Source organism: Typopeltis vanoorti, chromosome 21, assembly GCF_054136105.1.
Source record: "Typopeltis vanoorti isolate ZY-2024b chromosome 21, IOZ_Tvanoo_1.0, whole genome shotgun sequence".
In the NCBI taxonomy this organism is placed as follows: domain Eukaryota; kingdom Metazoa; phylum Arthropoda; class Arachnida; order Uropygi; family Thelyphonidae; genus Typopeltis; species Typopeltis vanoorti.
Genome location: NC_143569.1, coordinates 93,194,631 through 94,348,063, shown reverse-complemented (window position 1 = coordinate 94,348,063; position 1,153,433 = coordinate 93,194,631). Strand labels below are relative to the sequence as shown.

The 1,153,433-nt window shown below is 36.7% G+C and overlaps 6 protein-coding genes, 1 long non-coding RNA gene and 1 other non-coding gene across 15 annotated transcripts; 5 read left to right on the top strand and 3 right to left on the bottom strand.

The window, feature by feature from the left end:
* Positions 1 to 9,430: 9,430 nt before the first annotated feature.
* LOC150095122 (transmembrane protein 203) lies at positions 9,431 to 10,444 on the top strand. The gene has a single exon (XM_090411449.1). It carries the CDS (start codon positions 9,663 to 9,665, stop codon positions 10,065 to 10,067), a length of 405 nt encoding a protein of 134 aa, XP_090267575.1. The 5' UTR covers positions 9,431 to 9,662; the 3' UTR covers positions 10,068 to 10,444.
* Positions 10,445 to 160,921: 150,477 nt separating this feature from the next.
* Positions 160,922 to 188,138, top strand: LOC150095121 (NPC intracellular cholesterol transporter 2-like). Its single transcript, XM_090411196.1, has 4 exons — positions 160,922 to 161,023; positions 177,716 to 177,841; positions 186,381 to 186,586; positions 188,052 to 188,138. Exons 1-4 carry the CDS (start codon positions 160,954 to 160,956, stop codon positions 188,136 to 188,138), a joined length of 489 nt encoding a protein of 162 aa, XP_090267322.1. The 5' UTR covers positions 160,922 to 160,953.
* A 362-nt stretch (positions 188,139 to 188,500) lies between these two features.
* On the top strand, positions 188,501 to 192,534 carry LOC150095120 (uncharacterized). Its single transcript, XR_016550167.1, has 2 exons — positions 188,501 to 188,590; positions 192,104 to 192,534. It is a non-coding gene; the product is annotated as an uncharacterized LOC150095120 (long non-coding RNA).
* An 18,166-nt stretch (positions 192,535 to 210,700) lies between these two features.
* Positions 210,701 to 245,293, top strand: LOC150095119 (ecdysteroid-regulated 16 kDa protein-like). The gene is made up of 5 exons (XM_090410938.1): positions 210,701 to 210,926; positions 226,336 to 226,449; positions 230,805 to 231,013; positions 243,129 to 243,215; positions 244,051 to 245,293. The coding sequence occupies exons 1-4, from the start codon at positions 210,857 to 210,859 to the stop codon at positions 243,213 to 243,215; spliced, it is 480 nt and encodes a 159-aa protein (XP_090267064.1). The 5' UTR covers positions 210,701 to 210,856; the 3' UTR covers positions 244,051 to 245,293.
* A 23-nt stretch (positions 245,294 to 245,316) lies between these two features.
* LOC150095118 (pseudouridylate synthase RPUSD1-like) lies at positions 245,317 to 298,700 on the bottom strand. 5 transcript variants are annotated; one of them, XM_090410934.1, is made up of 4 exons: positions 298,417 to 298,700; positions 276,376 to 277,255; positions 262,284 to 262,420; positions 245,317 to 245,745 (listed from the first exon to the last, which is right to left on the bottom strand). In XM_090410934.1, exons 1-2 carry the CDS (start codon positions 298,449 to 298,451, stop codon positions 276,394 to 276,396), a joined length of 897 nt encoding a protein of 298 aa, XP_090267060.1. In that variant the 5' UTR covers positions 298,452 to 298,700; the 3' UTR covers positions 245,317 to 245,745; positions 262,284 to 262,420; positions 276,376 to 276,393. The 5 variants fall into 5 exon arrangements, with proteins under 5 accessions (XP_090267060.1, XP_090267063.1, XP_090267058.1 ...); XM_090410937.1 differs by lacking the exon at positions 298,417 to 298,700 and adding an exon at positions 297,779 to 298,191; XM_090410932.1 differs by lacking the exon at positions 298,417 to 298,700 and adding an exon at positions 297,677 to 297,736.
* A 62,713-nt stretch (positions 298,701 to 361,413) lies between these two features.
* Positions 361,414 to 937,885, bottom strand: Girdin (protein girdin). Of its 3 annotated transcripts, none has more exons than XM_090411135.1 (31): positions 937,640 to 937,885; positions 915,634 to 915,722; positions 886,538 to 886,643; positions 881,794 to 881,863; positions 869,127 to 869,269; positions 856,663 to 856,803; positions 831,359 to 831,507; positions 812,588 to 812,669; positions 783,812 to 783,883; positions 753,023 to 753,109; positions 728,808 to 728,954; positions 707,229 to 707,367; positions 692,463 to 692,602; positions 682,616 to 682,717; positions 673,226 to 673,387; positions 635,030 to 635,332; positions 634,061 to 634,249; positions 617,915 to 618,048; positions 596,310 to 596,396; positions 562,505 to 562,618; positions 554,888 to 554,966; positions 521,815 to 522,075; positions 492,580 to 492,756; positions 475,953 to 476,081; positions 462,958 to 463,158; positions 459,231 to 459,367; positions 459,022 to 459,114; positions 434,516 to 434,576; positions 412,085 to 412,202; positions 401,645 to 401,790; positions 361,414 to 362,747 (listed from the first exon to the last, which is right to left on the bottom strand). In XM_090411135.1, exons 1-31 carry the CDS (start codon positions 937,700 to 937,702, stop codon positions 362,271 to 362,273), a joined length of 4,398 nt encoding a protein of 1,465 aa, XP_090267261.1. In that variant the 5' UTR covers positions 937,703 to 937,885; the 3' UTR covers positions 361,414 to 362,270. The 3 variants fall into 3 exon arrangements, with proteins under 3 accessions (XP_090267261.1, XP_090267263.1, XP_090267262.1); XM_090411137.1 differs by having other exon boundaries at positions 462,958 to 463,152; XM_090411136.1 differs by having other exon boundaries at positions 361,415 to 362,747; positions 492,583 to 492,756.
* Positions 828,515 to 828,596, top strand: TRNAS-UGA (transfer RNA serine (anticodon UGA)). The gene has a single exon. It is a non-coding gene; the product is annotated as a tRNA-Ser (tRNA).
* An 88,775-nt stretch (positions 937,886 to 1,026,660) lies between the features above and the next one.
* Hph (HIF prolyl hydroxylase) lies at positions 1,026,661 to 1,151,668 on the bottom strand. Of its 2 annotated transcripts, none has more exons than XM_090411078.1 (5): positions 1,150,505 to 1,151,668; positions 1,122,614 to 1,122,733; positions 1,089,527 to 1,089,666; positions 1,076,408 to 1,076,482; positions 1,026,661 to 1,028,696 (listed from the first exon to the last, which is right to left on the bottom strand). In XM_090411078.1, the coding sequence occupies exons 1-5, from the start codon at positions 1,151,630 to 1,151,632 to the stop codon at positions 1,028,651 to 1,028,653; spliced, it is 1,509 nt and encodes a 502-aa protein (XP_090267204.1). In that variant the 5' UTR covers positions 1,151,633 to 1,151,668; the 3' UTR covers positions 1,026,661 to 1,028,650. The 2 variants fall into 2 exon arrangements, with proteins under 2 accessions (XP_090267204.1, XP_090267203.1); XM_090411077.1 differs by having other exon boundaries at positions 1,076,412 to 1,076,482.
* Between the last annotated feature and the right edge of the window lie 1,765 nt (positions 1,151,669 to 1,153,433).

Here is a 1,153,433-nt window from a genome sequence, read left to right as displayed (position 1 = left end):
ATCCGCTTTTGCTTTTCTTACCATCGTTGTTACCTTCCTGGCCTGAGCTTTATACTGTTCCTGCTGGTCACCTTTCTCCTTAAATTCCCTCCACAATTGTTTCTTTTTTTGCAACTCAAGCTTAATGGTGTTATTCATCCAATTAACCCCTACTTGATTTATTATTCGAACTCTTGGTATACAGTGAACCATTGCCTCCTGCAAACATTTCTTAACCACCTCCCATGCACTATCAACATCCAGCCCTTGCAGTTTTACATGCCATGGCACTGAGCCAAACACACTCCTAAGCTTGTCATATTTACCAGCCCGGGAATTTCACATGTACCCTGCCTTAATTGTAAATTCCACTCCTTTATCCACCTCCCAAGTCATGACCTTATGATCACTCTCACCAATTGGTGACAACATGGTCATGTTCGTTACAGCCACATTCTCAGATGTGATTACTAGGTCAAGACTCACTGCCCCCTAGTATTTGCCATTACATGGTGTTGCAGATAGTTGTCCCTTAATAATCGCATAAAATCCAATTCCTTCCTCCCATGTGCCCTCTCGTCCTTCTAGTCAATGATACCATAATTGAAATCACCAATAATAATTAACCTTTTTCCGCTCATTTCTTCTATTTGCCTATGCATACCATCCCCACTATCTTTTCCATCACCTGGTGTATAGCAGCACCCAATTGTATATTTTGTTCTGCTAGCCTCTATCTCACACCAAATAGCCTCAAATGTGCTCTTTTCTCTGTCCTGCAGTTCAACTTCTATACTCCTTGGCTGCATCGAATCAGCTATCATCAGTAACACTCCTCCCCCCTTTTTATTCTCCCTGTAACTCCTGAACACGCTGTACCCGCCACATTCAATCGCACCAGCTTTTTAATCTTCTGTCAGCCATGTTTCACTAATACCAACAACCTGTGGCCTGGAAGTGCCAACCAAGGCCAAAAAACTCCTCTTTCTTGTTCCTAATACTCCTGGCATTAGTGTACATGAATTGCAGAAGCCCGTTAGTCCCATCCCTACTTCGATGCCTTATACTAACTGACCCATTCTGAATTGTTGTCCTTTGTACTCGCTCGGGCATATTATACTCATTCTTACACTCAACTGTCTCCCTAAAGTCTGCATATCTACTCCCCCCCCCTTAATAAATCTAGTTTCTCTGAGTCTGTACATCCACATCCACTTCATTCATTAACACTTTTTCAAGCCTCCTTACACCAAATCCATTCAAATGTAAACCGTCCATCTCATATAAATCCTTTCATCCATCGAACTCACTCCACACATCCACAAATTCCACACCACTCTCCATGCATAACCCACGCATAAAGTCATTGGCGATTATGGTCCTCCTTCTAAACACTTCACTGTCATACCGCGGTAAATACTCGCCATTCTAACTCTCTCATTCTTCTCTTTTGTTACCTCAAGTAATTCCTTCACATCCTTTATCATTTCCATTTTGTCTTCTTTCAAATCATTTGTTCCTGTCACGACTATCATTTCTTTCACCCTTTGTTTTTGCACTCTAATAGACTAGCTGACGTCCTTTATGCTCGCACCCGGTTGGTACGATTTCGTCAAACTCTCAACTATCACACCTCTTAATAACGAATCTCCGCACAGCACTCGCTCCTTCTTTTTATTTACGTTTGCGAACATTCTATTATTTTTCGTATCAGACTTTCGCCGTTTATTAGTTAGTACGTTAGGTACACATTTTTGCATACTCTCCAGTTGCCACTTTGCTCTATGTATCGCTCGCTCAACCTTGCGATTTCACTACTTGCATCTATCTCACCATTTTCATTATTATTTAAATCATCCATTCGTTCTGTATTTCTACCTTCATTTACACTTTCAACGTCGCTCTCACACCTATCTCCATATTCTCGCCACCCGAAACACGCTTTAGATCCTCATTCTCCTTACACTTTCTGCACATATTTACTCCACTATCACCATCTAACCAGACTCCAACCGCTCTTCGCAAAGCATACATCTCACAGACAGCACATTGCATAAATTCTTTCATATCAAAATTCTTCGACAAACATGGCGTCCTGGCCGTCATTTTTTTTAATCGTTGCCATGTGGACGCTATCTTATCTTAAAAATAATAATTAAAATAACACAGAAAACACACAAAAATCGCACAGACACACTAAGATACGAAAAGCAAACAATACTACGTAAAATTCTAGTAAAATTGCCAATGATAACATAAAATACTACTGATCTTTTCAGGAGCTCTCGAAAAGCCGACGATCATATCAGTGCGACACTTACCCACCGTGATTAATGATCCCACTCTCACATACCCACTTCAATCTCTCTCTCTCTCTCTCACACAGGAGTTCAGTTTCTGCCTTGTGTCTCTTCTACAGATATTTTTATGGACAGTGCTCTACTGAATTGGCCACTATTATTTCTCCACTCTCCTTTAAAATCAATAAAACAAGGGCTACACTGACCAATACCCTTTCACATCTTTAAACTGATTGAACCAATTTCACTGTCTTCTCCAAAATTTACAACCCTCAGCTGTTCAAGCAAAATGTGAACAGATTCCTCCTTTCTTCTATTTCATACAAAGTACTAATGTGCTACGGGTGATATATAAAAAAATAATACTGAACTAATTCATTGTATTTATTCTTTTATAAGTTTGCAAGATAGACTAGGTTATTTAGACACAAATAAAACGTTATATATTTCCTTAAATTCCGGCTAGTTGGACGAGTAGTTAGCATATCCGCTCTCCAGCAAAAGGCTGCACGTTCGAATCCCGCCGTGGGCATGGATGTTGTTTGTGAAAATACTAGTGGTGGTGGTCAGCTGTAGATGGCGTTGGTGTAGATGATGAAGTTAGTTGCGTGTGGTGGATTAGTGCAGTGCTGGAGACGGAGAGTTGTAGAGTAGGTACCTTCCCTCGATGAGTCTTTGGACTCCCTGGAGGTGTTATGTAATAATAATAATATTTTTATGTATTGTTAGTATGGCGCCTATGCGTAGCAAAAGAATGGCGACCAACTCGTCTTTGTTGGGAGAACTAAATTTGCGTGATTTTGTGCAATGTAAAATTTGTGAGATCTATTCGTATCGAAAGTTGAAAGATGTGTGGATGGAGAGTGAAACTGGTGTTTGTGTGTGTGTGTATGTGTGTGTGTGAGAGAGAGAGAGAGAGATTCTGTAATACGTAGTTTGAAAGTCAATGCAGAGATAATAAATTACGTGATAGCAGAGCGGACGTCACCGATACGAGACCGGTACATGTAAACATGAGTGAGAATACTGAAAGTGCGGTGGCGGAGATTCAAGAGAACGTGGAAGACCTGAACAAAGAAATTTTGCGCTTACATGTAGTACTTCACGGGACAAAGCGAGGGATTTAAAGACTGCAGAAACAAGAAATCATTGAACTATCAAAATTAAAAAAAAAAACAAGAGGTCAGAAGCCAAAAATAAAATTGTAAGATAATCGAAAGAAAGATCGTAAGCAATTCGTGTTTATGGAGATTCTATGGCAAGGGCAGTTCTTAGTATTAGCTATGAATGCAGCAAGGGAACGTGAAAGAATTCATTGTTTTGACTGGAACCAAGGACCTGAGAAGCTAAGTATTGAATGAGGGATGATGTAAACTTTGTGAGTCTACTGCCACACTATAATAGCGTCAAAATGAGAACGAAATCTATAATAACTAATAAATCAATAACCAGGTTGTGCAGAAGGAATGATGGAAACTTTGTAGAGCTATGGCCCGAGTTTGATGGGCAGATAGATTTGTACAATGCTGATGAACTGCACCTAAATGGATTCAGAGTTAGGTGTCTGAAAAGAGCTTTGTTCACTGTGGAAGTGCAAAATCAGGAAAATTAAACGAACTTCGGTGGATGCAGACATATATATGAAGGCACCCATGAAGTGAATGAAAGTGTGAATGAACAAAAATGCAAAGCTAATCTGTCAGGCAACAATATCGAATTGGGTAGCTAATTCAGTATATAAAGGTGGTTGAGAGCTTAAGGGGTCCTATAGTTTCTACATTCTAATGGTAGAAGCCACAGTGATAAGAGCCAAGAGTTTTCGGCAAGAATTAGTGCACCCTTTTCAAAAGTAATAGACATTAGTCATACCTAGGTAACAGCAGATTACATAGTTACAGGGATAGAATGTGATGGATTTAGTCTTTTCAGGGAGGATAGAGTAGGCATAATACAGTGTGGCATGCTGCTAAAGATAGCAGATGAACAGAAACCAACAAGAATATGGGGTCAGTTGGGTAGATGGCAATTCTTTGGAAATCAGTCTGGTGTGTGATCGAGGCTAATATGATAAAACATAAAATCGATTGCTATTATTCTCTAGGGGTGCAGGAATGATGTGGAAGACATACATCACCAAACTATTACAATGCGTGTAAGTCGATTAAATTATTCTGAGGACTTCAACTTCGGGAACATAGATCGACAAGAGGAAATATGACACGAAAGGAATGAAGCTGAATTTTTACAGTTAATGAGAGATAATTACTTGAAGCATGATGTAATGGAGGGAACTCAAAATACGAAAATGTTGGATTTTGTTATAGGATCAGAAGACCTGTTCTTAACTAAGTTGGCTACATTCTCTCCAATTGAGGAAAGAAATCATATGGTTTTTAAGTGGTGATGTAGCAAAACTTGTGAATATTCTAATTAAGAAATGTCATGTGTGGAATTATAAGGCAGATGATTGTTCACAGTGCATGGAGGATAATCAATTGGTATCTGAAGGAAGCAATATCACATTCTACGAAGGAGTTCTGAAAGGTTCTCAGCCTAACAATGAAAAAACGAATTTATTTCAAATTATTTTTATTTTTCACATCACTTAAGACTAATACATTTATTCCAGCGATGCTCCAGCGCCATTAGCCAGTCCCTGTTGTGGTTCTCAGTAAGAACTGCAAAATACCCCTCTACAGCTGCAATCACCTCTTGATTTGAAGAAAAACGCTGACCAGTGAGGAAGAGTTTTAGTTTAAGAGGTAGAAGTCAGAGGGAGCCAAATCTGGGGAATAGGGTGGATGTTCAACAATTAATAGTACAGATCCCTTAATTTTCCCATTGCCAAAACACTTTTGTGGGCAGGTGCATTGTCCTGATGAAAGATGATTTTTTTCTTCTGCAAACCGGGTCTTTTCTCACGAATTTTTTCGTTTAGTCTGCTTAAAAAATCAGAAGAATAAATCCCCGGTATTGTTTTACCCTTTTCAAGATAATTAATAAACAAAATGCCTTTAGAATGCCAAAACACCGATGCCATGACCTTTCCTACTGATGGAACCAACTTTGTCTTCTTTGATGCTGAACAACCGGCTTCTGTCCACTGTTTTGGCTGCTGTTCGGATTCTGGCGTATAATGATGAATCCAAATCTCATCTATAGTCAAACATTGACGCACAAAATCAGTTTTATTCTTGTTAAAACGCTCCATGCACTGTTCAAAGATTTTCATGCAAGTGCGTGTTTCATCTGCTGTGAGCAAGCGCTGCACCCATCTCGCGCAAAGCTTTTTCATATGCAATTCTTCATGCAAAACTATCCTACACGATCCTTTGAAATGCCCATAGTCTCAGCAATTTCACGAACTTTGACTCGCTGGTCATCCAATACCATATTGTGCACTTGATCAATGATTTCTGGTGTTGTTACACTTTTTGGACTTCCTTCACGTGGATCATCTTCAATGCTGATAGGCCATGTTTAAACTTGGTGGGCCATTTCTTAATTGTCGAAAACGAAGAAAAGTGCCCGTAAACTTTTATGAACTTCGAATGAATTTCTTTTGGCGTTAAACCTTCTTTTACAAGACTTTTATGACCGCAATACTCAATTTTATAAATTTCAAGGGATACAGACTGCACTTTTGCTTCAGACAGCAGTATAAAACAAACTTCTTGATAGAATGACTTGCAATTTCACATGGATGCTTATGACAGATGTACCAACTTAGAAAAAAAAACTTGCCGAAGTTTTGCTAACTGGTTTATGTAAGGTTAAGATGGTAATTTGGGTATAAGTTAGATGGATGTGTAAGACATAAAAATGTGCTGCAAAAATAATAAATTGTATTGGAGGATATATAAGGAGAAGGGTGACCAGCTAACTTACGATCAGTACAACGATCAGGAAAGAAAAGCGACCAACACGGTAAGGAAAGCAAAATCAGATTATGAAAAGAAATTAGACTAACACACGTGAAAGAAAATCCCATGGTTTTTTTCGTTATATTGCAAGTTGGAGGAAGGATATTGTATTGAAGGATAATTTTAATGACTGCAGATGGTTGAGAGATAATGGATGCAGACAAAATTGTTGAGCTACGTGAGATCAATTTTGCAAGGGTATATTATCCAAGAGTAAACATATTTTGACAGTGGTGACAGAAACTAATGTCAGAAAAGAGGTTAATGAATTGGAGGTACTAAGCATCAGTGGCAGATAAAGGGGGTGTCATATCAGGCAGCCGTCAGGGACACCAAACTAGATGGAACGGTATACTGTAGATATTACGCGTTATGATGATGAAATTGAATAGTTTCTACTATTTATAAAAGAAGGTAAAGACAAATTTAATACTGCCATACATGTATACCAGGATGCAAGAGAAATGTTAACTTTTCCAAATGTAGAAATTTTTAAGGCACTAACTCTAATCGCCGACTACAGTAACTTTTTTAAGTCTTGACCAGTTCTGGATTTAGTTGATTTGCGACACAGGCAAGTAGGATATTTTCTCACGGGATTTTTATCCTGCATCAATCACAAAAATCGACCGTAGAGCTCTCGCTATTGCAGACAATAATAAAAATCTAAGAGTTATGGCTACCAGAAGTGGGAGTTGTCTGTACTCTCTCCTGAAAAGTTTTGATTCATTGATGATAGTCTTCCAGTCATTATCAGTGAATGCCTGAAGGATGGAGACTAGTAGCCCATCGTCATTAAAATCTTAACGATGACTAAAAGATCTTCTCCTACTCTCCTTGAGGGATAAATGGTGTTAGGAGATTTATTCTTATTAAATTAATTATAAATTGCCTCCGTAGGGCAATTCGAAGAACAGCAGAACATTCTGTCCATTGATTGGAAAATACCTTGGTTCGATTCTCGTCATGACCAGTGGAATCCTTATATGGACATTTTCAATGGAAAGCGAGTTAGCCAATCTCATAAGGGGGGGGGTGATAGGGTTTTTCCTTCCGTGTACAGACAAATTGGCCTTCAGAACAGATGCAATTTATATACGAAAAATACTGTTGTTATTGATGATGGGCGATAGATGACGTTGATGGTTATAGTGTAGTAGCAGGATGTTTTATGGTGAAGAAGAGCAGAGTGCTCGCCTGCTTTGAGTCCTTGAATTCCTTGGAGGTGTCACGTAATAATAAAAATGAAATAAATCAGCTAACGCCTTTATTCCCTTATAGGGAGTAGGCGAGGTCTTTATATGCTATCTAGCTTTTGAGGACTGAGTGGGTAGTTCAATCTCCACCGGCAAGCCAATAAGAGATAACTCACCCATGGCTATCATTAATTATAGGCAGCCACCGATGAAGTGGCTGGAAAACAATTGCTGCCATTTCTTGGTACCTAACCCTAACAGGATATACTACTGTCTGAAATAATGTGGGTACTAGGGTCGATTTTCTTGAGTTTAAGGGGGAAAAAACTCGCTTTTCAGTGCCAGAGATCGACTAACTCGGGAACCGGACGTAATAATAATAATAATAATAATAATAATAATAATAATAATAATAATAATAATTTTATCAGTGGTATAAATGTAACCTGTATTTTCTTTGTTCAAGTTTGAACGTGGTAACAAGAGCCGTGGCATATGCACGCACTCACATATGCGCCGAAGCACCTCCCCCCCCCCACACACCACACACACATTTTTTAAAAAATAGTAAATTCACACAGATTCACACTTACCCCACCCACCACACACATTTAAAAAAAATAGTAAATTCACATGGATTTCATAATCTACATTAAAAACTGTATTCTTAAGTCTAAAGCATATGCAAGATAGTTTTTATGTAAAGAATTAAACAGTTAGAAACAAATACAGTATTAGGATAGTGAAATCCTGAAAAAGGTATTTACAGAGAAAACATAATGCGGCTTCATTCCTAATGGAGCCGTATAGGGAAATAAATTAAAACACCATGTTTATTTTAGTGCCCTAAAATAGTTGTTAAAAACTAATTATTAATTAAAAAAAAATCAGCTAACGCCTTTTTATTCCCGTATACGGGGAGTAGGCGAGACCATATAGCCCTATCTAACTTTTGGAGACCGAGTGGGCTGTTCAATCTCCACTGGTACCAATCAGAGATAGATGGCCCAGGGCTATCACTAATTAAGCGGTACGCAGTGAAGAGAGACGGCTCAAATGTGCCGCCATCTCGTGGTCCCTAACCCTAACACAATATATTTAATGTCTGAAATAATGTGGATTTTACAGTCGATTTTCTTGAGTTTACAGGACGAAAAACCCGAGTTTCCGGGAGGAAAAACCCGCTTGCCCGTGCCAGAGATCGACTAACTCGGGAACCGGTAGAAATGAATTTCGTGTGATGATACTGCGTTCCCCCTTTTTACGGGAGTTCGCGGTACCATCTAGTTCCCCCAAATTGTATCCGGGCTCCGGAACCGGCATAGCCTGACGAATCAGACCTATGGCTGGGTCAGTATTCCTGAACTGTAAAGCGGAAAAAGTCCACGCCCAAGACCGACTAACTTGGCTATGGCTGTGGATCTTCCTCAGCCATAGGGATATCCTCAGGCATATGGTTGCGAAGCGCAAAGCCACTAGGCTAACCGGGCGGACGTAAAAATTACTAAGTTAACATAAATAAAAGAATCGTCGAAAAATAAAATTGTGTCTTACGTGAAAAGTGCCGCCCGGGGATGACCGACCACCTCAGTTTTTTCCCCCTAGTTACGCCACTGGCCTCATATATTACTACAATCTTGCCAATCTCCGAAACTTCGGTTTTTTTAATTTATTTATTTATTATTTTATTTATTTATTTATTATTGTAAACCGCCTATTTGTTTGGAAATATGAATCTCTATGAAATCTCAAGCTGGATCTTTTAATTTAAGGTTCATTCTTCAAAGTAAAATATCAGGTCATCCCATAAGTAATATCTTTACTTGTAATTTTTTTAATAAAAACTATAATTAATTCGAATGGAATTTTAATAATTTCATGTAAAATTATGGGTAACTTCCATCCTTTTCATCCCTGTTCGTACTACTAATTTATTTCATGACATGGAATATGAGGTCGATAGAGGGTGCTCTATGTATTCTACAAGAGTTAAATTATCAGTCAACGTGATTTGTAAAATGTGTTTGTCAAAACGTGTAGTGTTTATAATTTTTCTTGATTTTTTTGTATTAGATGTTGTTCTCGGGGTGTGGCCATGTTTTCTATAAAAATGCTGGAGATGTGGTACTACGTATATTTTTGGAAATCGACTGTTTTTTTTTTAATTTAATTATTTGCATGTGTCTCTACCGAAGCAATCATGTGCAATATAAATTTCCACGTTATTGAGATGGAGCGCTGTTTATAAGAAAATAAATATAACCATGATTTTTACACTGAAAGAATTAGTAAAGTGGTTAGGACTTACTATGTTTGAAATGCTTGTAAATCTTATTGCAGTCATAATTTTTACAGTCATGGTTACCTTGAAACTAGAAAAGGAGATAGAGATGTCATGGTGGGCGACATTTGTTTCTTTATTTGTGTGTGATGGTTTAAATGCTTACTTTTGTGTAATTGCGTGTATTCGACAGTATCTTGAAGGCTTATATAAAGCAGCTGCATTGCGAGCATCATGGAGTTTTGTACAGCTATTGCTGATATTTTTATTCAAGCTGTTACTTTGTTTGAAACTCGAAGGGCAGAAAAATTTGGTATACTCAGAAATACTTTCTCCTTTATTTATTTTACTTATGCTGATTATGGTAAGGGCATGTCAGCTACACTGATAGTATTGAAATTTTGGTCTTTTTGTTGTGTAAATTCAAGCATGAAAAATCCTTATTTGTAATAATTTCATATATAAAATGGAATAAGAACAATAGCAAGTTCAGTACCCCAGTTTATAAGGATATTCAAACCACTGCATCAGGCATTAATACATTTTAATGTATTCCTTAATATGAAGATTACAAATTAAAATCACTTTCTGTACAAAAATGAAAATAATGAAACTGTTACTTTAATTCTGGTAACACTCGTTCTGTTTTAAGAATGGAGAGGTTGTATTTATGTAGATATGAGAAATCGAATGAAAATGTAAAATATGTAAAGCACATAACTATGTACAAATTTCAAAGAGTAAATTCAGGCCTTTTATTGAAAACTTTTTTTGTTAATGCAACTAGAAAAGGATAAAGAGCATTATACATTTACATCACTCAGTTTAGAAGTAAAAGCTTGGTGCTTAAGTATACTTTGGATAGTTTCATATTCTGACAACAAAATTTTTATACAATGAAACTTTTTTTTTTCATATGATTATACTGCTTGAGTTAAATTGTTTTTGTATTATTTATTTTATTCATTATTATTCCCCACCCAAAAAATATATATATATATATATATCAGGTGTACTTGGTGTACTTTGAACCTGTGTAAAGACAAATGATTCATATTCAGTCACCGTTTTTATTGGAATAATTTATTCCATCCTCTATAGCTGAATGAGTTACACAATCCTACATGATGAGTGGAATTTTCTCAAGCTTTTCTTTGGGCAACAAATTATGTTGTCTTTAAAGAAGATGAAATGCTTAACACTTAATTTCATAGATAACTAGCCTAACAGTAGCAAGGATAATATTTTAAAAGGCAACTGAATAAGTAGATGGCTAAACAAAAAAGAAGTTAACAAACTGAATTCATAATGATTTAATGAGTGAAGGAAATCTTTTTGTTTGGTAAAGAGGAAACTAAATGCTAGCACTTTTTAATCTGCTTTTCAGGAATGCTATTCTTTGATCTTTCAGTGTTAAAACATATTATGTATATATTATGATATGAATTATTATAGATTATGCATAGTTTTGAGCCTAATCTGCATGCTTATTTACCTTAACACTGGCAAAGGTTGGTTGATTGGTAGAGCCTCTGCTACTGGCTCAGTTAAGTAAGTTTGAGTGCGGTTAGTAGTTGGAAGGGGACCAATCGTTCGATGCTATTGGCACACTCTCCCTCGATGAGTCTTTGGACTCCCTGGAGGTGTCAAATAATAATAATAATTAACATGTGTTAGTATATGTTATTTAACTTAGACAGCAATTTCCATGGAATCAGACTCATTGAGGGAGGCTCTTATCAGGTATCATACTTATTCTTGAATTCATTCACACTACTTGTGCTCATAACCTCCAAAGGCAATTCATTTCATCATGCACTTCTCTAAGAAGAAGAATCCAGCTATCATCCATTTCTTGACTCCATTTATTGTTGGCTTCTATGGATGTCCTCCCATCCCTTTCCCTCAATAAAAATTAAATTCCATCTACTGGTACACTCTGTCCATTTCAGAAGTTTGTAGGTCTGTATCCTGTCACCCCTCTTTCTCATGTTTTTCTGGTATGTACAGTCTGCAAATTCTCAACATATCCTAATAATCTACATTACACAGTTCTGATATGATCTTTAACACTCCTTTGCACTCTCTTCACTGTATCACTATGGAAAAGCAGGAGACCAGATATGCACACATCAGTCTAAATAAGGTTGTGTCAAAGCCTTGTAAAGAAGCAAAATGACTATTATCTTAAGATGTCAATGTTCTTTTTCAGCATTGCAGTCCTCTGAGGTTTTATTTGCCATCTTTGCTATATGCATAATCTTACCATAAAAATACATGCCATAAGCTAAACTGACAGTCATTTTCACATTACTCACAATTGCAGCCTATGCAAATCATTCTTCAAGTACTGGATGTCAGTTGCATTCCTGATTACCTTGCCTGTCATTATATTGTAAGCAAATGATCATAATAGCATTGTCCCTATAGTACACCACCTAAATCTTGCAAATGTTTCCACGTCATACACCACTTTTTGATATCAGTCAGCCATTCTCTAATACAAGCTAACAGTATATAATCCAATCCCATCTCAAACTTGCACAATAAACCTTTCGTGATTGCTATATCCTGTCAAAAGCCAGCAAATTCCAAAAATATCTGTGCATCCAACTTGTCCTAATAATCTATTAGAATGAGCTAATAAATTATTAGCTCATCAGCAAGTTGCTCAAACATGACCTTCCCTTAGTAAGCGTATGCTGTTCACTGCAGGATATAGATTCTCTGTTAACCTATTTCTGTATGTAAGCTCTTACTAACTTTTCCAAATTCTTTTCTATTCCAGAGATACTGATAGGTTGATAATTGTATACATAGCCTTTGCACCATCCTTGTATAGTGACATTCTCATACATTCTTTCCATTCTTGCAGAATCTTTCCTATTTTGAGACTGAAATTATACACACACACATTGGTCAGAGGCATTTTCTGCTGGATGCTATTTTAGTATCTGTGCTGATATCCCATCCATCCCTATTGCTGAATTCTTATTCAGTTTATACACTTTTCTTCTTTGAAGAGGCAGCATTGAGCTCAAGGTTGCATACTCCAAGCTGACAGCTCTTAGCAGAATGGGCACTCATTCATTGAACAATCTTATCTGCATTTAGTAATTCTTTCACCTTCTTTCTTTTACTTTCAACATGATGATAAAATTCTTTTTAGTTGCATATTCTTTGTTTTTGAATTTTAGGGAATTCAAAAACAGAAATTTAAAATTCTGTGATATCAAAATGATATCACAGAATTTTAAAGTATTTTTTTTAAATCCCATGCATTGCTGATATCCTTCCCAACTATCAACCAATACCATAGGATGGAACCTAGCATACTCCTCTTATGGTTATAATGTTTGACTAAGTATATGGAAACATCCATATTTAGTCACTTTCTTAGTACATCATGATCACTATCAACAACCTTAGGCAGAACATCATGTCTTTGACTGAAATTCCTGCTGACACTATAATCAGATCTTGCTCTTTGGCCTTGAGTTCTTCTGTTGCATGCTGCTTGAGGAAGTTGTCTTTGAACAGCTCAGTAAAGTCGGTTTCATTATTGTGAGATTTTGCTATCCAATCAATGACATGATTAAAATAATTTGACATTGATTGGGTGCTAAATGATTACTCATTTAATACCCAGTAGGGTGATTTAGTAGTGCGTTTTTTCATTACCAGTAATTGATGTACTGCATCTTTAAGAACACTGCTGTTTTGATTGTGTTAGAACCACTTTACACCAGGTAGCTTCCAATACAATTTGGAAACACATATTGCATTTATTGACTTTGAAAAAGCATTTGACAAAGTTCAAAGAAACATATTATTTAACATATTAAAAGAAAGACAAATACCAAATAATATCCTAAAAGCTATCGCAAGTATATATGAAAATAATCAAATACAAATAAGATTAAATCACGAGCTATCATATATGAGAGAGATAAACCAAGGGGTCAGACAGGGATGTCCCCTCTCAGCAACTCTTTTTAATATCTACTTAAATGAAATAATAATAAAATGGAATAAAAATTTACATCAAGGAATTAAACTTTCTCCTACAGTAAACTTAAACACTCTCCTCTTTGCCGACGACCAAATAATAATTACAAATTCTGAAGATAACTTACAGAAAGCTATTTTAGATCTAAATGAGATATCCAAAGATTATGGTATAATATCAACAGAAAAATCAAAAACTATGGCCTTTAAAGGACAAGATCCAGCAAGAACTAAAATAGTAATAGATAACAAGATCTTACAACTCTGAATTCATTTAACTACCTAGGATGTATGATCACATATGAAAAAGATATAAACGTAAAAATTGCAAAATATTTAAAAATAACAGGTGCAATTAACTATATTTAAACCAAACCTAGTTCAAAAACAAACCAGACTAAAAGTATACAATACGTTAGCCTTACCAGTCCTGTTGTATGGAAGCGAAATCTGGACAATAAAACAAAAAGACAAAGATTAACAACAGCAGAAATGAAGTTTATGAGAAAAACTGCAAAGTATATACCCTATTTGATCACAAATGAAACAAAGAAATTATGAAAGAATTAAACCAAGAACTAGTAATAGAAAAAATTAAAAAATATAAATGGATGGAACACGTTCAAAGAATGAAAACAAAGATTATCAAAACAAGCCTTAAAGTACAAGCCACTAGGAAAAAGAAAACCAGGACGTCCTCTTAAACGATTCAACAATGACTTCTAAGGCCGGAACAGGATATGCTAGGCTAAATCCTTGATACGCATGTTGATGAGCTTCCAACTCATTGCTACAGTGCATATTGTTACTGCTGTTGCAGTCAATTTTCTGCTGTGACTGTAAGCAATTCATCTGATTGTCATTATGAGCATCCCTTCTGTCTTATCTATCCTTCCTAAAAAATATTGTACCTTTTACACTTGATATTGATATATCCCTCTGCAGTAGTGCACTCAGGATTTAATCTTGGAGGGGGGCCGAGCACTCAAGATTTAATCTTCACGGGGGGGGGGGTACACTATATGAGAATGCATACGACCTATGACTGAGCATCTGCAGTGATTGCCAATACATGATATCCGTGATATCCCTGGGCTGGCTCGGGCAAACGATGTAGCACTCGGTCCGCAGGAGCACTACTTCGTTCGCCTTGCTTTTACAGTAACTGGGATTCCCGAGAGCTATAGGGTATTTCCACCTTATGTGACCGCTAATTCATAAGTAGTATAGAAATAGAAGACACGACACAGCATAAATAAAAAAAAAAATGAATTTTAATTAGGAAAAGATTTTTGGAAATTTTTCTAGTGTTTTTCCCTTTTTCTTTTGGGGGGGCCGGGCCCCTTGGCCTCCTCCCTGGGTGCATCACTGTCTCTCTGAAAGCCATGTCTCATTGATGCCTATAATATAATATAATATATAATCTGAGGCTGTAATGTGTTAACCATGGCTACAAGTTCTACCGCTTTGTTTCTGATACTTCTGGTATTATGCACAGACATAAATTACCTCCAGGCTTTTTTTTTTAAACACTGTTCTCTGTAGTAGTCTGCATGACCAGTTGGACAACTTTTAGATCCCTCTTCTGAACCATATCTAATGGTTCACTTATACAGATATCATTGTACACCATAAATTGAACGATATATAAACACAATCACCTCTATAATTAAGTGTTATTTATATCATTAACATAGCTGCATAACTTAGTGACTCCTATGTGTAGGTTCTTGCATCATAAATCTAGCTTTCCCGACTGTGTTAAGTTTGAATAATTTCTCCCGACTCCTGATAACACATTCAATTGCAGGCTATCCCTCTTATGTAAATCAGTTGAATGTATATCAATGGTAGTCCTTTTTCTCCCACACTAGCTAACTATTTCATGGAATGATTTGAATGGTACTGAATGACATCCTTATGTCACATATATGTATATGTTGGTGTTTTCATGGTTTGCCATGGGTCCCGTACAGATCTGCAAGAGTTTATCAATCAGATTGACACTTTTTACTATTGTATCTAGTTTACTATTAAGTTAGAAGAGAACAATCAGATTGCCTTTTTTTAGATCTCGCATTACTTTTTCAACCAAATGGCAGCCCTTATTTCTCAGTTTTTAGAAAGAAAACACATATTGGACTTTACATTCATCCTCTTTCACACCATAATTGTCAAAAAATCTGGTACATTGAGCACACTCTCTCTCTCTCTTTGCTTCAATAAAATGCTGCTCTCCCAAGAAATAAATCATATCAAGTCCACCTTCCTTATTAATGGTTTTACTGAATTGTTCAACAGGATAGTTTTCCTGTCATCTGCTTCTCATCACAATAGTGATACAGAGGTGGTCCATTGTGTAACCATTCCTTACGTTAAAGGTGTCTTGGAAGGTATAGCCCAACCACTTAGATCTGTTGTCCTACAAGTGTCCTTCCATCATATCAACAAATTATCTACTTTTCTAGACTCAGCTATAGATAAACTTCTTCCTTTAACCCTTGTTGGAGTATCAAATTCCTTCATTGTGGATTGTTGTATTTTGGCCAAACATATCTGTAGCTTTGTCATGATGAACATTAGTCTAAATTAAGTTCCAGGAATGAATCAGGACTTGAACATGCTGTGGATATCATACTGAGTTCTTTGGAAGAAAATTAAGATTCTCCATAAAACCTGTGTGTTAAAGCTTAAGTCCTGAGAAAAACTCAAAAGTTTAATGGAGTGAAATACCACTAAGAAACAAAAATAGTATTTAATACTTCCAGTATTTCATCTCAGTTATAGAGACATCGTCAAGGAGTACAAAATGAGACTTGTAACACACACAATAGCAGCACAAAAATAACTGAAACACAGACAAGAGACTAGAGTCCTAACTAGGTGGGCTGCTCTGTATGGACACCTATTGGCAGCCTAGGATGTAAACTGGGATCTGAAAGTATTAGTGTTTCCCATATTTTGGGAAGTTTTATGAATAAACCATATTTATGGCTATTTTAATTAGGCTAATTTTTAAGAGCAGCAGCATATTCTAAAAACATTCTCTTCTAAATTTACTGTGATGGAGCATGATGGCCTTTTTAATTGATTCTGTGAACTGTATCAAAAGCATGGTTTGCAAGGCCAGATTGACCATAGTCATGACTGAAGATGCATTTTTTTTATGTTCTTTCATTCAGATAATAGCTGATCTTCCTGTCTATCCATAGTAGGCCAACTTGCAGGAATAAGGAACTCTGTATACACCTGCAACTGAGAGGAAGGGATTGTCTGTAGCAGAGCAGATAAAGGTAGCTAGTTTTAAGTGGGACTTGAAAGGGGTGCAAAGATTGTATTTCTTTAAGATTCTCGATATTTTTTCTTCTGTGCCTCGGATATAGGGGATGGTGATAGCATTACTAAAATCTTTCTGAAGAGAAGGTAGTGGATTTGGAGGATGGATTGATTATTTTTTTGATATTGTAGAAACTATAGCCATTACATAGAAAAGTGTGGTGTATATGATTGAGTTCTGTTGCAAGACAGGTCTCATTGGAACAAAGGTTATAAGCTCTATGGGTTAGGGTTTTTATGATGCTATATTATTGAGGGGTGGGTGAATGTATATGCCTGTCTGAGTAAGTTTCCTATGTACTGAAAAAGATAGGTTATCATTAGGTAGGCAGGTGACCAAGGTTTTTAGAAAGACCAGTCTATTATTACTTTCCTTTTCCATTGTAAATTGGATTCTAGGGTGAAGACTATCGAGGTGACATAGAAAAGTATCTAATGTGTCTGGGCCATGAGACCAAATAGAAAAGACATCTTTTATCATGAGTTCTCCAGAAAAGCAATAATCTCTTGAAACATCTCTACAAAGAATTGTGAGATCTTGTTATATCAACTGAATCTACATAGAAATGGACTCAATTATGGGAAATAGTTCTTCACAAATTTCAGAATTAATTTAAATTTTTCTTTTTTAAATCTCTTGTTAAAGTTATTTTTACTGGAACCTTAATGTAATCAGGCCATGACACTCTACATGCACTTCATGCATTTCATTTCTTGTTGTTTAATTTGAAAGTCATGCTGAAGATACCTTTAATACTATGCAAAAAATTTATTCCAATAAAAAAAAAAAAATATATATATATATATATATATACTTAAGTTAAATTTGTCTTATGTTTATTACCTATCATGTCTTGCATTCCTTTATGTCAAGTTATATACAGTAAATCAGCTCTTTTTCCACACAGCCTACACATATTGTTTGCCATTGAAGTCTTTTTTTTATATTATTATTATTATTATTATGTGACACCTCCAGGAAGTCCAAAGACTCATCAAGGGAGAGTGTACCAACATCATCGAACGATTGAACTCCTTCTAACTACTAACCGCGCTCAAACTTGCTTAACTTTTTTCGTGAGCCATTAGTAGTAGAGGCTTTGCTGGCATGCACTCATTTCTTCCAGCAATCTTTTCATATCCTCTCTCATACTATATTTATCCTTACAAGAACTAAGATTTCTTTTCTGTTTGTCAATTTTGTTTTATATATATATATGTGTGTGTGTATATCTCATCATCAGTTTCCTGGTAGGTATCCCCATGTGATTACTATGATAGCACTACATGATTAAGTTTACATTATTATTAATCTCCTATCAACAATTTTCCTCCAAATTAATCTATTACTTGTAAGCACTCTGATATTGTCATATCTACCATTTTGTTCTTCTAAGGCACTTCTGATGGATCAACCACCTTCCTCTGGGTCTCTTTCCTGCCATCTTGGCATTAAACACCTGTTTTGCTAACCTTCCCCATGCCCATTCTATTTAAGTTGCCATACCACCTTAAATTAGCTCTGCTGATGCATTCTTGAATGCTGATAATGTCAAGTTCCTTTCTAATATCTTCATTTTTAATATGATTCTGCCATTAATGCCATCGGTTCACTCCCTTGATTTTTCTCAGAACCCTCATATCTGTGGTCTTTGATCAAGTGCTTTATTTCTAACCCAACTCTCAGATCCATAACTTAAACTGGTTTGAACATTGAACATAGTTTGATATTTTCTTGAAGTGCATTTGATTTTGGCAGTGCCATATGGCTCAGAATTGGGAGCTAATAAATAGGAGTTGATTTAATCGTGCCTGAGATCAGGTGTATCGTGCATCTACAAGTTTCACATGGACACTATTAAACTGTAGTACAGTGTTCTGTGGCAGAAGGGCTGAGCACCTCAATGTGTTAGATGTAGCACCCCAAGAAGTGCTGCAGAGTTTTTGTATTATATTATATGTGTATATATATATATATATATATATTATTTCTCGTTTTCAGTTTTTCAGCTCTTTTAGAGAGGTGAATTTTGTTCAATAATACAATAAAATCCTGTTATGGAAGACACCAAGGTATTTAGGGTACTGCTTATATTGAAAAGGTTATCATCAAGATAGTCTTCTAAAGCTCTATTCGCCAATTTATTGTTAAGATGAAAGCACGAGGTTTCTGCTTTGGTTACCCTAAGCTGGAGACTTGGAAAAATGGAGACTAGACTTAAGTCTCCAAATTCCTCAGAAAAATATTTTCTGAGGGATTTCACATTGGTAGTTAGGATTTCTTCCATCATTTTGACAGATTTATGTCTAGCTGCTTTAGCCCACTCGTCAGCATACTCAAACTTCTATTGGGCATATCGGCCACATATAAGGAGAACAATCGTGTGAAGCTAGCACCAAGCCTTGTGGCAGGCCATTGTTTAGCTCCCTTTGCTTGCTGGTAGAATTTCCCATCACTTGTTCCGTTGATGAGCATGTTTTCTATAAGGCGAGTAGTGATCTGACAGGGAATTTCACGAATTTTACAGATTAGTCCTTGCCTTCAGACTCATATGCAGCAGTGAGCTTGATGAACACCACAGATGTTTTTTACTGCTGCTGGAAGCCCTCCTCTGTATAAAGTAAGAGAGAGAACTTGATCCGAACAGCTCCATTTAGGTTGGAAGAACTTGTTCATGGGGGATCCTTTCGAGTAGTGTTGGGCTAATCCTATTATGTAGGAGGTGCCCTAGTAATTTGTAGCTTGTACTTAGCAAGGCAATATGGGTCAATAATTTTGTGGAAGGACGTTTGATTTCCCAGAATGACGATTGTTTTAGTTCGTTTGAACGATCGAGGGATGTCAGTGAAAAATCCTGCCAGCCATCATTTAGCACACTTTCCACAGTGCACTAAGCATTCTGGATGGGTGTAGTTAGTGCTTCACCTGGATAGTATGATCTTTGTCTTTTGGTGCTCGCGATCTATAGATTTACTATATGTGAAGCCAGTGCATCTGGGATTACAGATGTATTAAAACGTGTGTGGGGGATTTCCTCCTATCTTCCTTAAGAGGGACCATGCTTCCTGACTTGATTGCTTGAAATCCAGGTTTTCTACTATGTATTAATCTGGAACACGGTATTAAATAAAAGTTTCTACTTCACCGGTTGGTATGTGTAGCTATATTCCACAAATATCTGCATTCGTGCTGCCACTACAAAATGTGTGTGTGTGTGGCTTATAAAGTTTTTGGATCCGTTTGTTCGGACCCTTTTCTTAATTCTGAGGTGTACAATACATCTTATATTTGTATGACAGCGGTGTGGAATCACCTTGTATAAGCATTACTAATTTTGTTTTTATAAAGTGAGTAACGAAGTTATCACAATGATCATCAATTGATTGATTGTTTGAATGAAATGATCAAACAGTGATCATTTCATGCAAGCCTCTAAAAATTTCGCAATGCTCTTTCCAACCAAAGCGTGCGTGCATACCACTACGCCACAAAGGAATTCAATACAGCTGTGGAAAGAATTTAAATAACCTACTTTACATCTTAGTGCAGTGAGATACATGTCACTCACTCGATTCTAGTCAATTAGATGATGGTGGATGTATATATGTCTGCTAGCCTAGTGGCTATGTACAGACCAAAAAATTTTAACTAAAATTATTTCCGAAAGAGTGCAGAGACACATAAACCAGATCATATCCAAATCCCAAACCTGCGGAATAAAAGGCCGAAAAATAGAGGACAATATCCTTCAAATTCGATATATACGAGCACTACCAGGCAACACAACAACCATGTCTACTGGTAGGTCTCGACATTGAAAAGGCCTTTGACTCAGTGAGTCATCATTACCTACATGAAGTCATCAAAGCTGCAGGTTTTGGGAAAAAATTTCAGAATCTGATTTCAAATATTTACACCACAGCAGAGTCTCGCCTAATCATAAACAAGAAACTGTCTGCACCGGTCAAAATTAAATGCTCGGTCAGACAAGGAGACAGTCTTTCTATGATCCTCTTTGGTCTCGCCTTAGAGCCGGTGATACGAGAAATATCTAAGCATCCCGGCATAGCGGGCACTCACATAGGAGGTGAAGGAAAAACAAAAGTGCTCGCCTATGCCGACGATGTAATACTAACCGTAACAACAGCCGAGTCCTTCACACTCGCATACAACATACTCAAAAAATTTGAAAAAGCGTCAGCACTCAAAGTAAACCTTCACAAGTGCCAAGCGATGTTCGTCGGCAGGTGGGTAAAAAGGCCTACCATGCCGAACGACATAAAAATAGACAAACACCTACCACTACTGGGGATCGTCATAGGAGAACAAATCCAACACAACATACAATGGGAGCTTGCACATACAAAAATAACCAAGAAAATTACACAGATGAGACACAGACAACTATCACTAACAAGTAAAGCTAAAATATGCAATCAATACCTACTGTCTAAGATATGGTACCTCATGAACAATACCAACTACAACGGTCAAGCAGTAGACAGAATACACAGAGAATGCGCAAAGTTCATCTGGGGTTCCAAATACGAACCCATCAGAAGATCCACAATATTCCATGACATCGAGGCGGGAGGACTCGGCTTAATAAACGTACACCTAAAAACTCTAAGTGCGAGAGCAAAAATCATAGAGAGAGCTTACACAGAGGAAAAAGCGTGGAGCGCATATATAATATATTATATGCAGAAGATAATGCCCGACAAAGTAATATGTTCCCTTCCGCGCTCGAGTGGCAAAACACCCAGAATGTTCCACGAGATTGCGGAAGGTTACAACTTCATTAACAAATACGTAGGAATAAACGAATTCTTGAAGATGAGACCTAAAGCAGCACATATCAAACTCACGCGCACAGTCATACCACCACCACAACACCGGGAGATTGAAAGAGGGACACTAAGACTATCAAAGGCACTTAAAAAAGCCTTCAATCTGCCCATAAACCCCAAATTAAAAACCTTCTACTACAAAGTACACCACGCTTGTTTGCCCACCAAAATGTGGTGCACAGCGAAAGGAATCCCTCTTCAAGGCCCCGCCAGATGTCATTTTTGCCCCCAACCAGAAACACTTTACCACTTAATGATGTACTGCCCTCACACCTCCCGAATATGGAACACGGTTCAAACATTCATAAAACACAAACAACCCTTTACAGAACACACATTATACTGGTTACACGAAGGGAAAATTAGCACAACTAAAGCAATCATTATTATAACAACCATGTACTCGATTTGGACATACAGATGCGACAAAATTTACGGAAGGGAAACAGGACCAGACATACTCAGAAAAATAAACAACATACTAAAAGAAACAATCACAGATACCATAAACAGAAACAAAATAACAAAACACCAATGGCGACAAATAGGTCTCATCTCAGAATTCGAAGAACAACTGCAAATCATAGAAATAAAGGACCCACCATAAATTTAAAAAAAAAAAAAAAAAAAAAAAAAAAAAAACATATACACGATAAAATATACATAACCGAAAGAAAAGCATATTGTAAACTTCTTTATTAAGCTGTATAACCACTTGTACATTAATTGCTTTATGCTATAATTAGTTGTAATTCTGTGCATAATATTTGAACAATTATAGAGGTAGTAGTTTAGTTTTATGTATCAAAAAATGTCAATGACGGTTTATATAGTGGAAGAAGTCGATGACATTTTGCTGATCCGGTGGGTAACTCAAATATCTGCCAAAATGTAACCCTCTCCTTCTATGTTAAAACAAATACTACATATGTATATAGACATTTGCAATCTGAAAGTGATAAGGTATATGTAAACAGCGCTTAACACTTCATGATAAATTAATAATGTATAATCCCAACTATATCTGTATAATCCAAACTATATCTGTATAATCCAAACTATAATCTGTATAATCCAAACTATAATCTGTATAATCCAAACTATAATCCAAATGTATAATGTACAATCCAAAATGTTCACAGCCAAATGTAAAAGTGTCAAGTCAAACATAACAAAGGGCTAAGTTATGTTACATTAAAAGAAAAATACTGCTCAACTCATGTAAAAAGGACTGTAGGAAGAAGCAGACACTGAGCAGATTACTGATGTTAAAAATAAGGAAAAATAAATTGTACATAATATATTATTAAGACCAAGAATGTAAATCAAAATAAGCATTCTATGTACAAATGTATATATATTTATTTGGAATGTATGTAGATGCTTTATGGTTAATAAAATATTACTAGCCTAGTGGCTATGCGCTTCGCAACCATATTCCTGGGAAAAGAGCGTCCTGGGTTCGATTCCTGTCACCGACGTCAGGAGCTTAAGGGTCTTTCTCGAACCTAGCCAAGCTAGCCGGGCGTGGACATCAGGGTTTTCCTCCCCAGTTTATCTGAGGTTTTTCCTTCCACAAGCCTTTTTTATAGGAAGGCTTTTTTTTTAATTTTTTTTTATATATTTTTTTTTTTTATGGAGCTACCGTACTTTCGAACCAAAGGTTAATTTAGATCTGAGTAATATAAAAACTTTTAATTTATATTAAAAGATATTTAAAAGGACATACCTGGTTGAGTATTTTTAGAAGGTAGGGATGACAAGGTATTCGGAACTCATACTGATTGAACTGAAACTTACGAAAGGAGCTCCCTCACTTCCATTTGAAAAGTATAAATATTTCTCACGTTTATGAGATTTGCTACCTAATAATACCATTTCACTCATGTGGTTTTAAACTTCTTAATGGAATAATTTTCGAAAGAAGCCTAGAATTCTTTCGATTTTCATCACGTAATATTGTAATATATAAATTTCTTAACTCTTCTTGAAGTTGGTTACTCTGAGTAGTGATTACTTCAGCCAGTCCCATGCCTGGATAAAGGAGGGGAGGGGGGTTGTGCATTAGGCTAGCAACCCAACCACATAAAAAATTTTATGCTACGAAACCTCGGAATAGTACTCAATGGCAAGCGACCTGGAATGGAAAAAAGGATGTTATTGGATTACGAAACTAACAGGAAAATAAGAATAAAATATGAAGAAGAGATATCAAAATGGGAACATGTAATGTATGGACAATGAAACAAATAGGAAAAAGAAGTTGGTAATGAAATGCTGAAATATAAAATAGATCTCATTGCACTACAAGAAATGCGATGGGAAGGACAGGGGAGAATTGATAAACAACATTATAACATTACTTATAGTGATCCCAAGAACCAATTGGTCAGTTGTGTATTGGCTTCATATTAAGCAAGAAAATACGAAACGTGTTAGGAAACGTGACAGGAAAATTTAGAAACATTACTGTCATTTCAGCTCATGCACCAACTGAGGAGAAAGAAGAACTTGATAAAGATAGATTTTATGAGCAACTCGACGAAGTTTGCTGTAAAACACAAAGATATGATATTCAATTAGTCATGGGAGACTTTTACGCTAAGATCGGGAAAAATGAAAATCAAAACAAATCGCAGGAATATTTACGTTACATGATAAAAACAATGAAAATGGTGATTTACTGATGCAATTTGCAAACAGAAACAAATTGTTCATAAGAAGCACATCGTTCGCACATAAAGCAATCCTGGGAACTTGGAGGGATACCAGGCATGAACGATGTAAATCAGATTGATCATGTTTTAGTCTCGAGACGTTACTTCTCCTCTGTCGCTGATGTCAAGAGCTGTAGAGGCCCTAATTGTGACAGTGATCGTTATTTGGTGAAAATGATTATAAGAGAAAGATTATCAAATATGATAAAAATTATAAAAAAGAAGGCCGAATTATGGGACATAGATAAACTTAATTATGATGATAAGGAAGTTAAGAAATACCAAGATAACTTGAAAACCAAATTAACTAAAATTGAAAACAACATACCTGATAGATTTAATAGTATTGATGGAAAATGGAATAGAGTAGAAAATATGATTAAAGAATATAAAAAAAAGAATAGAGCCAGAGCACAAGTGATGCAGCTAAATACTAGAAGTAATCGGGAGAGATAATGAACTTAGAAGACAAACAAATAATATACTAAAAATAAAGAAAATGGAAATTGTTATGTTTAATACTCAAAATGAAAGTAAAAAATTTTATGCTGCGGTCCAAAAAATGGAAAAAAAAAAAGGATTTCAACCAAGAACTAGTGGTGTGAAGATCAAAAAAAAAAAAATCAGCTAACGCCTTTTTATTCCCGTATATACGGGAGTAGGCGAGGCCATTTAGCCCTATCTAACTTTTGGAGACTGAGTGGGCAGTTCAATCTCCACTGGTACCCAATCAGAGACAGATGGCCCAAGGCTATCACTAATTAAGCGGTACGCAGTGAAGAGAGACGGCTCAAATGTGCCGCCATCTCGTGGTCTCTAACCCTAACACAATATATTTATGTCTGAAATAATGTGGGTTCTACGGTCGATTTTCTTGAGTTTATAGGACGAAAAACCCGAGTTTCCGGGAGGAAAAACCTGCTTGCCCGTGCCAGAGATCGACTAACTCGGGAACCGGTCGAAAAAAGGCTTAGAAAAATTTCCTCTAGTCGCCGACTAGACTCGAAACCAAGACTTCCTTTGTGCGGCCTAGCGCGGTGGTGTGCAAACGCCACATCCACTGAGCTACACAGGCTTCCTGGTGTGAAGATAAGATGTGAAGATAAGAAAGGAAATTTTTTAGGAGACGAAATGAAAATAGTAGAGAGATGGGCAGAATATTTTAAGGATTTATTAAATAGAGAAGAAATTAGGAAAAATATTCAATTAGAAACAAGAAACGACACTGATGTTGAAGAGAATATAAAACTCCTATAAAACCACCGGCAACTACTGAAATTGCAGCTAAGCTCGTAAAAAACAAAAAATGAGAAAGCACCTGGAGAAGATAATATATAGTTGCAGAATTATTCAAACACGGAGGAGATTCAACATGTTTGGTGCTATAGGATATATTTTCGACAGTTTGGTTCAAGGAAGAAATGCCAGACTGCTGGAATTTGCCATAATATGTCCTATTCATTAAAAAAGTAACTGTGGTAACTTTTGACTGTAGTAACTACAGGGGTATTACGTTACTTAATACAGTTTACAAAATTCTCACATCCATAATAAATTACAGACTTAAAAAAATTACCGAAAAGAAAAGAAAATAGGAGAATATTAATGTGGATTTAGATCAAACAGAAATGCCATTGATCAACTTTTCATTATCAGACAGATGATGAAAAAATGTTCTGAACATGCAATAGATCTACATGTGGTATTTATAGACTTTAAACAAGCATTTGATAGTTTAAACAGAGATGGTCTACAAAAGGCTCTGAAAGAATTAGAGATACCACCAAAATTAATCCGGTTAGTAATGATGACGATGAAAAAAAAAAAAAAGAACGTTAAAATAGATAATAAATTTAGTGACCCCCTTCGAATTTAATAAATGTGAAAAACAAGGAGATGTACTATCAACAACATTATCCGTCATAGCTTTACATCATGCGATTAAAGATTTAGATCAAAGAGGGACAATTTTTAATAAGTCAAGTCAATTATGTGCTTATGCTGATGATATGGTTATTGTGTCAAGGACTAAGAAACGGTTAATTGAGGTGTACAATGAACTTGAACGAAAAACTAATGATATGGGATTAGAGATCAATGTAAATGAAATTAAATATATGGTGATGTCGACTTCAGAAATAAGAAGAAAACCACAGAATCTACAAGCTGGACAAAAAATGTTTGAAGGGGTGACCAGATTTAAGTCGATATCACCATATATTTAATTTTATTTACATTGAGGAAGATTATAAGAAGAATTTATGGACCTGTTGAAGGAAAACAGTGAATGGGGGAATACGGTACAACAAATAAATTAGTCAGATACTAAATGAAGAAGATATTGTTAGGTTCATAAAAGCACAAAGATTGCAATGATTAGGTCACGTAGAGAGAATGGAAATCTGTATTCCAAGAAGAATGCTGAGAGAGAAGATATATGCAACAAGCAAAAAAGGAAGACCGAGATTAAGATGGACTGGTAACGTAATCCAAGACTTGACTACCATGAAAGGCTGGGAAAGATTAGTCAAGGATAGTGGAGAAAAGTTATTCAGAAGGCTAAAACTCACAAGAAACTGTAACCGGATTGTAGGTGGGTAGGTAATATATAAATTCTTTATGCTGATTTTATAAAGGAGTTGCAGTATGTCTTAAAATTAATTTAGAAATATTAAAAATATTATTACTTGAAACAATAAGCTGCAAATTATATTCAGGTTTCCTGTAATTGTTTATTATTTTTTTTTAATTTACTTAAAAAAATAACTGCTATTTTAAGATGTTACCGAACTTATTCAAGTTGTTTAAGACCACTTCAATTAAGCTATCTGAAAAGGATTTTCTCAACACTGGAATGTCAATTTTCACAGAATTATGCCTTTTCCACAGATTTCATTACAACCTTTTTTTATTATTTATTTATGTATAATAATAATAATAATAATAATAATAATAATAATAATAATAATAATAATAATAATAATAATAATTGAATTATTGAATAATTCAATTATTGAATAATAATTGAATAATAATAATTGAATAATAATAATTGAATTATAATAATAATAATAATAATAATAATAATAATAATAATAATAATAATAATAATAATTGAATTATTGAATAATTCAATTATTGAATAATAATTGAATAATAATAATAATTGAATTATTATTATTATTATTATTATTATTATTATTATTATTATTATTATTATTATTATTATTATTTAAAAAAATATTACTACACTGGCTTGCGACCAGTATAGTAACATAACCAATAAACCACTGCCATCTATTATCTTCCTCAGATAAGTTCTGCAACTCTTTGAGGAAGAATTCAGAAATGCCTCCCAAAAAAAGAAATTAATACATTATACAGAAAAAGAAAAGAAAGAAAAATCTATATGAATTTCATTGTTACAAATATATATATATATTATTTATATAATAAATAATAAAAAATAAAATATGTATGAAATTCGTTGTAAAAAAAAACAGAACAACAACACGTTTTGGAAAATTCATAATATATAATCATAATTTTATAATAAAAACCATTGAATTAAAAAAAATTACTTTTAAGTATTTGTAGTTTGTGTGGTTTTCATTATATATCTACCTACAAGCAATTATGGAAATTGTATTGGCTCTGATTAATGTCTGTGTTGACAGTTCAATGCCCACTTATTTCCATACAGAATTTCAAATATTCTGAAATACTTCCTAGTTTCTTTAACATTGAAACTTTCAATGTTAATGTTCTGTTTGTGACAAATGGGTAATAAACTATTGGCAAGAACAAGTACACAAGAACCTCCTGAAAGCATAAATTTAAATATAACATCAGAACCTATATCTAAAAATGAAATAATGAAATAATAGAGAAAATGAAAAGCAGAAAATCTTCAACTAATGGTACAAAGCAATAGAAACTACTGCTGATAAACTGCAAATGATCTTTAACAATGTCAGAGACGGAAATTTGCATTCAACATATAACAAACGATGAGCTGTATAACTCACCATTACAAAATTCACCGATGGAAAAAAAAAAAAACTCGCATGGAAATGGATTGGAGACATATTGAAATGGATTGGAGACATATTAGAATGAACAGCAGAGATAGAGATTCCTAAAGTGTCTTTGACATGGATCCCAGCAGGAAAACGGAAAAGGGGAAGGCATAAATTAACTTGGCAGAGAATAACAGAAAATGTAAGAAGATTTGCTGGCTCTTCCAGCCAGTCTTGTGGCTGAGGATAGAGATAGCTGGAAGAAACGGATCTCGGCCTTATGTGCCATGGGGCAAGAAGATGATAAATAAGAAAGCAAGGTTTTTCTGAGCCAGGGTGCCGATCCATTCGAATCCATATTTTTCCAGTCGATGGGCATTGTAATTACCAACTTGAGTGAAAAGTTATCAACAATGTTAAATTTATTTTGGGCTTTTGTAACTGACTGTCAAATTGGAAGATACAAAAAAAAACTATAATTGTTGATTTATTTCATTATTGTTATTAACAGCAAAAAGGAAGCTTTTATATATATAAATAAATTTCGTGTGATGATACTGCGTTCCCCTTTTTACGGTACCATCTAGTCCCTCCCAAATTTTATCCAGGCTCCGGAACCGGCATAGGCGGAAGAATCAGACCTATGGCTGGGTCAGTATTCCTGACTGTAATCCGTGTGTCCTCAGACCGGTTTGCCTGCTTGCAGGATGAAAAATACCAGATAAACTGGCAGAAAAAACCCTGCTGTCCATGCCCAAGACCGGCTAACTTGGCTATAGCTGAGGAAGACCCTTAAGCTCTTCACCTAGGACACTCCTTCCCCAGGCATATGGTTGCAAAGTGCAAAGCCACTAGGCCGACCGCGTGGACTATATATATATATATATATATATACAGTATATATATGTTATATTTTGTCTGATGCTATTTCATAATTTTCGAATGGTTTAGAGTGTAATTTCTTCAATTTATTTTAAATTATCAATAAAAATTATCTTGTTAAACATTTCCCACTTTTTTTAAAAAAAAAATCAGCTAATGCCTTTTATTCCCTTATAGGGAGTAGGAGAGGCTGTTTTAGCAGTAACTTTTTGGAGACTGAGTAGGCAGTTCAATCTCCAATGGTAGCCAATCAGAGATAGCTGGGCCAAGGCGATCACTAATTTAAGTGGCATGCAGTGAAGAGACAGCTAACAAGTGACGCCATCTCGTGGTCCCTAACACAATACTTTTAATGTCTAAAATAGTGTGAGTTCAAGTCGATTTTCTTGAGTTTCTGGGAGAAAAATCCGCTTTTCAGTGTCAGAGATCGATTAACTCAGGAACTTCGAAAAATAACTTAGAAAAAGTTCCTCTAATCGGCGACTAGATTCGAACTCACGTCGCTCTTTCTAGCGCCAAGGAGTGAAAACACCGCTGAGTTACACAGGCTCTCGACACCTAACCAAATAATGGTTATTCAAGTGTGCAGTTTTTTCGCTGATGCATCACTTTAATATTAATGATTTTGTTTTATTATTTCTCAATTATTCTGAGAATAAATTCACGCTTCCATTATTATTATTGTTGCAGCCGTGAGACGTCTGTTTATTGCTGACCAGTAGTTATCAAATATGACTCAACACAATGCAAAGAATTCAACTGATGTACAATAGAGGCTTCCATGTCTCATAACGCATCTTTTGGCAAATTATTCTGACAGGTCATGTTGAGTGCGAGGTCAGTGGATAGTTAGGGACACGTAGTTCCCTTATACGTAGCGGCAAAATACTTTATCTTCTTTACTTTTCATATATCAGATAATCTCTAATGCCATCGTATTTCTCAACAGTCGTTTCCAAGTCCTATTTCAAACAATTATCGCCACGAATACCTTCTACTTATACGTCTCAACATTCTACAAGCTAGGCTTTGAGCAAGTTAACTTAATTCGGTTAGAATGCAACAAGGATTGCAACTGAATAATGATAGAATTGATGAGGTTGCTATTTCATTTTTATTCGCGAAGTAGTAATTTGATAACTACATTTAGTTTATTTATACGGTAATATAGCAGTATGGTTAGCATACTGCTATATATATATATATATATATATATATATATATATATATATATATATATATATATATATATATATATATATATATATATATATATATATATATATATATAATACGGTTTTAGTAGGTAATCCAGAAAAGAGATTCTAATATAATCCATTTAGGAAGTATCTTTCAGCGAAATATTGTTACCTAACTGATATAACTGAAAAATATATATAATTGAAAAATAATTCAAAACAAATTTTGTAAAAACAACACGATGACACTACAATCATCTCGTAATTTAGATAGATGCAACGCATTAGGTTCTTAAAAGAACTGGGCGATGGACTGAGTCCTTGACTTTTTATCCCGTCATATGAATGAAGAAAATCTGTGTGGATGGGGTGTTATTGAGTTAAAAGCTCTAGCCATGGCTGGGTAACGGCAATAGCCGAGCCTCAGTTAAAACTTCATTGGCTACAGCATTGCCATTTGTTACCCTGGAAGTCCTAAAAAGGACTTTAGGTTGTGAAGAGTCTTCACCTCCACTACCTAATTTTCTTCGATGTAACGCATTCTTGGTAACTAGTAACATTACTGGCTTAACGGGTGAAGCAAAAGCTTTTCATATTCCCGGCTATCTTAACAGAGACTGTGAGTGGAAAGAGTTTATGAGCTATATTGCTCGCCCTGATTGGGCTAGGAGATTAATCCTCAGTGAGGGGATTTAGGATGGCTTTAGGTCTTTTGTGCTTAGAATAGTCCGTTGCATCATAGTCAGCGGCCAGTTGGATCAGTGTGTTAGGATGCACACTTGCCTTTGAAAAGAATTTGGTTGCTATAGTCCGCATGAAGGTGTAAATATAGGGGACCTCCGTGTCGCGGTGCAGTTGGACAGTTCGGATGAACCATGGAGCGCCCAGGATCATTCTAAGACACTTGTTCTGAATGCGTTGTAATTTAATGATATTTGAGTTTGAAGTATGGCTCCAGGCCGGTGAGGCATAAGTGAGTATTGGACGAACCATCAGTTTGTATATGAGAAGTTTGATTCTGGTGCTCAGTTTGCTGTTTCTGTTTATTAGCGGATAGAGCTGGGCTATGGTTTTCGATGTGTTTGCACAGAGAGTCTTGATATGGGAGTTGAAAGTCAGTTTACTGTCCATCACTACACCAAGGTACTTGATCTCTGTTTTCCACTGAATTTTTGTGTTAAAGAGGAGAATATCTTCTTTGGGAAGCACTGATCTTCTAGAGAATAAGACGGCTACGCTCTTCTGAGGATTCACCTGGAGACGCCATTTGGCAAAATATTGCTCTATTTGCAGTAGGTTTTCTTGCAGTTTCTTGATGGCTAAGTGAGGCTTTAATGATCTGGCCAATATCGCTGTGTCATCAGCGTAAAGAGCTTTAATTGAAGATAATGGGTTGTGTGGTATATCATGCAGGTATAAGGAGAATAAGATTGGTGCTAGTAAGGACCCTTGTGGAACTCCAGCCAAGATGTGTTTCTGTGAGGACACCACTCCACTTAGTCTCACTTGCATGCGTCTATCGCAGAGGTACGTCTTTAAGAGTTGAATGATTCCGATTGGGATACCGGATGATATAAGCTTGTATAGTAAACCATAATGCCAAACCTTGTCAAATGCACTGGCTAAGTCTAGGAAAACAGCCCCAGTGCATTGGCGCCAGTTAAAACCTGTGATGATATGTTCCACCAATCTGTGTATTTGTTGCGTGGTACTATGCAACTGTCTGAAACCAAACTGCTCCTCAGGCAGGATGTTTAACAGGAGTACAGAATCTTGAAGCCTAGTAAGAATTACCTTTTCAGCTATTTTTCCGAGATTAGAAATGAGACTGATTGGTCTGTAATTCTGTGGCAGAGTGGGATCCTTTCCAGGTTTATGAATTGGAACAATGTACGCCAATTTCCAGTAGGAAGGGAAATACTTGTAGTGAAGTATGGAGTTGATTATGTTTGCCAAATGAAAAATAGCTTTGCGAGGTAGAAGTTTTATAACTTTGCTGGAGATGCCGTCGGGTCCAGGAGCCTTTTTATTTTTGAATTTCTGAATAATAGCATATATTTCAGTAGGTGAGGTGGGTGTGATTTGAATAGAGTGTGTGGGAGCAGACTTGAGTGAATATCTGACATTACGGTGTATCTTGTAGATATGACTAATGTCAAGGTGACCGTATGCGGGTTTGCATTGATTTTCAAGATGATTCGCTATTGCCTCAGCTTTATCAGCATCGGTGTGGATGAGACCTGAATCTGTTTGCAGAGGGGGAAGAGGTTTATTTTTGTTCTTGATCTTTCGGATAAGATTCCATACAGAGTGGCTGTCAGCGGAGATGGAGGTCAGTTTTTCTTCCCAGAGTTGAGTTCTATGAGCTGCGAGTGCATCTCTCACTGCAGAATTTAACCTATTTAAGATCCGTATATCTTGTGGCGCCCTAGTGTTAGGGTATCTTTTTCTAGCCTTATTTTTTTCCCTAATCAGATTCATAGTATCTTCAGGCAGGTGGTTGGACTTGTGGGTGGTTGCAGGGGTAGTAACTGCTGTACAGGCTGCTGTAATCTGTTCTGTTAGATTTTTGACAGCTATGTCAATTTCCTCTTTTGATTTAATGATGGGAACAGGTCCAATATATTTCGGGAGCATCTTGGAGAGCCTTTCCCAAGGAATAAATGAGTGAGGGGGTGGGGATGATTTTTCAAGATTTCCTAATTTTAACCTTATTGGATTATGATCTGATGATAAATCATTGATTGTTATTAGATTGTATTGGAGTCTGATGTGCTGCAGTATGGCTATGTCCAATACATCGGCCCTACCATAGGTGTTGTGATGGGTGGGATCAGCAGGGCCTATTACGTGAAGGTTGTTGAAATCAGCATAGTTCTGTAGTATCTGTCCATTTTTGTTAGTGGAGTGGCTATTCCAGGTAGAATGCTTGGCATTTAAATCACCTGCCACAATGGTAGGCTCTCCAGTGTCAAATATGGCGTTCAAATCAGAAGGTAGTAGTGCTTTTTGTGGTGGATGGTATGCTGCAAAAAGTTTTAATTTGCCTACTGAGCTCGTGAGAATCTCGATGCCAGTGATCTCAAGATTGGAGGTAGTAGGAATGTTTATGAAGTGATGAGAGATAAAATTTTTGATGAAAATTGCCGTGCCTCCACCTTTGTGGGTTGATCTGTCAGTTCTATACGACTGATATCCATAGATTTTGGGATTGTCTGCTGGTCTTAGATGCGTTTCATTTATTAGTAGAAGATCTGGCCGATGTCTGTGGGCAAAATTTTGGAGTTCTAGGATCTTATTTCTTAAGCCGTTTGCATTCCAGGCTATTATCTCTAGGGCTTCTGGTTTTAATTTTTTACCGTTCATTAGTGAGCACTGAAATGATGACTTGAGTATCTTTTAGAAATCTGTTAGTAGAACTTTGTGAAGGATTAGATCTGCTGAAATCTAATAGCATATTTGCCGGTAATGATAGCCGTCATATTTGGGCATGATGTTGACTGTTCTAGGGATGTCTGTTTAGGGCGGGTTACATCTGCATATGTCCTGGGCTGCCAGCTTGGAGTCGTTTTTTGAGGGACCTCAGTTTTCAACAGATGGGATTCTGAGTTTTTATTCTGTACTTTAGGAGGCTGTGAAGTAGCTGCAGATGTAGGCGAGCTGATGGAAGGAGAGAATGGTCCCTCTTCAGATTTCCTGTTACGTGGATTGTACAAACATCCTCTGTAGTTGGATGTGTGAGGACCTCCACAATTGGCACATTTAGCCGGGGTAGATTTTGATTTAGAACAGGTGTTGGTTGGGTGACCAACCCCACACTTCAAACATTTAAATTCGGCCCTACACATTTTCTGGGCATGCCCAAACTTTTGACATCTATGGCATTGCCCAGTAGAAGCTCTCTTCCTTAACGGTTCTACCGAGATTTTTAATCCACAGATGGTTGTCAAGTCATATATGTGTTTATAGGTTTGACTGATCTCGATCAGCACTAATGGCATTGGAGTCTTGTCTCTCCTGGTCATCCTGCTGACCTTGATAGGTGGTAAATCACTTGAGTGCAGGTCTGTGATGATTTCATCGGTGGAGACATCCTCAGGCACGCCTCTAATCACAACCTTGAGATTTTTTTCCGAACCGAGTGAGAAAGTATGGTACTGAATTCCTCTGGAATTTAGTTCTGCTGTTAACCTACGATAGTCTGTGACAGTTTTAGGGTGAATTTTTACACCATCTGTGATATTCTTTGCATTGTTATATGAGATCTTTAGGTTGTTCATTATGCTCTTTAGAGTCATCCATTTGATCTTCTCACGCAGGATAATCGGGGGGATCTTTTCCCTTGCGGAGGTAGGTGAGTCTGGGGCAGAGCCATCTTCTTCCATGACATCTATAATTGGTGTTTCGGAGGTCACAGTTTTGCGCTTTTTGCTTGCGCGAACCTCCTGGAAATCAGTGTGGTCAGTACGGGAATGATCTTCAGCCGTTGTGGTTTTTTCAGTAGCGTTGTCTTGGAGTAGTTCAAGAAGTTGAACGTCGTCCGTATCAACTTCTTGGATTTCATGAACTACTACCTTACCTGGCCATTTTGTGTGTAGCAGATTTCCAATATGCTTGAAAATAGCCAGGAGCTGTTTGAAGGTGAATTCCTCGTACGGCAGGTCTGTGGTTGGACCCACGTTTTGTTCTGGAGAACAGGACATGCTTTCCATTTCTATCTACCGTATTGTGATAATAGGTAGTTTCTAAAATAATAACTGATGCAGTGAAACAATGGCGATGCTGATGGCAGTAGGCCTAGCGTATCGCCGTTGCTTCGGAAAAAAGGTTAACTTACCTACTGAATTAGTTTTTACGAGCCTATACAGGAACCAAACCGGTTGACTATACCAGTAGGACTATTCACTGTCAGTAAAAATATTTGTTGAGTTCATTAAATCACATTTTATATCAAATATCAGAATCACAAATCAAATGTATGAGCACTAGGCAAAACGCCATTTTTTCCTCTCCTCATTCTTGGTCAGTCCTTATCCTTATAAGGACTGGCTTAAAGGGGCGAAGCAAGAATGCTTTTCATCTTCCCCGTTATCTGTAGAGGACAGTGTATGGATAAGGTGTTATTGAGCTATTAAAGCTCTGATCATGGCAGTAGGGTAACAGCAATAGCGGAGCCTCAGTTAGAACTTCATTGGCTACAGCATTACCATCCGTTACCCTCCAAGGGTATTGGATTGAATGAATCAATCACCGCATCTCACGGTCGATTGATTCACCCACCTTCCCCTCATTCTTGGTCAGAGCATTATATATATATATATATATATATATATATAAAACTATACTATACAATTTGAGGTGTATTAATAATCTACATATTTGAATTAAAGGAATAAAATCATTTTTAGATATTTTGCTTTTTCATTTATTAATTATACACGTCGGGTAGTACAGTACTAAATAAGTTATAAATATAAAATTGATGCCACAGCAAAAGAAATGCACACTTGAATATTAATTATTACTTGGTTAAATCTTGTCAGCATTTCCAACTACGATTTAAGAAAAAAAAAAAAAAAAGATTGAAACAATAGTTTCGTTTATGGTTCCAATTATGCAGTTTCAAAATTTTGGAATACGTAACTGCATTTTCTAAAACCTACAAAATTTTGGGAGTAAAATAAAAAAAAATTAAAAAAAAAATTTAAAAAAAAACTGAACTCCAAAAACAAAGTTCTTATTTTCAATTGAGCTTAAAAATATTTTTTTTTTAAAAAAAATTGTATTTTTCTACAGAAGGTGCTGCTTGAAATTCAACTGTGGTAGCATGATTCGTGTGAATATTATTGGAGTAGATTTTCATCACTTGGTGGGAGATTATCACTCTTCTCTTGAATTCCTAGATGATCTAATCCTTATTCCACTCATAATCATAATATACTATAGATTTATCGCCATTTATTCGGGAGTATATTAATTTATCAGAATTTTAAAAAACCTTCATTATTAACAATAAATGAAATTGTGTTTTAAAAAAGCAATTCATTGCAAAAGTCCAAGCTTACAAACATGAGGAACAAAGAAAAAAAAAATGCCTTCCGCAAGATGGGTGCCGCGCACTCGCATGAAAATCTCTGAACACTGCATGGAGCGTTTTAACAAGAATAAAACTGATATTGTTTTTCGATTTATTACTATGGATGAGATTTGGATTCCCCATTACACACCAGAATCCAAACACCAGTCAAAACAGTGAACAGAAGCCGGTTGTTCAGCACCAAAGAAGACAAAGTCAGTTCCATCAACAGGAAAGATCATGGCATCGGTGTTGTGGTGTGCCAAAGGCATTTTGTTTATTAATTATCTTGAAATGGGTAAAACAATAACCGGGGAATATTATTCCGATCTTTTAACCAGACTAGACGAAAAAATTCGTGAGAAAAGACCCGATTTGCAGAAGAAAAAAAATCATCTTTCATCAGGTCAATGCACCTGCCCACAAAAGTGTTTTGGCAATGGGAAAATTAAGGGATCTGTACTATTAATTGTTGAACATCCACCCTATTCTCCAGATTTAGCTCCCTCTGACTTCTATATATTCCCAAAACTAAAACTCTTCCTCGCTGTCAGCGTTTTTCTTCGAATCAAGAGGTGATTGCAGCTGTAGAGGGTATTTTGCATATCTTACTAAGGACCACTACAGAGACGGAATAATGGCGCAGGAGCATCGCTGGAATAAATGTATTAGTCTTAAGGGAGATTAGGTTGAAAAATAAAAATAGTTTTGAAATAATAAATTCGGTTTTTCATTGTTAGGCCGAGAACTCTTGAGACCACCCTCGTACTTCAAACTACAAACCTAAACAGTCGAGTAACCTAAACTGTGTCAGCGGACACAGTCGGAGACCTCTAATAATAGAGACACCCAAAAGCAAACAAGAAGTTATGCCGATTTGACCCGTACAAATAGACCAATACCAGAACAAAATCAACCAATTGCACCTAAAAATATAACAGCTGTTATTACGGCCTCACTAGCAAACATGCTACAAGATTTCAGCCTTTCAAACCCTACTGCACCCTCCACTAAAAGATTTCTTCGTGAAACTCAGGTCATCCTCACAGCTCTCATAAATGAATGGTAACAAACTCATTCCAGCATCTCTTCAGATCGTTGCTTGGAATGTAAATGGCCTCAAAAACAAAATTCTGGAACTCCGAGATTTCACATATAGGTATCAACCAGATGTTATATTAATCAGTGAAACTCATTTAAGACTCTCAGACAATCCTAAAATAAGGGGTTATCGCCTATACAGAAATGATGCATTACTTACAGAGGCGGTGGCACTGCAATCTTCATTAAAAATTACATTAAGCACCACTCTGTGAGCAACCCTTCAACCACTAACCTTGAGATCACAGGCGTGGAAGTAGTCACCAGCTCCGCTTCCTCCCCAAAAATCTCTACTACACTCTGACCTAAATGCCATCTTAAGCGTCAGAGAGCCCACCATTATAGCTGGGGATCTGAACTCCAAGCACCCTGCGTGGAATTGCACAACCACCAACAAGAATGGTTGCACCCTTTCTAATTATTTAGGATCAAGCAATGCTGTTGTGGCAGGCCCTACCGAACCAACTCATCTCAGTACGTTTGGCACTAATGACATCCTGGCTATAGCTGTCAAACTGCAGGATATCAAACTTCAATACAGCATCATATCTATGGATGAACTATCATCCGATCACAACCCAATTCTACTACAGCTGGGAAAACAAGAATACCTGTCTCCTCCTTCTCACTCCTACATAGCATGGGAAAGACTTTCAACAGCACTCAAGGATTATATTAAACCTGTTCCTCACATATGCACAAAAGAAGAAGTAGAAACTGCAGTTACAAATCTCAAAGAACAAATTAATTCTGCTATAACGGTAGCAACCTCCTACAAATCTTCCCACAAGCCAGGTCGTTTTTCCTGAAGACATCATCAACTTGATCAAAGACAAAAAACAGAGCTAGTAAAAGATTCCGTAGCACGTGTGCACCACAAGATAAAACAGCTCTAAACAGATTAAATGGGGTAGTAAGAGATGCACTCAAATCTTATAGAGACCAAGTATGGGATGAAAAGTTAGCCTCCATTTCACCTACTGATCACTCCATCTGGGGACTACTGAAAAATATCAAAAAGAAAGACAGATCCCTTCCCCTAATATTCTCTGACCAGGGCCTTGCTCACACAGATGTAGACAAAGCAGGAATTATAGCAAACAATTTGGAGGAGCAATGCAGGCCTTCGTATGAAAACCTTTACTTTGACCACATATATAATATTCACAGCAAGGTCAGACACTCACTCAAACTTCCTGACACCAGCACTGACCATATTGCACCAACATCACCTGCTGAGATATATCACATTATTAAAAAATTAAAGAACAAAAAACTTCCTGGGCCAGACGGCATTACTAATCGGGTGATCAAACTTCTGCCCCGAAAAGCAGTAGTGCACCTGACCAGTATAAGAAATGCAATTTTAAGATTTCACTATTTTCCTTCCACCTGGAAACTGGCCGATGTAATTCCTATACATAAGCCAGGCAAGGATCCTCACCTGCCTCAAAATTATCACCCAATCAGTCTCATCTCCAACCTAGGCAAGATTGCGGAGAAGGTCATACTCGCACGTCTTCAAGCCTCAATAAATGAACTAGACATTCTTCCTAAAAAGCAGTTCGGCTTTCGGCAATACCACAGTACTACTCACCAAATCCACATAATTGTGGAATACATTACTACCAGCTACAACTGACGTCAATACACGGGAGCTGTTTTACTTGACCTATCCAAAGCATTTGACAAAATATGGCACTTTGGATTGCTAGATAAATTTATCTCAGCTGATATCTCAATGAAATTGACACATTTAGTTAGTTCATATCTGCAAAACAGGACCATGCAAGTCAAGATTAACGGCACTACCTCATCTCAGCCACCCATCTTGGCCGGAGTGCCACACGGATCACTACTGGCTCCATTGCTGTTCTCTGTATACATATCTGATACCCCGCACAATCCAATGACATCCATCATGGCCCTGCATGCAGATGACACAGCATTATTAGTCAGATCTCTCCGACCACATTTCGTTACTAGAAAACTTCAAGAAAACCTTCTAAAATTAGAACGTGGTTCTCCAAATGGAGACTGCAAGTAAATCCCCTAAAACGTTCAGCTATTCTCTTCACAAAAAGGTCGATATCTCCTGTAGGAGACATCTTATTATTCAACACCAAAATTCCCTGGCAGACAGAAACAAATTACTTAGGTGTCGTCCTCGACAAAAAATTAACTTTTAACCAACACATCAAGGCTACATGTACAAAGACATCTAAAGCCATCGCTCAGATCGACCCCCTAATAAACAGAAGCAGCAAGCTAAACATCAGAATCAAACTGCTTTTATACCAGCTGGCGATTTGTCCTATAGTTACTTCTCCAGCCTGGAGCCACACCTCCACTACAAATATTATCAAATTGTAACGGGTTCAGAACAAATGCTTGAGAATGATCCTAAACGCCCCATGGTTCGTCAGAAATCATCAACTTCACCGAGATACAAATATTCCTTATATCTTCTCCTTCCTACAAACTTTTGCTGCAAAGTTCTTCCTAAAGACGTCCACTCATCCCAATGATCTATTTAAACAAGCTGTATCCTATGAGCCTACGGATACATTCAAAGACAAAAGACCAAAAGCCATTTTAACTTCCTTTAGTGATGTATAATCTCCATGCCCATTCTGGGCGAGCAAACTGCTCATAATATTTTCCCTCACTGTGACCATAACAGACAACGGGGAATATGAAAAGCTTTTCGCTTTACCCCTTAAGTCATAAATGTCAATTGTCAATATGAACTAGGAAGATGATTACGAGAAGCAGTACTGATAAGAGTGATTAGAGGCAGTAGTGCAAATTTTAGAAAACGTATTGAGTGAGTTTAGGGATGAAAATCGTGTATATTCGTGTTTCAGGATTACGGATTATTCTCAAAGCATTGGAACCTTATTACAAAAAGTACTACAGGAGCGTTTCTGAGTGCCAGAACTCAGAAAAACCTGATAAGGTAAGTAGCAGCCAATTCTCTATATAACCTAGCAATACCAAGACCATGGAAAAGCCCCTAACGTTTGAAGAAGTTTACAGAGAGTTCCTAAGATTAGGAAAAACTCTTAAACGATAACTGGCCAGGGAATGTAAAACTGTACGACACGCCCCCCCCCCCCGCAGCAATCACAGACGACATCATGGACGACCAAAACAACGAAGACGACACACACCCTCAACAAGACTTCGCACTCTTGCCACAACCAGATGAACAAGTAACATGTGTTACTTGTTCATCTGGTTGTGATTATCAATGCCTTCTGTTTGATAGGCGTTGCTAACACATAGCAACGCCTATCAAACAGCAGAATCGCACACAGACTTCCAGAAAGTAAAAAAGAAAAGAAAAATATCTAACACGACAAAAATACCCAAAACAAGAGAAACAGAAACAGACAAAGGAAGGAATACTCCCAGTCATCCTAAGGGCCAAGGAACACTGGACATCGATCGCCACCGCTCTGAAAATAACAGGAATCACCTTCACAAAAGCAACAAACACGGAAGAAGGAATACGCGTTCAACCTAAGACATCGACAGACTACAGAATCATAACAAAATTCTTGGATAACAACAACCTACCGATCACACATTCCAACTCAACAGCGACAAACATCTGAAAGTAGTGCTAAGAGGAATCACAGAAACAATATCAACAGAAGAAGTCACCACAGACCTACATAACAAAGGATTTAACCCCATTAAAGTAAGCCGAATGCACAGAGCAGACAAGACTCCTTACCCCTTGATCCTAGTCGAAATCTCAAAAGAGCAGAAAGATATATATGACCACCAAACCATCTGTGACCTAATTATAAAAGTAGAATCTCTGAGATGCAAATCCACAACAACACGGTGTCATAGATGTCAGAAGTTCGGTCATGCACAGCGATGCCGAAAAGCAGAATTCCGATTCGTGAAATGCGGAGGAAAACACGCCACACTAGAATGCAAGAAACCACGCACCCAGCCAGCGAAATGCGCTAACTGCAGGGGCCCACACCCCGCTAACTACAGAGGGTGTACAGCACATCCCCAAAAGAAGATACAAACCCAAAGCAGCAAGCCCATACAAGAAAGCAGATCCACCCAACAAATCACAGCCTTCACAACAAACGGAAGAACATATGTAGAAGTTGCAAGACCAATCCAACAACAAGATTCCAAACCCAAAACAAACCACCTACAGCAAACCAGCAAGACCAATCTTCTCAACCTAACAAGCTGCATAGGGGAGATGCTTGCAGAACTCCAACAAACTGACCCAACACAAGAGGCCAAGGACATCATTCTAAAACACACACAGATTTTATTCTCTGCAATCCTTAATGGATAAAAGCAAAATAAAACCCAACTCTCTATAGATCATCAGCTGGAATGCTAACGGACTACCCAAGAAAGCAATAGAACTACAGGAATTCGCGGCAGAAACCCAGAAACCCAAGCAGACATCATCTTAGTAAATGAAACACACCTACGTCCATCTGACAAGATAAGAATCAACAACTACACCATGCACCGCACAGACAGAACCTATGCAAGAGGAGGAGGAACTGCCATCTTCATTAAAAGAAGTATAAAATACAACGCAATCGCCACACCTCAAACAGAACACATGGAAACAACAGGAATTGAAATACACATGGAGAACACAAGCAGTATCATGGTATTTGCAACATACATCCCCCCAAATAAAAAACTCCTAGAATCAGATCTGGACGAAATACTAAATGCAGGTAAAGCAGTAATTGTTGGTTCTGTGATCCTATTATTGCTATGTTTCTTGAAGTAGTATAAGAGTTGAGTATTCTTTCGTTGATATTTGAGTTTCTGCTATTCCAGGCTGAATGTTTCGCATTAAAATCTCCAGCTATGATTACTGCTTTACCTGCATTTAGTATTTCGTCCAGATCTGATTCTAGGAGTTTTTTATTTGGGGGGATGTATGTTGCAAATACCATGTGATCCAAACACTGGATCACACTACGGAGCAACCGGACGTCCTGATGTACGTGATATAGCTATATTAAAAATATAGCGCACAGCTATGAAATACATGCAGTCAACGAATTAAGTTCTGATCACAACCCCATCATATTGCAACTAGGCACCACACAAGATTTAACGGAAAATACCTCCACCTTCATAAACTGGAAACAACTTCTCTCAGCCTTCCAGGAAATTCTTGGCCCAGTACTACATATAGTATCCACTGAAGATATAGCAAAAGGAGTAAAAACCTTTGAAAAGCAAGTAATAACAGCAGTATCACAGGTAACACATACAACCAAATGCGCACACCACCAAATAAACTCCCAGAGGATATAAAATGTCTTATCCGAGAGAAAAAGAGGTTAAGAAGAAAATATCACAGAACATTGGATCACACAGATAAGCAGGCAGTTAACAGAGCTACAAAGCAGGTTCGGTATGCCCTAAAGGATCACCGTAACGAACTCTGGAATAACAAAATACACCAATTAAACACAGAGGATCAATCATTATGTAGAATGATGAGATCACTTCGTTCAAAATGTAACACGCTTCCCCCAATCCAAGGAGAATACAGAGATGCCTATAGTGATGAGGAAAAGGTAGAAGCATTTGCAGACAGCTTAGAAAGACAATGCAGTCCCAATTATGCCAATGTAGATTTAAGCTTCATATGAAACATCCACACCCAAGTGTGCAAAATAACTCAAAACGCCTCACTCCAATCCAACAACAAATTTCGTGTCACCAACTGAAGTATATGACATATATGACATCACAAGAAAACTAAACAACTAAAAGGCTCCGGGTCCAGTTGGTATAAGGAACAAGGTGCTGAAGCTACTCCCACGTAAAGAGGTTATACATCTGGTAGCTATCACCAATGCCATCCTTTGGCTAAATTATTTCCCAGAGCGATGAAAGCTTGCAGATGTCTTCCTAATTCCAAAACCTGGAAAAAAACGCAATTTTTCAGGATTATAGACCGATCAGCCTTCTTTCATGTGTAGGCAAGATAGCCGAACGCGCTATACTAACACGGATTCAAGAAGCAACAGATAACAACTAAGTCAAAGAAGATGAGCAATTCGGAATCAGAAAACAGCATTCTACTACCCTCCAAATTTACAGAATCATTGAATACATTACCCAATGGTATGGATGGTTCCAACATTCTGGCACAGTCTTCTTGGACATAACACAAGCATTTGATAGAATTTGGCATCGTGGTCTAATTTTTAAGCTACATCAAGTAGGAATCCCAATACCACTAGTTCTACTTATCAAATCATATCTCAGTAACAGAAAATGTAAAATAAAACTGAATGGAATCAGATCCACAGAAAGGAGAGTCATGGCAGGAGTCCCACAAGGCCCTCTGCTATCTCCCATACTCTTCTCCAATACTTTGTCCCCATCCATCACCGCTCTCTATGCCGACGACAAAATTATCACGGCCAGATCCCTCCATCCACATCTGGTCACAAACAAACTACAGAGAGCAGTCAGCGAATTAGAAGACTGGTACACCAAATGGCCATTGCCATCAATCCAGGAAAAAGCTCTGCAGTACTTTTCACCAGACGTAAAGCAGAACCGAACACAAGCATACAAATGTTTGGAAAAATCATCCCATAGCACAACTCTACCAAATATCTAGAAGTTCATCTTGATAAACACCTAAATTTCAAGACACACATAAATAGTATCTCCACCAAAGAAAGTCAGACAATAGCACAGTTATATCCATTTTTGAATAGAAAGAGCTTCCTAAACATAAATAACAAAATCCTCCTCTATAAATCAGTAATAAGACTACAACTCACTTATGCATCGCCAACCTGGGGACACACAGCTAAAAGCAACATCAATAAATTACAGACGATCCAGAACAAATGCATAAGAACGGCATTTAATGCCCTTTGGTTCATGAGAAACCTCCAGTTACACGAGGAAGCCAACCTTCCAGATATCAATACCTACATGACAGGCATTACAGAAAAATTCTTCGCAGACACAGATAATCACCTAAATCAGCTAATTCAACAGGCAGAAGACTACAAACCTTCAGATTATTTCAAACATAAAAAACACAAACTCCTCCACAGCAAGGTAAAGCTAATACAGCTTACAATGCTCACAATGAGCAGGTAATTTACCCACAATAATCCTCTCATACACAAGCTAAAATGAGATGAAGGGATAAAGAGTCAAGAACTCGGTCCATCTCCCAAAGAAGTTCCAAGTTCCAAGCATGAACTAGGACTCCAGTGTGGTGGCCGGGATAAGAATAGCTTCACCTCAAATCAATGCGTGTCGTAAGAGGCGACTAAATGGACGCAGAGTTTCGCTCTCTAAGGATTCTTCAGGAATTTTTCTCCCGGTCAGGGGGGGGGGGCTTAGATTTCGGGAGGGGTTTCTCTGAGAAAGCATTTTGAGTCTCTGGGGAGGGTGTTCTCCGGTGTGGCCCGTGAGGGGCTTTGTCAGTGGACGCTTCTCCCTGGAATATGAGCGGTTCTACTCGGTCGTGGGGGAGCCCGTCACTGAGTGGAACCAACGCTGAATTGGACGATCTTTCGGCCACTATTGAGTGGTCTAGGGATCGTTCTAATTTTTACACAGGGCTTTACTTACGTATCAGCCCCAATGTATCTCATACATGTCGACTAAAATGAGTATCCGGGGAGGGCAATGCTGTAGCCAATAAAGTTCGAACTGAAGCTCAGCTATTGCTGTTACACTCCTACCATGATCGGAGCTTTATTTATTTATTTTTTATGAACTAGGAGTTTGTTTGTTTGGCACGGACGAGAACAGACGCATTTTAGATTGATCCTGATTAGATTGCACATAAGGGTTTTCAGGAATCTCACATTGCACTGGCGATGATACAGTTTGATTCCTACCGTATCCCCCTCTTCATGAAACATGTAAGAGGTCTAATGGCCGGCAAACCGCACCCGTAATGAGGACCAGTGGTGGATCTATGGTGTTATAGGGAGGTAGGATCCCAATCTGTAGCCATGTAGATTCTTGACACTCCTTTTCCCAATTTTAGGCCAGTTATCTATAATAGTTTTGTTAGATCCTAAATGAAGGAATCTTGGATAGAAATCATTCATTTAGGGTCTAACATATAAAAATGGCAAACATAGAGAAATCCCTGCACATCAGTTTTAATTAAAAGTGAAACTTCCTCACTCTATGTAAAAATTTGTATTCTTTATTTAAGCACCTTATATTTAAGCTATTGTGATTAATTTAATATTTCATTTTGTATGTCTTTAAAAAGAGGGATAATGTGAATTAAATTTAAGCCTATGTAAAATCTAAAACCTAAAGCTACACGCGTACAGCGAAACACTGGCGGGTATAGCTTACTCGGAGAATCACGTAGCCATGTATTCCATGAATCCGAGTATATCAACGTCGTAGAAACGAAGGATAAGCAAAAGGATGAAATTAGTAAGGTTCGTATGCAAAAATGGGCTAAAAAAAAGAGGGAGCTCTATAGGAGTATAAAAGGGAATTGAGCCTGGAACAAATGGGCTTTTTTTTTTTATCACTTATCGTATCGTTTTCCTGTTGGGTGGTTCGGAAGTTGGCGGGCAGTTTTCGCGTAAAGGGGGGGGGGGGATGAAGTCTGTGATGTCGGGCAGCAAGCGTTCGTAAAGAAATGAAGCTGGATTCTATGCAAAGCTGAAGGTAAAAATTCCAGTCCTAGCAGAATCAAGCCGTTGCTGAAAAGCCCCATCGAGTTGTTCCTGAAACGCAAGAATTTTGAGTCCGTTTCCGGCAGAAAGAATGAAGATAGCGTAGCCCCTATGGCGTATAGACAGCCAAAATTGATGAGAAATATCCAGACAAACACGTGGTGCAGAACGACGCGGAGAAAAAAGGTCGGTAAGGTGCTATTCTTCTAATTTTGTGTGAATGTTCATTAGAAGAAAGAAGATTGTTTACAATTATGAAATTAAGAACTTTATAATAAGGAACTCTGTGGACAGTCACTATTTAGAAAGTTAACCTCGTTTGTAAGTAAGAAGAATTGTTTAGGAGAGATTTTTGTAACTTGTATGTGATAGAATTAACTTGATGCGATATGAAAGGTAGAATTTAGAGTCTCAGTAACATTAGAATGGTTGATAGTTTGGTCTTACGAGTAATACTGCTAGAAGGAATTTAGCTTAACTTATTATCATTGTATCCCAATGCGTAATTACAGTGTTTAGCATGCCTTATAAGTTTTAATTAGTTCGAATATGTTAATCTCTTAGTTCGAGTTTATTTAGTATTGAACAAAATTAAGTGTATGAATTTTGTATTGTGTTTTAGATATTCCAATAAACATGTCATATTTTCCTGAACCTGAATCATGCCTGATTACGATTCCAAATTACCACCTATAAAAATAGAACCTGATTTTGGCGGGAAGGATTTACTGAGTGAATATAAATATAGATTTAGGTCACGACTGCAGTAATCTAGATCTATAGGGCAGTTAAGTAAGATATTGGGTAAGAAAGTTAAGAATCTAGTATTGTCTCCCTGAGTAAGGATCTTTTCTACAATAGGATACTGGCTGGCACAGCAAAATATAAATTCGCCAGTATCCGAAGAGGAAACAATCCTAGATATAAAATTGAGATTAAAATTAAGTATAAAGAGATAAATAAATATAGAACATAGATATAATAATAAGAAACCACTTTTTAACAATGGCGCAGCCGGTAGGATTTTGATTGAAGAAGCTTTAAGTAAGAAAGGATAGAATTAAGTATAAGTGAAGTATAAAAGATAACAGATATAAATTACGAGTAAACAACTTTTTAACAGTTTGGTGCTGGTAGACACCTGTCTACGGGATTTACTAGTAGACCCTCAATAGTCCACAAGATTATCTGTAACCTGCTCGGGACACCTGAGCAATCTCAATTCTTTCTCTATCTGTGCCTTTATACATTTCTCACCAACTTGTAGTCATGGTAAAACCTCTGAATGAGGCCTTATTTGAGGAGGTGTACAAGAAATTCCTCAGATTGGGAAAACTGCTGAGTGACAACTGGCAGGGGAAAGTTAAGCTTTTTGATACCCCCCCCCAGAAGTCACAGAAGACAAATGGATGTTTTAAGTGATGAACACACTACTCAGACGCAATCAAACTTTGTACACTCACCAAATTTAGAAGATACATCCCAAGACAGCATCGATTAGATCTTGGAAGCAAATACAGAATTCCAAACAGTCAAGAAGAAGAGGAAAATCTTCAACAACACCGAAGAACCCGAAACATCAGGGATGGAAGCACTCAATGTACCTAAAGAAAAGGTTCCAGTCTCTTCAGCCTTCAGCGAAAAAACATCACATTCTCATGGGCCAAAAATTCTGATGAAGGATTTAAAATTCAACCTGCTACAGTCATAGATTATAGAAAAATGACCAGATTTATGGACAATACCAATCTTCCATACCACGCCTTCACTTTACCCAGCAAATAGAACCTGAAGGTGGTTCTTCGTGGGGTAGCCGAAGGTATCACTCCTGAAGAAGTGATCACTGACCTCACAAGACAGGGTCTGTCCCTGGTTAAAGTCAGCAGGATGCTCAGGTCGGATAAAAGACCAATGCCTTTGATGCTGAAGGAAATCAGCAATACACAAAAGCATATCTATGAACTGACAGTAGTATGCGAACTCAAAATATCAACTGAGCGGCTTAGAAAAAGAGCATCTGCAGGACAGTGTCATTGATGCCAAAGGTTTGGGCATGCCCACAAATTATGTAAGGCAGCCTTCAGGTGCTTGAAGTGCGGCAAGGGACATCAGGCCATCACATCTACAAAGCCACACTCAACTCCAGCCTGCTATGTAAACTGCAGAGGCCCTCACCCTGCCAACTACAAGGGATGCCTTTCCAATCCAAAAAATCGAGGATCAGCAAAAGTCAATCTTGCTCCTTGAAGTAACAACGTTTTAAGCAACCAAGTAGGTCGTCCCCCAGTCAAACACCTCACCTTCAACCACACAGGAAGGAACAACCATGACCAAAATATATCCTGAGGCTGCAAGAACTATGCCTCTTACATCTCTCGAGCTAGAAAGCTCCAGCATAACATCAATTTTAACAGCCTCGCTTGCCACCATGCTGCAGGAATTCAGCAAGACATGCCACTCACCATCTTCTAGAAAGAGATTCCTGCAAGGCACTCAAACCATTATAACAGCCATCTGTCATGAGTAAAAAATTCAAACCAAAAGCTCTTAAGATAATGGCATGGAATGCAAATGGATTGATGAATAAGGTCTTGGAAGTTCAAGAATTTGCGACTCGTCTCAAGGCCGTCTCTACAAACTGATAAAATTTAACTTGTCAATCAAGTTAATTAAAATAATCCACTCTTACCTGAAAGAAAGATATATGCAGGTCAGGGTGGCAAAATGGTTTTGAACAGACGCGGGGTCTCGGCAGGCGTACCTCAGGGATCTCTTCTGTCCCCTCTCCTGTTCTCAATCTACGTAGTAGACATCCCTCTGAACCCACGAACAACATTCACTGCATCATATGCAGATGATACTGTACTGATGGCAAGATCTCTGAGCCCAAAACTGGCAACTAGAAGACTTCGAACCATCATACACAATTTAGAAAAGTAAATGGCAGACTGGAGGATCCAAGTTAACCCCCAGAAAAGCTGAACCATACTGTTTACTAGAAAGAAAATCTATAGCATGGAGGACATTTATTTATTGGGAGTAAAGATTCCATGGCAGACTGAAGTTAAATATCTTGGAGTAATTCTTGATAGTAAACTCCTTTTCAGCAAACATATAAGTTAGTTACATTACCTCGAAAACATCCAAAGTCTTAGCATAGCTCTACCCTATGATCAACAGACAAAGTAAACTGGACACACAAACAAAATTAACATGTCGAATTACCAATTTACAAGTTGGTAATTCGACCAGTCATCACTTATGCATCCTCTGCATTGAGCCACACCGCGAATACAAATATTCTGAAACTTCAGAGATTAGAGAATAAGCGCCTGAGGATGATTCTGGATGCCCCTTGGTTTACTAGAAACTCCCAGATCCATAGAAAAGTTAATATCCCTTATATCGCTTCCATTCTCCTAGATCTAGCTGAGAAATTCTTTACCAACACAAGCAACCATCCAAACTCGTTAATCAAGGAAGCCTCGGAATATAATGAAGTGGAAAGCTACAAATATAAAAGACCAAAGTCTATCTTAAGTTCAGCTGAGCACAATTAACTTCACTGCCCTCAATGGGCGAGCATATAGCTCACAAACACTCCATTCAAAGTTCTTTCATTACAATACAAAGGGAAATATGAAAAGCAATTTTGCTTCACCCATCTAGTCAGAAATGTTACTCGTTATTCGTATGAACTATTCTGGAAAGTAGTTTTCGTCTGAGATGTGTGTTATCAACTGAGGTTAAGATTCTTTCAACATGTTTCAAGCTTTCTTGAAAAAAATTGTATATCTACAAGCTATACTAGATATGGCATCAGCTTAGGTGATAGAAACATAGTAATGTGACAAATTAAATAACACCCATTTCAGTTGCTTCTACATTATTTACTGTCACAATAGTTGACATTCCTTGCGATAATAGAATTTGGAACACTTCCTTTGTTCAAGCCTGAATTTTTCCCAAAATGTAACATTCGTTCGCTAATGAGCATTTTCGTAGCAGCCTTTGATACGTTTTAATGATCGGTGTAAATTTCGCACTATCGCAAACATATCAAGCAATCGGTTACGTGTGAAATGATGTGTGTGTGTGTGTGTGTGTGTGTGTGTGTGTGTGTGTGTGTGTGTGTGTGTGTGTGTGTGTGTGTGTGTGTGTGTGTGTGTGTGTGTGTGTGACGATTAGAAACAATATATTCAACGTTTATACGCAGAACTTATTAAAAGTTACTGATACAATTAATTGAGTATAACTAATCAATTTAGTTATACTACCCATGAAATTTTGTAAACCTATCATTAGTATCTTACATGGGCAAAGAATTAATTTTTCCGCAAATTCAACTTTAGAGACTATAGAACGATCACCTTTAGGTCTGCAATAATCAAGTGTTGATCTCCCAATTTACAAACATCCATGTTTGTAGTCGAGATTCGAACCTACGACGGTATTCACTGGGTCATTTAACACAGATACAGCATCGCTACTGAGAATTTATTGTAATATCTCAGTTAGTGTGAAAATTAAAATAACGTTCTAAATTATCCATATTGATTTGTTAGGAATGACAAAAAGACCTGGGTTCGATCCTCGTCGTGCAGAGGGGAATCCTTATATAGGTTTTTTTCAGTTGAAGGTGAGTTAGCCGATCTCATATGGAGGTTGCAGGGTTTTTCCTCCCGGAAACGCCGGTTTTTCATCCCACGTACAGACAAATCGGCCTTCAGAACACACGCAATTTATAGACAAAAAATACGGTTGTTGGTGATGATGGGCGATAGATGGCGTTGATGGTAGTAGTGTTGTACTTGGAGAATTAAGTAATAGTGGAGTGGATGAGATGTATTTAGCATAGGTACCTTCCCACGATGAGTCCTTGGAATCCCTGGAGGTGTCACGTAATAATAATAATAATAATAATAATAATAATAATAATAATAATAATAATAATAAAAGTATATTATCGATCTTTCATAAACAAAAAGAGGAGGTGGGGGAGGGGGTGTAGGTTCATTTGCCGATAATACACGACTCTATCATACAAGAGATAAAACTTTTGTGAGTTTCCCGTATAACTCCACCATCTATGAAAAATGGATATCATTTATCCGGGAATGTATATATTATTAATTGAAACTCAGACTTTCAATGAATGTTAATATCATTTAATAATTGCGTAACGAAGCAAAAGAAATTAAATCCTTTACGAACCACATAAAATCTTCTTCATATCAAACATTTTAATTAAAATCTAAATATTTTCCGGGACTCCAATAACATAAAACATGAACAATATTTTTATTATTATATTATATATTATTATATAACCAATCAACGATTAACATTTCTGACATAAAGGGTGCAGCAAAATGCTTTTCATACTCCTCGCTATCTGATAGGGAAAGAGTGAGTGGAAAAAAATGTATAAGCCAATTGCTCGTCCTGAGCGTGCTTGAAGATTAGACAGCAGAATTGAAGTTTAAGATGGCTTTTGGTCTTTTATGTTTGAAGTAATCTGTTGCTTCGTAATTTGCAGCTAGTTTAACCAATTTGTTGGGGTGTACAGATGCTTTTGAAAAGAACTTTGTTGCTATATTCTGCAGGAAAGTGTAAATATAGGAGACATCTGTGTCCCGATGGAGTTGCACATTTCTTACGAACCATGGGGAGTTTAGAATCATTCGCGGACATTTATTTTGCACACGTTGTAACTTGAGAATATTAGTATCAGCGGTATGGCTCCAAGCCGGAAAACCGTAAGTGAGTACAGGACGAACCATCGTAGATAAGTAATTTGATTGTGGTGTTCAGCTTACTGTTCCTGTTGATAGAGCTGAGCTTATGAAGTCTTTACACAGAGAGCCTTAATATAGCAGCTGAAAGCTAGCCTTCTGTTCAGCAGTGCACCAAGGTATTTGACCTCTGTTTGCCATGGGATTTTTGTGTTAAACAAGAAGATATCCCCTTTAGGAAGTATCGGTCTTCTGGTGAATAGCATGGCTATGCTCGTTTGGAGATTCACTTGCAGCCTCCATTTGGCAAACTATTGTTCAATCAGTAGTAGGTTATCTTGCAATTTCTTGATGACGAGATGCTGCTGTAGAGATCTGGCTAATATGGCTGCATCATCCGCGTAAAGGGCCATGATAGATGACAATGGATTGTGCGGGATATCACACATGCATATGGAAAACAGAATCGGTGCCAGTAAGGATCCTCGTGGGACTCCAGCCAAGAGACGTTTCTGTGCTGAAATCGCACCGTTGATCTTAATTTGCATACGTCGGTCAAAAAGGTATGATTTAATTAAGTGAACCATTCCCAATGGTATTTCAGGTGAGATCAGTTTATGCAGTAATCTGAAATGCCAGATTTTATCAAATGAACTGGTTATGTCAAGGAAAACAGCCCTAGTGCATTGATGTCAATTGTATCCCATGGAGATTTATTTGACTAGTTTATGTATCTGTTGTGTGGTACTATGGAATTGGCGGAACCTAAACTGCTCTTTAGGAAGAATGTTTAACTTGTGTACGGAGGCTTGGAGTCGTAAGAATAACTTTCTCTGCAATTTTACCCAGATTTGAAATGAGGCTGATTGGCCCATAACTTGAAGCAGGTGCGGGTCTTTTCCGGTCTTATGGATTGGGATTATATCCTCCACCTTCCAGCAGGAAGGGAAATGTTTGAAGCGGAGGATGGAATTGATTATGATGGTCAGATGTACAATAGCTATATGAGTCAACAGCTTTATCACCTTGTTGGTGATGCCGTTAGGTCCAGGAGCCTTTTTATCTTTTAATTGCTTTATTATATCATATATTTCTGCTGGTGATGTGAGTGCAATTTGATTGGAGGAGATTTCACAAGTTTTTAAGGAGCATTTGACTTATCGATGGATCTTGTAGATGTGATTGAAGTCTAGATGTTCATATGAATCTCAATTTTCTGCTATTGCTTTGACTTTATCTGCATCAGTATGGATGAGGCCTAGATCTGTTTTGAGAGGGGGAAGAGATTTGATATAGTGTTTGATCTTTCTGATTTAGATTCCAAATGGAATGGTTGTCAGGAGATAGAAGTCAATCTTTCTTCCCAAAGTTGACTTCTATGTGCTTTAAGGGTATCTCTCACTGCAGAATTGAGTCTATTTAGGATTCATTTGTCTTCTGGTGCACAGGTATTGTGAAACCTTTTTCTAGCCTTCTTTTTTCTCCTTGATCAGGTTCATGATATCTTCTGCCAAGTAGTTGGGCCCTAAGGGGAAAGTTGCGGTAGTAGTGACTGCTGTAAAGGATGTGTTAATTTGTTGGGTAAGGTCTTTAACAGCTGTTTCAATTTCTTCTTTGGATTTTATAAGCAGAACAAAAAACCAATATATTTCGGCAGTACTTTCGTAAACCTTTCCCATAATATGAATGAGTTTTTTTTTTTTTGGGGGGGGGGGGACAGTTTTCCTTCGTTTCCCAACTGTAACAATATTGGATTGTGATCAGATGAAAGATCATTGTGTCATTAAACTGTACTGGAATCTCACATTCTGCAGTATGACTATGTCCAAGATATCAGCCCTGCCATACGTATTATGATGGGTAGGTTCAGTGGGACCAGCCACAACCGCGTTATTGGATCCTGTATAGTTAGCAAGTGTGTGTCCATTTTTATTTGTAGTTCGACTGTTCCAGGCGGGATGCTTGGCGTTTAAATCACCGGCAATGATGACAGGCTCTCTGATGCCCATGATGGCGTCCAAATCCGAGGACAGTAATGATTGTAGTGGAGGATTGTATGCTGCATATATTTTTAGCCTACCAGCCGAGCTCGTGAGAACCTCTACACCTGTAACCGCTAACCTCGAGATTAGTAGTAGGCGAGATATTTACATTAGTCATTACAGAGTTATGACTAATGTAATTCTTGATTAAAATGGCAGTGCCGCCGGCTCTGTGGGTCAGCCTATCGGTTCTGTACAGATTATATCCTCTGATTTTGGGATTGTTAGATGATCTCATATGCATTTCCTTTATCAAAACTACATCAAACGGATGTCTTTGGGCGAACTCTTGGAGCTCCAAGACTTATCTCTGAGGCTATTCGCGTTCCACGCGATAATCTGCAGTGAATTTGGATTTAGTTAATTCCTGTTCATGACCGAGCGCTGTGAGGAAGGCTTGTGTATCCTTTAGGAATCTATTAGTAGAGGATGGTGTAGGGTTGGATCTGCAAAAGTCTAGTAGCATATTTGCCAGAGAAGAGGTGATAATAGCTGTCATCTGTCAGATTTGTCTGTGGTACTAGCTGATCCTGTTCATGGGTTATCTGTTTCAAACGGACTACATCTGCATATGTCCTTGTCTGTCGTTGCTGAGTTGTTCTTTTAAAGGCCTCTGGCCGCGGCAGATGGGCTTCTGACAATTTTTGTTGGTCTTTGAGAGGCTGTAAAGCTGAGGCCTCTGACGTGGATCTACCGGGGGAGGAAGAGCGTCTGTCTGTCTGTCTCTGATCTTCTGTTTTTTTGAGTTTTGAAGGCATCCCCTGTAGTTGGATGTGTGTGTGTGTGCGTGTAGTCACTGCATTTGGAACATTTGGCACACACACACACATCCCCTGTAGTTGGCTGTGTGTGTGTGTGTGTGTGTGTGTGTGTGTGTGTGTGTGTGTGTGTGTGTGTGTGTGTGTGTGTGTGTGTGTGTGTGTGTGTGTGTGTGTGTGTGTGTGTAGCCACAGCAGTTGGAACATTTGGCTGGTGTGGTTTTTCGGCTTTATGTAGGTATTGGTTGGGTGGCTGTCCCCAAATTTTAGACATTTAAACTCAGCCTTACACATTTTCCGTGTGTGACCAAAGTTTTGACATCTGTGGCACCGACCTGTTGAAGTCCTTTTCCTTAATGGTTCTTGGCTGATTTTCAGTCCGCAGATGGACATCAGGTCATATATATGTTTGTAAGCTTGACTGATCTCGACTAATACTAATGGTGTCGGAGTCTTGTCTTTTTTGGTCATTCTGCTGACCTTAATGAATGGGGTTCTGCTGGTGTAGATCAACAGCCACTTCTTCTGTGGAAACGTCTTCAGACACTCCTCTGAGCACTACCTTCGGATTTTTCTCTGAACCAAGTGAGAAGGTGTAATACTGGATACTTCAGGCATTCATTTCTCCTGTGAGTTTTCGGTAGTCCATCAGTGTGGTGGGCTGAATCTTGATGCCATCAGTGACATTTTTAGCGTAGTTTTGAGATCTGTAGCTTGTACATGGTAGCCCTTAGAGACATCCATCTATGCTTTTCGCGCAGTATAATCGGAGGTATATATTCTCTAGTGGAGGCGGAGAAGACCGAAACAGGACCGACCTGTTCCATTCCATCCTCTTTTGGTTTTTAGGTTGATTTAAGGAAGGAAATTTTGTTTCATGACAGCTGTTTCTACTATTATCCAGGTAAAAGTGCCATTCTTCATATCTATCCATTTTGGTGTTTAAGTAAAGGGCTTCTCTAAAAATTAGACGATCCCCATGGACCATCCCAACTCAGTGTTGCTTCCACTCAGTGACATGCTCACCCCACCACTGACCAGAACAGCTCATATTCCAGGGAAAGTGTCCGTCCACAGACAAAGCTCCTCAAGAAAACACTTTCCCCCGGAGACTAAAAATGCTCTCTGAAGGTAAACCCCCCGAAATCTAATCTCCCTCACCAGAAACCATATTCAGAAGTAACCTAAGAAAACCCAGGCCATTTTTGTTTCGAATTTTTGACACCGTGAAGTATGAATTTTCATCCGCTCACCCTGTGCTGATTAACAATTGACTTTTATATCTTTAGGGGTGAAGCAAGATGCTTTTCATATTCCCCGCTATCTCTTGTGGTTACAGTGAGGGTAAAATTTATGAGCAGTTTCCCCGCCCTGAATGGGCATGGAGATTATGCATCGCTATAGGTGGCTATTATAGCTTTTGGTCTTCTATATTTGAATATGTCCGTTGCCTCGTATGCTGCAGCTTGCTGAACCAAATCGTTGGGGTTGTGTGGACGTCTTTAGGGAAAACTTGGATGCTATGGATTGTAGAAAAGAGAAAATATAGGGAATATTTGTATCTCTATGAAGTTGATTGTTTCTAACATACCACGGGGCGTTCAGAATTATTCTCAAGCACTTGTTCTGCAATCTTTGTATCGTGATAATGTTAGTATTAGAGGTGTGGGTACATGCTGGAGAGGCATAGGTGATTATAGGATGAATCGTCATCTGGTATAGTTGCAATTTCATTCTGTTTCTGAGCTTGCTATTTCTATTATTTAGCGGATAGATCTGAGCTATGGCTTTAGATGCCTTTGAGCATGCAGACTTGATGTGTTGGTTGAAAGATAGCGTTTTCTCGAGAATTACACCCAGGATATTTGTTTATGTCTGCCAGGGTATTTTAGTATTGAATAGTAATACATCTCCTGGAGGAGATATTGGCCTTTTTGAGAAAAGAACGACTGAGCTTTTCAGGGGATTGACTTCCAATCTCCACTTGGAGAACCAACCCTCCAGCTTTAGAAGGTTTTCTTGAAGCTTTCTGGTCATGACATGGGGTCTGAGACATCTGGTTAGTATTGCCGTATACAGGGCCAAAATGCTAGTCATCGGATTGTGTGGGATGTCTGACATGTATACAGAAAATAGTAATGGAGCCGGTATAGATCCTTGCGGCACTCCAGCAAAGATATGGCGCTGGGACGATGTAGAACCGTTGATTTTAACTTGCACTGATCTATTCTGAAGATATGAATGGATTAAATGAACCATTTTTATTGAGGTATCGGCTGAGATAAGTTTGTGCAGGAGTCCAAAATGCCAGATTTTGTCAAATGCTTTGGATAAGTCTAGGAAAACAGCTCTTTTGCACTGGCGCCAGTTGTAACCGGTGGTGATGTATTCGATAATTCTGTGGATTTGCTGAGTAGTACTATGGTGTTGCCGAAAACCAAACTGTTCTTTATGGAGGATATTTAGGTCATTTACTGACGTTTGGAGTCGTGAGAGGATGACCTTCTCCGAAACCTTACCCAGATTGGAGATGAGACTGACTGGACGATAACTTTGCGGTAGGTGCGGTAGTCTTTGCCTGGCTTATGTATAGGAACCACATCAGCCATTTTCCAGGTGGAAGGAAAATAGTGAAGTCTTAAGATTGCATTTATTATACTGGTCAGATGCACTATAGCTTTTCGAGGCAGCAGCTTGATCACCCTGTTTGAGATGCTGTCTGGTCCAGGAGCTTTATTGTTCTTAAGTTTTTTAATAATATCGTATAATTCAACAGGTGATGTGGGTGCAATATGGTCAGCTGGTATCTGGGAGATTTAATGAATGCCTGACTTGTCTGTGGATTTTGTACAAGTGATTGAAATCTAAGTTGTTATAAGAAGGTTTGCACTGCTCCTCAAGATTCTTTGGTATGGCTTCTGCCTTATCTGCATTTGTGTGGACTAGGTCCTAGTTTGAGATTATGGGGGTAGGGATCGGTTTTTATTTTTGATGTTTCTCAGTAACCTCAGATAGAGTGATCAATATGTGAGATAGAGGCTAACGTTTTATCCCAAACTTGGTTTCGATGAGTTTTAAGTGCATCTCTTACTGCCCCATTCAATCTATTAAGCACTGTCTTGTCCAACGAAATCTCTTCCTAGCTCTGTTCTTCTCTCTGATCAGGTCCATAATATCCTCAGGCAAACGACCAGGCTTGGGGCCAGGTTTGTGGAAGGTTGCAACCGTTATAGCGGACTTAATCTGTTGGGTGAGGCTAGTCACTGCAGATTCCACATCTTCTGGTGTACATATGTGAGGGACTGGTCCAATTTGATCCCTAAGTGCTTTAGACAATCTCTCCCACGATATGCCTGAATGAGAGGGAGGAGACAGGCATTCTTGTTCTCCCAATTGCAGTATAATTGGGTTGTGATCCGAAGACAGCTCGTTTAGTGATTTAAGGCTGTACTGTACTTTAATGTCTTGCAGGATAGCTATATCCAGGATGTCAGCAGTGCCAGACGCACTGAGATGAGTTGGTTCGGTAGGTCCAACCACAACAGCATAGTTTGATCCTGTGTAGCTGGAAAGGATGCGACCATTTTTATTGGTAGATTTACTGTTCTAAGCAGGATGTTTTGCATTGAAGTCTCCAGCGATGACGACCGGTCCTTTTACTCCAAGCATGGCATCCAGATCTGAGGTCAATAATGTCTTTAATGGAGGGTTGTAAACAGAAAAAATTTTAAGGTTTCCAATCGAGTTTATGAGGACATTAATTCCTGTGATTTCAAGGTTGGTGGTTGTAGGGTTGGTTATTGAATGATGACTGATATAATTTTTGATAAGGGTGGCTGTACCTCCACCTTTATACCCAGGTCTGTGGTTTCTGTAAATCTGATACCCTCTGATTTTTAGAGTGTCAGCAGGACCCAGGCGAGTTTCATTGATTAGTAATACATCTGGGTTGTATCTGATTGAATTCCTGGATTTCTAACAGTTTATTTTTGATATCGTTTGCATTCCAACCGATAATCCTAAGAGAGTTTGGGGCGATTTTTTTTCTATGCATCAGAGAGTGCTGATAATATGGATTGGGTTTGCTGTAAGAATCTTTTTGTGACACTTAAGGATGGATTTGAGTTGCTGAAATCCTGCAGCATGTATGCAAGAGAAGAGGTGATAATAGCTGATAGATTTGAATGTGGATTAGTCAGGTTCTGGGTTTGTGCTATCTGTTTGGAGCAGGCCACATCAGCATATGTTCTCGCTTGATGTTGAAGATTCATTTTCTTAAGGGGCTCAGTTAATGATGGGTGAGCACCTGTTGTCATGTTCTCACTCTTGGAGGACTGAGCAGCCTGAGCTTCAGGAACTCTCCCACTAGATGATGAGGTAGATTGATTACTTGGATCGTTCCATCTGTTTTTGGGGTGATATATACACCCTCTATAATTAGCAGGATGAGGACCCCCACAATTAGCGCACTTAGCTGGGGTGGATTTTGGCTTGGCGCAGCTATTTTTGGTGTGATTCTCGCCACATTTTAGGCACCTGAACTGAGCTTTGCATAGCTTCTGGGCATGGCCAAATTTTTGGCATCTGTGTCACTGCCCAAAATATGCTTTCTTTCTCATGGTTCTGGGGTGATTTTGAGTCCACAGATTGATTTTAGATTATAGATGTCTTTGTAAATATTATGAATTTCTACTAAGACTAAAGGCATAGGTGTCTCATTTGATCTAAACATTCTAGTGACCTTTATGGAGGTAGATCCTGTAAGTTAAGGTCAGTAACTATTTCATCCGTGGCAATATCCTCGGAGACTCCTCGTAGGACCACTTTCAGATTTTTTTTTGGAGTCAAGTGAAAATGTGTGATATTGTGTTCCTCTTGCGTCCAGTTCCTTTGTAAGATTCAAATATAGACGAAGGGATAAAAATTCAGCCCGCCACGGTGGCGGGCTGAATTTTTATGCCTTCGTCTACATTTTCTGCAGATCTATAACTTATTTGTAAGTTAGCCATGATGGTTCTTAGTGTTGTCCATCTCTGCTTTTCGCTTAGGATAATCGGTCGCACCTTTTCATTGCCGGAGGCAGAGGGATATGAAATGGGAACATCCTCGTCCATACCAACATCATTTGTTGGCTCAGCAGAGAGAGTTTTTATCTTCTTACGAGCGTGGATTTCTCCTTGATCAGAAGAATTAGAGGTAGAGACAACTAGATTGAGTTTTTCCTCCATTTGAGGAGAGTCTTCATTTTCCTCAACGTCGACTTCAGGTGAAGAATATAAGTTTAAGTACCCGGGCCAATCCTGTTCAAACGTTTTGAGAAGCTTTTTAATAAACGTGAGTGCTAGCCTTTTATCGAGTGACTCGATAATGATGTCGGGGTCGATAATGCTAGTAGGCCATATCAGCTTGAACTTCTTTTGGAGTTTATCAATAAGTACAAGAGCCAGCTCTTTATCGAGAAAAGCAGTAAATACGTCTAGGTCAGATACGTTAATATCATTTTAACTGTGTATGAGCGGTAATAAAAATCCCGCAGGTCTAAAGACCTGCCAGCAAAAATTTTGTAGAATATCCCGCAGCCGCAACGGACTGCCAGCTAAAGGAAGCAATAGCAATTAAATTGACTCTAATCAAAGTCTTACGTTGATATTTCACGAAATGAAGAACGCTTCGAATTCATTCATTCACAATCTCACCTTCATATGAACTTAAGCTCAACTCTCAAAATGGCGAGTTCTCGACTACCATTTGTGCCGACTTTCCTAGTGAATACCTTTTATACTAATATTATACAAGAAACTTTAAGGTGTGTTAAATTACATAAAATTATTTAAATATTTCTTTTATAATTTAAAAAGTTTTAAAAGGAAAGTAAACATAATATTTATTAATAGAAAATATTATAGTTTTAGATATTATTCTAAATGAACAAAGAAACAAATTGATTAGTCTTAAACAACGTGATCGAAGAATATTTCGTCATTTTATTTATTTTGAACATGTTTATTGAAAATTGTACATATTTACGTTATGCAACATTTGCCCTTGGTTTAGGAGACGTGAATTCGAATCCCGTGTAAGAGATAAGGATATTTCAAATCGAAGGTAGTTAGGATTGTCTCATAAGAAATCATAATCAAAACAAAATTACCTTTCTGTAACTTAAGGTCCAAGAGGCTATACATATGAATGCAGATAACTATAACGTATTATAAGTTAATTAAAATGTTAAGTATACTTAGTTTGAACTGTAAATTTATTTACCTTAACAGTTATGTTTTATGTTTTGCTGAATTTAATTATGCACAGTTTTATGCAAAAACAGATACTGAAAATACCTCAGCCATTAAAAAAAAATCTGAATGATTTCTTCCAACGTTTGTTTTAAAGAAGAATCAGGGTACTTGTTGATTGCAGCTGTTTACACGTCAAAGTAGCGAAGACTACTTTGAACTTTGAACTTTGAACTTAATTGGTTGATGGACTGAGTCCTTGACTCTTTATCCATTCATCTGGATTTTAGATTGTGGGTGATGAGATGTGGGTAATTTACCCGCTCATTGTGAGCATTGAGGCTGTATCAGCTTTCTCTTGCGATGGAGGAGTTCGGTTTTTTATGTTTAAAACGATCTGAGGGCTTGTAGTCCGCTGCTTGTCGAACTAAATGATTTGGATTATCCGTGATTGTGAAGAATTTCTCCGCAATGCCTGTCATGTAGGTCTTAATATCTAGAAAATTGGCTTCTTGATGTAACTGGATGTTTCTGACGAACCATGGGCAATAAATACCATTCTTAGGCATTTATTCTGTATTATCTGAAGTCTGTTGATGTTGCTTTTAGTCGTGTGACCCCAGGTTGGAGTGGCGTAAGTTAGTTACGGTCTGATTAGCGATTTGAAAAGGAGGATTTTGTTGCTTATGCTTAGGAAGCTGTTCCTATTCAAAAATGGATATAGATGTGCTATGGTCTGACTTGTCTTAGTGGCGACACTATCCATATATGACTTGAAGTTTAGATGCCTATCAAGATGAACTCCCAGATATTTAGAACTGCGCCATGGGATAGGTAGAACTGCGCCATGGGATAATTTTACCAAACATTTGTATGCTTGCATTCGGTTCTGCTTTACGTCTGGTGAAAAGTATTGCAGAGCTTTTGTTTGGATTAATTGCGATACGCCACTTGGTGTACCAATCCTCCAATTCATTGACTGCTCTCTGCAGTTTGATTGTGGCCAGGTGTGGACGGAGGGATCTGGCTATAATGATTGTATCATCGGCATACATTAGAGCGGTGATTGCTGGGGAGAGTTTGGGGAGATCTGCCACGTATATGGAGAAGAGTAGGGGAGATAGCAGAGAGCCTTGAGGGACTCCGGCCGTGATTCTCCTCTCTGTGGATCTGATACCGTTGAGTTTTATTTTAAATTTTCTGTTATTTAGATATGATTTGGTAAGTAGAACTAGTGGTAATGGAATACCAACTTCGTGTAGTTTAAAAATTAGTCCATGATGCCACACTCTATCAAATGCCTGAGTGATGTCCATGAAAACTGCGCAAGAGTGCTGGTGCCATTCATACCCTTGGTATGAATGGCTTTATATGTTCGATAACTCTATAAATTTGTAGCGTTGTGGAGTGATATTTCCTAAAGCCGAATTGTTCATCTTGAATGACATGGTTGATATCTGTTGCCTCTTGAACCCGTGTGAGAATAGCACGTTCGGCTATTTTACCTATGCATGAAAGAAGGCTGATTGGTCTGTAATATTCAGGAAACTGTGTATTTTTTCCAGGTTTGGGAATTAGGAAGACGTCGGCAATTTTCCATCGCTTTGGGAAATAATTTAGCCGGAGGATGGCATTAATGATGGCTAACTGATGCATAACCCCTTATCAGGGAAGTAGCTTGAGCACCTTGTTTGTAATTCCATCTGGACCCGGAACCTTTTTGTTATTTAGTTTTCTTAAAATCTCATATATTTCTGTTGGTGACACGGATTTGTTATTGGATTGGAGTGAGGCATTTTAAGTTATTTTACGCACTTGGGTGTGAATTTTACTTATGAAATTTATATCTGTATTGATATAATTGAGGCTGCATTGTTTTTCTAAACTGTCAACAAATGCTTCAGCTTTTTCCTCGTCGTTGTAGACAACGTTAGATTCACCTTGGATTGGAGAAAATGTAAAACGCTTTGAACGGAGTGATTTCATAATTTTCCATATTGATTGATCCTCTGTGTTTAATTGGTAAATTCTGTTATTCCAGAGTTGGTTACGGTGGTCCTTTAGGGCATATCGAACCTGCTTTGTTGCTCTATTGACTGCTTGTTTATCCACTGGGTCCACTGTTCTCTGATTGTCTTCTTAATCTGTTTTTCTCTTGGATAAGACGTTTTATATCCTCTGGCAATTTATTTGATGGTGCACATTTGGTTATATTTGTTACCTGTGTTACAGCTGTCAGTAGTTGTTTTTCAAGAGCTTTCACTGCTTTTTCCATAGCTGTTATATGCGGTATTGGAGCAAGGTTTTCCTGGAGGGCTGAGGAAAGTTGTTTCCAATTTATAAATGTGGTGGTGTTTTCCGTTAAATCTTGTATGGTGCCTAGTTGTAATATGATGGGGGTTATGATCAGAACTTAAGTCGTTGATTGCTTGTATCTGATAGCTGTGCGCTATGTTTTTTTTAATATAGCTATATCTAGTACATCAAGACGTCCGGTTGCTCGTAATGTGTGGGTTCAGTGGGTCCTATTACTGTTATATTTCTTGAAGTGGTGTAAGAGTTGAGTATTCTTCCGTTAATATTTGAGTTTCTGCTGTTCCAGACTGAATGTTTGGCATTAAAATCTCCGGCTATAATCACTGCTCTGCCTGTATTTCGTATCACATCTAAGTCAGATTCAAGGAGTTTTTTATTTGGGGGGTTGTAGGCTGCATATATTGTAATGCTGCTTGTGTTTTCCATATGTATTTCTATTCCTGTAGTTTCCATGTGTTCTGTTTGGAGTTCGGCTATTGAATTATGTTTTATGTTTCTTTTCACAAAGATGGCAGTGCCTCCACCTCTAGCAAAGCATCTCTCTGTACGGTAAGTGCTATAACCGTTGATTCTGATTTTGTCACTTGGACGAAGATGTGTTTCATTTATGAGGATGATGTCCGCTTGGGTTTCTGCTGTAAACTCCTGCAGCTCCTGTAATTTGATAGATAAACCATTTGCGTTCCATGAAACAATTTGTAACGATTTCGGTTTTCTTTTAGACTTATCCATTAAGAATTTCCATAAAGAGTGATTGTGTGTGCCTTAAGATGATATCCTTGGCTTCCTGAGTTGGGTCGGTTTGTCGGAGTTCAGCAAGCATTTCACCTAAGTGGCTTGTTATGTTCAGTAGGACAGGTTTGTTGTGACTGATTTGGTTTCGGGTTTTCTTGGAAGGTTGATCTTGTAACTTCAGCATACGATCTTCCATCCGTTGTGGAGACTATGGTTTGATGGGAGGACGTGCGTTCTTGAATAGGTTTACTGGTTTTGAGTTGTATCTTTTGGTTTTGGGGAAATGCTACACAGCCCCTATAGTTTGTAGGTTGTGGTCCTCCGCAGTTTGCTCACTTTGCTGGACGTGTGCGGGGTTTACGGCATTTATTTGATGCGTGTTTGCCACCACATTTCACGCAACGAAATTCAGCCTTGCAGCATCGTTGTGCGTGCTCAATCTTCTGGCATCTATGACACTGAGTTGTAGTTGATTTATGTTTCAATGCCTCAACTTTTATGACTAGATCACAGATGGTTTGGAGATTGTATATATGTTTTTGGTCTTTTCTTATTTCCACCTGAATTAGGGTATAGTGTGTTTTATCAGCTCTCCCCATTCGACTGACTTTAATTGGGCTAAATCCCTTAAATTGGAGGACCGCAGTGAGGTCTTCTATTTGTAATGTTTCAGTAACTCCCCTTGATACTAATTTAAAATTTTTCTCACTGTTGAGTGCAAAAGTGTGGTATGGCAGGTTGTTGTTGTCTAGAAGTTTGGTTATTTTTCTGTAGTCTGATGACGTTTTAGGCTGTATGCGTATCCCTTCTTTTGTGTTTGTGGCTTTCAGGAAAGTGATATTTGAAGATTTCAGTGCGGATGCAACGGACGTCCAGTGCTCCTTGGCCCTTAGGATGACTGGGGGTACCCTTTCTTTAAGTTCATTATCTGATTCTATCTCCGCTGTTTTGGGTGTATCTGCAGTAGAGGAGATTTTCCTTTTCTTTTTGATGATTTCAAAAAGAAATCATGAAATAATTTCCCGTAGATCAAATCGATCTATCAGCATTGGTAGCGAAATTTTGCAGTTAAAAAAAGTTTTCTGAACAAAATTACTTACCGAATCTAAACCAAAACTCAAGACATTATTCGTCAAACTAAACGATATATTACATTCACTAGGCTTTATACGACTCAGCTAATCCTAATCTTAACTCTTAATCCGCGATAGCTACCTGGAATCAAAACTGAAATCGTCTTATCGTAATCACAACACTAACAAGCGAGCAGCCATCTTTCTACCTCCAGCGAAGACCTACAAAACGAGTGTTTATATATATCTTTCGGTTATTTTCATCCGGTTTAAGAATATGTCTGCCTGTAGGAGCGGAAGTTGTATTCCTAGAAGGCAAAATCTTTCAATTGAAAGCCGATAGAAATGCTACTCACAAATTTAAATTCCACTATTTCCCAAAGGGACATTTCGACTGCGTTATGGAGGAATTATGTACTAAATAATGTGCAACGACTGAACAACTCACTGAAAAATATATCATAGTATATAATAAGAACGAACACATGAAACAATTCTTTTTATGACTCAAAAGTTTTATTCCGTGATCCGAAATGAGTACTTTTTTCATGTTAATTACCATTAACATTCACTCAGTATTTATTTTTTCATAGATGCATTTTCGTAAACCCAATCTCCCAATTTATTATTTTATAATAAATAAGAATGTAAGTATTATTCTATCTTATAAATAAAAGTAATTGTTAAATATATTTAAAAAAATTTTTAATACATTGTATAAATTAAGACACCTTGAAATATATAGTATATATTTGTATATAAGACTGTTTTTTTTTTTTTTTTTGCTTTGGTTTGATGTCGTAATTGGCTATTTATCTCATTCCAATGTGCGTAAAAATTTGTGTACGTGTACATATTTGAATTTTTGCGAAAATATACATGATATTTCAGAATAACAGAAAGAAGAGGTTTTTATTTTATTTGAAAAGGAGAGGATCATTAAGATATGCTCATTCTGTTCAACTCAAATCAGTACGTTAAGAACAGGAATAAAAAAATTCACACCATATAATCCAGTAAACGCCAAGTAGCCTCTGGAACTGTGGATTGAAAACGGATTATAGCTCTTAATTAAAGTCGGTATTAAAATCATTTTCTTTCGAATTTTTTACTTAATGCAACCATTCTTGTTGAAGTCTACTACTAAAACTTCAACATTTTTATTGCATTTATATAGTCAAGATCCTAAATTATATATCACAATAGACAAAAAGTAATACTAATAACATGTCCTTTCTGGATATACTGCTTAAATATATTTCAAACACTTTATTATCTATCTGGTTATTAGCTTTTTGAAAGGACAAATACAGGACCGGTGGAAGCGGGAATGCAAACGCTGCCACTGGGGCACAGTTCATAAGTTCATTTTTAAGAAACAAAATTTTTATCATGAAAACAAAAAATTCTTAGGATGATCAATATTAAAATAAATAAGGCCGGATACACCGAATAAAAATTTTAAAAAATTGTATATTGCCACCTCTTTAATCAGCCGGCTGTTTACAATTTTGCAGCGAGAGCAGGCTAAATGCTTCCCTGCGGATTGTTGTGTCTACTGCAGTCTATCTAAAGTGCGCAGAAACGAATTTTCGTACAAAACATTTGTTGCCAGTTAACCAGTCATATGGTAGGCATCTCAGTAGGCTACTGACAGTAGCGCAGTGCGGACTATTATTTCGTCTCTGTGTCGTGTTGTGTAATAATTTCGTGTGGGTATAAAATAGTAAGGGAATCAAAAATTAAAAAAAAGTTATCCGGTGCACAAAATCGTAAGAGTCATGCTGCGAAAGAAGCAGACATTAAGAAACAAACTGGGGCTCTTAATAACTTTGTTAAAATATTAAAATATTCTGATGCAGAATGTAACCAACTCGATACATCAGAAATCAGAGTTGATGAACTGTGCACATCATCCAGGTTTCATGAAAGTACTATTGCAACTATTGAACAAGATAACAAGACCCATGATTTAAGTGAAAAACAGTTAGGAGAAGATTTAGTTGTAGTTGACCACGAAACTAACACATTGTTAGTCTCTGTAAATTTAGAGTGGGAAAATATTGATGAAAAATTACGAGTTGTTTTAATTGAAATGGGGTCTGTTCAAAAAATATATATAGTATATCCCAGAGATACATGTGGTCGTAAATTTGGCGACACGTATTATAATAGAAAAATGGAAAACGGGGAGCTCTTGCCAAGAACATGGCTCATTTATTCCGAAACTTTAAATTCTGTTTTTTGCTTTTGTCGCAAACTTTTCGCACCAACTGAATCAAGTAGTCTTGTAGAAGGTTATAACGATTTGAGAAATTTAAGTACAACTTTGCATACACATGAGACTGGTTTAACTCACATGAAAAATTTCTTAAAACGGAACTTGATAAAAATTTAAAAAACAAAACTACTATTGATTGCCAGACTCAAAGCATGTATGAAATGGAAAAGAAACATTGGACGAATGTTTTAGAACGCTTGATTGAAATTATAAAATTCCTTGGTAGCCAAAATTTAGCTTTTCGCGGAACATCTGATAAATTATATGAAAGGAATAACGGTAATTTTTTAAAATTAGTCGAACTGTTTGCGAAATTTGATCCCGTTATGGAAAATTATGTTGAAAGAGCCCTACAACGAAACAATAGAGTACACTATTTGAGTAAAGACAGTCAAAATGAAATATTGGAAACTTTAAGTAACGCAATCGGGGATACAATTTTATTATCAATTCGAAAATCTAAATATTATTCCATAATTTCAGACTGCACACCTGATGCAAGTAAAAGAGAACAAATGATCATTATTATTCGCTTTGTTTCCTGTGACAATGGAATTGTCAAGATCAGGGAAAATGTTTAAGGTTTTTGCAGCTAAATCAGATTCCACAGGACCTGATTTATGTGCTACAATAATGGAACAACTGGAAAAATGGAACATTGTGGCGCACCCAGAGGGGGAGGCCTGGCCCCTCCTCCAAAGAAAAAGGAAAAAAAAAACGCTACAAAATTTTCCAAAAATCTTTCCCATATTATAATTTATTTATTATTATTTTTTAATTTATGTTGTGTCGTTTCTTCTATTTCTATACTACTTATGAATTAGCGATCATTGCAGATGCTAAGTCGTAGGTCATATGCGATGCGTAGTTTGTATTCTCAAATCGTCTACTCAATTCGGGCTCCCCTCCAAGATTAAATCCTGAGTGCGCTACTGATTCCCATTGAAGACATGCGAGGTCAAGGGTATGACAATGGGACAAATATGAAAGGGGAAAAAATATGGGCTCCAAAATTTGCTTTTGAACAAAAATCCTAGCTTTTTACGTACCATGTGCTGCTCTCTAAATTTAATCATTAACGATGCAGCCAAAATGAATGCAGATACAATTAGTTTCTTTGCAATTATTCAAGAAATATATAATTTCTTTTCATTCTCTTACAGACGTTGGGCAATCCTTTTAAAATTTGTAAAAAATTTAACATTGAAACAGCCTCAAAATCGCGATGGGAAAGTAAAATTAATGCAATCCGCCGTCTACGATATCAGTTAGGAGAAATTTACGATGCACATTTTTAAATTTTAAATAATGGAAATTTTAATAAAGAAACTCGGCATGAAACACAAAGATTATGCGCTAAAATAAAGGACTACAAATTTATTTGCTCTCTTAAAACTTGGCGTGATTTACTTAACAGAATAAACCCTGTGAGTAAAATGATTCAAGACACAAATATGAACATTACACTTGCTTTAGAATCTATCGAAATCTTAAAAATATTCTTACAAGAGTATCGATCAGATACAAATTTTAAAGAAAGATGGAGTGAAGAGGTGGATGGAGAACAAGAATTTAAAACTGATACGGAAGTTCGATGACGAAAGACGACACGACAGTTTGACTACGAGCATCATGACGAAACGGCATAATTTTTGTTGAAGAGGATTTTAACTCTCCAAGGTCTCATGGCTCCAAGGGCTGTGAATTCAATCCTAGGGCTTTCCAAATCCGTTGTAAAGTGTAGTAACGAATACTTATTATCAGTATCTTAATAATAATATCAATATCTTACGTAACGTTTTATAAAAAAAAAAAAGATAAAGAAATAACACAATTAAATTCATTAAATTACTTTCCTTCAATTAGATATTCAGAAACAGAATAATGTCAAATATAGAATGCAAATTAAAACTAATGCGTTATCTGTTTAAATAAAATAAATGTAAATTATTTAAAGAAGATATTTATAAAATTTAATCGTAACTTTTATGTAATATTTAAACTTTTTAAATTATTAAGTTAATATTAAAAGATTTTAAAAACTAAGTTATAATTAATAAAATATTAATATATATTTATTGGCTGTATTCATTGTTGCTATATATATTTGGAGGTGGTTACCTTGGAGGGTAATGGATGGCAATGCAGTAGCTAATGAAGTTCTAACTAAGGCTCGGCTATTGCAGTTACCCTCCTGCCATGATCAGAGCTTTAATAGCTCAATAACACCTTATCCCTACACTGTCCTCTACAGATAACGGGGAAGATGAAAAGCATTTTTGCTTCGCCCCTTTAAGCCAGTCCTTATTAGGACTATAAGGATCGTTGCTATTTTCCCGTGCAGCGTGACCACACCTAGTACTTTCGTACTGGATCTAGTGCGGTTTATAATTTTTAGTGTTCTAGTAAGTTCACCAACAGATGTAGTACTTTTTCCCTTCCCAATAATAATAACAACAACATGAGAGTTATATGAGTTGAATATTTTTCTCTTTTCCCACCTCCCCATATGTCACATTCAGTGACACAAGAATATAATTTCTCTTTTTTTCCTACCCCTCTCACTGTTCGCTAATCTTCTCCGCCCCCCCCCCCGTCACGCAATCCGACGGGCATTAGCCAATGAAAATATATTCTTTGCTGTTCAAGAACTTCTCGAGCGTTATAAGAATTTCAGTGTTTTTATTAACAAAAACTTGTTTAATTCTTCATCGGAAATATTATTATTTAGATTTTATTTTTAAACATGGATAAGTGACAAGAAAAACTTTCTAAATTTAAATTTGATTCTAAATCTCAGGGGAAAATGTGTAGTGCATGAGTCAGTCAAGTACATAAACGAGCTATTGAAAGTGAAGATCTCAATGCCAGCCCTTCCCACTCACAAGAAACCACTTCTCACGCAGGTAATTCAGATAAAAGAGAAAGTGATGCCAGTTATGATTCAAATTCAGGTTTGCAAGGTTCATCTAAAAAGATGGAAAAATCATATAAGCAAAAATTCAAAGAAGAATGGTTGGAGGATCCCATTCTTAAATCCTGTATTTATTCAGGTAAAAGTGACGGACACACTGCTTATTGTAAATTTTGTGATATAAGCATTAATTGTAGCAAATGTCTATTGATTCATTATGCAAACACTCCAAAAGACTAGCAGAATGTAGAATCTAAAACAAGCTCACCATGTATAATGTCATTGTTTAAATCCAGTTTCAAATACCAGTCGGAAAAATAAATTAAAGAGGCAGAATTAAGATTATGGTAATATGATGCAGACAGGGCGCACCCCCTTTCGTACAGGGGTGCAAAGAACCCGGGCGGCACAATTTAGGGACGATATAATCGAACACGTCCATAAAAAATAGGGAATAAATAATACACTGAACTGTTTGTGCATATTTGTCACCTTCGAATGTGAGAGATTTCAGTGAGGGGCTGAGTCGCTGGGTAGTTAAATAAATGGTACGAGCTTCAACACAACTTACTTTAATCACTGCTCTTAGCACACTGAACAAACATTCTAGGAATTTCTTGAGTTTTCTTCTTGATGGACCTATGTTTCACTCAGGATTTTTCCATGAGCGCAGGTCACAAAGATGCCTCCAACGATCTCGATCTTGAGCCTCTCTCTTCCATGTTATACCCATAGATTTCATTAGTGGATCTTCCCATCTTGTAGGTGGTCTTCCTAGTTTTCTCTTTATTCTTGTTGCCAGTTGAATATTCTATATGTCCATTTGTTATTCCTGAGTCTGACTATCTAACCTGCCTATCTCATCCTGCTTTCATATACTGCAATTACCATATCTTTTATGCCTGATCTCTTTCTTAGTTCCGTGATTCTAACATGTTCCATTTTGTTGATGTTACAAATCCTACGTTCCATTGCACGCTGAGTTATTCTGAGAGTAATTTCTTCTTTTCTTGTCGTGTTCCATGTTACATTATAGGAATGTGTTTGATTATTATATAAAAATATATAATAAAATGATTCGTAACGTGTTATTGTACTTCGGGATCCTTTAATTTTTAATGGAAAAGGGGCACAAAACTTTTGCACTCAGGAGGCGCAAACCAAAGGAACGGCCCTGGATGCCGAACACAATTTGCTTTTGTGGCTTATGGATACTTTTCCAACTCTATTGAAAACAATTGCAACTGTTAGTGAAATTGCTAAGAAAATACAGTGTGGACGCACTAAATGTAACTTTCTTATAAAAAAATGCGTTGGCTGTAGATTCACGCAATGAAATCGCAAAGGAAAAAAACCTCCTTTGGTGAATGGACTCCTTTTGACAAAAGAAAAATTGAAACATTCATCGGCTACAGATTTTACTATTTCTGAAGAGTTAATTCATTTAGAAAAATCTGATAAAAATAATGAATAAAAACTTCCAGTGTTTTTCCTACCATAAAAACACTGGAAGTGGGAACCCCTGTATATATATATATGTAAACAGCAAATTAAATAACTGAAAATTTAATGTTACATTATTTTAAACACTAAAATTAAACTAAAATTTATATGGTAAATTGATACACATGTTAAGTGCTAGAGTTACAATTGGGACTTCTGTTATGATGATTGATAACTGCAGCTCTTGGACTCATAGATGACTACAGTGAGATGAGTTTGACTTTTTTTTCTTTTCATATTTGTCGTACATCTGTTAATTTAGCGGTATTACATTGAGTTCATCTATGATAATAAGGTAGTAATATCATAAAATGTTTAAATAGAGTGAAACGAAAGCAAATGAAAATTTGGTACTTTTTTTTTCAGATCTAGTACCTTTTTCCTGCATAAGTTAGTACGAAATATTTTTGCTGGGTGGTCACCCTGTTCCCGTGTGGTGGCCGGGATAAAAATAGCTCCACAGCGCCAGCTAAACGATTCTATTTTTGCGGAAGTGCTTGCAGGATATCTTTTGTTACTTTGCTGTATTATATTATATTACTAATTCTTGTTGTACTAACTTTGTTTGAATTTGTTACTTGTTATACTAACCGTCTAACTGCTGGTAGCGCTTCATAGCGAAGTGCTACGGGATTCCTTTAGAGTCTTCGGGCTCTTAATTTTTTTCTATGTTTTTTTCTTTCAGACGCAGACTAAGATGAGCTGAGTGATCCCCCCCCTCAGGATCAGGACCTTAGGAGTGGAGATCCCAGGGTTGGAGGACCCCAGAGTACTAACTAAAGTCCTCAAGGAGCTCGTAGGAGTGCAGAATATCATCTCCTTCACCACCTACGGAGGAGGACAATTTCTGTTTGTTGTATAGAACGTGGCGACGAGAGACAAACTTCTGGAAGGTTTCCAAGTCCAAGGGAAGCAGGTGACCTCTACCATAGTGGGGTCGCGAGTTCGCCAGCTTAGAATCGACCGCTTCCCGATGGAATATTTAGAAGATGTGCTCATCCAGACATTCAGCAAGAGGGGGAAAGTGAGCAATATCAAGAAGAGCGTTTCCAAGGAGGACCCCGCTTGGTACTCCGGTAAAGTCACTTTCACAATGGACATGCGACAGCCTGTGCCCAACCTCGTCACCATCGGCACGTCGCGTGTTATGGTGAATTATCCCGGGGTACAAAGGCAGTGCTTGCGATGTGGCTCGATTGAACATCTGGGGAGTGACTGACCCCCAATTCCCCCAACTTCCGGAGAAGCTGGGGGCTTCGGCCTCCCCTCCCTTAACATCAGATACCTAAGTGATACCGCTTTCCATCTTAGCAGGATAGCAGACAAAACATCCCTGCAGTTATCCTGTGCAGTATTTCTTAGGTTTCAAGATTCCCTTTTTGGGATCCCAGTACACCAGGGGCCTAAGGCGGACATTGTTCCAGAGGAATACAACAGACTCTGCCAGCTCATTCAACAACTCCGCTCGTCGGGTGTGAGCACCGCCGAGATCCGGAACAGTCACACCTAGTACGGTTCTTAGATCCGTAACATCCGTACGGATGTTACGGATCTAAGAACCGATAACAACATCCTCTTCGGCCACCTCACCAAACATCAAGGATACCCGTCGAGAAAGGACCTGGCGTGGAGGATAACCTACGGACACCTTCCAGTCGATGTGAATAGGTGGTGGTTCAACAACAACACCTGGAACATCCTATGTGACTTCTGCCGCAGCCTGGACACCGTGGAGCACGCCTTCTACCGACGTTCTCCGCAACCCCCTCCTGCTGCAGGAGCAAATCATCTTCCTGCAGTTCGCTCCACCAGCCAACAACAGGCAGAAGTTACTCATATTCGTCATCAATGAACTAAAGTTTCACATCTGGAAGGTAAGCAAAAAATTTTCCAACTTTGCTAATCCTACCAGTCTGTTGGAGCTCTCTCGTATCGTCCTCTACATGTTCTACGGTTCCTTGAGGAGGTTTCTACATCTCGAGAGAGATGCTTTGGGTGACACCAAATTTAAGAATAAGCGGTGTTCCCTCCAATCCCGTGTAATGTCAGAAACAACACCATCAAGTTCTGTCTGCTGCTGCTGCTTTAAGATCTCCATCTGCAGCAGCAGCAGCTCCACTTCTAGCCATTTCCTTGGTCTCTGCGTCCCCTATGAGGTTTGTCTTGTTCCCTGGTCTCCCAAGGTAGTCCGGATGAAGAACCCAGGCAGCACAGGCCTACTCGAGGCGGGCTGCCCTGAAGGGGCAGGTAACCTGGGCACCGGCTATCTCCGTGGTCCTTTCGATCTTGTGAACCAGGCAGGCGAGCGGGGTGAACAGTTATCATCTGATAGCATTGAGCTAGCAGGATGTGTAATATGAGCTGAGGCCTATATTTCTTCTACTCCCCTATTCCCCACCTCCTCACCCACCCTTCCCATCCTATTCCCTTTCCTCTCCGTTTCCCCACTCCCATCCTCCCAGCACCCCTCCTTAACCTGTCACTTCATCTCCCCCTCTTTCTCTTCACTTCGGGGCACTCTGACACCCCCTCTCTTCAATAGGTCGATGATGGGTTTCCTTTACTTTCACCCCAGCTCCACTGCAAATCCATGCATGTCGTAAGAGGCGACTACATGGATGCCGAGTTTCGAGAGTTCGCTCTCTCAGGTTTCTTCCGAAATTTTGTTCCTGGTGAGGGGGGGGTCTTATTTCGGGGAGTTGCCTTGGGAGAGCATTTTGAGTCTCTGAAGAGGGTGCTCTCCAGCGTGGCCCGTGAGGGGCCTCGTCGGTGGACCCTTTTCCCTGGCATATGAGCGGTTCTGCTCGGTGGTGGTTGGGCCCCTATGGGTACCCTTGGAGGGTAATGGATGGCAATGCTGTAGTCAATGAAATTCTAACTGAGGCTCCGCTATTGCTGTTGGACAGTGAAGGATAGGGTGTTATTGAGCTATATAAAGCTCTGATCATGGCAGGAGGGTAACAGCAATAGCCGAGCCTCAGTTAGAACTTCATTGGCTTCACCATTGCCATCCAATTACCCTCGTAGGGTACCCATTTTAGTCGCCTCGTACGACATGCATGAGCTACATTGGGGCTTATACGTAAGTAAAGCCGTCTCTAAAAATTAGGACGATCCCTAGACCACTCTATAGTGGCCGAAAGACTGTCCAACTAGCGTTGGCTCCACTCAGTGACTATTTTCCCTATTTTCCACTCTTTTCCCTCTTCCATGTCTACCTTATGTGGATTTATCTAATTCAGCTGCTATCATCAGCGGCACTCCCCCTCCCTTCTTGCCATTTCTATCCTCGCGAAAAATACTGTATCCTTCCATTTCTATTCCCGATACGATATCATCTTCGTTCAACCATGTTTCACTTATTCCAATGATTTTGGGGGCGATTAAATTCAATCACTGAAACTATTTCATCCCCCTTATTTCTGGTACTTCTGGCATTTCTAAACAAACAGAACAGTTCATCTTTAGGTCTGTAGCCAGTCCTATCCAAGCCACTTGTTGGTTGTGATTTCCCTACCATACCTGCTCAATCACCTTTATCACGACCTATCACATATATCTGCTCCGTCTCAACTTCCCCACCCACAGCGCAATATACTCCATCTTCATACACACATCCACTGCCACCTTCAACATCTACTCTCCCTGTTCACCCTAGCTCTGCCCTGTTTCTCTCTTCCTCTTACATTTCTGTTCTCTCTTCATCTTTCACACGACTACTCTTTCTACTGTCAAGCACTCTTCTGTCTCTTCAATACCACTCTTCTAATCTTTCACTTTATCTCTTACTTCTGATCTCTTGCAAACATCACACACTGTAATTCCATCTAGCAACACATTCTCCAGTACATTCACTCCAAAGCCATTTAAACGCAACCCATCATGCCTGCATAAGTTCATTCTTTCTTCAAATAGATGTCATACATCCACAAAATGCACTCCCTTCTTCCTCACACAGCTCCACTAGCATACCAATCATGATTTTGGCTCTCCGTGTCAGCTCATTATCGTCATACCTCGGCAACACATTGACAACCTTTCCTACTACACTGTTATCTTTCACTGTTCTCAATTTTTTTTTATGTGTGTAACCAAGGGCCATAGCCATACTGGTTACTAGAAAATTAAATTTGCGCGATACAGTCCCTGCAAAATCCAGTGACTGTATCTATGAGGATTTATGAATCTTTCTATGCCTTGGGTACTACCAGCAAGTTCTGGCCACAGCGTAAATCATAGTCTACATTATATACAGAGAAACGTACAGCGTTCTGTCTTACATATAACAACCATAGAGATAGAGTTTCTGTAATTGCAAAACATTATGAATGACAAACAGATCGTTAGTTCCATATGCGAAGTCATAATGGCTATAGCTTAATTATTCTGTTTTGTATTCGTATCAATGAAAGCAGATTGTTGTAGTAATTTCCACCCCAACAGGTGATACCATATTGCAGTGAGGAATTTACCCAAGAATAGTATAATAATCTTAAGAATGCTGCATTTACAATTTTCTTAACATAATATATTCTGTTAACCTACTTATTTGTTAAAAATGTGATGTAAGAGTTTCATTTCAGATTGCTATCGATATGCAGGCCGAAATACTTTACTGAATTTTTTTTTTTTTTGACTAAAATGTTTTAAAATATAAATTTGTGCGTGAGTATTTTGCAAAGAAATAATGCACAGTTTCCGCAATAATTCCAAGAAGCAAGAAAAACAATTTTTTTCCCCTTTGGTTTCCTATTACGTCTTATAAACTGTTTCTGTTTGTATTAAGGAACCCCAGTATTTGTCATTTTTAATAATTGATATAATGTTAAACTCTATTCACATTACAGGAGCAATTTAGATTTATTACTGATATGGGATTAATAGTTCTAATTAATTAGATGATAAGGCAAAATCTTGTAAACAGGGGGGGGACTTTATTTCCTGTTTACAAAGTAATCAATAGTTCATCATTTTTTTGAAAAGATGTCATACATCGCTGTGTAGAAGTATTTAAACTTCCTTTACTCTCTAAATCTTTTTTTTCTTTTTTTTTTCTGGTCTCTCAATCTTTATCTAATCCTCTGTAATTTATACCATATCTGATAGTGCCCAATGAGCTCCAATGTGATGGTGATATTGAAGTGTTTTTCATCAGGTGCATATTTCTTACCAAAAGTATGTACAATAATGTTTGAAACACTAAATGATAAAATGAACTCGTAAATGCTTTTTTCTTGGTCATGTGTAAAATGAACAAAGCGCGTTCTTCATATCAGCGATATCTGTAATATGAAAAATATTTTAATACGACTAGAAAAGGGCTAAGAGGAATTTATTTCACGTTAAATTTTTAAAGATTCAGAAATTTCGAAAGTTTGTTATATAAAAAGAAGGCAAATTTATTTCTTTATTTTAGTATCTGTGAATTCAAACAATATTTTTAATTAATTCTTGTTTTTTCTAATTATATTTAAAACACCTATAAAATATTATCTTAAGAAAAATACAACTATTAAACATGGTAGTATCAGGTGTCGGGATGAGACTGAGTGGAAAAATGGCGGCTCGCGTGTTAGTGTTTTGTGTCGTGTGTTATTGATGGTGAATTGTGTATTTGACTGATAAGTTTTCAGAGATTTATGCTTATATTCATTAGTAATATCAGTTATTTGCTTGCCGCAATAAACAGGCATTTTACATTTTATTTCCCATACAAGGTAAGTCAACTGACTTCGCAAAGGCGATACGCTAGGCCTACTGCCATTAGTGTCGTTGTTGTATTTTAACATCTTGTTGCTAGTTGACGCGCCTATGCTTGATATTGCTGGTAGTCCTTTGCGGCTGCGGGATATTTTACAAAAACTTCTGCTGGCAGGTCTTTAGACCTGCGGGATATTTTATTAACGCACATACGCAACTAAATCGATATGAGCGTGCCTGACCTGGACGTATTTGCTGATCTGCTCGAAAGAGAGCCAGCTCTTGAACTCATTGATAAACTACAAAAGAAGTTCAAGTTGACATGGCCTACTAGCATGATTGACCCCGACACTATTATTGAGTCACTCGATAAAAAGCTAGCACTCAGTTTTATTAAAAAGCTCCTCAAAAAGTTTGAACGGGATTGGCCCGGCTACTTAAATTTGTATTCCTCACCTGAAGTTGAAGTTGAGGAAAATGAAGACTCCCCACAAGTGGAGGAAAAACTCAATCTAGTTGTCTCTACCTCTAATCCTTCTGATCAAGAAGAAACTCACGCACGTAAGAAGAGAAAAATTCTTGCTGCTGAATCAACAAATGTTGTTGGTATGGAAGAGGATGTTCCCATTTCAGATCCCTCTGTTTCCCACAATGAAAAGGTGCCACCGATTATCCTAAGGGAAAAGCAGAGATGGACAACACTCAGAACCATCATGGCAAATTCACAAATTCATTACACGTCTGCTAAAAATGCAGACGAGGGAATACGAATTCAGCCCACCACGGTGGCTGACTATAGAAACCTTACAAAGGAACTGGATACTAGAGGAACCCAATATCACACATTTTCACTTGCCTCTGAAAAAAATCTGAAAGTAGTCTTACGAGGAGTCTCTGAGGATATTGACACAGATGAAATAGTTACTGACCTTAACCTACAGGAACTACCCCCCATAAAGGTCACTAGAATGTTTAGATCAAATAAGACACCTATGCCTTTAGTCTTAGTAGAAATTCATAACATCTACAAAGACATTTATAATTTAAAATCAATCTGTGGACTCAAAATCACCACAGAACCATTGAGAAAGAAATCATCTTCTGGGCAGTGCCACCGGTGCCAAAAATTTGGCCATGCCCAGAAGCTATGCAAAGCTCAGTTCAGATGCGTAAAATGTGGCGAGAATCACCCCACAAACACCTGCGCCAAGCCAAAAACCACCCCGGCTAAGTGCGCTAATTGTGGGGGTCCCCACCCTGCTAATTATAGAGGGTGTATGCATCATCCCAAAAACAGATGGAATGATCCCAGTCATCAATCTACCTCGTCATCTAATGCGAGAGTTCCTGAAGCTCAGGCTACTCAGTTCTCCAAGAGTGAGAACATGACAACTGGTGCTCGCCCATCATTAACTGAGCCCCTTAAGAAAACGAATCTTCAACATCAAGTAAGAACATATGCTGATGTGGCCCGCTCCAAACAGATAGTACAAACCCAGAACCGGAATACTCCACACTCAAATCTATCAGCTGTTATCACCTCTTCTCTTGCAAACATGCTCCAGGATTTCAGCAACTCAAATCCATCCTTAAGTGTCACAAAAAGATTCCTACAGCAAACCCAATCCATATTATCTGCACTCTCTGATGCATAGGAAAAAAATCGTCCCAAACTCTCTTAGGATTATCGGTTGGAATGCCAACGGTATAAAAAACAAACTATTAGAAATCCAGGAATTTAATAATAGATACAACCCAGATATACTGCTAATTAATGAAACTCACCTGAGGCCTGCTGACACCCTGAAAATCAGAGGGTATCAGATTTACAGAAACGACAGGCTTGGGTATAGAGGTGGAGGTACAGCCACTCTTATCAAAAGCTATATCAATCATCACTCAATAACCAACCCTACTACCACCAACCTCGAAATCACAGGAATCAATGTTCTCACAAACTCAATTGGGAACCTCAAAATTTTTTCTGCTTACAACCCTCCATTAAAGACATTATTGACCTCAGATCTGGATGCCATCCTTGGAGTAAAAGGACCGATCATCATCGCTGGAGACCTCAATGCAAAGCATCCTGCTTGGAACAGTAAATCCACTAACAAAAATGGTCGTATCCTTTCTAGCTACACAGGATTAAACCATGCTGTTGTGGCTGGACCTACCGAACCAACTCATCTCAGTACATCTGGCACTGCTGACATCTTGGATATAGCCATCCTGCAAGACATTAAACTACAGTACAGCCTTACATCACTAAACGAGCTGTCGTCGGATCACAACCCAATTCTACTGCAATTGGGAGAACAAGAATGCCTGTCTCCTCCTCATTCAGGCATATCGTGGGAGAGATTGTCTAAAGCACTTCGGGATCAAATAGGACCCGTCCCACACATATGCACACCAGAAGATGTGGATTCTGCAGTGACTAGCCTCACCCAACAGATTAAGTCCGCTATAATGGTTGCAACCTTCCAGAAACCTGTTCCCAAGCCTGATCGTTTGCCTGAGGACATTATGGACCTGATCAGAGAGAAGAACAGAGCTAGGAAGAGATTTCGTAACACTCGCGCTCCTCAGGATAAGACAGTGCTTAATAGATTGAATGGAGCAGTAAGAGATGCACTTAAAACGCATAGAAACGAAGTTTGGGATAAAAAGTTAGCCTCTATCTCACCTATTGATCACTCTATCTGGGGCCTACTGAGAAACATCAAAAACAAAAACAGATCCCTCCCCCCTATAATCTCAAACCAGGGCCTAATCCACACAGATGCAGATAAGGCAGAAGCCATACTTAAAAATCTTGAGGATCAGTGCAAACCATCTTATAACAACATTGATTTCAATCATCTGTATAAAATCCACAGACAGGTTAGACATGCACTAAACCTCCCGGATACCAGTGCTGATCATATTGCACCCGCATCACCTGTTGAATTATATGATATTATTAAAAAACTTAAGAACAATAAAGCTCCTGGACCAGACAGCATCTCAAACAGGGTGATCAAGCTGCTGCCTCGAAAAGCTATAGTGCATCTGACCAGTATAATAAATGCAATCTTAAGACTTCACTATTTTCCTTCCACCTGGAAACTGGCTGATGTGATTCCTATACATAAGCCAGGCAAAGACCCACACTTACCGCAGAATTATCGTCCAATCAGTCTCATCTCCAACCTGGGTAAGATTGCAGAGAAGGTCATCCTCTCACGACTCCAAACCTCAATAAATGACCTAAACATCCTCCCTAAAGAACAGTTTGGTTTTCGGCAACACCATAGTACTACCCAGCAAATCCATAGAATTGTGGAATATATCATCACCAGCTACAACTGGCGCCAGTACACAGGAGCTGTTTTCCTAGACCTATCTAAAGCATTTGATAAAATCTGGCATTTTGGACTCCTGCACAAACTTATCTCAGCCGGCATCTCACTAAAAATGGTTCATCTAATCCGTTCATATCTTCAGAATAGAACAATGCAAGTTAAAATTAACGGTTCTATATCGTCCCAGCGCCATATCTTTGCTGGAGTGCCACAGGGATCTCTACTGGCTCCATTGCTGTTTTCTGTATACATGTCAGACATCCCTCACAATCCGATGACTTCCATTTTAGCGCTGTATGCGGACGATACGGCAATACTAACCAGATCCCTCAGACCCCACTTCGTTACTAGAAAGCTTCAAGAAAACATTCTAAAGCTGGAGGGTTGGTTCTCTAGGTGGAGATTGGAAGTCAACCCCCTGAAAAGCTCAGCGGTTCTTTTCTCAAAAAGGCCAATGTCTCCTGCAGGAGATGTGTTACTATTCAATACTAAAATTCCCTGGCAGACAGAAACAAATTACCTGGGTGTAATTCTCGACAAAAAGCTATCTTTCAACCAACATATCAAGTCTGCATGTGCAAAAGCATCTAAAGCCATAGCTCAGATTTACCCGCTAATTAATAGAAATAGCAAGCTCAGCAACAGAATCAAATTGCAACTTTACCAGATGACGATTCGTCCCATAATCACCTATGCCTCTCCAGCCTGGAGCCACACCTCTAACGCTAACATTATCAAGATTCAGCGTGTGCAGAACAAGTGCTTGAGAATGATTCTGAACGCCCCGTGGTATGTTAGAAACAGCCAGCTCCATAGAGACACAAATATTCCATATATTCTCTCTTATCTACAATCCTTAGCTTCCAAGTTTTTTCTAAAGACGTCCACACACCCCAATGATTTGATTCAACAAGCTGCAGCATATGAGCCAACGGACATATTCAAATATAGAAGACCAAAAACTATATTAGCCTCCTATAACGATGCATAATCTCCATGCCCATTCAGGGCGAGCAAACTGCTCGTAAATTTTACCCTCACTGTAACCACGACAGATAGCGGGGAATATGAAAAGCATCTTGCTTCACCCTTAAAGACATAAATGTCAATTGTCAATTATCAGGTGTCGGTGATTGATATATGGAATCAATCGACCGTAAGATGCGGTCGATTGGTTCATTAATGCCCTTGGGGGTGATGGATAGCAACGCAAAGCTGTACCAATGAAGTTTAACTGAGGTTCGGCTGTTGCTCTTACCCCCTTGGGCGATGAGTTTTTGAGTTCGCTCTCTTAAGGTTTTTGCCTTAAGGGAGCACTTTGAGTCTCCGGGGAAGGTGTTCTTCGGCACGGCCCGCTGAGGGGCTTTGTCGGTGAATTATTTTCCTCGGAATTTGAGCGGTTCTGCTCGGTAATCGAGTTTCACTGAGTAGAACCAACGCTGAGATTTGGACGGTCTTTCGCCCACGAATGAGTGGCCTAGAGATCGTCCGATATTTTTGAGATTGAACCTTTACTTACATAGTCGATTGGTTCATTAATGCCCTTGGGGGTAACGGATGGCAACAATGCAATGCTGTACCAATGAAGTTTAACTGAGGTTCGGCTGTTGCTGTTACCCCCTTGGGCGATGAGTTTTTGAGTTTGCTCTCTTAAGGTTTTTGCCTTAAGGGAGCACTTTGAGTCTCCGGGGAAGGTGTTCTCCGGCACGGCCCGCTGAGGGGCTTTGTCGGTGAATTATTTTCCTCGGAATTTGAGCGGTTCTGCTCAGTGGTCGGGGAGCCCGTCACTGAGTGGAACCAACGCTGAGATTAGGACGGTCTTTCGCCCACTATGGAGTGGCCTAGAGATCGTCCGTATTTTTGAGATTTCACCTTTACTTACATAGTCGGTCGATTGGTTCATTAATGCCCTTGGGGGTGATGGATAGCAACGCAAAGCTGTACCAATGAAGTTTAACTGAGGTTCGGCTGTTGCTCTTACCCCCTTGGGCGACGAGTTTTTGAGTTCGCTCTCTTAAGGTTTTTGCCTTAAGAAAGCACTTTGAGTCTCCGGGGAAGGTGTTCTCCGGCACGGCCCGCTGAGGGGCTTTGTCGGTGAATTATTTTCCTCGGAATTTGAGCGGTTCTGCTCAGTGGCCGGGGAGCCCGTCACTGAGTGGAACCAACGCTGAGATTAGGACGGTCTTTCGCCCACTATGGAGTGGCCTAGAGATCGTCCGTATTTTTGAGATTTCACCTTTACTTACATAGTCGGTCGATTGGTCCATTAATGCCCTTGGGGGTGATGGATAGCAACGCAAAGCTGTACCAATGAAGTTTAACTGAGGTTCGGCTGTTGCTCTTATCCCCTTGGGCGATGAGTTTTTGAGTTCGCTCTCTTAAGGTTTTTGCCTTAAGGGAGCACTTTGAGTCTCCGGGGAAGGTGTTCTCCGGCACGGCCCGCTGAGGGGCTTTGTCGGTGAATTATTTTCCTCGGAATATGAGCGGTTCTGCTCGGTACTCGAGTTTCACTGAGTGGAACCAACGCTGAGATTTGGACGGTCTTTCGCCCACGAATGAGTGGCCTAGAGATCGTCCGATATTTTTGAGATATCACCTTTACTTACACATACGGTGATTGATTCATTAATGCCCTTGGGGGTGATGGATAGCAACGCAAAGCTGTACCAATGAAGTTTAACTGAGGTTCGGCTGTTGCTCTTACCCCCTTGGGCGACGAGTTTTTGAGTTCGCTCTCTTAAGGTTTTTGCCTTAAGGGAGCACTTTGAGTCTCCGGGGAAGGTGTTCTCCGGCACGGCCCGCTGAGGGGCTTTGTCGGTGAATTATTTTCCTCGGAATTTGAGCGGTTCTGCTCAGTGGTCGGGGAGCCCGTCACTGAGTGGAACCAACGCTGAGATTAGGACGGTCTTTCGCCCACTATGGAGTGGCCTAGAGATCGTCCGTATTTTTGAGATTTCACCTTTACTTACATAGTCGGTGATTGATTCATTAATGCCCTTGGGGGTAACGGATGGCAACAATGCAATGCTGTACCAATGAAGTTTAACTGAGGTTCGGCTGTTGCTGTTACCCCCTTGGGCGATGAGTTTTTGAGTTTGCTCTCTTAAGGTTTTTGCCTTAAGGGAGCACTTTAAGTCTCCGGGGAAGGTGTTCTCCGGCACGGCCCGCTGAGGGGCTTTGTCGGTGAATTATTTTCCTCGGAATTTGAGCGGTTCTGCTCGGTAATCGAGTTTCACTGAGTAGAACCAACGCTGAGATTTGGACGGTCTTTCGCCCACGAATGAGTGGCCTAGAGATCGTCCGATATTTTTGAGATTGAACCTTTACTTACATAGTCGATTGGTTCATTAATGCCCTTGGGGGTGATGGATAGCAACGCAAAGCTGTACCAATGAAGTTTAACTGAGGTTCGGCTGTTGCTCTTACCCACTTGGGCGATGAGTTTTTGAGTTCGCTCTCTTAGGGTTTTTGCCTTAAGGGAGCACTTTGAGTCTCCGGGGAAGGTGTTCTCCGGCACGGCCCGCTGAGGGGCTTTGTCGGTGAATTATTTTCCTCGGAATTTGAGCGGTTCTGCTCAGTGGTCGGGGAGCCCGTCACTGAGTGGAACCAACGCTGAGATTAGGACGGTCTTTCGCCCACTATGGAGTGGCCTAGAGATCGTCCGTATTTTTGAGATTTCACCTTTACTTACATAGTCGGTGATTGATTCATTCAATCCAATACCCTTGGAGGGTAATGGATGGCAATGCTTCGCTAATGAAGTTCTAACTGAGGCTCGGCTATTGCTGTTACCCTCCGGCCATGATCAGAGCTTTAATAGCTCAATAACACCTTATACCTACACTGTCCTCTACAGATAACGGGGAAGATGAAAAGCATTCTTGCTTCGCCCCTTTAAGCCAGTCCTTATAAGGACTATAAGGATCAGGTGTCGGTTTTCTATAAGGAGGAGGATCTGAAGGTGTATTTGCGATTTTTATCGTGTTTAGATGTATGTTAAATTGCGTATATATATATATATATATATATATATATATATATATATATATATATATATATATTATATTATGTTATAAGTACTGCTACTAGGGAAAACGTTTCTGGTTTATACAAATAGCAACACTAATAGACATGGAAAAACTAATAAATAAAACTAAATTCGAAGATGTATAATGGAAATTCATCAGATTAGGGGAAGTACTTAATAATTGGCCAGATAAAATAAAACTCTATGAGACAATCCCCCCACCCAAAAAAAAAAAAAAAAAAAAACACAATCGCCACGGGAGACAGTCTGGAAAACCCAAACCACGAGAACGTGATAGCATTAAACAACAAATAATAGAGCTCAGATCAGTCACCAAACCCTGAAGGTTCGACAAAATTCCAAACCAATGCCAACCTTATATCGGATACACACAGGGAGAATTCCAAATAGTTAAAAGAAAGAAAGAAAATCTCCGTTACTTGAGACACCCAAAACCAGTGGAAATGGAGACCGATAATAGTAAAAATTCAAGACAAAGAATATCCCCAGTCATCCTAAGAGATTAAAAATCACGGGACATCCGTTGTCTCTTCACTCCGAATATTGGAAATCACATTTACGAAAGCCACTAACATACAAGAAGGAATTCGCATCCAACAAAAACTTCAACCGATTACGGGAAAATGACCAAATTACTTGATAACAGCAACCTACCCTACCACACATTTGACTCAACAGCGAGTAGAATCTTAAAGTAGTGATCAGAACAGTAACCGAAACAATTTCAATAGAAGATGTCACATTAGACCTCCAAACCAAAATATTCAGACCAGTTAAGGTATGTCGTATGCACAGAGCCAACACAATACCAAACCCCTAATTCTGGTAAAAATCAGCAAACACCAAAAACACATCTACGATCTCCAAACAATCTGCGATTTAGTCAGAAAGACTGAATCATTTAAACGTCAATAACGACGCAATGTCATCGCTGCCAAAAGTTTGGCCATGGACAACGCTGTTGCAAAGCAGATTACCGATGCGTTAAATGTGGTGGCAAACATGCAACGACTGAATGCCAAAAACTACGCACACAACCAGCAAAGTGGGAAAACTGCGGGGCCCACATCCCGCAAACTACAGGGGCTGTACAGCATTCCCACGGAGCCAAAAGACTCAACCATAGATCAGTAAACTTCCACAAGAACATAGATCCACCATACATGCCACGACCTCCAAAACAAACAGAAAATCTTACGCAGAGGCAGCCATGCCAAGATCCGCTAACTTCCTAAGATCCCAAACAACGACAATCTAAGCGGAAAATTCCAGTATAAAACCTGACCTGTCAAATTTCACAAGCTGCTTCAGAAAAACGCTATCAGAACTTCGACAAACCAACCACCCAAAAGAAGCCAAGGACATCATCCTTAGGCTATTCTCAGCTATTCTCAATGGATAAACACAATAGAAAACCCATTTCACTACAGATTTTCAACTGGAACGCAAATGGAATAACAAACGGGATCCCAGAACTATAGGAATTCGTAGCAGAGATCCAAGCCGATATTATCCTCATCAACGAAACACATCTGCGACAAACCAAAAAATTAACAACTATATATCACCTTCTGCACGGGGAGATCTTATACAAGATGAGGAGGCACAGCCATCTTCATCAAAAGAGGACTAAAACACAATTAATTTGTTTTTTAGTCTAACCCTAACCCCAAACAGAACACATTGAAACAAAAGGAATGGAAACTCCACATGGAAAACACAAACAGTCTTAAGATATTTGCAGCCTACAACCCCCCCCCCCCAATAAAAAACTCTTAGAATCAGACCTGGAAGAACTGCTGAAGACAGCTAGAGCAGTGATCATGGCCGGAGATCTTAATACCTAACACCCAATTAGGAACAGTAGAAATTCAAACATCAATGGCAGAACACTCAACTCATATGCTACTACAAGAAACATGACAGCAATAGGACCTACAGAGCCCACTTACTACGGAGCCTCTAGCAGTCCAAACGTACTTCATAAAGTAATACTAAAGAACGTAGCACACGGCTATCAAATATAGGCGATCAAAGATATGAGTTCGGTACACAATCCCATCATACTGCAACTAGACAATACATGGTCTAACTGAAGACTACACCACCTTTATCAACTGGAACTTCCCCCCCCCCCTCAGCTTTCCATGAAAACCTGGTTGCAGTACCACACATAACATTTACTGAAGAAATAGAAAAGGCAGTGGCAACATTTGAAAAACAAACATTGACAGCAATATCCTATGTAACAAACACAACCGCACGTTCACCGCCAAATAGACTTCCACCGGTAATTAAACAACTTATCCGAGAACAGAACAGAACAGGCTACGAAGACAATATCACAAAACAATGGATCCCGATAAACAAGCAGCTAATAGAACAACGAACTAGGTTCGGTACGTACTAAAAGCCCACCGAAACCAAGTTTGGAACAACAAATTTCATCGCCTAAGAACAGAACCAGTCAATATGGAAAATTATGAGGTGGCTTCGCTCAAAGCACAGTACATACCCTCCAATCTAAGGTGAATATTGAATAGACTTATAAAGACGAAGAAAGAGAGGAAACATTTGCAGATAGCTTGGAAAAACAATGCAGCCCTAATTATGCTCAAGTAGACCTAAACTTCATAAGAATAATTCACAACCAAGTGCGTAAAATAACTCAGAACGCCAAACCCCAATCCAACAAGAAACCCATATCGCCAGCAGAAATATACCAAATTATAAGAAAACTCAATACCAAGAAGGTCCCGAGCCTGGGGCCTTCTTGGTATTGACGGAATCACGAACAAGGCGATCAAGCTGCTATCACGCAAAGGCATTATGAATCTATTGGCCACCACCAATGCCATCCTACGGCTAAATCACTATTCAGAACGGTGGAAACTGACAGACGTCTTCCTAATTACAAAACCAGGAAAACATACTCCATGTCCACAGAACTGTCGACTCATCCGCCTACTATCATGCGTACGCAAGATAGACGAACGCGAAATACTTACATGGATCCAAGAAGCAGCAGAGAACAAACACGTCATACCAGACGAACAATTCGGCTTTAGAAAACAGCACTCCACATCTGAACAAATCTACAGAGTCATAGAATACAATACCCAAGGATACGAATGGTACCAGCATTCTGGAACAATCGTCCTGGATATAACTCAGAAATTCCACAGAATTGGGCATTATGGATTAATTTAGGAGCTACTCCAGTTAGCTCCTAAATTAATCCATAATTCATATCGTTCAAATATGAATTCATGAGTACAACCACTAGTTGTACTCATGAAGTCATATCTGAACGACAGAAAACTTAGGATAAAAAATGGAATTAGATACACTGAATGAAAAAACATGACTGGAATCCCCCAAGGCTCTCTACTTGCTCTTCTACTAGCAGATCTCCTCTGCTCTTCTCCATTTGCGAATACATGGCAGATCTCCCCAAGTTGTCTCCATCCATCACCGCCCTCCATGTCGATGACAAGATAATCATAGCCAGATCCCTCCGACCACAACTGGCCATAAACAAACTGCTGACAGCAATCGACGACATGAAGGGCAGTGATGGATTGAGACAACTTGGGGAGATCTGCTATGTATTCGCAAATGGAGAATTGATACGGCAAATGGCGCATCTCAATCAATCCAGAAAAATAAAGCGCCTTAGTAGTATTCACCAAATAGAAGGCAGAACCAAATATAACCATTAAAATGTTCGGAAAAACCATCCCTTGGAAGAAATCATCAAATATCTAGGAATTCAACTTGATAAAAGCCTAAACTTCAAGACGCACATGTCTCTACTAGATCCAACCAGATCCAAAGCACAGCTATATCCACTCCAGAATAGGAACAGCCTCCTAAACATAAACAACAAAATTCTCTCTACAAATCAGCGATAAGACCTCAACTAACCTACACCTCACCAGCCTGGGGACACACGACTAAATGAAACATTCAAAGACTACAAAAACGATGTAGAACAAATGCCTAAGGATGGCGCTAATTTTTCCCTGGTTCATCAGAAACTTCTAATTACACCGAAATGCTAACCTGCTAGATGTCAAGACCCCACGTGATGGGCATTGCAGAAAAATTCTTCGCAGTCACAATCACTCAAATCAGCTAATTCGACAAGCAGCTCACTACAAATCCTCTGACTGTTTTAAAGATAGAAGACCGAAAGCCTTAATCCTAAAGAAAGCTGAAAACAACATGCTCACAAAGCCAAACACAAAATGCTCACAAAGAGCAGGTAAAGCACCCACACTAAACCCACCACCCACAAACAAGAACTCAGATAAAGCGATGAAGAGTCAAGGGCTCAATCCATCACTCAAAGACGTTAGCATCTCGTGTTCTGATATATATCTGAAATATCTGATATATTCGTTTTGATTAACGAATTTCGATGAATTTTCACCAAAGTGGATACAAATATGGCATTGATAAGTCAATGTGTGCAGTTCAGAGCCGTTATACAGTTTCAACGGTATAACGTCAAACAGTTCTTACATTCTCTTGTTAGTATGATTTTAGCACAGAAGTGTCATTCACCTGGCTCATTCAACCCCCCCCCTTTTTTTTTTTTAGCCTTAGATCCAGACTGTTTCTTGTTTTATCACTAGCGATTTCTTTGAGATGATTTCTAGTTCTTTTGAATGAGCTGATTTTTGAGTGAGCCTCTTTTTGCATACTAATAGGAGAATGCAGGTTTGAAACTTTGTATACTTTTCTGAGCCGCATACCAGACACTCGTCAAGGCCGCAACTGATAAGTGGCTGACGAGACGAGTCCGCTCATGAAATCATTCATCAAAAAAATTTCCTCTATGGTTATGGTTAAGGTTACATAGGCGGAAGAAATACTTTAATAAGTAAGATTCTAGAATCTTACTTATTAAAAGATTCTAGAATTAAAAAAACTTTAAAAGTAAGATTCTAGAATCTTACTTTTAAAGTATTTCTTCCGCCCATGTAACCTTAACCATAACCTTAACATAACATGAACACTTGATATTTATATCCTATATTTTAATTTTGCTAAAATATTGTAATTAACTTTTTATTAGAGGATACAAATCTGGTATATTTGTTGATTCACTTCTCTACATTGCAGACTACAATATGTATTAAAAAAAAAAATGAAAGTTCTTTGACAGTCTGATACCCACATAATGTTATACACAACTTTATGTAATTTACAAGTTTATTATTTCGATTAATTTAATTTTTATATAAAAAATAATTATGGAAATTATATTTTGTTTCTCTACTTAGATTGAACGTTTTAAATTATAATAAAATAATTTCTAAAATTCTAAAAATTTAGTATATACCTTTAATAATTTCAAATTATAAATTTATTAAATGGCTTATGAAAAAAGACTTGAGAAAGACATTGGATATAAGGACTAAGACCGGACAAGAAGGTTTGGAATCAATCGACCGTGAGATGCGGTGATTGATTCATTCAATCTCCAATACCCTAGGAGGGTAATGGATGGCAATGTTGTAGCCAATGAAGTTCTAACTGAGGCTCGGCTATTGCTGTTACCCTCCTGCCATGATCAGAGCTTTAATAGCTCAATAACACCTTATCCCTACACTGTCCTCTACAGATAACGGGGAAGATGAAAAGCATTCTTGCTTCGCCCCTTTAAGCCAGTCCTTATAAGGACTATCACTAGCGATTTCTTTGAGATGATTTCTAGTTCTTTTGAGTGAGCTGATTTTTGAGTGAGCCTCTTTTTGCATACTAATAGGAGAATGCAGGTTTGAAACTTTGTATACTTTTCTGAGCCGCATACCAGACACTCGTCAAGGCCGCAACTGATAAGTGGCTGACGAGACGAGTCCGCTCATGAAATCATTCATCAAAAAAATTTCCTCTGTGGTTATGGTTAAGGTTACATAGGCGGAAGAAATACTTTAATAAGTAAGATTCTAGAATCTTACTTATTAAAAGATTCTAGAATTAAAAAAACTTTAAAAGTAAGATTCTAGAATCTTACTTTTAAAGTATTTCTTCCGCCCATGTAACCTTAACCATAACCTTAACATAACATGAACACTTGATATTTATATCCTATATTTTAATTTTGCTAAAATATTGTAATTAACTTTTTATTAGAGGATACAAATCTGGTATATTTGTTGATTCACTTCTCTACATTGCAGACTACAATATGTATTAAAAAAAAAAATGAAAGTGCTTTGACAGTCTGATACCCACATAATGTTATACACAACTTTATGTAATTTACAAGTTTATTATTTCGATTAATTTAATTTTTATATAAAAAATAATTATGGAAATTATATTTTGTTTCTCTACTTAGATTGAACGTTTTAAATTATAATAAAATAATTTCTAAAATTCTAAAAATTTAGTATATACCTTTAATAATTTCAAATTATAAATTTATTAAATGGCTTATGAAAAAAGACTAAGACGGGAGGCTCGGCTATTGCTGTTACCCTCCTGCCATGGCATGATTAGAGCTTTAATTGCTCAATAATACCTTATCCCTACACTGCCCTCTACAGATAACGGGGAAGATGAAAAGCATTCTTGCTTCGCCCCTTTAAGCCAGTCCTTATAAGGACTAAGACCGGATGGAAGATCATCTTGAAGTCCTTTTTAGGATTTCCAGGGTAACAAATGGCAATGCTGTAGCCAATGAAGTTTTAACTGAGGCTCGGCTATTGCCGTTACCCAGCCATGACTAGAGCTTTTTAGCTCAATAACACTCCATCCACACAGATTTTCTTCATTCAGATGACGGGATAAAGAGTCAAGGACTCAGTCCATCGCCCAGTTCTTATCTTATATAAGAACTAAGACCGGATGAAGATGGATCGACCGTGAGATGTGGTGATCAATACCCTTGGAGGGTAATGGATGGCAATGCTGTAGCCAATGAAATTCTAACTGAGGCTCGGCTATTGCTGTTACCCTTCTGCCATGATCAGGGTTTTAATAGCTCAATAATACCTTATCCCTACAGTGTAGGGATAAGGTATTATTGATACCTTATCCCTCTACAGATAACAGGGTAGATGAAAAGCATTCTTGCTTCGCTCCATTAAGCTCCTAATCCTTATAGTCCTTATTAGGATTAGGAGGACACTAATCAGACAAGCTTCCAGTTATAGTGAACATGACTATCACAAATATAAAAGACCCAAGGCAATCCTGCTCTCAGCAGAACATAGCTAACTGCATAGTTCACCAAGTGCGAGCATAAGGCTCACAACCCCCTTCCCATCAACCCTCTCGACACAGACAAAGGAGAAAACAAAAAGCATTTTATGCTTCACCCAGAAAGCCAGTAACGTTGTTGTTGTTGTTATTAGGAGGATCTTGGAGAATGATCACATCACTTGTTCGAAGAGTTACACACCTCCTCCAATTCAAGGTAAATATCTACAAAGATTAAAAAAAGCAGAAGCATTTGCAGACAGTTTAGAAAGACAATTCAGCCCCAATTATAAAAATATAGATATAAACTTCATAAAACAAATCCACACACAAGTACGTAAAATTACTCAAAACTCCTCATTCCAATCCAACAAAAAACCCGTGTCACCAAGAGAAATATATGAGATCATAAGAAAGCTAAGCAACAAAAAGGCTCCGGGTCCGGATGGAATAGCGAACAAAACACTCAAACCATTCCCCCGAGAAGGGGTTATGCATCTGGTAGCTATCACTAATGCCATCCTTCGGCTAAATTATTTTCCAGAGCGATGGAAGCTAGCGGATGTCTTCCTAATTCCAAAAGCTGGGAAAAATACACAATTTTTTCAGGATTATAGACCGATCAGCCTTTTTTCATGTGTAGGCAAGATAGCCGAACTCACTATACTCACGAATTCAAGAGACAACAGATAACTACCACGTTATACAAGATGAGCAATTCGGCTTTAAGAAATATTACTCCACAACGCTCCAAATTTATAGAGTTGCTGAATACATCACACAAGGATTCGAATGGCACCAACATGCTGGCGCAGTCTTTCTGGACATAACACAGGCATTTGACAGAGTGTGGCACAATGGTCTAATTTTTAAACTACACGAAGTTGAATCCCATTACCACTAGTTATACTTATCAGCTCATATCTGAATAACAGAAAATTTAAAATAAAACTCAAAGGAATCAGATCCACAGAGAGGAGAGTCATGGCTGGAGTCCCTCAAGGCTCTTTGCTGCCTCCCCTACTCTTCTCCATATACATAGCAGATCTTCCCAAGTTGTCCCCATCCATCGCTGCTCTTTATGCCGATGACACAATTATCATAGCCAGATCCCTCCGTCCACATCTAGCCTCAAATAAAGCTACAGAGAGCAGTTCACGAATTAGAGAATTGGTACAAAACATGGCGTATCGCAATCAACCGAGGAAATAGCTCTGCCGTGCTTTTCACCAGACGTAAAGTAGAACCGAACACAAGCATACAAATGTTTGGAAAAATCATTCCTTGGCACAACTCTACCAAGTATCTAGGAGTTCATCTGGATAAGCGCCAAAATTTCAAGACACATATAAATAGTCTCTCCACCAAAGCAAGTCAGACTATTGCACAGATATATTCACTTTTGAATAAGAACAGCTTCTTAAGTAACATAAACAACAAAATTCTCCTTTCCAAATCAGTGATGAGATCTCAGATAACTTACGCCTCACCAACTTGGGGACACACACCTAAACACAGAACATCCTCAGATTGCAAACGATCCAGAACAAATGCCCCTTGGTTCATCTGAAACCTGCAAGAGTACACCAAGAAGCCAACCTTCCAGATATCAAGACCTACATGACAGGCATTGCAGAAAAGCTCACAATCACAGATAATCACCCAAATCAACTAATTCGGCAGGCAGCTGACTACAAACCCTCAGATCGTTTCAAATATAAAAATCCGAAATCCGCCATCGCTAGAGAAAGCTAATACAACTTACAATGCTCACAATGAGCGGGTAAATTACCCACAATAATCCCTTCACACGCAAGCTAAAGTCAGATGAAAGGATGAAGATTCAAGGACCGGTCCATCTCCCAAAGAAGTTCCAAGTTCCAGTTAGGAGGATCTCCACGCTGATAGATGTCTTTTATTTACTGTGTTTGAAATCTCTTTTAGGCTGTACTATTTACGGAGGTATTCCGTGATTCTTGCATTGCACTGGAAGCTAACCCTGCCCGAATTCCCTATCTCCCCCTATACACGAAATGTGTATGAGGTCAATGGCACGTAGGCCCCACCCGCAATTGATGACTAGTTGTGGATATATAGTTTTAGGGAGGTAGGAAATCCTAGCTGAGCCACGCAGTTTCGCGGTCTCTTCCCACAACACTACAACACAACATCGCTTCTCGATCTTTGTTAATGAAGAATAACAGGATTTGTGTTGGCAGGTCCTTAGGCTTGTGGGAATATAATTCTAGGCTCACCGTCCTACTTTATAACAAAGTCTTTCACAGCCCTCAAATAACTCCAGGAGACGCCCCATTGGCATGGAGTGCATCAAGGAACAGATCCGGACTCTGAACAAGGAAGAGTGTGCTAAAGTTCATCATGACAAAATTTGAGACTGACTGGTCGGGTTATTTAAACCTGTACGCCTAAATAAACGATCCAGAAGAAGAATATGAGGAATCTCAAGGGGAATTCATTACTGTTCAGTCACTTAAAACCCCCGCCATAACAATTCACAAGGGGAGCATTCAAACAAACGACGAAGAACAACAGATCTTATGGAGGAGGACTCACCTACACAGGACGTTCCGAAAATTTCGGAGAATGTCCTTCAGTCATATTACGAGATAAGGAGAAATGGACTTCTGTCACATCAGCCCTAAGGGAGAACAACATCACATGCTCCTGGGCAAAAAACTCAGATGAGGGAGTCAAAATCCAGCCAGCTACTGTCACTGACTACAGGCAGATGACAAGACTAATGGACAACAAAAATCTTCCCTACCGTACCTTTGCTTAAAGGTATGGTAGGAAAGTGGTGATACGTGGTGTCACAGAAGGAATCACTCCAGAAGAAATCTTCTCTGATCTAAGCAACCAGAGCCTGACCCAGATCAAAGTGAGCAAGATGCTCAGGTCTGACAAAAGGCCAATGCCTTTAGTACTTGTAAAGATTGATAACACTCAGTAGAAGATATATGAACTCTGACTACTATTTGTTGCCTCAGAATTACTACGAGACCTCTAAGAAAGAGAGCGTCAGCAGGACAGTGCCACAGATGTCAGCGGTTTGGGCACGCACGAAAACTATGCCCGGCCAACTTCAGCTGCTTAAATTGCGGCAAAGTCCAGTAGACCACCACATGCACGAAACCAAGATCTACGCCGGCTACGTGCGCAAACTGCGGAGGTCCCCATCTCGCAGTCGGCCGGGCATAGCTTTGGGGCGTACCCAAACCGCTGACATCTGTGGCACTGTCCTGCTGATGCTCTCTTTCTTAGAGGTTCCGTAATAATTCTGAGGCTACAAATAGTAGTCAATTCACATATTTTCTTCTGAGTGTTATCAATCTCTACAAGTACTAAAGACATTGGCCTTTTGTCAGACCTGAGCATCCTGCTCACTTTGATTGGGGTCAGACACTGGTTTCTTAGATCAGCGAAGAATTCTTTGGGGGTGATTTCTTCCGTGATCCAAACTATGAGTACGTAGCACACCCGCGGGTCAGCAAAAGCCGCCCAGAAATGACATTCCGGGAAACCGTTCAGATCGCCATCCAGTCCAAACAACCGCCACTTTGACAACTCTGGAAGGAAAACAATCTGAAAAAACAAGGACCAAAACATATGCCGAGGCTGCACGAGCCAAGCATATTTCCTCCAACGAACTCACAAGTTCCCACCTAACATCATTACTAACTGCCTCGCTAGTTACCATGCTTCAAGAGTTCAGCAAAACAAATCCTACCCCATCCTCCACGAAGAAATTCCTGCAAGGTACCCATTCAATTCTGACAGCCCTCAATCATGAACAAAAGGAAATATAAGCCTAACTTCCTTATCATAACTGCGTGGAACGCAAATGGACTCAGCAACAAAATCCTGGAACTGCAAGAGTTCACTCACAGATACAATTCTGATATAATCTTAGTAAATGAAACACATCTCAATTCAGCTAATAATCCTAAATTACGGAGCTACATATTGTACAAAACAGACAGACTCACCACCAGCGGAGGAGGTACAGCCGTATACATTAAAAACTATCTAAGTCACGACTTCCTGACCAATCCGCAAACCAAGAACCTAGAGATAACAGGTATTGAAGTTCATACAAACAATGCTGACAGTATCAAAATCTATGCTGTATACAATTCACCAAGCATTCCATTACTGGTATCTGACTTGGGCTCCACTCTCGGCTCCACAGACTCCATCATCATGGCTGGAGACTTTAATGCCAAGCATACAGCTTGGTTCAGCTCCACAATCAATGACAAAAGTCGTATTCTATACCATTAGTCAACGCGAAACTATATTGTTATAGCCGGACCCACAGAGCCCACCCATCATAGCCAGCTGGAAGCTCAGATGTATTTGATATCACCATTCTCAGAAACATCAGATACCAATATCAACTGGAAACGTTAAACGAGCTATCTTCTGATCACAACCCCATTCTGTTTAAGCTCGGTACACAAGAGCAATTCTCTCCTCCACACTCCTTCATATTTTGGAACAAGCTCTCCAGAACTCTCTCAGATCACATCGGGCCAGTACCTATTATCCACTAAAAAGAGGAAATAGACATAGCCGTAAACAACCTTACCAGGCAAATCAAAATTGTAATAGGATCAGTTATGCAAATCACAGTCTTTCACCCTAGTGGTCGGATCCCTGAGGAAATCATGGACCTATCATATTAAAAAACAAAGCCAGAAAGAGGTAGCATAATACAAGATCGCCACAAGATAAAAACAACTCTGAATAATTTAAATAGACAAGTCCGTGAAGCTCTGCACACCAAAAAAATCGAAACCAAGATTGGGAAACCAAACTGATTAATCTAAACCCAGAGAGGACAACTCCATCTGGAAATTCTTGAGATCCCTTCGCACTAAAAGCCAACCTGTTCACAACCTGTACCTCCAATACAGACCAAGAAAGGAATTGCTCAAAGAGATAAAGAAAAAGCTGAAGCTCTAATTGACAGCTTGGAAACTCAATGTAACCCTTCTTATCAAAATCTGAACATCAATTTTATCTACAAATTCACCGCCTAGTCAAGCAGGTCTTAAGACAACAAAAGGATAACTCAGAACCTATCACACCCACTTCTACAGCAGAAGTCACAAATATCGTAACCCATCTGAACAACAACAAGGCTGCGGGTCCAGATGGTATCACAAACAGAATAATCAAACTACTCCCCAGAAAAGCCATTGCGCATCTAATCAACATAATCAATGCCATCCTCAGATTCAAGCATTTTCCCATAAGTTGGAAGACGTCGGATATCACGCCAATCAAAAAGATTGGAAAGAACTCGCAACTCTCCAAAAGCTACAGACCTATCAGTCTTCTATCCAGCCTTGGAAAGCTTGCGGAAAAAGTCGTACTTACCAGGCTTCAATCAGAACGGATAAATTAGGTATTATTCCAAATGAGCAGTTCGGATTCTGAAAAAAAACCATAGCACCGACAACAAATAGACCGACTGGTTGAATATATCACAAAAGGTTTCAACTGGAATCTCCACACAGCTGTGGTCTTTATAGATGCTGCGTTGATAAGGTGTGACATCAGGGTCTTCTCTACAAACTCATCAAATTCAATATACCAATTAATTTAATAAAAAATAATTGACACATACCTCAAAGACAGATACATGCAGGTCAAAATAAATGAAACTGTATCAATGAGACGCAAGATCCTAGCAGGTGTGCCGAAGGGCTCACTTCCTCCCTCCCCCTGCTATTTTCTATCTACATAGTTGATAGAAAAGAGTCAATATTCCATGGCAGAGCGAAGTCAATTATCTTGGCGTGATGCTTGACAAAAAACTCCACTTTACCAGTCATATAAAACACATAAGCTCGAAGACATCCAAAGTAATCGCGCAACTCTACCTCATGAACAAGAGAAGAAAAACGGGATACTCGGAACAAACTACTCATATACTGGGTGGTAATACGCCCAGTCATCACTTATGCATCTCCTGCATGGAGCCGTACCTCGGATATAAACATTCAAAAACTGCAGAGGATACAGAATAAATGCCTGAAAATGATTCTGGATGCCCCATGGTTCATTAGAAATTCCCAGATTCACTGAGAAGTCAACATTCCGTACATCATATTACCTCCTTCATGATCTAGCAAAAACGTTCTTCACCAAGACAAGCAATTATCCAAACCCGCTGAACAATCAAGCTTCAGACTACAATGAAGCATAATTCTACAAATACAAAAGACCCAAGTCAATTCTATGCTCAGCTGAACACAGCTAATCTCACTGCCCTTCCTGGGCGAGCTTAATGCTCAATAACTCTCCACTCAAAGAACTTCCCTCTCAGTCAAAGGGAATATTAAAAGCATATATGCTTCACCCATCAGCCAATAACGTTCTGCGTCCTACAATGCTCAGACTCAATTACTTACCCACTCGCTAGAAACAGGCAAATATAATCTTCGTTCACAAACCGGGGAAAACGCCTCGGCTCTCTCAGAATTATAGATCTATCAGCTCGTGTCATACCTGGTAAAAATTGCTGATAAAATAATCCTTAACCGTCTCTAAGACGAGGCGAACAAAAACAGCCTTATCCATAAAGAGCAATTTGGATTTCGCTCAGGTCACAGCACAACTCAGCAGGTCCACAGATTAATAGAGTACATAACAACAGGATTTAATTGGAGGCAACATACAGGAGCAATCTTTCTTCATGTAGCAAAACCCGTTGATAAAGTTTGGCACAAAAGCCTCATTAAAAATTAATAACAGCCAACTTTCCACTATACCTCACTAAACTGATTGATTCTTATCTGAAAAACGGAGAATTCCAAGTTAAATTGCTAGGATTCAGATCCTCTACGAAAAGAATCACAGCAGGGTCCCGCAAGGCTCCTTGTTATCCCCGCTGCTTTTCTGCATCTACATCGCAGACGTCTCAAGCATGGCATCAACCACCATGGCCTGCTACGCGGACGATATGGCAGTTATGACCAGATCTCTCAAGCCGCATTTAGCACGCAGCGATTACAAAAAGCTGTAATAAACCTGGGGAAATGGTTTAAGAAATGTAGGATAGATGTCAATGCTGATAAAAGCTCTGCAGTACTCTTTACAAGAAGAAAAACATCTCATGCGAAGTAATCAAAATGTTCAATGTAGCTATCCCATGACAAACCAAAATCAAACATCTAGGAATACAGCCAAGCAATAGACTCAGTTTTAATCCCCACATTCTATATGCCTGCAATGAATCTAATTCAGCAATTTCCCAGCTCTACCCTCTTCTCAACCGGAGAAGCCAAGTTAACACTGAAAACAAGCTGCGAATTTATAAAACAATCATCAGACCCACTTTAACATACGAATCGCCGGAGTGGGGTCACGTTTCCCCCAGCAACATCAAAAAAACTACAAGTGATTCAAAACAAATGTCTCCGAAAGAATTTTGATGCCCCGTGGTTTGTCAGAAATGTTCTCCTTCATCGAGATGCAAATATTCTTCCAGATATACCCAAGTTACTTTGCGGGATTGCATCTAAATACTTCGCTCAGGAGGTTCTCCACCCCCAAGCAACTCGTTCAAGAGTTATCCAATTACGATGAAAATGACAGATGGAAACACATGCGTACGAAGGCAGCTTTGCTCCTCGGTACAAGCGCTGTCACACAGCCCTAATTTGGGTGAGCGAGGTGCTCGATAATCTTGTCTATGTATTACCAACTCCAAAATGATGAAGGGATGAAAATCCAAGGATTGTCATCTATCATTCCATAAAAGTTAACAGACATGTTTTCCATGTACGGACTAGTATTTGTAGCTCACAAATCATTTTTATTTCATTTTAATATTTCCATTAATATGTTTTTATTTACATTTGTTTCAATTTTTTTTGTTGTTTTATAATTTATATGTGTTCATTGAAATTTAGTTTATTATTTAGTTATATTTTATTATTTTTGTCTATGCATTTATTTTGTATTTCAAGTTCTCATTTATGGCATTAGCTGATTTTTTTTATATATTTATATAAAGGAATTTTTATCGCTAAAAAAAAGAGAAATAATTATAAGCTAGTTAAAAAAGTGAATACTTATGATTGATATTTACATTGTTGATTTAAAAAAAATAACATTTATAAATGATCTGGTAAGTATGTAAAAACTGTTTATATCTGGCTTATTTAAAAAGAGAAATATTGTTATATTTTTATTTATATAGCAATTGAAAATAAAATACATTATGCCAATCAGTTATAGGAAAGAACTTTTAGGATTTCAGTATGTCGTGAGTTTTTCGATAAAATCGGACTGGAGATCAAGATAGCTGCGTACATTCAAGGGGACCGAAAGTCTTTGAATTCCATCAGGAAGTTGCCAGTTGGCTTTTAGACAACTTCTGATTTGACATCGACAGAGGTGGATAAGCTCAGATGGATTCAAGTAACGTTGTTTCAATATGGGCAACCATGGAACTGTTATATCAAGGAAACTGTGTATAGAAAAAGCATAGATGGTGCTTTGATTTCGGCAATTGATGACACTCTGAAGGGATCCCAAAGATAGCTGAGGAATAACACGTAGCATGTATTGAACATAAGTGACTCTTTTTGGGAGCCATCTAACTGCTTCAATCAGAGAATAGTAATCCAGGAAAAGTACATCAAAAGAAAGAAAAATTAAATAAGATGCATGTACTTCGGCATCGTCTGGCCAGTCGAAGATATCGGACCTGTAACCTGGGATTTCAAATTTTGCTCCGCATCTTAACATGAGTGGTATTTGTTTCAAGGACAGGCTATCAAATGGAGAGAACACGTGATTGTTTTCACAGATAACATCAACAAATCGTTTATCGTCATCAAACACCAACCTACTGAGGTTAGCTTTTCGGAGAAAATAGAAAAGTGGAGATCCCTGAATGCATCTCTCATGAAGAACGTCATTTCCTGAGCAAGCAACTTCAAGGGAATACACTCCCTCTTTCGGTATGAGGGTCCAACAGTAATCCACTTCCATCATGCACATGATTACTTTATCGACGAGGTTAACATCCTCAATATTCTTCCAGAAACACACTTTGGCAATAGAATAAACAACATTTCGTCTTAGTATGTGAAGTTGGTGAAATTCATCCACAGGATCGTTCTGCCACCTAGAATATAATTCCAGCAAATTTCTTATGTTGTGCTCTTTATTCCGATCTTCAAAATCGGCAGTACTTTGCTCAAAATTCAGAAGAGCTTTGACAGTTGATTCAATTTGTTGCAATAAATTCTCTCTGCCCGTTGACAACTGAGCCATCGGTGAACTGTTCTTCACAATTGAAAATCGATAAAATTATCCACAATAATTGAACAATATTTCTTTCCATTGTTTAAAAATACAGTATATATTTTAAGTAGTGACGATGTGCAGTATTTGTTGTCATGACGTAAACAGAAATTTCAAGCAATGGCAGTTTATTTGCATAAAAGTAGTTGTTTAGAAACATTTTGTGATGTTCCTTTTAACCTCATTACGTCTGATTTCATATTTTTAAATTTTAATAACCTAATAATAATAATAATAATAATAATAATAATAATAATAATAATAATAATAATAATAATAATAATAACACTTTCGATTTTCTATATGTAATGTAAACAATTCCATATTATAAAAGGTAGATTATGAGTATGCGTTGTATCAACAACCAAAACAGGATGTAACTTTCTTCGCGCAGGCGCACTAGCAAGTTATGAAACTCAAAATTGAATATTTTTTCGTTTTGCTGTTATAAATCGAATTTAATTTTAATTGAATTCTCAATTTAAACGTTTTAAAATTAAATTTACTTGCACAATAACACTTCCGCTGTTTCTGTATACAAACTATATATTAAATATAAGTTATATATTAAATATATATGGAATGATTCACTTTAATCGAACATTTAAAATAATGTGAAATTAATCAATTTTGATTTTGTGATCTGAATTGTTATTAAGTTCAAAATTTACATTACTAGAAAGCCTCCATAGCTCAAAGACCTGGATTCGAATTCCGTGTAGGATGCAAAGAATCTTTATACGTGCTTTCAAAGGTGAGTAGAACTCCTATGGAAGCGGCAGGGTTTTTCCTCCGACACCTAGATTTCTGGGAGGAAAACAATTAGTTATTATTACAGACATATAAACCTTATTGCCTTGGTTGGTTTTGCTGTAATTCTAAATAAAAACTCAACTCTACGATCATTTGTTTATTAAATAAAAAGTAATAAAATTTTTAATTTTAAAATAAATTTTAGAATATTCAAATATTTTATTCTAAAAATTAGAATTTACTTATAAACCTTATTATTTTATAGATAGGAATCTATAAGTCAATTGTTCACGTTGCGTCGTATTCAGTAATTCATCAATCAACCGTGAGATGCGGTAATTAATATTAATACCCTTGGAGAGTAATGGATGGCAATGCTGAAGCCAATGAAGTTCTAACTGAGGCTCGGCTATTGCCATGATCAGAGCTTTAATATCTCAATAACACCTTATCCCTACACTGTCCTCTACAGATAACGGGGAAGATGAAAAGCTTATATATATATATATATATATATATATATATATAAGGTTTTTCGGGAATCTCACATTGCACTGGCGCCAATACTGTTGGAAACCTACTGTCTGCCCCTCTGCATGAAATATGCACGAGGTCTGCTAGCCGTGTAGGTCGCACCAGTGGTGGATTAATGGTACTATAGGGAGGTAGGTTTACGCTCTGTGGCCAAGTGAGTTCTCGACACTCCTTTTCCCTGTTATTAGGTATCATAAACTCTAACTTATATTGTTTTGCTGGCAGACACACGTGTGTGTCTATGGGATTTGTCAGTGGACCATCCATTGTCTACAGGATTATCTAAAGTCACCGGAATATTCTTTAACAGTATACGGTGTGCAATGATGGAGAACGTAAAAGACATTATGGACGCCATTCAAAATTTAAACAAAGATCTGACACTCGATGTTCTCAAATTCACCATAAAGAAATTTGAGATAGAATATCCTGGCTGTTTGAATCTCTTCACTCAGGTTAATGACACGGAAGTTGATGTGGAGACTGAAGGGGACTTCACACCTGTTCCACCTCCAAAAACTCCCTGACAGTGCGATTGTTCGCAGGATGAACTACCAAATAAAAGACGTAGAACATCTGAAGATGATATGGAAGAGATGTAGCAATACACGTTACCCAAGATAGAAAAGAAAAGGTCCCTCCTGTTATCCTCCAAGATAAAGAGAAGTGGACCTCAATCTCAAGGTCTCTAGGAGAACGAAACATCAACTTCTCCAGGGCAAGAAATACTGATGAGGGTGTAAAGATTCATCCTACCTCTGTTTCAGATTATCGTAAGATGACGAAAATGTTGGACAATTCCAATTTGTCCTTCCATACCCTCGAGCTAGCAAGCGAGAAAAATCTTAAAGTGGTGCTTCAATGGTTTGGGGCATCACAACTGATGACATCACCGCTGACTTCATCAGCCAAGGACTGACCCCAATCAAAGTCAGCAGGATGTTGAGATCTGATAAAACGCCAATGCCACTGGTGTTTGTCGAAATCAGCAACACACACCGAAAAGGATATATGAAATGACAGATATTTGCAGGCTCAAAATTACAACCGAGCCTCTAAGGAAGAAGGCATCGGCAGGGCAATGTCACAGATACCAAAAATTCGGGCATGCCGAAAAGCTGTGCAGAGCTGCCTACAAATGTCTGAAATGTGGAGAGGGACACCAGACCAACATCTGCACCAAACCAAGATCCTCACCTACTTGTTTTGCTAACTGTAGAGGACCACACATCCCGCTAATTACAAAAAGTGCCTTTTCCACTCAAAAAATCGTGGGTCAGCAAGAATGAACCATGCCTCCCCCATGCAATGACACCATACGCAACCAAGCAGGTCGCCCTCCTGATCGAAATACCTCACATTCAGCCGCACAGGAAGGCACTCGACCTTCATCCATGTCCAAATCATATGCACAGGCGGCACGAACTCAGATTCTTTCATCTCAAGAGCAAACTATCTCCAAACTAATATCTGCTCTAACCGCTTCGCTTGCCACAATGCTGCATGAATTCAGCAAAGCAAGAGCACCTCACCATCTTCCAGAAAGAGATTTCATCTAGAAACCCAATCCATTTTGACAGCTCTCTATAATGTTCAAAAAAAATTCAAACTCCCTCATGATTACAGCATGGAATGCTAATGGCTTGACAAATAAAATTCTTGAGCTGCAAGAATTCGCAAACAGATACAATCCGAACATCATCTTGATCAGCGAGTCCTACACCTCAGACCATCAAACAACCCAAGACTAAGAGGTTATATTCTATATAGGACAGACAGCCTTAACTCTAGTGGTGGCAGCACAGCCATTTTTATTAAAGATGATTTAAGCCACAATGTATTAACCAACCCTCAAACTTTAAATCTCGAAGTGACAGGTGTGGAGGTGCACACTAACAACGCAGGTAAACTTAAAATCTATGCAGCATACAATCCTCCCAACATTCCACTATTGACATCAGATGTAGATTCGGTTCCACGGATTCCATAATTATAGCAGGAGACCTCAACTCCAAACATACAGCTTGGTTCAGTTCGTCAATTAACTTCAAAGGCCGTACTTTATTTAACTACACGTCACTCAACTTAACAACAGTAGTTGGACCTACTGAGCCCATCCACTACAGCCCATCAGGAAGTTCTGATGTACTAGACATAGTTATCCTCAGGAACATCACATATAAATATCAGCGGAGACATTTGAAGAGGTTAATTCAGATCATAATCCCATCCAGCTCAAGTTAGGTACCCAGGATTAGTTCTCCTCAACATTCTTTCATAGCATGGAATAAGCTCTCTAAGGTTCTCCCACACCACATCTGCCCACCTCCTGTCATACGCAAAAAAGACGACATAGATTTAGCTGTAAGCAACCTAACTAGACAAATCATCACAGCAATAACTTCAGTCACACAAACCACTGTCTTTTACACGTCCAGTCGGATTCCAGAAGAGATAATGGATCTGATTAAGGCTAAAAACAAGGCCAGAAAGCGATATCACAACACTAGAGCCCCCACCCCCTCAGGACAAAACAACCTTAATCAACCTGAACAGACAGGTTAGAGAAACTCTCCAGAAACACAGGAATTCCGAATGGAAATCTAAACTTACGGAAATCAACCCAGAAGATAACTCCATATGGAAATTTCTAAAATCTCTTCTTACCAAAAGACAACCCCTTCCCCTATGAAGACCAAACTTGGAATTGCACGCTCAGATGAAGAAAAAGTAGAAGCCCTAATTGACAATCTGGAAAATCAATGCACCCCATCTTACGAAAACTTAAATATCAATCTTATTTACAAAGTTCATCGTAAAGTTAGAAATGCACTAAGTCAGCCTAAGGATGATTCAGAAACTATCACCCTCACATCTCCAACAGAAATAATAAATATCATTTCCCATCTGAAGAATAAAAAGGCCCCCGGCCCTGACGGCATTACCAATAGAATAATAAAGTTACTCCCAAGGAAGGACATTATTCATCTAGTTAATATAACCAATTCCATATTAAGATTTCAATACTTTCCCTCAGATTGGAAAATCGCGGGCATTATACCACTGAAAAAGCCTGGTAATAACCCACAACTTCCCCAAAGCTACAGGCCCATCAGTCTTCTTTCCTGTCTTGGCAAAGTAACAGAAAAAATCATCCTAACAAGACTACAATCAGCAGTGGACAAACATAAAATAAGTCCAAATGAGCAATTTGGTTTCCTCAAAGCTCACAACACAGTGCAACAAATTCACCGATTAACAGAACACATCACGCATGGTTTTAACTGGCATCTCCACACTGCTGCTGTGTTCTTGGATGTTGCCAAGACCTTAGATAAGGTCTGGCATCAAGGCCTATTCTTTAAACTTATTAAAAACAACATCTCAATTAAGCTGGTGAAACTTATTTACTAATACCTTAGAGAAAGATACATGCAAGTAAAGCTTGTTTCATCAAGGCGTAAAATTCTCTGGTCCCCACTACTGTTCAAAACTTGCGTATCAGACATCCCTCTTAATTCAAGAACAACCATTACAGCCCTTTATGCCGACGACACCGCTATTCTAGCAAGGTCTCTCAGCCCTTAACTGGCAATCATTAGACTCCAAGGAAGTATCAACGCGCTGGTAAACTGGTTCACCAACTGGAGGATTCAAGTAAACCCCCTCAAAAGTTCAGCCATGCTGTTCTCTAAGAAAAAAGGTCTACATTAAGGAAGACATCTTGCTCTCTGGTCAAAAGATCCCATGGAAATCAGAAACCAAATATCATGGGGTACTACTGAATAAGAAACTCCTTTTTAACAAGCACATCAATCTCATTGGCTCCAAGACTTCCAAAGTAATCGCTGAGCTCTCCCAATGATCAACCGCAAGAGCAAACTGAACTTACAAAATAAATTACTATTTTACCGGATGGTTATACGTCCAGTTATTACCTACGCCTCACAAGTATGGAGTCATACTTCACGATCAAACATTTCAAAACTACAAAGAATTCAAAATAAATGCCTAAGGATGATCCTAGACGCCCCATGGTTTATCAGAAATTCACAGATTCATTGAGAAACCGGCATTCCATACATCTCCCTTCTTCGTGATCTCGCAGAAAAATTCTTCGTCAAGTCAAACTCACATTCAAACCGTTGATCGCACAAGCTGTCAATTACAATGAAACAGATTACTACAAATACAAAAGACCGAAGGCTATTCTGCTCCCTGATCATAGTTAACATAACTGTCCCCAGAGGGCGAGCTTAATTACTCACAAAATTCGCTTTCCCAAATAACTTCCTTTACAGGCAAAGGGGAATATGAAAAACACTTGTGCTTCACTCATCCTGACAGTAGCGTCATACGTAATGTGTTAAATTCAGTAATTGACTAGCAGGGGTCGAATTGCGAGCTGTAGCCAATGAAGTTTTAACTGAGGTTCGGCTATTGCCGTTACCCAGCCATGACTAGAGCTTTTAGCTCAACAACACCCCATCCACACAGAGTTTCTTCAATCTGATGAAGGGATAAAGAGTCAATGACTCGGTCCATCTCCCAAAATAAAATAAAATAAAATAAAATAAAATAAAATAAATAAATAAATAAATAAAATTGGTAATTAGTGTAAAAGGACACAAAATCCTCCATCGCTCTGATGTATACAGGCATGTGAATAGAAAATCCTTTGTGTTATTATAAAATATTGGATTACAAATATATTAATCAGCTCAGGTGATAGTTTCTAGTCAAACTCTGTATTAAACTGCAAGTAGAGACATACAAACAGGCTCATTCATAAAGTATATTACATCAGTAACATTTTGTGATTATAATAATTATATTCTTGATTAATAATTTCATATTTTATTTTATATTCTTTGAATAGTATATCCGATGTTAAGCTGTTAAATATTTCACATCGGCAATGTTGTGCACCGAATATCCCAAATCCCACATTAATTATTGTCTGCGTTTTATTCTATTATGGCAGCTTACATAATGTTCAATTTTTTTTTTTTTTTTTTTGTCAAAAAATCATCCAAAACCAGCAGAACTTTATCTGCAGATTTGTGCGATATATATTCTTGACAGATTTGTTGGCTCTACATAAGCAATTCTTCTCATTAATTCTGGTATTAACTTCATATTAAAGAGATAATAATCACGTTTCAACAGTGTAGTCGCAACTGTAACATGGTGCCATCTGTCGGCAAATTGTCAATACCTAACAATACTGTTAAGCTGTGGTAATTAATTCACCTTTTTTTTATAACAATGCATTAATATTAAGTCTTAACAAAACAAATTACCTTTAATAATGACAATAAAACGGAATGACTTTTATTTTATTTGCAATCAAATGCGAGGAAGGACACTTTAAATTCTATGGATTTTTTAGTTAATTTTAGTTCACAATGAAGTCTGACTGGAGATCAAGGTAGTCACGCAAATTCATTGGGATTGGAAGTCATTGAATTCCTTGAGGGATCTGCCAGTTTTCATAGAGACAATTTCTGATTGTACATCGACAAAGGTGGATAAGTTCAGATGGATTCAAATAGCAGGTTTTTGAATCCATCTGAAACCAAGGAACAGGGGAAACCAAAGAACTGTAGTCTTCTCCAGGAACTGTCTTGTTGTGAAATTCCAAACAGGCGTTTGTCAATTTCGGTGATTAATGAAGCTCTGCAGTGATCCAAGGGAGAGCTGAGGAGCTACACGAAGTAGCTCCTCAGCTCTCCGTTTTCTAATTTTTCTAATTTTTCTCCGTATTTTAACAAGGTAAAAAGCACTTTTGGTAACACGCCATTTGCTGGATAGAAGATGTGATTTTTTTCACAAGTAACATTAACAAATATTTCACTATCTTCAAATACCAACATGACGAGTTTTGCCAGGTGAAGGAAATAGGAAACAGGAGATTCGTGCACTGGTCTATTCTCGGGAGTGTCATGTCCAGGCCACCTCCATGGATCAGTAACTTCAAGGAGGGATAGAATTCCTCTTGCAATATGGCCTCCCAACACCCATCAAGGTACGTCATGCACGTAATCACTTGGGCCACTAGTTTCCAGTCATTAACTTCAGCTACAGAATGAACAGCATCGTACCTCTGGTCACCAATGGACTGGAATTGTTCTCCAGTTTCGTCTTTCCACCTCAGATATAAATCCAGCACAATTCGCACGTAATGTTCTTTATGGTTACAAGAGCGGGTTCTGCTTTCGAAACATTCCAGAAGAATATGGACAGCAGAACGAATTTCTTCCGATAAATTTTCTGTGTTTGATTGCTGTGTCATCTGTGGACAGCGTAATCTTCCACTGTGGCATTTGACATAAACTCCAGTTCAAGAAACATTGTTAGTGGTAATCCATTCTTGACATGGTCATAGAAGGTATGGTTTTTTAACGACTGTAAAATTTAGTTTAATAAAAAAAACGTTAAATAGTTAATAAGCAACATTTAGTCGATTAAGTGGCTTTAGCAAGGGATCTGGTAGCTACTACTTGGACATGAGATAAGGTTTTCACTTTTCTTCATGTCAAAGTCAGATTTAGATTGATTGAAAACAGATGTATACTTTCAGACAAACAATACTTGTATTTCTTTGAAAGCGCATGCAATTGCAAAATTGAAAACAACAGTCATCAAAGAAAGAAGTAGAATGCTGGAATTTATCCTATTTGATTCTTATATAAGCAAGAAATCGAAAAATGAAGATAACTGTACAGTTTTGGAATCTGAATAGCATATGAAAAGGCGATATGAACAATGGGTCGTAGAATTTTCAATCCTGCTTGGCCTAGTTTCCGTTCTCCAACCAACGGACTTCAGTTTCGAATCCCGCCGTGAGCATGGATACCTGTCGGTGACCCACGCTTCACCATGTAGGCATTCGAGACCGAAATGCTTCGGAACAGGTTGGTTAATCCTTATTCCAGGAGTGTCTTATATTCACGAGGCCGTTTTGCCTGTTCTGAGGGCCGAAAAACCCGTTTCCATGTGAAAAAAACTTGTATCTCTATATGAGACCGGCTAACTCACCTTTAGTCGAAAGAGACCGGATAAAGGTTCCTCACATAATGGACGGGAATAGAACCCAGGTCTTTCCGACCAAAGGGCTTCTTCTATACGAGGTCACCACCATTCTTCTATCCCTCTATACGAGGTCACCACCATTGCTTCTTGGAAGTTAGTTCCATCTTTGGATCTCTAAAGCAGTGATGGATAATCTTCTAGGCTAGGCGCGTAAAAATTTCTGAAAATCCCTGCTGGCGTATCTCTTCCCTCCCTCCCCCCAGAACAAAAGAGAAACAATTCTTTACATACTCATTTAGCCGGCCTGGTTGGCCGAGTGGTTAGCGTATCCGCGCTCCAGCCAAATGGCTGCGGGTTCGAATCCCACCATGGGTATGGATGTTTGTGATTGTCTGTGGAATATACTAGTGGTGATGGTGGTGGACAGCAGATGGCGTTGGTGTACTTGATGTATTGAGTGTGAAGACAGACAGTTGTAGAGTAGGTACCCTCAATCGATGAGTCTTTGGACTCATCGAGGGAGGATTTTACAATTCGTTGTAAAGGCGGATAAAGCTCTTAACACTATTCTTAGTATTTCCCATAATGTAAAACACATCTCACTAAGAGATGTATACTGTTATACATTATGGGCGGGGGCTATTTCAGGGTCTAGCTACTCACTGAGGAGACCTCAAAAAAGGTTGAAACCGGTCTGAGTAGTGACCCCCCCACACACCCATAATGTATAACAGTATACATCTCTTAGTGAGATGTGTTTTACATTATGGGAAATACTAAGAATAGTGATCAGAGCTTTATATACATTTACAACGAGTTGCCCTGGTGTTGCACTACCTTTAGACTTGAACTACGTTCAGGTGCAAACTTAACTGTTTGCTTACTTGGGAGTAGGAGTAAAAAAAACCCAAGTTTATAAAATTACTTGGTATCCTTAATATACATTATCCCCAAGGTAAAAAACGTTTTACATCTATATCTCATCCAGAGTTTCTTATTCAAAGTAAAAGCACCTTGTAGCAACTTTTATAGGTAATGTTGATAAGGCTCTGTATTACTAAAAACCTTGGTATTACAAATCTGCCCGCAAGCCAGATCGTTTGCCTGAAGACATTATCAACTTGATCAGAGACAAACACAGAGCTAGGAAAAGATTCCGTAACACGTGTGCACCACAAGATAAAACAAATCTAAACAGATTAAATGGGGCAGTAAGAGATGCGCTCAAAGCTCATAGAGATCAAGTATAGGAAGAAAAGTTAGTCCCATTTCACCTACTGATCACTCCATCTGGGGACTACTGAAAATATCAAAAACAAAGACAGACCCCTTCTCCCATATTCTCTGACCAGGGCCTTGCTCACACAGATGTAGACAAAGCAGAAGTTATAGCATACAATTTGGAAGAGCAATGCAGGCCTTCATATGAAAACCTTGACTTTGACCACATGTATAAGATTCACAGCAAGGTCAGACACTCACTCAAACTTCCTGACACCAGCACTGACCATATTGCACCAACATCACCTGCTGAGATATATCACATTATTAAAAAAAATTAAAGAACAAAAAAGCTCCTGGGCCAGACAGCATTTCGAATAGGGTGATCAAACTTCTGCCCCGAAAAGCAGTAGTGCACCTCACCAGTATAATAAATGCAATCTTAAGATTTCACTATTTTCCTTCCACCTGGAAACTGGCTGATGTAATTCCTATACATAAGCCAGGCAAAGACCCACACCGCAAAATTATCGTCCAATCAGTCTCATCTCCAATCTGGGTAAGGTTTCGGAGAAGTTCATCCTCTCACGACTCCAAACCTCAGTAAATGACTTAAACATCTTCCCTAAAGAACAGTTTAGTTTTCGGCAACACCATAGTACTACTCAGCAAATTCACAGAATTGTCGAATACATCACTACCAGCTACAACTGGCGTCAGTGTACAGGAGCTGTTTTCCTAGACCTATCCAAAGCATTTGACAAAATCTGGTTTGGACTCCTGCACAAACTTATCTCAGCCGGTACCTCACTAAAAATATTTCATCTAATCAACTCATATCTTCAGAATAGATCAATGCAAGTTAAAATCAATGGTTCTACATCGTCATAGCGCCATATCCTTGCTGGAGTGCCGCAGGGATCTATACCGGCTCCATTACTGTTTCCGTATACATGTCAGACATCCCGCACAATCCGATGACTTCCATTTTGGCCCTGTCCGATGACTTCCATTTTGGCCCTGTATGCGGACGATACGGCAGTACAAACCAGATCTCTCGGACCCCATTTCATTACCAGAAAGCTTCAAGAAAACCTCCTAAAGCTGGAGGGTTGGTTCTCCAAGTGGAGATTGGAAGTCAACCTCCCAAAAAAGCTCAGCCGTTCTTTTCTCAAAACGGCCAATGTCTCCTGCAGGAGATGTGTTACTATTCAATACTAAAATTCCCTGGAAGACAGAAACAAATTACCTGGGTGTAATTCTCAACAAAAAGCTATCTTTCAACCAACACATCAATGTTGTGTTGTAATGGGAAATATTATGAATAGTGATCAGAGCTTTATCCACCTTTACAACGAGTTGCCCTGGTGTTGCAGTACCTTTAGACTTGAACTATGTTCAGGCGCAAACTTACCTGTTTTGCTTGCTTGGGAGAAGGAGTAAAAAAACCAAGTTTATAAAATTACGTGGTATCCTTAACATATCCTTAATATATATATATATATATATATATATATATATATATATATATATATATATATATATATATATATATATATATATATATATATATATATATATACAGGGTGTTCGGGATAAATTTGACAGTTTCGTAAGGAAAAAGAAATCTTCTTTGTATCTATTAAATTTAATGAATTGACAAAAAAACATTACAGGCAGAGTTAATTACAATACTATCAACAAGATTTACTCAAAATAACCACCATTAGCATCGATCACAGCTTCAATTCTGCTTCGGAACCTCGAACAAGCTGATGCTACAGTCTCCCTGGGAAGGGCCGCAAAAACTGTTTTAATTTTATCCATTAACTGGGCTTTTTTATTACTGGAAGTGCGATTGGTGTCTTTTTCAACTGCGCCCCATACAAAATAATCCATGGGGTTAAGGTCTGGGGAGTTTGGAGGCCAAACATTTGGACTGGTGAAGTCGTAGAAATTTTCAGACAACCGTTTTTGACTTTTCCCAGAGGTGTGGCAAGGGGCCGAATCCTGCTGCCATACATACGGCCTACCATTGGCTACCCTTGTTATCCAGGGCTTGACTACAGTTAGCAACTCCACGAACAAAGCCCGAATTCCAATGCCAGGGTTCTTCAACACCTGTTCCTGCAGATTTGCGAGGAATTCTGCTGTACGAACGCAATCAGATCGTCTGCTAGGAATCTTTCTTCTTGCTACATCCTCGTACTCACCATTGCAAGTCTCTAGTTCATGCCTGATTGTTTTTACTGTATTCAGGGAGCATTGGGCAGCAGTCGTAATATCCTTATTTTGATGGCGGGCACGAATCATCATGATACAAGTTATTCTCTTCCATGATTCAGGTGGGTTCCAGCTATCCATCCTTTCTGACATCTTGTATATGAACGAAGAAGGGTCCAAACTTTTAAATGAAGAGAAGTGTGTGTTAATACATGTAACTTACGGAAAAATATAATTAATTATAAATATGTCAAATTTATCCCGAACACCCTGTATAATCCCACCCCCACGGTACTAATATATTATGTCAAATATATAATAATTTAATAATATATGTAATAATAATTTATTCTTTAACAATTTCTGTTCGCCCTATGTTTCTCGATAAGTTTTCCAAGCTATAAAGATGATGTAACCACATTAATTAAATTCACGTCACGTGCATTATTAACTTTCATACATTCCACTGGCGCTGAGGAGATGAGCTCTATTTCCATAATGCGTCTGCTTTATTATACATAACATACAATTTGTCTTTCTTTGTTTATCATTACTATTTGTACATATTATCTATAAAATATACTCTTTAGATGATTATATGCACATATAATCATCTAAAGATGATTATATGTGCATATAATCATGCACATTATTTTATACAGATATAATATTTTAATAATATACATACATAATAATCTATAGAATATATTGTCTGGGAAAAGATTCTTTTCATCTGCGTATATTTTAGCATTATTTTATTTCATTTATTTTTCAGAAAGATTATTTTCTAACACAATTTTAAATATGCTTTAAGTGTTATTAAAACACAAAAGGAAAGAATCCGAGTGATAGCAAATATAATATCATCACTGTATAGTTAATGTTTTAATAATTAAAACACGCGATCGTTAATGTTTTAATAATTGAAACACGCAATAGTTAATTCCTATTAATTTAATCATTAGAATAATTGCTATGTAATTTTTTTGCTATTCTTCAGATTTTCCGTGCACATGTATATCAGCCTACGTAACACAACCAAAAGATTAACTGGACATGTGCATACGCCTTCTAAATGGAAACAACTTTAGAATATAATTAATTATATTATATATTAGTAGTCGTTATAATAACAGTTTATAATTTTTGATAATATTTTTTATATTAAGTAATAATGTAAAATTTATTATAATGAAATTATTCAACCGATTAATTTTTAGTTATTTTTGAAATATTTTGACATATGCTAAACTACTTTAATTAATTTAACATTAATAAATTTTAAAAATAACCGTATCTATATCCTTCCTTCTCCTCCTGAGACTGAGACTGATTTTGATGTCAACGGACGTATTATTTTAGACTGAGCATGACTAGTTTGTTTACAAGGTTTTTCACGAAATGCGCATTGCACTGGTGCAGACACAATCTGTTTCCTACTGTTTCCCCCCCACTGCATGAAACATGCAAGAGGTCTAATGGCCGGCAGGCCCCACCAATGAGGTGGATTTATGGTTTTATTTAGGGAGGTAGGATTTCAATCTGTGGCCAAGTGATTTTGTGACATAGGACAGCTAGTTGTATTTTATTGCTGGTAGACACCTAAGAGTGTCTACGGGATTTGCTAGTGGACCCTCAAAAGTCCACAGGATTATCTTTACCTGCTCGGAACACCTGAGGAATCTCTACTCTTTCTCCATCTGTGTCTTAACACATTTCTAAATTATTGTCATGGCAAAACTTCTGAATGAGGCCAAATTCGAGTAAGCATACATGGAATTCCTCAGACTAGGAAAGCTGCTGAGTGATAATTGGCCAGAAAAAGTCAAGCTTTTTGACACATCCCCCCCCCCACACACACAGCAGTCACAGAGGACAATATGGATGACATGAGCGAAGAGCCCATAACTCTGACTCAATCATATTTGGCACACTCCCCAAGTATGGAAGATGCTACATCCCAAGACAGCAGACATCATACCTTGGAAACAGATACAGAGTTCCAAATGGTTAAAAAAGAAGAGGAAAATCTCCACCAACGTGGAAGAACCCGAAACAACAGGGATAGAAGCACTCAAATGGTCCTAAAGAAAAGATACCACCAGTCATATTAAGAGATAAGGAAAAATGAATCCCTGTCTCGTCAGCCCTCAGAGAACAAAACATCTCATTCTCATGGTCCAAAAACTCAGATGAAGGAGTTAAAATGCAACCCACTACTGTTATCAATTACAGACAGATGACCAGATTTATGGACAATGTTAACGTTCCATATCACACCTTCACTTTACCCAGCGAAAAGAACCTGAAGGTAGTTCTACGTGGGATAGCTGAAGGTAACACTCCTGAAGATGTGAGCACTGATCTCTCCAGACAGGGTCTGTCCCCAGTAAAAGTGAGCAGGATGCTCAGATCTGATAAAAGACCAATGGCTTTGGTGCTGGTGGAAATAAGCAACACACAAAAGCAGATCCGTGAACTGACAGTAGTATGCGGACTCAAGATTTCAACTGAGCCTCTTAGGAAAAGATCATCTGCAGGTCAGTGTCATAGATGCCAAAGGTTTGGACATGCCCAAAAATTATATAAGGCAGCCTTCAGGTGCTTGAAGTGCAGCAAGGGACACCAGACCATCACGTGCACCAAGCCACGCACAACTCCAGCATGCTGAGCAAACTGCAGAGGACCTCACCACGCCAACTACAAAGGATGCCTTTCCAATCCAAAAAATCGAGGATCAACAAAAGTCAATCTTGCTCCTCCACGTAACAACGTTTTAAGCAACCAAACAGGTCGTCCTCCAGTCCGAAATACCATGCCTTCAACCTCACAGGGAGGAGCAACCATGACTAAAACATGTGTTGAGGCTGCAAGAACTAAGCCTCCTACATCTCTCGAGCTAGAAAGCTCTAACATAACATCCGTTTTAACAGCCTCACTTGCCACCATGCTGTAGGAATTCAGCAAGACATGCCACCCTCAACATCTTCCAGAAAGAGATTCCTTCAAGGCACTCAAAATATTATAACTGCCGTCTGTCATGAGTAATAAATTCAAACCAAAAGCTCTTAAGATAATCACATGGAATGCAAATGGATTGATGAACAAGGTTTTGGAACTTCAAGAATTTTCAACTCTTCTCAGTGCTGAAATCATCTTGATTGGCGAAACACACCTAAGACCAGCTAATAAACCAAAAATCTGTGGATACACTATGTACAGAAACGACAGAATTGGCAAAAGAGGTGGAGGCACAGCCATATATATTAAGAGTTATTTGAATCATAATACAATAGACAAGCCCCAAACAGTAAACCTGGAGGTGAACGGTGTGGAGGTACATACCTGCAATGCTGGGAATCTCAAGATCTATGCTGCTTATAACCCTCTGAGCATTCCTCTACTGACAACAGACCTGGACTCCATACTTGGTCCAAATGACTCCATAATAATAGCAGGAGACTTCAACTCAAAACATACAGCTTGGTACAGCTCATCAACTAACACCAAAGGTCACACACTTTTCAACTTTGCAATGCTCAACTCTGTTGTTGTTGTTGTGGCCGGCCCTACCGAGCTCACCCACTTCAGCCCATAAAGCGGCTCGGATGTGCTAGACATCGTTATTTTTAAAAATATAACATGCCAATACAAATTGGAAACAGTTAACGAATTATCTTCTGACCACAGTCCCATAGTGCTTAATCTAGGTTCATCAGATCAATTCTCTCCTCCGCACACATTCATACCATGGGACAAGTTAGGCAAGGTTCTTCCGATCATATTGGTCCGGCGCCCAATATCAGTAAAAAGGAAGAGATTGACACAGCAGTAAATAACTTAACCATACAAATTCAGAAAGCAATGGAATCAGTAAGACAATCCACGGTCTTCCACCCAACCAACCGTATCCCTGAAGAAATCATGGAACTAATCAGAGCAAAAAATAGAGCCAGAAAGAGATACCACAATACCAGAGTCCCACAAGATAAAACAGTATTGAACAATCTAAACAGGCAGGTCCGGGAAGCTCTTCAAAAACACAGAAACCATCAATGGGAAACCAAATTGGCTAATATGAATACTGAAGATCATTCTGTACGGAAATTAATAAGAGTAATCCGCACCAAAAAGCAACTCATACCCCTATAAAAACCAAGAAAGGGACAGTTCACAAAGATGAAGAGAAAGCCGAAGCACTTGTAGATAACTAGAATCTCAGTGCAATCCATCTTATACAAATCTGAATATCAACCTTATGTACAAGATTCATTGTCATGTTAGGACAACCTTAAGACAGAACACTGTTAACCCCGAACATATCACTCCTACAAATCCGGCAGAAATGATAAATATCATCTCCCATCTAAACAGTAAAAAAGCTCCAGAACCGCCAAGAAAGGCCATAGTCCATCTCGCCAACATTACAAATGCCATCTTTAGATTCCAGTATTTCCCTACTACATGGAAAACAGCCACCATCATGCCATTGAAGAAGCCAGAAAAAAATCCTCACCTTCCCGAAAGCTACATACCCATAAGCCTATTGTCCAGCCTCGGACAGGTGATAGAGAAAGTGATCCTCTCAAGAGTCCAAGCAGAAACAGATAGGTTAGGAATTTTTCCTGAGCAGTTCGGCTTTCGTAAGGCCCATAGTATAGTTCAGCAAGTGCACCGTCTGGTAGAAATCATTACTAAAGGTTTTAACTGGAAACTCAATACAGCTGCCATCTTCATCGACGCAGAGAAGGCAAGTCTTTTATTAACTTTACTGGCAAGTTATTAACTTAACTTGCCAGTGAAGTTAATAAAAATAATACATTCTTACCTGATAGACAGATATATGCAGGTAAGGGTCGGCGAAACGGTTTCGACCAGACACAGGATCTCGGCAGGCGTACCTCAGGGATCTTTTCTGGCACATCTCCTGTTCTCAATCTATGTAGCGGGCATCCCTTTGAACCTAAGAACAACATTCACTGCATTATATGCAGATGATACTGCACTGATGGCAAGATCACTCAACTAAAAGACTCCAAACCAGTATACACATTTTAGAAAAGTGGATGGCAGGCTGGAGGATCCCAGTTAACCCCCAGAAAAGCTGAGCTATAATGTTTACTAGAAAGAAAATCCATACCATGGAGGATATTCATTTATTGGGAGTAAAGATTCCATGGCAGACTGAAGTTAAATATCTTGGAGTGATTCTTGATAGTAAACTCCTATTCAACAAACATATTAGTTACATTACCTCAAAGACATTCAAAGTCTTAGCACAGCTCTACCCTATGTTCAACAGACAAAGTAAATTGGACGCGCAAATAAAATTAACAATTTACAAGATGGTAATTCGACCTGTCATCACTTACGCATCCCCAGCGTGGAGCCACAGCGCGAATTCAAATATTCTAAAACATCAGAGATTAGAGAATAAGTCCCTGAGGATGATTCTGGATGCCCTTTGGTTTATAAGAAACACCCAAATCCATAGAGAAGTTAATATTCCTTATATCTCTTCCCTTCTCCTAAATCTAGCTGAGAAGTTCTTTACCAAGACAAGTAACCATCCAAACCCGTTAATCAAGGAAGCCTCGGAATATAATGAAGCAGAAAATTACAAACATAAAAGACCAAAGTCTATCTTAAGTTCAGTTGAACACAGCTAAATTCACTGCCCTCAATGGGCGAGCATATAGCTCACAAACACTCCATTCAGAGTTCTTTCATTACAAGACAAAGAGGAATATGAAAAGCAATTTTGCTTCATCCATCTAGCCAGAAATGTTAATGCTAAAACCCTTCCCTCTACGTTTGAAATTAAAATTTGGAATATCAATTTTGGGTGTACGTTAAGCCGCCTTAATATTAATAATGTAAGATTAATTACAAAATATTAATGTAATATTTTCTCGATATAGGATGAAAAAATGAAAACAAAAAAAATTATAACGCTAATATTCAAGAATTCATAATCTATCTTTTGTCATGTTTCTATCAGAAGGACCCTAGAGAATGGATAAAGGAGAATTTGCATAAAATATACTCTAAGACTGCAGTAGAAAATTACAGACCGATCATCATCTCGGAAGTGGTGTAAAAGTATTGGAAAAGTTGGTTAAAGACAGAATCCAGGAATGGTTGGATAAACATATGATACTCTGGAGGGGACAACATTATTTTGTTAAAGGTCGATCTTGCCTTAGTAATTTATGAACGTTTTATAGAGTGACAGTTGAGTTGGACAAGTGGAATGGCTACACCATGATTCTGCTGTATTTTGCTAAAGTTTTGACGGGTAACCCCAAGGAATATTGTTATGCAAATTAGAACAAATGGGGATGGATATTAAACTGGAGAAGTGGATAAGAGAATGGCTCCTGGACAGATACCAAAAAGTGGTGTATGGAGGAGCAGAGTCCAGGATGAGGCAGATGACCAGTGGTGTGCTGCAAAGCCCTGTGCTTGGAACATTATTGTTTAATTTGTACATAAATGATACAGGAAATAACCTGAAACGAAATATTCAGTTGTTTGCTGATTATGAAAATTAGGTAGAGTAATAGTTAGTAGCCTCGATTCCTTGGAAATGAGGAAGAAAAGATTCAGAGGCGAGTAACCAAGTTGGCAAGTGGTGTAGTGGTGTAATTCATAGTGGTGTAAGGAATGTAGGAAGCATTCCTTACACCACTAAGATAGATTGAGAGTTTGTAGGTTACAGAAGTTGGTCGATAGGCGGAGAAGAGGGGACGTGATAGAAACATTTAAGTTACTAAATGATTTTATAGGATTGATGCAGGGGAAATATTTCAGCAGTAGGATAGTAGTAGAAGAAGAAGAGGTCATCTCTGGAAATTAAGTAAGAGTAGGTTAACGAGGGTGGAGGACTAGATTTTTCTCTTGAAGAGTGGTGAATGAATGGAATGCGTTGCCTGACTCGTGGGTGCTTCGTCTGTTAATGGGTTCAAGGAGAGGTGTGTAGATTGTGTGAATAGTTTGGATCTCCCGCGATGAGTCGGACTCCATGGAGTCAGACTCATCAAATATAATAATAATAAAATTCTGTATAAAAAATGGAAAAATAAGCATGTACCTGATTTCTCTCGAGACAAAAAAAAAAAAAAAAGAATTTAAATTGTCAGTGCAACTCCCGTCCTTACCATGCTGCCATCTTTTGACAAAATTGTGAGGCTTTGGATACATGAGCCATTATGCTACAATAATGCAAAACAAGGATGAACGAAAAAAAAAAAAAACTTTTATCATACCTTGATGTAATTTTATTTCGACGAATAAAATGAAATTATATGAAAAAATATTTTGCTGATCTTATTTTAGTCGCAAATTAATTTATAAATGTTTTAATAAATATAACGGCTTTCGTATTTCCATAGCCTTGTAGCAACTTTTGTGATGTTGGATGTGTAGAAAGAGATTTGTAAGTGTGAAGTCACCGAGTAAACTTTAGTTATGCCTTTATTTTTATTTTATTTTATTTTTTAGCTGATTCCATAACTGGCCGATCTTTAGGGCAAGCAATTGAAAGAATTAACTTCACTGTTTAATTTATAAATTCAGTGAAATCAACTCTAGAACACAGCCAAGTACATAAAAATAAATACTAAATAAGATTTCACAATATCATCACTGGGTAACTGGTCCCCACCTCTGATTACAGAACTGCATCAAATAAAACAGAGGGAGCCCAACTACCAGTAGAGTGTAGTTTGTTTGTTTTTTCCCGAGATGATGCCAGTGGGTTACTTTTTACATTTAATAATTTTGGATTAAATATAAAGTTACTTCTAAAATTCGCTTTATTTATTTATTGACTATTTAATCGTTTATTCATTCAGATTTTTTTACTATTTTCAGATATTTCTTTACTATTTCAACCTTCCTGGGCGCAATTTTCCAATCGTGCTGGTGGAACAACAGGAGATGGTACCCTTCTATTGGAAAAGATCTGAATTTGAATCTCTCGTTATGAGAAGAATCTGAATATGCAGTTCGCCAAATTAAGACGAATCAGGACTTCCTGTAATGGTAGCAGAGTTTTTTCTCTAAAGAACTCGGTGTTTCATTCTGCAGCTGGAGCGCGCGCGCGCGCACGCACGCACGCACGCACACACGCACGCACGCACGCACGCACACACACACACACACACACACACACACACACACACACACACACACACACACACACACACACACACACACACACACACTAGGAGATAATATAGCATTTAAAACCCTCTTTCGGATTTTAAAACCGTAAAACAGGTGATGATTTCTTATCTTCACCTGTTTTATTGATATAAATAAGAACATGGTTTTATTGATATGAATTAAAAACATGTCATTTTGCCTTTGATAGTAATAACTGCTTTAATGCATAGTTGAAGACTTCGTCAAGACTGCTCTTTTCATTCTATTAACTCTGATTCAAGAAAGGACTGCTGCGTGCTATCATGCAGACTTATTCTCCTGAAACCACGTTTACAATAATTGCTTTGTGACATGGAAAATTATCACGTCGGAAAATTTAGGAGCTGGTATAAAATTGTCATAATCTAGAACAAGAACAGTCATCCGCAACTCATTCCCTCTCTACCTAATCTAAACATATTTTTATGATACTTAATTTGTATATTGTGATTTCTTGCTTGTATGTTCCGAAGTATAAAAATAGTTTTTCATCTTCTGTGAAGTCTATTTTTCATCTTTTCCGAAAGGTGGCGCACTATATCTACCAAACGTAGAAACACTAAGTAATATAAGAAATTTTGACATCATCCTCGCTATGTATAATCATTCAAGTTTTCTCATTTCATTAGGAGAAATGTCGCAATTTTTTTCTCGTTTTTCACGGATTTCATAACATTACTCTCCATGCGACAGTTTACAGCGACAAGTAGAAACGTACTATATTTGACTTGTCCTTATTTTTGTTGCATAAATATCGTAATTATTCTTTTGCTAATATTTTGAAACGAATGATGTGACATAGGTACATTGTTTCTGATTTTACCATAAAAGTAATAAAATTTTCTATTAAAAATAGTGCAGTCTATATTTTACTTACTTGCATAACTGTTAATTTAGAATTCTAAATAGAATAAATTTAAAAAACAAGAAAACAAATGATTAAATTTTGTTTTACACCTTTAATTGTTGTACATCATATTATTACAATTTATTATTATTATTTAAATGTGGTTATTTAAGATTTCTGCTAAATGTGAGCGTTCATGAGTAGGGAATCGATCCGATGTGTCCGGTCAGTTTTGGAATTGTGGTGCGTTTATTATATTATATTATATCATATTATGTGTATTGAAGATCATGCAATTTTTGAATCGGTGCTCTTACCAAATCCGTTCAGAGTCCTGCAGCAGTGCCGGTAAGACTACAGCTACACGGTAAGCGTTTTTTTTTTTTTTTATATCAACTTTAGATACTTCACATTGATAGTCATGGAAAAACGGCTAAATGAGACAATATTCCAGGAGATATATAGAGAATTTATAAGACTAGGTGAACTACTTAACAACAATTGGCCGGGAAAAGTGAAACTGTACGACACGTTAACCCCGGAAAGTGTCGCAGAAGATCAGTTAGAATCGGTGCCTTCTACTCCTTCAGACTTTGTAGAAGTGCGCGCAAGCAAAAAGCAAAGAACAACAGAAGAACCGCACAAAGACAACGAAATGGAACAGGACGCTCAGGGCTCGGACGCCGCTATTTCTCCCAAAGAAAATGTGCCTCCGATCATCCTTAGAGAAAAGCAGAGATGGGCAACTATAAGATCCATAATGTCCAATCTGCGCATTGGCTTCATTAAGGCCAAACACATGGATGAAGGCATAAAGATACAGCCAGCAACAGAGACAGACTATAGAAGGCTGACCAAAGACCTGGACGATAGAGGCATCCAGTATCATACTTTTGCTCTAAGCTCGAAAAAAAAATTAAAAGTGGTCCTTCGCGGTATCTGTGAAGACATTGACAGAGCAGAAATAGCTGCTGACCTTAATTCTTAGGATCTGCCTCCAGTCAAGGTCAACAAAATGTACAAAGCAGACAAGACTCCCATGCCATTAGTCCTAGTAGAATTCGCAAAATTTAAAAAAAATATCTAAAACCTAAAAACAGTCTGTGGACTCATCGTCATACCAGAACCACTCTGGAAAATATCATCCTCTGGGCAGTGTCACAGGTGCCAGAAGTTTGGCCATGCCCAGAATCTATGTAGAGCGGAATATAGATGTTTGAAATGTGGGACAGCCACCCAACCAATACCTGCACAAAGCGGAGGACCACCTCGGCCAAATGTGCCAACTGCGGTGGCACTCATCCTGCGAACTACAAAGGATGATGTACTCAGCACCCAAAGAACAGAAGGAAGGAGGCAGTCAATCAGCACTCTTCCTACAGTTTAAGAACTCCAGAAGCCCAGGCATCAAAACCGGAGACTCAGCGGCCACAGTCGGAAACCTCCAAAAATAGAGACACCCAAAAGTAAACAAGACGTTATGCTAATGTGACCTGTACAAATAGATCAATATCAGAACAAAATCAACCAAGAGCACCTAAAAATCTAACAGTTGTTATTACAGCCTCACTAGCAAACATGCTACAAGATTTCAGCCTGTCGAACCCTACTGCAACCTCCACTAAAAGATTTCTTCGTGAAACTCAGGTCATCCTCACAGCTCTCATAAATGAATATTAACAAACTCATTCCAGCATCTCTTCAGATAGTTGCTTGGAATGCAAATGGCCTCAAAAACAAAATTCTGGAACTCCGAGATTTCACATATAGATACCAACTAGATGTTATATTAATCAGTGAAACTCATTTAAGACTCTCAGACAATCCTAAAATAAGGGGTTATCGCCTATACAGAAATGATACATTACTCTATAGAGGCGGTGGCACTGCAATCTTCATTAAAAACTACATTAAGCACCACTCTGTGAGCACAACCCTTCAACCACTAACCTTGAGATCACAGGCGTGGAAGTAGTCACCAGCTCTACTGGCAAACTGAAAATCAACTCAGCTTACCACCCTACCGAAAAATCTCTACTAAACTCTGACCTAAATGCCATCTTATGCGTCAGAGAGCCTGCCATTATAGCCGGGGATCTGAACTACAAGCACCTGCACTATTTTCCCAGGCATTCTGTTTTTAAACAGCACCTACATTCCTTATGTAGGTGCTGTTTATTAATGTAGTTTAATAAGAAACTCAAAGAGTTTCATGCCGAATATAGTAAATATATAAAGTTCGGCGAGTCCAAGCGTAAGCAAATACCTGGATAGTGTTACAACTGACCCTTTAGGGAGTGCAACACTGAGGCAACTCATGGTAAGGGTGGAGCAAGATCCGATCACTATTCTTGATATTTCCCCATAATGTGAAACCCAGCTCCTAGGAGCTGTATTACTGTTCTGCATTATGAGGTTATGCCTTCGCTACACTACACTATGAAGGCTATGCCTTCATAGTGTAGTGTAGTGGGGGCATAACCTCATAATGTAGTGTAGTTCTACACTATGAGGGCTATGCCTTCAAGCCGACAAACCGGCCCCGTGAACATACGCTTCTACATCAAAAATATATATTCCCCCCCCCAGCGGAAGGCTAGGCGACAGGTCGGTTGGGAGTGGTACTAACAAGAAGTCGCATCTAAGTAACACGCAGACCCTGCATGGGAAGCGGAAATAACGCGTAGTGAAAGAAAATCTGAACCACAAGCACCCTGCATAGAATTGCACAACCACCAACAAGAATGGTTGCATCCTTTCCAATTACTTAGGATCAAGGAACGCTGTTGTGGCAGGCCCCACTGAACCAACTCATCTCAGTACGTTTGGCACTGCTGACATCCTGGATATAGCTATCCTGCAGGATATCAAACTTCAATACAGTATTATATCTATGGATGAACTATCATCCGATCACAACCCAATTCTACTACAGCTGGGAAAACAAGAATACCTGTCTCCTCCTTCTCACTCCTACATAGCATGGGAAAGACTGTCAACAGCACTCAAGGATTATTTTGGACCTGTTCGTCACATACGCACAAAAGAAGAAGTAGAAACGGTAGTTACAAATCTCACACAACAAATTAATTCTGCTATAACGGTAGCTACCTCCTACAAGTCTGCTCGCAAGCCAGATCGTTTGCCTGAAGACATCATGAACTTCATCAGAGACAAAAACAGAGCTAGGAAAAGATTCCGTAACACGTGTGCATCACAAGATAAAACGGCTCTAAACAGGATAAATGGGGAAGTAAGAGATACTCTCAAAGCTTATAGAGACCAAGTATGTGAAGAAAAGTTAGCCTCCATTTCACCTACTGATCACTCCATCTGGGGACTACTGAAATATATCAAAAAGAAAGACAGATCCCTTCCCCCAATATTCTCTCACCAGGGCCTTGCTCACACAAATGTAGACAAAGCAGAAGTTATAGCAAACAATTTGGAGGAGTAATGCAGGCCTTCGTATGAAAACCTTGACTTTGACCATATATATAAGATTCACATATATGTGGATTCACATATATGAATATTCACATATATATTCAATACAATTTATATTCAATACAATATAAATTGTATTGAATATAAATACAATAAATATTATAATAATATATGTCTGTATTACGATATTTTTTTCGATGGGGGCCGTGAAATATTTTAATTTTTACAAAGAGTGTTTTTACATCCATAAGTTTGGGAAGCACTGGTTTATACCATCCAAATTCCCTCTGTCCTTTATCAAAAAAAGAGACACATCAACTTTGTTAACTTCCTCCTGTCCTTGCAGTTTCTAAGTTCTTTTTCTTAATTTCTTCTATGATCTCAATTTTCTTGATAAACTTTGCCCATTACATGTCCCAAAACATAAAGGCAGTTTTCATAGCTGTAATAATTTTCCATTGAACAATGGAAGCGTTATCCTTGTTATAAGTTAACATAGCTTCAGGATTTTTCTAAGATAAAGTTGCTAGCCTCAGGGGGAGATCTTGATTTTGGGCTTACCAAGCCAGTTACTATCATTATAGCTGAGAGATATTTCTTCCCAAAAGCTGGAAGGTATGTATATATATATATAAAGGAAGCTTAAAGATCTTTTAGTCATCGAATAGGAAGCTAACAAGAGTTGCCAATAGAAGCAACGTAAGAAAGGAAAAAAATAAATAAAGTAAGGGATCTAACTCAGCCAAAGAAAGTGGAATAAAATAGACCCATTTAAGGTACCATGGCGAGATACTTCCCTTGCCATCAAGATGATAGACCCTGTAGCCCCTGTTGGTCCGCAGATCCTTATTCAGAATATTCGGTAATCTCTAAAAGCGTGTCTCATGTAACCTCTTAACTACTTGGGATTTTTATTTAAATATAATCGTTAAGAATAATTCTTTTTTTTTTTTTTGTCTCCATAATTTCTGCTTACTGCGTAATATTTTCATTCTAAATGACATAACACAAAAGGCCTTGAGGAAACTGAACTTACGCTATAATGATTTTACATAATCTTCCTTGTACTACATACTATTATTTCGCCATTACATCATGTGCTTTTTTCAATGACTGACAATTAATAACAGTGATGATAGCTTCACCCTCTTTTATAATCATTTTTTAACTGGAAGTAATTTTCTAATTCAGTAAAGTAACGCTCATTGAAATATATTTATCATAATATCCTTACTCATTATACTATTTCCTCTAGGGTGCGCTATTGTCATTAATGTAGCGTGAGAAATCCACAATTATTCTTTACCAGCAGAAAACAAAGTTCGCAATGTTAGAATCGTCTGTTATTAAGCAATAATTAAAACACAAAATTATACACCATTAATGGTTATTTTAAAAATGACGTTTGATTAACAACCAGCTCTTGCAAAATATGCCGTTCAACGGTAAAGAATATCAACCTAAACTGACAAGGTCATGTTTCTTGGATGAAGTCAGCTTAAAAGCTCATTATCCAATTTTGTCTCAACCGTAACATTCATTCAAGGTCTGTTTCTCTCAATATTGATTTCACAATTACGGTAGTTAAACTATGATCACAGAATGTGAAAGCTGAAGAGGACATATTTTGTTTAATCCCCAAGGTATAAAATAAAATAAAAAAATAAAATAAAAATAAAAAACTAGAAGCTATTTTTTTTCATAAGTCCCTTCGTAGGAGGAATTAAAAAATTAATATACTTTCAATAATTATGAAGACTAGGATGAAATATATATATATATATAAATTTAACTGACTAGAACCCGAGAAAGTATAACAAAAACCTTTAATACATCACGACTAGTTTCATCGGTGCTCCGACTTCTTCAGGTGAGAAATAAAAAACATAAGACATAAAAATAACAGCTTAATAAAAAGTATAATGGTAACAGTCATATTTGAATAGGTGACCGCGTGCTACCGTTGGCATGAGTTGAATGTGTGCGACAGCTAATTTTAGAGCGCCAGTACTGGATTACTGCGCTATGGGAATCAGGCAAATTGTAGCTTAGATTGTTGTTCAAATGTGAAGGGTCCAGAACTATTTCTTTTGATTCGATAATTCTTCTTTCGAATTCATCCTTGCATATATATAAATTAGTAGTGCGTTCCCAGTCAACTTGATGTGGCTGTTCTTCAAGGTCAGAGTTTGCCGAGAAGAGGACATGACTGGAAAGGGCGCTCGCTCGTGTTCTACTGTAAGAGATGTCACGTCTATGTTCCTCAAGACGAAGTGAAACAGATTTATCTGTCTGGCCAAAATAAGGTCGACCACAGTCGCACAAAACTTTATAAACACGGAAAATGAAGTTGTTTGTGTTTTGGTTTTGGTGGACTCAGAAAAGAACGATATTTTGGCAGAGTAGTATAGTTGGTCTTTATGTTGAATTTCTTCAAAATCTTAGCTAGTTTTGGGGTAAGAGAGCTGATAAATGGTAACTGTATATGAGTGATAGGGTTGGAATCATCTTCTTGTCGAGGATGTTGGCGTGGTCTCAAACGTTTATTGATGTTACGAGACGAATATCCATTATTTAAGAAGGTGTTTTTCAGGAGGTTAAGCTCTGTTTGAAGGTCTTCTTCTGTGGAAGTGAGACATCTTGCTCAATGGGCAAGGGTGGAGATGATGCCCAGTTTCTGAGGAGGGACGCGATGAGAAGAACCATGTAAATATCTATCAGTGTGGGTGGTTTTTCAGAAATATGACATAATATGAAATATATTTCATATTATGAAATATATATATATATATATATATATATATATATATATATTTCACGGGTCCATCAAGGTAATCAAGGTAATATATATATATATATATATAATGACTGATTCAATCTGATAAATTTCGTACATCTTTCGGTATTGATCAAATACCATAACAGCTTACCCAATAGGGTAGAGCAATCACTAAATAACCTACTTTAGTGAATCAACATTGAGTCCTCTGTTACCGTTAAAGATGAACTTTAATTCTAACTTTCAATGACACCTATCTAGTTCATCCAATTTAGATTCATTTAAGATAACGTCACCAATTCAGCGATGTATCGAGGTCACAACTCCAGAGGTCATTTTGACAATATGAAACTAACTTCATTAAGAAAAATACTTATTTCTTATGAACGGCTACAAAATTGAAAACTTTGTTAAACTATTTGCTTTACAAAGTAAAAAATTAAAAAAAAAAAGTAGAGTGGAAAATAAAATGACCAGGAGAAATGTCATGTTTCATTTCTATCAAGGAAAATTTTCAGCTATTTTTACATGCTGAACAGTTCTGAATGAAAGAACAGCTAGGTCATATAATGGGAAAGCGGTGACTTTGTCTTTTATTAGAAACGTAGATATTTAGTGGAAAATAAGGGGAATGGAAAGATAAAAAAAAAAAGCAATTTTCAGTTTCTATGGGAAAGTTTATTTTCATAAGAACCAAGTACTATCTACACACAGTAGATATCTCTGTAAGTGTCAGATATCTATGATTTCCTGTATAATGATTGTGAAATATGACAGAACAGCAAAGCTTACAACACCCCTCCCTCAAAAAAAAAAAAAAAATCATGACATTACAATTAATTAACTAACAAACGGAAAATATATTCTGGAATAAGTCAATGATTTCTAACCAGGATTATTTTGTGCAAATAATAATAATAATAATAATAATAATAATAATAATAATAATAATAATAATAATAATAATAATAATAATGTTATTATTCAATTGGGAGATAGAGATATCTATCAGGAAGTATATAAATAAAATAAAGGATTAGATTAAATAAATAAAATCAAATAATGTAATTATACATTTAAAAAGTTTACGCCATATTGTTAATCCTGCAAATTTTTCGGTTCAATATGGTTCCCTCAAAATTGGAAACACACACACACACACACATAACAACACATTGGTTAAATAGCACATTACTAAATAGAGTTGTAGTACTGTATCTACTCCATTTAATATCATTGATTTGTTCTTCCATACTTTGTCCTACGGATTTTTCGACTTGTCTGTAAAATGAGATAATCGCGGTGCTTCAGGCTGCTGTGTTTTGGTTACACATGTCTAAGCAATGACTGTGGTTTAGTTGTTGTTATGTGTGTTATGTGTGTTAAACTGTGGTTTTGATTTTGTAACCCCTGCAAACTTGGTTATAATGAAGCTGTTGTACAAATGAGAGAAAGAGAGACTAAATAATTGCATCATTTGATACTCGTAGTCCTCTACCTGTAGCATTCCCTCTATCAACAGAGGGAGGTGTGTCTATAATCATTTTGAAACTCTTAAGAGCTCTTCATGCTGCTTCGTGTTATCTTTCGATGGTTTCGCACTGTTTACTATAAGGGAAGATTCAAATCTTAATAATTTAGCCTCTTGAGGCAGGAGAATTAGTAAAAATACCAAATGTTTTCCGGTTTTTGATAATAAATATTATTTTAGTATTTTACGTGAATAAATGGAAATTATAACTTTTGCTGCTCTTCTGTTTTTAGATGATATTTTGAATTGTTTTTTACAAGCTCCTCTAAGAATTTTAAGTTTATATACTCTATTATGTTCCTTTTCACTGCTTCACATTTTCTAATTAATTTGTTCTTGTATGTGAAGCGAATCTTGCTAAAAGGGATGTTTACAATTTTTTTCATTTTTATAATACGCTCTTGGGTGTTTATTTATGGAGTTTCCTCTAAGGTAATGGATAAGAATAGCTATATAATTAGCCTAAAGTCAGATTTGTTTCGTTATAAACATTCTTTGAGCACTCTTTTAGACCTGTTTGAGATATTTTTAGCTCTTTTGGGAATTTTCTGTAAATTTAATGAATTTGGGAATGAGGTCATTGGATTTGCAACGTTCATGAAATACCAACCTGTATATTGGCCAAATAATCCTCTGTAATGTTTTCTCTAAATCTTTGATCCGTTTGAAAGTTACATTGCCAAGAAAGGTAGTAATTTGTTCATGCAAGCCTTCGCCCTAATGCACCTGATGAAGTCATTTTGACAGAAGGACGAAACGAAACCAGTAGTACCATTAAATACCAATGTTAGTTAATTCTATTTTTTTTTTGCGTTTGCTTCCTTTAATGTTAGCCATGCATATAAACTTAAAATTCTTGTCATCATGGATTTTTGGTTACACTGCTTCTACAAATACGAACCCCACCCACCTACCCTCCCAAACACATACACGTTCTGGAAGATAAAATAAACTCGAAAACAAATGACTTTGCTATAATTATACAAAGTCCTACATTTCATAATAAACTATAAATGCAAATATGAATACAAAATAAATTAAAAATACAAGATAAGTTCAGGCTTCTCTTTTACAACCTTCCTAATCAAGTGCTTTAAAACATAACTACCACTTCAGAAATGTAAGCGACTGTCAGCAGCGCCATCTTTAGTTCATTTTACTCCTTTGTAAATTATTTATATTTTGCAAAGGAGTAAAAATAATTCTGTGTTTGATTTGCTGCGTCGATTAATCAAGGGATAGAGTTGAGCGATAGTTTTGGGTACTTTCACACATATGTGCCTGATATCATTACTGAAACACAATCTTTTGTCGTAGTAACCTGAGATGTTTAGTTTCTGTTTGCCATGGGATTTTGGTACCAAATAAAACAATGTCCACTTTGGGAGATGCCAGTCTTATGGTGAAGGGTATGGCTACGCTTTTTTGAGGATTTAAGTACAGTTTCCAGTCTGAGAATCATTTTTCTAGCTTTAAAATGCTATTTTGGAGTTTTTTAGTTACAAGGTGAGGATGGAGTGATCTAGCTAATATTGCCGTGTCACTGCATATAAGGCTATGATGAACGCCATGGGGTTCTCTGGGATATCTGTCATGTAAATTGCAAACAATAGGCGCGGCCAGTAAGGATATTTGCGGAATTTTGGAACTCCAGCCAAAATTCTACGTTCGGTAGAGCTTGTTCCATATTTTGACCTTTTTCTAATGATATGGTACGACTTGATTAAACTTATCATTTCATTGATATGTTAGCAGTGATAAGTTTATAAAGCAAACCATACTGCCAGATTTTGTCAAATGCCTAAACAATGTCAAGGTATAAGGCGCCGGTGTGTTGCTTCCAGTTACATCCCATAGTAATGTAATGTACTCAATTACACGACAAATTTGTTGGGTGATACTATGATTTCTTACTAATCAAATGATTTCTCACTAATCAAATCAAGTGACTTGAGTGAGGTTTTTGATTAGTGGGGTTTTCTTTTGCTTCGTCAATCTCTTCCTTTGATTTTATGTTGGGTACAGGACCAATGAATTCGGGGAATACTTTGGATAATTTTTCCCAAGTTATGAAGGAGTGAGAGGGAGGTAGTTGTTCTTGATTGCCTAATTTAAGTAAGATAGGGTTGTGATCGGAGGACAGCTCATTCAGTGATTGTACTACATGGTATTGGTATTTGATGTTCTATAGGATAGCAATATCTAAGACATCTGATTTGCCAAGAGGACTGTGATGAATAGGTTCAGTAGGACCAGCTACTGCAATGTAGTTCGACCCTATGTGTAATTATGAACCACTACAATGTACTTCGGCCGTTTTTATTGGTTGTGTTATTGTTCCAAGCCGGATGCTTGGAATTCAGGTCCCCAATGATGATGATGGACTCCTTGGTGCCTAGAATGGGTCTAAATCAGTCAACAGTAAAGTTTAGGTTGGTGAGTTGTACACAGCATAGTCGTTGTTAGTTATTGAATTATGTTTAATGTTTAATGTTTAATGTAGTTTTTAATAAAACTGGCAGTACCACCGCCTCTCTAATCCAGTCTGTCATTTCTGTAGTGCAGGTATCCTCCCAGTTTCGGATTGTCCGAAGGCCGTAAATGAGTTTCATTTATTCGAATAATATCTGGATTGTATCTTAATGAATATTCTTCAAGTTCAGTAGATTTGTTGGTTAGGCTGTTGGCATTGCAAGCGACAGTTACAAAGGAGTTTGGAATAAATTTATTTCTAATCATTATTAAGTGATATTAGAATAGAGTGTGTTTCTTGAAGGAATCTTTTTGTAGAGGTTAGTGATGGGCTTGATTTACTGAAATCTTGAAGCATGATAGCGAAAGAGGTAATAACCGCTGTCAGGTTAGAATGTGTTTGATCCTGGCATGTTGCTTTGATCAGGCGAGCGACTTTGGCATACGTTTTACTCGTTTGAATATCTGCTTACTTTTAAATTTTGTTTGAATATGAGGAAATTCTGCTTCCTTTAGTTGAGAGAAAGTGTAATTATTTTTACTACCAGTCTATTTTTTTTTGATAGTAGGTGCATCCTTTGTAATTTGCTGGCCGAGGGCCATTGCAATTGACACATCTGGCCGGTGTGGTTTTAGGCTTGGTACAATTGTTAGTGACGTGGTTCTCTCCACATTTCAAACACTTGTAATCAGCTCTACATAATTTTTGAGCATGGCCATATTTTTGACATCTGTGGCACTGACCTGATGAAGCTCTTTTTCTCAAAGGCTCAAGAATTATCCTGAACCTGCTGATTGAAATTAAATCAGAAATGTTGGTGTGTGAGTTTTGAATCTCCACCAAAACCAGTGGCATTGGTCTCTAGTCAGCTGTAAACATTCTGCTTACTTTAACCTGAGGCAGACTGTGATAGCAGAGATCAGTCGCTGTTTCCTCCGTAGTGATATCTTCAGTAACTCTTATCAGAACTACGTTTAGGTTTTTCCCGAGCTGAGGGAGAATATGTGATATTGCCAGTAGCGCACTCAGGATTTAATCTTGGGGGGGGGGGGTGAGTAGACGATTTGAGAATACACACTAAGCATCGCATATGACCTATGACTGAGCATCTGCAATGATCGGTAATTCATAAGTAGTATAGAAATAGAAGACACGACACAACATAAACAAAACAATGAATTTAAATTAGGAAAAGATTTTTGGAAAATTTTCTAGTGTTTTTTTCTTTTTCTTTGGGGGACCCTGCTGCATATTGCGTGCAATATCTATACTGGATATTGCATGTTTAGGCCGTCCATTACCCTTGTTATGTGAGGATGTCTCCCACTGTGGTAGGTGGAGCTTTATGCTCTCATCCGTATTTTTAGCCCATGAGTAGGCAATTTCTTGATAACCGATGACTGAAATGAGTGTTGCCCATTTGTTTTTCCTCGTAAGATGACTTGAGGCACCTTCTCTTTAACAGAGCTAGAAGGGTCATTATTAGGGATGTCATCATCCATCCTGTCATCTCTGTGTTTTTTATGCGCATGTACTTCTTGAAATTCTTTGGGTGGGGAAACCACCAAGTCAATTTTTTCCTCCTCTGCTCTTGTGTCATCAGCTACTGTGTCATTATTTGTCAGTAAATAAAGGTTTAAGTATCCTGGCCACTCAATTTCAAATTTCTTTAATAGTTTTTTAAGCAGCCGAAGTGCAAGATTTTATCCAATTTTTGGATAAAAATTGGATAAAAAGTCAAGATTATCCATAATTTAAAGAAGTAACTTACCTGTGAAACAGCTACTCAAATATTAGTAAAAATTCGACGATACTGATACATAACTCTAATAAAAACACTCTCATAAATATCACCTCATTATAATCTCGCCCCAAATTACAATTCATAATTTATCTATACCCCTTCCTTATAAGGACTGGTTTGAAGGGGCGAAGCAACGCTGCTTTTTATCTTCCCCGTTATCTGTAGAGGACAGTGTAGGGATAAGGTGTTATTGAGCAATTAAAGCTCTGATCATGGCAGGAGGGTAACAGCAATAGCCGAGCCTCAGTTAGAACTTCATTGACTACAGCATTGCCATCCATTACCCTCCCATCTATACCCCTTTGTTAGTACTGTATTTAATTTAATTTAATTATATTAAATATTTAAGGGTGTACTTAATTTTTTTGAAGTTTTTAAAAAATTTGTGGATATTTTATTCTTCATATATTTATATTTAAGTAATTTATAGCTTATTATTTATTAGAAAAATAAAATTATATTGCAACAATAAATTTTTAAAGGTTGTATAGGTTGTGAGAACATGGTTGCTCAGATATAGTTGCCTGTGGCAAATACTCAAGACTTGATGGCAAAAAGATGTGGAATGAAATAAGATACCCTAAGTGCCATTCTCCTAATGACAAAGAAAATGTCAAAGTATAGCTCATAGTAAGTAGTAAAGCTCTCGTGCTACGTTCTCGAAGCGGTTGGAGTGGTCCTCACAAAATAAAAAAAGAAAATGGTCCATCTACTTTCTGATACCTGTTTTATGAAGTGGTCTCTTGATTGTTTATATAAACTACACAAACAAACCCACAGGATATTTTCTAATAATAGCCTTCTATTTCCTCTTTCCTCTATTGAGCATAAATATAGCTCTTTGTGAACAGAAAAAAAATGTCTGTCAAGAAGTGAACTATTGGATGTGATTTTTGTGACTTTTTCCGCAGCTAATAAGGTGTACTTCCTTTATGATGAGTAACGTAGAAAGGGAATGGTGACATTCTGCAATTTGAATCCTTTTCATAGATTTAACAGCATTCATCTCTATTTCCCCTGTTCCATTAGTGTTTGAAATGAGCGGAAACTCACAAATTAAGTCAGCACAGTGAAGAGACTAGCCCTTTGTATGAAAAAGGATGTTGTTCTCTTGTCTGACACTGACGGAGTGGACAGCAATCCCTCTATTTAGAGAGGTTTATCACTATTTGTAAGTACTTTAAAATGCCAGGAAATGATCTCAGTTAACGTATTACTAGTAAGTTTTTTTTTTTTTAACTTCCGGTCTTGAATGTTTTGTTTGTCGGTTTCCACATGAAATAGAATGAGCATAATTAGACAACAACGATCTCTTTCTTGACGCAGAGTTTCACGTTTTTGTTGTTTTTTCTTTCTTTTTTGTTAATTCCAGTCAAAATAGTGTGAATAACTTCCTTTCTATCGTTCTCGGTTATTGTTAAAATCACTGTTGGTGTATCAATAGTAGATTCCGTACTTCTGTTAACATACAACATTCTACCACCGACGTGGCAAACTGCTTTTTTTCCTTTTTTTTTTTTTTATCCTCCTTTTTGTGTGTTGCATGTGCGCACAAGAAAAGAAAAAAAATCAAATAATACAAACAAACTTATTAATTTATTACTCTTTGTCTAAAAAAATTCATTTTTTTCCCTTTTAAGAGATAATTATTTGAATTGTAGGTTAATTTTTTTTTATCGGAAATAGAGATAATTACTTGAATTATAGTTAATTTTATAACAAATGCACTTTTAAACCAAATAAACAGATATTTACTGATATTTACATGATATGATGCTTCTCAGGATATGACGTCACTGCTTGCACACAACAATATGACAGTTCATTAACATCACTTGTGTGCACAAAGAGAATGCAACAACTTTTTGCTGATAAAACTGCATCATAGAACTTTAAAACGCAGCTGCGATTAGAATCAAATTCTTAATATTTTTTTTTTAATTTACTCTAAGTTTTAATTTAAAAACTAACATTTACATTCGATTATATTCAAAACAAATTATTTCATAATTTGTTTTGAATATAATTAAACCAACTGTTTAATTTTAATATTCGACTTAATGTATACTATGATATATAATAAACAGTAATATTAATATTTAAATATAATATTTAATATAAAATATTTAATATTTGAATATTTAATATCTAATTTTTAATTCATATTAATGATTGTTTTTTGTTTTCTTTATTTTTTAATCTAAAATCGTTTAAATACTTCAGCCACCTTTAAATTTTTAATATATAATTATTATATATAATATATTTCAGGTTAAATTATTGGTTTGATGTACTTTCATTCTTACTTTCAATATACTTTCAATATTTACTTTCGCTATTTATACTTTCAATATTTATTTTTGATATTTATACTTTCAATATTTATTTTCGATATTTATACTTTCAATATTTATTTTCGATATTTATACTTTCAATATATATATATATATATATATCCAATTATGTACTTTCATCTTACTTTCAATAAGCATATGTGTCGTTTTAATTTTATCGTTCGTTACAATTTATGCAGTATATGTCTATTTTAAGTTGGCACAGCATATACAAACATTTTCAGAAACTCTAGAAAAAAATCGAAAAACAATAAAAAAAAAAAAGCGAGTAGCAGTCTCCTGTAACTGTTATATTTTGTGAGTTCCATTCCGTGCCAATATGAGAGGGCGTTGATCCTGGCAATCGAACCAAAAAAAACTTGTTCAGTCAAGCAAATCGAAAACTCTCCCTCCTCTTCCCACAGATTGTCCTACATTTAACGTTACACGAAGTTGGCAAAAGTAATCAGACCAATGTCACTGCCCTCTTGCATCCTTAGCTGATACCATGCAAAAAAAAAAAAAAAAAAAAAAAAAAAGAATTGGCTTTTAATGCTTAACAGAGCCTAACCAGTAAAGCAAAATGACTCCATAAAAAAAAAAAAAAAAAATATATATATATATATATATATATATATATATATATATATATATATATATATATATATATATATATATATATATATATATATATATATATATATATATATATATAAATTAAGCGAAATGACCTTGGAAACGGCACAGTGAAGGGGACCCAAGTGTGACAATGATTTCATAGGCTAAAGGTCAAAATCAGTCATTCGTCAAGTGTAACTAACGTAAACAGATGTTTTGTTTAGTTCCAGTCTTTACGTGTCGTTAAGACGATTTATTAGACTTAAGAGGGTTTACGAAATAGCAAAAACTGTTGAAGGTTAACAACGACACAGTACATTGAACTGGAACTGCAGCATAGTCTCATGATTCACGCTACTCAATAGTAAATTAGATTCATGCATTTAAATCCATCCACATGATCATTTGTAAACAGGATTATTGCGATACTAACGACAATCCGCAACTACACAGTATTTGCTAGACATGTTTTGGGACACTAAATTTGGTTTGAATTACTCAGTCAAGTTTACCAGTTTCTTTCCTCATAGAGAGTATTGCAATTCACTGTGTAATAATGAAAGTGGGACAAAAAAAAAAAAAAAGTCATGTGGAACATATTTCTGTATTGCCAGAATTGTTTTGTCATTATCATTAAAAATAGCGCTTTCACAAATTTGGTAATGATTTTGAATAAGACTAACAAATTCCAAGATGATTTCGCCAAAGTATATTACTTGAAGGCATAACAGTTCGTGGAAGAGATCAAATAGCAAGAGCCTTCCTGGTAAATTGCGATAACTGTTTGGATGTGAAGGTCAGTAAGACGGGTAAGAATTGTCCGGGGTAAATCAGTTACATTAGGACATAGGCCTAGTGACACACTTGGAAAGTTTGTAGTGCTGGCGATCCAGTTTAACAGCCAATTTGTTCCACGAGAATAATGAATATATGCTGCCGATATCATATGTATAGAATTCCCACGTTTAGTAGGGCCTGAGTAAGATAGAAATCACGATCCTCTAACCAACAACAAATAATTAAACATACACTCATTTTCCATGATTGATTATTTTGTAATTTTGATTAGGACAATTTAGTTAACAAACGTTTTTCAAAATTAGAAATACAACATTCAAATTGAAGAAAACATTAAACCAATGCAAACAAAATAATTTAAAATGCGTTCATTTATACAGTTCTTTGATAATTCTTGCAATAAGTGTGGAGTTTTTTAATATATTGAAATCCCGAGGCAATTTTGCAGACGACAAGTAACGAAAACATTTGTTGTCTGACGATAGCTGCAGAATGTTAAGCGTTGGCGTTTGATTTTTTTTTTTTTTTTTTTTATGTGAATAATGCTACTTACACGACTGATAAGTGGCCTTTGAAATCATTACTTAGCATAGGACATGCAGTCCTATGCTAAGTAATGATCCATTTACTGTAACCGAAAAAAATTGAAAAAAAAAATTCTTTCAAAAAATTCAGGAAGTTGTTGTATCTGTGCTGATGTGTAGATTCAATCAGTCATCCCAACTTGAAAAGCGAGACAGGTAACGCACTATCGTACATACATATATCCGGGTGCTGTTGTTTGACCTCATTCGCAAATGCTTATGAGAAAATCAACCCGTATTTAACGTCGTTCTCAGATCATATATTTCTAATAAAATGTTTTACTGCATGGGTAGGAAACTATTTTCATTACATTTTTTTCGCTTTTTTGTTTGCTAATTGCGAGAAATATGAGGTTAAATACTATTAGACAATTGAAATAAAATTTGTTGATTTTTATTAGAAATAATAATTTAACTTATATACTAAACGAAATTTTTATTAACTATTTGAAATTATTTAAAATGTTTTCTGAAATCTTAAGAAAAATGTCACACACCTTTAAAATTTTAATATCATAATATTATAATTAAATTGAAATATCATAGTGTAATTCACGATTGGATGAATCAATCGACCGTGAGATGCGGTGACTGATTCATTCAATCCAATACCCTTGGAGGGTAATGGATGGCAATGCTGTAGCTAATGAAGTTCTAACTGAGGCTCGGCTATTGCTGTTACCCTCTGCCATGATCAGAGCTTTAATAGCTCAATAACACCTTATCCCTACACTGTCCTCTACAGATAACGGGGAAGATGAAAAGCATTCTTGCTTCGCCCCTTTAAGCCAGTCCTTATAAGGATATATAAGTGTAATTCACTGGCAATAAATTTAACGTGTGCAGAGGTGGAATTGAATCAATCGACTGTGAGATGCGGTGATTGATTCATTCAATCCAATACCCTTGGAGGGTAATGGATAGCAATGCTGTAGCCAATGAAGCTCTAACTGAGGCTCGGCTATTGCTGTTACCCTTCTGCCATGATCAGAGCTTTAATAATAGCCCAATAACCTTATCCCTACACCGTCCGCTACAGATAACGGGGAATATGAAAAGCATTCTTGCTTCGCCCCTTTAAGCCAGTCCTTATATAAGGACTATAAAGTGTAATTCACTCTGAATGTCAGGTGGTTATACCTTGGAGAGTAATGGGTAGCAATGCTGTAGTCAATGAAGTTCTAACTGAGGCTTGGCTATTGCTGTTACCCTCCTGCCATGATCAGAGCTTTAATAGCTCAATAACACCTTATCCCTACACTGTTCTCTACAGATAACGGGGAAGATGAAAAGCATTCTTGCTTCACCCCTTTAAGCCAGTCCTTATAAGGATAAGGTGTAATTCACTCATTGTGAAAATTGGTCATTAAAGTGGTTTTGTTTTTGCTGTCACTGTGATCGGACGTATTCCTTTCGACTCTACCTAGTTGAATTTTATATAAGGTTTTTCGGGAAGCTCGTATTGTACTGGAACTAACACAGTTCGTGACCTACTATCTCCCCCTCTGTATGAAATATACAGAGGTCTGATGGCCGGCAGGCCCCACCCGCAATGAGGCCCAGTGGTGGTTGAATTGTTTTTTTGGGAGGTAGGTCGTTGCACTGTGTCCAAGTAAGTTCCCGAAACTTATTTTCTCCCGTTTTTAGGACGGTCTCCTATAACAGACTAACTTTGTGCTGGTAGATGCTTCTCTAAGCTGTCTACGGGATTTGCTAGTAGACGCTCAGTCTACAGGATTACCTGGGAAACTGCTAGTTTCGCTCAGGCCAAACTATGGACTCTCCATACGACGAGCTTGATTTCAAACAGCTGATAGCTATCTTCAAGCATATAGGAGGCCTACTAATCCACCAAATTGAAGAGGTTGAAACAGAGGACTGTCAATCCCCTGACCCTCTCCCCAGCACTTCTCAAGATAACACCAGAGAGATTATGTCACCGATTAACGACCAGCCCCTAGTGGACTCAGATAACTCTACAGACTATCAGGTTGTCAGCAGAAAAAAGCGTAAGAAGGGTTCGCCAACAGCAGAGCCTGAAATAGTACGTCAACCCTTGGAAAAAACAACTCCAATGGACTTAACAGCACAACCTGATGAAAGAATGGAGACTGACTCTAGGACACAACCCAAAGAGAGGATTCCACCTGTAATCTTAAGAACAAAAGAAAAATGGTCTTCAATCACAGCAACGATGAAGAATGCAAACATCAAATTTACATCAGCCAAGAGTACAGGGGAAGGAATCCAGATCCAACCAGAAGGAATTTCGGACTACCGCCAGCTCACCAGACTTATGGATGAGCTAAAAGTCCCATACCACACATTTCAGATCAAAAGCGAAAAAAACTTAAAAGTTATAATTAGAGGGCTGGCTGAGACCATACCAGCAGAAGAAATAGCTACTGACCTCAGATCACAAGGCCTAGAGCCGATTAAAAGATCACGCATGTACCGAGCGGACAGGCGCCCTATGCCTCTGGTCTTGGTCGAGATCAGTAAAGATCATAGAGAAATTTACGACCTTAAAACAGTTTGTAGTTTGGTCATCACGACTGAGCCTCTTAGAAGAAAGGCTTCAGCTGGTCAATGCCATCGCTATCAAAAGTATGGACATGCGCAAAAACTATGCAAAGCAGATTACAAGTGTGTCAAGTGCGGTAACAACCATCCCTCACACACTTGCGTCAAACCAAGAACCACACCAGCAAAGTGTGCGAACTGTGGCTGCCCACACTCGGCAAATTACAAGGGGTGCTCGCTCCACCCATTCAACCTGCAGAAGGCTAGAGAGGCACTACCCCTGCCAAATTAGAAGAGAATTACACCAGAAATCAAAACACGTGTCGTTACTCCTGAAAAGTCATATGCATCTGCGGTCTCAACAAATAGCAAACCGGCATCTTGCAACCAAACCACCACAGCAACCCTAGCTGCTACTTTAGGAGAGATGTTAACAACCTTTAGAAAAACAAATCCCAATCAGGCTGACACCAACAAATTTCTCAAAAACACACAAGTCATCTTCTCTATGATTAATGGATAACACAGTCAACTTAACTAATTCATTACAGAGTGCTTATTGGAATGCGAACGGCCTGAACAACAATCTCCTAAAAGTAAAAGAATTTGCTGAAAGATATAAGATAGACATCCTTTTAGTCAACGGGACGCATCTTCGGCCTTGCACAACCCCAAAATAAGGCACTACACACTACTAAGATCAGATAGACTCAACGTCAGAGCTGGTAGAACTGCTATATTTGTTAAAAAAAGCATTAGATACAATAAGATCAAGAAATCAGCAACCACAATCCTGGAAAAAACTGGAATTGAAATGCGTACAAAACACAGAGGCAGTCTACAACTATATTCAGTCTACAACCCTCCAGGCAAATCACTTCTAGCCTCAGACCACTCCCAGCTCCTTGACACAAACGAAGCAACAATAGTGGCGGGAGATCTAAACGCAAAACACCCTGCATGGACCAGTAGAAACACCAATAATAATGGGAAGAGCCTACACAAATTTGCTATGACAAGAAACATCACCATGGAAGGTCCTGTTGAACCAACACACTATGGACCACTGGGCAGACCTGATGTGCTGGATATCGCCATTTTCAGGAACACCCTACATCAATTCCAGTTGCAGGTTATTAATGAGCTTAGCTCCGACCACAATCCAGTTCTGTTTAGCATAGGCGGTGAAGCAGAAACCATCCCTGAACAATCCTGCACAAATCTCAAGAAGCTCAACTCAACTCTCAGCAACATCACAGGCCCTATCCCAACTATCTCCTCACCCAAAGAAGTAGACATAGCGATCAATAAACTGGAGAGCACAATCCAAACTGGCCTTGCAATAACCTCCACCGTTACGGTTCCATCCCAAACTAACCTGCTCCCAGAAGAGATTCTAAAGCTTATCCGCAGCGAAAACAGAATTAGACGTCGTTACCATACAACACTATCACCCAGGATAAATGAGAGCTTAAAACAGCAACAAACCTAGTCCGATATGCAATCAAAGACCACAAGAATCAGCAATGGGAGAGAAAACTAAGCTCCTGAAAAACACAAGATAACTCACTATGGAAAATGACTAAAGCCCTTCGCAGCGATCACCCCAACATAAAACCAATACACGGAGAAAAAGGTATAGTCTACCGAGATGATGAAAAAGCAGAAGTTTTTGCAGACTCTCTGGAGCTGCAATTTCAACCAAACTACACTCATGCAGACTTGCGCTTCATTGAAAAAATCCACAAGCAAGTACGCTATGCACTTCATCGTTTCACCACCCGTGACAACTCAAACTATACCACGCTAAATGAAATATACCAAATCATCAAGAACCTCAATAACAGAAAAGCACCATGTGCTGATCAGATTTCAAACAAAATTATAAAAGCACTCCCTCAGAAAACAGTAATGCATCTAGTGGCTATCATCAATGCGATGCTAAGACTCAACTACTTCCCCACTCGCTGGAAGCAGACAGATGTAATCCTTATCCAAAAGCCGGGGAAGGCGCCTCAGTTCCCCCCAGAATTACAGACCTATCAGCCTCTTGTCAGGCCCAGGGAAAGTAGCAGAAAAAGTAATTCTAAAACGCCTACAAAGTGAAACGGACAATCTAGGTTTAATCCCAAAAGAACAATTTGGTTTTCGAACTGGAAACGGCACAACTCAACAAATCTACAGACTTGTAGAATACATAACTATTGGATTTAACTGGAGACAGCATACAGGTGCAATCTTGCTAGATGTGGAAAAGGCCTTCGATAAAGTGTGGCACAAAGGCCTCATGCACAAACTAATTACTGCAAAATACTCACTAATCCTCATTGAAATCATAGATGCTTACCTAAATGACCGTAAATTTCAAGTGAAACTCCGTGGGCTCAGATCCACTACAAGAAGTATCACAGCAGGTGTCTCAAAAGGCTCCCTTTTATCGCCGTTGCTCTTTAACATTTTTATCTCAGATGTCCCAAGCTCAACATCTACCACCATGGCATTTTATGCGGATGACATGGCGATACTGACCAGATCGCTCAGACCATGCCTGGACACACAAAGATTACAAAATGCAGCAAAGAATCTTGAAAGATGGTTTCGGTTATGGAGAATTGATGTTAATGCAGATAAAAACACTGCCATACTATTTACAAGGAAGAAAGCAGACCATCATGGAGCAATCACGATGTTCAATACTGTTATCCCATGGCAAAAAGAAGTAAAATACCTGGGAATCAAACTGGATAACCATCTCAGCTTCAACTCCCACATCTCTCATGCTTGCAACAAAGCAAACTCTGCAATTGCTCAGCTCTACCCTCTACTCAACCGTAGAAGCAAAGTCAGTCCTGAAAACAAATTAAGAATATACAAAGCAATCATCAGACCTATTCTGACTTATGATTCGCCGGCGTGGAGCCACACCTCTCCTAGCAACATCAAACGATTACAATTAATCCAAACCAAATGCCTCCGAATGATCTTTGATGCTCCGTGGTTTGTAAGGAACACTGTTCTCCATCAAGATGGAAGGAACACTGTTCTCCATCAAACCTGCAAGACATACCTACATTTCTCCTTCAGATAGCAACCAAGTACTTTGCTCAGGTATCACTCCATCCCAACCTACTCATTTGTGAGTCATCAGATTACGATGAGAAAGACAGGTTGAAGCATAAACGCCCTAAGGCGGCCCTGATCACAGACTGAAATCTTTCATCACAGCCCTAATTAGGGCGATGCAAGTGCGGAAAAATGTCTTCCATTAAACCGGGAATTATTCATAGCGATGAAGGGATCAGAGTCCACGGGACTGATATCCATCTAGCCACAGAAGTTATCAGTTATCAATGCAATTCACTGAATTCTGATCTTTAATTCTGATTATGGTTTTTTGTTTTGGTTTCATTCAGTACAGACGTGTTTCTCAGCGCTTTTCATAGTTATTACAGCAGTGATTAAAGTTTTTGAGATTTAATACTGATGACTAGTTCACAGTTCCTTTCAGCATTAAAATAGTGATTGTTTGATGTTTCTCCTGTAGCGTCAACAACGTGCTCGATCAACAGAGCAGGTAAGACTTTTATTTTCATCTTCAAAAAAAATATTTTTTTTCAGGCCCTCTCCTGTTCCCCACCCTGTGTAGCACTTGGTGGTTGAAGGAACATGGCAGGTCCTGCCCCCACTTCAAGTCTAGATTTAATTATGGATTCACCATATGAGGATCTCCCTTTCAAAGAACTTGTAGCTATTTTTCGGCACATTTGTAACATTTTACACACGAAATGGCCAGGAAAGGTTGAAGTCCATCAGATTATGGAGGGGGAGAGAGAAGACCCTCAAACCTCCGAACTTTCTCCTAACCTTACAAATGACAGTGTTATTTCCTCCGCTACAACAACTGACGTAGATTCTAATGATTACCAGGAGGTCAGCAGAAAGAAGAGAAAGAAAGAGTCTCTTGCTGCAGAACCTGAATTTGCACCTCAAATGGATACATCAGCACTATCTGGTGCAAGAACAGAGACAGATATACTGACACAGCCCAAAGAGAGAGGATTCCACCAGTAATCTTGAGATCTAAGGAAAAATGGTCATTGCTTGCAGAGATGATGAAGAACAATAACATCAAGTTCTCATCAGCCAAAAACACAGATGATGGAGTCCGCATACAGCCTGAAGGAACAACGGACTACCGCCAGCTCACCAGACTTATGGATGATCATAAATTCCCATATCATACATACCAACTGAAAAGTGAAAAAACCTTAAGGTAGTCATCAGAGGTTTGGTAGAAAACATAACATCAGAAGAGATAGCTACTGACCTCAGATCACAAGGCTTGGAGCCGATCAAGATTTCTCGCATGCATCGAGCAGACAAGCGCCCCATGCCTCTGGTCTTAGTGGAGATCAGTAAAGATCAGAGAAAAATTTACGATCTTAGAATAGTCTGAAACTTGGTCATCAATACCGAGCCACTGACAAAAAAGGCATCGGCTGGTCAATGCCATCGCTGCCAAAAATGTGGGCATGCGCAAATGTTATGCAGAGCAGATTGTGTAAAGTGTGTAAAGTGCGGTGGCAACCATCCCTAGCACACTTGCGTCAAGCCAAAGACCACACCTGCTAAATGTGCGAACTGCAGTGGCCCACATCCTGCCAATTACAAGGGTTGTTCTCTCCACCCATCGAACCTTCAAAAGCCTAGACAGGAGTTAGTTCAGCCCACTCAGAAAAATATCGTGAGATCTGTGCCTGAAATCAAAGCGCGAAAAGTTACACCAGATAAATCTTATGCTTCTGTGGTTTCCTCGCGTAACACTGAGGTACTCCCTGCAACTAGCAGTCAAAACTCCTCAGCAATTCTCGCTGCCTCATTAGGGGAGATACTAATGGCCTTCAGCAAAACAAATCCAAGCCAGTCCGACACCAACAAATTCCTTAGGAATACTCAAGTCATCTTCTCCATGATTAATGACTAATCCGGCTAATCGTGAGATCTGTGCCTGAAATCAAAGCGCAAAAAGTTACACCAGATAAATCTTATGCAGATAGTATTCTGGAATGCAAATGGTCTAAACAACAAAATTTTGGAATTACAGGAACTTACAGATCATTTACAAATTGATATTCTCCTCATTAACGAGACTCACCTACGTCCCTGCGATAATCCCAAACTCAGAAACTACTCGTTACTTAGAAATGACAGACTCAATGCCAGAGGTGGAGGCACTGCCATCTTTGTCATAGTGAGATCAAGAAGACTAATACATCTAACCTCGAGGAGACAGGCATAGAAATTCATACCAACAATGCAGGCAGCTTAAAGATTTATTCTGTATACAACCCTGCCGCTGGCAAACCTCTTCTCCCCTCTGATCTCTCTCAGCTACTAGATACAAATGAAGCAATAATTGTAGCAGGAGATCTCAATTCCAAGCATCCTTTATGGAACAGCAAGAGTTTTAACAACACCGGAATGATCCTCTACAATTTTGCCTTGAAGAGAAATATTGTTATTGCAGGCCCGATCGACCCAACACATTACGGAGCGATCGGCAGACCTGATGTTTTGGATATTGCTATATTTAACATTTCTCATCAATTCCAACTTCAAGTGGTTGACGAACTCAGCTCAGATCACAATCCAGTACTTTTAAGTTTAGGAGAGGAGCCTGAGCTCATTCCCAGCCAATCCCACACTAACTTTACAAAATTCAAGGCTAAAATGAACACTATCATAGACTCAGTACCTACCATCTCATCCTGTGAAGAAATTGACGTGGCAGTCAGCAATCTTGAATGTAAAATACACTCTGGCTCATTGGCGCACCCAGGGAGGGGGCCAAGGAGCCCTGGCTCCCCCCAAAAGAAAAAGGAAAAAAATACTAGAAAATTTTCCAAAAATCTTTTCCTAATTAAAATTCTTTATTTTTTAATTTATGTTGTGTCATGTCTTCTATTTCTATACTACTTATGAATTAGCGGTGACATAAGAGGAATACCCTCTGGCTCTCGGGAATCACGGCCTTTTTTGAACGCAAAGCGAACGAAGTAGTGCTCGGGCGATACTTTGCCCGAGTCGGGCCAGAGATCACGGGTATCATGTATTGGCTATCACTGCAGATGCTCAGTCATAGATCGCATGCAATGCGTTGTGTGTGTATTCTCAAATCCTCTACTCAACTCCCCCCCCCCAAGATTAAATCATGAGTGCTTTTCCCCCTCCCCCGCCCCCGAAGATTAAATCTTGAGTACTCGGCCCCCCTCCAAGATTAAATCCTGAGTGGGCCACTGCTCTGGCTTATCTGAAACTTGTTCTATTTCCACCCCAGCTCAAGTAAACTTACTTCCTGAAGAAATCCGTGCTCTGATCAGGAACAAAAATAGAATCAGACGCCGCTATCACAACACGCTATCTCCGCAAGACCGTCGAGAACTAAATAGAGCGTCCAACCTAGTTAGTTACGCATTAAAAGATCACCAGAACCAGCAATGGTTCTGGTGATCTTTTAATCTCAATGCCAGAGGGGGGCGGAACTGCTATATTTGTTAAAAAAAGGATAAGATACAATGAGATCAAGACAACAACAACAACTACAAACCTGGAAGAAACTGGAATTTAAATACATACCAACAACACAGGTAGTCTAAAACTATATTTAGTCTGCAACCCTCCAGGCAAACAACTCATAGCCTCAGACCTCTCCCAGCTCCTTGACACAAACGAAGCAACAATGGTGGTGGGAGACCTAAACGCAAAATATCCTGCATGGAACAGTAGAAACACCAATAATAATGGGAAGAGCCTACACAAATTCGCTATGACAAGAAACACCACCATAGCAGGTCCTGTTGAACCAACACACTACGGACCACTGGGCAAACCTGATGTGCTGGATATAGCCATTTTCAGGAACACCCCACACCAATTCCAGTTACAGGTTCCTAATGATCTTAGCTCCGACCACAATCCAGTTCTGCTTGGCATAGGCGGAGAAGCAGAAACCATCTCCAGACAATCCTGCACAAATCTCAAGAAGCTCAATGCAACTCTCTGTAACATCACAGGCCTTGTCCCAATCATCTCCTAACCCAAAGAAGTAGATACAGCGATCAATAAACTGGAAAACACAATCCAAACTGGCCTTGCAACAGCCTCCACCGTTACCACTCCAGCTCAAACTAACCTGCTCCCAGAAGAGATTCTAAAGCTTATCCACAACAAAAACAGGATTAGACGTCGATACCATGCAACATTATCACCCCAGGATAAACAAGAGCTTAACAGGGCAACAAACCTAGTTGGATATGCAATCAAAGACCATAAGAATCAACTATGGGAGAAGAAACTAAGCTCCTTAAACACTGTAGATAACTCATTATGGAAAATTACTAAAGCCCTTCGCAGCGATCACCCCAACATACAACCAATCCATGGAGAAAGAAGTATAGTCTACCGTGATGATGAAAAAGCAGAAGCTTTTGCAGACAAACTGGAGCTGCAATTTCAACCAAACTACACTCATGCGGACTTGCGCTTCGTTTAAAAAATCCACAGGCAAGCACGCTATGCACTTCATCATACCACCAGCCGTGACAACACAAGCTATACTACACCAAAGGAAATATACCAAATCATCAAGAACCTCAATAACAGAAAAGCACCATGTGCTAATCAGATTTCAAACAAAATTATAGAAGCACTCCCTCACAAAACAATAATTCATCTAGTGGCTATTATCAATGCGATGCTAAGACTCAACTACTTCCCCACTCGCTGGAAGCCGGCAAATATAATCCCCATCCACAAACCGGGGAAAGCACCTCAGTTCCCCCAGAATTACAGACCTATCAGCCTCTTGTCAGGTCTTGGGAAAATAGCTGAATAAGTAATCCTAAAACGCCTACAAAACGAAACGGACAATCTAGACCTAATCCCAAAAGAACAATTTGGTTTTCGAACTGGTCACTGCACAACTCAACAAATCCACAGACTTATAGAATACATAACTATCGGATTTAATTGGAAACAATATACAGGTGCAATCTTCCTGGATGTAGTGAAAGCCTTCGATAAAGTGTGGCACAAAGGCCTCATCCACAAACTAATAACTGCAAAATACTCACTAAACCTCATCCAAATTATAGACACTTATTTGAAAGACCGAAAATTTCAAGTGAAACTCCATGGGCTCAGATCCACTATAAGAAATATCACAGCAGGTGTCCCGAAAGGCTCCCTATTATCGCCGCTACTCTTCAACATTTTTATCTCAGACGTCCCAAACACAGCATCAACCACCATGGCTTTCTATGCAGATGACATGGCGATACTGACCAGATCGCTCAGACCATACCTAGCCAACAACGACTACAAAATGCAGCAACGAATCTTGAAAAATGGTTTTAGAAATGGAGAATTGATGTCAATGCAGAAAAAAGCACGGCCATGCTATTTACAAGGAAGAAAGCAGACCATCATGGAGCAGTCACGATGTTCAATACTGATATCCCATGGCAAAAAGAAGTAAAATACCTGGGAATCAAACTAGATAACCATCTCAGCTTCAACTCCCACATCTCTCATTCCTGCAACAAAGCAAACTCAGCAATAGCTGAACTCTACCCTCTACTCAACCGTAGAAGCAAAGTCAGCCCAGAAAACAAATTAATAATATACAAAGCAATCATCAGACCCATACTGACTTTCGGTTCACCAGCGTGGAGTCACACCTCCCCTATCGACATCAAAAGATTACAAATAATCCAAACGAAATGGCTCCGAATGATCATCGATGCCCCGTGGTTTGTAAGGAACACTATCCTCCACCAAGACCGAAATGCCAGACATACCTACGTTTCTCCTCCAGGTATCAACCAAGTACTTTGCTCAGGTATCACTCCATCCCAACCTACTCATTCGTGAGTCATCAGATTACGATGAAAAAGACAGACGGAAACATAAACATCCATAGGCGACCCTGATCACAGATTGAAATATTTCTACACAGCCCTAATTAGGGCGAACCAAATGCTCAAAACTTTCTTTCTTTAAACAATTAAAAAATAACGATTACGGGATAAAAATCCACGGGGTTGATGTCCATCCAGCCATAGAAGTTAGAAGTTAGAAGTGTAACCCACTAGCGCACTCAGGATTTAATCTTGGGGGAGGGGGATGCTCGAGTTGAGTAGACGATTTGAGAATGCACACTTGCGCATCGCATACGACCTCGATTGAGCATCTGCAGTGATCCATAATTCATAAGTAGTATAGAAATAAGAAGACACGATGCAACATTAAAAAAAAAAAGAATATTAATTACGAAAAGATCTTTGGAAAATTTTCTACTGTTTTTTTTCCTTTTTCTTTGGGGGGGGGGGGGGGCAGGGCCCCTCTGGGTGCGCCACTGTTGTAACCTATATTTAACGCGGGCAAATGGTATCGATGCTTGAAATAGTGTATTTTATTTTTGCCAGTTCCTCTTATTTTTAAAGGATTTGTATTTATCCTTGGATTAAATAATTCAGATGAAACTTGGATAATTGGAATGTTTAGGGCTAAAATAGCCTCAAGATATTTTATTTTTCTCTTAATTTCTAACTATACTGTGGCTTCATATTGGTTGGTTGAATTATGAAATAGACAACTTTGATGTCGAAAGAGCTTATTAAAAAAAAGTAACCTTGAAGATTAAGTAGTCAAGAAAAAATAAATAAAATACTTGGAAAGAAGCACGTGGCAAAAGTTTATAAAGATAACTTAACGATAGGTTCAAAAATTCAAAGAAAAGCGATTTGAAATCTTTTTGGTAACGGAATCAGCATATTAGCCTTAGATAATTCAAATAAAAAAAATATTGTGCAAATTCATTAAACAATGTTACGGGAAGCCTTTGGAAAGAATTTACGGATATGATTTAAAAATGCTTAGTAGTTGAAAGCAAAATAGTTAGAAATGAAGGCAAAAATGTGACAAATATAAAAGAATTACATTTATCGCATTTACAGATTTAAACATTATTATTATTATTATTATTATTATTATTATTATTATTATTATTATTATTATTATTATTATGTTTTAGAAGAAGAACTAGAAATAAAACAGAAAAAGAAAAAAACATGCATATAGATTAGTGGACAATGGTTACAGGACATGAACGGTATAGTTCGTGATCAATTTGTCACTACTACTACCATCATTATATCACGCTGTCATGAGAGCGACATTTTAATACACTACTTTTATTTCTTTATATTTTTAATATAATCTCATCCAAGAAAAGGTGAGAATAAGAATAAATATATATAAATATAAATAAATATAAATATAAATAAAATAAAATATATAAATAAAATATAAATATAAATAAATATAAATATAAATAAAATAAAATATTATTATAATTACGGCTATTCTGGGTGTTGCGGCTTTTCTTCTTTATGCGATGTCCGAAAACTATTGAGTGTGTGGAGGGGGGGGGTAGGCAATTTGGGAGAATTAAATTAGAAAAACCCGGGTTTTTTTCCCCGTAATATATATATAAACATATATATTATATTACTATATTATATAGGGTGGGGGAAAGGTGAAAGGGTTGATTATTTATATTTAGAAAAAGGAAAAAGGTATGTGTAAATTTCTCTTCCTTATGCTACATATATTTATTGGTAAATATACATCTACAATGCCCTAAGAATCCGTGAGTAAATAGCCAATGACATTTAAACAGGGGCACTCCTAAACTGAAGCAGGCAAAATAGCCGTAATTATAATAGTTTATTAAGAGGAGTAACATGGGAGTTTTCCCAGAAATAATATACATAAAATAAAATACATAAATAAAATAAAATATTTAAATATATAAAATAAAATATAAAAAAGGTTTACGAGGTGATTTTAGGAATTGGTTTTCGTGATGGCGGCTCGCGTGTTAGTGTTTCGTGTATTATTATTATTCCTGATACCTCCAAGGAGTCCGAAGACTCATCGCGGGAGGACATCTTCAACTGTCTCTACACCTTACCTCTACTACGAATCAACGCCATCTACCGCCCACCTCCAACACCACCACAACTAGTAATTTTTGTCTGTAAATTGCGTGTGTTCTGAAGGGCCGATTTGTATGTATGCGGGATGAAAAACCCGAGTTTCCGGGAGAAAAAACCCTGCTACCTCCGTATGAGATCGGCTAACTCACCATCGATTGAAATCGACCAGATAAAGATTCCTCCCGTCGCGACGAGAATCGAACTTAGGCCTATTCCAATCGAAGGGTGCAATGTACCGTCGTTCTTCCAATTGCGCTACGGAGGCGCTAATGGAGGCGCATTATCGATGGTGAATTGTGAATTTGATTGATTGATATGTTTTTTAGCGATTTATGCTTATCCATTAGTAATAGTAGTTAATTGCTTGCTACCATAAACAAACACTTTATTTTTCCATAGTGGTTTATCCAGGTAAGTCAATTGAAATTACAAGGGCGATACGATAGGCCTACTGCCGCTAGTATCGCCATTGTTTCATATTGTGTAATCATAAGCAACTGTCTATTTGCTATCGTGACAAAGGCAAGGCATGTCCTGCCCCACAGAACAGACTTTGGGGCCAATCATGGAGGCACCATATGAAGAACTAAATTTCAAAGAACTTCTGGCTATCTTCAAGCACGTAGGCAATCTACTGCACAATAAATGGCCAGGTATAGTCGTAATTCATCAAATAGAAGAGGTTGATTCAGATGACCCTCAACTCTCTGAATTTCTTCCCAGAATCCATCAAGATAGCAGCCAGCATAATAGAAACAACTGCTGATGACAATTCCATTGCAGATCACAGCGATTATCAGGAGGTTCGCGCTAGCAAAAAACGCAAAACTGCAGCATCCGAATCACCTAAAGCGGATCGAATGGAAGAAGACGGTCCTGACCCGGCCTCTCCTACCTCCTCAAGGAAAAGATACCTCCGATTATTCTGCGAGAAAAGAAAAAATGGATGTCCCTAAGGACTATGATGTATAATTTAAAGATTTCATACAGTCAAGCTGAATGTCACAGAAGGTATTAAAATACAGCCCTGCTCAGTGATGGATTATCAAAGGTTGACTGGTAAATTGGATGCCAAAGGTATACAGTATCACACATTTTCACTAGGATCAGAAAGAAACCTCAAGGTAGTAATCAGAGGTGTCTCGGAAGACGTATCTATAGAAGAAGTGGTTGCGGATCTACACCACCAAGACCTATCACCCGTTAAGGTCAGTAGAATGACCAAAAAAGACAAGACTCCAATGCCACCGGTTCTAATTGAGATCAGTCAAGCTTATGAGCACATATATGATCTGACATCCATCTGTGGACTAAAAATTACTATAGAACCACTAAGACAATGAGCTTCAACAGGGCAGTGCCACAGATTTGCCCATGCCCAGAAGATGTGCAGGGCTGAATTCAGATGTCTAAAGTGTGGGTCGCCCACCCAGCAAATACATGCACTAAACCAAAATCTACCCCTGCTAAATGTGCCAATTGCGGCGGTCCTCACACTGCCAATTACAAAGGATGCGCTCACAATCCAAGAAATAGAAAATCAGAAGCAGAAACATTTTCTTCCTCACTCAGCACACCTATATCAGAGACTACTTCACAGTTTCCTGAAGTTCAATATAAAAGGTCAGACGCCCTTCAGATGAAGGCAGAGGTTCCCAAAAAAGTAACTCCGAAACAACAATCTAGGTCATATGCGGATGTAACTCGTCCTAAACAGTCATCCCGTGAACAGACAACACCACACACAAATCTGACAGCTATCATTAACTCTTCTCTCGCAAATATGCTGTTGGATTTTAGCAGATCCAACCCTTCACAAAGTTCTACTAACAGATCTCTAAAGGACACATAAGCCATTATTTCAGCGCTCACTAATGAACAGTAACAAATTAAAACCAGAATCTCTAGAGATGATTGCGTGGAACGCGAACAGCTTGAGGAGTAAGATTTTAGAACTTCAAAATTTTGTCCAAAGACATCAGCTAGGTGTCCTTTTACTAAATGTGACGCACCTAAGACCTTCAGACAACCCCAACATTTGTGGATACCAACTGTACAGAGCTGATAGACTATCCCACAGAGGTGGAGGCACGGCAATTTTCATTAAAAAGTTCATCTCTCATCACTCCATAAACATCCCTCCTACCACCAACCTCGAGGTCACCGGCATTGAGATTCTCACGAGTTCTGTCGGCAAATTAAAAATCTTCGCAGCATATCATCCTCCACAAAAATCATTACTCTGCTCGGATTTGAACGCCTTATTCGATACCGGAGAGCCTATCATTGTGGCAGGTGATTTAAATGCCAAGCATTCAACTTGGAAGAACCGTTCCACCAACAAAAATAGACAGATACTACAAAACTATGCTGGTTTCAACAACCTTCATGTAATAGGTCTCCCGCTGACCCCACCCATCACAACACTTATGGTCGGGCTGATGTGTTGGACATAGCAGCACATCAGACTTCAGTACAATTTAATGACGATTAACGGTCTGTCATCAGACCATAATCCAATACGGTTAAAATTAGGAAACCTTGAAAAATTACACCCCTCCCCTCACTCATTCATTCCTTGGGAAAGGCTCTCCAAGGTACTTCCAAAATATATTGGTCCTCTTCCCATCATTAAATCAAAAGAGGAAATTGAAACAGCTGTTAAAAATCTAACAAAGCTGCTTTAATCTGCTCTGTTAGATTTTTAACAGCTGTTTCAATTTCCTCTTTTGATTTAATGATGGGAACAGGACCAATATATTTTGGAAGTACTTTGGAGAGCGGGTAGTTGCAGCAGTTGCAACTACCCGCGAATCGGGTAGTTGCCAGAAGATATTATGAATCTGATTAGAGAAAAAAATAAGGCAAGAAAAAGATACCACAACACCAGGGTGCCGCAAGACAAGCGGATCTTTAACAGGTTCAACTCTGCAGTGAGAGATGCCCTCGCAGCCCATAGAACTCAACTCTGGGGTGAAAAACTGCCCTCCATCTCTACTGTTAACCACTCCATATGGAATCTCATCTGAAAGATTAAAAACAGAAATAAACCTCTTCCCCCCCTGTCCAAACAGATTCAGGTCTCATCCACACTGATGCTGATAAAGCTGAAGCAATAGCAAATCATCTTGAAAAACAATGTAAACCTGCATGCGATCACCTCGATTTTAACCATATATACAATATACACTGTAACATCAGATATTCACTTAATTCTGTTCTCACATATTCCACTCAAATTTCACTCACCTCACCTGCTGAAATATATGCTATAATTAAGAAGTTCAAGAAAAAAAAGGCTCCTGTACCCAATGGTATCTCTAAAAAAGTAATAAAGCTTCTACCACGTATAGCTATTGTCCATCTGACAAATATAATTAACACCATCCTTCACTACAAACATTTCCCTTCCTACTGGAAACTGTCGGACATAATACCGATCCATAAACCTGGAAAAGATCCCAGATTGCCTCAAAATTACATACCAATCAGCCTCATCTCAAATCTCGGCAAAATTGCCGAGAAGGTAATTCTTACCAAACTCCAAGATTCAGTACTCCGACTAAATATCCTGCCTGAGGAGCAGTTTGGCTTCCGACAATCGCATAGCACCTCGCAACAAATACACATATTATTGGAACACATCATCACGGATTTTAACTGGCGTCAATGCACTGGGGCTGTTTTCCTTGACATAGCGAGTGCATTTGACAAGGTTTGACATTATGGTTTGCTATACAAACTGATATCATCTAGTGTACCAGTCGGAATCATTCATCTTATAAAGGCATACCTCTACGATAGGCGCATGCAAGTCAGGATGTGTGAGGTAGTCTCGACACAAAAACGCATCTTGGCTGGAGTTCCACAAGGATCCTTACTAACACCAATCCTATTCTCCTTATACTTGTATGATATATCGCACAATCCATTATTTTCAATTAAAGCACTATATACGCTGATACAGCGATATTGGCCAGATCTTTAAAGCCTCACCTAGCCATCAAGAAACTGCAAGAAAACCTACTGCTAATCGCACAATATTTCTCCAAATGGGGAATCTAAGTGAATCCCCTGAAGAGCGTAACCGTCCTATTCTTTAGAAGATCAGTGCTTCCTAAAGAAGATATTCTCCTTTTCAACACTAAAATTCCGTGGAAAACTAAGATCAAATATCTTGGTGTAATACTGGACAGAAAACTGACTCCCATATCAAGACTTTCTGTGCAACACATCAAAAACCATAGCCCAGCTCTACCTGCTAATTAACAGAAACAGTAAATTGAGCATCAGAATCAAACTCTCATATACAAACTGATGGTTCATCCAATACTCACCAACGCTTCACCGACCTGGAGTCATACTTCAAATACTAATATTCTCAAATTACGACGTATCCATAATAAATGTCTCAGAATGATCCTGGGTGCCCCATGGTTCATCCGAACTGTCCAGCTACATCGGGACACAAATGTCCCCTATATTTACACTTTCATGCAGACTATAGCAATCAAATTCTTCTCAAAAGCATCTGTGCACCCTAACAAACTGATCAAACTGGCTGCAGATTATGACGCAATGGATTACTTCAAACATAAAAGACCTAAAGCCATCCTAAACTTCAACACTGAGGACTAATCTTCTAGCCCACTCAGGGCGAGCAATTAGCTCATGAACCTTCTCCACTCAGAGTTTCTCTCAAGATAGCCTGGAATATGAAAAGCTTTTGCTTCACCCCTTATGTCAATAAAGTTGATGGTTGATAGTCAGAATGAAAAACTGGTTTACCAACTGGAGGATTCAAGTGAACCCCCTCAAAAGCTCAGCAATGCTGTTTTCAAGAAGAAAGATCTGCATTAAAGAAGACATCCTGCTCTCTGGTCATAAGATCCCATAGCAATCAGAGACTAAATATCTTTGGGTATTAATGGATAAGAAACTCCTTTTTAACAAGCACATCAATCTCATTGTCTCCGAATCTTCCAAAGTCATAGCACAGCTCTACCCATTGATCAACCGCAAGAGCAAATTGAACCTACATAATAAATTGCTTCTTTACCGGATGGTAATACGTCCAGTCACTACCTCACCTCACGAGCATGGAGTCATACTTCAAGATCAAACATTTCGAAATTGCAGAGCATCCAAAACAAATGCCTTAGGGTGATTCTGGATGCACCGTGGTTCATCAGAAATTCACCGAGAAACCGGCATTCCATACATTTCCTCCTTTCTTCGTAATCTTGCAGAAAAATTCTTCGTGAAGTCAAGTTCACATTCAAACCCACTAATCGTACAAGCTGTCAATTACAATGAGACTGATTACTACAAACACGAAAGACCGAAGGCTATTCTTCTCTCAACTGATCATGGCTAACACAACTGCCCTTAGAGGGCGAGCTTAATTGCTCACAAATCTCCCATTCCCAAACAACTCTCATTACAGATAAAGGGGAATATGAAAAGCACTAGTGCTTCACCCATCCTGTTAGTAACGTTAATGGTTAATATTAAATGGTTAATGAGAATGAAAATACGATTATAGTTCCTAATATTATACACTTTATTATAATTAATAAATTAATATAATATAAATATTAATATAATTAACTATCTCATCTCTTGAGATTACATTTCAGGAAACGTAAAAATATATTTTTACAGTCAGGTTATTCGACTGTCAGGTTTGATGAGGCTAACCTGATTAAGACTATTTTTGCTGTTTTTTTTTAATTTATTTAATCCCAGCCAGTTTACTGCAAATGTATTGTAAGCCACGTTTTCCTCTTGGAATACAGACATGTATGTAAGTTTTGTCGTGCCAACAACACAAAAAAAAATTAAATGAAACTGAACAGTTGTCAAAAGTAAATAAATGATTTTCAATGCATGGTTTGAGAGCGCCACTCTCCTCATAAAATGATTTGAAAGAGTGCCTTGTTTGTTCTCCGGGAACGGTGTTTAGCATTATTTATTTATCTCTTATTATGTTATAGGTTTAATGTCCTTTTATGAAAGTTTTTTTTTTTTTTTTTTTGTGTAGGAACTGCGGTTCAGAATTTATACTTATTTTCTGACAAAAATAAAAGAATATAAAAAGGCCTTATACCGTAAGAAACTTCTACGTTATCGAGATTGATTGATTGACTATTCGGGAAAATAAGATGGCTTACAGATAAACACCCAGAAGTGAATTCTTAGAACAAGTCCAATTTCCTTTTGAATCCGTTGCTTCACCTTACAGTTATTAAATATAACCTCAATTTTTAAACTCATGAAACAAGAAATCCAGTTAGACTATGTGCCGATCCGATTCTGTTCACACATCAATTTCCACATGTAGCCGAGAAATATGACAAATGATAACAAGAAAGATGACAACCAACAAGGAATGACTTTCTAGAATTTTTCAAATCCGTTTTCATTGTATCAACCATTGTGAAGAAAGCTTTTAAAAATTGGATACTTAGTGTTGTTGTGGGAAGTTGTATATGTTGCTTCTGCACAAATATGGTATTAGTCATCAGTTACGAGATAGAGAGATAGATTGAATAAAATTATTGAAATTCATTTAAAATGACAACATATTGGGATTTCCGAAAAATATTGAAATGGGGGGAAATTTTTTCCGTAGAACAGAGATGACAGAAATGAATGAAGAGAAAAGTATAGTTAGTATGGTAAGTCCAGGGTGGAAATGGACATCGATGTGACTTATGGCTTTCCCTCCCGAATATGTGTTTTTAATTCTGCAACTCAAAAAAAAAAAAAAGCTACCATATAATTCACACCATTTCTTATATGATCTATACCCATTAGGGTTTAGGACCTCAAGATGGCACTTGTCTGCCGTAATCCCTGCCCTGAAAATCTTGATTCATTAGCCACAAGTTTACTATCTGATGGACGGCTGAAGGGTTGAGACCGACTGTCCATCCATCTTCAAAATATTAGTAAGGGGATTTATTTATTTATTTATTTAATGCCATGTAGAGGAAAAGCTTTTAGGATGTCAAAGTAGGATCTTCGTTTCACTGTTTGCTATTTTACTATTATAGGAAAATGTTATTTTACACAGAATGGTTTTATTTCTTCCTCCATTTTTTCTTTATTTTCTAATATTTTTATTTTTCTATCCATAATCCTATGAAAGTCTCAGAGGCAGCAGACATCCAGGTCAAGAGTGCGTTCTGTTCAGTTCCTGTCTGTGTGCACCCTCATCCGTAACATTTCAGAAGTTTCTGTACCAAGTTTTACCGTCTTCACCTTTTGTCCGTTCTAGTTCATGACTACATATATTTGAAAAATAGTATCTAACAGTCAAGTGCATCTAGTTAAATGCCTCACTGTGCAAGCTTACAAATGCCCTTTTCCCTAATATTATTAATTTTTTAACTAATAACTTATTAATTAATAGAAATATGTTTAATAACTGATAGCAATTGCTTAATTAAAAAAAAAAAAACAATAGTCATTTTTAGAGCCTTCACCTTTAAAGCCATTCCTCTCTGATACCTTAATAAATATTCCAGAGACGTCCAGACGGGCTGCATTAGTTCTACTATCCTATACCTAAAAATATTTTAAATTCTAAAAGCGAAAAGAACGACGATTACATTGCTTTAGATTTTACAAGTTAGGTTTAAAAGCAGTTTTAAAATAATCGATTTTTCCAGATCAATAGCACCCCCCCCCTTGAAGAAGAGAAGAAAATTAATGTATTAATAATAACATCATATAATAATATAATGAGATTTTATGAGATTTTTACTCATAAAATCTCATAAAATTAAGCAGACGACTTAAAAAAAGCAGACGACTTAACTCCAGTATCACACGATACTGAAACGAGTTTATCATTGGTTTATGTTTCCACGATAACTTTCGTATACTCTTAATAATAATAATAATAATAATAATAATAATAATAATAATAATAATAATAATAATAATAATAATAATAATAATAATAATAATTAAAGTCTCCTAATTATATTCATCACCTGAATGATATCGGTAACCGATACGGAAATTACTTCCAATCAGATTCTAAAAACAGACGTATTAAACAATAGTGGATTATTTCTTTGGTGTATTTATTTTTACTTTTATCATGATATAGAGTCTACTGCCGGCTTTATTTTAATTTTTTTTCTGTTCTTTCCCCCCTATTATTGTTTTCCATGTGTGTATGTGTGTGTAGTTATAGCTAAGGGGTTTCTAACTATTGGCTGGTTGGCCTACTTCATTATTTTTCCATACAATAATAAGCACACATCGGAGACCGGTTCTCAGTCGGTTGTTCGAACTCTAAGTGTACGTAGGTCGTTTGTGGGCAGGCAGGTGATCAGCCGCCGATCTAACATGCTACGCGTTTTAGTTGTCACCTTGTGTTTAGCTTATGCAGGAGGAGAACCGGCTATCGTACACAGATGTAAGTGCATGTTTTCAATATTACAATAAGCTCTAATTTTGATGTTGATTAAATTGTTTACATATATAAGGAATAAGAATTACAGTGGCAGTATTTCTTTTAGTAAATCAAACGTTATTCATAAACTGAATTGTCACTTTCCACATCTCTGATACGTTAAAAAAAATAAATAAATAAAAAGCAGACGACTTAACTCCAGTATCACGCGATACTGAAACGAGTTTATCATTGATTTATGTTTCCACGATAACTTTCGCTTACTGATTTCATTCTATGTCGGCCATTAATAACAGACGTATTTAGTTTATTTATTTAAAAAATAATAATAATAAAATAGTTTTCTTATCAAAATCAATTTTATATCTAGGCCAGGTCAAAGACAGTACAATGAACGTTATCGGTACTAGTTACAATTGCACAGCTTCCTTTTTAAAATATGAATTGCAGTAGCATTTAACCATCCTCCTGCAGCCAGTTACTGACCTCTCTTAAGGTGAATGTGGCGTAACAGACAAAAAAATGTCCTCGTTTTGAAATAGTGATCAGGACATTAAAGTTACTGCTTAGAAGGGTGCATTGATAACGTGCTATTTTCCACTATTCTTAATGTTATTTCTCTTTCAAAGAAAACTGGTATCATTGCTTCTAAATGAATCTAAAATGGACCCATTGAATCTGAAATATTCTTAATCTATCTATCTATTGCTGAGGCAGGAGCGCAAACAGGCACCAAGCTATTCCTTATCGCTTCGCATTAATATTGCATTAAAAATATATATATATATATATATAGTATGACTTCAGACAATAATTATTTGAGAAATATCTAAAATTTCTTTTGCATAAACATATTATAGTCAATATTATGGGAACACTTTGCTAAATTTGCAAAGACAGTACAGCGGATTATGACAATATGCGAAAGAAACTGACGTGTAGTAAGGCTGTCGTGGTTCCATTGTATAAGGCTTTGATCAGGCCACATATGGACTACTGTGCACAGATATGGTTGCCCTGTTTTCCAAAGGATGAAGAGATATTTGGAAGAGTCCAGAGACGATTGTCTAAGGTGATATCTGGTCTCTGAAATATTTAGTATGAAGACAGATTGAGGAAGTGCAAATTGCAGAAACTGGCGGATAAGAGGAGGGCGAGAGATACAATTAAGACATGAACAAAGAGGTCATCTGGAGAGTGAGAAGTACGATTTTCCATGGAGATTGGTGGATGATTGGAATACGTTGCCTGAGACTACAAAGATGGTGAATGCATTTAAGGCGCGGCATGATGAGCTGTGTGTGACAGTGGGACCATCAGCGATGAGTGTTTTTGACTCCATCGACGTCGGATAATAATAATATTAAAATCTTTTACTTTATTTAGTTATTACAAAGCGAAAATATATATCTTGGTCGTTTTGTTGGGATTGTACTACCAAAATTCTAAAAGGATCTTAGAACACAAGGTACTATTCAGAACCTGATTGGAATTGATTAAACCATCAGGAGTTATTTGCCAAGGAGAACGGAAAAATACACTTTTGGGCTCTATTTGTGGATAATTTGCAAATACACTAGTTATTTTTATTAATTATATTTGACATTTTAGAAGCGTCTTGGTGATGTGAAAAGTGCTACTCTAGTTGATACTACCGTTATCTGTAAAGATGACAATCTTATTGTCAAATTGAAATACTTTTAATGGGGTAGATTCATGACCAAACTGATTGTCGAGTTCCCTCATGCCATGCTATTCAGAATAACTATTCGTTTATGATGATTATTCTAAATTTTTCGTTCGCGTATATGACATAACTAAATGCTTTATTTGCGTCAGTTACACATATATGACTGATTAAAAATATTTTTAAACTATTACATGCATCAACACGGGAGAAAAAAAAGACTGATTCGCTATACGGCCGTGGTCTGGAACTTGTGTCCTATGTTCAGGTGAGAACCAATACTCTGGGATAGTTTATTAAGATGCCGTGAGGCTTTATGAGAAGGTATAATTTGTATTAAACTTGGCACACAGGAACAGGCTGTGTTATTCAGGCCAACCACAGGATTTGCACGCTAAGGAAAATCCCAGGTAATTCTCAGGAAAGAGGCTTTTCCGTATTGATTCTCTTTCTCAGGAAGGTATTATTTCTTTATTATTGGTTAATGGTTATAAAGTTCTCATTTATGAAGGATTGTTACATTGTCTACTTATTTTTCTTTTTTTTAACTGCTGTGCCTTCACCTAAAACAGGACTCTCCTAAAGTATACTCCACTGGGTAACGATGAACCACAAAGGCCATTCACCCACAAATATTTATAAAAATTATTCCTCCCATCCCCATACGCTGTTCCAAATTATTCATAAATCGGTCTTGAAACTGGTTTACTTAATTTCTTGTCGTCTGCCCTATACCAGTGGTTTTTGTTTAGCGTTATATGCAAGCAGACGATCATAAAAACAGAATTTCTAGCACTTCAAAAGTTTATTTAATTGAGAAATGCATGAATTTATTTTTCAATCATTCAGCAGGAAATATTATTTTAAAATAAGTCAAATGAATTAAGGAAAATCGTTTTCAAAGCTACAAAATAACAATTAAAAAATAATTTATTAAACAACATCCAAACAGTATAATTTAGACGTATAAGGCCTAACTCTAATCATATTTAATCATATCTATATACTTTGTAATAATCATAAGTTCTTCTGCCGAGCTGAACAAGAAATCTATCATGCCAAGCGAATGATACCATCGATTTTTTTTTTTTTTTAAGTAGAAGTCTCTATGAGATAAATGTGTTTTTGTTACTTACTTTGAGATGGATATTATGTATGCGCATTTAGTGTAGTTAATTGATTTTAATTTTATAAAACAATAAAAAAAAAAAAATCAGCTAACGCCTTTTTATTCCCGTATACGGGGAGTAGGCGAGGGTATTTAGCCCTATCTAACTTTTAGAGACTGAGTGGGCAGTTCAATCTCCACTGGTACCCACTCAGAGATAGATGGCCCAAGGCTATCACTAATTAAACGGTACACTGTGAAGAGAGACGGCTCAAATGTGCCACCATCTCGTGGTCCCTAATCCCAAAACAATATATTTTATGTCTGAACTAATGTGGGATTCTACGGTCGATTTTCTTGAGTTTACGGGACCAAAAACCCGCTTGCCCGTGCCAGAGATCGACTAACTCGGAAACCGGTCGAAAAAAACCTTAGAAAAATTTCCTCTAGTCGCCGACTAGAGTCGAAACCAAGTCGACATTCGTGCGGCCAAGCGCCGTGGTGTGCAAATGCCACATCCGCTGAGCTACACAGGCTCATATTCACAGTATATAATAAAACAATATTGTAACTTAAATATACTTTTAACTTAATCAGTTCATCTTTAAAATATTTTAAGAATTTTAATTTTTAAAAAATAAAGTTTATACACCATTAATTATTTTACATCATAATAAAATATAAACATTGTACTAAGATTTGTAAAGTATGATAGTAATAGAAAGCCCTTTTTAGGACTTCCAGGGTAACAAATGGCAATGCTGTAGCCAATGAAGTTTTAACTGAGGCTCGGCTATTGCTGTTACCCTCTTGCCATGACTAGAGCTTTTTAGCTCAATAACACTCCATCCACACAGATTATCTTCATTAAGATAACGGGATAAAGAGTCAAGGACTCAGTCCATCGCCCAGTTCTTTTAAGAACTTGTAAAGTATGAAGTATGATATATATATATATATATATATATATATATATATATATATATATATATATATATATATATATATATGATATATATATATATATATATATATATATATATATATATATATTTATATATATATAATATATATATATATATATATATATATATATATATATATATATATGATATATATATATATATATATATATCCCCGTGTGGTTGCCGGGATAAGAATAGCACCAATGTAGCTAATGCATGTCGTACGAGGCGACTAAAATTAGTACCCTTGGAGGGTAATGGATGGCAATGCTGTAGCCAATGAAGTTCTAACTGTGGCTCTGCTATTGCTGTTACCCTCTTGCCATGATCAGAGCTTTATATTTATAGTTCAATAACACCTTATCCTTACACTGTCCTCTACAGACAACGGGGAATATGAAAAGCAATAATGCTTCGCCCCTTTAAGCCAGTCCTTATAAGGACTTTGTAAAGTATGAGCCCTTTGAAGACCAATCTCGTAATTGCACACTCAGATGAAGAAAAAGTAGCATCCCTAATTGACACTCTGGAAAATCAATACAGCCCATCTTATGCAAACTTAAATATCAATCTTATTTACAAAGTTCATCGTAAAGTTAGAAATGCACTAAGACAGCCTAAGGATGATTCAGAAACCATCAACCCCACATCTCCAACAGAAATAATAAATATCATTTCCCAGCTGAAGAATAAAAAGACTCCTGGACCTGGCGGCATTACCAATAGAATAATAAAGCTACTCGCACGGAAAGCTATAATTCATCTAGTTAATATTACCAATTTTATTTTAAGATTCCAGTACGTTCCCACAAATTGGAAAATCGCGGACATTATACCTCTGAAAAATCCTGGTAATAACCCACGACTTCCCCATAGCTACAGGCCTATCAGTCTTCTTTTCCTGTCATGGCAAAGTAATAGAAAAGGTCATCCTATCAAGATTACAATCAGCAGTGGACAAACAGAAAATAATCCCAAATGAGCAATTCGGGTTTCGCAAAAGCTCACAGCACAGTGCAGCAAATTCACCGACTAACAGAACATATCACTCATGGTTTTAACTGGCACCTTCACACTGCTGCTGTATTTTTGGATGTTGCCAAGGCCTTTGATAAGGTCTGGCATCAAGGCCTTATCTTTAAACTAATTGAAAACAATATCCCAATTAAATTAGTGAAACTCATATATTCATATCTTAATGAAAGATACATGCAAGTAAAACTCAATGGAATTGTGTCATCAAGGCGCAAAATTCTGGCGGGAGTACATTAGGGTTCTCTTCTGGCCCCAATACTTTTCATAACTTACATGGCAGATATTCCTCTCAATTCAAGAATAACTACTACGGCCCTTTATGCCGACGACACCGCTATTCTAGCTAGATCGCTCAGCCCTCGCCTAGCAATCACTAGACTCCAAGGAAGTATCAATGAGCTAGCAAACCGGTTCACCAACTGGAGGATTGAAGTGAACCCCCTCAAAAGCTATGTTGTTTTCAAGAAGGGTCTGCATTAAAGAAGACATCCTGCTCTCTGGTCATAAGATGCCTTGGCAATCAGAGACTAAATATCTTGGGGTATTAATGGATAAAAAAACTCCTTTTTAACAAGCACATCAATCTCATTAGCTCCAAATCTCCCAAAGTAATAGCACAGCTCTACCCATTGATCAACCGCAAGAGCAAATTGAACCTACACAATAAATTGTTTCTTTACCGGATGGTAATACGTCCAGTCATTACCTACGCCTCACCAGCATGGAGTCACACTTCAAGATCATTTCAAAACTACAGAGAATTCAAAATAAATGCCTTAGGATGATCCTGGATGCACCGTTGTTCATCAGAAATTCAAAGATTCACCGAGAAACCAGCATTCCATACATCTCCTCCTTTCTTCGTAATCTTGCAGAATAAATCTTGGTGAACTCATGTTCGCATTCAAGATCACTAATCGTACAAGCTGTCAATTACAATGAGACTGATTACTACAAACACAAAAGACCAAAGGCTACTCTTCTCTCAACTAATCATAACTAACACAACTGCCCTCAGAGGGCGAGCTTAATTGCTCACCAATCTCCCATTCCCAAACAACTCTCATTACAGATAAAGGATAATTCTTCACCGATCCTGTCAGTAATGCTAATGTTAATGGTTGTAAAGTATGAGAAGGAAGAAGATCCGAGATAGCGAGATAAAAAGTCTTTTTTACAACTTCCAGGGTAACAAATGGCAATGCTGTAGCCAATGAAGTTTTAACTGAGGCTCGGCTATGGCCGTTACCCAGCCATGACTAGAGCTTTTAGCTCAATAACACCCCATCCATACAGATTATCTTCATTCAGATGACGGGATAAAGAGTCAAGGAATCAGTCCATCGCCCAATTCTTTTAAGAACTGTAAAGTATTGAGAACTTCAAGACGATCTTTTTAATCGACCGTGAGATGCGGTGATTAATAACCTTGGAGGGTAATGGATGGCAATGCTGTAGCCAATGAAGTTCTAACTGAGGCTCGGCTATTGCTGTTACCCTCCTGCCATGATCAGAGCTTTAATAGCTCAATAACTCCTTATCCATACACTGTCCTCTACAAATAACGAGGAAGATAAAAAGCATTCTTGCTTCTCCCCTTTAAGCCAGTCCTTATAAGGACTATAAGGATGTAAAGTATTATGACCCTCCTGCCATGATCAGAGCTTTATATAGCTCAATAACACCTTATCCCTACACTGTTCTCTACAGATAACGGGGAAGATGAAAAGCATTCTTGCGTCGCCCCTTTAAGCCAGTATATTAGGGAACTTCCTAAAATGAAGTATCGCTGACGTGTTTAATTCTAATAATATAATGTTACGATAAAATATGACGATCAATAAGCGTAAAGGAGACAACCGCCACAATTATTAATTAAAATTATCGTAATATTGTGTCATACTTTAATAATATTGTGCCACATTTTAATATAATTCTTACATTCTTTCAAGTAGCAGTTTTGTCCGTTTAGTTTTCTGTAAATAGGACTTATCAAGTCCTATATTGCAAGCAGGTTTGAAAAGTTGTAAGTATATCATTCAAGTCATGTAACACTTCAACTAGTTTGCGATGTCATACTTTGCTTTTACTTATTTCATGTAGCACTTGACCGACTCTATAGAGGATGTAACACAATTTCTTATGTATTTCGTCACGACCATGTTTACCCATTTTCCCAATGCAGCTGGTCAATAAATAATGCTTGTCCTCTGTCCCAGAAATCCAGGGGTTAATAGTGCATATATGTAATAGTTTATGAATATATTAATAAATATCACTGCATTTATAATAAATATTTAAATTTCATTAAAATATATTAATAAGAGAATTATTTTATTAAATATTAACATATTTATCTTATTAACCTTATTCAAATAAGTTAAACCTTGTTATATATAGCATATTCATTAGTATTTGCAACCAATAAGCAACGCCAAACATTGATTACTTGTAGTACGAACTACACTACACGTTGATTACTAGTAGTATGTTCGAAAAACTGCATACGCATACATATAGGGAAGTTTTAAATAACTTGTAAATTGTACGTAGTATCTCCCTATTGCTTACCTAAGCATACATACTGTACTAATCGTTGTGCAACAACGTACTGTACTAATATTGCTTACCTAAGCATACATACTGTACTAATCGTTGTGCAACAACGTACTGTACTAATATTTGACGCAAGAAAAAATGCCGTTATCAGTAACATAACTTTCCTTCAGGTTTCCTGGTTATATTTTCCTCAAAATGTCCTTGGGAGGAGGTCCTTCTAATAGATCTATCTGGTTTATCCATGAAAAGCAACTTGAGACAATCGCAAGGACATGAAAAACAACTTGAGACAATCGCAAGGACATGAAAAACAACTTGAGACAATCACAAGATTAATAAACAGTCCTGCTGAGTATTGACCTTCTTATGATATACGAAAGTATGGATAGGGAATGGCTGCTGTCTTGTACTAATTCTTTCATGGCTACAACAGTTACAATACTCACACACCGAAATAAACACAACTGACTCCAATATGAACTGGTAGATTTTCGTCTGCGCTTTAGTACAGGTATTATTCGGCTAAAATAAACAGATTAAATAGTACTGTTTCTAATTCTTGAAAATTTCGAATTGGTAAATATTTTATTTATTTATTTTTGTGATGTCAGGATTTGAATGCGTATCCACGCATTCAAATTTAATTGATTTTTTTGTCATACATGCTTGAATTTCGTAAAATCACTCGAACTAAGAACCCCATGTCAAGTTTTTGATGAAACTTGAAGAAAAAAAAAAGGCTTTACTGAAATATAAAATAAATCCTTCGTTTGTTTTCCTTATCCAAAAGCAGCAGAGTTTATTAACCCTTTAACGTACCAATTAAAAATAAGAAAGCGGTCGTTTTTCTGCCAATTTTTTGGGCGAGGGTGATTTGCTGGATCAAATTCATCATTATTTGAAAAATAATGATGAATTTGTGCAAACGCAAACGAAATAGCCGATATACGCCGTTGGCAACTTTTCTCGGCTGAAAGGAAATAGGCACAAGATTGTCTAGCGTCTATATTCGGTTGTATTTATATGTGAAATCAAAATTCAAAATCAATTTTGGTGCAATAAACAAAAGACGTGTCACAGACGTCTTTGTATGTTAACGGGTTAATACGATCACCAGGCAGAATACATAAGACGAGACCAATACAAGAATACGAAAGACAACTGCCGCCCTCTTCTGTTAATAATCCCAACTAAATTTTTTTTGTGTGTTTAGTATGTGTTCTATAGTCGATTTTGCTCATTTTTTTCAGGAAAAAATGAACAACAGATGTTACTTAACAACAGACATCGCTTGTAAATAAGGTCCTCTTTGCGTTGCCCATGCACTGATATCCGCGTGGCTTCCAGTAATTTAGAAATACAGAAAAAATGACTAGCAACATACAGAGCAAGCAAAAAAGCTACGTAAAATATAGATATTTAGAATCTGTTCTCATAACAAAGGAGAAAATCGGATATCTTTATGTAACCGAAAGAAAAGAAGAAAAATTGTCAACAGTGTAAAGACTTTATAAGCATTCTTAATATTGTTAATTTACATAACATACGAAAGATTTTCGGTATAGAAATTTTTGATATACCGAATTTATTAACCATCTATCAGAAAAGATGCTAGCTTGACTAAATTACAAGTGAACAGAAGCATTTGCTTTATTCCAAACAAAACCACATATGTGCATCGAGTTTTGGTGCAAACTTAATAGAACATACAATGTTCCCAAGTATTCAGAGCAGAACATTGAGTCAGTACAAGATTTGATGTAGATGGGCTCGTGCATCATGGCTTATTCCCAAGGCCAAACCATGTCAGACTATCTACAGAAGAATTTTGCAACATTCAAGATGCAGTCCTCAAAAATGATCGTGTATACTGTAGGTTAAAAAAAAAACAACCCAACATAAAGGATTCATTGCATCCCAATGCGAATAAAAAAACAATATCTCTTTGGATATTTTACATTTTTTGCTCTATTTAACGCGTGTAAAGCGTAGACAGTAGCGATGACGTCCTTCGGTTGGTTGGCAAGATCTGATCCAATCTAGCCTTATAAGGACTTTTTACCTGAAAATGAGTTATCTGGTGTCATAACGAGGCATTTATGTTTTTTCCTTACTGGCGATTTGGATTTTTTTTTCTTCTTCTGCAAAACAAAGTAGGAGAATGTTAATAGATATAAATACATTGACCTCTTAGCTGTTTCAGCAATAATTCTGACCGAACTCAATCCATTTTGCTTTGTTTATGAAGGCACCGGTAATTGAAAAGTGAAGCAAGTACTTCTCAATACAACGAAATGGGGTGAGTTCATTGAGAGGAATCATTACGTGACAAAGGAGTAAAAATCGAGAAAAATACGATTATAAAAAAAGTTCATAGACATTTTTTCTTCTCCTCGAGGATAAGGTGGTTGGCCCTATGTCTCCCGATGTATCCTATGTCAGTAGATGCATATGTTCACGCGGCTGGTTTGCCTGTTCTGAGGAACGAAAAACCCCAGCTTCCGGGGAAGCCCCCCCTCCGTATGAGACCAGTTAATTCACCTTTCGTCCAAAGACACCAGATAAAGTTGTTCATGTCACTGACAAGAATCGAAACCACGTCTTTCCGACCAAAGCGCTTCGTGTATAACAACTGCGCTACGGAGGCTTGGAATAAACTTATATAATTAGCTGCATTATTATGATTAATCATAATTGATTTTTTGAAGATACTTGCATTAGTTTATCTTACTTCATAGAAATTAGAGCTTAGCTTTAAAAAAAATAATAAAAAATAAAAAAAAAATAATAATAATAATAATCCAGTTCTGGAAATATCCAGAACTGGATTATTTTTCAGTAATAATACATGCAATAATACAATCTATCCCCCTCCACCATTTTCTTTTTATCCATTCAGTGCAGTAATAAGGAAAGTTTGCTTTGATCTGTAGAGGGCAACAGCTCGAGGCGCGTCTCCTGGCTCTAATTTTGCTGTTCTTGGAAGACGCCAAGTGTTATTTACTTGTTTTTATGTCCCAGAAACCTACATCGACCAACAGGGTGGTATAGCAGGCAATGTGGCTCGCGCTATAAAACGGGCATTCACCCTATTTCACCAATAAAGTAAAGTTTAGTGTCCTTTTTTTTCGTTCTCTTGGCAAAGCAAAATGGTCTTTATTTTGCTTTGCCAAGCGAGCGTTGTCCTACTACCTGAAGGACAATGCGTTCATTCAAATAAATGGAAATTTCCGATTCCTTTAACATCCAGAGATTTAAATTAATACGACTTCGATATCTGAGACTCAGTCGAAAAGGGGAAATTGTGTTCAATATGAAGGCTCTATGAAACTCGTATTCTGTAATGCTATTGAAATGCAAATATTGATGACGTCATTACTATGAAAATTGCTGCCAATGGTAGCATTTGGGATACAACTTACGTGAAAATAAATATGATGGTATTTTTATGCTTTGAAGCAAGTTTAGTATTATTCAGGTAATACAAGTGTGATAATAATCAAGAGAAAATTATTATTATTATTAAAAAAGAGCCCGCTTCTAATCCTTTTTTTAATCCTATCCATCCTTGTATGGCTTTTGTATTCAATCTCGGCTTTGAATTAGTAAGAATAATATTCATTGCTATTATTATGTCACGATATCTTGTATGTAGAATGACGTCACATCACTTTGTTAGATGTTTGCTGTAGTGCAGAGGAAAGTTTGGGGAGAAGTACACACGTTTCTCCTAAATCAGTGCATCAAATGATAATTTATCAGTTATTCTGGTGTATTTTGTCACAACGTTGAATTTTTGTCTAGTTGATAGCATGCTAGTCAATTATATAATAATGAAATTAATTAAATCCTCTGGGGAGAATCGCATCTCGCAAGCCGTAGGAAAATTAGACGGATGGGCAATTAGAGATAGCTAGCTCAATGCTATTAATGATTTTAATTAATATAAAAAAAGTTCCCTAAAAAATACCCAAAAACAAATTTACAAATTCTTCACATGCACTATTCCATTCGTTGTATAAATGCTAACCTAAATTATGTTCACCATTACCTGCAGACAGCTGATCCCCTGTTTTTGATTGAAACCCTCCAATTACTGTCACAATCATCTTACTTGTCCAAACTACACTGTATATGATTTTCTCCACCAGATGGGTGGTACCTGATGCCTAATTTTGAGCTTTTGTGACTTAACATTCCCTTGCTTCGTAAGTATTTTCGCTGACCGCTGTAGTTCTGAAAATAATTATTACCTCTTTGATTTATCATCCTTGAAGCTTGAATCCAAATGCTCTAAACACTGAAGTAATCCTCTTTGGTGAATTTAATGTCAAAACAAAACAAAAAAACTGGCTCCTTTTTAAAATTCCATTGACCATACTGTAAAGAGAATTTGATGTAGTTGCTGTAAATTACTCATCTCTAGAGCAAAATCTTGCAATCTTCTCCACTCACCCGCCTATCAGATAAACCTCTGAAATGACTGCTCTTTTTTATAATTCAGATCACAATCTCATCCCAGTTTAATTTCTAGTTGAATTCCTCCACTTAGCTATTAAAAATCTCATGTCCTTTGGCACTATAGCAGTGCCGATGTTGGATGATCTCTAAGCTCCATTGGATTGAGATATTGTTGATTTTTCCAAAACATGTGCTAGGTGGTAGAACTGAGAAAAAAAAAAAAGCCCATGGTTAGTGGCCTGAGACAAACTGCAGCTAAATTCATAGTCTACACAAAAGCCTTCAGCAGCTGCAGAACATATTGAAGACTTCTAAGCAAACTAGCGTGTTATGATCCGCCTTTTTTTCCCCTTTGCCATGGCTTGACAGTTTCTCTCGGGAGGTGCAGTGCGTCTAATAGTAGATGGTGGTCTCTCTCTTTCCCTTTAGATTTTCCGACTAACGTAGATGTTCCTCAGAGCTCTGTTATTTCGCCAATTCCTCATATACATTTATAGGCCAAAACATTATTATCACCAAGCCTGTTTCTAGCCAACCAGATGGTGGCAACATCCTGGAGATCGTTATCGTAGATATCACTGGGTCCTCTCATCCCTACCTTGACAGCTAATTCTTACCTGAGGATTGTTTTGGACCAGGTATTGCCCCATATAGTGACAATATGGCCCGATGGATTCCAGATTCTCAAGACTCGCATTGTACAAGCATAGTTCGAGGAACATATCCAAGACTTCCATGTGTTCTTCTGTCCACCTAATTCTTCTGATTCCCATTAAAAATGTGTGCTATCATGTGGAACCCAGCATTCTCTGCACCACTTCTTAGCTCATTTGCTGACCTACATACGGTTATTCTGTCTAGTTGTGCTAGAATACCTCAGAACACCTTCTATGGTCTAGTGGAATCAATGCCAAGATGGGCTGAAGAGGTTATCTCAGGGGAAAAGAGGCCCAAGCTCAACCCGTTACGATGTAAAATGTTCTGGCTCATATGTGTATAAACTGACCTTCTCTCACTGATCTAAAAACCCTATTCTCAGTTTTGCTGATGGCAGCGCTTTCCATTCTTCCTACTCACACAACAAATACTTTCAGTATTCACAGATCGCAAGTTTCAAAATCTACAATCAGCCTGAATTCTGTTCATCATGCCGTTCTTCAATGGGGATGATGAAAACCTATTCACTTACAATTTAATTCATTTACAAACACAATTTTGTCTCTTCGTTTCCCTCGAACAAAAATTATAAGATCAACTTAACAGTAACATGAAGCTTAACACATTATATGTTAAGCTTCATTTGACTAACAATTACTAAGTATTGATTCACAATGAAAAAACAAAGGATCTTTTGGAGCGCTTATTGAGGGACTCCGCTGGCTGGAGCCACGATTTTGTAATCACCAGAGCTGATTGGTATCTCAAAAGGTCAGGTATCCCTGGTGTTTAATCAGTGGAAAAATAACTCGCATTACTTGTCTAAGAGGCGTATCAGTGGTCCTAAGACAGTCTGTCAGGAAAGAGATCGCCGTCTTCTGAGAAGGCTTGTACGGACAAATAGAACTCCGAGTGCAGCAATTGACCAAAGTACTTAATGAAGACTGTTTCTGACCTACATCTCACCGCTATGCGCAGGGAATTGAAGATCGGTATTGTCAGTCGCATGCCTACAAGTCCAACACAGTATTAAATAAAAGTTTCTAGTTCAGTGGCCACTATATGTAGTTATGCATATCGACTCCAGCACGATCTATTAATCTGTAATTCAAAATAAAAAAATTTCAGAAAGTTTTCAGTTCAAAGAACTAACATTAGTCGGCGCATTGCACTGTTGAAGAATAACTTAATAATATAAAATTAATATGGTATTTTCTTGAACTTTCTCTTAATCGCGCTCAATAAATTAAAATCTGTTATTTTGAGCCTTTCCCCCTCAGTTTCAGTCTTTGTGTTTATTCATCATGAGCACCACGAATTAATAACAACCTACTGATATTTCCATATTTCTTACCACCAAGGAATAGAAAACTGCATAACGAAATATCTTCTGGCCGACCGTTATGTGAATCAATTATTTCCCGTTGTGGAAAATCTTTAATTTTTAAAAAAAAATTTTAAACTGAAAAATGCAAATTTAAACATATAAATAAAAATGTATGTTCAGTGTATAACTTTTCTGTGTATAACTTCAGCGCAGAAGTTATACACAGAAGTTATACACAGAAATGATTGACAGCAGAATTTTTTTTTCACGACATATTTAGCATAATATATGCCAAAAGAAACAAACGTTGCTTACCGTGGTTTCACGTTTTGTGAAACGTTACGCAATGACATCAACAAATGGTCATGTGACTTAACAATTGTGCGAAATAGAATAAGTTGCATGCGATCAAAAGTTAACTTTTGAAAGTATACTCAAAGGTTATATTCATCAAAAAGAAAAAAACATAAATATGGTACAAATGTTTTTTATTCAATTCAATACGTTTTGTTACTGAATAATTTGTATTTTTATTCTTGCAGAGAAAAAAGCAATTTTGTAATCGACCCTCAGTCTATGAAAACATCACTTAATTTTGCCAATAGGTCTCAAAATAACAACAGAACACTTTATTTATTTTTAAACTATTAATAATTTTTAAATTTTAATTAAAATTTATTAATAATTTATTAAATTATTAATAATAATTAAGCAAGTTGAAAAACCCGAGTTTTCTGGAGAAAAAAGCCTCTTACCTCCGTATGAGATCGGCTAACTCACCTTCAATTGAAAATAAACCATATAAAGATTTCTCTCGTCACGACGATAATCAAACTTAGGCCTTTTCCAACCGAATGGTACAACGTACCTTGGTTCTTCCAATTGCGTTACTGAAACTTGCAATTTTAGGTGTAATAGTATTTAGTTCTTCCTGTGATCATATACATTACAAGTTTATTTGACTGGGAAGTCATAATCATATAACATATTATATTATACGATATATACCGAAACATACAGACCGTCAGAGGAATTTTTTTGTTTGTTTATTTTTACTTTCTTTTAAGAAAGTAAAATGTTTAATCGACCATAAAACTTCATACATATTATTTTAGAAAATTATACGAGTTAGGGTTTATGACATGCGAATTCGAAGAACAGTGGAACATTGCGCCCTTCGATTGAAAAAGTCCTAATTTCGAATCTCGTCGTGACGAGAGGAATTTTTATATGGGCTTTTTCAATTGCAGGTGAGTCAGCCGATCTATACGGAGATAAGAAGGAATTTTTCTTCCGGAAACTCGGGTTTTTCATCCGCGTACAGGGAAATCGGCCATGAGAACACACGCAGTTTACAAACAAAAAATACTGGTGTTCGTGTTGGTGGTGATGGGCGGTAGATGGCAGTGTCGTTGGATAATTAAGTAGTAGGAGAGACGGTGAGACGTGTGTAGAGGAGTAGAGTAGAGTGTCTTCCCGCGATGAGTCCCTGGAGGTGGCATATAATAATAATCTTAATCTTAAAATTCTTAGTTATAAAACTTCTCATATGTTTTTTAACAAACTTTTTTTTATATAAATAAGTACATGGTCATCTCAGAACAGGATAGGCGTTTGTTTTCCAGTTACGTCGGCAGAAACGGCAGCGCCAGTTGATATTCTTGACACCAAAATAATTCCTTTTATCTACAGTGTTAACAATTTTAGGTTAAGAGAAGAGACATCTTCAGACGAACAATCCAAAGCAGTTTTTAAAGGAAATTATTATTAGTATATTATCTGAGGCCTCCAAGGAGTCAAGGACTCATCGAGAGAGAGAGGCCATACCTCACCCAAATCGGCTATCATACCTTCCCTTAAATTCATTCACACCAGATACACTCACTATCCCTAAAGGTAAACTATTCCACTCACTTGCTGCTTTGTGAGAAAAAAAAAAAAAAAAGCTCTTAACCCTTTCTTGACTGCGAACAAACGTAACTTCCTTGGATGCCCCCCCCCGTGTTCTTTCCCAATTTCCATATAATGAAAAATTTCATCAGACGATATCCTATAACACCCATTCAAAAGTCTCAGAATCTGTAATCCACATACTAGCAATCTATCCTTATAATCTCAATCCCATAATCTCGAAATAATCTCTTTAACTTTTCTTTGCGGCCTTTCCACATGGAATCCGGGAGAGCAAATCTTCACACAATAATCCAGTGCGGTTTTATCAAGGCCTTATAAAGATTCAAAATGACATCTTTATCCTTACATGTCAAAGTTCGCTTCAACATCGCAATTATCCTCTGAGCTGTATTTGCAACTTTTGCTATATGATGTTTGAACTTCAAATTCCTATCCACCATTACGCCGAGATCCCTAGCCTCCTCAGTTTCTTGTAGCATAATCCCCGCTATGCCGCTGGAAATCAAATCACGCCCAAGTGCATAACTTTACACTTACTAACATTAAAATAATAACCATTTTCGTTTGCACATCCCTTATTTTCTGGGATAATAATAAATGACACTAAAAAATTGATCACCTAAAATTAGGACAATAATGTAATTGAATAACTTTGTATTTATTTGTTTTCTTTAAATCCACATTTAAAAAAAAAAAAAATGGAGCTCCAAAATTAAATCAGAATTCTTAGTAGTCTTCATAACATATTCTTTGTCCTTCCCTGCTTCTACCTAACTTCTTAAACTTTTAATTCGCTTTACTGACGAAATATATTTCCCAATTTATCCGTGACGCGTCTCACTGTCGCTTCTAGTTACAGCAGGCCAATAATCCCTTTTGATGTTTTTTTTTTTTCTCTCCGGAGTTTATCTTTATTAATAAAAATAAAAACTCAGTTGTTATTGCAGAAGAATGAATAATAAGGATCTTACTTCTGTTTTAGGTGATGAAGAATCTGGTTTCAGTGACATGATGTCAGAAAATGAAACGGTCGATGTCACAGGGTGTTCAAACAGGCAGTTATGCCCGCTAATCAAGGGAAGGACGCACAATGTCAATATCACATTCAGTAAGTAATTTATATTTCTCATTCCTCGACCACTACGGGGGGAAGGGGGTCTGGAAAGCTCTGATAAACACCTAGAACAAAAATGATATTAAAGTAACTGTTATAACCACAAGAAAGAACATGCTAGTAGCAGATTTATGAAGGTAACGTATGCTCTTTCTTGTGGCTATATCAGTTACTTTAACAGGTTTTTCATCCCGCATACAGGCAAATCTGCCTTGAGTATACACAAATGGCGGTGGTCGGTAGTAGATGGCGTTGATGTAGATGATGGTTGTGGCACTTCGCTGTATCTGGTGGATTAAGTTGTGGAGACGGAGAGTTGCATAGTAAGTGCCCTCCTTTGATGAGTCTTTGGTTCCTTGGAGACGTCACGTAATAATAATAATAATTAGAAATACGGTAGGTGAATGCTAACTTCCAAACTACAGAGTGCATGTAAGTTGGTGGTTGTTTGGTTGGAATAATGGACGATGCGACCGAGACTAGAAAGCCAATGTTGTTTTTCAAGCTCGCTATGCTGGGTTGATATGCTTTTGATGTCAATGCATGACGCGAAGAAAGGAATGAAGTGAGAAGTCTTCATCTTTATCTTTCCCTTAATGTGTTAAGCTCAATTTAACGTCATAGCTAAGAGACTTGGCTTCATATAAACTTAATACTATGAAACGACGGTTAATCCTATCTCCATAAAATGCTGTTTGTCAAAGTTTATTTTCTGGATGATTTGTCTCTTTTACTAAGAATGAAATCCTTCCATCTTTGTATGATACTGGTTATCACACCTTTAGTTGAAAAGCCCTTATAAAGTTCTCTCAAATACGACTGTGCTATGCAAGGAGGATTTATCTTAAGTAGGTAACATAATATGATCTGAATTCAAAACTGGAACCAGATGGATAGACCTTACGAAAATTCTTTAAGGTTCAAAGAAAACAACAAACGGGAGTTTAACATGGAATGGCAAATGATCTTGATCTTTTTTATGCATTATATTGATATACAGTATATAAGGGAAAGTATTTGTATCAAGAAATTGAAAACATACTAATTATAGAAAATATTAGTGTATATTGCAACTGATTAGCACGGTTAGCTCGTGTCAAATGACACGAGGCTGAGAGTATCAATAAATACTTGTACAGAAAAGAAATCTAAATTACATTATGGTCTGAGTTATCCAGAGAAGAACTCACATCGGCGATACACCAAGACAATATACTGGTGAAGAATATATCAACTATAGTCTAAGATTTAAGTTGATAGATCAACAATAACCTGGAACGAATCATTACTGATTACTGTAATTTTGGTTGTTTCTTCCATCTGTGTAAATACATTTCAAAAACATTTACCCTTTGGATGGAAAACATCCGAAATCGATTCGTGTTTTTTTTTTTTTTTTTTTTGGAATTAGCTGTAGGTTAGATAATCTAAACTCGTTCCAGAGACCAAACATGAATTTAATTAATGCCACTTTAATTCAACAAGTTGAGTGATGGCCTTATCAAGCGATGAAGACTACATGAATCCTAAAGACCATAATAAAGCGGGATTCGACCTACAGATTAGACAGAGAGAACAGAGATGTCACCTACCTAGCAGTGAAAGTGAGTTAGCAGGTCTCATATAGAGGTCGCAAGGGTTTTTCTCCCAAAATCTTGGGATTTTTATCCCACAGAACAGACAAACAGGCCCAGAAAAACAAAAACATGCACAATTAACAGAGAGCAATCCACTATCCTCATAGCCTTAGTTGCTTCAGCCATACCTCGAAATTAGCAGTACCCATGAGAAGAAGGGACATCAAGGATATGATCATTTATAACGATTTTGGATTTGAAGCGGGTGAACTGATCTCATACAAACATGGTGGAATCCTCCGTCCTGTGAAACAAACCAACTGGTCAGAAAACTAGGCAAGATAATACGCTCGAACCATGTCCTTAGATTTCTTTGCATGACATTAAACAACCACAGCACAATGTTAAATGCAGTTTTAAAATTTGAAATTACAAAGTCAGAGTGGGTTCTGGTTGAATTTTAGAATGAAAATCAAGTTCTGAGACAGGTGAGTTTGATAGAATTATTATTATTATTATTATTGTTCCGGGAAACTCCAAGGAGTCGACAGACTCATCGAGGGAGGCCCTAACATCATGTCAAGAACAACTATTCGACATTGACACAGTATCTATCATACCTTGCCTTGAACTCATTCACGGTCGTAGCACCCACAACAGCTCTGGAAGCTTATTCCACTCATTTACCACTCTCCAAGTAAAGAACCTAGCTCTAACACCCTTGTCAACCACGCTCTTGCCCAGCTTCCATGCATGGCCCCTAGTCCTCCCACCACCAGTCATATTTTCAAAAATATCTTCTGGATCAATCTTATAAAAACCCTTCAGTAATTTGAATGTCTCAATCATATCACCCCTCCTTCGCCTATCATCCAATTTCTGCAACCCACAAATCTTCAACCTATTCTCATAAGGTTCATTCCACAGACCTGCTATCATCTTGGTCACTCGTCTCTGGACCCTCTCCACTTCCTCCCCATCACGAAGAAACCCTGGTGCCCATAGCTGGGCACAGAAGTCCAGATGGGGTCTTATCAAGGCTCGATACAGAGGAACAACAACTTGTTCGTCTCTGCATGTTAAAGTATTTTTCAGAAGCCAAGTGATTTGGTGAGCTGTTTTAGTTACTTTTGCAATGTGCCCCCCTAAACTTCAATTCCCTATCCACCAACACTCCCAAATCCCTGGCCTCATTAATCTCCTGGAGTATGGTTCCACCAATGCGATATACTGCTGCTATTCTTTTCACCCCAAAGTGCATAACCTTACACTTTGCCACATTAAATTGACATCCATTTTTCCTAGCCCAGTTCTCCAAACTATCCAAATCATCCTGTAAAATTTTGACATCCTGTGTACTCACAATTGCTCTCCCCAACTTTGCATCATCAGCAAACAAGTGAACACTTCCTCTCAGATCCTTTCCAATATCATTGATGAACAAATTGAAAAGCAGTGGTCCAAGAACAGAGCCCTGTGGCACTCCACTAGTCACAAGACGTCTTTTAGACTCCAGTCCTGAATAAACCACTCTTTGATATCTCTCCTTCAACCACCCTCTTATCCATCTCACCAACCCTATATCTATACCCATCTGCTCCAGTTTACTGATTAGGGTTCCATGTGGTATCCTATCAAAGGCCTTGGCAAGGTCCAGTAGTATCACTGTAAACCCATTACCCCCTATCCAGTTCAGCCGTCACTGTGTTATAAAACGTGAGCAAGTTACTGAGGCATGATCTACCCTTCACAAAACCATGTTGTCCCCCATACAATATCCCATTTTCATCTATCCAATCCTGTATTCTTTTCTTGACTAATTTCTCTAAGACCTTGACAATGATTCCTGATATGCTAATCGGTCGGTAATTTACAACAGCAGTCTTGGAACCATCTTTATGCAGTGGAACTATTTTCCCCTCTTTCCACCCGCTCGGGACTAACCCAGACCCGAGACTCAAATTAAACAAAATGGTCAAAGTTAGTGACAATTCTTTAGCTGCTTCTCGTACAACACGAGCTGGTATACTATCCAATCCCACAGATGTATTGACATTGAGGTTATGCAATAGACTACTCACCTCCACTTCATTAACCACAATTCCCGTATAATCTACTGGTTTATTCGTTTCTGCAATGTCACCACCTGGATGATATATTTTTGCAAAGTGCTCACTCAGTAACTCAACTATCTCAACTGATTCAGTTACCTCCCTACCATCGGCATTCTTTAAAATCAATCTGCCATGTACATTTTTCCTTTTACTTGCTACATATCTAAAAAACTGTTTAGGATTCTCTTTAGCCTGCATGGCCAATGTTCTTTCGTAATCCTTTTTTGCTTTTCTTACCACACTCGTCACCCTTCTGGCCTGCGCTTTATACCGTTCATGTGCCTGCCGGTCACCCTTCTCCTTAAATTCCCTCCATAGTTGTTTCTTTTTTTGCAACTCAAGCTTAATGGTGTTATTCATCCATTTAACCCCTACTTGATTTATTATTCGGACTCTAGGTATACAGTCAGCCATTGCTTCATGCAAGCACTTCTTAACTACCTCCCATGCACTATCAACTTCTAGTCCTTGCAGTTGTACATGCCATGGCACTGAACCAATCAAACTCCTAAGCTTGTCATACTTTCCAGCCCGATAATTCCACATGTACCCTGTCTTAATTGAAAATTCTACACCTTTAGCCACCTCTCAAGTTAAGACCCTATGATCACTCTCACCGATTGGTGGCAATGTGGTCATATTTGTTACAGCCAAATCCTCAGATGTAATTACTAGGTCAATTCTTCTATTTGCTTGTGCATACTGTCACCATCATCTTTTCCATCACCTGGTCTATAGCAGCACCCAATTGTATATTTAGTTCTGCTAGCCACAATCTCACACCAAATGGCCTCAAATGTGCTCTTTTCTCTATCCTGCAATTCAACTTCTATTCTCCTTGGCTGGAGCTCATCAGCTATCATCAACAATACTCCTCCCCCCATTTTATTCTCTCTGTCATTCCTGAACACACTATACCCATCACATTCAATCCCACTAGTTATATCATCTACAGTCAGCCATGTTTCACTAATACCTATAACCTGTGGTCTGGAAGTGCCAACCATGGCCAAAAACTCTTCCTTCTTGTTCCTAATACTCCTAGTATTAGTGTACATGAATTTAAGACCCCCATTAGCCCCAACCCTACCTTGATGCCTTATATTAACTATCCCACTCAGATTTGTTGTCCTTATTTGCTCTGGCATATTATATTCATTCTTACATTCAACTGCCTCCATAAGGACTGTATCTCTACTCCCCCCCCTTAATAAATCTAGTTTCCCTGAATTTGCACATCCACTACATGCAGCAACACTTTTTCAAGTCTTCTTACACCGTAACCATTCAAGTGCAAGCCATCCATCTTATATAGATCCTTTCGCCCATCAAACTCACTCCACACATCCACAAATTCCACACCACGCGTCATACATAGCCCACGCATAAAGTCATTCGCAATTATGGCCCTCCTTTTAAACATTTCACTGTCACACCGTGGAAAAAGACTAATCATTCTAACTCTCTCACTCTTTTCTTTTGCTACCTCAAACAATTCATTCAGGTCTTCTATCATTTCCATTTTATCTCCTTTCAAATCATTCGTACCTGCCACAACAATCATTTCTTTCACCCTTTCCTTTTGCTCTCTAATAGACTCAGTTACGTCCTTTATGGTCGCACCAGGTTGGTACGATTTTGTCAAATCCTCTACTAACACACCTCGTACTAACGAGTCTCCATACAGCACTCTATCCTTCATTTTGTTCATGTTCACATTCATACGTCTATTTTTCCTGTCATACCTTTTATTATTGGTTGGTTCATTCAGTCTACTTTTGTTCATGCACTCTAGCTGCTGTTTTGCTCTTTCTATCGCACTATTCAACAACGCGATCTCACTCAATGCATCTATCTCATCTTTTTTGTTCTCTGAGAAACCATTTATACTATCATTCACACTTTCTACATTCACACTCTCACAATTTTCATGTACAACCTTGCCGTTTCTTGTCATATCCCTATTTCCTTCATTCTGTTCTGGCAGTGAACAGTGAAGTGCACACGTGTCACCTTTACAAGAAAAATCTGCAGTATGTAATTTCAGGAAATTCAGATAATAACATTTGCGTTATCTGATCATAGCTGATCAAATTATGTCCCCTTACATAGTAAAATGGTCATCGTTTATGGTGGAACAAAGCATGTTTTGTGAAATGGATCTGAAAAAGTTTCAGAGATTTGATGCACAAGTAACCGAAGAAGCTTGCGTGTGTGTCAACCGATATTCTTTGCGTGGTGTATCTATGAAGATTATATTGGGTGATGTCAGAATAAAACCAAGTCAACTAATCTGCTATTACTAGAAAACTCCTGATTGTTTGATGAGAGAATAGTTGCATCAGCTCCGATAATTTTTAAATATTAAACCAATTTTCTATTAACATAATGAGAAAATATCAGTCATAGTGTTCAACTGAGGCATTTTGACAGTCCACAATGTCCAGTTGCATGTTTCGTTATCATGATTGGCACATGTTCCTTAAGCCTGAAATTTCAATAGATAAATTTCCAAACCACAAAATATTTTTGTTAAAATTTAAAAATTTACATATCCTCTTTCGTTCTAACACCAAGGTTTGTCTTCTGATTTTATCCCAGAATGATTTCCATTAGTATACAAAATATTCACAATTTTAGAATTATTTTATTTTGGTTCTAAAAATTAAGGAGACCAGGGGAATATTGGAAATAATTCTTTCCACATCTTGTTTAAGCCGAATAACGAAGGAGTCATTTCATCTATGGGGAAACTTAAATTTTCTCTCCTCCCGTTCAAGGACTTTGCGGGCTTGGTTGCAACATCCAACAACATCCTTTTGCGTGCAAAAACCTGCTTTAGAATCCCGTCAAACAATATTATTCTCGAAGCTTTTTTCAACTGAGCGAAATTTATTCACAGTCTAAAAATGAAGGTCGAAGGGTTTTCCTCTTGACAAACCAGTTACAGAACACACGAAGACATCTGCAATACAAGAATGACGTATCATCTTAGTTACCATTTCATTAACTCAATCGAGTTTGAACAATGTATGAGAACTGATAGGGTACTATAAAGTAGAAACTACAAGTAGAATTTAAGTTGGTTGGATAGCCTTGAGAAAACACTGTGAAGCGCTCAAAAGAAACATCCCAATCTGCCTTAAAATAAAAATATTCTGCAGTTGTATACTGCCGGTCATGACATATGGAAGTGAAACGTGGACTTCGACTAAAAAATTGACCAACAAATTTAGGATTACCTTGAGGAAAATGGAAAGATCATTACTCGGTATTACTGTTCTAGATGGAAAGCACAACACTTGGGTCAGAGCTCAGGGTAGGGTGGGAGACATTATAACTGCCATTAAAAGATCCAAATGGCAGTGGGCAGGTCATATTGCAAGAAGTAACTCAAATATGGACAAAGTTGATATCAGAATGGTATCCTAGAGATGGAAATAAAGCTATAGAAGACCAAAGAGAAGATGGGAGGATGAGATTAAAGAGATAGAATTCAGGTGACATAGAAAGGCTCAAGATAGGAATGAATAGAGGACTCTGGGAGAGTCCTTCGTCCAGCAGGGGACAGAAAATGGCTGATGAACAAGAAGAATTGTACAGAAGTCTGATCTATTGCTCTTCTTAAAGAAAAATCAAGGGAGATTTTGAATATTGCAAGTTTGGAATAATATTGAGATATTTACTGAGATTGGTTTGGTAAGAATCATTTGAGTGCAAAAACGGAGGAAGCAAAGTTGAACAAAGTTCCAATCAGTAGTTTTGGCAAAGGGACTGGAAATTATGAATGCCAGTTGGACACAATACAGGTTTCCAATTTTTTTAAGATATCATCACGGGGGGAGGGGGGGTGCTTGATAATTTTCTTGCAATATTTTGAGCATAAGCATAAGCAGAAAAGACATATGAAGAGTTCCATGAAAGCCAGTTCAGATATAATTGATATTGATTAAAAGGCTTAGATTATGAGATGAGAATGTAGAGTGGAATGGAGAATGAATATTGCCATGCCAACAAATCTTTGGATCAGAAGACTGAAAACAGTAATCCAACCAAGGAAATGAGACATAAAACTCACGAAAATCTTCCCATCTAGCTTTTTTTAATTTTTTTTTTTTTATAATGCCAGACAACACTTGGAAGAGTGACGATGTATATATTATTCCATGGAAGCAATAGGTTGTGGTGCGTGTTGCCCAGAAGACAAACAACATCCATATCTGGAAATGGTGATTCCCTAATGATGATGATGATGAGATTACGAACGATTAAAGAGTGGTGAGGATTATGCGATATTCTGGTAAGTATGTGAATAATTGGTGTAAGATGGCTGGTGATAACAAATGCCTTAGCACCATCTCTACCACTTAGATCGGTGCAGTTAAAAGGAAAAGTCGGCTGGAATACTGAACACTAAAATCTCACTGGGCCTTTAGGAAGGGCCTTGCCTATTAGGAAAAGTAGAAATTGGATAGATGGAGATTAAAGGAGTGCCAACGGTCGAGGATTTTATTTTATTTTCTACTGTTTAAAATAATCAGCAAGGTCGTCTGAGAAATAAGTTTTTATTTTGAAAGATGTTACTATCATAAAAGAAGTATTAGGTATATTAGCTTCGATATCCTTTTTAAAAAATAAATTTAAAAAAATATGTTCCCGATTTCTCTTTAAAATCAATTTTCCAATTTTAGTGCAATAAATATTGAAGTATCATCTAATCGTCCATCTTTTGGTGTACGTATACATTAAGTAGTTAAAGTGTGCAATATTTTATAATAAATTAATGCCATTAACTGAATAGTAGTAGAATATTTGAGCTAAAATTTATTATTATTATTTCAGAGGCAACAGAAAATATGAGCAAAAATATCGAATTCAGGGTGTATGGGAAATTTGACGATTTTGCTTTACCCTACGGTGGTAAAAAACCAGGATGTCCAAGCATCACTTCTCATAAAGGTGAAACTTGTATATCTACAGGGGGTTTAAAAAAAGGAGAAGTATATTCGCACATCTCGAAATTCAACGTTTTACGTGCATTTCCAACAGTAAGTATATAATTTTTTTTTCCTTTTTTCTTTTTTTTTAATGACAAATTATTACTGACTGCGTCATCGTATTCTTCTACTTAATTTTTCCGTAGTTGAAATGGGTATTTCTTGCTGACGAAGAACCTTTACCCGAAAGGGAGCTTATTTGGAATAAACTAAACTCTGAATTCTTATGCAGTCACGTATTCAATTTGAATGCTTATTGAAGAGACTTCGTATTTCATCAATTTTGGAATACTAGAATATGCAATTAATAAACAAAATTCCATAACTTTTGAAGTATTAAGCATGTACTATAAACTCAAACCTTATCCAGCTAATTCATACTTGGCATAATGCCAGCAGAATGGTTGCATGCAAACAATGACAAAACTAACTGCACTTTATAAATATTGATAGATCAAGTTGTCCAATAAGTGTAATAACAAGATAGACAACGTCAATCCATGTCATCTTCTGTCTTTTTCAAAAAAAAAAAAAAAATCTACTGATAATGACGGATTGAAATTAGCAACTGGGATTCCATAATTTGAATCCATTCACCCAAAGATTAACTGAAATGATGTCATTTTGCACAGATAAGTCTAGTCGCCGACTAGAACTTTTACTAAGCCTTTTTTCAATCGGTTCCCGAGTTAGCCGATCTCTGGTACGGGCAAGTGGGCTTTTTCTCCCTGAAACTCGGGTTTTTCATCCCGTAAACTCAAGAAAATCGACAGTAGAATCCACACTATTTCGGACATTAAAAATATTGTGTTAGAGTTAAGGACCACGAGAAGGCAGCACTTGTTGAAACTATCTTCACTGCGAGCTGCTTAATTAGTGATAGCCTTGGGCCAGCTATCTCTCATTGGCTTATCACTCAGTTTCCAAAAGTTAGATAGGGCTAAAACGGCCTCGCCTACTCCCTATACGGGAATAAAAGGGCGTTAGCTGATTTTTTTAATATAAAATATAACGAGGTGCTTGCCTCCATAATGCTAAACTCCCAGAGAAAAGACTGCTATAATTTCCATTCTAGTCGCCACATAGACAAACGTTGTTCAGTTTTTTTTATTTCCAAGCTGGTTATCTAGCTAGTCGATCTTTGGCACAGGCAAGTAGATTTTTTTTTCTACAAGAAGCTCGAATTTTCTCCATAACTCAAAAACGATCGACTGCCCAATTCATACTATTTCTGACAATAATATAGTGTTGAGAATGGCAGAAGTTGCCTATGAAATCATTGATAACCTTATGTCAGCTATCACTGATGGCTAAAGACGTGATTGGCTGGCCAACAATCTTCAGAAAGTTAGGGCTAAAACGGAGTCGTCTACACTCTTTGGGGATAAAAGGTGTTAGGACTTTTTTCTACATGTGTAATTATTGTACATGTTATCATTACAGGACGAAAGTTATTCAATTCATTCTGTATAATATTTTCAGAGAAATCTCATTAAATCTTTCCCATCTTCCCTAGGTAACACTCATTGTAAGATTTGTGCTACTAGATACACAGCTAGAAAGATCTGTCACGTGTCTTGAGGTCCCGGTGCAAATTATGTAAGTATATTTGAAAACTCAATTGTGACAAATAATTCCAAAAATTAGTTGTACTCTATTAATTTAAAATAATCTGGTGATCAACACTAAAATCAAAGAAATACAAAAATCCTAGTTTGGCATTAGGTACAGTTTAAAATTTGCGAAATTGTAATAATTATGCCTTAATATTCTTAGAAAACAAACAAACATAAGGCTATATTTATAAATACTTATAAAGTAAATAAGTATTTATTTACTTATGAAGAGGATGTGATGGTATCACATGAAGTGGGGGTGGGTGTTACGTAAGCCTGGATCAATATCTGCGTTTGTTGTTGTTTGTTAAGTATTTAAGTTGTTTACCTGGTGCTTAATTCTTAGAATGAATTTCTGAAAAATATTTGATATTTTTACAGGAACCCTTGAAGAATACGGTGCATAACAAAACACCTACCACTGCTATTAAACATCTGGGTAAGCTTTGTTGTAAGCATTTTGTTTTTTTTTTATCCATAAGAATATTTCATATAATAGTTGTACTGTATGAAACATTTCATATGGTAGTTGCAGATAAATATAGTAGTTTTCTTCTTCTTATTATTATTAATTAATTAATTTTCTATGATAATTCTCATGAAATATTCCAAATCTGTAATATATCAGAGCATGAGTAGGCAAAGACTTCGACATTCGGAAAGCCTTTCACTGGACCCCCAAATCGAAATACAGTGGTTTCAAGTCATTGTGGTGGAATTACTACAGGAGCAACTGAATGTGAGACCAAAAAGAAAAATCCTAATTTTCAAGACGTGTGTGTGTGTGTGTGTGTGCGCGTGTGTCGCAATAACTCAAAAACTGTATGATGAACTTTTAAAGAATACAGTGAAAAGCAACATGATATGAGATGTGAAAGAAATACCTACAAAAATTGTAAAAAATGGTTTAATTTAATAACAAATGGGTACATAAGACCATCGTCAAAAACATGAGGTTAAAATGCCTGAATATGAAATATGGTCAACTCTCGCAGCAATACAGCGCTCACAACGATGTCTCATACTTTTTATAATGGCATTATCCAGGAACTGAGTCGATAATAACAATCATTGTTCCTGCAAATTCCTAAGTCCCTGCACAGCAACACGTCTACTTAGAGCATCCCAGACATGCTCAATATGATTAAGGATGACCTGGCTGGCTATCCATACGTACCAAGAGAGAAAGAGAAAAAATTGAAGTTCTTGGATACTGAGGAGACATTACTTGTAACATTTTTATGCCAAGAAAGATTAAAGGTTAAAACAGTTCATGAAAAGCAGTGCGATAGGATAGTGATATTCGTACATAACCAGAGAGAGAAGAACAAGGGACTGCCGCTGGAAATTGACTATGCTTTTATCAGGGATGTCTCTGCTTGAAAATTTTGGTTCATATGCTTCGCTCATAAGAACGAGAATTATCATCTTTTAGGATATGTGTATCCCCTATTGCACCCGCATTTGGACGAACACAGAGGATTCAGGACCTCGTCTGTATAAGATGCAACACTCATGATTCGACTAGGAAGCACATGCAGGTCGATAAGTCCACCATATAAGATGCCTCCTCAAACCATCACACTACCTTCACCATGTGTCCTTTTCACGGATATTAGAGGACTGATAACGTGGCTCTCTCGAAATCAGGGCACACCTTTTATCGTTTGTAGAGCACATCAGGACTCGTTTATAAACAATATCGGCCTTCATTGATCTTGAGTCCAGTTGACGTAGTTGACAAGCCTATTTCAAACGTTCTCTCCTCTCTCGTGGGCACGGGGACTACGGTTCCACTACCAGTGGAAGCAAATACCACTGCTCCTGTAGCCGACACGATGTCGAATCGTACCTGATTCGGGATAGCACTCCTGTTTCTAGTGTTACGATCGCTCGCCACTTGAATTCATGTGTTAGATGATATCTTGCAGCGATATCCAAGCATTCTGTTATTACAAAGTGTCTTGTTCTCACTCCAGATACGAAATAGAAAAATACTCCATAACACTGCTTTTAAGCCGTTGGTCATTCGCATATTATCGCAAAAAGTGCCACTCATTTGTGTTGGTTAACCAGACTCAGCGTCACATTTTTACATAATGTACCACTTTCGTATATTTTTTCCTTTTCTCATTTATAGCGATTTTTCTATTTATTCCTTAATTTATGGAAACCACTGTTAAGGAGTCGAGAAATTAACAGAGCCATCGTTCATAACAACGAAATATGTATAGAAAAATGTAAGGAACATAAACCCAACAATCTTTGTGAAAGAGAGAGGAAAGTGGTGATGAACGGGTCCTTGAGCAGTATTCAGTGGGTGAACGGATTTCTAATTTGCACAGAATTAATGCCTGTTCAGAGGCAAGTAACACCAAGAGAGAAAGAGAAAAAACTCAAGTTCATGGATACTGAGGAGACATTACTTGTAACAGTTTTATGCCAAGAAAGATTGGAGGTTAAAATAGTTAATGAAAAGAAGTGCGATAGGATAGTGATATTCATACAGACGAAAGAGAGAGAAAGAGAGAGAGAGAGAGAGAGAGAGGACAAGGGATTGCCGCTGGAAATTGACTATGTTTTTAGCAAGGACGTCGGCGGCAGATTGTTTGTTTGGAAAGAGATGAATAAGTGGAATAGGGTCTGACAGTCTCTCGTGAGCGCTTTATGAATGAATAAGTTCAAGGGACGGTATGATAGCCATTGTGAATGAATAGATTTAGCAGAGGCATATCCCGCAATGTGTTTCCAGACTACATAGAGACGTCCATGATATAATAATAATAATGTGTTGCCCGTTATTCCACTATAATGCATCGTACTATAATGGATGCAATTGTCGTGCATCCGAAATATGGTATGATACATATGATACTAGTTAATACTGTAATATAAACGAGCAATTCGCCACCAGAGGTCTCCATAACTACTGTAGCACATCATAGACAGGGGACATCCAGTGGCAATATGGATCCTTTGACTAACATTTTCTGAGGCCTCATCTTATTCAAATGAACTATTAGTACAGTAGTACTATGTAATACTAAATTCCATTAGGTATGTGCCCGTATATCAAAAGTTCGTATATTGATTTCTCACCACCACCACCCTTTTGAAGGAAGGCAGTGCTTAAACATTCTCATAAAAAATAAAATTTAAAAAATCTTCAAATAAGTTGTTGGCGATCTTCATATACGGAAGGCAAGTCTCGTTGATGTCATTCAAAAAAATACATTTCTCTTTAGATTCGACTCGATGATTTTTTTAATATTAATGCCGAAGGGAGTTATCGAAATATTTCCGTGATTACCACCAGATGATACTGTTGCAGTTAGTGCGAAGCTCTTATACCAAGTGTAGAGTAGACTCTCGGTTATTTCAGAGTTGTAGCTTGCTCAAAAAATAGATCAAGTGCATCAAATTCTGCTCAAATGGGGGGGGGGGGGGGGAAGAGGGAGAGAGAGAAAAAAAACTGCTGCAGAAACCTTCCGATATTGAAACATGCTTTCGAAAGAGCAATGTGCGTTGATGGTGTTATCAAGAACTTCCATATGAGCGAAACGAATTAAATACATCACTAAAATCTATGCTCAAAAAAAAGCGAGAAACGAAGCACTGAGGTTAGCTTCTATACCATGACAATGCTTTCACTTACTCCCTTCTCTACTTACAAATACAAATATATTTAACAATAATGCCGTAGCTTGTTTAGCTATTCTGAGTATTTTTAAAACCACTCCCTTAGCACTTCTTTGGAATTTGGCTTGCTCTGAAAATACACCAATCTGTATTCCAATTCCCTTCCTCACCAAAAAAAAAAAAAAAAAAAAAAAAAAAAAAAAAACACCTTCTTGATAGATCTTACTAAAATTTGTACTAAACTGTAACTAATGTAAATGGATAATACATTTAGGCTTAAATATGCTCATAAATAAACGTTGTTTAATTTCAGGATCCAGTGAAGAAGTTGATGGTTTTACGTCATTGATAGCACCCATACCAAATTATTTAATATTTCCACCATTTGCTTTATAATCTACTTTTATAAAATAGGTGAAAAAAAAAATCCAACTTGAAACTAGTCCTGGAGAATGGCACAGTAGAACTGGAAAACTTCACCCAAAGCCTGTTTTTTATATGTTAAACATATTCATCAAAATTTTTTTATGTATCAGTTTAAAGGAGTGTGTAAGAAATCTGAAGGATAGATTTGTTTCTCAGTTTCTTTGTTTAGACTCTTTCATGAACAAGATTTTGTATCATATTTGTTGGTAATAATCATTGTATATACGTGTACTGTTTGTGCAAAATGTTACCTGTGTTAGTTAAATAGCATTTGAAAGCTTGTAATTTTCTTTTGAAATAAAACTGGAAAAAAAGCCATTCTATTCATTCTTAACGTACTGAAATTTAACTTTTTTTTTTTATTATAGTTTTCTATTGCATCGAAATATAACGATATAAGATATCAAAGGTTAAATAAGACCACAAAAAACGCCAAGTGCTTAGCCAGCAAAGGTTGGTCGATTGGCAGAGCGTCTGCTACTAATGGCTCACGCAAAAAGTTAAGCAACTTGGAGCGGGGTTAGTAGTTGGAAGAGGATATCATTCGATGCTGTTGGCACACTCTCCCTCGATGAGTCTTTGGACTCCCTGGAGATGTCAAATAATAATAATAATAATATCGGAAGCGATGCCCTAAAGAAAAAATCTATTCTGAAATAATAATGCTGCACATCTCTACTAGTATCAGTGTGCTACTACGTAGTGTGCTGGTGTCATCAATAACATGGACTTAGAAAACGCTAAAACTTTCTATATTACTGAATAGCTACTTTATTCTTACCTAATCACCAGTCACCAATGGCTCAGTGGAATATGGCTGAACTTCAATCATATCACATCTGCCATCTGAATGTCACGTGCAATACAAATTTATGGTGCTGTTGTTATAGGCTTTTACCAATTTATTTTCATGCATTTCTTCTTCACTTCACTCATCGATGCCTTCATAGCCTCTTGGTAACGTCGATAGTGCTACATTAGCAGGGTGAAAAAGTTACGCAGACACGAATGAACAGTTTATAATAATAACTAAACTTTTTGAATCGTTTGCGAAAAGAGAAAAAATCTTGTTATAGCGAATTATTTTTATTTTATTTTATTTCTGCGATATAAGTGGGAATTTTATGGGAAAACAAAGATTATTAGCGACCAGTCTTGAACATGGTCTATTATAATAATAGAAGTAGTCATCAAACACTATAGATGGCGCCAAAACCATTTTTTAGATGTTTACGAACAACAGAGGTTGAAATTCTACACACCAAACTTTTTCCATTGTCAATTTTTGTCGGTGTTTTTGCGAAAATTATCACGATGTATCTCAGACAACTTACGATATTCAAAGGCATATCTCGAACAACAGTGTTTCAGTAAAAATTCAAATGACTATTTGAATTAAACTTCAAATAGTTTAATTCAAAGGATTTTTTGACTTTAGACATAAGTTTGCAATTACAAATGCCTTGATTTTTTATTATAAATCGATAAGGAGTTGACAAAATTTTATTAGCGATCTGCAAACGAAATGTAATTTTACTATGCAATTAAAAATGTCAGTTGTAAGCATTTTTCCAATAAAATGCAGAGTGTAATCAAAATTAAAATAAATACACAATTTTTTGTGCTCGTCCTAAATCCACCCTTCGGGTTTTTTTTTTTTTTTTTTTTCCGGAAGGATTTTGAAAGCAAATTTGAAGGAAAAAAAAAAAAACAGAATCCTCCAATATCTTATATGCAGGCAAATAAACAAACTAAATCGAAATAAATGCTTAATGTGCAATTGAAAGGTTCCACTTTTCAATTTTAAGTGTTAGTGAGTGAAATGAAACTGGTTCAAAGGTGACTAGCTTATCAGTTATTATGATCAAGCAATTAAGCCGACTTGACAGAAGAAGATGTGTAATAATCCCAGAAGTATATTTTCTTATTTGTTAGCGGGAATTGATTTTAAAACTTGTTATTAGGTACATTTACAAAATAGTGTGTGCCCATTGTATTCGTTACGTTTCATTGTGCGTATGTGTGGTACCCTAGCTGGACGAATTTGGTATTTGCCACTCGTTTCGTCTGGTAAAGCACTCTCATCACCAGACGCTATATATATATATATATATATATATATATATATATAATATAATTTACTTCTACTATTTTTCTTTTTCCTGCCAACATATATTTATATGTTAAGTAAAAAAATTATACATTTCTATATTTATTTGATTTTTTTACGTAGCATTTCTTTATTATTAGAGGAAAGAAATGCTACGTAAAAATATAAAATAAATATAAGTTAAGAAACTAACAAAAATAGAGTAGCAGACGAACAGTAGTAACCGTTCTACAAATACAAAGGGTTTCACGAAGCCGCTGTTGGGATCTTTACCCAACTTTGTCGAGTCATCAAAATTCGTTCATCGAACCATTCATGACAAACATATATGGTAAAGGGGAATAAGATTCTAAATGAAACCAAGTTAATACTGGCACTAATGTTTTGTTAATGTAGTTAGCCAAAGTATTCTTTAAATTATATAGCGTAAATTCTGAGACATTATTAATTTTAGTTTCCGTTCCTATAAATACTAGTGACACATTTTCCCTGTCAAAGTCAAACTTGGACGTAGTTTGCCTAGGGCTTAGGCAGTCACTACATTCGTATTATCCAAACCTGTGTCGACAAAGCAATATGCCATTTGGTATGCAGTTCGTGACTAATTTGTGATTAGCATGTCGCAGTCTGCTTATAATTCAGTTTATGCTTCTAATTTATATAACTGCATGTTCCAAGAAGGTGAAATCAGTAAATTATCGGCGCACATAGATTTATAGACTGGATTTGCAGATTTGATCGTTATCTGTAACGCTAATCTTTGGCAGGTTTTTTTCTGACAATGGTTTGCTGGTTACTGCCGAAAACAAACAAACATACAAAAAAAAGTATGTTCAGGCACAAATTTTGTTTGCTTACACTTGGATAAAGGATTAAAACAAGTATATAATTTCTTGGCATTTTTAATTTATAGTATAGCTAAGTAGGAAAACTTCCAACAACTATCTCTAATCCAGAGTATTTTAATAATAAGGTGTGACACCTTTTGACTACTCAAATAAAAATATGACTTCGGCATTATTTTAACCTAAGTATCATCGATAGAAGTTGGAACTCGACCGTGAGATGCGGTGATTATTACCCTTGGACGGTAATGGATGGCAATGCTGTAGCCAATGAAGTTGTAGCTGAGGCTCGGCTATTGCTGTTACCCTCCTGCCATGACATGATCAGAGCTTTAATAGCTCAATAACACCTTATCCCTACACTGTCCTCTACAGATAACGGGGAAGATGAAAAGCATTAATGATTTGCCCCTTCAAGTCAGTCCTTATAAGGACTAAGTATCATCTCTGGGTCTGGCTCCCACTGGTGAGACCTCAATACAGATCGAAACTGGTCTGGGAATCTATCCCATAATGCAATGCTTTGCATTACATTATGGGATACTAAGGTAAGTGATGTGAAGTCATTAGCCTCTGTATACGAGGTTGCCCCGATCCTGAAAATACTTCAGGCTCAAACTTTGTTTGCTTACACTTGAATAAAGGATTAAACTAAGTATATAATTTCTCAGTATCTTTAATTTATACATAAAAAGATAAGATCAAAATCACCTGCAAAATGTTTACATTAGTGAGTAAATGTTCTATCTAAAAATAGAGATAAATTTCATCCATTTCAGTTTTTTTTTTTTTTTTAAACGAGATTATTATTATTATTTTCGAAAACAAGCAAGCAAAATCGTTGTGACTTCATTCTCATTTCATACGTCTCTTCACTTGGTCAGGCGCGTACACGAATTTAAGTTACTAAGATTACATACACCTATTCAACTAGAATGCCAGTAAGTGTCTTCCCAAGTAGTCTCTGGACCCACTCATAGCACACCATACAATGAGTTCTAAAAACTTTCGAATGTGGAATAATAATAATAAAGGCAAGTGGCCTTCACAACTGCAGACCGTTTTGGAAGAAAATCTGCTAAAACATATTAATTTTTTTTTTTTTTTCACAAAAAGTGTTACTTATTTTGTTTCATCAAAGAACCACTGTCCAAATAAATATACTGGATTTCATTCTTGCTCCAAGTTGCATTAAAAATAAAAAATATTCGCAACCAAATAGCAGTCCTACACATGAGAGAAGTATTAATACCGTGACCGTTATTCATATTCTAAAAGAATATTAAAATCGATAAGTTTTCGACTGTAGGTTGTAATTAATCCTTGTGGGGTACTTCTTCAATAAGCTATTCAGGAAACAGAGGCTGATGGAATGAAACAGGTTTAGTGAGTTTGTGGATGAATTGTAAAAGGACGTTGAGCAGTAGAAAGCTAATGATGAATGTGAGGTCGATGGAATAGCATGTATACTGTAGAATTGCAAAAATCTATCATCTGTGGGAACAGCGGTTGAAGCAATCTATGAAAAGGAGAGACTGTCTTCCTCTAGGGATAACATCAAGAATTTTTAGGAAAGTTCTTCGTTAGATATCTCCCAAATATGAAGAGGGTGTTCTGGGATTTGACGGATTTGGAATTTGCACAGATTTGATAGTTGAAAATGTGAAAAAGTAGTGGAAAATTATACCAAGAAGAGAGAGATCGGATCTGGTTTAAAGATCCGTAAGTTATTGAACTGATCTCTCTTTTTTTTTTTTTTTTCCCTTGCAGGAACAAAGTGAGGACTACATTTTGGTAAAAATTAACGGTAACTAATTCGAGTAATGTATCAAAGAATGGACATGGAGATTAGTGTTTATGGCATTGGTCATGGTAGACCAAAAGAGTTAAAGTTTCTAATTGGCTAGTAAACCAGGGATGTTTTCCTTTGTGTTTAGCATACATTGCTGCAACTAAAGCCGTCACTCCCTAACAGCTAAATCAAGACCTCAACAATTTATTCAAAAATGCAGTTGTTTTTTTTTTCGTCTCCATTGTGACCCCGAAGTGCAAGCATAGAATTCATCGTTGCTAGTTCCTGACAAACATGAGTTAAAAGAGTAATGAGTGATTAGTTAATTTTGCACTAAGGGTGTAAGACTAGTTTTTTATATTTGTTAATTGCATGAGTTATTTTGGCTAATTTGACTTTTTTTGCTTAAAAAAAAACAAAAAAAAAAACGTGTCCTAAACGGGATTTGAACCCAGGTCTTTCTGATCGAGGGAGTAAGAAAGTTTTTTTTTTCCCTCATTTTGTCAATAAGTAGTCTAAATTATTTATTAAATTTAGTGATATACTGGTGTTGAAGTAAATAATATTCACTAATATACTGTTTTGGAAAAAACAATCTTAAAATAAAAATAAAGAGGTATTTACAAATGAACCAGTAGCAAAATAAATAGTGCATAATTCAATGCTATGCCACAAGTAGTATGAACTCTACCAGTTGTAAGTTTCTCATACGACATGTCACTTCACTACCGCCACACACACACACACACAAACACGTGCATTCCTTAGATTACATTCAGGTCAATACAATGACGTTGAATATCCGGATTTCACTGACTGAACTAATTGGACTTCGAGCTATTATCCATCATATCATCGTCTCACGGTAGTAGCTGACCTTCTGGGCTATCAGACTGGCAAAATCTGACCACACTAAACGTGATATTTGGGTGGACTTTGACATTTATACCATCCTGACACACACACACACTCTTCGTAAAGCGCTAGCGAAGCCACATTCACATAGGATAAACACGACCTCCATTCTGCTTAAACAGATAACATCGGGGAAACTGTTGACTCACAAAATGACATTGCAGGGAATTAAATCGTTTCACGCTGACCGTACAGTAGCAAAAATAAATATTTATTACAGTAACTCATAAAAAAAAAAAATCATATACCGCATTTCACATTTAGGAATATACCATAGTTTAAAATAATTATTAACAATTATTATCCTGATCACAGAGACTATGATTCAAACCAACAACCAACACACGAACCGTTATATGATACAAATTTCATTACCAAATGTGTATATTAAAAAAAAAAAAAAAATCGAAACAGTTTATAAACAATGCTGTTTCAGTCATTATTGTTAACTGACATTTACGACGATAGTCTGAAAAGTTCTCGGCTTCGACCATAGATGGCTACACTATCGCCAAGATTTTTTTTTTTTTTTCTAAGTTGGTACATCTGTTACAAGCGTCCATGTGAAATTGTAGTCCATTCTATCAAGCAGTTTGTTTTATAAGCTGTCTGAAGCAAAAGTCTGTATCCCTTGAAATGGATAAAATTGAGTATCGTGCGGTTATAAAATTCTTTGTAAAAGAAGGTTTAACGCCGAAAGAAATTCATTCGAAGTTCATAAAAGTTTATGGGCATTCTTCTCCTTCGTTTTCGACAATTAAGAAATGGGCTGCCGAGTTTAAACGTGGCCGTACCAGCCTTGAAGATGATCCACGTGAAGGACGTTCCAAAAAGTGTAACAACACCAGAAATCATTGATCAAGTGCACGATATGGTATTGGTTGACCGGCGAGTCAAAGTGCGTAAAAGAAATTGCTGAGACTATATGCATTTCAAAAGAATGTGTAGGATATATTTTGCATGAAGAATTGCAAATGAAAAAGCTTTGCGCAAGATAGGTGAAGCGCTTGCTCACAGCAAATCAAAAACGCACTTGCATGAAAATCTCTGAACAGTGCTTGGACCATTTTAACAAGAATAAAACTGATTTTGTGCGTCGATTTTTTTACTATGGACGAGACTTGGATTCACCATTACACACCAGAATTCAAACAGCAGTCAAAACAGTGGACAGAAGCCGGTTGTTCAGTGCCAAAGTCGGTTCCATCAGCAGGAAAGGTCATGGCATCGGTGTTTTGGGATGCTAAAGGCATTCTATGTATTCATTATTTTAAAAAGTGTAAAATAATAACCGAGGAATATTATTCCGATCTTTTAACCAGACTAGACGAAAAAATTCGTGAGAAAAGATCACCCAGTTTGGAGAAGAAAAAAAATCATCTTTCATCAGGACAATGCACCTGCCGACAAAGGTGTTTTGTCAATGGGAAAATTAAGGGATCTGCACTATGAATTGTTCGAACATCGACCCTATTCCACAGATTTGGTTCCCTTTGACTTCTATCTCTTCCCAAAACTAAAACTCTTCCTCGCTGGTCAGCGTTTTTCTTCGAATCAAGAGGTGATTGCAGCTGTAGAGGGGTATGTTGCAGATTTTACTGAGAACCACTATAGGGAAGGGATAATGGCGCTGGAGCGTCGCTGGAATAAATGTATTAGTATAAAGAGAGAGTATGTTGAAAAATAAAAATAATTTTGAAATTATAAACGAATTATAATTATAAATGTCCAAAAACTTGGACATTTTTGTCCAATTTTTATTTCCCATGACGCGTCCCGTTACTAAATACGCATCTGGATATTGAAACAGACAATTTGGAACTTTTATCCGATGAAACTGTACTCTGTATCAGCATAAACCATTCATAAATCTGATGGTACAACACGATTAAATACGATGACATCATGAATGATTCCTGGTTAAGCAAGGCCTCCGCTGTTTGGCTCAGAGAACCAGACCGAACGTTAAAAAGTCAACTACTGGAACAAAGTTTGCCACAGTTGCAGATAAGCACCATTGGTGCAAAAAGTATCATTGAAAAGAAGTGGAACTGGCAGAAGAATTAGTAAAGTACATTTCAGCATAATTGGCGTTACCGATTTGGCGTTTCTTTGTTATATTTAGGCAACAGTGATCAAGGAAAGGAAGGAGTAGCCATAGCATTCAACCCTAAATGTCGACGTTATAAAATAGGGAAATTGATAATGAAAGTTATTTGCATCTATGGTCCCACTGAAAGTTCTACGTTCTACTCAGAAGTGGAGGAACGTTTTAGTCACTAGAGATGATAGCTGATATAAGAAAAATAATAGGTTGGTCCGTGTTGGAGATCTAAACAGCAGAGTAGGAAATTAATCCCACGAAGTATATAGAAACATTTTTGGAAAATATGGAGGAAAGGATAAGGCTAATATTAATGAAAAGTATCTTCTGGGTTTCTGTTAACGATATGGACTATCCATTACTAGCACCATGTTCCAAAAAAGATATGCACAAGTTCGTGTGGAGAGAAGCTACAAGAAATAAGAAACGTCTCATAGACTATGTTATTGTTGATAGCGATATCTCCATTTCTGGTATAGAGGATTTGAAATAAAAAGTGATCACAATTTAGTTATGAGCAGGATAAAAATAAATCCCATTATAACAGAATGATATAAAAAATCAAGTCCAGTAGTATCCAAGGTAAACTGTAGACTCAAATATACAAATATTATTGGGATAAAAAAAAAATGAAAACAAAAAACAAATCCTAGAGACCCAATGGTGTGACATTGGGTCTCTTGGATGAATGTCGGGATTTTTATATCACGCGAGACTATTTTTAGGTTTTCTTTTCTTTTCTTTTTTATTTTTTTTTTCAGTTGACAAATATAATAAATTTATTTTGTATATTTATATAATAATAATAATAATAATAATAAAATGCATTTATTTGTAAACTAAGTCGACTGTTAATTCATACTTCCATGTTTCCATGACGACAACAGGTTTTACTTATGCTTGCTGTAGTTCGAAAAATAACTTTTGCTTTTTAAATTTAGTTTGCTATTTAGAAATCAGCTAATTACGAATAAATTAAATAAATAACGTTGTGCGTTTAGATTATGTAGTTCGCAAATCTTCAGCATCGTGTTTTATAGTGCAATAGCAATTTAAATTGTGTTATAATAAGCTTTGGCATGCTGATAATCTAAATTTATTATCTTAAATGAAGCTTAAAAATCTTGAGTTATGCTTGTGCAAAAATACGTGTCTGGAAATAACTCGTTTTCGTGGTTTCCTGAAAAGGTCAAAAGTCGCTAGTTAAAATAACTGTCATTGATAAATGGATAAATTGTCATCAATTGTAAAACTGTTGAAATTTTTGTTTTGTAGTAGCAGGGTTATTTACTCTCTCCCTATCAGGCACCACACAATCTATATATCGGAACATTGACCGGTCAATTATAAACTAATAATAAATAAATAAACATTTTAGTTCTAACAAGCGTCTTGAATAGATGCATATAGTAGCGTTCTCAGGAATTGCATGTGGGTCGTTCGTTGTTATCGAGATCTTCATTTCAGATTATCCGGAACTCATAAAATCGCTTCATGAAAAATAAAAAATAAAAAAAAAAAAGATAAAATTTATGATGTTATTTACAATACAAGTTTTGATTAGAATTTTAGTTGGAATCACGATCGAAGCTTCTATGATGACAGTCTATTATTGCTGTTAAAACAAAACACGTCCACATCCACAGGAAACAGATTCATTCGTCTTCAGTTGAAAACACGTTGTAATAAACGTTCTTTATTCTGGACAGGATTCGAACCTCAGATCTTTCCAAGTGAAAGGCTTCTGCTATAGCCATGTACAAGTGGACAGTGGCGACCTGTGGAAATTTTAAGTGAGGTACTGCATATACAAAATAAAAATTAAAAGAAAATTAAAAACAAAAAATTCTTTTTTTTTCTAATCAGTAACCAATTTATTAATAAATAAATTTACATATTAAAAATAGGTCACCCTCACCACGAACAAACACCAATAATAAAAGTTTCGTATCTCACAGAAATAACGCACGCAAGCATACGATACACTGCCCAAACAAGCAGTGTCGGAATGACTTGTAACGTGCAATGAGAAGCGCAAACGAATATCGGCGAGACTGGCTGCGATTGGTCGAACTTGATAATTCCGACACTGCGTTAGATCGCAGTGTATTTGTTTCGTAATCTAAAGCGTTAATCGAACAATTCCAATTATTAACTATTCATCACTGTCGAAACATAAGCTGTAACCTTTAACATGTTGTATTGCATTTATCTAATGTTGCAAGCATTGTTATTATTTATAAACACAAACAAAATTTAAATTTTTCATTTTTTCTTTGGGGGTGCTGCAGTGTCGCAGTGCTTATGCACGGGCCGCCACTGCAAGTGGATGAATATTTGCTTAGAATAAATGGGTAAGGAACGAGAATATTAGAGGGGTGAGTGTCACTTTGATTAGAATAAGACTTCGTTTTCTTTATTGTGGGTGAGTCTTGAGAAATGTATCGGATCTATTCGATTCGATATTGAAATTAACAAAGAGTCAATAACACCAGACGGCTGACGATTTCATCATTGAATAATAAAGTAGTTTAGCTTCATGTTAGTAATTAAATAAAACAAATATTTTTTGATCTTTCATTAAAATACAACATTTATATTTATGCGTATACATATATAAGCATATAAGCCATCAAAAAAACTGAGCCCATGGCTACCAATGATTTTGAGGCATTAGGGTGTTAGCACTGCAACCGTATGCCACCATTTTGCATCTTAAACTGTAATTAGTACCTTATTGTCAGAAATAGTATAAATTCTAAATCGAATGTTCTGTTATATTGCATCAAAACCTCGAGAAAACTCCACTTGCATGTGCTAAAGACCAACTAGCTTTAGAACCAGCTGAATATAGGCATAGAAAAGTTCCTTGATTCTAGTCAGAGAATAAAATCAAATCCATGATGGCCTTTTTTCTGGATCGTTGCCAGAAGCTACACAGGCCTCTTCCGTGAAATTCATTTATTTTATTTTTTTTTTATTTACTCTTCGTTTGTGAAATTCACACTCAAAAGATTGTGATCCCAATTGTACATTAATATCATCGACGGTAAGAATACAAATAATCTAAAGCGCTAATTGCTATCGCTTGGCCTTTTGGGTTAATCGGCAATTTGGAGTTTTCAACCAAAAGTTGTCTCACATTTAATTTCAATAAAATCACTGAAAGCAATATTAAGAAAAACACAAGCCACATCGGTTCGATTACTGCGATAACACTGTCACTGTATAATAATATCATTACGATATGCACCTTTTTAAGACTGTCATTTTTTAAACGTGCCTCTCACCCAAGAAAGATTGTAAATCTATATTACATTAGCTGTAGGAAATTTATTTATGATTTTTATTTTTTAAATTTACGGATATAGCCTGAGACTATATCCATATTTAACGAAGTTTTATTTGAACTTTGACTGGATATCATGGTTTAAAAAAGGAAAAGGGATTAATCCTTTCTTTTAGGCTTGCACGGTGATCCGAGTATATTTTTGAAAATTATGGAGACTACTATCGTGTTTGATTAAAACTTTAGTTTAATATAACTAAACTCTACATTCGACGGTTCGACTTTTATATTAAGGTCATCTTCTGGAGCATATGTATGCACTATATACAGAGAACAAGCTACACTACAATCTATCTGGTTTGTTAAAGTTACTGACCAACCATTACAACAATTGTTGGCCTGACCTCTAGTGAAAAAATAATAATAAAATAAATAAATCCATTTCATTTTTTTTTCACTAGAGGTCAGGCCAACAATTGTTGTAATGGTTGGTCAGTAACTTTAACAAACCAGATAGATTGTAGTGTAACTTGTTCTCTGTATATAGTGCATATGCTCCAGAAGATGACCTTGATATAAAGGTCAAAATGTCGAATGTAGATTTTAGTTATATTAAACTAAAGTTTTACTCAAACACGGTAGCTGTTCCATAATTTTCAGTAAAGGGATTAAAATGACAGTAATAATGCAAAATGTGCTCATAGAAATCATAGTTATGAATTGAATCTAGGTATTCAATTCATAAGGTGTTTGGTATGACTTGAAGATATTAAATGACTGTATCGTAGAAATATTTATAATCATTTCATTTTTAATATTTAATCCGTGCTAGTATTAACCAACAATATATTATTATCATACAGCCCTGTGTGGCTCAGTACAAGTGGCGTTTGCACTCAATGGCACTTGACCGAACAAAGAAAGACTTATAAGTTCGAGTCTAGTCGCCGACTTGGAGGAACATTTTCTAAGCCTTTTATCGACCGGTTCCCGAGTTAGTCGATCTCTGGCAAGGACAATCGGGTTTTCCTCAGGTAAACTCAAGAAAATCGACTGTCAAACCCACACTATTTTCAGCCATTAAAAATATTGTATTAGGGACCACGAGATGGCGGCACTTACTAGCCGCCTTCTTCACTGTGTACGGATTAATTAGTGATAGCCTTGGGCCAGTGGAGATTGAACTGCCCACTCGGTCTCCAAAAGTTAGATAGGGCTAAAACGGCCTCACCTACTCCCTATACGAGAAGAAAAAGGCGTTAGCTGATTTGTTTATATTATTATTATAGTGGAGATTGAAATGCCAACTCAGTCTCGCTTACTCCCTATAAGAGAATAAAAGGCCTTAACTAATTATTTATTTTTTATTTATTATGAAGAGAGACCACCAGGGAGTCAGAGACTCATTGAGAGAGGCCATATCTGCACCAATTGTCATACCTGTTCTTGAATTCATTCATGCTACTTGCACACGCCACATCCAATGGGTCCATTCCAATCACACACCACTCTATGAGAGAAAAATGTAGCCCTTACTCCTTTCTTGACAGCATTCATTCTCCACTTTCAAAATCTTCACCACGAGTTCAGGAATACTGATAGGTCGATAGCTGGATACGTCAGTCTTTGTACTACCCTTGTGCAATGGAATTACCATACATTCTTTCCACTCCTTCTTTGGAATCTTCCCTGTTCTGAGACTCAAATTATATAGCTTGGTCAAAGGAATAACCAGTTCAGCTGAACACTCTTTTAGCATCTGTGCTATCCCACCAGTCACTATAGCCAAATTCTTATTCTATTTGTGCAACAGCTCTCTAGTCCCTCCTCCTCATATACCTGAGTTTCTCATTCTGTGAAGAGGTAGCAGTAAGCATGATGTTGTATACTCCAAGATAATTGCTTTTACTAAAATTGACACTCATTAGTTGACCAACCTCTTCTGCATTCGTCACCCACATATGAACTACATTCAGCAGAATTTATTCTTTCATATTCATTCTTTCTTTTACTTGTGACATAAATAGAATCCTTTGAGTTCTCTTTAGCTTGTAGAGCCAGTTTCTTTTCATACTCAGACTTAGCTTACCGTACAACAGTTGTGTTGCATGGAATATTAACGTTGTGATAAACTTATCTCTTGAATAAAACACAGGATGGAAGTTTATAACAGTGGTATTGGAACCGTAAACATTTATTCTTTTACATTCTAAGACCATAAAAGTTACTAAAATTTGAAATGAAGTTCTTGGTTAAATTGGAGTGCATTATTATTATCATTCGTGTAATAATAATTATTATAATTATGTTTTTTGTTGTTGTTATGTTCCTTAAGAATCTTGAAGGAGTGACTGCTAAAGTTTCCTTATTTGACCATCTGAGTGGATCCAATGTACAACAACTCATGGGTTAAAATTCCATGAAATGAATGTTTGTGAATGTAGAGAGTACTCACTACGTCATTGGAATATCTGTCAATAGCGTCTATGCCTGAAGGGCTGCAGTGACAGCTTAATTGGGCAATTTGAAGAAATTCAATATTCAGTCTTTAAACGTAAATTTTCGGATTATTATCCGTTAGCCAATCACTGTACTAAAGCAGGGGTTCCCAAATGGTGGGTCACGACCTGGCATCGGGTCACGAAAGCTAAATGTCGGGTCGTCTAAAACAAAAAACTCTCGAAAATCTAGTTGTTTCGTTTTTGGGTTTTCTTTTTTTCACGAAACTCTAAAATACAAGTAAATAGGTTTTAATCGGTATTAATGAATATATAATGTAATTAATAGAAACGAAAAACGTGCTCCGTCCGCGTCGCCATTTGACAGTCTCTTTGTTCGCAGTAAAATAGCTCAACTAATGGCGAGGCTGCGCGGTGGCAAGCGCGCCACCAGCCGAATCGTTTGACTGTCTGGCGTTTGTTTTACTCGCCCGCCACGTACTCACTCTACTTGATCAGTTTGAGTTAAGCATCGAGAAAGAGCGTATTTTTTTTTTCCATTTACTGATTACGTGTACCTTGCCCAGTGGGCTCCGGACCAACTAAAATAAAAATTTTAATGGGTCATGAAGATGAAGTATTAAAATAACCAGGCCACGGAAAAAAAAGTTTGGGAAACCTTGTACTATACGATTGCAACCTTTTGTGGGTGGGAATGTCGCTTCGAAGGAACTACATCTTAAGGAGTGGATTTGGTTTACTATCAGATGAGGAAATTAAATCTACAGGCAGTCTTCTATGTTTTAGCCCTCTGTGTTCTAGATTCCCACAAGATGCAACACATTTTCAAACATTTCATAAATTACAATGGATATGGAGGTTTAGTGTTACACAAAGAGAAAGGAGTGGAAAGAAACCTTTGGTGAAGGTCAACTTATTATTATTACGTGACACCTCCAGGAGTCCAAAGACTCATCTAGGGAGGGCACCTACTCTACAACTCTCTGTCCATCTAAATCCTATACAAATACCTTCTGGAGTCAAAACTCAAGGGAGGCAATAGTAAGATACATTCTAACAGAGATAATGTTTATCATGCCTCGTCTTAGATTGGTTCAATGTGTGTGCACACTCACCATTTCATTTGGCAATAAATTCCACTCGCCAATCACTCTCCATGCAAAAATGTCATACCGCACTCTCTCATGCACCGCACCCATATATAATTTCTAAGAATGACCTCTTATCTCTATCCCCTTCTCTCCTTTGAAAAATATCCTGGGTTTCTGTAAGCACCCCTTAACAATTTATATGTCTCAGTTATAACGCCCTTCCTCCGCCTACTTACTAGAGTCTGCAATTTACATTCTCTCAACCTCTCTTCATAGTCAGTACTCCAGAATCTCGATATTGCTCTTGTCATTCGCCTCTGAAGTTTTTCTAGAGCTTGCTTCTTATTTGGAACTTAGATGACCAAATCGACGCGCAGTAGTCCAGATGTGGTCTAATCAAAGCCTTGTACAGCAGAATGACCACATCCTTATTTCTACTTGTCAGTGTTCTTCTCAGTATACTGGCATTTCTTTGTGCTGTTTTTATCACTTTTGTAATATGTTCCTTGAACTTCAATTCTATATCCACCAATATCCCAAGAATCCTCCACTTCCTGTAATACAACGTCTCCAATATGATTACACAGCTTTATTTTTTGAGATTCAAAGTGCAAAACCTTACATTTACTGATGGTAAATTGACATCCCCATTTGTCAGACCACATAGCCACTTGATTCAAATTGCACTGAAGCACCAGTATATCTGCATCATTCCTAATGTGTGTGTGTATATATATATATATATATATATATATATATATATATATATATAGTTGGGAAAATTTATTAGGATTGATGCAGATGTACTGGTGCTTCAGTGTATATATATAGTCAGTACTCCGTATATATATATATGAAGTACTGACATATACTGATTGATATATATATATATATATATATATATATATATATATATATATATATATATATAATTCAATTGCAGATTAAATATTAAAAAACATCATTTTAGGAACAAATTAACTTTTCTTTAACTAAATTTAACACCTACCTTTAGATATTTATAACTTGGTCATGATCAAAACAATGGAGCTCAAGTGCACTTGACAGAGCCACTAAACGAATTTATTTCAACACAATGCAATCTAGTGTGAATCAGGTAGAGAGACGAAATTACTAAATATAGCAATAAAACCTGTAGGTTGAGCTACAGCAGTCTTGTTCTTGTTGAGGTAGTCAATAATGATTGACAAATTTAGCTGTTCTTGACTGATCATTCACTCCGTACTACGTCATATCAATTTCCTTCTGTAAGTGTTCCATTTACTGTTGCAAGAAGTATTAGTAGAATGAGAAGTCCCGCAATAAGTAACGAGACTTATGGCGGGAAATCTGTTTTAGATACCACAGTCTATAGTACCACTTCTTAAACTCATTTACTGTCTGCATTGTTACCACTCTACCATGTCCTTGCTTGACTTTTAGTGATAGATCTTATTCTTTACCTTCCCTTTTGTTCTACCATTTGAAAAATCTCTTCAATGTCCACAGAGTAAATATTTCTCAACAGCTTAAATGTCAATCATAATCTCTACTTTATTTTTTTTTTATCTACCAAACTCTTTTACATGCCCATAATCTATCCTCAGGCAACATTTCATAGTCTCGAAATCAATTTTGACACCTGTATTTGTACCCTGTCTTAAGATTCTTCATTCCCAGCAAAGACTTTTGATGAAATCCAAGCACAGCATTTCAGATGTGATTCGATTAAGGCATTTCACAAAGGAACTACTATCATCTCTTTTCCACTGGTCAATGTACTTCTCAGTACATTGACCGTCCAGAAGATTGTAGCAATCTTCTGGACGGTCTTTACAGCCTTTCCATTTCACAGTAATACTTTGCACACCCAGTATATAACAATGACACACCCACATCACGATTTGAGACACTGAACTGTTCTCGAAGAAGAAAATCAGATAATTGGAACCATCTAGACCAGTGCTTCGCAAACTTCTGGATGTCAAGGCCCCCTTTGGAAAAATTAAAATATTTCACGGACCCCCTCGAAAAAAATCGTAATACAGATATATATATATATATATATTATTATAATATATATTATATTTATATTCAATACAAAACATATACAGCGAATATTGCAAAAATCAAATGCAAATATTACATTTTTAGCATCTTACATATACATTTGACATGACATATTATCTCTTTTTTTATATAGATAGATATATTGTTATTGTACATTTGCAGTACAAGCACATGAAACGTAAAACGATTAGTAATAAAGAAAGAATTAAAAACTTAAAAGAAGTTTAATAACAATTTAATGTGATGGATGTGTTTCAATACTGCTATAAGTACGCCCACAGATTCGAGACCCTTCGACACTTCTGCGCATGTCAACAGGAGGAGAATCCATTCCGATACTAGGGTAATCAGTCCGTATTGAGGGATGAGCTTATTATTACACGTCGGAAAATTAACTTCTCTTTCATGATTATTGTAGTTAACTATATTGCTTGTATAACAGTTGGAAAAATTTACCTATGAAGCACGTGATTTCGCGTATTGGCGACTAATTCGTATTTCCTTCATTTCCCCTTCAGCATGAATCGACTATTCTTGGCAAGACGCCAAGCAGAGATCTACAAAATGTGGGCGAACTATACACAAAAAGTCAATATCAGGTGAAATATTTGAAACTGCAATTCTTAGATTTCTGCTTTGAAATGAAACTTATATGAATAAGCATATACTGTGTTTAGTAATATTCATTAAGCGCCGAAATACGCAGGAAGCAAAATTTGTGAACCAGCACCAATGTGTGTGTTTTTTTTTCAATTAAAATATAAAAAATAATAAAAATCAAATACGTTTCTTTTAAGATAAAAAAAAATCTACTTAGTCTTAAAACATTTTAAATTTGCTTTCATTATTTCACGGCCCTTTCAACAAAGCCTGCGTCCCCCAAGGGGGCCGCGGCCTACAGTTTGGGAAAGCGCTGATCTAGACGATATGATGAATGCATTAATAAACAGACAACATCGATTTTAACCATATCTCATCAGTCCACCCAGCACCTTCAGATAATATTATATCTTTAAAATATTTACTATATCTCTATGCATATCAATCAGTTCAAAAGGTAAGTTAATTTTGATAATTATAATTTTAAATCATTATTTTTTTTTATTTAATCGTATTGCTTAATCATGCATTTTTGGTGATTCAGAACAATATACTTCCTATAGAGATGGTTCTATCTACAGAATTGTAATAGATCATATGAATCATCCAGCAAAATACAATATTGCCATTCAAAAAACTTACCGTTGAGTAATTTGTTTTTGGTATACAGTATTTATGTAAAATTAATTAACAAATACGGTTGCTGTACCTCTAATTATATATACAGTATATTACTACATACTGTATATATAATTGTCTACAATATATATGTGTATTATGTGTAAACATGTCTCGTCAGAATACCGGAGGAGATACTGCATAAAAAAAATCAAATACCAAAAGCAATTTATTTTTTTTTTAAAGTCTCAATAAAACCCGGTTTCTTATAACAAACGACTCCTAGTAAAAAAAAAAAAAAACAACACAACAGCAACACGCATCGAACAGCCGACAATATTACTTTTCATTCTTTGTTTTGGCTGGCGCTGATGTTCGACTTTTAGTGCCAGCCACCATTGCTTAAAGTTTTCTACAAAATTCTCCTACTGCTTAATGCTAGAGAACTGTTAATTCTCGCAGTATGAGATATGTTCAAGGCTATCCATCTCATATTGTAAATCAACACCATTTCTTATTTGCTGACAGAAGCAAAACGTAATGTTCGTTCACGGGGAAATATGGTTCGAGGCTTTACTATATAGTCTCGAATGATTTCTTCTGACTGGTCGACAGGCCATAAACTGGGGGACCAGAGGTCGAGTAATTGGTTGATTGGATGCGTCCAACCGCCTATAAATAAATATAACAGCGGCATTTCAGTGCACGGTTCATAGTGATATATCCTTTCGCTGTAATATCGCGAATATGTTTCGTTTAATGGTATTTGTGTTGCTTGTAATATGGGTACAAGGAGAAGCTGTCAACTTCAGACGATGTAAGTCTATCAATTATAAATATAATTGCAAATATATTTGTAATCTTTAATTCTGCGCATCTAAAAAATATGCTAATTAAGCCTTTCTTGTAAACATTTCACGAATAAAGAAGCGATACATGCTGCTTTATACAGTAATACAACACCGTGAGCTAAAAAAAAAGTATTTTGGTTCTAATAAGCGCATTTCCGTAATTCAGCTATGCTGGTTTTGAAAACATGCTCTATTTGTTTTCTATCAAGCATACAAATGGTTTATTTTCATACAATATCAGTTTTACATTAATGAAGTACTTTCGTAAGCCTTTACAGCAACTTCATTCATGTTTCACATTCCTAATATCTCCCTCTATTTCGTTGGTTTTGAATGAAAGAAATGATTTTGTTCTTGGCTAACATCTTTTTAAGATTTTCAGAAAAATTGTCTGAATGTAAGTTTTAAGAAATGAATTTTGAAGCTTATATTACCTAGTCAACTGAGTGGAAAGACTTCCAATAACAATATTGTTATTGGAAGTCTTGATAATTTTGGATCATTATTTCGTCAAATCCAGTCCATTCTTTTACAGCGTCCTTTGTTCTATCGAATTCATCTGAAGTGTTTCCTTTTCTTGGAATGATGGTAAAGGATTCCAACAGTCCTTGTTATTTTTACTTCTGAAAGAGCGGGAAATTTTGCCACTCTTTCAGAAGAGCGGCAAAATTTCCCCCCCCCCCCCTTTTTTTTAAATGTGAATCCCACGCACGAAAGGTTGGGAATTTATATTTAGCATTATTTTTTATATTAACATCTATATTTAGCAATGAGTCTCAAAAAAAGAGAATAACTAGTGGCATACCCCAAGATTCTCTTCTTGGACCCCTGCTGTTTAACTTGTTCCTAAATTATATATCATATGGACCGACTGGGGATCTTCATTTGTTTGCTGATGATGCAAAGTTTTGGAGAATTATAAGTAGCACTGCTGATGTTGATTCCCTTCAGGAAGATTTTAATAGAATTTTCACTTGAACAAAGGAGTGGGGTTATAGTTTTATTATTAGTAAGTGCAAGGCTTTACATTTGGAGTACACAAATATAAGGCTGTGTACTATATTGATGGTGCTGCAGGAAGTGGATAAGATTCGAGATTGTAGAGTGATGTGATGGTTGACAGAGGTTAAAGTTTAGAGGGCATATTGCAAGTGTTGCAAAGACTGCACATCGTAGTGCCGCTATGATAAGAAGTACTCTAACATGCAGGGATAAGGAGGTGCTTGTTCCATTTTATAAAGCACCGGTCAGACCACACTTGGACTGTTGTCCTAAGATTTGGTCATCAGGTTTTCATTGTGATGTGGAAACATTGGAAAGGATCCAGAAAAGAGTGACTAAGACAACATCAAGACTATGGAATGTTGGCTAAGGAGAGGGATAACGAAATTGGATTGCAAAGTTTGGTGGATAGGAGGAAACAGGGCCGACGGTGTAACACGTGCATTTGCACGGGGCGCCAAAATTGCCCTAAACTATACGAAAATAAATCATAAAAATGTCATTTATTCTTTGTCTGTTCAAGCCAGACTTCAGGATGTCGTTAGTTAAATTTTTACATAATAAAACTTCATTGTACTGTATATTTTAAAAATCATTATTTAAAATAGTATTATATTGCGTTTAATATCGCACTGTCATTGTTAATATCAGACGACATGACAATAGTAAAACGTCTTCTATCTTGCATTTATTTTCTATTCCATTGTTGGCCGTGAGTTGACCTTGACCTGAGGTTAAATCTCATTTAATCAATGAGGCCAAACGATCATTATGAGATAATTGGTCAAGAGTAAACCAATTAAAGAAATGGAATCAAAATACATAAATACAGTTGTGTAGTGATTGTTAATAATACTTTTTTTGATACAGTTATTAGGATTTGACTTTTAAAATAATTTTAACATTTCAATATAGCTGATAAAAGAAAAAAAAAAAAACTATCAGACGCAGAATATCGCTAACGAAAATCTGAAAAAGAACGCGATATTCAGAAACAAAGCGGGAATCCAAAAATATCTGAAAACTGAAACAGCTAATTTAGTACAAGAGAAAATAAGTGAAAGGACCGAAACCAAAACTTCTGAGCTCATGGAAAGTATTTCTAATTGCGATCCCAGTAATGTCGATATTAGTAACAATGAGGGTTGCAAAATAGGGAGAAGGGGCGACAAAATTCCTAGGGCCGGCGCTGGGTAACATGATAAAGACGAAGTTAGTGAGGAGATTGTTTTGGTTCTTCCCCTCTGGAGAATGAACCAGAGGCCATCCCTGGAAGTTATGTAAAAGTATGGTGAAGAGCGGTGTGTGAGTAGTATATTTTTTACATGAAGAATTGTCCGTGAATGGAATGCATTATCGGAATATGGTTAAGTATGTAAGGATTTTAAGATTCAGTATGATATGTTGTCAGTTGAATGAATCTCCTACGATGGATCTGGCGAGTCCATGGAGGGTGTAATAATAATATAATTATGGGTGGGCTGATCAGTCTCTTAGTCTAAAGACTCTCCAGAACCATACATAAAAAAAAAAAAAAAATTCCGGGAATCGCTATGAAAATTATCGTAAAGGAAATTGACAGTAAACAGGTTACATGCAGAATACTTTAATCAAATGAAACCCGATGCATATTATTACTAATTTATAAAGTAACATAACACTTATAGAAATAAGTCAACTAAATAAAATATATATTTACTCACTAAATGCACAAATCTTATATGAATCTGCATCGAACAATATAGATTATCAATGTTTGTTACAGAGGTTGAAAATTACGTCCGCGATGTTTCGTTAGGTTGCAATGGCGGTTTGCAAATGAACTGTCGCATTAGTACGTTGAAGGGATGACTGAGTAGGATGATCCATTTCAGTTAAAGGCTAGTAGTGTTCGCCTATAAATTTTTGTCTGAAATTTGGGAAAAAATTATCAAGTGATATTTTTTTTAATGTTAGATCTGCTAACATATTCATTGAGAAAACATTTCTTGTAGGGTTGAATTGAACGGATCCAAAGTTTTTTTTATTTTTTATTTATTTATTCCTTAATTATAACTAATTCGTTCAAAATTTTAAATATCTCCAGTATAACAATTTCATCTTCCAATCTGTTTTTAAAGAACGGTCCAAGATTAATTTTGGTTGATAGAAATATATAATTTCGTCTCCCGCCTCAGTCATTAATATTCAACCTCACGAATAAACCAGAACTCCCTCGCTAATAATATCTTACGAGAAGTGCCCATTTCATCGGATAACATTGCAAACAGTGAAGTAAAAGAACAGCCCACAAAATTTACTGTTTTAATATTTGTTACTATCTGATTAAACTCTGCATTTAAACCTGACGCTTCTGTGTGTCATGCAATTTAGCAAGAAGAGATCACATGCTGTGTACTACTCGTATATTGATGGAATTGAAGTGTAGGAAACTGACCCCAGGGATGATGGTGGGCAGGGAGTTGAAGTTAGAAGAAATATTGCAAAGGTAGTCAAAACAGCACATCAGAACACGTGGTTGTTGAACACGCTGACAAGCAGGGATAATAATGTTATTTGTTCCCTTTTATAAGGCTGTTGAGAGAATTCAGAGGCAAGTGAGAAAGTTGTGACAGGTCTATGGATTGTTTCCTATGGGATTCAAAAACTAGTTGCTGGACAAAGAGGAGATATGCTAGAAAGCATAAGTTATTAAGGTTTTTTTTATAGGATTGATACTGAAGTGCATGGCAGGAAGGGAGAGAAGGGGGGTTCCTCAGAAACTGTAAGAATATGGTTAGCAAGGGTACTAGAACTAAGGTTTTTTTTTTTTTTTTTTTGCTTGGAAGATGGAGTGGGTTGGCAGAAGTGGTCGTGAGTGCTCTGTCAGTGAATGATGGGTCTTGACTCCAAAGCGATACCCGCATAATCATATTTGGCTCCTTGTTTATTTATTTTTTGTGGGGGCTAATCCTGTATGTTTGATACGTATATTAGCCGTGCCATCGGTACAAACTGAAACGCAGTCTTATTCTTAAATCAGCACTTAAGAATATCCCAATAGCGCCAAGACAACAACAAAACTGTTAGTTGTAAGATTTCAATTCCAAGCAGATCATAATTTTTTTTATTTTATTCGTTCCCCCTCCCTAAGCTGCGTATTTAACTTAGTAATGTTTTATCAACAATGTTTATGCGATTAACTGACGAGCATAAAATGTTTGATTTTTTTTATTTTTTATAATTCGCTCATAAGTGCAAGATTCGAAACAGCATCGATAGAAAAGAGCATTGTTTTATTTTCCTAACAAACTTATCTCCTAACACTGCATGGAATGAACCCAACATGCAAACCATAATCGATTCTTCCCTATGGTTTTTTGATTTTGCAGCGTGAAGGGATGTAAAAGTTTCACGATGTCTTAATTATATAATTTTTTTCGAGATTTTTGTCTTTTCTTTTAAAAAATGAGTTAACATTCTCATATTGTGGTGTTTTGTTTCCAGTTTCCTTTTAAGTTTTGATGGAGCCATAATATTATTACACAGCCTCTGTCCACAAATACGTTATTTGTTCATCTTTTTGCAAGAATCGAAGTTATGTAGGAAGGACAGGACAAATGGCTGCACGATGATTTTTGTAAAGGCATTTGACATATACCACATGTTACTCAAGTAACATAAAATTAAAACAAATGCGGATGGGTATGACACTAGATAAGAGAGTGGCTGCTGGACAGATATCAAAAGGTGCTATACGGAGGGGCAGAAACAGGTGACTAGTGGTGTGTCGCAAGGTTCAGTGTAGAGATCATTTCTGTTTAATTTGTACATAAATAATATAGGAAATAATCTGAACCGAGATATTTAGCAGGGTAATAGATAATTAAGGCGATATAGAGCTTGCAGGACGATTTAAATACGCTGTCAATATGGGCAAAGTATAACGGATGTCAGTTTAATTGGAGAATTGTAAAGTTATGCATTTTGGATAAATAGATTACAAGCCGTGTATCACATTGATGGCATTGTACTCCAGGAAATAGGTGAAGCTTAGATGAGATTGGGGGGGGGGTAGACAGTTGAAGTTTAGAGGACATATTCTTTATAAGGCCTTGGTACACCACATCTGGATTACTGTGCTCAAGGCTGGTTCTCTGGATTTCTTGGGGATGAAGTGAAGAGGATTCAGAGGCGAGTGGCCTGTGAAATGTTCCCTATGAGGATAGATTGAAGGTGTGTGGATTGCAGAGTTGGTTGATAGAAGAAAAAGAAGGGATATGATAGAGGGACCAGAATAAGGGGTTATCCCTGGAAGTTGAACAAAGGTGTGGTTAGCAGGGGTAATGACTAGATTCTTTTTTTTGCTCAGAGAGTTGTGAATGGGTGTTGCCAAGAGTCAGTTGAGTGCTTTGTCTGTTGATGGGTTTAAGGAGAGATATGATAGATTGTTTCCCGCGATAAGTCTTCGGACTCCATGGAGGTGTCCGTATAATAATAATAGTATGGGTGTTACTTTTTTTTTTTGAGAAGTGAAAACTTAACGTATAAATCAATATTAGGTTGTGTAGTACTTTTTGCTGCAGTAGTTTGATTACCCGTTGATGGTGTATGCTCTTTCGGCAGTGTACTTGCAATAACTTCTGTCGTTCTAAAACTCTAACATAGGCTTTACTCAAATCGATGCATAAGTTTATAACTACAGTAATATTAACGCCTTCACTACGTCCTAATACCGGTAAGTCATACTCCCAGACGATGGACCGTTTGTACCCCCACATCCACCAGTTTGTCAAAGTATTTATTTTTCTCATTCGGAAGTCCTCTCTCTCTCTCTCTCCTAAAACAAGTTATAAGGGATGTCTTAGAGCAGGGATGGGGAAACTTTTTAGTATCAAGGGCGAAAATTGCTAATTTAAAAACTTCCGCGGGCGACTGGCAAATTTTAACTCTTGTATGTAGTGTGCAATATATATCTCAATAAGTAAATGTGCAACAGTCTCATCTGATATGGTATCTTTTAATTACAATTGTGTAGACATATAATTATAACAATGAAGCAAAGGCTATATTTAATTTATTTAAAAAATGATATTTATTTTAACTGAGAACTTTATTAAAACAATAATAAATATTTCATCAAAGTTAATGAAGCTTACCTTTTAAAACTTTTTAGTGAGAAGGCTGAAACCGCTTTTTTTTTTGTGAAAGCTTAGAAATATTAGCCGCCCTTGATTTCCTTCTTGATGCTGCTGATTTCTTTTTATTTTAATGGCTGATCTCGATTTGATGGTTGCCAGACGTATGACGATCATATTTTATGTAATATAGTTATTATTATTATTATTATTATTATTATTCCTGATACCTCCAAGGAGTCCGAAGACTCATCGCGGGAGGACATCTTCAACTGTCTCTACACCTTACCTCTACTACGAATCAACGCCATCTACCGCCCACCTCCAACACCACCACAACTAGTAATTTTTGTCTGTAAATTGCGTGTGTTCTGAAGGGCCGATTTGTATGTATGCGGGATGAAAAACCCGAGTTTCCGGGAGAAAAAACCCTGCTACCTCCGTATGAGATCGGCTAACTCACCATCGATTGAAATCGACCAGATAAAGATTCCTCCCGTCGCGACGAGAATCGAACTTAGGCCTATTCCAATCGAAGGGCGCAATGTACCGTCGTTCTTCCAATTGCGCTACGGAGGCGCTTGTTATTTTTGATTTTGTATATTTAATTATTTAAATTATTATAAAATTTTATTTACAAGTACATCAGCAAAGGGGCGAATTGAAATAGACTCGCGGGCGAGGGGTTCCCCACCCCTGTCCTAGAACATACAGACAAGTTTTTGTGTAATCCTAGGGTTTCATGGAACACAGTTTAAGAAACGCTGAGTGAACTTTTTTAAGCCGCTTCAAGCTTCCAAAGCAGGGTGGTGGTGGTGGTCTCGCCGCCCATATAAGTTATCTACCACTTTAAACATCCCATCCATTTCATAATGGGATCCAAACCCACGGCGTGTATCAGTTGATACTATTCTACTCGGCCAACCTGGCCTGCAAATACTTAAAACAATCCTTGTCTACGGCTTATTAGACTATTTCAGTCTAGTTCTATGCGAAGTAGATATTCGGGTCAAGCAAACCTTCGTGATCATTGTTTCAGTATTGATACCGACTACGTGCCCTGCTGTCCCCCCCCCCCCCTTTCCATATAAATTCGTATAACCGGATTGTTGACCCAGCAATATAAAAAATATTTTAAGAACTGCAGAGTAGCCAACAACGCCTTATATTGTTAACTTCGGATTCTATCGGTAGTATATGAAAATGATTTATTGATGTAAATTTTTTTTATCTTGAATATTTAACAGCGAAAAATGGAACTCATAAGTAAATTTGTACAGCATGTGACAAAAGCATTTCTTTTGTGTGTTCTCGTTTATTTCATTACTATATTTGTATGTTTAACCTCTTCATATTCTGCAAGAGAATCTGGGTTGCAAATAAAGAGATAACACCAAGTGTGCATAGGTTTCCTTATATGTCCAAGAGTTTAATTTAAAAAAATTTCAAAACTCAACTTATGGCAGTCCCTTATTGAGCTTAATTAGGCAGAATATTAACAAAAACGAATCCGTTTTATAATAAGACTGTCTTCTAGATTAAGCATTTATCATTATGTAGAATTCAAGTATATAATATTTGGTATACTTAATTCTATGATAGCAAGGAATATTATTTGTAGAGTAATCAAATAACAGTACATCAGAGCTGTGAATTATATCATAGTGATAAATTGTCTTTCAAGAGTGCAGTTCAGAATTGAAAATCAATGTATTTGTGGCATTTGCTGTGCAGCCAGACAGGAAGGCTGGGGAAGATCTGCAGGTCTGAACATGAGACATTAAAAAAAATAAAATAAAATAGCATAAATCAGGCTAGGCATCCCACACCACTACTAAATTTTTCTTTTAAAGAAAGAGGAAGTCTCACAAATGTCAAGGATCCTCACACAATGTAGCAAAAATCAGGACTTAATCTGAAACCAAGTTTCATTAAAAATCTAACTGCCATGGACTTAGGATACAACATATGCAATGCCACAGAATGTGACATCAACAGCTAGCAGTGTTCCAAAACGTGTACAGTAATGAATTTAATGTTTTTATTCTGTTGCTTATTTGCACGTACCGATTGCAAAGTTCTGATAACTAACATCTAATATGTACAGTTAATTGTTTCTAGTCTTTTGTTGTAACTCTAACTTGCAAAACTTGTAGGGTTATAACTTTATTTTTTTTTATTAAGGTAACATTTTAAAATATTTTTTAAGTGTCAGCAAACAAGTTTGCACTCAAAACCTCTTTGCCACTAGGCTATTTGTATACACAGGCAGATGATTTTACATAAATTTCCTCATGATCCATAATGCACAGAACATTTTCTTTCATACAGGTATCTTGATTTATAATCAAGAGACAAGAATATAATTTCTTGTCTCTTGATTGTTTTGAATTCTGCATTTTGGCAGGGTCCCAAATAAGTGAAAAAGAAAGATTGCATCTGTATGGAAATACAGGTGTAAGCAAAACAAACATCTCATTGCAGTTTATTAACTTAAACCATATGTCTATACTGGGGGGGGGGGGTGACACATGACTTGTGTTTATTTTGTTATCCTATTGATTATAGTACTTTGTTACCCAAGTGTCATATTAAAAGCTTTCATAAACTTCATTTTATATACTTGTTTGGTATAGAATCCTTCATAGTTACCAAACTAACATAACAGTGTAACTAAAATGTTTAGTCAGTTATCCTTAATTGGTGACAGAAGTAAACCAAACCACTGTGGCAACAAATTCTATTGTCCAGAATTATACTACTTTGAAATAGTTTCAGCATATAATTCATTTGGTAAGTTGGAAAACAGTACTATTCTCATCAACCTTCTCACCTCTATGGTAGTACTGCACTGTCCTACTTGCATGTGTGAAAGTTATTTGAAACTTCAGACAATACTTTTATTTTTGGACGTCAGGGAAGCCTTACTTCTGAGTGGTTGAACACTTTCATTATGTCAGCGATTTCAGTTACTGAAAAACATGTCAATGCATTCCAATTTCTTCCTTTTGCAGAAGCAAAACACCTTGAAATTGCATGTTCAAGAACAACTCTGGTTGGATGGGATTTTTTTGGTGGATATTTTTTATGCAAGTGATTCAAGCTTGAGAATGTTCATACTGCTCTGGTCAAGCAAAATGTAATGAAATTCAGTATATTGGATCTCTTTAAATTGTTTCAATCAGACTCTTTATAGTGACAAAACTAAAGCAGGACAAAATATTTTCTAGTGTATATAACTTAAAAGGGTTCAAAATAATATAAGCCTGTTACAACTTTGATACTCACTAGATTTTATAAAAGGTACTACCTCATCAACAGAGAGCATCATCAGAATCCTTTTTCTGATAAAGGAAGTATTGAGAATTGAAAATTTAACTCTATTATTGAAGTAGTTGAAAGGCTTCAATATGGCATAAGATTGAAATAAGGATATTATGGATTTATCTATGTTTCATAGCCAAATATAGAATGAAACCTAAGTTTCAGAATTTACCAGGGAGCTTATGAAAATATAACATTCATCCTTGGTTTTCATTGTAATATCCTCCATATCACTTATTTCAAATTGCTTTGCTAGTAATTTGAAATAAGTAATAAATTTTTATTTTGTTATAATTCAATTTTTACTAGCAAAGCAATTTGAAATAAGTGATTTCCCACTCCCCTTTTGGTTTCATTTCAGTTTGACATTTTAATGATGACCAGCTACCCACTTAACTTCATTAAGGAGCTCTGCTTTGCCTACCTCCTTTGGCAATGAAAGGCATTGGATAATTTTTTAATTTAAATAAGATGATTATATAGATTGCATTCAATAGTGCTAGGCTGCATGAAGGAAGACCATTATAGGTGCAGTTTTAGTTGTCATTTGGAAAACTTTGTTTTGAAACCAAAACCAAGCATAGTCTTGGTTTCTTCCCAGAAACTTGCATTTTTAACCCAGCAGTTCAATTGACTGTATAACTCTTGCATATTTCAGACATAATATACCTTTTTTTTTAGAGTTTAAGGAGGAGTGGCGGCACTTGTCTGCTATAATCTCTACCTTAAAAGTCTTAATTCATTAATAGCATAGAGCTCAGCTGTCAGTAATGGCTGAAGGGTATAGACCAGGGGTGGGCAAGTTCTTCTGTAATAAGAGCCGCATATAATATATTTTTGAACGTTCAAGAGCAGCAGAAAATATAATTTTAAAATTGTATTTATAAAAAATACAACTATATAGTAGTCCTACTCACCAAAGAAGAATATGTTTATTGTTTAATTGACCATATATGTAGGCAATGCTTGAACATCTTTGTAATATCTGCAGGAAAGATATCTTTTGATAGTGTTCATTACTTCTTCTACTGATATATTCATGAACAAAGACACCACGTCTAGACTGGCTATTGTCTGTTTGTGTTATTTAATATAAGACTTATTTTGTAACATTTTATGACCAAAAACGTGTACAATGTTTAATCTCTACTCGTTGAAGGCTTTGATTCTTCATTTGTGCAGTTAATAGTTTAAAATCAGGATGGTAGGATCTTCTAAGAAGCTTGGTGAGGTGGCTGTTAGTGAGGATAGCATAATGTTTTGACTTAACAAATTTCATTACAGAGAAGAGCGATTCACAGCAGTAAGTTGTTCCAAAACAGAGTAGTCAGAAGCCAGTTTTCTGAAGATTGGGATACTTTGCTTCTGGGATTTGTTTCCAAAAGTCAGTTACAGATGAGCTTTTATGTACTAGCTTCAAACCCACATCTTCCTACAGCTCAATAAGCTCTATCGAAGCAACATTGACAGTAAAAGCTGCAACAACAGGACATCCTTTTGTGATTGATGACATCAATCACAAAACTATTCACAAGAAATTCAAAACATAGCTAACTTTTTTAGTTTCTCAAAATCATTAGAAAGTATTTCTAAGTTTCCTTCGTATTGTTTCAATTAAAATTGTCCTCTCATCGTTGGTTAAATGCTCATTTCTTGTTCGTATTTTCGTTTTATAGTCTTCTGTTGCTCAGTCATTTTAAACAAGGGTTTTATAACTTTCACTGAAATCAATCTTAATGATTTATTAATCAGAAAAGTACTTATCTATGCTAAAATTCACTAGTTATGTTCCACTACCACCACCACAAGCACATAACTTGTGTGTACTGCACGAAGAATGATGACGCAGAGTCCAGGCAACAGAAGTGGTGGGTAATCAGCGATCATAGTAGTCACTTTTGGAACTAATTTTGGCTGGAGCGACAGGCCATAAAACATCGAAATGCTTTTTACCAACCAAATATGATAATAAAATCCACATTAATAACCCTTTTGGCCAGTACCATTTAAAAGCTAAAAATCTAAAGTTTCAAAATAGATAAAAAAACATATCTTTAAAGCATTTATGAAATAAAAATATTCTAATATTGGTTCATACTATACTACTATAGATTATTAATATAAAAGTTTAGAAAAAATGGCAATGAAAACGAGTATTTTCTTGGGAGCTGCACAGAGTAGCTTTGGGAACTGCAGTTTGCCTGCCCCTGTTATAGACCAACTTCCACTTCAGTTTTCAAAAGATAGCTTTATTTTAGTGGCAACATTGGCCAACAGAATTTGCCTAAGTACATATGACATGAGGATTGTAGATCATAAAATGATTCATTTTGTAGTTGCTTTTGTATAGTGATGCCATTTTCTTATAACAATTAAACCTAGGCCATTTTCTGAATCCTGTAGATTGTATGCACAGTATAATTTGAATAATTTTCTTAAATACAAAATTTTATAAAGTTATCAATCCAATGAGGAATTGTTTTATTTTGAATAATCCACTGGCTAATAAATGATTCATTATAGTGAAAAAATAGCATAATTTAAAATTTTTTTGTCAATAAAAAATACCAGGGGGGGGGAAGTCATACAGTGTGCAAAATGTAACTGTTCTGTGCTTTATGCATTTTGCAGATATAATTCATTGTAGTTGCAATTCTCTTATGATTATTTACATGCATACAGGTTGAAATAGTTCATATTAGAATTTTTGGTTGATATTTCTATTTGTATGCAAATTCTTGTATTCAAGAAAACTTAGAGTACTTCTAAAAATGTATAGGAATGTAATAAATAATAGATTGTTTGAATCAGTTGTGAGTTCAGCAAACAGTCCATTACTGTATGAATGCCACTGGTTAATGAATTCAAGGCTAAGTATTATCATAATTACGTAACTCCTCAAAGGAGTCATGTGATAATCAAGTAGTACAAAACTACCAGGATCCCTCTTTCTGGATGTCAGTGGGTTGCACTGCATGGCAAACGCAGTGGTAGGGTGTTTGATCCCAGTAATAGTGGTTGGGAATAAAGGATAGAAAAGACTCGGAAGTAGAACAATAAGGAAGAAAAGGGCCAGTACCATCCTGAGAGGTCCCTCATCATGAAAAATTGCGCTGAGGGGAGTGTAGGTAAAGGTGCACAGTCCTGCAGCACTGAAATGATTGAAGAATGGTGAAACCATCTCACAACCCACAATAACCACAGAGGAAGCTGATGATCCACTCATTTATCAGTAGTTTTAGTGAATCTACTATAATATATTGGCAATTCCTTTATATTAACTATGAGGGTGTGCTGAAAAGTTGATAATCACCATGAAGGAATTGAGGTAGAACCATGTAACTTGCACATTATTCTATGTATTCCCCACAAAGCATTATATATTTGTTACAATGCTGCTGCATCACTTGCAGTCCTCTGAGAAAGTCTTTCCCTTGTTGCGAAACCATCCTCAGCTGCAGATATGACTTCATCAGTGGTAAATTTTATTCCTTTCAAGTATTTCTTTAAATTTGGGAATAGGAGATAATCAGATGGGGCTAGGTCTGGCAAATAGGGTAGGTGAGGCAGACAATGAAAGCCCACGTTGCATATTGCCTGTTGGGTTTCACAAGCAGGTACGTTGTCCTGCAAAACAATCATACATCTGCTCAGTTTCCCGTGGCTTTTTTTCCTTCAGAGCTGTTGTAAAACTGTTACAGCAGCAGTTTATTCCCTTTTGTACTTGGTAAGGATTACATCATCTATATCTCAAAAGATGATGATATGAAGAACCTTCCCTGTTGATTTTGGGTTTAGAACTTCTTTAGCCATGGAGAACCTTTTGTCTCCATTCTGACTGTCGTTTGGTCTCTAGATCATAGTGCTGAAGCCATGTTTCATTCAACAGTCACAATACAAGTCAAAAATTTGCATCTGATTTCTCCAAATGATCCCAAGTGCTTTGAGATGAAAGCACACACTCTCTTTTGGTTGGCATTCAGACATTTGGGGACCCCCAGAGTCTTTGCAGTGTTTTGGCTGGTATTCATCTATCATCAAGGATCATGACATGCACTGCATCAATGTTTTCAGGTGTGATTGCTGTGAAAGGTCTTCCTGACCTGGGAGCATCTGTTGTCTCAGTATACCCAGTTTTAAACTTGTTCACCCATTTAGCAACTGGTTATGCTGGGGCACAGTCCCTTAACTCTCTCATGAAGTTTGAATCTCAGTTGTGGAATTTTCTTGCAGCACCTGTCTTCAAATTTCTTCACAATCTCTAACCTTTTTTCCTCTATATCTTTAAAAGAAAAAGAACAAATTATTACAATTTGAAACATGGAAGTTAAAGCGTTTTAAGATATGTTCTTTCTTGTGGTTCTATCAGTTCTTTGTTCTAGGTGTTTATCAAAACTTTTCAGTTTCCCCCCCCCCCCATGTCCAGACTATATGGACTCCATTTACCAAAATTTTAAAGGCATAAAAGGTTACAAAGGCAATTAACAAATAACATCGAGACAAATGTCAGCTAGGAAGATAGATTAATCTGTGGTTTGGTAAATAAGAGGAAAAAGGTGATATGATAGTCGGTGTGAAGTATTTACTGAATGGACACTACGAAGATTTTCCAGAAGCCTTAAAGCAAGAAGAAGAGAAAAGGAGCTGTTCCTGGAAATTTGTGGTGGTGAAAGTTAGTTGGTAATGACATAAAGAGGTGAGGAAATCTGCAGTGCTTAGATCAGACCCCCCTTGTAATGAGTCTTAACTTTATGTAGGTATCAACATGGTGGTAGTGTGTGTGTATACACACACAGTGGTCACATCTGAAAGAAGAAATACATATTCCAGAACTCATATGTTCAGATGTATACACACACAGTGGTCACATCTGAAAGAAGAAATACATATTCCAGAACTCGTATGTTCAGATACAGTGGATAAGTGGAAAATCTGACAAGAATAAACTTAAGATGTGTTTTTGTAACAATTTATAGTAATAAATTGTTTAGAAAAATGTTTTGACAATAATAGGGTTTGACAGCTTGGTAGATAACTAAGGGTACCACTTTAAGGAGGCTTTGGAATTTGGAGTGGAATGTTGAATATTATATTAGCAATCATGTACTGGAAATAGAGGAAGCAGTGGATTTTAGGTTGATAGTTGGAGTTAAGGTTCATTTGCTTCATTGGGTGAAAGATCCTGAACAAGCAGTTTAGGAAGTAATAGTCCCATTGCATAAGGCCTTAATTATACTACACATGGGATAGGTATATATAATTTTGTTCTCTTTGGAATTTTCCATGAGAAAGTTCAGAGGAGAAGAAACGGTCAACATCAGGGCTGTGGAAAATCAGCTTTGAGGATAAAATTGAGAGCAGACTAATCTTCCTTTCTCCCTCAAGGAGACACTGTTGAGAAGAATTTAGAAATGAGTGCTGCAGAAGGAAATTAATTAGAACAAGGAGCAGGACCATTCAAAAAGTTTTCTTACATGGAGGGGCATGGGAGAACAAGTATGAGTATTGATTTCATAAGGGATCTGGTTACAACTTGTTTTTAATATTACAGTGAAGGAAAGGAGTTATATCATAACAGGTTTTTATATAAATAAAAGTAAAAAAATCATTTCATCCTTAATGAAATCTTAACAAAAATAATTAGTAATCAGCAAAGAAGAGGATAGTGTCAATACCCCATAAGTGTGACAACTTTGTTCTTTTGAAGGTGCTATTTCCAAGTTATGTTTCAAATAGTGACAAATTTTACTTTATGTAAAAATGCTTAAAGCCATAGGTATTCTGGAAGGAATATCTTTTATATTTGATTTACGGTAAACTAAGAGGAGAATATTTCTTTATAATATGGTATCTGAATTTGACAGTAATTATATATGTTGCATTTGTAAAACAGCATTATTTTCCTATCTAAATTTTCTTATATTATTTACAGGTAATAATGTAACTCCTAGCTCTGTAAACCCAGGAGTTACCGTTTCTGATTGTGGGAATCCAGACAGGTGTGACCTAAAAAGACGACAAACACACATTGTGAATATTACATTCAGTAAGTAATAACTGTCAAGTTAAATTTCACATGGATATATATTTACATTTCATATGGCTTCACCAATATGAATCATAAAAAGCTGTAGTGTCTGTTTGAAAAAAAAAAGACTTGCATGCAGGTGAAGCTCCTCAATTCTCTGGTTTTTTCTGTTGAAAAAATATCAAATTACTTGTCCACATAGAAGTCCTAGTTAATACATGAATTTTTTTTTCTTTTTAAACTGCAATTTATGTTATAAATTTAACATTAAAATTTAAGTTGATTTTTAAGTTACAGTAAATGATAGCCTCTGATCTTTTAAATTGGTTCTTTCTTTTAGGGTTACACGGTGATCAGCATTCATCTTAAAAATTTTTATGGAATTTACAACCGTGTTAAAAAAAAACTTTTTTTTATTATCCCGACGTTTCGATCTTCACATCAAGATCATCAACTGGAGCATACATAAATATACAGAACAAGCTGAGTTACATCATTAACTGTAAGCTAGAGAAACAATGATTTGATCACATGTAATTCTACTGGCATGACCTCTGGTGAAAAAAAATGAATAAATAAATTTTTACATCAAGCTAAATTCTATTTTACAATGACAGGAATAAACATTCTTTTAGATGGTTTTCTTTCAGAAACAATTGATGTCCTATTTTTAGTATTACAATTCTTATTTTTGATTTACAATACTGGATTTTCTACAGTCCTGTTTATAGTAGTTCCTGGTGAGGAAGGTCGAATATATACCTTCCATATGTTTGGGATTTTTAAACCATCATTGTTGTTCAGATTGGGGTGGTTGATAATAATCTCACAGGCTTCCTTGAATTTCCATTCATACATATCCACAAGGAGATGTTTTGCATTATGGGAGATACTGGGATAGGAGTGTTGGTAGCTTGCTCCACCTTTGCTAGGAGTTGCCTGATGTTGTACTACTTACCCAGGTAAGATAGTACAACACTATATTCAGTCCTGAAGATATTTTCAGGTGCAAACTTTGTGTGCTCTCACTGGGATAAAGGATTAAACTAAATTTATTATAAATATCAGGAAGGTGGCAAAATATTCTGGAGGCTTATTGAAAAAGCTTAGAAACAGAGGAAAGAATACTGCAAAAAGAATCGCATGATATAGGTGAGGATCAGGATTAAAACAAAGATGAGGATATCCTAAAACTGAGGATAAAGATGCCCTATGTATGCAGTAATTACTTTGAAGGATTGCTAAATGAAACAAGCAGTGACAGCATAGTGGTAGAAAACTCAACATGCAATCAGGAATACATATCAATACTTGAAGTAGAAAAAACCTGAAATGCAGAAAGGCCAATGGAGTAGATATTTGACCAAATAATACTAATATATAAAAAAAGGAAATAAAACTGAATTAGGGTTATTTCCCTATTGAGTGTTCTTAGTAAGATTGAGAAATGGCTAACGATTGTGATAGGAAAGCTTGGTGAAGAACAAGGTGGAACAAATAAGTTGTCAACACTAGATTTTCACATTAAGACGAAAAGTTGAGAAATCATAAGAATATAACGAGGTTCAGTATTTGAATTTCTTAGATTTAGAAAAGGCAAGGTGCCAAAAGGAAAGCTATTCAAAATGTTATATAGTGTAAATGGGACATTATATCAAGCAATACTTAGTCTTTGAGTTGTAAGTTAGTAGTTAGAATTGAAGGAGGTATAGGAACATGGTTTGATAAATCGGGTGTGAGATAAAGATATGCATTATCCTCTTAGTTATCATCTATATGAATCACATTATGAAGGAAAGTGATATTAAAACTGATGTCAAAATTGGATGTTAATCTCAGGTCTTTACATTATGCAGATGTTATACTTCTAAATACATCCAGTACAAATTTGCAATATTCTGTACTAAACTGAATAACTGTTTATAAATTTGGTATGGAAATCAGAAATAAAAGAAAATGGAAACTTCCAGAAACAGTGAAAGCATCAACTGCATCCTGAATGAACCTACAGAACAAGAAAAACATTTTGGCTACTTAGGCACAATATTAGTAAAGATGGTAAATTAAATATGTAAATAGACAGCATAATTAGCAATGACATGGTCCTAAGTCAACTGAATAAATTTACATGGAGTAAGAGTAATTAGTCAAAATGCTAAATTAGCTATATATAGGACTGTGTTCAAACCAATTTAAAACTTCCAAAGACTGGAGACCACAGATATGAAGGTGGGGATTGAACAGATTGCATCAATGGCAATATCATATTAAAAATGAGGATATTAGAAAAGAATCTGAAACTGTTAGCATTCAAGAATGTGTTAGCAGAACTAATCTCAGGTGGTATGCTCACTTAAATAGAATGGGAGAGGAAAGATTAGTAAAACAAGTGTTCTTTACCATGCTGTTGGGAAAAGACTTTGAGAAGACCAAAATCTAGGTGGATTGATGCAGTAAAAAGGCCTTAGAAGACAAAAATGTATGATCCAATAATATTGCAGTCTTGATAGATAAGATTAATATAGAGGAAAATTTGTCAATGGGAAATTAGTAATTATTATTACACCTTCCATGGAACCATCATACTTGTAGTGGAGGTTCATTCAAATGACAACATTTCTTGTACTGAATCTTAAAATCCTTAATCATAACAACAAACTTCAGTTTACTTTTAAATGAAGTCTTGAACCTTGTCTGCTTCCTGCAGTACAGCACCATCAATATATTACACAGCCTTATATTTCTGCACTCCAAAATGCATCACCTTGCACATGCACAAGTCATTGAGGATGAGATTTGAAATCACATCCTCAACACTTTCTCAGCCAATGGCTACCCCTCCCCCCCCCAAAAAAATCCAAAAAATATTTAAAACCTACAAACCACAGCCCCCCCTCACAACAAAGATTACTCTAAATCCATCACCATTCCCTACATCCGATGCACCTCAGAAAAAATTACCAAAATTTTAAAAAAACATGACTTCACCTCCTGTTACAGGCCTTACAGAAAATTGGCATCCCTTATCCGCTCCACCAAAGACCAACCACTTCCCCTAGACCTACCTGGTGTATACTAGGTCCCTTGCAGTTGCAAACTGTCGTACTTTGGCCAAACAGGCAGGACAGCGAATATCAGAATTTCTGAACACAAGGACTACATCCGGTTTCACAAGTACAGCCCTTCTGGTCTTGCAGATCATGCTCTGGATACACACCACAGAATACGGTGGAAGAAAGCTACAGTAATACACCGTAGCAAATACAAATTCGAAAGACTATTTATGGAATCAGCCTCAGCCCTAAGAAACTCCCCAAACCTCAACAAATTTGGTTGTATGCAACTACCCGAAATTTGGGAGGCATACATCAGCAGACCTTCAGCCCAACGGCCAAGAACACCTACTTAGCCCACTAGAGGGCACCATCAGGACTTCTAGGAGAACGATAGCTTCATATCTTCATTCTCAATTACTGTGTTGTAGTGCCTGTGCCTTTTTTTTTTTTGTAAGTTCCTTTTGAAAATGGCAATGTGACGTTGCCGAAATATCAGAAATATTTATTAAAGTATAATTTAATTTATATTCGGATCTACGTTGTTCAATTCCCTAAGTGATTTTGAAATTCAAGGTTGATGTTAACAGATCTTCCTGTCTGTTCATTGCAGGCCAATTCAAGTCACCCAGAACTTCATATGCTCTTGGATATGCCAACAGGTGGAGAGTTAGCTTGGTGTTGTAATGCTGTTAAAATAACTTAACAAAATAAAAGTACTCCTGAGAGTACTTTTATGCAAAGTAACTTTCAAAACACGAGTCTACAAAGGAATAACTTAGTACCCGATAGATACTTAATGTCTCCTGGTTAGAAATAATTCTTTAATAAATTTATAACAACCATTCATAATAAAATATCTTTTTTTTTTTTTTTTTTTTTTTTTTTTTTTTTTTTTTTTTTAAATGAAAAAGTGTACATTATGCACAGAAAATAATATATTTTTAATGAATTTAGACAAGGCTGAAAATTCACTTGTCTGATAATTCAGTGGATGTCTGGAGTGCTGCCTATATTTGAGTGTTGGGAATAAGTTATTTCTTTATGTACCCTCATAGGGTACACAGGTTGTTCTCAAATAATTTCTCAGTAAATCTTATCCTATCTCGCATGTTTTTAATAGCTTTGGCATAGTCTTTTAATTAATAAAGTGAAAATTCTTGATTATTAAAAGCATGTTCATATTAAGTAATGAATTGATACATGGAGGTATCAATATCATGTCAAGTTTCTTTTTGTATTTCCTATAAGTGGTAAATCTATGTAACAAATTACTGTAATTTATAACTAATAAAAATTTCTACTTATTCATCATTATAGCCCCTACTGAAGATACTGGAAAAAATGTAACCTTGACTGTATTTGGTTGCTTTGCTAGAAGCATCTGTGTAACATATGGAAGAAAACAGAACCATTGTAATCAAATTATATCAACAGAAGGTGAAACTTGCGGACTTGCTGGTGGTATGAAAAAAAATAAGAGCTATTCACTTGAGATTGGTTTTGATGTCCTGCCACATTTCCCAAAAGTAAGTTTTATTCATTTTTATTACTTTTTTTTAATTACAAATTCACACAAAAACAAGAATTAGGCTGTGAAGTAGAAACCTGGACGGTATCAAAAATATTATGCAAATAAACTAAAAGCCTTTGAAATATGGATCCTCATATAAATCCTTAGTCCCATGGACTGCAAAAAAAAACACTAATTTAGAGATGATTGGAGAAGAAAGGACCATTGAAAATCCTTATGAAAAGGAGAACCACCTACCTTGGTCACATACTAAAGGCATGAATCCCTACAAAAAACACTTTTGGAAGGAATGATACAAGGAAAAAAAGAGGAAGGCAAAGAACAGATTGGATGGGAAATATCAAGGACTGGACCTTTTTTTGTCTTATGAAGAATGTAAGAAGCACAAAACCATACATGGTGGAAGCTCATGATAGTCCTCCTCCTGGAAGGAGATGATACTTGGCAAGACAATTACAAAATTACTTGTTCTTGCTGTACAAAATTGTTTCCACAACAAAATGCTTATTTTAAATACCAATCTTTATTTGGAGGGGTGGGGAATTGTAACATATATTGTGAATGACAGTTTGCAATATAGTGGATTCTGGTTAATAGGGTCACAATGGGAATGGCATAATTTAGCCCAATTAAGCAGCTGCTTCAATTATATGAAGTTGTGCATGAAAAAAATTTAAAAAGTTATGCACATTTTTATTTTTTTAAACTTATTTTTTAAGTAGCAAGATTACAGACAAACAATTTTTAATTAAATTATTTTTATGGAAAATATTTTAATTTATGTATTAAACATTCCTGCAGTTCTTAATAGTTAATGATATGCAAGGAATTGATTGCAGCCTGTCTTTACTGCAATTGAACAAAATCGGCACATGTAGAAATAATGCAGATATAGTACTGCCTTCCTGCATGAAATGGAGTTGTAAACCAGCAATAAATTTTCTAGAAGCCAGGGTAGTTACTCGAAGCTGGGGAGTGCCATCCTCATTTTCTTGTTCTTCTATATGGGATATGTCTAATAGGACATAGCTTTTGGTATTGTTCATATCTGGCAAATCCATGATTAAATGCTTGAAACCACAGCAAGCAAAAATAGTTTTTAATGGTTTGTTACTTGCCATAAACTACATTGCTTGTAAAAATGACTTTTGTGCTGACCTTGATAGTTGTCAAAAATCAGTAAAATATTTTTTGATTTCAGTTATAATTTTATACAACTTGGCCAATTCAGATGTCATCCACATATATTTGTTAGCATAGTACTGAAATGGTAAATTCTCCATTCTAATCCATTTCAAGCATCAAATCTTGACACTTTATAATAAGTAATGGCTTTCATTTACCAATTCCTGACATATTTCATCATCAAATCCCTGCCATGTATCCTCAAAGGGTGTACAGGATATGATAATACTAATTGAAAAATTTACATCATTACTAACTTCCTATCTACAGTTTTCCTCCAAATCAGTCTGTTACTTGTCAAGACTCTAGCATTATCAGATCTTATATTTCTATAAGAAGATTAGCCTCATATTTAGTGTTGAATATTATGGCTACTCCTTTTCCTTGATTTTCATTGTCCTGAATATAACATTTTTGTATTTATTGCTCTCCTGACATATTTGAACCACATAACTGTTACACAATCCATTGCATTGTTTGTAATACCAGTGTGGAATGATAAAATAGCTGATGACATCTACAATACTAATAAGACAGGGCTAAGTTTTTGAAGCAAGATTACATAATTTTTCTAATATCATGTGGTAGAGGTTACTGGCTGGCCCAATTTAACAAATTTCTCAAATGAAGCAAATTCTTATTATATTCTCATTTTGTTTTTGTTCTTCTAGACTTGTCCCAATAGAATGGCTGCTCTGATTAACCAGTGGACCAATTAACCGGAATCTACTATAGTATTTCATTTCTGCTGAACATGTTCATTGTGCAACTAAGCATAATTCGTCTCAACTCTTTTTGTGATATTTACTTTATAACCTTAGAAGAAGGAAAAGACCGAAGTGGCCAGGAGATGGTCCTTTTCTATCCAGGAAGTCCTGTAGATATACACAATGCCAGTTGTTTAAATCTGATTGTATATGGAACTTATCACAGGACTTATTATCCTGATAGATCTGGTCACGTTATTACATGGAAATTACTCAAATTTTGCATACCATAAAACATGCTGATGCATTTTGACACTATCACTAGAATGGGATGAACACAATAAGTAACTATCAGAATTTTGTCTGAAAATTTTTTCATTTTAAAACACTGGCATCCTTCTGGCAAATCCTCTCCAAAGCCATTTCAGGCCTTTTCAAGCAAAATGAGCTCACATTAGGCAATGGTAAATTTAGGCTGTAGAGCTGGTAATACTGGAATGGATTTAACTGGTGATTTGCAGATGATGCAAAATTGGGGAAAGCAATGTAGAGTCAATCAGATGTTATGGCATTACAGGAAGACGTGAATAGACCATATGAATGGGGCAGATAAGTGGAACTGAAATTCATTGTTGCAAAGTGTAAGATTTTAAAATTTAGTAAGCAATGATGGGATGCAAAAGTATACACTTGTTCGAGAAACTTTAAAGGAGGTACAAGAGATGAGAGACTTGGGAATGGTGGTGGACAAGGACCTGAAATTCAGGGGCCACATTACACATGTTGTGAAGACATCACATCAGATAATGGCAATCATAAAAATAAAAAAATAAATAAAAATAAAAAAAACAACTTTGGAAATGAAGAGGTTGTCATATATTATGTTGTATAAGGCCTTGATCAGGCCTCATGGATTACTGTGCACACATTTGGTTTTCATGGTGGCAAAGATATGTTAGAAAGGGTCTAAAGAAGATTCACAAAAGTGGCCAGTAGTCTTTGGAATGTGAAATAAAAAGACAGATTAAGAGAATGTAAACTGTAAAACCTTATAAGGAGAGGGAGGGATATGATTGGGATGTATTAGCTAGTCAGGGATATTATCAGGATGACATGGAAGAGCTTTTTCATAGAATGAGAAGAGGTAGAACAAGAAGCCATCCCTGAAAACTGTATAAGGAGGGTATGAGCAGTGGAGTGAGAAGATTCTTTACATGGAGAGTGGAATATATTTGTTCTCTATTGTGAATATAGACACATTGAATAAGTTTAAGGCATGTTTAATATTATTAACTTCATTTTTAACAAATGGAATTAAAGCATTAGCAATGAATTTAAATATAGATAACTTGAATGTTTCATGTCTGTTTAGATGTTTAAAAAATAACTTGGGGGGGGGGGTCACTTAGGGTCTGAGCTATATAAGTGGGAGGAGACCTTCACAGCCTTTTAAGGAATGTGTAGAGCTGAGCAGAGCTTCTCACCTAGTGTGCAATCCTTTCCTTCTAATGGTGCATGCTATTAGCAGGTGAATGAATGAGGATGAGATGGCAATTTGAGATTTAGCAGACCAAACTGTATTTGTATAGGCTTAAATCAAAACAAATCATCATACAACATGATGAAATATCATGGCAGAGGTGGGTATTGCCCAGTTAGACAATGGCCTGCAGTTTTCATTGTGGAAGCAGGGAAAACAGCCAGCTGAACAAACTCCAACTCGCCATCAGCAGAACTGTAAATTTCTGTTGGTTCAGAAAATTCTGAACCACCAGAAAAATGGAACAGGCAGAAAAATTAGAAGCACCATATCAACATAAATGGTATTACCAAAACAAAGAAACGGATTCTTATACCTATTATGTTTGGACAACAATATTAAACACTAAATTTACAATGCATTGCTGGTTTAAGTCCCAAATTACCAGCCCAGCTTCATTCATTCAGTAGATAGATACCTTACTGACAGGATGCACCACACGGAGGTGAGGATTGGACATTAGGTCAGAAGCCCTAGTGAGTTCTTTGCATTCCTGAAAGGTGGTGTCTCCTCCCAGTTGTTTGGCTTTGATCCTTAAGCAACCCCCCCCCCCCATGTAATTCTGTCATATAACCTGAACACCCTTTAAGGGTACATATCAGGAAATAGGGGTTGCTTAAGGGTCAAAGCTGTAGGAGACCTCCACATAGCCTTTAAAGGAATGCAGAGAACCGACCAGAGCTTCTGACCTAATGTCCAATCCTTACCTTCTCTTAGTGCACTCTGTTGGGTATCTACTTGGATATGAACCAGGATGGGCTGGCAATTTTAGGATTTAGCCGATCAAATTGTATTCTTATTGGTTAAACCAAAATAAAAAATGATGGTACAACACGACAAAATTTCAAGCCAGTTAAACAAGGCCCCGGTTGTTTTCACCAGGGCGAACAGCGAAAAGTCAGCTACTGGAACAAATCTGAAAACACACCCCAACTCAACATCACCAGAGTTAAAGATCAGTACTATCAACATAAGAAGCCTGAATGGCAAAGAAATGGAGCTAGCTGAGGAATTAGATATGTACCACATTGACATACTAGGGGTGACTGAAACAAAAAAGATAAAAACTGGTGAAATCTTTCTGAGCAATACATAAAAAATGTTATATTCAGGCAATGGCAATCAAGGAAAAGGAGTAGCCATTGTATACACCTGGTTGATACATCTTACAAAGTGAGCACTCGTTACTTGAACAATCCCATCTGCTTCTGATACAAGGAGGGTACGTCTGCACTCATTAGTTATTCTTACACTTTCATTTTTTTCTTTTACTGCATAATGATAAATTCAAGCAATGACAACCAAGGAAAAGGAGTAGCCATTGTATTCAACATTAAATAAGAGGCTAATCTTGAATGGCAGGCAGTCTCAAGTAGAGTGATGTGGGCAAATATCAGAATGGGGAACTGGACAATGAGACTGATTTGTGCCTATGGTCCCACAGAAGGTTCTACTAAGGTAGAAGTGGAGGAATTTTTTGAGGATTTAGAGAAAGCAACTGATACAATGAAGGAAAAGTTGGTCCTTGTTGGGGATCTAAATAGCAGAGTAGGAAATGATTTGCAGCCATACAAAAATATTTTTGGAAAATTTGGATAAAAAAGCAAAGCTAATAATAATGGCAAATACCTATTGGATTTCTGCTCAGGACATGCACTGGTTATTACTAACACCATGTTCCAACATAAAAATGTGCACAAATTCACATGGAGAGAAGAGGCAAGGAATAAGAAAAGTCTCATTGACTATGTTATTGTTGATAGTGAGGTTTTCTCCCTGGTGCAGGACACCAGAGTGTACAGAGGATTTGAAATTAGAAGTGATTATTTATTTATTTATTTGAGCAGGATAAAATTGAATTTCATATTGAAAAGAATAACATGTAAGAAAGTTCTAAAATGAATAAAAGTTGGGCAGCTCTCAGATGTGAACTGTAGACTAAAATACACAAAGATTATTGAAGAAAAAATGAGAGTTTGAGAACAGGAATCAAACCTTGGAGATTCAGTGGCAAGCCTTGAAAAAACCCTGATTGATTCAGCTAGAGAGGCATGTGGTGAAGTTGTCTGCAAGGATAGAAAAATTAGAACTCCATGGTGGACACAGGAAGTTAAAGAAGAAAGCATATCAAAAGTTCCTGGCAAATAAGTCAGCTTGTGCTCTTAGAGAATACAGAGACAAATGCAAGAATGCTAAACACTGTAAAACTAGCTAAACAAAAGTCATGGGAGGACTTTGGAAAGAATATAGAAAATAAATATCAAGAAGGTGGCAAAATATTCTGGAGGTTGTTGAAAAACTTAGTAATGGAGGAAAAAGTTCTGTAAAAGGAGTTAGAGATGATAAAGGTGACATGAAAACAAGAGAAAAAGATATCCTTGAAGTATGGAGTAATTACTTTGAAAAACTGCTAAATGAAACAAGCAGTGATGACAGCACAGTGGTAAAAAAACACTGACCAGGCATGCAGTCAGGAATACATATCCATACTTGAAGTAGAAAAAGCAATCAAAGGCTTGAAATGTGGAAAGGCAGCAGGAGTAGATGATTTTCGACCAGAAATGCTGAATTATGGTGGTATAAGAGTCTTACTTGGCTGCACTGCATAGTTCAGAAAGCCTGGACAGAGGGACGAAATCCTGATGATTGGAGTCGAGCTCTCATAGTACCCATATAAAAAGGGAAACAAAACTGAATGTGAGAATTACAGAGGTATTTCCTTACTGAGTGTTCCTGGCAAGATCTATGCAAGTATACTTGAGAAAGGGTGGAGAAGAATTGTGGAAGAAAAGCTTGGTGAAGAACAATCTGGATTCAGGCCAAATAGAGGCTGTCAGGATCAGATCTTCACTTCACGACAAATTGTTGAGAAAGCATGGGAATATTACAAAGATCTGTATTTAAGTTTTGTCGATTTGGAAAAGGCATATGACAAGATGCCAAGAGAGAAGCTATTCAATACGCTACAGTTATATGGTGCCAATGGGGCATTATATCAAGCAATACTTAGTCTTTATTTGAGTTGTAAGTCAGCAGTTAGAATTGAAGGAAGTACAGGAAGATGGTTTCATGTTAAATCTGGTGTGAGACAAGGATGTACATTATCCCTTCTGTTATTCATGATCTATATGGATCAGATTATGAAGGAATGTGGTATTAAACATAATATCAAAATTGGAGATGTTAATGTCGGCTCTTTGCTTTATACGGATGATGTTATACTTCTAAATAAATCCGCTACAAGTCTGCAAGATTCTCTGACTAAATTGAATAGCTGTTGTAATAGATATGGTATGAAGGTCAGTAATACAAAGACAATGAAAATAGGCAGAATCATTGAAAATGTCAACTGTGTCTTGAATGGAGAACGTGTGGAACATGTAAAACATCTCAGCTACTTAGGTATGATTTTTAGTGATGATGATAAATTAAATATAGAAATAGATAACAGAATCAGCAAAGCTGGTATGGTGGGAAGTCAATGGAATAAGAGAGAATTTAGTCGGAACACTAAATTAGCTGTATACAAGACGGTGTTCAAACCAGTTTTAACTTATGGATCTGAGAGTTGGGTCAGAAGTAAAACACTTGACCAAAGACTAGAGACCGCAGATATGAGAGTCCTGAGAAAGATTAGAGGCGTGAACAGATGGCATCAATGGCAATATCATATTAAAAACGAGGATATTAGGAAAGAACTTGACATTGTCAGCATCGAGGAATGCGTTAGCAGAGTTAATCTCAGGTGGTATGGTCACTTAAACAGAATGGGCGAGGAAAGATTAGCAAAACAAGTGTTCTCTGCCAGGTTGGCAGGAAAACGAACCAGAGGAAGACCAAGATATAGGTGGATTGATACAGTACAAAGTGCCTTAAACGATAGAAATAGAAGATCTGATAATGTTGGAGTCTTGACAAGTAACAGACTGATTTGGAGGAAAATTGTAGATTCCTCCAAATTTGATGTAAATTTTTTTTTTTTCATGTAGTACTATCATATCCTGTACACTCCTTGAGGGTACATGGCAGGAATTTGATGATCAGGAAATTGATCTCAAATGACCAACAACATCAAGGTCATTTGAGATCAATTTACTTTTGAGGCAATGTCACAACTATCAAAACAGGGATTTGGATGATAAGATTTATTTGTACCTATGGTCCCACCAAAAGTCCTAAAGAATTTGATAAAATTTATTCAAGCTGACAAAGGAAAAGTTGGCTCGTGTTTGTCCTAGGAATTAATACTAGACATATAGAACTGTCTTGCAAAAACTTGAAGAAAAGAGCAAGGTTACTAATAGGTACCCACCTGTTCAAGACATGGATTTCTCATTACAAGCACCATCTTTCAACAAAGACAAGATGATATCTATATCTTAATGCTGGTTTAGACATGCTAGTTCACTATACAGGGAATTTGAAATACTAAGTGATTACCATTTTAAGTTTTGTTTTGAGCAAGATAAAAATGAATTTCATACTGAATATAAAAATATATAAAGAAGTTTTTAAAAAAAAATCCCCAGCTTTTGGAGGGGAACTACAATCTCATGAATATTATTCAAGAAAAAAAATGAAAGCTCAAGAAAACAACTGATTCAATCAGAGGCAATTGGTGAAGCTTTTTATAAGATAGAAAAATCAGAACTCTGGATTTAGCTAGAGGAAATCCTGACAAAGAAAAGAAGCATATGAAAAGTTCTTAGCAAGAAAGTCAGCATGTGTTCTGAGAGCTTATAGAGAAAACTAAAAGCATTAAGCAATATTAATAGTAGCTTAACAAAAATCATGGAAAGATTCTGATATTTACCTTCTAGGTTACCAGTAAGGTGGCTAAATGTTCTGGATGCTATTGAAGAAAAAAACTTGGACAAGTATTGTAAAAAAAAAAAAAAAAAATAAAGGTGACAGACTGAAGATAGATTCTGGATGTGTGGAATACTTACTCTCAGAGACTGCTAAATGAAGCAAGAAATGATAATTCTAGAAGAATGCATTCAGGAGTACATATGATTTAGGATGGACTATCAAAAATCTGAAAGATGGAAATCTGGTAGCTATTTGTCCAGAAATGCTCAAATATGGAGATATAGAAGTTTTTCAGTGGTTGCACTGCATAATTTAAAGACCTGGTCAGAGTATCTATTACAGATGATTGACTGGAGTACAGCTCTCATAGTACCTATCTGTAAAAGGGGAAATAAAACAATGTGAGAATTACAGAAGAATTTCCCTAAGTGTTCCAGATAAGATTTATGGAAGCATACTTGAGAAATAAAAAGACTAATAAAAAAAAATTATAGAAGGGAAACTTAGATTTTTACTTCAAGACACAGTTGGGAAACAGATAAGACTAAATTAGAAAATTGTCAACAGGAAGTTAGCAATGTAAACTTTTCATCTAGTACTATCATAAAATCCTATATACACTATCCTGGAAATATAACAAAGATCTGTACTTGCATTTTGTTGATGGACCACATTCTGAAAAATGATGGCATTAAATGTGATATCAAAATTGGATATTTTACTCTATGCAGATGATGCTATCCTTAAATAAATCTCATACAAGTATGCACAATTCTCTTAACTGAATAACCACTGTAATAAATTTGATATGAACATTAGTAATAAAAAGGCAAACTATAGGAATAAGCAAGAATACTAAAAAACCAACTGCATTCTGGAGAACCTATAAAAAAAAGTAATATTTGAGCTATTTTAGGCGCAATGTTTAGTGAAGATTGCAAATTAAATATGGAAATAGGCAACAGAATTAGCACAGATGATATGGTAGAAAGCCAAATGAATAATTTGTATGGAATACAGGAGAAATCAAAACATTAAATTGGCTATATATATATATATATATATACACATCAGTGTTCAAACCTGTTTTCACTTATAGATGTGAGAGCTAGATTAGAAATCAGACTGGAGACACCTATATGAAAAGTAGGACAACAGTAGCAGGGATGTGAATAGATGGCAGAAAAAAATCAGGATGACTGATTTAAGTAGATTGATACAGCAAGAAATGTCTTAGACTGAAATATAAGATATGGCAATGTTGGAGTCTTGACAGATAACAGATTAATTTGGAGAAACACTTGATAGAAAGTTAGTCCATGAAAAGTTTTTGTTACTTTCATAATATCCTTATCCTCTACATATTGGGAATTTCACAATTGTAGTAGAAAAGCAATTAAACTAATTTGAGGTTGCAATGAAGCTTAAAATTTAAAAATTAAGTGGAATTTAGCTGGTATGAGAATAAGGTTTATCTAAGTCTGCAGGTTTTAGTTTCTAAGCATTGTAATATACTTGCTTTCAATTTCTCGGATCTATAATAGTGACTTTTCAATTTGTGATGCTTGAAGTGTATACAGTAATCCAGTAGCAAGATTTCTGATGTTGCTTATGTGTCCTTTTTCTTGTACTTTATTCATTAGGATAAAATGTAAATTGTCAGTTTCTCAAATCTTGTTTACATGAATATTATTGCAATCAATAAATAACATTCATGTAAACAAAATTTGAGAGAATAAGTAGTGGATTCATTCTCTTAGATTTCACTAAGTTGATAGTGAAATTTATAAACCTTATAGTAAGGGGAGGGGCTAAGGTCTGCTTAAATACCTAGAACAAAAAGATTAAATCAACTGATATAACCAAAAGAAAGAACATGTCTTAAAAACTCTTTAACCCTCATGTTTCATCAAATTGTAATTTTGTTCTTTTTCTTTCTGATAAACACCCGGAACAAAAAACTTTTACCCCCCCTTTCCCCCTCATAGTATTGTAGTCAGATGGTGTTACTCTCATTTTAAGTTTTGTAATGAATTGGAAGTGAAGATGGCTTTGAAAATAGAATGTGTAAAGTTACCTTTTGATAGCCTTCATGGATGTCATAAATATCTGGGAATTTCAAGCTCATGAAAGTTTAAATTTAATTTGGGAATGGAAAACAAAATTTTGGACAAACAAATAGCATGGCTTATTGTGGTGTTGCCAGCAAAGAAATGTGTAAAGTGCAGGATTTCTTAGTTTAAGGCACTGGTTGATGATTAGTATTTGTGAGCATTGAAAAATGGGATTAGTATGATCAATTCCTTGATATGGTGAGGGTATAATGAAGAGGTGTAGGTAACTGCTAATATTTGTCAGTTTATTGTGCACTTCGCTATTGATGCAGTGATCTAATCATGTAAGGGCTAAATTTAAGATGGATTTTTCTTTCTTATACTCGTTTTGTGAATTGTAATCTTTGGATGAAGCTATTAGATAAATCTCCTTTTCTTGTGAGAAAGTAGAGATAAGTGGACAGGGAACATTTCTGCAAGTTGTCTGCTAGAAGTCCAAAAATCTATTCAGATACTGCTTTTTTAAAAATTACTCATTAATATAACTTCAATTAGTAATCAGCTGAAATTACATTAATCAGTGAGGATAGCAGCAGTTAAACGTTTTTCATTTCAACTTTCTCCATTGTTTTAGGAACTCAAATATTAACATATCTAGAATAATAAATTTAGTTTAACCCTTTATTCAAGTGTGTGCAAACAAAGTCTGCGCCTGAAAGTATCTTCAGGACTGGGGCAAAGTTATTATAGTCTGACCAAGTGAAAAATAAACTTAACATATCGAAGCTTACATGAAGAAAAGATATCAGGTGATATGGTTCTCTTTAGCATGCCTAACAAGTCTGTTTTAACCAAATTTTTTTTATTGGGGGGAGGGAGGGAGACATTTTGTGTTTATGATATAAACCAGATATTTACTGCCTCAAAATAGTGGCCAGATAATCTAGATATTTTCATGAAAATGTTAATCTTTGGAATTTATGCAAGCTTTTATCAATTTCTTTCCTAATATAATATGTTCTGATTTTATGGTAATCAGATTTATCGATGTGAGTATTTTTGCCTTCATTGGTTTTACTGATATTAGTTATTAAGGGTTCAGTTTTTATAAGATAAAGGGTGGGATTTGGAATTCTATTGACATATTTTAAAGAATACATCATTAAGGTAATTCTAATTTTGTGTCAGCTTTGTGCTTTTTAGCATTTGGAGGAATTGTGAAATTTAGACCTTTTTTACATTTTCTATTATGTGATGAGAAGTTGGGAGAAATGAAAGTTACTTGCAACACACACAGCATAAGAGCTGTTATAAACGTTGGCAAATGCAGGGTTGATTTTTTATATATGTAAATTATGTTTTATTATGACATTCATCTGATATATGATAGAATAGGATTAGAGAATTTTTCCATATAACCAATAGCCATTTTTATAATTGTAGTATTTGTTTTCTGAATTATACATATTACTTAGAGCTTGTTTTACTAATGTTCACTAAGCTAGGTAGTTTTCTTTGTTATCAGCAGCAAACTTGCTTTCATAAACAAGGACAAATTTAAACAATGTGGTTTATGCTTATTGTATTTTAATATACTAGTATATTACTTGCATTGGTTAATGCTGATAATCCAATGTTTCATGTAGACAGATTATAAATTTAAATTATAGACTTAAGATTTGCTGTAGCAAAAGATTCATGCAGCTTTTTTTCATTACATCTTAAACATTTTGTAAATTGAGGTTGATTATTAAGTAACTTGATATAAATAATTATTACTAATTTTAGCCTTTTTATTAATTTAATGTCTAGGTAAGTCTTGATGTGCAGTTTCTGGTTAAAGATGAAGATGCACATAGGAATTTGGAATGTGTATTAGTCCCAGTAAGAATTGTATAGGTAGGAATTTTCTGCTTTGTCTCTTGTATTTAATAAATTACCTATAAGTGAAAAGTATATGCATTCTCTCAATACTTTATAAACAAACTACACATAACTGCATTGTGATTACTTGCATTTCTCTTTAACCCTATGATTTTGTTTTTTGTAGGTGCAATAAACTTAAGTCTAGTCAATTTGAATATTAGATCTGTTGATTTGAACTGATCAAAGTATTTCTTTCATTACTAAATGTCTAGCTCATCCCAATGCTATTGAAATAAACTAAGCTAAAATAATTCCAACCAATCCTCACCTAACTGCTATTTTTAAATACTGCCACAGTTAACAAATATCTCCAGATGAAACATTTTACTATGTTATTGTAGGTGATATTTTCAAAGTAAATTATACTTGACACAAAATTAAACCTTTCAATTGAGCATGACTAAACAATAGTTGCCCAGGAAATATCTTCACAAGTAGCTTAGTTTTATATAATTGTTCTCAATTTTGCATCAAATTGCCTCTGTATTGATGTGTATACTGCCATGCATTGACAGGGGTCACTACCCAGACTAATTTCTACCTTTCCTGAAATTTAATCAGTAGGCTTTATCCATGGTGATAAGAGCTAAATAAATGCAAGTCTTATTTCTCATACACAAATAGCAAAATGTTGCATTTATCACCACTACTATGTAAAAAATAGTACCAGGTAGAGCACAAAAAAAATTAAAACTACTGTACTTAGAATATATTCTCTGAACTTCTACATGCTTAAAAAAAATGTCTTAGTAAAGTGAATAGATAAGAAGAGCCATTACTATTCATTAACTATTGTTATTTTTTATAGGAACTTTTGAAGAGGATTTACTGGGTATAAAGAAAAAAAATTTAAATATTCAGATGTAAAATACTGCGTATCAGCAGTTTGGAAAATAGCATAAAGAAAACTGATGCCGACTTCTTCAAATGCATCCGGGTGTTTCTTTCAAACTTAATTTCATTTGTCTTTTTCAATGAAAGCACAATATTTATGTTCTCATATTTAAAATTTAATTCATCTGTATAAATAAACTTAAAAATAAATAGCAGTAACATGCAGTAGGTGCTTGCTAAAATATTAAATTAATTTTTTTTACACTGAATTCCTTAAATTTGTCCAAACCCAATAAATTGTATTTATTATTGAATTGAGAATAGGTGATTTGAACTTTTGTTTTAACAAAAACCAAGAAAAGAATCAGGAAATGCCAACTAAGTTGATATTGTTGGTTATTAATCCAGATGTTATCACAAATGTGCCAAGTAAATTAATTTGAAAGTAGTATTTATTATTACTGAAACTGTAGAATGAGTATCATTCCATACTTGATGTAAATTACAATGCGACTTTTTCAGTTGCAAAACTTTGTTTTAATGGAATTCATTTAAAAACAAAGTGAAGTTTCAGAATATGATCTGAAAATGTCCATCCAAAATGTTTTTTGAATTTTTTTTATAAATTTCGTGAATTTTGAAAAATTTCACAAAAATCTACTTCTCGTGACTAAAAATCTTAATCACAATTAGAGTGATCTAGAGAAAAACAATCTTATAAAATATTGCTTTATAGTAATTTATGTAACATCTTTCTTTCATCATTTGAGATGGTTCAGCATAGTTAATGAACAAAGCAATCAACAGATCTCCTGTATTCCTTAGTGCTAACTTTACATTATAGAAACAAAGATTTCTTTTTGTATAAGAACTGTTTCTTCCCTTGTGAATTTTTTTTTAATGAAAAGTAAGATCTGAAATTTTAGGGGTTTATTTTATAATCATGCAATTTGATCTGTTGCATAAAATGTAGAAAACATTGAAATTTAACCCATTTGTTCAATCAGTCCTACAGAAACATGTAAAAGTTACATAAAGTATAGCCTATTTTGTATATAATATTGAGTCAACTCATTCTTAATGCAGTTTGAGTATTCTATTTATGGTTTAATGCATATAAACAAATGAATTCATATATTACTTGTTTTATGTATGCAGTTGAATAAAAATACAAGATAATCACTTTGTAATTCAATAAAATGATTTGTTAATGTGAATGAATTTTTGTAATATATGAAAATTAAACATCAAATATTTATGAAATTTTAAGCTGACACAACAATGCAGGATTCAAATATTAGTGCAACATAGTTGGCTTAAGGAACCACTATACAGATACAATTAAGCTTACATACTTTGCTACACATTGCTTCTAGACTTTGCATTATCATTCCTATCTATTTAGTTTATCCTTTTTTAAAGGAGCCAAGCCCTGTAACATGTTGGCTTTTTAACATTGTCAACTGTCGCCAGCCCCGTCGTAGCATATATTCAATATGTATAACATTTGTTGAAGGTAACAAGGAGGCTTCTTGGAACTGCTGTCGGACTTGTTCGTTAGCTCCAGGTATGTTTTGGGTTGTTCTTAGTAACTGTTTGTACAATTTTAGAACTTCCCGTTGTATCTGACTGTGCCGCACTACCATCAAGATCTTTGGATAGGCACCACCTTACCAAAAAAAAAAACTTGTCAATTTTTTTTTTTATGATGCTATAAAAAACAAGTACATTTATTTGAGCTAAAATTAAAATCTCTTAATACAAAGAAACACTTCAAGTGGTTTTTGCTTGACAGTCAATTCAAATTAATTGAAGTTAGATTTCAAATCTAGATTAAAACAAATTAAAAATGCAGTTTTGCTAAAAGTTTTTTAAAAAAAAAAAACTGCTACATTTTGATAAATGTTAAGTTAGATCTTGTATATCTACATGGTGAAACTAGATCACTGCGGGGAAGGGGGGGGGAGAGCTCTTTGAATGCTTGCAGATTTACCAAGGTAACAATGATATAGACAAATTATTTTCACACTTTTAATGACATGATCACTGAAGCTTTCCATCATAATTAGAGAAGCATCTTATTCTTCAAGCCTTCTAATAAGCAGGGTAGTGATAGATGAAATTTATATCTCCAGACAATTGTATATATCCATTAGGTCAATTTTTGTTAATGTAATTGCCCACTCATGAAAGATTGTAAATCTAAAGTGGGTGGACTGAAGATTTTATTTTTAACTAATTTGGAATCCCCCCCCCCAAGAGAGACCAAGCATGGAACTTTTCGATGTCATAAACAGGACAGAAGTATTAGAGTAATGAAATTCATTTACCACCTGGCAATTGCATCCATGCTAACTGTGTAATTCAACAGTCAGCCTGTTGGCTGGAGACATGTGCAAACCAGGCTCATAATGATATTTGCAAATTTTATTATACTTGACTATAAATATTATAGAATAGCATGTCAGTTAAATTATATTTACAAGTTTATCATTATCTGTTACTTTTTTTTTTTAACACTGCACTAAATGTTAAGAATAAACTTGAGAGAAAAATATATAAGATCACTTTTGAGTATAAAGAGTAATGGGAAACTGGAGAAGTTGTTGGGTTTGAGAGAGATGTAAAGCAAAAAAAAAAAAAAGCTTGTTACCTTTTTCAATTTCCTGATAGGTGTCCCCATGGGATGTTCAGGTTACTATGACAGCACTACATGATAAAGATTACATTATTAATCTCCTATCAACAATTTTCCTCAAAATCAGTATTACTCGTGAGCACTCCAATATTGTAATATCTAACATTCTATGATTCTAAGGCACTTCTGACATGAATCGCTTCACCAAGGTGGATTGACTCTGTTCTTTGGGTCTCATCATCAAAGACCTGTTTTGATAACCTTACTGCACCCATTCTAAGGTTATATGGCCACTTAAATTAGCTCTGACACATCTTTGCATGCTAATGTCAAGTTCCTTTCTAATGTCATTTTTAATGATTCTCCCACTGATGCCATTGGTTCACTCCTGATTTTTCTTAGAACCCTCATATCTGTGATCTCCTAGTCTTTGATCAAGTGCTTTATTCTAACAACTCTGATTCATAATTTAACTGGTTTGAATGCAGTCTCATGCTGATAGTTTGGTATTGTGGCTAATTTCTGTCTTATTCCGTACAAATTTATTCAGCTGGCTACCCACCATATCAGCTTTGCTAATTCTGTTGTCTATTTCCAGATTTAATCCACCATCTTGGGATGCTCAAGGGTCAAAGCTATATAATTGAGAGGAAACCTCCACATAGCCTTTAAAGGAATGCGGAGAACCGACCAGAGCTTCTGACGTAATGTCCAATCCTCACCTTCTCGTGGTGCACCCCGTTAGGTAACTACCTGGATACTGAACGAACGAGGATGGGGCTGGCAATTTGGGATTTAGCCAACCAAATTGTATTCTTATTGGCTTAAACCAAAATACAAAATGATGGTACAACATGACAAAATTTCATGCCGGCTGGGGCATCGCACGGTTAAACAAGGACCTTGTTGTTTTCACCAAGGAACTAGGGTGAAAAATCAGCTACAAGAACAGTCTCACTGACCGTGATGTTTTCTCCCTGGTGCATGACGCCAGAGTGTACAGAGGATTTGAAATTGCAAGTGATCACTATTTAGTCTTGAGCAGGATAAAATTGAATTTCATATTGAAAAGAAGAGCATGTAAGAAAGTTTTAAAGCAAATAAAAGTTGAGTTGCTCTCAGATGTGAACTATAGACTAAAATACACAAAGATTATTGAAGAAAAAATGAAAGAGTTTGAGAACAGGAACCAAGCCTTTAAGAAAACTCTGATTGATTCAGCCAGAGAGGCATGTGGTAAGGTCGTCTGCAAGAAAAATTTGAACTCCATGGTGGACACAGGAAGTTAAAGAGGTGATAAATGAAAAGAAGAAAGCATATCAAAAGTTCCTGGCAAATAAATCAGTTTGTGCTCTTATAGAATACAGAGTCAAATGTAAGAAAGCTAAACAAAAGTCATGGGAGGACTTTGTCAAGAACATAGAAAATAAATAGGTAAGATATTCTGGAACGTGTTGAAGAAGCTTAGGAATAGAGGAAAGAGTGCTGTAAAAGGAGTTAGAGATGATAGAGGTGACACGAAAATGGGAGAAAAAGATATCATTGAAGTATTGAGTAATTACTTCAAAAAATTGCTAAATGAAACAAGCAGTGATAATACAGTAGTAAATAATACTCAACAGGCATACAGTTAGGATTACATACCCATTCTTTAAGTAGAAAAAACCATCAACGGTTTGAAATGTGGAAAGGCAGCAGGAGTAGATGATATTCGACCAGAAATGCTGAAGTATGGTGGTATAAAAGTCTTATAGTGGCTGCACTGCACAGTTCAGAGGGGCAAATTCCAGATGATTTGAGTAGAGCTCTCATAGTACCCATATATAAAAAGGAAAATAAAACAATGCGAGAATTACAGAGGTATTTCCCTACTGAGTGTTCCTGGTAATATTTATACCAGTATACTTGAGAAACGGTTGAAAAGAATTGTGGAAGAAAACCTTGGATTTAAGCCAAATAGAGGCTGTCAGGATCAGATCTTCACTTTACAACAAATAGTTGAGAAATCATGGGAATATAACAAAGATCTGTATTTAAGTTTTGTCAATCTGGACTGGAAAAGGCATATGACAAGGTGCCAAGAGAGAAGCTATTCTTTAAAGATACTTGTGACATTAGGATTATAAAATATATACTTTTACACAAGAATATTATTTAATTTGCCAAATATTACAGACCATCTTCAGCAGCTACAGATGGTCTGTAATATTTAGCAAATTAAATAATATTCTTGTGTAAATGTATTTTATAACAGTACAGTTATATGGTGTCAATGGGGCATTATATCAAGCAATACTTAGTCTTTATTTGAGTTGTAAGTCAGCAGTTAGAATTGAAGTACAGGAAGATGGTTTAATGTTAAATCTGGTGTCAGTCAAGGATGTACATTATCTTCCCTGTTATTCATTATCTATATGAATCATATTATGAAGGAAAGTTGTATTAAACATGATATCAAAATTGGAGATGTTAATGTCAGCTCTTTGCTTTATGTGGACAATGTTATACTTTTAAATAAATCCGCTACAAGTCTGCAAGATTCCCTGACTAAATTGAATAAGTGTTGTAATAGATATGGTATGAAGGTCAGCAATAAAAAGATAGACAATGAAAATAGGCAGAATAGTCAAATGTCAACTGCGTTGTGAATGGCGAAACTAGAACAAGTGAAACATTTCAGCTACTTAGGATGATTTTTAGTGACGATGGTAAATTAAATATAGAAATAGATAACAGAATCAGCAAAGAATAAAGAATCAGCTAATTTTAAACCAGTTTTAACTTATGGATCTGAGAGCTGGGTCAGAAGTAAAACACTTGACCAAAGACTAGAGACCGCATATATGAGAGTCCTGAGAAAGATTAGAGGCGTGAACAGATGGCATCAATGGCAATATCATATTAAAAACGAGGATATTAGGAAAGAACTTGACATTGTCAGCTTCCAGGAATGGGTTAGCAGAGATCATCTACTCCAGATGCCTTTCCACATTTCAGGCTTTTGATGGCTTTTTCTACTTCAAGTATGGATATGTATTCCTGATTGCATGCCAGGTCAGTTTTTTGTTTTTTTTTACCAGTGTGGTGTCACTGATTGTTACATTTTGCAATTTTTCGAAGTAATTACTCCATAACTCATTTTTGATATCTTTGAAGATATCAAAAAAAATCTTTCACCATTTTCATGTCACCTTTATCATCTCTAATTCCTTTTATACCACTCTTTCCTCCATTTCTGAGTTTCAACAACCTCCAGAATATCTTGCTACCACCTTGATATTTATTTTCTATGTTCTTTCCATGACTTTTGTTTAGCTAGTTTTACACAATGTAGCTTTTTTACATTTGTTTCTGTATTCTCTAAGAGCATAAGCTGACTTCTTTTCCTTCACTGCCTCTTTAACTTCCTGTATCCACCATGGAGTTCTGATTTTTCTATCCTTGCAGACAACCTCACCACATGTCTCCCTGGCTGAATCTCCATGGTGTGGTTCCTGTTTTCAAATTTTTTCTTAAATAATGTCTGTATTTTAGTCTACAGTTGACATCTACTGAACTTTTATTTGCTTTAAAACTTTCTTACATGCTCTTCTTTTCAATATGAAATTCAATTTTATCCTGCTCAAGACTAAATGGTGATCACTTCCGATTTCAAATCCTCTGTACACTCTGGTGTCCTGCACCAGGGAGAATACATCACTATCAACAATAAAATAGTCAATGAGACTTTTCTTATTCCTTGCCTCTTCTCTCCATGTGAATTTGTGCACATTTTTATGTTGGAACATGGTGTTAGTAATAACCAGTCCAACAGGTATTTTGCCATTATTATTAGCTTTGCTCTTTTCTCCAAATTTTCCACAAAATATTTTTGTATGTCTGCAAATCATTTCCTACTCTACTATTTAGATTCCTAACAAGGACCAACTTTTTCTTTGTGTCAGTAGCTTTCTCTGAAGACTCAAAAAATTCCTCCACTTCTACCTTAGTAAAACCTTCATAAGCACAAATGTCTCATTGTCCAGTTCCCCACTAGATGTGTTTAGGAGCATATCAGTATAAAGCAAAGAGCTAAGTTTGACATCTCCAATTCTAATATTAGGCCTAATGCCACTTTCTTTCATTATGTGATCTATATAGATGATGAATAAGAGTGGGGATATTGTAATGTACCTTGATTTTACATCCAAACGATCTTCCTGTATTTCCTTTAATTCAAACTGCTGACTGACAACAAATATATTGCTCTGTATGATGTTCCATTCATCCCCATATAATTGTAGTGTTTTTGAAAAGCTTTTCTGTGGGCACATTGTCACATGCCTTTTTCCCAGATCTACAAAACTCAAATACAGATCTTTGTCATATTCCCACACTTCTTCAATTATTTGTCTTAAAGTGAAAATCTGATCTTGACAACCTATTTAGCCTAAACCCAGCTTGTTCAAGTTTCTCTTCCATAATCTTTCTCAACCTTTTCAAGTATGCTTGTATAAATCTTATCTAGAACACTTAATAAAGAAATTCTTCTAATTCTCACATTCAGTTTTATTCCTTTTTTCTTATAGATGGTACCATGAGAGCTCCACTTTAATCATTGGGAATTTGATTGTCTGACGAGGCCCTCTGAATTATGCAATGTAGCCACTGTAAAACTTTATACCACCCATACTTCAGCATTTCTGGTTGCATATCTACTCCAACTACCTTTCCACATTAAGTTTTTGATAGCTTTTTCTATCTCAAGTATTGATATGTGCTCTTCTTGAAAATTTTCTTGTATGGTTCTGTCTCATATTGGTTTGTTTAACAGTCTCTCAAAGTAATTACTCCAGACATCTAGGATATCTTTATCTTCAGTTTTCGTGTCACATTTATCTTTGATTCCTTTTACAGTTGTCTTCCTCCATTTCTAAAGAGGAAAAGAGGTTCTGGCCTTTACAAGTAGGATAGGTCCCTCACATGTTCAGCTTACCACATGCTCACAGGCAGATATCTATATGCTGCTTCACATATCCACATGGTGTGTGGATATGTGAAGCTTTTGCCTGACTCGTGGACCTTTTGCAGTCCATGAGTTTGTCGCCCTCTCAATACACATCAAAAATACTACAAAAAGTCAAACGATGTATAGGGAAATAAATTAAAACACTGTTTATTTTTGAAGTATAACTTTAATTCCAACATTCTAAAATGTTATTTTTCTTGCTTTTCTGTTAGCAAAATCGATGACATTGGCGAAGTCTATTTCACAGTAATGTAGGTAATTCTTAATCAATTTTAATTTAGAAAAACTCCTCTCACAACTAGCAACACTTACAGCAATTGTGAGGAAAATTTGCAGTAGTATTACAATATTTGGAGACGAGTTCTCGAGACTGTGGTTTGGAATTAACTACAAAAGTTCAAAAAGGTTCAAAGTGCCTCCTGCATATCCATCTCACCTAGAAATTTGGAATTTCAAACTTGAGCTTCTAAGACAAAGTGAATTTTGCCTCAGGACAAGCATTGCACTTAGAACAATACTCTATTTACATCATTCCAACAAAAATAGAACAAAAAACCAACCAGACTATACACCAAAGATGCAATGGATAAAATGGGCTCCCTCTTAAAACACAATCAGTATACAAATGTCTAAAAGTTTTCATCTTCCTGAGACAAATCAAGGATTGCCTTTCTTTCCTAAGAGTTTATGGCATTCTTTGGTAGTATATCAAACAGACAGAAAAGTCTGTTTGATATACAAACAAGGACATAATAGATCTAATATGACAGTGGCATTTTTAGATGTAAGAAAGCCAGGTTACTTCACAGATCCCAGTTGAAATCAGACCATTCCTGGAAAAAACACAAGTTATACAGAAGAATCTAGTTAACTGCAACAGAATTGATTAGTGCGATCTCTTTGATTTTGGGTACACTGTAGTATCTACTCATCAGCATTAACAGGAATTACTATGAATAGTGGCACTGTTCTCCATGCATGCAGCTATCCTTCTCTAAAAATCTTTTCCTTCTTGGGATGTGCACTGTTAAAGTGCCTCTGATAATACTAGCCTGAACTAGCAAAATATGCTTGTAAATGTAATTAATTTTTGTCAATTATTTGCATTCCAGTTTCTACCTAGTTTTTATTTTGGGAACTTCAACATAAATCATAGCAATAGCTATAGAAATATTCTGAAAATAACCAATTGACATTTCAAGGTGACTGAGGTGGTTTTAGAGTATCTGATTTCAATTATGCTGATGATTTGATCTTATTTACAAATGCAAGAGAAATCAGCTCCTATTGCTGCAACTAATGATAACCAAAGTAATGAAAACCAATGATTAAAAAGAAATCTGTGTTTAAGGATATACTATAGAACAAGGTACAACTCACTTCAGTTATCTTGGCAGCTATGCGACTGATATGGGGGGAAGCTAAAGAATGAAGTGGCTGGAAGTGTAGGAAAAGGCTTCAGGAGTGTTCATAACTTAGTAAGAACAAAAATCAAAATTTACAATACAGAGAGTGTCTGAATTTTTGTAAAGTTTCCATTCCATAAACTTGACATAACTCTGATTTAACATCATATCCAATAGTGCATTAACATGTTTTAAAGGTTATTTCTTTCATTCACACATACAAGTTAGATTTCAATATGTAGCTATTGAGGCAAAGAAATATAATACAGTATAAATAGCATGAGGGGGAAAAAAATTTAATTGGCTGTGTAACTTTTTATGAAATTACTAAAAGATGACAATTTTTCATCTCTAGATAAATTTTGTAGTGTTTAGATTCCCTTTTTTCCAGTCATTGTATTCTACCACTGCACATGGCAAACTAACTATATAATACCAAAATTCTAAAAATATGCAGTGCAAAAACAACATACTGTTTGTAGCACTAAAACATAGCATGTTGGTATTCAAAATATGCATTCCTTTTGTGTGCTGTCTACATTGCTAAAGACTGCCATTATGTCATCAAATTCCTGACATGTATCCTCAAAGGGTGTACAGGATATGATAGTACTACATGAAAAATTTACATCATTACTAACTTCCTATCTACAATTTTCCTCCAAATCAGTCTGTTACTTGTCAAGACTCCAACATTATCAGATCTTATATTTCTATCATCTAAGGCACTTTGTACCGTATCAATCCATCTATATCTTGGTCTTCCTTTGGGTCGTTTTCTTGCCAATCTGGTGGAGAACACTTGTTTTGCTAATCTTTCCTCGCCCATTCTGTTTACGTGATCATACCATTTAAGATTAGCTGTGCTAACACATTACTGGATGCTGACAATGTAAGTTCTTTCCTAATATCTTCATTTTTGATATGATATTGCCATCTGTTCATGCCTCTAATCTTTCTCAGGACTCTCACATCTGCAGTCTCTAGTCTTTGGTTAAGTGCTTTACTTCTGACCCAACTCTCAGATCTATAAGTTAAAACTGGTTTGAACAATCTTATATACAGCTAATTTAATGTTCTAATTTCTCTCTTATTCCATATGAATTTTTCAATTGACTTCCTACCATACCAGCTTTGTTGATCCTGTTATCTACTTCCATATTTAATTTACCATCTTCACTAAAAATCATCCCTAAGTAGCTGAAATGTTTTACTTGTTCCACAGGTTTTCCATTCACAATGCAGTTGACATTTTCAACAATTCGACCTATTTTCATTGTCTTTGTATTGCTGACCTTCATACTGTTGGATTCTGATTATGTAGAGATTAGATTAATTATTATTTGCTTCAGAATCCAACATGATCTTCCATCACAAAGGTTAGACTTGTAAATATTATTTAATGTAAACAACTTATTTTACAATTTAATATTCATAACTACTTTAATTTTATCTAATATTTAATTATTTAATCAAGAACGTATGTATTAATAGTAGAAAAACTCTGTGATAAAATATTAAGTTATTTTAATGATTACTATGTTAATATTGTAAGAACTTGTATTTGATAATTTAACTGCGCATTATTTGAAATGTAAATATTATCTATTTATTCCTGTTTGTGAAAGTTTAACGTTATGTAATAGCTCAATTTTATTTATGTTTTGTTGTCATGGAGATACATGTAAGTAAGCGAGCGTGAGAATTGGAACAGAACGTGAAGAGGAGGTTTATTGAAAATGCTGAAAGTTTACTGGAAAGTTAAAGAGATCTCGAGAAGAATTTAGGCAGGAAAAATGGATATAAAAAGGTGGAACGCTGGAAAAAAAGGAATTAGGAGATTAGAGCATTAGAGATTTATTAGAGAGAGAAGGATTGGCATTAGGTTGGAATCGGGCATTCGGCAATCAGTGCGATAATAGCGAGTCGGCAAGTCACTCAAGCAACTAAATAAAGTCTACAAGTTGAGAAGCAGTTAGCTAATAAGTTTCTGAATAACAAATAATGCAACGGAAGATAGCTGAATGACTAGCGATACTTTAGTTGAGATTTATTTTCAGGGCCGACCTTTCAAGGACACACTGAAATGTGAAGCATAGTAAGAAGTAACTAGAGAATAAATAGAGACAACAGGGTTGTGTTTAATGATAGCGGTGTTAAGAATTATTTGAATGCCGGAGGAATGAACATCTGTACATATAAAACCCTAAGTTAAAGAATTATTGTGTATTGCCCTAATTCAAGAGTAATCAGTAGTGCTTCATACAAGAACATCTGATTATATGTATTGTGCCTGTAAATTAATTCAGTTAATGCTAGAAGATTTATTTTAATGAGTGCTGTTTATTGTTAAAAGTATTTGTGTGTGTGTTGATGAAGGAAGAAGATTAACGGTAAGATTATTCCAACTTTAATATTTCTGTTCAGAGAAGTGTGTGAGTTTCATCTTAGAATTCCCTGATGTTAACAGTAACTATCGCGGAGAATTAAAAGAAGCGTAAAATTAAGTGTCTATTTATGAAGAGGTATTACTGCAATTTTTATTGTATTTGGAACTTAAGGAACTATGAAAAGATTGTGATATAGAGATAAGAGATTTATCTTGTCAGAGTTTGATTGTACTTATCGGAGAAGCTGAAGTGATTGTGATATCTTAATTACTGATTTGAAGTTAAGTGTAAAATTTATGATTTTAAAATTAAATGTTTGTTTTTGTTAATGAAAAGTTGTATTTTGCCTGAATCTCTTTTACTGCACCATTCATAAAATATTCGAACCAAAGCGGGAAAATTAAGTAAGTTAAATATACTCGGCCAGTATATATAATAACATCATATAAAAGAGGATAGTTGTGAGTTGATTTTTGTTCAATTCTTGAACTAATTGAGATATAGAGTGGCGCAGTCTATAAATATAAATTTTCTCTATATTGAATTAGAAATCAACTAGCAACTTATAATTTTGTTTAAGAACATCATAGTGACCAACATGTCGGATCCAAAGTATAAATTAAGAAGTAGGATCCAACAAAATGGCGCAGTCGACAGGATTTGAATTCACTAATAAAGATTGTAATATTAAGTATTAGATTTTGTAATGTAATAGTAAGGAGAATTTAAAGATGAATCAAGTAAATTGGTTGTAAACTAGAATCAGGCAAACATAGAAGTTATTTTAGAATTCTATTTTTTTTTAAGTTATTGTTAATAGATTAATGTGGCAGTTTCATCAAGTTCTAAAATGGAAGATAGTGAATTTTTTCGTACAGTGAACCCACAACAGGTTTTTCCCCAGTTTTCAGGTGAAGAATCAGATAATGTACTGTTTTTTTTTACTTATGTTGAAAAACTTAGAGAAATAGCAAATTGGACGGATTTTCAATTGTTAATTTTACTCAGAAGTAAGTTAATAGGCAAGGCTAAAGCATATTTTAACTCATCTCCAATTCTCAAGGATACATTTGATTATCAAATATTTAAGGACAATCTTATTTCTCAGTTCTCGAAATTAAGGAGTATTGGCCCAAATTTATGGAAGTTACAGAGAGTCTTACAAAAAGATAAAGAAACTGTTACTGATTTTCACAATCGTTTATTGACACTAGCCAACAGTTTAAATGTGACTAATGAGGATAAACCACACTTAGATTGGGCTGTATTCCAACAATTTAGACAAAGTGTTAGGCAAGAATTAAGAGAAACAGCTTATAAGAAGAAAATTTCCACCTTAGAAGAGTGTCTCAAAAGTGTCAAGGAAAAAGAACAAATGTTAGGAGACCTTTATCCCTCATCCATTGTAGGTCTTGTAAATGTTGTAAATAAGACTAGTGGTTCCTTGAACCAATCTGAAGTTGAAAAGAAAAATAAGGATGAAAAAGGAAATGGAAAGAATATTGGAGAAAGTTCAAGTAGTATTAATTGCATAACTGAAAGTAAAGAACAATTTGACAAAAGGCTGATGACAGAAGTGAAAACCCTAATTCACCAGGAAGTAAATAAGTTAAATCAGCCAATAATGGATAGTTTTAATTAGGTTGTGAGACAATTATCAGCTATCACTTTGAAGTCTCAAGAAAACCAAAACCCCACAACTGATAAAATTAATAAATTAATTAAACATGAAGTGGAAAAACAAAATCAACCCATTTTAACTAGTCTAGATATGGTAATTCAAGGGCTAGATAATGTCAAACAACAGATGTCTATTATCCCTCAATCTAAGACAGAGACAAACCAAAGAGATCCTCCAAAATGTTATAATTGCAAGAAAGTTGGACATTATGCCAGGAAATGTTTCTATAACAAAGGAAACTACTCTAATAGCAGATGGGACTCGAAGTTTGGATACAAACCTCACAGAAGAAATAATGGAATTCAGAAACACCAAGCACCTAATGAAAGAATGATGAGAGTTAGAGGAGAAATCCTAGGTTCTAAGTGTGATATTTTATTAGATACAGGATGTAATGCTTCAACTATTAGAAAGGACTATTTCCAAAGTATAAGACATAAATTAAGGAATAACATTGCCAAACTTTCTTGATTAAATAATTAAATATTAGATAAAATTAAAGTAGTTATATGAATATTAAATTGTAAAATAAGTTGTTTACATTAAATAATATTTACAAGTCTAGCCTTTGTGATGGAAGATCCTGTTGGATTCTGAAGCAAATAATAATTACTCTAATCTCTACATAATCAGAATCCAACAATAGTTACATATATTACAACAGTTATCTTGCAGATTTATTTAGAAGTATAACATCATCTACATAAAGCAAAGAGCTGACATTAACATCTCCAATTTTGATATCAGGTTTAATACCACTTTCCTTCATAATATGGTCCATATAGATAATGAATAACAGAGAGGATAATGTACATCCTTGTCCCACACCAGATTTAACATTAAACCATCTTCCTGTACTTCCTTCAATCCTAACTGCTGACTTACAACTCAAATAAAGACTAAGTATTGCTTGATATAATGCATCATTAACACCATATAACTGTAGCATATTGAATAGCTTCTCTCTTGGCACCTTGTCATATGCCTTTTCCAAATCGACAAAACTTAAATACAGACCTTTGTTATATTCCCATGCTTTCTCAACTATTTGTCATAAAATGAAGATCTGATCCTGACAGCCTCTATTTGGCCTGAATCCAGCTTGTTCTTCACCAAGCTTTTCTTCCACAATTCTTCTCAACCGTTTCTCAAGTATACTTGCATAGATCTTGCCAGGAACACTCAGTAGGGAAATACCTCTGTAATTCTCACATTCAGTTTTATTTCCCTTTTTATATATGGGTACTATGAGAGCTCTACTCAAATCATCTGGAATTTGCCCCTCTGAACTATGCAGTGCAGCCACTATAAGACTTTTATACCACCATACTTCAGCATTTCTGGTCAAATATCATCTACTCCTGCTGCCTTTCCACATTTCAAGCCTTTGATTGCTTTTTCTACATCAAGTATGGATATGTATTCCTGACTGTATGCCTGTTGAATGTTTTTTACCACTGTGCTATCAGTGCTTGTTTCATTTAGCAATTTTTCGAAGTAATTACTCCATACTTCAAAGATATCTTTTTCTCCTGTTTTCATGTCACCATTATCATCTCTAATTCCTTTTACAGCACTCTTTTCTCCATTTCTGAGCTTCTTCAACAACCTCCAGAATATTTATTTTGCCACCTTCTTGATATTTATTTTCTATGTTCTTGCGAAAGTCCTCCCATGACTTTTGTTTAGCTAGTTTTACACAGTGTTTAGCTTTCTTACATTTGACTCTGTATTCTTTAAGAGCACAAGCTGACTTATTTGCCAGGAACTTTTGATATGCTTTCTTCTTTTCCTTCCTTAATGCCTCTTTAACTTCCTGTGTCCACCATGGAGTTCTAATTTTTCTATCCTTGCAGAAAACCTTACCACATGCCTCTCTGAGTGAATCAATTTGGGTTTTCTTCAAGAATTTGCCACCGAATCTCCAAGGTTTGGTTCCTGTTCTCAAACTCTTTCATTTTTTCTTCAATAATCTTTGTGTATTTTAGTCTACAGTTCACATCTAAGAGCTGCTCAACTTTTATTCACTTTAAAATTTTCTTACATGTTATTCTTTTCAATATGAAATTCAATTTTATCCTGCTCAAGACTAAATAGTGATCACTTCCAATTTCAAATCCTCTGTACACTCTGGTGTCCTGCACCAGGGAGAAAACATCACTATCAACAATAACATAGTCAATGAGACTTTTCTTATTTCCTTGCCTCTTCTCTCCATGTGAATTTGTGCACATTTTTATGTTGGACCATGCTGTTATTAATAACCAGTCCATGTCCTGAGCAGAAATCCAACAGGTATTTGCCATTATTATTAACTTTGCGCTTTTCTTCAAATTTTCCCAAAATATTTTTGTATGTCTGACAATCACTTCCTACTCAGCTATTTAGCTCCCCAACAAGGATCAACTTTTCCTTTTTTCATTGTGTCAGTTGCTTTCTCTAAAGCATCAAAAAATTCCCCCACTCCTACCTTAGTAGAACTTTCTGTGAGACCATAGGCACAATAAGTCTCATTGTCCAGTTCCCCATTCTCTTATTTGCCCACATTACTCTACTTGAGACTGACTACCATTCAAGAAGATTAGCCTCTTATTTTGTGTTGAATACTATGGCTACTCCTTCTTTTCCTTGATTTTCATTGCCTGAATATAACATTTTTGTATTTATTGCTCAGAAAGATCTCACCAGTTTTTGTCTTTTTTGTTTCAATCACCCCTATTATGTCAATGTGGTACTTATCTAATTCCTCAGCTAGCTCCATTTCTTTGCCATCAGGCTTCTTATGTTGATAGTACCGATCTTTAACTCTGGTGATGTTGAGTTGGGGTGTACTTTCAGATTTGTTCCAGTAGCCGACTTTTCGCTGTTCACCCTGGTTCCCTGGCGAAAACAACGGGGGTCTTGTTTAACTGGGTGACACCCCAGCCGGCATGAAATTTTGTCATGTTGTACCATCCTTTTTTATTTTGGTTTAACCAATAAGAATACAATTTGGTCGGCTAAATCCCAAATTGCCAGCCCATCCTTGTTCGTTCAGTATCCAAGTAGATACCCAACAGGGTGCACCATAAGAAGGTGATGAGTGGACATTAGATCAGAAGCCCTGATCAGTTCTCTGCATTCCTTTAAAGGCTATGTGGAGGTCCCCTCTCAGTTATACAGCTTTGGCCCTTAAGCACCCTGACTGCCATTATGTGGCATGCAAATAATAGTTTGCATAATAATAAATTTGGACTTGCATCAAGTCCAAATTACATAAGTCAGGGACTGGCTATATTCTAGTTCTTTGTTATGGAGCCCAGATGGCCATTTTGTAAGAATGATAAGAGACCTGATGCTTCTGATCAGTTTTTAAGGAGTATTTGGGAGTAAGGTGGTTAAAGTTATGATGGTTCAGAATGCAGGATATCTGCTTGCTTGACCAACAGTCAGAAAAAGAAGGCTTAAACGCGATTTATTGACAATATCAAACAAAACTTTAATAGAATTGGCAGTAGCATGGAGCAGCACTGGATAATCAAGCCAGGCACCCAGCATCGGAAACTTCAATCTGGTCAGACACTGACTGAAAAACTTGTATGTAAACGATCAATAGGAAAGTAGAGGCTAATCATTAACTGAAGCAGCATCATGAAAGATTTTAACAATGCAAACAATGATTTGCAAAGAATATACAAATAGTAAAATGAATTTCCCTAATAGAAAGAAAAAAAACAGATGTTGAACATTGGTGAAAGTGATCATTCCATTTGACATATGGAGTGGACAGGCAAGTGTATGCTCCTGTAAGAAGAGAAATGATAAGATATGCAGGCCTTATTTTTGTCCAGCAGATGAATAAGAAGATTAAAACATTGAACATGCAGATATCGATATATTGAGAATAGCAATAATTATAACGAAAAAAAGGGGGAGGAGGAACTGTCTGAAATATTAAATACATTTAAAGGTGTCTCCACATATATTAAAGAAATGTATGAAGAAAACATGCATGTATACTGTCATTTGGATTTTGGAAAGCTCTTTCCAATGATTATCTCCACTCTTATTCATCATCTATATAGATCACATTATGAAAGAAAGCAGCATCCTGATATCAAACTTAGCTCTTTGCTTTATATACAGAATGTCCTACTTCTAAACAAATCCAGTGCTAGTCTAGGATCCTGTAGTTAAATTAACAGCTATACAGAATTTAGCATGAAAATAAAAAGGATAAAAATTCAACTGAGTTCTCACTGGAGAACTACAGAAGTAAAATATTTCAGCTATTTTAGGTCCACTTTTTAATGAAGATGGCAAATAGACAAAAATATGAAACAAAGTAAAGCTGCTATAAAGTCAGTGAACTGAATAAATTTGTGAAATTAGTTAAACACCAAAGTAGCAGTATACACAACTGCATTCATAACAAATTTAATGGATAGATAAAAATATGAGAGTTGTTTGTTAGAAATTTATTTCTAACAAACAACAGCAGTTAATCAAAGGGTGGAGACTCAAACTGATAGTCCTGAGGAAAATTAGAGGAGTAAACAGATAACATCAATGCAAAATCATATTACAAGAGAACTTGACATTGTTAGTATTAGCAAATGTATGAGTAGAGTTCATCTAAGGTGGTACAGTCACTTAAATAGGTAAAGAAAGATTAGCAAAATAGGTGTTTGATGCCCAGGGCTGCCCCCAGGAATTTTGCCACTCCCTTATTTTTCGTATAGTCATCCCATGCAGTAGCATATTTTGCCATCCCTTCTCCCTTATTTTTCGTATAGTTTATGCCAACTTTGCTGCCCCGTGCAAATGCACGTCTTGCACCGTCGGTAGAGCCGGCCCTGTTGATGCCAAGACAGTAGAAAACAAGACTCAGAGGAGGAAGCCCAAGATCTAGATGGACTGATGCAGTTAGAAGTACTCTAGAAGACATAAGATCTGATAATAGAGAGGTGCTGAAAAATGACAGGATAATCATTAACAGAACATTATTACTATTGCAAGCTTTATCATGTATCACTGTCATAGTAGCCTGTACACATCAAGAAATTGATGACTACAAGGAATAAAAGACAAATCTAGTTTCTTACCTATTTTATATAACTGCTTGTGACTTGTCTTTGAAGAATGTTCTATGGAAGACAAACTGTGCATCACTGATTCATCATTTGTATTTAGATAAGTCTATACTTATTTGATGGCATCAGTCAGACATCACTTTCACATGCTGAAAGAACGTAAGACAAACATTTTTTTTTATTTATACAAAACCAAAATTCATAATTAAAAAAATTAAAAAAACATCATCTTTAGCTTTATTTGGTAAAAAATTATTTGGCATTTTGGCTGAAGCAACAAACTATGAGGCTAGCATCTTGTTATTGATTGTGTGTATATATATCTATATAGTGTCTTCTGACTGGCAATCCAGTTTCGTAGATAAGTCTATTTTTTAGTTACAGGTAAGAAAATCCTACCACTTCTGCATGAGAGACTGGCTTAATTCACCTTCAGCTAAAAAGTCCTTATAAAGGACTGCTGCATCATAGATGAGATTCAAACTAGATTTGGCAAAAAGAAGTAGAGGAAAGCATCTCATCTTTCTTTTACCATGCAGTGTCGAGGGTTTATTAATCATCGGACCTCAAACCATTCACAGGATAAGGTGGTCAGCCCTACACCCCGTGTATCCTATGTCCTGTAGTGTTGAGTTCAAGGCTGGTTTGCCTGCTTTGCGGGATGAAGAATCCCAGGATAAACCGGGGGAAAAAACCCTACTGTCCAAGACGGCTAACTTGGCTTCGGCTGAGGAAGCGCCTAACGTCACCGATGGGAATCGAACCTAGGACGTGCCTTCCTCAGGCATATGGTTGCAAAGCACACAGCCACTAGGCTAACCATGCAGATGTAGAGGAAAGCATAATTTAAAAAAAAAAAAGAAAAAAAAGCTGAGCACAAAAGTTGCTTGAATGATAACATTTGAGTTCTCATACAACTTTGCAAAATAATACTATTTGAGGTCAATACACTTTTGAAAAAGGTAAAAGAAAAAAATTGATTATTCAGAAACAAACATTTTTATTAATACTTTAACTCTAAAAGTGGGACTGTAGATATTTTTGTTGAGATAAAGAACGATGACTTAGTATCTAACAAAGAACAAACCTTGGAAATATAAAAAAAAAAAAACTGAGGTTCATATTACCACACTGTGGTGTATGCACAAACTTTGAGGTGGTTCAGATTTTTATCACACCCACACAAAAGGCAGAAGGACCTATAGCAAATAAATGCCATTTGTAGGAAGGGGAAAGAGCAGAGTAAATTGTTGATATTCTTGAATTGCTGTAGGTTGTAGTCCTATGGAAATGCTTCATGGGGAGACTGTTCCACAGAATTGAGGTGGATGAAATGAAAGGTGATTGGGAGTAGCAGGTATGAAGTTCAACTGTAAAGGAATGTTCAGTAGCTGTTGCTCAAGTTCTTGTAGATGTGGCAATAATGAGAGGCATAATGGATAGCCATGGAAATATCTGTAGAAAAGACAATGCAGTCACCGATTTTCTGGGAAACTGGCTGAAGTTAATCTGTACAAGACATGCTATTAACCAACTGAACAGCATCAATAATTTTTAGGGAGGTCTTAGGTGCATCACACCAAAAATGAGAGCAGTATTCTAAAGGTTGGCTGGATTTGGGATTTATACAGAGTAAGTAATTGTTCAGAAAAGAAGTACTGTCTTGAATGGAAAAGGATGCCATGTTTTTTGGATGCTGATGATGCTATAGAAGTGATATCATTATGACTGTTAAGCTGAGCATTATCAAAAGTAGGTGAAGATCTGAGTTTTTTTTTTTTTTTTTTTTTGGTACGAAAAAATAAAACTGTGTTTAGGAAGCAATGAAGTTCCAATCAAGGATACTCTCCACATCAATGATCAACCACTTATTACAGATGATCTTGAAGCTAGAGATGTTTGAACACTGTAAGGCTTGTTGTATGAGTAGACAAGTGGAGAGTGCTAGCATCAGTAAAACTGTTAATAAGAAGGTCATTTATTTATATAAATCAGGAAGATGGTGAAATGATGGAGCCCTGAGAGATAGCGACATTAACAGGAAAATCTAACAGGCTGTAAGGATGTTTGTGATTGTCTTTAGGTGGGAGATGAATTTCATCACTCAGTGTGAGGCCTGAAGCAGAATGAAAAAAAGTTCCATGTTTGGTTTCTGGACTATGTAAAAACTAAATTAAAAACACAAAAAAAAATATTAAAAAGTAGAAAAAATATCCTTAGCCCACCCACAGTACAAAATGTACTATAAGTTTGTAAATATTCTTTTGCAGGTGAAAACATAAAAAACAAAGGCCAGGAGATCTTCTGTGGATCGATGGTAGCTCTCCAAGTTTTGAAGAAGTTCACTGTGGATAATCTTCATTATTTTGGACAAAACTGAGTTGAGAGCAATAGCTTGATGGTAGATATTTATCACCCTTTCAGGAAGCTGACCGTATATGGACTTTCATGTTGTACAGTGGATGCCAGCTGAGTATAGTTTAGTATATAGATGATAAAGAACAGGTGTTAGTCAGGAGTACAATGGGTGGGATTCTATCATTACTGGATGCCTTTGTGGTATCCAAGTTATTCAAGATTCTTCTGTCTTTCTGGCAGAAGGTTACAGCAGATGCAAAAAAGGAAGTAATTTGTCATGGTCATCTAAGGAGAAGTTGGAAGAAAAGAAGGCTGATGCAGGATGTCAGCTTTATCTTTAGGTGATAATACATTGCTACCATTAGGGTGATATAGAGAAAGTAGCACAGATGGACAAAAGTTGCATCCAATAGTGGCACAAGTAGTGATTTTCTACATCCTTGTTGGATTTAGACTTTGCTCTTTTAATACTGGTTTTACAATTTGGGCAACTGCATAGGTAGTGAAAGAAGTTGATGTTTTGGTCTCAAGCCACTTGTAATGGGAGAATTTTTCAGATATGGGGTGGGAAATTTAAACAGTGTGAGGAATAGTATCCCATTATGCAAAGAAAACACATCTCCTTGCAGACATGTATGAAGTCAAAGCTGTGCATTATGAGAAGGGTCACTACCCAGACCGATTTCCCTGTTTAAGTGCGGGGTTACCTCTCCAAAAACTCGTGCGATCAGCCAGATCACCAAATAATGAGCAACCTGAGTGATCATTAACTCAGCATTGACTCCCCCAGTGGCAGACTCACCCCACCACCAAGCAGAGCCATAATCTCAGTGGTGACCACACTCAGAGATAAGCAAAGCCCTACCCTCAAGCAGAGCCGTCAGGGAACGGACTGCCCCTTCTGTGCAAAGCACATCTATGAGAGCCAGACCCGGAAACAGCAATAGCTGAGCCTCAGTTAAAACTTCATTGGCTACAGCCTTGCCACAACCACTTCCACACAAAAGCACTTCAGTGGGAGCCAGGCCCAGAGGTGATACTAAGATTGAAGTAATGCAGATCATATTTTCCTATACCAGTTGCCAAAAGGTGTCACATCTTATTAAATTACTCTGGATTAGAGAAAGGTTATTGGAAGTTTTTTCATTTGGTTATACCATAAATTAAAGATACGAAGAAATTATATACTTGGTTTAATCTTTTATTCAAGTGTGAGCAAACAAAGTTTGCACCTGAAGTATTTTCAGGACTGGGGAAACTCGTGTTAAGGGTAGTATGACTTCACACCACTTGCCTTAGTATTCCATAATGCAAAGCACATCTCCTTGCAGACATGTATAATGCTATCCAACAACCTTTCTCTAATCTAGAGTAATTTAATAAGGTGTGACACCTTTTGGCAACTGGTATAGGAAAATATGACCTGCATTAATTTAATCTTAGTATCACCTCTGGGTCTGGTTCCCACTGAAGAGACCTCAATAAAGGTCGAAACCAGTCTGGCTAGTGACCCTTCCCATAATGGATAGCATTATACATGTCTGCAAGGAGATGTGCTTTGCATTATGGGATACTAAGGCAAGTAATGTGAAGTCATATCACATTTACCACGAGTTATCTCAGTCCTGAAAATACTTCAGGCACAAACTTTGTTTGCTTATACTTTATCCAAGTATATAATTTCTTGCTATCTTTAATTTATAGTGTGAGGAATAAAAGCTCCCATTCCAAGATGGATTATTTCTGTAATAAGATCACAACAGGTATCTGGATCTAAAGAATGAAAACAGTAGGTCTGGTCATGAAAAGGAGGAGTAAAAAACACATCCTGCCACATGTCAATGTTGTAATGTCAGAGTACACAATATCGTGAGTGGCTGAAGGAAAGACGTTCCACTAATGATGAAACTTGGGCAAGACCGTAATCTTAATTACCAAGAAGAACAATTATCTGAGCAGAATACCTGAAAGGAGAACTAGTTAAGAAGAATCTGGTGTTGGATGAGTAAAGAGGATTGTCAAGAATCCTCTTTACTCATCCAACACCAATCTTGGTAGAAAGATGAGTCATTGCTTACAGCCAAAATCTGTCTCTTCCAGCTTTGTCAGTGAAATTTGAAAAAGGGAGAGTCAATTAGAATTGTGGACATCAATTAACTTAACTTTAAGCTTTGCTACCCATCTCACTTTCTTGGTGATGCATTCTTTAATTCTTTTTATCTTAGAGGAGACAATTTTGTATATTCACAAAATTGTCTCCTCTAAGCTGCATGGTATATTACTGTATTCACAGTAATATACCATGCAGAAGTGTGTCAAACTTGGAATATTTTCCTTTTCGATCATCATCAATTTTCCGATACATACCCTCAACAGGTGTAGAGCTACTACTATGATAGTACTACATGATTAAGTTTACATTATTATTAATCTCCTCTCAACAATTTACTCCAAATTACACTGTTACTTATCAGAACTCCAATATTGTTGTATCTAATATTTCATTCTTCTAAAGCACTTTTAACTGAATCAATCCACCTAGATCTTCATTTGTACAAGTTTGGTCTCTTTTTAATGCTTATTGCTGATTTTTGTGCCAAATTTGTTACAGCTGTTATTCAATTTAACTGGAGACCTGGAATGATGTAGGAGTACAATATCATCTGTATAAAACAAAGAGCTAAGTTTGATATCTCCAGTTCTAATGTCAAGTTTAATGCACATTCTTTCATAATGTGACCCATATGAAAGATGATGAATAAGTGTGGAGATAATGTGCATCCTTGTCTTACCCATGATTTTACATCAAACCATCTTCCTGCATTTTCTTAGATTCTAACTGCTGACTTACAAGTTAAATATACACTACATCTTGCTTTGTGTAATATTCAATTTACCCCAGGTACCATGTCGTATGCTTTTCTAGATTTATGAAACTTATACAGATCCTAGTTATATAGAGGTGAATAGAATCAAATACTTGGCGGGATGTTGTTATAGACCTGGTAATGTGGATGGTGGTGGTGGTGATAGTGAAATGTATAGTCAAATTAGCCAAGCAAATAAGAAAGGGATGATCATTATGGGTGATTTTAATTATGGCAATATAGAGTGGAATGATGAGATAGCAACTGGAAGTAAAGAAATTGAGTTTCTTGAGTTTTTGAGGGATAACTACCTCAGATAGTATGTAACAGAGGGCACACGAGGATTAAGGGTCTTGGATTTGGTCTGATGAGACATCAGAGGATGTAATTATAAATGAGGTGTCAAATCATCCACCAATTAGTGAAAGTGACCATGAGGTCATTACCTGGGTGGTTGCCAGCATTGCAAGGGCCCCTGTGAGAAAAGGGTATATGTGGAACTACAAGGGGGGTGATTATGAAGAGCTCAGGAGACAGCTTGCGGGTGTAGCATGGAATGAGGAGTTAGCTGGAAAAGAGATCAATGCAACTTGGGGGACTTTCAAAAACTATCTAGTAGATGCAATGTCTAAATGTATTCCAAGGGTGAGAAGGTTAAATAAGGTAGGTGTGATATGGATGAATAAAGAGATTAAGCATACAATACAGAGAAAAAGGCATTGTGGAGGCAGCATAAGAGAAGTGGAAGTAACCATTTTCATGAGGTCTACAAAGACCAGGCAAGGAGGGTGACTTGGTTGGTGAGAGTAGCTAAAGAGAGGTATGAACAGCAGTTAGCTAATGAAGCCAAAAAGAATCCTAGGGAGTTCTTTCGATATGTAGCCAGCAAAAGAAAGAATGATTATGGAAGGATAACATTGATTGGAGGAAGTGGTATAAAGACAGCTGATGCAGAATGTGTGGTGGAGATACTTAATGAGCAGTTCATAAAGATCTTTCAATCTTGTGAATGTGACTTCATGGAGAGATTGAGAGCAGTTGATGGGGAGGAGAGACTGACTGTAAGTGAGCAAGAGGTGTTTGGGGAGTTGAGTAAACTAGATGTAAATAAGGCTGTGGGACTTGATAATATATCACCGCGTATTCTGAAGGAATGTGCAAGAGAGTTGACACCCTTCAATGGATGCCCTGCCCTGGGAAATGAGCAGTTGTGTGGATGGCAGTTTGTGAAGGTTGATGCTTGGTCCACTGGTGGTTTTTTTCTGCCAATGGGTGGAGTCGAGGCTTCTTGAGGTTTTTGTCTTTAAGAACCATTGCTGAAATTAATGGAGTGTAATGAGTTTTAAAATCCTTCAGTTTAGTCATCTCAAAGATCCTTTACTTATATGGGTGGCACTAGTGTCCTTGGTAAATGTGGCGGTCGTGTTTAGTTAGTCTAGAAAACGCGTTTTTAAATTTAAATATAGTGTGGCTTTTTGTCTCAAATTGTGCTGCAGTTGTGCATCAGTTAGATACAAGTGTCCTTCAGTGGTGTTATTGTTTGGAACTGTGTTGTATATATTGTGTTTTCACTGCCGTTTGTTTCACTACTTCAATGTGTAAAGATGGCATCCAACAAGAAATGTACGTCAGCGGTGCACAGGACTTCTACTTCTACACGAAAGGCTGGCTCAGTGTTAGATTTTTTGCAATGGATGCGTTGCGAAAACTGCTAAATGTATGCGGCGAAGAATGTGAAGGATCTGTGGTCGGTCTGGCTAAATGAGAAGAACAAAAATGTCGACGTATGTGAGAAGTGTCGGGATAGGCTGGAGCGTTTAGGAATGGAAGCTGACATTGGGACCATAGCGGAAGAACTTCGGCAGGAGTTCACGAAAATGAAAAATGACCATCTTCTACATGAGGAATTGGAAGTGCTCGGTAAGAAGATACTGGAAGTTAAAACTGAGTTTAATGTGTTAAACAGAGAAATTAGGACTATAGAGATTACTTTAGCTGAAGTAACTAGAACAGGATTACGTATGGGTGAGTCTTTGGTGAATGATGCAGTAATAAATAGTATGGGAGTGATTGGGAGTCAACAAAACAAAACCACAAGTGGCCTAGAAGAAACGAGATGTTGTGAGAGTGGGGGTAAATAATAGAGCTTTGAGTAATGAAACTGGGACAGTCATGCTGAATAGCGTAGAAAATGAGTCCATGAGTGATGCTTGTGTGGACTTGAATGAAGTTAAGAGTGGTAAGATATATGGTGATTCTATGATTAAGGGTATGGAGAGTGGTATGCATGAGGAGTGCCTGGCTGGTGGGACAATAGAAAGAGTAGCTTTAGCAATAAAGAGAGTGCATGAAGCAGACAAGATGATAGTTATGGTGGGTACGAATGACCTGAGTGGTTGTATAAATCAGGTAGGAAAAGATTTAAGAACATTGTTAGATATTGTGAAGAGGAAAAGTGTCAATCGGAGGATAGTGCGTGTGTGTGCTGCCTCGTTTTGACAATTACGAGTTAAGTAGATGAGCGATGATAATGAATGATATGATTGCAAGAATGCACAAAAAAAGAGGTCTGGAATTTGTTGATGTTTGGAGTGTTTGAAGGAAAACGACAGTTGTATGCTAGAGATGGACTGCATCTGAACATGGAAGGACATAAGCGATTGAAGAAGTTACTTTTTTCTGAACAAGTTGAAGTAATTGGGCAGGGAAACTAATATTGAAAGGGTTGAGTGTAAGAGAGAGAGAGAGAAACTTTAGCACTGATTGTATATTTATTGATCCTTATACGCAGAATAAATTGCAGAAGAGAGGGGATAAAAATCGGCATGGGACTACTGAAATTAGTGACTTGTATATCAGTTCTAAAGCCGGTACAAGATCTAGAGGGAATCTGCAATTTTTGTATGCCGATGCAAGAAGCATTCGAAATAAGAGAGAAGTATTTTTGGCATTAGTCAGTGCAATCTCACCAAAAGTTGTAGGCATTAGTGAAACTTGGCTGTCAGCAGAAGATGTGGTCACTGGAATTGAATGTGATGGGTACAGTATTTTCAGGGAGGATAGAGAAGATAGAACAGGGGGAGGAGTACTGTTGATGATAGCTGATGTGTTGCAGCCAAAGAAAGTAGTATATCAAGATGATAGACATGTGAATGAGAGTTTCATTTGAGGCGGTCTGGTGCAAAATAGTGACCAATGCAACCAAATATACAGTTGGATGCTGCTATAGGCCAGGGAGTACAGGGGGAGATATTGAATTCATGCATCAGCAAATTAGTGCAATGAGTGCAGGCTTAATGATTATTATGGGGGATTTTAATTAGGGTAATATCAATTGGAAGGAAGAAATATCATGTAGCAAAAAGGAAATGGAGTTCATACATCTTCTACAAGATAATTACTTGAAACAGTACATAACTGAAGGGACACGTGGTGTGAGAGTGTTGGACCTGGTTATTGGTTCAGAGGTTATATGCAAGTAAGGTGTTCTCGTTACCTCCAATTGGTGAAAGCGATCATGTGGTATTGACTTGGGAGGTTGCAAAATCTGTGGATTTTTCTGTTAAGAAGGGGTATATACGGAACTACAGGTTAGGCAATTATAACAAGCTTCGGAGTGAGCTTGCAGCCATTCCATGGCAGAACATATTGCAGGGGAAAGATGTTAGCAGTGCATGGGATAAAATCAGTGGGTATCTGAGGAAAGCAATATCAGATTGTGTCCCCATGGTCAGGAAGTCAAACAAGGCAGGTGTTAGATGGATGAGCAGTAGTATCAAACTTGATCTGCAAAAAAAAGAAAATGTTATGGAGAATTTACAAGGAGAAAGGCGATCAGTACACCCATGAGCAGTACAAGGCTCAAGCTAGGAAGGTTACCAGCATAGTAAGAAAAGCTAAATCAGATTATGAGAAGACCTTAGCCAAAGAGATCAAGGGTAATCCCAAAGAGTTCTTCCACTATGTAGCAAGTAAAAGGAAGAATGACTTCAGAAGGATAACTTTAGTGGGTGCTAATAGTATTGAGGTGACAAAATCTGATGTAATAGTCGAGTTACTGTGTGATCACTTTTCAAAAGTCTATTACCCAAGTGAGGATATCTCTGTACCTGTAGCAGGTGTTACAGGTAATGTGAGAATTGAAGCTAAAAAATCAGAGGTATTTAATATATTGCAAAATTTAAATGCAAACACTGCTGTAGACTTAGATGGAATATCAGCTCGGGTGTTGCGTGAATGTGCAAATGAATTGTCAACCCCTCTTACTTGGATATTTAATTTAAGTTTGAACTCTGGTATGGTCCCTAGGGAGTGGAAGTTAGGCAAAGTGGTTCCTTTGCATAAGGGTGGCTCTAAAACTGCAGTAGTTAATTACAGACCAATCACCATCTCAGGAGTAGTGGTAAAAGTATTGGAAAAGTTGGTTAAAGACAAAATTCAAGAATGGGTGGATCAGGATATGATACACTACAGAGGCCAACATGGTTTTGTTAAAGGTAGATCCTGCCTTAGCAATCTATTAAATTTTCATAATAGAATGATATCTGAGTTGGACAAAGGAACTGGCTACAGAGTGGAACTTCTGGAATTTGCTAAGGCTTTTGACAGGATACCCCATGGAACACTGTTACGCAAATTGTAGAAGATGGGAATGGATACTAAATTGGTGATATGGATAGGAGAATGGCTCAGGGAGAGATACCAGAAGGTGGTGTATGGAGGAGCCGAGTCCAGGATGAGGCAGGTGACCAGTGGTGTGCCTCAGGGCTCTGTGTTTGGGCCATTGTTGTTTAATTTGTATATAAATGATATAAGAAATGGCTTACAGGGAGATATTCAGTTGTTTGTTGATGATGCAAAGTTGGGTAGCGCAATAAAAAATCAAGCTGATGTTGAAAGTTTGCAGGATGATTTAAATAAGCTGGTAGAATGGGCAAAAGATAATGGATGTCAGTGCAATGTGGAAAAGTGTCAAGTCATGCATTTTAGGATTAAAAGATTACCAGCTGTGTACTCCAAGAGATTGATGAGGCTAGGAACTTAGGGGTGTTGGTAGATAGGGAGATGAAGTTCAGAGGACACATTGCTAAGGTGTCCAAGATTGCACATAGGATTACTTGGTTGTTGAGGAACACACTGACATCCAGAGATAAAGAGGTTATTATTCCCCTTTATAAAGCGTTGATACTTCCACATTTGGATTACTGTGCTCAGGTCTGGTCACCTGGATTCCTTGGAGACGAGGAGGCTGTGGAGAGGGTTCAGAGAAGAGTGACCAAGTTGGTGAGTGATGTAAAAAATGCTCCCTACATTGATAGATTGAGAGCTTGTGAATTGCAGAAGTTGGTTGATAGGCGGAGAAGAGGGGATATGATAGAAACATTTAAATTACTGAAAGGTTTTTATAGGATTGATGTAGGGGAAATGTTTCAGCTGTGTGATAGTGATGGAAGAATCCCTGGAAATTAAAGAAGAGTGAGGCTAACAAGGGTGTCAGAACAAGGTTTTTTGCCTGGAGGGTGGTGAATGAGTGGAATTCATTGCCTGACTTAGTTGTGAGCTCTTTGTCTGTAAATGAATTCAAGAAGAGATATAACAGATATTGTTTTGCTAGTTTGGGTCTCCCGCGATGAGTCTACTGACTCCATGGAGATACCCGTAATAATAATAATGTTTACTTACACAAAGTCTCCATCGCTATATTCCATTGGATGCTTGCCTATAGTATAGCTTCTACCAACGTGACCTTTATCAGAGCTCTTCAGTGGATACTTTTCCCTGGGAGATGAGCAGTTCTGCTTGGAGATAGGGTTTGCCAATCACTGAGTGGAACACTCTGATAGGCAAACGTACATGGTTGAAGCCTTTATTCAAAAATTATAATATTTATAATTTTCCTCTCATTCTTGGAAAGTGTATATTAATGTGTAAATATATTTTCTTTAATTTCTTGAGAAATCAACCAATAATATCAAATATAATTATCAGTTGATAAATTTCTCAAGAAAACTGCTCATACAAATTAGTGTTTTTGAATGAAAAATTAAACCTAACTAAAGAAAAATATTCAATTAGACATTTTATTATTAGCAATGTTTTATAGGAATTAGGGAAAATGAATATTAAAAATTTAAAATAAATAAAATTCTTAATGGAAAGTAGGAGGAAATGTATGGCTTAATAAAGGGGGGCATGGTCCTGTTTCTGCTATTTATGAATAAGCTGCACAATTATTTGATTTTGCAGGAATATAAAGTAGGATATTTGCTAAATAGATCTGTAATTAATAATATTAAAAAAGGGGAATTAAACCAAACAATGCATAACACAGTTTATTAATGTACAGTTATAACTTAAAATTTGGGCAAACAACTAAAATACTCTGTATATTTTTAGGCAAATAAGTTGTTTCTCTGTGGACTTAAAATCATTTTAAAACTAGATAAGTCTTCGGTGCATGCACAGTTAAAGCCAATTTATAAAGGTTTTCATATTTTAACTTCATAGTATTCCACTATAAAATTAAATTAGTTTCTGTTGGAATCTTACCAACATGTGGAAAATCTTCGAGTGATGAAAAGATATTATGGTCTTTTTTCTGCTACTTGAATTTTCCTTTCGCTTTTCAATGGTTCTAAATAAACTCTTTAAGTCATTTTCACATGGACTAAGTGAATTTCAGTTGCTTCATGGTCTTCATATTTACTTGATTTTTATTCTTGCAATTATCATTAACTGTATATATTTTCTCGTGCCATTGTGTCAGATTTAACAACGATCTGTATTTAAGTTTTGTCGATCTGGAAAAGGCATATGACAAGGTGCAAGAGAGAAGCTATTCAACACGTTACAGTTATATGGTGCCAATGGGGCAGTATATCAAGCAATACTAAGTCTTTATTTGAGTTGCAAGTCAGCAGTTAGAATTGAAGTATAGGAAGATGGTTTAATGTTAAATCTGGTGGCGACAGGGATGTACATTATCCCCTCTATTATTGTGGATCACAATATGAAGAAAAGTGGTATTAAACATGATATCAGAATTGGAGATGTTAATGTCAGCTCTTTGCTTTATGTGGATGATGTTATACTTCTAAATAAATCTGCTACAAGTTTGCAAGATTCCCTGACTAAACTGAATAACTGTTGTAATAGATATGGTATGAAGGTCAGCAATAAAAAGACAAAGACAATGAAAATAGGTAGAATCATTGAAAATATCAACTGTGTTGTGAATGGAGAACCTGTGGAACAAGTAAAACATTTCAGCTACTTAGGCACGATTTTTAGTGAAGATGATAAATTAAATGTGGAAATAGACAACAGAATCAACAAAGCTGGTATGGTAGGAAGTCAATTGAGTAAATTCATATGGAATAAGAGAGAAATTAGTCGGAACACTAAATTAGCTGTATACAAGACAGTGTTCAAACCAGTTTTAACTTATGGATCTGAGAGCTGGGTCAGAAGTAAAACACTTGACCAAAGACTAGAGACCGCAGATATGAGTCCCGAGAAAGATTAGAGGCATGAACAGATGGCAATATCATCTTAAAAATGAGGATATTAGGAAAGAACTAGACATTGTCAGCATCCAGGAATGCGTTAGCAGAGCTAATCTCAGGTGGTATGGTCACTTAAACAGAATGGGCGAAGAAAGATTAGCAAAGCAAGTGTTCTCTGCCAGGTTGGCAGGAAAACGACCCAGAGGAAGACCAAGATATAGGTGGATTGATATGGTACAAAGTGCCTTAGACAATAGAAATATAAGATCTGATAATGTTGGAGTATTGATAAGTAACAGACTGATTTGGAGGAAAATTGAGATAGGAAGTTAGTAATGATGTAAATTTTTCATGTAGTACTATCATATCCTGTACACCCCTTGAGGGTATATGTCAGGAATTTGATGATGATGATGCTTGTGTCAGATGATCAGTGGCACTTTCTTGTTACTTTCCGATAACAAAACATTTAATCTGGGATCTAAACAGAATGATGCTATGATTGCTTCTCTAAAAGCTCTTTTTCTCTAATCTTGATAGCATATGCTACAAGCCTACACACAGATTTTTCAACATTTCACTTTTGTAATGTGATCACACTTTGTACATACATTTCTGGCATCTCCAAACCAATCTTTCAACAAAGTATCACTATGATTCCCATCTTCTAAAGAAAAATGATCCTCTCCCTTGTCTTTTCCTGGCATCTACCAACTACTGTGTGACTGTCGCCTTTCTTACTTCAAACAAACTGGATGTTTAGTGGAAAAATGAGTACAAAAACACCTATCCATCATCTCCAATAAAAAAAAAAAATCTAAAATCTCTGGCATAGCACAACATGGAATTGATACTAACCACAATGTCTTATAGTCTGAAAAATGATTACTCTGTTGTTCCTGCCATAAATTTACCTCCTCCCTATACAATAAAATTACACAGCTATAAAAATCATGGAAATCGATTATTCTGGATTGTTTGAACATAGAAATAATAGTTCTGTCATGTCATTATCTCATGACTACCAGAAATAACGGAAAATACATTTTTGATGTTGAGTATTAAGGGAAAATCAATTTATATAATTTGCTGTTATTCCCAAATGAAACTACACAGTAAAACTGTATCTATGCAAAATATCACCATTCCTGTTTTAAAATATGTTACTGATAAAAAAAAAAAAATTCAATTTTCATGATTGCTTTACCAATAGCATCACTAGATGATTATGATGCCAAGAGCATCATTATAACTTCCATTATTTAATGCAGAGACATGCAAAAGACATTCAAAAAGCAAATTATTTTTACTACCTTATTTATCATAATACAAAATATGCATTTTTCTGTTTAAAAAAAAAAAAAATGCACTTACACTTATTATTAGCGACTGTTAGTATTCAAATTTCGAGAATGTAGATTCATTTAGCTTATTCAAGTTTTCTAACGGTTGCCAATTATTTCTACAATCCTCTTCCGTAAAAGGATCAGCAGTAGAGACATCTATATTTTCTTGCGGTATCTGTAGTGCAAGTCGATATGCATGGAGAAACATGCGGTAAGGGAAAATATCCTGTCGATTGCTGTAAGTATAGTCGCCTATAATAGTGTGACCAAGTTCATGGCAGTGTACCCTTAACTGATGACGTCTTCCAGTATAAGGTTTTAATAAAACTTTACTAGCAGGTTTGTTTCTATATAATCCCCTCTGAAGAACTAACATCTGTGTTATTGCTCTTCTTGGTTTTATACAATAATCCTTTTCATCTGAACACATACAGTGGGAAAAATGTGGTCTGGAATCCTCACCAATTCCTTTATCAATAACTACAAACTCATCTTGCACATGTCCATGCACAAGAGCAAGGTAATACTTCTGCACCAATCTGCATGAAAAAGCAGAGCTACATTGTTTTGCAGCTTCTTTATTCAATGAAACACATAGTACTCCACTAGTAGAATAGTCCAAACGATGGCTAAAACGAAAATGGTGAACAACTGACTTGTCTGCAAGATGAGGTAGAAGATGTTTCAACTGGGTTGCAACTGTTATTGGATCTTGATCTGGAGAATCGGAATTAACAAGAACATCATATCTCTTATTCACAACTAGATAGTTTGAACTCAAGTATAAAATTCCAATATCTTCAATTGTTGCAGGTGAATTTTCTAATGTTTGAAATAAATGTGTGAAACACCAATGAAATAATACTGCTATCTGGTTTAAGAAAGACATTATAAGAAGTGCAGCCTTCCTAAAAATAAATAAAAAATAATTAAATAAATCATAATTCACAATCCACTAACATCAGAGTAACCAATACATGAATTGTTTTGGATATGTATTTTTAAAATAAATCAAACACTGATTTAATGGTATGTTTTGCAAATGGCATGTGTTTTCAGAATTATAAATCAGATACCTCTAAAGAAGTCATAACACAGAATGGTGTGAGAAACAGGTTTCTCAAATAAATGGTATGCCATATCTTCTAAATGACAATGTTAAAATGATCTATAAAACTAAAATTGCTGCTGTTTTTTTTTTTTTTTTTTGCAGATCTTAACATTCCAAAGGCAGAAGATCCTGGAATTTTTCTTAAAGCAGTGTTTGTTAATAAGTTTTCATAAAAATGTGATATTATAAAAAGCTGAAAACATCAGTGTGGCAGTCTGACACAATACATTTCTAAAAATTCAGTATTAGCAAAAATTAATATTTCACTGAGAAATTATCAGAACCAGCAGACAATCTCTGAAAAGCTGCAGGATTCATAGAAAGTCATGTTAGGTTCAGAAAAAACAAATTTAACATATGAGAAGAACAGATGGGTTGTTATGAATTATTATAAGTACTACTGTGAGGTCAGCATATTACCCCCCCCCCCAACCGGCTAGGACGTATATATATATGTCCAGATACAGAATCTAGATATAATTCTGTAACACCTATTGAATAACATGGATAAGAAGTACAAGTTGGTCTCACTATTTCATCCACCTCGGCCAGTAGAGAGGCTAATTCTAGGTGATGACATTGCAATGTCAGATGTGACATTGACTTCTAGAAGGCACCAGCTGGCTTGTTTTATGGGATGAGAACATTGGAGGTTGTGGGATGAAGGGGTATGCAGTTTATGTATGCTAATGCCAGAAGTATTTGAAATAAGGTTGGAGTTTTTGGCATTGGTTAGCACAACTTGGCCAAAAGTTATAGGCATTAGAGAGAGACTTGGTTGATAGAGGATATGGTTATAGGAATAGAATGCCAGAGATGTGTCTTCAGAGAGGATAGAAGGAACAGAATGGCAGAAGGAGTTTTGTTAAAGTTGGTGTAGATGAGGAAAGTAGTTGAGGTGGATGGATTGGTGGAGACAAAATTGTAGAATAGGAGCCCCTCCCTCGACGAGTCTTTGGACTCCCTGGAGGTGTTATGTAATAATAATAATAATAGCAGAGAAATTAAAGACAAAAAGAGTAGAAGCACAGGGATTCAGAGGGACAGTTCATTTAAGGCTATTTGGTGTGAAATAGAGGTCAACAGGGCTAAAAATGTAATTGGCTGCTGTTATAATCCAGGGATATAAGGAGAATGTAGATAACATGCACTCGTAAATTAGCATGAGTACAGTTTGAGTAATTATGGAGATTTCAACTATGGGGACATAGATTGGGAGGAGGAACGATCGCAGGTAACAAAGAAAATGAAATCTATACAGCTGCTGAGAGATTACTACCCAAGGATACAAGGTTAAGAGTGCTGAATCTGATCACTACATCAGAGAACTTAACACTAACCAATCTAACAATAAATAGATGCTTCTACTTGGAGAAAGTGACCATGTAGTCTTGACCTGGGAAATTGCCAGACATGCAAAATTTTCTATTAGAAGAGATATATGTGGAACTACAAAGCAGGTGATTATGGGAAGCTGAGGAGACAGCTTTCAGCAGAGCAATGGTATAGGAATTTGGAGGGGAGAGATGGTGCTGGTGCATGGGAGGTGATCAAGTGATGTTTGAAGAAAGCAGTATCTGAATATATATGTGGAGCCAGAAGAATAAATCAGGTAGGTAAGAGTTAGATGGATGAATGGTTTCATTAAGCAGGAGTTGTACACAAAGAAAACTTTTTGGGGAGATTATAAAGAAAAAGGTGATTAGCATGCCCATGAGTAGTATAAGGTGCAGGCAAAAAGGGTAACTGGTATGGTAAAGAAGGCCAAAGCTAATTATGAGAGAAAGCTAGCTGATGAGACCAAAAGAAACCCTAAGGAGCTCTTTCGCTATGTGACAAGTAAAAGGAGGAATGACTATGGAAGGATGACTTTTAAAAGTGCTGATGGTGGGGAGATAACAGAACCGAACCAAATAGTTGAATTATTGAGTGAACATTTAGCAGGAGTGTACCATCGAGGTGATGACATTGCAATGTCAGATGTGACATTGACTGATAGGAGAATAGAGGTTGAAGAAATGATGGTGCTTAAAATATTGCAGAACCTCAATATGAACACAGTCATGGGATTAAGATGGCATATCAGTTAGTGTATTATGAGGATGTGCAAGGGAATTATCAGCTCCTAGTTTTTTTGCTATTACACTTAAGAAATGTTATGCAATTAGATTTCTGCCTTATGAATTCCTATTTATCTATCCATGAACTGGCAAAGTCTACATACTTACATACACACACACACCAATATAACATAACATGGTTATGAAATAAGCATACTATGTTATACCGATCTGAAATTAGAAGGTCTAATATATATAATAAGTTTAATGACTATTACCAAGAGAAAAGATGGCAAGATATATTTAACAAGATACTACTAGTTTACTAGTTTCGTTACAAGAACATCATCAGGTATCATACTCAAAGAAGTATATAAAAAATTACAGAGACTTAAAAATTGTACTAACAGAACAAGTGAAAAACAGTAGCATGACAGTAACATGTTCTGTTAGTACAATTTTTAAGTCTCTGTAATTTTTTATATACTTCTTTGAGTATGATACCTGATGATGTTCTTGTAACGAAACTAGTAAACTAGTAGTATCTTGTTAAATATATCTTGCCATCTTTTCTCTCGGTAATAGTCATTAAACTTATTTTATAATATTCCAACCGAGTAAAAATGAATTCTCATAATATATATATATATATATGCTCATAAACACACTGCTTGAAAAGAAGTCAGCAGACACCCTGATGGGCAAAGTGCATCGTGAATTGTAACGAGTCACGTGTTTGTAGCCAGTATAAATTGGAGGAATATGATGCTCCCAAGTGTAACACAAATATGCACAAAAACATTAAGAACATTAAGGCTCACAATATGCAACACGCAACACCACATTACTCAAACCAAGATGCAGCATGGTCTTCAATAGTGCGAAGGGAATGTACAATGGGGCAAAAGCTGTCTCATGGAGCGGCGAGTCACACTACAGCCTCTACTGGGAGCAGACAGGTGTGGGTGGGGCAGATGTCCGGTAAACGTCTATTATCAGATCAGGGTGCATACCCCCCCCCCCAACTATGAAATTCGGAGGTGGTGGTGTGATGGTATGGTCCTGTTTTTCCTGGTTTGGCCTTCAACCTCTGTTTGTGGTGCCATAAACACTGAACTCAGAGAGGCATCTGAACAATGCAATGCTTCTTATTTTGTGGCATTTCTATGGAACTGACCATTGTCTCTTTCAGCAAGACAACGCACCATCATAAGGCTGCTGCAGCTGCTGTAACTGCATGGTCTGTGGATATGAACGTCACCACACTTGACTGGCCTCTGCAGAGACCTGATCTCAACCGTAATGAACATCTGTGGAATGAACTGGATGTTGGGTGAGGTCAAGTGATGTCTGCCCCACAACAGTCCAGGACCTCATTGCATGCATATAGGAAGTATGATCCAAAATTCCCATTGATCACTATTGTATGCTTGTGGAAAGTATGTTCCATAGGATTGCTGCAGTCATCACAATGAAAGGAAGTCCTATATCTTAAGGTGGGCACCATGGCTGTTTGTTCCTCACACTATGGTGTCCAATGATTTCTTTCCAAGTAGTGTACACATTCTTGATTGTATTCATCTTGAATATTTTCTACCATCATTCTGTTACTTCTTGTTTCATAAGTCTTTCAAAATAATTACTCCACACATCACATCATCTGATTCTTTTTACAGAACTCTCTTCTGTATCTTCTATGGATGAGACTTGGATTCACCATTACACACCAGAATCCAAACAACTTGTCACTGAGGGCTATGATGCAACAATAGCATGGCAGATGGAATGGACTGCCAAAGCCCCGGTAATCTGGCAGACTGTCTTTAACCCAAACAGCCCTCCATCAGGGTTCAACCTACCTCGAAAAATATGGGCCTCCCTAAATAGGGTTCGCACCAACCATGGTAGGTACAAAACTTCCTTATTTACTTGGGGAATAAGACCAAACTCATCTTGTGACTGTGATGAGGATAACCAAACTATACAACATATCACATTTGAGTGTCCTCACAGAGCCTTCATGGGACCAGTATCTGACTTTATAACGATTTTTACTGATGCTGTTGACTGGTTGTCGAATTTAGACATTCAATTTTAGTTTTCTGCTTATTTGTATATGTATATATGACTACAGTGTCACTTAACACTATTGTATTCTTTTATGCATTTTGTAGTCTCATATGTATTTTTTTTTGTGTGGGGTAGCATATGCATGTATTCTTCATAGCCAAACACTAAATAAATAAATAAATAATCCAAACAGTAGTTAAAACAGCGGACAGAAACCAGTTATTCAGCGCCAAAGAAGACAAAGTCGATTCCATCAACAGGAAAGGTCATGGCATTGGTGTTTTGGGATGCTAAAGGCATTTTGTTTATTAATTATCTTGAAAAGGGTAAAACAATAACTGGGGAATATTATTCCGATCATTTAACCAGACTAGATGAAAACATTTGTGAAAAAAGATCCAGTTTGCAGAAGAAAAAAATCATCTTTCATCAGGACGATGCACCTGCCCACAAAAGTGTTTTGGCAATTGGAAAATTAAGGGATCGGCACTATGAATTGTTGGAACATCCACCCTATTCCCCAGATTTGGCTTCCTCTGACTTCTATCTCTTCCCAAAACTAAACCTCTTCCTCGCTGGTCAGTGTTTTTCTTCGAATCAAGAGGTGATTGCAGCTGTAGAGAGGTATTTTGCAGATCTTACTGAGAACCACTACAGGGATGGGATAATGGCGCTGGAGCATCGCTGGAATAAATGTATTAGTCTTAAAGGAGATTATGTTGAAAAATAAAAATAATTTTAAAATTATAAATTCGTTTTTTCATTGTTAGGCCGAGAACTTTTCAGACCACCCTCATATATATAGGCTGTTAACATCACAACAATTACTTCAGTCCATGTATCCCATAATGCAAAGCACACTTCTTTTCGATGGTATATACTGCTAAGCATTGTGGAAAGTGTCTCCATCCAGACTAGTTTAGGTATTAACAATTACTAGTTTCAACATTAAAAAAAGTTTGAAATTAATTTGGTTAGTGAGCTTCCCATAATGCTTAGCAATATACACATCTAAAAGGAAGCGTGCTTTGAACATTTCATGAAGTTACGTCATACATAAACTTTGTTTGCTTACACCTGGGTAAAGGAGCATACAAGAATATAATTTCTTGGCAAGCATAATTTAAATCATCAGTAAGCAAGAGATGTTCTACTGAACTAGTCCATATCCATAGACACCTCCAACTCATCAATAAATATAACAGGGCTATCTTTTACCTTAACTACTTATCACACTAATGTAATTAACAAGCTTAGATACCAAACGTTATTCATAACTTATTTTAATGGCATATTAAACACCAAACAAACTAAATTAAAAAAAAAAAGTTTATTAACTGGTTTATATTTTGCTGGATTTCAAATCAGCATCTTGGAACAAACACGTTACAGTTTACATGCAACAATAAGTAAGTGAAACATTTCAAATTGTAACATACAAAAATCTAAAGTCCTAATGTGGCAACTCATCATCATCATAAAATCCTGATATATACCCTCAAGGGGTGTACAGGATATGATAGTACTACATGAGCAATTACATCATTACCAACTTCCTATCTACAATTTTCCTCCAAATCAGTCTGTTATCTGTCAAGACTCCAACATTATCAGATCTTATATTTCTAAGGCACTTTTTACTGTATCAATCAACCAATATCTTGGTCATCCTCTGGGTCTTTTTCCTGCCAACCTGGTAGAGAACACTTGTTTTGCTAATCTTTCCTCTCCCATTCAGTGACCATACCACCAGTGTTTAAGTGACCATACCCAGGGCCGGATTAAGACCCATAGAGGCCCCAAGCACTTAAAAGATTTTGGTGCCCCATATATATGTAATTCAAAATATAAACAATAATAAAACCATAAAATAAATTTTTATTTTTCGAAATGAAACAAAACTTATAGTCAGATGGAAAATAATGTTTATTTTTGTATACTTCAACTTTATTTAGATTTGAAAAGTTTTCTCCTACTTTTTTTAATTGCAAAGTCTTTGATCAGATCCTCAAAATTAATCTTATGTAACACATCTGCTTCTATACTTAGTAGAGATAAGGCATTCAACCTGCCTTGTTGCATAGTTGTTCTGATGGGATTTTTAAAATACTTCAACTGAGAAAATGAACTGGAAATACTTTTAATGGGATTATATTGATCAAGTGCATATAATAAACAACTATGTTATACCAACTAGTTTCACCAACTAAGGCTGTCGGCATCTTCAGGGTACATAAATGATGTAAGGCACTAAAAAGTAAAAAACTGTTACAAACTATAATCAACCGATTCCAATTATATTAAACAAAGAACAGAGCGCGTACAATACATGCATAGAGCGTGGATGATATCACTTGTTGTTATTTAGGAATGTTCTATAGTTGGCACTATGATTCAGTTCTGGCGAGTTGAAGGATCTGATAAGAGTCTTCCAGATCACGGGCAAGATTAGTCCTTGGTTCCTGTTAAGGTTTTGTATACAGCGAGCAACTGTTGTGGCCTCCTTAAAAATTCGGGAGCGGAAATCCTCCTCCATGTAAGGAATTGTGCTTCTATCCCACTCTATGGTATGGTTCGTTCTTGAAAAATGAAAAGCTAACCCCCAATTTTTCTTCTCTGTTATTATTGACATCACCTATGTGTTCTTTTTGCCTAATTTCAAGGCTCCTTGAAGTTTGGAAAATGTAATTCAAGCTGCACGAGCAGGGTATGTTATAAACTCCAGCATATTTGGAGAAAGGATGGCTATCTTTTGGAGATCTTAAGAATTGTCTAATCGTTTCTGTGGGTTTAAAGGCCACTCTTATTTTATGTGGTCTAAGGAGTCTAGCAATCTTATTGGAAACTGTCCCTAAGTATGGAATGACGATGGTAGAAATTGGTGTTCAGAGAAAAGTATCTTGAGGACGAGTCTTCGAGGAAATCCATTCATGGTAAGGTTGGTGGATATCAGGGATAGTTCTCCCTGGAGGTCTTGTTGATCTGTTGTACAGAGAGACACGGTTCTTCAAAATGTGTACAATACTAAGTTTCTGAGAAGTGTGGCAGGAAGTGAAATGTAAATAACGTCCTGTATTGGTAGGTTTGCAGTAAACTGAGAGGTTGATACCACCATTCGGAAGCTTCTTAATTAAAGTGTCCAGAAATGATAATTGGTTATCTTTTTCGAGTTCTAGAGTGAATTTGATTGTGTGGTGTAGAGAGTTGATTTTGTTAAGAAAGTCGAACAGGTCCTTTTTTGTGTGGTTCTAAACGATAAAGATATCGTCCACATATCTCCACCATACTGTGGGTTTAGGGTCTGTTTGAGTTAAGATTTTACTTTCAAAATCCTCCATAAAGAGATCAGCACAAGATGGAGAGAGGGGGGGGGCTACCCATTGTAAGGCCAGTCAATTGCTGATATATGGTTTTATTCCATAAGAAAAAGTTGGATTTTAAACAATGATGGAACAGAGAAGTAATGTCTTGTGGAAGCAAACTTCCTAAAATGTTGATGACTTCCTCCACAGGGATTAGACAATTCTTAAGATCTCCAAAAGATAGCCATCCTTTCTCCAAATATGCAGGAGTTTATAACATACCCAGCTCGTGCGGCTTGAATTACATTGGGCAAACTTCAAGGAGCCTTGAAATTAGGCAAAAAGAACACATAGGTGATGCCAATAATAACAGAGAAGAAAAATCAGGGTTAGCTTTTCATTTCTCAAGAACGAACCATACCATAGAGTGGGATAGAAGCGCAATTCCTTACATGGAGGCAGACTTCCGCTCCCGAATTTTTAAGGAGGCCACAACAGTTGCTCGCTGTATACAAAACTTTAACAGGAACCAAGGACTAATCTTGCCCGTGATCTGGAAAACCCTTATCAGATCCTTCAACTCGCCAGAACCAAATTATAGTGCCAACTATAGAATGTTCCTAAATAACAACAAGTGATATTATCCACATTCCATGCATTCTTGTTGACTAAACTAATCTGGCTAAACTAATCTGTTCAAACGACTTGGCCCTAAACACTGAACTAAATCACATCCTCAACACTTTCTCAGCCAATGGCTACCCCCCCAAAAAAATCCAAAAAATATTAGAACCTACAAACCACAGATCCCCCCCCCAACAACAAGGATTACTCTAAATCCATCACCATTCCCTACATCCGAGGCACCTTGGAAAAGATTACCAAAATCTTAAAAAAAACATGACCTGACCTCCTGTTACAAACCTTACAGAAAATTGACATCCCTTATCCGCTCCACTAAAGACCAACCACTTCCCCTAGACCTACCTGGTGTTTACCAGGTCCCTTGCAGTTGTAAACTGTCTTACTTTGGCCAAACAGGCAGGACAGCGAATATCAGAATTTCGGAACACAAGGACTACATCCGTTTTCACAAATACAGTCATTCTGGGCTTGCGGACCATGCTCTGGATACACGCCACAGAATACAGTGGAAGAAAGCTACAGTGATACACCGTGGTAAATAAAATTTGAAAGACTCTTTATGGAATCAGCCTCAGCCCTAAGAAATTCTCCAAACCTCAACAAATTTGGTTGTATGCGACTGCCCCAAATTTGGGAGACCTACATCTACAGACCTTCAACCCAATGGCCAAGAACACCTACTTAGCCCACTAGAGGGCACCATCAGGACTGTTAGGAGAACAATAGCTTCATCTCTTCATTCCCAGTTTCTGTGTTGTAGTGCCTACGTGCACGTAACTTTTTTGTAAGTTCCTTTAGAAAATGGCAATGTGACGTTGCCGAAATATTGGAAAATATTTATTAAAGTTTAATTTAATTTATATCCTTAACTACGTTGTTCTATTCCTTAAGTGTTTTAATAATACATTCTATGCATGTATTGTACGGCTTGGAATCGGTTGATTATAGTTTGTAACAGTTTTTTACTTTTTAGTGCCTTACATCAGTTATGTACCCTGAAGATGCCAACAGCCTTAGTTGGTGAAACTAGTTGGTATAACATAGTTGCTTATTATATGCACTTGATCAATATAATCCCATTAAAAGTATTTCCAGAGCTTTTTGGTCAAGAAAATTAAACGTTTTTTAACATGAGAAAATGAATGTTCAGCTGAGCAATTTGTGACCATTAACCTTAAAAATATACATAAGGCACACTCAATATTGTCTTCTACAATTATTTTATAAAGTTCAGCATGACTGAATCTTGTTTTTACGTTTTTTGTTGCACTGAACTTATGGTGCACATATGAGTGAAACTGCTGAAGCTCAGCTGAGAAATTAGTGTTCAAGTCCTCTGGGTAAGCATCAATCAGCTTTTGACAACACTGAGAATACCTTTCAATTTCAGAAGATGATGAAGTCACTGAAGTAGCATTATGTGGCACATCACTTAAAAAAGAAAATCTCTCTGATATTTCTTTGTATATCTCTCCTCTTCTTCTCATCTCAGTTTCAAGTTTGTCAACAATTGTGTAAAAGGTAGGTGATATGAAATTTATCTCTGGTATTCAGAGATAAATTTCTTCTGGAGCATCTCCGTCATTAGGTACCTTCTTTCTGATACGTTTGTGAGTTTGAGCTGCCCTGTAATCAACATCTTGTAGCACTTCCTTTGTAGTTGCTTCATATCTTTCAAATTCATTTCATGAAGTGCACAATTGGTCAGCTAATGATCCATACAGATCTACACATATTTTTAAGTTGACATCCTCATTCTGTAGAACTTGGCTTACTCTATGAAAATTTTGCAAAATCTCATCCCAAAAATTCAACATAAAAACGAATTCTGGCTCTTGCATCTTATTTGCAATATTAATCTGCTTCTCTTCTAGTGTCTCCCTTTTGTGACTGGTCTTCAGCTATACAGTCTAACACTTCTAAAATTTGAAGGAAAGATTTCAAAACTGCTGCTGTTGCCATAGCATGTGCCTCCCATCTGGTACCAGAGAGGGATTTTAAGACATTTTCATTTCCAATACAACCTTTAAGAATTGTCCACCGGCTGGATGATGCTGAAAAAAAGGTATAGAGCAACCACACTGTAGAGAAGAAATTAACCGCCTCTTAACAGCAGTCAACAGCACTTCGGCCTACTGAATTTAGTGAATGAGCTGCACAGGGCACATATATAGCAAACTTGTTTGTTTCTGCATCCCAGACATGTTTATAACACCCAGACATGTTAGCAGCGTTGTCATAAGACTGACCCCTACATTTTGAAAAGTTTAGCTAACAAACTTTACGCAAGTACCTGATTTGCTATTTCCTCACCGGTATGGTTTTTCATTTTCAGAAAGGTTAAAAAGCGTTCAATAGGCTGTCCATCTTTTAAGTACCTAAGTACAACACTTAACTGGTCAATATGTGACAGATCTGGTGTTGAATCAATTGGCAAACTAAAATAACCAGAAGATTTTACTTCATATCAACAATAAGCACGTGGACCTTTTGAGCCATCAGTTGAATGAGTTCCTCACAGGTGGCTTTGGACAGATAAGAAGGATTTCCTTTGCCACAATTTCCATATTTCGCAATGTGACCTGCTAAAAATGGATCAAACTGACTTATGAGCTCAAGCAGCCCTAAAAAGTTCCCATTTTGCAATGATCCAAATCTTCCTTCTGTTCCTCGAAAAGCCAAGCCACGTTCAGCTAAAGTACGAATAACAGCTATGATACGCCTCAGGACATGTTCCCAGTAATTACTCTTTCTGAATTTGTTTTTTCCAACTGTTGTTCCCAACCCTACACCTTGTCTGCAAGTTAAGTATGTTAGCATAGAGTCTCGGTGAATAGTGCTTTTTTCATGTTGATCAATTACAATAGTATTTCGCCAGTCATTGAACCCTTCTCTTGTAACAAAATGTGAGAAATTTTTAGGAGCAAACAGTTTACAAACAAAACAATAAACTGATCCCGTTGATGGTGAATACAACAACCACTCTCTCTTGTATTCCTCACCATTGGGCTTTTGTCCCAACAAAAAGTTTCTGCAAACAGTATCTTACTGGTTTGTCACTACTGAAATGTCGGTAAGACTTGTCAAATGGCCCACTGTGGTGTTGATAGTCACTGGGTCCAGAAGCAACCCTGGATCTTTTGCTATATTTACTTCATCTTTTGCAGACTGAATCATTTCACCACCATCACCATGGCCCACTAAACTTTAATTTTCAGCAATTATTTCAACCTCAGAATGTTTTGTAAAGCAACTTGCATCAATTTGCAGTAGAGATATCAAGAGAATTTACAGACAAAGTAAGGTCAGTAGTGATTCATGTGCTAGATGAACCTACTTGTGACACCTTGATGATTCCAACATCATATTTTGATTTTGAAGTGATCAAAATGGTATTTGTGTCCACTTCTGATGATGGAGATTAGCTCTGATCACGAATTGGGATATAATGTTGTGGAACATGTGTGAAGAAATCAGTCAGCTTTGCAGTCGTGGAATCTAATTCCAAAGTCTCCTCTTGTTCCTTTTTTGATAGTTTTCACTTTTGTGCACCACTTAACTGAACGTTTTTCATCTTGGTTCTTGGGATCTGTTAAATACAGAAATAAAAAGATTATTTTGTTGAATATTAGGTGGCAATCAACACAGTTACACATATCACAGGCAAAATCATACGAACAATTTAATTTTCGGCTTACAGCTGAATCTTGTGCTTTAATTAACTCTTATTTTAACGGAGTCGCACTTCTGCGACAGCTAGGCCTTTTACGGGAGCGCGTTTCTGAGACAACCACGTGATTTGTTTTATATTTGCTTCTGGAGCCTTTTATAAGACATACTTTATTAAAACATCCAAACAGGAAAATAAAAAATAAAATGGTTACGTTAATTATAAAAAATTACCTCGTTTGACGCAACGGTAGTGCCAGAAAGCATCGCAAGCAATAATACGGTGTAAACGAACCGTCATGCACGTAGTTAAGAGTTTTATTAGGCCTTCTACATGTCATTATTTATTGAAACAAAGTAGGTAACAGTAAGAAAAGATAAAAACAATAAAAAACTAATTTAAAATTAATTTAAATTAAATTCGTCATTAACTAAAGCAGAAATTCTATGGTGCTCCACTTTCCATGATGCCCTAAGCACGTGCTTATTTTGCTTAATCCAGCCCTGACCATACCACCTGAGATTAGCTCTGCTAACACATTCCTGGATGCTGACAATGCATCCAGGAAAGTTTTTCATAATTTCCTTATTTTTAATCTGATATTGCCATTGATGCCATCTATTAATGCCCCTAATCTTTCTCAGGACTCTCATATCTGCGGTCTCTAGTCCTTGGTCAAGCTTTTTACTTCTGACCCAGCTCTCAGATCAGTAAGTTAAAATTGGCTTGAATACTATCTTGTATACAGCTAATTTAGTGTTTTGGCTAATTTCTCTCTTATTCCATATAAATTTATTCAGTTGACTTCCTACCATACCAGCTTTGTTGATTCTGTTGTCTATTATCATATTTAATTTACCATCTTCACTAAACATTGTGCCTAAGTAGCTGAAATGTTTTACTTGTTCCATAGGTTCTCCATTCACAATGCAGTTGATATTTTCAATGTGTCTGGCTATTTTCATTGTCTTTGCCTTTTTAATGCTGACCTTCATACCATATCTATTACAACAGTTATTCACTTTAGTCAGGGAAAATGGAAAATCTGATCCTGACAGACTCTATTTGGTCTGAATCCAGCTTGTTCTTCACCAAGCTTCTCTTCCACAATCCTTCTCAACTGTTTCTCAAGTATACTTGCATATATCTTACAAGAACACTCATAGAGAAATACCTCTGTAATTCTCGCATTCAGTTTTATTTCTCTTTTTATATATGGGTACTATGAGAGCTCTACTCCAATCATCTGGAATTCGTCCCTCTGTCCAAGCGTTCTGAACTATGCAGTGCAGCCACTGATAGACTTTTATACCTCCATACTTGAGCATTTCTGGTTGAATATCATCTACTCCTGCTGCCTTTCCACATTTCTGGCTTTTGAAAGCTTTTTCTACTTCAAGTATGAATATGTATCCCTGACTGCATGCTTGGTCATTGTTTTTTTACCACTGTGTTGTCATCACTGCTTGTTTCCATTTAGCAATTTTTCGAAGTAATTACTCCATACTTCGAGGATATCTTTTTCTCCTATTTTCATGTCTCCTTTATCATCTCAAATTCCTTTTACAGCACTCTTTCCTCCATTTCTAAGCTTCTTCAACAACCTCCAGAATATCTTGCCACCTTCTTGATATTTATTTTCTATGTTCTTACCAGAGTCCTTTGATGACTTTTGCTTAGCTAGTTTTACACAGTGTTAGCTTTCTTACATTTGTTGGTATTCTCTAAGAGCACAAGCTGACTTATTTTCCAGGAACTTTTGATATGTTTTCTTCTTTTCTTTCACTACCTCTTTAACTTCCTGGGTCCACCATGGAGTTCTGATTTTTCTATCCTTTACAGACCTCACCACATGTATCTCTGGCTGAATCAATCAGTGTTTTCTTCAATCATGTTTGTGTATTTTAGTCTACAGTTCACATCTGAGAGCTGCTCAACTTTTATTTGCTTTAAAACTTTCTTACATGTTTATCTTTTCAATATGAAATTCAATTTTATCCTGCTCCAGACTAAATGGTGATCACTTCCAATTTCAAATCCTTTGTACATTCTGGTGTCCTGCACCCAGGTAGAAAACATCACTATCAACAATAACATAGTCAATGAGATCTTTCTTATTCCTTGCCTTTTCTCTCCATGTGAATTTGTGCACATTTTTATGTTGGAACATTGTGTTAGTAACCTAACCAGTCCATATCCCGAGCAGAAATCCAATAGGTATTAGCTTTGCTCTTTTCTCCAAATTTTCCCAATATATTTTTGTATGTCTGACAATCATTTCCTACTCTGCTATTTAGATTCCTCCACTTCTACCTTAGTAGAACTTTCTGTGAGACCATATCCACAAATAAGTCTCATTGTCCAGTTCCCCATTCTCATCTTTGCCTGCATCACTCTACTTGAGGCTGCCAGCCATTCAAGAAGATTAGTCCTGTATTTAGTGTTGAATAGTATGGCTACTCCTTTTCCTTGATTGTCATTTCCTGAACATAACATTTTGTATTTATTGCTCAGAAAGATCTCACCAGTTGTTGCCTTTTTTTGTTTCAGTCACCCTATTATGTCGATCTGATACTTATCCAATTCCTCAGCTAGCTCCATTTCTTTCCCACTCAGGCTTCTTATGTTGATAATACTGATCTTGAACTTGGTGATGTTGAGTTGGGGGTGGGTTTTAGGATTTGTTCCAATAACTGACTTTTCGCTGTTTGCCCTGGTTCCCTGGCGAAAACAACGGGGGGGGGGGGGGCTTGTTTAACCAGGAGACACCCCAGCTGGCATGAAATTCTGTCATGTTGTACCATCATTTAAAATTTTGGTTTAAGCCAATAAGAGTACAATTTGGTCGGTGAAATCGCAAATTTCCAGCTCATCCTCGTTCGTTCAGTATTCAGGTAGATACCTAACAGGATGCACCACGAGAAAGTGAGGATTGGACATTAGATCAGAAGCCCTGATCTAATGTCCAATTAGATCAGTCCTCCGCATTCCTTTAAAGGCTCTGTAGAGGTGTCCTCTCAGTTATATAGCTTCGACCCTTAAGCAATGTGGCAACTAATGTTGTAAAAAAGAAGTAATATTACAACTGTGTAGGAGGTGATCTTAGTGTTATTTTTTATACTTTATATATTCCCTCTTTTTTTTTATATATATATATAGTATATTAACTATTTAGTCTACCGGCTGTGCCTTTGTTAATAATTATACTATATACTTATGAGGTGATTTATTATATAAATCTCTTTTACTAACAATTATTTTTATTTTGACTCCGAGTGTCCCTATATGTTAATGTATTGCACAAAAGTTCACTCCAATTGGTGCAATGACTTTAACTCTCTCTTTCAGAATCCAACTAATCATTGACTCAAAACCAAGTACAAAATAAACACATTTAATAAAAGTAAAACAATATATATACACTTCTAGCAATAATACATAACTATAACTACAGATTATATGGATCCAAGGCCTTATTTAAAATTATAAACTTACTCTTAAGACTAAACACTTTTTCTTTCACAATCACAAAAAATGTTCATAGTCTTTTTCTCTTTCTGTTAAGGCTCTTTTCCAGAAGTTATACAGCTCTGTACTTCATTTTCAGGATCCTTTTCATCAATCAATGTAACACACATAAAAGTCTTCTTGACTAAATCTTGTTTCCTTTTAGTAGCAATACTCATCAGATCAGGCATCCTTAATACCTATAAATCTTCTTTATCAATATATTTTCTAAACATTCACTTTCAAGCATCCTTAATACTTATAGAACTTCCTTATCAATATTTTCTCTAAGAAAAACATTCACTTTAGAATGTAAGTAACAAGTTCTTCTTTCATTCACAATACTAAATGACAGTCTTAACTTTTTCCACTTTAAAAAAACTTACAGTTTCAAGATTCCCTTTTATTCATTACTTATTCCTCCTTGAAACCTATTATTTCCACTATTTCTTTTTCGGAATACACTATAAAATTTCTTCCGACTGCTACACACAAAAAAATCAAGTTCCTTCCAACTTGAATATTTACCGGCCAGTCTTCTAAAAACTTCCGAACGCTCTCTTGTTTACAACCGTTACTTATACGTAACGCTTTCCTTGTCATCTGTCAAGGAAAGGATACGCAACGCTTTCCTTGTCAGCTGTCAATCACACATCAAATCCTCTCCGGGAGCATGCGCACTCCACAAAAGTCAGAAACTACGCACTGCAATAAAATGGCTGACTCGCTGTATTATCCATTAGCGCTAAGAGAAAGTCTTTCACAAAACACAAAATTCAACATTTTTAAACCACAACAAACTTTCTTATAAGTAACACAAATATTCAGTTTAGTAAGTACATCAATATTTTTACTTCTTTACATGTTACTTCTAATATAACATTTTCATAACGAGCACATCACAAGTGCAGACACTGCGTGTATGAAAACAAAACTAACATGCATAATTAATACGTAAAAATATTCAGAATTTTTAATATGATTATTTTTTACATTAGGATAACAGTCCCCCAACATTTGGCAAATTAATGCAGCCATACTTATTAAGATTAGGAGAAGGCTTCATAGGCATATATAGCACAATTGGTTTTCTTCCATCTAACCCTCTGTAAAGGGGGCTCACTCTATTAATGCAAGTCTGGACTGGCAGACCATGTTGTGGACACCCTTTCACACAGGATCAGATAAAAAAAAAAAATTATGCTATATGGAAGTCATTACAGTTTCCAAATCTGAGTGGATTTTCTTTGTATAAGAGTTACATAAGATAATTACTTTTATGAATTACCTTAACTTTCCTCCAAAGGACTCATGGAGATTGCATGTTCTGCAAGTCCTCACTATTCTGGCTCATAGAATTTAATGCAATCAAAGTGATCAAGACAAACAGCTGCTGTTCTACTAGTTTGGCCAGAATCTGAACAAAAATGATGAATGACATTATGCCTATTATGGAAAATACTTCTCCATGAATTCTGGGGCAGTCTTTTTCTTAAATTAATACTTTGTCTCTTGTTTACTTTTGTACAGTTAGAATCTTAATGCATCTTAAATCATGCCACTCTATATAACACATGTAGCTCATGTTTTCATTGTTAATTCTTCCAGTTTCTCTTCTACTTGTTTAATTTGAAGATCATACAAAACTCTTGATACTAAGCTGAAAATTCTGTGCCAAATTAAAAAATATTACATTAAATCCACAGTGAGTTATTTCCCATTCATGTAAGCTGTGTGTATGTATTAAAAATTACTGATGGATACAGCAGACCAAATTTACATTTTGTAAAATACACCTAGCAAAGAATTATTTGAAGTGCTATTTATTTATTTATTTAGTGTATGGCACAATAAAAAAAAAGACACATGACATCAAAATATATAAATATATATTTGTGCAGTCAATAAAAACTGAGACAGCTAGTATACAAATAACAGGTAATAAAGTCACTAAATTTTAAGTCTAGTTCAGCTAGCCATTCAAGAGCTGAAGGATCTGCCTCAAAAAAGTCTCTCAGGTAATCAGGATAGGCTCTTATGCTGCAGTCCTCCACAATGTGCCTGATGGTTTGGTTTATGGCCCCACAGTCACATTGAGGTGTAGGTGATCTTCCCCACTTGCGCAAGCTGTCTGCGCAGATACCATGTCCTGTGCGTATTCTATTTAAGCTTTTCCACAGATGATGTGGAAGCTCAATCCCTTTGGAATTTTGGTTAAGTCTGATGGCGATTTTTCTTTCGAAGTTTCTAGCCATTTTGAATTAACGTTGAAATCACTATTTAGTAGTTCTTCAGCCACTCTGAAGTGATGAAAGGCATCTACCACTTTGAAGTGGTAGATGCCTTTCGTCACCTGCAAAACACTCCACCACAACCTTCAGGTATACAGTAAATCTTGTTCATTGTATGCCTGAAGTAGCTGCTGCATGAAACAAAAAAAAATGAACAAAAGCATGAAAAACATTGTACAGAACCAAAACTGCTTCCATTTGATGGTATATTGATAAAACATGGGACTGAACCAGAAGGTAATGAATGCATCAGAAGGCTTCCTTATGAACTCAGAATAATCCAGTTGCATCTTTGTCAGATCATACCTTATGGGAGTCTAGGTATAGTAGTATGCAGGGGGACACTGCCACTCATTAGACAGAAGAAAAGAATGGCTGATCTGATCTCTGCATGGGAGATACATCAAATTCCTGGCATGTGCCCTGTGGTACTGGAAATTATGATACCACAAAAAAAAAAAAAAAAAATTACATCAGTACTAATTTTCTGTTGATAATTTTCCCTTAACAATTAATCTGTCAAAGATTCCAATATCATGAGATCTTATATTTCTGTTTTTCTAAGGCACTTTTTACTGTATCAATCCATCCATCTCTTGGTCTTCCTCTGGATCTTTTTCCTGCCATCCTGAAACACAACACTTGTTTTGTTTTTCAGGATGGGTCTAAACACATGTTTAGACCCATTCAGTCTAAGCAATCATATCTCCTAAGATTAGCTTCGGTAAGAATTTTAGAAGATTTTCAATCAAAACAAAAACCTTTCATAATCGTATGTTTTTCTATAGCCATCCTAATATTTTTAGAGGCATTTTCAAGGCTACTGACTATTATTATTCCTCCACTTTCATCTAAACATATAAAAACATTAACATTTCATTCTATTTATCTCTCTCTATTCTTTGGAACATCCTTTCTCACATTATTTGTCCTGATGATTATGACTTCCAGATATTTACAAAACATGAAATGCTTCTTGTATCTCTTGAACTACTTGCCCACACATGGTACTGTTGTATGCGGCAATGTCACTATATGCCAATAACCTTTAGAAGTGACTTTCTCAACTTTTGTAGATGTCTGTTGAACAGCAGTACCCAAATCCACTATTATTCTCAAGTCCCTTGTCTTTTCAACTTTTAAAATGTAGTTCACTGCATATAATGCATCTCATTCCATCTCCTTCAGTTTAAGTACATAACCTTACATTTGTCAAATACAGCTCTGCTCCAACCTTGAACTTTATCACCAATATATAAATGAAACAATCAAGGATGCACATCCAGTCAGTACAGAAATGGCAATCTAACAAAAGGCTAAAATGGAAGAAACATGGGAAGGCATTCCATCAGAGGACCTAAGAAAGCTGTTGATGATAACAAATGAAACAGAAACAACCCCAAAACAGAATCTTCCAGTGTACACTAACTGTCAGCCTTCTAATTTGACACACTATCAAACTGCCTTTGAAAAATTACCATATATATATATATATATATATCTTAGGTAGTCTGGTTAGCTGATCCACAGGGGTGAATATTCCAGGCGAGTTAGGTGTGCAGTGCTCATCCACTAAATAGCAATATCACCGATTTTATATTTTTGCATTTATTTCCGTAAAAAACTCCCCTAATTGTTTCCAGACTTTGTGTGATTCCTAAAAGTAAACACAATAGACTAATGCTTCATGAAGAGGACACTTTTTGATGCGTAAACATTGCCTCACATTCATGCTAATAGCTTGAATGTGCATTCAAAATGCATACATCTTTGAGCCCTTCGAAAAAATGTAGAGATGGTGCAGCAGGTCAAATTCTTAGCATTCCAGAGTTTTAAACTGCTCAGAAGCACCTAGAGGCTGGAATGGTTATTGTGTCAACCAATCCAATTGAACGTTGTTATTTGTCATGAGTTACTGTTTCTGTTTTCTGAGTTTCATTTATTTTGCGAAGTGTGAACTAATGTGGTAGGCAAGTTTTTAACATGGAATTTTCGATAAATTTAAAACTTTTCTGCTCATATTTACAATGGAAAACAGTATTGTAGTCTAAGAAGGTAAGCCTTGCCTCCCCCCTCTTCCAAATTTTACACCTTTGAGTAATTTGAATTTACCAATCAAATATAGCATTCTCCTTCATTATTGTTTTCTAATATACAGTATCTTGAAACAAACACATTGTCCCCCACTCTGTGCAGTGGTTACAATTAATTGATAAATTAAGGTATTAAGTTATCCTACAATTAATTGCATTAGACCAATTTTGATGAGCACTGATGTGCTGTACTCTCTTAAAACTTTCTTACATCGATAAAAATGCAATCACACTGATGTGAATTTTGCGGCGCAAGTTGCATAAGCTGTGGCAGCACATCCAGCTGAAATAGGCACGCGATTCCACTGCTGATCAGATACTGTCTGTGGGCTATTTAGAGGTTCCAATTCCACCACGACGTAGATGTTTAAACAGTAGATACCTGTCAAAACTAACACACTTGTGGGAGGTTTGAAATAGCTTGAAAAAGTACCACATTCAATCTCTAAAACACCATTTTCCCGAATTATCTAACCCCTTAGTTCATCAGCAGTAATAATGTCTATAAGTTTAAAAATTTTTATATTGATAATATTGTCTCACACAAACATATATATATTTTATTCAATAGTGTTGTCACCTTATAATAAAATGAACCAGATTACTGGGAAAGACCATCATAGGGTGGATCCATGATTCAATGTGGAAACACTCAAACTCATCAACCCAGTGTTATCCTTACCTCTAAACCAACTTCTCCAGCACATAAGATCCCAATTATCACATAGTTTGATGGTATCACATATAATACACACTAGACTATACTTTGCCATTGGATCCGCTATTGAGGGCAGAATATTCCCTTATTTTCATTCTTCCATCACCCTCAAACTATTATGTTCTATAACCGTTCCTCTCTAACATGAAATGCATTGGTAAAATATTTACCGACTGTTTCTACTGTATTCTCAGCTGTCTTAGGCATACGCTATTCCTAGCCAATCTTCTCTTTCTTCTACCAGGCACATAAATATAGAATTCCTTTGAAAAGTTCTAAATTTCTCCTTCATCTAACCACTTTCTTGATTATAATACTGAGTACTCTCCCTTTATGTAAATAAATACAGAATTTATAATAGTAAGTGACGTGGGAAGAATGACTACACTAATACTATCATGTGATATGTGCCAACGATTATCTACTTTGCTTAACGAAATCTATAAAAAATCCAAAGTTTTAACCGAAGCCACAGCGTAAAGACAAAAGCTGTTCTGGTATTTGCGTGCACGCGCGTATAAACATATTCTACTCTACAATATGTCTCAATTAAAATTACACAGCTCCAAAAGCCATTCAAGGAGAATATCTACATTACCCACCAAGCATGTGATGTCCATGAAAGTTGCGAAAGCATGTTATAAGTATCCGCACAGCCTGCAATACATACATTTCATTTTCAGTGGATTCTGGAATGAAATAAGCATTACATTAAGACGCTTATATTCACACTGCTACATGATATAATTTGCGCAACAACACGAGGAGAAAATTTCATCACTCTACAGACAACATAATACAAAAACTCTGTAATAAAGCGCAAGCGTGTTCATTTTTTTTTATTTCCATTAAAAAAAAGTAGAGCATTATATGAATGAAAAAATAATTTCTGATGCTACAGTTTCCCAAATCAAATAAATAAAACATATCACCTACGCCTTTTTATTCCGTACAGGGTAGCCCAATATAATAATAATAATAACGACTCTATATTATTTTCGACCATCTAATGAATGCAAGAAATTAAAATAAACCGGGTTGTATATTGGCCGAAAGATTTTAATAATTGATACCAAGTAAAAACACCAACAAGTTTCTCCAACTTGACTGTCTGGCTTCGTCAGGGTGTATAAAAGAGATACAAAACAACTTAAACTGTTCATGAAGGAATGAACCGAATACAATTGTATTTTAATAAATTTAGTTTAATCCTTTATCCAAGTGTAAGCAAACAAAGTTTGCGCCTGAAGTATCTTCTGGACTGAGGCAACTCGTGGTAAAGGTGGGCTAAGCTCTCATCACTTGTCTTAGTATCTCCCATAATGCCAAGCAATCTCCTTGCGGACATGTATAATGCTATGCATTAATTAACGCAGTGTTTCTCAAACTTCAGATATCCGCGTACCCCTTCTTAAGTTTTCATTATTACCAAGTACCCCCTTATCAAAATAATAATAATAAAAAAAAATCAGCTAACGCCTTTTTATTCCCGTATATGGGGAGTAAGCGAGGCCATTTAGCCCTATCTAACTTTTGGAGACTGAGTGGGCAGTTCAATCTCCACTGGTACCAATCAGAGATAGATGGCCCAAGGCTATTACTACTTAAGCGGTACGCAGTGAAGAGAGACGGCTGAAATGTGCCGCCATCTCGTGGTTCCTACCCTAACACAATATATTTAATGTCTGAAATAATGCGGGTTCTACGGTCGATTTTCTTGAGTTTACAGGACGAAAAACTCGAGTTTCCGGGAGGAAAAACCTGCTTGCCAGTGCCAGAGATCGACTAACTCGGGAACCGGTCGAAAAAAGGCTTATAAAATCCTCTAGTCGCCGACTAAACTCGAAACCAAGTCTTCCTTCGTGCAGCCAAGCGCCGTGGTTGGCAAACGCCACATCCACTGAGATACACAGGCTCAAATGTGTATTTTATTTGGATTCAGATGTATATGTAAACAAAATTAGAACAGAATTTATAAAGATATAATTTTTTACTTTAAATAATTTATCATCAATGAGAAAAGTGAACTTGCTTATGGCAGATAAAATTTCAGCAAAATTTGGCTCTGTAGTTGTTAATTTCAATCTGAGATGCGGTTTGACATCTATAATGCGGTTCCTCTTCTTCATCTTAATATCTACAAGGTCCGAAATTCCAACTTTGTATAGACTTGCACTTGGAAATGAAAAATGAACCTTAGAGCTTTATCAGTTAATTCAGGAAATTTCTTTGTATTTGTAACCAAAATATATAATCCCATAATATCTGAAACACATTCACTATATATTTCTTAATTTTAACACATTCACGATGGGGGTGGTTAAGCAAAACCATATTTTGCTTTAGGGAGATGAAGTTTAGGGGGAACATTGCAAAAGTGGCTAAATCAGCTCATCAACTCACTTGGTTGTTGAAAAATACTTTGACGAGCAGAGACAAGCAAGTTATTGTATCTTTATACCGAGATTTTATATGACCTCATCTCGACTACTGTGCCCAGATTTGGTCACCTAGGTTTCTTCTTGATGGGGAGGAGGTGGAGAGGATCCAGAGGAGAGTGACCAAGATGATAACAGGTCTATGGAATGAACTTTATGAGAACATGTTGAAGATTTGTGGGTTGCAGAAATCGTTGATAGGCAGAAAAGGAGAGATATGATTGAGACATTCAAAATGCTGAAGGATTTCTATAGGATTAATTCAGAGGATATTTTTGAGATCAGGACTGGTAGTGGGAGAATTAGGGGACATCTATGGAAGCTGGGCAAGAGTGTGGTTAGCGAGGGTGTTAGAGCTGGGTTCTTTACTTTTAGAGTGGTAAATGAGTGGAATAAGCTGCCAGAGTCTGTTGTGGGTGCTATGACAGTGAGTGAGTTCAAGGCAAGGTATGATAGATATTGTGAGAATGTCGAATAGTTGTGTGGACATGGTGTTTAGGATCTCCCTCAATGAATCTAAGGACTCCCTGGAGTCGCCCGTAATACCACTACTACTACTAATAATAATAATAACAATAATAATAATAATAATATGTTGCAACGGCAACATATTATTATTATTATTATTATTATTATTATTATTATCCCAGTTGTCTCTCAACATATTACAAAGACATTTGTGGTCTGTGTAATATACTGAGAAATATATTACACAGACCGCAAATGTCTCTGTACTTTATTCAGTGACACAATAAAACTACTTGGTTTTCTTGCGTCTTCAGTATAGTGATGCTGTTGGGGAGGGTATTGTTTACTGTAGGGAGCGAGTTACTATCGCCACGACGTGAACGTCGTGGCGATAGTGAATCGCAATCTGAATAGGAGAATTCATACATAATGTATAATTTATTGAGAAATATATACGTTTAAAATAATTATTTTTTTCTTACTAATGATTCCATGCATTAATGGTGCATAGCCGAAAATGGTCACGTACCCCGTGAAGACCTTTCGCGTACCTCCTGGGGGTACGTGTACCACACTTTGAAAAACACTACATTAAGAGAAGGTCCACTACCAGACCAGCTTCGACCTTTATTGAGGTCTCATCAGTGGGAGCCAGACCCAGAGGTGGTGATACTAAGGTGGAAGTAATGGAGAAGTCAGATTTACCTATGCCAGTTGCAAAAAGGTGTCTCATCTTATTATTAAATTTCTCTGGATTAGAGAGAAAGATGTTTGAAGTTTTTTTTTCCCACTTGGTTAGACCATAATAAATTTAGTTTAATCCTTTATCCAAGTGTAAGCAAATAAAGTTTGCACCTGAAGTATCTTCAGGTGCAAAAAGATACTTCAGGTGCAAACTTTGTTTGCTTACACTTGGATAAAGGGTTAAACTAAATTTATTATAGTCTAACCAAGTGGGAAAAAAAAACTTCCAACACAATTGTATTTTTTTACAAATACAGAAGAACGTGTACATCAAACGCATGGAGCATGTATGATATTAACTGTTGTTTTGCAGGAACATTGTGTAATTAGCAGCAAAATTTAACTCTGGCGTTCTTAATGATCTTATAAGGATCTTCCAAATATCAGCTAGAATTAAACCTTGATTTCTATTGAGGTTGAGTTTAGAACGAATGAATGCTATACCTTCTTTTATGTTTTGGGAGCGAAAATCTTCTTCTAAATAGGGCATGGAACTTTTTTCCCCATTCGATGGTATGGTTTGTCCATCTTCGAAGTGTTCTCTTTTTCTTATTTCCAAACTTCTTGATGTCTGACCAATGTAATTTAATTCTCATGAACAGAAAATGTTATAGACACTATCTGAAGAAGTCATAACTGTCTTTTGGAGATGTTAAAAAGTGGCACACAGTCTTTAAAGGTTTAAAATTCACTCGTATTTCTTATGGCTTGAGGAGTTTAGCAAACTTTTTAGAAACTCTCTCAGCATAAGGAATGGCAATGGTGGATTTGTGACGTGTTTCCTCAGATTGTTGTTGTGAGGGGGTCGCAGAAAAGTATCTTATGGATCAGTTTTTTTGGATAACCATTGTCTATCAGGGTTTTTGATATATGGGATAATTCATCTTTGAGATCTTTTTTCTTCTGTTGTGATGCGAGTTGTCCTATTTTTGAGTACGTGTACGATGCTCAATTTTTGAGAAATGTGGTGCGAAGATGTAAGGTGCAAATACCGACCTGTGTTGGTTGGTTTGAGATTGACTGCAAGGCTGACATGTCCATCCATTTCTTTTTTAATTAAGGTATCTAGGAATGGCAATTGTTTATTCTTCTCGAGTTCCAAGGTGAACTTTATTTTGTGATGGAAGGAGTTAATATTTGATGTGGTAAGGTTTTTTCCCACGAGAGGTCAGGACAATAGTTGCAACGGTTGGTCAGTAACTTTAGCATGACATGTAGATTGTAGTGCAGCTTATTTCTTTCTATATATGTGTATACTCCAGATGATGACCTTCATGTGAAAGTCGAAATGTCGAGTGTTTATTTTGGTTTAGATTAAATTAAAGTTTTACTCTAACACAGTAGTTGTTTCCATAATTTGCATGATGTTTTCTTAAAAATATCTTGCTTAATAGATACACATCCATTTTACTTCGACCCCATTTATGCCTCCAACTCTCGAGACATATTCTGACATTGCATCCTTTAAGTATTGTTTAAATGCTTCCCATGCACTGTCGATATTCTCACCATTCAGCAACCGATTCCATTCCACTGAATTCAGTACACTCCAAAGCAGAAAATTACAAAGCAATTTTCTGCTTTGTAATGCTCGTAATTCAGCATGGAACCTTTTCTGAATGGAATATTCATAAACTTAGTCACTTCCCAAGTGAGTACCGCATGATCACTGCCACCAATCAGAGGCAGAAAAGTCCCATCTTTAACTGAAACGCCCTCTGACACTATATTCAAATCTAACACTCTTTGTCCTCGAGTTCTTTCTGTCTCATGCTGCTTGAGGAAGTTGTTCTGCAACAGCTCAATAAATTCATTTTCATTCTTCTCATGAGATTCTACTGCTACCCAATAAATTTTTTGATAATTAAAGATTCCCATTAAAACAGCATTTGGTTGTTTTATATTTCATTTCATAACAATTATAATTAATACCTGATTTAAAATACCCTGTTATTGGTTTCTAATTGAGAAATCCTGGATTGTGTTATCAAAACTTGTTCGGCGAAGTATTTTCACTTCAGTGCCAAGTACAGCAAAAGAATGCAGTCAGTCCTTACACACTGCTGTCCTCTGAGGATTTTTCATTATTTTTTTCTCGAACAAAAAAAACTGTCTACAGTGGAGATTTTCAAAATTACTGAAGAAAATTCAATAGAGTAATCTCTCCTGCATTTTTCACTCTTTAAACTCAGCATCAGGTATGATTAAGTATTATTATTATCATCATTAATATCATCTATCAAATGTTTTTTGATCTGTTTCAAATTGTTGGAATTCATTAATCAACCTACAGTTGATCTGTTAATGATAGTTAGAGATCTGCACATCGCTAACTTCTCTCCAAGGAGAAATAAATTTCTCCTTGGAGAAATTTATTTCGGTGGCAAATAAAATTCTTTATAAACTTTCAACTACATAAAAATCCATATAAATACAAACCTTTTGCATTTTATTTGGAGTGTTTTCTATTTCTTGTTTGGTTTCTCCTTTTGTGCATGTGTGTGTGTGTGGTGGTGGGGGGGGGTCTTAGGTTATGCTGTAATAGACGATTTTGTAATTGAGTTTAATTCCATCGCATGTGTGCTTTTCAGGGAGTGTCACAGAAATACTTCAGTACACAATCATTATCCAGACGACTTTTAGGTTTGTTCATTGGTATGTTGAGGGAAAAAATGTATAAAGTTACTGAAATGCTGAGAAAACATATATTGCTAATAGACAACAGTCAATAGAACTGCATTGGTTTCATCTGTCTGTAACGAATACCGTATTACAATACTCAGTTGATCAGAGTGCAAACGATCAGAAATAGTTATTATATTATATTATATTACCTTTGTTTGTTGTCCAGAATTTGGGGATTTGGCCTGATAAAATTGGATTAAACTGAGTCAACTGACCGAACAAAATTTCCATTTTATAATCACATTTCTTTGAAATGTCACGAAACTCGCCCATGTACCCTTTTGTTGTTACGGGCATTTGCACAGTGACGTCTCCTCACTTATGACTTGAGAGTAAGATTAGTTCATGTTAATGCGTCCAACTCACCCGATTGGAAAGTGTATCGCTGTCAATGTATATGATGTCAAATATATCCCTAACCAAAAAGGAGATCGAAAAGATCATATGTAATGCTTGCCAAGAGGGAACTAGGTCCGATTGGGAATAGAAATAGCTCCACAGAAAGAAATTATAAGAAAATAAGTAAATTATATCAAAAATAGCTCTTTTTTTAGTGAATGAAACAAGACGTACGTTTTTTTTTTTTTTTTTTAGTTGATAATTTTGTGCAGCGCCAATGGGTGTCTTGCTGAACTGATGTTCTTAACATGGGCTCAGGGTGATTAATGGGTAATCCAGCAATTATTATCAATAATTAATTTCATGTTGACTGAACCTAATTCTCAGATCTTACTTCTCCTATTCGTGTCTTATCACACATAAGGCTGACACCCATTTCTTCCAGATGCCTCTGTCCTGAGCCACCAGTTCGGCTTCTTTCCAGCTGTTCCAGTCAGCCTTCTTTCCTTTTCTGTCTTCTCTCCAAATTAATTCAGGCCTTCCCCTTTTCCGTTTTTCTTCTAAGATCTATGTCGAAGCCATTTTAGGAATCTCACTGCCGTCCATTCTGAGTATGTGTCCAATCCATATCCATGTGCGTTTTTTTTTTTTTTTTTTTTATTTCATCGGTGATCCTTTTTTGCAATGAGCTTATTACGAGTACTGTTTGTTATACGCTGAGGCAAAAATATTTTAAATATTTTATGCAGACGTTTGGTTTGAAAACTATTTAATTTAGCTTCCTGTTATTTGATCGGCTTCTACGTCTCTGGTGCATATAATAATACGGCCTTAACATTACTACTGAAGATCTTTATTTTACTTTATGGTATTTTGAAGACCATATATTATTTAATTTTCTGAAAGCAGCATTAGCTTTTGTCAGTTTCCAGTTTCACCTTCATATCTGCAGTTGTTCCCAAGTATGTAAAATATCATTGTATTTTGATTATGTGAAAACTGTCATCAGCATAATCTAGATCCAGTGGCGTAACGAGGGCGTTGCGAAAGAGGCGCCCGCCACGAACGCAACTAAGTTTTGGGGCACAAAATGTAAAAAATGTAAAAAATAAAAATAAATAAATAGATATAAAAGTCCGCTATTTTATATTGTATTTTTAAATTTCGGCAATACGCCGTTTTATGCACACAAATTCTGCAACTCATTTTGATGGACTTACCCCAGCTGGTAAGTATTTAACATATTGCATTTAGTAAAATTTAACTTGTTACATTTAAATTAAAAAAATTTTTTTTTTTCATTTTTGAAATGGGGGCGCAAGTTACACACTTGCCACAGACGCTTCATACCCTCGTTACTGTACTGTCTAGATCTCTTATAGCATTTAACTGTTTTTCTTCAGAACATATTTTCCTTTCCAATGTACCCTGACGTTGCAGCATTTTGTGCTCATCATTAAAATTCTCATTTATTAGTGCATATACTTGTATTATGGTTAATTTAATACATATTGAATATAATCTAGATATCATTATTCGCTCATTTATGGGTGATCTCTTTTACTTGTCTGTGCACTAAAAGTGCCACACGTCTTTCATGACTTTCATCTGATCACGAATACAATATCTGATATCACTCTGTAGTTCTCACTCTTCCAAAGCCGGTCCCATTTCAACTCACTTATTCCTATAATATATATATTCCATATTTTCCCATTTCCTTTATAAGTTCTAACATTCCATGTTGCAATTTTCTGTTTAGGTGAAATTGGTGATCTCATCTGTGTTCAGGGTTCCTGTAGGCTTCGACCTTGAAACTCTTGCCTACTTAAATAGTAGACATCAGGAATCCTGCAGGACAATACACCTAACACCTTCTTGAAAAGAAAACATTTCTTTGGCTCTCGATTTCCATAATCAGGAAATTTTTACGGGGAAGAGTGATTCTAAAGCTCCTCCTGTATCTGGGTTTGGGACCGACACGGGGGATACCCCCCCCCCCCAAGGTGGAGTTATTGTCATATCTTCTGTATATTAAATTAAAACTGGACATAGTTATGTGAGGCTAGTTTGATATTTTAGCTGATTTCTCTCTTCTTCTTCTTTATATATTTATTTCAATGACAACGTCATAATTAGACAATTGCAGTTGAACGTTACAAGTGTTTAATTGGCTGGAAATATCATTGAAGAAATTAAGCCAGTATGATATGGCTGACGAATGAGACCGTTCTCTGGTAAGTTTAACTGTCATGAGTGATCAATAATGTTATGTGATGGTTAATGCTGTTGAGTGATGGAAAACCAGTTTCGAGAAAGAAAGTCCTGTCATTTATGGATGAGATCAATTAATTCATCCCCAGTTGAAGAATCCTCATATAAGTGATCCAATTCATTATTACAAAGGAGCAACCGTAATTGACAATGCCCTTGGAAAGACCTGGGTTTAAATTCTGCCTAGGACGTGCAGCTCAGTTGAAGTACCTTTGCACTCTGTGACGCTTGACCGCAAGGAGAAAGACTTGGGTTCAAATCTAGTCACCGACTAGAGCAGTGTTTCTCAAATTGTGGTACCCGTACCCCCGGGGTACGTAGCAATTTTCGGCTATGCATCATTAACGCATGGAATCATTATATTTCTACAAATAGTGCAATTAGAGACAAGTGGGATAAAACAGCACTAACTAATGAATCACAACACCCCTCCAACAGAAACTGCTGTATAGACTCAAACAAAACCATATGTTGCTGGTGCAACATATGGTTTTGCTTGACACCACCCCGTCGTGAACGTGTTAAAACTCAGAAATATATAGTGAATGTGTTTCAGATATTATGGAATTCGGTTGAAGAGAATTAGTATTTCAACTCAACTGTTGAAATGCTAATTTGTCTTTGGTTCGTGCGATCTTTTGTTAATACCGCACCCACTGTCGGTGCCAGGTTATTTTGTGCCCTAGGCAAAGTTTACAAGTGCGTCCCTTATTTCATAAACTAAAATATTTCTAATTGACATTAAACAAAATAAAATTGTCTTTCAGGTTAAATTAATAGGTAAATTAATAGGGCTTTTTTATTTTCTTTTTTAATTAATTTGAAAATTCTCTGTTATAATTCATTTACAAAGAAAAAAATTATAAAATACCGAAATTTAATATTTTAAAATGTTAACGTTTTAAAATATTTATCTTAACTGAATTTTAAATAGTGGTAGGTTCAAAACATTTAGGTAAGGAACAAAAAAGAACCAAGGGTTAAATAGTAAAATAGTGTGATGTGTGAGGGATAAGGAAAAAGAATCGATACCTAAATCATATAACACTATTTAATTTTGATATTTTAGTCAAGTGTGAATAAAGCATAGCTTGAAGTTTTGTGCCCCTTCATGGCTTACGCCTAAGGCCTAGTTTGCCTAAATGGTAGTGCCGGCCTGACCGTACCATTCATATGGACTTCTTCATAGCTGCTCTACGTATCTTAAGTCTTGTAAATTATTATTGGTAATTTTTGCTTGAAATAATGGGATAGAAGATGAAGCTGTTTGGGTAGATGACTTTGACGATACACACAAGAAAACTGTTCTAGACGCCTAAAGTCGCGATAGCGAGTAGGAGCATCTTGATAAGTCACACCATTTGCAGTTTTTTTTTTCCTGAAAACTTTAGTTTCCGAAAATCCCCTCATATATCTCGCACCACGATTTTTTCCTTTAATTTTGGGAAAAAAGTTCGAGTTATATTCGAGTAGATAAATTTACGGTAATTTTTTTTTAGCTTTCAAATTCTTAAGTGTGGATTATTGGTTAAAGATTGGATTTATAAACCACAAAAGAGAGCAATATACAAATACAAGTAGCTGTAAGCAACAAGAAAACGTTGATCATCCGAATCAAATAAAATTGATAAGGGTGTGTCGTCTGACATCGCTAGACAACCAACTAGGAAGAAGATGAAAAATCTTCGTAAGTATGATATGAATTATTTAAAATATGGATTTTCATGGACGGGAAATGAAGAGGAACCTATTCTAAAATTTGTTGTATTAAAAATAAATCACAATTTTTGTTTACATGAACATATAAATTCAAATAAAATAGACATTTACAATGAAATATACTTTATTTATTTATCATTGGATAAGGGGGTACTTGCTAATAATGAACATTTAAGAAGTGGTACGCGAATATCTGAAGTTTGAGAAACACTGGACTAGAGGAACATTTTCGAAGCCATTTTTTTGACTGGTTCCCGAGTTAGTCGATCTCTGGCAAGGACAAGTGGGTTTTTTCTCATGGAAACTTGGGTTTTTCATCCGTAAACTCAGGAAAATCGGCTGTTGAACCCACACTAGTTTCCGACATTAAAAATATTGGGTTAAGGACCACAAGATGGCGGCACTTGTTAGTCGCCTTCCTCACTGCGTACCGATTAATTAGTGATAGCCTTGTGCCAGCTATTTCTGATTGGCTACCATAGGAGATTGAACTGCCACTCAGTCTCCGAAAGTTAGATTTTTTTTGACGTGACGTTTTTCGACGTCTTTAAATTCAAGACGGTACAAGGGGATGCGGGACGAAAAGTTGAGTGTAACGAAATCATTCAATAAGGTTGGCTTAATAATTTCCAAAGTATTAAAGGTAACCAAACCAAACTTATATCATTCGATAGCTGAAGGAATAATGATTCATCAGTGACCTTCAGATAGCGCACTGCTCCCCGCAGGTGGAAGTGAAGGCTCCGCCATTTTGTGTACGATCTGCCGCGCCACGGAAACTTCCACTCAGTATAACTTCGCACTCTCTCTCGTGGTACGACTCGTTTTCGTGTCAATCAACAGATCTCTCGAGATCTATCGATTCAACGCATAAATTTTAAATTTCAATACAGTGTTGGAGAAGGAAATGTGGATTGAAGTTGAAAATTTTCAGAAATTTCACAATATCCGCCTATACTCGCCAGAAAGCCAGCCAGAAATATGCCGAACGCATACGACGGGAAACAGCGGTTCGTCAGCTTTCCAATAATATCCCAATGTCTGGGTCGGAACGAATAAGGAAGTATCCGGAGCGAAAGAAATTGGAAGCGTGCAGCGCGCGGCTGACGACGCGCGAACCCATTCATGTAAATGATGTAAGTGACTATGCCACCGCTTCGGAAGATGGATTGAACGAAATGGATGTGGATTTCGGAAGATAGGTGATAAATGTTGTGAGAATTGGAAGTCGGCGAGTCCGCTTGTGCCATAACGATTCACAAATCGCGAGGAGGCACTTTCGATCGAGTTGTCTTTCAGAATTGGCGTACGTTGCACTGAGCAGAGTCACATCTATCGATGGAGTGTATTTTGACTAACGAGAGACACGATTATAAATTTTATCACGGTTATAGAAATTCAGCTCTCACTGTGAGGGAGATACGCGACGAATACGAGAGAATGAAGAAACACCACTTGAATACGAGAGAATGAAGAAACACCACTTGCCGACGCTGGTTAAGAGAATTGACAGTTTCTGTGGTCGACGATCGTCGACTACTACGATCACAGAGGAGGTACAGATATGCAACGTAGATGATGATCATGACAATGGCGAAATCACGGTGTGGAGCGGCGATCAACGCATAGAATTTGATGGAGCACGACGAAGATATCGAAACTGGATCCATTATGAACAGATCTGACTACTTGGTCATCAGTGAAACCTGGATGGATGCCACATCTGTGAATGTATCTGGTTTCGAACTTAAAGCATGTAAAAATACAGCCATAGAAAGGCCATGGAATCAACCGTCAACTTCGTCATCCAAACGCACCGCCGGTGGAGTCGCCAAATACAGGAACCTCAACAGCTTCACCGATTGTCAACGTATCGTTACCATTGATGTCAGTCGTAAGCTTAGAGTCGAAGAACCATCAGTGGGAGATATCTGCCTGAACGATGTAACGATAAACAGTTTATTTAAAATTGTCGTCGGAGGTGTGTACATTCATCCGAACGCTTCATCGTCAGCGATAGAATGTTGTATCTATCGATCCCTGCAGCAATACCAGAAAAGCATAAAGAAAATAATCCCCAGTATCGAGCCAGAATACATACGCCCATCATCATCATCATCGGTGACTTCAATGTCGATGTGTCACAAAACCGATCACTGCAGGACATTATGGAACGCGAGTTTAATCTCACTTACGTTCAGACCACGGCGACCACGTTAGGTAACACTTGTATTGATTTGACTTTCGCCAGAAACTTGGATGTATCTTGTCTACCGTTTGTATCTTAATTCTCTTACCATAGACCTATGTTTTCATTTTCAATTGTTTTCATTTATTTACACTTCCCAACACTTTAATGATCCGCTGGCGTGGCGAATTCACATAAAACCACTCCGACCGTGTTCCGACACAGCCACACCCGATTTTTTTTTTGTTCAGCCCATACACAAGAGGTTAGTAGATCAACCTATTTTTTTATGTTGAGCCCATACACAAGAGGAAGTAGTAAATCAACGTATAGTATAGTAGTATCATGCATGGGTTGGGAAAGAAGGCACTTGTTCATATTGGACTTGAATGACTGCATATTTTGTTCCTTATGGAACACAACAAGGGGAAGGCTGTTCCATAGTACAGCAGTTGTAGGGATGAAAGAGGAGAAGAAACTTGTTCTGTGGGTTTCAAGGTGCACTGTGTAGGGGTGTTGAGCAGCAACTGCACGTGTTCAAACGAGCTTAGTGCCAAATGGGGGGTTTATTGATGTTATTTCAGATGAACATTTTCCATGGAAATATTTGTAGAAAACACACAGTACAGAGACAGACCTTCTGTGCAAAAGTGGTGGGAGTGAGTTCGTAAGAGATGGGTCATTAATAAGTCTGATTGTTCTCCTGTGCATTGAGTCGAGCATTTTGAGGGGGGTTTATGTGGGCCTTACCCCATATGTGAGAGCAGTATTCGATGGTTGGACGGATTTGTGATTTGTATAAGGTTAACAGCTGTTCAGGGGTGAAGTAACGTCCTGAGCGAAAGTGAAATCCTAGTTTTTCAGAAGCTGAGGATGCAGTGGTTGTTATGCGTTTAGGCCAGGAGAGGCTTGATGTCAGGGTAATTCCAAGAAGGGAAATCTCAAATTGTCAGAAAATTTGGGTGTCCTCAAAAATAATACTGGGAGATGGTTCTTTTTTGTGAGAAATGAGACAGTACTGGGTTTTATTTGCATCGAAATTGACTAGGTTATCTGAACCCATTGGAGAATGGCTTGGAGATCTGAATTGAGGTCAGTGGTTGTTGCTGTTCTGTAGATTGAGGTGAATTGTGTGGAGTAAGGTTTATCAAAAGAAAGGGAGGAGTTCAATGTGCTGTGGTCTGCAAAACTGTATATTGGACTGGAGGTAAGCTGAAGTGGGTCATTGATATATAGTAGGAAGAGGGTTGGTGAGAGGACAGCACCTTGTGGAACCCCCCTGCATTAGTTGAATGGTGAGAGGATAAGGAACCATCCACCACCATACATAGTGCACATCCAGACAGAAAGCTGGCAATCCAAATACAGAGGTCTTGAGATAGACCAAACGATGTCCGCTTGCTTAGTAAGCCCTTGTGCCAGACCCTGTCAAACGCCTTGGAGATAGCAAGTGCAACCACTTGAGATTCGCCAAACGTCTGCATGGTATTTGTCCAGAGATGAGTGACATATGTGAGCAGATCTCCTGTTGATCGGCAGCAACGGAATCCATGCTGGTGCTCGTTTAGTTGATGGGTACATTCAAGGTAGTGTAGGAGTTGGGAATTGATGATTTTTTCCATTACTTTAGACAGGACTGAGGTGAGCGAGATGGGGGAGGTAGTAGGACGACAGTGACTTGTCGCCCTTCTTGGGAATGGGTTGAATGTAGCCAATTTCCAGGCTATGGGACAGATACCAGTGGAGTAAGAGAGTATATATATATAGGCGACATAGGACAGGAGTCGGTTCTGATACACAAGCCTTCAGGACATTTGGAGGAATGCCATCAGGCAGGGGACTTTTTTTGTCTAATTTGGATGTATTTTGCTGATCTCTTTCTGCAAAAGGATATAGTTGGCATTGTATGTTGGGCATTTGGAATGGTCGGGGGGACATTTGTCATTGTCAATTATGCATGCAGTGGAAGCAAAGTGTGAGACCAGGAGATTGGCCATTTCTGTAGATGATGATGCAATGGAGCCATCTGGGTATGATAGAGGTGGGAATAGTGTTGGGAAGAAGTTACAACCGATTGCTTTGGCGAGAGACCAAAAGACCAGACTCCTAATTTCTTGCTTTTTTTGGAATCTGTTTTGGAAGCATTAAATGCTTTGCATTTATTTTGGGCTTGGGTATGAGCTCTAAAGGAGGAAGCCCTTGATTTGAGCGTTATGGCATGTATGGTTTTTCATTTGTACAGCCTTGGTGCATCTTTTGGAAAAACCAGGGTTTAGTTAGGGAATGGCGGGTCAGAGTACTGTGAGATATGTATGATTCCATGACAATGAGGATTACTTTGGTTATGAGTTCAGTGCATGCGTTTGGATTGGAAGGTCGGAAACAATAGTCTCTAACCATGGAAATGAGGCATAGAATTTGCAGAGGGTATCCCATTTGGCACTGTTATAATGCCAAACTATTCTTGTATGGTAATGGCTGTGTAAGCATTGTTGTACAGAGGAGATGAGCACTAGGTTGTGGTTAGAATTGCCTAGTGGGTCTGCTACATTCACAGCCTATTTGGAAGGGTCATTGGTCAGGAAGAGATCTAAGGTGTTATCAGCTTTTCTGGTTGGCATCTGAACTAGTTGTGTAAGGTCATTAGTGATGCCGAATATTTCAGCATCTCTGCCTGCAAGATCTGTGCAGCTGGAGGAGGAAATCCAGCTGGTGTTGTGTGCATTGAAATCTCCTAGGAGAATGATTTTACTGTTGGAAACGTGTAACCAGAGGAAATTAACACTTTCATTGCCAAGCTGAAAATTGGAATTTCGTGTGGTGGCCAATTTTTTTTAAATTTTTCTATTTAGTTAACGACGTCCACGCGATAACGCGTGATCGGCCGTTTGGTGAGAGCTCGCACCGCGATATCGCGTGATTGGCAATGAACTGTTAAAGAGCTCAAAGTAGTTAGTTGCATTAGCGGAGTGATAGAGGCATGATGAATTTTATTGAGTTGGGTGAGGATATTTTCATCCAAAGAAGGTCAAAGTTGGACGATTCTAGGTTGGGTGCTCTCTGGCAAGGTATGTCGGAGCGGATGTATGCACAGACGCAACTCTTGGGGCGAAAGGAGTTAAAGCGTGTGTGAGATGAATATTGCTGGGGGGGGGGAGGTGAGATTTGTGTTTCTGCCAGAAAGAATGGGTGGAGTTTGGTAGAATGAAGGTGGTAGTGGGCACTATTAAGGTTGAAGTTTAGGCCACTGATGTTGGTGAAGTGGATTTGTAGAGTTTTGTGAGTCATATGTTTGACAGCAGGAGTCTTGCACATTTCCTATGTAGTGCCTGCATATTGGTCACCATAGTGGCATCACTTGGTTTTTGCAACAATTTAACTTATCTGTAGTCGATGGTCCAACTGTAATCACCATTTTGACGTTTTTCTGCAATTTGTCTTCGAAGCTGGGTCCTTGTTCCCTTTGCAAATGATAAATCTTGTCGAGCACGTATGCGCGATTTTGGACAAGTGTCTTTGAACTTGTTGCTGATAGCTGTTCTTAGTTTTGATGTGCTTGTCGACATGTGGCAAGTCACTTTAACTAGGCATGGAAAGTTCGTTCCATCCTTTCTTTTGTTTATGGGTACAAAACGATGGCACTTGACGATATTTTTGTCAGGTGCCATCGTTTTGGTGTCGATGTCGCATTCTTCTGCTAATTTGATGATGTCTTCTTTCAGTGCTTTTCCGTTTTCATTTGGAAAGTTCAAAATAACTGTGTTGAATGTTTTAGTTTTTGGCCTCCATCGAGTCTTGCAGCGTTGATGCGATTATTTCACGGAGTTCATTCGCGGGGAAGGGTGAACTTGCGTTGCGGGGCTGATCGTCATTTGATTCAAGCTTGGTTTCTGGTGCTCGTATTTTTGAGGAGAGAGTTTCATTCATAGTACTGATGTGCTGTTCGAGGTTTTCAATTCGTTTGCCTAAGTTCAGAGCTGTTTTACAGATGGGAGGAACAGCAAACAGAAATAGGGCTGGTTGAGGTCGATATATATCTTGTGTGCCGATTCGTCCATTTTTGCGCCAGAAGCGTGTGTCCAGTAGCAACAGAACTCGCCAATTGTACCCCCCCCCCCTCCATCGCTGATATCAATATTGCGGCTGCGGTGCAATCGACGGCGCACCGCTGGCGAGACACCGGGTGCTTGTTCGTCGTTGGCTTTTGTTGCCGCCATCTTTGCTTCGCACGATAGGTACAGAGGGCGCTTGCACGTGGCTGATTTTTAGATTGAAATATAACTGGCTTAATGCACTAAAAGTACTTACAGGTTGTGCTGAAGTTATCTGCTCCTTGGTACCTGCTGTTAAGATTTCTGATTGATGTTTAACTTAAATGGGAAACTCTTGCAGTAGCGATAAAATGCTGTAGCACTAGTTTATAGTAGCTTACTGACGCCACCAATAGAACTAAAATAGCCTCGCCTACTCCCTATACGGGAACAAAAAAATAAAGGCGTTAGCTGATTATTATTAATTTTTTCTCGCTTCCATTTGAAGATGATTTTGCAAGTCTCATTCTGCAGTTAGTAGGGTTATTCCTCACAGAAGATGTTTAACTCAAAGCAGAAAATTACTAACAACTGTGGAAAATACTAGGTTAGATGACCCTCTAACTAGACTGGAGTATCTAAAAATACATAAGGAATCATCTGGAAGCTGTGTGATTAGTGTATCCATGAAGGGCAGACAGTCATTAGCTTCCTGTTCCATTGCGAAATGGATTTGGTGTTGGCTATTGAAATGCACAAAAATATGTATCCAATATGCCTGGACCATGTGGCCAAATAGCAAATACATCATCAACATAACATAGCCAAACCACTGGTTTGAGAGTGGCTCATTCATAGCTAGCTTTTATAAGTGTTTAGAAATTGGCTAAAAGGGGGGGGGGAGTCCATTGTTGTTCAATCTACTTGTTTGTATATCTTCCCTTTATATGTAAATTAACTTGCATGTACTGTGGCCCAAAACCAGATTTATAATTTAAGTGTAGTGGCCAACTGGAGGATATTTTCATAAGCTTATCTCGGGCCGGTTCCTGAGTTATTCAATCTCTGGCACTGACAAGCGGGTTTTTTATCCCATAAACTTAAGAAAATCGACCGTAGAACCAACATCATTTCAGAGGGTAACATATCCTGTTAGGATAAGGTATCAAGAGATGGAAGCACTTGTTTACCGGTCTAAAATTAGTGACAGACATGAACCAGCTGTCTCTGATTGGCTAATGGTGGAGATTGAACTGCCCACTCAGAGTCCAAAGGCTGGATAGAGTTTAAAGGCCTCGCCTACTCTCTATAAGGGAATAAAAAGCGTTAAATTATTATGTATTAAGTACTGTGAGCACATAAGCCTTTCCATGCGTTTGAAAATTCTTTACGGAGACGATATCGTATAAGTCATGACAACTCGGTAAGTGGAAGTTAAAATTTGCACGGCAGCTAAACGCGTTAGCCTTCTTAAAGAGGTGCCGAGACACCAGTACAATAACAAACGGTGTCACAATTATAAACAAGTTCCACTCAGCCAAAGCCCAGCATATTTACAAATGTGCTTTTCAGCGCTATTACGTGAACAGATTAATGGTACTCGTATGGAGCTCTCAAAAAAAAAATGCAATTATCAACGCTCTACGAGATGAACAGTGTAGCTTTAAACTCTGAAATGTGGGATATCCTTGACAGTATCCCCGACTCAACGGCTAATAAAGAATTCATCAAAGTTAAAAACTGGCAGCAGAAAAAAATTTGAAATCCTGCTGTTTCATAGTACTACAAAACGACCGCAATTACAAAAAGGTCTCGTCGTTGTGAATTTATCATCAGTAGCCCTAACGGATGAAGTTATTAATGCGTTAATCCAGGACATAATTTTGCCGTTACTCCCAAGCATGTTCCAAAAACCAGAATAATGGCTTCCGTTGAATGAGGAATATACGACCCGCCCTCAGCAACAGCCAGCCAACATCCTAATACATTCCAAGCCTCTCAAAAATATCCCAGGAAAGGAAATCAGTGCTTTAAAAGAACTATACAGAAATAACCAAATTATTATTATGGGAAACTCCACTTAGACTCATCGAGGGAGGCCCAAACCATCATGTCAAGAACAATTATTCAACACTCACACAGTATCTATCATACTTTTGCCTTGAACTCATTCACAGTCATGGCACCCACAGCAAACTTTGGCAGCTTATTCCACTCATTCACCATTCTCCAAGTAAAAAAACCTGGCTCTAACACCTTTGCTGACCACTCTTGACCAGTTTCCATGGATCGCCCCGTCCTTCCATCAACAGTCCTGTTATGAAAAATATCTTCTGAATTAATCCTATAGAAATCCTTCAGTAATTTGGATGTCTCAATCATATCATCCCTCTTCCATTATCAACCAATTTCTGCAACCCACAAATATTCAACCTGTTCTCATAAGGTTCATGCCATAGATCTGCTATCATCTTGGTCACTCTTCACTGGATCCTTTCCATAAAGAAACCCTGGCGCCCAAATCTGGACACAATTGTCTAGATGGGGTCTTATCAAGTTATTGTTCCTTGATACAGAGGAATAATAACTTGCTTGTCTCTGCTCGTCAAAATATTCTTCAGTAACCAAGTGATTTGATGAGCTGATTTAGCCACTTTTGCAATGTGTCCCCCTAAACTTCAACTCCCTATCCACCAACACTCCCAAATCCCTGGCCTCATCAATCACCTGGAGTACAGTTCCACCAATGTGGTATACTGCTGCTGATATTTTCACCCCAAAATGCATAACCTTACATTTTGTCACATTAAATTGTCATCTCTTTTCCTTAGCCCAGTCCTCCAAACTGACCAAATCATCCTGCACATTCACTATTGCTCTACCCAACCTTGCATCATCAGCAACCAAATGAACAGTTCCTCTCAGATCCTTTCCTATATCGTTAATGTACAAAATTAAACAGTAGTGGTCCAAGAACAGAACCCTGCCGCACACCACTAGTCACAGGCCGTCTTTTGGACTCTACTCCTGAATAAACTACTTGCTGACCTCTCTCCATCAACCACCCTCCTATCCACCTCACCAACTGTATATCCATCTCCATATGCTGCAGTTTACTGATTAGAATTCCGTGTGGTATCCTGTCAAAGGCCTTAGCAAGGTTCAGTAGAATCACTGTAAACTTATTACCTTAGCCAGTTCAGCTCAATGTGTTATAAAACGTGGGCAAGTTACTGAGGGATGATCTACTCTTCACAAAACCATGCTGTCCCCCATACAGTATCCCATTTTCATCTATCCAATCATGTATTCTTCTCTTGACTAATTTCCAAAAGACATTGACTCCTGATATGCTAATCGGTCAGTAATTTTCAACAGCAGTCTTGGAACCTCCTTTATGCAGTGGAACTATATTCCCCTCTTTCCACTCCCTCGGGACTAACCCAGACCTGAGACTCAGATTAAACAAAATGGTCAAGGGCACTGATAATTCTTTAGCCGCTTCATGTACGACACGAGTTGGTATACCATTCAATCCCACAGATGTATTCACATTGAGGTTTTGTAATAGACTATTCATCTCCCGTATAAGCTTTGGTTCCTTCATTCCTGCAATATCACGATCTGGATGATATACTCTTGCAAAGTGCTCACTCACTAATTCCACTATATGAACTGATTGGGTTATCTACCTACCATCAGCATTCTTTAAAATCATTCTGCCGTATACATTTTTTCTTTTACTTGCAACATATCGAAAAAACTGTTTGGGATTCTCTTTTAGCCTGCATGGCTAATTTTCTTTCATAATCCACTTTTGCTTTTCTTAGCACCCTTGTTACCCTTCTGGCCTCACTTTATATCGTTCATGTGTCTGCAGGTCACCTTTCTCATTAAATTCCATCCATAGTTGTTTCTTTTTTTTGCAGTTCAAGCTTAATGGTGTTATTCATCCATTTAACCCCTACTTGATTTACTATTCGAACTCTAGGTATAGTCAGCCATTTCCTCCTGCAAACACTCCTTAACCACCTCCCATGCACTATCAACATCCAGCCCTTGCAGTTTTACATGCCATGGCACTAAACCAATCAATCTCCTAAACTCGTCATACTTACCAGCCCGGTAATTCTACATGTACCCTGTCTTAATTGAAAATTCCACACATTTAGCCACCTCCCAGATCAAGACCCTATGATCATACTATCTCTCACCATGGTGATATTCATTACAGCTAAATTCTTAGATGCAGTTACTAGGTCAAGCACTTTCTGACCCCTAGCATTTTCCATTACATGCTGTCGCAGATAGTTATCCCTTAATAACGGCATAAAATCCAATTCCTTCTTCCCATGTGTCCTCTCCTCCTTCCAATGTTAGCATAGTTGAAATCCCCCCATAATAATTACCCTCCTTGCTTCTATTTGCTTATGCATACTATCTCCACCATCTATTCCATCACCTGGTCTATAGCAGCAACCAACTGTATATTTTATTCTGCTAATCACAATCTCATACCAAACAGCCTCAAATGTGCTCTTTTCTCTATCCTGCAGCTCTATTTCTATTCTCCTTAGCTGCAGTTCGTCAGCTATCATCAATAATAACACTCCTCACCTCATTTTATTCTCTCTGTCCCTCCTGAACACACTATACCCCTCACATTCTATCCTACTAGCTATATCATCTTCTGTCAGCCATGTTTCACTAATGCCAATAACTAAAGCAGACAAAGGTAATGGAACCGGTGATGAATTTAGCTGAATATGAAAGCAAAATACATATAATTTTACAAGACCAGTGTACATAACAAATTATAGATCATGATCCCACTAATTCTCAAAAGAATAAAGTTTGCAAATTATTGAAAAAAAAAAGTCACTTCCTGGCCAAAATGAAACAGTTAACAAACGCAAGCTTTTTCATGTTAAAACACCCAGAATATATACGGATCACCTAAAATTCGCAAACGAGGTACACCCTATGTCCTATTATGGATAATATAAACAGTCTCACATACAAACTTGCTAAACATTTTGGCTAAATTACTAGCCACCCTCACAAATAATTCTCCCTCCTTTGTTAAAAATTCTATTCGCCTAAGAAGTTTTTAGAAAACCATATCTTAAAAAGTTCAGATGCAATGATTAAGTTTTGACATCACTCCACTTACAAATGTACCGTTAATTGAAACCCTTGATTTACTAGTCACCACCAGCCTCGATATATTTGAACTATTTAAATTTTTAGTTCATGCAGGTTATTTTACATGGAAAAGGGAAGATATACAAAGAACTATGACTATCAATAAAGTGAACAAATGATTATTAATGCTAATTACGAAGGAAACTACACACTCTGTCCAAAAAGAAACCGAACTTTTGATAGAAAATAAAACACAGGCCAATTATAATTATTTTTTTAAAATCATTTATTTCAATCAATATACTCTGCCTCAGCTTCGATATAGAGTTTGGCACGGTCAATTAATTCCTTAACACGTTCATTGCCAATTACGCGATGCGAGTTCTCACCAAACTGCCGATCACGCGTTATCGCGTTGACGTCGCTAACTAACTAAACCAATAAAAAAAATTTGGCCACCACACGAAATTCCAATTTTCAGCTTGGCAATGAACGATATCGCGCGATCACGCGGTGCGAGTTCTCACCAAACGGCCGATCACGCGTTGTCGTAGCTAATTAAATAAAAAAATAAAAAAAATTTGGCCACCACACGAAATTCCAATTTTCAGTTTGGCAATGAAAGTGTTAAATGAGTTTTTTATATGTTTTTGGGATACTTTTGAGGGTCGTGGTTACTGACGCTTGAACATTTTCGATGGTACCGTCTCGCTTTCCTTTCATCGGCAAATGAAGTCGGGGGAAGAGAAAGAAGTCACAGGGTGCTAAATCAGGTGAGTGATCCAACACACAAACTTGGTTTTTGCTCAAAAACTCTCAAAATGTTCGATGAGATGGTGCATTATCGTGCAAAAGTGACCAGCTGCCTGCATCATGATATTCTCGCCGTTCGCATCGAATTCTCGCTATCAATCGCTTAAAAACTTCGAAATAAAACTCACCATTGACCGTTTACCCAGGCGGAACGAATTCTTTGTGGATAATGCCCTTGGAATTGTAGAAACAAATTAGCATCGTCATTACTTTTGACTTCTCCAAGCGACTTTCTTTCGGATGCCGCTCTTCTGGTGTTCTCCACTGATCACTCTATTTCGGGCTCATACTCAAAACACCATGAGGTCCTTGCAGCATTCAATTCGATACATTTTTTGGTCGCCGATCAACTTATGGGGAACAAATCGCGAATTCAATTAACGAAGGCCCAAACTCTCGGTCAAAATGTTGTGCACAGTTGATTTTAGAATCCCCAATTCATCTTCAATCAATCTTACGGACGATTTCGGGTTTTCTTTGATGAATTCACGCACTTTTTGGATGTTAACTTCGCTCAGTCCAGTTTTTGGACGGCCCGTCTTTTCGTCGTCCTCAAGCTTTTCACGACCACTTTGACATCGCTTAAACCACTCGTAAAATTGAGTAAGGGATAAGCATTCATCACCATATGCCATTTGATGCGTTTCGGTAAAACGTTTACCAAGTTTAACACAAAAGTCAATTGCAGCTCTCTATTCGAAACTCATTTTCCTCCTGTTCGTCAAAACACAGTCACTCTTGGCACTATAACTCAGCTTCTAATGAAAGAAATGTCATAAACACTTGACAACAATAATGAAGGTTGCCGCTTTCGACAACAAAATGATACAAGTGGCACTAGTTTCTGCTATTTTAGAAAAGTTCGGTTTCTTTTTGGACTGAGGGTGTATACTGGAGGAAATGGAATAGGTGCAGGATGTTGGGATAATAGTGGATAGAAATTTGAGGAATATATTGCAAAGGTGAGGTTGCAGCAATGTTGAGATGGATGTTTATCACTACCGTTTATTAGCAGAAATAAAACAGGAGTGGTTGTGATGTATAAGGCCCTAATAAGATCAGACTCATGCTCAGATCTGACCAACAGGATTCATCAGAGATGATAAAGTCACTTAGAAGAGGGTACAAAGGCAGTTGAAAAAAATATTCCAGGACTGTGGAACATTAATTATGAGAATAGCTTAAAAGCATGTAATTTGCAGTTTGGAGATGGAAGGACATGACAAGTTTAAGTTGCTGAGGAAATTACTGGTTGGATATGGGAAATATATTTCAAAATTGGTAGAACAAGAACTAGGACCATCCTTGGAAGTTATACAAGGGTATCCACCATTCCTTTTTTTTTATACATGGAGTGACGAGCGAGTTCATTAAATCATGCCATAAGTATGAATGAAATTTAGAATCTGAAAAATATGAATTGCTAAAAAATTTAATACCCTTCATGAGTCTAGATTCCAGGATAATTATTCAGTAATACTAATACTCTATCAAGTTCAAAAAAATAATGTGTCAGTTATGATGCATCTTGTTTAGTAATATAGCATTTCTTTTATGTAAAGAAATATTTCCTAGCACTGCAAATATATTTGGGGAATTTTATTCAAATAATCAAGGCAAACGAGATACATGCAAAGTCGTTTAAGTCTAATATTTCTGTTGCAGGAACTCCTTTTGAGAAAAATTGCACTGCTGTCAGTGGATTGCAGGATAATATTACACATATGGCTAGAATTATATATTATTATTATTTAGGTCTCCATGGAGTCAAAAGACTCATCGTGGGAGGTGCTTTCTAAGAAACACGTCTATCAAGACTCATCGAGGGAGGTCCCTCCTAGGAAACACAGTCTATCATATCACTCCTTAAATGCATTGACCGTTCTCGCTCTCACCACTCCATCAGATAATGCATTCCATGGTTCAACCACCCTCCATGAAAAGAAACCACTCCTCACCACTGGAAGTCGTGACAATGGGATAGCCCATTGTCACGACTCCTTCCCACTGTTTTTTATAGGAGAGATGGCCCACATTTTTTTAAAATTTAAATGTGAATGAATTTAAAAATTTCTTAATACTCCAGAAACTTTATTACATACTTTTGTGATTATTATTATTATTATTCAGGCCTCCATGGAGTCAAAACTCATCGAGGGAAGGTCCCCCTAAGAAACACAAAATCTATCATACCACTCCTTAAACTCATTGGCCGTTCTCACTTTCATCACTCCATCAGCCAATGCATTCCATGGTTCAACCACCCTCCATGCAAAGAAACCACTCCTCACCCTCCTACACACAGATTCCTTTCATAACTTCCAGGGATGGCCTCTTGTCATCACTCCTTCCCGCTGTTCAACCAAGTGAAAGAACACCTCAGTGTCAACCCTGTAACCACCTCTCAACAGTTTAAAAGTCTCAATCATATCACCTCTCCTTCTATCCACCACACTCTGCAGTCCACATTCCCTCAGCCGATCCTCATTATCAAAATTGTACAGTCCTGAAACCATCTTTGTATCCTTTCCACAGTTAATTTATCCCCTTCAAATCCGGGGGACCAAATCTGAGAACAGCAGTATAAGTGTGGTCTGAACAGAGACTTATACAACAGAATGATAACCCTTTTATCACTGCAGGTCAGTGTCCTCATAATTGCAGCAATCATCTGTGTTACCTTCACCACCTTTGCAATATGTCTCCTAAATTTCAGGTTTCTATCAATCATCAACCCCAGATCTTTACACCCCTACTTCCTCCAGTATAACTTCTCCAATAGAGTATGCAGCATCCCATTGATGTTTCCCAAACCTCAAACCTTACATTTTGCTGCATTAAATTGACATCCCCATTCATTTACTCATCTATCTAGCTTATTCAAATCCTCTTGCAGGGCTACCACATCTGCACTATTACTAACAATCCTTCCCATCATCTGCAAACAACTGAATATCCACTTGCAATGTCATTGATATAAAGGCTAAACAATACAGGTCTTAGTACTGAGCCCAGTGGAACCCCACTTGTAACCCTCTGCCTCCTTGAAACTGTTCCACCATACACAACTCTCTGATACCTATCAGACAGCCAATCCTGAATCCAGTTGACCAATCTGATATCCAGACCCATCTGCTGCAACTAAAATATCAGCTTATCATGTGGCACCCTGTCAAATGCCTTTGCTAAGTCTAAGAAAATTGAAGTATATGCCTTTCCCTCATCTAATGCTCTTGTAACTTTATTATAAAAGGCTAGCATATTGCTAAAACAAGAGCGCCCCCCCTCACAAATCCATGTTGACTCTTAGAGATAACATTACCCTCATCTTCCCAATGCTGTATACGGTCCCTCACTACTTTCTCCAAGATCTTAACAACTAATGATGACACACAAACTGGCCTATAATTAGACACTTCCAGTCTGTTACCACCTTTATGCAATGGCACTATCTTACCTTCCTTCCATTCCCTGGGCACCTTTCCCACACCCAGACTTTCACTCAAAAGCCACGTTAAAGGCAGTCAGTTACCTAGTACATTCTCTGAAAACTCGTTGTGAAATACTATCCAGTCCCAAAGCTTTACTGACATCCAGAGTACTCAGTATCTGAAACACACACTCTCCTCCTGTACCTCTAAACCTCGAACCTGCCTTGTCCCTCTAGCATTAAAACTGACTCCTCTAGGATAAAATACTCCAATAAAGTGTTCATTGAACAACTCCACTATGTCCTCTGCATCAGTCACTCTATTCCCATTTTTATCTCACAATATCATTCTTCAACAGTCATTTCTCCTTCTACTGGCCACATAGCATACCTAAAAAATTCCCTAGGATTTTCTTTGGATCTTAGGGCCAATCTCCTCTCATATTCCAGTTTCACTTCCCTTACCACACTAGTCACTCTTCTGGCCTGTGTCTTATATTCTCCATGCATCTTCTCTTCACCTGTCTCCTTATATCTCTTCCATAGCCTCTTTTTCGCATGCAATTCCTGTTTAATATTGTTTGTCATCCACTTTACTCCAAATTGTGTCCTCTTCTTCACTCATGGTATACAACTCACCATTGCTGCTTAGAAATATTCTTTCACAATTTCCCATGCACTAATGATATCCTAGCCTTCCAATTCCTCTCGCCATGAAATTTACCAAAGTTGACATCTATTATAATCACCTGCTTTATAATTCCACATAAGTTCCCGTCTCTTTGATATTCCTGCATGTCTATTCATTTTCTAAGTCAAAACCATATGGTCACTCTCCAACTGGTGGGAGAGATGTCATCTCAGTTATTATCAACTCTTCTGATGCTATAACCAAATCCAAAACTCTTGAACCTCTTGTTCCCTCTGTTGCATGTTGCTTAAGACATTTGTCCCTCAAGAATTCTAGAAATTCCATTCCCCTATTGCTACATGCATCTTCCTCTCTCCAATTTATACTACCGTAGTTAAAATCTCCCATAACAATCATTCTTCTTGCAGTTGACAAACTTAACTGTCTAAACTACTCCTGGTCCCCATCGTCTGTGCTCCTGGGTCTGTAGCAACACCCCACTAAATATCCTGTCTTGCCTATCTCTACGTCACACCATATGCTCTCAAAATTATTTGTCTCACTTCCTTCCAAAGCCTCCACTCTTAGAGGACATAGGTCGTCACTTATCATAAGCAGTACCTCACCACCATGCTTTCCCCTCCTATCCTGACGAAAAATGCTGTACCCAGCGACTTCTATTCGTTATTATATCCCCTTCTGTGAACCACGTCTGTGATCCCAATAACGTTTGGCCAGGCTGATGCTATCTGCATCACCAATTCCTCTCCCTTATTTCAGATACTCTTGGCATTAGTATAAAGCATATAAATGCCATTGTTTTTATACCCAGCATTATCCCCTCTAGACTCCACTGGGCTTAGTGTTACCTGATGTGGTCTCCCTTCTCCCAAGTATCCATTCCCACAAGAGGCCACCCCTGCTATCATCCTCCCTGGGACACACTGACTCGTTCAGAACAGCAATCTCTCTAGATTCCTACACCCTTCCTCATTCAAATGTAAGTGGTCTCTCACATACAATTCCTCTCTTTCCTCAAACGCACTCCAACCATCCACATACACGTCCTCTCTTATCACACATTCTTGATATTATGCCATTCAATATCACCGCTCTTTTGCTCAGCTCGTCATTATCATACCTAGGCAACACGCACACTATTTTTCCTCTCTCTGTCTTCTTCCATACAGCCTCAAGCAAAAATCTCATATCTCTCGACGCCCGACTTACATTAACACTCAAGTCATTTTTTCCTATCATCACAATCATCTCATCTCATCCACCCCTCTTAATTGCCATAGCCACCCAATTGTTCCTCCTGGCAAATGCTCCTATCTTGAACACCATGGATCATTGAGTCGCCATACATTATACCTCTTACCATTCCCTCTCCTATTGTTTCCATTCTCTCCTCTTCTTTCATTCCCATAGGTCTCTCATTCTCTCTCTTCTACTGCTATTCTCTCCTCTAGCATTCCCATACCTCTCCCCCCTACGGTTTCTATTCTCCTCTTCTAGCACTCCCATACATCTCTCATTCCCTCTCTCCTACTGTTTCCATTTTCTCCCATTCTAGCACTTCCATATCCCTCTCTCCTACTGTTTCCATCCTCTCGTCTTCTAGCATTCCCATACCTCTCATTCCCTCTCTCCTACTGTTTCCATTTTCTCCACTTCTAGCACTTCCATATCCTTCTCTCATTCCATCTCTCCTACTATTTCCATCCTCTCGTCTTCTTGCAATCCCATACCTCTCTCTCATTCCATCTCTCCTACTGTTTCCATTTTCTCCCCTTCTAGCACTTCCATGTCCCTCTCTCCTACTGTTTCCATCCTCTCGACTTCTAGCATTCCGATACCTCTCATTCCCTCTCTCCTACTGTTTCCATTTTCTCCACTTCTAGCACTTCCATATCCTTCTCTCATTCTGTCTCTCCTACTGTTTCCATCCTCTCGTCTTCCTGCAATCCCATACCTCTCTCTCATTCCATCTCTCCTACTGTTTCCATTCTCTCCTCTTCTAGCACCCCCATACCTCTCACTCATTCCCTCTCTTCTACTGTTTCCTTTCTCTCCTCTTCTAACACTCCCAAAATTCTCTCTCCCCCTTACTGTGATTCGGCTTGCATTTATCTCTTCTATTCTAATAATCTTATCTTTCATACTTCTGCTCTCATTCACAAGACATTCCACCTCCTCTTTCAGCTCATCTATCTCCCTCTGCAGGTCAGTCACTCTTAATCTAAATTCACTCTCCCAAACAAAACCATCTCCTAAACTTTCAGTCAATCACGCCTTCCACACTATCAACTATTATTTTCTCATTCATATATATATATTTTTCATTCTCTCCTATCACACTACTTGTCTTCCTACATTCATTCCCCGTTCCTGGAGCAACAATGTCGGATATTGATATTTCGAACGAACTTATTTCCTCCCACTGCCTGCATTTTGCGCACATACGCTCTCTTTCACAAGCCACTTATCCAATTCCCGAGACGCATACATGCCGCAAGTACTGCATGCCACAAAGTTCCTTATGATATTGCTTATAATAGAGTTCTTAAATGGCGGAGGACTTGGCGATACGACACTTGCGACTGCAGCTGAATCCGCCATCATTCCTTACTGCCAAGTAGCGTAATCATTAATTATTCAATTAATAAATTCCGTTAAATAAATAAAAAAGTACAAACAATTACAAGCAAAACAAAACATTTAAGTACACTAAATACACTGTAATATAACTAAATGGGGTGCTTAAGGGTCAAAGCTGTATAACTGAGAGAAGACCTCCACAAAGCCTTTAAAGGAATGCAGGGAACCGACCAGGGCTTCTGACCTAATGTCCAATCCTCACCTTCTCGTGGTGCACCCTGTTGGGTATCTACTAGGATACTGAACGGATGAGGATGGGCTGGCAATTTGGGATTTAGCCGAACAAATTGTATTCTTATTGGTTAAACCAAAATATAGAATGATGGTACAACATGACAAAATTTCATGCCGGCTGGGGCGTCGCCCGGTTAAACAAGGCCCCCATTATTTTCGCCAGGGAACCAGGGCGAACAGCGAAAAGTCAGCTACTGGAACAAATCTGAAAATAACCCCCAACTCAACATCACCAGAGTTAAAGATCGGTACTATCAACGTAAGAAGCCTGAATGGCAAAGAAATGGAGCTAGCTGAGGAATTAGATAAGTACCAGATCGACATAATAGGGGTGACTGAAACAAAAAAGACCAAAACTTGTGAGATCTTTCTGAGCAATAAATACAAAATGTTATATTCAGGCAATGATAATCAAGGAAAAGAAGGAGTAGCCATAGTATTCAACACAAAATACGAGGCTAATCTTATTGAATGGCAGTCAGTCTCGAGTAGAGTAATGTGGGCAAATATGACAACGGGGAACTGGACAATGAGACTTATTTGTGCCTATGGTCCCACAGAAGGTTCTACTAAGGTAGAAGTGGAGGAATTTTTTGAGGCTTTAGAAAAAGCAACTGACACAATGAAAAATTGGTCCTTGTTGGGGATCTAAATAGCAGAGTACGAAATGATTGTGAGACATACAAAAATATTTTGGGAAAATTTGGAGAAAAGAGCAAAGCTAATAATAATGGCAAATATCTGTTGGATTTCTGCTCAGGACATGGACTGGTTATTACTAACACCATGTTCCAACATAAAAATGTGCACAAATTCACATGGAGAGAAGAGGCTAGGAATAAGAAAAGTCTCATTGACTATGTTATTGTTGATAGTGATGTTTTCTCCCTGGTGCAGGACACCAGAGTGTACAGAGGATTTAAAATTCGAAGTGATCACTATTTAGTCTCGAGCAGGATAAAATTGAATTTCATATTGAAAAGAATAACATGTAAGAAAGTTTTAAAGCAAATAAAAGTTGAGCTGCTCTCAGATGTGAACTGTAGGCTAAAATACACAAAGATTATTAAAGAAAAAATGAAAGAGTTGAGAACAGGAATCAAACCTTGGAGATTCAGTAGCAAACTCTGAAGAAAACATTGATTGATTCTGCCAGAGAGGCATGTGGTGAGGTTATCTGTAAGGATAAAAAAATCAGAACTCCCTGGTGGACACAGGAAGTTAAAGAGGCAGTGAAGGAAAAGAAGAAAGCATACCAAAAATTCCTGTCAAATAAGTCAGCTTGTGTTCTTAGAGAATATAGAGACAAATGCAAGAATGCTAAACACTGTGTAAAACTAGCAAAGTCATGGGAGGACTTTGGCAAGAATATAGAAAATAAATATCAAGAAGGTGGCAAAATATTCTGGAGGTTGTTGAAGAAGCTTAAGAATGGAGGAAAGAGTGCTGTAAAAGGAATTAGAGATGATAAAGGTGACATGAAAACGGGAGAAAAAGATATCCTTGAAGTACGGAATAATTACTTTGAAAAACTGCTAAATGAAACAAGCAGTGATGACAGCACAGTGGTAAAAAACACTGACCAGGCATGCAGTCAGGAATACATATCCATACTAGAAGTAGAAAAAGCCATCAAAGGCTTAAAATGTGGAAAGGCAGCAGGAGTAGATGATATTTGACCAGAAATGCTGAAGTATGGTGGTATAAGAGTCTTACAGTGGCTGCACTGCATAGTTCAGAAAGCCTGGACAGAGGGACGAATTCCCGATGATTGGAGTAGAGCTCTCATAGTACCCATATATAAAAAAGGGAAATAAAACTGCATGTGAGAATTACAGAGGTATTTCCCTACTGAGTGTTCCTGGCAAGATCTATGCAAGTATACTTGAGAAACGGTTGAGAAGAATTGTGGAAGAAAAGCTTGGTGAAGAACAAGCTGGATTCAGGCCAAATAAAGGCTGTCAGGATCAGATCTTCACTTTACGACAAATAGTCGAGAAAGCATGGGAATATAACAAAGATCTGTATTTAAGTTTTGTCGATCTGGAAAAGGCATATGACAAGGTGCCAAGAGAGAAGCTATTCAATACGCTGCAGTTATAGGGTGTCAATGGGGCATTATATCAAGCAATACGTAGTCTTTATTTGAGTTGTAAGTCAGCAGTTAGAATTGAAGTACAGGAAGATGGTTTCATGTTAAATCTGGTGTGAGACAAGGATGTACATTATCCCCTCTGTTATTCATTATCTATATGGATCACATCATGAGGGAAAGTGGTATTAAACATGATATCAAAATTGGAGATGTTAATGTCAGCTCTTTGCTTTATGCGGATGATGTTATACTTCTAAATAAATCTGCTACAAGTCTGCAAGATTCTCTGACTAAATTGAATAGCTGTTGTAATAGATATGGTATGAAGGTCAGCAATAAAAAGACAAAGACAATGAAAATAGGCAGAATCATTGAAAATGTCAACTGTGTTGTGAATGGAGAACCTGTGGAACAAGTAAAACATTTCAGCTATTTAGGCACGATTTTTACTGAAGATGGTAAATTAAATATAGAAAAAGACAACAGAATCAGCAAAGCTGGTATGGTAGGAAGTCAATTGAATAAATTCATATGGAATAAGAGAGAAATTAGTTGGAACACTAAATTAGCTGTATACAAGACAGTGTTCAAACCAGTTTTAACTTATGGATCTGAGAGCTGGGTCAGAAGTAAAACACTTGACCAAAGACTAGAGACCACAGATATGAGAATCCTGAGAAAGATTATAGGCGTGAACAGATGGCATCAATGGCAATATCATATTAAAAACGAGGATATTAGGAAAGAACTTGACATTGTCAGCATCCAGGAATGCGTTAGCAGAGCTAATCTCAGGTGGTATGGTCACTTAAACAGAATGGGCAAGGAAAGATTAGCAAAACAAGTGTTCTCTGCCAGGTTGGCAGCAAAACGACCCAGAGGAAGACCAAGATATAGGTGGATTGATACAGTACAAAGTGCTTTAGACGATAGAAATATAAGATCTGATAATGTTGGAGTCTTGACAAGTAACAGACTGATTTGGAGGAAAATTGTAGATAGGAAATTAATAATGATGTAATTTTTTTCATGTAGTACTATCATATCCTGTACACCCCTTGAGGGTACATGGTAGGAATTTGATGATGATGAATGATGATGATCATATAACTAAATACAGTAATGAAAACTTAGCTTCGTTTTGTCTTCCACCATTATGCATTCGATTCCGACGGTAACCAAAATATATTATATAGCGACAGCAACTAACTTCCAAAAAACAACCACTGAAGTACACTGGTATTTAGAGAAACAATTTAGCACTCAAAAACGTAGAAAAACAGGGAAAAAAACGGACTATTCACCGATTAAAAATCACTTTCTTCTGCACAGCTCAAATTCACCGCCACGTGCTACGGCGACACTCAACAGCAAGCAATTATTACTGATATTCATGTCAAACTGAGCAAAATTAATTCCACAACAACAAAAGAAACTATTTTATTTACTTCAGTTACATGTACAATGTGGTTGACACACCCGACAAAAGTTGTTTATTCTGAACACTTGACAATCTTCAATATACCTTTAAAAAAAATGCTCTTCAATGTGTATTTTAATTTTGTGTGTAGTGAGGCAAATTTGCTCACAGAATGAAGTCATTTATAAATTTAGGAGATTTACAATATTCTCCTTTCAAAAAGTTTTTGTAGAAATTTAAAGAGATTCTTAAATATGTTCAAGCATCAATATTACAACTTCATTATTTCAAGAACACAGCGTATCCTTTTAGAATTTTTGTAAAGAGAATATACTCGCTGCAAATATTGTCAATTTTTAGATATAAATTTTTTTTAATACAGCTTCACAATTCAGCCACAGGATGTATAATGTTAAATACAGCTGCTTTATATAATTTGACCAGCAAAATACTGTACATATTTTAAGTAATACTTTTATTAAATTAAAGAAATCGTATTAATTACAATTAAAAAATCTTTATCTCATACAAAAATCTTTTTTAAAATGTCAGTTTGCATTTTTAATGCTGCCAGATTTTTTTCAAGCAGTTGCTGTTCGACAAAATAATGCTGTATAGGTGTTAGTTGCTTATGTAGTGGATTTACTGTTGGTCAAAAGTAAGAAATCTTATGCACATTAAAATAGGAATTTTTGGTATGTACAATGAAAACAGAGGAATCATTCAATGCGATTCCAGCAGTCAGAGAGTGAGTAGTTTCAATTTTATATTACTAAAACAGCAGTACTAAAATATTTAAAGACATTAGAATAGAGGATATTATGGATCCGGCCATAAATATCTGAAGACCATTACAAAATTGTTACATAATGAAACTTCGTTTACCAGTATGTAAAACTAATTTGCACTTTTTTTTTTTTTCATTTTCAAAATGTCATAATAAATTATGAACTATTGGAGTGTTAATAATTTATAGAAAACAGATGTTCCAAAAAATTTATAAATTACTATAAACCGTTATTTGCAGTTAGCATCTAATGATCCCCCACCCTTTTCCAGGAATTATTAGCAATTGCCTTATTATAAAATAAAAATATACAAAGTTAATATCACAAGATTAAAAAAAAAGTTTTAACAATCTAAAATTCAAATCTATAAATACATAATATCTAATCTAATAAATTATTAGTTTTGCTATTCACAATTTTACGTTAACTACAAATATATAAAATGTAACCAAATCAGAGTACTTAACATTCATGGATGTCTAAGACTAGAGAATTAGGTAAGATCTACACTCCACAAATAAACATGAAACTTAAAAAAAACATACTTGTAAGTAGTAAATAGCATTTACTACTTCTTTCTTCATGAGGCATCTACCAAAGCAAACTGCAAAAAATAATGCTAATAAAATTTCACATTAAGTATATAAAATAAAAACACTGCATGTGACAAATGATCTGATTCTTAAAGCTTGAAAGAGTTGTTTCAATTGGTTAAAATTAGGTTTCACACAACTCCAATAGTTGCCAAAGTACAGCCTAGGAAATTTAAAGAACCATAAAGTTTCTCATCTTGAATGTATACTGAGATACTTAATATTTAATATATATCAACATCCAAATATTTTCTCAAAGTTGGAGTATTTTTCAGAGTTATATTTCCTAAGCACTCTACTCAGTTTTTTGTGAACAAAATTAATTGGAAAGGTGAAGATTTACAGATGGTTAAGACTAACTGCTTCAGTGACTACTTGTCAATGAAGCTTGAGACCTGAGGATGATTGCAGACAGAGCTAAACGCTTTATAGAAGGCTTTGAGACATCTTGATTGCTGGGTTCAAATACAATCACCTGGATTCAGAAGACCTGAAGAAACAATCAAAAGATCTAAAGTAGATTACCAAGATGATATCGAACCTGTGGAGTTGTGCATCTGAGATAATAGACTGAGGGAATGTAGCATTCAAAGTCTCAGCAATAAGAAGAGAGGAGGCATGATGGAAACATAAGCTGAAAGAGGATCTTATAGTCTAAACACAAGTGAGATCTTAAGTTCATGGCAGGTGTGGGAGAGAACTCAGGGTCATCCCTTGAAACTGAGCAAGGGTGTGGTTAGGAAGCATGTGAGATCCAGCTTCTTCTGATGGAATAGGCTGTATGTGGAATAGGCTACAGTAGATGTTATGAGTGCATCTTCAATTAATGTTTTCAAAGACAGATATGATAGGTATTGTGTAATCTGGATGAGGCCACTGAACTCCCTGGAAGAGCCTGTATAATAAAATTTTTTATGTCCCATCAGCTGGTTTTGTGAACATATTTTCAGACACACTGAAGCTGGATAGTTGAACTATGGACATCTCGCTTATACAATGCATATAAGCATTTTAGTAGCTTTAATGCACACGTGTACACACACACACACACACATATTTTGTTTATATGTAACATTATCATATCTCCAGAAACTGTATTTAATCTATGTAATGAGAAGCTGCAGAAGGTTATGAGAAAAAAAGACTATACTTGTTTCCAAATCCATTAAGGTTGAAGCTGGTTACGGTTAGGCTCTTCCTGGAATGCAAATGCTATAAGATACCAAAACTCTATATGTGCAATTGGCAAAGTGCGTGCATATGGTCAGAATGAAGAGAGAAGCATACTACAGTAGAGAAAATAGAGTGATGGTGCTGGTGGGATGGCCTCAAAGAGTAGAGAATTGTTATGCTTGTATACTAATGTATGGCAAATCAGAAATAAAGGGACTGAGTTTGTAGCATTGATCAGATCAGTATGCCCAAAGATAATTGGTGTAAGTGAAACTTGGTTGACTGAGGATGATATGTCAGGCCTGGTAGGATATAGAATTTTCCTAAAAGACAGAAAGGTGAAGAGAGGCAGGGAGAACTGTTAATGATAGCAGATGAGTTGTCTCCTTCAAGAGTGGAAGAGGAAAACAGTAGTGAATGTGAAGATTTTGAAGCTATCTGGTGTGAAGTTGAGATCAACAGAATAGTATATCTAATAGGATGTTGCTATAGACCAGGGAATATGGAAAGCACTGACAGTGAAATGTTTACACAAATTAGTTGGGAGTAAAAGGAATATGATCCTTTTACTATAATTCCTATAATAATACCTTATTCCTATAATTAAAATCTCCTAATGGGAGATTTTAATTATAGGAATGTGGATTGGAAAGAAGAGATAGTTATTCCACAGAAACTCGACAAATTCACTCTCCTTGTTGCCATACACTATCTGAAGTGCATGAGATGGAAGCAACATGAGTGGGATTTATCAGTGTTAGAATTGGTGATATCCTCATGGGATATAGTTGTGAATGAGGTATTAATACTGCCACCTGGTGAGTGATCATGAGATATTGGTTTGAAAGGTAGTCAAACAGGTAAAAGTTGCTACCAAGAAAGTCTGTATGTGGAACTATAAGGTGGGTAGTTATGAGAAACTCCATACTTAATTAGCATGAACATATTGGGTTGATGACTTGTGTAGAAGAGATGCTGACAGTACATAGGAAATGATAAGGTAGTATCTAACACAAGCAATGCATAACTACACCTAGAGTTATGCGAATAAATGGAGTAGGAGTGAGATGGATAAACAGTGAAATCAAGAGCAATGTTATGAAACAAGTAATGGAGGAGATACAAGACAGTTTCTAGTGAGCAGATGCATGAAGAATATAAACTGCAGGCCAGAAAAGGGAAAAACATGGTTAAAAAAGAAAAAAGTAGAATATGAGAGGAGACTGGCCAACCAGGCCAAAGCTAAATCAAGGGGATTTTTTCCCTATGTAGCAAACGAGGTAGAAAATAGTTATGGCAGATTGATACTGGTGGACAGCTATGGTAGCAAAGTAATCATTGCAAATGATACTGTGCAACATGGATTAAGAGAAATAAAGGTGAAAGAATCATGGCCTTCATAGCTATGAAGAATTCTCCTAACCTGAACAAATATAGTTGCATTAATTTGCCAAAAATTTGGGAGACTGTCATCTTAAGAACATAGATGTAATACTTATTTTTTTTACAACATTAGAGGACACCAAATTAGGACTTTCGATCTTTTGTCCATTACAATTTGAAATGTTTCACTTACTCATTGTTGCATATGCATACTGCTTTGTGCTCTGAAGATGCTGAATAAAGCCATAGAATTCATTCACATGCCATAGACCTGCCATAAAGATGGCAGGTCTATGGCATGTACTCCTTAGCATAAAGATTTGTGAGTTACAGAAATTGGTTGTAAGGCAGAAAGGGGAGATGTGATAAAGACATACAAGTTACTAAAACGTAATTCAAGGATAGAAATTTTTTAGTACATCACTAATGGAGGGAAAATGAGATCATCCTTAGAAAATGAGTAAAAAAATGGTTAGAAAGGGTGCGAGGTTTTTTTTTTTCTTTTTGCTTGGAGAGCACAAATGAGCAGAATGGGTTGCCAGTCAGTCCTGAGTATCCTGTTTGTGAATGTTTAGGCATGTAAAAAGAAGGTGATTCTGATGGGAGACTTTAATTACAGGAATATAGAATGGAAGGAGAAGATAGTGTATGGGAACAAAGAGAGTGAGTTTGTTGAGTTTCTAAGAGATAAATATCTAAAGCAGCATGTGACTGAAGCAAATTGGTGATAACTTCACAAGATGTAGTTGTTAATGAGGTGTTGACACTGCTGCCGGTTAGTGAGAGTGATCAGGAGGTACTTGTTTGGGAAGTGGTGAAACAAGATAAGGTTACTAACAAAAATGGATATATGTGGAAGTATAAAGTTGGCCGAGTGGTTAGTGTATCCGCTCTCAAGCCAAAAGGCTGTGGGTTCAAATCCTGCCGTGGGCATGGATGTTTGTGATCGTCTCTGAAAAAATACTAGTGGTGGTGGTGGTCGGCGGTAGATAGCATTGGTGTAGATGATGAAGGTAGTTGCAGTTGGTGGAGACGGAATGTTGTAGAGCATGTGTCCTCCCTCGATGAGTCTTTGGACTCCCTGGAGGTGTAATATAATAATAAAGCAGGTGATTATGGGAAGCTCTATAGTCAATCAGCATCAGTATGTTGAGTAGATGAGCTGAGCAGAAATGATTTTGACAATGCATGGAAACTCACAAGGCAGTATCTGACACAAGCAATGTATAGCTACATACTAAGGGTTAAGTGAGTGAATAAGGTACGAGTGAAATGGATGAACAGTGAACTCAAGCAAGCTGTGTTGGAAAAAAAAAATGCAATGGAGGAAGTACAAGACAGCTGGTGGTGATTGGATCCATGAAGGGTATAAAGTGCAGGCTAGGAAGGTGACAAGTATAATAAAGAAAGAAAAGGTGCAGTATGAGAGGAGATTGACTGGTCAGGCCAGGTTAACTCAAGTGAATTTTTTTGCTATATGGCAAGTTAACACTGGTGGATAGTCATGGCAGCAGAATAACAGTTGCAAAGGATATAGTGGAATTACTGAATGTGCACTTTATCAGTATATATCATACTGGTGTAAATGATGCTGTGGAAAGTATTAGGAGAATTGGAAGTGAAAGAATCAGAGGAGTAACAGGTGTTGATTGGGTTAGATATTAATAATGCTGTGGGAAGATCTTCAAGTATTCTTAAGGAACGTGCACAGCAATTGGCTATGCCCTTGACCTGGTTATTTAATGAAAGTCTTGCAGTGGGTAGGATTCCTAAGGATGGAAAGAATGCAAAATAGTACCCACTCCACAAGCATGATTCTGTGACAGAAGATCACAGAACAAGACAGTTTCTTGTTCTGTGATCTTCTGATTCCGATTATAGACCAGTCTGTATAACTGCAATTGCAGTCAAGATATTGGAGAGATTTGTTAAGAATAGAATACAGGATCGGATTGATGGACATAGCATTCTTTATGACAGTCAGTATGCATTTGTAAAGGGTAAGTCTTGTTTTAGCAATTTACTTGCATTTTATAATAAGGTAATGAGTATGTTAGATAAAGAAAAATCATATACAGTGATATTCTTGAACTTTGCAAAAGTGTTTGATACATTACTGCATGATAAGTTGGTGTACAAGCTGCAGAGGACGGGAATAGATAGTATATGGTTAGATGAATTGGAGATTGACTCGCTGAACAATACCAGCAAGTTGTGTATGATGGAGAGCAGTGTCTCAAAAGGTGGGTAACCAGTGGACTATTGTGCCTGAGGGTTCTGTTCTTCGGTTCCTGCTGTTTAACGTGTTCGTAAATGATATATCATGTTGGACTGACTGGAGATCTTAAGTTGTTTGCAGATCATGCAAAGTTGAGGAGAATTGTAAGTAGCACTGCTGGTCATTTCCCTTCAGGAAGATTTGAATAGACTTTTGACTTGAACAAATGAGTGGGGGTTATAGTTTTAATATTAATAAGTGCAAAGTGTTGCATTTTGGAGTGCAGAAATATAAGGCTGTGTATATTGATGGTACAGTACTGTGTGGCAGGAGGTGGATGAGATTTGGAAGTGATGGATGAAGTAGATTGAAGTATAGAGGGCATATTGTAAGTGTTGCAAAGACTGCACATCGATAAGAAGTACTCTAACATGTAAGGATAAGGAAGTGGTTGTGTCACTGTATAAAGCACTGGTCAGACCACACTTGGACTATTGTGCTCAAATTCAGCCACCTGGTTTTCAGTGTGATGTGGAAACATTGGAGAGGGTCCAGAGATGAGTGACTAAGACAATATCAGGACTTTGGAATGCTGGCTATGGAGAGAGATTGAAGAAATGTGGATTGCAGAGTTTGGTAGACAGAAGGAAAAGAGATGATATGATAGAGATATTTAAGTTAGAGGATTTTACTGGATTAATCCAGATGGGATTATAAAAAAGAGTAGAAGGCAAGAGGAAAAGAACCAGAGGCCATCTGTGGAGTTGTGTCACACCCCCTCTTCACCACATAAGAATGTAGTGAAGAGGGGGTGTGAGGAATAGATTTTTTACATGAAGACTTGTCATTGAATGGAATGCATTACCAGAATGTGTTGTTAACACAAGGAGTGTTAAGGATTTTAAGATTTGGTATGATAAATATGTTGTCATTTAAATGAACCTCCCATGATGAGAATGCCGACTCCATGGAGAGTGCAATAATAATAATAATAAAGAGAAAAGATTCCTAATTTTAATGGAATGTTTTGTACTAACAGACAAAAGTCAACCGATAATGATAATTCAGTCTGCAATCTGCTCAGTGAGTTGTCATTATCTGCATGAATTATCTGTCATTATCACATGATCCAGAAATAGACAGTGACTCAAGATCAAAAAACGTCTTGAACCATTTAGTCATTATCTATTGCTTATATTTCACAATTCAGATTCTTATTTTGGCATGCTTTCATCATTGCATTATTAGAAAATCATTACAGAGGAACTGTATTTCCTAAATAATCAAACAGCATGTGTGAAAAATTTGTAAATTTTCTAGATGCCCAAATCAAGTGCCTATAAAATGCACTATTTTATAATAAGAAGTCTATATATATATATATTTGCGTGTGCATGTACACACTAATGCTGTTGTGTGGCAGAAGATGAATTATATATGTCAGTTAGAAAACAACTTATTATTTAAAGTTTGTGGTTTCAGTGTTGTGATTAGATAGATTTACTATTGATGTCATCGCAAGTATAACTTAATATACCAAATATAATATACCTTATAACATCAATTTCAGATGTAATCACAAACCTGGGCCAAGAGTCAAATTTTCTAAGGGTACATACCAATTCAGATTATATTTTAAAGGTAAGACAATTCCAGTCAACTTAAAATTTAAATTTCAGTTTCATGTGTTGTAAATAATGAAAGTATATTTTTGTCATTATATGTAATAATTAAAATATGGGAAACTAGGTGCAGCTATGGTCATAATAAACAATATATGTCTCTAATACTAATGTCAAGGTGTTTAATATATTAGAAACAGAAGAGTGATAGAAAATATTGAAGAGGAAAGCAATCTGGAGTATATATCAATATTGAAAGTAGGAAAGAGCCATCAAAAACCAGAAATGAGGAAAGGCAGCTGAAGTAGATAACAGGTGACTAGAACTGCTCAAATATAGAGGTTATACAGTGGCTGTATTGCATAATACAGAAAGCAAGTTCAGAAGGTCAAATTCCAGATGATTTGAGTACCTCTCACAGTGCCCATCTATAAAAAGGAAAATAAACAATGTTTAGTATGTTATTTTTGACAACAAAACTAATGTAATAAAAATAAGTAACACTAGGTTTATTTGTCGTAAGATTTGATATTACTAGTTACCAACTAGTTTCACCACGTGAACTAGTGGCTTCATCTGGGTTCGGATGAACATACAAATATCAATAAACAACAAGCTTTGATTATGAATCAATACATTACTAAAAAAAATACCAAATGATTAGGAACCATTATACAAATACAATAGAAACACGTGGAGCATGGATGCTGTCACATGGTCGGTCATTGTTCAGCAAGTGCATCCAATAGTTAGTAGAAAAATTAAACTCTGATGTGTTTAGAGATCTAACGAGTGATTTCCAAATGTCACACATAATCATCCCTTGGTTTCTGTTTAGGGTACTTTGTGAGTGGATTACTACTGTATCCTCTTTTATGTTGCAGGAGCTGTAGTCTTCTTCTATGTATGGCATGGAGCTCATCCCATTCAATGTTGTGGTGAGTGTTGGAGAAATGGAATGCCAACCCTGAACTGTCTTCTCTGTTGTAGCTGATGTCCCCAATATGTTCCTTTTCTCTTATTTCTAAACTTCTCGAAGTTTGTCCTATGTAATTAAGGCAACAAGAACATGGGATGTTGTAAACTCCAGGATGTTTGTTGAAAGAGTTGTGGTTCTTGGGTTAGCATAACAGATTTCGTACTGTCATAATTGGTTTGAAGGCTACTCTAATGTTGTGAGATTTCAGATTAGCAATTTTTTTGTAAAAGTTCGCCAACAAAAGGGATGGAAATTTAAGTTCTGTAATGAATGTCGGGGATTTGTTGTAGAGAGTAGTATTTTTTTTTTTGCTATTTTTTTAGGATATCCATTGCTGATCAATAGTAAGAGAACAGAATGTAATTCTTCTGTTAATGTTCCTTCATCTCTTATAATAGAGATCGTCCTCTTTTTCAGCGTATGTACAATGCCCAATTTTAGTGAAATATGCTGTAACGAGGAGAAATGTAGGTAACAATCTGTGTGAGTCGGCTTCTGGTACACACAGAGAAATGCCTTCGTCTGCTTGTTTCATAATTAAAATGTCTAGAAAAGGTAATTTTCCTTCATTCTCAAGTTCTAAGGTGAATTTGATTTTATGGTGGAAGGAGTTAATAGATGCCAGAAAATCATATAACTCAGCTACACTGTGTTTCTATATTATGAATATGTTGTCTACAAATCTCCACCAAATTGGCAGTTTAGGATTTGTCAATAACAAGATATAATTTTTGAACTTTTCTGAATAAGTTCACACAAACAGGAGATAGAGGGCTTCCCATTGCAAGGCCTGAAAATTGTTTGTAGATTTTTCCATTCCATTAATTTTGTTTATTTATATTTGTATGTTCCTTTACACCCAGATGAAGCGACTAGTGTGGTGAAACTAGTCGGTAACTAGTAATATCAAATCTTACAACAAATACACCCAATGTTATTCATTTTTATTATATTGGAAATAAACAATATGAGAATTACAGAGGAATTTTCCTACTTAGTGTCCAGGTATGATTTATGCAAGTATACTTGAGAAGAATCTAAGAAAAACTATGAAACATTCAAGTCAAATAAAGGTCATCACGATCAGATTTTCACTTTAATACAAACAGCTGAGAAATCATGGTAATATAACAATGATCTGTATTTAGATCTGGCAAAGGCATTTAATAAGGTGCCAGGAGAAACGCTGTTCAATATTAATTATATACGTAAACAGGACATTATATGAATGGTACATAGCAAAAAAGGTTTAAGACTAGTGTACACATTATATCCACTCTTATTCATCATCTATATGCACATTATGAAGAAAAGAAAAATGGTCTCAAGTCTAATATCAAAACTGGAGATATGCATATGATGTTATACTCTTAAATAAATCCAGTACAGACTGGCTATTCAATTGGGAAAAACATCATTCTCCTCAACGTGACTATGGTGTTCATAAACAAACAATTTGTCACATCATTAGCAAGTATTAAAATTCCGTAGATCAAATAGCATGCAATATTATTATTTTTATATTAAAAATTTAAATGGAATTTACATTTTAATATAAAATGAATATAATTAGTATAATATTATTAATATAATACAGAAGAAATAAAGTAGTAAATGAAATGAGATAGTAAAATTCCATAGGTCAAATAGCATGAAATATTATTTTCATTATAAATGTTTTATATTAAAATTTTTAAATAATTTTTATTATGCCACAGAAGTTCTGATCTTTGATATTTCTTCAAAAATCAAGTTATTACAATTGAAAAAAGTTTCCTATCATTCATATGTAACGACAAAGGAAATATATAGATCTCTATATTTTGGGTAGTCCACACAACACATGACAACAAGATTAGATGTTTAATTTTATTAAGCATAATAACCTTCAATAATCTGATAAAAGTGCAGAAGGAAACTTCTGTTTCATGGAAGACTTAAATGATGACAGAATTAATATAGCACGCACACACACACACACAATGTATATAGGATATATGTTAATATGCAAACTTCTCTAACAGCTCTTAACTTCATGGACCAAAACAGAACACTAACAACTGGAAATAGGTACAAGAATACTAGGTGTGTGTGTATATATATATATCTTTATGCATAATTTAATATGTACTTTTAAGGTATCTTTGAATGAATAAACATATTTAAGGAACAGTTTGTTTCATTTCAAAAATAATAGAGATATGAAACTAATTAATTCTATGAGCTTAACCCTAACAACTTCTTAAGTTCAAGAATATATATTTCTAACTGCTCGATATTATTAACATTACTGATTTTAGTATGCTGGCTTGTTAATGTAAAAAAAAAAACTTATGCATTACAGACATAATAATCACAGATAATTTAAGGTTTAAGTTTTGTTGATCATTTCACGTTTTACTTAAAAATGCTCAACTGAACCATTTGGAATCAGATACCTCATGAAGTGCTTCTGTATTTATTACAGGCTTTACTACAAATTTCACAGATACCTAATTTTCATGATTAATGGTAACTACAAGCACTTAAGTTGACAAGAAAGAGGAATATCATATGTAATACAATATAATACAATACAGATCTAAAGTATTTCAAAGACAACTGTGATGGTGAGAAAAATTAAACAATTGTAGAAATGGGTTCTTTTATATAGTCCATCACATAAATATACAGAGTAAAAATTCTGCCACTATTACTGAAAAATTCTAAGAAATATAGCTCAGTATAAGGCATATCAGTAAGATAAACCAATAAAAGTGGCACTAATATAAATTAACACCAAATGGTGTAGCTATTTCATAATTTCACGTTAAAAGTTCATTAAAATGTACAAAAAAAGACTGCTATGAGATTGCAAAATACTTAAGTAGCACTTGATTTAAAATACTAATAGTAACAAGATCACTCCAGAAAACATAAGCTGTCCTATTAATTTCTTATTGCTACAGCTGTTGTTGCAGATATTAAATATAAGTATATAAATTTAACTGACAAATAGCAACAAAATAAAGTTCAGTAAACCAATAATTAATCAGCATTATTTAAGAGAATTATCACTGTGCCTTTTCTTAAAATGAATAAAGATAAAGAAATGAAAAACTTTTACAACTTCAAATAACATTTTTATTCTATCTATATATATTTAAGGCAAGTTGTTTGTATTATCACAATGAAAGAACCAGTTCTTATTCTTTGTGGTTCATCAAGCTTAGTATTTTCAACTAAAGAGCAAATGCATAAACTTTTAGCAGTTGATATAATTAGAGATTTGTGAACATATTTTCATTTCTCAAAAAGCAGGCTTTAAAAAAAAAAAATGTAAAGACAGTGATATTTGAACTAAAATCAATCAAACAAATCATTCTGGCTTAATTATGAATTATGATTAAGTAATATCATCTTCATAAATGAATACAAGATTATCTTTTTTTTTATTCATAAAAATTGCAAAGTGAAAACTTTGCACTTTATTAATGAGGAAAAAAAAACCTTTTTGCATTTCTACAAAGTTTTTTCCTATTATGAAGATCCAAAATTTTATTTACTATGTTGATGAAGTTCAGATAAAAAGCTCTTCATAAAATCAGTGAAACTAAGAAATTTGGAAAAATCTGATGTTGCAGTGTGAGGAATACAAACATAGATGAAAATATTCTAGAAATGGACTCCAACAATAACAGTAATTTGCCCTTATACAGTAATGATGTATAAGGCTGAGCTGTGCAATCGAGGTGCTTGGTGAGACATCTGGAAAGATTAGAGAGCAGAAGGAGGATTGGTGGTGGAATAATGATGTACAAGTGGCAGTGACAGCTAAGAAGGCAAAGCAGAAGTGGGATGAGTCAAGAGTGGAAGAGGACAGAGAGGTGTACAAAGAGAGAAAGCAAGAAGCCAAGAGAGTTGTGGCACAGGCGAAGGCCATGGCATATCAAGATCTGTATGATCAATTAGAAACAAAGGAAGGACAGAGAAAAATTTACCAACTAGCGAAATGTAGAAATAAAGCAGCTAAGGACATCTTACATGTGAGGCAGATCAAAGATGCTGAAGGAAGAGTATTATGGAGGGATGTGGACATAAGAAACAGATGGAAAATATATTTTGAGGGACTTTTGAATGAGGAAAATGCAAGGACTCACAGAGGAGATGGGCAGCCTTCTGAGGGGATGGTGCAGAACATCAGTAGAATGGAAGTGATGGAGGCCATGAAGAGGATGAGGAATGGAAAAGCGGTGGGCCCCGACAGAATTCCAGTGGAGGCATGGAAGGCATTGGGGGAAGAGGGAATTGACCTGCTGTGGGACCTGTTCATGAAAGTTTGCCAACAGGAAAATATACCTGAGGAATGGAGGGAGAGTACTCTTGTTCCCATCTACAAGGGTAAAGGGGATGCACAAGACTGTAAAAATTACAGAGGAATAAAGTTGATGTCCCACACAATGAAGATCCTAGAAAGGGTTCTTGATGGTAGATTGAGGGAGGAGGTGGAGATTGCAAAGGAACAATTTGGCTTCATGCCTGGTAGATCAACAACAGATGCTATCTTTGGGTTACGACAGATGATGGAAAAATATGGAGAGAAACAAAGGGAGCTACATCTGGTATTTATTGATCTGGAGAAAACATACGACAGAGTGCCAAGGCAAGAAGTCTGGAGGTGTCTGAGGGAGAAGAAGGTGCCGGAGAAATATGTCAGGTTGGTGCGGGAAATGTACAGAATTGTAAAGACAAGTGTTGGGACCTGTTTGGGACAGACAGAAAGTTTTCAAGTAACAGTTGGCTTGCATCAAGGGTCAGCATTAAGTCCGTTTCTGTTTAATATTGTGATGGAGGTGGTAACAGAGGAGGTGAGAGAAGATGCACCTTGGACAATGTTGTATGCAGATGACATCTTGCTGTGTGTAGATTCAAGAGAAGAAGCGGAAACTAAACTGGAAAGATGGAGAAAAGTACTGGAAGAGAGAGGTATGAGACTGAGTAAAAGTAAGACAGAGTATATGTGTTGCGCAGTGGGCGGTGGCCAGGAGACAGATCTGGAGCTGGAAGGAAATGTCATCAGGAAGGTGAGAGACTTTAGATACTTAGGTTCAACAGTGGAAGAAGATGGAGGAGCTGAGAAGGAAGTGGGATGCAGGAAAAAAGTGGGTTGGAGGAACTGGAGGGAGATGGCTGGAGTGTTATGCGATAAGAAGGTGCCGATCAATCTGAAAGGCAAAATTTATAAGACAGTAGTGAGGCCAGCTATGACATATGCTATAGAAACTGTGGCCCTGAGGAAAAATAACATCAGCAGGATGGAAGTAGCAGAGATGAGAATGCTTAGGTGGATGTGAGGTGTGACCAGAAAGGATCATCTGAGAAATGACTATGTCAGGGGAACAGTGAAAGTTATGAACTTAGGAGCGAAAATACAGGAGGCAAGGTTGAGATGGTTTGGTCATGTGATGAGGAGGGAGGACGAATATGTGGGAAGAAGGGTCATGCAGATGGATGTGCAAGGAAGGTGGAAGCGTGGGCGGCCAAAGAAGAGATGGAGTGAGCTGGTAGAAGAGGACTTGAAGATGAAAAACTTGGATGTGGTGACAGCCCAAGACAGGAAGGTGTGGAGGAGACTCATAACAAACAGTGACCCCACTTAAGTGGGAGAAGCTGTAGAAGAAGAAGACAGTAATGATGTGCTATAAGAACCTTGTGACCTTTTGTGTGTGGGTCGAATATATACAGGGTGTTCGGGATAAATTTGACAGTTTCGTAAGGAAAAAGAAAATCTTCTTTGTATCTATTAAATTTAATGAATTGACAAAAAAAACATTACAGGCAGAGTTAATTACAATACTATCAACAAGATTTACTCAAAATAACCACCATTAGCATCGATCACAGCTTCAATTCTGCTTCGGAACCTCGAACAAGCTGATGCTACAGTCTCCCTGGGAAGGGCCGCAAAAACTGTTTTAATTTTATCCATTAACTGGGCTTTTGTATTACTAGAAGTGCGATTGGTGTCTTTTTCAACTGCGCCCCATACAAAATAATCCATGGGGTTAAGGTCTGGGGAGTTTGGACTGGTGAAGTCGTAGAAATTTTCAGACAACCATTTTTGACTTTTCCCAGAGGTGTGGCAAGGGGCCGAATCCTGCTGCCATACATACGGCCTACCATTGGCTACCCTTGTTATCCAGGGCTTGACTACAGTTAGCAACTCCACGAACAAAGCCCGAATTCCAATGCCAGGGTTCTTCAACACCTGTTCCTGCAGATTTGCGAGGAATTCTGCTGTACGAACGCAATCAGATCGTCTGCTAGGGATCTTTCTTCTTGCTACATCCTCGTAGTCACCATTGCAAGTCTCTAGTTCATGCCTGATTGTTTTTACTGTATTCAGGGAGCATTGGGCAGCAGTCGTAATATCCTTATTTTGATGGCGGGCACGAATCATCATGATACAAGTTATTCTCTTCCATGATTCAGGTGGGTTCCAGCTATCCATCCTTTCTGACATCTTGTATATGAATGAAGAAGGGTCCAAACTTTTAAATGAAGAGAAGTGTGTGTTAATACATGTAACTTACGGAAAAATATAATTAATTATAAATATGTCAAATTTATCCCGAACACCCTGTATATATATATATATATATATTAATAAACCACATTAATATTCATATATATATATAAACATGTCTGAGGGTAGCATGAACAAATTTACTATGTCTATTCTATTGTGAATTTAGCAACAATATCCTGTTTATTTTGTTATTGTATAAGAAAATGCATGACAGAGAAACTGTATCTTCAATCTTTCTTTTATGATTTTCTAAAATGTGAAAATCATAGGTGGAGGAGTCAGTACTGTTGGAATGCCATTCCCATTATTACTAATTCAGCAGCATCATGAAAGGTATGTTCTGTCCCAAAGTCTTAGAAACCAATTTATTAATGCTTGTCTTCAATGACTCAAAATGTTTACAGCATTGCTGTGATTAAATAAGACTGATGTACAGCTGACTTTCCAGTCATTTATGAAAAAAAATAGAAATGAAGAGTCCAATTTAAATTTTTAATCTGTATATATAGAGAATATAATGATGTAACACATTTTAAAGTTCTTCAAAAGTTTTTATGATTAAATGAGCAACTATTACATTTGCAGTAATTATTTTTGAATGATGATTTCAACTCAATTAGAGCTTTAAAACAATAGTTATTTCCATTCCGGAAGCCATTATTTTATACATGTTTTCTTTCTGAAAATAACTTTTGGTGCCAGGTGGACTAAAAATTATGAAATCTTGGGATCCTGTTCTAAAGACCAAACACAGATTTCAGGCCTCCAAGTAAGCATGGCAGTGGTCTCACACAATCATCCCATACCACCTTAAGACATTCACAAACAGCCATGGCCACACTGATTTAAACTCACAGCCTATTTGTTGGTGAGTGGAGATACTCTTTATTTAGCCAATTAAGCTGGCATTTTTGGGGGGAGGGGAGAGATAATAAAAATAAATACTTAGTACACACATTTTATAAACTAACACATACTACTAAGCCAGAGAACTCTCAGAGTGACTGCACTGTAGGGAAGCTAAAAAAATTACGCTAATTCAGTACAAAATATCAGCAGAGGAATTTAAGATACAGTCAGCATATATTAAAAAAAAATACAGAGAATCCTGTAATAGCAACAAGAGTTCCTTAACTGCATTAAGTTAAAAAAGTAAAATTCACCAGGCTACTGTATATAACACACGTAGGTTTGAATTTCTCTGGGAGTAGGGAATTTTCAAAGAAAAGACATTCAAATTAAAACTTAAAAACCTTACTGAATTATCAGGCAATCCAATCTTTCAGGAGTGTTGTTCTGCTGAACAGCACATGACAGATTAGATGACTTCCATCAATCCTCCACTTTCCTCTGACTTTGAACATGAACAGTTTTTCATCAACATCCATTTAAATCCATCTTGGAGTATTCTGAACCAACCTCTAGTACTCTTTCATTCCATCGACCTCTTTCCCATGAAACAACCTTCCTCGCATTGCATTCCTCAGGAACTACAATCTCCTGCTATTCAAGAAAAATAATATATTCTACTCGCTTACAGAAGGCAATGATGTGTTATAGGTTTTTCGAATCCTCATGTGTGGAATTAATATTAAAAACTTTACTGCAAAGGTGCAGAAAGTTGGGAGTAGGAACAAAGAAACTTAGTGTGAATGGAAACATACTTGCTTATTGTCTTCCAACATTACTGTACATACAGTACTCTATTAAGTTATTACTACCTTCCAACAGTTATCTCTAGTCCAGAGTACTTTAATAATAAGGTGTGACACCTTTCGGCTACTTGTACTTGGAAATATGACTTCTGCATTACTTTAACCTTTGGGTGTGGCTCCCATTGACGAGACCTCAATAAAGGTCAAAACTGGTCTGGGTAGTGACCCCTTCCCTTAATGCACAGCATTATACATATGCATAAGGATATGTGCTTTGTATTATGGGATACTAAGGCAAGTGATGTGAAGTCATTAGCTTCTTTATACGAGTTTCCCAGTCCTGAAAATAGTTCAAGCACAAACTTTGTTTGCTTACATTTCAATAAAGGATTAAACCAAGAATATAATTTCTTGACATCTTTAATTTATTGGGGTGACAGTTCATTTGAAGCTATATGGTGTGAGAAAGAGGTCACACAGCATAAAATATACCATACCACTGGTTGCTGCCATAGGCCAGGGAGTGTACAGAACTGTATCAATGCCATACATTGAGCGATTAGCACAATGAGTGAGGCTTAGTAATTAGTATGGGGATTTCAGCTATGGGGACATAGAAGAAAAAGGTGTATATCATCACATTGAAGGAATGTTGACAGCACATAGGAAATAGTCATGGATTGTTTGAGAAAAGCTGTATTGAACTGCATATCCAAAGTTAAGAGTATAAACCAAGTAGGAGTTACATGGATGAGCAGCATCATAAAACAGAAATTGCAAAAAAAGTGAGAAACATTGTGGAAGAAATATAAAGAAAAAAGTGATCATCATGCCCATGGACAATACAAAGCACAAACAAGAAGAGTGTCTACCATGGTGAGTAGAGTTACATCAGATTATGAGAAGATATCTGCTAAGTAGGCCAAAGGAAATCCTAAAGAGTTTTTTTGCTATGCAGCAAGTATGAAGACAAATGATTATGGAAGGATAACTTTCATCAGTGTTGATAGTAGGAAAGTAACAGAAGTAGAAGAAATAGTTGAGATACTAAAAGCGATCATTTTGTACAGGTATATTTATATTTACAAGAAGATGAAATAGAGGTGCTGAGCACATTGAAAAATATCAACATGAATTCAGCAAAGGGATTGGATGGCATGTCAGCCCATGGATTATGAGAACATGCAAGGAAACTAGTAGTGCCTCTGACCAAGCTGTTTAATTCAAGTCTCTGCTCTGGTAGGATCCAAGAGAGTAGAAAGAGGGAAAGCTAGTCGCATTATACATAAAACAGGCTCCAAGACAGAAGTAGCAAATTACAGTCATATTAGTATCTTAGGAGTAGTGGTTAAGATATTGGAAAAGTTGGTTAAAGGGTAGAAATCAGGAATGGGTGGATAGGAATATGATATTATGATGGAACATGTGGCTTTGTGAAAGGTAGAACCTTACTCTAGTAATTCACTCACATTTTACAACAGAATGACAGTTCCCATTTGCTCCAACTATTACCTAAGTTGGAGCAAATGGGAATGGACATGAAGCTGGTAGCATGAAAGGGAGAGGTGGTTAACTAACAGACACTAGGAGAATGCAGAGGACTGGCAGATTGCTTCAGGACTGTACTAGAGGCTGTATAATTTGCATATAAATGATATAAGATGATTTAAGAGGGAGTATCCAGTTGTTTGCTGATGATGCAAAAGCAGAAAGGGTAATAGCTATAAAGATGATGTAGAGCTCCTGCAGGATGATTTAAATAAATTATCAGTGTGGACAAAGGATAATGGTTATCAGTTTAATATGACAAGGAGTCAAGTTATGCACTTTGGGATGAAAAAATTATATACAGTGCATTACACTGATAGTACTGGATTGTAGGAAATTGATGAGGCTAGAGAATTGAGGTGATGGTAAGCAGCAAGTTCAGATTCAGAGGGCATATTTCAAAAGTTGGAAAAACAGTTCAACGGATGATTTGGATGTTCAAGATACTGACAAGTAGAGACAGAAAGGTTATTATCCTGATTTATTATGCTATGATACGACTACATCCTAACTAGTACATAGATTTGATCACCCAGATGAGGGGCATGGAGAGGATACAGAGATGAATGACTAATGATGGCAGGTCTGGAATGCTTCCTATGAGGACAGATTGCAAAGTTTAGTTGAACAGGCAGAAAATAGGCGACATGATAGAAACTTATAAGTTCCTAAAGACATTCTATAAGAGTGATACAAAAGAAATTTTTAAATACATGAAAAACAAGGAAAGAATGTGTATCAGCCTTGGAAGACGTGTAAGAATGTGGTTAGTAAGGGTGTAAGGACTAAATTTTTTTGCTTGAAGAGTGGTAAATGAGTAGAATGGATTGCCATTTTGTTGGTGAATGAATTCAAGGAGCACTAAGATATATTGTGGGAATGATGTGTGTGTGTGGTCTCTAGTGATAAGTCTTCAGACTGGTTACTGTGGAGGTTACCGTGCAATATTAATCAAACACCAATTACATATTTAGGTACTTAAAAAGTTTCTTGCAATAACATGTCTGTTTCTTGTGATCTGGAAATCTTATTTCACATTTTTTAATGAAAAGTATATCAACCATTCATTTTGAAAAGCCTTACTCCAATTTGTATACAAAAATTCATGCAAGTTAGAGTAATAATAAGTTTTTTACAATCAAAAAATCAGAACCTACCATGGCAAATATCAAGATTATGTCAAAGATATGACTACAATTAATATAGACAATGGCAATTACAATTAAGGGGATAAAAATTCCTTGTTTTACAGCCAGTAAGCAAAACTCTAAGATCGAGAACTATGATCTATGAGTTTCATGCCGAAGAACTATTGGTGAATCCAAGCATAAGTGACCACTTGGTAGTACAACACCAAGGCAACTCGAAGCAAAGGTGGAGCAAGCTCCCTCACTATCCTTGATATTTTTTCACATTTTTTAATGAAAAGTATATCAACCATTCATTTTGAAAATGCCTGTAAAACAACAAGGGATTTTTATCCCCTTAATTTTAATTAAGGTCGCCAGAAAAATAGCCGTTTGGCTTTTCATCAATGGCAATTACAGTTTCATATCACAAACAAGGAAAATAATTAAACTGATATGTGGATGTTGCTGATTTCGGTCGGAGGAGAAGAGAAAAGCAGAAGAAAAGAAGAAGATAAACAGAACATCTCTGTCATAAATGAACAGATTTGTATAAAATTTAATTTTGTAATGAGTTAGGGAAGCTTTCCATCTTAAATCAGATCATAAAGTGCCAATTATACATACAAAAACATATCATATCATATCATAGACACCATATGCTATCTGGCCGAGTGGAAAGTGCCTGATCTTCCTGTAGCTTCAAATCATGTTGTGGCACAGAGTTTGTGAATTTTTTCAGTGGTGGATGACCTTCACTGTCTAGTGTGAGACCACAACCTTGTTTATTGTAGTTCTTAAATAGTGTGAACACACTATGTTTGGCCTCTGATTTATCTCACTCTTAACTCACTGCAGCATTTGTATATCAGTTTAATAACTTTTTATTGATGTGAATGTTATAAAAAAAAATCTGGAAGAGCTTACAAATGATAATTACAATGCTATGGAAGAATACTCTTCTGTAAGAGCAATGCTGATACATACTCCTTATCCTTTCTGATATAGTAACCAACTTCAGCTCTTAAAAAGGAAATATATATATATATATATATATACCCACAATAATCTCTTAATTATCTGATCTCTTCAAATGGATTAGTTTGTCAATTGATTTCTGGTGCAGCATGTAACTGTGCCTTTAGTTAATTGACCCTTCAATTATCTGACCAGCAAATTAATTTTCCACTGAAGTGAGATAACTGTGTGTGTATACAAAATGTTTAATGAATAAAAATTATAAATAAATGACCATGGGTATCTGATAAATGTGTGCCGGAATTACCATGTATATTTAGTAGTCAATGCTGAAGATCACAAATGTCATGTTTTCTGGGTTTCAATGAAGATGTTTAGTCGTGTATCATGCACACAGAATCAAGGATTTTTTAATGCATTATTAAACCTTTCTATGAATGCCTATTTACATAAGTATTTTGCATAATCTAAGAGTACATATGTACAAGTCAGTTGAGTACAATGTTATATTACTAGTACTACTCACTCACTGCATTTCAACCATGGTATTTTGCAAAATTTTTTTTCATCCATATTTCTTTTCTTTCTTTTTTTTTTTTTACATTTATACATTACTTTACATAGATTTAGTTGTTTATGACTTTATTTCCTAATAATTTATGTATGAATAAATCTTAGTAATTAATACACAATTTTTATAAGATAGTTAATTAAAATGAATTAATAATAATAAAATAAAATTAGTTGTGAAAATTAGTAGTTTTCGAAATCGTTAACTAATGAAATAAAAAGAATACCTGGAACCTTTAAAATCAGTTTTCTGAATATTCGTCAAGATTCCAAATTGAAATGGGTACCCATATTTACAGGGCTTGAGATCAACCTACAGGATTAAGTCTTTCCCTGCTAGAAATGGCAGTCTATTAACAAGGCTTTTGAGATCATTTTGAAGTATCAGACCCAAATAAATGGCAACATACACTAATATGAATAATTTGTTCATAGTTAAGAAATAAAATGTTCTCCAGATAAATGTCAATTTATCTGGAGTAGATTTAAAAATATTGCATTATCTAAAAATTATTCACAATGTTATCAAAAGGTGAGAAAACAAATATCAGTTTGTTTCAAAGTAGGGATAGTGAATTGTGAAAAACAATAAAATGAATACAAGATGAGGGTATTATTAGCTTATTTATGCCTTGTGCTATACAGCAAATGATGAAGACAAGGAAATACATTTTTTAAATCATTATTCCAATATGCATAATCAATTTCAATGCATAAGGACTGCAATCTGGATTGGCACCCAGATCAGAGCAATGCCATTCTTAGTTGCAGTGTTTTTGAAAAAACAGAATACCACTAGACATAAATACCAAAATTTAAAAAAAAATTAATAATAAAAATAACTTTTATTACCACTTAAATAATTCTAAAATTGAAGATCAAAATACATGGCACACCTACAATTATGCAAAGAATCATAGAATCAAAATTTGGCTTTCAGACGTTAAAATACTAGTATGAAAAAATGTTCTCTATGATAAAAGTCAAAGTATTTAACATTTAATTTATCCAGTTATAGTGAAATATTACTTCTTTACAAAATAGCCTTGAATCTCAGTCTTCTTGATTTCTGCTGCTGAAACTGCTTCGCAAAAAACAAACATATGGCAGACATTTAATACCTTTACATAATGATATAAATGTAAAATGATATACGTGTGCTGAAGCCCTATGTCACAGACCCAACTTACATGTATTGACGTTCTTACTATCCATAAAGTCTGGGAAATTGTCATCCTTAATTGTGTAAAATAAATTTATGTTATTATTTTTTAATTTAATCTAATTTATTTTTTATCAGATATATTAATTTAATTCTATAACACACTACAGCACACATAGTGGGATTCCATTGTAAGCATATACCCTAACTGTATGCTATTCCTAGTATTGTTTGAAATAACTGTACTGATGATGTCCTAAGATACTTAGGACGAAATATTTACTTATTAAAAATAATTTAATTACCGTGGTTACGTGTGTATGTTTAGTTATGTACCAAAACTCAGCAGAGGCCAGATCTTTTGTTTCACCCTGCAGTTCTGATTTGTCAAAACTTATTGAAATTATTAACAAATAAGCAACATTCAAATACCAATATGAACAAACATCATAGAATATTTCATTCTAATCTCAAAGTTGAAATATCAGTAATAGATTTTTGTTTTATTTATTTTGATTTATTCATACTCTGATTAAATTTCAAGATAAAGCATGACCATGTTTAAGTTGGAATCTTTGATTAAGTAACAATTACTTAAAAAAAATCAAACAGGCAGTATGAATTGTTTGGTGCCATTTTGACTTGGAATTCATAAAATATTGAACATTTATTTTCATGCAATGCTGAAATGAAAACGATAGCTAATTTACTTGTTAAATAAGGTATAATCCCTATTTTTTTTAGTAACTCCCTAACCATTTTAATAAAGTATATGAAATGATATTTTTAATGTTTCACTAAAGATTAGATTCGTCTTCTACAAAGTACTACTTTTTAGTGTAAACTGCTTGTGTGTTACTACCTTACTAAAACAGATTCCAAGGTATATTTGTGCCTATCTGTTTTATTGGAAGTAATGCACAAGCAGTTTGCACTAAAAAGTAGTACATTGTGAAAGATAAATCTATTTACTTGTATAGAGTGTAAAAAGCACAGTATTTTTAGGAAGGATAGGAGAGGAGGTGGCATGTTGCTAATCATATTGGATGACTTGAATCGATTATGTAGATAAAGTACTACTTTTTAATGTAAACTGCTTGTGCGTTATTACCTTAATAAAACAGATACAGGGTATATTTGTGCCTATCTGTTTTCTTGGTAAACAGATGTTTAATCTATTGCATATTTTTGTCAGGCTCAAATATATGAGGTATTAAGAAACCAGGTATTTTGATTTATTCTTGATACTTCTTAATTTCCATAATGCAAGGCAAGATGATGGTTACAATGACAAATGATTCGATGCATAGGCTATGTAGAAGGAATGGATGAGAGTTTTTTGGATGTGTGGAGTGAAGATTTGTATAAGAGGAACAGCTTACACTTGAATGTGTTCGATATTAGGAGTCCTGAAAAACTAATAACTGGGATGAGACCTAACACAGATACTCAGGCAAACTAAATTATAATGGGAGGAGTGGTGAGAATATGAATGTAAGGGCAACAATGTTATATATAACTGTGCTAATGATGGGAATGGAAATGATTATGAGGAGAGAATGATTTCGACTTTGTGTTCGTCCAGTTCAGACCCATCAAACATGTGCAAAGATGTTCTACACGTATAAGGCAATAGAGAAGAATAGAGATCTGCCAGTTGTCCAACTGTGACATGCAGACTGCAGAAAAAGAGTATACAAAAGAACATGCAGGCAGATAATATCTGTACACGAATGCTAGGAGTATCAGAAACAAAGGAGTAGAGTTTGTTGCCATGGTTAATATGTTGGGACCTCAGTTGTAGGCATTAGTGAGACCTGGCTATCAGAATCAGACATACTAACTGGTATCGAGTGTAAAAGGTACAGTATTTTTAGGAAGGATAGGAAAAGAGGGGGGCACGTTGCTAATCATATTGGATGACTTGAATCAAGTTAGAGTTGAGACCTACGATTGTAGTATTACTAACAGTATTTCATGTGCCAGTGAGTTTGAAGCCATCTGGTGTGAAGTGGAATCTAACAAGATCAAATAGCAGGGTGTTGTTACAGACCTGGTGGATTGGTTGCCAGTGATGAAGAAATGCATCACCAAATAGAGAAGATGGGTGTAAAAAGAGTAATCATAATGAGAGACTAATTATCCAAATATTGATTGGGTAACAGTAAAATCTCATGAGAAGAATGACACTGAATTTATTGAGCTGTTGCAAGACAACTTCCTCAAGCAGCATGTGACAGAAGGAACTCAAGGTCAAAGAGTGTTAGATTTGATTATAATGTCAGAGGGTGTTTCAGTTAAAGACTTAACTATTCTGCTTCTGGTTGGTGACAGTGATCATGCAGTACTTGCTTGAGAAGTGGCTACGTTTATGAATGTTTCATCCAGAAAAGGTTACGTGTTGAACTACAAAGCAGGAAATTATGACTAACAGAGAAGTATGCTGAGTATAGTGTAATGGTATAGGTTGCTGGATGGGAAGAATATTGACAGTGCATTGGAAGCATTTAAAATATACTTAAATGATGCAGTACCAGAATGTGTCCTGAGAGTTCAAAGAATAAACAGGGTAGGAATCAAAAGGATGTGTAAGCTTATTAAGTAAGAGATTTATAAGAAAAGGATGACATGGAAGAATACCAAATGCATGAGGATGATGTCTGTTATGAAAATTGTAAGCAACAAGTCAGAAGAGACACAACTGTTGTACAGAAAGTTTATATTTCACTAGGTTAGACTATGATAAATTTAGTTTAATCCTTTATCCTAGTGAGAGCAAACAAAGTTTGCACCGGAAAATACCTTCAGGACTGAATATCGTGTTGTACTACTTACCTGGGTAAGTAGTACAACACCAGGCAACTCGTAGCAAAGGGTGGAGCAAGCTACCAACACTCCTATCCCAGTATCTCCCATAATGCAAAACACATCTCCTTGTGATATGTATACTGTTATGCATTAAGGGATTCGCCACTACCCAGACTAGTTTCGACCTTTATTGAGGTCTCTTCAGTGGGAGCCAGGCCCAGAGTTGGAGATACCAGGCAGAAGCAGTAGCAAGGTCATCTTTACCTATAGGAGTTGCCACTTTTTTTTTTATTAAATTACTCTGGATTTAGAGAAAGATGTTGAAAGCTATTTTTCACAAGGTTAGACTATGATAAATTTAGTTTAATCCTTTATCCCAGTGAGAACAAACAAAGTTTGCACCTGAAAATATCTTAAGGACTGAATATAGTGTTGTACTATCTTACCTGGGTAAGTAGTACAACACCAGGCAACTCGTAGCAAAGGTGGAGCAAGCTATCACTCCTATCCCAGTATTCTCCCATAATGCAAAACACATCTCCTTGTGGAGATGTATACTGTTATGCATTAAGGGATTAGCCACTATGATAGGTGTGTTGGTAGCTTGCTCCACCTTTGCTACGAGTTGTACTACTTAGCCAGGTAAGATAGTACAACACTATATTCAGTCCTGAAGATATTTTCAGGCGCAAACTTTGTTTGCTCTCACTGGGATAAAGGATTAAACTAAATTTATCATTGTTGTACAGAAAGCTAAGTCTGATTATGAAAAGAAACTCGCCCTGCAAGCTAAAGACAACCCACTAGAATTCTATTGATATGCTGCAAGTAAAAGAAAGAATAAGAATCCAGATAGTCGCAGAGGGTTACAGATGCAGAAGAGATTGTTCAACTAATGAGTGCCCATTTTGCTAAAAGCTATCAACCTGGTGTATGTGACATTGAGTACACTGCTACCTCTTTACTGGATGAAGAAACTCGTGTATGAAGAGGTGGTATTAGAGCTGTTGCACAAACTGAATAAGAATTCAGCAATAAGGAGCTGATGGGATAGCAGCATGGGTGCTAAAAGTGTGTTCAACCAAACTGGTTATTCCTTTGACCAGGCCATATAATTTGAATCTCAGAGCAGGGAAGATTCCACCGGAGTGGAAAGAACGTATGGTAATTCCACTGCACAAGGGTGGTGCAAAGACTAATGTATCCAACTACTGGTCAATCAGTATCTCAGGAGTGGTAGTGAAGATTTTGGAAAATTGTTTAGGGCTTACATTCAGAAATGCGTTGACAGTAAATCACTACTTTGCAATGAACATATGGATTTACTAATGGAAGGTCATGTTTTGCAACTTGTTCACGTTCTATAATAATTACCATTGAACTAGACAAGGGGAATGAATACACCATGATACTTTTGAATTTTGACAGAATACAGCATGGAAAACTGTTGCATAAATCAAAGAATATAGGTTTGGATTATAAAATTAGCATGAATAGGATGGCTGACTGACAGATATCAAAAAGTGGTATATTGGGGATGTGAATCTGCAAGATTTTAGGTAACTAGTGGTATACCACAAGGAGCAGTCCTTGGTCCATTGTTATTCAATCTGTACATTAATGATATCGGGAAGGATTTGACAAGTGACATAGAGCTATTTGCTGATGCAAAGTAGGTAGGGTAATATACAGTACTTGCAAAATGATTTGAATAGGCTGAATTGTGGACATGGGAAAATGGATGTCAATAAATGTGAAGTCATGCACTTTGGCATGATTAGATATCCAATGTCATAATATATTGGTGGGATTATGCTATTAGAAACTGATCAGGCTAGGAATCTTAGAGTGTTAGTAGATAGGAAGTTGAAGTTCAGGGGCTATGTAGCAAAGATTGCAAATACAACTCAAAAGATAATTGCAATGCTGAAAAAACAAACTCGCACGTGTAAAGATATGGATGTCATTTTGCCTGTATACAAGGCCTTGATAAGACCTCACTTGGAGTACTGTACACAGGTCTGGTCTCCTGGTTTCCATTGTGATTCTGATATAGTAGAGAGAGAGAGAGAAAGAGAGTGTTAAAAATGATATCAGGATTGTGGAATACTGATTATGAAGACAGATCGAGAATTTGCAGATGCTAGCAAAGAGGAGAAAGGTGTGTTATGATTGAAACTTATAAACTTCTGAAAGGGCCACACAGGATTTCAGTTGATGGAATTTCATTTTATGGAGGATGGAGAAAGGACAAGAGGGTATCCTTGGAAGCAGAGAATGAATGCTGCTAAGAAGGGGGTGAGTGGCTAGATTTTTCTTTCATGGAGTGGATTGTCACTGGATGATAATTACTATTAAACACCAGTAATTTAATAGGAACAATGGCAATACAAAAAAAACTTCTAGCATCAATGTGCATACAAGCAGTGTGAATGAATTCAAGAAGTATGATAGCTGGTGAATGTAGTATATGACCTGCTCGATGAATCCCAGACTACCTGAAGGTCTCTCTTAAGAATATGAAGATATATGTCTGAAAGGAAGTGTGTGCTGTGCATTATGGGATACTACAGAAATGCGATTTAAAGTCATCTGCCTCTATGTACAAGTAGCCTAGCTGTGAAGATACTTTATGCACCAACTTTTGTTTGCTCATGCTTACATAAAACATTAACACAAGAGTATAATTTCTTGTGTATTATAATTTCGTTAATATGTTTATCATTTTTTGCATTTAAAAACAGGTGTTTCTGCACTGCTATACACCTACTGAATGATTAACTAAGCTATTGATACTGAGCTTCATGAGGAAACCATATGAAAATGTGATGCAAGAGGTTTTACCAATAAACTGTCATGCAAATACAGTCATACCCCGACTTACAGAGTTACGCGGTTTCTTATATGTACGTATTCCCATCCCGCTTCACCACTAGTCGTATCTTTCTGGCGCCGGCCGCATTCGCCAGTAATCCAAGAGCTCTAAAAAATAAATCTAAAGCTGGCTTGCTAGTGATTTGGAAGTCAATTTCTAAAGCTTGGGTGACAGCTTCTATTTTTGAAGACTGGTTTGGTCACCACTTCATACTTGAAGTTGAACGTTATTGCCAGTTTAAAAAAATCCCATTTAAAGTTATGCTCATTATAGATAATGCACCTGGTCACCCTCCTGCAACTTTAATTGATTTTGATCCATGTGTAAAAGTTGTTTTCTTGCATCCAAATACAACCAGCTTACTTCAACCGATGGACCAAGGAGTTATCAAAATATTCAAAGCGTACTACACATGGCGTTCATTTGCAAGTCTGAATGAAGTTATGAGGCAAAATGAGCAACTGTCTGTTAAAGAGTTTTGGAAACAGTGTAATGTTTTAGATGCTGTAAGGATTATCGGAGATTCTTGGGGTGAAATTTCCCAAAAAACCTTGAATAGTGTCTGGAAAAAACTTTATCCATCCTTTTTTAAATGCGAAACGGAAATGTTGCCAGAAACTGAACAAGTTGCTGAGGCAATAGAAGAAGTTGTCAACCTTGCAAGGTAATTAGATTTAGAAGTCGACAGTGACGATGTCAGCGAGCTGTTAGACTCACATAACAAGGAGCTTACAATCGACGAGCTCATAGAGATGCGTGAGCAAAGCTCTACTGAAGAGACTGAAACCTCAGAATCAGTTCTACCAGAAAAGCACATGACAACTGCAAAATTAACAGATCTCAGCTTAATTAAGAAAGGTTTACAGATTTTGGAGGACATAGATTCTAACGAGGAATGAATTGTAGCCACAATAAAAATATTGTGGCTACAATTCGTCAGACGAATCTATTAATTTTATGAAACCATCGACATCGAAATAACTTTTTTTTTATGTACAAAAAACTACAATTATGATTATATTTCTTAAAAAAAAAAAAGGTTTACAAAAGTGTTTTTGTAAACCTTTGGTCCCAATTAACTAATATTTTGTATGTTTGTATATATAAATTACATGCAAAATCATACCCCGAGTTACGCGAATTCGACTTACGCATTTTTTGTTGGTCCACACCTACCGCGTAACTTCAGGGTATGACTGTATACTGTAATGTTGTTCTGTTTCATTAATACATGGGCCATTAAAAAAATAAATAAATAACATTATGGAAATCATGCTAATATTGTGATCTCAACAAGCTGCAATTAATTACTGCAAGTGAAAGTAATTACTATTAAACACTAGTAATTGAATGGGAACAATGGGAATAATAAAAAAACTTCTAGCATCAATTTTCTTATTATATCAGCATGTTTGAAAAATTGATTGAGAAGAAACGAGTGGTGAAAATGAGAAGAAAAAAATCTAACTGAGGGTTTGAATGCCCAGTTAAGTTCAAATTTTTTAACATCAATTTCTATGATATATAGCATTTTCAACAGCAGAATCATCACTTAATGAAACAATATAAAATGTTTTTCTACAGTTGTTTCTTTATATTTAAGTTTTTGTCCTAAATTATAATGTTCAGATTTACTGATAAAAATTTTGATGTTTCAAATGTACTGTATATTATACAAGAAATGAATATGTTATATAGCCCAGTTAACTACCAATTATTCATGCAGAAATTAACAGACATAATTAACCACCCAAATGTCCAAGTGGATGAAATATATCAATATCTTAAATTTTGTATCCATGTTATTTCAGATATTGTAATTTTAATGGGCATTGTTCTAGGAAGAGAAACTAATTATCAACTGCAGTAACTATTTTTGAGTTATACTAAAAAAGATTTTTTTTTTTTCTTGGAAAACTAATTATCAAAATTTCACATTCTTTATATGAATGCATAACTTTTAGATTCAATAAAAGCATCAATTTTCATCAAAATCAGTATAGCTCTGCATATTCATAACATTACTTATTTCTTGAATGCAAATAATAATTGATGAATGTAAATCTTAAATCCATTTTACATAATCCTGGGGACATCAGAGTACTACATTAATGAATAAGTGATAGTTTTTTTAAAAAAAAAATAAAAAAAATGTTTACTTTATATAATAAAATGTCTAATAAGAGACTGAAATTCTGCTTATGCTTTTTTTTTACTATGACTTTCTGTAAATTTCTCAATATAAAACAAGAATCAATATCATGCCAGACTACTTGTAAGTAAATTAGAGTTAATATCTTGGATGCATAAATGATAAAATGAAATGAGACATCATTATTCAAATACATTATACATATATAATACAATATATAAATAAGACTGCAACTTCACAAAGTATATAAAAAATTACAACGCACGTTGCTCATAAATATATAACAACAGGGACAGCAATTAAGAAATATTCTAGAAAATGATTTGCTGCAAAATAAAACTTCTTACACAGATTCAAAAACATTTTTCTCGGGTAAAATCATGCCAAAGACATCTATACAACTTTTTAAAGTTAAGTAATATTTGGCTAGATATCTTAGAAAGAGGAGCAATTCCATGTACATTATGGTGAAAGTGATCAAAACAGAACTTCAACCATATTTCACACATTTCAAGAGCACATAACAAATACAGGATTAAATATAACAATTTAATAATTTACAAACGCTAATAATAAAGACACTGAAGACTCAGTTAAAAAAAAGGGTAAAAGAATAAGTTAACAGCATAAAATACAAAGCTTAAGTAGTTTTACAGCAACATAAAACTGTACATTGGTCCAACAGCACAGCCAAAACGCAAGATTCAAGTTTAAAACATGTCTCTGAAAAACAGCCTACATAAAACTGCAAGATGCTTGTTTCTTTACCCGTTTCTACAAAAAAAAAACATGCATAATTCCCAACTAAGATACATGCAAGTTACAATTGCAGTCAATGATTTTAGTATTACCTGCTTCTGCATGGCACATCATGGCATCTTGAATACGATATTTAAAATCTGAAAATGCAATCTAATGGCAGTGAAACAGATACATATTCCTCTACACACAGCCATATTCATACCATACAGAATTTTCAGGACGTCTATCTCTCAAAGTATTATGAGATGTGTTTTGGCTGTTGACCTTTTCAACATCAGCTCTAGATTTTCCAGACCTCCCTGTTTCTGAACCTTTTGGTGTATCTTGACCATTTTCTGGCAAATTGGAAGATGGAGAGGGAACATTAATTACATAACCAGGAGTTCTGGCAGTTCTATCATCAGAAGTAAGCAGTAGATGTGCTGATTCTAACAGATTAGCAGATGATCGATGTCTATAAGGTGTTAACTGATGAGTAGAAAAGCTCCTTGAAAATGGGCGGTGTGCTGCTGTATCAGAAGCTTCTCTTAATGATGAATCGGGATAAGGGGGCTGCTTTCCAACATTAGTAATGAGGTTTACAGTCATGTGGTTCTCTACTGTAGTCTGAGAATGAGCACCCTGAGGAGATGAATGACCAACACCATCAATAGCTGCCTGCAAAGAAAAAAAACACACCCTATAGCTCAGAAAAATATATCCAGCTGTTACAGATCAACATTCATTAAATCCAGTCTAACCATGCTAATTATATCCACTCTAGTATTTAGTTTCAAAATTAAATTGAGTGGTAAAAAAAAATGTTTCTATTATTATTATTAACATCCGACCTTCATGGAGTCAGAAACTCATTGTGGGCATAAATAAAATGTATATATAATACTTTAATAAGACTTAATATGCAAAAATATGCAAAGATTATTGGCAGTGTATGTGTGTGTGTGTGTGTGTGTGTGCACATGCATATAATTTTAAAGACAAGGCTTAAATTTGAGTGCTATATACAATCTCATTCAAAGCAGGTTTTTAATTCATGCATTAAAAGTCTGCTTTGGGTTTGTATCAAATGAATTCAAACCCAAAGCCTTTGCAATAAAGCACTGGCTTTTACTGCTGAAATAGGTCTCAGTGTAGTCTTAATATGTCAACATGAGTAAGTTCAAATTGCCATAACTAAGTAACTTGGCTATATATAAACTTCTTTAATACTATGATAGAGCAATTAATCCTATCTGCAAACTCTCTATTTCTGTAAATTGAATTTTTCTCTGGCTGGTATGTCTATTTTGCAGAATGAAAAAGTTTAGTTTCAGTGATTAAAACACTGACAGCTGAAACTAGTTAACTCATCTTCACTTGAAAAGTCCTTATACAGATTTATTGTATCCTAGATGTGATTTGAACTAGGGCATTTTCCAACTAAAGAGCATCACTGTTAAAGAGTGAGCTAGAGAGGCTCTATATATGTGCTTAAATAGAATCCAGAATGATATTTAACATAGAAATACAAATGTGTGAAGGCTATATGACAGGCAGATATTCATCTTGAACCATTTATTTAACTGGAGATATTCATTTATCTCCAGTTAAATCAAAGAGATGTATTGAAATATCAACGGTGGATGCAGAAATTGGAGGAAATATAATGTTTTGTTTATCTTGAATTCCTATCACTTCTTTAGAGCCTCAAAACATTTTATGGACTTTTAATCATGGCTCAAAGTCCATAAGAGCAAAGAATGGATCCACCTGCCTGAAAGATAGTGTCTTGATCGATGCCAGTCAGATGGAACATTTTGAAGATATTCTCAATCAGATCAACTATTACTGAATTTCTCAACAACATTTTACGAGTCAATTAAGGATGGTTTCAGTCCTCTATCTCTTTTGGCTGAAGTCAAATATGGTATCAAGTACTAAAATCTAATTGGAGTGCTCAACCTGATGGCATCCCTGTTGAGATTTTCAAGGGAGGAAATGTAGAACTAAAGCAACAGCTTCAAGGTCTTTGTTCAGAGCTGATTGCAATGAAGGTCATGTCAGTTGTTCCACATTGAAAACATGCCTGCAACTGTCTTCATTGTGAGCATTCAGAAAAAAGTCATAAGTCCAAATGTGCTAATTATCAGGGCATCTCTCTCTCTGGTATCTACTGCTGAAAGATCCTTGCTTATACTGTCATTATCCAAATGCTTCCTCTTACTAAAAAAAAGAAACCTTTCAGAATCTCAGTGTGATTTCTATCCATTCTGTAGAAGAACTGACATGACTTCATTGCACATCAACTCCAAGAGAAATATACCATGAACAAAACTGTCCATTTTTCACAGCTTTCATTATTATAATCAAAGTGTTTGACTCTAGACGAGGAAAGCTTTCTGGAGAATGAATTTTGGTTGTCCACTAAAACTGATCTCTATTTTGAAACTGTTAAGCATGTCAGCAAGCATCATTAGCAATGACCATTTCAGAGACCCATTCAGGGAAAACTTCCTCCAAGTGCTGAAATTACCTATAGGACAAATGGAAAACTTTAATGAATTCTGATCCAAAACATCACTTGTTTGACAACAATGACATTTTTTCATATTCTGAAACCAAACTTCAAGTCATTGATGACAATTTCAAAGGAGTCTATGAATGGTCTTGTGTATTTAATATAAATATTAAATACACAACTGCTTCAGCAACCTGCTCTAGGTGGTTCAGCACAAGTACCTATCATTTCATCAAAATGGCAGGAACCCTGAAAAATGTGAATAATTTCCCCTATTTTGGTACTCATCTCTCAGTAAATGCTGATATTGATAAGAATATTCTGTCTTGTGTGAAATGAACTAGTGCAGCTTTCACGTATTTCAGAAACGGTCTTTGATGACCAGGACATTATGCTGCTCTTGGTTTATAGAGCTGTTATTATCCAAACTTTGTTGTATGGTTTGAAACTTGGACCACATATAACAGGCATCTGAAAAAATCTGCCTTCAGATATTCCCAAGATTCAGTGGCAAGAAAGGTTCACTAACATTTTTTTGATGCAAGAGGGCAAAAGAAGTGCTTTAAGGATAATCTCAAGGAAAATATGATGAAATGTATATATTGGAGAAAGGCAGCCTCTACAGAATTGCAGTATTTTGAAACTATATGGTCTGTTACAGAGAGTGAGAAGAACAGAAGAATAAGAAAAAAGCATTAGCTTGCACGGGCAAATACTCCTCAATCATCAGTGTCTCCTGGAAGTACACATCACCACTGTAGAAGGTCATGTAAATAATTCAATCTAACTAGCCGTTTCTGGACTAACCAGTAGCTATTTAGAAGACAATTATATTCATTCATGAATGACTGCCAATGATTCATATTAATATAATGATTTTACTAGCTTGCTTTCTTTATGCTTATAGCAAAGACTAAGCACTACAATGAGCTTACAATGTTTAAGGTTAACATTCAGATGCAGTTAGAAATAACAAAATTATACGAAGTCAAGCTCTCAATGGCTATAAAAACAAATCTTCATTCCATCACTCATATTTGGAATGTTTTCCATTTGAAAGATAATCATACCCATACCTCCTTGTGAGTGACTGCCAATGATCAGGTTAATTATAATAATTTCAGTGGCTTGCCTTCTTTATGTTTACAGCAGCACTAAGCACAGTAAAAATTAGCCTACAGTGTTTAAGCCAACATGACTAAGATGCAATCAGAAATTATGCAAATTAATATGAAGATTTCAAGTTTCAATGGCTGTGATAATGAACCTCCATTTCATAGCTCATATCTGGAATGTTTTTCCAGCCTCCTAAAGCAATCAGACTTCTAAATAATTAACCACCCTAAGATTTTTCAAGGATTAAAACACAAGCGGCTTTCTGCTTTTTATCGTGTATGTAATTACCCTGTTCTGCTGTTAATCCCTTAATGGTGATTGTAAAGCTTTTAATGAGTTAATTGCAACAGAATGACCTGTGAGTCCACTTGAAACTGCCTTTCATATTTTAATGTTTTGCTTTACAATTTATTTATTTTGTTTGTTCACAAGAGATTGATGATTGATTTATGCTGAAGCATAGGCCCGCACTTCACCGTGCAGGTGTTAAAAACCGAAATCCTATAGAATAGGTTGGTTAATCCTTATTCCAGGACTGTCTTATGTCTGTAAATGCGTGTGTTCACGAGGCCAGTTTGCCTGTTCTGAGGAATGAAAAATTCGAGTTTCCAGGTGAAAAAACCCCTCTACCTCCATGAGATTGGCTAACTCACCTTTAGTTGAAAGAAACCAGATAAAGGTTCCTCGGGTATTCATGGAAAAGAACTGAACCCATGTCTTTCCGACCAAAGGGCTTTGTCTATACCAACTGAGCTACAGAGGCTCTTTGCAAGAGATATAAAAACAAATTTCACATGTGTGAAAGTAAAATAATTATTTTGAAATGTGACAGATGTGTCTTGCTAATGAATTTATTTGTATGGTATTGCTATGTTTTATTTTTCATACCAGCGCAATGGAACAAGTTAATTTATGTTGTTTCATTTTACTGATAATATTGCAGAAATTAATGCTTGCATTGAAAAAATCATTAAGTTAAATATTTATAAATAACAATGTTTTGAAATATCATTTATTGAAATAAATATTTTGTTGTCTTTCCATTAGAAATTTTCAAGAATTATCATCATACTTACAGTTTTAGATATAAGTTGTTCTGTTTTTATGAACAACAAATGTCAAACTGCATTAACTGCTTACCAAAAATTTATATCTAATAATGTTTCAGTAGAACCTCAGTCATTCTTGAACCTTTAGCTTAAAATTGCAAGATGATTTTTTTTTAAGATGCATATTTCAATAATAATATCTGATGATTAATAGCTTTCAACAGCCTCCGTAGCTCAGTCAGTATAGCCTAAGTCCTTTGGTCAGAAGGATGGGAATCGAACTCATCAGAAAGATGGGTTCGATTCCCATCCAAGACGCGAGGAACCTTTATCTGATCTCTTTCAACTAATGGTGAGTTAGCTGGTCTCATAAGGAGGTAAGGGGCTTTTTCATCCAGAAACTCGGGTTTTTCGGATGCAAAACTTATTTCCCCCAGAACAAGCAAGCCAGCCAAGTGAACACATGCATCTAGACATATGACACACCGGGAGGCATAGGGCTAACCACCTTATCCTCGAAGCAGTCACGGTTTCGAATTGTAATAGGCCATGCCTAATATGAATGTAACAGGCCACTAGGCCTAATATACGTAAGAGGAGGAGGATAGAACTGTTATAGATAGATGTGAAAATGACCGAAATCCTGTACAGATAATTTATGCTCAGTTTGAAGAATTCCAATTACTCCCCACCTCTCCCACTGATTTGAAATTTTTTTGAAAGGATATATCTGAAATATATTACTTCATTTCAGTCTTTCAAGTAAAAAAATAAGAATGCTGTTGTTATGTTTGCTCAAGCAGATGCTTCTTCTGTTATATTTTCACTATATAAAAAACATTTATATTTATGCTATAAATAAGAAAGTTTGGTTTTGAGCATTATTGTTCTCCTCCCCAAGTCCCTAATATTACTATGTCTATTGATATGTCTTAAAACTACTAGCTAATAATTCCATCTGCCCAACAGGCTAAAAATATGAGATTACTCACTGCTGTTGAGAAAGAAAGGAAAGAATACCTACAAGTCACCCACTAAAGTGCCCTAAAACAATAATGCAGTATATATATCAGACATCCTAAATAGAAATGGTGATATTTCTTTTATAGGCTGATACAATATTTTTTTAAATTATTTATTCCTGATCACTTCTCTTCTAAGATCACATAATCCCTGCTTCACTTTTATTGATGAAAAATTCTAAGTTACCCATTTTAACTATTTTTTGAAGGAGGGGGGGGGTGATTTAATAGCCTATTCAAAGTAGAGTTTTTTTTTTTTTTTTGTCACAGTGCACAAGATTATTTTCTTGCTATTTCTGCTAATTGGACATCGAAACAATTATGCCATTAATACTAATATTGTTTTACCTCCATGGTAGTTTAGTTGATACATAATTTATTTTAAAAATAACATACACACTGTGAAAAAAAAAACATCTGTACAAATTGAAATAAATAACTATTTATTTCAATTTGTAATGCATGATTTTTGGAAATGGAGAAGGGGAAACTTCAGCTGAAAGTACTGCAGATAACACTATATATTATCATAAATGTAAGTATTCTACAAAGTGATTTCAAACTAGAATTATTAATAAACAATGAACAATATTTAATTTCAAAGAAACAGTGAACTTTTTAAAACATACACATATGATTCATTTACAAAACAATTATTATTATTATTGCACCCTCCATGGAGTCGGCAGACTCATCATGGGAGGTTCATTCAACTCACAACATATTTATCATATCGAATGTTAAAATCCTTAACACTCCTTGCATTAACAACACATTCTGGTAATGTGTTACCATTCAACAATTCTCCACGTAAAAAATCTACTTCTCACACCCCCTCTTCACCACACTCTTACCTAACTTCCAGGGATGACCTCTGGTCCCCCCCCACCTCTTTTTATAATCTCATCTGGATTAATCTGATAAAATCCTCTCACTAACTTAAATGTCTCTATTATATCACCTCTTTTTCTCCTATCCACCAAACTCTGCAATCCATATTTCTTCAATCTCTCTCTCTCTCTCTCCCTCCCCACTTACCCAACATTCTATAGTTCTGATATTGTCTTAGTCACTCACTTCTGGACCCTCTCCAATGTCTCCACATCACACTGAAAACCAGATGACCAGATTTGAGCACAATAGTCCAAGTGTGGTCTGACCAGTGCTTTATACAGTGGCACAACCACTTCTTTATCTCCATATGTTAGAATATTTCTTATCATAACAGCACTGCGATGTGCAGTCTTTGCAACACTTGCAATATGCCCTCTAAACTTCTGTTTACTGTCACCCATCACTCCCAAATCTGGAATCTCATCCACTTCCTGCAGTATGGCACCATTCATATAGTACACAGTCTTATATTTCTGCACTCTAAAATGCAACACCTTGCATTTATTGATATTAAAACTACAACTCTACTGGATAAGATAGTACAACACTATATTTAGTCCTGAAGATATTTTCAGGCGCAAACTTTGTTTGCTCTCACTGGGATAAAGGATTAAACTAAATCTATTATAGTCTAACCTAGTGATAAATAAATTTTCAACATCTTTTTCTAAATCCAGAGTAATTTTTAAAAAAGGTGATAAACCTTTTGGCAACTCCCATAGGCACAGATGACTTGCTACTGCTTCTGCCTGGTATCTCCAGCTCTGGGCCTGGCTCCCACTGAAGAGACCTCAATAAAGGTCGAAACTAGTCTGGGTAGATGGCCAATCCCTTTAATGCATAACAGTATACATATCCACATAGGAAATGTGTTTTGCATTATGGGAGATACTGGGTTAGAAGTGCCTGGTAGCTTGCTCCACCTTTGCCACGAGTTGCCTTGGTGTTGCACTACTTACTGGATAAGATAGTACAACACTATATTTAGTCCTGAAGATATTTTCAGGCGCAAACTTTGTTTGCTCTCACTGGGATAAAGGATTAAACTAAATCTATTATAGTCTAACCTAGTGATAAATAAATTTTCAACATCTTTCTCTAAATCCAGAGTAATTTTTAAAAAAGGTGATAAACCTTTTGGCAACTCCCATAGGCACAGATGACTTGCTACTGCTTCTGCCTGGTATCTCCAGCTCTGGGCCTGGCTCCCACTGAAGAGACCTCAATAAAGGTCGAAACTAGTCTGGGTAGATGGCCAATCCCTTTAATGCATAACAGTATACATATCCACATAGGAAATGTGTTTTGCATTATGGGAGATACTGGGTTAGAAGTGCCTGGTAGCTTGCTCCACCTTTGCCACGAGTTGCCTTGGTGTTGCACTACTTACTGGATAAGATAGTACAACACTATATTTAGTCCTGAAGATATTTTCAGGCACAAACTTTGTTTGCTCTCACTGGGATAAAGGATTAAACTAAATCTATTATAGTCTAACCTAGTGATAAATAAATTTTCTACAACTCCACTCCTTTATCCAAGTAAAAAGTCTATTCAAATCTTCCTGAATGGAATATTATAGTCTAACCTAGTGATAAATAAATTTTCTACAACTCCACTCCTTTATCCAAGTAAAAAGTCTATTCAAATCTTCCTGAATGGAATTAACATCAGCAAACAACTGAAGATCCCAGTCAGTCCATGTGATATATCATTTACAAACAAATTGTTTCATGAAAACAATTATTTTCAATAAATGTCTTCTTAAATGCATTATCATTTACGAAGTAATCAGGAAAAAATTAAGAAAAAGTTTTTTTTGATTCTGGCATTTGCATTTCCAGAAAGAGAATATTTATGCATTGATGGGAAGGAGAAACTGTTGTAAACATGTTTGCAAGTTTTTTTCATGTCGAAACCAGTCTGGGTAGTGGCTTTTCCCATAATGCATAGCATTATACATGTCCGTAAGGATACGTGCATTGAATTATGGGATACTAAGACAATTATTATTATTATTATTATTATTATTATTAAACAAGACCTCATGGAGTCAAAGACTCATCTAGGAGGTCCTTTTATCTCACACACATCTCATCATACCGGGTCTTAAACACATTCAAACTCCTTGCAGACACCACACTCTCAGGCAAGGCATTCCAATCATTCACAACTCTGCACGAAAAAAACCTGCCTCTCACTCCCCTACTCACACCCTCTTTATACAGTTTCCAGGGATGACCTCTGGTTCTCCCCTGATCTCCCACTATTCGCTGTAGAACTTCTCCACCATTGATCCTATAGCAACCCCTTACCAACTTGTAGGTCTCTATCATATCTCCCCTCTTCCTTCTCTCCACTAGTCTCTGCAAATTACATCTTTTCAATCTTTCCTCATACTCGACATTCCAGAGGTCAGAAACTACCTTAGTCAGTCGCCTTTGGACCCTTTCCAACATCTCCTCATCCTTCTGAAAACCAGGTGACCAAATCTGGGCACAATAGTCCATGTGTGGCCTAATCAAAGCCTTATACAATGGAACAAGAATCTCCCTACTTCTACACGTCAGTGTCCTCCTCATCATTCCCAGAAGTCTTTGTGTTGTCTTCACAATTTTGGCGATGTGACCCCTAAATTTTAGATCCTTATCCACTATCACTCCCAGATCTCTTATTTCCTCTACTTCCAACAATATATTCTTACCAAGCATAAATTCTGCATCCCATCTTTGTTTTCCAAATTTTAAAACCTTACATTTTGCAACATTGAACTCACACCCCCATTTGCTTGCCCAATTAATGTCATTAGCCTGTATATTCAAATAACCCAGTCGTGAAGCTACTTCATACACACATTTTTATTTGCTTACACTTGGTTAAAACCAAAAACATAATTTTGAGAAAATTTTTTGGCATCTTTAATTTACTGTTGTAAATAATTACAACAATTTATTTTTTTTTATCATAGGCCTCCGCAGTGAATCCTACATTACAGTATGAGAAGATTCTCTTATTTTGTTCTGCCATTAACAATGAACTACATGATAAACACATTAAATATACGATGCTCAATTGTGCTAGTTATGTTATACTGCCATCAAATGTACCAATTATGTAATTTCCTACTTATATCCAACCTATATATTCAATAGAGTCAGCCATGGAGAGCAAGTTAAGAATTTTGGTTGGTTAGAATATTTCAGATTTGTATCCATGATGGGGCATTGACCATCAGCATGGTCATTCCAAATCAGCATGTTGTGAATTCTAAAGAATGTTGCTCAAGTTTATAAAAAAATTAAAATATTTATTATAAACATATAAATATATACAATGGATACAATTATGTATATCTAATTCTCTTTTATCTCTCTAAGGAGATCTGACATTCTTTATACAATTAAAAGTAGTCAATTAATTTTTAATTTTTTTTAATACATAAAAAGAATAATTAAATGGCCATTCTAAGAATCACTCAATATGAGCTCAATGAAAACACTATCTCTTGTTTTCTGACTCTCTCAGTTAAAGTACATTTCTGAGGAATAACATCAAATACTCTATAAAACAAACTGAACAGCATTCAGCTAAAAGTCCTAATATTGTTTGAGTATACGGAATCTTCTTATTCCATCAGTTTCTTCTATATTTTCTTTATTGTTTCTACTTATTCATCGTCTTATTTCTTATATTCCACAGAATGCAATAAAAATTAAATTAGATAAACTTCAATTAATTAACATGCGTGCATGTCTAGTAGACATGCATATCTGTAGATTAAACAATCTACTTTCACTAAGCAAGATTTCTTAAACATCTTTTCTTTATTTTGCTGCTCAGACAACAGGAATACATTTAAATTAAAGATACCAAGAAATTATATACTTGGTTTAATCCTTGATCCAAGTGTAGGCAAAAAGTTTCCCCCTGAAATATAATCAGGACTGGGTGGGGCAACTCATATATTTGTTTGCTTACACTTGGATAAAGGATTAAACCAAGTATATAATTTCTTGGTATCTTTAATTTATAGTATAACCAAGTGGAAAAACTTCCAGAAATACATTTAATTGAGCAGTTCCAAATACACTGCCAGTCTATCCAAATCATCCTGTAAAATTTTAACATCTTTATTAACTATTTGCTTTACCCAATTTTCCATCATCAGCAAAAAATTGAATAGTTCCTCTCAGATCCTTTCCTATATCGTTAATATACAAATTAAATAGTAGTAGTCATAGAACAGAGCCCTGTGGCATGCCACTAGTCACAGGCCTTCTACTCCACTCTTGAATAAACTACTCTGATATCTTCCCCGTCAATCATCCATTTATCCACTTCAACTTTATATTCATCCCAATGTGCTGCAATTTATTGATTAGAATTTCATGTGGTATCCCTTCAAAAGCCTTTCCAAAGTTCTGTGCAATGTCACTTTTATTCAACTTAGCTGTCACTGTATTATAAAATGTGAGCAAGTTACTGAGGCATGACCTACCCTTTACAAACCATGTCACCCCTGCCATCCCCTCCCACAAAGTATCCCATTTCTGTCTATCCATTCCTGTATTTTACTCTTGACCAACTTCTCCAGTACTTGACTACGACTTCTGGTATGCTGATCAGTCGGTAATTTGCTACATCAGTCTCGGAGTCTCCTTTATGCAGTGGAACTATTTTCCCCTCTTTCCATCCCTTGGGGCTAACCCACAGCTGAGACTTAGATTAAACAATGTGATCCAAGGCACTGCCAATTCCCTAGCAACTTCTAGTGAAACTCAAGCCGATATACCATCTAATCCCATAACTGTATTCACATCAAGGTTCTGTAATATGCTGTGCACCTCGTTCATTTACCTCAGTTTCCATATAAGTATTTGCCTCTCTAGTTACTGCAATATCTCCAGTTGGATAATATACTCTTGCAAAGCGTTCACTTAGTAATTCTACTATTATGCCTGATTCAGTTACTTCCCTACCATTGGCACTCATTAAGGTCATTCTGCCAAGAACATTCTTCCTTTTACTTGCAACACACCAAACACACTCTTTGGGATTATCTTTGACCTATACTGCTTTCTTTTCATACTCTGTTTTTGCCTTTCTTACCACACCAGTTACCATTTTGGCCTGTGCTTTATACTGCTCAACTGTCTGCTGGTCACCTTTTTCCTTAAATTCTCTCCACAAATTTTTCTTTTTTTGTAGTACTAGCTAATGATGGTATTCATCCATTTAACTCACACTTGATTTATTCTCCTGACACTAGGTATAGTGCCATAACTTCCCTAAAACAATCCTTTATCACTTCCCATGCATTATCAAAATTCAGCCCTTGCAGTTTCACATGCCATGGTATTGATCCAAGCAATCTCCTAAATTTGTCATACTTACCAGCCCCGTAATTCCACATATACCTCTTCTTAATTGAAGATTCCACACATTTAGCCACCTCCCAGGTCAAGACCATATGATCAATCTCACCAACTGGTGGCAATGTCGTCATATTAGTTATGGGTACATTCTCTGATGCAATTACTAGATCTAGCACTCTCAAATTCCTAATACATTCCATGACATGTTGCCTCAGGTAATTATTCCTTAGTAAATTCCATTTCCTTCCTCTCATGTGTCCTTTCCTCCTTCCAATCTATGTTCCCATTGTTGAAGTTCCTCATAATAATTACCTGCCTTCCACTTATTGAACTTATTTGCCAATGCATACTATCCCCATCATCCTTTACATCCCCTAGTCTACAGAAGCAACCAAATGTATATTTTGTTCTGCTGGGCTACTATCTCACACCAGATGGCCTCAAATGTGCTATTTTCACTGGTTTGCAGTTGGACTCCCACTCTCTTTGGTTGCAATTCATCAGCTATCATCAATACTACTCCCCCCCCCTCATTCTTTTCTCTCTATCCTTCCTGAACAAACTATGTCCTTCACATTCTGTTCCACTAAATACGAGGCGTGGCTATTAAATAATGAGACTGGTTGCAAAAATGTGGTTTATTATTACAATTGTACAACTTAATTGTTATTCCCTTCAACATACTCTCCTCCTCTATCTATACACCGTTACATACGAATTTTCCATTGTTGGAAGCAGTGCTGCAAGTCATCAGGTTATCAGCTTCAGTAGTGCTGCTGTTTTCTTCTTTACCTCATCCACTGACTGAAAATGGGTGCCCTTCAATTTGGATTTCAACTTTGGAAAAAGGTAAAAGTCACATGAAGCTAAGTCCAGAAACAAAGAGACAACCAATGCACTGGAAAACTCCCATGTCACCGAGGATGAAAAAAGCAAGAATGAGCAAGTCAAAACTGAAGGCAATGATGATAATTTTTTTTTTTGGTTTCAATGGCATAGTAATGATTGAATGGGTACCAGAGGGTCAGACAGTTAACCAACATCATTACCTTGAGGTTCTGGCCAAGCTGAGAGAACGAGTGAGGAACCCAATCTGTGGAAGAACAATGCTTGGATTCTCCAACAGGACAATGCTCCAGACCATTGTGCACTGTCTGTAAAGCAGTATCTGGTTGATAAGAAGATCCCAGTGTTGGACCATCCACCTTACTCACCATACTTAGCTCCATGTGACTTTTACCTTTTATCAAAGCTGAAATCCGCATTGAAGGGCACCCATTTTCAGTCAGTGGATGAGGTAAAGGAGAAAACAGCAGTGCTACTGAAGCAGATAACACCTGATGAATTGCAGAACTGCTTCCAACAATGGAAAATTCGTATGCAAAGAGAGGAGGGATGTTGAAGGGTATAACAATTAAGCTGTACAAATGTAATAATAAACTACATTTTTGCAACCAGTCTCGTTATTTAATAGCTACATCTCATATATCATCTTCTGTCAGCCATGTCTCACTAATGCCAATAACTTTTGACCAGGATGAACTAACCAATGCCAAAAACTCCTTCACCTTGTTCCGAATGCTCCTGGCACAAGTGTACATAAAATGCAATAGCCCTTTAGGCCCACTGCTGTGCTTATACTAACTATCCATTCTGGTTTGTTACCACTGGTAACAAACAAGAAGATAATAAATAAAATGATTATGTGCGATTTCTACAATGGCTTAATATTGTATTTCTTTGAATTTTTTTTTTTTCAAAATAAAAAAATAAATTAAATAATTAAACATACTGTATTATGTACAAAAGAATAAAATGAAAGAAAAAAAGAGTAAAAGAGGTGACAAATGATTCAAGAATAGCAGTGTATGGAGATTCCATTGTGAGAGGATTGATTAATGAGAGCATCCACAAGGTTTGCTACCTAGGAGGGAGAATGAGCAAGATAATAAGGGGGGGGCTGAGAAGTTCTGATAAACACCTAGAACAAAAATAATATTTTCTGATGAGACTTTTTTCTTAGAGGATTGTAAATGATGCAGCAGCATCGTAACAAGTGTATAACACTTTGTGGAGAAGATGCAGAATAATGTGCAAGTTACATGGTTCTTTCTGAATTCTTCGATTTTTTCATGGTGATTATCAGAACTTCTTGGCACCCCCACCCTGTACATGCTTTGGACACAAGGAGAAAACAAGCAAGAGAATTAGTGTTGGCTGTGGCGAAATGATTTAAGTGGACATAAGGAGAATGTAAAGATATCAGGAGGTTATTGAGAAGAGTAAAAGATAACAGTATAGTGAGAAAGGTTGTCAGTGTGTTACCGAGGTATGACAATGATGAGTTGAGATGGAGAGCCAGAATCATGAATGGTATGCTAGTGGAGCTGTGTGAGAAGAAGTGAATAAAGTTTGTGGTGGGTGTATGGCATGTATTTGAGGAAAGAATGGAATTATACAGAAGTGATGGACTGCATTTGAATGGCTTTGAAGTGAGTGCAATGGAGGAAAGTGTTGCTAGATGGAAGTGCAGTATGTGATGCAAGCAAGGGATCAGAAATAAGAGATGAAGTGAAAGATCAGGAGGGTGGTATTGAAGAGAAAGAAGTAATTGGAAATGGAAACAGTAGTAGCGCGAGAGATGAAGAGAGAACAGGAATGCAAGAAGAACAGGAAAAGGGAGGGGGGGGGGGGGCTCGAGTGAACAGGGAGACATCATATAGGAAGAGTGGATGTTGGAAGTAGCAGTGAATGCATGTATGGGGATGATCAGCACAGAAATGGAGTAGATCGTGATGTGGGTGGGGAAGTTGAGACTGAGCAGACATATGTTGTAAGTGGTGATGAAGGTAATTGGGCAAGGGCAGGTCGGGTGGAAAAACTACAACCAACAAGTGGCTTGGGACTGTTATAGACCTAAAAGTGAACTGCTGTGTTTATTTACAAATGCCAGAAGTATCAGAAATAAGGTAGATGAAATGGTTTTGCTGATTAGGTTTATTTGCCCCAAAATCATTGGAATAAGTGAAACATGGTTGAATGAAGATGATATCCTAACGGGAATAGAAATGGAAGGGCATAGGGGAATTATGTTCACATAAGATAGACATGAAAGAGGGAATAGTGGCAATGGTTATTGCCACTATTCCCTCTTTCATGTGGTGTGAGGTGGAGGATGAATGTTGTCACAACAATCTGTTTGTTGTGACAGATGAGGTTGTCAACCTCATCTGTCACAAGATGAGGTTGACAGGAAGATATATTTAGTTGGATGTTGTTATAGGCCAGGGAATGTGGAGGGTAGTGATGAAGAAATGTATACACAACTTGGGTTAGTGAACAAAGGAAAAGTAATTATTATGGGCGATTTTAATTATGGCAGTATAGATTGGAATGGAGATAGTATTTGGGAATAAGAAAAATTAATTTCTTGAGAGACAACCATCTCAGGCAGCATGTAAAGGAGGGCACACAAGGATAAAGAGTATTAGATCTGATCAAATCATCAGAGAATGTAACTGTGAGTGGAGTTTTGCACTTTCCTCGAGTTGGCAAGAGTGAGCACGAAGTAATCACCTGGGTAGTGGCTAGCAGACTTCTATAAAGCATGGATATATGCAGAAGTACAAGGCTGGTGATTACGAGAAGCTTAGGAGACAGCTTAGAGCTATAGCATGGAATGAGGAGTTGAGCGATATGGAAATAAATGCTGCATGGGAACTGACAAAGAAATACATAATAGCATCAATGCTTGATGTATTCTGAAGGTCAAAAAACGGATGAGGAAGAAGGTGTAAAATGAATGAGGGAATTAAGCAATTCCCTCATTCATTTTACATGAAATCTGGGAGAAGGCACTTTGGAGGCAGTACAAGATGAATAATGGTAATAATTAGTTACATTACTATTATTATTTTTATTATTATTATTCAGGCCTACATGGAGTCAAAAGACTCATCACAGGAGGTCCTTCCTAGGAAACACAATCTATCAAGACTCATTATGGGAGGTCCCACTTAGGAAACACAAAGTCTATCATACCACTCTTTAAAATCATTGACTGTTCTCGCTCTCACCACTCTGAGGCAATGCATTCCATGGTTCAACCACCCTGGGTGGTTGAACCATGGAATGCATTGGCTGAGCCATTGAATGAAAAGCAAAGAAACCACTCCTCACAGTTTCCTTTCGTAACTTCTAGGAATGGCCCCCTTGTCATCACTCCTTCCAGCTTTTCAACCAAGTGAAAGAACTCCCCAGTATCAACCCTGTAACCACCTCTCAACAGTTTAAAAGTCTCAATCATATCACCTCTCCTTCTATCCACCAAACTCTGCAGTCTTCACTCCTTCAGCCGATCCTCATAACTAACATTGTACAGTCCTGAAACCATCTTTGTTATCTGCCTTTGTACCCTTTCCAGAGTTAATTTATCCCCCTCAAATCCTAGGGACCAAATCTGAGAACAATAGGCTAAGTGTGTGATCAGAGTCTTATACAACGGAATGATAACTCTTTTATCTATGCAGGTCAGAGTCATTCTCATTATTGCAGCAATCCTCTGTGTTACTTTCACCACCTTTGCAATATGTCCCCTGAATTTCAGGTTTCTATCAATCATCAACCGTAGATCTCTTGTCTCCCCTCACTTCCTCCAGTATAGCTCCTCCAATAGAGTATGCAGCGTCCCATCGATGTGTCCTAAACCTCAAGACCTAACATTTTGCTGCATTAAACTGACACCCCCAATCATTTGCCCATCTCTCTAGGTTATTCAAATTCTCTTGCAGGGCTACCACATTTGCACTATTACTAATAACTCTTCCCAGCTTCACATCATCCACAAACAACTGAATATCCCCCTGCAATCCACTGACAATGTTATTAATATAAAGGTTAAACAATATAGGTCCCAGTACTGAGCCCTGTGGGGCCGCGCTTGTAACCCTCTGCTTCCTTGAAACTGCCCCACCATACGCAACTTTCTGATACCTATTGGACAGCCAATCCTGAATCCAGTTGACTAACCTGATATCCAGACCCATGTGCTGCAACTTAAATATCAGCTTATCATGCGGCACCCTGTCAAATGCCTTTGCTAAATCCAAGAAAATGGTAGTATAAAATGACAGGATTTGAAGGGGGATAAATTAACTGTGAAAAGGGTACAAAGGTGGATAACAAAGATGGTTTCAGGACTGTACAATGATAGTTATAAGGATTGGCTGAGGGAATGTGGACTGCAAAGTTTGGTGGATAGAAGGAGAGGTGATATGATTGAGACTTTTAAACTGTTGAGAAGTGGTTACAGGGGTTGACACTGGGGAGTTATTTCGCTTGGTTGAACAGCGGGAAGGAGTGATGACAAGACGCCATCACTGGTAGTTACAAAAGGAAACTGTGAGCAAAAGGGTGAGGAGTGGTTTCTTTGCATGGAGGGTGGTTGAACCATGGAATGTATTGCCTGATAGAGTGGTGAGAGCGAGAACGGTCAATGAGTTCAAGGAGTGGTATGATAAGACTGTGTTTCTTAGGGGGGGGGGGGACCTACCCTCGATGAGTCTTTTGACTCCATGGAGACCTAAATAATAATAATAATATGCCTTTCCCTCATCTACTGCTCTTGTAACTTTATTATAAAAGGGTAGCATATTACTAAAACAAGAGCACCCCTTCACAACTCCATGTTGACTCTCACAGATAATATTACCCTCATCTGCCCAATGCTGTATACTGTCCCTCACTAATTTCTCCAAGATCTTAATAACTACTGATGACACACAAACTGGCCTATAATAAGACACTTCCAGTCCGCTACCAACCCTTATGCAATGGCACTATCTTATCTTCCTTTCATTGAAAAGCCCGGTCAAAGGAGTTGTCATTTCTTTAGCACATTCTCTCAAAACTCATGGTGAAATACCACCCAGTCCCACAGCTTTACTAACATCCAGAGTACTCAGCATCTGGAACACACTCTCCTCCTGCATTTCTAAACCTCAAACCTGCCCTATCCTTCTAGTATTAAAATTTACTTCTCCAGGATGAAATACTGCAATAAAGTGTTCATTGAACAATTCCACTATGTCCTCTGCATCAGTCACTCTATTCCCATTTTTATCCCACAATGTCAATCTTCCATAGTCATTTCTCCTCCAACTGGCAACATTGCTAAAACATCCCCTAGGATTTTTGTTGGATCTTAGGGCAAATCTCTTGTCACATTCCAGTTTCGCCTTCCTTACCATTCCAGTCACTCTCCTGGCCTGTGTCTTATATTCTTTATGCATCTTTTCTTCACCTGTCTCCTTATATCTCTTCCATAACCTCTTTTTTGCATGCAGTTCCTGTTTAATACTGTTTGACATCCACTTTACTCCAAATTTAGTCCTCTTGTTCACTCGTGGAATACAGCTTACCATTGCTGCTAACAAATATTCCTTCACAATTTCCCAAGCACTAATGATATCCTGCCCCTCCAATTCCTCCCTCCATGAAACTTCCCCAAGTTGACATCTAAGACTATTATAATCACCTGCCTTATAATTCCACATACATTCCTGTCTCTTTGATACTCCTGCATGTCTATTCATCTTCCAAGTCAAAACCATGTGGTCGCTCTCTCCAACCGGTGGGAGAGATGTCATCTCAGTTATTATCAACTCTTCTGATGCTATAACCAAATCCAAGACTCTTGAACCTCTTGTTCCCTCTATTACATGTTGCCTAAGACATTTGTCCCTCAAGAATTCTAGAAATTCCATTCCCTTATTGCTACATGCATCTTCCTCTCTCCAATTTATACTGCTGTAGTTAAAATCTCCCATAACAATCATTCTTCTTGCACTTGTCACGCTCAACTGTCTCAACATCTCCTGGTCCCCACCCTATGTGCTCCATGGTCTGTAGCAACACCCCAATAATATCCTGTCTTGCCCACTTCTACCTCACACCATATGCTTTCAAAATCCTTAGTATCACTGCCTTCCAAAGCCTCCACTCTTAGAGGACATAAGTCGTCACTTATCATAAGCAGTACTCCACCACCACGCTTTCCCTTCCTATCCTGCCGAAAAATGCTGTACCCTGCTACTTCTATTCCTGTTATTATATCCTCTTCTGTCAACCACATCTCAGTGATCCCAATAATCTTTGGCCAGGCTGATGCTATCAGTGCCATCAATTCCTCTCCTTTATTCCAGATACTCCTGGCATTGTTGTAAAACATAAAAATGCCATTGTTTCTATACCCAGCATTATCCCCTCTAGACTCTACCGGGCTCAGCGTTACCTGATGTCGTCCCCCTTCTCCCAAGGGGGATGACAGCGTTACATGAAGAGTATAAAGAACAAGCCAGGAGAGTGACTCAGTAAGGACAACAAAAGTATGAGCAGAAATCAGAACATCAGGTAAAGAAAAACCCTAGAGAGTTTTTTTTTTTTAGAGATGTGACCAGTAGAAAGAAGAAAGATTATGGTAAGATAATGTTAATGGATGAAAATAGTAGAATGGTAACTGCTGCAGAAGACATTGTTGAGGTATTCACTATTCAATTTATAAGAGTGTCTCATCTTCATCAGGGTGAAATTATGAGAGACTTAAGTGTAGAGGACATAGGAGAGGATGGCTTAATTGTGAGTGAGCAGGAGGTATTTGAGGAAATAAATAACCTTGATGTCAATAAGACAATAGCATGACATATGACCACGAGTTTTAAGGGAATTGGCAGTTTCATTGGCATGCCTGTTTAACAAGTCTTACAATAGCACAGGTTCCAAGGGAATGGGAAAAAAAGGTAAAATTGTTCCACTGCATAAAGATGGTGATAAGGTTGTGGCTGCAAATTATAGGCCAATCTGTATATCTAGAGTGTGGTGCTAGAGAGAGATTAGTGAGAAGTAGGACACAGAAATGGGTTTGTTAAAGGAAGATAATGTTTTTATTAACTATGTGCATGGAGATACAGGGAGATGCATATACAGTGGTATACTTAGATTTTGCAAAAGCTTTTGATAGGCTGCCATGCGACAAGCTTTTAAAAATTGAAATGGATGGGATTGGATAACAGACTTCTGAGAGGGATCAGTGAATCTCTGTTAGACAGTTATCAAAATGTTGTATATGAAGGTGCAGTATCCTGAAAGAGGAAGGTCACTACTAGTGGTGTGCTGCAGGATCAGTTTTGGGACCATTATTGTTCAATTTGTATCTTAATGATATTGGGATGGGTTTAACTGATGACGTACAGCTGTTTGTGAATGATGCAAAGCTGGGGAGAGCAATGCAGAGTCAAGCAAATGTTATGGCTTACAGAGGACCCGAATAGATTGCATGAATGGGCAGTTAAGTGAACTATCAGTTCAATGTTGCAAAGTGTAAGGTTTTGAAATTTGGTAAGCAACAATGGGGGGATACAAAGTATACACTTGGTGGGGAAACTTTAAAGGAGGTTGAAGAGATGAGAGATCTTGGAGTGATGGTGGACAAGGACCTGAAATTCAGGAGCTACATTGCACAGGTTGTGAAGACGTCACATCAGATAATGACAATAATGCAAGAGACCCTGACGTGCAAAAATAAAGAGGTTATGATTTATTTATTTTGTATGGGGGTCCCCCCCCTTTCCTCCATCCCTTTTGGTGGGGACAGGTTGAGCCCTCCTAATGAGGGATTAGTTATATATATTTTTGGTTTACATTTGAATGGATTTGGTGTACAGAGACTTGAAAAGGTGTTGTCGAATGTAGTGGAAGTGAATGTGCAGAATCATGGAAACTAGAGTTATTAAGGGGGAGGGGGAGTAGATATGCAGACTTTAGGGAGACAGTTGAGTGTGTGAATGTGTGTAATATGCACAAGCGAGTAGGAAAGACCACGAATCAGAATGGGACAGTTAGTATAAGGCATCAAAATAGGGATGGGACAAATCGGCTTCTGCAATTCATGTATACTAATCTCAGAAGTATTAGGAACAAGAAGGAAGAATTTTTGGCCTTGGTTGGCACTTCCAGACCACAGATTACTGGCATTAGTGAAATGACAGAAGATGACACAGCTAGTGGGATTGAAAGTGAGGGGTATGGTGCATTCAGGAGTGACAGGGAGAATAAAATGAGGGGAGGAGTGTTACTGATGATAGCTGATGAGCTACAGCCAAGGAGAATAGAAGTGGAACTGCAGGATAGAGAAAAGAGCACATTTGAGGCTATTTGGTGTGAGATTGAAACTAGCAGAACAAAATATACAGTTGGATGCTGCTAATAGACCAGGTGATGGAATAGATGGGGGACATAGTGTAATATTATGAGTTTTTCTATCTTATCTTCTGTGCCATTGTAATATTATGAGTTTTCTTTATTTAACCTCTCTATTTGTTGAATAATACTGCTTTCTTTATCCTTGGCTTCTATAATTTTTATTCGTTAAACTTTAACCTTATCTTTTTTCTTTTATGTACTCAGTTAATCTTATTTTCCTTTCTCTACTTTCAGTATTCTTTCCCTATGCCAGAGATCTCTAGAAATTTATTTAATTATTACTAGCTGTGCCACTAAAGTTCTCCAAATGGCATAAGAAATTATTTATGCTTCCAGTAAAGTTCCTCCTCTATAATTATATACAGTCGTGGCTAACTCTTAACTCAAAATTCGTACCAAATTCCAATCTACCCCGCTCACAGGATTGTTTTTTTTTTTTTGAGAACAGTGCAGTTGCGAAAAAGATCAGATGGCACTCCTTTTAAATATAACAAACATGCTTATTTATACTAAAACAGTAATACAAGTAGCATCCTTTTAGTGCATATGCACTAAAAGGATGCTACTTTCCTTTCCTCTCTAAGGTAAGCACAAAAAAAAAACATCATATAGGACAAATGCTTAGGCATGCAACAAATACCAATGACGTTAGTTATCTAATTTAATTGTTTAATAATTAACTATCAGCCCATTTACAGTTTAGGAATTTCCATGCTTTGATTAATTATAATTATTGTTTGTCATAATAATTAATGATTAATCATAATTATTATTGGAGATTTCAACTATGGTAACATTGATTGGAAGGAGGAGAGGACACATGGGAGGAAGGAATTGGATTTTATGCGGTTATTAAGGGATAACTATCTGTGACAGCATGTAATGGAAAATACTAGGGGTCAGAGAGTGCTTGACCTAGTAATTGCATTTGAGAATTTGGCTGTAACGAATATGACCACATTGCCACCAATTGGTGAGAGTGATCATAAGGTCTTGACTTGGGAAGTGGCTAAAGGAGTGGAATTTACAATTAAGACAGGGTATATGTGGAATTATCAGGCTGGTAAGTATGACAAGCTTAGGAGTTTGATTGGTTCAGTGCCATCTAAAAGAAGAGCCTGTGTAGCTCAGTGGATGTGGCGTTTGCACACCATCGCGCTAGGCCGCACGAAGGAAGTCTTGGTTTCGAGTCTAGTCGGCGACTAGAGGAAATTTTTCTAAGCCTTTTTTCGACCGGTTCCCGAGTTAGTCGATCTCTGGCACGGGCAAGCAGGTTTTTCCTCCCGGAAACTCGGGTTTTTCGTCCTGTAAACTCAAGAAAATCGACCGTAGAACCCACATTATTTCAGACATTAAATATGTTGTGTTAGGGTTAGTCACCACGAGATGGCGGCACATTTGAGCCGTCTCTCTTCACAGCGTACCGCTTAATTAGTGATAGGCTTGGGCCATCTGTCTCTGATTGGGTACCAGTGGAGATTGAACTGCCCACTCAGTCTCCAAAAGTTAGATAGGGCTAAATGGCCTCGCCTACTCCCATATTTACGGGAATAAAAAGGCGTTAGCTGATTTTTTTTTTTTTTTTTTTCTGATTAATTATAATCTCCAATTCCAACCTTCACATAAAAATATAACATTCTTCAAGCAAACTACTTCTCATAAGATTATATTTCTTAATTCTATAATCTTGTCAGTTCTGAACCATTTCTTTACAATACAACGTAAGTTAAAATTTTCATTAATGTCTTACAATTACTTTAAAACAGATTCTCTCTATGTGAACATGTATTCAATCTAATGTATATAACAGTTCTATGAATTCAGTCTTTCTAAACAGTCCTTCACATCATAAATAAAAAAAAAAGTTTTTGCAACAAAATTCAACTCACATGACTCCTCTATAGGTACAATGCACTTAGTCGTATTTCCTTTACAGACTTTTTCTGGATATGCTAGGGCTTGATCTATCACTTCAGACGTTTCATGAACACCGTGTTCTCCTCTGGAATTTCTTGTGGGGCTTGAGCACGATCTTCCGCCATTGTAGGCACTTGGATCATCTGTCCTGGGCCGCTATTCGCTCTGTAAGGTTTTGCCTCCAGTTACCCTTCACGACTTCATCTGGGATCTGACGTAGTCCATGGATCGACTCCCTCCTTTTCTCCTGGCATCAAATCTGCCGATGCTCGATAGTCCCTCTATTATCCTTTTATTTGGCTTCTCGCGGGACCCTGCGCGAAGGATTTAGACCCCAGATATTCCTGCGCAAACTTTGAATTAAGGTCTGAGACCCCGTACCTTTCACATGCAAACTCTTATCTTTCTAAAAAGTGCAGAATTCTAGATCTGCCTGAAGGGTACGTTTAATCCCTTTTACAGCATAGTGTAACAGCTTCTGATGTATACCGCCCTCTTTTGCTATTGACCTTGACAGTGGTATCGGACTGCTTTGGTTACAATAGGTTTCTTTTTCACCCAATACTAAGTGATAACAACAATTACATTTCCGAATTCTAAAGTATTGCTCCTGAACTTCTATTTTAAGATATCTGTTTACTCTATTCTAGCATGTTTAATTCCTCTGGGTCTCTATAGATGGGCTTTGGTATTTACTTACATAGATAAATTCTAACATATTTCTCATTTCTAGGGCATTTTCCCTTCAACTACATATTCATATATCTTCTATTTACATAGTATCATGCTAATTTTTCTGGGCTAATTTATATGGGCTGTTAGTATTATTTACATATAAAATTTACAAGTTTACTTTTTTGTGCATTTTTGATGTGACTCTTGTAAAAGTCAATGCAATAAAATTTTGGAAAGATTATGACTCTGCATCAAATTTTACAATAGTATGCATAAGCAAATAGAAGAAATGAGTGGAAGGAGGGTAATTATTATTGGAGATTTCAATTATGGTAACATTGATTGGAAGGAGGAGAGGACACATGGGAGGAAGGAATTGGATTTTATGCGGTTATTAAGGGATAACTATCTGCGACAGCATGTAATGGAAAATACTAGGGGTCAGAGAGTGCTTGACCTAGTAATTGCATCTGAGAATTTGGCTGTAACGAATATGACCACATTGCCACCAACTGGTGAGAGTGATCATAAGGTCTTGACTTGGGAAGTGGCTAAAGGAGTGGAATTTACAATTAAGACAGGGTATATGTGGAATTATCAGGCTGGTAAGTATGACAAGCTTAGGAGTTTGATTGGTTCAGTGCCATGGCAGTAAAACTGCAAGGGCTAGAAGTTGATAGTGCATGGGAAGAAGTTAAGAAGTGTTTGCATGAAGCAATGGCTGACTGTATACCTAGAGTTGGAATAAAAATCAAGTAGGGGTTAAATGGATAAATAGCACCATTAAGCTTGAGGTGAAAAAAAGAAACAACTATGGAGGGAATTTAAGGAGAAAGGTGACCGGCAGGCACATGAACGGTATAAAGTGCAGGCCAGAAGGGTAACGAGTGTGGTAAGAAAAGCAAAAAAAGATTAAAAGAACATTGGCAATGCAGGCTATAGAGAATTCCAAACAGTTTTTTGATATGTTGCAAGTAAAAGAAAAAATGTATATGGCAGAATGATTTTGAAGAATGCCGATGTTAGGGAGGTAACTGAATCAGTTGATATAGTTTAATTACTGAGCAAGCAGTTTACAAGAATATTTCATCCAGGTGGTGACATTGCAGAAATGAATGAACCAATAGATTATATGGGAATTGTGGTGAATGAAGTGAAGGTGAGTAGTCTATTGCAAAATACATCTGTGGGATTGGATGGTATACCAGCTCGTGTCGTACGTGAGGCGGCTAAAGAATTGTCAGTACCCTTCACCATTTTGTTTAATTTGAGTCTGGGAGGAGGTGGAAAGAGGGGAAAATAGTTCCACTGCATAAAGGAGGTTCCATGACTGCTGTTGTAAATTACCAATCGATTAGCATATCAGGAATCGTTGTCAAGATCTTGGAGAAATTAGTCAAGAGAAGAATACAGGATTGGATAGATGAAAATGGGATACTGTATGGGGGACTACATGGTTTTGTGAAGGATAGATCATGCCTCAGTAACTTACTCATTTATAACCCAGAGATGACGGCTGAACTGGATAAGGGTAATGGGTTTACAGTGATTCTACTGGACCTTGCCAAGGCCTTTGACAGGATACCACATGGAACTCTAATCAGTAATCTGGAGCAGATGGGGATGGATATAGGGTTGGTGAGACGGATAGGATGGTGGTTAATGGAGAGATACCAGAGAGTGGTTTATTCAGGAGTTGAGTCCAAAAGACGGCTTGTGACTAGTGGTGTGCTACAGGGTTCTGTTCATGGACCACTACTTTTCAATTTGTTCATTAACGATATAGGAAAGGATCTGAGAGGAAGTGTTGACTTGTTTGCTGATGATGCAAAGTTGGGTAAAGCAATTGTGAGTGCATAGGATGTCAAAATTTTGCAAGATGATTTGGATAGTTTGGAGGACTGGGCTAGGGAAAATGGATGTCAATTTAATGTGGCAAAGTGTAAGGTTATACATTTTGGAGTGAAAAGATTAGCAGCAGTATATCACATTGGAGGAACTGTACTCCAGGAGATTGATGAGGCCAAGGATTTGGGTGTGTTGGTGGATAGGGAGTTGAAGTTTAGGTGGAATATCGCAAAAGTGGCTAAATCAGCTCATCAAATCACTTGGCTTCTGAAAAATACTTTAACAAGCAGAGACAAACAAGTTATTGTTCCTCTGTATCGAGCCTTGATAAGACCCCATCTAGAATACTGTGCCCAGATATGGGCACCAGGGTTTTTTCTTGATGGAGAGGAGGTGGAGAGGATCCAGAGACGAGTGACCAAGATGATAGCAGGTCTGTGGAATGAACCTTATGAGAACAGGTTGAAGATTTGTGGGTTGCAAAAATTGGTTGATAGGCGGAAAAGGGGTGATATGATTGAGACATTCAAATTACTGAAGGGTTTCTATAGGATTGATCCAGAAGATATTTTTGAGAATAGGACTGGTGGTGGGAGGACTAGGGGTCATACATGGAAGCTGGGCAAGAATGTGGTTAGCAGGGGGTGTTAGAGCTAGGTTTTTTACTTGGAGAGTGGTGAATGAGTGGAATAAGCTGCCAGAGTCTGTTGTGGGTGCTATGACCGTGAATGAGTTCAAGGCGAGGTATGATAGATACTGTGTGAATGTGAAATAGTTGTTCTTGACATGATGTTAGGACCTCCCTCGATGAGTCTATCGACTCCTTGGAGTTGCCCGAAATAATAATAATAATAGTTTTATGACTGTAAATCCGTGTGTATTCACAGGGTTGGTCTGCCTGTTCTGAGGGATGAAAACAACAAGTTTCTGGTTCAAAAAACTCTCTGCCTCCATATGAGACCAGTTAACTCACCTTTAGTCAAAAGAAACCAGATAAAGGTTCCTCACATGATAGATGGAAATCGAACTCGAGTCTTTCCGACTAAAGGGTTGCATCTATGCCAACTGAACTATGGAGGCTCTAGAGATTCTCATGCCATTGTATAAGGCCTCATCATATAAATGATTGTGTAGAGATTTGGTCACCAGGTTTTCATGGTGACGAGGATTATGTTGAAAGGTCTAGAGAAGATTCACAAAGGTGGTCAAGTTTTTGGAATGTGGAATATGAGGATTGATAGAATATAAATTACAAAGCCTCATGAATACTAGGAGGAGGGGGGGGGGTTTGATTAAGCAATACAAGCTAGTCAGAGATTGTTATCAGGTTGCCATGGAAGAGATTTTTCATAGAATGGGAGAGGGTAGAACAAGAGGCCATCACTGGAAACTGTATAAGGAGGGTGTGAGCAGAGGAGTGAGTTCTTTGCATGACAAGTGCAATGCATTGCCTGAGTGTGTCGTGAATATAGGCACATTAAATCAGTTTAAGGTATTGGATGAGCTTTGTGTAATAGTGTGTACCTACCACAATGAGTCTCTGACTCCATAGAGGTCAGATGTTAATAAATATTATTATCTCCTTTTAATTTTAACAAAATTCACACTTCTTGTGAGTACGATTTCTAGGTCTCAAATTATACAGCCTTTCACTATTTTCACTAGATTTATCAACTGTAATTTGTGAATTATAACTTTCTTTCAGAAACATTTGATAAATCCAAATCTCTATTACAAATATGTGTTATTCATCTCTCTTTTATAACCTTCTAATCTTATTTAACTTTGTGGATTTATAATTTCTTAGTGTTAAATTTTCACTTACAGTTTTAAAAGACTGGCTATCTTGTTTGTAGTATCTAAGTTAGAAGAGGACGCAGGTTCTGTAATACTTTCTGAATCTGGGTATATACACACTTATAATACTTCGACATTAACTCATCTGAATTACAATTGTTTTCATGATTTGAATAGTGGTCATGCTGCTAATTCGTATTTTGTAGTTTCTCTTTAGAGAACTTAGGTTTAAACTTACTTAGGTATATAACTAGATGAACTTTTGAAAATTATCATTACTATTTTTCTGTCTTAAACTTTCTAAGAATTAGCATGATATTTTGGCGTATTCAACTATCATTCCTCAATAGGTATAATCTTAATTTATCAGAATGTAAATTTAGTATTTTAGTTAGATTTTTTTTACATCTTGTATTTTTAAATTTAATGGAAATAACTGTTCTAATATCCTCTTGCTGAAGAACCTGAAGCTGTTTTACCTAATTTAACACCCTTTATTTTTATTATTTTCCTGTCCTCCATGGAGAGCCACAGGACTCAGTGTAGGAGGTCAATACTAGTCAACATAAAGTCCATCATGCCACTCCTTAAAATCATCCACTGTCTGCACATTCATCGCCCTCTTCATCTACCCAACAGCAGGTGAATAAAGATACAATACTCTATTGTGGGAAGCACATCTTTGTAAAGATAGGTCTTGTCTTAATAATTTAATCAAATTTTATAATAAATGTGGCTGCAGAATTAGATAAAGGAAATGGCTACATCATGATACTTTTGGACTTCGCAAAGGCATTTGACAATGCATTCCATATTTCTACCACTCTCCACACAAAAACTTGCTTCTTACCCTTTTACTCACCAATTTCTTTTACAACTTCCAGGGATGCCCTTTGTTCTTGTTCTTTTCCCTTGTTCTAACCATATGAAAAATTTTCTCAGTGTTAATACGATAATTACCCTTCAACAGCTTAAATATCTCAATCATATCCTCCCTTTGCTTTCTGTCCACAAAACTCTGCAGTCCACATGCCCTCAGTCTATCCTCATAATCAACACTTTACAGTCCTGATATCATTTTTCTTATCTCTCTCTGCACTCTTTCCAAGGTTACTTCATCCCCTTCAAATCCCAGTGACCAGATCTGAGCACATAATCCAGATGCAGTCTGATCAAAGTTTTATACAATGGGATCAACACACATATCTCATGGTCAACATTGCCACGATTCTCCAAGATGTCTTCACAACCTTTGCAATATGTCCTTGGAACTTCAAATCTTTATCCACAACTACCCCAAGATACTTTGCTTTCTCTACTTCTTCCAGTATAACTTCAAGTGAATATGAAGCATCCCATCCATGGATCCCAAATTTAAAGTGGTCATTAAATAGCTCAACGATGTTATTATGTCATCTATACTGGTCACCTGAATCCCATCACCATCTAGCAAGGTAATCCATCCACAATAATTTTTTCCTCCTACTTGCCAAATAGCAAAAAGTCTCGGGATTCTCCTTGGATTGTAGTGCCACTCTCCTCTCATATTTTAATTTTTCTCTTCTTGCACTAAGTATCTCCCATGCACTAATGACTCCTCTCTTCCTTCAAATTCTTTTATCCATTGTACTGCTGCAAGTTGGTTTCTAAGTCAATAATAGTTTACTGCCTTATAATTTCACAAAACTTCCTTCTGTTTTGATACCCTCACATGCCTATTCATCCTCCAAGGCAGGACTACATGGTCACTCTCACAAACAGGGTAAAGTGTCATAATCAGATCCTCTGAAGCTTAAGACTAACTTTATTATCTAAAGTTAGTCTTAAGACTAACTTTATTATCTATTATCTTAGTCCTGATCATTTAGCACTTTTAAGTGCTAAATGATCAGGACTAAGATTCTTATATTTTTTTTAAATCTATTTAGGAATGCTCATTTTCTGGGAACTAAAGTCTACTAGTTTCTGCTATGAGTTTATTAACACCTGAGTTTCTTTCTACTACATCTTCAAGACATTCATCAATATTTGAGAAACCCGAGTTAATGCGTGCATATCTTAACTTATTTTTAAGTTAGGATCAAAACCACATAGTCAAAAAACAGGTTTTTCCTTAATAGCAGAATGAACTGCTGTTCTACAAGCAAATAAAGTTTGTGACAAGTACGAATTGCAGTTTAACATTTTAGCATTAGCTAGTTTGGAAAATGTCTGTTTTAAAGCTTTTCACACATTCCATTACATAAATGCAACATAAGGTCTGCTGCCAAGTTTGCTTGTTGATCTACCTGCGACGTTAATACTAGTACTTAAGTGCCGCTTGGCACTGGTAGATGGCTGAAGAAGCATGTCTATTTAATATTTATTTTTATAGGATTTTATGTCAAGTATCAAATGCACAGCATTCCTTGTGAATCTGGAAAGCATCTTACAATTCTAAATACTGCAGTATAGCTTATTGGCCCATAGGCTTCATTAAAATTATTTTTTATTTAATCGTGTTTTAATGTTAAGTAGTTATTTTTTCAAAATGGCCAACAGGCCACGGCAAAGAGCTCAGCAGGCCACAATTGGCCCATGGGCCATGCGTTGAACACCCCTGTTATAGGGTAAGGGTCCAATTATATCAATAGCTACAACTTGAAATGGTCTAACTGGGTATGGGAAAAGGGTGTAGAGATGCCTTGCCTCTAAAGGTGAACCTAATCTGGCATAACTGACAGGATTTCACATATGTATTAATATCATTTCTCATACATTATGTGCCAGGTTTTCTCAAATTCTTGATGGCCAGCTAGATCAAAATTATGAAAGTATAGAGAATTCAAGATTTCATTCTCATTGGAGCTAAAATTCTTATTTTTATTTTACTCCCATCCATTTGCCTTGATAGAAGCAAACCATCCTCATCTAAATAGAGCATTTGAACAACAACAAAAAAATCATCATGAACAGATTCATCCCTTTTAATTTTTTTTTTTTTCCATATACATTTTTCAAAATGTGTATGGAAGGTGACAGAGGCAAAAGAAATAGTTGAGTTGTTGAGCGATCATTTTCAAAGGTTTATCATCCAGGTGGAGATTTTTCAATTGCAGATGTGACAGAGATTCGTGTCAAAATTGAGGCAGATGTGAATGCAGTAGTGGGACTGGATGGAATGTCAGCCCATGTTACTATATGAATGTGCAAGGGAATTGGCACTCCCTCTGTTGAAGTTGTTCAATCTAAGTCTCAGCTTGCAAGGTTCTAAGGGAGTGGAAAGTGAGTAAGATAGTTCAATTACATAAAGGTGGCTCCAAGAGAGAAGTAGCAAACTACAGACCAATTAATATCTCAGGAATGTTGCTAAAGTATTGAAAAATTGGTTAAAGAAAAAAATCCAACAGTAGGTAGATAAAGATGCAATACTCTATGGTGGGCAGCATATCTTTGTAAATATAGGTCTTGTCTTAATAATTTACTCACATTTTATAATTAACGTGACTGCAGAATTGGATAAAGGAAATGGCTACATGATACTTTTGGACTTTGCAAAGGCATTTGACAGAATACCACATTGAAAAATATTACAAAAGTTGGAGCAAATGGGAATATATATGAACCTAGTAGCATGGATAGGGGAGTTGCTGGCAGACAGACACCAAACAGGAGTATATGGTGCATTGGAATCCAGGAGAATGAGGTACTCCACTAGTCACTCTCATTCTGTACTAGGGGCTACTACTCTTTAATTTGTATATCAATAACATAGGGAAAGAGTTAAGGGGATGGGAGATATTCAGTTGTTTGCTGATGATGAAACTGGGGAGGGCAATAGTTGATAGAGGCGATGTAGATTCACATTGCCTCTATGAACTATCCTCCTGCAGGATGGTTTAAATAAATTGGCACTGTGGGCAAAGAATAACTATTGTCAATTTAATGTTGCAAAATGTAAGGTTGAAAAGGTTGCATACTGTGTATCACATTAATGGTACTGAATTGCAGGAAATCGATGAGGCCAAGGACTTATGGATAAGGGTTGAGAGAGCATACTGCAAAAAATTCGTAAAACAGTCCAAAGGATTGCGTGGATGTTGAAAAACATGATAATAAAAGACAGGGAAGTTATTATCCCTCTCTATAAGGCTATGTTTGGCCACATCTTAACTATTGTACACAGATTTGGTTATATAGGTTTCTTGGGAATCACGAGATGGTAGAGAGAATTCAGACAGGTGACCAAGCTGGTGACAGGTCTATGGAATGCTCCCTATGAGGATATGTTGGTGTGTGTATAGGTGGAAAAGAGGGGACATCATAAAAACTTAAAGGGGATTCATAAAATTTAAAAGGAAATTTTTCAATATATGAAAAATGGTGAGATAATTAGGGGTCATCTGTGGAAGTTGAGTAAGTGTGCAAACTAGATTTTTTCAGGAGAGTGGTGAATGAGTGGAATAGATTGCTGTAATTAGTTGAGTATCTTGACAGTGAATGAATTTCAGATGAGGTATGATAGGTTTGGTGTATGTAACAGTTAGTTCGGGTCTCCCCATAAACAAGTCTCCAGAATACACGAAGATACTGTTTAATAACAAAATTAAATTTCACTTATAGATATTACCTACACTCAGTCTTTACATATTCTAGTTCATTTGGGATACATCATCATCAAATTCCGGACATGTACCCTCAAGGGGTGTACAGGATATTATGATAGTACTACATGAAGAATTACATCATTACTAACTTCCTATCAACAATTTTCCTCCAAATTAATCTGTTATCTGTCAAGATTCCAACATTATCAGATCTTATATTTCTGTCTTCTAAGGCAGTGCTTCCCTAACTTCTGGATGTCAGGGCCCCCTTTACAAAAATTAAAATATTTCACGGACCCCCTCGAAAAAAAAATTGTAATAGAGAGATATATTATTATAATATTTATTGTATTTATATTCAATACAAAACATACACAGCGAATATTGCAAAAATCAAATGCATGTATTATTTTTTGCCTCTTACCGTTTGGTTCTGAAGACAATGTGGGCTGTTCTGGTAAAATATGAAATACTGTCCTTTTTTTTTTTTTTGAGTCTATTTCTGCTTCTTCTGATTGTTCGCGGGAATTTTTTTTTTATTTTTTATCAGCCACTTCTCCATCTTAGGGTTAAATTTTTTAATGTAGAATAGGTCAAATAATATCACTACTTACCGATACTGGCACACCACAGACTGATAACAGGAAATTAGTGAATATTACCTGAATAAGGGAATTTCCGGACCAGGAACATTTTTCTCTTTTGTGACTTTTCTCCCTTTACGGTAATTAAGCCTAACGCAAAACAGACAGCAAAGGCAGGTTATTAAAACGTGCATATGATTGGTGCGGTATTAACAAAAGATCGCGCAACCGAAAGATAAAAGCATAGCTGACAATTGAGTTGAAATGCTAACTCTCTCTTCGACCAAATTCCATATGTGAAACTGCCATAACATTCATTATATATATATATATTACTTAGTTTTAACACGTTCGGTTGAATTTTATTGTTGCCTTGGGAAATCAAATTCACACACATCTCATTAATAACAATAGTTTTTAGTTAGATACTGTGTTTGCCCATGCAACATATGATTTTGTTTCAGTCTATACAGCATAGTTTCTGTATGAGGGGAAATGTGATTCATTAATTAGTGTGTTTTTATCCCAGTTGTCTGTAATTGCACTATTTGTTGAGAAATACATTACACAGACTCCTCATACCTTATTCACTGGCATAATAAAAGTACTTGTTTTTATTGCCTCTGCAGTATAGTGGTTGTTAGGGAGGGGTGTTGTTTACCACTGGAAGCAAGTTACTGTCTCCCCACATGAACTTGTTTAAGCTTTTTTTCATGTGTGAAGTATATGCGAAACTTTTATTGGTAACAGAAAACTAGCTCGGATGACAGTGATAATATAAAACGAGTTTTGATATGTATATAAAGTCAATATCAACAGTCCCTGATTATGAGAACGCGTGATGAAAGGGACAGGGAGATTTGAAGCTTCCCTGGAGAGCATTTGAAGTAAATACAATTAACCACTGCTTTGAAATTAAACATATGAATAAACAATATTTACTAATATTCATTAAGCGCCGAAATACGCAGGAAGCAAAGTTTGTGAACCAACACCAATGTGCGAATTTTTCCATTAAAATATAAAAAATAACAAAAAAGAAATAATAAAAGTTAAATACGTTTCTTTTAAAATAAAAAAAAAATCTACTTAGTCTTAAAACATTTTAAATTTGTTTTCATTATTTCACGGCCCCCCTGAACAAAACCTACGGCCCCCAAGGGGGCCGCGGCCCACAGTTTGGGAAGCGCTGTTCTAAGGCACTTTTTACTGTATCAATCCACCTATATTTTGGTCTTCCTCTGGATCTTTTACCTGCAAACCTGGCAGAGAACAGTTGTTTTGCTAATCTTTCCTCGCCCATTCTGTATGACCATACCACCTGAGATTAGCTCTGCTAACACATTCCTGGATGCTGACAATGTCCAGTTCTTTCCTAATATCTTCATTTTTAATATGATATTGCCCCTGATACCATCTGTTGACGCGTCTAATCTTTCTCAGGACTATCATATCTCCAGTCTCTAGTCTTTGGTAAAGTGTTTTAATTCTGACCCAGCTCTCAGATCCATAAGTTAAAATTTATTTGAACACTGTCTTGCATACACCTAATTCAGTGTTTTGACTAATTTCTCTCTCTTATTCTATATAAATTTATTCAGTTGACTTTCTTACCATACTGGCATTGTTGATTCTGTTGTCTATTTCCATATTTAATTTACCATCTTCACCAGCAGCAGCTCATCCATAAAAGCTGCAGCCCCTCCAGTATAAAATGAAAGTTACTGTTTTATTATTGTCGTTCTTAAATTTTTATATATTTATCTAAAAAATGTTATTTTCTTGTTTGTAATATAATACTGGTCAATTGTATTTTATATAATTCATTTTGTAGCAATAGCTGTATTTTGCAATAGTCATTATGTGTGGGCTAGTATCAGTACTGGCTAGTATATGCAACATTGGAGCAGCATTCAATGCAGACTGCAACAACCTGCTGCCTAGTGGGGATAACGTAGTGGGAGTAACGAGTGATTTACGTGCAGTTTGGGATAGTAGTATTGCAACCCAAAATACGTTGCTACTAAATGAGCACAAAAAACACAAATTAAAGTCATCGTCATTATCATACGTAAATATTGTGCAGTTTATCTTTTTCCATTAAATTCTAGCATTTAATTTATATCTTCGTAGAAATGAACGGAGAGAAGAATTCTGTTAAATATTCTTAAATTAAGTTATATTTTAGTTTTTATTAATGACATGATTTTTTCAAAAAAGTTATTATTTTTTTTTACTTTTATTGCTACAGCCCCACCACTACAAATTCTTACAAACTGCCACTGGTCTTCACTAAAAAATTATGCCTAAGTAGTGGAAATGTTTTACTTGTTCTATAGGTTCTCCATTCACAATGCAGTATATTTTCAATGCTTCTGCCTATTGTCTTTGTTTTGCTATTGCTGATTTTCATGTCAAATTTATTACAACAGTTATTCAATTTAGTCAGGGAATCATGCATACTTGTGCTGAATTTATTTAAAAGTATAACGTCATCTGCATAAAGTAAAGAGCTGAGATTAACATCTTCAATTTTGATATCAGGTTTAATACAGCTTTCCTTCATAATATGATCCAAATAGATAACAACAGAGGGGATAATGTACATCCTTGTCCGACACCAGATTTAATATCAAACCATCTTCCCGTACTTCCTTCAATTCTGACTGCTGACTTACAACTCAAACAAAGACTAAGTATTGCTTGATATAATGTCCCATTGACACCATATAACTGTAGCATTTCGAATAGCTTCTCTCTCTTGGTGCCTTGTCATATGCATTTTTCAGATCTACAAAACTTAAATACAGATATTTGTTATATTCCAATGATTTTTCAACTATCTGTCGTAAAGTGAAAATCTGATCCTGACAGCCTCTATTTGGCCTGAATCCAGCTTGTTCTTCACCAAGCTTCTCTTCCACAATCCCTCTCAACTGTTTCTCAAGTATACTTGCATATATCTTACCAAGAACACTCAGTACAGAAATACCTCTGTAATTCTCGCATTCAGTTTTATTTCTCTTTTTATATATGGGTACTATTGAGAGTTTTACTCCAATCATCTGGAATTTTTTCCTCTGTCCAGGCCTTCAGAACTATGCAGTGCAGCTGCTGCAAGACTTTTATAGCCCCATACTTGAGTATTTCTAGTTGAATATCAGAAATTTCACCATTCTACATTTCAAGCTTTTGATGGCTTTTTCTACTTCAAGTATGGATATGTATTCCTGATTGCATGTCTGCTGAGTGTTTTATTAGCACTGTGCTGTCACTGCTTGTTTCATTTAACAATTTTTCTAGGTAATTACTCCATACTTTAAGGATATCTTTTTCTCCTGTTTTTATGTCACCTTTATCATCTCTAATTCCTTTTACAGCACTCTTTCCTCCATTTCTGGGCTTTTCCAACCTTCAGAATATTTTGCCACCTTCATGATATTTATTTTCTATGCTCTTGCCAAAGTCTTCCCAAGACTTTTGTTCAGTGAGTTTACATATTGTTTAGCTTTCTTTCATTTGTCTCTGTATTCTTCAAGAGCACAAGCTGACTTATTTGCCAGGAACTTTTGATATGCTTTCTTCTTTTCCTTCATTGCCTCTTTAACTTCCAGTGTCCACCATGGAGTTCTGATTTTTCTATCCTTGCAGACAATCTCACCACACGCCTCTCTGGTTGAATCAATCAATGTTTACTTCAGGGCTTGCTACTGAATCTCCTAGGTTTGGTTCCTGTTCTCAAACTCTTTCATTTTTTCTTCAATAATGTTTGCATATTTTAGTCTACAGCTTACATCTGAGAGCTGCTAAACTTTTATTCACTTTAAAACTTTCTTACATGCAGGGGTGTAGTCGGGCCAGGACGATGCCTGGTACTTTTTTAAAACTATCAAAATTTTTAAATTCATTACAATAAATTATAAAAATTATAGTAATGAGACTTAAATATCAGCTTATAATGCATTTCCAGCTTTTGGTTAAAAAACAGCAGCTTGCTGCTCTTATCATTTTTGTTTCAGAAAACAAGCCAATCTCTTTGCCATATGGTCATTGCAATAATAATAATAATAATAATAATAATAATAATGAGGCACTTCGTGCTCTGGATTTTTGTTTCCAAGGTATAAGCTTTTTCTTTTAGGACTACACCCCTGCTTACATGTTCTTCTTTTCAATATGAAATTCAATTTTATCCTGCACAGGACTAAATGGTGATCACTTCAAAATTCAAATCCTCTGTACACTCTAGTTTCCTGCACCAGGGAGAAAACAACACTATCAACAATAATATAGTCAATGAGACTTTCTTCTCTCCATGTGAATTTATTATTATTATTATTCAGGCCTCCATGGAGTCAAAAGGCTTATCGCAGGAGGTCCTTCCTAGGAAATACAAAGTCTATCAAGACTCATCATGGGAGGTCGATTGTAGGAAACACAAAGTCTATCATTCCACACCTTAAAATCATTAACTGTTCTTACTCTCACCACTCTATGAGGCAATGCATTCCATGGTTCAACCACCCTCCATGCAAAGAAACCACTCCTCACCCTCTTGCTCACAGTTTCCTTTCGTAACTTCCAGGAATGGCCCCTTGTCATCACTCCTTCCTGCTTTTCAACCAAGTGAAAGAACTCCCCAGTGTCAACCCTGTAACCACCTCTCAACAATTTAAAAGTCTCAATCATATCACCTCTCCTTCTTCTATCCACCAAACTCTGCAGTCCACATTCCCTCAGCCAATCCTCATAACTAACATTGTACAGTCCTGAAACCATCTTTGTTATCTTCCTTTGTACCCTTTCCAGTTAATTTAGCCACCTCAAATCCTGGGAACCAAATCTGAGAACAATAGTCTAAATGTGGTCTGATCAGGGTCTTATTTTGCCATCTGTCTAGGTTATTCAAATTCTCTTGCAGGGCTACCACATTTGCACTATTACTAATAACTCTTCCCAGCTTCACATCATCCACAAACAACTGAATATCCCCCTGCAATCCACTGACAATGTCATTGATATAAAGGTTAAACAATATAGGTCCCAGTACTGAGCCCCATGGGACCGCCCTTGTAACCCTCTGCCCCACCATACAAAACTCTCTGATACCTATGAGACAGCCAATCCTGAATCCAGTTGACCAACCTGACATCCAAACCCATGTGCTGTAACTTAAATATCAACTTATCATGTGGCATCCTGTCAAATGCCTTTGCTAAATCCAAGAAAATGCTACTATATGCCTTTCCCTCATCTACTGCTCTTGTAACTTTATTATAAAAGGCTAGCATATTACTAAAACAAGAGCACCCCTTCACAAATTCATGTTGACTCTCACAGATAACATTACCCTCATCTGCCCATTGCTGTATACAGTCCCTAACTAATTTCTCCAAGATCTTAACAACTACTGATGACACACAAACTGGCCTATAATTAGACACTTCCAGTCTGCTTCCACCCTTATGCAATGGCACTATTTTACCTTCCTTCCATTCCCTGGGCACCTTTCCCGTAGCAAGACTTTTATTGAAAAGCCAGGTCAAAGGAGCTGTCAGTTCTTTAGCACATTCTCTCAAACCTCGTGGTGAAATACCATCCAGTACCACAGCTTTTCTGACATCCAGAGTACTCAGTATTTTTAACACACTCTCCTCCTGCACTTTTTTTATGTTTTAACATTGTGTTAGTGAAACCAGTCCATGTTCTGAGCAGAAATTCAACAGGTATGTGCCATTATTATTAGCTTTGCTCTTTTCTCCAAAATATTTTTGTGTATCTGACAATCATTTCCTACTCTGCTATTTATATTGCCAACAAGGACCGACTCTTCCCTCAAAAATATAAAAAAATTTTTTTTTTTTTTGGAAAAAATGTACAACCATAACATGTGAATCAGTCACTGATATTCAGATAGATGACTATATAAATACAGCATGATTATCCAGTCAAATTTGGGATAATTCTCATTACTAAACTGTTCATTTCATGAACAATATCATATGAAAATGTGTAGTCCAGCCAAGTATAGTACTTATTCTGGTTAATGTTCTTAGCAAAGAAAAAAGATGATAGCAAGAGTTTGCAAAAAACTTGGAAAGTCAGGATTTTTTTTGTGTTAGAGATGATTTATGCTTTCAGTCTCAGGATAGCTTAAATCATCTCCAATATAAATTTACAAGTATCACCTTCATGTATGACAGTTAACCTTCAAAGTGAAATGTCCTTATAAAGGAGATCTTTCCAACTGAAGGACGCATGTTGCAGAACTGTCATGATTGTACGACAGAGTAACTCCAGCATTAAAGATATGATAAAGATTATTTTTTCTAATCATTCAGGTAATTTTGCTTGCAAAAGAGGCAAACTGAATTGACTGATGCTTATTTAAGATGATAGTGTCAAATGACCAGGATTAACATAAACCATATTAAAATTAACAAAGAACCCAGGAGACAGGTAGTGAAAAAAAAGATTCAGAGGTGATTAATCAAAATAGTATCAAGTGTGTGGATGTTGATTTTAAGGCTATATTAACAAATCTTTGACAGTTGAAGAGTTTAGTACATAAGAATGGGGAAAAAGATATAACAGAAACATAATTGCTAAAGGAATTTTTACAGGCCAGATGCAGGGATATTTTTAATACATGAAGATGAAACATATACAGAGAGAGGGAGAGAGAATAACATTATCCCTTTATTAAGGGAGTGATCAGCAAGTATGCAAGGTCTAGGATATTTCACTTGGCAAAAAAATATTACATCTTTCTTTTTTTAAGGAGAGACATGATATGCATTTTTGTGTGTTAGTCTGAGGTTCCCTGATGAGTACTAGCACTCCATGAAAGTGCATGGGTAGTAATATTAGATAACGCCACACAATCAAAATTTGATTTGTATAAGCTCGCATTATTATTATTTTTTTTTATATTACCTGTTTTGGAGTTTGATTAAGAGACTTGTTCTCATTCCCTCCAGGTACTGATGATGATTCTAACACTGTACATTGGCTACTTGGTCCAACATCTCGAACAGGAATGTGATCATCTTGACTAGAGTCTTCACCATTGTTCATATTACCTGAAAGAAATATATATATATATGTTCCAATATATACGTGTCTATTTGTATCTATAAAATCTAAATTCATCACACAGTAATCCCCAGATTACAGTTCAGTCAAAATATTAGGACCATCCTGTCATTTCATAATTGAAGACATTGCTGCAATTTGCTGAAAAAAGAGTTATAAGTTGCATCGTATGTAAAAAAAAAATCACTGAACAGATTGGTATAAGAATGAAGCAGCTCCAATTAGCCAGTGCAGAGTTATAATGATTATAGTACTTGCACCTTACAACTTTGCAACTAATATTCATGATTGCAATTTTAATAAAACTGTGTTGTTTGATATTTTCTGATATAATCTCATGTAGTAAAAAATAGTTTTATAACAATATTTTTTTACTTAGTTTAGTTATTTACCTTAGTGTATTTGTATGCAATTTGGTGCAAAAAGAGATAGCTTCAAATTTTGAAAATCCATCCAACTCTGAGAAAAACAGGATTTAACCTTAATAACAGTGCTCATATATGTATTCATATGTATTTTAGATGTCTTTGTAGAATTTTTTGTGTGTTGTATTCTCTTGTATTTATTTGTTCGATCATTCTCTTTCTCTTGTTCTCTTTCTCCTTCTTTCACTCTATATTTAATTCCTTTATGAGTGAGTGAGTGACTATCAATTTATCTTCAGTTAGCTTTGTCACTCTATGCTACATTTAAATATCTCGGATACCATGAAAATTCTGGAAATTTATTTTTATTTAATGACTGCGTCACCAGGATTCTCTTGGGAGGTATTTGGGATATTCTGTGGCCTCCATAGGATATACTATGCTTAATTAAGAATCTTAATTACTGAGTCGTGGCTATTCCTCGAAACTTCTGCTCACAGGTTCATAATTTTTTTTTTTTAGAGACAGTGCATTGTGTAAAGATCAGAAATATAATATAATTACTATATTAAATTCCCCTTAATTGCATCTTACGCTACAAGTTATGATATTGCAACATACAGGGTGTTCGGGATAAATTTGACAGTTTCGTAAGGAAAAAGAAAATCTTCTTTGTATCTATTAAATTTAATGAATTGACAAAAAACATTACAGGCAGAGTTAATTACAATACTATCAACAAGATTTACTCAAAATAACCACCATTAGCATCGATCACAGCTTCAATTCTGCTTCGGAACCTCGAACAAGCTGATGCTACAGTCTCCCTGGGAAGGGCTGCAAAAACTGTTTTAATTTTATCCATTAACTGGGCTTTTGTATTACTGGAAGTGCGATTGGTGTCTTTTTCAACTGCGCCCCATACAAAATAATCCATGGGGTTAAGGTCTGGGGAGTTTGGAGGCCAAACATTTGGACTGGTGAAGTCGTAGAAATTTTCAGACAACTATTTTCGACTTTTCCCAGAGGTGTGGCAAGGGGCCGAATCCTGCTGCCATACATACGGCCTACCATTGGCTACCCTTGTTATCCAGGGCTTGACTACAGTTAGCAACTCCACGAACAAAGCCCGAATTCCAATGCCAGGGTTCTTCAACACCTGTTCCTGCAGATTTGCGAGGAATTCTGCTGTACGAACGCAATCAGATTGTCTGCTAGGGATCTTTCTTCTTGCTACATCCTCGTAGTCACCATTGCAAGTCTCTAGTTCATGCCTGATTGTTTTTACTGTATTCAGGGAGCATTGGGCAGCAGTCGTAATATCCTTATTTTGATGGCGGGCACGAATCATCATGATACAAGTTATTCTCTTCCATGAGTCAGGTGGGTTCCAGCTATCCATCCTTTCTGACATCTTGTATATGAATGAAGAAGGGTCCAAACTTTTAAATGAAGAGAAGTGTGTGTTAATACATGTAACTTACGGAAAAATATAATTAATTATAAATATGTCAAATTTATCCCGAACACCCTGTATATATATATATATATATATATATATATATATATATATATATATATATATATATATACACACACACATTCTCAATCATGCACATAAAGTAATAATTTTTAAAACTAGAGTTACAGTTACGAGTTCTACAATTCTAATTACAAGCTTCCATTTTATGCTCAATCATACAATATATCTCCAATTCCAGGCTTCTCAATCCGTGACAATGAAATTATCTGACTTAGCAATGTTTTATGGATTCTCAGCCCAGCCAATCCTCTACAAATTCAAATAAAAGTATGATAAAATCTACTCACAGTTCTATATTTGCACACTTAGTTCTATCAGTCCTCTATATCTTTACCAGCTCTGTAGACTGCTCTTCCATCCTAACACACTCTTCCCTGTCGTATACGGTCTCATAGTTGTCGTTGTTCGGTGGCTCACTCCCGGGACTTGAAGCATACTGTCGCCGACGGTTCAGAGTCTATTGCAGGTGTCCGGCATCCATTGCATGATGCAGGCTTATTCACTCGCAGTGCATGATGGTATGTTGCTCTGCTCCTTTGGTGCTTCTCCTGCCCATGGGCCACATTCTTCAACTTCGAATGAACCGACAATCTGCAGTTTTTCTTTCTTAGAACGTTTCCTATATACGACTCTGAGAGTCCCTAGTCTAAGGGTCAGAGACCCCGAATATTCCCGTGCAAACGGTTTTGACCTTCATTGATGGTGGTGGTGGGAATTTGGATGACCTTCATCACTAATTGTTCACTCTCAAATTGCACTGACAACAAATCTTAATCCTGTTAACTGAAAACAGAGCTACTTCAGTACTATGCTGCTTTTTATGACATTGCCCTTGAATTATACATCTGGCTGAGATAGAGAACAAGTTAAAGCACTTTTCTTATGTTTACAATCCCTGAACAATTTAATGTTATTCACTTTAAGTTCACTACCCAGATGGGCTTTTGCAAAAAAAAGAATGCAACTCCACATAGTAGTACACAATATACATTTTATTTACAAGATTTGTGACCTCTGTAAAAGTCGATGCAAAAGGAAAGAATAACTTCAACTGCATCGAATTTTAATTGGCCAATCAATCATAACTGGTGGCACTCTTGTCACAGTGAAAACCAGTATATATGATTACTCGAGGTATGTCTGATATCCTGTTTATTTGAAGTTGCTGACTGACATAGCAAGAGATATCATTTGCTAGAGTGAAAAAGACATGATTGCAGGATACTGGTCAAAGTCAGCAAGAAACTGCTAATAATATAGCTCTTTGTCAAGTGCTGTAGTTAATGTGTACCAAAAGGGTGGAAGGATTCTAAACAGAAGAGCAGTTGCCAGGCTAATATAATGCTGAGCATTTGTACCTCAATCAACACTCATAATAAATGTAGGTTGTCCAACCTTCTTCAAGTCCATAGACAAAAAAATGGTGGAATGGGTGACCATGGAATTTAACCAGTGGAAGTATTTTCCAGACCACAACCCAATGTTCCCTCCTTTGTGTGGGCCTCCAAAAGTGGGTGCCCAGTCTTTCAAGTTGCCTATGCATACATCTAATCACCATAGTTTGCATCTGAGAGATATCACAGGTGCATTATACAAAAAAAGTTGCATTGTGGACAAACAGAAAATGCAAAAAAGTTGCATTTTCTGTTTGTCCACACAGAAATGAGATTTGAGATGGGTTAGGCAAAACCTGGGGAAAGGAACTATCTCAATGTTATATGAGGAAAAAACAGGTAGGGGGTAGCATCATGGTATGGTAGATGTTTTCCATGGGGAATCTTGTTGAGCTCCTGATACCCACAGACCTTACACAGTCACATGAAAGGGGAACACCTGATCTGTTACAATGACAGACACACCCTTTCATGTAACTGTTTTCCAAGATGGCACAGTTCAGTCAAAATATTATGACCAGCCTGTCATTTCACAATTGAAGACACTAATGCAAAAAGAAGGTAGCTCCATTTTTGATCAAAAATTGAGTTATAGGTTGCATTGCATAAGTGGATACCCAAAAACCAGAATCTGAACTTGATATGTGTGTGCATTTTCTGGTTTCGGATGATGCCACTAGGCATTGTAAGTGTGCAGTTTTCCATGCCAATCTGGCAAGTGGCATTATCCTGTGTAAACTGGGTCACTGTTCTGATTGCTTTTTTGTTAGTGCTTACAAGCAAGCTTGGCAATTTTGTGATGGCTAACCACAAGGAATAGAGAGTGTGCACATGAAATTTTGTTTTCTTTAGAGGAAAACTGCAGCTGAAACTACTGCTATGCTTCAGCAAGCCTTTAAGGACAGTACTTTAGGTAAAATGCAGGTATATGATTGGTTTACCCATTTCAAAAATGGGAACATGTCAGTTGAAGACTAACCATGATCTTGCCGACCTTCAACAAGCAGAAATTATGAAAACATCAAAAAGGTTTGCCAGGCAATCAATGAAGATCATCGAAAGACCATTGAGCAAGTTTCTGAAGAGACAAATTTGTCATGGAGTTGTGCCAGTGCATTTTAACAGAAGATTTGCAAATGAAACGTGTCTGCTAAATTTGTGCCCCGTTTGCTCAGAGAGAGGGAGAGGATCAAAAAATGTGACCCCCCCCCTAAGGATAATGAAAACCATGAAAGGGAAGTGATTCGTAGATGTGGACAAAGTGAAAGAAAAGTCGCTGGAGGCCATAAATAGTATTCCAGTTGAACTATTTCCAGCAGTGGAAAAAATGTTGGGTCAAGTGCACTGGCTCACATGGAGGGTATTTTAAAGGAGATTAAAATATGGTATTATAAACGTTAAGAAATTAAAAAAAAAAAAATAAAATAATAATTGCGGTTATTTTTGGGTAATCCCCTCGTATGAAAAAAATACAAATATAGAAGTATTCCAGCAGGATAATGTGCTGCACCATGTTGCCATCATCATTGAAGAGTGGTGTGTCCAAACATGATAGTTACTTCTGGGTGTTACCATGGCTGCTGAATTCTAATTCATGAAATGTGGGAACAGGTGGATTGAGAGATTGGAAGTGTGAATCCTCCACTATGAACACTCAAATCTATGGGAAGTAATTCTAATAACATGGTACAGCATACCTATTCTCCTGCAATGTTCAAAGGTCTTATAAAGTGCATACTACGTAGTGGCAGTTCTAGCAGCAAGGAGAAAGGAATAACAAAGGAATCTGGATAACAATTAGGACAGTGACCATAATATTATGACTGGACTGTGTATATGTATCTGGCAGCTGCTTTAAGAAATCAGATAGTTGGTTAGTTAGGGAGTACAAAAAAGTGAGGGTAATGCAAAAGAATTTAGCACTGTTTGTTATAGAGATAAGTTTACTATGGTGAATATCCTGCATAATAGCCTTATCAGTTAGGACTATGCAGGACCTTTTTCTACTTTATTATAATAGTATTTGTCACAGCAAGAGATGAGTATTTATGGAAAACATTAATCCTTAATGTAACTAATAGACATTTCACATTATTGCTGAATAAATTACGTATAATCAACAAGACTTTCAGTTAGTTTTTTATATTAAAAATGTAAAAAATTCTGTTCTTATGGTAAGTACCAGTAACTGTGACATAATAACTTTGAGAGTATATAGTATAAGAAAGATGTTTATAAGAAGATATTTAGTGGAATGCGGCTATAGATAAGAGAATACAAATGTTGGTGATAAGCAGGAAATGTTCTGGCAAATTTGTTTGGCAAGTGCAAAGCAAGTAATCATTATGGAGAACATCAATTATAGCAATATAAACTGGGCAGAGAAGGCTACATGTAGTACTAAGGAAAGTGAATTTTTTGGATTTTGTAGAGGACAATTGTCTTAAGAAGCATGTGGTGGAGGGAATACGAGGATCAACAGTTTTTGATTTTGTCAGAGCAACAGAGGATCTGATTGTGACAGATGTCACACTTACTCCCAGTTGGTGAAAGTGATCATGTATTCCTGACTTGGAGTATGAATAATCAAGTAGAAGTATCAAGGCAGAAGGAATTTATATGGAATTATAATAAGGCAGGTAACTATCCCAGATTTAGAGACCAGCTCACAGCAGTATAATAGATAAAAGAACTTGAAAGAAGAGGTCAGTAGTGCATGGGAGATATTTAAGAAAAAACTGTTGGCAGCAATGGCAGATTGTATACCATGTGAAGAAGATAAAGCAATTTGGAGTCAAATGAATGACTGGAGAAATTAAATAGGAACTGCAGATGAAAAAGAGATTATGTAAGGCATTTAAACAGAGCGGTAGAGAACAGTTTTATGAGGAATATAGCTCAGCTTAGGAAACTGACTAATATTGTAAGGAGAGAAAAATTAGAATACGAGAGGAGACTAACACTACATTCCAAGGATAATCCCAAGATTTTTTGCTATTTGACAAGTAGGAGGAAATATGATTGTGGATGGATTACCTTGCTAGATGAAGATAGGACTTGGGTGACCAATACAGATGACATAGTTGGGCTATTTAATGATCACTTTATTAGTGTTCTATCCTGGTACAGCAGGCTAGATTCCTAGAGGAATAAGGAATAGTGAGTGGGGAAGTATCAGAAGTGAATGAAGAGGATGTAGTATTCCAAATACAGTATGCTAAATGTCAGTAAGGCAAGGATACGAGATGGAATTTTACCATGTGTTTTAAGGGGATGTGCTGTGATTCTGACAAAAATTTAAAATTTCCCCTTTTTTCTTCTGGAAACTTTTTCCTTATTCTTGAGAACAAAAAAAAAGTTCATCACTTTTGAGTTTACAACAATTAACTAAGATGAGTTCGCTACTTGAAGTATCAAAAGAAACTGTATCGCTTCAGGAGAAAACTATATAATTCTTCTTACACATTTATCTACACTCCAACTTGGTTTCCTTTAAAAGAAATTCATCTGATAATTTTGGGATAACTGTTTGTTTCCCTCATAAAGCTCATTTCCAATTTTTGGCTTAACAAATGTTCTTTCCTTTTAAACTATATTTCTCCTCTCAACTTCCACTTCTCCAAATGTATTCTCTTCTAATCAACAGCTGTTCTGTTTTTCTCTTTCACTATATTAACTTCCTATTAAGAAATACAAACTTTGTACAAGCACACACTACTGCCTGGTGAGGCAGTAGTGTAGTGGCAAAATGAAAGTAAAATCTTTATTCATTGTGTAAACAATGATTACTGTTCTTTACTAGTGTTAAAATCCTTGTTGGAAAGGTCAATATTTTCTTCTCTCAAGATTTTTTTTCCCATCCTTTTTTAAAAGTTATATAATTAAAATTAAATTCCAGGTGAGACCTTTTTTACTAATACATATTGCAATTAAAATTTGAGACAGGCTTTAACTATAGAAAGATATCCTTAATAAATATTACTAAAGAAACTTCTAATTACAAGAAATAATGCATTATCATTACAGATTTAGTAGATGTTTATGTATATAATAAAACTAAAAGTTATCCTTTCCTTTTTATTTTTTTTTATTCAAAATCAGCTGTCACTAAAAACAAACAAACAAACAAAAAAGTTTGTTTGTTTGTTACCTCAGAAGTTACTACCCCCCCCCACGCTTATTTGAAAACAAATAAGCACAAATTTGTACATTCCATGGTGTACACTTAACAATACTTTGGCATACACATAATACTACTTTAGTAGACAGAATTTTAATGACATTTGATATTCAGAATCTTTGGAAAGTCTAATGAGTCATTTCAATTTTGAGCCAATTCTATGAGAATTTTGAGCCAAATTTCAGCAAAATGATTCACAATAGCACAAAATTATATATTTTTAAGTGAATCCAACTAGAAAATGTAAAAGTAAAGGACACTTGTAATGTGTAATGCTTCTCTCAACCAAGCCAATTCCACCTTACAATGCAGCCTGTTTCCACAAAAATAGGAGCTCTGGAAAATCTGATTTCAAATGAACATCTTCCCTCATTAGCCCATACATGGCATTTATTTGCTATGTATTGGCCAACTAGGGAAGACAATTCTATAAGCCTTGCATTCTAATGTGTGTGTGAGCAATATATAATATAACACACAACCACCTTGTTTATAGGAGGTCTGAAAGCATCTTCTGGCAGGTTTCATCACCAGAGCAAGGGCTTTTGTCTCTCCCTCCCATCATATTTCACATGTTATGCAGTCCTTTAGCATTATCCTTTAAGGATATGCTAAATACACCATATGGATCTGGATTCAACTCCTTCAACTGTACAGCAGTTAAATGATAGGAGGCTAGTAATAATGTCCCTTTAATTATGTATTTTTATCACAGTATTTGTTTATAACATCATTTTTGTATTTCCCTACCATGTTTACTGGATATGATTTATTTCTAAAATTTACTACTGCTTTAACATGTTCATGTCAGAGTGGTAATCACTCTTTTGCCATCACTCATCATAACTATCTGGAATGACAAGAGGAAACACTGTGCTCTGCAGAAATTTTGTGCTTACATTTCAGCAAATGTGTCACGTATTGTGATGGTTCTTTGATTGTAACCAAATCTGTGTAGAGGAGGGAGAGAGGACTAATTTGTTTGCTTTAGAATGTATTAAAAATAATAATTAACCCTTTGATGATTACAAATGCACTGAGCGCATTCATTGGTATTGTTTCTTTAGTGTTACTAACGCTCTGAGCATTTTTCCATAAACTTTATTTTATACATAAAAAAAACAAAAAAAACAAAAAAACTCGGCTTGGCTGGCCGAGTGGTTAGCCTATCCGCTTTCCAGCCAAAAGGCTGTGGATTCGAATCCCACTGTGGGCATGGATGTTTGTGAGTGTCTAATGAAATACTATAATAAATTTAGTTTAATCCTTTATCCAAGTGTGAGCAAACAAAGTTTGCACCTGAAAATATCTTCAGGACTGGGGTAAGGTAGTACAACACCAGGCAACTCATAGCAAAGGTGGCCAAGCTACCATCACTCCTATCTCAGTATCTCCCATAATGCAAAACACATCTCCTTGCAGATATTACTGTGGAAATACTAGTGGTAGTGGTTGGCGGTAGATGGCGTTGGTGTAGTTGTAGTCATTGGTGGATTGAGTAGCGTAGACAGAGTTGAAGAGCAGGTGCCCTCCCTCGATGAGTCCTTGGACTCCCTGGAGGTGTCAAATAATAATAATAATAATAAAATCATTATAACTGTCCTAGGCACATTTATGATTTAGTTTTCTTGCTTACACAAACATGTGAGAAAAGAAATTTGTTTACTTTGCTAGAAATGAAGGTATGTTGAATGCACAGGGTGTAAAAAATGACTGACAATCGGTTTACAGACATGCAAGACATCTGCTGCATTATCTGCAAGAGATTCTGATAGTGAATCAATGATGAATATGTTGAATTAAAAAAAATTCTTTTTAGATGTAAGTGATGTTGATGTCTCAATGGAGAGTTCTGATAGTGATGAAGACAGTTGTGGATTTGTCAAGCTAGGAGATGGTGCCGTATACTGGTTGGATCAGTATGTTTACATCGTCTTCACTTTTCTTTTATGGGAACACCCGGTATTTCTCAAGATGTCCCCTAAGCAATTGCTCATTGAAACTGTTTGAATTATTATTATTAATAATATTACACAGAAACATTCACTTTTATTCAGGAATAGATAAATTTTTACTACATTTGTTGTTTCTGAAGACTGGAATATAAATGTCCCTATGAAGTGAAAAACATTCCAACTTCAACAGACACTATACTACAGAAACAAGAAAAACAAGTAATTTTATTGTATCACTAAATATAGTACAGAGACATTTTACAGTCTTTGTACTATATTTGGTAACAATTACTGTAATGATGCTGCTGCATACATGGAAGAAAAACAGATTGACTGTATCACTAAACATAGTAGCAAGCAAAAAGATGCATATGAAAATATAAAGATATATATATCTTGAAATCAATTCAAATTACATTTGAAAACATTTCACAAATGCTAATTTTACATATAAAATTCTACTGAAAAAAGTTTCATCTAATATGACGAAGCATTGTGAAAATGCAACCATCGAACAAGGAAGCAGTATACGTATGCTAATACTAGTTCCTTTTGGTAATTTATGCACATATAGACACTGCCTGGTGCACACATGTTAAAAGTAGACAGCATAAGTCTAATTTTTCATCCTACACCTTTGAATGAGATATTCAGCATTTGGTTTGAATAGAAAGACTAAAACAGAATCTTTCCATTTTGATCTTCTTTAACTCAATTCTTTATGTTGTTCCCACCCATAAAAGGTTATTTGCAAACCTGTTTCCTCCATGTTTAAAAATAAACCGGTTCAAATTGAAGTAAAAATAAACAGTCGGCATATTTTAAATAGAGTTACAATGACTACCTTTAGAAATCTGGTTCCATCCTGCAGACTTATTCTTTGTTTTTCGTTGACTGGCATAGAGACTTGAATCTGTTGACCCATCAGACTGAGAGCAGAGTATGTCACCATGTTTCACACCCTTAAAAAAAAATATATATATATATATATATATATATATTACACATACATATAATTACATGCATGGATGCATGCATGCACACATATACACACAAAACAACAAACATTATCAACTCTTCTTCAGCTTAATTGCCCATTTAAGTCTAAAGCTGCATACAGCATATTTCTCCATGTCTATTATAGACTGCATCTGGAGTAAAAGTGTTTATCTGATGGCCTTGATCTTTCAGAATCACACTGATCCATCTTACTCAGGCTTCTTGTGGATTTTTTCATGTCAATTTTATTTGTAAGTACTCATTTGACCAAGTGGACATTTGCCCTCTACATATGCTAAACCACTCAAATTAAGTAAATGAGAAAATTGTAGGATATTTCTTTATGTTGAGCCTATACACAAGAGGTTGGTAGAGAAGGTACTTGTTCACATTGGATTTGAATGGCTGTATATTGTATTCCTTAGGGAACACATCAAGGGGAAGACTGCTCCATAGTATAGCAATTGCAGGGATGGAGGAGGAGAAGAAACTCGTTCTGTGGATTTCAAGGTGCACTGTGTAGGGATGTTGAGCAGCAGCTGCACGTGTTCTAACAAGCTTAGTACTAAGTGGGGGGATTATTGATGCTATTTTGGATGAACAGTTTTAATGGAAATATTTATAGAAAACACATAGTGCGGAGACCAATCATCTGTGCAAAAGTAGGGGGAAGTGCATCGGTAAGAAATGGGCCATTAATAAGTCTGATAGCTCTCCTCTGGATTGAGTCAAGGCATTTTGAGGGAGCTTTTGGGGGCTCTATATGTGGGAGCAGAATTCAATGGTTGGGCAGATCTGTGATTTGTATAAGGTTAACAACTGTTCAGAGGTGAAGTAACGTCTTGAGCGAAAGAGAAATCCTAGTTTTTTAGAAGCTGAGGATGCAATGGTTGTTATGTGTTTATGCTAAGAGAGGCTTGATGTCAGGGTAATTCCAAGAAGACAAATCTCAGATTGTCTGAAAATTTGGGTGTTGTCAAAAATAATACTGGGAGAGAGAGAGAGAGAGAGAATGGTTCTTTTTTTATGAAAAATGAGACAGTACTAGGTTTTATTTGCATTGAAATTGACTAGGTTATATGAACCCCATTGGAGGATGGGTGGAGGTCTGAATTGAGGGCAGTAGTGGTTGCTGTTCTGTAGGTTGAGGCGAGTTGTGTGGAGTAAGATTTATCAAAAGAAAGGGAGGAGTGCAATGTGCTGTCATCTGCAAAACTGTGTATTGGGTTGGAGGTAAGCTGAAGTAGGTGATTGATATATAGTAGGAAGAGGGTTGGTGAGAGGACAGAACCTTGAACCCTGGCATTAGTTGAATGGTGAGAGGATAAGGAGCCATCCACCACCACGCATAGTGTGCGTCCAGACAGAAAGACAGAAAGTGTGCATCCAGACTCAGTCAAATACCTTGGAGATATAAAGTCCAACCACTTGAGATTTGCCAAACTTCTCCATGGCATTTGTCCAGACATAGGTGACATATATGAGCAGATCTCCTGTTCATCGGCAGCGATGGAATCCATAGCAGTCGTTTATTGATGATTTTTTCCATTATTACTTTTGATAGGACTGAGGTGAATGACTGAACGTAGGCCAATTTCCAGGCTGTGGGATAGATACCAATGGAGTAAGACAGTATATATAAGCAACATAGGACAGGAGACAGTTCTCGTGCACAAACCTTCAGGACAATTGGAGGGATGCCATCAGGACCAGGAGACTTTTTCTGTGTCTAATTTGGACAGTATTTTACTGATCTCTTTCTGGCAAAAAGGATATAATGGGCATTGTATGTTGGGCATCTGGAATGGTTGGGGACATTTGCCATTGTCAATTATGCATGCATTGGAAGCAAAGTGTGAGGCCAGGAGATTGGCCTTTTCTGTAGGTGATGATGCAATGGAGCCATCTGGGTATAGAGGCAGGAATAGTGTTGGGCAGAAGTTAAGACCAATTGCTTTGGCGAGGGACCAAAAGGCTTGTCTGCCATTTGGATAGGCTGCTAATTTCCTGCTTTTTGCTCTTTCAAACTCTGTTTTGGAAGCATTGATTGTTGTTTTGCATTTATTTCAGGCTTGGGTAGAAGCTCTAAAGGAGGATGAGATCTTTTAATATTAACATGATAGCAACAACACTTCTGCATTTTGTGTTCATACTCAGAACACACACTATTAAGACTTCCTTTCACTACTGAAACAAAAGTCATAGCTTTTGCCGATGAAGTGATGCTAATGATTTGGGGAGGACACAATGGCTTACAGTTAGAAGTAATGGCCAATGAAGAACTGTTTAAAATTGTCGGGTGGGCACATGAGAAGAAAGTTACCTTCAATGGCACCAAGTCTAAAAGTCTCCACATCACACGTAAAAAATCAAAACAACCTAAACAGGGAAGTTCTTGAAGTGCCAGTGAGCTAAAATACCTAGGAGTAACAATAGATGAAAAATTCCATCAACAAGCACATCTCATATGTTGCCAGAAAAAAAAAAAAAGAAAAAAAAAGCTTACAAATAGAAAACCTTCTAGTTAAGTTTGGAAGGATAAAGTGGAGATTAGGCCAACAATCGCTGAAAACAATATATACTGGAGATATACTACCATTGATATCTTGTGCTTCACCTGTATGGAAGCATGCACTAAAATCAAAGAAAAACTGAAAAAAGCTAAATAGAGTTCAAAGCTTTATAGCCATCAGGGGTGAATGCTGGTCTTGAATTTCATGCTTGCTCTTGTTATAATTCAGGGAGTGAGAGGTGTGATTGAAGTCTGATTAGCAGAATAATGAATCACTGACCATTTAAAACTATATATTTAGAAATTTATGTACATTTAATCATACAAATACAACATTTATTTTACAAATGATATTCTATCTTTTTCAATTTAGCTACTTGAATACAAATTCTATCCTACGGTTCTTCTTTATGAACTGTTCAATAACATCGTCATAAAAAGTTGGTTGTAACTTAATTTTCCCAAGCAACACGCACACTTGTAAAGACTGGCTGAAGCTCACTGGCTAGAGCTACTTTGACTGCATATGGCCTGTGTTTAAGACAACGTGAAGGGAACGGAAATGGCTATGTGCATGCATGAAATCACAGTGCTGCAGCGAGGACTTGGAAGCTCCGACAACCGAGCAAGCTGAGGTAGCTTTGACTAGACGAGCAAGAATTGGCCTTCGATACACAATGCAAAGCTCAATTATTGCCGTGCAAGCTTAAGACATCTTCTGTCTACAAAAATAAAGGCCTAAATGGAAAATGCTTATAATGCATGCATTTTTTAACAAATAAATATTACTTCTTTCTCAAGTAATGAGCTTGTGCAGCAAGCATGGAGAATTCACCCCTGATAACCATACAAATAATTAAAGGATACAGGACAATATCTTTCGAGACAGCTTGCAGTATTGCTGGTCTAACACTAACATGCAAGAATTCTCTTATATATTAAGTCACTTCCGGAACATACAACAGAAATTTCAACATTGCTACAAATGTCTGCTTCACTACAGTAGGTGGCCTCACCCAGCAAAGAAAACATACATTAAGGAGAAAGAACGCTCTGAAAGTGACAATTTCCATATATACACTGATGGAAGCAAAACTGAAGGGAATGTTGGCTGATCTTTCATTGCATGTTACAGACAATCCATTATACAAGAACTACTGTCCACACCCTAGACCGGCTAACTTAGCTATGGCTAAGGAAGATCCTTCAGCTCCTCACATCACCAGTGGGAATCGAACCTAGGACACTCCTTTCCCCATGCATATGGTTGCGAAGCATACAATAACTAGGCTAACTGCGCAGACACATAATTATATATGATATAATTATTATTATATAATGATAAATTATTCTGATATACAAAAACAGTGTTAGCTACAAGTATTTCTAAAAGTATATTGGAGTGTCAAGGATTGGATTGTTCACTTGAACAAATTCATACAGCATGTAGTTTTTTTTATTTAAATTTGTCTATAAGTTAACCTAACATTCTGATTTATAATGATATAAGTATGGCATTTTCCCCCTCCTATATTCTTCGGTATTATTTACTATTTTTGTCAATAAGTAGTCAAACAGGATTTTACACAAAGCTACAATATATGTTTACTTTTGCATTGCTTAGTTCTGAAATAAGATTAATTCATTATTATTAACTTCAGACCTCCATGGAGTCAAAGATTCATCATGGAAGGATTCCACAATGCATTCCAATTATTCACCACTCTTTATGTAAAAAAAATTGCTTCTCACTCCTTTATTCACACTTTCCTTCAGCAGCTTTCATGGATGACGTCTTGTTCTTCCTCCCATCTGCAACCATTCAATGAAACACCACTTCAGCATGAATCTGATAAATACTTCTCACGAATTTATGTCTCTATCATATCCTTCACCCCCTCCAGAGAGCAAAAACTACCTTAGTCAATCGCCTCTGGACCCTTTCCAATATTTATTCAACCAGGTGACCAAATCTGTGCACAGTAATCCATATGTGGCCTAATCAAAATTTTATACAATGAAACTATAATATCTTTACTTCTACAAGTCAACGTCCTCCACATCATTCCCAGAATTTTTTATACTATCCTAATAATTTCAGCAACGTGTTCTCAAAATTTTAGGCCTCTAGATGACAATGTTTGGGCAAATGAACCCTATCAATGCAATGATTTCCCCTTATTTTAGATGCTTCTGGCATTCATAAACAAATATAACAGTTCATTTCTTGTTCTATAGCATGTCCTGCCAACATCACTCCTGAGATGTGACTTGTCCTTACCTCTCCCTTGCCATTTCTCTGCATCACCACTGATCACACAACCCACATCCTTTTGTTTGCTCATACATTCACTTCTAAAACCGACATCGAAACCTCTTGTGCAGTCTCCTAGCCCCCCCCCCCTCCGGTAGTTCCCTTCCTCCGATATATCCCCAACAACTGCAGCATCCAGTCTTTGTACATCTGCTCTAATCCTCAGAGCTCTTCCAAACTTTCATCGTCTGCAAACAACCAAACATTCCCCAGCATCATTAACATACAAGTTAAACAGCAATGGCCCTAAAGCAGCCCCCCTTGAGGCACACCACTCATGACTGACTTTCTTCCAGAATATTGCACTCCCATTCACAACTTGCTAATACTTATCAGATAGCCAATTTCTCCAACGTGCTAATCTATTATCCAACATCCGTTCCAATATGGCTATCAACTTGTCATGTGGCAATCTATCAAAAGCCTTTGCAAAATCTAAATATACCATTCTGTATGCATCTCCCATGTCCAATGCACCTGTCATCTTATTCTGTAATAAGTAAGCAGATTACTAAAACATAACCTTCCTTTAGCAAAGAGAATGTCACTGTTGTCAACCCAATTCTAGATCTTGGTCCTCTAACTTCTAAAGCACTTTAACCACACCAGACACAGATGAGCCTACAACAGTGATTCTAAACTTTTTTTTTTTTTTTGCCTTGTGCCCCCCTTTCAACTATTTGTATGCCTGGCACCCCCCTGCTCTCAATTTTACACTAGGTTACAGTAGGTTAGGGTTCCCATTCATCCCGTTTTTCCCAGGACAGTCCTGTTTTTTTTATAAAAATGTCCCGAGTTAATTCCAAAAGTCCCACTTTTTCAAGTATCCTTCAGGAAAAAATGGATAAATGGATTTTATCTTGTTTTTAGTACCAATTTCTATTACAATGTTGATAATAAATTTTATTTATTTATTATTTATAATAATAATCATTAGTATTATATTATTTATAATATAATACTAATGATTATAATAACTAATGGTTATGTTCTTTTTTCCCATGTTTCTGTTATAACAGTATCTCACTTGATCAATACTTTGCATGTTATAATTTTTATTGTTTTCTACCCCTATAATGCTGAAATGTAAGTGCAGTATTAATGCTAATATTAGAAGAGAACTTCCTTTCATTAAAAGTGTAGATGAAAATGTGGAATGTACTTTATGTAACTATAATTCTGCATTTCGCATGGTGGTCAGTCAGACATAGTCAACCACGTAGTCAAAACGAAAAAACAAAGCTGCTGTTCGAAGTAAGGCTTCCAACTGCAGTATAAGTAATTTTTTAATTGTGAAAACCAAGAGTGAAAGGGAAAAAAGAGTTATCACTGGCATCGCAGGAAGCAACCTTTGCTTATCACACAGCGGTGCATAACCACAGCTTTAACTCCATGGACTGCCCAACAACCACCATGAAAAAAATTTTCAACAATAAATTCAGGTGTTCGCAAACAAAGTGCAAGGCAATAATAACCAATGTTATTGCACCATTAGTGACAAAGCACATTGAGGAAGAGCTAAAAGAAGTTCGTTTTATATCAGTACTAATCGATTTATCAAGCCACTTTGAAATGAAATTAGTGTCATTAGATACTATCATCCAGAAAAAGGTGTGAAGGTGAATGTGTTGGAGTTAGTTAATTTAGGTGGTGAAACTTCAAAAATTTTATTTTCTTATGTGTTGGAAGTGTTATTACAGAAGTTAGATCTCCTGAAAAAGGTTATTGCTATATTAGCAGATAATACAAATACAAACTTTGATGGAAAGAAGAGAAAAGGAAAGGATAATCTGTACTTCGAAATGCAAGAAAACACTGTGAACAATTAATTGGAATTGGTTGCCCTGCACATGTGATACAGAATGCTGTGCAGACTGCTTCAGATTGCTTACCTATCGATCTTCAGTTAATAATTAACAAGATTTACCAACATTTCCTCAACTTGTACACACATATATTGTGTACGAGTTGAGAAACTTAAATCATTTTGCGAATTCACAAACACAGAGTATAAAACTGTTTTGGTGGCAGCAAGACATGATTAATGGCTACCCTGAGCCTGATGAGATTCTGCTAATTTTTCAATATCAGGTTCAATGTTCGACAAATAGTTAAATTGTTAACTAATTGTTAAATAGTTAATTAAAAATTGATGATTTTGATGCAAATTAATTTTTACTCAAAAAAGGTGTAAACTTACTGTATTTAATAAACCAATCAATGTTTGACAAATGAAGTCTCAAGTGTTGTCTTTTACTTAACTAACAATTGCAACACGACGCTGAATCCTTTCTTGACAAAGTATGAAGAAGGAAAAGCAATGAGCAGTAATTTTATTTCTTGCCAAAGAAATAAAATATTTAATATTTAAATAATAGAAATATTTAAAATAACTCCATATTTTAAATATTTATTTGAATATTGACGACACTTTATTTTTTTTCACTCATTTTAATAGGCTGAAGATACTTATATTGAATGTTTGGCCAGAATCTTCTATACCCATGCTGTTGAAATTGTACTTGAGCTTCAAAATTATTTTTTAAGTCAATAATTCAGACAAATTTGGATGAACAGAAGTGGCATCAGAAAGAAATGGATTTATGACTCAATCGGGCATTTTAAGCTCATCAAGTCTTCTTTCAGTGTCAGAAGATGAGAACAATAACAATCCAAATTGTATCTAATATTAAATCATCATCTATTATTTGTAGACTTGGGAACTGCAGAAAATCTCGTCTTGCAATGCTCTGCTTGTATAATGTTAATTTGCTGATAAAAGCATTTATCAGCATTTATTGCTTCCCTGCAATTTGATGTTAACCTCATTTAATTTGATGAAAATATTGGAAAGACATGCAATATCAACCTTTTGCTTTTTTTTTTTTTTTAGAACATTACACATTCTCATCATGTGAATTAAGAAATTCCATCGTACAGATCATTAAAGTGTCACAGACAGTTTCCATTTGAGAGCCATCTAACTTCAGCGTGAAGCAAAAGAAACTCAAATTCTTCTTCACTTTCATGGCAAAGTTCCCGAAAAATACAGGTATTCAATGACTGGACTTTTATTTTATTCACTGCTTTAATAACATCATCCAAAGTCTTATGTAGTCTATCACTAAGATGTTTTGCAGCTAAGTGCTGTCTATGAAGAATGCAGTGAATTGTAAAGATATTTGGAACTGCTTCTTTTAAATGTGCTATAAATTCATGGTGATGACCAATCATAGCTGGTGCTCCATCAGCACACACAATAATACTTGCGAGAGGAATGTTTTTAGCATTAAAAAAAAAAGTCTTTAATAGCCTTAAAAATTGTAGAACCTTTTGTGTCAATTTTCAGTTGTTCAGCAAACAGAAGCTCTTCAATAATTTCTTCATTAGTATTTATATAACGCACGTAGGCCATTAACAAAGCTTCACTGTTACGTAAAGTTGTCTCATCGAGTTGCAAAGAAAATTCTATGGTTTTTAAATCATAAAGTTTTTTACAATGTCCTTTGCATTTCATCAATTCTTGTTGATATTGCTGAAAGGAACTGATGACATCATATTAATTTTACCTGAGCCAATCATCATATCTAAAACTTCATTTATAGCAGGTAAGATGAGAGTTTTGCCAACAGTATGTAGCTTTCCACATTTGGCAATTAATTTTGAACGTTTATAAGACACAAGTCCCTTCTCTTGTTGGTTACTTTATTTTGCAACCAACCCTTTAAGTCCAGGACGATTTTTTAATTTAGTCTTTTAATTCACGAAAATACTCCACACTTTTTTTTTGCTTTATTTGGATGCTTTGTTCTTAATGCTCAATGATTCTTGAAGGCTTCATTCCTTTGTTTGAGAAAGTTTTTTCACATATTAAGCACATTGGTAACTGCTCATTATTTATAGACAGAATAACTCCATATTTTAAATATTTATTTGAATATTGACAACACTTTATTTTTTTTTCACTCATTTTAATAGGCTAGAGTGCTACACAATATCAATGAAGTGCGCCACATGATACTATGGGCTAGATGTAAACTGCAAACCATGGATGTCAGATAAGCATTAGGAAAAGTAACAGATAAAGCTTAAAAAAGTAGTGGATTCTGCTAAAAAAAGACCAAATGAATTATTTTTAATGTAGAAAATTCATATCAAAAAGTAGCCCAATTACTTAACTTTGAATGTAAAAATTCTAAAAAATAAGTGACGAATAAATTTGAATGGTATTACCAGACATACAATATTCTGAACAGTGTTGCCAAACATGGTGACGATATAAATAGGAATGCTAGATTAAATATGGAATTTTTTGCTTTTATTATATTAACAGTATTATAACACTTACCCCCCCCCCCCCACATCAGCATTCACAGCACCCCCAGTTCATCTTAACCTGGGGATAGTACCCAGAACCACTGGACTACAATAAAGTGCAGGATGATCTGAATAGTCTATGTGAGTGGATGAGTTTAATGGTGCAAAGTGCAAGGTTTTGAAATTTGGTAGCATAGTTGGGATGCAGAGTACAAAGTTAATGGAGAAATTTTTAAGAAGGTGGAAGAGATGAGAGATCCTAATAAACCTATCCAGTTTCTACAATCACCACACTTTCAGGGAATGCATTTCACTCACAAATCACTCTCCATGCTAAGAACCAGCTTCCAGGGATGGCCTCTAGTTTTACCCTTGCCTCTCTCTATTCTATGAAAAATCTCCACATTAATCTGGTAACAACCTCTTACCAATTTATGTCTCAATTATAGCCCCTCTTCTATTCACAAGGCTCCGTAAGTTGCATACCCCCAATCTCTCCTCATATCTGACATTCCATAGATCTGACAATGACCAAGTAAACCCCTGAAAACTAGGTGGCCAAATATGCTCACAGTAGTCCATATGTGGGATGTCAGATAGTAGGCGAGTGAGATCAGACTATATCTGATCAAAGCCTTATAGGGATCACACTACTAAAATTGTAAGAACATCATAATGAATTATGGCAATACTGAGGGAGACATTGACATGCAGTAGCAAAGAAGTTATAGTTTCCTATAAGGTTCTGTATGAACTATTGAGCATAGATTTAGTTGCCTGGTTTTTAGGGAGATGAAGATATGCTGGAATGTTGGAGAAGGTTTACAAAGTTATTCTCAGGTCTGTGGAATGTCAAATATGAAGAGAGAGAGATTGAGGGTATGCAACTTATGGGCCCTTGTGAATAGAAGAAGAGGGGAGATGATTGAGACATATAAGTTGGTGAGGGGTTATTACCAGATTATTGTGGAGGAGGTTTTTCATAGAGTAGAGAGAGGCAAGGGTACAGGAGACAGTTTATAGTTGTCTCTTGAGCTTTTCATAATTCCGAGCATTAAAGTTTTACGTATATCCTTTTCTCACTAGAGGCCACTCCTGGAAGCTGTATAAGGAAGGTGTCAGCAAGGGAGTAAGAAGCAAGTTCTTTGCATGGAGAGTGACTGTGAGTGGAATGCATTGCTTGAAAGTGTGGTGAAGACAAAAACTAAGTAGGATTAAGGCACAGTTCAATAATTTTTTTTGCATGGGAGAGTATAGACCTCCTGTAATGAGTTCTTTGACTCCATGGAGGTTAGATGTTAATAATTATAATATTCTGACACCTGAGTCTTGTCACTTCCCTTATTAAGTGGTGCAATCTTATCTTCCTTCTACTCCATTGAAACTTGGCCCAATGTGAGACATATTAAACAAGTATGTCAAGGCAGATGTCAACTCCCTGGCACATTCACTCAGAACATGGGGTGACATATCAAGTCCCACAGCATTATTAACATCAAATTTACTCAAATTCCCCATATCTCTTGGTAACTAACAGTCAGACTCTCTTCCTCCTCCCTTTCCAGCACACTCAAACTCTGCATGATGTCATATTCATAAAGGCATTCATTCTCATGAATATGATTGTCATATTCATGAGAATGGAATACCTTTATTACCTGCTCAGGAGAAATTTACAGCTTTCTCTTGAGTTTTTCATAATTCCCAGCATTGAAGTTCCATATATATCTTTCCTCACAGAAGTCCACATACCTGACAACCCACCCATGTAATCACTTCATGGTCACTCTCACCTGTCATCTCATAAGAGGATGTCATCATTTATAATGACATCCTCTTATGAGATGATCAAATTCAAGACCCTCAATCCTTGTATGCTCTCTGTTACATATGCTTAAGGTAGTTGTCCTTCAAAAACTCAAAAAATTCATTTTCTTTACTTTCAGATGCTATCTCATCAACTCCAATCTATATTACCATAATTAAAATCGCCCACAATGATCACCCTTTTCTATCTGCTTGACTAACTTGCTTATACTTTTCATTGTCACTATCCTCCTCGTTACCAGTTTTCTATAGCAAATCCAACTATATTTCATTCTATCCACCTCTACTTCATGTTTCTACCTTGCATGGTCACAAGCAATTCCTTTTTATCATCAACAGTACTCAACCTCCCTTTTTGCCTTTTCTATCTTCATTAAAAATATTATACACTTCCATCTCTATTCTTGTTGGAATGTCATCTTCATGTAACCATGTCTCACTTATGCCAACAATTTTTAGGTGAATGAACTTATCAGTGCAACAATTTCCTCTTATTCTGGATGCTTTTGGCATTTATAACCATTTTTGGTTCTATAACAAGTCCTACCAACATTACTTCAGATGCAACTTGTCCTTACCTCTCCCTTGCCATTTCTCTGTATCACCACTTATCACACAACCCTCATCCTTTGTTTGTTCATACATTTACTTCTAAATCCAGCATCCAAACCTCTTACAGTGTCTCTTAGTCCACCCTCACCATCCCTGGGTTTTCCTGTCTTGTCTTTTCTTCTTCTACATCTCTCCTCAGATCTTCTGATCACTGCAATCACTACTGTCCTTTCCTGCAACCTCTCCAGTTGACTAACATTGAAACAATTTAAATGCAGGTACCTCTCTCTCTCTCTTATGCAGTTCTGTCCACCCTTTAAAATTATCCCACATGTTCACAAATTGCACTCCTTTCTCCACACTCAGTTCCATTGGTATACTGTTCATAATCTTTACTCACTGTCCAACCTCATCACTGTCATACCTGATCAAAACACTACCTTTCCTATCATACTTAACTCTCCTTAACAACCTCCAGATATCCATTCTCACATTTTCCTTATTCCCAACCAAATCTTCATTCCTACTATGACTACCAACTCTTTTGTGCTTGCTTCCACTTCTCTGCAACACATCAATCACTCTGCTCATTCTATCTCCAGGAAAACAAACCTTGTGTACCTTCTCATTCACCGTACCTGTAATTATCAAATCTCTATACAGCGACTCTTGAATCATTCATTACCTCTTTCACTCCATTCTTCCTCACTCTCCTATGTATATTGACAACTCTCCTCATTTCACTCTGTATATGCTTCATCTCTTGCCTCATATTCACCAACTCTGCTTTCTTGTCTTGATTCACTTTCTCACTATTCATGCTAGCTATTTTGCCATCAGTCACACTTTTTCTTGCTGTTACTTATGTTTGACATATTTTCATTTTTAAATAATATGGAAATTTTGCTCTAAAGACCAACCATGGAACTTTTTTCAAGCCACTTCAAGACTGCAATAATTATGCGTGATAATGGACTCACATCAGACACAATGTATCTCCCACCTAAAGATTTACACACACATGCATGCACAATTGCAAACAACAGCATCATATCTGTAGTTAAAAATTTTATAACATGATGTATATGATCCTATAGGAACGTAAGACATAATAATTAATAAACAACATAAAACGGATTTATCTTACGTACATATAAATATATATAACTATAGAATAACAAGTATACTACAGTAAATAACTTTTTTTTATTATGTAAATATTTTGTCTTATGTATCATAAGACATCATCATCAGTACAATTATTGAACAACAATAGGAACTAAATTTGAAAAACAGTAGTATGCATACTTAAATTGGAATCCCTCCACATGTACAGTCATGTATTCATGAATTATAACTATTGGGCTGAAATTAATTATTATTATCCAGGCCTCCATGGAGTCAAAAGATTCATCGTGGGAGGTCCTTCCTAAGAAACACAAAGTATATCATACCACTACTTAAACTCATTGACCGTTCTCACTCTCACCACTCCATCAGGCAATGCACTCCATGGTTCAACCACCCTCCATGCAAAGAAACTACTCCTCACCCTCTTGCTCACGGTTTCCTTTCGTAACTTCCAGGGACGGCCTCTTGTCATCACTCCTTCCCACTGTTCAACCAAGTGAAAGAACTCCCCAGTGTCAACCCTGTAACCACCTTTCAACAGTTTAAAAATCTCAATCATATCACCTCTCCTTCTTCTATCCACCAAATTCTGCAGTCCACATTCCCTCAGCCAATCCTCATATCTAACATTGTACAGTCCTGAAACCATCTTTGTTATCTGTCTTTGTACCCTTTATACAGTTAATTTATTCCCTTCAAATCCTGGGGATCAAATCTGAGAAAAATAGTCTAAGTGTGGTCTGATCAGAGTCTTATACAACAGAATGATAACTGTTTTATCTCTGCAGGTCAGCATCCTTCCAGTATTGCAGCAATCCTCTCAGTTACCCTCACCACCTTTGCAATATGTCCCCTAAATTTCAGGTTTCTATCAATCATCAACCCTAAATCTAGTCTCCCCTACTTCCTCCAGTATAACTCCTCCGACAGAGTATGCAGCGTCCCATCAATGTTTCCCAAACCTCAAGACCTTACATTTTGCTGCATTAAACCGACACCCCCATTCATTTGCCCATCTGTCTAGCTTATTCAAATCCTCTTGCAGGGCTACCACATCTGCACTATTACTAATTATCCTTCCCAGCTTCGCATCATCTGCAAACAACTGAATATCCCCTTGCAATCCGCTGACATAAAGGTTAAACAATATAGGTCCCAGTACTGAGCCCTGTGGGACCCCAACCCTCTGCCTCCTTGAAACTGCCCCACCATACACAACTCTCTGATACCTATTGGACAGCCAATACTGAATCCAGTTGACTAACCTGACATCCAGACCCATGTGCTGCAACTTAAATATCAGCTTATCATGTGGCACCCTGTAAAATGCCTTCGCTAAGTCTAAGAAAATGGCAGTATATGCCTTTCCCTCATCTAATGCTCTTGTAACTATATTATAAAAGGCTAGCATATTGCTAAAACAAGAGTGCCCCTTCACAACTCCATGTTGACTCTCAAAGATAACAATACTCTCATCTGGTTTAAAATTGATTAAATTAAAATATAACATTAAATGATGGGAGTACAATTGAGTATAACAATTTCCCAAACTTTTGAAATAGTGAGACAGTCGTTCTTCCGATTAACGTTAAATCTATGAAGTAAGGCTTCAGCACTTTCTTTATATATAAAGGGTCATGTTTATATATGGATCTATGTAGTAGTTAGCGTTTTGTCACTGGATCTTGTGGTTAGGAATGGTGACACATTGAAGGCACAGAAATGGTCCTCTATTGCTGTGCCATCAATTTGATGGTAAAATTTATTTTGTTATGTGAAGTAACCAGAATGAATGACAAAGTCAAATAGGCTGACAATATCTGCAGGTAAATCTTGCTTGGAGAAGTTATATTGTGTCCTTATTCACAAATGTTCCTTTAGATGAAACACTTAACTGACCACTTCATGGAAAGATATGAACAACATACATGGAATAGCATCCTTCCTAAGCCATCCTTACAGTACAGATATGTTGATGATGCTTTTGTTGTTTCAAGGATACTTGTGACATAAGACTGAATGATATAATCACGTAATCACAAGAAAGATATTTATTTAACCAAATATTTCGGTCTGGAAATAGCAGACCATCTTCAGTGTAATACCGCTGAAGATGGTCTGCTATTTCCAGACCGAAATATTTGGTTAAATAAATATCTTTCTTGTGATTACGTGATTATATCATTCGATGATGCTTTTGCACTTTGTCATGGGTCCTGTACAGACCTTCAAGAGTTTGTCATTAAGATCAACAATGTTCACCATCATATCCAGTTCACTCTTAAGTTAGAAGAGAACAACCAGATTGCCTTTTTAGATCTAATATTACTTTCTCAACCAAATAGCAGCCTTCACATTCCTCTTTCACACCATCATAATTGTCAAAAATATGGCACCATTAAGACTTTAGTACATTGAGCACACTCTCTTTGCTCCACTGAATTGCTGCTCTACCAAGAAATAAATAATTTTGTCACCTGCTTATCATCAAAATAGTTGACACAGAGGTTGTCTGTCACGTCACCATTCCCCCATGTTAAAAGCATCTCAGAATGTATAGCCAAACTACTTAGATCTGTCGGACTATAAGTGTCCTTCCATCCTATTAACAAGATATCTACTTTTCTAGCTAAAGATAAATGTCTGCCTTTAGACCACCCTGGAGTATATCAAATTCCTTGCCAGTGTGGACTATCATATTTTAGTCAAACACACATTTGCAGCCATGCATTGTAATGAACATTTAGACTACGTTAAGTTTCACAAGTCAGAACAATCAGGACTTGTAGAGTATGCTATCACTACCACACACTGAGTTCTTTGGAAAAAAATTAAGGTTCTTCACAAAAGTAATAATCCCTTGGAATGTTTCAACAAAGAAAGTTGTAAGGCCCCTTGCTACATCGATTGAATCTAAAGAGAAACAGTTCTTCACAAATTCTGAATTAACTTAAATGTAGTTACAGTCATGTCTCTTTTTATGTGGTAGATACTTTCCACAGAAAACCACGTATAAAAAATTACGTTACGTTGAAAAATTAGGGATATGTTCCATAATTTTCTAAACCTGCATAAAACCAAAGCAATGAATTAAAATAAACGTAAAATCACATAAAAAGTTTATAAAAATTCAGGAAAATAAGAATGCTTAAGTTTGTTTTAAAGCTTTATTCATTTAATTTTAGAACTTGCCTGTGTAGCTCAGTGGAAGTGGCGCTTGCATCCTCTGCACTTGGCTGCTTGAAGTTAGACCTAGGTTCTAGTCAAGTCGCTGACTGGAGGAACTTTTTCTAAGCCTATCATCTTCGACCGGTTCCCGAGTTAGTCGATTTCTGGCACAGGCAAGTGGGTTTTTCCTCCCGGGAACTCGGGTTTTTCGTCCCGTAAACTCAAGAAAATCGACCGTAGTACCTACATTATTTCAGACAGTGACATATCTTGTTAGGGTTAGGTACCAAGAGATGGCAGCACGTGTTTGCCAGCCTCTTCATTGGTGGCTGCTATAATTAGTGATAGACATAGGCCAGCTATCTCTGATTGGCTACCGGTGGAGATTGAACTGCCCACTCAGTCTCCAAAAGCTAGATAGGGTATAAAGGCCTCGCCTTTTATTAGGGAATAAAAGGCGTTAGTTGATTTTTTTTCATTTAATTTTATTGAAAAGTAACAAAATTTTTTTACATTTTTTCATTAGAATTATCGTCGCTATTAGAAAATATTCGGCAACGTTTGTGAACTGGTGCGAAATCACTTTCATCACCAGAAGGGATAGTCAGCGCATCAGATCTGTATGGTAAAGGCAATGGTTCTTCACAAACAGAATTAGCTTCACCCTCGTTCTGTGCTGATTTTTTTCTTCTGACAATGTAATCAGTGTTTAAACTTTGCAATGATGATTTTGCTAATTTTTTAGACAGCTCGCGGTATCCAGACTTACAGTTCTTCAGCTCACATTGGAATTTAAAGGCTCATTCAGAATTTGTGTCATTAACAAGAAAATGATTTTCTAATTTATTATACAGTTCAAGACCTTCTCAAATTATATTCACAATGAGGGGGACAGGTTTTTCTTCCATTTCACTATCGTTTTCTAGATCTTCGACAATATCTAAAGTTAATCGATATCCAATAATACCATCGTCACTTAAGGGCATTATAAGCAATTCATCTACATCATCCTGGCTAAATGTATCAAAACCTTCTCCCCCAATTTCATGTGCCAAAGTAGTGATTTCATTTGATAATGTAGATGTTTGAATGGTTGCACTGTTTGCAACACATCCAGGCCAAGCTGCTTTCCAGCAGGCATTTAAAGTTTGTGGTCTTATTTTAGCGATAGCAGATGCAACATGATTTAAGCAGTCCGAAATAGAAAAAAAATTTTTTTCCAAACATCAGTTACTGTTAATAATTCATTTTCTAGTTTATCCAATATAAATTGGAAAAGTGTTATTAACGTAGTGTTATTTTTTAAAAGTAGCAATTATGTCTTGATCTAATGATTGAATAATGCTTGTTGTATTGGGTGGAAAAAACACTACCTGCACATTTGGATGTTCTAAATGCAGATGACTTGGTGCATTGTCAACAATTAATAAAACTTTAAAATCGAGTGTTTTGCTTCATATATTCATTTTAGAAATTATGGACTTTACAACCGTGTTATAAATAACTCTTTTTAATTTCCCGACGTTTCAATCTTCATATTAAGATCATCATCTGGAGTATATACAAGGACAAGCTGAGTTACATTACACACATGGTAAGCTAAATAAACAATGATTTGATCGCCGGTTATTCTACTGGCATGCCCTCTAGTGAAAAAAAAATTACAAATTAATTAATTATTTAGAAACTATATCAAAGCTACATTTTTGTAAAATTATGGAGACAACTACTGTGTTTGAGTAAAACTTTAGTTTAATATAAACCAAAATCAACACTCAACGTTTCGACCTTTACACCCAGGTCATCTTCTGGAGCATATACACTATATACAGAGAAACAAGCTGCACTGCACTATAATCTACATGGTTTGCTTACTGACCAACCGTTACAACAATTATTGGCCTGACCTCTAGTGAAAAAAAAAAAAAAACCCTTACTACATCAACGCTACAGTCCTGTTATTATTATTTATTGGTTGTAAAATTACATTGGGCCGAGGAGCAACAAGTCTATATATATATATATATATATATATATATATATATATTAACAACATGCTTATACATATAAATTCCAACCAGTTAGTAAGAAATGGTTTCCAATACTGGCTGAAGGTTACCTAGAGTCCTGGAGTATACTTCTTCAAGTGTCATCTCCTAAGAGGAGGTTGGCAACCATATCACAGAACCTTTTTCTTTCTTTTGCTGCTCTGGAACATTTATGGTAATGCAAGCCAATCCAGTCCTTAATGTCTTCGAACCACATTCTCCTGGGTCTACCTCTCCCTCTTTTTCCATCCAATTTCCCTTCTAATATTAATTTCTGAATGCCTTCTTGTCTAGTTAGATGTCCAAAATATTTAAGTTTTCGCTCTTTAATTATTTTCATTAATGTTCTTTTCATTTTTGCTTTCTTTAAAACATCTTCGTTTTTCATTTTCTCTGTCCGTGGTATTTTCAACAGTAGTATGCTAGATACTAAATATTAAGTGGGCTGAATATGTGCCATCCAGATTCTTGGAATTTTCATGCCACCGTTATTGTTAATATTTGGGTGGTTTATCAGAATTTCTTTCATACCAAGTTTTTGTATGGTGTAAACAGTGGGTACTTTTCCAGTCAATTTGGTGTAAGATGTTGACAGCATGATCTGAGAGGCCTGCTTCACCAAAATTGTTATATTTAATGTGTCTTATGTGTTATAATAAATTTAGTTTAATCCTTTATCCAAGTGTAAGCAAACAAAGTTTGCACCTGAAAATATCTTCAGGACTGAGGTAAGGTAGTGCAACACCAGGAAACTTCGAGCAAAGGTGGACCAAGTTCTTATCACTCCTTGTCTCAGTATCTCCCATAATGCAAAGCACATCCCCTTGCGGACATGTATACTGCTATGCATCAAGGGAAGAGCCACAACCCAGACCGGTTTCAACCTTTATTGAGGTCTCGTTTTAGTTCTTGTTTAAGAGCTTGCTCTAACTAGCAAGCTCTTAAACAAGAACTAAAAATCATCAGCGACACATTTATAAATAATGGCTATAACAAAAATACTATTAATAAAGTTATTCATAAAACATCATCAAAAAAGAATCTAGATTACAGTAAAACCATAGCCGTCCCATACATTAAAGGGTTATCAGAAAAAATCAACAGAATCCTACACCATTATAATCTCAGTACCACTTTTAAGCCACCTACAAAACTTAAAAACATATTCAACTCCTCTAAGGATCCTCTCCTCCCATTGGCACATCCTGGAGTTTATTGCATCCACTGCACCTGTAACTTACCATACATTGGTGAAACTGGACGTACAATCCCTATACGTAAGAAAGAACACATATGACACATTAAATATAACAATTTTGATGAAGCAGGCCTCTCAGATCACGCTCTCAACACCCTACACCAAATTGACTGGAAAAGTACCCACTCTTTATACCATACAAAAACCTGGTATGAAAGAAAATTTAAGGAAGCCTGCAAAATTCTGATAAACCATCCAAATATCAACAATAATGGCAGCATGAAAATTTCAAGAATCTGGATGGTATATATTCAGCCCACTTAATATTTAGTATCTAGCATACTCCAGGACTCTAGGCAACCTTCAGCCAGTATTGGAAACCATTTCTTACTAACTGGTTGGAATTTATATGTATTAACATGTTGTTAATATATATATATAGACGTGTTGCTCTTCAGCCCAATGTAATTTTACAACCAATAGATAATAATAATAACAGGACTGTAGTGTTGATGTAGTAAGAGATTTTTTTTTTCCACTAGAGATCAATAAACAAACCATGTAGATTGTAGTGCAGCTTGTTTCTCTGTATATAGTGTATACGCTCCAGAAGATGACCTTGATATAAAGGTCGAAACGTCGAGTGTTGATTTTGGTTTATATTAAACTAAAGTTTTACTCAAACACGGTAGTTGTCTCCATAATTTTCCAAAAATGTATTCTGATCACAGTGTAAGCCTCAAAGAAAGGACATATCAAAGCTAAATTCTATTTAAGAAAACATCAGAAAAAACATTCTTTCTTATAGTCTTCTTTTAGTAACAATGATGTCCTGTTTTTAACATTACAACTGTTATTTTAGATTTAGGATTCTGGATTACCTACAGTCCTGTTTATAGTTAACTCTTAGAGAGAAGGGTTCCATGGGTAGAATATGTGCCTTCCATATGCTTGGGATTTTTAGACCATCATTATTGTTCATATTGCGGTGATTGATAAGAATCTCACAGGCTTTTTTAAATTTGCGTTCATACCATGTTTTGGTGTTATGTAAACAACTGGTGCTTTTCCAGTCAATTCTATGTAAAGTGTTCAGGGCATGATCAGAAAGGCCAGCTTCACCACAGTTATTATATTTAATGTGTCGTTTATGTTCCTTTTGTCTGATAGGAATTGTGCGCCTTGTTTCCCCTATATATGGTATATTACAGGTGCAATAAATACGGTATACTCCAGGGTGGGCCACTGGAGGGAGTGGGTCTTTGAATGAGTTGAGCAAGCTTTTTAATTTTGCAGGAGGTTTAAAGGTGGCTTTGAGGTTGTATTTTTGTAGTATTCTGTTTATTTTATCTGCTGTTCCTTTAATGTAAGGAATAGTTATAGTTTTATTGTAGTCTGGTTTATCTTTGTTTTTTATTGAGGTCTTGTAGAGAATTTTGTTAATAGTGTTTTGGCTGTAACCATTTTTTAAAAAACTATTGCTGATAACTTTAAATTAGTCTTTCAGAGCTTGTTCATTGGAGCAGATCTTCAAAGCCCTGTTTTTTAGTATTAATGACACCTAGTTTTTGTGTTGGGTGGTGGTAGGAGTTTATGTGTATATATTGGCCAGAAGAAAGACGTGTGACAAGTGTATCTAGAAACGGAAGTGTGTTCTGTTTTTCAATCTCAATTGTGAAGAGTATGTGTTTGTGTTGTTTGTTTAGGTGACTAAGGAAAGTGTCTCTAGAGGCCATGGGACCAGATCACAAAAACCATCAACATGTCTAAGCCAGACTTTGGGTTTTAAAGGAGAGGAATCTAGAGCATGTTGCATGAAATGTTCCATATAAAAGTTAGCAATAAGAGGGGATAATGGCGAGCCCATGGCTGTGCCTTCTTTTTGTAGGTAGAAAACGTTTTGCCAAACAAAATAACCAGAACATAATACAATAATAAATGCGGGAAATTAAAAAGAATTATCTATAACACGGTTGTAAAGTCCATAATTTCTAAAATGAATGCGGATCACCATGCAACACTAAAAGAAAGAAAGTTATTTTTATGAAAGGAAACTGTGAGCAACAGGGTGAGGAGTGGTTCCTTTGCATAATGGTTGAACCGTGGAATGTATTGCCTGATGAAGTGGTGAGAGCGAGAATGGTCAATGAGTTTAAGGAGTAGTATGATAGACTTTGTGTTTCTTAGCGGGGACCTCCCCTCGATAAGTCTTGACAGACTTTATGTTCTTAGGAAGGCCCTCCCATGATGAGTCTTTTGACTCCATGGAGGCCTGAATAATAATAATAATATGTTTCCACTTCTGGTACAAAGCAATTATTGAACCATTCAGTAAATACAGCAGTTGTTACCCAGGCCTTTGTATTAGCCATCCAATGTACTAGCAGCTGTTTTATATCTTTGCCTTTTAGAGCACATGGTCTTAGGGATTGATTTACTAGGAGTGGTTTCAACATTCGATTCCCTGATGCATTGCTACACAGTAACAATATTACTCGATCTTTGCTTGCTTTAAACCCACTTGCTTTTTTCTCAGACTTTACAATGTAAGTTTGACTAGGCATTTTCTTCCGAAACAATCCTGATGGTCTACATCACGTATGTGCAGTTTGCATATCATTCTCTTGAATATACTGTTTTCTGTTCTTGTTGTTTAATTTGAAAATCATGCTGAAGATGGCCTTAATACCAGGGCAAAATTTAAATACTAATTAAATATATACGTAATCTGTTTTATATTATTCAGTAAAAATATTATCATTATTATTATTATTACATGACACTTCCAAGGACTCATCGAGGGAGGGCACCCACTCTACAACTCTCTGCCTCTATCACTCAATCCACCAACCACAGCGAACCGCATTATCTACACCCTAACACCATCTACTGCCCACAATGACCAGTATTTTCACAGACAATCACAAACATCCATGCCCACGGCAGGATTTGAACCTGCAGCCTTTTGGCTGGAGAGTGGATATGCTAACCACTCAGCCAACCAGGCCGCCGTTAATGTTATTAATAGCAGTCATGTTATGGACAGTGAGTGGAAGAATAAGGGAAAGGTAAAAATGTACTATAAGTTTGTAATTAAGAAATTAGGATTATATAACAAACAATAAAATTATATTTGATGAATCCAAAACCAAATTACTGCAGTTTAAGAAAGAAAAAAATATCAGAAATGTGAACATGAAAAATTATACCTTAAGAAAAGCAGATCTTGTTCTTCTCAGCTGTAAAGAACCACTTTGTTGAAGATGTTTTCTATAAATTGAGATAAATGATTTAAAATTTTGTCTTTTCCATAATAATTACATGAAATATTTTTAAATATATTAAATGAATTAATATCCAGAATTCACTTAGTTACAAAGCAAATTATACTTTCCAAGGACTTATATTCTTGTTTAATCTTTTACTTAAGTGTAAGTAAACAAACTTTGTCTGTGAAGTATCTTCAAAACTAGGCTACTTATATATAAAGCTTGTTAACTTCACAAAGTGCCTTAGTATCTATCCCATAATGCAAATCACACATCCTTTCAGAGACAAGTATACGCTATGCTTTATGGAAAGGATCACTACCCAGACCAGTTTCAACCTTTATTGAAGTCTCAACAGTGTGAGCCAGACCCAGCAAGATACCATAGTTAAATTAATGCAGAAGACATTATCCATATACAAGTATTGAAAAAGCTGTATTACCTTATTATTAAGATGATACACCTTAACTTAAAGATCTCTGAAGATACTTAACAAATCTTTAAGTTAAGCACAAAACTATGCTTACTTACACTTGGATAAAGGATTAAATATGAAGATAATTTCTTGACAAGTATAATTTACTTTGTAACTAAAATGAAAAAAAATTTCTACACTATCTCTGATCCATAGTATTTTAATAATAAGATGATACACATTTCTTGCTACTTGTATATGGATAGTATATGACTTCTGAATTAACTCAACCTGGTATCTTTCTGGGTAAGGCTCCCAACAATAAGACCTCAATAGAAGTATAAACCGGTCTGGGTAGTGACTCTTCACATAATGCACAGCAACATACATATGTCAAAGGAAATGTGCTTTGGATTATGGAATACTAAGGCAATTGATGTGACGTCAATAACCTCTATGTACAAGTGACCTACTTGTGAAGATACTTCAATGCAAACTTTGTTCGCTTACACCTGGGTAAAGAAACAAACAAGAATATAACATCTTTCCAAGTATAATTTGCTAATTATACATAAATACAGGCATTATTACCAAATCTGTGATTAGCTTATGAACGCAGGAGTTTTTTTTTTTTTTTAAATGTGCAATCCTTTTTTTTTTTTAAAAAAAGTAAAGATAAATGCATACACAATCCATCACCTAAACACTTCACATATGAATAGCAAGTGGTGATCATACTCCATTTATCCAGGTTTTTTGTTGTTGCTGTCATTTTCCACAGAATACAAACCTAGTAATCAGCGATAAGTCAAATTATGACATATATACATCTTCCAGAATTTCATTGTGGAATCTATAAAGTTAATTTCACTAACCAAAACTAAACTATTAATTAATATTTTACTTTATCACTGTTATACTGAATTACTTGATGTTAGACAGTATGGCATATCTACTATACATTTCAATTGCATGCGCACACACACGCACGACACTTGATTTAGTTATATAGTATGATCATATAATACAAAAATTCCTTGGAATGAGTACTCATTTCCAGTGAGTTTTATGCATTCTAACAATCATAAGAATGGTAATGCTCAGAAAAAAAAGTTCCACATTTGGTCTTTAGAATAGGGTTTCTGGACCAGATAAAACTGAATAAGAATATACAAAAATTATAAAAATTAAAATAGAAAAAATGAATCCTTAGCCCACCCACACTACTATGTACTAAAGGTTTATAACCTATTGAGGTGAGAGTCACACACACACTCGCACACGAGGGGGGGGGGGCTTGAGAAATTATGATAATCACCATGAAGGAATTGAGGAAGAACCATGTAATTTACACATTATTCTACATATTCCCCATGAAGTGTTACACACTTGTTACAATGCTGCTGCATCAGTTGCAATCCTCTAAGAAAAAAGTCCCCCTCAAATGTGTGTGTGTGTGTGTGTAATTTAGCAATTAATAATTGACCCACTAGCGCCCTTAGGAGGGCGTTAGTGGGTCAAGCGCTACGGACGTGTTTTGAAGAGCTCCTGATTCAGATAAGTTTTACTAGGAATAATTAAGTATATATACGTAATTGTTTAAGTAAGAGCGGCTGTAAACGTTGTATGCTACCGATATTATTAGTGTGGTTTTTTTTTTCTTGCTTAAACTAAATACGAAATCGTTAATATTAGACCTAGTAACCTGAGAAAAAAAAAAAAAAATGGCGGCGGCATTGTCATTCCATGATTTTAATTTGGATTTCAGTCGTTTCGTTAAGTGTGAGGTCTGTTATATGTATTCCTTCGATTACATAAATGATTTGTGGATGTTTAGTGCAGATGGAAGAAGGGTGTGTGCGAAATGTGACCTGAACGAGGAATTGATGAATGAGAATATGAAGTTGATGAGAGAAAGTGCTAGTACCGATTGTGTCGCGAGTGCACGTTTAAAAGAGAAGGATGGTGAGTGAGACAGGCGAAAAAATGTTAAAAAATCAAGAAAAAAGAAAAAGAGCGATTTGACAACCGTAATGGATGTTAAAAGGCATGAAAGTGAGGCGGAAAGAAACAAAATTGAGAGAACGAATGAAAGTAGAAATGGCATGATGCAGAAATCGCAAGTAAAAAAAATCGAAAGAATGAATGATAGCGAAAAAAGAATGACTGATGGCGAAAGTTGGACACATGTTGAAACGAAAGTACTGAACCAAAGAAAGATGAATGACAGTAAAAGTGAGAAGAATGATAGCGAAAGTTGGACGCATGTTAGTCCGAAAGTACGGAAACAAAGAAAGATACATGAGAGTGAAAGTGAGAAGAATGATAGTGAAAGTTGGACGTATGTTGGACCGAAAGTATGGAAACAAAGAAGGATGAATGAGAGGGAAAGTGAGAAGAGGGGGTCAAGAGTTAGAAAGTTAGAAAGATTTAATGATAGAGAGAATGTGTCGCGAGGTTCGGAAGGTGAATTGGATTGGATGAAGCAAGAAATGAAATGGATGCGGAATGAAATTAAGAGAATTCAGGTCAAAACTATTAAATAAATCATGATGGCATGAAAGAGTTAACAAAAGATAAGCGAGTGACATTGTATGGCGACTCCATTATTAAAAGTGTGCTAGAGGATAAAATGCACAAGGTATGTTTTCCAGGCGGTAAAATGAGTAGAGTGATTGAGGCATTGAACATGAGGCGGGAACGAGCAAAAGAGTTAATTGTATTAATTGGAACAAATGATTTGAGAGAGAACAAAGAGCATGTCAAAATGAATGTCAGGAGACTGCTTGGAAAGATAAAGGAGAATAGTGTGACAGGAAGAGCAGTCAGTGTGTTGCCTAGGTATGATTGTGGTGAAATGAGGCAGAGAGCAAGGATTATGAATGATATTCTGGCTGAAATGTGTGAGGAGATGGGAGTACAGTTTGTTAATGTGTGGAATGAGTTTGAGGGACGAAGTGAGCTGTATGGGAGCGATGGACTGCATTTGAGTGGTTATGGTGTGAGTCGCTTGGAGAGACTGCTGCTGGAAAGTGGAGAAGTGAATAGAGAGAATGAATCAGATCGAGAGGGGAGTGATGTGGAAGAGCAGGAGAGTAAGACAGGAGAGATTGAAGAAGTGGAAATGAATGGCGAAGTGAGTGGTATGAGTATAGAAAATGAGAGAATGGGTGTGCAAGAGGAGCAGGGAAATGGGGAGGCTCAGGGTGAACAGGGATACACAGCGTGAGAAAGGTGGATGCTCCAAGAGGAGGTGAGAGCATGTGTAGGCAGGAAAGTAATGGGATGATCAGGGATCAAAAGGAAACAGATGGAATTGCAAAGGGTTCTAAAATGAAGAAGCAGAAAGGGAAATGGCCCCAGTCTAGCATGGAGAGATCACATTGAGTGAGTGGTATCAGTGGAACTAGCTGTAGATTCAGAAATGAGTTGCTGTGTTTGTATACCAATGCTAGAAGTATAAGAAACAAGGCGGATGAAATGGTTGCACTAATTGCGTCTGTGCACCCAGAGATTGTCGGAATAAGACATGGTTAGATGAGGATGACATCCTGATAGGAATAGAGATGGAAAGGTATGATGTGTTTCTTGAGGATAGAAGGGGTAAAAAGGGAAGGGGAGTGCTATTGATGATAGAGAAAGAGTTATGTCCATACAAGGTAGAGATGCAAGAGGGAAATGGGGCCAGTGGTTTTGAGGCAGTATGGTGTGAGATAGAGGTGAATAGAATTAAATACTTGGTGGGATGTTGTTATAGACCTGGTAATGTGGATGGTGGTGATAGTGAAATGTATAGTCAAATAAGCCAAGCAAATAAGAAAAGGGTGATCACATTATGGGTGATTTTAATTATGGCAATATAGACTGGAATGAAGAGATAGCAACTGGAAGTAAAGAAAATGAGTTTCTCGAGTTTTTGAGGGATAACTACCTCAGACAGTATGTAACAGAGGGCACAAGAGGATTAAGGGTCTTGGATTTGGTCATCTCATTGGAGGATGTAATTATCAATGAGGTATCAAATCATCCACCAATTGGTGAAAGTGACCATGAGGTGATTACCTGGTTGGTTGCCAGCAGTGCAAGGACCCCTGTGAAAAAAGGGTATATGTGGAACTACAAGGGGGGTGATTATGAAGAGCTCAGGAGACAGCTTGCAGGTGTAGCATGGAATGAGGAGTTAGCTGGAAAAGAGATCAATGCAGCTTGGGGAATTTTCAAAAAATATTTAGTAGATGCAATGTCTAAATGTATACCATGGATGAGAAGGTTAAATAAGGTAGGTGTGAGATGGATGAATAAAGAGATTAAGCATGCAATACAGAGAAAAAGGGCATTGTGGAGGCAGCATAAGAGAAGTGGAAGTAACCAATTTCACGAGGTCTACAAAGACCAGGCAAGGAGGGTGACTTGGTTGGTGAGAGTAGCTAAAGAGAGGTAGGAACAGCAGTTAGCTAATGAAGCTAAAAAGAATCCTAGGGAGTTCTTTCGATATGTAGCCAGCAAAAGAAAGAATGATTATGGAAGGATGACATTGATTGGAGGAAATGGTACAAAGACAGCTGTTGCAGAATGTGTGGTGGAGATACTTAATGAGCAGTTCATAAAGATCTTTCAATCTTCTGAATATGACTTCATGGAGAGATTAAGAGCAGTTGATGATGGGGAGGAGAGACTGACTGTAAGTGAGCAAGAGGTGTTTGGGGAGTTGAGTAAACTCGATGTAAATAAGGCTGTGGGACTTGATAATATATCACCGCGTATTCTGAAGGAATATGCCAGAGAGTTGACACCTGCCTTGACATATTTTTTTAATACGTGTCTTGCACTAGGTCAAGTCCCTAAAGAGTGGAAGGAGGGCAAGATTGTGCCACTTCGTAAAGGAGGTGATCGAACTCAAGCATCAAACTATAGGCCTATCTGTGTGTCAGGTGTTGTGGTTAAGTTGTTGGAGAAGCTTGTGAGAACTAGGATCCAGAGTTGGGTTGACAACAATGGTATTATCTTTGATGGACAGCATGGATTTGCTTAAGGGAGTTCATGTTTTAGTAATCTACTTACTTATTACAATAAAGTGACTGCTTCCTTGGACAGAGGAGAAGGATACACAGTAATATACTTGGATTTCGCAAAGGCTTTTGATAGAGTACCTCATGATAAGTTGACAGTCAAACTAGAGCAGATGGGGATGGATATTAGATTAGTGCATTGGATTGGAGACTGGCTATCTGATAGGTATCAACAAGTTGTGTATGGGGGTGCAATATCCAGGAAAAGGAAAGTCACTAGTGGAGTGCCTCAGGGATCTGTTTTAGGGCCATTACTATTTAACTTGTATATTAATGATATTAACGAAGATTTGGATGGAGATATTCAGTTGTTTGCAGATGATGCAAAGTTGGGACGAACCATAAAGAGTAGTGAAGATGTTGTGGCCTTGCAAGAAGACTTGAATAAATTGAGTGATTGGGCAAGCAAATGGGGATGTGAGTTCAATGTTGCAAAATGTAAGGTTTTAAAATTTGGAAAACAAAGATGGGATGCAGAATGTATGCTTGGTGAGAATATATTGTTGGAATTAGAGGAAATAAGAGATCTGGGGGTGATAGTGGATAAGGATCTAAAATTTAGGAGACATCGCCAAAATTGTGAAGACAACACAAAGACTTCTGGGAATGATGCGGAGGACACTGACGTGTAGAAGTACAGAGATTCTTGTTCCATTGTATAAGGCTTTGATTAGGCCACACATGGACTATTGTGCCCAGATTTGGTCACCTGGTTTTCAGAAGGATGAAGAGATGTTGGAACGGGCCCAAAGGCGACTGACTAAGGTAGTTTCTGACCTCTGGAATGTCGAGTATGAGGAAAGATTGAAAAGATATAATTTGCAGAGTCTAGTGGAGAGAAGGAAAAGGGGAGATATGATAGAGACCTACAAGTTGGTAAGGGGTTGTTATAGGATCAATGGTGGAGAAGTTCTACAGAGAATAGTGAGAGATCAGGGGAGAACCAGAGGTCATCCCTGGAAACTGTATAAAGAGGGTGTGAGTAGGGGAGTGATAGGCAGGTTTTTTTCATGCAGAGTTGTGAGTGATTGGAATACCTTGCCTGAGAGTGTGGTGTCTGCAAGGAGTTTGAATGTGTTTAAGATGCAGTATGATGAAATGTGTGTGAGATAAAAGGACCTCCTAGATGAGTCTTTGACTCCATGAGGTCTTGCTTAATAATAATAATAATAATACAATGTGAAATCTTTCATCTGATGGCAGTCAACATTCCATTCCAGACCAATGCATGCAGGCGATATGAGTCACAATCATAATACTGCAGCCACTGGTGACATGATATAAGCGACCTAAAAAAGTTATGTGAAATGTATGGTAACAAAATATATAATTTTCTATCCATGTTAATTGGATCAGTAGAAGAAATTAAGGACTAAAATAAAAATTCAAACCAGAAAATGCTGATTTAGAGTTAAGGAGTGAATTTAAAATGATTCACTAAACAGTTGATGGTTCATCCTGGTTCCCTGGCGAAAACAACGGTTTTCGCAATTGTCCACCAAACTCTGCAAATTACATCTTCTCAATCTTTCCTCACACTCGACATTCCAGAGGTCAGAAACTACCTTAGTCAGTCGCCTTTGGGCCCTTTCCAACATCTCTTCATCCTTCTGAAAACCAGGTGACCAAATCTGGACACAATAGTCCATGTGTGGCCTAATCCAAGCCTTATACAACGGAACAAGACTTCTCCCTACTTCTACACGTCAGTGTTCTCCGCATCATTTCCAGAAGCCTTTGTGTTGTTTTCACAATTTTGGATATGTGTCCTCTAAATTTCAGATTCTTATCCATTATCACCCCCAGATCTCTTATTTCTTCCACCTCCAACAAAATATTCTCACCAAGCATAAATTCTGCATCCCATCTTTTTTGTTTTTGAAATTTTAAACCTTACATTTTGCAACATTGAACTCGCGCCCCCATTTCTGTCGGGATGTGAGTTCAATGTGTCCAATCACTGAATTTATTCAAGTCTTCTTGTAAGGCCACAATATCTTCACTACTCTTCATGGTTCATCGAAACTTTGCATCATCTGCAAACAACTGAATATCTCCATCCAAATCTTCACCAATATCATTAATATACAAGTTAAAAATTATTGTCTCTAAAACAGACCCCTGAAGCACTCCACTAGGGACTTTCCTTTTCCTGGATATGGCTCTCCCATACACAACTTGCTGATACCTATCAGATAGCCAGTCTCCAGTCCAATGCACTAATCTAATATCCATCCCCATCTGCTCTAGTTTGACTATCAATTTATCATGAGGTACTCTATCAAAAGCCTTTGCGAAATCTAAGTATATTACTGTGTATCCTTCTCCTCTGTCCAAGGAAGCAGTCACTTTATTGTAATAAGTAAGTAGATTACTAAAACATGATCTGCCTTTAGCAAATCCATGCTGTCCATCAAAGATAATACCATTATTGTCAACCCACCCCTGGATCCTAGTTCTCACAAGTTTCTCCAACAACTTAACCACACCTGAGACACAGATAGGCCTATAGTTTGATGCTTGAGTTCGATCACCTCTTTTATGAAGTGGCACAATCTTGCTTTCCTTAGGAACTTGACCGAGTGCAAGACTTGTATTAAAAAAATATGTCAAGGCAGGTGTCAACTCTCTTGCACATTCCTTCAGAATACTTGGTGATATATTATCAAGTCCCACAGCCTCATTAGCATCTAGTTTACTCAACTCCCCATACACCTCTTGCTCACTTACAATTAGTCTCTCCTTCCCATCATCTACTACTCTCAATCTCTCCATGAAATCACATTCATAAGATTGAAAGATGTTTATGAACTACTCATTAAGTATCTCCACCACACATTCTGCATCAGCTGTCTTTATACCATTTTCTCCTATCAATGTCATCCTTCCATAATCATTCTTTCTTTTGCTGGCTACATATCGAAACAACTCGTTAAGATTCTTTTTTGGCATCGTTTGCTAACTGCTGTTCATACCTCTATTTAGCTATCCTCACCAACCAAGTCATCCTCCTTGCCTAGTCTTTGTAGACCTCATGGAATTGGTTATTTCTACTTCTCTTATGCTGCCTCCACAATGCACTCTTTCACTGTATCACATGCTTAATCTCTTTATTCATCCATCTCACACCTACCTTATTTAACCTTCTCACCCTTGGAATACATTTAGACATTGCATCTACTAGATAGTTTTTCAAAATCCTCCAAGCTGCACTGATCTCTTTTCCAGTTAACTCCTCATTCCATCCTACACCTGTAAGCTGTCTCCTGAGCTCTTCATAATCACCCTCCCTTGTAGTTCCACATACTCTTTTCTCACAGAGGTCCTCACACTGCTGGCAACCACTCTGATAATCACCTCATGGTCACTCTCACCAATTGGTGGATGATTTGACACCACATTTATAATTACATCCTCTGATGAGATGACCAAATCCAAGACCCTTAATCCTTGTGTGCCCTCTGTTAAATACTGTGAGATAGTTATCCCTCAAAAACTCAAGAAACTCATTTTCTTTATTTTAGTTGCCATCTCATCATTCCAATCTATATTGCCATAATTAAAATCGCCCATTATGATCACCCTTTTCTTATTTGCTTGGCTAATTTGATTATACATTTCATTATCACCACCATCCACATTATCTGGTCTATAACAACCTCCAACCAAGCATTTGATTCCATTCACCTTTATCAACACATCATACCCCTCCATCTCTATTCCTGTCAGGATGTCGTCCTCTTCCAACCATGTCTCACTTATTCCGACAATCTTTGGGTGAACAGACGCAATCAGTGCAACCATTTTATCTGCCTTGTTTCTTATACGTCTAGCATTTGTATACAAACACAACAGCTCATTTTTGGATCTAGAGCCAGTTCCACCGATACCACTCACTTGATGTGATCTCTCCATGCTCGACTGGAGCCATTTCCCTTTCTGCCCATTCATTCTAAAACCCTTCCCAATTCCAACTGTTTCCTCTCGATCCTAGGTCATCCCATTCCTTTCCTGTCTACACATGCTCTCACCTTCTCTTGGGGCATCCACCCTTCCCACACTGTGTACCCCCCCTGTCCACTCTGAGCCTCCCCATTTTCCTGTTCCTCTTGCACACCCATTCTCTCATTTTCCATACTCATGCCACTCACTTCCTCATTCATAACCACCTCTTCAATCTCTCCTGTCTTACTCTCCTGCTCTGCTCCTCCACATCACCTCCCACTTGATCTGATTCATTATCTGTACTCACTTCTCTACCTTTCAAGTAGTAGTCTCTCCAAGTGACTCACACAATAACCACTCAAATGCAGTCCATTGCTCCCATAGTCCAGTTCACTTCATCCTGCAAACTCATTCCACACATTAACAAACTGTACTCCCATCTCCTCACACATTTCAGCCAGTATATCATTCATAATCCTTGCTCTCCACCTCATCTCACCACAGTCATACCTAGACAATACGCTCACTACCCTTCCTGTCACACTATTCTCTTTTATCCTTGTAAGCAGCCTCCTGATATCCATTCTGACGTGCTCTTCGTCCACTGTCAAATCATTCGTTTCTATTAAAACCATCTACTCGTTTGCTCTCTCCCTCCTCATATCCAATGTCTCAATCACTCTACTCATTTTACCACCTGGAAAACATACCTTATGCATCCCATCATCCAGCACACCTTTAATAATGGAGTCGCCATACAACGCCACTCGCTCATTTTTCGTTAACTCTTTCATGCCATCAAGATTTGTTTTAATAGTTTTTAGCCAAATTTTCTTAATTTCATTCTGCATCCATTTCATCTCTTTCCTCATCGAATCCAATTCAACTTCCGAATCTCGCGTCACGTTCTCTCTATCATTCAATCTTTCTAATTTTCTAACTCTCGACCCCCTCTACTCACTTTCACTCTCGTTCATCGTTCTGTGTTTCCGTACTTTCGGTCCAACATGCATCCAACTTTCGCTATCATTCATTCTTTCGATTTTTTCCACTTTCGATTCCTGCGTCATGCCATTTACGGTTTCATTCGTTCTCTCAATTTCGTTCCCTTCTGCCACTCTTGTCTCACTTTTGTCCTTTTTAACATCCATTATGGTTTTCAGATCACTCATTTTCTTCTTTACTGATTTTTGAAAAATTTTTTTGCCTCTCTTTCACGTCATCCTTCTCTTTCGAACATGCACTCATTTTCCCCATTTATATTCCAGTTTACATTGTGAACTCCTTAGGTAATTTAATAATCATGTACAGCCAACATATAAGCCTTTCTACAAAAAGGAAAAAGGTGTAAGGACAGCTAAGGTCATACTGCACCAGGACATAGGGTGTTGATAGGCAAATAAATAATTATAAGAAGAAAAATAAGTAAAATAATGCGTATCTACATATAAACAAATTGATGATCAAATGTCTTTGAATAAATTAATATTTTGTAAAAATTTAAAAACGCCATGCACTTTGTCCAAGACAAATAACATCTGCCTGAGTGTGGGGCTCAGCCAGATAAGCAAAAATGTCATTTCACTCTCCTATGAAGCACTCACACTCCACCAGAATATGACTAATGGTAAATTGGGTGTTACATTTCTCATACATAAGTGGATTATCAGTCCTCAGTAAATATGAATGTGTGAAATGACTGTGACATATGCAGAGCCTAGAAGAACAACTTCCTCTCTCCTGTTCCTATGCTGACTAGACTGCCAGTACTTAATTTCAAGCTTAATCTCATGCCATTTGTTTGTCAGTGCTTCCTGCCAGGAGTACTGCCATTGGGAAATTAATTCCGATTTTATAACCTGTGTGTAGTTGGTATAAGGGACCGTTAAACAGCATGTTGAAAAAGTATGAGCCAATCTAGCAGCTGCATCTGCGATGTGATTTCCCTTAATTCTAATGTGGCTGGAATCCAAAGCAACTAAACTTCAAAATTAAGGGTCTTTATTTTGTACAAGAGTTGAAGAAACTCCCAAAGCACTGGATGTGGATTATATATATAGGAGGAGATAGCCTGTAAAGGCTATCTTTTGGTAGGAGTTTTTTTTTTTTTTTTTTTTTTTTGATATGCACAAGTGCAACCTGAATGGTATGCAACTCTTTTATGTCAATGGATATTGTAATGTTATGAAACACAGCAGTACAATCAATAGAGATCTCTGATCTTGAACCATTGGTATGGATAGGCAAGAAATCAGAGTGGGCTGCTCTGTGTATGTTAAGCAACTGAAGGTAGACAGATGAGGGAATATGAGACTTCTGTAGATGACAAAGAGAGAGGTTGCAGTATAAGGTACAAGCTTGCCATGGAGGAATGCTGTTTTTTTGGTGTTAACAAGCAATGTTGTTAACACTCGCACCAGGAGCTTCCATAGCCTCTTTAATGCGCATGCCAAAAGGATTTATGGCAGTCTGACATGTGTGATTCAGGACCTCCCAATGCAGAGAAAAGAGACTAGTCTGTATACGATGATCTGGAAGTGACTTTATGTTTAGGGCATAATTAAGAGACAAATGTTTTTGCCTAAGTGATAGAGGGGTTCATTTGATTCAACATAAAGGCTTTGAATGGGTGATATGCAAAAAGCACCGGAAGCTAATCGGATACCCTGATGATGGATCAGGTCCAACCACCGGAGTGTGCTCTCCCTTGCAGAACTATAAACCTGGGACTCATAATCAAGCCTTGAATGTACAATGCATGATACATGTGTATTAAGGAACATTGATCATCACCCCCATTCTGTAGAGAATATTCAAAGCTTTTCTGCACTTATCCTGAAGATGACAAACATGTGTAAAGAAAGCTTACAAAACAATGTAAATAGGCTGTCAGTATGGGCAAAAAATAATGGGTATTAGTTTAATGTAGAGAAACGTAAAGTTCTGCATTTTGGGATAAATAAATTACAAGCTGTGTACCACATTGGTGGAAATGTAATCATAGGATGATACAGATGAAACTAGAGATTTAGGAGTGGTGGTAGATAAAGAGTTAAAGTTTAGAGGATATCGCTAACTGTGTGCTGAGGCTTAGGTGCTGGAAGGACCATGTTGGAGGTTTCATGGAGGTTTATTTACAGCACTAGAAAATGATTAAAAACTAATTTTAATGCCTCTAATATTTCAGTCATTGACATATCTTCAGGGATTACGAATAACTCTTATAACACACACTCAAAACAACACAATACTAAGTGAAACATGTGGGTAACTCTAAAGTCCTATCTAGGTGGTGCATCTTCTATGGGCATTTGTAGATGGCCTAGGATGTAAAGTTGAACCTCTGATAAATAATGTTTCCTAAATTTTGGGAAATTTGATGCAACCATATGTATTTAAATTTGGTTGATTTCTGAATGCCACTGCTAAGTCTAAATACAGTCTTTCTTTTTTGAATTTACTATGGTGGAGCATGGTGGTTTTTCTCCAGGAGATCCTTTGACAATTTGTTGCACATTGTGCATCAGTGGCATCTACTATAGGTCTTGGGGGCGGGGGATTAGGTTTGTGGATTTTAGGTAAGCCATATATCTGGGGGGGGGGATGAGAACCGAAAGGTTTGAGCTTTTTTGTAATGTCTGGTGGCCAGGAGGATACATTTTTAAGTAAGTTTTTAATTTTTTAACTTGCGATTTTGTGGGATCACGCTCTAGTGGGATGCAGGTACCGTCCTAGACATCTTAGTAACACCTTGCTAATGGTAACCTATTCTTCACTGTATATAGAATAGCCACTCATACAGGCAGATACATTTACAAACTCTCCTACTACCACACCCCTCTCAACAATATGGCATTATCAAAACTCTAACCAATAGAGCCCACAATCTTTGTTCCAGTGGAACCTCCCTTTCAATTGAACTCAACTACATACACAACCCCTTCCTCCCCCAATGGCTACAGTGATTACAGAATTAAAAAAAAAAAAGAGTTCCTCCTCCATTCCCCAGCCATCTTTTCAGAAATGCCATCACCATCCCCTACATCCGTGGCACATCAGAAAATATAGCCAGGCCCTTAAAAAAGTACAACCTCTACACAGTTTTTAAGTTCCATCCTAAACTTGCACCCTTATCCGTTCTACCAAAGATCAGCTCCCTCCTCTCTCTCAATTCAGTTCCTGGAGTATATGAGTACCCTGTTCCTGCAAGCTGGCTTACTTCGGTAGATCAGCAACCATCTGTTTAAAATACAAATTGTATATCTGCAATCATAATTATGGTCAATCTGGCCTTGCAGACCATGTTTTAGATACAACCCACAGGATCCCCTGGAGAAAAACCACCATGCTCCACCATAGTAAATTCAAAAAAGAAAGACTGTTTCTGGAATCGGTGGGAGCACTCCGAAATCAACCGAATTTAAATAAATATGGTTGCATAAAACTTCCCAAAATTCGGGAAACATTAATTATCAGCGGTCCGACTTTACATCCTATTCTACCTACAAACACCAATACAGAGCACACCACCTAGATAGGACAAGAGTCATTTGTAATCCCTGAGATGTCTCAGTGACTGAGACGAAACATTGGAAGCATTAAAATTAGTTTTTAATCCTTTTCTAGTGCTATAAATCTTCCATTAACACTCCAACATGATATTTCTAAAGTAGCCCATAAGGTCACTTGGTTATTGAAGAACACACTAAAGTAGAGATAAAGAAGTTGTTATTCTTCTTTAAGGCATTGACACGTCCACATCTGGATTACTCTGCTACTCAGTCTGGTCTCCTGGGTTTGTTGGGAATGAAGAAGTGGTGGAGAAGATTCAGAGGCAAGATGACAAGTGGTATGTGGAATGTTTCCTATAAGGATGGATTGAGGTTACGTGAATTGCAGAAGTTGGTTGATAGGAGAAAAAGAGGGAATATGATAGAAAAATTTAAGTTACTTAAAGGATTTTATAGAACTGATGCAAGGGGAATGTTTCAGCACTTAGCTAGAGGAGCCAGAACAAGAGATCATCTCTGGAAGTTTAATAAAGGAGTGGTCAGTAGGCGATGTGAGGACTAGACTTTTTGCTTGGAGAGGTGTGAATGAGTGGAATGGATTGTGAATGCTTTTGTCCGTTAATGGATTCAAGGAGAAGTATGACAGACTGTGTGGATAGTTTGGGTCTCCCACGATGAGTCTTCATTGTTGTCATACAATAATAATAATAATATTAAATTGGATGGCCAGTTAGGCATATTATTATTATTAGACTTTCAGAGATCTAATAATAATATGCATAATAATTCAAGGGAGGCAAAATATCACCCACACCAGCTCTTACTTTTTTTAAACTGATCCACACTACATGCACTCATTAATTCAAGAAGCAAACTGTTCAGCTCACTCACATGTCTGAGAGAAAATTGTAGTTCACCCCTTTCTTAACCATACACAAATTTAACTTCCACAGATGCCCTCGTCTTCTCCCCACCTCCCACATAGTGAACAATTTTATCAACCGAAAACCCAAAGCACCCTCTCCAAAGCTTATAGACTACCATATCATCCATCTTTCTCCTGTGTACCAGTTTCTGCAATCCACATAGTCTCAATCTATCCTTGTAATCTACATTCCATAATCCCAATACCCAGCCTTTCCAATCCCTTTAAAATCCAGGTTACTAAATTTGCAAAGTAGTTCAGGTGCAATCAAATCCAAGGCTTATAAAGAGACAAAATTCTCGTAGAAAGGCTTATACGTTGGTTGCATTCACAAGGTATACTGGAATATAAATTAAAAATAAACTTTAATATATACTTCCTATATTTCGGCAACGTCACGTTGCCATCTTCATGGGAACATAAGATTAAGACACGTGCACGCAGGCACTAAAAACAGCAAATGAGGTCGAAGTGAGGAAACTACTGTTTTTCCTAAAGTCCTGATGGTGCCCCCCATAAAGAGACAAAATGACTTCCATATATGTCATTGTTCATTTCAACATCACAATTATCCCGAGAGTTGCATTTGAAATTTTTTTACTATGTAACTGTTGAACTTTAACATAATTCCACAATCTCTAGCCTCATCAGTTACTCCAAGCATAACCCCAATAATATGCTGTTGGATATCTCATTATGCCAAGTGCATAATTTTATACTGAAATGAGAGCCATTATCATTTGTCAACACTTCTAGTCTATTCAAATCACCCTGTAAATGCTGTATATCAGTAGCATCATCAATTGCCCAGCCTATCTTTGCATTATCAGCAAACAACTAAATTGCTTCTTTCACCAGATCACTCGCTCACTTTTTTCATAGCACCACTTATTTTAGCTTCACTGTAGCTTCACACATTTTAACTTCACATCTATCTTTGCTATTAGACAAGCAGTCATTCTTCTCATTATGTTTTCACTACTATTGTCTACAGTTATAGTCTCTTCAGTCAAGTTACACTTCGCGTGCACACATGCACGAACACACGCTCCTTCCATCCACCTTGGAGAAATCCATAACTTATTGAACATAATCCAGTGAATACATGTGGAACACCTCACATTTAACAAAATGACTAAAATCAAAATTTAACTGAGAAATTCCTAAGTCATAATGCTTCTTAATTGTGTAAAGTTAGAAAAAAAAAAAAAAACTAAGCTATTTTTGGCTATGGAGGAGTCCATTTGTAACAACCAGTCTAAAAAAGTTATAATCAAGTGAAAATTAAATCAGAGCATATTGATTTACATACCTGGGTAAAATTTTTTTGAGGTAAAGATGGTAATACTTGACACAAGACTTGATCAGAGCCAAGGTGGTATACAATTAAAAGTGATGAACATGAGACAGATAACTGAGTGCAGAAAAAACATTCAGATAAACAAAAAATGTAATAATAACAAAAAAATGAATTATGTAAATTTTGGGTTTATAAAGAACTGAGAATAAAGAAAAGGAACAAAAACCTGTTATATGAAAGTAAGCCAGGAAGATACATGACTGGTGATGGCTGTTTCATTAAAACATCATCAGATGTGGATAACCAAAAACTGAATTAGTCGCATGTTTTTTGAGACATGTTTATGGCACATTGGGCGGTTCTTATTGCTAATGATTCAGAGCAACACAATTTGATTTTAATTTCTTGGAAATTGATAATACCGACCTTTTCAATTTCAAGGGTATGTTTTTAGATTGTATTGCATACCCTGTACGAAATAAAATGGTATGTATATGGTAATACAAGGATATGCATATCTCAGTAGTGAGATTTTTGTTGCTGCTGGTATGCTTTTGTTTGTTTTTTTTTTTCTTTGTGGCAGAACCAATATAACAGGTATTGCATCCTGACAAGATGTCAAAATTTAACAATTTTTTAAGTTTATCTGATTGTATCTTGTGCTTGTGTTGCATCACTTCCATTTCTTCATTGACTCTTATGTTATTGACTATCTGATGGCATCCCGGTTGGCTGAGTGGATAGTATATCCACTCTCCAGCCATGATATGCAATGATGTTTGAACATCTTTAGGCTGCAGATGTATGCGATCCTCTGAGGGAAAGATTTAAGGGAGGATATTCAGTTGTTTGTTGCTGATGCAAAACTGGAGAGGATAACAGCTGATAAAGGTGATGCAAATATCCTGTAAGATTATTTAAATAAATCGGCATTGTGGGTAAAGGATAATGATTATCAATTTAATGTTGCAAAATGTAAGGTTATGCACTGCAGGTTGAAAAGGTAACATACTGTGTACCACATTGATGGCACTGAATTGCAGGAAAATTATGAGGCTAAGAACTTTGGGGCAATGGTGGACAGAGAATTAAAGTTCAGAGGACATATTGCAGAAGTTGGTAAATTATTATTATTACATGAAACCTCCAGGGAGTCCAAGGGACTCATCAAGGGAAGGTACCTACTCTACAATTCTGTCACCACCACCACCACCACTCAAATCCACCAGCTACAATGAACCAAAACCACCATCATTATCTACACCAATGGCATCTACTGCTCACCACCACCACTGGTATTTCCACAATCACAAACATCCATGCCCATGGCAGGATTCGAACGCAGCCTTTTTTGCTGGAGAGCAGATATTCTAACCACTTGGCCAACCAGGCCGGCAACATAACAGGTATCCATTGCAATCTCATCTCACCCAGCCTAGCATGGCGTATAATACACCTGTAGAAAATAAAGCAAGCATAATTTTTCAAATTACTTTTTTAAAGCACCTGAAAACAAACTTGATCAATCAAGATCTAATAATTATGACTTAAACTAATTTTATTATTTCTGGTGATCCCTACTTGAAAATCAATGTAACAGGTTTTTCTGTTAGAGCTAAAACTGGTTAGACATTTCATACTATAACAGCTGTGAAATGGATATACGTAATTACAATTCATCTATCAAGCACTGATGGTAACTTATAGAAAGTGGTGGGCCCTTTATATATACAAACATTATGAAGTATCATTTTTCCACAGATGAATAAAGAAATATAGACAAAACAGGACACACAGCAGATTGTTTTAAGATTCAAATGTTGTACTAGTATCAAATTGTATTTTCATGAAGAACACTTTATAAGGCTATGTAACTCAGTCAATAATGATGTTCTCTTTCTTTGGAAAGACAACAGTTTAAATCCTAAGAGAACCTTTTTAAAGGCTTTTCTATTTAAATCTCAAAATATCTCAAAGGATTACTTGGATGTTGAAAAAACATACTAACAAGTAAAGATAAGGAGGTTGTTATCCCTCTTTCTAAAGCTATGATTTGGCTACATATTGACTACTGTGCACAGATTCACCTGAGTTTCTTGGAGATCAGCAGGTAGAGAGAATTCGGAGATAAGTGACAGGTCTGCAGAATTATTTTCAGACAAACTATACTAAAAATAAATCAAGAAGCCATCTTAAGCAATGCGAGTCTCTCTCTCTCAGCATGTTGAAAGATGAAAATTACTGCATACTCTCCTGATGTTGAAAAACTCACTAAAGAAGTTCAGCAAAAGTCACATTAATTTGTATCTACTTGGATATTAGTTGCACTTTTTCAGTATTAATAAATAATATTTTAAAAAAAAATTCTAATAAATAAAATATCTCACTATTCCATTTTGTACTCCCACCCCCAGCTTGAGCTGAGATACAACTATTTGGATTTCTTTTATTTATTATTATTTTTTAAGATCAAAAAAGGTTGCCATGCTATATGCTCTTCCTGTCCCATGGTCATATGGAGAATGTCAGGAAACTTTAAATCTGACTGTATTTCTCTACAACGAAGCTTGACAGTGATGACAGCATAAAGATGTGGAGGGTTAGTTCTTATAGCACAGATTAGATTCACTGCTCTCAGTGTACAGCATCTTGATCGATAGGTCCTACACTATACATATTTTATGGTACTGGCACTTATACCTCCGAATATGATAATACTTCCATATTATAAAGCAATGATTGTAAACATGGTTTGAAAAATATAATAAAATAACATCAAAACATTTGTGGGATGAACTGGAAAAAAACTGTTATGGCCAAGGTGATTTTCATCAATAGTTGAAAAACATTTTGTGTGCAATGATACAGTGGAATTATTTAATGAACATGTCATCAGTGTATATTGTAATAGTGTGAATGATGCTGTGCAACATGTAGAAGGGAGACAAGAATTACGAGAATTAAAAGTGAAAGAATCAGGAGGCGTATCAAGTGTTGCTTGGGTTAGATGTTAATAAGACTGTAGGAATAGATGACATATCACCACATATTTTTAAAAAACGTGCAAAAGACTTAGCAATGTCCTTATCCTGGTAATTTACTGAAAAGTCTTGTAGTAGGGAAGATTCCTAAGGAGTGGAAAGAAGGCAAAATAATACCTCTCCACAAGCATGGTTTGAGAACAGAAGTTTCCAATTATAGACCAGTCTATATATCTGGAGTGTGATCAAAGCATTGGAAAAATTGGTTAGAAATAGAATACAGGATTAGGTTGATCAACATAAGATTCTCTATGATAGTCAGCATGGGTTTGTGAAGAGCAGGTTTTGTTTTAGCAACCTGCTTATGTTTTTATGATAAGGTGACAAATGTGTTCGATAAGGGAGAATCATATATGGTGATATTCTTGAACTTTACAACGTTTGATAGATTACCACATGATAAGTTAATGTACAAGCTGCAGAGAATAGAAATAGATGATATATGGTTAGATGGAGCAGTGTCTCAGAAAAGGAATGTGACTAGTAGCATGCCTTAGGGCTGTGGTCTTGGGCCTCTACTGTTTAATTTATTTGTTAATGTACAAAGTTTTTTTATTGGGTTTATTATATGTTAAAGATACCATACCAAGGATATTATTATATGTTAAGGATACCAAGAAATGATATGCTTGGTTTTAATCCTTTTCTCAAGGAAGAAAAATAATGTTTTGCACATGAAATATATTAATGTCTGAGCTACCTGTATATGGAGGCTAATGACTTCATATATACTTAAGCAAGTGATACAAAGTCATTAGCCTCCATATACAAGTAGCTCAGACATGAATATATTTCATGTGCAAAACATTGTTTTGCTTCCTTGGGAAAAGGGTTAAAACTAAGTATATAATATCTTGGTATCTTTAATGCTATTTGTTAATGATATTTCATGTGGATTGACTGGGGATCTTCAAATGTTTGCAAATGATGCAAAGTTAGGTAGAATTATCAGGAGTAGTGCTGATGTTAATTCTCTACAGGAAGATTTGAATATACTTTGAGCTTGGACAAATGAATGGGGTTGCAGTTTTAATAATATTAATAAATGCAAAGTGTTATACTTTGGGATACAGAGATATAAGGCTATGTACTGTATTGGTGGAGTTGAACTTCAGGAAGTGGACATGATTTGGGATCTTGGGGTGATGGTAGACAGTGGATTGAAGTTCTGGGGACACATCGCATGTGTTGCAAAGACTGCACATCATATTGCTGCTATGATAAAAAGTACATTCACATGCAGGGATAAGGAGATGGTGCCTCTATATAAAGCATTGGTCAGACCACACATGGACTATTGTGACACATTTAGTCACCTAGTTTTCATTGCGATGTGGAAACACTAGAGGATCAAGACAAATAATGGAAGTGATATCAGGACTGGAATGTTGGTCATGAAGAGCATTTGAGAGAATGTGAATTACAGAGGTTGGTGGACAGGAGGAAAAGAGGAGATATGATAGAGACCTTCAAGTTAGTTAAGGGATTCTACCAGATTAATACAAAAGAAATTATAAAAAGAGTGAATGTTAAGATGGGAAGAATGAGAGGTCACCCAACAAGTTGTATAAAAATGTGGTGAAGAAGGGTGTGAGGAGTAGATTTTTTATGCAGAGAGAGTTGTTAGTGAGTGAAATGCATTGCCTGAGTGCATTGTGAGTGTAGGTTGCTGGTTTAGTGAGCCTCCAACAACGAGTCTGCTGACTCCATATAGGTTACCAACTAATAATAATAAAAAGTTTCCAGCCACAGACTTTATGTATGCAGTAGTCTGTGCTTACATTGCTAGCAAAAGTCACAAGCCACAAACTTTTAATTTGATACACCTGAAATTGGTGATATCTTTGTCAAAAGCTCTTGTAAGATGCATGCTAAATATAAGACAAACTAAATGCTTACTCCTTCAGTTACTCAAATACTGCATACACATGTAGTTTGTTGTGTAGAGGCTTAAGTGCTGTGAGGACATTATGTTGGAGGTTTAATGGATTTTTTACAACACTCAAAAGGAATTAAAATAGAATTTAATACTTCCTATATTTTGTCCTAGTCACTAGGACATCTACGGGGATTACAAAAACAATTAATGTAACATGCACACAAAAACTTACAATACTAAGCCCAACCACGTGGGTGACACTAAAGTCCTATCTAGGTGGAGCGCCCTCTAAGGGCGGTAGTAGGTGGGACCTCTGGTGATGAGTGTTTCCCAAATCTTTGGAAGCTTAATGCAACCTTATCTGTTCTACGAAAGATCAGCTCCCTCCTCTCTCTCTGCCTGGAGTTTACAAAGTACCCTGTTCCTGTAAGCTTGCGTACTTTGGACAGACAGGCAGATCAGCATCCATCCGCCTGGAGGAACACAAGTCGTACATCGTTAAACACAACTATGGCCATTCAGGCTTGGCTGACCATGTTTTGGACACCACCCACAGAGTATCGTGGAAGAAAACCACCATGCTCCACCACAGCAAATTCAAGAAAGAGAGATTTTTCTTAGAAGCAGCAGCAGCTCTCAGAAACCAACCAAATCTTAACAAATACGGTTGCATTAAGCTTCCGAAGATTTGGGAAACACTCATCACCAGAGGTCCCACCTTACATTCCAGGCCACCTACTATCGCCCTTAGAGGGCGCTCCACCTAGATAGGACTTTAGAGTCACCCACGTGGTTGGGCTTAGTATTGTAAGTTTTTGTGTGCATGTTACATTAATTGTTTTTGTAATCCCCGTAGATGTCCTAGTGACTAGGAGACGAAATATAGGAAGTATTAAATTCTATTTTAATTCTTTTTGAGTGTTGTAAAAAATCCATTAAACCTCCAACATAACATGTAGTTTGTCCAGGTACATTTGTACAGTTACTTACATTTAAACAGATTTGCAGTTCTTTTCTGCTTTAACTTCGCCAGTAACATTTTGAAGGTTTGATGCCCTAAAATTGCTCATGTAATATTTCTCATATTAACTTGCCCTTTTTTTTGTCTAGCTATAACCTGTAAAATTGTGAGCACTAAATTAATTTGCTTAAATTAGTGAATCTACATAGCTACAAAAATCCATCACTGTTTGCATGAGATCAAGTGACTATAAAGACAGTAGACATTTTAAACAAATGTGCATCTGCAACTTACTGATATCAGCATCAGTTTTTTTCCCCATGATGCTAGCTAAAAGTAACTAATTAGAGTTGGAATGGGTTAAAGCAGTGTTTCTCAACCTGTGGTTCATGACGATGGAACAGGTGGTCCGCAGGCAGGCTTAAATTAATTAAATAAATATATTGTTCATATTTGGTCTAATGTATTAAAACTGAAAACTTTATTAATAAGAGACTGTATGATTTAATGAATAAAATACAAATTGCCTACCAGTTTCATTAGATAATGTCTAGCGTTATCAAGGCTGTACTGGTGTAAATACAAATGCACCAAGTTACATGAATAAAGAAGCGTTAGTACCTATTAGGCCGTTACATCTGATAATTCTCGTTTGGACGTGTGCATGCGTTAGTCAGAATCCGGTACATGACCAAGTGTTGTGTTGTTTTTCGCGAATTGTAGTTCTGTTAAGCTGAGAGAATTGATGGATTTTTCCATCTCTTTAAGAATAGCACCCTGATTTCTATTTAAATTACTGCCTGTGCGTAGCACCACTGCTGATTCTTTAAAAGTTCTGTGTCTGTCGTCATCCTTGATGTAAGGCATAGAACTGTTTTTCCAGTCTATAACGTGATTGGATGTCGAAAAATGTTGAGCTAAACCTGATATAATTATTCTGTTGTGATTTAAGTCTCCCACATGTTCTTTCTGTCTTATTTATTCATGTAACTTGGTGCATTTGTATTTACACCAGTACAGCCTTGATAATGCTAGGCAGTAGCTAGTGAAACTGGTAGGCAATTTGTATTTCATTCATTAAATCGTATGGTCTCTTATTAATACAGTTTTCAGTTTAAATAAACATATATTTTTTAATTATCCAAACAAAACAAATTAAAATTGAATAAGTAAGTAAAAATTATTGAAATCAAATGGAGACTTAAAAAAAACCCAACAAATAACGTCAGAATGTTCAAAGGCAGAAGCAATAAAACTATGTGTGGTATTCTTTCTTGACTATTATGTATATAAACTATTACACTTTTTTTATAATGTTAGTCAAGTGGCTTTTAATTTATCGTCCTACATGTTTCGCCAATTTTTCTGTCAGCATCTTCAGGGAATACAAATTAGTAAGCTATATGAAGGTAACAGACTAGGTTATAACTGACGGTTCTAATTCATACAAAAATTAGTATTGTGCGAGACAATGCGCGTGTCTCGGGAATGTGATTTATTTGTTATAATTCGTGATGTAATTGGCGTGAAAGTTCATTTCTTTGATGTTAAATGATCTGATTAAAGCTTTCCAAATTTCTGGTAGGGTTAGACCTTGAATCTTGTTTAGGTTTCCAGTTATGCAGACGACTGTAGCTGCTTCCTTGAAGGTACGTGAAAGTTCATTTCTTTGATGTTAAATGATCTGATTAAAGCTTTACAAATTTCTGGTAGGGTTAGACCTTGATTCTTGTTTAGGTTTCCAGTTGTGTAGGTGAAAAAAAACTATATTGTTGTTCACTTCACCCCTCTTTTATTATTCGTCTTTCTGATGCTAAATTTGTAGCAGTAGTTTAACTCAGCAATTTAATGAATTAAAGGATAATTAGCTCATTAAATAAACATATAAACCTAATTAGATTTAACATCCTTTCTTAAAAAAGGATGAAATTTCTAAAGTTAGAGACACTGCAATAATCTTCCATAATATGGGTGAAGAAACCAGGTTGTAGATTTGATACTGCAGAGTACCAAAGATGATCATCTATAGTACTCTCTTTCTTTTTAGAGCAATTGCTCAGTTATCTGACCTTTGAATAAACAAATCCTCAGTTAATCAATCTATGAATGGGCTAACATGTCATCTGAATCCTGGACAAATACTAAGTAGCTGTATGGCCAGTTAACCATATTCTCAGTTACTTAACCCAGCAAATCAAGTTTCTAGCATGATCAAACAATTGAGATAAATCATTAATACAGACATTGACAAGATACATTTTTCTTAAACATATTAAAATCCATACATATTGCTAGCATCATACACACATAGCAGCATATATTGATTAACACACTAATATTATATATGGTAAAAATTTTTAAGAATAAATAAAAAAAATAATGATCAAGTATGTAGGTTACCTCTTAGGAGATTTTTCTAATTTATGGCAGTGGTCTAGAATTTTCTGTTCTAGTCTTTCTTTTTGTTGACAAAGCTCTCTCATTTTTTCTTTGCTATAAAAAAAAAATTATAATAACGTGGATTAATTTCAAATTCAGATATTTAAAAAACTTTAACAGTTTATATTGCTCTGTGTGTGTGCATGAGAAAGGGATAGAATGGTACTTACAATTCATTCTCCTCCTTATGAAAATAACCTTGCTCTGTATGGAACAGTAACTCATGATACTGTCTCAAGAGCATAGATACATGAGACATCAAAGACTGCTGTTCTTCTTCTAGGACTGTATTTTTTTGAGATAGCAACTGAAGTAAAAGTTAAGATCATTAATACAGAAATTAACTAAATAGGCCAAGTTTAACCATCATATTCTAATTTTGGATGATGATAACATAGCCTTTCTTTCATAATAGAAAACACAGCAAAGTTACTAATCACAGACATGTGCATTATTCAGACAATTATTATTATTATTCAGAAATAAAAATATGAATAGAATAACTGGTCAAAAGAAGTATTTGCAAATAGCAGCTGAATTTTTTTCTCCTCTTCCTTGGTCAACTGTAATTTGAAGTATGCTGGTATCTTATTCACTACTGTCAGAAGCCAACATGTCTGTAAAATATTTTGGAATTATAGGTATTATTTCTGGAAATATTTCCATGTTACTCCTCTAAATAAATATTAATTTTTATGGCTATTTTGCCTATTTTTGTTTAGAAGTATCCCTTTTTATAATATCATTGTCTTTTTACTCAATTTTTAGGGCATTACTGATGTTTTAAAAACAGATACATGAAGAATACATGGGAAGAATAATTTTGGACATACCTTTGTAGGATATTCCTGGTTGTCTTCTTATTCACTGGCATCCATCATCTTCGGAGCTCATGGGCCAAGACTTTTCTCACGAAGATCGTGCACTGTCGAAACAGCTCACACCCTGTTACTCCCACCCCTAATCTTGTTCCATCATATTCTATACTTCTTCTTTCCTCCAAAATTCTTCTTCCCAAAGAATTCTCAGCACACCCTTAAAACCTGGGTTTTAAAATTTGTATACCTCTTGCCTCACCTATAATTATCTCACATCTCTCTCTCTCCACATTTCCAACCCCCCCCCTCTTTCCTTTCAGTCATACTTCAGCATATACATCTTTATATCGCCATACGCTGGATGCCACTGAATAAGAAGACAACCAGGAACATCTTACAAAGGTGTGTCCAAAATTATTCTTCCCATATATTCTTCATGTATCTGTCTTTAAAACATCAGTAATGCCCTGAAAATTGAGTAAAAAAGCCAATGACATTATAAAAAGGGTACTCCTAAACAAAAATAGGCAAAAATAGCCATAAAAATGAATAACTGTTATTTTTGATTCCTGTAAACCAATGTGGGAACTTGTTCAGATTGATGTGTGTACCACAAGTTAGTTATAATGTGGATCAACACACACTACCTTCCCATTTTCTATATTTCTCTTATACATAAAAAATGGGAAAATATACATAAAATTTTCATCATCATATTGTCTAATGTCAAGAAGCAATGCCTTGCTCCTCCTGAGTTCACAGGAATGGCTTGTGAAATTTGGGGCTATTTCAATCTTGAGACAAACATTTGTAATGACTAGGCAGGGAGTCAGTCCTATTCTATTAGTGTTAGTGAACAGAAGTTACCATTAATCAGTAATAATGCCACTGTTTCCACTGCTATTATTGTAAAAAGAAAAACATAAGCAATGCAATTATATAACCACTACTGATGACAATGTCAGATTAAGAGTATGATGTATGATTCAAATGACCTTCAGAAACATGGTCTTCCAAGCCTGCAACAATTTCTCCATTCCCTTAACTATTATAAACCTACTATCAAATTTACATTAGAGCTTGAAAAAGATGGAAAACTCCCTCTGCTTGATATCCTCATCACTAAAAAGCTTGAAAGTAGCATCATTCTTGAAGTGTATCATAAACCTACACATATAGGACATTATCTTCATACCTCATCCCTTCACTATCCTTCTCAAAAATTAGGCATAATCTACACCTCAAAGAACAGAGTAGTTTCTGTTATATAAAATGATTACCAATTCAAGACAGAACTCCAGACTAATTTTTCCCCCTTCTCAATGGCAATTCCAAGAAAAGAGTTGACAAGATTTTATTTTCGAATCCTACTACTCCAATAACCAGAATATCCAATATGAAGATGCCATCATAATACCATATATTGGAAATGTATCGATTAAAAGAGCATCTCTCTTTTTTTTTTTTTTTTTTTTTTCAGAATACAACATCAGGGTAACTTTTAAACTATTCAAACTGGTCATGGTTTCCTGAGGTCTCCTAAAAGCACACCTTTCTACAAATATTCATAAGCATATAGAATGAATTCCATGCTGTTGCACTTTAGCCTAGACAAGCTGTGGTTTTGAGGTTAGTGAGAACATGTTGCAGATGCTTACCATAAAAGAAAAGACAAGTATGGTTTGGCCAACCATACTTATAATACTATTCATGTAGTTAATTAGAACTTTTCAACTAAGGTTATACAGAAAAGAACTTTTATTCCAGACTTCTGAAGGAATCTTTTACCATCATCCATTTGCATGGTTCGCAATAAAAACAAAAAATTGATATCAAGTGTCATATGGAAATCTCTTATCAAATCTTTTAACATTAGAGATCTCAACTTCACCAACAATTACCTTCTATTGCTCACTGTAGACAGCTAACACATGCCACATGTTTTTAGATTTACTATCCGGCATGAACAACTCTTCAACATTTAACCAACTTTTTCAACCATATATTTATGGTTTTTGATATTTTCATCCTGAAGAAGGCACCAATTCTATTTTATGTTGTGAAACTAGTAGGTGTATTTTATTTAATGTAACAACTAATAAATTCCCATTATTTTACAATAATCTTGATATTTACCATCTAAATATCAGGTTTAATTTATTTAATCAATTTTTTTTAATAACAAGATCCATATAGTTTATACATAATGGTGGAGATGGCATGCAATCTTGATTTAAAGCTGATTTATCACCAAACTATCTTCCTATACACCCTTCATTATTCTAACAGTTGATTTGCAACACACATACATGTATAATGTTCCATTTACACTATAAATTTAGTGTTTTAATAAAGCTAAAATAGAGATCCATATTACCAATAGCATAGCTAGGCTTTCAGTGCTCTTAGCAAATTTGTAGATAAGTGCCTTTTAGAATGTGGCAATTTTGATAATTGATAAAATATCCTGCCAATGATGCCCTTCTGAAAAACTGGCACCCTTGGCTAATGCTCCAATGCCAAAGCATTCCTATGCCACTGCATATTATATTGCCATGATTTCCTAACTATTTGTTGGGAAACAAATAGGAAACTGATCTTTACTATACTACAAAAAAGTAAGTATGATAAAGATAAGTTTTTTAAATCCTTATTTGGATTAAATCCAGCAAATTCATCATCAGTTTTCTTTCAACAATTTTTCTTAGCTTTTTTTTCAAGTACATTCATATAAATATTTCCTACAAAATCAGTAAAGGAAATTCCTTTAAACTTTATTATTATTATTATTTTTGTTTCCTCATCTTTTATAATTCTGCTTCAACAATTTGGAATTCCACATTGTAAACAAACCTGAATTATGGAATGTAGTAATTGCAAAACTTTTATTTATAGTAATAAATATTAGCTTTATTAAGACAAATATTTCTACATTTTGTGTTTCAAAGAGCTTTTTCTACCTCAATTTTTGATATATATGTATATATCAAACACACACGTACACATGTGTGTGTGCGCACGTACACATATATAAATTACAATTATATAGTAAACTCCCACTTGAATTATAAAGATTTACCTCACAACAACTAGTAAGTTTAGATACTTCAATATCTAGGCCTGCCATCTCACTGCGACATTCTGCTAATTCACCTTGGAGCTCAGTATGTTTCAGTTTCATTTCATTGTTCTCTGCTTTAAGTCCTTTATGGGTGGCTTGAAGTGATTTATAGTCTGTTGCCAACTGTTCATGGGTTTCTTTCAAAGATTTCACCTGTTCCTAACATGTGAAAACACAGATATAAAAGAACGGTAACAATATACAAAGTTAAGCTAAAACACAAATAAGAACTGTAATATATATTTGCATGCATATATAATGATTATTTGCAGAGCAGTGGAATTAGTGAGAAGGGAGATTCCAAGAAAGGCCTTAGGATACCTCAGAGAAAACAGTGGAACCTGGTGGTGAAATGATAAAGAATAGAAAAAGAGAAGGTAAAAGCTAAAAGAGTGTAGAGAAAATCCCAATATGAGTAGGATGAAAAAGTGTGCAAAATAGCCTGAAAGGGCAATAAAGGTAGTGGCTTTAGCCACTGCATTTTGGCCAAATATCTAGCATATCTGCTCTCCAAGCAACAGGCTGCAGGTTCAAATCCATAGTGGGCATAGATGTTTGTTGATGTCTTTAGGTGGGAGATGAAATTTAATAACCCAGTATGAGACCACTGCCCCACTTACCAGAGGCTTGAAGTAGCCTGACAAACTTCCACGTTTGATCTCTGTTGCAGGATTTCTGGACTTTGCAAAAAATAAAAAAAAATATATCAAATTAATAACAAAAAGTGGAAAAAATATCCTTAGTCCACCCACAGAGTATGAATGTATTATAGGTTTAAAAAACCTTTTGTGGGCGCCACAAAAAATAAAGTAAAAAAATATGGCAATGAAGGCTATCATTGATAACCTTCATTATCATCCATGTCAGAGAGATGAATGAAAAATGAACATGGCATAGTGTTAACAAGGATATAATGTCAAGATTAAAGGAGCACTTTCAAAGACTTCTTGTAGGAATGAAGAAAACCAAATATTAATAAGAGGGGGAGGAAGACCATCAAAAAGGAGAAATAAAATTGAAAGTGATTAAGAAAATACCTAGATATAAATACCTAGGGAATTTTCTTCCTGTGCTGACATACATGCATACATGAAGAGAATACTAGAGGAATGGAGAAGCAGCATGTTAATATCTATTTATAAGGAAAAAGAGAAATGTGCAGGATTGCAATAATTACTGCAGTATATGTGATACAATATTGGTAAGACACAATATTGAATATAGAATCTTGGTAAGATGCAATGACACAATAACAGAAGAACAGTTTGATTTATGATGGGAAGAAGTACAACAGATGATTTATTTACTTTGAGACAACTCATGGAAAAAGTATAGACAAGGGAAAGCACAATGATATTTATAGATTTAGAGAAAACATACAATAAAACACCCAGTCAAGAAATATGAGAACTGAGAGTGAAAATGAAACCATACAAAATATGACCAGTTAATAAAGGAAAGTTACAAAAATTCCAATACATGCACGTGTATGCCATAAGCAATGGAACTTTAACATGCAAGTTGGAGCATACTAAGAGTCAAATATTAAGCCCCTTTTCATTTGGTATTGTTAGGGATGTAGTAATAGACAGTAAACCAGAAGTTGAATCAGAAGACAGAAATGAAGTAGAACAGAATATATATATATATACATTAATTTAAAAGGGAGAAATGAAATTAATTATGTTTATATTCAATAAAATGATGACAGTCCAGGACCTCATTACATGCCTATAGTAGGAATGGTCCAAAATTCCCATTGCACTATTGTACCCTTGAGGAAAGCCCCGTAGGACTGCTGCAGTCATTGTAACGAAAAAAGGTCCTACATCCTACCAAGGTGGGGTAGGATGTAGGACCAAACAGGAACATGTGAAACAGGACATCATAGTGTGAGGAACAAACAGGCCATGGCTGTTTGTTCCTTACACTATGATGTCCATGACTTCTTTCCCAGCAGTGTAGAGATTTTCTCTTGCATGTCGACATGCAAAGGGAAATATCAATGACATTAATGGGAAGAATCTAAAGTGAGTTAACAGAATTGAGTGAAGGAAGAGGGTTTGCAATGTAGAAGAGCATGACACTGAAAAAAAATATATTACATTTTCACTAGCTTAAGCCTTTTAAACAGTATGAGTATGAATATTTTAGATCAATACTTATCATAGGAAGTCCACTCAACCAGCAATGTGTCTAACATATTGAACTTGAAAATTATTTACACTCCCTGCAATCACAAAGCACTCTGGCAATGCATTCCACTAATCAACAACTTTCCATGTAAAAAATCTACTCCTCACATCCTTATACAACTTCCAAGAATGGCCTCTTGTTCTTCCCATTTTAACATCCACTCTTTTTATAATTCCTTTTAATCTCTTAACCAACTTGAAGGTCTGTATCATATCACCACATTCCTTAAACTGCTCTGCATAACTAACACTCCAGAGTCCCGATATCACTTTGGTCATTCATCTTTGGATCCTCTCTATGTTTCCACATCACAATGAAAACCTGGTGACCAAATATGAGCACAACAGTCCATGTGTGGTCTGACAAATGTCTTATACAGAGGGACCACCTCCTTATTCTTACATGCCAACGTACTTTTTTTATCATAGCAGTAATGCAATGTGCAGTCTTTGCAACACTTGCAATGTGTCCTTGGAACTTTAATTCACCGTCCCATCACCCCAAGATCCCAAATTTCACCCACTTCCCGAGGTACAACTCTACCAACAGTATATAGCCTTATATCTCTGCACCCCAAAGTGTAACAAACCTTGCATTTATTAATAGTAAAGTTATTAATAAATGTCTGTCCACTCATCTGTCCAAGATAAAAGTTTATTCAATCTTCCTGAAAAGAATTAACATCAGCAATACTCATCATAATTCAATGTTGCATCATCAGCAAACATTTGAAGATCCCCAGTCAATTCACATGAAATATTATTCACAAATAAGTTACAGAGTAGGGTCAAGAACAGAACCCTCAGGTCCCCTACTGGTCACCTTCCTTATCTGAGACAATGCTCCATCATACACAACTTGCTGGTATTATTCAGAAAACTAATCTTTATGTTGATTTATTTTAATATAGATGAGAACACAGACTGATAGGAAAACAACTATTTATTAACTTATTGCTGTTATTTCGCTGGTATTCTATCCAGCATCTTCAGAGCACAAAAACAGCCTGTCACAGTATGCGAGACAAAAACAATCTGGTATAATATAACAATGGGACTAGTATGAACAATTGTAATATACAACACAAAGACTGCAGCCCTAATTGGCTTTTATGTTGAGGGTAAAAAAAAGAGAGAGAGAGAGAGAGAAAGTAGGTATTAATTTGGTCTAAGATGACTGTCTCCCAAATCTTGGGTAAATTATACAGCCATACTTGTTGAGGTTGGATTATGTTTCAAGCTTCTGTTGATTCCAGGAACAACCTCCCTGACTTCCAAAAGCTTTTGTATAGCACTTCTGTTTATTTTTCAATCGATCCTGTGTGCAGCAGTCTCTAAAGCATGGTCTGCTAGACTTGACTTGCCATAGCGACAGGGCCGGATGTCTTTTTATGTTCAATGAGGTGGATGTCCGCAGTTCTTCCTGTCTGTCCATAGTAAGCTTGATCACATGAACAGAGCACTTCATAGACTCCTGGATGTGATAAAGGAGAGATTTTGTTCTTAGGTAACCTTGTGGCACACTGCTAGTTGCCTGTTTTCTCCTGAATCTACTCTGAGTTGCCAATTTCACATACGGTTTAAATATGGTGCGTAGTTGATTACAAGATCACGTCATTTTGAAATGGTCATCTTTAACCTTAACCAAAGATGGCACAAGTGCATTAAGTCATGGGGAACAATTTTGCTGTTACTCCCAAGCAAGTTCCAAAAGCCAAAATAATGGCTTCTGTTGAAATTGAAATATACGACCTGCCTCCAGCAACAGCCAATAACAATCGTTTAGATGTGGCCAACATCCTAATCCATTCCAGGCCACTCAAAAATAATATCCCACATAAAGAAATCATTGTTCTGAAAGAGCTACACAATAATAACCACATTATCATAACCAAAGCAGACAAAGGGAACAGAATACGAAAGCAAAATGCACACACTTTCAAGTGTGTGCATTTTGCTTTCGTATTCTGCTAGATCTACAAGATCAGTCAACATACCAAATTATAGAACAGGATCCCACCAACTCACAAAAGAATAAGGTGTGCAGTTATTGAAGAAAGTCACTTCCTGGCCTAAAGAAACAGTTAACAAACTCAAGCCCTTCCATGTTAAAACACCCAGGATACATGGAGCACAAAAAATTCACAAACAAGGTACCCTTATGCCCTACAGCCCTACATATAAACTTGCTAGACATTTAGCGAAGCTACTAACAACTCTCACAAACAATTCTTCTTTTTTTAAAAAAACATTCTACCCACCTAAAAAAGTATTTTAGAAAACATACCTTAGAAAGTTCAGACATAATGGTGAGTTTTGATATCACCTCACTTTTCACAAATGTACCGTTAATCAAAATCCTTGAATTACGTCACGCTTTCCACCTGCTACATTTCAACTATTTAAATTCACAGTACAGGCAGGTTATTTTACATGGAAAGGGAAAATATACAAACAATTAGATGAGACCAATGGTCTCCCCTCTTTAGCCATCTTCTATATAGAACACTTGAAAAAATTAGCTATCAATACAGCCACTCTCAAACTAAGGGCTTTGGCTACGCTATTTGGCTACGCCACATGGCCCAGACACACTGGTACATTCTTAGTGCATTTAAATAGTCAACACCCAAACATCCACTTTACAATAGAACTGGAAGCTAATGACTGTCTGCCCTTCCTGGATACACTAATCACAAGGCTTCCAGATGGTTCCTTATCATTCTCGGTTTATAGTAAACCCACACATACAGGGTGATATTTACACAAACAATCACATCACCACCCATCTCAACAATATGGTATCCTAAAAACACTAACCCACAGAGCTAGAGCAATTTGTTTCGATGACATTGTTCTCACTGCTGAACTTACTCACTTACATCACACCTTCTTGGCCAATGTCTACAATCCCCATAAGATAGAACCACAGAAGCCTAGAACAAAATTGTCAATAACGTCAAAGTTAATAAACATCAACTATGCACCATATTTAAACTGTATGTGAAATTGGCAACTGTTATCCCTTCATCCAAGGACAGAATCTCTCCTTTATCACATCCAGGAGTCTATGAAGTGGTGCCATGTTCACATGATCAAGCCTACTATGGACAGACAGGAAGAACTGTGGACATCCGCCTCACTGAACATAAAATATACATCTGGCACTATTGCTATGGCAAGTCAGGTCTAGCAGACCATGCTCCAGATAGATACCCCTGCACATAGGATTGACTGGAAAAAAAACAAAAGTGCTGCACAGAAGCTTTTATAAGTCAGAGAGGTTATTCCTGGAATCAACAGAAGCTTTGAAACATACTCCAAACTTTAACAAGTATGGCTGTATAAATTTGCCAAAGATTTGAGAGCCAGTCATCTTAAGACAAAATTAATACCTGCTTTTCTCTCTGTCCCCCCCCCCCCCCAACATAGATGGCACTAATTAGAACTTAATCTTTGTTTTGTATGTTACAATTGTTCAACCTAGCCCCACTGTTATACCAGATTGTCGCTGTCTAGTGTACTGCGACAAACTGTTTTTGTGCTCAGAAGATGCTGGATAGAATAGCAGCGAAATATCAGCAATAAGTTGACAAATAGTTATTTTCTTATCAGTCTGTGTTCTCATCTATACCATTAAAATTAATCAACATGTACAACGAACACACAAGCCTTCCCACATTTGAGAAAACCAATCTTTAATCTATCTAACTAATCTGTCACGTGGTAATTATCAAATGCCTTTGCAAAGTTCAAGAGAAGAACTGTTTATGAATTTCCTTTATCCAACAGATATTCATCACCTTATTTTGCAAGGAACAATGGCATAATTTTTATTAAACCAATTAGGTAAATTGTTGTATAAATCTTCAACAATGAATTTCAATTAACTGTATTGAACCAGAGTAGAGTTATGGATAAATTTGAAGTGTTGTATCAAATTCTGCAAGTTCAAATGACTGAATGAAATCAAAATGAAAAATAATTAAAATTTTTATAAGGATACTGAATTATAACAAAAAGAACTAAGTAATATTTTGCAATACAAATGGAAGGAAAGTCAATAGATGGACAAAATAAATCTAACAGACACATGCATTTTGCAAAATTGGCATTTGGGGTAACATTCCTGTACAGAATTTCTGTATTACAACAACTGAACCCAGTATCATTTTTGGCAAATGTCTAGCATATAAACAAACCATTAGGTGATAAGTATCCATGACTGGGTGGAAGATGACTATCACCACATGGTGAAACACAACCATCTTGTTTGCTGGACATCTGAAGCGAGCTTAAACTGTTTGGTAGTATATCACAGAGCAAGGATTTTGGTTTCTTCAACCCATGCTACATGCAGAAAGCATGGGTAACAGCTTCATGGGATAATTAGCATAATTTCTTCACCTACCATAATTGATGACTACTGTTTGTACTCTTTTGATCCAGACACCTGCTCAAACTGAATGAATGAAATAATTCTTAATGGAATGAAGGCCTTCAATCCTCATTCCACACAAACTCTCAAACTACTAATCCAAATACTGGTTTTCCAACACAAGTGCCAAGACTATCCAAGAAAAGAATTTAAAGCATATCACAAGTGACTTGAAACAAACTAACATCCCACCCAACCTACAGGACAGCATGCAACAGCTGCAAAAAGACTATGAACAAATTTTGAAGAAAGAACCAAGTGTAGAAACCTTGCCTCCAGCTTAAATGGCAGCTGAACTTTCTGGTCCATTACCAATGTCATTAACTTCTGCCCATCCATATATTCACCTCTCTCACACACATTCAGATAATACTATTGAAATATCACCCAAAGACAAGGCTAATCTCTTTGCATCATTCTTTTCTTCTAACCCCTGCAATGATAATCAAGGCAAAGTATTTCCCATTTTATTAAGAACTGCATGCCTCATCCAGTTTTCATGAGAAAGACATCAGAGGAATTGTGAATACCTTAAATATCAACAAGTCTTCTGATCATGATAGTATTCACCAATTGTGCTTACACCTTATGCTATCCTATATTCCAATCTTTCATACTCATGTGGCATCTACCCTACAAGAAAGAAATAAGGCTAGATTCAACCCATCTGAAAGAAAGGAGATAAAAGATAGCCAAAAAACTAATCGCCCATTGCATTAACTTCTAATTACGTTCTGTAGGTTTTTGGTATTGAGACCATATTGTAATATAAATAGTTTATTAAAAATAAACAATTAAAAAAAATTAAATGGGGAATGTCATGAAAGTCAGCTCTTTCATCACCTGGAAGTTCACCATTTAATCAATCAATGAGGATTCTGCCACTCTTAATTCACAGTAACCTCCTTGCCAACATCACCCATCTATCAACACAAGCTATGGAAGGGTTTGGTGGAATTTATATTATTATTATTAAGGACAACTCCAGGGAGTCCTTAGACTCATCGACAGAGGCCCCAAATCATATTCATCACAACTATTCGACATTCATACAGTATCTATCATATCTCGCCTTAAACTCATTCACTGTCACAGCATCCACCACAGACTCTGGCAGCCCATTCCACTCATTCACCACTCTAAAAGTAAAGAACCCAGTTCTAACACCCTTACTAACCACACTTTTGCCCAGTTTCCATGTATGTCCCCTAGTCCTCCCACAACCAGCCCTGTTCTCAAAAATATCTTCTGAATTTTATAGAAACCCTTCAGTAATTTGAATGTCTCAAATCATATCCTCCCTCCTCACCTATCAACCAATTATTGCAACCCACAAATCCTCAACCTGTTCTCATAAGGTTCATTCCACAGACCTGCTATCATCTTGGTCACTCGCCTTTGGTTCCTCTCAACCTCCTCCCCATCAAGAAGAAACCTAGGTGACCAAATCTGGGCACAGTAGTCTTATCAAGGCTCGATACAGAGGAACAATAAACTGCTTGTCAAAATATTCTTCAGCAACCAAGTGATTTGATGAGCTGATTTGGCCACTTTTGTAATGTGCCCCCTAAACTTCAACTCCTTATCCACCAACACTCCTAAATCTCATGCCTCATTAATTTCTTGGAGTACAGTTCCACCAATGTAGTAAACTGCTGCTAATCTTTTCACCCCAAAATGCATAACCTTATGTTTTGCCACATTAAATTGACATCCATTCTCCTTAGCCCAGACCTCCAATCTATCCAAATCATCTTGCAAAATTTTGACATCATCTGCATTCACTATTGCCCTACCCAACTTGGTATCATCTGCAAACAAATGAACTGTTCCTCTCAGGCCCTTACCTATATCATTAAGGAACAAATTAAACAGCAGTGGTCCAAGAACAGATCCATGTGGCACATCACTAGTCACAGGCCGTCCTGTGGACTCTACTCTTGAATAAACCACTCTCTGATATCTCTCCGTCAACCACCCTCCTATCCATCTCACCAACCCTATATTCATCCCCATATGCTGCAATTTACTGATTAGAATTCCATGTGGTATCTTGTCAAAGGCCTTAGCAAGGTCTAGTAGAATCACTGTAAACCCATTACCCTTATCCAGTTCAGCTGTCACTGTGTTATAATATGTGAGAAAGTTACTGAGGCATGACCTACCTTTCACAAAACCATGCTGTCCCCGATACAGTATCCCATTTTCATCTATCCAATCTTGTATTTTCCTCTTGACTATTTTCTCCAAGATCTTGATAATGATTCCTGTTATGCTGATTGGCTGGTAATTTTCAACAGCAGCCTTGGAACCACCTTTATGCAGCGGAACTATTTTCCCCCTCTTTCCACCCCCTCGGAATAATCCAGACCCGAAACTCAAATTAAACAAATGGTCAAGGGCACTGACAATTCTTTAGCCATGTCACATACGACACGAGCTGGTATACCATCCAATCCCACAGATGTATTGACATTAATTTCTGCAATGTTACCACCTGGATGATATACTCTTGCAAAGTGCTCGCTCAGTAATTCCACTATATCAACTGATTCGGTTACCTCCCTATCCTCAGCATTTTTTAAAATTATTCTGCCATGAGCATTTTTCCTTTTACTTGCAACATATTGAAAAAACTGTTTGGGATTCTCTTTAGCCTGCATGGCCAATTTTCTTTCGTAATCCACTTTTGCTTTTCTTACCACCCTTGTTACCATCCTGGCCTGAGCTTTATACTGTTCCTGTGCCTGCTGGTCTCTGTTTAAATTCACCTACCTCCACAATTGTTTCTTTTTCTGCAGCTCAAGCTTAATAGTGTTATTCATCCATTTAACCCCTACTTGATTTATTATTCGGACTCTTGGTATACAGTCAACCATTGCCTCCTGCAAACACTTCTTAACCACCTCCCATGCACTATCAACATCCAGCCCTTGCAGTTTTACATGCCATGGCACTGAGCCAAGCACACTTCTAAGCTTGTCATACTTACCAGCCCAGTAATTCCACATGTACCATGTCTTAGTTGTAAATTCCACTCCTTTAGCCACCTCCCAGGTCATGACCTTATGGTCACTCTCACCAATTGGTGGCAACATGGTCATGTTCGTTACAGCCACATTCTCAGTTGCAATTACTAGGTCAAGCACTCTCTGCACCCTGGTATTTTCCACTACATGCTGTCGCAGATAGTCGTCCCTTAATAACCACATAAAATCCAATTCCTTCCTCCCATGTGCCCTCTCCTCTTTCCAGTCAATGTTACCATAATTGATATCACCCATAATAATTACCCTCCTTCCACTCATTTCTCTATTTGCCTATGCATACTATCTCCACCATCTATTCCATCACCTGGTCTATAGCAGCACCCAATTGTATATTTTGTTCTGCTAGATTCTATCTCACACGAAACAGCCTCAAATGTGCTCTTTTTTCTATCCTGCAGTTCAACTTCTATACTCCTTGGCTGCAACTCATCAGCTATCATCAATAACACTCCCCCCCCCTTTTTATTCTCACTCCTGAACTGTCACTCCTGAACACGCTATACCCGTCGCATTCAATCCCACTAGCTTTATCATCTTCTGTCAGCCATGTTTCACTAATACCAACAACCTGTGGCCTGGAAGTGCCTACCAAGGCCAAAAACTCTTCCTTCTTGTTCCTAATACTCCTGGCATTAGTGTACATGAATTGCAGTAGACCATTAGTCTCATCCCTACTTTGATGCCTTATACTAACTATACCATTCTGATTTGTTGTCCTTCATACTCGCTCGGGCATATTATACTCAACTGCCTCCCTAAAGTCTGCATATACTACTCCCCCCCTTAATAAATCTAGTTTCCCTGAGTCTGTACATCCACTTCCACATCATTCATCAACACTTTTTTAAGCCTCCCTACATCAACTCCATTTAAATGTAACCCATCCATCTTATATAAATCCTTTCGCCCATCAAACTCACACTCCACACATCCACAAATTCCACACCACTCTCCATGCATAACCCACGCATAAAGTCATTGGCAATTATGGCCCTCCTTCTAAACACTTCACTGACATACCGCGGTAAAATACTCACCATCCTAACTCTCTCACTCTTCTCTTTTGCTACCTCAAGTAATTCCCTCACATCCTCTATCATTTCCATTTTGTCTTCTTTCAAATCATTTGTTCCTGCCACAATTATCATCTCTTTCACCTTCTGTTTTTGCACTCGAATAAATTCGCTGACGTCCTTTATGTTCGCACCTGGCTGGTACGATTTCATCAAACTCTCAACTATCACACCTCTTAATAGCGAATCCCCATACAGCACTCACTCCTTCATTTTATTGACATTTACGAAACCATTCTATTATTTTTCGTAAGTAAAAATTTGGCACTAGGTCCTACTTACCAAATTACCATCTTATGGTTGAGTGTCCACCTTTTGAAACTGGATTGATTGCCAATTTCCTCTGTGGTTGTTCACTATGTGTCATGTCATGGTGGATACTTCCTTTCTTCAGATTTCCATTGCCAAGAGTCCAGCCTGGACTATGTATTTCATCCATGCTTTCTCCTATCATAAATAGTCTTCTATTACTAACCTCAAAATCCATTTCACAGTTTTGCCATTGACAGTCCCATTCTTCTTTTTCATTTGATAAACCTTGATGTGCTGAGATATCCCAACTTAAACACTGATCTCCTTGCTATATTCAGTGGGACTGTCAACTATAATGCCACAAAAATAATTCTATCTTATTTGACAGAAGAAAGACTACTGATCAATCCCCCATCTCATCTCCATTACCTCTGATAATACACAGATCTCCAAACAAGATCAGATCTCTTCTTGGACTAATTTATACCTCGACTTTCTTGGCATATCACATTTATGGTCTCCTCTGCCTAAAAAAATCACTTATGCAGTGGTGCATGAAAATGCCTCTTTAAAAATGTTTGCAACCATTTCGAAATTGGCACTTTAGTTAATTAGTATCTCCCCCCCCCCCCCCAATGGGCTTGCTCCATTCACTATTTAATAGACGTGCTGTTTTGGCCATATGCTTCTTTCCACAGGTATTTTCACAAGCGATGTTCCAACAAACTGGTTGACGCAGCTGCTAGTCAACATTCAATACCCTGCTACAAACATACCAAAGCAACTTCCTGTCCTCTTCCTCATTCATTCCATCTATCTCTTCCTCTGGAAGTCTTCTCCGGACAGTTTCCCTAAGGACTACAACCTCCAGTTGTTCAAAAACATATCAACAGGTTCTTCTATCTTGATCACTTGCCCATGCACAGTACGGATGTGTTACAGGTTTTGCAACCTCTCGTGTGGGGATTATATAAAATTTTGTTTTGCCACTAAATGATCTGATAAACTAAAATTGAGATGACTTGGTATATTTTAGTTAAGTTTCTAAATATCAAATTTCATTAAATTCCATCAAGCTACAATGGAATTATTACTATCAATTTGCCAATAAAAGTAGTTCAATTGTAACTAATAATTCATTGAATGCATATTAGAATATCGTTCATTTTCATACGTTCAAGTCAGAATTATACAAATTCTGATATCTTTTGACAAATTCTTCACATGTGGCTGGGTCCAAGTGAAGCTAAAAATGGAAATGTTTTAATAACTTTCTGAAAGATTCAAAAAATCTGACCAGCCAGAGGAAAAGGAATAACTAAGCTTACAACTTTGAGAGGCAAAATAAACTGGAATCTGATAACCGTTTATGCATTTTGAGATTTTTATTTATTTATTTATTTTTTATGTGATTCCCATTCACAAAAGGTAAAGCATAAAGTACATTTGTACCATGAGTGGGCTATGGATTTCTATTTTTATTCCATTTTTTATAAAATTAAAAAAAATTATTATTATTATTATTTTACATAATCCAAAAACCTTGCTCTAGAGAACAAACATGGAACTTTTTCAAGCCACTTCAGACCACTGATAAGCAGTGGTCTGAAGTGGCTTGAAAAAGCAGGGTGGTGGTCTCACATCAGTGATTCAATTCATCTCTTGCCTAAAAATAGAAATGCACAAAAACTCTTTTCTGGGATGAATGAGAAATGTTTACACCTAGAGGAGTAATAATAAAAACCTATCACATCTGTGATATTTAGGCATTCATTCCTTAGAGATGCCATAATATTTTCTTGTTGGCATTCATTATGATCTTAATTACACATGCTCTTCTCAAGCATAATGATATAATAGTTCTTACAAAATTCCTTTATATGACATGTTCAATAATAAGAACTTAAATAATGATACAGAAATACTAAGACTTCACAAGAATTACCTTAAGTTGGTTATTTTCGGAACGTAAACTAATCAAATTTCTGCCATCAGATCGTGCACGTTCATCTTCCAGAACTTCTTTTAGTTTCATAACCTCTTCCTGGGAGAATAAAGCAGCTTGAAGTTTCTCCTGTTGATTTAAAATGCTATTAAACTATAGCATAAAACACAGAATAAAGTATAAATATTACAAAGACAACACTTTATTTTCCTAAAAAAATTATAGGTAATAATAAAGCTTTTGTAAAGATTAAGGTCACTTGATCAGACTTCTCTAAAGATAAATGGTAACGATATTCATTGTCATGAAATAATTTCTAAACTTGATTCAAGTCTTTCAACCTTAATTCAGTCTAAGGGGAAAACTTTTCACAGGTATTATCTCTATCTCTCTCTCTGTTATTATTATTATTATTTTTTTTTTTTTTGGTGCAACTCAAGCACCTTTGAAAATTATTTTTAAGAGACAACAAAGAAAGAATATTTTAAGATATCATAACAAAAATGAACCTAACTTTCACTGAAATTAATATATACACAATATGGCAATTTACTTGCCATTTCATTGGTAAAAATATAAAGACAATATACTTTTTTTATTGCATTATGATGATAATATGAACTGTGAAATACTGCAGTATCTCAATGCTTTAAGCATCTGAAAAGTTTTTGAGAAGTTAGGTTAGGTCATTTTAAAACAGAAGGTTTTTCAGTACAGTAGTAAGGTTTTTCATTGTGTAAAAAACAGGCACCAGTCAGAGAACACAGTAACTGGGCATACCAGACAGGATTAACTGCTTGCTGTGATGCAGCATTAATTAGGTTAACATGAAACAAAATTATTTAGCCCCATTGAAATGACCTTTGCAGATATATAAGAGAGGATAAAATTGGTTTGCAAACCACATTAAAGAGCTTATTTTTATGATCCAAATGATATGTGTATCTTATTGTTAAGGCTTAAGAGATTTTTTCAAATTTTAATTTTTTTAGACTGAGTGTAACCAAATTAATGCAATTCTAGAACCTGTAACAAATTTTAAAGTGGAGGACATTACAGCTGAAGCAGTCCAAAACTTCCACAGGTCTAAAAAGGACCGTAGATATTCCTCTTGAGATAACAAGGACAGAATTCACAATTTGCTATATATAACTAAGGTTAAATCTTTGAAATATATAATGACGATGGGAGAATCGATGTTCAGGCCACCATAGAGTGGGTTCAGAAAAGGCTGGTCAATCTGTAGAAAACAAATCCTCTTCCTACACCTTCATTTCAGCAGATCTGTTAGTAGTCACGAATATATCTCCTATCTAAGGGTCATCATCATCATTTTTGTATGATATCTCCATGGAGACCAGAGACTCATCGTGGGAGACCCACACTAATATTTTTATAATTCATTACTAATATTAATATAATATTAATAATGTTTTACACACACAAAAACCTACCATACCTCTCCTTAAGTTCATTTATTGTCAGGGCACCCTCAACTAATTCTGGCAATCCATTCCACTCATTCACCACGCTCCACATAAAAAATCTAGTCCGCATACCCACATTAACCACACTCTTACAGATGACCCTAGTTCTCTGACCATTTGTGATATACAGAAAAATTCAATTTGCTTCAATTTTATAAAACCCTTTTAATATCTTAAAGTTTCTATCATGTCCCCTTTTCCATCTATCAACTAAACTTTGTAATCCCACATATCTTCAACCTATCCTCATAAGGAACATTCCACAGCCCCTGTCACTAGCTGGAACAGATCTCTGAATCCTCTGAAATCCAGATGACAAAATCTGTGCACAATAGTCAAGATGCAGCCCAAACATAGCTTTATAAAGAGGGATATACAATATATACATGAAAACACAAAGTATTGTTTATTAAATATTCTGCCATATAGTGAAATTAAACAAACTGAAATTAACACTATTAATTTCAAATTGAAATATGGCAGTATATTTAATAAGTAATACTTTTACCTTGTGTTTTCGTGTATACATTGTATAGAACTATAGCACAAGTTTCTCTTAAAACTAGAATGAATAGGGATAACATCTTCCCTATCTATACTCGTTATCATGTTTTTCAACATCCAAATAATCTTTTGAGCTATGTGAGCAACTTCTGCAATATGCCAACTAGACTTCGACTCTCTGTACACCATTATCCCCAAGTCTCCAGCCTCATCTATTTCCTGCAATCCAGTACCAACAATGTGAAATACAGTATGCAATCATTTCAACCCAAAGTGCATAACCTAACATTTTGTAACACTAAATTGACAATTGTTATCTTTTGCACCACAATGCCAATATATTTAATTCATCCTGCAGACAACTTTTGCATCATTAGCAAACGATGGAATATCCCCCCCCCGCTAAATCTTTCCCTACGTCATTGATATACAAATTAAAGTGTGGTGGCCCTATACAGAACCTGAGGTATTCCACTAGTATCATTCATTTTCCTAGATTCCACTCCACCATATACTACTCACTGACATGTCTGACAGACAAATCTGAATGGATATCTTCGCATCCATTCCCATTTGCTCCGACTTTTGTAATAGTTTTCTATATGGTATTCTGTCAAATGCCTTTACAAAGACCAGCAGTATCACAGTGTAGATGTTTTCTTTATCTGATTCCACTGTCACTTTATTATAAAATCTGAATGAATTACTAAAACAGGACCTACCATTTATAAAGACGTGTTGCCACTACAGAGTATCATATACCTATCCACCCACTGTTGGATTTTAATCTTTAACCAACTTTTTCAGTAGTTTAGCAACCACTCCTGATATATTAATTTGTCTGTAGTTTGCTACTTCTGTCTTGATTACACCTATATATAATTGAACTATCTTACTTTCTTTTACACTTCCTTAGAACTTGCCAGAGCTGAGACTTAGAATGAAAAATTTTAGTGGCAATGCCAAATTTCTTGCACCTCCACATATCACATGGGCTGTCATGCCATTCGGTCCCAGTGCTGTATTCACATTGATTTCTTTGACATGTTAAACATCTCCAGCATATCTAACTCAATTCTGATATGCATCTGTCATATCATCAACTGCAAAATCTCCATCTGGATGATGCACAGTTGCAAAATGATCACTCAGAAACTCAACCATTTCTTTAGCCTCTGTCCCCTTCCTATCATCAGCATTGATAAAAGTCATCCTATCATGGTCATTTTTCCTCTTATTTGCTACATAATGAAAAAACTCTTCTGGATTTACTTTGGCCTTTCTTACCATACTAGTTTTTCCTCCAGACCATGGGTATGCAGTCTATTACTGCTTCTCTCAAACAATTTCTGACCACTTCCCATGCACTACTGATATTCTTTCCTTGTAGCTTCTCAAGCTATGGGATTGCTCCAAGATGCCTCCTAAGTCTGTCATAATTACCAGCTTTATAGTTCAACATCAACCCTTTCTTGACATAGAATTTCACATGTTTAGCAACTTCCCAGAACAGACAAAGGTTGGTCGATTGGTAGAGCCTCTGGTACTAATGGCTCACTTAAGTAAGTTTGAGTGTGGTTAGTAGTTGGAAGGGGCCCAATCGTTCGATGCTGTTGGCACACTCTCTATTGATGAGTCTTTGGACTCCCTGGAGGTGTCAAATAATAATAATAATAATACTACATAGTCAGTGTTCCAGATTGAAGGCAAAGTATCTACCATGGTTATAGATATAACTTCTGATGCTATTACAAGATCCAGCATGTTCAAATCCCTAGTACCCTCTATAATATGTTTCAGGTATAATTATCCCTTACCAACAGGGGCAGCTCGTGCATAGGCACTGCGGAACTGCAGCACCCCCAATTTTTCTAGATATATAAATATATTTATTAATTTATTCATATTTGCTTGTAATATTTAATTTTATCATCAACATGCCTAGACAATTCTCTTATTTTGTATAAAAAATAATAAAAATCCATCGTGTAGCACTTAGGAGGGCGAAGGACACTAGCAGCACTGTGTTTATCACAGTGTCATATTGTTACGTGTGCAAGCATATGCACGTCATAGTGAGATGCGAGCTATTGGCGTAATACGGCACTGTCCATCGCGCAGTTCCACTATTGCTTATATGCAGTCTGCACAAGTAGTAGAGTGTTCGTAGCGCTTATTGTGTTTACTCCGTCTCTTTAAATATTTGGACATTACAATTATCATCATCAAATTCCTGCCATGCCCTCAAGGGGTGTACAGGATATGATAGTACTATATGACAAAAATTACATCATTACTAACTTCCTATCTACAATTTTCCTCCAAATCAGTCTGTTACTTGTCAAGACTCCAACATTATCAGATCTTATATTTCTATTGTCTAAGGCACTTTGTACCGCATCAATCCACCTATATCTTGGTCTTCCTCTGGGTCATTTTGAAGAAAAGATTAGCAAAATAAGTGTTCTCTTGTTTTGCTAATCTTTCCTCGCCCATTCTGTTTAAGTGACCATACCACTTGAGATTAGCTCTGCTAACGCATTCCTGGATGCTGACAATGTAAAGTTCTTGACATTGTTCCCGCCTATAATCTTTCTCAGGACTCTCATATCTGCGGTCAATAGTCTTTGGTCAAGTGTTTTACTTCTGACCCAGCTCTCAGATCCATAAGTCAAAACTGGTTTGAACACTGTTTTGTATACAGCTAATTTAGTGTTCTGACTAATTTCTCTCTTATTCCATATGAATTTATTCAATTGACTTCCCACCATACCAGCTTTGCTGATTCTGTTGTCTTTTTCTATATTTAATTTACCATCTTCAGTAAAAATCGTGCCTAAATAGCTGACATGTTTTACTTGTTCCACAGGTTCTCCATTCACAACACAGTTGACATTTTCAATGATTCTGCCTATTTTCATTGTCTTTGTCTTTTTATTGCTGACCTTCATACCATATCTATTACAACAGGTATTCAATTTAGTCAGAGACTTTTGCAGACTTGTAGCGGATTTATTTAGAAGTATAACATGATCAGCATAAAGCAAAGAGCTGACATTAACATCTCCAATTTTGATATCATGTTTAATACCACTTTCCTTCATAATGTGATCCATATAGATAATGAATAACAGAGGGGATAATGTACATCCTTGTCTCACACCAGATTTAACATTAAACCATCTTCCTTTACTTCCTTCAATTCTAACTGCTGACTTACAACTCAAATAAAGACTAAGTATTGCTTGATATAATGCCCCATTGACACCATATAACTGCAGCGTATTGAATAGCTTCTCTCTTGGCACTTTGTCATATGCCTTTTCCAAATCGACAAAACCTAAATACTTTTTTTTTTACGATCTTTGTTATATTCCCATGCTTTCTCAACTATTTATCGTAAAGTGAAGATCTGATCCTGACAGCCTCTATTTGGCCTGAATTCAGTTTGTTCTTCACCAAGCTTTTCTTCCACAATTCTTCTCAACCGTTTCTCAAGTATACTTGCATAGATCTTGCCAGGAACACTCAGTAGGGAAATACCTCTGTAATTCTCACATGTTTATTTCCCTTTTTATATATTGGTACTATGAGAGCTCGACTCCAATCATCGGGAATTCGACCCTCTGTCCAGGCTTTCTGAGCTATGCAGTGCAGCCACTGTAAGATTCTTATACCACCATACTTCAGCATTTCTGGTCGAATATCATCTACTCCAGCTGCCTTTCCACATTTCAAGCCTTTGATGGCTTTTTCTACTTCGAGTATGGATATGTATTCTTGACTGCATGCCTGGACAGTGTTTTTTACCACTGTGCTATCATCACTGCTTGTTTCATTTAGCAGTTTTTCAAAGTAATTACTCCATACTTCAAGGATATCTTTTTCTCTTGTTTTCATGTTGTCACCTTTATCATCTCTAACTCCTTTTACAGCACTCTTTCCTCCATTCCTAAGCTTCTTCAACAACCTCAAGAATATTTTGCCACCTTCTTGATATTTATTTTCTATATTCTTGCCAAAGTCCTCCCATGACTTTTGTTTAGCTAGTTTTCACAGTGTTTAGCATTCTTGCATTTGTCTCTATATTCTCTAAAAGCACAACAATTACAATTAAAGGAATGGATTTTATTTTAAAGTAATTTTGAATTATACTAAACTGTATAATTTTATTGATAATAAACAATATTTTTTCATTTACTTAAGTATAAAGAGCTAATAAGCTTCATTTCGGCAATGAAAACATTATTTAAATTAAGGGGATATTAAATCCGACATAGTTTTAAAACCGAATAAGAAACTCAAAGATTGAAATCAGAGAGTTTCTTGCCGAATATAGTAAACTATAAAGTATCGGCGACACTAGCGTTAGCCAATGCAAGTGATCCTAGTACGTAGTACAATACCAGGGCAACTCGTTGCAAAGGTGGGGAAAGTTCGGATCGCTATTCTTAGGTCTTTTCCATAATGTAAAAACACATTTCCTAGGAAATGAATGCTGTTATTACATTATGGAGGGAGGTCACTACCCAGACTGGTTTCAGCCTTTTTTGAGGCTTCATCAGTGAGTAGCTAGACCTAATACGTATTTTTTCTTCTGCAAACCGTGTCTTTTCTCACAAAGTTTTTGTCTAGTCTGGTTAAAAAATCAGAATAAAATTTCCCGGTTATTGTTTTACAAGATAATTAATAAACAAAATGCCTTTAGCATCCCAAAACACTGATGCCATGACCTTTCCTGCTGATGGAACCAACTTTGTCTTCTTTGGCTCTGAACAACCAGCTTCTGTCCACTGTTTTGACTGCTCTTTGGATTCTGGTGTGCAATGGTGATTCCAATTCTCATCCATAATAATAAATCAATGCACAAAATCAGTTTTATTCTTGTTAAAATGCTCCACGCACTGTTCAGAGATTTTCATGTGGGTGTGTTTTTGATCTGCTGTGAGCAAGCACGGCACCCATCTTGCGCAAAGCTTTTTCATATGCAATTCTTCATTTTATGCAAAATATATCCTACATGTTCTTTTAAAATGTCTATAGTCTCAGCAATTTCACACACTTTGACTCACTGGTCATCTAATACCATATCGTGCACTTGATCAATGCTTTCTGGTGTTGCTACACTTTTTGGACATCCTTCATATGGATCATCTTCAAGGCTGGTACGGCCACATTTAAACTCGGCAGCCCATTTCTTAATTGTCGAAAATGAAGGAGAAGAGTGCCCATAAACTTTTATGAGCTTCAAATGAATTTCTTTTGGCGTTAAACCTTCTTTCACAAAGAATTTTATAACCGCATGATACTCAATTTTATCCATTTCAAGGGATACAGACAACACTTTTTGTTTCGGACAGCTGTATAAAACAAGCTACTTGATATAATGACTTGCAATTTCACATGAATGCTTATGACAGATGTACCAACTTGGAAAAAAAAAAAAAAAAAAAATCGGCCGATAGTGTTGCCATCTATGGCCGAGGCCGAGAACTTTTCAGACCACCTCTGTATGTGCAGACCTTTTAGTATACTACCTGGGTTTCATTTTTCCCTGTTTGGAGTAAATGATTAGAAAGGCCAAAAGTCTAGCTTAAGGAGATACGCATGTATGGTGGAAAAGGGCATCTAAAGGCCGTTTTCAGCAGGGTCATCATCATCATTATCAGCAGTGGCTTTAGCAGGCACTTCAACGCCCATAACCTTCCAAGTATCTCTGGATTTCCTAACAGTAATACGAGGATAAGGTGGTTACCCCTATCGTTTGTCTGTTTTGAGGGATGAAAAACCTGAGTTTCCATGTGAAAAAACCCTCTATCTTCGTATGAGAATAGCTAACTCACCTTTAGTCGAAAGAGACCAGATAAAGGTTTCTCACGGCATGGATGGGAATCAACCCAGGTCTTTCCAACCAAAGGGCTTCATCTGCACTGACTGAGCTACAGAGGCTCTTATTACTAGAGTAGCTAGGTAAAATTCTCCATGTTCATGGTTTACCAACAAATCCATTACTGTATATTTCATAAACAACAACTGAAAAGACAGTTATTTCTCTTGGCAGAGACAGTTATCTCTGCTTGGCTTTTCATGGTTGTTTAAAGCAAGATGAAACTGAGAGGAACATGAAATATAAAGTAACCGATTCTTTGCTAAGCCATGCACATGAAAATTTCACTCAACTTATCTGCAAATTGTGGTCTAAGTGATGTTCTCAACACGGCAAATTTCCTAAACTTTCCTGAATCACTTCACAAATATGCATATTCTAGTTCTAATCTCAATAATGTTCATTCTTAGTCTTTCTAATTTCTGCAAGTGTTATATTTATTTCCATTATATTTTCTTGTACAGTGGTCTTTTAATTCAAAATCTATGGAACACTTGTAGCTAAAACTAATTTGTGCCCCCCCCCCCCATCTAGTAAAAGTGTTCAGCAGTTTTTGCAGAACACAATTTGAAAACCAACCACTCATTTCTCTAACTCATTCCCTTTTTATGAGGAGAAACTGAAAATTGTTGATCAATTTTTTAAAAAAACTTTTTTATTTTTAATTTTTACTTGCTGTATTTATAATTTTATGAACTTTGTATTTTATAAAACTGAAGAGTATTTTGCAGTTCCAGCAAGTATCAATACTGCCTTAGCTGTTATCACATTCTGAATATGGTATATCTCTCTTTCTCTCTCCTGCCCATCCATATAAGAGGACATGAAAATAATATAAGTTTCAAGCTAAAAGTGTCATTGTTCACAAACAATTTGAATATCACCGCTCCACTTTTAATGAGGAGTAAATTAAGAGTGCCAAAATTTTTATTTTTCATTTGATATTCTGATGTATTGTAATGATGTGAAATCTCATAGAATACAAACTGTATTGCATTTTACCATTTCAACAGATGACAACACTCCCCTGGCTATTATGGCATTCTGGATATAACCTTTCTCCATATAACATCACACCAAAGGAATGATCTTATAGCAGGCAATCAAGGACGATATTGTAAACAGTAGTAAGAAATGTAAAAATCCACTGGAACAAGGCTGTCTTACATGGCGGAAGTTATTAGTTAAACAAATCCTTCTGGTGGATATATGCTAATCCATGTTTGAGCTCTTCCCATTACCAATGTATCACCTGGAATGACACTTTTCTCCATAAAGTCCACAACTCAAAATAAATATGTCAGTGGGCATGCTGAGACTAAAAAAAAAAAACCACAAACTCTGCTGTTCCAGTGAAATGGAGAGTTTAACATGTTAGAATGGTATTAGAGCCAGTACAGGTTTGTTATCATCTTCACATAACAATCCTGTAAAGAAATTTACAGAGATTGTTATCCAGAAAGAATTAAACACATTAAGTATTCATCTTTCATTACTGTACCTAGCAACACTGCAACATGCCAAATAATAATAATAATAAAAAAAAAATGGTAAAAACTGATTTACCCTAGTAATACCATTTCTTTTTCATTTTCTTCTTTCACACTCTGCTGGGACCTTCTCTATCCTGGCATTTCAAATCTACATATGCACCTTGAGCACCTTTCAAATTTGAATTAAGCCAGTAGTTATAGGAATGATATAATGTTATCATTTTTCAATAACAATATTTGGTTGTATTTTTAAAAAAAGAAATACAATGTCGAAATTTCTTTCTTTAAAAGTGAGTTATTTAATTTAAAAGCCATGTGCTATGTCATTCCAGATAAAGACAAATGTGCTTTTCTAAATATAACTGATTTCAATGAGTCAAGTTACACCATATATTAAATGAAATACAGATAAATATAAAGCTAAAAATATACTGCTAATATAGATTTGATTATCAGAGCAAAGATATATATGCATAGGGAGGTACTATATCAGTTTGCAGCTCCAGCATGAAAAGATACATAGATCATTACACTGTTTATTGTACAATTGTGGCAAACTGAACACAGAATAGTCCAAGTCCTGTATTTTACATTTTTATATAACTAATGTTCATATCAGACTTAAGATCGCACTGTTTTAAAGGTTAAAAATGGGTCAACAAAGTTACCAATTCTTTAAAATTACATCCAAAATGAAAATGCACGGTTAGCCTAGTGGCTGTGCGCTTTGCAACCATGTGCTTGGGGAAGGAGTGTCCTAGGTTCGATTCCTGTCGGTGACGTGAGGAGCTAAAGGATCTTGCTCAGCCATAGCCAAGTTAGCCGGTCTTGGGCATGGACAGTAGGGTTTTGTCCCCCAGCTTATCCTGGGGTTTTTCATCCTGCAAAGCAGGTAAACCGGCCTTGAGAACTCAACACTACAGGACATAGGATATACCAGGCATAGGGCTGACCACCTTATCCTGTGAATGGTTTGAGGCCCGATGATTAATAAAGCCCTCGACACCGCAAGGTAAAAGAGGGTACAAAGAAGATATGAGATAAGATGAAAATGCACAGAAAAATAGCATCATACTGCTCTCCAATAGATGTGATGTCATGTCCAGTTTTTTATTCTGTACTGTATGTCCCTACTCTGTAAACTTCTGACATTACCAACATGAAAAGATAACATAATAAGCAATAGAATCCCTGAAAAAAATCAACAAATCCCAAAAAAGTATCAAAAACACAACAAAAATCTCATTAAAAATAAACCACATACTTTTTAAATCCCCTTCAACAACATAAATGACAGAAAGTATTTTTAACTTGGGTATAGTTATGTTAAAGATACCAAGCAATTTTAAACCTGGTTTTACTCCATTTTTCCCAAGTAAGCAAACAGACAAAATGTCAAGTTTGCGCCTGCAAATGATGCAAGACTAGCTGATCCCACAGGTGGTGCAAGACCAAGACAACTCGTGGTAAAGGTGGAGCAAGCTCTGATCACTAATCTTAATATTTACCCTTAATGCCAAAACACATCTCCAAGAAGGAGATGTATGATGTTTTGTATTAAAGGCAAGGGGCCACTACCCAGACCGGTTTCGACCTTTATTGAGGTCTCATCAGTGGGAGCCAGGTTGCTCCACCTTTACCACGAGTTGCCTTGGTCTTGCACTACCTGTGGGATCAGCTAGTCTTGCATCAATTGCAGGCGCAAACTTGACATTTTGTCTGTTTGCTTACTTGGGAAAAATGGAGTAAAACCAGGTTTAAAATTGCTTGGTATCTTTAACAAAACTATACCCAAGTTAAAAATACTTTCTACATTTACATCTCCTCCTGAGATTTTTATTTAATAAGATTATAACACCTTATGGTAACTTGTTTTAGTAAAATACTTACAAGCTCTGCATTACTAAATCTTGGTATTTCTAGCCTGGCTCCCACTGATGAGACCCTTTTTCAGCAGCCCTGAGAGAAAGCTCCATGTTCCAGTCCTTCAAACCTGTTCCAGCAGATTCCAGCAACAGTTTAGGAGAACCGAAAAGAGAGCTCCGATTGAAGTCCTGCCTTGGTAAGATTCCTTTGTTCTTTTTGTGGTTTTTTTTAGGCCTATACACAGCATTCCGCTATTTTATAGGAATAGACTATCCATGGAAAGTCTTCTTCTTTTCTTTCGTTAAATAATGTCTTCGGTTTTACCGAGGGTAAGAACCCTCGGGTTCGAAATAGATACTGGTATTCACCAGAGGACGTTTGCGAGGGCTATTATTGACTGCGTCGGGGCAGACAATATTTCTGGTTTCGCCCCTTATGGGGGGGGGGGGAAGGTTTCAAGTTGTATGCAAAGACGCTGCAACTAGAGAAAAACTTCTGGAAGGAGTCGAGTGCGAGGCAAAAATTTTTCAACCTTTTGTGGTAGGAAGCTTTGTCAAAAGAGTAAGAATAGATCGTTTTCCGCTTGAATACTTAGAAGAAGACAATGACATCGTAACTAAAGTATTCTCGAAATGGGGAGCTGTTCGGGATATCGAAATTGGCACGGACGCTGAGATCCCACAATGGAAATCTGGTGAAGTCACCTTTTCCATCTTGATGAAGGCAGAAATTCCGAATTTCGTCAAGATAGGATCGGCCAGGGTAATGGTGAGTTACCCAAGAGTAAAGAGGCAATGCTTTAGATGCGGTGCCCTCACTCATCTAGGGGCCCAGTGCCCGAAGTTAATATGCAAGAACTGCCTAACGGCAGGCCATACAGTAGCACAGTGCCAGTCAGCATGTCTAAAATGCGGCACTAACGGCCATAAGGTGGACACCTGTCCGGACAGAAACCTGGCCGAAAAATTGGGAGGCAGTATTATGCCCAACACGGAAGCAACAGCCAAAAATGTCATTGGCGCAGAACCGAATGAGTTCCCTACCCTGAAGGCCGCGCATGAGGGAACAACAAGAAAGAATCATGCCGCCACGTCTGAAACACTGCCGAATACACCAATAGAGAAACCTACAACCAGGAAAGACAAAAAGCAGAAAGAACCAGCCACCGAGCAAACCGCCACTACAAATGTAGCAAGCAACCGAAAATAACCAGCAGCACCAACAAAAAGGAACTATCACTGCAGTCACAATAGATGAAGACACGGAGGCAGTAGATATGGAAATCAACAATGCAGAAAGCACACAAAAGAGGCCAGCCAGCCCTGAAGAAGTAAATATAAAAAAACCAAAACCAGCTGAAGTTGGAAAAATAAAGTCAACTTCAGAACCCACAAAGTTCCCTCACGCAAAGGCCAATGCATCTATATTGCAGCTCTTAAAAGATTTCCCCGAGGAGGAGGCGAGACTACGAAAAGCAATAGAAACATTCGGAGACATTCAACTGATACTCACAGGACAAAACGGGCCAAGAGTCGTCAGTGCAGAATGGAACGACGTGTTTGTCGATAATATAGATGAAATCACTCCTGAAAAGATCATTGGTCTTATCGATGCAGAGGACGACGTGGGACTAGCACTGCACAGAGGCCTCTACATGCTAAACCACGTCCGTGGAGACAAATTAGCAGATCTCATAATTAAAACCCACAACAATAGACAGCAGGAGGATTTAAACCTCGCCTAACAAGTCAGTTGACTCCTAGTATTGATCTGCCAGAGAGGGGGGGGGGAATTCTGGTTTGTTTTTTCTTCTTTTTGTCCTCTTTCAGATTAGAATTTTTGTTGTAAAAAAGGTCTATGTCTATTCCACACAGGAGGGGGTATCCTGAGAACCTGGGCTGCGAAGGCTTACACCGAGGCGGTGCAGCTCCTTGTGGGCTGCATCACCCAGGCCAGGCTCTGCCCCCGCTCTTCTCATTATTAAACTGGTCATTCAGGTTGAAATTTCAGAATTTACCTAGTTTCTTACAAATTGTTATATGTAATTTTTAATGTTATTTACTAGTTCCTCTTTTTCATGTGGTGCTTCTTTCATTTGTTTTTCCCCACTTTCCTCAGCAGACACCTGAACAGGTGACTGACCAGGGAAAGCTGAAAAGAACGGATGGAGGGAGATAATGTCGGAGATCTGCTTGGTGCTGACATTTAAGTCAGGCCAAGTAGATCGACTGAGGCCTCTTTTAACTATCTACTACTATCCACTCTATCTTTTCTCCTCCTCTCTCACTATCAAGCTGACTCTCAGCACAACTTTTTTTAAAATTTAAAGAGGCCAGTGATGAAAGGCATGAACTCCCATTCTACCTCAATAAAGGTCGAAACCGGTGTGGGTAGTGGCCCCTTGCCTTTAATACAAAACATCATACATCTCCTTCTTGGAGATGTGTTTTGGCATTAAGGGTAAATATTAAGATTAGTGATCAGAGCTTGCTCCACCTTTACCACGAGTTGCCTTGGTCTTGCACTACCTGTGGGATCAGCTAGTCTTGCATCAATTGCAGGCACAAACTTGACATTTTGTCTGTTTGCTTACTAGGGAAAAATGGAGTAAAACCTGGTTTAAAATTGCTTGATATCTTTAACATAACTATACCCAAGTTGAAAATACTTTCTACATTTACATCTCCTCCTGAGATTTTTATTTAATAAGGTTATAACACCTTATGGTAACTTGTTTTGGTAAAATACTTACAAGTTCTGCATTACTAAATCTTGGTATTTCTAGCCTGGCTCCCACTGATGAGACCTCAATAAAGGTCGAAACTGGTCTGGGTAGTGGCCCCCTTGCCTTTAATAGAAAACATCATACATCCCCTTCTTGGAGATGTGTTTTGGCATTAAGAGTAAATATTAAGATTAGTGATCAGAGCTTGCTCCACCTTTACCACGAGTTGCCTTGGTCTTGCACTACCTGTGGGATCAGCTAGTCTTGCATCAATTGCAGGTGCAAACTTGACATTTTGTCTGTTTGCTTACTTGGGAAAAATGGAGTAAAACCAGGTTTAAAATTGCTTGGTATCTTTAACATAACATAAATGACACACTATCACTTGCATGCATCTAAACCTGATGTTATTTCATATTGAACCTCAACTAGCATGCCTTAACTAAATTCTACACAATTCCTTCTATAAAAAAGGCAGAACAAGTGCATTTGTCAGACTTGACATTCTTGAATGTGCTCTAGCTAAATTTTCTTGGCTCACTTTGCTGCTCTGGTAATTCAGATGACTATGTTGATCATTTTATTTATTTCCTTCAGCCTAATTATCCAAGCAGAGAGATCATCAGAAATTAAATATGCCAAGAAATTATATTCTTAGTTTCATCCTTTATCCAACATAAGCTAACAAAGTTTGCACATGAAGTCACTTCACTACTGATCTACTTGTGTACAGGGACTAATGACTTCATATCAATTAAAGTGAGAAAATAACTTTTAACCATGCTACTGGCCAAGACGTATATATACGTCCAAGTTATCATGGATGCGAAGTGCATATTAAAATTGTAATACCATTGATATTACATTGAAATATATGATGGATACGAAGCATATGAGGATGCGTATTTGATCCATAATGGCCGGTAAGGTGGTCAATAGGAAGCACATAAGCATTTGAAATCACTGGATCAGTTATTAAATGAGGAAATTCACCACTAAACATGATGCCAAAAAAAGTATTATCGATTAGTTTCAATTCTTAATAAATGAGTAACTATATTAAGGCAAACGCTTACTTTTTTTTTTTAAATCCAGATTCTCTTTCTGAGAATGAGGATTTTAAAAAAAATCAAAAAGACAAAACAGAATATTGATAGATCAATCAGCTAAACAGAAAGAAAACAACAATTATTAAGGCACAACTTAAGAAAAATGATGGAATATTACTATTCTTAATCCCTATTTGTAGTTTCATTAGGAGGTAGTTTCTCAGTCTATGACAGTTTGCCTGCCTTATAATTCCACATAAATTCCTTCAACTCCTAGACATGTTTGCATGTCTATTCTTTCTCTAAGTCCATTTCTCTGATGCTATGACCAAATTCAAAACTTTTGAACCTTGTTTTTTTATACTACATGTTGCCTAAGACGTGTGTCCCTCAAGAATTCCAGAAATTCCATTTGCTTGCTACATGCTGTTTCCTCTTCCTATTTATACTACTGTAGTTAAAATCTCCCATATTGATCACTCATTTTGCAGTTGCCAAATTCAACTGTCTAAACATATCATGCTCGTCACTATGTGTTATAGTTCGCCCACCGTTTCCAGGTCCCTGCTTCGCGTCTTTCCAAGAATAGTCGATTCATGCTGAAGGGGGGAAAAATGAAGGACGTCTGAATTGGTTGCCAACACGCGAAATCACGTGCTTTATAGGTAAAATTTTCCAACTGTTATACAAGCAACATAGTTAACTACAATAATCATAAAAGAGAAGTTAATTTTCCGACCGGTAATAATAAACAACTCATCCCACTATACGGACTGATTACCCTATTATCGGAATGGATTCTTCTTTTTCTGAGATGCGCAGAAGTGTCGAGGAACCTCAAATCGGTGGGCGAACTATACTGCCTTATAGCAACACCCCACTGCATATCCTGTCCATCTCCACTTCACACTGTATACTCTCAAAAACCTTAAGTGCCATTCCCTCCAAATCCTCCACTCTGAGAGGACACAACTCATCACATATCATAAGTAATGTTATACCCTGTGCTTCTACTCCTGTGAGTATATATCATCTGCCAACAATGTTTTACTGATCCCAATCATCTCTGGAGAGGTTGGGGCTATGAATGACTCTAATTCATCTTTTTTTTTGTGTCCCTGATACTCCTAGTGGTCATACAATATTCTCAGAAAAAATAAAGAAAATTGCATTTCACTGCACTCATCATCTTTTATTTGAAGATTAATCAAAACTATTTATAACATTAATAATTATTTCCAATAATTTTGAGATCAGCTAGAGTAGAAAAAAATGAAATTAATTAAAATCTAGGTTCTCCCATTAATCACACTTTGAGACTTGAAAGATTTAATTTATAAGTAGGTAAGCTGGGGGAAATTAAAAATAACTCATGCATTAGATATCAGATATTCTAATTTAGTGACAAAGAAATCATTAGGCCAAACATGAAATGAATCCTAAACTTCAAACTTATTTACAAATATTAAACAAGAACTTGGAATCAAAATCATGACATTCTGAAATCCTATGCAACATTCAAGTGATTCTTTTAAAAAATTTAACATAAAATACAATTTATTTATATATAACTGTACATTATTCAACAAACTGTTAAAAGACAGATATTCTCATACCACCTTCAGACTGTTATGTTCCACTTTCAGACTCTTATGTGCAGACTTCAGTGAACTATATGTTGTTGCTAAACATTCATAATCTGATGTTAGCTGTTCGTGGAGATTTTGAAGCACTTCATGATCACTCATAAGAGAGCAGTGGTTGGAACGCAATTCTTGAAGTTGCTGCTGAACCTACAGAATAAGTCTTTCTTAGATAACTCATTGAATTTATTTCATCTTATATAATTTTTTATATTAACATTACAGAAATAACCAAATTTTCAGATCTACATAGTCTCATATATTACTAAAATGGATAACGTACAGAGGACTTAGACTTTAAAAAATCAAGCAGAAAAGCATGGAGCCTATTAAAGAAGTTAGGTGGAAGTAACCCAATCACTTGTAAAGATCTTTTGGTGACTCCAGATCAAATTGCCTGTCGAATAACCTCGCTGTCTAGCCGGATTCTTAGACACAGGCAATCAAATTAAAAATAGCAAAAGGTTTATTCATCATATTTGTTGTCATATAGTGTAAAGAATAATCAATCATTACTATTAGAATGTTAAACAAAATAACTTACATTTTAAACAAATATGAATATAATAGAAACACTTCTCTAAAAGAATCATAATCTAGCATTCTTAGATCATAAAACAAAAATGAAACTTCAGACTGACTAAATTACTCAAATAAAGACACTTCAATACCTCTTAAGACAATAATCAATCAGCACATGTAAAGAACATTCCTTTTCCTTTTGTCTAACTGTTATTAAAGCACTATAGTCCTGTCTTATTCTAATCAGAGTCCTTAATTCTTAAATTACAGTTAATTTTTCTTCCTCACACACGTTACTTGACAAAAAGGTTACAATACTGTACTTGATGATCCTTTATACTTGTCCCTTCGATTCCTGATTCTTTTTCTTTTAACTATTTCCTTTCCGTCGGTTTTACGGCTGGGATTCCTGCGATTGTTGGTTGGTCCACACATTGCTAGTATATCGAGCCTTATGTCAAGAACATTCTTGGCAAACGGTGATTCTGCATTCGCGTAGCACGTTACCGAGTCGCTGAGCTTTCCCATGAGTCCTACTATCTGTATAAGACATCTATCCTTTCATCATACGGCTTGAGCCCCGCAACCTTTTCAACTACCTTGCAGCATCTCCGACTGCTACTACCCAGGAGTGAGAGCAGAACTCCCTGCGAACTACACTTCCAGACGATCGAGAAGAGAAAACCACAAAAAAAAGCCTTTGGGGGGGGGTCCTAACCCTTTCATACTAACCCCCTATGGTAATCTCTCACTCATCACGTTTTTATTTGTACACGTGGGTCTCGCTTCCATAGCGTCTCCTCCAAACAGCTTAGGTCTCCACGTGCCGTATGCGCGCGAGACCGCTTGGGACAACTTCTTAATCCGATGGTTTGCCCTTGTACCGTGACCTTGTGTTCTCACTTTGTTACATGTAATTTATACAGCAATTTTTTGTGTATTAATCTTAACAAGTAATATAAAATTTACCAAACTTCATGATCAAATATACAATCTAGTAGAAATTCTTTTACATTGAAATATACACAATTTTTCTTCTTAATCACTGTATCCTATATTGTCAAGATATATATATATATATATATATATATATAATATATATACTAGGATGCAAGCATATCCTTTCAGGGTTTAACTTTAACTTATTAAAGAAATTTATTGTATAAATGTGTATAATGTAAAAATGGATAGAATACTTCATTGTTTTAATTAAAGGTATTTAAATAACCTTAATCTTCACAAAGAATTTTCGTATTATTATCACACTTCCATGGAGTCACACAACTCATCATGGAACGTCCTACCCAGCATGTTATACTGTGATATGAATTTCATCACTACCTGGTGTATGTAGTATGTGGCCTCCTTCGATGAGTCTGACTCCCTGGAGGTCTCTCTTAATAATAATAATAATAAAAATATTTGCAGCAGAATTCACATAAGATATTATCAGAAATTTTAAAATATTTGGAATAGGACCTTATTATTAAAGAAATTTATTGTATAAATGTGTATAATGTAAAAATGGAAAGAATACTTCATTGTTTTAATGAAAAGGTATTTAAATAGCCTTAATCTTCACAAAGAATTTTCATATTATTATCACACTTCTGTGGAGTCAAACAACTCATCACGGAAGGTCCTACCCAGCATGTTATACTGTGACATGAATTTCATCACTACCTCTACACTCACCACACTCACAGGCAATGTATTACAACCACTCACAAATTTCCATGCAAAATACCTATTCTGATCCCCTTATTCACATCTTCCTTATACAGATACCATATTATTATAAAAACCTCCATGAAGTCAAAGACTCATCGTGGGAGGTCCATTGTTATACACACAGTTTATCATACTGTGCCTTAAATATATTCACTGTCTCTGCATACACCACACTCTCGGGCAAAGCATTCCAATCACTCACCACTCTCCATGCAAAAAACCTGCTCCTCACTCCCTTGCTCACACCCTCCTTATACAGCTTCCAGGAATGACCTCTTGTTCTCCTGCTATCCTCACCCATTCTGTGCAAAACCTCCCTGACGTTAATCTGGTAATAACTACTTAACAGCTTATATGTCTCAATCACATCCCCCCCTCCTCCTTCTATCTACCAATTTCTGCAAATTGCAGTTTGTCAATCTGTCTTCATACTCTACATTCCAGAGACCAGAAACCACCTTAGTCAATCGTCTCTGAACTTTTTCCAACGCAATTTCATCTTTTTGAAAACCAGGTGACCAGATCTGTGCACAGTAATCTATACGTGGCCTGATCAAAGCCTTATACAAAGGAACCATAACATCCTTACTTCTACAAGTCAATGTCCTCCGCATCATTCCCATTATCCACTGTGTTGTCTTCACTATTTTAGTAACATGTCCCCGAAATTTTAGGTCCTTGTCTACAATCGCTCTCAGATCTCTAATTTCCTCTACCTTCCAAGATATTCGCACCGATTGTGTACTTTACATCCCATCTCTGCTTCCCAAATTTCCAAACCTTACACTTTGAAACATTGAATTGACATCCCCACTTATTTACCCATTCAGACAGTGTATTCAAGTCCTCTTGCAAAGCTACAGCATCCACACTACTCCTGATAGCTTTGCCCAACTTTGCATCATCTGCAAACAACTGCACATCACCATTCAGACCTCTCCAGATATTATTTACATACAAATTAAACAGCAATGGACCCAAAACAGACCCTTGAGGTACACCACTAGTAACTTTCCTCTTCTGGGATATCGCTCCTCCATAGACAACTCGCTGATACCTATCAGACAACCAATCTCCAATTCAGTGAACCAATCTACTGTTCAGCCCCATCCGTTCCAATTTAATTACCAGCTTGTCATGTGGCAATTTATCAAACGCCTTTGCAAAATCTAAATATACCACTGTATATGCAATACCCTTATCCAACGCATTTGTCACTTTATTATAAAAAGTAAGCAGGTTGCTAAAGCACGATTTTCCTTTAGTAAATCCATGCTGGCCACCAAAGAGTATTTTTCTGTTGTCAACCCAATTCTGAAATTTATTCCTAACTAACTTCTCTAATACCTTGACCACAACTCCAGACACACAGACTGGTCTATAATTCAAAGCCTTACTCTTATCACCTCCCTTATGAATTGGAACAATTTTACCCTCTTTCCACTCTTTTGGAACTTGACCAAGTGAGAGACTCATGTTGAAAAGATATACAAAAGCTGTTGTTAACTCTCTGGCACATTCCCTCAAGACATGTGGTGAAATAGCATCAAGTCCACAGCCTTATTTACCTCAAGTCTATTCAATTCCTCATATACCTCCTGTTCACTTACTAACAGTTCCTCCTCCTCCTCCTCTCCCACTGCTTTCAAGTTCTGCATGATGTCACATTCACAAGAATGAAATACCTTTAGAAATTGCTCACTAAATATCTCAACTATATCCTCCGCAGCGGTTATCATTCCTCCGTTTTCATCAATCAATTCCATACCATAATCATTCTTTCTTCTATTGGTGACATATCTAAAAAACTCCTTAGGATTTTTTTGGCCGCTTTAGCTAACTGCTGCTCATACTGCATTTTTGCTACCTTATCAAGCTAGTCACCTTCCTCGCCTGCTCTTTGTACTTCTCATGCAACTGGTTGTTATATATACTCATTTTGTGTTTCTTCCATAATACCTTCTTCTTCCATATTGCATGCCTTATCTCTTGATTCATCCATTTTACACCCACTCTGTTTACCCTCCTGACCCTTGGAATACACTCTGATATTGCCACCACCAAATAGTTCTTGAGTATGGCCCAAGCAGCATTGATATCCTTTCCATCCAGTTCTTCTTTCCAATTTATTATCACAAGCTATTTCCTGAGCTTTTCGTAATTACCAGTCTTATAATTCCACATATATCCCTTTCTAACAGACGGCCTCGAATGACTGGTCACCCTGCACGTGATCACCTCGCGGTCACTCTCACCAACTGGTGGAAGATTTGACACCTCATTTATAACAACATCATCTGATGAGATGATCAAATCCAATACTCTTGATCCTCGTGTACTCTCCGTTGCGTGCTGCCTAAGGTAATTATCTTTCAAAAACTCCAAAAATTCATTTTCTTTACCCCCAGATGCAGTCTCTTGCTTCCAGTCTATATTACCATAATTAAAGTCACCCATAATGATAACTCGTTTCTTGCTAGCTAGGCCAATTTGCCTATACATTTCCTTCTCATTACCCTCCATATTACCAGGTCTATAGCAACACCCAACTAAATATTTCATCCTGTTAACTTCTACCTCACACCATACGGCCTCAAAACCGTGACCACTATTTGCACCTTGCAATTCCACCTTAGATGGGCACAATTCATCTGCTACCATTAACAGAACTCCTCCTCCTCCCTTTCTTCCCTGTCTATCTTCACGAAAAATATCATATCCGTTCATCTCTATTCCTGTCAGGATGTCATCGTCATCTAACCACGTCTCACTTATACCAACAATTTTGAGGCGAACAGACTCGAGCAAAGCAACAATTTAGTTCCCCTTATTTCGAATACTTCTAGCATTAGTGAATAAACATAATAAATCATTACTGCTTCTACAAGTCCTAAGAACATCACTCCTGCGATGTGACTCTTCAATACCCTCCCCTGTCACTTCCTCTATATTACCACCAATTCTACAACTTTCTTCACACCTAAACTCTTTCCACCCATCCCAGTCCATCTCAATTTGTGTTTGTCCGCTTACACATTCACTTCTGAATTCAACACCTGCATGTTTCATAAAGTTTCTAAAGTTTATAAAGAGGCCATAAAGATGGCCTTTTGTTCTTCTCCTGTCTACACCAATTCTATGGAAAGTCCAATCCACATTGATCTGGTAATAACTCCTTATCAACTTACATTTCTTGATTATGTCCCCCCACCCCTCCTATCCACTAGGCTGCAATTTCATCTTCTCAGTCTGCCCTCAGATTCTACCATCCAAGAGACCAGAAACCACCTTAGTCAATCATTTCTGAGCCCTTTCCAACATCTCTAGATACTTTTGGAAACCCAGTGACCAAATCTGTGTATGGTAATTATATTTGGTCTGATCAAAGCTTTATACAATGGGATCATAACATCCTTACTCCTACAGGTCAGTGTTCTCTGCATCATTGCCATAATGATATTCCCACCAATCTTATACTATATATCCCATCTGGGGTTCCTGAATTTTCACACCCCATGCTTTTAAGTCATATCGCCTAATTCCTCTCTTACAGATTCAATTCAACCTCTATTTCATGAACACATGTTTCTGCACTGTCTCTTTACAGTACTTCCATGGTCACTGCTCCAGTGAACTGAAAACCATTATTCATCTGCTTTCTGTTCCTGTTTAATACAAGAGAGCAGCTGCCCAGCATCCCTTTACTGTGCAACTGCAAACACACTGAACCAGCTTCTCCTCCTCCTCTTTTATTCAGTCTACCTCTTCCCTCAGAACTGCCTTCCTCATGAAATATTCCCAAACAACTAAAACCTGCAGGTCTTCAAAAAACATCATTTGGTGATGTACAACTGTACATCACCAAACCTCCATCTCACTCCTCATCTGCACCCAGCACACACACATCACAGCACTGATGTGCTTGTAGTTCTCTCAACCTGTCATGTATGGGGTAAATATAAAAAAAACTTTCTACATTGAACTAGTAGTCCCATTCATTTATCCATTCACAAAGTCTATTCAAGTCACTTGCAAGGCTATAACATCTGATCTATAATAAATTTAGTTTAATCCTTTATCATTATAAAGGATGCATAACATTACACATATCTGCAAGGAGATGTGTTTTGCATTATGGGAAATACTGAGATAGGAGTGATATTAGCTTGCTCCACCTTTGCAACGAGTTACCTGGTGTTGTACCACCTTACCCCAGTCCTGAAGATACTTTCAGGCGAAAACTTTGTTTGCTCACACTTGGATAAAGGATTAAACTAAATTTATTATTATTATTATTATTATTATTATTCAGGCCTCCAAGGAGTCAAAAGACTCATCGAGGGAGGTCCTTTCTAAGACATAAAGTCTGTCAAGACTCATCGAGGAGAAGTCCCCCCCCCCCTGAGAAACACAAAGTTTATCATACCACTCCTTAAACCCACTGACCGTTCTCGCTCCCACCACTCCATCAGGCAATGCATTCCACGGCTCAACCACCCTCCACACAAAGAAACCACTCCTTACCCTCTTGCTCACAGTTTCCTTTCGTAACTTCCAGGGATGGCCTCTTGTCATCACTCCTTCCCGCTGATCAACCAAGCGAAAGAACTCCCCAGTGTCAACCCTGTAACCACCTCTCAACAGTTTAAAAGTCTCAATCATATCACCTCTCCTTCTTCTATCCACCAAACTCTGCAGTCCACATTCTCTCAGCCGATCCTCATAACTATCCTTGTACAGTCCTGAAACCATCTTTGTCATCCACCTTTGTATCCTTTCCACAGTTAATTTATCCCCTTCAAATCCTGGGGACCAAATCTGAGAACAATAGTCCAAGTGTGGTCTGATCAGAGACTTATACAACGGAATGATAACCCTCTTATCTCTGCAGGTCAGTGTCCTTCTCATAATAGCAGCAATCCTCTGTGTTACCTTCACCACCTTTGCAATATGTCCCCTAAACTTCAGGTTTCTATCAATCATCAACCCCAGATCTCTTGTCTCCCCTACTTCCTCCAGTATAACTCCTCCCATAGAGTATGCAGCATCCCATCGATGTTTCCCAAACCTCCAGACCTTACATTCTGCTGCATTAAACTGACACCCCCATTCATTTGCCCATCTATCTAGCTTATTTAAATCCTCTTGCAGGGCTACCACATCTGCACTATTACTAATAATCCTTCCAAGCTTCGCATCATCCGCAAACAACTGAATATCCCCCTGCAATCCACTGGCTATGTCATTGATATAAAGGTTAAACAATATAGGTCCTAGTACTGAGCCCTGTGGGACCCCACTTGTAACCCTCTGCCTCCTGGAAACTGCTCCACCATACACAACTCTCTGATACCTATCAGACAGCCAATCCTGAATCCAGTTGACCAATCTGACATCCAGACCCATGTGCTGCAACTTAAATATCAGCTTATCATGTGGCACCCTGTCAAATGCCTTCGCCAAGTCTAAGAAAATTGCAGTATATGCCTTTCCCTCATCTAATGCTCTTGTAACTTTATTATAAAAGGCTAGCATATTGCTAAAACAAGAGCGTCCTTTCACAAATCCATGTTGATTCTCACAGATAACATTACCCTCATCTGCCCAATGCTGTACACGGTCCCTCACTACTTTCTCCAAGATCTTAACAACTACTGATGACACACAGACTGGCCTATAATTAGACACTTCCAGTCTGTTACCACCCTTATGCAATGGCACTATCTTACCTTCCTTCCATTCCCTGGGCACCTTTGCCAAAGCCAGACTTTCATTGAAAAGCCACGTTAAAGGTATTGTCAATTCCCTAGCACATTCTCTCAAAACTCGTGGCGAAATACCATCCAGTCCAACAGCTTTACTGACATCCAGAGTACTCAGTATCTGAAACACACTCTCTTCCTGTACCTCCAGACCTCGTACCAGTCCTATCCCTCTAGCATTAAAACTGACTCCTCTAGGATGAAATACTCCAATAAAGTGTTCATTGAACAATTCCACTATGTCCTCTGCATCAGTCACTCTATTCCCATTTTTATCCCACAATATCATTCTTCCACAGTCATTTCTCCTCTTACTGGCCACATAGCTAAAAAATTCCCTAGGATTTTCTTTGGATCTTAGGGCCAATCTCCTCTCATATTCCAGTTTCGCTTTCCTTACCACACGAGTCACTCTTCTGGCCTGTGTCTTATATTCCTCATGCATCTCTTCACCTGTCTCCTTATATCTCTTCCATAGCCTCTTTTTCGCATGCAATTCCTGTTTAATATTGTTTGTCATCCACTTTACTCCAAATTGCGCCCTCTTCTTCACTCGTGGTATACAACTTACCATTGCTGATAACAAATATTCTTTCACAATTTCCCACGCACTGGTGATATCCCGGCCTTCCAATTCCTCCCTCCATGAAACTTCCCGAAGTTGACGTCTAAGACTATTATAATCACCTGCCTTATAATTCCACATAAGTTCCCGTCTCTTTGATACTCCTGCATGTCTATTCATTTTCCAAGTCAAAACCATATGGTCACTCTCTCCAACTGGTGGGAGAGACGTCAACTCAGTTATTATCAACTCTTCTGATGCTATAACCAAATCCAAAATTTTTGAACCTCTTGTTCCCTCTGTTACATGTTGCCTAAGACATTTGTCCCTCAAGAATTCTAGAAATTCCATTCCCCTATTGTTACATGCATCTTCCTCTCTCCAATTTATACTACTGAAGTTAAAATCTCCCATAACAATCATTCTTCTTGCACTTGCCAAACTTAGCTGTCTAAACATCTCCTGGTCCCCATCCTCTGTGCTCCTGGGTCTGTAGCAACACCCCACAAAATATCCTGTCTTGCCTACCTCTACCTCACACCATGCGCTCTCAAAATCATTTGTCTCACTACCTTCCAAATTCTCCACTCTTAGAGGACATAGGTCATCACTTATCATAAGCAGCACCCCACCACCACGCTTTCCCCTCCTATCCTGGCGAAAAATGCTATACCCAGCGACTTCTATTCCTGTTTTTATATCCCCTTCTGTCAACCACGTCTCAGTGATCGCAATAATTTTGGGCCAGGCTGATGCTATCTGCGCCACCAATTCCTCTCCCTTATTCCAGATACTCCTGGCATTAGTATAAAGCATATAAATGCCATTGTTTCTATACCCAGCATTATCCCTTCTAGACTCCACTGGGCTCAGTCTTACCTGACATTGTCTCCCTTCTCCCAAGTATCCATTCCCACAAGAGGCCACCCCTGCTATCATCCTCCCTGGGACACACTGACTCGTTCAGAACAGCAATCTCTCCAGATGCCTACGTCCTTCCTCATTCAAATGCAAACGGTCTCTCGCAAACAACTCCTCTCTTTCCTCAAACGCACTCCAAGCATCCACATATACCAGTCCTCTCTTGTCACACATTCTCGCTATTATGCCATTCAATATCACCGCTCTTCTGCTCAGCTGATCATTATCATACCTAGGCAACACGCACACTATTTTTCCTCTCTCTCTGTCTTCTTCCGTACAGTCTCAAGCAAAAATCTCATATCTCTCGCTGCCCGACTTACATTACCACTCAAGTCATTCGTTCCTACCATCACAATCATCTCATCCACCCTTTCACTTCTCTTAATTGCCATAGCCACCCTTTCTATTGTTCCTCCTGGCAAACACTCCTCACGCATCCTATCCTGAACACCACGGATCATTGAGTCACCATACATTATACCTCTTACCATTCCATCGCTCCTATTGTTTCCATTCTCTCCTCTTCTTTCATTCCCATACCTCTCTCTTCTACTGTTTCCATTCTCTCCTCTTCTAGCACTCCCATACATCTCTCTCATTCCCTCTCTCCTACTGTTTCCATTTTCTCCACTTCTAGCACTTCCATATCCCTCTCTCATTCTGTCTCTCCTACTACTGTTTCCATCCGCTCGTCTTCTAGCATTCCCATACCTCTCTCTCATTCCATCTCTCCTACCGTTTCCATTCTCTCCTCTTCTAGCACTTCCATATCTCTCTCTCATTCCGTCTCTCCTACTGTTTTCATCCTCTCGTCTGCTAGCATTCCCATACCTCTCTCTCATTCCTTCTCTATTTATTATAACTTTTTCTTTTAAGGTTACACAGTGATCAGCATTCATATTTATGAATTTAGGGACACAAAACACATGTGTTGAAAAGATTATTTTACTGATTAATAATAAAATATTAACTTGACATTTCGACCCCTGTATTGAGGTCATCATCAGGATGCATGTGTATAAGAACCAAGCTACATGCTGTTGCACTCTATACAGGAAAATTACATCTACATTGTTAACTAATCTTTTTTCTTAGCCTGCCCTCTAGTGATAAAAAAATTACCAGTAAAAACTACAATAAACTCTGCTAAAGTCCTCACGTACTAGGATTCTTCTGGAATTATACAGTTTATATTGTTATACTACGATTATCTTCTATCTTCTAATATAAACTGTATAATTCCAGAAGAATTCCTAGTACGTGAGGACTTTAGCAGAGTTTATTGTAGTTTTTACTGGTAATTTTTTTTTTTTAATCACTAGAGGGCAGGCTAAGAAAAAAGATTAGTTAACAACGTAGATGTAATTTACCTGTATAGAGTGCAACAGCATGTAGCTTGGTTCTTATGCATATGTATCCTTCTGATGATGACCTCAATACAGGGGTCGAAATGTCAAGTTATTATTTTATTATTAACCAGTAAAATAATATTTTCAACATGTGTGTTTTGTGTCTCTAAATTCATAAATATAAATTTATTATAGTCTAACCAAGTGAAAAATAAACTTTCAACATCTGATCTACTCTTCATAGTTCTTCCAAACTTTGCATCAACTGCACACAAATGTACATCACCAATCAAGTCCTTTCCAATATTATTTACATACAAAAGCAGTAACAGCTCCAGACCTTTTGGACATATCACAAGTGACTTTCCTCTTCTGGAATATCGCTCTCCCATACATAACTTGCAAATACCTATCAGGACAGCCAATTTCCAATACTGTGAATAATCTACTACCCAACTTTCATCTGTTCAAATTTAATTACCAGCTTGTCATGTGGCAATCTATCAAGGTTTTAGCAACATTTAAATATACCACTGTGTATGCATCCCCTTTGTTATAGGAAGTAAGTGGATTGTTAAAACATGATGATCTTTCTTCAGCAAATCCATGATACCTATCAGAGAATATTATTGTTGTTACTCAATTCTGAATCCTGGTTCTCACCAGCCTTTCCAACACTTTTACTGCAACTTTTACAGACAAACAGACTAATGTGTAATTCAAAGTCTTAGTCTTATCATCCCTTTTATAAAGTAGAACAATTTTGCCCTCTTTCCACTCCTTTGAAATTTGGACACGTCTACGACTCACGTTAAAGAGGTAAGTTAAAGCCGATGTTAATTATCTGGAACATTCCCTCAAGATGCATAGTGATAAATCATTAAGTCCTACTGCCTAACTGACATCACTTAATTCCTCAACCTTCTGCTTACTCGCCATCAGTGGCTCCTCCTCTTAAATTCTGCATGATGTTACTTTCACAAGGATGAAATAAAATACCTTTATGAATTGCTCATTTAAAATCTCTACTATATCCACCTTAGTGGTTATCATTCTACCATTTCCTCCAACCAGTATCATCCTTTCTTCTATGACCACGTATTGAAAATTTCCCCAGGATTTCTTTTGGCCTCATTAGCTAATTACTGTTCATATTGCACTTTTGCTACCCTTATTGAGTCACCTCTTTTTTTTGTTCTTTGTACTCCTCATGCAACTGACTATTATCATCACTCATCTTGTGCTGCCACCTTATTTGATCTCCTGATCTTTGGAATGCATTGCCTCTGGCAGATTGTTCCTGAACATTTCCCAAGAAGCACTGATCTCCTTTCCATCCAATTCTTCATTTCATGATATAGCTGCAGGTTGTCTCCTAAGATTGTCATAATCACCACGTTTATAGTTCCACAAATATTCCATTTCACAGAAATCCCAGATGGTTAAAGTGCTACAAAGTGATTACTTGAATCATGGTCAGCCATATAAGGATTTCTGTGAAATGGAATATTTGTGGAACTATAAGGTTTGGTGTTACTATAGACCTGGTAATATGGAGGAACAGTGAGAAGGAAAATTATAGGCAAATTGGTCTAGTTAATAACAAAAGGGGGTGATCATCATGGATCATTCTCTTTGCTCTCCCAGATGCTGTCTCTTCCTTCCAATTTACATTACCATAATTAAAATGATCCATAATGATCACCCTTTCGTTATTAGCTAGACCAATTTGCCTATAATTTCCTTCTCACTCTTCCTCCATATTACCAGGTCTATAGTAACACCAAACTAGATATTTCATTGTGTTCACCTCCACCTCACTACTTCCAAACCACTGTCACTCTTTCCATCTCCACCTTAGATGAGGATAACTTCTGCTACAATTAACAGCATTTATCCTGCTTTTCTGCCCTACCTATCTTCAAGGAAAACACCATATCCATCCATCTTTATTTGTGTAAGAATATCATCCTTATCTAACCATGTCTCACTTATTCCAGTAATTTCTGGGTGACTATATTCTATTAATGCTACAATTTCATTTCCATTATTTTTAAAAACTTCCGACATTTGTAAGTATATATAGCAGTTTATTTCTGGTTCTAGCATGGTTGGTGAGACTTCTTATTACAAGTCTCACCAACCCCACAAAATGTTCAAAATCATCTAAAAGTAAATGCCTTTCTAAAACTAAGGTAATAATTCAAACAATTTAGTAAAGATATAAAAAAAAAAAAAAAAAATTACAGTTAGTGAATTTTGCAAAAAAAAAAAAAATTTCAGTTCAACTCTTACTGAAAATGAATTATATGGAACTAATTCTTTCTTTTAAGGTTACAAGGTGGTCAAGCATTCATGGTTAAGAATTTAGGGAGACACAACACATGTGTTAAAATAATTACTTTACTTAATATTAAGAAAGTAACAATTGATGTTTAGACCTCTGTATTGAGGTCATCATCATCAGAAAAACACATACGTATAAGAAACACGTTACATGCTACTGCACTTTACAAAGTAAAATGAAACTAAGATACTTATTAATCTTTTATCTAGTCCTAATATTCATCATCATCAAATTCTTGATATATATACCCTCAAGGAGTGCACAGGATATGATAGTACTACATGAAAAATTTACATCATTACCAACTTCCTATCTATAATTTTCCTCCAAATCAATCTATTACCTGTCAAGACTCCAATATTATCAGATCTTATATTTCTATCGTCTAAGGCACTTTGCACCGTATCAATCCTCCTATATCTTGGTCTTCCTCTGAGTCATTTTCCTGCCAACCTTTCAGAGAACACTTGTTTTGCTAATCTTTCCTCGCCCATTCTGTTTAAGTGACCATACCACCTGAGATTAGCTCTGCTAACACATTCCTAGATGCTGACAATGTCAAGTTCTTTCCTAATGTCCTCGTTTTTAATATGATATTGCCAGCTGTTCATGCCCTAATCTTCCTCAGGACTCTCATATCTGCAGTCTCTAGTCTTTGGTCAAGTGTTTTACTTCTGACCTAGCTCTCAGATCCATAAGTTAAAATTGGTTTGAACACTGTTTTGTATACAGCTAATTTAGTGTTTTTTTGACTAATTTCTCCATTATTCCATATAAATTTATTCAGTTGACTTCTTACCATGCCAGCTTTGTTGATTCTGTTGTCTATTTCCATGTTTAATTTACCATCTTCACTAAAAATCATGCCTAAGTAGCTGAAATGTTTTACTTGTTCTATAGGTTCTCCATTCACCATGCAGTTGATAATTTGAATGCTTCTGCCTATTTTCATTGTCTTTGTCTTTTTAATGCTGACCTTCATACCATATCTATTACAACAGTTATTCAATTTAGTCAGGGAATCTTGCAGACTTGTAGCGGATTTATTTAGAAGTATAACATCATCCGCATAAAGCAAAGAACTTTCCTAATATTAAGTAAAGTAATTATTTTAAAACATGCATTGTCTCTCCCTAAATTCTTTAGGATTCTTTAGATTTCTTTTCATTGGAAGACACGAAGGGAGCTGTTCTTTGCACGGTGGAGGGAACTTTGCCCAGGTCACTGATGCAGGAATTGGAAGAAGAGCAATACAAGTAACTTGGCCTTGTCCTTTGGTGAGGTGACTACAGTACCACCTGGATGAGAGTTGTAGAAATCTGGGCAGGCAGAAGTTGTGCCCAGTGGCCTTGGCAAGGGACCAGGAAGGAGCGACTGTCGTATGGACAGTTTGCAGAATTTGGCCATTTCAAAGTCTGACTTGGACTTGACGATTCTTTTCCAACTGTTGCAGGCGTTGGTAAGGAGGTTTTTCTTTTGCAGCATTTTTACACTTTTTCTGAGAACTAAGGCTTGGATGGTGGCTGAGAATTTGGACTGGAATAGGGGATGAAAGTCTTCATTCCAATGAAAATGATTTCCGTTATTCGCTCTGAGCAGGTGTTTGGATCTGAGCAGTAACTGAACCATGGGAAGGAGGAATAGAAGTTATGGACATGAGACTGTGAACTGATGGGTGTAAATTGTTCTGCAGCAAAAGAGACTCGTATGAAGTTGTGGTCTGAGTTTCGAAGAGGAAAACCGACAACCACAGTATACCTGGAAGGGCAGCTTGTTAGGAAGAGATCAAGTGTGTTGGCACTTGATCTCTTCTATTATTCTGGTAGAAAAATTGATGGTAAATTACTCAGCATCCCTGCCTGCTTGATCAGTGAAATTGGAGAAGGGGAGCCAATATGAGATGTGGACATTGAAGTCCCTAAGAAGGATGACCTCACTATTGGGGTACTTAAGAGTGCAGAAAATCAAGCTTTAGAGACAGAGGTCAGAGAGTGGCTGACAGAGTCTGGAGAGCAATAGAGGGAGCATATGAAAAGGGCAGGTTGATTTGGTAGAGAGATTTTGAGCCATAGTAGATCAAACAGTGGGGATTCAAGTATTCGCAGTCTCTAGCATAGTTTGTTGGGCCTCACGAATGCATGTGCTATCCTTGTGGTGGAAAGAGCTGTGTAATTTAGTTTGGGCAGTTGAGGTTGCCAGTTGGTGTTTTGAAAGGAACAGTAGTTCTGATTTAGATGACTGTAGGTGGTGGTACACACAATTTATATTGCTGTTTAGGCTATGAATGTTGGTGAAGTTGATGTGAAAACTTTTCTTTTGGTAAGAATTTGTGTTTGTGGATTATTTGATTGGATTTCTGTTGTCTTTTATGGTTTGGGCACATTCAGAAGAAGAAGAAATGCAGAAGAAACTCGATAAATAGAACAGTATGACAAAGAATTATAGACTACATATTAATAGCAAGAAGAGCGAGAGCATGGTTTTGAATCAGAGTGAAAACATACAAGTTATCTGTGTTGAACTCAATTAGCAAGTCTTGAAGAATCGTGAAAAATTCAAATATTTGAGAAGTTTACTTTCTAGTGATGAAAATACTTAGTAAAAAAATAAATAAATAAATAAAATAAAAAAAAATCCGACCCAGTGGAATTTTCCTATGTGCATATTTATATAGCAAGAATATTTAAAAAAGAAGACTATGTAAGTAGTCTACTTTGGGACAGTGAAGTTCAACTGAAGTGTAAGCTTTTGATTAACAGAAGTTACTAATTTGCCCATTTTGTCTTATGCAGTACACATGGTAACTAACAAAAAGAGACATAAGTAGAATACAATGGAAATGAGTTTTTAAGATGATGTCAGCAAAACCAGTGTGAGACCATTGCCCTGCTTACTGGAAGCTTGAAGTGGCTTGAAAAAGTTCCATGTTTAGTCTCTAGAGCAGTTTCCAGATTACATAAAAATAAGGAAAATGAAAAAAATATATATATCAAATTAATAAATAGTAAAAATCCTTATTACTGTACTAATGTTCTATAAGTTTACAACCTTTTGTGAGCAGGAGTTACATTAAAAGAAGAGACAAAATAAGAAATGCTTGTGAACTCTTTCTTGAAATGGTTTGGAATGAATGAATTTAGACAGAAAATCAAGAATGTATGAAATGAAATGAAAATTGCAGGGGGGGGGGAGATAAACAAAATATAGAAAAGATGGAGAGACTAGATAAGAGAAGATTTAAAAAAATAAAAGAAACTAGCACAGGAACAGTGATCATGAAGAATGAATATGAGAGGACAGAAAGAAATATCTTGGATGACTCAAAAGTTTCTGTTGGAGCAGCTGTTAATAAAGAATGTTCCATAGCATTCTGCTGTGAACTTTGCTCGGTCTGTTTTCGTAACTATGATGCTGTTGTTGCAATGTAATTTATAGAGAGATGTAAATTCCATTTCGGAAATATTTTCCACTGAATGTTATGTTTCATATTAATATAGCTGCTGTTTTAAATGTGGAATAGGTGTGCTGAGTATTTTGGTAATCTTTCAAGTCATTTCTCTATGTTAGAAATTTGCGTGTGTTGACAAAAATTTGCCAAGAGACATTTCTTATAAAATAGAGGAACAATGACATTATACCCAAGTTTTTAAGTTCCAAATTCCCAGCCCACCACTATTCATTCTATATCTGAGTAGATACCTACTAATGAGGGGTGCACCACAAGAAGGTGAGAACTAATATCAAATCAGAAGCCCTGGCAGGTCAGTTCTTTGCATTCCTTTACCTGGAGGTCACTTTCCAGTTATCTTTGTCCCTTAAAATGACTCCAATAATCACTATTGGGAAAATAGTGATACATATTGAATTGCTAGGTAGATGACATTATGTCTGTGGGAATTCGTGGCATTAGGATAAGTTATAATAGTGAGTTTTCGAATCATCATTTTATCACATTTTTGAAGTCTATAACAGTGCTATAATACATAGTGTTTGAAAAGAGCTTGATTGACTTAAGAAACATGTTATATATATGTTTGACCCATTTTTATTGGCCTAAATGTCTGATAGTACCTAACGAATGATATAGAAAAACATCTGTTATCTAACTATGCTCACAAAAGGTCTACAATCTTCCAATAAGTGGAGATTATAGATTTTAGTTGCAGCTGTTTCTGTGGCAGTTGTAAGCATAATTATCAAGGAATGGCCTGATCTAATATTACTCTATTCTCAGAGTTAAAGTTTTCCTAAACAATACTAAAAAAAATTATAGGGATAAATCTTGGAAAGGCAATGGCAGTTTTTTTTTTTTTTAAAGCTAAATTGCGCAAGGATGTTTATATTGCATTTTAATTTTTTACTATACATCCTAATAAATAATTATATTTGTTTTATGTAATTAGAAGTGGTGGGTTTTTTCTATAAGAAACTCTTATTTTTTTTTAATCCTTCATACAGGCAAATCAGTTATGAGAACAGATGCAATTTACAGACATACAAAAAAAACTGTTAGTGGTGGGCAGTTAGTGGATGGCATTGATGGTAGTAATGTTGCTGTGTGTGTAGTTGGAGAATTAAGTAGTAGAGGAGATGGTGAGATGTGTGTGTAGTGGAGTAGAGTAGAGTGCTTTCCAGCGATGAGTCCTTGGAGGTGTTACATAATAACATACAAAATTTAAAAAAACAACTCATTCTTGTAAACAAAATTATATACAAATTATTGTCTCAAGTTTTTCAGATTATTATTTAAAATGAATGGCTAAAATTATTTAAATTCAATGCAAAATGCAAAAACTCCTCTCCCTTATCTGAACTTCTGGCATTATACATGAACTATAGTATTTCTTTCAGCCCAAACACCTCCTTTACATATGTGCTGATTATTCAGCTCAATTTCAGGATCTGAAGGCTACAACCAGCATCTTTTGGTTTTTCTGCCAATCAGTTGCCTCAAGGATGCTTACAAACATATCTTCCTTTATACCTTTGAAAACTGGTTTCACTAACTGCACTTCCAAACTCTCACTGGACAACTCTTTCTGGGATTAAACTCCAAATCCATTGAACTCACTGCACACATCCACAAATTGCACACCCTTCACATTGACTAATTTGCAATTATAGCCTTTCTTCTCAATTCACCTTTATCATACCATGGCAGCAGACTCACAGTCTTTACTCTCTTACTCTTCTTATTTACCTGTACCAACAACTGTTTCATATTTTATCGTCCACCACACTTGTCCCATGCTAGATTATCTGTACCTCCCAAAATAACCATTTCTTTTTTGCTCTCTTCATCCTAAAAGATTCACTAATTTCCTTAATTTTTATGCCTGAGTAAAGATAAAGGATAAGGATTAAGATCATGCTCTCCTCACGTACTACCCTTTAATGGGGTCCCATGTAAAATTCTTTCTTTCCCCCTTTGCTCTTTTGTAATCTGTATCTTGCATCTCTCCTTTCTTTTGCTTCACTACCATACACTTATCAGGCATTTCTTCAAATGTACTATCTCATGTTTTGTTCTCTGAAGGACTCCACGTAAGTATAACATTTCTCACAATACCACTTCAGCATTCTCCTTGCTTTCGCTGTTTCTTTCATGCTGTCAATCACCTTGTTTTCATCCTTATTAACTTCTCCACTGTTCTTGTACTGGTCTTGAATTTGTGGTTAGTTCATCAAAACCAAAAAAGTTATAAGCATTAGTAGGCTCTTTGCTGACAAAGGATGATGTGGGGATACAATGTAAAGAGTATAACATCTTCAGATGAGAGGGAACATGATGGGGGTGGGGAAAGATGTGCTTTGGCTCAAAAACATTTAAAAGCTATCCCATGCTCTGTATGGATCTCCCCCCCCTCACTTAGTACTTTGGGGGGTTCACCAAGCCTTTGGATAGAGTGGAAATGGAGATGATGTTTTTTGATTGCAGCTATTGCTGCATGGAACAGTACAATAAGTTTTATACTTCACTGCTTCAGCATTAAATTTTGCAAGACTAGAAAAAAAGTATTCCAGTCAGCCTGGTCCATTTTCCACATGGGCATCAGTGTAAGAAAACAGTTCATGTGGAGATACAGTGCATATAATAATGACATGATCACTTTCAAATATGTTCTCTTTAGCATCTCACATGAGCAGTAGAAAAATGGCAGGGGAGTAGGCTGTAAGATTTATGCAGAATATGTGTGAGCTGGCATATGGAAGAATATATCAAGTCTATTATTAAATTCTTTTATCTTAATTATTGTCAATCATTCATTCAATGATACAACCTCATCTATTTATGTTGATGCTATCCCACAGATTGTTGTGTCCATTAAAGTCACTCAAGAAGTATGGGCTGAGGCAGTTGCAACATGAGATTATCAAGTTTCATCTCATTCAACTCATAACTTAGTGGTAAATATATGGAATATATTGTAATCAGAAATCCCATGGATAGGCAAATTGCTACTGCTTCCAGGGCAGTATTAAACTGGACATGATGTAAAGGAGTATGAATGTCCATATGTAGAGGCTTAAGTGCTGTGAGAACATCATGTTGGAGGCTTAATGGATTGTATACAGCACTCAGAAAGGATTAAAAACAGAATTTAATTCTTCCTATATTTCATCTTCCCATAATGACATGATCACTTTCAAATATGTTCTCTTTAGCATCTCACGTGGGATAGCATCAATTAAACAGAATTTAATTCTTCCTATATTTCATCTCAGTCAATGAGACATCTTCAGGGATTACAAAAAAACTAATGTAACATAAAAACAAATAACAAACAATACTAAGCCCAACCACGTGGGAGATACTAAAGTCCTATCTAGGTGGAGTGCCCTCTAAAGGCGGTTGTAGGTGGTCTGGAATGTAAAGTAGGACCTCTGGTGATAAGCCTTTCCCAAATCTTAGGAAGCTTAATGCAACCATATTTGTTAAGATTTGGTTGATTCCTGAGAGCTGCTGCTGATTCTAAGAATAGTCTTTCTCTTTTGAATTTGCTGTGGTGGAGCATGGTGGTTTTTTTCCATGAGATCCTGTGGGTTGTATCCAAGACATGGTCAGCCAGGCCTGACTAACCAAAGTCGTGCTTGCAGATGTATGATTTATGTTCCTCCAGGCGGATAGTAGCAGATCTGCCTGCCTGTCCAAAGTATGCCAGTTTACAGGAACAGGGTACTTTATAGACTCCAGGCACTGAGAGAGGAGGGAGCTAATCTTTTGTAGAGTGGATGAGGGTAGCAAGTTTGTGGTGGGGCTTACATGTTGTGTGTAGGTTGTATTTTTTTAAAATCTTGGCTATTTTTTCAGATGTGCCACGGATGTAGGGTATGGTGACGCCATTTCTAAACTCATTTTGAAAAGAAGAATGGGGAATAGGGGAGGAAATGATTATTTTTCTAATGCTGTGATCACTGTAGCCATTGGAGAGGAAAGTGTTGTGTATGTGGCCAAGCTCAGTTGTAAGGGCAGTTCCACTGGAAGAACAAAGATTGTGGGCTCTCTTGGTAAGAGTTTTAATAATGCCATATTGGTGAGCAGGGTGGTGGTGGTGGTGGTGGTGGGAGCGTTTGTGGATGTATCTGCCTGTGTGCACGGGTTTACTATATACCGTGAAGGAAATTGTACCGTTGGGGAGGCGTGTAACTAAGGTGTCTAGGAAGGGTAAGCAATTGTTCTTTTCCTTTTCCATCATGAAGTTGATGAATGTCCACTAGGATAGTGACTCCACCATGAGCTCCATCAGTTCTGTACTTGTGTACAACAGTGAAATTCCTTAAGGTAGGGTCTTCACTGCCTTTTAAATACGTTTCCTGCAGACAGAATGAGAAAAGCTTGTATTTCTGCAGCAAAATCTTAATATCATTGATATACTGGTGAAACCCATGATAGTTCCATTGTAAAAAAAATTTCCTACTGTTTCAGCTTCATAGAGTTGTCTGATTTTTGAGAGGCTGAGTTGGCATATCTTTATCAGGTTTATATTTACCAACTGATTTTGGGATGGATAGTCAGCATCCATCTCTTCCTCTGGAAAAATATTCAGTACATCATCTGTGGGGGATGTGTGGTGGTTTTATCTTTAAATGATATCCCTTGCCATAATTTTTTTAAGAAGTGGGTCACAACAGAATGAAACTATTTTTGGATTTGTTTCTGTTTTAATAATGGAATACTGTGAGTTGGCATAATCAAAATAAATATAAAAACAGAGGAAAACTCATGTAAAGAACTTATTTAATGTAAAATTTTCACCTAAGTGTCATAGGCAGTTTTAGTACAGGATTATAAAACTGCAAATGGTCAATAATTTCCTAACTTAAAAAAAATAATAAATAAATAAAATAAAAATGTGTGCACGCACACATGCATTTAGGAAAGATTAGCAGATTTAGAAAGTACTATCTCCCACAAAGGGAACAGAGATAGACCATTGGATCTGTTTAAGTTAGGACAATGAATTAAGTCAAGTTTCACATTTCTTTGTAAAGACATTCTATGAAGAAACTTTTATAAAGGACTCTTGTCTTGTTCCAATAAACTATGATTAGTGGCAGCAAGTTAATATTTAACATAAGACTTGTGTTCTTCTAGACAAATAAATGCAGATCTTCCAGTTTGTCCAAAATAAGATATAAACTATAAAAAACACTATGGATTTTAAAAATAAAATTTGTGATTGTCATCTGGATGCTTTTGATATTATAATCAGTTTAGATATTGTATCCTTGTTTACTAATACTTCTTTATCAGACAACACTCAATTACTTCAAGAAGAATTTTCTTCAGACTTTGTTAAACTAATTGATTTTGTTGTACATCCTGGTTATTTCTCCTTCAAAAACAAATTATATCAATAAATTGAAGGAACATGGGCAATCTTATTTCTCCTACCATTGCCAACTTCTTCATGGAAGATTCTGAACAATGTATCTTTGATAATATTTCACCTAGATGTACATGTTGGTACAGATATGTGGATGATAATTTTGCAATCTGGAATGACTCTTCCTCTCAGTTGTAGCAGTTTCTTTTCAAATTACATGCATTTCATCCCAGGATCCAGTTCACTTTACAAAAAGATGGAAAGAACCAAATGGGCTTTTTAGATCTTCTAATTCTTCATCAACCAAATGGAACCTTAAAATTTTCAGTTTTTTTTTTTTTTTTTTTTTTCAGACTCATACAGGCCATATAATGGCCAATGCCCTGTATAATTGCTGAATCATACAGGCTATATATGATTCAGCAATTCATGCTGAATCTCACCATCATCCTAGTCAAAAGACTGGAACTATTAAGAACTTATTACATTGTGCTCATTCTTTGTTTTTCAGATGAATTTTTACAGAAAGAATAACAACATAAATCCTCCATTTTTATGAAATGGTTTTAAGGATTCTTTCATCAAAAAAAACTTAATAGTTATGACATATCTCTGCCTCTTCAATAAATAAGGAATAGGAATGCTAGTCATTTCTCACGTGCAAGGCATTTTTGAATGCATAGCAAAACTTTTAAAACCACTAAATATTTTTGTCGCCTTTTGCCCCATCAGAAAAAGTTCCACCTTTCTCGCTGTCTCCCACCTTTAGGTTTTCCCGGCATCTAACAGATTCCTTGCTCCTGCAGCTTATTTTATTTTGGACAAACCAGAAGATCTGCTTTTATTCATCTAGAAGAACACAAATCTTATATTAAATATCATGAGCCTGAACAGTCTGGACTTGCTAAGCATGCTATCTGCACTACTGAACAAGACAAGTCTTTATAAAAGTAATTTCCTCATAGGACATCTTTATAAAGAAATATGAAACTTTACTTACTTCATTGTTCTAAAACTTAAACAGATCTGATGTTACATATCCATCCCTTTTGTGGGAGATAGTACTTTTTAAATTTGCTAATCTTTCCTAAATTTATGTATTTATGTGTGTGCATTTTAATATATAAGCTAGGAAAGTGACCATTTTGAGTTATCAAATACTAAGGTGGTGCCTTTTAGAATCGTCTGTTATTGTTTAATTGTTGTTCTATAATCCTGTACTGAAGATGCCTGAGACAGGCAAAAATTTTACATTAAATAAGTTCTTCAACTGAGTTTTTCTTCATTTTTATATTTATTTGGATTTGTTTCTGAAGTGAAACTGTAGGTCATGTAACTGATGTACTCATGATCATAAAGTTCAGGTATGGTGGAATAGACAGGAGTTTGAGTTGATGTCAACATTTTAACTGCCACCTTCTCAACATAACATGATCTCAGGACTGGTGTGGTGATGGCTCAATTCCTTTTGCATCCTGATATGACATATTTCATTCTGTTTTAATCTTTTGCATTTCTTTTTCATCTTTCCACTTCTGAGATCATCTAGTTTGCTCCCGTGCAGGACAATTGACATATTTAGCTTTCTTTAGCAGAGCAAGATTTGTTATTATCATGCATTTTACTATCATAGTGGGCACAAGTGGTAGAGCCACAACAGGCAGTTTGGGCAAGTCCATATTTCTAATTTTTAAAGCATCTTAGTGGAATGTACAATCAAACAGGAGGCTTAGATGTATCAAAAGTAAAGATGATGAGGTTTCTGGTTGGAACTAGGTGACCATCTTATGGATTAGGATGCATCTCATACCTGCCATTCCCTGATCTTTAAGCTCTGAACATATCTACTTATCAAGAACATCCCATTCTGCTCTATAAGAATTGAGTGTTTTATGATGTGTTACTGTGATTGGTATTCCATCATTGATGTTGCTCTCAGCAGTTTTTCAAAATATTGCTGACATGATGCTTCCACAAGAATATCACCAGAATGTAATTTCTTAAGTGTTTTGTGAGAACCTGTCAGCCATTATCAACCCTTTTTGAATAAAGAAAGGTGACATTTTCCCTATTAGCTTTTCACTTGTTGCATCGACGATGAGAAATGCTGGTACATTTATACTGGTGACCGATTGATTTATCAGTCTTTTATTTCTTACTTCTGTTATCAAATGATGTATCTACAGTATCAGTATTTGGTTTGAGCCTTGTTAGAGCTTCTGAAATATTCGAAGATGAAGAATTCATGCTCAAAGGGTTTGTTTTGTTCGGAGCTAACTACCCACCACATAACTACACATGGATGCACACTGACTGGCAGACAATGACTGTGCTTGGGAGTGAAACATCAAGGTCTTGGATATTATATCAAGGGATCTCAGGAAAAAAGCAATGCCAGATTGTATATCCAGGGTCAAATACATTGGATAGGGGTTAAAGGGACAATTAGTATTATTAAACAGAGAGCTGCAGTAAAAGAAAGCTTTGTGAAGAGTATATATATAAAGAGAAAAGTCCTCACAGGACTTTTTCCTGCCAACACAGGAAAAAAAGAGTAATCAATGTAATAGGTAAAAGCAGATATGAGAGGAAATAAGCCAACCAGGCCAAAGAAATCCCAGAGTTCTTTTGCTATAGTGAGTAAAAGGAAGAAGGGGCCATGGAAAGATAACTTTAATGAGTGCTCACAAATAGGGCAGTAACAGAAACATATGAGTAATATGTTTGAGTAACTGAGTAATCTAGGTGGAGATACTGCAGTGCCAGATGTGACAGTGACTGATGCAAGAAGAGAGGCAGATGAATTAGAGGTGCTTAGGATATTGCATAACCTCAATGCATATACTGCAATGGGATTTCAACCAATGTCTTAATGTGCACAGTTCTTGTAATCAAGCTGTTTAAGACAGCTTAGGTAAAGTGCAAAGGAAGTGGAAAAAGAGCAAAATTACTCCACTGACTGAAGGAAGATATAAAACAGAGCAAAAAAAATCACAGACCAATTGGTATCTCAGGAGTCATGGTTATGGTATTGGAGAAGTTAGTAAAAGGCAAAATTCAGGGATGTGTGGATAGGAATGATATTCTGGGGAGGAAGCAGCATGGTTTTGTGAACAGATGAATTTACCTTCGTAATTTACTTTTTATAATAAAGTAGCAATTGAGCTGGATAAAGGAAATGGCTACAAGGTGATACTGCTGGACTTTGCAAAGGCATCTGACAGGAGACCACATGGAACTTTATTGCAGTTTCTCAAACTGTGTATTGCAAAGGAGTCAGAAGTGCGCAGCCAAATTTTGATAGTAAAAAATATATTTTTGTCCAAATTAAAGTGTACTTTTACCTAATTATACAATAATATTTGTATAAAAACTTTTGCCAATCCAATATTTATGTAACATTGATTTATCTTGCTGCAAATACTAAACTAAAATGCCACCAATCACCCAACCACCAGTAATACAATAGTGATTATGTCATCAAGCACATTTCAGATTGAAAATAAGGGCACTTGAATAATAAAATTTAAAATCTTTCAATTTTTTTTTATTTTTGTCATGTCTTACTATAAAAATATATATTGTAATAGAGTTTGAATGTAGTCAATGTAGTATAAACTGTAAATAATTATAAATTTACAATTAATTACACAAGAGACCAGTAACAGTACAGGTGTGCCATGATTTGCATTGCCAAGTGTCCCACAGTCTGAAAAAGTTTGAGAACCAATGCCCTATTGCATAAATTGGAGCAAATCAGGGTGGATGTGAAGCTGATGTGAATAAGAAGGGGTTTAAATTTTTTTTTTTTTTTTTAATGTGACTCCCACCCACAAAAGGTTTTTCTAAACCTATATTATATTCATACTCAATAGATGAAGGATTGTTTTGCAGTTTTTTTTATTAATCTATTTTTTTTTTTTTTGTATTTTTATTTTATTACAGTCCAGAAACCCTGCTCTAGAGACCAAACATAAAATTTTTTTCAAGCCACTTCAGGCCTCCGATAAGTGGGGCAGTGGTCTCACACTGGGAGATTAAATTTATCTCCTACCTAAAGACAGTCACAAATATCAATGCCCATGGCAGAATTTTTAAACCAACCCACAACCTGCTGGTTAGAGAAGGGATATGCTAATGACTGGGCAAAAAAGATTGGCTAATGGCTAGTCATCAGAGAGTAGTATATGGGAGAATTGAATTCAGGAGAAGGCAAGTACTCGGGCCACTGTTATTTAATTTGTACATCAATAATATAGGAAATGATGGGAACTACGCTGATGCAAATGAACTACAATGATACAAAATTAATAACGGAAAACTCACATACGAAGATTATTTAATAGTATAATTTTTGCCTGTGTGTCAGAGGCATCTTCAGTACATTTTAAACTCAAATTAAACAACAACTGACAATTCCAAAAAGCACCACCTAAGTAGCTAGTGTAAGATAACTAAAAAGGTCAATAAATTTCCTAACAAAAAAAAAAAAAAAAAAAAATATATATACAATAAAAAGTTAGGAAAGATTAGCTGATTTATAAAGTACTATCTCCCATAAAGGGGATAGACGTAAGCCGTTGGATCTGTTTAAGTTAGGAGAATGAAGTAAAGTTTCACATGTTTCTTTATAAAGGCATTCCATGAGGAATCGACTTTTGTGAAGGACTCGTCTTTCTCCAATGAACTCTATGTCTAGTAAAGATGGCATGTTTTGCAAGTCCAGACTTTTCAGGTTTAAAGTATTCAATATAAGATTGGTGTTCTTCTAGCCGAATAGAGGCAGATCTTCCTGTTTGTCCGAAATAAAATAATCCACAAGAGCACAGAATCTGGTAGACACCTGGATAATTAAGGTGTGGAAGCTTGTCCTTAAGAGAAGTGAGAAAGGTGGAGATTTTTCTAAACGGTCGAAAGGTAACAAAAATATTCAGTGGTTTTAAAACTTTTGCTATACATTCACTAATGCCTTGTACATAAGGGATAGGAATGCACGTTATTTCTTCTGTATTTGAAGAGGAAGACATATTAAAACTACTCAAAGCACTTTTAATGATGCAATTCTTATAACCATTAGATAGAAAGGAAGAAGTTATATATTGCAGTTCTTTCTGTAAAAGATCGTCTGAAGAACAAAAGGAGTGGACTCAATGAACTGGTGTTTTAATAGTTCCTGCCTTTTGACTGGGATGGTGATGAGATTCAGCATGGATATAATGGCCTGTATGAGTCTTCTTTCTATAGACTGAGAAATGTAGGTTACCATCTGTTGATGAAGAATTAGAAGATCTAAAAAGGCTAACTGCTTATTTGATTCTACTTCTAGGGTAAACTGGAACCTAGAATGAAGTGTGTTTAACCTAGTGACAAACTGTTGAAGTTCATCAGAAGAGCCATTCCATTCAGCAAAAATGTCATCGACATATCTGAACCAATGAGTAGGTCTTGGAGATATGTTGTCAAAGATACGTTGTTCAATATGTTCCATAAAGAAATTGGAGATAGCAGGAGAAAGAGGATTGCCCGTTGCTGTTCCTTCAATTTGTTGATACAACTTATTTTTAAAGGAAAAATAATCAGAATGTATTACAAAATCAAATAATTTTACAATGTCTGAAGGAAATTTTGTATCGATATGTCTACTCACGGTATACCTCTTTTAAAACTTAAATGAACTACAAGTAATTGATGAGGGAATTGGGGAATTTTTTTTTTTAAGTAACTCTTGCCTGTGACAAGCTGTAAACCTGTAGTAGCTTAGTATTATTGATTGGCTAAGCATCACTTTTTCTTTTTTTTTAAATTATACATTTTTCATTTATTTTTAACATAATCCAGAAATTTTACTCAAGAGACTAAACATGGAACTGTCTCAAACCACTTTACGACTCCAATATGCAAGGTGATGGTCTCACTTTTGGAAAAATTCATCACCCATCTAAAAACATTCACAAACATCCATACCCATAGTAGGATTCAAACTTGCAGCCTATTGATTGGAGAGTCGACAGGTATGCTAACCACTAGGCCAACCAAGCTAGAAAGGACTGTGGACAGAGTTTCGAGAACATACTGTTAAATGTGGCCAAAATGGCTCACTAGATTACCTAGATGTTGAAGAATGTACGCATTGACATCAGGCTTTAATAAGATCACAGGGTACACAGATCTGGTTGTATGCATTCTTTGGGAATGAGGAAATGGTGGAGTGAATTCAGAACAAGATTGTGAAAGGGTCAGAGAATGCTTCTGATGAGAATGAGTGAAGGTCTATGGGTTACAAATGCCACGATAGATGGAAAAGGGGATATGATAGAAACATAAGTTATTAAAGGGATTTTTACAGAACTTGCACAGATTTTTGCTTGAAGAATGGTGAAAAAGTGGAGCAGTTGACAGATAGTTATGAGTGTTTCTGACAGTGAATAGTTCTAGGAGAGGTATGGTAGGTGTTTTGTGAACAGTGGCTAGTAGACCTCCCACAATTCATGTTTGATTATTGTTTATTATTATTATTTTTTCTGGCATCTTCATAATGTAATTAAAAAATTGTGAACTTAAACAAAAGCACTATAAAGCATCTGAAAAAGCAATACTGTAAAGAAGAGCACCAACTGCACTTGACTAGTTCAAAATAACTGAAGTTACTAGTCTTGAAGATTTTCAAGGTGGGTAACATCAAGATCAGTTGCCCACCTTGATGTTGTAATCTCCCTCTTGAAAACCTACTTTGTTCCATACAGATATTCCCAATCAATTCATTATGACTTGAAGTCATAATGAATTGATATGACAGTTCCTTAGGAAGGAACTGTCATATCAATTCCTAAGACAATACATCAAGTCATTATAGCGAATCTGGCCACAAGTACTGAGACTATTAAACTTGTTATCCCAAGCAAATCTGTGCAATGTTATCTTCATTAATTTGGCAAGGTTAACAGTGCTCACTTCATGTACAGATTGTGCTGTACATGACAATCCTAGAAAAGTTGAGATTGGGTGGTGAGTTTGTTCAAGACAACAGAACAAAATGGTTTATGTTTTGTTGGATAATGTTTTTCAGTTGTAATTTTATGATCTGTTAAAATACAAATGCCAAATTTCCAAACATTTATTGGTCTTCCTTGTATAATATATGAACAAAAACACACACATTTACATCTAGAAAAGCACTAACTTGATTGTGTTGATCTTCCACTGATGTTATCTGAGTCTGCAAGGCAGAATTCTGTGAAATTAATGATGCTTTTTGTGAATTTATAAGTGTGATTTCCACTTCAAGTTTAGCTAATCGAGACTGAAGATCAGAATTCTGGTGATTTACAGACAATAAATGTTGTTCAAGCCCATCTACCTGAGATCTCAGACTACTGTTCTGATCTTTGAGAGATGAAGCCTGGTTACTCAGGTTGTGATTATCTTCTTCTAAAGAATTATTCTGGAACATAAATTAAAAGGATTATAATCAATAAAATATATATAATTAAATACTACTTAGAATTGTTAAAGCAGCCTGCATAATTTAGAAAATCTGTTGAGAAATAATACACATGGCAAATGGAGGTTTGTATGCAACATCACAATGCTTTACAATCTGAATGAAAGTTTTATCATGTAGTAATCTCAAACATGAAAGTTAATTTAATTTACAGTATTTAGTCTATTAAGAAATACTGCATGCAGCAATCAAAGGTTTGTATGCAACATTGCGGTGCTTTACAATCTGAATTACTTTGAAAGTTGGAGCATGTCTCACACATAAAAGATTATTTAACCTACAACACACCAGTGTGTCATGCAGACAAAAAGTTGGAGAAACCTTAGCATTAGATATGAAGACTTACAGAGTGTATTTTAATATGCAAGAAGGAAGGTTATTCCAAGGTACTGCAGTACCATGAATCAGTGATCAGTATAACTGCTCTCTTTTGTAGTGGTCAACATTTTTTTTTAGGAAGCTCTTTGGGATACTACATCAAATCCACTAGAAAATCTATTTCTTGGATACCAATATAATATCTAACATCTCTTCTTAGGATATAACTATAACCTTTACTTATTCTTAGCATAGACATATCACAAATATTATCATTTGGATGCCAAGATGATTATATTTATGATAAGACTATGCTGAGAATGAGTAGAGGTTACAGTTATCTTAAGAAGAGATATTTTGTATTGCCTAGAGCAGTGCTTCCCAAACTTATGGATGTAAAGGCTCCCTTTGGAAAAATTAAAATATTTCACGGCCCCCCCCATTGAAAAAAAATCGTAATACAGACATATATTACTATAATATTTATTGTATTTATATTCAATATTTTGCGTTTGTAAACTTTTTTGTACCTCTATGAATACCTTTGAAATGAAACTTATATGAATCAGCATATATTTACTAATATTCATTAAGCACTGAAATACACAGGAAGCAAAATTTGTGAACCAACACCAATGTGCGATTTTTTCCATTAAAAATAACAAAAATATAAATAATAAAAATTAAATATGTTTCTTTTAAGATTAAAAAAAAGAAAACTACTTAGTCTTAAAACATTTTAAATTTGTTTTCATTATTTCAAGGGCCCCTCTACGAAACTTGCGGCCCCCTTGGGGGCCGCAGCCCACAGTTTGGGAAGTGCTGGCCTAGAGATCTGAATCCAGAGATCAAAAATAAGATGAAGTGGAGAGGAGAAATTTTCTTTCTGCAAATGTTGTTTATTTAACCACAAACTCAAATAATGACTAACAACCAAGAAGAGTTAATTACCAAGAAAAAGAAATTGTTGAGGAATTCAGACAATAGTTCGATAGACTACTAAACAAGTCATCACTGTCACCAGATGAAAACCTTTAAATCAGAAGTACAATGTTTAGCAGAAAATATTGAAGAACCCACAATTGAGGAGCTATCTCTAATTGAAGTTGAGAGTATTATTAAAGTACTAAAAATAATAAAGCAGCCAGTGAAAATGAAATTACAGCAGAATTTCTAAAATTTGGAGGAAAACTCTTAACAACTGACATTTGTGAATGCATCAAGCTGATATGGCAAAAAGAAGAAATTCAAGTTAACTGGAATACAGCCATACTGTGTCCTATTTTTAAAAAGGGACACTATGATAACCAGTAACTATAGAGTTATTTACACTCTTAGACACTTGCTACAAAATATTGTCTATAATGATTTGGAAAAGAATTACCGTATTTTTCCATGTATAAGACGATACTTTTATCTAACATTTTTAGACCAAACATTGGGGATCGTCTTATACACGGGTGGGGGGGGGGTAACCAGTTGAGAGACCCACGGTTGCTGTGGCAAAACTGCCAGTACCTTGTCTTCACGAACCCTGTTCAATCTAGCTTTGGAAAAAGTTATTAGTGACCTAAATGAACAACAAAAAATGGATATCAATGATATCAATGGGAAAAGTATACTAATAGTTTATGCTGGTGACACTGTTATCCTTGGAGACTCTCATGAGGATGTTATACACACTATGTCTGATTTAATCAAGGCAAGCAAGACTGAGTCTTGTCATAAACAAGGAAAAGACTAAATATCTGTGGAATTCTAGGACCCATCAAGACTGATCCATTGAAGTTGCTGATAATTATATCTCTGAGTAAATGGATAACTAACTATCAAGGAGTCAACAATGATACGCATCAAGAGATAAAGGAGAGAAGTGAGAAGGCCAATCGTGGATATTTTGCAGTTTCAAAATTCCTGAAGTCTAGAATATTATCAAGAAAATCCAAAGAAAAACTAAGCTATTTATAATTATTAACTTGGCAGTTGTGAAACATGGTAAACAACAAAGGGAGATAATAGAAAGCTTATCACAGCTGAAGGAAAAGTACTGAAAAAAATTTTTGGACCATCTTACGATCAAAATATGGATTGTGTGAACAGAGACATAACGAAAAACTACAAAAACCATTTCAAAGACCCAACATCCTATCATTTATAAAAAGCAAGAGAATTGAGTTGTTTGGTCATGTTTGAAGAGTAGATGACCAGTTAATCAAACAAGTACTTACAAATAAAACTGACAAGAACAGGCCACCAAGAAGACTCCAAACACAATGAATGGATGTCTTAATGAGAGACTTAGGACAGCTGGATGAACACTTTACACCAGGTGTAGTTTATGAGAGAGACTGATTGCACAACCTAGTGAGGCAGCATTAGACCTAAATGGTCCACTAAGCTGAAGAAGTATTGTTTATTTATTTATTCTTACTAGCTTTCAGGTTATCACAATTAAAAGAATCTCACTGAAGAATGGTGTGGGGATCAGTATTTAGGGGTACAGAAAAAGATATTCTCCAAGTTTTGCACTATTATGCATTTCCAGATTCATGAAAAAGGAGTATAATGTAATAAATAGGATCTCATCTTATCCATAGTAATAGATAGGATCTGCAGATTGATTGAAGGATAGGATCTGGATATGGATAGAATCTGCAGATTAAATGAAGGGCAAGATGTAAAGAAGGAAGAAAAAAAATGAAAGAATGGAGTCCTCTGGCACTTGAGCATTAGTTGCAAAGTTTAGGAAGAGGTCATCCACTATCACATATAAAATGCAATCAGAGAGAAATTATACAACCCAAGTAACAAAATACAGACAATAAGATGGGAGTTTAATTAATAGGTTTTGTGGCAAACATGACATAAATATGGTGACATTAGCAAAAAGATCCCATTCTTGCTGTTTGACAGTAGCATAATCTGTACTGGTAATCATCTATTAGTTGAGATGCATCTGAGTAGTGTTAAAGCTGACCATTAATAATTCTCAGTTACTTTAGAAAGAAACAAAAGTAGGACAATGGTTTCATAAAAATTCTGCTATTCTTTTGAGCATGTCAAATGGGCTAATTTTAAAGATGAAGATAAAATCAGTAAAACACAAGAGCACAAAGGCAAAAGAAAATAGGAGTAAACTCTGATGCACAAACCTTTAGAACAGGGCCAGCAATTTTTTTATTTTTGCTGAAGAGGCATTTTGGTGAAAATGGCATTCAATTAAACATTACAAGAGCTACACCTAAAAAAGAAGGCTGCAATAATAGAAATAAAACATTGCAATATTTCTGATCTAAGTTGATTATGTGCATTAAAGTTATCAAGATTGTAATCTTACACACCAACTGTGGCGGTGTGTAAGAAGAGCTCCGGATTCACATAAGTTATTCTTGAAATAATTAATTGTATATGAGTGATTGTTTGAGTAAGAGCTGCTATAAAAGTTGTGAGCTACTAGTATTATTAGAGTATAGGATATTATTACAAATTCGTTGTTATTAGACCTTAGAGTAGTAACCAGCAGAGGAAAGATGGCGGTGACTTTGTGATTGCATGATTTTAACTTAGACTTCAGTCGTTTCATGAAGTGCGAGGTGTGCAACACGTATTCTTTTGATTACATAGATGATTTGTGGACATTTATGGCAGATGGAAAGAGGATGTGCACGAAGTGTGAGCTAAACAAGGATTTGATAAGTGCTAATATGAATTTGATGACAGAAAGTGTTGGTATCGAGAATGTCGCAGGTAGAATGAGTGCTCGTTCTAAAGCGAAGGATGGTGTGAAAGAAAGGCGAAACATTGTTAAAAAATCATTGAAAAAGAAAACAAGTGATTTGAAAACCATAATGGATGGTAAAAAGGATGAAAGCGAGGCAAATGTGGCAGAAGGCAACGAAATTGAGAGAACGAAAGAAACTGGAAATAGCGTGACAAAAGGTTCGAAAGTGGGAAAATCAAAAGAATAAATGATAGCAAAAGTTGGATGCATTGACCGAAAGTACGGAAACTCAAAAGGATGAACGAGAGTGAAAGTGTGAAGTGGGAGTTGAGAGTTTGAAAATTAGATACAGATAGAGAGAATGTGATAGAGATTCGAAAGATGAATTGGGTTGGATGAGAAAGTTTATTTTTCACTTGGTTAGAATATAATAAATTTAGTTTAATCCTTTATCCAAGTGTGAGCAAACAAAGTTTGCGCCTGAAAGTATCTTCAGGACTGGGTTAAGGTGGTACAAGTGTGACAGGAAGGGTAGTAAGCATGTTGCCTAGGTATGACTGTAGTGAGAAGAAGCAGAGAGCATGGATTATGAATGATATGTTGGATGAAATGTGTGAGGAGAGGGGAGTACAGTTTGTTAATGTGTGGAATGAGTTGGAAGGACAAATTTGTGCCACCTTAACCCAGTCCTGAAGATACTTTCAGGTGCAAACTTTGTTTGCTCACACTTGGATAAAGGATTAAACTAAATTTATTATGGGTTGGATGAGGTAAGAGATGAAATGGATGCAGAGTGAAATTAAGACAATTCGGGTGAAAACGATTAAAACAAATCAAGTAGGTACGAAAAAGTTAAAGAAAGACAAGCGAGTGGCATTGTATAGCTACCGATTATTAAAAGTGTGCTTGATGAGAGGATGCGCAAGGTATGTTTACCAATTAGTAAAACGAATAGAGTGATTGAGGCACTGGATATGAGGAGGGAGCGAGCAAAGGAGTTGATGGCTTTAATAGGTACAAATGACTTGACAGAGGGCAAAGAGCACGTCAGAATGGATATCAGGAGGCTGCTTACAAGGATAAAAGAGAATAGTGTGACAGGAAGGGTAGTAAGCATGTTGCCTAGGTATGACTATAGTGAGAAGAAGCAGAGAGCATGGATTATGAATGATATGTTGGATGAAATGCGTGAGGAGATGGGAGTACAGTTTGTTAATGTGTGGAATGAGTTTGCAGGATGAAGTGAACTGGACTATGGGAGCAATGGACTGCATTTGAGTGGTTATGGTGTGAGTCGCTTGGAGAGACTGCTGCTGGAAGGTAGAGAAGTGAGTACAGAGAATGAATCAGCTCAAGTGGGAGGTGATGTGGAAGAGCACAGCAGGAGAGTAAGACAGGAGAGATTGAAGAGGTGGTTATGAATGAGGAAGTGAGTGGCATGAGTATGGAAAATGAGAGAATGGGTGTGCAAGAGGAACAGGGAAATGGGGAGGCTCAGGGTGGACAGGGATACATAGCGTGAGAAAGGTGGGTGCTCAAAGAGGATGCGAGAGCATGTGTAGACAGGAAAGGAATGGAAATACCTGGGATCAAGAGCAAACAGTTGGAATTGAAGAGGTTTCTAAAATAAATAACCATTTCATCTACCTTGTATACAAGGTAGATGAAATGGTTATTTATTTTAGAACCCTCTCAATTAGTGCAACCATTTCATCTACCTTGTATACAAGGTAGATGAAATGGTTATTTATTTTAGAACCCTCTCAATTAGTGCAACCATTTCATCTACCTTGTATACAAGGTAGATGAAATGGTTGCACTAATTGAGTCTGTTCACCCAAAAACTGTTGGAATAAGGGAGACATGGTTAGATGAGGATGACATCCTGACAGGAATAGAGATGGAAAGGTATGATGTGTTTTGTCAGGATAGAAGGGTAAAAAGGGAGGAGGAGGGGGGAAGGGCTATTGATGATAGAGAAACAGTTATGTCCACAAAGTAGAGATGCAAGAGGGAAATAGTGCCAGTGGTTTTGAGGTAGTATGATGTGAGATAGAGGTGAATGGAATCAAATACTTGGTTGGATGTTGTTATAGACCAGGAAATGTGGGTGCTGGTGATAATGAAATGTATAATCAAATTAGCCAAGCAAATGAGAGAAGGGTGATCATTATGGGTGATTTTAATTATGGCAATATAGACTGGATTGATGAGATAGCAGCTGGAAGTAAAGAAAATCAGTTTCTTGAGTTTTTGAGGGATAACTACCTCAGACAGCATGTAACAGAGGGCACGCGAGGATTGAGGGTCTTGGATTTGGTCATCTCATCAGAGGATGTAATTATAAATGAGGTGTCAAATCACCCACCAGGTGACAGTGACCATGAGGTGATTACCTGAGTGGTTGCCAGCAGTGTGAGGACCTCTGTGAGAAAAGGGTATATGTGGAACTACAAGGGAGGGTGATTATGAAGAGCTAAGGAGACAGCTTGTGGGTGTAACATGGAATGAGCAGTTAGCTGGAAAAGATATTAATGTAGCTTGGGGAATTTTCAAAAATTATCTAGTAGATGCAATGTCTAAATGTATTCCAAGGATGAGAAGGTTAAATAAGGTTGGTGTGAGATGGATGAATAAAGAGATTAAGCATGTGATACAGAGGAAAAGGACATTATGGAGGCAGCATAAGAGAGTGGAAATATCCAATTCCATGAGAACTACAAAGACTAGGCAAGGAGGGTGACTTGGTTGGTGATGGTAGCCAAAGAGAGGTATGAACAACAGTTAGCAAATGATGCCAAAAAGAATCCTTAGGAGTTCTTTCGATATGTAGCCAGCAAAAGAAAGAATGATTATGGAAGGATGACAATGATTGGAGAAAATGGTATAAAGACAGCTGTTGCGGAAGGTGTGGTGGAGATACTTAATGAGCAGTTAATAAAGGTCTTTCAATCTTGTGAATGTGACTTCATGGACAGATTGAGAGCAGTTGATGATTGGGAAGAGAGACTGACTGTAACTGAGCAAGAGGTGTGTGGGGAGTTGAGCAAACTAGATATAAATAAGGCTGTGGGACTTGATAATATATCACCACATATTCTAAAGGAATGTGCCAGGGAGTTGACATATCTTTTTAATACGAGTCTTGCACTGGGTCTAGTTCCTAATGAGTGGAAGGAAGGCAAGTTTGTGCCACATCTGTGTGTTGTAGTTAAGTTGTTGGAGAAACTTATGAGAACTAGGATATAGAATTGGGTTGACAATAATGGTATTATCTTTGATGGATAGCATGGATTTGCTAAAGGGAGGTCATGTTTTAGTAATCTACTTACTTATTACAATAAAGTGACTGCTTCCTTGGACAGAGGAGAAGGATACACAGTAATATACTTAGATTTTGCAAAAGCTTTTGATAGAGTAACTCATGATAAATTGATAGTCAAACTGGAGCAGATGGGGATGGATATTAGATTAGTGCATTGGATTGGAGACTGGCTATCTGATAGGTATAAACAAGTTGTGTATGGGGGAGCAATATCCAGGAAAAGGAAAGTTACTAGTGGTGTGCCTCAGGGGTCTGTTTTAGGACCATTGCTGTTTAACTTGTATATTAATGATATTGGTGAAGATTTGGATGGAGATAGTCAGTGGTTTGCAGATGTTGCAAAGTAGGGATGAACCATGAAGAGTAGAGAAGATGTTGTGGCCTTACAAGAAGACTTGAATAAATTGAGTGATTAGGCACGGGAATGGGGATGCGAGTTCAATGTTGCAAAATGTAAGGTTTTAAAATTTGGAAAACAAAGATGGGATGCGGAATTTATGCTTGGTGAGGATATATTGTTGGAGGTGGAGGAAATAAGAGATCTGGGGTGACAGTGGATAAGGATCTGAAATTTAGGGGACACATAGCCAAAACTGTGAAGACAACACAAAGACTTCTGGGAATGATGCAGAGGACACTGACTTGTAGAAGTATGGAGATTTTTGTTCCATTGTATACGGCTTTGATTAGGCCACACATGGACTACTGTGCCCAGATTTGTTCACCGGGTTTTCAGAAGGATGAAGAGATGTTGGAAAGGGTCCAAAGGAGACTGACTAAGGTAGTTTCTGACCTCTGGAATGTCGAGTATGAGGTCAGAAACTACCTTATCATATCTCCTCTCTTCCTCCTGTCCACCAGGCTCTGAAGATGTAATTTGCAGAGTCTGGTGGACAGGAGGAAGAGGGGAGATATGATAGAGACCTACAAGTTGGTAAGGGGTTGTTATAGGATCAATACTGGAAAGGGTCTACAGAAAAATAGTGGGAAATCAGGGGAGAACCAGAGGTCATCCCTGGAAACTGTATAAAGAGGATGTGAGTAGGGGAGTGAGAGGCAGGTTTTTTTTGTGCAGATTTGTAAATTATTGGAATGCCTTGCCTGAGAGTGTGGTGTCTGCAGAGAATTTAAGTGTGTTTAAAGCACAGTATGATGAGCTGTGTGTATGATAAAAGGACCTCCCAGATGGGTCTTTGACTTCATGGGGTCTTGGGTAATAACAATAACCTTTTACACAAGTGTAAGCAAACAAAGTCTGAACATGAAGCATCTTCATGACTAGGCTACTTGGATATAGACTCAGAATATTTTAATAATAAAGTGGTACACCTTTTTACTACTAGTATATGAGAAATACATGACTTCTGCATTAATTTAATCTAGGTATCTTCCTGGGTCTGGCTCTCACAAACAAGATCTCAACAAAGGTTGAAATCAGTCAGTGTTGCCGTGACATTCTATTTTCATGTTATGTTCTAAATCCGCCATCTTGGTTCAAGTCACTCTTATCAATATAACAACTAATTGCAAATTGATCACCGATCGAAAAGTAGAGAAATTTATAATTATACTGTGCCACCCTATTTTTAGATTAGTCTATAGAAAACAGTAGGATCAATTCTTAATTAAGTTAGCAGTCTCTTCATTTATTTAGGCCGAATTATTTACTATTCCACTTGGGGTGGAATAGTAAATATTACTATTCCACCTGCAAGATTCGAATATTTATGAACGGTGCAATAAAAGGGAATTCAGGCAAACACAATATTTAGATTAACAAAATAAAACATTTAATATATGATATATATAACAAATACAAAAATTCTGCTTTAAAATGAAACAATACAATCAACTTAATACATCTTGCTAAGTCACTCATGCCAATTCAATGTTCTAAACGTTCACATACAATTCACAGCTTCAAAATCACAAGCTTTCTTAACTCAAGTTAATAAAACGAAACTTCTTATTTAATCAGTCTCCACATATCCATCAGCTGTGCTTAATGTTTAAATTCACAGGAAGCACTAATCAAGGTAGACAATATTCCAAGCAATCTTATTTCGGCCTTTGAACTTCGAAAATATGTTAATGTTAGAATAAACAGACAAATATGACTACTCTTACCAGATACAATCTTCAATACATCAATTAATTGTGAGCACACTTATGAATTAACTTATTTACGTTAGCGGAACACATTAATAAAAATTCTCCAACGATTTAACTGAACTACTGTTAATTGCGCTTCACTAAAAAAAAAAACACATCAATAAGGCATTGATATCTTTCCTTGTTTACTTTTCTCAAACTAGTTAATTTCAATATAATTCTTCTCAGGGCAACATAGAATTAAGACGTAATCCTAGACTAACTGGAACTAATCAGAATTTTCCATTGAATGTCCAGTTCTTTATTTATCCGGATACGGCATTAATTTTCCAATACAACACAGCTGACTTCACTTGCAGCTAAGTATATGATTCACTATGTTTTGGCTCACTTCTAAACACTATTCTCATGAATTTCTGCCCTAGAGAACTTATAATTTTCTTCCACTTCCTTTGCTTGTATCCTACCTTCCTTCCCGCTCCGCAAAAACTTCCTCTCTTCCTTCTAATTAAAAATCTTCTATATAATATCTTTCCTCTCCTTTCAGTCCGAAGGTCATGCTCTCTTCGACTCGTGCTTGTTTATTTCATGCGTCTCCATGACAACAAATGAACGCAAACATTTCGCTAATGTAATACAATGCTCTACTACTACATGAGTGATTACATAACGTTAAATTTTCACAAATAAGAATAAACAGAATATTTGAGCTACTTAATCAGCTTTTTCATTACGTATAGAATTAATTATAATAATACTTCTCGTTACATCATATATATACTTTAGTTATTATAAATTCTGCACATATTATTGCTTAATAAATTAATAGTAGGTTAAGTTTAGAATAAATATTTAAATAGTAATCCTAAATTAAGGAATAATAAATAATTTTTACACAAATCATGATTAATACATAATAAGCAATGTTAAATGTGAATGAAAAAAAATAAATTACACAACATAGTTTCATTCACAATTTAACAGTGTAATGATCCTTCTCTTAATACACAGCAATATACAGATCCAAAAGGAAGTTGATTTATATTATGAGATACAGAGGCAATTGATGTGAAGTCAACCGTTTCTATATACTAGATAACCCCAATAACTCTCCAAATATACTAGATCTCATCATTGCTAGCTTTTCCAAGTAAACTGTGAAGGTTGTATGTCTTCAGGTAAATCAGACCACAACTTAGTGCCTATCTCTTTTTCCATCGAGCAATACTCATACAGCTGCTCCCCCACAAGAATTGTCTGGCCTTATAAAAGTGCCAGATAGATGAACTTGGAGACTTCTATGTTTCATTTCCCTGGCTGGATTATTGCTTTATTATCTTCTGACCCAAGCAAATACACTGAAGTAATCCTCACTGGCATGGAAACATATTCCCTATTCCAGACTAAATTCTCATCCCCTTAACTAAGCCTTGGTTTTCCAAAGCGATATGACAAGGCTGTACAAATGAAGAATTGAGCATACCACAACTGGCCACAACTTTTGTCCAACACTGCTCCCATCCCTATTGCATCTTCACTCACAAAAAAGCCAATCTTCTAGTTTCATGCTTTTCCTCATATGCATCCATAGCCAATTTTGGTAAATGTCCTCTAACGATTCCAAACAGAACATTCGATGTTCCCCTCTGCACAACCTTTCACCAGGAAGTGATCAGAAAAAGCTTGTCAAAATAAGATACCAAAAAGTTCCCTGTTCTTAATAGCATTCCTCCAATGATTCTGATGATTTGCACTCCAGAGTCAACTCTGGAGTGCAAATCATCACAATCTCTCTCATCTCAATTCTCTCCAAAATCATGGAGAGAAACAAACACCCAATTTCTATGTTACCTTAAGGCACTTAGCTAATAAACAACTGCCCATATGGACTCTGCAATACCAATCAACAGGGATCCACTCACCCATGTCACCTACCTCTGAAAAAGTTTGGTCAATCTAAGAGGTGGTACTTGATATTTCAAAGCTTTTGACCAGGACTGCAAGAATTAAGTGGCCATCATTTGGTCTATCCAGCTTCTGCAACTGGGTTGCTAGTTTTTTGTCTAGATGAATACTGCACACAATGGTGGACAGTTCTCTATTTTATAATGATGCAAATAACAATATAGTTCAAGGTTTTGTCTTCTCATCCACCATCATCTCTACATACCCTCCAATTGACTATCGGTCAAATACAGAGTTTTGCTGTAGACACTACACTACACGAACTATCACAACTTGCAGAGTAACAACTACTGCTACCTTAAATTCTGATCTCCAAATCATTTTTTGATGTAGCTTGGATAACCTGGTTGAATTTTAATAATAGCAAAACATAATTCTGCCTTATTTCCCCCCCACCCAAAAAAAAACAAACAAAAAAAAAAAAACATTTTCTTACAGTCTTATCTTTGACAATAACCAAATCTCTAGGAAAGATGAAGTTTCTCTCCTTGAGATTACCCTGATATGAAGCCTCGCTTGGGCATAAACTGACAATGAATCTAATAAAGGGGTGGAAATTTATGCTTTGGGTTCAAAGTTTCTGAGTGTGTCTGCAGATGGAAAAGAAGTCATCCAACAGAGCCAAGCAGATTGTAAAGTAGGTATATGAAAACAACAGGAGGTTAACTTGTCATGTCTATATACAAATGCCAGGAAACAAAGGGGTAGAGTTCATTGCCTTGGTGAATATGTTTTGGCCTAAAATTATTGGCATTAGTGAAACCTGGTTATCAGAGTCAGATGTAGTAACTGGAATCAAGTGCAAAAAGTTTGGTGTTTTCAAGAAGAACAGAAGAGAGGGAAAGGGTATTACTACTGACATCAGACGACTTGTGTCCAGTTAGGGTAGAGACTCATGAAAGCAATAAAAATAATAATAATGTCCTATGTAGCAGTGAGTTCAAAGCTATCTGGTGTGAAGTCAAGGCTAACGGGATAAAATAAATGGATGTTGCTACACATCTGGTGGTTTAAGATACTGTGGACAATGAAATGTATTTCCAAATTATCCTGATGGGTACTAAGTGAGTAATCATTACAGGTGACTTAATTATCCAAACATTGATTGGGTAGAAGAGAAATCTCATGATAAGAATGAAGGAAAATTTACTGAGCAGTTATGAGTCAACTTTCTCAAGCAGCATGAGAAAGAAAGAACTAAAGACCTAAGAATGTTAGATTTGATTATAGCATCAGAGGGGATCTCAATTAAGAATATGAATTTTTTGCCACTAGCTGGTGATAGTGATCATACCATACTGTCCTGGGAAGTAGCAAACTACATAGATGTTTCAAGCGGTACTACAAAGGTAGAAATTATGACAAACTCAGGAGAATCCTTGGTCCCATGGTATCAGTTACTGAATGGGAAGGATATCAGCAATGCATGGAAAGCTGTGAAAAGATGCTTAAATGAGGTAGTATTTAAATATGTTCCTAGAGTTCAAAGAACAAGTAGGATGGCAGTGAAATGGATGTGCAATCATATTAATGCATAATTCATCATCATCAAATTCCTGCGATGTACCCTCAAGGGGTGTACAGGATATGATACTACTATATGAAAAATTTACATCATTACTAACTTCCTATCTACAATTTTCCACCAGATCAGTCTGTTACTTGTCAAGACTCCAATATTATCAGATCTTATATTTCTGTCGTCTAAGATACTTTGTACCATATCAATCCACCTATATCTTGGTCTTCGTCTGGGTCGTTTTCCTGCCAACCTGGCAGAGAACACTTGCTTTGCTAATCTTTCTTCGCCCATTCTATTTAAATGACTATACCACCTGAGATTAGCTCTGCTAATGCATTCCTGGATGACGACAATGTCAAGTTCTTTCCTAATATCCTCATTTTTAATATGATATCGGCATTGATGCCATCTGTTCACGCCTTTAATCTTTCTCAGGACTCTCATATCTGCGGTCTCTAGACTTTGGTCAAGTGTTTTACTTCTCACCCAGCTCTCAGATCTGGGTCAGAAGTAAAACTTCTGACTCAGGTTTGAACACTGTCTTGTATACAGCTAATTTAGTGTTCTGACTAATTTCTCTCTTATTCCATATGAATTTATTCAATTGACTTCCTACCATACCAGCTTTATTGATTCTGTTGTCTATTTCCATATTTAATTTACCATCTTCACTAAAAATCATGCAAAGTAGGTGAAATGTTTTACTTGTTCAACAGATTCTCTGTTCACAATGCAGTTGACATTTTCAACAAGTCTGCCTATTTTCATTGTCTTTGTCTTTTTATTGCTGATCTTCATACCATATCTATTACAACAGTTATTCAATTTAGTCAGGGAATCTTGCAGACTTGAAGCGGATTTATTGATAAGTATAACATCGTCTGCATAAAGCAAAGAGCTGACATTAACAACATCTCAAATTTTGATATCATGTTTAATACCACTTTCCTTCATAATGTGATCCATATAGATGACTAACAGAGGGGATAATGTACATCCTTGTCTCAAGCAGTGATAGCACAGTGGTAAAAAACACTCAACAGGCATACAGTTAGGAATACATATCCATACTTGAAGTAGAAAAAAGCCATCAACGGCTTGAAATGTGGAAAGGCAGCAGGAGTAGATGATATTTGACCAGAAATGCTGAAGTATGGTGGTATAAAAGTCTTGCAGCAGCTGCATTGCATAGTTCTGAAGGCCTGAACAGAGGGACGAATTCCCAATGATTGGAGTAGAGCTCTCAGAGTACCCATATATAAAAAGGGAAATAAAACTGAATGTAAGAATTACAAAGGTATTTCCCTACTGATTGTTCTTGGTAAGATATATGCAAGTATACTTGAGAAACAGTTGAGAAGAATTGTGGAAGAAAAGCTTGATGAAGAACAAGCTTCACACCAGATTTAACATTAAACCATCTTCCTGTACTTCCTTCAATTCTAACTGCTGACTTGCAACTCAAATAAAGACTACGTATTGCTTGATATAATGCCCCACTGACACCATATTACTATTACTACGGGCAACTCCAGGGAGTCATTAGACTCATCGAGGGAGGCCCCAAATCATATTCATCACAACTATTCTACATTCATACAGTATCTATCATACCTCGCCTTAAACTCATTCACTGTCACTGCATCCACCACAGACTCAGGGAGCGCATTCCACTCATTCACTACTCTAAAAGTAAAGAACCCAGCTCTAACACCTTTACTAACCACACTTTTGCCCAGTTTCCATGGATGTCCCCTAGTCCTCCCACAACCAGCCCTGTTCTCAAAAATATCTTCTGAATTAATTTTATAGAAACCCTTCAGTAATTTGAATGTCTCAATCATATCCCTCCTCCTCCGCCTATCAACCAATTTTTGCAACCCACAAATCCTCAACCTGTTCTCATAAGGTTCATTCCACAGACCTGCAATCATCTTGGTCACTCGCCTCTGGATCCTCTCTACCTCCTCCCGATCAAGAAGAAACCTAGGTGACCAAATCTGAGCACAGTAGTCGAGATGGGGTCTTATCAAGGCTTGATACAGAGGAACAATAACCTGCTTGTTAACGTATTCTTCAGCAACCAAGTGATTTGATGAGCTGATTTGGCCACTTTTGCAATGTGTCCCCTAAATTTCAATTCCTTATCCACCAACACTCCTAAATCTCGTGCCTCATCAATTTCCTGGAGCACTGTTCCACCAATGCAGTAAACTGCCGCCAATCTTTTCACCCCAAAATGCATAACCTTACATTTTGCCACATTAAATTGACATCCATTCTCCTTAGCCCAGACCTCCAATCTATCCAAATCATCCTGCAAATTTTGATGTCATCTGCATTCACTATTGCCCTACCCAACTTGGCATCATCCGCAAACAAATGAACTGTTCCTCTCAGATCCTTTCCTATATCATTTATGAACAAATTAAACAGCAGTGGTCCAAGAACAGATCCTTGCGGCACACCACTAGTCACAGGCAGTCTTGTGGACTCTACTCTTGAATAAACCACTCTCTGATATCTCTCCGTCAACCACCCTCCTATCCATCTCACCAACCCTATGTCCATCCCCATATGCTGCAATTTACTGATTAGAATTCCATGTGGTATCCTGTCAAAGGCCTTAGCAAGGTCCAGTAGAATCACTGTAAACCCATTACCCTTATCCAGTTCAGCCGTCATTGTGTAATAATACGTGAGCAAGTTACTGAGGCATGACCTACCCTTCACAAAACCAAGCTGTCCCCGATACAGTATCCCATTTTCTTCTATCCAATCTTGTATTTTCCTCTTGACTATTTTCTCTAAGACCTTGATAATGATTCCTGTTATGCTGATTGGCCTGTAATTTTCACCAACAGCCTTGGAACCACCTTTGTGCAGCGGAACTATTTTCCCCTCTTTCCACACCCTTGGGACTGACCCAGTCCTGAGGCTCAAATTAAACAAAATGGTCAAGGGCACTGACAATTCTTTAGCCGCTTCACGTACGACACGAGCTGGTATACCATCCAATCCCACAGATGTATTGACATTGAGGTTCTGTAATATAACTGTAGCATATCGAATAACTTCTCTCTTGGCACTTTGTCATATGCCTTTTCCAGATCTACAAAACTTAAATACAGATGTTTGTTATATTCCCATGCTTTTTCAACTATTTGTCGTAAAGTGAAGATCTGATCCTGACAGCCTCTATTTGGTCTGAATCCATCTTGTTCTTCACCAAGCTTATCTTCCACAATTCTTCTCAACCATTTCTCAAGTATACTTGCATAGATCTTGCCAGGAACACTCAGTAAAGAGATACCTCTGTAATTCTCACATTCATTTTTATTTCCCTTTTTATATATGGGTACTATGAGAGCTCGACTCCAATCATCGGGAATTCATCCCTATGTCCAGGCTTTCTGAACTATGCAGTGCAGCCACTGTAAGACTCTTATACCACCATACTTCAGCATTTCTGGTTGAATATCATCTACTCCAGCTGCCTTTCCACATTTCCAGCGTTTGATGGCTTTTTCTACTTCAAGTATGGATATGTATTCCTGACTGTATGCCTGTTGAGTGTTTTTTACCACTGTGCTATCACTGTTTGTTTCATTTAGCAATTTTTCGAAGTAATTACTCCATACTTCAAGGGTATCTTTTTCTCCCATTTTCATTTCACCTTTATCATCTCTAACTCCTTTTACAGCAATCTTTCGTCCATTTCTAAGCTTCTTCAACAACCTCCAGAATATTTTGCCACGTTCTTGATATTTATTTTTTATGTTCTTGCCAAAGTCCTCCCATGACTTTTGTTTAGCTAGTTTTACACAGTGTTTAGCTTTCTTACATTTGTCTCTGTATTCTCTAAGAGCACAAGCTGACTTATTTGCCAGGAAGAACTTTTGATATGCTTTCTTCTTTTCCTTCATTGCCTGTTTAACTTCCTGTGCCCGCCATGGAGTTCTGATTTTTCTATCCTTGCAGACAACCTCACCACATGCCTCTCTGGCTGAATCAATCAAGATTTTCTTTCAAGGCTTGCCACTGAATCTACACGGTTTGGTTCCTGTTCTCAAACTCTTTCATTTTTTCTTCAATAATCTTTGTGTATTTTGGTCTACAGTTCACATCTGAGAGCTGCTCAACTTCTATTCGCTTTAAAACTTTCTTACATGTTATTCTTTTCAATATGAAATTCAATTTCATCCTGCTCAAGACTAAATAGTGATCACTTCCAATTTCAAATCCTCTGTACACCTGGTGTCCTGCACCAGGGAGAAAACATCACTATCAACAATAACATAGTCAATGAGACTTTTCTTATTTCCTTGCCTCTTCTCTCCATGTGAATTTGTGCACATTTTTATGTTGGAACATGGTGTTATTAATAACCAGTCCATGTCCTGAGCAGAAATCCAACAGGTATTTGCCATTATTATTAACTTTGCTCTTTTCTTCAAATTTTCCCAAAATATTTTTGTATGTTTGACAATCATTTCCTACTCTGCTATTTAGATCCCCCAACAAGGACCAACTTTTCCTTTTTCATTGTTTCAGCTGCTTTCTCTAAATCCTCAAAAAATTCCTCCACTTCTACCTTAGTAGAATCTTCTGTGGGACCATAGGCACAAATCAGTCTCATTGTCCAGTTCCCCATTCTGATATTTGCCCACATCACTCTACTTGAGACTGCCTGCCATTCAAGATTAGCCTCGTATTTAGTGTTGAATACAATGGCTACTCCTTTTCCTTGGTTGTCATTGCTTGAATTTATCATTATGCAGTAAAAGAAAAATATGAAAGTGTAAGAATAACTTTAGTGAGCGCAGACGTACCCTCCTTGTATCAGAAGCAGATGAGATTGTTCAAGTAATGAGTGCTCACTTTGTAAGATGTATCAACTAGGTGTATGCATTAGGGTGCAGTGTTGCCATTACACTAGACAAAGAGATATATCGAAGTGCATGAGCATGGTGTTCAAGAGGTGTTGCATAACCTGGATATTAATTCAGCAATAGGGCCAGACAGGACAGGCACTTCGCAAAAAAACCAGCATGGATTTACTAAAAGGAGGTCATGTTTTGGCAATTCACTCATAGTTTATAATAATGTTACAGATGAGTTGGATAAAAGGAATGGATACAAACACTAGGATACTGGTAGACTTTGCTAAGGCATTTGATAGGATACCACATGAAAGGCTGTTGCATAAACAGAATATTGAATTGGAATATAAACTATTAATTTGGATTAAGTTAATATCTTGGGGAGTCTCAAGCACCCAAATTTGTTGAAGTATCAAAAATTTTTCAGAAGTGAGACAGAAAAACTTTCCAAACTTCAACAAATTTGGTACATGAAACTGCACCAAATCTGGAAGCAGACATTTTAAGATCATCAGCCCAATGTACAAGACAACCCGATTTGACCCACTAGGAGCACCGTTTAGGACTCTAGGCTCAACTTTTGTTGCCTTTATTCAGCTTCATTTGCTCAGTGTTAGTGCCTGGGTGCACATATTATTGTTTTTGTGATACTTGATGATGGCAATGTAACATTGCCGAAATATAAGAAGGTATTAATTAAAGTTTTATAATTAATATTCTAATATATGTTGTCATTTCCTGAAAAATTAAAAGCTATGTGTAACCAACATATAAGCTTATCTACAAGTATTAACTTGGATAAGTGGGTGGGTTGGTGGTTGATGAATAGGTATCAGAAAGTTGTATATGGTTGGTGTGAATTTACCAGATATAAGTTGACCAGTGGTGTTCCTCAGAGATCAGTCCTTGGACCATAGCTGTTTAATCTATATAATAATTATATTGGGAAGAACCTGACAGAAAATGTTGAATTGTTTACTGATGATGCAAAAATAGACAGGGCAATCAGGGATGCTGCTGATATATATATAATTTACAGAATGAATTGAATAACCTATGCATTTTGACATAAGATTTCTAATGGCTTATTATATTGGTGGGATTATGTTACAAGAAATTCATGAGGCTAGGGAGCTTGGAGTTGTGATGGATAAAAAACTGAAGTTCAAGGGTCACATTGCAAAAACTGCATACGTGACTCAGAAGATGATTAAATATCCCCAAACAACTGAATATCCCCTTGCAATCCACTGACAATGTCATTGATATAAAGGTTAAACAATATAGGTCCTAGTACTGAGCCCTGTGGAAACCCAATTGTGACCCTCTGCCTCCTTGAAACTGCTCCACCATACACAACTCTCTGATACCTATCAGATAGCCAATCCTGCATCCAGTTGACCAATCTGACATCTAGACCCATGTGCTGCAACTTAAATATCAGCTTATCATGCGGCATCCTGTCAAATGCCTTCGCTAAGTCTAAGAAAATTGCAGTATATGCCTTTCCCTCATCTAATGTTCTTATAAAAGGCTAGCATATTGCTAAAACAAGAGCGCCCTTTAACAAATCCACGTTGACTCTCATAGATAACATTACTCTCATCTGCCCAATGCTGTATATGGTCCCTCACTACTTTCTCCAAGATCTTATCAACTACCGATGACACACAAACTGGCCTATAATTAGACACTTCCAGTCTGTTACCACCCTTATGCAATGGCACTATCTTACCTTCCTTCCATTCCCTGGGCACCTTTCCCACAGCCAGACTTTCATTGAAAAGCCAGGTTAAAGGCACTGTCAGTTCCCTAGCACATTCTCTCAAAACTCTTGGTGAAATACCATCCAGTCTCAAAGCTTTACTGACATCCAGAGTACTCAATATCTGAAACACACTCTTGTTCTGTACCTCTAAACCTCGAACCTGCCCTATCCCTCTAGCATTAAAACTGACTCCTCTAGGATGACATACTCCAATAAAGTGTTCATTGAACAATTCCACTATGTCCTCTGCATCAGTCACTCTATTCCCATTTTTATCCCACAATATCATTCTTCCACAGTCATTTCTCCTCTTACTGGCCACATAGCTAAAAAATTACCTAGGATTTTCTTTGGATCTTAGGGCCAATCTCCTCTCATATTCCAGTTTCGCTTTCCTTACCACACTAGTCACTCTTCTGGCCTGTGTCTTATATTCTTCATGCATCTTCTCTTCACTTGTCTCCTTATATCTCTTCCATAGCCTCTTTTTTGCATGCAATTCCTGTTTAATATTGTTTGTCATCCACTTTACTCCAAATTGTGTCCTCTTCTTCACTCGTGGTATACAACTTACCATTGCTGCTAACAAATATTCTTTCACAATTTCCCACGCACTAATGATATCCCGGCCTTCAAATTCCTCCCTCCATGAAACTTCCTAAAGTTGACGTCTAAGACTATTATAATTCCACATAAGTTCCTGTCTCTTTGATACTTCTGCATGTCTATTCATTTTCCAAGTCAAAACCATATGGTCACTCTCTCCAACTGGTGGGAGAGATGTCATCTCAGTTATTATCAACTCTTCTGATGCTATAACCAAATCCAAAACTCTTGAACCTCTTGTTCCCTCTGTTACATGTTGCCTAAGATATTTGTCCCTCAAGAATTCTAGAAATTCCATTCCGCTATTGCTGCACGCATCTTCCTCTCTCCAATTTATACTACTGTAGTTAAAATCTCCCATAACAATCATTCTTCTTGCACTTGACAAACTTAACTGTCTAAACATCTCCTGGTCCCCATCCTCTGTGCTCCTGGGTGTGTAGCAACACCCCACTAAATATCCTGTCTTGCCCACCTCTACCTCACACCATATGCTCTCAAAATCATTTGTCTCACTGCCTTCCAAAGCCTCCACTCTTAGAGGACATAGGAGTCACTTATCATAAGCAGTACCTCACCACCACGCTTTCCCCTCGTATCCTGCCGAAAAATGCTGTACCCAGCGACTTCTATCCCTGTTATTATATCCTCTTCTGTCAACCACGTCTCAGTGATCCCAATAATTTTTGGCCAGGCTGATGCTATCTGCACCACCAATTCCTCTTATTCTGGATACTCCTGGCATTGGTATAAAGCATATAAATGCCATTGTTTCTACACCCAGCATTATTCCCTCTAGACTCCACTGGGCTCAGTGTTAACTGATGTCGTCTCCCTTCTCCCAAGTATCCATTCCCAAAAGAGGCCACCCCTGCTATCATCCTCCCTGGGACACACCGACTCGTTCAGAACAGCAATCTCTCCAGATTCCTACATCCTTCCTCATTCAAATGTAAGCGGTCTCTCGCATACAATTCCTCTCTTTCCTCAAATGCACTCCAAGCATCCACATATACCAGTCCTCTCTTGTTACACATTCTAGCTATTATGTCATTCAATATTACTGCTCTTCTGCTCAGCTCGTCATTATCATACCTGGGCAGCACGCACACTATTTTTCCTCTCTCTCTCTGTCTTCTTCTGTACAGCCTCAAGCAAAAATCTCATATCTCTCGCTACCCAACTTACATTACCATGCAAGTCATTTGTTTCTACCATCACAATCATCTCATGCACCCTTTCACCTCTCTTAACTGCCATAGCCACCCTTTCTATTGTTCCTCCTGGCACACATTCCTCATGCATCCTATCTTGAACACCACAGATCATTGAGTCGTCATACATTATACCTCTTACCATTCCCTCTCTCCTATTGTTTCCATGCTCTCCTCTTCTTTCATTCCCATAGGTCTCTCTCATTCCCTCTCCTCTACTGCTATTCTCTCTTCTAGCATTCCCATACCTCTCTCTCCTACTACTGTTTCCATTCTCTCCTCTTCTAGCACTCCCATACAACTCTTTCATTCCGTCTCTCCTACTGTTTCACAAATTGAATTTCATATTGAAAAGAATAACATGTAAGAAAGTTTTAAAACAAATAAAAGTTGAGCAACTCTCAGATGTGAAAGAGTTTTAGAACAGGAACCAAACCTTGGAGATTCAGTGGCAAGCCTTGAAGAAAACCCTGATTGATTCAGCCAGAGAGGCATGTGGTGAGGTTGTCTGCAAGGATAGAAAAACCAGAACTCCATGGTGGAAACAGGAAGTTAAAGAGACAGTGAAGGAAAAGAAGAAAGCATATCAAAAGTTCCTGGCAAATAAGTCAGCTTTTGCTCTTAGAGAATACAGAGACAAATGTAAGAAAGCGAAACACTGTGTAAAATTAGAAAGTCATGGGAGGACGTTGGGAAGAACATAGAAAACAAATATCAAGAAGGTGGTAAGATATTTTGAAGGTTGTTGAAGCTTAGAAATGGAGGAAAGAGTGCTGTAAAAGGAGTTAGAGATGATAAAAGTGACATGAAAACAGGAGAAAAAGATATACTTGAGGTATGGAGTAATTACTTTGAAAAACTGCTAAAAGAAACAAGCAGTGATAATAGCCCAGTGGTAAAAAACACTGACCATGCATGCAGTCAGGAATACATATCCATACTTGAAGTAGAAAAACCATCCAAGGCTTGAAATGTGGAAAGGAAGCAGGAGTAGATGATATTCGACCAGAAATGCTGAAGTATGGTAGTATAAAAGTCATACAGTTGCTGCACTGCATAGTTCAGAAAGCCTGGACAGAGGGACGAATTCCCAATAATTGGAGTAGAGCTCTAATAGTACCCATACATAAAAAGGGAAATAAAAATGAATGTGAGAATTACAGAGGTATTTCCCCTACTGAATGTTCCTGGCAAGATCTATGCAAGTATACTTGAGAAACGGTTGAGAAGAATTGTAGAAGAAAAGCTTGATGAAGAACAAGTTGGATTCAGGCCAAACAGAGGATGTCAGGATCAGATCTTCACTTTACGACAAATAGTTGAGAAAGCATGGGAATATAACAAAGATCTGTATTTAAGTTTTGTAGATCTGGAAAAGGCATATGACAAAGTGCCAAGAGAGAAGCTATTCAATATGCTACAGTTATATGGTGTCAGTGGGGCATTATATCAAGCACTTAGTCTTTATTTGAGTTGCAAGTCAGCAGTTAGAATTGAAGAAAGTACAGGAAGGTGGTTTAATGTTAAATCTGGTGTGAGACAAGGATGCATATTATCCCCTCTGTTATTCATTATCTATATGGATCACATTATGAAGGAAAGTGGTATTAAACATGATATCAGAATTGGAGATGTTTTTGCTTTATGCAGATGATGCTTCTAAATAAATCTGCTACAAGTTTGCAAGATTCTCTGACTAAATTTAATAACTGTTGTAATAGATATGGTATGAAGGTCAGCAATAAAAAGACAAAGACGATGAAAATAGGCAGAATCGTTGAAAATGTCAACTGCACTGTGAACGGAGAACCTGTGGAACAAGTAAAACATTTCAGCTACTTAGGCACGATTTTTAGTGAAGATGGTAAATTAAATATGGAAATAGATAACAGAATCAACAAAGCTGGTATGGTAGGCAGTCAATTGAATAAATTCATATGGAATAAGAGAGAAATTAGTCAGAACACTAAATTAGCTGTATACAAGACAGTGTTCAAACCAGTTTTAACTTATGGATCCGAGAGCTGGGTCAGAAGTAAAACCCTTGACCAAAGACTAGAGACCGCAGATATGAGAGTCCTGAGAAAGATTAAAGGCGTGAACAGATGGCATCAATGACGATATTATATTAAAAACGAGGATATTAGGAAAGAACTTGACATTGTCGTCATCCAGGAATGCATTAGCAGAGCTAATCTCAGGTGGTATGGTCATTTAAATGGAATGGGCAAGGAAAGATTAGCAAAACAAGTGTTCTCTGACAGGTTGGCAGGAAAATGACTCAGAGGAAGACCAAGATATAGGTGGATTGATGCAGTACAAAGTGCCTTAGATGATAGAAACATAAGATGTGATAATATTGGAGTCTTGACAAGTAACAGACTGATTTGGAGAAAAATTGTAGATAGTAAGTTAGTAATGAAGTAAATTTTTCATTAAGTACTATCATATCCTGTATACACCCCTTGAGGGTACATGTCAGGAATTTGATGATGATGATGATATTGGACAATACCCCTGGCTACCTAGAACCCCATGAGTTCAACACCGAAAGTGTTGAAGTGGTCAACTTACTCCTAAACAAAACATCTCTAATTCAGCCTCAAAACCAGGAGTTCATAAGGACTTTTAAGGTTCATTACATGCGGTATCCTATGGAAAGGATTGTCAACACTATGGAAGAGAACACCAATAGAGAGAGAACACCATTCAAGATGCCATCGCTATTATAGAAAAAGCCATGAAAGTCAAGTGCAAAATAATAAATTGAATGACTTCGCAGGATTTATGGCAGAGCCAACCGAGGAAATCATGAAAGAGATGGGGAGCAAAGGGTTTCAAGATATGAATCTTGAAGAAATTCAAGAGCTAATAGACACTACACCAGAGGAATTAACAGAAGACGACTTCATGGAGATGAGTGTTCCAAACCAGCCAGACAATGAGGAAGAAGACATAGAAGTGCCGCCAGAAAACAAATTGACATTAGACAATCTCGCAGAAGGGTTTCAATTATTCAAGACTGCTTTTGACTTCAATTACAACATGGACCCGTCTATGATACGGGCTCTAAAACTAAAGGAAATGATGGAAGAAGGATTATACCATATAGAAACATTTTTAGAGAAACGAAAAAGCAAAAAAAAGTCAGACAGAAATTATGATGCATTTCCATAAAGTTACACCAAGTGTGCCTGCCTGCCTCTCCTGCCACCCCTGAGGCAGCAAGAACAACCCCTCCTCTTCCTACTCAGACCATTCAACATGAAGACGATGAGGATGAAGACATATATGATGATCTACTTCCACTTAATGAATGGTAAATAATTATAATGCTGTACAGTTAATAAACTTATCTGTTTTGTTTGTGTGTGTGAGTATCTTCATGTGAAAATCTAATAACTGTACAGCAAGAACTGTATGAGATGTCTCTGTGTCATCATCACCTAAGTATTCGTCACGTAGAACATTGTGTGTAAGACTTGTATGGAAGTGCCTGACCTTACATAGGCATAAGGTGAGTGATATTAACACAAAATGAATGTGTTTTTTTCTTACTATTTTATAACTTTGCTTTCAAAGAGTACATTAGGATAGTATGCCTCTCTCTCTCTCTCTTGTAATTGGAGAAACTGTATATCAGTATATTATCAAAGGTAAATGATTTTTTTAAAAAAATGTAACGTTTCCAATACTGTATTATGAATATGACTGTGATAACTGCATGCCACAAAAAATTTATAACGACTCATTCATTAGTGTATGGGCTAAGCTACCGTGAAGCAATCGTAATGATTACACTTGGCTAAAACAACCATACTGCTGCTTCTCCACAATCAATGCATGAATTGTTATTTATACCTGTAAATAAATATGAATTTCTTTTTCACATTATCTTTTCATTTTTGATGTGTACTGTTAGTAATACATATAACATCTACAGTGTTTTGTATCAGATAAGACAATATTGATGTAGGTACTGATAGACGATTCATCTTGTAAACATACAACGTAAACTTATGGTACTGATAAACACAGTACGGTACAGTGCTGTAAATGTATTTTCTCTCTCTTATGATTTTCTTAAATTATTATTTTTCTCTAGCTTACTTTATTGTAAGAATGCAGTGTATAAATACATATAACATACAAAATATTTGTGTTAATCGACTGTTTGTATTATTGGTATTCCAGTCAACAGTAGGCTATTAGTAGTTAAGTTTTTGGAGAGTGAAAAGTTATACACAGATTTTTTGAACAATACAGGGGGGGGTCGGTGTCCCTAACCCTCCCTGCATTGTTCAAGAGTTAACTGTACTACAATTAATAGTATAAATGTAATATTATACAGAATAATATAACAACCTATACATAAGTTTAAGTCAGAAGTTAGAAATGAAGAATGTAGAAGATATATAGTGTGATATAAAATCATTAAGTATTGACAGGCAAGTTTTTCTTCCTCCTTGTTCAGTCCTTCTAATGCCATACTCTGGAACAGCCTCCTCCCCCACATTCTTCCCAAGGAATATGATGAACCAGTTTACCAAGCAGGATTTCCAATTGGCAGTTAGAGTTCAAGGAGGTACAGAAAGATGGTTTGAGGTAAACTCACATGTGCGACAAGGGTGCACATTATCTCCACTGTTATTCATTATCTATATGGATCACATTATGAAGGAAAGTGGTATTAAATCTGATATTAAAGTCAGTGATGTTAATCTTAGTTCTTTACTTTTTGCAGATGATGTTATACTTCTGAATAAATCCAATACAGGTGTGAACAATTCCCTGACTAAACTGAGTAACTATTGTAATAAATTTGGTATGAAAATCAGCAATAAAAAGAGACAAACAATGAAAATAGGCAGAAATTGAAAACATCAACTGCACATCCTGAATGGAGAACCTATAGAACAAGTGAAACATTTCAGCTATTTAGGCACAATATTTATCTGAAGATAGTAGATTAACTATGGAAATATACAACAGAATTAGTAAAACTGGTATGGTAGAAAGGCAGCTGAATAAATTTATATGGAATTTCTTTCTTATTCCATATAAATTTATTCAGCTGCCTTTTTTTTAGTCATTATTTATTAATGCGTAAGAAATAAAAACGCCTGATCAAAAACTAGAGACCTCTGATATGAGAGTTCTGAAAAAGATTAGTGGAATGGCATCAATAACAGTATCACATTAAAAATGAGGATATTAGGAAAGAACTCACTATTGTAAGCATTCAGGAATGTGGAAGTAGAGCTAATCTCAGGTGGGGTTACTTAAACAGAATGGTAGAAGAAAGATGAGCAAAACAAGTGTTCTTGGCTAGGTTGGCAAGAAAAAAAAACCAAAGAAAGACCAAGGTCTAGATGGATTGATGCAGTAAAAAAGCACCTTAAAAGACAGAAATATAAGATCTGATAATATTGGAGTCTTGACAGATAAGAGATTAATTTGGAGGAAAATTACTGATTGGAAGTTAGTAGTGGTGTAACTTTTTCATATAGTACTATCATAATTATCCTGTACATCTGCTAAGGGTATGTATCAGGAATTTGATGATAATGATAAATTCACCTCTTTATTTCACGCAGAAGATGCTATAATTCATAAATAAGTCCAATATCATTCTTCAGAACTCCAACCTGATTAACTGCCGTAACTATTATTATTATGGGCAACTCCAGGGAGTCAACAGACTCATCGAGGGAGGCCCTAACATCATGTCAAGAACAACTATTCGACATTCACACAGTATCTATCATACCTCGCCTTGAACTGATTCACAGTCATGGCACCCACAACAGACTCTGGCAGCTTATTCCATTCATTCACCACTCTCCAAGTAAAAAACCTAGCTCTAACACCATTGCTAACCACATTCTTGCCCAGCTTCCATGTATGGCCCCTAATCCTCCCACCACCAGTCCTATTCTCAAAAATATCTTCTGAATTAATCTTATAGAAACTCTTCAGTAATTTGAATGTCTCAATCATATCACCTCTTTTCTGCCTATCAACCAATTTCTGTAACCCACAAATCTTCAACCTGTTCTCATAAGGTTAATTCCACAGACCTGCTATTACTTGGTCACTCGTCTCTGGATCCTCTCCATCTCCTCCCGATCAAGAAGAAACTCAGGCATCCATATCTGGGCATAGTAGTCTAGATGAGGTCTTATCAAGACTCGATACAGAGGAACAACAACCTGTTTGTCTCTGCTTGTTAAAGTATTTTTCAGCAACCAAGTGATTTGATGAGCTGATTTAGCCACTTTTGCAATGTGCCCCCTAAACTTCAACTCCTTATCCACCAACACTCTGAAATCCATGGCCTCATCAATCTCCTGGAGTACGGTTCCACCAATGTGATATATTGTTACTAATCTTTTCAAAATGCATAACTTTACACTTTGCCATATTAAACTGACATCCATTTTTCCTAGCCCAGTCCTCCAAACTATCCAAATCATCTTGCAAAATTTTGACATCCTGTGCACTCACTATTGCTCTACCCAACTTTGCATCATTAGCAAACAAGTCAACACTTCCTCTCAGATCCTTTCCTATATCACTAATGAACAAATTGAAAAGTAGTGGTCCAAGAACAGAACCCTGCTGCACACCACTAGTCACAGGCCATCTTTTGGACTCTACTCCTGAATAAACCACTCTCTGATATCTCTCCATCAACCACGCTCATATCCATCTCACCAACCCTATATCTATCCCCATATGCTGCAGTTTACTGATTAGAATGACATGTGGTATCCTGTCAAAGGCCTTAGCAAGGTTCAGTAGAATCACTGTAAACCCATTATCCATATTCAGTTCAGCCGTCACTGTTATAAAACGTGAGCAAGTTACTGAGACATGATCTACATTTCATAAAACTATGTTGTCCCCCATACAGTATCCCATTTTCATCTATCCAATCCTGTATTTTTCTCTCGACTAATTTCTCCAAGACCGACAACGATTCCTGATATGCTAATCGGTCGGTAATTTACAACAGCAGTCTTGGAACATCCTTTATGCAGTGGAACTATTTTCCCCTCTTTCCACCCCCTCGGAATAATCCAGACCCAAAACTCAAATTAAACAAAATGGTCAAGGGTACTGACAATTCTTTAGCCGCTTCACGTACAACACAAACTGGTATACCATCCAATCCCACAGAAGTATTGACATTGAGGTTTTGTAATAGACTATTCACCTCCACTTCATTCACCACAATTCCCATATAATCTATTAGTTCATTCATTCCTGCAATGTCACCACCTGGGTGATATACTCTTGCGAAGTGCTCACTCAGTAATTCCACTATATCAACTGATTCAGTTACCTCCCTACCATCGGCATTCTTATAAATCATTCTGCCATATACATTTTTTCTTTTACTTGCAACATATCGAAAAAACTGTTTGGGATTCTCTTTAGCCTGTATGGCTGATGTTCTTTCATAATCCGTTTTTGCTTTTCTTACCACACTCGTTAACCTTCTGGCCTACGCTTTATACCATTCATGTGCCTGCTGGTCACCTTTCTCCTTAAATTCCCTCCACAGTTGTTTCTTTTTTTTTTTTTTTTTGCAGCTCAAGCTTAATGGTGTTATTCATCCATTTAACCCCAACTTGATATATTATTCAGACTCTAGGTATACAGTCAGCCATTGCCTCATGCAAACACTTCTTAACTGCCTCCCATGCACTATCAACATCTAGTCCTTGCAGTTTTACATGACATGGCACTGAACCAATCAAACTCCTAAGCTTGTCAATACTTACCAGCCTGATAATTCCACATGTTCCCTGTCTTAATTGTAAATTCCACACCTTTAGCCACCTCCCAAGTCAAGACCCTATGATCACTCTCACCAATTTGTGGCAACGTGGTCATATTCGTTACAGTCAAATTCTCAGATGCAATTACTAGGTCAAGCACTCTCTGACCCCTAGTATTTTCCTTTACATGCTGTTGCAGATAGTTATCCCTTAATAACTGCATAAAATCCAATTCCTTCCTCTCGTGTGTCCTCTCCTCCTTCCAATCAATGTTACCATAGTTGAAATCTCCCATAATAATTACCCTCCTTCCACTCATTTCTTCTATTTGCTTATGCATACTATCTCCACCATCTATTCCATCACCTGGTCTATAGCAGCACCCAATTGCATATTTTGTTCTGCTAGATTCTATCTCACACCAAACAGCCTCAAATGTGCTCTTTTTTCTATCCTGCAGTTCAACTTCTATTCTCCTTGGCTGTAGCTCATCGGCTATCATCAATAACATTCCTCCCCCATTTTATTCTCCCTGTCACTCCTGAACACACCATACCCCTCACATTCAATCCCACTAGCTATATCATCTTCTGTGAGCGATGTTTCACTAATAACCTGTGGCCTGGAAGTGCCAACGAAGGCCAAAAATTCTTCCTTCTTGTTCCTAATACTTCTGGCATTAGTATACATGAATTCCAGAAGCCCATTTGTCCTATCCCTATTTTGATGCCTTATACTAACTATCCCATTCTGATTTGTTGTCCTTCACATATTACACATATTCATACACTCAACTGTCTCCCGAAAGTCTGCATATCTACTCCCCCCCCCCTTAATAACTCTAGTTTCTCTGATTCTGCACATTTACTTCTGCTACATTCGACACCTTTTCAAGTCTCCGTACACCAAATCCATTCAAATGTAAACTATCCATCTTATATAAATCCTTTCGCCCATCAAACTCACTCCACACATCCACAAATTCTACACCAATCCTCCTGCATAATTCACTCATAATGTCATTAGCAATTATGGCCCTCCTTCTATACTCTTCACTGTCATACCATGGCAACAGATTCACCATCCTAACTCTCTCACTCTTCTCTTTTGCTACCTCAAGCAATTCCTTCAAATCATCTCTCATAGCCATTTTGTCTCCTTTCAAATCATTCGTACCTGCTACTACTATCAATTCTTTCACCCGTTGCTTTTGCATTCTAATTGACTCGCTTACATCCTTAACGTTCGCACCAGGTTGGTATGATTTTGTTAAACTCCCAACTATCACACCTCTTACTAAAGAATCTCCGTACAACACTCGCTCTTTCATTTTGTTTACACTCACTATCATACTCTTATTTTTCCTATCATACTTTTGTCGTTTATTAGTCGGTACGCTCGGTAAACATTTTTGCCAACGCTTCAGCTGCAGATTTGCCCTGTGTATCGCTCCGCATAACCATGCGATCTCACTCTTGCATCAGTCTCATCATTTTTATTTTCCGTTAATTCATTCGTTCGTTCTGTATGTTTACCTTCATTCTCACTTTTGACGCCACTCTCACAGCTATCTGGTATTACCTCACGAATATCACTCGCATTCATACCTCGCATATCACTATTTTCCACATTCTCACTTTCAACAATGATATCACCCTCACGACCTGAAACACTCTTTAAATCCTCACATTCTGTACACTATTCTGTTAAGAAGATCAGTGATTTCAAAAAACAAGAACATGAAAAACATCAACTGTTGAATTCTTGATACTACAAAGTCAAGTAAAACCTTTCATTATTTAGGCATAAAAATCACAAATAAAAAATAGAAAAGATAACAGGACAAGGATTTTTATTTTATTTTAATAATAAGTATGACTCCCATATAGCCTTTTAAGGAATGTAAAGAACTGACAGGGCTTCGCATCTTATCCAATCCTTACATCCTCACTGTGCACCCCATAAGCAGATATCTACCTAAACAAATAAGATGAGCCAGCAATGTGTGATTTAGCCAATCAAATTGTATTCATTAATGATGGTATAAAATTATGAAGTGTTGAGCAAACAGGCATTGCTGATTAAATGAAGTCCCTGCTGTTTTCATCAGGGAACCAGAGTGAACAGTAAAAAAAGTCAGCTACTGAAACAAGCTCAAACTCAACATCACCAGAACTACAAATAGTTATAATCAATGCAATTGAATGGAAAATAGCAGATTACCAAAATTACTGTACAGGTATGAAATAAATGAGGGGGAGGAGCGAAGGAAGGAAGAACTGAAAGACCAAGGAAGTGATTGCATGAGACAGGAATAGGCCCACTGGCCTTAAATCCATGATAGGAAGATTAGTGCAAGAAAAAGTTGAACTGACAGAAGAATTACAGATGTATGATGTCACCATAATTGGTGTTACCAAAACAAAGATGACAAAAAATAGAGGTGAGATTTTTCTAAATAATGACTACAAGATGTTATATTCACACAGTAATGATCAGGAAATAGAAGGAGTAGCTATAGAATTCAACACTAAACACAATGATAATAATCTTCATGAATAGAAAGCAATTTCATATAGTTTGATGTGGACAAACATCAAAATGAGGAAAAGTGCAATGAGATTAATTTATGTATATGGTCCCACAGAAAGTTACACTAAAGAAAAAGTAGAGGAATTCAAACTCACAGTCTGCTGTGAGTTTGAATTCCTCTACTTCTTCCATTGCTTAGAACAGTACTAAATGTTCTATTTAGTACTGTTTTTGCTTGGGATCAGATAATCTGTGCAGCTTTGGAGACAAAATGCAGTTTCAGAGAGGGATTCCCAACAATTTTGATGCTCTATTAATCAAGGTGGTGGTCTTACACAGGACAACGAAAATCATCTATCACTTAACATACTGGATATAATCTAAATGTGCTTTTTAAACAAATGGCTGTCGATGCTCATGTTTGTCCACTAGAATGACTATCTATACAAAGAATATGGTCCCAGAAAAGAAGTTTAATTTATCCTTTACAGAAGATAAGAATTCTGGATTGAGTAAAATGCATACTTGGAGGTACATTTCCTTAGTACTTAGCTCTCAGTACCTTATGGAACTGAGAACCAAATTTGATAAACATTTAATAGAAAAATTTTAGGATTGCAAAATACCAGCCTATCTAATGTTTGATGCTTGTTATGAATAATAAAAACAGAACACATTAAATATAAAATTATACACAACTTTAAAGAGTAGGAAATCAAAAAAACAATAAGACAAAATAAAGACAAAGTTTTCTGAGCGTGACTTTCATTCCCCAACTCTTAAAATATCAAAAGAAGGATGGGGATTGGGGGGGGGGAGAAAGTAACTTGCCCTCCTTTTCAAAATTATAATATAATAAAGATAATTATAATAAATAATATACTCAGTAAATAAGATGAAGAAAATATCCATTGTATTTTTTAAAAATAAATATTTATTTCATTAAGCATTAATAATAATAAAATTGATCAGAATTTCAGCTCTAGAATTAACACTTACCTTCTTTTCTAAATCTAAAATATCTCCTTTCAAATCCTGAATTTCCTTTTTTAAAGCAGTTAAGCAAATATTACCATTCCTGAAATAGCAAATTAAAATTACTGAAGAACTTGATCAAAAATTTTAAATGGTCTAAAAGTTCTATGCTACAATACTTGTGAACCAGGGAAGAGTTTAAATTTCCAATATTAACAGGATATTTCTGATATAATGAGAGTTTAGTTTGTTACATTCCTTGTATTAGTAAAGATTCTCTTAATTACCATAACAAAAAAATTGTTATGGTAACTCAATCCCACAATTCAACTTTTATTATTATTATTATTCAATGTGTCTATCTACAAAAGGTTGTACAACCTATAGAACATCAGTGTACAGTGGATAGGCTAAGGAAGAAATGATGAAACATACGGCAAGCAGTCATTACCATTTTTTTACTGAAAATGTTTATCATATCATTTCATCTGTTCTTATATACAACACATAAAATATCCAGCAGTCTATAACATTCTTTCTTGTTCTGTGTTGAAATTCATAATTTGAATTTCATGCTGAAATGTTTCAAGTCTTTAATTATAATGTTTCATCACATATGGCTGAACAAAGTTGATCAACTAACAAGACTCATCTCAAAAACGATTGTTGAGTAGATATACACTCTTGCATTTTGCTGAATGGTTTGAGAATTTACAATCTTTATGAATTCACGGAGAGCTGCAAATTGCTATAAACAAGAAAATCTAAGAAAAACTTTCCCTATGATGAGTTTTTTCTTCTATAGGAACAATCCTAAAACTTCACACATGAACAATTTCGATACTTTCTTGACTGAGTGCTTAAACAGCTTCTTCTTCTTCTGTTAAGGTTACAGATAATGATGCTAATATAGTCGACTCATTATACACTGCTGGAGACCTTAAAAATTTCTTCTGTTACTGATGTTTAATTTTTTTTTTTTTAAATTTCTTATCTGCTTTAGCTTGGAGATCTTAATGATGAGGAATGTCCACAGCTCGGGATTTAAAATTTCACACAGTTCTTCATGCAGAGCAGTGAAAACTATATTACTTGCAAGCTTCTTTTTACCAACAATGGCACCAAATTATTATTATTAATGCATCTCCAGTCAATTCCCTCAACAAGTCTAAGAACTTGTTAAGGGAATACTCATTTAAATTATCATATTTAAATATCTATTTTTTCTCTTTGAATGTTTTTATTAAAGAAGCACCCCATATCTAATGGTAGCCCATTCTGCACACCACAAGAAGAATCCAGACCTCATATGCTCAACACCCACTGGGCAGTCTAGGGATGACTCAGCGTTCTCACTTACCATCCATAAGCTTCAAAATGTCACTTATGTCAATATTATAAGATTCCCTCTTATTAACCTATATGTCTCCTCACCATCTATTCCTCAAACTTTGAAGACCATATTCCCTCAATCAGTACTCACATATACTATTCCACAGACAAATTATCTTGGTTACTCATTGCTGAATCTTTTCAACAGTCTCTTCAACTTGTAGAAACTTATCGTAGCTTTGCAAAATTCTGAGATTATAACAAGCTCAGGAGACAGCTTTGAGCTATAGCATGAAATGAGGAGTTGAGCAGAAAGGATATAAATGCTGTTTAGGAACTGAAAAAGAAATCATTATCAACATATGAATTTTTTCTAAGGACAAATGGCTGAATAGGGTAGGTGTAAAACAGAGGAATTTCATCCAGATTTCTTGTTAATGGTATTAACAAGAAATCTGGAAGAAGAAGGCACTTTGGAGGCAGCACAAGATGAATAATGGTAATAATCAGTTGCACAAAGAGCATGAAAAGGAGAGCAAAAGTGCAGTATGAGCAGAAATTAGCAAATTAGGCCAAGAAAAACCCTTGGGAGTTTTTTGATAAATGGCAAGTAAAGGATTGGTGATGCACAATATATAGCCTCTTGGTCAAAACAGGCTATACTGCTAACCTGGGGAACACTGCTGCAAAAGTATATTTTACTTAGTTGGAAGAAATGCTGACTAGATATCCTTCATCACTTGACGAAAAGCCACCACTTTACTTATTATAGACATGAAGTGGCTGAAGCTACAGTTGGTCACTAAAGCAAGGGTTCCAGTTCCTATCCCTGCACTCTCTTCCTACAAGCAGTGAGACAATACCCTCAATAACATGCCAATCGTACTGAAGAGGGCCTGGGCCTGGACAATGTCCTAACTGAGGGTATAGTAGTAAAATGGTTCTGCAAGCCAGCTTCTGGTTAGTGCACAGGACTGAACTGGTTAGTAACAGCTCCATAGGCATCTTGATCAGCTAGTGTCAAATTCTGCAGCCACTTATTTTGCCAGTTTGTAACTGGAGAGAGAACAAGTACAGCGGCTGTAAGGGAAATTGCTTAAGTCACATATGAACAGGAGACTGGGTTCCCTCTGAATGGGTGGTATGTTTGCAAGTCTGTCACCTCTCACTGCATGCACCATTTCCTTTTTATCTCTTCCTCACCATATACATTGGATCACAACCCAAACAAATATCACTTTACTAAGAATCACAAAAATTCTCCCAAGAAAAATAGTTTAAAAAAAAAAAAATCAACTTTAATTCTTACCCCACCCCCCATAAAAAAAGAAAAGTTTCCACATCCACTTCACAACATCCATGGCCTAAACAGCAATATAAACAATGTGCACCACCACCACCACCACAGTCATCTAAACCAAACTTGAGATTGCTAACTGGGGTTCTTATTAGAACCCGAATTGGCAACCTCAAGAACTACTGTCCACCTCAGCTGCCCAAATTACACATTACATAGTTCTTTCTATCATCACAAGGGCAGCACTTGCATTCATCAGAACTGACACATCATGTCAGAGATTGCAAAATCTTGACCCCCCCCCATTTCATTTGCTTTGGCTCAAAATTTCCCTACCAAACCAACCTGCCTTTTTCGTATGCACTATCACTCTCCAAACTCCATTAACCACTGTAACTTCTTCAGCCATGTCTCTCTAAAGCTCAATTTTTACAGTTGAAATACCATAATAGTTAGGCCTTCAATGCCCACCACAACTCAAACTGGCTTCCCTTCTCCAGTCCCACTGATCAATTAGGCACAGATGCTGATATGTTTGATATTAGCAATGACCTAACACATTTCACCAATCTCACTACCAGAATACCTAACTACCCCCCCCCCTTCCAATTTACCACAACATATGATCTCTTCCAAAACAAGCTCCCATTCCATGGATGCTAGTACTCCACTTGGTAACTCAGATCACAATCCCATACGTCTCTTTTGCCATAGAACAACGTTCACCTACAGTTGTCAGTCTAGTGTCCTTTAGCAGTTATATTCTTCCTTCCCATGCTCCAAATACTGATTCATTTCTCCTAATCCAAACACCTGCTCAGACCAAATAACTGAAATCATCTTCACAGAAATGAAGACCTTCATATCTAATTCCAGAACCAATTCACAGCCACCATTCAGATTGCTGTTCTCAAAAACAGTGTGCTAATACACTAAAAGAAAAAACCTCTGCATACAATAAATGACAAGACCAAAACTCCAGCTGTCACTCCATCTATACAGAAGCTCATAACAACTGTAAAAGAATCATTATCAAACCCAAATCAGATTTTGAATGGGCTAAATGCTGCAAATATGCCTCTTGCCCAAATGGCAGTTGCTTTTTTTTAGTCCCTGCAACTTTTGCCCATTCAGGTTTCCACACTCTCACATCCAGATGATACTGTAGTCACCTTTCCTAAAGACAAGGTCAACTTATTGGCATTACTAATCTCTTCCAATTCCTGCACTGATGACCTGGGCAAAGTTACTTCCAGTCCACCAAGACTACTCTCTATATCACCTATAGTTTTCTGCCAGAATGAAATCCAAAGAATCCTTAATAATTTGAACACACACACACAAGGCATCTGGTCCTGATGGTATCCCACATACTGTGTTAAAATTTGTGCCCCATATCGAACATTATCCTCTATAGTGTTTTCAATCTATGCTGTTGACATCTACCCTAAAACATGGAAACTGGCTCAAATCCAGCCCATCCTAAAGAAAGGTGATAAGAGTTAGCCAAAAAACCACCAGCCAATTTCCCTCATTTCTGTTCTGTCTAATTATGGAGAAAATCATCAACAATTAACTCTGGTACCACCTAGAGACCTATCAACCAATCAGCAACCAGCAGACAGATTCTGCAACTCACGAGCTACAGCTGATTATCTGGCTTTCACCACCCATCTCTGGATTTAAGCCATGGAAAAATTTGGGGAACTGATATGGTTGCCCTTGACAATTCAAAGAAATTTGATTGGATTTGGCATAGGGACTGTCATCTTATGGTTTGTCTTCCACACTCTGCAACTTTCTCACTGGTCGCTTACTATGTGTCATGGTGGACTGTTTCCTCTCCTGAGATTTCCCCATGAATTCAGGAGTACCCCAAGGGTCTGTTCTTTCGCCCACTCTCTTCCTCTTGTATATAATATATGATAACGAAGATTATACTAAAACATCCAAATCTCAACAATAATAACAAATTATTAATTCTGAGAACCTAGGGGTCCCATTTGCAACCTATATAGCATCCAGGGGTGAGGGTATACTGGATTATGTCATGGTATGGGAAGGATATTGACAGTGCATGGGAAGTGGTTAAAAAATACTTAAATGATGCAATATCAGAATGTGTCCTGAGTAGAAGTGAAATGGATGTGTAATCTAATTATACAAGAGATTCATAAGAAAAAAGATGATGTGGAAGGAATATCATGTGCATAATGTTGATGTCATTTATGAAAATTATAAGCAGCAGGCCAGAAGAGTCACAGGTGTTGTGCGAAAAGCCTAAGTCTGAGTATGAAAAGAAAATGGCTCTGCAAGTTAAAAGACAATCAAAAGAATTCTATCATTATGCTGCAAGTAAAAGAAAGAATGAATTTGAAAGAATAATTCTACTAAATGCAGATGGTAATGGCTGACTGATGCAGAAGTGATTGTTCGACTAATGAGCAGACATTTTGCTAAAAGTTATCAACCTGATATATGCAACATTGAACTCACTGCTACCTCTTCACCACACGAGGAAACTCATGTGGATAAGGAGGAAGTACTAGAGCTGTTACACAAACGGAACAAGAATTCTGTAAAAGGAATTGAGGAGATATCAGCATGGATGCTAAAAGAATGTTCAACTGCAATGGCTATTCCTTTGACCAGGATATATATAATTTGAGTCTCAGAATAGGGAAGATTCTGCAGGAGTGGAAAGAATGTATAGTAATCCCATTGCACAAGGGTGGTGCAAAGACCAATGTATCCAACTATCGACCAATTAGTATCTCAGAAGTGATGAAGATTTTGGAAAGGTTGGTTAGAGCTCACTTTTAGAAACAGGTTGGCAAAAAATCTCTACTTTGCAACGAACAGCATGGGTTACTAAGTAAGGGAAGATCATGTTTTAGCAACGTGCTCATATTCTATAATAATGTTACCAGTGAATTAGACAAGGGGGATGGATACACCATGATATGTTTGGATTTTGCTAAGGCTTTCGATAAAATACAGCATGGAATAGTGTTGCATGAATTGGAGAATAAGGGATTGGATTCTAAACTACTAGCTTGGATAAGAGGATGGCTGACTGACAGATATCAAAAAGTAGTATATGGGGGATGTGAATCTGCAAGATTCGAGGTAAACAGTAGTGTGCCTCAAGTCCTTGGTCCATTGTTATTCAATTTGTACATTAATGAGATTGGGAAGGATTTGACATATGACAATTTGCTGATGATGCAAAGATAGGTGGGATAATCAGAAGTGCTGCTGCTATGTTGCCGAATGATTTGAACAGGCTAGAATTGTGGGCATGTGAAAATAGCTGTCATTTGATTGTTAATAAATGTAACATCATTCACTTTGGTGTGATTTAATATCCAATGTTGTATTATATTGGTGGGATTATGCTTGAGGAAACTGATGAGGCTAGGAATTTTGGAGTTTTAGTAGATAGGAAGTTGAAGTTCAAGGGTCACATAGCAAAAATTGTAAATACAACTCAGAGAATAATGGCAATGCTGAAACAAACCTTGACATGTAAAGATAAGGACGTCATTTTGCCTCTTTACAAGGCCTTGATAAGACCAATAGTCCACTTAGACCATTGAGTGAAGGTCTGGTCTCCTGATTTCCGTGGTGATTCTGATACAGTGGGAAGAGTGCAAAGGAAAGTGTCAAAATGATATCAGGATTGTGGAATACAGATTATGATTATGAAGAAAGATGGAGAATTTCTAGGCTGCAGACACTAGCAAACAGGAGAATGAGGGTGATATGATTGAGACTTACAAACTTCTGAAAGGCTTATACAGGATTTCAGCTTATGGAATATTTCTTTTTATGGAGGGTGGGGAAAGGATGTGAGGGTATCCATGGAAGTTGAGAATGGATGCTGTCAAGATGGGGATTAGGGCTAGATTTTTCTATTAGAGTAGTGCATGATTGGAATAAATCGCCATTGGATGTTGTGTGGGCATAGCATTCAAGAACAGGAATGACAGCTGAGGCGAATAGTATGGCCTTCCCTGATGAGTTCCTGACTTCCTAGAGGTTTCTCTCAATAATGATAATTTTTATAAAATTTAATTTATTCTATTTAATTCAAGAATCTACTTTAGCAGTTCTTAAAAATCAAGATTATGTAGGTTGTATACTGAACATTATAGCACACAGCTCTTCAAGTCACATCTAATTACAATGTATTAAAATTAACTTGAGATCATTAACTGATGTCACTTTTTTTTTTTTTAATCACTTCTGGATCCCTCTCCCTTCTGTCAAGAAGCATATTCCCTTCTTCCATGTTATACAACTAACATGAATGATAATCAGCACCTGAAATATCCACACCTAGGCTACATGTTTTTTTTTTTCATTCAAAATTTCCAAATCTATTTCTATTATTTGTAACTTCAAGAATTATAATTATCGAATATAATGTAATTGAATTATTTTCAGGCACAACAGGTCAATATTTTTCAAATCTTTAAGATTTTTGCTTCTAATCTGAAAAATTTTAAATGTAAAAATTGCCTTAATTTCATAATATGACATTATTTAAGATATACCCTCTCACCACTTTCCTGTCATTCTTTCTTCAATTCCTACTCATTCTAAGAGGGCATCACTATTTAAGAATAATCTATTACACAGGTCTGAATATCTTCAACTTTAAACTATATGCAAACTTATAAGGTGCCAAAAGTATTACATCTACGGCAAACAGAAAGAACCTAGAAACAGCAAGTGACTTGAAAATATTAATGTTTTAAATTATTAACAAGAGTTAATTGCTGCACACAATAAACAAAAACTCAGTTAAATTTAGTCAAACAGCAGGAAGGTATTTACAACTAGATATACTCAACATTGGGAATTCAAAACAAACCTGCTTTTGAAAAATGAAGAAAAAAGAATTTTATAAAACAGTACACTTTTATTTATTTTGTTTGAAATGAAAAACTTACTCATTTTTACAAAATATTATGCAATAAAGATTAAAGTATTAAATGAATTTTTACTTGAAAGGGGAATTTTCACCATTCTCCAGTTTCTCATGAATTTCAGAACACTTTTTCTCCTCTGACTTCAGCAGAGCTTTAGATTCTGATTTAAAATCAGATTTAACATCATGCCTATGAAAAAAAAAAATTTTGGTCATGATAAGAAAGGATGCTGTTTTTGCATCCATGAAGTCCAAAAATAAGGTTAACAAATATATTTTATTCAAAACCTCTATTCTTTCTTGATTTTTAATACAAACTTGAACAATTCTACATATCTGACCTTGGCTGGCAAGTCTGCAAAACCTTTTTCAATTTGTTTTATTAATGTTTTATAGGCTTTAAAACCTTTCGCAAGTGAGATAAAAATAATCATTGAATTCTTCAGAGGTAACCACAAAGTGCATACAGGATATCATGATAGTATTAGATGACTAAGACATTACTATAGCTCCAAATCAACTATTTTCTTCCAGATTAATCTGTTATTTGTTAAAACTTCAGTATTGTCGGGATCATAGTCCTTATACTGCCTCCTAGCATCAAACATCAGTTGATGCTAGGAGGCAGTATAGGGACTATGATCCGACTAGGAGGCAGTGTTAAATTGTGAATGAAGAATTTTATGATTTATTAATACTTCATTCATGATTTAACATATATTGTATTTCCTGAGCTAAGTTTGCTCCTATGTAAATTGTGACTTAAACACTTACTGTTAAATTTTTATTGAAATAATAATCGTAATTTTTTTAGTTATTTATTCTGTGTAAATTCTTTATATACCTTGTAAATATATCCTAAATGAACTGTGATATATGTTTTATTATTATTGTAAGTGAAAGTAAATTTAAGCAATTCTGCTAATGAGATTTGATTGGTCACTGTCAAAGAAACGGAGTTATTTTTAGGTAGCGCGTGATTAGAGTGCGAGTACTGTATACAAAGGGGAGAAACGAGTTGTTATGAGCTGAACTGGTCAGAACCGGATTTTGGCGGGAAAGAGGAGAACGCAGTTAATTCGAAAAGGAAAGTAAGATATAGAGGGAAGCCATAGAGAGAGCATAGAGTGCGGTAGCGAGTGGCAATTTATATATACTGTAAATCAACTAGGAAGGATTGGGAATTAATAGGCATTTTGATTTATTTCTATGGGAGTCTGATACTACGATAAATTCCAAATGTTTAGTGGAAGAATAGTGCAGAACTGAAGTTGATACATAGAAGAAAATAAGGAATTAGTAGATAACTTAAACCAAGTGCATCAAGATTTGTGTATTTTTGCGTCTACAATCCAGTTATTATAGTGGAAGATTTCTTTTGAATTGTGTTGCCATTAAGTAAAAGTCAATGAGAATTTCAAATATGCCTATGCGACTTCGATGTGTAGAAGCAGTAACCTGGTAAGAGTTGCCCTTTCTATAACCTGTGAAGTTATAACTGTTAGCTCCGTAGGATATATTTTGACCTTGGCTGTGGTGTTATATCAATTAATGGTGATGTATGATGTACTGAAGTACTTTCCCCTCGAAATAATAAGTGTTATGTTGTTCTAATAAGTTAGCTGACTGAGAAAGAATATAGTGTAGCCTGTCATAAAATTAGTTATTGAAACATTAGGAAGCTTAAACTTTTAAGAACTATTCTCAACTTGATTGACTGAGCATAAAGAACTGAAAAGTGAATGTTTGATGGTTAATGGATTGTAATTATTCTGAACACTTTAAACTGAGCTAATATATTTGTAATATGACTCATCATCTAATTCAATAGAGAGAACTATGTGAAGGAAATACTAATGCTTTAAGAATTAACAAGTTCGCTGCCACGCTACTCAGGCATAGTTTGTTCCCGCACGCCAAGCACTTTCGCATCTTCAAGGTCACTACGAGTAATCTTGTAGCCGGCTTATCAGATAGAATTTTGTTTCATACGCCAACTACGAGTAATCTCGTATCACTCCCATCTTCAAGGTCACTACGAGTAATCTCGTAGCCGGCTTATCAGATAGAATTTTGTTTCATACGCCAAGTACGAGTAATTTCGTATCACTTCCATCTATATATTACATGTGCTAACACCCGTGTTTATTGTGTCTAGTTCGGTTTTAGTTTCTAGTCTCTAAGAACCTTCAATTTCGCCATGGCCAGTAAAAGAAAACTTACTGATATAGAAGTAGAAGCTTATGCTAATATGAGCGATGATGAATTTCATGAAATATTTGGTTCCGATTCCGAAGATGATCCTACAGATGACTCTAGCGGTGACTCCGATGATGAAGAAACTTTTGAAGATGAAGTTAGCAACCAGCCAAATACATCAACATCAACTTATTGGGAAAATTCAGAAGAAGAGCCCCCACAATGTGACTTTATTGAAACTGCAGGTTTTAAAATTGACACTGGAAATTTCAGTATCAAAAGGTTAGTTGAACTTTTCTTTTCTGAAGATTTTCTCACAATTTTAGTAGAACAAACCAATTTATATGCTTTACAAAATATTGAGGAAAGCCGAATTTTACTGAGTGCTTTTTTATTTCATTGACTGGTTTTTATTTTTATTGATTTTACTAGTTTTGAATTGATTTACAAATTACGTGTTATACTACGGATTAACTCTCACTTGGCATAGGAGGTTGGTAATCGACATACGAGTATACTCATAGTTGGCTTGTGAAGCTCATATACGAACTACGAGTATACTCGTAGTTGGCATCTGAGGCACATACACAATATACTATATTTTAGTTGAAATCATTTCCCTTCTACCAAGCCCCCAGACATGCTCTCCGCTTTATTCAGAATCCAAGGGTCCAAATTAAGGTAATTATACAAAGGGATAACTCGTGTTTGGCATAGGAGGTCGGTAAACCGACATACGAGTATACTCGTAGTTGGCAGCGAACGTGTTAAGAAGTGTTAACATTAGTCATGATTCTCAAACCTAATTGAGAAGTTATTAATGTCTGAATGTGAATTTTTGTAATTTTCAGTTGATAACCTTTTGCAGATAGTTATACTTGAATGTATTTGTTGTACTATTCCACATTAAATGTTTTCTTTTGTTGAGTTAAACTTGGTGTTTGCCCGATTTTCTTTCATTGCACTGCTCATAAAATTAATCGGACCTTTGTGGAAGCCTTAATTGCAATTATAACCTCGGCCTAAAGATAAAGTGATAATATAAATATAGTTGATGATTGATTCCTCTATATTATTTATACTGATCTGAATATAGGGTGGCGCAGTATAATATAAATTTCTTTATATTCAGATGAGCATCAATCAACAACTAACTAAGAAAAAAGGAATTTAAAGTGGTAAAGATAAGATTAACAAACCAACAGCAGTATAGGGACTGTACTGCTTTTTTTTTTTTAACCATTTCACCACAGATAAGCTATGTTCACACATTCTTCAATGCTAAGGTAATATTCCTTCCTAACATGCATTTTTGACATGATTTTGCCACTAATAAATGTTGATATGTTGATCCAGTTGATAAAAGATTAAATAATAAATGAAATATTATTTAGTCTTTTATCAACTGTTTTATTTCTAACCCAACTCTCATATCATAAGTAAAAAAAAACTGATTTGAACAATGACTTGTATACTGGTAGTTTAGTGTTGTTTAGTCTAATTTCTTCTTATTCTACATGATGGCTCCCCTGTTATGTAGCTTTGTTTGTTCAATTAATTCCATATTTAAGTTATTATTTTTACTAATAAGTTGTACGTAAACGGCTGAAATGTTTTGCTTTTTCTATAGGTGAGAATCTACACTAAGAATACAGTTGATATTTTTCATGTTCCTGCTTATTTTCATAGGTTTAACTTTTTATTGCTGATTTTCATGCAAAATTTCTTACAACAGTTATTCAATTCATTTAAAGAGGCCTGCAGATTTATTTAGGAATACATCATGATCTGATAAAGTGAAAATCTGAGTTCAGTACTACCAAGTTTTGATATGAGTCTTGATGCCACTTTTTTCATACGGTGATGATCTATATAAATGATGAATAAAGAAACAGCATATACTCATGCTTGATTTGCCACTTAATTATACATTATATATCAACCTGCATAATGTTTCATTTAAACTAAAATTACAATGTTTTGAAGATCTTCTGCCTTGGCACATTATTGTATGCTTTTCTGGATTATATCCCCATAATTTCTATAATCTATCACAGTGTTTCTCAACCTGTGGTCAGCAGACAGACTTAAATTAATTAAATAAATATATATTTTTAATTATCCAAACAAATTAAAATTGAATAAGAAAGTAAAAATTATTGAAATCAAATGGAAACAATAAAACTATATTGTTGTTCACTTCAGCACTCTTTTATTACTTGTCATTCTGGCACTACAATAATTGTAGTGGCAGAATGACGAATAATAAGAGGGTTGAAGTGAACAACAATATAGTTTTATTGCTTCCACCTTCCCTTGCTGTTTTGTCAGATTTGAAGTGAACATCTACATTTAAACCAATTTCTTGTTGTTCATTGATTTTTATTATTGAAGGTTTTCCTCCTTCAACCAAGGCTCAGTATACCTTCAGAGCCTTGGACAAAGTGTGTCGTGAGTTAACTCAAGTATTTATATATTTATATATTTTTCGGAAAAGTTTTTTAATAATGGAAAAGTAGCATAGAACTAGGACTTTGAAAAGAAGAGCAAATGAAATTTATAGGTGATGCTAACTCTAATTGTGAAACAGGTGTTGTAACGGTGGGTAAATCTGATACTATTAAAGTAGAAGAAAAAAGCAGTTCAAAGAAAAAATACAGTAGGAAATATAACAGCATATTTGGAATTTGGGTTTACTTGGTGTGGAGATGAGAGTGAACAGAAACCTCAATGTGTTTTGTGTTATGAAGTATTGTCGAACGAGTGCACGAAATCTGTGAAACTCCAACATTTAGAAACTAAACATTGTAATGTGAAAAATAAGCAAATTGAAAAAAAAAAAAAAGCCGACTTCAGCGACACTAAATCATGGGAAAGATGTAGTTTCGGCCATCGGTTCGATTAATAGCAAGGCACTAGAAGCATCTATCTCTTAAGTTTGCGCATAGCGAAAACAGGGAAACCTCATTCTATCAGGGAAAATTTATTACTTCTAGCTATACAAGATGTGGTAAAAACTATGTTTGGCAACAAGTTACTAAAAGATGTTGATTTGCCTCCTCTTTCAATGACACTGCAGGTCGCAGAATTAATGATATGGCAAGTGATGTAGAATCTCAGTTAATCGAAAGAAGAGCTCTTATTATGCATTACAAATAGACGAGACTTCTGATGTTACAGATGATGCACAGTTAATATGCTACATAAGATATGCGCATGATAACAACATTCATGACGATGTTCTCTTTTGTAGAACTTTGTCATCCCGAACAACTGGAGAAATATTTCACACTCTCAATAATTATGTAATACACAAAAGGATCTGGTGGGAAAAATGCAAGGGCTTCTGTTCGGGTGGAGCTCGAGCCTTTACAGGCAGGCATAGTTGGAGGTTGTTTCTATGATCAAGGAAGTGGCTCTTATGAAGTGGGTATATTGTTTCATATATAGGGAAAGGTTGGCCTCCAAAGGAATGTCACCAGAATTTAAAACTGTGCTATGCAAAGCTAGTTAATTTTATTAATGCTCACTGCTAAATAACAGGTTATTTTCAGTATTCTCCATGAAATGGAGAGTCAATATATACAATTTTTGCTTCATTCTGAAATTCGCTGGATTTCCAGGGGCAAAGTACTAACAAGCTTATTTCGATTAAAGCATGAAGTTTTATTGTTTGTAAATGAACGTAATTCTAATTTTGCATCACTCCTTGTTGACAAAGCATGGTTATCAACACTATCCTATCTTTCAGACATTTTTTTCGCAATTAAATGAACTAAATCTTTCCCTTCAGGGAAATTCTAACTGTTCTTGATGCCTACAACAAAATAAAGGCATTCGAGAAAAAAAAAAAACTGGTGTTGTGCATTAGTTATGTAAAAGCCAGATAATTTGCACCTTTTCCAACATTGGAATCCTTTTTAGTAGAAAATGATATTTTTGTTGATTCCGAGTTTCTGGAAAGGGTTTGTGACCACCTCAAAACTCTGAAACAGAATTTTGAAACATATTTTCCGAATAACTTTTATAAGAAATTTCTGTGGGTTCGAGATCTATTTCAGGATCTATTTCGAGATCTTTTTTCGTTATCGAAAAAAGATAATTGAGCTTTCACGTGACAGTGGGCCTAAAATACAATTCCGTGATCTTGGTTTGGCTCGATTCTGGATCTCGCCTTCAGTGAGAAGTGGATTTCCCGAATTATCTGAAACAGCACTGAAAATCGTCATGCAGTTTTCTACAACTTATCTTTGTGAGAAGGGATTTTCATCACTCCTTCAAATAAAAACAAAATACAGAAATCATCTTAGTGTGTGTGTGTGTGCCAATCTTCGACTGAAGTTGACCAATATTGAGTCAGATATCCAGTAACTCTGCAAAGGCCAAGAAGCTGAACCATCTCATTAAAAGTAAGTAGTAACAATAATTATATCATTATTTATTTGGACTACAGTTTCCGATTATTCTCGTTACTGATTTCGGAATTAATCCATTTCCAAAATCGAACAAAATTTGGGATGAAATGAAAGTTATGCAAAGTGACTTCATGGTGAGGCTCAGCTCTGCAGGTGAGGAGGATAGCTGCCAGCGTCCTGTTTAGTGAAGTTCCGTATCTCATACAGTTGCTTGCGGGAATATGCAGCTGAGCACAGCGAATCCGTTCCATGCAGATAACAACCGTATAGTCATGGATTATACAGAAACACACATCACAACATAACGAATACAAATCAAACCACCACAAATCTGGTAGATTAATGAATCTACCAGATTTACGATGACTACTGCTGTGCCTCTGGATAGAACAGGATATAATTAAAACCACCATCATACCACGATTAGTACAAATCACATGCATACGGTTGAAGGCGGAAAAATGTGCCCGACCACGTGGATGGCACTTTGCAACTGATATCATGGGTTGGTCTGTTTATAGATATTGGGAATGACCTTACAATAGGATGTCTTAAATTTTTTTTTTTGCTGGTCATGGGAAACTCCTCAGGGAAATAAGGTAATTCGTATCGGCCAGAAGTGTGTGTGTGTGTGGGGGGGGGGGGCATTAATTGCATTAATGTTCTGAGTGAAATTTTTGGGTATATGCAGAGGACGGATTGGACAAGAAAAGGGATATCATCCATGGATGTCAAGTTCATATTCAGTATAATGATGAATGGAGTAAGACAAGAACAACATTTTTCCCCTCGTCTCACAAAGCACTTAGTGAATGGAATAGTTTACATGTCGCAGGTCAAATCAGAGAGTGCATGAAAATAAAAGTTGTTGTGAGGCTAGCTGCAAGAGTATGGGCAGATGAATGGGGATAACATATAAAATATAAAAGTTGCTGTGGGCAGATGAATGGGGATTTCAGCGAGACAGCACTGACACCTTTTATTTGTTTAATAAAAATTAAAACTTTGTTTAGTGATGATACACTTTTAATCATTTACTTCCAACTTAATTATGTTTCCATATATATTTGTAAATGTTTATGTATATGTATGATTATTTAGAGAAACTTGTGACATTAAGATTATAATATATAGACACGTTTACACAAGAATATATTTTAATTTGCCAAATATTTCAGTCTGAAAATAACAGACTATCTTCAGTGGCTACATAGAACAGTTTTTTTTTTTTAACAAGGTGGAATACCAACAATTGATCATTCAAAAGTAGAACGAGCCACGTGATGTTATATCGATAAGTATTAAAGAGAGGAAAACATTTTTTATCAGAGTAATGATTAAATTAAAGATATTAATTCACAAATTCATATAATAATCTAGAAGACGTCCTGTTCTCATCTACATTCCCTCGACTTTCCTTTTGAGTGAGATATATAGACATCTTTTCAGTATGGCCTCATAACAGAGATTCCTTACCTTCCTTTTTAGCCAGAATCAATTTCTTACATCCTTGTATTAAGTTTACCATGGAGATTGAAAAAGACAACAAGTTATCCTTTTTAGACATCCTCATCCGTTCACCTTCAGGTATTCTAACAACAACAGTTTACAGAAAACCCACTTTCACTGGACGTTATATTCTCAAACAATCTGCTCATCATCCCTATCAAAAATCAGGAATCGTAAAATGTACAATCCAACAAGCCAGAACTAATTGTTCAACTCCTCATGAATTACAGAAAGAACTTTTTTAACTATCAAACACCACATGAAATTAAATGGCTTCTCCAAAAAGAGTACATGACATCTGTTCGATTTTTACAAGCCAATCCAAAACAACACAGATTCAATACGTCGAGTTCCAATTCCTTATATTTCCGGGATTTCAGAACCAATTTCAAGAATTCTGAAGAAATATGATTTAACAGCCACTTATATACCTATTAACAAAATATCCACCTATTTCCCCTCTTCTAAAGATCAACTATGGCTCTGCCTGGTGTGTGTGTGTGTGTGTGTATCAAATTCCTTGTAACTGCAATCTGTCTTACTTTAGACAAACAGGATGCTCTATAGAAAAAAGAATTCAGGAACATCAATCATACATTCAGCACAACAAATTCGATAAGTCTGGATTGGCTCAGCACAGAATAGAGACAAGCCACAACATCCTCTGGTCTAAGACTCGCCTCCTACACAGATGTCGCTATAAATTTGAACGTTCATTTAAAGAAAGTTCCGAGGCCTTACTTCAATGCCCTAACTTGAATATATAATTTTTTTTTTTTTTAGACTTTAATTCTTACATTAGTCTAATGTTATTTATAAATTAAGTTTATTATATGAATTTGTGAATTAATATCTTTAATTTAATCATTACTCTGATAAAAAATGTTTTCCTCTCTTTAATACTTATCGATATAACATCACGCGGCTCATTCTACTTTTGAATGATCAATTGTTGGTATTCCACATTGTTAAAAAAACTGTTCCTATGTAGCCACTGAAGATAGTCTGTTATTTTCAGACTGAAATATTTGGCAAATTAAAATATAATATTCTTGGGTAAACGTGTTTATATATCATAGTTGTAAATGTATATGTAAATGTTGGTAATCCCCACATACATTTAAAAAAAAAATTACATAACTTAGTGGGCAATAGAATTGTTTTAGGCATTTTACTGGTCCTTGGGCTTAGAAAGATCGAGAAATGCTGATCTATCACAAAGTAAAAATCTCATCCTGACAACTCTATCTGGATTGAAATCAGCTTGTCCTTCTCTAAATTTTTCTTCTGCAATTTTTCTTAGCTTCTTGCTTGTTATGCAATTCTCACATTGTTTTATTTTCCTTTTTTTATAGAAAAAGTATTATGATAGCTCTAATCCAAGCATCTGGAATTCAACCATCAAACCAGGCCCCTTTTGAACCATGTGGTGTGGTGACTAAAACTTTTCTCTTTCATATTTGAGCATTTCTGGTCAAACATCATCTACTCCGGCTGCCTTTTCACAATTCAGCCTTCCAATGGTTTTTTCCTACCTCAAGTATTGATGTGTATTCCTGACTACATTTCTATTATCATCTTCATCCCAAGACACCCATGGAGTCAAGGACTCATCGTGGGAGGTCCTTTTGTCACACACACAGCTCATCAGACAGTGCCTTAAATATATTCAATTCTGGGCAGACACCGCACTCTCAGGCAATACATTCCAATCATTCACAACTCTCCATGCAAAAAACCTGTTGCTTACAATGCACGTTTCTTATACAGCTTCCAGGGATGACCTCATTTTCCCCCCCATCTCTCACCATTCACTGAAAAACTCTTCAGCCCATTAACAACGTGCATGTCTCTATCAAATCATGTCTCTTCCTCCTATCCACCAGACTCTGTAAGTGGTTCTCAACCTTTCTACATATTCAACATTCTAGAGACCATAAACCACCTTAACTAAATGCCTTGGGGCTCTTTCCAGTATCTCTTCAACCTTTTGAAAACCAGATGACCAAATCTGTGTACAGTATCCATACGAGGTCTATCCATATCTGTATCCATATGAGGCCTAATCAAGGCCTTATACAATGGAACCAAAATCTCCTTATTTCTACAAGTCAGTGTCCTCTGCATAATTGACAGAATTTGTTATGTTGTCCACATAATTTTGGCAATGTGTCCTCTAAATTTTAGATCCTTATCTGCCATCCTCACAAGATCTGATTTCCTCCACCTCCAATAATATATTCCCACCAAGTGTAAATTATACATCCCATCTTGGTTTTCCAAATTTTAAAACCTTACATTTTGCAACACTGAATTGGCATTCCCATTCACTAAGTCTATTCAAGTCTTCTTGTAAAGCCACAACATCTGCTTTACTCCTCATAGTTCTTCCCAACTTTGCATCACCTACAAACAACTGAGTATCCCCATTCAAATTTTCCCCAATATCATTAATATGGAGATTAAACAGCAATGGCCCTAAAACAGATCCTGAGGCACACCACTAGTGAATTTCCTCTTACAGGCTATTGTTTCCCCATGCACAACTTGTTGACATTTATCATATAGTCAATCATCAATCCAATGCAACAGTCTAATATTTAACACCATCTGCTCTAGTTTAACCATCAGCTTATCATGTGGTAATCTAGCTACCACTGTGGTAACATCTATCATTGTTTATTTTCTCACAAGACTGTGACCTGGATCTCACTTGCAATACAACATGGCATTAAAATGTTAAAACTGAAGTGCATAATTTCAAAGCAAGTACAACCAAGGGTCCTAGTCTAACCAAGGAAAAGCAATTATAAATATCACAATAATGCCACATTTAACAGACAGGACAATGCTCTGAGTAAGATTTCTGTCAGATACAATGAAATACTCCCATGTAAGAGAATCGAATCATGATTTGTCAGTCCATACCACAGCTTCCCCATCACAAGAACTGTACTGCACATGCAGATTACACCAAAGTACTGTTTAGGGTGATTTTTAACTTTATCATTAATCCTTCCATGAAAACTGAGGTTGTGGAGTACGATATGTAATGTTCTGGCATAATATAATACAGCTGGGGACATCCTATACTCCTGACTGAGTGAATGTACTGATGCAAGGCAGGAGAAACACCAAATCCTTTTCAGTACTATAATATTCTTTCCTTGGAGAAAAACAAGCTGTTTCAGACCAAACAGAGGTTGTCAAGATCGTCATTACATTTATAATTATTATTATTATGTAACACCTCCAGGGAGTCCAAAGACTCATCAAGGGAGGGCACCCACTCTACAACTCTTCACTCCACCAATTGCAACTACCTTCATCATCTACACCAACGCCATCTACCACCACCACTAGTATTTTCACAGACGATCACAAACATCCATGCCCATGGCAGGATTTGAACCAGCAGCCTTTTGGCTGGAGAGCAGATACACTAACCACTCAGCCAACCAGACTGGCTTTATAACAAATAGTTGAGAAATCGTGGGAATAGACATAAGAAAAGGTGCCCAGAAAAAAGTTTTTCAAAATGCTACAGTTATATGGGATAAATGGAACTACAAAGTGCAATGAATAATCCTATATTTAAGTTCAAGTCAGAATAAGAATTGAAGGCAATACAGGAAAATGATTTGATGTACAAAATCAAGTGTAAGACAAGAGTGCACACTATCTTGACTCTTATTCATCATCTATAGAGACCCCATTATAAAAGAAAGTGGCATTAAATCTGTTAGAGATATCAAGCTTAGCTCTTTGCTTGAATGTGTTTAGGAGTATGTCATCTGCATAAAAAATGGACTCCTAAACACATCCAGAGCAAGTCTCCAGGATTCCATAACCAAACTGAATAACAGTTGTAACAAATTTGGCATGAAAGTCAGCAATAAAAAGATCAAAACTATGAAAATAGGCAAAAACATGGAAAACTTCAGCCACATTCTTAATGGAGAGCCTATAGAACAAGAAAAATATTTCAGCTATTTAGGCAGTTTTGGTGAAGATAGCAAATTAAATACAGAAATAGAATAAGAAAAGGTGGTGCATGGTGGGGGGAACCAGTTCAATAAATTTAGAGCAATTAGAGAGAAATTAGCCAAAACACTAAACTAGCAGTATACAAGACTGTTTAACCATGCTACCGCCCAAGACGTCTATAGACGTCAAGGTTATCATGGATGCAAAGTGCAAATTAAAATTGCAATATCATTGATATTACATTGAAATATATGATGGATACGAAGCGCATGAGGATGCATATTTGACCCATAATGGCTGGTAAGGTGGTTAAACCAATTTTAAGTTATGGATCTAAGAGCTGGGTTAGAAATAAAGCAACTGTTCAAAGACCACAGATATGAGAGTTCTGAGAAAATTTAGGAACCTGAACAGATGACATCAATAGCAGAATCATATTAAAAATTAAGAAACTTGACATTGTTGGTCTTCAAGAATGTGTGAGAAAGGTTAATATAATGTGGTATGGTCACTTAAACATAATAGGAGAGGAAAAGTTAGCAAAACGGGTGTGGTGATATAGGTGCCTTGCCGTTTCTTTCTTTTTTTTTTTTCACAGATAAAGTTTTTAATCTCATCCAAAAGTCAGTCACAGTCTGTGTGTGGCACATCAGCAGTGGCAGCTGTTAATACTACCATTATATATGCTTTTTTGAAGTTCAAAATTGAGTCAAATTTTTCCCTTTGAGTTGATAGTTGAAACTGAACCAATTAATTTGCATAGAGCAGTCCTTAAAAAAAAAAAAAAAAAAGTCTGGCTTGGTATTTCACACAGCTTCTACTGGTCATGATGTACTCTGGGACAGAACAAACATATCCTACATTGATAAAAACTGTTTCACAAGAAAATTCAAAGTGGCAGCAAATATGATTATAATGCCTACGCAATGCAACAAACATCAAGGCTTGATTTTAAATCAAGTTTGATCAGCGTTTATTAAAAATTTACCCAGTTCAGACCTTGGACAGAGTGAAAGTGAACCACAGAACGCGACATCAAATAACATTGTTTCCAGCTAACACGTATTAACAGTTGTATAGATTTGATATCCGGTTTTTTAACAAACTTTTTTGATGTTCATAATACCAATAAATGAACTTGTTTTTTCATTTCTTATAGTTTGTACTTTAGACTGTTAGTTATCTTTACCCCTGAAGATGTTAGTCTGACGACTAATGAAACTCATCGGGTTGGTTTTTTAGTACTTGTTTAGTTTTAAAAAAAAGTTTTTTTAAATAAAAATGCGGTCACAAAACCGGAATGATTCGATTAAAGTGCTTAATTATGTCTAGTAAATGGTTGGAAGTCAATCTAAGATATTTGCATGTTGCAAGCTCAGCTGGAGTAAAACTGGTTTGTGGCCACAGCCGATGTCAACCATTACACTTACTTGATATTGGTGCACAAATATTTTGTAGTAATGTAATACAAATATTTGTATTACATTGTAATTTTAATACATATAAATAAATAATAAAGTAACACGTAAAAAACCACAGTGAAATCTTTAATTAGTAAAAAGACAGATATTTTGTACTAAAATTAATAGTACTTCAGTGTCTGTAACAGTAATAGGAATGGAATACAGGCAAAAGTTCGGTGGATCACCTATTAAAATACAATTGTTACCGTGTGCTAGGAAATAAATCTATCTTATGTAAAAGATAAATGGTTTTTTACATAAGATAAAAGTCTCCCAGATCTTTGAGAGAGACAGTCATTTCTATTTAAATTCAGTCAGTGTAAGAAAGTTTCACAACTTTCTTTGAATAAGCGTTCCTATTTGATTCCGCATCTATGGAGGAGAACTGCTTTATCCCACTGGACACTATGAGTAGAGTTAATACTGTGCTGCGCCAGACCAGACCTCAGAGGTTTATTATAATCAATATAATATTGATGTTCTTTTATTCTTTTTTTCTCCCAAAGAATGGCGAGTTTGTCCAAAATAAGAGACATCGCATTCGCAAGGTATTTGGTAAACGCAAGCCAAAGATAGAGAAGACAGTTTATCCTTTGTAGAAAGTAATAAAGAAGAAATTTTGTTGATAGGAATATATGTTGGAATCAGTTGATACTCTTCCAGAATTCTACTTATAGGTTCTGAGATTCCTGGAATGTATGGAATAGGAACTCTGCAGACTGTTGAAGAAACTGTGGATGTTGGAACATAAGAGTCAAGCATCTGTTGGATTTGATTCCATTAACTTTTTAATGATGGAAAGTTCTTGTTGTAAGATTATTGGGAAAGAGCAAACTTTATGTGCTCTATGAATTAGAGATTTAAGAATGCCAAATTTTTGAGACATGTGGTGCGCAGACTTTTTGTGAATGTATCTGCCAGTAAAAGTGGGTTTTCGAAAGACACTTGTAGATAAGGTACCAGAAGATGTTCTAGTAAGGAGGATGTCTAAAAATGGTCAAGTACCAGAGTTTTCTAATCTCGTAGTGAAATGGATGCGTGGGTGAAGGTTATTTATCCATTGTAGAAAAGTGGAAAGTTCATCTTCAGTGTGTGACCAAACTGTTTGGTCACACACTGAAGATGAACACATTTTATCAAAAATTTAATAGATTAAATTTGTTATTTCTATTATTTCCTAGCACGCAGTAACAATTGTATTTTAATAGGTGATCCACCAAACAGTTGCCTGTATTCCATTCCTATTACAGACACTTAAGATGTATTATTAATTTTAGTATGAAATATCTGTCTTTTTACTAATTAAAGATTTCACTGTGGTTTTTATGTGTTACTTTATTATTTAATTACTATGCCACGGGTTCCACTAAAAATCATTGTAATACATATGTTCTGGAAGTCCTAGAATTATTACATTATAAATTAAAGATGCCAATAAATTATATTCTTGGTTTAATCCTTTATCCAAGTGTAAGCAAACAAAGTAACTTCACGACTGGGCTACTTGTATATAGAGGCTAATAACTTCACATCACTCACTTGCCTTAGTGATGTGAAGTCATTAGCCTCTATATACAAGTAGCCCAGTGGTGAACTGACATGTATAATGCTGTACATTATGGAAAGTGTCACTACTCAAATTGGTTTCAACTTTATTGAGGTCTCATCAGTAGGAGCCAGACCCAGAAGTGATAACTAAGTGAAAAAAATTTCAACAATCTCTAATCCAGAGTATTTTAGTAATAAGGTGTGACACCTGTTGAATACTTGTATATGGAAATATGACTTATCAAATTCCTGCTATGCATCCTCAACAGGTGTACAGGATATGATAGTACTACATGAAAAAAATTATATCATTACTAACCTTCCTATCTACAATTTTCCTCCAAATCAGTCTGTTACTTGTCAAGACTTCAACATTATCAGATCTTATATTTCTATCGTCTAAGGCACTTTGTACTGTATTAATCCACCTATATCTCGGTCTTCCTTTGGGTCGTTTTGCTGCCAACCTATCAGAACACTTGTTTTGCTAATCTTTCTTTGCCTATTCTGTTTAAGTGACCATACAACCTGAGATTAGCTCTGCTAATGCATTCGTGGATGCTGGCAATGTCAAGTTCTTTCCTAATATCCTTGTTTTAAATATGATATTTCTATTGATGCCATCTGTTCACGCCTCTAATCTTTCTCAGGACTCTCATATGTGCGGTCTCTAATCTTTGGTCAGGTGTTTTATTTCTGACCCAGCTTTCAGATCCATAAATTAAAACTGGTTTGAACACTGTCTTGTATACAGCTAATTTAGTTTTCCAACTAATTTCTCTCTTATTCCATATGAATTAATTCAATTGACTTCCTACCATACCAGCTTTGTTGATTCTTTAGTCTATTTCCATATTTAATTTACCATTTTCACTAAAAATCATGCTAAAGTAGCTGAAATGCTTTACTTGTTCCACAGGTTTTCCATTCACAACACAGTTGACATTTCCAATGTTTCTGCCTATTTTCATTGTCTTTGTCTTGTTATTGCTGACCTTCATACCATAATCTATTACAACAGTTATTCAATTCAGTCAGGGAATCTTGTAGACTTGTAGCAGATTTATTTAGAAGTATAATATCGTTTGCATAAAGCAAAGAGCTGACATTAACATCTCCAATTTTGATATCATGTTTAATACCACTTTCCTTCATAATGTGATCCATATAGATAATGAATAACAGAGGGGGTAATGTACATCTTTGTCTCACACCAGATTTAACATTAAACCATCTTCCTGTACTTCCTTCAATTCTAACTGCTGACTTACAACTCAAATAAAGAAAAAGTATTGCTTGTTATACAGGGTGTCCCAATATTCACGCAAGAAGTAATTTTGATAGAAAACACAGGTTTTTAATTAAAAATTGTAATTTCTTATTGATTCATAAAGTATACAGTATAGGGTTATCCATGGAATAGCATATCGGGTAAATGGCCTCCAAGGCTTTGCTGGCACATACGCACTCTTTTGTCGAAATTTTCCATGACCGTTTTGCATAAATGTGGCTGAATTTCGTTGATACAGCGCTCAATTTCCTCCTTCAAGGCGTGGGTGGTTGTGGGCTAGTTGGAATAAACCTTAGACTTCAAAAAACCCCAAAGAAAAAAGTCCAACGGCGTTAAGTCACATGATTGGGTGGCCTATTCTGATCACCAAAACGGGAAATTACACGACCAGGAAATGACTCGTGCAGTAATTAATTGTTTCTCGGGCTGTATGGCATGTGGTGCCGTCTTGTTGAAACCACATGTCGTCCACATCCATATCTTGCAATTTAGGCACAAAAACTGGATTATCATGTCGCGATAGCGAGAACGATTAACTGTTATTGCCTTACCAGCTGCATTTTCGAAGAAGGATGGACTGATGATGCCTCCAGACCAAAATCCGCACCAAACAGTGACACGTTGTGGATGAATTTGTTTCTGAACAATCACTCATGGATTTTCTGAACCTCAAATGCGACAATTTTTTCGATTAACGAAGCCATCAAGATGAAAATGAGCCTCATCGCTAAAGACGATATTGTTCGAAAAATAAGCATCCACTTGTTGTTGTTCCATAATCCATTCAACGAACTCTCTTCGATGTGTGTGATCATTTTTAATAACCCTGAACTGTAAGCTGTCAGGCTGTCTTTTTTTTCTCGTTGGCAACACTTTACCGCGCAAATGGCGCTAAGTTTAAATCTTGCGTGAATTTTGGGACACCCTGTAATATCTCTGTATTCTCTAATAGCACAAGCTGACTTATTTGCCAAAACTTTTGATGTGCTTTCTTCTTTTCCTTTACTGCCTGTTTAACTTCCTGTGTCCACCATGGAGTTCTAATTTTTCTATCCTTGCAGACAACTTCACCACATGCCTCTCTAGCTAAATCAATCAGGGCTTTCTTCAAGGCTTGCCACTGAATCTCCAAGGTTTGATTCCTGTTCTCAAACTCTTTCATTTTTTATTCAATAATCTTTGTGTATTTTAGCCTATAGTTCACATCTGAGAGCTGCTCAATTTTTATTCGCTTTAAAACTTTCTTGCATGTTATTCTTTTCAATATGAAATTCAGTTTTATCCTGCTCAAGACTAAATAGTGATCACTTCCAATTTCAAATCCTCTGTACACTCTGGTGTCCTGCACCAGGGAGAAAATATCACTATCAACAATAACATAGTGAATGAGACTTTTCTTATTCCTTGCCTCTTCTCTCCATGTGAATTTGTGCACATTTTTATGTTGGAACATAGTAATGTTGGATTCTGAATGAAGAGAAATTAAAATTATTAATACTCCCTTCAGAATCCAACATAATCCACCATATCATAGGCTACATTTGTAGATATTATTTAATGCAAATCTCTTGATATAAATTATTATTCATATAATTACCTTTGAGTTTTTTATTAAATCTAGGATATGTATTAATAATGGAAAGGACTCTGCATAAAAATAACGTTCAGATTATTTTATTTATTCCTATATTAATAGTAGAAGAATTTGTGTTCATCATATTTAATTGTATATTATTTGAATTGAAAAATATCCTTTTTTACAGAAATTTTATTTCTGTATGTAAAGGTAAAAGTTATGTAATGCTTATGTTTATGTACTGCTCTAATTGTTGTCAAGGAGACGGAGTTAAAAGTAGAAAGCGCGAGCGTGGTAGCGCATGAGTTATGGATGTGAGATGGAATTGATATGAGCTGGACGGTGAGAACAAGTTTTAGCGGGAAAAAGAAGGAAGGTATATAAACGGAAAGCGAGAGTAAACAGCAGGCAGCTGGCAGTCAGCACTAGAACTGGGGAACTAAGGACTGAGTACAGCTGGTGCACTCTGCACAGTAACAGCACTCAGAACAGTACAATAGAGATGAGGAAATAATTTATTAGCAGCACGGCTCTTAAGTAAGAGGATGTAGTAATAGGAACCAAGTGCTGTAATTAGATTATGAAGGATCAGGATGTAAATTGACAACTCAGAATATTGATATGGAATTCTGAAGTTAATGTTGAATTCCAGAGCCTTCAATGAAGATTAGTGGAAGGCTGATTCTATTGCAAAGTAGTATATGAGGAATAAGTGATTTTTCTAGCAAGTGTGTCTGCATTTGTAATGTGCTGAGATTAAAGATTAAGTTAATTTAAAGAAAATTACTTTTGAAATGTGTTGCTCCAGTGTGATAGTTAACTAAAGTTTTAAGTGTGCTTCAGTGAATAATATGTGCAAGGATTTATTCCAGTAAGAACAGTTGTACTTTACAGCATTTTAGAGTGAAGTTATAAGAATTAACTCCTCCTGTTAAATCCTAACATTAACTGTGGTGTTTATGCTGAAATTAGCCGAAGCTAGAAGATTAGTAGTCTTCCCCCCTTAAAGTGATAACTACCTCTTGACTGAACTATGTGATTTCTGACTAAGGGATAATTAGAGAATACAATTGTTAAAACATTAGCTGTGAATTTCAGTGATAATTGAACTTTAGAACTATCTTTGTTTGTTAGGGAGAAATTAGATTTTAAAGACTCAATGTTTGATACTAAGAGTTGAGTGAATGTTATGAGTTGTTGAACAGAATTAATTTTGCAATATCTTGTATCCAAAGCATACTTATGTGTATATTATTTAACCCTGCATTAAATGTTCTGTTTAATTGATTTCAATTTGTTGTTAGCCTGATTCTTTTTCACTGCACTGTTCATAAAATTATCAGACCTAGCGGGAACCTTAAATGTTGATGTCAAATTCGGCCTATATATAAAAATTAGACTGCTAAAATTAATTAATATTTGATTCTACTATTTTGTATGGACTAATCTGAGTATAGGATGGTGCAGTATAATAGAAATTTCCCTATATTTGGATTAGTAGTCAACATACAACATACAATTAATTAACTTTAATAAGAACAACGTTAAAACAAGATGGTGGATCAAAAGACAGGATGGATGTACAACGATCCAACAGTAATAACCAGTCCATGTCCTGAGCAGAAATCCAACAGATATTTGCCATTATTATTAGCTTTGCTCTTTTCTCCAAATTTTCCCAAAATATTTTTATCATCATCAAATTCCTGCCATGTACCCTCAAGGGGTGTACAACAGGATATGATAGTACTACATGAAAAAAATTACACGATTATTAACTTCCTATCTATAATTTTCCTCCAAATCAGTCTGTTACTTGTCAAGACTCCAACATTATCAGATCCTATATTTCTATCATCTAAGGCACTTTGTACCGCATCAATCCACCTATATCTTGGTCTTCCTCTGGGTCGTTTTGCTGCCAACCTGGCAGAGAACACTTGTTTTGCTAATCTTTCTTCGCCCATTCTGTTTAAGTGACCATACCACCTGAGATTAGCTCTGCTAACGCATTCCTGGATGCTGACAATGTCAAGTTCTTTCCTAATATCCTCGTTTTTAATATGATATTGCCATTGATGCCATCTGTTCACGCCTATAATCTTTCTCAGGACTCTCATATCTGCAGTCTCTAGTCTTTGGTCAAGTGTTTTACTTCTGACCCAGCTCTCAGATCCATAAGTTAAAACTGGTTTGAACACTGTCTTGTATATAGCTAATTTAGTGTTCTGGCTAATTTCTCTCTTATTCCATATGAATTTATTCAATTGACTTCCTACCATACCAGCTTTGCTGATTCTGTTGTCTATTTCTAAATTTAATTTACCATCTTCAGTAAAAATCATGCCTAAGTAGCTGAAATGTTTTACTTGTTCAACAGGTTCTCCATTCACAACACAGTTGACATTTTCAATGATTCTGCCTATTTTCATTGTCTTTGTCTTTTTATTGCTGACCTCATACCATATCTATTACAACAGCTATTCAATTCAGTCAGGGAATCTTGTAGACTTGTAGCAGATTTATTTAGAAGTATAACATCATCTGCATAAAGCAAAGAGCTGACATTAACATCTCCAATTTTGATATCATGTTTAATACCACTTTCCTTCATAATGTGATCCATATAGATAATGAATAACAAAGGGGATAATGTACATCTTTTTTTCTCAACAGATTTAACATTAAATCAACTTCCTGTACTTCCTTCAATTCTAACTGCTGATATTTTTGTATGTCTCACAATCATTTCCTACTCTGCTATTTAGATCCCAAACAAGAACCAACTTTTCCTTTTTCATTGTGTCAGTTGTTTTTTCTAAAGGCTCAAAAAATTCCTCCACTTCTACCTTAGTAGAACCTTCTGTGGGACCATAGGCACAAAAAAGTCTCATTGTCCAGTTCCTCATTCTCATATTTGCCCACATTACTCTACTTAAGACTGACTGCCATTCAAGAAGATGAGCCTCGTATTTTGTGTTGAATACTATGGCTACTCCTTCTTTTCCTTGATTGTCATTGCCTGAATATAACATTTTGTATTTATTACTCAGAAAGATATCACCAGTTTTTGTCTTTTTTGTTTCAGTCACCCCATTATGTCGATCTGGTACTTATCTAATTCCTCAGCTAGCTCCATTTCTTTGCCATTCAGGCTTCTTACGTTGATAGTACCGATCTTTAACTCTGGTGATGTTGAGTTGGGGTTTATTTTCAGATTTGTTCCAGTAGCTGACTTTTCGCTGTTCACCCTGGTTCCTTGGCGAAAACAACGGGGGCCTTGTTTAACCGGGCGACGCCCCAGACGCCATGAAATTTCATCATGTTGTACCATCATTTTTTATTTTGGTTTAACCAATAAGAATACAATTTGGTCGGCTAAATCCCAAATTGCCAGCCCATCCTAGTTTGTTCAGTATCCAAGTATACCCAACAGGGTGCACCACGAGAAGGTGAGGAATGGACATTAGGTCAGAAGCCCTCCGCATTCCTTTAAAGGCTATGTGGAGGTCTCCTCTCAGTTATACAGCTTTGACCCTTAATCACCCCAATATGACTTCTGTATTACTTTAATGTTAGTATCACTTCTGGGTCTGGCTCTCACTGAACCAGAAGTGATACCTCAATAAAGGTCGAAAATTGTCTGGGTAGTGCCCCTTTTCATAATGCTTTTCACTATACATGTCTGTAAGGATATGTGCTGTGTATTATGGGATATTAAAGCAAGTGATGTGAAATTAGCCTCTATATACAAGTAGCCCAGTCATGAAGTTATTTCATATGCAAGTTACTTTTAATAAAAGATTAAACCAAGAATGTAATTTCTTGGGATCTTTAATTTATAGTATAACTGAGTGAAAAAAAACTTTTAACAAATTCTGACATTGGTAGTGGCAACAAAGTTGTTGAAGGTTCAACTATTTCAGTTTGGAGTTATGTTGTTGCAGGCCATGTGCTTAGGGTTCAGGTCTCCGGGTACCTGCTTTGCTTGGTCTGTCTGTCTAGAATATAAGCTCACAACTTAAATGCTACCATGGGCCAAATCAAATAGTTATTACACTTACAAGGCCTGCATTTTTTAAAATTTGAAATTTTAGGGAAATATAAAATGTATACAAAGTTCAATAGATATGTTTTTTATTGAAAATAGCATTTTAATGTGATGCATTACATTTTTTGAATGAACAATTTTTCGGATTAATATTTACAAGTAACATCACAAAATATCTACTATAAGTAACTATTTTACAAACTGACAAAATAAATATTACCACAAATTTACATAGACGTGGAATAACAGACATCGTTTTCATGAGGGCATTGCTGGTGCAAAGCTGAGAAACTGACCAATCAAATTTTAGCATTTGTTTAGTGAACACACTATAGTTGATTTCTGTTAAGGTGCAGGGAATGTAAACAAACTTTGCTCCTTAATAAAAAATATTTATTTACACCAACAATAACAATATATCAATCTACTAATTTTTTAAAATCATTTAATCTATACAAATGTTTTTTTCTATTTATTCAATTTATGCCAAGGGCTGCATCCTGCTTGCAGGCTGTGCATTCCTGATCTAGAATATCACTTAAGTCTACTTCCAGTAACTGTTTTTTTTCCTTCTTTATCCCTTGTGAATTTCCATGTTGATAGTACCAGGATCTCAAAGTAGTCTGGGATACAACAGAGGCATATGTTGAAACGTACCTTCTCTAAATAAGAGAAGACATGCTGGATACAAGAGAGAGGCCCTGGATGTTCTTCAGCTGTAGACTTCTTCATCTCATTCGTCTGGTGACGGGTTGAGTCCCCTTTGTACAATCAGTCTTTGTACAAATGGTTCTCTTTCTCAAACATGGTAGCGAAGCTGGGGAATTTGCCTCTTTCTTTTAAGGATTTGAGTCAACTTTTCCTCAGTCTTCTGGGGTGGATGATGTTTTCCTATTCTTCTTCCATTTAACATGATGTTTGGAAGCCTGTGTAATTTATGCATGTGGTTTTGTAAAATTCGAAAATTTTTTGTATAATTTGAAAATATCTTGTAGCTATGATTTAAAAGGGTGATAATTTTCACATTTTTGTTTATCACCCTTTTTTATGGATAGGTATTATGATCCCAGTTTTCCAGTCCTTAGGTATTTCTCTTGAGAATAAAATTTGATTAAAAAGATTCAATAAATATTTTATGGTTCCCTGGCTTCCATGTTTCTGGAGTTCAGTAGGAATTTGGTCAGTTCCAGGAGTTTTGGATGTTTTCATTTGTTTATTGCTTTAAGTAGCTCATTTAGGATAGCACGTGCTCTTTCTTTTTCTTTGCTTTTTTGATGAATCCCATGTTTGGTTTCTTTGGAATAGTGTTTGGTAGTTTGGTAGTAATGTTTGGTAGTAGAACTAATACGTTGTAGAAAGGCTTATATGTTGGTTGCACATGATTACTAAATAACTTAAGAAATTCACAACGTATACTGGAATATAAATTAAAATAAACTTTAATATATACTTCCAGGGAAGTATAATATCTTGGTTTGATTTAATTATTTATTAATTAATTAATTATTGATTTAATTATATCTTGATTTGTGCCGATTTCCATATCATTAGAATCTTTCATTTTTAAAGTAATGTTATTATACTCTTTGGTTAGACCTTTTATTTTGTAAAGAGTTTTAATTAATAGAGAAATAACCATAATCATCACCAGACTAAGGATGGAACATTTTAAAGGCATGAAAATTCATCTAGACGGTAGCTATGAAACATGCAAAAACTGCCCAGGAGTTGAACTAATACCTGTCCACATTTATTCTTGTCCAGCAATTACTGCTGCTCTACAGAAAATAGACAATAACCCTAGACAAAAGCTCTACTCCATCAAAGTTCAGATTGCCAAAGCAGTTCTACAGATCCACGGTCATATCTAGAAACTCTTCAATGGACTCGACAACAATAAGTTTTATTATCATGTTTTTTTATTTGCTTCCTCACGTTGTTTTACTTTTTCTCCTAACCAAGATTCCTCTGCCGCTTTACACATTCTATTGATTTTATTTTTTAGCCTTTTATAGTGTTGTCTGATTTCTTTGGAATTATTCTGATTTAATGTGTTTTTAGCTTCCCTATTTTCTTCTAGGAGTTTTAAGATTTCAGGAGTGATCCAATTGTTATTTAGTTTGATGAGTGTGTCTAGAATCTTGATAGCTGTGTTTTTTTTGACTGTTGTTCTCTTAGTTCCATGCAGTTTATATGTTAGCGAAGGGTATGTTTTGCAGTTCTGTTTCTATGGTATTCTCATATAATTTATTTATATGTTCTTTCTTTATTTTTCTTATGTCAATTAAGTTGCAGTTGCTCTCTGAGATGTTATTTTTGAATTTTAATTTAATCTTTGCTGAGAAGGTATCATGGTCAGAATCGAAATCAAGCTTATTTTTAGGGATTTGACATTCTGGATCGATGTTTTCCATTTATTTCTTATTAAATGTAGTCAATACAATTTTTGGCAACTCCATCCAGTGATGTCCAAGTATATTTATGAGAAGACCTGTGGTAGAATTGGGTATTGGAAATGAATAGATTATTTTGTGGGAAGAATTCAAGTAGTTTTTCTCCTCTTATTTCTCTCATCTATTCCGAATTTGCCCATGACACCATTCATATCTGGTGAGTATTTCCCTATTTTGGAGCAGAAATCTCCCATGACTATTAAGATATCTTTTTTTATTAGTTTTGTTTATGAGGTCTTGTAGTTAGTGATAGAAGGCATCTATTTCTTCTTCATCATGTAAATGGGATGGTGCATAAATCTGCTCTAGACTCTTTATTGAATATAGACAGTGTTTCATGAATCTGTAGATTCAATGTACCTCGAGTAGCATTGCAATCTTATGGAGTTTATGGCAAGCTCTAAAGTATACACAGTTCACTAGTACACTGTTATATTCTAGTAGGATCTGAGCTGATATTTTGCTGTGTCTGGGAAGACAGCAGAGGATCCCACTAAAGCCTCTGATTTTAAACCATCTGTGCAAACAGGCAACAGAGTATTCAATTAGAATAACAGGCTGCAGAAGAAGAGCTATAGCTGTAAGGTGGTATACACCAAAACAGCAACAGTTTATTTGAGGATGTCTGTACAATATTGTCCACCCTAATATCTAGTGCTTCTAAGAGTGAATTTATTTGCAAACCAAAAGAGTAACAGTCTAATGAGTTCTGTGCAGATTTCCCATTGCTGGGAAAAAAAAAAAAAAGTTGGTTACATGGGATGGTCTAGCAGGAATTTTATTTTGGTAGCATATAACAGAAGCAGCTGTTGACATTAAAATGACAAAGGCTGGGTCATTTCCTCAATATAGAACTAGGGATCAATGAAGTTTGAAATGCTCCAGTTGCAATTCCTATGACAAATAATTATGACAAATATTCCTATGGCATAATGACAAATAAGGTCCAATCATTGCAGTGTATTCTCTCTCTCTCTGACAGAAGCATAGACTCATCATCAAATTCCTGCCATGTACGCTCAAGAGGTGTACAGAATATGATAGTACTACATGAAAAATTTACATCATTGCTAACTTCCTATCTACAATTTTCCTCCAAATCAGTCTGTTACTTGTCAAGACTCCAACATTATCAGATCTTATATTTCTATTGTCTAAGGCACTTTTTACCATATCAATCCATCTATATCTTGGTCTTCCTCTGGATCGTTTTCTGCCAACCTGGCAGAGAACACTTGTTTTGCTAATCTTTCCTCTCCAGTTCTGTTTAAGTGACCATACCACCTGAGATTAGGTCTGCTAATGCATTCCTGTCATTAGCAGACCTGAATCTCAGGTCTGCTAATGACAATGTCAAGTTCTTTCCTAATATTCTCGTTTTTAATATGATATTGCCATTGATGCCATCTGTTTGTGCACCTAATCTTTCTCAGGACTCTCATATCTGCAGTCTAGTCTTTGGTCAAGTGACCAGATTGTCTCAGATTTATTTCCCAGATCCATAAGTTAAAACTGGTTTGAACACTGTCTTGTATAGCTAATTTAGTGTTCCGACTAATTTCTCTCTTATTCCATATGAATTAATTCAATTGACTTCCTACCATACCAGCTTTGTTGATTCTTTTGTCTATTTCCATATTTAATTTACCATCTTCACTAAAAAATCATGCTTAAGTAGCTGAAATGTTTTACTTGTTCCACAGGTTTTCCATTCACAACACAGTTGACATTTCCAATGCTTCTGCCTATTTTCATTGTCTTTGTCTTGTTATTGCTGACCTTCATACCATAATCTATTACAACAGTTATTCAATTCAGTCAGGGAATCTTGCAGACTTGTAGCAGATTTATTTAGAAGTATAATATCGTCTGCATAAAGCAAAGAGCTGACATTAACATCTCCAATTTTGATATCAGGTTTAATACCACTTTCCTTCATAATGTGATCCATATAGATTATGAATAAGAGAGGGGATAATGTACATCCTTGTCTAACACCAGATTTAACATTAAACTATCTTCTTGTACTTCTTTCAATTCTAACTGCTGGCTTACAACTCAAATAAAGACAAAGTATTGCTTGATATAATGCCCCATTGACACCAAATAATTGTAGCGTATTGAATAGCTTCTCTCTTGACACTTGTCATACGCCTTTACCAGCTATACAAAACTTAAATACAGATCTTTGTTATATTCCCATGATTTCTAAACTATCTGTCGTAAAGTGAAGATCTGATCCTGACAGCCTCTATTTGTCCTGAATTCAGCTTGTTCTTCACCAAGCTTTTCTTCCACAATTCTTCTCAACTGTTTATTCAAGTATACTTGCATAAATTTTACCAGGAACACTCAGTATGGAAATATCTCTGTAATTCTCACATTTAGTTTTATTTCCCTTTTTATGTATGGGCACTATGAGAGCTCTACTCCAATCATCGGGAATTTGTCCCTCTGTCCAGGCATTCTGAATAATGCAGTGCAGCTATTGTAAGACTTTAATACCCCCATACTTCAGCATTTCTGGTCGAATATCATCTATTCCTGCCTTTCCACATTTCAAGCCTTTGATGGCTTTTTCTACTTCAAGTATGGATATGTATTCCTGACTGCATGTCTGGTCAGTGTTTTTTTACCACTGTTCGTTTCATTTAGCAATTTTTTGAAATAATTACTCCATACTTCAAGGATATCTTTTTCTCCCATTTTCATGTCACCTTTATCATCTCTAACTCATCCTTTTACAGCAATCTTTCGTCCATTCTAAGCTTCTTCAACAACCTCCAGAATATTTTGCCACGTTCTTGATATTTATTTTCTATGTTCTTGCCAAAGTCCTCCCATGACTTTTGTTTAGCTTGTTTTACTCAGTGTTTACTTTTTGACATTTGTCTCTGTATTCTCTAAGATCACAAGCTGACTTATTTGCCAAGAACTTTTGATATGCTTTCTTCTTTTCCTTCACTACATTTTTAACTTCCTGTGTCCACCATGGAGTTCTGATTTTTCTATCCTTACAGACAACCTCAGCAAATGCCTCTCTGGCTGAATCAATCAGTGTTTTCTTCAGGGCTTGCTACCGAATCTACAAGGTTTGGTTCCTGTTCTCGAACTCTCTCATTTTTTCTTCAATAATGCTTGTGTATTTTAATCTACAGTTCACATCTGAGAGCTGCTCAACTTATATTTACTTTAAAACTTTCTTACATGTTATTCTTTTCAATATGAAATTCAATTTTATCCTGCTCAAGACTAAACAGTGATCACTTCCAATTTCAAATCCTCTGTACACTCTGGTGTCCTGCACCAGGGAGAAAACATCACTATCAACAATAATATAGTCAATGAGACTTTTCTTATTCCTAGCCTCTTCTCTCCATGTGAATTTGTGCACATTTTTATGTTGGAACATGGTGTTAGTAATAACCAGTCCATATCCTGAACAGAAATCCAAAGAAATACCTTTGCTCTTTTCTCCAAATTTTTCCAAAATATTTTTGTATGACAATTATTTTCTACTCTGCTATTTAGATCACCAACAAGGACCAACTTTTCCTTTCTCACTGTGTCAGTTACTTTCTCTAAAGCCACCCAAAATTCCTCCACTTCTACCTTAGTAGAACCTTCTGTGGGACATAGGCACAAATAAGTCTTATTGTCCAGTTCTCCATTCTGATATTTGCCCACATCACTCTACTTGAAACCAGGAACAGCTCATGCATAGGCACTACGGAACTGTAGCACCCCCAATTTTTCTCGATATATAAATATATTTTTTAGTTTATTTATATTTGCTTGTAATATTTAATTTTAGCATCAACAATCCTATACAATTCTCTTATTTTGTATAAAAATAAGAGAATTGTATAGGATAATAAAGCAGATAATTTTATATTCTTATAAAAAATAATAAAAATCCATCTTGTAGCACTTAGGAGGGCGAATTATGCTAGCAGCCCTGTGTTTACCACAGTGTCATATTGCCAAAATGTAAGTCATAGTGAGATGCGAGCTATTAGTGTAATGCAGCAGTGTCCATCGCACAGTTCAACTGTTGTTTATATGCAGTTTGAGCCAGTAGTAGAGTGTTTGTAGTGCATATTGTGTTTACTCCGTCTCTTTAAATATTTGGACATTACAATTAAAGACATAACATTTGTTATAGTTTTTATTTTAGAACATTATTGAGGATATGATAATGGATTTTATTTTTAAGTAATTTTGAATTATACCAAACTGTATAATTTTATCAATATTCTTCTTCTTCTTCTTCTGCAAGTTCTTCAAGTCCTCTTCTACCAGCTCCCTCCATCTCTTCTTTGGCCGCCCACGCTTCCGCCTTCCTTGCACATCCATCTGCATGACCCTTCTTCCCACATATTCGTCCTCCCTCCTCATCACATGACCAAACCATCTCAACCTTGCCTCCTGTATTTTCGCTCCTAAGTTCGTAACTTTCAATGTTCCCCTGACATAGTCATTTCTCAGATGATCTTTTCTGGTCACACCGCACATCCACCTAAGCATTCTCATCTCTGCTACTTCCATCCTGCTGATGTTATTTTTCCTCAGGGCCACAGTTTCTATAGCATATGTCATAGCTGGCCTCACTACTGTCCTATAAATTTTGCCTTTCAGATTGATCGGCACCCTCTTATCGCATAACACTCCAGCCATCTCCCTCCAGTTCCTCCAACCCGCTTGTATTCTGCATCCCACTTCCTTCTCAGCTCCTCCATCTTCTTCCACTGTTGAACCTAAGTATCTAAAGTCTCTCACCTTCCTGATGACATTTCCTTCCAGCTCCAGATCTGTCTCCTGGCCACCGCCCACTGCGCAACACATATACTCTGTCTTACTTCTGCTCAGTCTCATACCTCTCTCTTCCAGTACTTTTCTCCATCTTTCCAGTTTAGTTTCTGCTTCTTCTCTTGAATCTACACACAGCAAGATGTCATCTGCATACAACATTGTCCAAGGTGCATCTTCTTTCACCTCCTCTGTTACCACCTCCATCACAATATTAAACAGAAACGGACTTAATGCTGACCCTTGATGCAAGCCAACTGTTACTTGAAAACTTTCTGTCTGTCCCAAACAGGTCGGAACACTTGTCTTCACATTTCTGTACATTTCCCGCACCAACCTGACATATTTCTCCGGCACCTTCTTCTCCCTCAGACACCTCCAGACTTCTTGCCTTGGCACTCTATCGTATGCTTTCTCCAGATCAATAAATACCAGATGTAGCTCCCTTTGTTTCTCTCGATATTTTTCCATCATCTCGTAACCCAAAGATAGCATCTGTTGTTGATCTACCAGGCATGAAGCCAAATTGTTCCTTTGCAATCTCCACCTCCTCCCTCAATCTACCATCAAGAACCCTTTCTAGGATCTTCATTGTGTGGGACATCAACTTTATTCCTCTGTAATTTTTACAGTCTTGTGCATCCCCTTTACCCTTGTAGATGGGAACAAGAGTACTCTCCCTCCATTCCTCGGGTATATTTTCTTGTTGGCAAACTTTCATGAACAGGTCCCACAACAGGTCAATTCCCTCTTCCCCCAATGCCTTCCATGCCTCCACTGGAATTCTGTCGGGGGCCCACCGCTTTTCCATTCCTCATCCTCTTCATGGCCTCCGTCACTTCCATTCTACTGATGTTCTGCACCATCCCCTCAGAAGGCTGCCCATCTCCTCTGTGAGTCCTTGCATTTTCCTCATTCAAAAGTCCCTCAAAGTATATTTTCCATCTGTTTCTTATGTCCACATCCCTCCATAATACTCTTCCTTCAGCATCTTTGATCTGCCTCACATGTAAGATGTCCTTAGCTGCTTTATTTCTACATTTCGCTAGTTGGTAAATTTTTCTCTGTCCTTCCTTTGTTTCTAATTGATCATACAGATCTTGATATGCCATGGCCTTCGCCTGTGCCACAACTCTCTTGGCTTCTTGCTTTCTCTCTTTGTACACCTCTCTGTCCTCTTCCACTCTTGACTCATCCCACTTCTGCTTTGCCTTCTTCTTAGCTGTCACTGCCACTTGTACATCATTATTCCACCACCAACCCTCCTTCTGCTCTCTAATCTTTCCAGATGTCTCACCAAACACCTCGATGGCACAGCTCAGGATTACTTTTGAATTATGTTTCCACCAATCTTGTACACTTTCCAGTCCATCCAAAATCCTCTCTAACACTCTCTCCCTAAAACGATTCCTCACACTCTCCTCTTTTAAGCGAAACCACTTAATTGTCTTCATCCCATGGCAACCAGAAGTTCTTATCTTTGATCTTATTTTAAAATCTGCGCATAGCAGTCGGTGTTGTTGTGCTACTTGATCTGTTGGAATTACTTTACAATTTGTCACAACCTTAAGATATTTTCTTCTAGTCAAAATGTAGTCAATTTGTGAGCTGTTGTTACCACTTCTAAATGTTATCAAATGTTCTTCCCTCTTGAAGAAAAACGAGTTCACATGTATAATTTTATCGATAATAAACAATATTTTTTCATGTTTAATTTTTTAAAATATATTTACTGAAAAGTTGCAGCACGCCCACAATTTCAAGTCACGAGCCGCCACTGCTTGAGATTGCATGCCATTCAATAAGATTAGTCTCGTATTTAGTGTTGAATACTATGGCTAATCCTAGGCTTGGGATCCATAATCAAGCTTTGATCTCATCAGCGGACAGTACACACAGAGCAAAGAATATCTGTTAGCACACCCCAAGAGGTAAAAGACAGTGTGTACAGGATATTCATTGCTTCATGGAATTTATTTTGCAACTGACATATGTGAGAGATGAGAGTTTCTTGTTAAATATGAGTCTCAAGAACTTGGCTTCTGGTACTACTGAGATTAAAGTTTGTCTCAGTCAAAGTTTTGGATTGGGATGAAGACAACATCTGTGGCAAAAATGCACATGAGCTATCTTCTACTGGGAAAATCTGAATCAATTTGCAAATACCCATTTTTCAAAATGGGCATTTGCGAATGGTATTTGTCAATGGCTCGATGCAACTCTTTTTTCCTATGACTTTCAACATGACATAAATGACAGAATATGGTAAAGTTATCCACATAGCATTATTTACAGTTGGGAAGTTGTTCAGTTATCAAGTTAACCTTGATTGCAAGGGCAATTGAACTTTGCAGGACTTTATCTTCTTGGGTATACAGTTGAGAGAGAGTGATTCATACATGGAAGATGCAGCCTGATAAAAATAGAAAAAGAAAAAAAAAAGGTGTATAGGTATTTCAATATTCCAAATCTCCAAGTAGTGTCACATGCTTTTTTCCATATCAAAGAAAACTGATACTAAGTGCTTGTATTTTAGGAAGCTATCTCTAATGGATGCTTCCATTCAGACTATGTTCTGGAAAAAAAGGTTGTTCTTTCTAAAATCAAAAGATGAGAGTTAACCATTTTTTTCCAAAACTTGCATAAGTAACTGGTCAGAGCAATTGGTTGATAGTTTATGGGGGATTTTTGATCCCTCCCTGCCATAGGAAAGGCAATAATAATGCATTATCAGCTTGAATAGTTGTACAGTCGTTAACAGTCACACATTTAAACTAGTAAAAGATACACTATTATATTTACAATTTTTTATAACACATATTCTACGAAGCACATAGCTACACGACTGCGTTTATGCATAGTGTGATTGAGTTCACAAAAAAGAATGGCAACAGAGCAGGAGGGCAGCACTTTGGGCCTTTGTCTACAGAAAAAATGGAAACTTGGAGGAAACAAGAGCAGCAATTAATAGAAGCAAATTCTAAAAAACATAATCTCCATAGAAAACTGGCAAAATGGCCAGAAACTGAATTAAAAACTTGGATAATGGATCAAAGAAGATCGGGTTGCTGCATATCTACAAAAATGATTATTCAATATACAAAATTATTGGCAACAACAGAAAGAAACAATCGATTTTACAGGGTCACCATCATGGTGCTTTAGATTTATGAAGAGAAATGATTTATGCATGCATACCAAAATGAAAATATCACAAAAAATGCCAGACAAATTTGCAAATAAAATTATCGAGTTTCACAGATTCTCATAAATGTTGCAAAACAAGACAATTTTGAACTTTCACAGATAGCTAACATGGATACAGTGCCTTTGCCTTTTGATGTGCCCTCGAACAAGACCATCGACTCCAAAGATTAAAAAATATATATTGGTTAAAACTTCTGGTCATGAATCCAATACACTGTTGTTTTGTTATGCTGTGCAGATGGAACAAAATTGCCACCTTTTTTAATTTTTAAAAGAAAAACAATGCCTGAAGAAAAACTTCCCAAAGGAGTTTACATTCATATTCATCCAAAAGGATGGATGGATGAGGAAGGGATGAAGCTATGGATAAAGGTGTGGCAAGGACATCCTAGTAGATGATACATATATTAAAATTAAAAAAAAAAATAATATGTACATGGAAAAAATTGATGCATAATTTGTGCGTTTTATACTGCAAAGAATATTTTTTTACAAAAATTTGACATGAAAAATGTGACGTGTCCAATGCAACAGTGCAAACTTCCAAGATGCAATTCTATATACCTAGAGGAGGGGTGGGAACTACTCATACTGCAAAGTTTGCCTTAATTTTCTTTTGATGTCTGTGTATATAATGCACCATGGTATAATCATAAAACAAAAATATCACTAGACGCTCATATACATACTTCAACTGGTGCAGAAATATATATATATATATATATATATTTATTTATAAAATATTTATAATTTCAAAATAAGAAAACATTACTCTGAGATATTTTCTATACCATAAGGATAGTTCGTAAATATTAGTTTTACATGAAATCCTACTTAAAAAAAATCTGTAGTTGCCGTTAATATGTTAATAAAGTAAAAATCAACTTGGATTTTTCACTTCCTGTAATTTATGTTTCTCCTAGAGTTGCATTTTGGGGGGGGGGGGGATTAGGCACCAGAAAAAGGAAATGTAGGAGGGTTAACTGTTTATGTGACTCCAATCCATGAAAGGATATACACCTATAAGAACCATGAGTGGGCTAATGATCATTTTAATTTTTTTTTTGTATTTTTATTTTTTACATAATTCAGAAACCACGCTAAATAACTTTTTAACTTTATTATAATAATAATAAAGTTAAAAACTTAATAAATAATAAACGTTAATAAACAGTTGATTACTGTATTAAATTTATGTTAAAGATTTTTAATTACTTAATTCAATGTATAATATATTCTACTAACTGTTTTGTATTAGTAAAAAAATAGTCGAATAAAAAAAAAGATTTAAAATTTTTTAAATTTAATAAAACTTTCATAATGTTTTTTGAATTATAAAATACTAGCTATATGAAATATCATAATGATCTTACTTTTTCTCATCTAATGTGCTACGCTGGACTTCTTCAATAGTTGTACATATGGTATCACCCAAAAAGGAATCCAGCTGTTTCAATTCACTTAATAATTGAAAAAATAAATAACACTATATATTAATTTCATAATAAATGAAATCAGTTTAATTCCTTGTAATGCTAAAAAAATAATGTTTTATATGCATACAACAGGCAAAATTTAGAACTTATAACCGAACTTGTAGTGTGATATGTATGACAAAGGTGGAGAAAGTTTTTTTTTTTTTTTTTTTTTTTTTTTTTGCAAAGCTGGAGGTTACAGTACTTGGAAAATACTAGATAAGAAAACCTGCATTAAAAACTCCTTAAAAAACTGCATTTATGCTCAAATCCCATTCTGCAGAAATTACAGGGACAAAAAAAACACACATTAGAGCAATTACTTTACTTAAAACTAAGAAACATAACCCTTGATATTCAACCTTTATATCAATGTCATCATCAAATGATGACCTTGAAAATAATGAAAATTTTAAATCCACTGAACATTTTTGTGGCTTTTTGCTCCATCAGAAAAAAAAAATCTCCATCTTTCTCACATCTCCTAAAGAAAAGCTTCTGCCTCTTGGTTTTCCAGATGTCCACCAGATTCCTTGCTCTTGTGGCTTATCTTATTTTGGACAAATTGAAAGATCTGCTTTGTCTTGAAGAACATGTCTTATATTAAATATCACAAGCTTGAACAGTCTGTACTTGCTGAGCATGCTACCTCTACTAAACATAGAGTTCACCAGAACAAAACAAGAATCCTTGATAAAAGTCAACTGCTCACAGAATGTCTTTATAAAGAAAAGCAAAACATTACACCACTGTCCTAACTTAAACAGATTCAATGGTCTACATCTATCCCTTTATTATTATTTTTATTAATACGGGCAACTCCAAGGAGTCCTCAGACTCATTGAGGGAGGCCCTTTGAACGAGTTCAAAGCAAAGTACGATAGACACTGTGCATTCGCACAGTATCTATCATACTTTGCTTTGAATTCATTCACAGTCATGGCACCCACAACAGACTCTGGCAGCTTATTCCACTCATTCACCACTCTCCAAGTAAAAAACCTAGTTCTAACATCCTCGCTAACTACACTCTAGTTAGAACTAGTGGATGGCCACTTAGTTCTCCCACCACCACACCTCTTCTGAAAAATTTCCTCTGAAAACTCTCAGTAATTTGAATGTCTCAATCATATCACCCCCTTTTCTGCCTATCAACCAGTTTTTTCTGTAACCCACAAATCTTCAGCCTGTTCTCGTAAGGTTCATTCCATAGACCAGCTACCATCTTGGTCACTTGCTTCTGGATTCTCTCTACCTCCTCTCCATCACCAAGAAACCCTGGCACCCAGATCTGTGCACGGTAGTCTGGGAGATAGAAAAGATAAGCTGATTTAAAAAGTACTAACTTCATGTGTGTGTGTGTGTGTTTTCTTTTTTCCCAAGTAGAAAATATTGACCATTTTAGTTGTCTTATATTAGTTACTTTTTATAATTTCCTGTTATTATGTGATTGCCATTTTCTGTGAATCTGTACTGAAGATGCCCACGAAAGAAGTGACTTATAAAAATAAATCAGTTTCATTATACAAATAAATAAAATATATATATTATAAAATTAAAAGTGAAACTACATCAATTGCTACTTGTTAGCTTCTTTACTTCTTATCTTGTTCTGTTCACTGACCAGGGTTTCTTGTATTGGAGTTCTGCCATGGGTCTTCCAGACTTTGGGAATTAGTAATCCATCATTCTTGTCAAGATCGGGATGATTAATCAGCATCTCACAAGCCTCTTTGAATTTTTTCATACTAAGTTTTAGTGCAGCATAGGGACTTTCCAGTTAATTCTCTGACATGTTTGGAGTACATGATTGGAAAGGCCTGTTTTTTCATATTGAAGGAATTTAGTGTATTGTTTGCACTGATCTTTTCTTATTGGGATTGTGCATCCTGTTTCCCTTATGCACAATCCCAATAAGAAAAGATCAAGAAAAGATACAGGTGTATTGGATTTTGTATACCCATGGATATACAAAATCCAATTGTGAAGACTTCAAGCAAGGAGCTCTAGATTTGACAAGTCTTAGACTTGCTGAATCTAGAGTAAAGCTCAAAGTTTGGCTCAGATATGTTGATAGTATATTTGCTATTTGGCTCCACAGCTTCCAAACTTTAAATACATTCCTAAGCCACCTGACAAGCAACATATACACATCCAATTTACCATCAAGATTGAAAACTAACTCTCTTGCTTTTCTAGATGCACTTATCACACATGGATGAATCATCATCCCAACCTCAACAAGAATGACGGATTATCACAGAGTCTGGAAAACCAATCTGCAGCTTGTATAGCATTCAGGAAAAGAACAACAGAAAAATGGCAGAACTCCAACATAAAAACTGGTCGATGGACAGACCCTAAAGATAATAGGACAGTAGAGAAGTTAACTAGTAGCAAATGATGCAATTCACTTTTAATTTTATTTATTTATGTATTTTATTTTTTTACCATTTGTACTTTATTATATTTTTTTAATTTAAATTTTACACTTCCCCTCTTTCTTTCCCTCACCAGACATCAGGATAGTGTAAAGAGTTAACAAAGGAGTAATGCTATAGCTTACTTATATGTATTTTGATGTTTCTGTTTTAATTCATATACATGTATTTCTGATGACCATGATATACAGAACAAAATTACGAGGCTTATTTTTCTTAGTTTTAAGTTTGCTCTTGCTCCAACAACTGCTCTTACACGTGTGTTATTGTCCACAATTTCTACACAATGAATGTTGACTACCATGTAATCCTGAGATGAAGAATTTATGATCAAGTTTGTTTGTTTGTTTGTATAAATTATGGACAATAACACACGTGTAAGAGCAGTTGTTGGAGCAAGAGCAAACTTAAAACTAAGAAAAATAAGCCTCGTAATCAGACTTGGACAATTTGTCCAAGTCTGATTACTGATTACTGAAACGTGTATTCCTCTGTTCCACCAGAACTTGGCATCTGGAAAGACAAGGATTACTGTTCACACACAGATAGGTCACAATCCCACAAAAGATAAGAGTATACAAGATGATCTATGCAAAACACAGAAAGTATAACTTTTCTTCTTATGTTTCTACATAGACTAGACTACCAATACTTCAATCCAGGATTAATCACATGCAATTTAAACAATACTTAAATGATGCAATATCAGTATGTGTCCCTAGATTTTGAAGAATAAATAAGGTAGGAGTGAAATGGATGTGTAATCTAATTAAGCAAGAGATTCATACGAAATTCATCGTCAAAAAGATGATGTGGAAGGAATACCATGTACATAAGGATGATGTCATAAATTTAGTTTAATCCTTTATCCAAGTGTGAGCAAACAAAGTTTGCACCTGAAAGTATCTTCAGGACTGGGTTAAGGTGGTACACACCAGGGCAACTCGTTGCAAAGGTGGAGCAAGCTACCAACACTCCTATCCTAGTATCTCCTATAATGCAAAACACATCTCCTTGCGGATATGTCTATTGTTATGCATTAAGGGAAGGGCCACTACCCAGACCGGTTTCGACCTTTATTGAGGTCTCTTCAGTGGGAGCCAGGCCCAAGTCGAGATATCAGGCAGAAGCATTTGCAGGTCATCTCCACCTATAGGAATTGCCAATTGGTGTGCCACCCTTGTTAATAAATTACTCTGGATTTAGAGAAAGATGTTGAAAGTTTATTTTCCACTTGGTTAGAGTATAATAAATTTAGTTTAATCCTTTATCCAAGTGTGAGCAAACAAAGTTTGCGCCTGAAAGTATCTTCAGGACTGGGTTAAGGTGGTACACACCAGGGCAACTCGTTGCAAAGGTGGAGCAAGCTACCAACACTCCTATCCTAGTATCTCCTATAATGCAAAACACATCTCCTTGCGGATATGTCTATTGTTATGCATTAAGGGAAGGGCCACTACCCAGACCGGTTTCGACCTTTATTGAGGTCTCTTCAGTGGGAGCCAGGCCCAAGTCGAGATATCAGGCAGAAGCATTTGCAGGTCATCTCCACCTATAGGAATTGCCAATTGGTGTGCCACCCTTGTTAATAAATTACTCTGGATTTAGAGAAAGATGTTGAAAGTTTATTTTCCACTTGGTTAGAGTATAATAAATTTAGTTTAATCCTTTATCCAAGTGTGAGCAAACAAAGTTTGCGCCTGAAAGTATCTTCAGGACTGGGTTAAGGTGGTACACACCAGGGCAACTCGTTGCAAAGGTGGAGCAAGCTACCAACACTCCTATCCTAGTATCTCCTATAATGCAAAACACATCTCCTTGCGGATATGTCTATTGTTATGCATTAAGGGAAGGGCCACTACCCAGACCGGTTTCGACCTTTATTGAGGTCTCTTCAGTGGGAGCCAGGCCCAAGTCGAGATATCAGGCAGAAGCATTTGCAGGTCATCTCCACCTATAGGAATTGCCAATTGGTGTGCCACCCTTGTTAATAAATTACTCTGGATTTAGAGAAAGATGTTAGAAATGATTTAAAGAAAGATATCTCGACTTGGGCCTGGCTCCCACTGAAGAGACCTCAATAAAGGTCGAAACCGGTCTGGGTAGTGGCCCTTCCCTTAATGCATAACAATAGACATATCCGCAAGGAGATGTGTTTTGCATTATAGGAGATACTAGGATAGGAGTGTTGGTAGCTTGCTCCACCTTTGCAACGAGTTGCCCTGGTGTGTACCACCTTAACCCAGTCCTGAAGATACTTTCAGGCGCAAACTTTGTTTGCTCACACTTGGATAAAGGATTAAACTAAATTTATTATACTCTAACCAAGTGGAAAATAAACTTTCAACATCTTTCTCTAAATCCAGAGTAATTTATTAACAAGGGTGGCACACCAATTGGCAATTCCTATAGGTGGAGATGACCTGCAAATGCTTCTGCCTGATATCTCGACTTGGGCCTGGCTCCCACTGAAGAGACCTCAATAAAGGTCGAAACCGGTCTGGGTAGTGGCCCTTCCCTTAATGCATAACAATAGACATATCCGCAAGGAGATGTGTTTTGCATTATAGGAGATACTAGGATAGGAGTGTTGGTAGCTTGCTCCACCTTTGCAACGAGTTGCCCTGGTGTGTACCACCTTAACCCAGTCCTGAAGATACTTTCAGGCGCAAACTTTGTTTGCTCACACTTGGATAAAGGATTAAACTAAATTTATTATACTCTAACCAAGTGGAAAATAAACTTTCAACATCTTTCTCTAAATCCAGAGTAATTTATTAACAAGGGTGGCACACCAATTGGCAATTCCTATAGGTGGAGATGACCTGCAAATGCTTCTGCCTGATATCTCGACTTGGGCCTGGCTCCCACTGAAGAGACCTCAATAAAGGTCGAAACCGGTCTGGGTAGTGGCCCTTCCCTTAATGCATAACAATAGACATATCCGCAAGGAGATGTGTTTTGCATTATAGGAGATACTAGGATAGGAGTGTTGGTAGCTTGCTCCACCTTTGCAACGAGTTGCCCTGGTGTGTACCACCTTAACCCAGTCCTGAAGATACTTTCAGGCGCAAACTTTGTTTGCTCACACTTGGATAAAGGATTAAACTAAATTTATTATACTCTAACCAAGTGGAAAATAAACTTTCATCAAGGATGATGTCAGTTATGAAAATTATAAGCAGCAGACCAGAAGAGTCACAAAGTTTGAGTGTGAAAAGAAACTGTCTCTGTAAGTTAAAGACAACACAAAAGAATTCTATTGTTATGCTGCAAGTAAAAGAAAGAATGAATTTGAAAGAATAAGTCTACTGAATGCAGATGGTAATGGGTGACTGATGCAGAAGTGATTGTTCAACTAATGAGCAGTCATTTTTCTAAAAGCTATCAACCTGGTATATGCAACATTGAACTCAGTGCTACCTCTTCACTGTATGAGGAAACTCATGCATGCAAGGAGGAAGTACTGGAGCTGTTGCACAAATTGAAAACATGAATTCTGCAATAGGAATTTAGTAGATATCAGCATGGATGTTAAAAGAGTGTTTAGCTGAACTGGCTATTCCTTTGACCAGGGTATATATAATTTGAGTCTCAAAATAGGAAAGATTCCACAGGAATGGAAAGAATGTATGATAATCCCATTCAATAAGGTTGGTGCAAAGACTGGTGTATCCAACTATCAACTTATCAGTATCTCTGGAGTGAATGTGAAGATTTTGGAAAAGTTAGAGCTCACATATAGAAACGGGTTGACAGAGAAACTATACAATTGAAATTATACGATACAATTACAATACAAACCATACAATTTTTATCACTAAGAGAAACTACACTTTTCAATGAACAGAATGAGTTTGGGTTTACTAAGGAAATGTCATGTTTCAGCCACTTCCTCACATTCTATAACAATATTTCCATTGAGTTAGACAAGGGGAATGTATACATCATGACACTTTTGGATTTTGCTAAATATTTTTGACAGAATACAGCATGAAACATTGTTGCATAAATTATAGAATATGAGATTGGATTATAAATTATTAGCATGGATAAGAGGATGGCTGAATGACTTATCAAATGGTGTGGCACAAGGATCAGTCACTGGTCCACTGTTATTCAATCTGTACATTAATGACATTGGAAAGGATCTGACATGTAACATATAGCTGTGTGGATAATGCAAAGATAGTGTAATCAACAATGTGGCTTATATAGAGTAATTGCAGAATGATTTGAATACACTGGAAGTGTAGGCATGTGAAAATGACTGTCAGTTCAATGTTAGTAAATGTAAATTCATGCACTTGGGTGTTAATAGACATCCAATGTCATACTGGTGGGATTATGCTAGAAGAAACTGATCAGGCTAGGGTACTTGGAGTTTTAGTAGGCGGTAAGTTGAAGTTTGATAGCAAAGAATATACAAAGATCGTAAATACAACTCAGAGAATAATTGCAATGCTGAAATGAACATTTACATTAAAAAATAATGAAGTCATTTTCCTCTTTGCAAGGTCTTGATAAGACATCACTTGGATTATTGTGCACAGGTCTAGTCTCCTATTTTCTAAGGTGATTCTAATAGTCAGAAAGTGCAAAAGTGATGAAAAATGATGAAATATGAAAAATGATGGTTTGTGGAACATCAAAAACCAGGAGGCATTTGGGCTGCGTTACTTGAAAACTGTGCTCTACTATTATAACATTTTAAAAAGTGATTTCACTTAACTTTCTGTTCTAAAAGAAAGTACAGCAATAGTTCTCAAGGGAATGAAGGTCCCTAAACCAACCATAAGTACTCTAAGCATTTCGAAAAAGTTTTCCCATATGTTAATATTAGCCATAGCAAGCATCAGTAGCCAATATGTAACCATGACTGCTGCATGAAAGATGGCGGCAACAAAACAGAGTGATGAATTTTTTTTTTTTTTTTTTTCCCAATAGATGGAATGATAGAGGAAATAGAGAAGCTGGTTCAGCAAGTTTCAAGCTAAATTGTAAATTGGTGTAGAACAATAAAATGGCAAAAATTTAATGTCTACGGGAGAGAGACTGAAGTGAAAGAAGAATCTGGAATACCCAATTTTTGGATTGTATTGAGCAATTTCAGAGGATTTTGGTGCATCACTCCATATATGTAAGAAATATTACATGGTTGAGTGGATTTGTATAGAGTTGGTAGCTGTAAATGTATGAAGTATTGTCTTGGGCAGAAAATACAAATTATATTGGTGGCAGCTGAAATTATGGTTAAGATGTGTTACACCAGGAAAAGCTAGAGGTGTAGATGTAGATTAGATCAGTACAAGGAGGGAATTCTGATTGTATTTGGATATTAGGTTATTACTGAAGGTTAGGGGAAGGGATGTGAGTTCTTTTTTGTGAGAGAGATCAGACAGGACTGAGTTTTGGTGGAACTGAAGTCCATAAGGTTGCCCTTACCCCACACTGAGATATAGCTAGGAGATAGGGGTTTAGGACACTTGTCATGGTGGAGCTTAAAGGTTCTAACAACTGGGCACAAGTTTGTTAAATGAAAAGGAGGAATTCAATGTACTGTCATTTGCAAAACTATGGTTAGGATTTGACATCTGTGAGAACATGTCATTTATATACAGGAGGAAAAGAGTGGGTGAGTCCAGAACCCCGAGATGCTCCAGCATTGGTGGGGAAATATGAGGAGAGGAAACTATCCACTATGATTTGTAGTGAGCGACCAGTGAGAAAGTGGGCAATCCAGTTACAGAGTGTGGAAGATAGACTGTAGAATGGCAATTTGCTAAGTAAGTCACTCAACATCTCAAATGCTTCTGAGATGTCAAGTGACTTATGTGAGTTTATCTGAATTGTTCCATGGCTTGAATCCAGAGGTGGGTATCAAAGGCTAGAAGATCGCTGTGAATCAATACTGGTGGAATTCATATTACCAGTCACTGACTGGATAGTGGGTTTCTATATGATATAGAAGTTGGCTGTTGATGACTTTCTCCATAATTGTAGATGGAATGAAAGCGAAGGCAGTTGGATGGTAGTTTGTTGCCTGAGTTTTATCCTCCTTTTTTGGAATGGACTGAACGAAGACCCATTTCTATGTAGTAGGGTAGATGCCAGTTGAATGGGATAAATTGAAAAAGTGATACAGGATAGGTGTTAGTTTGAAGTACAAGCTAACAGGCAGGATACCATCAAGACCAGATGCCTTGTTTGTGCTCAAGGTTATTACGGATTCTTCAGATTTCTTTATGGCAGATGACTATGGGCGTCATGAAGCAAGAAGTTCTCAGTAAGGTGGGAACTGCTTTGCCATAATTATCAAAGCAGGATATTCAAAGAGAAGAGTGATGGAAGTTGGCTTTGTCTTAGGGTGAGGTGGCTATGCTACCATCTGCATGTGAGAGTGGAGGAAACATGGACAGACAAAAGCTGAGCCCAATGGACTTGACAAAGAGTGAGAAGGCACAACTGCCATTTGGACAGGAGGCAAGTTTGCAACATCTGGCCCCTTTTGATGGATTTGTTGATGTTCTTATACAGCTGTTAGGAGTTGCAATGTAGATGGAGTGGGCAGTTGGAGATTTGCTCTCAAGACGCTTGTTGTATGCTGAATTTTTTTCCTTGTACTTCAAGAACCAAGGCGTGAATGGTGGTTGGGGATTTTGGGTGGAATGAGGGATGAAAGCCTTAATTCCTGTGAGGATGATTTCTCTTATTTGGTCTGAGCAGGTATTTGGATCAAGAGAACTGAAGCAGTAGTCAGTCCATGGGAAGGAGAAGGAATATGTTATTGTTGGTGGATTTTTACTCTCAAACCTTTAATTAATGATGAGGGATCTCCATAGCTCAGTCGGTACAAATGAAGCCCTTTGGTAGGAAAGACCCAAGTTCAATTCCCATCTATGACGTGAAGAACCCTTATCAGGTATTTTTGACTAAAAATGAATTAGCCAGTCTCATACGGAGGTGGAGGTTTTTTTTTTTTTTATCCTGGAAACTCAGGTTTTTCATCCCTCAAAACAGGCAAACCATCATTAGTTGCTATTGTTCTTAGCATTCCCCCGTGAACACACAGATCCACAGAGAGAATACGTAGGGAAATGATGATAACCTGCAATGACCCCCTGGATAGGAAATAGTAACTACTGACCAATACCTCATCTTGGATCCTAATGCTAATACTGGCATTCTAGATAATCCCATACGGCAACTAATGATGAAGCAGATCACTACAGGGTTTGATTTTTTCATCTACTTTTCTATGTATATATATTAACAATCACTTACTGCCCAAATTCAATCCACAGTTTTGATGAAAATACACAACACTCCTCCTTTCTCATTTAAAGCCTCTTACATTATAAAACTGAATAAAATTTCTAGATATACCACTACAAATTAAAATAGTTACATTTTATTTATTAATATTTATTTTGAAATAATAAGCTTCTATCTAGGTGTATAAAATACTCACTATCAAACAATTCATCAATAACAGTTAGGATACTCTTCTTACCTTCATTAATTTTAGAATAGGATTAGACTGGTTTTTTTTTTGACCAATAAATTTAATGACAAATTATACCAACAAGTTTCACCAACTGGGTTTGGTGAAACTTGTTTGGCTTCTTCAGGGCATACAAACGGTAAAGACAACTCAAAGTCGCTAGTACATAGAACAAATGTATACAATATAACAAAATTAAAAACACGCATAACATATAACTAATGAAACACATGCTCCATGCATATGATGTTATGCGTCTTTTTAATTTTGTCATATTTTATACATTTGTTCTATGTACTAGTGACTTTGAGTTATCTTTATCATTGGTATGCCCTGAAGAAGCCAAACAGCCCAGTTGGTGAAACTTGGCATAATTTTATTATTAAATTTATTGGTAAAAAAAAAAAAAAAACAGTGTAATCTTATTCTAAAATTAATTAAGATAGTGGCCAAAAAAATATACTCACTTCTTACGTTCAGTTGTCTATCTAACACTGAAGAGCTATATTCTGATTTTCATCATAATCAAAATCACATGTTCTAAAAATTTTAGAACATGTGAGATGTTTCATCTACAGAGAACTTTAACCTCAAATCTTTTTTTTATGACTAGTATTAGTTCTTCAGCATCCAAAAAACAGCTAACGCCTTTTTATTCCCGTATATGGGGGTAGGCGAGGCCATTTAGCCCTATCTAACTTTTGCGAGACTGAGTGGGCAATTCAATCTCCACTGGTACTCAATCAGAGATAGATGGCCCAAGGCTATCACTAATTAAGCGGTATGCAGTGAAGAGAGACGGCTCAAATGTGCCGCCATCTCGTGGTCCCTAACCCTAACACAATATATTTAATGTCTGAAATAATGTGAGTTCTATGGTCGATTTTCTTGAGTTTACAGGACGAAAAACCCACTTGCCCATGCCAGAGATCAACTAACTCGGGAACTGGTCAAAAAAAGGCTTAGAAAAATTTCCTCTAGTCGCCGACTAGACTCGAAACCAAGCCTTCCTTCATGCGGCCAAGCGCCGTGGTATGCAAACGCCACATCCACTGAGCTACACAGGCTCCATCCAAAAAAAATTACGTTTTCTAATTCACTCCAGACATTTAACATCATTATCAAATTCCTGACATGTACCCTCAAGGGGCGTACAGGATATGAGTATATCCACATTATTTAACTTATGAATAAATTATATTCATGCAAATCATAGAAGAGTTTTTCTACATTACAGATAGACAAGCAGAACTTCTTGATTTGAGAAGAAGCAGGTTGATCAATGACCTGTTGCTCAGTTATCTCAATCTCTTTCATATAAATGTTAAGATATATATGAAAGAAATATTTTCAACATATATTGCAATGGTTGTTGCTGTTCATGAAAGTAAGTAGTTATAATTCTTCCTCCACTTCTCTATCCCCCTCTTCCTTTCAATCTGTTAATATATTTATCAAGTAGTTCCCCTCATCCACACTTTAAACTCATAGACCAAATGCTTCCCACATCCTCATTCATTTTCTCTACTGTAGATGAAATTCAACAAGACCAAAAATGGCAGAAAGCTTTCAATACCTTGTGAACTGGCAACTGCCATGTTTAGTCTCAGAGCAGAGGCTCTGGTTTCTGTCTTCCTCTTTGTTCATACATGCAACATGGGTAATGGCCTTAATAGGCATGCTCAACATATCATAATTAATTATGAAGCTAGCATCTCTTCAATTCAAGGGTATAGTAAAGCAGTTTCACGCACCAGTCACTAGATTGTAAAAAGGACCAAACCTGATGATAATATGTCAGGAGCTTCCAACTAGCTAGTGAATACTCTACCAGATTGTGTTCAGAGGGAGTCCAAGTATAACTGTATCTTCTACAACTACAGTCTATTTTAAAAATTCTAACTACATTCCGCATGATATGTTCTATAAGAAGAACAGAACACATGCATTTGCCAGAACTGGAGATTATTAACCATAAAATCCACTCTTTATGATCTACCTTGTCTCTCTTCATTGCATTTATTTGCACTTTCCTAATTATTATTATTAACAGCAGATCTCCATAGAGTCAAAAGACTCACCACAGGAGGTACATAGTGTTACACACAAAGCCCATCAAACCATGTTTTCAACTCTTCAATGTATCCACATTAACCACAATATCGGCCAAAGCATTCCACCCACCAACCACTTTCAATGCAAAGAACCTGCTCCTTATGCCCCTCCTTATTCAGCTTCAGGGGATGTCCCCATGTTCTACCCCTTCACACATTCTATAAAAATTTCTTCTACATTAACAAAGTAACAGCCCTTTACCAAGTTAAATGTCTCAATCATATCCCCTCTCTTCCTCCTATTCATAAGGCTTTGCAAACTGCAGTCCAGCAATGTGTCTTCATATTCCACATTCCAAAGACCAGTTACCACCTGAGCCCATCTTCTGTGGACCGTTTCCCATATATCCTCATCATCAGACAAACCAGAAGACCAAATCTATGCAAAATAATAAATACAAGGCCTGACAAGTCTTATACAATGGAACCAGAACCTTTTATTTCTGACCATTTAAGGTCCTCCACATTATTTTCATAATCTGATGTAATAACTTCACAACTTGTGTAATGTGACATGGATTTGTCACATCACACCACTGAACTTAACATCCTTATCCATCACCACTCCAAGGTGTCTTGTCTCAACTTCGTTTAAAAAATTTTCCGCACCAAGTGTAGGCTTTGCATCCCACTGTTGCCTACCAAATTACAGAACCATACACATTGCAATACTGAAATGACAGTTCCATACTGTTGCTCACTCATACAATCTACTCAAGTCTTCATGTAAGGCTGCAACATATACTTGATTTCTCATCACTCTCTCCCCAGATTTGCATCATTGGCAGCTAAACTCATTCCAATATTATTAATATACAAATTAAATAACGATGATCCCAAAACAGACCTCTGTGGCACATCACTAAGTCACTTTCCTCATCTGGGATACCGCACCTCCATAAAGTTGCTTATACCTATCTGAGAGCCAGTTGCCCATTCAACTCAATAATCTATCATCCAATCCAGTTTGCTCCATTAGTTACCAACTTGTAGTGTGGCAATCTATCAAAAGCTTGCAAAATTGAAGTATATCACTGTATACACATCTCTCTTGTTTAATACATTTGGTAATAATAAGCTGGCAAAACATGACCTTCCTTGAACAAATCCTGACAACTCAAAGAATACCACTGTTATCAACCCACTTTTGTATCCCAGCTCTAACCAACCTCTCCAATACCTTAACTTGCATCATATATTGTTTAAGAAAATTAACAATGTATTTGTTAATAAATAAAATCATTTACTTATTTTCTATATTTCAATGAAGTCAAATCAGCATCATCAGGGATTTAATACACTTGTATTAGACATGGTATGCAGGCACACTTCAGTAACAAAGATGAAAAAATAGGTGGTATATAGGAAGACCTAAAGTCTTACAATAACGCACCTATTGGATTTGGTTGGGTGTTCCTGTTGTTGAGCTGACTGTCTGCGGATGAATGTTCCTCATATGAGGGGAAGTCTGATACAACCATACTTGTTTAGGTTGGGATAGTTGATAAGAGCTGCTGCTGAATTGAGGAAATGACTCTCAAACTTGAATTTGCTTTGGTAGAGTAAGGTGGCTTTTTCTTACTATCCTTGCAGACAACTTCACCACAAGCCTCTCTGGCAGAATCAATTAATGCTATCTACAGGGCATGCCACTAAGTCTCCAAGGTTTATCTCTAAACTACTTCATTTTCTCCAATAACATTGGTATATATCTGAGTTTATATGTCACATCGGAAAGCTGATCAGTTTTATTCTTTTAAAATTTTCTTAAATATTTTTCCTTTCAATAATATGTTATAAATTTTTATCTTGCTGAAAACTAAATTGTGATCACTTCAAATTCCCTGGTATACTCATGTCCTGAATTGGAATGAAGATATCACTAATAAAGATAACACAGTCAATGAGACTTTTCTTATTTCTTGCATCTTCTTTCCACATAAATTTGTGCACACCTTTATGATGGAACAAGGTGTTAATAATGATTAATCCATTCTCTGAACAGAAATCTAGCAGGTAATTATATTATTAGGCTTTGTCTTTTTCTTCACATATTCACCAAACAATTCTTTATGTTTGGTATTCACTTCCTATTCTTCTGTTTAGATTTCCAAGGACCAACTTTTCCTTTTTTCCTTTATGGCAGCTGCTTTCTCTAATTACTCAAAAAATTCCTCAACCTCTTTCTTATGCAAACCTTCTGTTGGACCACAGACACAAATAAGTCTCAAATTAAACATATTTGGTCATTTGAAAGTTAAGCATAAAAAACTTATTGTCTAAACATATGCAAATATTTTAACATTCTTTGCCTACCAGTTTCGCTAGCAAACTGTCTAGCTTTTTCAAGGCGTTGATAGAAAAGTATAAAAAATACTAGTAAATGCAAATTGAAAGGAACATAAAAATGTTGTAAACATTCTAGTAGCCGTTCGCGTAACAGAGACCGAGTGGACTTATTGTTCTTAATCATTATCATGCATGCGTGTTTGTTGTAAACGCATAATGTGATTACTAGCTAGCTGTACTTCAGATGGATTTAGAGAGAGGATGAGGTTTTTTCCATGAACTGTTAAGAATAGTACCCTGGTTTCTGTTGAGTTTTCTGCCAGTTTTTAACACTACTGCGGCTTCCTTGAATAAACGATGTCTATAATCGTCGTCTAAATATGGCATGGAGCTATTTTGCCACTCTATCGTGTGGTTAGATGTACAGAAATGATGTGCTAAGCCGGAAGAAATACTTCTGTTGTGGTTTACATCACTAACGTACTCTCTCTGTCTGATCTCCAAACTTTGTGAAGTTTGTCCGATGTAGACGAGACCACAGGAGCAAGGAATGTAATTATTATTAGACACCTCCAGGGAGTCCAAAGACTCATCGAGAGAGAGTGTGCCAACAGCATTGAACGATTGGTCCCCTTCCAACTACTAACAGGCTAAAACTTACTTAACTGAGTCATTAGTAGCAGAGGCTCTACCAATCGACCAAACTTTGCTGGCTCTACCAATCGACCAACCTTAATGTCTTTTGGTGATGCTAAAAAAGTTTGATGCTGGTGGTTGGTTTGAAGATCACTCTGGCTTTTAGTATTCTGGCTATTTGATAAGAAATTGACTTGATGAAGGGAATTGCTACAGTAGAAATGTGCTGGGAGTTTGGTTCTTCTTGTCTGGGGTTGTCACCGTATAGATATTTTTTGATGATGTTCGGAGGGTATCCATTTTGTGATAATGTTTTGGCTATTAGTGAGATTTCAGTCTGTGTATTCTCCTCTTCTGATATAAACTTACGTGCTCTATTTTTCACATATGGATAATGCTTAGTTTGTGTGTCTTGTGATGGTTAGAAGTATCTTCCAGTCTCTGTCGGCTTTCTGTAAATAGATAAATTGACACTATTTGATTGTCTTTTTATCAAGATGTCTAGAAAATGTAGATGGTTGTTGTTTTCAACTTGCAGAGCGAATTTTATCTTGTTATGTATGGAATTGATTTTATTCACAAACGATTTTAGGTTTTCTACGCTATCTTGCCATATAATGAAAATATCGTCAACATATCTCCACCATATAGATGATCTAGGGGAGATTGTTGAGAGAATTTCTTTTTCAAGTTTTTCCATGAATAGGTCTGCACAAGATTGTGATAGCAGACTTCCCATTGCTAGGCCTTCTAATTGTTGGTATATGGTGTTACTGACCTTGAAGAAATTAGACTGAAGGTAGTGTTTAAACATCTGTGTGATGTCTAGAGGAAAGAGGTCTTGAATGATGTTTATTACCTCTTCTACTGGTACATTGGTGAAGAGGGACACAATATCCAGACTGGCTAGTATGTCTGTTGGTTCAATCTTAATGGCTTGGAGTTTATTTACAAAATGCTAACTATTCTTGATATAGGATTCTGTTGATATCCAGGAATATATTACATTCCTTGCTCCTGTGGTCTCGTCTACATCGGACAAACTTCACGAAGTTTGGAGATCAGACAGAGAGAGCACGTTGGTGATGTAAACCACAACAGAATTATTTCTTCCGGCTTAGTACATCATTTCTGTACGTCTAACCACACGATAGAGTGGTAAAATAGCTCCATGCCATATTTAGACGACGATTATAGACATCGTTTATTCAAGGAAGCCGCAGCAGTGTTAAAAACTGGCGGAAAACTCAACAGAAACCAGGGCACTATTCTTAACAGTTCATGGAAATACCTCATCCTCTCTCTAAATCCATCTTAACTACAGCTAGCTAGTAATCACATTATGCGTTTACAACAAACATGCATGCGTGATAATGATTAAGAACAATAAGTCCACTCAGTCTCTGTCATGCAAACGTGCAACCTTAGCTACTGGAGTGTTTACAATGTTTTTATGTTCCTTTCAATTTGCAATTACTAGTATTTTTTATACTTTTCCGTCAACGCCTTGAAAAAGCTAGACAGTTTGCTAGTGAAACTGGTAGGCAAAGAATGTTAAAATATTTGTATATGGTCAGTATTAAACAATAATTTTTTTATTCTTAACAAATAAGTCTCATTGTATAATTCCCCATTTTGATGTTTGTCTATATCACTCTACTTGATACTACCTTATTCAGATTATCTGTGTTTGATGTTGAAGCTACAGTTACTCCTTCCTTTCACTTATCATCAAGTGCCTGAATATAGTATCATGTAGTCATTGTTTAAAAGAATTTCATCAGTTTTTTTCCTTTTGTTTCAGCAACAAAAATTATGTCAACATGATACCTCTCTAAATTTTCTATCAGTTCCACTCAGAATTGTTATTTCAATTCTGAGTGGAACTGAACAGGTAAAGAACTTAAAATTCTTTACCTGTTCTAATATTTTTCTATTTTGTTCCAATTTACATCATATTTATTATTTTGCAATTACCATTGTCTTTGTTTTCTCTATAGATATTTCCATATTAAAATTACTGCATATCTGCAATAGTTCCATTAAATGCCTTTGGTAGTTATCATCTTTATTTCTTGTAAGTAATAGTGTGTCATATGAATTATTATTATTATTACGGGCAACTCCAGGGAGTCATTAGACTCATCGAGGGAGGCCCCAAATCATTTTCATCACAACTATTCGACATTCATACAGTATCTATCATACCTCGCCTTAAACTCATTCACTGTCACAGCATCCACCACAGACTCAGGGAGCGCATTCCACTCATTCACTACTCTAAAAGTAAAGAACCCAGCTCTAACACCTTTACTAACCACACTTTTGCCCAGTTTCCATGGATGTCCCCTAGTCCTCCCACAACCAGCCCTGTTCTCAAAAATATCTTCTGAATTAATTTTATAGAAACCCTTCAGTAATTTGAATGTCTCAATCATATCTCCCCTCCTCTGCCTATCAACCAATTTTTGCAACCCACAAATCCTCAACCTGTTCTCATACGGTTCATTCCACAGACCTGCTATCATCTTGGTCACTCGCCTCTGGATCCTCTCCACCTCCTCCCCATCAAGAAGAAACCTAGGTGACCAAATCTGAGCACAGTAGTCGAGATGAGGTCTTATCAAGGCTCGATACAGAGGAACAATAACCTGCTTGTCTCTGCTTGTCAACGTATTCTTCAGCAACCAAGTGATTTGATGAGCTGATTTGGCCACTTTTGCAATGTGTCCCCTAAATTTCAATTCCTTATCCACCAACACTCCTAAATCTCGTGCCTCATCAATTTCCTGGAGCACTGTTCCACCAATGCAGTAAACTGCCGCCAATCTTTTCACCCCAAAATGCATAACCTTACATTTTGCCACATTAAATTGACATCCATTCTCCTTAGCCCAGACCTCCAATCTATCCAAATCATCCTGCAAAATTCTGACGTCATCTGCATTCACTATTGCCCTACCCAACTTCGCATCATCCGCAAACAAATGAACTGTTCCTCTCAGATCCTTTCCTATATCATTTATGAACAAATTAAACAGCAGTGGTCCAAGAACAGATCCTTGTGGTACACCACTAGTCACAGGCCGTCTTGTGGACTCTACTCCTGAGTAAACCACTCTCTGATATCTCTCCGTCAACCACCCTCCTATCCATCTCACCAACCCTATGTCCATTCCCATATGCTGCAATTTACTGATTAGAATTCCATGTGGTATCCTGTCAAAGGCCTTAGCAAGGTCCAGCAGAATCACTGTAAACCCATTACCCTTATCCAGTTCAGCTGTCACTGTGTTATAATACGTGAGCAAGTTACTGAGGCATGACCTACCCTTCACAAAACCATGCTGTCCCCGATACAGTATCCCATTTTCTTCTATCCAATCTTGTATTTTCCTCTTGACTATTATCTCTAAGACCTTGATAATGATTCCTGTTATGCTGATTGGCCGGTAATTTTCAACAGCAGCCTTGGAACCACCTTTGTGCAGTGGAACTATTTTCCCCTCTTTCCACCCCCTTGGGACTGACCCAGTCCTGAGGCTCAAATTAAACATAATGATCAAGGGCACTGACAATTCTTTGGCCGCTTTACGTACGACACGAGCTGGTATACCATCCAATCCCACAGATGTATTGACATTGAGGTTCTGTAATAGACTAGTTACCTCTACCTCATTCATCACAATTTCAGTATAAGCTGTTGGTTCCTCCATTTCCACAAAGCCACCACCTGGATGATATACTCTTGCAAAGTGCTCGCTCAGTAATTCCACAACATCGACTGATTCAGTTACCTCCCTACCCTCAGCATTTTTCCTTTTACTTGCAACATATTGAAAAAACTGTTTGGGATTCTCTTTAGCCTGCATGGCCAATTTCCTTTCGTAATCTGCTTTTGCTTTTCTTACCACCCTTGTTACCATCCTGGCCTGAGCTTTATACTGTTCATGCACCTGATGGTCACCCTTCTCCTTAAATTCCCTCCACAATTGTTTCTTTTTTTGCAGCTCAAGCTTAATAGTGTTATTCATCCATTTAACCCCTACCTGATTTATTATTCGGACTCTTGGTATACAGTCAACCATTGCCTCCTGCAAACAGTTCTTAACCACCTCCCATGCACCATCAACATCCAGCCCTTGCAGTTTTACATGCCATGGCATGGAGCCAAGCACACACCTAAGCTTGTCATACTTACCAGCCCGGTAATTCCACATATACCCTGTCTTAATTGTAAATTCGACTCCTTTAGCCACCTCCCAAGTCATGACCTTATGGTCACTCTCACCAATTGGTGGCAACATGGTCATGTTCGTTACAGCTACATTCTCAGTTGCAATTACTAGGTCCAGCACTCTCTGCCCCCTGGTATTTTCCAATACATGTTGCCGTAGATAGTTGTCCCTTAATAACTGCATAAAATCCAATTCCTTCCTCCCATGTGCCCTCTCCTCTTTCCAGTCAATGTTACCATAATTGAAATCACCCATAATAATTACCCTCCTTCCATTCATTTCTTCTATTTGCTTATGCATACTATTCCCACCGTCCACTCCATCACCCGGTCTATAGCAGCACCCAATTGTATATTTTGTTCTGCTAGATTGTATCTCACACCAAACAGCCTCAAATGTGCTTTTTTCCCCATCCTGCAGTTCAACTTCTATACTCCTTGGCTGAAGCTCATCAGCTATCATCAATAACACTCCTCCCCCCTTTTTATTCACCCTGTCACTCCTGAACACGCTATACCCATCGCATTCAATCCCACTAGCTTTATCATCTTCTGTCAGCCATGTTTCACTAATACCGACAACCTGTGGCCTGGAAGTGCCAACCATGGCCAAAAACTCTTCCTTCTTGTTCCTAATACTCCTGGCATTAGTGTACATGAATCGCAGAAGCCCATTTGTCCCATCCCTACTTTGATTCCTTATACTAATTATCCCATTCTGATTTGTTGTCCGTCGTACTCGCCCGGGCATAATATACTCATTCATACACTTAACTGCCCCCCCTAAAGTCTGCATATCTACTCCCCCCCCTCTTAATAAATCTAGTTTCCCTGAGTCTGTACATCCACTTCCACATCATTCATCAACACTCTTTCAAGTCTCCGTACACCAACTCCATTCAAATGTAACCCATCCATCTTATATAAGTCCTTTCGCCCATCGAACTCATTCCACACATCCACAAATTCCACACCACTCTCCATGCATAACCCACGCATAAAGTCATTGGCAATTATGGCCCTCCTTCTAAACACTTCGCTGTCATACCGCGGTAAGATACTCACCATCCTAACTCTCTCACTCTTCTCTTTTGCTACCTCAAACAACTCCCTCACATCCTCTATCATTTCCATTTTGTCCTCTTTCAAATCATTCGTTCCTGCCACTATTATTATCTCTTTCACCCTCTGTTTTTGCAGTCAAATAGATTCGCTGACGTCCTTTATGTTCGCACCCGGCTGGTACGACTTCGTTAAACTCTCAATTATTACGCCTCTTAATAGCGAATCCCCATACAGCACTTGCTCCTTCATTTTATTGACGTTTATGTACATTCTATTATTTGCCGTCACAGACTTCCGCCGGTTATTTGTCGGTACGTTCAACACACATTTTTGCATACGCTCCAGTTGTCGTTTGGCTCTGTGTATCGTGCCATTTAAACGGGCAATTTCGCTACTCGCATTTATCTCACCATTTTCATTATCGATCAAATCATCCATGCCTTCGGTGTTTCTACCTTCATTTACACTTTCAGCGACGCTCTCACACATATCTGGCACTACCACGCAATTCTCTAGTACACCGCCATTTTCTACATTCTGACTACCGTTAACGATATCAGTCTCGATACACGAAACACGCTTGAAGTCCTCATTCTCTTTACACTTTCTACACATATTAACTCCACTATCACTTTCTAACCAGACTCCTACCGCTCTTCGCAAGGCATACATCTCACAGACAGCACATTGCATAAATTCTTTTACATCAAAACTCTTAAGCAAGCATGGCGACCTGGCCGCCATTTTTTTCTTTATCGGTGCCATGTGTACGCTATCTTTTCTTAAAAATAATAATTAAAATAACATAAAACACGCAAAAATTGCACAGACACACCAAGAAACAAAAAGCAAACAATACTACTTAAAATTCTGGTAAAATATCTAATGTTAACAAAATAATACTGATCTTTTCAGGAGCTCTCGACAAGACGACGATCTAATCCGTGCGACACCTGAATATCAAATTAAGTTTAAATCTTTTCTTTCATATTTATTCCATTAAATTCTGTTCCTTGAATTGGGTAATTATGTCATCCATAATTATATTCAATAAGGACAGAATTGAAGAATTGCATTATGTGATTCTCTCCCATATAGGGATTTTCTACCTATCTGTACTGTGATATTTGTATTAACCTAAAAGTTTCATTAAAATGGGATTTTGCAATATTATAAATAAAAAAAAGTATAAAAGTAATAAAGAAAACAAATGGTACCTATATTCCAACTGCCAATTAAATTCAGGTAAAATTGCGGTTTCTTTCTTCAAGCCAGCTCTTTCTAATAAAGGAGTAATTCTATTTACTTCACTTGCCAACTGCTGATTTTTTATTTTTTCACTCACTAATTCCTGTAAAACAGAAAAAAATGCATAACTTTAAAATTTAGTGAAGGTACTTTAGTATCATAATGAATTTGGTAAAAATGAAAATTGGTGAAAATGTTAGCTAGCATTAAAAACAGGCTTGAAATGCTAATGACATTTTGAATTTTCAATCCACACTGCTTACAAACTTATCTCTGCACATTTTCTATTCTCATAAATTCAAAAAAACATCTACTGAAGTTGAAAAAAAAAAAGACATTCAGTGAATATTCTATGATCTGACTGATAACACAAAATTGTCACAGTAACAATTCATTCAACTATTATAAACGTGTATTTTTTTATTTTGTTTTTAATAAACAAAAATCCCTTTTAATTGCTTTTTACCTATGCTTGAGAGGTATATTATTATATTGCATTTTTCTGAAATATTAAGTCTGAAAATAGGGATGAAACCTGAATGGTAGAGATTGAGCTAGCAGAATGATATGTGGACTAAACTAGTGTTACTGAGGTGCTGTTAGTGTCTGAAATTATGACTAAAGCAGCTAAAGCTTTGAGGCCAGTGTTCTTATGCCTGTTTACTATATGTTCTTCTAGTCAGTTTGTTTTTGAGAACAAAAAATCTGAAGCTTTTAGGAGATAAAATCGTGTCACATCTGGAGAATGGCTAACCAGCTAAAAGCTGGTTAGCCATTCTCATATTATTATTATTATTCACGCCTCCATGGAGTCAAAAGACTCATCATGGGAGGTCTTTCCTAGGAAACACAAAGTCTATCAAGACTCATTGCAGAAGGTCCCTTCTAGAAAACACAAAGTCTAACATACCACTCCTTAAACTCATTGACCATTCTCACTCTCACCACTCTATCAGGCAATGCATTCCATGGCTCAACCACCCTCCATGCAAAGAAACCACTCCTCACTCTCTTTCTCACAGTTTCCTTCCGTAACTTTCGGGGAGGGCCTCTTGTCATCACTCCTTCCCTCTGTTCAACCAAGTGAAAGAACTCCCCAGTGTCAACCCTGTAACCACCTTTCAACAGTTTAAAAGTCTCAATCATATCACCTTTCCTTCTTCTATCCACCAAACTCTGCACTCCACATTCCATCAGCCGATCCTCATATCTAACATTGTACAGTCCTGAAACCATCTTTGTTATCTGTCTTTGTACCCTTTACACAGTTAATTTATCCCTTTCAAATCCTGGGGATCAAATCTGAGAACAATTGTCTAAGTGTGGTCTGATCAGAGTCTTATACAGCGGAATGATAACCCTTTTTCTCTGCAGGTCAGTGTCCTTCTCATTATTGCAGCAATCCTCTGTGTTACCTTCACCACCTTTGCAATATGTCCCCTGAATTTCAGTTTTCTATCAATCATCGACCCCAGATCTCTTATCTCCCCTACTTTCTCCAGTACAGCTCCACCAATAGAGTATGCAGCGTCCCATCGATGTGTCCCAAACATTAAGATCTTACATTTTGCTGCATTAAACCGAAACCCCCATTCATTTGCCCATCTGTTTAGTCCATATGGATGTGACAGGACTTATTTGTGAGTATAATCCCACTAAAAGAGAAATTCCTTAAGGCATTAAAGAGAGCAACTGATATAAAGCAAAACAACAAACTAGTTCTTGTTGAAGATCTAAAAGCATAGTAGAAATAGAAATGGAATACATGCCTACAGAAATATTATGTTATGGGTAAATTTGAAAAAAGGCAGGATTAATAATTATAGCAAATAAATTATTATTATTATACAGGAAGACCTAAGACGTATCATGGGAGGCCCAAACTATCAACACAATATCTATCATACCTCTCCTTGAAACGACCAACAGGCAAAACACTCACAACTGACTCAGGAAAACTATTCCATTCATTCACCACTCTACAAGCAAAAAATCTAGTCCTTGCATCTTTACTAACAACACTCTTACCCAACTTAAGGGAATAACCTCTTGTTTTGCTTCCTCTAGTCAAGTGCCAAAATATTTCCATACTATTAATTTCATAAAATCTTTTAAGTAACTTAAATGTATCATACTCCACTTCTTCACCTATCAAACAAATTTTGCAATCCACAAACCCTCAATCTTCCTCATAGGTAGCATTCTACAAATCATTCACCATCTTGGTCTAACATCTTGGAATCCTCTCCATTAGTTCCTCATTCCCGAGAAGTCCAGGAAATCAGAGTTGAGCACAGTAATTGAGATGTGCTCATATAAAGGCTTTATAAAAAGAAATGATAACTCCCTTATTTCTGCTTGTTGGTGTATTCTTCAATAACCAATTCTGGGAGTTACCCTGTTACTTTAGCAATATGTCCTCTAAACTTCAACTCTATCTACTGCTACCCCCAAATCTCCGATCCCTGGCTTAATCAATTTCTTGGAATACATTTCCCTTATTGTGATACTCAGCTTGTTATCTTTGTATCCGAAAATAGAGAACTTTACACTTTTCCACATTAAATTGACATCCATTATGTTTTGCACATACTGCCAACCTATTTAAATCATCCTACAAGCTCCCTATATCACCTTGATTAACTATTACCTTACTCAACTTTGCACTATCAGCAAACAACTGAACATCTCCCTACAAATTATTCTATATCATTTATGTACAAATTAAACAGCAGTGGTCCAAGCACAGAGCCCTGTGGCACACTACTAGTCACCTGCCTTCTCCTGGATTCTGCTCTTCATATACTATTTTTTGGTATCTGTCCATCAGCCACCCTTTTATCCATATCACCAGTCCAATATCCATCTCCATTTGTTGCAGTTTGCATAACAGAGTTCCATGTGGTGTCCTGTCAAACATTTTTGCAAAATCCAGCAGTTCATTAATTTTAACAGCATAGATGAGAACACAGACCGATAAGAAAATAAATATTTATTATCTTATTGCTGATATTGCACTGGTATTCTATCCAGCATCTTCTGAGCACAAAAACAGTTTGTCATAGTACGTGAAACAGCAACAATCTGGTATAATAATGGGACTATTTTGAACAATTGTAACACACAACACAAAGACTGAAGTCCTAATTAAGTGCTATCTATGTTGAGGGGAAAAAAAAAAAAAGCGGGTATTAATTTGGTCTTAAGATGACTGCTCCCAAATCTTTGGCAAATTTATACAGCCATACTTGTTGAGGTTTGGAGTATGTTTCAAAGCTTCTGTTGATTCCAGGAAAACCTCTCTGACTTATAAAAGCTTCTGTGCACATTCCCCCACACCCCAATCAATCCTGTGTGCAAGGGTATCTAAAGCATGGTCTGCTAGACCTGACTTGCCATAGTGATAGTGATGGATGTATTTTTTATGTTCACTGAGGCAGATGTCCTCAGTTCTTCCTGTCTGTCCATAGTAAGCTCGATCACACAAACAGGGCACTTCATAACTTCATAGACTCCTCGGATGAGAGTTTGCAATTTCACATATGGTTTAAATATGGTGCATGGATGATGAGTTTAGGTGGGTAGAATTTTAACAAAAGGAGAACTGTTTGTGAGAGTGGCTAGTAGCTTGGCTAAATGTCTAGCAAGTTTATATGTGGGACTGTTTATACTATCCACAATAGGGCATAAGGGTGTACCTTGTTTGTGAATTTTTGGTGCGCAATATATCCTAGGTGTTTCAATGTGGAAGGGCTTGAGTTTAACTGTGTCTTTTGGCAAGGAAGTGACTTTTTTCAATAATTCGCACATCTTATTCTTTTGTGATTATAGCAATTTATACAACAATCAAACAATTAGCCAGTCCCTATATCATCTGCAGATGATTTGTAGCTGCATGTCACACCTGAATGGTGCAGTGTAGGAAGAAGTAGCCGAATAGTCTCATCGCCAGAGTTATTGCACCATAACAGTATGAAAGTAACTCTGGCTAGTGCTGCCTTTCAACATGCAAGGCAGGAATGATATCATTGCAGTGGCTAGATGGGATTCTGACTTAGAGGTGTTCAATCATAATTTCACGGATTGTAGCTTTGCATTACTGGTCACTCGACCAAGCACATGTATCAAGTGCCTGAACCTGCGGTTCCTCTCATACCAAACAGGATTACTTTCACAACAACTAGTCATTAGTAGGGTAAAAGTAACCTGTCTTAAATCACTGGTAGGATGATCTCTCTTGGTACTGGCTAAATGGTTGCTTCACTACCATCTCATTTTAGGAACCTAAAGTCTTTAAGTTCATACATTTACCACAGTCTCATTAGCTATACTCACCACTGTATTACAAAAGCTACAGACCCATATTATTAAGATTATTGCCAGATGGTTCGTACTGTCGCAGTGCCAGCCATGGATTTGGTCAGTCAAACTTGCACCTATCTGTTATTGTTTGCCATGCTAATATTCAATATCCTTTGTCTATCTTACATACTAACTTATAATTAGCCTAACCCTAGAATCTATGACCCCCATCTACTCCTAAAAAAAGGATATTATTTTCCTCCTTTCTAGATTATACAATAATTCATTGGTGGTAGATTCATACTACTGACCCACCAACTCAATCCAACAAGTCATCCATCGCCAGAGAGTCAGACAAGAAGGTTCCAATAATTGCTGTGCTGGGGCAGGGTGTTAGAGTTGAATGGAGTACACCACCATTTCCTCGAATACTAGCATAGACACCTAACAATAGATAGCCAAATTCCCTACGACAAGCTTTTGCACGTAGGTGCGTAGGCAGGGTACAATAATAACCACATTATCATAACCAAAGTAGACAAAGGAAATGCAACTGTGGTGATGGATTCAACAGAATATGAAAGCAAAATGCACATACTTCTACAAGATCAGTCAATATACCAAATTATAGATTGGGATCCCACCAACTCACAGAAGAATAAAGTGTGCAAATTATTGAAGAAAGTCACTTCCTGGCCTAAAAAAACAGTGAGCAAACTGAAGTCTTTAGATGTTAAAACACCCAGGATATATGGAGCACCAAAAATTCACAAACAAGATACACCCTTATGCCCTATTGTGGATAGTATAAACAGTCTCACATATAAACTTGCTAGACATTTAGCCAAGCTACTAGCCACTCTCACAAACAATTCTCCCTCTTTTGTTAAAAATTCTATCCACCTAAGAAGTATTTTAGATAACCATACCTTAGAAAGTTCAGACATAATGGCGAGTTTTGATAACACCTCAATATTCACAAATGTACCGTTAATTGAAACCCTTGAATTACTAAAGTCACTCACTTTCCCCCTGATATATTTCAACTATTTAAATTTACATTAGGCAGGTTATTTTACATGGAAAGGGAAAATATACAAACAATTAGATGGGACAGCAATGGTCTCCCCTCTTAAGCCATCTTCTATATAGACCACTTGGAAAAACTAGCTATCAATACAGCCAACTCTCAAACCAAGGATTTGGCTATATGTGCTTGCTGATGATGTGCTTGCTATTTGGCCACATGCCCCAGACACACTGGTACATTCTTAGCGCATTTAAATAGTCAACACCCAAAAATCCACTTTACAATAGAACTGGAAGCTAATGACTGTCTTCCCTTCCTGGATACACTAATCACATGGCTTCCAGATGGTTCCTTATCATTCTCTGTTTATGGACCCCCCCCCCCACACACACACACGGAGATATTTACACAATCACACCTCAACAATATGATATCCTTAAAACACTAACCCACAGACCTAGAGCGATTTATTCCAATGACATTGCTCTCACTGCCGAACTCACTCACTTACATCACACCTTCTTGGGCAATGGCTATAACCCCCATAAGATAGACAAAATACTAAATGCTCCCCAGAAATTCCCCCCCATCATCTACCACAGAAGACTACAACAAAACTCTCACCATCCTATACATTAAAGGCACATCTGAAAAGATATCTACAGTGCTTAATAATGTATAAAGAAGAAGTATTTCAGTTGTGTACTAGTTGATTAATGCAGCCATACTTGTTAAGTTTAGAATGCTTCACAGCCATTGCAGACTTTTTTTTTCTTTTTCTTTTATAGACTTATCTGATTTCCAAGAGAGGGTGGGATTACTTTATCTGGTTTGTATTTGTCAACTGATTTTGGGATGTATGGATAGCCAGTGTCCATCTCTTCTGCTAGAAAAATGTCAGTTTTTCTGTTTAATTTACATTCATTCATTGGCTACAGAAGTATCCATTTTTTTCTGTGGAGGTGCTGGTGTTTTTCCTTCAGTGATGCTTTTGCCATAATTGTCTTTACAAGTGGGTTATTACTGAGCGAGATCATTTCAGGAATTGTTTCAGAAGTGACACAATAATAGGTTGGGCGATTAATACACTCCAAAGGTAAACATTCACAATCATGAAGTTCAGGTATGCTGAAATTATTGGATGGTGGGATAGACATATAGGTTTGTGTCATTTTTGATATTTTCTTAACCACCACTGTCTCAGTATTAAGGGTTTTCAGGAAAGATGCTATGGTTGGCTAGCTTCCTCTTTATATCCTGATAAGATATTTTGTTCAGTTTTCATCTTTTGCATCACTTTCTCACCCTTCTACATTTGGATGATCAGGAGTAGGCTTGATAGTCTCCCTCACAGTTGACACATTTAGGTTTCTTTGCAGAGAAAGATTATAATGCTGTTTACTATCACATTGGGCAGAGATGGTAAAGCAACAAAATGCAGTTGGGACACGTTAACATTGCATTTAAAGCATTTTGGTTGTTGTAATGTAGAACCTAACAGGAAAGTTGAGATATACTGCTTTTACTGATGTTAGGGGAATTTAATGTATCAAAAGTAAGGATGATATTCCTGGTCTGAATTGAGTGACCATTCCTATGTATCAATATGTCACTTCTTGATCTTCAAGCTATCTCCCCATCTGGAATATCAAGGAGATCTCATTCTGATATCACACTTCTAGAATAATTCTGTGTTCAATGAGGAGTTACCGTAACTGGTATATTCCCAACGATGTTGCTTCGAGCAGTTTTCCTCAGTGTTGCTGACATAATGTTTAAACAATATCACCAGAACATAATTTAACTGTTTTGGGAGGTCCTACCAATCCCTTCTGAATAAAGAAAGATGATAATTTTCCTGTTGGCTTTTCACGATGATGAGAAACAATAGTATATTTATGTGTGTCAGATATATTCTGTTTCTTTTTTCAGTTATCACATGATACATCCTGATACGATATATATATATATGGCATATGAGAGTGGTCTGAAAAAGTTCTTAGCCTAACAATGAAAAAACGAATTTATAATTTCAAAATTATTTTTATTTTTCAACATAATCTCCCTTAAGACTAATACATTTATTCCAGCGATGCTCCAGCACCATTATCCTGTAGTGGTTCTTAGCAAAATACCCCTCTACAGCTGCAATCACCTCTTGATTTGAAGAAAAATGCTGACCAGCAAGGAAGAGTTTTAGTTTTGGGAAGAGATAGAAGTCAGAGGGAGCAAAATCTGGTGGAACAGGGTGAATGTTCCAACAATTCATAGTGCAGATCCCTTAATTTTCCCATTGCCAAAACACCTTTGTGGGCAGGTGCATTATCCTGATGAAAGATGATTTTTTTCTTCTGCAAACCAGGTCTTTTCTCGCGAATTTTTTCATCTAGTCTGGTTAAAAGATCGGAATAATATTCCCTGGTTATTGTTTTACCCTTTTCAAGATAATAAAAAAAATGCCATGACTTTTCCTGCTGATGGAACTGACTTTGTCTTCTTTGGCACTGAAGAACAGGCTTCTGTCCACTGTTTTAATTCTAGTGGGTAATGGCGAATCCAAGTCTCATCCATAGTAATAAATTGATGCACAAAATCAGTTTTATTCTTGTTAAAACGCTCCAAGCACCGTTCAGAGAATTTCATGCGAGTGCATTTTTGATCTGCTGTGAGCAAGTATGGCACCCATCTTGCGCAAAGCTTTTTCATTTGCAATATTTCATGCAAAATATATCCCACACATTCTTTTGAAATGCCTATAGTCTCAGCAATTTCATGCACTTTGACTCACCGGTAATCCAATACCACATTGTGCACTTGATCAATGATTTCTTGTGTTGTTACACTTTTTGGACATCCTTCACGTGGGTCATCTTCAAGGCTGGTACAGCAACATTTAAATTTGGCAGCCCATTTCTTAATTGTCGAAAACAAAGGAGAAGAGTGGCCATAAATTTTTATGAACTTCAAATGAATTTCTTTTGGCGTTAAACCTTCTTTTACAAAGAATTTTATAACTGCACAATACTCAATTTTATCCATTTCAAGGGACAGACAACACTTTTGCTTCAGACAGCTGTATAAAACAAACTACTTGATAGAATGACTTGCAATTTCACATGAATGCTTATGACAGATGTACCAACTTAGAAAAAAAAAAAGTCTTGCCGATAGTGTAGCCATCTATGGTTGAGGCCGAGAGCTTTTCAGACCACCCTCGTACACAGTTCATCATAATGTGACTTAAATGCATTCAGTCTCCACATCCACCACACTTTCAGGCAATGCATGCCAATGGCCTACCACTCTCCATGCTAAAAATCTACTCCTCACTCCCTTGCTTATGCATTTCTTATACAGCATCCAATGATAGCCCTTGTTCTTTCTTCCCTCCACATCCCATCTTTGCTTATTCTATGAAAAATCTCATTCACATTTAATTGGGTAATATCCCTTTACGACATATCTCAATCATATATACTCCCTCTTTCTTCTATCCAATAGACTCTGCAAATGGAAGATTCCTCAATCTGTCTGCATACTCAACATTCCAGAGACCAGAAATCATCTTAGTCAATTGTCACTCAACCCTTTCCAACATCTCTTCATCGTTTTGAAAACCAGGTGACCAAATCTGTGCACAGATTTGGTCACCTGGCATCATAGCTTCTTTACACCTACATGTCAACGTTCTCTGCATCACTGACATAATGTGCTATGCTGGCCTCACAATTTTAGCAAAATGTCCCTAAGCTTTCAAGTCCCTATCCACCAACACTGATCTCCAATCCAGTGCTAATATACTATCCAACCCCATCTGTACCAAGTTAATCACCAGCTTGTCATGAGGCAATCTAACAAAGGCTTTAGGAAAATCTAAATATGAGGAGGTACCCAAAAATAACCCGAATCTGAACTTGGCACGTGTGCATTTTCTCGTTATAGTGGCATCATCTGTAAACAGCATAGCACATTGTGAATGCAGTTTTCCATGCCAGTCTGGCAAGTGGCATCATCCTGTGTAAACTGGTTCATTGTTCTGGCTGCTTTTTTTTTCTTTTAAATCAGTGCTCACAAGCAAGTTTGGTGATTTTGTGCTGGCTGACCAGAAGAAACAGAGAGTGTGCTTGAAATTTTGTTTTCTTTTGGGTAAACCTGCAGCCAAAACTATTGTTATGCTTCAGGAAGCCTTTATGCATAGCACTTTAGGTAAAATGCTGGTCTATAAGTGGTTTTCCTGTTTCAAAAATGGGATATGTCAGTTGAAGACCAACCACAATCTGGCCAACCTTCAACAAGTAGAAATGATGACAGCATCAAAAAGGTTTGCCAGGTAATCAATGAATGTCAAAAGACCACTAAGCAAGTTTCTGAATAGATGAATTTGTCATGCAGTTCATGCCAGCGAATTTTAACAGAAAATTTGAAAAGCTTCTGTCCAGGCTCACTCCAAGGTATTTCAGGTGAGGCTAATGTTCTACCATTTTGCCACAGAAAGAGAGGTTGAGGTGACAATTCGCCTCTGCATTGTTCAGGTGGAATGCTGTGGACACGGTTTTTGTTGGATTTAGCTTCAGGTACCAGTGCTTGAAGTACACCTCCAGAATGTTCAGGTCTGGGTTCAAGGTTGTTTCCAGGTTGGCAAAGGAGATAGACTGGCCTGGTGTAAGATCGCGAGATCATCGGCATATATATTTTTGCTTCAGCTGGTATGTGGTAAGTCACACGTAGATGTTAAATAGTAAAGGGGATAACACAGAGCCCTGTGGAGGAATCTGGGTCTGCTCTTTTTTCCACCAATAATGACCCGGATCTTTCTATTGGAGAGAATGGATTCAAAAAGCTGGAAAGTTGTTTTGCACCTTATGATATTGCTTAGCTTTAGAAGTCCCCTGATCCAGACTGTGTCATAAGCTGATGTTAGGTCAATGAAAGTAACTCTGGATTTAACTTTCTTCTGGAAGCCTGCTTCAATCTGTGTTGTCAGGGCCAGGACCTGGTCACAGCAACATCTGTGACCAGGCAAAGTATATCTTTAGTCCTGGTAAGGAACTCTTTTCTTCTTATTATGTAAATGTTTAGAAGGGACGTGTATTATCTCAATGGGTGTTCATATTGAATGTGCACAAGTATCAATGGTTGTTCCAAGGGAACGTATCATAGCAATTTGTTTGTTCCTTGAGAACACGTGTAAGATCATTTTCAGTTCTTAGAAATGTGTGAAATGAGTTAATGTTTGTTCCCACAGAACGTGTTAGGAGATAGATAAGGACTTGAAGGACTTCAGGAAAATAAGTAATAGAGTAGGGAAAGTGCTGCATGTTAAATTGAATGTCTAAACTGAGTAGCAGCTGCAAGTGTATAGTTTTAATGTCTGATATCAATAGATTGAATTATGTAGTTTATTACTATAAATAGAGTATGGTCTTTAAGTAAATTACCTAATTGAGTCAGATGATGTTTTAGTGAATTTTGAGTTGCATTGCTTTAGGGTAAAATGCTTGAACTTTTGGTCAATTGATATAATTTTGTGCTTTCATAACTTGTGTAAATTTCATGCTTGAACGTAATAAATATTTTGTTTTAAATTTAACAATGTGCTTGCCTTACTTAGTTTCATTGTACCACTCATAAAAATGTTGGAATCTAAGCGGGAACCCAATCTAATGAAATAGGATCATAATTGTGATGTGTTTACGGGCAGAATAATCATTTTTGTAAAACCTTGAAGTAGTAGTGATATTGTTCTCACTGATTAATGATTCCTAGATGTTATGCTTGCAAATATCTAGGTGCGGAGTGGCACAGTTAAAAATAAATTTCTCTGTATCAAAAAGGGAACCACCCATCAGAAAGAATAGAAGAGTTGATTCTTTCTTAAGACTACCTCTTTTTGTTCTAGTTCATGTATACTATCACTAAATTTAAGAGTAGGCCTAAGATCTATTAAAAATTTCATGTAATAGGGTAGACTGAGTTAGTTAACAATTGAGTACATGATAGATGAAAGATCTTTAATTAATAAAGAAAAATAAGACAACATATATAATATAACATAGATAACAATTATAGAACAATATAACAGTATGCTAATCATCTTGGTAATTTTAACAATGCTAGTAAAACTCGATCATCTTTCTTCTTTTAATACTAAAAGAAGAAAGGAATCTTTGATATTCTTTCTTCTTTTCTAGGACTGCTTCTTTAACTTCTAGTGTCCACCATGGTGTTCTTATTTTTCTATCCTTACAGACAACTTCACCACATACCTCCCTAGATAATCAATTAATATTTTCTTCAGTTTACCACTGAGACTGCAAGGTTTGGTTCTTGTTTTCAAACTGTTTTTTTTCTTCTTCAATAATGTTGTATACTTGAGTCTACAGTTTACATGCAAAAGCTGCTGAACTTTAATTCTTTTGAAAACTGTCTTACATACTGTTCATTTCAATGCGATATTCATTTTTATCCTACTTAGACCTAAGTCATGGCCACTTACAATTTCAAATTCTCTGTTCACTTTTGTATCCTGAACCAGCATGAAGATCAGGCTTTCTTATTTCTTGTGTCTTCTCTCCACGTGAATTTGTACACATCTTTATATTGGAACATGATGTTCCATGGTATTGGAACAAAAATTTTCATGTCCTGAACAGAAGTTCAGCATATACTTACAATTATTATTAGCCTTGCCCTTTTCTCCACATTAACTATGTCATTGTTGCTTGGTTCAGGATACAAGTTCCTATATGGATTGTGGGATTCATTTCCTAATCTGCTATTTAAATCTCCAACAAGGGTCATTTTTTTCTATTTTCTTTGTCAACTGCCTGTTCTGATGATTTGAAAAATTCTTGAATTTCTTTCTTAGAAGAATCTTCTGTGGGCATAAATAAGTTTCACTGTCCTCCATTCTGAAGTTTGTCCATATGACTCTACTTGAAACCTGCGAAACAAAAAGTTTATTATCATTTTTGGTATTGAATGCTATTGCTACTCCTTTTTACTTTTACATTTAGTAAAGTCTGGGCTACTTTTTTTAATCTTTTTTTCTGTCTCAGTACTACCAATTATGTCAACATGGTACTTTTCTAGGTTTTCTGCAAATTAAATTTCCTTTCCATTAATACTCCTTATATTGATGATTCTTATTTTCAGTTCTTCTCATGTTTTATTGACAAAGTATGTCTTTGAAAATGTAACATGGGCAAATTTTCAAACTAAAACTACCATACTAAACACAAAATAGAATTACATTTAACATATATAAAAAATAAATAAATAAAAATTAATCCACATCGGTCTTCATGCTTTTACACTTATTGCAATGTAGTTTAATTGAAAGAATTCCAACATAGGGATGGAAATTAAAAACATGTTTTAAAAAAAGTGAATAGTTGCAATTATCAATTTGTCCTTTATTAGGCTACATATGCAAAAACAATCATAACCGATATCAGGACATTGTGCCTCTGATGGCAAAACTAGGCTGATTTGAAATAAGTAATTTGGTTACATGAGGCACTTGGGTAATTAAGGCTTGGAAAATGCAGAGTTTATCATATCATCGACATAATGGAGCCAAATTTTTGGCTTTGTGTGATATATTTCAATAGCCATCTTCTCAAAAGATACCACAAACATATTTGCTAAATAGGAAGAAATTGATGTTCCCATTGCAGGCATAGACTTCTGTGGCTAATTGGTTCAAAAGACATTTTTCGGTGATTACACCACATTTTTTATTATTCAGTTATATAACATACTGAAATAATAGTTCCCGACAAGTTTCGTAAATCGTAGGCTTTACATCTTCAGGGGTAAATAGTATAACTTAAAGTTTAAACAAGAGATATTAATAAATGCAAATCATAACCGTCTGGCTATTCATAAACTCAAATAACAGAATGCAGATATAAAAAGTTATTGATGTTGAACAATACTGGACGATGTCACGTGTTCTTGTTCTCGTTGATACAGTCCAAGCTCAGATTGAGGTAGATTTTTTATTAGAGCTGACCACACTTGGAGAATTAAACCTTGATTTTTATTGCATTGGGTTGGGTTTTTTCAGGATATTAGCAGCTTCTTTAAATTTTCTTATCTAGCAGTTGTTTTCTATGTATCATCGTCATTTTTTGCCAGAGTACATCGTGTCCAATGGAAGTGGTATGGAAAGCAAGACTCGCTTTTTGTTCTCTTTTGTATTGTATATCTTTTTGGTGTTCAGCCATGCGTATTTCTCCAAATCTTCCTGTCTGTCCTACGTAGCAAATCCCACAAGAGCAATGGATTTTGTAGACTCCTGGTTTTTTAAGAGGATGATGAGGTGGGTTTGGTGGATGTAGGAATCTTGAGATTTTTTCCATAGGAAGAAAGGCTACTTTTACGTTGTGTTTGTTCATTAATTTGGCTAGCTTATCTGTAACATTTCTGATATAAGGAAGCGAGATTGCGTTTTTTGTAATCCTGTTTTATTGTGTTGTTAGTTGGAGGCATTTTAAGGATTCTCTTGATGGTTTTTGTTTCATACCCATTCTGTTGGAGGATTTGTGTTAAGTATTTTAGTTCTTCATTATATCTTTCTTGTGTGCTGGAGATATTATATGCTCTGTCTCGAAGAGTTTTAATTAAGCTCATTTTTTGTGAAGGATAGTGGTGTAAGGCTGCATTTAGAAATCGTCCTGTGTTGGTCGGCTTCCTATATACTGAGAAGGAGATATTTTCATCATATGGAATGGAACAACAGATGAACTTATCAATTTTAAAGATTATCTCAACAATTTTCACAACACCATAAAATTCACTTTAGAACAAGAGGAAAATAAAAAACTTCCTTTTCTAGATATTCTATTAGAAGTTAATGAAGAAAATAAACTCTCCTTCTCAGTATATAGGAAGCCGACCAATACAGGAAGATTTCTAAATGCAGCCTCACACCACCATCCTTCGCAAAAAATAAGCTTAATTAAAACTCTTTGAGACAGAGCATACAATATCTCCAGCACACAAGAAAGATGTAATGAAGAACTAAAATACTTAACAATTTGTATTTATTAATTTCTCTTGTTTAATCTTTTAAGTTATACTATTTACCCCTGAAGATGTAAATCCTACGATTTACGAAACTTGTAGGGAACTATTATTTCAGTATGTTATATAACTGAATAATAAAAAATATGGTGTAATCACCAAAATATGTCTTTTGATGTTCCCATTGTTAAACCTTCTTTATGTTTGCAGTGTGTCTTTGCATTTGAAGAAAATTTTATCTAGAAATTTGATTAAAAAGGCTGATGGAAATAACTGTTCTAGTGGCAATACAATATCATGTCTTCCCTAGGAACAATAGTAATGAGACTCATTATGTTTAAACTTACTAATATATATATCTGTCTGATCCAAAACGGTGCCCTTTATCTTGATAATTTTTTCATTTGTTAATATAGAAAGATGTTTTTCTGATATAAGAAAAGTTTCATTAAACACTTAGCTAGGTGACATGTCAGAGAATGACTGGCGTCTACAATCAGTGTTAATGAGATAGCTTCTTAATCTTCTTTATAGATTTTAGGTGCTCCATAGTTGATTAGGTCATTAAAATAATTATGTCAACAACAAATAGGCTGTTCAGGAAAAATTTAAATGAAAGAATTTATGAAAGACGTAAAGGAACAGAGTTCAAAAATCAAGCCTGCTTTTCATGCTACTAATAAAAAACATTAGATTATATGGCAATTCATGACTATGACATATACTGAATTCAGCAACTATATTCACATCTAATGGAGTGTTACAAAAAGCAAAACTTTATCTCAAACCAAATGTGGCTGGCCTGAGATGCACTGAACTAGGCTATGATAGATAGATGCTACATAGCACAAATCAGCAATGAATTATGTGTATAACATCAACGTGATATGCACCATCAATACAACTACAATTCTATGTATGTCAGTTTACGTATTAAAAATCCTTCTGATGCTATATATTTTCAAATTTAAAAAAAAAGATGCTTTTAAGCATCTTTATTCCTGATGATTTATGCTAGTGCATAAGAAACTAGTAGAATAAAACAACTTTGACTTCATATTTTTACACTGTGGTGTAAAAAATGAAGTTGCCAATAATTTGCAAAATTTCGAATCAGAATCTTCAAACTATAAAAATACTTGTTACTTTACTCAAAACATTAAATCAATTCTGGAAACAATTCAAATGGTAGTAAAAATAGAATAAAATTTTTTATTTTGTAGTTTTTATTATAGTTTATACTGGAAATAGTGTTATAAACAATACAAACCACAGAAACTTGACATCATTTTATTCTTTTTATCTTATGTTCTTACTGTTAAATACAAAATATTCATTCCAAAAGAGTGAGCACAGGATCTGTACTGACCATATGATTTAATAGGAGTTTTAATATAGATTAATTAAATATACAGATTAAATTAAACTGTTCCATCTTCAATCTGAATCTTAAGAGGAAGAGTTCTCTTGCCAATACTATGTAAAGTTAATACCATAAATCATAAGCACCTCTGCCCCATTATAAAATGAATATATTTATATAATTGTATAATCTATTATGCTTCATTTGATTCTTAGCAATCTGATCTGTCATGCAGGAGTATGGCCTGGAATTACACAAAGTACTTTGTGTAATTAGGAATAAACAATGGTGGAATTTGTAAGTACCTCAAACTTACAAATTATTACAGCTAACAATTTTTTCACAGTGCAGATTGCATTAACAAGATATAACAGTGAAAAGCAACAATACCTGTCGCAGTGCTCCAAGAGTCTTTTTATCCACAGTTGATTGCTGAGTTAAATCTTTATGTTCTCTTTCAATATCTCTAAGACGGGTTGCAATCTGATTAAAGTTTTCAACATCCCTTTGAAGCTGTCTATTCTCTCTCTCAAGAAAAGAAATGCGAGAAGAATATTCTTCAATAGTTGAATCCTTTACCTATGGATTTTAAAAATATAAAAATCAGAAGTACTTCTCTATTCACAAAAATAAATCAAAACATTACATTTTTAAAGAATATCCTTATTTTTTTAATATCTCCATGATCAGTACGTAAGTTATTATTATTTGACACCTCCAGGGAGTTGAAGACTCATCGAGGGAGGACACCAACTCTACAACTGTCTCCAACACTCAACCTCATCATCTACACCAATGCCATCTACTGTCCATTACTACCACTAGTATTTTCACAGACAATAACAACATCCATGCCCACAGTAGGGTTCGAGCCCACAGTAGGGTTCGAACCCACAGCCTTTTGTCTGGAGAGCAGATATGCTAACCACTCGATCAACTAGGCTGGTATAATATCTAACTTTATTTTCAACTCTTACTGGTTTCCTGCAGATTAACTGCAATGCCAATAAAGCCAGGTCCTTCTGGCCACACAATTTGGCATAATTTCATTATCAAATAATCAGATAAGTAGCTAAATTGCACATATATTCTTATGTTAAAATTTTAAAATTCTTATGTTTAAAATTCTTATGTATGTATGTTAAAACTATACAATTTTATAATGCTACACTAAAGAGTTTTTCATGCAGAACTTTTAAAAAGTTCATCTGAAAAGGAGTGAACAAAAAGAGTGATTAATAATTAAATGTAGATAAACCTTAGCATTTAATTAATATCCTTATTAACTTAAAAGCATATATAACAATTTATGACTCTTAATAAAACTTTTGTATTAAGATAGACTAAAAAACAGCTTACCTCTATGGCATGCTTCAGTCGATTGTTTTCTTTTTCTAATCCTCTCCTCTCTTGTTCTAATTTATGGTTCTCAGCTTCAAAATGGGTTGACTCTCTTTCAAGATCATGATACTTATGAATGGATGCTTTTAATGATTCAACATTATTATTGAGTTTTTGATTTTCAGTTTCCAGTCCTTGCATGTCTTGCTGCATCTCCTCCATCTTTTTCAGGGTTGTTTCCATAACTCTCTGCAATTTCTGATTTTCAGTAGTAAGAGAATTAACTGTCTGTTCCATCTTTTCATATTGTGAACATTTCATCTATAAAAATGTAACTAAATTAACAACAAACTGTCTTATTTCAAAAAAGCATAAAATATTTATTACAAGACATGGTTTTTCACTACTTGCATTATTAATGAGGATTTTCACTTTAAGTTGTAACTTAAATTATATTTGAACATGAGCAGTGCTACTGAGAATTAATAACATTCACCACTGCATTTAGAAACCAAATCATGTAACTATGGTAATTACCAAACAATAAAATTATGAAATAAGTATAGTCAGCACTCACTATATCAGCATAGTGAACTCATCCACTATAACAAATTATTGAGAAGTCCAACAGCATCAATGCTTTTCTAAAAGAAATTTATTACTGCAACTCTTCAATTGTAATTACACTGCAGTTTTGATCCTTCTGAATTTGCTTAGAATTTATAATTTCAAGTGCTGAGCAATAATACTGGACATTCAGAAAATTGGCCTGCGTTTAAATGTTATGATCGGTATCAATAATCAAATACAAAAGCACAAAAGTAGAAATAACATAGGCAGCAGTAGTGAACTACTACTGTCTTTGAACAGAATAAAAGATATTAAAGGATGTTTCGAGATCATCATCCAAGATGTAAAAACAACAGAAGTCTATTACCAGATGAATGCATCTAATATATCAGTAACTAATAGTTGGAAGTTAGAGAGACAAAACATGTCAAAGTATTCTGATAATATTATATGAAAGCCAGCAGTGGTTAAAAAACTAAAATAAAACAACTAATAAAGGGGAAAGAAAACTGAGAAATATGGGAAAGAGAATCACAATCAAATAATTTTTTGGGGGGGGGGGGGGAATTACATCTTTTGCTTTACAGCAGCATTAAACACTGGCCTCACTACAAATGGATAGTGTTTCTGCTTTCCAAATAACAGGTTGTAGATTCAAATCATGTTGCAGCATGGCCATCTGTTATTGGAGGTCGGCAACCACCTTGGCAAATTTTGAGCAGTTCTCAGCCACTCAGAGTCTCTCAAAGTCCATACCGGTCCACTGTCTGATGTCTGCCAGCCAAGATTTTCTTCATCTTCCTTGTCCTCTTCTTCCATGTATCTTCCCTTTTATAATAAATTGAAGTATCTTATATTTTTCATTACAAAGGAGGTGACCAAGATATGCAGTTTTCCTTCTTTTTATGGAATCTAAAAGTTCACAAGATTTCCCCATTTGTTCCAGTACTTCCTGATTAGACTTTTTATTGATGTTGTCTTCATGGTCCACGTTTCTGCACCGTACAGCAGTACAGACCATATATAGCATTTAACCATTGCGTACTCTAAGCTCTAAATTTAAACTGTGGTTACACAGTGTTGATTTCATCAAGAGAAAATTTTTTTCTTGCCATTTCAATTCTAACTTTTATTTCCATTTCTGGATTGCAATCTTCATTTAACCAACATCCGAGATATTTAAACTTTACCACTCTTTCGATTTGTTTTCCATTTAAAGTGCTGAATTAAGAATTGGTTTCTTGCTTATGACCATGAATTTAGTTTTGGTGATATTTATTTTTAATCCCATTTTTTCACTCTCTTCATTCACTAGTTCCAGAAGATTTTGAAGATCCTGAATATTGTTAGTCAGGAGAGCTGTATCATCAGTATATCGGATGTTACAGATGATTACACCATTTACACTAATCCTTCCTTTCAAGACTTTTTAAAATATGGCTTATGAGTATATGTTAAAAAGAAGAGGTGACAATACACATCCTTGCCTTACTCCTCGTTTAATGTTAATGGAGTCTGTAATAATGTCATCAACTTTTATTTATTATTATTATTATTTATTATTATTATTATGGGTATCTCCATGGAGTCAGTAGACTCATCGCGGGAGACCCAAACTAGCAAAACAATATCTGTCATATCTCTTCTTGAATTCATTTACAGACGAAGAGCTCACAACTAAGTCAGGCAATGAATTCCACTCATTCACCAGCCTCCAGGCAAAAAACCTTGTTCTGACACCTTTGTTAACCACACTCTTCTTTAATTTCCAGAGATGACCTCTTGTTCTTCCATCACTATCAACACAGCTGAAACATTTCCCCTGCATCAATCCTATAAAAACCTTCTAGTAATTTGAATGTTTCTATCATATCCCCTCTTCTTCGCCTATCAACCAATCTCTGCAATCCACAAGCTCTCAATCTATCAATGTAGGGAGCATTTTTTATATCACTCACCAACTTGGTCACTCTTCTCTGAACCCTCTCCACAGCCTCCTCATCTCCAAGGAATCCAGGTGACCAGACCTGAGCACAGTAATCCAAATGTGGAAGTATCAATGCTTTATAAAGGGGAATAATAACCTCTTTATCTCTAGATGTCAGTGTGTTCCTCAACAACCAAGTAATCCTATGTGCAATCTTGGACACCTTAGCAATGTGTCCTCTGAACTTCATCTCCCTATCTACCAATACCCCTAAGTCCCTAGCCTCATCAATCTCTTGGAGTACCTTTCCATCTATGTAGTACACAGCTGGTAATCTTTTAATCCCAAAATGCAAGACTTTACACTTTTCCACATTGAACTGACATCCATTTTCTTTTGCCCATTTTACCAGCTTATTTAAATCCTCCTGCAAACTTTCAACATCAGCTTGATTTTTTATTGCACTACACAACTTTGCATCATCAGCAAACAACTGAATATCTCCCTTTAAGCCGTTTCCTATATCATTTATATACAAATTAAACAACATTGGCCCAAGCACAGAGCCCTGAGGCACACCACTGGTCACCTGCCTCATTCTGGACTCGGCTCCTCCATACACCACCTTATGGTATCTCTCCCTGAGCCATTCTCCTATCCATATCACCAATTTAATATCCATTCCCATCTGCTCCAATTTGCGTAACAGTGTTCTATGGGGTATCCTGTCAAAAGCCTTAGCAAAATCCAGAAGTACCACTGTGTAGCCAGTTCCTTTGTCCAACTCAGATGTTATTCTATTAGGAATAGTTTAATAGATTGCTAAGGCAGGATCTACCTTTAACAAAACCATGTTGGCCTCTATAGAGTATCATATCCTGATCCACCCATTCTTGAATTTTGTCTTTAACCAACTTTTCCAATACTTTTACCACTACTCCTGAGATGGTGATTGGTCTGTAATTCAATACCGCTGTTTTAGAGCCACCCTTATGCAAAGGAACCACTTTGCCTAACTTCCACTCCCTAGGGACCATACCAGAGTTCAAACTTAAATTAAATATCCAGGTAAGAGGGGTTGACAATTCATTTGCACATTCACGCAACACCTGAGCTGATATTCCACCTAAGCCTACCGCAGTGTTTGCATTTAAGTTTTGCAATATATTTAATACCTCTGATTTTTTAGCTTCAATTCTCACATTAGGTATTGCTATAGGTATAGAGATATCCTCACTTGGGTGACAGACTTTTGAAAAGTGATCACTCAGTAACTCGACTATTACCTCTGATTTTGTCACCTCAATACCATCAGCACCCACTAAAGTTATCCTTCCGAAGTCATTCTTCCTCTTACTTGCCACATAGCGGAAGAACTCTTTGGGATTACCCTTGATCTCTTTGGCTAAGGTCTTCTCATAATCTGATTTAGCTTTTCTTACTATGCTGGTAACCTTCCTAGCTTGAGCCTTGTACTGCTCATGGTTGTCCTGATCGCCTTTCTCCTTGGAAATTCTCCATAACATTTTCTTTTTTTGCAGTTCAAGCTTGATACTACTGCTCATCCATCTAATGCCTGCCTTGTTTGACCTCCTGACCATGGGGACACAATCTGATATTGCTTTCCTCAGATACCCGCTGATTTTATCCCAAGCACTGCTAACATCTTTCCCTTGCAATATGTTCTGCCATGGGATGGCTGCAAGCTCACTCCGAAGCTTGTTATAATTGCCTAACCTGTAGTTCCGTACATACCCCTTCTTAATAGAAAAATCCACAGATTTTGCAACCTCCCAAGTCAATACCACATGATCGCTTTCACCAACTGGAGGTAACGAGGACACCTTACTTATGCATATAACCTCTGAACCAATAACCAGGTCCAACACTCTCACACCATGTGTCCCTTCAGTTACGTGCTGTTTCAAGTAATTATCTCGTAGAAGATGTATGAACTCCATTTCCTTTTTGCTACGTGATATTTCCTCCTTCCAATTGATATCACCATAATTAAAATCCCCCATAATAATCACTAAGCCTTCACTCATTGCACTAAGTTGCTGATGCATGAATTCAATATCTCCCCCCGTACTCCCTGGCCTATAGCAGCATCCAACTGTATATTTGGTTGCGTTGGTCACTATTTCGCACCAGACTGCCTCAAATGAACTGTCATTCACATGTCTATCATCATGATATACTACTTTCTTTGGCTGCAACACATCAGCTATCATCAACAGTACTCCTCCTCCTGTTTTATCTTCTCTATCCTCCCTGAAAATACTGTACCCATCACATTCAATTCCAGTGACCACATCTTCTGCTGACAGCCAAGTTTCACTAATGCCTACAACTTTTGGTGAGATTTCACTGACTAATGCCAAAAATTCTTCTCTCTTATTTCGAATGCTTCTAGCATTGGTATACAAAAATTGCAGATTCCCTCTAGATCTTGTACCGGCTTTAGAACTGATATATAAGTCACTAACTACCGTAGTCCTATGCCAATTTTTATCCCCTCTCTTCTGCAATTTATTCTGCCTATAAGGATCAATAAGTACACAATTAGTGCTAAAGTTTCTCTCTCTTACACTCAACCTTTTCAATATTAGTTTCCCTGCCCAATAACTTCAACCTGTTCAGAAAACAATAACTTCTTCAATCGCTTATGTCCTTCCATGTTAAGATGCAGTCCATCTCTAGCATACAACTGCCTTTTTCCTTCAAACACACTCCAGACATCAACAAATTCCAGATCTCTTTTTTTTGCACATTCTTGCAATCATATCATTCATTATCATTGCTCGTCTACTTAACTCGTAATTGTCAAAACGAGGCAGCACACACACTATTCTCCCATTGACACTTTTCCTCTTCACAATATCTAATAATGTTCTTAAATCTTTTCCCACCCGATTTATACTACCTCTCAGGTCATTCGTACCCACCATAACTATCATCGTGTCTGCTTCATGCCCTCTCTTTATTGCTAAAGCCACTCTTTCTATTGTCCCATCAGCCAAGCACTCCTCATGCATACCACTCTCCATACCCTTAATCATAGAATCACCAACTTGAACAGATGCCTTTTGGTTCCAATACAAGTTTTCAATGATCCTGATGTCTTTACCATCTAATCGAATTCTTTTTAATAGTGCAATCATTTTAGCATGTTGGACTTTGTCAAATGCTTTCTCGAAGTCGATGAACCAAATGAATATGTCCTTGTTTTGGTCAATACATTTTTGGAATAAGATCTGAGAACAGAAAAGAGCCTCTCTTGTTCCAAACCATTTCTAAAGCTGAATTGGGTATCACTGATGGTGCCTTCACATTTTCTGTATATTCTTTTTTGAATTAATTTCAGAAACATTTTGAGAACGTGACTCATTAGGCTGATCATTCTATAGTCATTATAAGTTTTTGCATTTGCTTTTTTAGGCAGCATGATGAAGGTCGACTGTAACCAGCCTTGAGGGATTATGCCTGTATCGTAGATCTTATTAAATAGTTTTATAATATATTAATGTTGCCACCTTCTAATAACGTCACTATTTCTACTGATATTCTATCTGGGCCTAAGGCTTTACCATTTTTAGCTGAGTTTAGTGCACATTCTATCTCTGATCTTAGAATGCATGGACCTTCCATATGTTCATAAGTATTTTCTGGGTTCTGTCTGTTATCAGTAAAGAGTTCTATATATTTCACCCATTCTTGTATTTTGTCATCCTTTTAGGATATTATTTCTCCCTTTTTGTTTCGAAGGACAGAGAATTGTGTTTTCTTAAATATACCTAAGGTCTCTTTCAGTTTTTGGTGTAGATTAAAATTGTCATGCTTTTCCTGTAGAATTTCAATTTCTTTACTTTTTTCATTCATCCAGATTTCTTTGGCTTCTTTGATCTTGTGTTTAATAATTTTCTGAACCTCTTTATATTTTGTTGGACTATGATTTTTATATGATCTGCATTGATCCATGACAGAAAGAATTTCATCAATTATCCAATCTTTCTTTTTTACTGCTCTATTAAGACACAAGGTATTGGTACATTTCTCTATGAAGACAGATTTTAATTTGTCCCATGATTCATCAACCCTCATGATGTCATCGATCTTGATAAGTGCTAGCTCTTGATTCAGATCTTGACTCAATTTGTTTCTTACATGTGTTTTTTAATTTTCCGAAATCACACCTTTTTTGTTGATGTTTCTTAAGTATAGCTTTCAGCCTAAGTTTCAACTCTGCCACCAGTAGGTTACGATCAGAAGCAATATCTGCACTAGGATAGATTTTTGTACTCTTTATAGAACTTCGAGATCGTTGATTAATTAGCAAGTAATCAATTTAGTTTCTGACTATATTCCCATTATTATCTTGTGGTGATCGTAAAAGTATACAGCCTTCGGGATGGTAGCCTAAACCATGTGTTTATGATTATTAGCTCCTCTTCCTGGCAGAATTAAGACGGTCACCTCTCTCATTTCTTGTTCCCAGTCCATGTTCGCCAACTACATCTCCACTTCTACCTTTCCCAACTTTAGCATTGAAATCACCCATGATGATGTTAATATCATGCTTTTTTAGTTACTGCATTGGAGAGAAGAAAAATGAAAGACAAAGAAAACAACAGCACAGAACAATAATCCCTATCCAATCAAAGGGATTATTATTCTGAAGACAGTACAGTTTGAAAAGTGCCCAATGTTTATTAGATTTCCATTCTTTCCTTATGCTGTTTCAAGTTTTGGTTGCACTGGTTGTTTCTTAATTTTTTTTTTTTAAATAATCAGCTGATAACATTATAGTATGTTTTAGTTTTGGAGGAGGGTCATTTTTGCTTTCTACATTTTCAGTGATGCAGAGGAATGGGTAGGACACTTCACAGGGATGAGCTCTGAAGTGTTTCATGTCTTGGAAAAGGAATTTGAGATGAACTTATGTAAATTACATTACAGTCTTCCTGGCAGGTTATCTGGAAAATTATTATTATTATTATTATCCCAAGACCACATGGAGTCAAAGACACATCTAGGAGGTCCTTTTGTCATACACACAGCTCATCAAACTGCACCTTAAATACACTCAAATTCTCTGCAGACACCAAATGAAGGAGTGGATATTTATTTTCATTAAGGTGGATGGAATGGGACCTGCTTGCTAGGTGTTTAAATGAGTCTTTCTTTGAGAAGATAATGGAGTATTCAAATGTTACACATGTTCATGATGCTGTGTTATAACAAACTAATGGCTTGAATAAATTCCTAAATCTTATTGCTGACATACCCAACCTTTCAGCTTCTGTACTACCATCACCTTTATATAGAAAAACTCATCCAAAACTAATTTCATAATGATCCTCCTCCTCCAGCCCATGATTTAAGACACACAACAACAACATTCACTTAAAGATTTCTATGGAGAAACTACCTGTCCCCTCAAAAACTATATACAATACCCTATACACAACATCCTAATCCCCTCCCCCATCAAATTCCAACATCTCCAAAACAACCAAAAAAAGCTGGTATTTCTATTCAATCAACAAAAACACAGTATCCTCAATACTTCCCATAACAATGAATACTCTTGGTTTTCTCCATAAAACAACCTTAAATACCTCACTGCAGCAGATTCCAACAAATGCATGATAAAAACTCACACTTACTACAACACTATTTACAAAATAAGCTACCAAGAAGGTTGTTATGTCATTTATATAGACTTTAAGAACATTTCTCTCTGAGCAACTAAACATTTTTCTCCATACTATCAAAAACGCAGAAAGTAAAACTATCCAAACCCCACCCACAAAAAAAATAAAATAAAATAAAATAAAATGAACATACTACCAAACTATCCACTAATGCAAACAAAACCAAATACACATTAAAATTAAAATACCACAATAAGCCTATGGACACATCCTGACACCATGAAACCATTCCCATGATCCAACTTCTTCCATTTATCCCCAGGTGTGATGATATGAAGTGAAAAAATATAGTATTCCTCATTATCTCCTTCAATTCTAACTTAATTCCTTAAAATATAATCCCCTCCCTTCTCTCACTCGCTCCTATTTTTGCTCATTTTCTACCTTTCAGTTAAAGTATAATCAACTTCTTATCCAGTCCCTCCTTTTGTCAGCCAGCAAAGTCAATTACTCAAATATATGTAAGACATCTCGTTCTTTCTTTCTTCATTAATGGTGCTGTTTCAGTCTTAGGCACATGGCATTCAGACATTAACCACTACTTCAAAAAATTATATGTAGTCTCTGAACAAATTATAGGCCACAATAAAATATATGGGCTATTAGAAAACAAAGTGAATGGGTATGTAAGTAATTATATACAATATATGTATGTATGTATGTATGTATGCATGCAATGTGCCAGAATACAGCTGACTAGGTGTAAGAAGCACTATTACATAATTGTTCAATCATCTTTTTGTTTAATTAAAACAATGTCTACAGATAATAACTAAATTTTATTTGCCTGAAAAATATTCTGATATTTATAAAAATACCTTGCTCACCAGAGCATTTTCAGGCATAAATATAAGAACATTATACTAACATACAATAGACTCAGTATTAGATGCAATAATCCTACAGTTCTAACTAGCATCCTCTAGCCAGCCATAAATAGCCTCTCATGTTTTCATGAACAAGGTTAAATACTAGATAACATGTTCATGATGGACTGTATACCATGCCTTAAGTTGCATTATACAGCATAAAACATCTCCTAGTGTGAATGTGTTAATAATTAAACGTATTTTAGTTAATTATTATGCCAATAAATTTTTTAATAGGAAAAAAAAGTAATAAACAAATGTTAAACTACCCACACCAGGACACAATATATATAATTGTGATAATAATGCTTTAAAAAACAAGCCATTCACAGATGAAGGAACTGTAATGTACAACAGATATGATTTGTTTCAGTGGTCTGTGGACAAGAGTGAACAGCCAATCAACATTTATACTTAAGATAGCATGTGTACTTCATGTGCTCACTTCAACTAATTTCTGCTGGTCTGCCTTTTTACCTATAACAGATAAAGCTATATGTGCAGGAATTCTGTATAACCAGGAAGGGACTGAGAACAGCATGAAATGTGGATGATTTTCCTATTTAGTGAATTCCACCCAAAAAAGGTAAAAACCTATTATTATTAATATTGTTATTTCCCAAGACCTCATGAAGTCAAATACTCATCTGGGAGGTCCTTTTATCACACACACACACCTCATCATATCATGTCTTAAACACACTCAAACTCCTTGCAGACACCACACTCTCAGGCAAGGCATTCCAATCATTCACAACTCTGCAAAAAAAAACCTGTCTCTCACTCCAATACTCACACCCTCTTTATACAGTTTCCAGGGATGACCTCTGGTTCTCCCCTGATCTCCCACTATTCTCTGTAGAACTTTTCCACCATTGATCTTATAACAACCCCTTACCAACTTGTAGGTCTCTATCATATCTCCCCTCTTCCTTCTCTCCACCAGACTCTGCAAATTACATCTTCTCAATCTTTCCTCATACTCAACATTCCAGACATTTCCAACATCTCTTCGTCCTTCTGAAAACCCAGTGAACAAATCTGGGCACAATAGTCCATGTGTGGCCTAATCAAAGCCTTATACAATGGAACAAGAATCTCCCTACTTCTACACGTCAGTGTCCTCCGCATCATTCCCAGAAGTCTTTGTGTTGTCTTCACAATTTTGGCGATGTGTCCCCTAAATTTTAGATCCTTATCCACTATCACCCCCAGATCTCTTATTTCCTCTACCTCCAACAACATATTCTCACCAAGCATAAATAAATTCTGCATCCCATCTTTGTTTTCCAAATTTTAAAACCTTACATTTTGCAACATTGAACTCATATCCCCATTTGCTTGCCCAATCACTCAATTTATTCCAGTCTTCTTGCAAGGCCACAACATCTTCTCTACTCTTCATGGTTCGTCCCAACTTTGCATCATCTGCAAACAACTGAATATCTCCATCCAAGTCTTCGCCAATATCATTAATATACAAGTTAAATAGTAATGGCCCTAAAATAGACCCCTGAGGCACTCCACTAGTGACTTTCCTTTTCCTGGATATTGCACCCCCATACACAATTTGTTGATACCTATCAGATAGCCAGTCTCCAATCCAATGCACTAATCTAATATCCAACCCCATCTGCTCTAGTTTGACTGTCAACTTATCATGAGGTGCTCTATCAAAAGCCTTTGCGAAATCCAAGTATATTACTGTGTACCTTTCTCCTCTGTCCAAGGAAGCAGTCACTTTATTGTAATAAGTAAGTAGATTACTAAAACATGACCTCCCTTTAGCAAATCCATGCTGTCCATCAAAGATTATACCATTGTTGTCAACCCAACTCTGGATACTAGTTCTCACAAGCTTCTCCAACAACTTAACCGCAACACATGACACAGAGATAGGCCTATAGTTTCATGCTTGAGTTCGATCACCTCCTTTATGAAGTGGCACAATCTTGCCCTCTTTCCACCTCTTTAGGTACTTGACCAAGTGCAAGACTCGTATTAAAAAAATATGTCAAGGCAGGTGTCAACTCTCTGGCACATTCCTTCAGAATACGCGGTGATATATTATCAAGTCCCACAGCCTTATTTACATCTAGTTTACTCAACTCCCCAAACACCTCTTGCTCACTTACAGTCAGTCTCTCCTACCCATCATCAACTGCTCTCAATCTTTCCATGAAGTCACATTCACAAGATTGAAAGATCTTAATGAACTGCTCATTAAGTATCTCCACCACACATTCTGCAACAGCTGTCTTTATACCATTTCCTCCAATCAATGTCATCCTTCCATAATCATTCTTTCTTTTGCTGGCTACATATCGAATGAACTCCCTAGGATTCTTTTTGGATTCATTAGCTAACTGCTGTTCATACCTCTCTTTAGCTACTCTCACCAACCAAGTCACCCTCCTTGCCTGGTCTTTGTAGACCTCATGAAATTAGTTATTTCCACTTCTCTTATGCTGCCTCCACAATGCCCTTTTTCTCTGTATTGCATGCTTAATCTCTTTATTCATCCATCTCACACCCACCTTATTTAACCTTCTCACCCTTGGAATACATTTAGACATTGCATCTACTAAATAGTTTTTGAAAATCCCCCAAGCTGCATTGATCTCTTTTCCAGCTAACTCCTCATTCCATGCTACACCCGCAAGCTGTCTCCTGAGCTCTTCATAATCACTCCCCTTCTAGTTCCACATATACCCTTTTCTCACAGAGGTCCTCGCACTGCTGGCAACCACCCAGGTAAACACCTCATGGTCACTTTCACCAATTGGTGGGTAATTTGACACCTCATTTATAATTACATCCTCTGATGAGATGACCAAATCCAAGACCATTAATCCTTGTGTGCCCTCTGTTATATGCTGTCTGACGTAGTTATCCCTCAAAAACTCAAGAAATTAATTTTCTTTACTTCCAGTTGCTATCTCTTCATTCCAGTCTATATTGCCATAATTAAAATCACCCATAATGATCACCCTTTTCTTATTTGCTTGGCTTATTTGACTATACGTTTCACTATCACCACCATCCACATTACCAGGTCTATAACAACATCCCACCTATTGTACATTTGAGTAATGTGAGTGGGTTAAGGATTAAATAATCTGGGAGCTCTGCTTTAGCTTAAACATGATAATTTATCAAGACACTTAAGGCCTCCATAATAAGCATGGCATCACAGTGGACTACAAAAAAATGTCTAGCACATATAGACTCACAAATATCCATGCTATGGTGAGATTGTGAATGCACAGGCTGTTGGTTGGAGAGCAAGTACACTATCGATTTGACAAATCAGGACAATATTTAAACTTTCTGAGGATGTGTGTGTAGAACCTTTTCTGAAAAGCCCTTCAGATTAAGCAGATATATATGATGAATTTCTGTCAGGAAGTGTACCTTCTGTGATGATTAAATAATGCTGCCTTATGTAATTGGTGTGAAGCCATTTTTTTTAAGTCTCACAAGTATTCCATGAGATAATATTAAGCCTAATTTTTAGCACTCAGAGAAAATTTAGAGAAAGTCATTTTGTACTAATTACTCATGAAATAGAAATGTCTGAACTGTTTCAATTTTCATAGTAAACTTTGCCCATTGTTACTTTCCTCAGAAATTTCTGAAACTGGAGTCTAGAAAACAGCCAAATAGCAAACATATCATTAAAGCAATTCCAACATTTCAGATTGTAAGATGATAAAAAATATTTTTTCTTTAAAATGTATCATATAAAGTTTCAACAGTGTTTCAACAAAGGTTCCTTATCATTTCGACTATGATAAGGAACTATTCGCAAGTGGCAGTTCCTTTTATTTGTTAAATATTATCATTACATGACACCTCCAGAGTCCCAGGATTCACTGCAAGATACCATTCTACGTTATGCAATCCATCTCTGCATTTTGTGTGTGTGTGTGTGTGCGTGCGCATATTAATTATTCAGCTGGTCTGTCTGCTTAATGGGATTAAAAATTTGAGTCTCTTTCAGGGTAAGGAAACATTACTACCTCTATATGAGACCAGCTAACTCACCTTCAATTGAAAGGTGAACTGTGTTTTAGACAGTCCTTGTTTGTTACATGTAAAAACCTAGTCCTAAGCTAAAATTTAGCTTACAGAAACTGAAGCATACTCTTTGATCAAAATGAAACAGTATTTTAAGTATCTTAACATTTTAAGTATTTTAACATCAGCAGGGTGAAGATTACACAATGAATATAAAAAAGGTAACTGGAAAATAAATGAAACTAGAAGGAGAATTGGACAGGCATGAGATCGACATAACAGGTGTTACCAAAACAAAGAAGACAAAAATAGGTGAAATATTTCTAAGCAACAAATACAAGAGGTTATATTTAGGCAGTAATGATCACAGAAAAGAAGGAATAGCTATAGTATTAAACATTAAATACGAGGATAATCTTCTTGAATGGATGGCAACATCAAGCAGAGCAAAGTGGGCAATATCAGAATAGGTAACTGGACAATGAGACTTAATTGTACCTACAGTTTCACAGAAGGTTCTAATAAGAAAGAAATTCAGGAATTTTTTGAGGCATTAGAAAAGGCAGCTGACAAAGAAAAATTAAAAGTAGGTCCTTGTTAGAGATTAAAACAGCAGTAGAAAATGATTACCAAACATATAGAAATATTTTGGGAGAATTTGGAGAAAAGAGAAAAGCAAATAACAATGGATTTCTGTTCAGGACAGAAAATTTCATATTATAAAGAAGAGTATGTAAGAAAGTTTTTAAAATGAATCAAAGTTGAGCAGCTTTCAGAGGTGAACTCAAATGAACAAACATCATTCAAGAAAAAACAAAAGAGATTGAAAAAAAGACCCAAACTTTCAAGATTCAGTGGCAAACCCTCAAGAAAACATGATTAATTCGACAAAAGGCATGCAGATAGAAAAATCAAAACTTGAAGGTGGACTTGGAAAATTAAAGAGACAGTGAAGATAAAGAAGAAAGCTTATAGAAGGTTCCTGGTTTTTAAGTCAGCTTGCACTCTTAGAGAATACAAAGAAAGAAAGCAAAACACTATGTAAAAGTAGCTAAACAAAAGTCATTGGAAGACTTTGGTAAGAGCATAGCAAATAAATATCAGGAATGTAGCAAAATATTCTGGAGGCTAATGAAAAAGCTTAGAAATAAAGGAAGTAGTACTGTAAAATGAATCAGAGATGATAAAGGTGACATGAAAACTAAAGTTAATGATACTCTAGATGCCTGGAGCAATTACTTTAAAATATTATTATATGAAACAAGCAGTGATAGCATGATGGTAGGAAATACTCAACAGGAATGCAATCAGGAATACATATCAATACTTGAAGCAGAAAAGCCATCAAAAACCTGAAATGCGGAAGAGCAGCTGAGATGATATTAGACCAAAAATGTTCGAATATGGAGGCATAAAAGTATTACAGTCACTATGCTGATTTAGAAGACCTGGTCACATGATTGAATAATCAGAATGCCTGGTCAAATTCCAGATGACTGGAGTAGAGCTCTCATAGTTGCTGAAACTTTTTCACTTGGTTATACTATAAATTAAAGATCCTAGGAAGTTATATTCTTGGTTTCATCCTTTATCCACATTTAAACAAATGAAGTTGGTGCGTGAAGTCACTTCATGACTAGGTTACTTGTATATAGAGGTTAATGACTTTGCATCAATTACCTTAGTTCCCATAGTACTCATTTATAAAAAGGGAAATAAAAGAGTTATAGAGGAATTTCCTTACCTACTGAGTGTTCCTGGTAACATTTATGCACGTATTCTTTAGAAATGGCTAAGAAAAAAATTGGAAGGGAAGCACGGAGAAGAACACGATGGATTCAGGTCAAATAAAGGTTGTCAGGATACAATTTTCACCATCTTCCTACACTTAGTCTGGATTTGAATTGTTAGTAGTTAGTAAGAAGTGTAGGAAGATGGTCTAATGCTAAATCAGGTGTGAGACAAGGAAGTATATTGTCTCCCCTGTTATTTATCATTTATATGGATCACATTATGAAGGAAAGTAGCATTAAACATGATATCAAATTTGGGATGTTAATCCTAGCTGTTTAATTAATTGTAGATGGTTTTATACATCTAAATAAATCAAGTACAGATCTGCAGGATTCCTTGTCTAAATTGAATAGCTGTTATAATATGGTATGAAAAGCACCAATACAAACACAGAAAATGAAAATATGCAGAAACGTTGAAAACATCAATTGACTCTGAACGGAGAGAATCTATAAGAACAAGCAAAACATTTCAGCTATTTAGTCACAATTTTGGTGAAGATGGCAAATTAAATATCAAAATAGATAACAGAATAAGATGAGATGGTAGGAAGTCAACTGAATAAATTTATATGGAACAAGAGAGAAATTACTCAAAAACATAAACTAGCTGTCCACAAGGCAGTTTTCAAACGAATTTTAACTTGTGGATCTGAGAGCTACGTTTAAAACACTTGATCAAAGACTGAAGACAATAAATATGAGAGTTCTGAGAAAGATTACAGTAGTGAACAGATGGCATCAATGCTGAATGGGATTTTAGGATATTAGGAAAGAACTTGACGTTGTTAGCATCAAGGAATGTGTTAGCAAAGCTAATCTCAGGTGAGAGGAAAGGTTAACAAACAGATGCTTTTTGCCTGGATGGCAAGGAAAAGACACAGAGGAAGACCAAGATCTAAGTGGATTGATACAGTAAAAAGTGCCTTAGAAAACAGAAACATTAAGATCAAATAATATTGGAGGTGTAACAGATTAATTTGGAGGAAGATTGTCAATAGGAAGCTAGTAATGATGTAACTTGTTCCTGTAGTACTATCATAATATCCTGCAACCCCCTCCCCCACACACAGAGTACACATCAGGAATTATTATTATTATTATTACGGGTATCTCCATGGAGTCAGTAGACTCATCGCGGGAGACCCAAGCTAGCAAAACAATATCTGTCATATCTCTTCTTGAATTCATTTACAGATGAAGAGCTCACAACAAAGTCAGGCAATGAATTCCACTCATTCACCACCCTCCAGGCAAAAAACCTTGTTCTGACACCTTTGTTAACCACACTCTTCTTTAATTTCCAGAGATGACCTCTTGTTCTTCCATCACTATCACACAGCTGAAACATTTCCCCTGCATCAATCCTATAAAAACCTTTTAGTAATTTGAATGTTTCTATCATATCCCGTCTTCTTCGCCTATCAACCAATCTCTGCAATCCACAAGCTCTCAATCTATCAATGTAGGGAGCATTTTTTATATCACTCACCAACTTGGTCACTCTTCTCTGAACCCTCTCCACAGCCTCCTCATCTCCAAGGAATCCAGGTGACCAGACCTGAGCACAGTAATCCAAATGTGGAAGTATCAATGCTTTATAAAGGGGAATAATAACCTCTTTATCTCTGGATGTCAGTGTGTTCCTCAACAACCAAGTAATCCTATGTGCAATCTTGGACACCTTAGCAATGTGTCCTCTGAACTTCATCTCCTTATCTACCAATACCCCTAAGTCCCTAGCCTCATCAATCTCTTGGAGTACCTTTCCATCGATGTAGTACACAGCTGGTAATCTTTTAATCCCAAAATGCAAGACTTTACACTTTTCCACATTGAACTGACATCCATTTTCTTTTGCCCATTTTACCAGCTTATTTAAATCCTCCTGCAAACTTTCAACATCAGCTTGATTTTTTATTGCACTACACAACTTTGCATCATCAGCAAACAACTGAATATCTCCCTTTAAGCCGTTTCCTATATCATTTATATACAAATTAAACAACATTGGCCCAAGCACAGAGCCCTGAGGCACACCACTGGTCACCTGCCTCATTCTGGACTCGGCTCCTCCATACACCACCTTATGGTAACTCTCCCTGAGCCATTCTCCTATCCATATCACCAATTTAATATCCATTCCCATCTGCTCCAATTTGCGTAACAGTGTTCTATGGGGTATCCTGTCAAAAGCCTTAGCAAAATCCAGAAGTACCACTGTGTAGCCAGTTCCTTTGTCCAACTCTGATGTTATTCTATTATGGATAGTTAATAGATTGCTAAGGCAGGATCTACCTTTAACAAAACCATGTTGGCCTCTATAGAGTATCATATCCTGATCCACCCATTCTTGAATTGTGTCTTTAACCAACTTTTCCAATACTTTTACCACTACTCCTGAGATGGTGATTGGTCTGTAATTCAATACTGCAGTTTTAGAGCCACCCTTATGCAAAGGAACCACTTTGCCTAACTTCCACTCCCTAGGGACCATACCAGAGTTCAAACTTAAATTAAATATCCAGGTAAGAGGGGTTGACAATTCATTTGCACATTCACGCAACACCCGAGCTGATATTCCATCTAAGCCTACCGCAGTGTTTGCATTTAAGTTTCGCAATATATTTAATACCTCTGATTCTTTAGCTTCAATTCTCACATTAGGTATTGCTATAGGTATAGAGATATCCTCACTTGGGTGATAGACTTTTGAGAAGTGATCACTCAGTAACTCGACTATTACATCTGATTTTGTCACCTCAATACCATCAGAACCCACTAAGGTTATCCTTCCGAAGTCATTCTTCCTCTTACTTGCCACATAGCGGAAGAACTCTTTGGGATTACCCTTGATCTCTTTGGCTAAGGTCTTCTCATAATCTGATTTAGCTTTTCTTACTATGCTGGTAACCTTCCTAGCTTGAGCCTTGTACTGCTCATGGGTGTCCTGATCGCCCTTCTCCTTGTAAATTCTCCATAACATTTTCTTTTTTTGTAGTTCAAGCTTGATACTACTGCTCATCCATCTAATGCCTGCCTTGTTTGACCTCCTGACCATGGGGACACAATCTGATATTGCTTTCCTCAGATACCCGCTGATTTTATCCCAAGCACTGCTAACATCTTTCCCTTGCAATATGTTCTGCCATGGGATGGCTGCAAGCTCACTCCGAAGCTTGTTATAATTGCCTAACCTGTAGTTTCGTACATACCCCTTCTTAATAGAAAAATCCACAGATTTTGCAACCTCCCAAGTCAATACCACATGATCGCTTTCACCAACTGGAGGTAACGAGGTCACCTTACTTAAGCATATAACCTCTGAACCAATAACCAGGTCCAACACTCTCACACCACGTGTCCCTTCAGTTACGTGCTGTTTCAAGTAATTATCTCGTAGCAGATGTATGAACTCCATTTCCTTTTTGCTACGTGATATTTCCTCCTTCCAATTGATATCACCATAATTAAAATCCCCCATAATAATCACTAAGCCTTCACTCATTGCACTAAGTTGCTGATGCATGAATTCAATATCTCCCCCTGTACTCCCTGGCCTATAGCAGCATCCAACTGTATATTTGGTTGCGTTGGTCACTATTTCGCACCAGACTGCCTCAAATGAACTCTCATTTACATGTCTATCATCATGATATACTACTTTCTTTGGCTGCAACACATCAGCTATCATCAACAGTACTCCTCCTCCTGTTTTATCTTCTCTATCCTCCCTGAAAATACTGTACCCATCACATTCAATTCCAGTGACCACATCTTCTGCTGACAGCCAAGTTTCACTAATGCCTACAACTTTTGGTGAGATTTCACTGACTAATGCCAAAAATTCTTCTCTCTTATTTCTAATGCTTCTAGCATTGGTATACAAAAATTGCAGATTCCCTCTAGATCTTGTACCGGCTTTAGAACTGATATATAAGTCACTAACTACCGTAGTCCTATGCCGATTTTTTTCCCCTCTCTTCTGCAATTTATTCTGCCTATAAGGATCAATAAATACACAATTAGTGCTAAAGTTTCTCTCTCTTACACTCAACCTTTTCAATATTAGTTTCCCTGCCCAATAACTTCAACCTGTTCAGAAAACAATAACTTCTTCAATCTCTTATGTCCTTGCATGTTAAGATGCAGTCCATCTCTAGCATACAACTGCCTTTTTCCTTCAAACACACTCCAAACATCAACAAACTCCAGACCTCTTTTTCTGCACATTCTTGCAATCATATCATTCATTATCATTGCTCGTCTACTTAACTCGTAATTGTCAAAACGAGGCAGCACACACACTATTCTCCCATTGACACTTTTCCTCTTCACAATATCTAATAATGTTCTTAAATCTTTTCCTACCCGATTTATACTACCTCTCAGGTCATTTGTACCCACCATAACTATCATCTTGTCTGTTTCATGCCCTCTCTTTATTTCTAAAGCCACTCTTTCTATTGTACCATCAGCCAAGCACTCCTCATGCATACCACTCTCCATACCCTTAATCATAGAATCACCATATATTTTACCACTATTAACTTCATTCAAGTTCACACTCATGGACTCATTCTCTACACTATTCAGCATGACTCTCCCAGCTTCATTACTCAACTCTCTATTACTTACCCCCCCCACTCTCACTACATCTCATTTCTTCTTGGCTACTTGTGGTTTTATTATGTTGACTCCCAATCACTCCCATACTATTTATTACTGAATCATTCACCAAAGACTCACCCATATGTAATCCTGTTCTAGTTACTTCAGCTAAAGTAATCTCTATAGTCCTAATTTCTCTGTTTAACACATTAAACTCAGCTTTAACTTCCAGTATCTCCTTACCGATCACTTCCACTTCCTCATGAAGAAGATGAAGGTCATTTTTCATTTTCATAAACTCCCGCCGAAGTTCTTCCGCTACGGTCCCGATGTCAGCTTCCATTCCTAAACGCTCCAGCCTATCCCGACACTTCTCACATACGTCGACATTTTCTTTCTTTTCATTTTGCCAGACCGACCACAGATCCTTCACATTTTTCGGTGCATACATGTAGCAGTTTCCGCAACGCATCCATTGCGAAAAATCTAACGCTGAGCCAGCCTTTCGTGTAGTAGTAGAAGTCCTGCGCGCCGCTGACGTACGTTTCTTGTTGGACGCCATCTTTACACGTTGATATAGTGATACAAACGGCAGTGAAAACACAATATATACACCACAGTTCTAAACAATAATACCACTGAAGGACACTTGTTTCTAACCGATGCACAATTTTAGCACAATTTGTGACAAAAAGCCACACTATATTTAACTTTAAAAACACGTTTTCTAGACTAGCTAAACTCGACCGCCACATTTACCAAGGACACTAGCGCCACCCAAAGGAATCCGATGATATATTTAACCTCGTTTACAGAATATTTCATGAGAATCAACTGACCTTTTACTCATAATAAGCTCAACATTTTACTCATAATAAGCTCAACAAGAGGCAGAAGGTGGTATTATCTACTGGCAATAACATCTGCAATTATGAATTACCAGACATGTTAAAAGGTGCAAAAATGAATTTAAAAAAAAAATATTCAAAATTGATTGTGTGATTGTAATCTTCTTCTGAAGCTACTGACAAATTTTAGTTTGATGCTTATATATTATATAAAGGAATGGTTTCACCTTTTAACATGTCTGGTAATGAAGACAAAATAATTGGATGTTCAACTAAAACAAAAATTTAGCCTTAAAAAAGGCCAACAAGGAATGGGCAACAGGCTATGGACCTCACACTACAACTGAAAAATATCATTAACAAGAGAATCACTGACTAATATTTGAAAAATTAACCAGATGAATTAAAATAGATAGGTGGCGGCGTGTTAGTTAATGTCGGATAATTTTCAGTTCTCATGTTTACATTATTAGTTTGTGCAGAAGTTCAATTATATTGATGGTATATGTGTGATCAGACATTCCTAGAATAAATGAGGTCATTAATGTGGTGAGTAAAGTCACTAATCCAGGGTCATTTTTCACTGATTGGAGTTTCGTGTACGCGTCGAGTTAGGCCTAATTTACACGTGTATGAACCATTGTATTGCTGGTAAAGATATAACAATTTAGGTGCTAGTTTCATTTTTACAACTTGTTATTGGTTAACTTAAAAAATAAAAAAAAAATTGTTACTAGATTATGAAGATGGAGGCTCAGCAGATCTGTTTAAGAAGGAATAATCACCATGTCAATGTACTAACTACTTTTAATGACTTACTATTTACTGAAACTTTTGTAGATGTGACTTTAGTATGTCAAGGTAAGAGACTTAAAGCACACAAAATAGTGTTGTCTGCCTGCAGTTCTTTCTTTCATGGCATATTTCTTGAAAATTCTTGTAAACATCCAGTTGTTATTCTCAAAGATATACAATACACGGATTTAAAAATGATAATAGATTTTATGTACAAGGGTGAAGTGATCATTTCGCAGGACCAACTTGCCACACTGCTTAGTGCTGCTAAAAGTTGAATGTTGAGATCTGTACAGAAGTTACACAGAGGGATACTTCCAGTATTGATATTCAAGAGAAGAGTGAACATGACTCAAGTAACCAGGCCTTGTTACTTGCTGAGGTGCAACAGAAAAAACGCAGCACAGAATTGCCACCAGTAATTAAGAAGAAAAGAGGAAGACCTCGAAGTAGATATCTTCGTGGTTCAAACAGTAAAGGCATGAAGGCCAATGTGTCATCAAAAGTAAATGAATTAGACACACCAGAAGATACCAACAGGTCAATAAAGTCGTTCACAAGTGAAGGACGGTTAGAACTGTCAGGAACTGATTATCCATTAAATGAGATTTCTGTTTCTAATTCAAATATATATCCTAGTCCAACTCAGAACTCATTTCCATCTATACAGAGTTCAGTGTTGGTAAAAGGATCACAACAAAGTGAAGATACAATAATAGAAATTGAGGAATCACAGGCATTGGCATCTTTTGACAGTTTGCTCCAAGATTCATTGTCAATCCCAGTAATGAATACGATGCCTATTCTTAATACTGTTGAGTTAATTGAAACTCACTCAAATAACATAGAATCAGGGCTAAGTACAGATAGCCAAATATTAGTTCCATGTTCTGTATCACCTGAATTATCTACTTCTCTTCAAGTTGCACAAAGTATGATAAAAGATATGGAACCTGGTGTCTCACTCTTATTACCTGGAGCTGCAGTTTCACCTTGTGCCAATTCTTCACATCAAGACAGTAGATCCATGATGTCTTGGGATACATCCAGGCCTACTGCTGTTATGCCAAACATTCCTAAAATACATGATCAGCATTACAGGATCAGAATGTTGCTCAAGAGAAGGAAAATGGGTCAATTAATTATCCTTGGATATCCTTGCCAGAACATCATTGTGAGGATTGCTGTAGATGTTGCACGACCAAAAATATCCAAAGACATAATATGAAACTACATGAAAATGACAGACAGGAATATATATTGGATGTGGACATGAAAGCAGAGTTGATGAGAAAAGAATTAGAGATATACATGGAAGAGTGAATAAGAACAGAAGGAAAGATGGGCATGCGAAAGATATATCGAATGATTCGAGAGTGGTTCTCTATGGAGATTCGATTATTAGAGGTGTGCTGAATGAGAAGATGCACAAGGTTTGTTTTCTGGTGGTAGAATGGAGAGTTATTGAAGCGTTGGACATAAGGAATAAGAGAGCACAAGAGTTGGTGGTTGTAGTAGGAACAAATGATTTGGATGGGAACAAGGAAAATGCCAGATTGGATATAAGGAGATTATTAAGGAGAGTAAAAGATAACAGTGTGGTAGGAAAGGTAGTCAGTGTGTTGCCAAGGTATGATAGTGATGAATTGAGGAGGCGGGCAAAGATTATGAATCATATGTTAGTGCAGTTATGTGAGGAGAATGGAGTGCATTTTGTGAATGTGTGGGAGGAATTTGAGGGACAGATGGAATTGTATAAAGAAGATGGCTGCATTTAAATGGTTTTGGTGCGAGTCTGCTGGAGAGAAGAGATTGTTACTGGCAGGAGAAGTAATGACTGTAATGAATATATCTGAGGTGGTGGGAAGTGATATGAAAGAGCAAAAAAAGTAAGGTAGGGAGAGATATTTGTTCAGTTGCAAATGGGGAAGTGAATATTATGAATGAAGTAAATGAGAGAGTGGAGGTACAACACGAACAGGGAAACGGGGGGAGTCAGGGTGGACGGGGAGAAACTTTATGAAACATGCAGGTGTTGAATTCAGAAGTGAATGTGTAAGCAGACAAACACAAATTGAGATGTCCTGGGATGGGTGGAAAGAGTTTAGGTGTGAAGAAAGTTGTAGAATTGGTGGTAATATAGAGGAAGTGACAGGGGAAGGTATTGAAGAGGCACATCGCAGGAGTGATGTTCTTAGGACTTGTAGAAGCAGTAATGATTTATTATGTTTATTCACTAATGCTAGTAGTATTCGAAATAAGGGGAACAAAATTGTTGCTTTGCTCGAGTCTGTTCACCCCAAAATTGTTGGTATAAGTGAGACGTGGTTAGATGACGATGACATCCTGACAGGAATAGAGATGAACGGATATGATAATTTTCATGAAGATAGACAGGGAAGAAAGGAAGGAGGAGGAGGAGTACTGTTAATGGTAGCAGATGAGTTGTGCCCATCTAAGGTGGAATTGCAAGGTGCAAATAGTGGTCACAGTTTTGAGGCCGTATGGTGTGAGGTAGAAGTTAACAGGATGAAATATTTAGTTGGGTGTTGCTATAGACCTGGTAATATGGAGGGTAATGAGAAGGAAATGTATAGGCAAATTGGCCTAGCTAGCAAGAAACGAGTTATCATTATGGGTGACTTTAATTATGGTAATATAGACTGGAAGCAAGAGACTGCATCTGGGGGTAAAGAAAATGACTTTTTGGAGTTTTTGAAAGATAATTACCTTAGGCAGCACGCAACGGAGAGTACACGAGGATCAAGAGTATTGGATTTGATCATCTCATCAGATGATGTTATTACAAACGAGGTGTCAAATTTTCCACCAGTTGGTGAGAGTGACCACGAGGTGATCATGTGCAGGGTGACCAGTCATTCGAGGCCGTCTGTTAGAAAGGGATATATGTGGAATTATAAGACCAGTAATTACGAAAAGCTCAGGAAACAGCTTGCGATAATAAATTGGAAAGAGGAACTGGATTGAAAGGATATCAATGCTGCTTGGGCCATACTCAAGAACTATTTGGTGGCGGCAATATCAGAGTGTATTCCAAGGGTCAGGAGGGTAAACAGAGTGGGTGTAAAATGGATGAATCAAGAGATAAGGCATGCAATATGGAAGAAGAAGGTATTATGGAAGAAACACAAAATGAGTATATATAACAACCAGTTGCATGAGAAGTACAAAGAGCAGGCGAGGAAGGTGACTAGCTTGATAAGGGTAGCAAAAATGCAGTATGAGCAGCAGTTTGCTAAAGCGGCCAAAAAAAATCCTAAGGAGTTTTTTCGATATGTCACCAATAGAAGAAAGAATGATTATGGTAGGATGGGATTGATTGTTGAAAACGGAGGATTCATTACCGCTGCGGAGGATATAGTTGAGATATTTAGTGAGCAATTTCTAAAGGTATTTCATTCTTGCGAATGTGACATCATGCAGAACTTGAAAGCAGTGGGAGAGGAGGAGGAGGAGAAACTGTTAGTAAGTGAACAGGAGGTATATGAGGAATTGAATAGACTTGATTTAAATAAGGCTGTGGGACTTGATGCTATTTCACCACGTGTCTTGAGGGAATGTGCCAGAAAGTTAACAGCTTTTGTATATCTTTTCAACATGCATCTCTCAGTGGGTCAAGTTCCAAAAGAGTGGAAAGAGGGTAAAATTGTTCCAATTCATAAGGGAGGTGATAAGAGTAAGGCTTTGAATTATAGACCAGTCTGTGTGTCTGGAGTTGTGGTCAAGTTATTAGAGAAGTTTAGTTAGGAATAAATTTCAGAATTGGGTTGACAACAGAAAAATACTCTTTGGTGGCCAGCATGGATTTACTAAAGGAAAATCGTGCTTTAGCAACCTGCTTACTTTTTATAATAAAGTGACAAATGCGTTGGATAAGGGTATTGCATATACAGTGGTATATTTAGATTTTGCAAAGGCGTTTGATAAATTGCCACATGACAAGCTGGTAATTAAATTGGAACGGATGGGGCTGAACAGTAGATTGGTTCACTGAATTAGAGATTGGTTGTCTGATAGGTATCAGCGAGTTGTCTATGGAGGAGCGATATCCTAGAAGAGGAAAGTTACTAGTGGTGTACCTCAAGGGTCTGTTTTGGGTCCATTGCTGTTTAATTTGTATGTAAATGATATCTGTAGAGGTCTGAATGGTGATGTGCAGTTGTTTGCAGATGATGCAAAGTTGGGCAGAGCTATCAGGAGTAGTGTGGATGCTGTAGCTTTGCAAGAGGACTTGAATACACTGTCTGAATGGGTAAATAAGTGGGGATGTCAATTCAATGTCTCAAAGTGTAAAGTTTTGAAATTTGGGAAGCAGAGATGGGATGTAAAGTACACAATCGGTGCGAATATCTTGGAAGAGGTAGAGGAAATGAGAGATCTGGGAGTGATTGTAGACAAGGACCTAAAATTTCGGGGACATGTTACTAAAATAGTGAAGACAACACAGCGGATAATGGGAATGATGCGGAGGACATTGACTTGTAGAAGTAAGGATGTTATGGTTCCTTTGTATAAGGCTTTGATCAGGCCACATATGGATTACTGTGCACAGATCTGGTCACCTGGTTTTCAAAAAGATGAAATTGCGTTGGAAAAAGTTCAGAGGCGATTGACTAAGGTGGTTTCTGGTCTCTGGAATGCAAGACAGATTGACAAAATGCAATTTGCAGAAATTGGTGGATAGAAGGAGGAGGGGGGATATGATTGAGACATATAAGCTGTTAAGTGGTTATTACCAGATTAACGTCAGGGAGGTTTTGCACAGAATGGGTGAGGATAGCAGGAGAACAAGAGGTCATTCCTGGAAGCTGTATAAGGAGGGTGTGAGCAAGGGAGTGAGGAGCAGGTTTTTTGCATGGAGAGTGGTGAGTGATTGGAATGCTTTGCCCGAGAGTGTGGTGTGTGCAGAGACAGTGAATATATTTAAGGCACAGTATGATAAACTGTGTGTATAACAGTGGACCTCCCACGATGAGTCTTTGACTCCATGGAGGTTTTTATAATAATAATAATAAATACCACAAAACATTATCACATGAAATCCTGAGCTCTATAGACAAGTTCTGCATGTACTACTACTACTATCTTCCACATAGAAAACACAGTTGTAAAAATATCTACCTATAAAATCAATAATTCACATAATCTTATGATATACAAGAAACCAAAGTAAACTGTCCTTCTTATATTAAAAATAAAATGATATTTATTTTATAAAATTAAACTCCATTTCTAAGATGCATTCGTTGTCAGCCTTGGTGTAGCAGCAGTGTATACCCACATCTAAAAGAGATCACTAACTTATTTAGTTAATTCATGCCAGCAGTATACTTCTTACATACATACTATATATATTGCTACTTAAATTATCCATTCCAGCAAACACTCTCATCTCTTTTACTTTTCTTTTCTGTTTCTCTATTGCCTTCGTCACATTCTTTCCTTTAGCTAACAGGAAGCTCGATAGTGAAAATTTAATTATCAAATCACCAATACCACGACTTTTTTTTCTTATATTTTAATTGACTTGCTTGCTTTTATTATTATTCACTGATAACTTATGAATATCTAAGCTTTCCTTCATGTTATTGCTCTCCTTATTTTTCTTTTCCTTGGTTCTTGGGGTGATTAAGGGTCAAAGCTGTATAACTGAGAGGAGACCTCCACATAGCCTTTAAAGGAATGCGGAGAACCGACCAGGGCTTCTGACCTAATGTCCAATCCTCACCTTCTCGTGGTGCACCCTATTGGGTATCTACTTGGATACTGAACGGACGAGGATGGGCTGGCAATATGGGATTTAGCCGACCAAATTGTATTCTTATTGGTTAAACCAAAATATAGAATGATGGTACAACATGACAAAATTTCATTCCGGCTGGGGCGTCGCCCGGTTAAAAACAAGGCCCCCGTTGTTTTTGCCAGGGAACCAGGGTGAACAGCGAAAAGTCAGCTACTGGAACAAATCTGAAAATAAACACCACCAGAGTTAAAGATCGGTACTATCAACGTAAGAAGCCTGAATGGCAAAGAAATGGAGCTAGCTGAGGAATTAGATAAGTACCAGATTGACATAATAGGGGTGACTGAAACAAAAAAGACCAAAACTGGTGAGATCTTTCTGAGCAATAAATACAAAATGTTATATTCAGGCAATGACAATCAAGGAAAAGAAGGAGTAGCCATAGTATTCAACACAAAATACGAGGCTAATCTTCTTGAATGGCAGTCAGTCTCAAGTAGAGTAATGTGGGCAAATATGAGAATGGGGAACTGGACAATGAGACTTATTTGTGCCTATGGTCCCACAGAAGGTTCTACTAAGGTAGAAGTGGAGGAATTTTTTGAGGCTTTAGAAAAAGCAACTGACACAATGAAAAATGAAAAGTTGGTCCTTGTTGGGGATCTAAATAGCAGAGTAGGAAATGATTGTGAGACATACAAAATATTTTGGGAAAATTTGGAGAAAAGAGCAAAGCTAATAATAATGGCAAATATCTGTTGGATTTCTGCTCAGGACATGGACTGGTTATTACTAACACCATGTTCCAACATAAAAATGTGCACAAATTCACATGGAGAGAAGAGGCTAGAAATAAGAAAAGTGTCATTGACTATGTTATTGTTGATAGTGATGTTTTCTCCCTGGTGCAGGACACCAGAGTGTACAGAGGATTTGAAATTGGAAGTGATCACTATTTAGTCTTGAGCAGGATAAAATTGAATTTCATATTGAAAAGAATAACATGTAAGAAAGTTTTAAAGCGAATAAAAGTTGAGCAGCTCTCAGATGTAAACTGTAGACTAAAATACAGAAAGATTATTGAAAAGAAAATGGAAGAGTTTGAGAACAGGAATCAAACCTTGGAGATTCAGTGGCAAACTCTGAAGAAAACATTCATTGATTCTGTCAGAGAGGCATGTGGTGAGGTTGTCTGTAAGGATAAAAAAATCAGAACTCCATGGTGGACACAGGAAGTTAAAGAGGCAGTGAAGGAAAAGAAGAAAGCATACCAAAAGTTCCTGTCAAATAAGTCAGCTTGTGCTCTTAGAGAATATAGAGACAAATGCAAGAATGCTAAACACTATGTAAAACTAGCTAAACAAAAGTCATGGGAGGACTTTGCCAAGAATATAGAAAATAAATATCAAGAAGGTGGCAAAATATTCTGGAGGTTGTTGAAGAAGCTTAAGAATGGAGGAAAGAGTGCTATAAAAGGAATTAGAGATGGTAAAGGTGACATGAAAATGGGAGAAAAAGATATCCTTGACGTATGGAGTAATTACTTTGAAAAACTGCTAAATGAAACAAGCAGTGATGACAGCACAGTGGTAAAAAACATTGACCAGGCATGCAGTCAGGAATACATATCCACACTTGAAGTAGAAAAAGCCATCAAAGGCTTGAAATGTGGAAAGGCAGCAGAAGTAGATGATATTTGACCAGAAATGCTGAAGTATGGTGGTATAAGAGTCTCACAGTGGCTGCACTGCATAGTTCAGAAAGCCTGGACAGAGGGACGAATTCCTGATGATTGGAGTAGAGCTCTCATAGTACCCATATATAAAAAGGGAAATAAAACTGCATGAGAATTACAGAGGTATTTACCTACTGAGTGTTCCTGGCAAGATCTATGCAAGTATACTTGAGAAACGGTTGAGAAGAATTGTGGAAGAAAAGCTTGGTGAAGAACAAGCTGGTTTCAGGCCAAATAGAGGCTGTCAGGATCAGATCTTCACTTTACGACAAATAGTCGAGAAAGCATGGGAATATAACAAAGATCTGTATTTAAGTTTTGTCGATATGGAAAAGGCATATGACAAAGTGCCAAGAGAGAAGCTATTCAATACGCTGCAGTTATATGGTGTCAATGGGGCATTATATCAAGCAATACTTAGTCTTTATTTGAGTTGTAAGTCAGCAGTTCGAATTGAAGGAAGTACAGGAAGATCGTTTAATGTTAAATCTGGTGTGAGACAAGGATGTACATTATCCCCTCTGTTATTCATTATCTATATGGATCACATTATGAAGGAAAGTGGTATTAAACATGATATCAAAATTGGAGATGTTAATGTCAGCTCTTTGCTTTATGCGGATGATGTTATACTTCTAAATAAATCCACTACAAGTCTGCAAGATTCTCTGACTAAATTGAATAGCTGTTGTAATAGATATGGTATGAAGGTCAGCAATAAAAAGACAAAGACAATGAAAATAGGCAGAATCATTGAAAATATCAACTGTGTTGTGAATTCAGAACCTGTGGAACAAGTAAAACATTTCAGCTATTTAGGCACGATTTTTACTGAAGATGGCAAATTAAATATAGAAATAGACAACAGAATCAGCAAAGCTGGTATGGTGGGAAGTCAATTGAATAAATTCATATGGAATAAGAGAGAAATTAGTCGGAACACTAAATTAGCTGTATACAAGACAGTGTTCAAACCAGTTTTAACTTATGGATCTGAGAGCTGGGTCAGAAGTAAAACACTTGACCAAAGACTAGAGACCACAGATATGAGAGTCCTGAGAAAGATTATAGGCATGGACAGATGGCATCAATGGCAGTATCATATTAAAAACGAGGATATTAGGAAAGAACTTGACGTTGTGAGCATCCAGGAATGCGTTAGCAGAGCTAATCTCAGGTGGTATGGTCACTTAAACAGAATGGGCGAAGAAAGATTAGCAAAACAAGTGTTCTCTGCCAGGTTGGCAGCAAAACGACCCAGGGGAAGACGAAGATATAGGTGGATTGATACGGTACAAAGTGCTTTAGACAATAGAAATATAAGATCTGATAATGTTGGAGTGTTGACAAGTAACAGACTGATTTGGAGGAAAATTGTAGATAGGAAATTAATAATGATGTAATTTTTTTCTGGTAGTACTATCATATCCTGTACACCCCTTGAGGGTACATGGCAGGAATTTGATGATGATGGTTCTTGTAAACGTTTTTCTGCTTTCTCCAACTCTCTGGTCGATTTTTGAATAACACATTTCATATGTTAATTTTTATTAATTTATATCATCAATATAAAGGTTCTCACTTCCAGATTCTATATGTTATCATTATTTATCCTTAACTTTGGAATCTGTTCCAAGATGGATACGAGACTTCTATTGTTCTGCTGGCTTTTTGGCACCATTTTTATATCTTAACTTATTTAGTTTTAAAATATATTAACAAATGTACAGAAAACAATAAAATAAAATCAGTAAAAATTAATTATGATAATAGAGTAAAAATACACTATCTAGAAAAATACTTCATAAATAAAAAAAAATCTTCTATATTCAAGGAGCTGCCAATTATACACCATAGGTGATGATTGCTGAAGAACTTCAAACAACAAAATTAGAAGTTAAAGAGGATTTTAAGTCTGAGGGAGATGGTTCATTTGAGGCTGTCTGGTGCAAGATAACTAATAGATCAAAATATACCATTGGTTGCTGCTATAAATCTGGGGGTCCAGAGGAAGATGTAGATACCAAACAATGAAAGATTATCATAATGACTACAGGCCAAGCAATTATTATGGGAGATTTCAACCATGGTGACACACCGGAAGGAGGAAATGAAACATGGCAAGATGGAATTTATACAGTTATTAACAGATGATTATCTGAAACAGCATGTAATGGACAGGATCAGAGGTTTGAAAGTGCTGAATCTGGTAACAGCATCAGGTGTATACATAACTAAGGTAGACACTTTGCACCCAATTGGGGAGAGTAACCATGCAGTCTTGTTCTGGGAAGTAGAAAGCATGTGAATTCTCTGTTAAGAAAGTTTATATTGAACTATACATGCCATGGCATTGAAAAATGCCATGATTTGAGAAGATACAAGGAAAGAATGTTCAGTAGTGCAAGGGAAATGATCACAGATCATTTGAGAGAAGAATCAGACTGCATACTCACAGAAGGAGAATAAATCAAGTGGGTCAAGTGGATGAGAAAAGATATAAAGCAAGATCTGCAAAAAAAAGAAAACACTGTATCTTCTATATTCAAGGAGCTGCCAATTATACACCATAGGTGATGATTGCTGAAGAACTTCAAACAACAAAATTAGAAGTTAAAGAGGATTTTAAGTCTGAAGGAGATGGTTCATTTGAGGCTGTCTGGTGCAAGATAACTAATAGATCAAAATATACCATTGGTTGCTGCTATAAATCTGGGGGTCCAGAGGAAGATGTAGATACCAAACAATGAAAGATTATCATAATGACTACAGGCCAAGCAATTATTATGGGAGATTTCAACCATGGTGACACACCGGAAGGAGGAAATGAAACATGGCAAGATGGAATTTATACAGTTATTAACAGATGATTATCTGAAACAGCATGTAATGGACAGGATCAGAGGTTTGAAAGTGCTGAATCTGGTAACAGCATCAGGTGTATACAAAGCTAAGGTAGACACTTTAGTATGATAAGGTCAAATCAGATTATGAGAGAAAATTAGCTAAGTAGACCAAAGCAAATCCAAAAGTTTTTTTGTTTTTTTTTTGTTATGTAGCAAGAAAGAGGAAGAAACACTATGGTAGGAAAGTGACAGAAGCAAAAGAATAGTTGTGTTGCAGAGGTGCTCAGCATATTGAAAAAAAAAAAAAAAAAAAAAAAAAAAAAAAAAAAAAAAACTATGTTAAAACAGCAGTGGGACTGAATGGCATGCCAGCCTGTATGCTACATGAATGTGCAAGCAAATTGGCAGTGTCTCTGATGAAATTGTTCAAATATAAGTCTCAGCTCTTGCATGGTTTCAAAGGAGAAGAAAGAGGGTAGGATAGTTCCATTACATACAGGTAGCTTCAAGACAAGTAGAAAATTACAGACAATTAATATCTCAGCAGTGGTCTGAAGATAAAATCTAGCAATGGGTGAATAGGAATACGATACTCTATGGTGGGCAGTATGGTTTTGTAAAAGGTAGGTCCTGTCTTAGTAATTTACTCACATTTCATAATAAATGTGACAGCAGAATTGGATAAAGGAAATGGCTACATCATGATATTGCTGGACGTTGCAAAGCCATTTAACAGAATACCACAAGGAAACTATTACAAAAGTTGGAGCAAATGGCATTGGATATGAAGCTAGTTAGTTAGTATGATTAGGGGTGGCAGACAAACAGATGCCACAGAGTAGTATATGGCAGAGTGAAATCTAGGACAATGAGAGTGATTAGTGAAGTACCTCAGGGTTCTACTAAGTCCACTACTGTTTAATTTGTATATTAATGATTTAGGGAAAGATTCAAGGAGGGATATTCAGTTACATACTGATGATGCAAAAGTGGGAAGGACAATAATTAATAAAGGTGGTGTAGATATCTAACAAGGTGATTTAAATAAATTGGCATTGTGATTGAAGACTAATGATTGTCAATTTAATGTTGTGAACTGTAAGGTTATGCACTTTGGGTTGAAAAGGTTACATATTGTGTACATTGATGGTATTAGAGTGCATGAAGTTGATAAGGCTAGGCAGTTGGAGATAATGGTGGACAGAATTGAAGTTCAGATGGCATATTGCAAAAGTTGGTAAAACAGTTCAAAGGATTACATAGATGTTGAAAAACACACTAAGTGAACATAGGGAGGTTATTATCCCTTTTTATAAGTCTATGATTTAGTAGCACCTTGACTACTGTTGCAGAGATTTGGTCACCTGGATTTCTTAGAGGTCAGGAGATGGACAGGATTTGGAGACAAGTGACCAAGCTGGTGACAGGTGTGTGGGTTGCAAAGTTTAGTTGATTAAGTGGGAAAAAAGGGACATGACAAAAGCTCATAAGTTATTACAGGGGTTCTATAAGATTAAGAAATTTTTCAATATACAATAAACAGACTGAAAAACCAGTAGTCACTCTGGAAGTTCTGTTAGGGTGTGCAGACTAGGGATGTTCAATAAAAACTACTTGCTGCTTTGATAAGAATATCCCCTGAATGCAGTTTCTTTACTGATTTGTGGGATCATTGGTGGGATCTCCAAAAATCCCACCAATGCTTCCAAACTCTTCTGGATGACATTTTTCCAAGTGAACATTCTCCCTGTTGAATGCAAGATTAGGAAAAGTGGTGTATTTGTTACAGCCGCTCATGTTTTTTGTTTCTTATTTTGATTTTTGGTTGATGTTTCTATGGTTTCTGAATATGATTGGAGTTTGTGGGCTCTGATAAACAAGTGGATGAAAGATTATTCACTCTCAAAAGGAGTTTGATTTGGTTGCAAAGCTCCCCATCCACCAAGGAGCTAAACATGGATGTTCACTCTCTGGCAAACAGTTGGGAGTGGAACATCAGGGCTATCCCAGATGCCATACTTACACTAAGCCTCTGGCACTGTCTCCAGACCACGGCAAAGGAGACTTACTGCAACACCACTGACCATTCGCCATTTGACTACTTGTCAAAGCAGTGTAGCGTGGGACTACCAGGATCCCATTTCTGGATATTCACAGGTTACACCACATGGCAAACATGGCAGCAAGGTGTTGGATCCCAGTGATAATGGTCTGGAAGATAAAACTGACAAAAAAAGACTCGAGAAAAGTAGAATGAAAAATACATGAAGAAAAAAGCACAGTACAAGGAAAAAAAAAAAAAGGGCCAGCACCATCATAAAGAGGTCAACTCCACCAACAGGTGCCTCATATGGAGGAGAATAAGTAACAAAAGGTGTGAAAAGTATTGTGTGAATCATGTTTAGTGTAGGTTGTCCACGATGATTCTTCAGACTCTATGGAGATGCAGGACTGCTAATAATAATTCCTATTTACTGCTACAATTTGATTCTTTAGAGGTTTCTCAATGAGTAACACCTAGTAGATGTGCCCTGCTTATTTTTATTTTTTATTCCAGCATTAATTTTAATAAAGAATCCTGAAGACTTGTATTGGAGTTATATAGAAGTATAACAGTCTGCATGGTTAGCCTAGTGGCTTTGCACTTCACAACCATATGCCTGGGGAAGGAGTGTCCTAGGTTCGATTCCTGTCGACGACGTGAGGAGCTCAAGGATCTTTCTCAGCCATAGCCAAGTTAGCCAGTCTTGGGCATGGACAGCAGGGTTTTTTCCACCAGTTTATCTGAGTTTTTCATCCCTCAAGCAGGTAAACCCGCTTTGAGAACCCACAGGGAACAGTCATAGGATATAGTAGTTTGGTTATATATATGTGGTTATAGCAGGAAGGTTATAACCACAACAACAAACAGAAGTATATAAAGTAAAGAGCTGAGATTACCATCCCAAATTTTGATATCAGGTAAAATACCCCTATCCTTCATAAAGCAATTCATATAAATGATGAATAATAGTGGAGATAATGTACACCCTTGTCTAACACCTGATTTAGCATCAAACCATCTTCCTATACCTCCCTTCCAATTCTAACTACTGACTAACAATTTAAATCCAGACTAAGTATTGCTTGATATAACGTCCCAGATTCGTCATCGTCTGCTAGCATCCTCTAAAAAGAGGGTTGCAGCAGATGAGCAGATCTTCTCCATTTCTCTCGGTCTGTTGCCTCCATCATTCTTAAACCAGTCCATTCCATGATATCATTAAACCACTCTTTGGTTGGCCTTCCATGTCTTCTCTTCCCTTCAACTTTCCCTTGTAATATAGTTCTTGTCAGATGTCTTGAGGAACCTCTCAGAAGATGTATTGCAAATCTGGTCTTTCTTTGCATAATGTTTTTAAGCAGTTTTCTTTCCATCCCAACTCTTCTTAAAACTTTTGATTTGATATTCTCTCTGTAAAGCTAATCTTTTCCATTCTTCAATAACACCACATTTCCAATGCATTAATTCTTTCCATATCTCTTTGAGTGTCCATGACTCACTTCCATAACTTGCAATACTCCAGACAGTTGCTTTAATATTCCAATTCTCACTTATTTTAATATTGTTATTTATTAAAATTCTCTTCATTTCCATAAATGCCGATTTAGCTTTACCTATTCTATTTCTAATGTTTAACTCTGAAATTCCTTTCTCCGAGATCGAACTACCTAAATATTGAAATCTTTCCACTTCTAAAATCTTTCCTCCACATCTTATCTTTGCATTATCTAATATTTTTCTGCCCATTATCATTATCTTAGTCTTCTTTGTGTTAATCCTTAGTCCGTACTCTTTACAGGAGTTTTCAATTCTTTGAACAATTTGTTGTAATCCATTTTCACTTTCTGCCATCACCACTACATCATCCCATCCGCATACCTTAAGTTATTGATGATTCTTCCATTTCCAGATTCACAAAACTTAAAGACAGATCACTGTCACATTCCCATGACTTCTCCACTCTTTGTCTCAAAGTGAAAATTTGATCCAGACCACCTCTTTTATCCCCAAATCCAGCTTGTTCTTCTCTAAGTTTCCCTTCCACAATTTTTCTTACCCGTTTTTCAAGTATACTTCCATAAATCTTATCAGAAACACTCAGAGAAATTCCTTTAATTCTTGCATTCAGTTTTGTTAACCTTTTTATAGATGGGTATGCTATGAGAGCTCTACTTCAATCATCTGGAATTTGATCCTTTGACCAGGCCTTCTGAATTATGAAGTGTAGCCACTGTAAAACGTTTTCTTCTCTTCTTCTTTCTTATCCATCAGATGACAGGTTAGAAATCTTTGCCATCTGGCTCTTATCTCTGGCCATTTCTGTCATGTCTCTGAAGCTCGATAATTCTGCCTTTCCTTCAAAGACTGTAGCCAAGTTCTTTTTAGTCAGTGTCTTGATTGTCTTCCTCCAATCATATAAATGTTTGAATACATTCCATTCCACATTTCAGGTTTTTTATAGCTGTTTTTACTTCAAGTATTGATATAGATTTATGACTGATTTCCTATCGAGTGTTTTATGCTATCATGTTGTCACTGAATGATTCATTTAGTAATCAATTACTAAATGATTACTAATTACTCAAGACATCTAGAATATCTTTATCTTCAGTTTTTATGTCACTTTTATCATCTGATTCCTTTTACAGTACACTTTCTTCCATTTCTAAACTTTTTCAACAGCCTCCAGAATATTTTGCCATCCTTGTGATATTTATTTTCTATTCTTGCCAGTCTTCCCATGACTTATTTAGTTAGTTTCAAACAGTGCTCCACTTTTATTACATTTTCCTTCATATTCTAGCACCAACTGACTTACTTGCCAGGAACTTAATATGCTTTCTTCTTTTCCTTCATTGGCTCTAACTTCCTGAGTTCACCATGGAGTTTTGATTTTTCTGGTTGAATACGTCAATATTTTCTTCATGATTTGCCATTGAATCTTGAAGTTTGGTTCTTGTTTTCAATCTCTCTCTCTCTCTCTCTCTCTCTTTTTTTTTTTTTTTTTGTGAATAATGTTTGGGCATTTGAGTCTATAGTCCACCTCTGAAAGAGCTGCTCAACTTTGATTCATTTTAAAAACTTTCTTACACACTCTTCTTTTGAATATGAAATTTAATTTTATCCTGCTTAACACCAAATGGTGATCACTTCCAATTCAAATCCTCTGTATACTTTTATGTCCTGAACCAGTGGATAAACATTGCTGAAAACAATAACATATTCAATTAGACTTTTCTTATTTTATGCATCTTCTCTCCATGTGTATTTGTACACATTTTTATGTTGGAACATGGTGTTAGTAATAACTAGTATCTGTAGTGAACAGAAATCCAGCAGGTACTTACCATTATTATTTGATTTGCTCTCTTCTACAAATTTTCCCAAACTATATTTCTATATGTCTGGTAACCATTTTCTACTCTGTTGTTTTGATCCCAAACAAGGATCAACTTTTCATTTTTCTTTGTCAGCTACCTTCTCTAATGCCTCAAAAAATTCCTGAATTTCTTTCTTATTAGAACCTTTTGTGGGACTGTAGGTGCAGATGTGTCTCATTGTCCGATTCCCTATTCTGATATTGCCCATATCGCTCTACTTGACATTGCCAGCCATTCAAGATTATCCTTGTATTTAATGTTTAATACTACAGCTACTCCTCCTTTTCTGTGATTATTACTGCCTGAATATAACATCTTGTACTTGTTACTTAGAAATTTCTCACCTGTTTTTGCATTCTTTGTTTTGGTAACACCTATTATGTTGATCTGGTACTTTTCCAATTCTTCTGCTAGTTCCATTTCTTTTCCCATTGATGCTACCAATACTGATGGTGCTAATCTTGAACTCTGCTGATGAGTTGGGATTTGTTCCAGTAGCTGACTTTTCACTGTTTGCCCTAGGTTCCCAGAAGAAAACAATTATTGTTTTGTTTAACCAGCCCATGTTCCAGTCAGCATAAAATTTTCTCATGTTGTACCATCATTTTGCATTATGGTTTAAGCCAATAATATAATTTGGTCAGCTCAATCCCAAATTGCCAGCCTATCTGCACATGTTCAGTATCAAGGTACACCATGTGAAGGTGAGAATTGGACATCAGGTCAGAAGCCTTGGTTAGTTCTCCTCATTACTTAAAATGCTATGTGGAGGTTTCCTGCCAGTTATCTAGCACTGATCTTTAAGTAACCCATAAAATTTACATAAATTTAAAAATTCAATAAAACAGGAAATTATAAAAAAATAAAATGAAATAAAAATATGCAACTTCCTTATGCTGCTTAGATTATGCATTATAATCTGGTGAAGGTGAATAGACACACAACAGAAATTTTTTAAAAGTATTCTGGCCACAATTAAAATATAGCTTTAATCTTCTTTCACATTTTATTTTTCAAAAAATAAAATTATGTTTATATAGAACACATAATTTTCATATTAACATGGGATGTACATTATCATGATAACTACTATTCTGATGCATTCAAGGAAAATAATTTTAGAATGAAATTATATAATTCTTATTGTAAAGCAAAATCCAGATAACTTGCTTGCAGTTATCATTACCTATGATCAGATTTTCATACTTAAGAACAGAAGATCTTAAATTAGAACTTGCTAGTGTAATATAATAGTATATAATACAAGGTGGTATAATATCAGCATATTATACTACCTTCTGGTGTTCCAGATTCTGCTTCAGTTGTTCCACAATTCTTTCTTGTTCTTTATTTTGAGCTTCCATATCAATTAATTTCTGCGAAGTAATATTAAAGTCCCTCCGTATAGTCTGGTTCTCTTCAGTCAACTGAACATTCTCTTCCATTATCCTTTCCACCTAAAAGCATAACAAAAAATATTTCTTAACAGGTAATTGCTCTATTCAAAAAAAAAAAAAAACTATCAATGATCAATATTTAGGATCTCTAAATTTATTTTGATGAAATTCTTCTTAATTAAAGAGATGCTCTCCAGAAGTAAAATTTCTACCAATCATATACGAGAGTGGTCTGAAAAGTTCTCGGCCTAACAATGAAAAAACAAATTTATAATTTCAAAATTATTTTTATTTTTCAACATAATCTCCCTAATATATTTATTCCAGTGATGCTCCTGCGTCATTATCCTGTTTCTATAGTGGTTCTCAGTAAGATCTGCAAAATATCTCTCTACAGCTGCAATCCTCTTGATTTGAAGAAAAACGCTGACCAGCAAGGAAGTTTTAGTTTTGGGAAGAGATAGAAGTCAAAAGGAGCCAAATCTGGAGAATAGGGTGGATGTTCCAACAATTCATAGTGCAGATTCCTTAATTTTCCCATTGCCAAAACACCTTTGTGGGCAGGTGCATTGTCCTGATGAAAGATGATTTTTTCTTCTGCAAACTGGGTCTTTTCTCACGAATTTTTTCATCTAGTCTGGTTAAAAGATCGGAATAATATTCCCTGGTTATTATTTTATCCTATTCAAGATAATTAATAAGCAAAATGCCTTTAGCATGCTAGAACACCGATGCCATGACCTTTCCTGCTGATGGAACTGACTTTGTCTTCTTTGGCACTGAACAAAGCTTCTGTCCACTGTTTTGAATGCTGTTTGGATTGTGGTGTGTAATGGTGAATCCAAGTCTTATCCATAGTAATAAATCGATGCATAAAATCAGTTTTATTCTTGTTAAAATGCTCCAAGCACTGTTCAGAGATTTTCATGCAAGTACGTTTTTGACCTGCTGTGAGCAAGCGTAGCACAGGGCCACCCCTTCTCCCTTATTTTTCGTATAGTTGCCCCCCCCCCCCGTGTAGTAGCATATTTTGTCACCCCCTTCCCCCTTATTTTTCATATAGTTTATTCCAACTTTGCCGTCCCGTGCAAATGCATGTCTTGCACTGTCGAAAGAGCCAGCTCAGGCATGGCACCCATCTTGTGCAAAGCTTTTTCATTTGCAATTCTTCATGCAAAATATATCCTACATGTTCTTTTGAAATGCCTATAGTCTCAGCAATTTCACACACACTGACTCGCCAGTCATCCAATACCATGCCGTGCACTTGATCAATGATTTCTTGTGTTGTTACACTTTTTGGATGTCCTTCATATGGATCTTCTTCAAGGCTGGTACAGCCACATTTAAAATCAGCAGCACATTTCTTATTTGTCAAAAACAAAGGAGAAGAGTGCCCATAAACTTTCATGAACTTCGAATGAATTTCTTTTGCCATTAAACTTTCTTCTACAACGAATTTTATAACCACACGATACTCAATTTTATCCATTTCAAGGGATACAGACAGCTGTATAAAATAAACTACTTGATAGAATGACTTGCAATTTCACATGAATGCTTATGACAGATGTATCAACTTATGAAAAAAAAAAATCCTGCTAATAGTGTTGACATCTATGGTCAAGGCCGAGAACTTTTCAGACCACCTCATATGTTATTTCTTAAAACACTTACCTAATTCTGAAAATCTAATTACTAGAGCGACTGGACTCCAAGGATGTGATACATTTACTTATTTTACTTTTTTTTGATCCAGCTACTGACTTAATAGTATGACTTTGCATTTTTTTTGACATTTCTGTGGAATATTGTGTCTTGAGAATAGAAATATACTGATCAAACGTGCAGAGATATCCTGCCAAATATATACATGTGCATGCATGTTGGATAAAAGTTATTAGTTATCTTCTATCTCTTCTAGCTAAAAAATATGACCTGAACTTTTTAATAGGTTCCACTCAAATAAACCTATGGATGTCTTTGTGACATAGTTTATAAAATTCTTACATCCATAATAAATGACAGGCTTAAAGAAATTACCGAAAAGAAAATAGGAGAATATCAGTGTGGATTTAGATCAAACAGAAGTAACATTGATCAACTTTTCATTATCAGAGAGATGATGGAAAAATGTTTTGAGCATGCAATAGACCTACATATGTTATTTATAGACTTTAAGCAAGAGCATTTAACACGCTAAACAGAGATAGTCTACAAAAGAATTAGAGATACCACCGAAATTAAATAGATTAGTAATGATTACCATGAAAAAAACAAAAGCAAAAGTTAAAACAGATAATAAATTTAGTGACCACTTCGAATTTGATAAAGGTGTAAAACAAGGAGATGCACTATCAACAACATTATTTATTACAGCTTTACATTATGCGATTAAAGATTTAGATCAAATATAACAATTTTTAATAGATCAAGTCAATTATGTGCTTATGCTGATGATATAGTCATTATGTCAAGGACTAAGAAATGATTAATTGAAGTGTATAATGAACTGGAAAGAAAAACTAATGACATGGGATTAGAGATCAATGTAAGTAAACCTAAATATATGGTGATGTCAACTTCAGAAATAAGAAGAAAACCACAGAATCTACAAGTTGAACAAAAAATTTTTGAAGGAGTGGCCAGATTTAAGTATCTAAGAGATATTGTAGAGAATGAGGCCCGATCAGCTACAGCAATTAAAGAATGCATTCAAACTGATAATGAAGCATATTATGCAAATATGAACATGATTAAAAACAAGCTAATAAGCATAAGTACTAAAATACTTATAAAACACTCATTAGACCTGTGGTTACATATGGAAGCGATGCGTGGACTTAGTAAAAAAGACAAAGACAATCTGAGGAAATTTGAAAGGAAAATTATAAGAAGAATTTATGGACCTGTTGAAGAAAATAGTGTATGGTGAATACGATACAACAAAGAAATTAGTCAAATACTAAAAGAAGATATTGCTAGGTTCATAAAAGGCAAAGAGATTGCAATGGTTAGGTCATGTAGAGAGAATGGAAGACTTCCACATGCCGAGAAGAATATTGAGAGAGAAGATATATGCAACAAGGAAAAAAGGAAGACCAAGATTAAGATGAATTGATAACGTAATCCAAAGCTTGACTACTATGAAAGTGAAAGGCTGGGAAATATTAGTCAAGGATAGAAGATTGTGGAGACAGACTGTACAGTGCTGACATGTGTTCTACAGTTTCTCCAACTGCTCCAACAACATCATCTGTTTATTCCCAATTTGGTCATCAAAATCCTCCCCCATAAGTACCAATCAATGTAAGTGTTCTTCCAAATATCTGTAATATTACTAAAAACTTTTCATCTGTTCTTTATCAAAGGAGACATTCCAGTTTAGCATGCTCATCTAACTCCTTTATAGATTATCAAGATTAATCACCTCCAGCTTTACCAGGAACATTGTATCAAATGAATGATACTTGTGGCCTTCTACCAGAAAAGTCATCAGCATCCTGAACAACCTAAACACCAAGAAAGCTTCTAGTCCTAATGCTCTGATTCCATGAACTGTGCTCGAGATATGCTTCTGAACTAACACCTGTCTTTTATCATCTCCACATTATATTATACTTAAGCATCCACCTTGTAGCATGGAAGCAAGCAAACATATGGCCAATTCCAAAAAGGAAACAAGTTTGACATCAATCAATTTCTTCAACATCAGGAAAAGGTCATCTAATCAGTGACCACAGATGTGGATTCTGCCAGTCAATATACACAGCAGATCTCCCAGACTATATCACCAACGTCTGAACAATTGCTTAGGAAAGGATGGAAGCAAGTTGTCCCACAGCACTTGATATTTTCAAAGCATTTGACAGATTTGGCAATGAGGGCTTCTCAGCAAATTGCCACCTTAGTCCGCATTTTACCCTTTGTAATTAATCAATGGTGTTCCTCAAAGCTTTTATTTCAACTCACTCTTCTCTCACTAACCTCAAATTCTATTTACAGTTTTGCTGATGACAGCACTTTCCATTCCTCCTATTTACAACAACAAACTTTGCAGTACTCAAACTTCAAGATTATATACTATCTCTCTGATATATCTCTCTCAATATCAGGTTTAATAACACTTTCCTTCATAATGAATAACAGTGAAGACAATGTGCATTCTTGTCTCAAACCTGGTTTAACATAATCATCTTCCTGTATTTCCTTCAATTCTAACTGCTTTACAACTCAAAAATACAAACTAAGTATTGCTTGATATAATGTCCCATTTACACTATATAACTATAGCATTTTGAATAGCTTTTCTTTTTTTTTATTTACAACAACAAACTTTGCAGTACTCAAACTTCAAGATTATATACTATCAGCACCCAAAACTCTGTCCTATCTTTCAATAAGGTGAATGACAGCTTAGTCAGCTTCAGTGCTTCCTAAGCAAAATTTTGTCTTTTTTCTTCACAAAAAAGACTAGTTCTTCCCTCCTTATCTATGATAATACTCAGCTTAACAGTCAGCACCAGATCTCGCTTCTCAGAACGAAACTTACGCTTAGCCTTTTTTGACACAAACACATCATTAGTGCATTCTTGGTTCCAAAAAACTTGGCAAGCTTTTCTTTTTTTTGCTCAAGATGTTACTTTCATGTCCAGCTACTAACATTGTACAAATCCAAAATCTGCCTACCTTCCATGAAATAATGCTCTCGTAATTTTGGTGGTGCTCCTAAGATTACACTCAAAATTCTTGAAACTGTTCATTAATGGGGAGTTCAGCTAACTTAACCTTTCTCTCACAGGCTCTACAGCTACAGTCTCACAAATTATTCGTTTTTACATTGAGTCTCTTCTACAGATATTTCCACAAGTGCTGTTTAGCAGAAGTGGCATCCATCATTTCATTATTTCTGTTAAACACAGAATAACAGAAGTAACAGCTGCTCAACACCATTTTACAGTTGAATTGTAGACCTGCTACTTCCATTCATCTTTCATTTCATCTGCATCTGTTTTGTGGAAAAGATTTTCTCATGATGTATTCCCTAAAGGACCACAACCTTCAAAAAGAAATTCAACTGATTACTTTTCAATTAACTGTTGCCCACACATGCCATTGATTTGCTATAGGCTTTGTGGTCTCTTGTGTATGAGAGTGTAAAAAAAAAAAAAAAAAAAAAAAAAAAAAAAAAAAACTCTTAATGTGATTTTAATCTTAAAAAGGTCTTAGTTGTTTTTATAGTTTCAGTTCATTAAGGAAGTCAATATTTTATAAAACTGAGATAGGGTTATCATTAAAAAAAAAAAACCTATGTTAATTCTAAGATCAGAGAGCCTGAACACCAGTATCTCTGATCTTGGAGTTGTTCAGCTTTTCAATTCAAGCTGAGATAGTATGTCTCATGCACTGATGACAACATTCTCTCTCTCAATATCAGGTTTAATACCACTTTCCTTCATAATGAATAACAGTGAAGACAATGTGCATTCTTGTCTCAAACCTGGTTTAACATAATCATCTTCCTTTATTTCCTTCAATTCTAACTGCTGATTTACAACTCAAAAATACAAACTAAGTATTGCTTGATATAATGTCCCATTTACACTATAGCATTTTGAATAGCTTTTCTTTTGGCACATTGTCATATGTCTTTTCTGGATCTACAAAACCTAAATATAGATTCTTGTTATATTATTATTATTAATAAACAAGACCTCATGGAGTCAAAAGACTCATCTGGGAGGTCCTTTTATCACATACACATCTCATCATACCGTGTCTTAAACACACTCAAACTCCTTGCAGACACCACACTCTCAAGCAAGGCACTCCAATCATTAACAACTCTGCACGAAAAAAACCTGCCTCTCACTCCAATACTCACACCCTCTTTATACAGTTTCCAGGGATGACCTCTGGTTCTCCCCTGATCTCCCACTATTCTCTGTAGAACTTCTCCACCATTGATCTTATAACAACCCCTTACCAACTTGTAGGTCTCTATCATATCTCCCCTCTTCCTTCTCTCCACCAGACTCTGCAAATTACATCTTCTCAATCTTTCCTCATACTCAACATTCCAGAGGTCAGAAACTACCTTAGTCAGTCGCCTTTGGACCCTTTCCAACATCTCTTCATCCTTCTGAAAACCCGGTGACCAAATCTGGGCACCGGGTTTTGCATAAATTGCATAAATATTCCCATGATTTCTCAACTATTTGTCTTAAAGTGAAAATCTTGACAACCGGAATCCAGCTTGTTCTTCTCCACATTTTCCTTCCCAATTTTTCTTAACCGTTTCTCAAGAATACTTGCATAAATCTTACCAGGAATACTCAATATAGAAATTCCTCTATAATTCTCACATTCAATTTGATTTCCCTTTTCACAGATAAGTACTATAAGAGCTGTACTCCAATCCAGAATTCGACCTTCTAACCATGCTTTCTAAATTATGCAGTGTAGCCACTGTAAAACGCTTTACCTCCATACTTGAGCATTTCTGGTCAAATATCATCTTCAATGTTTTTATAATTTCAGTTCATTAAGGAAGACCTATATTTTATACTTTAGCTGCCATTCCAGATTTCAGGTTTTGATGGCTATTTTCTACTTCAAGTATTGATATATATTTCTGATTACATTCCTGTTGAGTACTTTCTACCACTCTGCAATCCATTGCTTGTTTCATTTAGCTATCTTTCAAAGTAATTACTCCCAACATCTAGAATATCTTTATCTTCAGTTTTCATGCCATCTTTATCATCTCTGATTCCTTTTACAGTACTCTTTCCTCCATTTCTAAACTTCAACAGCCTGCAGAATATTTTGTCACCTTTTTGATATTTAATTACTCCATACTTCCATTATAACTGTAGCATTTTGAATAGCTTTTTCAGCTGCAGGACCAGATGGCTTTACTGCTATGTAGTTTTGACTGTTTCTCTATCTATCATTGATCTACTTCTGTTTATCATCACTCTGGGTTCTAAATCAAAATCCATCCCAGCACTTACAGGTGTATGCCAAGGAGACCACCCCCCCTCTCTCCTATTTTCTTCAGTTGTGTCATTGATGAGTTTCTTTGCTCTCTTCCAAGCCATATTGGCTACTCTCTTGACACAACCACTGCTAATGTTATGGCATTTGCTCATGACCTTATATTCATATCCTCTACTAGAGAAGACTTGCAGGAGCTCCTCAAACAAAGCAGTCAACTTCTTTCAAGTTCGTGGTTTAAACATCATGTGACAAAGTCAAGTAAGCTTTCTCTTGTCTCTTCAGGAAGAAACAAGAAATTGAAGGTTGAGAACTTTGAGTTTTCCCTACACCGCATGTTCTTGCATTCTATCTCCATTATGGAGGAATGGAGATACCTTGGTGTTTTCTCCAACAGGCCATTCCCCTTTCCCATCCACTCTAGGATCTTTCTTTTTTCTCTCCACAAAGCTCTACTTAAACTGCAAGAGAGGCTCTTCTCGAGTATTTCCTTCTTACTAGACTATCATAGGTTAGTCCTAGGTAAAGTCTCTCTCTCAGTACTATCCCAAATGGATGTAGGAGTTTGCTCAACAATCCATTTGTGGTTACATCTTCCTCATGATGTGCCACAAACATTTTTTCATGCCACTATAAACCATCAAGATTATGGTATTCCTTCACTGCTGGTTAGTGCCTGGATTATGCCTATTCAGATTACAAAATTTTGTAATGCCTCTAGGACTCATGCATTAAGGATGATTACAGATGTACCTCTGGATGGGTGCTTCTTGGAGGGATACCAATTACAACTGCCTTGGCTGAAGGAGATGGGTTTTAATGTTGCACCATTCAGTAGATGGAACTGCATTACAAGAATCTAACCATGATTCCTCTCAGCATTAATAGATCAAGGATGGAACTCACTTCCTTCCTGGTTTTGAATATATAGATTTAATTAGAACAAGAATCAGTGCTTTGTTGACTCAAGCTCATACAACTTGAGGAAGAATTGATGACAGGAAATGCAAAGCAGGCTGCCTGAGTATAGAAACTTTGGCTTGTGTTGCTCAATGTTGTTATTGCACAAATGAAGTACAAGTCATCCGAAGACACAATGCAATAGTGAGGGTTATAGAGAACAGGTTGAAGAACAAAAGGTTGGATAACAGCAGTAGAAGCCCACTATAGGACTAACATAGGAAATAAGAAAGTCTGACCTTGTAGTAAAGAGAGATTAGTTGGTCATTATTGATGCATAAGTTGTAGGTGCCAGGCAACCACTCACTATCCTCCACCATGAGAAAGCTGCTTACTATGCTGAAAACCAAGACTTGGTACAGCTACTTCAGGAAGATAACCACAATCGTACCAAAATTTATTTACCTCTGCAACTTATATTTTAAAGGTGAATGGTGTCAGCAGTTATATGGACTTACTAAGCTTTGGACTCTCTCTATAGAACTGATTCCAAGATCTGGAATTGGATAATGCAGGATATTGTTGGATCTTGGCCTCTTCTGATACTACAAATCACATTTCCATGATTTTTCAGATGTTTGTCTTGAAGTAAAAATCTGACCATCTCATACATTTTCAGCCAATTCAGGTCTTCAATAAGTAGGACAGTGGTCTTGCACCATTCATAATGCAGTTAGCTTCAAACTAGCAATGTGCTGATTGCAAAGTAGAGATGCTATCCACCTTGAATGACCAGTCAAACTCTACAGATGTGTTTAAATGTTTGTAATATGTTTGTAGCTTCACTTGCTATAAAAAGCAATGCAATGCCAATATATGTATATATATATTTTAATTCATGTCTGTAAGGATATGTGCTTTGCATTATTGGGATACTAAGGCAAGTGATCTGAAGTCATTACTTCTATATATGAGTTGCCCAGTCCTGAAAATACTTCAGGTGCAAACTTTGCTTACACTTGGATAAAAGATTAAACCAAAAATATAATTTCTTGGCATCTTTAATTTATAGTATAACCAAATGGAAAAACTTCAATTGCCACTACCATAATCATGAACTCATACAGAAATAAAATGTTAGGGTGTTTGTTTTAATAAGAATACTAGTACACTTCATTTGCTTTAATTCTCATGCCTCATTTTTCGCATTTTTTGTGCATTTCTTAAGGTATTTCCTCACTTTATGTCAACCAAAGAATAAAATGATCTACAATCATATGATGTCTGCAATAAATACTCACTCACATACAAATTAGAAGTTAATATAAATATTAGTATAAAAATATTCTAAACAGGCAAAGAAAAAAGAAGCTTTTCTGAATGTGTTACCTGCAACTGGGATTCATTTTCAATATTGCCATTATCAGCATCTGGCCAGTCAATTTGATCTATGCTATCAGTATCATTTTGGTTCCATCTTTGGGAGTCATCCTAAAAATGAAAAAAAATCAAACATGAATAAATATTTAATCATATGAATGCAACAGTACCTAATCATCAGCAAGCAAGCACAATATGGACTTTACCACAACAAACTGAAGTACATTAATTTTCAAACAGCATAAATGAGAGAAATATCATATTTCATTAATAACATGCAGCAAGTGCTTGAGAGTTTTAAGGAATTTTCTCTTGAAGTGCTTATATAAGAATTCAAAACATGTATCTTCTCTACCTTGAAAGCTTTGTGGTCTTCTGGAATTCTTTTCCTTAGTAACTTACAGATAATTTTGTATTCTAGAAAATTTCCTTCAGATTTCTTCAGTTCTTTTCTCTTTTTCAGTAGTTCTATAGTTTGAAGTGAGAGTTGTTCTCTTTTCTCTGGTTTCACAGGAATTGATGATTTTTTCTTGCACTTGTTGAATTCATCAATAAAGTCAATAGTGTCATAATTTATGTAACAGTTCTTAATAGTCCATTCAGTCTCTTCTATTCCAGAACTTGTGGTAGTCTATTTGTTTGATTGATGTTGCTCTGATATGTTGTTCTTTTTTGTGGTCTAGTCTTATAATGGCTCTGAGGAGTCCGTGGTCAGAATCTATGTTGAAGTATGTTCCACCTATTGTACCAACATTTTGTACCAGTCTTTTACAGTCTGTTAAAATGTAGTCAATTTCATTTTTTGTCTCCATCTTCTTCCTGGGTGTTTGTTGAAAAAAGTGTTCATGATAAAGAGTTGTTCAGCTGCAGCAAATTAAGCTAATCTCTCTCCTCTTCTATTTCTTTCTCTCAAGCCATTTGGATCTATAAACTTTTCGTTTTCATCCACATACAAAAACTAAGAGAAACAGTGCAGGCAAAAACCAGCCTGATAAAAATAGAGAAAGACTTAAATTTTAAACAGTTAATTCCATCTGTTTTACAGGATCAAAATGGAGAAAAACATACTAATAGAAAAGGGATAGAAGAAATTGTGCAGAATTTTTATAATGATCTTTATGCAACTAAGTGCCAAGTCTCAGAACTTATCATTCCAAAACCAAGCATACCAGATGTACTTCCAGAAGAAATAGAACATGCCCTTAAGAAAATGAGTAAAGGTAAAGCCTCAGGACTTGATCATGTTAAGGCTGAAGAAATCCAACTAGGTGGACCAATTATTTTCAAAGCCTTGGCTGTTAGATTCACGTGGTACTTCAAAGAAAAAAAGAAAGAAAGATTCCAGAGGAATGGAAGACCACAAAAACCATACTTCTATTCAAAAAAGGGAACAAGGAAGATAAAAAACTATCGTCCAATCTGTCTACTCTCTCACATATATAAAATCATGAATAAAGCAATACAGTATCAGTATCAGGTATACAGTATCTGTTCAGTATCAGGCAGGATTCAGAAGAGGCTTCTCCATAATAGATCATATCCAGGTCATTTCACAACTAACAGAAAAATGCAGAGAATACCAAATCCCTCTATGTTTTCTCTTTATTGATTTTAAAAAAGCATTTGATACTATAGAACACAATGCAGTCATCAGTGCCTTACTGGAAATAAATGTGGACCCTACTTACATCCATATGATAAAAGAAATTAACAAAAATCAGACCACACAAATAACCCTATTTGATCAACCTATAAATATAGATATAAAGAGAGGGCGATATAAAGTCTGCCAAGGCGATGTGATCTCCCCCAATCTATTTACCAGCACTTTAGAATGCATTCTGAAAAAAATAGATCTAAACAGAGCAATATGCATAGATAGTGAAAAACAACAAATCCTTATGTTTGCCGATGATCTAGTACTGATATCTCACAACCCAAAAGACCTAGAAAAAAATGGATGAATATACACAAACAGCAGTAAGATAGGCTTAGAAATGAATCTAGAAAAAACAAAATGGAACAAAAACATCTACACATGTGACAGTCACCTATGTATTAATAACATCCCTATAGAACAAGTTGACTCTTACAATTACTTAGGACAAACAATAAAAATGAATAACGATTTATCTGAAGAACTAGCAAAAAGAAAGAAAGCTGCATGACTATCATTCAACAGACTAAAAGAAAAACTTACTGATCCAAATCTTAACATCTCTGTGAAGGCAAAACTATTTAATAGTAACATTCATCCATCACTCACATATGGATCAGAAACATGGAACACAACAAGAAAAGAAGAACAGACTCTCAGAATAACTCAGCATGCAATAGAACGTAGGATTTGTAACATCAGTAAAATGGAACATGCTAGAAACATGGAACTAAGAAAGAGATCAGGCATAAAAGATGTGGTAACTGTAGTATATGAAGGCAAGATGAGATGGGCAGGTCACATAGCCAGACTCAGGGATAACAGATGGACATACAGACTACTCAACTGGCAACCAAGAATAAAGAGAAAACCAGGAAGACCACCTACAAGATGGGAAGATCCACTAGTGAAACTATGGGTATAACATGGAAGAGAGAAGCTCAAGATCGAGATCTTTGTGACCTGCACTCATGGAGAAATCCTGAGTGAAACACTGGACCATCAAGGTAATCTTCTCTACCCAAACTGATTTTGCCTATTTATTTGGGAAACTCTTACTTTTTCTGATGCATACGTGTTAAATAAGTTATTCAACTTTACATACTTTGATGACTGTCCACTGACGTATTAGTCTTTTTCACAAAATAAAGAATTTTATGAAACTTATTTTGTCAGGTAGGTTAAATAGAGGCATTGCACCACCTCACACTGATTAGTGAAAGCTATACACTCAGCTATTCAGTTTTCCTGATAGAAAACTGAATGCACTGTAAACAAACTCATCATCATACAAAGTATTTCAGCAAGCACATGCCTGCCTAAGCAGTTACTGAATTTCTTTTCTTTGTAGTAATAAGAATTAGCAAACAAATGGATAGTATACACAATGGACCCTAACCCACTTTTACAACTTAATTGTTTCTAGAACACAGTCATTAAGCAAGCCATTTTAAATCAAACCCTAATTTCTCATAGACTCAGTACCATTAACTGGATTTAAATCCCCAGAAATACAGTTTGAACAAAATGAATTTGGAATAAATCATGATGTATGAAAATGAATTTTTCTGCATTTTTTGGAGTAGCATATGTCTGGTTGCTTCATAAATATTTTAAACTTCTGTAAAAACAACTCTTTCAAGGAATATGCTGGTGGCTAGAGCAGAAAGAAATTTTCTGAGAAAATGTGCTGCAGAATAAGTTTACTCATTAGCCTTGGAAACTTGCAACTGTTTTATTTGAATAGTTCATACAAGACAAGGGGATGCTTTTCCCAATTGTTACATTTGTTATGATGCATGTAACAGGAATTTTTCTGCATTGGCTGGCCAAATACCAAGCCTTTTGTACTGATTCAGCTAATACTGAATATCTGAAAAACATGCTGAATTGGTTGAAAATGAAGCAAAACCGAATATTTGGTGTATCCCTAGTTTGAATTAGGGATTCGGTTTTTCGGTTCAGTAATGGGGATAAGAACATGATACTCTATGAGGTTTGGCTTTGTGAAGGGTTGGTTATGCCTTAACAATCTACTAACTTTTTATAATACAGTAGCAAACAAACTAATCCAAACAAGTCGAATTATAAAATTTTTAGTTTGGTTTTTGTTTCAGTTCATAATAACTTTGGTTTTAGTTTACTTTTTTGGTTTTAGTTCACGATTTTGATTGAGTGCTGCATGTTTGAACTATCTCTACAATGCTGACATTTGTAGTGTTTTATTCATTTTGTGTAGCTATAAAATGGATACATCTCCAAGAAGGCATTCAAAAATATGTACTTTTTCTCAGCACACATATCCATGACTCCAAGACAAATGCTAATGAGTGTGGTGTTGGTCTGGGTAAAGAGGTTTAAGGAAACAGGTACCTTTTTTGCCTGTCAGAAAAGAAAAATGTAGGTGAAAAAGATAAACTACACTTACTCAAAATTGTTTATTAGTTGGGAAAAGCAAAATCAATCCAAGATTGTCTACTGTAGATTTAAACAGAGACTTGGCAGCTAGTGGGATTAATGTTTCTGACATGACAGTCCATTGAAGATTGTTGAAAGCAGGGGACTGCCCAGAGACCAAAAATGAAACAACTGTTGAAGGCGGCTATGCAAAAAAAAAGAGGCTCCAATGAGCAAAAGTTAACAAAGACTGGGCTGTTGAGAAGTGGAAGAAGGACATATTCTAGGATGGGAGCTATTTCTTTGTCCAAGGAGAGCAAGTATCCTATGTTTGCATAGGGTATGCGCTAAACACCCAGCTAAAAAGATGATGTTCTGGGTTGTTTTACACATGACAATCGAGGGTCACTTGTGCCTGTTGATGAAATAATGAAAAGTGACCAATACAGAAAAATATTGGGGAAAAGAGTGGTTAGACAGATTCAGAAACACAAAGAACTCATCTTCCAACAGGATCTTTCTCCATGCCACACTTCAAAAAAAAAATGAAAGTTCTCAAAAATCACAACATTCAATTGCTTCAATGGTCAGGTATTAACCCAATAGAAAATGAGTGGGCCATAAAGAAAAACAGACTTGAAAATTAAATTGTGATACAATTTATCAAATCTATTATAAAAGTATAGTTTCGAGATGCAGAAATAAGAAAAATGTGCTCTACATTGGTAAAGTCCTTGCCTAAGCAAATTAATGAACTTATTAGGAACACAGGAGCAAAAAAATTATTGGGTAATGGAGTTTAATTTTTGTACTTATTTTCTTTAAAATGTCAGTGTTTGGATTAATTTGTTTGCTACTGTAGAGCAACAATACAACTGAGTTGGAAAAGAGAATAGCTACATGATGATATTGCTGGATTTCCAAAGGCATTGTGCAGGATACCACATGGAACTCTGTTACACAAGCTGCAACAAATGGGGATGAATAGGAAAGTGGTGATATAGATAAAAGGATGGCTGATGGACAGACACCAAAAAGTAGTACATGGAGGAGCAGAAACTGGGAGAAAGCAAGTGACTAGTGGTGTGCCTCAGGGCTATGTGCTTGGACCACTGCTGTTTAATTTGTACATAAATGATATAGGAAATAATTTGAAGGGAGATATTCAGTTGTTTGCTGATGATGCAAAGTTGGGTAGGGTTATAGTTATTAAAAGTGATGTAGAGATATAAATAGATTTAAATAGACTGACAGTATGTGCAAAACATAATGGATGTTAATTTAATGTGGAAAAGTGTAAAGTTATGCATTTTGAGATACAGAAATTATCAACTGCATATAATATTGAGGGAACTGTACTCCAGGAAACTGATCAAACCAGGGATTTGAGAGTAGAAATAGATAGAGCTGAAGTTTAGATGGCATATTGCTATAGTAGCAGGGTAGCTTGCAGGATTACTTGGTTATTGAAGAATACACTAACAAGCAGAAATAAGAGAGTTATCATTCTTTTTTTATAAAGCTTTGATATGAACAAATCTGGATTAATGTGCTCAGGGCTAGTTCCCTGTGTTTCTTGGGGATGAGGAAACGGAAAGGATCCAAAGGAGAGTGACTAAGATGGTGAGTAGTCTGTGAAATGCTACTTAGGAGGAGAGATTGAGGGTTTGTGAATTGGTTTGACAAGCCAAAAAAGGCGATATGACAGAAAGATTTCAGTTACTTAAAGGCTTTCAGAGAAATGATGCAAGGGAAATATAGCACTTGGCTAGAGGCAGTAGAACAAGAGGTCATTGCTGGAAATTGGGTAAGAGTGTGGTTAGCAAGGGCTTAAGGACTAGATTTTTTGTTTGAAGAGGAGCAAATGAATAGAATGGGTTCATTTAGTCAGGTGCTTTGTCTGTTAATGGTTTCAAGGAGAGGCATGATAAATATTATGTTGATAGTTTGGGCCTGCCATGATGAGTCTTAGGACTCTGTGGAGGTGCCTGTATAATAATAATAATAATTTTATACTTACTATAGGTGGTGAAAGCATATAACTGAACATACTCGCAATAGGTGTTGAGTGCTGCAAGCTGGTTGTTGTTGTGCAGGCTGAAAAGATAAGTAAATTTTATATTTAATGTGCAGCAGTATTATCTAATTTGTAGACTGAGTGTTATTGTGAGATATCTGAGTGTGGAATGCAGTCTGGTTAAATTTCTATGGCAGTATTACTTTAAATTCATTGTTTCTTGTTAGTAGTGTGATAAAATATGGTAGTGAAAGGTAGATCGGTGCACAGATCAACACAAAAGATAAAAGGAATGCATGGATTTTTCAAAAATGATATGGTGCCATGAATGTAGTATATATGCATGGGATGATGTTATGGATGTTTATGTGGAGAGGCTGAATAAGAGGAAGGGGCGAGTGCGATATTCTGATGGACCATGATATATGTTTAAAAATGACTTGGGAACATTACATCAATAAATGAAATGGTAGTTAAGAAAGATTGTGCGAATGTTCAGAAAGTGTGCAGAAGTGATAGTAAGAAAAAGAGTTTGATTGATGATAAAGCATGTGATAATGATGTTGAAAAACAGAGTTTTATTGCAATTAATGATAGGATAGCCAGCAGGGTTGACAGAAAACAACAAGGTTGTTTGCTGTCAAAAACTGAGTTCGTGAAGATGAGGCAAGAGATGAAGCAAATGCTGAGTGAAATGAAGAGAATTGTAGATATGTATCAAAAGTGAAGATGACCGGAACAAATGATGTTGGTACGAAAGAAGCAATGAAAGGCTCACAAGTGGCAATGTATGGGAATTTGATTATTAGAGGCGAGGTAAAGGTGAGAAGATGTACAAGGTTTGTTTTCTAGGAGGTAAAATTAATAGTGATTGGAGCATTAGATATGAGGAGTAATCACGCAAATGAGTTGGTAATGGTAGTAGAATGACTTGACTAGGAACAAGGAATGTAAGACTGGATATCAGAAAGCTATTGAGAAAGATAATAGTGTGATAGGTACTCAGTACTAAGGAAAGGTACTAATGAATGATATGTTAGTGGAAACGAGTGGAGAAAAAGCAGTGCAGTTTATTAATGTGAAAAGAGTTTGAAGAATGAATTGAACTGATGGACTTCATTTGAATGGTTTGGTATGAGTCATTTGGAGAGACTGCTGCTGAAAGGGAGAGTAATGAGTGCAGAAAATGAATCTGAGCAAGTAAGTGATGTGAAGGTGAGGGAGAGTAAGGAAGGAGAGACTGAAGTGGTGCTTATAAATGGAGAAGTGAGTAGCATCAGTGTAGAGAATGATAGAACAGGTATGCAAGACAAACAGAGAAACGGGAAGACTCAGGGTAGACAGACGAGCAAGGTTGATGCCCAAAGAAGAAGCAAATGTGTGTATGTTGACAAGAAGGGAATAGGACATCCTGGGATGTAGAAAGAACATTTGGATTTGAAGAAAGTTCTGTGATGAGTAAGGATAAAAAGAAATAATTGGAGAAGTCATATCTAATGAGTGGTATCAGTGAAACTTATTATAGATCCAGGAATGAGCTGTTATATTTGTGTAAAAATGCTAGAAGTATCAAAATCAAAGGAAATGAAATAGTTGCATTGATTGAGTTTGTACACCCAAAAATTATTGGAATAAGTGAAACATGGTTGGACGAGGATGACATCCTGTCAAGAATAGAGATAGAAAGGTATGTTGTTTTCCATGAAGATAGAAAGGGTAAAAGGGAGGTGGAGTGCTACTGATGATAAAAAAAGTTATGTCCATACAAGGTAGAGATGCAAGGGGGGGGGGGGGGGAAATAGTAGCAGCAGTTTTGAGGTGGCATGGTGTGAGATAGAGGTAAATAGAATGAAATATTTACATGTTGCTACAGACCTTGATACAATGGATGGCAAAAACAGAAGAGGATGAACAAGGTGAGAATGGATAGCTGATGTGAAGGAGTGGTGTAGAAAGAGTTTGCAGGATTTGAGTCACCTGGTAATGAACAAAGAGAAATGGCAAAGAATGGTGAGACAAGCATCCGACACTAAACTATGAAAAACCAGAGTTTCGAGGAGATAAAAACCCTGCTATCCCTGTATGAGATCGGCTAACTCACCTTCTATTGAAAAACCCCATATAAAGATTCCTCTTGCAATGATGAGGATCGAATGCAGGTCTTTTCCAATCAATGGATGTCCGATTGTTCTTTCAATTCTCGTAGGAAGGCTTATACGTTGGTTATACATGCTTACTATAAGTATACGTTGTGAATTAAGGAATTCACAATGTACAATAGAATATAAATTAAATTAAACTTTAATAAATATTTCCAATATTTTGGCAACGTCATGTTGCCATCTTCACAGGAACTTAAAATAAAGACAAGACACATGCACTACACACAGTAAATGAGGAAGCTATTGTTTTTCCTAAAAGTCCTGATGGTTCCCCCCTAGCGGGCTATGTAGGTATTCTTGGCCCTTGGGCTGAAGGTCTTCTGATGTATGTCTCCCAAATTTGGGAGACATACATCTTTGGGAGAGCACCTCGGATGTAGAGAATGGTGATGGATTTAGAGTAATCCTTGTTGTGAAGGGGGGGGGGTATAGGTTTCAATATTTTTGGATTTTTTTGGGGGTAGCCATTGGCTGAGAAAGTGTTGAGGATGTGGTTTAGTTCAGTGGTTAGGGCATTGTCATTTGAACAGATTAGTTTAGTCCTGTTGTATAGTGTCTTAATAACTCAATATTGTTGTGAGGGGGGGGGGATTATTGGTGGATGTATGGGTGGGTTTTCTATAAACTGAGAAAACTAAGGTTACATCAGATTGGATGAAACCAATAAACCACAACCCCCCTCCCAACAAGGATTACTCTAAATTCATCCCCACTCCCTACATCCGAGGCACTTCAGAAAAAATTACCAAAATCTTAAACATGACTTGACCTCTTGTTACAGACCATATAGAAAATTGCGTCCCTTATCCGCTCTACAAAAGACCAACCACTTCCCCTAGACCTACCTGGTGTATACCAGGTCCCTTGCAGCTGTAAGCTGTCCTACTCTGGCCAAACAGGCAGGACAGCAAATATCAGAATTTGAGAACACAAAGACTACATCCGGTTTCACCAGTACAGCCACTCTGATCTTGCAGACCATGCTCTGGATACATGCCACAGAATACGATGGAAGAAAGCTACAGTAATACACCGTAGCAAATTCAAATTTGAAAGACTTTTCATGGAATCAGCCTCAGCCCTAAGAAACATGCCAAACCTCAATAAATTTGGTTGCATGAGACTGCCCCAAATTTGGGAGACATACATCAGAAGACCTTCAGCCCAACGGCCAAGAATACCTGCATCATCAGGACTTTTAGGAAAAACAATAGCTTCCTCGCTTCTTCCTCATTTACTGTGTGTAGTGCCTGCATGCACGTGTCTTTATTTTAAGTTCCTGTGAAGATGGCAATGTGACATTTCCGAAATATTGGAAATATTTATTAAAGTTTAATTTAATTTATATTCTATTGTACGTTGTGAATTCCTTAAGTTATTTAGCAAGCATGTTCTTTCAATTACACTATGGAGGTGCTAATATAGTGAACTAGCTTTTCTTCCTTCCAAATCTATTGTCTGAAATAGAAATTTTTATCTCACCAAAAACATTTCATAATTATTCAAGACCGTTACTAACTTTAAAAAGCCACATGTTGTATTAATATAAATTTTTGAATCTTTCGCACATATGAAGTTGCAAGAAAAAACTTCATAAGAAATTATTTCATACGTTATTCATACCAAATGATCTCTCATTTCAAAGGATGGAGATCTATCCAAACTTTCGACTATCATCCGAAGCCTCTGATTTTCCAATTCAAGGTGAAGAGCACGAGTCTGTGCATCTGTGTTTAACTGTTCCAATAAACTATGACCTTGGGCTGAAAGAATTAAAAATATCATCAGAGAGACACAAATATACATGCAAGAAATTAAGTAATTATAAAAGAAAGAAAATTAAGTCCCAAGACATTACTACTGTGCCTATTTATAAATTCTTTATGACAGAACTAAATTTTTCAAAAAACTGGATGTATTGTTAAAAAAATATATATATATATATATATAGAAAGGCTGCCACTGATGAGACCTCAATAAAGGTCGAAAAAAACGGTATGGGTAGTGGCCCCTTGCCTTAAAAGCATAGCATCATACATCTCCTCAAGGAGATGGGCATTGCATTAAGGGTAAATATTAAGAATAGTGATCAGAGTTTATTCCATCTTTACCATGAGTTGCCAAGACTTGCACTACCTTGTGGGTCAGTTAGACTCACACTACGTGCAGATGCAAACTTGACTTATTTGTCTGTTTGCTTACTTGGGAAACGGAGTAGAACCAGGTTTAAAATAGCTTGGTATCTTTAACACACACACACACACACACACACATTAAGGTTACCAAGTAATTTTATAAACTTGGTTATTTTACTCCTAATCCCAAGTAAGCAAACAGTCAAGTTTGCGCCTGAACGTAGTTCAAGTCTAAAAGGTGGTGCAACACCAGGGAAACTCATTGTAAAGGTGGGTAAAGATCTGATCACTATTCTTAGTATTTTCCATAATGTAAAGCACATCTCACTAAGAGATATATACTGCAATACATTATGGGTGGGGTCACTACCCAGACCAGTTTCAACCTTTTTTGAGGTCTCCTCAGTGATTAGCTAGACCCTAAATACCAAGGTTTTAGTAATGCAGAGCCTTATCAACTTTACCTATAAAAGTTGCTACAAGGTATTTTTATTTTTAATAAGAATCTTTTAATATCTAGCTACTCACTGAGGAGACCTCAAAAAAAGGTTGAAACCGGTCTGGGTAGTGACCCCAGACCGGTTTGTATTGCATAATGTATTGCAGTATACATCTCTTAGTAAGATGTGCTTTACATTATGGAAAATACTAAGAATAGTGATCAGAGCTTTACCCACCTTTACAATGAGTTGCCCTGGTGTTGCACCACCTTTGTGCCTGAACGTAGTTCAAGTCTAAACTTAACTGTTTGTTTACTTGGGATTAGGAGTAACCAAGTTTATAAAATTACTTGGTAACCCTAATATCATTTCCAAGGTAAAAAAAAACTTATTTACATAATGGGATTAGGAGTAACCAAGTTTATAAAATTACTTGGTAACCCTAATATCATTTCCAAGGTAAAAAAAAACTTATTTACATATATATATACAGGGTGTTCGGGATAAATTTGACAGTTTCGTAAGGAAAAAGAAAATCTTCTTTGTATCTATTAAATTTAATGAATTGACAAAAAAACATTACAGGCAGAGTTAATTACAATACTATCAACAAGATTTACTCAAAATAACCACCATTAGCATCGATCACAGCTTCAATTCTGCTTCGGAACCTCGAACAAGCTGATGCTACAGTCTCCCTGGGAAGGGCCGCAAAAACTGTTTTAATTTTATCCATTAACTGGGCTTTTGTATTACTGGAAGTGCGATTGGTGTCTTTTTCAACTGCGCCCCATACAAAATAATCCATGGGGTTAAGGTCTGGGGAGTTTGGAGGCCAAACATTTGGACTGGTGAAGTCGTAGAAATTTTCAGACAACCATTTTTGACTTTTCCCAGAGGTGTGGCAAGGGGCCGAATCCTGCTGCCATACATACGGCCTACCATTGGCTACCCTTGTTATCCAGGGCTTGACTACAGTTAGCAACTCCACGAACAAAGCCCGAATTCCAATGCCAGGGTTCTTCAACACCTGTTCCTGCAGATTTGCGAGGAATTCTGCTGTACGAACGCAATCAGATCGTCTGCTAGGGATCTTTCTTCTTGCTACATCCTCGTAGTCACCATTGCAAGTCTCTAGTTCATGCCTGATTGTTTTTACTGTATTCAGGGAGCATTGGGCAGCAGTCGTAATATCCTTATTTTGATGGCGGGCACGAATCATCATGATACAAGTTATTCTCTTCCATGATTCAGGTGGGTTCCAGCTATCCATCCTTTCTGACATCTTGTATATGAATGAAGAAGGGTCCAAACTTTTAAATGAAGAGAAGTGTGTGTTAATACATGTAACTTACGGAAAAATATAATTAATTATAAATATGTCAAATTTATCCCGAACACCCTGTATATAGCAATTCGTAGTATTAACTCAGTATTGGGATATGTTCATATTTATATATACTGACTATAACCGAGACTAGAATAACAATTAAATTTATTCAAAACGCAACATGTTTCATCGGATTGTCCGACTTCTTCAGGCGTGGGAACATAGAAAGCAAATAAACACTATAAGAAACATCGTATCACTATACAAACGACTATTATAAATTCAATTAGTTTTGAACTGTAGCTACAGTCCGTGTTGAAGTTCTATTGTTAAGCATCTGCGTGCGTCCGATTTCACAAGTGTGCCAATATCGGATAGCAGAGCTGAAAGAGTCCGGTAGATTATAGCTAAGGTTATTATTTATGTGATGAGGGTCCATAACAATTTCCTTAAACTCAACTATGTGGCGCTCCACCTCGTCATGGCATATATGAAGGTTTGAGGCTGTTGTCCAGTTTATTTCATGTTAACGGCGTTCATCATTTGTGTTTACTCAAAAGAGTATATGGCTTGAGAGGGCACTTTCTCTAGTTCTTTTGTAGGCAATGTCCCTCTGCTATCCGATATTGGCACACTCGTGAAATCAGACGCATGCAGATGCTTAACAATAGAACTTCAACATGGACTGTAGTTACAGCTCAAAACTAATTGAATTTTATAATAGTCGTTTTTTTAGTGATACGATGTTTCTTATAGTGTTTATTTGCTTTCTATGTTCCCATGCCTGAAGAAGGCGGACAATCCGATGAAACATGTTGCGTTTTGAATAAATTTAATTGTTATTCTAGTCTTGGTTATAGTCCGTGTATATATATATATATATATATATATATATATATATATATCATAGAAATCCAATAAATATTGCTTATAATTCATGACTTATTTTTCACGGTATTAACAACACCACAAACACTTTTAACAACAAAGATGTTTTATTAACGCTAATATTTCGCTGATTTTCAAATCAGCATCATCAGAGCACAACACACATGTAAACGCGACAGTGAGTAAGTGAAACAACATAATTGCAAAAGACAAAAGATCTAAAGTCCTATTTTTGGCGCCCTCTAACGGGAAAAAAAGAAAAGAAAAAAAAAAAGCAGTTATCCAAGAGTTTTTCTTAGGATAACTGTCTCCCAAATTTTTGGCAAATTAATGCAACCATATTTGTTAAGGTTGGAAGAATTCTTCAAAGCCATTGCTGACTCAAAAAATAATCTTTCAGATCTACAACGACTCCTAAATAGCACATTTGTTTTCCTCCATCTAATCCTGTGTGAAGGCGTGTCCAAAGCATGGTCTGCCAGTCCCGACTTGCCATAGTAATAGTAGCGAATGTATCTTTCATGTTCTTCCAGGCAGATGTTCACTGATCTTCCTGTTTGCCCATAATAGTCACAGTCACATGGAACTTCATACACTCCTTGGTGTGCTAAAGGGTGAAGTTTATCCTTTGGCGAGTGGATCAGAGTTGCCAGCTTGACATGAGGTTTGAAGGTGGTGCGAAGGCCATGTTTCAACAATACTTTGACTATCTTTTCCGATGTACCTCTGATATAGGGAATAGAAATGGTCATGTTGTATTCTTGTGTATTAGGGGAGGGCAGAGTAATGGGCCTATGTAGTATTTTATCTATTTTGTAGGGATTGTAGACGTTGGTGAAGAACGTATAGTGCAGGTGCTGGAGTTCAGTGGTCAGAGCTGTATCGTTAGAACAAATGGCTCTGGCTCTGTGTGTAATTGTTTTTAAAATGCCATACTGTTGGACTGGATGATGATGTGATTGTTTATGTAGGTATCTTCCTGTGTGTGTGTAGGCTTTCTGTAAATAGAAAAAGATAGTGATCCACCTGAAAGGTGGGTGACTAATGTGTCAAGAAATGGTAAACAGTTATTTGATTCTTTTTCTACTGTGAAGTGAATTTTGGGGTGTTGGCTGTTTAGGTAGGTGACAAAAGCATCCAAAGTGTCTTGTCCATGGGGCCAAATGGCAAATACATCATCTACATAGTGCAACCACACTTGTGGCTTGTATGTAGCTGTGGTAAGTACTTTGTTTTCAAAGTGTTCCATGTAAAAATTTGCTAAAGGGGGGGGGGGGGGGAACCCATAGCAGTACCATTAATCTGTTTGTAGAATTTCCGCTCCCATGTAAAGTAACCTGCATTCATGGTAAATTGAAATAGTTCAAAAATATCTGGGGGAAATTTAGACTTGATTAAATCAAGAGTGTCTATAAGTGGTACATGGTAAATAGGGAGGTGACATCGAAACTAACCATTATGTCTGAATTTTTTAGGATTAGATTTTTAACCAATGTTTTGAAATGGATTGAATTTTTACAAAAGTAGAGGAGTTGCCAGTAAGAGGGGCAAGCGACTTAGCTAAATGCCGGGCCAGTTTATATGTGGGACTATCTATGCTATCCACTATGGGGCGTAGGGGAATATTAGTTTTGTGGATTTTGGGTAATCCATAAATACAGGGTGTTTTAACATGAATTGGTTTTATTTTCCTGATGATTTCTTTGGGCCATGATGTCACTTTTTTCAGTAATTTTCGGACTTTTTTCTTTTGGGACATCGTAGGGTCTCGATGTATAATTTGATATGTGGAACTGTCACATATGAGATCTTGCATTTTTCTGTTATACTCTTCTTTATTCATGATAACTGTTGCATTTACTTTATCGGCTTTTGTAATAATAATATTTTTATTATTATATAACTTTTTAGGGCAGTTATTTGCTTACGTGGCATATTGCTTTTTGGAGGCTTGGCCTTGTTTATAATACTTGCTATGTCTAGTTGCACGTTATTGGCCATTGCTGGTGGAAAATCGTGGATACCCCGTTCTACTTTCATCCTAATTTCGAGTTTAGGAATTTGTTTGGGCGCGACGGCAAAGTTATTATCCTAAACTGAGAGCGTTCTTGGCTTCTTCAGTGAGTATTTCCGACGATAGGTTTACGACCACGTGGTCTCGTCGAAGTTGCGGTCGGGACTTCGTATGTTGGCGCTGTTGTAGTAGTTCAAATTTCTTTAGGTGTTTGCTTTTTACTTTTGTGAATTCTTTTTTTGCTGCAACTTCAGAGATCTGCTGTAGGACAGTCCATATTTCAGGATTTAACAGGTTTACTAGTCCTTGTTGTAGAGCTGTGATAGAGCTGTTTAGCTTACTAAGCTCTATGCGAGTAGCGGCGATTTGTTCTCGAAGAAGCGCTAAACTCGCCTGTCGATAAATACGATGTGCCTTTGCCGATTGCAACTTTTCCTTGAATTTTAGAAAAGATGGAATAATATCGTTGTCGAGGCATCGTTTAAGGAAGCAAATAACTTGCAAATAACTGCCCTAAAAAAGTTATATAATAATAAAAATATTATTATTACAAAAGCCGATAAAGGAAATGCAACAGTTATCATGAATAAAGAAGAGTATAACAGAAAAATGCAAGATCTCATATGTGACAGTTCCACATATCAAATTATACATCGAGACCCTACGATGTCGCAAAAGAAAAAAGTTCGAAAATTACTGAAAAAAGTGACATCATGGCCCAAAGAAATCATCAGGAAAATAAAACCAATTCATGTTAAAACACCCCGTATTTATGGATTACCCAAAATCCACAAAACTAATATTCCCCTACGCCCCATAGTGGATAGCATAGATAGTCCCACATATAAACTGGCCCAGCATTTAGCTAAGTCGCTTGCCCCTCTTACTGGTAACTCCTCTACTTTTGTAAAAAATTCAATCCATTTCAAAACATTGGTTAAAAATCTAATCCTAAAAAATTCAGACATAATGGTTAGTTTCGATGTCACCTCCCTATTTACCAATGGACCACTTATAGACACTCTTGATTTAATCAAGTCTAAATTTCCCCCAGATATTTTTGAACTATTTCAATTTACCATGAATGCAGGTTACTTTACATAGGAGGGGAAATTCTACAAACAGATTAATGGTACTGCTATGGGTTCCCCCCCCCCCCCCCCCCGTTAGCAAATTTTTACATGGAACACTTTGAAAACAAAGTGTTTGAAACACTTGTGGCTACATACAAGCCACAAGTGTGGTTGCACTATATCTTGTCCCCATGGACAAGACACTTTGTGATGCTTTTGTCACCTACCTAAACAGCCAACACCCCAAAATTCACTTCACAGTAGAAAAAGAATCAAATAACTGTTTACCATTTCTTGACACATTAGTCACCCGCCTTTCAGATGGATCACTATCTCTTTCTATTTACAGAAAGCCTACACACACAGGAAGATACCTACATAAACAATCACATCATCATCCAGTCCAACAGTACGGCATTTTAAAAACACTTAGAGCCAGAGCCATTTGTTCTAACGATACAGCTCTGACCAATGAACTCCAGTACCTGCGCCATACGTTCTTAGCCAACGGCTACAATCCCTACAAAATAGATAAAATACTACATAGGCCCATTACTCTGCCCTCCCCTAATACACAAGAATACATGACCATTTCTATTCCCTATATCAGAGGTACATCGGAAAAGATAGTCAAAGTATTGTTGAAACATGGCCTTCGCACCACCTTCAAACCTCACGTCCAGCTGGCAACTCTGATCCGCTCGCCAAAGGATAAACTTCACCCTTTAGCACACCAAGGAGTGTATGAAGTTCCATGTGACTGTGACTATTATGGGCAAACAGGAAGATCAGTGAACATCTGCCTGGAAGAACATGAAAGATACATTTGCTACTATTACTATGGCAAGTCGGGACTGGCAGACCATGCTTTGGACACTCCTTCACACAGGATTAGATGGAGGAAAACAAATGTGCTATTTAGGAGTCGTTATAGATCTGAAAGATTATTTTTTGAGTCAGCAATGGCTTTGAAGAATTCTTCCAACCTTAACAAATATGGCTGCATTAATTTGCCAAAAATTTGGGAGAAGGTTATCCTAAGAAAAACTCTTGGATAACTACTTTTTTTTTTTTTTTTTTTTTTCGTTAGAGGTCGCCAAAAATAGGACTTTAGATCTTTTGTCTTTTGCAATTATATTGTTTCACTTACTCACTGTCGCGTTTACATGTATATTGTGCTCTAATATTTCGCTGATTTGAAAATCAGCGAAATATTAGCGTTAATAAAACATCTTTGTTGTTAAAAGTGTTTGTGGTGTTGTTAATACTGTGAAAAATAAGTCATGAATAACCATCAACGCCTAAGCTTATCTGTTATATTGCTTATAATGAAATACATTAAAAGAAACATTAACAAAATAAACTATAAGAAACACAAAATTCAAGCCTCAGGTTGCAAATGCTAGTTCTGCCATCAGCTTTTCTGCACTGTTTTATGGCGATTATTAGAATAACTACAGTCCAAAACATTACAAGATTATTCCCTATATAAGTGAATGAATAAATTGACTAGTTCTTAATATGCCATAAGAAGTTTCCTTTCAAATATTGCAACAATATATTGTTGCAATCACTGAGACGTGGTTGACAGAAGGGGATATAACAACAGGAATAGAAATCGCTGGGTATAGCATTTTTCGTCAGGATAGGAGGGGAAAGCGTGGTGGTGGGGTGCTGCTTATGATAAGTGATGACCAATGTCTTCTAAGAGTGGAGAATTTGGAAGGAAGTGAGACAAATGATTTTGAGAGCGTATGGTGTGAGGTAGAGGTAGGCAAGACAGGATATTTAGTGGGGTGTTGCTACAGACCCAGGAGCACAGAGGATGGGGACCAGGAGATGTTTAGACAGCTAAGTTTGGCAAGTGCAAGAAGAATGATTGTTATGGGAGATTTTAACTTCAGTAGTATAAATTGGAGAGAGGAAGATGCATGTAGCAATAGGGGAATGGAATTTCTAGAATTCTTGAGGGACAAATGTCTTAGGCAACATGTAACAGAGGGAACAAGAGGTTCAAAAGTTTTGGATTTGGTTATAGCATCAGAAGAGTTGATAATAAGTGAGTTGACGTCTCTCCCACCAGTTGGAGAGAGTGACCATATGGTGTTGACTTGGAAAATGAATAGACATGCAGGAGTATCAAAGAGACGGGGACTTATGTGGAATTATAAGGCAGGTGATTATAATAGTCTTAGACGTCAACTTCGGAAAGTTTCATGGAGGGAGGAATTGGAAGGCCGGGATATCACCAGTGCGTGGGAAATTGTGAAAGAATATTTGTTATCAGCAATGGTAAGTTGTATACCACGAGTGAAGAAGAGGACGCAATTTGGAGTAAAGTGGATGACAAACAATATTAAACAGGAATTGCATGTGAAAAAGAGGCTATGGAAGAGATATAAGGAGACAGGTGAAGAGATGCATGAGGAATATAAGACACAGGCCAGAAGAGTAACTAGTGTGGTAAGGAAAGCGAAACTGGAATATGAGAGGAGATTGACCCTAAGATCCAAAGAAAATCCTAGGGAATGTTTTAGCTATGTGGCCAGTAGGAGGAGAAATGACTGTGGAAGAATGATATTGTGGGATAAAAATGGGAATAGAGTGACTGATGCAGAGGACATAGTGGAATTGTTCAATGAACACTTTATTGGAGTATTTCATCCTAGAGGAGTCAGTTTTAATGCTAGAGGGATAGGACTGGTTCGAGGTCTGGAGGTACAGGAGGAGAGTGTGTTTCAGATACTGAGTACTCTGGATGTCAGTAAAGCTGTGGGACTGGATGGTATTTCAACACGAGTTTTGAGAGAATGTGCTAGGGAATTGACAGTACCTTTAACGTGGCTTTTCAATGAAAGTCTGGCTTTGGCAAAGGTGCCCAGGGAATGGAAGGAAGGTAAGATAGTGCCATTGCATAAGGGTGGTAACAGACTGGAAGTGTCTAATTATATGCCAGTCTGTGTGTCATCAGTAGTTGTTAAGATCTTGGAGAAAGTAGTGAGGGACCGTATATAGCATTGGGCAGATGAGGGTAATGTTATCTGTGAGAATCAACATGGATTTGTGAAAGGACGCTCTTGTTTTAGCAATATGCTAGCCTTTTATAATAAAGTTACAAGAACATTAGATGAGGGAAAGGCATATACTGCAATTTTCTTAGACTTGGCGAAGGCATTTGACAGGATGCCACATGATAATCTGATATTTAAGTTGCAGTACATGGGTCTGGATGTCAGATTGGTCAACTGGATTCAGGATTGGCTGTCTGAGAGGTATCAGAGAGTTGTGTATGGTGGAGCAGTTTCCAGGAGGCAGAGGGTTACAAGTGGGGTCCCACAGGGCTCAGTAATAGGACCTATATTGTTTAACCTTTATATCAATGAAATAGCCAGTGGATTGCAGGGGGATATTCAGTTGTTTGCGGATGATGCGAAGCTAGGAAGGATTATTAGTAATAGTGCAGATGTGGTAGCCCTGCAAGAGGATTTAAATAAGCTAGATAGATGGGCAAATGAATGGAGGATATTGGTTTAATGCAGCAAAATGTAAGGTCTTGAGGTTTGGGAAACATCGATGGGATGCTGCATACTCTACGGGAGGAGTTATACTGGAGGAAGTAGGGGAGACAAGAGATCTGGGGTTGATGATTGATAGAAACCTGAAGTTTAGGGGACATATTGCAAAGGTGGTGAAGGTAACACAGAGGATTGCTGCTATTATGAGAAGGACACTGACCTGCAGAGATAAGAGGGTTATCATTCCGTTGTATAAGTCATTGATCAGACCACAGTTGGACTATTGTTCTCAGATTTGGTCCCCAGGATTTGAAGGGGATAAATTAACTGTGGAAAGGATACAAAGACGGATGACAAAGATGGTTTCAGGACTGTACAAGGATAGTTATGAGGATCGGCTGAGAGAATGTGGACTGCAGAGTTTGGTGGATAGAAGAAGGAGAGGTGATATGATTGAGACTTTTAAACTGTTGAGAGGTGGTTACAGGGTTGACACTGGGGAGTTCTTTCGCTTGGTTGATCAGCGGGTAGGAGTGATGACAAGAGGCCATCCCTAGAAGTTACGAAAGGAAACTGTGAGCAAGAGGGTAAGGAGTGGTTTCTTTGTGTGGAGGGTGGTTGAGCCGTGGAATGCATTGCCTGATGGAGTGGTGGGAGCGAGAATGGTCAGTGAGTTTAAAGAGTGGTATGATAGACTTTGTGTTTCTCGGGGGGGGGGGACCTCCCCTCGATGAGTCTTGACAGACTTTATGTCTTAGGAAGGACTTCCCTCGATGAGTCTTTTGACTCCTTGGAGGCCTGAATAATAATAATAATAATAATAATAATAATAATAATATATCACTGCAAAATTCACCTTTCCTAATTGAAAAACAGTTTATAATAATCTGATCAATATGATGTCTTCTGTAGAAACAAATTTTACACACACGTGGATATTTATGGAAAGGACCAATTTTTTCAGGAGATGATGTCACGAGGGATGTGTAATTTTTTTTTTTTTTTGGACTTGTATGCAATTATAATATTTAGATTTTTAAATATCACATATTGTCAACACATCAAGATATACCACCAAGGACAAACAGCACACTCTTCAAATAAAAAGAGAACTTACATATTTGAAAAATAACAGACCATCAGACCCTTTATATTTGCAACCTTTCACTCTTGAAGATATTAACACTCTTCTAATGGATATGAATTCTCATGGAAAATGGATATGAAATTTAATGGATATGAAACCAGGCAAGGCTCCAGGTTTCAATGGAATTCATCCTGATTTCCTGTTGAAGTCAGGCCAAAAAGCTCAACAGTGGTTGGCTTGCTTCTTCTCTGACATCCTCCAGACTGGTAGACTTCTAAAGAGTTTAAGAGGACAAAAATTATCCCCATCTTAAAACCAGGAAAAACTACCAACAAACCAGAAAATTATCAACCAATCGCTCTGCTTAGTGCCTGTTATAAACTTCTAGAAAGTCTCATCCTTAATAGACTTGTTCTATTATCTTAGGGGAAATTCTATTGTTCAGGTTCTGTCACTCACCAGACATATAGAGGCAGGCTACCAACAATGCCTGAAAACAGCTGTAGCTTTTGTAGACCTTACCGCAGCTTATGATACAGTCTGGAGGCAAGGTGCAATCTGCAAGTTACTCTGTGCAGTCCCATGCAGGACAATAGCAAAACTAATTGAAAACGTGATAAGTAACCACCTGTTTCACCTGATAATGGTCAGTTCAAAGGTCAGTTCTGGCTCCCCCTCCTTTTTAACCTACACATCACAGATTTACTTAATACAGCCTCCAAGAAGTTTTGTTATGCTGATGACATTGCTCTAGCCACCAGACAAACCAACTTTACTACAATGGAAGATATACTAACAAATGACCTTCTAGTCCTAGATGAATACGTCTGAAAATGGAGATTATGCCCAAATCCTAGCAAAACAGAAGTTTCTTGCTTCCACCTGAACAATAATCATGCTAACAAAGAACTGATCGTGTACTTCAATCACACACTGCTATGCTATAACAGATTCCCGAAATATCTGGTTGTCACTTTGAATCTCATTAACACGGCATCCAAGCTAAAAACACGAAACAATATACTGCAAAAACTATGCAGAACAACTTGGGGTGCCTCAGCAGCAACGCTTCACTGCACTGCACTTGGTCTCATTTACTCTGCAGCTGAATACTGCTCTAATGGCTGAACAGCACCCATGTATACTTGGTTGATGCTCAGCTTAACACCACTATGGTTGAGTTCACAGTTCTAGAAATACCTTATTTCTAGAACTGTGAACTCAACCACAACCTACTGGCTTCGAGTGCTAAGCAATATCCCACCTCCACAGATCCAACTTTCTTCTACAAGAATACAGCAAAATCATGGAAATCCAAGATCTCCCGATCCACAAAGACATACCACCCCTAGAAATAAATAGGCTAAAGTCAAGGAACCCTCCAATCTTAACAGTCTTTGGACAGAACACTAAAACTTGTCTTTGCAAGAAAAATCTTGCAGAGACAAGTTTTAACATGAAGGAGAAGTGGAAAGAGTCCTGGTGTAACACTTCAACAGGGGACTTCCATGAATTAGTGACCAAACACAGATGCCTTTGGGATTTGACCTACCCTGGAAAACTTGGTCTACCCTTAACAGAATCCACACCAATCATAGCACATAACCCTGCCAAACAATTAATCATATTACAGTAGAATGTGCCCAACATGCATACGGTAGAAACCTTTCAGACTATATTCACGCTACACAAAGTGCAGTTGACTGGATAATCAACCTACACACACAGTTGTAGTCTATTCTTGAGTGTCTATTTTATGACTGTATTATTATTGTACATATGTCTATTATTATGTTTATATATATATATATATATTAAGGATTAATGTAATGTAACTTGTCATGTGTGAACCATATGCTAAATAAATAAAATTAGATTTTTAAGTAAAGAAACAATATGAGTAGAAATTCCGACTACAGAAGGGAGATAGATGCTCTGTACTCATTATTTGAGTCTGAATGTTGCAACTTCTCTTTATATAAAACAGTTTATATGTATAAATCTGATGTTGGAAGTTTTTCCATTTGGTTATACTACTAATCATTAATATGGTATAGTTTGAAATAGAATATTGCATCTTAAGAGAGGATTACAACAAAAAGGAAGAGCTAGACATCCATCTTTTAGCTCGGCCTTAATAGCTGAAAGCAGATTTATACAATAAATAAATTAAAGATACCAAGAAATTATATACTTGGTTTAATCCTTTATCAAAATACACATATCCTTACTGGTATGTATAATGCTATGCATTATACATACCTGTATAATGTGCTTTCATTATGGGATACTAAAGCAAGTGATGTGAAATCATTATCTTCTATATACGAGTTGCTTCAGTCCTGAAAATACTACAGGAGCAAACTTTGTTTTCTTACACTTGGATAAAGGATTAAACCAAATATATAATTTCTTGGTATTATCTTTATTTTATTTTATGTATAAATCTGCTTTCAGCTATTAAGGCTGAGCTAATTATATAAGATGGATGTCTAGCTCTTCCTTTTTGTTGTCATCCTCTCTTAAGATGTGATGTTCTATTTCCAATTATACCATATTAATGATGCACGGACCCTTTCCAGGTTAAATTCACATGATCATTCTCCCCCCACCCACACACACTGACTGGAAGCAAAGTGATTACTCCAGCTACTGACAAATCCTCTACATTCACATCAAATATGAAATTAACACTCCAGATGTCATATGCTGTTTTATGTAATTATCCTGCACCTAAGTGTATAAATGAGTTTCTTTTCTCCTTCTAATATGTCCTTAGAATGAAAATCCTCATAATGATTACTTGTCCTGAGTTTACTGAGCTAATTTGCCTATACATTTCAATTTCATCTGCACTTCTAAGCCTATAACAGCAACCAGCTGTCAAAAATTGACTTTCACAATAAGAGTCTGCCATATAAGGTTAGTGCATTATGTCTGTAAATTGTGTGTGGTATTCTAGCTGATTTTCCTAGCTTTTTTTTTTTTTTTTTTTTTGAGTATGTAAAACATGAGTTTCAGGGAAGAAAATCCCTGCCAACTCCATACAAGACTAGCTAATTCACTTTCAAATGAAAAACCCTTACTGTTTGCATCCTAAATGGAATTCAAACCAAGGTCTTTCCAACCAGATACCATCATCAATACTAACTGAGCTATAGAGGCTTGCCTTTGGTCAAGACTTTCCCGTAGGTGTTTATAACAGTGTTTGCTACAATAAGAATTCACTGCTTCTAAATACTACTATTGTCTTCATTTTAAATTTTATATAATTAAGAGTATTTAGATTTAAGCAGAGTTTAATGAATATGCACTAAATTAGCATTTTTATTTGAAGAATTTTTTAATGAAAAAAAATTTTAGTTAAAAAAATTTAATAAGCAATTTATGAAATGCAAGTTTCTTTAGCACTAACCTGTATATCTCTAATCATTCCATTTCTTCATTAGATTAAAATATCAAATATATTAGAACCACCATGGAATTCCCTAACTTATCACAGTCCAGCATTACCTCTTAACAGAATTTAGCCCTTTTATTCTCATTGCTTGTGAAGTCAAGAAGGCTATACAGAAAATACTTTCTGTAAAGAAACTACAGAAAGAGATTCTCCTAAACTTTCACTCATTACAAAAAAGTAACGCTACTTAATTGAAAAGCTCAGCTCATTTGACATGCACTCCACTTTGAACTAGTGCTCTTCTACTTCAGAATTTTTTTTACCTTGATTTCCTAAATTAATTTATATTGAGCAGTGGTCATAAAACTTTTATTGTCACAACCTAATAATCTAAAAAGGTACTCTTTGAGTAGCAGATATGATAAAATTAAGTAAAACAGGATATACTAGTATGGAAACGAGATTCTTGGTGTAACCATAATAGAAAGAAAATAATGGAATACATACATGGAGAAACTCGAGATCTAATGTGTGATACTTCTGTTTGTAGCTGAACTATTTCTTCCATTGCTGCTTTTCTATCAATGTGAAGTTGGGCATTTTCTTCCAGCAACTGCTGGATCCTTTCTCTGTCACCATCTCTTTCCTTAAAAGGTAAAAACTTAAGTTATTCAAGCCAAAGATAATCAGTGGGAGGGGGATGCAAACAGATACACAAAAATAAGTGAATTATTTATTTTTTTTATCTTATTTTTACCTGTTATAAATGTCTTAATAAGGATAACTGGAAAAAAAAAAATCCAACATAGATGAAACAACCTTGAAAAATTCAGAATATATTTATATATACCCTAACATTTTACAACCTAGGTAGTTTGACATTCACTGAGAAATAACTGTGAATTATTCATTTTGCATAAGTTACATGCAGACATGGTTGAAATATATTGAATTAAGATAGCTTAACAACAGATAATTTGATTCAGATATCATGGATCACTCTCAGTGTAATACAGTTATAAATAAAAAAAAATAAACAATGAAGGTATATGAAGAATGGAATCTCTCCTTATATGCAGTTGTGAGACAGTCAGATAAAATTAATTAATGCTATTGGAATCAACTGAAGGGTGCATGTGTGTGATTAAAATTTGAAGCATATGTGTACATGCAATAAAAACTTATATAATTAAACTATAATTTAATTATAAGTTGCAGAATAAGGTTGTTTTATTTATACAGTACACTAGACTCTTCTGAGTAGATTTTTATATCACTCAGCCCCCCCCCCCCCCCAAATGACATTGAACTTTCTATTTATGACATGAAGATGTACTCCATTCAGGCTATCAGTGGCTCTGACATATCTGACAGAACTACAGTCTACTGTGTTAGCTGCTGAACTAATGTCTCTCTACCCAACAGTCTGGAATTTAACAATACTACTGTAACTAAGGAAGCACCTGTTGGTTAGGCAAGTGCTTCGTTAAGGATTTTAATTATAGCAGGTTAAGATTATGGCATCAGCCACAATGCATTTGTCATGCAAGATTGAACAACAATATGTAGATCAATGTTGCCTTCCATCTGGTTAGACAGTTGATAAATATACAAGGAAGCCTGTTCTAGATTATAATGATGTTAACCTCTCAACATGATCTACATAAGCTATGTACCCAGTGTATTTTTTGTTATATAATTCCACTCAAAAAATGTTATAACCCTACTGTACATTTTGGCAATATAGGAGGGCAAAGATAAAAATTCAATTCCCTTGCTCTAAAGACTAAACATAGTTTCAGGCCACTTCAGGCATCCAATAAACACGGTAATCTCAAACTGATCAACTACACCTAAAGGTTTACACAATATCCATGTTGTAACAGGATTTGAATACATAACCTACTTGTTGGTGACAGTAACACTATTCAGTTGGTGAATCAATAAAGTAACTAGTATGCACATGCTAGATGGTTTAAGCACCTTCAATCCTACAGAAACAGTCTGCATTCTCATAAGTACTTTAAAGAGTTTATTCAGTGAAAACACAAGTACAGTAATTTACTAATTATCTGGCTATCTAGTTGGGAAGTATAATTTTGTGGTGGAGCAAAAGCATAATGGTTATGACAGCATTATTTGTCATTGCTAAAAATAAATATTTGTTCATTACACACTCATTTTTTGTTTACAAACCAACTTAAAAATAAAATAATTAAACTGCATTACACTGAGAATACTGTTAAGAAAAATCAATGACCTGTGAATAATTGTTACTAGTTAAAAAATGTTTCATAAAAGTATGTATGATATTTTTAAATTTTAAAGGTACGAGACTTTCTATTACCATATTACTAAACTTTATGGAGTAATGAAAGACTTAGTCATAAATGTTTAAGGAAAACTTTGATAATAATTTTAAGTTCATGACAAGAACTATTCACTACTAATAGTTCTTGTCATGAATTTAAAATTATTATAAAGATGTGCACAGAGGACAAAAAATAATAACAGTTTTATTGACTCTTATTAATAACACTAGTAATGCTAGTTCAGGAAACAAGAGTCTACAAGTGATTTGAAATAGAAAATAATCAAGATTTAGCATTAAGCAGAAAAAAATTAAATGAATTAAGAAGATGGCAAATGATTCGATGAATAGGCTGTGTAGAAGGAATGAATGCGAGTTTTTGGATGGGTGGAGTGAGTTTGAGGGAAGATTAGATTAGTATAAGAGGGATGGCCTACAGCTGAATGTATTTGGTATCAGGAGTCTTGAAAAAAATAACTGGTATGAGACCTAACAGAGAGAGTCATGGAAACTAAATTATAAAGGGAGGAATGATGAAAATGTGAGTGTAAGAGTGACAATGTTATATAACTATGTGGCTTTATCATGGAAATGCTGACGAGGAGAGAATGATTTTGACTTTAGGTTCAGACCCAACAAGTGTGTAGTAAGATGTCTACATGTATAAGACACTCACTACAGAAGAATAGAGATCTGTAAAAGTTGTCCAACTGTGTCATGTAGACTGCAGACAAGAGTATACAAAAGAACATGCAGGTAGATTATATGTCTGTACACGAATGATAGAAGAATCAGAAACAAAGGGGTAGAGTTTGCTGTCTTGGTCAATATGTTGGGACCTCAGATTATAGGCATTAGTGAGACCTGCTTATCAGAATGAGACATACTAACTGGTATCGAGTATAAAGGGTAAATTTTTTTTTAGGAAGGATAGAAGAGGAGGGGGTGGGGACATGATGCTAATGATATCAGATGACTTGAATCCAGTTAGAGTTGAGACCTATGATTATAGTACTACTACTAACAGTATTTCATGTGGCAGTAAGTTTGAAGCCTTCTAGAGGTGTGAGGGAGAAATCTAACAAGATCAATTACATATTGGGGTGTTGTTACAGACCTAGTAGATCAGTTGCCAGTGATGAAGAAATGCATCAACAAATAGAGATTCAGATCAGCACGAAAAGAGTATTCATAATAGGAGACATTAATTATCCAAATATTGATTGGATAGCAGTAGAATCTCATGAGAAGAATGAAAATGAATTTATTGAGCTGTCTGGGACAACTTTCTAAAAAGCATTTGCCAGAAGGAACTCGAGGTTAAAGTGTGTTAGATTTGATTATGATGTCAGAGGGTGTTTCAGTTAAAGACATAACTTTTCCCCTCCAATTGGTGACAGTGATCATGCGATACTCACTTGGAAAGTGACTGAGTTTACGAATGCTCCATTCAGAAAAGGTTACATGCTGAACTAAAAGCAGGAAATTATGACCAACTGAGGAATATACTGAGTTCAGTGGAATGGGATCAGTTGCTGGATGGGAAGAATAACGAAATGCATGGAAAGCAATTTAAACAATTCTGCGATATCAGAATGTGTCCCAATAGTTCAAAGAATAAATGGGATAGGAGTCAAATGGATGTACAATCTCATTAAGCAAGAGATCTGTAAGAAAAGGATAATCTGGAAGGAATAACGTGTGCATGAGGATGATGTCTGTTATGAAAATTATAAGCAGCAGACTAGAATAGTCACAACTGTTGTAAGGAAAGCAAAGTCTGAGTGTGAAAAGAAACTGGCTTGCATGCTGAAGCCAACACACAAGAACTCCATCAATATGCTGCAAGTAAAAAAAAGAACGAATATAAAAGAATAACTCTTCTAAAGGCAGATGTTGTGAGGGTAACAGATGCAGAAGAGGTTGTTCAAATAATGAGTGCCTATTTTGTTGAAAGCTATCAACCTGGTGAATGCAACATTGAGCGCACTGCTACCTCTTCACTGAATGAAGAAACTCGGGTGTATGAATGAGGTATTAGAGCTGTTGCACAAACTGAATAAGAATTCAGCAATAAGGACTGATGAGATATCAGCACGTATGCTAAAAGACTGTTCAGCTGAACTGGCTATTCCTCTGACCAGGTTGTTTAATATGAGTTCCAGAACAGGGAAGATTATGCAGGAATGGAAAGAATGTATGGTAATTCCATTGCACAACAATGGTGCAAAGACCGATGTATTCAACTATCGACCAATTAGTATCTCAGGAGTGATGATAAAGATTTTGGAAAAACTGGTTAGAGCTCACATTCAGAAATAGGTCGACAGGGAATCTCAACTTTGCAATGAGCAACATGCATTTACTAAAGAAAAGTCATGTTTCAGCAATTTGCTCACATTCCATAACAATGTTACCACTGAAGAAGACAAGGGGAATGGATACACCATGATACTTTTGGATTTTGCTAAAGCTTTTGACAGAATATGGCATGGAAGACTGTGGCATAAATTGGAGAATATGGGTATGGATTATAAAATATTAGCATGGATAAGAGGATGGCTGACTGACAGATATCAAAAAGTGGTATATTGGGGATGTGAGTCTGTCAGATTTAAGGTAACTAGTGGTGTAACCACCAGGATTAGTCCTTGTTCCACTGTTATTCAATCTGTACATTAATGATATTCAGAAGGATCTGACAAGTGACATACAGCTATTTGCTGATGATGTAAAGATAAGTAGGGTAATAAGGAATGCTGCTAATATGCAATACTTGCAGAATGATTTGAACAGGCTGGAATTGTGAGCATGGGAAAATAATGTCACTTCAACGTGAGTAAATGTAAAGTCATTCACTTTGGCATAATTAGATATCCAATGTCGTATTATATTGGTGGGATGATGCTAGAAGAAATTCATGAAGCTAGGGATCTCGGAGTGTTAGCAGATAGGAAGTTTAAGTTCAGGGGCCCATGTGGCAAAGATTGCAAATACATCTCAAAAGATAATTGCAATGCTGAAACAAACATTCACATGTAAAGATTCTTTACATGGGCAATGTCAAATTCTTTCCTAATATTCTCATTTTTAACATGATACTGCTACCAATGCCATCTGTTTACTCCCTCAATATTTCTCAGCCCTCTTATATCTGTGATCTCCAAGTCCTTGATCAAGATTTATTTCAAACCCAGCTCTCAAATTCATAAGTTGAAATTGGCTTGGACACTTCTGTATATACACTGCTTGGAAAGAAATCAACAGACACCAGTGTTAGGAACAAACATCTGTGGCACCATCTTAATAAGATGTAGGACCTCCTTTCACTGCAATGATCACAGCAATACTTTCCATAAGCAAATAATAGCGAGCAATAGGAATTTTGGACATTCTTCCTCTAGGCATGTAACGAGTTCCTGGATTGTATGTGGGGTGGACATTCCTTGACCTCACCCGAAGCTCCAGTTCATCCCACTGATGTTCAATAGGGTTTGGATCAGGGATCTGGAGGCCAGTCAAGTGTGGTGACATTCATGTCCACAAACCACACAGTTACAGCAGCAGTCTTATGACATGGTGCATTGTCTTGCTGAAAGAGACAATGGTTAGTTCCATAGAAATACCACAAAGTAGGAGGATTGCATTGCCCAAATTTTCAGATATCTCTGGGAATTCAATGTTCGTGGCACTACAAAGAGCGGTCTGAGGCCAAACCAGGACGATACCATCACACTGCCACCTCTGAATTTCATAGGTGGGGTTACTCAGTCTAGTAAGAGATGTACATCAGGCATCCACCACACCCATCCATCTGTTCTGTAGAGGATGTAGCATGATTCATCACCCCATAACACAGCTTTCCCAGCTTCCACATCCCACTATACATGCTGTTTACACCACTGAAGATGATGTTGCATGTAGGTTTGGGAAATATGGAGCTTGCATATATTGCAGTCCTACCATGGAAACCATTATTGTGAGCTTGAGTGTTTCTGAGTGTTTTTGTGCACATTCATGTTCCAGTCGATGCCTGGAACTGACAAATGATAATTTTTACATATTATCCTTCATATCTATGATCATGTTCGTTGAGTGTGGTGGGTTGTCCAATGTGAGTAGCACTTGCAGGTGACTTCCCGTGCTTTCATCTCTGTATGGTATCACCGATTGTTGATGTGGAATGGCCCAATTTATCAACCATTTGCTGAATAGATAGGCCTGTGACATGGCATTATGTCATAATGCCTCTTTCAAACTCCATCAGTTTCCTTCTCACAGCCATTTCACCTGGACACAGTTACACTGACTTGGGAGCATCACATTCCTCCAATTTATAGCGGCTACATAAACATGGCCCGTTACATGGCATGATATACCTTGCCCATAAGGGGAGAATCTGTTGACTTCTTTCCAAGCAGTGTGGCTAGTTTAGTGTTTTGACAAATGCCTGGAACCGACAAATGGTGGTTTTTACATATTATCCTTTGTAGCACTCTATGGTACACCATACAGTATCACACTATCTCTCTTAGTCTAGATAAATTCAAATGACAAATTCAAAACCTGATATGGCAGGAAGTTTAACTGACTTCCTATCATATCTAGCTTGGCTAATTACACCATCTATTTCCATATTTAATTTGGAATCTACATTAAAAATTGTGCCTAAATAGTTGAAATGTTTTACCTGTTTTAGATGTTTTAAATTCAGGATGCAGTTGATATTTTCAATGTTTCTGCCTATTTTCACTGTCTTTGTCATTTTATTGTTGAATTTCTACCAACTTTATTATAGCAGTTATTCAATTTACTGCAGGAATCCTGCAGACTTTCATTATTATTATTAATATGATTCAGGCCTCCATGGAGTCAAAAGATTCATTGTGGGAGGTCCTTCCTAGGAAACACAAAGTCTATCATACCATTCCTTTAAACTCATTGACCGTTCTAGCTCTCACTACTCTATCAGGCAAATTCCATTCCATGGTTCAAACAACCTTCATGCAATGAAACCACTCCTCACCCTCTTGCTCACACTTCCTTTTGCAACTTCCAGGGATGGTCCCTTGTCATCGCTCCTTCCCACTGTTCCACCAAGCGAAAGAACTCCCTAATGTCAACCCTGTAACTACCTCTCAACAGTTTAAAAGTCTCAATCATATCACCTCTCTTATCTACCAAGTCTGCAGTCCACATTCCCTCAGCCGATCCTCATAACTAACACTGTACAGTCCTGAAACCATCTTTGTTTCAGTATGCCTCTGTACCCTTTCCACAGTTAATTTATCCTCTTCAAATCATGGGGACCAAATCTGAGATCAATAGTCCAAGTATGGTCTGATCAGGGTCTTATACGATGCAACGATAACTCTTCTATCTCTGTAGGTCAGCATCTTTCTCAGCATTGAAGCAATCCCCTGGGTTACCTCCACCACCTTTGCAATATGTTCCCTAAATTTCAGTTTTCTATCAATCATTGCACCCAGATCACTTGTCTCCCCTACTTCCTGCAGTACAGCTCCTACAATCGCGTATGCAGCCTCCCATCGGTGTATCCCAAACTTCACGACTTTACATTTTGCTGCATTAAACCGACACCCCATTCTTTTCATTCCCTCTCTCTGATTGTTTCCATACTCTCCTCTTCTATCATTCCCATAACTCTCTCTCTCTCTCATTCCCTGTCTTCTACTGTTTCTGTTCTCTACTCTATCATTTTCATAACTCTCTCTCTCATTCCCTCTCTTCGACTGTTTCTATTCTCTCCTCATTTATCATTCTCATAACTCTCTCTTACTCCTACTCTGATTTGCCTTATCTCATCTTTCATACTTCTCATCTCATTCCACTTCCTATTTCTGCTCATCTCTCTCTCACACAATCTCTCTGCAAGTTAGCCAATCTTCTTCGCCATTCATCCTCCAAATCAAGACAATCTCCAAAAACTTCACAATCAAAAACTTCAAGCTTTCCACACTTCCCACTCTTATTTTTTCATTCATATTCTGCTCGTTATGTTCACCCTCTATCACACTACTCGTCTTTCTAGGTTGAGATTCTCCTGTCCCTGATGCAATGAGGTCAGTTATTGTAATATCTAACTCACTAAGTTCCTCCCATTGCCTACATTTTGTGCATATATGCATCCCCTTATTCTCTCACCCGCTACATATCCAACTTTCCGGATGCATACATACCACAAGCACCGCATGCCACAAAATCCTGTAGCATGTTATGCAAAATAGAGTCCTTAAACAGTGGAGAACTTGGTGACAAGCCATTTGTAATTGGAGCTGCAGCTGCCGCCAAGCTTAGAATGGAGGAAAGAGTTAGAGATGATAAAGGTGACATGAAAATAGGAGAAAAAGATATCCTTGAAGTATGGAGTAATTACTTCGAAAAATTGCTAAATGAAACAAGCAGTGATAGCACAGTGGTCAAAAAACACTCAACAGACATACAGACAGTAATATATATCCATACTAGAAAAAGCCATCCAAGGCTTGAAATGTGGAAAGGCAGCAGGAGTAGATGATATTCGACCAGAAATACTGAAGTATGGTGGTATAAAAGTCTTACAGTGGCTGCACTGCATAGTTCAGAAGGCCTGGACAGAGGGACGAATTCCCGATGATTGGAGTAGAGCTCTCATAGTACCATATATAAAAAGGAAATAAAACTGAATGTGAGAATTACAGAAGTATTCCCCTACTGAGTGTTCCTGGTAAGATTTATGCAAGTATACTATAGAAACGCTGTAGAGAAGAATTGTGGAAGAAAAGCTTGGTGAAGAACAAGCTGGATTCAGGCCAAATAGAAATGTCAGGATCAGATCTTAACTTCATGACAAATAGTTGAGAAATCATGGGAATATAACAAAGATCTGCATTTAAGCTTTGTCGATCTGGAAAAAGCATATGAGAAGATGCCAAGAGAGAAGCTGTTTAATATGCTACAATTATATGGTGTCAATGGGGCATTATATCAAGCAATACTTAGTCTTTATTTGAGTTGTAAGTCAGCAGTTCGAATTGAAGGAAGTACAGGAAGATCGTTTAATGTTAAATCTGGTGTGAGACAAGGATGTACATTATCCCCTCTGTTATTCATTATCTATATGGATCACATTATGAAGGAAAGTGGTATTAAACATGATATCAAAATTGGAGATGTTAATGTCAGCTCTTTGCTTTATGCGGATGATGTTATACTTCTAAATAAATCCACTACAAGTCTGCAAGATTCTCTGACTAAATTGAATAGCTGTTGTAATAGATATGGTATGAAGGTCAGCAATAAAAAGACAAAGACAATGAAAATAGGCAGAATCATTGAAAATATCAACTGCATTGTGAACGGAGAACCTCTGGAACAAGTAAAACACTTCAGCTACTAAGGCACGATTTTTAGTGAACATGGTAAATTAAATATGGAAATAGACAACAGAATCAACAAAGCCGGTATGGTAGGAAGTCAATTGAATAAATTTATATGGAATAAGAAAGAAATTAGTTAGAACATTAAATTAGCTATATACAAGAAGTGTTCAAACCAGTTTTAACTTATGAATCTGAGAGCTGGGTCAGAAGTAAAACACTTGACCAAAGACTAGAGACTGCAGATATGAGAGTCCTGAGAAAGATTAGAGGAATGAACAGATGGCATCAATGGCAATATCATATTAAAAACGAGGATATTAGGAAAGAACTTGACATTGTCAGCATCCAGGAATGCATTAGCAGAGATAATCTCAGGTGGTATGGTCACTTAAACAGAATGGTCGAGGAAAGATCAGCAAGACAAGTGTTCTCTGCCGGGTTGGCATGAAAATGACCCAGAGGAATACCAAGATATAGGTGGATTGATAAGGTAAAAAGTGCCTTAGACAATAGAAATATAAGATCTGATAATGTTGGCATCTTGACAAGTAACAGACAGATTTGGAGGAAAATTGTAGCTAGGAAGTTAGTAATGATGTAATTTTTTTCATGTAGTACTATCATATCCTGTACACCTGTACATCAGAAATTTGATGATGATGATATTTAACTATACTAAATAACTAAATACGAAAATTTATGTGCTTCTTCTCTGCCACTGTAGATGAGTCTGCCTGTAACCTCCTTCTCGGTAACCCAAAAATAACACAATGTAAACAAAAACTAAACTCCAAAAGCAGCACCACTTAAGTTACTGAAAAAAATTTACCACAATTTGCTACAGAAGTCATGTTATACACCATTTAAAAACTTTTTTTTTTTTTTTAGCACAGCTCAAATCTACTGCCACATTCTTCCACTTGTACTGGATCATCTGCATAAAATAAAGAGCTGAGAATAACATATTATTATTATTATTATTATTATTACCCAAGACCTCGTGGAGTCAAAGACTCATCTGCAAGGACCTTTTATCACACGCACACACAGCTCATCATACTGTGCTTTCAACACATTCAAACTCCCTGCAGCCACCACACTCTCAGGCAAGGCATTCCAATCAGTTACAACTCTGCATGAAAAAACCTGCCTCTCACTCCCCTACTCACACCTTCTTTATACATTTTCCAGGGATGACCTCTGGTTCTCCCCAAAATCTCACCAGTGATCCTATAACAACCCCTTACCATCTTGTAGGTCTCTATCATATCTCCCCTCTTCCACAGGTCCACCAGACTCTGCAAATTGCAACTCTTCAATCTTTCCTCATACTTGGGGTTCCAGAGGTCAGAAACTACCTTAGTCAGTCGCCTTTGGACCCTTTCCAACATCTCTCTTCATCCTTCTGAAAACCAGGTGACCAAATTTGGGCACAATAGTCCATGTGTGGCCTAATCAAAGACTTATACAATGGAACAAGAATCTCCCTACTTCTACATGTCAGTGTCCTCCGCATCATTACCCAGAGGCCTTTGTGTTGTCTTCACAATTTTGGCTATGTATCCCTTAAACTTCAGATCCTTATCCACTATCAACCACCAGATCTCTTATTTCTTCCCTCCAACAATGTATCCTCACCAAGCATAAATTCAGCATCCCATCTTTGTTTTCAAAAATTTTAAAACCTTACATTTTGCAACATTGAACTCACATCCTCATTTCCATGCCCAATCACTCAATTTATTCAAGTCTTCCTGCAAGATCACAACATCTTCACTACTTTTCATCGTTCATCCCAACTTTGCATCATCTGCAAACAACTGAATATCTCCATCCAAATCTTCACCTATATCATTAACATACAAGTTAAACAGTAATGGCCCTAAAGCAGATCCCTGAGGCACTCTGCTAGTGACTTTCCTTTTTCTCGACATCGCTCCCCCATACACAACTTGTTGATAACTATCAGACAGCCAATCTCCAATCCAATGCACCAATCTAATATCCAACCCCATCCGCTCCAGTTTGACCATCAATTTATCATGAGGTACTTTATCAAAAGCCTTTGCGAAATCCAATATATCACTGTGTATTCTTTTCCTCTGTCCAAGGAAGCAGTAACTTTATTGTAATAAGTAAGTAGATTACTAAAACATAACCTCCCTTTAGCAAATCCATGCTGTCCATCAAAGATTATACCATTGTTGTCAACCCAACTCTGGATACTAGTTCTCACAAGCTTCTCCAACAACTTAACCACAACACCTGACACAGAGATAGGCCTATAGTTTAATGCTCGAGTTCGATCACCTCCTCTATGAAGTAGCAGAATCTTGCCCTCCTTAGGGATTTGACCGAGTGCAAGACTCGTATTAAAAATATATGTCAAGATAGGTGTCAACACCTTGGCACATTCCTTCAGAATACGTGGCGATATATTATCAAGTCCCACAGCCTCATTAACATCTAGTTTACTCAACTCCCCATAGACCTCTTGCTCACTTACAGTCAGTCTCTCCTCCCCATTATCTACTGCTCTCAATCTCTCCATGAAGTCACATTCACAAGATTGAAAGACCTGTATGAATTGCTCATTAAGTATCTCCACCACACATTCTGCATCAGCTGTCTTTATACCATTTTCTCCAATCAATGTCATCCTTCAATAATCATTCTTTCTTTTGCTGGCTACATATCGAAAGAACTCCTTAGGATTCTTTTTGGCTTCATTAGCTAACTGCTGTTCATACCTCTCTTTAGCTACCCTCACCAACCAAGTCATCCTCCTTGCCTGTTCATGGAATTGGTTATTTCCACTTCGCTTATGCTGCCTCCAACAATGCCCTCTTTCTCTGTATTGCATGCTTAATCTCTTTATTCATCCATCTCACACCTACCTTATTTAACCTTCTCACCCTTGGAATATATTCAGACAATGCATCTACTAGATAGTTTTTGTAAATCCCCCAAGCTGCATTGATCTCTATTCCAGCTAACTCCTCATTCCATGTTGCACCCGCAAGCTGTCTCCTGAGTTCTTCATAATCACCCCCCTTGAAGTTCCACATATACCCTTTTCTCACAGAGGTCCTCACACTGCTGGCAACCACCCGGGTAATCATCTCATGGTCACTCTCACCAACTGGTGGATGATTTGACATCTCGTTTATAATTACATCATCTGATGAGATGATCAAATCCAAGACCCTTAATTCTTGTGTGCTCTCTGTTACATACTGTCTAAGATAGTTATCCCTCAAAAACTCAAGCAACTCATTTTCTTTACTTCCAGTTGCAATCTCATCAATCCAGTCTATATTGCCATAATTAAATCACCCATAATGATCACCCTTCTCTCATTTGCTTAACTAATTTGATTATACATTTCATTATCACCAGCACCCACATTTCCTGGTCTATAACAACATCCAACCAAGTATTTTATTCCTTTTACTTCTACCTCAACACCACACTGCCTCAAAACCACTGGCACTATTTCCCTCTTACATCTCTACTTCATATGGACATAACTCTTTCTCTATCATCAATAGCACTTCCCCTCCCTTTTTATCCCTTCTATCCTCACGAAACACATCATATCCTTCCATCTCTATTCCTGTCAGGATGTCGTCCTCTTCCAACCATGCCTCACTTATTCCGACAATCTTTGGGTGAACAGACGCAATCAGTGCAACCATTTCATCTGCCTTGTTTCTTATACTTCTAGCATTTGTATACAAACACAACAGCTCATTTCTGGATCTACAGCTAGTTCAACTGATACCACTCACTCGATGTGATCTCTCCATGCTCGACTGGGGCCATTTCCCTTTCTGCTTATTCATTTTAAAACCCTTTTCAATTCCAACTGTTTCCTCTTGATCCCAAGTCATCCCATTCCTTTCCTGTCTACACATGCTCTCACCTCCTCTTGGAGCATCCACCTTTCTCACGCTGTGTACCCCTGTCTAACCTGAGCCTCCCCATTTCCCTGTTCCCCTTTGCACACCCATTCTCTCATTTTCCATACTCATGCCACTCACTGCCTCATTAATAACCACCCCTTTAATCTCTCCTGTCTTACTCTCCTGCTCTTCCACATCACTTCCCGCTTGATCTGATTCATTCTCTCTATTCACTTGTCTACCTTCCAGCAGCAGTCTCTCCAAGTGACTCACACTAATGGTAATGGCATCAGTGTTGTAGCAATATCATATTGAAAATGACGATATTAGGATAGAACTTGACATTATTAGCACTCAACAATATGTTAGCAGAGCTAATCTCAGATTATATGGTCACTTAAATAGAATGGGAGAAGAAAGACTGGCAAAACAAAAACAAGTGCTCTTTGCAAGGTTGGCAGGAAGAAGAAGAAAAAGAAAACAGAAATATAAGATCTGATAATGTAGGAATCTTGACAGATAACAGTTTAATCTGGAGGAAAACTGTTGATTGGAAGTTAGTAATGATGCAACTTTTTCATGTAGTACTAGGAACTTGTACTTTTTCATGTCAGGAACTTGATAATGAATTATGACACATATCAAGTAGACAAAATGAAATTTTAAAAGTTACAGATGTGTCCGGTAGTTTACAGGGTTTTATAATCCTGGCAAGAATTGTCCTGACATTCACACTATTTAAAAGACAAGGTCTATGAAGAATCTAACTAAATCGTTAATTGGTCAAAATAAGCCATTGGGCTTAGAACTTCAAACACATCTGGAAGTATTGTTAATTGTTCATCAAATTCCGTTATTGTCACTCTAGATAGTCAGCTGGTGAAAGGCTGATGATAACAATAAATGGGATTTTTCAAGGCGATATTCATTGTAAAAAAATCAGAATTTCTATTTCACTTACTCATATAGAGAAAGTAGTTTGAATCTATGAAGACATTAATGCTATGAAATGCATTCATAACATTAATGTATTAATGTTATGAATATAGTTTGAGAATAACATTAATTCTCAAACTGGTACGATATCATAATACAATAACGTACATGCTATCTGATACTTTCACTTCTGAAGTGAGAAAATCATCTGTTTAGAATAGTCGGCTGTTAAAATGGGGGAATTTGGTGTTCAGATAATCCATAGGAACTACAAATAATGATCAACATAATGATCATTTTTCAGTTTCTGATGTTAGATAATTTGAGAAAACTGAAAATATGAGATATTTGGAATGACTAATATTCATATATAAAGATCAAATTTAAAAATTCTGATAACAATAAATGGATATCATGTAACTCACAGTAACACAATCAATAATTCATTCTTGAGGATTTAATATCTTTTAATTATTATTATTAATATGCAAGCACTTCCAGACAATCATGGACTCAGAAAGAGTACAAGCACTTCCAGACCAAACAATGCCTAAATACTTATCATGCCTTTCTTTGAAAACATTCAACAAAGATGCACTCGCAACATCCAAAGGTGGCTTATTCCACACACTTGCCACATGCCATAAGAAAAACTTGGTTTTCACATGCTTCTGAACTACACCTTTGCTTAGATTGTTGGGATGATCATTTTAAGCAAAGGTGTGGTTCAAAAGCATGTGAAAACTAGGTTCTTCTTATAGTTGAGATTTTAAACTCGTGTCAATCATATTTTTGAAAGCCATGCCTGACATGAGCTGCAAAATCTCAACCACATCTACATATAAAATACCCATACCAACTCATATGTTTCTAATGTATCTCATTTCTGATCCTCATATGCACTATTCCAAGTTTCTAATCTAATTCTCAGATCCATATGCTAAAAACAGGTTTTTGTCTGCATCATTTAACTTTTATACTAAATACTGAAAATCTGTTTGTGTTCCATTATTTTTGTGATGCCCTATTGAATAAAATACTAATATCATAAAAAACTATTTGCTACTAAGGACAAGGGGGTTCCAGGCCCATGTACAGTGTAATTGGCAAAGCCTCCAGTTAAGGTTATTATTATTACGGGTATCTCCATGGAGTCAGTAGACTCATCGCGGGAAACCCAAACTAGCAAAACAATATCTGTCATATCTCTTCTTGAATTCATTTACAGACAAAGAACTCGCACTAAGTCAGGCAATGAATTCCACTCATTCACCACCCTCCAGGCAATAAATCTTGTTCTCGCACCCTTGTTTACCACACTCTTCTTTAATTTCCAAGGATGACCTCTTGTTCTTCCATCACTATCACACAGCTGAAACATTTCCCCTGCATCAATCCTATAAAAACCTTTCAGGAATTTAAATGTTTCTATCATATCCCCTCTTCTCCTCCTATCAATCAACCTTCGCAATCCACAAACTCTCAATCTATCAATGTAGGGAGCATTTTTTTACATCATTCACCAACTTAGTCACTCTTCTCTGAACCCTCTCCATAGTCTCCTCATCTCCAAAGAATCCAGGTGACCAGACCTGAGCACAGTAATCCAAATGCAGAAGTATCAATGCTTTATGAAGGGGAATAATAACCTCTTTATCTCTGGATGTCAGTATGTTCCTCAACAACCAAGTAATTCTATGTGCAATCTTGGACACCTTAGCAATGTGTCCCCTGAACTTCATCTCCCTATCTACCAACACCCCTAAGTCCCTAGCCTCATCAATCTCTTGGAGTACTGTTCCATCAATGTAGTACACAGCTGGTAATCTTTTAATCCTAGACTGCATAACTTTACATTTTTCCACATTGAACTGGCATCCATTACCTTTTGCCCATTCTACCAGCTTATTTAAATCATCCTACAAACTTTCAACATCAGCTTGATTTTTTATTGTGCTATCCAACTTTGCATCAGCAGCAAACAACTGAATATCCCCCTTCAAGCCATTTCCTATATCATTGTTGTTGTTGTTTTGTCCTTTGAAGAGTCTTAGATGTTTCTGTGTGCTCTTTGTACTGCTTTGGCTATGTCTGTGATTTTGTTTGTATACAGCTGTTGTTCAGGATTAGGATCTATTTCTTGCAAGGCTGCTGTAATTGCTGGACAGGTAAAGATGTGAGTGGGTGTCAGTTCAGTTTCTATATGTTCTCGTATCATCTGTATTGATCTTCATTCCTCTATAATGTCCTGTTCGTAGTCTTGCTATCGTGGTGGAGGTCCTTCTGTCAGCATTGATCTCGGGAATTTGATGTTGTATCACTGATTTCAATGGAATTAGTTCAGCTTTTGCTAGTGCATTGGCATCAGCAAGAGTTATCATATGAGTTTCTTGGTTGAGTTCTCTGGCCTCTTTTTCTAATTTATCAGCTGCTTCGTTGTGATCAATGCCTACATGAGCAGGAATCCATTGTAAAATGCAACTTTTACCTAAACACTTTAGATGATTTAAGAGTTTATGGATGTCTTGTGTGAGCTTGGTATTGCCATTTTTGATTGCCTCCATAGCTGATCTTGAGTCACTGTAAATTATAATTCCTTCAGATTGTTGAGATGATGATAGATTTAAGTAGGCTTCTAGTGCTTTATTTATTGCGTAGAGTTCACTGGTAAAATTGGAAGCAATTCTCCCAGATCCAACTTTTATTGAAAGTTTTTCACCTTTCGGGAGTAGAAGGAGAACACCAGCGCCTCCATTAATCATATTGGTGTCTGATGATCCATCGGTATAACAGATAACCTGTTTGGAGGATGAAAGAAGGTTGATGGTATTTAGGCCTTTTTCTTTAAGCATTTCTTTTGGTTCTTTTTTTGTACAGAGTTTGGTAAGGTTTAGATTTATGGAGGTATTTGAAGGTAAAGGACTGGAAAATAGAGGTTCTTTATTTATGTGGACATTTAGCTGATCAAGACCTATTTCTTTCCTGATAGTGTCATCATATTGTAAAGTCGATGATCTGTGAAGTCTGCAAATTTGGTTCCAATGTTCATAAGTTTTTAGGGAGATATGATCACTTTGGTAGCTTCTGATATTATTTATGAATTTTATGGTGGCAAATTTTCGTCTGTCCTCCAGCAGGTCAAGCCCACATTCCTGTTGGGCTCTGATGTTGTTAGTGGATGAGACTGCACCAATGATAATCTTGGATGCTTTTGCTTGTATTTTGTCTAGTTTTTTCTTTACCGATGAGGCTGAAGGTGACCAGATAGGTGCTGCATATTCCATTATTGGCCTTATTAGTGTAGTGTAAGTAGTTTTGAGGATTTTTGGCTTTGCGCCCCAATTTGTTCCACAAAGCCTTTTCAGTATATTTAATTTTTTTAGAGCTCTGTTGGAAGTGTTAGAGATGTGTTGTGCAAAACGTAATTCCTGATCAAGCGTAATACCAAGGTATTTTGGATTTGTGACTTTTTCAATTAGCTTGTTATTGATCATGACTTTGGGATTGTAGGAATGTCTATTTTTCCTGTCTGTACTAAATGTACTTAGTTTTGTTTTGTCTGGGTTGATTTTGAGTTCGTCTGACCATTTTTCTAATCCTCTCATGGATTTGTTTAGAATTTCCTCTGATTCTTTGATTTTAGCACTAGTGTGCCAGATGGCTATATCATCTGCATAGCAAGTTACTTTTGTGTCTTCTGTAAGGTAGGGATGAATATTATTGACATATAGAGGAATAGTAAGGGACTGAGTACTGAGCCCTGGGGAACACCAGCCCAGGTTCTCCGCTCTTTTGATATTGCTGCATTGAGTCTGACTTTGATCTTTCTTCCTATATCATTTATATACAAATTAAACAACGATGGCCCAAGCACACCACTGGTCACCTGCCTCATCTCCTCCATACACCACCTTCTGGTATCTCTACCTGAGCCAATTTCCTATCCATATCACCAATTTAGTATCCATTCCCATCTGCTCCAATTTGCATAACAGTGTTCCATGGGGTATCCTGTCAAAGGCCTTAGCAAAATCTAGAAGTACCACTGTGTAGCCAGTTCCTTTGCACAACTCAGATGTCATTCTATTATAAAAAGTTAATAGATTGCTAAGGCAGGATCTATCTTTAACAAAACCATGTTGGCCTCTATAGAGTATCATATTCTGATCCACCCATTCTTGAAATTTGTCTTTAACCAACTTCTCCAATACTTTTACCACTACTCCTGAGATGGTGATTGGCCTGTAATTAACTACTGCAGTTTTAGAGCCACCTTTATGCAAAGGAACCACTTTGCCTAACTTCCACTCCCTAGGGACCATACCAGAGTTCAAAATTAAGTTAAATATCCAAGTAATAGGGGTTGACAATTCTTTGCACATTCATGCAACACCCGAGCTGATATTCCATCTAAACCTACAGCAGTGTTCGCATTTAAATTTTGCAATATATTAAATATCTCTAATTTCTTAACTTCAATACTCACATTAGTTATTGCTACAAGTACAGAGATATCCTCACTTGGGTGATAGACTTTTGAAAAGTGATCACTCAGTAACTTGACTATTACATCTGATTTTGTCACCTCAATACCATCAGCACCCACTAAAGTTATCCTTCCAAAGTCATTCTTCCTTTTACTTGCCACATAGCGGAAGAACTATTTGGGATTATCCTTGATCTCATTGGCTAAAGTCTTCTCATAATCTGATTTAGCTTTTCTTATTATGCTTGTAACCTTCCTAGCTTGAGCCTTGTACTGCTCATGGGTGTACTGATTGCATTTCTCCTTGTACATTCTCCATAACATTTTCTTTTTTTGCAGATCAAGCTTGATACTATTGCTCATCCATCTAATGCCTACCTTGTTTGTCTTCCTGACAATGGGGACACAATCTGATATTGCTTTCCTCAATACCTGCTGATTTTATCCCATGCACTGCGAACATCTTTCCCCTGCAATATGTTCTGTCATGGGATGGCTGCAAGTTCACTCTGAAGCTTGTTATAACTGCCTAACCTGTAGTTCCATATATACCTCTTCTTAACAGAAAAATCGTCCACGAGGTTAGCCTAGTGGCTTTGCGCTTCGCAACCATATGCCTGGGGAAGGAGTGTCCTAGGTTCGATTCCCGTCAATGACGTGAGGAGGTCCAGGATCTTCCTCAGTCATAGCCAAGTTAGCCGGTCTTGAGCATGGACAGCAGGGTTTTTTCTGCCAGTTTATCTGGTGTTTTTTCATCCCACAAGCAGGCAAACCGGTCCGAGGACACACATGGATTACAGTCAAAAATACCGATCCAGCCATAGGTCTGATTCTTTAGCCTATGCCGGTTTCAGAACCCAGATAAAATTTGGGGGACTAGATGGTACCGTGAACTCCCATAAAAAGGGGGGAACGCTGTATTATCAGACGGAATTTATTTTAGTTATTTTAACAGAAAAATCCAGAGATTTTGCAACCTCCCAAGTCAATACCACAGGATCGCTTTCACCAATTGGAGGTAATGAGGACACCTTACTTATGCATATGTCCTCTGAACCAATAACCAGGTCCAACACTCTCACACCACGTGTCCCTTCAGTTATGCTATTTCAAGTAATTATCTTGTAGAAGATGTATGAATCCATTTCCTTTTTGCTATGTGATATTTCCTCCTTCCAGTTGATATCATTATAATTAAAATCCCCCATAATAATCACTAAACCTGCACTCATTGCACTAATTTGCTGATGCATGAATTCAGTATCTCTCCCTGGCCTATAGCAGCATCCAACTGTATATTTGGTTGCGTTGGCACTATTTCACACCAGACCACCTCAGATGAATTCTCATTCACATGTCTATCATCTTGATATACTACTTTCTTTGGCTGCAACACATCAGCTATCATCAACAGTACTCCTCCATCCCCTGTTCTATCTTCTCTATCCTCCCTAAAAATACTGTTCCCATCACATTCAATTCCACTGACCATATCTTCTGCTGACAGCCAAGTTTCACTAATGCCTACAACTTTTGGTGATATTGCACTGACTAATGCCAAAAATTCTTCTCTCTTATTTTGAATGCTTCTTGCGTTGGTATACAAAAATTGCAGATTCCCTTTAGTTCTTGTACCGGCTTTAGAACTGATACACAAGTCACTAATTTCAGTAGTCCCATGCCGATTTTTATCCCCTCTCTTCTGCGATTTATTCTGCGAATAAGGATCAATAAATATACAATCACTGCTAAAGTTTCTCTCTCTCTCACGCTCAACCTTTTCACTATTAGTTTCCTTGCTCAATTACTTCAACTTGTTCAAAAAACAGTAACTTCTTCAATCACTTATGTCCTTCTATGTTCAGATGCAGCCCATCTCTAGCATACAACTGTCTTTTTCCTTCAAACACACTCCAGACATCAACAAATTCCAGATCTCTTTTTTTTGCACATTCTTGCAATCATATCATTTATTATCATCACTCGTCTACTCAACTCATAATTGTCAAAACGAGGCAGCACACACACGCTATCCTCCCATTGACACTTTTCCTCTTCACAATATCTAACAATGTTCTTAAATCTTTTGCTACCCAATTTATACCACCACTCGGGTCATTTGTACCCACCATAACCATCATCTTGTCTGCATCATGCCCTCTCTTTATCGCTAAAGTCACTCTTTCTATTGCCCCACCAGCCAAGCACTCCTCAGGCATACTGCTCTCCATACCCTTAATCATAGAATCACCATATATATCTTACCACTCTCAACTTCAAGTCCACAGAAGCGTCACTAATGGACTCATTTCCTACGCTATTCAGCATGACTCTCCCAGTTTCATTACTCAACACTCTTTTACCCCTCCACTCTCACGACATCTCGTTTCTTCTAGACCTCTTGTGGTTTTATTTTGTTGACTCCCATACTATTTATTACTTCATCATTCACCAAAGACTCACCAATAAGTAATCCTGTTCTAGTTACTTCAGCTAAAGTAATCTCTATAGTCCTAATTTCTCTGTTTAACATATTAAACTCAGTTTTAACTTCCAGTATCTCCTTACTGAGCACTTCCAATTCCTCATGTAGAAGATGGTCATTTTTCATTTTCATGAACTCCCGCCGAAGTTCTTCTGCTATGGTCCCGATGTCAGCTTCCATTCCTAAACGTTCCAGCCTATCCCGACACTTCTCACATACGTCGACATTTCTGTTCTCATTTAGCCAGACTGACCACAGATCCTTCACATTGTTCGGCGCATGCATGTATCAGTTTCCGCAATGCATCCATTGCAAAAAATCTAATGCTGAGCCAGCCTTTCGTGTAGAAGTCCTGCGCACCGCTGACATACGTTTCTTGTTGGACACCATCTTTACACGTTGAAGTAGTGAAACAAATGGCAGCAAAAACACAATATATACAACAGTTTCAAACAATAACACCACTGAAGGACACTTGTATCTAACTGATGCACAACTGCAGTACAATTTGAGACAAAAAGACACACTATACTTAAATTTAAAATAATTTAAGGTTAAATAATTAATAACAAGATACATACCAATGTTAATTCATTCAGTTGTGCACAGTATCTCAAAATTTCACCTTCCAGTTCCACAACTTGATCAGCTCGTTTTCGACTACCTTCTAATTGTTCTTCCAACATAGCTTTGGTCTCTACAAGAATCCTATTGTCTTCACGAAGTTCCTATGAATGTGAGAAAATTTAATAAGCATTTATTTTATTTATTTATTATTATTATTGGGTACCCCTGCCCACACCTTCAAGTACTGAGCAACTCCCAATTTATGTTAACTAGTTATTTCTCTTTTTCTGCATTAAATGTAGCCAACTTCATTTAATGAATCAATATAGACTGCAATATTAACTTGCAAGAATAATTGTACACTCTAACTACAAAAACTTATGAATTTCATAACAATTACTCAGCTGCACTGTTAAAATTAAGGTATATATCATCTTGTTCACAGCCTCATCATTGCTTTCTTCAATTACAGATCAAACAAACTCAAAGATTTGATCCGAAATAGCATGAACAAATGTTTAAGTGGATACTTCAGAAACCATAACCGATAAAATTGCTTATCAGCTGTAATTTTGATAATATATTTTCAAAGAATTTTTTTTATTAATAAGACAAAATGTTATTTTAAATATAGATATAAAAAAAAAATTTCTTCTGGAAGATCTTCATTAATAAGTGCCTATGTGTTTCTGTTCTGTCTGTTCCTACATCATCAGTCCTTGCATCAAAACAAAGAAAATATTTTTCTTTAAGAGAACCAAAGTACTACATTAATAAACTGCATCAGTTTAACAAAATTATCACATCATTTTCCTTAATTTTTAATTCATTTGGGTCCCCATATTGAGCTACTTCTAATTTGTGTTATAACTAGTTATTTCATTGCTTGTTGGCCTAGTTGGCCAAGTGTTTAGCATACCAACTGTCCAATCAACATGTTGTAGGGTCAAATCCAGCCATAGTCATGGATGTTTTGCAATTGTCTTTAGGTGGGAGATGAATTTTATCTGATGAGAGACCACCACCCCCATTTACTGGAGGCCTGTAGTAGCTTGAAAAAGTATCATGTTTGGTCTCTAGAGCAGGGTTTCTGGAATGTGTAAAATATACATTAAAAATAGAAAAAATATATAAAATTTATAAAAAATGGAAAAAATCCTCATCCCACAGACAGTAAAATATGTAATATCATCATCATCAATTTCCTGATATTTACCCCCCCCCAAAGGGGGTGTTCAGATTCCTATGACAGCACTACTACTTGTAAGCACTCCAATATTGTCATATTTAACATTTAGTGCTTCTCAGGCACTTTTGCCTGAATCAATCCATGTCTTCCTGTAGGTCTCTTACCTGCCAACTGGCATCAAACACCTGTTTTACTAATCTTTCCTCACCAATTCTATATAAGTACCACCTCTGATTTTGACATATTCTTGAATGCTAATAATGTCAAGTTCCTTTCTAATATATTCTTTTTGATATGATTCTGCAATTGATGCCATCAGTTCACTCTAATTTTTCTTAGAACTCTCAAATCTATGGTGTCTAAGTCTTTGATCAAGTGCTTTATTTCTAACCCAACTATCAGATTCATAACTTAAAACTGGTTTGAACAGTCTTGTATACTGCTTTGTTGGTGTCTTGCTAATTTCTCTCTTATTCAATATAAATTTATTCAGCTGGCTACACATCATACCAGCATTGCATATTCTGTTGTCTATTTTCAGATTTAACCTGCCATCTTCACTAAAAACTATGCCTAAATAGCTGAAATATTTTACTTTGCTATAAGATCTCCATTCAGAATGCAGCTGAAGTTTTCTATTTTCCTACCTATTTTCATAGTTTGGGGTCTTTTTTTTTTGTTGATTTTCATGCCATATTTGTTACAGTTGTTATTCAATTTAGTTAGAGAATCCTGGAGACTTGTACTAGATATGTTTAGGAGTATAAAATCATCTGCACAAAGAGCAAAGTTTGACATCTCCAATTCTAATAGCAGGACTAATGTGATCTATATAGACGAAGTGGAGATAATATGAATCCTCTTACCCCTGATTTTACATTAAACCATCTTCCTGTATTTCTTTCAATTCTAACTGCTGACTGATAATTTAATTAGAGACTATGTATTGCTCTTATAATGTTTCATTCACTCCATATAATTGAAGTATTTTGAAAAGCTTTTCTCTGGCCACCTTGTTATATGCATTTTCCAGATCTACAAAACTTAAGTACAGATCCTTGTCATATTCTCACAATTTCTCAAATGTCTTATTGAAAATCTGATTTTGACAACCTCCATTTGGCCTGAACCAAGCTTGTTCTTCTCCAAGTTTCTCTTCCACAATCTTTCTCAACCTCTTTTCAAGTATGCTTGCATAAATCTTACCTGGAACACTTAGCAGAGAAATTCCTCTGTATTTCTCACATTCAACTTTATTCCTTTTTTTATAAATGGGTACTATAACAGCTCCACTCCAAAATCATTGGGAATTTGACCTACTGACCAGGCCTTCTGAATTATGCAGTGTAGCCACTGCAAAACTTTTATACCTCTATGCTTAAGCATTTCTAGTCGAATATCATCTACTCCAGTGCCTTTCCACATCGAGTTTTTGACAGCTTTTTCTATTTCAAGTATTGATATGCACTCCTCTTTGCATTCCTCTTGAAAATTTTGTACTTGGTCTGTTGTTGCTTGATTTTCATTTAACAGTCTTCCAAAGTAATTACTTCAGACATTTAGGATATCCTATCTTCAGTTTTCATGTCACCTTTATCATCTTTGATTCCTTTTACAGTACTCTTTCCTCCATTTCTAAGTCTTTTCAGTAGCCTCCAAAACATTTTGCCACCACTTCCAGATATTTATTTTCCACGTTCTTACCAAAGTTTTCCATTGACTTTTGTTTAGCTACTTTTGCACATAGCTTAGCTCTTACATTTTTCTCTGTATTCCTTTAGAATATCTGCTTAATTATTTGCTAGGAACTTTTGCTTTGCTTTCTTCTTTTCCAGGACTGCTTCTTTAACCTCTTGTGTCCACCTTGGTGTTCTTATTTTATTATCCTTGTAGACAACTTCACCACATATCTCCCTAGCTGAATCAATCAATGTCGTCTTTAGTTTACCACTGAGAATCCAAGGTTTGGTTCTTGTTTTCAATTTGTTTAATTTTTAATTTTTTTTTTTCAATAATGTTTGTACAGTCAAGTCTATAATTTACCTGTAAATTGTAGACTCAACTATACTAACATTATTGTAATATACATTTGCAAATAACCTTTCATGGGTCAGAGCAACAAGAAGTAAAAACTTCTTTCTAACCAACCCTTTTTGGGGGGCAACTGCAGTTACAATTTTTATAAGCTATTCATAATTTTTCTAAGTTAAGTTAAGTTAACCTTAGTATAATAGATATTCACTATAGCAGTGGCGTTCAACCTTTTTTACTACGCGAGCTACTTGACTATAAAAAGTTATTCGGCAATCTACTCTCTTATATAGATCACGTTCCCCCAACCTGATATCTGATTACGCATAAATAAACAACTAAAAAAAATACACAACTAAAAATTTTATTTGTGTATTTAAAATTTTATTTATCACTTTTAATTATTTTAATACAAAAAAAAACAAACATATTGGAATAAAATATTTATTTCTCTTTGGAACACCAAAGTTAGAAAAAACAACAGATTGATTACAAACTCACAAGTTACAGGAAATGCTGGTTGATTAAAAAAAAAAAAGTTAATGTGAAATTTGGCATTGTTTGGACCTCGCAATATTTTCATAGTCAAGTTGATATGAAGAAGTGGCCAATCGCAGACAATCATCCAAATGATCATTTGTAATTTGGTTTCTTAATTGATTTTTTATGACAGTCATATTTGAAAAAGCAGATTCTGTCAAGTATGTCGATCCGAAACATGACAGAATTTTTCGCCCAATATCAGTTAATATTGGGAATTTTTCATGTGCATACTTCTAAATGACTTCATTGTTTATTGATTTTAAATGTAAACTATTCTGAATGTTTATTATCTCAAGTTCTACTTCAGCTTGCTTTATAGCAAATAGCCCACTAATTTTATTTGAAATTTCTGTGATGTTCAAGTTTTCTTGAAATGGATTACTGATAAAAGATACGATCATTTCAGTTTTATTAAAATCTTTAAATCTTGAATTTATTTCTTCCTCAACTAATTCTATTTCACGAATAAATTCTTTTAAATCATAGTGAAGCATTTCTTGTTGTTCAAAAAATTTTAATAAATATGGGAGATGTCTAAATTCGTGGTCATTTATATTTTTCTTTAATAAAAGTCAGTATTGTTGGAAAGTTTTTATTGGACTTAACATGTCAATTAAATTTTTATCTCTACCTTGTAACTGTTAATTTAAATTGCTTAATTTCGTACAGAGATCTACTAAAAATGATAAGCGTAACAACCATCTTTTATCACTCAATTGTGGATAAACATCTCCTTTTTCATCAAGAAAATTTTTATATCCTTAATTAATACAAGAAATCTTTCTAAAAATTGACTTCTGCTGAGCCAGCGAACATTATTGTACAACAGAAGTTCCCTATCATCATCTGCCTGTAATTTAAATAACCAACGTTGCAGGGCTTTTCCTCGAACAGAATTCACAATTTTAAATGTAATATCCAAAACATCTTTTGTGTTTAATCTTTTACTACACAGTACTTGTTGGTGAATAATACAGTGGTACGTTAAAAAATCTGGATATTTGTCATCGTTTTTACATAATGAAATTAAGCCTGATTTATCACCTATCACTGCAGGAGCACCATCAGTAGTAATAGACACAAATTTTAAAAGTGGAAGTTTGTGTTGTTTCACAAATTCATCAAATGCCGAAAAAATGTCTTCTCCCCTAGTCCTAACCAATAATGGTATAATTTTCAAAAGTTCTTCTTTACTTGAATAATTCTTGAAATGCCATGTGAATAAATAACTGAGTAATATCAGTGAAGTCATTTGATTCATCAAATTGTAATGAAAGCGCAACACACTGGTGAATGTCTGACATTAACCTGGCCTGGAAACTTTTCTCCAGCAAGTGGAACTCTTTCTTTCGGCAATTTGAAACCTTGTCTGCAGCCTACAAGTAGTCTCTCTCTAGCGACGTCTCGAACCGAGACGCTCCTTTCTGAAAGTGGGAAACTCCTCTCTCAAGCAACGTGGATCCGGGCAGTCACTCTGACGGAGACTCAGGACCGGGCGGCCTCCTCTCTGACAGCAATTCTGGAACCAGGACCCCTTCTGCTTGCTTCAGTTCCTTTTTATTAGCTCTCCTCTGAGACTTTGCATGAAGTTTGGCAACCCCCAAAGAATCGGTACGAGTCTTTCATCTTAAGTTTCAAGTTCGGCACGCCTTTTGTTCTCCTCCGCTTTCTTTTGATTGTAAGTTGCTGGCCATCAGAAAGTTGTTTGAACTCTTTCTAACTGACTTCGGAGATGTTTACACTTAGAGCATGCAAGCCTTTCTCATACATACAAGTTTCAATAACAATCTTTCTAATGCTGCCATGTACAGCTTAGGTGACAAAAACATTGCCTTTGTTTTTAACACTCTAACATATTCTTATTAAAGCAGTATATACAGTTAGCTTCAAAAGAGTTATTTACAAAAACATCTAATACAAACTATACCGAGACAAAGTTTATTTTTTTTTTACAATATTCACATGGGACTTAACCTAAGTAAAAAATCGACGTAATGTGCTTTGGAATATTTAATATTTAAGCTACAATCGAGTTTTTACACTTTGCTTATAATCGTATTCACTCGGCTAGCTGTTTGACTTTCACTGATCCAAATTAATTCATTTACCCGGACTTATAAGAAAATTACTGATTTGACACATTTTAACAAAAAATAAATAAACAATAGCAATACACTTAAAGCGAATTAAAAATAATACAAAATAATGATAAATAAAATATTATGTTTTCAGTTTTAATTAAATTTGTAAGTAAGGAGGAATACACAAGAGATCGACCAAAAATCGCTCTGCGATCGATGAGTTGAACACCCCTGCACTATAGCAACTTCTAGGGACAAAAGAAATAGTTTGTTTCATTGTAAAAGTGAATTCTAGGGAAAACACACTGTTTCATGAGAACGAAATTGGTAGGAGGGGGGGGGATCAAAGGAAACTACAGAATATTGTACATGATGACAGGCAGACAGCTTAATGTTTATAGAGGAAACAGTATCTGATCAAAAATATCTGGATGCCCTCTTTCATAGTGGAGGATACAGCTATATACATCAAAACCATAGTTCATATAGATATAAAAGGAAGCACATGGTCTTACAATCTTCACAGACAAATACTAACAGTAAAATGGGATGGTACTGAAGAGCACAAGACTTTTCACATGGCACTATCATAGGATGCAACTTCAAAAACTCAATTTGGAAATTTCTGTCCTGCTGGAGCTGCTCCCAACTGTATGTGATATTATTATGAAGTGAAAACACCTATGGACAACAAAACAATCATGACCTAGTAGGACACACAAAATCATTAAGTGGGACTGCCAACTGCTGAAGCATGTGACCAAAAAAAACTGTCCTCACTTGAAACACTCATTAATAATTCTGCGCAATTGCCTCTGCAAACAATGGTGGCACCAGCACCACCACCACCACCACTGTTCACCGGAGCTGAATATTCATGGCCATACACAAGTCTAATATCAGCAAGAGCAATGTCAAGCATCGTCAGGTGGAGTGGTGTAAAGCTCACTACCACTGGACTCTGGAATTGTGGAAACATATTCTCTGGAGTGACAAATTATGCTTCACCATCTGGAAGTACAGTAAACAAATCTGAGTTTGGTGGATGCCAGGAAAAACATTACCCGCCCAAATTTATTGTAACAACTGTAAAGTTTAGTGGAGGCAGATTCAGGTCTGGGGCTCTTTTTCTTGGCTTGGGGTGGGCCCCTCTAGTTCCAGTAACAGAGAATCTTAACATTGACCTAAAATGACATTCTAGACAATTCTGTGCTTCCAACTTTATGGCAACAGTTTAGTGAAAGCCCTTTCCTCTATCAACTTGACAATGCCCATCCACAAAGCAAGGTCAGTGCAATAATGGTTTGATGAGATGGGTGTCGAACTCGACTGATCTACACAGAGCTCTGATCCCAACCCCATTGAACACTCTTGACTTCGAATGCCAATTGCAAGCCAGGCTGAATTGCCCAGCAACAATGAGTCCTCATTAATGCTCTTCTTGAAGAATGGAAAGGAATTACTGCAGCAACATACCAAAATCTAGTGGAAGCCTTCCCAGAAGATTAAAATAAAAGGTTATTAAAGAAGCAATGGGTGAACCAACTCCATTTTAAGGTCTTGCATATTAGAGTGAAAGTTAGAACGAGCAGGTGTTTGGGTATTTTATTTATGATCAGATAGTGCAACAAGAAATAGAACAAAGGTAAATGTTGGTAAATGTGACAAAGGAAATCACAGGAAATGGAATAATAGAAATTCAGAGAAATAAAGGAATGGCAGGAAATTGTGCATTGATGACAGAAAGGATTGGCATGAACCATATATAGAGTATGTAAAATATGAAAGTACAAATGCAAACCAGTAATGGTATGCACATAGAGGAAGAACTAGAAATAAGAAAGAGTATGAAATTATTAAAATGAAAATCCAGAATACATTTCAACATGCTACATTGACTTAATATCACTTACCTGAAATCTTCATAATAAATTAAATATATGTGTGGTCATACAATTAAAATCAAAACTATCAGTCAACTTCATAACTGATCACCTCCAATCACAGAGTGGAGGGCACACAAGTGAATGAACATTAGTCAACTTAGGGAGAGGAAAAGTGATTGACCCAATGATGGAAAGCTGGCATAAACTGATACTGTTCTCTTAGAATGATAAATTAAAGAAACGTGAGTGTGAAAAGAAATTGTGAAAAAGCACAATAGAGTGTATTTCTTTAATTCAAAGCTTTAATTAAAAATTATGAAGCATGTGTGTGGTAACAGCTCATTTTTTTTTTTAATGGTACAGTCTGCACATTATGAAGATTTCAGATAAGCAACATTAACTTAAACTAATTTAACATTTCAAGATTACATTAATTCTGCATTTTCATTTTTATACACTATCATGCCATAAATACTGTTACTTCTGCACACCTCTACGCTGCCCAAAGAACTGCACAAGTCCAGTTCTGTTAGTGGCTTTGTGTGCAGCCAACATTTGTGTTTATCAGGATCAAGAGAGTTGTCTAGCTGTACAGGTTAACATGCAACATGCAGTGGAGAGATTATGAGAACCATGTAGCTGTAATGGCACTTCACAAAGTTGGAATGCAGCCATCTGTTATTTTCAACCGGCTAAAAACACTTGGGATCAGTAGTACAGAAGATGTATCTGACTGCCAAAGAACAGGTCAACCATGCTGCATTAGGGCACAACAGTGTGTGTGAGGGCTGTGAAGGCATGTCTCTGTTGCTGTAATCCTGTGAGAAAGCAGAAAGTGATGTGAGAGATGAACATTTCACCGAGAATGATGTCACATATACTAACTAATGACCTGGTGAGAGCCTATTGTCATTCTACTGGACACTTCCTAACACCACAACATATGTGGCAGAAGGTGATAAAATCAAAGGCACTTCTCTGTCAGTATGTGAACAAACAGACAGACATAACCTCTACAGATGATATTTTCAATTGAAGAGTCATTTAACCACCAAAACAATCAGGTATATGCCCCAGATGGTCACACAGCACATGCCATAGCACCCAGGATTCAGAGAGGTTGTCACCACATGTCAGTGATAATTTAGGGAGTTACATGCAACAGATGTCCACCATCGACATGTATCAAGGGTATCCAAGTTGCATTTCTGCAAGAAAGGGGTCAAAGCTTCTGCCAAAATGTATCAAGACAATGTGCAGAACGTGTGGTACAGTCCCTGAATAGCATCTTGTTTCACAGTAGGCAGTGAACCTTCAAACAGGACTCAGTCCCTGCACACAAGGCGAGGACCACGCAACAGTGGTTGGAGGCAAATGTGCCTGACCACATATCATCATCTGATTGGCCATCTGAAAGTCCAGATTTGAATTTGTTAGATTTCAAATTGTGGTCAGAGCTTGAGAAAGTAGCCTGTAAGAAATGATACTCTAACATCACTAGCCTGAAGGTGCATTTCGAGTGAGAAGTGGCCGCATTTTCATTGGATGTTGTGCATGCTACCATCGACATGTATGAAGGCAAAAGGGAGCCATTCCAAAACTAAGTGCTGATATATGCTTGTTATACATGTTATTTGTATGTGCTGAAAGCTGTAAATGATTTACTGATAGATTAAAGGTTTATGTACTGTTGAAGTTGTAGGAGTATTTATGGCTAGACTAAGTAATGTCATACTCTTCTAGTGTTTTTTTATGTTTCCTATTATTGTCTGCATTTGTACTTTTTCAAAAATTGCGTGTGTGTTCATGTCTGGTTCCTACAGTATATATATCATTTATTTAAAATGGTGTGGGTTCTATGGTTGATTTTCGTGAGTTTATGGAATAAAACACCTGAGTTTCCATGAGAGAAAAAAAAAAAAAAAATCTGCTTACCCGTACCTGAATTGACTACCTTGGGAACCAGCTGAAGAAAGGGTTAGAAAAGTCCCTGTAGCGTGACTAGATTCAAGCTAAGCATGGCTTTCTTTGGGCAGCTTAGTGTTACAGATGCAAATACCACTTTCACTGGGATACATAAGCCTCTTTATGAAATAAAGTATTTTTCTCACTATAACATATATACTCCAGGGAAAAACTATTATTTCTGGGTAACTTTTTCCAGAAACTCATCTCAAATGAACCTCGAGTTCTTCTGTATTACTACCAACCTAGCTGCCAAGAGAATATTGTATCTACTCTCCAAGTAGTCAGACTAGCATAAACAATCTATACTGCAATGGTACTCAATAGGTGGGCAGTGATTTGCATTGCCTGATGTGAGACCACTACCTTATTTAGAGGACTGAAGTTGCTTGATAAAGTTCCATGTTTGGTCACCAGAGTAGTTTTCAGATTCATATAACCCTCAGCCCACCAATGTGCTATAGGTTTGACCGTGTGTGAATGGAAAACATGCATAATACACACTTATATAAATATATACATAAAAAGAGAAAGTGCATCCTGCAGTGATTTCCACAAATAATCTGAAAAATATTAGCATTTTTTGGAAAATCTGAAAAACAGGATATTGTAAAAATAATCATAATTAAAATTCTGAATATTTTTACGAATTGTTTATGTTAAAATGTTTATTAGTTTTAGTTTCATAACACACATTGTTGGCACTTGCGCTGTGCCCGTTATTGAAATTGTTTTGTCAAAAATGATATGTAAAGAAGTTAAAAAATTGATGTATTTACCAGATTTGATATTTGTATTAGTTAAAACAATTTTATTGTAATTTAAAATTATCAAAAGTTGTGTTTTTATGAAGACATGCTCTCTTGTTGCTAACGGAAACAACGTGTCAGCCATTAATTATACCTAACTTCTTGCTTACCAGTTTCATGGAGTGCGCATGCTCGCCGAGAAGTTTGGTGTGTGATTGACAGCTGACAAGTTCGGTATTGAAGCAACGAAAGAGTAAACAGGATAGCGTTCGGAAGGAATTTAGAACACAGGCCGGAAGATATTTAGGTTCGGAAATTTAAGTTTTATATGTGACAGTCGGAGGAAAATTAATAGTATATTCCGAAAAAGGAATTGTGGAACTATTAAGTTTTAATGTGGAATAAGTATGTGGATAAATAAAAGAAAATATTGCTATATGCGTTTTAAACAGAATATTGGAGGAAACACTAATTGAAAGATTTATAGTAGATTCCGAAAAGGGAATCGTAGAGCTGCAAGTTTTTTTAATTGGAAGAGTAAGACTGTCAATAAGCATTTAGTGAATAAAAGAAGAATTTGCTATTTACATTCTAAAGGAATGTTCGAAAAAACTCTGATTAAGAAGTTTCATAACCTTAAAAGAAAGAAGTTTCATCTGTATTAAGGACGCCGGATCTGACTGTTATTTCTACTGAAGAAAAGAGATAGAATTAAGTTCGGAAAAATTAATGTGTGCTACATAAGTGATGAGAAAGGATCCTGTAAAAATGAAAAATAGAGTCATATATCTTCAGAAAAGGGCCTTGACAGAGAAAGAAACTGGCTATGAACATTTTGTGATTGTGCAAACAAAGTGTTTAGTCTAGTCTTAAGTGTAAGTTTATTTAAAAAGGCCTTGGATCCAATTAATTTTGTAGTTAGTTATGTAATATTTGTTTGAAATGTATATATACTGTTTTTGTTTTATTAAATGTGTTTATTTTGTATTTTGGTCTTGAGTCAGTGATTATTTGGATTCTGAAGGAAAGAGTTAAGATCATTGCACCAATTGGAGTGAACCCTTGTGTATATAATAACATATAGGTGCACTCGGAATTAAAAAAATAATTGTTAGAAACAGAGATCATCTCTATGGTAGGATTAATATTAAGATAATATATATGAATATTCTATCTATATAAAAATCCACCAATTATTAACAATGTCCCAGAAAATATAGGACATTGTCAACCTAAACAAAAATGATTCATAGTCAGCAGGCATCTGCATTATTATCTCATCAACAAAAGCATATAAGTTAACTTCATGATGAATAAAAATTCCACTCTCCAAGGCTAGATTTTTACAAACACCTACTGAATCCCACTGTAGTCTAGAATATTTGGAATAAGGAGTCAACACCTGAGAAATCTACAAAATCATGTTGATCAATAGCAAATCCTCACGAAGTTGATTAACACGTTCGCTGCCACGCTACTTTGGCATGTTCTGTTCCCCTACGCTGAGCAGTTTTACTTCTTCAAGGTCAGTACGATAATCTCGTTACCGGAGGTAAACGTCCTACGAGTATACTCGTAGTTGGCTTGTACAGAGCATATACGGTCTATGGGAATACACAGTTTTGATGCTAGCTCCACAAGCCAAGCATTTTCACTTCTTCAAGGTCACTACAATAATCTCGTTCCCGGCGGTAAGCGTCATACGAGTATACTCGTAGCTGGCTTGTGAAGCAGATTTACCCACTACGAGTATACTCGTAGTTGGCAGCGAACGTGTTAATAATCATCTCTGGTATTGATACAAACCAGGCTGAATTGCATACACTATGCATGCAATGGCTGGGCTAGATCCATCTTATTTGAATGAATGTTAATATGACCTGCCATATAATTATTTCTAGACATTTCCACATAAATCCCTGTTATTTCATGACACTGTACATTTTTCATCAAAATACTGCATTAACTGTTTATTTTGGATACTTACATAAGGTCAGTGTTATTTCTAGCTCTTTTTTAATCCTAACATTCTAATATTTATACTGCAAGTGCCATACAATGAGAAGAGCAGAGCAAGTAATTCTTATCATGTGCTAGAAGGTTTCCATAATCTCAAGCCTAAAAGTTTTGCAAATTATATATGCAAATACAGCTTAATAATTGTGAACTGCAGGCAATTTTATCAACAAAAAATGTAACAAAAAAAAAAAATTACTGAGAAGAATGAAGCAGAAATATTATTATTATGTGATGCCTCCAGGGAGTCCAAAGACTCATCAAGGGAGGGCACCTACTCTACAGCTCTCTCTCTCTCTCCACCACTCAATCCACCATCTACCACCTACCACCACTAGTATTTTCATAGACAATCACAAACATCTATATATCACTGAACATCTATAAAAGATCAGTTTGGTTATAACAAACTGGATATGACTGAGTTATAAGTAAAATAGTTTGGAAACAAGAAAAAATCTTCTATAACTGATATCTATTACACTCTTGAATATATAATTCCTGAGTGGTAGTAAAGATTTTACAGAATTGTGTTAAGAAACTCTCATACAGAAATGACTTGAGAGATAAGTCATACTTTGCAGAGATCAGCATGGGTTTATTAATAAAGGTAGGTAATGTTTTAACAATTTGCTCATTTTATAATGAAATTCTGAGTTTGCTAAGGCATTTGATAGGATACCATATGAAAGGCTGTTGCATAAACTGGGGAATATCAGAATGTAAATTACTGACATAAATAAGAGGATGGTTAGTTGATAGATAGATATAAAAAACAGTATATGGGAGATGCGATTCTGCAAGATAAAGTTACCAGTGGTGTACCACAATGATCAGTCCTTGGTTCACTGCTATTCAATCTATACATTGACAATGGGAAGTATTTGACATGCAACTTACAGCTATTTGCTGATGATGCAAAGATAGGCAGGGAAATCAGGAGTGCAGCTGGTATGCAATACTTGCAGAATGATTTGAATAGGAAGAAATTGTGGGCATGTGAAAATGGCTATCCACTCAATGTTAGTAAATGTACAGTCATGCACGCTGGTGTGATGAGATATCCAATGTCACATTTATATTGGTGGGATTATGCTAGAAGAAACTGATCAGGCTGGGGATCTTGGAGTTTTAGTAGACAGAAAGTTGAAGCTCCAGGATCACATAGCAAAGAATGCAAATACAACTCAGAGGATAATTGTAATCCCTGAAATGAACCCTGACATGTAAAGATAAAGAAGTCAATTTGCTTCTTTACAAGATCTTGATAAGCCTTCACTTGCACACAGGTCTGGTATCCTGGTATCAGTGGTGATTCTGATACAGTGAAGAAAGTGCAAAGGAAAGCGAGTTTGCTAAGTGAAAAAGTTTAAAAAATTAAGTTTAAAAAATGATATCGGATTTGTGGAGTACTGAAGACAGGTTGAGAATCTGTAGACTAAAAAACTAGCAAAAAGGAGAAAGAGGACATGATTGAGACTTACAAACTTCTGAAAAGGTCATACAGGATATCAGTAGATGGAACTTTTCTTTTTATGGATGGTGGAGAAAGGATGAAAGGACATCCTTGGAAGATGAGAATGCCACTAAGAAGGGGGTGAGAGCTCAATTTTTCTCTCATAAAGTTGTACATGATTGAAATGGATTGCTAATAGATGTTGTGAGTGCAAGAAATGTCAATGAATTCAAGAATAGGTATGACAGCTAGTGCAGATAGTATGTGGCCTCCCTCAATGAAGCCCTGACTTCCTGGAGGTCTCTGTTAATAATAATAAATATTAATAATAATTTATTATACTGAGAATGTGGTACAGGTCAGAGAATGCATGTTTGAAATCTTTTAAACCTATATGTTATACCACGTGGTATTGGATCTAGTTGAGAGATCGTGGATTCTTCTATTCTTTCAAATCATTTATAAATAATCGGCCTTTTTTGTTGTTTAATTACAGACAAAAGAGGTCTTTGAAAATTACTAAATTTTTTCTTGGACATGTTTTTTCTATGCATTACTTTCTCAATGTCATATGATATTGAGAAAGTAATGCATAGAAAAAATTCTGATAACTATTAAGGAATGGATGAATAAAAACTGATTTACAACTTCATTATCCCTGAAAGCAAAATATTAAAGGTTCATTAAATTTTTGGTTTATACATTACATCAAGAGTCCTGCAAACACATATCTGATGAAAAATTGGTCATCTCTAAATTTATGAATGATTCACTCATCATTTATTCATGTATGAATAGGGAATTATATATAGAAATATTCATATAGCAAAATAACTCAGAGAATTAGAGTGAAAGTGAGCCAGGGTGCCAATTGGTAAATGTCAGATGGTTCATGAGAATCATCTTTAAAAAGTAGTTTGCTTATGTACTGTCAAAACTATTTTCTTGGTCTTCCACTCCCTCTGTGTTGTCCATTAGTTGCCCTGTAGAGAGCAAGAACACTGAATGTAGGTGAAGGGGAATGTCTAAGTTGGTGTCCTAACCATCTCAGTTGCTTTTTGTGAATTGTTTCTGTTGAGAGTCTTTGTTAGCTTTCTTCAAGAATGATAGTATTGGGAATGTGATCATGCCATGTATACCCTAGTAATGTTTGAAGGTATGTTGTCCCAATGCTATTGATGATATTAACTGCTTGTTGAGTAGTAATGTTCCATGTCTGGGCACCATATATGAATATGGCTGGACTGGTGGTTTTGTACAGACAAATTTTGGTATTTATGTTGATGAGATTGGATTTCCAGATATTAGTTAAACTTTTATGGAACTGAACAGTTTTGTGTTTTCTTTTCACTAGGTTAGAGCATCGATGTAGGAACCAAGGTACTGAAAATCATTTTTTTTTAGTCTAATATTTCCTTCTATTCCATTCTTTAAAAGTTTAGTTTTACTGCTATTGACTGCCAACCCAACCCAGTGCTGCATTTTTCCAAAGATTATCTAGGTGGTTTTGGGCAGCTGAATGTTAGAATCAATCAACATCATCTGCAAAACAGACTGCTCATGGTTTGTCCTGCCAAATCTTCGAGAATTATTCCATACTCATTTCCTGCGAGTCTGAATACATAATCAAGGGTACTAAATGAAAAGATATGGTGCCAAAGAGTCTCCCTGAAGAACTCCAGTGGAAATATGTAAGCACTTGGTCACCTTTCCATTACCTTTGCATGATGGTTCTGCTATTGCTTTGATCATATGCCATAATAACTGACAATTTGGAACATCCTTTGTCTATTGATTGAATCAAAAGCTTTTCAGAAATCTGTGAAATTTAAGATCACAGGAAGGATTTTATCTCTTGATCCATCTAGCAAGCTTCTAAGAAAGCAGATATATTCAACAGTGCTTATGTTTTTCAGGAAATCTGCTTGATTTTTGAGTAGAAGAGGTGTTACATATGGTTCAATTCAGTTTAGAAGCATTCTGTTATAGATTTTCAGTGTAGTTTCAGATTGCCTTTCATGGATATTGGTATTAGGCCTACTCTTCATTGTGATGATGGAATGTATTATAGATATTTAACAGTTATTTACAAAACCCTTTTCCTCCATGTTTAATAGCTTCTACTATGACACCATCTAATCCAGGTGCTTCTCATTCTTCTGGGTTTTTAGTGCAGTTTCAAATTCTTGCATTGTAAGATTGATTCATGTAATTGGAAGTTCTTTATGGATTATTATTTCTGGCAAAGCATATGTAGTGAAGTTAAAAGATGAATTATTCAATAGTTTTTCAAAGTGGTTCTTTGCTTTTATTTTCTTTTTTTGTTTTTGGTCATTAATCTTCTCCTCAAGATTAATGACTAATTAAAAAAAAAATCCATAATCCTGATATCATCCTTGTTATCCTTTTTTGCACTTTCCACAGCTTCTTTATCCCCTCTGAACCAAAGGATCAAATCTGCACATAGTAGTCCTGGTGTGCAGCCATATCAAGGCTTTATAAAGAGGCAAAATGAAATTCATATTCTTATATGTCAATATTTGTTTCAACATTCTCTGAGTTGTATTTGAAAATTACTATTCACTATAACTCCAATATCCCTAGCTTCATCAGTTTCTTGTAGCATAATCCCATTAGTATAATACATCATTGGAAATATGCACTTTAGCATAACTTTACATCTACTAACACTGAATTGATAGCCATTATATTGTTTGTCCACCATTCCAGGTTATTCAAATCATTCTGGGCACTGTGTATCATTAGCATTCCTGATTACCTTGCCTATCTTTGCATCACCAGCAAACAATTAAACATCTCCTATCAGGTCCTTTCCAATATCATTAAAAGAAAGACTGGCAAAAGTGACCAGTAATGTTCCCTGGGGAACACCACTGGTCACCTTAAATTTCCATCCTGTCACCAGATTCAAAACTATGCTTAATGACATATGTATCATTGTCACATTTGGATATCATAACTGAACTCAGGCAAACATTCTCACTGTCTCTCATGATGATTTTTCCTGACTCTTTGCATTAGGTTTCAACCAATTAATAATTTCTCCAGGCTCCTGATGCCAAATCCATTTAAGTGCAGGCATCCCTCTCATATCATAATCTTTTCTATCATCAAACTTCCTCCACACATGAAAAATTCAGAAACTTGTCTGTATTATTAATAAGTAATTCTATTAAGTTCAGCAAAATCTACAGAGAAAGGCTGGTATGGTGAGAAAAGTCAGTTCAATATATTTATTTGAACTAATCAAAAAAAGTAAAATCAAAAGTAAGACAGCAGTATAAAAGAACAATATTAAAACCAATTTTAATTTATGGATCTGAGAGTCAGGATAAAAATAAAAACAGTTGATCAAAGAGTGGAAACTACAGATTTGGCAGTTTTGAGAATTAAGAAAAATGACAGAATTATAATAAAAATGATCAGGAAAGAGTAACAATAATAATAATCAAGAATGTGCAAATAGAACTATTATCAGATGGTGTGATACAGAATCAGAGAACAAAAAAGAGCAGAACAAACATTTGAAGCAGAAATGGCAGGAAAATTCCCAGAGAACACTGAGAGTTGAAGTTTGAAGAAGTGCATTACAAGATTAAACATAAGAGCAGATCAAATCAGAGATCTGACAAATAAGAGACCAGTTTGAAAGAAAGTTGTTAAAAGGAAATTGATCTTTATTGTCAAATTCAATGCATACCCCTCAGTGGATGATTTACTTAGCATATGACAATACAGCAGCCAGGATTTCTACACAGGGGATCAAGCATCATTCACATATGAAACCAATATATTACTTGGTTGTAATGTATTTTGTCTGTAAATTGCAAGCTTTCTACTAGCCAGTTTGTGGGATGAAAAACCCTGCCACCTCCATATGAGACTGGCTAACTCACCTTCCACTGAAAAGCCCTGATAGTTTTTCTGCATCCTAGACAGGATTCAAACCCAGGTCTTTGCACTAAAGGGCTTCACCTTACTGAGTGGACTATGGAGGCCCTCTGCTTAGGAACAGGGGATTATATCATTACTAACTTCCTATCGACATCTGCTGTGTGGTGGGACTTCAATAGTCATGAAATATTGTGTTGGACAATCATAATATCTAGTACACTTTAGAAAATTACAATGATAAATTTATGAAGTAGTTTATTAGCACAAACTTTTTAAAAAAACAAATTTTTGACAATTACACTTGACAATAAATGACACTTGTTTTAATCCCTGAAGTGTAAGCAAACTAAGTTTGCATGTGAAGTACCTTTGTAAAATCTCACATGATTAACGATGCATCATGTTCGTTTTACAAGTCTTGTCTAAAGAAAAATATATATAAAGAATTGTCATTGGGTGTAAAATTACTAAAATTCTTTTGTGTGTAATAATTTTATTACACAACTGGGTTAATCAAATGTGTGTTGCATGAAGTTGACATCATCATGTCCCGATGTTAGCATATTTCCAAATATGGGAATCTTGAGATATGTGCATGTGTATTACATGAAGTCCGGGCCTGTATAAGCTCTGTCAGGAAGGAAAGCATTTTTTTTTTTTTCCAGTCCTGTTCCTTCCCTGGGTCCACTGCCATGTGAAGTTTACTGTTGGTCACTGGAGCATCTGCACAAGTTGCCACAGAGAGCTCAAAGGAGAAAAGCAATTGTTGAACAGCCGAAGTTGCCACATTAATACAGAAGGAATTCGGAGGATAAAGAATACAAAGAAAATGGCAGGAAAGAAAGAACAGGCATACAGCCAGAAGAAAAAGAATGTTATCATGTAGACAAAGGACTCAATTAAGGACTGCACTGAACGAATGAAGTTTATAGAATCTAACTCATTGCAAGTACTTAGAAGGATATGTAAATAACTTAATACAATAAGAGTGACTAGTAGTCACTCTTATTGCAGTGAGTTATGTTTAGGTTATAAGATAAACCTGTGAGAAAACTAAGCCTAAGATAGAATCGCTTATAATTATCTGACTTGCAATTAATTCCTTTGTTTCTATGCTCATATGTGGATTGAACAGTGTAGATAGATTTCTTGGTTTAATTAAATTGATTTGTGAAACAATACATTGAGACTGGCTTGTCAATGCACTAATTTGAAAATAATTACAAACCTGAATGTATCTGACTAATAAGGGATAAGGTATTTATGATATGCTAAATGATAAGTTTAAGCCACGAAGACTTAACTAAAGGTTAGAGTTAATGGGGAATAATATCTGCTTTATCTTAATTTAAGATTCTTACAAACTCGGACCCAATGAGTAGTTTAACTGGCACAGTCATAAATCAAATAAATTCATTAAATTACAGAGTGTGAGTGAAAGTAAGAAAGCCAAAGCATAAAGCAAGAGTAGATATAACATTAAGTTGCAGATAACATGAAACAGACATTATCACATTATAACACTTTATTGTGCCAACACTATATCGAATTTCATAGTATCTCTCAATGTAAAACTCATCTGAGAGCAATATACATATCCTCTAAGATGTGCATATTGCTATGCATTATGGGAAGGGTTACTACCCAAACTGATTGACCTTTATTGAGGTCTCATGAGCAGAAGCTAGACGTAGGAAAATACTAAAGTTGAATAAAGAAAAATATATATAAATAATTGTCATTGTGTGTAAAATTACTAAAATTCCTTTCTATGTAACAATTTTATTAGGCAACTGAGTTAATGAAATGCGTGTCACATGAAGTGTGACATCATCATGTCACGATGTTAGCATATTTCCAAATATGGGAATCTTGAGATATACACATGATGTAAATATATAATATGACAATATATGATGTAAAAATCATATATTGTCCATATACAAGCAATAAAACAGTGCATCACATCACCATGTTAAAATAATATGGTGATGTGACACACTGTCATTAAAATAATGTTATATTAAAATAATAAAATGTGAAGGAAGTGTTTTCTTTTTCTCCCTCACTTGGTTATAAAATATATTATACTTGACAAGATTCATATATTCTAACCCAAGTGTAAATAAACAAAGTCTGCGTATGAAGTATCTTCACATCGAATCTACTTGAATATATATATAAGAAGCTTTGACAATTGTTTTAGTATCCCACAATGCAAAGTAGCCTTTCAGATGTACATATTGCTATGCACATCTGAAATTCTGCATTCTGATTCAATCTTAGTATCTTTAGAGTCTAGCTTCCAATGACCTGAACAAAGGTCAGAACTAATCTATATAATGAACCTTCCCATAATGTATAGCAACATACACATCTGATGCTTCACATAGTGAGATACTTAATGCACAAACTTTCTTTGCTTACACTTGCCTAAATGTAAAACAAGAATGTAATTTCTTGTCAAGTATAATATACTTTACAACCAAGTGAAAAACACTTCTTACAACTTTCTCTGATCCAGAGTATTTAACAATATAGTGATGGATCATTTTACTCTTTGTAAATAGAAAATATATAACTTCTACTGATTCAATCTTTGTTCGATCGTTCATGCTGATCTTGGTATTTGAGTAGATCATGATCAAGGTATCCCAAATCTGATTAGTCAGTGAGTGAGGTAAGTACCCATTAGTTATCTATGCTAGTATCTTCCTTCCACCCCCTTCTTCTTTCAGATTACACTCAGTAAATTCAGAATTTATGATTGCATTACAGACTCCAAATGGACGATCCCCAAAGAGAAAGCTTAGATTTCAAGCATATGAATGCCAAGTTCAGATTTCTCTATGAATTTGTGCAGAAGAAATAGTCTAGCTAACTGTATGTTGAGTTTGAGAGGCCGATGGCCATCCTAGACATTAATAATTGACCAAAATCCCAGACTTATAACCTACAAAACTCAGATTTGACAGAAAATAGTGAGGAACTGGCTGGTTGCACAAAGTCAGAAGAAAAAAGGAAACCGATGAAAGGAATCATGGACTGGAGTTGCCCGGAACAACAACAACAATAATAATAATTGAAACTATAATGCCCCACAGAAGCAGAAATGAACTACTAAAAGGAAAGAGTATCTCCGGTAATCCTGTGAGTTAAGGAGCAATGGACAACATTGGTCACAACTATGAAAAGCTACAAAATCAATTTAACAAAAGCAAGAAACAGGTAATCAACTACCACACACTCACTAAATTCTTAGATGATAAAGTGTCCCTTACTATATGTTCACATTACAAATGAGAAAAACTTCAAGGTGGTACTACAAAGCATAAGAGAATCCATAACTGGAGAAGAGAAAGCCACCATAAACCTCCAAAACCACAGATTCAAGCTAGCTATATGCTCCAAGCAGATAAACAGCAAATGCTTCTTGTTCTAGTTGAAATCAGCAAGCAATACGAGACCTATGACTTAAAAACCACTTATTTTTTTATTTGCTTGGCTATAACACCAGAACCATTATGATGGAAGGCATCTATCTATTGGACAATGCCACCACTGTCAAAAATTCAGCTGCTGGCAATGCAGCTGAAAGACCAAATTTCTATTGCATTAAATGTTGAAAAAAACATACAATAGCTTCTTGCATAAAGTCAAAGACAGAGCAGGCTATATGTGCCAAATATGGCAGATCACATCCCACTAAATACAAAGAGTGCAAGTAATACTTGTTTCCCTCCCCCCCCAAAAAAAACAACAAAAGTAAACCAAAGAGCCCCCAAAAACCACACAGGAATCTGCAGCAAATATTGATACTCCCCCCCCCCCCCCCCAATGGACCACCAAACCACAGCCAAATCAAGTAAAGCTGTAACAGTAACCACTTTCAACAAGATACTATTCAAGTTCAGCAAAACAAACACTAGCCAGGACTCAATTTCTGCTGCAAACAAATATACAAACAACCCTTAATACATTAATTGATGGTTGATGTGTGCAGAAGTCCTAACTCTCTAGAAATTGTGTTCTAAAACACCAACAGTCTTCTAAGAAATAAAATTTATGACTACAGTGATGATGTGATCCTTATAAATGAAATACACCATACAGGAGGCTTAATGGATTGTATACAGCACTCAAAAAGGATTAAAACAGAATTTAATACTCTATATATTTTGTCTCAGTAAATGAGACATCTTCAGGGATGACAAAAAAACTAATGTAACATCAAAAACAAATACCACACACTACTAAGCCCAACATGGGTGACACTAAAGTCCTATCTAGGTGGAGCGCCCTCTAAGAGCGGTTGTAGGTGGCCTGGAATGTAAAGTGGGACATCTGGTGATAAGCGTTTCCCAAATCTTAGGAAGCTTAATGCAACCATATTTGTTGAGATTTGATTGATTCCTGAGAGCTGCTGCTGCTGATTCTAAGAATAGTCTCTCTTTTTTGAATTTGCTGTGGTGGAGCATGGTGGTTTTTCCCATGAGATCCTGTGGGTTGTATCTAAGACATGGTCAGCCAGGCCTGACTGACCAAAGTCATGTTTGCGGATGTATGACTTATGTTCCTCCAGGCGGATAGTAGCTGATCTGCCTGTCTGTCCAAAGTACGCCAGTTTACATGAACAGGGTACTTTATAGACTCCAGGCACTGAGAGAGGAGGGAGCTTGGATACAGTCCAGGATAGAGTCCTGGATACAACCCACAGGATCTCATGGAAAAAACCACCATGATCCACCATAGCAAATTCAAAAAAGAGAGACTATTCTTAGAATCAGCCTTAGAATTCTCAGGAATCAACCAAATCTCAACAAATATGGCTGCAATAAGCTTCCTAAGATTTGGGAAACGTTTATCACCAGAGGTCCCACTTTACATTCCAGGTCTCCTGCAACCGCCCTTAGAGGGCGCTCCTAGATAGGACTCTAGTGTCACCCATGTGGCTGGGCTTAGTATTGTGTGGTATTTGCTTTTGATGTTACATTGGTTTTTTTGTAATCCCTGAAGATGTCTCATTTACTGAGACGAAATATATAGGAAATATTAAATTCTGTTTTAATCCTTTCTGAGAATTAAAACAGAACTGTATACACTCCATTAAGCCTCCAATATGATGTCCTCACAGCACTTAAGCCTCTACACACGAAATGAAATACACCTATGACCAGCTGGCAACCCATGGATCAAGAACCATATTCCATACCACTATGATAGGCCTTATACATGGGGAGGGCTGCAGCCATCTTTGGCAAACACAATATAGAATATAATGAAGTAAAATCTCACCACTACCAACATTAAGATTACAGAGGACAGATGTCAAAATTTCAAATACAGGCTCCCTAGATACATACTCCATATATAACTTTGCAAACAAATAATTACTGGAAACAGACTTGACTGAAATACTACACAAACCAAGTAATACTAGTAGCATGAGAATGAAATGAATGAATGAATAAATGCAAAGCACACAGTCTGGAACATCAGAACTGCAAACCAAAATAACAGAATTTTCAGCAATTTTGCTGCCACCAGGAACATCAAGATCCTAGGACTTTCAGAACCCACATGTGTGGCAGGACTTCCCAAATGTCCTTGGCATAGTAATACTCCAAAATATTATGTACCAGATACTTCAATGTTGTTTTGTGGAACCAGTCTCAGACACACAGTGCAGTATGACACGGAGCATTGTTGTATTGAAACATACAAGGTCAATGCCGAAGTACTTCCACAACACTGGACACATGAAGTTGTCCAGGAAGCCATTAGACATCATGGTTCTGGCAATATCCACCAATGGACCAAACCCCATTCCATTACTGAGTCTCCACCAAACTTGACAGCTGGAATGAAGTAGTCCTGCAGGAAAAGTTCCCCAGGTAATCTCCAGATCCAAATATGACCATCATTTGGATGTGCGATTCTTCACTTCATTACACTTTTCCAAACATCTATCATCCAGGAACAGTGTGAAAGACACCAGTCCAAACGTTGTTTACCATTGGGGGGGGGGGGGGGGGGCATGATGTGTGACTTGTTCACAGCAGCTCTACTGTGGTAAACTAAGGAATGAAACTCTCTGCAGACAGTTCTAGTGCTGACAGATGTCCCAACAGCATATTCAAGATTGACCAAGGTTTACCGATAATGACATGCAGGATGCTAGAACATTCCGAGACAAAGCTCATCGATCTCAGTGAGTGAGTGTCAATGTCCTCCCAGGGCATATTTCTGCTGTGGTAGCACTTAATACATACTTATATATGAAAAACTTTTTTTAAGTACAGTACTGCTATAGCTTACTAAGCAGTAACATTTACATCAGTATTTATAAAGTTTAAGATATCACATCAAGAATTACCAGTGAGAAAAATAAGTCCTACCTCGACACGCGACCTATAAAATTCTAGTTCATTCATTTTATCTTTGTACCTCTGTATTTCGCTTTCCAATCTATCCACCTTTCTAACCTAAGGAATGAATTGAAAGCAGCTATTACATACTGGAATTATATACAAAGCAGATGACATATTTATACACTTATAAGTAATGATTTACTTTCATTTAATTGGTATAACTTCCTTTTTTCTGTTTTGTGTTCCTGGTAAGTTTTTTCAACATTCTGTGGTAGAAGCAATAATCATGTTAAAAAAGAGCAGCTATAATATTTAATATTAAACATTGAAGACAAACTATAAAATGGAAGCAAGCAGTGTTGATGATGAGAGATTTGTCGACATCAAAGTGTGACATGAACAAATCTCTCAATAAGAAATTGACAAACACAAAGTGTTTGTACCAGTGATCCCTATGAAGTGACAGTTAAAACAGAGTAATTCTTGGACTCATTACAACAAAAGGCAAACTGACAAAAAAAAAGGATAAACTAGTTCTTGTGAAAAATGCAAAGCCATAACAACAGCACATATCTGTTGGGTTTCTGCTCAGGACATGAACTTGTCATTACTAGTACATATCCTGAGCAAAAATCAACATAAAGATACATAAATTCACATCAAAGGAATACACGACAAATTTAAAAAATCATTCTTTACTGATTTATCAATAACACCTTTTTATCAATGAAGTTGATAGGTATCAGAGAGTTGTGTATGGTGGAGCAGTTTCAAGGAGGCAGAGGGTTATAAGTGGGGTCCCACAGGGCTCAATACTAGGAGCTATATTGTTTAACCTTTATATCAATGACATTGCCAGGGGATTGCAAGGGGATATTCAGTTGTTTGCGGATGATGCGAAGCTGGGAAGGATTATTAGTAATAGTGCAGATGTGGAAGCCCTGCAAGAGGATTTGAATAAGCTAGATAGATGGGCAAATGAATGAGGGATATTGGTTTAATGCAGCAAAATGTAAGGTCTTGAGGTGTGGGAAACATCGATGGGATGCTGCATTCTCTATGGGAGGAGTTATACTGGAGGAAGTAGGGGAGACAAGAGATCTGGGGTTGATGATTGATAGAAACCTGAAATTTAGGGGACATATTGCAAAGCTGATGAAGGTAACACAGAGGATTGCTGCAATTATGAGAAGGACACTGACTTGAAGAGATAAAAGGGTTATCATTCCGTTGTATAAATCTCTGATCAGACCACACTTAGACTATTGTTCTCAGATTTGGTCCCCAGGATTTGAAGAGAATAAATTAACTGTGGAAACGGTACAAAGACGGATGACAAAGATGGTTTCAGGACTGTACAATTTTGGTCATGAGGATTGGCTGAGGGAATGTGGACTACGGAGTTTGGTGGATAGAAGAAGGAGAGGTGATATGATTGAGACTTTTAAACTGTTGAGAGGTGGTTACAGGGTTGACACTGGGGAGTTCTTTCGCTTGGTTGAACAGCGGGAAGGAGTGATGACAAGAGGCCATCCCTGGAAGTTACGAAAGGAAACTGTGAGCAAGAGGGTGAGGAGTGGTTTCTTTGCATGGAGGGTGGTTGAACTGTGGAATGCATTGCCTGATGGAGTGGTGAGAGCGAGAACGGTCAATGAGTTTAAGGAGTGGTATGATAGATTTTGTGTTTCTTAGGGGGGGGACCTCCCCTCGATGAGTCTTGACAGACTTTATGTTCTTAAGAAGGACCTCCCATGATGAGTCTTTTGACTCCATGGAGGCCTGAATAATAATAATAAAGTTTTCATTGAGAAATCTGCTATTAAGACTAATTAAACAGGAAACTGCTGCTAACAAATTTGGTAATAAGACATCACTAATAAAAAGAACACGATAATAATAGGCAGGAAAACAGAGAAAACATTAAATGCAGTCTCCATGCAAGAGAAGTAAAATATTTTTGCTATTTATACACAATTTTAGTGATGATGAAATAGATAACAAAAAAATAAAGATGGTATAGTGATGAATCAGATGAATAATTCACATGAAAGAGAAATTAGATGATAACGCTAAATATACAAGATATTGTTCAAACCAAATGTAATGTAATTGATGAACCTGAGCATTCAGTTATCAATGATAAAACCAGATTAAAATTGCTATCATTCAAAAACGTGTTTGCAGAGCTAACCTAAAGTGAAATGGTCACCACGAAGAAAGATTACTTATAAAGCAGGTGTTTCAGGTGAAAGAATATGAGGGAAAAAAGATGTAGAGAAAGAACTATATTTATGTAAAAAGAATGAAATGTAAGAGGCAAAAATAGTTGGAAATCTGACAAGACTAATGTGGAAGAAAATTACTGATAAATTAATATTAAGGAAATTAATGTATTGGCCTATCACAGAATCTCATACATCCCTTTAAGAGTATAAATGTGTGGATAAGCTTAGGTATTGGCAGTTATCTATTAGGAGTTTAGCAATATGATTCACAGCACTAAACAGAACAAAAGTATTTATTTAGCTGGTAATATTTTACTAGTTTTCTAACTAACATATTTAGAGCATAACTAGTTTGTCATTGTACACAAGCACTAACAATCAGTTATTAGTGAGAACTAAACTATAATAGACATAAGAACTAATTTTAGAATCCTCTACTTTTGGATAAAACAAGGTTTACAAATGTTAAATTAGAGTTGGTCTTAATTGACTGTCTCCCACATTTTTGGTAAATTAATACAGCCATAGTTATTGATGTTTGGGGAGTTTTTCATTGCTATGTTGACTCCAAAAATAATCCTTGTAATGAATTCTGTATCATTTTTAGGGGAAGGGGGCAACAGCAGTGAAGCATTTCCCAAACTTCCATTAATTAATGTGTATTTAAAAAAAAAAAAAAAATATCAGCTAACGCTTTTTACATTCCTGTATAAAGAGTAGGTGAGGCCGTTTTAGCCCTATCTAACTTTCAGAGACTGAGTGGGCAGTTCAGTCTAAACTGGTAGCCAATCAGAGATAGCTGGCCCAAAGCTATCACTATTTAATTGCCATGCAGTGAAGAGATGGTTAACAAGTGCTGCCATCTCATGGTCCCTAACACAATTTTTTTAATGTTTGAAAATAATGTGGGTTCGACGGTCGATTTTCTCAAGAAAATCGAAACACCTGAATTTCTAGGAGAAAAAATCCACTTGCCCATGCCAGAGATCGACTAACTGTGGAACAGGTCGAAAAAAGGTTTAGAAAATGTTCCTCTAATCGGCGACTAGATTTGAACCGAAGTCTTCCTTTGTGTAGTCAAGTGCCGTGGAGTGTACATGTCACTTCCACCGAGTTACACAGGCTCGTTACTCTTGTGTATTAATTAATGGAAGCTAATTACTCTCTCACATTTCTAACAGTGAATAACTGTAAGACAAGACAATAAGGAAAATTGGGTTTTCCTTATTTACTAGGATGCATTATGTGTATAGCTTTACCAAAAATCTGGGAGACAGTCATTTTATGACCATTTCCAACTTAATGATTGTAAACTTTCTTTTATTCAACAGTAAAGGGCACCAAAATTTGGACTTTTTTTTTCTCCCCTTATGCCTGTTAAAATTTTAAATTGTTCTTGCTAATAACTGATTATTAAATATATACAGTGACAAACTAGTTGGGCTCTGACGATCTTTCACATTTCTTACAGTACATAACAGTAAGACAAGACACTAAAGAAAAAAAAAAGGATTTTTTTTTAAACTAAAGATGCATTAGGTGTATGGCTATTGTAAATATATATATATATATAGGGCTGACCACCTTATCCTGTGAACAGTTTGAGGGCCAAAGATTAATAAACCCTCGACACCACAAGGTAAAAGGAAGATGAGATGAGATATTGCATTAGCACTTTTTTAAATTTTTGGAAATCCTCTATACCAGTGTCCAGAGCCACTGTTCATTCTCCTTTTCACTGACTGCAGTCATCCACCACTATTAGGGGTCAACTGTATATTTTAAATATAAAATATACAGTTGACTCCTGAAACATGGGGGTCAGGGGCACCAACCTCCCACATTGTTGAAAATCCACATATAACTTTTGACTTCCAAAAACTTAACTACTAATATCCTACTGTTGATAGGAAGCCTTATCGATAACATAAACAGTTGATTTACACATATTTTGTATGTTATATATATTATATACTGTATTCTTGCAATGAAATAAGCTAGAGAAAAAGAAACTCTTATTAAGAAAATCATTAGGAAGAGAAATTACATTTACAATACTATACTGTATTTATTGATACCGTAAGTTTAGGTCGTCTGTCGGTACCTACATCAATATTATTGTACGTGATACAAAACACTGCAGATATTTTACATATTACTAACACTAGATATCAAAAAGATAATATGAAAAAGAAATTCACATTTATTTACAGGTATAACGATTCATGCATTGATAACAAAGCAGCAGCAATATGATTGCTTTATGGTAGCCTAGTGTAATCGATACGACTGCTTCAGTAGCCTAGCCTATATATTAATGAATGAATCATTATAGAATTTTTATTTTATTCTAATTAAATACATTTAACTAATTAAGTTAATTTTATGCAGTGATTATTTAATACTGCATCTTTACGTTTGCTTACATTTCTCTAGACTGTGAATAGCGCCATGTGCAGTATGTAAGTCTTTGTGTGTGTACATTTTGATAAATCTTAACGTTTTATAACAGATCTGTGTATATTTTATGGTAGAGTAAATGATAAAATAGATTAGTATCTACATATATTTTATAAATTGATGACATACTTAACCCTTTCATAATTTTTTTTGATATTTCTGGGCTATGCAGTTTGTCTTCAAGTTTTTTCAAATTGTTGCAAATCTCCAAAAAATTTTCTAGTATATTTATTGAAAAAAATCTGCATATAAGTCGACCAACACAGTTCAGACATATGTTGTTCAAGGGTCAACTAATTCATTTTAAAGAACACGTACTCCCTTATACCGAATATTATATATACCTATTTTCTTAATATACAATATAATTAACTTTCTCATTTAATTACTATAATAGATTATGATCTGTTGTAATATAACACAAGTACACCACCCACCTTTAGGTCAAATGTGGCGATATTTATGAATTCGGGTGCACTGAATTTAAATTTAATTATGGAATTTTATATGACATACTGCTTCTAAGGAAAGCAGAATAAAGACATTATATTATTATTATTAAGAGAGACCTACCATGGAGTCAGGAACTCATCGAGGGAGGCCACACACACCAACTATCATTTCTTATTCTTGAATTTATTCACACTTCTTGCCCTCAACAACATCCAATGGCAACCCATTTCAATCACACATCAACCTATGAGAGAAAAATTTAGCCTCTTTCTTAGCAGCATTCATTCTCAGCTTCCATGGATGCCCTCCTGTCCTTTTCCCACCCTCCATAAAATAAAAATTCCATCAACTGAAATCCTGTATGAACCTTTCTGAAGTTTGTAAGTCTCAATCATATCACCCCTCTTTCTCCTGTTTGCAGACTACAAATTCTCAATCTGTCTTCATAATCAGTATTCCAAAATCCTGATATCATTTTTAGCACTCTCTCTCTCTCTACTATATCAGAATCACAATGGAAACCAGAAAACCAGACCTGCACACAATAGTCCAAGTGAGGTCTTATCAAGGTCTTGTAAAGAGGCAAAATGACATCCTTATCTTTACATGTGAGCATTTGTTTTAGCGTTGTAACTATCTTTTGAGTTGTATTTGCAATCTTTGCTACATGACCCCTGAACTTCAACTTCCTATCAACTAACACTCCAAGATCACTAGCCTCATCAGTTTCTTCTAGCTTAATCTCACCAATATAATATGACATTGGATATCTAACACACCAAAGTGAATGACTTTACATTTACTGACATTGAACTCGCATCCAATTTCCCATGTCCACAATTCCAGCCTATTCAAATCATTCTGCAAGTACTGCATGTCAGCAGCATTCCTGATTACCCTAATCTTTACATCATCAGCAAATAGTTGTATGTCACTTGTCAAATCTTTCCCTTCTTCCTAACATGGATTTTAGGCCAGGTGGCCAGTTCCAGTCTCATGCCATCTATTTCTTGGTCTTCTGATTCTTCTTTTTCCACTTATTTTATATCTGTATAATGTATTCAGTAGACTGCTGTTGTCCATTCAATTTTAAACGTTCTATCCATTTTTGTTTATACTGTCTTATGTAGTAATTAATTGGTTTTATATTCAGGGATTGTAAAATTTCTTCATTTGTTTTATGGTCCCACTTGGTATATCCAACTGTTTGAATTTGTTTTTCATCTTTCCTTTTTATGGTCCATGTTTTGCTTCCGTATAGTAGAGTTGGTTTTGATAAGACCTATATAGTCTAATTCTAGAGTATTTTTGTACTAGAGATGGCTTAAATATATCATTTATTATGCCATTTACTTTAACAAAGTTTTATATTTTAGTATCTATGTCTTTTTCTTCTTTGTACGATAAATCACATCCCAAGTATTTGCAAGTATTTACTTCTAATATTTTATTATCACTATTTTACTTCTTATTGGATTTTCTCCTTTGAATGCCATTATTTAGATATTGTCATATTATATTGTATTGTTTTGAGATATCATTTAATGATTTTAATGATCTTTGTAAATCATCTTCTGATGTAGCTAATACTATTTGATCATCTGCAACTAGTAGTGTATCTATCTCTTCATTTGTGGGGTTATTTGTATACCAAATGGGTTATAATTTTGTAATTATAACCCATTTTATATAATACAATATAATTTTATAATTATCTGTATACAGATAGTTATAATTTTATTTTATATATATATATATATATATATATATATATATATATATATATATATATGTAGAAAGCATTTTACCTTTTACTTTCTTTAACACACACACACACACACACACACACACACACACATATTATTAAAAAGTTTTAATGACTGATACTGAGAGATAAAGAGATTACATGGTATATTTGAAAAGATACTACTAGTTTCGTTGAATTGATCAACATCTTCAGGTATCACAATCAAAGAAATATATAAAAAATTACAGATTTAAAATTGCATTAACAGAACAAGTACAAAAGACAGTAGCGTGTTTGAAAACAAAATGCGAGCTTGAGTTCCAAATAAATGTAGACTACAAGCTGTCACGAGTGCGCCAATACTGAACAGAGGCAACGTGTGTGTCAGAGAGATTGAAACTTAGGCTGTTGTTGATATGTGAAGAATCTAGAGAAATTTCTCTAGATTTGACAATCTTTCTCTCGAGCTCTTCATAGCACACACGGATGTTAGAAGTTTGAGTCCAGTTCACAATGTATTGGTGGTCTTCATCTGAGTTAACTGAAAAGAGAATGTGGCTAGAGAGAGAGAGAGCACTGGCTCTTGTCCTGTTGTAGGAGATATCTCTATGGCTTTCCACAATCATATAAAATCTTGTACACTCCTGGAAACTGATGTAAGGCAAAGAAGGCTCTAGGGAAAGAGGAATCTTCAGAAGTAGTTGAGTGACTGGGGGAAAGAAATTTGTCAATTTTATGGAAGCCATTTTCACCATAAATAAAGCTAGACCTCCACCAGACAACATTTCTTACTCTGAAAGAGCAGCTATTAAGTCCTTAAAAAATAATAATAACATTGTTATTCTACCGGATGACAAAGGGAAAGCGACTGTCATCTTAGACAAGTCTGATTACTATAATAAAATTTTGGAACTTTTAAACAGTGATACTTACTCAGAGATTAATAGTGACCCTACGATTGAATTACACAATAGAACCAATAATTTATTAAAAACCACCTTGGAGTTACAAAGAAACATTCATCTTTCTCTTAGGTCACTTCATCCCTCGACTGTATGGTCTCCCCAAGATACACAAAACAAACTGCTCACTCAGACCAATAGTTGAGGGTATACACTCTCCTCCCTACAACCTTTCCAAATATGTCGCGAGTTTTGTAAGAAATCTTTCTGGAATTTCCTCTGCTCATATTAAAAATTCTGCAGATTTTGTTTCAAAAATCAAGGACATCAAACTTAAAAAAACAGATTTAATGGCCAGTTTCGACATCGTTTCTCTCTTTACAAATGTGCCTGCTCAAGAAGTCCTCGATCTTCTCAAGAACAAATTATCCAAAAAACTCTTTTCATTACTCTCCCATTGCATAAAGTCAGGATACTTCAAATATGACAAACAAGATCTACTTAAAAAACTCAGGTCTGGCCATGGGCAGCCCACTCTCTCCGATTCTCGCAGATATATTTCTCAACGATTCTGTAGAAAAAGCTATTAACTCCTTCCCCCTTAAACCAAAATTTTGGTATCGTTATATTGATGATATTTTCCTCATCTGAGAAGATGGTGTCAACAACCTAAATTTATTTTTAGACCACCTAAACAAGTGTCATGAAAAAATCTCTTTTACCTTCGAACTGGAATCTGATGACTGCCTCCCCTTTCTAGACCTGAAACTTACCAGATGTGCTGAGAGTATTAAAATCTCAATTTTTAGAAAACCTACTCATACTGATAGATATCTTCATGCTTCCTCCCATCACTACCCCCAACAAAAATCTGGTATTATTTCCACCTTAGCTCAACGAGCCAAGTCTTTACTTACAGAAGAAGCAGAAATTGAAAATGAACTCCTTTTTCTTAAAAAAACTTTTATTAATAATGGTTTCTCTCCTAATAAAATTGACAAATTTCTTTCCCCCAGTCACTCAACTACTTCTGAAGATCTCTCTTCCCCCAGAGCCTTCATCTCTTTGCCTTACATCAGCTCTCTTTCACCAAAACTGGCAAAAATTCTCAAGAAGTTTAACTTCAGAACTTGCTTTACTACGCTCCCAAAACTTCGTTCGATACTTAGTAAACCTAAAAAGAAACATCTTCCAACTCAGTTTCCAGGAGTGTACAAGATTTTTTATGTGATTGTGTAAAGACTCATATTAAACAGCCTGGTCAAAGGAATAGCCAGTTCAGCTGAACACTCTTTTAGCACACGTGCTGATATCCCATCAGTCTCTATTGCTGAATTCTTATTCAGTTTGTGCAACAGCTCTAATACCTCATTCTCATACACCTCAGGTTCTTCATCCAGTGAAGAGGTAGCAGTGAGCTCAATGTTGCATACACCATGCTGATAACTTTCAACAAAATGGGCACTCATTAGTTGAACAACCTCTTCTGCATCTGTACCCCTCATGCCATCTGCATTTAAAAAAGTTATTCTTCCATATTCATTGCAGTATATTGATAGAATTCTTGTGGGTTGTCTTTAGCATGCAGAGCCAGTTTCTTTTCACTCTCAGACTTTGCTTTCCATACAACAGTTGTGACTATTCTACCCTGTTGCTTATAATTTTCATAAAGGACATCATCCTTATGCACACAGTATTCCTTCCAATTATTCTTTTCTTAGGAATATATAAATATATAAATAATTTTTTAACAAAAACCATCAAAAGTCAGAAAAGAAATTGTTAATTATTCTGGTGTTGGTTTTTAAAGCATCCCTCGAAGTTTTGCTGATAAGAAGCCAGCACTACTGGAATTCATCTTCTTTGGAACTGCTTTTCCGATCTAGATGGAACCTTATGCTGTGTTCATTGACAGCTGCATTCAAGTCAGTTAGGAACACTTCAGACATGAACTGAGATATGAATTACAACCTATACACTGTTAATACAAAGATAAGCGGAATTCTAAGAAGATGATTAACATAATCATCAGACTTGATAATCACAAAGCAAGACTGAGCAAAATTGATTAATAGGCCAACCATGCTGACTTTTCTACTTTATTTAGTCTGCTGTGAAAATTTGCATCCTCTGTGATTATCTGTATTTGTAGATCAACAAGAATGTTTTTTTTTTTTTTTTTTTTTTTAATATTAGCTTCACTTATCCTTGAGAATTTATTCCTCAAATTGTAGGAATGATTACTCTTCCATAGTCTCCAAATAAGATCTGGTCTACATCCAATCACAATCCAGCTTCAAACTTACTAAACTAGCTTTTTCTTCTCTTATTCTCTGAGTCAAGTGCAGTGACATGTATAAGAACAGCTCCTGATTGGGAAACGTTTTCTAGGAATAATTAAATACATATGCGTAATTGTTTGAGTAAGAGAGGCTGTAAACGTTGTGCGCTACAGTTTTATTAGCGTGGTGGATTTTTTTGGCCAAAACTTAATTACGAAATCGTTATTATTAGACTTAGTAACCTGCAAAAAATGGCAGCGGCATTGTTATTCCATGACTTTAATTTAGATTTCAGTCGTTTTGTTAAGTGTGAGGTCTGTTATATGTATTCTTTCGATTACATAAATTATTTGTGGATATTTGGTGAGGATGGAAGGAGGGTGTGTGCAAAGTGTGACCTGAATGAGGAATTGATAAATGCAAATATGAAATTGATGACAGAGAGTGTTACTAGCGAAATTGTCGTGGGGAAAATGAGTGCACGTTTGAAAGAGGATGGTGAGAAAGAGGCAAAAAAATGTTAAAAAATCAGTAAAAAAGAAAAAGAGCGATTTGAAAACCATAACGGATGTTAAAAGGGACGAAATTGAGGTGAGAGTGGTGGAAGGAAATAAAATTGAGAGAACGAATGAAACTAGAAACGGCGTGATGCAGAAATCGCAAGTAAAAAAAATCGAAAGAATGGGTGATAGCAAAAGTTTGACGCATGTTGGACTGAAAGTACAGAAACAAAGAAAGATGAATGAGTGTGAAAATGGGAAGAATGATAGCGAAAGTTGGACGCATGTTGGACCGAAAGTACGGAAACAAAGAAGGATGAATGAGAGTAAAAGTGAGAAGAGGGGGTCGAGAGTTGGAAAGATTGAATGACAGAGAGAATGTGTCGTGAGATTCGGAAGTTGAAATGGATTGGGTGAGGCAAGAAATGAAATGGATGCAGAATGAAATTAAGAAAATGCGGGTAAAAACTATTAAAATAAATAATGATGGCATGAAAGGGTTAACGAAAGATGAGTGAGTGGCGTTGAATGGTGACTCCATTATTAAGTGTGCTGGAGGATAAAATGCACAAGGTATGTTTTCCAGGCGCTAAAATGAGTAGAGTGATTGAGGCATTGGATATGAGGCAGGAGCGAGCAAAAGAGTTAATAGTATTAATAGGTATGAATGATTTGAGAGAGGACAAAGAGTGTGTGTCAGAATGGATATCAGGAGGCAGCTTAGAAGGATAAAAGAGAATAGTTTGACAGGAAAGGTAGTTAGCGTGTTGCCTAGGTATGACTGGTGAAATGAGGCAGAGAGCAAGGATTATGAATGATATGCTGGCTGAAATGTGTGAGGAGACGGGAGTACAGTTTGTTAATGTGTGGAATGAGTTTGAGGGACGAAGTGAGCTGTATGGAGTGATGAACTGCATTTGAGTGGTTATGGTGTGAATTGCCTGGAGAGACTGCTGCTGGAAGGTAGAGAAGTGAATAGAGAGAATGAATCAGATTGAGTGGGAAGTGATGTGGAAGAGTAAGACAGGAGATTGAAGAGGTGGTTATGAATGGGGAAGTGAGTGGATGAGTATAGAAAATGAAAGAATGGGTGTGCAAGAGGAGCAGGGAAACGGGGAGGCTCAGGATGGACAGGGGTACACAGCATGAGAAAGGTGAATGCTCCAAGAGGAGGTGAGCATGTGTAGGCAGGAAAGGAATGGGATGACCAGGGATCAAGAGGAAACAGTTGGAAATGAAAAGGGTTTTAACATGAAGAAGCAGAAGGGGAAATGGCCCCAGTTGAGCATGGAGAGATCACATCGAGTGAGTGGTATCAGTGGAACTAGCTGTAGATCTAGAAATGAGCTGTTGTGTTTGTATACAAATGCTAGCCGTATAAGAAACAACGCAGATGAAATGGTTGAATTAATTGCATCTGTTCACTCAAAAATTGTCGGAATAAGTGAGACATGGTTGGAAGAGGATGACATCCTTACAGGAATAGAGATAGAAGGGTATGATGTGTTTCGTGAGGACTAAGGGGGTAAAAAGAGGGGGGGTGCTATTGATGATAGAGAAAGAGTTATGTCCATATGAAGTAGAGATGCAAGAGGGAAATAGTGCCAGTGGTTTTGAGGCAGTATTGTGTGAGATAGAGGTGAATGGAATCAAATACTTGGTTGGATGTTGGTATAGACCAGGTAATGTGGATGGCTGTGATAATGAAATGTACAATCAAATTAGCCAAGTAAATAAGAAAAGGGTGATCATCATGGGTGATTTTAATTATGGCAATATAGACTGGAATGATGAGATTGCAACTGGAATTAAAGAAAATGAGTTTCTTGAGTTTTTGAGGGTACCACAGACAGTATGTAACAGAGGCCACACAAGAATTAAGGGTGTTGGATATGGTCATCTCATCAAAGGATGTGACACAGAGATAGGCCTATAGTTTGATGTCTGAGTTCGATCACCTCCTCTATGAAGTGTCAAATCATCCACCAATTGGGGAGAGTGACAATGAGGTGATTACCTGGGTGGTTGCCAGCAGTGCAAGGACCTCTGTGAGAAAAGGGTATATGTGGAACTACAATGGGGTGATTATGAAGAGTTCAGGAGACAGCTTGCAGGTGTAGCATGGAATGAGGAGTTAGCTGGAAAAGAGATCAATGCAGTTTGGGGGATTTTCAAAAACTGTTTAGTAGATGCAATGTCTAAATGTATTCCAAGGGTGAGAAGGTTAAATAAGGTGGGTGTGAGATGAATGAATAAAGAGATTAAGCATGCGATACAGAGAAAAAGGGCATTGTAGAGGCAGCATAAGAGAAGGGGAAATAACCAACTCCATGAGGTCTACAAAGACCAAGCAAGGAGGATGACTTGGTTGGTGAGGGTAGCTAAAGAGAGGTATGAACAGCAGTTGGGTAATGAAGCTAAAAAGAATCCTTGGGAGTTCTTTTGATATGTGGCCAGCAAAAGAAAGAATTATTATGGAAGGATGGCATTGATTGGAGAATATGGTATAAAGACAGCTGTTGCAGAAGGTGTGTGGTGAGATACTTAATGAACAGTTCATAAAGATCTTTTAATCTTGTGAATGTGACTTCATGGAGGGATTGAGAGCAGTTGATGATGGGGAGGAGAGACTGACTGTAGGTGAGAATGTATGGGGAGTTGGGTAAACTAGATGTTAATAAGGCTGTGGGACTTGATATTATATAACCACGTATTCTGAACGAATGTGCCAGGGAGTTGACACCTGCCTTGACATATTTTTTTAATATGAGTCTTGCACTCGGTCAAGTTCCTAAGGAGGAGGGCAAGATTGTACCACTTCATAGAGGAGGTGATTGAACTGAGGCATCAAACTATAGGCCTATCTGTGTGTCAGGTTTTGTGCTTAAGTTGTTGGAGAAGCTTGTGAGAACTAGGATCCAGAGTTGGGTTGATAACAATGGTATTATCTTTGATGGACAGTATGGATTTGCTAAGGAGAGGTCATGTTTTAGTAATCTACTTACTTATTACAATAAAGTGACTGCTTCCTTGGACAGAGGAAAAAGATACACAGTAATATACTTGGATTTTGCAAAGGAGTTTGATAGAGTACCTCATGATAGGTTGACAGTCAAACTAGAGTAGATGGGGTTAGATATTAGATTGGTGCATTGGATTGGAGACTGGCTATCTGACAGGTATCAACAAGTTGTGTATGGGGGAGTGATATCCAGGAAAAGGAAAGTCACTAGTGGAGTGCCTCAGGGGTCTGTTTTAGGTCCATTACTGTTTAACTTGTATATTAATGATATAGGTGAAGATTTGGATGGAGATATTCAGTTGTTTGCAGATGATGCAAAGTTGGGACGAACCATGAAGAGTAGTGAAGATGTTGTGGCCTTACAAGAAGACTTGAATAGATCGAGTGATTGGCCACAGAATGGGGATGTGAATTCAATGTTGCAAAATGTAAGGTTTTAAAATTTGGAAAACAAAGATGGGATGCAGAATTTATGCTTGGTGAGAATATATTATTGGAGGTGGAGGAAATAACGAGTCTTGGTTGATAGTGGATAAGGATCTGAAATTTAGGGGACACATTGCCAAAATTGTGAAGGCAACACAAAGGCTTCTGGGAATGATGCGGAGGACACTGACGTGTAGAAGTAGGGAGATTCTTGTTCCGTTGTATAAGGCTTTGATTAGGCCACACATGGACTATTGTGCCCAGATTTGGTCACCGGGTTTTCAGAAGGATGAAGAGATGTTGGAAAGGGTCCAAAGGAGAATTCCAGAGGTCAGAAACTACTAAGGTAGTTTCTGACCTCTGGAATGTCGAGTATGAGGAAAGATTGAGAAGATGTAATTTGCAGAGTCTGATGGACAGGAGGAAGAGGGGAGATATGATAGAGACTTACAAGTTGGTAAAGGGTTGTTATAGGATCAATGCTGGAGAAGTTTTACAGAGAATAGTGGGAAATCAGGGAGAACCAGAGGTCATCTCTGGAAACTGTATAAAGTGGGCGTGACTAGGAGAGTGAGAGGCAGGTTTTTTTCGTGCAGAGTTGTGAATGATTGGAATGCCTTGCCTGAGAATGTGGTGTCTGCAAAGAGTTTGAATGTGTTTATAACACGGTATGATGAGCTGTGTGTGTGTGTGTGTGTGTGTGTGTGAGTGATAAAAGGACCTCCCAGATGAGTCTTTGACTCCATGAGGTCTTGGGGTGGTAATAATAATAATAATGCCTTTGACTAAGTCTTAGCTCTGGCAGAATTCCAATGGAGTGGAAAGTGAGCAAAATAATTCCCTGGCATAAGGGAGGTTACTAAGACTGCACTAGCAAATAACAGACTAATCAGTATCTAAGGTGTGGTGGTAAAAGTACTAGAAAAATTGGTAAAAAAGAGACTTCAAGAATGAGTAGATAAAAATATAATACTGTGTGAAGGTCACCATGGCTTTGTAAAAGGTAAGTCATGCCTTAGTAATTTACTAACTTTTTATAATAGAGTAACAGTTGAGTTGGATAAAGGAATTAGTTACACGATGATTTTGCTGGATTTTGCAATGCATTTGACAGAATACTACATGGAACTCTGTTACACAAATTAGAACAAATGGGGATGGATATGACACTGATTAAGTGGATAAAAGGGTAGGTGCTCGGCAGATATCAAAAAGTGGTATATGAAGGGGCAGAATGAAGGCAAAACAAGTAACTAGTGGTGTGCCACAAGGTTCAGTGCTGGGACCATTGCTATTTAATTTGTACATAAATGATATAAGAAATAACCTGAAAGGAAATATTCAGTTGTTTGCGATGCAAAATTAGGTATGGCTTGGATGATTTAAATAGGCTATCAGTGAAAGGACTTCGTTGCGTAAATCAAACAAATTTGCAGTCACAATTGCAGAAGAGTGAGCGGGTGCATTGTCGTGATGGAAAAGAATCTTCTTTTTCGCCAAGTGTGGTTGTTTTTCCTTTATTTCATTATTTAGACAATCCAGCAAAGACACATAATATACTCCAGTAATTGTTTTGCCCTTTTCCAAGAAGTCTATGAAGATTGTGCCACAAGCATCCCAGAAGACAGTGGCCATAACCTTTCCTGCCGAAGGAACTGTTTTTGTTCGTTCGAACATGTTATTTAATTAAATTACAGAAGCATGATTTATGTAAATCTCAGTCATTAACATTGAATTACATATGCTAGCAAATGGCCTGAGTAAACCACAATTTCTTAAAAATGTGTTGGCTCTGACTGCAACATTATTGATATGTTTATTGAAGCTTAGTGATGGATCCAGAGTAACTCCAAGGTATTGGAGTTACTCTGGATCCATCACTAATTTAAGCACTAATTTAACTGAAGTTCAAAGATTCCAAGAATTTTTTATTATTATTATTATTATTCCAGATCAGTGGTCAAATTGATGTATTTTATACAGCACCTTTTCTGGGTTATTGTAAAGTTCGCATTTGGAAATATTCATACAATTTAGTAAATGCATTGGCGATGCTTCCTCGATTTTTGCAGATGGGGAAGACTTTTATGCTATTGTTAAACTTGATTGGTTTTGTGTGGCCAGTCTTGAGGCGAGAAATCATGGTAGTGGCAGAACGATTAAACTTGGAATTGATGCTAGCCCCCTGGTTTTTCTGCTGAATACCAGTGGTGAGTCATGTTCTGGGGAATCGTTCTTTTTGAGTGGTTTTATAAAGATTGAAATCTTTGGTATCACTGGGTGTCGCAGCTATTTTTGCTACTTCATCTGCAGTTTCATTTCCCTTTAATCCCACATGGGATAGGATCCATTGGAAAATTATTTCAGAATCCTTATGTAGTTTGTTTATGTTTTTTTGCTGTCTCTAAGTATTTCTTGATGGCTAGTGTAGCAGTTCTTAATAGCTTGAAGGGCTGCTAAGGAATCTGTGAAAAATATAAACTCGTTTAGGATTTGTTTATCCAAATGTTGCAGTGCTGTGTTAATGGCTATTAATTCTGCATGGTGTGAGTTGCAACCAATACTGTTAGTTGATTTCAGTTCTATATTTTGAGAGCCACAGATGAGTACACCACTCCCAGAATTGCCATTTGGATTTTTGGAGCCACCTGTGTAGATCTTTATTGAGTCAGGTCCATATTCCATTATTTTGGAAAGAGCTAATGATCTCAAGATTTCAGGGTTTTCTAGGCTTTTTTTCCCTCATGTCTCCCTATTTCAAAGTTGATAACTATACTTTTCCTCGTGATTTGGAAGAAATGCTGGCTAGTTTGCTATTTTATTTGAACAATCCAAGGGAATTTTATTTTCTGTGATTTCATGCTTTGTTGATTTTTTCTTTATTCTGTTTGTTAGTTGCCAATTTTTAAAAAGTTCATTTGTTCTATGATGTGCAAGGCTAGCTCTTTTTTCTACAAATTTAATAAGATTTTCTTGCCACCTAATTTTTAAAGGAATAAGGTTGGATTCGAATTCTGCTATTTTTCCAAGAGTTGTATTCCTTAGTACACATATGATTCTAGCTGCATTTTTCTGAATTTTTATAAGCTTCTCTAAACAGGTTTGTGATGTTTGCATCCAGATAGGCGAAGCATATTCCATTATGGGTCAGATAATAGAGGTGCACGTGACTTTTAAGGTTTTTAGCATCGGTTCCACACTCTTTACCTGAGATACTTTTCATGATATTTAGTCTTCTTTTTGCTCTGACTGCAACACTGTTGATATATTTATTGAAACTTAGTGATGGATCCAGAGTAACTCCAAGGTATTTGGGGTTTTCATTAAAGGTAATTAGTTGACTGTTTAGCTTAATCTTTGGTCTCCACTTTCTGAGGTGGTTATTAATGGTAAATATACAAATTTTGATTTAGTAGGGTTAATTTTGATTTTTTTGGTTTTCACAGTATGTAGATAAACTTTCAATGGTTTTGTTTAAGTGACCTTCTGCTGTTTCTAGATTGTTGTGAGCTGAGAACAGGACCAAATTATCAGCAAACATAGCTATCTTTGTTTCTTTATTTATATTTTTATCTAAGTCATTTAAGTAGATGGAAAAAAGGAGTGGCTCAAAATGCTGGAAAAGGTATTATTTATTCGAACTCTAATTGTTCTATTTCTTAGAAAGTAATAAATAAATCCAGTTTAGAACATTTCCTTCAATTCCAATATGACAAAGTTTGGAAAAGAGTTTCTGTCTCCACATCTTGTCAGAGGCATTGCTAAAATCTATAAAAGCTGCAATGGTGGATTTGGTAGGTTTAGACTGGAAGTTATCTTGAATTGTCTGGGTTAAGTACTACTTAATCCTTAAGTAGAAAAGTTGATCAGTTGTCGAGTGATTTCTTCTAAAGGCAGCCTGAAAATGTGGTAGTATACTATTTTTGTTTTAGATAGTAATTCAAATGTTAGAGTATCATTTTTTCCATCAATTTGCCTGGAATTATTATTATTACCACCCAAAGACCTCATGAAGTCAAAGACTCATCTGGGAGGTAACCTTTTATCACACACACAGCTCATCATACCATGTTTTAAACACATTCAAACTCTTTGCAGACACCACATTCTCAGGCAAGGCATTCCAATCATTCACAACTCTGCACGAAAAAACCTGCCTCTCACTCCCCTACTCACGCCCACTTTATACAGTTTCCAGGGATGACCTCTGGTTCTCCCCTGATTTCCCACTATTCTCTGTAAAACTTCTCCAGCATTGATCCTATAACAACCCTTTACCAACTTGTCTCTATCATATCTCCCCTCTTCCTCCTGTCCATCAGACTCTGCAAATTACATCTTCTCAATCTTTCCTCATACTCGACATTCCAGAGGTCAGAAACTACTAAGGTAGTTTCTGACCTCTGGAATTCTCCTTTGAACCCTTTCCAACATCTCTTCATCCTTCTGAAAACCTGGTGACCAAATCTGGGCACAATAGTCCATGTGTGGCCTAATCAAAGCCGTATACAATGGAACAAGAATCTCCCTACTTCTACACGTCAGTGTCCTCCGCATCATTCCCAGAAGCCTTTGTGTTGACTTCACAATTTTGGCGATGTGTCCCCTAAATTTCAGATCCTTATCCACTATCAACCAAGACTCGTTATTTCCTCCACCTCCAATAATATATTCTCACCAAGCATAAATTCTGCATCCCATCTTTGTTTTCCAAATTTTAAAACCTTACATTTTGCAACATTGAATTCACATCCCCATTTGCTTGCCCAATCACTCAATTTATTCAAGTCTTCTTGCAAGGCCACAACATCTTCACTACTCTTCATGGTTCGTCCCAACTTTGCATCATCTGCAAACAACTGAATATCTCCATCCAAATCTTCACCTATATCATTAATATACAAGTTAAACAGTAATGGACCTAAAACAGACCCCTGAGGCACTCCACTAGTGACTTTCCTTTTCCTGGATATCACTCCCCCATACACAACTTGTTGATACCTGTCAGACAGCCAGTCTCCAATCCAATGCACCAATCTAATATCTAACCCCATCTACTCTAGTTTGACTGTCAACCTATCATGAGGTACTCTATCAAACGCCTTTGCAAAATCCAAGTATATTACTGTGTATCCTTTTCCTCTGTCCAAGGAAGCAGTCACTTTATTGTAATAAGTAAGTAGATTACTAAAACATAACCCCTCCTTAGCAAATCCATGCTGTCCATCAAAGATAATACCATTGTCATCAACCCAACTCTGGATACTAGTTCTCACAAGCCTCTCCAACAACTTAACGACAACACCTGACACACAGATAGGACTATAGTTTGATGCTTGAGTTCGATCACCTCCTTTATGAAGTGGCACAATCTTGCCCTAATTAGGAACTTGAGCGAGTGCAAGACTCATTAAAAAAATATGTCAAGGCAGGCTTCAACTCCCTGGCACATTCTTTCAGAATATGTGGTGATATATTATCAAGTCCCACAGCCTTATTAACATCTAGTTTACTCAACTGCCCATACACCTCTTGCTCACCTACAGTCAGTCTCTCCTCTCCATTATCAACTGCTCTCAATCCCGCCATGAAGTCACATTCACAAGATTAAAAGATCTTTATGAACTGCTCATTAAGTATCTCCACCACACATTCTGCATCAGCTGTCTTTATACCATTTTGTCCAATCAATGTCATCCTTCGATAATTATTCTTTCTTTTGCTGGCTACATATCGAAACAATTCCTTAGGATTCTTTTTGGCTTCATTAGCCAACTGCTGTTCATACCTCTCTTTAGCTACCCTCACCAACCAAGTCACCCTCCTTGCTTAGTCTTTGTAGACCTCATGGAATTGGTTATTTCCCCTTCGCTTATGCTGCCTCCACAATGCCTGCTTTCTCTGTATCGCATGCTTTATCTCTTTATTCATCCATCTCACACCTACTTTATTTAACCTTCTCATACTTGGAATACATTTAGACATTGGATCTATAAAAAGTTTTTGAAAATCCCCCAAGCTGCATTGATCTCTTTTCCAGCTAACACTTCATTCCATGCTACACCCTCAAGCTGTCTCCTGAGCTCTTCATAATCACCCTCCTTGAAGTTCCACATATACCCTTTTCTCACAGAGGTCCTCACACTGCTGGTAACCACCCAGGTAATCACCTCATGGTCACTCTCACCAACTGGTGGATGATTTGACATCTCATTTATAATTACATCCTCTGATGAGATGATCAAATCCAAGACCCTTAATTCTTGTGTGCCCTCTGTTACATACTGTCTAAGATAGTTTTCCCTCAAAAACTCAAGCAACTCATTTTCTTTACTTCCAGTTGCAATCTCATCATTCCAGTCTATATTGCCATAATTAAAATCACCCATAATGATCACCCTTCTCTCATTTGCTTAGCTAATTTGATTATACATTTCATTATCACCAGCACCCACATTTCCTGGTCTATAACAACATCCAACCAAGTATTTTATTCCTTTCACTTCTACCTCACACCACACTGCCTCAAAACCACTGGCACTATTTCCCTCTTGCATCTCTACTTTGTATGGATATAACTCTTTCTCTATCATCAATAGCACTCCTCCCCCTCTCTTTTCACCCCCTCAGTCCTCACGAAACACATCATACCCTTCCATCTCTATTCCTGTCAGGATGTCGTCCTCTTCCAACCATGTCTCACTTATTCTGACAATCTTTGGGTGAACAGATGCAATTAGTGCAACCATTTTATCTGCCTTGTTTCTTATACTGCTAGCATTTGTATACAAACACAATAGCTCATTTCTGGATCTACAGCTAATTCCACTGATACTACCACTCACTTGATGTCATCTCTCTCTCCATGCTCGACTGGGGCCATTTCCCTTTCTGCTTCTTCATTTTAAAACTCTTTTCATTTCCAACTCTTCCCTCTTGATTCCTGGTCATCCCATTCCTTTCCTGCCCACACATGCTCACCTTCTCTTGGAGCATCCACCTTTCTCATGCTGTGTACCCCTGTCCACCCTGAGCCTCCCAGTTTCCCTGCTCCTCTTGCACACCCATTCTCTCATTTTCTATACTCATACCACTCACTTCCCCATTCATAACCACCGCTCTTCCACATCACTTCTCACTCAATCTGATTTATTCTCTTCATTCACTTCTCTACCTTCCAGCAGCAATCTCTCAAAGCGACTCGCACCATAACCACGTAAATGCAGTCCATCGCTCCCATACAGCTCACTTTGTCCCTCAAACTCATTTCACACATTAACAAACTGTACTCCTGTCTCCTCACGCATTTCAGCCAGCATATCATCATAATCCTTGCTCTCCTCCTCATTTCACCACAGTCATACCTAGGCAGCACACTAACTATCCTTCCTATCACACTATTCTCTTTTATCCTTCTAAGCTGCCTCCTGATATCCATTCTGACACACTCTTTGTCCTCTCTCAAATCATTCATACCTATTAATACTATTAACTCTTTTGCTCGCTCCTGCCTCATATCCAATGCCTCAATCACTCTACTCATTTTAGCACCTGGAAAACATACCTTGTGCATTTTATCCTCCAGCACACCTTTAATAATGGAGTTGCCATACAACGCCACTCGCTCATCTTTTGTTAACTCTTTCATTCCATCTTTATTTATTTTAATAGTTTTTACCTGAATTTTCTTAATTTCATTCTGCATCCATTTCATTTCTTGCCTCATCCAATCTAATTCAACTTCCGAATCTCGCGACACATTCAATCTTTCTAATCTCTCGACCCCCTCTTCTCACTTTCATTCATCCTTCTTTGTTTCCGTACTTTCGGTCCAACATGCGTCCAACTTTCGCTATCATTCTTCCCATTTTCACACTCATTCATCATTCTTTGTTTCTGTTCTTTCAGTCCAACATGCATCGAACGTTCGCTATCGTTCATTCTTTTTTCGCTATCATCCATTCTTTCGATTTTTTTCACTTTTGATTTTTGCATCACACCATTTCTAGTTACATTCGTTCTCTCAATTTCGTTTCCTTCCGCCACTCTCACCTCACTTGCGTCCCTTTTAACATCCGTTACGGTTTTCAAATTGCTCTTTTTCTTTTTTACTGATTTTTTAACATTTTTTTGCCTCTCTTTCTCACTATCCTTCTCTTTCAAACATGCACCCAATTTCCCCGCAACAATCTCGCTATTAACTGTCATCAATTTCATATTTGCATTCATCAATTCCTCATTCAGGTCACACTTTGCACACACCCTCCTTCCATCCTCACCAAATATCCACAAATCATTTATGTAATCGAAAGAATACATATAACAGACCTCACACTTAACGAAACGACTGAAATCTAAATAAAAGTCATGGAATGACAATGCCGCCGCCATTTTTTGCAGGTTATTAAGTCTAATAATAACAATTTCGTAATTAAGTTTTGGCAAAAAAAATCCCCGCACTAATAAAACCGGTAACGCACAACGTTTACAGCCTCTCTTACTCAAAAAATTACACATATATATTTAATTATTCCTAGAAAACTTATCCCAATCAGGAGCTCTTATATATGTCACTGTGCTTAATGTTATCCTGGATCTTCCCTGTGAAGTCAGTGAAATTGGTCTATAACTTCCTGGCTGGTCTTGAGGTTTGTTAGGCTTTAAAATTGGTATGATTGTGGCTGTCTTCCAGTCTTTTGGAGCTTTTCCTTGTTTTAGGCTATTGTTGTATAGGTGGAGTACACAGAGGAGATGGGAAGCCTTCTGAGGGGATGGTGCAGAACATCAGTAGAATGGAAGTGACGGAGGCCATGAAGAGGATGAGGAATGGAAAAGCGGTGGGCCCCGACAGAATTCCAGTGGAGGCATGGAAGGCACTGGGGGAAGAGGGAATTGACCTGCTGTGGGACCTGTTCATGAAAGTTTGCCAACAGGAAAATATACCCGAGGAATGGAGGGAAACTACTCTTGTTCCCATCTACAAGGGCAAAGGGGATGCACAAGACTGTAAAAATTACAGAGGAATAAAGTTGATGTCCCACACAATGAAGATCCTAGAAAGGGTTCTTGATGGTAGATTGAGGGAGGAGGTGGAGATTGCAAAGGAACAATTTGGCTTCATGCCTGGTAGATCAACAACAGATGCTATCTTTGGGTTACGACAGATGACGGAAAAATATTGAGAGAAACAAAGGGAGCTACATCTGGTATTTATTGATCTGGAGAAAGCATACGATAGAGTGCCAAGGCAAGAAGTCTGGAGGTGTCTGAGGGAGAAGAAGGTGCCGGAGAAATATGTCAGGTTGGTGCAGGAAATGTACAGAAATGTGAAGACAAGTGTTCGGACCTGTTTGGGACAGACAGAAAGTTTTCAAGTAACAGTTGGCTTGCATCAAGGGTCAGCATTAAGTCCGTTTCTGTTTAATATTGTGATGGAGGTGGTAACAGAGGAGGTGAGAGAAGATGCACCTTGGACAATGTTGTATGCAGATGACATCTTGCTGTGTGTAGATTCAAGAGAAGAAGCAGAGACTAAACTGGAAAGATGGAGAAAAGTACTGGAAGAGAGAGGTATGAGACTGAGCAGAAGTAAGACAGAGTATATGTGTTGCGCAGTGGGCAGTGGCCAAGAGACAGACCTGGAGCTGGAAGGAAATGTCATCAGGAAGGTGAGAGACTTCAGATACTTAGGTTCGACAGTGGAAGAAGATGGAGGAGGTGAGAAGGAAGTGGGATGCAGGATACAAGCAGGTTGGAGGAACTGGAGGGAGATGGCTGGAGTGTTATGTGATAAGAGGGTGCCGATCAATCTGAAAGGCAAAATTTATAGGACAGTAGTGAGGCCAGCTATGACATATGCTATAGAAACTGTGGCCCTGAGGAAAAATAACATTAGCAGGATGGAAGTAGCAGAGATGAGAATGCTTAGGTGGATGTGCGGTGTGACCAGAAAGGATCATCTGAGAAATGAATATGTCAGGGGAACAGTGAAAGTTACGAACTTAGGAGCGAAAATACAGGAGGCAAGGTTGAGATGGTTTGGTCATGTGATGAGGAGGGAGGACGAATATGTGGGAAGAAGGGTCATGCAGATGGATGTGCAAGGAAGGCGGAAGCGTGGGCGGCCAAAGAAGAGATGGAGGGAGCTGGTAGAAGAGGACTTGAAGATGAAGAACTTGGATGTGGTGACAGCCCAAGACAGGAAGGTGTGGAGGAGACTCATAATAAACAGTGACCCCACTTAAGTGGGAGAAGCTGCAGAAGAAGAAGAAGAAGAAGTTGTATAGGTGGAGTAGCCAATCTAGGGCTAGGGAAGGAAAATGTTTGATCACAATTCCTTCTATGTTATCTGCTCCACATGATTTATTTATATCTAGTCTCTTCAAGGCATATCTAAATTCAGAGATTGTAAATGGATCCCAAAATAATTTGTTTTTATATTTTAGGAAATTTGCAGCATTTGATTGTCTTTCCTAGTATTCATCTCTAGTTTGCTTATATTTTGAAAATGAAAGGCCAATGTATTTGCGATCTCCCTGCCTCCTATTTTGATATTTCCATCTGGATCTTTTAGTGTGTTAGTCTCATTTGCCTTTGGTAGGTCTCTTTGTAAATTAGCAGTCAGTTTTCAAAGTTTGATATCTGAGGTGTTTGGATTTAAGCTGTGGCAAAATTCTTGCCATTCTTTGTAATATATTATTTTTTTGTTTAATTTCAGCATTTATCTTATTGTACTCGATACTGGTTTCTGGAGAGCTTCCAATTTTTAAGATGTTAAATAATTCATTTTATTTAGTTATTTTACTGGCAAGTTCCTAGTGAATCTTTGTGTAGTTTGAAATAACTTTTCTCCTGTAGCCCTTTGGGATACATAAATATGAATATATATAATACAATTATTTTAATGTACACTAAAGAAATACACATAGGAAAATATTTCTTTAATATATATATATATATTTAAATATCCAGAGATATTTACTGAGTTTTTACACTGGCAAGGAATAAACCTCTTGCTTCCTAAGTGTGAGATATCAAATTAATCCTAAACTGAAATAAAATGGTTAATCAAACTTACTACTGTATTTGTAATTAAAATTAAAATAAAGGAACTATTGCATACAAACAAAGTTTGTACTTTTTTTTTGTATTTCACAGAATTCATAAGAAGAAACTAAATCACAGAAATCTCAGAGGTACACAAAATTTGCACTTGTATATGCAACCCTAAACTTTTTCAACTTTTTTTTCCAACAACATATTTCAGCATGAATCGAATAACTGCTTCCTTTAAATGTATCAGCCTCTCATAAGGTAAACTGACTTCAACTCCACTTTCTGTAAATTTCTCAATTCTTATACTTGAGTGCATGATTAGTGGTTAATTTTTCAGAAACCAGACAACTATCCTAAGCTTAAATAATTCACTATATAATATTTGTTTGTACATTTCAAGCTAAACTTTAAAGAACAATGTTTATAATGCTATCAATTTTTTTCCACTTTTTATTTCACAGATGATGCAACATCATGGGCTGTTTATGGCTGCATATCCAGCCATAAACAGCCCATGATGTTGCATATGACAGTGATGATATCATATGCGCCTCTCAGGAGCACAACCGATCAATTCTGTGAAATAAAAAGTAGAGAAAAAAGTAGTATCCTATTCCAGTTTTGTAAATATTAATATTCCATCAGCAGAACCTGTAGTATCTAAGAGAGAATATTTACAACTTTTTAAGACGAAACAGAAATTAAGAAACCCGCCCATCAATTTCAAGGTATAAGAATTAAAATATTATTAGGTATAGTTTCTGGAAAAATTCCCATGCTACTCCTCTTAAACACTATTATTATAATTACGGCTATTATAGCCTGTTTTTGTTTAGGAGTGTCCCTCATTTTAAAAATATTGGCTATAATTACTATATTTTAGGGCATTATGGGTGAGTATAGAAGGCAATTATAGCAGAATAAAGGAGGTGGAAAATGTTTGTACATACCTTGTTTTGATATTGGGATGTCTTCCAATTCCATGATCCTCCTGAAGGTTGTTTATAACGGGGGGGGGGGAGGAGAGAAGGAGGAAGGGAGCGTGGGGGGGGGTGTTTTGAGGTGGGAAAAATAAATTTGGAAACCCGGTTTTGTATTAATAATATATATATATTATTGTGTTTAAGGGCGCTTTGGGGGGGGAGGAGAGAAGGGTTTACTTGTGGGGAAACTGGGGCAGGGGAGAGCGTTAACGGGGCGCAGACCGTTTTGATCGACTAACCATCATCGGATCATTTTCGGAATGAGTGTAGAGCTATGTCATGACAGCAAGTTGAATCTGCCAAATAAGGGCATTTGTTGTCGCTAAATGGCCGGAGGCGTGGCTTAATTTGTAAGTTCTGGATCGTCCAACATTCAGAAATTAGGTAGGAGCGGTGGACGTTGATTGAATTTTCACTGCATTTTATGGCAATAGTTTCAGATATTCTAAGCACTGTTTCGTTGTCTTGTTTGTCTATGATTATTGCCTTGCCGATTTGGGGGATATGTTTCAGTTCAAGGGCATTCAAGGGCTTAAATTTTCATAAAATATTATGAAAATTTAATTAAAATCTAAATAAACAAAATATAAATATATAAAATAATAACTATTGAATTTACTTTTCACATATCAGTATCAATGCAAAATCGTTTCAATTTTCTAGCGAATTTTTTTCCGAGATGAATGATGAATATTTCGAGCCATGAATTGTCCGTGAACCGACAGATATAAGTTCTGAGAAAAATCATGAGAGTGAACAAAAAGCATCAGTGGCAAAATCATATTATAAATATAGATATTAGGTAGGAATATGACATTGTTAGTATCTGGAATGTGTGAGCAGAGTTATCTCAGCAGTAGTAGTGGTGGAGAGGCAATTGTAGCAAAGTAGATGTTTGGTTTGCACCAAAAAGGAAAACAAAAATCTAGGTAGAATGATGCAATTAGAAGTGCTTTAGAAGAACAAAATAAGATTTGACAATATTGGAGTCCTGACAGATAAGACTAATTTGGAGGAAAATTGTTGATAAGAAGTTAGTAATAATGTAAACTTTTCTTGTACCACTATCATAATATCCTGTACACCTCTTGAGGGTAGATTGAAGATGATAAATTGTCAATGAGAATGCAGTTTTATGTGAAGTAAAACTGAAATAAACCACCTGAAAAGCATGCAAAACTATATTTTGTTGGCAGAATGAAATCCAGTTTGGATTAAGCTGATTATTAAATTATTCACAGTCAAATTAAACATTTTAGTGTGTGTGCAACTGAAAAGTTTTACTATATATATATACACACACACACATACAGGTAACCCTCGTACAACACGGTACTTATACAATGCGGTTTCGATATAACGCGGTTTACAAATTGTAGTAACCCTTGTTCAACGCGATACTTATACAACAAGGTTTCGTTATAACACGGTCTACAAACTGCAGTAACCCTTTATCTTTTCATATATTTTTCACCGCACAACATAAAAATCAAATTTCATCTTCATTAAATTTGCATCCGCCTGTATCACGCATGTAGTTATAAGTAGCAAATTTATATTAGGGGAAATACCCTTTAGCATGCATGTACGTCAATTGTTTACCACATAAAGTGTTTATTGTTGAAAATTGTCTTTAAAAATCATGTATGTTAATCTCAAGCTGAGCACTTTATTTTTTGATGAGTTAAATACAATATGTAATACTTTTTTAGAGGGCTTTTGCGATGGTTGAAAACGAAATTAGTGAATTTAATTGATGGGGAAATAGATTTAAATGAGGAGGAACTGTTACAATTAATAGATGACGTCAAACCAAATGGCAGGGAAAATTCTGCCGAAGATTCTGATTGTGATGAATCTGTTAAAGAATGGCAAATATTTGTTGGATTTCTGCTCAGGACATGGACTACTTATTACTAACACCATGTTCCAACATATTGCTTCTCTCCATGTGCACAAATTCACATGGAGAGAAGAGACAAGAAATAAGAAAAGTCTCATCAACTATGTCATTGTTCATAGTGATGTTTTCTCACTTGTGCAGAACACCATAGTGTACAGACGATTTGAAATTGGAAGTGATCACTATTTAGTCTTGAGCAGATAAAATTGAATTTCATATTGAAAAGAATAACATGTAAGAAAATTTTAAAGCGAATTAAAGTTGAGCAGCTCTCAGATGTGAACTGTACACTAAAATACGCAAAGATTATTGAGGAAAAAATGAAAGAGTTTGAGAACTGGAACCAAACTTTAGAGATTCAGTGGCAAGCCTTGAAGAAAACCTTGATTGATTCAGCCAGAGAGACATGTGGTGAGGATGTCTGCAAGGATAGAAAAATCAGAACTCCATGATGGACATAGGAAGTTAAAGAGGCAGTGAAGAAAAACAAGAAAGCACATCAAAAGTTCCTGGCAAATACGTCAGCTTGCGCTCTTAGAGAATACAGAGACAAATGTAATAAATCTAAAAACTGTGTAATACTAGCTAAACAAAAGTCATGGGAGGACTTTGGCAAGAACATAGAAAATAAATATCAAGAAGGCAGCAAAATATTTTGGAGGTTGTTGAAGCAGCTTAGAAATGGAGGAAAGAGTACCGTAAAAGGAGTTAGAGATGATAAAGGTGACATGAAAACAGGAGAAAAAGATATCCTTGAAGTATGGAGTAATTACTTTGAGAAATTGCTAAATGAAACAAACAGTGATAGCACAGTGGTAAAAAACACTTAACAGGCATATAGTCAGGAATACATATCCATACTTGAAGTAGAAAAAGCCATCAAAGGTTTAAAATATGGTAAGGCAGCAGGAGTAGATGATATTCGACCAGAAATGCTGAAGTATGGTGGTATAGAAGTCTTGCAGTGGCTGCACAGCATAGTTCAGAAGGCCTGCACAGAGGGATACATTCCCGATGATTGGAGTAGAGCTCTCATAGTACCCATATATAAAAAGGGAAATAAAACTGAATGGGAGAATTACAGAGGTATTTCCCTACTGAGTGTTCCTGGTAAGATATATGCATGTATACTTGAGAAACGGTTGAGAAGAATTGTAGAAGAAAAGCTTGGTGAAGAACAAGCTGGATTCCGGCCAAATAGAGGCTGTCAGGATCAGATCTTCACTTTACGACAAATAGTGGGGAAATCATGGGAATATAACAAAGATCTCTATTTGAGTTTTGTAGATCTGGAAAAGGCATATGATAAAGTGTCAAGAGATAAGCTATTGACGCTACAGTTATATGATTCAATGGGGCATTATAATCAGACAATACTTAGCCTTTATTTGAGTTGTAAGTCAGCAGTTAGAATTGATGGAAGTACAGGAAAATGGTTTAATATTAAATCTGGTGTGAGACAAGGATGTACATTATCCCCTCTGTTATTCATCAACTATATGGATCACATTATGAAGGAAAGCGGTATTAAACATGATATCAAAATTGGAGATGTTAATGTCAGCTCTTTGCTTTATGCGAACAATGTTATACTTATCAATAAATCCACTATGAGTCTGCAAGATTCCTTGACTAAATTGAATAACTGTTGTAATAGATATGGTATGAAAGTCAGCAATAAAAAGACAAAGACAATGAAAATAGGCAAACTTGTTGAAAATGTCAACTGCACTGTGAACGGAGAACCTGTGGAACAAGCAAAACATTTCACCTACTTAGGGACGATTTTTAGTGAAGATGGTAAATTAAATATGGAAATAGGGAACAGAATCAATAAAGCTGGTATAGTAGGAAGTCAATTGAATAAATTCATAGACAGAATGGGTGAGGAAAGATTGGCAAAACAAGTGTTCTCTGCCAGGTTGGCAAGAAAATGACCCAGAGGAAGACCAAGATATAGATGGATTGATACGGTACAAAGTGCCTTAGGCGACAGAAATATAAGATTTGATAACATTGGAGTCTTGACAAGTAACAGACTGATCTGGAGGAAAATTGTAGATAGGAAGTTAGTAATGATGTAAATTTTTCATGTAGTACTATCAAAACCTGTACATCCCTTGAGGGTACATGGCAGGAATTTGATGATGATGAAATTAGCAGAAGGATTGAACTTGGCAAGAAAGTTAAGTTATTTTACAGATAATGATCCCTCAATGGAGTGCTCCGGAAAATTCATGAGACAATTGGATATTTGTTTAGCTCCATATTATGAACTTAATATTTTCAGCATAGTAGTAAGCAAGGTCTTATTACTGACTTCCTGATAACTAAACCAGCCGAAGTATGCAATGAGAATTATACAAATGATGTCCAAGAGATTTCAAGTGATGATGACGTCCAGCCACTCGTAAATAAAGAATATCTACGTTCTTTTAGTTTTGAAGACAATGATGACGATTAAAATATGCACTTTATTTTATTTTGCCTAAAACATTTATGCATTATGTGCAATGAAGTTCATGTACAATTCATAATTTTTATAAGTTTATACTATGTATTTGTTTCATAATTTATGTTTTCTTAACTTACATGAATTACCTGAAGTAAATAAAAATATATTTTTGTTGGATATGTCATTATTGTTTATATAATTTTTAAAAAAATTATATCGAACATAACTGTACTTTTTCTATGCAATCTGAGTCTCGTATAATGATTTATATAACACGGCATTTCTATAGACCTAACTTCCGCGTTATACGAGGGTTACCTGTATATATATATATAAAATACAGTGCATTTCCAGGATATTAATTTTCCCATCACAGTAAAACAATATTTGAAATATTTCTCACCCTTTCTCTAAGAATATCAATTTCATCTCTATATGCTTTTGCTGTCCTTGCATCCTGAATCAGCTCCAAGTTCTTGAGGGGAAAAAAAAAAAAAAAACATTGGAATTTTATGCAACAATCCATATATAAAGTAAATTGAAAGTTTTACTAAAATTTTCTTATGACATATTGTAATATTACAAATACTTAATGAATAATATATAAATTATATATATAACTTAATATATATTACTTAAAATATAAATGAAAGAAATCTTTAAAGCAACCTGATAGGACATGGGCATCAGGTTTCTTATAAGAACTTTTAAGAACTTCCAAAAAAAACTATTGTCCAGATATGGGAATATCAGGTTTACTGTGCATGTCAAGGATTAAATAGGTCAGACTAGGAGTTTGGTTGTATCTTTTGATAGAACTCTTCATTTGTGATTTTCTATACCCATCCTATTCTTAGAATCTTCCTGTAACAAGTTCTTTCAAATGCCAAAATTCTTTTTCTTGATTCCTTATTTATTACCCACATTTCAGATCCATACAGTACATTGCTGAAGATACATGTTACCAGTACTCTTAGTTTTATTTGCAGGCTGATCACTTCACTTTTCTAGATGTTACCCATGGCCTTCAGATTTGTTCTTCCCTTTGCAATCCTGATCTTTATTTCTATAATAAATTTAGTTTAATCCTTTATCCAAGTGTGAGCAAACAAAGTTTGCGCTTGAAAGTATCTTCAGGACTGGGGTAAGGTGGTGCAACACCAGGACAACTCCTTGCAAAGGTGGAGCAAGATACTATCACTCCTATCTCAGTATCTCTCATAATGCAAAACACATCTCCTTGCAGATACGTCTAATGTTATGCATTAAGGGAAGGGCCACTACCCAGACTAGTTTCGACCTTTATTGAGGTCTCTTCAGTGGGAGCCAGGCCCAAGTCGAGATACCAGCCAGAAGCATTAGCAAGGTCATCTCTACCTATAAGAGTTGCCAAATGGTGTGCCACCTTTTTAATAAATTACTCTGGATTTAGAGAAAGATGTTGAAAGTTTATATTTTTCACTTGGTTAGATGTAATAAATTTAGTTTAATCCTTTATCCAAGTGTGAGCAAACAAAGTTTGCGCCTGAAAGTATCTTCAGGACTGGGGTAAGGTGGTGCAACACCAGGGCAACTCCTTGCAAAGGTGGAGCAAGATACTATCACTCCTATCTCAGTATCTCCCATAATGCAAAACACATCTCCTTGCGGATATGTCTAATGTTAGTCCTGAAGATACTTTCAGGCGCAAACTTTGTTTGCTCACACTTGAATAAAGGATTAAAATAAATTTATTATATTCTAACCAAGTGAAAAATATAAACTTTCAAGATCTTTATTTCTTTTTTACAGTCCAAATCATATGTCATTTTATTTCTCAAATATGCGAATTGTTCTACATTTTCTAGATCAATTCTATCCACTTGTATCTTTTGTTTCATGATCTTCTCACTAAATACTATTGTCTTTGTTTTTTCCAAGTTCATAACAAGTCCAAATCTCTGCCTTTCCTCATTTAACAGATTCAATGTTTTTTGTATTTCTCTTTAATATTCAATAATAACAATAATAATCTGAGATTTGCAGATGACAATTCACATCCCATGTACTAATATTCCTTTTGCATCTTCCTTCATTTGATCCATTGTTCTTTCTAAATGTGCAATGAAAATGCTTGGATATTGAGTCCCCCCATGTTTAGTACCTCTGCTTGTTCTAAACCATTTCCACAAATCATCATCTACTCTATCTGCTGCAACTGCATTCTTATACACATCTTTTAATATAGCTATTAGTTTTCTATCAATTCCATAGGATTCTAGCACTGCTAATGTCACCTTCTGAAAATCAACAAAGCAAGTGTAAATGTTTTTGTTTTTCTCCTAGCTTTCTCTATTAACCACAATGTCAAAATATGTTGAATTGTAGTTCTGTCTTTTCTACATCCTGCTTGCTCGTCTGCAAGGTATGCTTCCAATTGTGTTCTCAATCTTACTGTCAATATCATCACCACCTTACCAAAGTGACTTGTCAAAGCAACTGTTCTATAATTTTTAATTCTAGCTTATTTCCTTTCTTGTATAATGTCACTAATATTGATTTCACCCATTCCTCAGGTATTTTTCCTTCTTTCCATACCATATTTTTCTTGTTGAGAGGCTTATACGCTGGTTAGACATAATAACTAATATTTAAGGAATTGACAGCGTATACTGGAAATATAGATTAAATAAACTTTAATATATACTTTCCGATATTTCGGCGAACGTTATGTTGCCATCTTCTTGGGAACTTACTAAAAAGACACGTGCACACAAGTACTAATACAACAAATGAGACTGAGGCTAGGACGCTAGCGTTTTCCTAAAGTCCTGATGATGCCCCCTGGCGGGCTATATTGGTAGTTCTTGGCCTTTGGGCTGAAGTTCTTTTGATAAAAGTTTCCCAAATTTGGGGCAGTTTCATGCATCCAAATTTGTTGAGGTTTGGCATGTTCCTAAGGGCCGAGGCTGATTCCATGAATAGTCTTTCATACTTGAACTTGCTGCGGTGTATTACTGTGGCTTTCTTCCATCTTATTCTGCGGCGAGTATCCAGAGCGTGGTCTGCAAGCCCAGAGTGGCTGTACTGGTGAAATCGGATGTAATCCTTGTGTTCTGAGATTCTGATATTTGCTGTCCTGCCTGTTTGGCCAAAGTAGGACAGTTTACAGCTGCAAGGGACCTGGTATACACCAGGTAGGTCTAGGGGAAGTGGTTGGTCTTTGGTGGAGCGGATAAGGGATGCCAGTTTTCTATGTGGTTTGTAACAAGTGGTCAAGTCATGTTTTTTTAAGATTTTATTGATTTTTTCTGAGGTGCCTCTGATGTAGGGAATAGTGATGGATTTAGAGTAATCTTTTTTGTGAGGGGGAGGGGTGGTGGGTTGTGGATAACTGGGTTAAGTATTTTTTGGATTTTTTGGAGGGGTAGCCGTTGGCTGAGAAAGTGTCACGGATGTGATTTAGTTCAGAGGTTAGGGCTTGATCATTAGAACAGATTATTTTTGCCCTGTTGAATAATGTTTTAATAACTCCATATTGTTGTGAGGGGGGGGGGGATTGTTGGTGAATGTATCTGCCTGTATGGGTGGGTTTTCTATAAACTGAGAAAACCAAGGTTCCATCAGGTTGGCAGGTGACTAGTGTGTCTAGAAAGGGGAGGTTATTGTTTTCCTCTTTTTCCAGGGTGAATTTGATTCTAGGGTGTTGGTTGTTCAAGTGTGTTAGGAAGGAGAGGAGCGAATCCGGGCCATGTGGCCAAATAGCGAAAACATCATCAACATAGCGAAGCCATATGGTAGGTTTTTGTGGGGCTGAGTTTAAGGCTTTCTCTTCAAACATCTCCATGAAAAAGTTGGCCAAGGGTGGGGAAAGTGGTGAACCCATGGCTGTCCCCTCTATCTGTTTGTAGAATTTTTCCTGCCAAACGAAATAGCCTGAGTTCATTGTAAACTGAAATAGGGCTGAGATATCGGGAGGAAATTTAGCTTGGATTAGCTCTAAGGTTTCTTTAAGAGGGACATTCGTGAATAGGGAGGAGACATCAAAACTGACCATTATGTCATTGTGTTGGAGTGTAAGGTTTTCTATACTGGCTTTGAAGTGGGCTGAGTTTTTTATGTGTGATGGTGTATTACCAGTATAGTGTGAGAGTGCTTTGGCTAAATGCTTGGCTAGATTGTAAGTGGGGGAATCAATGCCATCCACTATGGGACGTAATGGCACATTTTCTTTGTGTATTTTTGGGAGCCCATATATGCGGGGGGGTCTAGAGTTACATGGTTTTAGTCTGTTGGTAATCTCCACAGGCCAAGAAGTGACCTTCTTAAGGAGCCTATGGAGTTTTCTAATTTGTGCGCTGGTGGGATTGTAATCAATGGGGAGGTAAGTGGAGCGATCTAATAATAAAGCCTTGAGCTTACCTGTGTAGTCTTTAAGATTGAGTACCACAGTGGCGTTCCCCTTATCCGCTTTGGTGATCACTATTTTTTTGTTTCTCTTCAATTCTTGTAGTGCCTTGTATTCACTAATGGATATGTTGGATTTTGGAGGTTTTGCTTTATTGAGAACACAGGCTACATCCAATCTAATGTCGTTGGCGATGTGGGTTGGAAGTTGGCGAATCCCGCGTTCAATTTGAATCATTAATTCCTCGGCCGGTAATTTCCTAGGAGCAATGGCGAAGTTGTGACCACGTGACAGAGCGTGGATTGCTTCTGGCTTTAAGGTAGCTGACGATAGGTTAACAACAGTGTTGGTTTGTAGTTTCGACGCCGAGTTCTTTGTTAATTTATCAAACTTGTTGATATGTCGGCTTCGTACTCGTTCAAATTCTTTTTTAGCTGCCGTACACGAGACGTCATGTAGGACCGACCAAAGCTCGTGATTCAGCGTATGTGAAAGCTCGTTTTCCAACGTTGCTGAAGCGCTGTTTATATCGGCTAGGGAACCGCGTGTAGTGGTAATTTGTTCCCGAAGTAATGCCTGGCTAGCGCGGTTGTAAATACGGAGAGCTTTCTGTGAGATGAAGGAACATGCCAAACCTCAACAAATTTGGATGCATGAAACTGCCCCAAATTTGGGAAACTTTTATCAAAAGAACTTCAGCCCAAAGGCCAAGAACTACCAATATAGCCCGCCAGGGGGCACCATCAGGACTTTAGGAAAACGCTAGCGTCCTAGCCTCAGTCTCATTTGTTGTATTAGTACTTGTGTGCACGTGTCTTTTTAGTAAGTTCCCAAGAAGATGGCAACGTAACGTTCGCCGAAATATCGGAAAGTGTATATTAAAGTTTATTTAATCTATATTTCCAGTATACGATGTCAATTCCTTAAATATTAGTTATTATGTCTAACCAGCGTATAAGCCTCTCAACAAGAATAATGATCATCCACGGAGATCTCTTCGCACGCAAGGCCCGCCATTACGGCAAACTGAGGCTGAAATTATCCAGACAACTTAACCGTCTGGCATTCCTAAAACGCTGCCGGGATAATCATGTCATCCCGAACTGTGTTAAATTCAAACACCGCTTCATCTCACAGAAAGCTCTCCGTATTTACAACCACGCTAGCCAGGCATTACTTCGGGAACAAATTACTGCTACACGCGGTTCCCTAGCCGATATAAACAGCGCTTTAGCAACGTTGGAAAACGAGCTTTCACATACGCTGAATCACGAGCTTTGGTCGGTCCTACATGACGTCTCGTGTACGGCAGCTAAAAAAGAATTTGAAAGAGTACGAAGCCGACATATCAACAAGTTTGATAAATTAACAAAGAACTCGGCGTTGAAACTACAAACCAACACTGTTGTTAACCTATCGTCAGCTACCTTAAAGCCAGAAGCAATCCACGCTCTGTCACGTGGTCACAACTTCGCCATTGCTCCTAGGAAATTACCGGCCGAGGAATTAATGATTCAAATTGAACGCGGGATTCGCCAACTTCCAACCCACATCGCCAACGACATTAGATTGGATGTAGCCTGTGTTCTCAATAAAGCAAAACCTCCAAAATCCAACATATCCATTAGTGAATACAAGGCACTACAAGAATTGAAGAGAAACAAAAAAATAGTGATCACCAAAGCGGATAAGGGGAACGCCACTGTGGTACTCAATCTTAAAGACTACACAGGTAAGCTCAAGGCTTTATTATTAGATCGCTCCACTTACCTCCCCATTGATTACAATCCCACCAGCTCACAAATTAGAAAACTCCATAGGCTCCTTAAGAAGGTCACTTCTTGGCCTGTGGAGATTACCAACAGACTAAAACCCTATAACTCTAGACCCCCCCGCATATATGGGCTCCCAAAAATACACAAAGAAAATGTGCCATTGCGTCCCATAGTGGATGGCATTGATTCCCCCACTTACAAACTAGCCAAGCATTTAGCCAAAGCGCTCTCACACTATACTGGCAATGCACCATCACACATAAAAAACTCAGCCCACTTCAAAGCCAGTATAGAAAACCTTACACTCCAACACAATGACATAATCAGTTTTGATGTCTCCTCCCTATTCACGAATGTCCCTCTTAAAGAAACCTTAGAGCTAATCCAAGCTAAATTTCCTCCCGATATCTCAGCCCTATTTCAGTTTACAATGAACTCAGGCTATTTCGTTTGGCAGGAAAAATTCTACAAACAGATAGAGGGGACAGCCATGGGTTCACCACTTTCCCCACCCTTGGCCAACTTTTTCATGGAGATGTTTGAAGAGAAAGCCTTAAACTCAGCCCCACAAAAACCTACCATATGGCTTCGCTATGTTGATGATGTTTTCGCTATTTGGCCACATGGCCCGGATTCGCTCCTCTCCTTCCTAACACACTTGAACAACCAACACCCTAGAATCAAATTCACCCTGGAAAAAGAGGAAAACAATAACCTCCCCTTCCTAGACACACTAGTCACCCGCCAACCTGATGGAACCTTGGTTTTCTCAGTTTATAGAAAACCCACCCATACAGGCAGATACATTCACCAACAATCCCCCCCCCCCCTCACAACAATATGGAGTTATTAAAACATTATTCAACAGGGCAAAAATAATCTGTTCTAATGATCAAGCCCTAACCTCTGAACTAAATCACATCCGTGACACTTTCTCAGCCAACGGCTACCCCTCCAAAAAATCCAAAAAATACTTAACCCAGTTATCCACAACCCACCACCCCCTCCCCCCTCACAAAAAAGATTACTCTAAATCCATCACTATTCCCTACATCAGAGGCACCTCAGAAAAAATCAATAAAATCTTAAAAAAACATGACTTGACCACTTGTTACAAACCACATAGAAAACTGGCATCCCTTATCCGCTCCACCAAAGACCAACCACTTCCCCTAGACCTACCTGGTGTATACCAGGTCCCTTGCAGCTGTAAACTGTCCTACTTTGGCCAAACAGGCAGGACAGCAAATATCAGAATCTCAGAACACAAGGATTACATCCGATTTCACCAGTACAGCCACTCTGGGCTTGCAGACCACGCTCTGGATACTCGCCACAGAATAAGATGGAAGAAAGCCACAGTAATACACCGCAGCAAGTTCAAGTATGAAAGACTATTCATGGAATCAGCCTCGGCCCTTAGGAACATGCCAAACCTCAACAAATTTGGATGCATGAAACTGCCCCAAATTTGGGAAACTTTTATCAAAAGAACTTCAGCCCAAAGGCCAAGAACTACCAATATAGTCCGCCGGGGGGGGCACCATCAGGACTTTAGGAAAACGCTAGCATCCTAGCCTCAGTCTCATTTGTTGTATTAGTACTTGTGTGCACGTGTCTTTTTAGTAAGTTCCCAAGAAGATGGCAACGTAACGTTCGCCGAAATATCGGAAAGTGTATATTAAAGTTTATTTAATCTATATTTCCAGTATACGCTGTCAATTCCTTAAATATTAGTTACCATACCATATTGTTAGATCTGAAACAGGCGACCTCACTCTAAATGAGGTCACCTTTCCAGAGTCTAACAGAAGATATCCATAAATGAGCATACTTATCATTTGGCACAATTTAACTATGTCTTAAAAGAAATAACAATTGGCAAATTAGAATAGGAACTGTTTGTATTGTAGTAAGTGTGTTTATACTTTAATGTAACTGTAAGTCGACAAAAAGGGCTCACATGAGAGTAATTATCAGTGAACAATTTCTACACGTGAAAGAATGCCAATAATTCGGTAAGAAGGGGCAAAGGTCGCCCAATACTACAATAGCAACGTAAGCATCCGTGGGTACTACCTCTAAGAAAACATCAAGATGCATGCATTCCCGGAATTGGAAAGCCCCGTATGAGGATCGGTGAAGTCAGCCAGTCAGGGACGAATCGGAAGGGCAAAAGGAGAGATCAAACTCGGAAAGGTGGCGCTCTTGGGGAGGATATAAAACCTGCAACACAGAATTGAACCCCCCCCCCCCCCGTTTTGTTTGTTCCTGTATTCTCACCGTGTGCTTTGAGTGGTCATAATGATTCGGTTCTTATCATTAAGAGCTGATCTCCAAGAAATCCCAGTATGGCACCACCACAGAACACAGCAAATCTTGTCGGTAAGGAATAGCATCAACATAAATCCTTAGTAAAGAAACCGAGCACCCGATCCAGGGAGAGCACGTGATTCCCACGTGGCAACAGAACTTCGTAAGAAGGAAGGACGGAGAAAATCCCGAAAGAACCTAAAATAGTGTAGATAAGTACTTTCACATATTCTAGCCCTTTAGAGAACTTGACTAACAGAAACGGAAGAAAGTGTAACTCGAAATTTTGATAAGGATAAGCATGAAGAATTATTATATGTGTGAATGACTCTATACCATTAGACTGAATTCTAAGAACTATTAACTTACTTGAAATTCTGTCGTGACCTACTTGAGGGAGATTAATAATGTGTCAAATACTTAGCTGGCTCCTATTAAGTAAACTAAATATTTGATAAATTAAAAGAATAGTGTTGTAGAGATTAAGAAACCGATGTTTATCTAAGAATGAGAAAGTGAGAGAAACGTAAAAGTTTTAAACTAGCATTAATATCAATTTTGTCTTTGTATTGCAATTAATTATGAATTCATTAAATTTATTTGTTACCTTCCATGCTTGCTTTTCTGACCATGTTGACTAACCTAGACCCTTCATAAAAATACAAACCTGGTGATCATATACGTGTGCGGGGATATCCTAAGTAAGAAAAGAAAGGGGGCACGACTGCAAACAAACAAAAGGAAAACCTACGGCTTCTGATTTCAAGCGAATTATATTAGTAGCATCTGATGCTCTAATATAATTTTATTTCCTGCCTAAAGCCCAGGCTGGCGCAGGAAATAAATTTGTCTGAGCAAATGTGGATGACTTATAGACATCAGGGAATAGGTATTTTCTGGGGGGCCCAACATTTAGAAATCGTCAGATAAGCAATAAGATCATATACTCAGTGTTAGGCAGATTTAGGGATATATAAGGGTTAAAGATAGCAGACAGAGGCCAACATATATAATAAGGTAAGGGAAGTGGTAGTGATCATTAAATCAAGATAGCATTATACAAATGAGAAATAAAAACCAGACACATAATATTACATAGTTGGTGCATTTCAGTAACCATATTTTCGCCACCACATTTAATCATTTCATCAGTGATGTTATCATTACCAGGCCTCTTGTTGTGTTTTAGCCAGCCTCTCTCTTTTTCTATCTCTCCTCTTAAAATGTCCACATCATACTCATTACCTGGTGGTGATATCTGCTTTAATTCTTCAATCAGTTTCCCAACACTATCTAAATCTAGTTTTTCTTCATATACCTCACTACATTATCTTGTACACTGTTGTACAATTTTATCTTTATTCATCAATAGTTTGCCTTTTTCATCTTTAATTGTGGTCTGTTTTGGTTGCCACCTTCTCTTAATGGTTCTAATCATTTTGTACACCGTGCTAGTTTTATGCTCTCCATAGTACTGTTGTACTGTTCTATATTATTGCAATGGGCTTCTAACCATTTCATCTTATTCATTCTAACTGTTTTTTCACCTCATTACACTTTCTTCTATATTGCTCCTCTATTTGTTTTGATGTATCCCTTCTTATCTTCAACATTCTCTTCTCCTGTACTAACTTCAGTGTTTCTTGTCCAATCAACTTCTTCATCTTCTCTTTTTCTGGTACTGTTTCTTCAAATGCATCTTCTATTGCCTTCATTACTCCTTTCACTCTTAGATTCGATTTTTTTTCTTTGTCCACACTTTTAAGTTTCTCTTCTAACACTATCCTGTACCTTCTTCCTATTTCTGCTTCACTTATTCTTGCTGTATCTCTTTGTTTCTGATGATGGGGTTTATATTTTCTTTTTAATTTCAACTTGATGTTTGTAATCACTAAACTATGATCCGAATCTATATCCGTTCCTTGAAAAGTTCAACACTGCTGTACTGATGTTATCCATCTTCTTTTAATTATAATCATATTGATCATGTTCTTGGTTTTCCCATCATTAGATTGCCACATCATTTTCTGCACTCCTTTTGCTAAAATCTTGTGTTACAGATCATCATTTCAAGGTCCACAGCAAATTCTAACGTTCTTTCACTTCGTTCATTTCTTTCTCTGAAACCATATTTTCCCATGACGCTTTCATAACCATCATTATCTATTCCAAATTTGCCATTCCAATCTCCTTCAATAATGAGTACATCTTGCTTTGGTGTTGTTTCTATTGTCTCTGTCAGATCTTTGTAAAATAAGTCAATATCCTCATCTGTGCTGTCAGATGTGGGCATCAATAGTCAATATATCAATAGTCCAGATATATTAAATGGTTTTGTTTGAAATCTTTCTACTATGATTCGTTCATTGACTGTTTGTAGCCTAACAGTGCCTTTCTAGCTTTTTTGTTAAGAAGGAAACCAATTCCTGCTTCGTGTCATGCTCTGACTATATGACTTCACATCCATTTATCTCTCCTTGCATCCCATTTATCACATCTCTGCCAGTCCTAGTATATCACACCAATATGTCTTCATTTCCTCGTAAAATGTCTGTACATTCCATGTTCCTACTGATAATAGTTCTGTTAGTTTCAGTATCCCACTTTTTCAATCCAACCCTGATTGCTCGATTGGTATCTTGGACCTTGTCCACCTGGACAATGTCCAAGCTGGCATGTTTTAGATGTTTTAGCTGTTGATCATATAGGCATCAGATAAGACAGGCCGATGGAAATATGCTATATCACATTAAAAACGGAACAATATTCAAATATTTGAACAGGCAGAAAAAACAGCAGGAGTACTATATAGCAACACTTTAAAAATGACACTAATAAACTTAATAAAACAAAAAATAATAAATTAAAAAATTGATAACATTATGAAAATGAAATGCTAGCACTGAATGTCGTAATATTTAATAATAGTTTGCTCCGAGTGCAAAAACAATAATATCACTGTAAAATTCCTTTAATTATAATGTGAACTGCAAGTTTTTGTTTCTCATCCCTATATTTTTTACAACCCAAGAATCCACATCTATTCCACTTCAAAAAAACCCAAGGAATGTCACATAACAAATTAAATTTCCATATACAGTATTGTGCACCCTAAACTCTGCTTACCAGAGCTTGCATTCCTAAGATAATACTCATTTTTCAGTCATTAGAAACACCATAAGCTGATCAGTAGAGCAGAGAAAATGTTATGTATAGTAAATCTATACAATGTTGCATCTAACTAGAAAATTAATGTCCTATCCAGTTAAATATTTTACTGCTAGTCTGCTGAAAACAGAATTCATTATATGACTAATGACAGGATAACACACTCATTACTATATTTCAAAATAACATACGAGGGTGTGCTGAAAAGCTGTGATAATCACCATGAAGGAATTGAGATAGAGCCATGTAACTTTCACATTATTTTGCATATTCCCCACAAAGTGTTATACACTTGTAATAAAGCTGCTGCATCATTTGCAATTGTCTGAGGGAAAAAAAGTCTCATGTTGCACAAACCAGTCCTCAGCTGCAGATATGACTTCATCATCTGTGGAAAATTTTGTTTCTTTAAATTTGGGAGTAGGAAATACTCAGATGGGGCCAGGTCTGGTGAATAGGGTGGGTGAGGCAGACATTGAAAGTCTAAGTTGTATATTGTTTGCTGGGTTTCATGAGCAGTGTGAGCATGTGCATTGTCCTGCAAAAGCAACACGCCTCTGCTCAGTTTCCTGTGGTGGTTTTTCTTCAGTACCTCCTTCAATTCCTTCAGAGCTGTTGAATTAACTGCTGCTGTAACAGTTTCATCTTTTTTTTTCTTTTCTTTTTTTTTTTGAGGTAATTAATAAGGATTACACCATCCATATCCCAAAATACAATGCAAAGAACCTTCCCTGCTGACTTTTGGGTTCAGAACTTCTTGGAGAATCATATGTCTCCACTCCACTGACTGTTGTTTGGTCTCTGGGTCATAGTGATGAAGCCATGTTTCATCAACAGTCACAATCTTCTTCTTTGGTGCATCAATCCGAAGATTGGTAAATATAACAGCACATCACAACATCCTGTCTTGTGACTTGCTTTTTATCTCTTCATAACTCTTAGTGCCAGTTAGCATCATTATGTCATTTATATATGAAATTCTTGGTCTGCCTCGTGGCCTCTTTCCTTCTACTGTCCTCCATTATTTCTGTAATCAGTCCCCCATGCCTCAAATGGTGTCTAATTAGGCTTTTTCTTCTCTTATTGATGTGTTTCATTAATGACCGCTCTTCATGAACTATATTCAGAACTTCTTCATTACTTTTCTTTTCTGTCCAACTAAATTTCATCATCTTTCTCCAGCACCAAAGTTCAAATGCCTCCAACTTTTACATGTCTTGTTTTGATAGAGTCCAGGCCTCACAACCATATAATGCAATGCTCCATATGTATATTTTCACTAGCCTTTTTTTGAGCTGGATGCTAAGTCCTTTACTGGTAAAAATGTTTCTTCTGTTTTAGAATGCTTTTTTGGCTAGGATTATTCGTGCTTTAATATCTGATTGGTTTCTTCCATCTTCTGTGATAAGACTTCCAAGATATTTAAAAGAGGATACCTGTTGTAATAGGTTATTATTTATTTCCAGGTTTATTTTCATTGGATTTGCTTGACTTGTAATTAATAATTTTGTTTTCTTATAATTAATTTTTAGGTTGTAATGTGTGCAGATTTCTTTCATCTTTGTTAGGGTGGCTTTCAGTTTGTTTTCGTTATCAGCTAAAACTGCTACATCATCTGCAAACCGTAGCCAGTTAATATCAATTCCATTTATCTTAATTCCAGTTTCTATTAGTTCTTTCAGTTTATTTATTGCATCTTCAATGTACAGGTTAAACAATATGGATTCAGAGCACCCCTGTCTTACACCTCTACGTATTTTTGCTACTGCAGTTTTTGTTGTATTGCTGGCTGCTTCTATTAGGGCTTCTTGATGCTTGTAAAGATTAAATATGAGCCTTCTATCTCTCCAATCTACCTTTATTGTTTTTAGGAGGTGAAACATTTGATTCCCGTTAATACTATCGAAAGCTTTCTCCAAGTCAAGAAAGACTATCAGAGTATTTTGATTCTTCTCCAATCTTCTTTCAATAACTGTTCTTAGAGTTAGGATTGCTTCTCTTGTCCCCTGCTGTTTCCTGAATCCAAACTGGTCATTACCAACATATTCTTCAACCTTCTTTGTTAGTCTTTTTTGTATAATTTTGAGTAGTATTTTCGAAGCATGTAATATTAAGCTTATTGTTCGATGATTTTCACACTTGTTTGCATTATTTATTTTAGGAATGGGTATGATAGAGTATTGTGTAAAATCTTTTGGGATGATCCCCATTTCATAAATAACCTTTATGATCTTGAAAAGGTATGACTTAGTTATGTTTCCTGAGTATTTTATTAATTCTGAAGGGATGTTATCAGTGCCTGGTGCCTTGTTGGCTGACAGTTCATTCAGTGCCCATTCAAATTCATCTTTTAATATAGTTGGACCAATTTCTTCCACATCAAGTCTTGTTTCATCTTCTATAGCCTTGGCATCTAGATCTTTTCCACTATATAGGTCTTCTAAGTACTCCTTCCATCTTTCCGAAATTTCTTCCTTATCTATAAGTATGTTCCCCCCTGTTTATTTTTGATAATTGTACTTCTTGTCTTGTTTTGCTGGCTTATTCCTTTTATAATGTTAAAAGCTTTATCGATGCTTCAAGTCTTTGTTAGATCTTCTATTTCTTTACATTTCTCTTATACCAGTCACAATATGTATACCAGTCACTAGTAACAGTCACAATATGAGCCAAAAAATTTGCACTTGTTTCTCAAAAATGATGAAGAGAGAAGCAGTAAAATTTGAAAAAGAGTAGAAGAGGCAATAGGGCCATACCGTCGGTTGTATGAAAAAAAGAAACAAAATGCTCGCCAAACTACGTTAGCTCAATTCTTTGTTAAGAAGTAGAATAATAAATTTATATTCTGAATATGTTTTATTGTCTTTCAGCTTCATGGTTTTCCTTTATCTAGACCCTGAGACATATCCTAATTCTTTTATAAAAAAAAAATTAAGGGTCAAAGAAGAAATCTGAGGAACGAATTATACATTTTCCCATAGGTTAATGCGCCTGTTTTAAAGAATGCATTAGGCGCACTAATCGAGGGATTGCTGTATTACAATTTGATGAAACATGGGGGTTAAAGGGTTTAAGATATGTTTTTTCCTTGTAGTGATATAAATTGCTTTAATATCATTTTTTGTTCTAGGAGTTTCAGAACTTCTGATCCCCCCCCCCCCCCATTAGGATTGCCATCTTTTGGTAAGTCCAAAGAGGGACACACTTATCAAATATGAGTCTTCCTCTCCTCTAAATGCATAAAATGAAAAAACCAAAGTTGAATATGTAATTCTAACCTTATAAAAAATTAAAAGTTTGAATACATTGGTACCGGTATTAGTGATTTAATAATATTTGTATTTTAAATATATAAGTTGTCTTGCGTAGGTGTAATTCGGGACGCTGAAAATTTTATTAAAATTCGGGATGTCCCGCCTAATTCGGGACAGGTGGCAACCCTACGCCCTATATATGTATACTAAAAGAAAATCTGTTTTGCTTTCAGTTTTTAAGGATTTTAAACCTTGAGCTAGAGAGAACTAGATATAAACTTAAATTTCTACATAATAGAAAAGCAGAAAACATTGCCCCATACTCATTAATAGTCTCTAATATCAGTGGATATGCAAGCAGATGCTGAGTTCTGCAGGATCTTCTTCCAACTGATAAGTGGTCAATGAGTTCTGCCATATCAGAGCTAGTGATGAATGAGAAACAGATATTGTGATGGTTGTTATTTTTTTCTTTCTTCTGTTGCTATACATTTGTATTGTTATTTACTGATGGTATATCACAGTTGCTTTGCTCCACTTATATCAGGTGGAAGGATATTTGTATATTAATTAAAATCAGCTTGTGAGAAGACTAATTTTTGTGGGGGTCATGGAAGGTCAAAAGACATGCAAGAATTGGTCCGAGTGATTAGCGTTTTGTTACATAGATGGTGGCAAAAATTTAAATGGAAATTGATGGCAATGGTTTTTTTAAAACAAATTTTGAGGGATTGCTAGTAGTGGGTGGCAATTAGATTCAGGAAACTAGCTCCTGCTAGTTTCCTGAATCTAATCATCTGGAAAACTTTCTTCACTGACTGATGATATCAATGAATAAAAAGAATTAAAACAATCTTTTGTATGGAGGGAAGAAAGGGGCATGGCAAAATGGAAGTGGAATTTACACATTTGCTAAGAAATAATTACCTTATAGAGGGGACTAGGGGATTAAGTGTACTGGATCTAGAAATAGCATCAGAAGATATATCCATAACCAAGATGGATACCCAGCCTCCAATCAGAGAAAGAGTGACCATGCAGTCTTGTTCTGAGAAGTTTGATAAACATGTGGAATTCTTTGTCGAGAATGTGTTTATGTTGAACAATACAGATAGTAATTATGACCAACTTATGAGGCATCTTGGAGCAGTATCATGGCTTGAAAGGCTACAAGGAAAAATGTCAGTAGTGCATAGGAAGTGGTCAGAGATTGTTTCGAGAGAAGCAGTATCAGATTGCATACCCAAGGTTAGGAGGATAAACCAAGTGGGGATTAAGTAGATGATAAAGCAAGAGCTGAAAAAGAAAGAAAACGCTGTGGAAGGAAAATGAAGAAAAAGATGATCAGAACTCATGAGCAGTACAAAGTGCAAGTAAGAAGGGTGACTAGTATGGTAAGAAAGGTCAAATCAGATTATAAGAGAAAGTTAGGCCAAAGTAAATCCAAAAGATCATGTTGGAGGCTTAATGGATTTTTTACAACACTCAAAAAGAATTAAAATAGAATTTAATACTTCCTATATTTCGTCCTAGTCACTAAGACATCTACAGGGATTACAAAAACAATTAATGTAACATATACACAAATAACAAACAATACTAAGCCCAACCACGTGGGTGACACTAAAGTCCTATCTAGGTAGAGCGCCCTCTAAGGGCAGTAGTAGGTGGCCTGGAATGTAAGGTGGGAACTCTGGTGATGAGTGTTTCCCAAATCTTCGGAAGCTTAATGCAACCGTATTTATTGAGATTTGGTTGGTTTTTGAGAGCTGCCGCTGCTTCTAAGAAAAGTCTCTCTTTCTTGAATTTGCTGTGGTGGAGCATGGTGGTTTCTTCCATGATACCCTGTGGGTGGTGTCCAAAACATGGTCAGCCAAGCCTGAATGGCCATAGTTGTGTTTGAAGATGTAAGACTTGTGTTCCTCTAGGCGGATGGATGCTGATCTGCCTGTCTGTCCAAAGTACGCCAGCTTACAGGAACAGGGTACTTTGTAAACTCCAGGCAGAGAGAGAGGAGGGAGTTGATCTTTCGTAGAACGGATAAGGGTAGCAAGTTTGCAGTGGGGCTTATTTGCTGTGTGTAGGTTGTACTGTTTTAGTATCTTGGCTATTTTTTCGGATGTGTCATGGATGAAGGGTATGGTGATGGCATTTTTAAAATCTTGTTGACGAGAAGGACGAGGAATGGGGGAGGAGTTGATTATTTTTTTGATACTGTGATCGCTGTAGCCATTGGAGAGGAAAGTGCTGTGTATGTGGTTAAGCTCAGTAGTGAGGGCGGTTCCACTGGAACAAAGATTGTGGACTCTCTTGGTAAGAGTTTTAATAATGCCATATTGTTGAGAGGGGTGGTGGTGGGAGAGTTTGTGAATGTATCTGCCTGTGTGTGTGGGTTTTCTGTATACGGTGAAGGTAAGTGTATCATTAGGCAGGCGTGTGACTAAGGTGTCTAGGAAGGGTAAACAATTGTTCTTTTCCTTTTCCATAGTGAACTGGATTCTTGGATGTAGACTATTGAGATGACTGAGGAAGGAGTCTAACGTGTCTGGGCCATGAGGCCAAATAGAGAACACATCATCTACATATCTTAGCCAGATAGAAGGTTTGAGTGGGGCTGAGTCTATGGCTCGTTTTTCAAAATCTTCCATATAGAAATTGGCAGGGGGGGTGAGAGGGGGGAACCCATGGCAGTTACCTCTATTTGCTTGTAGATTTTGTTGTTCCAAGAGAAATACCCAGAATTAATGGCAAAGGAAAAGAGATCTAAGATGTCAGAGGGAAAAACGTTTTCTAAGAGAGATAAGGTGTCAATTAAGGGAATATTGGTAAACAAAGAGGAGATATCAAAGCTTACCAATATGTCTGTCTTATTCAAGGTTATTTCTGTGAGGGCTTTAAAGTGGGTCGAGTTTTTTATATAGGAAGGGGACCTTCCGGTGAGGGGGATCAGAGAGTTGGCCAGCTGTTTAGATAGTCTATAGCAAGGTGCATTGGTGGCATCTACTATAGGCCTGAGTGGGGAATTGGGTTTATGGATTTTTGGTAAACCGTATATTCGGGGGGGACGGGAGCGGAAGGGTTTAAGTTTTTTCGTGACGTCAGGGGGCCAGGAAGATACTTTTTTGAGTAAAATTTTTAGCTTCTTAACTTGTGTTTTTGTGGGGTCGTGTTCTAGCGGGATGTAGGTAGCATGATTGCGAAGGATAATGTTCATTTTATGATTGTATTCACTGGTATTAAGAACGACTGTGGCATTACCCTTATCCGCTCTGGTGATGACGATACTTTTTTCTTTATGTAGTTTCAGGAGAGCTGTGCGACGTGGTTGGGCTTAGTATTGTTTGTTATTTGTGTATATGTTACATTAATTGTTTTGTAATCCCTGTAGATGTCCTAGTGACTAGGACGAAATATAGGAAGTATTAAATTCTATTTTAATTCTTTTTGAGTGTTGTAAAAAATCCATTAAGCCTCCAACATGATGTCCTCACAGCACTTAAGCCTCTACACACGTAAATCCAAAAGAGTTTTTTCATTATGTAGCAAGTAAAAGGAAAAATGACTATGGTAGGATGACTTTAATCAATGCTGGTGGAGGAAGATGACAGAGGTAAAAGAAATTGTTGAGTTATCATTTTGCAAAGGCGTATCATTGAGGTGGAGATTTTCCAGCTAAACATGTGACAGGCGATTGCCAAAATTGAGATAAATGAACAGGAGGTGTTTAGTATATTGAAAAATATCAATCTGAATAAAGCAGTGGGACTGGATGACATCATAGTCCATGTACTACATGAAGGTGCAAAAGAACTGCCATTGCCTCTGATGAAGTTGTTTAATTTAAGTCTCAACTCTGGCAAGTTTTCAAGGAAGAATGGAAAGAGGGCAAGTTCCATTACATAAAGGTGGCTAACAGAAGTAGCAAACTACAGACCAATTAATATATCAGGAGTGCAAGTATTTGAAAAGTTGGTTAAAAATAAAATCCAATAGTGGGTAGACAGGCATACGATACTCTATAATGGGCAGGATGGCTGTGTAAAGGATAGGTCCTGTCTAATTTATTCACATTTTAAAATAAGTGACAGCAGAACTGGATAAAGGAAATGGCTACACCATGATACTGCTGGACTTTGCAAAGACACTGACAGAATACTACATGGAAAACCATTACAAAAGTTGAAGCAAATGGGAATGTATATGAAGACTGTAGCATGGATAGTGGAGTAGCTGAAAGACAGACACCAGAGAGTAGTATACGGTGGGGTGGTATAGAGAATGAGGGCGACTAGTGGAGTACCTGTGTTACGTACTATGGCCACTACTCTGCAATTTGTGTAGCAATGATATAGGGAAAGATATAAGTTGGTGTGTGTGTGGAGACAGAGAGTTGTAGAGTAGGTCCCCTCCCTTGATGAGTCTTTGGACTCCCTGGAGGTGTCACGTAATAATAATAATATCCAAATTCAGGAAGGTAAAATGGGTAGGAGTGAAATGGATGAATAGTATCAGTACGCATGATCCGCAAAAAAAAAAAAAAGTTGAGGGGTGGGTGGGATGGTCAGAAGAATGGTGATCAGCTAACTCACAAGCAGTACAATAATCAGGCTCCAAGGAGACCAACATTTTATTTTATTTATTTTTATTTTTTTAATATTTATCCCACAAACAAATACACACAATATCAGTGCCATGGGCATGAGGTGCAGATAAATAATGGTTGAGAAAGAAAAAACCTATTGACATTCTTCTTAAAGAGCTGTAGGTTGAAATTGTTGCAAAACACATAAGGAAGGCAGTTCCAGAGAACAGAGGTAGATGGAGTAAATAAGGAAGAGGAGAAGCAGGTTTGATTAGTTTGCAGTTGTATTGTAAAGGGATGTTGGACAGCAGCTGCTCTTGTTTTAACAGGCCTGACAGCAATTGGAAAAATGATGTCTGCTGATTCACTGAAACAGTCACCATGGAAGTACCTTCCTACAGGTACTTCCATGGGAAGGGTCATCTATGAGCCGAATTGCTCTCCTCTGGAGAGCATCAAGAATTTTCAAGGAGGTTTTAGGTGCATCACTCCAAATGTGTGTACAGTATTCTAAGAATCAGTAAATTTGGGATTTATATAGGATTAGTAGCTGGAAAGGTAGGGGCAGGTTAGGCGACAGGTTTGTTGGGAGTGGTACTAACAAGAAATCACATCTAAGTAACACGCGGACCTTGCATAGGAAGCGGGAATAACGCGTAGTGAAAGAAAGAAAGTAGCTGGGAAGGTGTAAAATAGCTTCTTGAGTGAAAAAGAATGTATAGTTTTTTAGAAGCTGAGGAAGCTACTGATGTGATGTGATAAGAGAGGTTAGAGGTAAATGTTGGTCCAAAGAGAGAGAGAGTGTTCTTAACTGGGTGGTGATGTGTGTATTACTGAGGATGAGGGAAGCTGAGATCCTTCTGTGAGAGAAAAGGCAGGACTGCATTTTGGTGACACTGAAGGTGACTAGGTTACCTGATCTCCATACCATACTTGCCCTGCTGAAGGATGGTATGGAGATCAGTGTTTAAGAAACTGGTCACAAATTATCTTGATGTAAGGGATGTCTGGGACCTACACGGTGTCAAAAGAGTAAGAAGAGTGCTATCATCAGCATAGTTTATGGATAGGATTTGTAGTGATTGAGACTGGATTTGCTGATAGTTTGATTTATATTTATTGCATGCTTCTGCATAGGCTGAAGCTTGGATTCTTGAAAAAAATTCAGCTGAGTTTTTTCTTCAACTACTTTCGTACATCTTCTGTTGAACTAGGGTTTGGAAAGTGGATGGAAATTTTGGATGGAATGAGGGATTAATGCCTTCATGTCCCCCTGAGGATGATGTCTGAGACTTGCTCAGTGTAGGTATTTGAGTCAGAAGAATGGAAGCAATAGTCATGTCATAGGAAAGAAGAGTGGTAGTTGCAGATTATTTCAACTTTGTACCTTTGTAGTGCCAGAGGACATGCGGTTGGGTGTGGTGAGAGGAGAGGCATTCTGTGATATTGCAAACTTACATTTAAAACAAAGATCAAGGGTATTGGGAGAGTGGAGGGGATTATCCGGAATTCTGGTAGGTAGCTGCATGATTTGCATTAGATCATTGCTTATAGTCAAAACTTCTGCATCACGTCGAGCTTAATCTGTAGCATTGGAGAAGAGAAGCCAGTTGGAGTTGTGGACATTCAGATCACCTATGATAATGATTTTACCATTTAGGTACCTGGATTGTAGATGGTTGAGTTTCATGGGAAGAAGATGAAGAGGTCTTCGTCGTTTTCAGAGTTTGGAGAACAATGAATGCAGCAGATGAATGTTACTAAGTGGAACGAGGAGACCTTCAGCCAGAAAAGGTCAAAAGCAAGTAATTTTAAATTTGGCACTCTCTGGTAGACAATATTAGAAAGTACAAAAGCACATGCGCCATCTTTGTGGTGAAATGAATCAATAAATGAGTATAATTTGAACATTGAAGGCAAACTATAGTTGATGTTGCTATAATTTTGGATTCTGTTAAGACAAGGAGGTCTGGTTTGGATGTCTGTAAGCAGCGATGAACATCTTTATACTGGAATTATTATGCTGCAGAAATTTGTGAAGTGAATGTAGAATTTTTTTTTTGGGGGGGGGGGGGGGATCTTGGTAAGTTTGGAATATTGTGTTTGATTTGAATTGTTGAAATGGTTGTTGAGGAAGATTTATTATGATCACAGTGTTGCTATCAGTGTTTATCTGTTTCATTTTTCATTTGTGGTTTTCGTTATTAGATGAAAGGAATGAGTGGGGATATGCAGTGGGACTTGTGAACATGATGCCCATACAGAGAGGAGATTTTGCCTTTCTTACATGGTAAGAAAGGCAAAATCAGATTATGAAAAGAAATTAGCCAAGCAGCAAAAGGAAATCCCAAATGGTTTTTTTGATATGTGGTAAGTAGGATAAAGAATGACTGTGGAAGGATAACTTTAATGAGTGTAGATGGTAGAGAAGTGACAGGGATAGATGAAATTGCTGAGCTGTAGAAAAGTGTAAAGTTATGCATTTTGGAATACAAAGATTATAACCTGTGCACTATATTCAGGAAACTGTACTCCAGGAAATTGATGAAGCCAGAGATTTCAGGGTGGTAGTAGTAGTAGATAGAGATCACTTGGCAAGAGTATATCATCCAAGTGAAGATATTGTTATGGCACAGGTAACAGGGACTGATGTGAGAATAGAGGTTGGTGAACTGAAGTAATTAGGATATTGCAAAATCTGAATACAAATACAGCTGTGGAAATGGAAGGATATCAGTTAGCATTTTAAGAGAAGATACAGGGAAACTGGTGATGCCTTTGACTAGACTGTTCAATTTAAGTCTCAGCTCTAACAATGTCCCAAGAGTGGAAGGAGGAAAATAATTCCTTTGCATAAAGGAAGATCAAAGTCTGTGGATCTTCTTTTATGTAAGTAGTAAAATCATAGTGGATCTTCTTTTATGTAAGTAGTAAAATCATAGTGGATCTTCCTTTAAGCAGTGGTAAAAGTAATGGAAAAGTTAATCGAAAAGAGAATTCTGGAATGGGTGAATAAGAATATCCACCAATTCCTGAAGAAGAAGTATCACCAAGCTTTAGTAATCTAGTAACTTTTTATACTAGAGGGACAGTTCGCAGTAGATAAAGGGAACTTCACAATGATACTGCTGAATGTGCAAAGGCGTCTGACAGGATACCACATGGAACTCTGTTAAGCAAATTGCAACAAATGGGATGGATATGAAACTGGTGATATACATAAAAGGATAGCTCATGGACAGATACCAAAAAGTAGCACATGGAGGAGCAGAATCCAGGAGAAAGCAGGCAACTAGTGGTGTGCCACAGGGCTCTATGCTTGGACCACTGCTGTTTAATTTGTACATAAATGATATCAGAAATAATTTGAAGATAGATATTCAGTTATTTGCTGATGATGCATGGCTGGGTAAGGTAATAGTTAATCAAGGTGATTTAAATAGGCCGACAGTATAATCAAAACATAATGAATGTCATTTCAATGTAGAAAAGTGTAAAGTTATGCATTTTGGAATACAAAGATTATAACCTGTGCACTATATTCAGGGAACTGTACTGCAGGAAATTGATGAAGCCAGAGATTTCAGGGTAGAAGTAGATAGAGAGTTGAAGTGTAGAGGGCACATTGCTAGAGTAGCCAGTATCATTCCTTTTTTATAAAGTCTTGATATGACCACATCTGGATTTTTGTGCTCAGGTCTGGTCACTTGGGTTTCTTGAGGATAAGCAAGTGGTGGAGAGAATTCAGAGTCAAGTGACTCAGACGGTGGGTCGCAACAGTTGATTGATAAGCAAAAAAAGGAGAAATATGATATACGCTTTTAGTTACTTAAGGAATTTTATAGGATTAATATCAAGGAAATATTTCAGTACTTGGCTAGAGGAGGAATAAACCAATTATCATAATGTATATTATGATTAGATATATATTAGTGAAAGGAAACAGTAAAAGAGAGGGAATGAGTGAGAGGTCTGGGGGTGCTAGAAGAGGAGAGAATGGAAACAGTAGAAGAGAGGGAACGAATGAGATGTATGGGGGTGCTAGAAGAGGAGAGAATGGAAATAGCAGAAGAGAGAAAACAAGAGAGAGATATGGGAATGCTAGCAGACGAGAGGATGGAAACAGTAGGAGAGATGGAATGAGAGAGGGATATGGAAGTGCTAGAAATGGAGAAAATGGAAACAGTAGGAGAGATGGAATGAGAGAGATGTATGGGAGTGCTAGAAGAGGAGAGAGAGAGAGGGAATGGTAAGAGGTATAATGTATGGCAACTCAATGAACTGTGGTGTTCAAGATAGGATGCGTGAGGAGTGTTTGCCAGGAGGAACAATAGAAAGGGTGGCTATGGCAATCAAGAGAGGTGAAAGGGTGGATGAGATGATTGTGATGTAGGAACAAATGACTTGAGTGGTAATGTAAGTCGGCCAGCGAGATATATGAGTTTTTGCTCGAGGCTGTATGGAAGAAGACAGAGAGAGGGAAAATAGTGTGGGTGTTGCCTAGGTATGATAATGATGAGCTGAGCAGAAGAGCGGCGATATTGAATGGCATAATAGCGAGAATGTGTGAAAAGAGACGACTGGTATATGTGGATGCTTGGAGTGCGTTTCAGGAAAGAGAGGAATTGTATGCGAGAGACCGCTTACATTTGAATGAGGAAGGACGTAGGCATCTGGATAGATTGCTGTTCTGAACGAGTCAGTGTGTCCCACGGAGGATGATAGCAGGGGTGGCCTCTTGTGGGAAAGGATACTTGGGAGAAGGGAGATGACATCAGGTAACACTGAGCCCAGTGGAGTCTAGAAGGGATAATGCTGGGTATAGAAACAATAGATTTATATGCTTTATACTAATGCAAGGAGTATCCGGAATAAGAGAGAGAGGAATTGGTGATGACAAAGATGGTTTCAGGACTGTACAAGGATAGTTATGAGGATCGGCTGAGGGAATGTGGACTGCAGAGTTTGGTGGATAGAAGGAGGAGAGGTGATATGATTGAGACTTTTAAACTGTTGAGAGGTGGTTACAGGGTTGACACTGGGGAGTTCCTTCGCTTGGTTGAACAGCGGGAAGGAGTCATGACAAGAGGCCATCTCTGGAAGTTACAAAAAGAAACTGTGAGCAAGAGGATGAGGAGTGGTTTCTTTGCATGGAGGGTGGTTGAACTGTGGAATGCATTGCCTAAGACATTTGTGTTTCTTAAGGGGGGACCTCCCCTTGATGAATCTTGACAGACCTTATGTTCTTAGGAAGGACCTCCCACAATGAGTCTTTTGACTTCATGGAGGCCTGAATAATAATAATAATAATAATAATAATATATATACATACATACATATATATAGAAAGTTTTTTACCTTGGGTATAATATATGTTAAAAGATACCAAATTATTTTAAACCTGGTTTTTACTTCATTTCCCAAGTAAGCAAACAGACAAATAAGTCAAGTTTGCGTCTGCACGTAATGCAAGTCTAAGTGACCCATAAAGTAGTGCAAGTCCAAGGCAACTCGTTGGTAAAGTTGGAATAAGCTCTGATCACTATTCTTAATATTTACCCTTAATGCAAAGCCCTTCTCTTTGAGGAGATGTATGATGGAATGCATTAAAGGCAAGGGGCCACTACCCAGACTGGTTTTGACCTTTATTGAGGTCTCATCAGTGGTAGCCAGGCTAAGAAATACCAAGGTTAAGTAATACAGAGCTAATAAGTATTTTACCAAAACAAGTTACCAAAAGGTGCTTTGACCTTATTAAATAAAAATCTCAGAATGAGAGATAGATGTAGAAAGTTTTTTAAAACCAGGTTTAAAATATCTTGGTATCTTTAACATATATTATACCCAAGGTAAAACACTGGTAACTTGTGTTTTACCTTGGGTATAATATATACCCAAGGAAGGTATATATTACCTTCCTTGGGTATATATTATACCCAATTATATTTTTCTATAATTAAGTGTAATATATAGTCAGAATTAAAGAATGTGCTATTACTCTGTTTTGTCAATGTAACACTTATTTTTTTTAAAACCACCTATAATAATATTTACATAAAGAATATAAGACACAGGCGAGAAGAGTGACTAGTGTGGTAAGGAAAGCGAAACTGGAATATGAGAGGAGATTGGCCCTAAGATCAAAAGAAAAGAAAATCCTAGGGAATTTTTTAGCTATGTGGCCAGTAAGAGGAGAAATGACTGTGGAAGAATGATATTGTGGGATAAAAATGGGAATAGAGTGACTGATGCAGAGGACATAGTGGAATTGTTCAATGAACACTTTATTGGAGTATTTCATTCTAGAGGAGTCGGTTTTAATGCTAGAGGGATAGGGCAGGTTTAGAGGTACAGGAGAAGAGTGTGTTTCAGATACTGAGTACTCTGGATGTCAGTAAAGCTTTGGGACTGGATGGTATTTCACCACAAGTTTTGAGAGAATGTGCTAGGTAACTGACAGTGCCTTTGACCTGGCTGTGGGAAAGGTGACCAGGGAATGGAAGGAAGGTAAGATAGTGCCATTGAATAAGGGTGGTAACAGACTGGAAGTGTCTAATTATAGGCCAGTTTGTATGTCATCAGTAGTTGTTAAGATCTTGGAGAAAGTAGTGAGGGACCATATACAGCATTGGGTAGATGAGGGTAATGTTATCTGTGAGAGTCAACATGGATTTGTGAAAGGGCGCTCTTGTTTTAGCAATATGCTAGCCTTTTATAATAAAGTTACAAGAACATTAGATGAAGGAAAGGCATATACTGCAATTTTCTTAGACTTAGCGAAGGCATTTGACAGGGTGCCACATGATAAGCTGATATTTAAGTTGCAGCACATGGGTCGGGATGTCAGATTGGTCAACTGGATTCAGGATTGGCTGTCTGATAGGTATCAGAGAGTTGTGTATGGTGGAGCAGTTTCAAGGAGGCAGAGGGTTACAAGTGCAGTCCCACAGGGCTCAGTATTAGGACCTATATTGTTTAACCTTTATATCAATGACATTGCCAGTAGATTGCAAGGGGATATTCAGTTGTTTGCAGATGATGCGAAGCCGGGAAGGATTATTAGTAATAGTACAGATGTGGTAGCCCTGCAAGAGGATTTGAAGAAGCTAGATAGATGGGCAAATGAATGGGGGATATTGGTTTAATGCAGCAAAATGTAAGGTCTTGAGGTGTGGGAAACATCGATGGGATGCTGCATTCTCTATGGGAGGAGTTATACTGGAGGAAGTAGGGGAGACACAAGAGATCTGGGATTAATGATTGATAGAAACTTGGAATTTAGGGGTCATATTGCAAAGGTGGTGAAGGTAACACAGAGGATTGCTGCAATTATGAGAAGGACACTGACCTGCAGAGATAAAAGGGTTATCATTCTGTTGTATAAGTCTCTGATCAGACCACACTTAGACTATTGTTCTCAGATTTGGTCCCCAGGATTTGAAGAGAATAAATTAACTGTGGAAACGGTACAAAGACGGATGACAAAGATGGTTTCAGGACTGTACAAGGATAGTTATGAGGATCGGCTGAGGGAATGTGGACTGCAGAGTTTGGTGGATAGAAGGAGGAGAGGTGATATGATTGAGACTTTTAAACTGTTGAGAGGTGGTTACAGAGTTGACACTGGGGAGTTCCTTCGCTTGGTTGAACAGCGGGAAGGAGTCATGACAAGGGGCCATCTCTGGAAGTTACGAAAGGAATATGTGAGCAAGAGGGTGAGGAGTGGTTTCTTTGCATGGAGGGTGGTTGAACTGTGGAATGCATTGCCTGATGTAGTGGTGAGAGCGAGAACGGTCAATGAGTTTAAGGAGTGTATGATAGACTTTGTGTTTCTCAGGGGGGGGACCTCCCTTCGATGAGTCTTGACAGACTTTATGTTCTTAGGAAGGAGCTCCCACGATGAGTGGGAGCTCCTTCCTAAGACTTCCTTTTGACTCCATTTAAGCCTGTATAAAAATAATAATAATAATAATAAAGTAGACTGATACCTTGGACAAGTAAAATTTTTTTGTGGCTAGTAGATTTACGAGTGTGGTTTGAAGAGTTTTCGGCTTAACAATGAAAAAACGAATTTATAATTTCAAAATTATTTTTATTTTTCAACATAATCTCCCTTAAGACTAATATATTTATTCCAGCAATGATCCAGCGCCATTATACCGTCGCTGTAATGGTTCTCAGTAAGATCTGCAAAATACCCCTCTACAGCTGCAATTGCCTCTTGATTCAAGGAAAAACGCCGACCAGTGAGGAAGAGTTTTAGTCTTGGGAAGAGATAGAAGTGAGAGGGAGCCAAATCTGGGGAATAGGGTGGATATTCCAACAATTCATAGTGCAGATCCATTAATTTTCCCATTGCCCAAACACTTTTGTGGGCAGGTGCACTGTCCTGATGAAAGATGATTTTTGTCTTCTGCAAACTAGGTCTTTTCTCAGGAATTTTTTCATCTAGTCTGGTTATAAGATCGGAATAATATTCCCCGGTTATTGTTTTACCCTTTAGATAGTTAATAAACGATAATTATTTTATTGCTTAATAAACAAAATGCCTTTAGAATTCCAAAATACCGATGTTATGACCTTTCCTGCTGATGGAACAGACTGTCTTCTTTGGCACTGAACAACCTGCTTCTGTCCACTATTTTGACTGCTGTTTGGATTCTGGTGATAATGGTGAATCCAAGTCTCATCCATAGCAATAAATCAATGCATAAAATCGGTTTATTCTTGTTAAAACACTCCAAACACAGTTCAGGGATTTTCATGCGTGTGCGTTTTTGATCTGCTGTGAGTAAACACTCACCTATCTTGTGCAAAGCTTTTTCATATGCAATTCTTCATGCAAAATATATCCTACACATTGCTTTGAAATGCCTATAGTCACAGCAATTTCACACACTTTGACTCGTCCATCATCAAATACCATATCGTGCACTTGATCAATGATTTCTGGTGTTGTTACACTTTTTGGACGTCCTTCATGTGAAGCATCTTCAAGGCTGGTACAGCCACGTTTAAGCTCAGAAGTCCATTTCTTAATTGTTGAAAATGAAGGAGAAGAGTGCCCATAAACGTTTATGAACTTTGAATGAATTGCTTTTGGCGTTAAACCTTCTTTTACAAAGAATTTTATAACCACACAATACTCAATTTTATCCATTTCAAGGGATACAGACAACACTTTTGCTTCAGACAGCTGTATAAAACAAACTACCTGATAGAATGACTTGCGATTTCATACGGATGCTTATGACAGATGTACCAACTTACAAAAAAAAAAAACCTTGCCGATAGTGTTGCCATCTATGGTTAAGGTCAAGAACTTTTCAGACCACCCTCGTAAGTTCTGTATGAGACACACAAACTAGACTTTCACAGAATAATTTCAAATACTACACTTCTTCTACCACAGCAATCATACCTTACTATGTTCTATTTATTTTTGACAAGTACAATAACTTTAATCAAAATAAACAATCCAGTATAGCTGACTCTTGCTACAGCAAATTCCATTATAACGAAGTCACTTATGATAACAAACCCCCAAAATTCCCAATCAATATTAAGTCTCTCACGTGTTTAATGCTAGGTTAAACTAGGTCACTATTACAAACTATCCTCTGTAGAAAACTATTCCTATAGTCCTTATGAGTTTGTTATAGTGAGAGTCAACTGTACTATGCAAATATAATTAACTTACTTCCTGTCGTAACTTTGTTAAAGAATCTTTAGAATGTTCAAGCTCCTCTTTTACTTCAGTTACTAATTCATTCTTTTCCTCTCTGTTAATAATTTAAAAAAAATAAAGCCATCAATGAGGACATTCTCTATTCATAGTAGTGTTAATATTTATTGCAAGGGAATCTATAGAGTTCTTAAAAAAAAAAAAGTCTTTATAAGAAACAAATTTTGAAACCACCATGGTCACCATCTGATTGTGGCAGTGAATCATGAGTAATACTACTCCAAACTGTACAATTAAATTAAACTGTGTAACTGAAGTGAATGGAGAAGTAAAGTCCTGGACAGACAAGGTTGGAGGCAACAAATCTAGGAGGTCAAGGCTTGATTTGAGCTGTATAGAAAGAAGACAATACAGATGGATTCAGTACCTAAATATAGCATTCAAATCAATAATGTATTTATGTATAAATAAAATTCACATTTCACATCCACAGATGCTGTATGGTAACTCCTGCACCTCGTGGAGTTTTGGGAGTGAAACCTGCTAGAAGTGATAGGGACTGCAGATGCCCTTTTCCACACACAGCCAACCAGGCTAGCCACTGTATTTATGTATCAGAGTTAATTTGATTTCATACCAACAAAGGATACCGAATTCAGATAATTTGGGGTGCTTAAGGGTCAAAGCTGTATGTGAGAGGAGACCTCTACATAGCTTTTAAAGGAATGCAGAGAACCGATAGGGCTTCTAACCCAAAGTCCAATCCTCACCTTCTTGTGATGCACCCTGTTGAGTATCTACCTGGATACTGAATGAACGAGGATGGGCTGGCAATTTGGGATTTAGCCAACCAAATTGTATTCTTATTGGCTTAAACCAAAATACAAAATGATGGTACAACATGACAAAATTTCATGCAAGCTGGGGCGTCTCCCGGTTAAACAAGGCCCCACTGTTTTCACCAGGGAACCAGGGCAAATAGCGAAAAATCAGCTACAGGAACAAATGGGTGGCGCTAGCGTCGCCGTAGCACGTGGCGGTGAATTTGAACTGTGCAGAAGAAAGTGATTTTTAATCGGTGAATAGTCTGCTTTTTTCCCCATTTTTCTACGTTTTTAAGTGCTAAATTGTTTCTCTGAATACGAGTGTACTTCAGTGGTTGTTTTTTGGAAGTTAGTTGCTGTCGCGACATAATATATTTTGGTACTGTCGGAATCGAATGCGTAACGGTGGAAGACAAAACGAAGCTAAGTTACGGTATTTAGTTATATTTCATTTTATTTAATTAAATTTATAACTTAAATGTTCTGATGTTTGTACTTTTTTTCCCTCTTATTTATTAATTGAATAATTATTAAAGATTACGCTACTCGGCAGTAAGGAATGATGGTGGATTCAGCAGCAGTCTCAAGTGGCATAACGCCAAGTCCTCTGCCATTTAAGAACTCAATTATTAGCAATATCATAAGGGACTTTGTGGCATGCAGTACTTGCGGCATGTATGCGTCTCGGGAATTACATATGTGGCTTGTTAAAGAGAGTGGAGAGCGTATGTGCGCAAAATGCAGGCAGTTGGAGGAAATAAGTACATTAGATATATCGATATCCGACTTTGTTGCTCCAGGAACGGGGAATGAATGTAGGAAGACATGTAGTGTGATAGGAGAGAATGAGAAAATAATAGTTGATAGTGTGGAAGGTGTGAGTGACTGTGAAAGTTTAGGAGATGGTTTTGTTTGGGAGAGTGAATTTAGATTAAGAGTGACTGACCTGCAGAGGGAGATAGATGAGTTGAAAGAGGAGGTGGAATGTCTTGTGAATGAGAGCAGAAGTATGAAAGATAAGATTAGGAGAATGGAAGAGATAAATGCAAGGCGAATCAGAGTAGGAGAGATAGAGAATTTAGGGAGTATGAGTGAGAGGTATGGGGGTGCTAGAAGAGGAGAGAATAGAAACAGTAGAAGAGAGGGAATGAGAGAGAGGTATGGGAATGTTAGCAGACTAGAGGATGGAAACAGTAGGAGAGATGGAATGAGAGAGAGATATGGAAGTGCTAGAAGAGGAGAGAATGGAAACGGTAGGAGAGATGGAATGAGAGAAAGATATGGAAGTGCTAGAAGTGGAAAAAATAGAAACAGTAGGAGAGAGGGAATGACAGAGATGTATGGGAGTGCTAGAAGAGGAGAGAATGGAAACAGTAGAAGAGAGAGGTATGGGAATGAAAGAAGAGGAGAGAATGGAAACAATAGGAGCGAGGGAATGGTAAGAGGTATAATGTATGGTGACTCAATGATCCGCGGTGTTCAAGATAGGATGCATGAGGAGTGTTTGCCAGGAGGAACAATAGAAAGGGTGGATGAGATGATTGTGATGGTAGGAACGAATGACTTGAGTGGTAATGTAAGTCGGGCAGCGAGAGATATGAGATTTTTGCTCAAGACTGTATGGAAGAAGACAGAGGAAAAATAGTGTGCGTGTTGTCTAGGTATGATAATGATGAGCTGAGCAGAAGAGCGGTGATATTGAATGGCATAATAGCGAGAATGTGTGACAAGAGAGGACTGGTATATGTGGATGCTTGGAGTGCGTTTGAGGAAAGAGAGGAATTGTATGCGAGAGAGCATTTACATTTGAATGAGGAAGGACGTAGGCATATGGAGAGATTGCTGTTCTGAACGAGTCAGTGTGTCCCAGGGAGGATGATAGCAGGGGTGGCCTCTTGTGGGAATGGATACTTGGGAGAAGGGAGACAATATCAGGTAACACTGAGCCCAGTGGAGTCTAGAAGGGATAATGCTGGGTATAGAAACAATGGCATTTATATGCTTTATACTAATGCCAGGAGTATCTGGAATAAGGGAGAGGAATTGGTGGCGCAGATAGCATCAGCCTGGCCCAAAATTATTGCGATCACTGAGACGTGGTTGACAGAAGGGGATATAACAACAGGAATAGAAGTCGCTGGGTATAGCATTTTTCGTCAGGATAGGAGGGGATAAGCGTGGTGGTGGGGTACTGCTTATGATAAGTGATGACCTATGTCCTCTAAGAGTGGAGAATTTGGAAGGAAGTGAGACAAATGATTTTGAGAGCGTATGGTGTGAGGTAGAGGTAGGCAAGACAGGATATTTAGTGGGGTGTTGCTACAGACCCAGGATCACAGAGGATGGGGACCAGGAGATGTTTAGACAGCTAAGTTTGGCAAGTGCAAGAAGAATGATTGTTATGGGAGATTTTAACTTCAGTAGTATAAATTGGAGAGAGAGGAAAATCATGTAGCAATAGGGGAATGGAATTTCTAGAATTCTTGAGGGACAAATGTCTTAGGCAACATGTAACAGAGGGAACAAGAGGTTCAAAAGTTTTGGATTTGGTTATAGCATCAGAAGAGTTGATAATAACTGAGTTGATGTCTCTCCCACAAGTTGGAGAGAGTAACCATATGGTGTTGACTTGGAAAATGAATAGACATGCAGGAGTATCAAAGAGACGGGAACTTATGTGGAATTATAAGGCAGGTGATTATAATAGTCTTAGACGTCAACTTTGGGAAGTTTCATGGAGGCAGGAATTGGAAGGCCATGATATCACTAGTGCGTGGGAAATTGTGAAAGAATATTTGTTATCAGCAATAGTAAGTTGTATACCACGAGTGAAGAAGAGGGCGCAATTTGGAGTAAAGTGGATGACAAACAATATTAAACAGGAATTGCATGCGAAAAAGAGGCTATGGAAGAGATATAAGGAGACAGGTGAAGAGATGCATGAGGAATATAAGACACAGGCCAGAAGAGTGACTAGTGTGGTAAGGAAAGCGAAACTGGAATATGAGAGGAGATTGGCCCAGGATCCAAAGAAAATCCTAGGGAATTTTTTAGCTATGTGGCCAGTAGGAGGAGAAAAGACTGTGGAAGAATGATATTGTGGGATAAAAATGGGAATAGAGTGACTGATGCAGAGGACATAGTGGAATTGTTCAATGAACATTTTATTGGAGTATTTCATCCTAGAGGAGTCAGTTTTAATGCTAGAGGGATAGGACTGGTTCGAGGTCTGGAGGTACAGGAGGAGAGTGTGTTTCAGATACTGAGTACTCTGGATGTCAGTAAAGCTGTTGGACTGGATGGTATTTCACCACGAGTTTTGAGAGAATGTGCTAGGGAATTGACAGTGCCTTTAACGTGGCTTTTCAATGAAAGTCTGGCTTTGGCAAAGGTGCCCAGGGAATGGAAGGAAGGTAAGATAGTGCCATTGCATAAGGGTGGTAACAGACTGGAAGTGTCTAATTATAGGCCAGTCTGTGTGTCATCAGTAGTTGTTAAGATCTTGGAGAAAGTAGTGAGGGACCGTATACAGCACTGGGCAGATGAGGGTAATGTTATCTGTGAGAATCAACATGGATTTGTGAAAGGACGCTCTTGTTTTAGCAATATGCTAGCCTTTTATAATAAAGTTTCAAGAACATTAGATGAGGGAAAGTCATATACTGCAATTTTCTTAGACTTGGCGAAGGCATTTGACAGGGTGCCACATGATAAGCTGATATTTAAGTTGCAGCACATGGGTCTGGATGTCAGCTTGGTCAACTGGATTCAGGATTGGCTGTCTGATAGGTATCAGAGAGTTGTGTATGGTGGAGCAGTTTCCAGGAGACAGAAGGTTATAAGTGAGGTCCCACAGGGCTCAGTACTAGGACCTATATTGTTTAACCTTTATATCAATGACATAGCCAGTGGATTGCAGGGTGATATTCAGTTGTTTGCGGATGATGCGAAGCTGGGAAGGATTATTAGTAATAGTGCAGATGTGGTAGCCCTGCAAGAGGACTTGAATAAGCTAGATAGATGGGCAAATGAATGGGGGTGTCAGTTTAATGCAGCAAAATGTAAGGTCTTGAGGTGTGGGAAACATCGATGGGATGCTGCATACTCTATGGGAGTAGTTATACTGGAGGAAGTAGGGGAGACAAGAGATCTGGGGTTGATGATTGATAGAAACCTGAAGTTTAGGGGACATATTGCAAAGGTGGTGAAGGTAACACAGAGGATTGCTGCTATTATGAGAAGGACACTGACCTGCAGAGATAAGAGGGTTATCATTCCGTTGCATAAGTCTCTGATCAGACCACACTTGGACTATTGTTCTCAGATTTGGTCCCCAGGATTTGAAGGGGATAAATTAACTGTGGAAAGGATACAAAGACGGATGACAAAGATGGTTTCAGGACTGTACAAGGATAGTTATGAGGATCGGCTGAGAGAATGTGGACTGCAGAGTTTGGTGGATAGAAGAAGGAGAGGTGATATGATTGAGACTTTTAAACTGTTGAGAGGTGGTTACAGGGTTGACACTGGGGAGTTCTTTCGCTTGGTTGAACAGCGGGAAGGAGTGATGACAAGAGGCCATCCCTGGAAGTTACGAAAGGGAACTGTGAGCAAGAGGGTAAGGAGTTGTTTCTTTGTGTGGAGGGTGGTTGAGCCGTGGAATGCATTGCCTGATGGAGTGGTGGGAGCGAGAACGGTCAGTGAGTTTAAAGAGTGGTATGATAGACTTTGTGTTTCTCGGGGGGGGGGCCTCCCCTCGATGAGTCTTGACAGACTTTATGTCTTAGGAAGGACCTCCCTCGATGAGTCTTTTGACTCCTTGGAGGCCTGAATAATAATAATAATAATAATAATAAATCCTAAAACCCACCCCAACTCAACATCACCAGAGTTAAGGATCTGTACTATCAACATAAGAAGCCTGAATAGCAAAGAAATGGAGCTAGCTGAGGAATTAGTAAAGTACTAGAACGACATAACAGGCTGGACTGAAACAAAAAAAAACAAAAACCGGTGAGATCTTTCTGAGCAATAAATGCAAAATGCACTGTGTAAACACTGTGTAAAATAATTTCCTACTCTGCTATCTAAATAGCAGAGTAGGAAATGATTGTCAGATATACAAAAATCTTTTGGGAAATTTTGGAGAAAAGAGCAAAGCTAATAATAATGGCAAATACCTGTTGTATTTCTGCTCAGGACACGGAATTACTAACACCATGTTCCAACATAAAAATGCGTACAAATTCACATGGAGAGAAGAGGCAAGGATTAAGAAAAGTCTCATTGACTATGTTATTGTTGATAGTGAAGTTTTCTACCTGGTGCAAGACAATCGGGTGTACAGAGGATTAGAAATTGGAAGTGATCACTATTTAGTCAGGATAAAATCAAATTTCATATTGAAAAGAATAACTTGTAAGAAAGTTTTAAAGCGAATAAAAGTTGAGCAGCTCTCAGATATGAACTGTAGACTAAAATACACAAAGATTATTGAAGAAAAAATGAGAGAGTTTGAGAACAGGAACCAAATCTTGGAGATTCAGTGGCAATTCTTGAAGAAAAACCTGATAGATTCAGTCAGAGAGGCATGTGGTGAGATTGTCTGCAAGGATAGAAAAATCAAAACTCCATGGTGCAAACAGGAAGTTAAAGAGACAGTGAAGGAAAAGAAGAAAGCATATCAAAAGTGCCTGGCAAATAAGTCAGCTTGTGGTGCTCTTAGAGAATACAGAGACAAATGTAAGAAAGCTAAACACTGTGTAAAACTAGCTAAACAAAAGTCATGGGAAGAATTTGGTAACATAGAAAATAAATATCAAGAAGTTGGCAAGATATTCTGGAGTTTGTTGAAGAAGCTATGAAATGGAGGAAAGAGTGCTGTAAAAGGAATTAGAGATGATAAAGGTGATATGAAAACTGGAGAAAAAGATATCCTTCAAGTATGGAGTAATTACTTCGAAAAATTGCTAAATGAAACTAGCAGTGATGACAGCACAGTGATAAAAAACACTCAACAGCCATACAGTCAGGAATACATATGCATACTTGAAGTAGAAAAAGCCACCAAAGGCTTGAAATATGGAAAGGCAGCAGGAGTAGATGATATTCAACTAGAAATGCTGAAGTATGGTGGTATAAAAGTCTTATAGTGGCTGCACTACATAGTTCAGAAGGGTTGGACAGAGGAACAAATTCCCAATGATTGGAGTAGAGTTCTCATAGTACCCATATATTAAAAGGAAATAAAACTGAATGTGAGAATTATAGAGGTATTTCCCTACTGAGTGTTCCTGGTAAGATTTATGCAAGTATACTTGAGAAACGGTTGAAAAGAATTGTGGAAGAAAAGCTTGGTGAACAAGCTGGATTCAGGCCAAATGAAGGCTGTCAGGATCAGATCTTCACTTTATGACAAATAGTTGAGAAAGCATGGGAATATAACAAAGATCTGTATTTAAGTTTTGTCGATTTGGAAAAGGCATATGACAAGGTGCCAAGAGAGAAGCTATTCAATATGCCACAATTATATGGTGTCAATGGGTCATTATATCATGCAATACTTTGTCTTTATTTGAGTTGCAAGTCAGCAGTTAGAATTGAAGGAAGTAAAGGAAGATGGTTTAATGTTAAATCTGGTGTGAGTGAAGGATGTACATTATCCCGTCTGTTATTCATTAACTATATGGATCACATTATGAAGGAAAGTGGTATTAAACATGATATCAAAATTGGAGATGTTAATGTCAGCTCCTTGCTTTATGTGGATGGTGTCATACTTCTAAATAAATCTGCAAGATTCCCTGACTAAATTGAATAACTGTTGTAATAGATATGGTGTGAAGGTCAGCATTAAAAAGACAAAGACAATGAAAATAGGCAGAAGCATTGAAAATATCAACTGCATGGTGAATGGAGAATCTATAGAACAAGTAAAACATTTCAGCTACTTAGGCATGATTTTCAGTGAAGATGGTAAATTAAATATGGAAACAGACAACAGAATCAACTTCCTACTATATCAAAGCTGATATGGTAGGAAGTCAGTTGAATAAATTCATATGGAATAAGAGAGAAATTAATCAGAACACTAAATTATCTGTATACAAGACAGTGTTCAAACCAGTTTTAACTTATGGATCTGAGAACTGGGTCAGAAGTAAAACACTTGACCAAAGACTAGAAACCACAGATATGAGAGTCCTGAGAAAGATTAGAGGCATGAACAGATGGCATCAATGGCAATATCATATTAAAAATGAGGATATTAGGAAAGAACTTGACATTGTCAGCATCCAGGAATGCATTAGCAGAACTAATCCCAGGTCACTTAAACAGAATGGGCAAAGATTAGCAAATCAAGTGTTCTCTGCGAGGTTGGCAGGAAAACGACCCAGAAGAAGACCAAGATATAAATTGATACGGTACAAAGTGCCTTAGACGATAGAAATATAAGATCTGATAATTTTGTCGTCTTGACTAGTAACAGACTGTTTTGGAGGAAAATTGTAGATAGGAAGTTAGTAATGATGTAAATTTTTCATGTAATACTATCATATCCTATACACCCCCCTTGAGGGTACATAGCAGGAATCTGATGATAATGATGATGTTATTAATTTTATAATATTAATCATGGCTGTTTACGAGATGTTACTTAACATAAAGTAACAGCTCCTAATACTTAATAAACTTTATTTTAATGGCTATTTAGCCTATTTTTGTTTAGGAGTATCCCTTTTTTGTAATGTCATTGGCTTTTTACTCAATTTTTAGGGCATTACTGATGTTTTAAAGAATATATGAAGAACATATAGGAATAATAATTCGGACATATCTTTGTAGGATGTTGTTGGTTGTCTTCTTCTTCAGCGGCATCCCATCATATCCTTCTCCTTCCAAAAAACTTCTATCTTTTACCTTCCTCCCAAAGAATTCTCCGCCCACCCTTAAAAAACTCTGGTTTAAAATTCACACAACTCTTTCCTCACTGATAATTCTCCCACATTTCCAACTCCCACTTCCTTTCAATTATACTTTAACAGCAGATAAATGTATATCGCCATACGCCAGATGTTGCTGAATAAGAAGACAACCAGCAACATCCTGCAAAGGTATGTCTGAATTATTATTCCTATATATTCTATATATATCTGTCTTTAAAACATCAGTAATGCCCTAAAAATTGAGTAAAAAGCCAATGACATTATAAAAAAAGGGGTACTCCTAAACAAAAATAGGCTAAATAGCCATAAAAAATAATGTTTACTTAGAGAAGTAACATTGAAATTTTTCTAGAAATAATACCTTAATAAATTTTAAATTTCATAAGCTTAAGAATTTTGAACATATAATACTAAATTTTGTGAGTGGGAGAGGGGAATTTGCAGAGGTACTGGCAAAGGACTGCCTGTCATTTGGACATATAGATATTTAACAGTTAACACAATTGGAATATGTTAATTAAAACTTATACTAAACAGATATTTTATTTTGTGACATTAAATTTACTATAATTAAAGCATGAACAAAAACAAAGGTAAAATACCAATACTGAAAAGTTCTTTTTTAATAACCGATTTAAATTTTTTAGTGAGTAGACAGCAACCGTATACTACTATGTGCATCTTGGGCTGTTAAGTGATCTAACAACAATAATATTGCCATTATGGAATACATTTTTTGTTGTAGTTGCTGATTAAGAATCAGCATATTTTAAAAATGGGAGAGATGAGCAGAGCATCATTTTTGTTCAAGTCTGGTTCAAATGCATCTTTAAAGGGTTAGGTGAATATGTATAAACTGCAAAAGAAAAGATCATTTGTTTCTTATTTATTTTGGGTTGGTGGCCAAGGAATGTCTGCTAATCAAGACTACCCTTCTTAAGGGAGCCTGATGTGGTCTAGTAATTAAATGCAAAATTTAAGAGAACAGCCAATCTGGCCAAAATATTTAAGAGACCAGGAGCAAAGAATACTGTACAATCCTGAAAACAAGTGAATGAAAAATAATTTGCTAGGGAAACTTGTTTTTCAGGATGTGTGAAATTCTGGAGAAGGTTCAGGTGGTTCAGGAGAAGAGTAGTGTTTTAAAAGTTTGCTAATTAAAAATTTATCTGTTCAGAACATTAATCATGAGAGATAAAACCGTAGTGGTTCCATTGCATAAAGCTTTGATCAGACCCCATTCAGATTAAGGTGCTCAAATATGGTCAATTGAAAGGGATGAAATATCCTTAGATAGGGTGCAAAGATGGAAAATGATATCAGGACTGAACAATGTTGGTTATGAGGATAGACTGAAGGCATACAAACTACAGAGTTTGGTGGATAGAAGATGGAGGGGAGAGGATATTACTGAGACATTTACACTGTTGAAAGGTTATTAGTGGATTGACATTGGAGAGAGAGAGAGAGATTTCTCATATGGTAAAATAAGGAGAAGGAACAACAAGGAGTCATCCATCCCTTGGAGCTACAAAAGGAAGCATTGAGTAGGAAAATATGTTTTTTGAATAAGAATAACAATATTTGCTATTTGTCTTCCTTCCTGGCCTGGGAAGATGACTGGATCTACACTGATCTCTCTCTTTCTCTCTCAGGGAATTTAGTTATTATTATATTAATACTATGATTAATAATAGTATTAGAAGAGCCAGTGCAGCTCAGTGGAAGTGGTGTTTGCACTCCTCAGCATTAGACCGATATAATAAGAAGAATAAGTTTTTTGCATGGAGAGTGGCAGGAACATGGAATGCATTGCCTGAGCTGTGTTAAAAATGGTCAAATGGTGGAGGAGTTTAAGGAGTGTTACGGCAGACTTATCTAGTGCTGGCCTTCCACATAGGCCTTAAGATTCCATGGTCAGGAAAATAAAATAATAGTATTAAAAAAAAAAAAGAAAAAATCAGCTAAAACCTTTTATTCCCTTATAGGGAGTAGGTGAGGCTATTTTAGCCCTACCTAACTTTTAGAGACTTAGTTGGCAGTTCAATCTCCACTGGTACTAATCAGAGATAGCTGGCCCAAGGCCATCACTAATTTAAGTTGCACACTGTGAAGAGACGGCTAACAAGTGCCACCATCTCATGGTCCCTAACACAATATTTTTAATGTCTGAAATAGTGTGGGTTCTATGGTCGATTTTCTTGCATTTATAGGATGAAAATCCCAAGTTTCCATAAGAAAAAACCCATGCCTGTGCCAGAGATCAACTAACTTGGGAACTGGTCCATAAAAAAAAAAGACTTAAAAAAAGTTGCTCTAGTCGGCAACTAGAATCAAACTCACAACGGACGTTCTAATGCTGAGGAGTGCAAACAGCACTTCCACCAAGCTACACAGGCTTTTCTACTACTATTATTAATCATAGTATTAATAAATACTATATAATACTGATACCAATACTGAATAAAATACAAAAGGTTCTCCTGAGGTAGAAGTGGAGGAATTTTTTGAGGCTTTAGAAAAAGCAACTGACACAATGAAAAATGAAAAGTTGGTCCTCGTTGTGATTTTTAGTGAAGATGGTAAATTAAATATGGAAATAGACAACAGAATCAACAAAGCTGGTATGGTAAGAAGTCAACTGAATAAATTTATATGGAATAATGGAGAAATTAGTCAAAACACTAAATTAGCTGTATACAAAACAGTGTTCAAACCAATTTTAACTTATGGATCTGAGAGCTAGGTCAGAAGTAAAACACTTGACCAAAGACTAGCGACTGCAGATATGAGAGTCCTGAGAAAGATTAGGGCATGAACAGATGGCAATATCATATTAAAATCGAGGACATTAGGAAAGAACTTGACATTGTAAACATCCAGGAATGCATTAGCAGAGCTAATCTCAGGTGATATGGTCACTTAAATAGAATGGGTGAAGAAAGATTAGCCAAACAAGTGTGCTCTGCCAGGATGGCAGGAAAAAGACCCAGAGGAAGACCAAGATATAGGTGGATTGATACGGTAAAAAGTGCCTTAGAAGATAGATATATAAATATAAGATCTGACAATGTTGTAACTTTGACAGGTAACAGATTGATTTGGCAGAAAATTGTAGGTAGGAAGTTAGTAATGATGTAAATTTTTCATGTAATACTATCATATCCTGTACACTCCTTGAGGGTAAATGTCAGGAATTTGATGATGATGTATTAATAAAATAATAACTAAATTCCCTGAGAGAGAAAGAGAGAGAGAGATCAGTGTAGATCTAATCATATTCTAAGGCAAGAAAAGAAGACAAAACAAATATTGTTTGCTTACTGGGATTATTATTATTATTTTTTAATTTATGATGGTGATTGTGTTATTGAAATCATTTACCAACCCAACTCAACAAGGTTGTATAAATTGATGGATCAGTGGGAACCATCTTTGCCACGAGTTGCCCCCCCCCATCCTGAAAATACTTCAGCTGCAAACTTTGTTTGCTTACACTTGGATAAAGGATGAAACCAAATATATAATTGGTAGCACAGCCAAGTGAAAAAACTTCCATCAACTTATCTGTAATCCAGAGAATTTTAATAATAAATTGTGACATCTTTTGGCAACTGGTATATGGAAGTATGACTTCTCCATTACTTCCACTTTAGTATCACCACCTCTGGGTCTGGTTCCCACTGATGAGACCTCAATAAATGTCAAAACCAGTCTGGGTAGTGACCCTTCCCTTAATGCATAGCATTATACATCCAAAATGAAAATGCATGGTTAGTCCATGCGGTTAGCCCAGTGGCCGTGTGCTTTGCAACCATATGCCTGTGGAAGGAGTGTCCTAGGTTTGATTTCCGTCAGTGACGTGAGGAGCTGAAGTATCTTCCTCAGCCATAGCCAAGTTAGCCGATCTTGGGTGTGGACAGTAGGGTTTTTTCCCCAATTTATCCTGGGGGTTTTCATCCCACAAGCAGGCAAACCGGCCTTGAGAACTCAACACTACGGACATAGGATACACCGAGGCATAGGGCTGACCACCTTATCTGTGAACAGTTTGAGGTCTGATGATTAACAAACCCTCGACACCGCAGGTAAAAGAGGGTAAAAGGAAGATGAGATGAGATATATTTTTTTTAGTGGCTTTGTAGCACAGATGGAAGAAATGATGGAATGTGTGCCCTTTTGAATAGAAAAAACTTGGTAGGAAATCTTGTCACAACAAAGTGAGTTGGTTAGATGGTCACATACAGATATTATAGGACTTCTCACCTAGAAACTCCAGTTTTTCATTCTGGGAAAAAAAAAAAAAAAAAAAAAATCACACAGAGAATATACACAATTAACAGACAAAAATATATCATGTAGATGATGTATTGCAGATGGTGGATCATTTAACTTTGTGTAACAATAGAGTATTCTCCCATGTTGAGTCCTCAAACTCTATAGAGGGATTATGTAATAATGAAAAAAAATTATATTTTTAAATTTTATATTTCTTGGTAAGAATTTATGAGGGAGGTTTGTTTAATTAACTGCAGTGAAAATAATTACTTGATTTTGTTATATATGTATTTTATAAATTAAATTAAATTAAAAGTAGAACATGCAGTGAGAGGAGATATTCTTAGACATGTCACCCATACAGAAAGAGTCTTCATAAGATAATGGGACCTAGACAGTAATGTTCCTCACAAATGATACTTTCAGTCTTCCTCTAAGCACAGGCTGGCAGATGAAAACTGTACAAATTCAGCTCTTATAGTGGAAGGAATCACACAGATAATGACAGTTAAGGTGAACTGTGTCATTTAGCTGCAGTTTGAGATTTAGTTAAAAACAGGAGATCAGATATTTCTCAGATGAAGTCTAGATGTTTGTTAGTAGTATTTATGTTTGATTTCATGCTGCAGATGTTCATGAAATGATTGTGAAAGTTTTTTTTTTAATTACATATTAATATTCTTATCATATTGCTATTTTATAAGTTAAATAAACAAAAAAAGGTAAGCCATAAGGTTACATCCTGTCTCTATGAAAAAATGTGGCCCCAATAGTATGCCTTTACACCACATTCTTGGCTTTCCTCCAGCCACAATACAGCCGTGTAGGTGGCAGCAGCACTATGAACCAGTTGGTCAGAAGCCTTCTAATAAGTTACCATCAGATCTGGTACCATGAAGAGCTGATTTACTGCCTTGGCATGTTCTCCACAGTAATAGAGAATAGATGAAAGGGAATAGAACTCAGAACTATAATAAAATTAGTTTAATCCTTTATCCAAGTGTGAGCAAACAAAGTTTGCGCCTAAAAGTATCTTCAGGACTGGGGTAAGGTGGTACAACACAAGGACAACTCATTGCAAAGGTGGAGCAAGCTACCAACACTCCTATCTCAGTATCTCCTATAATGCAAAACACATCTCCTTGCGGATATGTCTAATGTTATGCATTAAGGGAAGGGCCACTACCCAGACTAGTTTCGACCTTTATTGAGGTCTCTTCAGTGGGAGCCAGGCCCAAGTGGAGATATGTCTAATGTTATGCATTAAGGGAAGGGCCACTACCCAGACTAGTCTTTATTGAGGTCTCTTCAGTGGGAGCCAGGCCCAAGTGGAGATACCAGGCAGAAGCATTAGCAGGTCATCTCTACCTATAGGAGTTGCCAAATGATGTGCCACCCTTTTTTATATATTACTCTGGATTTAGAGAAAGATGTGGAAAGTTTATTTTTCACTTGTTCAGAGTATAATAAAATTAGTTTAATCCTTTATCCAAATGTGAGCAAACAAAGTTTGCGCCTGGGGTAAGGTGGTACAACACCAGGACAACTTGTTGCAAAGGTGGAGCAAGATACCAACACTCCTATCTCAGTATCTCCTATAATGCAAAACACATCTCCTTGCAGATATGTCTAATGTTATGCATTAAGGGAAAGGCCACTACCCAGACTAGTTTCGGCCTTTATTGAGGTCTCGTCAGTGGGAGCCAGGCCCAAGTGGAGATACCAGGCAGGCTCCCACCGAAGAGACCTCAATAAAGGTCGAAACTAGTCTGGGTAGTGGCCCTTCCCTTAATGCATAACATTAGACATATCTGCAAGGAGATGTGTTTTGCATTATAGGAGATACTGAGATAGGATCGTTGGTATCTTGCTCCACCTTTGCAACAAGTTGCCCTGGTGTTGTACCACCTTACCCCAGTCCTGAAGATACTTTCAGGCGCAAACTTTGTTTGCTCACACTTGGATAAAGGATTAAACTAATTTTATTATACTCTAACCAAGTGAAAAATAAACTTTCAAGAACTCAGAACTCCTGCAAAGCAGTGTCTCACTGAACAAATTGTAATGTACCAAATGATAATAAACTACTTCATTGTTGTATCACTAAGGTTATTTGAGAATGAGTTTTTACTCAGTCTCTACAGCATTGATTTACAGATAGCCAAACAAAAGAAAATGCTACAATGCAGGAAATGCAATTTGTGGCAGGATTGGCAATCCAAAACCTAATATACAAGGTGGTCTGAAAAAAGGGAAAAAAACTGAAAATATCTGCTACATTGGTATCCACTTATCATAACTTGATTCCTAAAGGAAATGCAAAAAAAAATAAACCAAGTTATAAGAGTAAGGTAGATAGTGATCACTACTGAGTCAGTTGCCAGAAAACACTGACATGGTGAAGAAAGCTATTAATCTGGTGTCTTGAAGAATGCATTGTGAATTCATATATTATTTTTGTTATCATCAGGAAACAAATGGAGCAAAATTCAATAGAATATATCAAATAATAGAAAAAAATTGATCAAGAACCTAGTTGGAGATATTCTTAATCTGAAAAACAGAACACATCAAGAGAAAGCAAAAAGATTAAGCAACAGACTATAATGCATTTTACCATTAAGAGAACAAAAACAGACAAATATTGTATTATGTATATAATAACCAGAAAGTCAAAAAAAACACATACATACCCTTTATTGTAAACTACACAGAGGAGAAGCAAAAGTGTGCTAAGGGATATCGTACAATGCAAAATTTTAAAAATTGCATGCATCTTTTTATATAATAAATGCTTTTTGTTCTGGAGGCTACTGAAAGAGCTTAGAAATAGATGAAAAAGTGTGGCATAAGGAATCAGATATAATAAAGGTTACATGAAAACTAAAGTTAGTGCAGTCGTGGCCGAGTGGTTAAGGTGATGGACTTGAAATCCATTGGGATATTCCTGCGTAGGTTCGAATCCTACCGGCTGCGTACTTTTTAAGCATCTCCATAGCGCAATTGGAAGAATGATGGTACATTGCGCCCTTCGATTGGAAAAGGCCCGAGTTCGATTCCCGTTGTAACGGGAGGAATCTTTATATGGACTTTTTCAATTGAAGGTGAGGTAGCAGGGTTTTTTCTCATGGAAACTCTGGTTTTTCATCCCACATACAGACAAATTGGCCCTTCAGAACACACGCAATTTACAGCCAAAAAATATTTGTTTTGATGTGGTGGGCGGTAGATGGTGCTGATGTAGTTGATTTGTAGTAGAAGTTCGGTAGTGGTGGAGACGGAGAGTTGTACAGTAGGTGTCTTCCCACGATGAGTCTTCGGATTCCTTGGAGGTATCACGAATAATAATAAGTTAAAGATATTCTACATGTCTGGAGTAATTACTTTAAAAAATTGCTAAATGAAACAAGCAGTGTCAGCACAGTGGTAGAAAACACTCAACAGGAATGCAATCAGTTCTACTTTTAATTTAATTTATAAAATACATATAGAACAAAACCAGGAACACATATCAATTTTGAAGTGAAGAAAGCCATCAAAGTAGTTAAAATGGACCACAAATGCTGAAATAAGAGATATAAAAGTTTTACAATGGCTGCATTGCATAATTCAGAAGGTCTGGTTGGATGGTCAAATACCAGATGATTTGAATAGAGCTCTCATAGTACAGATCTATAAAAAGGGAAATAAAACTGAATATGAGAATTACAAAGTGTTCCTGGTAAGATTTATGCAAGTATTCTTGAGAAACAGCTGAGAAGGATTGTAGAAGGGAAGCTTGGTGAAGAACAAGCTCGATTCAGGTTAAACAGAGATTGTCAGGATCAGATTTTCACTTTAAGGCAAATAGCTGAGAAATGTTGGGAATATAACAAGCATTTGCATTTAAGTTTTGTAGATCTAGAAAAGAAATATGACAAGGTGCCAAGAGAAAAGCTCTTTAAAATGCTAGTTATTTGGTGTAAATGGGACATTATACTGAACAATACATAGTCTCTATGTATTGCTCAATATTGCTGTTAAAATTTAAGGAGTTAGAGTAAGATGATTAGATGTTGAATCAGGTGTGAGACAAGGGTGCATATTATCTTCAGTGTTATTCATCATCTACAGAGTGGTTCAAAATTCCATGTACAAATTTGAGGGGAGGTAGAGAACATCAAACTCAATTATATTAACATAGGAAAGCATGACCGGAAACTCCACCGGAAGGTGCTAACAGGGACACAAAGATACAGAAATAGCAGTAAGTAGTGTAAAAAACTTTATTAGGTGTAACTGAACAGTTCAATAGTAGTTAGATACATAATATGGTTTCACATCAGGTGCTCAAAGTTACGACCATTAGCAGTGATGCATGCCTGACACCAATAACGCATTGATTGCCGTACATCTTCGAAAATACCTGGAGTTTCCCAGATATTAGCAGCGGTGATGACTGACATCATTCTTCACCACAAGCAACTAAAATGGAAATGGGATGGACATTTATCCAGAAGAGAAGATGAGCGATGGACCACCATCCTTACGAACTGGATTCCTAAAGAAGGGAAACGAAGCCGAGGATGTCCTAAAAGAAGGTGGAGTGATGAACTGTCAGAGTTTATTGGGGAAAGTTGGTCAACCATTGCCAAAACAGAGAAAGGTGGAAAGAACCGGAGGAGGCCTTCGTCCCACAGTGGACAGAAAATGGCTGAAAAGAAGAAAAAAACTTCTATTTCTAATAACTTTTAAAGCCTGGGTAGATTCTGATTGCTTTCAGAACATACCAAAGCAACTCGGCCTATGATTTACAAGTCTATTCATTTCATGTGTTTTCTGGCTGGTTTCTCTGTTTTGCAGATATAAATCCAGTTGAAGAGTTCCTTATGTCTTAGATAAGACTCAAATCCTGGTCTTGTCAACCAACAATCATGTCCATTTCAACCAATGCTGTAGATGCACATTGTCAGAGGCTTGATTTAGAATAAAGAAATTGACAATATCTTGCTAGCAATCAAAGTTTTGTCACTCTTTATCAGAAAAAAAAGACAACCTTTCAACACAACATTTACATGGCAAAACATTCAAAAATGATATATTAAATAAAAGGTAAGCCACAAATGTCTAAATATGCCAAAGTTAATCTTGGAAAAAAACTATCCTTAAAGTATTTTTTGAAACAAACTTTATGTCCACATAAACTATACAAATTTATTAAATCTTCTAGTTTCACATTATGTGTTTCAGTCAAATCAAAATATATTACCGACTTCATACTGTCTTTATTACCATCCTCTTTACAGTGCATACTACTAGACATGAAAACTACGAACGAAATGCAATGCTCTAAGAAAACTGTTAAAAGCGACTTCACTTAAAACATGTAGGAAATAATTCATTCATTCATTCATTTCATTCAAAAAAAGTTAGTCCAATCAGAATCACAGCAAAATGGAAATGCAATACAAGTTTCAAATATGAGTTCCACAACAACCTGATGGAAATTTAGTCAACCACATTTAGGACTATCTCAGTCAAATAATGAAAACTCAGAAACAAATCTTTAACAATGTAGATGCTAGAAAGATGCATTATGAGAATAGCACTAAATTGCTAAGCATTTTAACTAAAATATTAAAACACTATTAGATTTACTGAACTTTTACAAAATTTATTGTTTCATAATGGTTAGTAATAGCATATTTTTTTTTTTTAGTATAATAAAAAGTAGCATATACAGTCTTATCATATCTTACAATTCTTGTTGAAATTTTCGCAAACGTGATTTAACATCAGCCAATTCTACAATTAGATGAGGCTTCTCAGAAATATTTCCAAAAGTTGGACTTAAAGGAGTAGGATTTCCAGTTTGTCCAATCTGTTCTAGCACCAGATTAACAACTCGCTATTAAAAAAAATAAAAGATTTTAATTAAAACCACAATCAGTAGCATAAACCAATATATGTTGCACACATTTATTTAAAAATGTAATCTATATAAAAAAATAAGTTCATGAGAATTTTTAACACTCTCTTTATGGATTAAAATATGTGTACAATATATCTTAATCTTCTCCTTACACAGGATATCCCTGTCCACATGTTACCACTGTCGTATAGCAGATTGCTACTTCCTGTCCCCTACCTTGTAGATGCATGTAATGGTTTGATAATGTTTTTAAGCAGTCATATATGCATACAAGACCTCTTGTGATAAAAAAATATATATAATAATAGATAATATATATTAAAACTAATAACTTTTATTGTTAAAAGACCATAAGATTTGATGATTACAAATACAAAGAGCCAACAAGTTTCACTAGCCACTGTCTAGCATTTTCAAGGCTGTACTGGTGTGAAAACATGCATCAAGTTACATGAAAACATACACTTTAGTAACTGCTAGGCTGTTACATTTGATAATTCGTGTTTGATGGTGTGCATGCGTTTGAATGCTTCAGTCAGAATCCGGTACATGACCACATGTTGTGTAGTGTATATATATATAGATAACATATATGAGATTTTTGCTTGAGGCTGTACGGAAGAAGACAGAGAGAGGAAAAATAGTGTGCGTGTTGCCTAGGTATGATAATGACGAACTGAGCAGAAGAGCAGTAATATTGAATGACATAATAGCTAGAATGTGTTACAAGAGAAGACTGGTTTATGTGGATGCTTGGAGTGCGTTTGAGGAAAGAGAGGAATTGTATGCGAGAGACCACTTATATTTGGATGAGGAAGGATGTAGGTATCTGGAGAGATTGCTGTTCTGAATGAGTCAGTGTGTCCCAAGGAGAATGATAGCAGGGATGGCCTCTTATGGGAATGGATACTTGGGAGAAGGGAGACGACATCAGGTAACACCGAGTCCAGTGGAGTCTAGAGGGGATAATGTGAGAATAGAAACAATGGCATTTATATGCTTTATACTAATGCCAGGAGTATCCGGAATATGAGAGAGGAATTGGTGGCGCAGATAGCATCAGCCTGGCCAAAAATTATTGGGATCACTGAGACGTGGTTGACAGAAGAGGATATAATAACAGGAATAGAAATCGCTGGGTACAGCATTTTTTGGCAGGATAGGAAGGTGTTGTGTTGACTTTCTACTATCATAACTATTCTTTGGTCTTTGAGTCAAATCCCCTTAAACTCTCAATCGAGTATCACGTGGTACCTCTGAGGGACAATGGAATTTCCTCCAGATCGAGGCAACACCAGAGTATCAGAGTGTCTGAGATCTACCTCTCATAAAACGCCAAGAAAATTTATATTTCGCTGCGCCACTTAGCGCTATTAGATTAACAATATTATCAATCAAGAGGTGATCTCAGGACAGTAAAATGATACCTAGCAACTTTGCAGACGTGGCCAAACTTTGCTTCTTTTTAGTCTCCCGAATACGTTCATATTTTTATAAGAGGTGCATCGGATTCCAGAAATCACAGATAGTCTTAGTTAGGTACAAAAGCAAGGTTTATTATATATCAAAAATATGTACATTCAATACTATTAGCTTAATTCCCATCTTAAGGGAGTTCCTGACAGTCAGGACAGAGTTAAAATATCACAATACTACAAATACACTTATAACTGATTATGCTGTAATTCTCTAAAGTAAGAATCTTATTTATACTGTTAAATACCTTAATCATGCATGATTATCACAATCTTTCTATTTCTCAGTAGTTCTGTCAAACCACACAAGATAGCATTTATATCTTTTACAATCCCTTTATAAATTAGCAATTCCTCACTCTAGACATATTTGTAACTTCTTACAACATATTAATGAACTTTATCATAGTGATAGACAGTAAGATTAAAGGCAACCCTCTCTAAACAATAGCAACACAGTCTTATTCAATCTCATCAATGTTCCCCTTTCTGCTTTATCAACGTGGCACAAATCTCTCATTCACATTCAGTGAAACACAAATAAAGTCTACTTATCTGCCCTTTGGTTCTGTATCGCGTCAATGGTCTACCGGAATCTGCCTCTCTTTAATGTCCACGTGGTTCAATCTGGCTTTCCATGGACTGCCGGACTTATTTCTTCCGTGGAGATACAACCGTCGAGTTCCACTGCTGCCTTTATCAGAATCCTCCGGTATGGAGGCACTGCCACCCTTCACCACTGCGAGAGACGAACACTAGGAGATCCAGGAACAAAAAGCCCTTTTTTCAGGGGGTGCATGACCCTTATATTTCCCTCTTTTTTCTCGGCGTTTTCTCGCATTTCGCGATGTCCAGCCAACACACTCACGTGGTCTTATGTCACAGCATCCAGCCTTCTCCGCTATCGCACGTGCGCTGACATCACGCTGTTTGCTTGGAGCGAGCCGCTCCCTCGCGTCACTGCTCCGTGACCTTTGGGCTTCACTCCCCCTGCATGTTGAATTTGTGCTAACATTCTATATCTATTAATAGATATTACCTTATACAACTCTGCTAAAGATTTACACTTCCATTATTGATTTTAACTCATTTGTGAACGGTACTAAATACACACTTATTTAATCTCTCATAGTGAAACTTGCTTGATATATTTACATAGCATAAATCTTACTCAGAGGCAATCATCTATATTTATATTCCTTTTTTGTTTGGAAATGCATGTTAGATTGTGATAAGATGGGAGTTCCTAAAATTCCACTCTATCACAATCCAACAAGGGGAAAGCTGGGTGGTAGGGCACTGCTTATGATAAGTGACGACCTATGTCCTCTAAGAGTGGAGGCTTTGGAAGGCAGTGAGACAAATGATTTGAGAGCATATGGTGTGAGGTAGAGGTGGGCAAGACAGGATATTTAGTCGGGTGTTGCTAATCATTCTTCTTGCACCTGCCAAACTTAACTGTCTAACAGGTGCAAGAAGAATGATTGTTATGGGAGATTTTAACTACAGTAGTATAAATTGGAGAGAGGAAGATGCATGTAGCAATAGGGAATGGAATTTCTAGAATTCTTGAGGGACAAATGTCTTAGGCAACATGCAACAGAGGGAACAAGAGGTTCAAGAGTTTTGGATTTGGTTATAGCATCAGAAGAGTTGATAATAACTGAGTTGATGTCTCTCCCACCAGTTGGAGAGAGTGACCATATGGTGTTGACTTGGAAAATGAATAGACATGCAGGAGTATCAAAGAGACGGGAACTTATGTGGAATTATAAAGCAGGTGATTATAATAGTCTTAGACGTCAACTTCGGGAAGTTTCATGGAGGGAGGAATTGGAAGGCCAGGATATCATTAGTGCGTAGGAAATTGTGAAAGAATATTTGTTAGCAGCAATGGTAAGTTGTATACTACGAGTGAAGAAGAGGACACAATTTAGAATGAAGTGGATGACAAAAAATATTAAACAGGAATTGCATGCAAAAAAAAAGCTATGGAAGAGATATAAGGAGACAGGTGAAGAGAAGATGCATGAAAAATATAAGACACAGGCCAGAAGAGTGACTAGTGTGGTAAGGTAAGCGAAACTGGAATATGAGAGGAGATTGGCCCTAAGATCCAAAGAAAATCCTAGGGAATTTTTTAGCTATGTGGCCAGTAAGAGGAAAAATGACTGTGGAAGAATGATATTGTGGGATAAAAATGGGAATAGAGTGACTGATGCAGAGGACATAGGGGAATTGTTCAATGAACACTTTATCAGAGTATTTCATCCTAGAGGAGTCAGTTTTAATGCAAGAGGGATAGGGCAGGTTCCAGGTTTAGAGGAGAGTGTGTTTCAGATACTGAGTACTCTGGATGTCAGTAAAACTTTGGGACTGTATGGTATTTCACCACGAGTTTTGAGAGAATGTGCTAGGGAACTGACATTGCCTTTAACCTGGCTTTTCAATGAAAGTTTGGCTGCAGGAAAGGTGCCCAGGGAATGGAAGGCAGAGGTTTACAAGTGGGGTCCAACAGGGCTCAGTACTAGGACCTATATTGTTTAACCTTTATATCAATGACACTGCCAGTGGGTTGCAAGGGGATATTCAGTTGTTTGCAGATGATGCAAAGCTGGGAAGGATTATTAGCAATAATGCAGATGTGGTAGCCCTGCAAGAGGATTTGAATAAGCTAGATAGATGGGTAAATGAATGTGGGATATTGGTTTAATGCAGCAAAATGTAGGGTCTTGAGGTTTGGGGAAACATCGATGTGATGCTGCATACTCTATGGGAGGAGTTATACTGGAGGAAGTAGGGGAGACACAAGAGATCTGGGGTTAATGATTGATAGAAACCTGAAATTTAGGGGACATATTGCAAAGGTGGTGAAGGTAACACAGAGGATTGCTGCAATTATGAGAAGGACACTGACCTGCAGAGATAAAAGGGTTATCATGCCGTTGTATAAGTCTCTGATCAGACCACACTTAGACAATTGTTCTCAGATTTGGTCCCCAGGATTTGAAGAGGATAAATTAACTGTGGAAATGGTACAAAGACGGATGACAAAGATGGTTTCAGGACTGTACAATTTTGGTTATGAGGATTGGCTGAGAGAATGTGGACTGCAGAGTTTGGTGGATAGAAGAAGGAGAGGTGATATGATTGAGACTTTTAAACTGTTGAGAGGTGGTTACAGGGTTGACGCTGGAGAGGTCTTTCGCTTGGTTGAACAGCAGGAAGGAGTCATGACAAGGGGCCATCTCTGGAAGTTACGAAAGGAAACTGTGAGCAAGAGGGTGCGGGTTTCTTTGCATGGTGGGTGGTTGAACCGTGGAATACATTGCCTGATGGAGTGGTGAGAGCGAGAATGGTATGATAGACTTTGTGTTTCTTAGGGGGGACCTCCCTTGATGAGTCTTGACAGACTTTATGTTCTTAGGAAGGACCTCCCACGATGAGTCATTTGACTCCATGGAGGCCTGAATAATAATAATAAATATATATTTTACAAAAGTCCAAGATTTTTAATTACAAGAGCAATAGGAATTTGGTTTTACCTGTGGTATTTAGCCAAGAGTCATTTTTTTATAGATGTTAATAATAATAAAAAATAAAAGGGAACTAATCCTTTCCTTTAGTGTTACACGGCGATCAGCATTCATTTTAGATAAATTATGGACTCTACAACTGTGTCATAAATAACTATTTTAATTTCCTGACATTTCGAACTTCATATCACATCATCTGGAGTATACACATAAATACAGAGACAAGCTGAATTACATTTCACACAGTATGCTAAAGAGACAATGATTTGATCAACAGTTATTCTACTGGCATGACCCCTAGTTAAAATATATATATATATATATAAAAATTAAATAAATTTAAAAAAATTAATTACTTAATTAAAAACTACATCAAAGCTATATTCTATTTAAGATAACATCAGAGAAACAATCTTTCATATAGCCTGTGAGATTTTATCAACCACCCTGATCTTAACAATGATGATGATCTAAAAATCCCAAGCATATGGGAGGCACATATTCTACCCACTTAATCTTTCTCCCTAAGAGTTAACTATAAATACGACCATAAGTAATCCAGAATCTTAAATCTAATATAATAATTGTCTTGTTAAATTAGGACATAATTGTTACCGTAAGAAAATTATCTATATGCAAGAATGTTTCTCTGATGTTATCTTAAACAGAATATAGCTTTGATGTAGTTTTTAATTAAGTAATTAATTTATATATATTTCATATTCTATTTTCAGTAGAATAACTGTTGATCAAATCATTGTCTCTTTAGCATACTGTGTGAAATGTAATTCAGCTTGTCTCTGTATTTATGTGTATACCCCAGATGATAACCTTAATATGAAGGTCGAAACGTAAGAAATTATAATAGATAATTTCTTATCTATTATAATTTCTATTATTAGAAAATGGACTCTACAACCAGTTATTTATAACACGGTTGTAGAGTCCATAATTTATCTAAAACGAATGCTGATCACGGTGTAACACTAAGAGAAAGGATTCTGATAATTCATAGAGATTCGACGCACAAGCGATGCAATCAATACAGTAAGTTGAAGATTCATGTTTCTGGTTTGATTAATCAGCTGGCATTTTTAAAACATTGTAGGGACAACAATATCATTTCGAACTGCATCAAACTGAAGACAATAATAATACTATTAATAACATTATTGAAAATAATACTGAAGAGAAAATTTACCTCAACAAATATACCAACGCATGGAGAAAGTGTTACTCAGAGAACAGATCCAAGCTACTAGAAAAATCTTGGTCTTTACTCAAAACCAGGTACAAAATTTAAAATCTTAACTTTCTAGTTACTTGAACACAAGTTGTCTAATCTTTAAGAGGATTAGACAACTCAGTGAACCATATCCTTCAAACAAAGAAAGAAAATCTCATATCCAAATTTCATATACTAAAAGACTGACAATATTCAGAAAACCAACGGAGATATTTGAATTTCTCTACAGTGAACATAAACAACCAACCAGAAGTAAGGAACAACAGGAGCAACCAATTGCCTTCAGGTAACAGTAATGTAGTCAATCTAACAGATAAGCTTAGGCGTTGATGGTTATTCATGACTTATGTTTCATGGTATTAACAATACCACAAAAACTTTTATCAACAAAGATGTTTTACTAACGCTAATATTTCGCTGATTTTCAAATCAGCATCATCAGAGCACAACACACATGTAAACGCGACAGTGAGTGAGTGAAACAATATAATTGCAAAAGGCAAAAGATCTAAAGTCCTATTTTTGGCACCCTCTAACGGGAAAAAAAAAAAGAAAAAAAAAAAAGCAGTTATCCAGGCGTTTTTCTTAGGATAACCGTCTCCCAAATTTTTGGCAAATTAATGCAACCATATTTGTTAAGGTTGGGAGAATTCTTCAAAGCCATTGCTGACTCAAAAAATAATCTTTCAGATCTATAACGACTCCTAAATAGCACATTTGTTTTCCTCCATCTAATCCTGTGTGAAGGAGTGTCCAAAGCATGGTCTTCCAGTCCCGACTTGCCATAGTAATAGTAGCAAATGTATCTTTCATGTTCTTCCAGGCGGATGTTCACTGATCTTCCTGTTTGCCCATAATAGGCCAAGTCACAGTCACATGGAACTTCAAGTGACTGTGACTTGGGTGTGCTAAAGGGTGAAGTTTATCCTTTGGCGAGCGGATCAGAGTTGCCAGCTTGACATGAGGTTTGAAGGTGGTGCGAAGGCCATGTTTCAACAATACTTTGGCTATCTTTTCCGATGTACCTCTGATATAGGGAATAGAAATGGTCATGTTGTATTCTTGTGTATTAGGGGGAGGACAGAGTAATGGGCCTATGTAGTATTTTATCTATCTTGTAGGGATTGTAGCCGTTGGCTAAGAACGTATGGCGCAGGTACTGGAGTTCAGTGGTCAGAGCTGTATCGTTAGAACAAATGGCTCTGGCTCTGTGTGTAAGTGTTTTTAAAATGCCGTACTGTTGGATTGGATGATGATGTGATTGTTTATGTAGGTATCTTCCTGTGTGTGTAGGCTTTCTGTAAATAGAAAAAGATAGTGATCCATCTGAAAGGCGGGTGACTAATGTGTCAAGAAATGGTAAACAGTTATTTGATTCTTTTTCTACTGTGAAGTGAATTTTGGGGTGTTGGCTGTTTAGGTAGGTGACAAAAGCATCCAAAGTGTCTTGTCCATGGAGCCAGATGGCAAATACATCATCTACATAGTGCAACCACGCTTGTGCTTGTATGTAGCTGTGGTAAGTACTTTGTTTTCAAAGTGTTCCATGTAAAAATTTGCTAACGGGGGAGAGAGAGGGGGAACCCATAGCAGTACCATTAATCTGTTTGTAGAATTTCCCCTCCCAAGTAAAGTAACCTGCATTCATGGTAAATTGAAATAATTCAAAAATATCTGGGGGAAATTTAGACTTGATTAAATCAAGAGTGTCTATAAGTGGTACATTGGTAAATAGGGAGGTGACATCGAAACTAACCATTATGTCTGAATTTTTTAGGATTAGATTTTTAACCAATGTTTTGAAATGGATTGAATTTTTTACAAAAGTAGAGGAGTTGCCAGTAAGAGGGGCAAGCGACTTAGCTAAATGCCGGGCCAGTTTATATGTGGGACTATCTATGCTATCCACTATGGGGAGTAGGGGAATATTAGTTTTGTGGATTTTGGGTAATCCATAAATACGGGGTGTTTTAACATGAATTGGTTTTATTTTCCTGATGATTTCTTTGGGCCATGATGTCACTTTTTTCAGTAATTTTCGAACTTTTTTCTTTTGCGACATCGTAGGGTCTCGATGTATAATTTGATATGTGGAACTGTCACATATAAGATCTTGCATTTTTCTGTTATACTCTTCTTTATTCATGATAAATGTTGCATTTCCTTTATCGGCTTTTGTAATAATAATATTTTTATTATTATATAACTTTTTAGGGCAGTTATTTGCTTACGTGGCATATTGCTTTTTGGAGGCTTAGCCTTGTTTATAATACTTGCTATGTCTAGTCGCACGTTATTGGCCATTGCTGGCGGAAGATCGTGGATACCCTGTTCTACTTTCATCATAATTTCGAGTTTAGGAATTTGTTTGGGCGCGACAGCAAAGTTATGTCCTAAACTGAGAGCGTTCTTGGCTTCTTCAGTGAGTATTTCCGACGATAGGTTTACGATCACGTGGTCTCGTCGAAGTTGTGGTCGGGACTTCGTATGTTGGCGCAGTTGTAGTAGTTCAAATTTCTTTAGGTGTTTGCTTTTTACTTTTGTGAATTCTTTTTTTTTGCTGCAACTTCGGAGATCTGCTGTAGGACAGTCCGTATTTCAGGATTTAACACGTTTATTAGTTCTTGTTGTAGAGCTATGATAGAGCTGTTTAGCTTACTAAGCTCTATGCGAGTAGCGGCGATTTGTTCTCGAAGAAGCACTAAACTCGCCCGTCGATAAATACGATGTGCCTTTGCCGATTGCAACTTTTCCTTGAATTTTAGAAAAGGTGGAATAGCATTGTTGTCGCGGCATCGTTTAAGGAAGGCTAACCGGTTCAATTTTCTGGACAATTTCAGTTTCAACATTCCGAACTGTCGTGCTTTGTAAACAATATCTTCTCCGTGCAGAATCATCAATCTAACAGATAAGCTTAGGCGTTGATGGTTATTCATGACTTATTTTTCACGGTATTAACAACACCACAAACACTTTTATCAACAAAGATGTTTTATTAACGCTAATATTTCGCTGATTTTCAAATCAGCATCATCAGAGCACAACACACATGTAAACATGACAGTGAGTGAGTGAAACAATATAATTGCAAAAGACAAAAGATCTAAAGTCCTATATAAAAAAAAAAAAAAAAAAAAAAAAAAAAAAAAAAAAAAAAACAGGCGTTTTTCTTAGGATAACCGTCTCCCAAATTTTTGGCAAATTAATGCAACCATATTTGTTAAGGTATATTGTTTCACTCACTCACTGTCGCGTTTACATGTGTGTTGTGCTCTGATGATTTGAAAATCAGCGAAATATTAGTGTTAATAAAACATCTTTGTTGATAAAAGTGTTTGTGGTGTTGTTAATACCGTGAAAAATAAGTCATGAATAACCATCAACGCCTAAGCTTATCTGTTAGATTGATGATTCTGCACGGAGAAGATATTGTTTACAAAGCGCGATGGTTCGGTAAGTTGAAACTGAAATTGTCCAGAAAATTGAACCGGTTAGCCTTCCTTAAACGATGCCGCGATAATGATGTTATTCCACCTTTTCTAAAATTCAAGGAAAAGTTGCAATCAGCAAAGGCACATCGTATTTATCGACGGGCGAGTTTAGCGCTTCTTCGAGAATAAATCTCCGCTACTCGCATAGAGCTTAGTAAGCAGCTAAACAGCTCTATCACAGCTCTACAACAAGAACTAATAAACCTGTTAAATCCTGAAATATGGACTGTCCTACAGCAGATCTCCAAAGTTGCAGCAAAAAATTCAGAGCTCTATTCACTGAGAATTAGAGCATATGCAGTCAAGTGTGTGTGAAGGCTCCAATGAAGCAGATGAGTGCGTGAATGAACAAAAATTGCAGAATCTAGTCTCTCAGGTAACAATATTGAATAGGGTAGCCAATTCAGAACATAACGTTTGGTTGGGGGGGGGGGGGGATGCTACACTTTCTATATACTAATGCTAGAATCATCAAGAATAAGAGAGAAAAGTTTTTGGAATTGGTTAGTGCAACCTCACTAAAAGTAATAGGCATTAACGAGACTTTGCTAACAGAAGATGACACAGTTATAGGGATAGAATGCAATGGATTTAGTATTTTCAACTACTACCTGCATGCAATCCATATTCTTAGTTTTCATAGTTTTAGTCTTTTTGCTGATTTTAATACTACTGTATAACAGTAGCTGAATTTAGTTAAGATGATTCTGAAGATGAGTGAATTGATTTAGAGCAGCGTTTCTCATCCTTTCTAAGCCCAAGGACCAGTAAAAAGCCTAATACAATTCTACGGACCACTAAGTTACAGAGGCATAACTTTGGGGGGGGGGGCATCGCCCCAGGCGGCACTTTTTTGGCATTTAAGAAATCTTGCCATACTGTCTATGGCAATAAAACTATATTGTTGTTCACTTCACCCTCTCTTTTATTATTTGTCATTTTGCCGCTACAAATTTAGCGCCTGAATGACGAATAATAAAAGAGGAGTGAAGTGAACAACAATATAGTTTTATTGCTTCTGCCTTTGAACATTCTGATGCTATTTGCAATTTTTTTAAGTCTCCATTTGATTTCAATAATTTTTACTTTTACTTATTCAATTTTAATTTGTTTTGTTTGGATAATTAAAAATATATATATTTATTCAATTAATTTAAGTCTGCCTGCAGACCACCTGTGGTCTGCAGACCACAGGTTGAGAAACACTGATTTAGAGGTATACCCCTAATCATATCTGCAAAAGAAATGAGTTTAATATTGCCTATTGTGATAACAGATTTAGTGTCATCTTTCCTTCACAGGGTGATCCATATAGATGATAATAACACTGGATGCAGCATGTACCATGCTATATCCAGTGTATTACTTACAAGGGGGGGGGGGGTGAATCTTCCAGTATATCTTTCAATTGTAACTGTTGACTTACAATCCAAGTATAACATTTGAATTATGGTTATCATTTGATTTTTTTTTTCTCTCATTCTTTTGATGCCTTTCTAACAGATTATTAAAGATCACCTGAAATGTATCAGAAGCAATTTTGTTAGTTATCTTAAGCATTTCTATTGTAATATATAAGCCTTTCCACTCTTCATCTTTATTATGTTCAATGCTTCATTTTTAGATTTGGTTCTAATGGAATATTTAAATTCAGTTAGAGGAGGTTCCTACAGTATTGCACTCCCATTGAAAAGGCAGTTATACTGTTTTCTACATTTCAAATGTTAGAGGTTCATTCTCCATCTTCAAACAATCTTATCCTCTTATGTTAAGAACACACCATTTTTTGGTCATTGCATTTTCTTGTTCCCTTCTTTCATGATCATATTTTTCTTGTCACTTCATACAATTTTCCAATGTTGGTAACTCTGCAGACTTCTGGGCTTCTTCTATATTGTTCATGTAATTTGTTTTATCTTCTTTCGACCATTTTATCTAACTTATTTATCTTTCTACGAATTTCTCAAATGAAATTCTTTATTTCTCTGAAACTTAGCACTTTCAAACAATATTTTAATTTTTTTTTGTATGTTCTTCTTCTAACCAGTCTTTGTTCTTGTTTCCTTTCTTAATATCCAGTCTCTTACCAGCTCATTATATCTTCTTCTTTCACTACGTGTTATTCCCGCTTCCTATGCAGGGTCCGCATGTTACTTAGCTGCGCCTTCTTGTTAGTACCACTCCCAACCGACCTGTCGCCTAGTCTGCCACTGGGGGGGGGGGAATATTTTTGGCTGTAGTAGCATATGTTCATGGGGCCGGTTTGCCTGTTTGCGGGATGAAAAACCAGATAAACTGGCGGAAAAAACCTACTGCCCGCACCCAAGACCGGCTAACTTGGCTATGGCTGAGGAAGATCCTCAAATTCCTCATGTCTTCGATGGGAATCAAACATGGGACACTCCTTCCTCAGTCATATGGTTGCAAAGTGCAAAGCCACTAGGCTAACCACATGGACTTACCAGCTCATTATATACCAACCCAAAATTTTCCACCTCCTTTCTATCATGTTTTCTGAGCTTTCTCCTTTCCAGTTTCTCATTCTCCAAAATTTGAAAGTGATTATTTTACAAAAGAGAAAAATTCTCCTTTATTTCATTCAACTTACATATCCCAGATTTTTTTTAAAATTTTTCTTATTCCTACACTGATTTAATTAAGTTTAGCTGTCACTAAATAATGATAAGAGCCTATATTAGCTTCTCATCTTGCTTTAACATCTGAGACCAAAGATGAATGTGTATAATAAGCAAGATGAGAGCATATAAAATCAATTTAATAACTAATTAAATCATAATTATACAGAACTCAATACTTCATTTTACAACTAACATTATCAAAAATATATACATGGACATAATTGGTGATACATACATACATACATGGACATAATTGGCATTATTGAGATAAAGAAGATGAAAGCAATTGAGATCTTACTAAATAAGTATAGGATGTTATTTTCAGGCAATAATAATCAAGGAAAGGAAGGAGTAGTGATAACATTCAACACCAAACATGAAGATAAACTTTTTGATTGGAAAGCAGTTTCAAGTAGAATTATGTGGGCAAACTTCAAAATGGGTGAATGGACAATGAAACTTATTTGTGCCTATGATCCCACAGAAGGTTCTTCTAAGGAAGAATTTTTTGAGTCATTAGAACAGGTAGCTGACATAAAGAAAATGGAAAAAGTGGTCCTTGTTGGAGATCTGAACAGCAGAGTAGGAAATGAATCCCACCAGGCATATAAGAACATTTTGGGAAAATTGGGAGAAATAAACAAAGCTAATAATAATAGTGGTAAGTATTTACTGGACTTTTGGTCAGGACACAGACTATTCATTACTAACACCCTGCTTCAGCATAAAAATGTGCACAAGTTCACATGGAGAGAAGACACAAGAAATAAGAAAGGCCTCACTGACTACATCATTGTTGATAGTGATATCATCATGCTGGTTCAGGATTCAAGAATGCACAGAGGATTTGAAATTGGAAGTGACCAGTACTTAGTACTTCTTCTATTGGCACTACAGCCCTATTTTTGTGTTTTTTATAACTCACTATGAGGCGAGGTCATTACCCTCACACTCAACCATGTGTAATTGTCTGTGAAGCATTATGTTCTTAAGACCGGTTTGCCTGCTTTGCGGAGGGAAAACCCCCAGATAAACTGGGGAGAAAAGTTAGCCAGTCTGTGCCCAAGACTGGCTAACTTGGCTATGTCTGAGAAAGATCCTTAGCTCCTCACGTCGGCGACGAGAATCAAACTCAGGACACTCCTTTCCCAGGCATATGGTTGCAGAGCGTGTAACCACTCGGCCAACAGAGCAGACAGTACTTAGTACTAAGCAGAATAAAAAGGGATATCACATTGAAAAGAGCAGTATCTAATAAAGTATTAAAGAAAATTAAAGTTGAGCAGCTTTTACAGATAACTTGTAGACTTGACTATACAAACATTACTGAAGAAAAAATTAAACAAATTGAAAACAAGAAAAAAACCTGAGTCTCAGTGGCAAACTCTAAAGAAGACCAACTTATTCAGCTAGGGAGGCATGTGGTAAAGTTGTCTGCAAGGATAGAAAAATAAGAACATCATGGTGGACATGAGAAGTTAAAGAAGCAGTCCTGGAAAAGAAGAAAGCATACCAAAAGTTCCTAGCAATTAAGTTAGCAGATGCCTTAAAAGAATACAGAGAGCTAAGCTATGTGTAAAAGTAGCTAAACAAGAGTCATGGAAAGAATTTGTTAAGAGTATGGAAAATAAATATCAAGTAATGGTGGCAAACTGTTCTGGAAGCTATTGAAGAAGCTTAAAAATGAATGAAAGAGTACCATAAAAGGAATCAAAGATGATAAAGGTGACATGGAAAGTTGAAGATAAGGATATCTTAGATGTCTGGAGTAATTACTTTGAAAGATTATTAAACTACAAATCAATTAGTGACAGAACTGTACTAGAAAATTTTAAGAGGAAATATAAAAAGGAGTACATATCAATACTTGAGATAGAAAAAGTCATCAAAAACTTGAAATGTGAAAAGCCAGCTGGAGTAGATGACATTCGACCAGAAATGCTTAAGTATGGAGGTATAAAAGTTTTCAGTGGCTACATTGCATAATTCAGAGAACCTGGTCTGAAGGTTGAATTCCCAATGACTGGAGTAGAGCTCTCATAGTACCCATCTATATAAAAAAAAAGGGAATAAAGCTGAATGTGAGAATTACACAGGAATCTTTCTACTAAGTGTTCCAGGTAAGATTTATGTTACTTGAAAACAGGTTGAGAAAGATTGTGGAAGAGAAACTTGGGAAGAACAAGCTGGGTTCAAACAAAACAGAGGTTGTCAAGATCAGATGTCAAGATTTTCACTCTAAGACAAACAGTCAAGAAATCATGGGAATATGACAAAGATCTGTACTTAAGAAATTTTTGTAGATCTGGAAAAGGCATATGACCAGGTGTCCAGAGAAAAGCTTTTCAAAATACTTTAATTGTATGGGGTGCAGGGCTGTTGCCAGATTAGATCGAGCCCTGAGGCAAACAATTAAATATCACCCCTGATGGATTATAAGACAAAAATATAAGAAAATCTCCAATTGCTATTTTGTTTTTATTACAAGAGAAACATTAATGCAAAACAATTACATAATAACATTAATTAAATGTTTGCTCTATGGGATATCACACAATAAAACTGTTTATAAGCTCTTCTAAATTTAAATTATAAGCTATGTCCGCCTTTATCGATATAGCTGCTAGACCAACCAATCTTTCTTAGGTCATAGCTGTTCACAAATAATTTTTAATCAGTTTAAGCTTGGAAAAACTTCTTTCCCCACTTGCTACGCTAACAGGAATTGTTAGTTTAGCGACAACGCCTACCGCAATATGGCTGAATGAACGCCCTTATTAAATCGCGCTGTGAGGCAGTCTGCCTCTATGCTACACCCTGTCGATGGTACTGATGGGGGTGAATGGAAATTATACAGAGCAATACATAGTCTATATTTAAGTTGTTGGTCAGCAGTTAGAAGTGAAGGAAATATAGGGGTGGGGGGGAGGAATGAAAAGTGCTGATAAACACGTAGAATAAAAATGACCATTGACATGTCTTCTTATAAATCCTAAAAGAAAAAGAACAAATTATTAATAATTTGATGAAACATGGGAGTTTAAAGGGTTTTAAGATATGTTCTTTCTTGTGGTTATATCAGTTTGCCTTAATATCATTTTTGTTCAGGTGTTTAACAAAACTTTTCAGCCCCTCCAATTATAAGAAGATGGTTTGAAATCAGGGATAAGATAAGGATGCACATTATCTCCACTCTTATTCATCATCTATATGGATCACATTATGAAAGAAAGTGGCATTAGGCCTGATATTAGAAATGGAGATGTCAAACTTAGCTCTTTGCTTTGCTTTGTGCAGATGATGCTGTACTCCTAAACACATCTGGTGCAAGTCTCCAGGACTCTCTAACTAAATTGAATAACAGCTATAACAAATTATGGCATGAAAATCAGCAATAAAAAGACCAAAACTATGAAAATAGGCAGGAGCATAGAAAACTTCAGCTGCATTCTGAACAGAGATCCTATAGAACAAGTGAAATATTTCAGCTATTTAGGCACAATGTTTAATGAAGATGGCAGGTGAAATTTGGAAATAGATGACAGAATAAACAAAGCTGGTATGGTGGGTAGCCAGATGAATAATTTATATGGAATACGAGAGAAATTAGCCAAAACACCAACCTTGGAATATACAAGTGTTCAAACCAGTTTTAAGTTATGGATCTGAGAGTTGGGTTAGAAATAAAGCACTAGATCAAAGACTAGACACAACAGATATGAGGGTTCTGAGAAAACTTAGGGGTATGAACAGATGGCATCAATGGCAGAATCATATTAAAAAAAGAAGATATTAGAAAGGAACTTGACATTATTAACATTCAAGAATGTATCAACAGAGCTAATCTAAGGTGGTGTTGTAACTACTTAAACAGAATGAGTGATGAACGATTAGCAAACAGGTGTTTGATGGTAAGATGGCAAGAAAGAAACCCAAATGGAGACCAAGGTCTAGGTGGATTGATTGAGAAGCACCTTAGAAACATGAAATGTTAGATATGACAATATTGGTGTGCTTATAAGTAACAGACTGATTTGGAGGAAAACTGTTGATAGGAGATTAGGAGATTAATCGTATTGTAAACTTAATCATGTAGTTGATGGAAGTTTTTTCACTTGGCTATGCTACCAAGATATATATTTGGTTTAATCCTTTATCCAAGTGTAAGCAAACAAAGTTTGCACCTGAAGTATTTTCAAGACTGGGGGCAACTCGTGGTAAAGGTGGTATAAGTTCTCATCACTTGCCTTAATATCTCTCATAATGCAAAGCACATCTCCTAGTGGACATGTATACTGCTATGCATTAAGGGAAGGGCCACTACCCAGACTGGTTGTGACCTTTATTGAGGTTTCATCAGTGGGAGCCAGAACCACAGGTGGTGATACCAAGGTGGAAGTAATGGAGAAGTCATATTTCCATATACATAGCAGTATACATGTCTGCAAGGAGATGTGCTTTGCATTATGGGAGAAACTAAGGCAAGCGATAAGAACTTATACCACCTTTGCCATGAGTTGCCCCAGTCCTGAAAATACTTCAAGCGCAAACTTTGTTTGCTTACACTTGGATAAAGGATTAATCCAAATATATAATTGGTTAATCATGTAGCGTTGATTAATTTTAATTGTATAGATGAGAACACAGACTGATAAGAAGATAACTATTTATTAACTTATTGCTGATATTCTATTCAGCATCTTCAGAGCACAAAAACAGTTTGTCACAGTACGCGAGACAACCACAATCCGGTATAACAATGGGACTAATTTGAAGAATTGTAACGTGCAACACAAAGACTAAAGTTCTAATTAGGTCCCATCTGTGTTATTATTATTATTATTACCCCAAGACCTCATGGAGTCAAAGACTCATCTGGGAGGTACTTTTATCACACACCCACACAGCTCACCATACCTTGCCTTGAACACGTTCAAACTCCTTGCAGACACCACACTCTCAGGCAAGGCATTCCAATCATTTACAACTCTACACGAAAAAAACCTGCCCCTCACTCCCCTACTCACACACTCTTTATACAGTTTCCAAGGATGACCTCTGGTTCTCCCCCGATCTCCCACTATTTTCTGTAGAACTTCTCCAGCACTATAACAACCCATTATCAACTTGTAGGTCTCTATCATATCTCCCCTCTTCCTCCTGTCCACCAGATTCTGCAAATTACATCTTCTCAATCTTTCCTCACACGTGACATTCCAGAGATCAGAAACTACCTTAGTCAATCGCCTTTCGACCCTTTCCAACAGCTCTTCATGCTTCTGAAAACCAGGTGACCAAATCTGGGCACAATAGTCCATGTGTGGCCTAATCAAAACCTTATACAACAGAACAAGAATCTCCCTACTTCTGCACCTCAGTGTCCTCTGAATCATTCTCAGAAGCCTTTGTGTTGTCTTCACAATTTTGGCTATGTGTCCCCTAAATTTCAGATCCTTATCCACTATCACCCCCAGATCTCTTATTTCTTCCACCTCCAACAATATATCCTCACCAAGCATAAATTCTGCATCCCATCTTTGTTTTCTAAATTTTAAAACCTTAGATTTCGCAACATTGAACTCACATCTCCATTTCTGTGCCCAATCACTCAATTTATTCAAGTCTTCTTGTAAGGCCACACCATCTTCACTACTCTTCATGGTTCGCCGGAACTTTGCATCATCTGCAAACAACTGAATATCTCCATCCAAATCTTCATCTAAATCGTTAATTTACGAGTTAAACAGTAATGGCCCCAAAACAGACCCCTGAGGCACTCCACTAGTGACTTTCCTTTTCCTGGATATCGCTCCCCCATACGCAACTTGTTGATACCTATCAGATAGCCAGTCTCCAATCCAATGCATTAATCTAATATCCAACCATATCTGTTCTAGTTTGACTATCAATTTATCATGACGTACTCTATCAAAAAGCCTATGCAAAATGTAAGAATATTGCTGTGTATCCTTCTCCTCTGTCCAAGGAAGCAGTCACTTTATTGTAATAAGTAGATTACTAAAACATGACCTCCCTTTAGCAAATCCACGCTTCCATCAAAGATAATACCATTGTTGTCAACCAAACTCTGGATCCTAGTTCTCACAAGCTTCTCCAACAACTTAACCACAACACCTGACACACAGATAGGCCTATAGTTTGATGCTTGAGTTCGATCACCTCCTTTATGAAGTGGCACAATATTGCCCTCCTTCCACTCTTTAGGGACTTAACCGAGTGCAAGACTCGTATTAAAAAAATATGTCAAGACGTGTCAACTCCCTGGCACATTCCTTCAGAATATTCCCCTTTATAGAGCATTGATACTTCCACATTTGGATTACAGTGCTCAGGTTTGGTCGCCTGGATTCCTTGGAGATGAGGAGGCTGTGGAGAGGGTTCAGAGAAGAGTGACCAAGTTGGTGAGTGATGTAAAAAATGCTCCCTACATTGACAGATTGAGAGCTTGGTTGATAGGCGAAGAAGAGAGGATATGACAGAAACATTTAAATTACTGAAAGGTTTTTATAGGATTGATGCAGGGGAAATGTTTCAGCTGTGTGATAGTGATGGAAGAACAAGAGGTCATCCCTGGAAATTAAAGAAGAGTGTGGTTAACAAAGGTGTTAGAACAAGGTTTTTTGCCTGGCGGGTGGTGAATGAGTGGAATTCATTGCCTGACGTAGTTATGAGCTCTTCGTCTGTAAATGAATTCAAGAAGAGATATGACAGATATTGTTTTGCTAGTCTGGGTCTCCCGTGATGAGTCTACTGACTCCATGGAGATACCCGTAATAATAATAATATGTGGTGATATATTATCAAGTCCCACAGCAGTATTAACATCTAGTTTACTCACCTCCCCATACACCTCTTGCTCACTTACAGTCAGTCACCTCTTGCTCACTTACAGTCAGTCTCTCCTCCCCATCATCTACTGCTCTCAATCTCTCCATGAAGTCACAGTCACAAGATTGAAACACCTTTATGAATTGCTCATTAAGTATCTCCACCACATATTTTGCAACAGCTGTCTTTATACCATTTTCTCCTATCAATGTCATCCTTCCATAATCATCCTTTCTTTTGCTGGCTACATATTGAAAGAACTCCTTATGATTCTCTTTGACTTCATTAGCTAACTGCTGTTCATACCTCTCTTTAGCTACCCTCACCAACCAAGTCACCCTCCTTGCCTGGTCTTTGAAGTCCTCATGGAATTGGTTATTTCCACTTCTCTTATGCTGCCTCCACAATGCCCTCTTTCTCCGTTATCACATGCTTAATCTCTTTATTCATCCATCTCAACACCTACCTTATTTAACCTTCTCACCCTTGGAATACACTTAGACATTGCTTCTACTAGATTAGTTTTTGAAAATTCCCCAAGCTGCATTGATCTCTTTTTCAGCTAACTCCTCATTCCATGCTACACCTGCAAGCAGTCTCCTGAGCTCTTCATAATCACTCCCCTTGTAGTTTCACATATACCCTTTTCTCACAGAGGTCCAAAGATGTTTGGGAAAAAAAAAACAGAAAGAGAAAGCAGGTATTAATTTGGTCTTAAGATGATTGTCTCCCAAATCTTTGGCAAATTTATACAGCCATACTTGTTAAGGTTTGGAGTATGTTTCAAGGCTTCTGTTGATTCCAGAAACAACCTCTTTGACTTGTCAAAGCTTCTGTGCAGCACTTTTGTTTTTTTCCAATCGATCCTGTGCGCAGGGGTATCTAAAGCACAGTCTGCTAGACCTAACTTGCCATAGCAATAGTGCCAGATATATTGCCAGATTGTAGCGTACTGTGACAAACTGTTTATGTGCTCTGAAGATGCAGGATAGAATACCAGTGAAATATCAACAATAAGTAAATAAATAGTTATATTCTTATTAGGCTGTGTTCTCATCTATTCCATTAAAATTAATCAACATGTACAACGAACACATAAGCCTTCCCACATGTTTAATCATGTGGTACTGTCACAGTAACCTAAACACATATCAGGAAATAGATGACAATGACATATACTTCAAAATATGCAGATATATTAACAGCAGTAATGGTGCAAGACTGTTGTGCTTTGATCATTTTTTTAGATTTAGATGTTTCTAGAATCCAGGACAGTCTATAACAATTTTAGAGCTTTTTATGGAAAGAGGTTACCTGCTACTGTTTTGAATGTGAAAAAAAGATATCATTCTAGCTAACCACTTAAAAATTTTGAGTATTCAAATTTTTGCCATTGGTTATACATTTAAAGAGCTATCACAATGCAAAATATCAGCTTCCCAGCTCCCACAGGAAGTGGGTAAAGATTGATCTTCTTCTTCTGCAGCTTCTCCCACTTAAGTGAGGTCACTGTTGATGATGAGTCTCCTCCACATCCACCGGTCTTGGGCTGTCACCACATCCAAGTTCTTCATCCTCAAGTCCTCTTCTACCAGCTCTCTCCATCTCTTCTTTGGCCGCCCATGCTTCCCCCTTCCTTGCACATTCATCTGCATGACCCTTCTTCCCACATATTCGTCCTCCCTCCTCATCACATGACCAAACCATCTTAACCTTGTCTCCTGTATCTTCGCTCCTAAGTTCGTAACTTTCATTGTTCCCCTTACATAGTCATTTCTCAGACGATCCTTTCTGGTCACACTGCACATCCACCTAAGCATTCTCATCTCTGCTACTTCCATCCTGCTGATGTTATTTTTCCTCAGGGCCACAGTTTCTATAGCATATGTCATAGCTGGCCTCACTACTGTCCTATAGATTTTGCTTTTCAGATTGATCGGCACCCTCTTATCGCAACACTCCAGCCATCTCCCTCCAGTTACTCCAACCCACTTGTATCCTGCATCCCACTTCCTTCTCAGCTCCTCCATCTTCTTCCACTGTTGAACCTAAATATCTAAAGTCCCTCACCTTCCTGATGACATTTCCTTCCAGCTCCAGATCTGTCTTACTTCTGCTCAGTCTCATACCTCTCTCTTCCAGTACTTTTCTCCATCTTTCCAGTTTAGTTCCAGCTTCTTCTCTTGAATCTACACACAGCAAGATGTCATCTGCATACAACATTGTCCAAGGCACATCTTCTCTCACCTCCTCCGTCACCACCTCATTCACAATGTTAAACAGAAACGGACTTAATGCTGACCTTTGATACAAGCCAACTGTTACTTGAAAACTTTCTGTCTGTCCCAGACAGGTCCGAACAGTTGTCTTCACATTTCTGTACATCTCCCTACGGAACCTTCTTCTCCCTCAGACACCTCCAGACTTCTTGCCTTGGCACTCTATCGTATGCTTTCTCCAGATCAATAAATGCCAGATGTAGCTCTCGTTGTTTCTCTCGAAACTTTTCCATCATCTGCCGTAACCCAAAGATAGCATCTGTTGTTGATCTACCAGGCATGAAGCCAAATCGTTCCTTTGCAATCTCCACCTCCTTCCTCAATCTTCCATCAAGAACCCTTTCTAGGGATTTTCATTGTATGGGACATCAACTTTATTCCTCTGTAATTTTTTACAGTCTTGTGCATCCCCTTTACCCTTGTAGATGGGGACAAGAGTACTCTCCCTCCATTCCTCGAGTATATTTTCCTGTTGGCAAACTTTCATGAACAGGTCCCACAGCAGGTCAATTCCCTCTTCCCCCAGTGCCTTCCATGCCTCCACTGGAATCCTGTCGGGGCCCACCGACTTTCCATTCCTCATCCTCTTCATGGCCTCCGTCACTTCCACTCTACTGATGTCCTGCACCATCCCCTCAGAAGGCTGCCCATCTTCTCTGTGAGTCCTTGCATTTTCCTCATTCAAAAGTCCCTAAAAGTATATTCTCCATCTGTTTCTTATGTCCACATCCCTCCATAATACTCTTCCTTCGGTGTCTTTGATCTGCCTCACATGTAAGATGTCCTTTTCTGCTTTATTTCTACTAGCTGGTAAATTTTTCTCTGTCCTTCCTTTGTTTCTAATTGATCAAACAGATCTTGATATGCCATGGCCTTCGTCTGTGCCACAACTCTCTTGGCTTCTTGCTTTCTCTCTCTCTCTCTCTGTACACCTCTCTATCCTCTTCCACTCTTGACTCATCCCACTTCTGCTTTGCCTTCCTCTTAGCTGTCACTGCCACTTGTACATTATTATTCCACCACCAACCCTCCTTCTGCTCTCTAATCTTTCCAGATGTCACACCAAGCACCTCGATTGCACAGCTCAGGATTACTTTTGAATTATGTTTTCACCAATCTTGTAAACTTTCCAGTCCATCCGAAATCCTCTCTAACACCCTCTCCCTAAAACGATACCTCACATTCTTTTTTTAAGCGAAACCACTTAATTGTCTTCATCCCAGCTTCCAGAGGTTCTTATCTTCGATCTTTTTTTTAAGACTGCACACAGCAGTCGGTGTTGCTGTGCCACTTGATCTGTTGGAATCACTTTACAATTTGTCACAACCTTAAGATGTTTTCTTCTAGTCAAAATGTAGTCAATTTGTGAACTGTTGTTACCATTCCTAAATGTTATCAAATGTTCTTCCCTCTTGTAGAAAAACGAGTGATACATTGAAAGAGCTATCACAATGCAAAATATCAGCTTCCCAGCTCCCACAGGAAGTGGGTAAAGATTGATCTGACAATCATAAATCCCTTAGCAATTTGTATACGTAGGAGATCCCACTGAATAATATATAATACAGAGGAATCACACTAGAATAATATATAATACAGAGGAATCACACTAGAATAATACACATAAACAACCGATTACTAAATCACTTAAGGAATTGACAACGTAGATAAGAATATAAATTAAATTACACTTTAATAAATATTTCCGATATTTCAGCAATGTTACGTTGCCATCTTCAAAAGGAACTTACAAAAAAAGGCACATGCACGTAGGCACTACAACACAGTAACTGAGAATGAAGTGATGAAGTAATTGTTCTCCTAAAAGTCCTGATGGTGATCCCTAGCAGGCTATGTAGGTGTTGTTGGCCGTTGGGCTGAAGGTCTGCTGATGTAAGCCTCCCAAATTTGGGGAAGTCTCATACAACCAAATTTGTTGAGGTTTGGAGAGTTTCTCAGGGCTGAGGCTGATTCCATGAATAGTAGTTTGTATTTGCTACAGTGTATTACTGTAGCTTTCTTCCACCGTATTCTGTGGCGTGTGCCGGATGTAGTCCTTGTGTTCCGAAATTCTGATATTCGCTGTCCTGCCTGTTTGGCCAAAGTAAGACAGTTTACAGCTGCAAGGGACCTAGTATAGACCAGGTAGGTCTAGGGGAAGTGGTTGGTCTTTAGTGGAGCAGATAAGGGGTGCCAAATTTCTGTATGGTCTGTAACAGGAGGTCGTCATGTTTTTTTTAAGATTTTGGTAATTTTTTCCGAGATGCCTTGGATGTAGGGAATGGTGATGGATTTAGAGTAATCCTTGTTGTGAAGGGAGAGTTGTGGTTTGTCGGTTTCAATATTTCTTGGCTTTTTTTTTTTTTTTTTTTTGGGGGGGGGGGGGTAGCCATTGGCTGAGAAAGTGTTGAGGATGTGATTTAGTTCAGTGTTTAGGGCCTTGTCATTAGAACAAATTAGTTTAGCCCTGTTGTATAGTGTTTTCATAACTCTATATTGTTGTGAGGAGGAGGGGGAATTGTTGGTGAATGTACCTGCCTGTATGGATGGGTTTTCTATAAACTGAGAAAACCAAGGTTCCATCAGGCTGGCGCGGGTGACTAGTGTGTCTAGGAAAAGGAGGCTGTTGTTTTCCTCTTTTTCCAGAGTGAACTTGATTCTGGGGTGTTAGTTGTTTAAGTGTGTTAAGAAGAAGAGGAGTGTATCAGAGCCATGTGGCCAAATAGCAAACACATCATCAACGTAGCAAAGCCATATGATTGGTTTTTGTGGGGCAGAGGCTAAGGCTTTTTCTTCAAAGGTCTCCATAAAGAAATTGGCCAAGGGTGGAGAGAATGGTGAACCCATGGCTGTCGCCTCTATTTGTTTGTAGAATTTTCCCTGTCAAATGAAATAGCCTGAGTTCATTGTGAACTGAAATAGGGCTGAGATATCAGGAGAAAATTTAGCTTGGATTAGCTCTAAAGTTTCCTTGAGTGGGACATTTGTGAATAAGGAGGAGACATCAAAGCTGACCATTATGTCAGTATGTTGGAGTGTAATGTTTTCTATGCTGGCTTTGAAGTGGGCTGAGTTTTTTTGTGTGATGGTGTGTTGCCAGTATAGTGTGCAAGTGCTTTGGCCAAATGTTTAGCTAATTTTTATGTGGAGGAATCAATGCCATCCACTATGGGACGTAATGGCACATTTTCTTTATGTATTTTTGGGAGTCCATAAATATGGGGGGGGGGGGGTATAGAGTTAAACGGTTTTAATCTGTTAGTAACTTCTACAGGCCAAGAAGTGACTTTCTTAGGAGCCTGTGAAGTTATCTGATTTGTGAGTTAGTGGAAATGTATTCGATAGGGAGGAAAGTAGCCCGATCTAATAGAATAGCATTAAGCTTACCTGTGTAGTCCTTTTGGTTAAGTACTACAGTTGCATTTCCCTTATCTGCTTTGGTGATAACCATTTCTTTATTATTCCTCATTTCCTGCAGAGCTTTATAACAGATATTAATAAATTTGATGTCAAAAATATAAAAAAAATTATATGCACTGAGATTTTAGCATAAAGAAATGGTTCTTACACAAATACAACTGATTATAAAGAGATACCTGGTAAACTAAGACACTACCTGAGCTAATTCATCTCTGTCTCTGACTAGTTGACGAACATGTTGAACTAGTAGTAAATACATGTGTTCATGTTCCTCTTGTTGAAGCAAATTTAGCTCATTCCACTCATTTGTCCACACAGCTTCTGGATTATCAGTAATCTAAATAAGGATACATATTATGAAATAGAAAATAATTTAAATATATATTACTTTTGAGATACACTTCCACAAATATTAAACATATCTGCATAACAATGTGTTCTGGATACTGAGTACGCTAGTTGAATGTAAGGAAGGGGAAACTAGATGGAATTTTACCACATGCTTTAAGAGAACGTGCTGTGGAACTGACCATGCCATTAACAGTTGTTTAATGAACATCTTACAATGGGACAAGTTCCTGGGGAGTAGAAAGAGGGCAAGATAGTGCCATTGAATAAGGGTAGCGGTGACAGAACGGAGGTATCAAATTATAGATCAGTCTGTATTTTTTCTGTTGTTAAGATTTTGGTAAAATTAGTAAGAATTCATATACAGAATTGGACAGCGAGGACAATACCGTTATGGATTTTTAAGGGGACATTCTTGTTTTTGTAATCTGGTTACCTTTTGCAATAGAGCAATAAGAGCAATGGATGAAGGTAAGATATACAAAGTCTTTTTTTTTTTTATTTTGCAAAGGCATTGATGGGGTGCCACATGACAAGATGGTATTTAAGTTGCAAACTATGGGTCTGAATATCAGGTTTAGCAGACTGGATGGGTAACTGGCTTTCTCAAAGATATCAGAAAGTTATGTATATGGGGGTGGGGGAGCAGTATCACAAAGTAGGAAGGTTACAAGTGGAGTTAACAGGGTTCAGTACTGAGACTATTAGTGTTCAATCTTTGCATCAATGAAATTGTCACAGAATTACAGTGAGATATTCAGTTGTTTGCAGATGATATGAAACTTAGAAGGGTTGTTAGAAATAGTGTAGATGTTTTGACTCTTCAACAGGATTTGAATAAGTTGGAAAGGTGGGCAAATAAATGGGGGATATCACTTTAATGCAATTAAATGTAAGGTTTTGAAATTTGGGATCCACAGATAGGATGCTTCATACACACAAGGTGGAATTATAATGGAAGAAGTGGAGGAAGGGATCTTGGAATGACTGTAGACAGAAATTTGAAGTTCAGAGAACATATTGCAAAGGATGTGAAGACATCTAAGAATTGCTACAATATTGAGGATGACATTTACCACAAGAGATAAAAAATTGATGCCCCCCCCCCCCTGTATAAAGCCTTGATCAGACCACACAGGATTTCTATGCTCAGATCTGGTTGTAGTTGGGATTTAATGGGAATGAAGTAACATTGAAGAGGATGCAAAAAGAATTAACAAAAAATGATGCCAGGACTGTGCAATGTTGGTTATGAGGACAGAATGAAGGCATACAAACTACAGTTTGGTGGATAGAAGACATAAAAGGGGATGTGAATTTAAGTTGTTGAAAGGTTATTATTGGATTAACACTGGAGAGATTTTTCATATGGTAGATGGAGAAGAAGGAACAAGGACAACAGGCCATCCCTAGAAATTGCAAAAAGAAGTAGTGAGTAAAATGGTAAGAAGTAAGATTTTTGCATGGAGAATGGTAGAAGCATGGAATGAATTGCCTGATAGGGTAGTGAAGTTGCAAATAGTCGATGAGTTTAAGGATTTAGCTGTTGACAGTTTATATTATTATTTTCCTGACTTCATGAAGTTACAAGACGTCATGGGAAGTCAACTCTAGACAACACAATCTATCACACCACTCCTTAAACTCATCGACTGTTTGCACCTTCACCACCCTATCAGGCAATTCATTCCATGCTTCTACCATTCTCCATGCAAAAATCTTACTTCTTACCATTTCACTCACTACTTCTTTTTGCAATTTCTAGGGATGGCCTGTTGTCCTTGTTCCTTCTTCTCCATCTACCATATGAAAAATCTCTCCAGTGTTAATCCAATAATAACCTTTCAACAAATACTAACTACAGTTTGGTGGATAGAAGACAAAAAAGGGGATGTGAATTTAAGTTGTTGAAAGGTTATTATTGGATTAACACTGGAGAGATTTTTCATATGGTAGATGGAGAAGAAGGAACAAGGACAACAGGCCATCCCTAGAAATTGCAAAAAGAAGTAGTGAGTAAAATGGTAAGAAGTAAGATTTTTGCATGGAGAATGGTAGAAAAATGGAATGAATTGCCTGATAGGGTGGTGAAGGTGCAAACAGTCGATGAGTTTAAGGAGTGGTGCGATAGATTGTGTTGTCTAGAGTTGACTTCCCATGACAAGTCTTGTAACTCCATGAAGTCAGGAAAATAATAATATAAACTGTCAACAGCTAAATCCATTAGTTAACAACCACAATCAAAACCATAACAAAACATTGGGAATCAAGAGATCCATTAGACAACATACAATCATTACCAATTTAAACTACAGAGAAATATTTGAATTCAATGTGTTACATTTCCTTCTCATCCCTTAATTAATGCTTTAATAATTTTTTTAATAATGATTCTTTAAATGTTTTAAATAATTCTTTAAATAATGATTCTTTAAATTAAATTTATTTAATAATGATTTTAATATTATTTTGCTTCTAGATGTCCATGAAATGATAGGATCAAAGTGATAAAAAGTTTATCAACATTATTATAGTGAGCTTACTCATAACAAAGAGCTGAAAAGTTCAAGTTTGCTATATTAAAATAAATTTACTAAAACAAACCTTCCACTAAAACTATTCATTAGGTGCCTATAAGTCTGTTATAGAGAACGTTAAATAGTACCATTCTGCTGAATTTCAAATTTAATACCTAGCGATGTCTTAAAATCAAAGACATCGCTAAACATTTTAGATTTCCTAATTCATCCTCATTGATTGATAAATGTCTTGGTAAATCTCTTTAAAGAACACGCTAGATAACCTTTTTACTAAATGGCTTATACTGGAAGTTGTTTGGGTAATCTTCTATTTTCATTCTTTCAATATGATTCTTCCCAAATGCACTTATATTTCTTTATTATTTCTATTAGTTCTTCTTGGTTTTGAATGTTTTAATTTTTTCTTTGTTTTTTAATGAAGATGAAGAAACCATCAAAAAAGTTAAGGGTTCATCATTCATCACTGTGAAGAATTTATGGAGACAAAAACACATATTCGAGTAATTACATAAATAACACTCGACATTTTGATCTCCATATCGAGGTTGTTAGATCCTGAATGAAGGAATCTTGCAAAGAAATCATTCATTCATTCATGATTTAACATGATAAATATTACTAATTAAGGAGATAGCTGCACATCAGCTAATAATTATGAGAAATTTCTTTATGTTATGTGATAATGTGTAGTCCATATGTGCCATGTATTGAAATTTATTCCTGTATAACTGAAATGAGAAGCAGAGAATTTTGTGTAAGAATAGTAAGAATTATGTAAGGGGAATTGTTAAGTTATTTGTAAATCCCATTAAGCTGTCTAGTACATTACGAAATTTCCAGAAAGATAATAAGTAGTAATCCGGAATAATCGTGTATAATCTGTAGTCGAGCGTAGCGATGGAGGCTGTACCTACGTGGAAAGTGACGTCAGAACGACTACCTGGAATAGGGTAACCTAACAGATTAGGGAGAGTGTAGGATCACCCAAGAGGCATGAACGATGGGGTTTGTGGGTAAAAAACACATCAAATAGAGGGCGCCCGAAAGGGTGAATAAAAGACAATGCGTGCCATATTACAGGGCTTTTTATCTTCTTCGGTTCCTGGATTCCAGTTTTTGAGGTTTGTCGGGGGATTCGTGAGAGAGCGATGGGTAGACTACAGTGATGTTGGATGACGAGAGCTATTCTTGAAAACGCTTGAGGATTTCCAAGCGAAGCTGATAGTGTTACGACAGCCTATGCAGAATCGAGCCTTCGAATAAAGTCCCATCAAGGAGAACGGAGAAAATTTCCTGCGGAGCGGTAGACGGCATGCCACAGTCTGGAAATGATTCAAAGAAAAGCGTAGTGCATTGCCAGGTGCAAAAGATGGCCGATAACTATACAGTAAGGTAATCCAGATCTACATGAGATGGCGGCATGAAATCTGAAAGGATCCAGTAATGTAAAGAATTTCATTCTATGTTAAAAATTGCTTAGAATAATAAGAAATTTGTGTATACTGTAAACTAAGGACACTAATAGAGAACTTTTAAGTGAGAATTTGATTGAATTAGTTAAGACTACGTGGAACAAAGAAGAATTGTTGATAGGCAGTATTTTGATTGAGAATGGCTAGGCTTGACTAATGCAATTTGGAATTAAGATGGTTATTGATAGAGTATTAATGAAAGTGTTCTGTGAATAACTTGTGAAAGGAATTATATCCTAGCAGTGTTATGCTTACACTTAATCTTATCCTTTCGTAATTGAAGGATTTAGCTTACTCAAATTCATTGTTGTGATTTAGTATGAACCTCAACTTAGAGTGTGTTTTGTTCTATCGAGTATTTGAATTTTCTTAACTGTAAATGTTTTATGCTTTTCCAATAAATATGTTTTGTACCTTATACCTGAGTTTATGCCCGATTACGAATTCAAACCACCACTTATGAAATAGAATCTTTTGGCAGGAAGGAATTAGATATTATTGCTTAGGTGAGATTCAGTTCACGACTGCTAATTGAATGTGCACAGCGCTAGTGTAAGATTAATAATTGTATGTATCCCTTTTGAATTTGGACTTGTTTCCCTGAACAAGAGTCTCTTCTGTTATAGGATATTGGCTGGCACAGCATAAAAATAAATTTTGCCAATATCCGAAAAGGAAATAGTACTGAATTAATATTTTAAAGGCACAACAGAAGATTAGAAAGCGGGCTATTTAGAGGTAGAACAAGGTATAATAGAGAGAAAGTAACAAGGTAACAAGGTCATCATCAGGAACATGTACATATGCACAGGACACAAGCAACATGAAAACTATACAAAAGATAAATCTAAATGATTTGTTAAATCTTATACCTTAGCCAGACCTCTGGTAGAAAAAAATTTTTTAATAAAATAAATAATTATACACAAATATAAATTAATTAACAAAATGAAATGAATTTTTATATAAGTATAATAATATACAGATGATAAAAAATTAGTTTAAAAAAAAATGTGTTTAATGTAGTTCCACTATAAAACGTCTCTACAGTCCGCTTATGTTAAGGTTTTCTTGTGTCGGGGTTCTGTTGTCATCTTCTGGATGCTATATAGATTGCAAATGGGTCACATCAGGTTCTTGGAATTATTAATCTATCATTCTGGTTGAGATTCAGATTATGTTTAAGCATCTCACAAGTTTTCTTGAACTTTCTTTCGAACCAGGTTTTGGTGCAGTGTAGGGACTTGGTGCCTTTCCAGTTGATTTTGTGACATGTTTGAAGTGCATGATCTAACAGGCCTGATTTACCATAGCAGAGGAATATAATGTGGTGTTTATGTTAATCTTTTCTTATCGGGATGGTGCACCCTGTTTCACCTATGTAGGGTAGGTTTCAGGTGCATTGAATTCTGTAAATCCCTGGGTGGGAAAGGTAGAGAAGAAGATCTTTGGATGAGCTGAGTATACTTTTTAATTTTGCAGGAGGTTTGAAGGTCGCCTTAATGTTGTATTTATGTAATGCTCTTATTTTTTTCTGATAGTCCCCTAATGTATGGTAAGGCTATTGTATTCTTGTAACTTTATTGCTTTTAATGGTATTATTGCGGAGGAACTTGTAAACTGTTATTTTGTTGTATCCATTTTTTTTTATAAATGTTTGGCTAATAATTTCATATTTCTTCTTAAGCGGCTGCTCACTGGAGCAAATTGTTAGGAGTCTATGTCTGAGGATGTTGATGCCTCCTAGTTTTTGTGATGGATGGTGGTATGAACTTTTGTGTATGTATTGGCCTGTGTGTGTGTGTGTGTGTGTGGATTTGTGGTAGACCATGAATGAAAGGCAGTCTAAGAGAAGTGTGACAAGTGTGTCTAGAAAAGGAAGAGAATTATTGTTTTCAATCTTAGTGGTAAACTGGATACATTTGCGTTGTTTGTTCAGGTGGTTTAGGAATGTATTTAATGTTTCACGACCATGGGGCCAAATGGCAAAAACATCACCATCACATTTGAGCAGGACTTTGGACTTTAGGCTTGCTGAATCTGGAGCTTGTTTCTCAGTCTTCCATGTAAAAGTTAGCTATAGGGAGAGAAAGTGGTGAGCCCATAACCATACCCTCTTTTTGCAGGTAGAAATTATTTTGCCACAAGAAACCCGCAGTGAAGTACGTAGGCAAAGAGGGCCATGATATTTGGTGTAAATATGTTTTGTATGAGAAGAATAGTATCCTTGACTGGGAAATTAGTGAAAAGGGCAGTTATGTCAAAGCAGACTAATAAATCTTCGTTGTTGAGTGTGATGTTTATAATTTTATTGATGAAGTGTTGTATATTCTTTTATGTAGGAGAGGTAACAACCTACCAACTCCTTGAGCATTTCTTTATTGGCTGAGTGATAACTGGAGCTGTTGATTCCTTCAACATCAGTCATAGTGGTGTGTTTGTTTGGTGTATTTTAAGCAGGCCAGAAATTCTGTGAGTGCAGACATAATGAAGTAATAGCTTTTTAATTGTTTCCTCTGGCCACGTGATCAATGAATTGATTAATTCTGTTGTTTTCTTTTTGATGCAGTTTGTAGGATGTAGTTAACCAACTGGTACGTGTTGTAATCAGATACTAACTGGTTAATTTTTTCTAGGTATGCTGTCTGATCAAGAACAACAGCAGCATTGCCTATGTCCACCTTGGTTGCAACTTCGTTGTTTATTAGAATTTAGTATGTTGAATATTTCCATTCATATTTCATCAGCTATATTAGAGGGGAGAAATTTTAGCCCTCTTTTGATGTGGTATGTGAAGCCTGGTTTATTTACTGACCTTGGTGCGATAGCGTAGCTTAAACCTTTTGACAGAAGCAAGAGTTCTCCATCATTAAGGTTGTAGATGGATGTGTTGATAACTTGGCTGTGGTTTGTTGGTGGTTGGTTGGTCCTTACTTCACTTGTTTGTGATTGGCTGTTTCTTATATCGCTAGTTTGTAATTCGTTGCTCCTCTGGCATGGCATCCGGATTGTCCGCTGCTTTCTTGTTGTTTCAATTTTTGGAACTTCGCTATTAGTTTTTCTGTTTTTATATAACACGTGCTTTGCAGCATCTTCTGCGATCCTCTCTAGAATATCCCAAATATCAGGATTTATGTAGCTCGATAACTCAATTTTAGTTGTAAAACATTGTTTTAGGTAACTGTTGCTGTATCTATATCATTTTAGAAAGGCTAGCTGATTAATTATCATGGAAACAAATATTTTTATCTTACCATAGTGGCTGCAATGCCTGTGGGATCAACTCTCCATGGATTATGACAATTCTTTCTTTTAAGGTTACATGGTGGTCAAATTTCAATGTGAAGAATTTGTGGAAACAAAAAACATGTTGGAGTAATTACTTTACTTTTAATTATGAAAATAACACTATGTTTTGACCTCTGTATATGTGTGTTCCTGATGATGATGACCTTGATACAGAAGTTGTATTATTTTCATGATTAAAAGTAAAGTAATTAGTCCAACGTGTGTTTTTGCCTACACAAATTCCTCACAATGAATGCTGACCACCATGTAACCTTACAAGAAATTCTTTTAGTCAGTTTTGCCACAGTTTCGCTCTTTACAAAGTTCCTGCTGGCTGATATAATAGAATTACTACACAACTTATTGTAAAATTATTTGAATCTGTAAAATTAAGGTTACTTTTGTTGTTAAAACAATCCTTATAAACAGAAAGAACTGCAATAGGGTTTTATTTCCCCTTCTCTAGCAAATTATTTCATGGAATGATTTGTATGACATATTCTCAAAATTTTTTCCCCTTTTTCTACTGAGCCATCTATGTGGAACAAATATGTTGATGTTTTTGCTGTGTGAAACACGTCCTCGTCCAATCTTTATGAATTTCTTAAGAAAATTAATTTAGTAAATCCATCCCAAGAATAAAATTTACACTTGAAGTAAACAATAACAATTCTCAATTTTCTGGGTGTTCTCATCCTGCATCAACCCAATGGCAGTCAACAATTCTCAGTATATAGAAAACTAACTTATAATGGTAAATATATTAATGCTACTTCACATCATCATCACCATCCCTGTCAGAAATACGGTGTGATTAAAACTTTTGTTTACTGTGCACTGATTCTCATTTAAATAATCAATTGTCATTTATCAGAGCTAATTTCATCTCTAATGGTTATAATACAAAAATAATCAACAAAATAATTATTATGGACTTCATTCTAATCCCCCCTCGAAAAGAAGTTTTAGAATTTTAATTCCACATTTTAAAAGACTATCAAAGAAAATTGCAAGACTTCTTTGCCACATTGCAAGGTTCTTTCAGTCAGGTTTGTAATCTAACACAAAAATAACTGATGAAATAATTATTAGGGCCTTCATCCTAATCCTTCTTGAGAAGAAGTTTTTAGAATTTCAATTCGATATGTTAAAGGACCATGAAAGAAAATTGCAAGATTTCTTTGCCACATTGACCTGCAAGTTTCTTTTGAACCACTTAATGTTAGAATAATGTTACTATTGTTTTAAACTGTACACCAAGAACCTCTCTAAAAATTCTTGATGCAGTGCAGAGAAGGACAGGCCAGTTTGATAAATGATCTCTCTCTCTCTCTCTCACTAGCTTGTTTCAACTACTGTCTTGGAGATGGTCCTTATTTTAACCTTATGTCTCTTATACTACTACACTATCTACCAATAATTGTCTGGACACTTTAGCAATTGGGTATGTTCACTTTTGGCTTTGATCACCTTCTGCATCCTTTGAGGGAGGCTTTCCACCAATGATGTACTCCATCAAAGCAGCACTGAGTTCACCAACAGATCAAGGACGTGCTGCTCTGGACCTCAATCACTGTTCCAATTCGTCCCACAGGTCTTCAATGGGGTTGAGGTCAGGACTCTGCGCAGGCCAAGACAGTCGTTTAACATCCATCTCTTCATACCACTCCATAACAGCAGCAACTTTGTGGCATGGGTCATTGTCATCTTGATAGTAACACGGGTCCATTCCATAAAAACTCCACAATATAGGTAGCACCTGATTATCCAGAATATCAAGGTACTGAGCTGCCTTCATGGAACCATGGACAACAACCAGTGGTCCCACTCCAAACCAGCTGAATGCACCCTGCACCATTACTCCTCCACCACTAAACTTTATTGTGGATACAACACACTGTGATAACAAGTGACACCAGGCTGCCTCCACACCCTGCCATCAGACTGGAAACAGGTGAAGAACCTTGATTCATCACTCCAGAGTACCATTTTCCACTGGTCAATTTTCCAGTTCATATGCTCTTTGCTCCAGGCCAGAACGAGCTGCCTTGTTCATTGTTATGATGTTTGGCTTGTGTGCCGCTGCTCTTCCATGGAAACCCAGTGGTAAATGGAGTTCTTTTCAATTTTTTAACATCTTTTCTCTTGGCATCTTATTCTTTTTCCAGTTGTACAAACTTAAATACAGATCCTTGCTATATTACTATATAGTGAAGAATATTTATAAGGGTTTAACTGAGGTGAGTTAGCCAGCCTCGTGCTGAAATGTTAGTTCCCCCTCTCAGAAATTCAGGTTTTTCACATCCTAAAAAACATTGCAACTAGCAAGAACACACACACACACACACACACACACACACACACACACACATAAATTAAAAGGCATGCATACTGACCTCACAGCGAGAGTTGCTTTGACTGTAATTCAAACACAATCCAATCAAAACTAGGTAGCTTAATGTGAAATAAACGGGACATTATATATGGCAATATCAACATTTAAGTCAGCAGTTATATTTAAAGGTTGTACTGGAAGATGGCTTATGTAAAATTGGATATCAAAGGAGGCAAGCTCTCCACATCATCTATAAAGATCAGATTATGAAGGAAAGTAGTATTAATATCTCAGAGTTTGATTTCAGATTTAAACAGAGTTCTATACCTTATACAAATGATATTATAATCCTAAATAAATCTACTATACGTCATCCCAACATTTCAATCTGAGCATGCAGCAATACAAATCTGGCATGAAAATCAAAAATAAAAAGATGAGAGTATGATAATAAGCAGGAATGTGGAAAATATATATACAGCATTCTCAGTAGTGAACCTGTAAACCAAGTGAAATATTTCAGCTGTTTAGGCATTATTTTTAGAAGAAAATAATACAATAAGCAAGGTTGGTATGTGGGAAAAGAGATGAACAAATTTATAAAGAATAAGAAAACATTAAAATAGTAGTATACAAGACAACTGTTATATTTTTAATCCAAACATCACAGATATAAGTTTTGAGGAAATTATAAGAGTGAACATATAGCACCAATGGCAGAATCATATTAAAACTGGAGACAGAAATGGACATGACATCATTAGCAAAGAGACAAAAAAAAAAAAAAAAAACTAATCTAAGGGTGGCATGCTCAACTTCAACAGAACAGAATAGGAAAGAGACCCAGAGGAAGACCCACACAGAAAAGTGAAATGAAAGATCTGAAAATATTGAAGACATGAAATAAAATTTATTTGGAAGAAAACTTTACAGGAGGATAGTAATAATGCAAATTTAATTATGTGGACCTATCTATATTAATATAGACCTATATATCTATCTATATATTAATTATGTGGAAATTATGATACCATTTGTATAACCTAAAAACTATTCCGCCCCCTTTTTTTTTCTGGCAGCATTATTGAAGATTTTGCTACAAAAAAACAGTCCAAATATGACCAATTAGAACAGAAATTTGATTTTCACTAACCTATTTTTTTTTCTGCATTTAAAATACCTAGAAAAACTTTAATAGGAAGGTAGTAATAATGTAAACTTAATTATTTGTACCTATCACAATTATTGTGGACACGCTTTGAAGGTACCCTATGTGGAAAAAACTGTCCAGACACTAATGGTGTTTAGACAATACTGCATTAATTGCAAAATCAATAAGGAGCTGCTCACCTCTGACCACAATTACATTGCATTCTCCTTGGCACACTTTCAATGAGATGCTGTTAACTAGTCACAGGTATATTTTTCCATTCCTCCTGCAAATGTTCAACTTCTCTGTCAGTTCAGACAGAGAAGTTGAACATGTTCTTCTAATCTAAATTCAACGTTCAAGCTCATCCCAAAGGGCCACTATAGGATTGAGGTCAGAGCTTTGAGTTGGCCACTCCAAATTCTGTACATCCATATCCTTAAACCATGTCAAAATGGAGCATGCTTTATAACATGCCACATTGTCATGCTGAAACAAGAATCAGCCATCTCCAATAAAACTGGTAAAGTGTAGGCAGTCCAGCGCTGTCTAGTATGTCCTAGTACTTTGTGGCATTCATGTTTCCATCCACAATCACCAAAGGTCTGAGTCCATACCACAAGAAACATCGCCAGACCATGACACTGCTGCCACCAAATTTAACAGTTGGGATGACACGTGATGGCAGATACCATTCATCTGGGATGATACGCCACACCCGTAAACGACCATTGGATTTAAAAACAGTGTGGCGTGATTCATCACTCCATACCACTCGTTTCCACTGGTCTAGGGGTCCGTTGACAATGTTCTTACTCGCATTCATATGAGTTATTAACAGCTTGTATGGAAATTTAACTAATGCAGTTCCTTACGAATGGTCTTCATGCACACACTCACCCCGCTGACTCCTGCAATTCCTTGGTGATGATTTGTTCAAAGTTCTCTTGTCCCTTTCCGTCAGTTTACGTGGCCTTCTTGAACGTTTCTTTGTAGTCATAAGTCCCTCACGTTTCCATTTACTAATAATGTCTTGAACAGTTGACCGTGGGTGTTAAAATTTTTCTGCAAATGCACGTGCAGACAAGTTGCTGATATGGCACCCAATAATAACACCTCGTTGGAAGTCGATAGGCTCAACACACATGGCAATGTCTCAAGAGTAGATGATATACAGTACTGTATGACATTTGAGGAACTCACCTGCAGTTTTGAAAGAATTCTGGCACATGTGATCTATTGCAATGTTATATTTTTGCTGTGGAATGGGTTGTCTGCACACTTTTTTCCCACATAGGATACATATCAGGAAATGATGATACCACTCATAACCTAAAAACTCTTTTTTTTTTTTTCTGACAGCATTTCTGAAGATTTTGCCACAAAAAACTTACACAGCCCAACAGAACAGAAATTTGATTTTCACTAAACTATTTTTACTGCATTTAAAATACCTAGAAAAATTTTACTAGGCAAAATAGAAAAACCCAAGGAACCTTAAAATAAAGACTGTGAAACTCTCTTTACCTGTTGTATGCATTCCACAATTTTATGCTGCACTTCAACATCCAAAGATTTTATATTTTCGATAAAATATTCTTTATGCTCACACTGAACAGCACATCCAAGAATAAGCAACAGCAAGGTTTGCATTTCTCCAGCACTTGATTCTAGAAAATATTGAAAATATATAATTAAGTACAAATGTGCCAATCATAAATAAATTGTAAAAAAATAGCACATAAGTGGCTTTTCTTCAAACAGGTAGCTTACTATTCTTGAATTTACTTGATAGTTTCTTTCTCGAGAATATTAAAAACTGGATAACTCAAAATAATTTTCCCAATAGCAATACTACTGTCATAAACAGAGGTTGCACACCTAAATTTTAGAGGTAAGTTAGTTGATAGGTATATTGCAGTTAGCAGAATAGAATGCTGATAGAACAGTAACACAACTATTAACCGTTTTTAAAAAGCCTGTAACCATTGTGTTACAGGCTTTTTAACCTCTGGTATGTGTGGTTACAATATATAAATGGACTAAGCATAATTGTTATCCTATCTATGTAATCTCCAACAAATAAACAGATAAACAATTTATTCAATAGAAATATTTGATCTTTACTTCTCCCTAAAAAAGCAGGAAACACTAAGAGCATCTAACATTAAGATGCTAGGTATGTTTCCAGTATATAATAATGACTTTAGTAGATATAAATCATTTCATAAAATTCCTTATCAACCAATTTATACTATTAAGTTATAATGTATCACCACATCTACTCTGGCTATTGTACCAATTGCAGACTTGCATCAGTTATTCTGATAACTATTATTTCGATTTTTATTCTATTCATTTCTGTATTATGAATTTATTAATACAAAATTTATTAATACGAAAGGAGAGAAATCATGCTAAGTTTAGCACTGTAGTCTGTTACACTGATTGTTTTCTGTGCATTTATTGGTCATTGTATGAATATTTTGAGTTATTATCCATGTCGATGACATTCATCAGAATGTCATCGACATGGATGATGAAACTAAAATAAACACCTTGTAATTATGCCTCCTTATCTAGATTTCGTATACATCCTTGTCCTTAGTGATATGTTTCTGACTTCTTTATGTAATCACTTATTATTCTTTAGTCCGTGTACTTTTTGCTTCTTCAACCTCCCCTCTTGATGAAATCCCATGCTGTCTTTAAGCTCCAGTGGTCCTCTTTGTTGCACCAAGATGTTTTTTGGTTTTATCAAGGATTATGACTTTCTTTCCACAGCATTTTAGGTGTGCTCCCTTCATTAATCTTCAGAAAACTCTCAAACCTTTGTGGTTTGGGCTCTAGCATATATCCTCCTTCCAAGGGTATGTATGTTACATCCAGTCTAAAGAGAGTGCAACCCTTTGGGTGGTGTCAGTCTTAGTCTTACTTGGACTAAAACTAGGTCATAATCTGCACAACAATTTACTCATTACCAAGTGTGCACATCAAAGACACTATCTGTTACAGTAAACAAGTTCAATGAAAGATGTAATCAATCTAGCACTATGATCCACTGACATTTAATGTCCACACAGCATAGCATGGGTGCTTTCTGAAAGCATTTATTACTAATAACATTAACTTGAGCAAATTTCAGCAGACTTTTACCAATGTTTTGTTCCCAGTAATACTAAACTATTGAACACTCAGACTATTATACAGTTTCCTAGAATGAAGAGAACATCTCTCCTTGGCAAGCAATCCTGTAGGTTTTTGTAGATTGACTCATTTTCATCATTAGGCCTACTTGTGTGATGAATAAACCACAATGACTGACAGGTTAGTAAGATGAGCCTTCAGAGTAATTAAAAAATCTTGTTATTTATGGGTTCATATTCAAGAGGTGATCTGTCTGGCCTTTCCTTAGAACTATAACTGCTCTGCTGTGCTTTAAATTTCTATTAGAGCAAACAAACTGACTGTCCTGCCTTCTAAAATGTTCTTCTCCATCTCATATAATCTAATTCCCAGAATGTCAATTCTGTACCTCTCCATCTCTTTGCAAACAATGTCAACAGAACCAGTCTGAGAAAAAAGTGGAATTTGTGAAACTGAAGTGCTTGTAAATGGAGTGAAGCATGAGTTAAGAGATGAAAATGAGAGAACAGAAATGCAAGATGAACAAAGAAATCCAAAAATTAATTGTTGTTTATTTACCAATGTCAAAAATAACAGAGATGAAATTGTTACAAGAAAATTGTTGGAATAAGTGAAATATAGTGTTGGTTAAAGATGGCATTCTCTCTCTCTCTCTCTCTCTCTGTGTATGTGTGTGAGAGAGAGAGAGAGAGAGAATGGTATACCAATTTTCATGAGATAGTAAGAACAAGAAGGGAAGCAGGATGGCTGCTAATGATAACAGGGGACTTATGACTACACAAAGTGGAAGAAATATCTAGTCAAATGCTTAATGAACAAGAGAAGGATGATCATTATGGCAATTTTAATTGAAGTAATATAGACTACATGAAGAAACAGCATCTGGGGATATGGAAAATAAATCAAGAGCTTTTAAGGACACAGTTATAATGGAGTATGTAATGGATAGAACATCAGGATCATCTTAGATGCAATTATATTATCACAAGATACGATTGTAAATGAGGTGTTGAAATCTCTCCAATGGAAAGAGTCACAATGAGATGATTACGCAAGTAGTGACCAGCCATACATATGAAGACTTCTGTGAGGAAAGGATACTTGTGAAACTATAAAGCCATTGATTATGAAATGGTTATGGTACAGTTTGGCGCTATAGCATGGAATGAGGAGTTAGGAAAAAACCTTGAATGGAGGTATCAAGTTACATACGTAATCTCTGTTTTCATCCATTTCAGGATAGGTGTATTCAAGTTTGGTGCTAGTGAACTAACTAGTGGCAATGACATGGGAAAGTAAAATCTAAGGTGTAAAATGGATGAACAGAGCGAGAGATTAAGCATGCTGTCTGGAAGAAACCATCAATCATGGAATCAGTAATAATCAGTTGCATGAGAACTACAAAGAGCTGGTTGGTAAGATAAGTTTGCAAAAAAAGTGGTTGGTAAGTAAAATACACTATGAGCAGCAACTGCAGGCCAAGAAAAATCCTAGAGTTCTTTTACTGTGTAACATATAGAAGAAAGTGATTATGAGAAAACTACAAAGGATAAAATAGTATTTTCAACCTCATTACCATGAGATCATGAGGAGCTTTAGAGGAAAAGGCTGATATGGTGGAGGAAGGATTGATGAAAAAATGAGCAGAAGTATATAAGGAATTAAAAAAACTTGTCATTAATAAAACAGTAAAGCTCAATGATAAATCATCATATATATATATATATATATATGATGATTTATATATGTTTAAAATTATTAACTGACTTAAACTCAGAGAAAAAATACAAGAGATTTAATAAGGTTTCACTATTAGTTTCATCGGAAATGCTGACTTCGTCAGGTGAATACAGCCATGGAGAAAACAACATATATTGTACTTTAGACAAAACAGAGTTTAGAACAAGTAGTAGTTGTGTTTGAAATTGAGTCCAAGCGTCAGTTCTGGCATGAAGCACTGCGTGTGTGAATGATATCATGAGCAGGCCTGGCTGGTGGCGTGTGCGAAGTGTGCAATATACACAGGCACTGCAGAAGAAAAGGCCCCTAAAAGATGTCAAAAAATTAGATAAGAGTTTAAATGAACAACAAATGGTACACATAATTATGAATGTACGTCGTCTTCCATTCAGGTCCCTTCAGATCTGCCCAGAAACGAACAAATAAATTCTGAAATTGTATCCTGGACCCGATTATGTCACTGTAATTTTTGATTAAAATTGACAAAAATATACCTAAAACAGTTCTTTATTTTTTGATGTATCATAAATCAACTTATGATTAATTGTTGAGTTCCGTGTAAGGGCCGTATCCTAATTTTAATTGGATCGGATTCATGTGGTTCGGCCCTAAAAGTCGGTTTACTACTGATAACTCATTCTTCTCGACATTCGAGCCTGTTAGGGCGGCATCAGTGACACAAAATAATCGGCGAACTCTCGAGTCCAATGAGAAACATTCTTGTAAAATTCTCTCATCTATTTTCGTTGAATCTTCAAAATTAATTTATTCATTAATGCAAAATTAATGTAAAGAATATTTGAATAAATCTCTTAACTTTATATTACTATTTTATATTATTTTGAAAATTTATATAACTTGAAAAAATTTGTATAAGCAGAACTAATCCATAGGTAACATTATATTGTAAAGCAGTTTTCATTTGTTTTTCATTTCCTGTTCGTTTTATTCTCACTTTATTCAAAAAAAAACCTTTTTGGAAAGGCGCCGAACATTAATCGCACACACAAGAAAAATATTATGCGCCGGTTCTGATCATGAGTATACCTAAACTGGATTATAGCACTATGAGAATCGGGCAGGCTGTAACTGAGATTGCTGTTTAGATGGGCAGTGTCAAGAGCTATTTCTTTGGATTCCAAGATACGTGTATCGAATCTAATTCATCGAAGCATTTATCGATGTTTCAAGTTGAGTTTCCAGTCTATTTGATGTTGTCGTCTTTCAACATTGGTATTGGCCGAGAATAAAACGTAGCTGGATAGGGCACTAGCAAGGACTCTGTTATAAGAATTGTCATGTTGGTGTTCTTCTAGGCGGAGAGAGAAATGGACTTTTCTGTCTGGCCATAATATGGTTTGCCGCAACTGCAAGCGATTTTGTATACTCCTGGGAACTGAAGAAGGTTGTGTGTTACTTTAGATTGACTGAGGTAAGATCGGAGTTTTGGAAAGGTGGAGAAATATGTTTTAACATTAAATTTCTTCACGATTTTCGCTAGTTTAGGAGAAAGACAACTTATATATGGTAACGAGATGTAGGCTGTTGGGTAAATGTACGTACACTAAGACGATTATAGATATTTTTAGGAGAGTAACCGTTATTTAAGAAAGTCCTTTTGAGGTAACTAAGTTCTTGTTGAAGTTCCTCTTCTTCTGACAACGAGGATCTTACCCGATCAGCTAGTGTGGAAATAATTCCTAATTCCTGAGGGGGTAGGGTTGGGGGGTAGTGTTGGTGAGACAAAGCATGTAGGTATCAATCGGTGTGTGTGTGTGTGTGTGTGTGTGTGTGTGTGTGTGTTGGCTTTCTAAAGATAGAAATCTTGAGACCATCCATTGTTCTAGTAAGTTTTATATCTAAAAAAGCTAAAACACCATTAACTTCTGGTTCGGATGTGAAGTTTATATTTTGATGAAAATGGTTTAAATGATCCAGAAAGGTTTGTAAGTTTTCTGGGCCATGCTCCCAAATTAGGGAAATTTGGTCCATGTAACGTAGCCAGATTTTGGGTTTCAGTCTCGCTGAGGAAATGGCCTTTTTCCTCAAAATCTTCCAGAAAAACGTTGGCTAGCACCAGAGACAACGGGCTACCCATTGTCAAACCGTTGTTCTGTTTGTAGATCTTATTTTCAAATAAGAAGTAGCCTGAATCCACACAATGCACAAGTATGGCGAAAATCTTTTTAGATAACTTGTTTTTTAAAAGACTAAGGACTTCCTGCGTTGGAAGGTTGGTGAATAGTGAGACTATGTCGAAGCTTACCATTCTGTCTGCTTCGTTAAGTTGGATGTTCTTTATCTTCGAGACAAAATCAGCCGAGTTTTTGATATATGAAAAGGATTTTCCTGTGAGATGTTTTAAGGAGGAAGAGAGATATTTTGAGAGATTGTATGTAAGGGAGTCAATGCCTTCAACTATTGGTCTAAGAGGAGTGTTTTCTTTGTGGATCTTTGGAAGGCCATATAAACGGGGAATGAGTGGATGAAAAGAGCGGAGCGATAGGCAGATATTCCTAGGTTAATTCTGAGGTGGATTTGAGGAGATTATTTGTCCGGTTATGTAGTTCTCTCGTGGGGTCTCTTTGAAGTTCAGAATAAGTATTACAATCTAATAATTCACAGATCTTGAGGCGATAATCGGATCTATTCAGTATGACAGTGGCGTTCCCTTTGTCAGCTGGCAAAATGATGATATCTTTATTATTCCGCAGTTGGTGAATAGCTTTTCTCTCCGAATGGGAGATGTTGTCAGTATGAGATCTACTGTTGTTGATTGCAAATATAGCTTCTATCCTAAGTAAGTTTGCATCCTGTGTTGGTAGATTGGAGACAGCTTTTTCTATTTTCATAAGAAAAAGTTCTTTAGGAATAGATCTAGGTGAAGGGATGAAATTAAGCCCCTTGGAGAGTACTCTTTTAGGAGATGTTGGATATCCTCGTCAGAAGGAGTATGGTTATTTACAGAGTAATGGACTCGGTTAAATGACATGGTTAAAATTATTAACTGACTTAAACGCTGAGAAAAAATACAAGAAATTTAATAAGGTTTTACTACTAGTTTCATCGGAAATGCTGACTTTGTCAGGTGAATACAGTACCATGGAGAAAACAACATCTTAAAAATATATTGTACTATAGACAAAATACTGGACTTTTCATAAACAGACTTGTGTTCCTAAAAAGATATAAGTTGCATTCAATCAACCCTAAGTTCTTACAATTTAAAGAGTCCATCCATAAAAAACGATTGCATATTATTTATCGCAAGGCCAAACTAGAACTTTTAGCAGAAAGGATTATAGATACCATAGTTTAGCTTCTTTGTTCTCAAAAAAAGGTATGTTAGAAAACAGCCTAGAGTCTTCATTAGACAATATATCTTGGAATGAGACTGAATCTATTAGTGCACTTCTTGCTGCTAGAATCCAAAACATCAATAAATATAAACCGATAAGGAAATTTTATTCCCTCAAACATGCGCAAGACTGTTTATCCTCTAATATTGCTTCACACACTCTTAACAATGTTGTCATTAATAAATCTTCACATATTCTTACAAATGCAGAAATAAATATACTATAAATATACTAAATATAAATAAAATGAGTATACAAAATCATTTGCAGTTGCGGCAAGCCATAATATGGCCAGACAGAAAAGTCCATCTCTCTCTCTCCGCCTAGAACACCAACATGACAATTCTTATAACAGAGTCCGTGCTAGTGCCCTATCCAGCTACGTTTTATTCTCAGCCAATACCAATGTTGAAGGACAACAACATCAAATAGACTGGAACTCAACTTGAAACATCGATAAATGCTCTGATGAATTAGAAAGACGTATCTTGGAATCCAAAGAAATAGCTCTCAACACTGCCCATTTAAACAGCAATCTCAGTTACAGCCTGCCCGATTCACATAGCGCTATAATCCAGTTTTGGTAAACTCATGATATCATTCACACGCGCAGTGCTTCATGCCAGAACTAATGCTTGGACTCAATTTAACAACTACCACTTGTTCTAAACTCTGTTTTGTCTAAAGTACAATATATTTTTAAGATGTTGTTTTCTCCATGGTACTGTATTCACCTGACAAAGTCAGCATTTCCGATGAAACTAGTAGTGAAACCTTATTAAATCTCTTGTATTTTTTCTCTGCGTTTATGTCAGTTAATAATTTTAAACGTGTCATTGAACCGAGTCAATTACTCTGTAAATAAATAAATATATATAAAGGAAATGTTTCAGTGAGTTAATGGAAGCATTGGGATACCTATGTAAGAGACATGCAAAAGGGCAAGTTGCAAACGAGTGAAAAGAGGATAAAAGTGTTTCACTTTGGATATAAGACAGGCTTCAAATTCTAAGCCAATATCCGTATCTAAAGTTGTGGTGGAAGCTAGGATCCAGAATTGGACTGATAATAGCAGTGATGGTCTGCTGGTTGGCATGAGTTTGTTAAAATGAGATCATTAACTTTTTTAAAGATGTGTCTCAGACATATTTGTAAAGTGAATAGCAGTTAAACATAAAAAAAAAAAATTATTGCCACTAGTTAAAGTGGGAATGGTAAAATAGCATTCAAAAATATTCAAAAAATTTCAAGTAACATACATTTATTATTCACGTCTCAGTCACAGCTGTACGAGAAACGTAACATGCTATGAAAGGTCAAGGAAAACAATAAACAGTTAATATAATACAAGGTCTATATATGTTATTTAAAAAAAAAGATCAGATTGCAAAATAAAGTGTAACGTTTCCAAAAGAAAAATTAATTTAAATTGGCCTGAATAGGTGTATTCTGGTTTGGTGTTGGTGAACTAGCTGGTGACAATGGCGTGGAAAGTAAAGCCAAATTTATCAGATTCCAAGTATTGACATAATATCGGTATTCTTTAACTAATCTTAATAGAACTGCCAGTCTGTCCATAATGATAGCTATCAAGAACAAGTTACTTGATATACACTTGGTAAGGAAAGAGGAGGTAATCTGTTACTTAATGGAAGGGAGAAAAGAAGATAGTTTACAAAATGGTCTGAAGGTGTTGTGTAGATTAAATTTGTGAAAAACCCATGCTCTTTGCTCTGATGTACTTTAAAGGTAGGGTATGAAAACTTAACATCTGATTGGTTGAGGGATGACATTTATAAAGGATAATCCAAATGGGAGTATGGTCATATCCACATAGCAATCATAGTAAGGTCATGATCCTCCTTTGTATTCTATCTTATAATGCAGAGCATGTCTTGTGTCAGGCATGTATAATGCCTAGCATCATGATGTGAGTCACCACTCATGATTATTTTCAATCTTTACTACAGTCTCATCAGTGAGAGATAGTGTGAAGACAGGAACTATTTTGATGGGAAGAATTATTTTCCATACACAAGTAACAAAATGGTGTATGTTACCATATTCTGAATTAAAGATGACTGTAGTTTTTTTAATTGAACTAGAAAATATATTACATTTGACAAGAAATATATTCTTTCATTTCATTCTTAATGACTTCTATTATCATGCAGTGTGTATGCATTTTCATCCTTTCTAATATTAACAGTACACCTAGTTTTTCACACACATATATTCATTTTTTTTGACAATTCAAACTTAACTTTAGTTTACAAGTCTATTATTATAATTGTTGTTGTCGGATTTCAGTTCATAGGTGAAATTGATTTTCTCATGAAACTTGTTGAGATGGTCTAGAAAAATATTGAGGTTGTTTAAACTGTGTTCCCAAAAGGAATACATGATCTATATAATGGTACCAGATTTTGGGTTTCAGTGTTGAGAAATTAATCGTCTTTTCTTCGAAGTCCTTAAGGAACATATCAGCAAGAATCAGAGAGAGAGAACATAACACATATGTAACAACTGTCTTCTCTTTTTGGACTTAAAACTCACAAGATGTGATGAAAATATCAAAATCTCCATTTTTAGAAAACCCACACACACAGACAGATACCTTCATGCTTCTTCCTATCACTACCCTCTGCAAAAATTTGGTATTATTTCAACCTTGGCACATCGAGCTAGATCTTTATTAACAGACGAAACAGAGATTGAAAATTAACTTAATTTACAAAAAAGGACTTTTGTCAACAATGGTTTCTCTCTTAAGAAGATTGATAAATTTATCTCTCACCATCGTTCACCTACTATTGAAGATTCTTCTTCCCCAAGAGCATTTATATCTTTGCCATACATCAGCTCTCTCTCCCCAAAACTGGCAAAAATTCTTAAGAAATTCAACATTAGAACTTGTTTCACTACATTTCCAAAACTTCGCCCCATACTAAGTAGACCTAAAGTAAAACATCTCCCTCGTCAGTATCCAGGAGTCTACAAGATCATGTGTGAATGTGGCAAACCAATTTACGGTCAGACAGCTAAATCTATCCTTTTACTTATTGAGGAACACAGAAGAGACATATTCTACAATAGGACCAGAGCCAGTGCTCTCTCAAGCCACATTCTCTTCTCTATTAACTCGGATGAAGGCCACCAACACCTCGTAGACTGGCCGCAAACTTCTAATTTACATGTAACTGACATGTAACTCCAATTTACTGTTACATTTACTGTTAACATGGACAATGAAGAAATGTTACAAATTAATGAATCCAAATTAACTGATTAAACTTTTATGTGATGCATTGTAATATCTTTTTGATACTTTCCTCGAGTGATTTTTTAGCATTGATTTATTGAAATTAGTATTCATAAATATCTGAGAAATCACTAAGATTACTAATGCTTCTCATTATAATACATAAATGTAAAGTCAGCATCTTAATTATAGATTTCTAAAAAAACGTAGTACATAATAAATGACCTACAAGATGAATACACATGCAGGAGTATCAAAGAGAAGAGAATATATGTGGAATTATAAGGCATGTGATTATAATAGTCTAGATATTAACTTGGGGCAGTTCCATGGAGGGAGGAATTGGGAGGGTGAGATATCATTAGTGTTTGAGAAATTGTGAAGGAATATTTGTTAGCAGCAATAGTAAGCTGTATTCCACGAGTGAAGAAGAGGACATAATTTGGTGTAAAGTGGATGACAAATAATATCAAACAGGAACTGCAGGTGAAAAGAGGTTATGGAAAAGATATAGGGAGAGGAGAGCAGATGCATGAAGAATATAAGACTCAGGCAAGGAGAGTGACCAATATGGTAAGGAAGGCAAAACTGGAATATGAGAATCTTAGATTGGCACTGAGATCTAAAGAAAATCCTAGAGAATTTTTTTAGTCAGTAGGAGGAGAAATGATTGTGGAAGAATGGCATTCTAAAAATGGGAATAGAGTGACTGATGCAGAGGACAGTGGAGTTTTCAATAAACACTTTATTAGGGTATTTCATCCTGGAGAAATGAAGATAAAGCTGTGGGACTGGATGGAATATAGCCACTGGTTTTGAAAAAATGTGCTAAAGAACTGACAGCTCCGTTGACCTGGCTTTTCAATGAAAGTCTTGCTACAGGAAAGGTACCCAAGGGATAGAAGAAAGGTAAAATAGTGGCATTGCATAACAGTGGTAGCAGACTGGAAGTATCAAATTATAGATCAGTTTGTGTTTCATCAGTAGTTGTTAAGATCTTGGAGAAATTAGTGAGGGACCATATACAGCATTGGGCAGATGAAGGTAATGTTATCTGTGAGAGTCAACATGGATTTGTAAAGGGAGCACTCTTGCTTTAGTAATATGATTGCCTTTTATAATAACGTGACAAGAGCAGTTGATGAGAGAAAAGCATATTCTGTCATTTTTTTTTTGGATTTTGCAAAGGCATTTGACAGGGTGCCACATGATAAGCTGATACTTAAATTGCAGCACATGGGTTTAAATGTCAGGATTGGCTATCTGACAGGTATGACGGAGTTGTGTATGGCAGGGGAATATCAAGGAGGCAGAAGGTTACAAGTGGGGTCCCACAAAGACCAGTAGGACCTGTATTGTTTAACCTTCAAATCGATGACATTGTCAGTGGATTTCAGGGGGATATTCAGGTGTTTGCAGATGATGTGAAGCTAGGAAGGGTTATTAGTAATAGTGCAGATGTAGCAACCCTGCAAGAGGATTTGAATATGAACTAGACAGATGGGCAAATGAATGGGGGTATTGGTTTAATGCAGTAAAATGTAAAGTCTTGAAGTTTGAGATACATCGATAGAAGGCAGCATACTCTGTTGAAGGAGCTGTACTGGAGAAAGTATGGGAGACAAGAGATCTGGGGGTGATGACTGATAAAAACCTGAAATTCAGTGAACATATTGCAAAGGTGGTGAAGGAAATCAGAGGATTGCTGCAATACTGAGAAGGATGTTGACCTGCAGAGATAAGAGTTGTCATTCTATTGTATAAAGCCTTGATCAGACCACACTTGGACTATTGTTCTCAAAAAATTAGCTCACCAAGATTTTTAAAAAAAAAAAAAAAAAAAAGAAAAAAGAAAGAATTGAAGGAATTCAGAGGAGCTGTAATATACCACTACAGCATGAAAATCAGAGAATTAGATTAGCTTCACTGCCAGGTGTAATATCACCACTCTACTTAATGAAGTAGAGTAGTGATATTAAGTAATCAGACTTCGCCAGCCTGGTTGGCCGAGTGGTTAGCATGTCCGCTCTCCAGCCATGAGGCTGCAGGTTCAAATCCCACAGTGGGCATGAATGTTTGTGATTGTCCTACAAACTCTCTGTGGAAAGGGCTATCCTACCACTTATTCTAGCAGAAGACTTCACTCCCAAAACCCGGTGGGGTACAGGAGTAACCATATGGCATCTATGGACATGAAATGTGGAAAAAAAAAATTAAAAAAAAAAAATTTAACGAAGGCTTGAAATAGCCAAAAAACAAGTTTCGACTCAGAGCAAAATTCTGGTTATCAAGCATTCAATAAGGTCAATGCACACTTGATGCCATCTCAATTCAGAGTTATAATGAACGATGCGAGAAACTGAATATTTCTTCCTTTCAAGGAGCTTGTTCAAGGTGCAGATAGCACACCAAACCAAACCTAACTAGCAGAATAGTGAACACTGAACCTACATATATATATATATATATATATATCATTTTATCTATACTTTTGGTTAGTGTAGGTCATTTTTTTTATAAAATGGTTTTATAAAATTTATAAATTTTTTTTTATAAAATTAGCTTTGCCATTGCAAAGAAACAAACTAAATTAAAAAAAGGAAAATTAAAAATCTATAAATCTAAACATATATAAATAAAGACAAAGTCCTGCTATAGAAAATAATACTTAGCTGTTGCTACTTACCTTCTTCAGGATTTCTAGCTAAAACAACAATATCTGGAATTTTGATCAAAAGCAACTGGCCAAGAACATCCTGTAACAAAATTTAAAATTTAGTGGGTATCAATCTAATCATTATCAATCATTCAAAAGTCTCATAGCATCCAAGTATTTCAGCTTGGATCAAGTATTTTACATTAAAAGCAACGTAACATTAATTGTTTAAAGAGAAAATGTGGCAAGACTAAAATTACAAATTTCCTTCAAATGTTCTCCTGAATCTTTGCAGAAGTATCACCAAGCATCTGTTTGTTCTGAAACATTTCCCCCCCCCCCTTTTCTAGGCTGTATAGAATATTATAGTTAACAAAAAATTATATGCATTTTCATCCATGTAATACATAATGGTATGAGTTAAGTCATTTTTATTTGAGACATTTTTTTTAATGCAGAAAGATGCTACATTCACCACAGTTGATTTTAAATATCTACTGTACAATGAAAAATATATAGGGAGTGTATATATTGCCTTTCATTATAGCATATTCAAGAATCACCACTAGACCCATCTCAACATTTACTGATGTGTTATTAGTAGGTAGGTTGATTTGATGATTAGCAAAGAATCCACTATAAAGATGTTATTATATCTCCAAAGAGGCCAAATGCTCATTGCAAGAAGGTACTCTACTCCACATAATCTACATTGCTTAATCTTCCATCTACACACACAATGCCATTATCCACTCATCTACTCAATGCCATCAACCAATCCAATTGGTGATGTGCATTGCCAGAGATCACTGCTAGAACTGCTCCATCAAAGATGACTTTTATTCTTTGTAATGATGGAGAAAAACTGCATGCATTTTAGTGAGTTTATTTATATAGCTCACTGAAATGTATACCTCATATAGCTTCCAGACCATCCCAGAAACTATATGAAGAGGATATGAGCAAGGAAGTTGCGTGGAAAGTGGAATGCTTTGCCTGAGAGTGTTAAATGCAGAAACCATGAATAAGTTAAAGACACAATTTGATGATCTTTTTGCATGAGAGGTGTATCTCACACAATCTTTTTGATTCTTTGGAGATCTGATGTTAATAATAATAATAGTAGTAAATTAATTAAAGCTGCCTTGTAAGTAGCCTATAATCCAATCACAATTACCTGTCTTACAGTTCTGCATATTAATCTTTCTAATCTAATTCTAGTAGTTAACTCTTTTTTAACTGGAGGAGAAGTGGTGAATAGTCAGTGAATTCAGCACCTATGTAAAATTAGTGATTTTTATCTGTTCTGTATTTGTCCTTTAGAAAAGTAGTGTTTTATAGTATAATTAGTGTACATTTTCATGTTTTAGTGTTTTATAACATATCTTTGTTAAGATATTGAAATATTAACTATAGTTTAAAATGGCACCAAAAATGCACAAGAAAGTAGATTATTAGAGAGACAATGTGAGAATTACAGAAAGTACAGTGGCACTTGAATAAGAAACAATAAAGCACAGAATCAGGTAAATTAGTAAGTAACAATGATTGTAAAAAAGGATATTATTTACTATGGTGACTAACATAAAACATGCTGTTGATGAGCAGTCTATAACTTCGAGTTTTCTCAGAGCAAAAATTAAAAATATAACACATACAATTCAAAAACAGAAAAGAAAAATAAACAAGATCATAATTATAGTAAGTATGAATGACTTAATTAGCAATAAGTTCAATAGGTTGTTGGAAGAAGAAAGAGTGAAGAGTGAGAAAATGAAAATCGTAAGAATAATACCTCAATATGATAAAAATTGAGAAGAAGGGCTATAAAGGCAAATGATTTGATGTGTAGTCTGTGTAGAAGTAACGGATGTAAGATTTGGATGCATGGAGTAACTCTGAGGGAAGATTAGATTTATATAAGAAGGGCAGTCTACACTTAAAGCATTTGGTATCAAGAGTCTTGAAAAACTAATAATTGGTATGAGACCTAACACAAGAGAGTCAGGGAAACTTAATTATAAATGGCAGGAATGGTGAGAATATGTGTATAAGAGCGACAATGTTATGTAACTATGTTAATGACAGAATGGGGCATTATCATGGAAATGATTACGAGGAGAGAACAATTTCAATTTTGTGTTCGTCTGGTTTGGACTCATCAAACATGAAAGATATCTGCATAACTAAGGCACTAGAGAAGAACAGAGATCTGTAAGTGTGCAGCTGTGTCATGCAGACTACAAACAATAGTATATAATGCAGGAAGCTCATTATATCTATATCAATGCTAGGAGAATCAGAAACAAAGGGGTAGAGTTTGTTACCTTGGTCAATATGTTGGGACCTCAAATTGTAGGCATTAGTGAGGACTAGCTATCAGACATACTAACTGGTATCGAGTGTAAAGGGTAGAATATTTTTAGGAAGTATAGACAGGATAGGAGAGAAGTGGGCATGCTGCTAATGATATTGGATGACTTGAATCCAGTCAGTGGTGAGATCTATGATTGTAATACTAGTAACAGTTTTTCATGTGGTAGTGAGTTTCAAGTCTTCTGGTGTGTGAGGTGGAATCTAACAAGATCAAATAAATAGTGGGGTGTTATTACACACCTTGTGAATCAGTTGTTAGCAATGAAGAAATGCATCACCAAATAAAGACGATGGGCATGAAAAGAGTAATCATAATGGGGGGGCTTTAATTATCCAAACAGTGATGTAGCAGTAAAATCTTATGAGAAGAATGAAACTGAATTTACTGAGCTGTTGTGAGACAACCTTCTCAAGAAGCACGTGACAGACAGAATTCGAAGTCAAAGAATATTACATTGGATCATAGTGTCGGAGAGTGTTTCATTTAAAGAGAACTATTTTGACTCCAGTTGGTGACAGCAATGATGCAGTACTCACCTTGGGAAGTGGCTATGCTTGTGAATGTTCCATTCAGACATACTGCTATCTCTTTGCTGGATGAAAAAACTCAGGTGTAAGAGGAGGAGGTATTGGAGCTGTAGCACAAACCAAATAAGAAATCAGAAATAGGGACTGATGGGATACCAGCACAGATGCTGAAAGAGTGTTCAGCTGAAATGCTATTCCTTTGACCAGACTGTATAACTTGAGTCTCAGAACAGGGAAGATTCCACAGGAGTAAAAAGAATGTATGGTAATCCCATTGCCCAAGGGTTGTGCAAAGACCAATGTATCCACCTAATGACCAATCAGTATCTCAGGAGTGATGAAGATTTTGGAAAAGTTGGTTAGAGCTCACATTTAGAAATGGGTTGACAGAGAATCTCTACTTTGCAATGAACAGCATGGGTTACTAAGGGAAAGTCATGTTTTAGCAACTTGCTCACATTCTGTAATAACATTACTACTGAGCTAGACAAGGGGAATGATACCATGATACTTTTAGGTTTTGCTAAGGCTTTTGACAGAATACAGCATGGAAGACTTGCATAAATTGGAAAATATGGGACCTGGATTATAAAATATTAGCATGGATAAGAGGATGGCCGATGGTCAGATATCAAAAAGTGGTGTTTGGGTGTAAGCCTGCAAGACTTAAGGTAACTAGTTTTGTTCCACAAGGATTAGTCCTTGGTCCACTGTTATTCAATCACTGTTCAGCATAATTAGCATGGATTATTTATTCCATTTCTTTTAAATCTACAGGAACACAAACAGCAGCTGACCAACATCCTTTTACAACTGAACTGCAGACTTGAACCTGTTACTCTCGTCTTTTATTCTATCGACCTGTTCTGTGGAACAGTCTTTCCCATGAAGAATTTCCCAAGGACTAAAATCTCCACCTCTTCAAGAATAATAACAGATCACTTTGCTCTTGACCCCAGCACAGACAGCATTTATTTGCCTGCCATAGTGATTTTTTTTTTTGCTATAGTGATATAAAAATAATAATGATAACTGAAATAAAGAGCCAACAGGCTTCACTTAGGCGATGCAAAATTATTCAAATTAAGTGGATATTGAATCTCACATTATTTCTTAGAAGAATAAGAAACTCTAAGATAGGAAATCTAAGAATTTCATGCCGAATATAGAAACTATATAAAGTTTCGGCAAGTCCAAGCATGAGCCAACACCTGGTAGTACATGCTGGGGCAACTTGTAGTAAAGGTGGATTAAGCTCCGATCACTGTCCTTAGTATTTTCCCATAATGTAAAACACATCTCCTAAGAGATGTATGCTGTTATACATTATGGGAGAAGGTTACTACTCAGACTAGTTTCGACCTTTATTGAGGTCTCATCAGTGAATAGGTAGACCCAGATGTAAAAATGGATTTTTACATCTGGGTCTACATTTTAGGAGATGTGTTTTATATTATGGGAAAATACTAAGAACAGTGATTGGAGCTTTATCTACCTTTACTACGAGTTGCCCCAGCATGTACTACCAGGTGTTGGCTTATGCTTGGACTCACCGAAACTTTATATAGTTTCTATATTCGGCATGAAACTCTTAGATTTCCTATCTTAGAGTTTCTTATTCGGCTAAGAAATGTGGGATTCAATATCCACTAAATTTGAATAATCTTCTTCTGCAGCTTCTCCCACTTAAGTGGGGTCACTGTTGATGATGAATAATAATAATAAAATAAATAAATTTATATGTTACACTAAATGAAACAAATTATGACAGCATTCTTTATTCAATAAGGATAGTGTTTATTACAGAAAAGAAAAATAGCTATAAAGATATATCTATAAAGAAAAACAGCTATAAAGGTCTACCTCTTACCTCATAAAATGCTTTAATGTTATGAATTAACACATCCAGATTTCTTATACGTGTGCAAACATCATCTGCAGACTGATTAATGCCATGGTATGGTGGATGTGGATCTCTAAGTATAGATAATACATAAATTTAAGTTCATTTACAAAATTATGATTACCAAATCATAAATTATCAAATGATTTTCCCATCATCCATTAGTAGATTAAGCATTTGTAAACCTTACTTATATTTTGCCATGGAAGTTAATTCCATTGGCACATTGTGTTTTGCAGGAGGAAGTACTGCTAAGTTTCCAGATGAAAAAAGCTACTGCCATCTGTGAAGAAATTGGATAACTCCTTTTCAGTTGAAAATTTCTTCCATATTGCAAGATTAGGGCAAAAGGATTTATAGTGGAATAAATAAGCATAATACAAATTGGGACAGAATAATAGGGAAGTTGTGTTTTGAGCTAGTAAAAGGCTCTAATGCACAATATATAGCCTCTGGCATCATCCCCAACTTCCCACGGTATAACCTGTTTCTGCAAATGGGACTCTGGTGAACCTGACATTGATGCCACAAATATATACCTTCCCTGGTTGGAGGAAATGCAAATAAGACTTCTAGGTGGTAGATGTCTTTCATTGCCTGATAAAATATCATCGTCTTGCTTATTAGAGGCATGAAGTAGCTACAGCTTGTTTGGTCACTAGAGCAAGTGTTCTAGTTTCTGCCCCCCACTTCTCTCCGAATGTAGTGTGAGAGATACCCTCAATGACATGCTAATCATACTGTAGAGCAGAGCTTCCCAAACTTATTGATGTAAAGGCCCCCTTGGAAAAATTAAAATATTTCACGGCCCACCCATCGAAAAAAAAAAAAAAAAATCATAATACAGACATATATTATGATAATATTTGTTGTATTTATATTCAATACATAACATACACAGTGAATATTGCAAAAATCAAATGAAGTGTTACATTTTTTTCATCTTACATACACATTTGACATAGCACACTTAGTCTTAAAACATTTTAAATTTGTTTTTATTATTTCACGGCCCTCCTCAGCAAAACTAATGGCCTCAAGGGGGCTGCGGCCCACAGTTTGGGAAGTGCTGCTGTAGAGGACCCACACTCTCCTGCATTCAAGAGTACAGCAATAAACAATTCTGCAGGCCAGATGCCGGTTAGCGCACAGGACCAAACCATTTAGTAATGAATCTGGAGTCTTCCTGATCAGCTAGCATAAAAATCCTGCAGCCATTTAGTTTTCAGTTTGTGACTGGAGGGAGGCCAAGTACAGTGACTGGAGGGGGAACTTGATTTATACAAATCAAGTGGATATTAAACCCAGCATTATTTCAAAGCCAGATGTAGAAACTGAAAGTTGTTTTGTAAAAAAAAGTTAACCAGAGCGCTTATGGAATACACTTGCTGGGCATATAAATTTGCATCATCAAACTGAAGCCTTTTGGCTCTTTATTGAAGTAAATACTTTATGCACCGACCGAGAGTTTGCTTACAAAAAATACACCTCTCAGACATTTCAAATTCCTTAGTACGGAACAAGAGTTTTTGCTCTCTTAAGGTTTCTGCCTGGTCTCTGAGGAAAACCAACCAGTTCAAAACAGCTGTCAGGCCAGTGAAACCTTATCAAAATGGACCAATAGAAGGCAAATAAATGAACACTTGGGCAAGCACACATGTCTTCTAAGGATCCTTGCCAGGGTGACTCATGAATGTCGGAGAGTGTATTCCTGTAAGCTCTATGGTCAACTTTTGTTTTTTGTTTTTTTTTATGCAACTTTCATAGTTTCTACATTTGGCTTTGAAATAATGCTGGATTTAATATCCACTTGATTTATATAAATTTGCATTACCAAACCGAAGCCTTTTGGCTCTTTATTTTAATAAAAAACTGCTTTCAAATTTTTCAAAATTTTTTTCACTGAACTTGCTACTTCCATTCAGCTTTCATTCCATCTACCTTAATTCTGTTGAACAGTTTTTTCAATAAAATATTTTCATAAAAGAATATTGATAAATTACTATGCTCATGATCCCAGTCCACATACAGCATTTATTTGCTACAGGTCTTCAGACCTTGTGTGTGGGGAGCAATTTAATATATTCATGCCAGGCAGTGTTTTGTGCATGTTTCACTTCACACATGAATTCACTTTACCATATATTATGTTCCTTTCATGTCAGGCAAGTGTATTTTTACAAAGTTTTCCATATATACAGCATGTTAGTCACAATTTTTCAGTGAAATTTTATTTATAAAATTAGCATTTGTGAATTGTCTTTAATGATATACAAAATCTCAAATGGAATTTGAAGATTTTGTATATCATTAAAGACAAAAGAAACTTGAACTTATTTCAAGTTTTTTACACACATCTTTATTTGTTTTCAAAAATTTGCTTTACATAAATCATTTGGTTTCTGCACTCAATGATTGCATTATGCAATTGGTGATGGCCAACAAAATACTAGTATACACAGGATATTCATGCATGATAAGAAACAAGAGTTAATGACATAGAGAGGGAAAAAAAAAAAAAAAAAACTAATGTGATGAAGGTAGAATTCTTGAACAGGTAGATAATTCCAATGTTGATCACAGTTTTTTTACATTTAGAAATCAGTTCCTCACATGTTGAACATTTCAGAGTGATATATATCATATATGTAAAAAATAAAAACAGAAATAAATCACAAGTAGAAACATAAGTAAAACACATAGCAATACAACAAATTGTAAAATATGATCTGCTGCTCCATCAATCTACATGTACTCCTACCATGATTAGATGAATTGCCTGATCAACATCATTTGTTCACTGCATGAACGCTTCCTCTTGCAATTTACTAAGCTACCAAATCTATTAATTTTATTGGTTAGTTATTTATAGTTCACGAATAAATCTCTAATCTCTTTCTCTCTCTTCATAAGTTTTATGTCCACCATAAATGCAAACATGCTTGTCTGGGGGTTATAGGATCATACACAACATGCTCCACCCCGACAACTTATTGGAGATACATACAATACCACAACTGTGAATTATTAGTAATTCATGTGATTCCAATGAAAGTACGAGGTAAGTTCCAAAAGTTTCTGGCCTGACGTACAAAATTTGCTCCCATTTTAAAACGCCATGTGTGACAGATAGCACCATCTATGAGGAGGTTAGTGTAAAAGTTTCAACTCTCTACCTGCGTCATTCTGTTGGAGGCACTTGTTTGACTAACACGTGGCATGCTAAGTGTCTCTACTGTTAAAAATTGAGTCCTGCACTTTCACCAAAGAAAGGCTTTCTTGAAGTGCTATCAAACAGCGACTGGATGGTGTTTATGGGGAAGTTTCTCCTTCATATTCCACCATGAAGGAATGGGCTAAACAGTGGCACCTAGGAAGAGAGAGCATCAAAGATGATCCTCGTGATGAGCGAGGAAAATGTCTCTCTTGTTGAGGAGGAACTGCTCAATGACAGACGGCAGAGCTCAATGAAATCTCAACAAGGTTGAGGCTTTCTATAGCAACCATCTTTCACATCATTCACAAGAAGCTGTCCCGACTTCTCTCAATTTAGAAGGAGCATTGTGTAATGACCTGTTCTTGCAACTTTTTAGAGCTTTGCCAAGGGAATTAGAGAGAAGTGCTGGAATCCATTATCACCAGGGGTGAAACCCTGGTCCTTTATTATGATCCTCTTTCCAAAAGGGAATCCATGGAGAGGTGCAAACCAGGCAAAGCACTGCTGAGAAAAGTCAAGGTCACTCAGTCTACAAAGAAGATCATAGCAACAATCGTTTAGGATTGCCAGGGAATTCTCTTGATTGACTTCGAGGAAAGAAATACCACCGTAAATGCAGAATATTATGCTTCACCCCTGCACAAACTGTGCAATGCCATAAAGAAGAAGAGACAAGGAATGCTGAGTCATGGTGTTCACCTGCTTCACGACAATGCTCCAATCCATATGGCTATTTTTGTGAAGGCTGCAAAGGACTGTGACTTCCAGGAGACTGAACACCCATCCTACAGCACAAATCAAGCAAATTTGCAGATGACAATGACGTGAAAGATGCAGTTTAGGACATTTTGCAGACAAAAGTACAGACTATTTTTTCAAGGGAAGAGAAATGTTAATTCAAGATGTGTTGAAGTAAAGGAGGATTATGCTGAAAAGTGACATAGTTGATTTCTTTCTATCACCTCTAAAAGTCAGTCAGGCCAGAAACTTATGAAACCACAGTCATATCTGTATTCACAGCTGTACTGTTTGTTCAGCTATTTACACCTTTTAGTTATTTAAATATACCAACCAAATATACAGGATTATCCTTAATTACTGGTTTCTAGCACATCGACTTTTTATTTGGACAAAGAATGGGATTGTAGTTTTAATATTAATAAGTGCAAGGTGTTGCATTTTGAATCTCATCCACTTCCTGTGCCAAACTGCAGGAAGTGGATGAGATTCAAGATTTGGAAGTGATTGTTGACAGTAAACTGAAGTTTAGAGGGCATATTCTTAGTGTTGCAAAAGCTGCACATTGTAGTGCTGCAGTGATAAGAAGTACTCTAACATGTAGGGATAAGGAAGTAGTTGTGCCACTGTATAAAGTGCATTATACCGGTCATTGTGTAATGCACTGGTCAGACTACGCTTGGACTACTGTGCTCAAATCTGGACACCTGATTTTTCTGTGTGATGTAGAAACATTGGAGAATGTTCAGAGACAAGTGACTTAGACAATATCAGGACTTTGGAATGCTGGCTATGGAGAGAGTTTGAAGAAATGTGGATTGCAGAGTTTAGTGGATAGGAGGAAAAGAGGTGATATGATAGAGCCATTTAAGTTAGTGAGAGGATTTTATCAGATTAATCCAGATGAGATTATAAATAGAGTAAGCCAACGTCTTTTATTCCCTTATAGGGAGTAGGCAAGGCCTTTAAACTATCTAGTTTTTGGAGACTGAGTGAGCAGTTCAATCTCCACAAGTAGCCAATCAGAGATACCTGGCCCGTGTCTATAACTAATTATAGGCAGCCATTGATGAAGAGACTGGCAAACAAGTGCTGCCATCTCTTGGTACCTAACCCTAACAGGATATGTTTTTGTCTGAAATAACATGGGTTCTATGGTCAATTTTCTTGAGTTTATGGGACGAAAAACCCGAGTTTCCGGGAGAAAAAATCTGCTTGCCTGTGCCAGAAATCAACTAACTTGGGAACCGGTTGAAGAAAGGCATTAATAGATTAAGTTAAGATTCAGTATGATAAATATGTTGTCAGTTGAATTAACCTCCCACAATGAGTCTGTCAACTCCATGTAGGGTGCAATAATAATAATAATAATAATGATGACAGTAATTCATCTTAGTGACTTCAGTTTTATTTGGATATGACTTGGCAAAGGAACTACTGAAAAAGGAAGATTGCGGGGGAAAAAAATAAAACGGAATTCTCCTGTTGACTTCTACCATTATCATTGACCAACATCATCCTTCCATTATAAAAATTATGGAAACGACTATCGAGTAAAACTTCAGTTTAATATAAACCAAAATAATCACTTGACATTTCAACCTTCACCTTAAGGTAACATGGAGAATACATATATACAAATTTTAGCTACATATATACAAAGAAACAAGCTGCACTACAATCTACAATGGTATGCTAAAGTTAAATTGGTAAACTGTTAAAACTACTGGCCTGACCTCTGGTGTAAAAAAAAAAATTACTACATCAACAGCAGAGTCCTGTTATTATTATCAATTTCAATTTTTCAATTTTTTTTATCTTACAGAACAATGACTAATTACTAAAATCTACAGCACACCATTCAAGTATTAAGAAAAATATTGACTGTTTCAAAAAACAATTCTGTTCGATGCAATATAAACATTATGACTCCTCATATACTTTGTAGGAAAAATGCATAAAAAAACATCTTTTACATCAATTTTTATTGATGTAAAAGATGTCATTATTTTGCAGTGTTTGCTAGAAAACAAGTTTTCTAGCAAACACTGCAAAATAATGGCTGCATACAAATTCTTGGAATTTTTATGCAGCCATTATTGTTAAGATTATGATGGTTAATCAAAATTTCACAGGCTTCTTTAAATATGCATTCATACCAGGTTTTTGTATGATGTAAAGAATAGATACTTTTCTAATCAATTTGGTGTAGGGTGTTAAGAGTGTGATCTGAGAGGCCTGCTTCACCAAAATTGTAAAATTTAATGGTTTTTTTTTTTTTTTTTTTAATTTTTTATGGATAGGAATTGCACATCCAGTTTCCCAATATACAAAGTAAGTTACAGGTACAATGGATACAATAAACTCCAGGGTGAGTTTATTGTATCTATTGTACATTCCAGGGACATACAATCCCTTAGTTCACCAAGGTTTGAAGGCAGGTGATGGTGGAATACCCATTCCCTCAACATGCTCCAAAAGAAGGCACCAAGCAATGTAAGATCAGGAGAACGTGTAGGGCGGGAATTCTGTGAACCTTGAAATGAGCCTCCTGGGGAAGTGTTCTGATAAATACACTTTAGAACCACGTGACGTGTGACAGATTGCTCCATCCTGTTGGAATGCCTGTGCATGAAATGGAACGTTTTTTTGCACAACACATCCTATGCAAATCCTGGGTGAATGGAACCAACACATTCTCAATAGTGTTCGCTATTCAAGGTCGTAGTTACACTACCCTCTTCAATGAAGTAGGGCCCAATCATGCCATAACTGGAAACTGTACACCATGTGGTAACCTTCTTGATGTGAAGAGGTTTCTCACAGACAAATTCAGGTCTCAAGAAACTTGTAGGTTCATCTGTTTACATGACTGCTTAGATGGAAATGCACTTCGTCTGAGAACCAGACATTATGGAGTAAGGACAGATCTTCATAGACATTGGCCAGCACATGTGCACAGCATTCCCATCATGCAGCATAATCTATTGCTGGTAAACACTCACCTACTTGATTTTCGTGTGTCCCAAGCAATAGCATCATCTTTACCTTAATCGAGAGGTTCTGATGTACTGGAATTATTCTGCTGCAACGCAAAGGGCATTCGGGGAGACCACAAACTGTTAACACAAATGAGAATCATGGGGGTCCTTTAAGGATTCTCTGTAGGGCCTGCCTTAGTATCCCAAGTTTTACCACTGTTCACTATTGACCACATTTCAGAGGCTGTAACACTTGCTTAGCAAACACCCATGATTCTCATTTGTGTTAACAGTTTGTGGTCTCCCCGAATGCCCTTTGCGTTGCAGCAGAATAATTCCAGTACATCAGAACCTCTCGATTAAGGTAAAGATGATGCTATTGCTTGGGACACACGAAAATGATATACAAATTGAATATGTTGTAGGCTTGGACCATTTGCTCTACCAACTTCATATGAATGAAAATAAGGCTAAACAATAAACGTCTTTTCTTCCAACATCAACACTATTGCTACAGTTAAATGTAATGGCATAGATTCTATACGTCCTCTTCGATTAATGTGCATGCAGTCAAACAGCATATCTCATCCTATACGTACCGAAGGTCGAAGTTCAGTACTGATTTTTTTTTTTTTTTTTTTTTTTTTGCACCATACCGTATAAAAAGAGCTAATTTTAAAGATACCAAGAAATTTTATGCTTGGTTTTAATCCTTTTTCCCAAGGGAAGCGAAACAAGGTTTTGCACATTTGCACTTTAAAATTAGATTAACCTTGCTAAGATGTATGTTCTTGTTTGACTCTTCTTGTCATCATAAAGATTCTTTATGCACAAACTTTGTTTATGCTGAAGAATCTAATTACAAGAACACATGAAGAATCTAACAAGAATATAATTCTTGGCAAGTCTAATTTAATTTGCAACCAGCTGAAAAAACTTTCCACTTCTTCTAATGAGTGTGACTGTATTCAAAAATTGATCTGCTAGCTGCTTAGATGGATGCATGACTTTCATGACTCTCCACAATAGTGAAATGTTTCCAGGAGGAAGTGACAAGCTGTACAGTTATTAAATACTGAGATTCTGTATACCTGCCTTTCTCCATTTTTTTCACTTTCCGTCATTCATTATTCCAGAGTGAAAAAACTTTTATACTTCTACTCATGAGTGGAAGTGGCAACTCATATAGAGACTGATGATGTCACATCAATTGCTTTAGTAAAGCACACATCTATTTGGACAACTTTAAAGGTATCTGTGGCATAATTATGAAATAACAAAATTACATGATAACCATAGCAATAAACTTCAATGAAAGTATAAATATTTGTACTGAAAATAATATTATTAATATATAATCAGTGTGGGGAAACAAAAAGAAAATTGAACAGGAACACAAGGTAAATACAATAATTGGTTTACCAATTAAAAATGGTTGGTGCATGATAGAAATTAATATTAATAAATAATATTAAAACTATTTTTGATATTTAGATAAAATGCAAAATTGCTGAAACTTTGGAGAAAGAGAATCATTCTGATTCAAGTTAGGCCAATGTAAAAGGGCTTCACTTCACAACTTTCTTTGAAAAGGAGTTCATATTTAAAACTGCTTCTATGGAGAAGACAAGCTTCATTCCACAGGATACTGTGTTTAGTTTAAATACTATGCTGTGCCAGGCAAGACTTTTCAGGTTTCATGTATTCAATGTAGTATTAATGTTAATTATTTTTTCCACAGAATGGCATATCTGCTCAAAAGTGTCAAATTACATTCACAAGGGATCTGATTAGCACCAGCTAAAGATAGAGGAGAAAGTTTATCTTTTGAAGATAGTAACAAATAAAAAATTTTATTTGTTAATAGGAAAATATGTGATATTAAGGAGATACTTCTTCAAATTCTACCAATAGGTTCAGAGATACAAGAAATATAAGGGATTGAAACTCTGCAGTCGGTCTATGAATCCTTAGGTGTTGGAATGCAGGAGTCAATTATCTCAATTAACTCTTCACTAAAAACTCACTTTCACATCCACTTTACTAATATCCATGGCATTAACATAAACAATGTCTGCCATCACTTGCAGTCTTCCAGAGCAGACATCTTACTTCTGACTGAAACCCAGACTGCAGCTACATCTACTACTATCCACCTCCAGTGTCCAAACTACACACTTCACGATTCTGTTCATCACAAGTGTGACCCCTGTGCCTTTGTGAAATCTGACATAATCTGTCAGAGAATGGTTAATTTAGAATTCCCTGCTTTTGACCTTTTCTGGCTCAAGGTTTCCTTGCTCCAACTTTCATTTGTTGCATTTACTGATCTCCAAATACTAATAACCACTCAGATTGCTTCACATTCCTTTTAATGAAACTTGGCCACCTGCAATCCAGCTATCCAAATAGTGAGGTCATCTTCCTGGGTTATCTCAATGTCCACATTTCCAACTGGCTCCCCTACTCCAACACCACTGACCAAGCAGGATGAGAAGTGGAAGTCTTTGCTATAAGTAATGACCTAACACAAATTGTACATCTACCCACTCTGAATCCCTGATAAGCATCTTCACTCTCCAAATATTCTGGATCTCTTTTTGACAAGTATTCCTTCCAGATAAGCTGTAGAGGTCACCTCTCTTCTCAGCAACTCAGACCACAATCTTGTACACGTCTCCTCTGTCCCTCCTCCAACCACTCCCAACCTCGCATCCTCTGGCACTACCAAGGAGTCAACTGGGATGACCTCTGGAATTTCTACTCTATTCCTTGGTCTGCTTATTGCTTCCACTCACCTGACCCTAACACCTGCTGTAAACAAGTCACAGAAATTATTCTCATTGGTATGAATACCTTCAATCCCCCATTCAATCCAACCCATAATCCACACCACTTTCCAAGCACTGATTCAATCAAAAATGTGAGGAGCAGTCAAAGAAAAAAATTCAGCTTACCGCATGTGGCTCACATCAAGAAATCCAGCTTCATGCTCTGCCTATATCAAAGCACATAACATATGCAAATCAGTCATCAGTAGATCCAAATATGATTTCATAAAGGCCAGCATAAAAGTCACCTCCTGTCCAAATGGAAACCATGCCTTCTATATGCTTGCTAAGGCCATTGGAAGCAACTTCTGCTCTCTTGCACTTCCTCCTCTGTCTAGATAAAGCTAACCACCTGCACAGATGACCAAGAGAAATCATCTACTTCCAAACTAGAATTTAAGCATGGTATGCCTTCTATAGTTTTTCAACAAAAATCATCAGAAAACTACTAAACTTGGATACTAAACAAGTCTTCTGGTCCTGATGGCATCTCCCCAATTGTTATCAAATGCTGTGTTCCACAGTTTACACCCGTCCTGCATCACCGCCATAATTTATTATACATATCTGGTACTTATCCCAATGCATGGAAGCAATCTCATATCCATCCTATTTCAAAAAAGGGTGATAGAAGTCCACCATCGAACTACCATCACCTCTGTCCTCTCCAAAATAATGGAGAAAGTAATCAATAGCCAACTCCTCCACTACTTAGAGGCTCACGAATTAATCAGCAATCACCAGTACGGATTCCACCATTTAAGATCCACTTCTAACTTTGTAGCTTACATCACTCACCACTGAATACATACCATGGAAAGATTTGGAGAAACTTATGCTATCATCCTTGACAATTCCAAAGCTTTTGACTGTGTGTGTGTGTGGCATTGAGGCCTATGAAACAAATTGCCATCCTTCGGTCTCCCAACCATCCTCTGTAATTGGGTAGCCAGCTTTCTCTCTAGTCATTCTCTGTGAGTCATGGTAGATGGCTCCCTCACTTCGAGCATCACACTTGAGGTACTCCAATGCTGGAGTACCTCAAGGCTCAGTCCTATTACCTACTCTCTTTCTCCTGTATATATATACCCTACTCACAATAACCACTAATCCCAACCACAGCTTCGCAGACGATAATACTGTCCACTTATCGTACTCATTTGACAAGCCATGCAGTACACCGATCTCAGGATACAAGATCATCTACAACTACTGCCTTAAACATTAATATACATACTAGCCTCCAATGGAGTGAGGACAATCTTGTTATGTTCTATGGCACCAAAACATGGTCCTGCCTTTTCTTGCACAAAAGAGATCCAAGCTCACCTACCCTTACCTTCAGTAATACACGAATCACCAGACAAGATCAGATCTTCTCTTGGCCTAACGTTTACCTCCAGTCTTTTCTGGCATAGATACATCACATCAAGAGCCTCCTCAGAATTCAATAAACTTGGCATTCCTTTCATTCAAGAGCCCATTTTACACCCAACCAACTCTTCGCTATATATAAATCCCAAACCCATCCATGTTTAGAATACTGCTTACATGTTTGGGGTGGTGCACCTAAAACTTCTCTTAAAACCCTTGACACTAGTCAGAGACATGCACAATTAGGACCATAGATAATCCCTATCTTACTGACTCACTTCAACCTCTATCTCACAGGCTCAGTGTTTCAGCGCCATCTATTATCTATTCTACAGGTAATTCCAATGGTCAATGGCTCCAGTGAATTTGCAATCATCATTGCTCCACTTTCTGTTGCACCTGCTAACACAGTAAAAGGGTGCTAGCACCTGATAGCATCCCCTTTGCTGTGCAACTCCAAACACACCGAACCTGCTTATATTCATCCTCTTTTATTCTGTCCATCTCTGAAGCAGCATTCCTCAAGAAGTATTCCCAAACAACTACAACCTGCAACTCTTCAAAAACTATTTGAGTCCTTATCTGCACCCAACACACAGCATTGATGTGACAATAGGTCCTGTGACCTCTCTCATATACAGGATCATATATAAAATCCGTTGGATTTGGAGAACGTTGTAACCATTGAATTTCATTAAAGTTTTGATAGTAAGAAGTTCTTGTTGTAAGCTTGAGGGAGTGGAGCACACATTATATACTCTATTAATTAATGTCTTGATAACACCAATTTTTTTGATAGATGTGATGAGCAGACTTTCAATGAATGTATCTAAACACAGCATCCTGTGGAACGAAGCTTGTCTTCTCCACAGAAGCAGTTTGAAATACAAATGCCTTTTCAAAGAAAGTTGTGAAGCCCTTTTGCATTGGCCTAATCTGAATCAAAATCCCCCCCCCCCAAAAAAAAAAGTTTGGGAGATTCTCATCTTATGCAACCATCAAAAATAATTTGAATATTATTTATTAATATTAATTTCTAGCATGAGGCAACTATTTTTAATCGATAAACTGATTGTTGTATGTACTTTGTATTCCTGTTCTACGATTTGCTTGTTGTTGCCACACACTGATGTATTGTTATTTTCAGTATGAAAGACAGGTGTGGTGGGGGAAATCACAACTAACCAATCGCTTGTATAGGACTGTTATAGAACTAAAAATGACCTGCTGTTTTTGTTTACAAATTCCAGAAGTATCAGAAATAAGGGGGATGGAATAGTTTCAGTGATTGAGTTTATTTTCCCCAAAATCATTGGAATAAGTGAAACATGGTTGAATGAAAATGATATCGTAACAGGAATAGAAATGGAAGGATACAGTATTTTTCGTGAGGATAGAAAGGGCAAGAAGGAAGGGGGAATGCTGCTGCTGATGATAGCAGGAGAATTAAGTCCACAAAAGGTAGAAATGAAAGAGGGAAATAGTGGCAGTAGTTATGAGGCAGTGTGGTGTGAGGTGGAAGTTGACAGGAAGAAATATTTAGTTGGATGTTGCTACTGTATGCCCACAGATACAAGACCCTTTGAACTTCCTGCGCATGTCCAAAGAAGGAGAATCCATTCTGATATTAGGGTAATCAATGCGTTTCGTGGGATGAGTGTTTATTATTGTACATCGAAAAATTAGCTTTTCTTTTATGAAAATTCTAGTTCTTAAAGTGGTATTAACTATTTTGCTTGTACAACAGTTGGAAAATTTTACGTATAAAGAATGTGACTTCGCATGCTGGTGGCCAATTCATACATCCTTTATTTCTTTCTCCCCTTTGGCATGAATTGACTATTCTTGGCACAAAACCAAGGTTGGCTCTACAAAGTGTGGGCATACTATATAGGCCATGGAATGTGAAGGGTAGAGATGAAGAAATGTATAAACAACTTGGATTAGTAAATAAAGGAAGAGTAATTATTATGGGTGATTTTAATTATAGTAGTATAGATTGGAATGAAGAAATAGCATTGGAATAAGAAAAATTAATTTCTTGAGTTTCTGGGAGATAACTATCTCAGGCAGCACATAAAGGAGGGCACACAAGGATCAAGAGTTTCAGATCTGATCATATCATCAGAGAATGTAATTGAAAATGGGGTTTCACACTTTCCTCCAGTTGGTGAGACTGATCATGAAGTGATCACCTGGGTTGTGGCTAGCCATATTGCAGACTTCTGTGAGGAAAGGATATATGTGGAAGTACAAGGCTGGTGATTATGACAAGCCTAGGAGACACCTTGGAGCTATAACATGGAATGAAGAGATGAGCAGTAAGGAAATAAATGCTGCTTGGAAAGTGACAAAGAAATACATAACAGCATCAATGCGTGAATGTATTCGGAAGGCCAAAAGGCTGAAAAAGATAGATGTAAAATGGATGAATGAGGGATTTAAGCATGAAATCTGGAAGAAGGTACTTTGGAAACAGTACAAGATGAATAATCAGTTTCATGAAGAGAATAAAGAACAAGGAGAGTGACACAGTAAGGACAACAAAAGTGCAGTATGAGCAGAAATGGGTAAATCAATCAAAGAAAAACCCTTCTTCTTCTTCTTATTGTGCTATCTTCTATCGAAGGTCAGCGACCATCTTGACAAACAAACTGCGCTCTTGTGCTAATCTGAACAGCTGTGCACTGCTCTTTCCTGTCCACGTCTTGATGTTGTCAAACCATGATATTCTTTTTCTTCCTCTAGTTCCTTTGCCACCAATTCTTCCTATCAAAATAGTTCGTAGAAGTTGGTATTTGCTGTTTCTCATGATGTGGGCAAGATATGATGTTTTTCGTTTCTTGATTATTTGTATAAAATGTTTAGCTTTGCCAATGGATTTTAAGACATCTTCATTGGTAATTTTTTCTGTCCATGATATCTTTAGCATTCTTCTGTATAGCCACATCTCAAAGGCTTTGATTTTCTTGATGGTTGTTGCCTTCAATGTCCATGTTTCAACTCCATAGAGCAGAATAGACCACACGTAGCATTTCAGCATTCGGCATCTGACTTCCATGTTTAGGTCTATATTGCAGAATAGTGTTCTCATTTTCATGAAGGACTGCCGTGCAACTTCAATCCTTGTCTTTATATCTATTTCTGGATCCCACCGTTCATTAAGCCAGCAACCAAGATATTTATATCTTGACACTTGATCAATATTTTTCCCATTGAGTGTCAGTTTCATTGATGAGGCTGGATGTTTGCTCTGATGATCATGTATTTTGTCTTGTTGATGTTTATATTTATTCCCATTCTTTGGCTTTCTATGTATACTCTGTCAATGAGTTTTTGGAGGTCCATAATATTATCTGCAATTAGCCCAGTGTCATCTGCATATCGAAGGTTGTTAACAATCTTTCCATTTATTGTGATTCCTTCTGAACATTCTTCCAATGCTTTTTTGAAGATTACCTCTGCATATATGTTGAACAGGAGTGGTGAGAGCACACATCATTGTCTCACTCCTCTTTTGATGTTAATATCACTGGTGGTAATGTTGTCTAATTGAACGGTAGCTGACTGATTCCAATACAGATTTGTTATTAGTCTTATGTCTTGTTCGTCTAGCCTTATTTGTTGAAGGACTTCTATTAAGTTAGTGTGTCTGACTTTGTCGAATGCTTTTTCAAAATCTATGAAACACATAAAGACAGATTTCTGTTTTTCTATGCATTTTTGTATCAATATTTGGGTACAGAAAAGGGCCTCTCTAGTACCAAAACCATTCCGAAAGCCGAATTGTGTTTCACTTAGAGTTTCTTCACTTTTTCTATAAATACGATTCTGAATTACTTTCAAAAATATTTTTAATGTTTGGCTCATTAGACTAATAAGTCGGAAGTCACACAGGAATTCGCTTTGGGTTTCTTTGGGGCAGTGATAAATGTAGATTTGAGCCAATCTGATGGAAATTCATCACTTTCATATATTTTATTAAATAGTTTTTCAAGAAGTTTGATGTTATCTGGTTCTATTAATTTTAAAAATTCTGTTTGCACACCATCTGGTCCACTGGCTTTTCCTGTTTTACTTGTTCGTATAGCATTCTCTATTTCGCATTTCATGATTGCTGGTCCTTGAATGTTATCTTTTATATTTATAGGCTTCTGTCTAGTATCATTGAAAAGTTCTGTTACATATTTTATCCAAATCTGTGCTTTATTCTCTTCTTCTAGAACTATTTTTCCATTTTCGTCTCTTAGAGACACTATTAGCTTTTTCCTCAGTTTTCCAGAAATTTCGTTGATTTTCTTATACAGATTGAAATTATCATGTTTCTTCTGAAGCAGTTCAATTTCAGTACATAAATTTTTCATCCAATTTTCCTTGGCTTCTTTTATTTTTTTCTTGATGATGTTATGTGTTTCTGTATACCTGGCAAGGTCTTTGTTTTTGTACATTCTTCTTGTATCAATAAGAGAAAGAATCTCATCTGTCATCCATTCCTGTTGTTTTATTTTATTCACATAACCTACTTCTTCAATACTTGTTGTTACGATGGCATTCTTTAAGCTATTCCAAAGAGATTCCACACTTTTATTTTCTTCTATGTTAATCTGTTGTAATCGCAGGTTAAGCTGTGTCTTGGCACTTTTATTTATGTTCGGGTCTTTCAGTTTTTCTACATCAATTTTCTTTTTCTTCTTTTGTGATTTTTTAGCTGATTTTAATCTAAGACGTACTTCTGCAACTATGGGATTGTGGTCTGATGAGATATCTGCTCAAGGATAAGTCTTTGCACTCTTTATACTACTGTGGAATCTTTTATTTATCAGTATATAATCAATTTGATTTCTGACAATGTTATGTTGGTTATCTTGAGGCGATTTCCAAGTGTACAGTCTTCTGGGTGGAAGTTTAAACCAGGTATTTGCTATTGTTAGATCTTCTTCCTGATAGAACTGGACTAGGCGATCTCCTCTGTCGTTTCTGGTGCCTTAGCCATGTTCGCCAACAATTTCTCCATCACCCCCTCTTCCCACTTTTGCATTGAAGTCACCCATCACTATGTTTATATCATGTTTCTTTGTAAGGTTTTTAATCTCTTTTAGGTGTTCATAAAACTCTTCAACATCTTCTTCACTTTTGTCAGATGTGGGTGCATAAGCTTGGATGATATTTATGTTAACGGGGTTTCCCTTAAGTTGTAACAGCATTATCCTTTCAGAAAATGGAATCCAATTTATTACTGATTTATTGATTTCTTCATCTACTATTACAGCTACACCATGTCGATGTTTGTTCTCATCATTCCCAGAGTAATACATTGTCGTATTATCTTGTTGACACTTTCCAGATCCTGGCCATCTTGTCTCGCAAATTCCCAAAATCCGGATGCCCAGCCTCTTCATTCCTCTTGTGGCATTTCTTAATGTGCCAGCTTCATACAGAGTTCTGACATTCCAAGTTGCAATTTTAAAAGTGGATACCATTTTGAGCCCGGAGATTCTTCGCACCCCTGTCCCATTTAAGGGACGCCGGGAACTTGGGGCCAATTGTAAGGGTTTGCTCGCCATGGTGGTTGTTCTGGAGATAAGGTAGAGCAGTAGTTTCTCCGTTTGCTTTCTGCTCTGCAGTATTACAGACTGTACACAATATAATCATATTGCCATCTGCAAATCTCTGATCACAAGCTTTTCCGTCATCATTTGGCTTCAACCTTGTGTCAATACTGACAATGCTGCTTCCCAATGTCAGGGGCAGTGACCCCAGCAGGTGCTTATTTAATGGCAACACTACTCGCCATGTCACCGAGTTGTCATTGGGCTTTGTAAGGTTTTAAGTGAAACAGAGTTGCCACTTCTGCTCCCCCACGCCCTGATAGCTCAGTCGCTGTTGGTCCACGGCTGCTTATTCGCCAGATTGCTCTGCTTATATCGCAGCTAGCCTCCATATCTGAAGGCTGTTCCCCGATCTGCACCTGGGGACGCACCCGATAGTAGTCAGCTCTGCCCCAAAGTTCAAATTCAGTCCATCCAGAGCAGTGCTGTCATATACATATTGATGAAATGGACGAACAGGGAAAGAAACCCTGACAGGTGCTTATGCATCGTGATGAAACACACCACCTTGTTTCAGAATGAGCATATCCAGTGTAAATTACCTCATTTACAACTAAGTTTACATAAGCCTAACACCTGTGCTACAGAGTAAAACACAATGTAATGCCTCTGTTTCACTTAAAACCTCACTAGTTTTTTTTTTTTTTAGACATGTGGCAAGCAGAAGGAAGAATGATCATGGCAACATAATGTTAATGGATGAAAATGGTAGATTGGTAACTGCTGCAAAAGACATTGTTGAGGTATTCAGTGATCAATTTATAAGAGTGTTTCATCCTGATCAGGGTGGAATCATGAACTTAAGTGTAGAGGATATAGGAGAGGATGGCTTAATTGTGAGTGAACAGGAGGTATTTGAGGAAATAAATAACCTTCATGTTAATAAGGCGATATAATTTGATGACATCACCACACGTCTTAAGGGAATGTTCCAGGGAATTAGCATTAGTATGCTTGTTTAATCAGTCTTACAACAGCACAGGTTCCAAGGAAGTAGAAAGAAGGTAAAATTGTTCCACAGCATAGAGGTGGTGATAAGGCTGTGGCTTCAAATTATGGGCCAATCGGTATATCTTGAGTTATGGTGAAAGTACTAGAGAGATTGGTGAGAAGTAGGATAGAGAATTGGGTTGAAAACAGCAGTATTCTTTTGTGGTTATCAGCATGGGTTTGTTAAAGGAAGATCATGTTTTACTAATTTTACTAACTTACTTATGTACTATAACAAGGTGACAAATACCTTGGATAGGGGAGATTGCATATACAGTGGTGTACTTGGATTTTGCAAAAGCTTTTGATATGCTCCCAGATGATAAATGATTAAATAAATTGAAACAGATGGGATTGGATAAGAGAGTTTGATCAGTGACTGGCTGTCAGATAGGTATCAGATAGTTGTATATGGGGATGCAGTATCCCGTAAGAGGAAAGTCACTAGTGGTGTACTGCAGGGGTCAGTTTTGGAACCATTGTCATTCAATTTGTATATTAATGATACTGGGATGGGTTGAACTAGTGATATGCAGCTGTTTGTAGATGATGCAAAATTGGAGAGAGAGCAATGCAGAGTCAAGAGGATGTTATGGCCTTGCTTGAATAGATTGCATGCATGGGCAGGTAAGTGGAACTATCAGTTCAATGTTGCAAAGTGTAAGGTTTTGAAATTTGGTAAGCAATGATGGAATGCAAAGTATATACTTGGTGAGGAAACTTTAAAGAAGGTGGAGGAAATGAGTCATGATGAGAGATATGGGAGTGGTGGTGGTGGACAAGGACCTGACATTCAGGAGCCACATTGCACAAGTTGTGAACACATCACATCAGATGATGGCAATGATGCAAGGGACCCTGACATGCAGAAATAAAGAGGTTATGATGCTATTGTATAAGGCCTTGATCAGGCCTCATATAGATTATTATGCACAGATGTGGTCACTGGGTTTTCATGGTGATGAGGATATGCTGGAAAGGGTCTAGAGAAGATTCACAAAGGTTGTCAGTGATCTTTAGAATGTGAAGTAGGAGGACTGATTGTGAGAATGTAAATTGCAAAGCCTCAAGAACAGGAGGAAGGGGGGAGAGGATATGATTGAGACATATTGGAAGAGATTTTTTCATATAATGAGAGGGGGTGATAGAACAAAAACTGTATAAAAAGCATGTGAACAGCAGAGTGAGGAAAAGGTTCTTTGCATGGAGAATAGTTGGTGAGTGGAATGCACTTCCTGAGTGTGTTGTGAATGTAAACATATCAAATCTGTTTATAGCACGGCTGGATGAGCATTGTGTGCAATAGTATCTACCTCCCACGACGAGTCTCTGACTCTGTGGAGGTTGGATGTTAATAATAATAAATATTTACACTTTCATTAATTGTAGAGTGTAAAGGTTAAGTGGGGCTGACGGCAAGCAAGCATGTGTGATTGGAATAAAATGGCAAGAGGGAATAATAGTGAAAAAATGATGCAAGATTTGAAAGCTGAGTTGGCGAAGATGAGGCAGATGCGGAGTGAGATGAAGAGAACTGTAGATATGTATGGAAGACTAAGAAGACAAAAACGAATGAGGTAACAAAAGGCCCACAAATGGAATTGTATGGTAATTTGATTATTAGAGGTGTGGTAAATGAGATGCACAAGGTTTGTTTTCCAGGAGGAAAAATGAATAGAGTGATTGAGGAGTAAGTGAGCAAAAGAAACGGTAGTGGTAACAGGATCAAATGACTTGACTGGGAACAATAAAAGTGTAAATTGGATATCAGGAGTTGCTGAGAAGGATAAAAGATAATAGTGTGATAGGAAAGGAAGTCAGTGTGTTATTTATTATTTCAGTAGTAAGTAAGTGGTACAACATGATTTACAACAAATTAGGATACATTACAATGAGATTAGCTTAGATTTGGTAGGTGAATTATACAGGGAATAATAATAAATATGAAAAAAAAAAAGGAAACTATACATAACTTATATACAATAAACATGGTCAGATGTTCCTCCAGTATCTTGCACAATCAACTGCTCTTTTTGTGCAGGATATAAGGTCCTTTTTTGCACAAGGCGATGGAAGAAAGGGACAAGAAAAAAGGTGTTCCATGGACTGGGTTGTCCCACACTCACAATTGTCCGAGTCAGTGAAGTAGCCCCATTTGATGAGGTTTTGTTTGCAGCATCCTGTCATCCGGAGTCTGTTCAGGCTTTTCCAAGTATTCCAGTCCAAGTGGGCACCACGTGGAAGATGTTTGGCTGTTGGAATACCAGTATTATTTTCAGGATATAGTGCAAGCCATTGTTGAAGTCTTGTCTCTGGGAGGGTTTTAGGTAGTTCAACAGTTGTCAGGATGCTATGTTGGGATCTTAGTCTTTGGGACACTGAGGTCGTCTGGCCGAACAGTGGGTGGCGTTCATCATTCATTTGTCTGCTTCTTTCATCAGCTGAGAATACAGATCTTCGAATTGAAGGGGGTATAATACCAGCCAAAGTATACAGGTCTTTTAGTGGTGTTGGTTTCAGGCATCCTGTAATTAAGCGACAGCTTTCATTCAATGCTGGGTCAAGTTTTTCAGCATGGCAGGATCTGGACCATACTGGGCAGGCATATTCAGAAGAAGAATAGCAAAGGGCCAAGGCAGAAGATCTCAGTGTGCTAGGGTCTGCACCCCATTTGGAGGAAGTGAGCTTTCTTAGTATGTTATTTCTTGCATTCCCTTTTGCCTTTGTTTTTTCTATGTGGGTTTTATATGAGAGGGTGTGATCGAAAGTCACACCAAGGTAGATTGGTTTCCAGAAATGTTCTATATTAGAGCCTTCCCAAGAAATCTGTAGCTTCCTGTTGGCTTCCTTATTGTTAAGGTGGAAAAGGCCAGTCTAGGTTTTCAAGGGATTTGGTTTAGTTGATTGCTGGTATAGTATGTGGTTAGACTATTTAAAGCAAGTGATAGAGTACTTTCAATGGGCTTGAAATTTTTTGACTGAGTAGCTATGGCAAGGTCATCAGCATAGATAACATTTCTAGTTCCTGAAAAGATGGGGAGATCATTGATGTAGATGTTGAAGAGTAATGGTGATAACACACTTCCCTGGGGAAGGCCATTTTTTTTGGTGGTGCCAGCAGCTCTTACTACCCCCAAAGTTCACGTAAAAGCGTCTGTTTTCCAAGAGTGATTGGATCAGGAGGACAAGGCGATAGTCTCTAGTTATTCTGTATATTTTATTTCTGAGTATGAGATGGTTTACAGTATCATATGCTGAGTTAGGTCTACAAAGACCTCTTGTGGCTAGTTTTTGCTCATAACCATTTTCTATATATTGAGTGAGGTTGAGAATTTGTGATGTGCAGGATTTGCCTGGTCTAAAGCCAGCCTGCTCAGCAATAAGATGGGGTTCGATTAGGGGTTGTAGCCTATTCAAAATTAATCGTTCGTAGAGTTTAAAGAGGTTGCTGAGTAGTGATATAGGTCTGTAATTTTTTTGCTTCGGTTGGGGGTTTCCCTGGTTTCAGAAAGGCCACCACTTTGGCATGCCTCCAGATAGTTAGTATCCTTAGGGTTCTGAGGCAAGTGTTGTATAGGTTTAATAACTACTCTTTAGTCCTGGTTCAAAAATGTTTAATCTGTTCATTACAGACATCATCAAGGCCTGCAGATTTTCTAGGTTTTAATAGGTTTATGGCAGCGTTGAGTTCAGTGATGGTGAAATCTCAGTTAATCATATTTTGTTCCTCACTTGGGGTTCTAAGTATCTTTTCTTTTTTTTTTTTTTTGTGTTTTTTAGTGAATGTTCCATTCAGCAGCAGCTGGTGAGCAATTTGATTAGCTGTTACCTGCAGATGCTCATATGACTTAGTGAAATCCTTCCTAATTCCGTTGATAAAGTTCCATGCCTTTCTGCTACTATGGGTCATATCAAGAGCTTCTATTCCTTTTTTCCATGCCTTTCCTCTGCCATCTTGGAGCATAATTTTTCTCCTGCTTGGATAGTCTCTTCTGAGAAGGGATTGGTGTTGTAAAGGTGTAAGTTATCAGCATACTGGGCTTGTATGTCACTGGAAAGGCCTGGAATGTAGTTTGTGCAGCATCCTTGGGGGATGTGTTTGGTGGAGATTTTCCTCAGTATTTTTATGAATTCTGGATACTCTTGAGTGTTTGGAGGGACTTCTTCTATGGAGCGGTCAAGATCTTCCATGAAACTCGTCCAATTAGCTTTTTAGAAATTAAATCGTCGTCTCTTCTAAGGGATGGTGTTAGGCATAACTGCTGGGTTGAATTGAAGCATTATAGATCTATGTTGAGTATGTGGAATCGGATTTAAAATCTTTTTAACACAGATGTTGGATATTTTTGAGCTAACAAATATGAGGTCAGGGTTATAGCCTCGCTTCCATCTGCCACTGTTGAAAGATGCAGGGAGTTTTGGATTATGTATAAGGTTTAGAGAAAGGTTTTCAGCCCATTTTTCAACAAGTTCTCCATCTTCGTTGGACTTTAACCCCAGTAAACACTATGGCTGTTAAAGTCACCTAATACAACATTAGTCATGTATGCATTATTATTGAGGAGGATGTCAGGGAAGGAGAAAGCTTTTTCTGGTGGTTTATAGACTGAGGTTATTGAGATATTTTTAAATGTGATCGTAATAATCTCAATGTTTCTGTTGTTTGTTGAGTCAATGTACGATGGGATCAAGTTCTCTTTCATAAATATTGCACTGCCATATTTATCATGGGGTATTTCTTTGATGAGTTTCATGCCATGGATGCAAGGTCTTGCATCACCTTCTCCTCTGTGAGTTTCTTGCAGGTAGAGCACATCGCAGTCATTATCTCTGCAAATATTTGCAATGAGATCTTGCTTGACACTGGAGAAACCTTCAATATTAAATGATATTATTTTTAAGTATGACAGAGTAGAGATAAAGCAGAGAAAGAAAGGATTGTGTTTTTTTTTTTTTTAAATCTTGCTTCCACTCACAAAAGATTATGCTAGTATAGATGTGTGAAGAGAAGGGAGAGCAGTTTGTTAATGTGTGGAATGAGTTTGAAGGACAAATTGAACTGTATAAGAGTTCATCATCAATATACTATAGTCACAGTCTACTGCAAACCTACACACACAACCTTCATACCACCATCCAACACAAATACTAGGGGTCATCAGCATCCTCAAACATAGAGCCCTCCAATGAGCAGGCACTGAAGAAGAATTATGAAATTATTAGCCAAACATTTATAAAAAATGGTTACAACAAAAAAACAGTTCACAAGCTCCTCCACAATAAAGCAAAAAAAAGATTACAAGAATGCCATAACCATATTACACATTAGGAGAATATCAGAAAAAAAAAAAAAAAAATAGAACACTACATAAATACAACATTAAGGCAACCTTCAATACTCAGCTCATCCAAAGATCTTCCCAACATCTTAACCATAGGCTAAATGAATAAATAAATCTGCAGTTCCTGTTTGATACCATTAGACATCCACTTTACACCAAATCTTGATCTCATTTTCACTTGAGGTACATAACTTGCCATTGCTGTTAATATTTCTTCACTAGTTCCCATGCACTGGTGATATCTCACCCTTTCAATTCTTCCACCCATGGAACTGCCCCAAGCTGATTTCTAGGATTATTATAATCACTTGCCTTATAATTGCACATGAATTTCTTCAACACCTCCATATGTCTAATCATCCCCCAAGTCAAGACCATGGTCACTCACTCCAACTGGAGGAGACAGAGATAACATTTCAGTTACAATCATGTACTCTGATATGTACTACTATGTACTCTGATTCCAGGACTAAATCCAAAACTCTTAGCCTATTGTTTCTTTTTCTATATGTTGCCTGAAGCATGTCCCTCAAAAATTCCAGAAATTACATGCCCTTACTACTACTGCATGCTGTTTCCTCTTTCCAATTTATGCTGCTGTAGTTAAAATCTCTCATAATGATCACTTGTTTTGTATTTGCCAAACTCAACTGCCTAAACAAGTCTTACTCCTCAAACTCTGTATGATAGTGTGTTGAAAAGTTGCAACAATCACCATGAAGGAATTAATGTAGATCCATGTAACTTATACATTATTATAAATATTCCCCACAATGTGTTTTACACTTGTTACAATGCTGCTGCATCATTTTCAGTCCTCTGAGGGAAAAAAAAAGTCTTTCTCTTGCTGCACAAATCAGTCCTCAGCTGCAGATATGACTTCATCATCCGTGGTAAATTTTGTTCCTTTCAAGTGTTTCTTTAAATTTGAGAACAGAAAATAGTCAGATAGGGCCAGGTCTGGTGAATAGGGTGGATGAGGCAGAAAATGAAAGCCCAATTAGCCGGCCTGGTTGGCCGAGTGGTCTGCATATCTGCTCTCCAGCCAAAGACTGCAGGTTCGATTCCCGCCGTGGGCATGGATGTTTGTGATTGTCTGTGAAAATACTAGTGATGATGATGGGCAGTAGATGGAGCTAGCGTAGATGATGATGGTAGTTGATGAATTGAGTAGTGGAGACAGAGTTGTAGAGTGCCCTCCCTCAATGAGTCATTGGACTCCCTAGAGGTGTTACGTAATAATAATAATAATAATTTGTGTATTGTCTGTTGGATTTCATGAGCAGTGTGAGCAGGTGCATTGTCCTGCAAAAGCAACACACCTCTGCTCAGTTTACTGTGGCGGTTTTCCTTCAGTATCTCCTTCAATTCCTTCAGAGCCGTTGAATAAACTGCTGGTGTAACAGTTTTACCTTTTTTGAGGTAATTGGTAAGGATCACACCATCTATATCCCAAAAGACAATGCCAAGAACCATTCCTGCTGACATTTGGGTTCAGGACTTCTTTTTGAAATGCAGGAAGACAATTTGATGTAAAATCAGGGATAAGACAAAGATGTACATTATCTCCACTTTTATTCATCATCTATATGGATCACATTATGAAAGAAAGTGGCATCCAGCCTGATATTAGAATTGGAGATGTCAAACTTTGCTCTTTTCTTTATACAGATGATGTTGTACTCCTTAACACATCTAATGCAACTCTCCAGAATTCTCTAAATAAATTGAATAACAGCTGTAACAAATATGGCATGAAAATCAGCAATAGAAAGACCAAAAATATGAAAATAGGTACGAACATAGAAAACTTCAGCTACATTCTGAATAGAGAGCCTATAGAACAAATAAAATATTTCAGTTATTTAGGCACAGTTTTTAATGAAGATGTCAGGTTAAATCTGGAAATAGACAACAGAATAAGCAAATGAGTAGCCAGCTGAATAAATTTATATGGAATAAGAGAGGAATTAGCAAAAGACCAAACTAGCAGTAGTATTTATCCCAGTTTTAATTTATGGATTTGAGAGTTGGGTAAGAAATAAAGCACTCGATCAAAGACCAGAGACCACAGATATGAAGGTTCTGAGGAAAATTAGGGAAGTGAATCAATGGCATCAATAGTAGAATCATATTAAAATGAAGATATATTAGAAAGGAACTTGACATTATTAGCATTCAAGAATATGTCAGCAAAGGTGGTATGGCCACTTAAATGGAATGGGTGAAGAAAGGTTAGCAAAACAGGTTTGATGACAAGTTTGCAAGAAAGACCCAGAGGAAGACCAATTTCTAGGTGGATTGATTCATTCAGCATTTCGTGCCTTAGAAGCACATTGGTTGTGAACAATGACTTGAAGTTTAGGGATCATGCTGCTAAAACTGTGAGAACATCACAATGGATTATGCCAATGATGAGGACCTCACAATTTCAAAGCAAAGAGGTTATTGTTCCCTCATATAAAGGCTTGATCATGTCACATGCCATGTGTAGATCTGGTTGCCTGGTTTTCAAGGAATAGAGATATCTTAGAGAGGGTCCCGAGAAGATTCACCAAAGTAATGGCAAGTCTCTGAAATCTGGAATATGAAGAAACACTGAGGAAATGAGATTTGCAGAGCATTGTGATTAGGAAAAAGAGAGAAATAAGGAGTGAGTGAAGTGAGTAAGATAGGTGTGTTGGTATCTTGCTCCACCTTTGCAACGAGTTTCCCTAGTGTTGTACCACCTTACCCTAGTCCTGAAGATACTTTCAGGCGCAAACTTTGTTTGCTCACACTTGGATAAAGGATTAAACTAATGTTATTATACTCTAACCAAGTGAAAATTAAACTTTCAACATCTTTCTCTAAATCCAGAGTAATTTATTAAAAAAGGGTGGCACACCATTTGGCATCTCCTATAGGTAGAGATGACCTGCTAATGCTTCTGCCTGGTATCTCCACTTACGGGCCTGGCTCCCACTGAAGAGACCTCAATAAAGGTCGAAATTAGTCTGGGTAGTAGCCCTTCCCTTAATGCATAACATTAGACATATCCACAAGGAGATGTGTTTTGCATTATAGGAGATACTGAGATAGGAGTGTTGGTAGCTTGCTCCACCTTTGCAACGAGTTGTCCTGGTGTTGTACCACCTTACCCCAGTCCTGAGGATATTTTCAGGTGCAAACTTTGTTTGCCCACACTTGGATAAAGGATTAAACTAATTTTATTATTAAGCACCATGTGTTGTTTTGTTTGCTAACAGCTTGCATTAGAATGTTAAGTGCATCCACTTTGACTGGCTGGCCTGATATTATTATTAAGAGAAACCTTGAGGGAGGCCATATGCTACCTGCACCAGCTCATACCTGGTCCTGAATTCATTCACACTGCTTGCACGCACACACACAATATCCAGTGGCAATCCATTCCATTCGTGCAACACTGAGAACAAAAAATATAGCTCTCATCCCTTTTTTCCACAGTGTTCATTCTCAACTTCCAAAGATTCCCTCTTATCTTATCCCTAACCTCCATAAAATTAAATCCATCTACTAAAATAATGTATGACCCTTTCAGAAATTTGTCTCAATCATACACCCCTCTTTCTCTCATTTACTAGTATCTCAGTCTAGTCCTGAAGATACTTTCAGACGCAAACTTTGTTTGCTCACACTTGGATAAAGGATTAAACTAATTTTATTATACTCTAGCCAAGTGAAAATTAAACTTTCAACAATGTCTGAGAGTGTGTGTAGTGCAAAAACTGTGAACAGGTTTAAATAATGATTCAATGATCTTTGTGTGTGTGATAACAGTGTGAGTCTCTCATGATCAGCCACATTTCACTTGGAGGCTGATGTTAATAATAATTATTTAAATTACAATATAAAAGTACTACAACTGGAATACATTAATATATGAAAGAGAAAACCTTCCCAGAAAAAAATAGTTATGCTAAAATATTAAAAAAACTTGTTTAAATTACATGAAAAAACTAGTACAATATTGAGCTAAGAGTGAAAATCATTTTTATGCAACAATTCAACTGTATTTATTATTCTTTTTTTTTGAAGAGGCAAAAAATTGTGCACCAGGGAGATTTTTGAATACACATTTTCTGTAACACAAATTTGGGTGTGCTTGTGGGTACTCTGAATGTTTTGCATTTATTTCTAATAGCAGCAGTCTTTTTTACCTTCACCCCCATCATTTATAAAGTTAAAAGAAAACATTTTTCTGTAATGCAACTGAAGGTGAGTAAATTTAGACAATTCAATCATTTACCCAATTACCATCATTAACACAATTGAGAGATGGAGTATTGTGATTTAAGAAAATACTATGCCTCCAGAACAAGATTTCCAGATCATCGAAACATGTATAATGTACTACATTCTTACAGCCTTTTCTGGATAGGATACCCATAAAAAATAATTACAATAATATATAAAAAAAATGACAAAGTCCAACATGATAGTCAACTTAATATTGTTACTATGTGTCAGTCTTTAAAAAGCATCTTTAAAAAATCTCTCACTTATTTTAAGAGATTCTACCTAGACAGGTATTGTTACTCACTTCATCTCATGCCAAATCTTAAAATTTAAATCCAATTTTGCTTTTTTAGCTTCTATATCAATGGCCACTGTTGCTGCTTTGTGTCCTTTTGTTTAATTAATACTTGATTTATCATAATCAATGCATGCATGTATTTAAATTCTTGCATGATTTCTATTTAATTTTTATTTGTTTTTTTACAATACCACAGTACTAATTCTTGCATTTATAAACTTACAACAAAAATGTCCTCCAGCTATTACTAACAGATAATCTTCAATATTCCCTTCCCTTTTTGTTTTTGCCTGAAAGCAATCAGAAGAATCCTGTCTTAATCTAGATAGCAAAATATCATGATTCTGATAACAATTTTCCAACTGTTGTTGTATTGCCTTTTTATACTTCCCTGTCCCAGATCCAACTTTTTACACTTCCCTGTTCCACAAGTATAATTGATTTATATTAATACTAAAACTGAATAATTAGCCCAGTCCAACTTATTCTTAAGAAAAGTGACAATCTTTGCCATCATATTACCAATTTGCTCAGTTCTGCTTAGGATAATATAGATATTCATTGGCAGTAAACTACTTCTCTACCTGGAAACCTCAACTAATAAGTTACTGCTGTTATGAATCCAAACACCATCTATTAATAGACAATCCTCTTGCTCGTGCTCCCCCCCCCATTAAATTCAAGTGCCTGTAAGGCATTTCATCAGGTCTGGCATAAATACCAATTTAGTAAGTTTCCATCTTATAGTTTGCTTTATCCAATTGGATTGCCAACTTTTTCTCTAGTGAAACATTATGCATGCATTGGTTGAGAGATCATTAACATCAAACTTTGTAAATAATGCCTGAGATACCATAGGACTCTGTTTTTTCACCTACTTGTCCTTCTGTAAATCAATAACTATCTTACATAAACTGCAAATTCAATCTATATTGCCATTGATGGCAATATACAGCAGCACACTCATTCCTCTTTCTTATTGAACAAAATACACTACACAAATCAACAAAACCTCTAGAATATCTACAACTGTACATTCACCCTTCTTGAGTTCAGATATCCCTGTTCAGACTTCCAAATAGCACAACTCAATCTTCTCTTATTTCTTAGAGCTGGGGGGAAGAGAGGGGTGGCATCTTTTCTTCTTGCAAGATGAGATTTTTCTTGGGATACCTCTAACCTTTCTTGGTTTAACATCCACAATATCACCTCATCTTTGCAATTTTTTTTTGTTTGTTCCAATATATATTATCATAAAAAATATAAAAAATCCAAATCCCAAGAAATGTTACTTTACATTGAATTACAAATTCAAATATTAATAGATTGTCAGTCCTAAAGATTATAGAAACTTGTCACCTCTATAAGGAAAAAAGTACATTAATATCAATATCATTTTCCAAATATTGGACAAAATACTCACATCTGAAGCCACATATTATACAAAAACACACCATCACATAAGCATTTGAACTCCAAAACTTTTCCATCTTCATCCTGAAATGTTTTTACCTAGGAAAATAAATAAATAAATAATAATTAAAATATTGAACCAAACATATCAATTTATGATACAAGTGTGATAAAAATCTAAAATAATTCAATTTATAGATATTATGCTGTTCAACGAAGAATATCACAGATTTTTATGTGATCTGCAAGTATTATTTTAAAGTGATTATTAAAAAAAAAAAAAAAACAATTTTTCTATCACGAATAGTTTGAGTGACACACACTTGACTGATCCCAGTACAGTAGTAAGTCTCCTACCCCATGATCTGGGAACAATGCCCAAAGCTTGCTGTGGTGCTGGTACAGTGTCTAGGATAATCCTAGAATTCCACTTCCAAGCACATTTTCTGATTCCCCTTTTGGTGGTCATCCATGTGTGGCTCTATGGTGGATGAGAAGCTCTGCTGCTGAGCAAAAAAAAATCCCTCATCCTGAAATTTTTCAGGGCCATCACAAGGTCCCAACTATGTACTGATACCATAGATACATCATTTAATAACAGAATTAAGAAACAAAAGACATGTGACACCAGTATAAGTGTTTCAGTGTTTCTCATTATCCATGAAACAGGTGAAAAGACAATAGGGGAAAATGCTGCCCATCTTTATTCAAAAGGATTTAAAATGGCAGGATCGCCCAAACAGGTAAGATACTGTGTTCAGGTGATATCCTTGCCGAAACATCAATGGGTGAAATACTAATTATAGTAACTCCTCATAAAACACTAAACTCTTCTAGAAGAGTTATATTAAAACAAAAACTCCTTGATCTTCCAGATGAGAGGTTATATATTCATACCTTGAGGATCAAGGAGTAATGGGTAAGAGATACTTCCTGATACATAGGGATAGTCATCTAATTCTGACTAGGAACATCATCCTTACACCACCTTCTAATCTTCAAGAAACACAGGTCCAAATATGTGCACAGTAGTCAAAATGTGGCTGAATCATAATCTTATAAAGAGGGATAATAATCTCCCTAATCTTCACTTATCAATGTGCACTTCAGCATCCAAATAATCCTCTGAGTTATTCTGCCAATTCTTGCAATATGTCCTCTGAATTTCAAATCTCTATCCACCATCACCCACAGATCCCTACACTCATCAATTTACTGTAAACTAGTAAACGTAAACATCACTTTATTGTACAATGAAACCTGTGGAGAATTCATGACTAAACATCCACACGTAATAACCACAGTAATAAGTTTTAACCATGTTACCGGCCAAGATGTCTATAGACATCAAGGTTATCATGGATGCGAAGTGCATATTAAAATTGTAATACCATTGATATTACATTGAAATATATGATGGATACGAAGCGTATGCATATTTGATCCATAATGGCCGGTAAGGTGGTTAATAAGTAAATATTTCATCCTAAGTATCTTAGGACATTATCAGTACAGTTAATTCAAACAATACTAGGAATAACATACAGTTAGGGCGCATGATTACAATGTAATCCCAATATACGAGCAGTAGCGTGTTATAGAATTAAATTAAATTAAAATATATCTGGAGGGATATTTTAATTTAATTCTATAACATGCTACTGCACGCATATTAGGATTCCACTGTAATCATGTGCCCTAACTGTATGTTATTCCTAGTATTGTTCAAATTAACTGTACTGATGATGTCCTAAGATACTTAGGATGAAATATTTACTTATTAAAACTTATTACTGTGGTTATTACGTGTGTTTGTTTAATCCGTAAACATCAATATGATATGAAATGTGTAATCTTTTCATCCCGAAGTGAATCACCTTACATTTTACAGCACTGAACTAACAACCATTGTCCTTTGCCCACACTGCCAATTTATTTACATCATCTTATAAGATACCTATATCACCTTTATCAACTACTGTCGTCCCTAGTTTTGCATCATCGGCAAAACAACTGAATATCCCCCTTCAACTCTTTTGCTTTTATTGTGAATGTACAAATTAAAAAGTAGTGGTCTTAGTACAGAGCCCTGGGGCATTCTACTAGTCATTCACCTTGATTTCACTCCATCATACATCATCTCTGATGTCTATCAGCCACCCACCTATCCATGCCACCAGCCTCATATTCATTCCAATTTGCTCCAACTTAGGTAATAGTTTTCCATGTAGTATTTGGTCCAATGCCTTTGCAAAGACTGGCAGTATCATGGTGTAGCCATTTCCTTTATCCAGTTCTGCTGTCACCTTATTATAAAATGTGAATAAATTACTGAGGCAGGACTTACCTTTTACCAAGCCATGCTGTCCCTTATAGAGTATCATATTCCTATTCACACTACACAGCCTCAATGAACCATTTCCATCAGAACTACGATCTTCCTTAACTTCTATTTTTGTTGGTCGAAGTTCTTCAGCTATCATTAATAATACCCCTCCTCCTGTCCTACTTCCTCTATCTTCTCTGAAAATGTAATATCCATTTCATTTTATCCCTGTAACTACATTATTCTCTGACAAGGATTTGCTGATGTCAATAATTTGTGAACATGCATTTTAACATCCCAATTGGTTTTGTACTTCAAAACTCTCACTGAACAACACTTTCTCCAAGTCTAACTCCCAAACCATTTAAGTGCAGTCTATCAGGCATATACAGGTCCTTACGTCCATCAAATTCACTCCACACATCTATGAACTTCACACCATTCCTCCCACACAATCTTCTCACTGACTCATTTGCAATCATGGTCAGTCTCAATTCTGTCCTATCATGCCAAACAGCAGACTCACAATCTGGGAAATTACTTTTTAATTCTTCATTTTTTTGCTTCTTCTGACAACTCTAATATTTTCTCTCATGGCATATTTCTTGCCTTTTGAATCATTTCTGCCTACCAAAACAATTAACTTGTTCGCCTCTTTCTCTGTAAACTTACAGCTTCACTAACATCCTTTATCTTCATACCTATATCTCCATAAACATGCTTTCATCATGTTTTCATTAAGTATACCTCTTATCATCAAATCTCTATACAACACTATATCTCTTTTCTTCCAGTTTCTTGCTTTTATGCTTTTCTCATTCACTCTTTTTTTCATTCTCCATATTTGTGTACTACATGCCAATCATTTCCCCAGTCACTCGAGCTTAGATTTTGTCCTGTGAAGGATTCCAAGTAAGCATGCAATCTTTCCGTGTTGGCATCTCATCATCTACATCATAGGTGGCCAACAGCAGGCCCATGGCAGGATAAAAACTATATTAAATTATATGTATTATCAATTTAGCTATTAGTTTCGACTGCAGATTTTCTCATTGATATACTAGTTATATTCATTATTTCTGATGACAGAAACAATTTATATTCTCAACACAAAATAAAATTGCTTTAAAAAGATTACTCAATTTATAAAATCTACTGCTTCTTTGTGCAAGTTGTTGTTGTAGTAGTAGGAGTCGTAGATTTCTATGCACTCCATAGTAATGCCTTGTGTGTTTGTAAGTATTGTCTGTGCACAAGGAATATAACCTCAAACGCCACGACATACAGCACCATGCCGCTAAATACCAAGAATACGTTGGAAAAGTAGGTACTAAAATTGTATGTAAGTTCTGTATTTAAGTTCTGTCTAAAAGTGTGTGGCCCGTGACGCTACCACTCATCATATATTGGCCCTCGTATAGAATGAAGTTAGCCACGCCTGATCTACATTATAACTTTCAACCACTTCTTTCAAACTCTCATTCTTATTTCATGCACTATCATTCACTATTCCACTATATGCTACACAATCCTGCCTTATATCCATAATATCAGTCACCTCATTCTTTCACTGCCAACATGACTCATCTCTTACACTAATGAACCATTTCTGACAAATATTCTCTCCATTCTCACTCTCATACCACAAACTATTTACTCTTATCAACGAATACATTAAACACATGCCACATTGCATTATATACTGCACGTTGAAATCAGTCAACCTCAATGCCTTGGTCACCATTTTTCTTGTGTGCATAGGTGGTGTAACCAAAATAAACATCTGTCTCCTCGTCACCATTAGCACTCATTAAGGTTAATCTTCCGTAATAATTCTTGTTATTGTCCTTTGAAGAGTCTTGGATGTTTTCATGTGCTCCTTGTACTGCTTTGGCTATGTCAATGATTTTGTTTGTATAGAGCTGTTGTTCAGGATTAGGATCTATTTTTTGCAAGGCTGCTGTAATTGCTGGACAGGTAAAGATGTGAGTGGGTGTCAGTTCTGTATTGGGACAGTTGTTGCAGTTTCTATATGTTCTGGTATCATCTGTATTGATCTTCATTCCTCTATAATGTCCTGTTCATAGTCTTGCTATCGTGGTGGAGGTCCTTCTGTCAGCACTGATTTCGGTAATTTGATGTTGTATCACTGATTTCAGTGGAATTAGTTTAGCTTTTGCTAGTGCATTAGAATCAGCAAGAGTTATCATGTGAGTTTCTTGGTTGAATTTTCTGGCCTCTTTTGCTAATTTATCAGCTGCTTCATTGTAATCAATGCCTACATGAGCAGGAATCCATTGTAAAATGCAACTTTTTCCTAAACACTTTAGTTGATCCAAGAGTTTATGGGTGTCTTGTGTGAGCTTGGTATTGCCATTTTTGATTGCCTCCATAGCTGATCTTGAGTTATTGTAAATTATAATTCCCTCAGATTGTTGAGATGATGATAATTTTAAACAGGCTTCAAGTGCTTTATTTATTGAATAAAGTTCGCTGGTAAAATTGGAAGCTATTCTCCCAGATCTAACTTTTATTTAGTTTTTCACCTTTCGGGAGTAGAAGGAGAACACCAGCACCTACATTAATCATATTGGTGTCTGACGATAAATTGGTATAGCAAATAACCTGTTTGGAGGATGAAAGAAGGTTGATAGTATTTAGGCCATTTTCTTTTGATTCTTTTTTTGCACAAAGTTTGGTAAGGTTTAGATTTATGGAGGTAAAGGACTGGAAACTAGAGATTCTTTGTTTATGTGGGCATTTAGCTGTTCAAGACCTATTTCCTTCCTGATAGTGTCATCATATTGTAAAGTTGATGATCTGCGACGTCTGCATTTTTGATTCCGATGTTCATAAGTTTTTAGGGAGATATGGTCACTATGGTAGCTTCTGATATTATTTATGAATTTTTATGGTAGCAAATTTTCGTCTGTCCTCCAGCAGGTCGAGCCCACATTCCTGTTGAGCTCTGATGTTGTTAGTGGATAAGATTGCACCAATGATAATCTTTGATGCTTTTGCTCGTATTCTGTCTAATTGTTTCTTTACCGATGAGGCCGAAGTTGACCAGATAGGTGCGGCATATTCCATTATCGGCCTTATTAGTGTAGTGCAAGTAGTTTTGTGGATTTGGGGCTTTGGCGTCAATTTGTTCCACAAAGCCTTTTCAGTATATTTAATTTTTTTAGAGCTCTGTTGGAAATGTTAGAGATGTGTTGTGCAAAACGTAATTCCTGATCAAGCGTAATACTGAGGTATTTTGGATTTGTGACTTTTTGAATTAGCTTGTTGTTGATCATGACTTTGGGATTGTAGGAATGTCTATTTTTCCCGTCTATACTAAAGGTGCTTAGTTTAGTTTTGTCTGGGCTGATTTTGAGTTTAAGTTCATCTGACCATTTTTCTAATGATTCTAATGAGGAGATTCTAATCCTCTCATGGATTTGTTTAGAATCTCCTCTGATTCTTTGATTTTAGCACTAGTGTGCCAGATGGTTATATCATCTGCATAGCAAGCTACTTTTGTGTCTTCTGTAAGGTAGGGATGAATGTTATTGACATATAAAAGGAATAGTAAAGGACTGAGTATGAGCCCTGGGGAACACCAGCCCAGATTCTCCGCTCTCTTGATATTCCTGCATTGATTCTAACCTTGATCTTTCTTCCTCTAATGAAATCAGCAATCCAGATTAAAGCATCTCCTCTAATTCCAATATCATGTACTGTTTGTATTAATTTTTTGATCCAAACACCATCAAAAGCAGCAGTCATATCAAGGAATATGGCAATTGTCTTTTTTGTTGGTTTTTCCTGAAATGAGTCTATTATTGTTTGGCAGAAGTGGAATAATGAACTCTATAGGCAATCTGGTAGTAGTTAATTTTCTTATTTTTTGTCAGCCAGTGCATGAGTCTGGAGTGTATGATTCTTTCAGTAATTTTAAAGAGTATGCTCTCCCTTGATGCATCTTTGGACTCCCTGGAAGTGTTATGTAATAATAATAATAAATGCTAGTTAATGCAATAGGGCTATAGCTTTGACATTCTGCAGCATTTTTGTCAGGTTTCAGGATGGTACAATAACTGATTTTTTCCATTCTTTTGGAAGTTTGCCTGTTTGCCAAGTGGTATTGAGAATGTCCAGAAGTTGTTCTTTGGCTTTTTGGCCAAGGTGTTTGACCATATGACCAAAGATAAGATCATTACCAGGAGATTTATTAGATGCAGTTTTCTCAATTGATGAATTTAGTTCACTTAGTGTAAATTCTTCGGAGAATATGTCAATAGTTTGGTATGTTCTTGCTTGTTTTAGTATTTTACTTGCGAGTTTATTGAGGGTCATGTCCTCTCTGTTATACTGAAGTTTTGACTTGTTTGAATAGGTTTTTGCCAGTGTGTTTGCAATTTCTTGATCTGTAATAGCTTGTTTCCCAGCATTTATAATTAAGTTTGTTTTCTATTGGTTCTCTTCTTTGATATTGTTGTCTAGGATTCTAATAAATGTTCCAGTGTTGGCTGTCTTTTCTTGGGTCCAGGTTACTGCAAAACTATGTCCATTTCTCTTGTTTGCACTTCCAAATTTCCTGCTCTATTTTGTGTGTTATGTCCATTAATTTCTTTCTGGATTCATCATTTTTATTAATTCTGATTTGTTCATTGATATTGTCTCTTTCTGTAATCATCGAATCAATATTGTGATCTTTCCAGTATGGTATCCAGGTATTTTTCCGTTTGCCTCTTGGTATTGTTGTTTTGTCAGCTTTATTGATGTGTAATTTTCTGTCAAGGTTTCCAGAGACAGGTTCATCTTGACAGAGGCTCTCCAAGATTTGAGTAAACCTTGTTCAGTCGGCTTTTCTGAAGTTCCATGTCCTTTTGATTTGCTGTTGTTGATCAATCTTGAAGTTTAGTGTTGTTATTATGGGTCTATGGTCACTGATGGCATTTCCCACAATTTTCCATTGTGCACTTGATGCAATGCTATAATTAATAGTTGTGATGTCAATAGCAGATTCAGTTCCCATAGTTTTAAAGAGATAGGTGCTCTGTCCATTGTTAATTGTTGTGAGTTCCAAATCTATAAAGAGGTCTATCAATTGTTGACCTTTATGGTCTAAATCGGGAGAGCCCCATGTTGGGCTTTTTGCATTTAGGTCACCAAGTATGATGGTTGTATTAGTTGGAGCTTAGCTTTTCAATGATGTCTGCATCAATATTTGTATTATCAGGGTGGTAGATGTTTGTGATTGAAATAGAATGTTTTGGAAGATGTATTTCAACAGCTTGAGCTTCCGTCGAACTGTTATTATTTAAATCTTGATTTAGAGTGATTTCTTTGAATTTGATTTCTGGGATCTTCAAAAGGATAGCAAACCCGCCACCTGCTCTTTCCTCTTTATCCTTCCTAAGAACTGTGTATCCTTTGATGCCGAAGTTCAGATTTTTGATCAGTTTTGTTTCTTGTAGACAAGCAATATGGATTATGTTTTTGTAAAGCATGTATTTAAGTTCATCCATCTTTCTCTGAGTACCATTAATATTCAGTTGCAAAATGTTAATATGAGTCCTTGTAGCATATTTATCATCAGGGGCCTGGACTGCAGCCCTGGACGCGGTAGCATTGGTTGATTTCTTTCTATGACTCTTCATTGGAAAATTGGATGCCGTTGCCACATTAGTCACCTTGAAATCGGACTTTAAGAAATTTGGTCAAAAGCTTTAAGGGTGAGAGGGAGGCCACGAGGAGGTGTGGTCGGACTTTTCACCCCATTCTTCCTCTTACTTGCCATATAATGAAAGAACTCTTTGGGATTTCCTTTGGCCTGCTTGGCCAGTTTCTTCTTATAATCTGATTTTGCATTCCTTACCATGCTAGTCACTTTTCTTGCCTAATCTTGCACTGTTTATGAGCTTGCTGGTCACTTTTTTCCTTATATATCCTCCAAGACAATTTATTTATTTATTATTTTTTGCAGCTTATGCTTAATGATAATGCTCCTTGATTTACCTTCCTTACTTTAGGTAACAATTTAATATTGCTTCCTCTAGATGCCCCTTAACTATCTCCCATGCACTACTAATATCCTTCCTTTGCAGGACTTTATGCCATAGCACAGCTCCAAGCTTCCCATAATCACCTGCTTTTTAGTTTCACAATTATCCCTTCTTGACAGAATATTCCTTATGTTTTGCAATATCTCAAGTCAAAACAACATGGTTACTTTCATCAATAGCAGGTAATGTAGCCACCTTAATTATGGATAGCTGTTCTAATCCTATGACCGGGTACAATACTCTCGCACCCTGAGTCTCCTCCATCACATGCTGTCTCAAGTAGTTATCTCTCAGTAGGTGTATAAATTCCATTTACTTCCTGCTATGGGATCTTTCTTCCTTACAGTTCATATCTCTATAGTTGAAGTCCCCCATAATAATCACTCAATACACTCATTGTATTAATTTGCTAATGTATGTCTTGAAGATCATCCCTCTAACCCCTTAGCCTATAGTACCAACCAACAATATATTGTCTTATTGATCTCACACTAGTCTGCTTCAAATGAAAAGTCACCCTTCTACCTATCACTTGTTCTTTTTCAGTTGGAAAGGATCCAAGGATCCAACTATTTTCAAGACTGGGGCAACTCGTATAAAGAAGCTAATGACTTCATATCACTTGCCTTAGTATCCCATAATGCAAAGGATATCTCCTTGCAGACATGTATAATGTTATGCATTATGGGAAAGATTACTACCCAGACTGGTTTTTCGACCTTTACTGAGGTCTCATCAGTGGGAGCCAGACACAGAGGTGATACTAAGGTTGAAGTAATGCAGAAGTCATATTTTCATATACGAGTAGCCAAAAGGTGTCCCACCTTATTATTAAAATACTCTGGATAGAGTATTTTAATAATAAGTAATAATTTATTAATAAAGATATTTATTGGAAGTTTATTTTTCACTTGGTTAGACTATAATAAATTTAGTTTAATCCTTTATCCAAGTGTAAGCAAACATTTGGATAAAGGATTTAACCAAGTCCTTGAGATTTTGAGAATCTTGAGAATTTATCCCCAGTCCTTGAGATATTGAAAATATCTCAAGGACTGGGATAAGAGGTAGAGCAACACCAGACAACTCCGAGCAAAGGTGGACCTAGCTCTCATCACTCCTTGTCTCAGTATCTCACATAATGCAAAGCACATCTCCTTGCAGACATGTATACTGCCATGCATTAAGGGAAGGGGACACTACCCAGACCAGTTTCAACCTTTATTGAGGTCTCGTCAGTGGAAGGCAGACCCAAACATGGAGATACTAAGGCAGAAGCAATAGGAGAGGTCATATTTACCTATAGGAGTTGCCAACAGGTGTACCACCTTTTTATTGAATTACTCTGGATTTAGAGAAAGATGTTGGAAGTTTATTTTTCACTTGGTTAGACTATAATAAATTTAATTTAATCCTTTATCCAAGTTTAAGCAAACAAAATTTGCACCTGAAAATATCTTCAGGACTGAGATAAGGTAGTGCAACACGAGCCAACTCTGAGCAAAGGTGGACCTTAATGCATAGCAGTATACATGTCCGCAAGGAGATGTGCTCTGCATTATGGGAGATACTGAGACAAGGAGTGATGAGAGCTTGGTCCACCTTTGCTCGGAGTTTCCTGGTGTTGCACTACCTTACCTCAGTCCTGAAGATATTTTCAGGTGTAAACTTTGTTTGCTTAAACTGATAAAGGATTAAACTAAATTTATTATAGTCTAACCAAGTGAAAAATAAACTTCCAACATCTTTCTCTAAATCCAGAGTAATTCAATAATAAGGCGGTAACACCTGTTGGCAACTCTGGTAAATATAACCTCTCCTATTGCTTCTGCCTTAGTATCTCCACGTTTGGGTCTGTCTCCCACTGACGAGACCTCAATAAAGGTTGAAACCAGTCTGGCCCTTCCCTTAATGCATAGCAGTATACATGTCTGCAAGGAGATGTGCTTTGCATTATGGGAGAGACTGAGACAAGGAGTGATGAGAGCTAGGTCCACCTTTGCTCGGAGCAGCCTGGTGTTGCACTACCTTACCCCAATCCTGAAGATATTTTCAGGTGCAAACTTTGTTTGCTTACACTTGAATAAAGCATTAAACTAAATTTATTAAGGAAATTTATTAACAAGGGAATTTATTTTTTAACATTTGATTTGTAATAAATTACAAATGTGAATCTTTTTTTAAAATTATTAAACACATTTTTAGTTATACAAATCCAATATATATAGTAGAAACAAAAATTATGAAATTTAGATTTTCAATAATAAAAAAAGTTTAACTAGATGAATAAAATTTAGCGGAGAGTTCCAATCGTTGGTTCGTACAATTTGAATTTAAACCTATAATGCAAGCAGTTCAAACCACATGGATGGAACGTGATCATGCTATCAACCAGATGCAACTCTAATGGAGGTCAGTAAATACATGCCAAGTGACACACTTTCTTTAAAGCTTCCTTAAGATTAGATTTTTTAGTAATTGAAAAATTTTTATGAAATAGCCATGCCTTAGCTACCGCATATTCCTTAAATACCTTTTGCATACTGTGGGTACACCTAACACACTTAGAGAAACACTGTTCTGGAGAATAGGATACTGAAAATTCTGACAAATGACAGAGAGTACTGTGAAAGATAAAGATATTGTGGAGGCCTGGAGTGATTACTTTGCGAGACTCAAAAGAAACAAGCAGTGACATTGGCTGAAAATTCATTGTTACATTTGATGGAATGAATACAGTACAGTACAGTACAGAGGAGCAATAAAATACAAGTTTATTAGAGCCTATATTCCATCTGTCACAGAGACATCGTCAAGGATACAATCTCAAAATTGTAAAAAAAAAAAAAAAAAAAAAACTAGACTTAAAGCCTAAGGTCCTGTGAGGAACATCCTCTATGGGTTCTGTTAGCTAGCATTAGCTGGATTAGAGGCCTAAAAATTAGTTTCCAAATCTTAGGAAGTTTGACACAACAATATTTATTAAGATTAGGCAAGTTTAACAAATCTACTGTTGATTCTAAGAAAAGCCAAGTTTTAAATCTGTGTTATCTAACAGCATTTTATACTGAATAACAATATTAATAGAAATTCAATGCAAGTATCTGAAGAATGATGATGCTAGAGCACTAGGAACGACTATGACTAGGAGTTGAAATTGAAGGACTACATTGCTAAGGTTAAGTCACCACAATCAATAACTACACTGATAAAGAGAATATGAGTTTGCAAGTACAAAACAATAATCTTCCTCTTAATAAGGTCTTGATTAGATCACATCTGGATTATACTCAGCTTTTTCAGGCATAAAGAGATAATAAATTAAATTAAAATGCAAGAAAAAAAAATTATATATATATATATATATATATGTTAAGAATGCCAAGCAATTTTTAAACCTGGTTTTACTCCATTTCCCAAGTAAGCAAACAGACAAATAAGTCAAGTTTGCGCCTGCAAGTGATGCAAGTCTAGCTGATCCTACAGGTAGTGCAAGACCAAGGCAACTCGTGGTAAAGGTGGTATGAGCTCTGATCACTAATCTTTATATTTACCCTTAATGCCAAAACACATCTCCAAGAAGGAGATGCATGATGTTTTGTATTAAAGGCAAGAGGCCACTACCCAGACCGGTTTCGACCTTTATTGAGGTCTCATCAGTGGGAGCTAGGCTAGAAATACCAAGATTTAGTAATACAGAGCTCATAAGTATTTTACCAGAACAAGTTGCCATAAGGTGTTTTAACCTTATTAAATAAAAATCTCTGGAGGAGATATAAATGTAGAAAGTATTTTACCTTGGGTATAATAAATGTTAAGAATACCAAGCAATTTTTAAACCTGGTTTTGCTCTGTATTACTAAATCTTGGTATTTCTAGCCTAGCTCCCACTGATGAGACCTCAATAAAGGTCGAAACCGGTCTGGGTAGTGGCCTCTTGCCTTTAATACAAAACATCATGCATCTCCTTCTTGGAGATGTGTTTTGGCATTAAGGGCAAATATAAAGATTAGTGATCAGAGCTCATGCCACCTTTACCACGAGTTGCCTTGGTCTTGCACTACCTGTAGGATCAGCTAGACTAGCATCACTTGCAGGTGCAAACTTGACTTATTTGTCTGTTTGCTTACTTGGGAAATGGAGTAAAACCAGGTTTAAAAATTGCTTGGTATTCTTAACATTTATTATACCCAAGGTAAAATACTTTCTACAAATGACAACTACTATGTAGTTATAAAAGATATTTCTAATCAAATGTTGCATTGTTATGCATGTTTATGAATACACATACACATGTTTGGCTAGCTATGCTTAGGATGTATTCTGACAAGTTGATACTAGGGTTTATATTTAGCTGTTTGGATCCAAAGACATTGCTAAGAATTCCCAAATTCTTCTCTCAGTTATATCATAGCAACAGCGTAATAGTTCAGACTTATTCTATAACACTCGATGTCTCACTGCCGAGGTATCGTGTGGGCCTGATGAAGAGAGTATATATGATAACAAAGCTGAGGTCTACCTTCTTTTTTATTCAATATCTCTGACATGTTCTTTGATGCACTGCTCAATGGATTTTGTCTGTCTGTACATAGTAAGATGGCCTGCATTTATTATTATTATTCCTGATACCTCCAAGGAGTCCGAAGACTCATCGCATATACTAAATTAGAGTTAAATAATAATAATGCTATATAATAATAACAATAAAGGAAGCACATTTAATAATAACACCTACAACTGTCTCAACCACTACACTGAACCACTACTACGAATCATCTCCGTCAATGACATCTACCGCCCACTTCCACCACCACCACAACAACTAGTATTTTTTGTCTGTAAATTGCGTGTGTTGTGCTACTTTTGCACCATAGTTGGCAAATGCCTGGATATTTTAGTGGGAAATTTGAGGTTTTATGGATAGGAGTAGTGATCTCATCCTGATAAAAAGGTAATACTGTTTTGATATTATGTTCTCAAGTTTTATGAAAACAGAGCTAATATATGGGAAAGTGATAAAGCCTCTATGTGCATTGTCATTGCAAATATCTTGAATTGCATATTAGTTAAGCAGTCTAGAGAAAATGAATTCATTATAGCCATTTTGCAGACAACTATTTTTTTAAAACTGAAGTTCTTTTATATATATATTTTATATGTTAAGATATTTTATTTTATATAAAATAAAATAATAATAATAATTTTCCACAACTTTTACAAAAAATTAATTTGCAAGCTAATATCATGGCCGTCTTCAGCACTCAGTGATCAAAATGGATCAATAATCAAAGAGGCATATACTAAATTAGAGTTAAATAATAATAATGCTATATAATAATAACAATAAAGGAAGCACATTTAACAAGAACTAATAAGGTTTTAAGAAGTCCTTTCTGTGGATTATATGAAGTCGGACTTTGGAGTTCTCATTATTTATTATTATTACATACACCTCCAGGGAGCCCAAAGAGTCATCAAGGAGGGCACCTACTCTACAACTCTGTTTCCACCACTCAAATCCACCAACTACAATGAACCGCAACTACACCAACACCATCTACCATCACCACTAGTATTTTCACAGACAATCACAAACATCCATGCCTACGGTGGGATTCGAACCTGCAGTCTTTTGACTGGAGAGCGTTACGCTAACCATTTGGCCAACCAGGCCAGCATTTATTATTATTACCCAAGACTACATGGAGTCAAAGACCCATCTGGAAGATACTTTTATCATACACACAGCTCATCATACCGTGCTTTAAACACACACAAATTCTCTACAGACACCACACACTCAGGCAAGGCATTCCAATCATTCACAACTCTGCATGAAAAAAACCTGCTTCTCACTCCCCTACTCACACCCTCGTTATAGTTTCCAGGGATGACATCTGGTTCTCCCCTGATCTCCCACTATTTTCTGTAGAACTTCTCCAGCATTGATCCTATATCAACCCCTTACCAACTTGTTGGTCTCTATCATATCTTCCCTCTTTCTTCTGTCCATGAGACTCTGCAAGTTACAGATTCTCAATCTTTCCTCATACTCGACATTCCAGAGGTTAGAAACTACCTTAGTGAGTCCTCTAGACCCTTTCCAACATCTCTTCGTCCTTCTGAAAAGTGGATGACCAAATCTGGGCAGAATAGTCCATGTGTGGCCTAATCAAAGCCTTATACAATGGAACAAGAATCTCCCTAATTCTACAAGTCAGTGTCCTCCACATCATTCCCAGAAGCCTTTGTGTTGTCCTCACAATTTTGGCTACGTGTTCCCTAAATTTCAGATCCTTATCCACTATCACCCCCAGATCTCTTATTTCCTCCACCTCCAACAATATATCCTCACCGAGAATCAATTCTGCATTCCATCTTTGTTTTCCAAATTTTAAAACCTTACATTGTGCAACATTGAACTCGCATCCCCATTCTCATATCCAATTACTCAATTTATTCAAGTCTTCTTGTAAGGCCACAACATCTTATCTACTCTTCATGGTTCGTCACAACTTTGTATCATCTGCAAACAACTGAATATCTCCATCCAAATCTTCACCAATATCATTAATATACAAGTTAAACAGCAATGGCCCTAAAACAGACCCCCGAGGCACACCACTAGTAACTTTCCTTTTCCTGGATATCGCCCCCATACACAATTTGTTGACATTTATCATATAGTCAATCATCAATCCAATGCAACAGTCTAATATCCAACCGCATCCGCTCTAGTATGACTATCAACTTATCATGCGGTAATCTATCAAAAGCCTTTGTGAAATCTAAGTACATTTCTGTGTATCCTTCTCTTCTGTCCAAGGAAGTAGTCACCTTATTGTAATAAGTAGATTACTGAAACATGACCTCCCTTTACCAAATCCATGCTGTCCATCAAAGATAAAACCATTGCTGTCAACCCAATTCTGGATCCTAGTTCTCACAAGCTTTTCCAACAACTTTACTGCAACATCTGACACACAGGCCTATAGTTTGATGCTCGAGTTCTATCACCTCCTTTATGAAGTGGCACAATCTTGCCCTCCTACGACTCCTTAGGAATTGACCCAGTGCAGGACTCTTATTTAAAAAATATGGCAAGGTCGGCATTAACTCCCTGGCACATTCCTTCAGAATACATGGTTATATATTATCAAGTCCTACAGCCTTATTTACATCTAGTTTACTCAACTCCCCATACACCTCTTGCTCACTTACAGTCAGTCTCTCTTCCCCATCATCAACTACTCTGAATCTCTCCATGAAATCACATTCACAAGACTGAAAGACCTTTATGAAGTATCTCCACTTTATTAACTATCTCCACCATACCTTCTGCAACAGCTGTCTTTATACCATATTCTCCAATCAATGTCATCATTCCATAATAATTCTTTCTTTTGCTGGCTACATATCAAAAGAACTCCCAAGGATTCTTTTTAGCTTCATTAGCTAACTGCTGTTCATACCTCTCTCTTTAGCTACCCTCACCAACCAAGTCACCTGTCTTGCCTGGTCTTTGTAGTCCTCATGGAATTGGTAATTTCCACTTCTCATATGCTGCCCCCATTATGCCCTTTTTCTCTGTATCTCATGCTTAATCTCTTAATTCATCCATTTCACACCTACCTTATTTAACCTTCTTACCCTGGGAATACATTTAGACATTGCATCTACTAGATAGTTTTTGAAAATCCTCAAGCTGCATTGTTCTCTTTTCCAGCAAACAGCTCATTCCATGCTACACCCACAAGCTATCTCCTGAGCTCTTCATAATCACCCACCCCCTTGTAGTTGCACATATATCCTTTTCTTGCGGAGGTCCTCACAACGGGTGATTTGACACCTCATTTGGTAGGCGATTTGACACCTCATTTATAATTACATCCTCTGATGAGATGACCAAATCCAAGACCCTCAATCCTCAATCTTGAGAAATAGTGCCTCAAAACCACTGGCACTATTTCCCTCATTCATCTCTACTTTAAAGAGTTACGTATGGACATAACTCTTTCTCTATCATCAATAGCACTCTCCCCCTCCCTTTTTACCCCATCTATCCTCATGAAACACATCATACCCTTCCATCTCTCTGTCAGGATGTCGTCCTCATCTAACCATGTCTCACTTATTCCAACAATTTTCGGTGAACAGACTCAATCAGTGCAACCATTTCATCTACCTTGTTTCTTACACTTCTAGCATTTGTATACAAACACAACAGCGCATTCCTCGATCTACAGCTAGTTCCACTGATAACACTCATTCGATGTGATCTCTCCATGCTCGTCTGGGGCCATTTCCCTTTCTGCTTATTTATTTTAGAACCCTCTTTAATTCCAATTGTTTCCTCTTGATCCCAGGTCTTCCCTTTCCTTTCTTGTCTACACATGCTCTCACATCCTCTTGGTGCATCCACCTTTCTCATGCTGTGTACTCCTGTCCACCCTGAGCCTCCCCGTTTCCCTGTTCCTCTTGCACACCCATTCTCTCATTTTCCATACTGATGTCACTCGCTTCCCTATTCATAACCACCTCTTCAATCTCTCCTGTCTTACTCTCCTGCTCTTCCACATCACTTCACACTTGATCTGATTCATTCTCTGTACTCACTTCTCTACCTTCCAGCAGCACTCTCTCCAAGTGACTCACACCATAACCACTCAAATGCAGTCCATCGCTCCCATACAGTTCACTTCGTCCTTCAAACTCATTCCACACATTAATAAACTGTACTCCCCTCTCCTCACAGATTTCAGCCAACATATCATTCATAATCCTTGCTTTCCGCCTCATCTCACCACAGTCATACCTAGGCAACACGTTTACTACCCTTCCTGTAACAGTATTCTCTTTTATCTGTCTAAGTAGCCTCCTGGTTTCCATTCTAACATGCTTATTGTCCTCTGTCATGTACCTTTGTTCTCTGTCAAGTCATTCGTACCTATTAAAACCATCAACTCCTTTGCTCGCTCCCTCCTCATATCCAATGCCTCAATTACTCTACTCATTTTACTGCCTGAAAAACATACCTTGTGTATCCTCTTATCAAGCATACCTTTAATAACGGAGTCACCATACAATGCCACTCACTCGTCTCTCGTACCTACTTGATTTGTTTTAATCGTTTTTACCCGAATTTTCTTAATTTCACTTCGCATCCATTTCATCTTTTGCCTCATCCAACCCAATTCAACTTTCGAATCTCGCATCACATTCTCTCCATTATTCAATCTTTCTCATTTTCGAACGCTCGATTCCCGCTTCACTCTCATTCATCCTTTTGAGTTTCTGTACTTTCTCGTTTTGTTCCAAAAGACTACAAAAAACCTGTTTAACAAGAGTGCTACAACAGCACAATTCCCAAAAGAGTGATAAGAAGGCAAAATTGTTCCATTTCACAAAGGTGGTGATAAGTATACTTAATATATCTGGAGTTGTAGTTAAGGCATTGGAGAGGTTGGCGAGAGATGGGATACAAAAGTGGATTTGTAACAGTGGTATTCTTTGTACTTATCAGCATGGGTTTGTTAAAAGGAGGCCATGTTTTACCAACTTGATTATGTTACTATAACAAGGTGATGAATGTATTGGACAAGAAAGATGCATACACAGTGATATACTTAGATTCTGCAAAGGCTTTTGACATAACACAAGTTGGTAACTAAACTGAAGAACATAATAAATTTAGTTTAATCCTTTATCCAAGTGTGTGCAAACAAAGTTTGTGCCTGAAGTATCTTCAGGACTGAGGCAACTCATAGTAAAGGTGGACCAAGCTCGCATCACTCCTTGTCTCAGTATCTCCCATAATGCAAAGCACATCTCCTTGCGGACATGTATAATGCTATGCATTAAGGGAAGGGCCACTACCCAGACCAGTTTCGACTGTTATTGAGGTCTCATCAGTGGGAGCGAGACCCAGAAGTGGTGATAATAAGGCAGAAGCAATGGAGAGGTCATATTTATCTATACGAGTTGCCAAAAGGTGTACCATCTTATTATTAAATTACTCTGGATTTAGAGAAAGATGCTGGAAGTTTATTTTCCACTTAGCTAGACTATAATAAATTTAGTTTAATCCTTTAGTGGCCCTTCCCTTAATGCATAGCATTATACATGTCTGCAAGGAGATGTGCTTGGCATTATGGGAGATACTGAGACAGAGTGATGAGAGCTTGGTCCACCTTTACTACGAGTTGCCTCAGTCCTGAAGATACTTCAGGTGCAAACTTTGTTTGCTCATACTTGGATAAAGGATTAAACTAAATTTATTATAGTCTAACCAATGGAAAATAAACTTCCAACACCAATAAACTGAAGAACATGGGAATAGATAGTAGATTCTGGCTCTCATACAGGTATCAGCAAGTTACGTATGGAGTGCAGTATCCTGTTATTTAATTTGTATATTAATGATATTGGGATGGGTTTAAATGATGATATACAACCGTTTGCAGATGATGCAAAACCAGGAAGTATAATGAGAAATCAAGAAAATGTTGTGGCCTTATAGGAGGACTAGAATAGATTGTATGAGTGGGAAACAGTATGTAACAATCAGTTCAATGTTGCAAAATATAAGGCTCTGAAATTTGGTAGTCAACAATGGAATGCAAAGTATATACTTGGTGGAGAAATTTTGGAGGAAGCTGAGAAGACAAGAGACCTTAGAGTAGTGGTAGACAAAAATCTCAATTTCAGAGGTCACAATGCACAAGTTGTGAAGTCATCACATCAGATTATGACAATAATACAGAGGTCCTTAACATGCAGAAGTAAAAAGATTCTGGTTCCATTGTATAAGGTCTGGATCAGGCTTCATATGGATTATTGTGCACAGATTTGGTCCCCTGGTTTTCCATGGTAATGAGGACATATTCGAAGTACAGGACATATTCCAAAGAAGACTGATTAAGGTAGTAACTACTCTTTGGAATGTGGGTTATGAAGAAAGATTTAGAAAATGCTGTTTGTAAAACCTTATAAATAAAAGGAGGTAAGGGGATATGATTGAGACATTTAAATTGGCAAAGGGTTATTACCAGGTTAATGTGGAAGAAATTTTTCATATAATGACAAAAAGAGGAGGATAGAACAAGGGGAAGCTGTATAAGGAGAGTGTGAGCATAGGCATAAGAAGCAGGTTCTTTGCGTGGAGAACAGCTGGAGAGTGGAACGTACTGTCTGACACTGCAGTGAATGCAGATGCACTGAATGAGTTTAATGGACAGTCTGATGGGCTTTGTGTGTAACAGTGCACACCTACTGCAATGAGTCTTAACTCCAGGGAAATATAGTGTTAATAATAACAAACCGCTGTTGAGCAAAACACACATCAGAATTATAATTTTTGTGCAAATCTCTAAAACGTTCACTGTCACACTGTTTAATCGAAATGCAAATGATGATATAAAATGGAAATTGGTAGATACCAAGTTTTCATACAAGATGAAATGTTAGACTGAGAGAACCTAAAGTAATAAACCATTCCATGTTTTGTCTCTAGGATTAAAGGTTCTGTATTATGTAATCCTTAGCCCACCCACAGCTAAGGCTTAGAAATATCACAGATTATGAATTAAATATACTGCCTGATATATATTTTCATATATGCACTCTGAAATTATTATTTTTTTTTTCATACATTATATGATAATATCAATTATGAACATGCCACTTCCACGATATAATAATAACCTGCAAAACTTGTGGGCCCTTAAGGCTTGCCCTTCCAAGATAAGGTGGATAGTCTTATGCCTAAATATATATTTTTTCATGTTATTTTATTGTTTATTTTATACTTATGTTCATCTGGATTTTTTGCCTGATGGCAGGACAAAAACGAGAGTTTCTAGGAGGAAAGATCTTGTCGCCTATGTATGAGACTGTCTAACTCACCTTCAACTGAAAAGCCCTGATAATGATTCTTTGCACTGTAGACATGAATATCAACCAACTGAGCAATGGAGGCATTACATCCTTACATCTGTGATATACAATTTATTAAATTTTGCATGGTGATGAAAAGTGATGTATTAGTTTTAAAGGAAGGAAGTTCAATACAACAGTCTTTATTCTTTTTTCTGACTGTTGCATTGAGGCAATGACATTGTCCATTACAGTCAAGCAAATGAAAAGAGCAGGTCTCATGTATAATGAAAATTACTTAAACAATAATAATTGTTATTATATGACACCTCCGGGGGAGTGAAAGACTCATCGAGGGAGGGCACTACTCTACGACTCATTCTAACCACAACTACATCTACTGCCCCCACCACCACTAGTATTTCCACAGACAATAACAACCATCCATGCCCACAGCGGGATTCGAACCAGCAGCCTTTCGGCTGGAGAAAGGATACGCTAACCACTCAGCCAACAGAAAAAAATAATAATAATCTACAGAAAAAAATCTTATGAGGTTGGGGAAGGAATGAAAAGAATGCTTACAGGTACTATTTTAATAGCGCCAGTAAACGCATTGCATGTTAAAGAACCTATAATCAACCACGAGGCAATACGCGAAGTAACACCACTGACCTTAATAATCAACTAGTATGCTACTTATGTAAAAAAAAAATAATTCATTGCTGCATGTTAACCGCTCTAATTATAGTTGTCTTACAGGTCAATAATTACGATCGAGCAGTACTCAGAAGACTGCAGATGATGCTCTTGCTTTAAGAACGTAAGTATAGTTCGAGGGAATCAATTTATGGCAACGTTATGCTACAACTGATACTTCATATTAAAACAGTAACAAATTAGTTAATAGTCGTGACCTAGTTACGCTTCGCACGTACTGGTTCATACCATCTAATCCTTACACAATTATTTACATTATCAGTGACTGCATACAAATGAACAAATCTTTTTAACTTTATTAACTCCAAGTTTAGATTATTCAGTTGATCGGGACACGCGAACTAATCTTCAAAAGGAAACTGCAACAAAAATAGATATCTCCATACGTCCGCAGCACGCAAGGGTTTCCAAATTACTGGCATAGGGTTCTTTCAGTATTAAAACAATTAGGACCTGTTCTTCCTTCCTAAAACACACTATCTCTGCATTTTATTAGTCATTTCCAGCTAACTAGTAAACCACATAATCTTGAAATCAACTATGTTTATGATTTTCTTTTCCTTTCGCATTTCTACTTTTCTTGAAAATAATAATTTAATTAATGTAATGCTTATATCATATTGATTAACAAAGATCTATTAGCGTAAACAAAACAAAAATGGAAAACTTAGCTGCCTTAATCACTATTGCTGTAAACTCAGCGTAAAAGGATATAAATGTTAGAGTTCGTGAAGCATTGCAATGACGGCTAAGAAGGTTATTTAGAACAAGCTTAATGGCTTGTATTTTAATACAAGACACGCAAGGCGCATATTATGCCAAAACTATAAAATCACGACGATCTTTGAAAGTATACAATTAAGCTGTCAATTTATATCAACAATCGAATAAGCAATTTATGAATGGCCTAATTTGGAAGGAAATATAGAAAAATGTTTTGCGTGACATAATTTTGAGCAGTGTTCACAAACATGAAATTCACGTATATTGGTGTGCATAACTTCAGAATAAATACACACAATAGTATATAGAATACTCACCCACGTTACTAAAGGACTTTTCATAAACGGAGCTACAGCTGCCGTCATGTTTGCGGAAGCCATCGTCTGCAGCTCCAATGCGCTTTATTGTTCTACACTTTTCATATCATTGTAAACAACCCCTATTCCCCCACATTCAGAAAAACTACTAACGATCTTCATATTGTATCATTCAGCTCTTCTCCTTCCTTGTAGGAGTGACGTTAAGCCATTCTATCCGGTCCTAGGTTCAACAACACAACTAGAATTACGTCATGTATCTTTCCCGAACTAAGCTTCCTCACATCAATCGCACCGCAAACAAACACCTCAGCAGCTGCTACTGCCCAACGTTCCCATTAAGCTCTAACAATATCATCATTAGAAATCCCTGTAAAGAGCATTAAAATATCCCTGCGTGTGTTCGTAATTATTCCTACACGCATTGGATATCCGATTGGTTAATGTGACATTCACAAGTGTTAAGTAAAAATGAGATAGTCAAATTTAATTCATTGCTTTCATCTCTCTAAATGTTTTTCTCCAACATAGGAAAGGTAATTTGCTTAACTGATATATATAATTAATATTATTATATTATGTCATTATTAATTAATAATTAATATAATATTATGATATTATATTAGAAATACTTATTTATTTGTTTGTTTGTTTGTTTGTTTGTTTATCTACATTTATTATATATAGGTCTATAAATAATGAATATATTTTATATGTATAAAATATATTCATTATTTATAAATTTTTTATAAATAATGAATTAAATAAAATTCATTAATTATATTAATTATAATCAAGAAATAAAAAATAAAGCTTATAAATATATTAGTGTTGTACATGGGATTTTTCAGGTGGAGATCAGTATGCACGAAAGCACAGTTTTATTCTCCCGGAAACTCGGATTTTTGATCAAGCAACAGACAAATTGGACAGGGAACAAATGCAATTTACACAACAAAAATACTGCTGTGGGTAGAAGATGAAGGATTAAGTAATGGAGACGAATACTGGCCTCTGGAGCCGGTGTAGCTCAGGTGAAGGGCGTATGCTTCTATGGTGCTAGCCCGCCCAAAGAAAGACCGTCCTAAGTTCCTGTCTAGCCACCGACTGGAAGAATATTTTCTAAGCTTTCTTTTTTTCAACCGGTTTCCGAGTTAGTCGATCTCTGGCACGAGCACTCAGCCTAGTGATCACAGAAAGTCGGGTATTGCTTCCCGTATCCACACAATTTCGGACAGTCAAACATAGTATTAGAATTACTAACCAAGAGATGGCGGCACTTGTCAGCCTCCTGTCGTCATCGACTGCCTTGTATAATTAGTGATGGTCTTGGCCATCTGCAATATCTACCAATAATTGTCCAGTCCAGACACCCCCCCCCCTGTTATTTGAAGTTATGGAACATTCCAGGTTTCTTGATAACATAAAAACTGCTACAGATAGTAGGAAGCAGTATTTCATGGTAGCAGTTGAATAGAGGTGGTATGGCAACACGACGAGAACTCAGTGACGTGAGTTCTCGTCGTGACTTCCATGGTCGGCAATGTGATCAACAAGCGGAGACGTTCTGGCATCACGAATAAAGGAAAACATCCAGGAAAGCCGCTGAAAATGAGTGACAATGACAGGAGGATGTTAAAACTGGTAGCACGCAAAAACTGGCTACAATCGGCATAGACCGTCAGTGATGAGTTCCAGAGCGCCAGTAACACCATGGTGAGCACTAATACTGTACAAAAACAGTTCCATTTTCTGGGTTTCCACGGAAGAGCAGCTGCACACACAGGCCTAAAATGACAACAACGAACAAAGCGGATCGTCTGGAGTTGAGCAAAGAGCGTTGAACTGAACAATTGTTGTTGTTGTCTTGTCCTTTGAAGAGTCTTAGATGTTTCCGTGTGCTCCTTATACTGCTTTTGGCTATGTCGATGATTTTGTTTGTATAGCACTGTTGTTCAGGATTAGGATCTATTTCTTGCAAGGCTGCTGTAATTGCTGGACAGGTAAAGATGTGAGTGGGTGTCAGTTCTGTATTGGGACAGTTGTTGCAGTTTCTATATGTTCTGGTATCATCTGTATTGATCTTCATTCCGCTATAATGTCCTGTTCGTAGTCTTGCTATCGTGGTGGAGGTCCTTCTGTCAGTACTGATTTCGGTAATTTGATGTTGTATCACTGATTTCAGTGGAATTAGTTTAGCTTTTGCTAGTGCATTAGAATCAGCAAGAGTTATCATGTGAGTTTCTTGGTTGAATTTTCTGGCCTCTTTTGCTAATTTATCAGCTGCTTCATTGTAATCAATGCCTACATGAGCAAGAATCCATTGTAAAATGCAACTTTTACCTAAACACTTTAGTTGATTTAAGAGTTTATGGATGTCTTGTGTGAGCTTGGTATTGCCATTTTTGATTGCCTCCATAGCTGATCTTGAGTCACTGTAAATTATAATTCCTTCAGATTGTTGAGATGATGACAGTTTTAAGTAGGCTTCTAGTGCTTTATTTATTGGGTAGAGTTCGCTGGTAAAATTGGAAGCTATTCTCCAGATCCAACTTTTATTGAAAGTTTTTCACCTTTAGGGAGTAGAAGGAGAACACCAGCGCCTCCATTAATCATATTGGTGACTGACGATCCATCGGTATAACAAATAACCTGTTTGGAAGATGAAAGAAGGTTGATAGTATTTAGGCCTTTTTCTTTGAGCATTTCTTTTGGTTCTTATTTTGTTCAGAGTTTGGTAAGGTTTAGATTTATGGAGGTATTTGGAAGTAAAGGACTGGAACTAGAGGTTCTTTGTTTATGTGGGCATTTAGCTGAGCAAGACCTATTTCTTTCCTGATAGTGTCATCATATTGTAAAGTTGATGATTTGTGAAGTCTGCATTCTTTGGTTCCAATGGGAACCAAAAATGGTTTTTAGGGAGATATAATCACTTTGATAGCTTCCGATATTATTTATGAATTTTATGGTGGCAAATTTTCTTCTGTCCTCCAGCAGGTCAAACCCACATTCCTGTCGGGCTTTGATGTTGTTAGTGGATGAGACTGCACCAATGATAATCTTGGATGCTTTTGCTCGTATTCTGTCTAATTTTTTCTTTACCGATGAGGCTGAAGGTGACCAGATAGGTGCTGCATATTCCATTATTGGCCTGATTAGTGTAGTGTAAGTAGTTTTGAGGATTTTTGGCTTTGCACTCCAATTTGTTCCACAAAGCCTTTTCAGTATATTTAATTTTTTTTCAGAGCTCTCTTGGAAGTGTTAGAGATGTGTTGTGCAAAAAGTAATTCCTGATCAAGCGAAATATCAAGGTGTTTTGGATTTGCAACTTTTTCAATTAACTTATTGTTGATCATGACTTTGGGACTGTAGAAATGTCTATTTTTCCTGTCTGTACTAAAGGTGCTTAGTTTTGTTTTGTCTGGGTTGATTTTGAGTTTACGTTCATCTGACCATTTTTCTAATCTTCTAATGGATTTGTTTAAAATCTCCTCTGATTCTTTGATTTTAGCACTAGTGTGCCAGATGACTATATCATCTGCATAACAAGTTACTTTTGTGTCTTCTGTAAGGTAGGGATGAATGTTATTGACATATAGAAGGAATAGTAAGGGACTCAGTACTGAGCCCTGGGGAACACCAGCCCAGGTTCTCCGCTCTTTTGATATTGCTGCATTGATTCTGACTTTGATCTTTCTTCCTCTAATGAAATCAGCAATCCAGATTAAAGCATCTCCTCTAATTCCAATATCATGTACTGTTTGTATTAATTTTTTGATCCAAACACCATCAAAAGCAGCAGTCATATCAAGGAATATGGCAGTTGTCTTTTTGTTGGTTTTTCCTGAAATGAGGCTATTATTGTTTGGCAGAAGTGGAACAATTGATCTGTTGTCGAATGACGAGTTCTGTAGGCAGTTTGGTAGTAGTTGATTTTCTTATTTTTTGTCAGCCAGTGCATAAGCCTAGAGTGTATGATTCTTTCAGTAATTTTACAAAGTATGCAAGTTAATGCGATAGGTCTATAACTTTGACATTCTGAAGCATTTGTGTCAGGTTTCAGGATGGGTACAATAGCTGATTTTTTCCATTCTTTTGGAAGTTTGCCTGTTTGCCAAGAGGTATTGAGAATTTCCAGAAGTTGTTCTTTGGCTTTTTGGCCAAAGTTTTTGACAATATGACCAAAGATAAGATCATTACCAGGAGATTTATTAGGTGCAGTTTTCTAGATTGATGAATTTAGTTCACTTAGTGTAAATTCTTCGGAGAATATGTCAATAGTTTGGTATGTTCTTGCTTGTTTTAGTATTTTACTTGTGAGTTTATTGAGGGTCTTGTCCTCTCTGTTATACTGAAGTTTGGAGTTTGAATAGGTTTTTGCCAGTGTGTTTCTTGATCTGTAATAGCTTGCTTCTCAGCATTTATGATGAAGTTTGCTTTCTGTTGGTTCTCTTTTTTGATATTGTTGTCTAGGATTCTAATAATGTTCCAGTGTTGGCTGTCTTTTCTTGGATCCAGGTTACTGCAAAACTCAGCCCATTTCCCTTGTTTGCACATCCAAATTTCCTGCTCTATTTTGTGTGTTATGTCCATTAATTTCTTTCTGTATTCATCAGTTTTATTAATTCTGAATTGTTCATTGATATTGTCTCTTTCTGTAATCATTGAATCAATATTGTGATCTTTTCAATATGGTATCCAGGTATTTTTCCGCTTGCCTCTTAGTATTATTTGGCAGCTTTACTGATATGTGAGGTAAGGATTTGTAGTTTTCTGTCGAGGTTTCCAGAGACAGGTTCATCTTGACAGAGGCTCTCCAAGATTTGAGTAAACCTTGTCCAGTCGGCTTTTCTGAAGTTCCATGCCCTTTTGATTTGCTGTTCTTGTTCAATCTTGAAGTTTAGTGTTGTTCTTATGGGTCTGTGGTCACTGATGGCATTTCCCACAATTTTCCATTGTGCACTTGATGCAATGCTATAATTAATAGCTGTGATATCAATAGCAGATTCAGTTCCCATAGTTTTAAAGAGATAGGTGCTCTGTCCATTGTTAATTGTTGTGAGTTCCAAATCTGTAAAGAGGTCTTTCAATTGTTGACCTTTATGGTCTAAATCGGGGGAGCCCCACGTTAAGCTTTTTGCATTTAGGTCACCAAGTATAATGGTTGCATCAGTTAGAGATTCGCTTATCTTTTCAATGATATCTGTATCAATATTTGTATTATCAGGATGGTAGACGTTTGTGATTGAAACAGAATGGTTTGGTAGATGTATTTCAACAGCTTGAACTTCCGTCGAACTGTTATTATTTAAATATTGATTTAGGGTGATTTCTTTGAATTTGATTTCTGGGGTCTTCAGAAGGATAGCAAGCCTGTTACCTGCTCTTTGCTCTCTATCCTTCCTAAGAACTGTTTATCCTTTGATTTTGAAGTTCAGATTTTTATTTAGTTTTGTTTCTTGTAGACAAGCTCTATGGATATTGTATTTAAGTTCATCCATTTTTTCTCTGAGTACCGTTGATATTGAGTTGCAAAATGTTAATATGAGTCCTCGTAGCATATTTATCATCAGGAGCCCAGACTGCAGCCCCAGACGTGTCAGCTTCCCCGGACGCAGTAGCATTGGTTGATAACTTTTTGTGACTCTTCATTAGAAAATGGGTGTCATTGCCACGTTAAAAAAAATTTGGTCAAGAGCTTCAAGGGTCCGGGGGGGGACGAGAGGAGGTGTGGTCCATCGCCCAACTGAACAATTGACTAGTGGAAAACGGTACTCTGGAGCGATGAATCAAGGTACACCTGCTTCCGGTCTGATGACAAGGCGTGGGTGTGCAGGCATCCTGGTAAACCCTTGTTACCACAGTGTGGCATCCTTAAAGTAAAATTTGGTGGAGCAGGCGCATTCTCTGCGGTGCAATCAGCTCGTTTGAAGTGAGACAACTGGTCGTTTTCCTTAATTTCATGAAAGCAGCTCAGTATCTTGATAATTAGGTGCAGCCTTCACTGTGGAGTTTTTATGGATGTACCTGTGTTACTATCAAGATGACGAAGCCCCATGACACAAAATCTGCAGCTGTTATGGAATTGCATGAAAAGATGGGTGGTAAACGAGTGCCCTGGCCTTTGCAGAGTCATCCATTCCCAGTCCTCCTCAACCCTATTCGTACCTGTGGGACGAATTGAATGGACGATTAGAACTACAACAGCACGACATCGGTCTCTAGCTGAACTCAGTGCTGCTTTGCTGGAGAAATGAAGGCAAATTTCACCTAATGTCTGCTGCACATTGGTGGAAATCTTCCCTCAAAGGGTGCAGGAGCTGATCAAAGCCAAAGGTAGACATACCCAATAGTACGATTCGCCTGCTCGTATCAATTTTAAATTCTAAATTGTCCCATCAAGTACTGGTAGGTAGTGTATATCTGATTCGCTACAGATAAGGACTAAATTTGTCCTCTGTCTCCATAAGTTAGATTGGACTAAAACGGCCTCGCCTACTCCCTATAGGTGAATAAAAGGCATTAGCAGATGTATTATTTATATTTATATACTAGTCTTGAGGCCTGTGTAGTCAGTGGACGTGGCGCTTGCATCATCTGCGCTTGGCCGCATGAATTTAGACTTAAAGTTCGAGTCTAGTCGCCGACTGGAGGAACTTTTCTAAGCCTTTCTTCAACAGGTTCCCTAGTTAATCAATCTCTCTGGCATAGGCAAATGGGTTTTATCTCCCAGAAACTGAGGTTTTTCATCCCATAAATTCAGGAAAATCGACCGTAGAACCCACATTATTTCTGACAATAACATATCCTGTTAGTGTGAGATACCAAACAATGGCAGCACTTGGGTGTAATTAGTGATAGACATGGGCCAGCTATCTCTGATTGGCTACATGTGGAGATTGAACTACCCACTCAATCTCCACAAGCTAGATAGGGTTTAAAGGCCTTGCCTACTCCCTATGCAGGAATAAAAAGGCGTTAGCTTATTATTTATTTATTTATTATATACTAGTTTCTCCGATACTTAATTGTTTTGCGATAATTCAAACAGCTACAAAACAGTAATCATAAATGTAATCATGTTTCATAACACAGTGATGGCTGAATTGGATAAGGGTAATGGGTTTACAGTGATACTGCTGGACCTTTCTAAGGCCTTTGACAGGATACCACATGGAATACTAATCACTGAACTGCAACATATGGGGATGGATATTGGGTTGATGAGATGAATGGGAGGGTGGTTGATGGAGAGATATCATAGAGTAGTATATTCAGGAGTAGAGTTCAAAAAACGGCCTGTGACTAGTGGTGTGCCACAGGGTTCTGTTCTTGGACCATTACTATTTAATTTGTTCATTAACGATATAGGAAAGGATCTGAGAGGAACTGTTCATTTGTTGCTGATGATGCAAAGTTGGGTAGACAATAGTGAATGCACATGATGTCAAAATTTTGCAGGATAATTTGGATAGATTGGATGACTGGGCTAAGGAGAATGGATGTCAATTTAATGTGGCAAAGTGTAAGGTTATGCATTTTGGGTTGAAAGATTAGCAGCAGTATACCACATTGGTGGAAATGTACTCCAGGAGATTGACGAGGCCAGGGATTTGGGAGTGTTGGTGGATAGGGAGTTAAAGTTTAGAGGCACATTGCAAAAGTGGCTAAATCAGCTCATCAAATCACTTGGTTACTGAAGAATACTTTGACGAGCAGAGACAAGCAAGTTATTGTTCCTCTGTATCGAGCCTTCATAAGACCGCCATCTTGACTACTGTGCCCAGATCTGGGAAACTAGGGTTTCTTCTTGATGGGGAGGAAGTAAAGAGGATCCAGAGGCGAGTGACCAAGATGATAGCAGGTTTATGGAATGAACCTTATGAGAACAGGTTGAAGATTTGTGGGTTGCAGAAATTGGTTGATAGGCAGAAAAGGGGTGATATGATTGAGACATTCAAATTACTGAAGGGTTTCTATTAGATTAATTCAGAGGATATTTTTCAGAACATGACTTGTGGTGAGAGGACTAGGGGCCATCCATGGAAACTGGGCAAGAGTGTGGTTAGCAAGGGGGTTAGAACTAGTTTTTTTTACTTGGAGAGTGGTGAAAGAGGGGAATAAGCTGCCAGAGTCTGTTGTGGGTACCATCACTGTGACTGAGGTCAAGGCAGAGTATGATAGATGCTGTGTGGATGTTGAATAATTGTTCTTGATATGATGTATAAGGCCTTCCTTGATGAGTCCATGGACTCCTTGAATTTGACTGTAATAATAATAATAATAATTATAATAATAATAAAATGCATAGTCCGTCGAAAATGTTATAATCTTCCTTTTATTTAAACAATCATTTAGTCCCTCCTCCCATAGGTGGCACTGGCACCATGGTGAAAGCTATTATAGTCCGACCTATTACCTATTAGCCGTTTATGGCACTGAATAATCTGCTGTAAGTTAACTCTGATATGCCAGGAAGCAAAGCAAAAAGCAGCCATGGAATCCTTCGAGGTCTCATGCCAGTCCCAAGCCTGAATAAAGGAGGAGGGTCGGTCAGGCATTGAGCTTGTAACCTTTCATATTATTCGACTGACTGCTTTTTCACCTCATTACACTTTCTTCTATATTGCTCCTCTATTTGTTCTGATGTATCCCTTCTTATTTTCCACATTCTTTTCTCCCGTACTAACTTCAGTGTTTCTTGTCTAATCCATACTTCTTGATCTTCTCTTCTTCTGGGTACTGTTTCTTCAACTGCATTATCTATCGCCTTCTTTACTCTTTTCACTCTTAGATTCGAATTTCTTTCTTTGTCCACACTTTTAAGTTTTTCCGCTAACACTGTTCTGTTCCTTCTTCCTATTTCTGCTTCACTTATTCCTGCTCTCTTAGTTTCTGATGATGGGTTTATATTTTCTTTTTTAATTTCAACTTATGTTTGCAATCACTAAACTATCATCCGAGTCTATATCCACTCCTTGAAAAGTTCGACACTGCTGTACCGATGTTTTCCATCTTCTTTTAATCATAATCATATCAATCATGTTCTTGGTTTTCAACATCATTTGATCGCCACATCTATTTTTTACACTTCTTTTGTTGGAATCTTGTGTACAGATTATCGTATGTGGTCCACAGAAAATTCTAACATTTTTTCACCTCGTTCATTTCTTTCTCCGAAATGATATTTTCCCATGACTCTTTCCCAATCATCGTTATATAATCCAACTTTGGCATTCCAATCTCCTTCAATAATTAGGACATCTTGCTTTGGTATTGTTTCTATTGTCTCTGTCAGATCTTTGTAAATTAAGTCGATATCCTCATCTGTACTGTCAGATGTGGGTGCATATATCTGGACTATTGATATATTAAATGGTTTTGCTTGAAAGCTTGCTACTATATTTCGTTCATTGACTGGTTTTTAGCCTCAGAGTGCCTTTCTAGCTTTTTTGTTAAGAAGGAAACCAACTCCTGCTTCATGCTTCGTGTCATGCCATGACCATATGACTTCGCATCTATTTATCTTTCCTGCTGATGTCCATCGCAACTCCATCAGTCCTGGTATATCACAATCACACCATGTCTCTTCATTTCCTCGTGAAGTAATTCTAGTTTTTCTGCCATCCATAGTGTCTGTACATTTCATGTTCCTACTGATAATAGTTTTGTTAGGTTTCAGTTTCTGTTTCCTTTCCGTATCCCACTTTTTGATCCCCCCCCCAGATCGATTGGTATCGCGGACCTTGTTGATCCGGGTGACGTCTAAGCCGGCATGTTGTAGCTGCTGATGCCTATACGATCAACAGCTACAACATGCCGTGTTGTAGCTGTTGATCGTGTTTTTTCTTTACAATCAGAGCGTCGACACTCATCTGGCCGACCATCCTTCTTTATCCAGGCTTGGGACTGGCTTGAGACCCCTAAGGATTCCATGGCGGTTTTTTGCTTTGCTTCCTGGTAAATCAGAATTAATTTACAGGAGATTATTCAGGGGTTAAAAGGCCTCGCCAACTCCCTATAAGGGAATAAAAGGCGTTAGCTGATTTATTTATTTATTTGAGATTATTCAGTGCCATAAACGGCTTACGTCCATCATTAGATCCCGAAACATTAATGGTTGACTTCGAAACAAAAACTATCAACGTATATCAACAATATTCTAATATATTGTCGATATACGTTAACATATTCTAACAATATTCTAATATTTTATCGCAAAATTGTTGTCATTGGTTTGAAGTTACGCTATCAAACAGATGTTAAATTCAACGAAAATTAAATGCTTCACAGCATTTGCATTTTTTCCAATGAGCGATGTTACTGATGGATTTATTGAATTCACGATCCGCAGCAAAAAGTTAATTATTTACGCGGAATCTCTTTTAATTTGCACAATTTCTAAATGATTTCATTATGTTATGTATCACTGACCTTCACCTCAATAAAGATTTGCCTTTTTAATGATTTTATAATACCTTTTATCATCCGTTGTTTATTTATAAAAACGAATGCAAAATGTCTTACGGCGAAAATATCTTAAGGCGTAAATTTTCCTGGCGAAAATGTTTACGGCGAATTTTCCGGTCACACATCTGACCATAGCACCTGCTATAAGCGAGTCACAGAAATTATTCTAAGTAGCATGAATGCCTTCATTCCACATACAACTCATAATCTTCGTCTGCTTTCCATAGCAAAAGTAGCTAAATCAGCTCATCAGATCACTTGATTACTGAAGAATACTTTGACGAGCAGAGATAAGCAAGTTATTGTTCCTTTTTATCGAGCCTTGATAAGACCCATCTTGACTGCTATGCCCAGATCTGGGTCCCTGGGTTTCTTCTTGATGGGAACGAGGTAGAGAGGATCCATAGGCGATTGACCAAGATTATAGCTGGTCTATGGAATGAACCTTATGAGAACAAGTTGAAGATTTGTGGGTTAAGGGGTGGGAAAAGGAGTGTAGGATTGAAACATTCAAATTACTGAAGGGGTTTTACAAGATTAATTCAGTGGAAATTTTTCAGAACAGGTATTATAATAGGAGAATTAGGAGCCATCCATGGAAATTAAGCAAGAGTTTAGTTAACAAGGGTTTTATAACTAGGTTCTTTACTTGGAGAGTGGTGAATGAGTGGTAATAAGCTGCCAGTGTTTGTAGTGGGTGCCATGACTGTAAATGAATTCAAAGCAAAGTATGATAGATATTGCAATGCCGAATAGTTGTTCTTGATATGATGTTTGGGCCTCCCTCAATGAGTCTAAGGACTCCTTGGAGTTGCCCGTAATAATAATAATAAAATTTCATGACGGCTTGGACTTTGCCCAGTTGAACATAGTCCCCGTTGTTTTCGCCAGGGAACCAGGGCAAACAGCAAAAAAAAGTTAGCTACTGGAACATATCCTGAAACCCACCCCAACTCACATAACCAGAGTTCAAGATCGGTATACTATCAACATTAGAAGCATGCATGGCAAAGAAATGAAACTAGCTGATGAATTGGATAAGTACCAGATCGACATAATAGGGTGAATGAAACAAAAAAGACAAAATCTGGAGAGATTTTTCTGAGCAATAAATACAAAATGTGATATTCAGGCAATGACAATCAGGAAAAAGAAGGTGCAGCTATAGTATTGAACATTAAATACTAGGCTAATCTCCTTGAATGTCAAGCAATATCAAGTAGAGTGATGTAAGCAAATATCACAATGGGCAACGGAACAATGAGACTTATTTGTGCCTGTGGTCCCAGAGAAAGTTCTACTAATGTAGAAGTGGAGGAATTTTTTGACACTTTAGAGAAAGCAACCGCCACAATGAAAAAGGAAAAAAAATCGACCTTGTTGGGATCTAAATAGCAGAGGAGGAAATGATCGTTAGCCATACCATAATATTTTGGGAAAATTTGCAGAAAAGGGCAAATCTAATAATAACTGCAAATACCGGTTGAATTTCTGCTCAGGACATGCACTGGTTATAACTAACACCATGTATTCCAACATAAAAATATGCACAAAGTTACATGGGGAGACGAGGCAAGGAATAAGAAAGTCTCATTGATTATATAATAACATAATCAATGAGATAGTGATAGTGATGATTTCTCCCTGGTGCAGGACACAAGAGTGTACAGACAGAAGCGGCGCTAGGGTCTTTGGCGCCCGCATGCAATTTCTATCTAAGCTCCCCTGTAACGATCCGGTCGTGTGTGGTTCTGCAGGCACGAAGGGGGCGTCTCCCCGGCGGCAGAGCACCCATCACAGCGGCGCCCGCATGCACCGCATGCTCTGAATGCCCGCTTCCGCCGGGCATTCCAATTTTAAATCCTTTGTGTATAGAGGGGATTTGAAATTGGAAATCATCACCATTTAGTCTTGAGCAGGATAAAATTGAATTTCATATTGAAAAGAATAACATGTAAGAAAGTTTTAAAGCGAATAAAAGTGAGCAACTCTCAGATGTGAACTATAGAATAAAATACACAAACATTATTCAAGAACAAATTGAAAGAGAACAGGAACCAAACCTTGGAGATTCAGTGGCAAGCCCTGAAGAAAACATTGAATGATTCAGCCAGAGAGGTATGTGGTGAAGTTGGCTGCAAGGATAGAAAAATCATTACTCCTTAGTGGACACAGCAAGTTAAAGAGGCAGTGAAAGAAAAGAAGAAAGCATATCGAAAGTTCCTGGCAAATAAGTCAGCTTGTGGTCTTCTAAATACTGTGTAAAATTAGTTAAACAAAGCCATGGGAAAACTTTGGTAATAACATAGAAAATAAATATGAGGAAGGTGGCAAAATGTTCTGGAGATTGTTGAAGAAGCTTAGAAATGGAGGAAAGAGTACTATAAAAGGAATTAGAGATCTTAAAATGACATGAAAACTGGGGAAAAGATATGCTTAAAGAATGGAGTAATTACGTCGAAAAATTGCTAAATGAAACAAGCAGTGCTAGCACAGTGGTAAAAAACGCTCAATAGAGAAGCCGTCAGAAATGCATATCCATAATTGAAGTAGAAAATAAAATTAAAGGCCTGTAATGTGGAAAGGCAGCAGGAGTAGATAATATGCAACCAGAAAAACACACGTATCGAGGTATAAAACTCTTACAGTGGCTGCCCTGCATAATTCAGAAGGCCTGGGCAGAGGGACAAATTCCGGATGATTGGAGTAGTGCTCTCAGAGTACCCACATATAAATAGGAAAATAAAACTGAATGTGAGAATTACAGAGGTATTTCTCTACTGAGTGCTCCTTATACGATTTACTCAAGTATATTTGAGAAACGGTTAAGAAGGATTATGGAAGAGATGTTTAGTTAAGGGCAAGCTGGATTCAGGCAAAATACAGGCTGTCAGGATCAGATTTTCACTTTACAACAAATAGTTGAGATATCATGGGAATATAATAAAGATCTGTAATAAAGATTACTTTTTGCAGATCAGGAAAAGGGATATGACAGGGTGCCAAGAGAGAAACTATTCAAAACGCTACAGTTGTATGGTGTCAATGGGCATTATGTCAAGCAACACGTAGTTTTTATTTGAGTTGTAAGTCAGCAGTTAGAATTGAAGGAAGTACAGGAAGATTGTTTAATGTTAAATCTGGTGTCACACAAGGATGTACATTATGCCCTTTGTTATTCATTATCTATATGGGTCACATTATGAATGAAAGTATTATTAAACCTGATATCAAAATTGGAGATGTTAATGTCAGCTCTTTGTTTTATGCGGACGATGTTATATTTCCGCCTGAATAAATAAATAAATAAATCCGCCTGAAGTCTGCAAAATTCTTTGGCTAAATTGAATAACTGTTGTAACAGATATAGTATGAAAGTCAGATAACAAAACAAAGACAATGAAAATAGACAGAAGCGTTGAAAATATAAACTGCATTGTGAATGAAGAACCTATAGAACAAGTAAAACCTTTCAGCTACTTAGGAACGATTTTTGTAAAGATGGTAAATTAAATATGGAAATACACAACAGAATCAACAAAGCTGGCATGGTAGGAAGTCAACTGAATAAATTTATATGGAATAAGAGAGAAATTAGCCAGAATACTAAATTAGCTGTATACAAGATAGTATTCAAGCCAATTTTAACTTACGGATCTGAGAGCTGTGTCAGAAGTAAAACACTTGACTAAAGACTAGAGACCGCAGATACGAGTGCCTTGAGAAAGATTAGGGGCGTAACCAGATTTCATCAATGGCAATATAATATTAAAAATGATGATATTAGGAAAGAAGTTGACATTGTTAGCATCCAGGAATGTGTTAGCAGAGCTAATCTCAGGTGGTATGGTCAATTAAACAGAATGGGAGAGGAAAGATTAGCAAAACAAGAGTTCTCTGCCAGGTTGGCAGGAAAAATACCCAGAGGGAGACCAAGATACAGGTGGATTGGTACAGTAAAAAGTGTCTTAGAATATGGAAATATAAGATCTGATAATGTTGAAATCTTGACAGGTAACAGACTGATTTGGATCAAAATTGTAGATAGGAAGTTAGTAATGATGTATATTTTTCATATGTTACCATCGTATCCTGTACACCCCTTCAAGATACATGACAGTAATTTGATGATGATGATGATGATGATGATGATGATGATGAACAGCATTAACTATCAAGTACCATAATTAAAAAAGATAATTTATTAGGCTACTTCTATTTTACACCAGCAACTTCAGAACACAAACTCGTTTGTCAGAGTTAAATTAAAGAAAACTGCAGTAGTGCAGTTTTCTTTAAATTAAGCTATGTGAATGCATTGGTCTGACATATGGAATGCAAGGCACTAACTATTTTGACTGCAGAAATAGTTGTAAGGGAAAGAAATAACCTATTGTGACACCCTCTAGTGGCAGAGTGCTATATAGTGTTAAATTGAAGATAATCTTAAAATTACTTCTCTCAATTCCTCACTGCTAATGATAAACCAAAAATAGTGTCTTGGATGACTTTTAATGACCTATAAGCAGAAGTGTAGCATTCAATTTTTTTTTTGACATTTGCAGTTTCCTGTGTCCCGTGTCTTTTACTTTAAGTATTGTCTATTTTCTTTTATGCATTAGTTTTTTCTCTACTGTCTTCAGACATGTGGAAAAGCTTAGGCATTAGAAATTACTTGTTTTAATTATTTAGCAGCATTAACTCTCAAGTCCCATTAAGGTAATTTATTAGGCTACTTCTATTTCATACCAGCATATATAACAAAAATCGATTGTACTCTGACAAAAATTGATTGTCAGAATACACGAGGCCCTAACTATTGTATCTGCAGAAACAGTTGTAAGGAAAAGAAATCGCCTATTGTGACACCCTCTAGAGCAGGGGTTCCCAACTTTTTGTTTCCTAGAGCACATTCTAAAATACGAGTAGGGCGACGGGCACCATCTATTTTTTCAAGCAAATTTTTTGAATTCTTTTGTTAAATGAATACATACAAAGTTTACATTATAATCAAATGTTTTATTACTTAAAAGTTTACATTATATAAAAATTTAAATATATATATGTAAGTTAGTGTGATCTTTGGCATTGCATTTCATAATTAGGAGAATATGATGATATTCCAGTTCTTAAACTGGAATGAACAACTTCGAATGCGCGTCTACTTTACATTGCGTATTTACATTGCATATTCTACTTTACGTTTAATACTCGTCATGTGTCATTAACGCATATAGCATGCCATGAATTGCTGCGTGATTATTTCAAACTATACGGCATACGGTTGAACAGCGGTGGGCACACACAAATTGATCGACGGGCGCCATGGTGCCCGCGGGCATAGGGTTGGGAACCCCTGCTCTAGAGTCAGATCAGTATACAGTGTTAAATTGAAGGTTATCTTAAAATTACCTCTCTCAAATCTTGACTGCTAATGATGGTTCCAAAAATAGTGTCTTGAATGACTTATAAGCAGTAGTGCAATGTTCTGTAATTTAACCTATGTGAATGCATTGGTCTGACATATAGTATGCAAGTCCTGACTTACGTTGTTGGCAGTGGACATATTTCTTATGCTATTCAATTCATATGGGGCGGATGAGAAACAATGAATGTTAACATTTGTCCTTAAGACATGCTGTCTTAGGGATAAACTTCATCCTCTAACAACAATGACTTGATAGCAATAGCACTGAGGTGCTCCATGAAGCTCAACGAGTATTATTATTATTATTATTATTATTATTATTATTATTCAGCCCTCCATGGAGTCAAAAGACTCATCGTGGGAGGTCCTTCCTAAGAACATAAAGTCTGTCAAGACTCATCGAGGGGGGGTTCCCCCCCCCCCAAGAAACACAAAGTCTATCATACCACTCCTTAAACTCATTGACCGTTCTCGCTCTCACTACTCCATCAGGCAATGCATTCCACGGTCAACCACCCTCCATGCAAAGAAACCACTCCTCACTCAGCATTATTTGTCAGCATTTGTCAGCATTATTTTATTGTCATTATTATTATTATTATATGAGACCTCCAAGTAGGCAAGGACTCATCGAGGGAGGCTATATATTACCCAGCCTAGCTATCATACCTTCCCTTAAATTCCTTCACACAGATGCACTCACTACCCCCTAAGGGCCAATTATTCCCTCACTCAATCACTGCTCTCTGGGAGGAAAACCTAGCTCTTACCCGTTTTTTGATTGTGAACAAACTTAAATTCCATGGATGACCCTGTATTCTCTCGCCACCTTCCGTATGACGAAAAATTTCATCAGTTGATGTCCTATAACACCCATTCAAAAGTTTATAGACTTCTATCATATCACCCCTCTTTCTCCTGTTAACCAAAGTCTACAATCCACATATTCATAATCTGTCCTCATAATCTAAATCCCATAATCCGGATATACGAATAATCTTTGTAACTCTTCTTTGCGGTCTTTACACTGCTTCTTCATCCTCTTGGAACCCGGGAGACCAAATCTGCACACATTAATCCAGGTGTAGTCTTATCAAAGCTTTATAAAGAGGCAAAATGACTTCCTTATCCTTGCATGACAAGGTTCGCTTCAACATCGCTACCTCTGTGTTGTATTTGCAACTTTTGCTATGTGACCTTTGAACTTTAAATTCCTATCCACCAATATACTAAGATCCCTTGCCTCTTCAGTTTCTTGTAGCATAACCCGGCCAATATAATATGCCGCTGACACTCTAATCACGCCAACGTGCATAACTTTGCCAGTCTGGTTGGCCGAGTTGTTAGAGTATGCACTCTCTAGCCAAAAGGCTGCGGGTTCGAATCCCGCCGTGGGCATGGATGTTTGTGACTGTCTGTGAAAATACTAGTGGTGGTGGTGGTGGTGGGCAGTAGATGGCGTTGATGTAGTTGCGGTTCGTTATAGTTGGTAGATTGATTGGTGGAGATGGCGAGCAGTAGATTAGGTGCCCTCCCTCGATGAGTCTTCGGGCTCCCTAGAGGTGTCATATAATAATAATGATATAACTTTACACTTACTAACATTAAACTGACAGCCATTTTCGTTTGTCCAGTTATCCAGTCTATTCAAATCAGGGTAATCAGGGATGCTACTGATATCAGTAGCTTCCCTGATTACTCTGCCTCTCTTTGCATCATCAGCAAACAATTGCACATCTGATGTTAGATTCTGCTTGATGTCATTAATGTATAGATTGAACAATAATGGCCCAAGGACTGAACTCTTAGGAACACTACTGGTCACTTTAAATCTGGCATATTCATACCCAGCGTATACCACTTTTTGGTATCTGTCTGTCAACCATCCCCTGATCCAAGACAAGAGTTTATTTTCCAATCCCATATTCTCCAGTTTTTACAACAGCCTTTCGTGTGGTATCCTATCAGATGCCTTAGAAAATTCCAATATTATCATAATATATATCCATTCCCTTTATCCAACTCAGCCGTAACATTGTTATAAAATATGAACAAATTGCTAAAAAATGACCTTCCTTTAGTAAACGCAGACTGTTCCTTCAGAGTATAGCATGTTTGTCTACCCATTTCTGTATGCGAGTTCTTACCAACTCTCTAAAATCTTCACTACCACACCAGCGATACTGATAGGTTGGTAGTTAGACACATCAGTTTTTGCACCACACTTGTGCAATGGAACTATCATAGATTCCTTCCATTCCTGTGGTATCATTCCTGATATAAGACTCAAGTTATTCAAACATGTGAAAGGCATAGTCAATTCGGCTTAACATTCTTTTAGCAAACTGGTTGATATTCCATCTGTCCCTATAGACAAATTCTTATCCAGGGTATGCAACAGTTCTTCAACCTCATTTTCATGAACCACTAACTCTTCATCCAAGGTAGCAGTAGCACTATGCACCATATTACATACACCTGGTTGACATATCTTAGTAAAGTGAGCACTCATTAACTGAACAATCTCACCAGTTTCCAACACTCGAGTACCTTTTGCATTCAATAAAGTAATTCTTCAACGTTCATTCTTTATCAAAATTTATCAATTTTATCCAAATTTTGGGAAATGATTAATTTAAGATCACCTTCAACCTAACGGCTATGAATTACTTTAAATCCAGCCCTAGAAGTGTTGTGATACAACATTATTTCTTTTGTAAGTTACAATTTAAACTGTTGAAGCTTTATACACTGAATTATCAATATATGGTATTTTTAGATTCTAGGATGCTTTTCTTTAAATTATTTTTTTAATGAATCCCATCGATGAAAGGTTGAAAAACTATCAGACATTAGCACTATAGGTGGTTAGATAATCCAAAAACTGCTCTAGAGACTAAACACAAAACTTCAAGACACTTCACGTCTCCATTAAGGAGGATAGTGGTGTACACAAAGTGATGAAATTCATCCACTACGTAAAGATATTCATAAACATAAACATGTTTATATTCATAAACATCCACACTAGCAATGGGATATATATATATATATATAATCTGGGAGGTTGTAGCTTAAATTATTATGTAAATGTACATAATAATTTTATGTACATTTAGATTCTACAATTTTTCTCTCCAATTCGTCATGGCAACGGAAAATGTTGTTAGATCTATCCCAAAGGATTGTATGATTATGGTTTTGATTATCAGTATCGGCAGAAAAAAGGATATGGCTGGATAAATCACTGCCACGTGTTCTTTTGTAAGTGAAATCCCTCCTGTGCTCCTCCATATGCAATTCAACAGACTTATCCATCTGGCCAAAGTGAGGAATGTCACAGTCACCCCATATTTTGTATACACCGGGATATTTTAGATTGTGATGGCTGCAATATTCCTTACTTTGGCCAGACGAATAAGTCTATTGAATTGCGTATGGAGGAGCACAGGAGGGACATCACTTACAAGAGAACACGTGGCAGTTCTTTATCCAGCCATATCCTTTTTTCTGCCGATTTTGATTATCAGAGAAATGATCAGAGAAATGAACTTGATCAGAGAAAAAACAGAGCAAGTTAACGATTTCACAACACTCGCGCGCCACAAGACAAAAGTTCTTAATAGACTAAATGGGGCAGTGAGAGATGCACTCAAACTTACAGAGACCGACTATGGGAAGAAAAGTTAGCTTCTATCTCACCTACTGATCACTCTATCTGGGGACTACTGAAGAATATCAGAAACAAAGGCAGATCCCTTCCCCCCATACTTTCCGAACAGGGCCTTGTTCACACAGACGTAGAAAAGGCAGAAGCCATAGCAAAAAATTTAGAAGAGCAGTGCAAACCTTCATATAAAAACGTAGACTTCGATCACTTGTATAGAATTCACAGACAGGTCAGAGACGCATTAAAACTTCCTGATACCGGTGCTGACCATATTGCACCCACATCACCTGCTGAAATATATCAAATCAATCAATCAATCAAATCATGATATTATAAAAAATTTAAAGAACAAAAAAGCTCCTGGTCCAGATGGCATCACAAATAAAGTCAAGCTGCTGCCCCGAAAAGCTGTGCTGCACCTAACCATAATAATTAATGCAATCTTAAGGTTTCACTATTTTCCTCCCACCTGGAAACTGGCTGATGTAATCTCAATACATAAGCTAGGCAAGGACCAGCACCTGCCTCACAATTATCGTCCTATCAGCCTCATCTCCAACTTGGGTAAGATTGCAGAGAAGGTCATCCTCTCACGACTTCAAGCTTCAATAAATGAAGTAAACATCCTTCCTAAAGAGTAATTCGGTTTTCGGCAACACCATGATTACCGATATCTCGTGCAATTGCAAAAAGAAAAAAAACAAAAAACGATCGATATCTCCTGCAGAAGACGTCATTGTACTCAATACCATAAGTGCTACCCAGCAAATCCTCAGAATAGTTGAATATATTACAACTGGCGTCAATACACTGGAACTGTTTTTCTTGATCCGTTTAAAGCATTTGACAAAATATGGCACTTCCGATTGCTACATAAACTTATCTCAGCCGGTATCACTTAGATACCGGCTGAGATAAGTTTATCAGGTACATCTATTTTTGAGGTACATCTAGTTAGATCTTATCTACAGAATAGAAGCATGCAAGTCAAGATCGATGGTACTACCTCATCCCAGCGCCATATCTTGGCCGGAGTACCGTAGGGATCCTTGCTAGCTCCATTGGTATTCTCGATATACATGTCAGACATTCCGCACAACCCAATATCATCCATCACGGCCCTATATGTGGATGATAGAGCATTATTAGCCAGATCTCTCCGGCCACACCTCATTACTAAAAAGCTTCAAGAAAACCTTCTAAAGTTAGAGAAATAGTTCTCCAAATGGAGACTACAAGTGAATCCCAAAAAAGCTCAGCCATTCTCTTCACGAAAAGATCGACATCTCCTGCAGAAGACGTCATTCTACTCAATACTAAAGTTCTTTGGGAGACAGAAACAAAATACATTGGTGTCGTGCTCGACAAAAAATTAACTTTTAACCAACACATCAAGAGTACGTGTGCAAAGGCATCTAAAGTCATCGCCCAGATCTATCCCCTAATTAACAGGAACAGTAAACTAAACATCAGAATCAAATTGCTTTTATACCAGCTAACGATTCATCCCATAGTCACTTATGCTTCTCCAGCCTGGAGCCATACCTACAATACTAACATTCTCAAACTACAACGTGTACAAAACAAGTGCCTGCGAATGATTCTAAACGCCCCATGGTTCATCAGAAACAATCAACTTCATCGAGATACAAATATTCCTTATCTCTTTCCTACAATCTTTAGCAACAAAGTTTTTCCTAAAAACATCCATACATCCCAACGATATTCTGATGTGATGATGAGCCCACAGATTGATTTTAAGTTAATATTTTTGCATATGTTATGGATCTCTACAAGGACTAACGGCATGGAGACTTGTCAGATCTATACATTCTGCTGACCTTAATAGGAGGATGATCCTGTAAGTTAAGATCAGCAGTTATCTCTTCTGGATTAATGTCTTCACAGACGCCACGGAGGACAATTTTTTTTTCTGAACTGAGTGAGAAGGTATGGTACTGAATATCTGATGTCCATTTCCTTTATCAATTTTCTGTAATCTGTCACCGTGGCGGGTTGTATCTTGATACTCTCATCCACATTTTTGGCCAATGTCCAGTTTACAAATTGAGTAATCAATTTGTAAACTGGACATTGTAGATCTTATAGCTGACCATCGGTGTTTTTCTCTTAGTATGATCGGTGGCACCTTTTCTTTGGGAGAAGCAGTGGAGTCCGAAACTGGAGACCGTCTTGTTCCATTTCTTTATCTTTGGGTTGCTCTACGGTTGTTTTGCGCTTCTTGCGTGCCCGGACCTCTTCAAAATCTAAGGGAGAAGAGATTACCGATTTCAACTGCTCCTCCATTTTAGCGGTGTCATTGCCTGTGACACTTGCGGGATGAAACGTATCAAAACGTTTCACCTTTTCCGGCCAGTTATTATTAATCAGCTCACTTAGTCTGATGAATTCACGATATACTTCCTAAATTAACGTCTCATCTATTTGTTTTTTTCATGTCTATCAATGTGAAGAAGCTGAAAAAAAATCGCTTACCGTGCAGTTGTAGCCTGCCCGGCACTTTTGCAAAACTCCGAATTTTTTGGATAAAAGCACTGGCATAAAATGGCGAGATCTTCAGAACTCATCTGCAAGAAGTATCACTTACAAAAGTCATTCCCCGACTCCTCACTACCACCATAAACAAAAATTCAACTTTCAACTTTACTGACTCCAAGGGTGAAGCAAGATGCTTTTCATATTCCCTGCTGTCTGAATGGATACAGTGAAGAAAAACGTTTATGAGCAATATGCTCGCCCTGAGAGGGTAATGGGATTATAGATCGTTTCTTGAAATCAGGATGGCTTTAGGTCTTTTGTGTTTGTACAGATCCGTTTCATCATAGTCAGCAGTTTGTTGCACCGGTAGATTGGGATGTGTAGACGTTTTTAGGAAATACTTTGCTGCAAGAGACTGAACGAAAGAGTATATATAAGGGATGTCGGTGTCCCGATGAAGTCGAACATCTCTGACAAACCACGGGGCATTCAAAATCATACGAACGCACTTGTTTTGCACTCGCTGCAGTTTCAGGATATTAATATCAGCGGTATGGCTCCATGCTGACGAAGCATATGTGATTATAGGACGAATCATCAATTTGTAGAGGAGCAGTTTGATTCTGGTGCGTAATTTACTGTTTCTGTTTATTAGGGGATAGAGCTGGGCGATGGCGTTTGATGCCTTTACACACAAGTCCTTGATGTGATGGTTGAAAGTTAGTCTTTTGTCCAGCAGTACACGAAGGTATATGACTTTTGTTTTCCAAGGAATTTTGGTGTTAAACAGGAAGATGTCCCCTGTAGGAGATACCGTTCTTCTGGAGAAGAGCACGGCCATGCTCATCAAGGGGTTTACTTGTAATCTCCAATTGGAGAACCATTTTTCTAATATTTGTAGGTTTTCTTGGAGTTTTTTGGTGACTAGGTGTGGGGGAAGAGATCTGGTTAGTATCGCTATGTCATCAGCGTAGAGGGCCAAGATAGATGACATTGAATCGTGTGGAATATCTGCCATAAATATCGAGAACAGAATCATGGCCAGTAATGATCCTTGCGGATAAACAAAAATTCATTTGCCTTATAGTCCTTATAAGGACTGGTTTAAAGGGATGAAGCAAGAATGCTTTTCATCCTCCCCGTTATCTGTAGAGGACAGTGTAGGGATAAGGTGTTATTGAGCTATTAAAGCTCTGATTATGGCAGGAGGGTAACAGCAATAGCCGAGCCTCAGTTAGAACTTCATTGGCTACAGCATTGCCATCCATTACCCTCCCAGGGTTTCACCCATCACTCCGAATCAAATTCATTTGCCATACATTAACATTAACATTTCTGACTAGAAGGGTGAAGCAAAATTGCTTTTCATATTCCCCTTTTTCATGTAATGAAAGAACTTTGAATGGAGTGTTAGTGAGCTATATACTCGCCATTTGAGGGCAGTGAAGTTAGTTGTGTTCAGCTGAACTTAAGATAGACTTTGGGCATTTATATTTGTTGATTTCTGCTTCATTATATTCCGAAGCTTCCTTGATTAACAAGTAACGATGGTTACTTGTCTAGGTAAAGAACTTCTCAGCTAGATTTATGAGAAGGAAGATATATAAGGGATATTAACTTCTCTATGGATCTGGGTGTGTCTTATAAACCAAGGAGCATCCACAATCATCCTCAGGAACTTATTCTGTAATCTCTGAATTTGTAGAATGTTTGAATTAGCGGTGTGGCTCCCTGCTGGGGATGCGTAAGTGATAACCGGCCGAATTACCATCTTGTAAATTCTTAATTTTGTTTGCGTGTCCAGTTTACTTTGTCTGTTGATCATAGGTAGAGCTGTGCTAAGACGTTGGATGTCTTTGATGTAATGTAACTAATATGTTTGCTGAATAGGAGTTTACTATAAAGAATCACTCCAAAATATTTAACTACAGTCTGCCATGAAATCTTTACTCCCAATAAATAAATATCCTCCATGGTATGGATTTTCTTTCTAGTAAACAATATAGCTGAGCTTTTCTGGGGGTTAACTTGTATCCTCCAGTCTGCCATCCACTTTTCTAAAGTGTGTATGCTAGTTTGTAGCTTTTAGTTGCCAGTTTTGGGCTCAGTAATCTTGCCATCAATGCAGTATCATCTGCATATAATGCAGTGAATGTTGTTCTTGGGTTCAGAGGGATATCTGCTACATATATAGAAAACAGGAGAGGTGCTAGAAGAGGTCCCTGAGGTACGCCTGCCGAGATCCTGCGTCTGGTCGAAACCGTTTCGCCGACCCTGACCTCCATATATCTGTCTTTCAGGTAAGAATGTATTATTTTTAATAACTTGACTGGAAAGTTAAATTTTATCAGTTTGTAGAGAAGGCCTTGATGCCATACTTTGTCAAACGCCTTCTCTGCGTCGATGAAGATGGCAGCTGTATTGAGATTCCAGTTGAAACCTTTAGTAATGATTCTACCAGCCGGTGCACTTGTTGAGCTGTACTATGGGCCTTACGGAAGCCGAACTGTTCATTAGGCGAAATTCCTAACGTATCTGTTTCTGCTTGGAATCTTGAGACGATCACTTTCTCTTCACCTTTCCGAGGCTGGACAATAGGCTTATGGGTCTGTAGCTTTCAGGAAGGTGAGCATTTTTTCCTGGCTTCTTCAGTGGTATGATTGTGGCTGTTTTTCCATATAGCAGGGAAATGCTGGAATCTAAAGATGGCATTTGTAATGTTGACGAGATGGACTATGGCCTTTCTTGGAAATAGTTTTACTATGCTGTTAGTTATGCCATCCGGTCCTGGAGCTTTTTTATTGTTTAGATGGGAGATGATATTTATCATTTCTGCCGGATTTGTAGGAGTGATATGTTCGGAGTTAACAATGTTCTGTCTTAAGGTTGTCCTAACATGACGATGAATTTTGTACATAAGGTTGATATTTAGATTTGTATAAGATGGATTGCACTGAGATTCTAGATTATCTACTAGTGCTTCGGCTTTCTCTTCATCTTTGTGAACTGTCCCTTTCTTGGTTTGTATAGGGGTATGAGTTGCTTTTTGGTGCGGATTGCTCTTAAGAATTTCCATATAGAATGATCTTCAGTATTGATGTTAGCCAATTTGGTTTCCCCATTGATGGTTTCTGTGTTTTTGAAGAGCTTCTCGGACCTGCCTGTTTAAATTGTTCAATACTGTTTTATCTTGTGGGGCTCTGGTATTGTGGTATCTCTTCCTGGCTCTATTTTTTTGCTCTGATTAGATCCATTATTTCTTCAGGGATACGGTTGGTTGGGTGGAAGACAGTGAATTGTCTGACTTATTCTATTGCTTTCTGAATTTGTATAGTTATTTATAGCTGTGTCAATCTCTTCCTTTTTATTGATATTGGACACCGGACCAATATGATCGGGAAGAACCTTGGATAACTTGTCCCATGGTATGAATGTGTGCAGAGGAGAGAATTGATCTGATGAACCGAGATTAAGCACTATGGGACTGTGGTCAGAAGATAATTCGTTGACTGATTTCAATTTGAATTGGTATCTTATAATTTTAAAGATGACAATGTCCAGCAAATCCGAGCCACCCGAAGGGCTGAAGTGGGTGGGCTCGGTAGGGTCGGCCACAACAACAGAGTTGAGCATTGCATAGTTGAAAAGTGTGTGACGTTTGGTGTTAGTTGATGAGCTCTACCAAGCTGTGTGTTTTGAGTTGAAATCTCCTGCTATTATTATGGGGTCATTTGGACCAGGTATGGAGTCCAGATCTGTCACCTCCTGGTTTACTGTTTTGGGCTTGTCCATTGTATTATGATTCAAATAACTCTTAATATATATGGCTGTGCCTCCACCTCTTGTGCCAATTCTGTCGTTTCTGTACATAGTGTATCCACGAATTTTTGGGTTATTAGCTGGTCCTAGGTGTGTTTCAGCAATCAAGATGATATCAGCACTGAGACGAGTTGAAAATTCTTGAAGTTCCAAAATCATGTTCATCAATCCATTTGCATTCCATGCGATTATCTTAAGAGCTTTTGGTTTGAATATATTACTCATGACAGATGGCTGTTATAATGTTTTGAGTGCCTTGCAGGAATCTCTTGCTAGAAGATGTTGAGGGACATGTCTTGCTGAATTCCTGCAGCATAGTGGCAAGTGAGGCTGTTAAACCGGATGTTATGTTGAAGCTTTCTAGCTCGAGAGATGTAGGAGGCTTAGTTCTTGCAGCCTCAGCATATGTTTTGGTCATGGTTGTTCCTTCCTGTGAGGTAGAAGGCAAGGTTTTTCGGACTGGAGGAAGATTTGTTTGATTGCTTAAAACGTTGTTACGTGGAGGAGCAAGATTGACTTTTCTTGATCCTCGATTTTTGGATTGGAAAGGCATCCCTTATCGTTGGCGGGGTGAGGTCCTCTGCAGTTTGCACAGCATGCTGGAGTTGTGCGTGGTTTGGTGCATGTGATGGTCTGGTGTCCCTCGCCACACTTCAAGCACCTGAAGGCTGTCTTACATAAATTTTGGGCATGTCCAAGCCTTTGGCATCTATGACACTGACCTGCAGATGCTCTTTTCCTAAGAGGCTCAGTTGAAATCTTGAGATCGCATACTACAGTCAGTTCATAGATCTGCTTTTGTGTGTTGTTTATTTCCACCAGCACCAAAGGCATTGGTCTTTTATCTGATCTGAGCATTCTGCTCACTTTAACTGGGGACAGGCCACATTTTCAGGAGTGATACCTTCAGCTATCCCACGTAGAACTACCTTCAGGTTCTTTTCGCTGGGTAAAGTGAAGGTGTGATATGGGATGTTAGCACTGTTCAAAAGTTTGGTCATCTGTCTGTAATCCGAGAGAGTAGTGGGTTGTATTTTAACATCCTCATCTGAGTTTTTAGCCCATGAGAATGAAATTTTTTGTTCTCTGAGGACTGATGAGACAGGGATCCATTTTTACTTATCCCTTAATATGACTGGTGGTATCTTTTCTTTAGGACCATTGAATGCTTCTATCCCTGTTGTTTTGGGTTCTTCCACATTGGTGGAGATTTTCCTCTTCTTTTTGACCAATTGGAACTCTGTATCTGTTTCCAAGGTATGATAACTGCTGTCTTGGGATGTAGCATCTTCCATACTTGGGGAGTGTGCAAAATCTGATTGCGTCATGGTTATGGGCTCTTCACTTATGTCATGAATATTGTCCTCTGTGACTGCTGTGGGGGGGGAGATGTGTCAAAGATCTTGACTTTTCCTGGCCAATTATCACTCAGCAGCTTTCCTAGTCTGAGGAATTTCATGTATACTTCCTCGAATTTAGCCTCAGTCAGAAGTTTTGCCATGACAATAATTTAGAAATGTGTTAAGACACAGATGGAGAAAGAGTAGAGATTGCTCAGGTGTTCCGAGCAGGTAAAGATAATCCTGTGAACTTTTGAGGGTCCACTAGCAAATCCCGTAGACACACTAAGGTGTCTACCATCAATAAGATGTCACGATATAAAATAAAACAATGGCGATACTAGCGGCAATAGGCCTAGCGTATCACCCTTGTAAATTCAATTGACTTACCTGGATAAACCCATATGGAAAATAAAATGTCTGTTTATGGCAGCAAGTAATTAAATACTATTACTAATGAATAAGCATAAATCTCTAAAAATATATCAGTCAAATTCACAATTCACCATCAATAATACACGACACGAAACACTAACACGCGAGCCACCATACTTCATCTCCCCCATTGTATCGAGCCAAAATCATTTGCCATATTTACTATTAACATTACTGACATAATGGGTGAAGCAAAAGCTTTTCATATTCCCGACTATCTTGAGAGAAGCTGTGAGTTGAGAAAGTTTATGAGCTAATTGCTCGCCCTGAGTGGGCTAGGAGATTAATCCTCAGTGTTGGGGTTTAGGATGGCTTTAGGGCTTTTGTGCTTAGAATAGTCCATTGTATCATAATCAGCAGCCAGTTGGATCAGTCTGTTAGGGTGCACAGTTGCTTTTGAGAAGAATTTGATTGCTATAGTCTGCATGAAAGTATAAATATAGGGGACCTCCGTGTCTCGGCGCAGTTGGACAGTTTCGATGAACCATGGGGCGCCCAGGATCATTCTGAGACATTTGTTCTGGATGCGTTGTAATTTGATAATATTCGAGTTTGAAGTATGACTCCAGGCCGGTGAAGCGCAGATGAGTATTGAATGAACCATCAGTTTGTATATGAGAAGTTTGATTCTGGTGCTCAGCTTACTGTTTCTGTTTATTAGCGAGTAGAGCTGGGCTATGGCTTTTGATGTGTTGGCACAAAGATTGCTAATATGTGAACTGAAGGTCAGTTTTCTGTGTAGTATTACACCAAGATATTTGATCTCTGTTTTCCACGGAATTTTATTGAAAAGGAGAATATCTTCTTTAGGAAGCAGTAATCTTCTTGAAAATAGGACGGCTACGCTCTTCAGGGGGTTCTCTAGGAGTCGCCATTTGGCAAAATATTGTTCAATTTGCAGTAGGTTTTCTTGCAGTTTCTTGATGGCAAGGTGAGGCTTTAAAGATCTGGCCAATATCGCTGTGTCATCAGCGTAAAGAGCTTTAATTGAAGATAATGGGTTGTGTGGTATATCATACAAGTATAAGGAGAATAGGATTGGTACTAGTAAGGACCCTTGTGGAACTCCAGCCAAGATGTGTTTTTGTGTCGAGACTACTCCACACAGCCTTACTTGCATGCGTCTATCGTAGAGGTATGCCTTTATAAGTTGAATGATTCCGATTGGTACACCAGATGATATTAGTTTGTATAGCAAATCATAATGCCAAACCTTGTCAAATGCACTGGCTAAGTCAAGGAAAACAGCCCCAGTGCATTGACGCCAGTTAAAACCTGTGATGATGTGTTCTACCAATCTGTGTATTTGTTGCATGGTGCTATGCAATTGTCGGAAGCCAAACTGCTCCTCAGGCAGGATATTTAATCGGAGTACTGAATCTTGAAGCCTAATAAGAATTACCTTCTCAGCAATTTTGCCGAGATTAGAGATGAGGCTGATTGGTCTGTAATTTTGAGGCAAACTAGGATCTTTTCCAGGTTTATGAATTGGTATTATGTACGCCAGTTTCCAGTAGGAAGGGAAATATTTGTAGTGAAGGATGGAGTTCATTAAATTTGTTAGGTGAACAATAGCTTTACGTAGCAGAAGTTTTATAACTTTGTTGGAGATACCATCGGGTCCAGGAGCCTTTTATTCTTGAATTTCTGAATAATAGCATATATTTCAGCAGGTGAGGTGGGTGCAATTTGAGTGGAATGTGTTAGAGCTGAATTGAGCGAATATATGACGTTACGGTGGATCTTGTATATATGACTAATATCAAGGTGGTCGTATGTGGGTTTGCATTGTTTTTCAAGATGATTTGCTATTGCTTCAGCTTTATCAGCATCAGTGTGGATGAGACCTGAATCTGTTTGAAGAGGGGGAAGAGGTTTATTTCTGTTTTTAATCTTTCGGATAAGATTCCATATGGAGTGGTTGTCAGTGGAGATGGAGGTCAGTTTTTCTTCCCAGAGTTGAGTTCTATGTGCTGCGAGGGCATCTCTCACTGCAGAGTTGAACCTGTTCAAGATCCGTTTGTCTTGTGGCACCCTGGTGTTGTGGTATCTTTTTCTAGCCTTATTTTTTTCTCTAATCAGATTTATATCTTCAGGCAAGTGGTTGGATTTGCAGGTAGTTGCAGGGGTAGTAACTGCTGCACAGGCTGCTGTAATCTGTTCTGTTAGATTTTTAACAGCTGTTTCAATTTCCTCTTTTGATTTAAAGACGGGAACAGGACCAATATATTTTGGAAGTACCTTGGAGAGCCTTTCCCAAGGAATAAATGAGTGAAGGGGGAGATATTTTTCAAGATTTCCTAATTTTAACCGTATTGGGTTATGGTCTCATGATAGATCATTAATTGTCATTAAATTGTATTGGAGTATGATGTGCTGCAATATGGCTATGTCCAATACATCAGCCCATCATAACACTTATGGATCAGCAGAACCTATTACATCAAGGTGTTGAAACCAGCATAGTTCTGTAGTATCTGTTCATTTTTGTTAGTGGAATGACTATTCCAGGAAGAATGCTTGGCATTTAAATCACCTGCCACAATGGTAGGCTCTCCGGTATCAAATAAGGCGTTCAAATCCAAGAATAATAATGATTTTTGTGGGGGATGGTATGCTGCAAAGATTTTTAATTTGCCGACAGAACTCGTGAGAATCTCAATGCCTGTGACCTCAAGGGTGGAGGTAGGAGGGATGTTTGTGAGGTGATGAGAGGTTAACTTTTTAATGAAAATTGCAGTGCCTCCGCCTCTGTGGGTTGATCTATCAGTTCTGTACAAATGGTATCCACAAATTTTGGGATTGTCTGAAGGTCTTAGGTGCGTTTCATTTAATAAAATGACATCTGGCTTATTTCTCAAGCCGTTCGCGTTCCACGCAATGATCTCTAGAGATTCTGGTTTTAGTTTGTTACCGTTCATTAGTGAGCGCTGAAATGATGACTTTGGTGTCCTTTAAAAATCTGGTAGTAGAACTTTGTGAAGTATTGGATCTGCTGAAATCTAACAGCATATTTGCCTAGGAAGATGTAATGATTGCTGTCAGATTTGGGTGTGATGCTGACTGTTCCAGGGATGTCTGTTTAGGGCGAGTTACATTCGCATATGTCCTAGACTGCTGATTTTGAGTTGTTCTTTTTGGGGCCTCAGTTTTCAGTAGATGAGCTTCTGAGTCTTTGTTCTGAACTATAGGAGGCTGTGAAGTAGTCACTGATGTAGGTACGCTAAGAGAGGAAGAGTATGTTCCTTCTTCAGATTTTCTATTACGTGGATTATGCAAGCATCCTCTGTAGTTGGCAGTGTGAGAACCGCCACAATTGGCACATTTGGCAGGGGTAGATTTTGGCTTAGTGCAGGTATTTCTTGGGTGACCGACCCCACACTTCAGGCATTTAAATTCAGCCCTACACATTTTCTGGGCATGACCAAACTTTTGACATATATGGCATTGCCCAGTTGAAGCTCTTTTTGTTAACAGTTCTATAGAGATTTTCAATCCACAGATGGTCGTCAGGTCATATATGTGTTTGTAGGTTTGACTGATCTCAATCAACACTATTGGCATTGGAGTCTTGTCTCTCCTAGACATTCTGCTGACCTTTACTGGTGGTAAATCATTCTGGCACAAATCTGCAGTGATTTCTTCTGTGGAAACATCTTCTGGTACATCTCTAATCACTACCTTGAGATTTTTTTCCCGAACCAAGTGAGAATGTATGATACTTAATACCTCTGGTATTTAATTCAGATGTTAACCGACGATAGTCCATCACAGTCTTGGGTTGAATTTTAACACCGTCTGTGACATTCTTTGCATGGTAGTAAGAGATCTGTAAGTTGTTCATTGTAGTCCTTACCGACATCCATTTATTCTTTTCACGCAGAATAATCGGGGGATCTTTTCCCTTGAGGAGGTAGGAAAGTCTGGGATAGGGCCATCTTCTTCCATTTCATCTGAATTTGGAGGTGCAGAAGCTGCAGTTTTGCGCTTTTTCCGTGCGCGAACCTCTTGATAATCAGAGTGGTCTGTAAGGGGAATATCATTAGCAATTGTTGCTGTTTCGCTAGCGCTGTCTTGAAGAAGTTCTAAGAGTTGAGAGTCATCTATACCAACTTCTTTTATTTCATGAACTACCACTTTTCTTGGCCATTTAGTGTGAAGCAAATTGCCAACATGTTTGAATTTTGCCAGGAGCTGCTTAAAGTTAAGTTCTTCCCAAGCCATGTTCTGTAGTGCAGGACATGACTTTTTCTTTCCACGATGATAAGTAGACAGTTTCTAATGAAGTAATGGTGCAATGAAACATGGCGAAACTAATGGCAGTAGGCCTAGCGTATCGCCGTTATTTTGAAAAATTGGTTGACTACCTACACGGATGATTCTGTAGACCAGTTTGAAAACCAAACCAATTGACTACTGTAATACTATTTACTGTTCGTAAATATATACTCGTTAACTTTCTTGGATCACCTTTTACAACAACTATCAAAAACTCGGATCATATATATAAACACCTGGCAACCGCCATCTCTTCAATCATCTCTTCTCCATTCACGACTCTTCATTTGCCATGAAATACTTAACTGTATCTGATATTGAAAATGAAATGGTGTCTTAATTATTTTTAGATAAGAAAAACTTTCTTAAAATTGAACTTAATATTTAAAAAGTTTAATTATTTAGATTTTTCATAGAAAAGTATCTTTTTTTATTTCTTTTTGTGATTTAATGAAAATTCGCTATGAAATGTCAATGAAGGCTATTAGAAATTGTTGCTATTATAAATACATATGATATTATTATACGAGTATAATATTTTTAATGAAGTTAATTATCTATTAAAGAAATTACACGACTGTGGTGTACATTTTGTTACATGTTATTAATATTATTGTAATTATGATTAGGCGGATATTATAATTAGGTGGCGATTTTTGGAATTGTCTGTTAATGTTTAATTACTAATCTTCGATCTTGTGATGACGATATTTAGGCAATAATTCTACGCTAATGAAGTTATTTCCGTGAGTTTCCTCAGGTTTTATAATTATTTTCAATATACCAACTCACGGTATTTCATTTTGAAACAAACTTTAGAATTAATGTTAATAAAATAGCAGAAGTGATAATATTACTATATGTTATGTTTATATTAATACAGTTAAAGTGTAATTTCTGAATTTTTTCATGTAGGTTTATGTTTCAGTTTGCAGTTTATTTTAATTCACAACTTTTACATTTGTAGTTTCTCTTTTTTATCCCTCCCCTTTTTCGTTAGCACTATGGAATGCTGAATTCTTTCATTTAACTTTTTCCAGTGCTAATTTTTTTTTTTAAAAAATCGATTAATAATAATAATAATAACAATATATTATTTCTTGAAATTTTCAGTGAAATAATAACAATATATTATTTCACTGAAATAATATATTGTTATTTCATATATATTGTTAATAAGGACTAATAACAGAATAATAACAAGAAATAATAAATTTCTTGTTATTATTTCTCTGAACTGTTGTTGTTGTAGTCCATTGAAAAGCTTTTAGATATGACTGTGGATCTGTAGAAGTGGTTTGACAATCTGTTGAACTTTGATGGAGTAGAGCTTTTCTCTAGGGTTATTGTCAATTTTGTGTAGAGCAGCAGCAATTGCTCGACAAGAATAAATATGGACAGGTGTTAGTTCAACTCCTGGACAGTTTTTGGATCTTTCATAGCTCCTACTACCGTCTGACTGAATTTTCATGCCTTTAAAATGTTCCGTCCTTAGTCTGGTGATGACTGTGGTCATTTCTCTATTTTCATTAATTTCACTGATTTCGTTCTTCTTCTTGATAGTTTATTTTACCAATCTTATTTTGGCGAATGAGTTAGCATCCGTTAGTGATAGTGGCTGTAATTTTTGAGGTAAGTATCTTGCTTCTTTGGCTAGTCTGTCTGCTCTTTCATTGCCTTCAATATTTACATGGGCTGGTATCCATTGCAATGTGCAGTTCTTATTTTTCAGATTTAAGGTAGGTAGTAGTTCATGAATTTCCTGTGTGAGGTTGTTTTTCCATTTTTTAATGCCTCAAGTGCAGATTTTGAGTCACTGTAGATGGTTATTCCTTTTGTAATGTTTATTACCGGATTTGAGAGATAGAATTTGAAAGTTGTTTGTATGGCTGTAGAAGTCCAACCCCTTGCAGAAGTCCAACCTCACGTGCTAGGCATTTGACCACGTACAAGGCGGAAGTGGGATGAGGTGCCAATACAGTACCATGAAGTTTATTTATTTATTTTTTATTTAAAAATTTTTTTTAAGATTTGGATGGTTACATCAAACCCAGAAAACTTTCTAATATCTTATCAAAGTTTTCTTTTGCCAAATCTGCTACCACTTTTTTATTTATTTTATTTTATTTTTATTTTTATTTTTTATTTTTCACTTGGATTGTTACATCAAACCCCGCAGAGAAACCTGAAAATTGCCTGCTAACGGGGCTCTGGCACACCCAATTCCATGAAGAGCGTCTGTTCTGATGAAGAGCGAACTCTGAACTGTGAATTTAATACAAAAATATTTAATTTCATTGCCATAGAGAATAATTACATATATGCAATTAAAAACTGTGATTAAATTTTCTGCTCAGTTCAAAATGTAGGGTACATTTTTTAAAATATAAATATATATAATTTTTATAAATATAAATAAGTTATTTTCAGTATCAATATGATTAATTGTTATTACATTTTTATTACTACAAAAATGCAGTATACAGATACATTATTTTTTTTTGAAAGAATATATATATATATATATATATATATATATACAATGGCCTTCATCCCCGGAGGCCGGATTGCTACTACCTATGGCAGCAGGCAGTTAAACATGAAGGCAGAGGGTGCTAGGAATCCCCGGGTAACCAGATCATGCTGCCATTGGAAACTAGACCTTGGAACATTAAACCGTAGGACTCTGAGCAGTGAAGTACGTCTAATGAACTAACTGAAGAGCTAAAGTGACTAAAATGGGACATTCTTGGACTGTGCGAAGTCAGACGTAATGGTGAAGAAATTCTTCGATTAAAAATGGAGACATTATATTATAGAGGCCAAGATAAGGAAAGAATCAGTGGAGTTGGATTCTTGATCAACAAAAATCTGAAGAACAACATAATAGAATTTGACAGTGTATCCGAACGAATAGCAAGTATTGTTGTTCAAATCTCAAAAAGATACACTTTTAAGATCGTTCCAAGTCTATGCACCAACAATAAGTCATACTGACGAAGAAATTGAAGCCTTCTATCATGATGTATCCCAACTCTACAATAAAGGAAAACATCATTTCAGAATTGTAATGGGAGACTTTAATGCTAGAATTAGTATTCAACATTCAGATGTAAGCTCAATGGGAAATTTTGGATATGGCATGAGAGATACAGAGGAACAAATCAGCTAACGCCTTTTTGTTCCCGTATATACGGGAGTAGGCGAGGCCATTTAGCCCTATCTAACTTTTGGAGACTGAGTGGGCAGTTCAATCTCCACTGGTACCCAATCAGAGACAGATGGCCCAAGGCTATCACTAATTAAGCGGTACGCAGTGAAGAGAGACGGCTCAAATGTGCCGCCATCTCGTGGTCTCTAACCCTAACACAATATATTTAATGTCTGAAATAATGTGGGTTCTGCGGTCGATTTTCTTGAGTTTACAGGACGAGAAACCCGAGTTTCCGGGAGGAAAAACCTGCTTGCCCGTGCCAGAGATCGACTAACTCGGGAACCGGTCGAAAAAAGGCTTAGAAAAATTTCCTCTAGTCGCCGACTAGACTCGAAACCAAGACTTCCCTCGTGCGACCTAGCGCGGTGGTGTGCAAACGCCACATCCACTGAGCTACACAACAAGGTTAATAGAATTTTAAGAAAAAGAAAACCTATATATCATAAATACCTTTTTCAAGAAAAAACCACATAGAAAGTGGATATGGAAAAGTTCAAATGGAAAAACTAGTGAAATTGACTTTATCCTCAGCAATAAGAAAAACTCTTTCAAGACTGCTCTGTTATAAACACCTTCAACGTTGGAAGTGACAATCGTATGGTACGCAGTAAAATCCAAATAAACTGCGGAGAAGAAAGAAGAAAATGTTTCGAAGGTCAAAGCAAAACATAGATATACGCAAACTCAGCATTAAAACCAACACGAACTGAACAATAGATTTAAACATCTTATTATAGATGACAATGCTGATCTATCAGAAAGTAATGATATTATTATCAAAAACCTTTTACAATGCTCACTTGAAATAGCTGGTACCACAGAACAGAAACAAGACAAAATCTCTGAAGAATCAAAGCAGCTTATGAAGAAACGAAGAAAAATGAAACAATCAGTTAACCTACAGAATAAAATTGAATACATTTAATTGTGTAAAACAATCATAAAACGCATCACAGTAGAAATAGAATTGAAGAATTCTACTCAATATTATATCAGGATGATGAATTAAATGAAGACAACTATAACACAGCTGAAGTACCACAGAGTCTACCAGAAGAAGTTATGTAGAGCATCCAAAGCTTCCAAAATAGGAAAGCTGCCAGGTGAGGATAGAGTTATAGCTGAACTTTTAAAAACAGGTGGAGAAATAATCTATTTACTTTATGCCTGAAGAGAAATGATGTATCAACAATATGGAAGAAGGCTACCATAATTCTGGACCTAACATAGGCTTTGTAACTCTGGACCTAGCACAACCAAAGGAACAGGCAGGCTTTCGAAGGGGCTTTAGTAAAATGGACTATATTCAAGTTGTACAGCAGATTATTGAACGGTGCAATGAATATCAATTATTATTATTATTATTATTATTATTATTATTATTATTATTATTATTATTATTATTATTATTATTATTATTATTATTATTATTATTCTATTCTTCACATAGAATAATAATAATAATTATTATTATTATTATTCTATTCTTCACATATTATTATTATTATTATTATTATTATTATTATTATTATTATTATTATTATTATTATTATTATAATGCTGGACAATATACACAGAACTACTGCCACAGAAACAATAAAACACAGCTTTGCCTGCGACGCCAAATCCCTCAAACAGTTGCAAACAACTTTAATCAGCACTTCGTGAACTCTGTCCAAAAGCTACAAGAAACAACCTTTCCTCACACATACGAACATTCTCCACTAGGTCCACGAGCAACCCAGTCGATGTGGTTCCCCACAGTAACAAAAGAAGAACTATCACTGGCAATTCAACAAATTAATCCTAACAAAGGACCGGGGATAGACGGAATCAGACCAAAAGACATCAAGAAACACTCAACCGACCTACTTCCAGTTATACAAAAACTGTTAAATAAAATCTTCGAAACGGGACACATACCTGAAACACTGAAGACTGCATTAATCACACCCATACACAAACAGGGAAAAAGAAACATAATAAGTAATTACAGACCTATCGCCACGCTGCCTGTAATCAACCAAATCATGGAGCGCATTGTACATCAGAAACTCTCCACATACGTTGAAAAATTTCAAATCATACCCAAAACACAATATGGCTTTCAAAAAAATAAAGGAACAGCAACACTCCTGGAAGATTTCACAGATCTAATAAACGCTGCATTGGATAAAAACAGAATAACATTAGTGGTATTCATCGACCTAACAAAAGCATTTGACACACTAACACATAAAACCTTGTTAACGAAACTTACCCAAATCGGAATTGGAGGTCGTCTACTCCAGTGGTTTAAAGCATACACGAAAAACAGAAAGCACATCACACGTATAGGATCAGTACACAGCAAAGAGGTACATGTAACCTGTGGAGTACCGCAAGGAGCTGTCCTATCTCCTATTCTATTTAACATATACACACACGACATAAGCCAACTCCCCCTAAAAAGTAAAAAATCTTCCAGTATGCAGACGACACTGCCATAGTATCCATTCACAACACTGCAAAAATCGCTTACAAAAATATGCAACACGACATCAATCAAATCACTAACTGGTTAACCGAAAACGGCATATATATAAACCCTGGAAAAACAAAGCTAATGATATTCAAAAACCCCAAAACCCTGCCCATAGAAACTAAATATCTCACTATCAAACATTCATCCTCCTATACACAAAGTGCAGAACCTAAAATCACAACCATCACACAGGTGAAAACAACACGCTACCTTGGACTTCACTTCGATGCAGATCAAAGTTGGAATAGCCATACAAACTACCTACATACCAAGCTTAGGATAATAGCAAGCAAACTATACAGATTAAAAGACATTGCCCCAACCCACATAAAAATACTAATCTATAAAGCATTATGTGAAAACATTTTAAGATATGCAATCACATCATACGCATTCTGTGCAGACTACAGATTTAACAGGCTACAATGGTTGCAAGATAAAATGATAAAACTGATATTCTGGGAACAATCCACTCTTATGCAGGAAGCATGGACAAAACACAAAATATTTAAGGTGAAACACTTACGCCACTACACAGTCATGTTAAAACACTACTACAGCCCAACATATAGAGTAACCAGAACAACATATCAAATAACAAGACCACAGTCAACAAACTACATAACATATAAGTACAACAATCACCACGGCAAAGCCACCCGAAACTTCTACGTACCTGACATGATAAACAAACTGCCGTTCGACAACAGAAACCTAGGAACATACAGAGAGCTGAAACAGGCACTACATAAATATTATAGCGAGAATGAAAATTAGAGCAATTCCTGTTTCTCTCTCCCCCACCACACACACACACACCTACGACAACCCCCCCTCTCAAAAAACTATCACTACAAGAACACAAAGAAACAAACACACCATGTCTAAATCCAACCCTATTTGCACAAAAAAAAAAAAAAAAAAAGTTAAACTGTAATAGCAGTCGAAGTCTTTCAAGCACGTACCAACAAACAGTAAAATCAACACCTGGCTTGTGACCACTATAGGAACACAACCATGAAACCACCACCCTCTGTCATCTATTATCTTCCTCAGATAAGCTCTGCTAAGTTTCGAGGAAGAAAATTACTAACTTGCAAGTATCTGTTATACACACTTGTAATGCGTTATAAATATTATATATGTATAATTACTACAGCAACTATGTATGCAATTCATCTGAGACATAAAAAAAAAAAAAAAATTCTGTATAATCCTTATTGCAAATACTGTAAATATTATTATTGTATGTAACTTATACTGAGACATAATAAAATGTAAAAAAAAAAAAAAAAATTATTATTATTATTATTGAATTGTGTGTGTTGCATTACTGCATTGTATCATGAATTGTGTGCACATTGGTGCCAATCCATATTTAGCTAGTTTAAAAAAAATGTATATTCATATTTATAAAATGTACTCTGCATTTTGTATATCGAATTTTCGTACTGTACAGAAAAGATAATATGTTTTTCATTATGTGTGTGCAGATACTCTGTGTGATAGTAAACATTATCATTTTCATTGTAAAAAGAAATAAGTCGTTTATAAAAATAAAAAATAAAAAAAATTATTATTATTATTATTATATTCTAAATTCAAAAATTCTGTATAAACCTTATTGTAAATATTGTAAATATTATTATTGTATGTAATTTATACTGAGACATAAAAAAAAAATATTAAAAAAATATAAAAATTATTATTATTATTATTATTCACAGGTGGTTTACAAAAAAAAAAAAAAAAAAAAAAAAAAAATCAGCTAACGCCTTTTTATTCCCGTATATACGGGAGTAGGCGAGGCCATTTAGCCCTATCTAACTTTTGGAGACTGAGTGGGCAGTTCAATCTCCACTGGTACCCAATCAGAGACAGATGGCCCAAGGCTATCACTAATTAAGTGGTACGCAGTGAAGAGAGACGGCTCAAATGTGCCGCCATCTCGTGGTGTCTAACCCTAACACAATATATTTAATGTCTGAAATAATGTGGGTTCTACGGTCGATTTTCTTGAGTTTACAGGACGAAAAACCCGAGTTTCCGGTAGGAAAAACCTGCTTGCCCGTGCCAGAGATCGACTAACTCGGGGACCGGTCGAAAAAAGGCTTAGAAAAATTTCCTCTAGTCGCCGACTAGACTCGAAACCAAGACTTCCTTCGTGCGGCCTAGCGCGGTGGTGTGCAAACGCCACATCCACTGAGCTACACAGGCTCACCGGTGGTTTACAAACTACCTCCAAAATAGAAAGCATATCACACGTATCGGGTCAAACTGAAGCAGAGAGCTACCAGTAACCTGTGGAGTACCACAGGGAGCTGTACTCCCCCTAACTCTATTCAACATTTACACGCACGATATTAATAAGCAACCACTCAAAGGTAAGATATTCCAATACGCAGACGATACAGCAATAATATCCATCCATAATAACGCAAGCATAGCCCAAACAAATATGCAACATGACATAAATCTGATCATAGACTGGATCACGAAAAACTCAATACACCTAAGCTCAGAAAAGACAAAATTAATGATATTCAGAAATCCACTGACTTGACCAGTTGATAACAAATATATAACCATCCAACATTCACTTTCCAACATAAAAAACACAGAGAACAGCAAAACCACTACAATCACTCAGATTGAAACAATACGATACCTTGGAATTTACTTCGATGCAGATATGAACAGGAATAGCCACATAAACCATCTACACAACAAACTCCGAACAATAAGTGGCAAACTCTACAGGTTAAAAGACGTAGTTCCCATACGCCTAAAAACACTAATATACAAAGCACTATGCCAAAATATACTAAGATACGCTATAACAACGTATGCTTTCTGTGCACCCTACAAATTAAATAGATTAATGTCGCTACAGTACAAAATGATAAAACTGATCATTTGGGAACAAAGAGAAAATAACGACCGTATAAACATTGCAATGTCAGAACACCAAAATACTGATAGCAAAACATTTATGTCACTATGCAGCTTTGCTAAAACATTATTTCGATGCTAACTACAGGAAAGTCAGAAATACATACCGTATAACAAGACCTCAGACTACTAATTATATCACATATAAATACACTACGGAAAGGCCACGCGAAACTTCTACATCCCAGACATGATAAACAAATTACCTTTTGAATACAGAACCCTTACAAACTACAATACCCTGAAAAGAGCTCTAAGGACACACTATGAACAAGAAACACGCACCCAAAATACTATACAAACTTAATGAAACACAATATATTCGTTCAGGCTTCTGGTTCAGCGACGCATCAATACATTTCAAGTTATTGTGTGTGTGTGTGTGTGTGTGTGTGTGTGTGTGTGTGTGTGTGTGTGTGTGTGTGTGTGTGTGTGTGTGTGTGTGTGTGTGTGTGTGTGTGTGTGTGTGTGTGTGTGTGTGTGTGTGTGTGTGTGTGTGTGTGTGTGTGTGTGTGTGTGCGTGTGCGTGTGCGTGCGTGCGTGCGTGCGTGCGTGCGCGCGCGCGCGCAAATTTCTCAATCATAGATTTCGTAGCTTCCCAACACAGCAAAAAAAAAAAAATAATAAATAATAACCAATTGGTGTAATCCTCAGATAAGCTTACATATAAGCTTCGAGGATGAAAGCAGAGAAATTAGTTCTCATCCAAGATGTATCATATGTAACCAAGTGCATGTAATGTACGTATCACATGAAAACCAAAGTAAGTAATGTATGTATTATATGTAAACAAATGTATGTAATGTAAGTATCATATGTAAACAAATGTAAGTATTGTATCATATGTAATCAAATGTATATAATGTATGTAATAACTGTAACAAAAGTATGCAATACAGAGCGATTATATCCATTGATATTGTATATATAGAGTGTAAAATTGCAAAGAAATATCTGTAATAATCATCATTATGAATATTATAATAATATATGTTGTAAACAGTTATTGTTATTATTATTATTTTAAAAAAAACTTTATGTACGAGAAAGTATTTGTTATGCATAATTATCTTCATATAATGTATATAATTTATCTGAGAAAAAAAAATATTACGGGCAACTCCAAGGAGTCCTTAGACTCATCGAGGGAGGCCCTAACATCACAAGAACAACTATTCGACATTCACATAGTATCTATCATACCTCGCCTTGAACTCATTCACAGTCATGGCACCCACAACGGACTCTGTCAGTTTATTCCACTCATTCACCACTCTTCAAGTACAAATCCTGGCTCTAACACCCTTGCTGACCACACTCTTTCCCAGCTTCCATATATGTCCCCTAGTCCTCCCACCACCAGTCCTATTCTCAAAAATATCTTCTGAATTAATCTTATAGAAACCCTTCAGTGATTCAAAGGTCTCAATCATATCACCCCTTTTTCACCTATCAACCAATTTCAGCAGCCCACAAATCTTCAACCTGTTCTCATAAGGTTCATTCCATAGACCTGTATCATCTTGGTCACTCGTCTCTGGATCCTCTCCACCTCCTCCCCATCAAGAAGAAACTCTAGCGCCCAAATCTGGGCACAGTAGTCAAGATGGGGTCTTATCAAGGCTCGATACAGAGGAACCTGTTTTTCTCTTGTTAAAGTATTTTTCAGCTGATATTGATGAGCTGATTTAGCCACTTTTGCGATGTGCCCCCCTAAACTTCAACTCCGTCTCCACCAACACACCCAACTCCTTGGCCTCATCAATATCCTGGAGTACAGTTCCACCAATGTGATATACTGCTGCTAATCTTTTCACCCCAAAATGCATAACCTTACACTTTGCCACGTTAAATTGACATCCATTCTCTTTAGCCCAGTCCTCCAAACTATCCATCTATTTTAGTTGTAAGTATAGTTGTTGAAAACTAATTATTAATTAAGTAATAAAATTATTAAATTAACATAAATAGAAGAAACGTCGAAAAATAAAATTGTGTCTCACTTGAAAAGTGCCGCCCGGAGCGAACCTCCCCCTCCGCAACAATCCGCAATCATCCAAATATCCAAACTATGTCTTGGTTTTATTGACTGTGGAAAGCCTTTGATTCACTTAAAACTTGTGCAATACTTAAAGCATTGGAAGAGCCCTACATCAGAACCATCAAATCAGCATACAGCAATGCCACAGCAGCAATTCATCTCACGTGAAAAGTGCCGCCTCGGGCGGCACTTTTCACGTGAGACACAATTTTATTTTTCGACGATTCTTCTATTTATGTTAACTTAATAATTTTATTACTTAAGTAATAATTAGTTTTCAACAACCATACTTACAACTAAAATAAACATAAACATAGTGTTTTAATTTCTTTCCCTGCGTCGTTTTGACTTTTTGTAATATTGGTGTGTATTGAGAGGGGCAGCAAACTCAAGGATCGCCCCGGGCGGCAAAAGCTCTAGCTACACCCCTGACTGTGGGAGTACAGAGAGGTATAAGACAGGGTGACACAATATCCCCAAAATTATTCACAGCGTACCTAGAAGAAATATTGAAACTTCTTGATTGGGAAGGGAAAGGTCTGCAGATAAATGGAACATATTTAAGCCATTTACGCTTTGCAGATGACATTGTTATCTTTACTTCAACTGCACATGAATTACAGACTCGTATCCATGAGCTTCAAATTGCTGGCAGAACAGCAGGCCTGAAGATAAACCTAAAGAAGACCTAAGTTATGTTCAATAGCTATGTCCAACCAGAAATAATAAAAATCAATAATGAGGAAATTAAACAAGTAGATCATTACATATACTTAGGACAACAGATATCAATGGAACAAAATATCATGGATGAAATTAAAAGGCGCACGATGCTCGGGTGGAAAGCATGTGGAAAATTACATTCAATATTCAAAAGCCAACTACCATTATGCCTGAAGAGAAAAGTTTTTAACCAGTGTATTCTTCCTATACTGACATATGGCTGTGATACACGGACACTGAATGCAAAGGAAATTCAAAAGTTAAAAACAACACAATTTAGTATAGAAATAAGTATGCTTAGTATCACAAGATTGGATCACAAAAGGAATACTTGGATAAGAAATCAAACCAAAGTCTCTGACATCATAGGAAGAATGAAATATCTGAAGTGGCAATGGGCTGGGCATATTGCTCGAAGACAAGATCAGCGATGGACAAAAGCACTGGATTGGATTCCACGAGAGGAAAAACAACCACGACGCCGACCTAAATCACGGTGGATTGATGATATCATCAGATTTGCAGGAGTGACATGGAATAGGAGAGCAATGGACAGAGAGTTTTGAAGTAATCTTGGAAAGGCCTTCATCCAGCAATGGATCGACAATGGCTGATGATGATCATGGTGATATATATATATATGTGTGTGTGTGTGTTAAAGATACCAAGCAATTTTATAAGCTAGGTTTTTTTATCCTTTTTCCCAAGTAAGCAAACAGACAAGTAAGTCAAGTTTGCGGCTGCACGTAGTGCAACACTAGGCAACTCGTGGTAAAGGTGGAGCAAGATCTGATCACTTTCCTTAGAATTTTCCCCTAATACAAAGCACATTTCCTTGCCGAAATGTATCATGCTATGCATTAAGGTAATGGTCACTACCTTAATGCATAGCATGATACATCTATATATTCAATAATTTTAATGACACACACACACACACGTGTGTGTGTGTGTGCTGAAAGTTTTTTTTTTCACCTTGGTTCTATTATACATTAAATATGATAAGAAATTATGTACTTGGTTTTAATCTTTTCCCCGAAGGAAGCAAAACAGTTTCGTACATGAAATATCTTCACGTCTGAGATATTTGTATATAGAGACTAATGACTTCACGCCACTTGCCTTAGTATGTATCCCATAATGCAAAGCACACACCCTTTCGTACGTGTAAAATGCCGTGTATAATGGGAAGGGCCACTACCCAAATCGGTTTCGATTTTTATTGAGGTCTCATCAGGTGGGAGCCAGACCGGGAAAAGATACCAAGGTTGGAGTAATGCAGAAGTCATATATATATATCTCATATACAAGTAGCCAAACGGTGCTAGAACTTATGATTAGGAAATATATAATTGCAACGCTTTCACAGTTTGCATTGGAAACTGCATTATCTTCAACGTATTAGGATTTCATGATGCATTTACTTAAATTGTGACTAATCAGGATGAAATTATGTTGGAGAAAAACAATTTTCAAAGTCTCGATCATTTTACACAAGTTCATTTTTCGTAAAAATCTCAATATTTTGAATTATCACACGTGCCATTTATATTTACATATCTACATCTCTATCTACGGTACCATTCGATATGACTTACGTTGATTATTACGTAATCAATATAATTCCTTGTGTAATTTCAAAAACTAGTCTAACCGATGATATATTTGTACCAGTAACTAGTCGCAAGTATTCCTAACAACAACCACTTAAAAGTACAGTAATCCCTAGATTAATGCTTACCCGATTAGTGCGTTTTCGATTAGAGCGTCATTTTTTTTTCGATACCCAAATTCGATTAGTGCGCCTCTAAAATCCGATTAGTGCGCCCATATGCATCTTAAAAATAAATCTTTCAGATTTTAAAAATTTTCTATCTATACATTTTTATGGCTAACCATTTTAAAAAATCACTCACCAGAATGAAATAATTTAGTTACCGATTTGAAATATTTTACAAAGTTATTTTTAATGGCATACTACATTACTTTCATGTACACCAAGCATACTATGTTCCAAATTTTTACCGCCGAAATATATGTCGTCTGCTACAATGTAGTAGCAGACGACATTTAGCACGAAATTTAGTACGCCCACAGATGCGAGACCACTCCACACTTCTCTGCATGATAGAAGAAGGCGAATCCATTCTGATAATAGGGTAATCAATCCATCTTCTGGGATGAGTTGTTTATTATTACACGTCAGAAAATTAACTTCTCTTTTATGATCGTTGTAGTTTTTAAAGTGGTAACTATTTTGCTTGCATAACAGTTGGGAAATTTTATTTATAAAGCACTTGATTTCGCTTGTTGGTGACCAATTCATATGTCCTTCATTTCTTTCTCCCCTTCAATGATAACGTCCAAGAGTTAATTAAATCTCATTCTGAAGAATTGAGTGATTCCGACCTGCTAAATTTAGATGCACAGCGGGAAGATCCCGAAGAATATGAAAAATATTTAACCAGTCAGCCAAAAGAGATTTCACAGAAACAATTTGAAAATATTTTTCGTATAATCGAAGTTTTTAAGCAGCAATGCTTAGAGGCTGACCCTGATGAAGAGAGAAACAGTAAAATTTGCAGATGAGGCAATAGGGCCATACCGTCAGTTCTATGAAAAAAAGAAACAAAATGCCCGCCAAACTACGTTAGCTCAATTCTTTGTTAAGAAGTAGAATAATAAATTTATATTCTGAATATGTTTTATTGTCTTTCAGCTTCATGGTTTTCCTTTAACTAGGCCCTGAGACATACCTTAATTCTTTTATAAAAAAAATTAAGTTTCAATAAAGAAATTTGAGGAACGAATTATACATTTTCCCATAGGTTATTATATTCGATTAGTGCGTTTTCGATTAATGCGCCTGTTTTAAAGAACGCATTAGGCGCAGTAATCGAGGGATTGCTGTGTATGGGAGGTTGCAACATGCGTTAGATAATTTTAATAAACGAAACACGTTTTGCAGTTAGAAAGATGTAAAGTTTTTTTCAAGTCCTATTCACTCATTATTCTGAGATTTAGAAATCGTCGGAACCCTGATGTGTATCGACTTGTAAAAGGAGGTTATTAGCTGTTAATTGGAGCAAAAGTAGATAGTTAAGCATTAAAAAAAAAAAAAAAAACGCAGCCAGTAAAGCATCTCTGAATAATGTTGACTTCTCTTTTAATGAGAATTGATAGCAAATAAAAGAGATAAAAGGAGTACTCTTTTCCCCACCACCTCAGAGGTAGAGTACCAGGCGCGCTTTTTTTAACGTGGTATCCCCAATAGGCCTAATCCACGTTGGTAGTAGAAGTAGTGGATAAATTTATTTTGTGTCAAAAGAGGCGAATATCATATTTCACATCAAGAAGAAAAAATTCTATTATTAATATAAATACTGATTAACAGTGGACCAAAGACTGATCCCTGGGGAACATTACCTTAAATCGTAGAGACTCATTCCTCCTACACCTCTTTTTGATATGTCACACAGCCATTCTCTTATCCAAAATGGTAGTTTTTATTCCAGTGCCATATCATCTACTTATGCAACATCCATCAATGCTTAATCCTGTCAAAACTTTTGATAACGTCCAAAATTCTCAGGGTGTAACCATTCGCCTTGTCTAACTCAACCGTGACATTGTTATATAATGTGAGAAAATTACGAGCACAAAATTTCTGTCAACCTGTTTCTGTGTGATCTGAGACCAAATTTTCCAAATCTTTCACCAGCCCTCCAGAGACACTGATGTCGACGATTAGACACACCAGGCTTTGTACCAACCTTGTGCATTATTATTATTATTATTATTATTATTATTATTATTATTATTATTATTATTATTATTATTATTATGTGACACCTATAAGGAGTCCAAGGACTCATCGCGGGAGGGCGCTGTATTCTACTGTACTACATACATCTCATCGTCTTCCCTTCTACTTAATTCTTCAACTACATACAACGACACCACTACTACACTATTAACGCTACATACACTCCATCACCACCACCACAACAACAGTGTCTGTATGTTTTTTGTTGTTGTTTTTCTGTTAATTGCGCGTGTTTCCGTGGCCGATTTTCTTGTACGAGCGATGAAAAATCCAAGTTTCTGAGCACTTCGATTATACTGTGCATGTTCATTAAACAGAAACGCCAATGCTGTGGAGTATGCGCGCCTGCGTTTATATAATTCTAAATAGCCATCAAAGTATAGAAATTCCTTGTAATCAGGTGATATTATCAGGTTTGTAAAATAGCCTACAAAGAGCAATATTTATGTCAAACGTTATAGTAAAATAAACACCACTAAGAAATAGAATAGCCATTACCATTGGTAATGAAACGATAGTCTTAATGAAAATTCAGTTCTTACTTCAGATATGAAAGATTATATGAGAGTGAACATAATATAGAAAAGAAATTTGAATCTTAAGGCTTGATAAACAGGATTGTTAATCAAAATGTAGTACAAACGAAATCATATTTTAATCATGGTTTCGCAGTGTCATATTATAATAAAGAATAGAACATACTCAAAGAACACGTGAAATAATATATTTTGGAGAAATTAAATTTACAACTCCAAAATATATCGCAGTTAACTGAATTTTTTTTGAAAAACAGGATCCACTTTACAGCTAAAATAATAATAATAATAATAATAATAATAATAATAATAATAATAATAAATAAAAAATAATAATAATAAGTTATTTCCGATACAGAAAATAATTTGCAAAAATGAATTTGGATATCGTATCTAAAATATCGCTACAAACTTATAAAAAATATTCATTAATCACAACCTATTATTCTTTAATAGAAATTCAGATGAAAACTTAATATTAGAAGTTATTAAACAAAGTCTACTCTCCTATATTCATCGTCTATTCTTAAGAGATACAAGTTATATTCATAGTATTACTGTTGCACTGTTAAAGAAGAATCGCATTGTACTACGATCGTCATCATAAGCATGAAAAAAATTTCAATGTAGATTCAAAATGGACCAATAAATGTTAAGTTTCTCAGGCAGCACCCATTTTCATTATTCCTCTATAGAAATCTCCTCCCTCAAAAATAGATTGAGATCTTTGAGGAAGAATATTTAATATGGGTTAAGATCTTTGATACGTATCTAACATTTATCGAAGTTAGATTGAAGACTTTTTTTTTTTTTTTTTTTTTAATCGATTGTATACGAACTCGCTCTCCAGCTGCAGGGTGGACGCCAGCAGAATGTAATGAATTGTACAGATCTAAAGAGCTGGCGTTATTTCACCAACTCATATCTAGTACGCTATCGTTGGGATTCATAAGGAATAGAAATCTTTTTTGTATCCAAGTTGTTCAAGTCTTTGATGTCTTTCTGACAGAAGGTCACAAGAGACATGCAACACATTGTTCTGGGTAAAGAAGAAAGTGGTTTGTCTTGGTGTCTTTTTTTCAGGGGTTAGATGCATCGGAATTATTGTATTAGGAAACCCCCGCGTGTTTTTTTAGCGATCATAGCAACGCTATTTCTTATTGTAGCATCTACAAAACCCATCTTATCACCATGCCACGGACTGGTCTACTTAAAAGACACCAATGAACGCCATGGCATGTTTCATTTAAATATTTTCTCCACGATGATGTTGCCTTTATATTCCTTTCTTCAAAATAACCATTGGCATCTCTGATTACTGAAGAATTCAAATCACTTTATATTGATATTATGTCATTGGATGTGGATTATATGTAAGGTATATCGAGAAAAGGAAATGCCAAAATAACATTTAAATAAAACAGAATTTTTGCTAACTGGTGAACCTCATTGTTATGTTACGTTTGATTAAAATGCGTACTAATAAGAAATATTTGGCAAACTTTAATATACAACAAGAAGAAGAAAGATTAATGAAGAAATTCGAAACACAATCACAGTTGTAGTCCAATGTAATAAATTTGCATGATTTAGAGTTAACACGTCAATATACTTTCTAAATCAGTGCTTCCCAAACTTCTGGATGTCAGGGCCCCCTTTGGAAAAATTAAAAATATTTCACGGCTTCCTCGAAAAAAAATCTTAATATAGACATATATTATTATATTATTTATTGTATTTTTATTCAATACAAAACATACACAGCGAATATTGCAAAAATCAAATGCAAATATTATATTTTTAGCATCTTACATACGTATTTGACATGGCACATTATTTCATATTTTTAGCAGAGTTTTTTCTCCCGGAAACTCGGGTTTTTCATCCCGCATACATACAAATCGGCCCTTCAGAACACACGCAATTTACAGACAAAAATTACTAGTTGTGGTGGTGTTGGAGGTGGGCGGTAGATGGCGTTGATTCGTAGTAGAGGTAAGGTGTAGAGACAGTTGAAGATGTCCTCCCGCGATGAGTCTTCGGACTCATTGGAGGTATCAGGAATAATAATAATAATAATAATAATAATAATATAGATAGATTGTTATTGTACATTTGCAGTACAAGCACATGAAACATAAAACGATTAGTAATAAAGAAAGAATTAAAAACATAAAAGAAGTTTAATAACAATTTAATGTGATGGATGTGTTTCATTACTGTTACACCAGTATCAGGTGAAATATTTGAAACTGCAATTCTTAGATTTCTGCTTTGAAATGAAACTTATATGAATCAGCATATATTTACTAATATTCATTAAGCGCCCAAATAAGCAGGAAGCAAAATTTGTGAACCCACACCAATGCGTGATTTTTTTCCATTAAAATATAAAAAATAACAAAAAAGAAATAATAAATAATAATAATTAAATACGTTTCTTTTAAGATAAAAAAAATCTATTTAGTCTTAAAAGATTTTAAATTTGTTTTCATTATTTCACCCCTCTCGGAAAAACCTACTGCCCCGAGGGGGCCGCGGCCCATAGTTTGGGAAGCGCTGTTCTAAATATTACAATCTTGTATGCCTATATTGTATGAAAAATATTGTAGACAATTTTTTTCGTTCCATTTGGAGAAATCATTTAAAAAATCGAATTAATTTTGAATATGGGTTGTCCATTGCTCGAAAGTGTTATTCTTGTAACAGATTTTCATTTTTTTAATCAGCAGCAACGACAACAACAACAACAACAATAATAATAATAACCCCCCGAAGGAACACGGCTTTGTCATGGCGGTGGGGCTTGCTTGCTTCAGTGATGTTCAGAACTATTCTGGCGGTAGTATAGCTCCCAGCAGGGCCACCTTATCAGGCAGGTCTCAACTGAGGAGCCAGACTAACAGTGTTCCATCCCCCATCTTAATGGTGAAAAGTAAGAAAAGATCCATACCGGATCAGTACGCCCGGGTCATAAAGGACTGCGTCAGATGTTGGGAATCCTGGGCAGCAGGCGACAAGTGGGCTACAGGATCCAACTCTTCTTGCTGGGCAATCAGGGGAGAAAGCTGAAAAGCGACTGGAAGAAACTAAACGTAAAAAATGAACTGTAGAAGAAAACAGAGAAGTTATGAAATGTTTTTACAGATCAACACCATAAAAACGAGGTTTTAGAAAGCGTATGCATTAAATTTGGAAACAAAAATTCCCAGAGTCTGCAATAACAACAAAGACTTATGAACCAAAAGAATTTCATTTTTCGTAACAAAATATTTACTGAACTTGAGCAGCAAGATTTATGTAATAAATCAATAACTCCACTAACAGGCAAATCATCAGTAGGTAGCTATATCAAACTTTGGAATTAAATTCCGTAAGCATAAAGCTGACGACATACCTCAGAATGTGTAACATTCTGAGGTATGTTGTCAGCTCCATACATATGAGCTCCATAAAAGACTGTATAAGACTACCGCCATTAAAAGCTTTGCATAAATCTAAGCAAAAACATAAAAGCTAGACAGAATAAAGCTAGATTGCTCCCTTGAAGCTATGATCATCAAACAAAAATTGTCATACTTCGGACATATCATGCGAGATAATCACAGTCTGGAGAAGGTGATGATGCTTGCTAAAGTTGATGGAAGCAGGAGAAGAGGAAGACCAAGAATTAGATGGGTGGATGGAGTTAAAGAAGCAACTGGAGTGCGCTTGGAAATTCTGAACATAACAACAACAAAAAAGCTAAAACAGCTCCTCTTAGATGCAAATGCTGTGATTAAAACCATCACAACCAACAGCATAAAGGAAACAAATCAGCTTCTATACAGCACAGCCTATATCATTACAATGAATCTTGGTTGCAAACCGCAAGAGCAAAAGCCGGGGATGAAACAATCTGCACCATGGAAAATCCGGTTGGAACGAAAAGTCAAAAAAGTTCGAGCTGATTTGAGCAACTTAAAGAATTTTAAAGGAAGGCTAAAAAATAATAACATCAAAAACAAACTGATTAACACATATAATTTGGCCAACAAAACAACTGCTGAAGTTACTGAAAAGCTAAAAAACAAAGAATTATAGTGACTGCACAGAAAATTAAAAGATATGAAGTAAGAATAAACCAATATATGCAAAATATGCAATTTTGACACCAACCTCACTTCTTTCAGTCTCTCCAGAGAAATACAAATGCAAACAATCATTCACCAGAAAAAGAACCACTCAATTTTTGAAAAACAATCTGGGATAATCCTATTGAACACAATAAAGATGTCTTATGGATTAAGGAAATAGAATCAGAAATGAAACCAAAAACAAATGCAAAATGGCATTATCACTAGAGAAATGGCCAGTGCTCAAGCTAGTAAATTAAAAAACTGGAGTGCACCTTGCAAAGACGAACTACATGCATTTTGGTTAAAACATCTAACCAGTCTACATGATCGAATGGCAGAACAATTTAATTATTTGTTGCAGTCAGATTCAGTGGAAGACGGGAGGATATCTGGATGCACTTTTCTTTTCATGAAAGATAAGGATAAGGGTGCAGACCCAAGTAACTGTCGCCCAATAACATGCCTACCAACTATGCTTAAGCTGCTCACTGCTATCATAGCAAATTCAATGTATCACTGCTTATCAGATAATCAGATTTATCTGATTGAACAAAAGGGCAATTTTCAAAAATCCAGAGGAACAAAAGACCAGATCTTTATTAATAAAATAATTCTCAGAAATTCAAAAAGACGAAAAACTAACTTAAACATGGCATGGATAGACTATAAAAAAGCATTCGATTCCCTCCCACACTCCTGGATCCTAAAATCACTGCAAATATTTGAAATTAGCAAAAACATATGTTCCTTTCTGGCTGCTGCTATGAAATCATGGAAAATAGCTTTAATAGTGAATAATGAACGATTCGGAGATATCATCATTAAACGTGGAATTTTCCAAGGTGATTCCTTGTCACCATTGCTCTTCAACATTTCTTTGATACTTTTATCTATGATTCTGAACAAAACAAAACAAAACTTGGATATGAAATTCCTAAATATAATATTAAAATTTCCCATCTGTTGTATATGGATGATTTGAAAGTATATGGAAAATCGGCCCAGGAAATAGACTCTTTACTGAACACAGTTCGTATTTTCAGGCAGGACATCAAACTGTGATTTAGATAAATGCATAATTTTATCTATTAAAAGAGGAAAAATTAATGACACTAGCAATTTTAATTTTGATCAAGAGAAATATATAAAAGCAATTTCAGCTGAGGAACACTATAAATACCTAGGAATATTACTAGCCATTGACATTCTCCACTCGGAAGTTAAAGAACAGGCAGCAGCATATACCAAAATATACCAAATGAGTTAGAAATATTCTGAAAACAAAACTAAATCGATTAAACACAATTAGAGATGAATTCTTGGAGTATACTGACAAATTGGACCGCAAAACTAGAAAACTAATGACACTAATGTCATTAGTTTTCTAAGTTTTTTATTAGAAATTAGTGATGTTGACCGGTTGTACCTACCAAGGAGAATAGATGGACAGGGTATGCTGCAAGTCTGTGAGACAGAGTGTGGAAGAAGAAGAAATTAGTTTAAAAAGTTACATCGACAATAGCTGGGCAAATGCTTCAAGCAATTACATATCAGGGTCTTCTGAAAGCAACAGGAAACAAATGCGATTACAAAAAAGGAACAGCAAAATAACCGAAATGTGTGCTGGAAAAATAAACCTTGCATGGCCAATTTCTTGAAGATACTGAGGACAAAATTGACCTGAACAAGACGTGGCTACAATATGGATATATTAAAATAGAAACAGAAGAATTTATTCTAGCAGCTCAAGAACAGGCATTGCAAACTAATGCAACAAAAGCAAAATTTTGAACATCAATAATAACAGCAAATGCAGATTATGCGATCAGAAAGATGAGACTGTTGAACATCTAATCAGTGCCTGCGACAAAATAGCTCAAAATGACTATAAATACCGCCATGATCAAGTGGCTAAAATAATTCATTGGCATGTATGCAAAAAATGTGGCTTTCCTACTTCTGATAACTGGTGACAGCATAAAATAGAAACAGTATTGGAAAACGAAACAGCAAAAATTCTCTGGGTGTTTCGAATACAAACTGATTGGCATTTGAAACATAATAGACCTGATATCACAATTATCGAACATCGACAGGTTTGGATTATCGATATCGCAGTACCCAGTGATGACAACATTAACAACAAAGAACTGGAAAAAATTACTAAATATCGAGATTTGGCAATCGAAGTTCGCAGGCTGTGGCTTAAACGCACTAAAGTTATCCCAATAGTTAATGGTGCACTTGGCGCAAATTTCAAAGAAGCTCAAGTCTGCAGTGAGAAATGCTCTTAAAGCGTATAGAAGTCAACTTTGGGAAGATACATTGACTTCTGTCTCTCCTGACAACCACTCCATTTGGAATCTAATCAGAAAGATCAAAAACAAAAACAAATCTCTCCTCCCCTCTCCAAACAGATCTATGCCTCATCCACACTGATGCAGATAAAGCCGAAGCAATAGCAGAAAAATTAGGCAAGCAATGTAAACTCTCTATGAACATCTAGACTTAATCGCATCTACAAGCTCCATCGACATGTCAATGTTCATTAAAATCTTCTATAACCTGCTCCAATCAAATTGCACCCATATCACCAGCAGAAATATATGATGTAATCAAGAAATTAAAAAAAAAAAAACGCTCCTGGACCTGATGGCATGACCAATAAGGTGATAAAGCTGCTGCCTCGCATAGCTATTGTACATCTAACCAACATAATTAATTCCATCCTCCTTTTCAAACATTTCCCCTCCTGTTGGAAGATGGCGGATATAATCCAATCCATAAGACCGGAAAAGACCCGCACCTGCCTCAAAATTATCGGCTAATCAGCCTCATCTCAAATTTGGGCAAAAAGTGCAGAGAAAGTTATTCTTTCCACCAGACTCCAAGCATCTATACACAAGTTAAACATTCTTCCTAAAGAGCACTTTGGTTTCCGTCAATTCCATTGTACCACACAACAGATACATAGACTAGTCGAATACATCTCAATTGGATACAATTGTCATCAATTCACTGGAGATGTTTTCCTTGACATAGCCAGTGCATTAGATAAAATTTGGCATTTTGGATTACTGCATAAACTGATCTCAACTGGAATACCATTAGAAATGATTCACCTAATTAAATCATACCTTTTTGAAAGGCATATGCAATTCAAGATCAACGGTACGGTTTCAGCACAGAAACGTATCTTGGCTGGAGTCCCACGAGGATACTTACTGGCACCGATTCTGTTTTCCATATGCATGTGTGATATTTCGCACAATCCATTGTCATCTATGCGGATGATACATCAATATTAGCCAGATCTCTATACCACATCGTGTCATCAAAAAACTCTAAGAAAACATATTACTGATTGAAAAATGGTTCTCCAACTGGAGACTACAAGTGAATCCCCAGAAGAGCATAACCATGCTATTCACCAGAAGACCGATACACTCCTAAAGGGGTCATCTTCCTGTTTAACACAAAAATCCCGTGGCAAACAGAAGTCAAATACCTTGGTATACTAGAGGACAGAAAGCCAACTTTCAGCTGCTATATCAAGACTCTCTGTGTAAAGATATCAAAAGCCATTGCCCACCTCTAATCAACAGGAACAGTAAGTTGAACACCAGAATCAAGTTACTTATCTACAAACTGATGGTTCGTCCTATACTCACTTACGCTTCTCCGGCTTGGAGCCATACCGCTGATACTAATATTCTCAAGTTACAACGTGTGCAAAATAAATGTTTGCGAATGATTCTAAACGCTCCATGGTTCGTAAGAAATGTGAAACTCCATCGGGACACAGATGTCCCCTATATTTACACTTTCCTGCAGACTATAGCAACAAAGTTCTTTTCAAAAGCATCTGTATGCCCCAACAAATTAGTTCATAGCTGCAAATTACGAGGCAACGGATTACTTCAACCATAAAAGCCCAAAAGTCATCTTAAACTATAATTCTGATGTTTAATATTCAAGCCTGCTCAGGGTGAGCAATTGGCTCATAAAGTTTTTCCACTCACTGTTTCCCTATCGGATAGAGGGGAGTATGAAAAGCATTTTGCTTCACCCTTTATGTCAGAAATGTTAATTGTTAATCAGTTCTGAGATTTTTTAACTATAAACACTATCAATAAGACGAATTTCTACTTTATTTAATTTGTAAGTATAATTTCAACAAAAAATATAATTGCATTTATACGTTTAAAGAGTTATATGTATAAATTATACATTTTTCATAAGTTCTAAAGTTGGAAATCAGTAACACCTTTCAATCACGATGCTTTGGGAAAGAATTCTTGTAAAATACGACTCTGCTAAGACAATTTGCTGTGTTTTGGAGAAGTTGCTAAAACAAAATTCTCGATCGCAAAGAAGTGATTTAATTAGAAAAAGAAAATTAAAGGTTTGTTTCATAAAACACATAGAATCTTTTAATTTGTAATTGAAAGAAAGTGTGATAAGACAGTGTTTTTGTGTAATTCTAACTTTAGGGATGTTAGTGTTTGTGCGTAGCTATGGCAAATCACAACTTACCATTGCAACTCAACATTCTACATTCCAAAAAGCTGAGAGCACCTTAACTGAAGATCTGCTGTACTTGATAAATACTTTAGACGATGGCGATTACAACCTAACTTATCAAAACTGAAGTCACATCCTTTCATTTAAGTAATATCTAGGCCAACTATATCCAAAAAAGTTCACTTCAGAAATAACCTGATGAAATATAATAATAATCCAAAATACTTAGGAGTTATCCTAGACAGAGTTTGACATTTAAATATCATCTAGAAAATATCGCTGGAAAATTAAAAACTCGTAATAATCTAATGCATAAACTTGCTGGTATTTCTTGGGGGTGCTGATGCGAACACACTGCGTACTACTGCACTGTCTTTGGTCTATTCTACAGCAGAGTATTGTGCTCCAGTGTGGCTGAACAGCGCACACTCTTCTTTGATCGATGTCCAGCTGAATCAAACTATGAAGATAATCTCTAGTGCTCTAAGATCTACTCCTGGCTATTGGGTCCCAACTCTCAGTAATATAGCCCCTCCCTCGCTTCACAAGCCTTAAGCAAATTATGGACAAAAATAATTGGAAACAGTTCCTATCCAATCCACCAAGATATTTCCTTCCATACCTCACAAAGGTTATAATTCAGGCCTGGAGGAGTGTAATACAAATGAACGACCAGAACTTCGTCCTATGCGCGTCATGTGGAGAGTATTGGCTTCAACATACCTCCAATCTTCAAATTTCCATTTCAAATCCAACATCTCGTCTGGAGGGGTTTGATATCCCTAGACATGTATGGACCACTTTAAATCGGATCAGAATAGACATGGGAGATGTAAACATCTCTTGCATAAATGGAGCTGGTCCAATACTCCAAACTATGAATGCGGAAGCGGGATCCAGACTATCAATCACATTATACTTGAGTGCCCTATCTACTAATTCACAGGCACTGAAGAGGACTTTTTTAAACTGACCCCAGAATCCCTGGAGTGGATTACGAATTTAAGGATTAAGCTCTCTGATTCCTGATTCTTAATTGTTTAATGTTTAATCATTTCAACCTATTGTACCCCTTTTATTACGATTTTTAAAATTGTTTTTATGTTGTTTTATGTAATATGTATGTAATATCCTGAGACCTGTACATCGTATGCTAAATAAAATAATAATTAATTTTCTTAAATCTATTATAATGTTGACATTATTATTGGAATGAATATTAAATAGATAATACAATAAAATATCAGGCCTGTGTAGCTCAGTGGAAGTGGCGCTTGCATCCTCTGCGCTTAGCCGCTTGAAGTTAGACCTAGGTTCTAGTCTAGTCGCTGACTGAAGGAACTTTTTCTAAGCCTGTTGTTTTAAGGATACTTGCGACATAAGACTGAATGATATAATCACGTAATCACAAGAAAGATATTTATTTAACCAAATATTTCGGTTAAACTTTGGACAGACTGGACGCTCTCTTGAAAAAAGAATCCAAGAACATCAATCATCCATTCTTCACAATAAACCTGAAAAGTCTGGTCTGGCTCAACACGGGATTGAAACTGACCACAGCATCCTTTGGTCCAAAACGCGCCTCTTACATAGATCCCGTTATAGGTTCGAACGTTTGTTCAAGGAAAGCGTGGAGGCCTTGCTCCATCATCCCAACCTGAATCGTAATGACTGCATATCTATATCAAAAATCTGGGAAAGCCTAATCAAGATTACTCATTAATTTTTTTTTTTTTTTTTTTTTTTTTTTTTTTTTTTTTTTTTTTTTAATAGCAAATTCAATCATGTTTCTACTTCAAAATATTTCGTTTCATACTTAGTGATATAACATCACGCGGCATGTTCTAATTTCAACGATCTATTGTTAGTATTCTAGCTTGTATATTTTTTAAACTGTTCTTGTAATACCACCGACGATGGTCTGCTATTTCCAGACCGAAATATTTGGTTAAATAAATATCTTTCTTGTGATTAATTACGTGATTATATCATTTTTCTAAGCCTATTTTCGGCCGGTTCCCGAGTTAGTCGATTTCTGGCACAGGCAAGCGGGTTTTTCGTCCCGTAAACTCAAGAAAATCGACAGTAGTACCCACATTATTTCAGACAGTGGCATATCTTGTTAGGGTTAGGTACCAAGAGATGGCAGCAGTTGTTTCTTCATCAGTTGGCTGCTATAATTAGTGATAGACATGGGCAAGCTATCTCTGATTGGCTACCAGTGGAGACTGAACTCCCCACTCAGTCTCCAAAAGCTAGATAGGGTATAAAGGCTTCGCCTACTCCCTATTACGGAATAAAAGGCGTTAGTTGATTTTTTTTTACAATAAAATATATCCTCAGGAGATAGAATATCCAGGATGGATTTAAATCAAAATACCTTAAATTTCTCATTCCTATTCCATTTTTTTATACTGTTTAATGTACCAGAGAAGTTAGTGAGAAAGATTTGTTACTGTGGATATTTCCTTTCTCTGGTCCAGATAGATGTGCAACCTGAAGTGTAAAGCATCAGTCACTGAGTGTTAGGGCTGCGTATTGACAGCAATGAAATATGATATTATTGTTCCAACTCGTAATAACAATCCTAGAACTTGAATTCTTTGTCGACTGATTGTTAAAGTACCTTGTTAAACTAGAAATAGTGTCATTATTACCAACAACTCACAGAAACCGAAATAATCAATGCCTGAACACTACAATAAAAAAATAAATAAAATAAAATAAACCAGTAAGCGTAAATATTAGAACAATGAATAGACAGTAAGTGGGGGGGATAAATGGTATCGTATTGACGCAATCAACAGAGACTGCAGGAGAATGAGAATGCATAGAAAAAGTATAAATTTCAGAACAAATGAACTATAAATGACTTCAACGGAAAAAAGAAATGTTATTTCTGTTTAGTAACTTTGCAAAATGATTTCCTAAGCGAATGCAAGAAGAATATCACATATAAAATGTATTAAACCGCCTAAGAAGAAAACAATAAGATCCGTTAACATATCAAAAAGCATACGCCTTGCTATAAATGACTTCATCGAAAGAAAGAGAAATCATTTAAAAATCGAAAGAAAGAGAAAAAGTATATATGTTAATGGGAACCCAATGAGCACTCGTGGAAGACCTTATAAAAATAAAGCGAAAGATAGTACAATACATGTTAAGGCGATCAGAAGTGGAAAGGTCTCTGGAAATACTGGAGGGAAAAGCAGAGGAGAGAAAATCTCCTGGTAGAAAAAGGGGAAGAAGAATGAATAATAATAATAATAATAATACGATAGATAGTACGGTCGGTGGATATATACACAACAAGAAGATTACGAATATATGAATTTATCAATAAAACAATGTTCTAAGATTATTATAATATATGTATATACTAGCTGAGCACTTCCGCTTCGCCCAGGTGAACTTATACTGCCAGCGGCTTACTTCAGGGTATTTTTACTCGAGTATTGGGGGCTTTCGTCGTGGTGTAGAATTGTGAGCATTATAACACTTCTTTGTAAACAACATGAGAAGTTTCATCATCCTCGACAAAAATAATTAAATTCTCAGAACTGCTAACTCGAGAACATGCTCCGTATAACTTCTTGTGTCCGGAACATTCACCTCTTAAATCTAAACCTGCATATCTAAGGAACTGTATTAATCATCCTTGGGCTTTATTAATCGTCATTGCAAAGCAAACTCTTACTGGAAATTGTAACCGTTTGAGTGCCAATGGATAGTCTGAAGGAATGAGAGGTATCCGAGGAATGAAGACAATTTCTCCGATACCAGGACATGTAAATATCATAGCTTCTATCGATTCGGTTTCCATTTCACTTGAAGCATACTTCCATTGAAAAGATTTGGGGAGGGGCGGGAGGATGCAGATTTTCGAGCAACATTCACAACATTCATGACCAGGCAATCCAAGTGAATTAAGCGAATTTAAAAATTTCTTGGGAAAATGACTGCATCATCCACAGGAGTATCTACTAATTTGTAAACATTAAAAGATCCATTAACCCTTGTAATCAGTACCGTCGACAGGGTGTAGCATAGAAGCAGACTGCCTCAAGGCGCAGTTTAATAAGGACGCTCGTTCAGCTTCAGCCACATTGCAGTAGGTGTCGTCGCTACGCTAACAATCCCTGTTAGCTTAGCAAGTGCGGAAAGAAGTGCTTCCAAGCTTAAACTGATTAAAATTTATTTGCGAACAGCAATGACCCAAGATAGATTGATTGATCTAGCAACTGTATCGATAGCGGCGGACATAGCTTATAATTTAAATTTAGAAGAGCTTATAAATAGTTTTATTGTGCGATATCCCCGTAGAACAAACATTTAATTATTATTATTTTGTAATCGTTTTGCATTTAATGTTTCTCTTGTAATAAAAACAAAATAGTAATTGGAGAGTTTCTTATATTTTTGTCTTATAATCCATCAGGGGCGATATTTAATTGTTTGCCTCAGGGGGCGATCTAATCTGGCGACGGCCCTGCTTCTAATGTTCTTTTCGACCACTGATTATGAACAAAACACATATAAACTGGGTTTAATTGGTCTGAGGTTTTTTTTATTGTAAAGTCATAGCCTACTAGTTTTGCCGACTTGAATGTTGGCTTCGTCTGGACATACATGGTGACAAAACAGCTTAAAAAAGATCAACAACAAACTAAGGATATTATCAGGTTAAAACATAAACGAATGTTAAATACTATCTAAATTCAAGTCTCCGCGTAGGTGAACACGCATACTGGTTTGGAAAGAAAACTTCGAACATCACCTGCAAATAAAACATTTATCCTACCTATTCTTCGATCGATCGTCTGATCTGATAATTCTCAGTTCTGTCGACTGCTTCAATAGATGTTTTGTGGGACATTGTACATTCATCCCAAGCAATCAAAGAAATCTTTTGTAATAATTTTAACAGAGGGTCAGACAAGTTGCAGTAAACCAACATTCCTGCTAACTAAAGGAGTAAAGATGAGTAAAGATGACGATGAGTTTGAAATTATTGTATCGCCAAGACAATTGGACCAGTAAGCATCATCTTTTATCAAATTCAAAGTCTTACTTACATCCCGGTATGTCGGATGTACTACACCATTTACTGTTCTTAGGTCGCCGAATGATTTTGGTCCTTCCACACGCAACAAGTTAAATTTTACTAAATGCGATATGTTAAATACTTACTATTAACCCCATCAAAAATGAATTGCAGAATTTGTGTGTCTAAAGCGGCGTATTGCCGAATTTTCAAAAATACAATATAAAATAGCGGACTTTTATATCTATTTATTTATTTTTATTTTTTACATTTTTTATGTTTTGCGCCGCAAACATAGTTGCGCCCGTGGCGGGCGCCTCTTTCGCCACGCCCTCGTTACGGCACTGCTCAATGCGTTACTATCTCTAAAGTATACTCTTTGACCATTTTCGAGATGAACTACTGATGGATGGTGCTCATTAACACTAAAATATAAAATCCGCCAAACGACTTTAGGGGTACTGATGTGTCGTCCGGTTTGGTATAGATGTACTTTGCTACGTTCATTTTGCAAACAAATCGTAGCTTAGTCTGAGCCCTTGTTCATATATGCATACATATTTGAGGGATTTCACGGAATTGCAAAGTTCAACATTTACATGTGTTTTACATGTTCGCGACAAAACCACATTATAAGGTACTAGATAAAAATTATTAATTACCAAAGTTTCTTGGTTATTATGCATAGTAGCAATTCTACAATTGACAATTGAAATTTATGTCTTTAGGGGTGACGCAAGATACTTTTCATATTCCCCACTATCTGTTGCGGTTACAATGAGGGTAGAATTTATGAGCAGTTTGCTCGCCCTGGATAGGGCTAAATGGCCTTGCCTACTCCCTATATACGGGAATAAAAAGGCGTTAGCTGATTTTTTTTTTTTTGAAGTGCTTTATTTCTAACCCAACTCTCAAATCCACAACTTAAAATTGGTTTGAACATTTTACAAACTGCTAGTTTAGTGTCACATTTCTCTCTTTTTTCCGTATAAATTTATACAGTTGGTTTCTCCTTACCAGCTTTCCTTCCAAGAACATTGCTTATTCTGTTGTCTACTTCCAAGTTTAATTTGTCATCATCACTAAAATTTGTGCCTAAATAATAGTAATAATAATACTTAATAGAATCAGAGACCTCTTTGGAATACCAAACACAAGCCTTTAACTGAAGTACTTACTCATTGCAAAGTGTGTGAATTAAATTATATATATAGGTTTGGTATTTCTTCTAAATTTACGAATAACTAAATCGAGATTTATGTAATCTGGTATCCATAACGGAAGACTGAGGCTTACTATGATTATGACATAAAAGACAAAATTTGCAAATTAATCTAACTGTGCGCAAGGTGACAACATAGCATTTTAATGCGAAGAACGTAAGTGACATATTCCGGTGCTATTTTGAAATACTCTCCATTTTACGTGTATGTACCGGAGTTCACATATTTATGGAAAGCCGGAGGAAATAAGAGAATGAAATAATAAATAATACTATGAAATATAACAATTGTTGTTATTATTACTTAACACTTCCTCCCTGGAGATGTTAAGTAATAATAAAATGCCCAAAACTCATCGATGGAGGGCACCTACTCTATAACTCACCATCTCCACCAAATCACCAACCTTCATTATCTATACTAACACCAACCACCACTACTCGTATTTTCACAGACAATCACAACCATGCCCACAGCTGGATTCCAACCCGCAGCCTTTTGGATGAAGAGCAGATACGCTAACCAGTTGGCCAACCAGGCTGGCAACAAGCAATAATATGGAATTGTAATATGACGGCGAACAGTCATCACTGCTGCAAGCTAATCTTCAATTATTCGAAAATTCAAATGCAATTCGAAATCGCGTAGAATAGAAGTTAAGCACTTACTGCGTATAATTTTCGACTTCATTTTTAGCATCGACGAAAATTTTCTTCTTTTGCTTTATTTTTTTTTTTTTATCAAGGACACTTTAAGTTACCTTAGGGAATTGAAGCAAATGCTTAACAATTAATCATAAAAACGAAAGATAATTTTTTCTGTAATGAAATGTTAACAATTGTATATATTGTTTTCGTGTTTAGCATTAGTGTATTGTTTACGAAATTTTGGTGGTTATGCCCAGATAATTGTTCCGCATGAATTCAAATTCTGCAAGAACAGCCACATTTCATTAGGGATGCCTATGTTAGGACACAACATTTTGATTCCTAGTTCAATACCAACGAGTACATTTTTTTTTATCACGATTTTCAGTAGAAATATGTTTTTTTTTTTCGTTTGTTTTTCACTCATAAAAGGATAGATATTGTGAGAAAAGCTAAAACGGAGTATATATAAAAAAAAAATAATTTAAAAAAATGGCCATGTAACTAAAGGCAATCCAAAAGAATTTTATCGTTATGCCTCAAGCAAAAGAAAGAATGAATGTGGAAGAATAACTTTATTGAATGCAGATGGTACTCGAGTGTTGGAAGCTGGTGAGATTGTTCAGTTAACGAGTGCTCACTTTGTTAAGATATGTCAACCAGGTGTATGTAATATGGTGCATAGTGCTACTGCTGCCTTGGATGAAGAGTTAGTGGTTCATGAAAATGAGGTTGAAGAACTGTTGCATAACCTGGATAAGAATTTGTCTATAGGGACAGATGGAATATCAGCCAGTTTGCTAAAAGAATGTTAAGCCGAATTGGCTAGGCCTTTCACACATTTGTATAACTTGAGTCTCAACTCAGGAATGATACCACAGGAATGGGATGAATGTATGAAATACGTTCCATCGTACAAGGGTGTGCAAAAACTGAAGTGTCTAACTGACCAATTAGTATCTCTGGTGTGGTAGTGAAGATTTTAGAGAAGTTGGTAAGAAATCGCATACAGAAATGGGTAGACAAGCATTCTATACTCTGGAAAGAACAGCATAGGTTTACTAAAGGAAGGTCATGTTAGCAATTTGCTCACATTTTATAACAATGTTACTGCCGAATCGGATAAAGGGAATTGATACACTATGATAATGTTGGATTTTTCTAAGGCATTTGAGAGGATACCACACTATGGACTGTTGTGTAAACTGGAGAATATGGGATTAGAACATAATCTACTGACTTGGATCAGGGGATGGTTGACAGACAGATATCAAAAAGTGGTATACAGTGGGTATGAATCTGCCAGAGTCCAGGTAACCAGAGGTGTATCTCAGGGTTCAGTCCTTGGGCCATTATTGTTTAATCTATACATTAATGACATCAAGCAGGGGGTCTATCATCAGATTTCCAATTATTTGCTGATGATGCGAAGATAGGCAGGGCAATCAGGGATGCTACTCATATATTCAGCAATTACAAAATGATTTGAATAGACTGAAAATCTGGGCAAACGAAAATGGATATCATTTTAATGGTAGTAAGTGTAAAGTTACTCACTTAGGCGTGTTAGAGATCCAGCGGCATATAATATTAGCGGGGTTATGCAAAAGAAAATGCAAGGGATCTTGGTGTATGGGTGGATAAGAATCTAAAGTTCGAAGGTCACATAGCAAAAGTTGCAAATACAACTCAGAGGATAATTGCCATGTTGAAGCGAACCTTGACATGTAAGGATAAGGAGGTCATTTTGCCTGTTTATAAGGCCTTGATTACTGTGCGCAGATTGGGTCTCCCGGGTTCCAAGGGGATAAAGAAGCTGTGGAAAGAGAGTGCAAAGAAGAGTTACAAATTTAGATCAGGACAGATTGCGAGATCAGGACAGATTTCTCCTGTTAACCAGAGTCTGCAATCCACATACGACAGTATGTGGATTGCAGACTCTGGTTAACAGGAGAAAGAGGGATGATATGATAGAGGTCTATACATTTTTGAATGGGTGTTATAGGATATCAAGTGATGAAATTTTTCGTTATATGGAAGGCGGGGAGTGAACACGGGGGCATCCATGGACGTTAAGGTTGTTCTCAGTCAAGAAAGGGGTAAGAGCTAGGTTTATCTCCCAGAGCAATGAGTGAGTGGAAGAATTTGTCCTTAGGGGTAGTGAGTGCATCTAGAGTAAAAGAATTTAAGGGAAGGTATGATAGCTGGGTTGGGTAATTTACAGCCTCCCTCTATGAGTCCTTGACTCTCTGGAAATCTCAGATAATAATAATAATATCTTTTATAAAAATAAAATTTTTAAAAAATTGTTAAAAATTGAAGAAAAATAGGCAAAATAGCCATATAAAAAATCATTTGTGAAAATATAACCATACAAACAATTGACAATTGACATTTATGTCTTTAGGGGTGAAGCAAGATGCTTTTCATATTCCCCGCTATCTGTTGTGGTTACAGTGAAGGTAAAATTTATGAGCAGATTGCTCACCCTGAATGGGCATGGAGATTATGCATCACTAAAGGAGGCTAATATAGCTTTTGGTCTTCTATGTTTGAATATGTCCGTTGAATCGTATGCTGCAGCTTGCTGAATCAAATCGTTGGGATGTGTGCACGTCTTTAGGAAAAACTTGGTTGCCAAGGGTCGTAGAAAAGAGAAAATATAGGGAATATTTGTGTCTTTGTAGAGTTGATTGTTTCCAACATACCATGGGGCGTTCAGAATCATTCTCAAGCACTTGTTCTGCACTCGCTGTATTTTGATAATGTTAGCATTAGAGGTGTAGCTCCAGGCCGGAGAGGCATAGGTGATTATAGGAAGAATTGTCATCTGGTATAGTTGCAATTTGATTCCGTTGCTGAGCTTGCTATTTCTATTAATTAGCGGATAGACCTGAGCTATGGCTTGAGATGCCTTTGTGCACGCAGACTTGGTGTGCTAATTGAAAGATAGCTTTTTGTCGAGAATTACACCCAGGTAATTTGTTTCTGTCTGCCAGGGAATTTTAGTATTGAATAGTAACACATCTCCTACAGGCGACATTGGCCTTTTTGAGAAAAGAATGGCTGAGCTTTTCTGGGGGTTGACTTCCAATCTCCACTTAGAGAACCAATCCTCCAGCTTTAGAATGTTTTCTTGAAGCTTTCTGGTAATGAAATGGGGTCTGAGAGATCTGGTTAGTATTGCCGTATCGTCCGCATACAGGGCCAAAATGGAAGTCATCGGATTGTGCGAGATGTCTGACATGTATATAAAGAACAGCAATGGAGTCGGTAGAGATCCCTGCGGCACTCCAGCAAAGATGTGGCACTGGGAGGATGTAGAACCGTTGATTTTTACTTGCATTGATCTATTCCGAAGATATGAATGAATTAAATGAACCATTTTTAGTGAAGTACCGGCTGAGATAAGTTTGTGCATGAGTCCAAAATGACAGATTTTGTCAAATGCTTTGGATAAGTCTAGGAAAACAGCGCCTGTGCACTGGTGCCAGTTGTAGCTGGTGGTGATGTATTCGACAATTCTGTGGATTTGCTGGGTAGTACTATGGTGTTGCCTAAAACCAAACTGTTCTTTAGGGAGGATGTTTAGGTCATTTACTGAGGTTTGGAGTCGTGAGAGGATGACCTTCTCTGCAACCTTACCCAGATTTGAGATGAGACTGATTGGATGATAATTTTGCGGTAGGTGTGGGTCTTTGCCTGGCTTATGTATAGGAATTACGTCAGCCAGTTTCCAGGTGGAAGGAAAATAGTGAAATCTTAAAATTGCATTTATTATACTGGTCAGGTGCACTACTGCTTTTCGGGGCAGAAGTTTAATCACCCGATTAGTAATGCCGTCTGGCCCAGGAGCTTTTTTGTTCTTTAATTTTTTAATAATGTCATATATCTCAGCAGATGATGTTGGTGCAATATGGTCAGTGCTGGTGATAGGAAGTTTGAGTGAGCGTCTGACCTTGCTGTGAATCTTATATATGTGGTCAAAGTCAAGATTTCCATACGAAGGCCTGCATTGCTTCTCTAAGTTGTATGCTATAACTTCTGCTTTGTCTATATCTGTGTGAGCAAGGCCCGGGTCAGAGAATATTGGAGGAAGGGATCTGTCTTTGTTTTTGATAATTTTCAGTAGCCCCCAGATGGAGTGATCACTATGTGAAATGGAGGATAACGTTTCATCCCATACTTGGTCTCTATGAGCTTTGAGTGCATCTCTTACTGGCCCATTTAATCTATTTAGATTTATTTTATCTTGTGGTGCACACGTCTTACGGAATCTTTTCCTAGCTTCGTTTTTGTCTCTGATCAAGTTCATGATGTCTTTAGGCAAACGATCTGGCTTGCGGGCAGATTTGTAGGAGGAAGCTACCTTTATAGCAGAATTAATTTGTTCTGTGAGATTTGTAACTGCAGTTTCTACTTCTTTTGTGCGTATGTGAGGAACAGGTCCAATATAATCCTTGAGTGCTGCTGACAGTCTTTCCCATGCAGTGTAGGAGTGAGAAGGAGGACACAGGTATTCTTGATTTCCCAGCTGTAGTAGAATTGGATTGTGATCAGATGAGAGTTCATCCATAGATATGATGCTGTACTGAAGTTTAATATCCTGCAGGATAGCTATATCCAGGATGTCAGCAGTGCCGAACGTACTGAGATGAGTTGGTTCGGTGGGGCCTGCCACAACAGCGTTGCTTAATCCTAAGTAATTGTAAAGGATGCAACCATCCTTGTTTGTGGTTGTACAATTCCACACAGGATGCTTGGAATTCAGATCCCCGGCAATAATGGTAGGCTCTCTGATGCATAAGATGACATTTAGATCAGAGTGAAGTAGAGATTTTTTGGGAGGGTTGTAAGCTGAGTAGATTTTCAGTTTGCCAGTGGAGCTGGTGACTACTTCCACTCCTGTGATCTCAAGGTTAGTGGTCGAAGGGTTGCTCACAGATTTTTGCTTAATGTAGTTTTTAATGAAGATGGCAGTGCCGCCGCCTCTTAAATGAGTTTCACTGATTAAAATAACATCTGGTTGATACCTATATGTGAAGTGTCGGAGTTCCAGAATTTTGTTTTTGAGGCAATTTGCGTTCCAAGCAACTATCACAAGAGACGCTGGAATGAGTTTGTTACTATTCATTTATGAGAGCTGTGAGGATGACCTGCGTTTCACGAAGAAATCTTTTAGTGGAGGTTTGAGTAGGGTTTGATAGGCTGAAATTTTGTAGCATGTTTGCTAGTGAGGCCATAATAAGAGCTGTTAGGTTTTTAGGTGCTGTTGGTTGATTTTGTTCTGGAATTGGTCTAATTGTACGGGTCACATCGGCATAACTTCTTGTTTGCTTTTGGGTGTCTACGACTGTGGCCGCTGAGTCTCCGGTTTTGATGTCTGGGCATTTGGTGTTGTACTGTAGAAGGAGGGCTTATTGATTGATTGCCTCCATCCATCTGTTCTTTGGGTGCTGAGTACATCCTTCGTAGTTCGCAGGATGAGGGCCACTGCAGTTGGCACATTTGGTCGAGGTGGTCCTCAGCTTTGTGCAGGTATTGGTTGGGTGGCTGTCTCCACATTTTAAACATCTTTTACCCGCTCTGCATAGATTCTGGGCATGGCCAAACTTCTGGCACCTGTGGCACTTCCCAGAAGATGATCTTTTCCGAAGTGGTTCCAGTGTGACGATGAGACCACAGACTGTTTTTAAGTTGTAGATATCCTTGTATATTTTATGAATCTCAACAAGGACTAATGGCATGGGAGTCTTGTCTGATTTGTACATTATGCTGATCTTGACTGGAGGCAGATCCTGAGAATTTAGGTCAGCAGCTATTTCTGCTGTGTCAATGTCTTCACAGACACCACGAAGGACTACTTTTAAGTTTTTTTCGGAGCTGAGCGCAAAGGTATGATACTGGATGCGTCTGTCGTCCAGTTCTTTGGTCACCCTTCTATAGTCTGTCACTGTTGCTGGCTGGATCTTTATGCCTTCATCCATGTTTTTGGCCTTAATGAAGCCAATATGCAAATTGGACATTGTGGATCTTAAAGCTGCCTACTTATGCTTTTCTCTAAGGATGATCGGAGCACCTTTCTTTGGGAGAAATAGCGGCGTTCGAACCCTGAGAATCCTGTTCCATTTCAGTATTGTCATTGTGCCGTTCATCTGTTGTTCTTCGCTTTTTGCGTGCGCGCACTTCTACAAAGTCTGAAGGAGTAGAAGGTCGATTCTAAATGATCTTCAGCGCCAACGTCTGAGACACACTCGGGGGGGAAGGTGTCATACAATTTCACTTTTCCCGGCCAATTATCACTCAGCAGCTTTTCTAGTCTGAGGAATTCCTTGTATACTTCTTCGAATTTTTTCGAATTTGGTCTCATTCAGAAGTTTTGCCATTTGAATAACTTAAAATGTGTTAAGACACAGACGGAGAAAGAGTAGAGATTTCTCAGGTGTCCCGAGTAGGTAAAGATAATCCTATGGACTTTTAAGGGTCCATTAGCAAATCCCGTAGACACTCTTAGGTGTCTACCAGCAATAAAATGTCCCTATAAGAAACAAACAAAGGCGATACTAGCGGCTGTAGGCCTAGCGTATCGCCCTTGTAATTACAAATGACTTATCTGGATAAAGCACTATGGAAAATAAAGTGACTGTTTATGGTAGCAAGCAATTAGCTACTATTACTAATGAATAAGCATAAATATAAATCGCTAAAAACATATCAATCAAATTTACAATTCATCATCAATAATACACGACACGAAACACTAACACACGAGCCGCCATCTTTTTCTTCTCCTCTCCCATACAAACAAGGACGCAGGACGCAGGCCATATATGGCGCAGAGGGTGAAGCTTGACGCTTTTCATATTCCCTGTTGTCTGTTTCGGGAGCAGTGATGGGAGAGATCTGTGAACTATTTTAGCTCGCCCTGAGTGGGCAGAAGCGGTTATTCGTCGTTGTGTGTTAGGATGGCTTTCAGTCTTTTATGTTTCCAGTGGTCATTATCGTCATAGTTTCCGGCTTGCTGTATTAGTTGGTTTGGATGTGTAGATGTCTTCATAAAGAATTTCTCTGCTAGGGAGCTTAGTAGTGGAGAGATGTAGGGGATATTTATGTCCCGGTGGATCTGGGCGTTCCTGATGAACCACGGGGCGTCCAGAATCATTCGCAGGCATTTGTTCTGTAGTCTTTGTATCCTGAGGATGTTTGTCTTGGAGGTATGGCTCCAGGCTGGGGAGGCGTATATGACTGTGGGACAGAACACTCTCTTGTACAGTAGTATTTTGTTTCTTGAGCTTAGTTTACTGTGTCTGTTGATCAAGGGATATAGCTGGGCGATAACTTTTGAAGCTTTGGTGCATGTGCTCTTGATGTGGCTGTTGAAGCATAATCGCTTATCGAGAAGTATTCCGAGGTATTTTGCTTCAGTTTTCCAGGGAATTTTAGAGTTGAACAGGGTGATGTCTCCTTTGGGGGATGCTTGTCTTCTTGTGAAGAGTATCGTTGTGCTTTTCTCGGAGTTTAATTGTAGTCGCCAGTCTTTAAACCATTTTTCTAGATTCAGGATGGTGTCTTGCAGTTTTTTGGTAATGAGAAGTGGTTGACGAGATCTCGCTAGAATAGCCGTGTCATCTGCATAATGGGCGATGGTGGATGTGAGAGGATTTTGAGGGATGTCTGCCATATAGATGTTGAACAGGATCGGGACTAGCAGTGATCCTTGAGGAACACCAGCGAATATTTTCCATTGGGTTGAGACTGTTTCATTGATTTTGACTTGCATCCTCCTGTTGGAGAAGTATGATTTGATCAGGTGTATCATGTTTACTGGAAGGTTAGCGATATAAGTTTGTAGAGGAGGCCTTGGTGCCAGATCTTATCGAAGGCCTTTGAGATGTCTAGGAAGACAGCTCCAGTGTGTTGATTCAAATTGAATCCTGTGGTGATGTATTCTACCAGTCTATGGATTTGATGGGTGGTGCTGTGATTTTGACGGAAGCCAAATTGTTCTTCTAGAATGATATTTAGTTGGTTGACATGATCTTGGATTCTGATGAGGATGATTTTCTCAGCTATATTCCCTAGGATAGCAGGCTGATGGGACGGTAATTTTCAGGTAGGTGTGGGTCTTTGCCTGGTTTGTGAATTGGGATGATGTCAGCTATTTTCCATGATTGGGGGAAGTGCTGCCATTTAAGGATGGAGTTTATGATGTTTGCCAGATGTGCTATGGCTTTACGTGGTAGTGCCTTGATGACTTGGTTAGTGATGCCATCCGGACCTGGGGCTTTTTTGATCTTGATATTGATGATGCCGATTATTTCGGTAGGTGAGGTAGGCATTATAGGACTTGGATTGACATCGGAACGATTTACTGTGAACCTGACTCTACGATGGACCTTGTATACATGGCTGATGTTTAGGTTCTCATATACAGGACTGAATTGTTTCTCTAGGTTTCTTGCTATGGCTTCGGCTTTGTCAGCATCTGTGTATGCAAGGTGATGTTCTGCTTGCAGAGGGGGGGGGGGATTTGCGCTTGTTCCTGAGGTTGTTTAGGAATTTCCATATGGAATGATCTGCTGTGGAGATGGAGGTGAGCTTGTTGTCCCATTGTTGATTCCTGTGGTTCTGGAGAGTTTCTCGGACAGATTTGTTTAATCTGTTGTGGGCTGTTATGTCCTGGGGAGCACGAGTGATGTGATATCTTTTTCTTTGTCTGTTTTTTTTCCTTATTGGTATGTTCATTGCCAATCACGCGATGCGAGTTCTCACCAAACGGCCGATCACGCGTTATCGCGTTGACGTCGCTAACTAAATAAAAAAAAAAAAAAAAATTGGCCACCACACGAAATTCCAATTTTCAGCTTGGCAATGAAAGTGTTAAGTCCATGATTTCTTCTGGGAGACGATTTTGTTTGTGGGTAATCGTGGATACTGTGGCTGCTGTTATTGCTTTATTGATTAGATTGGTGAGGTTCTTTATTGCCGTGTCTATTTCTTCCTTGGCTTTTATATGGGGAACCGACCAATGTGTTCTGGTAGCACTTTCTTAAGTTTCTCCCAGATGATGGAGGTTTGGGGGGAGGTGATTGATCTTTGTTCCCTAAGTGAAGTAGGATTGGGTTGTGGTCTGATGATAATTCGTTCAGTGCTTGAATGCTGTGCTGGTATTTGATGTTGTGTAGAATGGCGATGTCTAGGTTGTGGCTGTGCCAGTTGGGTTGTAGTGGGTTGATTCAGTGGGTCCTGTTACGACAGCGTTGTTTAATCCTGTGTAGCTGAAGAGGATACGGTCATTTTTATTTGTGCTTCTGCTGTTCCAGGAGGGATGTTTGGAGTTTAAGTCCCCAGCGACGATGATGGCTTCATTTGTGCTAGTACAGCATCCAAGTCAGAAAATAGCAGGGTCTTAGCAGGGGAGTTGTAGGCGGCGTAGATTTTAAGTCTTCCAGTTGAATTTGTGTGGACTTTGACACCGGTGAGTTCTAGGTTGGAGGTTGGGGGAGTATTCCATTGTGCCTGATGCAGTTCCTGATAAATATGGCTGTACCACCACCTCTAGTCCAGTCGGTCGTTTCTATATAGTGTGTAGCCTCTCAGTTTTGGATTGTCTGCAGGTCTTAGATGAGTTTCATTAATTAGGATGACGTCAGAGTTGCATCTGTGAGAAAATTCTTGAAGTTCCAGTGTCTTGTTTTTTAGGCCATTGGCGTTCCAAGTGGCGATCTGTAGTGAGTCTGGCATTAATCTAGTTTTATTCATTAACAAGCATTGATAATATGGTTTGAGTTTTTTAGAAATCTTTTTGTGGAGTTTGGTGAAGGGTTTGACTTACTGAAGTCTTGAAACATGTTTGCCAGTGAGGCTGTGATGACTGTTGTCATGTTTGGAAGAATTTGGTCCTGCTGGATATATTTGGATGAGCGGGCTACTTCGGCATATGTCCTGCTTCGACGGTGGCTTTCCAGACTGTTGGTATTTTCCACTTGTGAGAGATGGTATTTTGTTGTCTTTTGTTGGGTGTCAGGCAACTGGGGAGCCGTCAACTCTGGTGCCTGTGGGCAGGGTTGAGAGATCTGTTTCCTTTTGTTGTCTGTTTTATTCTTAGGGTGGTGATTGCAGCCTCTGTAGTTTGCCGGGTGGGGGCCCCCACAGTTCGCGCATTTGGCTGGTGAGGTCCTGGGTTTTGAGCAGGTTGCTGTGGGGGTGGTTTTTCCCACATTTGAGGCATTTGTAGTTTTCTCTGCAGAGTTTCTGTGCGTGTCCGTACTTCTGACATCTGTAGCACTGGCCCGATGAGGCTCTTTTTCTTAGTGGTTCTGTTGTGACTTTCAGACCACAGATCGTTGTTAAGTTGTATATGTTCTTGTGTGTATTCGGTATCTCAACGAGTACTAGGGGCATTGGACTCTTGTCAGCCCGTAGCCTAACCTTGACAGGTGGGAGATCGTGGAGGCAGAGGTCTTCAGTAATTTCATCTGTGCAGATGTTTTCTGTTACTCCCCTGAGTACAACTTTTAGGTTTTTCTCCGACTTCAGCGAGTAAGTATGATATTTAATATTGGACTCGTCCATGGTTTTTGTGAGGAGTCTGTAGTGGCCTACTGTGGTAGGTTAGATTTTAACTCCGTCGTCTACGTTTTTTGCCCATGAATAAGCAATTTGGTGGTTTTGCATAATAGGCCTAAGGACCGTCCAACGTTCTTTTTCCCGTAGAACAATTGGAGAAACTTTTTCGTTGTTGGGTGTGGGGAGGTCAGTGTTGGGGGTATATTTTTCCATCCCCTCGTTTATCTGAGTCTCCGCTGTTTTACGTTTTTTCCGTGCATGGGTTTCTGTATCATGTTTTGGAGTGGGAGCAGAGATTATCAGGTTCATCTTTTCTTCTTCCCCTGATGTTGAGTTGTCCCCCTTCTGTGGAGTCGTCTGTCGCTGAATATAGGTTTAGAAACCCTGGCCACTCTACCTCAAATTTCTTCAACAGTTTTTTGAGGAGGTCGAGCGCCAGCTTCTTATCCAACGATTGGATAAAGTCATCGGGACTTAAACTGGTCATGTTTAAAATATTCAAATATATGCTTACCTGAGCTGGATCTCAAGGATTTCCGTATAGCGTATAAACACAAAATATAACATACTAAAGGACTATCTCACGACCGCAATCACTAATTAACAACACAATCATCAGCTACTTGTTTACTTTCGCTTTCCGCTTATATCAAAAATCAAAAATCTGAATCAACACTTAGTATCATTCATAACAACTATTAAAATCACTGATCATATATATAAACACTTGACAACCGCCATCACACACCAGCGCCCCCGATACAAACAAATTCAAAGCAACGATTATACATTTATATCTTAATGAATACTAAAAATGGTGTTCTAATATTTCTAAGAGAATTTTAGAAATTCTAAATTTAGATCAAAATCTTTAGAGATTTTTTAACGTTTCTCTCTTTTATCTTTTATATTAGTGATTATTAACGTTTGATAACATTAATTTCAAAATAATGATTTATATTTTTATAAATTGCAGAATGACAGAGCACCTGATGGTTAACCTACGATTTCTAAAGTATTTAAACATTAAAATTTTGCTTTACAGTTTTTTCTGAATTTTTTTATAACTTTAACTAAAAGAGCTATAAAATGATGATAAACTTGATGATAAACTTGACCGAGATAAAAAGTGAAAAGGATCTTTTTAGTATGTCGATATTGCAATATTCTCTTCACAAACTAAATTTTGCAGATTTTTTTTTATTTCAGTTTTGGTCCTAATGTTATTTAAAAATAATAATAAATAAAAACGTTTTCAGTGGGGTACCATCCAGACGCGTAGATTCTTCACTTGTGCACAGACAGCGGCGCAGTTCTGCTCAAGATGAATGGAATTCTTTGCATACACAGCAAAGGCAGATTGTGTCATGAACAGGACAAAAAAAGGCATTTCATACCAAGAAATTAAGCGGGTAATATTCTTCTCGCTGCCCACAGGTCTCATCCTTGTTCTTATTTACTTCAGAACAGTTTTAATTCCGTTTACTAACTCCGGGGCAGTTGAATCCATTCTGGTAGTAAAATAACTCGACTGCCGTTTGACAAGTTGCTACAAGTACCATGGAGTTAGAGCTACAACCCACAGAAAATTCTGATTTCTTCCTCACAAATATAAAACTGACCTTCAACACATCTGATTATGTGTACATTCTGATGTAAGTAAGAATTTCCATATTTGTTGGAGTTCATGCCACTGCCACTCTTAATGGGCAAATCCTCTAGCGAAAGGCCTTCAATAATAATAATAGTAAATTCAATTATAGAGCACAGATGCATATAAATAAATGCCAGCCAGGATTGGATACATCGTCTTCCGTTTATCGATTTCTACAGTTCGATTATGCGCATCGAACTTCAGAAATAATTAAAATAGTCTGCAGTAAAACTTTTATACCTATATTTTTGCTTGAATATTATTTACTCCGAGACCTGTGTAGCTCAGCGGAAGTGGGGCTTGCATCTTCTGCGCTAGGCCGCCCGAAGATAGACTTCAGTTCAAGTCTAGTCGCCAAATGGAGGGACTTTTTCTAAGCTTATCTTCGACCGGTTCTTGGGGTTAATGGTAGTTGCAGTTCGTTGTGGTTGGTGGATCTGTAGAGTAGGTGCCCTCCCTCGATGTGTGTTTGGATTTCGTGGAGGTATCACGAAATATAATAATAAAATAATACAATATATCATATATTATTTGAAAAACTTATATTATTGTTTTATTAATAATAATTCTTATATTAATAAGAATTTGGATGTTAGTCACATTATTAAACCTCGCATAATGAATACCAAATCTCTCTGAACTGTAATAACTGACGTTACAAAATATGCAGTTGATATTAAAATACAGGATATTATGGATCCTTTAATATTTTATAACAAAATATAGAAATTCAAAAATTTCGAAATTTACTAGACTTTATGACTTTCGGTATTGGAGAAATAATGCATTCGTACTTTCTGTAAATATTGTTTGAGTAATTTTAATAAACACTTTAAAATACTTTCTGATATCGGTTTATTTCTTAGAAGTTCAGATATTTACGGGTGAAAAATTCCTATATCAGTATCCTAGAAACACTCAGGTAAATTTTTATATTTAAAACTTTAATTATAGTGCAATATAGATTGAATGAGCTTAAAATTTTTAATGTAAACATTTCACCAATTCACCAATTCACCAAGGATAAAAAAATCAGAACTCCCTGGTGGACACAGGAAGTTAAAGAGGCAGTGAAGGAAAAGAAGAAAGCATATCAAAAGTTCCTGGCAAATAAGTCAGCTTTTACTCTTACAGAATACAGAGACAAATGTAAGAAAGCTAAACAGTGTGTAAAACTAGCTAAACAAAAGTCATGGGAGGACTTTGGCAAGAATATAGAAAATAAATATCAAGAAGGTGGCAAAATATTCTGGAGGTTGTTGAAGAAGCTTAGGAATGGAGGAAAGAGTGCTGTAAAAGGAATTAGAGATGATAAAGGTGAAATGAAAACAGGAGAAAAAGATATCCTTGAAGTATGGAGTAAGTACTTTGAAAAACTGCTAAATGAAACAAGCAGTGATGACAGCACAGTGATAAAAAACACTGACCAGGCATGCAGTCATGAATACATATCCATACTTGAAGTAGAAAAAGCCATCAAAGGCTTGAAATGTGGAAAGGCAGCAGGAGTAGATGATATTCGACCAGAAATGCTGAAGTATGGTGGTATAAGAGTCTTACAGTGGCTGCACTGCATAATTCAGAAAGCCTGGACTGATGGACGAATTCCCGATGATTGGAGTAAAGCTCTCATAGTACCCATATATAAAAAGGGAAATAAAACTGAATGTGAGAATTACAGAGGTATTTCCCTACTGAGTGTTCCTGGCAAGATCTATGCGAGTATACTGGAGAAACGGTTGAGAAGAATTGTGGAAGAAAAGCTTGGTGAAGAACAAGCTGGATTCAGGCCAAATAGAGGCTGTCAGGATCAGATCTTCACTTTACGACAAATAGTCGAGAAAGCATGGGAATATAACAAAGATCTGTATTTAAGTTTTGTTGATTTGGAAAAGGCATATGACAAAGTGCCAAGAGAGAAGCTATTCAATATGCTGCAGTTATATGGTGTCAATGGAGCACTATATCAAGCAATACTTAGTCTTTATTTGAGTTGTGAGTCAGCAGCTAGAATTGAAGGAAGTACAGGAAGATGGTTTAATGTTAAATCTGGTGTGAGACAAGGATGTACATTATCCCCTCTGTTATTCATTATCTATATGGATCACATTATGAGGGAATGTGGTATTAAACCTGATATCAAAATTAGAGATGTTAATGTCAGCTCTTTGCTTTATGCGGATGATGTTATACTTCTAAATAAATCCGCTACAAGTCTCCAAGATTCTCTGACTAAATTGAATAACTGTTGTAATAGATATGGTATGAAGGTCAGCAATAAAAAGACAAAGACAATGAAAATAGGCAGAATCATTGAAAATGTCAACTGTGTTGTGAATGGAGAACCTGTGGAACAAGTAAAACATTTCAGCTACTTAGGCACAATTTTTACTGAAGATGGTAAACTAAATATAGAAATAGACAACAGAATCAGCAAAGCTGGTATCTTGGGAAGTCAATTGAATAAATTCATATGGAATAAGAAAGAAATTAGTCGGAACACTAAATTAGCTGTATACAAGACTGTGTTCAAACCAATTTTGACTTATGGATCTGAGAGCTGGGTCAGAAGTAAAACACTTGACCAAAGACTAGAGACCGCAGATATGAGAGTCCTGAGAAAGATTAGAGGTAATATTTAATATGGATTTAATATGGCAATATCATATTAAAAATGAGGATATTAGGAAAGAACTTGACATTGTCAGCATCCAGGAATGTGTTAGCAGAGCTAATCTCAGATGGTATGGTCACTTAAATAGAATGGGAGAGGAAAGATTAGCAAAACAAGTGTTCTCTGCCAGGTTGGCAGGAAAACGACCCAGAGGAAGACCAAGATATAGGTGGATTGATACGGTACAAAGTGCCTTAGACGATAGAAATATAAGATCTGATAATGTTGGAGTCTTGACAAGTAACAGACTGATTTGGAGGAAAATTGTAGATAGGAAGTTAGTAATGATGTAATTTTTTCATGTAGTACTGTCATATCCTGTACACCCCTTGAGGGTACATGGCAGGAATTTGATGATGATGATGATGATGACATTTCACCAATGAATATTTTCTTCTAAAATTTATAAATAATTGATACACCATTTTATTTAAAATCAATTTTTATACATAAATGATCATGATCATAGACTTTTTCACTGAAATTTGAATTAGGTTAGCAGATTTGTTCGCGAATTTGAGTTTATTGTAGACCAACGTTTTTTGATATATTGGATATTTGCAAATGTTTTCTTTCGGTGGTAGTATCCGTGTGACTATATTACGCAATTTAATCTAGTCGATTCTGCTAATAAATCCTGGGCTTCGCAAAAAAAAAAAAAAAAAAAAAAACAGAAGTGAACTAGAAAAGGAACAAAACAGAGAAAATAGCGTGTTGAATTTCATATTGTGCTTAGAGAAGTTAAATGTTTAAGACAGTCATATGAATAATCGGGGTAACGTGAATAAGAACCAACTGAATTATTTTGCAGAAAATTAGTTGATCTTGATTTTGCGAAGATGAAATTTCGAAATGATAAAGTTTCATAATGGCATATAAAAATCGTGTTATTTTGTCATATAATGATGAAAAAATACTACAAATTCAATAAAAAAAAAGACTACAAAATGAAAACAAAAATACTTCGAATTATTAAAACCAACAATACGCACAAAAGAAAACAATTCCAATTTATTACATATAATTTTATTACCTTATCTTCATTAAACTGAATGATGATCTGATAACTCATTACCAACATTTATGCAGTTTTCAGAGATAATCTCTTCTATTAACCATCCAATAAGTCCTCAAGACTTTGAACTTACCTTTACCTTTACGTCTCAGTCATATCATTCTCCTTTCTATTCACCAAGCTTTGCAAATTACAATCTACACTCCCCTCCATAACTAACATTCCAATTTGATATTGTTACTCTTCCCTATAAACTGCTTCCAACGTTTACTCATCTCATTTCGAAAAAAAAAGCGAATAAATTTGAGCTGTTTAAACTGATGTGTCTATATTCAGATTTTCGTAAGTTGAATTTATCCATAACTTCTTCCTTTCCTTCTCTTCTACCTTGCGACAGACGAATTTCCATTCATTTATCGTCAACCATATCTATCTCAAGGATAAGGTTGTTAGCCCTGTCTATAGATGCGTTTGTTCGCGGGCCGGTTTGCCTGTTCTAGGGGACGATGAACTCCACCTTTAGTCGAAAAGATACCAGATAAAGGTCTCTCACGTTACTGACCGGAATCGAACGCAGGTCTTTCCGACCAAAGAGCTTCGTCTATACCGACTGAGCTACGGAGGTTCATAATAACTTAAGTTTCTTAATTCACTAATTTGAAGAATATTCTCTGAAAATGTTACTTCAAACACTTAGGAAATCAATTGCATATTTGTATACTATCAATGGCACGTGGAAAAGAAATGAAATGACTTTAAACAGATATATCCGCAACAAGATATATTATACACCCTCTGTCCAAAAAGAAACCGAACTTTTCTAAAATAGAAGAAACTAGTGACGCTACCTGTTGTATCTTTTTGTTGTCGAAAGCGGCAACCTTCATTAGTGTTGTGTCAACTGTTTATGACATTTGTTTCATTAGAAGCCGAATTTTAGTGGCAAGAGTGACAGTGTGTCTTAACGAACGGTTGAGAAATGACTTTCAAACAGAGACCTGCGATTGTCTTTTGTGTTAAACTTGGTAAACGTTTTACCAAAACGCATCAAATGCTTCAAAAAGCATGCGGTGATGAATGCTTATCCCGTACTCAAGTTTATGAGTGATTTTAAACGATTTCAAAGTGGTCGTGAGACACTTGAGGGCGATGAAAAGCAAGGCCATCCAAAAACTGAACTGAGCGAAGTTAACATCCAAAAAGTGCGAATTTCATGAAAGAAAACCTGAAGAAACGTCCTTGAGATTGATTGAAGATGAATTGGGGTTCCAAAATCAACTGTGCACAATATTTTGACCGAGAGTTTGGGCCTTCGTAAATTGAATTCGCGATTTATTCCCCACAAGTTGACCGACGACCAAAAAATGTATCGAATTGAACACTGCAAGGACCTCATTAAAACCGCTCGTAAGAACTCAAACTTCCTTGAAACGATCGTTACTGGTGATGAAACGTGGTGCTTTGAGTATGAGTCCGAAACAAAGCGCCAGTGTTGAGTGGAAACCACGAAAAGAGAGGCATCCGAAAAAAAAAGTCGCTTGGAGAAGTCAAAAGTAAAGACAATGCTGATTTGTTTCTACGATTCTAAGGACATTATCCACAAAGAATTCGTTCCGCCTGGCAAAACGGTCAATAGTGAGTATTATCTCGAAGTTGTGAAGCGATTGATAGCGAGCATTCGTCGCGTACAGCAAAAATATCGTGATGCAGGCAGCTGGTCACTTTTGTACCATCTCATCGTTCGAACATTGCGAGACAGTTTTTGAACAAAAACCAAGTTTGTGTTGGATCACTTGCCGTATTCACCTGATTTAGCACCCTGTGACTTCTTTCTCTTCCTCCGACATCATTTGTCAATGAAAGGAAAGCGATACGACACCATTGAAAACGTTCAAGCGGCGGTAATTACGACCCTCAACAGTATCCCAAAAACCGATATAAAAAAACTCATTTAACACTTTCATTGCCAAGCTGAAAATTGGAATTTCGTGTGGTGGGCAAATTTTTTTTTTTATTTAGTTAGCGACGTCCACGCGATAACGCGTGATCGGTCGTTTGGTGAGAACTCGCATCACGCAATATCGCTTGATTGGCAATGAACATTGTTAACAAATTAATTGACCGTGCCAAACACTGTATCGAAGATGAGGGAGAGTATGCTGATTGAAATAAATGATTTGAATAATTATAATTGGCCTGTGTTTTATTTTCTATCAAAAGTTCGGTTTCTTTTTGGACAGAGGGTGTAATAAATCTCCACAGGAGATATATTATTATAATATGTCTCTTTGAAGTAGCACAGCTACTACAACTATACAGTACTTACTAGTGAACTTCATACATGACAGTTACGTTATGTGTCATTTTTTTCGTTTCTAAATGTTATCACATTTGTCCTTTTTATTTTCCCGAATAGACTGATATACATCAGGGTTTTTTCTTTTCTTTTCTAGAATAAATGGGTATTAAAATAAAATTATTCTCTCTCTCATATCTATTAGTTTTCCTTGAAAAAATTAATTTTTCAAGGAATTTTTTATTAATTAATTAATAAAAAAAATATTAATTTTTTTTTCACTCGAGACCAATGCTATAATTAGGGGCATATATTCAGGATGTGCTAAGTGTGCGATGCACACCCACGAAATGGAAATATCACCGATTTTCCTGTTAAAGACTCTCCTCATAATTTCCTGGCTTCGCGTGATTCCATAAACACGATATACTAATGCTTCATGAAGGGAACACTTTACATGTACGCATTGCATCACATTCGCGTTAATAGCCCAGGTGTACGGTCAAAAATACGGACACCTTTCAGTCCTTTAAAGAGACGTACAAATGGCGCAGGATATCAATTCTTAGCATTCCACGCAGAAGGCGAAGCAGGTATGCGCTGAGACAATAGTACCCAGAAATCAGTGATTGCGATTGGTTACTGTGTCAACCAATCCAATTGAACGTTGTCATGAGTTGCCGTTTTTGTTTTCCGAGTTTTATCTATTTTGCGTGCGTGAAGTGTGACCTGTTGTGTTTAGGACGCTGATATAGACAAGCTTTTAACATATAATTTTCTATAAATTTCTGTCTGTATTTAAAAATCTTATAATTCAAATTATCTGTCTCTCACTCTAGTACAGTAGTCCCCCCCCCCCCCCACCTTATCCGCGGTAAATACGTTCCAAGACACCTCGCGGATAGTACGGAACGCTATATATGTGTGTGTGTGTTACGGTTAAAGTGAATAATTTCTAGAGGAGTCTTGTAAATGTCATAAAAACATGCTTATAGGTTTTTATTTTCAATAGAAATTATAATAGTTTAGGTTAGGTTAGGTTAGTTTATAATGAAAAAAGTAAGGAAAGTACTTCTTTTGCACTCAATGAAATCAGAAATCATTATAATCTAACATCCATGGGCACATGAATGGGGACGTTAGCGCCGTTGATGACATGGGCAGATGAATGGGGATGTTAGCTATCTCCCACTAACATCCCCATTCATCTGTCTACGAAGAGATTAACAGGTGCGTTCGTGCACTTGAAAATGTCTGTCTGTAATCGTTGCTGTACCTCTTTCCTCATCAATGGAGAAAAACACTGATCAGTTCCTCTGATTTTGATACCTTAAGTCACCTGTTGTCATTTATATATATATATATATATATAAAAGAATATAAGAAGCGATTATATATGAGGATGTTAGCTCACTCCCATTAACATCCCCATTCATCTGCCTACAACTTTTATTTCTTATCCCCATTTATCTGCCCGCAATCATTAAGCTCGGCCCACAACAACGTTTATCTTTCATCCCCATTAATCTGCCCACGACAAACTACGACTACACTCTGGTTCGACATGCGACATCCAGGTCAGGTTAGTTTATTTCTGATTTCATTGAGTGCAAAAGAAGTACTTTCCTTATTTTTTTCATTATAAACTACCTAACCTAAGCTGTTATAATTTCTAATGAGAATGAAAACCTATAAACATGTTTTTATTACATTACCAGACTCCTCTAGGAATTATTCACTTTAACCGGTAATTATTAATAATAACCGGATTTATCACTTCAACCGTAACATATATACTATGTTTTTTTCCTATACATGCCTATGACAAAGTTTAATTAATAAATTAGGCACAGTAATTAACAATACGTAATAATAAAATAGAACAATTATAGCAACATACTGTAATAAAAGGTATGTGAATGGAATGTTATCAACTTCATCATACGTTTATTATTATTATGTATTTCTTATTTTATGAAGTCGAAAACATTCACATTTTTCGCTTAAAAGGAAGCACTTGACTTCTCTTGGGCATATTCGAGCTGCCAGCATCGCTACTCTTGCGCTTTGGGGCCATTTTGACAGGAGAGCGGATATACTAACTACTCGGCCAGCCAGGCTATTCAAGAGCAACTGATCTGTCTGAAAAAAAAAAAAAAAAATCATTAAAAAGTAGGTGCAAGTTTCATAACACCATCTCCAAGAAATGTCATATCCATTTTTATCCTGCTTAGTACTAAGTAACGGTCGCCTCTAATTTTAAATCCTCTGTACACTCTTGTATTCTGAATGAGCTTGACAATTTCACTATCGACAATGATGTAGTCAATGAGGTCTTTTTCTTATTTTTTTTTTCTCTCTCTCCGTGTGAACGTGTGCATATCTTTGTTTTGAATATTGTGTTAGTAATAACCTGTCCATGTCCTGAGCAGAAATCTAACAGGCATCCCCCCCCCCCCAAGATACAATAAACGAGTACCATGCATATCTTTCCTCGTTGAACGAAATGCAAGACCTGTGGTAAACTACTCATCCCCACCCCCTACTGTTTTGCTTGTTGAAAATAGTCGGAAACTACAACTTACGTGCAAATAAGCAAAATATTTTCATGCATTTAATACGCGCACGCGCTCGTATGTTTATATTAGGAATTTGTCAACCATTTATTGTCTTAAACTCAGGGAAAATGCCCAATTTTATTTCTCCAGTTTCTATTTTTTTTTTATGACGAATAGTTTTCAAAATATTTCTGTTATTTTCATTATGTTCCACTGTGAAGGTAGTGAAAATGCCTCAAAGATACTAAGGGGGGAATTTTACATCTATTAAATTAATTTTCATGCACGTTTTTTTTTTTTTTTTTCCTGTCTATTTTCAACAAACACAACGGCTTGCTTACTTCTGAAACAACCACGGTCCTACTTTTGAAGGCATGAAGTGATTATCAGTTTTCACCTGCAGAATAGGGTCTCCAACTTACTCCTTTATTTTCATATGTAGTATGCAGGAATGAAATTCCTGAGCATGCTCAACAGTTATTAATGAATTAGGGAGCAAACACCTCCTCCATTTGAGTGTACAGCAATAAAGCAGTTACCCGAGGCTGGCCACTTGATAGCACATGGAAGAACCTGACAGTAACATGTCTCTTGGAAGCATCCCATCAGCTAGCGAATAATGCTGCTACTGTTTACTATGCAGGTCATTCCTGGAAAATCTATCTATCTATCTATCTATATATATATATAGAAAGAGAGCAGGGTATAGCGCTGTCAAGATCACATTTGGAGTGTGGAAATTATATGCACAAGCCTTTCATTACAGCTGCATGCCCAAGATCTTTGTTTCTTGTCCCTACCATGAAAGATAGCAAACACGAAACAGAAAAACTCACGAAAAAATATGAAAAATACAAAAAAAAAAAAAAAAAAAATGCTTTGAATGGAAAATTAACAATTTCTAAGCTCTTTCTATGGTCAAATTGTTGTTTTGCTCTCCAGATCCAAACACCTGCTTCTGAATTAATAATCAAAACAATCCTTACTGGAATTAAGGCTTTCATTTCAATTGCCTTGCTATTCCATAATGCAAAGAACATCCCCTTTAGAAATTGTATAATGCTATGCATTATGGGAAGTTTTCCACTTGGTTTAATCCTTTATCCGAGTGTAAGCAAAGTTTGCACCTGAAATATAATCAGGACAAGGCAATTCATATGCTAATGACTTCACATCACTTGCCTTAGTATCCCATTATGCAAAGCACATATCCTTATGAGTATGTACTGTATAATGCTATGCATTATGGGGTCACTATCCAGACCGGTTTTGACCTTCATTGAGGTCTCGTCAGTCTTGCTTACACTTGGATGAAGGATTAAACCAAGTATATAACTTCTTGGTATCTTTAATTTATTACATTATGGGAAGGGCCACTATCCCGACAACTTTTTCACTACTTGTATATGGAAAACATGACTTCTGCATTATTTCAACCTTAGTATCTCTTCTAGATCTGGCTCCCACCGATGGGATCTCAATAAAGATCAAACCAGTCTCTACCATGAAAGTAGAGACTGGTAGCTAATAGTGACCATTCTGTCTGCGACCATATATCTTGGTCTAAAGTACTAGAGATCTCGTCATAAATCTGACATCATTCTAAATCTATTTGACTTAAAAGAAATCTGGTATGATGTATCTGTTCACGTAGAAGTGCCAAAGACGTTTTAAAATAATCCTGTTTCGCTCGTCTTGAATGGAATTGTTCTTTTAAAAATAGAAACTTTGGAATAATCTTGTTGTGACATCTTTTCAAAAAAGTGAGGTGATTTAATAGTTTGGCCTTTTTACATTTAAGGTCGAAGCGGTGTACCTTTCTTTTGGTTTCTCCATCTATTCATGTTAAAAAAAAAACGTTTAATTTTCTTGACCAAAAAGAAAAGGCAGTCTCGTCGTTACCGGAACCCATAGCTAATGATATTAGATTAAAAAGTAGTATCATCCTCTCATCTTCCAGGACTCCTAACAAAAACATCACTTCTCTGAAAAAAATAACATTGTATAGTTTGAAGAAAAAGAAAGACATTATCATATTGAAGGCAGATAAGGGAAATTCAACAGTGATTTTAAACACCAGTGATTAAGATAAGATTAACAGCTTACTGTCGGATACATCAACCATGTCCTAGTCACAGGTCAACACTAAGGAATCACAATGACACCGATTTAATACGTCACATGGTGAACTGGTCTATAGACTTAAAACGAAGATTGAAATCCATGCATCCACTAACACCAAGACTATATGGTGCTTCTAAGGTACACAAAAATGGAATACCACTTCGCCCGATTGTAGATGGAATCAATTCGCCAACTTATCTGTTATCTAAACATCTAAACACCTGGCAGGCCTCCTCAAACCACACATCCATAATTCGGATACTTATATACGAAATTCGCAACATTTTGTTGAGAAACTGAACATCTCTATCTCCAATATGGATCTTCTCGCCAGCCTGGATGTTACATCTCTATTCACTAACATCCCTGTGGAGGAAGTCATCAACATTTCAGGAAGTTTGCCCCCACAAGACATTACATCTGTTCCATCATTATTTAACATCAAACTTTTTATGGAATAAAACTTTATATCAGCAATTGACTGGCCTTGCAATGGGTAGCCCCTTCTCTCCATCTTGTGCTGATCTCTTTATGGAGGATTTCGAAAGTAAACTTTTATCTCAAACAGACTTTATACCCACAGTATGGTAGAGATACGTGCACGATATCTTTGTTTGGAACCACACAAAAAAGGACCTGTTCGACTTTCTTAACGAAATCAACTCTCTACACTACACAATCAAATTCACTCTAGAACTTGAAAAAGATAATCATTTCTGGACACTTTAATTAAGAAGCTTAGGAATGGTGGTATCAACCCCTCAGTTTCCTGCAAACCTACCAATACAGGACATTATTTATTTACATTTCACGTCAATAATAACAGAGAAGAAAAATCGGAGTTAGCTTTTCATTTCTCAAGAACAAACCATACCATAGAGTGGGATAGAAGCACAATTCCTTACATAGAGGACTTCTGCTCCCGAATTTTTAAAGAGGCCACAACAGTTGCCTGCTATATACAAAACCTTAACAGGAACCAAAGACTAATCTTACCCGTGATCTGGAAGACCCTTATTAGATCTCTCAACTCGCCAGAACTGAATTAGTGCCAACTATAGAACATTCCTAAATAACAAGTGAGATCATGCACGCTCTATACATGTATTGTACGCGCTGTTCTTTGTTTAATATAACTGGAATCGGTTGATTATAGTTTGTAAGTTTTTTACTTTTTAGTGCCTTATATCAGTTATGTACCCTGAAATGCCAACAGCCTTAGTTGGTATAACATAGTTGTTTATTACATGCAGTTGATCATTATAATCCCATTAAGTCATTCGAGAGCTTTTTGGTCAAGAAAAGTAAACAAACGTTTACTTTTCTTGACCTGTTAAAAAAAGCAAACGTTTTTTTAACAGGAAATTAAGTTGTTTCTCATATTCATTTAAGGATATAAAGCTGCTGTTGTTCTAGCAAATCTCTCACCTACTGGTGGAGACTGAACTGCCCACTCAATTTCCAAAAGCTAGGTAGGGTTTAAAATGCCTCACCTACTCCCTATAAGGGAATAAAAAAAGGCTTTAGCTTAGCTGGTAGCAAGTCCATCAAAAAAAAGTGGGAGATGTTTTACCATCTAACCATAACAGAATAATCTTTTGATTCCTTAACAAATGGTCGACTATACTATTCCATCAAATTCAAAAGGAAATTAAGTTGTTTCTCATATTCATTTAAGGATATAAAGCTTCTGCTGCTGTTCTAGCAAATCTCTCACCTACAGTATATTAGGATTGATAACTGTCCTATTATGTTCAAAAATTAAGAAATGGTATCCATCTTATCTACTCATTACTTTTAGATTTTATCTTATCTCGCCTTTGCTGTACGAGTTATTGATGATGAAAATCCAGATCCACGATTCCTTTTGGTTGTTGCATGTAATGCAAAGTGTTTTGCCTAAGCTGGTTAAAAAGATATGGATTGATGTGACAGGTGTCCATACAGCAGTTTTAAAATCGCCTCAATAATTTTTCTTTTTTGCTGATTTCCAGACTAAAAGACAGGGGGACAACCATTGCATTAAATCACAATAAGAGACATCCTAGGGTTTTTTTGGCACCTCCAGTGAGTCCTAAGACTCAAGGGAGGCAACCTGCTCTACAACTGTCTCCACCACTCGATCCACCAACTGACTGCAACTACAACAATGCCATCTACTGGCAACCACCATCACTAGTATTTCCACAGACAATTGCAAACATTCATGCCCATGGCAGGATTCGAACCAGCAGCCTTCTGGCTGGAGAGCGGATATGCTAACCACTCGGCAGCCAGGTTGGTTAAATATTCAAGGGAGATGTGTTTGCTTATCTAGATGTTACTTGGTTTACAAGTAAAACCTTTTTTGCTGATGTTTTAAACCATACTCCACATGCAAATATGTGCTGCAGATGAAAAAAAAATCATCTCGTTATTCAAGCAAATATATATAATGCAAGGATAAAAAATAAATTTATAAAAAAAAAAAAAAAGACATTAAGTAAAAATCAAGTCTTTATAATCATTCAGTTCAACATCTGAAATTTGAATAATTTAGTTGCCACCAATGCATTTCTTTTATCAGAATATGTCAGTTCGAAAAAATTCATGCAGCTTTTTTCTCATGTAGAAGTTCGAAATACAGACATATTCTGGATATACTTTTACTCACCATAAACAAGTGATTTTCTTTACATATGTAGCTATGTTTCTACAAAAGCCAAATGGATATATTCATGAAGGTATGTTGCAGTTATGTTGCTCCAGAATAGGTAATGGGTGTTACTATGAAAACAACTGATAAATTCAAGAATAAAATAGAAACTAATCATCTACAAAAGACATGATTCTCTTTATATTATTTTGCTCATAACTACATGAATTATGTTGGCCTGCCTTACTTAAGATATAATATATATAATGAGCAGTTTTATCAAGTGAAAGACTGTACAGACCTTATAAAATTTTATATTTATGAATTGCTAGTATCATTGTAAAAACAGATCCTTTTAAAGAACTTTTATGAATAATTACAAACATCATATATTTCATTTAATCTTATTATACAAAAAATATTTTACTATTTGGCAGTAATTTTTAGACACTTTTAATGAAACAACTGAATATGCTTTTATCACTAAGTATGAGGATAAGGATTATTACATAAAAAGCACTGATTTCTGTTTATGTCAAAGGCATCTCATATTAATTTCCATAGAAATTACTTTGTAAGATGCCATTACCATCTATCTGATTTTAAAACATATCAGTATCAATGCGATCTGAGAGTAAATTTTTATAAAATCATTTATTTAAAATGCATTGAATTTACTTCAACATAATTGAGTTTCAAAAACAAATTTCGGATAGGGAATACAACTCAGTATATAATATGAAGTATTAATTATATAATAAAAAAGCTTAACATTTCAGAAAAATTTCCATAATTTATCCCCACCAACTTTGTTCCCAGGGGGAAAAAAAAAAAAATTCAGAGAAATGTTTAGCATACACATTATCAAATGAATGTACATAGCATTTTGTCATTTTTTTTCGGTCTATACTAATTCATGTAATACAAAAACAAACTATGAATGTACAAATATTATATAGCATGCTACATAGAATTATATGTATGGTAAAATGCTAATATCACCATTGATTTCATACAAATAATATTGTGCACATGTACAGCTTCATTATAAACTCATCACAGATGCAACAAAAAATTAAATACATGCAAAACTGATTTTTTTTTTTTTGTAATTTCTTAAGCTTGGTAGGAACAATAATCAAAATAATTTATTCATGGCTTAAAGCTAAGATAGGTAGCATAAAAAAATATACATGATATTAAACTAGCCAAGAACGCTTATCAATGCGAATATAAGTAAACAGCAGCAATACAAATATATGTGCTATTTTAATTGCTTGGCTCATCTTACTAAAAGCAAACCCATATTACAAAAAAAAAAAAAAATATATATATATATATATAGAGAGAGAGAGAGAGAGAAGAAAAAAACGTTATTTCAGAAAGATGTTAGTAGTATCACAGAACAGTGGTGCACAGATGAGATTAAAAGTATATGAATATGAGATGTACATATAATGTGGAAAGATATCAGGATGTATTACATTACCTCTAGAGTAATTATGTCATTTAAAAGGGAAGTATTTTAATGTATTTAAAAATATAAAGGCATAACTAATTGCTATAATTGGCACTGTTACATGTTAAAAAAAGTCAGTGGTACATCTGACTTCATTTAAGTAGTTCTTAAACCTTCTAAATGTTAACAATTATTTTTGCAGCACAGACGAATAAACAAGCAAATATTGCCTCTTCTTAACCAAGTTATTCAGAGCAAAATAAATTGTTCCCAACAGAGCACCTATCTCTACCATGAAATATCACTGACTGTCAATAAAACAGCACCAAGTTCATCAGATCATATATATCTGTGTAAGTATGTATACATTGAGAATATCATTCCACTGTGTGTAATGTGTAAATGGAACACTATGTCACACATATTGCTGGGAAATCATAGCTCTTCCCAAAGTAAACTCTTACAACCATTCTACCTTGCATACATATATATATCTTCATTTTTTTTTAAAGCATGCTTATACTGACATCTGTACAAAGATGCTATACAACAGACATGAAAAATACAACAGAATAATCAGCATAGCAACTGACAGCAAAACAACATTTTGATCTCAACTGTCACTGTTATACATAGTACTGTTGCAGGCTGATAAAGGCAATCTCTGTTCAGATTTTTTTCCTTAGTTTCAACTGCTGAAAGGATGTAACTTATCCACTCTTTTGGATGTACATATCTGATGCCGACTTTGAATTCCTGTAAAATATTGCCATTCGTTAAAGAGATAATTATCTTACAAGAAATTTGAGAAATCAATAAAGCACACTTCTGTGCATCATATTATAAGATACTTTAGCAATTAATTTGTTTTATTCAATAATTATATTAATTGTGCCTGAGAAATTTGAATGTCTTCCTCAGGAGATGAATTACTCGGAACAAGATATAAATTAAAAGCAAGAAAAACAATTCAAATGTCCTTAATTCAACAATCACAGTCATGAATGTGTCACCGATGCTTCAAGAGATAGTGTCCTGAGACAGTGGTTAATAAACTCAAAAAGTTACTTTTTGATTGGCTGGTAAGGAAATATAGCACTCTGAAAATAAAATAGAAAAATGTGAGCCACAAAACCTCTAAATTGACAAACTGTGAGACTGATTTAGATCAGTGTTTCTTAAACCATGGAACCCTGGGGACCTGCAAAAACTTGGGGTTCCCCATAGTAGATATTTATAACTGGTATTACAAGTGTCATATGTTTTTTGATTAAAATATTTTGCAGGTAATGAATCACTGTCATAATTTTTCAATAATTTTCACAGAGTGTGAAATTGTTATATGGTGTTCTACAGTCTCCAAAAGTTAAGAAACACTAATTTAGGCTTCATCTGTTTAAAGCATTAACAATAGAAGAGATTGCACTACTATATTCTAAATTATTATTTAAATAATCAGAAATAGCTGCAGAATTTTATAATTAAAAAATACAAGTACTCATAACTCCTAAAAAATGTTATTCTTGTAATCACTTAAATGTCACAAATTCACAGAGCAAACAGATTACAGCAAACCTGCAATATTACAAACTACTGAAATGTCCTAAGGACTCATACAACGTTTTATTTTAAGCTGGATATCACAAACAGGAGGTTCAAAAATTAACTACAGCAAACTGATTTCTAACCATGTCAAATACCACATAGGAACCTAGAATCTCTTCCAATTTAGTGTACAGTTGGTAAAGCAGATCTAAATACCACTGCTGGATAGAACCAAACTTAATGATACCATATCAGGAGGATTCCTGACTAGTTATTAAACAATTCTAAGTCCAAGTATAAAAGATATTCAAGGGTACGCTGTCAGGACTATACTATTGTAAGGAGACAGTGCTATCTGTGCGAGAACACACCTGTCAGACTTTTGCCATGACAATGCATGTTTTTTAATTTTTTCCGACCGTCACCATAAACACATCATAATTATAGTGTCACTGCATATTATTATGTGACACCTCCAAGGACTCATTGAGGAAGGGCAACTACTCTAGAGATCTCCATCTCTCAATCCACCAATCATCATCTACAACCCACCACCACTAGTATTTTCACAGACAACCACAAACATCCATGTCAAGGTGGGATTTGAACCCACAGCATTTTGGCTGGAGAGCGGATAAGCTAACTGCTCGGCCAACCAGGCCAGCATATAAAAACCTAACACACACAAAAAAAAAAAAGAGCCAGTATAGTGTGGTTGCTTTAATTGCTCCTGTCAGAATTCTCATGCTTGTGTAGAGTGGGTATCGATCTTAGAGGTGTGCGTGTGCTGTTCAACCACGCAATATTCGGCAGGGGCATGGACCAAACTGATAGCTGCAGTGCAGAGCACCTCCACCAGGGCTTCCCTTGATGCAGCAGCATGCTTCTGAAAGATGTTGTTGCAGGATGTCAGTTATGTCCAGTGCGATTCCCAAATATTTAGAGTCCTGGTTGTATTTTAGTTTTTGACTGTTCATCTCAATTTTGAGTTTCTTATGGACCTGTTTATGACAGTGGTGAAAACTAGATACCTCTATTTCATTTAGGTTTGACTGTAATCTCCAGTTCTTAATATAAGTACATAGAAGAGCTAGACCTCTTGTTAATATATCTGTCACTTTTGTTGATCTTGAGTTGCTATTGCCAGGTCGTCAGTATAAGCAAACGTCCTGCAAATGGTAGAGGGCAAATTACTAATGTAAACATTGAAGAGTAGTGAAGCCAGAATGGAACCTTGTGATAAACAACTATTGTAAGGAGAACTATATATAGAACTTACATATAGAAATCTATATAGAACTTACAGCATCCTTTGTAACCTGAAAGGTGCAAGTGGTAGTTGTTAAGAAGATAATACAACTTTTTACATGGTACTATACAAATTAACTCAAGAAGCATGCCCTGCCTTCACACAGCATTATACACAACTGTCAGGTCTATAAATGCTATCGATGTTTTCAAGCATTTTTGAAAGCCTGCTTCTACGTGTGTTGTAAGAATGAGCGCTATGTCTACACAGAATGCTCACAGAACCTTGTCTGTTCTAAGAGGATGCATTTTTTGATTACTTGGCTTATTATATTATAAATGAGTTTTTTTTTTTTCATTTGCATTGCTTAGCATCTTCTTACAGAAGATACTAAACAATGCTATTGGGAATAATTTCAGGTTTGTCCTCACTCTTGCCTAGGTCTCATTAAGGCAGAGCCATTGTCTAGATACTTGCTGCATATGCTTAGCAAACTCTGTAACATCTATCTGAACCAGCAGCTTTTTTCATTCCTGGTAGCTTGAATTACTTCATCAATTTTAGAAGATGTGAAACAGTGAAAACATTCTGATTCTACAATGGCTTCATGCTTTGCCTGATCTAGTTCTGTTTTAACATTTCCTGTATGTTTCTTGATTGCAGGTGTTCTGGAGAGATTAATTATATGATTTGCTATTTGATTCAACCTTTCTTGGTGTTCAGAATTGAAGTGCCTCCTAGTTTTCATAGTAGTGTCCAGGCTTTACAGCTAGAGTGTCTAAAGTTCATGTTCTGTATGGGTGACTACCATCTTTCTCTTCTTACAGCCTTCAAGCTTTCAAGGCATTCCTCAGCAATGTCTTGTGAGTGGCTAGCTTGCAATTCTTCATAGTCTTTGTGTGTGTTCCAACAGGGAATATATTCCTTTAGGTATCCCACGATGATACCAAAATCTTTCTGCTTAAGCTTAATGAACCGTACAATGTCATTGAGTTTCCTTGTAAAGATGCCCCAATTTGCCTGCGGAAATTCCATCTCAGCAGAGGCATTGATTGGGTTAGTGGGACTCTCAGGCCTGCCTGAAGGATGACTGGACCGTGTTGTGTTTTGACAAAGCTAGGAGTACTTGTCAGTTTATAGGGACTGGCGTCATTTCACTGTTAGTAGTAACAAAGCATAAATCAGGGTTGGTGTTAGTATTTCAATGTTCAGAATGAAAAGTGTTTGCCATTAAAAACAAGTTGCAAATTATTAACATTTGTTCAATATACCAGGGCTTTTCTATTTGTCATTATTCTTATATTTCCACTGTGTATGATGACTATTAAAATCACCCACATATGTTGCAGGGTGCTAAAATTGACTGTGACCAAGATGTACTAGGAGGTTTGTAGATATTTACTATTTTCAGACTGCAGTGGAGAAGGATAGTTATTGTTGATATATTGTGGATTTATTCTAGTTCTTGTGAGTGAACTGATATCACTGAGATAGTTCTTATATACGTGGCACATCCATACATTTTATGGGTTATGGTGTTAATCATTGTGTATCTGGTATAATACATCCTCTGCTGGCATTTAACAGGTCTTCAAAAATGCATTTCTTGTATGACGACTACATCAATGCTCTCTTTCCGAAGCTGTTTTCCCAAACTCTGCACTTGCTATAGCATAAACCACCTGTGTTCAGCCATAATACCCAGCCTGTTGGGCCTATGTGAACTTTGATCCTGATGTCTCATGACAGTGACCATGGAATTGATAGCTAAAGCCACCAGTTTTGTGCATTCAAAATGTCCTATTCTCGATTGCATCCAATATCACTGTTACTCATTTAGCACCAACCAGGGAACACATGCAGAGGATTGCTACAAAAAACTCTACCCACCCCATGTTGGTAAATCAACGTTTCACATCAGAACTCAAAAGATTTCATTATCATTTCTCATTTTCCTTTTTTCCTCTTTTACCTTGCGGTGTCGAGGGTATATGAATCATCGGACCTCAAACTGTTCGCAGGAAAAGGTGGCAGTCCTACGCCCCAGTGTATCCTATGTCTGCATTGTTGAGTTCTCAAAGTCAGTTTGCCTGCTTTGTGGGATGAAAAACCCCAGGATAAACTGAGGGGAAAAACCTACTGTCCACGCCCAAGACCAGCTAACTTGGCTATGGAAGATCCTTCAGCTCCTCACGTCACCGACGGGAATCGAACCTAGGACACTCCTTTCCCAGGCATGTTGTTGCGAAGTGCACAGCCACTAGGCTAACCAAGCAGAATAGATTTCATTAGACTTATTAAAAATTATCAGGCAGGAAAACGAATTGGCCTTATTTTCTATAAATGTAAGTGTAGTTCCTGGACATTGTGAGATATTTCATGAGTCACACCAGCACAAGCTTATTTCTAGCAAGAACGAATGTTTTGCTAAAAGCTATCAACCTGATGTATGGAATATTGTGTTTGCTGCCTCTTCACTGGATGAATAAACTCAAGTGTATGAGGAGAACGTACTAGAGCTGTTGCATAAACTGAATAAGAATTGACAATAGGGGCTGATGGGATGTCAGCACAGATGCTAAAAGAATGTTAAGCTGAATTGGCCATAATTTTTACTAGGCTACAAAATTTGAATACCAGAACAGGGAAGATTCCACAGGAATGGAAAGAGTGTATGGTAATCTCATTGCACAAGAGTGGTGCAGAGACTGATGTATCCATCAATCTTGTACAATGGGATGGACCTATCAGTATCTCTGGAGTGGTGGAGTGAGGATTTTGGAAAAGTAGGTTAGCTCACATACAGAAATAGGTTGACAGAGAATCTACTTTGCAATGAACAGCATGGGTTTACTAAATGAGGTCAGGTTTGAGCAACTTGATCACATTCTATAATGTTACCATTGAGTTAAATGGTAACATTCCCATTGGTAACATTCTATAATGTTACCAATGGGAATGGATACACCATTTTACTAATGCTTTTGAAAGAATATATCATGGAATACTTGCATAAATTGGAGAATATGGAATTAGATTATAGAATATAGGTGTTGATAAGAAGGTGGCTGACTTGACATATCAAAAAGTGATATAATAGATATGTACATCTGCAAGATGTACATATCTATTATATCACTTTTTGGTAACCAGAGGTGTACCACAAGGACTAGTATTTGGTCCAGTGGTATTCAATCTTTATATTAATGACATTGGTAAGGATTTCACAGGAGACATACAGCTATTTGGTGATAATGCAAAGACAGGAAGGATAATCTGGAATGTGGGTAATATACAATACTAACAGAATGAATTCAATAAGATCTATGGACAAGTCCAAATGGCTGTCAGTTAATAAATGTAAAAGTCATGCACTCTGCTGTGATGAGATATCCAATGTCATATATTGGTGGAATTATGCTAGAAGAAATTAACCAGGCAAAGGATCACTGAGTTTTAGTAGATAAAAAGTTGAAGTTCAAGGGACATATAGTAAAGATTGCAAATAAAACTCAGAGGGTAACTACAATGTTGCAACCAACTTAATGATAAGGAAGACATTTCGCCTTTTTAAAAGGCCTTAATAAGACCTCACTTAGACTATTGTGTACAGGTCTGGTATACTGATGGATGTGGTAATTCTGATAGTGGGATAGTTGAGACAGTGCAAAGGAGAGTGTTAAAAATGATATCAGGATTATAGAATGCTAATTATGAAGACAGATTGGGAACTTGTAGACTGAGATACTAGTAAATGAGAGAAAGAGGGGTGTATGATTGAGACAAATTTCTGAAAGGGTCATACATTATTTTAGTAGATGGATTTAATTTTATGGAGGTTAGGGATAAGATAAGAGGGAATCTTTGGAAGTTGAGAATGAACACTGTGGAAAAAAGGGATGAGAGCTATATTTTTTGTTCTCAGTGTTGCACGAATGGAATGGATTGCCACTGGATATTGTGTGTGTGCGTGCAAGCAGTGTGAATGAATTCAGGACCAGGTATGAGCTGGTGCAGGTAGCATATGGCCTCCCTCAAGGTTTCTCTTAATAATAATATCAGGCCAGCCAGTCAAAGTGGATGCACTTAACATTCTAATGCAAGCTGTTAGCAAACAAAACAACACATGGTGCTTAATAATAAAATTAGTTTAATCCTTTATCCAAGTGTGGGCAAACAAAGTTTGCACCTGAAAATATCCTCAGGACTGGGGTAAGGTGGTACACCAGGGCAACTCGTTGCAAAGGTGGAGCAAGCTACCAACACTCCTACCTCAGTATCTCCTATAATGCAAAACACATCTCCTTGCGGATATGTCTAATGTTATGCATTAAGGGAAGGGCCACTACCCAGACTAGTTTCGACCTTTATTGAGGTCTCTTCAGTGGGAGCCAGGCCCAAATGGAGATACCAGGCAGAAGCATCAGCAGGTCATCTCTACCTATAGCAGTTGCCAAATGGTGTGCCACCCTTTTTTTTAATAAATTACTCTGGATTTAGAGAAAGACGTTGAAAGTTTATTTTTCACTTGGTTAGAGAATAATAAAATTAGTTTAATCCTTTATCCAAGTATGAGCAAACAAAGTATGTGCCTGAAAGTATCCTCAGGACTGGGATAAGGTGGTACAACACCAGGACAACTCGTTGCAAAGGTGGAGCAGGCTACCAACACTCCTATCTCAGTATCTCCTATAATGCAAAACACATCTCCTTGCAGATATGTCTAATGTTATGCATTAAGGGAAGGGCCACTACCCAGACTAGTTTCAACCTTTATTGAGGTCTCTTCAGTGGGAGCCAGACCCAAGAGGAGATACCAAATGGTGTGCCACCCTTTTTTTTTAATAAATTACTCTGGATTTAGAGAAAGATGTTGAAAGTTTATTTTTCACTTGGTAAGAGTATAATAAAATTAGTTTAATCCTTTATCCAAGTGTGAGCAAACAAAGTTTGCACCTGAGAGTATCCTCAAGACTGGGGTAAGGTGGTACAACACCAGGGCAACTCGTTGCAAAGGTGGAGCAAGCTACCAACGTTCCTACCTCAGTATCTCCTATAATGCAAAACACATCTCCTTGCGGATATGTCTAATGTTATGCATTAAGGGAAGGGCCACTACCCAGACTAGTTTCCACCTTTATTGAGGTCTCTTCAGTGGGAGCCAAGCCCAAGTGGAGATACCAGGCAGAAGCATTAGCAGGTCATCTCTGCCTATAGGAGTTGCCAAATGGTGTGCCACACTTTTTTTAATAAATTACTCTGGATTTAGAGAAAGATGTTGCAAGTTTATTTTTCGCTTGGTTAGAGTATAATAAAATTAGCTTAATCCTTTATCCAAGTGTGAGCAAACAAATTTTGCGCCTGACCTGCTAATGCTTCTGTCTGGTATCTCCACTTGGGCCTGGCTTCCACTGAAGAGACCTCAATAAAGGTCGAAACTAGTCTGGGTAGTGGCCCTTCCCTTACTGCATAACATTAGACATATCCGCAAGGAGATGTGTTTTGCATTATAGGAGATACTGAGATAGGAGTGTTGGTAGCCTGCTCCACTTTTGCAACGAGTTGCCCTGGTGTTGCACCACCTTACCCCAGTCCTGAGGATACTTTCAGGCACAAACTTTGTTTGCTCATACTTGGATAAAGGATTAAACTAATTTTATTATACTCTAACCAAGTGAAAAATAAACTTTCAACATCTTTCTCAAAATCCAGAGTAATTTATTAAAAAAAGGGTGGCACACCATTTGGCAACCCCTATAGGTAGAGATGACCTGCTAATGCTTCTGCCTGGTATCTCCACTTGGGCCTGGCTCCCACTGAAGAGACTGCAGTTCAATGTCAAGCTAGAGCGTCCGGTTACTTTCGAGGATTCCAGTGGCAGACCACGAGATCCCCCGAGAGAGCTCCAGAAGTCTCCTTTCAACGTTCTTAAGGCTTGGATTGTGCTCCTGCGGTCGTCCGAGAAAGCTCTAAGCTGGTGGTAAGACTGACATCAGTGGTAAGAATTGCTTTATTTGTTTTCAATTCATGGCCCTTCCGTTTTGAACAACGCAAATTGTATGGGAACTTACTTTCATGATATAGGGACGTCCCCTCTTTTTTACAATATCCCCCCTGATATCTCTCCCCCCCATACGGTGTAAAACCGGACAAAATTTCCGGTTTTACACCGTATGGGGGGAGGAGATATCAGGTCGTTTGCGTGAATGCTGCAACACGTGAGCAACTGCTGAGTGGTATAGAGTGCAATGGGAAAGTCTTTCATCCCTTTGTGGTTGGAAGTGTTGCAAAAACAGTCAAAATAGAAAGGTTCCCATTAAAATATCTAGAAGAAGATAAAGATATCATAATCAAAGTTTTCTCGAGATGGGGAGCAGTGAAGGACATAAAAATTGGCACGGATGCTGAGGTTCCTCAGTGGAAGTCGGGAATGTAGGGACAGCACCCACAAAATCAACGTTTGTCCTAGTCGGACACTTGCAGAAAAAGCAGGAGGCACTATTTCACCAATCACAGAAGCTACAAGGCAAGACTCACTGACCGCAGACAACACAGCTACAGGCACAAACATCTTAGACCCGGACTTCTTTCCAGCACTCACAGCATTAAATGAAATAGAAACAGAAAACAAAGAGAAAACAGATGAAGCTCTCCCAAATCGGCCTCACAAGAAATGGTATAATGAAAGCGACGAGACATCAAGTGAGGACGAAAAAGACTCGAAGAGCCAGAAAAAAGATAAAACTACAACAGAAGCTTTTAAGAAATCTCCATGCAAAAACCCAGAAAGTATGAAGAAAAAAGAAGGAAAAGAAAAGAAAAAAAAAGACAAGGTTGTGAATTCGGAAGATGCCACCATTACTGGAAAAACGAACAAACAAGAGCGCCCAAAGGAAACAGAAGGGGTAACCACACGGTCAGCGAAGAAGACCAAAGATTCATCGGTCAAAAAACCACCTACTAACAACATACGAGCTGAAATTGAAACAATAGAAGAACAAGAAGAGGTCTCAGAAGTAATAGGACAACCTCATAAAGGAACTCCAGGCAAAACTGAAACAAGGGCAATACCAGAACTCACAGAGATCCCCTACATGAAAGCAAACTCATTATTACTGCATTATTTAAAAGGGGACTCCGAGCAGAAGAATCTGCTAAAAAAGGGGATAGAAGTTTTTGGAGATGTTGAACTACAACTCACAGGGAAAAACGGACCAAACGTGATCAGCGCGGAGTGGAACGATGTCTTTATAGAAGATATAAATAACATCGACAGTGAGGATTGCTACCCAGGCCCGAATAGAGGCAATGAAGTGGGGATAACTTTGTGCAGAGCCCTTGCAGCGGTAAATTACTACGGTAATGGCAAGCTACCCACGCTAATCCTTAAAACCTAAAATAGTGAACAGGAAGAATTAATTTTCGACATGTCGAAAAGGCTCTAGATTATTAGTACAGCTCTGCTAGTTTTAAAAAAAAAAATCCTTTAAGTTTTGTTTCTGTTTGGTCCACATAGGAGGGGGTATCCTGTGAACCTGGGCTGTGAAGGCCTACATCGAGGCGGTGCAGCTCCTTGTGGGCTGCATCACCCAGGCAAGGCTCTTCCCCCGCTTCTTTCAGTCTTAAATTGGTCATTCATGTCACCCAGCTGTTTCTTACTTTAGGTTTGTCCTTGCTAATCGCGCTGTTTTTTTTTCTCATCATGTCCTTCTTTCAGTTCCTCTTTGCAAAAAAAAATTAATTTTATTAAATTTCATTACTAAATATTATTAAATTATTAACTTTCATTTTAAAATTAAGCTAAAAAAAATGTCATTTTAATCACTTTAAACTTAATCTATTGCTTTTTTTCCTGGAACTTACTCCCTGCGAAACTGAAGAACAAGTAACCTTAAAGTTAGCATATTTATTAAGCAAGAAGTTTAATAAGTGACAACAACAATCACCAGCTAATAGCAATTTTTAAATAAATAGCGATCGAAAGCAGGTGGTTGACGGATATCCTCCACAAACACCAAGTTATTTTTTTTTGATTTGGACAAAGTTAAATGCGAACCTCAGGGTTTTGGGTTTATTTTTAAATTTGTTTTATGTATGGTAATTTTTTCTTTATATACATATAAAAAAATAAAAACAGGTAACAGGAGGTTGTGTATATAGACTTCTTAGCCAAACCCACATTGTGGAATGGCTAAAACAGGTCGACTGAGGCCTCTTTTATCTCCTACTATCCTCTCTAACTTTCGTTCTTTCCCCTCACACTGCCTGCTGATCCTCAGCATGCTTTTTACTCCAAAGGCCGATGATGAGAAACATGAACTCCCATTCGACCTCAATAAAGGTCGAAACTGGTCTGGGTAGTGGCCCTTCCCTTAATGCATAACATTAGACATATCCGCAAGGAGATGTGTTTTGCATTATAGGAGATACTGAGATAGGAGTGTTGGTAGCTTGCTCCACCTTTGCAATGAGTTGCCCTGGTGTTGTACCACCTTACCCCAGTCCTGAGGATACTTTCAGGTGCAAACTTTGTTTGCTCACACTTGGATAAAGGATTAAACTAATTTTATTATACTCTAACCAAGTGAAAAATAAACTTTCAACATGGTGCTTAAAATTACTGTGTGAAATATTTTCAATTCAAAATTTAAACTATGCAACTCTGAATACCATCTATCAAATTGTCACCATGGCCTGTGAGCATAATATGCAGCAAGAGGAAACTGAATCATCCAATATACAGAAGCAAAACAGCAAGAGGACAGTAGTTTGGGAGTTTGGTATCAATGAAGCCAACTTCATCTCTGAAGAAAACAGAAAGATTGCCTGAAGGAGTAACTCAGAACAAGACAGGCGGACTGGGGGGGGAAACAGCTCAACATAGGAAAACCTTGCTTAATGCGATTAATTAATCCATCAATTAATGCGCTAATTATAATTCATCCATCAGTTAGCGTAAATTTGGAAAAAAAAATTATGTATAATCTATATTTTAAATATTTTAATCTTGCTTAAAATGATCCAAGTTAGATTCTGGCGAACTTCGAAACTTCGTTCCATATCAGAATCAGCATCAAACAAAATTTCCTTATCATGCTCAATGTGATTGAAAACTAGCTCCAGTTCTATTGCAGTTAGCTTCATAGTTGTAACATTCTCTTCTTGTTCGCAATTCTTATCTTCTTCTTCATATGCATACTGTTCTTCTAGTTGAAGGAAATCCTTCTCGTTTAACTGTTCTGAATGGAATCGAGCAAGTTTCTCAAGTCTTCATTATCCAGTTCATTAAATCCAAGTTCTTTTCCAATTGTGCTGATTTCTTTAATAATGTTATCAACTGGGCTATTAAAACCAATGAAATCATTTGTACAGAGAGGTAAGGCCTTCTACCACACAGTTCTTTTATTACTGCAGCTTTCTTTTTTCCATATCAAGGTTGAATATAATAAAGCTTTATAGTTTTCTAAATTGAAACAAAATGAAAGAAAAGTGATTGAGCAAGAGAACAGAGATTGCACGTGCACTTGCGATGACAGCTTTGAGTCAACTGCTGAGTGTTGCCAGCCACCGCCTGCTACATTGAAAAGTACTGCCGCTTGCTGCAGACTGGCATTCGCATGACGTAAAAAATCACTTTAACGGATTAATCACTCACTTGTGCTAACTAATTCGATAATTAGTTAGCACAAGTGAATTGAATTCGCATTAAGCGAGGTTTTCCTGTATTCAAACGTAGAAAAGTCTTGCTGAGTGAATTGTAGATGACAAAAGACAAGAAATCTTACAGACCTTATCTTAGCTTGAAAGATATGGTTGCAAAAGATAAATACTCAAGTGATAGGGCACTAATGAACTGGGCCTACTGCTTCATAAAATGAAATCATCTGTCCAGCCATACTTATATTACCTGGAAAATACCAGAAGATGAAGAACATGATAATGAGTTGATCAATTATGAAAGCACTTTTCAGGGTTTATCCCCCCCCCCCCCCCTGATGTTCACCTTTTAAATTATGGATGTATATTGTACATAGGTGAATATGGTAGATGGGGTGTTGAAAGTATATGACCTCAAAGTAGCCTTCAACACCTAAGCAAGCTTATCCATCTTTTAAGATACTGGGTGTATATAAAATGCTCTGTGCTTGTGGCATATGTAACATATGCCACATTTACATATGTAACATTTATTCTATGTCATGTAACATAGAACAAAGAGTTTGAGAGATATGCATGAAAGAACACTGAGAATGATCACAAATCAGGCATGGCTTATCAAACTACAAATGAGAAATATCAGTTCATCTGGGAACTAACAAAAATGTCATAAGCTGAATTTAAGAGCTATATTTGCAAAAAAGCAGCACGACAAATGGCAGGTGTATGGTCCAGTGTAATAAAAACATTTTTAATAGTACCTGTGGCATAAATTATAAACAAATTACATGATAACCACAGTATTCCTGTTCCTTGATTTGCTTGTTTCTACACACTGATGATGTAGTTATTTTCACTACCAAATATTTATACTTTCATTAAAATTAATTATTGTGGCTACCATGTACCGGTAATTTGTTTTAAAAACTTACATTGTTATCCTAAACCAACTTTGGTCAACCTACATAAGCTTTGATGGATGTTACACATGAAAAAGAAAGCATGGACATGACATTACAAAACAGTATTAGCTATCACTTTAACCATGATTCTATTAACATTAGTTTTTGTTTTCACTCTGTTCTGGATGTTTGTTGTTTTAATTTTACAAAAACTATATTCCTCATGAAGTATACAGAGCCTAAGAAACTATTAGAATAAAAAAATATATATCTTCAGTTTTTGTCATCTTTGTTATTTCTGATTAATTTTTGCAGCACTTTAGCACCCTTTCCTTAATTTCTAAGCTTTACAATAACCCAAACATTTTGCACTGATGTGATATTTATCCTCTATGTTCTTATAAAAGTCTTCCTGAGAAGCTTGTTTATCTACTTTTATATATAGCTTTCTTACATTTTTCAATGTATTCTCTCAAGGCACTTGAAGACTGGCATTGTCGTGGTGAAAGACAACTCCTTTCAGATTTGCTAATTCAGGACGTTTTGTGCTAATTGCATGGGCCAGTCGCATTATCTGTGTGCAATAGACAGTTGAATCAATCGGTCTGCCTGACGGTGACACCGCATAGTGGACAACACCTTTATAATCCCACCACACAGTGAGCATGATCTTCTTTGGGTGCAATCCTGCTTTTGAGGTTGTTTGCAGTGGTTTACTCTCATGCCCCCATGATTTTTTTTTTTTTATGTATCATGTTATCGTACATGACCCATTTTTCATCTCCCGTAATCATCAACTTCAAAAATGGGTCATTTTCTTGGCGACATCGCAGTGAATCACAGATGGATATGCGAGCAGTCATATTGGCATCAGTCAATTCATGTGGCACTCAAGCACTGAGTTTTGAAACATATCCCAGTTTGTGCAAATGGTTTTCAATGCTTGTATGGGATATGTTCAGTACTGCAGCAATCTCCTGCACTGTTTGTGACGGATTTTTGTCGACGATATCCTTCACAACACTCGAATTAACCTCGGTTGGGCGACTGGCGCATCACTGAAGTTGAAATCTCCAGAATGGAATTTGGCAAACGACTTTTGGCATACGCATTCTATTAAGGCACCATCTCCATATACGCTGCATATTTTTTTTCATGGGCCTCCACAGTTCGTTTGCCTTTTTTGAAATAAAAAAGCAAAATATGCTGGTAATGTACATTATTTCCTTCCATTTCTAAAAATATGTTACACACATGCAATTATATAGGCTGAATGAAAATTCACTGAAAGATTATGTGAAATGTCGTCATTCAACTACGCAATAGCGTTGTGCGGTAGCGCAACAATTGCAACAGGCAAAGGGGCATAAATTTGTACTAACACATAAACCGAACGAACTTATTTGCCAACCCAATAATAAGTCACTGAACGTCCCTCCAACTATAGGGAAAACTGATTCATTTTTGTATGTCAGACAGTACACAAAATCTAACAGCATTTTAAAGAATGAGTCAGATGCCACTTGATGAAATATATGCAGCCCTCAAAACTAACCAAAACAGGTCAAGTTCCTGGCATTGATGGCATCCTCCCTGATTTTCTTACTTGTGTTGCCCTTATGGCAAAACCATAAGGGCAATGTGAGTAAGAATATGGCCATAATTTCTTCTGTTTAATAATAAACCAATACCTGATCACATATCCAACTGCCAAGCCTCTAGGATTCAATCTACCTCAACACCTCTGCAACCAGCTAAACAAATTTGGGGCCAGACGAGCCACTATGCCAACTTACTACATTTGTGGACAATTTCACATTTATTCTTTTGCACATGTGACACTGTGCATCATATCACAGATGACTCCCACAAAGTCCTGCCCTGGAGGCATCAGGAACTTGAACTTACTCACTTATAGTGCTATCATTTGGTTAACTGAAATGCTAATCTGTATATAGTTTTGCATGCCAATTTGTTATATTTTTACTCATATGTTATATAAATAAATATTCTTAAGTTCATAACTGAGTACATACTGAAGTAAAAAATGTCTAGAGGTGATATTAAGCTCAAGGTATGACAACAAGGTAGACCTGAAATACCAATTGACAGAGGGTGATGCTCTGTTAGAAGCCTAGTTACTTCATGTTACTATCCAATTCCAGGGAATTCTGTTTAGACTGCTTGGAGATGATAATTCCACAAGTATTTCAACAACATGTAGGGTGCTACTCGTTATGTATTTTTAGGGATGACCTGCAGTCCACAATACCACTGAACAGCACGAACCAAGACGCATAGATTCTGAACTGTGGAGCAACAGATATCAAATCCTGGAATTGCTAAGTCTTATGGACAGTAGAAATGGCAGCGTCATGATGTGGGCTTGTTCTGTTGGGCTATTATAACACTATATTTAGTACAACTGGCGAATTATATGCAAGAGTGAAGAGTATAGAAGATGGGCCATAATTGCAAATGACTTTATGTGTGAATTATGCAGGATGAGTGGTGTGGAATTTGTAGATGTGTGGAGTGAGTTAGATGGGTGAAAGGATTTATATAAGATGGATGGTTTACATTTGAATGGATTTGGTGTACGGAGACTTGAAGGGGGGGGGGGAGTATATATGCAGACTTTAGGGAGACAGTTGAGTGTATGAATGTGTGTAATATGTCCAAGCAAGTACGAAAGACTATGAATCGGAATGGGTCAAAATAGGGATGGGACAAATGGGCTTCTGCAATTCATGTATACTAATGCCAGAAGTATTAGGAACAAGAAGGAAGAATTTTTGGCCTTGGTTGGTACTTCCAGGCAACAGGTTATTGGCATTAGTGAAACATGGCTCACAGAAGATGATATAGCTAGTGGAATTGAATGCGAGGGGTATGGTGTGTTCAGGAGTGACAGGGAGAATAAAATGATGGGGGGGGAGTGTTATTGATGATAGCTGATGAGCTACAGCCAAGGAGAACAGAAGTGGAACTGCAGGATAGAGAAAAGAGCACATTTGAGGCTATTTGGTGTGAGATTAAAACTAGCAGAACAAAATATACAGTTGGGTGCTGCTATAGACCAGGTGATGAAACAGATGGTGGAGATAGTATGCATAAGCAAATAGAAGAAATGAGTGGAAGGAGGGTAATTATTATGGATGATTTCAACTATGGTAACATTGATTGGAAGGAGGAGAGGACACATGGAAGGAATTGGATTTTATGCGATTATTAAAGGATACCTATCTGCCACAGCATGTAATGGAAAATACTAGGGGTCAGAGAGCTTGACCTAGTAATTGCATCTGAGAATTTGGCTGTAAAAAATATGACCACATTGCCACCAATTGGTGAGAGTGATCATAGGGTCTTGACTTGGAAAGTGGCTAAAGGTATGGAATTTACAATTAAGACACAGTACATGTGGAATTCTTTCTGAAAGCACACCCACTCAATATCACCAAACTTAAAGATCGGTACTATCAACATAAGAAGCCTGAATGGTAAAGAAATGGAGTTAGCTGAGGAATTAGATAAGCACCAGATCGACATAATAGGGGTGACTGAAACAAAAAAGACAAAAACTGGCGAGATCTTTCTGAGCAATAAATACAAAATGTTATATTCAGAAAATGACAATCAAGGAAAAGAAGGAGTAGCCATTCCTTGTATTTTGTGTTGAATAGTATATTCAACACAAAATATGAGGCTAATCTTCTGGAATGGCAGGCAGTCTCAAGTAGAGTGATGTGAGCAAATATGAGAACTGGGGAACTGGACAATGAGACTTATTTGTGCTTATGGTCCCACAGAAGGTTCTACTAAGGTAGAAGTGAAGGAATTTTTTGATGCTTTAGAAAAAGCAACTGAAACAATGAAAAGGGAAAAGTTGGTCCTTGTTGGGGATCTAAATAGCAGAGTAGGAAATGATTGTCATGCATACAAAAATATTTTGGGAAAATTTTGAGAAAAGAGCAAAGCTAATAATAATGGCAAATACTTGTTGGATTTCTGCTCAGGACATGGATTGGTTATTACTAATGCCATGTTCCAACATAAAAATGTGCACAAATTCACGTGGAGAAAAGAGGCAGGGAATAAGAAAAGTCTCATTGACTATGTTATTGTTGATGGTGATGTTTTCTCCCTGGTGCAAGACACAAGAGTGTACAGAGGATTTGTAATTGGAAGCAATCACTATTTAGTCTTGAACAGGATAAAATTGAATTTCTAGTGAAGACGGTAAATTAAATATGGAAATAGACAATAGAATCAACAAAGCTGGTATGATAGGAAGTCAATTGAATAAATTCATATGGAATAAAAGAGAAATTAGTCGGAATACTAAATTAGCTGTATACAAGACAGTGTTTAAACCAGTTTTAAACTTATGGATCTGAGAGCTGGGTCAGAAGTAAAAGACTTCACGAAAGACTAGAGACCGCAGATATGAGAGTCCTGAGAAAGATTAGAGGCATGAACAGATGGCATCAATGGTAATATCATATTAAAAACGAGGATATTGGGAAAGAACTTAACATTGTCAGCATCCAGGAATGCGTTAGCAGAGCTAATCTCAGGTGGTATGGTCACTTAAACAGAATGGGCAAGGAAAGATTAGCAAAACAAGTGTTCTCTGCCAGGTTGACAGGAAAAAGACCCATAGGAAGACAAAGATATAGGTGGATTGATACGGTACAAAGTGCCCTAGACGATAGAAAATAAGATCTGATAATGATGGAGTCTTGACATGTAACAGACTAATTTGTAGGAAAATTGTAGATAGGAATTAAGTAATGATATAAGTTTTTCAGGTAGTACTATTATATCCTGTACATCCCTTCAGGTTAAATGTCAGAAATTTGATGATGATGATGATGACATGTGGAATTGGAGTTTGATTGGTTCAGTGCCATGGAATGTAAAACTGCAAGGGCTAGATTTTGATAGTGCATGGGAGGCAGTTAGGAAGTGTTTGCATGAGACAATGGCTGACTGTATAAATAGAGTCCGAATAATAAATCAAGTAAGGGTTAAACGGATGAATAACACCATTATGTTTGAGCTGCAAAAAAAGAAACAACTATGGAGGGAATTTAAAGAGAAAGGTGACCGGCAGGCACATTAACAATATAAAGCGCAGGCCAGAAGGGTAACGAGTGTGGTAAGAAAAGCAAAAACGGATTATGAAAGTACATTAGCCATCAGGCTAAAGAGAATCCCAAACAGTTTTTTTGATATGTTTGCAAGTAAAAGAAAAAATGCATATGGCAGAATGATTTTGAAGAATGCCGATGGTAGGGAGGTAAGCGAATCAGTTGATATAGTTGAATTACTGAGCGAGCACTTTGCAAGAATATATAATCCAGGTAGTGACATTGCAGGAATGAATGAACCAATAGATTATACGGGAATTGTAGTGAATGAAGTGGAGGTGAATAGTCTATTACAAAACCTCAATGTCAATACATCTGTGGGATTGGATGGTATACCAGCTCGTGTCATACGTTAAGCGGCTAAAGAATTGACAGTGCCCTTGACCATTTTGTTTAATTTGAGTAACTAACTCAGGTCTGGGTTAGTTCCGAGGTGGTGGAAAGAGGGGAAAATAGTTCCACCGGATAAAGGAGGTTCCAAGACTGCTGTTGTAAATTACCACCCTATCAGCATATCAGGAATCGTTGTCAAGAGAAAACAGGATTGGATAGATGAAAATGGGATACTGTATGGAGGACAGCATGGTTTTGTGAAGGGTAGATCGTGCCTCAGTAACTTGCTCACGTTTTATAACACAGTGACGACTGAACTGGATAAGGATAATGGGTTTACAGTGATTCTACTGGATCTTGCTAAGGCCTTTGACAGGATACCACATGGAATTCTAATCAGTAAACTGCAGCATATGGGGATGGATAGGAGGGTGGCTGATGGAGAGATATCAGAGTGGTTTATTCAGGAGTAGAGTCCAAAAGACGGCCTGTGACCAGTGGTGTGCCGCAGGGTTCTGTTCTTGGACCACTACTTTTCAATTTTTTCATTAACGATATAGGAAAGGATCTGAGAGGAAGTGTTCACTTGTTTGCTGATGATGCAAAGTTGGGTAGAGCAATAGTGAGTGCACAGGATGTCAAAATTTTGCAAGATGATTTGAATAGTTTGGAGGACTGGGCTAAGCCAAATGGATGTCAATTTAATGTGGCAAAGTGTAAGGTTATGCATTTTGGGGTGAAAAAATTAGCAGCAGTATACCACATTGGTGGAACCATACTCCAGGAGATTGATGAGGCCAGGGATTTGGGAGTGTTGGTGGATTGGAAGTTGAAGTTTAGGGGGCACATCTCAGAAGTGGCTAAATCAGCTCATCAAATCACTTGGTTGCTGAAAAATACTTTAACAAGCAGAGACAAACAAGTTATTGTTCCTTTATATCGAGCCTTGATAAGACCCCATCTAGACTACTGTGCTCAGATATGGGCACCAGGGTTTCTTCTTGATGGAGAGGATCCAGAGACGAGTGACCAAGATGATAGCAGGTCTATGGAATGAACCTTATTAGAACAGGCTGAAGATTTGTGGGTTGCAGAAATTGGTTGATAGGTGGAAAAGGGGTGATATGATTGAGACATTCAAATTACTGAAGGGTTTCTATAAAATTAATTCAGAAGATATTTTTGGGAATAGGACTGGTGGTGGGAGGACTAGGGGCTATACATGGGCAAGAATGTGGTTAGGAAGAATGTTAGAGCTAGGTTTTTTACTTGGAGAGTGGTGAATGAGTGGAATAAGCTGCCAGAGTCTGTTGTGGGTACTATGACTATGAATGAGTTCAAGGTGAGGCATGATAGATATTGTGTGAATGTTGAATAGTTGTTCTTGACATGGTGTTAGGGCCTCCCTCGATGAGTCTGTCGACTCCTTGGAGTTGCCCTAAATAATAATAATAATTAAAAAAAGATGACAAATGAAAGGTCACTATAGTAAAAAAAACAGTTGGGTAAGAAGTCTAGAGAAGGAGAAGTGGAGGGAAGTTGCTGGGGATTTAGACTGAGGTTAGAAACAGAGGGAACTCATACATATATTTTAAGCAAAGAAAAATGTACCTGAGCATGCAACATTCTTACCTATAATTCTTACCTCTAATCTATATGTCTCCAAACAAGCAAACTCACATTCATGCATATCACTCTAAATATACAAATACAGATATTTACATACAAGGTTAAGAAGTATGGTAAAATTTTTTGCTATTTAATTTTGAATGTGACAAATGGAAATGTGAATGGATTTGCAAATCATTGCTGCTTATCCAAGCATGGGCAATGCTAAATATTAATCTTGTATTAACAAATAATTCTGTTATTTCCACTGGCTTCATTTCAGCAGTAGACAGCAAAAATTTCAATTCAAAGGCTCTGATAAAGAAATATATTTGGGTTGATCTTACACACACTGTAGACATACAAACACTACAATATGATTTATGTTACTCATAGTATATATTATATTGTAGTGCTTGTATGTGCAAATTACTTAGTTTTAATCTAATCTTTAAAAAGGTACCCATGGCATAACGATGAACTAAAAAAAACAAACAATAAACACAATAATAAAATTTAATGAAACTACCCAAATATTTCATAATGAAATTAACAGTATATTGTCAGTGTGTGAAACAACAAGCAATTCTTCTTTGAATAAAGAAACAGCAATACAAGGTAAATAAACAATCTGTTGTTTATTTACCTTGTAATAAACTTGTAATATAGTAAATGTACTGAAACATTTACTGTATGCTAGAGAAATATAAAAAATGACACCTTTCTTTGAAGAGATGTTCATATTTCCTGCCACTTCTCTGATGAAAATGCAACACCAGACCTTTGAGGTTTTATGTATTGAATGCAGTATTGATGTTTGCTAATTCTTTTTAACTGTAGAACTGTATGTCTGCCCAAATTATGTTAAATTACATTCATAAAAGATATAGTAAACACAAGCTAAAGACAGAACCAACGGTTTATCTTTTATAGATAAGAAATGAGAAATTTCGTTGATAGAAAATATGTGGGATTGAGGTGAAACCTCTTCATAATTCTGCCAGGTTCAGAGATTTCAGAAATATATGGGATGGGTACTATGCAGTATAGTGAAGAATCCTTAGGTGGCGAAATCTCTGAACCTGCTAACAGAATTTTGAAGGAGTTTTCCTCAATCCCACATATTTCCTATCAACTAAATTTCTAATTTCTTACCGTCTACAAAAGATAAACTGTTGCTTCTGTCTTTAGCTGGTGTTTACTTCCTTTGTGAATGTAATTTAACATACTTTGGGCAGACATGCCATTCTATGGGGAAAAAAAGAAAAAGTTAGTAAACATGAATACTATATTGAATGTAGTGTGGGAGTGTAAATAACAATCATGACAGATATGTTACTGGTTGAGTGGGCCTCCCACAAAGGAAGTGGGAGGCCCACAATGAAAAATCAGTGTATCAACTCCATGGAAGTTATTTACAATAACTTCCATGGAGTTGATACACTGATTGTGGGAGACCCACTCAACCAGTAACCAGTATTAAAAGATGATAATAATTTTAGATCTTAACTTTAGCATTTTTTTTTTTTTTTTTGACATTTGCAGTTTCTTGTATTCCGTGTCTTTTACTTTTAGTATTGTCTATTTTCTTTTATGCATTAGTTTTTTCCCTACTGTCTTCAGACATGTGGAAAAGCTTAGGCATTAGAAAAGACTTGTTTTAATTATTTAACAGCATTAACTCTCAAGTCCCATTAAGATAATTTATTACACTACTTCTATTTCACACCAGCATATATAAAAAATCGATTGTACTCTGACAAAAATTGATTTTCAGAGTACACGAGGCCCTAACTATTTGAGAGAAGTAATTATAAGCAGTAGTGCAATGTTCTGTAATTTAACCTAGGTGAATGTATTGGTCTGACATATAGTGTGCAAGTCCTGACTTACCATGATGACAGTGTACATATTTCTTATGCTATTCAATTCACATGGGGGGGGGGGAGAATGAATGTTAACATTTATCCTTAAGACAGCATGTCTTAAGGACAAACTCCATCCTCTAAAAAAAATTAGTTGATAGCAATAGCACTGAAGTGATCCATGAACCTCAACAATTATGCCAGCATTATTTCATCCAAATTTTGGGAAATGATTATTTTAAGATCACCTTCAACCTAACAGCCACAAATTACTTTAAATCCAGCCCTAGAAGTGTTGTGATAGGACATTTTTTCTTTTTGTAAGTTACAATTTAAACTGAAAGACTTATGTTCAAGCTTTATACACTGATTATCAATATATGGTAGAAAGGAGTCTTTTCTTTAAATTTTTATTTTAATGCATCCCATCCATGTAAGGTTGAAAAACTATCAGACATTAGCACCATAGGTGGTTAGATAATCCAGAAACCCTGCTCTAGAGACTAAACGCAAAACTTCAAGACATTTCATGTCTCCATTAAGGAGGATGGTGGTGTACACAAAGTGATGAAATTCACTTACTATGTAAAGATATTCATAAACATCCACACTAGCAATGGGATTTGAACCCAGTGGCTTGCTGGATGGCGAGTTGAACAACAAACTGCTTAGCAAACTAAGCCAGCTGATATAAGAAACACGTATTATATTAATAGAAAGGGGGATGGTAAATCCCTTTTTGTTTTTACAGCCGGGTACAAAACTCAGATCGAAATCCATAGAGTTTCATGCCGAAAAAAACTATCAGCAAGCCCAAGTGTAAATGATCACTTGGGTAGTACAACACCAGGGCAACTCCATGCAAAGGTGGAGCAAGCTCCGTCATTAACTTTAATATTCTCTCACAATGTAAAACCCAGCTCCTAAGAGAAGTATATATATATATATATATATATAAATGGTCAACCCCCCCCCCCCCCCCACCTCACACACACGAGATCTCAGGACCTATAACATGCCAGTGCAGTGTGTGGACACATCGTTAGACAGAAGAAAGGAATATGTTTATGTCCTTTTTGAAGCCTGTAATCATTGGCAAAAACAGTAAAGAGAAAAACTGTTCCAAAGAGCAGAGATGTGGGGAATAAAGACAGAGAATGAGAATTCTGAGTTGGACAGTATATGAACGTTGACCAGCAGCTACTGGGGTTCATATATGATTAGAAAAAAATGAAGGGATTGCAACAGTGATCGATCAATGAGAGAGGATCACCATTAAGCAAACTGCTCACTCATGAATAGAATCAAGCATTCTGAAAGGGGTATTAGGTGCACCATCCCAAATGTGGGAACAGTATTCTAAGATTGGACAGATTTATGTTTTATAAAGTGTCAGGAGTTGAGGAGAGAGAAATAATCTTTGAAATGAAAAAGAATATCAAGCTTTCTAAAGGCTGAACAGGTTATGGACCTGAAGTGCTTATATCAGGATAGATGTGAGAGTTAACCTAAGAAGAGAAAATTACTGACCCTGGTTGACGAAGAATATTGTCAAAAGTGAGAGGTAAAGTCTTTTTTTCCTGAAAATGAGACAGGATGTTTTGATAGCATTAAAATTCACCAGGATGTCATCAACCCTATTCAGAAATGGCAAGGAGATCAGTATTTAAAGATCTCGAAGAATGATCTACCTGAGCACTACAAGGTTTTGAATCCAGCTGAAGAGTAGAGAGTACTGTCATCAGTACTCTCCTGATATCCTTTCCTTTGCTATCCATTGTGGATTTTTCTCTTGGAAGAACAAAATGGTTTATATTGTGGTTTAAGCCAATAAGAATTGGCTTAAACCGCAATATAAATTTATTGACAGAGAGAGGTGCTTCTTTGAGTTATACCTCCTGCTAGTTTTTTTTTTTTTTCATTGAATATTTTGAAACACAAGCTTTATTCATCCCTCTTAAACCTTAAACTTATCAGAAAGTTTGTGAATGTATCTGCCTGTGTAAGTGGATCTCCTATATACTGAATAGGATAGGTTATTACAATCAGATAGGAATGTAATCAAGGTGTCGAAGAAAGGGTAGACTACTATTAGTTTGTTTTTCCATTGTAAATTGGATTCTAGGGTGAAAACTGTTAAGGTGGCAGAGTCAAGAGTCTAATGTGTCTGGGCCATGAGGCTAAATAGAGATCCACTTATCTTAGCCAAATAGGTTTAAGAGGGACTAAGTAAACCTTATTTTTCAAAATATTCAATCAAAAAAAAACTGGCAGGAGGTGTAACTCAAAGAGGCACCCCTCTATTTGCCTATAAATTTTGTTCATCCAAGAGAAATACCCAGAATGGATAACAAAGGATAGGAGGATAAGTGATATCAGGAGGGAAAAAAAACATTTTTTTTAAAAGTAATAAGTTGTCATTTAAGAGGATGCTGGTGAAAGTAATGACAAAGATAATTATGATATTTGTATTATTAACAATCAGCCTAATTTGAATAAATCTGGTTGCTAAAATTTCACAAATTACGGGGAACAACAATACTTCAAGAAGCCAGTTTATATTCTAGACTGCCAACAGTTGCCCACAGAGAGTGTCCAACCAAGTTGGATGCTCTCTTCTCTCATGTGTCTTAGTTTTGTGTTGCCTTTGTGTGTGGGAGGGAATGTTCAAGTCTCATATCATACTCACTGAGAATGTCTCTGTAAATAAGACAAAATATTAGAAGAATTAAATATTTGTAACTATTGGGGTGCTTAAAGGTCACAGCTGTATAACCGAAAGGAGACCCCTACATAACCTTTAAAGGAATGCGGAGAACCGACCAGGTCTTCTGACCCAATGTCCAATCCTCACGTTCTCATGGTGCACCCTGTTAGATATCTACCTGGATACTGAACGAAGAAGGATGGGCTGGCAATTTAGGATTTAGCCGACCAAATTGTATTCTTATTGGCTTAAATCACAATATAAAATGATGGTACAACACGACAGAATTTCATGCCTGCTGAGGAGTCGTCTGGTTAAACAAGGCCCATTGTTTTCACCAGGGAACCAGGGCAAACAGTGAAAAGTCAGCTACTGGAACAAATCCTGAAACACATCCCAACTCAACATCACCAGACTTCAAGATCAGTACTATCAACATAAGAAGCCTGAATGGCAAAGAAATGGAGCTAGCTGAGAAATTGGAGTTGAAGTACCAGATAGACATAATAGGGATGACTGAAAAAAAAAAAAAAAGACAAAAATGGTGAGATCTTTCTGAGCAATAAATACAAAATGTTATATTTAGGCAATGGCAATCAAGGAAAAGGAGTAGCTATAGTATTCAACACTAAATACATGGCTAATTTTCTTGAATGGCAGGCAATATCAAGTAGAGCGATGTGGGCAAATATCAGAATGAGGAACTGGACAAGAAGAATTATTTTAAGAAGTGTTTGTGCCTATGGTCCCACAGAAGGGTCTACTAAGGTAGAAGTGGAGGAATTTGCTCTTTTCTCCAAATTTGGAGAAAAGAGCAAAGCTAATAATAATGGCAAATACCTGCTGGATTTCTGCTCATGACATCGACTGGTTAATACTAATACCATGTTCCAACATAAAAATGTGTATATTTGTGTCAAAAGGATGATGTGAAAGGTATACTGTTTTCATAAGGATGACGTCCGTTGTGAACGTTATAAGCAGTAGGGCTAGAACAGTCACAAGCAAAGTCTGAGTACGAAAAGAAACTGGCTCTGCATGCTAAAGACAACCTACAAGAATTCTATCAATATGCTGCAAGTAAAAGAAAGAATGAATATGAAAGGATAATTTTTCGAAATCCAGATGGCATGAGGATTACAGATGCAAAAGAGGTTGTTCAGTTAATGAGTTGCCATTTTGTTAAAAGCTATCAACCTGGTGAACGTAACATTGATCTCACTGTTACCTCTTCACTAGATGAAGAAACGCAGGTGTGCGAGGCCAAGGTATTAGAGCTGTTGCAAAAATTGAATAAGAATTCAGCAATAGCGACTGATGGAATATCAGCACGTGTGCTAAAAGAGTGTTCAGCTGAACTGGCCATTCTTTAATCAGGCTGTTTATTATGAGTCTCAGAACAGGGAAAATTCCGCAGGAATGGGAGGAATGTATGGTAATTCCATTGCACAAGCATGGTGCAACGACCGAGGTATCCAACTATTGACCAACTGGTGGTGAAAATTTTTGAAAAATTAGTAAGGGCTCACATTCAGAAATGGGTTGACAGTGAATCTCTACTTTGCAATGAACAACATGGGTTTACTAAGGGATGGTCATGTTTTAGCAACTTGTTCACATTCTATAACAATGTTACCATTGAATTAGACAAGGGGAATTGATACACCATTATACTTTTGGATTTTACTAAGGCTTTTGACAGAATACAGCATGGTAGACTTTTGTATAAATTGGAGAAAATGGGTTTGGGTTATACAATATAGCATGGATAAGAGGATGGCTGACTGACATACCAAAAAGTAGTATACGGGGGATCTAAGTTGGTGCAAGGTCGTCAAGTGTGATTCCAGATGTCTGTTTCTTGTTTGGAGGTGATCCTGCCACCCTTTCCAGTGGCATCCTCAGGAAGAAAGTTAAAAGAAAGCTCTGCAAGGACTGTCATCGACCCATTTGTTCAAGTTCTCATCATGCTTGTTTCGGCAGTCAAGGAGTTCAAAATCTTAGACACTTTGTGTGTCAGGTCTGCGATCGTGCATTCTCCACCACAGTCGGCCTCGGCATGCATCGCACCTCAAAACATCCAGCCGAATCCAATGTGACAATAAGAACTGAGCAAGTCAAAGCATGTTGGACTGCTGAAGAAAAAAAAATCCTCGCTGCTCATGAGATAGAGTTGATGGCTCGAGGGATAAAGAACATCAATGGGGCTTTATTTAAGGTGTTCCCATTAAGATCTTTGGATGCCATCGAGTGTCATAGATGGAAAGCCAGCTACAAAGCCTTAGTTCTAGGAGTGATTGACAGCCCATCTGCCACAGGTAATATCTCCATATCTTCTGTCCCTACTTCTCCATCTTCCAGCTACCATCCTGCTGTTAAAACTACCTCCATGCTGAATTCTCTAGAAACTTGATGCCTCGTCAACATCAGCCTACGTCTCATTCTACAATGACTTTGTCAAATAGGAAGCAGAGGGCCTATGCAGACCCTCTATAAAAAGAAGAGAGAGCAAAATGCCAAGACCATTCTTGACAGTGCTACCCCTCCACCCTCTAACAGACTTACATGATGATTTTGTTAAATTCTGGAGTAAGTCTTTTCTGCTCCTCCTCCACACTTCCCTGATGACCAACCTACGATACTGAGGTCCATTCCTGCCCTTCAAATATACCAGCCCGCCTCCATCCAGGAGATCAAAGCAGCTCTTACATTCAATTTCTCCACCTCTGGACCTGATGGCTTTCCTGCGGCTAGGCTTCGGAAGGTGCGGTTCAAGACTTATTGAACATTCTCCTTTCTAGTAAAGCAATACCACAATAACCACGTGCCTCAAGAACTATCTTCATTCCGAAGAAAGAAACTTCAAGCCATCCATCAGACTTTAGACCTATATATATTAAGATGGATGGTTTGCATTTGAATGGACTTGGTGTACGGAGACTTGAAAAGGTGTTGAATGAAGTGGAAGTGCAGAATCAGGGAAACTACAGTTATTAAGGAGGGGAAGCGTAGATATGCAGACTTTAGGGAGACAGCTGAGTGTATGAATGTGTGTAATATGTCCGAGCAAGTATGAAGGACAACAAATCAGAATGGCATAGTTAATATCAGGCATCAAAATAGGGATGGGACAAATGGGCTTCTGCAATTCATGTATACTAATGCCAGAAGTATTAGGAACAAGAAGGAAGAATTTTTGGCCTTGGTTGGCACTTCCAGGCCACAGGTTACTGGCATTAGTGAAACATGGCTGACAGAAGATGACACAGCTAGTGGGATTGAATGTGAAAGGTATAGTGTGTTCAGGAGTGACAGGGAGAATAAATGGGGGGGGGGAGTGTTATTGATGATGGCTGATAAGCTGCAGCCAAGGAGAACAGAAGCTGAACTGCAGGATAGAGAAAAGAGCACATTTTAAGCTATTTGGTGTGAGATTGAGGCTAGCATCACAAAATACATAATTGGGTGCTGCTATAGACCAGATGACGGAGATAGTATGCATAAGCAAATAGAAGAAATGAGTGGAAGGAGAGTATTTATTATGGGATATTTCAACTATGGTAAAATTGATTGGAAGGAGGAGAGGACACATGGAAGGAAGGAATGGGATTTTATGCGGTTATTAAGGGATAACTATCTGCGACAGCATGAATGGAAAATACTAGGGGTTGGAGAGTGCTGGACCTAGTAATTGCATCTGAGAATTTGGCTGTAACAAATATGACCACGTTGCCACCAATTGGTGAGAGTGATCATAGGGTCTTGACTTTGGAGGTGGCTAAAGGTGTGGAATTTACACTTAAGACGGTACATCTGGAATTATCAGGCTGGTAACTATGACAAACTTAGGAGTTTCATTGGTTCAGTGTCATGGCATGTAAAGCTGCAAGGGCTGGATGTTGATAGTGCATGGGAGGTGGTTAAGAAGTGTTTGCAGGAGGCAATGGCTGACTGTATACCTAGAGTCCGAATAATAAATCAAGTAGGGGTTAAATGGATGAATAACATCATTAAGCTTGAGCTGAAAAAAAAAGAAAACTGTGGAGGGAATTTAAGGAGAAAGGTGACTGGCAGGCACATGAACGGTATAAAGTGCAGGCCAGAAGAGTAACGAGTGTGGTAAGAAAAGCAAAAGTGGATTATGAAAGAACATTAGCCATGCAGACTAAAGAGAATCCCAAGCAGTTTTCTGATATGTTGCAAGTAAAAGAAAAAATGCATATGGCAGAATGATTTTAAAGAATGCCAATGGTAGGGAGGTAACTGAATCAGTTGATATAGTGGAATTACTGAGCGAGCATTTTGAGGGCCTGACATTGCAGGAATGAAAGAACCAACAGCTTATACGGGAATTGTGGTGAATGAAGTGGAGGTGAATAGTCTATTACAAAATGTCAATGTCAATACATCTGTGGGATTGGATGGTATACCAGCTCGTGTCATACGTTAAGCAGCTAAAGAATTGACAGTGCCCTTGACCATTTTGTTTAATTTGAGTCTCGGGTCTGGGTTAGTCCCAAGGGGGTGAAAAGAGGGGAAAATCAAGGTCGTGGAGAAAATAGTCAAGAGGAAAATACAGGATTGGATAGATGAAAATGGGATACTGTATGAGGGACAGCATGGTTTTGTGAAGGGTAGATCATGCCTCAGTAACTTGCTCACGTTTTATAACACAGTGACGGCTGAACTGGATAAAGGTAATGGGTTTACAGTGACTTTACTGGACCTTGCTAAGGTGTTTGACAGGATACCACATGGAATTCTAATCAATAAACTGCAGTATATGGGGATGGAGAGAAATCAGAGTGGTTTATTCAGGAGTAGAGTCCAAAAGACGGCCTGTGACCAGTGGTGTGCCGCAGGGTTCTGTTCTTGGACCACTACTGTTCAATTTGTTCATTAACGATATAGGAAAGGATCTGAGAGGAACTGTTCATTTGTTTGCTGATGATGCAAAGTTGGGTAGAGCAATAGTGAGTGCACAGGACGTCAAAATTTTGCAAGATGATTTGGATAGTTTGGAGGACTGGGCTAAAGTGAATGGATATGAATATAATGTGACAAAATGCAAGGTTATGCATTTTAGGGTGAAAAGATTAGCAGCAGTATATCACATTGGTGGAACTGTACTCCAGGAGATTGACCAGTCCAGGGATTTAGGAGTGTTAGTGGATAGGGAGTCGAGGTTTAGGGGACACAGGTTTAGGAGAGGATCCAGAGACGAGTGACTAAGATGATAGCAGGTCTATGGAATGAACCTTATGAGAACAGGTTGAAGATTTGTGGGCTGCAGAAATTGGTTGATAGGTGGAAAAGGGGTGATATGATTGAGACATTCAAATTACTATAAGATTAATTCAGAAGATATTTTTGAGAATAGGACTGGTAGTGGGAGGACTAGGGGGCCATACATGGAAGCTGGGCAAGAATGTTAGAGCTAGGTTTTTTACTTGGAGAGTGGTGAATGAGTGGAATAAGCTGCCAGAGTCTGTTGCGGATGCCATGACTGTAAATGAGTTCAAGGCGAAGTATGATAGATACTGTGTGAATGTCGAATAGTTGTTCTTAACATGATGTTAGGGCCTCCCGCGATGAGTCTATGGACTCCTTGGAGTTGCCCGCAATAATAATAATAACAACAACATTTCATCCCCTGTGATACTTAGACTCCATCATAAAATCTTAGTCAAATGGCTTCAGCAACATATACAGCATGATTATAGAGAGAGAGCTTTTGTTTCTTTGGATGGCTGTGCCAAGAATATATATATTCTTTCTTCTCTTCTCTCTGATTACCACTGCCACCTTAAGCCTCTATATATGGCATCGCTGGACCTTCAAAAGGCATTTGATAGCGTCTCCCTTTCTGCTTTCCTTCGAGCACTGTCTATTGCTGAATGTCCAGAACCCTTTCTTTCCTATGTTATTGAGCTATACTTGGGTAGCTCCATCATTATCACTTCTATTTGATTCTATTCCCGTAGTGTGGGGTGTTCTCTTATTCTCAGCCTCTACTAAGGTAGGCTTGCAGAAACTCCTTGACTGGGGAGTTGACCTTCTCTATTCAAGGCCTTTCTATTATGTAGAGAAGTCCTGCTCTTTAGCTCGTCCCCTCTGGTTGTGACAAGAAGTTTAAAGTCGAGACTATAGAGTTTTCCCTGCACAGGAGGCTGTTGCATGCTTTGACAATCCTGGAGGAGTGGTGATACCTCAGTATCATGTTCATCCCAGAGGGAAGGTCTTCTGTCTCTTCTATCCTAGAAGCTGGGATTGCTTCTTTGAGGAAAGCTCCTCTCAAGCCCCAGCAAAGACTGTTTCTCCTTTCCCACTATCTCCTACCTCGCTTTTACCACAAGTTGGTGCTTAGTAGGACATATATCTCAGTACTGTCCCGATTGGACAGGACTATCTCTTCAGCAATGAGATCATGGCTCCGACTGCCACCCCTACTGCATATTTTCATGCGAGGGTGAAGGACAGTGGGCTTGGTGTTTCCATCACTTAGATGGCTGATCCCACGCCTGCGGCTGTCCAGAATCGCAAAGTTCTTCTTCTATCTTCTTCCCCTATCTGCAGAGAGGCTTTCTATAGCACATTAATACAAGAAGAGTTTAGGTAAGCTAAAGGCTGGTCCCATTATCAAGGTACCTTAATTGAGTCAGCACTTGCAGAATACAAGAGATGGGCATTGCAGAGATGGGCAAAAGGAGCATCATCTACAGAACAGTGCAGCTCTCTTCAAGAGAGCTGCACTGTTCTGTAGATGATGCTCCTTTAAAAGAGTCATATCTGGTGCCTCCCCAGCATGATTGGGAAAGGGATGGGTTAGAGAAAAATTGACCTTATCAGGATGAGATCAATGCTCTGCCCACTCGAGCCTGCACAGCACAATAGGATAGAGACGACTCAAACTGTAGGGCCTGACTGCCACTACAGTGAGACTGTCTCATATAGCCCAGTATTGCTTCTGCACCCATGGGGTCTGCGTGTGTGGAGGCATGATGCCATGGCCACCATTCGGAACATTCTGAACGCTTTAAGAATAAAGGTTGGTGGAACCACATCATAGGACCTCTGTGGGTTTGTGCAAGCCAGACTTAGTGATTAATAGAGATTGTGACGTTTGGGTAGTCAATGCCCAGGTGGTGGGAACAGGGTGCCCACAAGCCTATAGCTATAATAATAAGATAAACTCTTATGAGAATAACCAACATCTAGTTAGTAAGATATGGGAGGAGCATGGGGCAACTCCGAGGTTTACCACGCCACCATCTCTTTACATGCTGTATGGAGCACAGATAGCTATAAGGACTTAAAACAGCTTGGGCTTATGCAGAAGGATATAAAAGTTCTTTCCTTGAGGGTCCTACAGGGCACACTGGTGGCATGGCGTTGCCACCAGAGAATGACTACAATGATAACTAGAACAGGCATAGGATAAAACACTTGTAAAGGTTTAGGTCTATATCAAGTTTGGACGAGATGTCTGGATGTGATGTAAGGGTAGTACTGCTGTTGTGTCCCTATTTATGATTATTAAACTTTCATTTATCCTTTCAAGCGAATCTCTATTTTATCTTTATTCAAAACTTAACTATGCACGAGATATTACAAAATTCAAATATTTAAGCTTTTTCTCCCCTTAGTGTCCCTAATATTTATATTATACTGTGCCTTTCAGGACATTTAGTTTAAGATATATAATTCAAAAACAAGGAGCAAAATACAAAAATATGCCTGAGCGTGAAACTATTAAGCAGTCGTGACCCTTTTATCTCGTAACTTAACACATTAATTTCCCGCGTGATTAGGTTCGTACGTGTTTTCAAGTGGTGCATTAGGCAGCAATTTCAGACAACTGTATTATTAATGAACAAAAGTTTATTTAAGATCTCAAACATGGTACAATTCAATTTCTATTAATATAAAACACAATTCAATAATAAGAATAAAATTATAAAATTTCACAAGCGAAGTACAAGTATTAAGGCAAAATCCTATATGGGAATTTGAGATCATGCCGACATAACAGGCTTTATACATATAAATACACACATGTATTCCTGGAACAAAATTAACACTTTACTTAACCTTATACTAGTCAGAATGCTCTATATTGCTATATTACTATTGGACATTAATGTTTATATTCAGTTAACCTTATCTTACAAAACAAAACAATATAGCTTAAACAATCCTTTCGCAATGCTCATACATACTTTTGACCTTTAAGACACTCTCATATGAAATACCATGTGCATACATAAATCTCTAACAGAGGAATGCTTATCAAATAATATAAACTAGTTTACTCTTATTCTGAATCTTATACATATCTCTCATACATATCCACAAGGAGATGTGTTTTGCATTATGGGAGATACTGGGATAGGAGTGTTGGTAGCTTGCTCCATCTTTACTACAAGTTGCCTGGTGTTGTACTACGTACCCAGGTAAGATAGTACAACACTATATTCAGTCCTGAAGATATTTTCAGGCACAAACTTTGTTTGCTCTCACTGGGATAAAGGATTAAAGTAAATTTATTATAGTCTAACCGAGTGAAAAATAAACTTCCAACATCTTTCTCTAAATCCAGAGTAATTTAATAAAAAAAAGGTGGCAAACCTTTTGGCAACACTTATAGGTAAAGACGACCTGCTACTGATTCTTCCCGGTATCTCCAACTCCAGGCCTGACTCCCGCTGAACAGACCTCAATAAAGGTCGAAACTAGTCTGGGTAGTGGCAAATCCCTTAATGCATAACAGTATACATATCCACAAGGAGATGTGTTTTGCATTATGGGAGATACTGGGATAGGAGTGTTGGTAGCTTGCTCCACCTTTGCTACGAGTTGCCTGGTGTTGTACTACTTACCCAGGTAAGATAGTACAACACTATATTCAGTCCTGAAGATATTTTCAGGAGCAAACTTTGTTTGCTCTCACTGGGATAAAGGATTAAACTAAATTTATTTTACTCTTATTCTATTTTGATTTGTACTAAAGTCATAGTATACCTTCGACTGTCCAAAAATTAACAATGATTGCAACTATGTGCGATTTCAATTGATACAAGATTTTACAGTACCTTTCTAGGACAAACCCTGGTTTTCATGATCTATACCTTTCGTGCTTGAATAAAGGACATATACAGGATCTTCTATTCTATCACTATGGAACTTATCACATGGGCACGGACTTCTGTATGGATTTCCTTTCCCTCAATACGAGTACTGGATGATGAGATACGTACACAATTTCCTTCCTTCTTGTACCTATGCGGCGTTCCTCGTCTCTTGCAATAGGAATACGGGATCAAATTCCCGCACTTTGTTTTCTTGTTGCATCGGACGGAGATAACTCCTGCACCGTCACTCAGGAAAACCATGTTACCTATCCGAAAATTTTGTGAAGAAACTCTGAGGGAAAAAAGCCTAGTGGGGGGGGGGGGGGTCCTAACAAGAAATTGAAGAAGGTGCCCCTATCGGCACCTTCTTCAATTTCTTCCCTCCCCCACTGGAGTCGATCTCATTAAAGTCGTGTTTTTTCCTGCCCAAAACATGTTACGGTCCCTTGCAAGCGACTCTCGTGATGACGTCTCACTTCGGGAATTGACCTTGAGCGATCGTCTTTTGTTTTAAGCTAGCCTCTATACTAAATTAATCCCCTTTTTAGAATTTACTTCAATATTTTAATCTCCTCTTTTCGAGTGTTAAACTAGCCTCTCGCATACAAATTCTTATCTCTAATCTTCTTTGTCTTACTTAACCTATTTTTTCCATATCCTTTTTTTTTGTAATAAGATTCCCTTTTTTATTATTCAGTTAAACAATTTCTGCTATAATTAATTTTCTTGGATGCAAGATTATTTTCTGTCTTTAAATATTTTATATTAGCTACTTACATAGGATTTTATATTTTTATTTTCTTGTTATACCATGATAACTGAAATTATTACATTCTTGGTTATCAGGGTGTAACACTGCCCATAACCAGTACAAAGATTAATAAACAAAATAAATAAATAAATAAAAAATAAATAACAAGCAGTATACCACAAGGATCAATGCTTGGTCCACTGTTATTCAATCTGTACATTAATGATATTGGCAAGGATTTGACAAGCAACATACAGCTATTTGCTGATGATGCAAAGATAGGTAGGGTAATATTAGGAATGCTGCTGATATGCAGTACTTGCAGAATGACTTGAATAGGCTGGAAATGTGGGCATGGGAAAATGGACGTCAGTTCAATGTCAGTAAATGTAAAATCGTGCACTCTGGCAGGATTAGATATCCAATGTCTTATATTAGGCTAGAAGAAACTGATGAGGCTAGGGATCTTCGGGTGTTAATGAATAGGAAGTTGAAGTTCAGGGGTTATATGGCAAAGATTGTAAATACAACACAAAAGATAATTGCAATGCTGAAATGAACATTCACATGTAAAGATAAGGATGTTATTTTGCCTCTTTACAAGGCCTCGCTTGGACTATTGGGCACAGGTCTGGTCTCCTGGTTTCCGTTGTGTTTCTGATATATTGGAGATATAAAGGAGAGTGTTAAAAATGATATCAGGATTATGGAATACTGATTATGAAGACAGATTGAGAATTTGTAGACTGCAGACACTAGCAAACAGGAGAAAGAGGGGTGATATGATGGAGACAAACTTCTGAAAGGGTTATACAGGATTTCAAGTGATTCAATTTTTCAATTTATGGAGGGTGGGGAAAGGACAAGAAGGCATCCTTGGAAGCTGAGAATGAATGCCGCTACGAAGGGGTGAGGGCTAGATTTATCTCTCAGAGGATGGTGTGTGATTCGAGTGGATTGCCATTGGATGTTATGAGTACAAGCAGTGTGAATGAATTCAAGAATAAGTATGATAGCTGGTGTGTGTGGTATGTGGCCTCCTTCAATGAGTCTCTGACTTCCTGGAGGTGTCTCTTAATAATAATATCACAATTCACATGGAGAGAAGTGGGAAGGCATAAGAAAAGTCTCACCGACTATGTTATTGCATTTTTGGAAATTATGGCGACAACTACCGTGTTTGAATAAAAACTTTCGTTTAATATTACTAAAATTTTACAATTCGACGTTTCGACCTTTATGTCAAGGTCATCTTCTGGAGCGTATAAATATACACAAGAAACAAGTATGATTGTAGTATAGCTTGTTTCTTGTGTATATTTATACACTCCAGAAGATGACCTTGACATAAAGGTCGAAACGTCGAATTGTAAAATTTTAGTAATATTAAACTAAAGTTTTTATTCAAACACGGTAGTTGTCTCCATAATTTCCAAAAATGCATTCGGATCACCGTGCAAGCCTAAAAGAAAGGATGACTATGTTATTGTTGATAGTAATGTTTTCTCACTGGTGCAGGAGTGTACAGAGGATTTGAAATTGAACGTGATCATCAATTAACTTTTATCCTTAAGTTAATATCATCGTTTAGGATTAACTTAAGGATAAAAGTTAATATAAAATTGAATTTTACATATTCTTATTGAAAAGAAGAACATGAAAGTTTAAAGCAAATAAAAGTTGAGCAGCTCTCAGATGTGAACTGTTAAACTAAAATACACAAACGTTATTCAAGAAAAAATGAAAGAGCTTGAGAACAGGAACTAAACCATTGAGATTCAGTGGCAAATCCTGAAGATAACATTGATTGATTCAGCCAGAGAGGCTTGTGGTGAGGTTGCCTGCAAGAATAGAAAAATCAGAAATCCATGGTGGACACACGAAGTTACAGAGGCAATGAAGGAAAGAGGAAAGCATATCAAAAGTTCTGGGCAAATAAGTTAGCTTGTGATCTTAGAGAATACAGAGACAAATGTAAGAAAGGCTAAACATTGTGTAAAACTAGCTAACCAAAAGTCATGGGAAGACTTTGGCAAGAACATGGAAAATAAATTTTTTTGTTGAAAGTTTATTTTTCACTTGGTTAGAGTATAATAACCACCTTAACCCAGTCCTGAAGATACTTTCAGACGCAAACTTTGTTTGCCCACACTTGGATAAAGGATTAAACTAAATTTATTATGGAAAATAAATATCAAGAAGGTGGCAAGATATTCTGGAGGTTGTTGAAGAAGCTTAGAAATGGAGGAAACAGTGCTGTAAAAGGAATTAGAGATGATAAAGGTGGAGAAAAAGGTGGATGAAAACTGGAGAAAAAGATATCCTTGAATTAGTATGAAAAATGCTAAATGAACCAAACAGTGATGACAGCACAGTGGTAAAAAAACACTCAACAGACATGCAATCAGGAATACATACTTAACGTAGAAAAAGCCAGCGAAAGCCTGAAATGTGGCAAGGCAACTAGAATAGATGATATTTGACAAGAAATGCTCAAGTATGGATGTATAAAAGTCTGGCAGTGGCTGCACTGCATTGTTCAGAAGACCTGGACAGAGGGATGAATTCCAGATGATTGGTGTAGAGCTCTCATAGTACCCATATACAAAAAAGGGAAATAAAACTGAATGTGAAAATTACAGGGTATTTCCCTACTGAGTGTTCCTGGTAAGATTTATGGAAATATACTTGAGAAACGGTTGGGAAGGATTTGAAGGGGAGCTTGGTGAAGAACAAGCTGAATTCAGGCTAAATATTGACGCTCAGGATCAGATTTTCTCTTTATGAGAAACAGTTAAAAAATCATAGGGATATAACAAAGATCTGTATTTAAGTTTTGTAGATCTGGAAAAGGCATATGACAAGATGCCAAGAGAAAGCTATTTAAAATGTTACAGTTGTATGGTGTTAATGGGGCATTATATCAAGCAATACTAAGCCTTTATTTGAGTTGTAAATCAGTAGTTAGAATTGAAGGAAGTACAGGAAGATGGTTTGATATTAAATCTGGTGTCAGACAAGGATGTATATTATCCCCTCTGTTATTCATTATCTATATGGATCACATTATGAAGAAAAGTGGTATTAAACCTGATATCAATACTGTAAATGTTAATCTCAGCTCTTTAATTTATGCAGATGATGTTATACTTCTAAATAAATCTGGTACAAGTCTGCAAGATTCCCTGACCAAATTGAATAACTGCTGTAATAGATATGGTATGAAGTCAGCAATAACAAGTCAAAGACAATGAAAATACGCAGAAGCATTGAAAACATCAACTGCATTGTGAATGTAGTTGTTGAATAGAACAAGTAAAACATTTCAGCTACTTGGGCATGAACTTTAATGAAGCTAGTACATTAAATATCGAAACAGACAACAGAATCAACAAAGCTGGTATGGTAGGAAGTCAACTGAATAAATTTATATGGAATAAGAGAGAAATTAGTCAAAACCCTAAATTATCTGAATAGAAGGCAGTGTTCAAGCCAATTATGGATCTGGTTTGAAATAAAACACTTGACCAAAGACTAGAGAATGCAGATCTGATAGTCCTTAGAAAGTTTAGAGAAGTGATCAGATGGCATCAATGGCATTATCATATTAAAAATGAGGATATTAGGAAAGAACTCGACATTGTTAGCAGAGCTAATCTCAGGTGGTGTATGATTACTTCAACAGAATGGGAGAGGAAAGATTAGCAAAACAATTGTTCTCTGCCAGTTTGGCAGAAAAAAAAAAAAAAGACTCTGAGGAAGATCAAAATATAGGTGGATTGATACAGTAAAAAATGCCTTAGAAGATAGAAATATTAGATCTGATAATGTTGGAGTCCTGACAGATAACAGATTGATTTGGCAGAAAATTGTTTGGAATATAATCACAGCCTCATGATCTCAGCATATGATATTGTGTGGTATACACATAACATAACATACTATGGGCATACATATTATAAACTTTATGATAATATCATAAAGTTTATAATAATGGACCTCTGAATGCAATGTTCAAAGTTTTGTTACCTGTTTTGTCATTCATCAATTTCAGAATCTGATGAATGATGCAGGGAGTCACATGATCTGAAGCAAACTTACAGGGTAGAATAGTCTTAAAACAACTGTTTTTTGAAGTCATTAGACGAAAGTGAAGAGTTGCAGTAAGGCAACGTAATGGTACTCAGCACAGTTCTAATTGCAACTATCATGTTATTAAGCTAATCGAGTAATTATGTAATAAATTTCATTAATGGAAAAGCTATCTGTATGGATTTTTCTTAAAACTAAATGCAGTCATAATTTTCAAATTATTTCACTTCAAATTTTTGTAGACAAGCTGTACATAACATATTTATTTTACCACTATAGATTTTTACTATCACCATCAAATTCCTGACATGTACCCTCAAGGGATGTACAGGATATGATAGTACTACATGAAAAATTTACATCATTACTAACTTCCTATCTACAATTTTCCTTCAAATCAGTCTGTTACTTGTCAAGACTCCAACATTATCAGATCTTATATTTCTATCGTCTAAGGCACTTAGTACAGTATCAATCCACCTATACCTTGGTCTTCCTCTGGGTCATTTTCCTGCCAACCTAGCAGAGAACACTTGTTTTGCTAATCTTTCCTCGCTCATTCTGTTTAAATAACCATACCAACTGAGATTAGCTCTGCTAATGCATTCCTGGATGCTGACAATATCAAGTTCTTTCCCAATATCCTCGTTTTTAATATGATATTGCCAGTGATGCCATCTTCATGCCTCTAATCTTTCTCAGGACTCTCATATCTGCGGTCTCTAGTCTTTGGTCAAGTGTTTTACTTCTGACCCAGCTCTCAGATCCATAAGTTAAAACTGGTTTGAACACTTCTTTTTATTACTATTGAATTTTTTCTTATTTATGATAGCCATATCTACTTGAGTTATACATGTGCTTGAATCATTTCCTCTTCACCTCTTTCCTTTCTCTAGTCACTGGAAGTCATATATAACCAATGACAAAGTAGCTAACAGATAGGACTAATCAATTAACTCTACCTATGCTAGCATAAATTTAGAGTACATAAATGTCAGACTAACAGACCTCTAAATGCAATATACTATATGGAAGATGTGATGAGATTAAATATAAAAAAAAAAAATAAATAAAAAATAAAATAAAAAATCCGCTAACGCCTTTTTATTCCAGTATAGGGAGAAGGCGAGGCCAGTTTTTAGCCCTATCTAACTTTTGGAGGCTGAGTGGGCAGTTCAATCTCCACTGGTACCCAATCAGAGATAGCAGGCCCAACGCTATCACTATTTAAGCGGCATGCAGTGAAGAGAATGGCTCAACAAGTGCTGCCATCTCACGGTCCCTAACACAATATATTTAATGTCTGAAATCTGTGGGTTCTACGGTCGATTTTCTTGAGTTTATGGGACGAAAAACCCGAGTTTTCAGGAGAAAAAAACCTGCTTGCCTGTGCCAGAGATCGACTAACTCAGGAACCAGTCGAAAAAAGGCTTAGAAAAATTTCCTGTAGTCGCAGACTAGACTCGAAACCAAGTCTTCCTTTGTGCGGCCAAGCACTGTGGTGTGCGAGATTGAATATGCCAAATTAAATTTAAAAAAAAAAAATTTAATAGCAATCAAAAAGTATTAATTATGTTAAAAAGCCAGCATAGTACACAAAAATATTTGAGTGCAATGTGATCAAATTATGTTAAGATGTATCTGCAAAGCATTTACTCATTCACACCATCACTGCTTCATGACAATGTTCATGCTCCTAAATATAATTTATTTGATTATGTTTGTTTATATATATATATATATATATATATAAACATAATTTGGAGGAACTTCAAACTTCCTAAACCATTTAAATAATCAACATCAGAACATTAAATTCACTTCAGAACTAGAGATTAATGGCATTCTCCCGTTCTTAGATCTAAAGATGAGTAGATCACCTGACTGTCTTAAATTTTCAATTTTTCGGAAAACCACCCACACTGATAGATATTTGCATGGCTCTTCTCATCACTTCCCTAATCAGAAACCGGGCATCATCTCCACCCTTGCCCATCGAGCAAGATGTCTCACTTCCACAGAAGGAGACCTAAACAGAGCTTAACTTCCTGAAAAATACCTTTTTTAAATAATGGATATTCATCTCATAACATCACTAAACGTTTGAGACCACGCCAATAATCTTGACAAGAAGATGAATCCAACCCTATCACTGATATACAGTTACCATTTACCAGCTCTCTTACCCCAAAACTATCTAGGATTATGAAGAAATTCAAAATAAAGACCGACTATACTACTCTGCCAAAACTTCGTTCTTTTCTGAGTCGACCAAAACCAAAACACAACTGCATTTTCCTGGTGTGTATAAAGTTATGTGCGATTGTGGTCGACCTTATTTTGGCCAGACAGATAAATACGTTTCACTTCGTCTTGAGGAACATAGACGTGACATCTCCTACAGTAGAACATGAGCGAGCGCCCTTTCCAGTAATGTGCTCTTCTCTGCAAACTCTAACCTCGAAGAATGGCAACACCAAGTTGATTGGAATGGCACAACCAATTTATATATATGTAAGGATGAATTTGAAAGACGTATTATAGAATCAAAAGAAATAGTTCTGGACCCTTCACACTTGAACATCTATCTAAGCTACAATTTGCCTGATTCACATAGCACAGTAATCCAATGCTGGCGCTCTAAAATCAGCTGTCACACACATTCTATTCATGCCAACAGTAGCACGCAATCACCTATTCAAATATGACTGTTACTATTCTGTTTCTTTATATTAAGCTAGAAAGTCCATGTTTTTTACCTTGTTATCTTATGTTATTTCTTACTCACCTGAAGAAGTCGGAATATCGATGAAACTAGTCATGATTTATTGAAGGTTTTTGTTATACTTTCTCGGGTTCTAGTCAGTTAAATTTTAATCTTATATATATATATATATATATATATATATATATAAAATTAGGAATTTGATGACCATTTTGTTATTATTTTAACTATTGTGGCACTGTATATTATGCTATTCCATTTCTGTACTGAAGATGACTTTTACACTTATGGAAAATTTTACAATTAAAAATTAAGTTATTTAATACGTATCTCACATTTTTTTTATTTTTAAGAATGAAACTTCATTTCTGTTGACTACTATATCCTATCCATAGTTGAATCATATGTTACAATGTTATATATTCTGATACACTTCTTTGGAAGAGGAGCATTAGTGCACTATACTGTAAAAATTCGATATTGCACAAATTGTAATTTTTCTAAAACATCGACTTTTTACAGAAGGAACACATCCTAAAAACCTTGTACAAATATTTCTATTTCGTTATGTTAAATTATTGTATAAAGAGTATTATAAGCCCAAAGGGAATTAACTTGCTCATTGTTTAAGCAAAAGATGTAGAATTATTGGAGCCAAAGGCAACATCTTGAAATCAGTAGATTCTCTGATAGTTATTAACAAGTTCAATCTCAGGTGACCTTCAAGGTCAGCACAGAAAGGGGCGGTGTGAATCAAAAGGAAGTTTTGAAGGCCATAAAATTGGATTAAAGATGTGAAGAGGGAAAATAAGGAAGTCAGCGAAAGTTCGAGAATCATGAGTCACAAAATATTGTCTGGGGTTCTCGTAACTATATGCAAGATTTGCACGGGAACATAAGGAGTTCCAAAAACTTAACCCAAGGTTCAGAGGAATGGATCTTGGGCATTCTTGACGACGTGAATTTGAGATCGATAGGGGTCGTTAGTCAGAAAGAGGGGACAGAGGTCCATCCACCGAGAGCCACTCGAGTTGACAGTTGAGGATATCCGGAGGCGATCAAATAAGGAGAAATATAGCCGAGTCGGTCCTAATGCTCTGCCGTTCTATCGAGTCTGCGCATGCCCTGACCACCGTAGTTCTTCACCAGGCTGTTCAAGACGCCAAAAAATCTCTCCTCGTATCCTGCTAGCTAATGCGACATCACATCGGTGCTCTGTGTTTCCGAAGGAAGAATTCCAAAACACGAAGCGGAGAGGGAAACTTGAGACGCTGAATCGAGCAGAGAAGGAAGTTACACAGGACAGGAAGAAACCTATGTGAGTCTGTCTATCCGTTTGATTTTTTTTTGCAATGTAAGAGAAACCCCTAATGAACTGATAAGATATTTAGAATAAGGCAATAATAACTTACGTGTGAATAATGATAGTGGATGTGTGTAACTGTAAACGGATGTGAAACTGAGCACAGTTAATTTCCCGAGAGGCAATTTGGGCTAAGTGATTGGAGTGATAACTCTTATGTTAATATGTTTACTTGATGTTTGTTGTAAGATTGATTAAGCTCAGAGTTAAGAATTCTGCTGATGTGATTATTAATATTTAATTAAGTCGTTATGAGCGATTACCTTGAGTTATATTAGGTGCATAATCGAAACTGGTATGTGGTAATTGTATGCTTCCATAATATCTGTATGTAAATGCTATTATTTGTTGTTTGTGACGTAAATTTGATTGATGAGAATTAAGTGAGCGATTATGAGAGGATACCTTAGGTGTTACATTTAATTGCATGATTGAAACTGAGATTTTTGATGGCGATCTCCCCTGATTTTATGTATTGTGAACAATTATTCAATTAGTCATCAAATATGCTTGTTTATTATTATACAAAGGTGTCATCCGATTTATCTTTTGCAATGCACTGATCCAAAAAACTTAATTCGATCCTATAAGCGGGAACCATAAGATAAGAAGTGAGTTAAGATAGAGAACGCATTTGAAGCCATGACTGCAAACCTTGGCCAAGAAAGGATATATACATATAGCTGATTAATTAGAATCTACTGGGGGTATGAATGTCATATTTTGCCATTAGGAGAACTTTAGTGGCACAGTCATAAATAAATAATAAATTTCTAGAGATCTCCGGCATAAGGAAGAAATACCAAAGGTAGAACTTAAGGATTAGGGTAAATACAGTAGCAAGGTAAAGATAAGACTAAATAAAGGATTTTACGAAATTAAGTAATAAGTGAGTAGAGTAAAAACATTTATGATAGAGCAATTGAAATAACGAAAACCCGAAAGAACCAGAAAAATGAAAAGAAACAATATATTTTGCAATGGCGCAGCAGCCATAATTTACAATACCTCCAACTACTGAATGTGGCACATCTGTTGAACATACAGGTTCCTTTCACTTTCCAATGCATTCTCACATTAACTCTCTGGAGAAAATCCTACTGTTGTTGGACTGCCACTCTCAGTATGTGGTAGATCAAGATTCTTACCCCGCCCCCTGCAGTTCACATTAGGAAAATCCAACTCAGTCTGAATCCTTATTAGTTGAAATCAAAAAGTAATAAAAACAGAAGATATTTTTATTTGCTTTTTTTAAAATTATTACTGAATAAATTCACAGGATATTTAAATCACGCTCTTAAGTGCATTAATGAGAAAAATGGTACTCATTCTTTATAATTTTTTCCTTTTTTTTTTTTAAGCAAAGTTAATTTTCAAAATGGTGGCAAACTATGTATGTTATTATTTTGTGGAAAGAGCTCATGTCAAAACATACATGATTCAAACTTTATCAGTGACATGAAAAATTTTGCATTCACTGAATGGCTTAAATAAGCATGTGATCAAACTTTTTAAATGTCACATAAAAAATAAAGAGACAAAAATATAAAACTAAAATAATTACATTATATCTCTTCTTCTTTGGTGCATCAATCCAAAAATTGGTAAATATAGCAACACATCACAACATCCTGTCTTGTGACTTCCTTTTTATCTCTTCATGACTCTCTTAGCACCAGTTAGCATCATTATGTTATTTATATATGAAATTCTTGGTCTGCCTCGTGGCCTCTTTTCTTCTACAGTCCTATCCATTATTTCTGTAATCAGTCCCCCCATGCCTCAAAATGTCCAATTAGGCTTTTTTTTCTCTTATTGATGTGTTTCATTAATGATTGCTCTTCATAAACTATATTCAGAACTTCTTTATTACTTTTCTTTTCTGTCCAACTAATTTTCATCATCTTTCTCCAGCACCAAATTTCAAATGCCTCCAACTTTTTCATGTCTTGTTTGAGTCCAGGCCTCACAACCATATAATGCAATGGCTCCATATCTATGTTTTCACTAGCCTTTTTTTGAGCTGGATGCTAAGTCCTTTACTGGTAAAAATGTTTTTTCTGCTATAGAATGCTTTTTTGGCTAGGATTATTCGTGCTTTAATATCTGATTGGTTTCTTCCATCTTCTGTGATAAGACTTCCAAGATACTTAAAAGAGGATACCTGTTGTAGTAGGTTATTTATTTATTTCCAGATTTATTTTCATTGGATTTGCTTTACTTGTAATTAATAATTTTGTTTTCTTATAATTAATTTTTAGGCTGTACTGTGTGAAGATTTCTTCCATCTTTGTTGGGGTGGCTTTGAGTTTGTTTTCGTTATCAGCTAAAACTGCTATATCATCCGCAAACCGTAGCCAGTTAATATCAATTCCATTTATCTTAATTTCAGTTTCTATTAGTTCTTTCAGTTTATTTATTGCATCTTCAATGTACAGGTTAAACAATATGGATTCAGAGCACCCTGTCTTACACCTCTACGTATTTTTGCTATTGCAGTTTTTGTGTATTGCTGGCTACTTCTATTAGGGATTCTTGATGCTTGTAAAGATTAAATATGAGCCTTCTATCTCTCCAATCTACCTTTATTGTTTTTAGGAGGTGAAACATTTGATTCCAATCAATACTATTGAAGGCTTTCTCCAAGTCAAGAAAGACTATCAGAGTATTTTGATTCTTCTCCAATTTTCTTCTGTTCTTAGAGCTAGGATTGCTTCTCTTGTCCCCTGCTGTTTCCTGAATCTAAACTGGTCATTGCCAACATATTCTTCAACCTTCTTTGTTAGTCTTTTTTGTATAATTTTGAGTAGTATTTTCGAAGCATGTGATATTAAGCTTATTGTTCCATGATTTTCACACTTGTTTGCATTATTTACTTTAGAAATGGGTATGATAGAGCATTGTGTAAAATCTTTGGGGATGATCCCTGTTTCATAAATATCCTTTATGATCTTGAAAAGGTATGCCTCAGTTATGTTTCCTGAGTATTTTATTAATTCTGAGGGGATGTTATCAGTGCCTGGTGCCTTGTTGGCTGACAATTCATCCAGTGCCCATTCAAATTCATCTTTTAATATAGTTGGACCAATTTCTTCCATATCAAGTCTTGTTTCATCTTCTATAGCCTTGGCATCTAGATCTTTTCCACTATATAGATCTTCTAAGTACTCCTTCCATATTTCCAAAATTTCTTCCTTATCTATAAGTATGTTCCCCTGTTTATTTTTGATAATTGTACTTCTTGTCTTGTTTTGCTGGCTTATTCCTTTTATAATGTTAGAAGCTTTATCAATTCTTCCAGTCTTTGTTAGATCTTCTATTTCTTTACATTTCTCTGTATACCATTGTTCTTTTGCTTCTTTACACTTTTTATTTATCATATTTTTTTATATGTTTATATTTGTCTTTGCTTTCTTCCTTTAGGGAGGTTTTGTATTTTCTTCTTTCATCTATTAGATCTAAAATGTCCTGAGATCCATGGTTTTTTTATTTGCTTCTTCCTTAATCCTATGCAGTCATTGATGACCTTGATGATTGTAATCAAATGAGTCCATTTTTCCTCTATGTTTTTCTTTTCCCTCTCTCCGGTTTTAATGCTTTCATCAGTTTGCTGTTTATAGTTTCTATGGTTTTCCTCTGTTTTCAGGTTACTTGTGTTCCATTTGGGCCTTTTCCTTGGTTGTGACAACTTTTTAAATTTCAGATTACATTTCAATAAAACCAAATTGTGGTCACTTTCAACATCAGCTCCCAGGTACCTTTTGCATGATTTTACTTGATTTTTAAATCTATTTCTTGTCATAATATAATCTATTTGGTACCTTCTTATATCCCCTGGCATTTTCCAAGTATACTTCTTTTTGGTACCTCATACCAGGTATTAGTAATGATCAGATTGAATTGGTGGCAGAACTCCAAAAGTCTATCTCCTCTTTCATTTTGGCATCCTACTCCATACTTTCCACCTCTCTACCATCTTTGCCTTCACCAATGACTGCATTCCAATCCCCCATGACAATAAGATTATCTTCCTTCTTGGTCAGTTTGATTAGATTCTCAATATCTACATATACTCTCTCAACTTCATCATCACTGTGGTCGCTAGTAGGCATGTAAGCTTGTATTATTATAATATTTGTTGGGTTTGCTTCTAGTTTTACCATTATCAATCTGATATTACATTTTACTGAGTTGATTACTCTTCTTCCCCATTCCTTATTGAGAACCACCGTGACTCCATTTTTTGCTGTCTCATAACCTGAATAAATGATTCTGTAATCACCACTTCAAAAGTCTCCAGTTCCAGTCCATCTCATTTCACTAATTCCTAATATGGCTATTTTTAATCTATCCATTTCTCTTTTCAAATTTTTCAATTTTCCAATTTGTAGGAGGGTTCTCACATTCCATGTCCCAATGAATGTACAAGGATTTTGCTGGTTTATGACCTGGGAAGCCTTGCTTCTTCCCCTGCCGTGCACAAGTATTGAGCCATTGTGCGCTTTACTATCTTTTAGAATGTCCATCCATACTGCTATACTAGGGAAAAATAGAACAAGGTGGTATCCCCTTGCCTTCCTTGTCCAGCAATAGCCTTCTAGAGAGACTCAGTGTACTAGCCGTTTCTCATTCCTCATGATTATCCACCTACCACAATATACTTTACACCGTTGTCACTTATGGTGATCTTCCGCTGATCAGGATGAAAGTTGTTGCTGCCCCAACTTCCAGCAGGCTGTAACTTATTTAATGGCAGTTACATCTTGCCATGTCGCATCCCCCGTCAGTGGAAATGTGTGGCTTTTTATAGAGATAACCATGCCACTGTCTATCTCACCACTTCCTGTTGGTAGATGCCGTCCCATTGTCCACAACTGCTTATTCACAGGTTTCCCTGTTTATTCACAGCTAACCTCTGTATCCAGAGGCCATTCTCCTATCCACAACCCGGGGATGCGTTTGGTAGCATGGGACCCATTATACTTTATATATACAGACTGAAATCATCCATGATCAATGAGAAAGGTTTTATCAGTCTAAATGCAAACTGCAGTTTGGGAATCCCTACTCTTGTATTGAAACCAGCACATCTAGCACTAATTATCATTCCACACACAAAGTCACACTTATGCTGTTAACTCATTATTCTTTGGTATCTTACTTTATACAGCCTACGTAATTTATGTAGTGTGGAGAGGTGACTGTCTCAGATGATGTACCAGATTCTGTGAATGATGTTAACATATCTAATAAATGGGCCACCAAGTGTATCTGCATTTTCATGATAAATTGAAGTATTTCTTTAAAAGTAATTTTTAAGGAGAAAAAATAATTTTCTACCCCAAGAGTAAAACAGAATTATAAAGTATATTGTTATACATACATACTTTCTCTTTGATACCTTCGAAGGGCATGTTTACGCTCAGCAGCATCAAAATACCATACTGTAATGGCAAACCTGGTAAAAGATAAAATATATATTAATAAAGTAGCAGTTAATATTTGCATAAACTACAAACGGCTTAAAATTCAAATATAATAACCATGTTTAACCTTACTGATATATAAACTGCTAGCTTATATCTCCCAACAGCGGAAGGCTGGGAATATGCCGACACTGCGAACAGGCAGGCAAAGGAATGTATTTTATTATTTTCCTTTATTACACAATCCAAAAACCAAACCCTGCTCTAGGGACTGAACAGGGAACTTTTTCAAGCCCCTTCTGGCCACTTATGAGACTACACTGCTTATTCAACATCTGGATGATGAAATTCGTCTTCCTGAAGACAAACATTCATGCCCACAGCAGGTTTCAAACTCCCTGGGTCGGAAAGTTGGTATGTTAATTACTTGGCCAACAAGCTGGTAAATTAAGAAAACTTAATTTACTGGATTATCATAATATCTTGTGTATCCATTGAGGGTGCTTATGAGAAAATGGTGTTAGTGATACTCTTTGCTGATGAAAAGAATTTTTATTAATAAACACAGAAGTGCATGTGTTTATAATAAAAATTCTTTTCATCAGCAAAAATATGGATTAACTAAGGAATTTAGATAACCAAAATTCCTCTCAACAGACTAAACATATCTTTTCAAGTCACTCAAGTGTCAGAAAGGGGAGGACAGTATTTGTAAATAAGAAAAAACATAAAATCATTAATCAGAAAAAAATCATTTAAAACGGTTTCTAAAAAAAATGTCACATCTTGACCTCCTAAAGTTGTTAAAAAAAAAAAAAAAATGGAACTCTTTCAGCCCCCACCTCCAATATATGGACTGCATAAAATTCATAAATCTAATTACCTCTCCATCCCACAATAGATGCTACTGACCTCACTGGCTATTTTTTCTGAGATGATCCAGATATAAGTAATAGTAACAGCATTATTGTACTCTATGTTGAGAGGGATATGAGGAGATAGAAGGAACAGTTAATTTATTAATCTTTTTGGCATTGTAAGGAAGGTCTAGCAAATAAAGGAGAGTTCAGCTGTAAGGGAAGTCTCGGCAGAGGAGAGATTGGAGGGCAAAATGAAAAGCATTTTTCATTTCATTTCATGACAAGGGTTTTGATGACAACATATTGCTTGGGGGGGGGGGGGGGTATGCAAGTATATACCTGTGTGGATGGATTTTCTATGATCTGAGAAAGAAAGAAAGGGAGCCACTGGGAAGATGTGTGATTAGAGCATCTGGAAAAGGCAAGTTATTATTTTCTTTTCTATAGTGAACTGGATTATGGGGTCCTGGGTACTGAGGTGGAAGAAGAAAGAGACTAATGTGTTTGAGCTATGTGGTCAAACAGAGAACACATTATCAATATATCTTAGACAACTAGGTTTAAGAATGACAGTATCAAAAGCATATTTTTCAAGATACTTCATATAGAAATTGGAAAGGAGAGAACCCGTGGATGTGCCTTCTAGCTCATATGAGGTCCTTCCAAGAAAAGTAACCAGTATGGATGGCAAAATTAAAGGGGTCAGTCCTGTTGGTGGGGAGAAGGGCAGTTTAAAGTGTCAGAAAGGAGAGTATTTGTAAATAAGGAGGTGACATCAACGGTCATCATATTATATCATATCATTATTGTTTAAAACTATATTTTGGATTAAGTCAAACTGGGAGATCTGCCTTGGTGAACAAAAAAAATACATCTGCAAACACAACTATGGCTAGTCAGGTCTAGCCAACTATGCCTTGGATATCTTGTAAAGGATCAGTTACTTTCATCACATTGAAAGACTTTTTTGGAATTAGCAGCAGAGTTATTTTAAAAAAAAAAAACCAGAATGATCTAAATAAATACAGTTGTGTTAAATATTCCAAGATTTGGGAAACTAATTCTTAAGCCTCCTGTCCAATACCATACACACAGGCTATTCCTCTCATGCCTTTAGGCTTAAAATAGTCTGATTTTCTTCCACTTATGTTTGTTGTTATAATTTTAATACTGTAATCCTGAAGGTCTCTTCAAACAGACAAAATATTGAAAAGATTAACCTGTTTATAATTATTTCTTTGTGCTGTATTCATCCCATTAAATTTAATAATGAACAATCACCACTGAGGCCAAATTGACAAAATAACACAAAATTCACTTTTATTTATTTATCCCACACACGGGAGGTACAAGAACCAAAGCACACCAAAGCAGTGTGTGTGTGTGTGTGTGTGTGTTGTGTAGATGAGAAAGAATAACCTGTTGATATTCTTCTTAAAGAGCTAGGTTAAAATCATTGGGAAACACATCATGAGGAAGGGTGTTCAAGAGGGCAGAGGTGGATGGAATAAGAGGAGAAGGAAGTTCAATGAGTTTGCAGCTGTATTGTAAAGGGATGTTGGTTGCTCTTGTTTTAACAGACCTAACAACAAGTGGAGAAGTGATGTTTGCCAATTCACTGGAGAAGTAATCATGGAAGTATCTGTAGAAGAGACAGAGCTGAAACATTGCATCTGTGAGATAGAGGAAACGAGTCTATGAGGCAAGGGTCATCTATGAGCCAAATTGCTCTCCCCTGGACAACATCCAGATTTTTTAAGGAGGTTTTAAGTGCACCACCTCAAATGTATATACAACATTCTAGGGATGAGAAGATTTGGGATTTATATAGGATAAATAGCTGGGTGGGTGTAAAATAGCTTCTTGAACAGAAAAGAATGCCTAGTTTTTTAGAAGCTGAGAAAGCTACTGATGTCATGTGTTTATGCCAAGAGAGAGATTGGAGGTAAATGTCAGTCCAAGGAGAGACAGTTCATCCTGCCTGGTGACGTATGTATTACTGAGGATGAGAAAAGTTAAGCTGAGATCTTTTTTTTGTGAGAGAAAAGGCAGGACTGCATTTTGGCAGTACTGAAGGTGGCTAGGTTATCCTTGTCCTACTGAAGGATGGTATGGAGATCAGTGTTTAAGGCGGTGGTTGCAGATGATCTTGATGTAAGGGATGTCTGGGAACTATATAGTTTGTCAAAGAATTTTTTTTGTCACTAAAACCATATATAGGTTGAGTTATGTTTATACATTCTCATAGCTTATCTTCTTCCTCTCACCTTCAACAACACCAAATTAGATAACTAAGATAAATTTCTCATTAACCTATCCTTCAGCCTTAACAATTATCTAATTCTTTAAGAAGTTACATAAATTCATCAATTTATAACCCACTGCTGCAGACAATTTCTCATATTTTCAACTATTTAAAAAATTAAAAAAAAAGGAAGGAACTTTAAATATTTATTCTAACTCTTCTTCTACACATACTGGCCACTGAATTATAAACTATGCAGATATACATAAACATCACTTGCACAGCATATATGCAAAATATTTGGTCACGTGCATCACCATGTGTTCTAGGCAACTATTTAAGAATGTTGGCGGTCAGTACTGTCAACAGCATTGATCACAATGAGAAAAACAAAGGATCTTTTGGAGTTCAATAAAGGGCTTAGCGTGAGTGCTTATCTGGCCGGAGCCATGATTTTGAAAATAGCAGAGCTGGCTGATTTCTCAAAAGGTGAGATATCCTGAGTGTTTAATCAGTGGAAAAATAACACACATTACTTGTCTAAGAGGTGTAACTGTGGTCTTAAGACAGTCAGGAATGGGATCACTGTCATCTGAGAAGACTTGTACAAACAGATTTTTCTCTCTCTCTCTCTGTGTGTGTGTGTGTGTGTGTGCGCGCGTGCGCGTGTGTGTGTGAAATGACCAAAGCATTTAATGAAGGCTGTTCCCAACTGATATCTCACTGAACTATGTGTAGAGAATTGAAGAGTATCAGTACTGGCAGCTGCTAAAGAATGTCCAACACAATATTAAATAAGTTACTAATTCAGTGGCCAGTATATGTATCTTTTTATTATGTCTTCTAGTAGAATCTAGTGTGACCAAGTGCAATGAACTCCTGCTATTATGCTATACATGCCCTGAATTCACTTTGGTATAACAGTATTATACTAAGGAAATTGTATTGATAAGCACAAGTGAAGTATTGCCACTGAAGTTCCATTTATTAGTTTTCCAAATTTTCTCAAATACTTATGTTTGTTAACTCTTTTTAAAGCCTACATTTAAAAATGCACTTATCTATTTAATACTATTTTCTTAGCAAATTGTCATATACTTGCATGTATTCCCATTACATGCAGGTATTTTATCATTTAAATCGACAAAGTAGATTTAAATTATAAAAGTGGAGTGAATTATATGTGACCATATGCTAATGAGGCGTGAATTGGTTGCATATGACTGGCATATTTAAGGAAGAAAAAAATCTGGTATGAATATGAACAGATTCATTACAGACAAATATAAAAATAAATAAGATGAATATCACAAACATGTTTTCAGAAGAATGGAATGAAACTGGCTGCACGTGGCGAATTACACATCCCCCACCGCTGTATTGTGCATTGCAAGTAAAACAAAAGTGTTATTGTAGCAGTAAATAAAGTATGGTGTCCTAACAACCTATTACAATAATGGGCAAGACACCTCTCCGTCTATTCTCTGACCTCAAAAAAGAAAGGAAGGATTTTATAATTTGTAGAGTTTATTTCCAAGAAAAACCTTGTTAATCCTTCAATCTTTGTTTTTGGAAATTATCTAGGGTAAAAAAGTCGAATAATAAATCTTGAAGCTTTATGCAAAATCTGAATATTGAAGATATGGCAGAGACTGTAATACATATGAGGGTGGTCTGAAAAGTTCTCGGTCTCAACCATAGATGGCAACACTATCAGCAAGAGATTTTTTTTTTCTAAGTTGGTAGATCTGTCATAAGCATCCATGTGAAATTGCAAGTCATTCTAATAAGTAGTTTGTTTTAGACAGCTGTATGAAGCAAAAGTGTTGCCTGTATCCCTTGAAATGGATAAAACTGAATATTGTGCAGTTATAAAATTCTTTGTAAAAGAAGGTTTAATGCCAAAAGAAATTCATTCTAAGTTCATAAAAGTCTATGGGCACTCTTCTCCTTTTATTTTCAACAATTAAGAAATGGGCTGTCGAGCTTAAACGTGGCCGTACCAGGCATGAAGATGATCCACGTGAAGGACGTCCAAAATGTGTAACACCAGAAATCATTGGTCCAGTGCATGATACGGGTTTGGATGACCGCAGAGTCAAAGTGTGTGAAATTGCTGAGACTATAGGCATTTAAAAAGAACGTGTAGGATATATTTTGCATGAAGAATTGCATATGAAAAAGCTTTGTGTAAGATGAGTGCTGCATTTGCTCCAAGCAGATCAAAAACACACTCGCATGAAAATCTCTAAACAGTGTTTGGAATGTTTTAACAAGAATAAAACTGATTTTGTATGTCAATTTATTACTATGGGTGAGACTTGGATTCACCATTACACACCAGAATCCAAACAGCAGTCAAAACAGTAGACAGAAGCCGGTTGTTCAGCGCCAAAGAAGACAAAGTCAGTTCCATCGGCAGGAAAGTCATGACATCGGTGTTTTGGGATGCTAAAGGCATTTTGTTTATTAATTATCTTGAAAAGGATAAAACAATAACCAGGGAATATTATTCCGATCTTTTAACCAGACTAGACAAAAAAATTTGTGAGAAAAGATCTGGTTTGCAGAAGATAAAAATCATCGTTCATCATGACAAAGCACCTGCCCACAAAAGTTTTGGAAATGGGAAAAATAATGGGATCTGCACTATGAAATTGTTGGAACATACTCCCTATTCCTCAGATTTGGCTCTCTCTGACTTCTATCTCTTCCCAAAACTGAAGCTCTTCCTTGCTGTTTAACGTTTTTCTTTAAACCAAGAGATGACTGCAGCTGTAGAGAGATATTTTGCAGATCTTAGATCTTACTGAGAACCACTACAGGGACAGGATAATGGTGCTGGAATAAATGTATTAGTCTTAAGGGAGTTTATGTTGAAAAATAAAAATAATTTTGAAATTATAAATTCGTTTTTTGAGTTTAGGCCGAGAACTTTTCATCCCACCCTCGTAAACATATGTGAAACAAGGGTCGTTTAAGGGTTTCAGCTAAATATCTGGCAGGAGCTTTCTGTGTATTCTTTTAAGGGATACAGAGAAATGACTAGGCTCTGACCACATGTCCAATTCCATCTCCAACTTTTGTTAATTCCATCTTCAGTTGATGCTTTATTCTGTTTAAGCCAACAGGTTTAAACCAAAAGATGGTACAACATGAAATGTCATTCAGGCTGAGACATCGCCCAGTTATAAAAAGACACCTGCTGTTCCTGTGGAACTAGGGAAGACATCAATAAGTCAGTTACCGGAACAAATTCCAACTCAACATAAAAATGGGGAAACTGGACAATGAGTGTTATTTGTACTATGGTCTCACAGAACGTTTAATTAGGGAATAGTGGAGAAATTTTGGAATCATCACATAAGGTAGCTGAAATAAAGAAAAATGAAAGGTTAAACATTGTTGGAGATCTAAACATCAGATATGTAGAAATATTTGGGGAAAATTTGGGAAAAAGAGAAAAGATGATAATAATAATGCTAAAGCCTTGGTGGATTTCTGTTTAGCACTCATATGGGATTGTCATTATTAATATCATATTTTGACATCAAGGTGTGAAAAATTCACATGGAGAGAAGACAAGAAATCTTACCAACTTTTGTTAATGTTATTGTTAATGGCAATATATATCCACTGGTTCAGAATACAAGTATACAGGGGATTTGAAATTGAAGGTGATCCCCATTTAGTTTGAACATGATGAAATTGAATATCACATTTAATAGTGTGTAATCAAGTTTTAAAAAACATCAAAGTTGGACAGTCTTCACAAGAAAACTACAGACTCATATATATGAATGCTATGTTCTTTGGCAGTGTCAGTAGTAGTAGTACTACTACTTTCTATCATGATAAAAAAGAAATCTAACTTATGCTTTTTACTCATATGATTCAGTAAATAAATAATTACAGTAGCATAATTGGAGACTCATGCTTCCTAGCAAAGATAAGCACTGTACCCACATACAGTTTCATCAGATAATACTTTTTTTTCCCCTTTCACTGAAGGTCTCCCCAACCCAGTAACTACATCTAACACAAGTTATGTTTATATGCTGGAAAGTTTTTGTTTACAAATCTTCACAGAACTCTAGGGTTCAATGAAATACAGTTGAAGAAACACTTAAAAAACCAAATAAGATATGACAATACTGGGGATGGAGGAGGGGCCCCTGACAGTTCATGACAAGACAAACTTTGAGGAAAACTGTGATAGGTTACTAATAATGTAAATTTTTTTAAAGTATACTATCAAAGGATCCTGTAAATTCTTTGAGGGGACATACTAGGAATTTGATAAAGATATGTCATATTATAGGATTTTGTATTCTCTTTGGTAAATGAAATTAGCTTTATACACGGACTATACTGATGAATGTAGTGGAAATAACAGAAACTGTACCCCACAGTTTAACATTTGCATTCACCACTAGTGTATAAAACACCATAAGGTTCAATAAACTGACTGATAATTACAACTCACAGGCAAATTTTTCTTTTAAAGTACAGCAAACCAATCCCCCCACTCACTTTAATATACATTTATCTTCTTCCTCTTTTCACGAATCTAAGCCAGGTGGCCTGTTTCAGTCTCAGCACAATTTCTTCCATTTGTCTGTAGTTCATCATAATCCTGAATATTCTATCATATGTCAATTGTTCTAGATGTTCTTTCCATTTGTTTCTTAGGCTATGTTTCTATTATTGGTGTTTGGTTTAGCTCTTTAATTATGTCTTCATTTTGAAAGTTTATTTTTCACTTGTTAGACTATAATAAATTTAGTTTAATCCTTTATCCAAGTGTAAGCAAACAAAGTTTGCACCTGAAATTATCTTCAGGACTGGGGTAAGGTAGTAAAACACCGGGCAACTCATAGCAAAGGTGGACCAAGCTAACATCACTCCTATCTCAGTATCTCCTATAATGCAAAACACATCTCCATGCAGATATGTATAATGTCATGCATTAAGGGAAGGAGCCACTACCCAGACTAGTTTCGACCCATACTGAAGTCTCTTCATTGAGAGCCAGGCCCATAAGTGAAGATACCAGGCAGAAGCAGTAGAGAGATCATCTTTACTTACTAACTTACCTTGTTTTGCATTATAGAGGTAAACTTTACCTACTACCTTACCCCAGTCAGTCCTGAATATATTTTCAGGTGCAAACTTTGTTTACTCACACTTGGATAAAGGATTAAACTAAATTCATTATAGTCTAACCAAGTGAAAAATAAACTTTCATCATCTTTCTCTAAATCCAGAGTAATTTAATAAAAAGGTGACAAACCTTTTGGCAACTCCTATAGGTAAAGATGACCTCTCTACTGCTTCTGCCTGGTGTCTCCACTTATGGGCCTGGCTCCCACTGAAGAGACCTCAATAAAGGTCGAATAGGTAGTGGCCCTTCCCTTAATGCATAACATTATACATATCCGCAAGGAGATATGTTTTGCATTATGGGAGATACTGAGATAGGAGTGATGTTAGCTTAGTCCACCTTTGCTACGAGTTGCACTACTGTTAAATTGTCATCATCATCAAATTCCTGCTATGTACCCTCAAGGGGTGTACAGGATATGACAGTACTACATGAAAAAATTACATCATTACTAACTTCCTATCTACAATTTTCCTCCAAAACAGTCCGTTACTTGTCAAGACTCCAACATTATCAGATCTTATATTTCTATCGTCTAAGGCACTTTGTACCGTATCAATCCACTATATCTTGGTCTTCCTCTGGGTCGTTTTCCTGCCAACCTAGCAGAGAACACTTGTTTTGCTAATCTTTCCTCTCCCATTCTATTTAAGTGACCATACCATCTGCGATTAGCTCTGCTAATGCATTCCTGGATGCTGACAATGTCAAGTTCTTTCCTAATATCCTCATTTTTAATATGATATTGCCATTGATGCCATCTGTTCACGCCTCTAATCTTTCTCAGGACTCTCATATCTGCGGTCTCTAGTCTTTGGCCAAGTGTTTTATTTCTGACCCAGCTCTCAGATCCATAAGTTAAAACTGGTTTGAACACTGTCTTGTATACAACTAATTTAGTGTTCCGACTAATTTCTCTCTTATTCCATATGAATTTATTCAATTGACTTCCCACCATACCAGCTTTGCTGATTCTGTTGTCTATTTCTATATTTAATTTACCATATTCAGTAAAAATTGTGCCTAAGTAGCTGAAATGTTTTACTTGTTCCACAGGTTCTCCATTCACAACACAGTTGACATTTTCAATGATTCTGCCTATTTTCATTGTCTTTGTCTTTTTATTTCTGACCTTCATACCATATCTATTACAACAGCTATTCAATTTAGTCAGAGAATCTTGCAGACTTGTAGCGGATTTATTTAGAAGTATAACATCATCCGCATAAAGCAAAGAGCTGATATTAACATCTCCAATTTTGATATCAGGTTTAATACCACTTTCCTTCATAATGTGATCCATATAGATAATGAATAACAGAGGGGATAATGTACATCCTTGTCTCACACCAGATTTAACATTAAACCATCTTCCTGTACTTCCTTCAATTCTAACTGCTGACTTAAAACTCAAATAAAGACTATGTATTGCTTGATATAATGCCCCATTGACACCATATAACTGCAGCGTATTGAATAGCTTCTCTCTTGGCACCTTGTCATATGCCTTTTCCAAATCGACAAAACTCAAATACAGATCTTTGTTATATTCCCATGCTTTCTCAACTATTTGTCGTAAAGTGAAGATCTGATCCTGACAGCCTCTATTTGGCCTGAATCCAGCTTGTTCTTCACCAAGCTTTTCTTCTACAATTCTTCTCAACCGTTTCTCAAGTATACTTGCATAGATCTTGCCAGGAACACTCAGTAGGGAAATACCTCTGTAATTCTCACATTCAGTTTTATTTCCCTTTTTATATATGGGTAATATGAGAGCTCTACTCCAAACATCGGGAATTCGTACCTCTGTCCAGGCTTTCTGAACTATGCAGTGCAACCACTGTAAGACTCTTATACCACCATACTTCAGCATTTCTGGTCGAATATCACCTACTCCTGCTGCCTTTCCACATTTCAAGCCTTTGATGGCTTTTTCTACTTCAAGTATGGATATGTATTCCTGACTGCATGCCTGGTCAGTGTTTTTTTATCACTGTGCTGTCATCACTGCTTGTTTCATTTAGCAGTTTTTCAAAGTAATTACTCCATACTTCAAGGATATCTTTTTCTCACGTTTTCATGTTACCTTTATCATCTCTATCTCCTTTTACAGCACTCTTTCCTCCATTCCTAAGCTTCTTCAACAACCTCCAGAATATTTTCCCACCTTCTTGATATTTATTTTCTATATTCTTGCCAAAGTCCTCCCATGGCTTTTGTTTAGCTAGTTTTACACACTGTTTAGCTTTCTTACATTTGTCTCTGTATTCTGTAAGAGTAAAAGCTGACTTATTTGCCAGGAACTTTTGATATGCTTTCTTCTTTTCCTTCACTGCCTCTTTAACTTCCTGTGTCCACCAGGGAGTTCTGATTTTTTTATCCTTGCACACAACCTCACCACATGCCTCTCTGGCAGAATCAATCAATGTTTTCTTCAGAGTTTGCCACTGAATCTCCAAGGTTTGATTCCTGTTCTCAAACTCTTTCATTTTCTTTTCAATAATCTTTCTGTATTTTAGTCTACAGTTCACATCTGAGAGCTGCTCAACTTTTGTTCACTTTAAAACTTTCTTACATGTTATTCTTTTCAATATGAAATTCAATTTTATCCTGCTCAAGACTAAATAGTGATCACTTCCAATTTCAAATCCTCTGTACACTCTGGTGTCCTGCACCAGGGAGAAAACATCACTATCAACAATAACATAGTCAATGAAACTTTTCTTATTCCTAGCCTCTTCTCTCCATGTGAATTTGTGCACATTTTTATGTTGGAACATGGTGTTAGTAATAACCAGTCCATGTCCCGAGCAGAAATCCAACAAATATTTGCCATTATTATTAGCTTTGCTCTTTTCTCCAAATTTTCCCAAAATATTTTTGTATGTCTCGCAATCATTTCCTACTCTGCTATTTTGATCCCCAACAAGGACCAACTTTACCTTTTTCATTGTGTCAGTTGCTTTTTCTAAATCCTGAAAAAATTCCTCCACTTCTACCTTATTAGACCCTTCTGTGGGACAATAGTCACAAATAAGCTTCATTGTCCAGTTCCCCATTCTCACATTTGCCCGCATTACTCTACTTGAGACTGACTGCCATTCAAGAAGATTAGCCTCGTATTTTGTGTTGAATACTATGGCTACTCCTTCTTTCCCTTGATTGTCATTGCCTGAATATAACATTTTGTATTTATTGCTTAGAAAGATCTCACCAGTTTTGGTCTTTTTTGTTTCAGTCACCGCTATTATGTCAATCTGGTACTTATCTAATTCCTGAGCTAGCTCCATTTCTTTGCCATTCAGGCTTCTTACGTTGATAGTACTGATCTTTAACTCTGGTGATGTTGAGTTGGGGTTTGTTTTCAGATTTGTTCCAGTAGCTGACTTTTCGCTGTTCGCCCTGGTGAAAATAATGGGGGCCTTGTTTAACCGGGCGATGCCCCAGCCGGCATGAAATTTTGTCATGTTGTACCATCATTTTTTATTTTGGTTTAACCAATAAGAATACAATTTGGTCGGCTAAATCCCAAATTGCCATCCCATCATTGTTCGTTCAGCATCCAGATAGATACCCAACAGGGTGCACCACGAGAAGGTGAGGATTGGACATTAGGTCAGAAGCCCTGGTCGGTTCTCTGCATTCCTTTAAAGGCTATGTGGAGGTCTCCTCTCAGTTATACAGCTTTGACCCTTAAGCACCCCTTTGTTGAAGTAATACAAAAGTCATATTTCCATATATGCAGAAGACATACTTCTGTATATGGAAATAAGTCATTAACCTCTATGTACGAGTTATCCTGTCCTGAAAATACTTCAGGCACAAACTTTGTTTGCTTACACTTGGATAAAAGGACTTACCAAGAATATAACTTCTTGGTATCTTTAATTTATAGTATAACCAACTGGAAAAACTTTCAACAAAACAAGTATAGTGGGTTTTTTTCGTGACCAGAAGTTTTAACAATAATATATATATATATATATATATATATATATATATATATATTTTTTTTTACCTTTGGAGTCAACAGTCTTGTTCGAGGGCACATCATCCAAATTAGCTATCTGTGAAAGTTGAAAACTGTCTTGTTTTCTGGCATTTATGACGAATCTGTGAAACTCAATAATTTTATTTTCAAATTTGTCTGGCATATTTTGTGATACTTTTGTTTTGGCATACATGCATAAATCTAAAGCACTATGATGGTAACCCTATAAAATTGATATTTCTTTCTGTTGCCAATAATTTTGCTCATTGAATAATAATTTTTATAGATATGCAGCAACTTGATCTTCTTTGATCCATTATCCAAGTTTTTAATTCATTTTCAATTTCTGGACATTTCTATTAATTTCTGCTCTTGTTTCCTCCAAGTTCATACCAAATTTTTCTGTAGACGGAGGCCCAAAGTGACACTCTGCTTCCCTATTGCCATTTTTTTATTAGTATAAAGATCCCAATCACACCACACTTAAACGCTATGCCTGTGCTTTGTAGAATTTATTGTAGAATTTATGGGTTATAAAAGAAAAATTAAATATAATAATGTATTGATTACTAGCTTAAATGCACGCGATAAGTGATGACACACCATAAGATGCATTCAGATTATAGGACGCATCCTAATTTTCAGATAAAAAGTACGTTTTATAAGGCAAAAAAATACAGTACTTCAAATTTATTAAACATTAATTCAATTAAAACTTCTATAATCTTGGTGTTTATAAATTCATTTCTGTAATAATGTTAAGAATATTAATTATTAAGTACAAAAAGTTCATCTGATAATAAGCAGATACTTAACCTAACATGAAATGCTGGCTGAACTTCGTGTGGATTTCTTCTGTCTGACCAGAAAAATAAAATTCGATCAAATATTGGTTCTATATTGGCAACTTGATTTTGAAAACTTGCTGGAAACATGCGAAGAAGCCCACCATGAACCTGGAAAAGACCATAGAAACATCAATAAACAGAAAAACTATACAAATTTTCTTCTTAGCAAAAATAATTTTAAATTTGTTTTTAAAGTTACTATCTATAATATTAATTGTGAAAGTTATCTTAAATAAACATCACTTGGTAAGCCAGAACATTAATACTTCATGTGTGTTTGTGAAGAGGAGGAATTAGATTCAATCTTCAGCAATTTCGATGAGTGATTGATTTATTGGCATAATAACAGCAAAGGTAATACTGCACCAAAGCAATGGTAACAGCAGTACACAAAGCAATAATAAATAGTAATAAAGCAATAAATTAATAAATATGTTCTGTACATAAAGCAAATTCTAAAAAATTTATAAATTAAGCAATGCAGTATCTACACAAACATAGAATTCGTAATCAAATGTACTTACATAATTTAATTCTCTGTAAAAAGGTAAAAACATTGTGCAATTTGTCTGATTCTGGCAATATCTGCCTGAGTGTATATGGCTCAGCAAGATTAGTAAAGCTTTCAATCCTCTGTTGTGTGAAGTGCTGGTATTTCACCAGAATAAGAAAAATGGTGACGCATGTTGTATTTTTTTTTTACACATATTCAGTAAATAAGAATGTGAGAGATGACTGTGACCTATGCAGAGCCCAGCAAGAACAACTTCCTCTCTTCTATTTGAACACATAATGTTTAATTTCAGGCATAATTTTGTGCAATTTTTTGTCACTGCTTCTTACCATAACCATTGAGTAATTAGCTTTGATCTTATAAGCTGTGTGAAGTCTGTACATAGGAATTGTCAAACAGTACACGGAAAACTTATCTAACAGCTGCAATTGCAATGATCCTGCTTAGTAATGAGAATGTAAATAAACACAGATGAACCAATTAATAATATGGATAACTTCATCAAATTCCTGATAGGGACCCTCAAGAGCATATACAGGATATCATGATAGTAGTATATAAAAGTTTGAATTATTACTAACTTCCTATAGAGTTTACCCCCATATTAATCTATTATCTGTCAGGACTCCTATATCAAATATTAAGATCTAAGATCTTATATTTCACTCCTCTAAGATATTTCAATTTCTGTATCAATCCACATTGATCTTGGTCTTCCTCTGAGTCTTTTTCCTGTCATCATAGCAAATTCCTTAAACAGAATGAAACCACCTTAGATTAACTCTGCTAACACATTCCTGAATGTAAGCATTAAGTTCCTTAAATATCCTCATTTTTAATATGATTCTGCTATTGATGCCAACTTTTCATACTAATTATTCTCAGAACTCTCATATGTGGACTTCAGTTTTGATCAAATGTTTTATTTCTCAGATCAATTAGTTAAAATTTTGAACACTGTCTGGAATACAGCTTGTTTAGTGTTTTGGGTAATTTCTCTCTTATTCCATATAAATTTATCCATATGGATACCTTATGCAAAAAAATCATTTATTAAAAAAATTTAATAAATGATTAAAAAAATTATTTTTTAATCATTTATTAAAAAAATTAATAAATTTTAATAATTTAATACAGGAATACCTCGATTATCGCAGTTATTGTTGCCACGAAAAATATCGCAATAATCGAATCCGCGATAATCGGGATAAATAATGCATGTAAAATGGGTGATCAATGCCAAGGATTTTTCAAATCTATTAATTAAATTTTATATTTTATATATCAAGTAAAAAAGAAATGTGTTAAATGTGACAAGTAAAAAATGAAGGTTCATTAAGAAAAACAAGATTATTCTTTAATCTTTATTTATATATAAGTACATACAATTATTCTTTCTTGGATAAAAATTGGTGTAGAGTTGTCTGGTGGAATTTTTTCTTTCTTTTTTCTTCGTATAAAACTCGGTAGTAACGGATGGAATTTTCAATTTCCTGACGAACTTTCAGTGATCGCTCGAGATTAGGATCGCCGTTCAAGATTTTTTCTTTAAAATTTTCAGCAATTCTAAACATTTCGTCCATTTCTTTGAGGGTAAATTCTTTCGGATGGAATTTTCAATTTCCTGACGAACTTTCAGTGATCGCTCGAGATTAGGATCGCCGTTCAAGATTTTTTCTTTAAAATTTTCAGCAATTCTAAACATTTCGTCCATTTCTTTGAGGGTAAATTCTTTCGGTGCCAAGTCAATCTGTTCGTCATTATCATTGATTTGAGCATTGTAAGCACGTTCTCTCTCGAAGTTAATTAGGTCTTCATCATCCAGCTCCTTATTATGTTACTGAAGCAGGTCCTGAACATCACCTTTTTCAATTTCTTTTAGTCCTAGATCAAAGCCAAGCTCAGTTATGTCATTTTCAAATCCTTTAAAATCATTTGTACAAGGAGGAATGATCTTTTGCCACGCCTTTTGTAGTTAGCCTATTTCTATTTTATTGTAACTAGCCTATAAGCAACGAGTGTTTTAAGTTTACGTTTTCTTTCTTAATCATTATAATTTCTGCATAGTCATATGATATTATAAAAACTTATAAAAATTATTATCAATATTATACGATACAAACTTATAAATACGTGCATTATATATTATAAACTTAAATTTTCATTTAACATCGGTGTGAAATTTATTCATGCATGCATTCCAATTCTCTCGACTGAGTAACACGAGTTCTAAACATATTTAAAACCACTTTAACAGAAAATATAATTCGCAACATTAAATATTGAATTTATCTGAGTAAATAATGAAAACATTTTTATAGTTGTAATAAATTCAGTAAATTTTGTTAAATAATGCAAATAGTAATAACTTACAATGACGTCGCAACAAAATCTACTAAATAGCTGCTATTTAGTAGCATCATAGAGAGTAAAACGTAACAAGGTTTCTACGAGCGTACTGGTAATAAATCTGGCAACCCTGCTGAAAGAAGTAGTGGTAGTCTTGCATGGTCTGCCACTTAAGTAATTTGAGTTGCTGGTGTATAATTCATTTCCAGTAATTGTTAGTTCTTATTAATTATTATTGTTTAATTACCACTGTATATAATTGTGCTTTTTTTTAATTTGTGAAACCTTTTACAATGGCAGCTAGACTAATAAAAAACTAAACTTATCACAGAAAGGAAGTGGAACAAATTTCCAAGATGCCTGGACTGAACAATATGATGTTATTGATAGAGGCGAGAAAGTTCTCTGTAAATTGTGTGGTGAGCTATCTGTGAGTAGAACTTGGAATGTAACAAGACATTTTGAAACTTAGCACAAATGGCTCCTAGAAAAAATTTTAGAAGAAAGAATACATATCCCAATATCTAAAACTGGCAGAATCCTGTTATCCCTCAAAACAGTCAAACTGGCCAAGTAAAGTGAACACTGCTATCCCACCAGCCATTTTAATTAAATTTGTTTCAGGACCTTCAAATTTAGTAGCCGCAAGTTACAATATTTCACATACTATTGTTGAACATGGGAAACCACTTAGTGTTGGTGATTATATTAAAGAAGCTTTCGTAAAGTGCACACCATTTTTATTTGAGGATATTCATAATAAGGAAGCTATTGTAAAGCACATGAAAGAGTTACTATTAAGTAGGAATACTATTAAAGACAGAGTTATATCAACGAATGCTAGTATAGAAAATCAAATACAACAAGGCTTGAACTCATGCCATTGTTTTTCCATTTGTCTCGACGAAACTACAGATATTACGTCATCAGCTCGATTGGCTATTATTATATGTTCACGGTGATTCATTGCACGAGGAATTGATAAAGTTAGAATTTACCTCAAAATACGACAGGTAAAGACATATGCGACTGTGTTGTTAAAGTGTTCCGTGAGAAACTAATAGATTTATCGAAAATATTTTCGATTACAACTGATGGCGTGCCTAATATGGTTGGCCGTAATGTCGGTTTTATCAAAGAATTTACAGAATATGTTGGTCATCCCCTGGTTTGTTTCCATTGTATTATACATCAGGAAACACTGTGTGTGAAATCAGGCTTAAAGGGTTTGGATGATGTGATGAGAATTGTGACAAAGGTAACTAATTTTATTGCTGCCAGGGCTTTTAAACAAACGAGAATTTAATCGACTTTTAAGAGAAGTTGAATCAGTGTACGTCTATTAATATTAATGTACAATAATATTCGATGGTTGAGTCGTGGCCAAGTACGTGAACGGTTTGTTGAATGTTTAAATGAAATTAAATTATATTTAAATACAAAGGGCATGGAGCACGAATTTTCTCAGTTGAACGATTCTGCTTGGCTCAGTAAGCTGATGTTTTTCACAGATTTTTCATTGCACCTGAATGAACTTAATATACAATTGCAAGGTTTCAGAAAATCTGTCGATGTTATATTCAGCACAATCAAAAGCTTTCAGAATAAACTCAAAATATTTCAACGTGATTTAGAAAGTAACAATTTTAAGTATTTCCCAAAAGTGAAAAATTTTTTTAACGAAACCAGCTCCAAAAATCGTGAACAACATATCAACCAATTTATTGAAGTTCTAAAGTCAGTAACTGAGCAGTTTTCTTCTAGACTTAAGCAATTTCGAATGTTAGAACAAACAATCCAATTCATAAAGCATCCTGATGAAACAGAATTCATGTATCTTAAATTCGATGACTTTGAGTATTTGGATTTAAAAGATCTAGAAATGCAGTATGGCCTTGCAGAACATGTAATCTCTAAGAAACACAGTGTCATCGTCGTCATCGAATTCCTGATATGTAACCAAAGTGGGTGTACAACAGGATGATATTATTATTATTAAGAAAACCTCCAGGGAGTCAGGAACTCATCAAGGGAGGCCATACCAGCTCTCATACCTTTCTTGAATTCATTCATACTACTTGCACACAAAACATCCAAAGGCAATCCATTCCAATCAAGACTACTCTATGAGAGAAAAATCTAATCCCCTTCTTGACAGCTTTCATTCTCAACTTCCATGGATGTCCTTGCATCCTTTCTCCACTCTCCATAGAATGAAAAATCACATCTACTGAAATTCTGTATAATCCTTTCAGAAGTTTGTAAGTCTAAATCCCCTATTTCTCCTGTTTGTTAGTGTCTGCAGCCTACAAATTCTCAATTTGTCTTTCATAATCAATATTCCACAATCCCGATATCATTTTTGACACTCTCCTATGCACTCTCTCCACTGTATCACAATCATCATGGAAACCATGAGATCAGAATTGCAAGCAATAGTGCAAGCGAGGTCTTATTAAAGTCTTGTAAAGAGGCAAAATGACTTCTTTATCTTTTCATATCAAGGTTCGTATCAGCACTGCCATTATGCTCTGAGTTATATTTACAATTTTTGCTATATGACCCTTGAACTTCAACTTCCTGTCTACTAAAACTCCAAGATCTGTAGCCTTATCAGTTTCTTCAAGCATAATCCCACCAATATAATATGACATGATATCTAATCACAACAGAGTGCATGACCTTACATTTATTAACATTGAAATGACAGCCATTTTCACATGGCCACAATTCCAGTTTATTCAAATTATTCTGCAAGTACTGCATAGCAGCAGCACTCCTGATTACCCTACCTATTTTGACAACATCAGCAAATAGCTGTACGTTGCATGTCAAACCCTTCCAATGTCATTAACGTATAGATTGAATAACAAAGAACAAAGGACTGATCCTTGAGGCACACCACTGGTTACCTTGAATCTTGCAGATTCGTGCACATCCCATATACAGGGTGTTCGGGATAAATTTGACATATTTATAATTAATTATATTTTTCCGTAAGTTACATGTATTAACACACACTTCTCTTCATTTAAAAGTTTGGACCCTTCTTCATTCATATACAAGATGTCAGAAAGGATGGATAGCTGGAACCCACCTGAATCATGGAAGAGAATAACTTGTATCATGATGATTCGTGCCCGCCATCAAAATAAGGATATTACGACTGCTGCCCAATGCTCCCTGAATACAGTAAAAACAATCAGGCATGAACTAGAGACTTGCAATGGTGACTACGAGGATGTAGCAAGAAGAAAGATCCCTAGCAGACGATCTGATTGCGTTCGTACAGCAGAATTCCTCGCAAATCTGCAGGAACAGGTGTTGAAGAACCCTGGCATTGGAATTCGGGCTTTGTTCGTGGAGTTGCTAACTGTAGTCAAGCCCTGGATAACAAGGGTAGCCAATGGTAGGCCGTATGTATGGCAGCAGGATTCGGCCCCTTGCCACACCTCTGGGAAAAGTCAAAAATGGTTGTCTGAAAATTTCTACGACTTCACCAGTCCAAATGTTTGGCCTCCAAACTCCCCAGACCTTAACCCCATGGATTATTTTGTATGGGGCGCAGTTGAAAAAGACACCAATCGCACTTCCAGTAATACAAAAGCCCAGTTAATGGATAAAATTAAAACAGTTTTTGCGGCCCTTCCCAGGGAGACTGTAGCATCAGCTTGTTCGAGGTTCCGAAGCAGAATTGAAGCTGTGATCGATGCTAATGGTTGTTATTTTGAGTAAATCTTGTTGATAGTATTGTAATTAACTCTGCCTGTAATGTTTTTTTGTCAATTCATTAAATTTAATAGATACAAAGAAGATTTTCTTTTTCCTTACGAAACTGTCAAATTTATCCCGAACACCCTGTACAACTTTTTGATATTTGTCAGTCAGCCATCATCTTATCCATGCCAATAGTTTATAATCCATTCCCATACATTCCAATTTATGCAACAGTCTTCCATGCTGTATTTTATCAAAAGCATTAGCGAAATCCAAAAGTATCATGGTGTATTCATCCCCCTTGTCTAATTCAAAGATAACATTATTATAGAATGTGAGCAAGTTGCTAAAACATGACCTTCCTTTGGTAAACCCATACTGTTCATTGCAAAGTAGAGATTCTCTGTCAACCCATTTGTGAATGCAAGCCTTAACTAACTTTTCCAAAATCTTCACCAACACTACTGAGATATTGATTGGTCGATAGTTGGATACATTGCTCTTTTCCCCCACCCCCCTCTTGTGCAATGGGATTACCATACATTCTTTCAACTTTTGTGGAATCTTCCCTAACCTTTGTCGTTCATAATCTCAATTGCAAGAGCCTTGCAATTGAGATTATGATTCATTATGATTAAGAAGTTGGAGTTATAGTATTCAAGACTAAATATGAGGATAATCTTCTTGAAAGCAAAACAGTATGTAAAACTACCTAAACAAAAGTCATAGAAAGACTTTATATGCCTGGTCAAGGGAATAGCCAATATGACATGAGTAGTACCATATGATAGTACTACATTGAAGAAGATTATCCTCATATTTAGTCTTGAATACTATAACTCCAACTTCTTAATTACTAACTTCCAATCATATAATTATAATTATATGATTGGAAGTAATTATATGATTAATTAATATGATTGGAAGTTAGTAATTATATGATTGACTTCATATAATTACTAACTTCCAATCAACAATTTTCCCCAAAATTAATCTCATATCAAGACCACAATTATCCCAGAGCACATCCCAGCTCAACATCAGCAGAGATCAAGATTGGCACTATCAATGTAAGAAGCATCAATGGAAAAGAAATGGAATTAGCAGAAGTACTGGATAGTACCAGATCGACTTAATAGACATGACTGAAAGAAGACAAAAACAGGTAAGATCTTTCTAAGCAACAAATACAACATGTTATATTCGGGCAACAACAATCATGGAAAAGAAGTTGGAGTTATAGTATTCAAGACTAAATATGAGGATAATCTTCTTCAATGGCAGACAACATCAAATAGTGATTGGGCAAATATCAGAATGGGGAATTGGACAATGAGACATTTGTGCTTATGGTCCCACAGAAGATTCTACTAAAAAAGAAATGGGGGAATTTTTCCAAGGCATTAGAGAAGGCAGCTGATACAATGAAAAAGAAAAGTTTGAAAGTAGAAAATAATTACCAGACATATAGAAATGTTTTGGGAAATTTTGGAGAAAAGAGCAAGGCTAATAATAATAATAATAGTAAGTACTGGAGGGATTTCTGTTCAGGACATGGATTAGTTATTACTAACACCATGTTTCAACATACAAATGTGCACAAATTCATATAGAGAGAAGATGCTAGACATATGTCTCATTGACTTATGTTGATAGCAATGTTTTCCCACTGGTTCAGGAAACAATAATATAGAGGATTTGAAATAGGCAGCAATCACTATTTAGTTTTTAGCAGGATAAAATTGAATTTTATATTAAACAAAGTCCGTAAAGAAGTTTTAAAATAATCAAAGTTGACAGCTTTCAGAGGGGAAACTGTAGACTAAAATACACAAACATCATTCAAGAAAAAAATTAAAGAGTTTGAAAACAAGAACAAGAAAAAAATCCTGAAGAAAACATTAATAAGTCAGTCAGAAGGCATATTGTGAGGCTACTTGTAAGGATAGAAAAATCAGAACTACATGGTGGACACAGGAAGTTAGAGGCGGTCGAGGAAAAGAAGAAAGCATATTGAAAGTTCTTGGGAAGTAAGTCATCTTGTGCTCTTAGAGAATACAGAGGCAAATGTAAGAAAGCAAAGCAGCATGTAAAACTATCTAAACAAAAGTCATAGAAATACTTTAGTAAGAACAGAGGAAATAAATATCAGAAAGATGATAAAATATTCTGGAGGCTATTCAAAAAGCTTAGAAATGGAGAAAAGGAATTAGAGATGATACAGGTGACATTAAAACTGAAGATAAAGGTATTCTAGTTGTCTAGGATAATTACTTCAAAAACACCCAACAAGAATACATATCCATACTTAAAGTAGAAAAAGCAATCAAAAACTTGAAATGTAGAAAGGAAGCTGGAGTAGATGATATCTGACCAGAAACACTAAAATATGAAGGTAAACATTTTATAGTGACTGCACTGCATAATTCAGAAGGCTTGATATTAGAGGGTCAAATTCCGTACGACTACAATAGTGCTCTCATAGTAACCATCTATAAAAAGGGAAATAAAACTGTATGTGAGAATTAAAGAATTATAATAAAACTGTATGTAAACTTGGTAAAGAACAAGCTGGACAGAGGCTGTCAGGATCAGATTTTCCCTTTAAGATAGATAATTGAGAAATCTTGGGAATATAACAAGGATTTGTATTTAAGTTTCATAGATCTGAAAAGGCATATGACAAGGTCTCCGAGAGTAGAGCTCTTGAAAACACTACAGTTATATCGTGTAAATGAGACATTATATTAAGCAATATATATTCTCTATTTAAGCTGTAGGTCAGTAGTTAGAATTATAGGAATTACAGGAAGATGGTTTGATGTTAAATTAGGTATGATAGAAGGGTGCACATGAAGGAAAGTAGTATTAAATCTGATATCAAAATTAGCAATGTTAAACTTAGCTCTTTACTTCTATATAAATTCTATATACAAGTATGCAAGGTTCTGTGACTAAACTGAAAACTGGTGCAATAAATTTGGTATGAAAATCAGTCATAAAAAGACGATGAAAATAGGCAGAAACATTGAAAACATCAGCTGTATCCTGAATGGTGAACCTATAGAACAAGTAAAACATTTCAACTATTTAGGCACACTTTCTAGTGAAGTTGGCAAATTAAATATGGAAATAGACAACATAATTAGTAAAGCTGGTATGGTAGGAAGTCAGCTGAATAAATTTATATGGAATAAAAAAGAAATGAGTCAAAACACTAAATTAGCTGTATACAAGACAGTGCTGAAATCAATTTTAACTTATAGATCTAAGAGCTGAGTTAGAAATAAAATACTTTATCAAAATCTGGAGACCTTAGATATGAGAGTTCTGAGAAAGATTAGTATAATAAGCAGATGGCATCAATGGCAGTATCACATTAAAAATGAGGATATTAGGAAATAACTTGCCATTATTAGCATTCAGGAATGTGTTAGTGGAGCTAATTTTACGTAGTATGGTCACTTAAACAGAATGGTAGAAGAAAGATTAACAAAGAAAGTGTTCTTTGCCAGGCTGACAGGTAAAAGATCCAAAATAAGACAAAATGTAGATGGACTAATGCAGTAAAAAATGCCTTAGAAAACAGAAATATGGACCTGATAATATTGGTCTCTTGACAGATTAATTAGGATGAAAATTGCTGATTGGATGTTAGTAATGACGTAGCTTTCCATGTAGCACTACTATAATATCCTGTACACACCTGAAGCTACATGTTGGGAATTTGATGACAATGAAAAAATACTTTTCGCTCATTTTCTGCTGTTGCCTAAATAATATACTGGCTAATGTGGCAGAGTACATTAAAAATAACAGACTAGCTGATAAGCAATCTTATTGTGTTTGTTAAATTTTACAATTTTTTTATTTTCAATTGTTCTTTTAGTTTTATATTATTCCAAACTAGCAGTATACAAGAAATTGTTTAAACCAGTTTTAAACTATGGATCTGAGAGTTGGGTCACAAATAAAACACTTGATCAAAGACTAGAGACCACAGATATGAGGTTTCTGAGAATAATTAGGATAGTGAACTGATTTCATCAATGGCATAATCCTATTAAACATGAAGATATTAGTAATTGACCTGCCATTATTAGCATTCAACGATGTATATGCAGAGCTAATCTTATGTTGTATAGGCACTTCAATAGAATGGTTTGATTTGCTAACATTTCTGGACGCACAAAGGTTAACAATACAGCTGTTCGATACAAGAAAGAGACCCAGAGGAAGACCAAAGTCCAGGTGGATTGATTCAGTCGGCAGAGTGAACATATCTAACATTTCGTGCTTTAAAAGCACGAAATGTTAGATATGATAATACCGGAGTGCTCACAAGTAATAGATTGATTTGGAAGAAAATTGTTAACAGGAGATTAATAATAATGTAAACTAAAATCATGTAGTGCATAGTAACCTGAACACCCCCTTGGGGGTACATATCAAGAAATTGATGATGATTATTCTGTACTAGAGAATTAATGTACAATTGTCATTCTTCTCACTGGACTGATTTGCCAGCCTTGCTTACTGTAATGTGCTTTCTGAGAGAAATTTTATTGCTTGTGTGTGTGTCAGCATAATAAAAGAGCACTTGGATGTGGCAGAGAAGTGTGTATGTTATATAAAACTTATTTTTCACTTCAGTCTGCACCATATACTCCATGGTTATTTAAATGCTCACACTAACAAATGTGAATTATGAATTCCACATTTGCTCAACTTGTATAAACAACTTCCATTTGTGAAATGATTGTATAAAAAAAGCTGGCCTGGTCAGCAAAGTGGTTAACATACCCACTCCCCAACCAATAGGCTCCGAGTTCATATCCTGCCAAAGTCATGAATGTTTGCAATTGTCTTTAGACAGGAGATGAACTTCATCACCCAGTGTAACAACACTGTCCTGATACAGCAGGACGAATTGTCTTTGAAAAGATTCCATGTTTGATCTCTAGAGCAGCATTTCTGGAGCATACAAGCTTAAAAATTCAAAATAATTCTTAGCTCACCCACAGAAGAAAGGTACAAGAGGTTAATAAAAACCTTTTTATTAGAATTTTTTTTTTAACCTATTATTTGTCTAAGTATCAAAGAATCCTCAGTAGGTTAACAATGGAACACGAAATAAAATGCAATAAAAGAATTTTAAAAGTGCAACTACAGCATGAGATCATGAAAAAGTTTTTTCCAAACAGCCGTGATTCTCTTTAAAGAGAAAAACTATCACCTTCTAAACTAACACATTTGAAATTTAAAGTACTTAATTCTTTAAAGAAGAACACAATAATCATATTATTACCCAAGCTGACAAGAGCAAAACAGTAGTTAAAAAAAAAATGATAAGAGAGAATATTTTAAGAAGACTTCCTTAATGCTAAGTGATGTCTCTGCTTATCATCCCCACTCATCTGATCCAACTTCCAAACAAATTAACAAGGTCAATAAACTAATTATGCAAGTATACTGAGAAATTGTTCAGAGAATTGTGGAAGAAACGCTTGGATTCAGGCCAAATAGAAGCTGTCAGGATCAGATTTTCACTTTACGACAGATAGTTGAGAAATCATGGGAATATAACAAAGATCGGTATTTAAGTTTTGTAGATCTGGAAAAGGCATATGACAAGGTGCCAAGAGACAAGCTATTTAAAATGTTACAGTTGTATCGTGTCGATGGGGCATTATATCAAGCAATACTTAGTCCTTATTTGAGTTGTAAGTCAGCAGTTAGAATTGAAGTACAAGTAGATGGTTTAATGTTAAATCTGGTGTCAGATAAGGATGAACATTATCCCCTCTGTTATTCATTATCTATATGATCATATTACGAATAAAAGAAGTAAAGTGGATACCAAAATTAGAATGTTAATCTCAGCTCTGCTTTATACAGATGATGTTATACTTCTAAATATATCCGCTACAAGTCTGCAAGATTCCCTGACTAAATTGAATAACTGTTGTAATAGATTTGGTATGAAGGTCAGCAATAACAAGACAAAGACAATGAAAATAGACAGAAGCTGAAAATATCAACTGCATTGTGAATGAGAACCTATAGAACAAGTAAAACATTTTGGCTTCTTAGGAACAATTTCTAGTGAAGATGGTAAATTAAATATGGAAATAGACAACAGAATCAACAAAGCTGGTATGGTAGGAAGTCAACTAAATAAATTTATATGGAATAAGAGAGAAATTAGTCAGAACACTAAATTAGTTGTATACAAGACAGTGTTCAAACTAATTTTAACTTATGGATCTGAGAGCTGGGTCAGAAGTAAAACCCCTGACCAAAGACTAGAGACCACAGATATGAGAGTCCTCAGAAAGATTAGATGCATGAACAAATGGTATCAATGGCAATATCATATTAAAAACGAGGATATTAGGAAAGAACTTGACACTGCCAGCATCCAGGAATGCGTTAACAGAGTGATATAGGATCTCAGGTGATATGGTCACTTAAACAGAATAGGAGAGGAAAGATTAGCAAAAGAAGTGTTCTCTGCCAGGTTGACAGGAAAAAGACCCAGAGGAAGACCAAGATATAGGTGGATTGATACAGTAACAAGTGCCTTAGAACACAGAAATATAAGATCTGATAATATTGAAGTCTTGACAGGTAACATACTGATTTGGAGGAAAACTGTAGATAGGAAGTTAGTAATGATGTAAATTTTTCATGTAGTACTATCATATCCTGTAACCCTCTTGAGGGTACATAGCAGGAATTTGATGATGACTAATTGATAATATCCCTAGCTGGGAAGAAGAATTAAAGAAAAAACAAAATATTTTATGCTCATCCACCTACTGAGGATAGATTATATGGTTTTCCCAAGATCCATAAGCTAGGTGTTCCATTAAGTAGTAGACAGCACTGGGTGCTTTACATATAGTTTCTACATACATGTCTATATTATTAACTTCCTTTACTGGAAGATGAGTACTGTTTGTTAGTTCTCATATCAAGAACACCTTATATTTTAACCTCCCAATTGGCCAAACTGGATAAAATACTCAGACTATCTTAGGATTTTACAAGGATAAAAACATCATTGACATTCTGCCTTTTATCATGTGATTACCATCTCCTTTGATGTTAATCCCTTAACACCCCAATCGGCCAATACATCTATAGATATCCAGCAAAATGTGGATATGATTCTGTAATACTTATTCAATAACATGGATAAGAAGTGCAATTTGGTCTCACTATTTCATCCACCATGGCCAATAGAGAGGTTATTGGTGATTTTAGAGCCATTAGTGGATTAACTATAATGGAGCAACATTTGTGTTAAAAGTTGGAATTTTCTTCATTGTCCTTCAATATTTGAACTTTCTGCTGCACAATTTATTGTATATGTTCTCAAAGACAAAAACGAATTTCACGTGAAAAGAAATAATATATTCTGAAATATGACACGAGATCATCTTAGCAATGGATTTGTTTAGTAATTATGGAAATGACTTCTATTGGGATTTATTGATCAAGTATTTTTTTAGAACAACTATGTTATATCAACTAGTTTCACCAACTGAGGCTCTTGGCATCTTCAGGGTACATAACTGATATAAGGCACTTAAAGCTAAAAACTGTTACAGACTATAAATCAACCGATTCCAATTATATTTGACAAAACAGAATGCATACAATACATGTCATAGCACATGTATGATCTTGCTTGTTATTTAGGAACGTTCTGTAATTGGCACTATAATTAAGTTCTTGTATGTTTAAAGATCTAATAAGGATCTTTCAGATCTCGGGCAAGATTAATCCTTGGTTCCTGTTAAGGTTTTGTACAGAACAGGCAACTATTGTGGCTTCTTGAATAATTCGGGAGCGGAAATCCTCCTCTATATAAGGAATGGAGCTTTTATTCCACTCTATGATATGGTTAGTTCTTGAGAAATGAAAGGATAAAATGGAAGGTTTAAAAGTCACTCTTATTCTATGGGGTTTGAGGAGTCTTGCAACCTTATTAGAAATTGTCCCCATGTATGGAATGACGATTGTAGAAATATACTGTGTGTTGTCTCAATGTCTTTGTTGGGGGGGGTCAGAGAAAAGTATTTTGTGGACGAGTCTCCGAGGGTAGCTATTCATGGTGAGGTTGTTAGATATTAGTGATAATTCATCTTGTTGATCTGTTGTAATGCAGAAAGCTCGCTTTTTTAGCATGTGTACAATGCTAAGTTTCTGAGAAATGTGGTGGGAGGAGCTAAAGTGCAAATAACCTGTATTTGTGGGTTTTCGGTAAACTAACAGGCTGAGAAGACCATTTGTTTGCTTCTTAATTAGGGTGTCCAGAAATGACAGTTGGTTATGCTGGAGTTTAGAACATACCCTGCTCGTGTGGTTTAAATTATATCAGCCAGACTTCAAGAAGCCTTGAGATTAGACAAAGCGAGCATATTGGAGACGTTAATAACAATAGAGAAGAAAAATCGGGTTTATCCTTTCATTTCTCAAGAACTAACCATGTCATAGAGTGGGATAAAAGCTCCATTCCTTACATAGAGGAGGATTTCTGCTCCCGAATTATTAAAGACGCCACAACAGTTGCCCGTTCTGTACAAAACCTTAACAGGAACCAAGGATTAATCTTGCCCGAGATCTGGAAGATCCTTATTAGATCTCTAAACATACAAGAACTGAATTATAGAACGTTTCTAAATAACAAGCAAGATCATACATGCGCTATGCATGTATTGCACATGTTCTGTTTTGTCAAATATAATTGGAATCGATTGATTTATAGTCTGTAATAGTTTTTAGCTTTAAGTACCTTATATCAGTTATGTACCCTGAAGATGCCAACAGCTTCAGTTGGTATAACATAGTTGTTCTAAAAAAATACTTGATCAATAAATCCTAATAGAAGTTATTTCCATAGTTTTCGTGGTCAAGAAAATAATGTTTTAACATTGTTTGGTAGTTTTTATTCTTCAAATCAGTGCAATGGAACAAGACAATTCATGTTCTTTCATTCTAATGACAATACTGCATAAATTATTTCAAATTCATTTTCAAATTCCACTATGCATAATTCCTCAAGTCCTCATCCAGCAGGATTCTGTTCTCCATCACTCTCATAATGGTCCCTTTCCATGCAGCCCTTGGTCATCCTCTTTTTCTCCTTCCTGAGGGTGATTGTGAAGTGGATGTGTCCATACCACTTCAAAGCATGTGCCTCTATTCTCTCCATAGCAGGCTGTTCAACTTTCATCTCTGTGTGAATATATGAATTTCTCAAACAATTAATACAGGTAACTTTTATACTTCATCTGAAGTAATCCAATTCCATAACTTCTACTTGTTTCCTCTGGCTGTTAGTTAGTGTCCAACACTCACATCCATGGATCAATATGCTCTCTATAATCATGATAAAGCATCTTAGTTTTCCTTGAGACTTTATGACTCCACAAAATACTATTCATGGTTCTAACAGATGCTCATGCCTGTCCAGTTCGAAACACTATGTCTACTTCATGCTGGCTGGACTTGTGCATCATGGAGTCAAGATCTTTGAAAGCATCCACAGATTCTCCAACTATAAGATACTTGGTTTATAATAAACTAACTTTCAGGTCCAAATGTTTATACATATCCACCAGTTTTTTCATCTGGCATGCTACATCCTCCTTGTCCTGTGCAAGAATCATCTGGTAATCAGCAAAAAGAAGAGAATGCAGGACTTTGTCTCCTATGGGTATACCCTTTCCATGGCTTTATCTGTTTCTATCCTTCAGGGCTGCATCCAAAAAGATATTAAATAACGTACAACATCCCTGCTTGAGCCCCTTGCTAGTAGTAAATTCCTCTGAAAGTTTGTTATCAATTTTTATAGCAGACCTAGATCCTTGGTACATCCTCTGCACCATTTCTATGGTTCCTTCATCTATTCCTGCCACATTGTCTTCTTTGGGACAGTATCATATGCCTTCTCCAGATCTACAAAAATTAAATGGACCTCTTCATTCTTAGCAACCATTTTTTAGGATATTTGTCATAAAGAAAATATATTATCCATGCAAGATCTTCCTGCTCTAAAACCAGATTGTTCATTTGATATTATTCAAGATGTTTTGAATTCAATTCTGTCCCTCATGATTTGACTAAATATCCTGCTAACCAAACATGACACTTATTCCTCTATAATTTTTGGGGTCTTTCTTATTGCCCCTTCTTATGAACGGATGATATACATGACAAGTTCCAATCATAAGAAATATCCTCATCTACAATCACTTTGTTGAATATCACTGTCAGGACCTGTATTTAGTAGTTTACTACAGCCATACCTGAACATCTCTATTACCATTCAACCAGGGCCTGCTGACTTTCCATTTTTCGATGCTCGAACAGCCTGCCTCTCCTCCTCCAATGTCAATTCATATGTTCTTTCTCCCAACAATAGCCTATCATCTCCTTGATATTCCACCCTATCCTCATATAATAAACCTTCATAGTATCTCTTAAAATCTTGGAGGGAAATGATATTAAGTACTGCTCGAGATGTATGAGGGGAGTTGTATCTGTTGCACAAATTGCCAGGCCTCAGAAAAACAATTATATACCACTAGATGTTTGATTTCATTGTGCTTTCTTTCCCACCTTTCTTCCTTAGCCTATTCTTTTTGCTTGTCTCTTGATATTGTTTTTATACTCCTCTGTCCTGAAGGATGTTACTGCTTAACCATCTTTTATATGTTCTCTTCTTTTCTTCTATTTTCTCCTTTACTTGTTGACTTATCCATTCTATATTTTCTTGTCTCTTCCCTTCTGAGAGGCTCTTTAGCAGCCTCATGTATGCATTTCTTTAAGTGATCATACAACTCAGATTCCTCTTTGGTTACATCCAATTTCTGCTCAAGACATCATATGTATAAATCCCACATACTTTCATCTTGTAACAGTCCTATTTCATATCTGGGAATCTCAATAACTCTACCATCATAGTGTGCGATATTTGGCTTCCTACATGTAACAGAATGCGCAATCTTACGATATAATGATCTGTTCCACCTTCAGCTCCACGGAACACTCTTATACCTTGCACTATTGCTATTCGCTCCTGCCTAGCTATCACTACATCAATTATTGATCTGCACTGAAAATCATTACATTAAATATTTATAAATGTTTTCAAATAACATTTATGGAAATAAATATGAATTTTAATTTTCTTTCCTTACAAAATACCATTTTATGGATCATTATGCTTCGGTTTTAGAAATGAGTTTTTCTGTTTTTATGAATAAGAAATTATGCTAAATTGCACTACTTGCTTTCCAACTGCAAGACTTTCTTCTAGAAATAGCTTGATATTAAAAGCTACAATGATGAAAGACAAGAACAGAAGTGGGAGGAGTATTGTTGATAACAAGGGAATTATGTCTGTACAAGGTAGAAATAGTAATGAATGATGCAAATAAGGGATCAGGGGAAGTAAGGGGTGATGTGAAAGATATAAGAATAGAACAGGTGAGACCTGAAGTACTTGCAAATAGGAAGAGAAAACGGGAAAAGTAGTGTATGTGTGTGTGAGATAGAGAGGAGGATAAGAGAGCAGGAATGCAAGAAAGACAGTAAAAAGATATGGACATGGAGACAGAGCATAAGGAGAGAATGTGGATGTTGGAATCAGTAGTGAATGTGTGTGTGGAGATAGTCAGTACATAAGGGAATGGGATAGTCTGGGATATAAGGGGAATAATTCTGAGAAGATATATGGGGTAAGTGGTGATAAAGGTGAATGCACATGGCAGGTGTGGAGAAGTCACAGCCAAGAGGTGGAGTAGGAATGGTTTACAGTCCTACAAATAAATTGCAGCATTTATAAGAGCCAGGTGCATCAGAAATAAGGAAGACAAAATTGTTATGGCTGAACGAATTCATTCACCCAAAAACTGATGGAATAAGGAAGACATCTTGACAGGAATAGAAACAGAGCAAGGTCAAGAAGCTGGAAGGGGGGGGGGTGTTGTTAACAAGGGGATTATATCTATACAAGGTCGAAATAGTTACAGTGGTTCTGAGGTAGTATGGTGAGAGGTGATATGGCGGTATATAGTTGAAAGTTGCTATAGGCCAGGAACCATGAAAGGCAGTGAAAGAAATTACAGGAAAATTAGGTTTAGTGAACAACAGAAGAGTGATTTTAATTATGATATATAGATTGGAATAAAAAGGTTAATTATGGAATATTGGAATAATTACAGTATATAGATTTTAATTAATTAGGGGTACTTAATGGTCAAAGCTATATAACTGATAGGAGACCTCCACATAGCTTTTAAAGGAATGCGGAGACCCAACCAGGGCTTTGGACCAAAGGCCAATCCCCACCTTCTCGTGGTGCACCCAGTTAGGCATCTACCTGGATACTGAGAGGATGAGGATGGGCTAGCAATTTGGGATTTAGCCAACCAAATTGTATTCTTATTGGATTAAACCAAAATTTCAAATAATGGTGCAACATGAAAGAATTTCATGCCGGCTGAGGAGTTGCCCAGGTAAACAGGGCCCATTGTTTTTTCGTCAGAGAAACATGGAAAACAGCGAAAAGTCAGCTACTGAAACCAATCCTAAAACTCACCCCAACTCAACATCACCATAGTTCAAAATTGGTACTGTCAACATACGAATCCTGAATAGTAAAGAAATCGATCTATCTGAGGAATTAGATAAGTACCAGATCGACATATTAGGGGTGACTGAAACCAAAAAAGGCTAAAACTGGAGATATCTTTCTGAGCAATAAATACAAAATGTTATATTCGGGCAATAACAATCAAGGAAAACAAGGAGTAGCCCTAGTATCTTTTTGAATGGCAAGCAGTCTCAAGTAGTGATGTGGGCAAATATCAGAATGGGGAATTGGACAATGAGACTTATTTGTGCCTATGATCCCACAAAAGGTTCTACTAAGGTAGAAGTTGAGGAATTTTTTGATGCTTTAGAGAAAGCAACTGACACAATGAAAAAGCTGGTTCTTGTTGGGGATATAAATAGCAGAGTAAGAAATGATTATCAGATATACAAAAATATCTTGGGAAAATTTTGAGAAAAGAGCAAAGCTAATAATAATTGCAAATACTTGTAAGATTTCTGCTCAGGACATGGACTGGTTATTACTAACACAAGATTCCGACATAAAAATGTCCACAATTTTTATGGGGAATCCTCATTGTGAATCCTTCTCTCCATGTGAATCCTCATTCACATGGAGAGAAGAGGCAAGAAATAAGAAAGTCCCATTGACTATGTTATTGTTGATAGTGATGTTTTCTCCCTGGTGCAGGACACCAGAGTGTACAGTGGATTTGAAATTGAAAGTGATCTCTATTTAGTCTTGAGCAGGATAAAATTGAATTTCATATTGAAAAGAATAACATGTAAGTTTTAAAGCGAATAAAAGTTGAGCAGCTCTCAGATGTGAACTGTAGACTAAAATACACAAAAATTATTGAAGAAAAAAATGAAAGAGTTTGAGAACAGGAATCAAACCTTGGAGATTCAGTGGCAAGCTCTGAAGAAAACATTGATTGAATCTGCCAGAGAGGCATGTGGTGAAGAAATTGTCTGCAAGGATAGAAAAATCAGAACTCCATGGTGGACATAGGAAGTTAAAGAGGCAGTGAAGGAAAAGAAGAAAGCATATCAAAAGTTCCTGGCAAATAAGTCAGCTTGTGCTCTTAGAGAATACAGAGACAAATGTAAGAAAGCTAAACACTGTGTAAAACTAGCTAAACAAAAGTCATGGGAGGACTTTGGCAAGAACACAGAAAATAAATATCATGAAGGTGGCAAGATATTCTGGAATTTGTTGAAGAAGCTCCTCTCTATTCCTTGCATACGCAACAATGGAGTCTGCAATAAAACTACATTTAAAAGTTCATTATGCGATATTATATTTCCATCTTGTGCTTGTTAACTTACTATGAATTGAATTTCTCACTGTTAGCTGGTGTTAAATTCTGAATGAGAAGAATTATAATATAATAATATCTCATTCAGAGTTTAACATAATCTGCCATTCCCAAGGCCAATTTTGTTCATCAGGCATCAGAATAAATGTTAAAATATTATCTACTGTTGTGTGCCACTATTTTGTATAATTTATTGTAATATATTTGTAAAAACTTGTAGTTGTTAGTTGTATTAGTCATGCTAATTCTTAGTATTGTGTATGCATACCATGTGAACTAAACACGGGAACTTGGAACTTAATCCGATTTTATGAATTACTGCCTAAGGCAAGACACGTGTACTAGAAAATGAGTCACATATAAAGTAATTGAAATTTCCACTAGAGACCTTCTCCTTGAGTAATGGCCGTCGATACTGTAATCTACAGAACGTTTCAGTTGTTTTTGAGCGTGTATTAAGGAAAGTTGATTTTGCACAGTGTTAGTGACTGTTATGGTGATAAGTTTTCTTTTAGAGTTTTACGTAAATTAGTAGTTAGTACAGTGTTTCAACCTCCTTTAATTACTAAATAATACCATACTAATCATAATATTTTACTGTAGGGTTTAAAACAATTTTAATATTCAAATAGATTACAATGTCCGATAAAAGAAAAACTATCAGGTGCAGAATATCGCAAACGACAACTGGAAAAAGAATGTGATATTAAAAAATATATCGGGACTTTACTTAAATATCTAAAAACTGAATCAGCTGATGTAGGGCAGGAATAAATAAGTAAATGTACTGAAACTAATGATTCTGAGCTCATGGCAAGTACTTCTAACTCGGATCCCAGTAACATAGACATTGCAAGGAATCTCGAAAATGAGACTGATATGACAATTTCCGAATCTAGAGATTTAAGTGACGAACTTGATAGGTACACTGATCCAACTAGATGGAATTCTTCTTAAAGCGATGCCAAAAGACTGGAAATAGTAAAAAAGGGCCTGCCAGAGAAACCAAACAGTTTCATTTTTTCATTTTTTTCATTTTTTCTGTGCAGCTCTAATGGTAGGAAATTTTCATTAAATTTTTACACCAAGAAACTACACAATGGAGAACATATTAATCGATCATGGTTAGTGTATTCAAAAGAAAAAGATTCTGTATTTTGTTTCTGCTGAAGTTGTTTTCCTGTAATATAATGTCATCCACTACTGATGGGTATAATGATTGGGGTCATTTGTATGTGCATCTTAATGAACACGAGAAATCTAAAAACCATTTGGAGTCCCCTAAAAAGAGGATTGAATTATCGTCCAGGCTTAAGTTAGAACTGACAATTGATTCAATGCAACAAATGTATTAAATTCAGAAATTCAGTACTGGAGGAACATAATAGAATGCCTAATCGCTGTTGTCCAGTTCTTGGGCCAATAATGCTTACCATTTCGTGGAACATCTGATAATTTATATGACCCTAACGATGGAAATTTTTTTCAGCTTGTTGAACTGATTGCCAGTGCTATGTCTGAACATTTAATGAGAGTAGCTTGTGGTTCTGCCCAACATTATCTTGGGAAAAATATTCAAAATGAACTGATTCCTCTCCTCTCTGGAACCATAAAAAAACAAATAATTTCTATGGTTGAGAAAGCTAAATATTACAGCATAGTTGCAGACTGTACTCCTGATGTAAGCCACATTGAACAATTAACACTAATTGTAAGATTTGTTAATACGGATCCAACTGATATCAACATTCATGAGCATTTTCTTGGTTTCATTCCTGTAGAAACCACTACAGGCTCAGCGTTAGCCGAACATATCGTAAGAAAATTATCAAACATGAATATTCCAATCGCAAACATGCGTGGCCAGGGTTATGACAATGGATTGAACATGAAAGGAAAGCATTCAGGAGTTCAACAACGCATTAGGGACTTGAACCCAAGAGCTTTTTATATCCCTTGCTGTTCTCATTCTCTCAACTCGGTGGTCAATGATGCCGCAATTTCATCTAGAGAAGGAATTTCATTTTTTGAAACGGTTCAGAAATTGTGTTTTTCTCAGCATCAATGCTACGTTGGGGAATCCTTAAGACACATATTACAACCCTAATGCCCAAGCCATTACGTACAACTCGCTGGGAATCTAGAATCGACGCTATTCATCCTTTAAGATACTAAATTGAGGAGTTTTATTATGCACTGATAGAAATTGCTGATGATGAGTTAGTAGACAAAATGGTGAGACACGAAGCTGAAACCCTTGCTCTAAAACTTAGAGACTTTAAATTTTTATGTTGTCTGGTTATATGGCACTATGTTTTAAATGAAATTAATGTTGCAAGTAAACTGTTGCAAAGCATAAAGATGGAATTGTCTAGTGTCATAAGAATCTCAGAAATGATAAATCATTTCAAAATTTTCTTGTCGATGCTACAACATTAGCTGAGAAAGTCGAAGCTGATGCTGATTTGAAACCAACATTCGAAAGTACCAGATTGTGTCAGCAGAAAAAAGCAACATGATTATGAAGCAAGAGATGAACCTATTTTATAGATCCCAAAACAAAATTCAGAGTTGAGTTTTTCTTTTTTATTATTGATGTTGCAACTAATTCTATTGAAGAAAGGTTCGAGCAATTGGAACATCACAGTTCACATTTTTCATTTTTATATAAAATCTCTAAATTAAAATCTGAGACGACAAATAAGCTCTTAGACAATTGTAAAAACCTAGCAGCCATTTTAACACATGAAGAAAATAGAGACATCGATGCAATTGAGCCATGCGATGAACTGAAAGTAGTGTCCAAATTAGTACCAGAAAATATGCCGCCAATTGAAGTTCTTCGTTTTATTGTTGAAAATAACTTTGTTCCGAATGTCACTGTCGCCCTAAGAATATTACTGACAGTGCCTGTGACGGTTGCAAGTGGCGAGCGTAGTTTCTCAAAACTGAATCTTATTAAAACTTACGCTCAACAATGGCCGAAACTAGATTGAAAGGACTTGCGACGATTTCAAGTGAACATGAAATCGCTCAGAAATTAGATTATGCAGACCTAATTTCTGATTTTGCAAAAGCAAGAAAAGTGTATTTTTAATCAGTAGATACTAAAAACAATATAAATTCTAATTTAAAAAATGTGAAAATAGTGCTAAAACTATAACATGTACATTCTATAGTAAGTGTAACTCAACAGTTCACCGTCGTACAAGTGAAGATCATTCCATATATGTAAGTAATAAATTATAACTACATTTCATTTAATTGTCAATTGATGGCTTCATCAGTTCACAATGTTTTGTCAATCGATAGTTTATTTTATGAATATGCAGTATTTTAATCACTTTTATAAATGGTACTATATTTAAAATTAATGGTCATGAAATCAATATTGAACATAATGGTTTTCAAAATTCCAAAAGTTTATTTGAGGTTGGTGCTGGGGCGACAAATAATGGATTGCACGGGGTAACAAAAATTCTAGAACCGGTCCTGGACAGAAATATAAGATCTGATAATATTGGAGTCTTGACAGACTGATTCGGAGGAAAATTGCAGATAGGAAGTTAGTATTGATAAATTTTTCATGTAGTGCTATCATATCCTGTACAACCCTTGAGGGTATATATTAGGAATTTGATGATGATGAGATTTTAATTATTTTTTGTTTTAATAATATCTTCTGCTTCTTTTTCATGTGATCTTTTATTTAATTTTAAATGTTCAATTAGATTTATTGTTTGCCTTATTAAACTGTCATCTCTAATAATCGAAACATTTCTTTCCTGCAAGATTGCCAAAAGTATAGAAATTTCTTCTAGGATGTCATTTATTAAAACTGAATCTTTCAAAAAGTTTTTATTTTTAAAATATGAAACTCATTCCAACTTCACGATTTTGATTAAAATGAATATACAAGTCTAGGGCAACTCAATAATATCAGCGAGTGTATTCCTGTGAGCTCTCTGGTCAAATTCCATATGAAACATTTGGCTTTGAAATAATGCTGAATTTAATGCATGCAAAAATGCAAAAGACATGCAAAAGTTGCTCTTCTGTATACGAAACATCAGTCAGTTCACCATCAAAAAATTACATAAAAATGCCAATTTTCCAGTGGGGTACCAGAAAATCAACATTTCGTTCATCCTTCGATTTAAACGTTTACAATGTCTGACATAGACTGCAGCTCCCGCAAACGGGATCTAAAGAAAGTTATCAAAGAGCAAACATATATCGACTTCCCCTTAAATAAAAAGGCTGCGAAATAAACTTCAAATACAGTTTTTCGTTGAATGAATTTTAACCTAATCAGAAAACCTTTTGAACTAATCTTCCGCAATCAATCCACCTCTTAATCAATGTACGCACTTAATATTCCCCAATTCATGCAGTTTAACCTCCATGAAAATAATTAAGAAAGCAGATCGAAGAAGATATGAATTTTGGTTTCATAGCCTCTTCCATTTTACGACAGGACAAAAACCATTCAACAAAGTCGATTTGTGCTTACCATTGATCTAGTATGAAGATCAATTGCACTTATCGATATCATGAATTACGTCGACGAAACATTCTCCACCCTTCGAACTGAGTGAACTGTAAGCTTTACACTCATATACGCAATGTTAAAGTGATTGAAAGTACATTGTGTTCCATGTTGCCTGGATGAAGTTGTCGCTTTCATTGATATATTCGAATATTGGATAAAGTCAAATCATCGATGGTCTACATACCGAATAGATCAACGTCTCGGGACTGCTGGGGTAGCCAATCACTGAGTGATCCGCATCCAGCTGTAGATCATTGATGGCAGTCATTTCGTCAATCCTTCTCAGTGATTGCAGACTCCTACGTGCCATGGCTAAACTGGAAACCGTGAAAACTCCAGATTTGAAAAAATTCTGGCATTAAGAAGTTCATTTCGGCTTATTTGCTATAATGGAAGATTGCTCACCATTTATGTTGGTGGGTTCACTAACGACCTCAAGTTATTAGTGATGTTGGAAGGGGTTGGGAACTTTGCTACTTTGCTATTAAATAATGCTGAATTTAATATCCACTTAATTTTTATAAATTTCATTAAAACTATCTTTTTCACGAACCAAAAATAAAATTGTAAAAATTATTTCTGACATTGTTCCATCTAACTTGACAAGATTGATAAAAACTGTTACATCATCTTTGAAATCTTGAATTTCGGATTTCAAATAAACTGCTAAAAGACTTTTGTGTGAAATAGTTGAAGCCTCAATTATAACAGAAATTTTACAACCTGTATTTTTCGATTTTATTAAGAAGAAAAAAATGTAAATAATAAGAAAAAATTTTTCTTATTATTTCTGTAGATATGTTTTGCAACAAGCAGAACCATAAATCTTGAACGTAATGCAACTCCAAAATTTACATTATTGTTTTTCTGTAAAACTATTAAATTTTTAAAATCACTGAATGGTTTATTGTTTTTAATTATGAAATAGATAGTATTAAAAATGTTTACTGTGCTGTTCATTAGCCACATGAAAAGTTTTTGAATAACATTTCTTTCTGCTATTTTGATTATTTCCCCTGCTTTCTTGTGTGGTGTAGATTCGTTATGTGCTTTCAATTTTTTTTCTGATTGGCGATTGCAAATTTTCTTCGTCTGACCTATGAGCTTTGACAGAACATGGTTTCCACTCTACTGAAATGTGTAAAGATTTAGCACTTACAACAGTTAACGATTCTAATTTTGAACACCACTGACATCCATGTTTTCACCACTAACAATATTAAGCCATTTGTATTTAGTTTTAAATAATTGAAAAAATATAATAAACTGTCACCATCTTGAATTGATTTCTGTGTGGCATCACAAGACATTTCAGGCTGTTCCAATTGTTGAGTTTCAGAAGTATCTTGATTCTCTCGTTTAGTTCTCGCAGATGTTTGTAAATGTTTTGCTTGTTCAGAATTCAAAAAATTTTCAGGTTGCTATTTAGTGTCATCGTTTATTTTTTTAAATTTGCTTACAAAGTCATCCAAAAAATACTGCGTTTTCATTCTGAGGGTGAAGTAAAGAAAATTTTTAATAATTAATTGTAAACTGAAATTAATTAAAAAATATCGTACTTGATCATTAAACCTCTCTGCATAAAGTAAAAAACACACTGAGTATGTCGCATGTGACCAAGTGCCGATTGCGCACACACCAATAAATTACCATATTTTTCGGACCATAAGATGACCTTTTTACATAGAAAAATCAACTGAAAATTGGGCTGCGTCTTATGGCCCGAAAGTAACATTAAAATATGAATCTTTGCATTGTACTAAGCTGTTAGCGAAGTTCAATTACTGGTGCAATATGTTAATAAAATTAGTAAAATTACCACTGAAGGTAGGTACCTAAGTTATCTCACTGCATGTGGGTGAATCACTGATTAAGAGCGTCAATAGTCATTAGTGTGTAAACATATGCGCTTTTGTACGTTCATTTGAATTATTTTTTTATAAGTCGTTAAAATTTTTATATTAAAATTAGAAAAAATGAGTGTAAAACAAAAAAGACTCATATAACATGAGTTATAAATTAAATGTGATAAATTATGCAAAACAATATGCAAACAGAGCAGCAGAAAGACATTTTGGTCCACCACCAACAGAAAAAATGGTTCGTGAGTGGAGAAAACAATGTGAACAATTAAAACTGCTATGTAAACACAAGAAAACATTCCATTCACACCTAGAAAAATGGCCAGAATTAGAAGTACAAATGAAAAATTGGGTAACAAATAATCGAAACATGGGAATATCTGTTTCTACGAAAATGATAATTTTTGAAGAGAAATGATGGGCAACTGTTAATGGAATTTTAGATTTTACCGGATCACCATCTTGGTGCTTTATATTTATGAAAAGACACAGGTTATGCATGTATACAAAAACCACTCTAGTCCAAAAAATGCCGGCTGACTATGAAGCTAAAATTATAGAATTCCATAGATTTGTCATATCAGAGAGAAGGAAATTTAACTTTGAGCTTAATCAAATTGCGAACATGGAAGAAGTGCCTCTAACTTTTGATGTTCCTTCAAATCGGACAGTAGATTCAAAAGGCACCAAATCAATAGTGATCAAAACAACAGGTCAAGAAAAAACTCACTACACTATAGTTTTAGCTTGTTGCGCAGGAGGCAAAAACAGCTACCCCCCATGTTAATCTCCAAGAGAAGAAATTCCTCGTGGCATTATTATCCATGTTCAAGATAAAGGATGGATGGACGAAACAGGAATGAAATTATGGATACAAAAGATATGGGCAAAACATCCAGGTGCATTGTTTAAAAAGCCTGTAATGTTAGTGTGGGATCAATTTAGAGCGCATAAAACAGAATCAACCAAGAAGCTTCTAAAAGAAATGAATACAGAATTAGCTGTCATTCCTGGAGGCCTTACAAATCAATTACAACCCTTGGATAGATCTATTAATAAACCATTCAAAAATTTTATGCGGGAAGAGCGGAACAAATGGATGGCAAACCCAAATCATGATGTTACAGCAACAGGACGTATGAAGTGGCCAACAATTTCAGAAGTATGTACCTGGGTGAAAAATTCATGGGAAGCTGTGAAAGAAGAGGCGATTATAAAGTCATTTAAGAAATGTGGGATAAGTAATGTGATGGATGGTACCGAAGATGATGCAGTTTTTGAAGGGAGTGACAACAATAGTTCAGACGAAAGTAATATGAACGGTGACATTAACGAGATGAGTGATAGTACCGAGAGTGAAGATGAATTGAATATTGCTAATACAAATGATTGTAATGATAAATAAAAATTAAGTAAGAATTTGTAAATATCTTTATATAATAAAATATTTTTTTCTAAAAATCGTCTCATAAATTTGGGGTGCGTCTTATTGTCCGAAAAATACGGTATACTCTGATGTACTCAGTGTATTTTTTCCTTAAATCTATGAATAGGCTTGCATTTTCTTTATTTTTATTTATTCATTTAATTAACTAATGTCATTATGATAAAATTAAATAACGCCTTTAACAACCGGTATGGCCATACCAGCTGAATATCACCTTCTGGGTGTATCCATAAAAACTGAACAAGACACCAATGGGCTAATGTACTCTTTACAGATGAGCTGTTTCACTCTTTACTCTGATTCTAGATGATACTTGATCTGGCATAAAAGTGATATTGCTTACCATTGCAAGAATGTTCTTGAAAGGGATGGATATCACAGCGCTGGAAAAAGGGACTATGACTGGTGAACGATATTGCAGCAAAGTTCAACATCGTGTTTAAATGTTCTGTGGTGCTGTAGGCAAAGAATTCATTTTTATGGATGACAATGTCACACTAAATTGTACACAACACAAGCAGTGCAGATACTTCTGGAGACCAAAGATATTAATCAAATCAAGTGGCCAGCACGCTCTGATCTCGATCCCCACAGAACATGTTTGGGATGCAATAGGGAGTGAATATTGCTTGCCAAAATTCCATTCTGAAAACAAACGGCTTTATCCTTGCAGAGAAGGAGGAGTGGGCAAGTGATTCAGTTGTTCAAGAACTCCTGAATCACTTGAAATGAATTCTTTGCCTACAGCACTACAGAACAATTGCACATGACATTGAACTTTGCTGCAATATCGTTCACCAGTCATAGTCCATTTTTCCAGCACTTGTAGCTCGGAACATAATGCCTCCCCACACAACAGGGTCATGGTGTGGGGAGGCATTATGTGTATCTTTACATTTGTAAAGATACACCTAGAGATGATACTCAGCTGCTACGGCTGTACCGGTTATTAAAATTTTCATAGTTTTTTGTACTGGTATGAAAAATTCCCCTCTTCAGAAAATAAATAAGGCCTTATCCTTGCAATGAAGGAGAAGTGGACTAGTGATTTAGGAGTTCAACTCTTGAATCAATTGGTGATGAGCATGGAATGGCATTGTGAGAGCTGCATAGTTTTCTGTAGGCATTGTACATTAATTCTTTAACTACATCCTTAGGAAATTTGTAACTTTTGCCAAAAATGTATTGGCATTTAATTTGTACAAAATTTATAACACATTTTTTGTGTAATATAATTTATTAGTATGCTGGCAATAAATTTGTGTACATTTAGATATAGTGATGAAAAGTTTTTCCATATACAAATAAAAATGTAGTTCATCCTTAGCTTTTGGACACCAGTGTGTGTAAAATTTTAAAGAAAATAACTTATATGACTAGAAAATAACTCATCAGGTGCATAATACAGAAGAAAAAAAGAAATCCATAAAAAAAACATTACTTGGGTACATCAACAAAGTTCTAAATTAATAACGGATTGCTCACATTAGTATAAATTCGTGGACTAGCTGCATTGTTGTTCTCGTGCATGAGGATGTGGTCTCAAAATTGCCATAGCTGAATAACGGAGAAGTAACAATCAAAAAGGTTGTGGCTGAGGTTAACATTAAGGTGAACAGGATTTAGTGCAATTTCTATTGACTAAGATTTTTCTTCCAAGTTCATCATAGCATTTGTAAATGATTTCAGATTTATCCCAGTTTACTGAGTGTATAGTGAATTGATAGTCATTGGGATCAGAAGAATGAAGAACGACTGGATAAGGCTGGGTTTTACCATAGGTGATATCTCCGAGATGTTCTTTGATACAAACCTTAAATGATTTGTCTGTTTTTCCATGGAGAATTATAACCACACCAAAGATGGTACACTTGGATACTTCAAATTGTTATGTTTAGGTTTTACTGGTAGAAGCCAGGATTGAAGCTTTGTCTGTGGGGGGGATACGAATTTTATTTCTTGAGGATTTCTATCAATTTGTTAAAAATAGAGCTGATCTGTTTACGATAACCATTCTTTGAAAAATTTATAAAAGCAGCTTTAATTCTTTGGAGATATCTTCTTCATCACTGATGAAAGTACGTGCATGAGTTCCAAAAGTAGAAATAATACCAAACTTTTGAGGTGGATAATGATGAGAGTGAGCTTGAAGATATCTGTTGGAATGTGTAGGCTTTCTGTAGACGGAGATTTTTAGTTTTTCAAATAAATGAGTAATTTTTGCATCAAGAAAAGGAAGTGAACTGTTAATTTCTAGTTCCACTAGAAATTTCATCCTAGGATGTAGGCTGTTCAGATGGTTCAAGAACTCTTAGAGTGAATCTGAATCATGGCTCCAAATAAAGAAATCATCATCTATATATCTTTTGCACAATCTTGGTTTCAATGGAAAGGAGTTTATTGCTTTTTCTTCAAAAGCTGAGTATATATATTTGCTGGTACAGATAACAGAGGGTTGCCAATGACTAAACTCGTGATTTTGCTTGAAGATCATGTTTCCAAAAATGAAGCAACCTGAATTTATACAGTGACTTAAGTGTCATGATTTTTTTTTTTTTTTAGATAATTTATCTAATAAAAGACTAATACTTCTTCTATGGGTAAATAGAGATCAAAACTGGCTAAGATTTCATCCTTTTGTAGATATGTCTTTAATCATGGAAACAAAGTGTTCGGAATTCTTAATGTTGGAATCAGAAGAACCTGTAAAAGCTTTCAATAATTTTAACAGGCGTTTGGATAACTTATAACTAGGGGAGTCAATCCCATCTACAATTGGTGTTAGTGGGGCGTTTTCTCTCTGTATTTTTGGAACCCCATACTTGCAAGGAATGGGGGATTCAGGAACTGGAGAGATAATCTTAATTCTCTAGAAAATTCAAAGGTAGTCTTGAGGAGGTTATTAGTCTGGTTATGAAATTCTTGTGTTGGATCATTATCAAGAATGGAGTAAGTATCTGTATGTAGTAACTCTGACATTTTGTAATAATATTCTGTGGTATCTAGGATGTGACATTTTCTTTGTCAGCAGGAAGGATTATAATATTTCCATTTTCTTTTAAGTTTTTTCAATTCTTGGAATTCCGCTTTGCAAAGTAATTTACCGAGTAATTAACATTTACCAATTGTGGAAGGAAAGCTTGGTGAAGAACAAGCTGGATTCAAGCCAAATTGAGGCTGTCAGAATCAGATTTTCACTTTACGACAAATAGTGGAGAAATCATGGGAATATAACAAAGATCTGTATTTAAGTTTTGATGATTTGGAAAAGGCATATGACAAGGTACCAAGAGAGAAGCTATTCAATACGCTGCAGTTATATGGTGTCAATGGGGCATTATATCAAGCAATACTTATTCTTTATTTGAGTTGTAAGTCAGCAGTTAGAATTGAAGGAAGTACAGGAAGATGGTTTAATGTCAAATCTGGTGTGAGACAAGGATGTACATTATCTATATGGATCACATTATGAAGGAAAGTGGTATTAAACATGATATCAAAATTGGAGATGTTAATGTCAGCTCTTTGCTTTATGCAGATGATGTTATACTTCTAAATAAATCCACTACAAGTCTGCAAGATTCTCTGACTAAATTGAATAACTGTTGTAATAGATATGGTATGAAGGTCAGCAATAAAAAGACAAAGACAATGAAAATAAGCAGAATCATTGAAAATGTCAACTGTGTTGTGAATGGAGAACCTGTGGAACAAGTAAAACATTTCAGCTACTTAGGCATGATTTTTAGTGAAGATGGTAAATTGAATATAGAAATAGACAACAGAATCAACAAAACTGGTATGGTGGGAAGTCAACTGAATAAATTCATATGGAATAAGAGAGAAATTAGTCGGAACACTAAATTAGCTGTATACAAGACAGTGTTCAAACCAGTTTTAACTTATGGACCTGAGAGCTGGGTCAGAAGTAAAACACTTGACCAAAGACTAGAGACCGCAGATATGAGAGTCCTGAGAAAGATTAAAGGTGTGAACAGATGGCATCAATGGCAATATCATATTAAAAACGAGGATATTACAAAAGAACTTGACATTGTAAGCATCCAGGAATGCATTAGCAGAACGAATCTCAGGTGGTATGGTCACTTAAATAGAATGGGAGAGAAAAGATTAGCAAAACAAGTGTTCTCTGCCAGGTTGGCAGGAAAACGACCCAGAGGAAGACCAAGATATATGTGGATTGATACGGTACAAAGTGCCTTAGACGATAGAAATATAAGATCTGATAATGTTGGAGTCTTGACAAGTAACAGACTGATTTGGAGGAAAATTTAGATAGGAAGTTAGTAATGATGTAATTTTTTCATGCAGTACTATCGTATCCTGTACACCCCTTGAGGGTACATGGCAGGAAATTGATGATGATGATTAACATTTACCAAGTAGTTAATTTACAAAGTAATTAACCAAGCAAAATGGGTTCGCTTGGTTAATAGAAAGATAGATTTTCTTATATTCTTACACACACACACACACACACACACACACACACACACACACACACACACACACACACACACACATTATTCCATCTACTTATAAAACAAATGTTCTTGATATCTAGTGAAAGATCAATATGGAGAAAAATTTATATATTATGAATATATATCAGAGCAATGTTCTTACAATTTTTTTTTAACTTACCTCTACATCCCAACCTCTATTTAAGTAATAGATGCTCGTGATACGCCTTCCATCTTCATTTGGATTATCCACATGTTTCACATAATGAGAACCATTTCCTGGATAGCAAGCTAACATAGCCTGAAATATGAAATAACATAAGTTACGAAAATTACAAATAAAATAATCAACACCGATGATTAGATCATGAAATGAATGAAAATAATGACATACGATACAGAGCTACTATTCAATGATCAGTTTCTTAGAAACAGCAAGTTTCATTATAAAAAAAAGGGGGGGTGAAAGGTGTGAACACTGAATATATCAGCTATATCTCAAATCAAGCAACTATACATAAAAAGTAACTAAACACAAACTTGCAAAATTAAGTTTTCCCTACTAGCAAATTCACTGCAAATAATTATAACTAACTAATGTTTAACTGTATTCATAATACTAAGATGCATTATATTTTTTTATGCAAAAAGGAAAAAGATTTACTGATATTTTTACTTAACAGGGTGATAATTTTTTGAAATAAGAACAGCAAATTAAATATATAATACACAAGCATTTATTAAGTATGAATTTATTGTAGAAGTATATTAAAAATAATTAAAATGTATACAATAATGCTGAATAAAAATTTTATATAGCAGATATAAAAAAGTATTACATCTATCTTGATATTATATTTTGACTTAGTAAAAAATGTAAATTTCATTAAATAACTAAGCTTAATTGTACACCAAGTAAACATGTCAAAAATCACTGAATATTATGAATTTCTAACTGTACTGCATCTGTATATCTCATATCATTGTTAATATAAAGGTGCCAGTAAACAGTACCATTGCATTCTGGTTATCTGTATATCACATTCTTATAAGAGTTCTTTTGTGTGCATTCTGCACAAAAAAGAACTCTTATACACACTGCTTGGAAAGAGGTCGAGGACATCATATTGTGACGAACAAACAGCCATGGTGCCCGCCCTTAATAAGTTGTAAGACCTTCTTTCACTGCAATGATTACAGCAATCCAATAGGGCATTCTCTTTTTTTCTCTCTCTCCACAAGTGTATGATAGCGATCAATGGGAGTTTTGGACCATTCTTCATATAGGCATGTAATGGGATCCTGGAATGTTGTGGAGTGGATGTTACTTGACCTCACCTGATGCTTCAGTTTATCCCACAGATGTTTAATAGGGTTGAGATCAGGATTCTATAGAGGACAATCAAGTGTGATAATGATCACGTCCACAAACCATGCAGTTAAAGCAGCAACCTTACAACATGGTGCACTGTCTTGCTGAAAGAGACAACGGTTAGTTCTGTAGAAATGCCACAAAGCAGGATGCACTGCATTGTCCAAAATGTCCAGATATCACAAGGCACCACAAGCAGAGGTCCGAGGCCAAAGCAGGAAAAACAAGATCATACCATCACCTCCAAATTTCATAGGTGGGGTTTTGCACTGTGGTAAGTGATGTTCACTGGGCATCTGCCACCCATCCATCTGCTCAGAAGAAGGTGTAGAATGATTTGTCATTCAACACAGCTTTCCAAGCTTCCCCATCCCACTATACATGCTCTTTACACCAACGATTGCAATGCTGCATGGTGGTTTGGGTAATGTGGGGCTTGCATATTGCAGTATTACCATGGAAACCAACGTTGTAAGCCTCAGTTCTGAATGTTTTTGTGCAGATTCATGTTCCAGTCAGTGCTAGGAACTCTGCATTCAACGTGTCAGTCAACGAATGGCAGTTTTACATATTATCCTTCATAGTACCCTATGGTCACATTCACTGAGTGTGGTGGGTTGCCCACTGTGGATAGCACTTACAGTTGACTCTCTATGCTTCCATCTCAGTATGGTATCACTGACTGTTGACCTGGGATGGACCAATTTGTCAATCAACATGGCATCCTATCACAGCAACTCTTTTAAACTCTGTCAGTTCCTTTGTCATAATCATTTCACCTGTACACAGTTGCAATGATTTGAGAGCATCATATATCTACAATTATACCAGCTACAAACACAACTTGCTACATGCCATGATGCACCATGCAAATGGAGGGGGGGGGGGTATCCAGTGACTTTTTTTCCCCAAGCAGTGTATCACCAACCCCAAATGCCTGTATAGCCCTGTAGAAATGGCATTTATATCCATACCACTTATGCTACACAAAGAAAGAAAGACCATTCTAAGTTTGATTCAAGCCACCAAATAGAGGAATTTTTTCTAAATCATTCTTCAATTCGCAAGTCGGTCAATCTCTGATGACACAAATAACAGGAATTTTTTCTCCTGGAAATAGTTTTTTTTTAATCCCACAACTCAGGAAAATCGATCATAGATTGATTGATTTGCCATTTGATGGGCAAGGACTATCAAGGACTTCAGCTCATGCTGCACCAGTAATGATCTTAGCAGTAATTAAGGTGAAGGTAATTCAATAAATAAAAAACTTTAAAGAATACAAAAACACATGTAAAAAGGTGTAAATGAAGCTAGTGAAAAAAAAAAAAAAGATTGTATAAAATAGATAAAAAAAACTAGGTATTAAGAGCATATGTTATAAAAAAAGCATTCATTAAATAGCAATAACACACATGAATGTGATATACAGATAACCCTCGTATAATGTGGTTTCGATATAACGCGGTCTGCAAATTGCACTTGTTCAACACGGTTTCGATATAACACCATTTACAAATTGTAGTAACTCTTTATCTTTTCATAAATTTTTCACTGAGCGACTTAAAAATCAAATTTTATCTTCGTTAAATTTGCGTCTGCAAATTTAACGATCGCAGATGTAGTTATAAGTATCACATTTATATTAGGGGAAATACCCTTTAGCACGCATGAACATCAATTGTTTACCATATGAAGTGTTTATCATTGAAAATTATCTTCGTTTTCTGCCAGGAAAAAGCATTAAAAAATCATAAGTGTGTTAATCTCAAGTTGAGCACTTTATTTTCTGGTGAGTTACATACAATATTATTATTAGACACCTCCAGGGAGTCCAAAGACTCATCGAGGGAGGACACCTGCTCTAAAACTCTGTCTCTGCCACTCAATCCACCAACTGACAGCAACTACACAAACGCCATCTACCGCTGTCCACCATCACCATTAATTCCAAGGACAATCATAAACATCCATGCCCACGACGGGATTTGAACCTACAGCCTTTCAGCTGGATACGCTAACCACTCGGCCAGCCAGACTGACTTATATAATGCTTTTTTATGTAAAAAAATTATTTTTATAGTAATAGCCACTTAGAGGGCTTTTGTGATATGGCTGAAAATGAAATTAGTGAATTACTTGATGACAAAACAGATTTAAATGAGAGGGAACTGGTACAATTAATAGATGACATTGAACCAAATGGCAGGGAAAGTTCTGCCGAAGATTCTGATTGTGACGGATCCATTAAATAATACAGTTTAAAGAAATTAGCAGAGGGATTGGACTTGGCAAGAAAGTTAGGAAGTTATTTTACAGATAATGATCCCTGAATGCAGCGCTCCAGAAAATTCGAGACAATTAGATATTTGTTTAGCTCTGCATTATGAACTTAATAAAAAAAATTACAGCATAGTGCTAAGCAAGGTCTTATTACTGAATTCTTGATAACTAAACCAGTCAATTCTGGGTTTGATAGAATCTACCTAATTACGAGTGGCCAGACGTCGTCATCACTTGAAATCTTTTGGACATCATTTGTATAATTCTCTAATAATAAATTTAGTTTAATCCTTTATCATAGTGCTAAGCAAGGTCTTATTACTGAATTCTTGATAACTAAACCATCCAATTCTGGGCCTGGCTCATACTGAAGAGATCTCAATAAAGGTCGAAACTAGTCTGGGTAGTGGCCCTTCCCTTGATGCATAACATTATACATATCCGCAAGGAGATGTGTTTTGCATTTTGGGAGATACTGAGATAGGAGTGATGTTAGCTTGGTCCACCTTTGCTACGAGTTTCCCGATGTTGTACTACCTTACCCCAGTCCTGAAGATATTTTCAGGCACAAACTTTGTTTGCTCACACTTGGATAAAGGATTAAATTAAATTTATTATTAGAGAATTATACAAATGATGTCCAAAAGATTAAGTGATGATGACGTCCGGCCACTCGTAATTAGGTAGATTCTATCAAACCCACCATATGCTGCTTTGATTTTGAAATTTCTAGGAAATAAATATTTTCCATTGTATATATACAGGTGACCCTCGTATAACACAGATGTTAGGTTTCATAGAAATGCCGCGTTATATAAATCGCATTATGTGAGACTTGGATCACATAGAAAAAGTAGGGTTATGTTCCGAAATCGTTTTTTTATTATTTTATTATTATATAAACAACGTCATACCCAACAAAAAAATACTTTTAATTCAGGTAATGAAACCAATACATAGTATAAACTTATAAAATTACAAATTTTACGTAAACTTCATCACACATAATGCATAAATGTTTTAGACAAAATAAAATAAAGTGCATATTTTAATCGTCTTCGCTGTCTTCAAAAATAACATTTCGTAGATGGTCTTTATTTAAGTAACTGGTTTATGGAACCATTTATGGAGACCAGAGAATGATGCAGTGGGGAAAGCTTTCCCAAATAATAAGTAATACTGGAATAGTCCAAAGAATTCATAAATATAACAGTAATCAATACAATCCTCTTTTCGTCATCTGTTTACCATCTTACAGCAAGAACTAAAACATTAAATGGCATAATAGGTTTAAGTGACGTTCGCAGGCAGGATGAACATTTAATAAAACTAAAAAATGGAGACTACTTATACTATTATGGGAAAACTAAAGTACAATATGGAGTGGGATTTCTAATTAAGAAAACAATTACACACCTTATAGAAGAATTTAATCATACTAATAAAATTACACTTAAAATAAACTCTAAACTTAAAATCAGGATCATCCAAATATATGCTCCTACCTCATCCCACACTGATGAAGAGATAGAAGCATTTTATGACTCACTGCAGCACACTCTAGATAAAAAAAGAAATAGCAATCAAAACTTTACTATAGTAATGGGTGATTTTAATGCCAAAGTAAGTCATCTCATTCACCAAATAGATACATTAGGACCATACATATGGTACGAGCAGCAACTCGGGGATGGCTCTTACAGAATTCTCTATCAGTAACAAGCTTTATATTATGAATACATTTTTTAAGAAAGCCCTCAAAAGAAAATAGACATGGAGAAGTCCAAACGGAGAAATAAAAAATGAAATAGATTATATACTGTGTAATAATAAAGAAATAGTTCAAGACACCTCAGTACTAAATCAAGTAAAAACAGGAAGTGACCATAGACTGGTCAGAGCCAAAATTAAAATAAACTCCAAATTGGAAAGAATAAAATGGCTAAACAACAAAAAAATCAAGAAGTTTGACTTAAAACCTATCGAAAACAAGAAGAAGGATTATGAAGAAAAACTCAATCAAAATCTAGACTTAATATAATTTGAAGAAGACGACATAAATAAAATAAGTAAAAACCTAACAGAAGTAATAATCTCAGCAGCCAATGAATTCAAAAACAACAAAAAAGACCATAAACTTTCAGAGGAAACCTTACAACTACAAAAAAAGAGACGAAATATGAAACAAGACAAAAACTTAATTTCTAAAATAGAATATGCAGAACTAAGCAAAACAATAAGAAAAAAAGATGAGAAATTAAATAAGATCTTATAACACTAAAAAAATAAAAGAAACAATCGAAAACAATAAAAATATGAAAAGACTAAGAAAACATTTATCAGTTGGCAAAAGTCAAATAACTGCAATAAAAGATAAGAATGGAACTATAATAAGGAACCAAGAACAAATCCTAAGCAGGCAAGAAGAATTTTATAAAGAACTCTATAGTGACCCCCCAGTAGATAAATCAAATCAAATATAAATAACTTCTCTCCATCGCATATAGAATTCATCCACTTCAGATGAAATAAAAGAAATGAAAATGGAAAATGTCCTAATGAAGACCTAATTCACATAGAAATGGAGAGGAAACAATATAATTCACCATGTCACAAACTTACTAAATCTATGCCTAGAAGATACCAGAAAATTGAGAAAAATGCTACTCTGATACTGTTATTTAAAAAAGGGAACAAACAAGAAGTAAAGAACTATAGACCAATTAGTATTCTCTCTAATCTGTACAAAATTCTCACAAAAGTAATAACAAACAGGTTAACATCTCTTCTACACTCAAATCAACCAATAGAACAAGCAGGATTCTGTAAGGGCTTTAACACAATTGATCATATTCATGCAGTAAAACAAATAATAGAAAAAGCAGAAGAAAACCAATTGCCTCTCTGTTTAGCCTTCATTGATTATGAAAAAGCATTTGATTCCATCAAAATTAATGCAATAATCAAAGTACTAGAGAATCAGGGAGTTCCTGGAGAATATATGGACCTCCTCCAGGCAATATACCTCACCGCAACAGCAACAATCCAACTTCACAAGAGTAGCAATAAAATATCAATTGAAAAAGGTGTCTAACAAGGAGACTTTATCACCCAAAATCTTTACAGCAGTCCTTCAAGAAATATTTAATAATATAAACTGGACAAACCTTGATATAAAAATTAATAACAGAAACTTAACACACCTAAGCCAGCCTGGTTGGCCGAGTGGTTAGCGCATCTGCTCTCCAGCCAAAAGGCTGTGGGTTCGAATCCCACATTGGGCATGGATGTTTGTCTGTGAAAATACTAGTGGTTGGCAGTAGATGGTATTGGTGTAGGTGATAGAGTTAGTTGCAGTTGGTGGAAATGGAGAGTTGTAGAGTAGGTACCCTTGATGAGTCTTTGGAGGTGTCATGTAATAATAATAATAAGACTTTTTTTTACTTAAGTATAAAGAGCTAATAAGCTTCATTTCGGCAATGAAAACACTACTAAAATTAAGGGGATATTAAATCCCACATAGTTTTAAAACCAAATAAGAAACTCAAAGATAGGAATCAGAGAGTTTCTTGCCGAATATAGTAAGCTATAAAGTATCGGCGAACACTAGCGTTAGCAAATGCAAGTGATCCTAGTACGTAGTACAATCTCGGGCAACTCGTTGCAAAGGTGAGTAAAGTTCAGATCGCTATTCTTAGGTATTATCCATAATGTAAAAACACATTTCCTAGGAAAAGTAATTTTAGTAATGTTTTCATTGCCGAAATGAAGCTTATTAGCTCTTTATACTTAAGTAACTTAATGGTTGCACCTACCTGGAAAACTCGTTCGCAGAGTATATAAGTTCTTTTCGCTATACACTTCGGTATTAGGTCTAGCCACTCACTGACGAGGCCTTTCCGCCAAGACATCAAAGAGAGCTCCAGTTCGAAGAAGAAAGAACCCGTGCCTACCAGTCCAAAAGAGGATCCAGTTCCTGCGGCCCGAAGAGAGAGCTCCATGCTCAGATTCCTCTGTAGAACCCAAGCTTTGGTAAGACCTTCCTTTTTTTTTTCTCTCCTTATCTGTTGTTTTGCCCACATTTTCTGGTCTCGTTTTGTTTGCCGCGAGGAACGCCCTGCGTTCCTCGACTTTGCCCTACCTTACATCCCCTCTCTACAATTGTAGTCAGGAATTTCTGTAACTATGTCGCATTTTTTGCCTAGAACTAAGACGCTCGGTATCGAGCTCACGAAGCCTGTAGATCAGCGGACGTTAGCGGGAGCTCTAATCCAGACAGTAGGGGCTGAAAATATATACGGATTCATACCATACGGGAACAGTAGATTTCAAGTAGTGGTCAAAAACGACCAAACAAAAAAGAAATTACTAGAAGGTTTTATTTGTTGTGGACAAACAATCAGACCATTCCTCGTAGGAAGCCTACGCAAAACGCTAAAAATAACTAGGTTTCCTCTAGAATACCTAGAGAATGAACCTGAAGTCAAGAAATTCTTCAGTCAATGGGGGGAAATCCATGAGATTAAAGCACTTGAGCACGCCGACTATAAAGGATGGAAAACAGGAGACGTTGAAATCCTGATTGACATGAAAAAAGAAGTCCCCAATTTTGTTTTTTTGGGGGGAACGAGGGTAATGGTGAACTACCCAGGTGTGAAAAAAAGGTGCTTTAGATGCAATTCAGAGGAACATCTTGGGGCATATTGCCCTCAAATACAATGCAGAAATTGCAAATCGTCAAAGCATAAAATGGAAAGCTGTACAGAACCCTGTATTAAATGTGGGGCTCTGACCCACAAATTGGACACATGTCCGAACAAGACACACTCAGAAGCAATAGGAGGGACCATAACACCGATTAGGGCAACGCCCATCGGGATCCCTGAGAAAATATCAAGGAGCGATTTTCCGGAGCTCGGCCAGCAGGCTGAAAAGGAAGCAGCAACGGAAACGAAAACCCCAAAGATACCCAAGGCAAGCCGCCACACACAGAACATCACCAGCATCAATGTGGCAAACCATGAAGCTTGCAGGAAAGAGGAAGAGGTCACACCCAGCGCCCCAACAAAGCGCGCAAGAGAAACGGAATCACTGGAAAAGAAAAAAGCGAAACAAAGCAGCATGATGTCATCGGAGGACGAAACAGAGTACACAGAGACCACAGGTCAACGTCGAACAATAGGCGCAAAGCCCCTCGACAATGACGTTACAATGTTAGAGAGCCTACCCCCAGTAATGGATCAAGTGGCACAACCCCAAGTCCACGAAATGGACTCTGACGAAGACAGGGACTCTACAGACAGGCTCGTCATTGTCTCGGATGCTCAAAGTGCAACCAGCTCCGACGAGGAACCAGAACCGGCTTTCATAAAACAAACACCAGATAACACCCCCCCCTCATTCTAACACCACCATGGAAGTTAAAATCGCAACTTTAAACACTAATGGACTACGCAACCCCTTTGCGCAAAGCGCTGTCTGGAGGCTAATGTTAATACACAAAATTAATATCCTCCTGATACAAGAAACCCATTTCTATAAGCATTGGGACGTGGAGAACTTCTCAAGAAGCTATCCGGTCACCAGCTACTGGTGCTTCGGGGACGCTCACTCGCGAGGGGTGGGGATACTAATTCGCCCCCCAATCGCGGGGGGGGGGGGTTCTTCAACGTCCAAAAAGACGCCACAGGACGCCTAGTAATGGTGGACTGGAAGTACGGTGGCCGTACCATCCGACTTGCTGCAGTTTACGCCCCGAACAATCCATACCACAGAAGTGGTTTCTTCGCTGCCCTTGAAAACTATCTCCTGGGAGCAGAACACCTAATAGTTGCAGGAGACTGGAACTGTGTGGAAGACACACGTCTAGACAAAATAGGCGGGAATGCAAACAACGGAACTGGCGGCATTGCTGCTCTAAATCGATGCTGTATAAATTTTGACCTCGTCGATATCTGGAGGTGGAATAACCCCGCCAAAGTAGAAACTACGTGGGGCCGTGGCCAGATATCGACAAGACTAGACAGGGTGTACGTGTCCCAAAACCTGGAACAATATGTTCAGAGGATACGTCACACCGCAGTGCATAACTTGACAACCGACCACAAGATGGTCATTCTAAAAATCACGCTCCCAGAGGTGATGGAAACAGCCAGAGGTCCTTGGAGGCTCCCTCCCACCTTCCCCAGTCTTTTCAGCGACCAGCTACAGAACCTCTGTGACAGATGGACAAACACCAACTGGGACTGGGAAAACTGGCTGACCTTCAAGAGGCAGGCTAGGGAACTGTTCCAAAAATGTGGACGCGAAAGGGCCTACCAAAAATGCAAACGGCTGAGGGATCTCTACAGGGAACTCGGCTGGTACCGGACAAACGAACGGAGCGGAGTTCCCTGCAGAGATCTCATCAGACAAGTAGAAATAGAATTGCAGCAAGAGCGGCAGAGTAGAGTCGAGGACCTCGACTTTCGAACGAGACTCTATCTCAGACATTTGGAAACACCTTCCGCCGCATTCTACAACCAACAACGGGTGGCGGCTAATGATGAGAAAACGATTCACCAGATCGAGGAGAAGGGCCAGATTTTACGCTCAACCCACGAAATACTCCGTCACTTTCATCAGCAGTATATCGGTATCTTCTCTGACCGGCAGGGCACGGATGACTTCAGTGAGTGGGACGCAACACGTTTTCCCGATCATCTTAGTGCCCTGCAGGACAGGCCGATAACTGCAGCCGAATTAAAGGCCACGTGCAGAATGATGAAAACAAAGAAGACCCCAGGGCCAGACGGACTGGGGATAGAATTCTATAGATCTATCTGGAAATTTGCATTGGCGGGGTTAATAAACATCTTTAACGAATTCCTCACTTCGGGAAACATCCCCGAGGAATTCGTTAAGAGCCACACCATCTTTATCCCCAAGAAAGACCGAGATCGGACTTCGTCGAACAACTGCCGTCCAATCTCCCTAACCAACATAGACTACAAGATTTTTGCAAAAATTATCTGTACGCGCCTTAAGGGCGGTATCGAAAAAATAATAACAAGCTCACAGGTCTACGGGATCCCTGGTAGATCTATGGAATTCAATCTCTTTTTGTTAAGAGACTTGATCAAACTGGCCAAAGAGAAAAAATACCCCCTGGCACTTCTCTCCACCGACCTGGAGAAAGCGTTTGACAGCGTCAACCACAGGTACTTGCAGAACATCCTACAAAAAACAGGCATGGGCCCGGGACTTCGGCGTACAATTAAAAACATGTATGCGGAAGCCACGACCCAACTATCTATTAATGGGTTTCTAACAGAACCAATCTGCATAAAGAGAGGGGTTAGGCAAGGCTGCCCGCTAAGCCCCCTCCTCTTCTCCCTAGTATTAGAACCTCTAATCAAAAGAATTGATAACACCCCCGCAATTAACGGTATTCCACTGCCCCAAGGCTCCAGACAATGCAAAATAGTGGCATATGCAGACGATGTAGTGGCTACACTCAGAGACTCTGAGTCCATCTATATCTATCTGCACACGCTGCAAAAATTCAGCATAGTCAGTGGTCTTCGCGTTAACGCACAAAAAACCAAAATCAAAAGTTTCGGAAATTTCCATAGCACTGGACTTCCCTACGGTTTAACGCTACAGACACAGCCTCTAACTATACTAGGCGTGCCCTTTTCAGACACCCTAGCACTACCAATCCAAAAATTGCAGGAGACAAGCAGGGAAAGGATAAGGCTGTTCAAACCAACCTTCTTCTCCTTTTATGGCAGAGCGACAGTAATAAAAACAATCGTCACCCCAATGCTGATGCACACTGTCAATATCACAGGCATCACACTGGCACAAAAAAATAAATTAACCAAAGAACTCCTGGATTTCTTCTGGAATGGGAGAAAACGCGAAGTAAAGAAAGAATACCTACAACTCAAACAGGAAGAAGGGGGTTATGCTCTGCCCGATCACAGAAGCTTGCTACAAGCAAACACGTTCAAAACCGTACGGAAGGCCTTAAACTCCAACCACATTTCTGGCCTACTAATTAGATATTTTATAGGACTTTTCCTCCCCCTCTTTGGGATCACGGACTATGCTGGACCCTGCGCAAGGGGGGGTGTCCAAGTGGTACCGTACAGTAGTGAAATCGATCACAACACTCAGAGACAGAGGAATAGCAATCCTCACACACAAACCCAAAGCAGTATACTGGGATTTCTTCCAACTTTCCAGGCGTGATATACCCAATCTCAGTACAAATAATGAAATTCTCTTCAGAAACATCAAAAATAGCTGGGGACAGCCTTTTCATCAGGATCTAGCCTGGAGAATAGCCTACGGGCGGCTCCCGGTGAAACAGGTGAAATCCCGGCATGTACCTAACCCGTGCGACCCATTCTGCGATGTCTGCCGGGACGTGGAAATGGTGGACCACTTATTTTATTTTTGCCCACCAGCCCAACGCATCTGGCGGAGACTCAGCACAGCATTGGGAATCCCCATGCTGACAGTAGAGAGGTCGTACGACTACAATTCCCGCCACCAGTCCAAAAAACCCAAAAGTTCACTATCTTCCTAATCAATGTATTAAAATATCACATCTGGAAAGTACGGAAAAAAATCCCAGGTACGAGACGCAAATTTAATGTATGCAAGAATAAGAAAAGGTTTCTTTTTCTACTTACCCAAATTTCTTGCACAAGAAAGGCACTTACTAGGAGACTTTAAATTTGTGAATCAATACTGCAAACCACCGACAATATGCTTTCTTATACAGGGACGCATCAGGCCCTGTATAGCTCTTTAGAACCCAAAAAAAACCCCACCATCCCCCCCCCCACCCCAGGAAAAAGAATAACCACTCTGTCTCCCCTAGCCATAAAGCTTTCGCTGGCACGGTTTCTTTACTCCAAACAAGGGAGGGGAGAGCTGAGAACCCGGGCGGCGAAGGCTTACTGCGAGGCGGTGCTGCTCCTCGTGAGCGGCATCTCCCGGGCCAGTCTCTTCCCCATTCTAAGTCCCAGTGGTACCAGGTATACAAGTTCCTCAGAAAGTTCCTATTCACTCCTACTTACCGGACCTCAAGTCCTGTTATTTTAGATTTAAAATAAATATTTAAATAAGTCCTATTATTTACATCTTGTCTTTAAAAAAAAAAAAAAAAAAAAAAAAAAAAAAAAAAAAAAAAAAAAAAAATTACCTGGAATAAAAATAAGGATATTATATCTAGTAACATAAAAAGAACCTCCATTAACAACACTGGAGTAAATCATTACTTTAGATAAAATAATATGTGAACTATAGACAAAAGTCCATCTTTAACCTTTTTTCTGAACAGATAAATTGAGTTATGTTACAGACCAATTAGCCATTAAGGCTAAACATATGTTACAGACCAATTAGCCATTAAGGCTAAACAGGTTGACTGAGGCCTCTTTTTACCTCCTACTATCCTACTCTATCTTATGTCATACTCCTCTTTTACTGTCTGCTGATCCTCAGCATGCTTTATTCTCCAAAGGCCAATGATGAGAGACATGAACTCCCATTCTGCCTCAAAAAAGGCTGAAACCGGTCTGGGTGGTGACCTCCCTCCATAATGTAATAACAGCATACTTTTCCTAGGAAATGTGTTTTTACATTATGGATAATACCTAAGAATAGTGATCTGAACTTTCCCCACCTTTGCAACGAGTTGCCCGAGATTGTACTACGTACTAGGATCACTTGCATTTGCTAACGCTAGTGTTCGCCGATACTTTATAGTTTACTATATTCGGCAAGAAACTCTCTGATTCCTATCTTTGAGTTTCTTATTCGGTTTTAAAACTATGTGGGATTTAATATCCCCTTAATTTTAGTAATAATAATAAGATATGCAGATGATATCATAATTTTTGCAAACACTCCAGAAGACCTTAATATAATGATAGAAGACTATATCATGAAAGCAGAAAGTCGGTCTAAAGATAAACAGAGAAAAAAAAATAAAATCGTGTTTAATCATTTTGTAACACCAAAAATCATAATAATAGAAAACAATTTCTTGGAAAGAGTCTCTTCATATACATACTTAGGTCATCTCATTGATCTAAACTGTGGACTCCAAAAGGAAATAAATAGGAGAGTTCAACTTGCCTGGAGTGCATTCATAAAATTGAAAAGAATTTTTCAAAACAATGATGTCCCACTCTGTTTAAAAAGGAAGACATTTAACCAGTGTATACTTCCAGTCATCTCATATGGTTGTGAAACTTGGTCGCTAACAAAAGCACTGGCAAATAAATTAACAACTCAAAGAAAAATGGAGAGGTTGATGCTAGGCATCACATTAAAAGATAAGCGAAACACCTGGATAAGAAGCCAGACTCTTATCACTGACATCATTCTTCACCACATCTATCGAAGAAAAGATAAGCAATGGACCACCATACAAACTGGATTCTTAAAGAAGGGAAACGAAACCGGGGACGTTCTAAAAGAAGGTGGAATGATGAATTGTCAAATTTTGTTGGGGAAAATTGGTCAACCATTGCCAAGAACAGAGATAGGTGGAAAGAACTGAAGGAGGCCTTCATCCAGCAGTGGACAGAAAATGGCTGAAAAGAAGACTTAAGTATATAGGTTCAGACATATTATGGATAGGGTTAAAAAATGACCCTACACGTTGGGATGTGCTGGACAGATGTGCTGCTGCTTTCAACTCCACCTTCCCAAAACCTTAAGGGACTAAGGAGATTTGCAGGGCCAATGGTTGTTATTACCAACCAGGCTTCTGGATACCATTATAAACAGGATGAAACATCTTTGTAGCACTGTACTGCTGGCCACATTCCATATTAAGTCACTTCACTTTGACAATCTCGTTTTAACCTCTTACTTTTGATCACTGTCCTCAGTTGTTAGAGAATTAATACTATTTATTTACTGTTTTTAAAGGTGTTTTAAAGGAATTAAACTATTTATTTACTGTTTTTAAAGGTGTTTCTTTCACATCTTATATCATTTTTTTTTATGTTGAGCCCATACACAAGAGGTTGGTTGATCAACCTATAGTACATTAGTACCGTGTATGGGTGGTGGGTTGGGAAAGAAAGTACTTGTTCACATTTGATTTGAATGACTGTGTATCAAATTCCGTGGGGAACACAACTAGGGGAAGACTGTTCCACAGCACAGCAATTGCAGAGATGGAGGAGGAGAAGAAAAAACTTGTTCTGTGGGTTTCGAGGTGCACTGTGAAGGGATGTTGAGCAGCAGCGCTGCACGTGCTAATGAGCTTAGTACTAAGTGGGGAAATTAGCGATGCTATTTCAGATGAACATTTTCCATGGAAATATTTGTAGAATACACAGTGCGAAGACTGATCATCTGTGCAAAAGTGGGGGGGGGGGGTTAGTTGGTAAGAGATGGGGCATTAATAAGTCTGATTGCTCTCCTCTGTATTGAGTCGATCATTTTGAGGGAGCTTTTTGGAAGGCCCACCCCATATGTGAGAGCAGTACTCAATGGTTGGATGGATTTGTGATATATAAGGTTAACAGCTTTTGGGAGTGAAGTAACGTCTTGAGCAAAAGAGAAATGCTAGTTTTTTAGAAGCTGAGGATGCAATGGTTGTGTGTTTATGCCAGGAGAGGCTTGATGTCAGGGTAATTCCAAGAAGGGAAATCTCAAATTGTTTGGAAACTTGCGTGTTGTCAAAAATAATACTGAGAGAAAATGGTTCTTTTTCTTATGAGAAATAAGCCAGTATTATTAGCATTGAAATTGACTAGATTATCTGAACCCCATTGAAGGATGGCTTGGAGATCAGAATTGAGGGTGGTGGTTGATGTTCTGTAGGTTGAGGTGAATTGTGTGGAGTAAGATTTATCAAAGGAAAGGGAGGAGTGCAATGTGCTGTCATCTGCAAAACTGTGTATTGGGTTGGAGGTAAGCTGAAGTAGGTCATTGATATATAGTAGGAAATGGGTTGGTGAGAGGAAAGAACCTTGTGAAACAAACCCTGGCATTAGTTGAATGGTGAGAGAATAGAGACCCATTCACCACCACCACACATAGTGTGCATCCAGACAGAAAGCTGGCAATCGAACTACAGAGGTCTTGATATAGACCAAACGATGGCAGCTTGCTTAGTAAGCCCTTGTGTCAGACCCAGTCAAGCACTTTGGAGATATCAAGTGCAAATGCTTGGGATTTGCCTAACTTCTCAATGGCATTTGTCCAGAGGTGGGTGACATATGTGAGCAGATCTCCTGTTGATTGGCAGCAACAGTATCCATACTGGCAGTCCTTTATTAGACAGGTAGCTTCAAGGTAGTGTAGGAGTTGGGAATTGATTTTTTCCATTACTTTGGACAGGACTGAGGTGAGTGAGGGGGGGGGGTAGATGGATGGCGGTGACGTGTCACCCTTCTTGGAAATGGGTTGAATATAGGCCAATTTCCAGGCTGAGGAATAGATACCAGTGGAGCAAGGCAGTATATATAGGTGACATAGGACAGCAGTCAGTTCTGGTGCACATACCTTCAGGACAATTGAAGGAATATCATCAGTGCTAGGAGACTTCTGTGTGTCTAATTTGGAGTATTTTACTGATCTATTTCTGGCAAAAAGATAAAATGGGTATTGTATGTTGGGCATCTGGAATGGTTGGGGATATTTGCCATTGTCAATATTTATACATGCATTGAAAGCAAAGCATGAGGCCAGGAGAGTGGCCTTTTCTGTAGGTCATGATGCAATGGAGCCATCCGGGTATGATAGGGGTGGGAACAGTGGACAGAAGTTATGACTGATTGCTTTGGCGAGAGACCAAAAGGCTTGGCTGCTGTTTGGACAGCTGTTAATTTCCTGCTTTTTGTTCTTTCGAACTCTAAATAAATAATTGGCCCTTGTGGGGACTACTTTTCAGAGTTGCATAAAAATTTATCATACAGTTTTTGAATTATCATGATTTTTCTATTTGTTCCTTAATTTATGGAAGCCAGTGTATTTCCTATATTTCGCCAAAGTCAAACTGGCATTGTCAAGGAACAATATTCAGGCACACATGCACATACACTATGCTAAACAAGTAAAATGAGACTGAAATAAATAAAAAAAGTCAAGCCTTTGATACTTGCGACTCTGTTGGAACTCTTGTTTAACAAAAAAAAAAAAAAATACAAGTATAAAAGACAATGTGCCTCTGTCTTGTAAAACTACCCTTCCTAATGTAAATAAATCTGGATGCACAAAACTGCCTCATTTGGAAAATATTTATCCTCATCTCATCAGCCCAATAGTAGAGTCCAGTCAAGCCAGCTAGATGGTGCAATTTAGGACTTCCGTGTCTTTATTTTTTCACTTATCTGAAGTGCCTGTGTGCATGTATCTTTACCTGTGTACCATTCAAGTTTGTATACCTATGATACAAACTTGAATATATTTCCCTATATATTATGTAGGGAAGAGTATTAATGTTATGGAGTTATAATATCATCTACATCAGTGTTTTCCAATCTGTGTCGGTGGACCCCAGGGGGTACGTGAGTAATTCAAAGGGGGGGGATCCACAGGATAGTTTATTTTCATTAAACTTTATCTTATTATGTTACTCGCACCTGTTGTTCACACCTGGCCTAATTGATATGTTCATATTCTTCCGAATATCTCCATTTATAACAAAGAGTATTGCATTGTCATAAATGACATATTTAGTGTTGTAAAATTGCAATTTATTACTTCATTTTATGATATGTAAAATATAAAAAATTTCCAATTTGGATTTTATGGGGTCTACGACATATTAACATTCGCTACAGGGGGTCTGCGACATCAAAAAGGTTGAGAAACACTGATCTACATTGTCATCTCCATCCTCAATACAAATTAGTAATAATCATGCATATACTTGAATATCAGACTCATTTATCAAAATGAGTATTATATCATGCCTTAACCACCCAAACTCATGAAATATCAAACATTTTATACTTTGCATTCATTTTGATCCTGAACTCCCACAGCGGAAACGACAAAATGCTGAAGGATGACATCACCAAATATTACTACTTCAGACCCCACAAACAAAAGAAGAGATGGGACAAACTTCTCACGACTGGTGAATTGACAAGTAGTGGACTGGCAAACAAAATAGGCAAGGAAAATTACTTGAAAACAGCCCACAAACTCATTATTTTATATTATAATTTTTAATTATAAAATGTTTTGGAAAAAAAAAAAAAAAACATTTTAATGCCAGTTCATTAAGAACATCCTTACTTATTTTATTAATTCTTTTTCACATGACATTAACATGTCTAACATGATGATATGTATTTTTATGCGACTCCAAACCCAAGAAAGGTTGAGAACCTATAATACATTGTTAAGTGGGATGGTTAAAGGATTTTTTTTAGTATATATTTTTTAAAAATATTTATTTTTTTTATTAACATTTTCCTGACATGTACCCTCAAGATGTATAAAGGATACTATGACAGTACTGCACAACTGTTTATATTATTATAAACATTTCCTCCAAATTAGTCCATCTACTCTCAGCACTCCAGAATTGTCAAATATTATTTCTAATAAAAATATGTATTATATTTTTATCCTATTTTTGAATAATATGTTTTTTATATAGTCAGAAAATTTTGTTCTACAGACCAAACATGGAAAACTTTTTCAAGTCACTTCAGGCCTCCAAATAAAGTGAGACGATGTTCTCACACTGGGCAATTAATATATCTGCTAATTCCTTACTTACATTATTGTAATTGGGCTTGTAACCTTTTTAATCTCTCTCTCTCTATCAACAACCTTGCACTTTCCTTCTTGCCATATTTATGAAATACCACTTAAATCTAATGGCCAGAAAAAAAGAAAAAAAAAAATTTACTTGTTCATAGTATGGACTGTGGTAAAATGTGTGCGCACGCACACACACACACACACCTGATAGCGTGTGTGTGTGTGTGTGTGTGTGTGTGTGTGTACATATCACTTTTCGATTTCAGCAACAAAGAGAACATCTTTCATAAAAATTTAAAAGAGCCAAATTCAAATTGGCCAGAAAAAAAAATTTACTTGTCCATAGTATGAACTGTGGTAAAAGGTGTGTGCGAGTGGGCATGCGCACCTGATGCAGATAGATATCGGTGGCATCGCATGCCAGTTTGGTGTGCTGCCATTTGGGTTATATAACCCGTGCTACAAAATTCACGTCAGTTTGACCGTATGATTGCATTTTTATTGATGTTTGAAAGGTTTAAGAGTATCGCACATCAGTTAGTCCAGTGCAATTAATTGTAGGATAGCATTGAATACTTTAATTTATCAATTAATTGTAACCAAATCTGCATAGAGTTGAGGACAATGTGTTTATTTTAAGATATATTAGAAAACAATAATGAAAGAGAATGCTATATTTGGTTGGTATATTTGAATTACTCAAAGGTGTAAAATTTGGAAGAGGAGGACAAGGCTTACCTCCTTCAACTACAATACTGTTTCCCATTGTAAATATAGGCAAAAAAACTTGCCTACCATGTCGGTTCACACTTCACCCATGCAAAACAGATGAAACTCAGAAAACAAAAACAGCAATTCATGACAAATGACAACATTCAATTGGATTGGTTGACATAATAACCAATCACAGCCTCTAGGTGCTATTATCTAATAGCTCACCCTGCCTCACTTTCTGAGCAGTTTAAAACTACTAGAATGCTAAGAATTTGACTCGCTTTGTCTTCTGTACATCTTTTCAAAGGGCTCAAAGGTGTATGTATTTTGAACGCATGGGCGGGCTATTAATGCAAATCTGATGTAATGTTTATGCATCAAAAAGTGTCCTCTTCATGAAGCATTAGTATATTGTGTTTCATTTTAGGAATCACGCAAAGTCTGGAAACAATTAGGAGAGTCTTTAATGGGAATAAATGCAAAAATATAATATTGGTGATATTGACATTCTGTGGATGAACACCACACACCTAGAACACCCAGAATATTCGTCCCTGATATACGAGGGTGGCCTAAAAAGTTCTCGGCCTAACAATAAAAAAAACAAATTTATAATTTCAAAATTATTTTTATTATTTTTCAACATAATCTCCCTTAAGACTAATAAGGGAGATTATGTTGAAAACATAATCTCCATTTATTCCAGCGATGCTCCAGCACCATTATCCTGTCCCTGTAGTGGTTCTCAGTAAGATCTGCAAAATACCCCTCTACAGCTGCAATCGTCTCTTGATTTGAATAAAAACACTGACCAGCAAGGAAGAGTTTTAGTTTTGGGAAGAGATAGAAGTCAGAGGGAGCCAAATCTGGGAATAGGGTGGATGTTCCAACAATTCATAGTGCAGATTCCATAATTTTCCCATTGCCAAAACACCTTTGTGGGCAGATGCATTGTCCTGATGAAAGATGATTTTTTTCTTCTGCATTTCATCTAGTCTGATTAAAAGATCAGAGTAATATTCAACAATTATTGTTTTACCCCTTTCAAACTCCATTAGTTCCCTTCATGCAGCCATTTCATCCGAACACTGTAAGTGGATGGAATGAGTAGTTTCTCAAGAGCTGATGTTTCAATGGATGTTAAGCTGCTGATATGTCACTAAATTCAAACCAGTATTGTCAAAATGACAAAAAAATTATATTCTTATTTTAATCATTTGCATAACCAAACAAAGTTTGCTTTGATTGCTTACACTTGAATAAAGGATAAAAATATAACTTCTTGTCAAGTATAATGTACTTCGAAAACAAATAAAAAAAAACTTTCTATAGAATCATATCACAAAACAAAGGCACTGACAGAACAAAATGCAACAGGAAAAAAAAAAAAAAAAAGAATACCACTCTTACTTTTTTCTCCTAAAAAGAACTAGAATATGCCTTCTAGGACTAAATATATAGGTACCTTAAAACTTCTCTCTGGTCCCCCCCCCCATCACCTTTTAGCAATCCCTTATCCCAATGTGGCTGGAAAGTAGGAGAGATGACTACTTCAGGTAAGGGCACCCAAGACAAGCAGGTCATTCTACTGAGACTAATTTAATGCTCTAAATGCTAATGGATAAATAACAAGAAGCAGAACTCTTGTGATTAATCAGTACTGGCACATATTTTTCCTAGAATACTTTTTATGAAGGAAAAAATGTCATATCAAACTATGTTTCACTCCCCACCACCACCCCTCTCTCCCAAGTTCCTAGAACCCTTTTATTGGAACAGGGTGTGAAAAATACTCATGTGAAATGCAATAAATATTGATAAGAAAGATAGACTAAGGAAAACAGACAAGGGAAAAAGCATAAAAAAGTATAGGTTGGAACACAGAATGCAAGACCAGTGCTAAAAATATTAAAGTTATTAGATTTACAAGAACAAGCAAAGAGGGTGGTAATGATTCTTATAGTTAATGGAAAGAACACAGATACTGGAACAGAAATCAACTACAATAAGAGAGGGGGGGGGGGAGAGAGAGAGAGTGAACAAAATGGTGTAGGTTTGTTGTTAAGAAAAGACATACCATCTTGAAAAGGAAATGATGATTACATTTAAAGCAATTTCAGCAAATCTTGTCATTACTCCAGTATACATGCTGAAGAATCCAAGCTAGGAGAAGTATATGGGCATTAGAAGAACTAATAACATCAGTCAAAGATAATTTAATTGTAATAATTAATTTTAATGCAGTGGTTGGCAAGGATAGTGAATACAAAGAAACTAAAAGTTACTGTGTTGTATCGCCTACATGCACGTGCCTTTTTTTGTAAGTTCCTTTTGAAGATGGCAACATGACGTTGCCGAAATATCGGAAATATTTATTAAAGTGTAATTTAATTTATATTTGTATCTACATTGTTCAATTCCTTAAGTGATTTAGTAATGCATAACTAACGTATAAGTCTGTCTATGAGAAACAAAGAAACTAGAGGTTTGAATTGCTTTGAAAAGTTCCAAGGCAATTGGTATCTAGGACAGAGTTTCTGGATTATATAAAAAAATAAATAAAAATACATAAAATGAATTTTATTTTTTTTTAAAAATTCTTAAGACACCACAGTGTGCTGTAAATTTATTGTATTTTGTGAGAGGGAGTAACATAAAAAAAAAAGTTAATAAAGTGAGAATAAGTATAGATGGCTGTTGATTAGCAGATAAGAAATGGTTGGAATACTCCAGTAATTATGTGAAAAACTGAGCAAAAATAAGTTTCCTTTAGAAAGCAGGTAAAAGAAATTGATGCGATTGTCCAATGTAAAATTCCAACTTCCTAGTATTTAAACCAGGAAGTTAGAATTTCAGAAAAGGAATTACTGCTGCTCTTTTTAAGTGGATTTCACAACCAATATAGTTCTGCTGTAAATGTTTGTCCCCAACCCCTTCCAATCAGATGAAGTTACATTTTTCTCAGTGAACAAATACCACATCAGTATTCAAATGAAACTGCAAAAATTAGTAACTTATTAACATACTATATTATCTAGATTTCAGTTATTAAAACAGAAGAAGAGGTACTGTGACCTTTTTTGTTGCAAATAATTCAAACAATGCTACACAACTAAAGAATTCTTATCAAAAATAAGTTTCCTTTAGAAAGCAGGTAAAAGAAGCTGATATGATTGCGCAATATGAAATTCTAACTTCTTGGTATAAATACCAGGAAGTTAGAATTTCACATTTCATTTCACCAGAAAAGGAATTATTGCTGCTCTTTTCAAGTAGATTTCATAATATAGTTCTGCTGTAAATGTTTTCCCCCAACCCCCTTCCAATCAGATGAAGTTACGTTTTTCTTAGTGAAGAAATGCCACACCAGTATTCAAATGAAACCGTAAAAATTAGTAACTTTTTAATACTATATTATCTAGATTTCAGTGATTAAAACAGAAGAGGTACTAGTGACTTTTTTGTTGCAAATAATTCAAACAATGCTACAAAACTAAAGAATTCTCATCCACTGATTTTTCTGTAATATCTGGTTATTTATCTGGGATGAAATAATTCTTAGCACATCTGCAGCTCAGCTCAATGTTCAGTTCATTAATAATTATGACAACATGTTTTTTTGGCAAAATTAATTCACTTGAAAACTCACTCAAGGTCAAGTTACTATTGTTTTCTTTTTCATGTCATACAAACCTCTTTACTACACTATCAATAATTCTGGAATGTGTATAAGGATGTACTTTGTAATGAAAAATATAAGATACTTCAATTGATTATAAAAGGGAAGATAAATGGAATAAGAGGACAAGGAAGATGATCTTGGCTGGCAGACAATCAAACAATGGGCTGGAATGAGTTTTGAGGGACTGTTCAGAGTAGATGAGGTTTGCTCAAAATTTGCCAAGGTGGTCGCTGACCTCCAATAGGAGATGTCACTCAAAGAAGAATTATAAGAATGTAATGAAGTGAACAAAAAGTTTTTTTTTTTGCACATGGAGAATGATGAATTTGTGGAAAGCTGATAGTTAAGTGGGCCCCATGATAAGTAATGACTTGGAGGTTTGTTATTGATAATTTCTGCACACTCAGATAATATCTAACAGATAAGCTTAGGTGTTGACGGTTATTCATGACTTATTTTTCACAGTATTAACCACACAATTTTATCAAAGAGATGTTTCATTAACTTATATTTCGCTGATTTTCAACTCAGCATCATCGGAGCACAACACACTTGTACACCCGACAGTGAGTGAGTGAGTGAAACAATATAATTGCAAAAGACAAAAGATCTAAAGTCCTATTTTTGGCGCCCTCTAACGAAAAAAAAAAAAAAAAAGGAAGATCAGTTAACATCCACCTGGAAGAACATGAAAGATACATTTGCTACTATTACTATGGCAAGTCAAGACTGGCAGACCACGCTTTGGACACTCCTTCACACAGGATTAGATGGAGGAAAACGAATGTGCTATTTAGGAGTCGTTATAGAACGGAAAGATTATTTTTTGATTCAGCAATGGCTTTGAAGAATTCTCCCAACCTTAACAAATATTCTTCTCCTCCCATAGTCCTAAATGAACCGTTGGGTCATTCATAGCTGGTAGGCGATACTCTTTGCTAGCCTCCTCCAGTCGTCTCGGTCTCTTGTTCTTGATGTCAGTTGAGAAAGGGAGGAATTTGTCCATTTTTTGATGTTATCGGTCCATTTTAATCGAGGTCGGCCCTAACCCTTGATTTTGGAATGCCATTAGCCCTCTCCACATGTCTTAACAAATATGGTTGCATTAATTTGCCAAACATTTGGGAGACTGTTATCCTAAGAAAAACTCCTGCATAGCTGTTTTTTTTTTTTTTTCTTCTCCTGTTAGAGGGCACCAAAAACAGGACTTTAGATCTTTTGTCTTTTGCAATTATATCGTTTCACTCACTCACTCACTGTTGCATGTACAAGTGTGTGTTGTGCTTCTGATGATGCCGAGTTGAAAATCAGTGAAATATATGTTTATAAAACATCTCTTTGATAAAATTGTGTGGCGTTGTTAATACCATAAAAAATAAGTCATGGATTCAGATAATATATTTTCAATAGTAAATTGTAAATACTACACACAAGAGGTACTTTCTTCTCACCCAGGGACATTAATAATAGTGGATGGGTAGACAGAAAGCTGACACTGGATATGAACACCTGAGGATTACAGTTTTAAAGAAAGACAAAAAAACAGGGATGCAGTTCCAAAAGAATGCAGTAGAGAAAATGAATAAATTATGAAGAAGAAGAAGCAGTTTTCGTTCTGTAGGTCTGAGTTTGAAAGGAATGAGAAAGTTTAATAGCCACTCCATGTGATTTTGAGACGAGTGCAATAGTGCAAGTGTGATTTGACCAGTGCTTTATACAGTGGCACAACTACCACCTCATCCCTACATATTAGAGTAGTTCTCATCATAGCGGCACTACAATGTGCAGTCTTTGCAACACGCCCTCTAAACTTTGGTCTACTGTCAACTCCCAAATCTTGAATCTCTTCCACTTCCTGCAGCACAGAACCATCAATATAGTACAACCTTATATTTCTGCACTCTAAAATGACACATATTAATACTAAAACACCTTACACATACTAATATTAAAACTACAACCACACTCTGTCAAAGTCAAAAGTCTATTTACATCTTTCTGAAGGTAATTCACATGATATATCATTTACAAACAAGTTAAACAGCAGGGGCAGGCACTTCTATTTTTGAGAAACTCATCCATCATGCACAACTTGCTGATATCGTTCAGAGAGCCAATCTCTGATCCATCTAACCAACATACTATCTATTTCCATAAGTTGGTGTACAAGCTTGTACATCAACTTATTATGTAGTAATCGATCCAACACTTTTGCAAAGTTCAAGAATATTGCTGTATACAATTCTCCCTTATCTAAAATGTGTTACCTTATAAAATGCAAGTAAAACTAAAACAAGACTTACCCTTTGTTAATCCATGCTGAACCATCATAGTGCTATGTCCATGAACCCAATCCTGTATTCTATTCCTTACCGATCTCTCTCTCCAACACCTTGACTACAACTGCAGCTATACAGACTGGTCTATAACTGGAAACTTCTGTCCTAGAACAATGCTTGTGGAGTGCTACTCCTTTGCCTTCTTTTCACTCTTAAGAACTTAGCCACTGAAAGACTTTCATTGAATAACCAGGTAAAGGGCATAGCTAACTGTTGCACAAATTCCTTAAGAATACATGATTCATTCCCACAGCCTTATTAACACCTAACCCAATCAACATCTGATACATCTCCGATTCTTTCACTTCCAATTCTTCTAATAACTGCCACCCTTTTGTATATTGCACAGATTCATTTACACTAGTATGATATATGTTGCTAAAGTGCTCATTCAATAATTTCCACTCTGCTGCCACAACTACCCAGTGTTAACCTGCGATAATTATTCGTTTTGTTGCTTGCTATATAGCGGAAAAATTTTCCTTGAATTAACCTTGGCTTGACCAGCTAATCTCCTCTCATACTGCATCTTTTCTTTCTATACCATGCTCATCACCTTCCTAGCCTGCACTTTATACCCTTCATGGATCTGATCACCACCACTACTGTCTTGAAACCTCCTCCATAGCCCTTTCTTTTCCAACACAGCTTGCTTGATTTCACTTTCATCCATTTCACTCCTACCCTATTTACTTGCTTAACCTTTTGTATGCAATATATGGCTTTGCTTGTGTCATATACTGCCTTATGAATTTCCAAGCAGTGTCAACATTTTTGCTGCAAAGCTCATCTAGCTAACACATAGTGATGCTAGTTGACTACGGAGCTTCCCATAATCGCCCACATTATACTTCCAGATATATCCATTTTTAGCAGTAATCTTTTCTTGTTTCACCACTTCCCAAACGAGTACCTCATGATCACTCTCACCAACTGTTGGCAGTTCCAATACCATATTAATAACATCTTGTGAAGTTATCACCAAATCCAAAACACTACAGCCTCTAGTTGCTTCAGTCACATGCTGCTTAAGATATTAACCCCTCAGAAATTCAACAAACTCACTCTCCTTGTTCCCATACACTATCTCCTCTTTCCATTCTATATTCCTGTAATTAAAGTCTTCTTCAGGATCACCTTTTTACATAAATATGACTTTTAGTCATTAAGCAATCAGTTGTGAAATGTGAGAGTAGATGGGCTAGGGTTGTATTAATTATTAGTACTAACCTGGTTGGTTAAGTGAACAGCATATCAGCTCTCCAGCCAATATGTAGATTCAAATTCCATTGTAAGTATCAATGCTTTTGAATGTCTTTAACATCATCCTGCTTATTTAAGCCTAAATGGCTTGGAAAAAGTTCCATGTTTATTCTTTGGAGAAGGGTTTCCAGATTAGCTCTCTTATGTGCCATATATTTAAAACTTTTCATATGAAGAATTTACATAAAAAACAACCTAACCTGATCCTTAATGCCAGTCAAAAAGCTAAAGAACAAAGTACATGCAAAAATATGTGGCCTTTATTCACTATTCTGCAACAATCTGGTGGCTGAGTGAATGGTATGTCTACTCTTTAAGAGTAGACATACCATTCACTAGACTAGGTCCAACTGACATAGATGTTTAGATGAAGTCTGTAGGTGAAAGATGAATTTCATGTCCAGTGAAACAACCACCTTGCTTACTGGAGGGCTGAAGTATGAAAAACAGTACTAGGTGTTAGCCTCGAGAGCAGGGTTCCTCAATTCCGTTAACCCAGCCACAATACAAAATGGATGATAGGTTTACATTCTTTCATGGATGGGGCAAACATAAAAGCAATGAAGAATACAAATACTATATTTCATTACAAGAAAAAAAGTGCTATACTAACTGATCCAAATACTGACACAACTGAAAAAACTAACACCAGTTCAGAAGCATGGAAAGGTGAAAATACAGACAACCGGAAACTTTCCAACAGTCAACAACACTAAGTTACTGGGAGGCTAGTGTTTACAAGCTATAGAATAGCTGAATTTTTTTTCTTTTTATTCTCTTTGATGATCAGACTGCAGGGTGAAGGCTTCTCCCACTGTGGGAGAATTGAGTCTACTTTTCCCATGGTGACCCAGTCCATCTCGGGAGAGTGTATATATATACTTGTATGAATATATGAGTATGAAGGTGAAAGAAAATCACAAACAACCATGCTCTAGGCAGTAACCATAATCTTGTGAATACAGGATGAGCTTTTCATGCTATTTGCACTTATCTTAAACACCATCAAAATTTCTTTTGTAAATACTAATCTCCTAAATATTAAAAGTCATGCAAATATTAAAATCTTCTATTTCATATTATAATGTTTAGCACCCAATGCAATATTTGTCATATTCATGATATAGCCAATCAAACATTGCCATTGTACACACTTTAAGTAACTAATTGATGTAGACCATTATCTGAAACTTCAGATAATGTTAGATGCGTAAGGCAGCAAAGCTTGCCAAAAAAGGTTAAAGTATGACATGCAATACACATATATTCCAATACTGGTGAATATATTCTTACTCATCTGCAAAAAAGGTTTTAGTTACTAAAACCAAAACTAGTTTTAGTAACTAAAGCATACAACTACTTTTAGTAACTAAAATTAGTTTCAGTTACAATACTAGTTCCATATTCTCATGCCAGTTCTGATATAATTTATATTATCCAGTCTCAAATTATTGCAAAACAACATTGCTGATGAAATTGTAAAGTAATTCATTGAATAAGCACTTGTCAAATGCCTACCATAAAAGAACTAAAGCGAAAAAAAAACATTTTGTCATGATGATGAACCTCTAGCAGAAGTCATAAGATTAATGAATACTATATCTTCAAAATAATAACATTCTTGGCCTAATATGACAATATATTAAACTTCAATTACTTTCCATGATAATTCAGACAACTTACCTTAGTTCTTTCACTTAAATCGTTCTGTCCCAAAAGACCGTTGTTTTTCATTTTATTGCACATACCAATAATACTATCCAATGTCTGAATTAAAAAGCCAATGTTCTGACATTTTGGTTCTTTACCGTCAACCCACATTGTGTGGTCTCCCCTGATTGCTTGTGATGATCCCCTATCACTGACTAGTTTACCTTCTCTGAACCTTCCTTCCCTGTAGAGAGAATCGACTTCACTGAGAATTGCTTCACCACACTGCTGTCCAAGGAAGTTGTCAACAACACATATTCCATATGTATTCATATCTTGAATCACATGAGAACAGACTGTTTGCAGCCACTGTTGTGTTGGCTGATGTGATCGTCCTTCCATTGCTACTCTGTCAGATTCTATTTGTCCATTGTTTTGCTTATTAACAACTGATAAAACCATTTTATGAAGAAATGGATTATTTTCTAGAGGACTTACACCGCTCACGATACTATTGAAATCTTCCTGAACAGTCTGTGGAATCACGTCAAATGGAGTTTCAATTCTATTAGCATCTGGTATATTTACTCCACATGCGCCTCCGAAACTATACGGATCTAATATATTATTTGTATAACTATTATTACCACTAACATTTGAAGACACAAGTCTAATATCTGGAAGAGTTCCAACGCTTCCCAGTGAACTTGTGACTCGCATTTCACTTAAGCCGTTTCTAATTTGAAGCACTGGACTTTGTTCACCTTGTAAATGGTTCTGACGCCCTTGGGTAGTGCAAATGGAGTCAAAAGAGCTATCACACCACGATGACGAGAGAGATGGCAGTCCATGACTTACGGGAATACATGTTGTACTTGCCTGTGGAAATGATGACTGCTGACCAATAATAGAAGTAATAGGACTAGTGTTTTGTGGGGAATTTTCGGTTATTACACACCTGGATGGCAATACTTGCGTTTCACTTTGCATATCTACACCTTTCCTACACGTCTTTTTATGAATTTTCCAATGATGAATTTGATGCTCTTTACAACAGTAATATACACTATGACATTGACCACATCGCCTTAAATTCTCAACTGCGCCACACCACTGACACCAGTAAGAAACGCTGGATGGGTCACGTCCGCCCTGAGACATGATATAATCACTACAGTAGGTAGGTACAAGAGTACGCACTAAACGTCCTTTCGTATATCTCTAGCACGTACGACGAAATCTGATTATCACAAAACTGCGCCCTCTATTATTAGAATAAACAGTTTTTACTAATTAAAACAATGCGATTAAGAGTAACTTTATCATTATTATCATTACTAGTAGTAAAGTAACTTAAACCTTCTTAAACGCCTTTTATTAGGCAAAATAGAGCAGGGAATAGGCGAGGGCGTTTTATCCTTAAATAACTTTTTTTTCTTTTTCCTTTGGAGAAAGATTAGATATGCAAACAAAGTATTCTGGCAGACCATCCACCGCCTTCGAGGGAGGAAATCGTGCACAGCAAGGGCGATTAAGGCCTCTGATGGTGCACTTTTAACAACCGAGAAGGATATCCTCCACAGATGGAAGGAATACCTTGAGAGTTCTTAACCCGGGTGGCCCAGCAGTTGTGGACATCTAAGAGGTGCAGATCGGGGCAATGACTAGTCGCACAGCAGAAGAGGTCCATTTAGCAATACAATCGATGAAATCGGGCAAGGTTGCTGGCGATGATGAAATTCGGCCCGAAATGCTAAAAGCCTTAAATCGAGACGGTGTTCTCTGGCTGACTCAAGTGTGTCAGGCTGCTTGGATATCTGGGCGAGCACCAAAGCAATGGCAGACAGGCATAATAATACCAGTCTTCAAGAAGGGAGACCAGAAGGATTGCAGTAACTATCGTGGAATCTCTCTGCTCAGCCTGCCTGGGAAAGTGTATTCTAGGTGCTTGGAAAGACGGTGCAGGAGCATAGTTGAGGAAGAACATAGTTGAGTTCCAGGAAGAACAATGTGGCTTTCGTCCTGGTGGAAGCACAACTGACCAAATCTTCACTCTAAGGCAAGTCTTTGAGAAATCTTGGGAATATGCCAAGAATGACTACACATGTTTTGTGGACTTGGAGAATGCATATGACCGGGTTCCTCGGGATAAGCTTTGGCAGGTAGTACAGGAGTATGGAGTGGATGGCCAACTATTAGCTGCCATGAAGTCCCTGTACGAATGCCCAGAGTTTTGGTCAGGGTAAACAGCACAAAGTCTGAACCTTTCACAGTCTCTGTTGGCCTCCACCAAGGGTGTGTTCTGTCACCCTCCTTTTCATAATATTTATGAACTGGATTTATAGGCACAGCCGAGGCAGTGAGTGTGTCAGAAATGGAAGATGCAGCATTGGACGTCTGCTTTTTGCAGATGACCTAGTTCTGCTTAGCTTTTCCACAGATGACCTCTAGCGGACCCTGGATAGGTTTGTAGCTGTTTGTGCAGACACTAGAATGAAGATCAGTGTGGCCAAAACTGAAACATTTGTGGTCTCAAGATAACCATCCAAGTGCACTCTACATGTAAGTGGAGTCCCAATGAGGCAGGTGGAGAAGTTTAAATACCTTGGGTCCATATTCACGAATGATGGAAAATAGGACATAGAGTTAGATACTCGAATTGGCTTAGCAAGCTCAATATTGTGAGAGCTTGGCCGTTCGGTAGTATTGAAGTGGGAGTTAAGCCAGAAGGCAAAGCTGGCTGTCTTCAATACAGTCTATGTCACCATCCTCACCTATGGTCATGAGAGTTGGGTAATGACCGAAAGAATGCGGACACGAATCCAAACGGCTGAAATGCGGTTCCTTCGAGGGGTTGCGGGGCTGACAAGACTCCACAGAGTCAGAAGCACTGCAATTTGGGAAACTCTCAATACTCAACCGCTGCTTCTCCGTGTTGAGAGATCACAGTTATGTTGGTATG

Excerpts from the sequence above, each read along its gene's own strand:
- Girdin (XM_090411135.1), bottom strand. The coding sequence starts at position 937,702 with ATGGCTTCCGCAAACATGACGGCAGCTGTAGCTCCGTTTATGAAAAGT. Across the intron at positions 915,723-937,639 it reads AAAGTCCTTTAGTAACGTGG|GTAAAAACATTTCAGGATGA; the intron begins GTGAGTATTCTA and ends TTATTTTCCTAG. Across the intron at positions 753,110-783,811 it reads TTGATATTCTTAGAGAAAGG|GTTAGAAAGGTGGATAGATT; the intron begins GTGAGAAATATT and ends TTCATTCCTTAG.
- LOC150095122 (XM_090411449.1), top strand. The coding sequence starts at position 9,663 with ATGATTTTTACACTGAAAGAATTAGTAAAGTGGTTAGGACTTACTATG.
- LOC150095119 (XM_090410938.1), top strand. The coding sequence starts at position 210,857 with ATGTTTCGTTTAATGGTATTTGTGTTGCTTGTAATATGGGTACAAGGA. Across the intron at positions 210,927-226,335 it reads AGCTGTCAACTTCAGACGAT|GTAATAATGTAACTCCTAGC; the intron begins GTAAGTCTATCA and ends TATTATTTACAG. Across the intron at positions 226,450-230,804 it reads CATTGTGAATATTACATTCA|CCCCTACTGAAGATACTGGA; the intron begins GTAAGTAATAAC and ends TCATCATTATAG.
- LOC150095118 (XM_090410932.1), bottom strand. The coding sequence starts at position 297,717 with ATGATGGTCTTTCCCAGTAATCTGGTTCATTTTATTATAAG. Across the intron at positions 277,256-297,676 it reads CTGGTTCATTTTATTATAAG|GAAGGCTGCACTTCTTATAA; the intron begins GTGACAACACTA and ends ATTTATTTTTAG.
- Hph (XM_090411077.1), bottom strand. The coding sequence starts at position 1,151,632 with ATGTCTCAGGGCGGACGTGACCCATCCAGCGTTTCTTACTGGTGTCAG. Across the intron at positions 1,089,667-1,122,613 it reads ATAGAGGTTGGGATGTAGAG|GTTCATGGTGGGCTTCTTCG; the intron begins GTAAGTTAAAAA and ends GGTCTTTTCCAG. Across the intron at positions 1,076,483-1,089,526 it reads CAGCCAGCATTTCATGTTAG|GTTTGCCATTACAGTATGGT; the intron begins GTTAAGTATCTG and ends ATCTTTTACCAG.
- LOC150095121 (XM_090411196.1), top strand. The coding sequence starts at position 160,954 with ATGCTACGCGTTTTAGTTGTCACCTTGTGTTTAGCTTATGCAGGAGGA. Across the intron at positions 177,842-186,380 it reads CAATGTCAATATCACATTCA|AGGCAACAGAAAATATGAGC; the intron begins GTAAGTAATTTA and ends TTATTATTTCAG. Across the intron at positions 186,587-188,051 it reads TTTTACGTGCATTTCCAACA|GTAACACTCATTGTAAGATT; the intron begins GTAAGTATATAA and ends CATCTTCCCTAG.